The sequence below is a fragment of the Scyliorhinus torazame genome, chromosome 7 (assembly GCF_047496885.1).
Source record: "Scyliorhinus torazame isolate Kashiwa2021f chromosome 7, sScyTor2.1, whole genome shotgun sequence".
Taxonomy (NCBI): Eukaryota; Metazoa; Chordata; class Chondrichthyes; order Carcharhiniformes; family Scyliorhinidae; genus Scyliorhinus; species Scyliorhinus torazame.
This window is the reverse complement of record NC_092713.1, coordinates 85,959,294-87,065,676: the sequence shown is the minus strand read 5'-3', so window position 1 is coordinate 87,065,676 and position 1,106,383 is coordinate 85,959,294. Positions and strand designations below refer to the sequence as shown.

The following is a 1,106,383-nucleotide window of genomic DNA, read 5'->3' as shown; positions in this document are numbered from 1 at the left end:
CTTAATTCTATACCCCCTGGTAATTGACCCCTCAACTAGTAAACAGGTCTACCCTGTCTAGGCCCCTCATAATTTTGTACACCTCAATTAGGTCACCTCTAAATCTGTTCCAAGGAAAACAACCATAGCCTATCCAATCTCCAGACTTTTATCCTATTTTGCTTATTTCACAATTGAATGTTTACTAATGAAGAATCGTGAAGGTTTATGTGAGGTCTTGAAATGAAATGGTAGGCAATATATTGGAAACTTTTTTTTATAACTGCAGATACTGGAAACAGTCAGGCCAGTCAGAATCTGTGTCGAGTATCGGAATTGTGGCAAAATTGAGCCAGGCAGTTGTACAGTAGACTAGACTTACCAAGGCAGCCAATCTCAAGTCATTAATGACACTGAAGGGATGAATTAACTGGGCGCTGTGGATTATTTCCTAGAGTTTCTATCTGACCCTCATGGGTAGAATGATGTTGAAAATTATTTTTCTAGTCCTCATCATGAGACTTTTCAGTGTCTAGTACAAAAGCTAAATTCAGAAAACTACTTTTCATTCCCGGTATAACAAGAGGCCACAAATTCAAGCATGTAAAACACACATTTGAACTGACATCACAAAGTGCTCGGAGTGAGCAGTACATAAAATGAGCCCCTGGCTAGAATAATGAAGGCAAAATTCCTTTATTTATTAACCATATAGATGTTCCAATGTTCTGGATGGATACGAAAGGCCTAATTATTTTCTCATTTTAGTTTGTGATCTGTTTTGGGAAGGATGCTCCTGATGTGGAGCCTTGTATTAGTTGGGCAGAAACTTCTAATTTTTTGGCAGAGTGGTGCAGCATAAGGAGCGGGGGGGGGGGGGGGGGGAGAGAAAGAAATGCCGAGGACGGACCCTCTTTCAGGTAGCTTTTGCTTGCCAGATGCATGCCTGCGGAGACCTGTTGTATTTCATGTCAGTATGCCCCTACACCAACATGAATGCATTATGTAACAGGAAGGGGTAATAATCGCTTATTGTCACAAGTAGGCTTCAGTGAAGTTACTGTGAAAAGCCCCTGGTCGCCACATTACGGCGCCTGTTCGGGACGGCCAACATAGGAATTGAACCCGCGCTGCTGGCCTTGTTCTGCATTACAAGCCAGCTGTTTAGCCCACTGTGCTTAAACCAGCCCCATTAGACGTCGAGGCCTAATAACGAAGTAAATTTATTGGAATGGGGCTCCCAACTTTGAAGTAAAAATAGAAATGTGGAATACCGCTGGCGGGGACAATTTATATCAGCATGAAATGCAATTTGGGCTTCCCGTGATCTTTTCTGCTCCAGTCGCCAATCATACCTGACAAAACAGGAGTGGAACCCCTCCCACCATTGTGTAATAAAGTTGGATTGATCTGTTTATAAAGAGCTGGCAATTTTTCAAGGTAGAATAAATCCAAAAGCATTGCCTGCCACCTGACCTTAGGCAGCCTAGAGCTGGCGGCTAAGTAGAATTATTCCCATGCGCTCTACTACTGGGCAGCATAACAGCCATTACAATGAGCAGCAACATCAATTAATTTGGTCTGTATGACTACAAGAACAGCTGGACACAGTGCATGTCCAGTCCATGTTTTCTAGGACTCGATACCTGTAAAGTATTGTGTAGTTACTAATCTACTGCCATGTGAGACTCAACTGTTGTCAGCATACATTATTATACTTATGTAAAGTGCAACTGGTTCGGCCATCCACTATAATCTCCCTTCTCCATCACCTACAGATCATTTTCAAATTGATCTAATGTCATGATTAATCTGTGAAACAGAATGACCTGCTGTTGCACCATCTCCAACACCACTGATCCAGAAACCCTATGCGTCCTTGGAAAACTTATTCATATGAATTCTAGTGAAGAAAAAAATTAGCTTATTGACACCCGGTCCAGGGTAATTTTTGAGGAATGGTCACTTAAGGAAGAGATCACAGTGCTCCTGCATAAGTTTAACATCTTAGGGAAGCAAGGAATAAAAACTAGACACTACTGTAACCAAAAATGGAATTAGTTCATAGACTAAAAAATAGGCTCTTTAAATTAGTTTATTGGATTATATTAAACCTCCATCAGTGAAAGTCAAATATATAACTTTAAAAAAAAAACCATTCTATAATGTTATAGGACCTTTGATTCTTAAAAACCATTAAGCCAATTTTCTATAGAAATAAACTTAATATTCAATACAACTCCAGCAGTAACCTCAAATGATCTTCAGGGAGTAGCTTACTGCTGATTAAAAAAAGATCACAAATGCCAGAAATCCAATATAAAAATTAGAGAATCTCAAACATGAAGTTGATCCGGTTCAGAAAGAAAATGATTAACAAGAGGTTACTTTTTAAGGGGTTAAACGGGGGGTGGGGTGGGGGGGGGGGCTGTTAAACACTGGGCACGATTTAACCAAAAAGTTTCTAAGTGGTAACGAGCGGTAATTGCTGCCAGCTTCCCGACACTCGGCCTGGCGAGGCCATCACCGCTGTGTGGTAGTATGTATTGGGGGGTCATGTGGGACTGGAAGCCCTAATGTCATTGGCTGACAGATCCCGGGTCCTGGTTGGCCGTTGACCTCATACTCCGCCCTGAAGGCGAAGTATAAGAAGCCGGTGCCTTCCCCCGCAGGCCACTTTACTATCGGGCTGCTGGGGAACAGACACGCTTAATAAAGCCTCATCGACTTCACTCTATTTGTCTCACGGAGTCTTTGTGCGCCACAATTTATTAAGCGTGCCTAAAAAGGACTATGGAGCTCAGGATCATTCCAGAATGCCTGAGGATCAGCCCCCACGCAGTGAATGCGGCAGCAGCCTTCAAACACTGGCAGACTTGCTTTGAGGCCTACATCACATCGACCACAGGCCGAGTCTCAGACGAACAAAAACTGCAGGTCCTGCACTCGAGGGTGAGCACGGAGATTTTCACCCACATTGAAGACACCCGCGATTTCCAGACGGCCTTCACAGCACTGAGAAGTCTCTACGTTCGCCCAGTTAACCAAATCTACGCTCGCTACCAGCTCGCGACAAGACGGCAAGCTCCCGGAGAATCGATGGACGAGTTCTACGCCGCGCTGCTGATTTTGGGACGAGCCTGCAGCTGCCCATCGGTGAACGCAAACGAACACCCGGACATGTTAATGCGCGATGCTTTTGTTGCAGGTATGCAATCCTCCCAAATCCGCCAAAGACTTCGAGAAAAAGAGTCACTAGGACTCTCAGAGGCATGGGCCCTGGCAGCCTCGCTGGACGTAGCCGCGTGTAATACCCGCGCCTACGGCCCCGACCGCGCGGCAGGCCATTGGGCCCCGTACGTACCCGCTGCGGCAAACCCCCTACCCCCCCCCCCCCCGGACACCCCACAGGCTTGCGCAGTCCAAACGCCGAGTCGCACCGGGGGCGCCCGCTGTTATTTCTGCGGCCAGGCGGAGCACCCCCGACAACGCTGTCCGGCCCGCGCAGCCATCTGCAAAAGCTGCGGGAAAAAGGGCCACTATGCGGTGGTGTGCCGATCCCGCGTGGTCGCCGCCGTCCCGGGAGAACAGGGAGCCCTACAGGCAGTCTATGCCTCCCAACCCCCCCCCAGCACGCCATGTACGACCCGCAGGCGCCGCCATTTTGGGTCCCGACCACCGCGGCCCCGGGAGAACTGGGAGCCCTGCACGCCGCCTACGCTCCCCAACCCCCCTCCCCGCAGTCCATGTAAGACCCGCCGCCGGCGCTCCCGATTTGGGTGCCGGCCAACACTCCCCACGGAGAGGAGGGGGTTTTTCGCATCCCGAACGCCACCCTCATCCCTGTCCCGCGCCCCACGCCTGACCCGCCGGCGCCACCTACCTTGACCCCGACCACCGCTGTCCCCGGCGAGGGAGCTCCGCACGGTGCCAGCGCTCGCGGCCCCACGACTGACCCGCCGGAGCCGCCGACCTGGGCCCTCACCCCCGTCCCGCGCCCCACGCCTGACCCGCCGGCCTGGGCCCCGACCACCGCTGTCCCCGGCGAGGGAGCTCCGCACGGTGCCAGCGCTCGCGGCCCCACGACTGACCCGCCGGCGCCGCCGACCTGGGCCCTCACCCCACGCCTGACCCGCCGGCGCCGCCGACCTGAGCCCTCACCCCCGTCCCGCGCCCGACCCGCCAGCGCCGCCGACCTGGGCCCTCACCCCCGTCCCGCGCCCCACGCCTGACCCGCCGGCAATACAACTTACCTGGACCCCGATCACCTCCGTCCCCGGCGAGGGAGCTCCTCACGGTCCCAGCGCTCGCAGTACTGACCCGCCGGCCTGGGCCCCGACCACCGCTGTCCCCGGCGAGGGAGCTCCGCGCGGTCCTAGCGCCCGCGGCCCGGGCGCTCGCAATGCAGGAACTCCGCGCGGTCCTAGCGCCCCCCAGACCCCCCAGCACTCAATGTGCGACCCGCAGACGCCGCCATTTTGGGTCCCGACCACCACGAGGGGAGGAGGGGCCCCGCCATCTTGGACCGTCCTCGACCTGTACGACGCATGGGGGTGGCCATTTTGTCCACCCCCGACGCCATCTTGTGACCCCTCAGCCACGGGCGAGGTATGGGGGTGGCCAGTTTGTCCATCCCCGACGCCATCTTGACGGCAACAACGGACCCCACCCCACTACTACAACCACGGCTCGCTTTGGTTACACTCGATCAGGCTCGGCCCCGGACTCTCCAGACGACGACGACAACGGTCCTAATTAACGGCCACGAGACACCATGCCTAGTCGACTCCGGGAGCACGGAAAGTTTTATACATCCCGACACGGTAAGACGCTGTTCCTTAACTACCTTCCCCAGCGCACAAAAGATTTGCCTAGCTGCAGGATCCCACTCCGTACAGATCCAGGGATTCTGCATAGTTACCCTAACGGTGCAGGGGAGGGAGTTCAAAAACTACAAACTTAACGTCCTTCCCCAACTCTGTGCCCCCACCTTGCTAGGCTTAGATTTTCAATGTAACCTACAGAGCCTTACGTTTAAATTCGGCGGCCCCATACCCCCACTCACTATCTGCGGCCTCGCCACCCTCAAGGTGCAACCCCCGTCCTTGTTTGCGAACCTCACCCCGGATTGCAAACCCGTCGCCACGAGGAGCAGACGGTACAGCGCCCAGGACCGGACCTTCATTCGCTCCGAAGTCCAGCGGCTACTAAAGGAGGGCATAATCCAGGCCAGCAATAGTCCCTGGAGAGCGCAGGTGGTAGTAGTGAAGACAGGGGAGAAACAAAGGATGGTCATTGACTATAGCCAGACCATCAACAGGTACACACAACTAGACGCGTACCCTCTCCCCCGCATATCCGACATGGTCAATCGGATTGCCCAGTATAAAGTCTTCTCCACCGTGGACCTCAAGTCCGCCTACCATCAGCTCCCCATCCGCCCAAGTGACTGCAAGTACACAGCCTTCGAGGCAGACGGGCGGTTATACCATTTCCTACGGGTCCCTTTTGGCGTCACAAACGGCGTCTCGGTCTTCCAACGGGAAATGGACCGAATGGTTGATCAACATGGGTTACGGGCCACATTCCCGTACCTCGACAATGTAACCATCTGCGGCCACGATCAGCAGGACCACGACGCCAACCTCCAAAAATTCCTCCAGACTGCCAAAGCCTTGAACCTCACGTACAACGAGGACAAGTGCGTTTTTAGCACCGATCGGCTAGCCATTCTGGGCTACATAGTGCGCAATGGGATAATAGGCCCCGACCCCGAACGTATGCGCGCACTCATGGAATTTCCCCTCCCGCACTGCTCAAAAGCCCTGAAACGCTGCCTGGGGTTCTTTTCATACTACGCCCAGTGGGTCCCCCAGTACGCAGACAAGGCCCGCCCCCTAATACAGACCACGACTTTCCCGCTGTCGACAGAGGCTTGCCAGGCTTTCAGCCGCATCAAAGCGGACATCGCAAAGGCCACGATGCGCGCCATCGACGAGTCCCTCCCCTTCCAGGTCGAGAGCGACGCCTCCGACGTAGCTCTAGCGGCCACCCTTAACCAAGCGGGCAGACCCGTGGCCTTCTTCTCCCGAACCCTCCACGCCTCAGAAATCCGCCACTCCTCAGTGGAAAAGGAAGCCCAAGCCATAGTGGAAGCTGTGCGACATTGGAGGCATTACCTGGCCGGCAGGAGATTCACTCTCCTCACTGACCAACGGTCGGTAGCCTTCATGTTCGATAATGCACAGCGGGGCAAGATCAAGAACGACAAGATCTTGCGGTGGAGGATCGAACTCTCCACCTTCAACTATGAGATCTTGTACCGGCCCGGAAAGCTGAACGAGCCGTCTGATGCCCTATCCCGCAGGACATGTGCCAACGCACAAATTGACCGCCTCCAAGCCCTCCACGAGGACCTCTGCCACCCGGGGGTCACTCGGTTTTACCACTTCATCAAGTCCCGCAATCTCCCATACTCCTTAGAGGAGGTCCGTACAGTCACAAAAGACTGCCACATCTGCGCAGAATGTAAACCGCATTTTTTCAGGCCAGATGGAGCGCACCTGATTAAGGCTTCCCGTCCCTTTGAACGCCTCAGTCTCGATTTCAAAGGGCCCCTCCCCTCCACCGACCGCAACGCGTATTTCCTTAATGTAGTGGACGAATACTCCCGCTTCCCCTTTGCCATTCCCTGCTCCGACATGACCGCGGCCAGTCATTAAAGCCCTGAACAGCATATTCACACTGTTCGGTTACCCCGCATACGTCCACAGCGACAGGGGGTCCTCTTTCATGAGTGACGAGCTGCGCCAGTTCCTGCTCAGCAAGGGCATAGCTTCAAGCAGGACGACCAGCTACAACCCCCGGGGGAACGGGCAAGTAGAAAGGGAGAACGGCACGGTCTGGAAGGCCGTCCTACTGGCCCTACGGTCCAGGGATCTCCCAGTTTCACGGTGGCAGGAGGTCCACCCGGACGCTCTCCATTCCATCCGGTCGTTATTATGTACGAGCACTAATCAAACGCCTCACGGGCGTCTCCTTGTCTTCCCTAGGAGGTCCTCCTCTGGAACGTCGCTGCCGACCTGGCTGGCGGCCCCAGGACCCATCCTGCTCCGAAAGCATGTGCGGGCACATAAGGCGGACCCGTTGGTCGAAAGGGTTCACCTCCTCCACGCAAACCCCCAGTACGCCTACGTGGAGTACCCCGACGGCCGACAGGACACGGTCTCCCTGCGGGATCTGGCGCCCGCCGGCACCACGCACACCCCCCCTGGCACCATCAACCCAACCGCCCCCCTTCCTGCCACCGCCGCACCCCGCGACCGCCCCTTCCCAGGAGGATCAGTCCCCCTCCCCTTTGCACCGACAGCTGAAACCGTGCGGCTCCCGGAGGCGACAACGCTGGTACAAGCACCACCACCACCGCCGGGGCCGAGGCGATCGACACGGACGACCAGACCGCCCGACCGACTCGTGGCGTCGATGTAAAACAAAGATGGACTGTCCAATGAACATTTTGTTTTTCCTATATCCTCTGTAAATAGTTGTAACAGGACGATACTGTCCAATACGGTACTACCATGTAACTGTTCTATCCTCCCAGGACCAGTACTGTAAACCCTTACCACCATATGAAGCATCACCCCGCCGGGTTCATTTTTGACAAGGGGTGAATGTGGTAGTATGTATTGGGGGTCATGTGGGACTGGAAGCCCTAATGTCATTGGCTGACAGATCCCGGGTCCTGGTTGGCCGTTGACCTCATACTCCGCCCTGAAGGCGAAGTATAAGAAGCCGGTGCCTTCCCCCGCAGGCCACTTTACTATCGGGCTGCTGGGGAACAGACACGCTTAATAGAGCCTCATCGACTTCACTCTATTTGTCTCACGGAGTCTTTGTGCGCCACACGCTGTAAAAATGTTAATTGGCTCACAACGACACCCCATGGGCTTGTTGACGCAAATGATAGGCCCACCTTCACTGGGACCCCACTAACAGGGAAGACCAGCACTTAAACTGATCTGGCACAATCAACTCTCAGTGATGTTGCCAAGAAGACCAGCTCCACGATTCGGGGATGCTGAGCTGCGCAGACTACTGGACGCGGTCAAGGCCAGATGGGATGCCCTGTTCCCCCGAGGGTCTCGGAGGGTCAGCTGCAGGGCACCCAGTGCCACCTGGGAGGAAGTGGCAGCGTTTGACAAAGTCCTGCATAATTATTGTGCAAAGTTAAAGCGCATGGGATTGGGGGAAATGTATTGAGGTGGTTAGGAAACTGGTTGGCAGAGAGGAAACAAAGAATAGGGACTAATGGGTCCTTTTCAACTTGGTAGGCAGTAACTAGTGGGGTGTCACAGTGATCGGTGCTGGGACCCCAGCTATTCACAATATAAATGATTTGGATAAGGGAACAAAATGTAACATCTCAAAGTTTGCAGAAGATACCAAGTTGGCTGGGAGAGTGAATTGTGACAAAGATGCAGGGATCCTACAGCATGATCAGGTCAGGTTGGGCGAGTGGGCAAATCAGTGGCAGATGCAGTATAATTTGGATAAGTGAGGTTATTCACTTTGGAAGCAAAAACAGGAAGGCAGATTACTAATGGTTGTAAATTGGAAGACGGATGTGTGCAGCGGGATCTGGGTGTCCTTGTGCACCAGTTGCTGAAGGTAAGCATGCAGGTGCAGTAGGCGGTAAAGAAGGCTAATGGTATGTTGGCCTTCATTGCAAGAGGTTTCGAGTATAGAAGCAGGGATGTGTTGCTGCAATTCTACAGGGCCTTGATGAGGCCACACCTGGAGTAGTGTGTGCAGTTTTGGTCTCCTCTGAGGAAGGATGTTCTTGCTCTCGAGGGAGTGCAGCGAAGGTTTACTAGACTGATTCCAAGGATGGTGGTACTGTCATATGAGGAGAGATAGACTAGGTTGGGATTGTTCTCACTGGAGTTCAGAAGAATGAGGGGGGATCTCAGAGACCTATAAAATTCTAACAGGACTAGACACTGTAGATGCAGGGAAGATGTTATCAGTGATGGGTGTGTCCAGAATCAGGGGTCACACTCTGAGGATTAAGGATAAACCATTTCGGAAAGCGATGAGGAGACATTTCTTCACCCAAAGAGTGATGAGCCTGTGGAATCCATTACCAGGGGCAGCACGGTAGCACACGTAGCTAGCACTGTGGCTTCACAGCACCAGGGTCCAGGTTCTGTTCCCCGCTGGGTCACTCTGTGAGGAGTCCGCACGTTCTCAGTGTGTGCGCGTGGATTTCCTCCGGGTGCTCCGGTTTCCTCCCACAGTCTAAAGATGTGCAGGTTAGGTGGATTGGCCATGCTAAATTGCCCTTAGTTTCCAAAAAGGTTAGAAGGGGTTATTGGGTTACGGAGATTGGATGGAAGTGAGGGCTTAATGTGGGTCGGTGCAGACTCGATGGGCCGGATGGTCTCCTCCTGCACTGTATGTTCTACCACAGGAAGTAGTTGTTGCTAAACCATTGTAAATATTCAAGAAGCGGCTAGATTTGGCACTTGGGGAGAATGGGATCAAAGGCTAAGGGGAGAAAGCAGGATTAGGTTACAGAGTTGGATGATCAGCCATGTTTGTGATAAATGCCGGTGCAGACTTGAAGGGCCAAAAGGCCTCCTCGTCTGCCTATCCCGCCTATCTTCTATGTATGTCAGCTCAGGGAATGTGACCAGGAGAACTGGCACCCAGTGCTGCACGATTATCAACAAGCTCCACCGAGCCACACAGGTGAGATGGCACCGGATCCCCAACGACCCCCCCCCCCCCCCAGACTAGGAGTATGTGCCAGGCACCACCCCCGCCCAGCACCATTCCGTGCCCTGGTCCACCCATGTTGAGCATGCCGCCCACACTACCACCACCCCCGTACTCTCCATTTCACCTTCTGCACATACGGGCCACCTCCTCGAGCACCCCCACCCCCGCAATGAACAATGTGTGAGGCTAACAATGCCCCCTCTGTTCCCCGCAGGAGATGCTGGCCCAATACAGGTGGGAGGGCCTAGACGGGCAGGGGCCTAGACAGGCGGCCTGCTGGCCATCAGAGTCCTCACCCACTGCGAAGAACAGGTCCTGGAGGTCGTGGGGGTTGGCAAGGACAGATCTGAAACCAACATAGAGGTTGACGTACAGCGCAGAGGTGATTATCCACTGGCCCCCACACAGATGAAGTATCACACGTGATTGTTAATGCCATATTGAATGACCCATTCCTCCCACTGACCAGATGTCCATTCTCCCGTATGATCTCGATCTGGGGTGGTTCTCCCCCACCTCCCAGAGGAGAGCTCAGAGGATGCCACCATTGTAGCATCACAGCCATCATCCCCACCCTCCACCAGGGCAGAGACACTCACCCCGGTGAGCAACGGTAGTGGACAGGCTTCTGGGGCACATTCTGGTGAGCATCACACAACTGCTAATGCACAGCAGATGGAGGGCCTGGTGCACAATATCAGCAGCATGAGTGGAGTGTCCAAGGTGTGGTTCAGTCAGTGACGGCCACGACTGAGTGCCACAAGAGCATGGGACGTGACCCAGTACCAAGCGGACTTTGATGAGGCACTGTGGGGATGCCCAAGTCTCAGGTGGCGCTCCAGAGCATCTCCTGGGTGCTCAGGGAGGTCACCTGTACCATGTGGTCATAGCTGAGGCGCTGCGGGACATGTACCCGGGTGCTGAGGGACCTGTCCAAGTCCCAGATGGGCATTGTTGGGGCATTCCACGGCATGTCCCAATCACTGAGGAGCATCGCTGAGGGTGTTGACAGTGTGCTGCAGACACTGGGGAGCTGACAGGGCTGGCAGAGCCAAATGATGCAGGGACAGCCGGTGCTTGGTCCAGCAGCCCCTCTGTCCGTCACCTGGTGGTGCATGATCCTGAGAGGAGAAAGCTGACTATCAACTATGAATGTAGACAAAAACAGCACCAAGGCCAGAGAAACCTGGTTATCGAAGAAAAGCTGATGAGGTTCTTCAATGAAAAACTGTTCAAGTCAAAAAGCAAGATTGAGAGTGACCTCTCCGGTCTCTTCAACGAGCATAAAATTCCACATCCTGTGACTGCTGAAGCCAATCTGGCACGACTGTTTGAAAACCAGCTGTCCCTACCAGCAAAATAGCTTAATAGTAATTAAGGGCTCCGTAGGCGCCGACCAAGAGGAGGAGGCGCTGGTAGCCATCCCAGAGCCACCCTACGGAGTGGCGATGGTGGTCACCCGCTCCCCAGAGACCCACCCCATTGATAGCGGCACGTCTCAGAGTCAGCACCCGGTACAGGATGGACCACATGATGCCGGCCAGTGAGTCTGAGCCCTCCGGCCCCAGAGGATACCCGACAGGCATCGAAGGTCATGGCACACGGTAGGCAGTAGGCTGCCTCCACCACTGATGAGCATCCTGGGGATACACCTAGACCCAGCGGCAGAGTATGGAAGGCTAAGCTGGTCGAGGATCACTGAGAGGGCAATGGGGTTGGGGAAGGAGGGGGGTTGGCAGCTCCATCTGTGCATTGGGGCAGTTGGGGACTCATTTGTTAATGAATAAAAATTGTTGACCTCAACCAATATGACGCCTGACACTTTCTTCCGCAATGCGGGCCGAGCATCAATCCCTTGCCCCATCTCCCTGGACACGGAGGTCCTAGGTGCCTCTTCCCTCCACCACCTTGCCCACAGCGGGGGCCTCTACTCACCGGACCCCGCATCCTACACCCCAGAAACCCGCATGTAACGTTACCTGGACTGAGTGCTGGTCCCCTCCCCGGTGCACACACCTACCCTCTGGTCGCTGAAATGGCCCCGATGTTGGGGCCCAGCCCCTAGGTATTCGGATGTTGGCAGCTGCATCTGTGGTGTTGCCTCCCATAGTGTTCAGGCAGTGTCCAGACATCACCGTCTATTTGGGATGCTAGGCAATAACTCCTACATGCTACATGGCATACCTACCCACAGGGATCCACTTGGAAGGTGTGAAGTGCTTACGTAACTGCGATTGCCAATTCCCAATTAGCAAGAGCCATCAGTCGCGCGGCTAGAGGCCTCCGCGGTCAGTGGGAGTTATGGGTGGTCGGTGGGGCAGGGGCTTGGGTTGCCCCCAGAACAGGACCACACAATCTAAGGGTTGGCATTGGCATAGCAGACCCTTGGGTGCTGTGACACCCATCTCTCTTCCTGTCCCACCAAAGCCCAATCCAGCCCAGCCCAGGCCATGGGTGGCCACCCCTCCCACCCAGCTGCGCATCGCCCCGCCCCCACCCTCAACCGATGGTAGCCCACCCTGACCGGGGCTGGACCCCAATGGCTCCCTTAAACACCCTCCGAGCACCGGGGCAGCAACCCCAGTGGCCCTGGCTCATTGCTGGGAGCGAAGAAGGCTACTCACCTCCTCAGGTTCCCCGCAGCAGCCCTTCCGTTAGCTTTACGTTTAAAAAAAAAGAGTGTTAATCGGCGCCTGCGTAACCACTTGCTGGGGAGGCAGTTCAGTCACGAAGAGCTGTTAGATAGGGCTTGCTCCCGTTAATTGTATGGAGATTGGGCTTAAATTGTGATTCTTGGTTTCTTGCCACTCTAAAGCATGATCCTGATTTTGGCAGGCTGGTTAGATTGCACCCAGCGCGCTTCTCAATTTTGACCTCTTCCATAATTTCACGGTCTCGTTGCGTTCTCGCTTAAGTGCAACGCAACCATTAAATTGCGGCCAGAATGTCAAGCCCTCTCTTATTTGCTGTTTGATCCACTGCACACTTTGCTAACCATCTTAGTATTTTGTGCATTCCGCTGTGTGGACAGCATGTCAAAATTTGTACAAATAACAGCAAAAACGATTTATTTTAATAGAGTGAATTACAGAAATGTTTGTTAAAAGTACTACTTTTATAAACACAGTTCTTGACAGTGGGCTAGCATTTTGGTGTGCTATTGAAATGATTGTGGATTAAAGCAATAGCTATAAATTATAGAATTTCAAATATGAAAAATATCTTGTTACATACATTACAAATGATCTTTTAACAAAGCAGTCATTTGAAAACAGTGACTTGTGTCCATTCCCTTCTTTCCAAATTAAGCACCTCATTAATTCTGGGTTCTGTAAATAAAAAAATACTTTTGAGTATAAATTATTTATCATCTCGGTGTAAAAATTGAAATATTAATAAAGGTACTTACCCAAATATTAAGTGTCGTACGTGAACATAACCATCTAAAGAGACAAACAAAACAAAATAACCAATAGATAATTTTATGGATGTGGCTTTGATTTTAATTAACCAGTCATTTTTGTAAAACTGGCCGGAACGCATCCCTGTCCGAGGGATTCCCGGCGGCATGGGGCGGCTTCAAATGGGAAATCCCATGATAAGTGGTGGGAAGATAGAATCCCGTCGTCGAAAAACATGCGGCTGGGGGACTGGAGAATCCAGTCCATTGTGTAAATATTTTTATCTCGGTCATTTTTCTTTGTCAAATAAAGTTGCAAGGAGCTGCTCAAAGTTTCATTAGCGTGCATTGAACAGAAGGCATGCGGCGACTTGGCATTAGTCCTAGGATTGTAGCTGAGAACTAGCAAAGCTGTTCGCAGAAATAGGTGAAGTGTAACCCAGTACCAGGGTTGCATAATTATTCAGAAACCTATTCAGAAAACTATTGAACTAAATGCTTGTCAGAAATATTTACTTCTGATGAAGTAACTTCACACAAAATTCTACCCATTATTTTTTCAGATGTCAATTCAACTGATGGGGTTTCACTGGCTGTTTGACAAAACCAAAAGGGCGGCACGGTAGGGCAGTGGTTAGCACTGCTGCCTCACGGCGCCGAGGACCCGGGTTCGATCCCAGCCCCGGGTCACTGTCTGTGTGGAGGTTGCACATTCTCCCAGTGTCAGTGTGGGTCTCACCCCCACAACCCAAAGAAGTGCAGGGTAGGTGGATTGGCTATGCTAAATTGCCCCTTAATTGGAAAAAAATTGGGTATTTTAAAATTTAAAAAAATGAAATCTAAAAAGATCATTGTTACTGGTTTTATCCATCCTCTTAATATTCCTTGTAATGAGGACAAAATAATTTCAACTTAGTATTGTCAACTCAGTTGACTGAAGAGAAAATGAGCGACTGGAAACCATACTGTGATGAATACAGAAAATAGCTATCCATCAGAAGTAGCAAGGTGCTTCCTGAACACCAGCCAATCAACTGTGCATCATGTGTAAGAAAAGACCAGGGGCGGGACTCTCCGTCAGCGAGACCCACGCTTCAGCGATAGCCCACTCACACCCGTGGATTTTCCAACAGCGTAGGAGGGGCCACAATGGGAAATCCCATTGGCCGGCTGCCGGAAAGGTGGATGCGCTACCAGCGGGGGCGCGTTGGGCCAGAAAACGGGTTTGGCAGGACGGAGAATCATGCCCAAGATATTTAAGGTTGGTGGGGGGAGGATATAGAGATGAGAAATGATCAAAACTGAGTCCGAGTTTTAAGCTTACTCAATGTCTGCACATTTTCCAGAACAGAGTGCTTCAGCGACGAGGAATGCAAGACTACTAAGTCGAGGGATACCAATGTCTTTTTGTGGCAGTAATCTTAGTGCCACTCAAACTCAGATTGACTAATTCAGAACTGACCACGCATCAACTGTGACTTTCATCATCTGTGCAGCGTAGTAAACGCAAAACCATGAAGGCGCTGTGTTTATTAAGCAGTGCACAGAGTTTGGATTATTTTCACAATTTCCATCCAAAGAATTCAATGCATTCTGGAGTGGGTAAAATAAACAATATTTTCTTTGCAATTAGAATCTAATGTGACCATCTGTAACAAGTGTGACTTACATTTGCCTTCAGCATTCCGACAGATTATTTGGTTTCCTTCTGCGACATCGATTACATCCAGCTTCTCTCCAGATTTTATAGATAAGTATAAAGGTCCTTTTTTCTCTTGCACAGTATTCTGCTCCACAACTGCAACGTTCTCCACAACTATCTCTTTAGTATACTAGAAAAATATACAAAAAAGGTTGAAATGGAATTTATTTGTATGCTACAAGTTACATACAAATGAAGAATCTCAGGTGGAAAAAGATATCTGAATTGTCCTTCACGACAATTTTCTGAATGTGCATTTTGTCGTGTTAGGTGCACTGGTCTAACACTGGCTGCAACTGGATGCAGTTTTGATCAGAAAGATACTCCAGATCTTGAAGTTAGTTCCATCAGGTTTATTGAATTAATAGCACAGTTAGCACAGTTCTCTGGGAATTCGACTCTCCTTAAGTGTGGTTACTCTGTCTGACTGAACCAGACTAGCCCTTAGCCACGTGGTGGAGGGGTGAGATTGTAACAACACCCTTGACTGACTCTCTAGATGTTCATCAATGGAACGAGGAACAGTGTGAGTGCCTCGTGTCTTTTATAGTCAGATCCCACCCTTGAGTGTCCTGCCTGCTTATTGGCCATGTCCTGTTCTCTGTGTCCATTAGCTGCTTGTCTGTATATCATTGTGTGTGTGTGGCTGCATATCATGACATCTCCCCTTTTTTAATGTTTTGATGGCATATGTGAGCGTATTTACACGAATAGGCCATTATTAACATATACACATGCAGTGGGTGTGAACATATGTACATGTGAAAACAGCTGTCTAATGAGAGAACACAGAGCATAGCAAAAAACCAAATGTTCATAAGTCCAGTCTCTGTGGCTTGTCTCTGATCCTGGTCGACCGCTGGAGAGGTGGTGGTGGGGGAGCGCTTTGATGGGTGGGATTGAAGCCTGACTGGTGGTCTCGTGAGTCGAGGTATCAGGAGGTGGCAAAACAACAGAAGGAAATGGAGAAGAATGTTGTTGCGGGCAGGCAACTTTGCGCAGTGCCCGTCTGTTTCGTCGCACAATTAACCATCAGCCAGACGCACAACATACGAGCGGGGGGCAGCCTGTCGAACAACGACAGCTGGAGCTGACCAGCATCCATCAGGGATCTTGACTCGAACAGTGTCTGACGGGGATAACACGGGCAAATCGGTGGCATGAGCATCATAGCCCTGCTTCTGCCGGTCTCCGAGTTGCTGCACCTTCTGCAGCACCAGGAGGTGATCCAGGTCGGGCACCTGCATGGCTGGAAGTGTCGTTCGCAGGTCCCTGTTCATCAGGAGTTGAGCCTGCGACATGCCAGTGGACAGTGTGGTCGCCCTGTACGCAAGCAGCGCAAGGTGAATGTCAGACGCAGAAGCCACGGCCTTCCAGATGAGCTGCTTCACTATGTGCACCTTTTCTGAACTTTTCCGTTTGACTGCGGATAGTGTGGGCTGGAAGTGACGTGTTTGAACTGATACGACTGGGCAAACAGAGACCATTCAGGGCTGCTGAAGCACGGGCCATTGTCACTCATGACAGTGAGTGGGATACCATACCTGGAGAACGTCTCCTTACAGGCCTTGATGACGGTCCGAGATAGAACATAGAACGATACAGCGCAGTACAGGCCCTTCGGCCCACGATGTTGCACCAAAACAAAAGCCATCTAACCTACACTATGCCATTATCATCCATATGTTTATCCAATAAACTTTTAAATGCCCTCAATGTTGGCGAGTTCACTACTGTAGCAGGTAGGGCATTCCACAGCCTCACTACTCTTTGCGTAAAGAACCTACCTCTGACCTCTGTCCTATATCTATTACCCCTCAGTTTAAAGCTATGTCCCCTCGTGCCAGCCATTTCCATCCGCGGGAGAAGGCTCTCACTGTCCACCCCATCTAACCCACTGATCATTTTGTATGCCTCTATTAAGTCTCCTCTTAACCTTCTTCTCTCCAACGAAAACAACCTCAAGTCCATCAGCCTTTCCTCATAAGATTTTCCCTCCATACCAGGCAACATCCTGGTAAATCTCCTCTGCACCCGCTCCAAAGCCTCCACGTCCTTCCGATAATGCGGTGACCAGAACTGTTCGCAATACTCCAAATGTGGCCATACCAGAGTTCTGTACAGCTGCAACATGACCTCCTGACTCCGGAACTCAATCCCTCTACCAATAAAGGCCAACACTCCATAGGCCTTCTTCACAACCCTATCAACCTGGGTGGCAACTTTCAGGGATCTATGTACATGGACACCTAGATCCCTCTGCTCATCCACACTTCCAAGAACTTTACCATTAGCCAAATATTCCGCATTCCTGTTATTCCTTCCAAAGTGAATCACCTCACACTTCTCTACATTAAACTCCATTTGCCACCTCTCAGCCCAGCTCTGCAGCTTATCTATATCCCTCTGTAACCTGCTACATCCTTCCACACTATCGACAACACCACCGATTTTAGTATCGTCTGCAAATTTACTCACCCACCCTTCTGCGCCTTCCTCTAGGTCATTGATAAAAATGACAAACAGCAACGGCCCCAGAACAGATCCTTGTGGTACGCCACTTGTAACTGAACTCCATTCTGAACATTTCCCATCAACCACCACCCTCTGTCTTCTTTCAGCTAGCCAATTTCTGATCCACTCTTTCAGCTAGCCAATTTCTGATCCAGATGTGAGGTCTGAGAGCTTCACGACTTCAGGGTAATTGGAAAAGTAATCAATGATTAACACGTAATCACAACCATTTGAAAGAGGTCGATGCCAGCTTTGGACCACAGAGAGGTTTCGATTTCATGCTGCTGAGGTGTCTCCTTACTCTGCGCTGGCTGGAAGCGTTGACAGGTCGCACAGTTAAGGACCATGCTCGCGATGTCCTGGCTTGTCCCAGGACAGTAGACAGCCTGCCTGGCTCTGCGTCTGCACTTTTCCACACCCAGGTGGCCCTCATGGATTTGACAGAGCACCAAGCTCTGGAGACTGTGTGGAATTACAATGCAGTCCAGTTTGAGAAGGATACCATCAACCACCGTCAGATCATCCTTTACATTCAAAAATTGAGGGCACTGCCCTTTTTGCCAGCCATTGGCTAGGTGTTGCATAACATGCTGCAAGAGGTGGTCTTTGGCTGTCTCCTCACAGATATGAATCACCTTCTCATCAGATGCCGGGAGAGTTCTAGCACACTGCACCTGTGACTCAATTTGCCGGATGACGTTCGGTGGTTCACTAGGCACGGTGATGGAGTGGGACAGTGTATCGGCAATGATGAGCTCCTTGCCAGGCGTGTAGACCAGGTCAAAATTGTACCTTCTGAGTTTGAGAAGGATGCGCTGCAACCGAGGCGTCATGTCATTAAGGTCCTTGTGGATAATGTGGACCAGGGGCCTGTGATCCGTCTCGACTGTGAATGTCGGCAGGCTGTAGGCATAGTCGTGAAACTTGAGAATTATAGTGAGAAGGCCCAGGCATTCCTTCTCGATTTGTGCATACCTTTGTTCGGTGGGCATCATTGCCCTTGATGCGTAGGCAACCCGTGCCCAGGATGAGGTGTCATCGCGTTGCAAGAGGACCGCACCGATGCCATCCTGGCTCGCGTCTGTCGAGATGTTCGTTTCCCTGTCTAGGTTGAAAAATGCTAATACGGGTGCAGTGGTGAGCTTGGCTTTCAGCTCCAACCACACTGCCTGATGGGCCACCTTCCATTCGAAGGCAGTGGACTTCTTCACCAGGTTTCGTAGGGCCGTGGTGTGTGAGGCCATGTTTGGGATGAACTTGCGCAGAAAATTGACCATGCCCAGGAAGCGCAATACTGCCTTCTTGTCTTCCGGGACCTTCATGGCTGCGATGGCCTTGACCTTGTCTGTGTCGGGGCGCACGCCCTGCTGAGAGATCTGGTCTCCTCGGAACTTGAGTGTCATCATGCCAAAGCAACATTTGGCCCTGTTCAGCTTCAGGCTATTGGCACGGCGGAATACCTACTGGAGACGGGAAACATGCTCTTCAGGGGTCGTGGACCATATGCTGACTTCGTCCTCATACACGAACCCCTTCGATGCCCTCCATCATCTGCTCCATGATGCGATGAAATATCTCTGACGCCGAGATGATGCCGAATGTCATACGGTTATAGCAGTACCTGCCAAACGGTGTGTTGAAGGTGCAGAGCCTTCTGCTGGACTCATCCAGCTGGATTTGCCAGAATCCATGTGACGCATCTAACTTCGTGAAAAACCTTGCATGTGTCATCTCACTGGTGAGTTCCTCCCGCTTCGGGATGGGGTAGTGTTCATGCATTATATTCTGGTTGAGATCCTTGGGATCAATGCAGATGCGCAGGTCTCCAGAGGGTTTTTTAAACCACCACCATCGAGCTGACCCAGTCAGTTGGTTCGGTTACCCTGGAGATGATCCCATGCTTCTGCAGCTCCTTGAGCTATTCCTTCAGGCGCTCCTTCAGCGGAGCCGGGACCCGGCGTGGTGCATGGACCACTGGCTTGGCATCAGGATCTTGTACCGATATGGCAAAGTGCCCATCCCATCAAACACATCTGGATACTGAGCGAGGATGTCGTCAATGCCAGCTTGAAGATCCATGTTGGAGGATGTCGTTGAATAAACTCGTTGCACCAGGTTTAGCTTTTTGCAGGCATGCGCGCCAAGTAGTGATGCCCTGTCCGGCTTGACAATTTCAAACCTTAGCCTTGCATGGGTACTCCGGTTGGAGACAAGTAGATGGCAGGACCCCAGTGCCGTGATGGCATTACCGTTATAGTCCAGGAGCTGGCAGGCTGCTGGAAGGACCTTGTGGGCTTCTTGGTGTGTTTGAAGTCTGCCTGTGAGAGGAGGTTGGCAGAAGCACCCGTGTCCAGCTTGAACTGGATGGAGCAGCTGTTGACCTGCATCACCGCACGCCATTCGTTCTCCGAATCCACAGCGAGGATGGACTGAATGCGAGATGAGTTAGGTGTGGCATGTTCACGTGTGGTAACGATGCCTACTCAGTAGGCGGTCTCCAGGCACTCGTCCTCTGGATCCGTTGTACTGCCAGGATCAGAATCCTGTAATCGTCGTTGCAAATTCTGGATGCGCCGTCGTCGGAATTGGGAGCACTGGCCTCTTGACTGGTGGTGCAGACCTGCACAAGGCTGCATAGTGTCCAGGCTTCCCGCAGTTTAAACATCGCCTGCCTCTTGCAGGGCAATGTCCCTTTAAGTGGGCGTTGCCACAGTTCGGGCACGTCATGAAGTTCTGATGCGATGTACGTTGTCGCACATGTGCAGTGCGGTCGGCAGACGTCTGTATCTGCGCAGTGTGGGTGTCGGCTACTTCGTTATCCCGTTCGCATCGCGCATGTGTGGGGCCCCGGGAAAAGCGCGTGAAATGGTGCTGTCTTCAATGCTGAGGCGCTGCATCCAGGAGATGGCCTGCACACTCGCTGCCTCGTGGGAGGCATGTTTCTCATTTGCAGCCGATTTGTATTGGGCATAACGATTTTTTGTGTGCTCATGCAGTGTACATGTTTCAATCGTGACTGACAGGGTCATATGCTTGATTTTTAAGAGCTGCTCTCTCAGAGGATCAGAGTGAACTCCAAACACGCTTTGGTCTCTGATCATGGAGTCAGCAATATCACCAAAGTTGCAGGACAGCGCTCGCAGGCAGGCTAGTTAAGAAGGCATTGAAAGATTCATCTTTACCTTGAAGACGTTGTTTGAACATGTAGCGCTCGAAGATTTCATTGGTGTCCACTTCACAGTGACTGTCAAACTTGTCCAGGATGGTCTGAAACTTTGACTTGTCCTGGCCTTCAGTGAAGTTAAACGAGTTGAAGAGTTCGATGGCTTTATCACCCACTGTTGAGAGGAGAAGCGCGATCTTTCTTACATCATACGCACCCTCGAGGTCTGAGACTTCGATGTACAGCAGAAACTTTTGCTTGAATATCCGCCAGTTGGCACTGAGATAGCCGGAGGTTTGAGCTGGTGAGGAGCCTGAATCTTCTCCAAAGTGCCTGGATACATTTGCTGGTCGTCACGGAATGGACTGAGGTAAGCCACCTTAAATTAGTAGTCTCCTGGTATCATGTGTTAGGTAAACTGGTCTAACACCGGCTGCAACTGGATGCAGTTTAGATCAGAAAGATACTCCAGACCTTGGAAGTTAGTTCTATCAGGTTTATTGAACTAATAGCAGTTAGCACAGTTCTCTGAGAGTTCGACTCTCTGCTAACTTAAGTGTGGTTACTCTGTCTGACTGAACCAGACTAGCTCTTAGCCACGTGTGGGGTTGCGAGATTGTAACACCATTGACTGACTCTCTAGATGTTCATCAGTGGAAAGAGGCGGAGTGTGAGTGCCTCGTGTCTTTTATCGTCAGATCCCACCCGAGTGTCCTGCCTGCTTATTGGTCATGTCCTGTTCTATGATTCCATTAGCTGCTTGTCTGTATATCATTGTGTGTGTGTGTGCCTGCATATCATGACACATTCCACATCACAAATCATTTGTGAAGATTCAGTCCTAAACTGTATCGCTTTAAATCATGCTCCTCAATCATGTTGATCACTATGATCGACTCCATGATCACTACTCAGTAGTCCGACTCCATGATCACGACTCAGTAGTCCGACTCCATGATCACGACTCAGTAGTCCGACTCCATGATCACGACTCAGTAGTCCGACTCCATGATCACTACTCAGTAGTCCATCTGTTTTCCAACATCATGGATAAGCAAGAACTGTCCTCAGTTCAACATAGACCAATAAGTTCCTACCCAGCTCCCTGAGCCCTAGGGACTGATTCCATAAACATTCCTTCCAGCTCGTTCAGCTAGAGCCCAAGCTGCTTTAGTATCGTGTGTGAATGTCACATAAAATTAAACTCCTCGTGCATTTCCACTTGTCCGTCAGCCGCTCCTCTGCCCTCATCTCAATTCTACTTCCGCTGAAACCTTATCCACACCGGTCATCTCCTGGCACAATTCTATGCAACCACGTAATGTCATGCTTCATAAACTTCAGTTTTTCCAAAACTCTAACGCTTATATCCCATTACTTCACTTAAATAGCATCCATATCCTTTTCAAAAACTGAATTTAAAAGTCTGTACGTTTCAACCCCTCCCTATCCCCATTTTCTCCAGCCCAAAATGCCAAAACATATCATTCATTCTGGTGTCTGCCTCATCTGAACTTTTCCATCCACTCAGCCTTCAGCTGATGTGATCTACTATTTTATCGTTTCACTCTCGAGTGCACAGCCCCCATAAGCAATAGCGAACTCCAGTCCCCATGCTGGGGTCCGCAACCGTCAGTATATCCCTGTCTGCAAGCCCCCTTTTTCCTCCCACTCCCTCCTCATCTGTGATGGACACCTAAGACAGTAAATACATAAAGTGCAACAAGATCCAAACACAGCCACCTTCACGAGCAGACGCTGCTGCTAAACGCAGCCACGTTCCCACTTGCTGGCCTTTTTATCCGCCCTTGCACCGTCCCCCACATAACTAGCGTGACTCATTCCCAACATTGTTTCTGTGAGCCTAACAAAGGGGACAAAGTAAAATCTTTAACAAGATCCCTTGCTCATTAATTGGATTTAAAAAAATGATGGGTGTGCTTATGATTTCAATCCTTGCATGTCTTCGGAGACTGGCATGAAGTTGGGTTGCCAACCCGGTCACATCACGCCACATTTTACACAAGTGCCGAGGGTGGCAAGCCCGATTTGTGGCTGCAAAATCCAGCCCATAATCTTTAAACTGAAACAGAGTCTTACTGCTGACCGTAGTTTATCCACCATGTATTTTCAGTGAAAATTTTATTGACATTTTTTGCAGAATGCATAATTTAATTTGGACAGTAAACTCACATTAAATTTTTCTCGAAATTCTTGCTCTTTTAACAGTTTCTTTTTATCCATTTTTGCCTCCTTCTCTTCATTTAAATCTTTCCTCTTGCCTTTGAAAATTCCTTTCGCCTTCTCTCTAGCAAAAAGAAACAGATATTTTGCAGTTCCAAATTGGTCTTTCAAATTTAGTCGTAAAAATTGGTATTTATGCTGAAAGAAATTGAATAATTTTCTGCTTTTTAACAGAATTAAATATCTAAAGCCAAATATAACATCGGCTGCAGGAGTGTTTAGGATTAACCTAAAGATATAGGCCGGATTGGGATTGTCTTTTCCCGCCAACCGCACACCCTGCCCGTGGGTTTCCCAGGATGTGGGATGGTTCCAATTGGAATGCCCATTGACAATAATAATAATCTTTATTATTGTCACAAGTAGGTTTACATTAACACTGCAATGAAGTTACTGTGAAAATCCCCTAGTCGCCACATTCCAGCACCTGTTCGGGTACACAGAGGGGGAATTCAGAATGTCCAATTCACCTAACAAGCACGTCTTTCGGGACTTGTGGGAGGAAACCGAAGCACGCAGAGGAAACCCACACCGACACAAGGAGAACGTGCAGACTCTGCACAGACAGTGCTCAAGCGGGAATCGAACCTGGGACCATGGCGCTGTGAAGCAACAGTGCTAACCACTGTGCTACCGTGTGGTGGGAATAGATAATTCTACTGAATTTGTGCAAGGAATTGGTTAAGTTTAGTCTGGACAGTACACTTTACGACTGGTATGAGAAGTGTGTAATAAGTATAGTAAAGATTCACTAGGAATGAGACATGATGAAGAGTCAACATTTGGGGGATATTTTGTTGCTCTAGAATAATGTTGGTGAACCACAAGCCTTCCCTTATATCAATCAAATGACCACACAACCAGTTAGTTAGTTCAAAAGATGGTTTATTTACATACACAAGAATTATCGCGACATGCAAACACAATATCTACTATGAATTAAACTACACCTATCAGCTGCAATAATCTATACTTAACCTCAGGGCAACCAGCACTGTGCAAATAGATAAGGCCTTTATCTGGATCTCACTTGGCTGGTTCGAAGAAAGTGGCTCTGTCTCTGCTGGGCTCATCCGTCAGGTAGCGATCGTTGGTCTTGAACTTCGCTGGCTGTTCCTGCTACAATTGGGTTGGCACAGGCCCGATCCAAAAGAGACAGAACACATGGCTGTGCTGTCTTTTATCCCTCTGGGATTTTGTGCTCTTTGGGGCGGTCCTTAACCTTGGACCCAATAGTTTGACAGGGCTCTGATCACGCTCTTCTATTTCGGCCAATAAAGGGGCGGGTGCCTTGGTAGCTGGGTGGGTCCTTAACGGTCATTGACCTTGGCAGCTGTGCTTTCGGAGTAAGGGGAGTGGCACCGATCAGTCTGTGGCTGTACCAGTTGCTTGATTGGAGTTCTATTGTCCTAGGGAAATAGGCCATCAAAACGCAAAGGAACGGAGGTTTCGATCAGGTCTGGTTACCTGTGTTTCAGATACACATAGGCTCTGTATCTGCCCGAGTCATGGGTTGGCCATAATTCCCATGGTCCTTTGCAGGTGGCCATCTTAGATGGCTACATTTTCACTAGAAAAGACAATTTTAAACGAGGATCCAAAGGATATTTGCAAAATTATGATCAGCTTTGAGAATAAACTGCGAGTTACTAATTGAAAATTGGGAATAAGGAGACATGAACTGATGATTACTGCTTGGTGAACAAAAGGGGACATCAGAAAATAGTTTTTCATGAAGGGTTATTAGCTGTTAGAATGTTTTACTTCAAGACAGATGTAAGAGAAGTACTTTTGCAGGCTTGCATATCATAAGAAGGCTTTCTATATGAACTTGAGATCATCAACAATTAGGCAGCTAAAAATTAAAACCTTTTAAAACCTACTTCTTTGACCAAGCTTTTGGTCATCTGACCCAAATGTAGCTTGACATATTTGTCTTATAATGAGCCAAATCTTCCACATAGCAGGGTAAATTCATGTCCTGCTGGAATTACAATAGTTTAAATTGCACGGGCCTGCTCTGGAAACCTTTATCCAAACCTCTGGAGCGGTTTTGAATGTATAGCGATGACCACAGTGCGATGCTACTTCACCAAGTTCAGAGAGGCCATGGTCCCTATTTGTTACTGCAATGGCTGCTGGAACAACAGGTCAATTTTTCTTTTCAGATTATAATCCAAGCCCTCTTGAATGCTCCGATTGAACTGACATCTCACACTCTCGGGCAGATCCTAATTACCTTATTCACCATGCGTTAAAGCTTTTCCTCAAGTCGCCAGTGCTGTTTTGCCAATTACCTTAAATCTGTGCCCTCTGGTTCTTGATCCTTCCACCAAGGGACATTTCTTCCTGTTTACTCTGACCAGGCCCCTCATGATTTTGAATACCTATATTAAATCTCGTCTCAATATTCTATTCTCCAAGAAAAGCAGTTGCCTCCCTCATTTGCTTTTTCAATCCCCTCAGAATTTCTATATTCAGCTTGGTTCTTGGTTGTATTATCCATAAGAACATGTCTTCTTTACCTAAACCCTGTTAAAATCAGGGAGAGAGGTGAAAGGATGAGTTTTTCTATTTCTCTTCACCTCCTGGGTGTCCACAAAGTGCGTGTTTAGAGGGAGTGTTTTACCTTTTTAAGTGTTGTGACTTTTAGTATCAGACAGGATACAGGCTATTGGATAAGTTTAGAATAAGAAAATATGACATCTATTCACACAATACTTCGAAATGCAAATGCAACATAAAACACTCACTCTTTCATGTATTTTGATAAAAGCCTACAAACACAGATTAGTTCTAGAGAACAAAGCATGCAGCTAGAATATTAACAGAATACAAGAGGCAAATCATGCTCCGATAGTGTCCTTTAAGGTGCACGTTGTGCAGGCTTAGATAAGATCTCTCTCGTGGTTCTTTGGATATTAATGGAAGTTGGAAGTTTCTGGATTTCCAGATGAAGTTACAGCCCAGTTTCTGTAAAGGTGAAATTTTGCAGATGTAAATTAATTAATTTTCCTCGCACAAACTGAGAAATGGACCCTCATGTCCTAATGGTTTCCAGACAGACCTGGTTTCTTTCTGGTACTTGGGAGTAAGGAAGATTGGTTATCTGAAGATAGTTTCAGTCATGTGACTCCCATGATCAATACCTCCATTGTCCACATAACTGATTTGAAGTTAGAAACCATGGCCAGACTTCCGGGTGCGGCGATGACCAGCTAAGTCGCACGTTTCGGCAGCTCCCGGTGGAACGGACTTTTGGGCTCTTAATAGGAGCCCCAACGGCAATTTTAACGGCAAAAAACACTGTGCTGTAATCCAGAAGGGAATCCCCCCTGGACACGGATGGAAAAAAGAGAGGAAGGTGGCCGGATTGCGGTGGATCCTCTGGAGCAGCGGCCAGGAAGGCAAGCAAAAACCAAGATGGCGTCGGAAGGAGGCAGTTTAATATGGGGCCCTGACCAACAAGAGTTCCTGCGGCGTTGCGTGGAAGAACTCAAAAAGAAGATGAAGAAGGAGCTGCTGGCCCCGATATTACAAGCGATTGAGGGGCTAAAGGAGGAGCAAAAGACCCAGGAACAGGAGCTTCGGGTTGTGAAGGCAAAGGCTGCTGAGAATGAGGACGACATACAGGGCCTGGTGGTGAAAACGGAGATGCACGAGGCACAACACAAAAGGTGTGTGGAAAGGCTGGAGGTGCTGGAGAATAATGCGAGGAGGAAGAATTTAAGGATTCTTGGTCTTCCCGAAGGTGTAGAAGGGGCGGATGTCGGGGCATATGTGAGCACGATGCTGCACTCGTTAATGGGATCGGAGGCCCCGACGGGTCCGCTGGAGGTGGAGGGAGCCTATCGAGTTATGGCGCGAAGACCGAGGGTTGGAGAAATTCCTTGAGCCATAGTGGTGAGATTTCTCCGATATAAGGACAGAGAGATGGTCCTCAGATGGGCAAAGAAAACTCGGAGCAGTAGGTGGGAGAACGCGGTGATCCGCGTATATCAAAATTGGAGTGCGGAGGTGGCGAGAAGGAGGGCAAGCTTTAATCGGGCCAAGGCGGTGCTGCACAAACGGAAGATTAAATTTGGAATGCTGCAACCGGCAAGACTGTGGGTTACACATCAAGGGAAACACCACTACTTCGAAACGGCAGATGAGGCGTGGACATTTATTGTCGAGGAGAAACTGGAGTGAGCGGGCCATAAAAAGAACGTTTGGGACAAAGTGGGGGGTGAATATGTGGGATGAAGGGGGGGAAAAGAGGGAAGAGATGACTTCCCAAGTTGTTAATCCTGCGACCCTGTAACTTTTCTCTCTTCCCCATGTCGTGGGGGAGGGAGGATGAGGAGCTGAGGGCGCCGGCCATTGGGGGCGGGGCCAAAAGGGAAGCGCGGGCTTTGTTCCCGCGCTATGGTAATCACAGCGGGTACAGGGAAGCAGGAAGGAGGGGGCCTTGCACAGTGTGAGCCGAGGTCACGGGGGGAAGCCGAGGTCGGCCAGAGTTTGCGGACTTCTGGGAGCAACATGGGGGGTGCAATTACGCTAGTTTGGGATCTAGCGGGGGGGGGGGGGTAACTGGGTTGCTGCTGCTGGGGAGAAGGGGGAGCTGGTATGGGGAGGGGGTGGTCGGGGTGGTCGGGGCGGGGGGCGCCGCTTGGGGGAGATACGGCTACGTGGGAACCGGGTGAGGAGCTGGATTGGAAAAGGAGATGGCTAGTCGTCAAGGGGGGGGGGGGGGGGGGGGTAAAAAGAGCCCCCCAACCCGGTTGATCACGTGGAATGTGAGAGGGCTGAACGAGCTGATTAAGAGGGCACGGGTACTCACACACCTAAAGAAACTTAAGGCAGATGTGGTTGTGCTTCAGGAGACGCATCTGAAGCTGATAGACCAGGTCAGACTACGCAAAGGATGGGTGGGGCAGGTGTTTCATTCGGGGCTAGACGCAAAAAACAGGGGGGTGGCCATACTAGTGGGGAAGCGGGTAATGTTTGAGGCAAAGACTATAGTGGCTGATAGTGGGGGCAGATACGTGATGGTGAGTGGCAAATTGCAAGGGGAGGCGGTGGTATTAGTGAATGTGTATGCCCCGAACTGGGATGATGCCAACTTTATGAGGCGTATGTTAGGACGAATCCCGGACCTAGAAGTGGGGAAGTTGATAATGGGTGGAGATTTTAATACGGTGCTGGACCCAGGGCTGGACAGATCGAGGTCCAGGACCGGAAGGAGGCTGGCTGCAGCTAGGGTGCTTAAGGACTTTATGGAGTAGATGGGAGGAGTAGACCCCTGGAGATTTAGTAGACCTAGGAGTAAGGAGTTTTCGTTTTTCTCCTATGTCCACAAAGTTTATTCACGGATAGACTTTTTTGTTCTGGGAAGGGCACTGATCCCAAAGGTGACGGGGACGGAGTACACGGCTATAGCCATTTCGGATCACATTGGGTGGACCTGGAGATAGGGGAAGAAAAACAACAGCGTCCACCCTGGAGAATGGACATGGGATTATTGGCAGATGAGGGGGTGTGCTTAAGGGTGAGGGGGTGTATTGAAAGGTACTTGGAACTCAATGATAATGGGGAGGTACAGGTGGGAGTGGTCTGGGAGGCGCTGAAGGCAGTGGTTAGAGGGGAGCTGATATCTATTAGGGCACATAAAGGAAAGCAGGAGGGTAGGGAAAGGGAGCGGTTGTTGAAAGAACTTCTGAGGGTGGACAGACAATATGCGGAGGCACCGGAGGAGGGACTGTACAGGGAAAGGCAAAGGCTACATGTAGAATTTGACTTGTTGACTACGGGTAAGGCAGAGGCACAATGGAGGAAGGCACAGGGTGTACAGTACGAATACGGGGAGAAAGCGAGCAGGTTGCTGGCCCACCAACTGAGGAAAAGGGGAGCAGCGAGGGAGATAGGGGGGGGTGAGAGATGAGGAGGGAGAGATGGAGCGGGGAGCGGAGAGAGTGAATGGAGTGTTCAAGGCATTTTACGAAAGATTATATGAAGCTCAGCCCCCGGATGGGAAGGAGAGAATGATGTGCTTTCTGGATCAGCTGGAATTTCCTAAGGTGGAGGAGCAGGAGAGGGTGGGACTGGGAGCACAGATTGAGACGGAGGAAGTGGTGAAAGGGATTGGGAGTATGCAGGCGGGGAAGGCCCCGGGACCAGACGGATTCCCAGTTGAATTCTATAGGAAATATATGGACTTGCTGGCCCCGCTACTGATGAGAACCTTTAATGAGGCGAGGGAAAGGGGGCAGCCGCCCCCGACTATGTCAGAGGCAACAATATCGCTCCTCCTAAAGAAGGAAAAAGACCTGCTGCAATGCGGGTCCTATAGGCCAATTTCCCTCCTGAATGTGGATGCTAAGATTCTGGCCAAGGTAATGGCAATGAGGATAGAGGACTGTGTCCCGGGGGTGGTTCATGAGGACCAAACTGGGTTTGTGAAGGGGAGACAGCTGAATACAAATATACGGAGGCTGCTAGGGGTAATGATGATGCCCCCGCCAGAGGGGGAAGCGGAGATAGTGGTGGCGATGGATGCCGAGAAAGCATTTGATAGAGTGGAGTGGGATTATTTGTGGGAGGTGCTGAGGAGATTTGGTTTTGGGGATGGGTATATCAGGTGGGTACAGCTGTTGTATAGGGCCCCGATGGCGAGCGTGGTCACGAATGGACGGGGGTCTGACTATTTTCGGCTCCATAGAGGGACGAGGCAGGGATGTCCTCTGTCCCAGTTATTGTTTGCACTGGCGATTGAACCCCTGGCCATAGCATTGAGGGGTTCCAGGAAGTGGAGGGGAGTACTCGGGGGGGGGGGGGGGGGGAGAAGAACACCGGGTATCTCCGTATGTGGATGATTTGTTGCTATATGTGGCGGACCCAGCGGAGGGGATGCCAGAGATAATGCGGATACTTGGGGAGTTTGGGGATTTTTCAGGGTACAAACTGAACATGGGGAAAAGTGAGGTGTTTGTGGTGCATCCAGGGGAGCAGAGCAGAGAGATAGAGGATTTACCGTTGAGGAAGGTAACAAGGGACTTCCGGTACTTGGGGATCCAGATAGCCAAGAATTGGGGTACATTACACAGGCTTAATTTAACGATGTTGGTGGAACAGATGGAGGAGGACTTTAAGAGATGGGACACGGTGTCCCTGTCATTGGCAGCTAGGGTGCAGGCGGTTAAAATGGTGGTCCTCCCGAGATTCCTTTTTGTGTTTCAGTGCCTGCCGGTGGTGATCACGAAGGCTTTTTTCAAAAGAATCGAGAAGAGTATTATGAGTTGTGTGTGGGCTGGGAAGACCCAGAGAGTGAGGAGGGGATTCTTGCAGCGTAGTAGGGACGGGGGGGCTGGCACTACCGAGCCTAGGTGAGTACTACTGGGCCGCCAATGTTTCAATGGTGTGTAAGTGGATGGGAGAAGGGGAGGGAGTGGCGTGGAAGAGATTGGAGAGGGCGTCTTGCAGGGGGACTAGCCTACAAGAACTGGTGACGGCACCGTTGCCGTTCTCACCAAAGAAATACACCACAAGCCCGGTGGTGGTGGCTACATTGAAAATTTGGGGGCAGTGGAGACGGCATGGGGGAAGGATGGGAGCTTCGGTGCGGTCCCCGATAAGAAACAATCATAGGTTCGTCCCGGGGAGAATGGATGGGGGATTTGGAGCATGGCAAAGAGCTGGGGTAGTACAACTGAGAGATCTGTTTGTAGATGGGACGTTTGCGAGTCTGGGATCGCTGACCGAAAAATATGGGTTGCCCCAAGGGAATGCATTTCGGTACATGCAACTGAGGGCTTTCGCGAGGCAACAGGAGAGGGAATTCCCGCAGCTCCCGACGCAGGAGGTGCAGGATAGAGTGATCTCAGAGACATGGGTGGGGGATGGTAGGGTGTCGGACATACACAGGGAAATGAGGGACGAGGGGGAGATCATGGTGGATGAGCTGAAAGGGAAGTGGGAAGGGGAGCTGGGGGAGGAGATTGAGGAGGGGCTGTGGGCTGATGCCCTACGTAGGGTAAACTCATCGTCCTCGTGTGCCAGGTTAAGCCTGATACAATTTAAGGTGTTACACAGGGCGCATATGACAGGAGCACGGCTCAGTAAATTTTTGGGGGTAGAGGATAGGTGTGCGAGATGCTAGAGAGGCCCAGCGAATCACACCCACATGTTCTGGTCATGTTCGGCACTACAGGGGTTCTGGGTGGGGGTGGCAAGGGTGCTTCCGAAGGTGGTGGGGGTCCGGGTCGAACCAAGCTGGGGGTTGGCTAAATTTGGGGTTGCAGAAGAGCCGGGAGTGCAGGAGGCGAGAGAGGCTGACGTGTTGGCCTTTGCGTCCCTAGTAGCCCGGCGCAGGATATTGTTAATGTGGAAGGAAGCCAAACCCCCGGGTGTGGAGACCTAGATAAACGACATGGCAGGGTTTATAAAGTTAGAACGGATTAAGTTCGTGTTAAGGGGTTCGGCTCAGGGGTTCACCAGGCGGTGGCAACCGTTCGTCGATTACCTCACAGAAAGATAGAGGGAATGGAAAAGAAGTAGACAACAGCAGCAACCCAGGGGGGAGGGGGGGGGAGGAATCGAACGGACTCTCAGAGATGTTATTGTATATGTATAATATGTATAGGTAGTTGTAATAGGTAATTGTATATTGGATTGTTGGATTGTATTTTTGGAGAGTATTTATTTTGGACAAGGCAGTTGCCATTCAGTTTTGTTTTTGTTTATATATTATTTATCTATTTGTTTAAAACTGGCCACTGTTATTTATATTGCTTTATTGTTGTGTAAAAGAAACACTACGTACTGTTATGTTTGGCCAAAAATCTTGAATAAAATATATTAAAAAAAAGAAACCATGGCCACACGATGGGGTTTTAACGGTGGTTGTTCATACCTGCTTATGATGAACTGATCTCTGAACAACTCTCTTTGTAAAGCTTCAAACTTGGGAGGAAAATTCTGGGCTTGAGTTTTAAAGACCCAGTCAATAAGAGGTGTATATTCACAAGTGATTTGGGATTGTGAATGTCTTCAAGGGAGGGCATTTAATCCATGGCCATTTACATTTTAAGAACTTTCCAGAAGCATCCATAGATATTAATTAATCCTTTGACTGTTTGGATGACCTTTAACAGCCATCTTGGGTAGCATTTTGACCACTTTTTAAAGTTAATGTCAAAAAAATCCACATTGACTGAATTCTGAATCTTGGAAGTTAGCAATATATCCTTACTGGACATGACAATCCCCATATCTTTTGCCATCCAGGGAAGCTCTGGATTTGTTAGCCCTATCTTTCCCATTTGTTGAAATTTACCTTGACTGTGCCTGAACTATCTTTTATTTAAAGATAGCTCATTCTTCAGTTACTATTTTGCCTGCCAAACTTTGATTCCAATTTATCTGGGGGAGATCCATTCTCACCACATTGAAGTTGGCTTTCCCCTGGTTAATTATCTTACCCTGGATTGTTCCTTGTCCTTTTCCATAGACAACCTAAATCTTGAAATACAATGATCACTGAGCCCTAAATGTTCCCCTAGTGACACTTGATTCACCTCATACCCAGAACCATGTTAAGCTGTGCCTCCTTTCTCATTGAATTGGAAACATATTGGCGTAGAAAAAAATCCTGAACACCTTCTAGGAAATCTGACCTCTCTCTGCCCCTTACACCACTACTATTCTCCCAGTCTACATTCGGATAATTAAAGTCCCTTATTATAAATTGTATAATTCTTACACCTCTCTGTAATTTCCTTCCAAATGTTTTCTTCAAATATCTTTTCCACAGTTGGTTGACACTGAGCAGGGCAACAGCACCTGTTTTTGTTTCTTAGTTCCAGCCAAATAGATTTTGTCCTTGACCTCTCTGGGACACCCTCTCTCTCCAGCACTGCTGTGTTCTCCTTAATCAATATTGCCACCCCACCTTTTCTGAACACCGTGTATCCAGGAATATTTAATTCCCAGTCCTGTCCTTTAAACCAGGTTTCTGTAATAGCCACATGTCATGTGAGAGTACCTTTAAGAAATGTGTGTTTATCAGTGATGTCAGAGTGTGGGTGGAGCTGGGCTGTCTGTCAGTTTTTTACTTTCGTTTTAGGCTGTTTGCTGCAGCGTGTTTTAGTTTCGTTTTCAGAGCTGGATAGCTGCAGTCACAGCCAAAAGGTGTATCAAGAGTCTCTCTCTGTAATCTAAAGAATGTAATTCAATCGTTTGGTGATTTAAAACTAATAACTGCTCTCAGTAGTGACTTTAACCTGATGTGCTTCTGTTAAAGTTTTTTTTTTAAAGTCTTATGGATGTTAAAAGGACAGCTTAAGGATTACTTAGTGTTGTATTCTTTGGGGGTTGTATTTGAATTAATGGTTGCTAAGATGTTCACTGTATGTTTTAAAATGGTTACCTTGAGTTCACAGAATAAACATTGTTTTGCTTTAAAAAAATACTTTTCCGTTTCTGCTGCACCACACCTGGAGAGTGAGCCGTGTGCTCCCCAAACCACAATCTATTAAAAGTTGTGGGTCAGGTGAACTCCATGATACACTTTGGGGTTCTCTAAACCCTGGCCCATAACACACATCACATTTCCACATGGCAATCTGCGCCTGTTAACTTACCAATCTTATTTACCACACTCTGTGCATATACATACATGCACAGTAACTCCAATGTAGACTATATTACTCTGGACCGATGTTATAACTTATTATTAGGGGCAGCATGGTAGCACAGTGGTTAGCACAGTTGCTTCACAGCTCCAGGGTCCCAGGTTCGATTCCCGGCTTGGGTCACTGACTGTGTGGAGTCTGCATGTTCTCCCCGTGTGTGCGTGATTTCCTCCGGGTGCTCCGGTTTCCTCCCACAGTCCATAGATGTGCGGGTAAGAGGGTTGGCCAAGCTAAATTGCCCTTAGTGTCCAAAAAGGTTAAGTAGGGTTACTGGGTTACAGGGATAGGGTGGAGGTGTGGGCTTGAGTAGGGTGCTCTTTCCAAGGGCCGGTGCAGACGTGATGGACCGAATGGCCTCCTTCTGCTCTGTCAATTCTAAGATTTCCTACTCTTGTGCTATCGGTCTCACCCATTATACTGGGCACCTTGGTATTCCTCTCTGAAATGACCTCCTGGTTCCCACACCCCTGCAAAGTTAGCTTAAACATTCCTTAACTGCACCAGTAAATTATCCTGCAAGGAAATTAGTCTTAGCTGTGTTTAGGTGCTACCTGTACGGGCCTCATCTTCTCCACAGCTGGTCGCAATGCCCAGAAATCTAAAACCATCCCGCCTGCACCGCCTTTCCAGCCACATTAGTCTGCTTTATCCTATTTCCATACTCACTTGCGTGTAGTACCAGGTATAATCCGGAGATTCCTAATTTTGAGTTCCTGCTTGCTAATTCCTTACCTGGCTCCTTAAATTCTGACTGCAGGACCACATCTCTCTTTCTGCGTATGTTGTTAGAATCAATGTGGACAGAATTTCTAGCTGTTCACCCTCCTCAGTAAGAAGTGCCCTGCAGCTGTTCTGCGCCATCCTGGACACTGGCACCAGGGAGGAAATGCACCTCCTGGATACACAACTGTAGCCTGTATGTTCCCCTGTCTATCAAATCTCCTATTAGTATTGCTCTTCAAATCTTCTTTATGACTCTGCCCCCCCCCCCCCCCCCCCCCCCGCCTCACCCCTCCCTTGTGCAGCTGAACCACCATGGCACCATGGCCCTGGTACTGGCTGTACCTGAACCATCACTTTATTCAGTAATCAGAACTGAATCCTGGTTGGAGAGTGAGGTGTCCTCAGGGGACCCCTGCCTATTTCTTCTTGACTGTTTAAATGGTCACCTATTGCCCCTCTTCCTGCTATCCGCAAAGCTCTCAACCTCACAGATGCACCGCAGTGACTCCAGCAACTGCTCAAGTTCAGATACCTGAAGCTTGAGATGCTGTAACCGACAACCCTTCATGCACACAAGTGTTCTGGAGTTCCCACATAATACAGGATACACACAACAAATGTTGGAGCAGCCTTGCCATTCCTTTATTAGATTATAAACCTTGCTACTACTAATAAACCTTACTACTACTAAGATACCTTCTAAGGGGCTGTTTAGCACAAGGCTAAATCGCTGGCTTTGAAAGCAGACCAAGGCAGGCCAGCAGCACGGTTCAATTCCCGTAACAGCCTCCCCGAACAGGCGCTGGAATGTGGCAACTAGGGGCTTTTCACAGTAACTTCATTTGAAGCCTACTTGTGAAAATAAGCGATTTTCATTTCATTTCATTTTCATTTCATTTAAAAAAAGAGAAGACTCACTAATTACCCACTTCCTTTCTGTTGACATCACTTAAATATGGAGAAGCTAACTGAATGCTTAACTTACATTTTTAATTTTTTAAAAATTACAGCTGTATTGACTCAGTCCCCAACTTTGGAGAAAGGGAAAGGATTGCACAATACTCACCAGCCAATCAACTTACAGCTTTCCTATGATTTCACGGTTTGATTTTTTCCCCCTCACTTGTTTCAAAGCCCAGTGTGCTGCCCAGACCCCATGTCTCTCCCCAGGTAAGTGATGGACCCCGCACGTGGGCCTCAATTTATCTTCTTCCTGGTGCTCCCGATTCTTCTAAAGTCCGCTCCAGCTGTCAATTCTCTCCTCAGGTAAACGATAAGCCCTGGGTTTCAATTTAACTGTTTTGTTCAACTCAATTCCTCCAGTGTCTGTTCCAGTTCCGAGTATCTCGTTATGTATTCTTGGCGATTTCGAGTGAGAATGCATCCTTGATTCCTGTTATCTTATCTCCTATAGGATGGTTTTGTGAGACATTTGGAGAGTCAGGTACTATGTGGTATTAAGATGAAGTAACAGAATTGATGACAATTAAGGAAAAGACCATCAATGATGGGAAGCTTTCCAGAGGAACAAGAATGGTTAAGAATAAGAATGCCTTTTTGGTGTATCTATGGAAGACGCAAGGCTTAGTTTTTTGCAATGTTTGCAGAACAGAGCTGGGAACGACCAAGGCAACACAATCAATCAGAGTCTGATCACCTCAGAACATTGCCTTGGCTGGAAGTGGATATTAGATTTGATCTTTGTTGATCAGAGATTAATATATTTCACTCACATCGGAAATTCTAACATTCTTAATTAATGCTTTGAATAAGCATTTGAAGAGAAGGATTATAAAAGGATACAGGGCAAGAGCTCAACTTCAACTGAGAAAAAGAGCTGCCTAATGGGCCTATCTTCTTAGGTACTTTATTTCTATGATAAATAGACGTAAACTCTCCAACATTTTGGATACAAAGAAAGTCACAATCTTGAAATACATCTTAAAAAAAGACAAGGACGCTCGAAGGACACACCAAGTGAATTAGCATCTACAAGAGGAAAAAATGGTGAACATTTAAGGTGAGACTTCTCTCTAGCCTAACTACACAAGTTCTGAGTTAACATGCCAGGTTGATGGCCTTCATCAAGCTAATGAAAGAGCATCGACCTTAAACGTCGATTTTCAGTATCTGCAGTATTTTGCTTTTGTACAAAAGTTCTGAAGTTGGACCAGTTTTTCCTTCAGATGTGAACTCAACTGCTCTGCATTCCAACATTTTTTGTGTTTTATTTTTGCACACTGGTTTAGTTTGTAAAAGCATCACTTTACCTGGTCGCTTTAGCATCTGCAGTGAAGCCATCTGTGAAGTTAAGCACAATATTTTTAACATAAATGATCCTTTAAACTGTATGTTGTTACGATCTCAGCTGATGTTAATATTGGACAAGTCAGTTCCCAGGGTGAAACCTGGCTTGATAGATCCTAACTTTGTTTTTGTTTTCTAGAAACAGTGGAGGAACGTTCAAAGAGCTTACTGACCAACTTTTAACAAAGAAAAAAACATTCATTAAATAAGGAAAAATGAACTATATCAGACTAGTTGAGAATGGTTGGAAAAATCTCAGTACCATCACAAGAAAATTATTCAACTCACCCTTGATCCCAAACATACCCTTCAGATACAAAACCCAAGTGAAGATTTACCACTATCTTTATACCAAAGCTTCTTGCTTGGGCTGGCCCAGCTGCAACAATTTTCTTCCATTGGATTTCTGAACATTCACTAGATGCATTTTCTCCAACAGGTATCTCTCCCAAAGACACCCAAAAACACACTTTAAACTCACAATCCATTTGATTGCAGAGAAAACACATGACTTCCCAAAACTCAGCACTGCCCCCCTCGCAGCCTTTCAGCATTTCTGATCAGGGAGCTTAAAACTCTCCAACATACACACTCTGAACTTCTTTTCGGTCTTTCAATGTTTAATGACCAAGGGAGCCAGCGGTAGGAAGCAAAATAATTATTTTACCATTTACAATAATCTGCTAAAGGCAATAACTATCCACAATCACAGACCCCATTGGGACTACCAACATGCAGGTCCTCTGCTTAGGCCGGCTTTTATGTTCAGTACTAATGGGCCCCAGCTGGGTGGCCTCCATCCCTACCCGAGAAGCTCTTACTCCCCATTCGGGGAGTTTGATAATGGGTTTCCCAGTGGGCCAATTGGTGGTTATGACACACTGTCTCCCCATGTGTCTAGGCAACAGCACAGTTTTTTTCCTACTGTGTGTTTTCAACCCCACCCCCCAAAGTCACTAAACTACTTTGTAACCCATCTCTTCACTTCAAGGGTTGTAAAACCACATTGATAAATGTGGTCCACAAACAAATCCAGAAAACTTGATCTTTTTACTCAGAGGCCCTCCAGATTTCCTGGCATAAGGCTCTCAAAAAAACCGGAAATGAAACTGAAACCATATTCTACCTTATTTAACACTCAAGTGTAAATATTAATACAAATTAAGTTATGCATGTTGTCCAACAATATCCATATAATTTGATGAGCATCAAGAAGCACAACTTACCCTCATTGCTGTCTTCCAGTCTTAAAGAGGGGAGAAATAAATAAAATTAAAATCCACAAATCTGGACAATGTTGATAATATATATAACAATGAAACCCATATTCAAAAGTAATTACCTATCATCCAATTGACATAATGTGCAAAATCATTCAGTTTTAAAATAATGCGATCCCTTTTAACAGAACTACAATCATTGAATAAGATTGCTGATCCCCCATGATGCATCCAAAAGACACATCAGTGCAAAGCCTGATGGATTTTTCCCAACTCTCCGTCGGTCAACCATCCAGCCAATCACATCAGCAATTAAGCAACATCTTTTTCAACTTGAGCATGTTGCAGATTGCTGGAAGGTGAAATGTTGCTGCAAGGTTTCCTCCTACCTCTAGAATGTTGCAGGCAGCATTAGAAGGGAAAGGTGGGGTCGTACCTGGTACAGAGGAAGATGGTTGTGGTTGATGGAGGCCAATCAACTCAGTCCCGGGACATCATTGCAGGAGTTCCTCAGGGTAGTGTCCTCGGCCCATCCACTTTCAGCTGCTTCATCAATGACCTTCCTTCCATCTTAAAGTCAGATGTGGGGATGTTCGCTGATGATTGCACAAAGTTCAGCACCATTCGCGACTCCTCAAACACCAAAGCAGTCCACGTGCAAATGCAGTAAGACCCGGACAATATCCAGGCTTGGGCTGACAAGTGGAAAATAATATTCATGCCACGCAAGTGCCAGACAATGACCATCTCCAATAAGAGAGAATCAAACCATTGCCCCTTGACATTCAATGGCATTCCAATCACTGAATTCCTCACTATCATCATCCTGGGGATTACGGTTGATGAGAAACCGAACTGTACTAGCCATGTTAATATTGTGGCTACAAGAGCAAGTCAAAGGCTAGGATTTCTGTGGCAAGTAACTCACCTCTTGACTCCCCAAAGCCTGTCCTCCACCAAAAGGCACAAGTCAGGACAGGAGTGTGATGGAATACTCCCCGTTTGCCTGGATGTGCAGCTCCAAAAACACAAGAAGCTTGACACCATCCAGGACAAAGCAACCTGCTTGATTGCCACCGCCTCCACAAATATTCGCCCTCTCCACCACCGACGCACAGCAGCAGTGCGTACCATCTACAAGACTCCTGAGACAGCACCTTTCGAACCCATGACAAATACCATCTCAAAGGAGAAGGACAGCAGATACCCGGGAACACCATTACTTGGAGGTTCCCTCCAAGTCACTCACCATCCTGAATTGGAAATAAATCGCCATTCCTTCACTGGCACTGGGTCAAAATCCTGGAACTTCCTCCCTAATAGCATTGTGGGTGTATCTACACCACATGGACTGCAGCGGTTCAAGGCAGCAGCTCACCACCACCTTCTCGATGGCAATTAGGGATGGGCTACAAATGCTTGGCCTAGCCAGTGAATTCCACATCTCGTAGAAAAGAATTTTAAAAAAGGATCCTACCAACGGCACTCAAACGCTGGCTCTAGGTGGGAGAGGAAATGAGTTGCAGAAGCACTACCCCAGGGACTTTGTCTTCGGGTAGACTCAATATCCTCACTATATTGTCAAAGCTTTGTGTGAAACAAGACAGGACGAAAGCTTTAAAGGATTCAGTCCATTATACTAGAGTAACAGATTCTTAAGTATTTTATACAGGTCCACCCCTATTTGTGTCTCATCTGTGGAAATATGACTAAAATCTACCAGCACTGCAAGAATTCGGATGATGGATTGCTGTGGTAACTAGTTGAGTAATTTAAGATACCAGTGGACTGAGCATACTGGTTGGATAATAAGTATATGATGCTTATGCAATAATATTAATTTTCACCAAGACACAGTCCATGGTCACACGTCTCCACCCAGAGACTTTAAACCTTGGATATATCAGGGAGGGATTAAACACTGCATTGGCAGAGAAAAATAGCAAGACCACATGATACGTTCAACATTTTGTAGTCAAATCAAGAACAGTACTATCAGGAGTAAAATTTAGCAAGTACAAGCTCGACCAGTAACAGTACTGCCATTTTCTCCAGGTTTCAAGAGCTTTAATCCATCATTCACTTTACCTTTCAGTTTCTTCTAACTTTGTGTTCGTTTCTCCAGTTCTCTTTACATTTTCTTCACGCTTCCTGAAAAGATTTCCCCAACTGGTCTTACTTGTGTCTGATTTGGATGTTCTGTCTCTATAAAGACGGCAGAAAAATACCAGAAAATGAACCATCATGAATTCAGTCGCCTTCACTAATTTCACTGGAAATGGCAAATAAAACTTCTGGATGTATGGAAGATGGGGGCCTAAACACCACTGATAATCACCATCTTCAGACACTCATTGACTAGGCCACATGAACAATGGTCACTTGGAACACCTTTCCTGAATCATACCGCAATATAAATCATAACCTCTTTCCATTAAGAAATGTAATTTTGATGAGCACATATACACAAGTAATCTGTAAGTGGCAAAGTGACAATGGCAATTTAATCACTTACTCAACATCACCATGTTCCTTAACATTGTTAACATCTTCATACACAATATTTGCACCACTTTCCGAGTTAGTTATAGCTGAGGAATATAAAAAAAGGAGCTGATTAGACACAAGTCGAAAGGAGTTTTAAAAAAACATATTAATGCACGTTGAAATTTAGAGAAAAAAAATGTTAATGTCCTATATAACCCTGAGCAAAGCTTTTAAATTCATATCCTCTCTTCATAAGGACTACTGAATTCTACCTCCATAATATTGTGCGCTTCCGCTCCCAAATCAGCCACTCTGAAATTACTATTTTTAGCCCCAGATTTGAGCATTAATATTTTGATAGGTTGCCCATTCTGCAACAATCCCAGCCCCTCTGAAACTCTTGATGCCACATTCAATCCTGCACCAAAGCACACTTGCCCACGATCTCGGTCTTCAGTGTCCGAATAGTTCCTCGTTCCCAATACCTTAAATTTAAAATCACCCTTCTCATGGCTTGGTCTATCCAAGGCCTCATCCCTCCCAACTTTAGTCTCCTCCAATAGCACAACCTCCTCCTTCCTTGAACTCTCCATTTTCAGACTATGGAGCATAAGCACCTGAAGTCCAGCCACCAATGGTAGGACAAAGGAGTCGGAGTGATGTTCCAGAGGTTGAAAATAAGGATGAGAATTTTAAAATAATGATGTTACTTGACTAGGTCAGCAAGCACAGGAATCATAGGGAGACAGGACCTGGTGTGAGTTGAGAGATGGGCAGCTAGAGTTTTGAATTACCTAAAGTTCAAGTAGAACGTGGGAGACAGGAATGCATTAGAAAAGTTGAGTTTAGAGGTAACAAAGTTTCAGAAGCAGATGAGCCACGGCGGCACAGTGGTTAGCACTGCTGCCTCACAGCTCCAGGGTTCCGGGTTCTATTCCGGCCTCGGGCGACTGCCTGTGTGGACTTTGCACTTCCTCCCCATGTATGCATGGTTTCCTCCGGGTGCTGCAGTTTAGTCCCAAAGTCCAAAGATGTGCAGGTTAGGTGGACTGGCCATGCTAAATTGCCCCTTAAGCGTCCAAAAGGTTAGGTGGGGTTACAGGGATAAGGTGGAGCCTTGGGCTTAAGTAGGGTGCTCTTTCCAAGGATCGGTGCAGACTCGATGAGCCGAATAGTCTCCTTCTGCACTGTAAATTCTATGATTCTATGACGGGGCAAATTTGTGCGATGTTATGGAGGTGCAAATATATGGTCTTAGTGATGACACAAATACGAGGCAGGAAAACGGAGATCAAATGTGACACAAACATTGTGAACAGACTGTATTAATTGTGGACAGTTACAGAAAGAGGAATGGAGTTGATAGTTGGTAAACAGAATGGCTTCAGTTTTATAAATATTTAAATGGAGAAAGTTGCCACTCATACAGTAATGGATGTCAGATAAATCATCTGATAACTTAGCAACAATGGAGGAATTGAGGGAGGTGATGGTGAGGTAGGGCTGAGTTTGTCGACATACGTGTGAAAACAATGCTGTGCTTTCAAATGGTGGCTGACCACATCCAAGCCTAAAGGATCTCTGAAACCTCTACTCATCTATTCCATTATTGTTTTTTTACAACTATTTCGCCCCTTGGAGTAAAATATAGGCAAGAAAAGGAAGGAAGAGAAGGGGGAGGAAGAGAAGAGAGAGATCACCAAATCCCATACTATTGCCGAAAGATGACATTAAGCAGCGATTTCTCAGGTGCAGTGAGAAGTAAGATGACATGTAAACCCATTCATTACATTGGGTTTCTGTACCACATGGCTGCTCTATGAATTCCTCCAGTTGCCAGAACAGGCAGGATTGTGCTATAGGGAGGAATAGACAATCTTAGTCTTCTTGCCTCACGTTCCTCTTTGGGTGTCCATACATATGCAAATAAATGGGCTCCACAAGGAGCTGGGAGGAGGCATATGTGCCAGAGAATCTCCCATAAATCAGGAAATCGGTAGAGATTCTGGAAGCACCATAAAGACCACGGAGGCAGACGAGCAAGAGTAAAAGAATGATCACACTCCCTGGGTCAGGAGCGATATTTTGCGATCTGAAAACCATCTGTCTAGTGTTCTCGAGGATCAGATAGAAGGTTCCGATGCCAGTGGCCATGACCGTGTCAGGAATTGTGGAAGACCTTACTCTGCAGTGCACCTCCAGTATTCTCTGTCTGTCTGGTAAGTGGTAGGGACCAACACCCACCCCCACCACTCCACATCCCCACCCTACCTCCCAAAGAGGAAATACGCTCTAAAAAATGTTCAGAGGAAGGTGATAGCTCAGTCTAAGCTGAGAGAATATGTAATATTTTCTTTGTTGAGGCAGGGGGGATTCACACAAAGAGAACAATGTATGATTTTTCATCCATAAATAAAGTTGATCAGAAGCAGCACGTGCCCGTAGTTTTGCCCCATTCTCCACATCAGTTCTCTCCACATTACCCTCATTTTCCATGTTGTCATCCAAAGCCTGCCGACAGTAAAACATGACCTTATCACCTTATCATAAACTACACACGGCTTAGTTGCCAGATGTCCTTTACTGTGACAGGGAAGGCTGTTGTTACATGAAGTTAAAGATTGAGTGATAGGGTGTTATTATTTTTAATATTTTTGGAGTCTATGGTGTTATTCTGTGAAGCAGGTTTGTGGGTCGATGTATGAAAATAATTTAATTAAGCTGGGATTGATTGCCTGGTTGGGCTTAAGACAGGGAAGGAGTGTTAATGGCATGCATTTGGAGTAGGTATGGCCAAGTGAATTTTCTAGAAGTAAACAAAGTGGGCAGAAATATCCGTTAGGAGATAAATAAGGGTTTCGAATTTCAGCTGTTAAATTCCTCAGGGGAGTAAAAGGTCATAAATATACAAGGAAAGGTTATTAAATTCAATTTGTTCCAAACATGGGGGCAATGGGGAGACGTTTTAGGAATATTACTGGGATACTGTAGCTAAACATCCATAAGCCATCCAAAGGTCTAGAAGGCATTTACCGGTGTGTCGAACCAAGAGAGGTTCTTTTACGTGATGTTCTGAGAAGCAAATTTTAACTGTGTACTGTAATCTTGTCTGCTGAAGTTTTCTTTTTTCTTGTTAATAAATGTTTTAATGTAATGTTTAAAATCCCCAAAGTGTTACTGGAATTTGTGGCTTCTGAATTCAGTCGACATTTTTCCTCGTTGTTAGGATACAACAAAAAACAAGGCTGTGCTCCGTGGATCAAGTTTCCCGTTGGATTTCGTCCGCACAGCAGTTAACATCTGCTGGATCACCAACATGTGACCTTCACATATAGGAAGAGCTAGTTCCTCAGGTCACCCACAGCAGCTGTCTCTTCTCAATCACAGTCTCTTTAATGAATTAGAAGCATTGAATAAAGGTTCCCCTGAACACTGAGAGATAGGGGAGGGTATGGCCTACAAGTCCAAATCCTTAAGAAATAACAGGTGCAAAGGTAACAGTGGATGCACATTTCTGTCTATTTTATATTCTGATGAATAAGTTCTCTCCGTCCAATTCAAGCACCACCCAACTGTCAAATGGATTGATATTCTCCCAAACCTGCTCGATGAAACTTTTAACACTGAAACAGTTCCAAGAATACAGGAATGCAAATAAAGAATTCAAAAAATCCATAAAATCATGGAAAAAGCATGTATCAACTGGATGAACATTCCCTATAAAAACAATCTACATTTAGAGCATCAACTTAAACAACATGCATTAACATAGCACCTTTAATGTACTAAAACATTTCACTTGAACACTTAAAATTTATTAAATGGGTCAAAGTAGGTCAGACATCCATTTCATATCAGCTGCTCTGGGAGCGCAACCTCACCCATTGTTGTGAATTCAATATGAGGTTCCATTTCAATAATTTGACTTTCTAAAAATGTGGATTTGACTTGCCTGTATTCTTTCTTTATTCTCTTAAAACATCAGAAATGGATGAGAGTTCAAGGCCCAAATATCTGAATTTTGCCTGCCACCAGCAAAGCTCCATACCATTAGTGAAGCCGTGCCTAATTGGGGCTATGTACTGAAGCAGTCCGTGCCTTTGTGCAGTAAGACCTGGACAACATTTAGGCTTGAGCTGATAATGGCAAATAACATTCATGCCAGATAACTGCCTGGCAATGTCCATCTTCAACAAAAGAGAATCCAACTATCTCCCTTGAAATTTAATGGCATTACTATCGCTTAACTCCTCACTATCAACATCCTGTGGGTTATTATTGACCAGAAACTGAGCTTCAACAGCCATATGTGGCTACAAGAGCAGGTCAGAGGCTGAGAACTCCACAGTAACACACCTCCTGACTCCCTAAAGACTGTCTACAATCTAAAAGGCACAAGTCAGGAGTGTAATGGAATACTCTCCAATTGCCTGGTTGAGTGCAGCTCCAACAACATGCAAGAAGCCTGATACCATCCAGGACAAAGCAGCCCACTTGATTGGCATTCAATTGACCGCCTTAAACGTTCACGCTTCTCCACCGATGCACAGTGGCAGCAGTGTGCACCATCTACAAGGTGCACTACAGCAACTCAGTGAGGCTCCTTTGACAGCACCTTCCAAACCAGTGACCTCTACCATCTAGAAGGACAAAGGCAGCAGATTCATGAGAGCACCACCACCAGCAAATTCCCCTCCAAGGCACAAACCATCCTGACTTGGAACTATATCGCTTTCCTTCACTGTCACTGGGTCAAAATCCTGGAACTCCCTCCTTAAAAGCACTGCGGGTGCACCAACACCACATGGACTGCAGCAGTTCAAGAAGGTGACTCACCGCCATCTTCTCAAGGGAAATTAGGGATGGGGAATACAAATGCTGGCCTAGCCAACAATGCCCACATCACATGAGAGAATTTTTTAAAAACCAAGAGTCTGCAATGAAAAAATTGGGAGCCAACTTCTATTTCAGATGTAAGAAACAATTACACAAACTTGTTTCACTCTCCAAAGAAGTGAAAGCTGAAATAATTTAGAATGTTTTTGGAAGTACATCTACTTATCGCGCATCAATAACATTACAGGATGTTTTCACTTAAAAATAAATGCCGAGTTATCTATTTTGGGTCAAGTGAGAAGAGCAATTTTCAATTGTATCTCAGTCTTGATGACCATTTGCACTTCAAATAAATTCAATAATGCCGAAGACAAATTCCAACCAGGTCAGTAAAATAACTACTTACATGAAGTGGATTGTGATCTTGAATTTGCACTGTGGAAATATGAAATGGATAAATCATTTGAGAAATAAACAACTCATTTCAAACTAAGCATCATTCGCAGCACTTGCCCCAAAGCAGATGGACTCCCCGAGTCATGGCAGCCTCCTGGCCATGTCTGAACCACATACCTCGATAGACAGGTTTTTCATTGAGTTAGAGTACATGTGGAGAGGAGATAATGCCAGCGGGAGACACAAGGGGCGCGATTCTCCACTCCCACGCCGGTTGGGAGAATCACCTGGGCCGCCAAAATATCCAGGGACGCCGGTCCGACGCCCTCCCGCGATTCTCCCAAGCGGCGGGAATGGCCCGGTTGAGTTTCGCGGGCCGCAGGCCGGAGAATCGCCGGAGACACCGAAAATGGCGATTCTCCGGCATCCCCGCTATTCTGAGGCCCGGATGGGCCGAGCGGCCAGGCCAAAACGGCGGGTTCCCCCCGGCGCCGTCCACACCTGGTCGCCGCAGTCGTGGGCGGTGCGTGAACGCTGGGGGGGGTGGCCTGTGGGGGGGGGGGGGGGGAGGGGGGATCCTGCACCGGGCTTCACCTGGAATGTGGGGTGGCCCGCGATCGGTGCCCACCGATTGTCGGGCCGTCCTCTCTGAAGGAGGACCTCCTTCCCTCCGCGGCCCCGCAAGATCCGTCCCCATCTTCTTGCGGGGCGGACGGCAACCACACATGCACGGGTTGGCGCCGGCCAACCCACGCATGCGCGGATGACGTCCGTTATGCGGCGTCGGCCGCGTCATCTATGCGGCGCCGCTTTTACGCGGGCGACAAGGCCTGGCGCGTGTAGATGACGCGGCCCCGATACTGGCCCATTGTCAGGGCCTGAATCGGTTGGGACCGGGGCCGTTCCGCGCCGTCGAGGTTACGACGGCGCGGCCACTTCGGCGTGGGAGTGGAGAATCCCGCCAAAGGAGTAGTTGAGAATTTGGTTCAGGTGGTAAGCAAGTTTAAATTTAGATTAAGAGTCAGGCTCTGACATTAAACTTTCAACCTTCAAGAGAGTTAAAATAGTCTTGTTGAGCACGGTGTTGCCCGGCAGTTAGCTGTCAATCAGCTGGTTCAATATGTGTTAATGTAACAGAAAGCGAAGCTTGCTAGTGACTCATCAGAGGTTCTATATAAACAGACAGGGTTTTTTAAAACTGCATGGAGCAATGGGATGCACGGAGGGGAGACTATATCAGAGTGAGACATAAACAGCGAGTTGTTGCAAATGTTGTTCAGGTGGGAGTTCAGTTCAGGGGATCAAGGTGGTGCTCAATCTTCTACTTTAAAAAATATAAAAGTCCCAGTTGGGTGAGTTTTCATCCTTTGTCTCCAAGCTAGGTGAATATACCTTTCTATGTGTGTGAATTATTAACTAATTGGCTAATTAAATAAATAGCTGGACAGAAACGGGAGGGTTGGTGGAGTGTCATAACTGCAACATGTGGGAATCTGGAGAATGCACTGTAATCCCGGACAACTATATCGATAGTGGATGTCTGCAGTTTGGGGAACTTCGGCTCTGAGTTGCGGAGCTGGATTTTGAGTTGCGGACATTATGGGACATCAGGGAGCTTATGCGATTGCATGTATGGGAAATATGCAAGTTGTAATGGAGGAGCCTCAGCCCCTGACTTGCCCAACAGATATGATGAGTTTCCTACCCGTGCGGATGAGGAGAAGGACTGTAAGGTGGATGAGCAAACTGACAGTGGCACCATCGTGGATGCAATTAAAGTGGGAGAGAGCAGAGAGGCATTTGACAGTGACAGGAGACAGTATAGTCAGGAGAAGAGATATTGATCTTTGCAGCTATGACCAGGAGTTCCAAAGATTGAGTTGCCTGCCCAATGCCAGGATTAAGGACATCTCCTCATGGCTGGAAAGGAATTGAGTGGGAGGGGAAGGACTGAGTTGTCATAGAATCCCGAGAGTGCAGAAGGGGGCCATTCTAGTCTGCACCGACCCTCTGAAACAGCACTCCACCAGGGCCCAATCCCCCACCCTGTCCCCGCAACCCCACCTAGGGACAATATAACAGCCAATCCACCTAATTTGCACATCTTTGGACTGTGGAAGGAAACCGGAGCACCTGGAGAAATCCCACACAGACACAGGAAGAAGGTGCAAACTCCACACAGTCACCTAAGGTCGGAATCGAACCCGGGTTCCTGGTGCTGTGAGGCAGCAGTGCTAACCACTGTGACACCCCAGAATCATGTCATAATCCACATGAGAATAAAATGAAAATGGCATAGGCAGAACTAGGAATGATGTTCTGCTGAGAGAATTTGAGGGGTTTGGGTCCACATTAAAACACATAATATCAAAAGGTAATTATTTGTGGAGTTTTACCTGGGCCATGTGCCAATTGGTGTGGGGTCAAGACGTATGGCTCAAAGGTTGGGTTAGAAGAAGGGATTTTGGTTCATGAGGTACTAGCATCAGTACTGAAGGAAGAGCTATTTCATAGTGATGGGGTCCATTTGAACTGGGCTGGGACCAGGCTTTAAACTAACAGAGGGCAGTAGCGAGGGTTGGGTTGAAAGGAGATTTAGAAATCCAGAGTGAAATGTCGACACATCAAGTGGGAGGAATCAAGAGGAATGTGGTAGTGAGAAGAGACAGAGGACTGGATTCTCCGTTCCTGAGGCTAAGTGTTGACGCTGGGGCAGGATTTGTGGACTTTCACGACAGCAAAACTGGTGCTGACCCTGGACCGATTCAGCAACTGTGTAGGGGCTAGCACCGATGCAACGTAAAACACAATCAATTCCAATGAAAAACGGTGCAGGATTCGCCAGGTCCATGATTGACACTTGGGAGGCTGAGACGCTGCAGCCACATATACACATTACAATCCCCACACACCCTCATCTCAGTCAACAGGATTGCACGGGTTGTGCTGAAGCACGGCCATACAGCTAGGTCAGGCCCGCTAATGGTATGCAAACGGTGTTTACTATATGTGCTTTCCGGAATGCACTAACGCCGTTGTCGAGGTGACGGAGAATTGCGATTTAATGTCAAATCAGCGCCCACCGCGATTTTGGCGTCGGAACCTATTCTGCGCCCAATCGAGTTTTCCAAATTCGGTGTCAGCCAACAGAGAATCCTGTCCAATATTTTTTGGGGCATGTGTATTTATTGCCCATTTCTAATTTCCCTGAACTGAGTGGCTTGCTAGCCAAATTAAAATCAACCACATTATTGCAGTTGAAGTCACAAATAGGCCAGACCAGGTAAGGATGGAAGATTTCCTTCTCGAAAGGGCATTAGTAAACTAGATGGGTTTTGATAATGGTTGGGCGGCACGGTGGTGCAGTGGTTAACACTGATGCCTCACGGCACTGAGGACCCGGGTCACTATCCGTGTGGAGTTTGCACATTCTACCTGTGACTGAGTGGGTCTCACCCCCACAACTGAAAGATATACAAAGTAGGTGGATTGATCACGCTAAATTGCCCCTTAATTGGAGTGGAGGGAGGGATCAGTCCGGGAGGGGGATGGTTCCCAGCAAAGTGCAACTGCTCAGAGAAAGTCAGCACTTCTGGGCAATTGCTGGGTGAACTCTTTTGTGTAGCAAACTTGCGAGGGGGATTCCCCAGCGCATGCTGGGGAACCAGGAGGTTATGGGCTATTGTGAGATTGACTAGAGATAGAACAGTCTTAGATATAGTATTGTGCGATGGACAAGGATCAAATACTAGTGTAAAAGATCCACAGGTGATCATATCACCATTGAATTCCACATCAAGTTTGAAAGGACACAATCCAGTCTCTGATAAGGATCCTAAGCAAAACCAATTACATGGGTATGAGGGGAGAACTGGCTACGATTAATTATGTAAATAGACTAAGATACATGGAGGTAAATGAATGGTGGGAACCATTTAAAGGAACAATCCAAAATGTTTAACAAAAATACATTCCGTTGAAAAACAGAAACTCAGCAAGAAAAATTCATCTGTGTTTCACTCAGGAAGTTAAGGACAGTAATAGATTCAAAGAGGCTTTCAATGGTGTAAAAAAAGGTATTAAGTCTAAGAATTGGGACTGTTTTAGAAATCTGCTAGGCCACCAAAACGTAGATAAAAAGCAAAAAAATGTAATGCAGCCAGAAATATAAAAATAGATTGTAAAAGCTTTTAGAAGAATAAAAAAAGGAGAGAGTAGGTAAAGGTCATTTAGAATAAGAGACATGATAAATTATCATGGTGAATGAGGAAACGCCAGATGCATTGAACAAATATTTTGTCTGTCTTCACAGTAGAAGACACACATTTCATACCAGAAATTGTGGTAACCGAGGGGCTAAAATGGAAGGAAATGAATATCAGCTGAAAAAAGGTATTGGAGAAACTGACGGGACTGAAATTTGACACATCCTCTGGCTCCTACACCCTCTTGAGATTCTAAAAAATATAACTGTAGAGCTAATGGATGTTCTAGCTATGATTTCCAAATTGCCTTAGATTCAGGAACAGAACCTGTTGAAAGTTGACGAATGTTGCACTGCTTTTCAAGAATGGAGGGAGAGAGAAAACAATGCCAGCGGTCTAGCATCAGTTGTTGGGAAAAGACAACGGGTGAGATCTACCGGGCGCATTGCGCCCAAAAAGCAGAGCGGTGGGGTGGGTAGATGTCAGGAGATCCCACTTCCGGGACCTACCCAGCTCGCCGTTCTTCACGTGATCAAATGCAATCTCACAAGACATTGCAATGTGAATCCCATCCATTGTGGGCGCAATCACTTTCTGGCAAATCTGCATTTTATAGTGAGACAGCTAGTCATGGGGGTCTCCCAGGATCGGAGTCCCCCATTCGCATGCCCTTTGGGCAGGGTGGCACCCTGGCATTGGTGTCACCCGAGCACCATGGCACTGCCAGCATGGCACTGCCTAGGTGCCCAGATGGCACTGCTAGCTGGCAGGGTTACTGCCAGGGTGCAAAACAGGCATTTTTCACACGGCGGGGATTGGACCTGAGGATTCCCTGTGGGGGAACCGAGGTGGGGTCACGTCAGGGGGCTGAAAGATCGGAACGCCATTTCTCTCCTTTCAGTGAGGAGTTTCAGCGAGTGGAGCTCCTCAGTGCAGAAAACGGGACTAAGTGCAGCCGCGCATTTCCCGCTGAGGCCCCCGATCTATCTGAATAGCTGTTCAATTGTGTGCTGTTTCTCGCTGCCCCGAGTGCCGGGAAACACCCAGTAAATCGCGCTAGGCGACTCTGTTCCCATTTAGGTACACTGCGTCCAATCATTAAGGAAGTCTTAACAATGCATTTAGAAAAGCATAGTATAATTAGAATAAGTCAACATTGTTTTACTGAAGTTAAATCCTATTTGACAAATTATTTGAGGATATAACTAAACAGGGTAGATAAAGGGGAACCAGCAGATGTAGTAGACCTGTACTTCCAAAAGGCATTCGATAAGGTGCCTCACAGAAGATCAATGCAAGATGAGGACTCATGGAGTTGGGTGTAATATTTTTGTAGGAACACAAGATAGGCTAATGGTTCGAAAGCAGAAAATGGGCATAAACAGAGCTTTTTCAAGTTAGCAGACAATGAATAGTGGAATGCCACAAGGTTAGTGCTGGAGCCTCAGCTATTTACAATCCATAATTATGACTGAGATGAAGAGAAAGAGGACAATGTATCAACGTTTACTGATGATAACAAGCTAGGTAGGTCAGGAAGCTGAGGCTGCAGAGAGGCATAGACAGGTTAAGTGAGTATGCAGCAAGATGGTAGATGGGAGTATATAAGGTAGGGAAGTGTGAAGTTATTCATTTTGGTCAGAAGAGTAGAAGGGCAGAATTTTTTAAAAAAGTATTTGGGTGCACTCAAACAAGGAACACAAAGTTAGCATGCAGGTGCAGCAAGCTATTAGGAAGGCAAATGGCATGTTGCTCTTTATTGCAAGGGGACTGGGATATTAGAATAAAAAGTCTTGTTTCAATTGAACAGAGTTTTGGTGGGACCATACCTGGAATACTGTGTGCAGTTTTGGTGTTTGCATTTCAGAAAGGATATACTCACAATGTAGTTGGTACATTGAACCTTCACTAGATTAGTCCCTGGAATGTCCGATGATGAGAAGCTGAATAAATTGCATTTATATTCTCTGGAGTTTAAATTGGGATTATAGTCTCTGGAGTTTGAGAGAATGAGAGGCGATCTCATTGAAACCTACAAAATTCCGAAGGGGTTGGAAAGGGCAGGCACTAAAGATGGCTTCCACTGGTCGGTGAGTCTAAAACAGGGAGGCACATTATCAAGATAAGGGGACAATCATGAGGGGAAGAGATGAGGAGAAATTACTTCAAAAGGTTGTGAAATCCTTGGAATTCTATACCCCAGAGGGCTGTGGATGCTCTACAGCTGAATACATTGAAGGAGGAGATAGTTAGACATTTGGTCTCAAAGGGAATTAAGGGATTTGGGGAGCAGTCAGGAAAATTGAGTTGAAGCCCAAGAACAGCCATGATCACATTGAATGGCAGAGCAAGCTTGATGGGCCATACAGTCTACCCCTTCTCCTATTTGTTCTTGAACCAGGGATCATTCCCTTCAGCACCCATCAGCAGCTTCCTGTCGCCCGCAAAATCATCTCCACCTATTGTTCACCCATCCATTCCCACTGGGTGTGTGTGTGGGAGTCTGACCTCGAGCACTGAACTGAGGTCCATTAGGTAAACTCTCTCTTAACCTCATATAGCACAATGACGTTTGCCACGCATCCTCACACTCAATGGCAAGCATTAGTACACAAAAGGATGCTTTTCTCGATCGGTCACATTCAGCTTTAGCACCAATTATTGAGTTTAAATGCAAGTTAAAACTTCTGCACAACCTTAACAACAATTTCAAAAATTAATCATACTGTATCAGAGTGCAAAGTTCCCTTTCCCACCATGTGAACTTTGCTGCCTCTCTGCACAGTGACAATTAAAAGCATTATGGGCAGTTTTACATTGTAGCCTACATCCAGTAGAAATGGGATTGATTAAACCTATTTCCTGCAGGATTGTTTTAACCAGCAGAGTGGGAATACTTTCATACCATTAGAATGAGTTATTTCAGACCCAAATCCCAGAGGTGCAAAGAAATTGTTCTCCAGGATAATGCACTACTCGATTTGTTTAAAAAATTAACATGGAACATATCCCCAAAGCATCCACTTCAAATTTATTCTACCCATTAGTTTGCCCTTGACAAATTCCAATAGAAAAACTTTCAGTTATTAACTAGAAATGATGATTAAAAACGCTTGTGCTCTAATTATCTTTTTTAAAAAAATGAAATACTGTTAGAAACATTAGGAATGCTTTCTGCTGATGGTCTCAGGAGTTCATTCAAGAGAATTGTGTAAAGTCAAATTTGAAATGTCACAATTATTTACGAGGAATTTCAATTATCCAGTAATTAGACACAGTAAACAATTCTGAGGGAAAAATTTGTTCAGGGGAGCCATTTGATACAGAATGTGTTAAGTAGAGTGTCAGGCTAAGGTCAGATCTGCCAACTATCTAAAATACGCTAGAAAAAGACAACTGGGAAATTGTGCTGCAAGAAGAAATTGTTGGTACGAAATGACTGTTTTTCTCTTTTGTATGGATTGAGAGATTAGGCAGAGGAACAGAGAAGGTTCCTCCATTCAAGTCCTCCACTATCAGCACACAGTAGTGTGCACCATCTACAAGATGCACTACAGCAATTTGCAAAGGCTTCCAAGCACCTCCTAAACCTGCAACCTCAATGACCTTAGAAGGACAAGGCAGGAGATTCATGGAAACCAATATCAACCCCATTCTCTCAAAGGCAAACACTGTCCTGTCTTGGAAGTATGCCATCATTCCTTCGTAGTAGCTGGGTCAAAATCTTTGAACACTTTTACTAACAGCACCGTGGAGGTAACTTCACCACATGAAATGCAGTGGTTCAAGGTGGCATTTCACCACCAACTTCTCAAGGGAACAAGAGATGCAAGTTCCCATAATGAGAGTGAATTAAACTGAAGCAGAGGTGAAAAATACAATAGAGAAAATTTAAAAAATATATAAACTGGGTGAGATAAAGCAAATATAGATTGAGAAAATGAGACAGCTCATAAAAAGCTTCCATTATAAATACCTGAGGTGGTCTTGTGCCTTTTCTTTTCTCATTTTGACCCTCTTCTCTCTTTCTCCATCACCAATTTCCTTCTTGAACAGCTTTCCCAATTCTTTCATTCGATCTTTTTTAAGAGCCCTGAATAAATGTGAGGAATATTAACATAGAGCTATATTTATATTCTCGGAGGAAAATGCCTTTTAGCTATGAACAGGAATACGAGTGTTTAGAAATATATCAGATTATAACAACTGTGCCCAATCTTGTCCATGCACATGGTCCACACATATACACTTTTTAACATGAATCATTAAAAAGCAATCCCAAGCAAAGGATAATGCTTATCCCCCTATCTGTGGGGCTAAGGTAGGACATGACAACCTAACGTTTTCCTTACTGAAACACAGAAAATAAGAGCAGGAGGAGGATGCTATTCGGCTCTTCGGGCCTGCTCCACCATGCATTATGATCATGGATGATCATCCAACTTAATAGCCTAGTCCCACCTCCCCACTCCCCAAAACCTTTGATCCCCTTCGCCCAAGTGCTATATTTTTTTTTTTAATATAAATTTTGAGTGCCAATTATTTTTTTCCAATTAAGGCGCAATTTAACGTGGCCAATCCATCTACCCTGCACATCTTTGGTTTGTGGGGGTGAGACCCACGCAGGCACGGGGAGAATGGGCGAACCCCACATGGACAGTGACGTGGGGCCGGGATCAAACACGGTACCTTAGCACCGTGAGGCAGCAGGGCTAACCGCTGCACCACCATGCTGCCCCATATCTTTTTTCGAAATAAATTTAAAGTAACCAATTATGTTTTTCAATTAAGGGACAGTTTAGCGTGGCCAATCCACATACCCTGCACATCTTTGGATTGTGGGGGTGAGACCCACGCAGACATGGGGAGAATGTGCAAACTCACATGGGCAGTGACCCAGCGCCGGGGTTGAACCCGGGTCCTCTGCACCATGAGACAGCAGTGCTAACCACTGCACCAACGTACTGCCCCTCCAAGTGCTATATCTAACTGTGTCTTGAAAACGTACAAGTTTTGGCCTCAACTACTTTCTGTGGTAATGAATTCCAAAGGCTCACCACTCTGGGTGAAGAATGTTCTCCTCATCTCAGTCCGAAATGTCTAACCCGTATCCTCAGGCTGTGACCCCTGATTCTGAACACTCCCACCAGCGGGAACATTATTCTTACAGCTAAATAAGCTAGCTCAGTGCCAGGAGGGATTCAAGCTCAGACTACAGAACTTCATCACACAAAGGAGAAAGTATTTGGCCCAATTTCTAATTCATGTTGAGCTAGCTGATCTTAACTGGGTGGCATTAGGGTGCTACTAGGCTCAGTGGCCGAGGCTTGAGGGGGCGGGGGAAACAATCAACCAATCACTCATGTCATGTGAGAGTGTTCCTTTAAGAAAGGGACACTTGGGGCAGCACGGTAGCATAGTGGTTAGCACAATTGCTTCACAGCTCCAGGGTCCCAGGTTCAATTCTCGGCTTGGGTCACTGTCTCTGCGGAGTCTGCACGTTCTCCCTGTGTGTGCGTGGGTTTCCTCCGGTGCTCCGGTTTCCTCCCACAGTCCAAAGATGCGCAGGTTAGGTGAATTGGCCATGCTAAATTGCCCTTAGTGTCCAAGATTGCCCTTTGTGTCGGGTGGGATTACTGGATTATGGGGATAGGGTGGAGGCTTGGGTTGGGTGCTCTTTCCAAGAGTTGGTGCAGACTCGATGGGCCGCATGGCCCCCTTCTGCACTGTAAATTCTTTGAAATGTTTTTGCCTTATCACATGATTTTAGTGATGTCATTTTGTGGGTGGTGCTGGGCTGTGGCACTGAGTTTTACTTTCGCTTTGGTTTGGGGCTGGTTTGTGGCTCTGGGTTTTTGCTTTCGTTTTCACATTTGGCTGCTGTACTCAGACAGAGACGCATCTTGGAGTGTCTTTCTATCTTTATTTTAAAAGCTGTTTGCAGACTGCTTGATAACTTGAAATGAGATAATTGCTTTCTGGAAGGAATTCAAACCTACTGTTTTGGAAAGGAAACAAGTGTATCAATGCCAGGTCTTGAGTGCTGTGTGCTGGGCCACACCTTTTATAAGGGGTTTATGGTTTATGGGATGTTGTTATTAAATTGGAACAGTAAAGGGGGAATTCATTAAGGGTTATACATAGATTACTGTAGCTGTGTGGGGTATTTATGTTTGTAGTTGATAAAAATACTGACTGTGTGTGTTTATAAAAATGTTAACTAAATTTGTAGAATAAAGCTTGTTTTTGATTAAAAGTGCCTAAGACCTCTGCTGAATAACACCTGAAAGGCAGGCCCTTGTGCTCATCGTGACCTAGATCAATAAACTGTTGTAGGTCAGGTGAAATTCATGGTGTACAAGTTTTCTAAACCCTAGCCCATAACACTCAGGACATGAAATTGCAATGACTAACAAGAGACCATTGCTGGAAAGTGAAAATAGATGCAGCATAGATAAGATGGAGTTCAGGTGGGATAATATTGCCTTCACCTCCTTCAGCACAGATAAGACCAAAAACATTCATTGTGCAAAACTATACAATAAATAATGGTCAATGTGTGACATTCTGAACAGTGAGCCAGTGATTTCAGGAAGGGAAGAAATAATACAAATACTGCCAGCCTGAAATAAAACATAAATTTAAGTATCATTTAATTCAGATAGAAATCGGGAAATACCCATTAATACAGTGCACAAACTTGTATGTAGATTGCACAAACTTGTATGAAGTTGCATTCAGACCAGACAAAAGACCCATGTTTGATCCTCAACCTTTTCTTGATATTATAATTGATCTCGCAGCATATCACAAGCACTTGTGGAGGTTAAGCCCCATAAGACATGGAATGCCTACTGCCTAGTATTGATCCTTTCCATTGCTTAACAGATAGTATGTATTGAAACAGTGTGGCAAGCACTGATAAGCCTTTGCAATCCATGATTCCTCCCCACTAAGTCATGGTAATTATTTTACATACATCAGCGAATGAAAGGCTAAGCGAAGCCTGAAAAGGCATCCAATTAATTGAACTATTCAACCAGCGCCACAGTCCACAAAGGACAAAAATTAGCTAGGGTTCTCTTTCCTGGTCATCATCCATAGCTCCTACTATAATGATGAAACTGTTGGGAGAGAGCGAGATAAGCATCGGTTATGATGCTCAAGTTAAAATGGCTTACAAATATTTTGTATAAATCTTTTAAATTTTTTCAGAAGAAATTAATGCTCAAGATGCTTTTCCATGGATGAAGCAGTGCTCCTCCATAAAGCTGATAACTTCAACGTGGACATTTTCGGTGGCAGCACTCAATCTTTATACCGAGTGCGTCTGCGATCCAAATCAATGGAGAAATAAAGTAAATGTAAAATGCTTACTCAGAGCTACTTGTTTCTACATCATCATACACTTGCTCATGTAATGTCTCTGAAACAAAAATGATACATACAATAAGTCTGATAGGAAAAGAGATTGAATAACAGAATATGTACAGCTGCAAACAGTAAACCACATTCAGCTGATGTACAAGGAGAGTCTAAAGAGAGTTCAATCCCTGTGGACCAATGGGAAGAAATTATCACTAAAAAGATAATGAACTGACTTCCGGGTGCGGCGATGACCAGCTAGGTCGCACGTTTTGGCAGCTCCCGTTGGAACGGACTTTTGGGCTCTTGATAGGAGCCCCAACGGCAATTTAAACGGCAAAACCACTGTGCGGTAAACCAGAAGGGAATCCCCCCCGGACACGCATGGAAAAGGGAGGGGATAGCGGCCGGATTGCGGAGGATCCTCTGGAGCAGCGGCAAGGAAGGGAAGCTCAAAGCAAGATGGCGTCGGAAAGTGGCCGTTTGTTATGAGGCCCGGAGCAACAAGAGTTCCTGCGGCGCTGTGTGGAAGAGCTGAAGAAGGAGTTGAAGAAGGAGCTGTTGGCCCCGATATTGCAGGCGATTGAAGGACTAAAGGAGGAGCAGACGACCCAAGAGCTGGAGCGTCGGGTCGTGAAGGCAAAGACTGCTGAAAACGAGGATGAAATACAGGGCCTGGTGGTGAAGGCAGAAACGCACGACGCACAGCACAAAAGGTGTGTGGAGAGGTTGGAAGCACTGGAGAATAACTCGAGGAGGAAGAATTTAAGAATCCTGGGTCTTCCCGAAGGCGCAGAAGGGGCGGACGTCGGGACATATGTGAGCACGATGCTTCACTCGCTAATGGGATCGGAGGCCCCGACGGGCCCTTTGGAGGTGGAGGGAGCTTATTGAGTTCAGGTGCGAAGGCCAAAGGCTGGAGAAATACCTCGAGCTATAGTGGTGAGGTTTCTTCGCTACAATGACAGAGAGATGGTTCTCAGATGGGCGAAGAAAACTCGGAGCTGTAGGTGGGAGAACGCGGTGATCCGCGTACACCAGGATTGGAGTGCGGAGGTGGCGAGAAGGAGGGCAAGTTTCAATTGGGCTAAGGCGGTGCTTCACAAAAAGAAGGTCCAGTTTCGAATGTTGCAACCGGCGAGATTGTGGGTCACACACCATGGGAAGCACCACTACTTTGACACGGCAGAAGAGGCGTGGACATTCATTGTGGACGAGAAGTTGGAATAGTCTGGTGAGAGAAAGAGCTTTTGCGACAAAGTGGTGGGATGATTATGGAAGGGGAAGGGGGGGGGGGGGGGGATGATTTTTCAATTTGTTAATTTTGTGATCCTGTAACTTTTCTCTCTTCCCCATGTTGGGGGGGGGGGGGGCATGAGGAACTGTGGGCGCTGGCCATTAGGGGCGGGGCCGAGTGGGAAACGCGGGCTTTGTTCCCGCGCCATGGTAATTATGGCAGGAACAGGGACGCAGGAAGGAGGGGGCCCCGCACAGTGGGAGCTGAGGACAAGTGGGGAAGTCGAGGTCAGCCAGAGTTTGCTGACTTCTGGGAGCAACATGGGGGGTGCAACTATGCTAGAGGGGGATCTAGCGGGGGGGGGGGGTTAACTGGGTTGCTGCAGCTAAGGAGAAGGGGGAGCTGTTATGGGATGGGGTGGTCGAGGCGGGAGGGCACCGTCGGGGGGATATACGGGTACGTGGGAACCGGGTGAGGAGCTGGGTTAAAAAAAGCGGATGGCTAGTCGACATGGGGGGGGGGGGGGGGGGGGGGGTGGTAAAGAGCCCCCCAACCCGGCTTATCACATGGAACGTGAGAGGGCTGAACGGGCCGATTAAAAGGGCACAGGTACTCGCACACCTAAAGAAATTAAAGGCAGATGTGGTTATGTTGCAGGAAACGCATCTAAAACTGACAGATCAGGTCAGACTACGTAAAGGATGGGTGGGACAGGTGTTTCATTCGGGTTTAGATGCGAAGAATAGGGGGGTGGCTATCTTAGTGGGGAAACGGGTACTGTTTGAGGCAAAGACCATAGTGGCGGATAGTGGGGGTAGATATGTGATGGTGAGTGGCAGATTGCAAGGGGAGGCGGTGGTTCTGGTGAACGTATATGTTCTGAATTGGGATGATGCAAATTTTATGAGGCGTATGTTGGGACGTATCCCGGACCTGGAGGCGGGAAAGTTGGTAATGGGGGGAGACTTCAATACGGTGCTTGATCCAGGGCTGGACCGATCAAGGTCCAGGACCGGGAGGAGGCCGGCAGCGGCCAGGGTGCTCAAGGACTTCATGGAGCAGATGGGAGGGGTAGACTCCTGGAGATTTAGTAGGCCTAGGAGTAAGGAGTTCTCATTTTTCTCCCATGTTCACAAAGTATACTCACGGATAGACTTTTTTGTCTTGGGAAGGGCACTGATTCCGAAGGTGACAGGGACGGAATATACGGCCATAGCCATTTCGGACCACGCTCCACATTGGGTAGATCTGGAGGTAGGAGAGGAAAAAGAACAGCACCCACTCTGGAGAATGGATATGGGCTTATTGGCAGATGAGGGGGTATGTTTAAGGGTGAGGGGGTGTATTGAAAGGTACTTGGAGCTTAATGACAATGGAGAGGTTCAGGTGGGAGTGGTCTGGGAGGCGTTGAAGGCGGTGGTAGAGGGGATCTGATATCCATAAGGGCACATAAAGGGAAGCAAGAGGGTAAAGAAAGGGAGCGATTGTTGAAAGAACTTTTGAGGGTGGACAGGCAATATGCAGAGGCACCGGAGGAGGGACTGTACAGGGAAAGACAAAGGTTACATGTGGAATTTGACCTGCTGACCACGGGTAAGGCAGAGGCACAGTGGAGGAGGGCACAGGGTGTACAGTATGAGTATGGAGAGAAGGCAAGTCGGCTACTGGCCCACCAATTGAGGAAGAGGGGAGCAGAGAGGGAGATAGGTGGGGTGAGAGATGAGGAGGGAGAGATGGAACGGGGAGCGGAGAGAGTGAACGGGGTGTTCAAGGCATTCTATGAGAGGTTATATAAGGCTCAGCCCCCGGAAGGGAAGGAGGGAATGAGATGTTTCCTGGATCAGCTGGAATTCCCGAAGGTGGAGGAGCAGGAGAGGGCGGGACTGGGAGCACAGATTGAGATGGAGGAGGTGGTAAAAGGGATTGGGAGCATGCAGGTGGGAAAGGCCCCGGGACCGGACGGATTCCCGGTGGAATTTTACAGGAAATATATGGACCTACTGGCCCCGCTTTTGACGAGAACCTTTAATGAGGCCAGGGAAAGGGGGCAGTTGCCCCCAACTATGTCGGAGGCGACGATATCGCTCCTTTTGAAGAAGGAAAAAGACCCGCTGCAGTGTGGGTCCTACAGGTCCATTTCCCTTTTAAATGTAGATGCTAAGCTCCTGGCCAAGGTGATGGCGACGAGGATAGAGGACTGTGTCCCGGGGGTGGTCCACGAGGATCAAACTGTGTTCGTTAAGGGGAGACAGCTGAACACGAACATACGGAGGTTGCTAGGGGTAATGATGATGCCCCCACCAGAGGGGGAGGCGGAGATAGTGGTGGCGATGGATGCCGAGAAAGCATTCGACAGAGTGGAGTGGGATTATCTGTGGGAGGTGCTGAGGAGGTTTGGTTTTGGAGAAGGGTTCATTGGATGGGTACAGCTGCTGTATAGGGCCCCGGTGGCGAGTGTGGTCATGAACAGGCAGAGGTCTGACTACTTCCATCTTCATAGAGGGACGAGGCAGGGGTGTCCCCTGTCTCCGTTACTGTTTGCATTGGCGATTGAGCCCCTGGCCATAGCACTGAGGGGCTCCAGGAAGTGGAGGGGAGTACTCAGGGGAGGAGAAGAACACCGGGTATCTCTGTATGCAGATGATTTATTGCTGTATGTTGCGGACCCAGTGGAGGGGATGCCTGAGATAATGCAGACACTCAGCGAGTTTGGGGAATTTTCGGGGTACAAATTGAATATGGGGAAGAGTGAGTTGTTTGTGGTGCATCCGGGGGAACAGAGCAGGGGAATAGATGAGTTACCACTGAGGAAGGTAACAAGAGATTTCCGGTACTTAGGGATTCAGATAGCCAGGAGTTGGGGAACCTTACATAGGCTTAATTTAACAAGATTGGTGGAACAGATGGAGGAGGATTTTAAGAGATGGGACATGGTGCCCCTGTCACTGGTGGGTAGGGTGCAGGCGGTCAAAATGGTAGTCCTCCAGAGATTCCTTTTTGTGTTTCAGTGCCTTCCGGTGATGGTTACGAAGGCTTTTTTCAAGAAAATTGAGAAAAGTGTCATGAGTTTTGTGTGGGCCGGGAAGACCCCGAGAGTGAGGAGGGGGGTTCTTGCAGCGTAGCAGGGATAGGGGGGGGGGGGCTGGCACTACCGAGCCTAAGTGAATACTACTGGGCCGCCAATATCTCAATGGTGTGTAAGTGGATGGGAGAAGGGGAGGGAGCGACGTGGAAGAGATTGGAGATGGCGTCCTGCAAAGGAACCAGCCTACAAGCACTGGTGACGGCGCCGTTGCCGTTCTCCCCGAAGAAATACACAAGTCCAGTGGTGGTGGCAACGTTAAAAATTTGGGGGCAGTGGAGGCGACATAGGGGAAGGACGGGAGCCTCGGTGCGGTTTCCGATAAGAAATAATCATAGGTTTGTCCCGGGGAGAATAGATGGGGGATTCGGAGCATGGCAGAGAGCTGGGGCTGTGCAACTGAGGGATCTGTTCGTAGACGGGACGTTTGCGAGTCTGGGAGCGCTGATGGAAAAATATGGGTTGCCCCAAGGGAATGCATTTTGGTACATGCAACTGAGGGCATTTGCGAGGCAACAGGTGAGGGAATTCCCGCAGCTCCCGATGCAGGAGATTCAAGATAGAGTGATCTCAGGAACATGGGTGGGGATGGTAGGGTGTCGGGTATATACAGGGAAATGAGGGACGAGGGGGAGATCATGGTGGATGAGCTGAAGGGGAAATGGGAAGAAGAGCTGGGGGAAGAGATTGAGGAGGGGCTGTGGGCTGATGCCCTACGTAGGGTAAACTCGTCGTCCTCGTGCGCCAGGCTAAGCCTGATACAATTCAGGTTTTGCACAGGGCGAATATGACCGGAGCAAGGCTCAGTAAATTTTTCGGGGTAGAGGCTAGGTGTGGGAGATGCTCGAGAGGCCCAGCAAACCACACCCACATGTTTTGGTCATGCCCGGCACTGCAGGGGTTCTGGGTGGGGGTGGCAAAGGTGCTTTCGAAGGTGGTGGGGGTCCGGGTCGAGCCAGGCTGGGGGTTGGCTATATTCGGGGTTGCAGAAGAGCCGGGGGTGCAGGAGGCGAAAGAGGCTGATGTCTTGGCCTTTGCGTCCCTAGTAGCCCGGCGAAGGATATTGCTTACGTGGAAGGAAGCCAAACCCCCTGGCGTGGAGACCTGGATAAATGACATGGCAGGGTTTATAAAACTAGAACGGATAAAATTCGCACTAAGGGGTTCGGCTCAAGGGGTCACCAGGCGGTGGCGACCGTTCATTAACTACCTCGCAGAACGATAAAGGAAATGGGAAGGTGACAGCAGCAACCCAGGGGGGAGGGGGCTCGGGTGGGTCCTCAGGGGTGTTTTTGTATAGACAGTTGTACTTGGATATGTATATTGGATTGATCTGGAGAGTTATTATTTTTGCTATGGCAGTTGCCATTTAGTTTATATATTATTTATTTATTTGTTAAAACGGTCACTGTTATTTATATTGTTTTATTGTTGTAAAAATGAAAACCTTTGTATTGTTTTGTTTGGCCGAAAAATTTGAATAAAATATATTTTTAAAAAAAGATAATGAACTCAATATCAACATCAAATCTGACATTAGATTTTGCACATTTACACTCATTTGTTTTATCATCCGGAAACACAGCATTAGTTTCCACGTGTCCTGATGACTAGCGTTGTTACTTCATCACCACTTTTCTCGACCACTCCACTGCCACTAAATTGTTAAAGCTACTTGTTCAACATTCAGTAGAACATAATAATCACAATCTTTATTGTCACAAGTAGGCTTACAGTAACACTGCAATGCTGTTACTGTGAAAAGTCCCTAGTCGCCACATTCCGGCCCGTGTTCGGGTACACAGAGGGAGAATGCCAATGTCCAAATTACCTAACAGCAGCACATCTTTTGGGACTTGTGGGAGGAAACCGGAGCACCCGGAGGAAACCCAAGCAGACACGGGGAGAACGTGCAGACTCCGCACAGACTGTGATCCAAGCCGGGAATTGAGCCTGGGATCCTGGCGCTGTGAAGCAACAGTGCTAATCTGCACTGTGTGTTCTATGTTCTAACCCCTGTAATACTGGATAAGTAGGCACTTTCTCTTACTAAATATTGGAAAGACCAAAGCCATCGTCAGTGCCAGAAACTTTTGTCTCTAGCCATCGACTATCCTTCTTTCAGGCAATGGTCAGATGTTGAATCTGCGCCATCACTCAGGTCACATAAATCCAATGACATTACATCGCCCGGCTTTGCTCCTGCATCAATTCCTCTGCTGCTGAAACCCTCATCCGGGCTCTGGATGTTACTATTCTAACACACTCTAACTGACCTTCCACATGCTTCATAAACTTGAGGTCATCCAACATGCTGCTGCCCATGTCCTAACTTGCAACAAGTCTCATTCACCTATCATCCCTGTACTCGCTGACCAACACTGGCTTTTAACCCCTCAAAGTATCTGCACTCCTTCCAATCGGCCTCTTTGTGTCAAAATCCTTCAAATGCCTCTCTACTCTCTTTCCTCCTTTAAAACCTACATCGATTCCAATTATCCCCTTGTGGTCACATTTTGGGCGATAATGCTCCTGTGAACTGCCAAAGGATGTTTTACAATATTGAAGGGCGCTATAAACACAAGTTATTATTGTTGCATTTTAACATAAAAGGCTGGCAGAATTTTACAATCTTGATCAATTAACAAAGTTTTCAAAATTCAATTCAAGAGAAGAGTTATTTAATTTTGCAAGGTTTACCCAAGGAAATACAGGCTAAAGATATTTTTGCACATGCCAAATTCCAGATCCAGAACTTAGTATCATCCCTATTGACTGCAACCTGGCCAGATATGTAGATCAACAAGAGTTTTAAATCTATTGATCCCAGAAGTACCATAACCACATGCATTTAGACAGCATATTTAATGCAGACAGTGGTCCCAAAGCATTTGCAAAGGCATAAGGGAAAGAAGCGATGTTAGATCAAAGGACATATTAGCAGAGATGACCAAAGGTTAATCTATTTAAGGAAGGACAGTGAAGTGGAGAAATTTAAGGTAGGATTTTCAGTGGATGGAGCATAGGAAGTTTAAGATACTGCCGCATAATGTGAGACAGGGGACTACAGGGTGGTGATGATATGCACAAGGCATTGGAGTTAGAGGAACAAAGTTCAAGATGAGAGGTTTACTGCCGGGGGGGGTTACAGGGATAGGGAAAAACAAAGACATAAAGTAAATTAAACGGAAGGAAAATAACGTTTTTAAATTTGATATTTTGAGGTCTGGGAGCCAATGCCGTTTAGAGAGCGCAGGAATGTTGGATGAGTGGATTTCAGTAGATACGTACAGCAGGGTTTTCAATGAATTGAAGTGTATGGGGGAGTGATGTCAAATAAAGACTGTATCTGATTTTGTTTGGTGATAGTTTCAGCATCAGATGTACTGTGTTAGGAGAGAAGTAAGCAGCATTATAGAGGCAGTCTTTGTGACGGATGTGATATTGACAGCCTGGGATGAAACAGGACATTTTAAACCTCCAAATTTAAATAACAAACTATTCATGCTTGTGTTAAATCTCTGCATCAGCTCATCCCTTTGTAGCTTTATAACTTTCTCCAGCCCTAAAACACCGCTGAAAACCTCATTCCTCTTTTGTTTTTATCCAGCTTTTAACTCACCACTTCATGGTTGTGACCCCATCCCTCTTATGACCCATAGAATTTACGGTACAGAAGGAGGCCATTTGGCCCATCGAGTCTGCACCGGCCCTTGGAAAGAGCACCCTACTTAAGCCCCACACCTCCATCCTATCCCCGTTATCCCCACCTAACTTTTTTGGACACCAAGGGCAATTTAGCATGGCCGATCCACCTAACCTGCACATCTTTGGACTGTGGGAGGAAAGCGGAGCACCCGGAGGAAACCCAACACAGACACGGGGAGAACGTGCAGACTCCGCACAGACAGTGGCTGAAGCCGGGAATCGAACCTGGGACCCCGGAGCTGTGAAGCAACTATGCTGACCACTGTGCTACGCCATATTCAGGAACTCCTTCCCTAACCCCTTCACGATTCCATTTCCTCATTCAGCACCTTCCCTTAGAATCCATCTCTTGGACCAAACTTTTGGTTATATCTCCCAATATCGCCTTCCTTGGTTTTATGTCCTTTTTTAATATTCGTTCTTGGTGAAGCACTTTGGACTATTTTTCTACATTAAAAGGAATTACAAGAATGTACGTTGCTGCGGTAAAGTCTTTATTTTGTCTGTTCATCGTTACATTTTTTGGTAACAGTCGTTGCTGGTCTGCCCACCAATGAAAATGGTTAGCTACATTTCAGAGCTGCCCTCCAGTTCAATGATGCTATAGTTAAGGTATGAGATTAAGTGCTTAGAGATGTGTCACTCGACGGATGATTTTGGACTTACCTTCATCAGCAAAATGGTTCTGTGAACTGCTGAAGGTTTTGATTGTGTCAGCCATGGCCAGAATAGAGAGAGAAAAACAAAAGTAAGAAACTGTTCTTTTAATGGTCTTGCATATATTTTCTTTGTTAAGGGTAATTTTTTTTGTAATCTTAAAAAAATCAATGGTAAAACTTAAAATATATTAGTCGCAAGTTGAGAAAAGCCAAACTAACTCAATCTTAATCAAGCTGACATGAAAATCTGTATGGTTCTGCAATAAATTTTAGGGTCTGTGATCACACATTCTTCATATTTAAAAATCAGGAAAAATCTGTATTTTGCAAGTGCGTATAATACTTTCTCCAATTTAAAACGGGCCTTGGCTCCATGAAAATAGGCTTAGCAAACTGCATTTCTTTTGTTTGGAGAAGGACAGCATGCATCACAAACAACAGTGTTTGGGAGCTTCCCCAATCCCCTTGAATTTCTCATCAACTCTCCAGACTCTCCTGAAGGTAACTTCTTGCTCTGGGCACAGGTCCACAGATACCTCTGCTGCAGCCATTCAGGATCACATTTTATTCAATTACAGCAGTCATGAAATCTCAGTTGAAGTCCCACCTTCACCTGACAACATGCACACTCTTATTCCCCACTGGAAACACAAGTAGGTACAAGAGCTGTTTTTTTCCTTCCTCAAGTAGCATTGATTGCATAGCCTTTAGTTCCTATTAGAACATAGAACATAGAAAATACAGCACAGAACAGGCCCTTCGGCCCACGATGTTGTGCCGAACCTTTGTCCTAGATTAATCATAGGTTATCATTGAATTTACAGTGCAGAAGGAGGCCACTCGGCCCTTTGAGTCTGCACCGGCTCTTGGAAAGAGCACCCTACCCAAACTCAACACCTCCACCCAACACCTCGGGCAATTTGGACATAAAGGGCAATTTATCATTGGCCAATTCACCTAACCTGCACATCTTTGGACCGTGGGAGGAAACCGGAGCACCCGGAGGAAACCCACGCAGACACGGGGAGGACGTGCAGACTCCGCACAGACAGTGACCCAAGCCGGAATCGAACCTGGGACCCTGGAGCTGTGAAGCAATTGTGCTATCCACAATGCTACCGTGCTGCCCTTGAGAACAAATAAATCTACACTATATCATTTTACCTTAATCCATGTACCTATCCAATAGCTGCTTGAAGGTCCCTAATGTTCCTGACTCAACTACTTCCACAGGCAGTGCATTCCATGCCCCCACTACTCTCTGGGTAAAGAACCTACCTCTGATATCCCTCCTATATCTTCCACCTTTCACCTTAAATTTATGTCCCCTTGTAATGGTTTGTTCCACCCGGGGAAAAAGTCTCTGACTGTCTACTCTATCTATTCCCCTGATCATCTTATAAACCTCTATCAAGTCGCCCCTCATCCTTCTCCGTTCTAATGAGAAAAGGCCTAGCACCCTCAACCTTTCCTCGTAAGACCTACTCTCCATTCCAGGCAACATCCTGGTAAATCTTCTTTGCACCTTTTCCAAAGCTTCCACATCCTTCCTAAAATGAGGCGACCAAAACTGTACACAATACTCCAAATGTGGCCTTACCAAAGTTTTTTTTAAAAAAATATATATTTTATTGAAATTTTTTTCCGTGAGCAACATTTTTCCCGCTTACAAAACAAGCGAAACGATAACAGTAACAAAACAGAAAATTTTAAACTTTTTAACAATAGTAATAATAGTAGTAATAATATACAAGTAACAAAACCTCGTACTCTATTGACCTATACTCAACTGCCTCCCCCCCCCCCCCCCTGGGTTGCTGCTGCTGGTCATCCGTCTTCCCTCTAACGTTCCCCTAGGTAGTCGAGAAATGGCTGCCACCGCCTGGTGAACCCTTGAGCCGATCCTCTCAGGGCAAACTTTATCTGCTCCAGTTTAATAAACCCCGCCATATCGTTTACCCAGGCCTCCAGTCCGGGGGGTTTCGCCTCCTTCCACATAAGTAGGATCCTGCGCCGGGCTACGAGGGACGCAAAGGCCACGACATCGGCCTCTTTCGCCTCCTGCACTCCCGGCTCTTCCGCAACTCCAAATAGAGCTAACCCCCAGCCTGGTTTGACCCGGGCCTTCACCACCTGCGAAATCACTCCCATCACTCCCTTCCAATACCCTTCCAGTGCCGGGCACGCCCAAAACATATGTGCATGGTTTGCCAGGCTCCCGCCACACCTCCCACATTTGTCCTCCACTCCAAAGAACCTGCTCAATCTTGCCCCCATTATGTGTGCTCTATGTAGCACCTTAAATTGAATCAGGCTAAGCCTGGCGCATGAGGAAGAGGAATTTACTCTGCTTAGGGCATCAGCCCACATACCCTCCTCTATCTCCTTCCCTAATTCTTCTTCCCACTTTCTTTTTAGTTCGCCCACCGACTCCTCCCCCTCTTCCCTCATCTCTCTATAAATCTCTGACACCTTGCCCTCTCCGACCCACACCGCTGAAAGCACCCTGTCCTGTATCCCCTGTGTCGGGAGCCGCGGAAATTCCCTCACCTGTTGTCTAGTAAACGCCCTCACTTGCATATATCTCAAGAAATTCCCCTGGGGTAACTTATACTTTTCCTCCAGTGCTCCCAAGCTCGCAAAAGTCCCATCTATGAATAAATCTCCCACCTTCCTAATTCCCAACTGGTACCAGCTCTGAAATCCTCCATCCATTCTTCCTGGAGCGAACTTATGGTTGTTCCTGATAGGGGACCCCACCAGGGCTCCCCACACCCCTCTCTGTCGCCTCCACTGTCCCCATATGTTCAGTGTTGCCGCCACCACCGGGTTCGTGGTGTACTTTTTCGGTGAGAACGGTAGCGGCGCCGTCACCAGCGCCTCTAGACTCGTCCCTTTACAGGACCTTCTCTCCAGCCTTTTCCACGCCGCTCCCTCACCCTCCATCATCCATCTACGTATCATTGCCACATTGGCGGCCCAATAATAATCTCCCAAGTTCGGTAGTGCCAGTCCTCCTCTGTCCCTACTGCGCTGCAGGAACCCCCTCCTTACTCTCGGAACTTTCCCTGCCCACACAAAGCTCGTAATGCTCCTATCTATTTTATTAAAAAAGGTCCTGGTGATTAAAATAGGGAGACATTGAAATACAAATAAGAACCTCGGGAGGACCATCATCTTAATTGCCTGCACCCTGCCCGCCAGCGATAAAGGCTGAATGTCCCACCTCCTAAAGTCCTCCTCCATTTGTTCTACCAGCCGTGTCAGATTAAGTCTGTGCAAGGTTCCCCAGCTCCTAGCGATCTGAATCCCCAAGTATCGGAAGTTTCTTTCCACTTTCCTTAGCGGTAAGCCTTCTATCTCTCTACTCTGGTCCCCTGGATGTATCACATATAACTCACTCTTCCCCATGTTTAACCTATACCCCGAAAATTCCCCGAACCTCCTCAAGATTCGCATAACCTCTATCATCCCCCCCCCGCTGGGTCCGACATGTATAGCAATAGGTCATCCGCGTATAACGAGACTCGGTGTTCTTCTCCCCCTCTAGTCACCCCTCTCCATTTCCTGGAGTCTCTCAGCGCCATGGCCAGAGGTTCAATTGCCAGCGCAAACAACAATGGAGACAGCGGGCATCCCTGTCTTGTTCCCCGATATGATCGGAAATACTCCGATCTATGTCGACCTGTAACTACGCTTGCCGTTGGTGCCCCATAAAGTAGTCTAACCCAGCGAATAAATCCGTTCCCAAACCCAAACCTCCTTAACACTTCCCATAAATACTCCCACTCCACCCTATCAAATGCCTTCTCTGCGTCCATTGCCGCCACTATCTCTGCCTCCCCTCCACTGAGGGCATCATTATCACCCCTAATAGCCGTCGCACGTTAACATTCAATTGTCTCCCTTTTACGAGCCCTGTCTGGTCTTCGTGCACCACCCCTGGGACACAGTCCTCTATCCTCGATGCCAGCACCTTTGCTTGCAGTTTGGCGTCCACGTTCAATAGTGAAATAGGTCTCTAGGACCCACACTGCATCGGATCTTTGTCCCTCTTCAAAATTAGCGATATCGTCGCCTCCGACATTGTCGGGGGTAGTGTCCCCCCTCCCCTGGCCTCATTGAACGTCCTCGCCAACAACGGGGCCAACAAGTCCACATATTTTCTGTAGAATTCCACCGGGAACCCGTCTGGCCCCGGGGCCTTCCCTGCTTGCATGCTTCCCAGTCCCTTAATAACCTCGTCCACCTCAATCGGCGTCCCCAGGCCTGCCACCGCCTGCTCCTCCACTTTCGGGAACCTCAACTGATCCAGGAACTGCCGCATCCCCTCCTCTCCCTCTGGGGGCTGAGACCTATACAGTTCTTCATAAAAGGTCTTAAACACCTCATTTATCTTTCCTGCCCTTCGCACGGTGTCTCCCCTTTCATCCCTAATTCCTCCTATCTCCCTCGCTGCTGCCCTCTTTCGCAGTTGGTGCGCCAACAGGCGACTAGCCTTTTCCCCATATTCATACCTCCTCCGCTGTGCCTTCCTCCACAGTACCTCCGCCTTTCTGGTGGTCAGAAGGTCAAACTCGGTCTGGAGTCGTCTCCTCTCCCTGTACAGCTCCTCCTCAGGGGTCTCTGCAAATTCCCTGTCCACCCTTAAAATCTCCCCCAGTAATCTATCCCTTTCCTTGGCCTCTGTTTTCCTTTTGTGGGCCCCAATAGAAATCAGCTCTCCTCTGACCACCGCTTTTAGTGCTTCCCAGACCACTCCCACAGGGACCTCGCCGTCGTCATTGACCTCCAGGTATCTCTCGATACACCCCCTCACTCTTGCACACACTCCCTCATCTGCCATCAGTCCCACATCTAATCGCCAGAGTGTTCTCTGCTCCCTGTCCTCTCCTACTTCCAGGTCCACCCAATGTGGGGCATGATCCGAAACCGCTATGGCTGAGTATTCAGCTTCTTCCACCCTAGAGATCAACAACCTTCCTAGAACAAAAAAATCTATCTGGGAGTACACTTTATGGACGTGGGAGAAGAAGGAATACTCCCTAGCCCTGGGTCTAAGAAATCGCCATGGATCCACTCCCCCCATTTGGTCCATAAACCCCTTAAGTACCTTGGCCGCTGCCAGCCTTCTTCCAGTCCTTGAGCTGGATCTATCTAGCCCGGGGTCCAGCACCGTATTGAAGTCCCCTCCTAAAATCAAATTTCTTGCCTCCAGGTCCGGAATACGCCCCAGCATCCGTCTCATGAACCCCACATCGTCCCAATTTGGGGCATACACATTAACCAACACGACCTCCATTCCCTCCAGCCTACCACTCACCATTACATATCTACCTCCACTATCTGCTACGATGTTCTTTGCTTCAAATGCTACCCGTTTCCCCACCAAAATGGCCACCCCTCTGTTCTTTGCGTCCAGTCCTGAGTGGAACACCTGTCCCACCCATCCTTTCCTTAGCCTAACTTGGTCCGCCACCTTTAGGTGCGTCTCTTGGAGCATAACCACGTCTGCCCTTAGTCCTTTCAAATGCGCGAGCGCTCGGGCCCTTTTTATCGGCCCATTCAGGCCTCTCACGTTCCACGTGATCAGCCTCACTGGGGGGCTACCTGCCCCCCTCCCGTGTCGACTAGCCATTACCTTCTCTAGGCCAGTCCCATATCCCGCCTCCGCGCTCCCGCTCGCTCCCCCAGCGTCGCATTCCGCCCCCGACCACCTTCTCTTCAGCCATTTCCTTTTGGATTTCCGCAGCAGCAACCCAGTTGTTCCCCCCCCCCCCCCCCCCCCCCCGCTAGATCCCTATCTAGCTTGATTGCTCCCCCATATCACTTCCGTAAGTCAGCTGACTTCAACTGACCCCGGCTACTCCTGCTCGCTCCTCGGCCCCCCCGGTGTGAGGGAACTCCCATCCGCCTTGTGCCTGTTTTCCAGCCTTATTCTTTCTGGCGCGGGAACATCCCTTTACCTGTCCCGCCTCTTATGGCGCAGCTCCCTTTCCCCTCCCCCTCTCCTTCCCCATTCTCTGACTATGTCCCGCCTCTCCCCCCTCACCGGCGCCCACATTTCCCCAGTGTCTCCCCCCTTCCCTGTTTACTTCTCGCTTAACTTTCACCATCCCATTAACAAAAACAATAATAACAACAACAGTTCCCTGCAGCATCAGTCCCTCAGTTCCGGTCCAGTTTCTCTTCATTGATGAAGGACCATGCTTCCTCCGCCGTCTCAAAATAATAATGTCTCTCCTGATGCGTGACCCATAGTCTTGCCGGCTGCAGCATCCCAAACTTCACCTTCCTTTTGTGCAAAACCTCTTTGGCTCGGTTGATGCTCGCCCTCCTTCTCGCCACCTCCGCACTCCAATCCTGGTAGATCCTTACCACCGCATTCTCCCATCTGCTGCTCCGCACCGTTTTGGCCCATCTCAGGACCTCTTCTCTGTCCTCAAGGCGGTAGAATCGCACGATTATCGCCCTCGGTGGTTCTCCCGCTTTTGGTCTTCTCGTCAGGATCCGATTTGCCCACTCCACCTCCATGGGGCCCGCAGGGGCCTCAGCACCCATCAGTGAGCTCAGCATCTTACTTGTGTACGCTCCACAGTCCACTCCTTCCACACCCTCCGGGAGACCTAGTACCCTAAGGTTCTTCCTTCGCGCTCCATTTTCAAGGGCCTCAATCCTGTCAGCACACTTTTTATGAAGTGCCTCGTGCATCTGAGTCTTGACCGCCAGGCCCAGGACCTCGTCCTCAATACCTGACACCTTCTGCTCCACCACGCGAAGTTCCGTCTCCTGGGTCTTTAAAGTCTCCTTAAGCCCCTCAATTGCCTGTAACAACGGGGTCATTACCTCCTTCTTCAGCAGGTCCACGCACCGTCTCACCACCTCGTCCTGCTCAGGCCCCCATGTCACCTGTGGTTTCTCCGCCGCCATTTTGTTTCACTCCCTCTCTCTCTCTGATCTTCTGGCTGCAGATTCTTCAGGCTGCAGCCGCCGGCGCCGGTTTTTCCCTCCGTCTTTCGGGGGGGGACTCCCTTCCCTCGCGCCTCGCACCGTGTTTTACGGCCGTCCAAGTCCCCGTTGGGGCTCTTAAAAGAGCCCGAAGTTCCGTCGGAGTTGGAGCCGCCGAAACGTGCGGCTAGCTCATCCCTGCCGCAACCGGAAGTCGGCCTTACCAAAGTTTTGTACAGCTGCATCATCACCTCACGGCTCTATAATTCAATCCCTCTGTTAATGAACGCGAGCCTAGATTAACCTATTAACCTAGAATTCTATCCATTTATTTTGCAAGTTGGTTTTCAGAAACACTGGGAGAATCTCAACCATACTTGTTTATGTGCTGCTGTATAAACACACAATTACACCTTTAATTGTCTGGCTATGAACTCTGCCTGACATCTGGAGAATATTCCTGCGGATCTGCATGTAAAAATAGCACAGGTGAGTTGATCCTACCTCGAACCAGGAAAATTGGCAAACAGTAAAAGGTCATATTGCTGGCAACAATTATTAGCATTCCCTCATCACTACTGACACAACAAAGAGCCATCTCAAATTGGCATTCTGTAACACTTGTCAAAATGTCACTGGACTGCGATTGGAGGCAGGCAGGAGCTATAAATAAACTCATAGGCTGGTGGGCAGATTCCCCAGCTCAATCCACCTCCGCGGAGGCCAATTTTGAGGAGGCGGAATGAAGGACTGACGGGGCTACTTGTCAGCATGTGGCAGGTAGCCAATCAGGTTCATTAAGAGTCTAATTGAAGCCAACTAATGGTGGACAAGTAGAATCTGCTTCAGTTTTCCTCAAGTTTCCTGCACTGACAGGGGCCAGTTTGGTGCCTGGAGGTGGGCAATAGTGGTCGGCTAGGGAGGAGAGGACCATCATTCCAAGGCGACCTAGAGCCACTGTCTGCCTGATGAAGCACAAGTGCAGTCACATGCTGCCCTGTAAAGGACCTCTCCCACACTCCCCAACAGTGGTAGTTTGGCTGCAATAACCATTGATGAGAAGGCACCTCTACATTAAAAGTACCCTGACTGTTACTTACCTGCCTTCAAAGCCTGCTGCTCCTCTCAAACTGGAAGACCTCTGATTGGAACTTGTCTCCATACCAATTAATATGGTGCCCAGTTAAAAACCCAATGAGGGACTGTTTCACCTTGGAGATGGTTTCAACTCTTCAGTTTCCTAACCCTGGCAGGAAACTCCAGTTCACTCTATTGGAATTTACCATATCTTGATGTGCTCAGATTGTGGAATCGGGCTTAAACCACCAACTGCTGATCTCTCACTTTTGAGTTAGAAGGCGGTGGGTTGAATTACTCCAATGTTACAATCCTAGTTGTTGTTAGATCTGGACGGGAAGATCCCAGAACGGAACCCTGGCTCAAAAGATGTAACTTTTACTTTAAAAAAAATAAAATGTGGAAAGTCACACGACCTCCAATTAGCGGCACAGTGGTATTGTTACTGGGCTGGTAATACAGAGGCGAGGTCGGGGGACCAGTGTTCAAATCCCGTCACAGCAGGTGGTGAAATTTGAATCCAATACAATCTGGAACTAATGATGACCATGAAACCATTGCCAATTGTCGTAAAAACCCATCTGGTTCACTACTGTTCTTTCGGGAAGGCAATCTGTCTTCCTTACCTGGTCTGGCCTACACGTGACTCCGCATCCATAGAAATATGATCGACTCTCAAACGCCTTCTGAAACGGAGGGCAGTTAGGGACGGGCAATAAATGCTGGTCCAGTCAGGGACGCTCACGTCCCGTAAATTAATTTTTTTTAAAGTTGGAATTGAAACCAACCCCCACACATACAAATACCTTTGTCCAACACGAATCTAACTATAGGTTTTACACTTTCGGGCACAGAAACATTGAATTAAACCGACTTAAACCTAGATCTGATTTCTAATGTTGGCCAATAGACATATAAATCCTAACACCAGGTATTAATCACATGATTTAGGCTAATTCATCAATACCACAGTGCCAGAGTACTGCATCATCAGAGGTGGCAATTATCAGAGGTATCACATTTTTGCAGGGATTGCCCTACAGAGGAAACATAACCAAAGCCCCAACAACTTTTCTCAGTATTTCAAATAGAAGTCAAAGCTCATGTGGCACAATTCAAAGAACAAGGAATTCTTGTTGCACCCTCCTTCAAGCAACTACAAATTAACTGGTTATTTATCTCATTGTTATTTGTGGGCTCAGGCTGTACACACATTGACCATACATCGGACTATACATCTGCCACTTATCAACAATCACTACACAGCTAAAATGTGCAATAAATGCTGGCATAATCACCAATGCCCACATCCCGTAAATGCAAAGCTGTAATCTCTCTCTCTATTTCTGAGATATGCTAAGGCATTATAAAAATGCAAATCGTTCCTTCATCGTGACGGGTAGAACATAGAACATTACAGCACAGTACAGGCCCATCGGCCCTCGATGTTGCGCTGACCTGTGAAAGCACTCTAAAGCTCATCTACATTATTCCCTTATCGTCCATATGTCTATCCAATGACCATTTGAATGCCCCTAGTGTTGGCGAGTCCACTACTGTTGCAGGCAGGGCATTCCACGCCCTTACTACTCTCGGAGTAAAGAACCTACCTCTGACATCTGTCTTATATCTATCTCCCCTCAATTTAAAGCTATGTCCCCTTGTGCTAGACATCACCATCCGAGGAAAAAGGCTCTCACTATCCACCCTATCCAATCCTCTGATCATCTTGTATGCCTCAATTAAGTCACCTCTTAACCTTCTTCTCTCTTAACAAAAACAGCCTCAAGTCCCTCAGCCTTTCCTCATAAGATCTTCCCTCCATACCAGGCAACATTCTGGTAAATCTCCTCTGCACCCTTTCCAATGCTTCCACATCCTTCCTATAATGCGGCGACCAGAATTGCACGCAATACTCCAAATGCGACCGCACCAGAGTTTTGTACAGCTGCAACATGACCCCATGGCTCCGAAACTCAATCCCTCTATCAATAAAAGCTAACACACCGTACGCCTTCTTAACAACCCTCTCAACCTGGGTGGTAATAGGTAGAGTAGACAGTCAGAGACTTTTTCCCCGGGTGGAACAAACCATTACAAGGGGACAAAAATTTAAGGTGAAAGGTGGAAGATATAGGAGGGGTATCAGAGGTAGGTTCTTTACCCAGAGAGTAGTGGGGGCATGGAATGCACTGCCTGTGGAAGTAGTTGAGTCGGAAACATTAGGGACCTTCAAGCAGCTATTGGATAGGTACATGGATTACGGTAAAATGATATAGTGTAGATTTATTTGTTCTCAAGGGCAGCACGGTAGCATTGTGGATAGCACAATTGCTTCACAGCTCCAGGGTCCCAGGTTCGATTCCGGCTTGGGTCACTGACTGTGCGGAGTCTGCACGTCCTCCCCGTGTCTGCGTGGGTTTCCTCCGGGTGCTCCGGTTTCCTCCCACAATCCAAAGATGTGCGGGTTAGGTGAATTGGCCAATGATAAATTGCCCTTGGTGTTGGGTGAAGGTGTTGAGTTTGGGTGGGGTGCTCTTTCCGAGGGCCGGTGCAGACTCGAAGGGCCGAATGGCCTCCTTCTGCACTGTAAATTCAATGATAATCTATGATTAATCTAGGACAAAGGTTCGGCACAACATCGTGGGCCGAAGGGCGTGTTCTGTGCTGTATTTTCTATGTTCTATGTTCTATGTAACTTTCAGGGATCTATGTACATGGACACCGAGATCTCCCTGCTCACCCACACTGCCAAGAATCTTACCATTAGCCCAGTACTCTGTCTTCCTGTTCATCCTTCCAAAATGAATCACCTCACACTTTTCTGCATTAAACTCCATTTGCCACCTCTCAGCCCAGCGCTGCAGCTTATCTATGTCCCTCTGTAACTTGTAACATTCTTCCGCACTGTCCATAACTCCACCGACTTTAGTGTCATCTGCAAATTTACTCACCCATCCTTCTACGCCCTCCTCCAGGTCATTTATAAAAATGACAAACAGCAGTGGCCCCAAAACAAAACCGTGTTGACTATCTCTAATCAAATTATTCCTTTCCAGATGATTATACATCCTATCTCTTATAAACCTTTCCAAGATTTTGCCCACAACAGAAGGAAGGCTCACTGGTCTATAGTTACCGGGGTTGTCTCTACTCTCCTTCTTGAACGAGGGGACAACATTTGTTATCCTCCAGTCTTCTGGCACTATTCCTGTAGACAAAGATGACTTAAAGATCAAAGCCAAAGGCTCAGCAATCTCCTCCCTAGCTTCCCAGAGAATCCTAGGATAAATCCCATCAGGCCCAGGGGACTTATCTATTTTCACACTTTCCAGAATTGCTAACACCTCCTCCTTATGAACCTCAAGCCCTTCTAGTCTAGTAGCCTGAATCTCAGTATTCTCCTCGACAACATTGTCTTTTTCCTGTGATAGGACTTCAAGCAGCAGCTCTGTACTGCAATTACAATAACTTTTAATCTTTCACACTCTTAACAGATTTGATGGCTGATAAAGCAGAATGCACAGAGAACAAGTACTTAACCATAGAAAATTTACAAAATGTGTTTGGACATTCTGAACAAGAGTTTCAGTTTAGTACCCGGTTTGTCTCAACAAAAAAGCAATATCTATGCTGGCAATTTGCGTACCTTGGTTTTTGATTTCCCAACACATTGCTCATTGCGTCATCATAAACCTGTGATGCAGATTCTATTAAAAAAAACAAAGATGTACACCCAAAACAAGACGTGAAAACTCAATTCACATTATCTTAATTCTAGGGTTTAAATATTAATATCTTATTACAAATAAGCAATAAAGATATTGATACAAAAACTAACTTCTGAATATTTTTTTTATTCATTTACGGGATGTGGGCATTGCTGATTATGCCAGCATTTATTGCACATCTCTAGTTGCCCTTCAGAAGGTGGTGGAGAGCTGCCTTCTTGAACCTCTGCAGTCCTTCAGGTGTAGGTACACACACTGTGCTGTTAGGGAGGGAGTTCTAGGATTTTGTTCCAGCGACAAAGGAATGGCGATATATTTCCAAGTCAGGGTGGTGGGAGGGGAACCGTCAGGTGGTGGGAATCGCAGGTATCTGCTGCTCTTATCCCTCTAGATGGTAGTGGTCATGTGTTTAGAAGGTGCTGTCGAAGGAACCTTGGTGAGTTATTGCAGTGCATCTTGTAGATGGTACATGTGGTGCCGCTGTTAGTCAGTGGTGGAGTCCACTACAGGTACAACATTTTCACAGAACTCAATCAATTGGATTTAATCTTGCCTGTAATAAAACTGCATGCAAATTTCAATCGTATTACTTGATGCTTATTTCTGATTGTGACTTTACTGTAGTACACAATTGGGCTTGGTTCATTGTGGCATCCTCTGCCCAGTCTCAAAATCCTGACTACTTTAGGAAATTATTCCTCATCCATGCCACTTTTTGCAAATTCCCACTGCCTCTTTAAGTGTTGCTGGTTCTGGTGCCTACAATCATACATTATCAAAATCTCATGACTTGTTGCTGGTTCTGGTGCCTACCATCATACATCGTCAAAATCTCATGACTTAAAACAAAATCTAGCCATTTGCATCGCTGGCAAAGCCAATACGGTGCATATGGACAGCAAGGTGGGCACAGTGGTTAGCACTGCTGCCTCACAGCTTCAGGAACCCAAGTTTGATTCTGGCCTTGGCTGACTGTTCACCCAGTGTCTGCGTGGGTTTCCTCCGGGTGCTCCTGTTTCCTCCCACAGTCCAAAGATGTGCAGGTTAGGTGGATTGGCCATGCTAAATATCACCTTTAGTCTCCAGGAATGTGCAGCTTAGGTAACGGGGATATGGGGGGGTAGACGAGGGAGTGGACCCGAGTATAGTGCTCTTTTGCAGGGTCGGTGCAGACTAGATGGGCCGAATAGCTTCCTTCTGCACTGCAGGGATTCTATGATTCAATAAATTTATTGCACATCCCTAATGGTCCTCAAGTAGATGTTGATGAGCCCCTTCTTGGGCTGCTCCATCTATGTGGCGGAGGTACTCCCACAATGCTGTTAAATGAGGGGATCCAGGATTTGTGCTCGGTGATGAAGGAGGAATGGTAGTTTATTTCCAATTCAAAGGATGGTGTGTGACACTGATGATGTATTTCCATGTGGCTATGGCAAATGGTTTGGTGGAAATTAATGGAATTGAAAGCAGACAAATCTCCAGGACCTGATAATCTTCATCCCAGAGTACTTTGGGGCTGGTTTAGCACAGTGGGATAAATAGCTGGCTTGTAATGCAGAACAAGACCAGCAGCACGGGTTCAATTCCAGTACTCCGGCCTCCCCGAACAGGCGCCGGAATGTGGTGACTAGGGGCTTTTCATAGTAACTTCATTGAAGCCTATTTGTGACAATAAGTGATTATTATTAATTATTATTATTAAAGGAAGTGGCCCTAGAAACAGTAGATCCATTAGTGGTCATTTTCCAAAATTCTATGGACTCTGGCATGGTTCCCACAGATTGGAGGGTAGTGAATGTAACTCCGCTATTCAAAAAGGAAGATAGAGAGAAAACAGGGAATTATAGACCAGTGAGCCTAACTTCAGAAGTAGGGACGTTGCTGGAGTCCATTGTCAAGGATTTCATAGCACAGCATTTGGAAAGCAATGGTATAATCAGACAAAGTGATAATGGATTTATGAAAGGAAAATCATGCTTGACAAATCTACTAGAATTCTTTGACGATGTAACTAGCAGAGTTGACCAGGGAGAACTGGTGGATGTGATTAATTTAGACTTTCCGAAGACTTTTGACAGGGTCTCACAGAGCAGATTAATAAAAGTGCATGGGATTACGGTAGCATCTTGAGATGGAAGAAAACTGGTTAGCAGACAGGAAGGAAAAAGTTGGAATAAATGGGTCTTTTTCTGATTGGCAGGCAGTGACTAGTGGGGTACCTCAGGGATCTATGTTAGGACCCCAGCTGTTCACATTATATAGTCATGATTTGGACAAGGGAACTAAATATATTATCACCAAATTTGCAGATGATACAAAGTTGGGTGGGAGAGTGAGTTGTGAGGAGGACGCAGAGGTGCTTCAGCGGGATTTGGACAGGCTGAGTGAGTGGGTATATGCATGGCAGATGCAGTATAATGTCGATAAATGTGAGGTTATCCACTTCTCGGTAGCAAAAATAGGAAGGCAGGTTATTATTTGAATGGGTATAAATTGAGCCAGGTGGATACTCAGCGAGATCTTGGTTTCCTCATGCATCAGTCACTGAAAGCAAGTGGACAGGTACAGCAGGCAGTAAAGAAGGCAAATGGTATGTTGGCCTTCATAGCGAGAGGATTCGAGTATAGGAATCGGGATGTTTTACTGTAATTGTATAGGGCATTGGTGAGGCCGCACCTGGAGAATTGTGTGCAGTTTTGGTGTCATTATCTGAGGAAGGATGTTCTTGCTATGGAGCGAGTGCAGCAAAGGTTTCCAGGATGATTCCTGGGATGGCAAGATTGTCATATAAGGAGAGACTAAGTCAGTATTGATTATATTCATTGGAGTTTAGAAGAGTGAGAGGGGGTATCATAAAAACCAACAAAATTCTAATAGGAATAGACAGAGCAGATTCAGAAAGAATGTTTCCGATGGTGGGGGAGTCCAGAACTAGGGGTCATATTTTGAGCATGAGGGGTAAACCTTTTAGGACTGAGGTGAAGAGACATTTCTTCACCCAGAGTGGTGAATCTGCAGAATTTGCTACTACAGAAAGTAGTTGAAGCCAAAATGTTGTGTAATTTCAAGAAGGAATTAGATATAGCTCTTCGGGCTAAAGGGATATGGGGGGAGGCAGGATCAGGGTATTGAACTTGATGATCAGCCATGATCATAATGAATGGCAGAGCAGGCTCCAAGGGCAGAATGGCCTCCTCCTGCTTCTATTTAATATGTTTCTCTTACCATTACCAATCTGAGATTAAGCTAGTCTGCTTGTAACCTTAGGGTGGGATCTACCGGTTACGTTGTGCCCCAAAACCAGCAAGGCACAATGCGACCGGTAGATACCGGGAGATCTCACTTTTGGGATATACCCGGCTCGCCATGCCTCGAGAGATCGAACATGATCTTGTGAGATGTCGCCATGTGAATCCCGCCCATTGTGGCAGGGTCACTTTCTGGCAAATCTGCATATCAGAGTGAGGCAGCTAGTCTCACTCCTAACCAAGGCATGGGATCTGACGCCCTGGCCTTGGGAGATCTGGGGCGAGCGCACTCCTTGAATGGGGGGACCAGATGGAACTGCACTTGTGAGGATCTTCCAGGCGATTGGAGGGTCCCAGACGCTTGCCCTCTGGACAGGGTGATACCTTGGCACTTCTGCTGCCACCTGGTCACCCTGGCACTGCCCCCATGCCACTGCGAGTGTGCCAGGCTGGCACTGCCAGGGTGCCAAGCTGGCATTATTCACACAGCTGTGATTGGGCTGTGGTGTGCCCTGCGCAAGTGTGGGGGTTCGGGGACCCCCTTATAATGCGTTGGGGCTCGGGGGGGGGGGGGGGGGGGGGGTTGTCGGGGGCTCAAGAGATTGGGGCGCCATCAGAAAATTCCGTCCCGATCTCTTGCTGCACCGAGGAGTTCCAGCGAGTGGAGCTCCTTAGTCCAGAAAGTGTGGCCTTGTCAGGGAATTCCCGCTGAGGCCCCTGATCTACCTGGATGGGCTTTAGGTGTTGTGGTGTCTCTCAGTGCACCGGAAACACCCGGCTAATCTTGCGCTACAGGACTCTGTCCCCATTCGGGTAGATTGCGCCCTTAGTGTCACATTTGAACCAGAGATGAATTTCTGACCCAATATCCCTGCCATCGCGGAGATCCCCTTTTTCCTACTCGGTAACAATGCTCTTCTTCACCTGTCTCTTCTCATCTGCTGCTGAAACATTCACTTATGCTTTTTATTTTTACCTCTAAACTCAACTATTCAAATGCACCCCCAGCTGGTCTCCCACAGTCTATCCCCGTAAGCTTGAAGTCATCCAAAACGCAGTTGCCCAGGTCTTAACTTGCACCTGGTCCCGTTCCCCCATCACCGCTGCGCTGGTTCCCAAACAAGCAGTGAAACATTTTAGACTTTTCATCCTTGTTTTAAATCCCTCCATGGCCTTGCCCCTCCCTATCTCTGTAATTGTCTCCGGGCCTAAAACCCTCCATGTTTTCTGCACTCTTTTAATTCTGGCCTCTTCTTCATCCCCAGTTATTCCAGTCTTAGTGGCGGTGCTTCCAGTTGCCAAACTCAGGAATTCCCCTCCATACACCTCACCATTTCCCTTTCCCTTAAATGAAGGCATAATTTAAAATCTACCTGTTTGATCATTGACCAACCGGCCCAGTTTCTCATGGGATCCGGTGTCATACTTATGTTTTATAATATTTTATACATGCCCATATCACGACATTAAAGACAACGTTTAAACATTTTGTTGTTGTAAGCCTCTAGGCTTCTGGATTACTAGTGCAGCAACATAGCCACTGGGCTACCACACTCCAACATGCACCTCCTGTGCATGGATATCTGATCAGTAATTCTGATGTTTTTAATGAAAGCCATAAAATAAGAAAGCACATCTTTAAGGGCAGTCAATATCTTTTAACAGTTGCTGGGACAGGATAACCTGCCTTCAATTCTTTCTCATTGCAAACATGCACTATGTGCTATTAACTATTTAAACAATCCTTACCTTGCATTAAACCAGAACCAAATTACTTACAAGTCCGACAGAATGCTTTTACAAAAGGAAATAAAACAGAATGCAACTTTACCATTACAAATATCAAAATATGAGACTTCCGGTTGCGGCGATGACCAGCTAAGCCGCACGTTTCGGCACCTCCCGTTTCAATGGACTTTTGGGCTCTTATCGGGAGCCCCAACGGAAATTTTTTACGGCCAAACCCAGTGTGAGGCGACAAAGGAAGGAGTCCCCCCGGGTATGGATGGAAAGAAGCGATAGTAGTGGCCAGATTGCGGAGGATCCTCTGGAGCAGCGGCAGAGAAGAGAAGGGAGAAGCAAGATGGCGGCTGAGGGAGCCCAGATGGTATGGGGCCCGGAACAGCATGAGTTCCTCCGACGATGTGTGGAGGAGCTCAAGAAGGAGGTGCTGGCGCCGATGTTGCTAGCGATTGAGGGATTGAAGGAGACGCAAAAGACCCAGGCGATGGAGCTCTGTGGAGTTAAGGCAAAGGCAGCCGAGAACGAAGACGAGATACAGGGCTTGGTGGTGAAGACGGAGATGCACGAGGCACTACATAAGAGGTGCATAGAAAGGCTGGAAGCCCTGGAAAATAGCTCGAGGAGGAAGAATCTAAGGATTTTGGGTCTTCCCGAAGGGACAGAGGGAGCTGATGTTGGGGCGTATGCGAGTATGATGCTCCATACTTTAATGGGAGCTGAGGCCCTGACGGGCCCCCTGGAAGTGAAGGGAGCATACCGGGTCCTCGTGAGAAGACCAAAGGCAGGGGAAATACTGCAAGCAATAGTGGTGAGGTTCCACCACTACAAGGACAGGGAGATGGTCCTGAGATGGGCTAAGAAGACACGGAGTAGCAGGTGGGAGAACGCGGTGATCCGCGTGTATCAAGATTGGAGTGCGGAGGTGGCGAGAAGGAGGGCGAATTTCAATCGGGCCAAGGCGGTGCTCCACAGGAAGAAAGTAAAATTTGGAATGCTGCAGCCGGCAAGACTGTGGGTTACACACCAGGGCAAACACCACTACTTCGAGACGGCAGAGGAGGTGTGGACATTTATTCAAGAAGAGAAGTTGGACTAGATTTGAGGAATTGATGTTTGGAAAGAAGTAGCGAGGTGGTGGCAAAGAAATGCAAAGGGGGGAGAGGAGGAGGGTTTATCTGTAAAAATGTTAGACGGGAGAATTTTTCTCCCCCCCCCCCCCCCCACCCCCCTGAGGGGACACACACAAAGAAATGGGGGCGCCGGTGGGGAAGGGGACAGGGAAGGGGAGAGGGAGCTGCGCCACTAGGGGCGGGGCCGAGAGGGAAGCGCAGGGTTTTTTCCCGCGCTATGGAAATTGCGGCGGGAAAAGTGGGCGCAGGAAGGAAGGGGGCCTCACACGCAGGGAGGCCAAGGGTAAACGGGGGAAGCTGAGGTCAGCCAGAGTTTGCTGACTCCCGGAACCTAACCTAGTTGATCACGTGGAACGTGAGAACGCTGAATGGGCCGATTAAGAGGGCAAGGGTATTTGTGCACCTAAAGAGACTCAAGGCGGATGTGGTTATGCTTCAGGAGACGCACCTGAAATTGGCGGAGCAGGTCAGATTAAGGAAAGGATGGGTGGGACAGGTATTCCACTCAGGCTTAGATACGAAAAATAGAGGGGTGGCAATACTGGTGGGGAAACAGGTATCGTTTGAGGCTAAGACCATAGTGGTGGACAGTGGGGGCAGGTACATGATGGTGAGTGGCAGATTGCAAGGTGAGGCGGTGGTGCTGGTGAACGTATACGCCCCGAACTGGGATGACGCGGGTTTTATGAAGCGTATGTTGGGGCGCATCCCGGACCTAGAGATGGGAAATTTGGTAATGGGGGGGGGACTTCAACACGGTGCTGGACCCAGGGCTGGACCGGTCCAGATCTAGGACCGGGAGGAGGCCGTCAGCGGCCAAGGTGCTTAAGGGGTTTATGGAGCAGATGGGAGGAGTAGATCCCTGGAGATTTGCTAGACCGAGGAGTAAAGCGTTTTCCTTCTTCTCCCACGTCCATAAAGTATACTCCCGGATAGACTTTTTTGTCCTAGGAAGGGCGCTGATCCCGAAAGTGGTAGGAACGGAATATTCGGCTATAGCCGTTTCAGATCACGCCCCACATTGGGTGGATCTGGATCTAGGAGAGGAGAAGGAGCAGCGCCCACTTTGGAGATTAGACATGGGACTGTTGGCGGACGAGGGGGTATGTGGAAGGGTGAGGGGATGTATTGAAAGATACCTCGGGGTCAATGATGATGGAGCGGTCCAGGTGGGAGTAGTATGGGTGGTGCTGAAGGTGGTGGTTAGGGGGGGGGGGGGGGGGGGAGTTGATTTCCACAAGAGCCCACAGGGGGAAACAAGAGGGTAAAGAAAGGGAGAGACTGATTGGGGAGATTCTGAGGGTGGATAGGCAATATGCGGAGGCCCCGGATGAAGGGCTATACAGGGAAAGACGGAGACTACAGACGGAGTTTGACCTGCTGACCACGGGTAAGGCGGAGACACAGTGGAGGAAGGCATAGGGAATACAATACAAATATGGGGAAAAGGCGAGCCGATTGCTGGCCCAACAACTTAGGAAGAGGGGGGCGGCGAGAGAGATCGGAGGAGTTAGGGACGGGGAGGGAAGGATGGAGCAGAGAGCGGGGAGGGCGAACGGGGTGTTTAAGTCATTTTATGAGGCTGTATAAGTCCCAACCCCCGGAGGGGAAAGAGGGAATGATACACTTCCTGGACCAGCTGGAGTTCCCAAGGGTTGAGGAGCAGTAGGTGGCAGGTTTGGAAGCGCAGATTGAGGTGGAGGAGGTGATTAAAGGAATTGGGAACATGCAGGCAGGAAAGGTCCCGGGACCAGATGGGTTCCCGGTGGAATTTTACAGGAAATATGTGGACCTACTGGCCCCACTCCTGACGAGAACTTTCAATGAGGCTAAGGAAAGGGGGACACTACCCCCGACAATGTCGGAGGCAACGATATCGTTGATCCTGAAACGAGACAAAGACCTGCTGCAGTGCGGGTCATACAGGCCCATCTCCCTCCTAAATGTAGATGTCAAGTTACTGGCCAAAGTGATGGCGACAAGGATAAAGGACTGTGTCCCAGGAGTGGTACATGACGACCAGACAGGGTTTGTTAAAGGGAGGCAATTGAATGCCAATATACAAAGGTTGCTGGGGGTGATGATGATGCCCCCACCGGAGGGGGAGGCGGAGATAGTGGTGGCGATGGATGCAGAGAAGGCATTTGATAGAGTGGAGTGGGACTACCTGTGGGAGGTACTGAACAGATTTGGATTTGGAGAGGGGTTCATCAGATGGGTTCAGCTCCTGTACGGGGCCCCGATGGCAAGCGTGGTTACAAACAGGCAACGATCAGACTATTTCCGATTACATAGGGGCACAAGACAGGGGTGCCCCCTGTCCCCGTTACTGTTCGCGTTGGCAATCGAGCCATTGGCCATAGCGCTGAGGGGCTCTAAGAAGTGGAGGGGGGTGCTCAGAGGAGGAGAGGAACATCGGGTGCCATTATATGCGGATGATTTGCTGCTATATGTGGCGGACCCAATGGAGGGGATGCCAGAGAAAATGCAGACACTCCGGGAGTTTGGAGAGTTCTCGGGATATAAATTGAATATGGGAAAGAGTGAACTTTTTGTGATGCACCACGGGGAACAGGGCAGGGGGATAGACGATCCGCCGCTAAGGAGAGTAGCAAGGGATTTTTGATATCTAGGGATCCAGGTGGCCAGGAACTGGGGAACCTTGCATAAACTTAACTTGACGCGACTGGTAGAGCAGATGGAGGGGGACTTTAAGAGGTGGGACATGGTGCCCCTGTCATCGGCGGGCAGAGTACAGGCGGTTAAAATGGTGGTCCTCCCAAGGTTTCTTTTCGTGTTTCAGTGCCTCCCCATACTGATTACAAAGGCCTTTTTCAAGAAAGTGGACAGGAGTATTATGAGCTTTGTGTGGGCTGGAAAGACCCCGAGGGTAAAGAGGGGGTTCCTGCAGCACAGTAGGGACAGAGGGGGACTGGCACTGCCGAGTCTGAGTGACTATTATTGGGCTGCCAACGTGTCTATGATATGTAAGTGGATGAGGGAAGATGAAGAGGCGGCGTGGAAAAGGCTGGAGATGGCGTCCTGTAAGGGAACAAGTTTAAAGCACTGGCGACGGCGCCGTTACCGTTCCCCCCGAAAAAATACACCACAAACCCAGTAGTGAGGGCGACTTTGAAGATTTGGGGGCAGTGGAGACGACATAGGGGAGTGATGGGTGCCTCGGTGTGGTCCCCGATAAGGAACAATCACAGGTTCGTCCCGGGGAGGATAGATGGGGGATTCCAATCTTGGCAGCGAGCAGGAATTGGGAAGTTGAAGGACTTGTTCTTGGATGGGACGTTCGCGAGTTTGGGAGCATTGGTAGAAAAATACGGGTTGCCACCTGGGAATGCCTTCCAATATATGCAAGTGAGGGCATTTGCGAGGCAACAGGTGAAGGAATTTCCGCAGCTCCCGGCGCAAGGGATCCAGGCAGAGTGATTTTGGGGGCATGGGTCAGTGAAGGTAAAGTGTCCGATATATACAGGGAAATGAGAGACGAGGGGGAGACGATGGTAGAGGAGCTGAAGGGTAAACGGGAGGAGGAGCTGGGGGAAGAGATTGAGGAGGAGCTGTGGGCAGATGCCCTAAGTAGGGTAAATTCCTCGTCCTCGTGTGCCAGGCTTAGCCTGATCCAATTCAAGGTTCTACACAGGACACATATGACGGGAGCAAGGCTGAGTAGATTTTTTGGAGTGGAGGATAGGTGCGGGAGGTGCGCGGGAAGCCCGGCGAACCACACCCACATGTTTTGGTCATGTCCGGTATTGCATGGGTTCTGGGTGGGTGTGGCAAGAGTGATCTCAAAGGTGGTGGGGGTCCGGGTCGAACCGAGCTGGGGGTTAGCTATATTTGGGGTTGCAGAAGAGCCGTGAGTGCAGGAGGCGAGAGAGGCTGATGTTTTGGTATTCGGTGGTTGGGTTTTTTGTTCTTTTCTTTCTTTCCATGCTAGTTGTTAATATTTATTTTTTCAGTATTATTATTTCTCTTTTCTTGTTGTTAGTTTAATATATTGTTTAAATAACGGTCAATGTACATTTTGTTACAAAGCTGTAAAAATGGAAAATTCTTCTTGATCGAAAAACTTTAATAAAATATATTTTAAAAAAAACAAATATCAAAATATAAATCTTACCAAATTCAGATGGCAGGACATGGGAAGAACTGCAGTAAAATAATTTTAAAAATGTTAAAGCAAAGCGTTTCTTGAAAACTTGGAAAAGGTTTGTTAATTTCAAGTCTACCAATTTCATTTTTAAAAAAAACTACAGTAAATCCAATGATTTTAAACATGAATGGGTGTCAATGTTACCTTTCGTACCCCTTTCTTTTCTTTTCTTTTCCTTTCTGCAAGATTTTTGTCAAAGGATTCATCTTACTTATGCTGTTAGTATAAAGTAAAATGTAAGTCAACATATTTTTAATAAAAATTTGACATACCATCAGGTCAATATCATTTCAACCTGAATGTGCACCTAAATTGGCAGCAGTGGCTTCAATTTTCTTTTCCATGTAAACTCATTTATGAGTAAAACGGAACTGAAAAGATGCTGGCAGACATTCTGCTGCTGCCATTTACATCTACTCTAAACCCATTATTTGTTTATTTTTTTTATTATAAATCCTTTTTTTTGATTTTCTAAGAGAGAAAAGGAGCAGGTAAAGAAGTATAATGCAGTACCGTTATGCAACTCCCCCCAATAAACAGACAACCATGAAACTACTACAATAAAACAGTAAAACTTACAATCAACAGTAAATAACAATAATCTTTATTGTCACAAGTAGGCTTACATTAACACTGCAATTAAGTTACTGTGAAAAGCGCCAAGTCGCTCTATTCCGACGCCTGTTTGGGTACATTGGAGGGAGAATTCAGAATGTCCAAATTACCTAATGCACATCTTTCGGGACGTGTGGGAAGAAACTGGAGCACCCAGAGGAAACCCACTCAGACACAGGGAGAACTTGTAGAATCCCCACAGACAGTGACCCAAGCCGGGAATCGAACCTGGGACCCTGGCCTTGTGAAGCAACAGTGCTAACCAAGGTGCCACCATGCACTTAATTATTTAAAGAAAGAAACTAATGGTTGCCATCTACAAAAAAAATCTCAGTGGATCCACTTATGGCGTACTTAATCTTCTCCAAATATAGAAAAGTAATTTAAACCTTCCAACCGGGATGGTGGCTTGGGGTCTTCCAGGCTAATAAAATCCGGCTGCAGGCTATTAATGAAGCAAATGCAATGACGTCTGCCTCAATCGTAGCGGACCAACTCCGGGCCCTACACGACAGCCTTTGTCACCCGGGGGTCACTCAATTGTACCATCTGGTCAAAGCTCGCAATCTGCCCTACTCCATCGAGGAAGTAAGGACAATCACCAGGGACTGCCAGGTCTGTGCGGAGTGCAAGCTGCACATCTACCGGCCAGACCGTGGTCGCCCGGTGAAGGCTTCCCACCCCTTTGAACGCCTCAGCGTGGATTCCAAAGGGCCCCTCCCCTCCACCGACCGTAACACGTATATTCTCAGTGTGGTCGATGAGTACTCCAGATTCCCCTTCGCCATTCCATGCCCCGATATGGCGTCTGCCACCGTCATCAAGGCCCTCAGCACCATCTTGGCTCTGTTCGGTTTCCCCGCCTACATCCACAGTGACAGGGGATCCTCATTCATAAGCGATGAGCTGTGTCGATTCCTGCTCAGCAGGGGTATAGCCTCCAGCAGGACGACCAGCTACAACCCCCGGGGAATCGGGCAAGCAGAACGGGAGAATGGGACAGTTTGGAGGGCCATCCAGCTGGCCCAACGGTCCAGGAACCTCCCAGCCTCTCGCTGGCAGGAGGTCCTCCCTGACGCTCTACACTTCATCCGGTCACCATTGTGCACCGCCACTAATAACACACCCCATGAACGTGTTTTTACCTTCCCCAGGAGGTCCACATCCGGGGTGTCACTCCCGACTTGGCTTGCTGCTCCAGGAGCGGTCCTTCTCCGTAGGCACGTCTCCATCTGCTCCACGCCAACCCTCAATATGCCTACGTAGTGTTTCCTGACGGCCGCCAAGATACTGTCTCACTCAGGGACCTGGAACTGTCAGGTTCCACCCCAACACCCCCCCCCCCCCCCCCCTCCCACTGTGCCGCCAATATCGACCCCACCAGACCATCCCCCCTCCCCTTTTCCGCACAAGAGGATGAAGAGGACTTTGGCACGCTCCCGGAGTTCCTCGATGACTGGCCAGAATCAGCACCGCCACCACCGCCATCAGTGCCACCTCCACCACCGCCAGTACCGACTTCGCCACCACCGTTACACCGCTCCTAACAAAGCACCAAAGCACAGGACCTGCTGAACCCTTGACGGACTCCGGACCGTCGACATGGACTTTTCTTTTCCTACTACTGCACATAATTGCACTAATTGTATATAGTTTCACGTCACCCCCGCCGGACTCATTTTTAACAGGGGGTGAATGTGGTGAACCACTGTATTAGGAGATGTAAGGTAGGACCTGCACTACAGGTTCGCCGGTAGCTCCTGCTGGCTGGCTCCGCCCATGGAGAACTGTATAAATACGCATGACCTCTAGTGCCCTGCCATTTCACCAGCTGCAGCAGGAGGCCACGCATCTGACTGTAATAAAGCCACAGTTGTACCTAACTTTAGTTTTTGTGCAATTGATCGTGCATCAACCATGAAGTTTTAACTTGGAACATGACACCACGTTAAAATATTTAGAATACTGACCACGGAATAATAGCATAGAAAATTGGGAAAAGCTAGCCCACCAACCCATCCCCCTCCTTGACGTAGCACTCTACAGACTCAGAGTTCTGCCTGCCCAGAAAAATGTGGATATCAGCTTGCTCACCATAATAAAAAATGATTTTGGTAGAAAAATAGAAAGACGTTGGAAAAGGAACAAGAATCTGGGCAGCGTGTTCTTTGAATGGATTGAATTTTGCCAGCTAAGGAAAGAGGTAAATTTTCCCAGCGCTGCAAATCCGTTTTAATTTTGGTGACCAGGCTCATCAGATTTGTTCCATGAAGAGAGTGTGTTATGTTCACACATAAGTAACAAAAACCAGCACCAGATATATGAAGCGGCAAAGATCTTGGGGGGATTTGTTTGGTACCAGAGTTAATTGGGAAACACTGGGCTGGATTCTCCGCAGCCCTGTGCGCAAAGCAGACTGGCGCCTGAGCTAGTGGGTTAGTGAGAGGCCAGCTTTGTCCCCGCATTCATAAAAAGCCCTCCTTGAAGATTGTAACATGTGCACAGCTTTATTTGTGGCAATTAAGTCAGATGAGTCTGGAGCCTGTCTGCATCTAACTCAGGTGGAGGGTATTCATAGAATCATAGCATCCCCACAGTGCATTCGATTCTGTGCCGACCTTTCAAAAGAGCACCCTACCTGGGCCAATTTCCGCTCTAGCACTGTATCACTACCCAACCTTTGGACATCAAGGGATAATTTATCATGACCACTCCACCTAACCTGCACATCTTTGGACTGTGGGAGGAAACCGGAGTACCCAGAGGAATCCCACGTCACCTGCAGTACTGTGAACAAGCCAGATCTCCTTACTTAAGGAAGGATATCCTTGTCTTAAAAGGAGTGCAATATAGATCCACCGGCTGATTTATGGAAGAGGGAAGTTTCTATGTGGAAGGATTGAGCAGTCATGCATTCCCTGGATTTTAGAAGAATGAGGTGATCTCATTGAAACAAAGAATTGTTAAGGGGACTTCACAGGGTAGATGCTGGGGAATCTAGAACTAGGGTCACAGTCTCAGAAGTAAGAATTAGCAAATTAATGTGGAGACTGAGATGAGGATAAAATTATTTTCACAAGAGGTTGAGAAATTTGAAATTCTCTGACCCAGAAAACTGTGGTTGAGTGCAATCATGCCAGAGATTGGTAGATTTTTTGAATATGAAGGGAATCAAAGGATATAGAGATAGAATGGAAAGGTGCAGCTGACGTAGATCAACCATCGTCTTATTGAATGGAAGAAATGGCTCGAAAGACTATACAGTCTACTCCTGCTCATATTTCTGAAGCAACATTCTCTAACAACGCTGACCACAGCGTACTCCTCTGCTGCTTTCCTCTATTGTCTACTCAGTGGATCAGCTTTTCTTGGTCTTATTGTAGCCAGAGCATCACCAGCAAGGTCTTCAATTCACACTCGCGCACCATCTCATCTGAACTCCCCTTCCCATACTCTCATGTTTCCTCTGTCACATTTGTGTTCCAATCGTTTTACCCACCCTTTTCCCCTCACCCCCACCAACACTATTCATTCTCCTTTCTACCATACCCTCACTCCTATTACTATGTCTATCTATCTCTTCCATTTTAAGCAAAATATTCAACCAATGTTGCCCCCTCTCTTCATCTCTGCTGCCACTGGATAGTTAAAGATACACTTATAGACTTATAATAAAATCAGGACCACTGATTGGGGAAATAGCTTGAATGAGTCTATTATATGCAAAGTTATTAATATGAATGGGCTTACATGAACATTTTATTGAAAAAGGAACAAATCAATCTGACCAAATCATTCAAAACACTCAATAGTTTGATCTGTCCTTTTCACTTTCAGCCTCTGAACAAGCTTAAACTAAGCATTCCAAAATAATTTTTACAACCTGAAATTCTACAAAGATGACTTGTTTATCCAAATATAGATTCTGACAATGGATTGGAACAATCTCTATATTTTGTAATATATTCCAATTTATCAAATTTATTCCAAATGATTACATTCTAGTTACATTTTTGTTTATTAGTTTATCATAGACCTCAACAACACAAATGAAAACTATTCATATTAAAAAGTGGGAACGGTTGAAAGGACTGCTCATTCACAAAACAGGCCAGTACTTGCTGTTTGTAAGGCTTCACACCTTGATGGAACATTTTGAAGACAAAATCTCTCTGGCAAAGTATTTTCAGGTTTTGGAAGGAAACTAGAATTTGTATTTTGCATAAAATATCTAAGTTAAAATGACACCTGTATAATTTTATCCCCCCCCCCCCCCCAGAAGTGCCTTGCTGAAAAAACGCTGCAAAATTACTACTACTACTACTAATAATCTTTATTAGTGTGACAAGTAGGCTTACATTAACGCTGCAATGTTACTGTGAAAATCTCCTCGTCGCCACACTACGGCGCCTGCTCGGGTACACAGAGGGATAATTCAGAATGTCCAATTCACAGAGCAAACACGTCTTTTGGGACTTATGGGAGCAAACCGGAGAACCCGGAGGAAACCCAACGGGGAGACCGTGCAGACTCCGCACAGACAGTGATCCAAGCCGGGAATCGAACCTGGGTCCCTGGCGCTGTAACGCAATTGAACAGCTTTGACAAAAATGAAATACAAGTTGCACATGTGGCAAATACATTTCTGCACATAGAAACACGGGGTGGCGATTCTCCGCTCCGCGGACCAACTGCCCGCGCCGTCGTGAACGCCGTCGCGTTTCACGATGTCGCAACCAGGGCCCGGGCATGACCGATTCTGGCCCCCATAGGGGCCAGCACGGCGCTGGAGCGGTTCACGCAGCGCCAATTGGGTACCGCGCCAACCCATGCATGCGCAGTTGGGCAGTTCAATCCTGCACATGCGCAGTTCGGCCGCGCCATCCTGCGCATGCGCAGGGAACTTCTTACTCCCGCTGGCCCCGACGCAATATGGCGTGGGTGTTCAGTGGCCAGCCGCGCCGGAATGTAGCCCTGGGTGTGGGGGGGGGGGGGGGGAAAGAGAAGAGGGATCAGTGGGCTCCGAGGCCCTCCCCGGTGAAGAAACCCCCCCTAACCCCCCCCCCCTCCCCCATAGGCCGTCCCCTGAGCGTTCGCGCAGAATTCCCGCCGGCAGCGACCAGGGGTGGACGGCATCAGCGGGACCCTGTCGTGTCGTAGCGGCTGCTCGGCCAATCTGGGCCGGAGAACTGCCGCTTGCCGTTTGCGGCGATTCTCCCGAGAGCCCGGCGCGATGCGCTGGTTTCGGGAGGGGTGGGAGAATCATGTGCGGGGGTCGGGGCGGCATGGCACGAATTTTGCGGTGCCCCGGCGATTCTCCCACTCAGCCAGGGGGGGGAGGGGGGGGCGAATACCGCCCAGGGTATATTGATCCACCTTTTATAAAACCCTCTGTATTTTCATTCCATTGAATTGAATCGAATGAAGTTGGACATGCTCTAACATGGGCATGTGATTAGCTCCACCACCTTATACCATTAGGTAGTAATGACAGAAATCTACTCTTTAGTATGGTTTAATGATTTTTATTTTGTAATGCATTTTAAATAGTTAATCCAATTTTGTTTGTTACTTCGGTTCCATTCAGAACTCTGAAACAAGCAGCAAAAGAGCAGAAATTCTGGAAAGACTACCGTTAAAGTTGGAGGGGAAATTCTAAATCTAAAGTGATGAATTGAACCACATTTAATGAGTCTGAACCTTTTTTAAAAAAATATATTTTATTCAAATTTTTCGGCCAAACAAAACAGTACAAAGGTTTTTCCCTTTTTACAACAATAAAACAGTATAAATAACAGTGGCCGTTTTTAACAAATAAATAAATAATATATAAACTAAATGGCAACTGCCATAACAAAAATAATAGCTCTCCCAAATAATAAAATCAAGCAATCCAATATACATAACCAAGTACCAATATCTTTACAAAAACACCCCTGAGGACCCACCAGAGCCCTCCCCCCCGTTATCTTCCCATTTCCTTTATCGTTCTGCGAGGTAGTTAATGAACGGTCGCCACCGCCTGGTGAACCCTTGAGCCGAACCCCTTAGTGCAAACTTTATCCGTTCTAGTTTTATAAACGCTGCCATGTCGTTTATCCAGGTCTCCACGCCCGGGGGTTTGGCTTCTTTCCACATAAGCAATATCCTTCGCCGGGCTACTAGAGACGCAAAGGCCAAAACATCAGCCTCTCTCGCGTCCTGCACTCCCGGCTCTTCTGCAACCCCAAATATAGCCAACCCCCAGCTTGGCTCGACCCGGACCCCCACCACCTTCGAAAGCACATTCGCCACCCCCACCCAGAACCCCTGCAATGCCGGGCATGACCAAAACATGTGGGTGTGGTTTGCTGGGCTCCTCGAGCATCTCCCACACCTATCCTCTACCCCGAAACATTTACTGAGCCTTGCTCCGGTCATATGCGCCCTGTGCAAAACCTTGAACTGTATCAGGCTAAGCCTGGCGCACGAGGACGAAGAGTTTACCCTACGTAGGGCATCTGCCCACAGCCCCTCTTCAATCTCTTCCCCCAGCTCTTCTTCCCATTTTCCCTTCAGCTCATCCACCATGATATTCCCCTCATCTCTCATTTCCCTGTATATGTCCGACACCCTACCATCCCCCACCCATGTCCCGGAAATCACTCTATCCTGAATCTCCTGCGTCGGGAGCTGCGGGAATTCCCTCCCCTGTTGCCTCGCAAAAGCCCTCAGTTGCATGTACCGAAATGCATTCCCTTTGGGCAACCCATATTTTTCCGTCAGCGCTCCCAGACTCGCAAACGTCCCGTCTAAGAACTGGGGCGAAATTCTCCTACCCGCCCCGCCACATTTCTGCCCCGACCGGCCGGCGGGAGTCTCCGTAACACCGGCCGGTCAATGGGGTTTCCCATTGTGGGGCAGCCCCACGCCGTCGGGAAACCCCCGGGCGCCGGCAAAACGGAGACTCCCGCCGGCGGAGAATGATGCCCCAGATCCCTCAGTTGCACAATCCCAGCTCTCTGCCATGCTCTAAATCCCCAATCTATTCTCCCCAGGACAAACCTATGATTATTTCTTATCGGGGACCGCACCGAGGCTCCCGTCATTCCACTATGCCGTCTCCACTGCCCCCAAATTTTCAGTGTTGCCACCACCACTGGACTTGTGGTGTATTTCTTCGGGGAGAACGGCAACGGCGCCGTCGCCAGTGCTTGTAGGCTGGTTCTTTTACAGGACGCCATCTCCAATCTCTTCCACGCCGCTCCTTCCCCTTCTCCCATCCACTTACACACCATTGAGATATTGGCGGCCCAATAGTACTCACTTAAGCTCGGTAGTGCCAGTCCCCCCCTATCCCTGCTATGCTGCAAAAAAACCCTCCTCACTCTCGGGGTCTTCCCAGCCCACACAAAACTCATGACACTTTTCTCAATTTTCTTGAAAAAAGCCTTTGTGACCATCACCGGGAGGCACTGAAACACAAAAAGGAATCTCGGGAGGACTACCATTTTGACCGCCTGCACCCTACCCACCAGTGACAGGGGCACCATGTCCCATCTCTTAAAATCCTCCTCCATCTGTTCCACCAATCGTGTTAGATTTAGCCTATGTAAGGTTCCCCAACTCCTGGCTATCTGAATCCCTAAGTACCGGAAATCTCTTGTTACCTTCCTCAGCGGTAAATCATCTATTCCCCTACTCTGCTCCCCCGGATGCACCACAAACAACTCACTCTTCCCCATATTCAATTTGTAACCCGAGAATTCCCCAAACTCCCTGAGTGTCTGCATTATCTCAGGCATCCCCTCCACTGGGTCCGCAACATACAGCAATAGATCATCTGCATACAATGATACCCGGTGTTCTTCTCCTCCCCTGAATACTCCCCTCCACTTCCTGGAGCCCCTGAATGCTATGGCCAGGGGCTCAATTGCCAATGCAAACAGTAACGGAGACAGGGGGCACCCCTGCCTCGTCCCTCTATAAAGACGGAAGTAGTCAGACCTCTGCCTGTTCGTGATCACACTTGCCACCGGGACCCTATATAGCAGCTGTACCCATCCAATAAACCCTTCTCCAAAACCAAATCTCCTCAACACTTCCCACAGGTAGTCCCACTCCACTGTCGAATGCTTTCTCGGCGTCCAACGCCACCACTATCTCCGCCTCCCCCTCTGGTGGGGGCATCATCATCACCCTTAGCAGCCTCCGTATGTTCGTGTTCAGCTGTCTCCCCTTAACGAACCCAGTTTGATCCTCGTGGACCACCCCCGGGACACAATCCTCTATCCTCGTCGCCATCACCTTGGCCAGGAGCTTAGCATCTACGTTCAAAAGGGAAATGGGCCTGTAGGACCCACACTGCAGCGGGTCTTTTTCCTTCTTCAAAAGTAACGATATCGTCGCCTCCGACATAGTCGGGGGCAGCTTCCCCCTTTCCCTGGCCTCATTAAAGGTTCTTGTCAAAAGCGGGGGCACTAGGTCCATACATTTCCTATAAAATTCCACCGGGAACCCATCCGGTCCCGGGGCCTTCCCCGCTTGCATGCTCCCAATCCCCTTTATCACCTCCTCCACCTCAATCTGTGCTCCCAGTCCCGCCCTCTCCTGCTCCTCCACCTTCGGGAATTCCAGCTGATCCAGGAAATGCATCATTCCCTCCTTCCCTTCTGGGGGCTGAGCCTTATACAACCTCTCATAGAATGCCTTGAACACCCCGTTCAGTCTCTCCGCTCCCCGTTCCATCTCTCCCTCCTCATCTCTCACCCCACCTATCTCCCTCACCGCTCCCCTCTTCCTCAATTGTTGGGCCAGTAGCCGGCTCGCCTTCTCTCCATACTCATACTGTACACCCTGTGCCCTCCTCCACTGTGCCTCTGCCTTACCCGTGGTCAGCAGGTCAAATTCCACATGTAACCTTTGTCTTTCCCTGTACAGTCCCTCCTCCGGAGCCTCTGCATATTGCCTGTCCACCCTCAGAAGTTCTCTCAACAATCGCTCCCTTTCTTTACTCTCCTGCTTCCCTTTATGTGCCCTTATGGATATCAGTTCCCCTCTGACCACCGCCTTCAACGCCTCCCAGACCACTCCCACCTGAACCTCTCCGTTGTCATTAAGCTCCAAGTACCTTTCGATACACCCCCTCACCCTTAGACATACCCCCTCATCCGCCAATAAGCCCATATCCATTCTCCAGAGTGGGTGCTGTTCTTTTTCCTCTCCTACCTCCAGATCTACCCAATGTGGAGCGTGGTCCGAGATGGTTATGGCCGTATACTCCGTCCCTGTCACCTTCGGGATCAGTGCCCTTCCCAGGACAAAAAAGTCTATCCGTGAATATACCTTGTGTACATGGGAGAAAAATGAGAACTCCTTACTCCTCGGCCTAATAAATCTCCAGGGGTCTACTCCTCCCATCTGCTCCATGAAGTCCTTAAGCACATTGGCCGCTGCCGGCCTCCTCCCGGTCCTGGACCTCGACCGGTCCAGCCCTGGATCAAGCACCGTATTGAAGTCTCCCCCCATTACCAACTTTCCCGCCTCCAGGTCCGGGATACGCCCCAACATACGCCTCATGAAGTTTGCATCATCCCAGTTCGGGGCGTATACGTTCACCAGAACCACCGCCTCCCCTTGCAATCTGCCACTCACCATCATGTATCTACCCCCACTGTCCGCCGCTATGGTCTTTGCCTCAAACAGTACCCGTTTCCCCACTAAAATAGCCACCCCCTATGCTTCGCATCTAAACCTGAATGAAACACCTGTCCCACCCATCCTTTACGTAGTCTAACCTGTTCTGTCCGTTTCAGGTACGTCTCCTGCAACATAACCAAATCTGCCTTTAATTTCTTTAGGCGTGCGAGTACCCGTGCCCTTTTAATCGGCCCATTCAGCCCTCTCACGTTCCACGTGATCAGCCGGGTTGGGGGCTCTTTACCCCCCCCCCCCTTGTCGACTAGCCATCCCCTTTTTTAACCCAGCTCCTTAACCGGTTCCCACGTACCCGTATATCCTACCGACGGTGCCCTCCCGTCTCAACCACCCCGCCCCCATTGCAGCTCCCCCTTCCCCTTAGCAGCAGCAACCCAGTTAACTCCCCACCCCCCTCCCCTCCGCTAGATCCCCCTCTAGCGTAATTACACCCCCCATGTTGCTCCCAGAAGTCAGCGAACTCTGGCTGACCTCGGCTTCCCCGTTTGCCCTCGGCCCCTCACTGTGCGAGGCCCCCTCCTTCCTGCGTCCCTGTTCCCGCCATAATTACCATAGCGCGGGAGCAACTCCCGCGTTTCCCAAACGGCCCCGCCCCTAATGGCGCAGTTCCCTTCTCCTTCCCTTTTCCTTCCAACGGGCGCCCACAGTTCCTCATACACCCCCCCCCCCCCCCCCAACGAGGGGAAGAGAGAAAAGTTACAGGATTGAAAAATTAACAAATTGAAAAATCATCCCCCTCCCCTTCCCCGCCCCACATAATCACCCCGCCACTTTATCCCAGAAGCTCTTTCTCTCGCCAGACTATTCCAGCTTCTCGTCCACAATGAATGTCCACGCCTCTTCTGCCGTCTCAAAGTAGTGGTGCTTCCCTTGGTGTGTGACCCACAATCTCGCTGGTTGCAACATTCAAAATTTAACCTTCTTTTTGTGAAGCACTGCCTTAGCCCGATTGAAACTTGCCCTCTTTCTCGCCACCTCCGCACTCCAATCCTGGTATACGCGGATCACCGCGTTCTCCCACCTACAGCTCCGAGTTTTCTTCGCCCATCTTAGAACCATCTCTCGGTCGTTGTAGTGGTGGAACCTCACCACTATGGCTCGAGGTATTTCTCCAGCCTTTGGTCTTCGCGCCAGAACTCGATAAGCTCCCTCCACCTCCAAAGGGCCCGTCAGGGCCTCCGATCCCATTAGCGAGTGAAGCATCGTGCTCACATATGCCCCGATGTCCGCCCCCTCTGCGCCTTTGGGAAGACCCAGGACTCTTAAATTCTTCCTCCTCGAATTATTCTCCAGGGCTTCCAACCTCTCCACACACCTTTTGTGCTGTGCCTCGTGCGTCTCTGTCTTCACCACCAGGCCCTGTATTTCATCTTCATTTTCAAGAGCCTTTGCCTTCACAACCTGAAGCTCCAGCTCCTGGGTCCTCTGCACCTCCTTTAGCCCTTCAATCGCCTGTAGCATCGGGGCCAACACCTCCTTCTTCAGCTCTTCCACACAGCGCCGCAGGAACTCTTGTTGCTCCGGGCCCCATACCAAACGGCCACCTTCCGACGCCATCTTACTTCGAGCTTCCCTTCCTTGCCGCTGCTCCAAAGGATCCACTGCACTCCGGCCGCTATCCTCTCCTTTTTCCATATATATCCGGGGGGGGATTCCCTTCTATTTCACCACACAGTGATTTTGGCCGTTAAAAATTGCCGTTGGGGCTCCTAATAAGAGCCCAAAAGTCCGTTCCAACGGGAGGTGCAGAAACGTGCGACTCAGCTGGTCATCGCCGCACCCGGAAGTCGAATCTGAACCTTTTTAAATAACCAAATAGGTTTGGATATGTGGCAAGTTGAAATTATGCAAATTAGTACAATTTCTTTTGAAATGCTGTCCATTTTGTTTTCTGTGGAATAAAAAACTAACCCCTCCGAAGTAATCAATGATAAAGGGCAGCTTTTCAATATTATATGCACAGATTTATTAAGTTGACTATAGTGGGCGAGATTCTCCGATATTGAGGCCAAGTGTTTGCGCCGTCGTGAACGCCGTTGCGTTTCACGACGGGGCGAACGAGGTCCGGGCACGACCTGTTCTGGCCCCCACAGGGGGCCAGCAAGGCTCTGGAGCGGTTCACGCCGCTCCAGCCTCCTTACGCAGCGCCAAGAGGGCACCGCGCCAACCCACGCATGTGCAGTTGGGGCAGCTCAAACTTGCGCATGCGCAGTTGGGCCGCGCCATCCCTGCGCATACAGGTGCCGGCCGCACAAGGAAGTAGGCCGGGGGAGGGGGGGTGGAATGGGGCGGCGATCTGTGGTCCCCGATCGCAGGCCAGACCCATCGGAGGCCCCCCATGGTGAAGGAGCCCCCCCCCCACCCCCCCCACCCCCACACAGGCCACCCCCCCACAGCGTTCCCGCAGAGTTCCCGCCAGCAGTGACCAGGGGCGAACGGCACCAGCAGGACTGTCATTTTTTTCGCCAGCCGCTCGGCCCATCTGGGCCGGAGAATCGCCGCTCGTCGTTTGCGGCGGTTCTCAGAGTGGCCCAGTGCGAGTCGCGCATCGCTGGCTTTGGGGGGGGGGGGGGGGAGAATCGCGTGCGGGTGTCGGGGTGGTGTGGCGTGACTCGCTTGGCGCCCCGCCGATTCTCCCACCCGTTTGGGGGGGGAGGGGGGGGGGAGAATACCGCCCAGTATGTGCGAAAGAAAATTATTTATCAACTTTCAGCAAGCGACATCTTCAGATAGCGGAGTATTTTTACCTTATTTAAGTAGGTAAGGAAAATGTTAATTATTTTCAAAAACATTTATTTTACTGTTAAAGTCTCTTACTAAACATCATTCCAGGGCTTCTACATGGAGATGTGAACGTTCCACCCCATTTTCACATTCCATTGATCCAGTATAGCCCCAGACTTGCCATAAGTGGTGTCACAGGAGAGCTCAGAGTACATTTGATTCTATTTTAGGAAATATTTATCGAATCAAAATAAATAGCAATGTGCAGAGAAAACAAGTGGATAAAACAATTATTTGAGGATGTATAACATACTGCAATAGATGTTCTTTGGAGTTTTTTGATGGGTAATAAGAGAGACAGGAGGAAGGTGGGGGGGAGGAATGATTCTCCTGAACAAGTGAATAATGAGAACAAAGCAACTCAGTTCAATTAACCTTGTATCACTTAAAATATTCGACAAGGTCATTGTTCTTGATGACAAATTTACCATTCGCTAGTATGCATATTGACAACTTGATTTTACTCAGGGTATATCGTTTACTGAATGTTGATCACTGACCTGTTTCTTTTCTCCGATTCTTTTTTGGTTTCTGTTGTTTCATATGGTTGTTCACAATCTTAATTTATTTTTAAAAAATAAAAATGCATCAGAACATGTTGATTAAAACTAATTATTTTGGAATTAGCTTGAATGAAATTCAATTCCAATCATTTCACAACACAGAACATCCATTAAAATGCAATTATGGCAGTACAGTCTGCATTAGAATAAAAAGTTGTAAAAAGAATACATCTCTATTATAAAGAATGGCCTGTTATTAACTTCTGAGAAATTTTATCAGAGTTATCTGAATGATTAAAGCAACATAATGGCTGGAATACTCCGGCTGTTTGCTGGCAGTGGGATTCTCTGATCCCGCCGGCAGAGTACTCCCGCCCACAGACAGTGGCGGGAGCAGGAAATCCCGCTGCCAGCGAACAGCGTACCACTTCCTGCCGCCAAGAAACACGCGGCCGGAAGGCCAGAGAATCCCACCCGTGCTCTTTTGAGTAATTTTCAATACAGATATAAATCTTAACCACATAAAACAATTAAATGTATGCTTTAGAAACAGAACGACTTTGACTAAATAGAGCACTCTACATGTTTCATGTATATATTTCATGCTGAGCTGTTAAGGAACTTCATTATAATGGTATACTCTATGGCACATGTTTCACACAGAGGGTGGTGGGAGCCTGGAACGCGCTGCCGGGGGAGGTAGTGGAAGCAGATACAATAGTGACTTATAAAGGGCGCCTTGACAAATGCATGAACAGGTTGGGAATAGAGGGATATGGTCCCCGGAAGGGTAGGGGGTTTTAGTTCAGATGGGTAGCATGGTCAGTGCAGGCTTGGAGGGCCGAAGGGCCTGTTCCTGTGCTGTAATTTTCTTTGTTCTTTGAACATGTTCACATTAAGGTTAGAAATCATGTCATTACCCAAATTAGCTAATTTGTCAGACTCACCAATAGGGGGCATGACAACTCAGTAGGCCTGCTGTACCTTAGCATAATCCTTAAAGTAAAGTTGTTGCACAAGTTGGTGGTAAACTGTAGTGCTTTGGTAACTAGTAATTACCAAGATTCCAGGAAAGTCGTGCCTTGTGAACGAAAAACCATAGCAAAAGTTTACAGCCTAAAAACTATCGAAACTGCAAGCCCTGTACGCATTGCAATGCTCCCACAATAAATGTCCAAATTATTCATTGCAAAATGAATTCAACATTTTACATAGCTTTCAGGCTGTAAACTTTTGCTATGGTTTTCCGTTCATCAGGCAAGATTTTCCTGGAATCCTGGTAATTACTTCTGCACGATAATATAATGACAACTAAATAAGGTGACGGAAATCCCTGTGGGTGTTACCAGTGTATGCTGTGGATTTGCTCAGGAGAATTGACACATGGGCACATTGGTCCAGATTTTGCATTGAGTGCAACAGTGAGGCTAACAGCATTCATCATTATTGCGGAGTGAATTAAATAGCAATTTCTGCAATTTAATCACATAAATGCAGACGTTTATTGTCATATTCATTGTCAGGATGTGGGGGGTCATTGGCGCATCAGTATCAGCCCATCTCCAATTGTCCTCGAGAAGGTCATGGTGTGCCGCCTTCTTTGAATCTCTCTTTGTCATATGAATTTATATTACAATCCCCAGACCAGACCCCAACAGTGTCCAGCATACTGGACCGAAACCGCAATATTTATGTTTATCTTGTAAGACTGTGCGGAAAGGATGGTTCTCTCCAGGAGTGATTGCATAGAAAAATAGTACTTTGGCATTTCAAAACTAAACTTTATTACGAATACAACATTAAACTTTAACTTAACACCCAAAAAGAACAGCTTTTAATTACCCTTAACACTTCTACTTAATTCCCCATTGAACAACAAGAAAATAAACCAACAGCTCTCACTCCAGCTTAAAATCAGCAGTGCATAGAGTATTACTTGCTTTGCAGAACAGATTTGGGCCCTGTTAGAACCCCTTCAGACTCTGGCTGAATATCTTCAAATAGCTGCTGAAACTGGGTTGTTTCAGCCTTCTTCATGTCTTCAGACAAGACTGCCCTGCTTGTATATTATTATTGTTCTTCTTTAAACTATCCTACTGGGCAAGAAAATCGCTTTTTACTTCTGGACTCTGTGGCAGCCAGAGCAGATCTCTTCAAAACCATTCTCAAAAATCTCTCTCTGAATCTCTTAGCTCCACCCAGCAATGACAATCTCCCCAAGCTGAAAAACAAATTAATTTTCCAGGGACTGAAAGTACATCAATTCCCCAGGTACTGTCCCCAGTCAAACCACAAGCCCAAACTGAAAAACACATTCCTTTTGGTCAATTTCACCTACTGCCTCCAGAAAGCACACAGGCCCTTCAAAAGAGAAGGCCTTTTATAAAAACAGGTCCACTGCAGTCAAACACACTCTAGCCCCTGGCTTTTAACCGTTAAATTGCTCATTATTTTGAATCCAGCATTACTAAAATCCTCTGTTCATCACATTTGTAATAATTGAATGGCTCACTCGGCCGTTTCAGAGGGCAGTTAAGAATCAACAATATTGCTGTGGGTCTGGAGTCATTGGGTACGCTGGTAAGGAAAGCAGATTTCCTTCCCTAAAGAACATCATAGTCTGGGTTACCCTGCTTCTCCCACAGTCTGCGCTATACCGAAAACTTACTGATGGACGTAGCACTGAAATCAGTGTAAAGGCATATAGTTACTGTACTTATCCACACCAGAAAATGTTAGGGTTGGTGCATTCAGGTGAAAGTGAATGTTTTTTTTAAACAACATAATAAGTTATAAATTACAGCTCACCAACCTCCCCGACACTGAAAATTTCAGTTCAGAATTGTAGAGTCTCATTCCAGTAGAACGGAATTATTGGAGATTTTGAAAATATAACATTTTCTGTCCGTTTTTTATCACTTTCTCACTCTCTCACTTTGAATTTCATCGTTTGCCCCCATTCCTTGGGCGGAATTTTCCCGAATATCGACAAAGGCTGGTAGCGGGTGGAAAAAGCGGCTTTGAAGTTGCCGGCATGAACAACGGCTTTCCCCGCCATATCATTCAGGACATAATGCAAAAAACATAAAGGGGCGGTCCCATGATATCATACTGGTGGGGTAGACTCAACAAGAGCCTGTTCCACCAGCAACTTTCTTTTTTGAAGATCGGGGAGCCAGTTTCAAAGGCCGCCAAAGTGTACAAATGTTCATACAGAACCACCTAACCCCACCCACTCCCCTCCCCCTTCCCATGGCACTGCCCCCTGACACTGCCTGGTGGGCAGTGCCCAGGCATGACGCTCTCTCCCCGGAACAGTGCACTAATCTGAGCTCCTCTGGGAAGTCTGCCTGCCAGGTACATGCCTTGGGAGACCAGTTGTACTTCACACACGTGGACATCCGGTGGTGGTACATATGTGGAGGGCGCAAGTTAAGTGGCTCCTGCTAGTGTCTCTGGTTTTTGGACTTTTCAGTAGTAGCTTATGGATGGGTTGATGTGGGAAGTCTTAAGGAAGACGAGAAATGTTGAAGCCCCAGAAGAAGTGTGCTGGAAAGAAGGGGACGAGCGGACGTCCGCCGGTGAGTGAGGCTGTGAGTCTTGCAGGAAGAAATATGGTAGGAGCTGGGTCATTGGGTGAGGCCGCTCCCCTCATGGTGGAAACTCTGACTGAGCTGATGGTGCTAGAGAGGACAAGCATATGGAGGTGCTTCGGAGGGAGCTGATGGCTGCATTGACAGAGTGGGTGGAGGACCCCAGTAAAGGCAACATTGATGAAGACGTCGGTCGAGGTTCGGGAGGGAGGAGAGAAGTTGAAGGAGGTGGAGGAACATAGCGCGACCAGTTCACCTCAATGGGTGAGGAGCTGCGGAGGTCAATAAAGGGCTCAGATCTAAAGGTGGAGGACATGGAGAATAGGTCGAGGAGGCAAAAGTTGAGAATCATTTGCCCGCCTGAGGGGGCGGAGGGCCCCGAGGCCGACTGAGTACTTTGCAAAGACGTTTGCGGAGTTGATGGGCGAAGATCCCTCCCGCTACGAGTTGAACAGGGCACATTGGTCGCTCAGGCTGAAGCCTAAAGCGAATGAGCCACCAAAGGCAGTTACAGTCTGCTTTCACAGTTACCACGTGAAGGAGAAGGTTATGAACTGGGTGAAGCAGAGACGAGATGTGAAGTAGGAAGGCGTTGGGATACGCATATACCAAGATCTGACGGTGGAATTTGTGAGAAGGCGGGCGGCCTTTAGACAGGTGAAGGCAGCATTGTTTGGCAGCAGTATGAAACTCAGAGTGGTTTACCCTGTGAAGCTGAGAGTGACTCACAATTCAAAGGACTTTTATTTTGAGACGATGGAGGCGGCGGAGGCGTTTGTTAAGGCTGAAGGACTGGGAGTGAGATGAGAGTTTGGATTTGGACTTGGTTGGTGGGGACGACGATGGTGTTTTCTTATTGAGGGTTTTCTATTTGAGTGGGTTTTGTTTTTGTCTCTTAAATGGAGAGTTTTGTTTTCATTTATTTAGATGGGTTCTGGGTTTTGGTTTTCTTTTATCCTTATGGGTGTGGTTCTGTATTGTTTCTTGGTTTAAAGGGAGGTGAGTTTTGGGCATGCAGGGCCGGGTTACTGAGGAGAGAGGGGAGGAGGGAGGGCTCTGCAGGGATCACCGCACTAACAAACGAAGATTGGCTAGTGAACGAGAGTGTGGTGGGGGAAGGGGCCACAGTTGTTGGAGCCCGGCCGAACGGGTTTCGATGGACTTGGGATGTGTGAATGATAGAACATAGAACATTACAGCGCAGTACAGGCCCTTCGGCCCTCGATGTTGCGCCGACCTGTGAAACCACTCTAAAGCCCATCTACACTATTCCCTTATTGTCCATATGTCTATCCAATGACCATTTGAATGTCCTTAGTGTTGGCGAGTCCACTACTGTTGCAGGCAGGACATTCCACGCCCTTACTACTCTCTGAGTAAAGAACCTATCTCTGACATCTGTCATATATCTATCTCCCCTCAATTTAAAGGTATGTCCCCTCGTGCTCGACATCACCATCCGAGGAAAAAGGCTCTCACTGACCAGCCTATCCAATCCTCTGATCATCGTGTATGCCTCAATTAAGTCACCTCTTAACCTTCTTCTCTCGAACGAAAACAGCCTCAAGTCCCTCAGCCTTTCCTCACAAGATCTTCCCTCCATAACAGGCAACATTCTGGTAAATCTCCTCTGCACCCTTTCCAATGCTTCCACATCCTTCCTATAATGCGGCGACCAGAATTGCATGCAATACTCCAAATGCGGCCGCACCAGAGTGTTGTATAGCTGCAACATAACCTCATGGCTCCGAAACTCAATCCCTCTACCAATAAAAGCTAACACACCGTACGCCTTCTTAACAACCCTCTCAACCTGGGTGGCAACTTTCAGGGATCTATGTACATGGACACCGAGATCTCTCTGCTCATCCACACTGCCAAGAATCTTACCATTAGCCCAGTACTCAGTCTTCCTGTTATTCCTTCCAAAATGAATCCAAAATGGGAGGAGGGGATTGATACGGAGTGAGGTGTTTGCAAGAGGAAGTGGATGGTGGGGGATTCTGAGGGGGAGGGGGTCCAACTGTAACAAAGGATGGACAGGGCCCGGGGGAATTGTGATGGTGGATAGGATAGGTGGTTGGGGGGGGGCGTATATGGCCCCAATTGGGATGATGCGGGGTTCGTGAAGAGAGTGTTGGGTGCCATCCCGGATCTGGATACCCATAAGCTGATAGTAGGGGGTTTGAAACATCTGCCGCCACACCCACCTGCAACTCCAGCCAGTCCGACACCTCAAATGTGACTCTAGGGGATCGGGCTCCACGTATCCATGTAAAACCCCCAAAATGGTGCTGAACAACGTCCTCCAAAAACTTTCCAGCTTCGGCAGGACAAAAACATATGTACATGATTTGCCCGGCCCTTCCCACATAACTCACAGGCATCGTCTACACCTTCAAACAGCCAGCTCATCCTAGACTTTGGAACTGAAGGTGAACAAGTCCCAGCTGCGCTCGCTGAGGGCTGATGTGGGGAGTGGACCTGCGGAGATCTTTTACACCCAGGGATTGGGATTATTCATTTATCGCCCCGGTGCGCAGGGTACTTTCGAGGATTGACTTTTTTATGGTGGGAAAGGCTGTTGGCTGAAGTTAAGAGGTCAGAGTAGTCGGCAATTGTGATCTCGGATCACGCTCTACATTGGATGGATGGGGTTTTGGAGAAGGGGGCAGCCCAGAGGCCAGGGTGGAGAATGGATGTGGGGTTACCGGTGGATGGGAGCTTCTGTGACAAGATAGGGAAGATGATTGAGGAGGTAAGAGAGATTTTGGAGGAGGATGGGAGGGACGCAGGGTACCTGGACCTTTGGTGGTGATTATAATGGGGATGCTCCAGGTATTTGGGATGTTTACAAGGTACAAATTGATTTTAGGGAAAAGCGAGTATTTTGTGATCTCCCTTCAGTGAGTGGTGGTTCGGGGAGTGGGGGAGGGGGCGCTGCCATGTGGCGGCATCACATTTAGGTATCTGGGGATACAGATGACCCAGGATTGGGTATGTCTTCGGAAGTTTAATTTCACTAGCTTGAGAAAGGTATATATGGAGGTGGGACTATCTTTCTCTGTCGTTGGTGGGACGGGTGCTGGCAGTAAAGACAAATGTTTTGCCATGATTCTTGTTTGGCCTGCTGATCTTTTTGTCCAAGGCCTATTTTTAGGGGGGTGGACAGACCTATCTCCTAATTTGTTTGGGCGGGGAAGGTGGTTAGGATTAGGAAGGTGGTACTGCAGAGGGGATGGCAGGCGGGGGAGGGGTTAGGCCTCCCAAATTTGATGTATTATTATTGGGCGTCAAATGCAGAGAAGGTTCGGGTATGGAGGGGGGGGGGAGCTTTGTGCATGAGGATGGATCGGGTTCTTACAGGGGGTCCAGGTTGCAGGCGCTGGCAACAGCCTCGCTACCGATGGCCCCAGGGAAGTGTACAGTGAGTCCGGTGGTGGTGGCCACGCATGAAAATCTGGAGGCAGTTTAGGCAGCATTTTAGGTTGGGAGCTGGGTCAGGGGGCGGATGCCAATTAGGGGGAATCATGGGTTTGAGCCGGGGAGGATGGATGCAAGGTTCTGGGCATGGGAAGGGAGGGGGATTAAGGAAATGAAGGACCTTTTTCTGGGAGAGCGATTTGCTGGTTTGGAGGATTTGGGTGAGAGGTTTGGGCTGGTGTGGGGCGAAAGTTTCATGTATTTGCAGGCTCGGGTCTCTGCAAAGATCTTCCCGACCTTCCAGATAGCGCCGGTTTCCTCTTTGCTGGAGGCGGTGTTGTCAGCGAGGGGAGGGGGGGGGGTTATGCCGGCGATTTATGGAGGGGTTTGGAGGAAGGAGGAGGAGGGGGATCCCATGGAGGGGTTAACGCGGAGTGGAAGGAAGAGTTGAGGGTGGTGATGGAGGAGGGTCTTTAGTGCGAGGTGCTGCGACGGGTAAACGCCTCGACTCGAGCACGAGGTTGGGGCTGATCCAATTGAAGGTAGTGTACAGGGCGCACCTTACAAAAACTAGAATGAGCTGGCTGTTTGAAGGGGTGGACGATGCCTGTGAGTGATGTGGGAAGGGCCTTGTGAATCATGTACATATGTTTTGGTCCTGCCGAAGCTGGAAAGCTTTTGGAGGACGGTGTTCAGCAACATTTTGGGGGTTTTACATGTAGACGTGGAGCCCGGTCCCCAAATGCCACATTCGGGGTGTCGGACTGGCTGGAGTTGCAGGCGGGTGCGGGGGAAGATGTTTTAGCTTTCATCTCGGTGATTGCTGGTAGGCAGGTCTTAACGGGGTGGAGGTCAGCTTCGCTGTCCTGTGCTTCGGCGTGGTGGGAGGACCTGCTGGAGTTTCTGACCCTGGAAGAGGTGAAATTTGCTCGGGGTTGGAGGGGGGGGGGGGGGGGGGGGGGGCAGAAAAGAGTGGTTGTTCTACAATTGTTGGGGTGTGTTTAACATGCACTTTCGGGAGTTGGTTGACGGGTTGCTTTGAATTGTAAAACTGCCGGAAATTGGTTGAATAAAAATATTTTTTGAAAAAAGTACTTCAGACCCACACCAGTCTGCCCTCACCCCAATTTGAATGGACTTTCCTGTGGCGGTGGGGTGTGCCGACTCAGGTTTAGAGATCTGATAATGATTTTTTATTTTTTTTTAATTTAAAATTATTTTTTAAAATTACTTTTTCTGAGTTACAATGCCAGGGCTCAGAGTGTGGGTCAGGGGCGAACCCCTAATCCAGCTCCTCGCCTGCCCCAAAAACCAATTCAAATTGAATCCAATTCATGGTCCCCACAAAAGATACATGCCAGATCTGAGCCAAAGGCTCAATCTACATTTTCCCTGCCAGGTAAGTATAATATGTAATCGCACGGAAATTGTGCTCAAATGTACATAAGTGTGAAATACAATCCAGATATATCGCAAGAACTTCTGCTCCCATCGCCGATCCCACCTGACGACAACAGGAGCAGAAAAAAAAAATTTGAATTGAATTGATACTTCCTGATTTAAGTCTGTGCTCAGAGAGGACTCTTCAATCTGATTGGCTGAGGAGCCACACTGTTGCTTGCCCTGCTCATATATGTCACAGATCCTTTGGACAGGGTGCTGAGGTAGATCAGGTGTCCAACGACATCAAGTCTCCACACAAAAGCTGCAAAAGGTCTGCAGGCACCTGCCACAGAAGGTTAAACCACAGCTCTGACAGTATTTTTGCCCCTTCAACACCCAAGGACCTGCCTTCATAGCCTGGTTTACCAATCCTGTAGATTTATGACTTCCAATACCAAACTAGTTTGACTAACCTATCTGTTCTTAACTAACATTTCTCTATGTCTTGGCTATTCCGAATACAAAAGTCCACAACATAATCTCGTCATTTTGTTCCCATCATTCTGAATTACTTGTACTTTTAGTATTTAGATCGATTTTATATATATTACCGTCTATGAGATACAATAATAGCAAAGGAAGACAATTTTTGCTCCCTCTAATTCACTGTAGATACAATGTTGAAACTGTTACATAATAAGAATATCAATATTCCCAAGTGCAATAACAATACCATCAGTTTTTATATCAGTGCACATTCTTTGATGAGGGAAAATAAGTCATCATCTACACACAAATGAAAGCATAAATACTAGCATTTCAAACTATTTTATTCCTCTCCAGAGGCAAGGGAGCAAGAAGATTCTCGAGCTTGGACTGGACAGAGAGCGAGTTAATATTTGACCTTTAATGTCAGCGGCAGAAAGATAGCAGAATTTGTGTAACTAGAAATGGTGACAATGGGTGAGATTCTCCCCCCGCGTTGCACCCGGCGCATATCCCGCTATTCTCCAGGAATCAAGGTTCATTCATGGAGCGAGAGAGTAAAGAGATAATGTTAAATTTATGGGAAATGTCAGTTAGACCAAATTTGCAGTACTGTGCATCTTTTCCATGCTACAAAAAGGACATTAAGGGGTTCAGTAGGGGGACATGTAGGAACTGTTTTCACAAGGATCATAATGTGAGATAGTCATTAAAAGGTCAATTGAAGGATTTAAGAGTTATTTCCATACACATAACGGTCATATGGAGTGTTGAAGCAAATGCATTAACACACAGAAGATGCATACGAGGGAGAAGAATATTGGAGCAACACGGAAAGAGGTAATTTGGAGATATCGATCCAGTTTAAATACTGGCTAAGATTATTTGGGTGGAATTGCATGTTTCTGTGCTGTCAATTGTCTTGGGTGGAATTGCATGTTTCTCTGCTGTCAATTGTATAGTGTTATCATCAGCAACATTTAAAAAAATTAAATTCAAACTCCCAATTATTTAACTTTGATTTGATTTATTATTGTCACATGTATTAGTATACAGTGAAAAGTATTGTTTCTTGCATGCTGTACAAACAATGCATACCGTACATAGGAAGGAAAGACTGCAGAATATAATGTTACAGTTATAGCAAGGTGTAGAGAAATGATCAACTTAATACGAGGTAACATTGTTCAAGAGTTTAAAAGAGTTAGAATGAAGTTTTAGAAGCATAGAACGAGAGTAAAAGATAGAATTAGAGGGTACGCTGGGCACAGCTTGCAAGAAGTAGCCTCGCTCCGGCGCCATCTTGAATTCACATTACATAACTGAATCACATGAATCACAGAATAATACAGTGCAGAAGAGGCCGTTCGGCCCATCGTGTCTGCACTGACACATGAAAAACCCCTGACCTACCTACCTAATCCCATTTGCCAGCACTTGGCCCATAACCTTGAATGTTATGATGTGCCAAGTGCTTATTCAGGTACTTTTTAAAGGATGTGAGGCAACCTGTCTCTACCATCCTTCCCAGCAGTACGTTCCAGACCGTCACCACGCTCTGGACATCCCCCTTAAATCTCCTGCCCCTCACCTTGAACTTATGTTCCCTCATGACTGACCCTTCAACCAAGGGGAACAGCTGTTCCCTATCCACCCTGTCCATGCCCCTCATAATCTTGTACACCTCGATCAGATCGCCGCTCATTCTTCTCTGCTCCAGCGAAAACAACCCAAGCCTATCCAAACTCGCTTTATAACCTAAATGTGCCATCCCAGGCAACATCCTGGTGAAACAACTCTGCACCCCCTCCTGTGCAATCACATCCTTCCTATAATGTGGCGGCCAGAATTGCACACAGTACTCCAGCTGTGGCCTCACCAAAGTTTTATACAATTCCAACATGAACTTCCTGCCTTGATTGATAAAGGAAAGTGTCCCTTATGTCTTTTTCACCACCCTATTAACCTGTCCTTCTGCCATCAGAGATCTATGGATAAACTTTTTCATAGAATTTACAGTGCAGAAGGAGGCCATTCGGCCCATCGAGTCTGCACCGGCTCTTGGAAAGAGCACCCTACCCAAGGTCAACACCTCCACCCTATCCCCGTAACCCCACCCAACACTAACGGCAATTTTGGACACTAAGGGCAATTTTGGACACTAAGGGCAATTTACCATGGCCAATCCACCTAACCTGCACATCTTTGGACTGTGGGAGGAAACCGGAGCACCCGGAGGAAACCCACGCACACACAGGGAGGATGTGCAGACTCCGCACAGACAGAGACCCAAGCCGGAATCGAACCTGGGACCCTGGCGCCGTGAAGCAATTGTGCTATCCACAATGCTACCGTGCTGCCCCTAAAACTTAAAGAATTACAGCATGGGATTTCATATTTTAAATAAGAAAAACTTGTGCTGTAGAAGAATTAAACAAAGCAAATTTTATTTTACTAACTTAACACTATATTTGATGAACAGTTATACTACACACCCAAAATTTTCAACAGCACACTCATTGTTCTACTTCTATTTCCACCGCTTACAGGACCTTGACCCAATCGTTTCCGTTTCCAGGACCTTGAGGATTCCTTCACCTCTCCTGGGACCAAAACAAGCTCTCGGGAGTACTCTTTGATTTTCTTCAGTGTTCCAGAAATACTCAGTTTGAGATTTCTTGGGAATCCTTTCACTAGAATCCAGCTAGGTGACCCACCCTCCAACTCTCCTTCCTCCTCTCATGATTGTGGACCCCTAAGCTCAAGCATGGGCATCACTGTTTTCTTGCTCAGTGACTTCAAATCAGAAAACACCCTTGGTTTCTGCTGGCCCTCTGCTACTGGTCTACAGCTCCTGGCAGAATCCATCTCTGCTTGCTTCAAAACTGCTCCCAGGCTCCAATTTACTACCTGCTTCTGTACAACAGCACACAGTTAAACCCAGATACCTGAGGTATGCTCACCAACTTTCCAAACCTGAAATTTCCATTTAAAAATTTCAATCCCCAAGTTAAAGTTATATTTCTAAAATACATGAATCTTGAAATTACATATTTGTAAAAAAATAATTACCTATAATTTAACCAGTTAAAATTTATGAACCAGATGTTTAAAAAAAAAGAAAAAAAATCTAGGTCATTACATCAGCAACTAATGAAATGAATGTAACAACATTCTAAGAAAACACTTACCAATGCTTTGAAATAATGATGCGGAATATGGTTCAGCAGTTCTGTGAAAGAATTTTCACCATTAATGAAATATGCAATTTTCAAACCACCATCTAGACATCACTTCATCGAGTTTAACACAAATGGATAAAATGCACTTTTGTTCTACAACAGACAGTTAACTAAATAGATGCTATGGACAACCTTGTTCTAGGTAATGCCACTGTGGTAAAGCACCTTACTACATGCAAGTAGCGGTGAAGCTATTCACTGATTACGTTTCCGTACGAAGGTAGGTAAATGTTTAGGTGAAGATGTTTATACTTGCATTTCAGACAGACCAACGTCATCATATAGCTCTTCAAATATTTGGGATTTTTTCAATATTCTTTTACTAATTTCCTTAATTTCAGTATCGTCCATTTTTACAGCAGCAATTGGGATGTAACCACCTGCAAACAACAAAAAGCATATTCCAAAGAAGAATCTCGCAGGAACAGCACAGGTTAAATATTACACTGACCATTGAAACCAGGTCTTCAGTCTATCCCTTAACAAGCAGGAAAACACCTCTTACACGATGTCTCCCGCAAATGTGAAACTAGTTAAGAGTAAATTAAAGGTTGTGAGAATATGCAATGGATTTTCAAAAGGGCCCGGTGTACAAATCCTGAAGTTGGAGTTCAACCCAATTGATACAACAATGTGTACGCTTCAAAATTATTTCACTGGCTGCAAAGCTTTGAGCCATTTCTTGATGCCAGGTGAAGTGAAACAAATTGACTGAAGACTGCATCTGTAAGATTGGGGCCTCAGGAGGAGGACTCACATTTGCACCTTCCAGCTACCAGTCAAGAACGGAAAACCTGGCTGATATTGCCCCTCTCTTAAGCAAGCGTAGTGAACGTTACTTGTTATTCGGCCTTATACAGCCACTCTGGCTGAGATTACCAAAATAAGTACTGAACCTTTGACCTTATTGGTCTATGTAGCTTAAGGTATAGTCCCTTTGAGGGAGAAAGCTGACTGATGGTATTTTAACCCAAGGATTACCATATCTCAGGTAAGGAGCATGATTAAGAAGGCAGGCCTTCATGAATAACCAGAGTGAAAGAGAGCGGGGTAGCGGAAGAGACACAGGGTGAAAGAGTGCAAGGAGATCAGCAGAGACACAGGGTGAAAGAGTGCAAGGAGATCAGTAGAGACACAGGGTGAAAGAGTGCAAGGAGATCAGCAGAGGCACAGGGTGAAAGAACATGAGAGCGGTGAGACTTCTTCGGACGCGTGAGGAACAGTGTGTTCGAACACCGAGACCTCAAACCCAGCACCAAGCTCATGGTCTACAGAGCAGCCGTGGTCCCTGCCCTCCTGTATGCATCACATACATGGACAATGTACAGCAGACACCTCAAATGCTTGGAGAGATATCACCAATCCTGCCTCTGCAAAATCCTGCAAATCCAGTGGCAGGATAGGCGCACCAACGCGAGTGTCCTCTCCCAGGCCAATATCAACGCACTGGTCACGCTCAACCAGCTGCGATGGGTGGGCCACATTGCCCGACACAAGATTCCCAAAACAAGTGCTCCACTGAGAGCACCGCAACGGCAAGCAATCACTAGGAGGGCGGAGGAAACGGCACAACGACACTCTGAAAGCCTCCCTAAATAAATGCAACATCCCCATCGACACGTGGGAATCACTTGCCTAAAGAACACACAAGCTGGAGAAAAAGCATCCGCAAAGGCGCCAATCACCTCGAGTGTCGTAGGGTGGAGAACTCGGAGACCAAGCGTAAACAGCAGAAGGAGAGCGCAGAATCCAGAGCGTCCCACCCACCCACCTCACCAAACACCGTCTCCCAAACCCGTGGTAGAATCTGCGCATCCAGGATCAGACTATTCAGCCACTGCAGAACCCACTTCCCCGGAGTGGAAGCAAGTCATCCCCGACCCTGAGGGACTGCCCAAGAAGGAGACATAGCTTAAGTTAATTATTCCGATCACCTTTACTATTGAGTTCACAGAAATTCAAACATTTACCATCAATAGAATGGCACTAAAAATGATCAGTCGATCAATGTGTCTAAATAGAGTGAGCAATCCTATGCCTCACAGTAAACATGAAACTTTAATCTAGCAATTGTGATACACGAGACTCTAAATCAACGGAAATGAAACAGATAGGTGCAGAGATTAAAAATTATAAAAGAAAATTAATTACATACAATTCCCATCTTGAGTTTTTGCTAACCACTTCCCAGTAGGACAGTCAACCATCCGAATAATTTCCACCATTTCACCCTGCTTCACTGTGAGGCCCAGTTTCCCTCCTTTTAAATGCTGTTGCACTTGAACTTTATGTATTGGAATTTCCAAGCCTGTGATCTAATAACAAAACAGGTAAACAAAAAATATTAACGGCAATGATGAAAACAGAAGCCAAATGTCTCGTGATTTTTAATAAGTGGTTTCTTGCCTTGTATCTCCTGTTGTCATACACAATAGGTTAACAAAATCCGCCCTGGATTTTCACACGAGGCAAACATTACATTAAACTAGAAATTCAAGATTAAAATATATGCGTATGAAAATTGCCGAGATAACATTCAACATACCGATGTGCCTTGAGGCGTAAGTGAATGTGCAGGTAACAGCAATGCTTTTAATTTTTAAAAAATCGTTCAAATTGCAAAGTTAGCCAGCATATGAAAAGGCAGTTTTGAAGTATGAAATTTCGAGCACAGAGGCCAGTAGCTCCATCATATCTGTAAAGGCTCTTTGCTAGACTAATCTAGAACTACCCAACCGCCTTGCAATCTCTCAACCTTGTATCTTTCAATGTTTCAAATGTGCATCCAATATTCCCTTCAAAAAAACAATGGGTTATTGTTTGAGAGAATCCTTCATGAATTGTTACCGAAAATGTAATACTTTCTGGGCGGGATTCTCTAATCCAGCAGCAGAGTGTCCACGCCGTCGTAAACAGCGTCGCGTTTTACGACGGCGTGAACGGGCCGACCCGACGACTAATTCTGGCCCTCAAAAGAGACCAGCACGGCACTGGAGCGGTTCACGCCGCGAACTGGGCGCCGCGGGATCCGCACATGCGCAGTGGCACCGGGGCCAACGCGTGCATGCGCAGTGCCTTCCTTCAACGCGCCAGCCCCGATGCAACATGGCACAGGACGACAGGGGCCTGCGGGGAAGAAACGAGGCTCCCTGTCAGAGAGGCCTGCCCGCCGATCGGTGGGCCCCGATCGCAGGCCAGGCCACATTGGAGGCCTCCCCCCCGGGGTCGAACCCCCCCTCCCCCTCCTCAGGCCGCCCCCCCAACCCTTCCATGCCGAGTTCCCACCAGCTGAGAGCAGGAGTGGCCGTCTCTGGTGGGACTCGCCGTTTTCACAACGGCCGCTCGGCCCACCCGGGGGCCGGAAATCGGCGGGCCGGCCGCATAGAGCGGCCCCCGACCGACACTGCACCAACCACGCCGGCGCCAATGGTTCCAATTATCCGCTCTGCGGAGAATCAAGCGCCAGCGTCGGGGCAGCGTGGCGTGATTCACGCCGGTCGGGGGAATTCTCCGGCCTGGCCCCAGGCTGAGAGAATCCTGCCCTCTTATTTTTGATCGAAACAGCGCACAAGCGTAACAGAAACAGAACGATTCTAATTAAACTGTTCTGTTTTTCCAGTATTTATACTTATAATTCTAGGTTGTTACATATCAGTGGAGATGCAAGGTAGCAAAGTGAGACCAAAAATGTCAAAGAGGACAAAATCTGCAGCTTTTCATGGCTTGGGGGAAGAGAAAGATGAGCTGGACAGATTTGGCGGTTGAAGTCATAGGTTTGAGAAACAAAACTCTTGTCAGGGATAGATTTACAAGCAGCAATAGGGCGACGTGCAGGAATAAATAAGATATTTTTGATTGACTAAGATCCTTTTTTTCCCATTTAGGAAAGTTACTATGTTGAGTATTGTACTCCAGCATGATGTGTACAAGAAACCAAACCCCACGTCAAGCTGTAACATTAAAATAATTAGAAGTTTAAGAGACATTAGTGATATTATACAACCTCAGAACCACAATACATTAAGTTGATATAGCAACTGCACACATCTCACTAACTTTACGATATTTTAAACATACGTTGAATTTCCTCTGTAATTCTTTTTCTCTCTTTTCCTTATTTTCACAGTCCTTAACTTGAACCCGAGGTTTCACTTTTGATTCTCTGTTGCGTAATTTATTTTTCTGCTCCATTTCTCGGTGTTGCTGTTCCTTTTCATTATTGGTTTCTTCTTGGGCACTGTTTCAAAAAGAAAGATTCAAGCGCTAAATCAAAAGGATGTTTGCTTCCTTTAAGAACTTATCTTCACAACTGTTCTTACTTGCGTGTAAAAAAATCCTAAACAATTGTAGAAAGATGCTGATACTGTGGATTACAACAGGCACATGCCTGAAGAAACAATCACCAGGTGTGACTAGCATTACCAATACAAAGTTTATAGTCCGATGTTTTCTCTATTCTATTGGAGAAATGAAGTGAGTCATGTGACCTGGTCGGAATGCTGCCTGACAACAAACTTAGGTGGATTGGTTATTGAAGGTTAAGAGCGGGCCCAGGCTGATTTTACTGGGAAGAGTGTGCAAGATGGTCACACCTATGGACAACGACAACAGCAAGTGCATGTGAAGTATCCAAATCTCACAGGGAGTTGTTAGGAATGTCAGGTTTTATAAACAGTTGTAATTTATAGCCAGTTAGCATTCCTACCCGGTTATAAAGCCAATGTGATTCGTGTTACCAATTAAATGGGCTTAAAGAAGGAAAAGTTAATAGAAGGCAACTGAGATATCGGGTTAGCCGGTTGAGAGAGCGAGTGGGAGCGAAACATATACAGAGACCTGAAGCAGAGAAAATGCTCTCATTATTCACCACAGAAGAGATCAAATTCATTAGGATTTGAAAAAGGCTGAAAGGTTAATCTAATTTCGGCTAGAGGGAGCAAATTCGAGGGTAACCCTCACAGTGAAATTCAGTGTGGAGAAGGAGGTGGCATGGTGATGATGTCACTGTACTAGTAATCTAGAGGCCCACTTTAATACCCTAAACAGCTGGCCCCAAATCCACCAGGGCAGCTGGTGCAATTTAAATTCAATTAATAAATCTCGCTCATCCTAGCAATGGTAAGCATGACACTATCATTGATTGTAATAAGGTGGTAGTACATGTGGAACAGCTAATAAAGCATATAGTATTCTGGGCTGTATTAAAGGACCTAAGTGTACATGAGCAAGGAGGTTATGCTGAACTTGTACAAGATACTAGTTAGACCTCAGCTGGAAGTGTGTACAGTTCTGGGCACCACACTATAGGAAGGATGTGATTGCATTGAAGAGAGTGCAGAAGAGGTTTACAACAGTGTTCTTCAAAGCCAGGGGCGCAGCCCGCGGGTGGGTCGCGGGCAGGTGTCGGGCGGGTTGCGGAGCCGTTGTCCGCGGCGCTCCCGTTTGCGCAAATCCCCGCGCAGCAGCCGGCTTTTCATAACGCTGGCTGCAAGCGGCCGCGAACATGTTAAAAAAACATTTGGAGCATTGCGCATGCGCACCGATAATTGGGCACACATACGCAGTACGGCCGCTATTTTTAAAAAATGGTTGCAGTTTTTTGTTTTATTCGTGGTTGTTATTCATTTAATTTTTATTTTTTCCAATTATTTTATTCATTTATTTTTTACAAGTTCGGGGGGGGTTTATTCATGTTTTTAAACTCATTTTATTTATTTATTTTTTACAAGTTCGGGGGGGGGGGGGGGGGTTACTTGATAAGATTTTACAGGAAAAAAATTCAGAACTTTGGACAGATGGAGACTCCATACTTTCCGACAGCAGAAGGCTTCACCTTCATCCAACAGGTTCCATTGGAGGAGCGTGTACGAGGGCCAACAGGACCCAAAACCATTTCCTCCAATTTTGTCAGCAGCAAACAAGGCAAGAGAAAATGGTGGGTCGCGCAAGTCGGCCGGCGTGGGTCGTGAAGGTCGGCCGGGTTGGGTCCCGAAGGTGGGCCGGTTGGTAAAAATGGGTCCCCGGAAAAAAGGTTTGAAGAACACTGGTTTACAAGAATGGTTCTAGGGATGACAGACTTCACTTAGGAGTAATAGATTGGAGGGGTTGGGACTATATTTCTTGGAGAGGGAGCCAAGAGGAGATTTGAGAGAGGTGTTCAAAATTCTGAGGGGGCTGGAGAATAGATGGGCAGAAACTCTTCCTGTTCAAAGAATAACCAAGAATGAGAGGACACAGATTTACAGTGATTTGCAAAAGAAGCAAATATGATTTGAGAAAAGAACATTTTCACACAGTGAGTGGTTTGGGTCTGGAACGCAGTGCCTGAAAGTCTGGTAAAGGCAGTTTCCAAGCGCAGGCTTGGAGGGCTGGTTCCTGTACTGTATCGTTCTTTGTTCATTCGAGGCATATTAATGGGATATTAGATGATTATTTAAATGGAGTCAACGTACACAGGTATGGGGAAAAGGCACAAAGTCAAAATGTTCATTTGGAGAGCCATTGCGGACACAATGGGCCAAATAGCCTCCATCTGCGTCGTAACAATTCTGTGATAAAAACGCATCCAGTTCACTAATGTCCTTCAATCAACATTTCCTTCCTTTGGAGAAGAAAATCAGTCATCCACACCTGGTCTGGACCACAGGCAACTCCAAAACAACTGGATTGGATTTGTTTATTGTCACGTGTACCGAGGTACAGTGAAAAATATTTTTCTGCGAGCAGCTCAACAGATCATTAAGTACATGGGAAGAAAAGGGAATAAAAGAAAATACATAATAGGGCAACATATACAACGTAACTACATAAGCACTGGCATCGGATGAAGCATACAGGGTGTAGTGTTAATGAGGTCAGTCCATAAGAGGATCATTTAGGAGTCTGGTGACAGTGGGGAAGAAGCTGTTTTTGAGTCTGTTTGTGCGTGTTCTCAGACTTCTGTATCTCCTGCCCGATGGAAGAAGTTGGAAGAGTAAGCCGGGTGGGAGGGATCTTTGATTATGCTGCCCGCTTTCCACAGGCAGCGGGAGGTGTAGATGGAGTCAATGGATGGGAGGCCGGTTCGTGTGATGGACTGGGCGGTGTTCACAACTCTCTGAAGTTTCTTGCGGTCCTGGGCCGAGCAGTTGCCATACCAGGCTGTGATGCAGCCAGATACGATGCATTCTATGGTGCATCTGTAAAAGTTGGCAAGGGTTAGACCACAAGACATAGGAGTGAAAGCAAGGCCATTCGGCACATCGAGTCCACTCCACCATTCAATCATGGCTGATTTCAACTCCATTTACCCGCTCTCTCTCCATAGCCCTTAATTAATAAAGGTTAATGTGGACATGCCGAATTTCCTTAGTTTCCTGAGGAAGTATAGGCGCTGTTGTGCTTTCTTGGTGGTAGCGTCGACGTGGGTGGACCTTTTGGAGATGTGCACCCCGAGGAATTTGAAACTGCTAACCATCTCCACCTCGGCCCAGTTGATGCTGACAGGGGTGTGTACAATACTTTGCTTCCTGAAGTCAATTACCAGCTCTTTGGTTTTGCTGGCATTGAGGGAGAGATTGTTGTCGCTACACCACTCCACTAGGTTCTCTATCTCCCTCCTGTGTTCGGACTCGTCGTTATTCGAGATCCGGCCCACTATGGTCGTATCGTCAGCAAACTCTTAAATTGCTTAGCAAGCCACTCAGTTGTGCCCAATTACCTCAAAGTCAAATAGGAATGAAACAATGAACCACCTAGCGTGGACCTAGGGACTGGAAACAATGGCACACTCAGCTCAGTCAACCCTGCAATGTCCTCCTGTGGGCTTGTGGCAAAGTTGGGAGAGCTATTTCACAGATTAGTCAGGCTTCAGCCAGACACAGTCAGATTCACCAAATCATACCTTACAGGCAATGTCCCAGACACCACCATCACAATCTCTGAGTATGTCCTGTCCCACCAGCAGCACAAACCTCAGTCAGGTGGGAGATAGCTTGGCACCCTTGACATTGACTCCCATAAGTGTCATGAAATTAGGTCAAAAATGGGGAAGGAAACTCCCCAGAGGTTACCACCTAGCACACTGCCTGGCTGGTTGAAAAGAGTACTCCTCTCTATTGAACATCAATTGGAAAAAGCACTGAGGGTGTGAAGGGCACAGAATCAACTCTGGGTGGGGGACTTAAATGTCCAACACCGAGACTAGTTGGGTAACACCAATACTGACCGAGTCCTAAAGGACATATCCTAGGGGCAGCACGGTAGCATTGTGGATAGCACAATTGCTTCATAGCTCCAGGGTCCCAGGTTCGATTCCCGGCTTGGGTCACTGTCTGTGCGGAGTCTGCACATCCTCCCCGTGTGTGCGTGGGTTTCCTCCGGGTGCTCCGGTTTCCTCCCACAGTCCAAAGATGTGCAGGTTAGGTGGATTGGCCATGATAAATTGCCCTTAGTGTCCAAAATTGCCCTTAGTGTTGGGTGGGGTTACTGGGTTATGGGGATTGGGTGGAGGTGTTAACCTTGGGTAGGGTGCTCTTTCCAAGAGCCGGTGCAGACTCGATGGGCCGAATGGCCTCCTTCTGCACTGTAAATTCTATGTCTATGTCTATGTTAGCCTGGGCCTGCACAGGTGATGAGGGAACCAACCCAGAGGGTAAAGCTTACTTTACTTTGTCTTCTCCAATCTACCGTCACAGATGCACCTGTTCATGATTGACTTGATAGGAGTGGCCACTGCACTGTCCTTGTGGAGACAAAGTCCTGTCTTCACATTAAGGTTACCTACATTGAGTTGTGTGGAATATGTGTGAATACCACAGTGATAAATGGGATAAATTTCAAACAGATCTAGCAACTCAAAGCTGGGTATCCATGAGGTGCTGTGGGCCATCAGCAGCAACAGAATCATATTCAACCACAGTCTGTAGCCTCCTGCTGAGGTACCCAGCATCACAAATGCCAGTCTCAGCTAATTTGATTCACTCCACATGATATTGGGAAATGGCCAACTGCTCTGGAAAGGTTATGGGCCCTGACAATATTTCAGCAATCGTAATGAAGACTTGTACTCCAGAACTAGCTATGCCTCTAGCCAAGCTGTTCCAGGAAAGCTACAATGCTGGCATCTACCTGACAATGTGGAAAGTTGCCCAGGGATGCCCTGTACATAAAAATCAGGACAAATCCAACCCGGCCATAATTGCTCCACCAGACTTCTCCCGATCATCAGTGATAAGACATTGTCTCAACAGTGCCAGTGCATTCAAGCAGCACTTTATCAGCAATAATCTGCTCACTGATGCTCAATTTGGGAGCTACCAGCTCCACTTTGCTCACGAACACATTAGCCTTGGTCAAAACACTGACAAAAGAGATGAATTCCAGAGATGAGCCATCAACAGCAGAATTACATTCAAGCACAGTCTGTAAACGCATGGCCTGGCATATCCCTCACTGTACCATTAGCATCAAGCTGGGGATCAATCCTGCCCTTAACATCAAGCCAGCACCTGATTGAGTGTTGTATTAAAAAACTGAAGTCAATGGGAATCTGTACAAAACTTTCCACCAGTTGGAGTCATGCCTACTACAAAGTATCATGGTTGTGGTTGTTGGATGCCAATCATTTTAGTCGGCGGACATTGCTACAGGAATTCCTCAGGGTAATATCCTAGGTCCAAACATCTTCAGGTGCTTCAATGACCTTCCCTCAATCATCGGGTCAGAGTGGGGATTTTCACTGATGATTGCACAGAGCTAGGTCACATTCACAACCCCTCAGATGTGGAAACAGTTTGTGTTTATATGCAGCAAGACCTGGACACCATTCAACGTAGGACTAAGAAGCAGCAAGAAACATTCACACCACAGGCAATGGCCACCCTCAACAAGAAGCAGTGCAACTAGATCTCCTTGACATTCAATGGCATTACCATCACTGAACCCCTACTATCAACATCCTGGAGGTAACCATTCACCAGAAACTGAATTGGACTAGCCATATTAATACTGTGGCTACAATAGCAGGTCAGAGGCTGAGAATTCTGCAGCATTAAACTCACCTCTTGACTCCTCAAAGCCTATCCACCATCTACAATGCACAAGTCAAGAGTGTGATGGGATACTTTCTATTTGCCTGGATCAGTGCAACTCCAACACCACCAAAGATGATCAACACCATCCAGAAAAAAGGAGCCCACTCGATTGGCACCCTAGCCTCTACCTTCAAAATTCACTCCTCCATGACCAATGCACTGTGGTAGCCATGTGTACCATCTACAAGAATCATTGTAGTAACTTGTTATCCCGTCTTGGAATCATATCACTGTTCCTTCACTGTCGCTGGTCAAATCCCTGGAACTTTTAAAAAATTAACTTACGGGATGTGGCGTCACTGGCTAGGCCAGTATTTATTGCCCATCCCTAGTTGCACTTTAGAAGGAAGTGGTGAGCTGCCTTCTTGCACCACTGCAGTCACTGAGGTGTAGGTACGCCCACAGTGTGGTTAGGGAGGGAGTTCCAGGATTTTGACCAGCGACAGTGAAGGAACAGCAATATATTTCCAAGTCACGGTGATGAGTGACTTAGAGGGGAACCTCCAAGTGGTGGGGTTCCCAGGTAACTGCTCTGTCCTCCTAGATGGTAGTGGTCATGGATTTGTAAGGTGCTGCCTAAGGATTCTTGGCGAGTTCCTCCAGAGCATCCTGCAGATGGTACACACGGCTGCCACTGTTATTTGGTGGTGGAGGGTTTGAATGTTTGTGGAAGGAGGAGCAATCAAGTGGGCTGCTTTGTCCTGGATGGTGTCGAGCTTCTTGAGTGTTGTTGGAGCTGCACTCATCTAGGCAAGTGGAGAGTATTCCATTGCACTCCTGACTTGTGCCTTGTAGATGGCAGTCAGGCTTTGGGGAGTCAGGAGGTGTGTTAATTGCCATAGGATTCCTAGTCTTTGACTGCTCTGGTAGCCACAGTAGTAATATAGTTAGTTCAGTTTCTGATCAATTGTAAGACCCAGCTTATTGATTGTGGGGGATTCAGCGATGGTAATGCCATTCAATGCCAAGGGATAATGGTGAGATCCTCTCTTGTAGGAGATGGTCATTGCCTGTCACTTGTGTGGTGGGAATGTTACTTGCCACATGCCAGCCCAAGCCTGGATATTGTTCAGGTCTTATTGCATTTGGACATGGACTGTTTCATTATCGGAGGTGTCGAGAATGCTGCTGAACATGTTTACGGATTAACATCCCCACTTCTGACCTTATGATGGAAGGGAGGTCATTAATGAAGCAGCTGAAGATGGTTGGGCCTCGGACTCCACCCTGAGGAACTCCTGCAGTGATGTCCCAGAGCTGAGATGAATAACCTCCAACCACCACAACCATCTTCCTTAGTGCCAGGTATGACTCCAACAAGCAGAGAGTTTCCCATTGACTCCAGTTTTCCTTGGGTTTCTTACTTGGTCAAATGCTGCCCTGATGTCAAGGGCAACTACCTCCCTAATACCACTGTGGATTTACATACACCACATAGACTGCAGTGGTTCATGAATTTGGCTCAACACTACCTTATAATTAGGGATGGACAATAAATGCTGGCTTCTCCGACCATGTTCACACTCCATGAAAGAATTAAAAAGAGCAGGCCATCTCAAACAGAGAAGAGCTTGGGCCGTTTCTGGGAGATTAAAGGATCCACTGAAGGGACAGAAAAAAGTATAAATCTACAGTGTGAGGGAGGCTCGGGTGGTCGGAGGATGAAGGGAGGGATTTTTTCGGTCATGTCGAAAGTCACATGGGGGATCTTTTCTGTAGCTTAAAGAATATGTTTCCTACTCAATAGTGGCTACTCAAAGTTGTTTTTAATTTGTTTGTTATAAATAATGTCTTAAAACGTGAAATATCGTTGCGAGATCCTTCGAGGCAATCACTGGAAAATCAAGTATCTTTCTACAAGTTATCGGCCTCTGGGGATCGTAAACTAGACTATTAAGCAACATCATAATTTTAATCAGTTTAACTTTTGCATTTGTCAATTGACTTAGGTGGCAATTGACATATTGTTGTTTATGAGTGAAGGAGCCTATTCAAATAAAATGCCAATGCCTGGCAAAGTATCCCATCATAGGATAGCACTGAGGGATTTAATGGATATAAAGATCAGATATGGTTAAATAGTCAGAGGTGAGGTGCTATGAATGGTCAACCCCTCAACCTTGTGTGCAAGACTGGGTTTAATTCAATTAAAATTGGTGCACAGGGCGCACTTAAGGAAGGCAAGTATAAGCCAGTTGTTTGAGGGGGTGGAGGATAGCTGCAGATGGTGTGGGAGGGGCCCAGCTAATCATGTTCAGATGCTCTGGTCCTGCCCAAGGTTGGAGAAATATTGCGGGTCGTTTTTCAGTCTGAAGTTCTGCACGTGGATTTGGAGCCGGCTCCTGGAGGCCATATTCGGGGTGTCAGAGCTGCAGGAGTTACAGATGGGGCGGAGGCAGTGGTCTTAGCCTTCGCTTCATTGATCACTCACAGGCGGGTCCAGTTGGGGTGGAGCTCAGCTTCTTCCCCCTGTGCCTTTGTATGATTGGGGGAGTCGAATGGAGTTGCTGGGCGGGATTCTCTGTCGGCTGAAACGGGAAATGCAATTGGACGGAGAATCGGTTTTGATGCCAAAATCAAAAGTGCTGGTGTAATGCCAAATCGCAATTCTCCTGTGCCTTGACAGCGGCGTCAATATGTTCCACTCCGCATGTACAGTAAACACTCTTGGCACATCATTTGCAAGCCTGACCCAGTATTCTGCGGGGCCTCCGCAATTATTCACCTGCACCAGGGCGAATTTCCGACGGTTTGGTTCATTTTTGCTTTTAAAAGTCCTGAAGCAGGTGCCGTGGCTGGTGAGGGAGAGACAGGGGGTAGGAAAGTGTCCAACATCGCCATAGTTTACTGACAGTTGTGCCGCTGACCGGGGGGGGGGGGGGGGGGGGGGGGAGGGGGAGACTTCTACCAGGGCTGGAGGGAGTAGCGGGGTGTGTCCAGGAGGTGGACTGTTGGGTCAGGGTGGATGAGCAAGGAGCACCATTGCCACGGCCTACAAGGCAGCCAGTGTGAACCTAGCGCCACAGGTCGTATGGGTGTCCCCCCAGGCCACCCTCCTAGGTGCCTTCTGGCCATAGCTGACCTATCAGCAGGATGGGCTTGTTCCAACACAACCAGTTCCATCTCATTGGCTGGGATGGTGTGTGTGTGTGTGGATGGGGCGCCAGTTTTGCGGTCATGGAAGTCCACAAATCCTGCTCCGGCGTCAACACTTAGTCTCAGGAATGGAGAATGTTATAGCCTGTATTTGGAGAAGGTGATGTTTGCTCTGAGAGGAGCTGATGAGACGTTTCACAAGAGATGGGATTTTCTTATCTTACACTTTGGGGATCTGGTTGCCATCAAGGGGTGGGGGAGGGTAGTTCGGGAGGTGGGAGGTGGTGTTGGGGTTATGTTTATTTGTTGCAAAAATGTTAAACTGTTGAAAATTTGAATTAAAATATTTTAAAATAAAGATAGTCAGAGGTGATGGGAGGCACAACATGGCTGTGGGTAAAGTCCCACATCATTCCGCAAAAAGACTAAACATGGTATTTCCAGTGCAGATGGAAGCCATTTGGCCCATCGAGTCTGCACCGACCCTTGGAAAGAACACCCCACACCTCCACCCTATCCCCGTAACCCGGTAACCCCACCTAACCTTTTTGGACACGAAGGACAATTTAGCGTGGCCAATCCACCTAACCTGCACATCTTTGGACTGTGGGAGGAAACTGTAGCACCTGGAGGAAATCCATGCAGACAAGGGGAGAACGTGCAGACTCCGCACAGGCGGTGACCCAAGCCTGGAATTGAACCCGAGACCCTGGAGAGGTGAAGCAATTGTGCTAACCAATGTGCTACTTTGCTGCCCGAACAAACTGATAGGATTACATTCTTTTAGAGTAGCACTTATTGCTTATTTGCAAAATGTGTAAGGAAAAACATTCAACAATCTAATTTGATTTTAGCGTACTATTTAAAATAACTGGCTTCATTTGAACTGACTTCAAGAATTGTCCGTTACTGCTTATTTCAGTAAACAGCTGCAACAATGATTTAACTGATTTGGTGGTTTAATGTTATAAATGGTCTGGGGTCACTGATATCAACTACCTTCACCAAGATAACAGCATACAATTGAAATCCTATATGCAATTTGCAAATTAATAAATTACTTGCCCAGGCACGCTATCCTACTTACTCAAGTATGGTTCGCTTGCATTCATAAGGAATGTAGTTTGCCTACTGGAGTTGATTTTTGCACTATTGAGATAAAATTTGGGCATCCTGATAAGCTGTGAAAAATGAACCAATAGACCAGCAAGAGTTATTATATTCCAGCGGAGTGGAAAGAAATGGTCAAATGATAAACGATCCAAAAAGAAGTGATACTTACATTTTCAAAGCATATACTGCTTTACATTCTTAATGTTGAAATTAAAAAACTTACCCCACAATCTTTTATAATAAAGACAGACAATGCTGGAAATACAAAGCAGGTCTGGCAGCCTTTCGTGGGCAGAGAGACAGAGTTAATGTTTCAGAGTGATGACGTTATATCAAGGGGACTATAAGCAACACATGTCCAAATGGTCAAGAGAACCCTCACAAAGCATGAGGATAGAAAGGAAAACCCAATATGTGCTTTATTAACACCGTGATCTACATTCTCAAGGCTGACATGAAATTGCCTGCTAAACTATTGACTGGAAGAAAATATAAGGCAAACTCTGCCGAGGAAGATACTAAGATACTGTTGTTGGGTATTGGGTTATTGTTCGATAGGGGACAAGGAAGTCTTCATAATGTTAAGTCGGTTAACTGTATGCATTTATTAACTACAAGAACCATACAGTTCTTTCCAACAGGAGATCGACCCTTAAGCACGGGTCATGTGTTCCCTGTCACACTGTGTGGGTGATACTGTTCTCGGTCCCATGTTAACCCTATATGTACCAGACCCTTATACTACAGATACTTCCTCCAAGTGACCAGTGCTGTGCTTGGTCCTTTGTACTTTACGAAATGAACTCACCAAACACATCTACTTGTCCAAACCAAAATCCTTTGTAATAATAATCTTTATTGTTGTCACAAGTAGGCTTACATTAACACTGCAATAAAGTTCCTGTGAAAATCCCCTAGTCGGCACACGCCAGCACCCGCTTGGGTACACTGAGGGAGAATTCAAAATTGAGTCTTGTGTGGTAAGATAGAAATCTGATACAGAGCATGTTATCATAGAGTCTGCTAACTACTCCTCTGGAACTTACACCTAGCATTGACCATTTATATGTATATCTTATTACCCTCTCAATCTTATTCTGCAGATGGCTGGATGTATCTCCCTTTTTAGCAGAGTCACGGGTCACATGACAAAGAACAACAAAGAACAAAGAAATGTACAGCACAGGAACAGGCCCTTTGGCCCTCCAAGCCCGTGCCGACCATGCTACCCGACTAAACTACAATCTTCTACACTTCCTGGGTCCGTATCCCTCTATTCCCATCCTATTCATGTATTTGTCAAGATGCCCCTTAAATGTCACTATCGTCCCTGCTTTCACCACCTCCTCCGGTAGCGAGTTCCAGGCACCCACTACCCTCTGCGTAAAAAACTTGCCTCGTACATCTACTCTAAACTTTGCCCCTCTCACCTTAAACCTATGCCCCCTAGTAATTGACCCCTCTACCCTGGGGAAAAGCCTCTGACTATCCACTCTGTCTATGCCCCTCATAATTTTGTATACCTCTATCAGATCGCCCCTCAACCTCCTTCGTTCCAGTGAGAACAAACCGAGTTTATTCAACCGCTCCTCATAGCTAATGCCCTCCATACCAGGCAACATTCTGGTAAATCTCTTCTGCACCCTCTCTAAAGCATCCACATCCTTCTGGTAGTGTGGCGACCAGAATTGAACACTATACTCCAAGTGTGGCCTAACTAAGGTTCTATACAGCTGCAACATGACTTGCCAATTCTTATACTCAATGCCCCGGCCAATGAAGGCAAGCATGCCGTATGCCTTCTTGACTACCTTCTCCACCTGTGTTGCCCCTTTCAATTACCTGTGGACCTGTACTCCTAGATCTCTTTGACTTTCAATACTCTTGAGGGTTCTACCATTCACTGTATATTCCCTACCTGCATTAGACCTTCCAAAATGCATTACCTCACATTTGTCCGGATTAAACTCCATCTGCCATGTCTCCGCCCAAGTCTCCAAACAATCTAAATCCTGCTGTATCCTCCGACAGTCCTCATTGCTATACGCAATTCCACCAACCTTTGTGTCGTCTGCAAACTTACTAATCAGACCAGTTACATTTTCCTCCAAATCATTTATATATACTACAAAGAGCAAAGGTCCCAGCACTGATCCCTGTGGAACACCACTGGTCACAGCCCTCCAATTAGAAAAGCATCCTTCCATTGCTACTCTGCCTTCTATGGCCTAGCCAGTTCTGTATCCACCTTGCCAGCTCACCCCTGATCCCGTGTGACTTCACCTTTTGTACTAGTCTACCATGAGGGACCTTGTCAAAGGCCTTACTGAAGTCCATACAGACAACATCCACTGCCCTACTGCATCAATCATCTTAGTGACCTCCTCGAAAAACTCTATCAAGTTAGTGAGACATGACCTCCCCTTCACAAAACCATGCTGCCTCTCACTAATACGTCCATTTGCTTCCAAATGGGAGGAGATCCTGTCTCGAAGAATTCTCTCCAGTAATTTCCCTACCACTGAAGTAAGGCTCACCGGCCTGTAGTTCCCGGGATTATCCTTGCTATTCTTCTTAAACAGAGGAACAACATTGGCTATTCTCCAGTCCTCCGGGACATCCCCTGAAGACAGCGAGGATCCAAAGATTTCTGTCAAGGCCTCAGCAATTTCCTCTCCAGCCTCCTTCAGTATTCTGGGGTAGATCCCATCAGGCCCTGGGGACTTATCTACCTTAATATTTTTTAAGACACCCAACACCTCGTCTTTTTGGATCTCAATGTGACCCAGGCTATCTACACACCCTTCTCCAGACTCAACATCTACCAATTTCTTCTCTTTGGTGAATACTGATGCAAAGTATTCACCTTGGTCGAGAAAACACATGGGGTGTCTGTACGCCACCTGCTGACTGGAGGTCGCACCCCATCCAACTATGATATAGCCCACAGGCATATCACCACAATCAGGAAGAAAGAAAGGCAATAAGTCACTGATGCACAGATAGGAGGACAAAATGTCAACAAACATGTCATATTCCTGCCCAAGTTGCTGCAAGAACGAACTGCACATATACAGGATCCAATCATGAAAACCTGGGACACAGCAGAAGCTGCTGGTGAAGGTGGGACTTCAAGGTGATGCATAATCGAAGCTCAAACCTGTAAGAAAATAAGGTGGAACAGAGCTCATGCTGAAACTGCCCGAGCTGGAAAGCAGAAAAAGGTCAGTAACCACATGAGCAAGATCACCAACCAGCAGAGCAACATCAACATCACCAACAAGTTGTGCAACATCAATAGCATCATCAACAAGTGACATAATATTAGTGACATCAATATCCTACTACTTCAGCGCTACCAGGAACAATATACTGAGAAAATGAGGCAAGTTAAAACAAACTCTAAACGTGTTCAGTTTAATTATATACATTTTATTTCCAGAAATAACACTGCACTTTGAAATAGGAAAACAGAAAAATTGAATTAAATCAGTCTTAGATTTTTAGGAATGTTTAGGAATTCTAAATTGGAATATTTAAATTTTCATAGACTTCAATTTTAACCATTTCCTTCCACCATATCCAACTCCGCCCTCTCAACCAACAGATTTGTCTGTTTATAGACAGACTGGAAAGGTCAGATACCTTGAACCCAATACATTCACAGCCAAGTCCTCCAATTGACATGCACATCATTATAATTTCAAGCAAGATCTGCAGCTTTGAATCAGAGTATATATCTTACTTTTTATTTTTCCTGCCCCTATAACCAATTGTGATCTCTCTACCCTAGTTAAGATCAAACGAAACCTAGAGTGAAATCAGGAATTTTTTGATCTGTATAGCTGACCACCATACCCTTGGATGCAACAACATTTACTGACGGAAATGCTGTGAGGACAGGAATGACCATAATTGAACTATATAGATATTGTAGAGTAGATTGCTGTATTTACTCGGAGCCGTAGACATGGTTTATCTGAATGCAAAAATAGTAAAACATAGAACATAGAAAATACAGCACAGAACAGGCCCTTCGGCCCACGATGTTGTGCCGAACCTTTGTCCTAGATTAATCATAGATTATCATTGAATCTACAGTGCAGAAGGAGGCCATTCGGCCCCCTGAGTCTGCACCAGCTCTTGGAAAGAGCACCCTACCCAAACTCAACACCTCCACCCAACACCAAGGGCAATTTGGACATTAAGGGCAATTTATCATTGGCCAATTCACCTAACCTGCACATCTTTGGACTGTGGGAGGAAACCGGAGCACCCGGAGGAAACCCACGCAGACACGGGGAGGACGTGCAGACTCCGCACAGACAATGACCCAAGCCGAAATCGAACCTGGGACCATGGATCTGTGAAGCAATTGTGCTATCCACAATGCTACCGTGCTGCCCTTAAGAACAAATAAATCTACACTATATAATTTTCCCGTAATCCATGTACCTATCCAACAGCTGCTTGAAGGTCACTAATGTTTCCGACTCAACTACTTCCACAGGCAGTGCATTCCATGCCCCCACTACTCTCTGGGTAAAGAACCTACCTCTGATATCCCTCCTATATCTTCCACCTTTCACCTTAAATTTATGTCCCCTTGTAATGGTGTGTTCCACCTGGGGAAAAAGTCTCTGACTGTCTACTCTATCTATTCCCCTGATCATCTTATAAACCTCTATCAAGTCGCCCCTCATCCTTCTCCGCTCTAATGAGAAAAGGCCTAGCACCCTCAACCTTTCCTCGTAAGACCTACTCTCCATTCCAGGCAACATCCTGGTAAATCTTCTTTGCACCTTTTCCAGAGCTTCCACATCCTTCCTAAAATGAGGCGACCAGAACTGTACACAGTACTCCAAATGTGGCCTTACCAAAGTTTTGTACAGCTGCATCATCACCTCACGGCTCTTAAATTCAATCCCTCTGTTAATGAACGCGAGCACACCATAGGCCTTCTTCACAGCTCTATCCACTTGAGTGGCAACTTTCAAAGATGTATGAACATAGACCCCAAGGTCTCTCTGCTCCTCCACAATGCCAAGAACTCTACCGTTAACCCTGTATTCCGCATTCATATTTGTCCTTCCAAAATGGACAACCTCACACTTTTCAGGGTTAAACTCCATCTGCCACTTCTCAGCCCAGCTCTGCATCCTATCTATGTCTCTTTGCAGCCGACAACAGCCCTCCTTACTATCCACAACTCCACCAATCTTCGTATCGTCTGCAAATTTACTGACCCACCCTTCAACTCCCTCATCCAAGTCATTAATGAAAATCACAAACAGCAGAGGACCCAGAACTGATCCCTGCGGTACACCACTGGTAACTGGGATCCAGGCTGAATATTTGCCATCCACCACCACTCTCTGACTTCTATCGGTTAGCCAGTTCGTTATCCAACTGGCCAAATTTCCCACTATCCCATGCCTCCTTACTTTGTGCAGAAGCCTACCATGGGGAACTTTATCAAATGCCTTACTAAAATCCATGTACACTACATCCACTGCTTTACCTTCATCCACATGCTTGGTCACCTCCTCAAAGAATTCAATAAGATTTGTAAGGCAAGACCTACCCCTCACAAATCCGTGCTGACTATCCCTAATCAAGCAGTGTCTTTCCAGATGCTCAGAAATCCTATCCTTCAGTACCCTTTCCATTACTTTGCCTACCACCGAAGTAAGACTAACTGGCCTGTAATTCCCAGGGTTATCCCTAGTTCCTTTTTTGAACAGGGGCACGACATTCGCCACTCTCCAATCCCCTGGTACCACCCCTGTTGACAGTGAGGACGAAAAGATAATTGCCAACGGCTCTGCAATTTCATCTCTTGCTTCCCATAGAATCCTTGGATATAACCCGTCAGGCCCGGGGGACTTGTCTATCCTCAAGTTTTTCAAAATGCCCAACACATCTTCCTTCCTAACAAGTATTTCCTCGAGCTTACCAATCTGTTTCACACTGTCCTCTCCAACAATATCGCCCCTCTCATTTGTAAATACAGAAGAAAAGTACTCATTCAAGACCTCGCCTATCTCTTCAGACTCAATACACAATCTCCCGCTACTGTCCTTGATCGGACCTACCCTCGCTCTAGTCATTCTCATATTTCTCACATATGTGTAAAAGGCCTTGGGGTTTTCCTTGATCCTACCCGCCAAAGATTGTTCATGCCCTCTCTTAGCTCTCCTAATCCCTTTCTTCAGTTCCCTCCTGGCTATCTTGTATCCCTCCAATGCCCTGTCTGAACCTTGTTTCCTCAGCCTTACATAAGTCACCTTTTTCCTCTTAACAAGACATTCAACCTCTCTTGTCAACCATGGTTCCCTCACTCGACCATCTCTTCCCTGCCTGACAGGGACATACATATCAAGGACACGTAGCACCTGTTCCTTGAACAAGTTCCACATTTCACTTGTGTCCTTCCCTGCCAGCCTATGTTCCCAACTTATGCACTTCAATTCTTGTCTGACAACATCGTATTTACCCTTCCCCCAATTGTAAACCTTGCCCTGTTGCACGTACCTATCCCTCTCCATTACTAAAGTGAAAGTCACAGAATTGTGGTCACTATCTCCAAAATGCTCCCCCACTAACAAATCTATCACTTGCCCTGGTTCATTACCCAGTACTAAATCCAATATTGCCCCTCCTCTGGTTGGACAATCTACATACTGTGTTAGAAAAGCTTCCTGGACACACTGCACAAACACCACCCCATCCAAACTATTTGATCTAAAGAGTTTCCACTCAATATTTGGGAAGTTAAAGTCGCCCATGACTACCACCCTATGACTTCTGCACCTTTCCAAAATCTGTTTCCCAATCTGTTCCTCCACATCTCTGCTACTATTGGGGGGCCTATAGAAAACTCCTAACAAGGTGACTGCTCCTTTCCTATTTCTGACTTCAACCCATACTACCTCAATAGGGTGATACTCCTCGAACTGCCTTTCTGCAGCTGTTATACTATCTCTAATTAATAATGCCACCCCCCCACCTCTTTTACCACCCTCCCTAATCTTATTGAAACATCTATAACCAGGGACCTCCAACAACCATTTCTGCCCCTCTTCTATCCAAGTTTCCGTGATGGCCACCACATCGTAGTCCCAAGTACCGATCCATGCCTTAAGTTCACCCACCTTATTCCTGATGCTTCTTGCGTTGAAGTATACACACTTCAACCCATCTCCGTGCCTGCAAATACTCTCCTTTGTCAGTGTTCCCTTCCCCACTGCCTCATTACATGCTTTGGCGTCCTGAATATCGGCTACCTTAGTTGCTGGACTACAAATCCGGTTCCCATTCCCCTGCCAAATTAGTTTAAACCCTCCCGAAGAGTACTAGCAAACCTCCCTCCCAGGATATTGGTGCCCCTCTGGTTCAGATGCAACCCGTCCTGCTTGTACAGGTCCCACCTTCCCCAGAATGCGCTCCAATTATCCAAATACCTGAAGCCCTCCCTCCTACACCATTCCTGCAGCCACGTGTTCAACTGCACTCTCTCCCTATTCCTAGCCTCACTATCACGTGGCACCGGCAACAAACCAGAGATGACAACTCTGTCTGTCCTGACTTTCAACTTCCAGCCTAACTCCCTAAACTTGTTTATTACCTCCACACCCCTTTTCCTACCTATGTCGTTGGTACCAATGTGCACCACGACTTCTGGCTGCTCCCCCTCCCCCTTAAGGATCCTGAAGACACGATCCGAGACATCCCTGGCCCTGGCACCCGGGAGGCAACATACCTTCCGGGAGTCTCGCTCGCGACCACAGAATCTCCTATCTATTCCCCTAACCATTGAATCTCCTACAACTATTGCTTTTCTATTCTCCCCCCTTCCCTTCTGAGCCCCAGAGCCAGACTCAGTGCCAGAGACCTGGCCGCTAGGGCCTTCCCCCGGTAGGTCATCCCCCCCAACAGCATCCAAAACGGTATACTTGTTTTGAAGGGGAACGGCCACGAGGGATCCCTGCACTGTCTGCCTGTTTGTTTTTTTCCCCCTGACTGTAACCCAGCTATTCTTGTCCTGTACCTTGGGTGTGGTTACCTCCCTGTAACTCTTCTCAATCACCCCCTCTGCCTCCCGGATGATCCGAAGTTCATCCAGCTTCAGCTCCAGTTCCCTAACACGGTCTTTGAGGAGCTGAAGTTGGGTGCACTTCCCGCAGGTATAGTCAGTGGGGACACCGGTGGTATCCCTCACCACCCACATCCTACAGGAGGAGCATGTAACTGGCCTAGCCTCCATCCCCTCTTACCTTACAGAATATAGCTGCTGTGTGGGCTAACTAGATCTCCGCCCTCCGACTCTGCTCCCAGTCAGCTACACTTCCTGTAAACGCCTGGCTCTCTTTGCACTCTTTGCGGAAATGTCGGAAACAAAATGAAAGGAGCACCTTACTCCCTCCTCACCTAACTCCCTCGGTCACCAAACTCTCACTATCGCACTCAAAAAGCACCAAATTCAGCACTCCCTCGGTCACCAAACTCTCACTATCGCACTCAAAAAGCACCAAATTCAGCACTCCCTCGGTCACCAAACTCTCACTATCGCACTCAAAAAGCACCAAATTCAGCACTCAGTACAAACTAAAGCATTACCTTCAAGCAAAGATTGGATTGCTAACACAACATTCCTGAAGTAAAGTGCTCAGTTACTGTGTTCTCAAATTACACTAAAATAAAAAGATCGAACTAGAGATGCAAGTGAGCAGTTAATTCCTCTCAAATGTTTTGGTGTTTTCTTTTTGGTGAAAAATATTAACCAATCTCATTGGGGGGGGGGGGGAAGAGTCAACACCAATTGTTGCCTTCAGGTGAAGTCGGGCTAGAAAATGAAAGATAATTTTACCAGGCGTGCAGACAGAATTCAATCTCCTGTTTTAAAATCAGATAAATAGTGTCCTTATTTTTGAATTTCTAGGACTCAGACTCGTGGGTCTGCTTGCAGTCCCTGAAATGGCCACTGACTTGGTGGCACTCCTGGGTCTGCAGAGTTGCCGGCCAATCTGATTGGCTGGTAGCTTCCTGAGGCGGGGCCTCTTCCCAAATGAGGGGCGGGGCAGGAATCCGAAGACCAGCTAATTAACGCTCCACGGAGTGTTAAATGGCTGCAGGGCAGTTGGCAATGGTGGTGAACAACTCTTCAAAATAAAACATTTTGCCCCTGGAGGATAATTGCATGTGGTGGTGTTCCCATAAATGTGCTCTGTTGAACTTCTCCCTTATCTCTATTTGTTGGTGGTGCAGAGAGTAAATATTTAAGGTGGTGATGGAGGTTGTGTTGTCTTGGGTGATATTGAGCTTTGAGTGTTGTTGAAGCTGCACTCATCCAGGCAAGTGGAAATTCCATCACACTCCTGAACCTTGCAGATGCTGGACAGGCATTGGGAAGTCAGAAGGAGAGTTGCTCACCACAGCATTTCCAGCCTCTGACCTGTTCTTTAGGGTGGAATTTAATTTGGGCAGTGGGGTGGGGGGACTGAGGTCCACCACCGAAACGGGTGGTAATCTCACTGACACAATCCATGGGAGTTTTGAGGGAAAGAAGGCCCCAAAAGGCAGTGGGAACCCTGCCACCAGCCCATCTGGCTCCATGGGGAACATTTTATTGCTGCACCTTCGCAGTAAGGCTGAAATCCTGCCCCTGGCCTGAGGCCCACAGCTCCCCATTACCAGCAGCGCCAAGAGGAGCAGTGGTCTTTAATGGGAATCATCGTTAGATCTCTGATGAAAGGTAATTGAGAGTGGGATATGGCCAGAGGAAAAGGCAAGTGGTGGAACTTCTCACTCCTGAATCTGGGCCCCTTGATCAGACTACAGTGCTTTTGAATGAGGATCCCCAGCTAGTAGGCTGGGGCCACAATGTTTGCTTATTGGTCTCTATGCATGGCAACTATGCCAATCATCTCTGGGTGAATGCCAGCAGTGCTGGGATGATGCCCTAAAATGATCATAAATTGCTGGGATGGAGAGACATATCATTCCTCTCAAATGGCTGGTCCAAGCATGTTTCCGCTCAAGGTGAACCCCAGGACATTGGTGGTGTGGGATTCACTTATGCTATTGAATACTCAGCGGAGGCAGTTAGACCATACCCTTTTGGAGAAGTTCATTGCCAATTATCAGGCCACTGCAGAATGCTGTGTAGGTCATGCTGCATGCTGGTGTCTGAGGAGTTGCTAATGAAACTGAATACTGTGCAATCATCATCATTCTGACCTAATGATGGAGGGGAGCAGGTGAAGATGGTTGGTAGAGAACACTACTCCGAGGAACCCCTTCAGCAAAGTGCTGGGACACAGTTGGCTTGCCTCCAACAAGCACAACCATTTGCACTGGGTTATGACTCCAACTAGTGTACAGTTCCCCTGAATCCCATTGACTTCTAGCTCCTTCAGCTTTGTGCGTGGAGCAGGAAGCATGGTTTATGTCAGACATAATCCACCATTTGTCCATGGGGTATTAGCCACAAACGTTTGTCAAGATTACTCTCCAAATACAGAAAATCAAAGAGTTCATAAATCATAAGTTACTTTGACAAGATTTAATTTCACCTCAAGAGATTGAAAAAATATGCATTCGCTGTAGCATTTGCCCACTTTACCTTTCAGTGCTTACAATGTTATATTCCACTGAACGTGATATCGGTGACGAAGTAATGCCATTCTTCTTAGGTGCTGTCAAAAGAAATATGACATGAATACCGAGCTCAAATTTCTGGTTGGTTTGTAGCAGCTGTTAATATGTTTCCTTGAAGCAAAACATGACAGATGAATGTTGATCTTCAAGTTTTTGGAACCTACCCAAGAAATAACAAAACTAAGCAAGTATTATTTATGTCTCATTGAAACTGCCTGAAATTTAATTTATCCATCTGTATGGTTTGACTAAATGTGATAGGTCTAAGTTTCATTAAATGTGATAATCATTTGTCATCCCCATTTTACAGTAACAACTTGTACTTATACAGTGTCTTCAATGTAATAAAGCAATCCAAGTCACTTGGTGGGAATGTTATAAAGCAAAATTTGACACCGGTCCACATAGGTGATCAAACGTTTGGTCAAGGAGGAAGGTTTTAAAGGAAGAGAGAGGGAGTTCCAGAGATTAGAGCAATGAAGGCAAAACCACCAACAGTGGAATGAATAAATCTGGCAATGCCAGAATTAGTGGGCCTGGAGGAGATTAAAGATAGGAAGGGGGAACGAGGCTGTGGAGGGATTTAAAAAAACAAGGATGAGAATTTTAAAACTGAGGCTTTCCTTAGTCAGGTGTCAGTGTAGGTCAGCAAGGACCGAGGTGGTGGGTACAAGTTTGATTTCAGGCAGCAGAGCTTTGGATGACCTCATATTTACAGAGTAGGAGAGGCTGACCAGAAGTTTGTTGCATCATCCAAATCTAGAAGTAACAAAGGTATGGATGACGCTTCAGCAGCAGATGAACTGAGGCAGCTGTGGAGTTGGGCATGTTACAAAGGTGGAAATATACAGTCTTAGTGATGATGTGGGTATGTCGTTGGAAGCTCATTGATAAGTCATAGTTTTAATGTTAGTTGAATGCATGTAGTTGAGAGGTAAAAATGATTAAAAGTGTCTGACTGTGGGAATCCAGTCACTGTTTCGCATAAATGAATTAGCCATTGTATTCCAGTGTATTTAGCACTAAGAATGTATCAAATAATCAGTTATAGCAAGGCTCCGGGCCGAGCTGTGCAACATGGAAAGTGTGAGAAACCTATCCAGTAATTTTCCTAAGACTGCGCATGCAGACACTGAGCGAATCTTTATTGGCACCAGTCAATCTTAAGTAATGTCCAATGTTTGATCAATAAATCATCCTCTAAGTAACAGACATTCCTTTGAACAAACCAGGAGGTCTCAGCTAGGAATTAGAAACCAATGAGAGTAAATGAGGGGTTAAACCAGAGATAAGAATTCCCTTAAAAGTGGGACCTGGTGGTCGAGGTCTTTTTTCCCGAATTCCTGAATTATCTATGTTTGTTTGTGTTGTGATTTCTTTATGTTTTGTCAGTTGTTTATGGATCGTTTGATATTTTGTTTGTAAGTTTTGATTTAGTTCGTTTCAAGTGAATAATTAGCAATAAAGTCATATTTTGACACCTCCAATCAACCGGACTATCAACTCTTATTAGGACGTAAAATAAGAGCCCCATCGCTCATCTCAGGGTCAAATAGGACACCAAGGTTGAGGTCATTCTGGTGCAGCCTCAGACAGTTGCCAGGGAAAGTTATGCAGTCTGTGGTGAGAGAATGGAGTTTGTAGAGGGGATCAAAGTCAATTGGTTTCATCTTACCAATACTTAAATGGAGGAAATTTATGCTCATCTGGTGGGGCCGTGAGAAGTGGTAGTGAGGTAGAGCTGAGTGTTGTCAACGGAGATGTGGAGACTGATGCTGTGTTTTCATATTATGTGGTTTCTTTTTTAAAAAAAAAATGTATATGGAAATACGAGGGGGCAAAATGCAGATTTTATGTTCCAAAATATATCAATTGTGAACTGGATTAAAACAAAAACTGAAAAATGGGGAAACACTCAGCAGTTCAGGCAGCATGCTTGGAGAAATCAAATTCAATATTTCAGTTCATATTATTGGCATCTAACAAGCAAGAGAAAAAAAACCAATATAGGGTGAGATTTACTGACCGCCGCGTATTTTGCGGTGGGATTTCCCACTGACAGCACCCTTCACTGCCGGGGGAACCTATGCGCAGCGTGGGACTGGAATTTTCCACCGGCGTGAACAGCTGGTAAATCCTGCCCATTCTATTTCCTCTTTTCCCCATTTGCCTCCCTCTTTACTCCTTTCCTTTTAAAATACATAGTAAAACTTTATATCCTCTGACATCCTTTACCCCTGTCCCATTACTCCTTCTAAATACTCTTAACTCCCCTTCTTATTCATATCTTTTAGAGATACTAAATTTCGCAGTTTTAAACCATTTTAAAAATAAATTTAGAATGAGGAAAGGTAATCTTCCCTCATCTCTCAAGAAGAACGAACAAAGAAAATTACAGCACAGGAACAGGCCCTTCGGCCTCCAAGTCTGCACCAACCATGCTGCCCATCTGAACTAAACCCCCCCCCAATCTTTCTAGGGTCATATCCCTCTATTCTCATCATATTCATGTATTTGTCAAGACGCCCCTTAAAAGTCACTATCGTATCTGCTTCCACTACCTCCCCTGGCAGCGAGTTCCAGGCTCCCAACACCCTCTGGTAAAAAACGTGCCATATACATCCCCTTTAAACCTTGCCCCCCGCACCGTAAACCTATGTACCCTCGTAATTGACTCTTCTACCCTGGGAAAAAGCTTCTGAGTATCCACTCTGTCCATGCCCCTCATAATCTTGTAACCTTTATCAGGTCACCCCTAAACCTCCATCATTCCAGTGAGAATAAACCAAATTTCTCCAACCTCTCCTCATAGCTAATGCCCTCCAGACCAGGCAAAATCCTGCTAAATCTTTTCTGTTCCCTCTCCAAAGCCTCCACATATTCCACTATAACACTATATTCCAAGTGCGGCCTAACTAAGGTTCCATAAAACTGCAACATGACTTGCCAATTTTTAAACTCAATGCCCCGGCCGATGAAGGCAAGCATGCCGTATGCCTACTTGACTACCTTCTCCACCTGCATTGCCACTTTCAGTGACCTGTGTACTTGTATACCCAGATCCCTTTGCCTATCAATACTCTTATGGGTCTGCCATTTACTGTATATTTCCCATCTGTATTAGACCTTCCAAAATACATTACCTCACATTTGTCCGGATTAAACTCCATCTGCCATCTCGCCGCCCAAGTCTCCAACTGATCTATATCCTTCTGTATCCTCTGATGGTCCTCATCGCTATCCGCAATTCCACAAACCTTTGTGCCATCCGCAAACTTATGAATCAAACCAGTTGCATTTTCCTACAAATTATTTAAACAAGGGTCCCAGCACTGATCCCCGAGGACGCACCTAGTCACAGTCCTCCGTTCAGAAACGCAGCCATCCGCTGCTACCCTCTGCCCGGAAAGAGAGGGGGGGCGAGACTTCAATAAAGAGCGCGGAGAGAGAGAGGGCGAGACTTCAGTGAAGAGCACGGAGGGAGGGCGAGACTCATTAAAGAGCGGAGAGAGAGAGGGCGAGACTTCAGTGAAGAGCACGGAGAGAGGGCGAGACTCATTAAAGAGCGGAGAGAGAGAGGGCGAGACTTCAGTAACAAGCGCGGAGAGAGGGAGGACGAGACTTCAGTCAAGAGCGCGGAGAGAGAGAGGCGAGACTTCAGTAAAGAGCGTGGAGAGAGAGAGAGAGAGGGCGAGACTTCATTAAAGAGAATGGAGTGATAGAGCGAGACTTCAATAAAGAGCGCGGAGAGAGGGCAAGACTTCAGTAGAGCGCGGAGAGAGAGGGGGCAAGACTTCAGTAAAGAGCGCGGAGAGAGAGCGGGCGAGACTTCAGTAAAGAGCGCGGAGAGAGAGCGGGCGAGACTTCAGTAAAGAGCGCGGAGAGGGCGAGACTTCAGTAAAGAGCACGGAGAGGGGGTGAGACTTCAGTAAAGAGCGCGGAGAGAGAGAAGGCGAGACTTCAGTAAAGAGCGTGGAGAGAGAGGGCGAGGCTTCAGTAAAGAGCGCGGAGAGAGAGAGAGAGCGAGACTTCAGTGAAGAGCGCGGAGAGAGAGAGGCCGAGACTTCAGTAAAGAGCGCGGAGAGGGCGAGACTTCAGTAAAGAGCGCGGAGAGAGAGAGGACGAGACTTCAGTAAAAAGCGCAGAGAGAGGGCGAGACTTCAGTAAAGAGCGTGGAGAGAGAGCGGACGAGACTTCAGTAAAGAGCGCGGAGAGAGAGAGAGAGAGAGAGAGAGGGCGAGACTTCAGTAAAGAGCGCGGAGAGGGCGAGACTTCAGTAAAGAGCACGGAGAGGGGGTGAGACTTCAGTAAAGAGCGCGGAGAGAGAGAAGGCGAGACTTCAGTAAAGAGCGTGGAGAGGGCGAGGCTTCAGTAAAGAGCGCGGAGAGAGAGAGCGAGACTTCAGTGAAGAGCGCGGAGAGAGAGGGCGAGACTTCAGTAAAGAGCGCGGAGAGGGGGCGAGACTTCAGTAAAGAGCGCTGAGAGTGCGAGACTTCAGTAAAGGGAGTGGAGAGAGGGTGAGACTTCAGTAAAAAGCGCGGAGAGGGCAAGACTTCAGTAAAGGGCGCGGAGAGAGAGGGCGCGACTTCAGTAAAGAGTGCAGAGAGAGAGAGGGTGAGACTTCAGAAAAGAACGCGGGGAGAGAGAGGGTGAGACTTCAGTAAAGAGCGCGGAGAGGGGGCAAGACTTCAGTAAAGAGCGCGGAGAGAGAGAGAGAGGGCGAGTCTTCAGTAAAGAGCGTGGAGAGAGAGGGCGAGACTTCAGTAAAGAGCGCGGAGAAAGAGAGGGTGAGACTTCAGTAAAGAGCGCGGAGAGAGAGGGCGAGACTTCAGTAAAGAGCGCAGAGAGAGGGCGAGACTTCAGTAAAGATCGCGGAGACGAGACTTCAATAAAGAGCGCGGAGAGAGAGGGCAAGACTTCAGTAAAGAGCGCAGAGAGAGAGGGCGAGACTTCAGTAAAAAGCACGGAGAGGGTGAGACTTCAGTAAAGAGCGTGGAGAGAGAGCAGGCGAGACTTCAGTAAAGAGCGCGGAGAGAGAGCGGGCGAGACTTCAGTAATGAGCGCGGAGAGAGAGGGCGAGACTTCAGTAAAGAGCGCGGAGAGAGAGAGGACGAGACTTCAGTAAAAAGCGTGGAGAGAGGGCGAGACTTCAGTAAAGAGCGTGGAGAGAGAGCGGACGAGACTTCAGTAAAGAGCGCGGAAAGAGAGGGCGAGGCTTCAGTAAAGAGCGCAGAGAGAGAGAGAGGGCGAGACTTCAGTAAAGAGCGCGGAGAGAGAGGGCGAGACTTCAGTAAAAAGCGCAGAGGGCAAGACTTAAGTAAACATCGCGGAGACGAGACTTCAATAAAGAGTACGGAGAGAGAGGGCGAGACTTCAATAAAGAGCGCGGAGAGAGGGCAAGACTTCAGTAGAGCGCGGAGAGAGAGGGGGCAAGACTTCAGTAAAGAGCGCGGAGAGAGAGCGTGCGAGACTTCAGTAAAGAGCGCGGAGAGGGCGAGACTTCAGTAAAGAGCGCGGAGAGAGAGAGGACGAGACTTCAGTAAAAAGCGCAGAGAGAGGGCGAGACTACAGTAAAGAGCGCGGAGAGAGAGCGGGCGAGACTTCAGTAAAGAGCGCGGAGAGGGCGAGACTTCAGTAAAGAGCGCGGAGAGGGCGAGACTTCAGTAAAGAGCGCGGAGAGAGAGAGGACGAGACTTCAGTAAAAAGCGCAGAGAGAGGGCGAGACTACAGTAAAGAGCGCGGAGAGAGAGCGGGCGAGACTTCAGTAAAGAGCGCGGAGAGGGCGAGACTTCAGTAAAGAGCGCGGAGAGAGAGCAGGCGAGACTTCAGTAAAGAGCGCGGAGAGAGAGCGGGCGAGACTTCAGTAAAGAGCGCGGAGAGGGCGAGACTTCAGTAAAGAGCGCGGAGAGAGAGCGGACGAGACTTCAGTAAAGAGCGCGGAGAGAGAGAGAGAGAGAGAGGCCGAGACTTCAGTAAAGAGCGCGGAGAGGGCGAGACTTCAGTAAAGAGCGCGGAGAGAGAGAGGACGAGACTTCAGTAAAAAGCGCAGAGAGGGGGCGAGACTTCAGTAAAGAGCGTGGAGAGAGAGCGGACGAGACTTCAGTAAAGAGCGCGGAGAGAGAGAGAGAGAGAGAGAGAGGGCGAGACTTCAGTAAAGAGCGCGGAGAGGGCGAGACTTCAGTAAAGAGCACGGAGAGGGGGTGAGACTTCAGTAAAGAGCGCGGAGAGAGAGAAGGCGAGACTTCAGTAAAGAGCGTGGAGAGGGCGAGGCTTCAGTAAAGAGCGCGGAGAGAGAGAGCGAGACTTCAGTGAAGAGCGCGGAGAGAGAGGGTGAGACTTCAGTAAAGAGCGCGGAGAGGGGGCGAGACTTCAGTAAAGAGCGCTGAGAGTGCGAGACTTCAGTAAAGGGAGTGGAGAGAGGGTGAGACTTCAGTAAAAAGCGCGGAGAGGGCAAGACTTCAGTAAAGGGCGCGGAGAGAGAGGGCGCGACTTCAGTAAAGAGTGCAGAGAGAGAGAGGGTGAGACTTCAGAAAAGAACGCGGGGAGAGAGGGTGAGACTTCAGTAAAGAGCGCGGAGAGGGGGCAAGACTTCAGTAAAGAGCGCGGAGAGAGAGAGAGAGGGCGAGTCTTCAGTAAAGAGCGTGGAGAGAGAGGGCGAGACTTCAGTAAAGAGCGCGGAGAAAGAGAGGGTGAGGCTTCAGTAAAGAGCGCGGAGAGAGAGGGCGAGACTTCAGTAAAGAGCGCAGAGAGAGGGCGAGACTTCAGTAAAGATCGCGGAGACGAGACTTCAATAAAGAGCGCGGAGAGAGAGGGCAAGACTTCAGTAAAAGCGCAGAGAGAGAGGGCGAGACTTCAGTAAAAAGCACGGAGAGGGTGAGACTTCAGTAAAGAGCGTGGAGAGAGAGCAGGCGAGACTTCAGTAAAGAGCGCGGAGAGAGAGCGGGCGAGACTTCAGTAATGAGCGCGGAGAGAGAGGGCGAGACTTCAGTAAAGAGCGCGGAGAGAGAGAGGACGAGACTTCAGTAAAAAGCGTGGAGAGAGGGCGAGACTTCAGTAAAGAGCGTGGAGAGAGAGCGGACGAGACTTCAGTAAAGAGCGCGGAAAGAGAGGGCGAGGCTTCAGTAAAGAGCGCAGAGAGAGAGAGAGGGCGAGACTTCAGTAAAAAGCGCAGAGGGCAAGACTTCAGTAAACATCGCGGAGACGAGACTTCAATAAAGAGTACGGAGAGAGAGGGCGAGACTTCAATAAAGAGCGCGGAGAGAGGGCAAGACTTCAGTAGAGCGCGGAGAGAGAGCGGGCGAGACTTCAGTAAAGAGCGCGGAGAGGGCGAGACTTCAGTAAAGAGCGCGGAGAGAGAGAGGACGAGACTTCAGTAAAAAGCGCAGAGAGAGGGCGAGACTACAGTAAAGAGCGCGGAGAGAGAGCGGGCGAGACTTCAGTAAAGAGCGCGGAGAGGGCGAGACTTCAGTAAAGAGCGCGGAGAGGGCGAGACTTCAGTAAAGAGCGCGGAGAGGGCGAGACTTCAGTAAAGAGCGCGGAGAGAGAGAGGACGAGACTTCAGTAAAAAGCGCAGAGAGAGGGCGAGACTACAGTAAAGAGCGCGGAGAGAGAGCGGGCGAGACTTCAGTAAAGAGCGCGGAGAGGGCGAGACTTCAGTAAAGAGCACGGAGAGAGAGCAGGCGAGACTTCAGTAAAGAGCGCGGAGAGAGAGCGGGCGAGACTTCAGTAAAGAGCGCGGAGAGGGCGAGACTTCAGTAAAGAGCGCGGAGAGAGAGAGGACGAGACTTCAGTAAAAAGCGCAGAGAGAGGGCGAGACTACAGTAAAGAGCGTGGAGAGCGGACGAGACTTCAGTAAAGAGCGCGGAGAGGGCGAGACTTCAGTAAAGAGCGCGGAGAGAGAGAGGACGAGACTTCAGTAAAAAGCGCAGAGAGAGGGCGAGACTACAGTAAAGAGCGTGGAGAGCGGACGAGACTTCAGTAAAGAGCGCGGAGAGGGCGAGACTTCAGTAAAGAGCACGGAGAGGGGGGGAGAGTTCAGTAAAGAGCGCGGAGAGAGAGAGGGCGAGACTTCAGTAAAGAGCGTGGAGAGAGAAAGCGAGGCTTCAGTAAAGAGCACGGAGAGAGAGAGAGAGAGGGCGAGACTTCAGTAAAGAGCGCGGAGAGACGGCGAGATTTCAGTAAAGAGCGCGGAGAGAGAGAGAGAGGGTGAGACTTCAGTGAAGAGCGCGGAGAGAGAGGGCGAGACTTCAGTAAAGAGCGCGGAGAGAGGGCGAGACTTCAGTAAAGAGCGTGGAGAGAGAAAGCGAGGCTTCAGTAAAGAGCACGGAGAGAGAGAGAGAGAGGGCGAGACTTCAGTAAAGAGCGCGGAGAGACGGCGAGATTTCAGTAAAGAGCGCGGAGAGAGAGAGAGAGGGTGAGACTTCAGTGAAGAGCGCGGAGAGAGAGGGCGAGACTTCAGTAAAGAGCGCGGAGAGGGGGCGAGACTTCAGTAAAGAGCGCTGAGAGTGCGAGACTTCAGTAAAGGGAGTGGAGAGAGGGTGAGACTTCAGTAAAGAGCGCGGAGAGGGGGCAAGACTTCAGTAAAGAGCGCGGAGAGAGAGAGAGAGGGCGAGTCTTCAGTAAAGAGCGTGGAGAGAGAGGGCGAGACTTCAGTAAAGAGCGCGGAGAAAGAGAGGGTGAGACTTCAGTAAAGAGCGCGGAGAGAGAGGGCGAGACTTCAGTAAAGAGCGCAGAGAGAGGGCGAGACTTCAGTAAAGATCGCGGAGACGAGACTTCAATAAAGAGCGCGGAGAGAGAGGGCAAGACTTCAGTAAAAGCGCAGAGAGAGAGGGCGAGACTTCAGTAAAAAGCACGGAGAGGGTGAGACTTCAGTAAAGAGCGCGGAGAGAGAGGGCGAGACTTCAGTAAAGAGCGCGGAGAAAGAGAGGGTGAGACTTCAGTAAAGAGCGCAGTGAGAGAGAGGGAAAGACTTCAGTAAAGAGCGCGGAGAGAGAGGGCGAGACTTCAGTAAAAAGCGAAGAGAGAGGGCGAGACTTCAGTGAAGATCGTGGAGACGAGACTTCAATAAAGAGTACGGAGAGAGAGGGCGAGACTTCAGTAAAGAGCGCGGAGAAAGAGAGGACGAGACTTCAATAAAGAGCGCGGAGAGAGAGGGCAAGACTTCAGTAAAGAGCGCAGAGAAAGAGAGGGCGAGACTTCAGTAAAAAGCACGGAGAGGGCGAGACTTCAGTAAAGAGTGCGGAGAGAGAGTGTGAGACTTCAGTAAAGGGCGCGGAGAGAGAGAGAGGGCAAGACTTCAGTAAAGAGTAGTCTATAGGCCACCAAATAGTAACATTATGGTGGGGCAGGCAATAAACAAAGAAATAACGGATGCATGTAGAAATGGTACAGCGGTTATCATGGGGGATTTTAATCTACATGTCGATTGGTTTAACCAGGTCGGTCAAGGCAGCCTTGAGGAGTTGTTCATAGAATGTATCCGCGATAATTTCCTGGAACAGTATGTGATGGAACTTACGAGGGAACAAGCGGTCCTAGATCTGGTCCTGTGTAATGAGACAGGATTGATTAATGATCTCATAGTTAGGGACCCCCTCGGAAGGAGCGATCACAATATGGTGGAATTTAAAATACAGATGGAGGGTGAGAAAGTAAAATCAAACACTAGTGTTTTGTGCTTAAACAAAGGAGATTACAATGGGATGACAGAAGAACTAGCTAAGGTAGACTGGGAGCAAAGACTTTATGGTGAAACAGTTGAGGAACAGTGGAGAACCTTCCAGCGATTTTTAACTGTGCTCAGCAAAGGTTTATACCACCAAAAAGGAAGGACGTTAGAAAGAGGGTAAATCGACCGTGGATATCTAAGGAAATAAGGGAGAATATCAAATTGAAAGAAAAAGCATACAAAGTGGCAAAGGTTCGTGGGAGACTAGAGGACTGGGAAATCTTTAGAGGGGAACAGAAAGAACAAAGAACAAAGAAACGTACAGCACAGGAACAGGCCCTTCGGCCCTCCACACCTCTACCGACCATGCTGCCCGACTAAAGTACAATTTTCTACACTTCCTGGGTCCGTATGCCTCTATTCCCATCCTATTCATGTATTTGTCAAGATGGCCCTTAAATGTCACTATCGTCCCTGCTTCCACCACCTCCTCCGGCAGTGAGTTCCAGGCACCCACGACCCTCTGTGTAAAAAAAATTGCCTCGTACATCTACTCTAAACCTTGCCCCTCCCACCTTAAACCTATGCCCCCAAGTAATTGACCCCTCTACCCTGGGGAAAAGCCTCTGACTATCTACTCTCTCTGTGCCCCTCACTATAGAGTCCCCTATGACTATTGCTCTTCTGCGCTTTGACCCTCCCCTCTGAACATCAGAGCCAGCTGTGGTGCCACTGCTCTGGCTGGTGCTGTTTTCCCTGATAGGCTATCCCCCCCCCCCCCCCAACAGTATCCAAAGTGGTATAACTGTTCGAGAGCGGGGGCAACCACAGGGGATTCCTGCACTGACTGCCTGCCCTTTCTGGTGGCCACCCATTTCTACTAAGGAGGTAGTGATGGGCAAGTTAATGGGGCTAAAGGTAGACAAGTCTCCTGGCCCTGATGGAATGCATCCCAGAGTGCTAAAAGAAATGGCTCGGGAAATTGCAAATGCACGAGTGATAATTTACCAAAATTCACTAGACTCTGGGGTGGTCCCGGTGGATTGGAAATTAGCAAACGTGACACCAATGTTTAAAAAAGGAGGTAGGCAGAAAGCGGGTAATTATAGGCCAGTTAGCTTAACTTCGGTAGTAGGGAAGATGCTGGAATCTATCAAGAAAGAAATAGCGAGGCATCTGCATGGAAATTGTCCCATTGGGCAGACGCAGCATGGGTTCATAACGGGCAGGTCGTGCCTAACTAATTTAGTGGAATTTTTTGAGGACATTACCAGTGCGGTAGATAACGGGGAGCCAATGGATGTGGCATATCTGGATTTCCAGAAAGCTTTTGACAAGGTGCTACACAAAAGGTTGCTGCATAAGATAAATATGCATGGCACTAAGGGTAACGTAGTAGCATGGATAGAGGATTGGTTAATTGATAGAAAGCAAAGATTTTTGGGGATTAATGGGTGTTTCTCTGGTTGGCAATCAGTAACTAGTGGTGTCCCTCAGGGATCAGTGTTGGGCCCACAATTTACATAGATGATTTGGAGTTGGGAGATGATTTGGAGTTGGGGTCCAAGTGCAATGTGTCCAAGTTTGCAGACGACACCAAGATGAGTGGTAAAGCAAAAAGTGCAGAGGATACCGGAAGTCGGCAGAGGGATTTGGATAGGTTAAGTCAATGGGATAGGTTCTGGCAGATAGAATACAACATTAACAAATGTGAGGTTATGCATTTTGGTAGGAATAACAGCAAAAGGGATTATTTAAATGATAAAATATTAAAACTTGCTGCTGTGCAGAGAGACCTGGGTGTGCTGGTGCATGAGTCACAAAAAGTTTGTTCACAGGTGATTAAGAAGGCAAATGGAGTTTTGTCCTTCATTGCTCGAGGGATGGAGTTTAAGACTAGGGAGGTTATGCTGCAATTGTATAAGGTGTTAGTGAGGCCACACCTCGAATATTGAGTTCAGTTTTGGTCTCCTTACCGGAGAAAGGATGTACTGGCACTGGAGGGTGTGCAGAGGAGATTCATTCAGTTAATCCCAGAGTTGGGGGGGGGGTGGATTATGAGGCGAGGTTGAGTAGGCTGTACTCGTTGGAATTTAGAAGGATGCAAGGGGATCTTATAGAAACATATAAAATTATGAAGGGAATAGATAGGATAGATGCGGGCAGGTTGTTTCCACTGGTGGGTGAAAGCAGAACTCTGGGGCATAACCTCAAAATAAGGGGAAATAGATTTAGGACTGAGCTTAGGAGGAACTTCTTCACCCAAAGGGTGGTGAATCTATGCAATTCCTTGCCCAGTGAAGCAGTTGAGGCTCCTTCATTAAATGTTTTTAAGATAAAGATGGATAGTTTTTTGAAGAATAAAGGAATTAAGGGTTATGGTGTTCGGGCCGGAGATTGGAGCGGAGTCCACAAAAGATCAGCCATGCTCTCATTGAACGGCGGAGCCGGCCCGAGGGACCAGATGGCCTACTCCTGCTCCTAGTTCTTATGTTGTCTATGACCAGGCTAGTTCTGTATCCATCTTGCCAGCTCAGCTCTAAACCCGTGCGACTTCAGCTTCTGTACCAGTCTGCCATGAGGGACCTTGTCAAAGGCCTTATTGAAGTCCATGTAGACAACATCCACTGCCCTACCCTCATCAGTCATTTTCGTCACTTCATCAAAAAACTCAATGAAGTTAGTGAGACACGACCTCCCCTTCACAAAACCGTGCTGCCTCTCGCGAATATGTCCACTTATTTCCAAGTGGGAGTAAATCCGGTCTCGAAGAATCCGTTCCAAAAATTTCCCTCCCACTGATGTAAGGTGTCACCAGCTTTGGCAAAGAGACATTCAGACTCAAAACGTTCGCTCCTCTTTTGCTCCACGGGTGCTGACAGAACTGCTGAGATGGTCCAGTAGTTTCTGTTTTGGAATACTATCTAGTAACAATACCAAAGGACACCAGAAACAACTCACTGAAGTAATTATAGCATGAAATTAGTACCTTTTTTATATATTCAAAAATGCTAAATTTTTATCTCGGACATCAGAAATTTCAATTAGAAAAGGCAGTTGAGTGTGTAGTGGGGGAGGGGTCGGTTTGGGACCGGGTAGAGGCGGCATCCTGTAAGTGTGTGAGTCTGGAGGCTTTATTGACGACGCCCCTGCCATTCTCACCGGCTCGGTACTCCGCAAGCACAGTGATAGTGGCAGCGCCGAGGGTGTGGGAGCAATGGAGACAGCACATGAGATTGGAGGGGGCGTCAGTGTGGTCACCGATCTGTGACAATCACCGTTTTGTTCCGGGGGTGGGGGGGTGGGGGGGGGGGTGCTGCTGGATGAGGGCTTTAGGAGGTGGCAGCGGGCAGGGATTGAGAGATTTGTGGATCATTTAGGAGGATTTCCCGAGCCAGGTGGCATCAGAGGAGGAGTTTGAGTTGCCGGGTGGGAACGGGTTTCGGTACCTACGGGTCCGGAGGCAGGTTCCAAGCGTTCCTCACCTCCCACCGAAGGGACTACTGGATAAGGTGGTGTCAAAAACGGGGGTTGGGGAGGGTCTCGGAAATATATAACGGAGTGAGAAGGAGTCCCTAACGGGGAGGTGAAGAGGAAGTGGGAGGAATAGTTGGGAGGGGAGCTGGAAATAGAACTATGGGAAAAGGCTCTGAAGAGAGTTAATTCAAACTCGTCTTGTGCCAGACTTAGCCTGATCCAGTTCAAGGTGGTTCACAGGGCCCACATGACCGTAACCCAGATAAGCAGGTTTTTTGAAGAAGTGGAGGATAGGTGTGGATGCTGTGGGGAAAGCCCGGCGAATCATATGTTCTGGGTGTGTCCTAAGTTGAGGGGATTCTGGTAGGGATTTGCAGACGTTATGTCAGAGGTCCTGGAAGGGAGGGTGACTCCGAGCCCAGAATTGGCAATATTTGGGGTATGATCCGCGGGCCGGGGGCGATGTTCTGATCTACCTTCTCCTCCCTCGTGGCTCGGAGATGGATTTTGCTGGGGGAGGGGGGGAGAAGAGACTTGGAACCCCCATGTCAGGAGCGTGGGTCAGTGACATGGCGGGGTTTCTCAGGCTGGCAAAGATTAGGGGCGGGATTCTCCCTTAACCGGCGGGGCGGGCAGTACTGGCGCCAAGGAGTGGCGTGAACCACTCCAGCGTCAGGCCGCCCGGCAGGTGCGGAATCCTCCACACTTTCAGGGGCTAGGCCGGCAACCGGCGCGGAAGGGCCTCCGCCGGCCGGCGCGAATTGGCACATGCGTGGGTGCGCCAGCGGGTACTGACATCATCCCAGCTCATGCGTAGGGGGGTTCTTCTCTGCGCCAGCCATTGCGGACTATTACAGCAGCTGGTGCTGGGGCCCCCCTCGGGGGCCAGATCACCCCGCGCCCCCCCCCCAAATCACCGAGGTGGGGAGGACGACGACACTGTCAACGGCCCCCAACCGGTGCGACGCGATTCCCACTCCCACCGACAAATCGGCGCGGAGAATCCGGCAGCCGGCATCAGGGCATGATTCACGCCGCCCCCCCGGAGATTCTCCGGCCCGGCAGGGGGTCGGAGAGTCCCGCCCAAGTTCGCCTTGAGAGGATGAATTCAGGGGTTTGTCCGGAGGTGGCAGCCGTTCATCGACTTCTTCAGGGAAAATTGAACGTCAGCAGTAAGGGTTGGGGGGGGGGGGGGGGAGAATGAAGGGGAGGAAAATGGGAGGCATGGTAGTGTAAGACAAGGACAGGGACCTTAGTACATGGGTAATTTGGAAATAGGGCGGTGGTAGTAGGGGACGTTGTTTTTAGGTTTTTTGTGTTGTTTAAGGAATGTTAAACTGTAAAAATTATAAATGCTTCAATAAAATATTTTCTAAAAAAAGGCAGTTGAAAAATTATTTCCTGAAGTATTTTGAGTGATCAGTGGGAACTCAGTGGCCAGAATGATACACGTTCACAAAGTAGCAACTTTGTGTGTCACACAAAGACCAATCCAGCACTCTCTAGTGAGAAGATTCTTATAACAAATTTCCAGCAAATGTGCATCCATATACTAAATTTAATAATATTATGGATAGGTTTTGGAATCCATTAAAAAAATAAATGAATTAGCATTTGAGTTCTTGTCAAATCTAACAGTATGAATTTTGGCAGAGATAGGCAGATCTTACATTCCATTGCTCTGCAACTGACCACTTGGATATTCTGTACTGCGCGGAGGTCTACTTTAAATGATCTGGGTGGTTTCACTGGAGGAGGTCCCAGTACTTCAGTAGATGGGAGCTCCCTGCGTGGTATGAATGCATCTTGACAGTCTCTCTGCTGGGCAGCTCCTTCCCTTGGCTCCATCAGAAACTTTTGTTCTTGATGGTTAGCTCGATCCAACCTTATGAACCCCCTTGGCAATGCTGGAGAAACATCTGATTCAACAGTGATGTTGTTATCTAGTCTGAACCCTTTCAGATTCATTTCTGGTATAGAAAGGTAAGCTTTTGGTGGCAGGGATGGAACACAATCATCAATTGTTTTAGAGGTATTGCTGCTTCGGATGAGCATGGTTGGCTCCTTAGACTGGGGTATTTCATCCATGGCATCAGATATCTGCATCTCTGGCTCCATACTCAGTTCTTTCTGTTTAGATTGTGTAAAAGAAGCGGTCCTGAAAAGTGGTTCAGCACAATACGTTGTCTTAGATGGAGAGTTTGATCCTGAACCTAATAATGAGGGAGGGAGCGTAGCATATTTGATCTTTTCACCTGGTGTACTAGGCTCAATAGTGCAGCGTAAAGAATTTTCCCAAATGTTTAATTTTTCTTTAAACGAGATTGTGTCCAGTTTCTGATTTTGTGCGTTAGCTTCTGAAGTTCTGGGTTCTGATATTTGATTTTCAGGCTTTTGAAGTTTGTTGGGCCTAATCCCCATCGATGCTCCTTCAGAGGTAGTATGAGTTTCAGGCCTTCTTCCACTTTCTACTGGAACACTGGGTTTTGTCCACGCAGGCGGTTTCAAAAGTACGGGCTTTGGAACTATTGCTGGTTTTGGTAGACGAGGAGGATGAGGTGATTTTATTTCAAGTTGTTGATCAGCGGCATTGTGAAGATTAACCGTCTCAAAAATGTCAATGTTTCTTAGCACTGATTCAGTACATGGTCCGCCAGGTGCTTCAGAAACCTGTTTACCACTGGGCTTGACCTTGATTATATCAGATTTTTGAAACTTTTCTCGGAGACCTTTAAAATCAATTACTTCTTCCTGGAAAGAAGAGCAGAACAATGGTTATCTTTTGTAGCTGGAATGCAATGAGGTTTCCAACCTTAAGCAGTAATTTGTTTATTTAAAGTAAAACTAGTTTAACAAGGTCAGACATCAACGCCACTTGTAATGTTTCTACTAATGGATGTCTGAAATCACCTAAGTTGGCATTCCATACACCAAACTCGGGAGTCCCATAGATCTCAATAAAGTGCCACTAGGTGTACTACTGTTGCTAACTTTTGGTTGGTTCAATTGGCTCTGTTTTATAACCATTGCTCGCGAGTCGCCAGGTATCTTTATGATACCGCCATGAGGTTCAAGTTCAAGTAATGATCAATAACTCAACACACCAATTAGTAAGATTCAAATCAAAGCACATTTATTATACACAGTAAATCACTACTCATGCATAAATTCTACTTCTATAGCTACTTCTACAACTAACAGGCCTATACTTAGCTTTGGACAGGCCCACCAGGTCAGGGGAACAAATGGCCTTTCGTTCGGAATCTGAAACTGTGGGATTCAAAGCCGGTATGGACTGGTAGCGAGGAGCGCCTATCTCGTAGCGAGCGTGGACTTGAGACTTACTTCAGGGATGCGGCAGCTTGGACCGTTCACTCTCAGGGGTTGCTTCGCGTTGCTGAGTGACCCGGTCAAGGAGAACAATTTGAACTTGGGGCTTAACTTTTATAGTCCCCAGGGGCTTCCCGCCTTTCGGGGCGGACCCTGTACCTGGTTGTAGGTGATTGGACTTCGTTCCAATTGCTTGGCTCGATTTCTCCAATACTGGAGCGGTCCCCTGATCAATGGGCGGTCTTGTGGTGACCGTTAACCTCTTTTGTGTTGGCTCCTGCTGGCGCCGGGGAGTCTGGCTTAGCATAGTTTGTCCCGAATGTTACGATTGTTCATTAGTATGTAGATGGCTGCTACATTATTATGCAGATGGCTGCTTGCATTGATGCTGTCTGGGCTTTTGCAGAGTTTAATACACGGTAACTTGCACCTGCTGGTTTCTGCCTGTGTTGGCTGAATTTCCCTTCAGCCTTTGCTGTTCTCCATTTTAAATCGGGACTTGGCCAACTCAGGTGGCTACACTACACCCGTGGGGCGGAACGGTAACACAGTGGTTAGCAATGTTACTTCACAGCGCCAGGAGTCTGGTTCAATTCCCAGCTTGGGTCACTGTCTGTGCGGAGTCGGCACATTCTCCCCGTGTCTGTGTGGGTTTCCTCCGGATGCGCCGGTTTCCTGGTTTCCTCCCACCTTCCAAAGATGTGCAGGTTAGGTGGATTGGCCATGCTAAATTGCCCATGGTGCCCAAAGGCTAGGTTACTGGGATTACTGGGTTACAGGTAGAGGGTGGAGGTGTGGGCTTAAGTAGGGTGCTCTTTCAAGGCCGGTGCAGACCCGATGGGCAGAATGGAATCCTTCTGCACTGTAAATTCTATGATCTACAGTTGACCTATCTGCAGCTCCAGATTGCAGACGAAAGTCAACCAGTGTTTTTACTGCTAATCATGTCCAGTAATCTTCACCACTCTCCTTTTGGACTTGTATATAAAAATAGTGGGATAGTAAAAGGTCTGCCGCAGCATGGAATTATACCCAAGTTTCGGTTCAGTGCTGACGAACTTCAGTTATGAAGACAGATTGGAAACGTTGCGACTGTTTTCCTTGGAGAAACAAGGAGATTTGATAGAGGTATTCAATATCATAAGGGGCTTGGACAGAGAAGAGAGGGAGAAACTGTACCCACTCATGAAAAGGCAGAACGAGGGCAGCACAGTAGCACAGTGGTTAGCACAGTGGCTTCACAGCTCCAGGGTCCAAGGTTCGATTCCCGGCTTGGGTCACGGTCTGTGCGGAGTCGGCACGTTCTCCCCGTGTCTGCGTGGGTTTCCTCCGGGTGCTCCGGTTTCCTCCCAAAGTCCAAAGACGTGCAGGTCAGGTGGACTGGCTACGCTAAATTGCCCTTAGTGTCCAAAAAGGTTATGTGGGGTTACTGGGTTGCGAGGATAGGGTGGAGGTGTGGGCTTAGATTGATCTTTCCAAGGGCCGGTGTAGACTCGATGGGCCGAATGGCCTCCTTCTGCACTGTAAATTTTCTGATATGATTCTATAAATTTAACGTCAATGGCAAAAGATGCAAAAGCAACATGAAAATATTTTTCATGCAATGGGTGGTTGGGATCTGGAATGTACTGCCTCTGTTGGGAACACACTGGTGCTGATCAATTGGACTCCTTGCAATCTCTGACTTTTCACACCCAACCAGTTTTCCCATTTCCTCCACCATCTCCTATCCTTGGCCTCCCCCTACTTCCTGTGACCTGTTACCCCCATCCCAAATTATAACCACTAACCCCCATTTTCCACTCAAATCCCTCCCTCCAAAGAAAAAATAAAGCTTCCTTCACAACCAAAATGATAGCTATTTGGAATAGCTTTTGTGAACTTCTTTGATGAACATAGTTAGATCATAAAATTGCACGAATGATGTTCATTCAATCCTTGCACATCAGAAAAAACAGGTAACAATAGCAATTACATAAAACAGCGCATGATCACAATTTTGTATAAATTAAAACAGAATTCAACTCAAAATCGACAATACGACTAAAAGATTACACATTATTGTGTCACGAATCATCTGACGTACTGACTCATTCAGCAGCTAGAAGTGAAAGATTGAGATTTGTGTGGGCTCTCTCTTCTCCTTAGAATCTGATAGGTCTGCCAGCTTTAGCTGTGGTCAAAGTATATCAACTATAGAACTTGCAACAAAATCTAGGAATTTCTATAAAAATTGCACATGTGCACAGGCAAGAATCAAGTATAGATATGATGATACCACATTGGCTGATTAGATGAAAATTGGTCACTTTGTTCAGAGTCAAAAGCCAATACTTGTTTAGGCTGCCTGCGATGAAAACTGACACCAGCATGACTTAGTATCTAAAGATGAGGAGGGTAGAAGGGTACAGAGAAAAAATAAAAGAGGGAGGAAGGAAAGCAGAAATGAAACAATACCTTTTTGTTGTTTAAAAAAGAAAGAATTATCTGCAACGGTCATCAAGGTTAAATACTGCATGGTCTGTTGAGCTGAATTTATATAATGTTCAACCGTCCGTACATCAACGACAGATAGCTTCAAAAGACAATTTAAACGGAAAGAAAAGCATAGCCGCTAATATAAGGAATTTTAAATAAAGAATAAACAGACAACGTGCGTAAAGATGATTACAGAAAGACCGAATAATTACTGGAAGACAAGACAAACATGGTGGTTTATAAGGGAGAAAGTAAAAGTTGGGATTGTTTACAGACTGTACGCATCATTCTAGTGGCATGCAGGCTCAAAGATACTATAATGATGCACTTTCACAGGTTTCATTAGAAACACAAAAGGATTTATAAGAAGTGTACAGCAACCACATGGCTGCACCTACTTCCTTAAAGAGGACTCAGCCCTCTGGGTCGATTCCCACGAGACCCAATTGGGCCCCAAGCTAGCTGACCTTTTTCTGAGGTGTTGCCCTTATAGGAATAATCAATATATCCCGTCCTTATATAATCTTCAATAAGTACTTTACTTTGGGTCACCTATTGCATCTTCCTTGAGGTCTTCATTGCTTGTGGGCCTTTTTTGAGAATTGCCCCTCTATCTGGGGTCTACTCCAATTTTCTTATTTATAGCCGTTTGTTTCTTCTTGTGGTTGCAACTTTAAATGCATTGCCACTTTAAATGTATCACCTCTTAAAAGATTATGTCGCTTTAAGACTGTGTAATAATGTTTTCTCCCCACACACAGGCTCTAGTTGCTCTGACGCAGTTGACTTCCCTTTGCAGGTGTATTTTGCAACAAATTTATCAATGCAGATACAGAGTGTCTCGAGCTGTTTCTTTTTTGTTTATGATGCACGATCAATGACCACTAAAACGAGGTTGTAGTCCAACTGAATGCTTTAATAAGCTAGATGTTTCCCCCAGCAGCTCAGGTACAGGTTGAAGGCTGCTGGGGTGGCACGGGTTCTTATACCCCGCCTAGCAGAGCGGAGCTACCATACATCCTAACCAATAGGAAACATACAGTTTCCACCAATGGTGCTTCAGCCTATCAGGTACCATAATACCACATTCACCCCCTGTTATAAAAAAAAAAGTCGGGCGGGGGTGGTGGCCTGAAACTACAAAACGTGGCAACGTGGTAGAATTAGTTATGGAGGTACCGTAATACCTCCGTAGTGTTTTGTAACTATTTACAATTCTGATAGCTATGTACATTTGATGGTTTACATTTACAGTTTACAATTTAAAATGAAGCAATCAGTCGATCGGGGGACCTGGTCGTCCTCTGTGATCGTCGGAGCTTCGGCGGTGACTCCGGTGGAGGCTCGGGCGTCTGTGTCTCTGGGAGCGTGGCTTCGATCTCCATGGCAGCTTCGGTACCCCTAGACGGCGCTAGTGGGGAAAACGGTGGACCTGGGAAGGGAGCGGCTGCGGGGAGCGTCGGTGGGCGGGGGGGCCTAGACCGGGCCGGCGGAAGGACCGATCCTCCTGTAAGGTGCTGCGGTGGAGTGGAGGGTGGGACTGGTGGCTGGGGTGTGCGTGGGGTTCCGGCGGGCGCCAGGTCTCGTAGTGAGACCGTATCTTGTCGGCCTTCGGGGTATGCCACGTAGGAATACTGGGGGTTAGCATGGAGCAGATGGACCCTCTCGACCAACGGGTCCGACTTGTGCGCCCGCACGTGTTTTCGGAGCAGGATGGGTCTGGGTGCTGCCAGCCAGGTCAGGAGCGAGGTCCCAGAGGAGGACTTCCTGGGGAAGAGAAGGAGACGTTCGTGAGGTGTCTGGTTGGTGGTCTTACAAAGCAGTGACCAGATGGAGTGGAGGGCATTCGGGTGGATTCCTGCCAGCGGGAGACTGGGAGGTTGCTGGACCGTTGGGCCAGTAGGACAGTCTTCCAGACCGTTCCGTTCTCCCACTCTACCTGTCTGTTACCCCGGGGGTTGTAACTGGTCGTCCTGCTCGAGGTGATGCCCTTGGTGAGCAGGAATTGACTCTGCTCTTCGCTCATCAAGGAGGATCCCCTATCACTACGTATGTAAGCGGGGAACCCGAACAGTGCAAAGATGCTATGGGGGGCCTTGATGTGGTCATGTCGGGGCAGGGGATGGCGAATGGGAACCGGGAGTACTCGTCAATCACGTTCAGGAAGTACGTGTTGCGGTCGGTGGAGGGGAGGGGGCTTTTGAAGTCCATGCTGAGGCATTCAAAGGGACGGGAAGCCTTTATCAGGTGCGCTCTCTCTGGTCGGTAGAAGTGCAGTTTGCACTCCGCGCAGATCTGGCAGTCCCTGGTGGCTGTCCTGACCTCCTCGATGGAGTAGGGCAGGTTGTGGGTCTTGACAATTTGGAACAAGCGAGTGACCGCCGGGTGGCAGAAGTCCACACGGAGGGCTCGGAGGCGTCCACTTGTGTGGTGGCACATGTGCCGCAGGACAGGGCATCAGGAGGCTCATTTAGCTTCCCGGGACGATACAAGATCTCATAGTTGTAGGTGGAGAGTTCGATCCTCCACCGCAAGATCTTGTCGTTTTTTTATCATGCCCCGCTGTGCATTATCAAACATGAAAGCAACCGACCGTTGGTCCGTGAGGAGAGTGAATCACCTGCCGGCCAGGTAATGCCTCCAATGTTGTACAGCTTCTACTATGGCCTGGGCCTCCTTCTCGACTGAGTGGCGGGTTTCGGAAGCATGGAGGGTACGAGAGAAGAAGGCCACGGGTCTGCCCGCTTGGTTGAAGGTGGCCGCCAGAGCTATGTCGGACGCATCGCTCTCGACCTGGAAGGGGAGGGACTCATCGATGGCGTGCATTGTGGCCTTTGCAATGTTTGCTTTGATGCGGCTGAAGGCCTGGCGGGCCTCTATCGACAGGGGAAAAGCTGTGGATTGGATCAAGGGACGTGCCTTGTCCGCATAGTTGGGGACCCACTGGGCGTCGCTGAAAAACCCTAGGCAGTGCTTCAGGGCCTTGGAGCAGTGAGGGAGGGGGGAACTCCATAAGGGGGCTCATGCATTCAGGGTCGGGGCCTATAACTCCATTTCGCACTACGTAGCCGAGGATGGCTAGGCGGCCGGTGCTAAACACGCATTTATCCTTGTTGTATGCAAGGTTAAGGATTTTTGTGGTCTGGAGACATTTTCAGAGGTTGGTGTCGTGGTCCTGCTGGTCATGGCCGCAGATAGTTTAACTATCTCATAGAATTTACAGTGCAGAAGGAGGCCATTCGGCCCATCGAGTCTGCCCCAGCTCTTGGAAAGAGCACCCTACCCAAGGTCCACACCTCCACCCTATCCCCATAACCCAGTAACCCCACCCAACACTAAGGGCAATTTTGGATACTAAGGGGCAATTTAGCATGGCCAATCCACCTAACCCGCACATCTTTGGACTGTGAAAGGAAACCAGAGCACCTGGAGGAAACCCACACACACACGGGGAGGATGTGCAAACTCCACACAGACAGTGACCCAAGCCGGAATCGAACCTGGGACACTGGAGCTGTGAAGCAATTGTGCTATTCACAATGCTACCGTGCTGCCCAGATGGTGACATTATCGAGATACGGGAATGTTGCCCGTAAACCGTACCGGTCAATCATTCGGTCCATCTCTCGATGGAAGGCCGAGACCCCGTTAGTGACACCAAAGGGAACCCTTAAGAAGTGGTAGAGCTGCCCGTCTGCCTCGAAGGCAGTGTATTTGTGGTCACTAGTGTGGATGGGGAGCTGGTGGTAGGAGGACTTGAGAGCCACCTTGGAGAAGACCTTATAATGCGCGATCCTGTTTACCAGGTCGGATATGCAGGGGAGAGGGTACGCGTCCAGTTGCGTAAACCTGTTGATGGTCTGACTGTAGTCGATGACCATCCTATGCTTCTCCCCGGTCTTTACCGCCACTACTTGAGCTCTCCAGGGGCTGTTACTAGCTTCAATAACCCCTTCCGTCAGTAGCCTTTGGACCTCTGACCTAATAAAGATCCGGTCCTGGGCACTGTAGCGTCTGCTCCTGGTGGCAACGGGTTTGCAATCCGGGGTGAGGTTCGCAAACAGGGAAGGCGGGTCGACCTGAAGGGTCGTGAGGCCGCAGACAGTAAGGGGGAGTATAGGGCCACTGAATTGGAAGGTTACACTGGAAGTCTAAACCCACGAGTGTAGCCGCGCAGAGGTGGGGAAGGACGTAGAGTCGGAAATTTTTGAACTCCCTTTCCTGGACTGTGAGGTTTGCTATACAAAACACCTTTATCTCCACGGAGTGTGAACCAAAGGCCAGGGAGATTTTTTGATTAACAGGGTGGATGAGGAGAGAACAGCGCCTTACCGTGTCAGGGTGTATGAAGCTCTCCGTGCTCCCAGAGTCGATTAAGCAGGACGTCTCGTGCCCGTTGATGAATACGGTCGTTGTAGCAGTTGAGTGTGTTTAAGGCCGGGACTGGTCCAGGGTCACCGAGGCTAATCGCTTCGGGCAGTGCGTGGTCAGCCGAGCTGGGGTCCTGGGGGTTCATCCAAGATGGCGTCTCCCATTGGTCACACATGGCTGGGGGTGCACAAAATGGTGGCACCCATCCCGCCAACGTGGCGTCCCTAGCAGCGGGGCTCCCCGGGGTTGCCAGGCAGCCTTGCAGCGCAGGCCTGTGGGGGGGATGAGGGAAGTCTCGGGGTCGGCCGCTGAGGGGTTCCACGCTGCCCAGGGGCCTGCCGCGCGGTCGGGAACATAAGAGCGGGCGTTCCTGGAGGCCACGTCCAGGGAGCCTGCGAGGGCCCGTGCCTCCCTGAGACCCAGAGTGTCTTTTTCTAACAGTCGCTGGCGGATTTGTGACGATAGCATACCTGCCACGAAGGCGTCCCGAATTAAGAGTTCCGTGTGTTCGCTCGCTGAAACTTGTGGGCAGCTGCAGCTTCTCCCCAACACCAGAAGTGCACGGTAAAATTCTTCTAGCGATTCCCCAGGGGTTTGTCGCCTTGTTGCAAGCAGGTGCCGGGCGTAGACCTGGTTTACCGGGCGAATATAGTGTCGTTTTAGCAGCTCTATTGCTGCATCGAAGTCTTCCACTTCCTCGATGAGGGCGTAAATCTCCGGGCTCACCCTGGAGTGCTGGACTTGCAGTTTCTGCTCTCCCGTGGGTGTGTTTTCGGCCGTCCCGAGGTACCCTTTAAAGCACGCCAGCCAGTGCTTGAAGATTGCCGCTGAGTTCGCCCCGTGGGGGCTGAGTTGCAGACACTCCGGCTTGATTCGGAGCTCCATCCTTTCTTCTTAACAAAACTAGCCTATTAAATTGATGCACGATCAATGACCATTAAAGCAAGGTTGTAGTCCAACTGAAGACTTTAATAAGCTAGATGTTTCCCCCAGCAGCTCAGGTACAGAATGAAGGCTGCTGGGGCGGCACGGGTTCTTATACCCCGCCTAGCAGGGCGGAGCTACCATACATCCTAACCAATAGGAAGCATACAGTTTCCACCAATGGTGCTTCAGCCTATCAGGTACCGCAATACCTATAATACCACAGTTTACTCTTAAATCTGCAACACTGCTTCCTAGTGCCAGATGATTTTTTAAAGCTTTTGAACTTAAAAAAAACCTGCAGTAATTCTTTGCCTTTTATCCAAATTCTTTCTTTCTTAAATTTTGAGCCACAGATCTTCTACCTGCCAGCTCCGCAAGGCCATCTTCTCTTGGGTTTTTTACAACTCTGTTCATTTCTTTATTGCCAGACAATTTTACGGGTTTGTTTTGCTATGTCTGTCTTTGTTTCTTTCATGCACTAAGCATCTTGCAACTGTCCATCTTTTCTGATTGTACATTACTCAGGGTATGGCAATATCTCAAATAGGTCTATTCGCCTGAAGAGAGCAATTCTGGTGAGTTCATATCTCAGACTTTGATTAAAAACAATATGTGGTCGGGCCAGAGGCAGTGTCACGATAATTCCATCCTCAGCGCCAAATGTAACCATGCACTTTTACAGACTTCATTAGAGACACAAAAGGATTAAGAAGAATTGTACAACAACTTATTGGTTGCTCCTCATTCCCTACATGTCTCAGAGAACTTTGTTCCCTGTGGCGATTGCCCACTTTGAGTCCAGTTGGTCCCCAAAGTCTAGTGACCCTTTTCTGCTATGTTATCCTTAAATGGCAAAATCACCACAAATCATCATAGATACATTTGAGAACAGGTCTGGAGGGCCAAATAACATGTTTTATGTTGGCACCAATAAAGTACAATAGGTATTGGCAACTTTATATTACCAGGCAGATATATGAGGAAATGAGAACAAGGAGTAGAAGTGCTGAAGGCAATAAATAGTCCCTTACTGAGGGTAGTCAATAATTAGTTAGTCTGTAGGACTACATATAGAAATTTTGGCATTTAAGAGATTGAGATGAGGATGGGTGCCTGGCAATGAACCAAAGTGGCATTTGAAGATGAGAACAAAGAGCAAGGATCCAAACTATGGAAAACTGTATGTGGTGTCCCTGTTGCAATTCTAATTGAAATATTCTTATGCAGAGAATGGAACGCAATGGTTATGCAAGGCGTTTCACTCCAGTAGACTAACTGGCTACTTTTTGATTTGTAAAAGACATTCTCTATCCTCAATCGTTTTTGTCCAGAAATGCAACTAATTGTATGGAATCAATTTTGAACCTTCTTATTGGCCCTCTCTGCCAATTAATCTATGATATTAATACCCTTTGGGTAGAAGGTTGTGCCGGATTTCCCCGTTTGCTCCTTTGAAATGTTTTAAACTTGTGTGTCACAGCATCTGGAACCTTCACCACAGCATTTATATAATAACCTTTATTGGCACAAGTAGGCTTACATTAACATTGCAATGAAGTTATTGTGAAAAGCCCCAAGTCACCCCATCCCAGCGCCTGTTGGGGTACGAGGGAGAATTCAGAATGTCCAAATTACCTAAAAGACTGTCTTTGGTACTTGTGGGAGGAAACCGGAGCACCCGGAGGAAACCCACGCAGACACAGGGAGGCCGTGCAGACTCCACACAGACAGTGACCCAAGCCGGGAATCGAACCTGGGACCCTGGAGCTGTGAAGCAACAGTGCTAACCACTGTGCTACCATGCCGCCCATAAAAATGTGCTTTGCGGGGCTCATGCGGAATTTTTTTAAAACTCGGGACCTCTCGCATTTTACAGCAATGGAAACCCCCTAAGTGAGAATCATATCCCTGGACCAACGAGCCAACAGCCATTGCCTGGATCAACTGTTACAACTTTGCAAGATTGTGAACTGAAAAGTATACAGTTTACAACGTGTTTTACAGCCAATAATATAGTCACTGTTGTTGGATGGAGCAACTAGGGTAGGGTTTGCTGGGCGGTAAAGCAGAGGTAGGTGATGGAGCAGCAGAACGGGTACATGGGTGCGTAACTAGGGGCTGGTTTAGCACAGTGGACTAAACAGCTGCCTTGTAATGCAGAACAATGCCAGCAGCGCGGGTTCAATTTCCGTATCGGCCTCCCCGAACAGGTGCCAGATTGTGGCGACTAGGGGCTTTTCACAGTAACTTTATTGAAGCCTACTTGTGACAATAAGCGATTATTATTATAACTCCTGGGAGGACAATGGAATATTTTGAGTAGGGAGGATGATCCCGTGGTGAAGTAGTGTGTGAGAATTTGGGGCTATTAGGGAAGGCATCTTGATATCTTGAAGAATTGGCAACATCCTTGATGCGTTAGTGCTGCCTGGTGATTGGAAAACTGGTAATATTTTGTGGTGAGGAGATTTATTCTGGATGGCACCCAACCACCACCCTCCTGAAAGTTCTAGTTATTCCAATAATTTGCAATATTCATATAATGAGAAGTAGATAAATGAAGCTTTCCAGTTCATTACTGAACAAAGCTTTTAGAATCCCACTCCAGTGCTAAACCTACTCACTCCAGGATCGTGGAATATAAAAATAATGCCCAATTTCTCCTTTACCCCTTTCATCCTCACTTCTAGCACCAGGGGTGAAGAGCTCATGATTGGTTTTGCCATTAACACCATCCAACCAGCTGCACCTGCTGTGTACCACCCGTCTCCTATCCCGACAAGTCAAATGTCTCCCCACCCCCCACTACCCAAGGATTACCTCCTATCATTTTCTAGTTTCTCGTCCACTATCTCATGCTCTCTCAAAACCCATCTTGTCGATCAAACTCACCTCCTACTCTTTCAATCGTGTTCCCACCAACTACTGCCCATCCTACTTCTTTTCCTGGTGTCGGAGCCAACTGATACTGTAAATGGTCCTGTCGTGTTGGGTGTTCCGATATACAAACGTCCCAACACGGCTGTAGATGGTACAACTCTGTTGTATTATTCTGTACAATAACTACTATTAACTTCTGGCTGTGGTTCGTACTTCACCAGCTAACCTGTGGACCCAGCCCTAGCACTGTCTTAGTGAGACACTCAGCACATGGTGTATGTCTGAGTGGCATGCTGTGAGCTCTGAGCTATCTCCTGGTAGAATGTGCGGGATCTGTGGTGTTCCCTGTTTTATAGTGCGTGTGCTCTCACTGGTGATTGGCTGCGATGTTGTGTGTGTTTTGGTTGGTCAAACTACCTGTCCAGCAGTGTGTGTGTGATTGCACCATGATATGTTAATATGGATATCATGACATCCCCCCTTTTCACAAGGATATGTGCCTACATGGTAATAAATATTGGTGTGTACTGAGTGCATCTGAGTAAGTGTGTGCAATATTTACAACATGTACATGAGGCTAAACTATACACAGAGGAAGGTGTCAGGCGCAACAGAGCAACGAGGTTGTACCACAAACAAAACAAGTGCAATCATCAAACATCGAAAGAGAACTCCCAGAACGACAAGAAAGAAACACGTTAACAGTGTTGCAAAACAATTCAGAATTCAGTAAGTCCAATGTGCAAACAGGCTCAGAAGGCCAGTCTATCCCGTGTGCGACAAATTCGGGTTGACCGCCTCAAGGGTGGGTCAGGATCCACCGGCTGAGGAATGAGCCTGGCCACAGGCGAGAGAGGACTAGGCAGAGTGGCAGGAAGCTCAACGAAGTCGACATCAGGGACAACAGGAGGGCGTGGCACCGGTGCATGATCACGTAGCGAGCACGGAAGCAGCCGAAGGGCCCGCCGATTACGCCGGCGAATTGAGCCATCAGGCAGGCGGACCAGGATCGAGCGGGGAGCCACACGGCGGAGAAACTCGGCCGTTGCCGACCAGCCGGTAGATGTATGCGGACGTCGTCTCCAGGCGCCAGGGCAGGCCCTGCTCAATGGCCCCTGAAGAATTCCCAAGGATCTATCTTAATCTTTTCCTATTTCTGAACTGCATGATGCCCTTCAGTGACACCTATGGGAAAATAGGTCAGATTGCACGTTTATGCTAAAGTTGCACCTCTACTTCATTGCCATTGCTCAACCCCTCCACTGCCTATAATTTGTCGGACGACTCATCTGAGATTCTGGAGTGGATGAGCAGAAACTTCCTCCAACTAAAACATTGGGAAGACAGAAACCACCGTCTTCAGCCGCTACTTTAATCTAATTTCTTAGCTAACAATTCCATCCCTTCTTTAGCCACTGTCTGAGCAGAACCAGCATCTTTGCAACCTCAGCATTATTTGACTGCGAATTGAGCTTTCAACCCTATATACATCTCCATCTCAAAAATGCCCGATTCAACCTCGGCAGCATTGTCTGTCTCTGTGCCAGCTCAGTTCACCAGCTACTGAAACCCTCATCCATGCTTTTGTTGGCTTCTGGTTAAGTATTCCAGTTCTCTTTTCCGTAATCTTCCATCTTTGCTCTCCATAACCGTGAACTAATCGAAACCTCCGCGACCCCATCCTAATTCACAACAGCCTGATTCTTTGTTCCTGCTGGCAGTGTACCCTGCCTGCAGGTTTGCCGGGGGTGTGAGGTGGCATCAATGGGATATTCCATTGATATTCGGTGGGAGTAGAGAGTTCCGCCACCAGCAAACGGCGCGTGCCTGGGGTTCCGGAGAATCCAGTCCAACAAATGTCATTCACCCATCCTGGCACCCGGTCGAACAAAGCCTACAATTTGCAACTTTTATTCTAGTTTTCAAATTCCTGCATGGCTGTGTTGCTCTCTGTTAGTATATAATAGGATCTGTCGATGGATGTTGAATACCTAATAGTTTAAGGCGAACAGGGAGGCAGTAGTATCGTCACTGGACTCGTAATCCAGAGACCAGAGTCATGCTCGAATCCCGCCATGGCAGATGGTGAAATTTAAATTCAATTTTAAAAATCTGAGATTAAAATCTGGAATGGGCGGCTCGGTAGCACAGTGGTTAGCACTTTTGCTTCACAGCTCCACGGTCCCAGGTTCGATTATAGGTTTGGGTCACTGTCTGTGCGGAATTTGCAAGTTCTCCCTGTGTCTGCGTGGGTTTCCTCCGGGTGCTCCGGTTTACTCCCACAGTCCAAAGATGTGCAGGTTAGGTGGATTGGCCATGCTAAATTGCCCTTAGTGTCCAAAAAAGCTTAAGTGGAGTTACTGGGTTACTGGGATAGGATGGAGGTGTGGGTTTAAGTAGGCAGCTCTTTCCCAGGGCTTGTGCAGACTCAATGGGCTGAATGGCCTCCTTTTGCACTGCAAATTCTATGAATTTATGATTTAAAGTGTAAAGATTACCATGAAACCATAGTCGATTGTTGTAAAAACCCATCTGGTTCACTACTGTCCTTTAGGGACAGAAATCTGTCATCCTTACCTGGTCTGGCACACATGTGACTCCAGACCCACAGCAATGTGTTTGACTCTTAAATGCCCTCGGGGATGGGCAATAAATGCCGATCCTGCCAGCGACGCCCATGTCCCATGAACGAATAAAAAATAAGGTGTTCAGTATTGATTAATATACTCAGAATTGTATATAAAGAGTCATTCAGCACTGGGGAGAGATAGGGGCAGCACGGTAGCATTGTGGATAGCACAATTGCTTCACAGCTCCAGGGTCCCAGGTTCGGTTCCGGCTTGGGTCACTGTCTGTGCGGAGTCTGCACGTCCTCCCAGTGTGTGCGTGGGTTTCGTCCGGTTGCTCCGGTTTCCTCCCACAGTCCAAAGATGTGCAGGTTAGGTGGATTGGTCGTGATAAATTGCCCTTAATGTCCAAAATTCCCCTTAGTGTTGGGTGGGGTTACTGGGTTATGGGGATAGGGTGGCGGTGTTGACCTTGGGTAGGGTGCTCTTTCTAAGAGCCGGTGCAGACTCGATGGGCCGAATGGCCTCCTTCTGCACTGTAAATTCTATGATAATCTATGATAGTGTTAAGACTGGAGAAATTATCTCTATGGCGAGCAATAAAAAGTCCCCACCAAAGCATCCTCATCTCAGTGCCTTCTTCACAAGCAGGCTTGGGAGTTTCTCTGGCATCCGTAACCTCCTGCAGATACACAATTCTCCAAAAGCTTCGATTTATTGTGTATTTCCCAGTTCCTTTGCCCACCTTTACCAACTATGCCTTCAGAGGTTTAGCTCTAAAATTATCTCCACCTTTTCCTCCTCCTTTAATGATACACCTTAAAACATTTGTCCTTGGCTAAACATATTAGTTATCTATTCTAATAAATCCTCAATTGGCTTGGTGTCAACTTTGTCTGTTTACATTCTGATTAAGCACATTAGAACATTATGAAATATTGAAGTCACTATAAGCAACAGTTGTTCTTTATCCTAACCCTTGCAGAGAATGAGCATTACCCTGGAAAGAAAAGTGAGGAAAAACTGCTCCATACTCCTTTAGTCATTTCTAAGAGAATCGGCTTTAAGAAACTTGCTGTCAAAGACCAGAAATTGAGCTTCCAAATTTGATTGCTTTTTACTTGCTTGGGGTGAGGTCATATCTGGGTCAAACCATGCAAAATACCCGAGTAGAAAGCTCCACCCTCAGAATCATAACTTTGTCATCTCTAATGAGCACGTACTGGCAGCAAGAGCCTCCAAAGGCAGCTGTGCAGCTCAGCAATAAAAAGCTCGCTGCTAAGATTTTGGCACTGAATATACGGCCAATTTAACTCCTCATCGCAGAGTAATCTTAGTCTCATGTATCTGCAACGTGTTTTACCCAAACATTGGCAGCTGTGCTTTCAGCTACAGTATCTGGGCAAAACTCTGAAATTCCATTAATCTCTCCACCCGCTACTTCTCTCCGCAGGAAGGGACGTTGACTGCTCAGCCTTTTAGAGGAAACAAAGTCAAGGGATCAGGAGGTGGGTCTCATTTTGATAAGGTGAACTTGGAGAGGGCAAGAGGGACAGTAGGAAAGAGACATGCAGGCTTACGGCTGGGGTCAAATCTCTGAGGAAGTTTGAACTTGTGAGCAAGCAGAAGGAAGGGATGTGGGGAATTGCTGACTGGATGATCTTAATCTTAGTGACAAACCGGTCCATGAGCTCCTCACATTTGTTGGTGATGATGGAGGAAACAGAAGGGATTTAAGAAGACAATTTGCAGTACAGAAAGGAAGTTGGTGGGTTTCTTTGCTTTCTGGCATGGTCCTGGAATAATGAGCAATTTCAGGAGAGGAGAATAGGTCCCAATATGTGATATAGCCAGATATAGTGGTGAATGGCTAAATCAATTGTTCATCAGATCCATTAAAGTCTGCATCCCTTGGTCTTGGGGGAGTGGAGATGAGGATCATACAAAGGGTCAGGGTTAGGGAAAGAAATGGTTTTACCGGGGGCGGGGACTCGGGAAAAGGTTAAGGTAAGGGTACAATTGAACAGATCAGTAGCTGCAGAAATGGCATGGTGAATGGAGGGTCAAAGGTGAGACATTTGGGATTTTTTGGGGGGGGAAAGTTTTTCCAGGTGCGGAGACTGAAGGAAGTTTGACTGGAAGTGCAATAGGGGATGTGGGTGGAGACAATATAATTATCAGAGAAGGCCTCAAGTTTCAGTTTCATTTCTGACTGAATGAACTGGATTTATTTTCATTAAAAAAACATTGTTACTGGCGCCGAGGACCCGGGTTCAATCCCGGCCCCGGGTCACTGTCCATGTAGAGTCTGATATTCTCACCCCCACAACTCAAAGATGTGCAGTGTAGGTGGATTGGCCACGTTAAATTGCCCCTTAATTGGAAAAAAAATAATTGGGTACTCTGAGTTTATTTTAAAAAACATTGTTATTGTTAAGAAATGTTTTAAAAGAAAAATAAGTAACTTGAATTTATAATATAGACTTTAATGTACAAAGAGATCCAAGTTTCCCTAGAGATATAAAGTATATATTAATAGCGGTGGACACAAAGGAGTGGTTGAGCAGGCAGTGATAGGAAGGCCAAAGATTAGCTAACTAGAATTTAGTAAGTGCAATTATAAGTGAAATAAAAACATAAAATGCTGGAAATACTCAGCAGGTCTGGCAGCAACACAGATACTGTCAGACTTGTGTGTTTATAGTACCTTTTGTTTTTTATTTCTGATTTCATGTATCCACTGCACTTCACTCTTTGAGCTGTAGGTAACAGGGGTAAGAGGAGTTTCCCCAAAGACACACATGAAGAAATGGGGTTGGAACAGGGTCGGGGAATATGGGTTATATGAAAGTCATTGGAAAGTAGCTTGATTGCGATTGAGGCCATAGAAACAGCAGGGCCACATGAGATAGCAAGGTTGAGAGGATGGGCTTGAAAATAGTTCGGACAATTTATATTGAGGTAAAGGTTTAGGGGCAACAGGCGATTTGTGAATTCAGGGTAAAAAGGTTACGTGGAGCAAAGAAGAATGAAACCTGAGGAAAAGGAAAGGATAAGAGACAAGGATGGAGAATATCGGAGTGAGAAATACAGTTCTAAAATTGGTTGGAATGCTGTATAATCATGGGGAAAATGGTTGAATGTATGGCCTTTTGTATGCTGTACCAACTGGTGTTCAATCCCATTACACTTCAAAGCCAAGTTTCTTTGCCTCCTATGTTTCTGATATGCATCAGACCCAACTACTCACTTCATTATTTTATTCATGTGATATTAGACAGAACTGTGGGAAACTGGAAGTAATATAATGTTGGAATTTTTCCTCAACTTATGAAACCAATTACAATTTTAACAAGGTTACAATTTAAAAATTATTCCCTGCATTTTTTAACAAAAGCTTCTATGAATGACTTTATTATTTTTGGATTTGTTCTAGAACACAACTTCTTCCATGACTGACGATGGTTCATTTTACCTTTTCATTCTCCTTGACCTCTCTTGACATGATGGGCCATGCTCTTCTCCCAATGCGTCTCCCTCATTGTTCGGTTAAGCAGGACCTGATTGCATCTTTACCCAGCTGATTACAACCACAGCATCTCCATCAATGACTTCATTCTCTGCCCTTGCAACCACCTCCTTTTCTTCATCCACACAATGCTCCTCGGCAACATCATCCAAAGACATAAGGTCAACTTCAACATGTACATTAAAAACTCCTAACCCTCGCATCACCTCTTTCGACCACCTTATCTGCCTCTATATTTTCAGATTGCCTGTTTGACATTAAAATCTTGGATAAGCCACAATTTCCACCAGCTGAATGCAACACACTTTACATCAAGCATGGGTAATGACACTCACTCTGGAAGTTGTAGGTTTCACACTCCATGCAAATATTTGTTTTTGCTAATTTTGTTTAAGGTGTTGCTGAATACATTTCCAATATGGTCATGCTAAACAAAATAATGCATTTGTGGAGTTGTGTGTTATTTTAGTCAGTTTAGCTCCACAGACACCAGAGTTGATTTCATGAACATGTATTAGCAGTGTCAGGCTTTGCATCATGAATAAAATAACCCAATTTGAGCATTAAACCGGAGCTGTTTCCGATGCAGCTCATGTTTGGACACTGCTGACTTTCAATTGTTTAAGCATGAAAACAAAACACTTAGACAAAGCAACACTGAACATACACCAGTATAGCACAGCAGCATCCTCAAAACAAAACGAGCAATTAGGTGGGTGGAAATCACATAATACCCAGACCCAAGTTGCCATTACATGACTTAATAATTGCCTTAATGGTCTATATACCAAAAATACTGACGCACAGCCTCATTATAAATGTTGGTCACCAGGAAGTATAACCACATTAAAATCATTCTATCTGCAATCAATTATCAGTATAAACATTAAAAATACTGCGATTATGTGGCTACACAGTTTCTGTGTGTCCTTTTTAAACACCCAGTTTACTGACCAAATAACTAATTAATAAACCACTGCGTTAACCGTTTGGGACAAACTGGCCCATTCCACTTTTGCTGCTGCTTGTGCTATAACTTGGTGGGAGGTTATCCATACCAGCGGCCACCTTGCGGGCACAAAGTTTCTTGTGCAGGTAATGGGGCTGGGTCACGGTGTGGAGCTGAGCCTCCTGCAGCAATGAGGGAAACGCCAGCCAGGGAAGGGGTAGGAAAGCAGTGATAGGTGTTGCTGATTTCAATCCAAACTTACCGCCTCGGTGTCCATCGGACGCGGCTGCTAAGTTTGGTGTCTGCGGTGTGGTTTGGTGTTTACTGCGGGCTGGCTCTGCCTGACCCTCTGGGACTGACTCCCAAGCGCTGCTGCTTCCTCCTCGCTCCCCACCGAAATATCCACGCACTGCGTGCCTCAATGATTCCCAGCAATGCGCCCCCAGCTGACTCACGCTGCAGAGCCCCGCCGAATTCACAATACTTCCTTGCTTTAGTTTTTTGGGGGGCAGAAAAAAAACTTCCCAACTGTTTACATCTGATTGAGTCACTCTGAAAGATAAACGCCTCTTCCAAGCGCTCCCCCACAAATTCCCCAGCTCAACCTCCCAGCGTTTGGAACCCTCTGTTAAGATCTCCAAAGGTCAGACAATTCGGATGGCTCTGCCTCACTTATGTGTTTTTAAAACATGCGTGGGCGGCGCTGGTTAAGCCAGCATTTTATTGCCCATCCCTCGTTGCTCTTCAGAAGGTGGTGGTGAGCTGCCTTCTTGAACCACTGCAATCCCTGAATTGTAGGTACACCCACTGTGCTGTTAGGGGGGAATTCCAGGATGTTGCCCCAGGGACAGTGAAGGAACAGCGATATATTTCCAAGTCAGGGTGGGGAGTGACTTGGAGGGTGGGGCTCCCAGGTATCTGCTGTTCTTGTCCTTCTAGATGGTAGCGGTCATGGGTTTGGAAGGTGCTGCCTAAGGAACCTTGGTGAGCTGCTGCAAAACATCGTGTAGCTGGTACACATGGCTGCCACTGTTCATCAGTGGTGGAGGGATCGAATGTTTTGTGGATGGGGTAGCAATCAAGTGGGCTGCTTGTCCTGGGTGGTGTCAAGCTTCTTGAGTGTTGTTGGAGCTGCATTCACCCAGGCAAGTGGCAAGTATTCCATTACACTCCTGACTTGTGTCTTGCAGTTGGTGGACAGGCTTTGCGGGGGGTCAGGAGGTGAGTTACCCAGCCCATGATTCCCAGCCTCTGTCCTGTCCAGTTCGGTTTCTGATCAATGGTAACCCCCAGGATGTTGATTGTGGGGGATTCCACAATGGTAATGACATTGAATGTCAAAGCGCAATGGTTACATCCTCTCTTGTAGGAGAGGGTCATTGCTTGACACTGTGGGGCGAATGTTATTTGCCACTCGTCAGCCCAATCCTGAATATTGGCCAGGTCTTGCTGCATTTGAATGTGAACTGCTTCATTATCTGAGGAATCACGAATGGTCTGACCGTTGTGCAATGATCCGCGAATATTCACACTTCTGACCTTATCGTGGAAGGGAGGTCACCAATAAAGCAACTGAAGATGGTTGGGCTGAGGACACCACCTTGAGGAACTCCTGCAGTGATGCCCTGAAGCTGAGATGATTGACCTCCAATCACCGCAACCATCTTTCGATGTGCCAGACATGACTCCAACCAACAGACAGTATTCCCCCTGATTCCCATTGACTCCAGTTTCGCTCGAACTCCTTGATGCCGTACTCGGTGAAATGCTGCCTTGATGTCAAGGGCAGTCACTCTCACCTCACCTCTGGCATTCAGCTCTTTTATCCATGTTTGAACCAAGGCTCTAATGAGGTCAGGAGCTGAGTGACCCTGGTGGAACCCAAACTGAGCATCCGTGAGCAGGTTATTGCTGAGTAAGTGCTGCTGGATAGCACTGTTGATGACTCCTCCCATCACTTTGCTGATGATGGAGAGTAGACTGATAGGGCAGTAATTAGCTGGGTTAGATTTGTCCTGTTTCTGTGTATAGGACACACCTGGGAACTTTCCACATTGTCAGATAGATGCCAGTGTTGTAACTGTACTGGAACAGCTTGGCTAGGGGTGCGGCAGGTTCTGGAGCACAAGTCTATAGTACTATTGCCGGAATATTGTCAGAGCCCAAAGCCTTTGCAGTATCCAGTGCTTTCAGCTGTTTCTTAATATCATGTGGAGTGAATTGTATTGTCTGAAGACTGACATCTGTGATGCTGGGGACGTCTCGAGGAGACCAAGATGGATCATCCACTTGGCACTTCTGATTGAAGATTGGTGCAAATGCTCCAGTCTTGTCTTTTGCCCTGATGTGCTGGGATCCTCCATCATTGAGGATGGGGATATTTGTGGAGCCTCATCCTTGAGTTGTTTAATTGTCCACCACCATTCATGATTGGATGTGGCAGGACTGCAGAGCTTAGATCTGATGCGTTTGTTGTGGAATCGCTTATCTCTGTCTATTACTTGCTGCTTAAACTGGTTGGCACACAAGTAGTCCTGTGTTGTCGCTTCACCAAGTTGACAACTAATTTTTAGGTATGACTGGTGTTGCTCTTGGCATGCTCTCCTGCACTCTTCATTGAACCAGGGTTGATCCCCTGTCTTGGTGGCAGTGGTAAACTGGGGTATATGCTGGGCCATGAGGTTCCATATTGTGGTTGATTATAATTCTGCTGCTGCTGATTGCCCACAGCGCCTCATGGATGCCCAATCTTGAGTTGCTAGATCTGTTCGAAGTCTATCCCATTTAGCACTGTGGTAGTGCGACACAACACGATGGATGGTATCCTCAATGTGAATATGGGACTTCATCTCCACAAGGACTGGGCGGTGATCACTTTTACCGATACTATCATGGACAGATACATCTGAACAGGCAGGTTGGTGAAGATGAGGTCAAATATGTTTTTCCCTCTTGTTGGTTTCCTCACCACCTGGTGCAGGCCCAGTCTAGCAGCTATGTCCTTGGGGAGCCGATCAACTCGGCCTGTGGTGGTACTACCAAGCCACTCTTGGTGTTGGATATTGGAGTCTCTCACCCAGAGTATATTCTGCGTTCTTGCCACCTTCAGTTCTTCCTCCAAGTGGTGTTCAACATGGAGAAGTACTGATTCATCAGCTGATGATGGACAGTACGTGGTAATCAGCAGGATGCTTCCTTGTCCATGTTTAACCTGAAGCCATGAGATGTCATGGTGTCCAATGTCGATGCTGAGGACTCAAGGCCACTCCCTCCCACTGTGCTGCCACCTCTGCTGGGTCTGTCCTTGTCGATGAGACAGACTTACGCAGGAATGGTGATAGTGATGGCTTGGGCATTGTCTGTAAGGTATGATTCTGTCAGTCTGACTATGTCAGGCTGTTGCTCGGCTAGTCTGTCTGTGAGGCAGCTCTTCCAACTTTGGTACATGCCCCCAGATGTTAGTAAGGAGGATTTTGCAGGGTCGACGGGGCTGGGTTTGCCGCTGTCGTTTCTGGTGCCTAGGTTGATGCCGGGTGGTCCGTCTGGTTTAATTCCTTTTTGTGATTCTGTGAGTAGCTTGCTGGCCATTTCAGAAGGCATTTAAGAGTCAATCACATGGATTGGATTGGATTGGATTTGTTTATTGTCACGTGTACCAAGGTACAGTGAAAAGTATTTTTCTGTGAGCAGCTCAACAGATCATTAAGTACATGGGAAGAAAAGGGAATAAAAGAAAATACATAATAGGGCAACATATACAACGTAACTACATAAGCACTGGCATCGGATGAAACATACAGGGTGTAGTGTTAATGAGGTCAGTCCATAAGAGGGTCATTTAGGAGTCTGGTGACAGTGGGGAAGAAGCTGTTTTTGAGTCTGTTCATGCGTGTTCTCAGACTTCTGTATCTCCTGCCCGATGGAAGAAGTTAGAAGAGTGAGTAAGCCGGGTGGGAGGGATCTTTTATTATGCTGCCCGCTTTCCCCAGGCAGCGGGAGGTGTAGATGGAGTCAATGGATGGGAGGCAGGTTCGTGTGATGGACTGGTGCGCAGCATTGCACAGATGCACAGCATTACTGTGGGTCTGGAGTCACATGTAGACCTTCCGTAAAGGACATTGGTGAACCAGATGGGTTTTTACTACAATTGACAATGGTTTCATGGCCGTCATTAGACTTTTAGCTCTAGGTATTCTATTGAGTTTAAATTCCACCATCTGCCATGGTGGGATTTGAACTAAGGTCCCCTGATCACTACCCTGGGTCTCTGGATTACTGTCCAGTGACAATCCCACGATGCCAGCGCCTTCCTAGGAAAGTTACCTAGGAAGGGTTAGAAGGGTTAAAACTTGTTCTGTCTTCTGGATAACTATAATACTGCCCCCAAATGTCCTACTGAGCACACCCGACGGCCAGCTCACCCATTACCCAACTGCCCCTAACCCCTCCGTAACCCCTTCCCACTTAACCCCCAACATCTTGACTACAACTCTAACTTGATGAGCCCCGGACCTAATCTCTCCCCCCCCCCCCCCCCCCCCGCCCCCCCCCCCCCCCCCTTGCCACCTGCACCTACCACCCTACTCCCTCACTCACCCAACCTCCACACTACGCTTCATCCACTTACCTGCCACCCTATCCCCTTTAATGTACACATTTATCTTTTCTCCCAGACTGGCTTTGGGACATTTAATCTCTCTATTTAACAGAATATGAAAGTTAGTGCCGTAAAAAGGGGCCATGGCTTCTACAATGAGGCTTCTGCAATGATTCTCTCCACTGCTCCCTGTGAGGATTGTTGCACTGCGGGAGGTTGGAAGAACCCACCATTGGAAGATGGCCCGAAAAATTGTAAGAAGTCGAGTGGATAACTTTTTTGCCCTGCATGGGAACTAAGGATTCCGACCCAGATTGGATCTGTGCCATCTTTTGAAATAACGTGAATTGACCTGAACTTCCACTTTTACACTATAAGTCTCATTGTATAAAACGCTTGGAAAGGTTACATCTTGTTGATGATGTTTTTAATTGTTTACTGCTCAACGACGTCGATAAGCCTGAAAAACTATTTTTATATTTGTGGAATGTCAAATTTCTCCAATGCGATCAAAATGCCATTGGTTTTTAATATAATCTTTTTTTTTTAAAATAGTTTGTTTGGTACTTCAGCCTGTACCGTAATCCCATGTGTGTTTCACTTCATTCCTGTTTGTCCTTCCCCAGTTTTAAAATTCTGCTTTTTTTTCTTTCACAGGATATGTCCATCGCTGGCTAGACCTGAATTTATTGCCTATCCCTAATTGCCCTTAAGAAGATGAACCACCTTCTTGAACCTCTGCAGTCTGTAAGGAAAGGAGTTCCAAATTTTGATCCAGGGTTAGTGAAGGAACAGCAATATACTTCCATGTCAAGGTGGTGTATGTGGCTTGGAGGGGAACTCGCAGGCGGTGGTGGTGTTCCCATGCATCTCCTGCCCTTATCCTTCTTGATTATAACAGTCTTGGGTTGTGTGATGCATCTTGTAGATGCTGATATCACTTGTCTGGGGTGAATGTTATTTGCCCCTTATTAACCAAAGTCTGAATTTTGTTTAGGCCTTTCTGCATATGGGCATGGACTGCGGACTGTGCTTCAGTATCTGAGGAGTTGCGAATGGTGTGAACATTGTGCAATCATCCATGGACATCCCCACTTATGCCCTTATGATTGAGGAAGGTCATTGATGAAGGTAGTTTGGCTTGGGACATTACCCTGAGAAACTCCTGCAGTGGTGTCCTGGGACTGAGATGATTGACCTATAACAACAACCTTTGTGTGAGGTACGACTCGAACGTTTGGCAAGATTAGCCCCTGATTTCCATTAACTTTAGCTTTGCTCAGTCTCCTTGATACCATGCTCAGTCAAATTCTTTTTTTAAATTACTTTTAAATTTTTCCAATTAATAGGCAATTTAGAGTGGTTAATCCACCTACCTGCACATCTTTGGGTTGTGGGGGTGAGATCCACACAGACATGGGGAGAATGTGCAAACTCCACACGGACAGTAACCCAGGGCCGGGTTTGAACCCAACCTCGGCGCCGTGAGGCAGCAGCGCTAACCACTGCTGCACCGTGCACCCCCCGCCCAATCAGTCAAATTCTGCCTTGATGTCAAGGGCAGTCACTCTCACCTCACCCTAACCTTGCTCAAAAGGTATTACCTTTCAAACTTTTCTTAGTTCTGATGAAAGGTCACTAAGATGTTACCCTTACCCTCTCTCGCTCTCTCTCTCTCTCACACTCTCTCTCTCTCTCTCTTTTCACAGGTACTCTCAATCCTGCTGAGTATTTCCAGCATTTTCTGTTCTTATTTTAAAGAAGGTTGGCATTGTACTTCTGTTTTCCTCTTGAATGCAAAAATGATTAACTTTTTATTGATTAAGAGCAGCTAAAGAACCAATTCCATTACTAAACATTCGTGCCTTGAACTAGTACTCCTTGTTCTTGGCTGCTTTGGCTAAGCAGCCAATGACAGGTTCTTAACTGAAGCAAGATGATATGGATACAGGCATTCTGTAATAAAAACAACATTCTGGAAATATTCAGCAGGCCAGGCATCATAGTTGGAGTAAATAATAGAGTTGCCAGTGATCTTTCATCAGAACTGAAAGATTTAAGGTGCTACAATTTTAAGTAGGTACAGAGACAGGGAGGAAACAACAAATAAGACCATAAGACATGGGAGCAGAATTAGGCCATTCAGCCCATCGAGTCCACTCCGCCATTTATTATTCAATCATGGCTGATATGGGAAGGTCTGTGATGGGTTGGAGGGCAGGAAAAATCAAATGACAAAATGGGTGATGATGCAAGGCAAAATGGATAGTAATAGTTTAAGTAAAGAAAAAAGGAAGGTTCCAGATGATGAACTGTAAATGGAAATAGCAGAACCATTATCAGTACCTGCTCCTGAAACGTTGGGCTGAAGCTTACCACGGATTTTGGAATCCCAAAGACAAGCTGAAAAATGGGTCCCGCCCGTGCATTTACCAGAACCGCCTGGTGATTTTAACACAGAATACCTCCTGATTGGCTGCCTGCACGCCTGCTGCCCAGTTAAGGAAAGCAGGCAGGCAAGCTCCTGATGCAGCTATACCAATCAGAGGGTTGACAGCTCTGGGGCTGGATTCAGCGCAAAAAGGCCACAGTTTTGCTGGGGTCTGGCAGCCGGGCTGAGTAGAGCACCGGGCTCTGGCTGCCAATACGGCCCGGAGAATTGCCGGCTCCGGGGCTGCGCATGCAACATGGTGTCGGTCATGCGCGGAACCGGCCTGCAAAATAGTGCCCCCCGTTTGGCCGGCTCACAAGCCCTGGACCACCCCCCAACAGTGCTCCCAGCCTCTGACAAAGTTTCCCCCTGCCTGCGGATTGGCCCTGTCCTGACTGTGGTGCCGCTGGACTGAGTCTGCAGCTGCCATGCCAAGTTCCCGATGGATGGTGGCCCACGTAATGACGCCATCGGGAACTCGGCCGTTTGGGGGCGGCGTATCAGGGTGTGGGCCTCGGGCAACGTCCTGAGGCCGTTGATACGGTGTACACTTTAAGGGGGCGGGGTATCATGAAAGCAGCGCCGCCCCCGATTTCATCAGAAAAGGGTATTCTCTAGCCGAGCGCCAAACGCAATTTTGCCGTCGTCGACTGGAGAATCCTGCCCAGGAAGTCTCAGCAACATCACTAGAAGAGGTGTCACTTCTGAGGCAGCCTGGGGACTTCTGGGGGCCTCAAGATAGAGACAGCTGTTAGAGGTAAGTAGAGATTAAAATTCAGGATGGTGAGGACCTTGCTGATTGCAAGGCCGATCCCTCTGGGCAATTGTTGAGGTAATAGGGACCATATTTCATGTCTTGGCTGCCGCTATGGACCTTCCCCCTCCCCCTCAATAGACCCCGGGATGCCACCGGGAGGCTGTGTTCAAGAGGCTTCCACAAGGTGCAGGGGAGGAAGAGTGGAATGGCAGATTTGCTTTCTCCACTCCCCAACATTAGAAAACATTGGCGGCCCAATGAATTGGCTCAGAATTGGGTCTGAATTATACATAGAAGCGGCCCACTCCAAAATAATCTTTTCAATAAATATTCACACAGGATAAAAGCAAATTACCGCGGATGCTGGAATCTGAAACAAAAATGGAAAACACTGGACAATCTCAGCAGATTTGACCGCATCTGTGGAGAGAGAAGGGAGCTAACGTTTCGAGTCAGGATGACTCTTTGTCAAAGCACAGGATTTACACAGGATATATTGGAATGTAAACTCAGTAAGATTGGTAACACTCCTGGAGTGCTGGTCAAATCACCTCAAGGGTGCTCCATGTGGCACAATCAATTACTCACGAGACGAGAAGTGACTAAGTCAATCGAAGGCTTTATTAAGCAAGACTTGTTCCCCAGCAGCTCAGTTACAGAATGCAGCTGCTGGGAGAACCCGTGTTCTTATACTCCGCCTTACTGGGTGGAGCAGGCAGGCGGCAGATCCAATCAGGACCCAGTGTCTGTCTACCAATAGCCTCTCGGCATCACAGGTACCGTACTACCCCTAATACATACCACCACATTCACCCCTTGTTAAAAAAGAACCCGGCGGGGTGGTGGGTCGCATGGTGGTAGGGGTTTACAAAGCTGGTCCTGGAATTATCTTCATACAGTGGCTATGCCTCGATCTCAACGGTTAACTATTTACACTGCCGTTTTTACTGGGCTATTGAATTATTTACAGATTTTTGCTTTGTCACACAGATTCCATGAGTCGAGTGGGTGCCCAGGTTGCCCTTGTCAATCGTCTCAGCCCCGGTGGTGGTGCAGGTGCTGGCTCGGGCGCTGTTGTCTCTGGGAGCGTCGCGCTGATTGTTCCAGTTTCACTACTCCTGGGAGTTTGCACGGGAGGAGGACCGATCCACCCGGGAAGGGAGCGTCCATGGGGTGCGCCGGTGGGAGGGAGGGGGTGATTGGTGTTTTGGGGGGGGGGTGGTTCCGGTGGGTGCCAGGTCCCGCAGGGAGACCGTGTCCTGTCGGCCGTCGGGGGCCACGTAGGCGTATTGGGGGTTTGCATGGAGAAGATGAACCCTCTCGATCAACGGGTCCAATTTGTGCGCCCGCACATGCTTTCGGAGCAAGATGGGTCCTGGGGCTGCCAGCCAGGTCAGAAGTGACGTTCCGGGGAGGACTTCCTAGGGAGGACAAGGAGGCGCTCGTGAGGCGTTTGATTAGTTGTGGTACACAGCAGCGACCGGATGGAGTGGAGGGCATCAGGGAGGACTTCCTGCCAACGGGAAACTGGGAGACTTCTGGACCGTAGGGCCAGTAGGACGGTCTTCCAGACCGTACCGTTCTCCCTCTCTACCTGACAGTTCCCCCAGGGGTTGTAACTGGTCATCCTGCTCGAGGCAATGCCCTTGCTGAGCAGGAATTGACGCAGTTCGTCGCTCATGAAGGAGGACCCCCTATCGCTATGTATGTAGGCGGGGAAACCGAACAGTGTAAAGATGGTGCAGAGGGCTTTAATGACCGTGGCCGCGATCATGTCGGGGCAGGGGATGGCGAAGGGGAAACAGGAGTATTCGTCCACCACGTTTAGGAAGTGCGTGTTGCGGTCGGTGGAGGGAAGGGGGCCTTTGAAATCCAGACTGAGGTGCTCAAAGAGACGGGAAGCCTTTATCAGGTGCGCTCTATCTGGCCTGAAAAAGTGTGGCTTGAACTCTGCGCAGATTTGGCAGTTCCGGTGGCTGTTTGAACCTCCTCAACAGAGTAGGGGAGGTTGCGGGTCTTCACAAAGTGGTAGAATCGAGTGACCCCCGGGTGGCAGAGGTCCTCGTGGAGGGCTTGGAGGCAGTCTACTTGTGCGTTGGCACATGTGCCGCGGGATAGGGCATCGGACGGCTCGTTCAGCTTTCCGGGACGATACAGAGCTCGATCCTCCAGATCTTGTCGTTCTTGATTTTGCCCCGCTGTGGATTATCGAACATAAAGGCTACCGACCGTTGGTCGGTGAGGAGAGTGAATCTCCTGCCGGCCAGGTAATGCCTCCAATGTTGCACAGCTTCCACTATGGCTTGGGCTTCCTTTTCCACTGAGGAGTGGCGGATTTCTGAGGCGTGGAGGGTCCGGGAGAACAAGGCCGCGGGTCTGCCCGCTTGGTTGAGAGTGGCCGCCAAAGCGACGTCGGATGCGTCGCTCTCGACTTGGAAGGGGAGGGACTCGTCGATCGCGTGCATCGTGGCCTTTGCGATATCCGCTTTGATGCGGCTGAAGGCCTGGCGGGCCTCTGTCGACAGGGGGAAGGTAGTGGACTGAATTAACGGGCGGGCCTTGTCCGCGTAGTGGGGAACCCACTGGGTGTAATACGAGAAGAAGCCCAGGCAGCGTTTCAGAGCTTTGGAGCAGTGGGGGAGGGGGAATTCCATAAGGGGGCGCATGCGTTCAGGGTCGGGGCCTATCACTCCATTACGCACTACGTAGCCAAGGATGGCTAGACGGTTGGTGCTAAACGCATTTTTCCTCGTTATAGGTGAGGTTCAGGGTGTTAGCGGTCTGGAGGAATTTGTGGAGGTTGGCGTCGTGGTCCTGCTGGTCGTGGCCGCAGATGGTGACGTTATCGAGGTACGGGAACGTGGCCCGCAATCCGTGCTGGTCAACCATTCGGTCCATCTCCCGTTGGAAGACCGAGACTCAGTTAGTGACGCCAAATGGGACCCTTAAAAAGTGGTAGAGCCGCCCGTCTGCCTCGAAGGCAGTGTACTTGCGGTCCCTCGGGCGGATGGGGAGCTGATGGTATGCGGACTTGAGGTCCACGGTGGAAAATACCTTGTATTGTGCAATCCGATTGACCATGTCGGATATGCGGGGGAGAGGGTACGCATCTAGCTGCGTGTACCTATTGATGGTTTGACTATAGTCTACGACCATCCTCTGCTTCTCCCCGGTCTTTACAACTACCACCTGGGCTCTCCAGGGACAATTGCTGGCCTGGATTATGCCTCCCTTCAGTAGCCGCTGGGATTCAGACCGGATAAACGTTCGGTCCTGGGCGCTGTACCGTCTGCTCCTAGTGGCGACGGGTTTGCAATCCGGGGTGAGGTTCGCAAACCAGGAAGGCGGTTCAACCTTGAGGGTCGCGAAGCTGCAGATAGTGAGTGGGGGTATAGGGCCGTCGAATTGGAACGTTAGGCTCTGGAGGTCACATTGAAAATCTAACCCTAGGAGAGTGGGAGCGCAGAGGTGGGGAAGGACATAAAGCCGATAATTCTTAAACTCTCTACCCTGCACCGTTAGGTTCGCGATGCAGAACCCTTTGATTTCTACGGAATGGGATCCCGCTGCCAGGAAAATCTTTTGGGTGCTTGGATGAATTGAAAGAAAACAGCATCTTACCGTATCCGGATGGATAAAACTTTCCGTGCTCCCAGAGTCGATTAGGCATGGCGTTTCGTACCCGTTGACCAGCACCGTTGTTGCCGTTTGGAACATCCAGGGCCCGCGACTGGTCCAGGGTCACCAAAGCCAGTCTTGGTTGCTGCATCGGGGCATTTTCTTCAGACCGTGGAGCCGTCCATGCTGGGGTCCTTGGCTATCAGCCAAGATGGCGGCGTCCATGGATCGCACGCGGTCGGGGGCGGACAAAATGGCCATGCCCATGGATCGCACGTGGCCGGGGGTCACAAGATGGCGGCGCCCATCATCCCCGCGTAGTGTACGGGACCCAAAATGGCGGCGCCCGTTGGCCGCACATGGATCGTTGGTGGGGTTGAGTCTGCTGTCCCCGTTCTCCCCCGGAAATTGCGGCGACCCCCCGGGACTGGCACACCGCTGAGTAGTGCCCCTTTTTGCCGCAACTTTTACAGATGGCCGAGCGGGCGGGGCAGCGCTGCCGGGGGTGTTTCGACTGCCCTCAAAAATAGCAGCGGGGCCCACACGGGTGGTCTGGTGCTCTGGCCGCGCAGGCTTGTGGGGGATGCCGGGGAGTCGGTCGCAGCGGGGGTCCACGGAGCCCAAGGGGCTGCTGCGCGGTCGGGGCCGTAGGCACGGGCATTTTGTGAGGCCACGTCGAGGGAGGCCGCAAGGGCCCGTGCCTCTGTGAGCCCTAGTGAGTCTCTCTCTAGCAGTCGCTGGCGAATTTGGGATAAGGTCATACCTGCCACAAAAGCATCCCTGATTAGGAACTCTGTATGTTCGTTTGCGCTCACCGATGGGCAGTTGCAGTTCCTTCCCAATATTAGCAGCGCGCTGTAGAACTCGTCCAGCGATTCTCCGGGGATTTGCCATCTCATCGCGAGTTGGTGGCGTGCGTGGACTTGGTTTACGGGCCGAATGTAGACCCCTTTCAGCATGGTGAGCGCCGTCGGGAAATCCTCCGCGTCTTCGATGAGCGTGTAGATCTCCAGGCTCACCCTGGAATGCAGGACCTGCATTTTCTGGTCTTCTGTGGTCCGGCCGGGGGCTGTTCGGAGGTATCCTTCAAAGCACGCTAGCATGGGGGCTGATTCGCAGACACTCCGGGGCGATCCGGAGCTCCATAGTCTTTTAAATTTGCTTAATAAATTGGGCACAATCAATTACTCACGAGACGAGAAGTGACGAAGTCAATCGAAGGCTTTATTAAGCAAGACTTGTTCCCCAGCAGCTCAGTTACAGAATGCGGATGCTGGGAGAACCCGGGTTCTTATACTCCGCCTTACTGGCTGGAGCCAGCAGGCGGCAGATCCAATCAGGACCCAGTGTCTGTCTACCAATAGTCTCTCGGCATCACAGGTACCGTACTACCCCTAATACATACCACCACACTCCCAAAACCGAGTTATTAGCTGGATGGAAATGTAAGAGCTGCAAATGTCAGTGTGAACAAGACATTTTTGCAGAATAGTGAGAAGTATAACATCAAGGACACAGACAGAGATAGATGAAAAGGAGGAAATAAACTTGCAATGCTTTTAACTGATAAATGAACACTAGTCCTTTGTTAAGTCCTTTGCTATCTGCTTTGTATTAGTCCTAAGGTTGTGAGTAACCAGGGTGCCAGGAAGGACACTAACAGGGCTATTTCAAATGATTAACAAAACTAAAGGCTCTGCATCTAAACACATGTAGCATTTGAACCAATTGAGATAAACTGAAAGTGCAAATTGAAATGAATAATAGTGATCTGATAGCCATTACAGTGACATGCCTACAGGATGACATAGATTGGGACCTGAATATTGTAGGGGACATGACATTTAGGAAGGACAGGAAGTTAGGAAAATGTGGAGAAATGGTTCTGTTAATTAGTGATGGTATTAGCACATTAGAAAGCGATGGCCTAAGTTCAGGAAATCAGGATGATGAAGCGATTTGTTTGAGATGAGAAATGAAAAAGGCAAGAAGTCACTTGTGGGACTGATGTACGGGCCCTCCCATTGTCAATATACGGTAGGACAGCGTACAATAGAAGAGATAATGGGAGGTGGTGCGAAAGATGTGCTGATTATCATGGGGGATTTTAATCTACAAAAAAGGTAGTGTATATAATGAGTTGATAGAATGTTTTCAGGATAGCTTCGTGGAACAGCATGTTCTGGAGCCAACTAGAGGCCAGGCGATACTAGATATGAGATTGTGCAATGAGATAGGATTAATTGATTAATCGCTAACCTCATAATGAAGCCACCCTAACATGATTGAAGTTTACATTCAGTTCGAGGGTGAGACGAGTGCATCCAAGACGAATATTTTAGACTCCAATAAAGGCAATTATGAGGGTATGAATGTGGAGCTAGCTTAAGTGAACTGGCAGATGTGTTTAAGGGAGACATTTAAAGGGATATTTCAGAATACACAGAATAGACACATTTCAATATGAAAAAAAAATGTCACGGGGAGGGCTCATCATCTGTGGTTAACTAAATAAGTTAAAGACTTCCGGTGGCGCCCTCGAGGAAGCAGGTCGCAGGTCGGATCGCTCCCGCCCGCGATGGGCAAACGGAGCTTTTCCAACGGACTTTTTCGGGACCTGGCGATCTGAATCGGTGGAGGGGACGATAGGGAAGAGGCTTTCCCCCCGGGGTATGGACAGCTGGACCAGAAGTGGTCGAGTGGAGCGGCAAGGATCGAAGCGGGAGCAGCGGGGACCCCAGACCGGGCGGCGAAGCATGGCTGACGGCAGGGACCAGGGAGCAGAGGCTCACTGGCCAAGAGAGCAACAGATGAAGTTCTTAAGGAATTGCTTCGCCGAACTGAAGTGGGACACATTGGACCCGATGAGGGCGGTAATGGACCGAATGGTCGAGACACAGGCGGTCCAAGAGAAGGCGCTCAGGGAGGTCGAGGTGAAGCTCTCCAGCCAGGCGGACACGGTAACGGAGCTGGAGCACGAGGTGGAGGAGCTGAACTCCCGCCAGAGGAAAATGCAGGAGCAGCTTGAAGAGCTGGGGAACAGAGCCAGGAGGCAGAATTTGAGGATCGTTGGCCTCCCCGAGGGCTGCGAGGGATCGGATGTGGGTGCATACGTAATGGGTATGCGCGAGGCGCTGATGGGACCGGAGGCCTTCCCTCGACCCCTGGAGTTGGATGGGGCGCATAGAGCCCCCGCAAGGAAGCCCAGGACGGGCGACTGACCGAGGGCCTTGGTGGTTCACTTTCACCGGCTTGCTGACAGGGATCGTGTGCTGCGATGGGCCAAGGCGGAGAGGAGCAGCAGATGGGAGAACTGCGAGGTGCGCATCTACCAGGACTTGGGAACGGAGCTAGCCAAGAGGCGTGCAGGATTCATCAAGGTAAAGGCAGCCCTCTACAAAATGGAGGTGAGGTTTGGAATGCTGTATCCTGCGAAGCTTTGGGTTACGTTTGAGGAACTCCACTACTTCGAGACACCAGAACAGGTTTGGGCTTTCATTAAAGATGAGAATCTGGACTTGAACTAACGGGCACTTAGTTTTTTCAGGGCTGTACAGTGGCGGCGGTCTGTTAACCTAACTTGCTCTGACTAGGAGTGGACCTTTATTAAAAGAAGAAGCTGGACTTGAACTAAAGGACTCTGGGCTCTCAGAGCTTTTGTGTGGCGGCGGTTTGTTAAATTATCCTGTACTGTAATGTTTTATCCAAGATTGTTTTCAGCCTGGATAGAGAGCGGGGGCTGGAGGGCGCACTGCTTAGGGTGTTTTGGGGAGATTGCAAGAGGGGGGCCCTGCACTTGGTATTTTTTGGCGGGAGATTAGGGGGATGGGCTAGGGGCTGGTTAAGGGACTTGAAACGGCACGGGGAGATACAATCAGGTTAATGGGTCCTTGGTGGGTAGGGGGAGGGCCCGAGCACTCGAGCGGGAGACAGTCAGGCGCCAAGGGCAGGGGTCAGCATTGCTAGTGCAGGTCAGGGGGCGCCAGGGAGAGTAGGAGAGGGGCGGGCTAGGGCCAAGCATGTCCGGCCTCGGGGGGCGCAGGGGAGGTCGGGGGGGGGGGTTGTAGAGCAGAGGAGACTTAAGTGGGCAAGGGGGGGTGTCCAGGGATCCCCCTAGGGGAGAAAGTCGCCTGCAGACTCTCCGGGAACAGCGCAGGAAACTGACAACAGCAGCACCTGGGGGCGAGGGGGGGGGGTTTAGAGCCACATTAGTTTAGTTGAACACGTGTGGCATGGGCAAACAGCTGATAGGGGAAGTGCCTTATTAACATGTTTATTCTTTCCCACTGTTCGTTTTCACTATGTTAAGGCTCTTTGCATAGGGCCTTTTTTTCTCTCTGTAAATGTTACAAATTTGTTTTAAATTTAAAAAATTTTTAAAAAACTAAATAAGTTAAAGACCCTATTAAACTTAAAGAAAAAAAAACATATATTTGCACAAAGACAGGTGGCAGATCAGAAGATTGGAAAGAATGTAAAGAACAGCAAAGAATTATAAAAAGATTGATAAGGATGGAAAAAGCTCTTTAGTAACATAAAGACGGACAGTAAGCGTTTCTATATATAGACGGTTAAGTAAAAAGAAGAGTTAACAAAATGAGCATTGGTCCGACAGAAAGTACATCTGGGGAAATGATAAATGGAAAATTGGGTTATGGCAGATGAATTAAAAATTTAGAGTACCCAATTCATTTTTTCCACTTAAGGGGCAATTTAGCATTGCCAAGCCACCTTCCTTGCACATCTTTGGGTTGTGGGGGCGAAACCCACGCAAACACCGGGCGAATGTGCAAACTCCACACGGACAGTGACCCAGAGCCGGGATCGAACCTGGGACCTCGGCGGCGTGAGGCAGCAATGCCACCGTGCTGTCCTTGGCAGATGAATTAAACAGGTATTTTGCACCAGTCTTCACTATAGTGGATACAAGTAACATCCCAGAAATAGTAATCAGGAGATGGAAGGGAGGGAGGAATTCACGAAAATGATGATCACCAGGAAAGTGGTATTGAGAAAATTGTTGGGTTGGTGGGCTGACAAATCCATGGGTCCAGATGAACCTCACCTGAAGGTCTTGAAAGAAGTGTCTAATGAGATAATGATGATGCATTGAGTTTAATTTTGCAAAATTCCCTCGACTCAGGGAAGGGTCCATTAGATTGGAAAATAGCTAATGTAACTCCTTTATTCAAAAAGGGGAGAAAGAGGAAACTACAGGCCAGCTAGCTTACCATCTGTCACAGTGAAAATATTAGAAGCCATTATTGAAGATGTTACAGCACTTGGAAAAATTCAAGGCAATCAGGTAGAGTCAACCTGGTTTTGCGAAAGGGAAATCAGACTTAACTAATTTATTGGAGGTATTTGAAGGAGTCACATGCACTGTGGGAAAGGGGAACCAGTGGGTGTACTGTATTTAGATTTCCAAAAGGTATTTGATTAGCTGCTGCATCAAAGGTTATTGCAGAAGATAAAAGCTCATGGTTTAGGGGTAACGTATTGACATGGAATTGGATTGAATTTGTTTATTGTCACGTGTGCTGAGGTACAGTGAAAAGTATTTTTCTGCGAGCAGCTCAACAGATCATTAAGTACATGGGAAGAAAAGGGAATAAAAGAAAATACATAATAGGGCAACATAAGGTATACAATGTAACTACATAAGCACCGGCATCGGATGAAGCATACAGGGTGTAGTGTTAATGAAGTCAGTCCATAAGAGGGCCATTTAGGAGTCTGGTAACAGTGGGGAAGAAGCTGTTTTTGAGTCTGTTCGTGCGTGTTCTCAGACTTCTGTATCTCCTGCCCGATGGAAGAAGTTGGAAGAGTAAGCCGGGTGGGAGGGATCTTTGATTATGCTGCCCGCTTTCCCCAGGCAGCGGGAGGTGTAGCTGGAGTCAATGGATGGGAGGCAGGTTCGTGTGATGGACTGGGTGGTGTTCACGACTCTCTGAAATTTCTTGCGGCCCTGGGCCGAGCAGTTGCCATACTAGGCTGTGATGCAGCCTGATAGGATGCTTTCTATGATGCATCTGTAAAAGTTGGTTGCACAAAGACAGGTTGCTAATGTTTGGTTGGCTCTTAATTTGGCTCTATTTAATGATGTTTGCTCAAGAGTCGCCAGGTATCTTTCGACACCGCCACAAGGTTCAGAACCGAATACTGATCAATGACTCGATACACCAGTTAGTAAGTTCAAAAGCAATGCTCATTTATTTACACATAGTCAAATCTACTCATGCATAAACTCTACAAACTAAACTACCACTATTACTAAAGCCTATACTTAGCTTCAGGCGCCCACTCAGTCAGAGGAACAATGGCCGTTGCTCGGTTCTGAGGCTGCTGGGTTGAGCTGTTTAAGGGGTAGCAACTAGGAGCATCTATCTTGTAGCGTGCGTTGACTTGGAACTTACTTGGTCTGCTGTAGCTGCTCGGCTGGTCTCTCTCTTTGGTGAGAACCAAAGCCAAAGGAGGAAGATTCTCCCTTGGGGGATATCTTTTATACCTTTGGGTGGGCCTTGAACTTGGCCTCAACTAATTGGGTCTTTCTCAATCAGTCGTATCGATTTTCCCCCAATAGAGGGGTGGTTCCCTGATCGCTGGGCATGTCCTGGTGACTGTTGGTCTGCTTTGTCTTAGCTTCTTCTGGCGCCGGGAGTCTGCCTTAACATTGTGTATCTAAATGTTTCCCTTTTGTCCCCGGAGATGGCTCATTAGTATGTAGATTGCTTGGTAGTTTCTGTCCTGTCTGAGAGTTTACGGTTCTAATCAACAGACAGAGCTTGCATCTGCTTGTTTCTTAGTATTGTCCAATTTTCCCTGCATTCTTTGCAAGTGTCCATTTTGTAATCGGGACGAGGCCATCCCAGATGGCTACAAGGGTTAATGTGGACATGCCAAATTTTCTTAGTGTCCTGAGGAAGTATAGGCGCTGTTGTGCTTTCTTGGTGGTAGCGTCGACATGGGTGGACCAAGACAGATTTTTGGAGATGTGCACCCCTAGGAATTTGAAACTGCTAACCACCTCCACCTCCGCCCCGTTGATACTGACAGGGGTGTGTACAGTACTTTGCTTCCTGAAGTCAATGACCAGCTCTTTAGTTTTGCTGACATTGAGGGAGAGATTGTTGTCGCTGCACCACTCCACTAGGTTCTCAATCTCCCTCCTGTATTCTGACTTGTCGTTATTCGCGATCCGGCCCACTATGGTCATATCATCAGCAAATTTGTAGATGGAGTTGGAACCAAATTTTGCCATGCAGTCGTATGTGTACAGGGAGTAGAGTAGGAGGCTAAGTACGCAGCTTGCAGGGCCCCGGTATTGAGGACTATTGTGGAGGAGGTGTTGTTGTTCATTCTTACTGATTGTGGTCTGTTGGTCTGATGAAGATTGGCTTGTTAGCAGGAGGCAGGGAGTTGGCATAAATGGGTCCTTTTCTGGTTAGCAGGACGTGACAAGTGGTGTACCACAGGGATCAGTGCTGGCAAAATTTGCTGGCGACACAAAGATAGGTAGGAAAGTAACTTGTGAAGAGGACGCAAGGAGGCTACAAAGGAACATAGGTTAAATGAATGGACACACACCTGGCAAATATGGTCAAATATGAAATTGAATATTTTATAGGCAGAGTGAGATAGATTCTTGATCAACAAAGAGGTGAAAGGTAATCAAGGGGAGGCAGGAATGTGGGGTTGAGCTTACAATCATATAAGCCATGATCTTATTGAATGGAGGAGCAGACTCAAGGGGTCGAGTGACCTACTCTTACTGCTAATTGGTATGTTTGTATTTTTGCATGTACTAGCAACCCAGGTAGGCCTATGGCTTCTCTCCAGATCAAGAGGATGAAAAAGTATTTTGATACACCTTTGGATTTTTGTACTTTTAAGCTTTATGACTCTTTAGTTTATGATTATAGTTGATGTAATTTTTGTTTAATAATTTATACTTAGCGTTTGTAAAATAATATTTTTAATAGACAACTTTACATCTATGATAGAAGGAGAGTGATCAACTATATGGCTACAGCCAGTGGCAAGCAGACATGAAATAAGTAAGTTTCCTCAAGATTAAGGAAAGTGAGATTAAACCATTAAGTATGAATACTGATATCAGTGCGTAAGGTGGATTTACACAGTGGACACAGGATCGAGGAAGAATGGATAACACTTCTACATCACCCAGCAGATGGCACACAAACAGCTTGTCCAAGCAGATCACAAATATAAATTTTGGAGATGTTGCTAATCACTAGCACATAGACTCTAATCAATCCCATAGATTGTCTATCTAATGGTGTTAAATTGTCAGATATATAAGGAGATTAATTCTAAATTAATCTTACAAATTTGTACCAATGTCAAACACTAAACTCAACTAAAATTTGATAATCCACAGTTTAAATCAACATTGAGTACTAATTATTTACATATTCAATATTTACTTATTGCTAATCATTATTCTGAAATTATTAAAGCTTTGTTAAGTTCCTAACTTGCCTGGCGTCTTTGATAATTTGATAAGAATTGGTTAATTTATTGATAAGTCTCTGGAACTCTATTCCTCAAAAGGCAGTGGAAGGAGAGGGCGCGATCTAATGGGAGATGTTCTAAGTGACGTAACGGGTGTGACTTTCCGACGGCCGACCCGACAAGACCGTGGACCATATCTAATGACACTTAGGATCGGAAATGATCCCCCACGAGCTTCACGGTGGAAATGGCTGTCCCACCAGTTGATTCGTCTGGACCATGCTGTGGTGATATGCATCACTGTAAATACACAAGGGGTTAATGTAAATACACTACGACTAAGTAAACACTAGAGGGAACACCAGAGACGTCATGACATACAGACAGCTAATGAATACATAGAATAGGACATGACCAATGGGCAGTCAAGACACCCAGGTGTGACACTACCACAAGGGGGCATTACACAACCCATATATAAGGACAGGGCACACATGCTCTGTCTCTTTCCACAGGTGACACTTAGAGAGTAGGACAGGGGCAGATCAGAAGCATCACACCCACCATGTGGCTTAGAGCAGACTGGTTAGTTAGACTGAGTTACTATAGCAAGATTAGCAGGAGAGTCGAACTCAGAGAACTGTGCTAATGGTTCAATAAATCACATTGAACTTCAAAGTCTGGAGTATCTTTTGGTCAAAGCTGCATCGAGTTACAGCCTGTGTTATCCCAGAGTACATAACACATCACCTGCCCGGCTGCTCCCCGCTAAAAAGGGGAAGCCGCTCATAAACGCTCCTATAATCACACTCCAGTCAGCACACAGCCATGCCTCTATGTAGACCTTCTCCACGCTTCGGGGAAGTCGACCCAGCCAGGCTGCTTGACGTCGTGGAGTCAAGGCAGGATAGCCCGAAGGGGTTGGAGGACCAGCCACAGAGCCACCAATGCTGCCAGGGAGACCGTGGCAGCGGCTATCAGTTAATGCAGTGTGACCAGGAAGACCTCCGTCCAGTGCAGCAAGAAGACCAACGACCTCCACCAGGCTGCACAGGTAAGTTGACACCAGCCCTCTGGCACCAGTCCCGCCTACCACCAACTTGACCTCCGCCCCCCCTCCCACCCCCACAAGTCGCAGGCTGGCACCTCACCCCCCCCCACCCCCCCGCTCCCCGCCCTCCATGCGTCCATGTACTAGCACAACCCACCCAGGCTCAGGAGCAGTGCCCACACATGTCACCTGCCACAGACCCCCCTCATTCATCAGGCTCACGATGCCCTTTCTATATCCCGGCAGGAGAGGTTAGCACGTAATAGGTGGGAAAGGACCCAGGTGGGCGGCAGGTGCCGGACATCAGAGTCCTCTCCCTCGATAAGGAACGGGGCCTGGAGAATCCAAGGTTGACTGAGTATCAGGCAGTTCCTGACAGCGAGGTTGGCCTGCGCCACAGAGATAAGGATCCACTGCCCCTTAACCCAGATGTCCTCTCCCAAGTGAGTTCATGTCAGATGAAATGGGGCTTCCCTCTCACTGACCACATGTCCATTCTCTCACTGGGCCATCCGGGATCACCTCCACCCCCCCTCCACTCACCTGCCATCCAAGAGAACACCTGGGAGGAGGGCTCCGAGGATGCCACCCTCAAGGTCTCACACCTATCACCCCCACCTTCCAGGTAGAGGCACACCCCTTGGTGGATGACACTAGTGGACAGGCTTCTGGGGCACAATCTGGTGAGCACCTCACAGTTGTGAGGCACATCAGGTGGAGGCAGGAACATCAAGGGAGTCAGCAGTTGGAGGTTTGCTGGATCCCAGGACTCAGCTGGGCCCCAGTCAGATTCAGAGCCTCTGGACAAGGTTATTCCAGAACTGATACAGACGCTGGGACACGGCCTTGAGATTCGGGAGGAGATGTCAGCAACACTCCGGTGAGTGCATAGCCGATTGGAGGAGTCCCAAAGGGTGCGAGCGTAGGAGCTGGCACCGGCAATGCATGGTACTGAGGCCAACACTACCAGGGTGGTGACTGCAGTGGAAAGCCTCAATCATGACGTCAGTGCCATGTTTGGTGGTGTACAAGGTATGGCTCAGTCAGTAATGAGCATGTCCCAGTTGCTGGGGGATGTGTCCCAGACATAGGTGGACATTGACGAGGCACGTGCAGACCATGGCCCAGATTCAGGTCGGCAAAGCCAAGACACTGCGAACATGGCCCAGACACAGGTGGACATTGCCGAGACACTGCAGAGCATGTCCCAGTAGCCGATGGACCTGACCCAGATGCAGGTGGTCATTAGCAGGGCATGACAGAGCATGGCCCTGTAACTGAGGAGTATCGATGAGGGCATCAACACCATGGTGCAGACAGACGATGGGGAGTCGGCAGGGCCAGATGAAACCGAGGCCTCTGGAGTTCACTTCAGCTCCTCTCCGTCCCACTATTTAAGAAAGGCTGTAGGGATAAGCCAGGAAACTACAGGCTAGTGAGTCTCACGTCAGTGGTGGGGAAACTAATGGAGAAAAATTCTGAAGGTGAGGATCTATCTCCACTTGGAGAGGCAAGGATTGAGCAGGGAAAGTCAGCATAGCTTTGTCAGAGGGAGGTCATGCCTAACATATTTCATTGAATATTTTGAGCACGTAACTAAGTGTGTAGATGAGGGTAGTGCAGTCGATGTAATTTACATGGATTTCAGCAAAGCATTTGACAAGGTCCTACATAGGAGATTTATAAAGAAGGCAAATTCACATGGGATACAGGGGAACTTGATAAGGTGAATTCAAAGCTGCTTGAGTTGCAGGAAACAGGGTGATGACAGACGGCTGCTTTAGTGATTGGAAGACAGTGTCTAGTGGTATACCACAGGGATCTGTGCTGGGTCATTTATATAAATGATTAGAATAACTATATGGGGAGTAGGATCAGTAAGTTTGCAGATGACACAAAGATAGGTCGGGTGGTTAACAGTGAGGCTGAGTGTCTTGGGTTACAGAAAGATATAGACGGGATGGTCAAATGGGCAGAAAAGTGGCAGATAGAATTTAATCCTGTAAAGTGTGAGATGATACACTTTGGAATGAGCAATTTGACACGGAAATATTAAATGAATGGCACCACACTCAGAGGTTCTGAGGAATAAAGGGACCGTGGCATGTTTGTAAATAGATCTATGAAGGCAGAAGGGCAGGTTAATAGGGTGGTGAAAAAGGCATATGGTACACTTGCCTTTATCGATCGTGGCATAGATTACAAAACCAAGGAAGTCATGTTGCAGATATATAGAACATTGGTGAGGCCACAGCTGGAGTATTGTGTGCAGTTCTGATCACCACATTATAGGAAGGATGTGATTGCACTGGAGGGGGTGCAGAGGCATTTCACCAGGAAGTTGCCAGGGATGGAACATTTAAGTTATGAAGAGAGGTTGGATAGGCTTGGGTTGTTTTCACTGGAGCAGAGAAGACTGAGAGGCGACCTGATTGAGGTGTACAAGATTATGAGGGGCATGGACAGGGTGGATAGGGAACAGCTGTTCCCTTTAGTTGAAGGGTCAGTTACGTGGGGACACGAGTTGAAGTTGGGATGGGGCAGGGGGGGGGGGGGGATGTTCAGCGGAGATTTGAGGAAAAACCTTTTTACCCAGAGGGTGGTGACGGCAAGGAATGCACTGCCTGGGAGGTTGGTAGAGGCGGGTTGCCTCACATCCTTGAAAAAGTACCTGGATGAGCACTTGGCACGTCAAAACATTTGAAGCTATGGTCCAAGTGTTGGTAAACGGGTTTATGATTGGCAGATCAGGTGCCTTTCATGTGATGGTGCAGATGCAATGGGCCGAATGACTGTTCCTGCACCGTATTGTTCTGTGATTCTGTGACCCACGGGAACCGTCTGGGAGGAGCCGCCGCCAATCTCCTGTTCATCCAAATCCCGCCCCCCCCCCTCTCCCCAACCAACATTGGCGGGTCTCACGATCAGCGGATAGAACAAGGTGGCATGGTGACACCTGTGTCACCGATAAGACTGCTGGGGCCCTCTGGCTCCAGGCCCTCCAGGCGACGCCCACCAACGGCATAGAATGCCACAGGGTGCGAAAAGCAGCAGGCTGCCTCCCCCTCTGATGTGCATCATGGGGACACACCTAGACATAGAGGAAGAGCATAGAAGCTGAAGAAGATTGAGGATCACTGATTGGGCACTGGGGGGGTGGGGGGGGGGGTAATACCATCGGTAGCTGGGGACATTTTGAATGTTCACTATTAAAACATGATACGCCTGATACATGCAAAGCTTCTGTCACATTATTCCTCACAGCGGGCTGGCTTCATTCCCTGTTTTCCTCTGCTCCCCTCAACCCCTGCCCCCTAAGCGCAGTGGTCCTAGATCAGGAGCCTTCGATGCAGGTGATGGGTGTGAGCATGAGACTAAGGCATAAATAGAGGAGCACCAGAGCTCGGCTCAAAGTGGGTTATCATCGCCCTCCTTGCCTTGTATAATGACCTGCTGGCAGTGCCAACACAGGCCCATCACTCTGGAGTGGTCACACAGCCTCTAAGGCTGGAATAGGGTAGTCTGGAGTGGGAGTGGGGGAACTGTAGGCTTGAGGGAGGATCGGGGAATGGGGGGTGGAAGAGGAGGGAAATGGGTGGCGGGGTTGGGGGGTCAATGGGGAGGAGGTGATTGAGGGTAGTTGAGTTGGAGGGGGAACTAGAGGGGGATGGGGGGAGGGAGAACTGGGGAGAGGAGTGTTTGGGGAGGGGAGAGGGAGTGTGGTGAGGGACGGAGCCCCATCCTATGAGAAATGAGTAAGGATGAGCGCCTCTCTCGCTCTCCGGGCAAGCTGAAACCTCGCCGCCGCATGTCTTTCCTCCGGCTGTTCCTGAGGGTCCACCCCAAACTCGTCTATCTAAATTCAATGGACTTTTCACCTGAATATTGCGACACAATATAAAACCACAAGTATTTGCAACATAAACTGCGTGGTATAACTGGCCTAAAGCTGATAAGAAAGAATCAACAAGGTCATGTTAAAAGATAGCAACATCACCATAGATAAAACGATTTTACAACACTTTGCTTGTGTGACAGTAATACACAAAATAATACCCCATGCAACCACAGAGCTCAGATAGTTAGCTACAATAATGTCCAAAGTGTAATTATTTATTCAATTCTAGATGAAGACCTGGAGGAAAAATGTTTCATTTTATCTACCAGCGATACCTTTAAACCTCAACCACAGATGGTGCGAAACATCAAAGAACTGAATTTATCTTCTAGTGAAACAAGTTGTCATTGTTCAACAAAGAACATTTATGTCTTCCACAACTATTCCCATTACGTCCCTACCACAGCCATATTATGATAATATATGTTTTGGATTGTCAGCCTTGCATATGTATTCTCCTCTGCTTTAATAAGGAAGTAAGGGAATACTGCTCTATAACATAGTTCACTTTTCCACTAAAATTAGAACAGGGGCAAAATCTATTTATATGTATATTTTACATTTTTATAGAAGTAATGGTTATTTTCCTGCAAGTCATTAAACTATCTCATTTTATTTTAGCACAGCATAAACTTGTTTTTTTCTTAGTTTTTTCCCCTTATCAACTGTCTAAAATGTCAAAATCCAGTTTAAATATAACACCTGGGCAGGATTTGTTGTGTTGTTATAAATATGTAAAGGCACCAATCACTCATAAGGGATTGGGTAATCATATTGTGGGTTCACTTGTTTAGACTCGGCACATTTAAATATTTATAAAAAGGTAGAAAGCTTAAAGACATCAGCAGCAGAACTATATATGCTGTGCTCTGCCCAAAAGTGAAAGCAAAACTGGATTGCATGACCCACGTTCCTTCCAGTGATGTCATGCTACCCCCCTTAGCAGAGAGTTGTTGAACATCCCCAGTATGTGCAGCGCCAGCAAGGCCGTGAACTGTTCGTAAAATTCCGTCGGAAAACCATCCGGCCCCGGCGCCTTCCCTAATTACATGGAACCGATACAATCCATAGCTTCCTCCAACCCCAACTCTGCCTCCAGCCTCTCCCTCTTTGCTCTTTCCACCACCGGAAAGTCCATTCGACTGGCTTTATCCCTGTACTTCTAAAATGCCCCTCGCGAATGGTGCAGCTGGCTCACGCATTCCCCCTTGATTCAAACTCAAACATCACTTGTAGCCTCTTTCTCTCTGCATACTACTCTGCTGTAGAGACCGTGGAGTACTGCCAATCCACCTCCAAGATTAAGTCCACCAACCTCTGCCTCTCAGCCCTGCCAACATTGTCCCTGTGGGCCATGTACGATATTATTTCCCCTCTGACCACCACCTTCAACGATTCCCAGAATGGGAAAGGCGAGACCTCCCCATTTTGGTTGGAATATACGTAATTCCCTGTGGCTGAATCCACCGTTTCACAAAACCCCTTATCTGCCAGGAGTGATGTGTCCAACCTCCATGGGTGGCGCTGGCTTGGCCTGTTTCCAGTTTCATACCCAAATAGTGTGGAGCATGGTCCGATATTACAATCATCTAGCACCCAGCTCCCATCACCACCGGGAGTAACGCCCTTCCCACTATGAAGAAATGTATTCTCGAGTAGGCCCGGTTTATGTGAGAGACGAAGGAAAACTCCCACTCCCTTTGGTGACAAACCTCCATGGATCCAGCACCCCCTCTCCCCCCATCTGTTCCATGAACACAGCCTGCTGTCTTGCAGCCTTGCCATCCCAGAAGTAACCAGAGACCTGGGACTTGACCTATCCATCCTTGGGCCTAATACGCAATTGAAATTTCCCCCCTATAATCAACTGTTGTGAGTCCAGATCGGGAATGGTTGCCAACACCCTTTTGATAAAATCTGAAATCACTAATACCTCTGGTGCACCCGCCAACATCCACTCACCATAACATATTGCCATGAATTCCATCCTCCTCAATCAAGATCAATACTCCTCTGGATCTTGAATAAAAATTTGAGTGGAACACCTACTCTACCCACCCTTTCCTCAGCCTCGTCTGATCCCTAATTCACAAATGTGTCTCCTGCCAGAAGACTACCTCTGCATTCAAAGTCCTCAAGTGAGTAAACAGCTGGGACCATTTAGTCCCCTAATGTTCCACATAACCAACCTAGTGGAGGGCCTCCTTCTAAGTAGAGTCAGCCATATTCCCTCCATGAGGACCTCCAACTGGGCCTCAACCTACCTCAAATCCAGACCCAAGATGGACGCCGCCTCCACCTTCACATAGGCCCATATGTAAAGAGACCCTTGTCGCCAGTAGTTTATCTACACTCCCTCTCCCGACCCCCGACCCCCCCTCGGGTATCCACCCAACACCCCTCCTCCTTCACTCTTCCAAGCATCTGCTAACCACCCCTTCCAGTGCAAATAGGCACCCACTCCCTCCCCCTCTTACGCCAACACAGAAAACCTAACCCATTACCTCACCCAACAAACAAAACAGAAACCATTCCCAACCAAAGCGTCTAGCTCTACCAACACTTTGCTTCCGTTAACTAGCAAAACTGCTTGTCAGGCAGCCTTCCAGCAAGTCAAAGAGAAAAGAAATGCAAACCCAACCAGATAGAGTCAGTCCCCAGGCCATCATCCAAACCAAAACAAAAGTACCTATTAGGGGAAAAACAAATAAAGAGTCCACACCCCTAATTGACCAATCAAACTACTCAATATTATCATTGTGAGAAGAAGAAGAAAATGGAACCCCGAATAGCTAAAACACAAACAGTGACAGGAACTATAAACATGAGCATGTGAAATTTAAAAACCTCTAAAAAGCATCCCGTAACCACAATCAAATCTCTCCTTGTCTACTCCTCCTCACAAAGTCATTTGCCTCCTCCGGCATATTAAAGTAATGGTCCTTGTTTTTAAATGTGATCCACTATCGAGCTGGGTTCACCATTCCGAATCGCACTTTACTTTTGTAAAGCGCCGTCTTAGCCTTGTTAAACCCAACTCGTCACTTTGCCAGTTCCACCCCGATGTCCTGGTAAATTCGAATACAGTGCCCTTAACAATAGCTTTCCTTCGTGCCCTTCGCCCATTTCAAGATCCGCCCTTCCTCCAGTAGCCTGATAATCCACTGATTTTGGCGCCTGGACCTGTTCTCTTGGTCTTCAACCTTGGCTCTTCCTTTTCGGTTTCCGCCATCAGCAAATCCGCAGCTCCCAAAGAGGCATCCGGTCACTATGATCTGAGACTGTCTCTGCCACCTCACGGACCTTCATGCCTTGTGCCTCCATCTGCTGCTCTACCCTCTCCAAAGTTACCCGAAGGGGGGCCACCACTTCCTCGATTGTTCTGGAAAATCTTCCACCATTGACTGCCCTTGTTTATGGAACTCCCCCACAAGGGATTCCATCAATTTCTCTGTTGGCTTCAGGGAAGACAACGACAATCCGGAGGGCTCCACCATATTTTTTTCCTGCACCACGAGGTACTGCCAAATCTGGTGTGGATCCTCCACTAGTCTTTTGCCTGGTTTTACTCCCTGCAGACATTCAACATTATTTTTTCAAGGTACACCCGTAAATCAGGCAGAAAGGGCCAAAAGGGCATTGTTAAACGGGAGCTGCCTTGTACATGACAGCTCACCGCATCAGCACAAGTGGAAGACTGAATTGATGAATCGATGAGTTTCTCAAGCGTAAAGGTAATCTGCTATTACGTCCAGATATTGTAACGGTAATCTTGTCTGGTGGTGCGTTTAATTGCTCACAATGATCTTTGGGATTGTCAATTTGGATGTTATTCTTGGTTTCATTTGGAATCTGGTTCGAATGCATTAGGTCTTTGAAGAGCTGGGATGGATATGGTTTATTCTTGGTTATGTCTCCCCATTGCACCTTTGTGTGTAATGACTTCATAGGACCTTGGTTCCAAACAAATCCCCTCACCTAGGCTGGATGCCACATATGTTCTTTAGAATGCTGAATGTGAACTTGTTGTCCTAACTTTAAACTTGGCAATTCTGTACCTACATTTTTAATTTGCGCATTGGTCATCTTCACTCACAGTTTTAGAGTTTGCTCTAGTTTCTGAGTGAGTAAGGTAAGAGTAGGTAAATTGGTGTGCACTAGTCTGCAAACACTCTGCCGGTGATGGAACTTAAAGGTGTCACTCTCAGATGTAACATTGCAATGTGTAGATCTTGCTTGATCTGCCTACATTTGACAATTAGGGATTTCATCATACGAATCATTTGTTCTGCGAGGGTGTTCGATCTAGGGTATTGAGCAGAAGAAGGAATGTGACAATATTCAATTTTTCACACGTATCCTGAAATGGCTTCCCAATATCTTGTAGACTGTTGTCTGTAATGATCTCTGTAGGCACACCAAATAAAGTGAAATGAGTGGATAGAATGTACACAACAGTCATGCTTGGTGTTTTGTACAATTGTTGAATAATGGGATACTTGGTAACGTACCCCACTATAATGTCGATTAAGTTGGTGCCATGGACATGAAAGTAGTTGAATGCAATTTTGGACCAAGTATGGGTAAGAACTTCATGCGGAATGAGTGATTCTTTGTGCTGATTTGGTATATGCGCTCTAAATGCTTTGCACTTTGTGATGATGACTTTAATGCCACTACTCATACCTAGGCAAAAGACTGGGGCAGGGATTCACCGAACCTGCGACCAAGTTCTGACGACGGCGCCAAAAGCGTCGCGGGCCACTCCGGCGTCAACGGGCCTTCAGGCCCAGGTATTCACCCCTTCCTATGAGGCTAGTAAGGCGCCGGTGTGGTGTCCGCTGCTCTGGCGCTCGAAAGCCAGCACGCCACGGCCGGCGTGAGTACATGAACGCGCGCCATGACCGGCGCGAGTCCGCACATGCGCATGGGTTCCTGTCTCCGTGTGGCCCCCGGGCAATATGGCAGAGGCCTATAGGGACCCGGCGCAGAGGAACATAGGCTACCCACGGAATTAGCCCGCCCGCCGATCAGTAGGCCCCGATTGCAGGCCAGGCCACCGTGGAGGCCCCCTCGGAATCGGATCCCCGCCGCCTCCCCCACCAGGATGCCATCGCAGCCAGAACTCCGAGGTTCCGCCGAGTGGGACCGTACGTAACCCACTCCGGCGGGACTCGGCCGAACTCAGCGGGCACTCGAGCGTCGAGGCGCGGAGAATCGCCGGCGAGGCCGCTTTCAACGGACCCCGACCGGCGCGGCGGTGACCCCATGGGCGCCGGGGAGTCGGCGCCAGAGAAATGGCAGCCCGGCGTCGATGCGGTGTGGCGGGATTCTCGCCCCCCCCCCCCCCCCCCCAGCCGATTTTCCGACCCAGCACGTGATTGGAGAATCCTGGCCTGTGCCTCTTGCAAATCCTCTTGTCCGATCTATGTCTATATGTGAGTGGTGAAGTTGTTGAAGAATATAAAGTAGTAAAGATTCCTGTATGATTTGCCTGCCTTTAAAATTGCCTCTCCGGGAGATGCGTAACCCATCCCAATGAGGCCAAAATGGTTTCATGTGTTCATGGACATGGTGAATTGAAACAGGCCATCATACGATGATGGTTCACCACAGTTTCTGTGTTGTAGAATTGTTTACTGTTTCTTCTAGTAGTATTCGCATTTGTATTGCACAAAATGTACCAGATAAATTTGGAGAACATCTTCACATTTGATGTCAATTAAATCAACTTTGAGATCCAAGGATTTATCTTCTGTTTTCACTGGTTTGGGCAATCTGCTGTGTGTATCCGATGTGACCATCAAGTTACCTTGCTTGTACCTGATCTCACAATCGTAAACTTGAATCTTTATCAAGAGACATTGCAATCTTGGCAGTGGACTGGTTAATGGTTTTCACAAAATCACCTCCAGTGGCTTGTGGTTGGTCTCTACGACAGACATTTTGCCAAATAGTTAAGTATGAAAACATATGATTCCAAAGACCAAAGCTGATGGTTCCAGCTCCGTGTTGGGGCAGTTGAACTACATTACAGCCAGACATTTTTCAAGTAAATGCAGTCGGTTTGCTTTTTTGTAGAATGCATGCTCCCAGACATTTCTGTGAAGCAATCATCTCCAGGGTAGTTGCCTCCCTAGGATCATAAAATTGCAACATTGCAATGTCAATGCTTCTGATAATTACTGTTTCAGTGCCACAAAGAGGTATTGATGATCGTTGTACCACAGGAAAGCTACATTCTTTTTCAACAATTCCCTTAGCGCTGAAGATTTTTGATCATAAATGGGAATGTATTGAGACAAGTAATTAAAGAGACGTGGGCAGTTGAAAGATTTTCCGTATCGAGAGGAGTTGGCATGACTTTAATATCCTCTATTTTACTGGAATAAATAGTACCGAAGAAATTGATTTCCTAAAGGTTGATGGCACATTTGAGACTGTTGAACACCAATCCTTCGTTAACTGTCTCCTGTATCAATAAGCATAGTTTATGGTCATGCTTTTGCTTTATTCTTCTCACAATAGCAATATCATTGACGATGCAGTTGTATCATGGCACAATGCATGGAAGACATTCCACGTGAGCTTGAAAGAGTTCCTGGTTAACATATAACCAAAAGGAAGTAATTGAAAACCGTATTGTGTAAATGGGGTATGAAATGCAGTAAGCTATTGGGAACTGCTCTTTGAGATGAACTAGTAACCGTGCTTGGCATCAATGTGGGTATTTTGTAAAGACAACCTTTCAAAGCTGACTTTTCAACACAGATTTGAAGGGTTGTCTTTACAAAATACCCACGAAGGTGATTGGAGTAGTTTCTGAGGTTGATGTACCATATAAGATCCAGCTGATTCCGTGAATTGTCGCATGGCATGCCAGTAGACCAGCAATCGCTGGACCCCAGGTGGAGTCTCCATGATGTAGAATGTCTGTGACACCCAGGAGGATTGATTCTACGTGCACTCCAGAACTATGGAACCTGCACATGGAATTGAACTGTTGTATGCTGAAGTTTCACAGCAGTAGGTTTTGCCATGTATGTGGATATATACCTTTTAGAATTCACAGGGTAGTGTGTTGGCACTTGTGCATTTCTGACAGGATGCCAGATGGTCATGCTTATTATTTGAAGATACCATTTTGTACGATATGTTTGGATCAGTGCACAGCTTTTTGTAGCTGCTTTTTGTAGCCATTGCTCTATCGCACTGCTGCTGCCAATGGCCCTTTCTGCCTTGCAGAATTGATTAAAAGTTGGCCTTTTCTTGGTGCATGCACCTTCGACATGGCTTGCTAAATTTGGGCATGCTAGTAAATGTGTCAACAATTGGTGGTACTTAGAACCTGTAACCTTCATTGACCTGCAGGAATCACTTTGTACTTAAGTCCATCCTTTAGGTCACAGCACTTTCAATGCTGGAGGGCCTACTTTTGGCCTTCCAACTTCGGGAGCCTTCAAGGGAAATTATTCTCAACGCTATACGGGGTTGGAACCACTATTTGTTCCTGACGTTGGGGTTCCAACCCCAAATGTAAAATCTAGCCTGTGGGTATCCTGGAGAGGATGGGCCAATTAATTTAAGTGAAGCCAGGACAAGTATTTGAAAAGGAAGACTATAAAAAGATACTGAGAAAAGCATGGAATTAGTGGTAGAATAGTTTCAATTGAAAAGCTATCACTAGATGGGTCAGGATGGATTAAATGGTATATTTCTGTATTGTGACTTCTATAACTCTATATATTTAATCTGGAAAATTATTTGTGGTTATTGCGACTCTGAACTGCAGCCCTACAATCATTTGTAAACTCTTTTTGATTCTGTGGCTATTTGCTGAGCTTGGTGAATAAAGTACAGATGGCAGAATTTACAACCTTCCCAGGTGGCATGTTTAGTGATGGCAGAGGTGGCCTGCCATTGGCTGGTGGCAGGATCTTTTGGTCCCGTTGTTGTCAAAAGGTTTCCGTTGTTCTTTGCAATGGGAGTTCGCCAACGGCGGGACTGGAAGTTCTCGCTGGTGGGAACGCCCGGAAACGTTCAGTCATCATAAAACGGAGAGTAATTGAAGTAAAAAGTTGTCTTCTCTGTCGGTTTGAAATAGGATAAAAATCATTGGCCTCTGTGGTAATAACAGGTATTGCAGTACCTGAGAGGTGAATGACCATTGGCTAGACCGAGGGGTCTACCATTGGATAATGTACATAGCCCCGCCCTGAGAGGCGGGGTATAAGAACCGATGCCGTCCCAGCAGCCTTCACTTTCTGTATCACCGCTGCTGGGTACAGTTCTAGCTGATTAAAGCCGATTATATATGACTCCTCTTTGTCTCGAGAGTATTGATTGTGCATCAATTTAATCAGCTAGTACTTTTGAAGGATGGATTTCCGCATCAAGCCGGCGTGCCTTCAGCTCAGCCCTCACGCAGAAAACTTCGCTGCTATTTTTAAGCATTGGCTGGCGTGTTTTGAGAGCTACCTTGAAACGGCTGCCGACACCCCCACGGAAAGGCAGAAGATACACCTCCTACGCTCGCGGGTCAGCCCGGCGATCTACCCCCTGATCGAAGGGGCGGCGAACTATGCTGCAGCCATGGAGCTGCTAGAAGGACATAACATTCGTCCACTGAACCAGGTCTACGCCCGTCACCTGCTGGCAACGAGACGGCAGTGCCCAGATGAGACACCCGAAGACTTCTACCGGGCACTGATAGTGCTGGGCCAAAACTGCGGCTGCCCAGCGGTGACGGGGAACGAGCACACGGAACTTTTAATTCGGGACCCTATTGTGGCAGGTATGGCTTTCCCCGACATCCGCCGAAGGCTCCTCGAAATGGACACACTGGGCCTCACCGAGGCCGGAGCCCTGGCAGGGTCCATGGAAGTTGCGTACAAGAACGCACTCGCGTACTCCCCCGCGCGCACGGCGCCCCCCTGGACTGCGTGGCACCCCGCCGCGGCAGCCCCCCAGACTTACCCGCTAACTCCGCAGGCCTGCGCGGCAAGGCACCCTGCTACCGCCGCCGGCCAACGCTGCTTCTTCTGCGGCCAGGCGTATCACCCCCGCGCGCGCTGCCCGGCCCGCACCGTCACCTGCAAAGGGTGCGGCAAGAAAGGCCACCATGCCGCGGTCGGCCTAGCCCGCGCTGTGGCCGCGGTATCCAGCGACCACCAACAGCCGTTCTTCCAGGTCCCGGCTGTCCAGAGCCCACCGCGGCCGTTCTTTCAGGTCCCGGCAGCCCAAGGCCCATCGCACTCCTTTTCCCAGGTCCCGCCAGCCCAACGCGCACCGCAGCCTTTGTCCCTCCAGGCAGCGTGCAACCCACGGCCGCGGCCATTTTGCCCCCCGGCAACCACGCTGGATGGGTGGGCGCCGCCATTTTGTCCCTCGCTGCCGCCATCTACGGAGTCCCCGTCCCCGGACTCCATGTGCAACCCATGGCCGGCGCCATCTTGGATGGGGCCTCAAGCCCCCAGCACGGCTGACTACGCGCTGCCCGACCAGAACTCTTTGCTGCAGCTGGCCTCCGTTACCCTGGATCAGAGTCGGCCCAGGACGCTAACGAAGGACACCACAACGATCACCATCAACAGCCACGTGACGTCGTGCCTGATCGACTCCGGGAGCACGGAAAGCTTCGTCCACCCCAACACGGTAAGGCGCTGTTCTCTGGTCACCTATCCCGTCAAACAAAGGATCTCCCTGGCCTCCGGGTCACATTCGGTGCAGATAAAAGGGTTCTGCCTCGCGAACCTCACCGTCCAAGGCAGGGAATTCCGCAATTTCCGCCTGTACGTGCTGCTGCATTTCTGCGCAGCCACCCTTCTCCGGCTGGATTTCCAGTGCCACCTACAAAGCCTGACTTTTAAATTTGGAGGCCCTATACCCCCTTTACTGTCTGCGGCCTCGCGACCCTTAAGTTCGACCCGCCTTCTCTGTTTGCGAACCTCACCCCGGGTTGCAAACCCGTCGCCACCAGGAGCAGACTGTACAGTGCCCAGGACCGGACCTTCATCAAGTCCGAGGTCCAAAGGCTGCTGAAGGAAGGGGTCAAGTAGTGGTGGTAAAGACCGGGGAGAAACATAGGATGGTCATTGACTATAGCCAGACCATCAATCGGTTTACGCAACTGGACGCGTACCCCCTCCCCCGTATTGCCGACCTGGTAAACAGGATTGCGCAATACAAGGTCTTCTCCACGGTGGATCTCAAGTCCGCCTACCACCAGCTACCCCTCTGTAATAGTGACCGCCAGTACACTTCCTTCGAAGCATATGGGCGGCTCTACCACTTTTTAAGGGTTCCCTTCGGTGTTATGAACGGGGTCTCGGTCTTCCAGCGTGAGATGGACCGAATGGTTGACCGGTACGGCTTACGCACAATGTTCCCGTATCTCGATAACGTCACCATCTGCGGCCATGATCAGCAGGACCACGACACCAACCTCCGTATATTTCTCCAGAATACAATACAATATCCTACAATAAGGAGAAGTGCGTGTTTAGCACCGACCGTCTAGCCATCCTAGGCTACGTAGTGCGAAATGGAGTTATAGGCCCCGACCCTGAACGCATGCGCCCCCTCATGGAGTTCCCCCTCCCTCACTGCCCCAAGGCCCTAAAGCGCTGCCTCGGCTTCTTTAGCTACTATGCACAATGGGTCCCTAATTACGCCGACAAGGGTCGACCCCTGATTCAATCCACGACCTTCCCCTTGTCGAGGGAGGCCCGCTAGGCCTTCTGCCGCATCAAAGCGGACATCGCAAAAGCCACGATGCGCGCCATCGACGAGTCCCTCCCCTTCCAGGTCGAGAGCGACGCGTCCGACGTAGCTCTGGCGGCCACCCTCAACCAAGCGGGTAGGCCCATGGCTTTCTTCTCCCGCACTCTCCATGCTTCCGAAATTCGCCACTCCTCGGTCGCAAAGGAGGCCCAGGCCATAGTGGAAGCTGTGCGACACTGGAGGCATTATCTGGCCGGCAGGAGAGTCACTCTCCTCACGGACCAACGGTCGGTGGCCTTCATGTTCGATAATGCACAGCGGGGCAAGATAAAAAACGACAAGATCTTGCAGTGGAGGATAGAACTCTCCACCTACCATTACGAGATCTTGTACCGTCCCGGGAAGCTGAACGAGCCTCCTGATGCCCTGTCCCGCAGCACTTGTGCCACCACACAAGTGGACCGCCTCCGAGCCCTCCACGAGGACATCTACCACCCAGGGGTCACTCGGTTCTTCCATTTCGTTAAGACCCAAAACCTGCCTTACTCCATCGAGGAGGTCAGGACAGTCACCAGGGACTGCCAAATCTGCGCCGAGTGCAAACCGCACTTCTACCGACCAGAGAGGGGGCACCTGATAAAGGCTTCCTGTCCCTTTGAACGTCTCAGCATGGATTTCAAAGGCCCCATCCCTCCACTGACCGCAACACGTATTTCCTGAACGTGATTGACGAATACTCCCGTTTCCCATTCGCCATCCCCTGCCCGGACATGACCACAACCACCGTCATCAAGGCCCTCCAAAGTATTTTTACACTGTTCGGTTTCCCCGCATGCATCCACAGTGATAGGGGGCCCTCCTTTATGAGCGATGAACTGCGTCAGTTCCTACTTAGCAAAGGCATCGCCTCGAGCAGGACGACCAGTTACAACCCCCAGGGAAACGGGCAGGTAGAAAGGGAGAACGGAACGGTCTGGAAGACCGTCCTGCTGGCTCTTCGGTCCAGGAATCTCCCAGTCTCCCGCTGGCAAGAAGTCCTCCCAGTGGCCCTTCACTCCATTCAGTTGCTGCTATGTACTACCACAAACCAGACACGTCACGAACGTCTCCTTGTTTTCCCCAGGAAGTCCTCCTCCGGGACCTTGCTCCCCACCTGGCTAGCGACACCCGGACCCGTCCTGCTGCGGAAACATGTGAGGGCGCACAAGTCGGACCCGTTGGTCGAGAGGGTCCACCTGCTGCATGCCAACCACCAGTACGCCTACGTAGCTTTCCCCGACGGCCGCCAAGACACGGTCTCCCTTCGGGACCTGGCGCCCGCTGGAGCCCCACCCCAGCCCGCGCCATTGCCCCCCCCCCCCCCCTGCAGCACCTGACCGGAGGGTCAGTATTGCCGCGGAACCCCTACCCAGCGCTGAACAGGCACCGATGTCCCCTACAGGCGCCCCTCCCCCCTGCCCACGTTTCGCCCCAACAGCGCTGCCTAGGGGTGACGAAACTGCTGGAGGAAGACACCAAGTTCCCGGAGTCACAGCCGCCGGGGCCCTCACCAGGATCGCCGCCGAAACTCAGAGGCTCTAGAAGGACGACCAGGCCACCCGATCGTCTGATTGTTGCACCATGAAACAAAAAAAGAAAGAAACTTTCTCTGTTACCCTCGACATCATGGTACCTGCAATACCTGGTCCTACCATGCAAAAGGTGACAGTAACACTGGCCATCACCCCGCTGGGTTCTTTTTAACAGGGGGTGAATGTGGTAATACCAGGTATTGCAGTACCTGAGAGGTGAATGACCATTGGCTAGATCGAGGGGTCTACCATTGGATAATGTACATAGCCCCGCCCTGAGAGGCGGGGTGTGAGAACCGATGCCGTCCCAGCAGCCTTCACTTTCTGTATCATCGCTGCTGGGTACAGTTCTAGCTGATTAAAGCCGATTAGATACAACTCCTCTTTGTCTCGAGAGTATTGATTGTGCATCAGCCTCCTGCATGCTTTACAGATTTCATTTGATTTTCTAAAATCATATTAAAACTTCTTCACCTCAAGAATGTACAGTAACCCTCATGGAACAAAATTACTAATTAAGGTCCCACTGCTATGTCAACTGGAATTTTCCAGTCAGTGATTGGGGCCCTTATAGTGGTGGAAACGCAGTCTACAGCCTATCAATCAAAGATGTGATAGGGGTGCCAGGGGCAGGGGAGGGGTTGGAGGGAGGGGAGGATAAATACACCTTTGGGGATATTATCGTATCCAAGTCAAAGAACACTTGGTACTCTTGACCACTGATTGGAATATTCCATATTTGAGCATTTTGTAACCATGAATGAGTGCCTTTGGAACATTCTGTGCTTTTATTGAAGGTCACACCCATATAATTACCTACAAGGAGTGCGGCTATCGCACTCACCTTAGCCATTAAGCATTCCATAACGCTTTGATTACTGTAGGTTTCATAGCAGCAATTGCAACAACAAATCATGCATGATTAACTATTGCACCATTGCAATCGCGATTGTAATTCTTTGGCTGTCAGTTGCTCCAAATATTTGATGGAGATTCAGAAATGTGAGCCGTGTGAAAGCTGCATTGCTGGTCTGAACGGGAAGTTTAACTGCTTAGTCCTGAAACAGCCAGGAGAAATGGCCATTGGCAGCAGGAGGAAGGATAGACACTAATGGCTAATTGTGTTGCTGCAATTAGCAACACAGACCCAAAGCAGCTCTTCATTTGCTTTCCAGTAGCAGCAGTTTAGTAATTGTAACATCAACATCTTGTTATCATTGCAGATGCTCTTTTATCTGAATGAAGAAAACCCAATTCATTGTCACTGATACAACTTCCTTATTTATTACCACAATGCCAATCAGGAAATAGATTATCAGAAAAAGGTTTTAATTTACAAAATGTAATCTCTTGTTTGCAATTTCCCCTACTTCGTTCCCCCATTACGTCAACAACAACAACAATTTTCATTTATTTAGTGCATTTAATGTAGGAAAACATTGCAAAGCTCAGGAGTGTAATTGGCAAAAGCTCAGAGCCCAAGATGGAACTGCTAAATGGGTTGACTAAAAGGAGTATTTTAAAAGCTGAGGTAGGTAGGTGCAGCAAAAGCAAATAAATAATGTAGGGTAATCTGATCAGGACGCTGGGCGAAATCTTCGAAGTGTGATAATGGTGGTGGGAGCTCGCCGGCTGCACAGCTGGCTTTTCGTGCCATTTGGTGCAGGACTTGGAAGAAAAAATATCGGGAGGCATGGCCCACACCGTCAGGTTGGCAGGGCCGGAGACTGGTCTTCAGTTTTTAAAAAAGTGTAACTCCCTCCCTTCCACATACACAGGGACATGCACATGGGTAACAACCCTCCCACCTCACGGAGGATCCCCCCCCCCCCCCCAGCACACGAGAGACCCCCTCCCAATGGCGACTTCCCACCACCACATACATGGAATATCCCATGGCACTGCCCCCTGGCCCTACTGGGCCCCCTACTCCCCCGCGCGGGCACTGTACTTACTTGTACATCCCGGGTCAGTTCTTTTCACCCGGTTCCCATTTTAAAAGATTTGTTGTAAACCTTGCCAACATCACGTTACATTGGCGATTGGGGGGGGCGGGGGGGTGGGGGGGGGGGGGAGAGATTCAATATTAGGGGAGCGGAATGGTGGAGAAATCATATAATTAGATGTGATTCTATTTAAATGAGATTCTCAACCTTCCTGTCAGGAATCTTGTTGCATCAATGACGGGGAGGTAGGATAATTAGGCCATGGGATCTCTGGCAAAGTTCTTGTTTTTTGACTCTCGCAGGATTTTGCTTGCGGCAAAAGCGGGCACAAAATCCTGACTTTTTTATACAGAGGGAAACAACATGGACTGGTTTGGGCAAGTGGCCTTTTCTGTGTTGTAATTGCTACATGTTTCCACATTCAAATGTTGATTCTTTTTGTTCAGTCAAGAGAGGGCACTAAAGCACTATCTGCAGCTTTACCGTTGTAACAATTCATGTTAATAGATAGAAAACTGACTTTCACCACCATCCCAAAATTTGTATTGCGTCGGGACAATGGCAGATCATAGAAGAATGTCCCATTGCTTTGTCCTCAACTCCGGCGAAACACTGCACACTACAGTTACCAGTTATAAATATGATTCTCTTTCAATAGTCCTATTCTCACCCACTGTTTTCTATTCATGTTCAGCAAGGATAGAAAAGCACAGCTTGGCAAACAAAACTTGATGGCACATAATTTTTAACAAGATATGTTTACTTTATTTTGATGATCACTGATGATTTTCGATATTAGAACCATATGACCTGCAGCTTTGGCTATACCCCTGTGATCAGGGGGAGAGTTTCAGCTGCATTCTCCCCACTTTACTATGAAGAAAGGGCAGCTGCTGTCCTTCGAAAATTGAAAAAAATCATCACCCTCCCTTGATTCCTAAGGTCTACCTGGTGTCATTTTCAGGTAAATCTGCAAATGCGGAGCCAGTGCTTCTGCTGAAAATAAATAAAAACCTAGTTACCTATGCAAATCCTATGCTGGTTGTAGGACCCCATTTAGGATTTTTAACACCAATTGTTGGATTGTGCGCTCCGCAAGCCAAATACGAGTGGCCTAACCAACCTTAATGGGACACTGGCATCAGTTTTGGGACAGGGGGGACCTATACCGTTGGGATGGTCTCCACCTGAACCGAGCTGGGACCAGTGTTCTGGCGAAAAGAGTAAATAGGGTGGTCAATAGGACTTTAAACTAAAGATTGGGGGGGGGAAGGGAAAGTCAGGGAACCAAGAGGTGAAGTAATCAGCGGGAAGCGTAGCTGCTTAGGAATACAAAAATGTGGTGTTGGGTGCTCTGGTGCACAGATGAGCCAATACAGTTGTATGTGGTACAACGCTATTTTATTTTAACTCTTTTATACAGTTCGTTCTGGATACTCTGCACGTGCTGTCTTCCTGAGTGTGTCGTGTAGCAGGTCTGTCCTTGTCCTTGTCTCCAGCTAATACTGACCACCAGGTGTCGTGTTTGTGCTTTTATATCTTTCTGTGATTGGTTGTGGTGTTGTGTGTTCTGATTTGTCTGTTGGTGTGTCTATCATGATGTGTGTGTTTGAATATCATGACATCCCCCCTTTTTACAAAGATATGTGCCTACGTGGTTATAAATATGATCGTGTCGTGAGTGCATCTAAGAGTGTGTGTGTGTGTTGTGTACAGCGTGTGTATATGACGTAGCTATTTACATGGGGCGATGTCGGGTGCGTCACACTAACAAGGTTGTACCATAACAAAACATGAATGCGAGAAAAAAAGAAACAACTTGAACAGTGGTCCGGTCAGACGATATCTGGAACGATAAACAACAACAGGTTATAATACAGAAGTGTTTGACTTTTTGAACGTATGAACAGCGTTATAAGTCCAGTCTAATGGGTGACCGCCTCAAGAATAGGCTGGTCCTCAAGCCGGTTCAGCTGTGGAGATTTGGGTTCACACTGGTTCACCTTGGACTGTTGGAGGTGATGCTGTTGCCGAAGTCTCTACTTTCCCATTTGTTGTACTTCGTGCAGTGCTTGGTTTTTCATTCGTGCAAATATAACATTCAACATCTTTGTTAGTGTTGCCTTGGCTGTGGTTTGGTTTACTAAGTTTTTTTTGCTGGCCAGGTGTATATTGTAGCGCGTTCTAACAGCCTGTATGTGCTGAGATGTTACTGTAGTTAGTAAGGCCTTAATTATCTGCAACTGAACACCTTCATCGGTTTGTGGTCCTTGAGAACAACGACATATTGTCTCTATAATTCTATCAATTAATTTCTGTAAACAGTCAGATGATGTGCTGCCTATGCGGGGACATTTCGACTGGCATGCCAACTCAAAAGGGAGAAAATACTTGTCTGCTTCAATAAAGTTTGCCCTGGATTTGACAGGTGGCACGGTCCCAGAAACAGCCTTAGCTTCTGCATGGGGAGGATTTTAGCTGCTGTGGCCTGGTCACGGGTGGCGATGGAAGGGGCATGATCCGTGGCATCTCCACGAAGTCATCCTTGGGAACCAGTGGAGGATCCGGCGTGTGCGTACGGTTCAGTTGCGAGCGTGGAAGGCGGCGCAAAGCTCGCTGATTGCGCCTACGCCCCAATCCATCCGCCCTGCATGCCAGGAACAAGGTGGAGTCTTTTTTCTTTTTATGTTTGTGGTGGACGGCATCTTGTAGCCGATGGGTCGTTGCCATTGAAGAAGCACCATCACTAATATCATGCAAGGCGATGACTGTGCCAGATGTGGAAGTTGGCCGAGACCGTGCACGCTGGTTCCGGCCACCTGCTGTGCCGGAAGGGCGACTCCGCAGAGAAACGTCGAAGCATGTCGCCTTGGAGAGAGAATTGTTGCTCGCATCAACGTCTGGCAATGGCGCGAATTGGTGTGTCCGTCTTGGACCGCCGGTGCTGGTCGCCACTGCCGGCCCAGTGGGACTGCCACGCGATCCATTCCCTGTCGGCATCCGCCGTCACCCTGAGTGTGCCATCACCGAGGCCGCGACACCGCCCGTCCGGAGCAAGGTCTGGCGTGCGCGAATCAGAGTCGGCGCTTGGCTGCTCCCCATCTGGAGTCCGGTCGGCCTTCCGTCGATGCTCCCCGTCCGGAGTCCCAACAGGTTCACTGGAGGCAGCCGAGATTCCCTGAAGCTGCACTTCTGGAGTCGGAACATGCAGGAATGCACCGACCAGTGGAGAGGCTCGAGCCATCGAGGGTGGAAGCGGTGCGCCGCCACCGCAGTCGTCAGTGGTCCCACCGTGATCGTCAAGTGCCTCGGTACGCACTAGGCGAGGTCTGTCACCTTGCACCTTTTGCATGGGAAGTGGGATGCTGTCGTCACTCGTCTCACATCCCGTGGATAGATCCTCATTAGCAGCTTGCTGTTCACTAGGGTTGGGTAAATTGTCAGAGTTTTCATCTGGTGGTGCACACCATGTCGGTGGACTGTCATTGTCTTGCCGTTGTCCTTCATTTGGGCTTTTCTTCTCAGGTGCCTCATATGTATCTTTGTCTAATGTACATGCCTTCATGGTCTCTGGGTCTGTTTTTGCTGGGACTGGCATGGTCACAGTCTCTCTTTTACTGTTCTCAATTGCCCACATTATACTCCCCATACATAACTGCTTAATCAGTGGGGTTAGTGTGGTTAAACATAGAGGTAATTTCTTTAGCAAATCCTCAGTATCCTTCTGTGACCGTGCAGCATTATTAATCTCTGTTCGGCTACAGTGATTCTGAAGGTCAGCGCATGAACCTTTTTCCTTCGGGCTTGGAAGAGGAGATTCCTTTGGCTTGTCTTCAGTTGGGCTTGAACAGTCATCAGCGCTGTGCCCTTCATTGTAGCATGAGAGACCGTCATGGTCATGCTGCTGTGCAGTGGAGCATGGTAGGCTGTCATAGCCTTCGCGCTGTTCACGTGAGCATGGCAGACTTGCATAGTCTGCCGCTGGTTGGTCAGGAGAGGTTGCTAGACCCTCATGGTCTTGTTCCTGCAAGGACTGCGCATCGGAGTCAAGCGTTTCTTCCATCGTGGAGGCTGTCCACGAGCTCGCTGTGGAGGCTTGTGTCACTGGAGTCACTTCTTGTTCGTGCAAGGACTGCGCTCTGGAGTCTTGCGTTTCTGCAATTGTGGATTCTGTCCACGAGCTCGCTGTGGAGGCTTGTGACTGTGGAGTCACTTCTTGTTCATGCAAGGACTGCACTCTGGAGTCTTGCATGCCTTCTTTCATAGAGTCGGGAACGCTGAGCGGGACGTGGACCATGCTCTGTGTGGCAGCAGGCCGCTCTCTGTGGGCTTGCACCGCTCCCTGTCTGTTAATGTCAGGCTGCAGCATCATCCGGCACTGATAAGTTGGGACGTCATATCTGCTGGGTTGAAGATCTTCAAATCCGAAAAATGAATCCGCATCTGCGTCGGATTCAATGTGGGGGCCGCCAATGTGCAACACGAAAGGTTCGTCCGAGTCATAGTCGTATAGGACCACGGAGCTATCATTGGGCTCGCGAGGTCCGGAAACACTGTAAAGATCATCATCGAAGTATTCGAGGTCGGAATCATCGGCTTGTGCGTAGGTAACTGCTTGTCGGAGGGTTCTTCGGAGGTCAAATTCATCTCCTGGGTCAATTTGCGGCAATGTGCTGTCATTCCAGGTGAGGGAAGGTTGTTTTACAGCTTTAACAGATTTTTGTTTTTTTGATTTGGGACGTTTCCCTTTTAAATTGGATTTGGGACGTTTCCCCTTTAAATTGGTGCGGTCTGGGGCCTCTGACATCCTGACGCTCGGTATATAGCACGTAGGAAGCGACTGCGCATGCTCAGATCGCTGTTCCTTTACCGATGGCCGTTTTCTTGACTGCGCATGCGCAGCATCTCGCGCATGCGCAAACTAAACTTCCGGTTCTGCGCACTGCTCGCGCAACTGTGCTGGCATGATACCTTTAGCAAGATGGCCGCCGACCTCGACCCAGCCCTCTCTCAGGCCCGGGATTTCGGCCACGAGGTGAGTACTGCCGCTTTTCTTACCTTTACTTGCCGATTGGATTGCGTTTTCTTCACAGTACTTGGAGAATTTGTCCAGGACTGCCTGGTAATCGTACCTTTGCTGGTTGTCTGTGTGCACTGAGGTATGCCGGCAGGTATCGATCCACTCCTGTACCAGGTGGTGTTGGGTGCTCTGGTGCACAGGTGAGCCAACACAGTTGTATGTGGTACAACTCTATTTTATTTTAACTCTTTTATCCAGTTCGTTCTGGATACTCTGCACGTGCTGTCTTCCTGAGTGTGTCGTGTAGCAGGTCTGTCCTTGTCCTTGTCTCCAGCTAATACTGACCACCAGGTGTCGTGTTTGTGCTTTTATATCTTTCTGTGATTGGTTGTGGTGTTGTGTGTTCTGATTTGTCTGTTGGTGTGTCTATCATGATGTGTGTGTTTGAATATCATGACAAAAAAAGCACAAAAAAACAGAACTCAGGAGAGGTTACGATTGTCCCCATCCCACAAAATATGACACAGTGTATGGAAAGGCTCAGTAAACCAAGGTCCACCACACTAAGAAAACAAAAAGGGACGGTCAATAGAGAATTAAAGGTGCTATATTTAAATGCGCGCAGTGTATGGAACAAGGTAGATGAGCTTGTGGCCCAGATTGTGACTGGCAGGTATGATGTGGTAGGCATCACAGAGACATGGTTGCAGGGGGTTCAGGACTGGCATTTAAACATCCAGGGATTCACAACCTATCGAAAAGACAGAGAGATGGCCAGAGGGGGCGGGGTTGCCTTGTTAATTAGGAATGAAATTAAATCAATAGTAGTAAACAACATAGGGTCAGATGATGTGGAGTCTGTGTGGGTAGAGTTGAGGAACCACAAAGGCAAAAAAACCATAATGGGAGTTATGTACAGGCCTCCTAACAGTGGTCAGGACCAGGGGCACAAAATGCACCACGAAATAAAAAGGGCATGTCAGAAAGGCAAGGTCACAGTGATCATGGGGGACTTTAATATGCAGGTGGACTGGGTAAATAATGCTGCCAGTGGACCCAAGGAAAGGGAATTCATTGAATGTTTACAGGAGGGCTTTTTGGAACAGCTTGTGATGGAGCCTACGAGGGAACAGGCCATTCTGGACTTAGTGTTATGTAATGAGCCAGACTTGATTAAAGATCTTAAAGTAAGGGAGCACTTAGGAGGCAGTGATCATAATATGGTCGAATTCAATCTCCAATTTGAAAGAAAGAAGGTAGAATCAGATGTAAAGGTGTTACAGTTAAATGAAGGTAACTACAGGGGCATGAGGGAGGAACTGACGAAAATCGACTGGGAGCAGAGCCTAGTGGGAAAGACAGTAGAACAGCAATGGCAGGAGTTTCTGGGAGTAATTGAGGACACAATACAGAGGTTTATCCCAAAGAAAAGAAAGGTTATCAGAGGGGGGATTAGGCAGCCATGGCTGACAAAGGAAATTAGGGAATACATCAAAGCAAAAGAGAAAGCCTATAATGTGGCAAAGAGTAGTGGGAAGTCAGAAGATTGGGAAGGCTACAAAAACAAACAGAGGATAACAAAGAGAGAGATATGGAAAGAGAGGATCAAATTTGAAGGTAGGCTAGCCAGTAACATTAGGAATGATAGTAAAAGTTTATTTAAATACATTAAAAACAAATGGGAGGCAAAAGTTGACATTGGGCCGCTCCAAAATGATGCTGGTAATTTTGTGATGGGAGACATGGAAATAGCTGAGGAACTGAATAAGTACTTTGCGTCAGTCTTCACAGTAGAAGACATGAGTAATATCCCACCAATTCCGGAGAGTCAGGGGGCAGAGTTGAATATGGTAGCCATCACAAAGGAGAAAGTGCTAGAGAAACTATGAGGTCTAAAAATTGATAAATCTCCGGGCCCAGATGGGCTACATCCTAGAGTTCTAAAGGAGATAGCTGAAGAAATAGTGGAGGCGTTAGTTATGATCTTTCAAAAGTCACTGGAGTCAGGGAAAGTCCCAGAGGATTGGAAAATCGCTGTTGTAACCCCCCTGTTCAAGAAGGGAACAAGGAAAAAGATGGAAAATTATAGGCCAATTAGCCTAACCTCGGTTGTTGGCAAGATTCTAGAATCCATTGTTAAGGATGAGATGTCTAAATTCTTGGCAGTGCAGGGTCGGATTAGGACAAGTCAGCATGGATTTAGTAAGGGGAGGTCGTGCCTGACAAACCTGTTAGAGTTCTTTGAAGAGATAACAAATAGGTTAGACCAAGGAGAGCCAATGGATGTTATCTATCTTGACTTCCAAAAGGCCTTTGATAAGGTGCCTCACGGGAGACTGCTGAGTAAAATAAAGGCCCATGGTATTCGAGGCAAGGTACTAACATGGATTGACGATTGGCTGTCAGGCAGAAGGCAGAGAGTTGGGATAAAAGGTTCTTTTTCGGAATGGCAACTGGTGACGAGTGGTGTCCCGCAGGGTTCAGTGTTGGGGCCACAGCTGTTCTCTTTATATATTGACGATCTAGACGACGGGACTGAGGGCATTCTGGCTAAGTTTGCCGATGATACAAAGATAGGTGGAGGGGCAGGTAGTATGGAGGAGGTGGGGAGGCTGCAGAAAGATTTAGACAGTTTAGGAGAGTGGTCCAAGAAATGGCTAATGAAATTCAACGTGGGCAAGTGCGAGGTCTTGCACTTTGGAAAAAAGAATAGAGGCGTGGACTATTTTCTAAACGGTGACAAAATTCATAATGCTGAAGTGCAAAGGGACTTGGGAGTCCTAGTCCAGGATTCTCTAAAGGTAAACTTGCAGGTTGAGTCCGTAATTAAGAAAGCAAATGCAATGTTGTCATTCATCTCAAGAGGCTTGGAATATAAAAGCAGCGATGTACTTCTGAAGCTTTATAAAGCATTAGTTAGGCCCCATTTAGAATACTGTGAGCAATTTTGGGCCCCACACCTCAGGAAGGACATACTGGCACTGGAGCGGGTCCAGCGGAGATTCACACGGATGACCCCAGGAATGGTAGGCCTAACATACGATGAACGTCTGAGGATCCTGGGATTATATTCATTGGAGTTTAGGAGGTTGAGATCTAATAGAAACTTACAAGATAATGAATGGCTTAGATAGGGTGGATGTAGGGAAGTTGTTTCCATTAGCAGGGGAGACTAGGACCCGGGGGCACAGCCTTAGAATAAAAGGGAGTCACTTTAGAACAGAGATGAGGAGAAATTTCTTCAGCCAGAGAGTGGTGGGTCTGTGGAATTCATTGCCACAGAGGGCGGTGGAGGCCGGGACGTTGAGTGCCTTTAAGACAGAAGTTGATAAATTCTTGATTACTCGAGGAATTAAGGGCTATGGAGAGAGAGCGGGTAAATGGAGTTGAAATCAGCCATGATTGAATGGTGGAGTGGACTCGATGGGCCGAATGGCCTTACTTCCGCTCCTATGTCTTGTGGTCTTATGGTCTGAAAGGATTTTTAAAAAAATCATCTTTGGTATGTGGGCTAGGCCATCATATATTTTCTGACCATGGAGGAGGTGGTGGTGAGTTGCCTTCCTGAACCGCTGCAATCCATGTGGTGTAGGTACATCCACTGTGCTGTTAGGGAGGAATTTCCAGGATTTCAACCCAGCGACAGTGAAGGAATGGCGATATATTTCCAAGTCAGGATGGTGAGTGGCTAGTAGGGGAACCTCCAGGTGATGGTGTTTCCATGTACTCGCTGCCCTTGTCCTACTAGATGATAACCGTTGTGGGTTTGGGAGGTGCTGCCTAGGGATTCTTGGCGAGTTCCTGCAGTGCATCTACTGTTCATCAGTAGTGAACAAAGTGAATGTTTGTGGAAGGGGTGCCAATCAAGCGGGCTGCGTTGTCCTGGATGGTGTCGAACTTCCTGAGTATTGTTGGAGCTGCCCTCATCCAGGCAAGTGGGGAGTATTCCATCACACTCTTGACTTGTGCCTCGTAGGTGCTGGACAGGCTTTGGGGAGTCAGGAGTCAGGAGGTGAGTTACTCACCGCAGGATTCATAGGCTCTGACCTGTTCTTGTAGCCACAGTATTTACATGGCTAGTCCAGTTCAGTTTCTGGTCAATGGTAATCTCCACGATGCTGATAGTGGGGGATACAGCAATGGTAATGCCATTGAATGTCAAGGGGTGATGGTTGTATTCCCTCTTGTTGAAGATGGTCATTGCCTGGCACTTGTGTGGCGCAAATGTTACTTGTCACTTGTCAGCCCAGGCCTGGATATTGTCCAGGTCTTGGTGCATTTAGATATGGACTGCTTCAGTGTCTGAGGAGTCGCAACTGGTGCTGAACATTGTGTGGAACTCCAGTAATGTCCTGAAATGAAATGTTTGACATCCAACTACCACAACCATCGTCCTTTGTGCCAGGTATGACTCCAAACAGCGGAGCGTTTTCTCCTGATTCCCATTGACCCTAGTTTTGCACGGGCTCCTTGATGTCAAAGGCAGTCACTCTCACCTCACCTCTGGAGTACAGCTCTTTTGTCCATGTTTGAACCAAGGCTATAATGAGATCACGCGCTGAGTGGCCCTAGAGGAACCCAAACTGAGCGTCTGTGAACTAAGTAAGTGCAGCTTGATAGCGCTGTTGAAGATTGTTGTGAATGCACTCGTGCACTGGGTTCCTCTATCACTGAGGATGGGGATTTTTGAGGAGCCTCCTCCACTTAAGTTGCTTAATTGTCCACCACTATTCACAATTGGGTGTGGCAGGACTACAGAGCTTAAATCTGATTTGATGGTTGTGGAACATTTATATCTGTCTATCACTTGCTGCTTATGCTGTTTGGCACACAAATGCTCCTGCATTGTAGCTTCACCAGGTTGCCACCTCATTTTTAGGTACGCCTGGTGTTGGTCCTGCATGTCCTCCTGCCATTGGAGCCCAAATGTCCGCCCTTGCTCACAAAAATGTAATTTAGGCTAACCAGTTACTCAATTGCTTGTTCTTGGATTGAAGCTATAACACAAAAAGACTGGGGCCTCTCGCATCCAATTTAGATGAAATCGGAAAATTCCACCCATGTGTTCACAGCACACAAAACAAGTGACAGTGAATTTAACATAATTAAAGAGATTCAGGCCTTTCAGTAATACACCTTATTGTAGCGGAAAGATAGATGGAAAAGTAGGAGCATTTCTGAACTTGCAACAAACCTTTTCAATAATGTGTTGGAGCAAACCAATGGAATGAAACAAAGCTGATAATAATAATCTTTATTGTCACAAGTAGGCTTACATTAACACTGCACTGAAGTTACTGTGAAAGTCCCCTAGTCGCCACACTCCGGCGCCTGTTCAGGTACACAGAGAGCGAATTCAGAATGTCCAATTCACCTAACAGCACATCTTTCAATTAGTCGTATTGCAAGCGAGGAAGGAATCCTTTCTGCCACATTACAGTTCAGGTAGTGAAGTTGAAAGTTTGGGGGATTCGCAGAAAGTCCCTGGTGTTAGGGAAGGATTTTGTGGCTGTTATAGAACCCTGTCAATTTAGATTTTTATTCTAATTAATCCACTTTACCAGTCCATCACACAAACTGCAACGGTGAAAATGACCACAGATGCTCTTAGCTCCTTCCCCTAACAGTTTGCTCAATCTCCTTCATTACCCTTCACTAGCTCCTACATTTGGAGGGATCTTATGATCACATGACAAACGAATAGCAGATTGCAACAGGCCCACAATGTAACTTGCAGACAATTTGCAATGTCAAGGCTTTACAAGACACTTCAAAGAAATATGATTAATTGTATTAATGAGATAAACATTATTCTTGTATCAAAGAATACTGTCACTTAGAAATCGATTGCAAAACAACAATTTTAAATATTCGAACCAAAGCATTTAATTTAATAATTTTTGTAAAGTTTGATACAGTAATGCAAGAATACGTATTCGATCTAAAACGGTTTTAGAACGAAGCTCAAATGAAGAATTGGCCCAACGTCTACTTCCTGCATTTACATTGCTATTAATCATTTATTAAGTAGATTGTTTGTTTTACCCTTTTATTTTGACATTTTCTGATTGGAATTTGCAACACTTGACATTTTTAGTCCAAGTAACAGGTTGTTTGATATAAAGTGTAAATTTTCTTATATTATAAGTTAGCTTATTGTCGCACGAAGAATGAATTTGCTTATGAGTTGCTTCTCATCTTTTGCATGCCTGTTGCTTTTTACTTATTTTACCAGTTCGAAACAGATCAACATCAGGTTAGTGTTTATCACTTCAGAAAACTGGGATGGCTTATGTGTTGGTTGTGGTATTTGTGGTGAAATGTGTGGCTGGGATCTTATCGACACGCCGTGAGTCCTGACATTGGAAACAAATGCAGATCCCAAGCCTGCATGAGTGAACAATGGGACAACGGTAGCAATTTTATAAGTAGCGGCAAGGCCCTTACTGGGACAACAATTCAATTAAGGATGGCAGTCCTGCTGAGGTTGCAAAGATAAAGAACGGTGCCTCCATTTTGAGGTTCTCTTGAAGATAGTAAGAGATTTGGAGATGTGCCAATGCCATTTAGCTCCGGCGATCAGCGGGATGAACCCTCCAGTGGCAACACTGGAGATGTGGGGGCAGCCATTGCCAGTGGGGGCCCCTCCCTGGGCCATGGTAATTCGGGAAGGTAAGGCCCCTCCCAAGAAAGCTGTTGGGAGACTGCTTCGATGTACTACATGCCAAAGTGTTGGTAAAATTATAATATGGATGTAAAATGGCTTTTGTTAGACCAATCAAATACCTTATTGGTCCTCCACCTCCAGTTGGCGGGAAGTTGAGCTATTGTTGTTTCTCCATTTGGAAATATCCCATGGACTCCCTCCCAATGTCTTTCACCATTATTTTACCATCCCTCCAACCTCCCAGCCCATCTCCAATGGGTAAATTCCCAGTCTATTCCTCTTAAATCTTGAAAAGTAAAATTGGGGTTTTAACATAAATATTATAATTTTGAATTTTTCAATATAAATATGCGGTATTGGTAATGTTTAATAAAAATGTATATAGGAGTGAGCAGCTGGGTCAGAATGGTAAAAGGTGTCATGGATTTTACTTCCGTTGTTTTGTATCTGGGTTTATTAGAGCTACATAACCTCTTGAGACAAGAGGGCCACACCCTTTGCATGTTAGCAGTGAGCCTGCACCAATACAAGAGCAAGATTCGTCCTCCCATATTTTTAAAAATTAATTTACGGGATGGGGGCTTCGCTGACTAGGCCAGCATTTATTCCCCAACCCTAATTGCCCTTGAGAAGGTGGTGGTGAGCTGCCTTCTTGAACCGCTGCAGTCCCTGAGGTGTAGGTACACCCACAGTGCTGTTCGGGAGGGAATTCCAGGATTTTGCCCCAGGGACAGTGAAGGATCGGTGATATATTTCCAAGTCAGGGTGGTGAGTCACTTGGAGGGGAACCCCCAGGTGCTGCAGCACCCAGGTATCTGCTGCTCTTGTCCTTCTAGATGGTAGTGATCATGGGTTTGGAAGGTGCTGTCTAAGGAACCCTGATAAGTTACTGCAGTGCATCTTGTAGATGGTACACACGGCTGCCACTGTTCGCCGGTGAAGGAGGGTTTTAATGTTTGTTGTGGAAGAGGTAGCAATCAAGCAGGCTGCTTTGTCCTGTTCCTAATAGACCAAAAATCTTAGAGCCACCTCCTTTTTCTCAGAGATCTGTCTGAATATCAGCAAGCACAATCTGACCCTGGTCTCCTCTACCCAAATTACTGACTAGTCCTTGATCATCCTGGAACACCAAATAAAGGCTAAGTTTCTTTTCTCCACAATGAATCTCTTCTTCTCCCCTCTTTCCTATCACTTTCCCTCAATTAAATGGTAGGAGTTCATGGATTGTATGAATAAACTGAAGAATATTTTTTCAGCTGCAACACGCCATTCCCATTGCCAACCAAGCCAAACTTCTGCCAAGGCTAGGGATGGACAACAAATGGCCATCGACACCCACATCCCATTAAAGAATAAATTTAACAAAGGTTCTCCTCTGACTTTACACTGAATTCTCATTTTGGCTCCATGAGTTCATTTGTCCTTGAGACCATCTCCTGATCTCAATTAAGTTGCTGACCATTTAACTTTTACCACATTAGAAGGGCTCAAGAAATGCAAGCTGTAGTTTTCTTTGCTAAACTTTACGGAAATGGCATTGTCCTTGAGGAAGTCAGGAAAATCAGCTCCATAATCCCTCGATAACTCCCAAAACGGGCCAACACATCTTTAAAAAATTTGCCCTCAAAGGCCAAAAATTTAGTTCAAAATGCAATTGGTTTTTATTTGCGTTAAATTATGTCCTTTCTGGGACAAACCAGGCAAGGAATACCAGCCCCATACTCATCAACGTAAGTTTGCAATCTCTAATGAGTCAATGCTGGCACCAAGAACGTCTATAGGCAATTATGCAAACCAGTAGTAAAACTCTGAACTCCAAGGTCTTGCACTCTATAGGTGGAAGACCTTCTGCTGAAATTTGCTGACCTCCTTGGACCCCCACACTGGTTAGAAAGGTATGTGACCAGAGAGCCACAAGGTTCTTATTAGTCCATCAACACGCCACTAGAATCCAACCAGTCATAAATTTCTGCATGTCAAACCACGATTCCTTGAGATTATATGTAACTCTATCATATTCAGCCGCATTTTCCTTCACAATTGCTGCAATTCAGTTTGCTCTGTGGGAGGTGGGATATTACTGCTCTGTGTTGATGTTAAGCCATAGCAGTGGAGCATAGCCAGCTGTCTGTAGGCAGCCGCAGAAATATCGTTCTGAATTTCTAAATTGCTAAACTCAAGGAATATAACCAATTGCAATTGTTTGTACTCCCTTGAAGGAATAATAATTTAAACCACCTTCATCAGTTCTAGTAACCCTGTACACTGAGAGCACATTGTCATTCTTAGCATCCTGAGCCCTACCATCAACAATAGATAAATAACTTGTTCTTTGCAGAAAAGGGACCATGTGATATTGTATAAATTTCTTTATTTCAACATAGTTCAGAACATTGTTGCGCGCATCATTCTGGCCGAAAGATCCGAAGCATTGTCCCACTTGACTGTCAACTTGGCCAGTGGGCACCGTGGACAGTGTGCTCTCCATGCGAAACAAAAAAGGTATGATTTCATAGACAAAGGCAAGTTAACTTTTAAGTTTAGGAAATGATTTATATAAAAATATAAAGTGCAATCACAAATAAAATGGGGAAATGAGGGAAGTGAGCAGCAGGTCATACTGCATCTGAAAGAGATGTGTGAAAAACTGCTTTTTGTGAACTTCTTGCTCATAAAGCTGAGACATTGTCACCATCAAGGTCTTTAGATTGGTTATAATAGAATTAAAATTCCAGTAAAGCTGTCTCTGCTCTACTCTATTAACATTCCATTTGCCAAACTTCCAAAATTCTAATGCTGTTTCATCAGTGTAGCATTTGGCCATTTATGCACTAACCTTCCTGCAGTCTTGCGAGATTGCTGGTTTGATAGCAATAAATCTTAAATTGTGGGTAATTTTGTGTTAGTGCACATCTCTGTTCCATGTCCACTGACTCCAGCCCACTCTGTGGCCACTGTCTGAGACTGACCCAGACTCTCACAATGCTGGCATTGACTCTGTGTCGTGTTTATTCCACCACCTATATCCACCTACGGAACACTCACTGTGTGTAAAATAAGGCTACTGCATTTGAAACCATCCTCAACCAGAAGTGCCGAATGGGTGAGCCATCTCTGCCTCTTCCTAAGCTCCCCAGAATCATAGAAGCTGGTCTTTGGCCAATACAATTCACTGCACATGATATTGAGAAACAGCTGGAAGCAGTAAGTATAGCAAAGGCTATGGGCCCTGATGACATCCTGGCTGTAGAACCAAAGACTTGGTCCAGAATTAACTACACCCCAGCCTATCTGTTCCAATACAGCTCCAACATTAGCATCTACCCTACAATGTGGAGAATTTCACAGGTATGTCCTGTCCACAAAAAGCAGGAAAAATCCAATCCTGCCAATTACCACCCCATCAGCCTATTCTTAATCATCAGCAAAGTGATGGAACGAGTTGCTGACGATGCACTTACTTAGCAATACCCTGCTTGCGGATGCTCAGTTTGGGAACCAGCAAGGCTCTCTGCTTCAGATCTCATTATAGCCTTTGACCAAACAAGAGCTGAATTCCAGAGGTGATGTAAGGGTGAGTATAAAACCTGGCAAGTCATGCTACAGTTGTAAAGAACCTTGATAAGGCCACACTTGGAATATTGCGCACAATTCTGGTCGCCACACTACCAGAAGGATGTGGAGCTTTAGAGAGGGTACAGAGGAGGTTTACTATGATGTTGCCTGGTCTGGAGGGTGTTAGCTATGTGGAGAGGCTGAATAGACTCGGACTGTTTTCACTAGAAAGACAGAGGTTGAGGTATGACCTGATAAAGGCCTACAAGATTGAGTGGCATGGATAGAGTGGATGGGCAGGCATTTTATCCCAGGGTGGAGGAGTCAGTCACCAGGCGGCATAGGTTTAAGGTCCATGGGGCAAAGTTTAGAGGAGATGCGCGAGGCAGGTTTTTTACGCAAAAGGTGGTGAGTGACTGGAACGCGTTGTCAGGGGAGGTTGTGGAAGCAGATACAATAACGGCGTTCAAAAGACATCTTGACAAAAACATGGATAGGATAGTATAGAGGGATATGGCATAAGAAAGCGCTGAGGGTTTTGGCAAAGGTTGGTATCATGACCGGTCCAGGCTTGGAGGACTGAAGGACCTGTTCCTGTGCTGTATTGTTCTTTGTTTCTTTGACTGCCATTGACATCAAGGCAGATTTGACCAAGTGTGGCATCAAGGACTCCATGCAAAATTAAAGTCAAACTGAATCAGGGGGAAACTCTCTACTAGTTGGAGTCAATACGAGCACAAGGGAAGATGGTTGTGATTGTTGTAGGTCAATCTCAGGCCGAGGACATCGCTGCAGCCCTTCCTCAGAGTTGTGTCCTCGGCCAAACCATCTTCCGTTGCTTCATCTGTGACTTTGCTTCCATCATAAGGTCAGAAGTGGGGTGTTTGCTGATGATTGCACAATGTCCAGTACTATCCGCAACTCCTCAAATGAAGCAGTCCATGCCTGCATACAGCAAAACCTAGACAACATTCAAACTTGGGCAGATAAGTGGCAAACGGCATTTGTGTTACACAGGTACCAGTCAATGACCATCTCCAACAACAGAGCATATGATCACCTTCAACAACAGAGCACATAACCATCTCCCCTTGATATTCAATGGCATCACCATTGACAAATCCCTGTCTATCAACATCCTGGGGAGGGGGGGGGGGGGGGATTAGCATTCATCAGAAACTTAACTGGAGCAGGTTAACTGGGAATTCTAAGTAACTTATCTTCTAACTTCCCTGTTCAGCATCCACAAGTCAGATGTGTGATGGAATACTCTCCACGTGCCTGGATGAGTGCAGTTCCAACAACACTCAAGGAGCTCAACACCATCCAAGGCAGAGCAGCCTGATTTATCCATATCCCATGCAGCACCTTAAACATTCATTTCCTTCACGACTGGTACACAGTGGTCGCTATGTGCGCCATCTTCAAGATGCACTGCAACAATTCACTAATGCTCCTTTCAACAGCACCTTCTAAATCTAGAAGAATAAGGGCAACAGATGCATGGAAACCCCACCACCTCCAAGCCACATTGTATCCCAACTGGAAACTATTTTGCTGCCCCTTCACTGCCACTGATCAAAACCCCGAAACTCCCCTTCTAACAGAATTCCATCACACTCTTGAGTTGTGTCTTGGATCTAACCACCTGTTTCTCAAGGTCAGTTTGGTATGGGCGGGCAGCACGGTGGCGTAGTGGGTGGCACAGCAGCCTCACGGCACTGAGGTCCCAGGTTCCATCCCGGCTCTGGGTCACTGTCCATGTAGTGTTTGCACATTCTCCCCATGTTTGCAAGGGTTTCGCCCCCACAACCCAATAGATGTGCAGAGTAGGTGGATTGGCCACCCTAAATTGCCCCTTAATTGGAAAAATGAATTGGGCACTCTAAATTTAAAAAAAGAAAAGAAGAAAAAAAATTTGGTATGGGCAATAAATGCTGGCCTTACCAGTCATGTTCACATCTCCTGAGTGAATAAAAAGTAGGACCAATTGATTCAGAGGATGCAACCCATCACACTTCTGATCTGATGTTGAGTTCAAAACAATTGAGTTTGTTTGAAAGAATTATAAATTAACGTTATGTTGATGTAATGTACACTGAAGTATCCTGGCTAATTACAAATAAAAACTCCCTGGTTATTTTGGAAAGTTACTGTGTAAATAAGAATATGCATATAAATTTTAAGATTAGAAAATAAAGCAAAGTTGCATCCAGGCATGATCAGAACAGAGTAATTTCAGGTCTACTTTGTGAATATTGATAATTTTTCTCACGCTGGATTCGGTCACTTTATTTCTCTCTAAACTAACAGGGAAGAATAAAATATCCAATTTATAAATATCACGAGATTCCTACAATAATGGTGTGTGTCAGGAAAAGGTGGCTGTTTCTGTGGCTGGAGCTACAGCAATTCAGCTATGTTAAGAAACAAAGATGGAAGATCAAAGTCACAGTGCAGGACCCAACCAATGTTGCAAAGAATTGGAGAGGCAAAGTTAACCAAGTCACATTGGGTTGTTGATAACACATGGATTTTAAATATCTGTTGAATGTATTGAATGTAATAAAAAAGAAGATTGAAGAAGCTATAAAGTTCCCGTTTTGGCTGACCTGGAAAGAATTGGTTAAAGTAAGAATGCAATGCAATGATTATTGGCTGTAATGAAGGGCTCCAGAATTTCCTGGCCAGCATCATTATTTCTGGACTAGTTTCATAAACCCAGCTAATCTTAAACAAATATGATTTCAAAATAGCTTGCATCTGATCAGACATGTGTTTATTCAGATAATCTATTACAAATATTATCTTTTGCAAGGAAAATATTTCACTAGGACAGATAAAATATTAAGTGAAACCAATTATTTACTTCTGGGATCTGGTGACTTGCTGAAAATGTTCCATCTTTCAAATTATTGCAGAAAGAGAGGCTTAAGTTTTGTATAACTGAAATTGTAGTCTACCGCTTCAACAATACCAGATTCCCATAATAATTGATAACATTCCAAAAGAGTAAACTGAGATTTTTGAAAAGTAAAAGCAGAATAATCTCTGTATGAGTGGTATGCACCTGATGGGTAAAATCTTACTGGTCCCATGAAGGCAATGTCAAAGGTGAGACTGACACATTCATGCCTTCCAGTGATTGTGTCGAAGGCAAGTCACAATGGCAGAAGCAGATAGTCAGTAATCACTAGGCAGGAGACTAATAAGAGGGACGTGGAGGACTCTGCCGAGATGTTCCCATGTCGGACCAACCTCTTGCTGAATGCTGAGCCTCGCTGCTTAGTCGAGGTGACCTCCCGACAGGAAGCCAGGGAGCCATGAAAGCCAGAGGTTCCATGCTCCAGTGAAAGGGCTGCAGGGTGAAAAGCCTCACCCACAGCTGAAACATTTCCTCCAGAGGGAATTCCCCTCTGCTCCAAGGGGCCTACTGGCCTCAGCCCCCAACAGGTTTCATATTTTATGTACACTTCCGTGTGCCCCTCCATTTTTAGGTGCCCTTGCACTCTCCATGCTGCCTGAGCAATGCCTACCTCTCCCAACGTTGGCTGCTGACCTTACAAAGCTGCAAGCCTCTGATTAAACCTGCAGCTTCAGGAACCCACTTTCTGTCTCGAATCACACAGGGCTCCCAGAAGCAGTCTCTCAATTGGCTATCTCTGGAAAGATCTTGATGGCCAACAGGACTCACCGGCCACTGGGGATGGGACCTATGATTGTCCTTGCTGGAAGAATATTTTGACAGGGTTGACAATTCTGCCCAATGTTCCATGAACCAATTAGAGATTTGAATTTAAGGAGTATCAATAGGAATGTGCCATTTTATATGACTGACATTCTGACAAGGGAACAGGGTTCAGGGGAGATAAAGTCTAGGCTATTCTGGAGTTGTAGACTTAACAGAACATAACTAAATTTAAGACAGATGTTAACGACAAATAAGCCATGTTATTTGGAGAGCTTCCTCAATATCAGCAGGCAATGGGAAATGTGCTTGATTGATTTAAAACATCCATTCAGGTTAGGATAACATTACTTATTTCCAAGATGACACAGAAGATGCATTTGATACAATGCCACATGGCAGGTTGGTTAGCAAATTCAAAATGTTTGGGATTGATGGGTCCTTGGCTGCATGGATTAGAAGTTGGCTAAGAGATAGGAAACAGAGGGTAGGTATAGATGGGCATTTCTCAGACTGGAAACAAGTTGAAAGTGGTGTTCCCCATGCCTCAGTGTTGGGACACTTACTTTTCCTGATTTATATAAATGATTTTGAAGTGGCTGTTGAGGACAAAATCTCTCAATCTGCAGATGATACTAAGCTAGGGAGAATAATGAGTTATGTGGATGATGCTGTATGACTTTAGAGGGACATTGACTGGTTGGCCAAATCGGCCGAGCCTGACAAATGAACTTCAATGCAGCAAAATGTGAGGTAATGCATTTTGGTAGAAGAAGCATGGGAGACAAAAAAAGGCTCAATGGTACAACCTTGAGAGGAGTACAGGAGCAGAGAGACCTCAGGGTTCAAATGCATCATTCTCTGAAGGTGGCCAGGCAAGTTGAAACAGTTGTTAAGAAGGCTTATAGCATCCTTGGGTTTATAAATAGAGGCATAGATTGAGTATAAAAGCAAGGAAGTGCTGCTACACCTCTACAAATCATTGGTCTGAACACATTTGGAATATTGTGTTCAGTTCTGAGCACTTTATTTAAGGAAGGATTTAAAGCCCTGGAGCGAGTGCAGAGGAGATTTACTAGAATGGTACCAGGAATGAGGAATTTTAGACACAACGAAAGATTGGAGAAATTGGGCTTGTCCCCTTGGAGAAGAGAAGATTAAAAGGTGACCTTATTTTTTGAATATGAATTTAGAGTACCCAATTCATTTTTTCAAATTAAGGGGAAATTTAGCGTGGACAATCCACCTGCCCTGCACAACTTTTGGGTTGTGGGGGCAGAACCCACGCAAACATGGGGAGAATGTGCAAACTCCACATGGGCAGTGATCCAGAGCTGGGATTGAACCTGGGACCTCAACGCCATGAGGCAGTAATGCTAACCCCTGCGCCACCGTGCTGAGCCATGAGGTGACCTTATTGAGGTGTTCAAAATTCGGAACAATTTTGACAGGGTAAAGAAGGATATTCTGTTTCCACTACTTGGTATGTCAATGACTTGGGGTCACAACTTCAAGATGGTCAGAAATAGAGCTAGGAGTGAGACGAGGGGAAACTTATTTACTCACAGAGTTGTTGGGGTTTGGAATGCACTGCCTGGGAGAGTGGTGGAGGTTGATTTCAAAGGAGGTTTCAAAAGAGCTGCATATATATTTGAAAGTGATGAATTTAGAGGACTGCAGAGATAGGGCTGGGGAATGGGACTTGCTAGGTTGCTCCTTTGGGAGCCAGTACAGACACGATGGGCCGAATGGCCTCCTTCTGTGCTGTAAATAACAAACAAGATAAAAAATTGCAGTTAATGCAAATTACCAACCCAAGAGAACATACGTACCTGTTTAGCAATCAGAAAGAAATGGATGTGGATTGTTATTTGCCATTGAAATTGGGAATAAAAAATACATTATAAAACACAATTTGGATGAAACTGGGTTCATAGCACCTGTTTTGTGGCTTAGGGTTTCAAAAGGTGTCTGTGGTACATGTGGATAACCCAATACAAATAATGGCAGACGCCATCTTAGTAAAAGTGTTCGCATCCACCCACTTAGCATTCACAAGACGTTTGCAGAGCAAACAGATCAGGATGTACACACTGACTTGATGTTAGCACTGTCATTTTGGAGCTCCACCTAAACACATGTGAAGGTTAAGCAGCATGAAAAACTCCCTCCGCAGCATTATTTAAAGCAATCATCAACTACTTCCAGGTTGACATCCGGGTGCGGCAATGACCAGCTGAGTCGCATGTTTCGGCACTTCCCGTTGGAACGGACTTTTGGGCTCTTATTAGGAGCCCCAACGGCAATTTTTAACGGCCAAAATCACTGTGCGGTGAAATAGAAGGGAATCCCCCCGGATATATATGGAAAAAGGAGAGGATAGCGGCCGGATTGCAGTGGATCCTTTGGAGCAGCGGCAAGGAAGGGAAGCTCGAAGCAAGATGGCGTCGGAAGGTGGCCGTTTGGTATGGGGCCCGGAGGAACAAGAGTTCCTGCGGCGCTGTGTGGAAGAGCTGAAGAAGGAGGTGTTGGCCCCGATGCTACAGGCGATTGAAGGGCTAAAGGAGGCGCAGAGGACCCAGGAGCTGGAGCTTCGGGTCGTGAAGGCAAAGGCTGCTGAAAATGAAGATGAAATACAGGGCCTGGTGGTGAAGACAGAGACATACGAGGCACAGCACAAAAGGTGTGTGGAGAGGTTGGAAGCCCTGGAGAATAATTCGAGGAGGAAGAATTTAAGAGTCCTGGGTCTTCCCGAAGGCGCAGAGGGGGCGGACGTCGGGGCATATGTGAGCACGATGCTTCACTCGCTAATGGGATCGGAGGCCCCGACGGGCCCTTTGGAGGTGGAGGGAGCTTATCGAGATCTGGCGCGAAGACCAAAGGCTGGAGAAATACCTCAAGTGGTGAGGTTCCACCGCTACAACGACAGAGAGATGGTCCTAAGATGGGCGACGAAAACTCGGAGCAGTAGGTGGGAGAACGCGGTGATCCGCGTATACCAGGATTGGAGTGCGGAGGTGGCGAGAAGGAGGGCAAGTTTCAATCGGGCTAAGGCGGTGCTTCACAAAAAGAAGGTTAAATTTGGAATGTTGCAACCGGCGAGATTGTGGGTCACAAACCAAGGGAAGCACCACTACTTTGAGACGGCAGAAGAGGCGTGGACATTCATTGTGGACGAGAAGCTGGAATAGTCTGGCAAGAGAAAGAGCTTCTGGGATAAAGTGGTGGGGTGATTATGTGGGGCGAGGAAGGGGAAGGGAAGGGGGGGGGGGAAGATTTTTCAATTTGTTAATTTTTCAATCCTGTAACTTTTCTCTCTTCCCCTCGTTGGGGGGTGGGGGGGGGGAGTATGAGGAACTGTGGGCGCCGGTGGGAAGGAAAGGGGAAGGAGAGGGGAACTGCGCCATTAGGGGCGGGGCCGAGTGGGAAACGCAGGAGTTGCTCCCGCGCTATGGTAATTATGGCGGGAACAGGGACGCAGGAAGGAGGGGGCCTCGCACAGTGAGGGGCCGAGGGCAAACGGGGAAGCCGAGGTCAGCCAGAGTTCGCTGACTTCTGGGAGCAACATGGGGGGTGTAATTACGCTAGAGGGGGATCTAGCGGAGGGGGGGGAGGGAGTTAACTGGGTTGCTGCTGCTAAGGAGAAGGGGGAGCTGTTATGGGATGGGGTGGTCGAGGCGGGAGGGCACCGTCGGTGGGATATACGGGTACGTGGGAACCGGGTAAGGAGCTGGGTTAAAAAAGGGGATGGCTAGTCGACGGGGGGGGGGGGGGTAAAGAACCCCCCAACCCGGCTGATCACGTGGAACGTGAGAGGGCTGAATGGTCCGATTAAAAGGGCACGGGTACTCGCACACCTAAATAAATTAAAGGCAGATGTGGTTATGTTGGCGGAGACGCACCTGAAACGGACAGACCAGGTTTTACTACGTAAAGGGTGGGTGGGACAGGTGTTTCATTCAGGTTTAGATGCAAAGCAAAGGGGGTTGGCTATTTTAGTGGGGAAACGGGTACTGTTTGAGGCAAAGACCATAGTGGCGGACAGTGGGGGTAGATATGTGATGGTGAGTGGCAGATTGCAAGGGGAGGCGGTGGTTCTGGTGAACGTGTACGCCCCGAACTGGGATGATGCAAACTTCATGAGGCGTATGTTGGGGCGTATCCCGGACCTGGAGGCGGGAAAGTTGGTAATGGGGGGAGACTTCAATACGGTGCTTGATCCAGGGCTGGACCGGTCGAGGTCCAGGACCGGGAGGAGGCCGGCAGCAGCCAAGGTGCTGAAGGACTTCATGGAGCAGATGGGAGGAGTAGACCCCTGGAGATTTAGCAGGCCTAGGAGTAAGGAGTTCTCATTTTTCTCCCATGTTCACAAGGTATATTCACGGATAGACTTTTTTGTCCTGGGAAGGGCACTGATCCCGAAGGTGACAGGGACAGAGTATACGGCCATAGCCATCTCGGACCATGCTCCACATTGGGTAGATCTGGAGGTAGGAGAGGAAAAAGAACAGCACCCACTCTGGAGAATGGATATGGGCTTATTGGCGGATGAGGGGGTATGTCTAAGGGTGAGGGGGTGTATCGAAAGGTACTTGGAGCTTAATGACAATGGAGAGGTTCAGGTGGCAGTGGTCTGGGAGGCGTTGAAGGCGGTGGTCAGAGGGGAACTGATATCCATAAGGGCACATAAAGGGAAGCAAGAGTGTAAAGAAAGGGAGCGATTGTTGAGAGAACTTCTGAGGGTGGACAGGCAATATGCAGAGGCACCGGAGGAGGGACTGTACAGGGAAAGACAAAGGTTACATGTGGAATTTGACCTGCTGACCACGGGTAAGGCAGAGGCACAGTGGAGGAGGGCACAGGGTGTACAGTATGAGTATGGAGAGAAGGCGAGCCGGTTACTGGCCCAACAATTGAGGAAGAGGGGAGCGGCGAGGGAGATAGGTGGGGTGAGAGATGAGGAGGGAGAGATGGAGCGGGGAGAGGAGAGAGTGAATGGGGTGTTCAAGGCATTCTATGAGAGGTTGTATAAGGCTCAGTCCCCGGAAGGGAAGGAGGGAATGATGCATTTCCTGGATCAGCTGGAATTCCTGAAGGTGGAGGAGCAGGAGAGGGCGGGACTGGGAGCACAGATTGAGGTGGAGGAGGTGATAAAGGGGATTGGGAGCATGCAGGCGGGGAAGGCCCCGGGACCGGATGGGTTCCCGGTGGAATTTTATCGGAAATATATGGACCTACTGGCCCCGCTTTTGACGAGAACCTTTAATGAGGCCAGGGAAAGGGGGAAGCTGCCCCCGACTATGTCGGAGGCGACGATATCGTTACTTTTGAAGAAGGAAAAAGACCCGCTGCAGTGTGGGTCCTACAGGCCCATTTCCTTTTTGAACGTAGATGCTAAGCTCCTGGCCAACGTGATGGCGACGAGGATAGAGGATTGTGTCCTGGGGGTGGTCCACGAGGATCAAACTGGGTTCGTTAAGGGGAGACAGCTGAACACGAACATACAGAGGCTGCTAGGGGTGATGATGATGCCCCCACCAGAGGGGGAGGCGGAGATAGTGGTGGCGATGGACGCCGAGAAAGCATTTGACAGAGTGGAGTGGGACTACCTGTGGGAAGTGTTGAGGAGATTTGGTTTTGGAGAAGGGTTTATTGGATGGGTACAGCTGCTATATAGGGTCCCGGTGGCAAGTGTGATCACGAACAGGCAGAGGTCTGACTACTTCCGTCTTTATAGAGGGACGAGGCAGGGGTGTCCCCTGTCTCCGTTACTGTTTGCATTGGCAATTGAGCCCCTGGCCATAGTATTGAGGGGCTCCAGGAAGTGGAGGGGAGTACTCAGGGGAGGAGAAGAACACCCGGTATCATTGTATGCAGATGATTTATTGCTGTATGTTGCGGACCCAGTGGAGGGGATGCCTGCGATAATGCAGACACTCAGGGAGTTTGGGGAATTCTCGGGTTACAAATTGAATATGGGGAAGAGTGAGTTGTTTGTGGTGCATCCGGGGGAGCAGAGTAGGGGAATAGATGATTTACCGCTGAGGAAGGTAACAAGAGATTTCCGGTACTTAGGGATTCAGATAGCCAGGAGTTGGGGAACCTTACATAGGCTAAATCTAACACGATTGGTGGAACAGATGGAGGAGGATTTTAAGAGATGGGACATGGTGCCCCTGTCACTAGTGGGTAGGGTGCAGGCGGTCAAAATGGTAGTCTTCCCGAGATTCTTTTTGTGTTTCAGTGCCTCCCGGTGATGGTCACGAAGGCTTTTTTCAAGAAAATCGAGAAAAGTGTCATGAGTTTTGTGTGGGCTGGGACGACCCCGAAAGTGAGGAGGGGGTTCTTGCAGCGTAGCAGGGAGAGGGGGGACTGTCACTACCGAGCTGAAGTGAGTACTATTTCATAGAATTTACAGTGCAGAAGGAGGCCATTCGGCCCATCGAGTCTGCACCGGCTCTTGGAAAGAGCACCCTACCCAAGGTCAACACCACCACCCTATCCCCATAACCCAGTAACCCCACCCAACCCAACACTAAGGGCAATTTTGGACACTAAGGGCAATTTATCATGGCCAATCCACCTAACCTGCACATCTTTGGACTGTGGGAGGAAACCGGAGCACCCGGAGGAAACCCACGCACACACGGGGAGGATGTGCAGACTCCGCACAGACAGTGACCCAAGCCGGAATCGAACCTGGGACCCTGGAGCTGTGAAGCAATTGTGCTATCCACAAGGCTACCGTGCCGCCAATATTTCAATGGTGTGTAAGTGGATGGGAGAAGGGGAGGGAGCGGCGTGGAAGTGATTGGAGATGGCGTCCTGCAAAGGAACCAGCCTACAAGCACTGGTGATGGGGCCTTGCCGTTCTCCCCGAAGAAATACACCACAAGTCCAGTGGTGATGGCAACATTGAAAATTTGGGGGCAGTGGAGACGGCATAGTGGAATGACGGGAGCCTCGGTGCGGTCCCCGATAAGAAATAATCATAGGTTTGTCCCGGGGAGAATAGATGGGGGATTTAGAGCATGGCAGAGAGCTGGGATTGTGCAACTGAGGGATCTGTTCTTCGACGTGACGTTTGCGAGTCTGGGAGCGCTGACGGAAACATATGGGTTGCCCCAAGGGAATGCATTTCGGTACATGCAACTGAGGGCTTTTGCGAGCCAACAGGGGAGGGAATTCCTGCAGCTCCTGACACAGGAGATTCAGGATAGAGTGATCTCAGGGACATGGGTGGGGGATGGTAGGGTGTCGGACATATACAGGGAAATGAGGGACGAGGGGGAGATCATGGTGGATGAGCTGAAGGGAAAATGGGAAGAAGAGCTGGGGGAAGAGATTGAAGAGGGGCTGTGGGCAGATGCCCTACGTAGGGTAAACTCTTCGTCCTCGTGCGCCAGGCTTAGCCTGATACAGTTCAAGGTTTTGCACAGGGCGCATATGACCGGAGCAAGGCTCAGTAAATTTTTCGGGGTAGAGGATAGGTGTGGGAGATGCTCGAGGAGCCCAGCAAACCACACCCACATGTTTTGGTCATGCCCGGCACTGCAGGGGTTCTGGGTCGGGGTGGCAAATGTGCTTTCGAAGGTGGTGGGGGTCCAGGTCGAGCCAGGCTGGGGGTTGGCTATATTTGGTGTTGCAGAAGAGCCGGGAGTGCAGGAGGCGAGAGAGGCTGATGTTTTGGCCTTTGCGTCTCTAGTAGCCCGGCGAAGGATATTGCTTATGTGGGGGGGGTGGGGGTGGGGGGGCGGGGGGGGCGGGGGGGGCGGGGGTGGGGGGGCGGGGGGGGTGGGGGGGTGGGGGGGGCGGGGGCGGGGGGGGCGGGGGGCGGGGGCGGCGGGGGGGGGGGGGGGGGGGGCTCGGGTGGATCCTCAGGGGTGTTTTTGTATAGATATTTGTACTTGGTTATGTATATTGGATTGCTTGATTTTATTATTTGGGAGAGCTATTATTTTTGTTATGGCAGTTGCCATTTAGTTTATATATTATTTATTTGTTATAAACGGTCACTGTTATTTATATTGTTTTATTGTTGTAAAAAGGGAAAAACCTTTGTACTATTTTGTTTGGCCGAAAAATTTGAATAAAATATATATTTTTTAAAAACTACTTCCAGGTTATTTGTCATTTGTTTCTTCTGGCAATTTTGGTGCATGTTTCTATAGTTGTTTAAATTTGCTAAAGAATACAGGGAGTAATGTGGCAGCTGCAGAAGGTACATTCTGCTGACTACAAGGATTCTGCACAAACCAGCTATTGCCAGACACGAGTAAGTATTCCTCTTGGAATCCAGCATGGTTTGGAGAATGACCAGAGACCATGCAAAGCAGGTCACGCTGCATAAAGAAGGAGGAGGATGAGAAGGGCGAAGGACCCTCAGCAGGGCATATCCACTCAAGGGTGTTCAGGGAGCAATTGTTTTATCCAAATTTCAGCAATGATGACAGATGTCAGCACTTGGCAAGGAGGTTGTCACAGGTATCTGCCAACTGCAGCAGCCACAGCGCCAACCTCAGAGTAGGGTAAGGGGACTGCATTGCCAGCGGCTGTGAATGTAATTGTAGCTATGATTTTTTTATGATACTGCAGTCCATTGTTGCATAAGGAGTGATAAGTTCATTTCACCCTCTCTTGCTAGGTTGAAGCAGGTGGAGCAAGAGTGTGGGTTTCGAAGGATTGCAGGCTTTCCTGTAGTGCAGGGTGCCACTGATTGCACACACATTACTTTGGGGGAACAATATGTCAACTCTGCCTTGTTTCAGAACCAAAATAAATTCCACTATCTCAACATGCAGTGACCTGCATAATACATGTGATCATAGGTAATGAAACCTATCCTGGCAGCATGATGCCTCCATTCTGCAGCCATCCAGTGTTCCAGCTGTTCTTCAGCTACCACAGAAAATCAAAGGGTGGTTACTGAACAACAAGAGCTATCCGCTGAGGACATGACTGATGACACTGCTTTGCAGCTCATACGACGTGCCTGGCATGCATTCAATGTGAGTCATGCTGCTGCAGGAAGGGCGATAAAGCAGACTATGGGTATGCAAAAGCAATGATTCTGCTGTCTGGACCACTCTGGAGGAACATTGAAGTACTCAGCTGAGTGAGTGTCAAGATTTGTGATGGTATGCTGTGGACTGCAGAATCTTCCCATCAGTAAGAGACAACCCTGGCTATCAACAGAGAATCTGAGGAATAGGAGCATGAGGAGATAGACAAGGAGGAGGAGGCAGGGAGACTGTAAGCTAGACAATCTCTTTCTGCTTGAGCTGTACAGACTAAGGAAATTTGGTATGTCAGCTACGACTCTCACCAACGTTTACAGATGGATCATTCAAAGCATTCTTTCTGGTTGTATCACAGTTTGGTATGGTTCTTGCTCTGCCCAAGACCGCAGGAAACTACAAAAGGTTGTGAATGTAGCCCAATCCATCACGCAAACCAGCCTCCCATCCATCGACTCTATCTATAATTCCCGCTTCCTCGGAAAGGCAACCAGCATAATTAAGGACCCCACACACCCTGGACATATAGAACATACAGTGCAGAAGGAGGCCATTCGACCCATCGAGTCGGCACTGACCCACTTAAGCCCTCGCTTCCACCCTATCCCCGTAACCCAATAACCCCTCCTACACTTTTTGGACACTAAGGGCAATTTAGCATGGCCAGTCTACCTAACCTGCACGTCTTTGGACTGTGGGAGGAAACCAGAGCACCCAAAGGAAACCCACGCAGACACAGGGAGAATGTGCAGACTCTGAACAGACAGTGACCTAGCGGGGAATCAAACCTGGGACCCTGGCGATGTGAAGCCAAAGTGTTAGCCACTTGTGCTACCGTGCTGCGCAAACATACTCTCTTCCATCTTCTTCCGTCAGGGAAAAGATACAAAAGTTTGAGGTCACATATCAACCGACTCAGGAACAGCTTCTTCCCTGCTGCCATCAGACTTTTGAATGGACCTACCTCATATTAAGTTGATCTTTTCTCTACACCCTTGCTATGACTGTAACATTACATTCTGTAGTCTCTCCTTCCTTCCCTATGTATGGTATGCGTTGTCTTTACAGCATGCGAGAAACAACACTTTTCACTATAAACTAATACATGTGACAATAATAAATCAAATCAAAACAAAAATCAAAGTACATGAATAACAAATTCAAGTTTAATACCAGTAATGGTAACCCCAATTCCCCATTCACCAGCAGTAACGCACTGCATCCCCAGATACAGCTGACGAGGTAAGGTACCCTTGACATTAACTGATCCCAATGAGAGGTATCCCTTATCCTACTGAGGGCAAAAATCATCAATCCTTTCTATTGTTCCCTACCAGATTCTATACAATGCAACCAGCCAGTTAACTTGGTTCTCATACTGTGACTGGTCCTGCTTGTTTTTTGCATTCTGTTGTTCTCTGTTGATGGTAGTCTTCTAAGTTTAGCCAGAATAGTTTAGTACTTCTCTTTTAAATACCTCGCTTCCCTATTTCCCCTTCCCTCGTGTCATTTGCACCTGCAAGACATAACTGTCTGATAGGTTAAGCAAAGGTAAAACAGATATATGTGGATAGTCTTGGAATTACAGGGTAGCAATATTCTTATAGATACATTCTAATTATGCATTTATCCTCCTTAGCAATTAATGGATATGGTGGACAACTTCTCCCAGACATTCTCACAGTCCACAACCAATCTTATTCCTTATCCTTGTGCAAGGGCGGCTGCTAATTCCAAGTAAATTGAACTTTGATTGTATTTCAAGCAATAGATCATGTCTGGACTTAAAATATTCTCAAATTCTCTCTTTATCCATTTACATCATGTTGATAATTCTTATGAAGTATTATTTCTCCCGAATTCTCATGTTCCGCATTCTCTAACTCACTACTTCAATTTCAATCCTTTTGACAGGCCAGTGCGTTTAGCTATCTTGATTGTTTAAAAGTTAGTTAGTTTTACAAGGCGTATCTGTCAATGCCTGGATCATTTAAAAATTTGTCTCACACTACGGCCATATTAACCTCTTGAAGAATGTTATTGCCAAATAGCTGAGCAAGTCTGAGACCCATTCTTCAGTGCAAACTCACTGTGCATTTCCACATGTAGCAAATTGCACAAACATGGAGCAGGATTCATCGCTTGCGACGCCGGAATCACATTTTGCGATTGGGCAGAGAATCGCTTCTGAGGCCGAAATCGGGGTGAAGGCCCTCCCCTGATGCTCAGCCCCCTGATGACTTGGATAGTAGTCACAATATTAAATGCAGTTTTCTTCAAATGTTCAGAGACAAGGACACAAACAACTCTAATTGAAAGCTGCAACTTACAATCCTTAGCTACACTTTCTTGGATATCACTACAATATACTTTAATACCAGATATATGTTTTGTTGATTTTCACCCAAGGGGTTTTATTCCAATTCCCATTTGTTTGTGAGCATTTCATATCTCTTTCTTTTATGCTCAATCACTTCCTCACATCCCATTTTGCACATTTCATTAATATAGGGGCTGGTTTAGCACAGTGGGCTGAACAGCTGGCTTGTAATGCAAAACAAGGCCAGCAGCGCGGGTTCAATTCCTGTACCGCCTCCCCGAACAGGCGCCGGAATGTGGTGACTAGGGGCTTTTCACAGTAACCTCATTGAAGCCTACTTGTGACAATAAGCGATTATTATATTATTATTATATTATAACCATTCATAGCAGGAAGGATAAACAGGGCAGGCAAAAGGACTGCAAACTAGTAAATGGGTTTGGGGGGAAGCTCAGATGGGAAAAGTAGTATTAATAGTTCAAAACTAAACAGAAGGGATCAATGTCCTCTGGGCAACGCAGAAAAAGGGATGTTAAATAATTAAACCAGGAATGAAAATAGGAAACATGGAGTCAAAAAGGTTTTACTACAAATGCATATTGTAGAAGGAGCAAGCTGAATGAATTGCATAGGCAAATTCAGCTTTGAGTGTATGACATGGCAGCCATTACTGAGACATGGCTGCATGGTATGGGCCGGAATTTTCCGGCCCCGCTTACCATGGGCCAGAAGTTCCTGCCTGAAGTCAATGGACCTTTACTGGTTCATCAGATTCCCTGTCCCATCCATGATGATTCCCGTTGCGGGCAGGTCGGTAAAATTCCAGCCATGGGAACTAAATATACCAGGTAATAAGGTCTACAGGAAAGATAGAGCAAATTGCAGAGAGTCTTAATAATGAAAGATGAAATCACTTCAATGATAAAAGAAGATACAACAAGACGTAAGCAGGCAGTGGCAACTCTATAGCTAGAAGTAAGAAATAGAATACAATTTAAGATTGTAATGTGTATTGTGTATAGGTCCCCTGATGCAGCTGCGAAGTAAAAGATTGTATAAATGCAGAGAGTAGATCGGCATGTAGCAAAGATAGTAGTTTTATTGGTGGATTTTAACTTTCATCCAATTGACACAAGCACATGTCAAAAAGCCTGTGAATTTCTTCAGTGTTTCCAGAATAGTTTTCAACAACAATACATCCTACAACCAACAAGGAGGCATAATATATTAGATTTAGTAATGAACAATGAGCCGAGTGGTTTGTGATCATTTAATTAATTGCGCAAAAAAGAGGAAAATGTGAAACAGCTATTAAGATTCTAGATTTAGGTAAGGCTTGTGGTGTTCTTTGTGTTGCTAAATTCAGGATGATTGGAGTAGTGTTCACGAAGACCACAAAATAGCTTGAACTTAAACAAAGCTATAAATTTATTAACACTATTAATTTGGATTTGACACGTACTCCTAAAGAATATACGGTTGATTATTAACATTTAAACGATACTCATCTGCAGCTAATCTTTATACTGACAAACTATGATCTGCTCTCACTCACACTATTTGTACTTCTGACTCTCTCTAGCTAATTCCTGAACATACTCTCCCACAAGGCTTAGCATCACTGCCTTATATACTTGTAACTGTAGCTCCCTCTAGTGGCTACTCTAGACACTTCATTAACCCTTGCAGTTCTTACAGTTATGATAATGCCACAAGACTGACTTCAATGTGCTGAAGCAGAGACTCTCCTCAATGAATTGGGTAAATCTGTTCATGGGTTAAATGAAAGAAGATCAGTGGGGTGAGTTGAAGAAGAATTTAATATGATACAGAAACAGCTTGTACTCTTAAGGAGGAAAGATTTTTCGAGCCAAAAGAAAAGTCAGATGGAAGAGGTAAGATGCAGCATAAAACTAAAATAAAAACATGCAAAAAATAGTACAGTTCCTGGCAAATAGATACAAAACACAGCGAAGGGTGACAAAACATAAGGGTTGCAAAAAGTGAATATGGAAAACAAATTACAATGCATAACAAAATCTATTTTTTTACGTGCTGTGGCATTTTATGTCTGCAGGTAATAACGTAAATTGTTAACACTGCTGGATCTCTTGCAATGCCATCAGTATTCCTGAAAACCCACCGTCACATATTTCAACAAAATGGGGAAACCATTGTGGCTCTGCTTAAGAGCCCAAGGAGTTAATTTGCCAAATCATAATTCTTTCCATCAATTTAGAAATTTAAGGTGAAAAGTTTGCTAAGACCTTTTTCAGGCCCTGGGGATCACAAAATAATGTCAACCATGCTTGACTGTGAGGAAGGCAGCTTGCAAACGTCATGCTGCCTTCTCATTTCAATTATTTCAGCATGCAGTCCACCATGCCACTGATTGGTTGCACACTCAACAGGGGACCAAGCAGCATGTGTGGCTTACACAACACACCTAACCTGCATCTCTATAGGCAATCTGTCCCTCTTAAAGTTGCCCTCATTATGAAGCTGCTGTACACTATGGAAAACAGAAGGATAAACACAATAAATGGAGAAATGAAAGAGGGAAGGCTCCTAAGTTTTCAGATGCAGTGCTGGAGTCATTAGTGCAGCAAGTGGAAAAGATCAGTTGCACTGTTTCTGCAGGCTTCCAGGAGGCCCTCAAAACACACCCTGAGAAAGGAGAGACATAGGTGACCAGGAAGGTCAGATCCCACAGTCTGGCCCCAATCACCTGACTGTTGCGCCAGAAGTTGTTCAGTGATCTCACAGGTGGTCAAGGTCAATGAATGCATCTTCATATGACACCTCCTACCCATTACGCCACCAACCTCTCACATGCTTAAAGTACCTCACCCCCACCACTCAACCATCATTCACCCATCATCAATCCCCAGTTACCAGCACTCATACCGAACATTCAGAAAGGCTTCCTCAGCCTTACACGCGTACAAATACTGCCATCCCCCCTTCCACCTCTCGCTGCTTCCTCATAGCTCCAGTTATGGCAGACACATCAATAAAACATATTGTAAAACATGCACTGACATCCCCTTCTGTCTGGTAGGACAGGGTAGTCCATAAACTACCCTGCCATAGGGCAGCATGGTAGCACAATGGGTAGCATTGTTGCTTCTCAGCGCCAGGTTCCCAGGTTCGATTCCCAGCTTGGGTCACTGTCTGTTTGGAGTCTGCACGTTCTCCCCGTCTCTGCGTGGGTTTCCTCCCACAAATCCCGAAAGACGGGCGGTTAGGCGAATTGGACATTCTGAATTCTCCTCGGTATACCCGAACAGGCGGCGGAATGTGGTGATTAGGGGATTGTCACAGTAACTACATTGCAGTCTTAATGTAAGCCTACTTGTGACACTAGTAAGGATTATTATTAGATGGACTGTACTCGTTGGAGTTTAGAAGGATGCAGGGGGATCTTATAGAAACATATAAAATTATGAAGCGAATAGATAGGATAGATGCAGGCAGGTTGGTTCCACTGGCGGGTGAAAGCAGAACTAGGGGGCATAGGCTCAAAATAAGGGGAAGTAGATTTAGGACTGAGCTTAGGAGGAACTTCATCCCCCAAAGGGTTGTGAATCTATGGAACTCCCTGACCAGTGAAGCGGTTGAGGCTCCTTCATTAAATGTTTTCAAGATAAAGATAGATAGTTTTTTGACTAATAAAGGAATAAAGTGTGTTGTTCCTTACCTCTGAATAAAGCTCGTAGTCTTAAAGTTGAAGTAGATGCTTTATTGTGAGTTTGTTCTCTCTTCAGTGCTTAAACTATGTTACATCTGTGCTGCCAGTCTGTGTCCTGCTCCCAGCTCCCATTCCTGTGAAGTGTCTGCTGACTTCCTGTTTGTGTGTACTTATGCCTCCCGTGCTCCCTCTAGTGATTACTCAGTTGTATTGCATCTACATTGACCCCTTGCTTAATATACACAGATATACAGATCACCACATCCGCCCTTTCTCCTTTACATATTTTCTGTACAGTGTCAAAGAAAATTGTACAGAACAGTTAGATTACTTATGGTATGTATATCTGTACAAGTGATGATGATATTGGATATTTTATAAAGCCAATTAATATTTATGAGTCCAATCTTAATAAAAATATTTATGAGTCCAAACTTGATGAATTTATTCGTTGAGTTTTTTCTTTTTCTTTATTGATGTGGTGATATTGATATTGCAACCCCATTGTGAATGTTGTTGGTGTTCTTGTTTTTAAGTAACCAACAAGTCATCCCGAGGTGTTTGAATGGTCGAACCACTGATATTGACTGACGTGGACTTTTTTCTGTGCTTGTGGTATCGATTTAGTGTGTCATCTGCCTTGAAAGCTGGTGTGCTTGCTTGTTCTGGAGCAGATGTGAATCCATGAGATTCTTTGTCATGCCATGGCATGTTTGTAGTCTTGTAATTGTTTTGCAGTGTGCTGTGGCATTGTGCAATGTTGCACCATGTTGTACAGGTCGTTGTTTCATTGCTGGTGTTTCTGTCGTTTCTGTTTTTGTTGTTTTCATTGTCGTTCTTGTTGTTGTTTTTGTCATGCTTGTTGTTTCTGGGTTTTTTTTTCGTTGTTGTTCTTGTTGTGCTTGTTGTTGTCTTTGTTAGGCTTCTTGTTGTTTTTGTTGTTCTTGTAGTTTTTGTTGTTGTGCTTGTTGTTTTTGTTGTTGCTGTTGTTGTTCTTGTTTCTGCTGTGCTTCTTGCGGGTTTTGTTGTTCATGTTGCGCTCAATGAGTATTCCATGTGGATAATTTGAGTAATTGTCACAGTCATTGGTGTGAGTGGCCTTTGTGGTATCTGTTACATTGAGCGTTTCTTCTAGAGAATGGTCTGATGTTGCATTGATGTTGGTGACATCAGTCATTTGTGGTGGATTTGACTCCTCTTCTTTACTTCCTTGGTGCCCCTCTTCTGAAGTCATTTGTGGTGGATTTGATTCCTCTTCTTTTCTTTCTTGGTGCTCCTCTTCTGGAGTCAAAATCTTCACAATTTCATTTTCATGTTGCTCTTGGTGCTCCTCTTCTGGAGTCAAAATCTTCAAGATTTCATTCTCTTGTGGGTCTTGGTGTTCCTCTTCTGGACTCAAAATCTTCACAATTGCAATTGATGTAGTCTCTCTGGACTCTTGGGTAGCCCTACGCTGATTGTTGAGTGCTTCTGTACAGACGAGCTGAGTACTGTCAGTCTCGCTGTGATCCTGCACATTCTGCATGTCGATTGTGATCACATTGTCACTGTTTACACATACAGTGGGTAGCCTTACATTGTCATCTTGGTGAATATATGAGCTTGGTAGACTTTCATGGTCTGCTTCTGGTTGCTCAAATGCGGTGGGTAGACCTTCATAGTCTTGTTCATGCATGGCGTTCGCTATGAAGTGTTTGCTTGTTTCCATTTTGGAGTCTGTCAACAAGCTGTCTGTGGAGGCTTGCGTCGCTCTCTCTGTGGAGGCTTGCATCACTCTGTCTGTGGAGTCTTTCATCGCTCTCTCTGTGGAGTCTTTCATTGCTCTCTCTGTGGAATCCTTCATCGCTCTCTCTGTGGAGTCCTTCATCGCTCTCTCTGTGGAGTCCTTCATCACTCTCTCTGTGAAGACTGTCATCACTCTCTCTGTGGAGTCGTGCAGTGTTCTCGCTGTAGAGTCGATCTGTGTCCTCTGTGTGGCGTTGTCTTGTTCTTGGGTATTGCTGTCATCCAATGTATCGACGATCTGCCATGGCATCATAGTATTGGATTCATCTACCATGTGTAGAGTCATGTTGAACTTTGCAATCGTGTTGCTGATGTTGTGATTAGCATATCCGAGTAACTCAGTCAACTCAGCCATGTCTGAGTAGTGTTATTCAATAGACAAATCATTTATTTTTGTTTCGGAGTTATTATCATTCTCTTCAATTTGGATGGTGCAGACTGCTTGTTCCAGGGTGTTGTGAAAGTTATTTTTAACTGCTGGTATAAGTTCAGGCATTGTTCTGTCTTTTGAGTAAGAAAATTGGGTTTTACAGCTTTCAGTGTCTTGTTTTCAATTTTCGGGCATTTCCCTCTAAAGTGGGCGTGGTTCGGGTCCTCTGACGTCATGACGCTTGTGACGTCATGCGTAGGAATCGATTGCACATGCACAAATCGATCTTCCTTTACTGTGTGTTTTTTTGTGCGTTTCTTTACTGTCCTTTTCTGCATGCGCAGAACCATCTTCGAATGGTGAGATCTTTTCTTTCAACTGGGCATTCGCGGCTTGCGCAGCGCAGAATGACCCGTGACCAAAACTACTATTTCTAACTGCGCATGCGCTGCTTGCGCATGCACAGAGCACAAAACGGCTGATTTTAACTGCGCATCCGCGGCTTCTGTTTCCTGCGCATGCACAGAAGCAGATTTACGTCTTTTGTTCCCGGAGACGGTAAAATGTGGTCAGACGCCATTTTACAGTGGAACCATGTGTTGTTCCTTGTCTCCGAATAAAGCTCGTAGTCTTAAAGTTGAAGTAGATGCTTTATTGTGAGTTTGTTCTCTCTTCAGTGCTTAAACTATGTTACATCTGTGCTGCCAGTCTGTGTCCTGCTCCCAGCTCCAGTTCCTGTGAAGTGTCTGCTGACTTCCTGTTTGTGTGTACTTATGCCTCCCGTGCTCCCTCTAGTGATTGCTCAGTTGTATTGCATCTACATTGACCCCTTGCTTAATATACACAGATATACAGATCACCACAATCAAAATAAGGGGAAGTAGATTTAGGACTGAGCTTAGGAGGAACTTCTTCCCCCAAAGGGTTGTGTATCTATGGAATTCCCTGCCAGTGAAGCGGTTGAGGTTCCTTCATTAAATGTTTTCAAGATAAAGATAGATAGTTTTTTGAAGAATAAAGGAATAAAGGGTTATGGTGTTCTGGCCGGAAAGTGGAGCTGAGTCCACAAAAGATCAGCCATGCTCTCATTGAATGGCGGAGCAGGCTCAAAGGGTTAGATGGCCTACTCCTGCTCCTAGTTCTTATGTTCTTATGGCACGGTTCAGAGGCCAACTCCTTGTTGAAAGAAAAGCACCTAACGCACTCCTCCTGGCAGATGTGGAGTATGAAAAGAGCCCTCTAAAGACCTTTGGAAATAGTCTTCTATTGAGAGTCCCCCTCCTCCTCTCTCAGTGCATCGCTTTCCCACAATATTGACTGATCTGTACTTCCATGTCCATGCTGCAGCCCAGGGGGGACTGCAAGTACAGCCTCTGTAACTGAACAGGCTTGCTCCTGACAGGGCAGGACATTCCTCTGGTCTCCTTGTCAGAATCCAGCTCCTTTGAAAATCCAAAAAGTTAGCAAAACTCTTCAAGGGCACAACACAGTACTTCTACAAACTCTGCAACCTGGAAGCTGGATGGTTTATACCTTTAAATAGTCCGAGTTAACTGGACCTGCATGGCTCAAATTGACAGATGGTACATCAGATCTATGTTTGAGGCTAATTGACAGTGCAGCCCACCCCCACTGCATGCTTCTGGTGCACACACAACATGCCTGCACTAGCATCCTGTCAGCAGATTTTGGAAACATTCTGTGTGTCATTACTTCACACCAGGACGTCCATGGCACAAGTACTAGCAATGCTACAGAGCTCATTTCATGGTCATCGAATTTATGCCCAATTTACATTTATATTCATTGATCACAATAGAAGAAAATTTCCCATTAAAAGTACAGATATATAAATAAGCAAATTGAACAATGCAAATGTTGTTGTGCTGTGAACTAAATTTTAAAAATCCAGCTTTCAGTGCAAAGGAGAGCAGAAAAGGCAGGTTGATTTATCAGGTGTTCTCAGGCACAATTGCGCCGTTTTACATAAATATTTTTGAAAAGACTTTCCAGGTGTTTTTATTCTAAGAAATTAAAAAATCCTTTCAAACAGCATAAATCATTGTTTTATTTTAATAAAAGCATTCTCATCAGAGAAGGCAAAGGGCAGAATTTTGCAAGGTTTTTTTCTCAATGCTGGCTCAGGTGATGAAGGCTCGGGTTTAATGGCCACGACGCGCGTGAGCAAATGCGCAACACAGCTGTTACATCGCGGGTAAGGCCAAAATCGAGACCCGCACGGTTTGCGATCTAACCGGCCAATTCCCATTGGCAAAACCAGGATCCTGCCGTGCGTGGCGAGAAACCAATAATCACCACTTGAGGCCTATCTCCATATAATTAATTGAAGGCCTCCCGTCATCTAACCGCCTCCCCAGCAAGTGGTCAGGTGGGCGCTGATTAGTACAACTTTTTCAAAACATGAAGCTGGCAGAATGGCTGCTGCATAGTTCCGAGGAGGATAACAGCCATCATCGCTCCCAGGCATTGAGCTTGGGGGCGCTGGGGTTGCTGCCCCGGTGTTTGAGAGTGGGGTGGGTGTGCCCCCAAGGGACTAGCCTCGGTCGGGGTAAACTGCCATCGGTGAGGGGGAGGGTGCCCCTTGGCTGGGTGAGGGGGGGGGGAGGGCGGGGAAATGGGTGCCTCACCGCTCATGGGTCTGCCATGCCAATCCCTGGATTGTGTGTATCCATTACGGGGGCAACCCCAGCATTTGCCTGTCTGTCCAACCGACCACTCATGCTGCTGATGACATGCACACGGTTCTCCACTGCGGCCGCCTCCCTAGCAGTGTTGGCCTCGGTTCTGTGCATTGCCGGTGCTATTTCTCGCACCCATAGCCTCGGGGACTCCTTCAATCGGCTGTGGATCTGATGAAGTGCCGTTGACATCATCCTCTGAATATCACAGCTCTATCAGTTGCATCAGCTCTGGGTGAACCTGGTCCAAAGGCTCAGGGCGGGATTCTCCGACCCCCCGCTGGGTCGGAGAATAACCGGGGTCGGCGCAAATCCCGCCCCGCCGCCCCGACGTCGGCTGCCGTATTCTCCGGTACCTTTTTTCGGGCGGCGGCGGTATTCCCGCCACGCCGACCAAGGGCCATTGGCATCGGCCCCCCCCCCGATGATTCTCTGGGCCCTGATGGGCTGGCCATCCATTTTTGGCCAGTCCCACTGGCGTGAATCACTCAACTCACGCACCGGCAGGACATGGCAGGTGAGTATGCTTGGGCAGTCCTTGGGGGGGGGGGGATCCGACCCCGGGGGCGGTCCCCACGGGGGCCTGGCCCGCGATTGTGTCCCACCGATCTGCGGGCGGGCTTGTCCCATAGGGGCACTTCTTTCTTCTGCACCGGGCCCCTATAGGGCTCTGCCATACTGCCCGGGGGCCGGTGCGGAGAAGAGAACCCCCCCGTGCATGTGCCAAAATATGCCGGCCGGTCTGCACATGCGCGGAATCACGCCGGCCATTCCGTGCATGCGCGAGATCATGCCGGCTCTTTGGCGCATGCGTAAATTTGCGCCGTCCCTTCGCCGCTGGTTGGAGCGGCACCAACCCCTCCGGCATTCACCTAGCCCCCGAAAATGCGGACAATTCCGCACTTTCGGGGGCTGTTGTCACCGGAGTGGTTGGCGCCCGTTTTCCTGCTGGCCTGGGGACTTAGCCCTCAGAAGGGACAATCCCGGCTGCAGCTTCTGACTCGACCCAGCTGGGTCCTGGGATCCAGCAGACCTCTGACTTTTGTCTTGCCTGGCCGTTCCTGTCTCCACCTGATGTGCATCTGCAACTGTGAGATTCTGATCAAAATGTGCCCCAGAAGCCTGACCACTACTGTTGCCCACCGAGGTGTGTGTCTCTGCACTGGTAGGGGTGGTGATGAGAGTTGTGCCGCGAATACGTTGGTCTCCTTGGAGCTCTCTTTTGAGATGTTCTCATGGGAGCTAAGGGGGTGAACCACTCCAGATGGGCCGGCACCGTTTGACGAAATCCTGTGGGATAATGGACATGTAGTCAGTGGGAGGGATGGATCAGTCTGTATGGCATTATCAACTCATGTGTTCATCTGGGTGGGGACGGTGGATCCTCATTTCTGCACCGTACACCAACCTCTACGTTGGTGACCGATCTGTCCTCGGCTGCCCCCACGGCCTCTAGGGCCCGTTCCTCATAGGGGATGAGGACTCTGATGTCCGGTGCCCCACCGTCCATTTGAGCCCTCTCCTGGCTGCAGTGGGACAACTTCTCCTGTGGGGACACAGAGGGGGCATTATGAGCAAACATGCTTTGTTCATCGCAGGGGAGGGGTGGTGCCAGGGGGCTGTTGCCAACCCACCTGTGTGGCCCGGTGGAGGTTGTTGAACTTCTTGCAGCATTGGGCACTGGTCCTCCTGGTGATGCTCCCCGAGCTGAAGGTCACTGTGATTTCCTCCCAGGCAACACTGACTGCCTTGTGGCAGACTGTCCAAGCCCCTCAGGGGAACAGGGCATCGTGTCGGGTCTCGACCGCGTCCAACAATCTGGCCTGGTCAGCATCCCTGAATCTTGAGGCTGGTCTCCTCGGTGGCATGGCTGTGAGCTGTGTGGGGTTTGCTCTGCAGAATCGATTTCTCCCCCTTGTTAGCGGGGAGCTGCCAGGCGGGGCCAAGGCGAATCAGCCGGCGGGACCATTATTTTTGACGTGAAGCCTGTAAGGCCTCATTAAATGGACCAACTCATGTTTGATACCAGTGATGGCCTCGCCCTGTCGAGCATTGGGAAGCTCGCGGCAGTTGCTGCTCACGACCGCACTCCAAAACTTTTCCATTAAATCACGCCCAAGCAGTGTGCAGCACGCTGGCTTCACAACTGGCTTTTCTCACCATATTCTGCAGCACTTAGACAAAATAAATGCTGGTGGCATGTCCCAACCCATCACAAAGCTCGCCACACCAGCAATGGGAGAGCCCTTATTAAAGGGTGTCCGAATTCCAGCACTAAAAATTAAAACATAGAACTTTTCATGGATACGGGAGCCTTCTACCTGCTGGGAGACTTTCAGGGTACCGCCTGGTCATGTCCTCTCCCTCCTGGGGGCTGTACTTAGCTGTGCGACCATCGGCATGGTCTCTTCACCAGGTTCATGTTGCTTGAGACTTTGCCGACATGATATATCGTCAGTGAGGGGGGATCTGAATGTGGGGAGACAGTACACTGTGAAAGCCCATTAATGGGATTTAAATGAGGTTCCTAATCTTCCTGGTTGGGAACCTCGTTATATCATTATGGGGATGATCACGTCGTGAGATCTTGGCAGCAAGATTCTCTTTTAGACTCTCGCGGGATTTTGTGCCCACGTTGCCTTGATACAGGCGCATAAGCCAGCCAGCATTTTAGATGAAACTTCAATTATTTGAATAGTACAGCACTGCGGTGATTGTCTCTTTCAGGGAAAGACAGCAGAGTAAGGGTCACATGGCCTGGGGGACCAATTGGAACTCAGAGTGGGAATCACCCCAAGGGCAGAGTCCTCTCAGGCAGGAAACATAAAGGAACTAGATGCAGCCATGTGGCTGCATACAATTCTTCTTATTAAAAATCCTTTTGTGTTTCTAATGAAGTCTGTGAAGTGCATCATTACAAACACAGACAGAAGCCTTCTCATTCAAATATTTGTACAGTTTCTTTTGAAACAATTGAATCTATATCTGCCCACCCTATCAGGCAGTGCACTCCAAATCCGAACCACTTGTTTCACCAAAAGGTTTCCCCATACGTTGCCTTTGGTTAAACTGAGATTAGGGCTTCCTGCCTTCACTGGTACTTGCAAAAGATCTCACAAAACTATTAAACTTGAGAATTCACTGTAAATAGACACGGACTGAAACTGGGTAGATTTGGGGTGCTTGTTTATAATCTGTATCTCTATTAAAAAATTCATTTTCTTTGCCAATCAATTTGAGTGTGTGCTCTCTGCCTATCGACGCTTCTGCCACTTGTTGCTTCTTTTATCTCAACCATTCTTGATTTTACCTTCCTCTTAAAACTCCCAGCTCCAGTGAGAACAACCCTGCTTCTCCCGTTTACTCACATAACCATAATCCCATATTTCTGAACTCATTCTAGTAAATCTCTTCCCTATCTTCTCCAAATCCTTTCTCCTTCCGAGAGTGTGGTGCACAGAATTGGGCAAAATAAAAGAAAATTTCCCAATAAAAGTTCAGATATATAAAAAAAAATTAACATGATATAGAAGCAAATAAAGGATTTTGAATCTATTAGAAATTGATCACCTTGAATAGACCATGGGCTGGATTCTCCGCCATCGGGATGCTCCGTTTTGCTGGCAGCCCAGGGGTCTCCCGGGGAAACCCCATTGATCAGCTGGCAAAACGGAGCAACCAGCCGGCATGCTGAACCAGAAATCTGGCGTGGCGGGAAGGAAAATCCAACCCCAGGGGCGAAATTCTCCGGAAACGGCGCGATGTCCGCCGACTGGCACCCAAAATGGCGCAAATCAGTCGGGCATCGCGCCGCCCCAAAGGTGCGGAATGCTCCGCACCTTTGGGGGCCGAGCCCCAACCTTAAGGGGCTAGGTCAGCGCCGGACGAATTTCCGCCCCGCCTGCTGGCGGAAAAGGCCTTTGGTGCCCTGCCAGCTGGCGCGGAAATGACATCTCCGGGCGGCGCATGCGCGGGAGCGTTAGCGGCCGCTGATGGCATTCCCGCGCATGCGCATTGGAGGGAGTCTCTTCTGCCTCCACCATGGTGGAGACCGTGGCGGTGGCGGAAGGGAAAGAGTGCCCCCACGGCACAGGCCCACCCGCGGATCGGTGGGCCCCGATCGCGGGCCAGGCCACCGTGGGGGCACCCCCCGGGGATAGATCGCCCCGCGCCCCCCTCAGGACCCCGGAGACTGCCCGCGCCGCCTTGTCCCGCCAGTAAGGTAGGTGGTTTAATCTACGCTGGCGGGACAGGCATTTTAGCAGTGGGACTTCGGCCCATCGCGGGCCGGAGAATCGGGCGGGGGGGCCCGCCAACCGGCGCGGCGCGATTCCCGCCCCCGCCGAATATCCGGTGCCGGAGACTTCGGCAACCGGCGGGGGCGGGATTCATGCCAGCCCCCGGCGATTCTCCGACCCGGCGGGGGGTCGGAGAATCTCGCCCATGATCTTTTAAATAAATAGTTTCAAACATTGTAGCATTTTTTTTCATAGTGGTCTCCAATGCACGATTTTCTTGAATCAGGAAGATGATTAAACAAGCAGCATCACCTCATACGCACTCAAGCTCCATTTAAAATCATTAAACATTTAAGAAAATAAAAATTGTCATGAAGCCACATGCCTGGAGCTGAACATTTTCACACAATTTACAGCAGTAACCAGAATTGCACGACAATGGCAGTGAAAGTCAGATTTTCACAACCAAAGAGCTAGTTAAAACTCAATAGTTCCAAATAATTCAAACCAATATTTTATTCATTATACACATCACAGAATGAATAAAACAAAACAAACTGTTTTGACCACAAGCAGATGTTATTTTCAGAACACACCAGCTCCCAGAGGAAACTTGCCTTATTGATCATGAACCTTGTTTTTGCATATTTTGGAAATGAGGAGGAAAAGCTACAGACATCAAAAGCATGGAACTCCTGCAACACCTTTCGGATTTGAAAAATTAAAAGATTTTTTTTTACAACTTAAGCAGCTAAGGTTACAGTTATACAGTTAAAATAGTCTTGCAGAACAACTCCCCAAAAACCCACTTGGGCAAAACGCACAAGTACCCTACCTTGGCAACAGTTCCTTCATAACTTTTAACTATAGGATCCAGTAATATTACCCAAAGTAAAGAATTGTTGTCACCTGAATAAAGGTATATCACACAGCTCGTCAAACGCTTTCACTTGGATGTGGAAATTCAAAATGAAGGTTCAGAAACATACTGCCTTCTGAATAACAAAGAGCTGAATGTTCCCACCGTTCCGCATCGGCGGGATCTTCTGGTCCCACCGATGGCGAACCCCCGCCGCAGGTTTCCTGGCAGTGAGGGTGGATAAAATGGGAAACCCTGTTGACAATAGCGGGACCAGAAGATTATGCCGCCAGCCAATGGCGGACCCGGTCCGCTGCCACCAAACACGTGGCGGGATGTGTGGAAACTATCGCCCATGTATTTTTCTGGCTTGAAACTGGATGGCTTCTTCATATTCACAACTCTCACATTTACTCGCCACATAGATCTGACCTCAGGACTTTTACCCACACAGCCATCACAGCTCAGCTAAACATATTTCCTTAAATATCTTTTTCCCCCTTTCATCTCCAATTCCTTTGTCCTCAAACACCTCTTTAAACTAAACTTTCCTAAATTTAAATACTATTCACATTCTCCTATTTTGTCTCAACCTAGGGTCAAAAAAATGCCTCCCCTAGTTTACTCATGGAAACTTTGTAACTTGTAAAAGTTCCTTGTCACTTTAAACTCTGGTTTAAAATTGAATGGCTGATAAGTCAAATCCCCATTTATAATGCACATTTTCGATCCAACCGCTTTACTTATAAACCCAACCTCACCATAATATCTCTTTACAAATGTATGAACCTAATACCTTTCACCTTTCATCTCACAGTTCGCACAGACAAGCTGCCTTCATTAATCTCCCTCCCCCAGTTTAATTAATTATGGACACAGACACAGTCTTCTTTAAAGAATAAGACAATAATCCCAAAAATATTTTAAAAATCCATAATCACAAAAGTGCTTACAAAATTTGATCTATTTTTTTGTTTCTATCTTCTGATAGCTTCATATGACGATAAGAACACTGAATATAACAGGAAAAATATTGAAGTAAAACCTTCAATATTCTCACATGAAAGGTGTTCAGAGCTTGGCATAGCTTGTGGATTACAGACATTCATAAAGGCTTTTTAAAGAGACATTTTATTATAGAAAATGGACAACATGTTTCCCTTTTTTTCTTTACTCCTTCATAGATTATCATTTTTGATTAAATCAATTTTTAATTCCTGGTATGTTCAATTAATTCTGTAACTTTCAGTTTGTCCTCATCCAAGCCTGTTAGCCACTGCAATATTTCCCATTAGACCCAAAGCTTGCCATTTTAAAGGAGAAAGGTGCAGTGGAGAGGTGGAATGATATAGGGAGGAATTCCAGGGCTTTAGGGCCTAGGCAGCTGAAGACATAACCACCAATGGTGGAATGATTAAAATCGGGAATTGAGAATGCTCGCCAGGCTGGAGTTGATGGAGCACAGAGATGTAGGAAGGGGAGAAGCTTTGGAGGGATTTGAAAACAAGGATGAGAGATTTAAAGTCGAGCCTCTACTTAACTTGGAGCCAATGCAGGTCTGCAAGGACAAGGGAGAAGGGTGACGGAGCTTCGTTTGAGTTTGGACACAGTCAGAAGTGTTTTAAATGGTCTCTGATTTGCAGAGGGGTAAATGTGGGACACTGGCCAGGAGTTTATTTGAATAATTAATTCTGGAGGTAACAAGGTCCATAAGACATAGGAGCAGAATTAGGCCACTCGGCCCATCGAGTCTGCTCTGCCATTCAATCATGGTTGATATTTTTCTCATCCCCATTTTCCTGCCTTCCCGTACCAGCCTCCCCGAACAGGCGCCGGCCGGAATGTGGTGACTAGGGGCTTTTCACAGTAACTTCATTTGAAGCCTACATGTGACAATAAGCAATTTTCATTTCTCCCCATAGCCCTTGATCCCCTTATTGATCAAAAACCTATCTATCTCTGTCTTAAAGACATTCAGTGATTTGGCCTCCACAGCCTTCTGCGGCAAAGTGTTCCACAGATTCACCACCCTCTGGCTGAAGAAAGTCCTCATCTCTGTTTTAAAGGATCGTCTCTTCAGTCTGAGGCTGGGGTCTCGGGTTCTAATTTTTCCGATTAGTGAAAACATCCTCTCCACATCCACTCTATCTAGGCCTCTCAGTATCCTCTCAGAAGTTTCAATATGATCCCCCCTCATTCTTCTAAACTCCAACGAGAACAGAGCCAGAGTCCTCAACTGCTCCTCATCCAATAAGTTCTTCATTCCAGGGATCATTCTTCTGGACCTCCTCTGGACTCTTTCAAAGGCCAGCACATTCTACCTGAGATAAGGGGCCCCAAACTGCTCACAATACTCTAAATGGTGTCTGACTAGAGTATGAGTGAAGGTTTCAATGGCAGCTAAGCTGAGGCAGAAGTAGAGCTGGCCAATGTTTCAGGCACAGAAATAGGTGGACCTAGTGATGGTGTGGATATGTGGTTAAAAGCTCTTCTCTGGAACAAACAGAACACTAAGGCCTGGTTCAGCCTCAAACAGCTAGAGGGAATGGGTTTTGTAGCAGAGAAACAGAGTTTATAGTGGGGTCCAAAGGCAAAGGCTTTGTTACTCCCACTATTGAATGTTGGACAAGCAGTCAGACAACTTAAAGATCAGGGAAGGGTGGAGAAGAGGTAGGGTTGGGTATCATCAGCCTAGACGTGGAAACTGATGGCATGATTTTGGATGACGTTGCCGAGTAGCCGCACGAAGATGAGTTAAAGGTGGGAACCAAGACTTATAAACATTATAGCATCTGAAGAGTAATTTGCAAGTTTTAATTGATAATTAAATTACCTCTTTAGGCTTCGAATCAAAGTCATGGTAACCAGTGTCTTCATCATTTGGCCCTTGGTCCGTCCACTGAGTGTCTCCTGAAATCTTCTGCACCGTCTCTCTGTTTGCACCCTTCTTATATCCTTTCTATAATTCTAAACCACCAAATTTCACAAGACCAATCATTGACTGATATTCATCATGTTATTCTCCAATTATAAGAATGACACATACACTAAGGTCTCTTTTTGCTCAGATTTTGTTCTTGCAACGCCCTAAAATTACTTACTTTGGCTGTTGGGATGTTACCAGATGCAGCTGCAACCACATAAAGGATGCATCCCCATACTGAATAGGTTCCTGTTTCCTTGAATGTTACTATTTCCAATGATAGCCACACCTTATCCATCTGAGCAAAAAGCACTGATCTTTCCCCTTGTTCTTTATTACATTTCATTCTGCCTATTAACCTTGATGGCTGGTCCTGCTTGCTTTCACTTTCCTTTGTTTTTTTTGCTGGTGATCAGCTTCTAAGTTTAGCCAAAGTAGTTAAGTACTTCTCTGTTCAATGTCTCACTTCCCTAACTATCTTTTTCCTAATGTCATCCGCACCTGCAAGGGATAACAGTCTCTTAGGTTATGCAAAGGTAGGACAAAACATATACATTAATATGTACACACACATATATATATATAGGACTCTGACTGTGAAATCAAGTGATCATGGGCGCGATTCTCCGTTGCCCGACGGCGAAACCGTCAGCAGCGATCGGGCGGAGAATCGATTTTGACGCTGGAATCGGTGCTAGCACCGGTTTGACGCTGGTTTGCAATTCTCCGCACCCGCTAAACTGGCGTCATCGCTGTCGCAATGCTGTTGGCGTCTCATCAGCCGGCCCACCCGTGATGCTCCACCCCCGATGGGCCGAGTTCCCGGCGGTTTGGGACATGTGTGGTCACCTGGCATGGCGGCTGCGGTCTGTGTCCAACGGTGCCACACTCGGCTGGGATTCTAGCCACTGGCCGGGGGGGTTTCTGCGTGAGCTGGGTGGACTCGTGGGGGCTGGCCAGAAGTTGGTCAGGGTGTGGGCTGTGGGGTCGCGGATGGTCGGTTCAGTCCGCACACGGCCCATGCCATGTTGTACGGCGCGACCACTGCAGGTCGTCAGCCCTGCGCATGTGCGGCCCGGGACCCGGCCATTCTCCGACCGTTCTAGATGCGATCCGCGGGTGTTTCACGTGGTGCCAGTGCCAGCCCCTCACCGGTACCTGAATCGGTGAGGGGTTCGCGGCAATTGTTTTGATGTGAACCTCCCGCGGATTCTCTGTTCGAGCCTCCACTTAGCCGCAGGAATGGAGAGTCCTGGCCCTTGTGCTTTTATTGTAACTGCTAGTTTTGATCTTCCTCCATTACCTTGTCAGTTTGCACTTCTTGGGTTTCTTAAAGAAAAAGTAAGTGAAGAGACACATGACACATGCTGACACAATTTACACCTTGTAAATCCGAAGCAATTATGAGAAGAGAGGCTCTGTTGCTATTTGTGGCCTCAGCAGTGGCCTTTCTGCTAATGGACAGTGTGGTGTTGGGTGCTCTGAGGTACAGATGAACCAACACGGTTGCGATTGGTACAACGCAGTTTTATTCCAACTTGTTATTTACAGATCTGTCTTGGTACTCAGCACGTGGTGACTGAGTGAGTGTCTTGTTAATCAGATCCTGTCCTTGTCCTTGTCTCCAGATGGACTGTCCACCAGGTGTCGTGTTTCTTGTCTTATACTGTGTCTGCTCTTGTCTGTGATTGGCTGTCGTGTTATGTGTGCTAATTGGTCTGTTGGTCTATCTATCATGATGTGTGTGTTTGAATATCATGACAGACAGCATCTTCTCTCCATGGAAACTAGAACATGAAGATGCACCTCTCTCTTTCTGGTTTGTCCCAGTTGCCTCTGGTTGTATGGCATCTCCTCTCGCAAAAGGGAGGGATAAGTGTCAGTGAGTATGGCGCAATATGTTTGGATGATGCTGTTGAATTGTGTGTGCAAGATGTAGGTTTAGGGTTTGCAACAGTGGCAGGTGTGTGAGGTGAGGCATACAAATTTTTAGATTGGTGTCCTGATTAACATACAAACAGAATAAATAGGAGCAAGAGATGCTCTGTAAAATGACCTGCTGTAGTCAGAATGCATCCCACCCCTTTAAGAGCTCCTTTTAAGAAGGGCAAGCTAGCTTTAACTGCTGTTAGCCTCACACACACTTGGACCCCCTGTCCTGCTGACTGTGTAGCCACTCAGCAATGCATTTATCACTGGCCGTATGCCACTATCACGGAAATAAGCAGGGAGCACAAAGTTTGTGTGCTACCTCCATTACTTTCAATCAGCATGAGCTAACAATGCACCATGGTCCTGAATCCCCTTAATGGACCTTATTGAATTTCTAGCCCAACAACCTGAGATTGGTGAAGCATAATTACACAGAGCAAAAAAGAGTCATAGATATTCAGAGCAAAATTGGGAATTAAGAAAAAGCGTGAATTTATATAGTGCCTTCGGTTATGTTCTGTGTTATGGCCGTAGTACAGGTGCACACAGAACATCTAGTTCTTTGACTAGCAAGATGATTTATTAACAATATGAACATGTGGAAACTTAACTAACGACTTGTGATATAAACAGTAACAAGTAAATTAATTTGGTGAATTCTCCTGGAGCTATTTCTCGTGCGACTATCTTCATGTACAACTTACTACCAACTGCCGGATATCTCGAGTTGCATGGTCGATCTCTGTTGCCACCAGCTGGTTGGAGGTCACATCGATAATTATATACATTGATGGACAACTATATACAAATCTGTGCACAAGCATATCACCACTTCCACCCTCCTTTGGAAGTGTTAACATTTACATGCAAATGTAACTGTACATAACGTTTACATACAAATGTAACTGTGCTTTACACAACATGATATGCCTGATGATTTTAAACATGTCCCTTGTGCACAGCTTATTACATGTTCTGAACGACATTGTCCCATTGGTCTTCTGAATCTTGACCGTATGTTCGATTTTGCTTCAACATTCAGAAGAGCAGTTTTCTGGCTGGTCCTTTTTGCGTCACCAGTTTTTTGAACCTTTTGAAGCAATGCTCCCTACTTCGTCTCTGTGTGCTTTCTTGCATATCGGCGTCTTCACCATCACAAGTGCTACCTGTATCCTGAACTCCTCTTCTCGTCCCCTTTTTCCTCATTTGAGTGATCCGCTGGTTGCGCCTCCTTTGCTTTTTGACTCTCATGGCATCCTTCTTGCTGCTGAACTCTGCCATGGGAATGGCCGGTTCCAGAGCCCTTGTTGCAAAGGCTGCCTCTGGCTCTTCTGTCACATTGGCTGAGTCTGGGGCCTTTGCTGGATTGAGGAGGTTTGGTTGATCTATGGTAGTTGCGCTGGATCACTGTGCTGCATGCCCCTCAACTGGTGAGGCATCCACTGTTGGCATACTTTTGGATGCTTTCACAGTTGCAGGCAAGTTCCTGACTTTAGGAATGATCTGCACACCTTGGTGCAATGTCCTCAACATTAGGTGTGGCTTCTTCATTTTGCTTCTTTGCCTCAATTAACGGCTCATCCTCTGATATGACGACATATGCTTCATCTTTCGTTGGAGAACTGATCGGTGTCTCATCCTCATCTGCCATCACGAATCACGGTTCTAATAATAATAATCTTTATCATTGTCACAAGTAGGCTTACATTAACACTGCAATGAAGTTACTGTGCAAATCCCCTAGTCACCACACTCTGGCGCCTGCTCGAGTATTGGGGAATCCACTGTAGGCACCATTCTGTGGTCATAGGATGATTCATGGTGCCGGTCTGGAGCAAACTTCTCCAAAATGGGGATTATGTCTTCCGTTACCAGTTGGCTGTTTGCAGTTGAGTTGCTCTCATTTGATGTATCTGCTGCTGCAATCTCACTTTCAGCCTCTGCACAAGCCATCGTGGAGCTTTCACACATATCGTTGCCCTGCGCAGATGGCAGCCGCTTGTGATCACCTCGTCGCTACTGCCAAACTAACTGAGTAGCATTTCATAGCCGTCCTCGTCTTCACTTTCCTCATTGTAATCATGGCCGTCGTAATCATCATCATCGTAATCATCATCATCTGCAATGGCTTCTCCTGTAAAGTATGACATTGCATGTGGAATTACGTGTTCACGCAGGAAATGACCAATTTCAAAGTCAGCAGCGAGTCTCGCTGCAGAACCTTCATCCAAACCTCCATGCTGTGGAACCTCCGGGGGCCTGAAGAAATTGAAGAAAGAGTCATTTGGTACAGTTTCCGTAACTGTTTGACCTGACCCTAATGCTTCTGCTTCGTTTTAGTAGTTTTCAATGTGACGTTCTTTCCTTTCTTCCAGTCGATCTGGCATCCTGTGCATACCATGATTTCTGGTTCACCAAAGAATCAAAAGTCTAACTCGTCAGGCCACGCCTCCATCTGGTATGTTTTTGCGAGTATCTCATTTATGAAGAACTCATTTGGTTCAAACTTAAACTCCAGAGTAAAGCTCATTTAACTGTGCAGGTTCTGAATGTTTCACGTTTACATCTTGTAGATGCTTTAAAATAGGTTCATCATGCTCCTGTATCATGTCACTGAGTGAATCTTTGAAGACAGTTAACCAGAATTTTGGAATTCCTTTTGGATCCACCCTCACTTCATCTGCTTTATTTTCCTCCACTTCAACTTACGCTTGTATCTCATTGGACAACTGCGCCTCGCTGCGAATCGCAATAATCTTCCGCTGCCTCGCTTATAGGAATGTGCAGCTGCTCAACTAGGTACAGGGCCTCATTCTGGAATGTGCAGCTGCTCAACTAGGTACAGGGCCTCATTCTGGAATGTGCAGCTGCTCAACTAGGTACAAGGCCTCATCCTGGAATGTACAGCTGCTCAACTAGGTACAGGGCCTCACATGAGTCCACTCCTATGGTGGACTTGCGCTCCGTGCTCAGAATGGAAAATGTGACGTCCGTTGTGTACCCATGCTTAGAGTTTACATACTCCCATCATCTCAGTCTCATGCCCATTGTAGTCTTTCAATAGTCTGGTTTGATTGACGACTGTCCAGCCTGTTCAAATTGGTCAAACTGAGAAGGTTGGCCCTCGCTCGCATTTGATCAATATGATATTCAGCATCACTGGAACTGTCAATCTGTCTTCGATGGTATCAGCATCACCATTAGTATTGCTGCAACTGGTCCATAAGACTTCTTCGCTCGGCATATCTGGACTCATCGTGTTCTTTGACAAAATCAGGTCAATGAAAAACAGGTCTTCAATGGACATCTCATTAATTGCTTTGACTGTTCCTGTGCTGGACATGAAAAGCATTGCTTTGCAAAATTATTTGTTTGGCCACACTTGGAACATACCTTCCCAAATGCTGAACATTGCTATGGCCCATGTCGATTGCTGCATCACTGGCATAAAATGATGGATCTGGTCGGCCACTTACAAAATGGTCGCCCGCGCTGAGACCACGTTTCTTATTTGACTGTGTTACAATGCTGATGGCGCTGGTGTCTTCTTCCAGATTGGCGCCAAAATATTTTAAGTTGAGCGCACTGATCTGCTGTGCAGCGAGCTCACTTACATGGCAAATTTTGAAAGCGTTTTCTAGTTGCAGTTCGTCTTCCCTTAATAACTGCTTGCATACCTTGTCATTCAATATCCCGAACACTATCTGATCGCGGATCAACGACGATTTTAAAGTACTTAAGTTGCACGACTATGCCTTCAACCGCAAATTGGTTCAAAAACTATCAAAAATTTGCCTGCTGTTTGGGTACGCATACGAAAGATTTGTTCGGAGAGCAATGTCGATCAAAGCACTTTATTACTTCCTCGAAGCTCTTGCTGTCCTCTTCGCTGTCGAATGCAAAGGTATTATAAATTTTGATGACTTGAGGACCTGCTACCATGAGCAGCAACGCAATAAGCCTCTCGACAGGCTGTGCCTGCAGGCCAAGAAAAAATTACTGCTTAAAAACACACCAATTTTCATCTATATTACTGGTAACTTGAAGCTGGTGCGGTGCCTTCAAACCTTCCATCTCAAAATTCACAGTCTTTCCTTGCATTGCGTTTCAATTGCTCATAGTTTGCCAGGTAGACAGAACAATTTTTCCTTTTTCTTTCTTCAGCCTGTTTTGTCCCGTCTTCTCCATTGTTATCTTTAATTGTCCAACTCTCCTGGCACCATACTATGTTCTGTGTTATGGCCGTAATACAGATACACAAGATTAATTAACACTAGGAACACGTGGAAAGATAACTAATGAATTTTGATACAAACAGTAACGAGTAAATGAATTTGGTGAATTCTCCTGTAGCTACTTCTAGTGTGACTATCCTCATTTACGACTTACTACCAACTGCTGGAAATCTCGAGTCACATGGTAGATCTCTATTGCCACTGGCTGGTTGGGGGTCGCATCGATAACTATATACACTGATGGACAACTACATACAAACTGTGCATATCACCACACCTTCCATGTCCTCAGAAGCATTTAATGCACTTTATATCTAATTAGGTACTTTTAAAATGTAGTATCTATTGTTAGGCAGGTTAATGCAGTGTTCAGTTTGTGCTGAGCAAGGTTTGGCAAATCACTAATGAATGACTGACGAGGTAATTTGTTATTTCGGGTGATGTTGGTTAAAGGAGGAACGTTGATGAGGAAACAAGGAGAACAATCCTCTCTTCTTTTATTATTATTAAAGAACCTTTTACATCCACTGGAGCGGATTTTCAGCTTCATGATTTTATGCTGCTTCCAAAGCCGCATCAACACTGCACTGATGTGTCAACTTAGGGATCATGCCCTTCAGGTCCATATTGGAGTTTGAAAGCAATGCCTCCTGACTCGTAAGCAAGACTATTACCAAGTGAGCCAAGCTGACATTTTGATTTATTTAAACAGAAACCCAGTGGGAACTGTTGAAAGTTTAGTTGTCAGACCAAAAATATTGACCCCCAGGCAATCCTGCTCTTTCTGTAGCTAAACAAGCTAATCCTGATAAGAGAAAGGATGTTGATGTACAATCTTCTCAAATTTATTACTATAAATAATAATTGCTATAAAATGTTGACTGATGCGATGGGTATAAATTATGCGGATGAATATGCATGAAAAAAAATTAAATTTACAGGATGAGGGCGTCGTTGATTCGGCCAGCATTTATTGCCCATCACTAGTTGCCCTTCAGAATGTGGTGGTGAGTGGCCTTCCTGAACCGCTGTAGTCCTTGAGGTGTAGGTACACCCACTGTGCTGTACACCCACATGCAAAGAAACATTAAATGGTTGTTATACTCTTCATGTTATCATATTTATATGGGTGACTGAAGCATCGTGTGATTTGCGACATGCAAAATGATACTCAGTGTGAAAGCTTACTAATGTGATGATCTACATTGAGTGGTTATGTTTATTGCTACATGTTCTATATATCAACAGGACTGATAACTAACATATTTGATTTGTGGTAAAGTCCAGATATAGGAATCTGAAGAGACCGACCATATTTGGTGGTAGCAATTGCATTGGATCTCTCTGGGAAGAAGTTAACTGTCAAACACCTGAAAAATGCGTACCGAAAAATAACTGTGGTGATCAGTTTCAATGCAGTTTAGGCAAGTAACCCTTTGAATAATAGTTGGAAGATCAAGATGGAAATATATTTAGAGCTTCTTAATTGTTTGTTTGCCCCGAACATGCGCCGGAATGTGGCGACTAGGGGCTTTTCACAGTAACTTCATTGAAGCCTACTCGTGACAATAAGCGATTTTCATTTCATTTCATTCAGTTGGCCAATGATTCCAAATTCTCATTTTAGCAGAAGTCAAAGTCAGAAAGGACTTGTGATGGACTGAACACATTGTGGTGGAAATGTGAACGGAAAGATGCTTTTGCCTGTTTTTTTTCTCACATTACTCCTCTCCTGAATGTGACACTAGCAGTCGTCTGATATTTTGTCAAACTGCCAATTTTCAGCGTCTATATAACTTAGTTCCACATCAGATTTTGTATTTACCTTGAGCCAGGGTCAACCTGCCAATCTACCTTTCATGTGCCTCCTTATTCTGCTACTTCACTCACTAGCATTAGTGCAGATGTATAACATCATTAGATTTGAAGTGTGACTTCATTTCCTTACCACGCTGCTGCCAAGAGAGACTGTTCCCAGGCTGGATTGCCTCATAATGTGAAGATGAGGTGTGAAGTTTCAGTTGGGGCGATGGATAGTTACAAGGTAGCGAGGAAGGATCTAAAGAGAGAGCTAAGACGAGCAAGGAGGGGACATGAGAAGTGTTTGGCAGGTAGGATCAAGGAAAACCCAAAAGCTTTCTATAGGTATGTCAGGAATAAGCGAATGACTAGGGAAAGAGTAGGACCAGTCAAGGACAGGGATGGGAAGTTGTGTGTGGAGTCTGAAGAGATAGGCGAGATACTAAATGAATATTTTTCGTCAGTATTCACTCAGGAAAAAGATAATGTTGTGGAGGAGAATGCTGAGACCCAGGCTATTAGAATAGATGGCATTGAGGCACGTAGGGAAGAGGTGTTGGCAATTCTGGACAGGCTGAAAATAGATAAGTCCCCAGGGCCTGATGGCATTTATCCTAGGATTCTCTGGGAGGCCAGGGAAGAGATTGCTGGACCTTTGGCTTTGATTTTTATGTCATCATTGGCTACAGGAATAGTGCCAGAGGACTGGAGGATAGCAAATGTGGTCCCTTTGTTCAAAAAGGGGAGCAGAGACAACCCCGGCAACTATAGACCGGTGAGCCTCACGTCTGTAGTGGGTAAAGTCTTGGAGGGGATTATAAGAGACAAGATTTATAATCATCTAGATAGGAATAATATGATCAGGGATAGTCAGGATGGCTTTGTGAAGGGTAGGTCATGTCTCACAAACCTTATCGAGTTCTTCGAGAAGGTGACTGAACAGGTAGACGAGAGTAGAGCAGTTGATGTGGTGTATACGGATTTCAGTAAAGCGTTTGATAAGGTTCCCCACGGTAGGCTATTGCAGAAAATACGGAGGCTGGGGATTGAGGGTGATTTAGAGACGTGGATCAGAAATTGGCTAGCTGAAAGAAGACAGAGGGTGGTGGTTGATGGGAAATGTTCAGAATGGAGTTCAGTTACAAGTGGCGTACCACAAGGATCTGTTCTGGGGCCGTTGCTGTTTGTCATTTTTATCAATGACCTAGAGGAAGGCGCAGAAGGGTGGGTGAGTAAATTTGCAGACGACACTAAAGTCGGTGGTGTTGTCGACAGTGTGGAAGGATGTAGCAGGTTACAGAGGGATATAGATAAGCTGCAGAGCTGGGCTGAGAGGTGGCAAGTGGAGTTTAATGTAGAGAAGTGTGAGGTGATTCACTTTGGAAGGAATAACAGGAATGCGGAATATTTGGCTAATGGTAAAGTTCTTGGAAGTGTGGATGAACAGAGGGATCTAGGTGTCCATGTACATAGATCCCTGAAAGTTGCCACCCAGGTTGATAGGGTTGTGAAGAAGGCCTATGGAGTGTTGGCCTTTATTGGTAGAGGGATTGAGTTCCGGAGTCAGCAGGTCATGTTGCAGCTGTACAAAACTCTGGTTCGGCCGCATTTGGAGTATTGCGTACAGTTCTGGTCACCGCATTATAGGAAGAACGTGGAGGCTTTGGAGCGGGTGCAGAGGAGATTTACCAGGATATTGCCTGGTATGGAGGGAAAATCTTATGAGGAAAGGCTGATGGACTTGAGGTTGTTTTCGTTGGAGAGAAGAAGGTTAAGAGGAGACTTAATAGAGGCATACAAAATGATCAGGGGGTTAGATAGGGTGGACAGTGAGAGCCTTCTCCCGCGGATGGAAATGGCTGGCACGAGGGGACATAACTTTAAACTGAGGGGTAATAGATATAGGACAGAGGTCAGAGGTAGGTTCTTTACGCAAAGATTAGTCAGGCCGTGGAATGCCCTACCTGCTACAGTAGTGAATTTGTCAACATTGAGGGCATTTAAAAGTTTATTGGATAAACATATGGATGATAATGGCATAGTGTAGGTTAGATGGCTTTTGTTTCGGTGCAACATCGTGGGCTGAAGGGCCTGTACTGCGCTGTATTGTTCTGTGTTCTATGTTCTATAATCTCCTATATGTGTGACAAATAATACATCGACAAACAAGCTTTTTGCATTTTCCTTTTGTTAATATAAATTTAAAGTATCCAATTATTTTCTTTTCCGATTAAGGGGCAATTTAGCGTGGCCAATCCGCCCAACTTACACATCTTTGGGATGTGGGGGTGAAACCCACGCAGACACGTGGAGAATGTGCAAACTCCACACGAACAGTGACCCAGAGCCAGGATCAAACCTGGGACCTCGGTGCTGTGAGGCAGCAGTGCTAACCACTGCACCACCATACTGCCCCTTGCTTTTTGCATTTTTAATTACTAAAATAGTTAGTTGTCCGTTGACACTATTTTCTTCACGTTAAGTTTTTTTTTTACAATCTGGGTTTAACTCATGAAAAGTGAAATGAAACTCTATCTGAACTAAAAGTTCAAGAAAATAAATAATATTTAATTGCAGAGAAGGCTAGATGAGAGCTTATAGAGTAGAACAGCACTAAGCTTGAAGAGAGTCTTTAGAAGGATGATATACCTCAGAATGTTTTGATTAAGTGATACCAAACATAGTGTTTGAAAACACTCAAAATGACTTTGTAAACTAAAATAATCAATATGTGAAATTCATGATTAAAATCATAATGAATATTTTTTAGGGCGATGTATTAACAGACGTTTACTGTGCAATGGTGAGAAGGACTGTGCAGATGCTTCAGATGAGGAAACCTGTGAGTCTGATAATCGAGATGAGGGTCGGACTTTCTGCAGTGACTTGTATGTAATCCGAGGTTTACAAGCAATTATGAATGGGTAAGTTGTGTTAATGATTTTAGTCCCAATTCAGCTGGGCTTTATTCTTTTGTTCATTTCTTTGTCTTTTATATTTGCATGTTTGTATAATGGTGATGTGCAGAATATAGCCTGGATGTTGTATGATTCTCCCTAACTAGTAGATTAATATCCAGTCAGTCGATCGTTGCTGAGAAAGCATCAATGAATCAGTTATCACAGAATTCAAGCAGTGTATTAATTATGAAATTCGTACAGGCATGACTTAAAGGGGTTAATTTTGATTTTGGGTCATAGTGTTAAACATAAAGGGCGGGTTTCTCCGTTGGCCGACACCGAAACTGGGAAGGGCGATCGGGCGGAGAATCGGTTCTGATGCCAAAATTGTGGCGGGCGCCAGATTCATGCCAAATTGCAATTCTCTGTAGCCGCGACAGCGGCACCACTGCGTTCCACTCCACACAGTAAACGCTGTTTGCATATCATTATCGGGCCTAAACCGGTATTCTCTGGGGCCTCTGCGATTCTCATCCTCCACCAGGGGAATTCCCAATGGCGAGGTTCACTTGTGCTTTTCAAAGTCGGGACACAGGCGCCGTGGCTGATGGGAGAGAGCGGAGGTAGGACATGCAGCGGCACGAACGTGGGCTGCTGGTCCTGACACGGGCAGGGCTGGCCTCTGCCAGGGCAAAGGGGGAATGATGGGGCGATGGGTCATGGGACCAGGGTGACTTCCATGGAACTGGGGCAGTGTCCAGGCATGGACCGTCATTGCCACGGCCTGCAAGGCAGCCATCTTTCTGCCACCCCACTGACCACACACCGTGGCCCGTGGTTCTGCAGAGTTCCACCAGCCGTATGGGTGATCCCCCCGGACCACGCCTGCACCCCAGCCCCCACCCTGTACGCCACCCTCCGCCATGCCACCCCTCCCCCCAAATGGCCACCACCGGCTGGCGGGGCAGCACACGGACAACTCAAGGGCAAAGCCCACAGTAGCCCCTATAAGGGGGCATCAGATGGGGGCCGCGGACCATACTGCTGGCAAGGACCATGCCAGCCAATGGTATCTCTGCTAGCAGGGATGGATGCCAGGGCCAGATGCCCCCATGGTGCCAGACACCGATGGGGCCAGTGGTACGGGAATTGGGGGAGGGACATGTGAAGGGGTCTGAAATCCAAACCGGGGCCACTATGTAGCCCGTTGGACCTGGTTGGGCACGGGGTTACGGACCATGCTAACATGTCAGCCTTTCACCCCCTGCAGACAATGGATATTGGAATTCAACCAGCAACGGCGGCCATCCTAGTCGCTGCGGCCCTGGGGGATACACTACAGTGGAGTCTGTCCAGAGGAACAGGAGGCAGCCGCTGAGGATGGCGAGCTGGCCACGCAACAGGCCGAGGAGGAGGAGGAGGTGGTGCAAAGGAGGTGCCGCATGAGGCCTCGTATGTGCCGGCAGTGCCTGCCATCTGAGGAGCTGCTGGACCGGGCATGCCGTCGATGACTCCGGCTGAGCAGGGGGACAGTGCGATATATCTGCTGGATCATGACGTACCTGGCACTGCGGGGGAATGAGGGAAATGACACCCGCTACTGGTGACCGTCAAGGCGCTGGTCGCCCTGAACGTCTACATCACAAGGTCCTCCCAGGTGTCGAGTGTAGTGATATTCAGATATCAATATACATGATCAATGTATGTAAATGTAGTACAGTCATTTGAACACTAGATGTCTCAAAGTCAGATCTATAAGAACTGAATTCCCGCCTTTTCTAAGTCAGGTGATGATGCAGGTGATTCAGAACATGAAGCAAGACATATAATAGCTAGAGTGAGAGGTTAGAACTGTTTGTTACATAGAATCATAGAATTTACAGTGCAGAAGGAGGCCATTTGGCCTATTGAGTCTGCGCCGGCTCTTGGAAAGAGCACCCCACTTAAGCCCACACCTCCCTCTCCCCGTAAACCAGTAACCCCACTTTAGCTAAGGGCAATTTAGCATGGCCAATCCACCTAACCTGCACATCTTTGGACTGTGGGAGGAAACCGGAGCACCCGGAGGTAACCCACGCAGACACAGGGAGAACGTGCAGACTTTGCACAGACAGTGACCCAAGCCGGGAATTGAACCTGGGACCCTGGAGCTGAGAAGCAACTGTGCTAACCACTATGCTACCGTGCTGCCCATAGTTACAATAATGTATAGTTATATAGTTATCTGTATTGTACTTTATTTCTATATTGTTAGTTTAGTATTGAGTAAATGGACTCACAGTTTATTATTTTATTATTGATTAAATAGTTCATCTTTCAACAAGAAGATTATTGGTCATTGTATCATCCTGGTGGATTCAAGAGTAATATATATATTTTAGATATGTCATTATTTAAAATGTAACATGGTACCAGCGAGTTTTAAATCTTTTACGTAAGACTAACGAAGATTTAGTATAGAAAAGAAGAAAGAACGAACGGATTCAACTATTAGACTATAGCAATCATCACAACTTTGAAAACTTTGACGCAACCAACCTATCAATGGACCAAGTTCAAGCACCAAGACAGCTAAAGACCACTGGTAATTTAAATTTAAATTGGAATTTGTTCAAGCAGCAATTTCAACTTTACCGTGAATCTACTGATTTAAGTGGTGCGCCAGAAGCTAGAAGGATGGCGTTATTTCTATCCCTTGCAGGACAGCAAGCAATCGAAATATTCAACTCATTTCATTTTAGTGCTGGTGAAGATAAAACTAAATTGGATCAAGTGATAGCAAAGCTTGATGAACATTGTAAAATGCAGACAAATTAGATTTTAGAACGCCTGAAATTTCTTCAGAGAATTCAAAAAACTGGTCAACCTGTAAATAATTTCATCACAGATCTTTAGCTCTTAGCTAAAACGTGTAAATATGAAAATCTGCATGATTCACTTGTCAGAGATCAAATAGTATATGGTATACTTGATGATAATGTCAGAGAAGCATTAATTCGTCAAAATGATTTGACTGTACAAATCGCGATTGATAAATGTATATCAGCAGAACTGACCTGAAGCCAGTATCGAGCATGTTATCCAACGGTAAAAAGCGCAAATCTCTACCACGAGGCAGAAAAAAATTAAATGGTGCCACAAGCAAAGCAGAAATCTGTAAGGAACGGAAGCTATCCTCTGCTAGCATTTTCGGGCTCTGCACATGCGCACTACGCACCAAAATGCAAGACGTTCAAGAAGAAGTCTGCACATGCGTGTACATCACAACTACGTCATGACGACAATGTAATTATGTGCCGCAGATGTGGTAACTCCCACTTAAAGGGGAATTGTCCAGCTTTTGGCAAACGATGTTTAAAATGTCAGAACCTCAACCATTATGCTTCACAGTGTCAATCAACTGCTACATACATTCTACCTACACACAAAAAGTGTCACAAAGTACGCGCTGTGGACAAGACAGAAGAAATCAACACTCAAGAAGATTTCACAGAAGATGACGATATTTTCTCATTAGAAAATACTTTCTTCGTTGGTGTAGTTCATTCGTCCATCAAGCATGATCCACAAGCAAGCAAGGATCATCTTTAAACAATGAAGTTACCTCATCGAGAGTCTGAGAAAAATCTTCAAGCAACGGAAGAACAAAAAGTCAACATAGTAAGCAACAAGTGGATGCCTACTATGTATATTAACACAATTCCAATCACTTTTAAATTGGATACCGGCACTTCGGCAAATATTTTGAATTCCAAGGACCTGTCCAAGATAAAGAGTCATTATGAAATGATTCCTCCAGAATGCTCATTGCATGATTACAATGGCAACCCCATTTCTTCACATGGATCCTGCTACCTAACTGTCACAAACATAGACATTCAACAAGTAAGGTTCGAGATTGTCAATGATGCTCGTTCATCATTACTTGGAGCACAAGAATGTAAAGACTTGTCAATCAAGTGCACTCAATGATGATGTTCAGCAACTCTTACAGCAATACCCAAATGTTTTTCAAGGTTACCTTTTCAGTACAAAATCCAATTGAAAAAGATGCCAAATCGGTGATCCATCCACCTAGACGTGTTCCTGCTCCACTCAAAGATCGACTGAAAGCTGAATTGTCAAGACTTCAAACTCAAGGAATAATCTCTAAGGTTACTCAACCTACTGGCTGGGTAAGCTCCCTAGTCTGTGTAAAGAAACCTACAGGTGAAATAAGAATCTGTATGGACCCAAAAGATCTCCGTAAAAGTATCAAGAGACAGCACTATCCAATACCAAAGAAAGAAGATATCACTGCTGAGATGGCAAATGCTAAAATATTTGCCAAGCTTGATGCGTCTCAAGGATTTTGGAGATGCAGTTAGATGACTCCAGCAAACGTCTTTGTACTTTTAATACACCTTTTGGAAGGTACTGTTTCATTAGGATGCCTTTTGGTATCATATCTGCTTCTGAAATTTTTCACAGAACAATGGAACAGATGACCGAAAACATAGAAGGAGTTTGGGTTTAGTTGACGACATAATCATCTGGTCTACAACGCCTAAAGAGCATATCAAGCGTCTTCAGGAGGTTTTCAAAAGAATTGCCAACTATGGTTTAAAGTTAAACAAGGCCAAGTGCATGTTTGCCGCCTCATCTTTAAGATTCCTAGGTGACAACATAACGGCTGAAGGCATAAAACCAGATCAAGACAAAGTGCAAGCTATCAAGGCAATGCAAATTCCCAAAGATAAGAAGGCTGGCTTACGCTTCCCCGGATTTGTCAACTTTCTAGGAAGTTAATTTCAAACCTATCCGCGAGAACGTCAATTGATCAGAAAGAACACAGAATTCATCTGGACTGACAAACATGAATGAAATGAAAAAAAAATGAAATTAAACATATTGAAGAATGGACTGATTTGTCACAACAATTGATACAAGCTCCATGCTTATCATTCTTTGATCCTACAAAACCAACCAAAATTTCAACTGATGCAAGTAAAAATGGCATTGGTGCTGTTTTACTGCAACAAGGCCGTTTTGATAATTGGGTTCCTATTGCCAATACGACAAGATCAATGACTGACACTGAGGGCGCGATTCTCCGACCCCCCGCCGGGTCGGAGAATTGCCGGGGGCTGGCGTGAATCTCGCCCCCGCCGTGTCCCGAATTCTCCGCCACCAGAGAATTGGTGAGAATCAAAGAATTACTACCTGTATCAGGGGCGAAATTCTCTGTTATCGGCGCAAAGTCCGCCGATCGGTGCAAAAAACGGCGCAAATCCGACTTGCGTCACGCCGCAAAAATCGTCGCGAAGTCTCCGGCCTGAAATGGGCTAGCAGCGACGTGACGGGATCCGCGCTTGCTCACGTGGTTCACGCCGTGCAGCGTCATACACGCCGCACGGCGTGACGGCTCATAACGACGCGCTGCTCCCACCCACCCGACCGGAACACCCGACCGGAACACCCGACCGGATGGCCGGCCGCCGCTCAGCCCCGAGTCACGGGATGTGGAGGCGCTCCTGGATGCTGTGGAGCAGAGGAGGGAGGCCCTGTATCCCGGGCACGGCCGCAGAGTTGCCCCACGCCACAGCCGGTGTCTGTGGAGGGAGGTGGCAGAGGCCGTCACCGCTGCGGCCCTGACACCACGGACAGGCACCCAGTGCCACAAGAAGATGAACGACCTCGTCAGAGCAGGCAGGGTGAGCCTCCCCCCCTGCCCGATATCTATATCCCCCCTCCCCATATCCCCCTCCCCATATCCCCCATATCCCCCCTCCCCATATCCTCCTCCACCATATCCCCCATATCCCCCCTCCCCCATATCCCCCTTATCCCCCTCCCCCATATCCCCCATATCCCCCCTCCCCCATATCCCCCATATCCCCCCTCCTCCATATCCCCCATATCCCCCCTCCCCCATATCCTCCCTCCCCCATTTCCCCCATATCCCCCTCCCCATATCCTCCCTCCCCCATATCTCCCCTCCCCATATCCCCCATATCCCCCCTCCCCATATCCCCCATATCCCCCCTCCCCCATATCCCCCCTCCCCATATCCCCCCACCCCCATATCCCCCATATCCCCATAACCCCTCCCCCATATCCCCCCTCCCCCATATCCCCCTCCCCATATCCCCCTCCCCATATCCCCCCTCCCCCATATCCCCCCTCCCCCATATCCCCCATATCCCGAAGTGAATCCAGCCCTAACCTTAACCTCTGCAATACACGCGCAACCGATGGCGTGCATTCATATACCTGCCTAACAGTGTTGCCTTTTACCCCTGCCACCCCCCCCTCCGACACAGGAGAAACGCGCACACAACACCAGGGAGCATGTGAGGACAGGAGGAGGCCCCGCTGATGAGAGGCCACTGACCGAACCCAAGGAAAGGGCCCTGGAACTGGCTGGCGGACCTGAGGACCGGGAGGTTGCTGATGCAGATGTCGGGGGCGTACTAGCAAGTGAGCCACCGACAGCCCGACCCCATATCCCCCCTCCCCTATATCCCCCTTCCCCATATCACCTGATCACTGCCTGCGTGACTAACCATGCATGCTTCATTGTGTATCGCAGGAGCAAACGTCGAGGCACCCATCCCCGCAGATGCAGACCGCCCGCAGGATGCCCCTCGGAGGCCACAGGAGACGGAGAGACATGGACCCTCCGGCATGCGACGCCCGCAGGATGCCCCTCGCACACCACGGGAGACGGAGAGACCCGGACCCTCCGGCATGCGACGCCCGCAGGATGCCCCTCGCACACCACGGGAGACGGAGAGACCCGGACCCTCCGGCATGCGACACCCGCGGGATGTCCCTTGGAGACCACGGGAGACGGAGAGACCTGGAGCAACAGGGAGATGACGCCCCCGTCACGTGCGGGTGCGACGACGCAGGCGTGTGCCACCCAGCGACGAGAGGGGCAGCCACAGGCCCCCGTCACAGCCGAGCCAGGACACCACTACCCAGGACACCACTACCCAGGACACCACTACCCAGGACACCACTACCCAGGACACCCCTACCCCGGACACCCTTACCCCGGACACCCCTACCCGGGACAGCACTACCCAGGAAGACGAAATACCGTACAGTGACAAAGAGTGGATGGGTGGAGACGAACCCCCACCCCAAAGTGCCATGGACTCAGAGTGGGACGAAGAGCACGACACAACGCCACTGCTGTCACCAACACCCTCCACCATCACAGAAACACTCACCTCTGTTGGGCACTTTAGTGATGAGGCGTCTGGTACACTCACTGGTGCGCACAACACAGCCGTCCCGGTACAGCAGGTGGAGGTAGGAGCAGCAGAGGGGCCGGGCGGTCGGAGGGCAGCCCAGCCCAAGCGAACATCTGCCGCCCAGATGGATCCCGGGTTCCTGGAGTTACCACACCCACCCATAGATCCGATGCAACCACTGACCCGGAGACGAGCGAAGAGTGACGGCCGGCTTGCGGCGGCTGCAGTCGCAGGTGGAAGAGTCCACCCGCGTCCAGGAGCTGGAAGTGGTCCCGGTCATGCGTGCCACCCAGGCCGACACCGCACGGGTGGCGTCCGCGGTGGAGGCAATGGTTGCGACGTTGTCAGACATGGGGAACGGTTTGCGAGGCCTGGGGCTTTCCGTGCAGGCGGCGTCTGTGGCCCAGGACATGGCTGCCCTCTCACAGGAGGCCATGAGCCAGTGCCAGCGCCAGATGGCAGAGGCGCTCAACGCCATGGCCCAGTCTCTGCAGGCCATGGCCCAGTCTCAGCAGGCTATAGCCCAGTCTCAGCAGGCCATAGCCCAGTCTCTGCAGGCCATAGCCCAGTCTCAGCAGGCCATCGCTGAGGGCATCGGCGCCTGTGGCCATGTGCGAGCCGGCGTCGCACAGTCACAGACAGGGTTTGCCAATCCCCTGGGCTCCATGGCTGCAAACCTGCAGACCCCTGTCGATACCAGCACGGGCCTCCAGGACTGGCAGCGCCAGATGTCGGGGGGGCGTCGGATGGCCAGTCCGTTCGCATCCCCCACCCATGTAGAGGCCTGGGGGCCATCGGGCACCCCGAGGGAGGAGGAGGTGGTGTGGTCCGTCCCTGGTCCCCCTGTAGGGGAGGTCCCGGATCACCGCGACACCTCGGACTCCCCCCCCTTCCGTCCCATGTGCATCGGGTGGGCAACGGGCAGGACAGGCTGGCAGCTCGCCATCCCAGTCGCCCGGGCCGCAGCCTGGCCCATCTAGGCCAGGACGCCCCAGGAAACGGCCGCCAAAGGGATCCCGTGTCAGAGGGCAGGAATCACAGGAGTCCACCTCCAGTTCTGCTGTACCGTCTGGGGGACCACGTAGACGTAGTCAAAGGGCCCGTAAGGCCAAACAATTAGACACCGAGTAAGTTGGCACGGGTGCAGGGCACAGATGAGTTTTAGGGGCTAGGGCACGTGCATGAACTCCTTTGGTCATTAAAGTCAATGTTACACCTACAGAAACTGCCTTTGTGCTCTGTCCAAAGCGTGCGGGGGTGCCATGTACGTTGAGCGCAAGTGTGTGTGTGAGGGGTGGTCTTACCTCAGCCCCAGGTGAGTCTGCCCCTTCCCCCTGGGCCGCCATCAACATCCCCCCGGGCAGAGGACGGGACCGTGCGCTGCAGTGTCACAGCCGCATGAAGGGATGGTCCGGGTGGATGGTGGTACTGTGGCCATGGGTCAGACATAGTCCAACGATGTGGAGCCAGGAGCTCATCGCAGGGCGGGTTGTCATCATCCTCCATGGCCTGCAATAGACACGCGTCCACCCGCAACTGTGTGAGCCCGGCCATTGTGCCGCAGGTGGATCGGCAATGGGGGGGTGGTGTGCATGTGGGTGGGGTGGGTGGGGTTGGGGAGGGGGGTGAGGGTGCTGGGTGGGTGGATGGGTGGGGGGTGTGAGTGGTCGGCTGTTGCCATGGTGTGCGGTCTGTGGCCGTACTACCCGATTCCCACGCCCAGCTAGTCAGTGAAGCGGGCGGCTATCAGCCTGTTCCGTGCCCGCTGGGCCAGCCGGTAACGGTGGACAGCCACCCGCCTGTGTCTAGCCCGTCTGCCCTGACCATTGCCCCCATCCCCCTCATCTGGGGAGGACTGCGCCTCTTCCTGCTGCTCCTCCACTCCGCCCTCCTCTGCCTGCGGCATATCGCCCCTCTGCTGGGCTATGTTGTGCAGGACGCAGCACACCACAATGATGCGGCCGACCCTATCTGACCGATACTGGAGGGTGCCCCCAGAATGGTCCAGGCACCTGAAACGCATCTTCAGCACGCCAAAGCACCTCTCTATCACTCCCCTTGTCGCTACATGGGCATCATTGTAGCGGTTCTCCGCCTCATTGCGTGGCATCCGTATAGGCGTCATCAGCCACGATCGCAATGGGTAGCCCTGTCGCCCAGCAACCAGCCCCTCAGCCGGGGATGGCGTCCCTCGTACATGCCGGGGATGGATGACCGCGACAACACGTATGAGTCGTGTACACTGCCTGGGTAACGGGCGCAGACGTGCAGGATCATCATGTGGTGGTCGCAGACCACCTGTATGTTCATCGAATAGGTCCCCTTCCTATTGGTGAACACGGCCCTGTTATCTGCAGGTGGCCGCATGGCGACGTGCATCCCATCGATCGCGCCCTGGACCATGGGGAACCCGGCCACGGCAGAGAAGCCCACGGCCCGGGCATCTTGGCTGGCCCGGTCCACAGGGAAGCGGATGTAGCGGTGAGCCATGGCATATAGGGCATCTGTCACTGCCCGGATGCACCGGTGCACCGATGTCTGCGATATGCCGGACAGGTCCCCACTCGATGCCTGGAATGACCCCGCTGCATAAAAGTTCAGTGCCACCGTAACCTTGACGGACACGGGGAGAGGGTGTCCCCCGCCAGTGCCACGCGGTGACAGGTGTGCCAGCAGGTGGCAGATGTGTGCCACGGTTTCCCGCCTCATCCGGAGTCTCCTCCTGCATTCCCGGTCCGTGAGGTCCTGGTATGAATGCCGGGGCCGGTACACACGGGGCGCCCTCGGATGCCTCCGTTGCCATGGGGCCGCGACGTCCTCCTCCCCCTCCTCGTCCTGTCGGTCAGGTGTCCCTCCAGCCTGGGCGGCTGCCGCCTGCCCCTCTGCGGCAGCCTGCGCCGCCTCTCTGGCACGCTCCTCCTCCTCCTCATCCAGGGCAACATAGACATTAGCGGCTGCCGCCACGGCGGCCAACATCGCTGGATGATCGGAAAACATTACGGCCTGATTTGGGGGGGGGGGGGGGGGGAGGGGGGGGGGGAACGACGACATGTCATCATTGCCCATATCCCCTCCTCCACTCAGCCAGGTGGCATGGACCGCATGGGTCCAACTGTTGGAGGCTGGCACCTGGCCAGGTGGACCAACTCACTTGCCCTCGCATCCCCCTCCCCGGCATGGGCCCCCCATCCCCCTCCCCGGCACGGACCCCCCCCCCAACCCCCTCCCCGGCATGGGCCCCCCATCCTCCTCTCCGGCACCGGCCCCCCATCCTCCTCCCCGGCACGGACCCACCCCCCATCCTCCTCCCCGGCACGGGCCCCCCATCCTCCTCCCCGGCACGGGCCCCCCATCCTCCTCCCCGGCACGGACTCCCCCCCATCCCCCTCCCCAGCACGGGCCCCCCATCCCGCTCCCCGGCACGGACCCCCCATCCCCCTCCCCGGCACGGGCCCCCCATCCTCCTCCCCGGCACAGGCCCCCCATCCTCCTCCCCGGCACAGGCCCCCCATCCTCCTCCCCGGCACGGGCCCCCCATCCGCCTCCCCGGCACGGACCACCCATCCCCCTCCCCGGCACGGGCCCCCCATCCTCCTCCCCGGCACGGGCCCCCCTTCCTCCTCCCCGGCACGGGCCCCCCATCCTCCTCCCCGGCACAGACCCCCCCATCCTCCTCCCCGGCACGGGCCCCCCATCCTCCTCCCCGGCACGGACCCCCCATCCTCCTCCCCGGCACAGACCCCCCCATCCTCCTCCCCGGCACGGGCCCCCCATCCTCCTCCCCGGCACGGACCCCCCCCCCCATCCCCCTCCCCGGCACGGACCCCCCATCCTCCTCCCCGGCACGGACCCCCCATCCTCCTCCCCGGCACGGGCCCCCCATCCTCCTCCCCGGCACGGGCCCCCCATCCTCCTCCCCGGCACGGGCCCCCCACCCTCCTCCCCGGCACGGACTCCCCCCCGATCCCCCTCCCCAGCACGGGCCCCCCATCCCCCTCCCCGGCACGGACCCCCCATCCCCCTCCCCGGCACGGGCCCCCCATCCTCCTCCCCGGCACGGGCCTCCCTTCCTCCTCCCCGGTACGGGCCCCCCATCCTCCTCCCCGGCACAGACCCCCCCATCCTCCTCCCCGGCATGGGCCCCCCATCCTCCTCCCCGGCACGGACCCCCCCCAATCCCCCTCCCCGGCACGGACCCCCCATCCTCCTCCCCGGCACGGATCCCCCATCCTCCTCCCCGGCACGGGCCCCACATCCTCCTCCCCGGGCACAGGCCCCCCATCCTCTTCCCCGTCACGGACCCCCCATGCTCCTCCCCGGCACGGGCCCCCCATCCTCCTCCCCGGCACGGGCCCCCCATCCTCCTCCCCGGCGTGGACCCCCCCCCATCCCCCTCCCCGGCACGGACCCCCCATCCTACCCGGCACGGACCCCCCATCCTCCTCCCCGGCACGGGCCCCCCATCCTCCTCCCCGGCACGGACCCCCCTCCCGGCACTCCCCGGAGCCCAGACCACTCTAACAACCCCCCCCCCCCACCGCACACACACACACACAACCCGAGACACACCTCTCCCCACACATTCAGACTGCGGCCACGCCATCACCTGCCCAGCGGCCAACCCCCCAGGCCGTCACTCACCTCCACGCTGGTCGGCGTGAACCTGGAGCACAGGTTGACGCCGATTAAAAGGAGGTTTGATTTACGTCGACGTGACCCGTCATCACGTCGACGGGACTTCGGCCCATCCGGACGGGAGAATATCGGCAGGCTCAAAATTGGCTGCCTTGCGCACACCCGTGCCATTCTCCGACGTCTGCAGCGCCATTAACGCCCCGCCGACTTTTCTCCCTTAGGCGACTTCGGCAACCGGCGGGGGCGGGATTCACGGCGGCCAACGGCCATTCTCCGACCCGCTGGGGGGTCAGAGAATGACGCCCCAGATGTCAAATTTCAACAAATTTTAATTGAAACACAGAAAGATACCATGTTGATGAAAGTTATGAAACATCTTCAAGAAGGATGGCCCAAAGGTAATTGTCCACAATATCAATCCATTCAGTCAGAACTGACTATTGTAGATGGTATGCTGCTGAGACAAGATTGCTGTAATTCCACAAAGCATGCGTTCTGAAATGCTGTTGAGTTTACATGAGGGTCATCTAGGCATTGAAAAATGTAGAAGACGTGCCAGACAGTCTATCTATTGGCCTGGTATCAACAATGATATTGCAAACATGATATTGTTGTGTTCAACATGTCAATCCCATCAAAATCAACAATGTAAATAACCACTGCAACCACATGATCTAGTAACATCTCCATCAAGGCTGGTGCTGATCTTTTTCACTTTTTTGGAAAAGACTATCTTGTAGTCATTCACTTTTTTCCCAATTTTCCTGAGTTAGTGAAACTGAACGACATCACATCAACAATGTCATAAAGTAATGCAAGGAGATATTTGCCAGACATGGTATTCCAGTATCATAATGTCGAACAATGGCCCTTGTTTCTCAAGTCATGAATAGCATGATTTCTCATTAAAATACAACTTTCAACATGTTACTTCAAGCCCACACTTTCCACAATCAAATGGAGAAGCAGAGAAAGGTGTTCACATCATGAAACAGCAAATCTAAAGAATCTGGGGCGTCATTCTCCGCCGGCGGGAGTCTCCGTTTTGCCGGCGCCCGGGGGTTTCCCGACGGCGTGGGGCTGCCCCACAATGGGAAACCCCATTGACCGGCCAGTGTTACGGAGACTCCCGCCGGCCGGTCGGGGCAGAAATGTGGCGGGGCGGGAAATGTGCCCCAGGGGCGAAATTCTCCCCCAACGGCGCGATGTCCGCCAACTGGCGCCCAAATCGGCGCCAATCAGACGGGCATCGCGCCGCCCCAAAGGTGCGGAATGCTCCGCATCTTTGGGGGCCGAGCCCCAACATTGAGGGGTTAGGCCGACGCCGGAGGGATTTCCGCCCCGCCAGCTGGCGGAAATGGCGTTTGTTGCCCCGCCAGCTGGCGCGGAAATGCGGCCCATGCGCGAGAGCATCAGCGGCCGCTGACAGTTTCCCGGCGCATGCGCGGGAGCGTCAGCGGCCGCTGACAGTTTCCCGCGCATGTGCAGTGGGGGGAGTCACTTCCGCCTCTGCCATGGTGGAGGTCGTGGCGGAGGCGGAAGGGAAAGAATGCCCCCACGGCACAGGCCCGCCCGCGGATCGGTGGGCCCCGATCGCGGGCCAGGCCACCGTGGGGGCACCCCCCGGGGTCAGATTGCCCCGCACCCCAGGACCCTGGAGCCCGCCCACGCTGCCTGGTCCCGCCGGTAAATACCAGGTTTGGTTTACGCCGGCGGGACAGACAATTTCTGGGCGGGACTTCGGCCCATCCGGGCCGGAGAATTGAGGGGGGGGGGTCCCGCCAAGCGGCGCGGCCCGATTCCCGCCCCCGCCCAATCTCCGGTACCGGAGACTTCGGCGGGGGCGGGGGGCGGGATTCACGGCGGCCAACGGCCATTCTCCGACCTGGCGGGGGGTCGGAGAATGACGCCCCTGATTCTGATTTTTACTTAGCTTTACTCAATTACAGAACATCTCCTTTATCAACAGGCTTATCTCCATTTCAAATGTTATACAACAGAGTGTTGAGACAACATTACCTCAATTACACTTTCCTGATCAAGAACAACAAAATCTTTTTCAAAGAATGCAACAACAGAAAATGAGTCAGAAAATATATTTTGATCAACATTCAAAAGAACTGTCTACTCTATCTGATGATGATATCGTTAGATTCAGTCTTCCTGAAGGAGGTTGGTCTGACAAAGCTCACATAATTAGGCAATTCTTACCAAGATCTTATCTGATCAGAACTTCTGCTGAATCCATTCTAAGAAGAAATAGAAGAGATCTACTTCAAGTCAAAGATACTGTCAACATTTTTCCAGATGTTGATTTGTTACCAAACAACTTGAAAGAAGAATGCAAACCAATGCACTGATTCACAACAAACTGAAGAATTCTTCATCACCTTTGAAGTTGAGAAGGAGAAGAAGAAGACAAACTTTTCAATAATCTAGTGATTACTGTATACTGTTTACGCTGCATTTCTTATGTAAATTTTCTTTTCAAATATTTCAAAAAAAATGTTAAAAAGGAAGGGGGATGTAGTGATATTCAGATATCAATATACATGCTCAATGTATGTAAATGCAGTACAGTCATTTCAACACTAGATGTCTCACAGTCAGATACTATAAGAACTGGATTCCCGCCTTTTCTAAGTCAGATGATGATGCAGATGATTCAGAACAGTGAATATGCAAGACATAGAATAGCTAGAGTGAGAGAAGTTAGAACTAGTTTGTTATAATAGTGTATAGTTATATAGTTATCTGGATTGCACTTTATTTCTTGATTGTTAGTTTAGTATTGAGTAAAGGAACTATTTATTACTCATTAAATAGCTCATCTTTCAACAAGAAGACTATTGGTCATTTTATCATCCTGGTGGATTCAAGAGTAATATATATATTTTAGATAAGTCATAATTTAAAATATAAAACCGAGTAGGAATCTGTCCAGAATCTCACAGAGCTCGGTGCCCAGTCAGCACGATAAATCCATTTCAATGTGGACCGACCCCACCAGGATACCCAGGTAGAGGGGTTCATTGCCATCGCTGAGATTCCCCGGGTCCAGGGGGTGATGGACATGATGCGTGTCACCATTTGAGCACCTGCAGATGATCTTCACAAACCAAAAGTGGTTCCACTCGATGAACATGCTGCTGGTATGTGACCATCATGCTTGTCTGCGCTCAATACATGTGCAGTGTGCACGACGCCTTCATCCTGGCACATTCCACAGTTCCTGGCCTCTTTGAAGCACACCCCCGGCTGGAGGGGGTTGGCCCCTGGGTGACAGGGATTACCCGCTGCGGTCGTGGCTGATGACGCCAAATCGGAAGCCACAGACTGGTGCCGAGACCCACGACAACACCACCCATGCTGCGACCAGGGGTGTGATCAACCGATGCTTCGGCATCCTGAAGATGCGGTTCAGATGCCTGGATTGCTCTGGAGTGGCCCTCCAGCATAGCGCTAGGATGGTCTCCCACATTGTGGTGGCCTGTTGCATCCTCCACCACATCCCGCAGCAGACGGGCAACGTGTTGGAGGAGGAGGATGAATGCCGACGAGGAGGATCTTGGGGAGAGCGAGGATGGGCAGGACATGGGGCCTGGGCAGGCACGGGAGGCCGCACAACGTGTGTGCCTGGGGCAACGGGCATGGGACGCTCTGATCGTCTACAGGTTCACCGCAGGGGGTAGGACTAGCCAGGGGCCAGCCGCATGCTGCTGTCTCGACCAGAGTCTGCACGTTCGTGGCCATGGAGCACAGGGAGTAGATCTCCTCCTTCTGGGACTGAGCCACATCACTCTGCGAGTGTGTCACCACATTCTAGGTGTGTGCCACATCAGTCAGCGCTGTCTCCCTATGGGACGGGACCACCTCACTCTGTGTCTGTGCCATGCTGGCCAGCACCCGGGCAATACCACCAACACTCTCAGCCATGGCCCGCTGTGACTGGGCCATGCTCAAGAGCGTCGCTGCAATGTCCAAGTGGCTGTGGTACATGGCTGCCAGTGATAGAGGAGCCCTGTCCTGGGTCTTGGCCCCTGCCTGCACAAAGTGCTTCAGGCCTTGGACATGTTGATCCATAACCGCAACCTTTGCCCCCAATGTGTTGGTCTGGGTGGTGCATGGTCGGCAACACCTCCTGCTCCTGCATTTGGTTGGACTCCTCCAACAGCACCTGCAGATGCTGAATGCTCACTGGCAACCCCTCATGTAGTCCCTGGCTCTGCGACTGCATCGCCACAATCGATGGGACTGTCCGTTCTGGAAGCTCAAAACCTGTCTGGACAGCAGCTAGTCCCTGGGGTCGGTGCGACCTCTGACGGTCCGCTCCCTCGCGAGTTCCTCTCTCCACCTGCTGTACCGGAGCATGTGTGTGGTGCACACCAGATAGTGCTCCAGGAGACTCTACACTCATACGCCCAACTGAGGTGAGTTTCTCTGGGATGGTGGAGGGTGTTGAAAACAGCTGTGATGGGAAATCTGGTCATCCCCGGACTCAGCTCCAGGGTGTCTCAGGATGCGGGTTGAGTGCTCCCGCCCTTGTCGGTGTCCTCGTCACTGCTCGGCAAGTGGAGTTCTGGCTGTTGCTGGGGGACACCAGAAGAGTCTGCCCCATCATCATCAGCTCCTGCAAGACACAAGACTGGATGTATGATTGCATTGTGGGCTGGGGGGCGGGGGGGGGGGGGGGGCTTGGGGAATAGGGGTGGTGCGGGTGTGTTGGGAGGCGGTGTGTTGGGGAGGTGGGAAGGGGGTGTCGGGGTGGTTGTGGTGGTGGAGTGAAGGTGTGGGGGTGGTGTTGAGTGGTGATGTATATGAGGGTGGTGTGAGGGTGGTGTAGGCATGGTGGAGGGTGTGCGGGTGGTGTGGGGGTGGTGTGAGGGTGGTGTGCTGTAGGAGTGGTGTTGGTGTACAATTGGTGTGAAGGTCGTGTGCTGGAGGAGTGGTGTTGTTGTGCGAGTAGTGTGAGGGTGGTGATGGTGGAAGGTGACACCCATGCCATGGAGAACTGCTACTCTGCTACACTGCTACTTTTTTCACTTCCTCACCCGGTGCCTACCTTCACCCCGGCAACTGCGCTTTCTTCGGGCCCATTGACCATGTTCAGTGCCCTCTGTTCTGCTGCGCTGAGTGGCCACAAGTGCGGCAATACCCTTCCAGTCTTCTCCCGCTCCCGGTGGTTATGAGTGGCCTTCACTTGGGGGCGGGGGCAGAGTGCATGCAGCTTAGGGGATGGGTAACCAGTGGCTTCAGTGGCCAAGGCACCTGGCCAAGGCGGCTGGTTTGGGTATCGGCATGTGGTGCAGGGTGGGGGTTCAGCCGCCCTCCAGGTGGTGGTGGTGGTGGGTGGGGTTACGGGTGTGTGGGAGGGGGGTTGGTGCCAGGATCACAGTGCTGCACTGAGGAGGTTGTGCGGTTTCTTGCGGTACTGCTGGCCGGTCCGGATGGTGTTGCCCATGGCGCTGCCACCTCTACAACCTGCATGTAGCCTGGCGCACAGCGTGGTACAAGGTCGCCGCCTCTCCTCCATGGTGTCTGGCAGTGTCTCCAGTTCCGCATCAGTGAACCTTGGGGCCACCTTTCTTGCTGCCACCTTGATGTTGACTGGGATGGTGTGTGTGGGGTGTGAAGTGTTTATATGTCAGCCTCCTGAGTGCAAATCATGGACCCGGCTAATCTGGCACCATTTCTCATTGGAATTGATTGTGTTCCATGTGGTGCCAGTGCTAGCCCCTTAATGGTCATTGAATCGGTCCAGATGTGGTGCCAGTTTTGCTGTTGTAGAACTCCACAAAACCTTCCCCGGGGTCAACACTTAGTCTCAGGAACAGAGAATCCAGCCAATGGCATCAAATCAGATGACTATTATACAGCATCACAATATTGGCAAAGAGTCTGCTGATATCTCTGCTGGAAGAATCACAAATGAATCCATTTGAACACAATACACTCCTTGTAGCGTGCGTTACTGTGAGAACATACACTTTTACATCATGTTGTAAGCTGAACTATGGTGGTAGCGGCTCCAGAGTTCTTTCCTTCACATTCCTGACCAGGAATCTCTTCTGCTCTTACCACCTGCCATTGGACTGTGTTGGGAGGATTTGCAGGTTGATACTCAACCTGAGTGGCTGCATTATGAATGCACTTCCTCAGCCATCAAGTCCTGGGGAGCTTGCAGCTTGGAGGCAGGCATAACACCCACCTTCCACAGCAATCCTTGCAGCTTTCTGAATTAGATCTAAGGGAACTTCTGTGCTGTAAATTATAGAATAAGAATCTGGCACCTGTAGGATTAATGCAGGACTGAGACCACACAATGATGTAAGAGAGCACGTGACATGCATCCAAGGTCAGTCTCCTGTTGAACAGAGCCGTGTGTACCAGCAAGAATGGAGACAGCTCTTAGCTTGTATCCTTTACAGTATATTTGTAAATAGTTCTAAGAGTCAATAAAGACTTAAAGTTAACCTGCATGTGACTATGAAGACTTCTTAAGACCTATCATACTGCAGCCAACACCCAAGGAATCTGAAGTTCACAAGTTTCCAGTATTGATTCTTTGTTAGTATATCAGTTCTATGTTTCAGTGCTGTTTGCACATTTTGAGGTAATAACTCCATGTACATTATTTCTACACACTGCCCATCCATTATATCCCTGTCAGTACATTCACTCTGACAAATGCCTACTGGTGTTGGATTACAAGTAGAGTGATGCAGGCTTGTGCAGTCTCTAAAAAATCCTTTTTCAGCAGTTCTGGCTGGGTTATTGCATTTCCTCCTGCATTGTTGCCAGGGCTGTGGTATCAGACTCCGGGTGGTCACGTGCTCTGCTACGTCTGCCCACTGTTGCAGCAATGTCTGTTGAGACACCCAATAGCTCCATAGCCTCCTTCCGGTAACTTCTGCCATAAAACGTCCATGGCACAGTTCAAAAACAAGGGGGGAGTCAGATTGGCTGGGGCGGGGGAGGGGCGGGGGGGGGGTGTAGAATGGAGATGGATACAGCGATGGTGTGAATGGGAGTGGGAATTCTGTCATTAACCATTCACTAGGGGTCTTCTCCACCAAATATGATGGGTGAGATTTTCGCCCCATTCCAGCAGGGGGATCATCCAGTTCTGCTGACGGTAAGACACCGTCACGGGATCCTGGCGACAAGGAGGTGGACAATGGGGAAACCCCATTGAGAGCTGCGGGACCTGGCCAATGGTGGGCCGCCTCTGCTGCTGTGGGTCCTCCAAAACCCAAATTACAATTGGAAACAATATTGAAAACGAGTCCTCATTATATTCTTTCAGTACCTACCTCAAAATGGCATCTGCCTCACATTATGGGCTTGGGTGGGCATTTCATGCCTGTTTTGAACACTACTTCAGAATCACGAGTTTCAGAATTGCCAGCAGTGCATTGCAATATTAAAACATGCACGTATTGATGAAATGCTGAATCTATTCTCCAATTTTTTTAAAGCTTTAACATCTTAACAAAAGAAGATGGAATACCTGTTTTAGATCCTGGGTTTGGAGAATATTGTGAGTATGTGTACAACGGAGACTGGAGGGAACTGCGATATGATAGTGAGTGTGAACATCTCTACTACAACGATGATGAGAAATATTTCCGAAAACCATACAATTTATTTAAATACCGTTTCGAGGTAAGCAGTGAATTTGATTTGCAGGCAGATATGAAACACAGGTTTGCACACCTTCACTAGTTGCTAAAATATTTCAAAGGCAGGTCCATCCAATAAAAATATTTCATTCTATCATTGCTCTCATCGCTAAATTGTCCGAAGTTTTGACTATATTCCACATTGCTGCTGTCCAGCCAGGTATTCAACACATACCAATGGTCACCCTGAGGCCATTTAATCTCATATTGTAAAAAATGTAAAAATTAGTAGGCTCCTCCATTGACCAAATATACAGTTTCAGAAATTAAGCAGAAATTTTACTGACACCTGGGAGTTTTCTTCTTTGTTGATGGTGCTCTATGTCAATTTTGGGTGCTCCCAAACCGATGTAGAACTCACACAGGTGTAAGATCAGGTCTCAAGACACAGGTCTCAAACATTCTTGGACAGAAACCCCAGGCCTTGTGCCAGGATCATAGCTACTGGTGCCCTCCAGTGCTAGCCCCTCCAGAATTTATGGAGTCATTGTTAATTTGCATGGGGCAAGTGACCATCCACAGCACCTCGGACTAATCTTTGACAGGTTTCACCACTTGCAATATCAACTGGGAACTCCCAGAGTAATGACAGGAAATTCAGCAGAGCCCCTGGGAAAAATCAGGTCTACCTCAGAATAAACAACATTCTCTGCATAAAACAAGGACACTTAACATCAAAAATAATAAATTATGCAAACCTTGTTTTTTGATATGGGTCTATCTCACCTTATAAATCAACAATGCTGGAGTGATTGACGGTACCTTTGTAAAGAAAGTTCCTTCTGTTTCTCTCTGACTCGTCCATAATCAAACTTGCTGGTGACATCCTTGGTTCCACAGAAAGAAAAAAGCTTAAGCTTTGCCCTCTTTCACTGCTCGCACTGGTCAGAATCTTCCCTGTCCCATGGAGGCGAGTTTGAGGCAGGAAAATATGAAACATTAGTGTTGGCGAAGCCAGCTAGCGCATTTGCACCTTTGGATGATCTTCCTGGAGGCAGGGGCGGGTATAAGTAAATGGCCATTTGTGAGCTGATTAGTGTTGTTGCGGTATCTTTCTGTCAGCCCCCACCCCCCCTCCCCCATCCACTCTTACTGAGGGCCAAGTCCATTTACCGTTATATCCTTTTATAACTGGAAATGTCAATGGCTTTCAGAAACTCACTCAGCTCCAATTTAAAGAATGATGCTGAATGATTATTTTGTCATGTAAATATAATCACTGGCAGTGAACCAGTTCATCTTTTCTGTTACAGATTACTTCACTTAACTTTGTCTCTCGTGGCTATTCTTCCCTTACAACTTTTTTCTGTGCTGTGCCTATTTAATGCTCTTCATCTGAAAGCTTTAGCGTACGATAGGAGCCTGTTCAGTCCAATGCTGATTCTAGGCCGCTGGGGCATTATGGCAGCATAAGTCAGTGGCTCATGAGGTGAAGGGAGAAAGATGGCGATGAAAAGTTAATGTGTTGACGTGCAATTCCGACCATAAATCTTGCCGTAATTAATTAGAAGATAACAAATGTTATCTCTAAATACTGTTAAAATTGTTAACTTGTTTGTACTTTGTTCGTAGGCAATTGCTGATTCTGGATTCACCACGGAGGTTTTCAATGATGCACAAAGTTTAGCAACAGAAGAGAGAACTCTAGACTCAGTTGAAATGGAATTTGGTTTAAAAATTAATTATATTAGAGGCGCAATTGGGTTTTCAGATTCTGACACATTTGTTAAAAATCTAACACGGTTTACGGGGAAGGTAAGTAAATGACAGATTATAATCGTCAAATGTTGATTCTGAAATAATTATTGCAGGACGTAAAAATAAACAAAGCGTTTGTGATTTCACTCAGTGAACAAGAAAGGTTTATTTTACAAGAAAATCTTCTGCTTGTGATTCTGTTATTTTTCCTCCATATGTTTCTGGGTGAGATTCTATAGATTTTTTTAACATATATAATGTGAGTAAAACATAAACTAACATGGGTGCTGCAGTTTTCTTCATTGGATTTCATATACAGAACAACATAAAGACAGTGGTGTGGCATGCACAGAATAATATAGGTTGTGGTGTATGTTGTACTAAAACACTGGGTGGAATTTTCTGCCCCTTCCTACCAATGGGATCTTCTGGCACCAACGTAACCTGGTTCATGCCCAGCAACGGCGTGGGCCAAATGAGCATATTCAAATTCAAATTTAAATATGCGGAATTGGCTTTAAATTGAGTTTACTCAGCTCCTGTAATCCTCCCACTCATGGAAATACAACCTGAAGCCGGCAGGAATCACGACTGGTCTCCAAAAAGGACGCGATGACCACACCGGTTTGGACTCGGAGGCCATTGAAGCTCCCGGGTGGTCAAGGACATGGCAGTGCCAGATTGGTACTGCCAAGGGGCAAGGCCGGAAGGGGGTGGCGGACCCTGAAAGGGTGGGGCAGGGCGACCCCATAGTAGGGTGTTGCTCATTTGGGGGGGGAGGGGGGAACCTGATGACAGTGATTGAGGGGTCTTTGCCGGTGATTGGGGAGGAGGTTCTGTAGGGTTGGTGTTAAGATTGAGGCAGCTTTTTAAAGAAGCATTTAGCTGTGCACTTGCACTGCCAAGTCATACAAGGCTATGGGCAAAGTTCTAGAAAATGGGATTAGAATACTTAGGTGGTTGTTTTTGACCAGTACAAGCTGGGGAGCGGGGTGTTGGTTATTTATTTGTGATAAGATTTCTTGTGTGTTTTCTTTTTGGTTTTGGTTGTGTTTGATGTATATACATATATGTATATATAAATGCCTTAATAAAAACATTAAAAATAAAGATTTTGACCAGCACAGACATGATGGGCCGAAGGGCCTTTTCGGTGCTGCAGATCTCTATGACTCCACGGACGCGATCTTCTGAAGTAAAACACTCACCACTATTCTTAGAATCCCCCCTATACCAAAAAGGGTCAATAAGACATTCTAAATGGTGAACAGGGATTCTCACTCCCTGACTCCTATGCAGACTTAGGTGGGTGCTATTCGGGTCAATCTATATTTTCAAGTTATCCCCCGGTATAACCCATATCTTCAGAGAAGAATTTTATCTACTTACCACTTAATAGTATCGATCCTGGGTCCCACTTTGCTACGTAAGTAAAGTAGACTTTATAATAACCACTGTTTCAGGTTAAAACTGTAAGTTATTTTATTATTATATTTTTTCCTTTGAAAGATGCAATCACTGTCTTTACAGAAAAGTAAAAATATCTTGGGCGCAATTCTTCCATCGGGAGACTAATTGCCGACGCCGGAATGAAAACGTCGGAGGCCGTTCCCAGCCCCCTATTCTCCCACCCCCGGGGGGCTAGGAGTGGCGCCGCGTCATTTACGTGCGCTGGGCCTTGGCGCCACGTAAAAGCGGCACCGCGTAAATGACGCGACCGGCGCCGCGTAAATGACGTCACCCGCGCATGCGCGGTTGCCGTCCTCCCCGCGGCCGCCCCGCAAGAAGATGGTGGACCGATCTTGCGGGGCAGCGGAGGAAAGGAGGTCATCCTTCAGAGAGGCCGGCCCGCCGATTGGTGGGCACCGATCGTGGGCTAGACCCCTTTTGAGCCCCCCCCCCCCGGTGCAGGAACCCCCTCGCCCCCCCCCACAGGCTGCCCCCCCCCCCCCAGCGTTCCCACGCTGTTCCCACCGGCAGCGACCAGGTATGGATGGCGCCGGCGGGAACCTGTCGTGTTGGGCAGGCCGCTCGGCCCATCCGGGCCGGAGAATCGCCGCTCGCCCATTACCAACGGCAAGCGGCGATTCTCCCAGCGGCCAGCCGTGATTCACGCCACGCCGGTTTGGGGCGGGGTGGGAGAATCACGCGCGGGCGTCGGGACGGCGTGGCGGGACTCGCGCGGCGCCGGGGCGATTCTCCCACCCGGCGTGAGGGGCGGGAGGATTCTGCCCCTTGCTTCTGGATTCTCCTGGTTGGTTGAAAAGACCTTTAGGTCTATCTTGACAATCTCTCTTTCGCTTTTGATCTTCCTCAGATGGTTTCGCTGTTCCGCTCGGTTTCTGTGCTCTATCCTTCCCATGACCGAGGGCAGCTATGAGAGCTGACTCTGCTGGTTGTCCCCTTTTTTAGGGTTTATATTCCCCTTCTAGCAGTTGTTAAATTCATATGACATTATCGTAAAGTAACTTTATTTATTTTACTCTTGATTGTATAAGGTAGCTTTAATCTGAATTATTTCTAACACGACTATGTATTCATGTTGAGCATGACTTCAGCTCATTGAACTCTGATTACATTGTTTCCCTTGTGATGTTCAAAAGTGTTTTGATCCGAGAGGGGTGTTGCATCTGGTTCCTGTCACTTCTAAAGTTACTTTATTACAAAATAGTGCCCTCAGCTCAGAACTCTGACTCCGATTTGGGACTAACGTGTGTTCCCATGGACATGTTGTCTCCAGCTTCCCATGTTCACCTGGTGTCAGCAGAATCTCACACCTAAACAACTGAAGATCCTAGCAATTCTTTTTTAGCTGCTTACTAAAATATTTAACTTCAAAGAAGGTGCAAAATATTGTTTTTTTCTATGTAACTAAAAGTTCAATCTGCTGTGATTTAAAAGACATGCATCAGTTTCACAGCTTGAATAGTCACAAGCTGTTTTCTTTTTCTTTTTTAACGTCTTTTTATTGGCATTTCTCATATTTATAAACAGTTGTATATATACACATCCCATTTTTCTCGCCCGTGCTAATTTCCTTTATTATACAGAGGTTTAGTTTGTCCTTCATTTAACTGACCCGACGTGCCTTTCATTGCCCTCTGGATCAGTTTATGGTTCTCCCCCCCCCCCCCCCCCACAGAATGGAATCATCTCTCGTGGTTTCCCTGCCTTCCTCCCCCCCACCCCCCCCAAAGAGGGTTGCCCCCCCCCCCCCCCCCAACCGGGTTGCGCAGTCTTTTGGTACCTCATCTATCTTGGTGTTTTTTTAAAAAACTCTTATTAGGTTACTCCTCGTTGTTGGCCTCGAACAGGGTTTGGAACAGACCGACAAACTGCCCCCAAGTATCCAGGAAGCCTTCCTCTGACCCTCGGATGGCGTACTTAATCTTCTCCAGGTGGAGAAATTCCGAATGGTCAGTGAACCAGTCTGCAGCTGTGGGTGGTGCTGCCGATCGCCAGCCGAGCAGGATTCTCCGGCGTGCGATTAGGGAAACTAAAGCAAGGGCGATGGCCCCCTTCCCCATGAGTATCACTGGCTGCTCCGATACCCCGAAGATGGCCACTATTGGGCATGGCTTCACCCTCACCCCCACAACCTTGGACATTGCCTCGGAGAAGGCTGTCCAGAACCCAGCAAGCTTGGGGCAAGCCCAAAACATGTGGGTGTGGTTGGCCGGGCCCCATGGCACCGCTCACATTTGTCCTCCACCTCCGGGAAGAACCTGGACATTCGGGTTCTGGTCAGGTGTGCTCTGTGCACCACTTTGAGCTGCATTAGGCTTAGCCTTGCGCAGGAGGAGGTGGAGTTCACCCTGCTCAGTGCTTCGCTCCAGAGTCCCCATCCTACCTCTGTCCCCAGTTCATCCTCCCATTTTTGTCTGATCTCGTCCAGTGGAGTCCGGGCTCTGTCCAGCAGCTGTCAGTATATTTTCCCACATAGACCCCCTTCTCATTGCTTGTGCCTATCAGGTCCTCTAGTAGTGTGCTTTCTGGGGCCCCAGGTTACCCCACTTGTCTCTTTGCGGAGGAAGTGATTTATTTGGAGGTGTCTCATTTCCTGTCCTTTTGCTAGCCTCCCCTTCCTCATCAGTTCGTCTAGTGTCGCCAGTCTGTGCCCTACGTAGAAGTCCATGACCGTCAATGTGCCCACGTCCCGCCTCCATCTTTTGAAGGTGGTATCTAGCATGGCTGGGGGGGAATCTGTGATTGCCGCAGATGGGGAGCCATGGGGGACATTTTAGTTATCCCGAAGTGTTGTCTGAGCTGGGTCCATGTTCTCAGCGTGGCCGCTACCACTGGGCTTGTTGTGTATCTTGTTGAGGGGGATGGGAGTGCTGCTGTAGCCAGGGTCCAGAGGCAAAAGCGAGGCATTCCCAGTGAACCCAAACGGGGGAGGGAGCGAGCTGGAGGGGCTCCCGTCCAAAACAGCCCAGAACAGATTCTGCTACCTGGGGTTCCAGATAGCCAGAGACTGGACACGGATCCACAAATGGAACCTGACCAGCCTGGTGGAGTAAGAAGAGACCTTCAAAGGTGGGGCTCACTCCCACTCTCCCTGGTGGGGAGAGTGCAGATGATCAAGATGAACGTACTGCCGAGGTTCCTCTTCCTGTTTAGATCAATTCCGATCTTCATCCCCAAGGCCTTTTTCCAAAACGTAGACAGTCTAATCATGGCGTTTGTGTGTGGGGGGGGTAAGAACCCGAGAATCCCAAAACAGACACTGCAAAGAAGGAAAATCAAAGGGGGATTGGCCTTACCAAACCTACAATACTACCACTGGGCAGCAACGGCAGAAAGAGTGAGGGGATGGGTACAAGAACCCGACACAGACTGGGTACAAATGGAGGAGGCACCCTGTAAAGGTGTTTTCTTAACGCCTGTTTGATAAAGGCTATCTGCATTTCAAAACCTTCTTTTGCAGCTGCTGTTAACCCGTCGTGGCATTTTTCCTTACATTTTCTCATGTCCCCTTAAGGTCAGGTATTGCCAGACTTCCATGTTACAAATTACATAATTACCCATTTTTACTTTTACACTTCCCAAAAGGGAACAAAGTCCCTGAGCGCACGAGTTTAGCCGTGTGTTTCCTGGTGCTCACAGTGCCGGGAAACACATGGCTATTCAACGGGACTCTTGCTGAATTAGGGGCCCGACCAGGGAACACGCAGACGAGGCTGCACATAGCCCCATTTTTTACAATGGGGTGGTCCCCTCGCCGGAACTCCCGATTGTAGCGAGGCCCCCAAAAGAATCCCCGACCACCCCTCCAGACCAAAAGTAATGTAGGAAGGACCCCCCTGCCACACCCCCACTGGGCAACCTCGCGCCAATCGCACATGTGCCAAAAATGCCAGCTTGGCACATTGGCAGTGTCCCTGCCAGCTGGCAGTACCAGACTGGCACCCAAGTCTGCCAGGGTGCCAGTGCCAGGGGACTCATGTGGCACCAGCAGTGCCAGTGTACCACTTTGCCCAAAGGGCATGCAGCTGGGGGCCTCCAATCCCTTGGAGACCCCCACAAGTGCCGTTCCATCTGGTCCCCGTTTGTGGAGACCAGTACCAAATAGAGCTTGCCCGAGGTCCCTGAGGCAAAGGGATTGAATCCCAAAGCCTCAGGTACCTCGGGAATCTGCACATTGGAGTAAGGCGTACTGTCTCATTCTAATATGCAGATTTGTCAAAAACTGATTCCCCTTGCAATGTCTCGTGAGATTGTGTTGAATCTTGCAAGGCGGTGCGAGCCGGGTAGATGCCGGGAGCAGGATCTCCCAGCTTTCAACGGCCATGCTGCGCCTCAGCGAGGTGCTTTTCCACCGCAGAGTGTCCAGAGGGTCGTTCCCCCTGACTATGATTAAACCACCCCAACTTCCCAAAAAATTTCAAAGTGTTGGTGGATTGCGATCTGGATCTTGCCAACCCACCTGGGGGAATTGTACTGCATTTCCCGCCAGAGACCACACTTGAAATGAAAAGGAAATCGTTTATTGTCACAAGTAGGCTTCAAATTAAGTTAATGTGAAAAGCCCCTAGGCTTCAAATTAAGTTAATGTGAAAAGCCCCAAGTTGCCACATTCCAGCACCTGTTCAGAGTGTCTGGTACAGGAATTGAACCATGCTGCTGGTTTGCCTTGGGTCTGCTTTAAAAGCCAGTGATTTAGCCCAGTGTGCTAAATTAGCCCCTTAAAAACATTTTGGGAGAATTGCACCCATTATATGTATGACAAGCCACAGACCACTGACTACTCTGGTAGTATATGTAAAATATACCATTCATTATATGTAACATGTGACTCAGCTAACAATTGGAGCCAACAAACATCCTAGAATTCAACCTATAATGGTGACACAATGTCATTAAAATGGAACTGATTCATGTCTACTTAATAACGCAGATCTACACATTAGCAGGAAGTATTTTTCAACAGTTTATCGCAATCACACATTCCAGATTTACATGAAACTAATAACATGTGAGTGGAAATGCACATTGTTTCTGACATAGTGTATGCTGATCTGTGCACTTTTCAAAGGAACCCAGGCAGGTTCTAAAAACAATACAAATTGATTGGAGCAGGCAGATTGGAGCTTACCTGAACTTACTTGCTGTTTAAGGGTCAATACAAACACAGTTGGTTTTTAAAAATGACGACATCATTGTCTAGAATAACTAGTGGTGCTATCCCATTAAAAGAATTATTCAGATAACACACTGACATTTTTTTCTAGGATGTTACGTTTGTTCGCGTTCACACTAAAATTCAAACTGCTCACTTCAAAATGAGGAGATACAATTTACTTTTGGATGAAAATATGGCTCAATCCCTTATGAAACTTCCAGATGAATACAATTATGGAATGTATGCTAAATTCATTGCAGATTATGGTACACATTACTATGCCTCAGGAACGATGGGAGGTGTTTATGAGTTCATAATTGTCCTTAATAAAAAGGCATTGACGGAGTCAGGTTTGTGTCAATTAATCCTATATTGTTGCTTGAACAAAGTTATATTGAGTTAATATTGAAAAATTACTTCAAGACGAAGTTATGCAATGCTAACTCAATCTTTGTCTGCCATGTTTCACAGCAGCCAGATCAACATAAATATGTGATTGCTATTGGTCAGTTATTGTACCTACTGCAGTGGATGGGGAGAGTATGTTGCATGTGATTAAATGCCTTTCATTGATTTGCACAATAGAATGGGAAATCAGGCAGGGAATCAACAGGCAGTTGAACTGCTGCCACACATTTCAGTTAAAATGAACTGCATTTTGTGCAATACCATTAGAAATCATTCAGTATTTCAAATTTAACTTTTCTCTTTCATTTGCTGCAACTCTTTTTTATTATCCCGTGTTGTACTTTGTTTTCTCTTTCCTTTCTTGTTGCCCTTTATCTGCTTTCGACCTGCTGTAATCTTGCTAATGTCTTATTCTTTGTTTCCATCCACCTTTCTGTCATTTCTTTTTAGCTTCTTTTTGCTGCTTAAATGTTCTCTTCCTTTACTTTTCTCTCCCTTTGTGAGTCATAAAGCCTGCCCCCGACCTCCTAAGAAAGGATATTACGTATTATATATATATATATGCCGCTAAAAATATTTGCAAAGGTCCTCCAGGAAATTAGGGGAAAGTACACAAGCGTACATTTGCAGATAATCTCAGAACCAGTTTATAAGTTTGCAAACCTTACAAGTTCACAGTAAATTCTTTACTGAGGCGTTGCTCAGTTAGTGATTAGCTGAGTTGGCCGGATGGCTGGTTCGCGATGTGGTGCGAAGCCAACAGCGTGGGTTCAATTCTTGTACCAGCTGAGGTTATTCATGAAGGTCTTGCCTTCTCAACGTTTCTCATCGCCTGAGGTATGGTGATCCTCAGGTTAAATCACCACCATTGAGCTCTCAAAGGGGAGAGCAGTCCTCCGGGACTGTGGCGACATTTGTTTTTGTTTCATATGGAACATTACTGTGGTAATTTGAAGCACTGACAGGCCTATTTCATATAGTTCTGCTAAGTTATTAGATTGCCATTTTGGTGTATATTTCCTCGAAAATTCTATAAGGTATAAAAATAATTTACTTTATTAATAATTTATTACGACTTGTAATAAATATCCAGTTCATGGTTCATATTATTATTTTGGAGACAATTAATATTTGTTCTGGGGAGATTGTTGTTGTGAAGGTAAAGTGACTAAAATGCTGGACTTTAGAGAGTGCCACAGTTTGCAAAGAAGTACAGCCCAGAGGAATGTTTTGTTTTGGGAGTTAGTGTTTAGAATTGAGAAAAATTATGATTAAGGGGTGGATTCTCCCCTGTCCGTCGCCGGTAGCAGGGTTCACGACCCGGCGGAGAATCGGGCTAAAATGTAGTGTAGTGTAGTGTAGTGAAAAAAAGGAAGTCAAAGCACTTAGCTGACTTTGGATGTGGTAAGGGGCTGTCAATCATAGCAAGATAGTTTATAACGATTGTGGTTAGCATAAAAGCAGGGTAATAGAGAGGAATTAAAGCATGAAGGGAAAGATCAATGAACAATCCACCAAGAAGCTGTATCTAGAGTAATCACTGGCAAATGCAATATATTTCTGTGTGAAATTGAATAGAAGAACTGCATTTCAAAGGCTGTTAAGGGACTTTAAGCTCTTTGAAGTGTAATGGGTTTCCAGGAATTCCCTGGCACTTGTAATAGCTGCTGCTGTCTGAGGCAGCAGATGTTAGGAAAGGGTAAGTGAAAATGCAATGGTTTTTCAACCTGCTGCCTGGGTTTCGTTTCAGCTTTCAGGCAGGGGGCTGTGATAGGGTTCTGATAGGACTCTCTAATGTGGGGGGTTTCTGGTGGGGGTTCTGATGGGGGGTGCTGGGTGGGTCTGATGGGGAGGCCTATGGAGGTTCAGAGAAGGGGTCCGATTACCCTCATGTGTGCATGCTGTGGGGGGAGGGTGATCTGTTATTACAGTTATGGTACGGGAGGTAGTATAACCTAACTTGTCAACGGTTGAGAGGTGCAGGATCTGTGTAATTGTGTTGTGGGGGGGGGGGGGGGGGGGGGGAGAGGGGGAGGAGGAGGGGAGCCCAGCGCCAGACTTTGATATCCAGCTACCCTGCTCAAAATGGTGGCCTGACACAGGGATTCCGGTGGAGTATTCATTGAGACAGTCCAAATCAGAGCATTTTATGGGGGAACTCAGAGGCTAGGTCATCGAAAGTGAAGAGTGGAAAACCCTCAATAGAGAGACAGAGTATTAACAAGATTTTGTGACACAATGGTCATTGACATCTGGGTGGGTTGCTAAGAAATCCATTGGATCTGTCCTGGTTGCAACTGCCATTTAATGTGCTGTGTGGTGTGTTCAATCAACGTTTGCCTGTTAATGCATATTTACCTCATTTAATTCTGAATGTTAGAGTATAAGATGTGTATTGTCGATTGTTTTATTTTTCTGATTTTGTATAGTAAAGTTTATTTTTGTTTGTTTAAAACTATGGACTCTTGAGGCTTTATTCCTTTGTGGGTTACTAGAATTTCATAAGTTGACGAAACAAAACGTTAATGGTCCCTAATGAAATCATATCACAACACACTACCTGATTGCCAATACAGCTAAGGCATGTGATAGCAAAATACAGAAACAATGAAGCATATTCTGAATGAAGTCATATGTAAGTGCGGCATCTAAGTTTTCTTTCATTATCTTAAAGGTGCGACTGCATCCGAAACTGCAAAGTGTATTACACTATCACTAGGACTGGTGGTATCAGAACTTGATGATTCAGTGGACTTAACCGTAAAGCCCAAATTTTGCAAAAATATATTCGATGCAAAAGAAAGTAAGTACTTTCACAAATACAGACTATGAATCATAATATAAAATTTTAGTAACCCTAACTTTTTTTAGTAATAGTAGGTTAATGTTATTTATTTGTGCCCGCACGGCAGTGGGAGGAAACAATTGAATAGAAATGGGTCTTAATGACTCATTAGCAAAACCTAATGGGCCAGGCAATCTATCCTCCGGCCCTCCGTGGTTCTCCGATCCCCTGGGCTGGGAATTACATGGGTGGGGATTACTACAGGTATCACCAAATGTGAGCCTGACCTGGTGGACCTTGCGGTGGGCCAAGGGAGTAACTCCTTAAGGGAGTTGCCCTAAAGTCTATCCGAGGGCCATCCTCATCCCCCACATTGCACGACCTGCCCACCCCCTTCTACCAGAACCCCCAATCATGCCCCCTGAGACCTCCAAAACAGGAGAACCCCCCCCCCCCCAAGAGACACCCTTCATAGGGAGACCACCCTAGAGACACCCTCATTAGTGAGACTCCGTCCAGGGATCACATTAATAGAGAGACCCCCCCCCCAAGAGAACCCCTAACTGTAAGAGCCCCTCACAGAGATCCCCTAATTGAAAGAGCCCCTCACAGAGATCCTCTAACTGAAGGAACCCCTCACAGAGACTCCCTAACTGAAGGAACCCCTCACAGAAACCCCCTAACTGAAGGAACCCCCCCACAGATACTCCCGAACTGAATGAACCCCCCCACAGAAACCCCCTAACTGAAGGAATCCCCCCACAGAAACCCCCTAACTGAAGGAACCTCTCACAGAGACTCCCTAACTGAAGGAACCCTTCACAGAGATCCCCTAACTGAAGGAACCCCTCACAGAAACCCCCTAACTGAAGGAACCCCTCACAGAAACCCCCTAACTGAAGGATCCCCTCACAGAGACCCCCTAACTGAAAGAGCCCCTCACAGAGATCCCCTAACTGAAGGAACCCCCCCACAGATACTCCCGAACTGAAGGAACCCCCCACAGAAACCCCCTAACTGAAGGAGCCCCCAACAGAGATCCACCAACTGAAGGAACCCCTCACAGAGATCCCCTAACTGAAGGAGCCCCTCACAGAGATCCCCTAACTGAAGGAACCCCCCTACAGATACTCCCGAACTGAAGGAACCCCCCACAGAAACCCCCTAACTGAAGGAACCCCTCACAGAGATCCCTTAACTGAAGGAGCCCCTCACAGAGATCCCCTAACTGAAGGAACTCCTTACAGAGATCCCCCAACTTAAGGAACCCCTCACAGAAACCCCCTAACTGAAGGAACCCCTCACAGAGATCCCCTAACTGAAGGAACCCCTCACAGAGACTCCCAAACTGAAGGAACCCCTCACAAAGATCCCCCAACTTAAGGAACCCCCAACAGAGATCCCCTAACTGAAGAAACCCCCCACAGAGATCCCCTAACTGAAAGACCCCCCCCCCCCCCACATTTGGTGGAAGAGGGGCACCAAGGAAATCCAGTGGTGGGGGGCTGCTTTTCGGTAAGGGGAGGAGGTGGGGGACTGATTTGCAGTGCATGGGGAGGTGGTAGGGATAATTTGTGGTGCGAGGGTTGGTTGCCACGGAACTTCGCCATCTGGCCGGCCTCTCGAAATGGTGGCCCTATAAATTTGCATGGTAAGGGAAACTGAATTGCTTCCCGATTTATGCTCCTGGTTGGAATGTAAATCGTTAGCCATCCTCCTCTGATGAGACAGCAAGGCGCGTGATTCCCCATTGGCTGAATCAGAAATCGCGAAACGCGATTGGGCAGTGAATAGGTTCTGTCGCCAAAATTGTGGCACGTGCCGATTTGACGGCAAACTGCAATTCTCCGTCAATGGAGTGGTGTCAATGCTGTCCGGAACGCACGAACAGTAAACACGTTTGCATGTTATTAGCGGACCCGACCCGGTATTCTCCGGGGCCTCCGTGATTTTCTGCCTCCTTTGGACCAAGTTCCTGACGGCGCAGTTCACTTGTGCTTTTAGAAATTGTGAAAACGCCGTCATGGCTGATGAGGGAGAGAGAGTGAGGATTTAGGATATGGAGGGGCGCAACTGTGGGCTGCCGGGCCGGACACTGACTGGGCTGGCTGTGGTGGGAAGGGCCCTGCCAGGGCCGGGGAAGGGGGGATGACAGGGGAAGGGGCTGAGTGGGCGGAGTGACCCCCTCCCACAGGACTGGAGCAGTGTCCACCATTACTGCTGCCACTGGTTCTGCAGAGTGACACCGGCCGTATGGATGCCCCCACCACCCGGCTGCCACCCGCTGCCAGCCCACCCAGGGTAACGCCCACTGTAGCCCCTACCGCCGGGCGAGGGCCATGACGCGTACCACTGGCAAGGACAGTGCCAGCCACATAAGGCCTCGTGTGTGCCAGCAGCGCCTGTGATTCGGGGACCTGCCGGACCGGGCATTCCGTTGAAGACCCCGGCTGAGCAGGGAGACAGTGCGAGATATCTGCCAGAACATGACGCACCTGGCTCCACAGGGGGTATGGGGGAGGACACCCGCTCCCGGTGGCTGTCAAGGGGATGGTTGCCCTGAACCTTTATGCCACGGGGTTCGTCCAGGCACCCAGTGGGGACCTGCCGGGATCTCACAGAACTCAGTGCACAAGTGGGTCCACGCCATCACTGAGGCCCTGTATGCCCAGGCGGCTCAATATACCCACTTCAATGTGGACCAAGCCGACCAAGGTGCCCGGGCAGCAAGGTTCGCCGCCATCGACGGGATGCCCCGGGACCAGGGGGTGATCGACGGGATACATGTCCCCCTACGAGCACCTGCAGATGACAGGCTGCTCTACACAAACCGAAAGGGGTACCACAAAATGAACGTGCAGCTGATATGTGACCATCAGCTTCACATCAGTCCGGTCTGCACCCGGTACCCAGGCAGTGTGCAAGATGCCTTCATCCTGGCACACTCGACGATGCCTGACATCTTCAAGACGCCTCACTCCCAACCTCTGGGGGAAGAGGAGGAGGAATACCAGGTCTCTTCTGAGGCAGAGGATACGGGGAGGGGGAGGATGGGCAGGACATGGGGACCAGACAGGCATGGGAGGCCGCACAACGTGTGTTCCAGGGCCAATGTGCACGGGATGCTCTGATCGGCTCCAGGTTCGCCAACTGGGGTGGGGGGCACTGTTCAGGGGTACGGACAAAGCATCCCACCCCCACATACCTACCCTCACCCGGCCACCCTCCTCCCTGCAACCCCCTCTGTGATACATACCTACCGCATGACAGGGTGCAGGCTCTGGGTTTGCAGTAAGACCGGGTCTGGTCCATGGGATGGAGGATGATGACAACCCGCTCTGCAAAGAGCTCTGTTGCTCCACATTGTTTGACAACGTCTGACTCCTGCCCACAGCAGCACTTTCCACTATCCACTTGGGTAATCCCTGCATGAGAGCTGGCCATTCCATCACACAGTTGCATTGGATCCCTGGGGTGACGGTGGTGGGGACGGTCGGGGAAGGGAGGGGTGGGAGCCCAGGCCAGCCACAATATCCACCCATTCCCACCCCCCCACTCTCTGGCCAGTCCAGACCAGTCCACCCCTCACACCCATTTGACAGAGAACCGAGACAGGTTGTAACAGTGTGAACAGGTGTTTAATGTGACAACATATATTCAGATTTGTGCCCCAGTCCCTATAACTAAACTGTGCCCTGCACCCTTGCCAACTTAACTAGTGTCTAACTTTCTGGCCTAACGGGACCTAACTCTACATCTAGGTGGGTCCCCTGATGGTACAGCAGGAATGGAGGCGGCCTGTTGTGATTCCCACCCTGCCATCTGCGTCCCCATTGGCAGCCGTCTTCTGGGGTGTCCGGGCCTGGATGGGCCCGGCTGCTGCTCAGGCTTCCCAGGTGGCGTGGGGCTGACCTGTTCTGCCCACTGCCACCAGATGCACCATGGACAGGAGGGGGCTGGGGGTGTCTAAGGTGCTGCGGTGTTTTGGCACCTCCCCTGCGGGAGTCACCGGCACAGGTCCTATCATCTCCCCCTCCCTTGGGTGCCCGATGGCCCCCGGGCTACTCCATGGAATGGTGGTGTGCGCGGAGCTATCCCCTGAATCTCCCCCGCCACTTGCCGCTGCCAGTCCTGGACACCTGTTCTGGTCTCGACCAAAGTCTGCTGGCTCGCGGGCATGGAGCAAAGGAAGTGGACCATTTCCGTCTGGTACTGTGCCACCACCTTCTGGGTTTGTGTCACGTCAACCAGTGGCTGTGCCATCTCCCTCTGGGACTGGGCCACCTCCCTTTGGGTCTGTGCTACATCAGCGGCTAGCGCCTGGGCAATGCCGCCGATGTTCCCAGCCATGGCCTGCTGTGACTGGGCCACGCTCAGGAGTGCTCCTGCAATTTCCAGGTGGCTCTGGCACATGGCTGCCTGTGAGACGGCAACCCTGACCTGGGCCTCGGCCAGCACCTGCACAGAATGCCCCAGGTCTTGGACATGCTGATCCATAGCCAATACCTCCATCTCAGATGCCACCCGTGTGGTGTTGACCTGGGTGGCACGCATGGTTGGCACCACCTCCTGCTCCTGTAAGTGGTTGGACTCCTCTGTGGAAACAGAAAACAACAGTGTTAGACAGCCCAACTCATGCAGCCCAGGGGATGGGCAGCTGGTGGCCTCAGTGGCCAGAGCACCCGGCCACGGCGGCTAGTGTGGGTGCCGGCATGTGGGGCAGGATGTGGGTTCGGGCCTCCCTCCGGGTTGGGGATGTTGGGTTACAGTTGTTTGGGGCGCGACTCAGTGCCAGGGACACGGTGCTGCCTACGCACCCTGACCGCCCTGAGAAGATCATGCAGTTTCTTCCGGCATTGCTGGCTGGTCCAGACAGTGCTGCTGGTGGCGCTGACTGCCTTTGCCACCTGCGCCCAGGCACGGCAGACGGCGGTAACTGACAGCCTCCTTCCTGGGCCAGGGTACAGCGTCATTTTCCTCTCCTCCACTGCGTCCAGGAGGTTCTCCAGCTCGGAGTCAGTGAAACAAGGTGGCGTTCTCCTCGCTGCCATCTTGTTGGCTGGGATGGTGTGTGTGGGGAGTGAAGTGTGTAAGTGCGACTGCAGCTTGTCAGCCTCCTGAGTGTCAATCGTGGAACCGGCGAATCCGGCGCCGTTTCTCATTAGAATTGATTGTGTTTCATGTTGTGCCCCTCAACTGAATCCGTCCAGCTGCACCAGTTTTGCGGTCATGTAAATCTAAGAATTCTGCCTTGGCATCAACACTTGTGGCTGGATTTTCCGATTCTGCGGCTATGTCCGGAGGATGCGTCTGGTCTTACGAGCAAATAGTCGGCTCCGCCCGATTGGGGCTAGCAGCCGTGCCACGTAAATCCCCCGGCTTACCTGCCAATAGGGACGCAGAATGGCTCGGGCCTTTCCGCGCATATGCACGGTGGCAACCTGCGGCGGGATGCGCCGCATAACATGGCGCCGGCCACGCGTGGACCCAGCCTGCAAATAATGCCCCCCTGTAACACCCCTCGCCACTTCCAGACCACCCTCCACCAGTCCCCTCTGTCCCTGCCGATGCCTCCCCTGGCAGGGAACGCCCCCCCACCCCCGCCGACTGTGGCGGCGCTGGACACAGTCCGCAGCCTCCACGCCAGGTTCATGAAAGTTGAGAGGACACGTGTCCCACGCCGCGGCCCATTGGGGGTGCAGCATCGGGGGAGGGCCTCAGATCCTGAGGCCGTCCCAACGGTGTGGTTTTGAGGGGGCGGATATTCGGAAAAACGGCGCCCCCGATTTTGCCGTAAAAAGGGATTCTCTAGCCTATCGCTGAATGCGATTTCGGCGTCGGCAATGGGAGAATCCCGCCCTTAGTGTCAGAAACGGAGAACCCCGTTTCGAGGATATATACATTTTTAAATAATCTTTATCATCACAAGTAGGCTGACATTAACACTGCAATAAAGTTATTGTGAAAAACCCCGAGTCGCCACATTATGGTATCTGTTCGGGTTCACAGAGGGAGAATTCAGAATGTCCAATTCACCTAACAGCACAGGCTGGATTATCCGTTTTGGAGACTAAGTTCCCACGCCAGTGTGAAAACGGCGGTCTTTTATGCCATGAAAACTGCTGTCAAAGGGCCACCGATTCCCCGTTTTGCTGGGGGCTAGCAGGGAGGTAGCGTAGAGCTTGCAGCTCTAGCTGCTGATACTGCCCTCAGCACCTCCGGTTCCGAGGCCACGCATGTGCACGGCGGTGGCCTGCAGCGGCCGCGCCGTGCTTCATGGCGTACTCAGCCTGCGGACCTGGACCGCCAAAGAAGTGACCCCCTCTGACTGAGTCCGCAGCCGCCACGCGAGCCTCCCGGACGGTATGAGCACACATAACCCACGCTGTCGGAACCCAACCGGTCGGGGACGGAGCATTGCGGGCGGGCCTCAGGCAATGGCCTGAGACGTTGGATAACCGCCCCGTCGCCGAACGCGATTTCGGCGTCGGGAGCCGAGAATCCAGCCCCAGGTCTTTCGGGAGTTGTAGGAGGAAACCGGAGCACCCGGATAAAACCCTCGCAGACCCAGGGAGAACGTGCAGACTCCGCACAGACAGAGGATTGGATAGGGTGGACAGTGAGAGCCTTTTTCCTCGGATGGTGATGTCTAGCACGAGGGGACATAGCTTTAAATTGAGGGGAGATACATATAAGACAGACGTCAGAGGTAGGTTCTTTACTCAGAGAGTAGTAAGGGCGTGGAATGCCCTGCCTGCAACAGTAGTGGACTCGCCAACACTAAGGGTATTCAAATGGTCATTGGATAGACATATGGACGATAAGGGAATATTGTAGATGGGCTTTAGAGTGGTTTCACAGGTCGGCACAACATCGAGGGCCGAAGGGCCTGTACTGCGCTGTAATGTTCTATGATCTATGTTCTATGACAGTGACCCAAGCCAGGAATCGAACCTGGGACCCTGGTGCTGTGAAGCAACAGTGCTAATCACTGTGCTACCTTGCTGATATCTTACCTCAATGCCAGAATTCATTAATTTTGGGCAACCCAACTGAATTATAATGAGCATGGTTCCACAGCAAAGAATTCGTAACAGAATGGCACTAACATTTCAATCTTGCTCAGCAGAAGGATGACTATTGTGAAAAGCAATAAGGTCATGCTTATGTGATATAACCTGGGCTAAAGGAACACTGATGGTGCAGAATTATATTCTCCCTTTGGGTATTTCCATGGAGTGTTACATGCTGGCCCTCATGTGAGTGGGGTGGGATGGGGTGTTTGTGTTTTAACCCACGCTCTAAGGCACTGGAAATCTGATAGCGAAGGAAGACGACGACTTCTGGATTAAGGACCTAAGTACCTTTTCACTTCTGACCTCCCCTACCACACCTCTGACCTTACCCTCTGATCTCAACACCTTGTCCTTGACCCTGTACCCTGTAATGATATTCAAGTGAACATCACAGCACATACACACATACATAATGATGGACAGATCAACGGACCAATTAGCACACACAACACGACAGCCAATCACAGACAAGAGAATACACAGTACAAAACAAGGAACACAACACTTCCTGGGCAGTCCATCAGGAGACGGCTCAGGGCACAGACCTCATTGCCAGCCACTCAGACAGTCACCATGTGCTGAGTACCAGAGTTTACCATGTTAATAGTTGATTGAAATAAAACTGCATTGTACCATTCGCAACCGTGTTGGTTCGTCTGTGTCTCAGAGTACCCAACACTTTGTGGTACCAGAAGTGAATTAATACCTACCCACAAATCTGCCATCCTGCGCCATGGACACCGTCAACACACCGCAGCCGTTGCAAGTTGCTGGGAACCTTGTCGTAAATTGGATGTTGTTCAAACAGCGTTTCGAACTCTTTCTGGAAGCCAACGACAAAGAGAGCGTCTCGGACAAAAGAAAGATTGCCATCCTCCTCACCACCGCAGGTCAGCACGCCATCCATGTCTACAACTCCCTGGTGTTTGCGGAAGGCGAGGACAAACCTGAATACAAGACGGTCCTCCTCAAGCTCGACCAACACTTCAACGTCGAGGTCAATGAGAGCTTCGAGAGGTATGTCTTCCAGCAGCGCCTGAAACGTAAGGATGAGCTCTTTCAGTCATTCCTGACGCATCTCCGCATACTCGCGCAGTCCTGTCGTTACGACACCACCTCAGAGTCCATGATCAGGGACCAGATCGTTTTTGGGGTCACCTCGGGCACACTACACCAGCAGCTTTTAAAAATAAAAACTAGCCTCTGCAATCGAAGCCTGTGTCCTGCAGGAGAACGGGACTAGCCGCTATGCCCAATTTCAGGCGACCGAATCGGCGCGGAGGGGGTCCTACGCGACCGGATCGGCGAGCCAGGTGCCCCATGAGGCCGAACGGGTCCAGGCAATCGAGTTCCTCCCGGCCCGCGGCCCGGACGAGGGCAGCCGTTTCGCGCGCTTTTCGAGGCCTCCCGCGCTTGTGCGCGCCAAAACCTACGGCAATACTGAGGGACGTGATGCGCAGGCGCGCTCGACGCAAGACCGAACTGCGCATGCGCAGTGGCGCAACGAACGCCATGATGTCACGACGTGCATCAACTGTGGAGCTGCACATTTAAAAGGGCAATGTCCCGCAAGAACCTGACAATGCCTACGCTGTGGCAAGGTGGGCCACTACACTGCTTACTGTTGAGCAGCTCAACCAGTCGATCTTCCACATCTCCGACAACCTCGCAGGGACGTGCGGACCATTCAGCGTCCCCATTACGAATCGGGCCCAGACGACATCCAGACCGGTGACACAGATGACCGAGACACCTTCCGGGTTGCGGTCATTGATGGGAACCGAGTCAACACGATCAACCCGGGTGATGAATGGTGTGCCACCCTGACGGTCGACCGATCGCCGATCACTTTCCGCCTGGACACGGGCGCCTCCGCCAACCTCATAGCATGGTCAGCCTTCTACGCCTTGAAGGTCAGACCACCAATCCGGCCATCCCGGTGCAGGATGGTCGACTACAACGGGAAAGTTATCCCGGCTATGGGATCCTGCCAGCTCCAGGTGACACACAACACACACACGGCGACACTCTCGCTCGAGATAGTCGGTTCATCGAAGGACTCCCTGCTCGGCGCACAGGCATGCAAGGCTCTCCACATCGTGCAACGGGTCCACTCTCTCTCTCCAGACGGCACGTCTGACTTCCCGGATGCAGAGTTCAGCGCACAGCTCCAATCGCTCCTCGCCCACAAACAGGAGGCATTCGAGGGCATGGGAAAACTGCCATACACCTACCAAATTTGCCTCAAACCAGACGCCATCCCGGTCGTTCACGCACCTCGCAGGGTTCCTGCGCCACTTAAAGACCGCCTCAAGCTGCAGCTGCAGGATCTCCAGGACCAAGGAGTCCTATCCAGGGTCACGGAGCCCACGCCGTGGGTCAGCTCCATGGTGTGTGTCAAAAAGCCCTCCGGCGAGTTCTGGATATGTATTGACCCAAAAGACCTCAATAATAATATCATGAGGGAACATTATCCCATACCCAAACGGGAGGAGATCACGAGCTAAATGGCCACGGCGAAAATATTTACAAAACTGGATGCCTCTAAGGGGTTTTGGCAGATCCAACTCGATCCGTCCAGCCGAACGCTGTGCACCTTCAACACCCCTTTCGGCAGGTTCTGCTACAACCGGATGCCATTTGGCATCATCTCGGCATCTGAGGTCTTTCATAGGATCATGGAGCAGATGATGGAAGGCATCGAAGGGGTGCGCGTCTACGTGGACGACGTCATCATCTGGTCCACCACACCAGAGGAGCACATATATCGTCTCCAATGCGTTTTTGCCCGCATGCGGGAAAACGGCCTGTGCCTCAACCGAGCCAGGTGTTCCTTTGGCCAAACCGAGCTGAAGTTCCTGGGGGACCATATTTCCTGGTCAGGGATACGTCCGAATGCAGACAAGGTGAGCGCCATCACAGCCGGCAGACAAGAAAGCAGTGCTACGCTTCCTTGGCATGGTCAACTTCCTGGGGAAGTTCATTCCCAACCTTGCCTCCCACACGACAGCTCTGCGCCACCTCGTCAAAAAGTCCACAGAGTTCCAGTGGCAACACACACACCAGCTGGAATGGGAGGAGCTCAAACTCACCACTGCACCGGTATTGGCGTTTTTTGACACGTCTCGTGCCACCAAAATCTCGACTGATGCCAGCCAGTCCGGCATTGGGGCAGTGCTCCTGCAGCGGGATGACACGGCGTCATGGGCCCCACTTGCCTATGCATCGCGGGCCATGACCCCCACAGAGCAGCGCTACGCGCAGATCGAAAAGGAGTGCCTGGACTTGCTAACCGGTTTAGACAAGTTCCATGATTATGTGTATGGTCTTCCCCGGTTCACTGTTGAAACTGACCACTGCCCCCTGGTCAGCATCATAACCGAGGACCTGAACGAGATGACCTCTCGCCTCCAGCGCATCCTACTTAAACTCAGGAGGTACGACTTCCAACTGGTCTACACCCCAGGGAAGGAACTCATCGTTGCGGATGCCCTATCCAGAGCAGTGAGCACGCCGCCAGATGCGGAGGGGTTCGTATGTCAGGTCGAGGCACAGGTGGCCTTCACATCGGCAAATCTGCCAGCTAACGACTCCAGTCTGGCCCGTATTCGCCGAGAGACTGCGGCCGACCCCCTTCTACAACGTGTGATGTGCCACATGACGGGAGGGTGGCTCAAAGGGCAGTGCCCGCAGTTCTACAATGTCCGAGACGACCTGACCATCATTGAAGTCCTTCTGAAGCTGGACCGGATTGTGATTCCGCACAGCATGCACAAGCTGGTTCGCAACCAACTACACGAAGGCCACCTGGGAGTTGCGAAGTGCCGACGGAGGGCCCAAGAGGAGGTATACTGGCCGGGCATCAGTGAAGATATTGCCAACATGGTGCTCAACTGCCCCACCTGCCAAAGGTTTCAGCCGGCGCAACCTCCTGAAACGCTTCTGCCCCATGAGCTGGTGACGTCCCCCTGGGCAGAGGTGGGTGTGGACCTATTTCACGCGCTCGGCAGGGACTATGTCATCATCATTGACTACTTCTCTAACTACCCAGAAGTCATACGCCTGCCGATTTGACGTCGTCTGCTGTCATAAGGGCTTGCAAAGACACATTCGCTCGCCACGGCATTCCGATGACTGTCATGTCGGACAATGGGCCCTGTTTCGCCAGCCAGGAATGGTCATCGTTTGCTGCCTCATATGGCTTTACACATGTGACGTCTAGCCCTCTGCACCCCCAGTCCAATGGAAAGGCGGAGAAGGGCGTTCACATTGTAAAGCGGCTCCTCTGCTGCTGCCGGATCGGATTTCTGCCTCGCCCTGCTGGCCTATCGCTCAGCCCCACTAGCCACTGGTCTCTCACCAGCCCAGCTGCTGATGGGTCGCGCCCTCAGGACCACTGTGCCTTCCATCCTGGCACCCACAATAGACCATGCTCCGGTACTGCACAGGATGCAACTGCAGCGCGGTCGCCAGAAGAGGTCATATGACACACGGGCAACTGATCTTCCCGCCCTGGCCCCTGGAGACGAAGTCCACATCCACCTACCAGAAGGTGGCTGGTCAGCACCTGCCAAAGTTCTCTGACGCGTGGCTCCCCACATGCCTGATGGATCCGTTTGTAGGCGCAATCGCCGGGCTCGTCGCCTACTTCCACGCTCGCTACGAGACCTTACACTGACACCGTGTCCTCCTGTTGTTCCTGATAGCGACTTCTACCATGCCCCTTCCGTCGTCGCCCGTGGCCAGGCCCGCACCTCAGTCGGTGGTTCCAGACCTACCCTTGAGACGGTCAACCCGAATTCGTCGCCCAACTACTAGACTGGACTTATGAGACTGTTTATACATTGAACTCCTGCAACCACTGTGTTAACATGTTTATGTTCTTATCGTTACAGGAATTTGTTTTATCGTTCCACATTTCACCGTTCTTTGTTATGGTACAACCTTGTTATTATGTCACACCCGACATCGCCCCTTGTATATAGTTAAGCCCCATGTACATGCTGTAAATATTACACACACACACATTTAGCTGCACTCAGTACACATCTCTATTTATAACCACGTAGGCACATAATCTTGTAATAACGGGCAGATGTCGTGATATTCAAGTGAACATCACAGCACATACACACATACATAATGATGGACAGATCAACGGACCAATTAGCACACACAACACGACAGCCAATCACAGACAAGAGCATACACAGTACAAAACAAGGAACACAATACTTCCTGGGCAGTCCATCAGGAGAAGGCTCAGGGCACAGACCTCATTGCCAGCCACTCAGACAGTCACCATGTGCTGAGTACCAGAGTTTACTATGTCAATAGTTAAATGAAATAAAACTGCGTTGTACCATTCACAACCATGTTGGTTCGTCTGTGTCTCAGAGTACCCAACACTTCATACCCTGCCACTTCCCACTTGCCTCTGATCCCCTAGGCCTGCAATCTCCATCTTCACCTCCCCCGCATCCCCTCCACAAATCCCCAGTCTATGATCCCTCTCTCTCTCTCTTCTCTGCTCCCCAGCTGTGGCCTGGTGTCAAAGGTGTCCCCAGCCAGCCAGCAGCTCGATCTGTCTGACAGTAGCCGGACAAAGACAAAAGATACTAATCATAACCGGCTATTAAATTTAGCAGGAGCTCAGATAACCCTCTACCTCTGGGTTTCCTTTGCTCCTCGCCTCTGAATAAAAATCCAACCCTACCTTATGGTAAAAACTGGAGGCATTCTATTCCCTAACAATGCTATAATCGATCGAAAAATTCATTAAAATGCAAATACGCACAGTAAAAAGAATGCTACTTGATCATAGTGAAATGCTTTCCACTGAGTATAAAAAGATATTCAAAAATAAATTTTGCATTTTATATTAATTTCATTCTATTTATATTAAGCGGTTCATCTGAAGGAAATTATGCTATTGTGCGAAAAAGTAATTGTTTTATTTAATTTTTATTTTAGCTTCAAACAGTTCGAGAAGCCTTGTTGAAGATGTTCTTCCACGGGTAGTAGGGGGAGACATTAAATCCCTTCCTGGACCGTTAGATCGACAAATGCTAGATGCCAAAATGTATCGACGTTGGGGGAAAACTCTGAAATACGTGCCAGCTGTCATAGACTTTGAGGTAAAGATACCACAGAGCAATGTGCTTATATTCCAATACAATTAAAGTTATTTAAGTAAAATTAACATCCCATAATCTTAATCTGGTGCAATGAATGCACTATCAAAATGGACCAAGTGAGAAGTTTATAAACTCTAAAAGAACCATTAACCTTTCTTATGTTGAAGCACTGAAGGTCTGTGAACCAAAGGTATTTACTCAGCAATGTTTTAATGCACGTTAAACCTCATAATGCACGTTTCTTTAATTAGCAAAGATAAAGTTTGAAAAGGAAGGGAATTTTTGCATCAAAGAGCTATGAAGGATTGAAAGCAAAATCTGAACATGAACAGTTGTAAGTGAGAGTAGACAGCATATGAGCATTTGTATTACTCGTGCATTTTTTCTTGGAGATGATTTTCTGGAAGTGCATTTTTAAAATAAAGTAAGTGCTTTTACATGTCAAACAGCAGCAATGCCTGTGGCACTAAACACAAAGGAAACAAGTTAGCAGATCTGGGGTGAAATTCTCCCCCAACGGCGCGATGTCCGCCGACTGGCGGCAAACACGGCGCCAATCAGACGGGCATCGCGCCGGCCCAAAGGTGCGGAATGCTCCGCATCTTTGGCGGCCTAGCCCCAACATTGAGGGGCTAGGCCGACGCCGGAGGGATTTCCGCCCCGCCAGCTGGCGGAAATGGCGTTTGTTGCCCCACCAGCTGGCGTGGAAATGCGGTGCATGCGCGGGAGCGTCAGCGGCCGCTGTCAGTTTCCCGCGCATGCGCAGTGGGGAGAGTCTCTTCCGCCTCCGCCATGGTGGAGGCCGTAGCGGAGGCGGAAGGGAAAGAGTGCCCCCACGGCACAGGCCCGCCCGCGGATCGGTGGGCCCCGATCGCGGGCCAGGCCACCGTGGGGGCACCCCCCGGGGTCAGATCGCCCCGCGCCCCCCCCCAGGACCCCGGAGCCCGCCCATGCCGCCTGGTCCCGCCGGTAAATACCAGGTTTGATTTACGCCGGCGGGACAGGCAATTTCTGGGCGGGACTTCAGCCCATCCGGGCCGGAGAATCCAGCGGGGGGTCCCGCCAACCGGCGCGACCCGATTCCCACCCCCGCCCAATCTCCGGTACCGGAGACTTCGGCGGGGGCGGGATTCACGGCGGCCTACGGCCATTCTCCGACCCGGCGGGGGGGTCGGAGAATGACGCCCCTGGTTCTAAAAGGTACTAACTCAATATGTTCAACATTTTTGTATTTATAGGCAAATCAACAGCAAAATAAAACAGCGACTTCAGAAACTGACTTTTACTTTTGAATGAACTCTGAACTCAATTTTTTTAATACTCTAGATCATGCCAATTTATGACTTGGTGGCCAGAAGTAATCTTCCCTCTGTTGAAATCAAACAACAAAATTTAAAAAGAGCAATGGAAGAGTACTTGACAGAGTTTCATCCCTGCAGGTGTCCTGTGTGTGAAAATAATGGAAAAGCAGTTCTTTTCAACAATGCCTGTACCTGTGAATGTCTGCCTGGTTATGAAGGGAAAGCATGCCAGCAAACTAAACGAACGGGTAAGAAATTGTGACAAGGTATTACAGGTATCAATGTGGTAGGAATCCATGTTTTGTTTAAAACTTAACAGTGATCCACAGATCTTATAATTGTGTGAAATACAGTGATTGTAATGAATACCTTCAGGGGGACGATTCTCCAAATGGAGACTAAGTGTTCGCGCCGTGGTAAACGCCGTCGCGTTTCACGACGGCGTGAAACGGGCACGGGGACAACCGATTCTGTCCACAACAGGGGGCCAGCATGGCGCTGGAGCGGTTCACGCCACTCCAGCCTCCCTTCCCGGTGCCAAATGGGTGTCGCGCCAACCCGCGCATGCGCGTGGGACTTCTTCAGCACGCCGGCCCCTACGCAACATGGTGTGGAGGTTCAGGGGCCGGCCGCGCAACAAAGTAGGCCCGGGGGGGGGGAGAGGCCGGCCCGCCGATTGGTAGGCCCCGATCGCAGGCCAGACCCCGTCGGAGGTCCCCCCCGGTGAAGGAGTGCTTTTCCCCGCCCCACAGGCCGCCCCCCCGACCATTTGCGCAGAGTTCCCGCCGGCGGCGACGAGAGGTGAACGGCGCCGGCGGGACTCTGATTTTTCCACGCGGTCGCTCGGCCCATCTGGGCCGGAGAATGCGCCGGCACAAATGGCACCGATTCTCCGCACCTCGGAAAATTGCGCGCCGGCGTTAGGGCGCGGTTGCGGCGATTCTCCGGCCCGGCGCGGAGCTTGGAGAATTGCGCCCCAAATGTTTGCTTTGTGTTTCATAGTTCATTTCTGCTTTAAACACTTTTACTGCTATCTACCAGAATCTATCTGTAATATTGAACAGTTTAGGCCTATGCTCTATAGAGTTTAGAAGAATGAGAGGAGATTAAATTGAGGTATACAAGATGATAAAAGGTATGGATAACGTACAGGTGGAGTGTGTGCTTCCTCTTGTGGGGCATTCTAAATTGAGAGGTCAAAGTCTTAGGATAAGAGGTAGCAAATTTAAAACAGAGTGGAGGAGAAACTACTTCTCCCAAAGGGTTGTGAATCTGTGGAATTTGCTACCCCAGAGTGCGGTGGGTGCGGTAAATTCAAGGAGGGGTTAGACAGATTTCGAATTGGTAATGGGTTGAAGGGTGATGGAGAACGGCGGCGTTAAGGCCAGGATGAGATCAGCCATGATCGACTTGTGGAGCAAACGTGATGGGCCAAATGACCTAGTTCCGCTCCTATATCTTAAGAATTTATGAAATTAGCTAAATTGGGCTACTTCTAATTCATTTCAACAATAACCTTTCCCCTAATTCTGACTCTTTGTGTTCAGCTTTGGTGTTTGATGTTTTCTCATGGCTCTGAAACTGGGACATGTAATGACACAGCTTGATGCCCACCACAGAAATGTGTTACTGGCCGGCCAGAAGGATGGGAAATGTCAAAAATAAAATGATATTTGGGTTTCACCCTTATAATATTGCGGCTGAGTTTATTTGTCTGATTGTTGTTGAACTCTATGGGCTGCAAAAGCACGTGAACATTGTGGCTAGCGATACAATGATTCAGACATGTTCTTAATATCAAATCTGAATTTCAATTTGAATGCCAAATAGGTGAAGGATGAATGCATCTGGCTGTGGTTTTATTCTATAGTTAGCCATAGATTATTTTGAGAATATAATATAATCTATTTTATTTATTTTAATCATTTCAGAGAGTAATGATTTAGATGTAGTTATTGTATTCCAGGCCAAGAAAAAAATGTTCATGTTTGGGGAGGTTTTGTGCACAATTATTTATTTGCTGGGCAGTTTGAAATGATATTGCTTTCACTGGTCTTTTGATTTTGTAAATACACACTGTCAATCTGAAATTAATTGCGCTTACTTGATTCAGAGAATATTTCACAGATATATCTTTCATTTTGATAGGGCCCACTGATGGAAATTGGAGCTGTTGGTTGGGATGGACATCATGCCAAAATGGTTCGAAACAGCGGACGCGGAACTGTAATCATCCACCTCCTAAAGAGGGTGGTGCCACCTGTCTTGGAAAGAGCAGACAATCCCAGTATTGTTAAACAAAATGCTACCCCAGCATTTTGGCTGTCACTGATATAATGTATCTGTTCACTTACTGTCCATAATCAGCATGTTTTGTATGGAAAGACATGTGCCTTTTCTTACCTTTGGAATCTGTGTTCCAATTAAATAAATTCTTGTGAGTTTAAATAAAGAATGTTATTTTATCTGACGTACTTAATCCAAATATATGCAACACCTGACACTTGGTCTCACGCATGCATTCACACACACACAAACACAAAGATTGAATGCAGATAAGGATAGTGCACTTTTACAGATTATAGTCACTTCAGTCTCTGATTTATAATTTACGGCCTTCCATGTGGTTGGTTCATGGGTTCTTGAATGGATTTGATGATATAAAGTTGAAGTGAGGGTACTGTAAAATGGAAATAAGTTGTGAGGTTTATTGTCCTCAAATACCTAGGAGGTTGGCTCTCAAGTGAACTTTGAAACTGAAAAAGGTTAAGTACTTTGACTGCTTGATAACTTGCAGCTAGTCTCAGGGCTGGTTCTCAGACTGGCTGGCCATCATTGATCCTCATGGATCTGCTGAGTCTGGGGTAATAAAGATGCAGTCCTTGAAATTATCTTGGGGTTAATATTTCTGAGATGAGCCTAGTCTGGTTTGCTTGGGGAGGCCATTGTGAAACAATGGAAAGTTCATAGTGGCCACTGAGTTTGGCTCTGCTCTCTTGTCCACTATGAAACATGGAGACAGGCAGTCTGGTGACGCTATATTATTTAGCTGTTGGCCCATTGTCAACAATGCGATGTGTGAATTCCACAAATGGCTGTGAGGTACTCTCACCTATGATCATATTTAATTAGGTATTTGCTCGAGACTGTCTCTAGTCCAAATGCCAAAATTCACATGATTTATGGCAGCTATCTTAACAGCTTGTTTGTATCCAATGTTTAAAAGCATTGATGTAAAGTTCATAATATGTCATGCCTTTATTGGGCATGATAATATATTATTTACTTTTAAACAGTCACCATCTTCCTTTTAGATTCAGAACCGTCTACGCCGCTCTCTTGATGAAGAATTCCATCATATTATAGTTGCTCATTTCCAAGGAGCCTCTCACAGCTAGATTGCCAATTGTTACTTTCTGATTTACAGTACCCAGTATAGGATGGCCCGTTCTCTAGTTTCTTCCTCAACGTATTGGTCCAGAAAACCATGCTGTACACATTCCAGGAATTCCTCTTCCTTTGGTATTATTACTAATTTGATTTACCCAATCTATATGCAGATTAAAGTCATCCATAATTACAGACGTTCATTTGTCACACGTTGGTCTCTAATTTCCTGTTTAATGCTATCCCCAACATTGCCTCTACTGTTTGGGGGTTCATGTACAACCCCCACTCACGTTTTTTGCCCCTTGGTTTTCTCAATTCTTTTTTAAAACATTTTATTGAGGTATTTGTGATTTTGTAACAATAACAGAAGAAGCAGTGTACATACAAATATAAACATAGTGCAAAGGCCATCTTCCTCCCTCACAGGTCCCACCTTTCTTACACACTAATTGATGTGTTGGGTACTCTGCTACACAGACGAACCAACACGGTTGCGAATGGTACAACTCAGTTTTATTGCTAACATTTATTTACAGTGGTAAACTGGTTACTGAGGTTCGATCATAACCCTAGAATCTGTGGACCTATTCCTAATACTATCTTGTAGTGGCACTCAGCACATGGTGGATGTCTGAGTGGCTTGCTGTGAGCTCTGTGCCCTGAGCTGTCTCCTGCTGGAATCCTCAGGAAGTGTCGTGTTCCCTGTTTTGTACTGTGTATGCTCTTGTCTGTGATTGGCTGTGGTGTTGTGTGTGTTGATTGGTCCGTTGATCTGTCCATCAGTATGTATGTGCTATGATGTTTACCTGAATATCATGACATCCTCCCTTTTGTACAAGAACATGTGCCTATGTGATTATAAATAGAGATGTGTACTGAGTGCAGCTGAATGTGTGTGTGTGCAATATCTACAGCATGTACATGGGGCTAAACTATATACAAGGGGTGATGTCGGGTGCGACATAACAACGAGGTTGTACCATAAACAAAGAACGGGGAAATGTTGAATGACAAAAACGAACTGTAACGACAAGGAAGAACAGAAACATATTAACACAGTGGTATTATGAGTTCAATGTACAAACAAGCTCATAAGTCCAGTCTAATAGGTGGGTGACGAATTCGGGTTGACCGCCTCAGGAGTGGGTCTGGATCCACCGGCTGAGGAATGGGCCTGGCCACGGGCGACGATGGAAGGGGCATGGTGGCAGGAAGCTCCACGAAGTCGATATCAGGAACAACAGGAGGGCGCGGTGTCGGTGTAAGTTCCCGTAGCGAGCGTGGAAGTAGGCGAAGAGCCCGGCGATTGCGCCTACGAATGGAGCCATCAGGCATGCGAACCAGGAACGAGCGGGGAGCCACGTGTCGGAGAACTTCGGCAGGTGCTGACCAGCCACCTTCTGTTAGGTGGATGCGGACGTCGTCTCCAGGCTCCAGGGCGGGAAGAACAGTCGCCCGTGTGTCATATGCCATCTTCTGGCGAACGCGCTGTTGTTGCATTCTGTGTAGTACCGGAGCATGGTTGGTTGTGGCCAGAATGGCACAGTGGTCCTGAGGGCGCGACCCATCAACAGCTGGGCTGGTGAGAGGCCAGTGGCTAGTGGGGCCGAGCAATAGGCCAGCAGGGCTAGGTAGAAATCCGATCCGGCGGCAGCAGCCTTGCAGAGGAACCGCTTGACGATGTGAACGCCCTTCTCCGCCTTTCCATTGGACTGGGGATGCAGAGGGCTGGACGTCACGTGTGTGAAGCCATACGAAGCAGCAAAGGACGACCATTCCTGGCTGGCAAAACAGGGCCCATTGTCCGACATGACAGTAATCGGAATGCCGTGGCGAGCGAACGTGTCTTTGCAGGCCCTTATGACAGCGGACGATGTTAAATCGTGCAGGTGTATGACCTCTGGATAGTTTGAAAAGTAATCAATGACGATTACATAGTCCCTGCCGAGCGTGTGAAAAAGGTCCACACCCACCTTCGCCCAGGGGGACGTCAGCAGCTCATGGGGCTGAAGCGTCTCAGGAGGCTGCGCCGGTTGAAACCTTTGGCAGGTGGGGCAATTGAGCACCATATTGGCAATGTCATCACTGATGCCCGGCCAGTATACCGCCTCTCGGGCCCTCCGTCTGCACTTCCCGACCCCCAGATGGCCTTCGTGTAGTTGGTCGAGGACCAGCTTGTGCATGCTGTGCGGAATCACAATCCGGTCCAGCTTTAGAAGGACACCATCAATGACGGCCAAGTCGTCTCGGACATTGTAGAACTGCGGGCACTGTCCTTTGAGCCACCCGCCCGTCATGTGGCGCATCATCCGTTGTAGAAGGGGGTCAGCCGCAGTTTCCCGGCGAATACGGGCCAGCCTGGAGTTGTCAGCTGGCAGATTTGCCGATGTGAAGGCCACCTGCGCTTCGACCTGATAGACGAACCCCTCCGAATCGGGCGGTGTGCTCACTGCTCGGGATAGGGCATCCGCAATGATAAGGTCCTTTCCCGGGGTGTAGACCAGTTGGACGTCATACCTCCTGAGTTTAAGTAGGATGCGCTGGAGGCGAGGGGTCATCTCGTTCAGGTCCTTATTTATGATGCTGACCAGGGGGCGATGGTCAGTCTCAACGGTAAACTGGGGAGAACATACACGTAGTCATTCGGTCAGCAAACCCAGGCACTCCTTTTCGATCTGTGCGTAGCGCTGTTCTGTGGGGTCATGGCCCGCGAGGCATAGGCGACCAGGGCCCATGACACAGTGTCATCCTGCTGTAGGAGTACCGCCCCAATGCCGGACTGGCTGGCATCAGTCGAAATTTTAGTGTCACGAGATGTGTCGAAAAACGCCAATACCGGGGCTGTGGTGAGCTTAATTTTGAGCTCCTCCCATTCCTTCTTGTGTGTGGGCAGCCACTGGAACTCCGTGGACTTCTTGACGAGGTGGCGCAGAGCCGTCGTGTGGGAGGCAAGGTTGGGAATGAACTTCCCCAGGAAGTTGACCATGCCTAGGAAGTGTAGCACTGCTTTCTTGTCTGCCGGCTGTGGCATGGCTGTAATGGCGCTCACCTTGTCTGCATCCGGACGGACCCCTGACCGGGAAATGTGGTCCCCCAGGAACTTCAGCTCGGTTTGGCCGAAAGAACACTTGGCTTGGTTGAGGCACAGGCCGTTTTCCCGTATGCGCGCAAAGACGCGCTGGAGATGATTGGTGTGCTCCTGTGGTGTGGTGGATCAGATGATGACATCGTCCACGTAGACGCGCACCCCTTTGATGCCCTCTATCATCTGCTCCACGATCCTGTGAAAGACCTCGGATGCCGAGATGATGCCAAACGGCATTCTGTTACAGCAGAACCTGCCGAAAGGGATGTTGAAGGTGCACAGCTTTCGGCTGGTCTGATCCCGTTTGATCTGCCAAAAACCCTTTGAGTCATCCAGTTTTGTGAAGATTTTAGCCCGGGCCATTTCGCTCGTGATCTCTTCCCGTTTGGGTATGGGGTAGTGTTCCCTCATTATGTTGTTGTTGAGGTTTTTTGGATCAATGCAGATCCGGAGCTCGCCGGAGGGCTTCTTAACACACACCATGGAGCTGACCCATGGCGTGGGCTCCGTGACCCGGGATAGGACCCCTTGGTCCTGGAGATCCTGCAGCTGCTGCTTGAGGCGGTCTTTGAGTGGCGCTGGGACCCTGCGAGGTGCGTGAATGACCGGGGTGGCGTCCGGTTTGAGCCGAATTCTGTAGGTGTACGGCAGTGTTCCCATGCCCTCGAGTGCCCCCTGGTTGTGGGCGAGGAGCGATTAGAGCTGTGTCCTGAATTCTGCATCCGGGAAGTCAGATGTGCCTTCTGGAGACAGAGCGTAGACTCGTTGCACGAGGTGGAGAGCCTTGCATGCCTGTGCGCCTAGCAGGGAGTCCTTTGATGATCTGACTATTTCGAATGAGAGTGTGGCCCTTGTGTGTGTTGTGTGTCACCTGGAGCTGGCAGGATCCCATAGCCGGGATAACGTTCCCATTGTAGTCGACCATCTTGCAAAAGGATGACCAAATTGGTGGTCTGACCTTCATGGCGTAGAAGGCTGACTATGCTATGAGGTTGGCGGAGGCGCCAGTGTCCAGACAGAATGTTATCGGTGATCGGTTGACCGTTAGGGTGGCACACCATTCATCACCCAGATTGACAGTGTTCACTTGCAACGGCTGGTGGGTCCTGGCTGGAGACATCCGCTTCTCATCAATGACCACAACACGGAAGGCGTCCCGGTCGTCTGTATCACTGGTCTGGATATCGTCTGGGCACGACTATTAGTAAGGAGGCTGAATGATCCGCACGTCCCTGCGAGGTTGTCGTAATTGGGGAACATTGGCAGGTTGAGCTGCTCGACAGCAGGCAGCGTAGTGGCCCATCTTGCCACAGCGGAGGCACTGTCGGTTTCTTGCGGGACATTGCCGCTTTAAATGTGCGGCTCCGCAGTTGCCGCACGTCGTGACGTCATGGCTTTCGTTGCGCCACCGCGCATGCGCAGTTCGGTCTTGCGTCGAGCGTGCCTGCGCATCATGTCCCTCTGTGTCGATGTCGTTTTTGGCACGTGCAATCGCGGGAGGCCTCGGGCCGGGAGGAACTCGATCGCCTGGACCCATTCGGCCTTGTAGGACGCCTGCCTTGCCAATCCGGCCGCGTAGGACCCCTGCCGCGCCGATTCGGCCGCCTGAAATTGGGAGTAGCGGCTAGTCACTTTTTCATGCAGGACACAGGCTTCGATTGCGGAGGCTAGGGTGAGGCCTTTTATTTTTAAGAGCTGCTGGCGTAGGGTGCCCGAGGTGACCCCAAAAACGATCTGATCCCGAATCATGGAATTGGAGGTGGTGTCGTAACCGCAGGACTGCGCGAGGATACGGAGATGCGTAAGGAAGGATTGAAAGGGCTCATCCTTCCCCTGCAGGCGCTGCTGGAAGAGATAACTCTCGAAACTCTCGTTGACCTCGACGTTGAAGTGTTGGTCGAGTTTGAGAAGGACCGTCTTGTACTTGGTCTTGTCCTCACCTTCCGCGAACACCAGGGACTTGTAGACATGGATGGCGTGTTGACCTACCGTGGAGAGGAGGATGGCGATCTTTCTGGTGTCCGAAGTGCTCTCCTTTTCGTTGGCTTCCAGGAAGAGCTGGAAGCGCTGTTTGCACAGCTTCCAATTAACGCCGAGGTTTCCAGCGACTTGTAGCGGCTGCGGTGTGCTGACGGTGTCCATGGCACAGGATGGCAGATTCCGGAGGATCCGTAGGTAGGTCCCACAGTTACTCCTGGTACTATGATGTGTTGGGTACTCTGCAACACAGACGAACCAACACGGTTGCGAATGGTACAACTCAGTTTTATTGCTAACATTTATTTACAGTGGTAAACTGGTTACTGATGTTCGATCATAACCCTAGAATCTGTGGACCTATTCCTAATACTATCTTGTAGTGGCACTCAGCACATGGTGGATGTCTGAGTGGCTTGCTATGAGCTCTGTGCCCTGAGCTGTCTACTGCTGGAATCCTCAGGAAGTGTCGTGTTCCCTGTTTTGTACTGTGTATGCTCTTGCCTGTGACTGGCTGTGGTGTTGTGTGTGTGTTGATTGGTCCGTTGATCTGTCCATCAGTATGTATGTGCTATGATGTTTACCTGACTATCATGATAATAATCTAAACTACCCCCCCCCCCCCTCTCTGCTGACAGTTAATTTTCTCTAAAGAAGTCGATGAACGGCTGCCACCTCCGGACGAACCCTGACATCGACCCTGTCAGGGCGAACTTGATTTTCTCCAGAACGAAAAAGCTAGCCATGTCCATGAGCCGGGTCTCTGACTTCGGGGGCTTTGAGTCCCTCCAAGCTAATAGCATCCGTATCCGGGCTACCAGGGAGGCAAAGGCCTGAACGTCTGCCTCGTTCTCCTCCTGGATCCTTCCGACAATCCGGAAATCGCCACCTCTGGACTCGGTGCCACCCTTGTTTTTAACACCTTGGACATGACATCCGCAAACCTCTGCCAGAATCCCCTAAGCTTCGGGCATGCCCAGAACATATGAACATGGTTTGCTGGTCCTCCCGCACACCTTGCACACCTGTCTTCTATCCCAAAGAATCTGCTCATCCGGGCCACTGTCACGCGTGCCCACTGAGTGACCTTAAATTGTATCAGGCTGAGCCTGGAGCATTATGTGGACGCGTTGACTCTACTCAATGCATCCGCCCAGAGACCATCCTCAGTCTGCGTTTCCTCTGACCCCATGAGTTCTGTATAGATGTCCGAAACCTTCCCCTCTCCCACCCATACTCTGGAAACCACCCTGTCCTGTATCCCCCTTGGTGGTAGGAGCGGGAAGGTTGAGACCTGCCTGCGTAGGAAGTCCCGCGCCTGCAGGTACCTAAACTCATTCCCTCCTGTCAATTCAAATGTCTCCTCCAATTCCCTCAGGCTGGAAAAGCTCCCCAGCTCCCATCTATGAACAGATCCCCCATCCTTTCGATCCCTGTTCTTTGCCATCTCCGAAACCCTCCATCCAGCCTCCCCGGGGCAAACCGATGATTATTGCAGATTGGAGGCCAAACTGATGCTCCCACTGCTCCCACATGTTTCCTCCTTTGCCCCCAGACTCTCATGGCCGCCACCACCATGGGGCTGGTGGAGTACCATGCCAGCAGGAATGGCAGAGGTGCCGTTACCAATGCCCCAAAACTCGTGGCCTTACATGATGCCATCTCTACTCGCTCCCCCCCCCTCCCACCACCAGCATCACCACCACCCACTTCCAAATCATGGCTATGTTTGCCGTGTTTCTCAATTCTACCCATACAAAGTCCGCATGGCCGGAGATAATATCCTCATTATTGTGTACATTTCACCTTTCACCAGCAATGCAATTCCACCATCTTTTCCTTTTTGTCTGTCTTTCCTGAAGGTGGCCCGGTGGCACAGTGGTTAGCACTTCTGCCCACAGCACGAGGGACATAGGTTCAATTATGGCCTTGTGTGAGAGTCTGGTGTGGAGTTTGCACTTTCTCCTAGCGTCTGCGCACATTTCCTCTGGGTGGTCAAGTTTCCTTGCACAGTCCAAAGATATGCACGTTAGGTGGATTGGCCATGCTAAATTATCCTTTAGTGTCCAAATGGGTAGATTGGGTTACTGGGTTTATGGGGATAGGGTGGAGGTGTGGGCTTAAGTAGGGTGCACTTTCTAAGGGCCGGTGCAGACTTGATGGGCTGAATGGCCTCCTTCTGCATTGTAAATTCTGTGATTCTATCTTCATTGGGTATAAAAGTGAAATTTTACTCTGCTTTTTTAGTTGGTACCTTAAATGCAGTGAATATTGAGGTACATCCACTGATGTGACTTATTTAAACGGACACCACTGGGACCATAATTTATTTAAACAAAAGTGAAAGTAACCATTTACTTCCCATCTCCAGGACTATCATTACCAGTTGCGTGGTCAACATGTTGCAGTGAGTTATGAGAGTCAGCAATGTGTTTGACATTATTGTGACTATTACACATTGATGTTCTTGATGTCTGACAAATTGTTTTCAGCAACATTACAGCAGGAAAAGAGTGGGCTTAGGAAAATATGAAACATCAAATTAATAATTTTAGCAATGTTAACTTCTCTTCAGGCTATGGAAACATGTATTTTGAGTGAAAAATAAAGAAGTTGTAAAATATATATATGGTTTCCGATATTTTACTAAATTTCTTCCCTGGAAACCAGCCTTTGAGTTGCATGGGTGGCCAAATACAGGTGGTGTAGAGGACTTCAATAGAATGAAGGAATCAAGGCTGTTGCCAGGATAATGGACATTCATCTGCATGGACTTTGGTCACATAATAGCTGACATTGAGAGAGTCCTTGAAAATGATCACATTCACACGAGGTGCATGCAAGGAAATATGAGTGCAGTTATTGGCAAGCCGAACCATGTGGAAACTTTCAATCTGTGCAAACCTTCTGGCTTTTCCTGGCTGCATGTTTCTGACAAGAGGAAATAAGATTGAACTGTTTCTCTGCATATAGGAATGTTCAGTGCACTGAAACTGTGGAACGTACCTTATATCACCAGCAGCAGCTTAGGAGAAGCCAAATGCATTGATGTTGAGAGCCACAGTCACCTTGACAGCCAGAGACAATTCTGTGCTTTTCCTATTTTGAGTTTGCAGTTGTGACCGACTGCAGTTGATAGAGTTCAGTTGCTACTTTGTTTGTGAAGTGAAGAGGCAACCACATTGGGTCTCTCCCTCTCTCTCTTGGGTGCACTGTGACCAATGCAATAGCAGACTAGTTCAGATGGCTAGTGGAGTTACGTATAGTTACCGTAGTTAGATCTTGTTAACCTTATCACTGGTATCAAAGTTTTTTTTAAAATATATATTTATTAAAGTTTTTTAACACAATTTTTCTCCCTTACGAACAATAACCCCCCCCCGTAACAAAAAAAAACGAGAAATTGCGCAGAGCAAGCTATATACATGGCAAAATGATATATTTACACAGCTTTGTACACTGGCCCTCACCCGTACGTGCCAGTCTCCCCAACCCTTCATGTTATCTCTTGCTCATCCTCCCTCCCAGGCAGTCCCCCCTCTCCCCCCCCCCCCCCTCCCAGGACGTCCCCCCTCCCCCCAAGGTTGCTGCTGCTGACCGACCTTCCTCTAACGCTCCACGAGATAGTCTAGGAACGGTTGCCAACGCCTGTAAAACCCCTGCGCAGACCCTCTCAAGGCAAACTTAATCCTCTCCAACTTTATGAACCCAGCCATATCATTTATCCAGGCCTCCAGGCTGGGGGGCTTCGCGTCCTTCCACATTAGCAAGATCCTTCGCCGGGCTACTCGGGACGCAAAGGCCAGAATGCCGGCCTCTTTCGCCTCCTGCACTCCCGGTTCGTCCACTACTCCAAATATTGCTAGCCCCCAGTTTGGCTTGACCCGGACTTTCACCACCTGAGATATTGCTCCCGCCACTCCTCTCCAGAACCCCTCCAGTGCCAGGCATGACCAAAACATATGGACATGGTTCGCCGGGCTCCCTGAGCACCTTCCGCATCTGTCCTCTATCCCAAAGAACCTACTCAACCTCGCCCCCGTCAAGTGCGCTCTGTGGACCACCTTAAATTGTATCAGGCTGAGCCTGGCACACGAGGAGGAGGAATTAACCCTACCTAGGGCATCAGCCCACAGACCTTCCTCGATCTCCTCCCCCAGCTCCTCCTCCTATTTACCCTTCAACTCCTCTACCAGCGCTTCCCCCTCAGCTAGTGTGTACAGAGGCACTCGACAATCACTGTGCGACTACTGGTGACTCCGGTGACACCGCGTTAATTCAATCCTCATCCGCTTGAGCCTCTCCACAATCAAATGCATTCCTGAACGTTTTGACTCCGGATGTGGGGCATTAAGAAACCTCAGAAGATGCAAGTGAACCTGCAATGACTCCGGATGGGGAGTGTCAAGAAACAAAAGCTGATTCAGGTGAACAAGAAAGGGCTCTAGGCGGGGAGCATCGACAAGCCAAAACTGACTCAGGCGAAACAGACCAGACTCCAGACGGGGAGCATCGACAAGCCAAAGCTGATTCAAGTAAGCCGGACATGACTCCAGACGGGGAGCGCCGAGGAATCAGAGACAGCATGCTAAATGAAACAGCAGGTGCCACAAAGGACGCTGACACGAGTAACTGTGTGAAGGACTCGTATAATCCACTCTGTGTGGTCATTGAGCGCAACAAACTCAATAACAAAATCTACACAAACAACAACAAAGACAATGACACGAAGCATACCAGAGCCAACAACGTCGACAACAAGCACGACAAAAACAACAACAATGGAACTACGACTGGTAGGTCATGGTACAACTCTGCAAATGAGGGACACTGTTACTGCTCAGCTCAGTACAATGACATACCATGGCAGGATGATGCATCTTACCAATTCACGTTTGCTGCACTATCAACAGGCAACCTGGCTTTCAGGACAGATGCCATTAAGAATTGCTACCATAAGCATCGAAAAAATAAAAGAAACAGACTCCAAATCAGTCAATGAAGTGATTTGAACACTTGAGCACCTCCTGATGACCAAACCCCAGGACACTGATGGCATTCACAAGGGAATGACAACATCACCATTGACACTTCTATACCAGACCATATAAATTCATGAACTATTGGACTCATAACTTTTATTTTGCATTGTCTTATCCTCAAAGTCATCACAACTATTATTTGGTCTTGTATACTATTGTATAGTCATCACAGTCATCATAACTTGTACATAGCATCACTTATCCACCTGTTTTTGTTCAATTTTCTTTAACACTGTACAGAAAATTTGTAACACGAAAAAAAGGGGGCATGTGGTGATATGCATCACTGTAAATACACAGGGGGTTAATGTGGACACTTTAGGACACTAAATACACAAGGGGTTAATGTACATACACTACACCTAGCTAGACTAGATAAACACTAGAGGGAGCATCAGATACATCATGACATACAGACATTCAACCAATAGGCCAGTAAGATAGGACACGACTAATGGGCAGTCAAGACACACACAGAGGTGACACTACCACAAGGGGGCTACCCATATATAAGGACACAGCACACATGATCTTCCTCTTTTCAGTGGAGACACTTAGTGAGTACAGACAGGGTTGATTGAAACACATCACACCCACCACGTGGATTGTAGCAGACTAGTTAGTTAGTCTGAGTAGTTATAGCAAGATTAACAGGAGAGTCAAATCCAAGTAAGAAAATTGTTAATAGTTTAATAAATGTGTTGAAGCTATCTCTAAGTCTGAACCTTCCTTTGTCAGAGTGTACATCAAGGAATCAGCTTATGCTATGTCACGAGCATAACAAAACACCTTTCATGCTGCTTTGTGGGTCTGAGATGTAGAGGAGCAGGCCATCTGCATGGAGCAAGACTCTGTGCTCTCTGCCTTCACTTCACACTACCTTCCAGCTTCTCGCCGCTCTCAGAACAATGGCCTTGAACGCTCATCGTGCCTGGGTGCTGTTGCTGGTAGTCACGGATCTTTCTGTGTTGAACTATATAGATTCTACAGGCACTACTGGTACCATGTTGTGTTATGTACTCTGGGATAACACATGCTGCAACTCGATGCAGCTTTGACCAAATGATACTCCAGACTCTGAAGTAAGTTCAATGTGATTTATTGAACCATTAGCAGAGTTCTCTATGAGTTCGACTCTCCTGCTAATCTTGCTATACTAATTCAGTCTAACTAACCAGTCTGCTCTAAGCCACATGGTGGGTGTGATGCTTCTGATCTGCCCCTGTCCTACTCTCTAAGTGTCGCCTATGGAAAGAGACAGAGCATGTGTGCCCTGTCCTTATATATGGGTTGTGTAATGCCCCCTTGTGGTAGTGTCATCTCTGGGTGTCCTGACTGCCCATTGATCGTGTCCTATTCTATGTGTTCATTACCTGTATGTCTGCATGTCATGGCGTCTCTGGTGCTCCCTCGAGTGTTTACTTAGTCATAGTGTATTTACTTTAACCCCTTGTGTATTTACAGTGATGCATATCACCACAGCATCCAACCTACTAATGATATTAAAATCCATGTAAATGATAGTTTTGCATGTATCTTCCGGTGCAGGTTGTAAACCTAGATATCGCTGCCAGCGAGGGACTGGAGCATCGGCGTTGGAATTGAGTCCTGGTGCAAACCAGATTTTTTTCCAATTCCCATGATTCTCATTCCGTTTGCAATTCTTGCTTCCGGCATCGCGAATCGGAGAATCCAGCTCAAGATCAGGAAATTAACTATGGACGGAATGCTCCATTTTTGGTACGCCACGCCGTCGGGATTCTCCGTTTTGCCTGCTGGCGAACGGGGTTTCCCATTGTGGGGCAGTCCCACACCGTCGGGAAACCCCCAGGCTGCCGGCGCAACGGGGAATCCCGACGGCGTAGAATTCAGCCCCATATATGCGAAAATGAATCTGTGACATTCTTGGCTTGGATTTAGCAACTGATCCTTGGGAAGACAAAAGGGGTGGATACTCCGGTCTGCCCGCTGCTTTTTCCTGGGGGATCGCATCCTCGCCAGCAATGGAATTCTCCGTTCCCACCACCTGCCAATCAGATTTCCATTGTGGTCACCCTACGCCATCGGGACACCCACGGATGTGGGCCAGGATTCTCTGAACGGGACGGAGAATGGGGCATCAGACCCGCGATTGGGTCCTACGCCTTTGCCGCCAATCGCGCGCGGTCGACACGGTGCTGGTTGGGGGCCATTGAAAGAGGCCCCCGCGGCGGTTCTCCGCCGGCAACTGGCCGAGTTCCCGCCGGCGTGGTTCACTGATGGTTTGTTGGTGGGCACTCGGAGTGGCGGCTGCGGACACAGTCCGTGGCCGCCCTGGTGGGGGGCGGGGGGAATCCATCACTGGTGAGGGCCTCCAGGCCGGCCAGGGTTCCGATCGGGGGCCACTGATCAGCGGGCGCCGTGCGCATGTGCTGACCCGCGGCCGGATATGCAGGGCCCCAAATCGGCAGCCGGAGCTGCGTGGAACACTCTAGGGCTCTGTTGGCCCCCTTCAAAATGGTGAATCACTCTGGGCTTTCTCCAGGAGAGTCCAGAGTGATTTGCGCCCGTTTTCTCACGGGCGTGGGGACGTCGCCCCGTTATGATTGAATTCCGCCTGCGGATTCTCGACGGCAGAGAATCAAGCCCAAGATTTCTTTCACCATGCTTCGCAATTCTTTAATCCAAAAAAACAATAATTAAATATTATGTTCACACATTTGTTTTTGGCTACGATGCCTAATTCTTTATTTCCTTCAAACGATTAATTGTTTAATCATCCCCACCAACAAAGTTACAAAGGAGTTTAATTACCTTTTTTATTCATTACTACGCATACTTTATTTTGTTTTTTTATAAATTTAGACTACCCAATTATCTTTTCCAATTAAGGGACAAGTTAGCATGGTCAATCCACATAACCAGCACATCAATGGGTTGTGGGGATGAGACACACACAGACATGGGGAGAATGTGCAAACTCCACGCAGACAGTGACCTGGAGCTGTGATCGAACCTGGATTCTCAGCGCTGTGAGGCAGCAGTGCTAACTACTGCACCACCATGCCACCCTAATTACTACTATTACTACTACCTGATACTCCTGTGTATACCAGCTGCAAAATGTTGGTTATTCAGTTGAATCGGCTTGCTGACCCAGAGTTCCTGACTTGGTTCCTTTGGGTTAAATCCACAGCTCATTAAACTTAATGCATATAAATATATCCATTCATAAAGGAAAGCAGAAAAAAGATGGTTTAATCTTCAGGATGAATTAACTTTTATTGACCTATTCTACTTTACTTTCATTAACCATTGTTTCATCACGTATTTTAATTACATGGTCCTTTTACTGCAGTAAAATGTTCTCTTCCACTGAAACAAGCATTTGATGAAAATAGTTTTGGAACCAAAATCTGAAGCTGTGAAGAAAGTCAAAGAGCATTGTTTCCTCATTAGCATGACAGTATGTGCTGACTATCGCCTTTGCATGTTTGGCCGCCTTTTTCTGGTGGGGGGTTATTGCACTGTCGTGTCCTTGTCCTTTGCCTCTTTGTGCATCCAGACCAAGATGACCAACAGCTCCATTTCCCATCAACAGCTTGATCTAAATCAAGAAGAAACATGCTGTGGCATTAGCTTGATCACCTTTCTTTCATCACTTTTTGATATCAAAAAATAAAACATGTAGACATTCGTAAAGCGGAGTGGTCAACAATCTGTTTTTTTTCCCCCAAATTTTGATTTTAATTTGAAGTTATTTTACTCTCCCATTTTGCTCTCTCTATACCATAATAGCAAGTTGTTGCGAACCAGACATGTTGAGAACATGACAGAAGTAGAGGGATCACCATGCATCCTATTTCCTTTACTTATGGGAAGCTGGAGGTTCTAATTTTCCCATTGCAATGTGATTGCAGTTCAAAATGCTACTGCTCCAACACCAAACTACACTGATTACTGGTCAAGCTTTGCAAAATGTTATTTTCTGGGGCTAAAAATATTATTATTATTTCTCTCCTTAACACAATTAGTAATGCTTACCCTCTCTGCTTGTTATCTCACAGGCAGTTCCACGAAAACCAGCAGGGCATATGCAGACACATCGGGTTCCTGCAATTATAAAATAATTTCATTATTGATGTTCAACCTCAACTTTTTATTCTGAAGTCTTCGATTGCAATTAACTGGTAACAACCTGTTTGTTTACCTGATTGCATGGAGTGAGGCAGTATGATGTGGATCTTATTGTGTTTATTATATAATCAAGGCAAATAATTTACCATTCCTTTGAGAAAATGGAAGGAATCATTGAATATAATCCTCAAAACTCCAATAGAAATGCAGGAGAATCCTATTATCCCATGTAAAAGTCTACACATTTTGACTTATTCAGCCACCGTAAAGCAATGGCTTGGGACTTCCAGTGGCAGAATGTAGAGGGGAAGTCACACATTGCGTGGCTCCTGTTTGAGGTATATTTTTAGGAGGTTTAAAATCCGGCCCTGGAGGTAATTTTTGGAGGATTGAGGGAAGGGAGATAAAAAGTCGGTAAAAAATTCCAAAAGGACTGCAAAAACCAGTTGTGAAGAAAGAAGGGAGTGAGGGTTCACCGTCGAGTGAGAGGGCCAGCAAAGGTACTGGCAAGATAAAGGAGGCTGTACTGCAAGGTGGGACCGCACTGCTTACGGTAGAGACGTTGACTGAGGTCATAGCTGTGGAACTGGAGAAGCAATTTGTGAGGCACATAGAGGCGTTGAGGAATGAGATGGCGGTTGCACTGAAATCATTGGTGGAGGAGACAAACCCAGTGAGGGTAGCTGTGGCAAAAACATCGGCCGAGGTGAGAGAGCAGGTCGAGACGATGAAGGAAGTGGAGGAGGCCATGTCGCAGCACAGCAACCAGCTCACCTCGATGAGGGATGAGTTGCAGACGGTGCTGGAGGCTAACATAGGGCTTCGTGCAAAGCTCAAAGATTTGGAGAACCGCTCGAGGCGGCACAATTTGGGGATTGTGGGTTTGCCTGAAGAGGTAGAGGGCCCGAGGCCAACGGGGTACTTCGCCAAGATGTTGGCGGAGTTGATGGGGGAGGGTAAGGAGCCCTCCTGGTATGAGCTAGAGTGAGCTCATCGGTCATTAAGACCGAAGTCAAAATTAAATGAGCCACCAAGAGCAGTAATCATCTGCTTCCATAGATACCATACGAAGGAGAGGGTGTTAAGCTGGGCGAAGCAGAAGCAGGAGGTGCAGTGGACTGGTGCTGGAGTTCGGATATACCAGGACTTGACGGTGGAGTTGGCAAAAAGGCAAGCAGCGTTCGGCCAAATAAAGACAGCCCTGTACAACAGTGGGGCGCGATTTGGTGTGGTGTATCCGGCGAAGCTGAGGGTGATGTACAACACCAAAGATTTTTATTTAGAGACGTTGGAGGCGGCTGAGGCGTTCGTGAAAGCAGAAGGCTTGGGACAGAAGTGAGGAGTGGAACTGGAGAGAGGTCGTGGACTGTGATTGGGAGCTGGAGAATGTATAAATGTTATAACTTTCTGTTCATTGACCTGTATTGTAATGTACTTGACTTCACATTGTCATAGAGGTTACGTTTTTGTTTGGTTAGAGTGGCATTCTTTGTTACGACTGTTATATGTTATTTTATTGAGTCGTATGGGTTGGATTGTTTTTTTCTGGGACAGGATGGGAGGGGAGGGGAGGGAATGCCTTGTGGAGGGAGTGCACTAGCTAACTAAAGACGGCTAGTGAACGGAGGTGAGGTGGGGGAGGGGCTGCGGACATTGGTGCCTGGCGAGCATGTTTCAATGGGTCTAAGAGGTGTGACAATGGGGGGGAAGGGATTGATACTGGGTGAAGTTTTTTCAAGAGGAAGTACCCCCCGTACTGGGAGGGGGTTTGATGTTAACAATGGATAGGGGCCAGTCAGGCTCTTGGGGCAGGGTCTGGTGGTCTGATGATGGTGGATTTGAAGGGATGAAGAGGGTGAGAGAGCCCCGGTTAGGGTAGTCACGTGGAATGTGAGGGGGTTGGGAGGTCCAGTCAAGAGGTCAAGGGTGCTTGCGCATCTTAAAAGCTTGATGGCCGATGTAGCAATGCTGCAGGAGACTCACTTTAGGGTGAAGGACCAGGTAAGACTTAAAAAGGGCTGGGTTAGCCAGGTGTTTCATTCTGGATTTGACAGAAGGGCTCGAGTGGTAGCGGTAATGGTCAGCAAAAGAGTACGGTTCCAGATGGAGAATGTGGCTGCAGACCAGGGGGATAGGAAAGTGATTGTGACAGGGGCGCTGGAGGGGAGGTTAGTCGTGCTGGTAAGTCTGTACGATCCCAATTGGGATGATGTAGGATTCGTGAAGAAGGTGTGTGGGGCCATCCCCGATTGGATACACACAAACTGATAGTGGGGGGGGACTGGAACTTGGTGCAGGAGCCAAGGTTGGACTGCTCGCTGGTCGCGTCGGGGGGGGGGGGGGGGGGGGGGGGGGCATTGACTGGGCTAATGGTGGAAATGGGAGGGGTGGACCCTTGGAGGTTGTTATATTACCTTACGTAATATATATATTACTCTCTTAAACCAGCCGAGTTGTTGAAATGAGTAATAGTCTTCTTTTAAATATAAACTAATTTATTGAGTAATATAAATAAATATTGTGAGTTATTTTACTTAATACTCAACTAGTAAGTAAAGAAACAATTGTAGAGATAAATAATTAAATTATATAATACAATGCTTTGATAACAAATAACTTCTTCTCTCTCTAGCTTTACTATGTCTGTTCTCTCTGCACTCCTGATACACACAGCTATCAGAAAGAGCGGGAAAACCATTAATATAGGTTCTGATAGTGAGACCTCTGGTGTTCAATTGCCTGTACTAGCATTATATATATTGATCATGTGCATTGATATACAGAGATCACTACAGAAGTTTCTACACCCGAGGGAACGGGAGTACTCGTTTTTCTCTGCGGTCCATAAGATATACTCGTGGATCGACTATTTTGTGGTGGGGAACGCCCTGCTAGTTGGGGGTTAAGGGGTCGGAGTACTCAGCAATTGCAATATCAGATCATGCTCTGCATTGGGTGGATATGGTATTGGAGAAGGGGGCAGTACAGAGGCCGGGGTGGAAATTAGATGTGGGACTGTAGGGGGACCGAGGGTTCTGTAATAAAATTGAGAAACCAATTGAGCAATATGTGGGTTTTAACTGCACGGAGGAGGTGTCAAAAGCGGTTGTCTGAGAGGCTCTAAAGGCAGTGGTGAGGGGTGAGGTGATCTTGTTTAAGGCTAGGGTGGACAAAGACGAGAGGTTGGAGCATCAAGTGCATTAAATGCGATATTGGAGGTGAATAGGAGTTATGCAGAAGATGGGGACCCAGCGAAGTTGGAAAAGGGGAAGGAGCTACAGGCGAGCATTGACCGGCTATCTACCAGACTGCCATTCCATAGGGCAGGGTCTCACTTTAGATTCCTGGGGGTGCAGGTTGCTCGGGATTGTGGGGGGGACTCCGTAGATACAATATTTCTAGTTTGGTGCGGAGGGTGAAAGCTGATCTGGCAAGGTGGGATGGTTTCACTCTGTCACTGGCTGGTCGAGTACAGACAATTAAAATGAATGTGTTGCAGCGATTTTTGTTAATTTTTCTATACCTGACGATTTTCCTGCCAAAGGCATTTATTTTAGAGAGATTGAAGGAATGGTTATCTCGTTCATGTGGGGAGGGAAGGTGGCAAGAGTTGGAAAGGTGCTGCGACAGAGGGAAGGCAGTCAGGGGGGTTGGGACTTCCAAACCTTGGGCGGATTCTCCGACCCCCCACCGGGTCGGAGAATTGCCGGGGGCCGGCGTGAATCCAGCCCCCGCCGTGTCCCGAATTCACGCCACTGGGGATTCGGCCGGAATCGCACCGCGCCGGTCGGCGGAAATCGCGCCGGTCGGCGGGCCCACCCCTGCCGATTCTCCGGTCCGCGATGGGCCGAAGTCCCGCCGCTGTCAACCCACGCCAGCCGGCGTGGATTGAACCACCTTTCGAACGGCGGGACAAGGCAGCGCGGGCGGGCTCTGGGGTCCTGGGGGGGGGGGGGGGGCGCGGGGCGATCTGGCACTGGGGAGTGCCCCCACGGTGGCCTGGCTCGCGATCGGGGCCCACCGATCCGCGGGTGGGCCTGTACCATGGGGGCACTCTTTTCCTTCCGCCTTCGCCATGGTCTTCACTATGGTGGAGGCGGAAGAGACCCCCTCCACTGCGCATGCACGGGGATGCCGTGAGCAGCCGCTGACGCTCCCGCGCACGCATCGCCCGGCGAAGTCATTTCCGTGCCAGCTGGCGGGGCGGAAATCAGTCCGGCTCGGGCCTAGCCCCTCAAGATGCGGAGAATTCTGCACCTTTGGGGCGGCGCGATGCCGGACTGATTCGCGCCGTTTTTGGCGCTGGTCGGCGGACATCGCGCCGATTGCGGAGAATCCGGCCCCTTATGTATTATTACTGGGCGGCGAACATGGAGATGGTGCGGAGCTGGGTCAGAGGGGTTGATTCCCAGTGGGTCAGAAAGGAGGAGAGTTTGTGTAGGGAGTCAGGATTGAAGGCACTAGCAACAGCGCTGCTCCCAATGGCCCCGGGGAAATACTCAGGGAGTCTGGTAGTAATAGCATCGTTGAGAATTTGGAGGCAGTTTCGCCAGCAGTTCAGGTTTGGAACAGGGTGAAGGAAAATGCCAATTCGGGGGAATGATAGATTTGAGTAAAGGAAGTGGGATGGGAATTTTCAGAGATGGGAGGAAAAGGAAGTCAGGGCACTAAAGGATTTGTTTCTAGGGGGTCGGTTAGCAGGATTGAAGGAGCTGGGAGCGAAGTATGAGCTGGAGCAGGGGGAAATGTTTAGATACATGCAGGTTCGAGACTTTGCCAGAAAGGAGATACAGAGCTTCCCGGAGGAGCCGGCCTCCACATTGTTGGAGGAGGTGCTGAACTGATGCAGCTGAACGTGGTATATAGAGCACACCTCACAAAGGCGAGGATGAGCCGGCTCTTTTGAGGGGGTAGAAGATGTGGGTGAATGTTGCGGGGACGGAAGGGGGGGGGTGGCCGGCGGGGTGGTGGTGGCCGCAACCACATTCATATGTTTTAGTCCTGTCCAAAGCTGGAGGATTATTGGAGGGAGATTTTCAGGGTAATCTCTAAGGTGGTGCACGTGAATCTAGACCCGGGCCCTCTGGAGGCCATATTCGGGGTGTCGGACGCCGGGGTTGGAAACGGGCGCGGAGGCAGATGTCGTAGCCTTCACCTCATTAATCGCCTGAAGGCGGATCCTATTGGGGTGGAGGTCAACCTCTCCATCCTGTGCCCTGGCGTGGCGGGGGGACCTGCAGGAATTCTTAAATCTTGATAAAGTGAAGTTTGAACTGAGGGGAAGGATGGAGGGGTTCTACAAATCATGGGCATTATTCATTATGCACTTTCAAGAATTGGATGACATCGAACATTGGGGGGTTGGTTGGGGAGGGGACTGTGTATATTGATGGTGACTATGGGTGATTCCTGATTCCTTTTTTATTTGATGTTTGTGTTGATGTGGGTTGTTGTTTGTGGGTTGGTGGGAGGATGGGATTGTTGTTGTTGATAAGGGGATTGGCATTGTAGTCGGTACCATTGACTGTTGGTTGGTGTGAATTTTGAAGAAAATGTGAAAAAGGAGAGATGTTATAACCTGCCTACTTACGATTGGCTGGGGACTAATGACTATCCCACAATCCTATGGGAGTATGAACTTCCCCAATGAGGGGGGCGGAGAAACTCCTAGTATAAATAAGCTGGCCAGTTCAGGAACCAGCAGGAAGGAGAAGGTAGCAAGGGAAGTTACTGCTACTGTTATGTGTATATTGTTATAGTGAATAAACGTTATTACTTTGTATCCTTAAAACTCGTGCTGGATTCTTCGTGGCCCTTACAAAACTGGCGACGAGGATGGGATGTTATAACCTGCCTACTTACGATTGGCTGGGGACTAATGACTATCCCACAATCCTATGTGAGTATGAACTTCCCCAATGAGGGGGGTGGAGAAACTCCTAGTATAAATAAGCTGGCCAGTTCAGGAACCAGCAGGAAGGAGAAGGTAGCAAGGGGAGTTACTGCTACTGTTATGTATATATTGTTATAGTGAATAAACGTTATTACTTTGTATCCTTAAAACTCGTGCTGGATTCTTCGTGGCCCTTACAAAAAGAATTTAAAAATATTTTTAAAAAGTAAAGCAATGGCTTGTATTAGAATTTCTACTTTCAAGGAATGATGGTGAAATTCCTTTTTAAAATCAAAAATTGTGAGTATTTAATCCATAATTAATGATGACTAACAATCAAGGGAAGGGCAGTGATTTATGAGAATGTGACAATGGAATAAAAGTACTTCATTCTGTTTAAGGCATTTCAACCTCCCGGTGACAAGCTGAAAACATGCACTACATATTACTGTGATTGTAAGCAAGGATTTTGTCATTATTTCGGAATGTTTGGAAGGAAAGAATAAAAATAGTTGTTTCACAAGAATAATGCCCTCCATTATCCACCAGTCACTAATTGCTATGTACCTCTAAGAACAGCAACACCATTGTTTCGACATGGGGCACATCGACAGGAACTGGCTTCAATCAGGTACTCCTCCAGGGCTTGTCTCATATTGGCTTTGATCCTATAGGCATTCTGAAATGTATTTGAAGTGACTAGTTCATAAAGCGGTACTGGCTGCAAAGAAGAAACAAAATGCGTAGAATTAGTAAGAACTGTTACATACAGTTATATAAAAAAGATCTTGTACATGACAGAGCTAGGGCGGCAAGGTAGCACAATGGTTAGCACTGTTGTTTCACAGCGCCAGGGTCCCAGGTTCGATTCCTGGGTCACTGTCTGTGCGGAGTCTGCACGTTGTTGCGGTGTCTGTGTGGGTTTCCTCCGGGTGCTCCAATTTCCTCCCACAAGTCCCGAAAGACGTGCTTGTTAGGTGAATTGGACATTCTGATTTCTTCCTCTTCGTACCAGAACAGGCGCCGAAAGTGGCGACTCGGGGCTTTTCACAGTAACTTCATTGCAATGTTAATGTAAGCCTACTTGTGACACTAATAAAGATTATTATTATTATTAGGGTAAGTCACAGAGTGGTGGGAACCTGACTTACAACGATTATTTCAATTTCATAAAATCCTGGCCCTAGTCAGTGAATGGGATGTGTCTTACAAGTTGCAGTGCGGTGATTAATCCACTCACACAGGTGCTTCAATTTTCCTGGTGGTTAATGAGTGCCACAGGCAGTTATAACAAAATAGACTTGGCCAGTGCCTGATGCAGCTCATTTGGAACATCAAAGGAGTTTGCAAAACATAAATAAGTAATAAATGAATCGGAAAATATTAAGTTGATCTTTCCGATTTTGATGTTCCTTTACCTAATTTTGCTTTACAACATCTCTCCTTCCGAACTTTCTGCTCATCACTCCGTCAGGCCTAACCCCGACTTTGTCATCAAACCTACCAACAAAGGAGGTGCTGTTGTTGTCTGGCGTACTGACCTCTATCTCGCAGAGGCTGAGCGCCAACTCTCAGATACTAACTCCTACCTCCCCGTGGACCATAACCAGACCGCTGAACATCAAGCCATTCCCTCCAACACCGTTAGCAACCTCATTTCCTCTGGATGCCTTCCCCCTACGGCTTCCAACCTCATAGTCTCCCAACCCCGGACAGCCCGCTTTTACCTACTTCACAATATCCACAAAAAGGACTGTCCCTGCAGGCCCATTGTGTCAGCATGCTCCTGCCCCCCCTGAACATATTTCCTCTTATCTTGACTCCCTCCCTGATGTGTTGGGTGTTCTGGATCACATACTATTTAAACATACTTGAACTGTGGGTAATAACAATACCAGCTTTAACTATAGACCTTTGCCTTGTCCTAACCAGTTGATGCATTCAGCACATGGTGAATGTCTGTGTTGCAGGCTGCGAGCTCTGTGCTCCTTGCTGGCTGCTACTCCCAAGAGCGGGAACTCTGATGTCCCCTGTCTTTATAGTGTGTGTGCTCTCACTGGTGATTGGCTGCTGTGTTGTGTATGTTGATTGGTCCCACTGTGTGTCCATCAGTGTGTGTCTGCACCATGATATACTGGTGTATATTATGACACATTGATGACTATTTTGGTGCTGCTTCATGCTCTCTTCCGGACCTGGAAAAATTCATCAACTTTGTTTCCAGTTTCCACCCTTCCATCACTTTCACCTACTCCATCTCAGACACTTCCCTTCCCTTCCTTGATCTTTCTGTCTCCATTTCCGGCAACATACTATCTACTAATATCCATTACAAGCCCACTAACTCCCACTGCTATCTGGACTATAGCTCTTCGCACCCTACACCCTGTAAGGACTCCATCCCTTTCTCTCAGCTCCTTCACCTCCGTCGCATTTGTTCCAACGATGCCACTTCCCAAAATGGTGCTTTGAAAATGTGTTCCTTCTTCCTCAACCGTGATTTCCCACCTACAGTTGTTGACAGGGCCCTCAACAGTGTGCGGCCCATCTCCCGCGCCACTACCCTCGCCCCTTCCCCTCCCTCCCAGAACAAGGATAGTGTCCCGCTCGTTCTCACAGTTCACCCCATCAGCCTCCGTATGCAAAGCATAATCCTCTGCCATTTTCACCATCTCCAGCGTGATGCCACCACCAAACACATCTTCCCTTCACTCTGTCAGCATTCCGCAGAGACCGTTCCCTTCGAGATAATCTAGTCCATTCCTCCACCATACCCAACACCTCTCCCATCACCCATGGCACTTTCCCATGCCATCGCAGAAGGTGTAACACCTGCCCCTTTACCTCTTCCATGTTTAACATCCCAGGCCCAAAACATTCATTCCAGGTTCAGCAGCGTTTCACTTGCACCTCCTTCAATTTGGTTTATTGCATTCGCTGCTTCCAATGTGGTCTCCTCTATATCGGAGAGACCAAACGCAGACTGGGTGATCGCTTTGCTGAGCACCTTCGGTCTGTGCGCATTCAGGACCCTGACCTTCCTGTTGCTTGCCATTTTAACACAAGACCCTGCTCCCATGCCCACATGTCTGTCCTTGGCCTGCTGCAATATTCCAGTGAAGCTCAACGCAAACTGGAGGAACAACATCTCATCTTCCGGTTAGGCACACTACAGCCCTCCAGTCTCAACATTGAATTCAACAACTTCAGATGATTAGCTCTACCCGACCTCGACCCATTTGTTTTCGTCCCATTTCATTTTAACTGTCTTTTACCATTTCTTTCTCTCTTGCCTTTCCTAATATATGTTTAACCCCCACCCCTACATCGATCCACCTTTCCTTACCCTTTCTCCCCATTGCTTCCCCTTTCACCTCCCCCCACATCTACAGCTGTCACAGTTTACCCTCTGATGTTAGTTTCTCTGCTGTTTGGCCTTTAAAACCTTTTTTTCTCTCTGGGGACTGCCATTAGCACTCTTTTCCCTTGGTTTCCGTGGCTTTTAGCACCCCGTTTCCCTGGGTTTCTGTGGCTATGACTCATCTTTCATTCTCACTCCACAGTATAAATATTTCCCACTTTCTCTGTGTGATGAACGGTTACTGCCTTATCATCGTGTAAGGTGATGTCCCCTTTAAGACCGGGCTTGGAACCCTGGGGACTCCGCCTCTTGCTCCGCCCATCTGTGAGCCATATATAAAGGGCTGCCTCATGGGCTGTGCAGCAGCCAGCACATGTCTCAGCTCTACCATAGTTCTTAGTCTAATAAAGCCTTCTTTACCGTTTACACTCCAAGCGTCGTTATTGAGGGTACGTCACTCTGTATTATAGCTTTGACAAAGGGTCATCTGGACTCAAAACATTGGCTCTTTTCTCTCCCTACAGATGCTGCCAGACCTGTTGAGATTTTCCAGCATTTTCTCTTTGGTTTCAGATTCCAATATCCACAGTAATTTGCTTTTATTTTGCAATACAATGTGTTTTGTGCAAAGGTTATTGAGGCAATAGGTGAAGGCCAAGGGGAAATAGCAAAGGAGAGATTATTTGGATTGCTCTTTCAAAGCGCATCTTAACAATGATTGGCTGCATATGACCAGTGAATGACTACATATGATGACAAACAATATTGGTAGATCTTCCAAAGGCAGCTTGAGGCTCAGGAGTTATGGCACCTTCCTAAAAGTTACGTTGGGCAAAAAAACGTGGTTGATGGCAACGTAAATGTAGAGACATAAAAAGATAATCTGGGCGGGGGGGGGTGGGGTGGGGGGGGCAACCGCCTGCAGGGGCAGGTGGAGATGTCGACAGTGTGTGGCACTCAGGCCAACACCGCAAGGGGGACGTCCGCAGCAGAGGCTTTGGCTGCGAAGGTATCAGCCATGGGTCAAGATGTCCAAGACCTGGGGCACTCTGTGCGGGTGGTGGCCATGGCACAGGACAGGGCAGCCTGTCACAGGCAGCCATGTACCAGGGCCACCTGGACATTGCTGCAGCGCTCCAGAGTTTGGTCCTGTCATAACGTGCCATGGTTTGGCATCAACAGCATTGGCCTGCCAACGGTTGACCTGAGCCAGTCACAGAAGAATCTGGCATGATCACTGAGTGACGTGGCACAGTCCCAGAGGGATGTGGTCCAGTCCCAGAGGGACATGGCACAGTTCCTGTGCTCCATGGCCATTAGCATCGAGACACTGGTCGAGGCGAGAGTAGGTCTCCAGGATTGGCAGTGCCAGGTGGCGGGGGAGCACTTGGAGCTTGCTGCAGCCGCACTCCCAACCCCAAGGGAATATAGGTCCCAGGGCCTGTGTGGTGACTCCCGCAGAGGAGATGCAGGAACACTGCAGCAGCTCTGAAACACCCCTCCTTTCCCTGGTGCCTCCAATGGGCAGCAGGCAGAACAGGGTGGCACCACACCACCTGGGAAACCCAAAAGACTGCTGGGCCCGTCCAGCCCTGGTCGCTCCAGAGGACGGCCACCAAAGTGGTCCCAGGTCACATGGCAGGATTCACAGCAGGCCATCGCCACTCGCGATGAACTGCCTGGGGAACCACCTAGACAGAGCGTCAGGGCCCGTAAGGCCAGAAAGCTGGACACCATATAAGTTGGCAGGAGTGCAGCGGATAGGATAGTGTTAGGGGCTAGGGTACACGTATATATCACAATAAAAACCTCTGTGCACTAATGTTCCTAGTCGTTGAACTTGGAGGGTATTAGATTTTGCCATTGCGGCGGCTCAGGTGCATATATTGTGCGGTCTCCTATGGCTGCCTGGGCCCCATGCGAAATTGCCCCTTAGCATCAAAAGATATGTAGATTATGTTAAGGGGTTATTAGGATAGGGTGGGGGATCACTCTTTCAGAGGGTGGGTGCAGACTCAATGGGCTGAATGGCCACCTTTGCACTGTAGGAATTCTATGATATCTATGATGACCATCACCTTGATGGCCACCGGGACTGGGTGTCCTCCCCCAAGGCTCCATGGCGCGAAATGCACAATGATCTGGCAGAGATGTCACACGGTCCTCCTGCTCAGCCGGAGTCCTCAGCGACATGCTCAGTCTGGCAGGTCCTCGAATCTCAGCATTGGTAATTCCTCCTGGCGGAGACGGAGCATCACTGAAGGCCGAGAGATCACTGGTTCGGGCCCGATAATGATATGTCAATGGCGTTTCCTGTACAATTTGCATGGCCATGCTGACATGCAGCGTAGAATGCATTCACACTGCTGTCAAGGGGCCAGAGCACATTCCGCTTGGCGCCCGGCACCGGCCACGATTTTCGGCTGACACACAATTCTCTGCCCAATTGTTTATCCTGATTCCAATGCCGGCCGACGGAGAATCCCACCCCACATGTCTGCAGAGAGATGAAAAGAAGTGAAATAAAAGATATGAAAGGAATAATAGAACTAGACCATCAACATAAACGCTGCTTCTAATACAGCAAGTCAGCGGCTGAGTATTCTGTCGTGAATGGCTCACCTCCTCACTCTGCAAAGTCTCTCAATTACCTGTGAAGCACAGGTCAAGGTTGTCATGGATAAGACCATAAGAAATAGAATCATAGAATTTACAGTGCAGAAGGAGGCCATTCGGCCCATCGAGTCTGCACCGGCTCTTGGAAAGAGTACCCTACCCAAGGTCCACATCTCCACCCTATCCCCGTAACCCCACCCAACACGAAGGGCAATTTTGGACACTGAGGGCAATTTAGCATGGCCAATCCACCTAACCTGCACATCTTTGGACTGTGTGAGGAAACCAGTGCACCCGGAGGAAACCCATGCAGACACGGGGAGAATGTGCAGACTCCGCACAGACAGTGTCCCAAGCCAGGAATTGAACCTGGGACCCTGGAGCTGTGAAGCAATTGTGCTAACCACTATGCTACCGTGCTGTCGCCTTTGCTCTGATCTTTTTTTAAAAATTCATTTTTATCTAATTAAGGGGCAATTTAGCGTGGCCAATCCACCTACCCAGCACATTTTTGGGTTGTGGGGGTGAGACCCACACAGGCATGGGGAGAATGTGCAAACTCCACACGGACAGTGACCCAGGGCCGGGATCGAACCTGGGTCCTCGGCGCTGTGAGGCAGCAGGGCTAATCACTGCTGGGAGGTGGGTGTGCGGATTAAGTAGGAAGAGGAGGAGTCCCATCAGGCTCCTGGATCCTGCTCCATTCTTCAATAGGATCATGGCTGATCTGACATTCCTCATGTTCACTTTCCTGCCATTTCTCCATAACCCTTGATTCCCTTATTGATCACGGATCTATCTCAGCCTTAAATATACACCGTCTGCACCCACAGTCTCTGTGGCAAAGACTTCCAAAAACTCATTCCCCTCTGAGGTAAGAAATTACTCCTCATCCGGCTTAAATGAGAACCCCTCTATTCTGAGTCCACTAATGGCCCTTGACTCTCCCATGAGGGGAAACGCCCATTCAGCATTTACCCTGTCAAGCCCTTTAAGAATCCTATATGTTTCAATGAGATCACCTTACATTCTTCTAAATTCCAACGAGTAGAATCCCAACCTGTTTAACCTTTGCTCATTAGACAATCCCGCCATACCAGGGATCATCCCAATGAACCTCCTCTGAACCATCTGCAGTGAAATAATATATTTCATTAACTAAGGGGACCAAAACCGCTCCCAGTGCTCCAGATATGGCCTCACCAATACCTTGTACAGTTGCACCAAGCCTTCCCTACTCTTCTACTCCAACCTTCTTGAAGTAAGGGCCAACATTCCATTAGCCTTCCAGATTACCTGCTGTACTTATGTGCTAGCTTTCTGTGTTTCGTTCAATTCCCTGTGTCACAGCTTTCTGCAGTTTTTCTCCATTTAAATAGCATGCTGTTCTTTTGGTCTCATTTCCAAAACGAACAACTTCACAATTTTCCACATGAGACTCCATTTGCCAATGTTTCGCCGACTCATATAATCATAGAATCCCTACACTGCAGAAGGAGGCCATTTGGCCCATCGAGTCTGCACCGACCCCTCGAATGAGCATTTACAAGTGTCCACTCCTACCTATCCCCATAATCTAACCGAACCTGCACATCCCTGGACTCTGAGGGGCAATTTAGTATGGACAATCCACCGAAGCTGCACACCTTTGGACAGTGGGAGGACAACAGAGCACCCGGAGGAACCCACGCAGACATGGGGAGAAAGTGCTTGTTACCCAATTAAACCAGGGTCCCTGGAGCTGTGAGGCAGCAGTGCTAACCACTGTGCCACTATGCCTCCCGCATCTCTTTATTCCTCTCGCAACTTGTCTTTCCACCTATTTTTGTGTCATCTGCAAATTTGGCAATAGTACATTTGCTTTTTTTCCTCCAAGACATTAATATATATTGTAAACAGCTGTGGCCCAGCACTGATCCCTGTGGAACCCCACTGGAATGCCAACCTGAAAAAGAACCCCTTATTCTCACTCGTTATTTCCTGCTCATTAGCCAAATCTCTATCCATGCCAATATGTTACCTCCAACACCATGGGCTCTTATCTTATGACTTAATCTTTTGTGAGGTATCTTGTTGAATGCCTTCTGGAAGTCCAAATGCAACACATCTACTGGTTCCCCTCTATCCACTCTTTTTGAGACTTCCTCAAAAACTCTTATAAATTAGTCAGAAGGGATTTCCCTTTCATTAAGAAATGCTGACTGCTATATTAGATTATAATTTCCAAATGTGCCGCTATTACTGCCTTAATAATTGATTTCAATATTTTTCCAACAATGGATGTTCAGCCAATCAACCTATAATTACTCACTTTTTGCCTCGCTCCCTTGTTGAATAGGAGTGCCACATTGACAGTTTTCCAATCATCCGGTACTTTTTCAGAAGTCAAGGATTTTTGGAAAATTATAACCAATGCATCCATTATCTCTGTAGCTGCTTCTTTTAGGGTCATAGGTTGCAAGTCATCAGGGAAAGGGGACTAACCTAACTTTAGTCTCATTAGTTTGTCTAATACTACTTCTCTAGTGATGGTGATGGTTTTTAATTCCTCCCCCATATTCCTTAGTATTAATGGGATGTTCAAAGTATCTTCCACCATAAAGACTGATGCAAAATATCTGTTTAACTCCCCTGCCATTTCCTTGTGCCCCATAATTATCCATCCAGAATCATTTTCTGAGGGGCCACTGTTCACTTTATCCTCTCTCTTCCTTTTTATATATTTCAAAAAGCTCTTATTATCAGTTTTTATATTCCTTGCCAGTTTGCCCTCAAAGCTTATTTTCTCCCTTTTTGTTATCTTATTAGTCCTCCTTTTTGGATTCTGAATTTATCCCAACCTTCGGGGCCATCATTGAAGTTTGCCTCCTTATATGCTTTTTTTTTCAACTTAAAACTCTCGTGGAAAGAATAATTGACAAATAATTGACAGACCACAAATTTTTGTTTCATGTTCTGCGTGCAGCAATACCCCAGTATGGGAATGATGACAAGCACAGTATGAATAACATAAATTGAACCTTTTCTGGGCTGGGAATTTGATTTATATTATGCAGGGTGGGATTATTCTCCAGAAGCTGTGCAATCTCATGAAAATTCAGTTGCGTAACTAGAATTGGAAAATGGAGGTTTCTCTGAATTAATGAAATTTCTCCAGGGAACTTTTAATTTGTTCTTTTTGTGCTGTTTTAATACTGGCTTTGTGGGTTTTGATCCAGAACCATTAGCTTTTCTATCTGTGTTTTACATCAGGCATTTTGGTATTCCAAAGAATCCTTATGTGCAGAAGGAGGCCATTTGGCCCATTGAGTCTGATTGACCCTCTGAAAAGCACTCATAAGACATAGGAGCAGAATTAGGCCACTCGGCCCATCGGCTCAATCATGGCTGATATTTTCTCATCCCCATTCTCCTGCCTTCTCCCCATAACCCCTGATCCCCTTATTAATCAAGAACCTATCTATCTCTGTCCTAAAGACACTCAGTGATTTGGCCTCCACAGCCTTCTGCGGCAAAGAGTTCCACAGATTCACCACCCGCTGGCTGAAGAAATTCCTCCTCATCTCTGTTTTAAAGGATCGTCCCTTTAGTCTGAGATGGTGTTCTCTGGTTCTAGTTTTTCCACATCAACTCTATCTAGGCCTCAAAGTATCCTGTAAGTTTCAATAAGATCCCCCCTCATCCTTTTAATCTCCAACGAGTATGGACCCAGAGTCCTCAACTGTTCCTCAAACGACAAGTTCTTCATTCCAGGGATCATTCTTGTGAACCTCCTCTGGACCCTTTCCAAGGCAAGCACATCCTTCCTTAAATCCAGGGACCAAAACTGCTCACAATACTCCAAATGGTGTCTGACCAAAGCCTTATACAGCCTCAGAAGTACATCCCTGGTCTTGTATTCTAGCCCTCTTGGCATGAATGCTAACATTGCATTTGCCTTCTTAACTGCTGACTGAACCTGAACATTAGCCTTAAGAGAATCCACTCCACCCAGGTCTACCCCCCTGGCCTATCCCCTACAACCCTGTGCATTTTTCATGGCCAATCCACCCAACCTGCACATCTTTGGACTCCAAAGGGCAATTTAGCATGGCCAATCCACTTAACATGCACATCTTTGGACTGTGGGAGGAAACCGAAGCACCCAAAGGAAACCCACGCAAACAGCTCCAGGGACCTGGGTTCAATTCCAGCCTCGGATGACTGCCTGTGTGAAGTTTGCACTTTCTCCCCGTGTCTGCGTGGGCTAAGTAGATTGGCCATGCTAAATTGGTCCTTAGTGTCCAAAGGTTTGGTGGGGTTACTGAGTTATGAAGATAAGATGGAGGCGTGGGCTTAGGTAGGGTACTCTTTCAAGGGCTGGTGTAGACTCGATGGGCCGTTAAGACTCCTTCTGCACTGCAAATTCTATGATTCTGTGACATGGGGTGAACGTGCAAACCCCACATAGTCACCCTGAATCAATCCTGAATCCTAGGTGTGTGAGGCAGTAGAGCTAAACACTATGTTGCCATGCCCTCTAAAATATTCAAAATCTCAACTAGCAATAAAAACCACAATCAGAGACCTTTTCATTCATTGGTTTCTCTGGAACATGCTGTGATTGAGCAAATGTGGGTGACTCGCTCTCAGATCTTTGCCTGAACCACTATGAAACTTGCCTGCTGGGTGGTAAGCAAAATATAAATCCAATTCTTCAGACCATCATGTTTTGCATTGGATTTCAACAAAGCAGCTGTCACCCTGCACCCTACTACACTGTAAAACTCTGTATTGGTGTTCAAAACGTGGGGCGGGATTCTCCATCGGCTGATGCCGGAATCGGGTGGAAAATCGGTTTTGATGCCGAAGTCGTGGCTGGCGCCAGGTTCATGTCAAATCACAATTCTCTAGTACCTTGATAGTGGCATCAATGTGTTCCACTCCACACGTACAGTAAACGCCGTTGGTATATCATTAGAGGGTCTGATCCAGTATTCTCCGGGGCCTCTGCGATTCTCCTCCGACTGCACTGGGGGGAATTCCCAATGGCGAGGTTCACTTTGTGCTTTCAAAAATCGTGAAACAGACACCGTGGCTGATGATGGGGAGAGAGGGGTATGGAAAGTGTCCAACATCGCTAAAATGTGCTGACTGTTGTGTTGCTGGCCAGGGGGAGGGGCATCTGCCAGGGTCGGGGGGAATAGCGGGGGACGGCCAGGAGATGGACCGTGGGGTCGGGGTGGATGGGCATGGAATACCATTGCCACAGCCTGCCAGGCAGCCATGTGGTTGCACACTGTGTACCTGGCGTCACGGGTCGCATGGTGCCTCCCAGGCCACCCCTCCTAGGTACGCTCTGGCCCCAGCCGACCCATCAATGGGATGGGTGCTCTCCAGCGCAACCAGTGCCATCTAGCTGGCTGGGATGAGTGTTTGAGGGCAATGGAGTGATAATACATGCTGCAGCTTGTCAGCCTCTCGAGTATCAATCCCAACTACGGCGAATCAGGCACTGTGGAATCGATCATGTTCCACAGTGAAATGGTGCTAGCCCCTCAACGGTCATTGAATTGATCCAGGTGCGGCACCAATTCTGCTGTCATAGAACTCCACGAATCTTGTCCTGGGGTCAACACTTAGTCTCAGGAATGGAAAATCTGGCCGGTGATCGTTTATCACACATCATGATAAGAAAAGTAACAAAGATGCTTATTAAATAAAACCTTGGGTGATTCAACAATAAGCAATTGTAATACACAGTGTATGAAAATTCCCTTTATTAATTCAAGTGCTGAACTTCACTCAATAGATGAAAATATTACCTTAAATTTAATAACTTCTGGGTTGTACTCGACCGCATCTCCCCATTCCTGCATCAGTTCTACAGTTGGAATCTGTTTGTGAGCAAGTGTTGTCACATGCTCGCTTGCTCCCCCTCGCACAAATACTATAAAGTCTTCAGTATAGTTTGATTGGGAAATACCACCTGGAAAAATAGATACACAATTAGAATTCATTGTGAAGGAAAAGTGAATAAAAATATACTCATCCTCTGCTCTATTCCATCAATTTTCTCATCTCTAGATGTATTTTTAAAAATATAGATCTGGTTCAACATTTAAGCAGGCAGTGCATCTGAAAATGTTGGAAAAATGGGATAATCATTTATCCCAACCATGTAATTGTTTGCAAACAAACTTTGTTATGATTGCTGGAGATTCCTTGGAGAGTAGATCATTTGACAAATTGTGTTTAAACTTAGGTAAGGAGGTCATGAGATTTGAGTGGGATAAAGATGATGTAATTTATGTGAGGAGCCAGGTCTGTCCTGCTTTGCAGTTTGATATAGGTTTAGCAGCCTGCTAGAAAGTTTTTAAGTTGAGCAGCAGGTTTGCCAAATGCTGTCAGGTTGAGCAAGAGTCCGCCAAAGACTGAAGGACCTTTAGGCTGTCTTTGAAAGGGTCTCTCTCGCCAACCAGCCTTTCCAAGAAATCTCTATACAAGTAACCCTGTGTTTGCTAACTTTATTTCTAAGTGGTTTTTGATCTGTAATGGGCTTCACTTAATTGGAAACAGAGATGGCATAATGTAGTAGTTAACGTGTTTCCCCTTTTCTTAAGAATTGTTTAACTGTTAATTGTAGAGCTCTTTTTCAGTGATGTTAATGTGGTTAATACTTTGTTAATAATAAAGTTTGTGTTCATATAAAAGATCCTTATTAGTCAGTGGAATCACTCCTGGGGCGAAGAATCCTTTTCTCACAGTTTACAAATAGAAAATTGTTGGGGTTTCTCGTCCGCTTTCCTGATACAAATTAGGGTCTGGTCCGGGTTCCATAACACTTCTCCTCTGGTTCCTCACACAAATGGCCGATTTTCGAGAGTGTGCATACCCATAACGTGTAGCTAAAAGGTTGGTGTGGAGAGATGGGTTTTCCATAAAATACTGACACTAGCACTGGGGCAGGAAGGAATTTTCCCGATGGGATGGACTCCATCTGAACCAGGATGGTACCTGTGTCCAAATGGAAAGGGTAAATAGGGAGGTGGCAAAGACTTTAAACTAGTAAAATGGCCTTATTCCCAGATGACCATAGGCTGCTTTTCCCTCTGAGAGGGAGAACGGACTGGTGCTGATTTAACCTGAGGAACACCGTACCTCAGGCGAGGGGCAAGGTTCAGAAGGTGGGGCCTTCATGAATAACCTCAGCCGGTACAGTAGTTGCACCCGCACTGCTAACCTCGCTGTGCATCACAAACTATCTGTCTAGCCAACTGAGTTAAACCAGCGCCCAAAGCAGTCTACATGTAAGCAAAACAGGGCAGGAGAGCATAGGGAGGAATAAAATAAGGAACAATATATCTGTGCTAACTTGAGAGAAAGGTGATCCAAACTGGTTTCTATCCTGTTTTCACAAGACCTCTACTTATGCATACATTACAGAGGTAATCACCGGAGAGCAATCAGTTGTGGATCCATATTGGATTTCACCCAAATCTAGTCTACATTTGTGGAGGTCTTGTGGCCTGCTACTGAGCCAGAAACACCTGGTTCAAACCCACTCCAGGGCCAGTATATTTTGTGCATGTGGAGGTGGGGGGCAGGGGATGATGGCTCACCGCATCTCCCCCCAACCTAGAAGGAAAGTAGGTATTGTGTTAAATGGTCTGCCAGTCAGACTTCCGTCCCTCACTGGGGAGGATGTTCTGCTGTCGGGAGCTGCTGGCCAATCCGACTGGTCGACAGTCCAGCAGTCCTGACAGTGCCAAGGTTGCATTTGTAGGCACTGCCGGGATTGCATACAGACCCGAGAAAATGGCTTATGTGCAGGGCGGATTTGGGCAGTTTAGGGGGTATGTGGAGGTGGGGTTTGGTGTGTTGTATAAAACAGGCAGGTAGGAAATAAGGGGGCGCAATCTTAGAGGGGATACTTCCCAAAGTGCAAAGGGCACCGCACCCTTTCCTTCCTACCCTTATAAAATGTTCTCCAGAAAAATGACCTGCATACTCTTGCCTGAAGAACCATGCCAACCGTATTCGGCCATGGGTTATCAGGGATAATTGGCTTGTTAACAAGCTCAATTGACCCTTGATTATTCATTTAAATATGTCAAGAGGGCGGACAGTTTTGACACCAGTCATAGCCTGTATTATGGGGCTGAGCTCAGAGGTTGGTGGGAAGATGGTGGGGTTTGTATCTATCCCTGCTGAAAACACACCCGGCAGGGATACGTAAAATCCAGGCCCAGGAATTCTTGGTCAGGAAAGGTGTGTTTATGTTTCAACTCAAACAGGATAATCCTTCCAACAAGTTCCCAATAGCCCCCAAAGGGAAAAGCAGTATGTGAAGAAAACAAACAAGCATACAACTATTAATCAAATTCATCAGTCTGTTCCAAGACCTGATTGAGGCCAATAGCGAACAGGAAGAAAGGGGGGTGGGGGGGGGGGGGTGATGTGTTGGGTACTCTGGATCTGTGGAGACTGTGTTTACCTTAGCAGTAACATAGACAGGCTACCAACACTTGTAATAGTACAACTCTATTTTATTTAACTAAGAGCTGTTAAACGTACTTGCACTGTGGGTCGACACTATGTTAGATTGACTGAAGACCTATGCCTAACCTGACCAGCCTATACTGCTAGCACATGGTGGATGTTTGTGCTACTGACTGCGGGCTCTGTCTGTCTCAGAGGCTGCATCCCGAATGAGCGGGAAAACTAGTGCCCTCTGTCTTTATAGTGACCGTGCCTTAACTGGTGATTGGCTGCTGTGTTGTGTGTGTTGATTGGTCTTGCAGTGTGTCAGTCAGTGTGTGTCTCTGCACCATCATATACTGATGAGTATATTATGACATCCCCCCTTTTCTAAAAAAAAAATGTGTGTTCATGGCAATAAATAATGTAGTATGTGAATGTTCCTAACTATGTGTGGCACATGCAAGCATATTTACAGGACTATGTACAGACATTCTAAGATATTTACATTGGAAGGTGTCTAGTGCAGATGGACAGGATGTAACACAAAATATAACTAGAACAACAGTATGTACAAACCAGTGAGTTAATCAGACAGGGTAACGAAACAATCAGTTCATGAGTCCAAAGATTCCATGAATTCAGGCAGTTCATAAATATAGGTAATAGGGATGGAGGCGAATGAACTGAGACAACCACAAACCGAGGCAGGAACTCAAAACAAAATGCGATCGACATTTCAATCGGGTTTTCAAGGGCAGCATGGTAGCATTGTGGATAGCACAATTGCTTCACAGCTCCAGGGTCCCAGGTTCGATTCCGGCTTGGGTCACTGTCCGTGCGGAGTCTGCACATCCTCCCCGTGTGTGCGTGGGTTTCCTCCGGGTGCTCCGGTTTCCTCCCACAGTCCAAAGATGTGCAGGTTAGGTGGATTGGCCATGATAAATTGCCCTTAGTGTCCAGAATTGCCGTTAGTGTTGGATGGGGTTTCTGGGTTATGGGGATAGGGTGGAGGTGTTGACCTTGGGTAGGGTGCTCTTTCCAAGAGGCGGTGCAGACTTGATGGGCTAAATGGCCTCCTTCTGCACTGTAAATTCTATGATAATCTATGATAAATTCAGTCTCTGACGTGGGCGACAAATTCTAGTTGACCGCCTCAAGGATGGGTCAGGGGCCTCCTGTTCTGGAATGGGCGGGACTGTGTCAGACTCAGAGGGTGGCAGAGCGAAAGGGAGATCTGCAAAGTCCGTGACGGGTTCGACGTGACGGCGAGGCAGGACATGATGATCTGGTGGCGAGCGAGGAAGGAGTCGTAGTGTCCGCCTATTTCGGCGAAGAAGAGAGTCGTCTTGTAGGCGAACCAAAAATGACCTGGGGGTCACTTGTCTGAGCACCACAGCGGTGGCGGACCAACCACCATCGGGAAGTTGGACACAGACCTCGTCAACAGGAGCCAGAGCAGGGAGATCAGTGGCGCGGGCATCGTACGCCGATTTGAGTTGGACCCGAGACAACTGCATTCGATGAAGGACCGGAAGTTTGTCCGAATCCGGGACATGAATGGCCGGCACCGTCGTCCGCAGCGTGCGATTCATCAAGAATTGAGCCGGTGACAGGCCGGTGGACAATGGAGCTGATCTGTAAGCAAGCAGGGCGAGGTAAAAATCGGATCCTGCATCGGCCGCCTTGCACAGGAGTCGTTTGACAATGTGCACCCCCTTTTCAGCTTTGCCATTGGATTGGGGGTAATGGGGACTGGACGTGACATGTGTGAAGTTGTATTGTTTGGCAAAATTGGACCACTCCTGACTGGCAAAACACGGGCCATTGTCGGACATGACCGTGAGCGGGATGCCATGGCGAGCGAAGGTTTCCTTGCACGCCCGAATTACCGCAATTGAGGTGAGGTCGTGTAGCCTAACTACCCCCGGGTAGCTTGAGAAATAGTCCACTATGAGGACGTAGGCCCGGCCAAGTGCATGGAACAGGTCGATGCCCACTTTGGTCCAGGGGGACATGACCAACTCATGGGGTTGCAAGGTCTCCCTTGGCTGAGCAGGCTGGAAACGCTGGCATGTTGGGCAGTTAAGAACGGCGTTGGCAATGTCCTCGTTGATTCCAGGCCAGTACACTGCCTCACGGGCCCGTCGGCGGCATTTCTCCACTCCCAGGTGGCCCTCATGGTGCTGCTCAAGGACGAGGTTCCGCATGCTGTGTGGAATGACGATCCTGTCCAGCTTTAGTAGAATTCCATCTACCACTGCCAGGTCATCTTTAATGTTATAGAATTGAAGGCATTGGCCCTTGAGCCACCCGTCTGTCAGGTGGCGCATGTCACGTTGGAGCAGGGGATCGTTGGCCGTCTCACGATGAATCTGGATGAGTCATTCGTCCGTGGCGGGCAGATTGGATGCGGCGAATGCCACCTGAGCATCAATCTGGCACACGAAGCCCGCTGGGTTGCAGGGTGTGGTGACAGATCGGGAGAGTGCATCGGCGACAATGAGCTTCTTACCCGGGGTGTAGATGTGTTCGAAGTCGTACCGCCTGAGTTTAAGGAGAATGCGCTGCAGGCGCGGCGTCATGTCGTTAAGGTCTTTTTGAATGATATTGACCAGTCTCGACTGTCCATAGACATAGTCATGGAATTTGACGACTCCGGTAAGAAGGCCCAGGCACTCTTTTTCAATTTGCGCATAGTGTTGTTCGGTGGGCATCAGTGCACGTGACGCATATGCGACAGGAGCCCATGAGGAGGCGTCGTCACATTGAAGGACTGCTCCAATGCTGGACTGACTGGCATCCGTGGAGATCTTTATTTCTTTGGCTGGATCGAAAAATGCTAACACCGGGGCTTTGGTCAGCTTCGCCCTGCGTTCCCGCCATTCTTGATCGTGGGCGGGAGCCATTGGAAATCGGTCATCTTCATAACCAGGTTCCTGAGAGCAGTGGTGTGGGAGGCGAGGTTAGGGATGAATTTCCCCAGGAAATTGACCATGCCCAGGAAGCGGAGGACTGCCTTCTTGTCCTCCGGTGTCTTCATGGCCTTGATGGCAGATACCTTGTCAGCATCCGGCTGCACGCCGAACTGTGAAATGTGGTCTCCGAGGAATTTAAGTTCTGTTTGACCAAAGGAGCATTTAGCCCTGTTGAGGCGGAGGCCATGCTCATGGATTTGGCGGAAGACGTGTTGGAGGCGATCAATGTGCTCCTGTGGGGTGGTAGACCAGACGATGATGTTGTCCACATATACGCGAACCCCTTCGATACCTTCCATCATCTGCTCCATTATTCTGTGGAACACCTCCGATGCAGAGATGATGCCAAACGGCATCCGGTTGTAGCAATACCGGCCAAATGGAGTGTTAAAGGTGCAGAGCTGCCGACTGGATGCGTCGAGTTGGATCTACCAGAACCCCTTGGATGCGTCTAGCTTGGTGAAAGATTTGGCACGAGCCATCTCGCAAGTGAGTTCTTCGCGCTTTCGAATGGGATAGTGTTCTCTCATAATATTGCGGTTGAGGTCCTTGGGATCAATACATCTGCGTGATTCACCGGATGTTTTTTTTCACGCACACCATAGAGCTGACCCAGTCAGTCATTTCTGTAACTTTTGAAATTACACCCTGGTCCTGGAGGTCCTGCAGCTGCTGCTTGAGGCGGTCCTTGAGGGGTGCTGGTACCCTGCGAAGTGCGTGCACCACAGGCGTGGCATTTGGTTTTAACACGATTTTATAAATGTATGGGAGTGTGCCCATGCCCTCGAATACACCGTGGTATCGGGTGATGATGACGTTCAGCTGTGTCCGAAAGTCAGCGTCCTGAGATGCGGAAGCGTCAGCGGGTGACAGGGAGTGAACCCTTTGGACAAGGTTTAGAAGTTTGCACGCCTGAGCACCAAGCAGGGAGGCTTTAGTGGATCTCACTATTTCGAATGGCAGGTTAGCCTTTAATGACCGGTGCAACACTTCAAGCTGGCAAGAGCCACTGGCAGCAATGGCATTGCCATTATAGTCCAGAAACTGGCAGGCAGACGGCAGGATGGTAGGCTTGACATGGAGGCTTTCGAGGTCAGACCGCGCAATGAGGTTGGCTGTTGCGCCGGTGTCCAGGCGGAATCGGATGCAGGATCGGTTGACCGTGAGGGTAGCACACCACTCGTCGTCCGGATCAATGCTGAATATTGGGAGAGACTTGGTTTTTGTCTTCTGGAGCATCTTGTGTTTGGTGATGATGCTTACCCCCAAAATGGTGCTTTAGGGTCCTCGGTGTCAAGGTCCGGAATCAAGTCGGAGTCGGAATCGGTGACCGGTGGCTGGATGGTTCGGACATCCCTGCGTGGCTGGTTGGAGCGACGAGAGGTAGTAGGTTGAGCAGACCTGCATAGGGCTGCATAGTGGCCAAGCTTGCCACATTGGAGACAGCGTCGGGATTTTCCAGGACATTGCCGCTTTAAGTGGGCGGAGCCACAGTTGCCACACGTCGTGACGTCAGAATGTTCGGTACGCCACCGCGCATGCGCGGTGCAGTCGCGGGAGCCTGCGAAAAGCGCGCGAAATGGCCGCCCTCATCCAGGTTTAGGCCCTGGAGTTGTTTAATGGCTTGCACCCACTCTGCCTTGTGGGGACCTTGCCGCGCCATTTCAGCCGCTTGAATGTGCGAGTATCGATTAGTGGCGTGTTCATGCAGAACGCAGGTCTCGATGGCTATCGCAAGGGTGAGCTGTTTAACCTTGAGGAGCTGCTGGCGTAGGGGGTCCGATTGCACACCAAAAACGATCTGGTCACGGATCATCGAGTCGGAGGTGGAGCCGTAATTGCAGGACTGCGCGAGGATGTGAAGGTGGGTGAGGAAAGAATGAAAAGGTTCATCCTTACCCTATAGATGCTGTTGAAAGACATAGCACTCAAAACTTTCATTTACCTCGATGTCACAGTGACTGTCGAATTTGAGCAGGACTGTCTTGAACTTGGACTTGCCTTCACCTTCAGCGAAAGTGAGAGAGTTGAAGATATGGATGGCGTGGTCCCCGGCCGTGGAAAGGAAGAGAGCAATCTTCCTGGCGTCTGAGGCAGCTTCCAGGTCTGTAGCTTCGAGGTATAGCTGGAATCGTTGTTTAAAGATTTTCCAGTTTGCACCGAGGTTGCCGGTGATGCGGAGCGGCGGGGGAGGGCGGACGCTGTCCATACTACCGGATGGCTGATTGCTGGTCGAACGCAGATCACTTGAAGGTAGATCTATTAAACTCTAACATCACATACTGGTACCAAGATGTGTTGCGTACTCTGGATCTGTGGAGACTGTGTTTACCTTAGCAGTAACATAGGCAGGCTACCAACACTTGTAAGAGTACAACTCTATTTTATTTAACTAAGAGCTATTAAACATACTTGCACTGTGGGTCGACACTATGTTAGATTGACTAAAGACCTATGCCTAACCTGATCAGCCTATACTGCTAGCACATGGTGGATGTTTGTGCTACTGACTGTGGGCTCTGTCTGTCTCAGAGGCTGCATCCTGAATGAACAGGAAAACTAGTGCCCTCTGTCTTTATAGTGACCGTGCCCTAACTGGTGATTGGCTGCTGTGTTGTGTGTGTTGATTGGTCTTGCAGTGTGTCAGTCAGTGTGTGTCTCTGCACCATCATATACTGATGTGTATATTATGACGGGGGGGGGGGAGAGGGTGGGGAAAGAAGAAGGAAAATAAATAAGAAACACACACAATGGAGAGGGGCAGAAGGAGAAGGGGAGAGGAGGGAACCCAAGGGAGTCACAGAACAAAACAAGGGGAAAAAGGAGGAAGGGACGGGCTAGGACTACCAAAGTGGGGAAGGGCAAATGGACGGAACGCATGTAAAAATCTCTGTAAATGAGAAGGGACTCCATACGTAAATACCAGGCGCACCATAGATTCAGTTGTTACGCTGTAAAAACTGAAAAATGACAACAGAAATATATTTTAAAAAAACATATTGTATTGATCGACTACTTCCCTGGTTGTGACCCGCAACATCAGGAACAGAACATGGGACCTTCCTGATCTGTATGTCTCAGTAAATGTTGCACAGCGCATTTTACCATTGGACTATTAATATTTATTCAGGTTAACACTTATTTAAAAGTTAAATTTAAATATAGAATGCACAAATACAGTTTTAATTTTGTATGAAAACCTATGAAGGTTAGAGGTACCTTGATTTAGATTCAGAAGACCGTTGCAACCTCCAACGCTGAAATCAACAGCAGCATAGGCCACTTCTATGAAGGCCCCTACATTAAAGCCTGCCTTCGAACAGTCTTTAGCATCATTCAATGTGTAACCTAAAGGTTAAAAGAAACTACATGCTGCCAGTCAACATTTTAAAAATTTGAAATTAACTTCATGGCCTGAATTTTGTATTCAGCGGTGAAGTGACAGGACTCATTGCTGACCTGAAGCTGTCTACTAAAATATAGCAATCTCTGTCATGTGGATTTCACTTTTCCTGACATTGAATTAATTCTGCCGCAAGCTATAGGGGATCTCTGGTGGAAACAGGGATGTCATTATTTAGCCAATCACATTGAATAACTCAAACAGACAGCAAACCAGGAAGTAGCAAGTAGATTTCATCATTCAGATTGTATAATATTTCTGAAATTGAAATAAAGATTGGGACATTCACATGGTATAAAGAATAAAAGCTGAAATATAAACACACACAAAATTAGATTTTATTTCCTAAAAATTCTATGATATTTTTACTACAGTATGGGAGCATTTCCATTTCACAATACAACATTTATTTTTCAGGGCCAGAGGGATTGTTCAGCAATAATCATTACTTAGTACATTGTTACATACCTAGAAGGTGAAACTTTTTCCAAGGGTTTGTGCAATAAAGCTAATAGCTTCATTCCTCCATTTGTGAGGACTTCAAATAGAGCACCTTGTGGAGGAATGCGGGATCACAGACAGTGGTTCTGGATTTGTGTGTTTAACAGCACATGTGCAAATGCCAGAACTTGCTATTAGTTTCACAAGAGCATCGACAGTGAATTTTGACAGTTTCGCCACCATCACAACAATAAAATTCAGGCCGATGACTTGCAAGAAGTCAGGAACATTATAAAGGTAATAATAAAGTAAATTATGAGATTGTGTCACAATTATCAATATATTAATTATGTCTCTATTAATATCCACCATTTCTTTGGCTAGAAGCTAACTGTGTGATCCCCACAGCTCCTGAAAAAGTGTTGGTTCTATTAAAATGATAATTTTTTCAGGACTCAATAGCTCGATAGGTAAGTTGTCAGCTCTTCCACGGGCTGAATGGAAAAATCCTTTTCCAGTTTCCATCAACACTTTTACACCTCAGTCGATAATATTAAAAGAATTCTTTGGCTTTCACATATGTGCATTTGACTATCGCTTCAAACTTTTCAGAACATAAGAACAATTATATGCCAATTAATTCCTTGCATCCATTTCACTATCCAACTTGATGACGGCTCACCTCATCTGCACTTACTCATCTTTTGTTGCATGTTCCTTTTTACCATTTATTCTAAAAGTAGAAATCACAGTTTTGAAAATTTAATTAACCTAGTGTCTACAACATTTTATGGGAGACAGTTTCAGATTTTCACGAGCCTTTGTGTAGAAAATGTGACTCCTGATTTCTCTCCTAAACTTCTGAGCTAAAATCTTGAGACTGTGTCCCCCTTGTAATGGATTCCCCACTCATTTCATAGCATTTAAACAATTTCCACGTTGGTGATTTCCTGAACTGTAGGTTTAAATTTTCAATTCGACATTTCAGAGGAAAGAAAATGGAACCAACCAAGGGCCTATTGAATAAAGGCAAATTACTGTGGATGCTGGAATCTGAAACCAAAAGAGAAAATTCTAGAAAATCTCAGCAGGTCTGGCAGCATCTGTAGGGAGAGAAAAGATCTAATGTTTTGAGTCCAGATGATTCTTTGTCAAAGCTGGCCAAGGGCCTATTGAAATTGACCTCCCCTGCCCCCATGCACACACACACCACTACCATCATCCATCAGTAAATATAGGCCTGGATTCTTCCATCCTGCCCACCACAATATCGCCTCGGGCGGGAAGTGGACAATGGAAAAGTCCATTCACCTCAGGCAGGATTCGCCGATCGCCGGAAAAATCCCGCCCATAGGCACCGATGCTAGGCTCTTGCTCACTACCACTCATTGGAATTAGATTGTGTAATGTCTTTGTCAATGTTCTTGAAAGTCAATCAAGCAATGATAGAAGCATTATATGTTCCAGCCAACTGTGCAAATGATCATTTCTGCATGTAATATACAACATAGATATTATTCTTATCTATCATCTTTACAGACCGGCCACACAAAAATAGTTTGGAGAAAAAGAGCCTGACTGATTAATTCCGAAGGAGTTGGGTAATTACTTTTTAAGCTTGAACAAGGTCCTGTTCATTCACTGCAAGAAACCATACAGTGACATACATCATTATTAAAACTCTTCTTTCCATTGACTATCTTTCAGCACTCACAAGCTGCAAAGGGAATGCATTTTATCATCTCCCAGCAGGAATTCGCCAACAACAGTGAAGCAAGCTCCTCAGCAGGTTAGTCTATTGTGGTTTGATTTTCATTTTTAATGTAGTTGGGCACCGTTCAATGAGATCAAAAGCAAATTAAATGTCTACTGAATGGCAAAAGACCCCCACTTTAAATTGATTGCTACCTTGACAGACATTGAAATTTGCTTGCTTATGGATTCTGGACTTATAAATATATGTATATGTTTCTTGTCACAACAAAAAATTATAAAAAGTAAAGTTACAAAGAAATTATGAACAATTGAATCCAAGCAACTGTGTTCATATTTCAACATTGTGCATCAATCCTTACTCTTTATTGATTCTATAACATTAGGAATCATGGTTTTAATTTGGGAAAACAATAGTTTTGCACGTAGAATTGATTGATTGATCTGTGCTCTTGCAAATTATGATCCCCTCCCTCAGAGCAATTCTAAAATGTTTCCATCATCATGGTTATTCTGATCATTACTGGTTGTCAAGTGTGATGAAACTTGTGATGAGGTCTACAAGATTATGAGGGGCATGGATAGAGTGGATGGGCAGGCACTCTTTCCCTGGGTGGAGAGGTCAGTCACCAGGGGGCATAGGTTTAAGGTCCATAGGGCAAAGTTTAGAGGAGATGTGTGAGGCAGGTTTTTTACACAGAGGGTGGTGAGTGCCTGGAACGCATTGCCAGGGGAGGTTGTGGAAGCAGATACATTAATGGCGTTCAAAAGGCATCCTGAGAAATACATGGATAGGATGGGTATAGAGGAAAAGGGCACAAGGAAGTGCTGAGGGTTTTGGCAAAGGTTGGTATCATGACCGGTACAGGCTTGGATGGCCGAAGGACCTGTTCTGGTGCTGTATTAAAAGAAGAATTCTTTTAATATTATCGACTGAGGTGTAAAAGTGTCGATGGAAACTGGAAAAGGATTTTTCCATTCAGCTGGTGGAAGAGCTGACAACGTACCTATTTTGAAACCCAAAATACTTACCTAAATCAGAAGTCGCGGTTGGCTACAGTTCCTGGCAGGCCTCGGAACCTCTGTACATGTGCTGGCTGGGAATAGCCACACATGTGCAACTCATCCACTTTTATGCTCTTCAGGCTGGGAACAGGCCCAGCGCCCATGGACCGAGAAAAGGAAGCAAAGAAGTGAACCGATGTGAAAGAGCAGGTCAGGTGACCTGAAATGGAGCACCATTGTATTGGAGGTGTCCTAGGGAGCAGAATATGGGGAGAGGGAAAGTAAGGAATTCCCAAACCAAGAAGGAGATCCCAAACCAGGGAATGGTACAGAAAGAGTTCCCAGAAGAAGATCCCAGGCAAGGACAAAGACAGGGATCTAAAAGAGGTTCTAGAAGACAGTCAGTCCCAGGTTTTGAACAAGGACAGAGATTATAAACAAATCCTGTTGAGTGAAATTGAGAAAAAGGAACAGAGAAAATGGCTCCAAGTAAAAGAGAGAGTGTCCAGGAGAAGACTTGAAGCAAAGTGGCCTTGAGAGAAATCCTGAAGATCTGAGACGTCAGCCAAAGGTTGGTGATTCTTCACTGTGGGCCGTTTGAAGAAGAGGTGTTCTGCCTGGCATGGGTGAGGATCTGAAATTGCGCTTGGAATGGGAAGCTAGAATGTACTCAGAGATCCAGGGGGAAAGATTCTTGGTAGGTGAGATTGAACCTCTGAATGTTGAAGCCATCTGAATGGGAGTGACATTTGCAGAGAATTCCAAGGTGGGTTCTTCAAATGGGAGTTTCAGTGAGATGTGAGTTAGGGAGGTTATGCTGCAATTGTATAAGGTGTTTGTGAGGCCACACCTGTAGTACTGTGTTCAGTTTTGGTCTCCTTACTTGAGAAAGGACGTACTGGCACTGGAGGGTGTGCAGAGGAGATTCACTAGGTTAATCCCAGAGCTGAAGGGGTTGGATTACGAGGAGAGGCTGAGTAGACTGGGACTGTACTCATTGGAATTTAGAAGGATGAGGGGGGATCTTATAGAAACATAGAAGATTATGAAGGGAATAGGTAGGATAGATGCGGGCAGGTTGTTTCCACTGGCGGGTGAAAGCAGAACTAGGGGGCATAGCCTCAAAATAAGGGGAAGTAGATTTAGGACTGAGTTTAGGAGGAACTTCTTCACCCAAAGGGTTGTGAATCTATGGAATTCCTTGCCCAGTGAAGCAGTAGAGGCTCCTTCATTAAATGTTTTTAAGATAAAGATAGATAGTTTTTTGAAGAATAAAGGGATTAAGGGTTATGGTGTTCGGGCCGGAAAGTGGAGCTGAGTCCACAAAAGATCAGCCATGATCTCATTGAATGGTGGAGCAGGCTCGAGGGGCCAGATGGCCTACTCCTGCTCCTAGTTCTTATGTTCTTATGTTCTTATGGTTCATCCATGGTGTGACCAGCATCTGGATGGGTTGTTGAGAAATGCATAGAATCTGCTTTGATGGTTTCTGTCATTTATTTCTGGAGTGTGGTGTGCCTGACCACAGTTCACCTGTTAATTCATATGTATCTCCAACGTACCTTAAATATTGAAGTGCAAAAGAGATACGGAGGGGTAATTTCCCCCCACCCCTCCCACCATGGTGTGTTTGTAGGCAGCTGAGGCAACCTGCTGTTGGCCAGCGGTGGAATCTTCTGATCCCGCTGCTGTCAACCTAATTTCCCATTGACTCCACTCCCCGTCACCAGGAAAGCAACAGCGGGGGTTTGCTGTCAGTGGGACCGGAAGATTCCGCTGGTGAGAATGGCCAGAAAATCCCCCCACCCATGATAAATTGTTTAGCTTTCCAAAATTGTACGTCTTTGTAATGATATAGCTGGGGTGAAGGAATAGTGAATATTTGAATAATTTTCTTGTGTTTGTATTGAGGTCTAAAAGTTATTTTATTCTTGCTTCAATAAGTACTTTATGTATCGCTTTAAAAGTTATCAACACTCTCTTGTGAATTTGTTCATTAACTTTCCTTTCTGGTTTCTAAGAAAATAAACTTTAAGATCAATCAAACCAAATTTCATTTTTGTCCAATATTAGCATCAGCTGGGATTGTAACAATAGGAAGGAGAATCATAAGAAAACCTAATGCAGGTCTTAGTAATTTTCTTCAGTGGAGCAATGGCAACGCTTAAGGTACAGTTTACTTGCTACCCCAACCCACTGGCATCCCGATCTTTTCATGGATGGTTCATCACATGAGGATAATCAAATATGAGCAATTGGAAAAGATGACTTGAAGACAATCACCAGGCAGGAATGTTCCTATTCCAGTCGGGGAACACTTCAGCAGTCAAGGGCATTCAGCCTCTGATCTCTGGGTAAGCGTTCTCCAAGGCGGCCTTCAGGACGCGCGACAACACAGAATCGCCGAGCAGAAACTTATAGCCAAGTTCCGCACACATGAGTGCGGCCTCAACCGGAACCTGGGATTCATATCGCATTACATTCATCCCCCACCATCTGGCCTGCAAAATCCTACCAACTGTCCTGGCTTGACACAATTCACACCTCTTTAACCTGGGGTTACCCCATCTCTGGATCTGTAAAGATTTAATCACCTGCTAATGCTCGTATTCCAAGAATTGTCTGGCATCTTTGAATCTGTCTCTATATATGTTTCTGGAACATACCTCTTCATTCACCTGAGGAAGGAGCAGCGCTCCGTAAGCTAGTGACATCGAAACAAACCTGTTGGACTTTAACCTGGTGTTGTAAGACTTCTTACTGTGCTCACCCCAGTCCAACGCCGGCATCGCCACATCTTGAAGAAAGGGGAGCTTCATTAAAGAGCAGGTTTGCCAGAAGAAAAATTACGGTACGCTTTCCTGAGATCAGATTTTGATTTCATACATTTTCCCAGCTCTTCCCTAGGAATTATTGAACAGCAGCACACAAATCCTTAGAGCAATCCTATCTTTATCGGTAAAACAAATGCCTATCAGTTTCACTACTTCTGAAGCCTTGAATTGAAAAAAAAACACAGTTCAATAATTTAATGAATTAAATAAAAGACATACCATCTTTCTCCAGTTTTTTGACATCAACAGCCCAAATGTATTCATAGGTTCCACCAAGTACACCCTCACTCATATAATGAGTTCCATAATCCTTAAAGACTTCTCTGTATTCTCCATAATTGTACGCAGTTGGCAGCTGCTTAACTCTTTGAAAGAAGTCATAATGGAGCATGAGGTCCCTTGGCTTTATCTTAAACCGAGCCACTTGCAGTGAGAACTGTACATGAAACAAACTTTGTTTCTGAAAAGGAACCAAAATAATTCAATGATTGAAGAACATGACCGGTGAGTTATTCAAACTGTGTCCACAGTATGCATTTGTAATATATGGTCAAAGGGAAGAATGATAAAGGAATTTTAACTTGTGCATTTCTTTCATGGTACTCTTTAAATCAATTTTCATGTATTTTATTCCCTGGTTTCTCCCTGTGACTCTATGCTATCCTGTTTGCAGTTCACATCAAGGTAGCATTTGACCAAATGTGACATCAGGAATTTCTCATAAAATTGAAGTCAATGAGAATCGAGGGAAAACTACAGAGAGTCACACCTAGCAAAAAGGCATATGGTTGTGGTTGTTGGAGGCTCATCATTGCAGCCACAGGTTATCACTACAGAAGTTCCTTAGGGTAATGCCCTAGAATCAACTATATTCAGCTGTTTCAGCATGGCCGATGTCATGTGGTTAGAAATGGGGGTTCACTGGTGATTACACAGTGTAAAGTTCCATTTACAACTATTCAAATAGTGAATCAGTCTGTGGCCACAAGAGCACGACCTAGACAATATTAAAGCTGATAAGTGACAATTAACAATGCACCACACAATGTCAGACAACGACTATCTCCAACAAGAGACAGTTTAAATATATCGCCTTGACATTCAATGACAATACCGTCATCAATTTTCACCACCATCAACTTCCCAGTGATTATCATTGACTGGACCAGACACATGAATAATTTGGATATAAGAGCAGGTCAGAGGCTGGGAATTCTGGGGCAAATGGCTCACACCCAGACCCCCCAAAGCCAATCAACATTTTACAAGGCACAAGTCAGGAGTGTGATGGAATACTCTCCACTTCAAATAATAATCATAGAATTATCATAGAATTTACAGTGCAGAAGGAGGCCATTCGGCCCATCGAGTCTGCACCGGCTCTTAGAAAGAGCACCCCACCCAAGGTCCAACCTCCACCCTAACCCAGTAACTCCACCCAACACTAAGGGCAATTTTGGACACTATGGGCAATTTAGCATGGCCAATCCACCTAACTTGTGACAATATTCTTTATTGTCACAAGTAGGCTTACATTAACACTGCAATGAAGTTATTGTGAAAAACCCCTAGTCACCACATTCCGGCACCTGTTCGGATACACTGAGGGAGAATTCAGAATGTCCATATTACCTAACAGCACGTCTCTCATGACGTGTGGGAGGAAACCGGAGCACCCGGAGGAAACCCATGCAGTCACAGGGCGAACGTGCAGACTCCACACGGACAGTGATCCAAGCCAGAATCGAACCTGGGACCCTGGAGCTGTGAAGCCACAGTGCTAACCACTGGGCTACCGTGCCACCTGGTTGAGTTGTAGCCACCTGGGTTGGCCACTTCCCGACTTAAAATGGAGAACCGCAAAGGCTGAAGGGAAATTCAGCCAATACAGGCAAAGACTAGCAAATACAGAAATCATGTGTATTGAAACCTGTAAGGAACCAGACACCACTGAAACCAGCAGCCATCTGCATAGTAATGTGCGATTCCCAGGCACAATGGCAACAGTTAAGATGAATAAAGCCAAGCCAAACTCCTCGGTGCCAGCAGGAGCCAAGACAAAGGAAGGCCAACGAACACTTAGGGACCGCCCAGCAATCAGGGAACCGCTCCAGCATTGGAGAAATCGATCCAAGTGATCGGAAAGTAGTCCAATCACTTGGAACCAGGTACGGGGTCAGCTCCGAAGGGTGGGAAGCCCCTGGGGACTATAAAGTAAAGCCCCCAAGTTCAAATCATCCTTCTTTGGCAGGGTCACTAAGCAACTTGAACCAACCCTTGACAGTGACCTGCCTTGCTGCCATCAACCAAGTAAGTCTCAAGTCAACGCTCGCTACGAGATAGGCGCTCCTAGCTACAAGTCCATACCAGCTTTTGAATCCTGAAGACTCAGGACCTGAACGAAAGGCCATTTGTTCCCCTGACCTGGTGGGCCAATTCCGAAGCTAAGTATAGGCCTTTTAGTGATAGGAATAGCCTAGAAAGTAGAGTTTATGCATGAGTAGTGATTTACTGTGTATAATAAATGTGTTTTGATTTGAATCTTACTAATTGGTGTGTTGAGTTATTGATCATTACTTGAACTTGAACCTCGTGGCGGTATCATAAAGATACCTGGCGACTCTAGAGCAAAGGTTAAACAAACAGAGCAAATTACGATTTAAGAGCCAACCAAAAGTTAGCAACAGAGTGCAGCTCCAACAACACTCAAGAGGCTAGGCACTAACTAGGACAAAGCAACCCACTTCATCGGCACCACATTCACCATCTTAAATGTTCACCCCCTCCACTGTCAGATTAATGTGTTTGCACTATCTAAAATATGCAGTGCAGCAACTTGTCAGTGGTTCTTTGACTACAGGCGGGATTCAGCGACTCCGTTGCACCTGGCGCAGATCCTAGCACAACGGGTAAGTTGTGCACGATCCCCAAATTAAGCTCCATGCTGGGTGCTGGGCGGATCGTGAGTCACCTGACTCACTCAACCCAGTGCGATCTGGATCTCGCCCTTGACTTTAAATGAGCCTAATGGCCGGATTCACCCAGCGTCCAGGATCCATCGACCATGCCTGGGAGACCTCACCAGTGCACTGCTCAGCACTGCCAGGGTACCAGGGTATTGCCAGAGTGCCAGGCTGGCAGTGCCATGGTGCCCAACTAGCAGGTTGACAATGCCAGGGGTCAGGACAGTGAGGCCTTGCCACATAGAGGAGTAGGTGAGGGGGGTTCCCAGCGGCCCGGGGATGGTTGGAGGTTGGGTGGGGGGTCAATAATGCAGGGGGAAATAGGACCTGCAAAGGTGATGTTTTGTTATGCTCTTGACGTACGTAGCATAAGCTGCTTCCTTGATGTGCACTCTGACAAAGGAAGGTTCAGACTTGGAGATAGCTTTAACACATTTATTAAACTGTTAACGATTCTCCTACTTGGATTTGACTCTCCTGTTAATCCTGCTATAGCTACTCAGACTAACTAACCAGTCTGTTACAATCCACGTGGTGGGTGTGATGTGTTTCAATCAACCCTGTCTGTACTCACTAAGTGCCTCCACTGGAAAGAGGAAGATCATGTGTGCTGTGTCCTTATATATGGGTAGCCCCCTTGTGGTAGTGTCACCTCTGGGTGTGTCTTGAATGCCCATTGGTCGTGTCCTATCTTACTGGCCTATTGGTTGAATGTCTGTGTGTCATGTCTCTGGTGCTCCCTCTAGTGTATAGCTAGGTGTAGTGTATGTATATTAACTGCTTGTGTATTTACAATGATGCATATCACCACATCTCCCCTTTTTTCATGTTACATATTTTCTGGACAGTGTTAAAGAAAATTGAACAAACTAGGTAGATAAGTGATGCTATGTACAAATTATGATGACTGTGATGACTATACAACAGTATACAAGACCAAATAATAGTTGCGATGACTTTGAGGATAAGACAATACCAAATAAAAGTTATGAGTCCAATAGTTCATGAATTTACATGGTCTGGTATAGAAGTGTCAAGGGTGACATTGTCGTTCCCTTGTGAACGCCGTCAGTGTCCTGGTGTTTGGTCATCAGGAGGTGTTCAAGTGTTCAAATCACTTCATTGACTGATTTGGACTCTTTCTTTCGATGCTTATGGTAGCAATTCTTGATGGCATCTGTCCTGAAAGCCGGGTTGCCTGTTGGTAGTGTAGCAAACGTGAATTAGTAAGACGCATCGTCCTGTCTTGGTATGTCATTGTACTGAGCTGAGCAGTAACAGTGTCCCTCATTTGCAGAGTTGTACTTGTCGTATCAGTCGTAGTCCCATTGTTGTTTTTGTCGTGCTTGTTGTCGATGTTGTTGCCTCTGGTACGCTTCTTGTTATTGTCTTTGATGTTGTTGTTGTGTTGGTCGGTTTTGTTGACGTGTTTGCTGCGCTCAAGGACCACATTCTGTGGATAATATGAGTCCTTCACACAGTTACTCGTGTCAGCGTCCTTTGTGGCATCTGCTGTTTCCTTGAGCGTGCCGTCACTTGGAGTCATGTCCGGCTTACTTGAATCAGCTTTGACTTGTCGGTGCTCCCCGTCTGGAGTCGTTTCTGGTTCACCTGTGTCAGCTGAGGTTTCTTGATGCTCCCCGTCCGGAGTCATTTCAGGTTCACTTGAGTCAGCTGAGGTTTCTTGATGCTCCCCTTCCGGAGTCAAAACATTCAGGAATGCATTTGCTTGTGGAGAGGCTCGAGCGAATGAGGTTTGAAGTAACGTGGTGTCACCGGAGTCACCAGTAGTCTCACTGTGATTGTCGAGTGCCTCTGTACACACTAGCTGAGGTCTGTCACGTTGCACATCTGTTATGGGAAGTGGGATGCCGTCGTCACTTGTCGCACATACAGTGGGTAGAGCCTCAATGTCTTCTTGTCGTTCACTTGAGCGTGGTAGACTGTCATAGTCTTCTTCTGGTGGCTCAAATAATCTGGGTGGACTGTCATAATCGGTTTGTTGTTCACGTGAGCATGGTAGACTGTCATAGTCTTCTTGCTCTGCACTGGAGTGTGGCAGACTGTCATAGTCTTCTTGCTGTACACTTGAGCGTGGTAGACTGTCATAGTTATTCTGTTGTTCACTTGAGCGTGGCAGACTGTCATAGTCTTTCTGTTGTTCACTTGAGTGTGGCAGACTTTCATCGTCTGCTGCTGGTTTCTCAGAGGAGGTTGCTAGACCCTCATGGTCTTGTTCATGCAAGGACTGCGCTCTGGAGTCTTGCGTTCCTTCCATCGTGGAGTCCGTCCACGAGCTCGCTGTGGAGGCTTGTGTCACTGGAGTCACTTCTGGTTCATGCAAGGACTGCGCTCTGGAGTCTTGCGTTGCTTCTTTTGTGGAGTCTGTCCACGAGCTCGCTGTGGAGGCTTGTGTCACTGGAGTCACTTCTGGTTCATGCAAGGACTGCGCTCTGGAGTCTTGCGTTGCTTATTTCGTGGAGTCTGTCCATGAGCTCACTGTGGAGGCTTGTGTCACTGGAGTCACTTTCTGTGTGGAGACGTGCAGTTGTCTCGCTGTGGAGTCTTTCATCGCTTTCTGTGTGGAGATGGGACCCTTTGTGGTGCGTGGACCACACTCTGTGTGGCAGCAGGCCGCTCTCTGTGGGCTTGTACCGCTCTCTGTTTCTTGGCGTCAGGCCGCAACATAATCCTGCACTCACGAGTCGGGATATCATATATGCTGGGCTGAAGATTCCCAATCCGAAGAATTCATCGTCGGGGTCTTCAATGTACAACACTGGCATTGGGCTCGCGATGTCCAAAGAAGATATCAAGGTCTGAGTCGTAGTCTTCAAGGACTGTATTATCTTCTAGGGCGGTGCTAACTGCTTGGTGCAGGGTTCTGCGGAGGTTACTTTCAGCTACTGGTCAAAGATCAAGCATTATGCTGTCGTTCCAGGTGAAAGAATCTTTTTTGAGGCTTTGAAATTTTTTTTCTTGTTTTGGGACATGTCCCCTTTAAGTGGGCATGGTCCCGGGCCTCTGATGTCATGACGCTTGTGACGTAGAGCGTAGGAATGGATTGCGCATGCGCAGATCGCTGTTCCTTTACTTTGCGCCCTTCTGTCAACTGCGCATGTGCGGCACCTTTTTCAAGATGGCCGGCAATCAAAATTGTCGTTCGTTGGTCTCCTACCTCGGCCTCGTGGTTAGTATAGGCACCTCTTTTACCGTTTTTTGTTGTTTTCCTCGCAGTATTGTTCGAACTTGTCCAGGACTGCCTGAAAGTCACTCTTGTCTTGCCCTTTGGAGAACTTGAATGTTTTGAAGATTTCTTCTGCACTTGCACCTGCAATTGTGAGCAGAAGCTCTGTCTTTTCAGCATCGGCCACGTCTTGTCGGGCGGCTGCTTCCAGGAAGATCTCAAAACTTTGTCTGAATGCATGCCAGTTTGCACTGAGATTGCCGTGGCACCTGAGCCGCTGTGGAACCGGAATCTCGAACATCTTGCCTGGGTGCTGCTGCTGGTTGTCACGGTTTGCTGAGTTGAAACTATATGGATTTAAACAGTCACTCACTGATACCATGTTTTGTTATTCTCTTGAAGTAGCATAAGCTGCTTCCTTGATGTGAACTCTGACAAAGGAAGGTTCAGACTTGGAGATAGCTTTAACACCTTTATTACTGTTAACGATTCTCCTACTTGGATTCGACTCTCCTGTTAATCCTGCTACAGCTACTCAGACTAACTAACCAGTCTGCTACAATCCACGAGGTGGGTGTGATGTGTTTCAATCAACCCTGTCTGTACTCACAAAGTGTCTCCACTGGAAAGAGGAAGATCATGTGTGCTGTGTCCTTATATATGGGTAGCCCCCTTGTGGTAGTGTCACCTCTGGGTGTGTCTTGAATGCCCATTGGTCGTGTCCTATCTTACTGGCCTATTGGTTGAATGTCTGTGTGTCATGCCTCTGGTGCTCCCTCTAGTGTATAGCTAGGTGTAGTGTATGTACATTAACCCCTTTGTATTTACAGTGATGCATATCACCACAGGTGGGGGGAAGATTGAAACTGCTGGACAAAATGCCGCCCCGGTCTGCGAGGAGCCTTTCTTGCTGGCAAGTTTCAGCTCCTCAGCAGGAAATCTCTCTAACTGCGGCCTCAGAAGGTAGAAACACCCCAAGGCCAAAGAAATGGCAAAGTGCCGTTGGATAGCGGGATGTTTCTCGGCAGTGCAGCCGCTGGGAAACACCCGCTGCGGACAATGGCATTCGGACACCAACCCGTGACGTTAGCCACTGTGGAGATGGCCGCAGCCCTGCAAGATACCCTGTGGCCGCTTGAACGGTGGCTGCTCAGAGAGGAGGGGGAGGGGAAGCTACAGCAGAGGACCGGGCTGCAGAGGGGCAGGTGGATGTCGCACAGGCTGGAGGGCCGCCACCCGACAGGCCGAGGAGGAGGTGCCATGGAGGCGCCGCATGAGACCCCGCCTGCACCAGCGCCGCATGTCATTCGAGGGCCTGCCGGACTGGGCATGCCGACAGAGACTGCGGATGAGATGAGGGACTGTGCGACCCATCTTCCAGGTGATGGCACACCTGGCACCGCAGGGGTATGGGGGACGACACCCGCCGAGGCGGGCCAGTACTTCCAGTTCCAGGTGGACCGAACCCACCAGGATCCCCGGGCAGCGGGGTTCACTGCCATCGCCGGGATGCCCCGGGTGCAGGGGGTGATCAATGTAATGCATGCCACCCTATGGACACCGGCGGATAACAGGCCGTTCTGGACCAACCGAAAGGGGTTTCACTCCATAACCATACAGCTGGTCTGCGATCAACAGCTGCACATCATGCACGTCTGCACCCGATACTCGGGCAGTGTACATGACTCATTCATCCTGGCACACTCGGTGATCCCCGGCATATTCGAGGAGCACCTCGCCCGGCTGTGGGGTTGGCTGTAGGGCGACAGGGGTTAACAGCTGCGGTCGTGGCTGATGACACCTATCCGGATGACACAGACCGACGTGGAGACCTGATTCAATGACACCCATACAGTGAGTATGGTCGTGGTGTGTGGTCGAGCGGTGCTTCGGCAGCCTCAAGATGTGCTTCAGGTGCCTGGACCGCTCTGGAGGGGCCCTCCAGTATGAGTCTGAGAGGGTCGCCCACATCGTGGTGGCCTGCTGCATCCTCCACAATATAGCACAGCAGAGGGGTGATGTGCTGGAGGAGGAGGATGAGGAGGAATGGCAGTCCACCCACGTGGCCTGCACTGGTCCCCCCACTCCCCCGGCCAGCACTGACCAACCCACTCCTGCATACCGCAGACAGAGCATCGAGGCCGATTTCAATGGTGTTAACAGGTGTTTATTGTGCAGAGATATATACAGTCTGTGCCCCAGCCCCTTTAACTCAACTGTGAAGAAAGGTTGAGGGAGCTAGGGCTTTTCTCACTGGAGTGAAGAAGGAAGAGAGGTGACTTGATAGAGGTGTACAAGGTGATGAGAGGCATGGATAGAGTGGATAGCCAGAGACTTTTCCCCAGGACGGAAATGGCTGTCATGAGGGGATATCATTTTAAGGTGATTGGAGGAAGGTATAGGGGAGATGTCAGAGGTCGGTTCTTTACACAGAGAGTGGTGGGTGCATGGAATGCATTGCCAGCAGAGGTGGTGGAGTCAGACTCATTAGGGACATTTAAGCGACTCTTGGACAGGCACATGGACAGCAGTAAATTGAAGGGGTGTCGGTTAGGTTGATCTTAGATTACGATAAATGGGCGGCACAACATTGTGGGCCGAAGGGCCTGTACTGTGCTGTACTGTTCTATGTTCTATGTACCCTGCACCCGTGCCAACCTAACTGGTGTCTAACTTTCTGGTCTTATGGGCCCTAACACTACACCTAGGTCGTTCCCCAGATGGTACTGCAGGGCTGGAGGCGGCCTGCTGTGACTCCTGCTCTGCGACAAGGGTCCCCGTTGGCACACGTCTCCTGGCGCGACCCGGCCTGGATGGGCCTGGCCGCTGCTCGGGCATCCCAGATGCACCAGGGACAGGAGGGGGGAGTCCGAGCTTTGGTGTTCCGGCACCTCCCCTGCAGGAATCACTGGCACGGGCCCCATCAGCCCCTCCTCCCTCGGGGTGCCCAATGGCCCCTGGGCTACTCCATGGGTGAACGGAGCCATCCCCTGAGGTCCCCCCCCCCCCCGCCTCCCCATCTGGCCCTGCCAGTCCTGGAGGTCCGCCCTGGTCTCGACCAGGGTCTGCACGTTCACGATGATGGAGCACAGAGAGTGGACCATCTCCGCCTGGGACTGTGCCACATCACGCTGCGACTGTACCTCCAGCCTGAGGGTCTGTGCCACATCAGCCAGTGACTGGGCCACCTCCCTCTGGGACTGGGCCAACTCCCTCTGGGACTGGGCCAACTCCCTCTGGGACTGCAACATCTCCCTCTGGGATTGGGCCAACTCCCTCTGTGTCTGTGCAATGCTGGCCAGTGCCTGGGCAATACCACCGATATTCGCAGCCAGGGCCTGTTGTGACTGGGCCATGCTGAGGAGCGCGCTACAATTTCCAGGTGGCTCTCGGACATGGCTGTCCTGGGCTTCGGCCCCCACCTGCACAGAATGCCCCAGGCCATGGACACCCTGATCCATAGCCAGCACTGTCACCCCCATTGCCTCCACCGCGGACGCCACCCATGCGGTGTTGGCCTGGGTGGCACGCATGACCGGCACCACCTCCTGCTCCTGCACCCGGATGGACCCCTCCACCTGCATCTACAGGTGCTGGATCCCTGCCGTCATCTCCTCCTGTTGTCTCTGACTGCATCTGCACTGTGGCTGGGACTGGATGTTCCAGGAGCCCGGGACCTATCTTGATGGCAGCTGGTTTCCTGGGGCTGGCCTGCCCTGCGACCGTCTGGCCCCTCAGCAGCTACTACCTGTACCTGTTGTACCAGATGCAGTGTGTGGTGCGTACCAGGTATGTCCCAGGAGCCTCTTCACTAAGGGTGAAGAGGGTGACGGCGGTGAGGGGGTGTGGGCTGAGAGATGTGCCGGTTCAGGGGGGTGCGGGTTAGGGGGGTGAGGGGAGTGTCGGATGAGGGGTAGAGGGGATGAGGGTGGTGAGGGGGGTTGAGGGGGTTGTGGGGTGGGGTGGTGGTGTCCACACATGTGTCATGGGGATCCGCAACTAAGTGGGGTCTCACTTGCTCGCCCGCCGCTGTCCTCCACCTCGGTGACCTCCCTTTCCTCCGGGCCGCCGACCACGTCCAGTGCCCTCTGCTCGGGCATGGTGATGGGCCACAGGTCTGGTGGTCCCCTCCGGTCTTCTCCCGCTCCCGGCGGTTGTGCGTATCTTCTCCTGGTGGGCAGGGGGGAACACAAACAATGAAACCGTTAGACGTTCGGACGCAAGCAGCCCAGGGATTGGGTAGATGGTGGCCTCAGTGGCCAGGGTAGCCGGCCATTGCGGCTGGCATGGGAGCTGGCATGTGGGGGTTCGGCCATCCCCAAGAGGGGGAGGGGCCGGTATACGGATGGGGAGGATGGCGGGGTTAGTGCCAGGGGCACAGCGCTGCCTACTCACCCCGGTCGCTCTGAGAAGGTTGTGCAGTTTCTTCCGGCACTGCATGCCAGTCTGGACGACATTGCCCACGGCGCCACTGACCGCCTCTGCCACCTGTGCCCAGGCACAGCGAACGGCGGTGCCTGGCGGGCTTCCTCCTGGGCCAGGGTACAGGGTCAACCGCCTCTCCTCCACGGTGTCCAGGAGGGTCTGCAGCTCAGTGTCCCTGAACCATGTCACTGCTCTCCTTCCAGCCATCTTGTTGGCTGGGACGGTGCATTCATGGGGAAGGATTCCGTTTAAGTGCAGCTGCGGCACGTGAGCCTCATGTGCACCAATCACAGACCCGGTGAATCCGGCACCGTTTTGCATGGAACAGGTTGTGTTCCACGTGGCGATGGTGTTAACCCATTCAGAGTTGCTGAATTGGTGCAGCTGTTATGCCTTTTTTCCTGTTGTAAAACACCACTGTTCCCACACCGGCGTCAGCACTCAACCTAAAAATTGGAGAATCCAGCCCATGGGGCGCGATTCTCCACCCCCCCCCCCCCCCCCACCGGGTCGGAGAATCGCCGGGGGCTGGCGTGAATCCCGCCCCCGGCGTGTCCCGAATTCTCCGCCACCAGAGATTCGGTGGGGGGGGGGGAGGGGGGAGAATGGCGCCGTGCCGGTCGGCGGACGGGACTCGCGCCACGCCAGTCGGCGGGCCCACCCCTGGCGATTCTCCGGCTCGCAATGGGCCGAAGTCCCGCCGCTGTCAGCCCTCTCCAGCCAGCGTGGATTAAACCATCTTTTGAACGGCGGGACAAGGCGGCGCAGGCAGGCTCCAGGGTCCTGGGGGGGGGGGGGGGGGGGGGGGCGCGGGGCGACCTGGCCCGGAAAGGGGGGGGGGGGCCCACGGTGGCCTGGCCCATGATCGGGGCCCACCGATCCGTGGGCGGGCCTGTGCCGTGGGGGCATTCTTTATCTTCCGCCTTCGCCATGGTCTTCACTATGGCGGAGGCGGAAGAGACCCCCTCCCCTGCGCATGCGTCACCCGGCGAAGACCTTTTGGCGCCGGATGGCGTGGCGCCAAAGGTCTTTCCCGCCAGCCGGCGGAGCGGAAACTACTCCGGCGTGGGCCTCGCCCCTCAAGGTGAGGACTTGGCCCCTAAAGGTGCTGGAGAATTCCGCACCTTTGGGGCGGCCCGACGCCGGAGTGGTTCCCGTCACTCCATTACGCCGGAACCCCCCGCCCGGCCGGGTAGGGGAGAATCCCGCCCATGCTTCTGGCAACTGGACCTACAGATTTTCACAAAGAGATAATTAATAGAAATGAAACAACACATTTCTTGAGAGTGCACACACTAAACTCCAGCTTCATCGCAGAAACTGAGACAGAGAGTCTGCTCAGCCAGAGAGTAGGTGGCATGAGAAGCCCAAGAAATTGGAGCGGAACAGAATAAATTCCAATATCAGACTCACAGATTTTTTGAGATGTGATTGAAGTATGCCTTAACTTGTATGCGATACATCAGGGTGGCGATACTTTCTATAGCACAGTGCCTTCAATTTGTAGATGATTATGGGTAAATCTGGCATGCTCATCCACACTTCAGGTTGAGGGGATTTTAAAAAAATATATAAATTTAGAGTCGCCAATTCTTTTTTTTCCAATTAAGGGGCAATTTAGCGTGACCAATCCACCTACCCTGCACATCTTTTTGGGTTGTAGAGGTGAGACCCACACAGACATGTGGAAAATGTTTAAACTCCACAGCAACAGTGACGCGGGGGTCAGGTTTGAACCCCGGACCTCAGCACCGTGAGGCAGCAGTGCTACCACCGTGCCACCCAGGTTGAGGTGGATTTTAAGGATCACACGAAGGATGACCTTCTAGTCCATGCAATGCTTGGCCCATGATTTTTCAATGTTATTGTTCACTACAATTCAGAGACCATATCAACCCTTGTTTGAAGGAAACACTTTTAACTAAAATATAATTAAGCAATCGCTGAATAAATTTGACAATTTGTTATTTCCCTCGCTTTCTTCTTTCTCCTGCCACAATTACTCAAACTGGGGCACAACTTTCTAGGTCACTGTCCCGATACCTGTTAGTGTCTGAGCAATTCAACCATGGCCCGGTGAGCCTAATCCAGCTCTCATCCACATCCATACATATGCACCTTCCAGGAGATGGGGGAAGTAGTCATTGGAAACAATCAAACAAAAGAAACATGGATGTTTCTCATCTTTAGTTCAGCCAAATCACAGGTGAAGCCAATCATAGTGCTCCCGTTGCTACTAAGATCATCCATCTTGAGCCATGTATAAGCTTACCCAGCTGCCAGAAGAATTCTTATTGTGAACGTTCATTTCTTAGTCAATTTGGTGCAAGGAAAAGTTGTGAAAACCAAGATCCAAAATAGTTTAAAATATGTTATCGTCACACACTTACTGAGGCAGAGTTTTTCAGGAGCTTTGTCATCATTTTCTTGTAATTATTACTATTGTAACCGACTCCAAGTTCAAAAACACTTGGGAAGCTAGTTGCTAATTTAAAGTCAACCCTTTTAGTCTCAGATTCAAATCGGCTGTGTGTAAAATTTGAATATGATTCATGCTCAGACAAGGAGAGTTCAAATTTTCCTTTAGTCTGAAATGAAAAGAATACATTATTAGGAAATGAATTATTTTGAAATGATTATTGTACATAAAAGATATAGAAACAGATACATATATCACTCACAAACTAATGATTTGGATAATACTGAACCAGTCAAAGTATTTGAATAATAGCCATAAAGCGTCCCATTCAGCTCCCATACAATGAAATACTTTTATGATTCCTGAGTGCGTAAAGATAACTTTAGAAATTCTTTATGACTTGTTACAGGCACAATTTATATGATGTTGCATAGAAATCTGTGTGTTTTCACTCTTTTAATATCAGTTAGTTTAAAAATATATAATGATTGCTTCATGGAAAATAAAATCCCCTATCAAGGTTTCCCTCCATGATGTAAATCAATCTCTGCAGCATTAGCAGTTTCCTTGACATTTGTAGTGATTTCTTCATTAACCAGGGTGCTTTAATATTTTAGTATTTTTGTCAAATATTCACGAAATACATTGCTGATGCAATCCTGTACGAAAACTGAATAAATATTTGAAGCAAATGAAGATATATTGGACACCATAGAATCACAGATCACTGAAAGAGACCATTTGGCCCATCGAGCCTGTGTTGGTTCTTTCAAACAACAATCCACTTAGTCGCATGTATCCTTCGCTGCACTCCCTTACTTTTTCCCATATCGCTGCATGTTTTTGCCTTTAAATTTTTAATCCAATTACCTTTTGGAGCCTACTATTGAATCTGTGTTCCCCACCCTATACCAGGCAGTCCATTTCAAATCCAAGCTATTAGTTGAGTAAGGAATTTCCTCATGTGATTTCTGTGTCTGTTGGCAATCAACTTAAGTCTGTACCATCCGTTTATCGACCTTACAGCCATTGGAAAAAAGTTTATCTTTATTCTATCTAAACTCTTCATGATATTAAACACCTCTGTCAAATTTCCTTTTAGTCAGTGTGCTTTAATCATAGAATCCTAGAATTCGCAGTGCAGAAAAAGGCCATTCGGCCCATTGAGTCTCCACCGGTCCTTGGAAAGAGCACCCTACTTAAACTCACGTCTCCACCCTATCCCTGTAACCCAGTAACCCCACCTAACCTTTTAGATACTAAGGGGCAATTTAACATAACTAACCTGCACATCTTTGGACTGTGGGACGAAACCGGAGCACCCGGAAGAAACCCGTGCTACCACGGGGAGAAAGTGCGAACTCCACACAGACAGTCATCCAAAGCCGGAATTGAACCGGGGAATCTGGAGCTGTGAGGCAACAGTGCTAACCACTGTGCCACTGTGCCGCCTTACGGGAGAACAACACAGTTTTCCCAGCCTATCCATGCAACTGGAAAATCTCATTACCGGAATCATTCTAGCAAATATGCCAATAGAATTTGGGATTAGTAGAGAGTCATCACAAATATGATCATCCAAATGACCTCATGTGAAGCTGTGGTTGCGAGGTTCTGTTTTAAAATAGTGAAACAGGTGGAAAGTTTGGACAAGTCTCCGGATACAATTAAAAGTGGCAGATTTTAAAAGAAATTCATTTTTACAGGATATGGGCTTCGCTGGCTAGGACAGCATTGTTATCAATCGCTATTGGCCGTAAGGTGGTGGTGGTTAGCTGCCTTCTTGAACCGCTGTATTCCATGTTGTGTAGGTACACCTACTGTGCTATTAGGGAGGGAGTTCCAGCATTTTGACCCAGTGACAGTGAAGGAACGGCGAGATATTTCTGTGGTAGTACCAGGTATTGCGGTACCTAAGAGGCTGATGACCATTGGTTAAACCCAGGAGATTACCATTGGCTGTTGATACGTGGCTCCGCCCTGACAGGTGGAGTATAAGAAATGGTGCTGTCCCAGCAGCCTTCACTTTCTGTACTGAAGCTGCTGGGGAACAAGTTCTAGTAGATTAAAGCCTTTAGCTATGAAATCACTTTGTCTTGAGTGTAATTGATCGCGCATCAATTTAATCTACTAGACTGAAGCTGGAAGGATGGATCTCCGAATCATCCGGAGTGCCTTCAACTCAGCCCCCACGCGGAGAACTCGGCTGCAATATTTAAACACTGGCTGGCGTGCTTCAAAGGCTACCTCGAGACGGCCGGAGGCATCCCCTCAGAAGGACAGAAAATGCACATCTTGCGCTCAAGGGTCAGCCCTGGGATCTACCCCCTTATCGAGGAGGCAGAGGACTATGATGCCGCGATCGAACTGCTAAAAGGACATTATATCCGTCCTGTAAATTAGGTCTACGCACGTCACCTGCTTGCAACTAGACGACAAAGCCCCGGGGAATCGTTGGAGGATTTCTACTGGGCGCTACTGGTGCTGGGCCGAAACTGTGGCTGCCCGCAGGTTTCGGGGAGCGAGCACACGGATCTTTTAATCAGGGATGCTTTCATTGCAGGTATGAGCTCCTCAGATATCCTCCGAAGACTCCTAGAAAAGGACACACTGGGACTCAGAGAGGCACGGGCCCTGGCAGGGTCCATGGACGTAGCCTACCAAAACGCGCAGTCCTATGTGCCCGACCGCGCAGCGGTCCCCTGGACTGCGTGGCATCCCGCAGCGGCAGCCCCACAGACCTTCCCCCTGACCCCGCAGGCCTGTGCTACGAGACGGCCCGCTAACGCCGCCGGGCCCCGCTGTTTCTTCTGCAGGCAGGCAATTATCCCCGCCCACGCTGACCGGCCCGCACCGCCGCCTGCGAAGGGTGCGGCAAGAAGGGTCATTTTGTGGGGGTCTGCCAGGCCCGCGCCGTGGCCGCGGTCTCCAGCAACTCCGGACCGCTGCGGCAACCCCCCCTTCAGGCCCCGACCGGCCAGCGCTCACCGCCACCCCCCTATCCCACGCCGTGGCCGCGGTCTCCAGCGACTCCAGACTGCCGCGGCAAACCCCCCTTCAGGCCCCGACCGGCCATTCCTCACCGCCACCCCCCTATCCTAGGGCCACGTGCGACCCACTGGCGCGGCCATCTTTCCCCCCGGACACCACGCTGGACAGGTGGGCGCCGCCATTTTGCCCATCGCCGCCGCCATCTTGTTCATCCCCGGACACCATGTGTGACCCATGGGTGACGCCATCTTGGATGGGGCCCCAGGCCCCCAGCACAGCCGACTACACGGTGCCCAATCAGAACTCGCAACTGCTTCATCTGGCCTCGGTGACACTGGACCAAAGTCGACCTCGGACACTTGCAACAGCTACAACGACGGTCTTCATCAACGGCCACGAGACGTCTTGCCTGATTGACTCTGGGAGCACGGAAAGCTTTGTTCACCCCGACACGGTAAGGCGCTGTTCACTTGTAACTCACCCTGTAAACCAAAGGATCTCCCTAGCCTCCGGGTCACACTCAGTGGAGATAAAGGGGTTCTGCCTAGCAACCCTCACTATCCAAGGCAGGAAGTGGAACAATTTCCGCCTGTATGTCCTGCCGCACCTCTGCGCAGTTACCCTCCTGGGGCTGGACTTCCAATGCCATTTGCAAAGCCTGACCTTTAAATTCGGCGGCCGTATACCTCCCCTTACTGTCTGTGGCCTCGCGACCCTTAAGGTCGACCCGCCTTCCCTGTTTGTGAACCTCACCCCGGATTGCAAACCCATCGCCACCAGGAGCAGGCGGTACATTGCCCAGGACCAGACCTTCATCAGGTCAGAGGTCCAAAGGCTGCTGGGGGAAGGGGTCATCGAAGCGAGCAACAGTCCCTGGAGAGCTCAAGTAGGGGTGGTAAAGACCGGGGAGAAACATAGGATGGTCATTGACTACAGCCAGACCATCAACCTCTTCCCCGTATAGCCGACCTGGTAAACAGGATCGCACAATACAAGGTCTTCTCCACGGTGAATCTCAAGTTCGCCTACCACCAGCTACCCCTCCGTAATAGTGACCGCAAGTACACTGCCTTCGAAGCAGATGGGCGGCTCTATCAATTTTTAAGAGTTCCTTTTGGTGTCACTAATGGGGTCTCGGTCTTCCAGCGAGAGATGGACCGAATGGTTGACCGGTACGGCTTACGCGCAACGTTCCCGTATCTGGATAACGTCACCATCTGCGGCCATGACCAACAGGACCACGACACCAACCTCTGCAAATTCCTCCAGACCGCGCAAATCCTTAACCTGACATACAATAAGGATAAATGCGTATTTAGCACCAACCGTCTAGCCATTCTAGGCTACGTAGTGCGAAATGGAGTTATCGGCCCCGACCCTGAGCGCATGCGCCCCCTTATGGAGTTCCCCCTCCCTCACTGTCCCAAGGCCCTGAAGCGCTGCCTTGGGTTTTTCAGCTATTACGCACAGTGGGTCCCCAACTACGTAGACAAAGCCCGACCCCTAATCCAGTTCACAACCTTTCCCCTGTCGACGGGGGCCCGCCAGGCCTTCAGCCGCATCAAAGCAGACATTGCAAAGGCCACAATGCGTGCCATCGACGAGTCCCTCCCCTTCCAGGTTGAGAGCGATGCATGTGACGTAGCTCTGGCGGCCACCCTCAACCAAGCGGGCAGGCCCGTGGCCTTCTTCTCCCGTACCCTCCATGCTTCCGAAATTCGCCATTCCTCGGTCGAAAAAGAGGCACAAGCCATAGTAGAAGCTGTGAGACATTGGAGGCATTACCTGGCCGGCAGGAGATTCACTCTCCTCACGGCCCCAATGGTCGGTTGCCTTCATGTTCGATAATGCACAGCGGGCCAAGATAAAAAATGACAAGATCTTGCGGTGGAGGATAGAACTCTCCACCTTCAACTACGAGATCTTGTACTGTCCGGGGAAGCTAAACGAGCCTCCTGATGCCTTGTCCCGCGGCACTTGTGCCACTGCACAAGTGGACCGCCTCCGAGCCCTCCACAAGGACCTCTGCCACCCGGGGGTCACTCATTTCTTCCACTTCATCAAGACCAGCAACCTGCCCTACTCCATTGAGGAGGTCAGGACAGTCACCAGGGACTGCCAAACCTGCGCGGAGTGCAAACCGCAGTTCTACCGGCCAGAGAGGGTGCACCTGATAAAGGCTTCCCGTCCCTTTGAACGCCTCAGCATGGATTTCAAAGGCCCCCTCCCCTCCACCGACCGCAACATGTATTTCCTGAACGTGATTGACGAGTACTCCCGGTTCCCATTCGCCACCCCCTGCCCAGACATGACCACAACCACCGTCATCAAGGCCCTCCAGGGTATCTTTGCACTGTTCGGTTTCCCCGCGTCCATACACAGTGATAGGAGTTCCTCCTTTATGTTTTCCCCAGGAAGTCCTCCTTCGGGACCTCGCTCCCAACCTGGCTCGCGACACCCGGACCCATCCTGCTTCGGAAGCACGTGCGGGCCCGTTGATTTGAAGGGTCCACCTGCTGCACACTAACCCCCAATACGCCTACGTGGCGTTCCCTGACGGCCGGCAAGATACAGTCTCCCTTTGGGACCTGGCGCCCGCCGGAACCCCACGCGCACCCGAACCATTACCCTCACCCTCCACCCCCCCGCCCCCCTCCCCACAGCACCTCACTGGAGGGTCAGTACTCCCGCCGCTCCTGCCTAGGCCCGCCCACCCATCGACGCCCCCTACAGGCGCCCACCCCCCCTGTGTCAACCTTTTGCCCCAACAGCGCCGCCTAGGGGTGACGAAGCTGCCAGGGAGGCTGAAACCACGCTCCCAGAGTCGCATCTCCCGGGACCCCCACCAGAATCACCACCGAAGCCCAGATGATCCAGAAGGACGACCAGGCCACCCGATCGACTGATTGCTTCTGGAGCTGTGAGGCAACAGTGCTAACCACTGTGCCACTGTGCCGCCTTACGGGAGAACAACACAGTTTTCCCAGCCTATCCATGCAACTGGAAAATCTCATTACCGGAATCATTCTAGCAAATATGCCAATAGAATTTGGGATTAGTAGAGAGTCATCACAAATATGATCATCCAAATGACCTCATGTGAAGCTGTGGTTGCGAGGTTCTGTTTTAAAATAGTGAAACAGGTGGAAAGTTTGGACAAGTCTCCGGATACAATTAAAAGTGGCAGATTTTAAAAGAAATTCATTTTTACAGGATATGGGCTTCGCTGGCTAGGACAGCATTGTTATCAATCGCTATTGGCCGTAAGGTGGTGGTGGTTAGCTGCCTTCTTGAACCGCTGTATTCCATGTTGTGTAGGTACACCTACTGTGCTATTAGGGAGGGAGTTCCAGCATTTTGACCCAGTGACAGTGAAGGAGATTACCATTGGCTGTTGATACGTGGCTCCGCCCTGACAGGTGGAGTATAAGAAACGGTGCCGTCCCAGCAGCCTTCACTTTCTGTACCGAAGCTGCTGGGGACAAGTTTGAGTAGATTAAAGCCTTCAGTTATGAAATCACTTTGTCTTGAGTGTAATTGATCGTGCATCAATTTCCAAGTCAGGATCGTGTGTGGCTTGGGAGGGAACTTCCAGATGGTTGTGTTCCCATCTATCTGCTGCCCTTGTCCTTATAGATGGTAATGGTAAGGGCAGCACGGTGGCGCAGTGGGTTAGCCCTGCTGCCTCACGGCGCCGATGTCCCAGGTTCGATCCCGGCTCTGGGTCACTGTCTGTGTGGAGTTTGCACATTCTCCCCATGTTTGCATGGGTTTCGCCCCCACACCCCAACGATGTGCACAGTAGGTAGACTGGCCATGCTAAAGTGCCCCTTAATTGGAAAAAAGGAATTGGGTACTCTAAATTTGAAAAAAAAAACAAATAGATGGTAGTGGTAGTGGGTTTGGAAGGTGTTGCTTCAGGAGCATTGGTGAGTTCCTCCTGTACATCTGATAGATGCTACTGTGTATTGGTGGTGGAGGGAGTGAATGTTTGTGAAAGGCGTAACAATCAAGTTTGTCCTAGATGGTGTCTAGCTTCTTGAGTATTGTTGGATCTGCACTCATCCAGGCAAGTGGGGAGTATTCCAGCACACTGCTGACCTTTGCCTGTAGGTGGTCGACGGGCTGGAATACAAGACCAGGGATGTACTTCTGAGGCTGTATAAGGCTCTGGTCAGACCACATTTGGAGTATTGTGAGCAGTTCTGGGCCCCATGTCTAAGGAAGGATGTGTTGGCCTTGGAAAGGGTCCAGAGGAGCTTCACAAGAATGAACCCTGGAATGAAGAACTTGTCGTATGAGGAACGGCTGAGGACTCTGGGTCTGTACTCGTTGGAGTTTAGAAGGATGAGGGGGGATCTTATTGAAACTTACAGGATACTGCGAGGCCTGGATAGAGTGGACGTGGAGAGGATATTTCCACTTGTAGGAAAAACTAAACCAATGGACACCATCTCAGACTAAAGTGACGATCCTTTAAAACTGAGATGAGGGGGAGTTTCTTCAGCCAGAGGGTGGTGAATCTGTGGAACTCTTTACCGCAGAAGGCTGTGGAGACCAAATCATTGAGTGTCTTTAAGACAGAGTTAGATAGGTTCTTGATTAATAACGGGATTAGGGGTTATGGGGAGAAGGCAGGAGAATGGGGATGTGAAAATATCAGCCATGATTGAATGGCGGAGCAGACTCGATGGGCCGAGTGGCCTAATTCTGCTCCTATGTCTTATGGTCTTATGGGCTTTGGGCAGACAGGAGGTGTGTTACTTGCCCTAAGATTCCTAGCCTCTGACGTGCTCTTGTAGCTACAGTATTTATATGGCTAGTCCAGTTCCGTTCCTGGTCAATAGTAACCCCCAGGCTGTTGATTGTGGGGGATTCAGCGATGGTAATGCTATTGACTATCAAAACGCGATCGTTTGATTCTCTCTTATAGGAGATGGTCACTACCTGGCACTTGCGTGGGCTAGCAGCTGCGCAGCGTAAAGCCCCCGGCTTAATCTGCAGATATGGCCAGAGAATGGCCGGGTGCATAACCGCGCATATTGCATGGCGTCAGCCTGTGATGGCCGCGCCGTGCAACATGGCGCCGACCGTGCACGGAGCCGGCCTGCTAAAAATGACCCCCCTGTAACCAGCCTCACCACCACCAGACCACCCCCCACCAATCCCCCCGGTCCCTGCTGAAGCCCCCCCTGCCAGCGGAACGACTCTCCCCCCCCCCCCCCCCCCCCCCCCCCGACTATGACAGCGCTGGACTCAGTCTGTAGCTGCCATGTGACGTCCCCGAATGGGGTGAGCACACGCAAGCGACGCCATCGGGGACTCGGCCCATCGGGGGCGGACCATCAGGCGAGGGCCTCAGGTTATGTCCTGAGGCCATCCATGTGGTGTGCAGCATACTCTCCGAGAATGCTGTCTTTGAGGGGGCAGAGCATCGCAAAAACTGCACCGCCCCTGATTCCGTAAGCGGGGATTCTTCGGCCGATTGCCGAACGTGATTTTGACGTCGGCGATCGGAGAATCTAGCCCAATGAGTGTGTGGCAATAGACTAGGGACAGTATTCTCCGTTAGCCGATGGCAAAATCGGGAGATACGATTCGGTAGAGAATAGCTTCCGACGCCAAAATTGCGGCAGCCACCAAATCGTGATTCTCTGTCACATCGTAAAAGGCGTCAGTGCTTTCACTCCGCAAGTACAGTAGACACCGTTTGCATATACCACTCCGGTATTCTCTGGGCCTCTGCGAATCTCCGCCTCCGATGGGCCAAGTTCCCAACGGCGTGTTTCATTTTTGCTTTTAAAAAACGCAAAACCAGCGTGGTGCTGCTGAGGGAGATAGAGTGGGGGTACGGAAAGTGTCCAACATGGCCATAGTTGTGCCGCTGGCCGGGGGATTCGACCAGGGCTGGGGGGAGTAGTGGGGGGTGGCCAGGAGGTGGGTTGTGGGGCCAAGGTAGACGGACACGGAGCACCATTCCTGTAGTCGGCAAGGCAGCCATGCAACTGCACACACTGCTAACAGCTCACTTTGAACCTAGTGTCAAGGGCTATTTGGTGCCCCCAGGCCACCCTCCTGGGTGCCCTCTGGCCCCAGACATCCCATCAGCTGTATGGGCACGCTCCAGCACAACCAGTACCATATTTTTGGCTGGCATAGGTGTGTGTAGGGAGTGTAATGTGTGTGTGCAGCTGCAGCTTTTCAGTCTCTCGAGTGTCGAACACGGACCCGGCATGTCCTGCACTATTTTGCAGTGGAATCGAGTGTGTTCCATGCGGTACCAGGGCTAGTCCCTCAATGGTAGCAGAGTCGGTCCATTGTGTGGCGGCGGTTTTTGTAAAATTCCACGGATTCTCCGTTGGCCTCAACACTGAGGTTGGGATTTGACGTTGCCCCGCGCCAATATCATAATCGGCGATTGGGTGGAGAATCGACTCTGATGTCCAAATTGGGGCAGACGCTGGTTTGGCACCGGGTAGCCATACTTCACCCCCTTGGAAATAGTGTAATCACGTTGCGCGCCTCACGCCGTTGCAATGGCATTGGTGCATCATCGACCGGCCCTCCCACGATGCTCCGCCCCCGATCGGCGCGGGAAACGTGTGGTCTCAGCCATGTGGGAAACTGGTGTGGAGCTGCGGACTGTGTCCAGTGCTCCTGGCCCGGGTAGTATCCGTGCGGGCTGGGATGACTGGTGGGTTGGCCAGGGGGTGGGCTGTGGGGTCCCTGATGTCGGGTTGGGTCCGTGCACGACCATGTTGTACGGTGTGACCGCTGCAGGTCGTCAGTCTTGCGCATGCGTGGCCAGGGACCCAGACATTCTCTAGCTGTTTTCGGCACGGGAGCCGGGAGTTTCACCCGCCGCTACTGCTAGTCCCTCACCGGTCCTGGAATCGGTGAGGGTTTCACACAGAATCATTGGTCGTAAAAGACCACACATGCTCCCTTGTGTCAATACTTAGTCGCTGAAATGGAGAATCAAACCTTTAGTCTCAGAAACAGAGAATCCCACCCTGGAAGTTTATTTAATAAACCATTCCATGGTTTAATATTCTGATAAGGAAGTAGAACATTTAGGCTGGTGTATAGTTTATCAACAGATTTAACAGCTCTGAGCATGAACAACCAATAACAGACTAATACAAACAATGAGGTCCCCTAAAGTAAGCTTAAAGGTTGAGGATGGTGTGCAAGGGACGTATGAAATAAATCAAGGGAGAGTTTGTTTGATCCAGGACAGAAGGTACTTGCAAAACTATAGTGTGCCACGGAATATGGGGCACAAAGCACTGAAAAGAGGAGAAGGAAAATAAGAAAAAAGCTATTTATCCATGTCAGCCATCCTGCTTGACTTGGACCAGAACTCACTACTCACTACTTCTCACAGATGTATGTGTCTGTTGAATAACTAATGTGTTATAACCATCTTAAATTCAATGGGCTGGATTCCCCTTTCGCCGAATCCTCCATTTCGCCAGCAGCGCACACACGCCCATAGATTTCCCACGGCGTGTGTGTGCCTAGAGTGGGAAAACCCATTGGCCGACAGCTGCGATTCGCCGAACCAGGAAACGGGTCCAGTGGGATGGAGAATGCCACCCAACATACCCACTCTACTGGTTGCATTCAATCCTGGATTTGGTAGGTAATTGATAACCGCAATAAATTGTGCTTAAATTAAAGTATCAATATATTGACAATCTTAAAAACTAATCAATGTCCTTTTCAGTTCAGGCCTGTGCCAACACCTTAACGACTAAAAAGCAAGCAGGTGAGGTGGTAGGGGCTGTCAGTGAAGCAGCAGGACGTAAGGCTGGATCCTCCATCGGCCGATACCAGTATCGAGGTCCACGATGTGGCAGAGAATCGTGAAATTGGAATCGGTGCACGGCTTCGGCAGGCTTTGGTCCGAACGTGATGCTCCAACCGCCCGCTGGTGGCCGGATCGAGGACCACGACCCCGCGCCAGCGAGAACATGCAAATTAATGCAAATTGGTCTTAATGACTCATTTGCATCTAGTTAGTGGGCCAGGCACCCTATGCTTTGGCTCTCCGTGATTCTCCGGCCCCCGGGGGTCACTTGTGGTCTCTACCAGCGTGGCTCTGGCATGGTAGACCTTGCAGTAGGCCAAGGCGGAAACCCGGAAAGGGTATTGCCCCCAAAGTCCATCCAAGGGCCACCCTCCCTGCCCACAATGCACCACCTGTCCACCCCTCTTCTACCAGATACCCCCAAGCCGCTCCCCCAGGGACCCCTTCATTAAGGAGCCCCCCCAGGGACCCCTGTAATAGTGAGACCCCCCCCCCAGGGACACCTCCAATAGGGAGACCCCCAGGAACCCCATGACTGTTACAGGGGTCCCTGGGGGACCTCTTGACTAAAAGGACCCCCCTCCATAGACTCCACAGCCCAGAAAAGAGACTCCTGTCTAGAAGCTGGAGAGCAGTCCAGACAGATGCAGTGAAAGGATTTACAGTTGTAACACCTATCTGGAAACTCCATATGCCCACTTCCTCAAAGGAAAATAGCTGTGACCTGTGTTTTAATCCCGCAGATCCATTAGCTGCAAGCCATTAATAACCTTTTAGTAGTGGCCTGTGAGTGACAGCTTCCACAAACCAGATGCAGCCTTGATCCATTCATCTCCATTTATGGATCAGTGACTCTAAGTGGTGAAATCCCAATGTTTACAAACACTGACCACATCAAAAAGAGGTAAGTGCATTGCAATCACATGCTTGAGTTATTGGAATGCACTTAATTCTTAGAATGCACTTACCTATCTTTGATGTGGTCAATGTTGTAAACATTGGGGCTTCACCACTTAGAGTGGTTGATCCATGGGGGGCGATGAATCAGTCAAAGCTGCAGATGGTGTATGGAACCTTTCAATTAAAACCCACTACTAGAATATGAATGGCTTGCAGCTATAGGATCTGAGGTGTCTAGGCGTAGTTCACAGATGTTCTCCTTCCAGGAATGGACAAGTGGAACATCAAGCTAAGTGTTACAGCTGTAATTTTTTGCACTGACCCTGTCTGGGCTGCTCTCTAGCTTCCAACCAGGAATCTCTTTTCTGGGAGGTTGGGGGTGTGTGGGGGTCTGGTCAGAGGGGTTGTCACTTCAGCCAGGACATGCCTGTGGGGGGTCCTTTCAGTCAGGGAGTCCCTGTGGGTCCTTTTAGTCAAGGGGCCCCAATCGGGTTTCCCTTTAGGCAGAAGGTCCCTGTGAGGGTCTCCCTATTACAGTGGTCCTTGGGGGGGGGGGGTCTCCCTATTACAGGGATGCCTGGGGGACCCTTTAAATCAGGGGGTCCCTGTCGGGGATCCCTTTAATCAGGGGGACACTGTGGGGGTTCTATTTAGACAGGTGGATCCTGGGGGTTCTCCCTATTGCAGGGTTCCCTGGGGGTCTCCATATTACAGGGGTCCCTGGGGGGGGGGATCTCCCTATTACAGTGGTCCTGGGGGCAGGGTGGGTCACCGCCGTACTTAGGGGCGAGAGACCCGGTGGAAATCTGGAGGTGGGGGATTGTTTTACAGTGTGGGAGTGGGATGGGCGACTACTTTGCAGTGCAAAGAGAGGTGCCGGCCACGGGACCTTGCTATTGGGCCACCCACTCAAAATGGCATCCCAATAGTAGGATTCCATTGGGAATCGCTCGGATTTCACACCATGTATAAATTTGCACATCAAGGGATGGGGAATTGCATCCCACTTTGCATTTGCAGGGGATTATAAAATAGCTGCAATTCCCCTCCGGCGGGAGAACACGGGCTGGATTCTCTGATTTTGAAGCTGTGTCCGGAGCATGTGTCCAGTCTTACGACCAAAAATTCGGCGCCGCCCCTGCACTGATGCTCCACCAGGTGGAGGGCTAACAGCTGTGCCATATAAAGACCCAACTTTACCTGCAGATATGGACGGACAATTGCCGGGTTTGTGGCTGCGCATGCGCATGGTGGCGACCTGCAGCTGTCGCGCCGTACAACATGGCACCGGCCATACGCGGACCCGGACTGACACCCGCGGAGCATCCTAAAGACAGCACCATCCCAGATTTTGGCATAAAAACGTGTTCTCCGGCCAATTGCTGAACGTAATTTCGGCAATCGGAGAATCAAGCCCCATAGCTCCCAAACTGGGAATCCGCCCTTAGTGCCATGTCAACGTAAAGAGCACACCAAGCAGTAAAGAGTTCAAATTAAAATTTTAAGGTTTAATAACTCCTCCAAAAATGAAGGAAACTGGAATCTTATGCCCTCTCCCATGGCATGTTTGGTGGCGTGGGGAACATTTAGTCAGGCAGAATGATGATGGGTGAAGGCCACACTACCTTTCTGCCTTTACCCCGATGAAGGTCGCAGGGTTGGACAGGGTTGTTGGGGGAGAGGATGATGCCCGATTAGCCAGATTGAATTCTTTATGGAGCTGTTATAATTTATGAATAAAGGTGACTCCAGAGACTAAGTCTGCCTGGACTTTGTCGTGTTAAGCACTCTGCGATAACACGGGCTGCAACTGGATGCAGCTTTAACTGAAAGATACTCCAGACCTTGAAGTGAGTTCAATCTGATTTATTGAACCTGTCACACAATTAGCTCAGTTCTCTGTGAGTTCGACTCTCTGCTAACCTAAGTGTGCTTACTCTGTCTGACTGAACCAGACTCGCTCTTAGCCACGTGCTGGAGGTGTTATGTGATATATACACCCTGACTCACTCTGTAGATGTCCCCAGTGGAAAGAGGCAGAGTGTGAGTGCCTCATGCCTTTTATAGTGGGAAACAACCCCCAAGTGTTCTGCCTACTGATTGGTTATTTCCTGCTCTCTGTGTTCATTAGCTGCCTGCCTGTACCTCATTATGTGCATGTCTGCATATCATGACAGACTTCAGAAAGCCTTTCGTTACAGTATCGCAGGTTTACAGGCTGTCCCCAAGATAGAAAATCATGGGTTAGGTAGACAGTTGTTGTAGTAGATTTTTAGTTGGCTATGTCAATAGAGACAGTCAATTTGAGCATGGAGCTGCATGACATATGGATTGCAGCAACTTACTGTCACCTTGCAAAAAGCAATTATGGATGGGCAATAAATGTGTGGTAGTATGAATTGGGGGTCATGTGGGACTGGAAGCCCTAATGTCATTGGCTGACAGATCCCGGGTCCTGGTTGGCCGTTGACCTCATACTCCGTCCTGAAGGCGAAGTATAAGAAGCCGGTGCCTTCCCCCGCAGGCCAGTTTACTATCGGGCTGCTGGGGAACAGACACGCTTAATAAAGCCTCGTCGACTTCACTCTATTCGTCTCACGGAGTCTTTGTGCACCACAATTTATTAAGCGTGCCTAAAAAGGACGATGGAGCTGAGGATCATTCCAGAATGCCTGAGGATCAGCCCCCACGCAGTGAATGCGGCAGCAGCCTTCAAACACTGGCAGACTTGCTTTGAGGCCTACATCACATCGACCACAGGCCGAGTCTCAGACGAACAAAAACTGCAGGTCCTGCACTCGAGGGTGAGCACGGAGATTTTCACCCTCATTGAAGACACCCATGATTTCCAGACGGCGCTCACAGCACTGAGAAGTCTCTACGTTCGCCCAGTTAACCAAATCTACGCTCGCTACCAGCTCGCGACGAGACGGCAAGCTCCCGGAGAATCGATGGACGAGTTCTACGCCGCGCTGCTGATTTTGGGAAGAGCCTGCAGCTGCCCGTCGGTGAATGCAAATGAACATACGGACATGTTAATGCGCGATGCTTTTGTGGCAGGTATGCAATCCTCCCAAATCCGCCAAAGACTTCTAGAAAAAGAGTCGCTAGGAATCTCAGAGGCACGGGCCCTGGCAGCCTCGCTGGACATAGCCGCGCGTAATACCCGCGCCTACGGCCCCGACCGCGCGGCAGGCCATTGGGCCCCGTACGTACCCGCCGCGGCAAACCCGCTACCACCCCCCCCGGACACCCCACAGGCTTGCGCAGTCCAAACGCCGAGTCGCACCGGGGGCGCCCGCTGTTATTTCTGCGGCCAGGCGAAGCACCCCCGACAACGCTGTCCGGCCCGCGCAGCCATCTGCAAAAGCTGCGGGAAAAAGGGCCACTATGCGGTGGTGTGCCGGTCCCGCGTGGTCGCCGCCGTGCCGGGAGAACAGGGAGCCCTACAGGCAGTCTATGCCTCCCAACCCCCCCAGCACGCCATGTGCGACCCGCAGGCGCCGCCATTTTGGGTCCCGACCACCGCGGTCCCGGGAGAACTGGGAGCCCTGCACGCCGCCTACGCTCCCCAACCCCCCTCCCCGCAGTCCATGTACGACCCGCCGCCGGCGCTCCCGATTTGGGTGCCGGCCAACACTCTCCACGGAGAGGAGGGGGTTTTCCGCATCCCGAATGCCACCCTCACCCCCGTCCCGCGCCCCACGCCTGACCCGCCGGCGCCACCTACCTTGACCCCGACCACCGCTGTCCCCGGCGAGGGAGCTCCGCACGGTCCCAGCGCTCGCGGCCCCACGACTGACCCGCCGGCGCCGCCGACCTAGGCCCTCACCCCCGTCCCGCGCCCCACGCCTGACCCGCCGGCCTGGGCCCCGACCACCGCTGTCCCTGCCGAGGGAGCTCCGCGCGGTCCCAGCGCTCGCGGCCCCACGACTGACCCGCCGGCGCTGCCGACCTGGGCCCTCACCCCCGTCCCGCGCCCCACGCCTGACCCGCCGGCGCTGACGACCTGGGCCCTCACCCCCGTCCCGCGCCCCACGCCTGACCCGCCGGCGCAACTTACCTGGACCCCGATCACCGCTGTCCCCGGCGAGGGAGCTCCTCACGGTCCCAGCGCTCGCAGTACTGACCCGCCGGCCTGGGCCCCGACCACCGCTGTCCCCGGCGAGGGAGCTCCGCGCGGTCCTAGCGCCCGCGACCCTGGCACTCGCAGTCAAGGAACTCCGCGCGGTCCTAGCGCCCGCGGCCCGGGCCATTTTGTCCACCCTCGACGCCATCTTGTGACCCCTCAGCCACGGGCGATGTATGGGGGTGGCCATTTTGTCCATCCCCGACGCCATCTTGGACGGCAACAACGGACCCCACCCCACTACTACAACCACGGCTCGCTTCGGTTACACTCGATCAGGCTCGGCCCCGGACTCTCCAGACGACGACGACAACGGTCTTAATTAACGGCCACGAGACGCCATGCCTAGTCGACTCCGGGAGCACGGAAAGTTTTATACATCCCGACACGGTAAGACGCTGTTCCTTAACTACCTTCCCCAGCGCACAAAAGATTTGCCTAGCTGCAGGATCCCACTCCGTACAGATCCAGGGATTCTGCATAGTTACCCTAACGGTACAGGGGAGGGAATTCAAAAACTACAAACTTAACGTCCTTCCCCAACTCTGTGCCCCCACCTTGCTGGGCTTAGATTTTCAATGTAACCTACAGAGCCTTACGTTTAAATTCGGCGGCCCCATACCCCCACTCACTATCTGCGGCCTCGCCACCCTCAAGGTGCAACCCCCGTCCTTGTTTGCGAACCTCACCCCGGATTGCAAACCCGTCGCCACTAGGAGCAGACGGTACAGCGCCCAGGACCGGACCTTCATTCGCTCCGAAGTCCAGCGGCTACTAAAGGAGGGCATAATCCAGGCCAGCAATAGTCCCTGGAGAGCACAGGTGGTAGTAGTGAAGACAGGGGAGAAACAAAGGATGGTCATTGACTATAGCCAGACCATCAACAGGTACACACAACTAGACGCGTACCCTCTCCCCCGCATATCCAACATGGTCAATCGGATTGCCCAGTATAAAGTCTTCTCCACCGTGGACCTCAAGTCCGCCTACCATCAGCTCCCCATCCGCCCAAGTGACCGCAAGTACACAGCCTTCGAGGCAGACAGGCGGTTATACCATTTCCTACGGGTCCCTTTTGGCGTCACAAACGGCGTCTCGGTCTTCCAACGGGAAATGGACCGAATGGTTGATCAACATGGGTTACCGGCCACGTTCCCGTACCTCGACAATGTAACCATCTGCGGCCACGATCAGCAGGACCACGGCGCCAACCTCCAAAAATTCCTCCAGACTGCCAAAGCCTTGAACCTCACGTACAACGAGGACAAGTGCGTTTTTAGCACCGATCGGCTAGCCATTCTGGGCTACATAGTGCGCAATGGGATAATAGGCCCCGACCCCGAACGTATGCGCGCACTCATGGAATTTCCCCTCCCGCACTGCCCAAAAGCCCTGAAACGCTGCCTGGGGTTCTTTTCATACTACGCCCAGTGGGTCCCCCAGTACGCAGACAAGGCCCGCCCCCTAATACAGACCACGACTTTCCCGCTGTCGACAGAGGTTTGCCAGGCTTTCAGCCGCATCAAAGCGGACATCGCAAAGGCCACGATGCGCGCCATCGACGAGTCCCTCCCCTTCCAGGTCGAGAGCGACGCCTCTGACGTAGCTCTAGCGGCTACCCTTAACCAAGCGGGCAGACCCATGGCCTTCTTCTCCCGAACCCTCCATGCCTCAGAAATCCGCCACTCCTCAGTGGAAAAGGAAGCCCAAGCCATAGTGGAAGCTGTGCGACATTGGAGGCATTACCTAGCCGGCAGGAGATTCACTCTCCTCACTGACCAACGGTCGGTAGCCTTCATGTTCGATAATGCACAGCGGGGCAAGATCAAGAACGACAAGATCTTGCGGTGGAGGATCGAACTCTCCACCTTCAACTATGAGATCTTGTACCGGCCCGGAAAGCTGAACGAGCCGTCCGATGCCCTATCCCGCGGGACATGAGCCAACGCACAAATTGACCGCCTCCAAGCCCTCCACGAGGACCTCTGCCACCCGGGGGTCATTCGGTTTTACCACTTCATCAAGTCCCGCAATCTCCCATACTCCTTAGAGGAGGTCCGTACAGTCACAAGAGACTGCCACATCTGCGCAGAATGCAAACCGCATTTTTTCAGGCCAGATGGAGCGCACCTGATTAAGGCTTCCCGCCCCTTTGAACGCCTCAGTCTCGAATTCAAAGGGCCCCTCCCCTCCACCGACCGCAACGCGTATTTCCTTAATGTAGTGGACGAATACTCCCGCTTCCCTTTTGCCATTCCCTGCTCCGACATGACCGCGGCCACAGTCATTAAAGCCCTGAACAGCATCTTCACGCTGTTCGGTTACCCCGCATACGTCCACAGCGACAGGGGGTCCTCTTTCATGAGTGACGAGCTGCGCCAGTTCCTGCTCAGCAAGGGCATAGCTTCAAGCAGGACGACCAGCTACAACCCCCGGGGGAACGGGCAAGTAGAAAGGGAGAACGGCACGGTCTGGAAGGCTGTCCTACTGGCCCTACGGTCCAGGGATCTCCCAGTTTCATGGTGGCAGGAGGTCCTACCGGACGCTCTCCATTCCATCCGGTCGTTATTATGTACGAGCACTAATCAAACGCCTCACGAGCGTCTCCTTGTCTTCCCTCGGAGGTCCTCCTCTGGAACGTCGCTGCCGACCTGGCTGGCGGCCCCAGGACCCATCCTGCTCCGAAAGCACGTGCGGGCACATAAGGCGGACCCGTTGGTCGAAAGGGTTCACCTCCTCCACGCAAACCCCCAGTACGCCTACGTGGAGTACCCCGACGGCCGACAGGACACGGTCTCCCTGCGGGATCTGGCGCCCGCCGGCACCACGCACACCCCCCCGACACCATCAACCCAACCGCCCCCCTTCCTGCCACCGCAGCACCCCGCAACCGCCCCCTTCCCAGGAGGATCAGTCCCCCTCCCCTTTGCACCGACAGCTGAAACTGTGCGGCTCCCGGAGGCGACAACGCTGGTACAAGCACCACCACCACCGCCGGGGCCGAGGCGATCGACACGGACGACCAGACCGCCCGACCGACTCGTGGCGTCGATGTAAAACAAAGATGGACTGTCCAATGAACATTTTGTTTTTCCTATATCCTCTGTAATTAGTTGTAACAGGACGATACTGTCCAATACTGTACTACCATGTAACTGTTCTATCCTCCCAGGACCAGCCCTGTAAACCCTTACCACCATACGAAGCATCACCCCGCCGGGTTCATTTTTGACAAGGGGTGAATGTGGTAGTATGTATTGGGGGTCATGTGGGACTGCAAGCCCTAATGTCATTGGCTGACAGATCCCGGGTCCTGGTTGGCCGTTGACCTCATACTCCGCCCTGAAGGCGAAGTATAAGAAGCCGGTGCCTTCCCCCGCAGGCCAGTTTACTATCGGGCTGCTGGGGAACAGACACGCTTAATAAAGCCTCATCGACTTCACTCTATTCGTCTCACGGAGTCTTTGTGCGCCACAAAATGCTGGCTTTGACAGAAACAACCACATTCCCTGAAGGAATAAATATAACAAAATCTGCAATTTATATTTGTATACCATCCTTAACATAATAAAATATCCGGGCAGCATGTTTCACAGTGGTTAGCACTAGGACTACGGCGCTGAGGGCCCGGGTTCGAATCCCAGCTCAGGGTCACTGCCCATGTGGAGTTTGCACATTTTCCCCATCTCTGCGTGGGTTTTACCCCACAACCCAAAGATGTGCAGATTAGGTGGAGTGGCCATGCTAAATTGCCCCTTAACTGGAAAAAAAAAAAAAATAATTGGGTACTCTAAATTTAAAAAAAATAAAAAGAAAGCATAATAAAATATCCCAAGGTGAATCACATGAGAAAAATATGACAGTAATCCACACAAAGAAAAACTAGGGGGTTGAATCTCCCATCAGAATGTTTCCACTGGTGCTCGGAGCAAAACTGACATGCAAATCGATTAGTACCCGATGGCGGATTCCACTCCTCAGAGATGATCACAAATGTGGTTGCAGTGCCCTCCCAGGATCGCTGGCAAGGCCCTGACACCCCTAATCACTGGCAAGACCCCCTCCCCTCGTTCCTCCCTGCAATCCTTCCTCAATTCCCCTCTTCAACCCCCCCTCAATTCCCCCTCAGTCCCTCCTCAGTCCCCCTTTCAGCACCCCCTCATTTCCCCCTCCATTCCCCCCCAGTCCCCCTCTTCAGCACCCACCAATTCCCTCCTTCCGACCTGGATACTTTGTACTCCGAGGGTGGTCCTTCGTGGTGGGTGGGGATTGGAGAGGGCTTTGGCTGGGCTGGAGGGGCTCAGGTCAGGAGTCTTTCCCGGGATGGTGGTCATTTGGCTGGTCTTCCCATCTGCAGCCTTTAAACCCTTTAAACTGTCTGTCAGCATGTCAATATTAAAGTTCTCTGATAATAAAGTGGAAGTCTTCCCATCTTCAGCCTTAAATCCTTTAAACTGCCCATCAGTATGCCAAGTTCAAAGATCTGTGAGATAAAGGGAAAAGTATTCCCTTTAATGTGGTGAAAGTCTTTGAAATGGTATTTTCACAGTCAATTTCATCGCCCTTTAATGCTTTGAAGTCTCTGTAACCTTAGTAGCCTAAAAGATTTGGCCTGAGTGTTTTACATTCAACTTCATGGACCATTGCCTTTTAAAAGTCTCTTGATTGACGGGTCCAGGCAGTGTCAATGGAAGGTTTACTGTTTTTTATTTGTATAGCTCTACAAGGCGCCATTAACTCTGAAAAGAGCGGTTTCTCTAACCACAGTTTTTTTTCCACCGGGCCATTGGATTTCACGTCGCAGGAGATAATACCCCCCAGGTCAAAGAGAGAAGGCTTGGTCAAAGAGGTAGGTTTGGTGAAGATCAAGAGTCTCGAGTTAGAGGAATGCAGATATTTCAAAGCATTGTTGGACTAGAAGAGGTAGGTAGAGATAAGGCCATGTAGAGATTTGAAAACAAGGTTGAGAATTTTAAAATCATGACATTACTTGACCAAGAGCTAATGTAGGTCAGCAAGCAGCAGGGTGATAGGTGAAGTGAACTTGTGGCAGGTTAAGACAGCGGCAGCAGAATTTTGCATGATCTCAATTAACGGGGAGTAGGATGTGGAAGACCAACCATGGCTACAAAATTGTCAAGTCTGGAGGTAACAATGGTATGAATGAGAGTTTCAGCAGCAGATGAACTGAGTCAAGTATAAAGTCAGGCAATGTTACAGATGTAGAATAGGCAATACACAATCCTAATGATTGTGTATGTATGAGGTCAGAAGTTCATCTAGGGGCCAAAGTTTGACACCAAGTTCATGAACAAACTAGCTTAATGTCAGATTTTTACCAGTACGAGGAATGGAGTCAATTGCCAGGGAACGGAGTTTGGAACAAGAAACAAAAATAATGGGCGGAATTCTCCGTAGCCCGACGCCAAAATTGTGAACGGCGATCGGGTGGAGAATAACTCCCGACGCCGGAATCAGGACAGGCGCCAGTCTGACGCCAGTTTGCGTTGGTCTGCCCCCCTCCCAATTGGGGTCATCGGGACGCACGCAGTCGCAACCCCGTTGGCGCGTCATCAGCCGTCCCACCCATGATGCTCTGCCTCCAATGGGCTGGGTTCCCGACGGCATGGGCCACGTGTGGTCCCAGTGGTCGATGGCCTGGCATGCCGGCTGTGGACGGTGTCCAGCGCCGCCACACCCGCCCACGATTCGTGCCACTGTTCGGGGCACTTCTGCTAGGGATGGGGTGAGTGGTGGGGGGTGGCCATGAGGTGGGCTGTGCGGTTGGGGTGGGCGGGTACATGGTCTGGCATGACCGGTGGGGTGTAGGTATGCGCGGCTGCAGCTCGTCAGCCCTGCGCATGCGTGGCCTGGGACCCGGCGATTCTCCGGCTGTTTTCTGCGCGATCCACGGGTGTTTCAGTTTTCCCAATATTCTTTCATCTTCCCAATATTTAATTGGAGGACATTTCTGCTCATTTCTGTTGAATAAGCTATTTGGTATTTTGGCAAAAGTGGAGGAATCAAAAGAGCTGGTGGTGGGGTAAAGCTGGGTGAAACCTAACATTGTGCTTTTGGATGATGTTGTCGCATGTGGCGAAGGATACCCTGATGTGTTGGGTGTTCTGGATCACATACAGATCACCAACACTTGAAGTAGTGCAACACTATTTTATTAAAAGGTTAACTATTTAAACACACTTGAACTGTGGGTAAATACAATACTAGCTTTAACTAAAGACCTTTGCCTTGTCCTAACCAGTTGATGCACTCAGCACATGATGAATGTCTGTGTTACAGGCTGTGAGCTCTGTGCTCCTAGCTAGCTGCTATTCGAATGAGCGGGAACTCTGATGCCCCCTGTCTTTATAGTGCGTGTGCTCTCACTGGTGATTTGCTGCGGTGTTGTGTATGTTGATTGGTCCCACTGTGTGTCCATCAGCGTGTGCCTGCACCATAATATACTGGTGTATATTATGACATACCTGTTGTCTGTTAATTGGTACGTAGTCTTGTTCACCCATTACCATCTGTTTAGTGACCGACATTAGCTCTGGATCCAGAAATACCTCCATTTAAATATTTTTAATCTGGTTTTCAAATCCTTCCATTACCTATCTTCTTCGTATCTCTTAACCTCCGCTAGTCCTACAACGCTACAAAATCTCAATGCTCCCCTCAATTCTGGTCTCTTGCTCGTCCCTGATTTTAATCACTTCATTGATGTCCATGTCAGCTGCCTGGGAGGCTAGGTTTTGGAAATTCCTCTGTAAGTCTCTCTGCCCCTCTACCTTTCTCTTCTCCTTTAAGAACTTCTCAAAACTTAATTGGAAAGAGCACCCTACCCAAGGTCAACACCTCCACCCTATCCCCATAACCCAGTAACCCCACCCAACACTAAGGGCAATTTTGGACACTAAGGGCAATTTAACATGGCCAATCCACCTAACCTGCCCATCTTTGGACTGTGGGAGGAAACCGGAGCACCCGGAGGAAACCCACGCACACACGGGGAGAATGTGCCGACTCCGCACAGACAGTGACCCAAGCCAGAATTGAACCTGGGACCCTGGAGCTGTGAAGCAATTGTGCTACCCACAATGCTACCGTGCTGCTTGGTGTGGCTTGGTGGTGCGTGAAACACCTTGGGACATTTTGTTTACGTTAAAAAATCATATATGAATGTAATTTTTTTTTACTTACCAAGTTGAACAAAGTATTTTTAAAAAAAATAACCACATACACAGTTAAAAAAATATTTACATTTAAAAAGAAAATTATAGATTATCCTCAGTGTGTATTTACCTCAGGGCTGTAGAATTCTAAATTGTATGGTTTTCTGAATCTTACATTATTAATATAATATGGTGCACAGCTTCCTCCATAATATCTGTTGTCTAGAACAGTTCCCTCCGGAGTCCCAGTTAAAATGTTGTATCTGTGGATATATGAAATCAATTAATTAAAACACAAATTAAATTCACCAACCCACATTGCTGGTAAAATGTTCCTTATTACGTTGATATTCTGTTCTTTATTTCCTCTCTCATTCATCCTATGCACCAAATATATTGCCCTAGATTCACCTCCTTTCTTCTGCATTATCTACCTCTCCGTTGGCTCATAATTCATCACATTCTCTGGCCTTACCCATTCTTTTCGAGAACTTCAAAACAGGCATCAACCATTTCTTCCTTGAAAAGTCTGTAACCATTTAAAACCCAAGTTTGGCTTCTCTATTACCTCCTCAATTATCTTACTTGGTGTAATACTGAAGAAGTGCTGCACTGTTGAAATTGTTGTCTTGGATGCGTTATTAAACCGAGGCTGCACTTGCCCTATTGGGTTTCTTGTGATTTGAATTCTGAGTACTGCTGATCGAGAGCCAATAGTGTCCATATTTACAGTACTGTATTGAAATACCAGTCAGATATGGATTGAACAGAGGATACATACCCACTTCCAATATGTTGCGCGGCCCAATACGGTTCAGTCTGCCTGGAACATGCATTACTCACTCTCCTGCATCCTTCCTCATCAGATTGATCTCCACAATCATCATCTTCATTACAACGGAGTCTGCGAGGAACGCATCGACCTTAAACCACCACCACCCCCACACAAAATATATATTTCAGTGTAAAGCGGGAAGATTATTTTAGTTACAACTTATTATTTCCTGTTTGATTGATTAAAATTTATGGTTTACTGTATGTGGAAGCAGAACTATTGCAGGTGTTTCATGCCACATTCAGTGGCAGGGTGGGCCAGGATGGCGTGCAGTCTGCCATCTTGTCCGGCACCATATTGAAAAGGCATCCAGCCTCATTGAACTTCATTGAAGAAAGAAGGTGGACATCCTTAAAATGATGATAGATCTCTGGGAGCACTGAAGATTGAAGATGGATTTCCTGGAAAATTCTGAGGTGGGAAGATGGGCCTCCTTCAGGACACCAAATCTGGAAGGTTCACCTACAGTTGCACTACAGAGGTGAGTGTCATTCCTTCATCTGCATCCCATTAATGGGATGCAATTGAGGTTCACACTGACCTCTAATGTGTTTTCTGACCCGCCATGGCAGGCATCAGTGGAAGATCCCGCTGTAAAGTATGCCAGTGTGAAACTGATTTCTGGGCCTCCTGCCATACTCTTCCCCCAGGCCTGCCATCAAACAGGGGGATGAGAGAATTCCGCCCAGGGTTTAGTCCATTCACAAAAATGGATTTTGGTGCAGTTATTGAATTTATCTAGCCAATATAAAATTGCTTTAAGCAAGGCTAATCAAATACTCGGAAGGAACTAAGAGGATTTGTTTGTAAGACAAGATTAGTTATTTTAACCTTGAATAGACTATTGGTTAAAACCAAATTTGGAAACTTGTATGTAATTATTGTAAAAATCCAATTGGATCACTAACGTTCTCCAGAGAAGGGAAACCTCTGCCCTCTATCCGGTCAGGCTTACATGTGACTCCAATCCCACATTCCATGATTGCCTCTTAATGCTCACAGAGTAACTAGCAATGGGCAATAAATATTTCCCTGGCAATGTCATTCACCTCCCAAAAGTAAACTAAAAGAAATTGTATTGCAGAGGGTGTGCAGGTCCTAGTCTGTCAAATTGGCATTTCTCACTCACCAATGTTGAAATCTAGAGTAATTTAATGAATGAAAAAATATTTTTATCTCCTCAATTGCTATTTTGTACCTATCTGATCCCTAATTGCAGGTTACAGTCTACTTTAGAGGATTTATTACTATTTCATTTTCATTGGTTAGCCACTGTAGAGACGAGGACATCCATATTTTAGCCACAGATTGTAGACAGAAACATTGGGTATATACATCAAACAAGGCTACTACCAAACATTACAGATGACCCAATCAGCACATACAAATTTTAAGGTTAATTTTGTTCAGCACTCTGCAGCCACCAATTGCCGATAATCATTATTGGGTTAAGTGAAGATTCAGTTCTTCCCCAATGGTTGGTTTACATTTTACTGAAGACATTCATTACCTGTAATAGCGCACACAAAACCCTCGCACAAACTCCTGGTTCTGCAGGGACCTGCTGTGCAGGACTTCTCTTCTCTGTCAAAAGAGTTGCATGATACGCCACCAAACTGAGATGGTACTTCAAGTCTTGCATACCTGTACTGTATAAATTGAGGTGGCAAACACTGAACATAAAGGAGTAGGTATGATAATTCATGGCTAGTTAAAGTGTAATGGGGCAACATGCTGGTGCTCCTTTGAGTATGCATCACTAGTTTCATTTTTTTTGGCTCTATTTTATGCCAATGGAGACAAGATTGAGGAACAGTCTAGTTTTCAATTTGAAAGGCTAGTAAAATTGCAGGTAAAATTTCAAACTGTGTATTGCTACACACAGTGGACACTTCCCCCAATTATGATTCTTTATCACAATTTTCATGATTTTATTTCTTCCCAACTTGAGGATACAAAGGTCAACTTTAGTGTTTCCTTGACTATTATTGTGTTCACCTAGTTGAACAAAACCGTTCATGACCTGTACCTTTATCCCACAAATACATTTTCCATTGAGTTGACACTGAGGTCTGGAAATTGGGGCTCACTCTTGCTGCATGTTCCAGTGACAAGAGTGGCAGGACAATGGAGGTCAGTGTTAATTATTATTACTGATGAGCTGCAGGTTCACTCTCAGCCCAAGAGACAATCTGCTGGTCTCAGGGGACACTAAGATTCTCAGGTTTGGATGGAAGCTGAAGTTGCTAGGTTGATCTGGGAAGAATGAGGTAATGAGGAAATGCACAATGTAGCCTCTGTGGATTTAATGTTGAGTTGGAAGATGTGCTTTTGGTACTCATGAGGTGAGTGAAAAAACATAATGGTGTTTTACCAATGCTGGGCTGAAGCCATCTCTTTAAACACAGAAGAACCTAGCTACAGTATGTCATGAGTAGTCTAATTTTGTAAAGGAAACCTCAAATCCATGACAGGCTCTCTTGTGTGCTTGTGCAAAGAGCCGAATGTTTGGTTCAGGCATGACCTTTGTGTTGTGTTATGTACTCTGGGATAACACAGGCTGCAACTCGATGCAGCTTTTGACCAAAAGATACTCCAGACTTTGAAGTAAGTTCAATGTTCAATGCTTTAGTAACTCAGTCTAACTCACCAGGTGCTCTAAGTCACGTGGTGGGTGTGAGGCTTCTGATCTGCCCCTGTCCTACTCTCTAAGTCTCACCTGTGGAAAGAGACAGAGCATGTGTCCCCTGTCCATATATATGGGTTGTGTAATGCGCCCTTGTAGGAGTGTCACCTCTGGGTGTCTTGGCTGCCCATTGGTCGTGTCCTATTCTATGTGTTCTTTAGCTGTATGTCTGCATGTCATGATGTCTCTGGTGCTCCCTCTAGTGTTTACTTAGTCATAATGTATTTACATTAACCCCTTGTGTATTTACAGTGATGCATATCACCACAACCCCCTTTTTTGTGTTACATATTTTCTATACAGTGTTAAAGAAAAATTGAACAAAAACAGGTAAATAAGTGATGACATGTACAAGTTATGATGACTGTGATGACGATACAAGATCAAAGAATAGTTATGATGACATTGAGGATTATACAATACCAAATAATAGTTATGATGACGTTGAGGATTATACAATACCAAGTAATAGTTATGAGTCCAAAGTTCACGAATTTACACGGTCGAGTGGCTTTCTTGTGCTGTTATGGATGTGTTGATGTTGATGTTGCCATTCCCTTGTGAACGCCGTCAGTGTCCTGGTGTTTACGTAACCAAGAAGTCATCAGGAGGTGTTCAAATGGTCAAATCACTTCATTGTCTGAGGTGGACTCTTTTCTTTTTATGGTTGTGGTAGCAATTCTTGATGACATCTTTCCTGAAAGCTGGTTTGCTTGTCCGTAGTGTAGGAAACGTGAATTGGTCAGATGCGTTGACATGCCATGGTATGTTTGCACTCTCGCCATTGTTCTGAGCTGAGCAGTAACATTGTCCTTCATGGGCAGAGTTGTACCATGTCGTACCAGTTGTTGTTCTGTTGTTGTTGTCATTGTTGTTATTGATGTGCTTGTTGTTGTGTTTGTCGCGCTCAATGACCACACCGAGTGGAGAATTTGAGTCCTTCACAAAGTTACTTGTGTCAGTGTCCTTTGTGGCATTTGCTGTTTCATTGAGCGTGCCGACTCTGATTCCTCGGCGCTTCCTGTCTGGAGTCATGTCCGATTCACTGGAATCATCTTTGGTTTGTCGATGCTCCCCATCTGGAGTCATTTCAGGTTCTTGTGGAGAGGCTCGAGTAGATGAGGTTTGAATTAACGTGGTGTCACTGGAGTCACTTGTAGCCTCACTTTGATTGTCGAGTGCCTTTGCACATACTAGCTGAGGTCTGTCAGTCTCGCTGAGATGTCGCACATCTTGTATGGGAATTGTGAAGCCTTTGTCACTGGGCACAAACGGTAGGTAGACCTTCAGTGTCTTCTTGTTGGTTGGATGAGCTGGGTAGACTGTCAGAGTCTTCTTCTGGTGGCTCAAATAATCCAGGTAGACTGTCATAGTCTTTTTGTTGTTCACGTGAGCGTGGTAGACTGTCATAGTCGTCTTGCTATGCCGTTGAGCGTGGCAGACTTGTATTGTCTGCTGCTGGTTGCTCAGATAAGGTTGCTAGACCTTCATGGTCTTGTTCATGTAAGGACTGCGTCTGGGGTCTTGCGTTGCTTCCATCGTGGAGTCTGTCAACGAGCTTGCTGTGGAGGCTCGTACTGCTCTCTCTGTGGAGTCTGACATCGTTCCTTGTGTGGAGTCATGCAGTGGTCTCGCTGTGGAGTTGATCTGTGCACCTGCAACGGAGTCGTTCAGTGGTCTCGCTGTGGAGTTTTTCTGTGTTCTCTGTGTGGAGACGTGCAGTGGTCTCGCTGTGGAGTGTGTCATCACTTTCTGTGCGGAGTCAGGGACTCTTTGTGGTGCGTGGAGCATTCTCTTGGCGTCAGGCCACAGCACAATCCTGTCCTCATGAGTCGGGATGTCATCTATGCTAGGCTAAGGATCCTCAAATCCGAAGAACTGTGTCGGATGCTTCAATGTACAACACATCTCGTCGTGGTTTGGATTTGGTACTGAGGTCGCCACGTCCAATGATGAAATCATCGTCTGAGTCGGAGTCTTCAAGGACTAAATCATCTCTTAGTGCGGTGCTAACCTCCTGTTACAGGGTTCTGCGGAGGTTACTTTCAGCTACTGGTCGAAGTGCAAGCATTGTGCTGTCGATCCTGGTGAAAGAATTGTGTTTTCTGGCTTAAAAGTTTTTTTTCACTATTTTTGGACATTTCCCCTTTAAGTGGGCGTGGACCGGGGCCTCTGACATCATGACGCTTGTGATGTAGAGCGTAGAAATGGATTGCGCATGCGCAGATCACTTTTCCTTCACTGTGCACTCCTTTTGCAACTGCGCATGTGCGGCTCCTTGCGCAAGATGGGTGCCAATCAAAATTGCCGTTTGCCTCTGCTGCAAGCTTACCTTTGCCTCGTGGTGCGTATAGGCGCCAGTTTTACCGATTTCTGTTGTGTTCATCTTGCAGTCTCTCTTGTCCTGCCTTTTGGAGTACTTGAAGGAGTTGATGATTTCTGTTACACTTTCACCCGTAATGGTGAGCAGAAGATCTATCTTCTCAGCATCGGCCACGCCATCTAGGATGGATGCGACCATGTAAATCTCAAATCTCTGCTTGAATGCACGCCAGTTGGCACTGAGATTGCTGTGGTACCTGAGCTGCTGATGAACCGGAAACTCGGCATCTTGCCTGGGTGCTGTTGTTCGTCGTCACGGATCTTGCTGAGTTGAACTATATAGATTCAACAGGCACTACTGGTACCATGTTGTGTTATGTACTCCGGGATAACACAGGCTGCAACTCGCTGCAGCTTTGACCAAAAGATACTCCAGACTTTGAAGTAAGTTCAATGTGATTTATTGAACCATTAGCACAGTCTCTATGAGTTTGACTCTCCTGCTAATCTTGCTATAGTAACTCAGTCTAACTAACCAGTCTGTTCTGAGCCACGTAGGGGGCGTGATGCTTCTGATCTGCCCCTGTCCTACTCTCTAAGTGTCGCCTGTGGAAAGAGAAAGAGCATGTGTGCCCTGTCCTTATATATGGGTTGTGTAATGCCCCCTTGTGGTAGTGTCACCTCTGGATGTCTTGACTGCCCATTGGTCGTGTCCTATTCTATGTGTTCATTAGCTGTATGTATGCATGTCATGATGTCTCCAGTCCTCCCTCTAGTGTTTACTTCATCATAGTGTATTTACATTAACCCCTTGAGTATTTACAGTGATGCATATCACCACACTATGGACATCTGAGGAGGAGATTTCACAACTCTGGTGAGCGATCCCATATCCTGTACAGAAATTTTGGCCGGAATCCCCCCTACCCGGCGGGGCGGGGGGGTCCCGGCGGGATGGAGTGGCATGAACCACTCCGGCGTCGGGCCACCCCAAAGGTGTGGATTTCTCCGCACCTTTAGGGGCCAAGCACTCACCGTGAGGGGCTAGGCCTGCGCCGGAGTGGTTTCCGCTCCAAGGCTGGCATGGAAGGCCTTTGGCGCCACGCCAGCCGGGGCCAAAAGGACTTCGCCGGGCGGCGGATGTCTGCGCATGCGCAGTAGCATCAGCGGCCGCTGACGTCATCCCCGCGCATGCGCGGGGGGGGGGGTCTCTTACGCGTCAGCCATCGCGGAGGCTGTGGCCGAGGCAGAGGGAAAAGAGTGCCCCCACAGCACAGGCACGCCCGCGGATCGGTGGGCCCCGATCGCGGGCCAGGTCACCGTGGGGGCACCCCCCAGGGCCAGATCGCCCCACGCACCCCCAAGCCCGCCTGCGCCGCCAGTCCCACCGGTAAGGTAGGTGGTTTGATTCACGCTGGCGGGACTGGCATGACAGCAGCGGGACTTCGGCCCATCGTGGGCCGGAGAATCGCCGGGGGGGGGCCCCGCCGACCGGCACGGCGCGATTCCCGCCCCTGCCGAATTTTTGGTGCCGGAGAATTCGGCGGCCGGCGGGGACGGGATTCACACCGCCCCCCGGCGATTCTCCAACCTGGCGGGGGGTCGGAGAATCCCGCCCATTTTTATTTTTCAAGAATTATTTCTTGGCAGAATAAAACCATTACTGAGTAATATTTCTTCCAAAATGATCATGAGGGTCAGGTTCTACATAGCTCTTTATTTGTATTGATTTTCATTGCCATACTTACACGTTTATTCTGGCAAGGATCACAAATGCTCCAAGAGGACCAAGATGAAAGGATGCAATCAATTGGCTGCGATGGATTCCTCAATGATCTTTTCCAATGTCCTCCCACTTTGTTAATATTTACTACATTTGATTGATCATTTGATTCTGCAAGCGTCTCTCTGCTGAAATCAGATGGGAATTATAATATAGCTGCAGGATAATATTGTTCTTTTCCTAGGATGTCTGGTCTAAACATAGTTGTGCTGTGCACTTTTAACAAGATTCCATAAATAACAACAACTTCAATGTATAAAGTGTTGTTATCATAACGAAAAGCCCCAAGACTCTTCACAGGAGTAATACAAAACAAAATATGACATTGAGGTACATAAGGAGATAGGAGCTAGGTCAGATTCTTAAAAACTTGGTTAAAGAGGTAGGTTTTAAGAAGTGTCTTGAAGGAGGAAAGAGAGGAAGCGAGGCGGAGAGATGTAGGGGCGTAATTACAGAGTTTAGAGCTGAGCACACCAGTCAAAGGCAAAGCGATTAAAATAGGGGTTGGTTAAGAGTTCAGAATGGGGTGGTGGGGGGGGGGGGGGGGGGGGGGTGGAAGTCAGGTAATGTTAAAGGGTTGGAAAAAGGTGGTCTTGGCGATAGCGCAAATATGAGAGCAGAAGCTCCGGAGTTTAAAGATGACACCAAGTGCGCGATTTCCCGGCCATGTTACGCCTCCCGCTGATCCCATTATTCCCGGTTGAATAGCTGGAGAGTCCACGCATGGGAATTGCACCGGCGGTGAACCAACCGCGATGCTCCCGACATGCATGGGCGAGATTCTCCGACCCCCCGCCGGGTTGGAGAATCGCCGGGGTCTGGCGTGAATCCCGCCCCTGCCGGTTGCCGAATTCTCCAGCACCGGAGATTCGGCGGGAGTGGGAATCGCGCGCGCCGGTTGGCGGGCCCCCCCCAGCGATTCTCCGGCCCGGATGGGCCGAAGTCCCGCTGCTGGAATGCCTGTCCCGCCGGCGTGGATTAAACCACCTCTCTTACTGGTGGGACAAGGCGGCGCGGGCGGGCTCCGGGGTCCTGGGGGGGCGCGGGGCGATCTGGCCCCGGGGGTGCCCCCACGGTGGCCTGGCCCGCGATCGGGGCCCACCGATCCGCGGGCGGGCCTGTGCCGTGGGGGCACTCTTTCCCTTCCGCCTCCGCCATGGTCTCCACCATGGCGGAGGCGGAAGAGACTCCCTCCACTGCGCATACGCGGGGATGCCGTGAGTGGCCGCTAACGCTCCCGCGCATGCGCCGCCCTGCAATGTCATTTCCGCGCCAGCTGGCGGGGCACCAAAGGCCTTTCCCGCCAGCTGGCGGGGCAGAAATCAGTCCGGCGCAGGCCTAGCCCCTCAAGGTTTGGGCTCGGCCCCTCAAGCGGAGGATTCCGCACCTTTGGGGCGGCGCGATGCCGGACTGATTTGCGCCGTTTTGGCGCCGGTCGGCGGACATCGTGCCGATTATGGAGAATTTTGCCCATGATCTGGATCATGCCCTCCCGAGGCGTGATCCAGATCTGCATATTTAAATGAGTCTTAAAATGTATTTAAATATCCGCAGCCCACTCGAGTCTGGAGTTTCCTGACTCCAGAGACTCATGCCCATGAAACGGGGGTGAAGGGGGCATGAAGGGGAGGCCTGAAGAAGTATATGAAGGGTGGGGGCATAAAGGGGTGGCATGAAGGGTGAGGTCGTGAAGAGTAGGTATGAAGGGGGTGATGAAGGGTGGGGGTATGAAGGGTGGGTATGAAGAGGGTGAAGGAGGGGTATGAAGGGCTGAGGGGAGTGAAGGGGGTGCCTGAAAGGGGCAGTGTTGAAAGGGGGGGCAGGTTTAAATGTGGGGGGACCTAAGCTACCTCATAGTGGGGTATGCTCACTTGTGTGTAGGGGGGGGGTGGTTGAGTTTGATGCCTCAATGCCGGCGAGGATGGATAGGGGTGGGGCCGGGTCACGGGTCACCCCCATGCCTGGGTGGTGTGGAGTGATGTGCACATTTAGTGATGGGGTGAGGTTGTTGCCCATGTCTGTGGGGCCATGATATCCATGGGTGGAGGGTGTGGGGGACCTTCAACTTAACTTTGAGATCTGTGAGGGGCCTGTCTTGCTGGCATTTTTGGTTCCTCGCTCCAAAAATAATTTGGATTTTTTAGTGAGAATCTGCCCAAGTTCCAAAACAATGGCGAAGTGTGAGTGAATTGCAATCTGGATGATGCACAAATACCCAACAAAATCACCCTGTGATTTCCAAGCAAAATGGCACATTTTGTGGGCAGATTTTGCCCCAATGTTGATAACAGGTGGCTTTAATCTCAGATTGCTGCCGGGGAATGGGATGGAGTCAATGGGCGAAAATTAACCGAAAAAAAAAACTATCAGCGGAATTCTCAATTTCAAAGATTAAGGGCGGGATTCTCCAGATGCCCTATATGTCCGGTCGGAGCAATACATCAAATTCAATGTGGACCGAGCCCACCAGGATGCTCGGGCAGCGGTGTTCGCCATCATCTTCGAGATGCCCCGGGTCCGGGGGGTGATCGACAGGATGCATCTTGCCCTACGAGTACCGGCCATGACAGACCAATCATTGAGTGGAACCGAAAGCAGTATGCACGCGCCTTCATAATGGCACACTCAACGGTTCCTGACCTCTTCGAGGTGCACCCTCGAGGGGTTGCCTCCTGGGCGACAGGGGTTATCCGCCCTGCCTCCTGCCCCAGCCGGCCAACCCTTCCCACGAACACCTTCCCTGTGCCCCCGCCCTTGCAACCCCCTCCGTGGTTCCTACCTGCCTTACTATGGAGTGCGGGCCTTGGGTTGGCAGTAACAGCGGGCTGGTCCTTGCGATAGAGGATGATGACAACCGGCTCTGGGGTGAGCTCTGGCGCACTGCACCATATGACAATGTCTGACACCTGCCCACGATAGCACTTCACACTGTCCACCTGGGTGATCCCTGCATGCAAGCTGGCTATTACATCATATGGTCCCACCAAACCCTTGGGGTGGCTTAGGTGGGGACCGTGGGAGGTTGGGGGTCGGGGTGGAACACCAGAACAGTGAGCGCTAGCTGAACTGGGATCCTGGACCAAGCTCATCTCCAACATCCACCCCACCCCTAGCGCCATCTCTGCAGCCAGCGCAGACCAGCCCTCAAAATCTTCTGGCAGAGCACCAAGGCTGGTTGAAATGTCGTACATGTGTTTAATGTGAACAAGTAAACATATATTTATAGCTTTCTGCCTAGCCCCTATCGCTATCCTATGTGCTGCACCTGTGCCAGCTTAATTGGTGTCTACCTTCCTGGCTTTATGTGCCCTCATGGTACATCTAGGCGGATCCCCAGGTGGGACATCAGGAATGAAGGTGGCCCGCTGTGATTCCCTGGGTCCCCTTTGGTGGTCGTCTTCTGGGGCAACCGGGCCTGGAAGGGCCCGACTGCTGCTCATGTGTCCCAGGTGGCATGGTGCTGCTCTGTTCTGCCTGCTGCCCATCAGACGTGCCCGAGACAGGGAATGTGGGTGTAGGGGGGGGAGTCCAAGATGCTGTGCTGTTCCAGCTCCTACCCTGCGGGAGTCACCTGCATGGTCCCCATCACCTCCTCCTCCCTCGGTGTGCCCAATAGCCACAGGGCTACTCCATGGGATGGGGTTGCAAGCAGGGCTAACCCCTGAGGCTCCCCCGCCACCTGGCGTTGCCAGTCCTGGAGGCCCCCGCCGGACCCGACCAGGGTCTCAATGCTCGTGGCCATGGAGCACAGGGAGTGGACCACCCCTCTCGGGGACTGCACAGAATCACGCTGCGGCTGTGCCAGCACCTTATGGATCTGTACCACTTCAGCCAGTGACTGTGCCACCTCCCTCTGGGTCTGGCTGGAATAGTGCAGTTATGCAGCTGTCAAAGGATTGGGTGCTTATTTTGTCCATGCTGTTTGATGCTTTGGATTTCCTGACCATGTTACATACAACATTGTGTCCTTACAGCCAAATAAGTTTTAAAAAGAAGAGCATGGAGAAAATGCTTGAAAAGTGCTAAGCTTTGAAGTGGTTCCTCTTTACACTATAAAAAATATTCTTAACAGCAAGGTTAATATTTTGGACAGGACCTGCCATGTGAGTTGATACCAATCGAACTGCGGCCCAGTTCTAACATTGTCTACTTTTCTTTCACACTGATAACATTCAGAGTTTTTATTGTCAGCTCTCCTGGAAATGAGAAATTGCCAACAAACCATGAAGAAACACCTTTTTTTCAAAGGTGTGTTTCTAAATTGCCTTGTATTCAATTTACTTACAGAAAAGTTGAGATTCCGCAATGCAAAATTCGTAACAAATACATTAATGTGTATTGACAAAATTCTTAGTCTTCTAATTCAACAAAGTTATTTTTAACAGTTTAACACTATTAGTGATAATGGTAGAGGAAGTACAAGCAAATGCACTAACACCAGTAATTCCATACAGTTCCAGGAAAGCAAACTGACAACAAAAGGATTATCTTCTAAAGCATGTGAAATAAAGTGGGAAAAAAAGCATTTTTCAGGGCAGGTTGCTGGACATTCTGTGATAAGAAAAAAGATACTGGGCAGGATTCTCTGATACCCCAGCCCCGTGTTCCATGCCATTTGCTGGCAACAGGATTCTCTCTTCCCAACGCCTGTCAATGGTATTCCCTATTAAAGCCACCTCATGCCGCCAGGAAACCCGGGCGGGGGGGTGCGGGGGGGCAGTGCGGGGGTGGTTGCGCTGCTGGCGGGAAAGGTATTCCGGCCATTGTTAGAAATGCAACCAATTTCAGAGGAAAACGCCTAAATTCCTAATGGCAACCATACAAAGTTTCGCCCCGTCACATTTTCTCATCTGTTCTGGTGAAGGTACTGACACATGCTAGAGTGCAGTCCCCACAGATGCTGTCCGTCCTCCAGTGCCATGGCCAAGTACCCACTCTTCACGGTGGCCGGGAAGTTATTCAGAAACAGAGCAATTTTAACTGGGCCTCATTCCCTTTACAGCCTGCACCTCACGTACATTTCCCTGGTGGTTTCTTTTTAGCCACCGCTACTGCCCGCCCACCACCACACTAAACCTATCTAGCCTAAGGATCTTAAATCCAAATGCATTGCCTCCTACCAGTCATCTAAAACTTTGAATAACTAAACTTTTAATTGGAGAAACTTACCAGTAAACATTTGGCTGTATAATGCCTAATGCAACATAAAGCAGTATACAATTCACTGATTGAAGCATCATCTTGTATGTTTTCAGCATATTCCAAACAGCATGCGCAGCAACCAACAGTTAAGCTTTCAAAATAATAAGTTATCAGTGTTGTAATGTTTGTGGTGCTGCTCTTTGATCAATTGATTTTCTTATTTGTGCAGGGATTAAAACATACAGCTCCTGAAGGTCATTTCAAACCACCTTAATATCATTATCTTTCAAAAAGTATGAATTTCAGAATTATTTTGGCACATTGTAATCACTCCACTTCATAAACCTTCATAAAGATTGCTTATCAATTGATCAGAAAACATTCAGCGACAAAGTGATTGTGTTGCGGTTTGACAGAGATCATTAGGGGGCAAGTCGGCTTTCCTGGTGGGCAGCTTCATTCGGATTTAGTGTAAGTTGGAGAATCAGCCATGGAGTGCCAATCTTGAAACCATGCTCCCATGGAAGGTAGCTCCATATTGATTTGCTGAATGTATCTCTAAATTCCGAAGATATTTGTTTCCAGAAGACAGAGCACTTGGAAAATCTGCAAATAACAAATATTTAACTCTGGGCGAGCTACTGTTATATATAGTAGCAGTGGGTAGTCAATTAGTCCCATTAAAGGGTCATTGAAACATTGCTGATGACGCAATTGTGATCTTCCATGTCCTCTTGATGGTTTCAAGAACACACTGGAATGCAACAGCCATGGCCACAGCAGCATCCTGTGGAAGGGCTCTTCATTCACAATGGTGGCCTGACAACTGTAGTCATAGGCAATTTATAACTTTTCACAATGCTGCAGACAGCACCAGCATTTTGAAATGCCCTTGTGTTCTTGTTCATGCCACGGCTGTGCCCACCTCTCCTGGTGATGCTCCTGGCTGGATAATCCTACAGGCCCTGCTTTGGGCCTTCCACTTTCACGGTCTGTCCACTGACCTTAAAAATTGCCTACAAGGAATTGAACCCAACAGGGAGTTTGTGACCCATCCGGGAAAACCCAGTCCCTAGTTTCAATGAAAATGGTAAAGGAAGTGGGAAATATCATTCTCACGAGTCAGGTTGGTCAATAAAATGTTTTAAGGAAGCTGAATTTTTATTTTAAACTGGGGGAGGCAGTCAAAAAGGTGGGAGAAAGGTCAGATCAATGACACAAATGCTTTTATTTCACTGCACATGGGCAAGGAAGAGCAAGAGTGTTTCCTCCAGGTCCAATAAAATAGGAGCCTGTGGGAAGTATTGAAGAAGTAGCCGAGAAGAAATAGAAATAGTACGGACATCTGTTACAGGGAGAGAGGAAATATGGTGAAAAGAGTGATGAAGATGAGACTGCCAGGGAGAAGGAGAAGATGAAGACCTAAAACCAGATGGTAGGAAGTGGTGGCAGCAAATTTGAAAGAAGGTGGCTGACAAGGAGGTGGATAAGGTTGATCTGTAGGAGCCTGTAACTGGGCCTTCTCAATTGGGTAACCCCTATCACAATAATAATCATTATAATATTCTTCTTCTTCCTCTTCACCCATTTTATTTGTGGTTGCCACAATGCTTGTTGATCCTTGTTAAAGACTGCATATTGCTTATCCACTACAACCATTGCTCCTGTGGCCATCTAAAATGCCGCCCGCAAAGGATAATGGGAATTATGGTCAGGTTGGGACACAGATGATACACAGCACCTGTGTATTGTGCAGAGGAAAACCAGACCTGTACAGAAACTCACACCTGCTAAAGGTCAATCACCGATTTCCCCAGGACAATGGGACTCAGATTGAAACATAGCAGCAGTAACAGACTCGGGGGCACCTTTTACCTTATTTGGGAGTGCATACATGCCTTGGACAATAGCAGCTAGAACCCGCCCAGCCATTGAGGTACCCGCCCCTAATTGGCCAGAATCGATTAAGGTCATCAAAACCCTATCGATCCATTGGATCCTGAGTTGGGACTGCCCAAAAGAGCGCGAAAGGTCGGAAGATAAGAAGAACTGCGCAACCAATATTCTGTCTCTTTTGGGACCGGCCTCTGCCCCACCAACTGCAGCACAAGGACCAGCCAAGTTCAAGGACCCGCGATCGCTACCTGAAGAGGGAGCCGCAGCCTAGACGTACCTGACGACTTCCAGCCGCCACACGTGTGGATTCAGACAAAGGCCTTGTCTAACCTGCACAGAGCTGGTCACTTGAAAGTTAAGTAAAGGTCATTTTAGATGTTAGGTATAGTTTAATGTGTAGCCGCGTATTACACATAGAACCAAACCTGTGTTTAATAATAAACTATAATTGAAGTAATGTACTGGTTGTGCGGTCATTTGTCCAATACAAGGAACATACTTGCGTCTTGTGGTTATTATTAATAAAGATAAAAGACCAACACTCCTATGTTAACAGCTGATAGAAATGGTCTAATCACTGATAAGGCAGCTGTAATGGACAGGTGATGTGAGCACTTCACCAAGCTCACCGGACAGCAAACTGTCAGTTCTCAGTACTCTGCAATTGTGAGACATTATTCTAGGCAGGAGAAGAGGCTGAACAGGTTCCACCTTGACTGTCTCAGACGTATCCTTGGTAAAATCACAACAGGAAAAGGTCACCAACACAGGAGTGCTAGAACATGCTAATTCCATCAGCATACATTCATTGCTGAATTAATAATGTCAGCACTAACTATGCCAATTTCATCTGATGGAATAGAGCCGCATGCCCAAAACGTTCGCTACGATGAATTGGTAACTAAATCATGACCGCTGGCCACCCATACCTCTGCTACAATGACATCTGCAACTGAGATATGAAGATAGCAGATCCTGGCACTGACAACTAGGAGAGCGTCACTAATGTCCATGACCTCTGGAGTGTGGATGTTTGTAAAGGTATTGCAAGAAAAGTGCAGACGTAAGAAGTGCAGCTGGCTGAGAAGAAGGTTCAGAGAAAACAGAGGGCAATGAATTGTGCAGCTTCTCATCCCACTGCTGTCCTCTGCAGCAAATGTAGGAGAGAATGCCTTGCCAGAGTGTGGCTCCTGAGCCACACAAAGTGATACTTAACACAGAGTTAACCATCACAATGCAAATAATTTAAAAAAATTTGTTCATAGGATTTGGGTATCGTTAAGTAGGCCAGCTATTATTGTCCATCCCCTTGAGAAGGCGGTGGTGAGCTGCACTTCCCTTATTGTGGAGGGGAATAGAGAGAGGAGGAGAGAGCATAGGGTGTCTTTGTATGCAAATGATTTGTTGCTGATGGACTCTCTCCAGTGCAGAGGAGATGATGAAGTTGCTCGAGAGGTTTTGCTCCTTCTCAGGTTATAAATTGAACCTGGATAATAGTGAATGCTTTCCGGTGAATCTCCCAGGGAGAAGAGCTGACCTGGGGAAGTTGCCTTTTTGCTTAGCCAGGTCCAGTTTTAATTATCTGGGTGTCTGAGTGGCCCATGACTGGGCCTTGCTATGGAAATTAATTTTGGGGATCTGGTTAAAGCGGTGAATAATGACCTAAAGTGTTGGGATATTTCCACTGACTTTGGCAGGGAGGTTTCAGTTGTCAATATGAATATCCTCGCAAGGATTTTATTTTGGTTCAGTGCCTTCCAGTTTTCTTGTGAAATCTTTCTTTGTGGGAGTCAATATGATAATCTTGTCTTTTGTTTGTGTGGGCAGTGTGGTGTTGGGTGTTCTGACACACAGATGAGCCAACACAGTTGCATATGGTACAACGCTTCTTTATTTAAACTTACTATTTACAGTTTGGTCTTTGCACTCTGCACGTGGGGGGTTCCTTGCTTGTGGTGTTTTAACAGCTCTTTCTTGTTCCCTTCTCCCCAGACCTACTGACCACCAGGTGTCGTGCTCGTGCTTTTTATGTGGTTGGTGTTCTTGTCTGTGATTGGTTGTGGTGTTGTGTACTCTGATTTGCCTGTTAGTGTGTCCATCATGATGTGTGTGTTTGAATATCATGACATTCCCCCTTTTTACAAAGATATGTGCCTACGTGGTAATAAATATGATCGTGACGTGAGTGCATCTAAGAGTGTGTGTGTGTGTGCAGCATGTGCATATGACGGAACTATGTACATGGGGCGATGTCGGGTGCGTCACATGAATCAAGTTGTACCATAACATAACATAAATGCGAACGAGAGAAGAAGAAAAAAAAACTTGAACAGTTGTCCAGTCAGACGACATCTGGAACGATAAACAACAACAGGTTATCATGTAAAATTGTGCAACTTGTTAAACATATGAACTGTATTATAAGTCCAGTCTAATGGGCTTGCGACGAATTCGGGTTGACCGCCTCAAGGGTGGATCAAGAACCACCGGCTGCTGTGCAGGCATGGCCATGGGTGGCGATGGAAAGGGCGTGATGTGCGGCAGCTCCACAAAGTCATCCTCGGAAGCCTGTTGAGGATCTGGCGTGTGCGTGCTGTGTGGCTGTGAGCGTGGAAGTCGGCGAAGGGCGCGCCGATTGCGGCGACGCACGGAACCATCCGGCATGCGAACCAGGAACGAGCGGGGAGCCACTTGTCGGAGGACTTCGGCCGGTGCTGACCAGCCACCATACGGTTGATGGACGCGTACTTTGTCTCCGGAGGACAGGGGGGGCAGGTCCGTCGCTCGTGTGTCGTACCGACCTTTCTGGCGATCACGCTGCAGTTGCATGTTCCGAAGAACCGCCTCATGGTCTGTTGTCGGTGCCAGGACGGAAGGTACCGTCGTCCTGAGGGAGCGACCCATTAGTAGCTGCGCTGGCGAGAGGCCCGTGGATAACGGGGCCGATCGATAGGCCAGCAAGGCAAGGTTAAAGTCCGATCCGGCAGCAGCCGCCTTGCACAGGAGCCGCTTGGCGATGTGGACACCCTTTTCAGCCTTCCCGTTCGATTGTGGATGCAGAGGGCTGGATGTCACATGAGTGAAACCATATGCTGCGGCAAAGGACGACCATTCACGGCTGGCAAAACAAGGTCCATTGTCTGACATGACAGTCCTTGGAATGCCATGGCGAGCAAACGTTTCCTTGCAGGCCCCAATGACTGCGGACGACGTCAGATCATGGAGAGGCATGACTTCCGGGTAGTTTGAGAAGTAGTCTATAATAACAATGTAATCTCTGCCGAGCGCGTGAAATAGGTCAACACCCACCTTCGCCCAGGGGGACGTCACCATCTCGTGTGGTAGAAGTGTTTCCGGAGGTTGCGCCGGCTGAAACCTCTGACAGGTTGTGCAGTTGAGCACCACGTTGGCTATGTCTTCATTAATACCCGGCCAATATACCGCCTCCCGGGCCCTTCGTCTGCATTTTTCGACGCCCAAGTGGCCTTCGTGTAGTTGATGAAGAATCATCTGGCGCACGCTGTGCGGAATAACGATCCTGTGCGATTTCATAAGGACCCCGTCTATATTGGTGAGATCATCTCGCACATTATAAAACTGGGGGCACTGCCCTTTTAGCCACCCTTCCGTCATGTGGCGCATCACTCGCTGCAGAAGGGGGTCAGTCGCCGTCTCTGCGCGTATGTGGGCCAGACTAGGATCATCAGCTGGCAGATTTGCTGCTGTCAGAGTCACGTGTGCCTCAATTTGACGCACGAACCCCTCTGCATCTGGTGGTGTGCTCACTGCTCGGGAAAGAGTGTCCGCCACGATGAGTTCCTTCCCCGGAGTGTAGATCAGTTCAAAATTGTACCTCCTGAGTTTAAGTAAGATGCGCTGGAGGCGAGGAGTCATGTCGTTCAGGTCTTTGTTAATGATGTTGACCAGGGGGCGGTGGTCAGTTTCGACCGTAAATCGTGGCAGGCCATACACATAGTCGTGGAACTTGTCCAGTCCAGTTAACAAGCCCAGGCATTCTTTTTCGATTTGCGCGTAGCGCTGTTCGGTAGGGGTCATGGCTCGTGAGGCATACGCAACCGGGGCCCATGATGACGTGCTGTCTTTTTGCAGGATTCCGCTCCAATACCAGATTGGCTGGCGTCTGTTGAGATCTTTGTAGGGCGAGTCGTGTCAAAGAAGGCCAGCACTGGTGCCGTGACCAGTTTGTGCTTGAGCTCCTCCCATTCCTGCTGATGCGATTGGTGCCAGTTGAATTCCGTCGATTTTTTTACGAGATGGCGCATATTTGTTGTATGAGAAGCCAGGTTGGGAATGAACTTCCCAAGGAAGTTGACCATGCCCAGGAATCTTAAGACAGCCTTCTTGTCAGCCGGTCGTGGCATGGCTGTGATGGCGCTAACCTTGTCTGCATCGGGACGGACCCCTGACCTTGAGATGTGGTCCCCGAGGAATTTCAGCTCCGTCTGGCCGAAGGCACACTTCGCACGGTTGAGACGCAGGCCATTTTGTCGTATGCGGGTAAAGACACGTCGTAGACGATGCATGTGTTCCTGCGGAGTGGTGGACCAAATGATGATATCGTCCACATATACACGTACCCCTTCGATGCCTTCCATCATCTGCTCCATAATGCGGTGGAATACTTCAGATGCCGAAATGATGCCGAATGGCATCCGGTTGTAGCAGAATCTGCCAAAAGGGGTGTTGAATGTGCATAGTCTTCGGCTGGCCGGGTCCAGTTGGATCTGCCAGAATCCTTTGGACGCATCCAATTTAGTGAATATTTTGGCTCGCGCCATCTCGCTGGTGAGGTCTTCTCGTTTCGGGATGGGATAGTGTTCCCGCATGATGTTGTTATTCAGATCTTTTGGATCTATACATATACGGAGCTCGCCAGAGGGCTTCTTTACACAGACCATGGAGCTGACCCATGGCGTGGGCTCCGTGACCTTGGATAGGACCCCTTGGTCCTGAAGAATCTGCAGTTGTGCCTTGAGGCGGTCTTTGAGTGGCGCAGGAACCCTGCGAGGTGCGTGAACGACAGGGATGGCGTCCGGTCTGAGTCGAATCTTGTACGTGTGTGGCAATGTCCCCATGCCTTCAAAAACCTCCTGGTTGTGAGCAAGGAGGGAATGGAGATTTGCGTGGAACTCAGCATCCGGGAAGTCGGATATCTCATCTGGAGAGAGAGACATAATGCGCTGTACCAGGTGAAGGACCTTACATGCCTGTGCGCCCAGTAACGAGTCCTTTGATGAGCCGACAACTTCGAAGGGGAGTGTGGCCATGTACCTCTTGTGAGTCACCTGTAGCTGGCAAGATCCTATGGACGGGATGACGTTCCCGTTATAGTCAACCATCTTAAGCCGGGATGGTGTGATGGGTGGTTTGACCTTCATGGCCTGGACTGCAGAGTAAGCAATCAGGTTGGCGGATGCGCCGGTGTCCAGACGGAAGGCGACGCGCGATCGGTTGACCGTCAGGGTGGCACACCACTCATCGGCTGGATTGAATGCATTGACCTTGTTGACATCAATGACGGAAACTCGGAAGGCATCCTGGTCATCTGCATCACTTAACTGGAAGTCTTGATGCGTGGGCTGGACGGTCCTGACTCGTCTGCGAGGTTGTCGAGGATGCGCCGGATCCATGGGTTGAGCCGCACGACAGTGGGCTGCGTAGTGGCCCATCGTGCCACATCTGTGGCACTGTCGGCTTTTTGCAGGACATTGCCCTTTTAAGTGTAGACCTCCACAATTGCCGCACGTCATGACGTCACGGCGTTCGTTGCGCCACTGCGCATGCGCAGTGCGATCTTGCGGTGGGCGCGCCTGCGCAGTGCGTCCCTCGTTGTGGCCGTTATTTTTGGCGCGCACCTGCGCGGGAGACCGCGAAAAGCGCGGGAAGCGGCCGCTGTCGTCCGGGCCGTGGGTCGGGAAGTAATCGACGGCCTGGATGCGTTCGACGTCGTGGGCGGCCTGGCTTGCCGATTCGACGGCTGGGGACCCCCTCCGTGCCAACTCGGACGCCTGAAATCGGGCAAAACGGCAGGTAGCATTTTCATGGAGGACACAGGCTTCCACAGCAGACGCTAAGGTGAGGCTTTTCATTTTAAGAAGCTGCTGGCGTAGGCCACTAGAGGCAACGCTAAAAACAATCTGGTCCCTGATCATGGACTCTGTAGTGGTGCCGTAGCCGCAGGACTGCGCTAGAATCCGGAGGTGCGTCAAAAAGGGTTGAAAAAGCTCCTCCTTACCTTGCAGGCGTTGCTGAAAGATGTATCTTTCAAAACTTTCATTTACTTCAACTTGAAAGTGCTGGTCCAGTTTGAGGATGACCGTGTCATATTTGGCTTGGTTTTCGCCTTCTTCGAACACCAGTGAGTTAAAGACATCGGTTGCGTGCGGACCTGCGTAGAAGAGGAGCATTGCAATCTTCGAGTCATCCGAGACATTCTGTTTTTCGGTGGCACGGATGTACAGGTCAAATTGCTGCCTGTAGAGCTTCCAGTTGGTACCTAGGTTCCCCGTGACTTGCATCGGCTGCGGTTTGCCGGTGTGGTCCATGTCCAGAATGGCAGGTTAGTAGGCAGGTATCGATCCACTCCTGTACCATGTGGTGTTGGGTGTTCTGACACACAGATGAGCCAACACAGTTGCATATGGTACAACGCTTCTTTATTTAAACTTACTATTTACAGTTTGGTCTTTGCACTCTGCACGTGGGGGGTTCCCTGCTTGTGGTGTTTTAACAGCTCTTTCTTGTTCCCTTCTCCCCAGACCTACTGACCACCAGGTGTCGTGCTCGTGCTTTTTATGTGGTTGGTGTTCTTGTCTGTGATTGGTTGTGGTGTTGTGTACTCTGATTTGCCTGTTAGTGTGTCCATCATGATGTGTGTGTTTGAATATCATGACAGGCAGGATCACCTCGGTAAATAGGGTTTTTTTTACAAAGGGATAGGCAGTCGGAGGCCTATTGTTGCCCAACCTGTTATACTATTTGGCGGCGAACATTGAAAAGTTTCAGGGGTGGTATAGAGGGATGGAGTCCATGTGGGGGCGGCTGGAGAGGAATGACTGTAAAGGTACCAGTTTGAGAACATAAGTCAAGGCCCCCCTTCCGTTTTCCCCGATGAAATGGACTGCCAGTCCGGTTGGTAGTGGCTACCTTGAAGATATGGGGACAGTTTAAAAAGCACTTTAAGCTGGGTGCCATGTCGGTGCTGGCCCCAATTTGTGGAAACCATCGTTGTGTGCTGGCGGTTTTAGATTTGTCCTTTGGAGCTTAGAGGGAGGAGGGGTTGGAGCAGTTTGGTGACTTGTTTGTGGGTGTGGAGTTAGTTTTGAGGAGTGGCTGGAGAAGTCTAAACTTCCTAGAATTAACTAATTTCGGTACTACCATGTGCGAAGCTTTGTGCACAAAGAGATCACTTCCTTCGCTAGAGCGACACTATACAGAGTCAACTCTACCTCAATTTAAGGTGGTGCATCGGGTACATTTGATTAGGGCACGAATGAGTGGGTTTTTCGCAGGTGTAGGGAATAGGTGCGAGTGGTGGTCTAGGGGCCTGGCGCATCATACACACAGGTTCTGGTCCTGCACTAAGCTTGTGAGCTTCTGGGTCTCCTTCTCCAGCACCATATCGAGAATTTTTGGCGTTGATTTGGAACTATGCCCTTTGGTGGCTACTTTGAGGATTTACTGGAGTTGCAGACAGGAGCGAAGGCAGATGCTCTTGTCTATACTTCCTTAATAGCCCAAAGGCGAGTTCTGTTTGGCTGGAAGTCTTCAGCCCCGCCTAATGCCACGGTGTGGTAAAGCGACTTGATGGAATTTTTGCACTGGGGAAAAAAATCAAGCATGTAATGAGAGGGTCGGCTGTAAGGTTCTACTAGAGGGGCGTCATTCTCCGACCCCCCAGCGGGTCGGAGAATGGCCGTTGGCCGCCGTGAATCCCGGCCCCGCCGGTTGCCGAAGACTCCGAAGGGAGCGTTAATGGCGCCGCTGACGTCGGAGAATGTCACGGGTCTGCGCAAGGCAGCCGATTTTGGGCCTGCCGATATTCTCCCTTCCGGATGGGCTGAGGTCCCGTCGACGTGATGACCGTTCACGTCGACGTAAATCAAACCTCCTTTTCATCGGCGTGAACCTGTGCTCCAGGTTCACGCCGACCAGCGTGGAGGTGAGTGACGGCCTGGGGGGTTGGCCGCTGGGCAGGCGATGGCGTGGCCGCAGTCTGAATGTGTGCGGAGAGGTGTGTCTCGGGTTTGTGTGTGTGTGTGTGTGCGGCGGGGGGGGGTGGATAGAGTGGGCTGGGCTCCGGGGGAGTGCCGGGAGGGGGGTCCGTGCCAGGGAGGAGGAAGGGGGGTCCGTGCCAGGGAGGAGGTTGGGGGGGGGTCCGTGCTGGGGAGGAGGTTGGGGTCCGTGCCGGGGAGGGGTATGGGGGGGGGGGGCGTGCCGGGGAGGGGGATGGGGGGTCCGTGCCAGGGAGGGGGATGGGGGGTCCGTGCCGGGGAGGGGGATGGGGGATGGGGGTCCGTGCCGGGAAGGAGGTTGGGGTCCGTGCCGGGGAGGAAGATGGGGGGGCGTCCGTGCCGGGGAGGGGGATGGGGGGGGGTCCGTGCCGGGGAGGGGGATGGGGGGGGGTCCGTGCCGGGGAGGGGGATGGGGGGGTCCGTGCCGGGGAGGGGGATGGGGGGTCCGTGCCGGGGAGTGGGATGAGGGATGGGTGTCCGTGTCGGGAAGGAGGTTGGGGTCCGTGCCGGGGAGGAAGATGGGGGGGGCATCCGTGCCGGGGAGGGGGATGGGGGGGGGGTCCGTGCCGGGGAGGGGGATGGGGGGGGGGTCCGTGCCGGGGAGGGAGATGGGGGGTCCGTTCCGGGGAGGAGGTTGGGGTCCGTGCCGGGGAGGGGGATGGGGGGGGGGTCCGTGCCGGGGAGGGGGATGGGGAGCCCGTGCCGGGGAGGGGGATGGGGGGTCCGTGCCGGGGAGGGGGGGTGGGTGGGGTGTCCGTGCCGGGGAGGGGGATGATGGGTCCGTGCCGGGGAGGGGAATGGGGGGTCCGTGCCGGGAGGGGGATGGGGGGGGGGGGGGGGTCCGTGCCGGGGAGGAGGTTGGGGGGTCCGTACCGGGGAGGAGGTTGGGGTCCGTGCCGGGGAGGGGGATGGGGGGGGTGGGGGTCCGTGCCGGGGAGGGGGATGGGGGGTCCGTGCCGGGGAGGGGGATGTGGGGTCCGTGCCGGGGAGGGGGATGGGGGGGGGTCCATGCCGGGGAGGTGGATGGAGGGTCCGTGCCAGGGAGGGGGATGGGGGGTCCATGCCCGGGAGGGGGATAGGGGGGGGGGGGGCCGTGCCGGGGAGGGGGATGGGGGGGGCAAGTGAGTTGGTCCACCTGGCCAGGTGCCAGCCTCCAACAGTTGGACCCATGCGGTCCATGTCACCTGGCTGGGGGGAAGGAGGGGATATGGGCAATGATGACATGTCCGCGTCCCCCCCCCCCCCCCCCCCCCCCCCCCCACCAGGCTGTCATGTTTTCCGATCATCCAGCGATGTTGGCCTGCGTGACGGCAGCCGCTAATGTCCATGTTGCCCTGGATGAGGAGGAGGAGGAGGAGCATGCCAGAGGGGCAGGCGGCAGCCGCCCAGGCTGGAGGGACACCTGACCGACAGGACGAGGAGGGGGAGGAGGACGTCGCGGCCCCACGGCAACGGAGGCCCGTCCTCTGCCCGGGGGGATGTTGATGGCGGCCCAGGGGGAACGGGGCAGACTCACCTGGGGCTGAGGTTCGACCAACCCTCACACACACACTTGCGCTCAACGTACATGACACCCCCGCACGCTTTGGACAGAGCACAAAGGCAGCTTCTGTAGGTGTAACATTGACTTTAATAACCAAAGGAGTTCATGCACGTGCCCTAGCCCCTAAAACTCATCTGTGCCCTTCATCCGTGCCAACTTACTCAGTGTCTAATTGTTTGGCCTTACGGGCCCTTTGACTACGTCTACGTGGTTCCCCAGACGGTACAGCAGAACTGGAGGTGGACTCCTGTGATTCCTGCCCTCTGACACTGGATCCCTTTGGTGGCCGTTTCCTGGGGCGTCCTGGCCTAGATGGGCCAGGCTGCGGCCCGGGCGACTGGGATGGCGAGCTGCCAGCCTGTCCTGCCCGTTGCCCACCCGATGCACCTGGGACGGAAGGGGGGGGGAGTCCGAGGTGTCGCGGTGTTCCCGGACCTCCCCTACAGGGGGACCCGGGACAGACCACACCACCTCCTCCTCCCTCAGGGTGCCCGATGGCCCCCAGGCCTCTACATGGGTGCGGGATGCGAACGGACTGGCCAGCCGACGCCCCCTGGCATCTGGCGCTGCCAGTCCTGGAGGCCTGTGCTGGTATCGACAGGGGTCTGCAGGTTTGCAGCCATGGAGCCCAGGGGGTTGGCAAACCCTGTCTGTGACAGTGCGACGCCGGCTCGCACATGGCCACTGGCGCCGATGCCCTCAGCGATGGCCTGCAGAGACTAGGCCATGGCCTTCAGAGACTGGGCCATGGCCTGCTGAGACTGGGCTATGGCCTGCTGAGACTGGGCAATGGTGTTGAGCGCCTCTGCCATCTGGCGCTGGCACTGGCTCATGGCCTCCTGTGAGAGGGCAGCCATGTCTTGGGCCACAGACGCCGCCTGCATGGAAAGCCCCAGGCCTCGCAAACCGTTCCCCATGTCTGACACCATCGCACCCATTGCCTCCACCGCGGACGCCACCCGTGCGGTGTCGGCCTGGGTGGCACGCATGACCGGCACCACTTCCAGCTCCTGGACGCGGGTGGACTCCTCCACCTGCGTCTGCAGCCGCCGCAAGCCGGCCGTCACCCTCTTCGCTCGTCTCCGGGTCGGTGGTTGCATCGGATCTATGTGTGGGTGTGGAAACTCCAGGAACCCGGGATCCATCTGGGCGGCAGATGTTCACTTGGGCTGGGCTGCTGCTCCTACCTCCACCTGCTGTACCGGGACGGCTGTGTTGTGCGCACCAGTGAGTGTACCAGACGCCTCATCACTAAAGTGCCCAACCGAGGTGAGTGTTTCTGCGATGGTGGAGGGTGTTGGTGACAGCAGTGGCGTTGTGTCGTGCTCTTCGTCCCACTCTGAGTCCATGGCACTTTGGGGTGGGCGTTCGTCTCCACCCATCCACTCTGAGTCACTGTCCGGTATTTCGTCTTCCTGGGTAGTGCTGTCCTGGGTAGGGGTGTCCTGGGTAGTGCTGTCCCGGGTAGGGGTGTCCTGGGTAGTGCTGTGCCGGGTAGTGGTGTCCTGGGTAGTGGTGTCCTGGGTAGTGGTGACCTGGGTAGTGGTGTCCTGGGTAATGGTGTCCTGGGTAGTGGTGTCCTGGCTCGGATGTGACGGGGGCCTGTGGCTGCCCCCCTCGTCGCTGGGTGGCACACGCCTGCGTCGTCGCTCCCGCACGTGACGGGGGTGTCGTCTTCTGTTGCTCCAGGTCTCTCCGTGTCCCGTGGTGTGCGCGGGGCATCCTGCGGGCGTCGCATGCCGGAGGGTCCGGGTCTCTCCGTCTCCCGTGGTGTGCGAGGGGCATCCTGAGGGCGTTGCATGCCGGAGGGTCCGGGTCTCTCCGTCTCCCGTGGTGTGCGAGGGGCATGCTGCGGGCGCGCATGCCGGAGGGTCCGGGTCTCTCCATCTCCCGTGGCCTCCGAGGGGCATCCTGCAGACGGAATGCATCTACGGGGATGGGTGCCTCGACGTTTGCTTCTGCGATACACAATGAAGCATGCATGGTTAGACACGCAGGCAGTGATCAGGTGATATGGGGAGGGGGGATATGGGGGAGGGGGGATATGGGGGAGGGGGGATATGGGGACGGGCTGCCGGTGGCTCACTTGCTAGTCTGCCCCCGACCTCTGCATCAGCAACCTCCCGGTCGTCAGGTCCGCCAGCCAGTTCCAGGGCCCTTTCCTCGTGTTCGGTCAGTGGCCTCTCATCAGCGGGGCCTCCTCCAGTCCTCACATGCTCCCTATTGTTGTGTGCGCGCTTCTCCTGTGGCGGGGGGGGGGGGGTGGGTGGGGGTGGTGGCAGGGGTAAAAGGCAACAGTGTTAGGCAGGTATATGAATGCACGCCATCGGTTGCGCGTGCATTGCAGAGGTTAAGGTTAGGGCTGGATTCACTTGGGGATATGGGGGATAGGGGATATGGGGGAGGGGGGGATATGGGGGAGGGGGATATAAGGAGGGGGGATATGGGGGAGGGGGGATATTGGGGGGAGGGGGGATATGGGGGAGGGGGGGATTTGAGGAGGGGGGATAAGTGGAGGGGGGATATGGGGAGGGGGGATATGGGGGAGGGGGAATATGGGGGATATGGGGAGGGGGGATATGGGGGAGGGGGGATATGGGGAGGGGGCTATGGGGGAGGGGGGATATGGGGGAGATATGGGGAGGGGGGATATGGGGGAGGGGGGATATGGGGGAGGGGGGATATGGGGAGGGGGGATATGGGGAGGGGGGATATGGGTGAGGGGGGATATGGGGAGGGGGGATATGGGGGAGGGGGGATATGGGGAGGGGGATATGGGGGAGGGGGGATATGGAGGAGGGGGATATGGGGAGGGGGGATATGGGGGAGGGGGTTTATGGGGGATATGGGGAGGGGGGATATGGGGGAGGGGGGATATGGGGAGGGGGGATATGTGGGAGGGGGGATATGGAGGAGGGGGGATATGGGGAGGGGGGATATGGGGGAGGGGGGTTATGGGGGATATGGGGGAGGGGGATATGGGGGAGGCTCACCCTGCCTGCTGTGACGAGGTCGTTCACCTTCTTGTGGCACTGGGTGCCTGTCCGTGGTGTCAGGGCCACAGCGGTGACGGCCTCTGCCACTTCCCTCCACAGACGCCGGCTGTGGCGTGGGGCAACTCTGCGTCCGTGCCCGGGATACAGGGCGTCCCTCCTCTGCTCCACTGCGTCCAGGAGCACCTCCACATCCCGTGACTGGAACCTCGGGGCTGAGCGGCGGCTGGCCATCCAGTCGGGTGTTCTGGTCGGGTGTTCCGGTCGGGTGGGGGGAGCAGCGTGTCGTTATGAGCCGTCACGCCGTGCGGCGTGTGTGACGCTGCACGGCGTGAACCACGTGCGCAAGCGCGGATCCCGTCATGTCGCTGCTAGCCCATTTTGGGCCGGAGACTTTTGAACCATTTTTCCGACGTGACGCAAGTCAGATTTGCACCGTTTTTTGCGCCGATCGGCGGACTTTGCGCCGATAACGGAGAATTTCGCCCGAGGTGCCTGCGCTTATTTCCTATTTCAGGGAGTTGGTTACCGTCAAATGCTGGGGGGGGGGGGGGGGGTGGGGGAATTGGGAATTGGTCATTATTTCATTTGGGTTTGTGGGGGGGGGGGTAGAAGGGTTGAAATATTGTTAACATTTGCACATATATGGATGGAAAGAGGTTTTATTGAAAAATTTGTTAATAAAAATATTTTTACAAGTGGAGACTTCTGGTGCTGCTCCTGACATGATCTCCTGCATTCTTCATTGAGCCAGGGTTGAACACCCAACTTGATGGTAATGGTAGAGTAGGACCACATGGTTGCAGATTCTGGTTGAATACAATTCAGTTGCTGCTAATGGTCCACACCGTCTCATGGATGCCTAGTTTTGAGTTGCTAGATCTGTTTGAAATCTATCGCCTTTCACATAGTGGTAGTGCCATGCAACTCAATGGAGGGCATCGCCAAAGGGCACAATGGTTAGCATTGCTGACTCACAGCCAGGAACACAGGTTCAATTCCATCTTTGGGTGACTGCTTGTGTGGAGTTTGAACCTCTCCCCTTCTCTGCGTGGGTTTACTCGGGCGCTCCAGTTGCCTGCCACAGTCCAAAGATGTGCAGGTTAGGTGGATTGGCCATGACAAATTGCCCCTTAGTGTCCAAAGATGTGCAGGTTAGATGGGGTTATGGGGTTACAGAGATTGGGGGGTGGGGCGAGCCGAGGGAGGGTGCTTTTTCAAAGGGTCAGTGCAGACCTGATGGGCTGAATGGCCTCCTTCTGTACTGTAGGAATTATTCTGTCTCCCAAGGACTGTGCAGTGGCCTACCAATACCATTTGTGGAAACCAGTGATAAACATCCCCACGGCGGGGTCTCTGAGGTGAGGCCGTTCAATCCCGTGCCTTAGGTAACTCTGGCATAGACATATTCAAGTTAAGCAGTTAGTCTCACTGGAATATGCAAATCTGGATCAAGGCCATTTATGGCGAGATCCAGATTGCAACGCCTCACGAGATCTCCTTAGATCTTGCGAGGTGTAACGCGCATCGTGAGATTTAATGACCTTGATGCATTCCTGATCAGGCACGACAAGGCTGGTAAATCGCACCCAATGTGTGGATTGGCATTTTGCAGAGAGCGCTTAAGCAAATTTTCGCTCTGCACTTGACTAGTGATTTGTCTCTACAAGTTCAGTATTTACATTATATGGAGTGGATATGCTGATGGAAACCCCCTCACCAAACTCTGAGTCAATTGACAAGCAACGGCTCCCAATGGAAGTGTTGTCCATGTCGTGAAATTTTGAAGAAAGAATTGAAGTTGAAGAAAGAATTTTGTGGATAATGTGAGATGGTACTAACTGTCATGAAACAAGCACTTTTTCCTGATGTAATTAAGCTTTAAATTAAGTTTTAAATATTCCCCTGCCAAGAGATTCATGTGCACCATGAACTGTAGTCTACTTGTGTGTGAAAAATTGGAATGTACTTGATACTTTTTTAATCATGCAGGAAGTGGGCATTGTTCAGAATTATTTGCTTCTACCATGAATGAAAATTCCACCCACTGTCAAAAGTACACAACTCTCAGTAGGCAATTTTTCACTATCCTCTTTTAATGTTCTTTCTGACTTAAGATTCTTTAAAAAAATTCATTCATGGGACGTGGGCGTCGCTGGCTGGGCCAGCATTTTTGCTCATCCCGGAGGTCATTTACGAGTCAACCATATTGATGTGGCTCTGGAGTCACATGTAGACAAGATTTCCTTCCCTAAAGGACATTAATGAACCAGATGTTTTTTTCACGACAATCAGCAATGGGTTTCATGGTCATTATTAGACTTGTAATTACAGAATTTTATTGAATTAAAATTTCACCATCTACCATAGCGGGATTCAAACCCATGTTCGAGCATTACCTGGGTCTCTGGATTGCATGTCCAGTGACAAAACCACAATGCCACTGCCTTCCAAGCATAATCAAATTTGGGCGAAGATAATTTCGCTGAAATATCGAACGGCACACTTAGTTTGAAGTAATAATAATGCCATCAAATGCCTGCATTAGCACAGTTGGTAACCACTTTGATCATTGTGAATCTCAAGTGTACAGACATGTGTCCAGTGTTGAGTCAACAGTCTGTACTGAGTTCGCTGATCTCAGCTGGGGAGGTGATTGGTTTCTACAAATGGTATCAATGCCCTCAGCTGCGGAACAAAATGAAATAAATCAGCTAGAAAATCCAACCATTGTCTGATGATTACTTTTGGAAAATAAACTTATGGCCATTAGGTCAGGCCATGATGTTGCACAATTACAACGATTTCTCCAATCCAAGTCAAATAAAATTCAGGTTCAAATAAAGGATGATGACTTGCCTGAGGTAGCAACAGGTTATTGTTGCACATGTAACAATGTTTCTGCAGAAGTTAACACCTTCAGTAAACACCAAGTACACTGTACAGTGGTTTCATGCTTGAGAAGGGGCACACAACTGTGAGAGGTATGACATGAAGGTTGTCATGCATAGATTTTCACACATGGGTCAACAACAGTGGGAAATAGCGACACGTGGCCAAGCAGATGCTGGTGAAGGTCTTTAACAGAGGTGTGGTAAAGTGTGGGACTGTTGTTGAATGGGACATTGGAGTTCCATTTGCTGGTACAGCAGTCAGATGAGACAATCGTGGACAGCCCAACTGTCTCTCTTCCTTCTCCACCTCCTCAGCTCTTCATCATATACATTGTGCCAAGTGCTACACTCGTGGTGGCAAGGTTGAACTGGATGACAAATTGAGACTCACCCACAGTGCTACAGGTTGTGGATGCATGGCTTAATCATCTTGCCTGCTCGGTATTGTTCTGTGTGGAAGCAGGGGTTTTGTTACATGAGTGCGGCCTATGTGTACACGTGGGTTGCGCACTGGAGTCTTGAGCCAGGTGGTCAGCCGATAGCCCTACTCACCCTTGTCCATCAATGTAGTTCAAGTGCTAATAGTACAACAAACTGGTGCAGAAAAAAGGCAGCCCTGTTGCCAGGATACCAGGTATTGAGAAATTCAGTACCGCATACCAGTTGGACATTGAGGGAGTGAAACACATTGTGGTTATGCTACATGTGGCATCGCCAAAGCACTGTTTATACAGTCATGCACCATAGGCTATCCTGACACAACTACAAGCATGCTTGTCTTGTTTCTCTCTTTGCCTACAGATGGTCAGTCACATATCTTACACAACAATACAACTTCGAGATGTTGGAGATGCTCTCTGCTCCAGCCTGTAAAAACCTGACTCCAAGAAGATTTTGAGCATGAACTGGCAATACTGCCCTTGTCCTGTTCTGGGAATGTTCCTGGCTAAGGATGAGGTGCCACAATTTTTCCCTAAGGATCCTGAAGGGAGAAGGACTTCTGCTGAAAGGTTTTCACCCTTTCCTCCCTCACCTTGAATCTTGTTCTCCTCTTTATTGCCTCTGCTTATTTTCCCTGTCATGGTGGAGGCCTAACTCCAACACATGTTTCATAGATAGAATTGACAGTGCAGAAGGAGGCCATTCAGCCCATCGAGTCTGCACCGGCTCTTGGAAAGAGCACCCTACCCAAGGTCAACACCTCCACCCTATTCCCATAACCCAGTAACCCACCCAACACTAAGGGCAATTTTGGACACTAAGGGCAATTTATCATGGCCAATCCACCTAACCTGCACATCTTTGGACTGTGGGAGAAAACCGGAGCACCCGGAGGAAACCCACGCACACACGGGGAGGATGTGTAGACTCCGCACAGACAATGACCCAAGCCGGAATCGAACCTGGGACCCTGGATCTGTGAAGCAATTGTGCTATCCACAATGCTACCATGCTGCCCTTAACTGTGACTGAGAGCAACTGGTCTGATGAGATCCCAACTCAGTGAGAACTAAGGCCTTCATCAAGTTTTACACCATTGTCTGCCAACTTAAGTTGCAATACAAACCTCCAAGCATTTCTGCACACTCAGCAAAAGGCAGTAGAAATCTCAACTAACTTGAAAGTGGCGATTCCTTTAAATAACACGCTATGGGGTTCTTCCTGTTGCTGAATGTGTGTTTAATTGTACACAGTTAAGAAAGGTTATTAGCTTTAGTGCCGAGATTGAAAAGAACACGGCTAAAGTCAACTCAACGATTCACACTGACTGGTGTCATGATCTGCCTCCTCTGCATACTTTTAATATATGCTCACAGCACCTGTATTAATGGTCTCGTGAAATAGCATTTCTACTGGCCCACACCACTGTATGCGCATGAGACACAGATCCCATTCTGGACCCAAAACGACACCCGTAGCAGCAACATTTCTGACAATTATTGAATATTTTCTGAAAATTGAGTTTTGACTGTGAAGTGCTGTTAAATATCAGAACCTGTTCATGTTGTTTGAACAAGTGTTTGGAAAGAAGTGTTCCTGACTTAGTTCAGAGGTTAATACTGTGTACACTTCACATGAGATCAAAGCATTGATCTAAAAGTCAAAAGCTTAGACTGCAGTACAATTAATTATGAAATAATAAAACACACGGTTGACACAATTTTCCCACTCTGGTTCTTACTTCATGTTCCTGACTGGGAGTCTCATTTGCCAGATAACTTGCTGGTATTTTTTTTGAAAAACGGTCATCATAATTTAGAACTTCAGGCACACTAAGTTCCAGGAACTGTGAACATTCGGCTCAAACTCCACATTAATCATAATGGTAAGTTAGCACAACAACATTACCTTCAATTATTGGAATACACACACTTAGAATGCTTTCATGCTTGCTGTTTACCTACCGTTAAGCACATTCGAGAGGCCCTTCACCAGTTATTATTTCTTTAGATTGCATCAGACAATAAGAACTGCTTAACACTTTACCTGGGTGCCTCTGAGAACTGGTACCGTTATACTGTTATCTATTTCAACTTTTGCAGCTTCACAGCACATAATAATGCCCGAGGTCTGTCTGCCTACTAATTGTGCCAATATTCTTAGAACAGTGATGACCTTGAAATCAAAGGCACTGATATTAATTGGCTGGCAAAGTTCATAATTAAAATACTGAGTCTGATTAGCATGGTCATCAAAGTTACTTTACAATTTTCTTCTTAACTCATGAAAAATATTTTGAAGCTTTAAGATTCTTTGTTTCATTGTAGTTCCATTTACCCTCCAAATAAATTCCAATTTATTCAGATTTTATTATTTTGTGGTGTTTTGAGTGTAGTCCCTCAAATTCACCTCATCCTACAAGCAGCTCAATCAACAACTTCAATGATATCTCCAAAGCTAATTGTTCATTCTGGTGAAAGGTTCAAATACCAAATGTCAGAGAATAATAATTAGGGTATCGGCTTAAAGCAATTGACATAACTGGCAATAAACGTATGGAATAAATTACCAGGGAAGACCATTGAAGAGTATAATGCCAAGAGGCAATTAGTTACATTTCAGGAGGAAAACAGTATGTGATGAGCAAGCAGATGAATGGAGTTTTGAACCATCACAAACAGATGGATTTTTGTATTCTATATCGTGTGAATGCTCTTGAGGCTGCATGAACAGACAGTAAGGAAGTGCTTCATACATTGTAAGATGACACAATTACCTTGCTGACATGCTTGTGCTCCAGATATTCTCAATATTGGCAGAGAATTTCTCTCACAGTAAACAGGAACAAATTTGCTAATGTTCTGAGCAAGCCCCTGGGCTATTGAGGACAAAAGACAAACAAACCGGGGGTTTTATTCCTCATTGACATCTAGTGACTGCCAGTGCATGTGCTAAATGTTGATTAATCTTGACTGCTGCACCTTCAGCAGAAAAAAGCCTTCTGACACTTTTGAGGCGGTTTTTGACTTTGGGCCTTGGCAGGAAACCAAAAATCAGCAGAAAGAAAAATCAAATAAAATGTTAGGGTGGTTAATCCGGAACTGCTGATTTTCCTTTGTGATAATCACCATCCCATGGATAGACTTACAAATAACAAACTACTTAGGTAACGCATCAGAGGGTGGTCAGCATCGATGGAACTGTACCTCAGAATGAGTAACTACTTCAGAAAAGAAGAGGGAAAATACATTGTATAAAACAGATTGAATGTGAAAGATTTGAACACTTGCAAATGGCGCAAATTGAATGAAATGATTTCCATGATAATGCATGTTGTTTTCCATATGTATATCTGTAACAGTATTACATGCTGACTTACAGAAATTCATGTGAATTGTTTTTAAAAATCTGTTGTGGAATGTATTGTTTGATGAAGTTAAAAATAAAGTGTACATTTATCGAGCGTGGGAGCTGGGGTAAGTTAAAATATGCAGAAACATACTCAGTCATATCCCTTTAATGTTCAAAAATTTAAATTCTGTAAATGCGGAGAAAACAAACTAAATTAAAAGATCGTTTTGAACACCAATATTTACAAAGAAAGGATGACAAATCATCAATCAAACTTCTTAAAGCCACTTTACCTAAAACACATTCAAAGTGTTCAGTTGAACAGCGAGAACTTTCGTTTTTTTATAAAATAAAATTTGTGTTTTGATTTTTTTCTTTTCATATTGTACAAAAGTGATAAGAGTTTTGTCTGTTTTGAAAATGTCAAGAATTCGTACACAGTAGCAAATTCATGCTATTAATGTCCTGCTATAAATTATGCTTTCGTTGCTTCCTGAAAAAGGGATTTTTTTTCTGATCTGAGGGGAAATGATTAATGTACTTTTCATTATAGAACATAGAAGAGAGGTTGACATCTGCATAGTGATTCAGCAGCGAGCTCTTGGACCTTAGATGACAAATAGTAATTTCTAGAAGATTCATGTACTCTGTTTCTTTCCCAAGAAATTATTTCTAGCAGAATGTGACTGTCTTGTTGGAAAGTTCCACATCCACATCAAACTGATCAATCTATCCTTCGGATACAGAGTACATTTCTCTTCACCTTGGCACAATCAGTAGTTAATTCTTTAAAACAGCATCTTTCACAATTGTTTGCACAAACAGGAAGGCAAACTATTAATCCTTCATCATTTTGCTTCTCTGATAAAACAGAATGGCTTTGAGGAGGGTGCAGGCTGATTGATTTTGCTTTGCACGCTGATCCAATGGAGAACGGTTCAAGATTTTCCAGCAACACACCCACGGCTCCAGCTGGTTATTTCTTGCTCTTCTTTATCTGGGCATAGAGAGGCTCTATTTCCTATGGGCAGACAGATACAGGCATAAACTAAAGAACCTTGCATTGTACATCACATCTTAATCTCTTATTCCCACTTATATTGTTGAAATGGCACTAAGCACTCATAAATGCTTGCAAATATGAGGGTAAATATTCATCTTCATTGCCTGGATGGTAATCTGGTGAGGAAGCTCATACACTCTATGATTTTCAGTCCATTGAAGTAATTTCATTGGCAGTTATGCGATTTCTATAAAATGTGTGTCACTAGATCATTAGTCAGGTGGTGAAGTCAAAGGTCTACTTTGTATATATATATATATATATATATATTTATTTAAATCTTAGTTAGTTATATGAATGCACTTACAATGATGTATTGTATTAATGTCTGCAATCTTTACAGTTTTGATTTAAATCACCACCCAAAGTTTCCTTCACCAGCTAGCTCACTGTGCACATTGCCCCCAGGTTCAATTTGTCCTAATATGCGGTATCTCTGTTTCAAATCTATAATTTTCTAACTTGCTGCCCCTGCTCTTGCTGAATTTAACTTACTAAATTTTCTGTGCCAATAGATTCAAATTTTGAATTTGATAACATTTACAGTTTGAAAATATCTTGATTTTGCCTCATTGTTTCAAAATGGTCTTCATTAACTCATGAGCTGGGAGGATTTTGTTTGGAATTTTTTGTTTTCTATAAATTCTTTTTTTTCCAATTAAGGGGCAATTTTAGAGTGGCCAATCCACCTACCCTGCACATCTTTGGGTTGCGGGGATGAAACCCACACAAACACGGGGAGAATGTGCAAACTCCATACGGACAGTGAACCGGGGCCGGGATCGATCCAGGGTCCTCAGCGGCGTGAGGCAGCAGTGCTAACCATTATGCTACCGTGCCACCCTTATTTGGAATTCTGATGCTTGCCAAAAGGTTATTGAGCGATTTAGTACAACCTCAGATTTGCAGGATGTAACATTTCAGAATAAAGTAGGAAGCCCATTACAACATAAAAATGTTTTATGCATTCCATCAGCACGGGCTCATGCAGTTATGAAGATTGATGAGAAAAGCCATGTTTAAACATAAAAACACATAGAAATGATGATTATGTAACTAAAACAAACCACAGTCCATGGGTCGCAGTGATCAGCAGCAGTGGGATGCGTGCACACCTAGGAAAAAGAGAAGTGATACCTACCCCAAATTCTGCTATCTAGCTACCGACCTGTGGGATGAAAGAATCACCAAGACCGTCACCGACTGCATCATTACTTGAAGTCGCCTCAGAACTAACAAGCTGTGAAAAAGGAAAACAAATATCAATTCAGCACATAAAGAAATGCATAACCCAGATTTTAAGGTTTTTGTATTTCTCAATGGTAGAAATGTTACAATAAAACTGGTGTTACAAATAGCAGTTGATGCATGATTTCAGATGTTAAAATATATTTTACTTGTTCTTCTCCCAATTTTATTCACCCTTCCACCTATCATTTCAAAGTTAGGAGGATATCCTCTCCATAAACCACAAAAACAGTCCAGATTGACTCTCGCTTTTCAGTTACCCTCCATCTAATTGGTGTCTCCTCCAAATGCCTAAAACAGATGACCTGCGCACAAATTGGTTGTCAAGGTTGCCTATATTCCAAAATTAACTACAATTTTGAAGTACTTCATTGGCTGTAAATCACTTTGGGATGTCCTGAGGTTGGGAGAAGTGCTATATAAATGCTATGACTTTCTTTTATCACTATCTAGACTCTCGGTTATTTCCTCAAATAATTTTATAATACTGGTCGAGTACAACTTACCTATAAGAAATCTGGGCTGTGAGGTCATGATTTCTCATGCCTCTGCAAATGCTGTGTAAATAGATCTTGTATTATAAACTTTAGTAGTTTATCGACCACTGAAGTAAGATTAATGGTCCAATACCTTTCTGAGTTATCCCAATATGCTTTTGGAAGGATAGTCATATTAACCACCATTCAATTCATGATAACATTTTATGCTCTACAGTTGTTGGAAAGTTAATCAGAGGCTCTCCAATTTCGTTTATCGCCCCCCTTTAGTGTAAACAATGCTCGAGTGATCTCTCTACTCTAAATTTGAGGAACTTCTGTCGTATTTTTTTCTCTTTGAAGAATAATCCCATTAACAATGCTACAGCCTAGTCAATGGTTCCACAAACCGAATATTCAATTCCTCTATAAAAACGGAGAGCAAGCCATTCCTTCACTCCCCTCGACAGGTTATGGCCTTCAACTGTTCGTGGTCCTACCACATCCTCTTCTTACTAAAATGTCTATGAAAAACATTTGAAGTGCCCTTTATGTTTTCAGATATTTTTTCTCCCTTTTCCCTCTTAATTTTTCTAAACTCTTCTTTTGTCTGGTTTGGAAATTCAGGACAGGGAGAGAACCACTCTACATCCCATTACTGTCTGGCAACACATTGTGGTGATCCAATCTTCATCTAAGAGGATATTAAGTGCTCCAATGGGTGAGAATACTCTTCATACATCTGCCAGATTCACTTTCCAAACCAGCCCAGATTCAAAGGATGAAAAGTTTCAATATCTGCCAGCTAAGAGGAGCTATATGCAATGATATTGAACTGGTTGTGCATTATATCACGAGCATACGTGTAAAACTGCTCATAATCTGGCACTGCTTAAGAATCTTACACAAAAAGAACACACGGATTTTAGATGTTCGAAATGGAAATGTTATACTTGTGAAGCAGTGCATACTCATTTCAGGTTAATATAAAAAGATAGGAAATAGAAGGAGGAGTCGGCATGTGGTCCCTCGAACCTGCTTTGCTATTCAATATGATCCAGCCTGATCTTCTGCTTCAACCTCACTTTCCCACCTCTGCCCCATATCTCTTGATTCTCTGAGGGACCAAAAGATCTGTCTATCTCAGCCTTAAATAAACTCAATGATGGAGAATCCCGAACTGCCTGGGGTAGAGAATTCCAAGTGTTCAAAACCTTCTACGTGAAGAGATTTCTCCTCATCTCGGTCCTAAATGATCAACCTCTTATTCAGGGATTTTTTCCTCCATGTTCTAAGTTACCCAGACAGGAGAAACAGCCTCACAGCATCTACCCTGTCAAACCTCTCAGAATTTTGTATTTTTCATTGAGATCATCTCTCATTCCTCTCAACTCCAGACTGTATAGGCCCAATTAACTCAACCTCTCATCATAGGATACCATTCTCATCCCAGGAACCAATCTATTGAATCTTTGTTATACCGTCTCTAATTCAAACATATCCTTCCTTCAACATGGAAACCAAAATTCCCACCGTACTCCAGGGATGGTCTAACTCACCATAACCCTATATAACTGTAGCAAGACAAGACTTTCTTATTCATGGACTTCAATTGCTTTGCAATAAGGGACAACATGACATTTGTGTTACCGTACCTGCACGCTATCTTTCTACGTTCCTTGTATGAGTATACCCAAGTCTCTCGGAACATTGAATTTTTATGCCCTTTAAAAAATATCCTGCTTCTCTATTCTTAGTACCAAAGTGAACAGCCTCACACTTCCCCACATTGTACTTCCTCTGTCACCGTGCTGCCCACTCACTTAACGTGTCGATATCTCTTTGCCGCCTCTTTGTTTACATTCCAAACATAGCTTTGCATTTTCTAAGTCCATTGTTAAAGCTTCCTTCATACTTTCTGATGACTGACGTCAGGCCTTCCTCTGTTTTCTCTCTCTCTCCTTTTGTGAATAGAGGTGTTACATTTGTTGGCCGCGGTCTACCCGAATGGGAACAGAATCTTGTAGTGAGCACGTTTAGCTGGTCTTTCCCAGTGCTCGGAGAGCGACGAATCTCCACGCTATTGAGCGCCCATTTGGGTAGATATGAGGCCTCAGTGGGGATGCCCTGATGAGACCGCACTTTGTCCCAGTCCCATTTTCTGCACTGAGGAGCTCTGCTCGCCAGGACATCTCAGTGCCACCATTTTGAAATGGCGTCCTGATCTCTCAACCCCCCCAGCATGACCCCCGAATCCCCGAACCTCCGAAAGGCTCAACTCACTTATAAAGGGCCCCTCAGGCTCCCCTGAGCCCCCTGCACCGGCGTGGTGCACCTCCAGGCACGATCCGCAGCCTAGGGAAAATGCCAGCTTGGCATGCTGGCAGTGCCCCTGCCAACTGGCAGTGTCACCCAGGCATCTAGGGAGTGCCAGGCTGGCAGTGCCAAGGTGCCCAGATGCCCTGCCCATAGGGCAAGCACCAGGGAGCCTCTGACCCCCTGGGTTCCGCTCCGTTTGGTCCCTGTTTGTGGAGACCAGCACTGAACGGCGATCACCCGAGATCTCCAAGGCGGCCGGTTAGATCCCACGCCTTGGGTAGATCTTGGGAGTGCATATTTGAGTGAGATTAGCGGTCTCACTCTAATATGCAGATTTGCTAAAGAGCGACACCACATGAGATCGCATTGGTATGGCGTGACAGGTAGATACCCGAAGAGGGTTCTCCTGGCATCTACCGTCCGCACTATGCTACCTTTTGGGCGCAATGTGGCTAGTAGACCATGCCCCTGATCTTCCAATCTGCTGGGACCATTCTAGGAACTAGCAAATTTTGGAAAATCATAATCAATGCCTCCACTGTCCATGAATTTAAAAACCTATTGTAAAAAATAACTATTGGGGCTTTGATTATGATTTTCCAAAATTTGCTAGTCATGGGTGGGGGTTGGGGGGGGGGTTGATAGATCAGGACGCCATTTCAAAATAGCGTACCAATATTTTTCTCTGCTGATATTAATTGCCTTAAGTTCCTCACTTTTATTAGCTCCTAGATTACCCTCAATTTCTGGTATAAAATTTGTGTCATTGACTGTGTAGACAGACATATTTGTTGAAAGCTTCTGCCATTTTCTCATTCCACATGATAATTTCTCCTGTCTCTGCCTCCAAGAACCAGCAGTTACTTTAGACCTCCATCTTTTTTAAATCGTTTTTTAAATTCCTGGACAGTTTACTCACATATTTTATCATTTCCTTTTTATCAACTCTTTGTTCACCCTTTGCTGGCTTCTGAAACTCGTTGCCTCACTATTATTATTTGTAATTTTATAAGCCTGTTCTTTCCTCCATTACCAGAGATAGATCTTTCTAGCTGAATTTTTATTAAAATTTAATATTTTTTTCCAATTAAGGAGCAATTTAGCACGGCCAATCCACCTACTGCAGCACATCTTTTTGGGTTGTGGAGGTGAGACTCACGCAGACATGGGGAGAATGTGCAATCTCCACACGGACAGTGACCCGGGGCCGGGATCGAACCCAGGTCCTCGGCGCCGTGAGGCAGCAGTGCTAACCACTGCGCCACTGTGCCACCAGAATTTTAAAAAAAAATTTAGAGTACCCAATTGCGCGGCAATTTAGCGTGGCCAATCCACCTAACCTGCACATCTTTGGATTGTGGGGGCTAACCCACGCAAACACAGGGAGAATGTGCAAACTCCACACGGACAGTGACCCTGAGCCGGGATCGAACCTGGGACCTCGGTGCCGTGAGGCAGCAGGGCTAACCCACTGCACCACCGTGCTGCCCTAGAATTTTTGTTTTTAATGGAATAGATTTTTGTTAAACATTTAGAGCTGAACCATACAGTGAGGTGGGCAGCGTACCACTTGACCCACATCACAACAGGTGGTTTTAAACTAACCAACTTTTAAAAATGCCACCCCATAGTAATAACACAGTGCCGCTGGTTTAAACGAGCAGGGGGTGGGATTTGTGCCCCTCACTGGTTGGAAGGTCTGTTTGCAAATCTGAATGATTGCTGGCTCTGTTAGTCCAGCAGTGCCAGGACACATTCGTAGATGGTGGTGGGACTGCATGTAGTATCTGGGAAGAAGTGGAATGGATCCCAGAATAAGGTAAGTCCTGGGCTTCTCAGGCAAGAAGGGATCAGACATCCTCGGGAAAAGGGGTGTGATAAGGATGGAGATGAGTTTTGCAGGCCAGACGGAGAGTAACAAAGGTGTGGGATATCGGCTTGGGGGGCTGCCCCCAATGTCCATAGGTCACTCCCTAAAAGATGCAACCCAACCTTCCTTCCCACTTTTTCACCAGCTCGGTTTAAAAAAATGGCCTGCCCATTCTCACTCACCTTACCATGCTCACCATGTTATGGCATGGACAGTATAACATTCAGGTTAGTAAACTTGTCAACAAGCTCAATGGGCCATTAATTTTTTTTAAAATGATGAGTTGGTTATGGATTTTGACACCTTCCCACCTACCTTATTAAAGGGAACTGCACCTAACCAAGGTTGGGTGGGATTGTGATGGGCTATCCACCCGTCATTTATTACATGCCATCGTGCCCTACCACCTCCCCCCACCCTCCTCCCCCCCCCCCACCCTGCTGCACTGCCAGTCAGGTGGCCATAAAATCCAGTGCTTTGCTAGACATTGCTAGAAATGTTTTCCCACTATGTATTTATTGCTATTCCTTTTAGTTCAATTAATCAATTACCCAATGAATCTTAACTGGTTCTCCCCACATACCTATGTAATCAACAGGCTTTATTTAATACTCTTGCTTGGGATTGAAGGACGCCACTCACAAACGTGATATGGAATTCAATTGTATTGGAGTTTTATACTGCAGCTGGCTGTGCAATATCTGGAAGCTCTGATTGCTGACATTGACACCTTAAACAAGACAGCTTTCCATTTTGTGTTATGAACTGTTTTAACCGTCTGGTGTTCTAAAACCAACCAAGAGAACAAATATGAGACAAGAGATGGCAGCACCCACCACTTGCTGCTCAAATACTCACAGCCACTTGCACTCTGCTGTTGCTCGTGTTGTCTGGCTCCTCTTGCGCTTGGTCATCAGGTGTAGTTTCATTAGGACACAAGGTTGGTGACTTTGATGGAATATTCTGGTGACAGGATGTCGTGGGAGAGGTCCGAAGAGGAGACGTCGCTGGTGTGTGTTGACGAGGAGATGTTGCAGGTGTGTGTTGACAAGGAGGTGTCACAGGTGTGTGCTGATGAGGAGATGACTCAGGTGTGTGCTGATGAGGAGATGCAGCAGGTGTGTGCTGATGAGATGCCTCAGGTGTATGCTGATGTGGAGATGAAGTAGGAGCTGGGATACAAAATTGATATATATTTAAGCAAAATATGAAATAAAGACCCACACAGATGTTCTTAAACTGGGCACTTCAATGACACAGGATGCCCAGGAAAACATTTTTGTTGTTTGGGAAACAGAAATACTGTAAGTAATAATGGATAAAAATGGCTTCCATCACAAGATATTTAACAGTTTTAAAGCAAATTAATTGTCATGAAGTGCTGCGATTCATATTCCTTCTTGGACATGGTAAAGTGAATTCCAACTTTGCTGAATGTGTGCTGTAGAAATTGTAAAATGTTAAGTTTATATTTTTATAACTTTGAGATACTTAAAGCTTCCAATTTGAGAATAATAGTCAATTTATAAACAATGTTGGGGCAGCACGGTGGCGCATTGGTTAGCACTGCTGCCTCACGGCACCGTGGTCCCAGGGTCGATCCCGGCTCTGGGTCATTGTCCGTGTGGAGTTTGCACATTCTCCCTGTGTTTGCGTGGGTATCGCCCCCACAACTCAAAGGTGTGCAGGCTAGGTGGATTGGCCACGCTAAATTGCCCCTTAATTGGAAAAAAATGAATTGGGTACTCTAAATTTATTTTAAAAATTAAAAATAAATTAAAAAATGTTAAACAATGTTTGTATCAATACTACATACTTTAATTAACAGAGCAATTTGCTTTAATGCTATGAGCTATAAGCTCCAAATATATTGTTCTATGTCAGGCTTGTCCAATTGCTGGCCCGGGGGCTATAAGCTTTCTGGCCTTGGCTCAACAAACTTGGTGGACGTTCAATTGACTTCCATTTTAAAAAATGTTGTAAAGCTGCTCGTCCATTCAATACTAACAATAGCAAATGCAGAGAGAAACCAGCCTGTGATTGGATAAGCAGAAAACAGTTAGAAGGTAAGTTTACAAGGGAGGTTCCAGGGTTTCAGAGCAAGATCGAAGAGGAGAGTGGGCCCAGGATCGAGGGGGAGAGCAGGTCCCGGAGGGTGGGGGAGGGAAGAGTGGGAGTTTGGGCCTCTGAGCAAGCGGGGATGTAGAGTGGGCCTCGGCGGGAGAGGACAAGGAGCATGTAAGAGCAAAGGTGAAGTTGTGCAGGGGTGACATGAGTTGGCACTAAGTTTGGCATGGAAGCTAGGAGGGGCCCATGGGGTGGTTCAAGGGCATTGTTTCACATGGGGCATACAAGTGGCTTTGGGGGTGGATAGAGGAGCATAGTTTGGCCTGAAGGGTATGGAGGACAATGGGTTGTGAGTAGGGGGGGTCATGAGATGGCATTGGTCAGCATGGGGAGAGTGTGCGGGGTGAAGGGATGTGAGGGGGTGATCACTAGATGATTTGTTTTGCAGGCAGCTAAAAATGCTGGAGTACCCAGGTGGGCCTTTCCCAAGCCCACCTCCACACACGCAGCCCCTGTGACTGCACTCAACACTTTCTGGAGACGGCAGGCCCACCTCCTGCTAATAACCGACCTCCGGAATAAAAATCAGACTGTCTGGGGCACTTTCCCCCGAATTGGGTTTGTGGAACAAGGATTTCTCTTGGCGGTGGCCCCAACTCAGGAGTGACGATGCAGGTCCTTTTGCATCATAATATATACATTCCTCACCCAAAATAGTGTAATCACCTATGAGAGGTATTGTGCTAGATTAAAAACCCTGGCCAATTTGGGGAAAAGATGTGGGAAATTCCTTTCTACCACATCTCAGCAATCAAAATTAGTCCAGGAAAACTCTCAAACACTGAATTTTCTGTAGTACCTACCTTGTATAAGAAGTGATGTCTGCCCCAGCCAGACACAGGTTCAGCTCTTGCTTGAAATTATTCAGCAAATTGTAATCCAATGCATGAGACAGCAATCTATTCCAAAGGTTCACTGTTCTCTGGGAAGACATATTATGTGGTCTCCTACTCTAACATATGCTTTACCATGCCTCAACATTTCTTAGCTATTAATCTTCTCTCCCACAACAACCTATAGACTTTGAAAGCTCAAGTCTCGGAACCATTACTATCTCATTCAGATCTGGTTGACCCCTCTACTTCTTGACCTTGATGGTGTTTTATATCATAGGTTTTGGTTCTTTATGTAGACTTTTGATGAAAAAAAAATCACATGTAATTTAATTGTGATATCAATGAACAGGCAATATATTTTTAGTAGGACAATGTCTCTTTATATCACTAAGGAATATCCCAAGAAAGAATTCATCATTAAAATCCAGTAAAAAATACGATTTTGCTTATATTGCTCCAGAGAGAAATAAAATTGCTAAAGATTCTGCTCCAAATGCACAAAAACCCTACTCATTAATTTTTTTTCTCTTAGCTTTTGGGAACAAAAACCTGAAAAGGAGAATAACTGTTCGATCAGGCATGTGATTTTGGATCCACGTACTGCTGGTTCTTTACATCACGACCCATGCCTCTTTCGCATATCTAACATTAAAGGCAGCCATGTTTTTTTCAAGAAGATTAACATCAAATAGTATTCTGAACACCAACAGTTGCTGGTTGGATAATCATCATCAGTGGCTATTTTCTGAATTGTATTTAATTAGTATATTCATCCCGAACACAAATACTAGAATTGGTTTGCGCTTTTGTACAGAAATTATGGCCGAGATTTTCCCTTCTGGGGACTAAGTCCCCTCGCCGGCTGGAAAGCCGGCGCCAACGACTCCGGCATCAACGGCCTTCCAAGGTAAGGAATTCTCACCTGCTAGGGGACTAGATGGACGCCGGTAAATCCAACTGGCACCGAAGGGACAGCAAGGTCGCGCATGCACGGAACCGTCGGCGTGATCTCACGCATGTGCAGACCGGCCGGTGTATTTTGGCGCATGTGCGTGGGGTTCTCTTCTCCGTGCCGGCCATGGCGGAGCCCTACAGGGGCTGCCAGGTCCCACCGTGTGGGACCATATGTAACCCATGCCGGCAGGACTGGCCAAAAATGGACAGCCGCTCGGCCCATCGGGGCCCGGAGAATCGCCGGGGGGGGCTGTGGCAGGATTGCCGCCCCGCCCGAAAAAGGGCACCGTGGAATACGGCAGCCGGCGCCGGGGCGGGATTTGTGCCTCCCCCCCCCCGGGGTATCTCCGACCCGGCGGGGGGTCGGACAATCCCGCCCTATATTCCTGATGATTTTCCTTTAATCTAAAAAGTGAAGTCTTGAGTGTCCAAACACCACACGAGATAAAGGCACTTCCAAACATTACATGATGCCGTAGAGAGACAATGTTCCAGATTATGAGCTGTGATGAGATTGCTGCTTATTGGTCCCATCCGAGCAGGATAAAATGAACAGCCAGCATTCTATCTCCTGGGCCACATCAGAGGAAAAATAGAACCGAATTTTCACAAGTACACATGCAGTTAGAGGACAAAGGTATTAACTACAGAGAAACTCACGTGAATTGGTTGACGATGGCGTGGAATTGGAGGTTGCCGGAGTAAGATTTAACTGACAGATATCAAAGTCATCTGCATCATCCATCTCCTGTGCCACTCCCACTTTGTTAAAATAGCTTGTGAAGGCATCTGAGGTGCACGAGAGAGATGGTTGCTCACTCCTTCTAGATGGCACTGCTGGGGGTTTGACCATTTGGAATTCTTTAAACATTTCCTTCCCCATTTTATGTTTTGGCTTTTCTTCTTGATGACTGGCAATCGTTGGTTGACCAGCAGATAAGGCTGCTTTGAACATAGCAGTTTGTAGTGGCATAGGAGTTTGTGTTGACATGAAGACAGTCGGCTGGAATGGGCTTCCAACGGGAGCCCACTGCTGCTGAACAGCAAATAAGGTAGGCTGGCCCCACGCTGTTGATTGGACTCCAGCTAACAAAGGATTGATGATATTTTGGGCACCTGATTGTTGTGCCCATACTGCAGGTGGCACTGCCCCCATCGTGACATATCCTGTCCAAAATAACATTAAAGTTACCTGCTGTGACACTTGCTATATCAATACCACACTAAATAAGGCAACCAGTCAGATATGTATGTTTTATGTAATATCCCAGAGTTCTGCTCATGTTACCTTGGGAATAGGGCAGAAACTTTGAAATAGCATTTCTTAGAAGATGAAATAGTGAGATTGCTGATTATATATGGTTTCTGCAAGGGACTGACTTAAAACATTGAATCGCCTTTTTCTTGATCAAGGAATTTATTGCTAATTAACATAACTTTGCACTGTCATAAAGTTGACCACAATCATCCTTACCTGTGGGCACAGCAGCAGCATTGAAAGGAACAGATCCAAACAAATCAGGTCTCCCTGGTGGCTGAGAACTTAGAACTCCAGTGGCAAATGTGTCTGGCCCAAGGGCGTTTGCTGGTGATGCTGGGGTCTGGGCGAGATACAAATACTGCAGATTTAGTGATGCTGTCATCTTGATGAGATACAAAAGACTCAGATTTAGCAACAATCAGGCACAATTTTGAAATCAACTGATAGTGTTTTAAGAATGAAGGGTTTAGTTTCGGGAAATTTACAAAAGTAATACCCTTTTGCAAAGGTTTTCTGCATTTGTCCAGAATTAATAAATCTGGCAATTTGAAATAACATTTGGGGATATTTATATGATATTTTTTTCTGAAGACTTGATTTGGAAATTCACAGCAATGACCTGCTTACTGTCAGCTTTACTGCTACACCACCTTAACTAAATGGAAAAGCTGGATTTTGTTTTGCATGTATGAGAGTAACATGAAAATGACAATCCAAATTTCAGGAACTGGAAATTTGCATGTGGAGTGTTGGTTGTTACAAATAAACCATCAGCAATATGAAATCTCAGCAACAAAAGAATGAATGCAGTCCTTAACAGTGCCTCACAATGGAATTTTTATCTATCCTTCGTAAATATAATCCTGAGCAACAGTCAAATTTCAACGATTTAGGGGCTGGTTTAACACACTGGCCTAATAGCTGGTTTTAAAGCAGACCAAGGCAGGCCAGCAGCACGGTTCAATTCCCGTACCGGCCTCCCCGATCAGGTGCCGGAATGTGGCGACTAGGGGCTTTTAACCATAACTTCATTTGAAGCATACTTGTGACAATAAGCGATTTTCATTTCATTTACTGTCATCTAAGTCTCTGAGAAGCTGCTGATGCTACACTATAAATCATTGTATGTGTGATTAATATTTAAAAATTGTCAGACTTCATAGTTTGCATTTTTGCAGAAATATTATTAAAACCTAGGTTAGAATGTTTACAAACAGTATGTCTGCTAGATCTGTGATTAAAAGTGAGGTAATCAGTGATTTTGCAGGGGAAATGTTTTGCTAATGGGTATTAAGAACTTTTTTTAAAAACTTGTTTGAAAATAGAGAGTCAATAGAATGTTGTAACAGTTTGAGCCTGGCTAAACAAATCAAGGCGCATCTTCTAAAAAGATGCAAAAAATGCAGTGTGCTTTGAGTGCATCTGGTGCAGCTAATGGGAGGGACCAGGTCTGTCTGGACAAAGAAGTTGCTTCCAAGGCTCTAAGCTGAGGAGATGGTTTTCAGCTTGGCCCTAAAAAAAAAATTCTCTCTTCAAGGACTCTGCACCAAGGTAAGCAAGTAAAACCTGCTTGGGCGAAATTCTCCGTAATCGGCGCGATGTCCGCCGACAGGCGCAAATCAGTCCGGCATCGCGCCGCCCCAAAGGTGCGGAATCCTCCTCATCTTGACCGGCCGAGCCCTAACCTTGAGGGGCTAGGCCCGCGCTGGACTGATTTCCGCCCCGCCAGCTGGCGGGACAGGCCTTTGATGCCCCGCCAGCTGGCGCGGAAATGACATTGCCGGGCAGCGCATGTGCGGGAACGTCAGCGGCCGCTCACGGCATCCCCACGCATGCGCAGTGGAGGGAGTCTCTTCCGCCTCCGCCATGGTGGAGACCGGGACGAAGGCGGAAGGAAAAGAGTGCCCCCACGGCACAGGCCCGCCCGCGGATCGGTGGGCCCCGATCACGGGCCAGGCCACCATGGGGGCACCTCCCGGGGCCAGAGCACCCCGCGCCCCCCCCCCCAGGACCCCAGAACCCGCCCGCGCCACCTTGGCCCGCTGGTAAGAGATGTGGTTTAATCCACGCCAGCGGGACAGGCATTCTTGCAGCGGGACTTCGGCCCATCCGGGCCGGAGAATCGCCGGGGGGGGGGGGGCTTGCCAACCGGCGTGCCGCGATTCCCGCCCCCGCCGAATATCTGGTGCAGGAGAATTTGGCAACCGGCGGGGTTCACGCCAGGCCCCGGCGATTCTCCGACCCAGCGGGGGGGTCGGAGAATCTCGCCCCTTGTAAACTTTATAAATAAGTGTATTTGAAAAAATGGGTTTCTTAATTGGAATGTAGAGGCAGGTTTCAGGAAGCAAGTTAAGATGCTGTACCTGTTAACTATAAAGCTATTTCTTTGTTGCTAATGTGCTTAATTCTGTGTTCAAATTGAAGTTTGTTTTAATATAAAAGCTGTCTACTGGTCAGTATTATCACTCCTGTGGTGCAGTAACATTTCCTCACAGTTTTACCAAATCCAAATAGTTGGGTTCTAATCCGGGATCTTAACCAAAATTGGGGCTCTGGTTTGGACCCATAATATGTAAGATGTTGTGTAAAGGTGTATGGACAAGATCTTGGACATTAGTCCAATCAATTCCCTTTCTTTGCATTTATTTGTTTTCCATGCAGTAATTAACTTAGAGATGCATGAGATGCTATATGAACCTTAGCAACATTGATGAATATTTTAAAATGGCACTTACCCCTGGGGATGTAATGTCAGGGGGAGTAGACATATCACCAAAGAGGTCTAACTGATTAACTGTCTGTAAAAAAAATACCAGTTAGAACATTGACACATTCTAATATATATAACCCCCATCATCATGGACATCAGGGCAGCACGGTAACACATGTGGCTAGCACTGTGGCTTCACAGCGCCAGGGTCCCTGGTTCGATTCCCCCCGGGTCACTGTTTGTGCGGAGTCTGCACGTTATCCCCGTGTCTGTGTGGGTTTCCTCTGGGTGCTCCGGTTTCCTCCCACAGTCCAAAGACGTGCAGGTTAGTTGGATTGGTCATGCTGAATTGCCCTTAGTGTTTAAAAAGGTTAGGAGTTATTCGGTTATGGGGATAGGGTGGAAGTGAGGGATTAAGTGGGTCGGTGCAGACTCGATGGACTGAATGGCCTCCTTCTGCACTGTATGTTCTATGTATCTATGTATGTATCTATGTATGATAGCATTAAACTACATGTTCTTGAAATAAATATTGAGACTATTAATAGTCCAGTGCCCATAAATACGCTCACTGAGCTTGTTTAATAAGGCATAGCAAGGTCTGATGACTGATATGTGATTCCAGTTCCACACCAAGATGGTTAACTTTTAACTGTCCTCTGAAATGGTCTGTCAGTCACTCAATTACAGAAACCCCTATTGCAGTGGTTCAACAAGAGGACCCATCACCTTCTTCTCAGGGCAACTAGAAATGGGACAATAAATGTCAATCTAGCCAGTGATGCTCACACCCTCAGAATCAATGTGATATATGAAATCCCTTCAGTACATTTCCCTTAAGATATTCTTTCATCTACTCCCATGGTGTATTGTACCTGTAATCACAGCCATTGCACACCAGCTGTCATTAACAATAGTGACTGGCATTCATTACAGGGCTTTTAATCCAAGATGACGAATGGGAAACATGGGCAAGGGATGTAGATGAATTGTGATAAAGCATATCTAATTCTCGCTAGGTGTCAACCAACTTTTCAGCATGCATCTTAGAACATTAGGATATGGAGTGGGAACCCTGCCTAATTTTTCTCCTTACTAGTCCTGGATACTGGGAATAATTGAAGCCCATCTGGTATTGTTTCAATGGTGATCAGGTCAATTTAACACAGTCAATGAAATCTAGGATCCTTTTATGATTCAATGCAGTTATTAACTGTGTCAGTAGGGGGAGCTATTGGTCTGATTATTCATTTTGATTCCTCTTTTGAAAGAAACATTCAAAAGACATGTAGAAAAATTATACTCCTGAAATTCAAGAAATACCGCCCATTAGCATGAATATGGCAAAGGGGAACCCGTGACCGCCCATGTTCCTTGATGTAGATATGTCATGGTAGCACAGTGGGTAGCACTGTTGTTTCACAGCACCAGGGTCCCAGGTTCGATTCCCGGCTTGGGTCACTTGTCTGTGTCTGCACGTTCTCCCTGTGTAAGCGTGGGCTTCCTCCGGCTGCTCCAATTTCCTCCCACAAGTCCTGAAAGACGTGCTGTTAGGTGAATTGGACATTCTAAATTCTCCCTCAGTGTACCCAAACAGGCGCCGGAATGTGGCAACTAGGGGCTTTTCACAGTCACTTCATTGCAATGTTAATGTAAGCCCACTTGTGACAATTAAGATTATTATCATTTAAATACTCGGTATAGATGGCGGAGGAAGGTTGCCTCAGAGGTGCTATCTCTCTGGAATATCAGAGCAACTTGGATGGCTGAAAGGAGGGAAAGCAAGGGCCAGAGGGGCAATGTTGCTAATTTTGGCCAAAGCAGGCATGCCCGTTTTGGGGCAGTTGGAGACACAGGACAATCCCTATGCTGAATCGGCAAGACCAAAGGTCTCACGAGATTGGCTCAATGAAAATGAGGCCTGAAGTGCACTGAGATGCGAGGATTAAGAGGCAGCTAACTATCAAAACGTGAAGTTCAGGCCACTCTTAATTTTTCAGTGGTTCTTAGGTAAATGAGGAAAGGTGACCCTGGAAGTAGTGGTAATGAGCAGATTTGGAATTGTGTGGAGCACTCTGTCACCTCCTAGCTCCAAGTTTGGGTAAGTATATTTTAAACTTACATTGTTGATTGTGACATTTAGGGCAGCACGGTAGCATTGTGGATAGCACAATTGCTTCACAGCTCCAGGGTCCCAGGTTCGATTCCGGCTTGCGTCACTGTCTGTGCGGAGTCTGCACATCCTCCCCGTGTTTGCGTGGGTTTCCTCCGGGTGCTCCGGTTTCCTCCCACAGTCCAAAGATGTGCAAGTTAGGTGGATTGGCCACGATAAATTGCCCTTGGTGTCCAAAATTGCCCTTAGTGTTGGGTGGGGTTACTGGGTTATAGGGATAGGGTGTAGGTGTTTACCTTGGGTAGGGTGCTCTTTCCAAGAGCCGGTGCAGACTCAATGGGCCGAATGAGAACAGGGACAACATTAGATACCCTCCCGCAGCCAAAGGTCAAAGGGGGATTCTCCCCTGTTCAAAGCTGCTGAATCTATTTTGTAATTAAAGATTGAAAAGGTTGGCCAGTGTCCTTTCCAATTTCCTACCTTCCAGCCCTCTCAATCTGAAAGACGTCTGATTGGCCTTCCGCCTTTGACTGTCTGCCCATCATCCTTAATTGGACAGAGAACCTGTCTCCATGTCAATTAAGAAGGTACCCCAGTCACAATCCCAGAGTGACTGTTTCCCCTGCCCTGACCAGGGGTATGCCCGCCTTAATGCAAGAATTTAGCCAATGGTCATAAAATCGAAGGAATTAGAAGTAACTGGGTGTCATCTGTTGTTGGCTATGGGCCTGGCACAGAAAGGGTTAACATGCCCTCACAGTGATCTAAGAGAACACATGAACCACACTGAGGAGTCAGTTTAGTGTTGGGCAGAGCGGTGTGCAGAAGCAAGCATGGATTCAGCTCCTAGCTTGGACGTTTACCTGCGTATTTTGCTTCTAGTGGATAATCAATACTTATGGTTCAACTATCTAAGATTAGGAATACCTTAACAAGACCGACCAAACTTATCATCACATCATCAATATACAAATAGAAGCTAACCTTCTAGCTGCAGATGATTCACTTCAAGGCAGATGAGGCCTTTCATAAGAGCCTATTTAATCATTTTTGTTACTTTTTGTATGTTTCTTTGAATCCTCACATCTTGCCAACCTAGAAAACTAACAAAAGTTGACCAATAGCCTCAAAAAAAACTTACCTCAGCCTGAAAATAGCGACTACTCAAAACAGCCCAAAATTATACCTAAGACATTCGAAAAGTAGTTACAGATGACTCTTAATTTTTGTAAAAAGTAAATTTACTAGCAGTTAAATGACTTAATAATAATGTAACTAACAAATGGGTGTAGCTTACTTCAATCATAAGGTTAATACAAACAACATACCAATGAGCATTAGAATATATTATGCAAGGAAATGTTTGATAAAGAGCTCACTCTAAATACAAGAGCAGATAAACAATTATTATAATAACTAGTTTATGCAGTCTAAACATTATTAACCCGATATACTAATTAATAATTTTTTTCTGCAATCATGTTGACTTAATTTCTCAAACATAACACCAATAATTAAGTTAAACAGAACCTTCATACTTTCAAGCTGTGCTACTCTTTCCAATGTTTAGAAAGTCTTCATTCTCTCCAAATCCCTGGATTACAACATTTGTATCCCTCCTTTTTGTAGTTTGATTAGTCTAATACTGGGACACTAATCAGGCTACTGGAAAGGAGAGATACTGGTGTTGTAATCCAGGGATTAGAACAGATGGAAGACTTTCTTGAATTAATAGTTCCTGAAATACAGATCTATCTCTAAATCTCCAGAGCCTGGTCAATCCTTTATTCTATCCCAAGCATAGTGTGTAGATTACAGCTCAGTACTGTCTGGTATGTAAAGAGCAGATTGCTCACAAAACTTTCCTTCCATTATTCTCTACTTTTCTTCCTCATGCCCTTCCTCCATCGCTGAGATTCAATTCTACACTTCATTATTTTGTGCCATCTTTGGTTTTCACTGTTATACTTCATGAGCAACTCTTCATCTTTCTGTGACTTATCTGTGTTAGTCTCTCCCTCTGTCACCCCTGCTTTTCAATCTTCACCTCTAAATATGTGTTCTCAACATAATTTTGTTCTTGCATGTGAGTTTGGTCCTAGGATTGGCTTAGAGAGAACAGAGTGGATTATTCTTTAAGCATTCTCATTAGTTATTCCATACATTGGGAGTTTGTGAGGAATTAAAGCAATGTTCCTTGTGGCATTTGTGGATAATTTCCAAGAAAACCTCTGGAGCTGGGGAATGTGCTTCCACCAAAGAGCCCCCCCCCCCACACACACACACACATTTACAGTGCATTTCATCCAATGAGAATGGTTCATGAGTGTGAATTCCTAAGTCGCTCAGACTTTATGACAAGAAGTCCATGGTGTGGAGAAAGAAATGAGAAGCAAGCTTTTAAAATTGAGAGAATTGAGCACAGCCTGTTTGAGTTGAATGTTTGCCAGATGTGATTTTTTACATCGAGCGTGAACAAGTGAACAGTGGGCTCTAAATGCAAAATGCCACTGAAAAGGTCACGGTTGGAAATGTATGCTTCCCTTTTCACTCCTAAATTATTTTTCAAATTGAACTTTTCAACACTGAACAATTTGACTCATTCAATCATCAATCAGTCTCCTTTGTAACATTCAACACTTCAAAAAGGTCACCTTAAAATCTCTATTTGAAAGAGCTAGCCTAACTTCTTCAACTTTTCTTCATTAAGTAAGTTCCTGATATCCAGAATAATCTTTACTGTTAGTTTCAGCAGCCTTTTCAGAGCATAAATTTATACAGTGCAGTTGCTTTCTTCAAAAAGCAAGTGAATAAAAATCCTTATTGAAAAATAAAGACTGGAGTTTCGGAGATCATCATAAAGATTGCAGAGAATGACCTCCATCCACTGGCATCCGGCTACATTTTACTTGTAGCAAGATTTTCCGGCTCTTCACACGGAAACGGAAGATTCTTCTGACGGTGCATCCTCTCCATGGGTTTCCAGGCGGTGTGGCGTGGATTTAATGGGAAATCCCATTGACAGTGGCAGGGCCAGAATAGCCCACTGCCGGCCAGAGGCGGGCCTCCTCCCGCCACCAAGAAACACGCCGCGGGGAGGCCAGGGAATGCCACCCATTGTTAACATGAAGAATGAGATCTTAGTGAGAATCTCACTCCTGACTGGACGTTCATCACAGGAAGGTTTTGTACAACAGTTAAACATTTTCTGCATCTGAAATAGCCAGAAGCAGGTGACTCAGCGAGTGCAAGCTACGGACGGGAGATGAGGAGGCAAGTGGGATGGTAGAGATAGAGCGAGATAGATAGAGATAACACATATGCTCAGTGCAGTGGCTCTTGACTGTCGAAACATAATGGCAAAAGCATTATTTGGATTGTCCACAATAGCTAAGGAGGCTGCACTAGAGATAATCTCATCAAAGATATAGGCAGGAAGACAACAGGTCTATGACATTCAAGAAGTCAAATACCATTTTGTGGGAGGTGGCACCAGTGGTCCATATCAATTCTATGTACCCCCATCATCACCTTCGCTCATCAAAAAAAATCTGTTGCCAATATCCTATCAGTGTCTTTCTCATTACCCCTGTCCCTGCTGACCTACATTGATTATAGGTGCCTCAAAACCGCAAAAACAAATTTGCATCCTCCTTAAGCTCCTTCACAACTTCAAAATTCCTGAGTCTTGAAACCTCCTTCAACCCTCCAATACCATCCCACCAACAGTTCTGTTTCCTTAACTCTGGCCACATGTGCAACTTCACCTCCTCGCCACATCCGTGGTAACAGTACTTTCAGCCACTCTCCACCTCTCCACTTCCCGCTCCTGCTTTAAACCCCTCCTTGAAATGCACCTCTGGATTTACCGACCAACCCGCCGGGTGTTTATCGGCGGTGGTGGCGGCCAGCCAGCGGTCTCGCCATTGGCTCGTTGACTGCCTCGCTGGTCACCAGAAACCCGTGTGCTGGCGTGAATTGCCAGTAAATCCCGCCCAATATATGTTTCTGCTTTGCACCAGTCCTAATTTTATTATTATGTTTTTCTGAAATGTCTTGGGACATTTTTCTGCTTAACAAGGTTATATAATTGCAAACCGTTATTGTGGAGACAAGGAAAATTCTGAAAAATACAGAAGAGGAAATCAATCTTGAAAGTAGCTTCACCACTGGAAGAGATGATTATTTCAGCTCAGTTCAGCTGCTTACCAAATTCGCAAAAAGCATGAAATAACGATATCTTTGAAAGATCAAAGCAAGAATAATTTTCATTGGCTCTTTAAAGGAGGGAATGTACTGATTGTGGTGAATGTATTATGCCAATAATCCACCATTGTATTTGTATCTGTGCTGTTGCCCTTGTATCTGTGCTATGCTGTTGCCCTTGTGGGCTCCTCCTATGGGCCATTGTATGGCATTATCCATAGGAGAACATGTTGGGGCCAGTATGGGCTCCGCCCATGGCTCCTCCCTTTGGAGGGAGGTATAAAGAGCCGTCGACCTGTAGGTGGTTCTCAGTATTGGATCAGTCGCAGGCAGGCACTGTTCTAAGTTGATTAAAGCCACAGTTTACTTCTACTCCCGTCTCGAATGAATTGATGATCGCATCAATTTAATTAATGTAAACGCAACTATGTAATCGGCCCTCAATCCTGACCGACTGGAACTCGATCCGCAGGCTGCGGAGGCGAAATACATTTTTTCTCACTGGCTCCGCTGCTTCTAGGCCTATCTTGCAGCCTCCTCCACGCCTTCCGTCACCGACGGATAGAAGCTGAGCCTCCTCCACGCACGGGTGAGCCATCGAATGTCTGTTCAACTCGACAAGGCCTCATCCTACGCAGACGCCCTCGTGATGCTCGAACGCCTCTATGTATGGCCCGTGAACGAGGTCTACGCGTGACACATCCTCACCACTCGCGGCCAGTGTCCCGGGGAATCGCTAGAAGACTACCTATGCGACCTCAAAGCCCTCGCACGCAGCTGCAACTACGAGGCCATTACGGCCACTCAACATATGGAACTCGCCGTCCGAGACATCTATGTGGTGGGAGTCCAGTCCAACTACGTGAGACAGCGCCTCCTCGAAAAGGGGGCCCTGGACCTTGTGGTAGTATGCATTAGGGGTCATGTGGGACTGTGAAGCCGTGATGTCATTGGCTGACAGATCCCGGGTCCTGGTTGGCCGTTGACCTCTAGCTCCGCCCTGAAGGAGTCCTCCCCCGCAGGCCAGTCTACTACTGAACTGCGGGGGAACAGTCACGCTTAATAAAGCCTCATCGACTTCACTCTATTCGTCTCTCGGAGTCTTTGTGCGCTACAATTTATTAAGCGTGACTGTTCCCCCGCAGCACCTGATTAAGGCTTCCCGCCCCTTTGAACGCCTTAGTCTGGATTTCAAAGGACCCCTCCCCTCCACCGACCGCAACACATACTTCCTTAATGTGGTGGACGAGTACTCCCGCTTCCCATTCGCCATCCCCTGCCCTGACATGACCGCGGCCACAGTCATTAAAGCCCTGAACACCATATTCACACTGTTCGGTTGCCCCGCATACGTCCACAGCGACAGGGGGTCCTCCTTCATGAGTGACGAGCTGCGCCAGTTCCTGCTCAGCAACGGTATAGCTTCGGGTAGGACGACCAGCTACAACCCCCGGGGGAACGGGCAAGTAGAGAGGGAGAACGGCACGGTCTGGAAGACCGTCCTACTGGCTCTACGGTCCAGGGACCTCCCAGTTTCACGGTGGCAGGAGGTCCTCCCGGACGCCCTCCACTCCATCCGGTCACTACTGTGTACTAGCACGAACCAAACGCCTCATGAGCGCCTCCTTGTCTTCCCCAGGAAGTCCTCCTCTGGAACGTCGCTGCCGACCTGGCTGGCGGCCCCAGGACCCATCTTGCTCCGAAAACATGTGCGGGCGCACAAGTCGGACCCGTTGGTCGAAAGGGTTCACCTCCTTCACGCGAACCCGCAGTACGCTTACGTGGAGTACCCCGACGGCCGACAGGACACGGTCTCCCTGCGAGATCTGGCGCCCGCCGGCAACACACACCCCCCCCGACACCAATCACCCCCTCCCTGCCACCGCCGCACCCCGCGACCGCCCCCTTCCCAGGAGGATCGGTCCTCCTCCCAGGCCCGACCAGGAGTGAAGCCCAAGCTGAAACCGTAAGGCTCCCGGAGACGACAACACCGGAACAAGCACCACCACCACCACCGGGGCTGAGGCGATCGACACGGACAACCAGACCGCCCGACCGACTCGTGGCGTCGATCTAACACTACAATATGTGGACTTTTAACGAGAACATTTTGTCTTTTTCTCCTGACGATTACTGTAAATAGTTTGAAAAAAAAACCTTGTACATACTGTAATAACATGCGAAAGTTTTCCTCCCAGGACCAGCCTTGTAAACCCTTACCACCATGCGAAGCATCACCCCGCCGGGTTCATTTTTAACAAGGGGTGAATGTGGTAGTATGCATTAGGGGTCATGTGGGACTGTGAAGCCGTGATGTCATTGGCTGACAGATCCCGGGTCCTGGTTGGCCGTTGACCTCTAGCTCCGCCCTGAAGGCGGAGTATAAGAACCAGGAGTCCTCCCCCGCAGGCCAGTCTACTACTGAACTGCGGGGGAACAGTCACGCTTAATAAAGCCTCATCGACTTCACTCTATTCGTCTCTCGGAGTCTTTGTGCGCTACCTGGAATCAGATGGTAAAGTTAGCCTCCTCCATGGAAGTAGCGTTCTAGAGCCTTAACGCATTCCCGGCTGACCACGCGACCCCCTCGTGGACCCTCGACCAAAGACTACCCCAGGCCTGTGCCACACGGCCGCCCGCCCACCATGGGGGGCTACCCTGATATTTCTGCGGCCAGACCCAACACCCCCGGCAGCACTGCCTGGCCCGTAACGCAAACTGCAGCAGCTGCAGAAGAAAAGGACATTTCGCCAAAGTTTGCCTGGCCAGGTCCAAGAACTCTAATTCACAGGCCCGATCGTCAGACTCACAGGGCCGCAGACCCCGCAGTGTGGCAGCGTGTCTGCCGACTCTGCCCCCTGTAGACGCGTCATCTGCCTTGTGCTATCCGTGGGGGCAGCCATCTTCCAGCCCTCACAGCACGTGCGACTCACGGGGGCCGCCATCTTGGCCATCCTCCCTCTTGCAGTCGTCCACGTGCGATCCATGGGGGCCGCCATCTTGGACGCCATCTTCCTCACCGCCTGCCACCCTCGACCAACGGTGACCGCCATCTTGGCCGCCATCTGTTACGCCGCTCGACACGTATGATCAACAAGGGCAGCCATCGTGGAACCGCCCCAGCATCTCCGACCATGCTGGCTACCAGCAACTCAGCGCAGTCACCCTGGACCAGTCGCGACCCAAGCACCTCCGGAGCTCCATGATGACCGTCCGGATAAACGGGCACGAGATGCCTTGCCTTTTCAACTCCGGGAGCACAGAGAGCTTCATTCACCCGGATATGGTAAGACGTTGCTTGCTCCCAATCTTCCCGGTGCACCAAACCATCTCCCTCGCCTCTGGGTCGCACTCGGTGCAAATCCGAGGGTGCACTACCGCAACCCCAGCAATACAGGGCACCGAGCACGCCAATTTTAAATTATATGTGTTCCCAGACCTCTGCGATCCTCTTCTACTGGGACTAGATTTCCAATGCAACCTCAGGAGCCTAACCCTGAAGTTCGGGGGGCCCCTACCCCCACTCACCATATGCAGCCTCGTGACCCTAAAAGTCGACCCTCCCCCACTCTTCGCAAACCTCACCGCCGACCGCAAACCAGTCGCCACCAGAAGCAGGCGGTATAGCATACAGGACAGGACTTTTATCAGGTCCGAGGTCCAGCGACTCTTGCGGGAGGGAGTCATCGAGGCCAGCAATAGCCCCTGGAGAGCTCAGGTGGTGGTCATCAAGATCGGGGAAAAGAACCGGATGGTTGTAGATTACAGCCAAACCATAAGCCGGTACATGCAACTCGGTCTGTACCCCCTTCCCCGGATTGCAGACATGGTAAACCAGATCACACACTACCGAGTGTTCTCCACGGTGGATCTGAAGTCTGCATACCACCAGCTCCCAATCCGCCCGGAGGACCGCCACTACACGGCTTTTGAGGCAGATAGACGCCTTTTCCACTTCCTCCGGGTCCCCTTTGGCGTCACAAACGGGGTTTCGGTGTTCCAAAGAACAATGGACTGAATAGTGGACCAGTACGGGCTGCGGGCCACATTTCCGTACTTGGACAGTGTCACCATCTGCGGCCATGATCAGCAGGACCACGACGCCAATCTCCACAGATTTCTCCAAACCGCCCAAACCCTAAACCTGACGTACAACAAGGAGAAATGCGTTTTCCGCACAACCAGACTAGCCATCCTCGGCTACGTCGTGGAAAACGGGGTTCTAGGACCCGACCCTGACCGTATGCGCCCCCTCCTACAACTCCCCCTCCCCCACTGCCCCAAGGCCCTGCAGAGGTGCCTCGAGTTTGTTTCATATTATGCCCAGTGGGTTCCCAACTATGCGGACAAAGACCGCCCACTAATCAAGGCTATCATCTTCCCACTGGCGACTGAGGCCCGCCAGGCCTTCAGCTGCATCAAGGTGGACATCGCCAAAGCCGTGATGCGCGCGGTGGACGCGTCCGTCCCCTTACAGGTGGAGAGTGACGCATCAGAGGTCGCTCTCGCTGCTACCCTCAATCAAGCAGGCAGACCGGTAGCGTTTTTTTCGCGCACCCTCACCACCTCCGAAATTCGGCACTCCTCAGTCGAAAAGAGGCCCAAGCCATCGTGGAAGCCATATGGCACTGGAGACACTACCTCGCTAGTAGGAGGTTTACCCTCATCATGAACCAACAATCGGTAGCCTTCAAATTCGATAATACGCAGCGGGGCAAAATCAAGAACGATAAGATCTTGAGGTGGAGGATCGAACTCTTCACCTATAATTACGATATCGTATATCGTCCTGGGAGCTTAATGAGCCCCCAGATGCCCTGTCCCACGGCACATGTGCCAGCGTGCAAGATGACCGACTACGGGCTATCCACGATGACCTCTGCCACCCGGGGGTCACCCAGCTTATCCACTATATCAAGGCACGCAGCCTGCCCTACTCCACCGAGGAAGTCAGAGCTATGACCAGGGACTGCCAGATCTGTGCGGAGTGTAACCTTCATTTCTATCGGCCAGATAAGGCCCACCTGGTAAAGGCATCCCGGCCCTTTGAGCGCCTCAGTATCGATTTCAAAGGGCCCCTCCCCTCCAATAACCGCAATACATATTTCCTCAACATTATTGATGAGTTCTCCCGCTTCCCCTTTGCAATTCCTTGCCCCAACATGACCACGTCCACCGTCATTAAAGCCCTACATAGTGTCTTCACGCTGTTTGGTTTCCCCAATTATGTCCACATTGACCGGGGCTTGTCGTTCATGAGCGACGAACTGCGTCAGTACCTGCTCAGCAAGGGCATCGCCTCGAGCAGGACTACCAGTTATAACCCCAGGGGAAACGGGCAGGTGGAGAGGGAGAACGTGACGGTCTGAAAGACCGTCCTACTAACCCTGCGGTCCAGGAATCTCCCAGTTTCTCACTGGCAGGAGGTCCTCCCCGATGCGCTCCACTCTATTAGGTCCCTACTTTGCATGGCCACAAACGAGACCCCTCATGACCGCCTATTTGTTTTCCCGAGGAAATCCACCTCAGGGGCCTCGCTTCTGTCCTGGCTGAAGACACCGGGGCCAGTCCTACTCAGAAAACACGTCAGGAGCCATAAGTCCGATCCTCTGGTAGAGAGGGTCCAGCTCCTGCACTCCAACCCCCAGTACGCATATATCGAACACCCCGATGGCCGACAGGATATGGTCTCCCTCCGGGACCTGGCGCCTGCCGGTTCCACCACCACCATCGCCCCTCCACCATATCCCGCCTAACCTACCATGCCCAGCGCCCCTGCCTCTATCCAACTCCCATGCTCCCTCCCGCACACTATCCCCCCTTCACCGATCCACAGGAATGAAGCTCCAGAAGAGATGCTCCCGGAGTCCACGTCTGTACCCGCACTACCGATGCCAGCACGGGTGAGCTCGACACCCGGGCCAGCAACAACGCCAGAGCTTCGGCGATCACAGCGCACAATCCGTGTGCCGGACCGGCTGAACTTATGAACCCGTCACCCCCGACGGACTTCATTTTTTAACAGGGGGTGAATGTGTGTGAATGGCATTATCCATAGGGGAACATGTTGGGGCCTGTATGGGGTCCACCCATGGCTCCTCCCCTGGGAGGGAGGTATAAAGAGCAGTCGACCTGTAGGCAGTTCTCAGTATTGGATCAGTCGCAGGCAGGCACTGTTCTAAGTTGATTAAAGCCACAGTTTATTTCTACTCGAGTGAATTGATGGTCGCATCACTGATTTAGTCATTTCACTGAGAGAGAACAGAGATTGTGGACAGTGAAAATCTGTGAAATCTGTGATCTAGGTCAAGTGAGTGAAAAATCATCAGCAAAGGAATTTGATGATGAGCACATGAAGTGTTTGGCATGAATAATTAACAATAATCTTCGATCAGGCAATAAATAAAAAATCTCCCACAAATGCCAGTTGAACACATCAAAAATATTTTAAGCCAGACGTTGACATGAATGGGAAACTATGAGTGTCCATGTACTGTGTGTTGGTGGCAAGGCTGGTTTTTATTGTCCGTACTTAGTTGCCTTGAGAACTACTTCTTGAACGACTGCAGTTTGCATGGACAACTGAGTAAGCTTGTTGGCTACTCCAAAATCAACCACTTCAGTATGGGCCTGTGGCTACAAATGGATAAGAATGGCTTGCTTTGCTTCCTAAGAAAACCTGAGTAAACTACTTGGGTGGTTCAATCTGATAATTTAATTGTCACTCTTACTGATAGCAGCTTTTTATTTCTACATTTTCAAACCCAAATTCAAAATGTCAAGAAAGGATTTGAATTCATATTTTTGATTATTGGCCCAGGTCTCTGCATTACTCTTCCTGTAACGTAACCATTATTCATCGTCTGTATCTCTGAAGATTGCAAGTTGTAAGGTGAGTTCAAAAATAAGAAATTTATGAAATTGATTGCCTTTTCGAATGTATATGTTTAAATGTAATGTGGAATAAATTCACAATAAACTCATGATCGATAAGAGTCCCAGGAACATTCGGCTGGCTCTATTACTGTCATCTGAAGATAAAATTCTGACATGAATACTTGAAAACTTGTCTGCTTCCTCAAAAGACAACCTTCAAACTTGACTTTGAATCACACTGCTCCTTGTTTTTCTCTCTGGAGTAATTCCAATACTCCAATCAAAAACAAAAGTATAATTGAACTGACTCGCTAGCTCAAAGCACCTCACTTACGTGCCTGCACTTTTGTTGGTTGGTCCACAAACGAGAAATAAGAACAAAACTACGAAGAGAGATAGAGTTCACAGCAGCAAATCTCAACAGAAACTACCAGTGATGTCTGACATCAGTTTATCAGCAGCTAATTACTGTTGAAACGGGCATTGCGTACAATTTAAGTGGGTTGTTCAGGCTTAGGACATTGTTTTAATTTTGTTATCGGTTGGAGAGAAATGGGGCCAACGAGCCTGAATTATATATACTACTGCGTCTATTTTACGTTTTGGTCAGGGGAATGAAGTTCTGACCATGGGTGGTTAAATACAGCACTGAGCTCCACTAACCATTGTATGGCTGCTCATTAAATGCTAATGCTAACAAAAAGCTGAGTGCATCATATTGACACCTCAAGGAAATTACACAGCTAGAACCACTTTGCAGTGCTGCAAAGTGCCGTGCCTTATTAATATACCATTCTATATTGTCTCCATTAAATGTAATAGTTGCTCAGATAACAGAGTAAATATGATTACTAAAGCTGCCATTTATTTTCAGTGAAATTCATAAAATTCTTGCCAGGCTATTAAAACAGAGAATATGATGGTTAAAACTTGTCTACAATAATAAAAAAAAAATTGCAACAGTCATGCTCTTTAAAGGTAAAGGTGGACGCACTCAGAAATACACATCTTACTGTGGAGGTTGGCCAAACATGAAATCCTTCTCCAAACTACCGTCTGGTAGAAGTAACTTGCTTTAGAGTATGAGACACACCAAACATCAGTTATATTGGGGTATTCTAATATAAATACCTACTTCTCAGAGTGTGACAGTGTCTATGCACCATCTAGAGTTTACAGCACCTGTGTTTCCATTTAAGTTACTGTGGAATTAACCCTTCCCATTATATAGTAATGAATCCATGCAACACAATGACAGATGAGCAACATACTTTAGAACTAGGAACAATATAATGTGCACAGCTGCTTTTCATACATATTCACCAGTTTGAAACTGCTCGAAATTTGTCTCAATAACAGACTCCCATGCAATGGAAGATTATGAGACACATAGAGCGCGATCCAACAGAAAAGTTTCGAAGGGCGCAATCTGACCAAATTAGTTCTAAGTGTGGTAGCTTGTAGGAATCGCTGGGTGTTTCCCAATGGCCGACCCAGCGAGGCCATCACCAGTATCTAACGTTAATTCGGTCACTTAATGGTGCTCCACGGGCTACATGCCACAAATAACTGTCCTGCCAGATGATTCGCCTGGTCGCACCAGCAGCTCCCTGCTAACGAGGATGAGCAGCACCAATCCCGCAGAGCAAATCCCAGATAGCACACAGCCATGTCACTGCGCAGACCAGCTCCATGATTCGGAGATGCTGACCTGATGAACGCGGTGCGGTCTAGACGGGACACCCTGTTCCCCCAGGGGGAAGCTCAATGACCTCCACCAGGCTGCATGGGTGAGTTGGCATCGGCCCCCTGGCACCGGTCCCACCTGCTACCACGCCCCGCCTCGATGGCCCTGCGCCTGATACTGCCTCTCAACACAAGAATGCGATGTCCCTTGAATTCACCAGCATACCCCACCCATGTCCAGCAGTGGTGCACCCGCCATGTCCTCCCCCCGCCCCCGGTGATGCATGAAACATGTGGCTCACAATGCCCTCTCTATGTCCCTTCAGGAGAAGTTGGCCCACAACAGACGGGAAAGGGCCTAGACAGGCGGCGGGGCGCTGAATCTCAGGGCCCTCTTCCCATAGGAGGAACAGGCCCTGGAGGTCATGGGCGTGGCCGAGGATAGATCAGTAACCGATGTTGAGAATGGCCTATCCGCAGAGGTGAGTGTTCATTGGCCCCACCCAGATGACCTTTCACACGTGAGTTGTTCATGACAGCATGATGATCCTTCCCTCCCACTGACCACATGTCTGTTCTCCCACAGGATCTCCATCGGAAGACGCCAGCCCATCCGGGATGGCCCCTCCACACCCTTGCCATTCAAGAGAACACCTCGGAGGAGAGCTCTGAGGATGCCACCATCGATGCATCACGGCTGTCACCCCCACCCTCCACCAAAGCAGAGGCAAAACTAGTGGACAGGCTTTTGGGGCACGATCTGGTGAGCACTACATAGTTGCAGATGCACATAGGGGAGGCAGGAACATCCAGGGGAGACAGCAGTCAGAGGTCTGGTGGATCCCAGGATCCAGCTGAGACCCAGTCAGATGCTAAGCCTCTGGACCAGGCTATCCCTGAGCTGATGCAGTCGACAGGGTGCCGCTGTGAGATTCAGAGGAAGATGTTAGCGATACTCCAAAGGGTCAAGTGCCAATTGGAGTTGTCCCAAAGGCTACGGGTGCAGGAGATTACGTTGGCAATGCGTGGCACCGAGCTAACACTGCTAGGGTGGCGACTGCAGTGGAAAGCATGACGTGAGCACCAAGAACAGTGTTGCCCAAGGTGTTGCTCAGTCAGTGATGGCCATGGCATGTCCGAGTTGCTGGGAGATGTGTTCTAGTCACAAGTGGGCCTTTCCAAGGCATTACGGAAAATGTCCCAGTCTCAAGTAGGCATTGCTGAGGGCTCCACAGCATGTCCCAGTCTCAGGTGGGCATTGCCAAGGCACTACGGAACATGTCCCAGTCTCAGATGGGCATCGTTGAGGGCTCCACAGCATGTCCCAGTCTCAGGTGGGCATCGTTGAGGGCTCCACAGCATGTCCCAGTCTCAGTTGGGCATTGCTGAGGGCTCCACAGCATGCCCCAATCTCAGATGGGCATCGCTGAGGGCTCCAGAGCATGTCCCAGTCTCAGGTGGGCATTGCTGAGGGCTCCACAGCATGTCCCAGTCTCAGTTGGGCATCACTGAGGGCTCTACAGCAAGTCCCAGTCTCAGATGGGCATTGCCGGGGCACTATGGTACCTGTCCCAGTCTCAGGTGGGCATTTCTAAGGGTTCCACAGCATGTCCCAGTCACTGAGGAACTTGTCCCAGATGCAGATAGGCATTGGCGAGGCACTGCAGAGCACGGCCCGGTCACAGAGGGGCAGCGCTGAGGGTGTCGACACCATGGTGCAGACAATGGGGTGCCGCCTGGGCTGACACTGCCAGATGACTCAGGGGCCACTGGAGCTCATTACAGCCACCCCTCAGTCTCACGGTCCTATTGGCACTGTCCGGACAGCACTATGGCATAGATCGAGGAGTACCGGAGCTCAGCTCACAGCGGGTTACCATCAGCCACCTGCCTTGTATATTGACCCGCTGACAGTACTGACACAGGCCCATCAGTCTGCAGTGATGTCACACAGACACCGGGGGGGGGGGGGGGGGGGAATGGTAATGGATGGGTGGGTGGTGGGTGGGTGGGGGAATAGTTGTTGGGGGTGACGGGTGAGGGGGGACGATGGGTGGAAAGGGGAAGGAGGTGAGATGACGGATAAAGCTACGTCCTATGAGAAGCAGGCAAGGGTGAGGCCTCCTTCATCATCCGGACATGCCAGACCCTCGCCACCATTACCACCTGTCGTCCTTCCTCTGGCTGCTCTTGTGGGTCCTTCCCGGCTCATTCCACAGCCTCTCCTGTTCCGGCCCCTCCTCGGCCTCATCTTGTTCCTCCTCCTTCATCTTCAGCACATCATCCCGCAGCTGTGCCATGTTGTGGAGGCCACAGTGGACCACCACAAAGCATACGACGCTCCACGGGCTGTACTACAGCGCACTACTAGAGCATCAAAGTCATCAGAACTGCATATTCAGCAGTCCAATGCACCACTCAATGACAGCCCGGATGGCCACATGGGCCTCATCATATCGAATCTCCTCATCGGCCTCCAGCCTCCATACTGGCGTTATTAGCTCAGCGGATACCCCTCATCCCACAAGAGTCAACCGATCATCCAGGGGTGTCCCTCGAAGATGCCGGGGATCTCAGACTGCCCCATTGCGCTTGCTTCATGTTTTAAAATAGATGTACTAAAGTGACCGCTTCCTGGGGAGCTGGTTAGATCACGGGAGGCCGTTCGATAGGAGGTCCTTCCCATTAATGAGATGGAAATTGGCCTTAATTGGTGATTGTTGGTTTCTCGCCACATCACGGAGGGATCCTGATCTCACCAATGGGAGTGGGCCGGTTAGGTCAGAAACCAATCAGCGCCTGGCGTGGGTCCTGATTTCGGCCTCTCCACCGATCTAACCAAGTCGTGCGGTTCGCGCCTGGCGTGTTGCAGCCGTTAGATCACACCCATAATTTGTTTATCTTTTAGTGAGGATGCCCTGTGGAAGTACCTGGTTTTTAAGCTGGTGCCTATAATTAGGAATGAAGCTCAGCACATAAAGGCCATGCTCTGGGATATTAAGTGTTACAATGCTGTGGTGTAAGCCTTCAGTGCTCTGTACACTTTGCTATCAAATTGCCCATTCAAAATGCTTTTCATGATGTTTAAATTGTGAACTTGGACATGCCAATGGCCACTAGAATGTTTCATTGAATTTCATCTGAAATGAACATCCCCCATAAATATTTCATGGATCTGTGTTATAGTTTTAAAATCAAGGATAATACGATTCCTGTTTTTTTCCAGAATACTTTAGGATAGATTTTTCCACATTACTGATATATCATTCTGCACCTTCATGTTTTTGTGATATCATTCTTGCAAATGCAATTTGTATTTCTTGGAAACAAGTTTCTTTTGTTGCGCAAGTTCTATCTTCAATAATATGAGTGCAAATAATTTGTTCATTTAATTAAACATGCAAGTTAAAGCGGACTCTATTTGCATAAAAGACAATCTGAGGAACTGCTGTAGTAATTTGCTTCATGGTGAAAATATAGGAATATTGTCCAGTAGTGTGAAAAGCAAAAAGTCATAGGATTTACCCACTGTTCCTTGAACCTTTCCAAAGCCACATTCATCCGCAGTATATGGTTGTAGGTATTCCCTGATTTCAAAATACTTTTGTACCCCTTTGGAACTTTGCAGCTGGATTTCTTCATTACCCTCTCAGTCACCTTCCACATGTTCATCTCTGTCATCCAAAATGCCATAACCCACTCAATCACAGTACAACCCTGCATCTCCATCACTTCTGTACTTCTCAATATCCACCGGCTTCTGCTATCCCAGAAATCAAACCATCAATTTTGACAAAGTTTCAAATCCCTCCGTGTCCTTCTCCCATTCTCTGGGCTGAATGTTATTTGTGCAGACGAAGTCTCACCCTCTCAGCCAAAAAGAGCTTCAGTGGTGGCAGGACCCAGGGAGGTAATTAAAGATGGCAGCTACCCCCAAGAGCTGCCAACCCATAAGCTGCATGGAGAGGGTGTTGCAACTGGCAAAAGGGGTAAGTGAGAATCATCATAGAATTTACAGTGCAGAAGGAAGCCATTCCGCCCATCGAGTCTGCACCGGCTCTTTGAAAGAGCACCCTACCCAAGCCCACACCTCCACCCTATCCCCATAACCCAGTAACCCCACCGAACACTAAGGGCAATTTTGGACACAAAGGGCAATTTATCATGGCCAATCCACCAAACCTGCACATCTTTGGACTATGGGAGGGAACCGGAGCACCCGGAGGAAACCCACGCACACACGGGGAGAACGTGCAGACTCCGCACAGACAGTGACCCAAGCCGGGAATCAAACCTGGGACCCTGGAGCTGTGAAGCAATTATGCTAACCACTATGCTACCGTGCTTATGGAGGTTGCGGAACATTGGGGCCAGACATGCAGGCCTCGGTGATCAGGAAGGGAGTCTTCAAATTCCGTCAAGCCATTGCCGACAGGGACCCCTCCATAAGCTAAGGTGTGTCCAATAAAGAGAGGCACCCTGGAACCCACCGAGAAGACACCAGGTTTCACTGGGCGGTCTCCCCATGTGGTCGTGTGCCTCCCAAACTTGGGCAAAATGCCTGCAGAGGTGAGAAGTAGCTCTTAATTGGTTACTTCTGTGTGTCATGAATATGTATTTTCACGATTCATATCTTTTAGAAATATAACTTTTAGTTGCGGGATTTAATTTTTTGAATGCAAGATATATAAAAGCACCTGGATTGAGAAACTTGTAAACACCCATAAGATAATACAATTCAAAGAATAGTCCATCTTTATTTAAAGGGGTTAGAGTTAAATGAGTGAAAACAATAAATAATAGGTGGTCCTGTCTGAGTTTAAAAATGGAGCCAGTGAGTTTTGGGTGATTATAGTTTTCCCTATTAGAAGTTTGCAGTATTCAATAATTTCTCCTGAAAAGTTAGAAAGCAATTGGTAAACAACAAGAGGTTTTAAAGTATCAATACACTTTTAAAATCAAAGTGAAGGAAAATCCTGGAACGCCCTTCCTAAAAGCACCGTGAGTGTACCTACATTACTGTGGACTGCAGTGGCTCAAGGCAGAGACTCACCAACAGCTTCTCAAGGGAAATTAGGGATGGGCAATCAATGCTAGTTCAGTTAGCAACATCCACCTCCCATTAAAAAATATATGAAATTCTGTCTGAAACATCCCAGCTGTGCCGCATTGCTTTGGAAATTGGTTATGCAGGCAGGTATCCATTTATTTTGGATTAATCTGTGTAATTTCTCAAAAAGGTAATTGAAGTCAGCCTGGAAGAAATTTTGAGACCAGCAGAGAAAGAGAATCTGCCAGGGGCAAGAGACCCAAGGATATTTTCTGATGTGGAGTTGCTTAGTAAGCGTCCAATGAGGCCCGTACATGAGCTGGGATGTCCACAATTGCAAGATGCTTAAGGAGAGTTGGAGGGTCACCTAGTCAGATACTAATGGATACCTCATACCTTCGAGAATAGTGGGAACACTGAGGCTAATCAAAGTGAATTCCTGATAGCCGTGGCATGCCTCAGTGTACGCAGTAATGCATTGAGATTGGGGTATTTTCCACTGAATAGGGGTGCAAGGCAGGAGTGCCCATTGTCGCCAGTCCTTCTCAGGCTAGAACCTTTAACTATAGTGCTGAGGTCTTCGGGCAAATGGAGGGTGATAAGGCGGGGGAGGGGGGGGAAGGAGCATAGTGTGTCTCTATATGTTATGGACACAGTCTCCTCTTTGGATAAATTATGAACCAGACAATTAAGATGAACATCCTACCAAGGTTCCTATTTCTGTTCCAATGCCTTACCGTTTTCCTTTTTCTTTTTACCAAGGTGAACAAGTTGGTGACTTCTTTTATTTGGGTGGGTAAGTCACCAAGAATTCCTAGCATATACCTTCAGAGGGACCAGCAGTCCACAACCCTCCCTGTTGGGGAGAATCATTGTTGGCATGGTCAGGGGGGGGGGGGGAGCACTTCAAATATTTATGGGCAGATCATGTCAATGGAAGCTGCTTCCATTGTGGGGTGGGGTGAACTCCACTTTTTCTTGCGCATGGCTCAGCCTGATTCAGTTTAAGGTGGTACATAGGGCTCACCTAACTAAGGCTAGGATGAGTGGGTTCTTTGATGAAGTGGAAGACAGGTGAAAATGGTGCTGTCGTGGGCCCGCTAATCACATCCATGTGTTCTGCTCGTGTCCAAGGATGGGAAGCTTTTGGGTCTCTTTCTTTAGCGATTCTTATTATTGACCTTGTCCATTGGTGGCCATTTTCGAGAGGACTCGCCAGGGCTGCAGACGGGGTGAAGGCGGATGTTCTTGCCCTTGCCTCGCTGATGTCCCGGAGGTGAGTTCTTCTGGGATGGAGATCTTCCGTTCTGTCCAGTGCCTTTGCCTGGTTGGATGACCTCATGGACTTTTTATATCTGGAGAAGGTCAAGTACACCGTTAGGAGATCGGTGGCGGGGTGCTACCTGAGGTGGCACAGTAGCACAGTGGTAGCACTGTTGCTTCACGGCACCAGGGTCCCAGGTTCGATTCCTGCTTGGGTCACTGTCTGTGCGGACTCTGCATGTTCTCCCAGTGTCTGCGTGGGTTTCCTCTAGGTGCTCCCGGTTTCTTCCCACAAGTTCCGAAAGGTAAATTGAACGTTCTGAATTCTCCCTGTGTGTACCCGAACACGTGCCAGAATGTGGCGACGAGGGGATTTTCACAGTAACTTCATTGCAGTGTTAATGTAAGCCTACTTGTGACACTAATAAAGATTATTATTATTAATATATATTGTTATTATGACACTATACTATGTTGGAGCTGCTTTCTGAGCTGTTTGATGTTGTGTTTGTTGTCAATGAAATTTTTTAAATAAAAATATATTGTTTTAAAAGCTGTGGCATGCCTTAGTCTGCTCCAAGGAGAAGTGAAGCAACCCTCAAGATTCTCTTCAGGACAGAGAAACTCTTGAGTGGAAATAAAAGTAGAACGTGGAGTGTCCTGCTGCGACTTTAAGGCTTAATAATAAGTGTTTATCGAATATTGTGTTGTTAGTAATACTTGCTTTTCTTAACTATTGCACAATAAAGGCTTTTGTTTAAAACCTGGAATCCTGTTGATAACTGAGGAATTTATTTTAAAGGTTACTGGTCTCCAGCAAGATCCTAAATTGTTCAGCTGGTCTCTGGCAGGCGGTCAATCTGCTAATTTACCCGTTGTTAGCAAAATGGCACGATGGTGGAAAGACAATGGACAGCACTCCCCGTCAACCACCCCCCCAACCCCCCCCAACCCAACCATGACCGCCCCCTCCCCCAACATCTTCCTGCTCCATTTTGCCAGCCTTCCTGCTTTCCAGCCCAATCCCTAAAATCAAATTTGGGTCTCTATCTCATGATATTTTTTTATCTTGTATTCTGCATACTCTCAGATCATCCATAACTAGCCTCAGTCTTGCTCACCATTTCCTCCAAATCACCATGTCCCACTACATAGCTAAATAGCTAATCTGTCTGTGGAGAAGTACATACCTTATCAATCTTGATTAGTTGTTCATTAAACTCCACCAATGGTCCACCATTCTGTCAGAGTAAGGTAGTTTTCATGTTTGAGAAATGGGCTCTATTTTGAAATGAAAGCTGCCCACTGATAATTGAAACTCTAGTTGAAGCTGGCTGGATGCGACTACCTTAATTACTCAGTAATGAAACTAATCTTAGTTTAAAATATATTTACTTCAACAGCACATATGATGCAGCTTATTCAAAATTGATTTTTATATCCAATAACAGAAATGCCCTGATTGAAGTATCAATTTGCTGATCGAAAGGAGACACTTCTCTTAATTGTTCAACCCCTCCTTTTATCGATCATTGCTGCCTTTAGATCGCAGCAACTCTGCTTTGAAGCTGGAGAATGTAGTTACCATTCTTTAGAGGTTTGGCAAAGTTAAAGGAATCTCTCTTCTGGGAAGTCCAATTTAAGATGCATCTGCCCCAGTTACTGTCCCAACCACTGCAGTTATAAAATTACTCAAGTGTTTAAAAGAATGTATTATTTTTGAAATTCAAAGCATCAGTGGAGCTTCTAGCGATCCCAGTCGGTAAGCACATCACTTGCAGCCCACATCATTCAGATAGCAAGATCACTGACTAAATGTGCTGCATTGTGTGGTACTGAGCCATAGACACAGGAGGTCACAGATTAAATGGGTGGCATAGTACGGTACTGAGTCATGGACACAGCAAGATCCCAGATTAAATGTGCTGCATTGTGTGGTACTGAGCCACAGGCACAGCAAGATCCCAGATTAAATGTGCTGCATTGTGTGGGACTGAGCCACAGGCACAGCAAGATCCCAGATTAAATGTGCTGCATTGTGTGGGACTGAGCCACAGGCACAGCAAGATCCCAGATTAAATGTGCTGCATTGTGTGGTACTGAGCCACAGACACAGCAAGATCCCAGATTAAATGTGCTGCATTGTGTGGTATTGAGCCACAGACACAGCAACATCCCAGATTAAATGTGCTGCATTGTGTGGTATTGAGCCACAGACACAGCAACATCCCAGATTAAATGTGCTGCATTGTGTGGTATTGAGCCACAGACACAGCAACATCCCAGATTAAATGTGCTGCATTGTGTGGTATTGAGCCACAGACACAGCAACATCCCAGATTAAATGTGCTGCATTGTGTGGTATTGAGCCACAGACACAGCAAGATCCCAGATTAAATATGCTGCACTCAGTGATTGTAATGTAGAGAAACACAGTGGCCAATTTGTACATTGCAAGGTCCCATAATAACAACAGAGCACTGGGACTGGGGTTTCAACACCTGACTGGAAAATCAGCTTCCTACACAACTTGAGGGTGAATTCTTGAAGCAAACTGCAGATTCATTGGGTCACTCTGAGTTTGTAATTAGTAAAAGAAAAAAAATGTCATGACAATTCAAGGGACATAAATTTAAAATAGGGAAATGCAGAGCAAGAAGGGAATCCAGACAGGAGAGTTTTAAAGCAAGTTACAAATGAAGCTTATTGAAGTATAAAGCAATAAACAAATGTGTTTATGGAGAAGGAAGGGGCTGAAACAGAAAGATAAAGTTCAGATTTAGTGAAAAAAAAGATTGTTGAACCTGATGGGGGTTTTTCTGTGACCAAATGGTATTTATTTTACTTTTCTGAATCTCGGAATTGGGCATATTTAAAGTATGTCACCATACCAGTTGAAGTGAGAAGTGAGATATACTACACTACTGCTACGTTTAAGGAAATGAACTGGGCACAATTCTCTGGTCGTTGAGATTCTCTTTTCCCACTGACAGTGCTCCCCTGCCTGGCAGCATGGGTTGGCTTCAATGGGAATCCCAGTGTCAAGCAGTGGGAAGATAGAATCCCACCGCAAATGAACGGCGCGCCACCGAGAAACACGTGACTGGGGGGCCGGAGAATCCAGCCCCCGGTTTATCAACATAATTTTTGTAACTATTCAACCTGAGAATGCAGCTTCTCACTACCATGTTGAGCCACGGACCAATTTTTAAAATATCAGAGCAAAGTATTTGCAGGGGGCAGGAGGCATATTGAAGGGAATTCTAATAAGAATGATATGCAAACAGAAACATACAATGGAATCCAATGGTATATTCACTTTTGAAATAGGATTTACAAAATTAAACTGTTATACTTTGCTTCATGTTAGTCCACATGGGCCATTCTCTTCTGATTAGCTTACACTCCGCCTTGGATTTTAGACCAATTTTCACATTGATAATAAGATACAGGGATTATTTATATCATGAACTAACATGAAGTCATCCTTTTTGAACTCCAGTACTGAATATTTTAGAAAACAGATGGCATCATTGCTAGTCCTTGAAATAAACTTCTTAATATCTAATGTGCAAGTGCACATGCAACAGCACCATGCAAGTCTGTGCCATGTATTGAGGGAAATGCCATGACTCCTTAATCTTTCCACAATTTCATGTTACACAGGTCTTTTCTACACCAAACAACCTCAATGATTGTCTTTTGGGAGGCAAGGATTAGCTGCTGACTCCAGTGAGGAACCAAGTGCTGGGATATGGGTTTTGAACAGATAGGTGATTGATGGCTGGTGCAGACATGATGAGCCAAAGGGCCTTTTTTATGCTGTAAAACTCTATGACTCTATACATCCCATGACAGATGCGCATGGGAATTATAACGGGAACCATATCACCACCAGAGCAACAATACAGCAAGCCATTGTATAGCTGTCACTGCCTTGATAGTCCTGGAAGTTTCCTTCAACATGTCCCAGCAATGGTTTCCAGAATTATTGTGGTCTACTGTACCCTTCCCACATCGACATTGCAGAGTGGAATGGAGTTGGTGCACGAGGAAGGTGGAGAATGCATGGCATCCTCGGAAGAGAGGAGCAACCACTTGATGTGGCATTGGTGGCTGCAGCCACAGACCTGGCTACCAGAAAAGTCTGCGATAGACTCTTCCAGGCAGCCTTCACCCTTCAATGCTTGCAGCATTGTAAGCTTCTCATTATGTAACCCAACCACCAAAACTCCTTCCTGTTACTCAACTAACCATCACGATCACAACCTTTTTTCCTTATTAACGCTAGTCAATGGATAATGCAACGAAGCTGTGGCCATGACAATGAGAATTTCATGTAAACTCATTCATTCATACAAACAAAGAGCATCAATGAAACAATAACATTGTAATAAGGACTCAAGTGAATTCCTTTTGTGCAATTATGACATCTTCTTCTTATGCATTCTATTATTTTCATCTGACTCTACCCTTGTGGCTTTAAGTACAGCAGATTGCTCATCTGCTGCTCTGACAAGAAATGCCTGGGACAGACCTCCTCTGGGTTTTGGAGTTTGTGAAAACCCTGACAAAACTACCTCACCTGCATCTACTCTGGGGCAATCTCAGTCTTTGGGGCAGCTGGCAGCATGCTCAGCTCTGTCTGAGGGTAGGGGTGGGCAAGGCTGAGAAGTGGGAGTGCTTTGAGAAGAGTTCAGTGAGCATTTTCTCCATCTTCCTTCTCATAGCCTACCTGCATTTCTGTGCTAGCCAAGAGCACTTAGTTGGAAGTCAGTATGCGTTCAACCACTAAGATTATGCTTTTTTCAATCTCCTGGAAACCTGACAGATGACGTGTACTGGCCAGTGATTTGGGCCAGCATGAACTCAGTGGCCTGACATGCCCAACTTTCTATGAAGTTGACCAAGCTCAAGGTGGTCATCAGTGCAAATTCCTGACTCATCATGGCACTCATGCTATAGATGGACTCTTGCATGATGGTGCAAGGGTGCGCACTGCCTCTGAAAATGCTGACAGAAACACACAAATGTCTTGTTGCTGCTCCACAAGTTCCATTTTTATGAATAACTCCTGAGGCCCAGTGTCTGTGCCCAGATGACCAGGGCCTGGAGTGTCCTGAACCTTTTCACAAGGACTGTCTACTGTTGTGCCTGTCTGCAGCACCTGCTCACTTGTGATGCGCTCCTCACCATGTGTCACTCTATTTTTACGTGATGGTGAACCTACCAAGTTGTGTGTATCTGCTGTAGTGTGAGGGTACCCAGGAGTCATGTGATAGTGCATCCTGATGGAGCACTGAGGGCTCTTCTCCCTCATCAATGTGATCATCGGGTCTCTGGGCACTGCCAGAATGCTAGCCAGAACTATAACTCGTCTCCATCATGGTCAGGGTATCTACATCTGCACAACCACCACCAGTTCTCTGCCTCTTGCTGGAGTTGTGGACTTTCTTATTCCACATTGAGAAAAGGCATAGTGTCATATGTGTGAGATGCGAACTGCTGAGGATAGAAGGTCAACATTTAAGGAGGGTGATTGTGAGGAGTAGATGCAAGAGGGCAATAGGATATTTGAGTGCTGTTTGTTCAGATGGCAAGCTGAGGTGGGAATTGGTTGGAAAGGAATGTGTGTGACAGCAAATGTGTTGGCTGCAGGAGTGTTTTGCAGGGGAATGCTAGGGAGGTGGCAGAATGATGGCTGCCAACTTTGATTTGCAGGACGCACACCTTGCCAGACCTCATGAAAACATTAAACCATTTGCAGCACTGAAACAAGGACCTGGGTACCATATTCCTGCTGCTTACAGTCTCTGCTACTAGCAGTTACACTTACACGATGAGGCCAACTGGCCTTCGATCATCCTCAGGGACAAGAACTTCCCTTCTTTCCCTCATTGCATTCAACTCGACCTCCATAGGTCTGAGAACAGGGAGAAGCTTTCCCCCCCCCTTTCTGGCCTCCATTCTGCAGCAGTTCCGTGCTTCCCACTGTTATCTTGAATGCTTCACTCAGTGCTGTCAGTGTGAGCCCCTCCAGAGTCCCCTTAAATAGAGATCCGTCATTGTTTGTTGAGGCGTTTCACCCTGCTCCCCATCCCAGATTGGATGGGGAACCCAGAGGTGGGGCAATTATGCTGTGGCTCTGGGAAACTGTCTTGACAAAGCCTGCCAATTAGGTGACATGGTTACCCAACCTGCAAATGGACCACTGTTCCGGCAGGGGCTAAACACAGAAGATTCTATCTTGAGTGTGAGGTAGACTGATGACGTAGATATAATTTTACACCATATTTGTGAAATGAGGCAAAATATAAACTGCACTGAAAATAAATTGATTCAAAGGGTCATTAGTTTGTGAGATATTACGGAATTAGTCTGTAAAAGACGTTTCCAAATCTGTTGTTAAGAAACTTGCATCAGGAATGTTAAATGATCTTCCACTTGTAATTTATTGAGCAATTATGCCCTCTGTGCAAGGGCAATCAGGATTCAACTTGAATACATTTATCCTTCAGTAATTTTATGATAATGAATGAGAGCACAAATTGCCATTGTTATATAACGTATTTATGGGTTATTATCTGATATTTGGGACAAACATCAACAATTGCTTGGAAGTTTTGATTTTTGCATAATATATACAGGTAATCTCATTTGAGGCAGTCTTTTTAGTGGTTAGCTTCCTTGGGGCTACATCAGCTTTTGAGAGTTTTCTAGGTTAATATCCACGTCAGTCATGTTTCTGCAGAGAATATAATTTCAGCAGAGTTGAGAATGAACAAGGATGTACAAAATCAATGTGGAATAATAGCAGGAAGCAATGACAAAGGTCAGTTAGAAAATAGGGCGTAATGATCCAGAAACTACTAAAGGAAAAGAAAAATCAATACGAAATAAACATGGAAAAAAATTGTTGAGAAGTACATTTAAAAATAAAGATTGGATGGAAAAAACGCCCCCTTTTCACATGTGCCATCCATGAGACTGGGAGTGGTACAATCTTATAAGAAAGCCCAGGAAAAGGTGGTGGTATAAAAGAAACTAAAAGACATGCAACAAGTTCCATGAGAGGGAAATATTATTGAACAGACTTCAAGCACAGAAGTCATGATTTTCTTGGGAAGTTATTCCATTTTTAAAAAAAGTTTGAAGTCTTATTATTAGCATTATTTACTCAGGCAACTGGGAAACAAAAAAGCTTTTGAAAATGTTTCAATGATTTTTTTGTGCTCCTTTCTTCTGCTTTCCTCACAAGTAGATTTTTAAAATCTGTTTAATTGTGGTCTAGATTGCGTGGCAGACCTGCAAGTCCTGAGGTCGGGTGTTCAATGGCCAGCCATATATGGTGCTACGATGGCTAGCCAGTTAACACTGGGGAGACATTAGGTCGGTCCACTCACAGTGCATAGGCAGGAAGCAAGGCAGCAGAGGTGGTGTCAACTTATGTTGTGGTATGTTTTGGTCCTCTTCCAGGTTCGATGGACAGCCTTCCAGGTAATGCGGGCAGCCCTCCAGGTGCTACTGCCTGCCCTACAGGTGCAAACAATGGTCACTAGGTGACACAGACCGCCCACCAGCTCCTACAGATTGCCCACCAGGTCTACAGACTGTCCACCAGGTAATACAGACTGCCCACTAGTTAATACAGACTGACTACCAGGTAACATGGTCTGACCGCCAGGTAATACAGACTGCCCTCCAGGTAATACAGACTGCCCACCAGGTAATACAGACTGACCGCCAGATAATATGGACGGAGCACCATGTAATACAGGCTGACTACCAGGTGTTATTTACTGCCCTCCAGATGCTACAGACTAACCACCAGTTCATTCAGACTGACCACCAGATGTACAGAGGGCCTACCATGTGCAATGGACTGCCCACCCGGTAATACGAACTGCCCACCTGGTGCTATGGCCTGACCACCAGGTAATACAGACTGACCACCAGGTGTTATTGAATGTTCTCCTCTGCTACGGGCTGACCAGCAGGTGCTAAGGACTGACCACCAGTTAAAAGGAACTGACCACCAAATGCACAGACTGCCCACCAGGTGCTGCAGTCTGTCCTCCAGGTGCTTCATCCTTTCCTCCAGGTGAAACAGACTGTTCTCCAGGTGCTACGGTCTGTCCTCCAGGTGATACAGACTATCCCCCGGGTGCTCCAGACTGTCCTCCAGGTGCTCCAGACTGTCCTCCAGGTGCTACAGACTGTCCTCCAGATGCTACAGACTCCTCCAGGTGCTACAGACTGTCATCCAGGTGATACAGACTCCTCTAGGTGCAACAGACAGTCTGCCGGGTGCTACAGACTGTCCTCCAGGTGCTATAGACTCCTCCAGGTGCTACAGACTGTCCCCCGGGTGCTACAGGCTGTCCTCCAGGTGCTACAGACTCCTCCAGGTGCTACAGACAACTCCAGGTGCTACAGAATTTCCTCCAGGCGCTACAGACTGTTCTCCAGGTGCTACAGGCCATCCACCAGGTGCTACAGACTGCCCTCCAGGTGCTACAGACTGTCCTCCAGGGGCTACACACTGTCCCCCGGGTGCTACAGACTGTTCTTCCGGTGCTACAGTCTGTCCTCCATGTGCTACAGACTCCTCCAGGTGCTACAGACTTTCCTCCAGGTGCTACAGACTGTCCCCCAGGTGCTACAGTCTACCCTCCAGGTGCGACAGACTGCCCTCCAGGTGCTAAAGACTGTCCCCCGGGTGCTACAGACTGTTCTCCATGTGATACAGTCTGTCCCCCGGGTGCTACAGACTGTCCCCCGGGTGCTACAGACTGTTCTTCCGGTGCTACAGTCTGTCCTCCAGGTGCGACAGACTGTCCTCCAGCTGCTACAGACTGTTCTTCAGGTGCTACAGTCTGTCTTCCAGGTACTACAGACTGTCCTCCAGGTGCTCTAGACTGTCCTCCAGGTGCTACAGACTGTCCCCCGGGTGCTACAGTCTGCCCTCCAGGTGCTACAGACTGTCCTCCAGGTGCTACAGACTGTCCCCCAGGTGCTACAGTCTACCCTCCATGTGCGACAGACTGCCCTCCAGGTGCTAAAGACTGTCCCCCGGGTGCTACAGACTGTTCTCCATGTGATACAGTCTGTCCCCCGGGTGCTACAGACTGTCCCCCGGGTGCTACAGACTGTTCTTCCGGTGCTACAGTCTGTCCTCCAGGTGCGACAGACTGTCCTCCAGCTGCTACAGACTGTTCTTCAGGTGCTACAGTCTGTCTTCCAGGTACTACAGACTGCCTCCAGGTGCTCTAGACTGTCCTCCAGGTGCTACAGACTGTCCCCCGGGTGCTAGAGTCTGCCCTCCAGGTGCTACAGACTGTCCTCCAGGGGCTACACACTGTCCCCCGGGTGCTACAGACTGTTCCTCCGGTGCTACAGTCTGTCCTCCATGTGCTACAGACTCCTCCAGATGCTACAGAATTTCCTCCAGGTGATACAGACTCCTCCAGGTGCTACAGACTTTCCTCCAGGTGCTACAGACTGTCCCCCGGGTGCTACAGTCTACCCTCCAGGTGCGACAGACTGCCCTCCAGGTACTAAAGACTGTCCCCCGGGTGCTACAGACTGTTCTCCATGTGATACAGTCTATCCCCCGGGTACTACAGACTTTCCCCCGGGTGCTACAGACTGTTCTTCCGGTGCTACAGTCTGTCCTCCAGGTGTGACAGACTGTCCTCCAGCTGCTACAGACTGTTCTTCAGGTGCTACAGTCTGCCCTCCAGGTGCTACAGACTGTCCCCCGGGTGCTACAGTCTGCCTCCCAGGTGCTATAGACTGTCCCCCAGGTGATACAGACTGTTCTTCAGGTACTACAGTCTGTCCGCCAGGTGCTACAGACTGTCCCCCGGGTGCTACAGACTGTCCTCCAGGTGCTACAGACTGTGCTCCAGGCGCTACAGACTGTCCTCCAGGTGCTACAGACTCCTCCAGGTGCTACAGACTCCTCCAGGTGCTACAGACGTTCCTCCAGGTGCTACAGTCTGCCCTCCAGGTGCTGCAGACTGTCCCCCGAGTGCTACTGTCTGCCCTCCAGGTGCTACAGACTGTCCTCCAGGTGCTACACAGTGTCCACCAGGTGCTACAGACTCCTCCAGGTGCTACAGACTTTCCTCCAGGTGCTACAGACTGTCTTCCAGCTGCTAAAGACTGACCTCCAGGTGCTAAAGACTTTCCTCCAGGTGCTACAGACTTTCCTCAAGGTGCTACAGACTGTCCCGTGGGTGCTACAGTCTACTCTCCAGGTGCTACAGACAGTCCCCCGGGTGCTACAGACTGTTCGTAAGGTGATACAGACTGTCCCCCGTGTGCTACAGACTGTTCTTCAGGTGCTACAGTCTGTCCTCCAGACGATACAGGCCGCCCCCGGGTGCTACAGACTGTCCTCCAGGTGCTACAGACTGTTATTCAGGCGCTACAGTCTGTCCTCCAGCTGCTACAGACTGTCCCCCGGGTGCTACAGACTGTTCTCCAGGTACTACAGACTATCCTCCAGGTGCTACAGACTGTCCTCCAGGTGCTACAGTCTGTCCCCCGGGTGCTACAGACTGCCCTCCAGGTGCTTCAGCCTGTCCTCCAGGTGATACAGACTGTCCTCCAGGCACTACAGACTGTCCTACAGGCGCTACAGACTGTTCTCCAGGCGCTACAGACTGCACTCCAGGTGCTACAACTGTCCTCCAGGTGCTACAGACTTCTTCAGCTGCTACACACTGTCCTCCAGCTGCTACAGACTGTTCTCCAGGTGCTACATTCCGTCCTCCAGGCGCTACAGACTGTCCTCCAGGTGCTACAGACTGTCCTCCAGGTGCTACAGACTGTCTTCCAGGTGCTACAGACTGTCTTCCAGGTGCTACAGACTTTCCTCCAGGTGCTACAGACTGTCTTCCAGCTGCTACAGACTGTCCTCCAGGTGCTACAGACTTTCCTCCAGGTGCTACAGTCTACCCTCCAGGTGCTACAGACAGTCCCCCGGGTGCTACAGACTGTTCGCCAGGTGATACAGACTGTCCCTCGGTTGCTACAGACTGTTCTTCAGGTGCTGCAGTCTGTCCTCCAGGTGACACAGACTGCCCCCGGGTGCTACTGTCTGCCCCCCAGGTGCTACAGACTGTCCTTCAGGTGCTACAGACTGTGCTCCAGGTGCTACAGACTGTCCTCCAGGTGCTACAGACTGTCCTCCAGATGCTACAGACTGTCCTCCAGGTGCTACAGACTGCCCTCCAGGTGCTACAGACTGTTCTGCAGGTGCTACAGTCTGTTCTCCAGGTGCTACGGACTGTCTTCCAGGTGCTACAGACTGTCCTCCAGGTGCTATAGTTTGTCCTCCAGGTGCTCCAGACTGCCCTCCAGGTGCTACAGACTGCCCTCCAGGTGCTACAGACTGCCCTTGAGGTGTTACAGACTGTTCTCCAGGTGATACGTACTGTTCTCCAGGTGCTACAGATTGTCCTCCAGGTAATATGGACTGAGCACCAGATAATACAGGCTGACCTCCAGGTTCTATAGACTCCTTCAGGTGCTACAGATTGACTGCCAACCACTGCTGACTGCTAGGAAATTTGATAATTGTACAGAAGGCTGCAGATATGATGGCAGATGAGAGGACCGCAGCTGGTCCCATGGATCTGCAAAGACCCGCAGTAGGTTCTCCTCAAAGCTGCAAGGGAAAGGTGGGAGATCCTCTTCCCGAGAGACGAGGCCTCACTTGCACAACAATTGCAGAATGATTGCAGAAGGGGTTGGCAGTCATAAGGTCTCCACTAGAACCTGGATCCAGTGCGGCAAGTGTGACAGTGTGACAGTGACTTTATTCGGTCCGAGGGTGAGTTTGGTAAAGACGATGGGCCACCCAGTTGATGGCAATGGACTTAGATCAGAGAATCATAGAATTTACAGTGCAGAAGGAGGCCATTCGGTCCATCAAATCTGCATCGGCCCTTGGAAAGAATGCCCTATCTAAGCCCCCACCCGGAGAAAGCCCTTGCAGACACGGGGAGAATGTGCAGACTCCGCAAAGTCAGTGACCCACGCCGGGAATTGAACCTGGAAGCCTGGAGCTGTGAAGCAGCAGTACTAACCACTGTGCTACCGTGCTGCCCAGATACTAGAATACGCTGCCATTGGTGCCCATCTGTCATGGCTGACTCCTACAAAGTCCCTTAATACATGCAGGAGGCATATGTGTGCCCACATCATGGACGGCTGGGCTCCTGTCAGCATTGGTGTTGTGCTCACCTCCATGGGTAAGTGATGGGCACTCTCCATCCTGTGATTCGGCGCTGAACATGCAGCCACCGACTCTCGAACTCACACTGCTCTTTAATGCTCGATTGAGCATTGATTGGCAGTGGGCGGGACATCTGCCTGCCATTACATTGAAACCCTGCCTGTGAGAGCTGTCAGCCAATCAGATTGGCCGACAGCTCTCCAACCTGGCCAGGTACTGTGCTTCAATGGCCAAAAGCAGTACTGCAGTGCTCTGTCTGGGACAAAGTCCCTGGACCATGAAAAGGTAAATACCGGGAGTGGGAGAGTAGGGGTCGCCTGGGGTAGTGGGTGGGGGGGTTTACGGGTATGGGGGGGGTGCGATTGCAGGGTCGAGGAGTAGACCAAGCAAGAGCTCCAGCTGCACAAGAGGGAGGCCACCCCAACTCTGAGGCGCCTTCTGTATTAGGCACTCCGCCCCCACCCCCCCCTCCCCACCCCCTTCCCGCTTGAGATGGGGAAAAGTTGAAATGTCACTTTCCTACCTGCTCTTATCTCTGAGATATATGCAGCAGTGACTAGGCAAGAGGGGGATGAAGTAACACGTTCTCATGGTTCTCAGGGCATCAGGGAGATAGAGTTGTGTGCAAGGGACAAGGTTACTTTCAGAGCATTCTTGCTGTTGGCAGCATCCCATCAGCCCCTCTGTCAGTGATACCAGCATCTCAAGAAACCATGATGACAGTGGAGGCTTCTGCACCCTTGCAAGAGTCCCTCAGCATATAGGGGCCCTCCAGGCCTCAGGCGGCCAGTGGATGGCCATTGCGATCATTCCAAGCCACGTGGCAGCAAAGTCAGTTGCCTGTCGCCATCTCAACTGCAGGCACAAGAGTGACTGCTATGTTGCTATGTAAGCAACTTCAGAAACGTGATTAATTATTATTATTAGTGTTGCTCCACATAATAAAGAGTTAATGTATTGTTCTTACACCTCCTTTGGGGTGGCATGGGGGCACAGTAGTTAGCACTGCTGCCGCACAGCATCAGGGACCCGGGTTCAATTCCGGCCTTGGGTAACTGTGGAGTTTGCACTTTTCCCCAATGTGTGCATGGGTTTCCACCGGGTGCTTCGGTTTCCCTTTACAGTCCAAAGATGTGCATGTTAGATGGATTGGCCATTATAAGGCACCCCAGGTTAGGTGGGGTTACGGGGATAAGGCTGGGAAGTGGGCCTAGGTGGGTGTTCTTTCAAAGGGTTGGTGTAGACTCAATGGGCCAGATGGCCTCCTTCTGCACTGGATGGATTATATTCCATTCCAATTCTTGAGTCCCTTTAGGACTTAATTTATAGCCTGAATCCCTAAATAGTTTGGAAGGGGCGAACCAAGCAACTTGTGGTCAATGCTTCATCCTTGCCACTGTGCAATGTTCATCTAGGCACTGGGTGGTGGAGTGCAAAATGAAGGAGATGACAAAGTAAAGATGAGACTTCATTGGTATGGGACCAACAGGTAATAAGGGTGAACTGAAACCTCTATACATAAGAACTTCCCAAGCCTCCCTTGCATGCATCATACTGTGCCTTGTTTGATCCCTGGGACCTTCATCATTCATCACTTGGTCAGCAGCCACCTCCACATCCTCATCATCAGAGGCATTGTAATCTATAATTTCCTCATTGCTCAAAGGCTCCCCTGCTTCTACAATGCAAAGTTATGCAATGCACAGCCCACCACCATATATAAGACCCTCGCTGGGGCATTCTAAAGAACTTGGCGAGATTGATCTAGGGCCAAGGGCGGCACGGTAGAACAGTGGTTAGCACTGTTGTTTCACAGCTTCAGGGTCCCAGGTTCGATTCTCGGCTTGGGTCACTGTCTGCGCGGAGTTTGCACGTTCTCCCCTGTCTGTGTGGGTTTCCTCCAGGTGCTCCAGTTTCCTCCCACAGTCCAGAGATGTATAGGTTAGGTGGATTGGCCATGCTAAATTGCCCTTAGTGTCCATAAAGGTTACTGGGTTACAGGGATAGGGTGAAGGTGTGGGCTTAACTAAGGTGCTCTTTCCAAGGGCTGGTGCAGACTTGATGGGTCGAATAGCCTCCTTCTGCCCTGTAAATTCTATGATTCTATGATCTGAATCACATCTTCAGGAGAGCAATGAGCTGCCTGTTGGTTGCTTGGGTTGCGCAGCAACAGGTGTTGTACCTCTCCTCTGCATCTGTGCATGAGTTCACCAGAGGCGTTAGTAGCTATGTCTTCAGTGGGCAGCCATCGTCTCTTTGTATCCATCCCTGAAGGCATGCGGAATGGTGCAGAAATGTTCTGGCATCTGGGACCACCACGTGGAGACATTGTGGCTGCTTCCCAGGAACTGTGCACATACCTGAAGGATCTATTTGTGATACTCACAAACAAGTTGTACACTGAGTGAGTGGAAGCCTTTCCTGTTAATGAAGAGCACCGACTGGTCTGTGGGAGCCTTAATAGCCACATGCATGCAGTCAATTACACCCTGCACCTAGTGCAATTCAGTGATGGCCCTGAACCCAATAGAACTCTCCACCTGACTGGATTGGTGCAGTAGCATGCATCGTAACCACTTCTCCTGAACAGGGCATTAGACACTTACTTGTGCCACAGACAACGAGATCCTCTGCATATCTCCGGTGGGTCAGTTGAGTGCCATGGTGGTCTTCAAGGCCAGTGGGTGGTCATCATCTCCCATGGTGCTCTGATTGCCCTGCAGCTTGGCACACTAATTAGTGATGGCCTCCCTGGAGATCTGCCACCTTGTGAGACACTGCATTTCAGACATTTGCAGATAATTAAGCCTCCAACAGGGGAGACTCTCCCTGGAAGGTGACTTCTCCTGCACACAGGAAACAATTACCAAGACCCTCTTCATACCTATCTGGCATTCTGCCCAACCACCTCTTGGTGGTTCTGAGACTGCTGATGTTCCACTGTCAGTACTTGGACCTCCTGCCCTCTCTGCTGTTCTTCCACCTCAATGGGGCCCCAAAGCCTGGGTAATGAACCCCATCTCAGATGGCCTCTCTCATTATGCAAGGCCTGCCATCCAAAAGGCCCCACAGTCCCTTTCAATTCCATTTCTTTTGAGCAAGTCCCAAAGGCACATTGACACCCTGGCTGTAAGTCATTGCAGTGCTGGCTGATTTACCTCTACTGCAGCCTTCGGTTTCTGGTCCAAGTGCTACTCTATCTCCCTGGCATGCCATGATGGTTCTCTCAATGGCAGCTGCATGGAGAAAGCCAGCACTGAGCTCCTGTTTGCTTGTTGCCTATTTCAAGCAGGCAAGGCTCTGAAGCCCTGTGGTTCTTGTGTGCCATTTGTAAAATTCAAAATACGCTGTAAAATTGCAGTCAATTGGCATTAAATACATTCCTCCCTCATCAATGGGTAAAGTCCAATCTCTTATGTCAGCAACGATCGGGAAAATGTCGAAATGACATGAAAGTTTTTCCAGTCTAACATCTTCTGTGCTGATTTTACGGTCTCCGCTTCATCACACATCTACACCCGCATCCCCACAACGGCCCCCCTGCTGCCCATGCTCTACTGCCCCAACAACCTCTGACCATGTTCAAAGTGGCCCATAAAATTCCAGCCTACATTTCATTACCATTCAGCTCATTCAGTTAATAATTGTTTTCTTGTTTTTAAGCTCTAACAGTGACGTGTGATGGACATTTTTCCCATGGGCTACAGGCATGAGCTAAATGAAAGTTTTAAATTTAATAGATAGATAGATGGATCACAGCGAACAGATCTCAGGAAATTACAACTGTGGCCCATGTGATATTTCCATCAAATACACAGACAAGGAAGAGCATATAGAATGGAATATTTGGAGCTGACGAGCAACATGGGAGGAAAATTAAAAGGGCAATAACCATAGATTAAAATAACAAAGTGTGTGTATGAGACAGAGACAGGATTGGGCGGGGTAGTTTGAGGTTAGAGTTAACAGAAATACAGTCAAATATTAGACAAATATTTTCTTGCACCATGTCTGAAGAATGAAGTTAAAAGTAATTGTATGGGGAGAAGTTATATTTTATCGAAAGTTGTTGAAAGTATGACATTTTTGCAACCATGAGGAAACAAATAATATTAGCAAAGATGATGCAAAGACTATTTAATTTAGCAGTGATAGGAAATAATCATTGTACTTTCTTAATGTTTTCTCTTTCTCCATTTCCTTGTAATCCACAATGCCACATTCATTCAATGACTGCTCAGCACTTACTATCAATATCATACTTTCAAAGATGCAGTTGTGATGAGTGACACACAACCCTTTCTAGAGGTGCCATTCACGTCAATGTAAGCATAGAAAATGAGCAGATTAACAAGGGTGCAATAATTATTCAAAAGTAATAGTGAACCGATTTACCTGCAGTGAATTACTGGTGCTTGACTAACAATTGCATTCCTGTACCCTTCTTAAAAATTATTTCATGACCTGTGGGTGTCACCAGCAAGGCCAGCATTTGTTGCCCATCCCAAATTCCCCTTGAATTGGCCATTTCATAGGGCATTTAAGAGTCGACATTGCTCTGAGACTGGAGTCACTGGGTAAGGGCAGCAGATTTCTTTCTCTAAAGTGAACCGGATGGGTTTTTATATAATCAATGACAGTTTCATCTCACTGTGAGACTAGCTTTATATCTCAGATTTTGTCAACTGAATTCAAGTTCTGTCGGTTGCTATGGTCCCCAAACCATTAGCTTGGACCCCTGGATTTCAAGTCGAGCGACATTGCTCCTACACCACCATCTCTTTACCTCTTTCTGGTATGTTACCTCATAGTAGGAAAAACTCACAGTTTTTCAATTACATTGGGTAAATACTTCTGGTCACTTTAACTGCTAATTTAGCTATTCAAATAAAAAAACTATCCAAATAACTGATTATAATAATAATCTTCTTTAGTGTCACAAGTAGGCTTACATTAACACTGCAATGAAGTTACTGTGAAAATCCCTTAGTCACCACACCCCGTCGCCTGTTCAGGTACACTGAGGGAGAATTCAGAATATCCAATTCATCTAACAAGCACGTCTTTTGGGGCTTGTGGTTGGAACTGGAGCACCCAGAAGAAACCCACGCAGACACGGGGAGAACGTGCCGACTCCAAACAGACAGTGACCCAAGCCAGCAATCGAACCCAGGTCCCTGCCGCTGTGAAGCAACAGCGCCACCGTTGTGCTATCGCTGATTAGATTCTTGATGCCAGGGCATAATGCTGTAAGTTATTGACTAATTTACTAGAATGCACAGAGATACACTGTAGTATCGTCACACATTGAGAAAATTGATTCCAAGGGCAAACCATTAAGTATTACACCTAGTGGTTAGATAAAGACATATATTAAAGTAGCTCAATGAGGTGACACATCGAGCTTGAAAAACAGAATTGAAGATGCGGCATATTTTACATAAACTCAAACGGGTGACATTAAAAATATCAGTGATGCAAAGCACAAGATGGAAATATCCAGATTTGACTCACTGGTTGGCTTTTTGGCACATCATAAACACCTTCCTTCTGCTGACTTGTGGGAACCTGGGTGGACAAGTAGAAAACAAGTATTCCAATGAATAATCACAAACTGTGACAACTCTCTTCTGCAATCAAGTAATTTTAGATGGTTTTGAAGAAAAACGTTTGATTCCATAAAGACTTCAACAATATGAAAAGGGACTGGTGTAGCCAGACACATCGGGAATAAACTGCTACATCCACCAAGTGGCCTCATGGGTAATCATACCACTGCTAAGGAATTCACAAGGACTCTAATAATCTAATCTGCAGAATATTCAGGAGATGCAATTCATTGTTTCATGCCAAAAGGTTCAAATTTTACAAATGATTTTGAAATGATCAAAAACGAGGAACATTTCACAGGACTGGATTTTATGCTCCATCTTCCATCTTCATACCCGAAGGAACTGTATGACCGCATCTGGTCTTCAGGTGAGAAATATTGGAACAATACAGGGAGATAAGTACACAGTTATCACTCAAAGCATTTTGCTGGGCATATTGCTCTGCTCTTTTTAAAAAATATATATTTTATTAAGGCATGTATAATTAACAATTTACAAGAGGAAAAACAACAAAACAAATAGCACCCACCCAACCAACAACCAAACCCAGCCAACATGGGTTACATACACAATTCCCCATTCCCCCTTTCCCACTAACTATTTCCCACCTCAACCAACCCCTTCTTCCCTTTTACCACCCCCCACTGCTGACAGCTTAATTTTCCCCTAAGAAGTCAATAAATGGCTGCCACCACCGGGTGAAGCCTAGCATCGATTCCCTCAGGGTGAACTTGATCTTCTCAAGCCTGAGAAACCCGTCTATGTCACTGACCCATACCCCCGATTTCGGGGGATCCGAGTCCCTCCACGCCAAAAAGATCTGTCTCCGGGCCACCAGGGAGACAAAGGCTAAAACATCAGCCTCTCTCGCCCCCTGGACTCCCGGGTCTTCCGACACTCCAAAAATCGCCAGCTCTGGACTCTGAACCACCCGTACTTCAATACCTGTGACATGACATTGGCAAATCCCTGCCAAAATCCTCTAAGCCTCGGACATGCCCAAAACATGTGGATATGATTTGCGGGACCTCCTGCCCACCGCCCACACCTATCCTCCACCCCTTCCAAGAACCTGCTCATTCGGGCCACAGTCATATGCGCCCTGTAAACCACCTTAAATTGTATCAGGCTAAGCCTGGCACATGGCGAGGATGAATTGCCTCTACTCAGGTCATCCTCCCACAACCCCGCCTCTAATTCCCTGTCCAGTTCTTCTTCCCACTTTCGCTTCACTTACCCTATTGGGGCTCCCTCCCATTCCATCAGCTCCTTATTAATCTCCGATACCTCCTCCACCCCCACTCCCGTTTTCAACACTGCCTTGTCCTGTAACCCCTGGGGCGGCAGACACGGAAAGGTCGAGACCTGCCTCCGCAGAAAGTCCCTCGCCTGCAGGTAGCAGAATTTATTCCCACCAGGCAGCTCAAAATCCCCCTTCAAATCTTTCAAACACGGAAATCTGCCATCGATAAACAGGTCCCCAAACCGCTCGATCCCGGCTCGCTGCCACCTCCGAAACTGCCCATCCAGCCCCCCCATGCAAACCGATGGTTGCCACAAATTGGTGCCCATACCGACGCCCCCTCCACTCCCATATGCTTCCGCCACTGTCCCCACACCCTCAGGCCAGCCACTGCTACTGGGCTTGTGGTGTACCAAGCCATGGAGAACGGCGGAGGTACCGTTAACAATGCTCCTAAATCTGTGCCCTACATGAGGCAACCTCCACCCGCTCCCACACCGACCCCTCCACCACTACCCATTTCCTGACCATTGCCCAGTAGTAGTTTCTGAAATTCGGTAGGGCCAGGACCCCCTGTCCTCGACCCCGCTCCAGCAGCACCTTCTTTACCTGTGGGGTTTTACTCGCCCACACAAACCCAGAGATCACTGAATTCACCCTCTTAAAGAAAACCTTGCGGATAAAAATAGGCAGGCTCTGAAATACAAACAAAAACCTCAGGAGAACAGTCATCTTTACCATCTGCACCCTCACCGCCAGTGACCATGGGAGCACATCCCACCTTCTAAAGTCCCCCTTCATCTGTCCAACTGAGCCTGATTGAGCTTATGCAGCTGCTTCCACTCCCACACCATCTGGATGCCCAAATACCAAAAGTTCCCTCCCATCACCTTGAATAGTATCTCCCCCAATCTCCTCTTCTGTCCCCTTGCTTGAATCGGAAAGACCTCGCTCTTGCCCATATAATACTCTGATTCTAATAAGCATTTTAAAATCAACATGTGTTAACAGAATAAGATATAAACAGCCTTTTATTTTAAACTCTTGAATCAGGTCATCTGTAGCGTTGCTCCTCTGAAACGTTTGTTTGAAGAAAAGCTGAATAAATCAATTCTCTACTCAATGCCCATCAAAGAGAGGTGGCCGAGATCAGAACCTCAGTAGAGTTTGGAACATCAGACCTCAGGCCCACCACTTTATACAGCATCCTGAAGTTCTAACACATTATGCCACACCACTTACTAGATTCATTCTTAGACCTCATACAATTAAAAACAATCCCAAAGATATAAGTAAAATACGATTCTCAGAAGTATTATTTTAATAAATAAATCAATTTTAATAACAAACAGACCTACTAAATTCTTATAATCTTAACAAAATCACATATTTTGTATTGATTGCGAAAAGCAAAAAAGGCCCTGCCAACAGGTGATTGCCTGATTATTCATAATTGCTGTACTCTAAATACACTAAAGTTGTATATCCCGAAAAATAACAAATGTGACAATCCTCTCAAAAGCGAATCTCTCAACTATGCTAGCACACATCAAGTAGAGATGACTTTGGTGTCTCACGCGCATTCGCAGCATGGAAGACGGATGTATTCCCTAGAACTTACTGAATGAAGAAATAGTTGGAGCTAAAAGACCAGTAGGTCACTCAAAGCTCTGCTTCAAGGTTGTTTGCAAGTCTTAAACATCATACCCGAGAGGCTTGGGCCAATGACTGAGGGAAATGGTGACATGATATGTGGGCCAGCATGCACCACAATGATGATCCATGGCAACGTCACTTGACATCAGGCATCAACACTGAAAACAACACCCGATAGCCATCTCATAGACAACATTTGTGGCAGAACCTGCTTCTCATGGAATGGTATCTTCAGCCAGCAGCAAAAGTGCACTATATGAAACTCTTTCATCCTCAAAGGATTTGCTGTATGTCTACTATCTTACATAGATGGAAGGATACCGACACGCCTAATAAGCATATGTATACAATTCCACCTTCCCATAGATCTCACCTACTCAACAGTTATTCTGAAACTTCAATGTGCCATTAGGAACAGACATGCCAGCCAGCTGCAGTGATATGGTATATTGTTAATAAATTGTGAAAACAGAATTACAATTCTGTTGTAGAAAGGAATGTATCCTGAGAGAATTATCACAGTGGTGACTTTACTTTTGTCAGGGCCATTCTTGTTTATTCCCTTGTTTTCCCTTTCTTTTATTTTGCCGTTATCATTTTTGATCTATTTGCTAGCCTCTGCTAGTTTGAGCAGGAGCTTCAGTCATTAGCACTAGAGAGAGATGGGATGGGGCTCGGTTTGATTCATTGGTTGATGGCCAATGAATTGGCCAAAAGGCTGTACTCTGCCTGGTAATAGGTGGTGATTGGATCCTATCCCAGTGGAGGCCAAAGGAGCTCAATTTGATTCCTGGATGCTCAGAGATAAGGGGTGGGATTCTCCCCTGGCGGGATGCTCCATTTTGCCGGCAGCCAGGGGGTTTCCTGATGACGTGGAGCTGCCCCATTGACCAGCCAGCGTAACGGTGCATGCCACCGGCGAGGTGAGGCAGAAATGTGGCACGGCGGGACGGAGCATTCCGCCGAATAACTGTCTCTCCTCCGTGTTTTCTCCAGAAAGGCTGTGAGTGATGTATTCCTGAAGCTGCAGACAACCTGAATGAATGAATCTACAGGAAAACCATTGCAGGTTGCAAACAAAGTACCAGGCTGTTCTTTCTTTCTCTGTCTCTCTCCCTAAATTCCCTAACTGAAAGCAAAGTCTGAAGAGGAATGCGGTGCTTGAACACCCATTTGAAACAAAGACCCTTTTTCTCTTTTACTTATGTATTTTTTAACCCCTTTTCTTCCCCTCTGTGTTTTCTTTGTGTGTGTGTATATGGGTGGGGGCAAGTTATAGTGGGGAATTAGGAATTAGATAATAGTTAACCAGCTGTATTTGCTACATATTTCATTATAGTTCTTGTTATAAATAAGCAATAATTGTGTTTAAACTTGGTGGTTGTAATTATTGGGCAGCCAAGGGCCAAAGTCTTTGGGTATTTTTCAAAGAATTATTGGTTAATTTACTTGTGCTGTGACTCGGGGCCAAGTGGGGCTGGATTGATTGCGCACTATAGCACAGGGTGTCCTAATACTGTGGATAATAATTTTCATGAGTTAAGCAGAAAACTAGGGCAAATATTTACCACAGTGGAGGAGTTTGAAACATGAATAATATCCTGCTCATAGTTTCTTTAAGTAACTTCTGTTAATTTATCATTACTGGTGACATCAAATGTTAAATGGTGAATATTTCACAGACTGCCTCTTTAAAAATTAATGTGTGGTTTGGAAGGCTTAAATTCTTTCTGTAGGCCTAGTTGAAATATGCAGTATGGCCTCAGCTGGAATATTGCATCCAGTTCTGGGTGCTGCAGGATATGTGAAGGCATTGGAGAGGGTGCAGAAAAGATGCACAAGAATGGGTCCATGGATGAAGAACTTCAGTTATGAAGATAGCTTGGAGACGTTGAGATTATCTTCCTTGTGTAACATGAGATTTGAGCACATAGACTGCACAAAGGTTAGAAAACAGGGATCTTTTATCCCACTGACATGAAGGATGCGATTCACCCCAAAAAATGACTAAGTGGAATTCCAGAGTTGCGAATCCTCATTCCCAATGCGGAGAGGGCCATGGAGATCCCGCTTTGCCAGAGAAGAGAGCTGTAACTGACAGCAAGGTCGGCCTGCGGTAGAGAAGTGAGGATCTATTGCCCTTTCATCCAAATGACCTGTCTCAAGTGAGTTGTTGATGTCCCAGACAATTATCCTTCTCTTTCACTAAACCCACGTCCATTGGCTTACAGGATCACCAACTGATGAGGCTGGGCCATCCAGAGTTGCTCCCCCCCCCCCCCCCCCCCACCCCACCTCCACCCCCTACGACCCAAGAGACTACCTCAAAGGAAATCTTAGAGGATTACACTGACAATGCATCACAGCTTTCATCCACATCTACCATCATTTCAGAGACACACCTCGGTGGGCAACATTGCAGACAGGATTCTGGGACACTATCTGGTGAGCACCACACTGCTGCTAATGCACATCAGGTGGAGGAAACATCCAAGCGAGACAACAGTCAGAGGTCTGCTGGATCCCAGAACTTACCTGGGCTGCAGCCAGATGCCGAGCCTGTGGACAAGGTTCTCCCCGAGCTGCTACAGATAATAAGCTAGAGCTATGAGATTTAAGAGATGTGTCAGCAGCATTCCTGTGACTGCGAGACCCATTGGAGGTGCACCAAAGGCTTCAGGTGCAAGAGATAGTGCCGGCATTGCTTGGCACACAGGCTAACACTCCTGGGTGATGACTGCAGTGGGAAATCTGGAACACAACATCAGAGCCATGAGTGGTGGTGTCCAAGGCATGGCTCAGTCTCTGAAGATCATTGCTGAGGGCCTCGACATCAGCCCCATTCGCTGAAGGACATGTCCCAGACACATGTGGACATTGCTGAGGCACTCCAGAGCTTGGCATAGTCAATGAGGACCAATGCTGAGGGCATTGACACCATGGTGCAGGCAATGGGGGGCCTCCAGGACTGCCAGAGCCAGAAGACTCAGTCTTTTGGAGCTCAATCCAGCTGCCCCACCATCCCATGGAGTTACCCAGAGCCCCACGGGCACCCTCAGGGAGGACGAAGCGTGGGGACCCAATCCCGGGGCCTTCTACCATGGAGACTCGGGTGGTCTCATGTCCTTCCGATGCCCCCCCCTCCCCATTCCTGACACTGACACATCTCAAGGGCAGTGGGCAAAACAGGATTGAATGGCAAAATGGTGACCTGTGACACTGGTAAGTTGGCCTGGCCCCTCCGGCACCAGGCCCTCCAGAGGACGACCACCACAGGGCGGGGAAGGGAGCAGGCTACCTCCACCTCTGATGTGCATCCTGGGGATAGCTAGGGGGAATGGAGAATTGTCACATTAAAATGATTACCAATGAAACTTTTCACACCTGAAATATGTAATCTTCACAACAAGGTGTGTCTCTCCCCCCATCTGGAATCGCTTCCTGCTATATGGCCCCCAAGAAACAGCACCAGTGAGAGCATAGGAAACCCACAGTGACAGACATCCTGGACTGCATGCCCCATCACGCGCTAGAAACATACTCGCCCACCCCCATCTGCTCCACAGTGGTCCAAAATAAATTTCCTCCGGTGAAGATGGATGTGAGTGTGCTCTCAGCAGAAAATCAGAAGTCAGACTTAACCAGATCCCGATGAAGAACAAAGCTTTCCTCACAGCAAGTGGTTATCACACTTTTTCTTGAATAGTGACCCACTGACAGTGTTAACACAGGTCCATCATCCTGTTGTCATGTATCATAAATCCTTGGAGGGTGTCAGGTGGATATGGAAAGAGGGAACAAGGAGATCACGGAAGGGGCAATGTGATTGGGGGTTGGTGGCATAGAGCTGACGGACACATAGGATGCAATTCATCTGCCTGTTGTGTCTGGTGTGGTTCCGCGCCCATTAGTTAGATCGCGGGAGAGGCTGAAATCGGGATCCACGCCAGGTCACAGTCAGTATGCGATCTAACCTCTCCGATGTAAAAAAGCTGTGGGTTGCACCAAAAATAGTCACCCGATCGTCTTGCTAAGAGATTATAATGGTAACAAACTCATCATTAGGAGCTTGTGAGCTGGAGGCTGAGGTAAAGAATAAAACGTACAAGTTGAAATTCTCTGTGGTGGTGGCGGATCGCGAGTCTTTAATTGGAGTTGAGGCGTGTGAGGAGCTGCAGCTAGTCCGACGAGTCGACAGTGCAGACAGTGCTGCAACAGGCCCTCATCCCTCAGGAGACTCCATACTGAATGATTTCCCTGAAACTTTCAAAGGTTTTGATATGTTGACATACACCGACAAGATTCAATTAAAAGAAGATGCGCAGCCTGTGTTTCATGCGCCCAGACATGTGCCAGCACCATTAAAGGACAAACTAAAGGCAGAGATTGAGAGAATGACCACTTTGGGGATCATCAAACATATTGAGGTCCCCATAGACTGGGTTAATTCAATGGTATGTATAAAGAAGTGCGGTATGTATAAAGAAGTGCAATAAGGAGCCTCCGCAATGGATGACCTGTACTGATGGTGTCTCACTAAGAGAAGAAACTAAGAAGGACTTGATGTTGCAGAAAGTAAGACAATATCTTCGTGAAGGATGGCCCAGAAAATCCTGCTCACGGTACGAGAGCAGAGTTGAGTGTCAAAAATGGAGTCTTTCTCCAAAAAAAGAGAAGTGAGCTCCATGCAGAGCACAATGGAAATAAAAAGTTTGAAAAGAGTGCCGAAGACACAGTCAGGCGGCCAGGCATCCTCCGGGATATCACCACAAAAAACTGCACACGTTTCAGGAGAGTCAACGTCTGTACACAGTGCAGGAAGAAAACAAAAGGCGCATGGTGCAAACTGCTTCAGTTCCAAGTGTTAGAGAAGTCCACTCATCGAGAAGCAGAAAAACAACCACTCTGTCAAAAAAGGGGGCAAGGGAGAGATTTCAAGCCAAATCCACAAAGAGGTTTGCCGATGAGTCTACGAAATGCCTCAAATCATTATATGCAGCCATCAGAAGAAGCATGCAACAGTCCTAAAAAATCTGAAGAACACACGGGATAAACAACAAAAGGATGACACATCAACACAGGAGGAACATCAAACTCAACCTACAGCCATTACAGAAAATGAAGAACATTTGCAAGTTCAGCAGACTCTTGAGAAGGTCCACAAGAATCAGGGGCAAGTCAGAGACTGAACTTATAACAGACTGTAAAAAGAATTTTTAACATGTAAACAGTTATGCATATCATGATGTCGTGTAAAGAACACTCCAATGTATGTAAATAGTTTCACTCTCTGAAGGACAGAGGATGTGATGATATGCACAAATCACTTATGTACTGTGGTAGTCTGTGTAGAGGTATTACGGTACCTGGTAATGCTGGAACAGCATTGGTAGATATTGTATGTTTCCTATTGGTCAAGCTGTATGGTAGCTCCGCCCTGCAAGGCGGGGTATAAGAGCCCGTGCCGCCCCAGCAGCCTACTTTCTGTACCTGAGCTGCTGGGAGAAACATCTAGCTTATTAAAGCCTTCAGTTGGGCTACAACCTCGCTTTAGTGGGTCATTGATTGTGCATCATGTACATAATGTTATGCATGACCTCCGACCACTAGGTGGCAGTGTTAATTCACCAGGCGACTAGTTCTGGGAGTTGGGAGCAGATTGTGTTGGGAGACAGAAATATTTTTCAGTAGCTCTAGGTACGTTAACTTGTGTTGGTACTTCAGTATTTAATTTATCTTGGTTGGCTTAATTACATAGTTGTTAAATAATAAATTATTTAAATTAGATATTCTTCAGTTTATCGTTTACTTCGGACAGTCCACAGAACATGACATGGTGGCGGCAGGTTCAGTTGAGGAATTTAAAAGGGACTTAGACTTATCCGAAAAGAAGGAATACGCAGGATTACAGTGAGAAAGCAGGGCAATGGCAACAGATGAATTGTTCATTCAGAGAGTTGGTGCAGAAACGATGGGACGAACGGATTGTGTTGTGCCAATTCTGCACCGTAACAGTTTTGTGATAAACAGCTCAAAGGAAAGCGAATGATGATCAGTGAAAGCTATTAGATTAGCATCGTGAAATTCCAACTATAACAGGGACAGATTTCTCTGATCTTAACCATGATGGGTGTGTGAGAATACAATACCTCGGAGAGGTTGTACTGGGTTTACCAACAGACTACACAATACCTGTTTAGTAATCCTGCAGAATGAATGATGCATTTGAAAGTGATATCACCAATTACAGCACATAGAAAACAATTTTAACATTTCAATAGGCGTGACATTTAGATCAAATTTATCCAGTTTAAACCATGCTCAGGGTTATTCAGACCATCAAGAATTTAACATGGAAATTAAATTGGTGACACTATAAGACAGTGTCTCACTTAGCAACTGTTGCTAATGCATTTACAAAGTCACAGCATCAAACCAGATTGAATTATTTTCTTGTTTCCTGGACAACTGCAACATGAAATTGATGTCAGCAGTTATTTTAAGGTTATAGATGATAACTTCCTTAATTCTTTCTATAGGTGTTCTCCACTATGGATCTTTTATGAAGCATCATTGACTCTGCACCAGTGATGCCTAACTGCAACACCAACAATCTCACATGAAACCTTTTGACATACTGCAATAAAACACCATTTGTTATTACTCTGAAACATTGATTAGTTTTCATTACAATTAAGCCATGACCATTCGTAAACTCAGTCAATTTTAAACCATTAGCCATTGGGTCAAAAATAATTTTTAAACCAAATAAATAGCAATATCCATGGTGACTAATATCTTAAACACTAAATAGGGTAACAACATTTCTACATTATGAAGTGTAAAATTGGGTGAGGCTAAGAAACGACAAATTGTTTTCATTCTGCAGCCATATGTGCATGATATTTGAATTACCGAGCATGAATCTTTAGGAGTGAAAGTGTCCACCATATTAATCAGGAAAATCACTCAAACAGATTAGATTAAAATTTTGTACCTGGTAAATGCTCTCCTCTGTTTCACGGATTGGTTCATGTCCAGCCTCAAATACAATGTACTGTTACATTGACAGCACAAATGGAAAGCACAAAAGGCAAAACAGTAGGAAAGTACATGATGAATTAAGAAGTGGAAACAAAGAAAAATCAAAAGCAAGAGTAAGAGAAACAATTTCATAATATTTTATAGTATTGGGAGATACCACACAGAGCTCCATGTGTTAGTAGCACAGCATCAGACCTTGCTAATCATCCATTAGTGTTAGATCATAGAATTTACAGTGCAGAAGGAGGCCATTTGGCCCGTCGAGTCTGCACCGGCTCTTGGAAAGAGCACCCTACCCAAGGTCAACACCCCCACCCTATCCCCATAACCCAGTAACCCCACCCAACACTAAGGGCAATTTTGGACACTAAGAGCAATTTATCATGGCCAATCCACCTAACCTGCACATCTTTGGACTGTGGGAGGAAACCGGAGCACCCGGAGGAAACCCACGCACACACAGGGAGGATGTGCAGACTCCTCACAGACAGTGACCCAAGCCGGAATCGAACCTGGGACCATGGAGCTGTGAAGCAATTGTGCTATCCACAATGCTACCGTGCTGTTATTAAGTACACTTTAAATAGGACATTAATAGTCAAAAGCAGGGCTCAAGATTTGAAATTATTAATCATCTGTATTTCAATCAAGAGAGAATGACATATGGGGTACTTGTAATTTCTACAGCAGTACAGCATCATCATTATTTATAAATCTTAAGGGGTTAATCCAACACTGCAATCTCTCATTGACTTTCAATAGCAAAGTCAAACAGTTCAGACGCAATTGCTTTAGGCAATCTGCAAACACAAATATTTAAACCTTTGTGTATGAATTATACGTTTTAACTATTTAATGTGAAAATAAATGCTACATTTAGAGATTTTCCTTGTACATTCATGGCACATGGCTGTTGCTGACCAGGCCAGAATCTATTGCCCACCCCCAATTGCCCATGAGAAGGTGGCTGGGGGCTGCCTGCTTAAACTGTTGCAGTCTGTCTGGTGACGATTCACCACAATTCTGTTAGGTAGGCAAGTCCAGGATTTTAACCCAGCAACAGTGAAGGAGCAGCGATATATTTCCAAGCCAGGATGGTGAGTGACTTGGAGAGGAACCTCGTGGTGGTGGCGTCCCCATGTATCCTCTGCCTTTCCCCTAGATGGTAGTGGTCATGGGTTTGCAAGGTGCTGTCTAAGGAGCCTTGGTGAGTCCCTGCAGTGCATCTTGAGAATGGTACATACTGTTGCTACTGTGCGTTGTTGGTGGAGGGAGTGAATGCTTGTGGCTGGGATGCCAATCAAGTGGGTTGCTTTGTCCTGGATGGTGTTGAGCTTCTTAACTGTTGTTGGAGCTGTACTCATCCAGGTAAGTGGAGAGCATTCCATCACATTCCTGACTTGTACCATGTTGATTGTGGACAGCTTTGGGGAGTCAGGAGGGGAGCCTCTGGGCCTGTTCTGGTAGCCACAGTATTTATATGGCTAGTCCAGTTGAGTTTCAGCCTTGGCTTTTGCATTGATGTGCTGGGCTCTGCCATCAGTGAAGATAGGGACATTCATGGATCCCCTCCTCTTTCCATTAGCTCTTTAACTATCCACCATCTTTCATGACTGAATGTGGCAGGATTGCAGAGCTTTATCCAACATGTTAGTTGTGGGATTGCTCAGAAATACTTATATATAGGGATCTAGCTATTATCACAGTTCATTACAACTCTTCAAATTGACCTTTGATATTATTTCAGGGTTTTTTTCCAATGACAATTTTATTATTTCCTGAAAGCTTCAATTCCTTGCTGGAGTGCAACTTCATTGTCCACAGGTACTAATAAATTGGCCCCTATGTGTGTGTGAACTTGGACAATGATTGTTGGGCAGATACTTTACCATCAGAGCATTATCAATCCTGTCCTTGCTGTCAGCTACAAGTGCTCACTTCCAGCAGGGTTGTGGACAAGCACTCAGCAAATTTGCCTAATCCCGGGATTCTGAAGCTAACTTTAGTTGTTCTATAGCCACCTTGACAGAAATCAAGTAACGCAAGAGAGACGGGGGAGATTGCTTGGGATTCAGTCCATATGGCTCAACTAAACACTGAATAAACACGTCTTTTATAAATAATATATGATTTTTTTGTGCTGGCCAGTTTTCCTTGATTGTCAAACAAGCATTTGCATTCATGAGCAACATCATTGAGTACACTGAAAAAGCATCATGGATTAGTCTGACTATAATTTTAGATGATTCCTCCGTCATCTGGGCATGTGAACTTAATACAATTAGTGCACTTATCTGATTAATTTAATCTTAGATTTATTACCTTCTACGTTTAGATATGCCCTGGTGATGAAAATTAGCATTCAAAGAAGAGTTATTAAGATATCTATGACAGAGATTTAATTCAAAAAGTGTCTGAAAGCTATGTGTGATCGTCATTGGTGTATCTATATCTGAAAACAGGAACAGATTATTTTTGATAATAAATGAATATGAGAAAGGTGCCGCATTCTGTTCAGTGTGTTGTGTGTCTTATTCCCAAAGTTCCAATTGATTATAATAGCTCTTATGTATATTGTTCTGTTAAGTTGTTCTATAAATATTGTAAACCTGTACTGAAAAACAAAGTCAAGAGTTGAAAAAATAACAGATGAGTTAACTGAATAGAAGGAAGTGATGGGAACTAAAATGGAAGAGTGCAGCTGAGTTGGATATAAAATGAAAGATGCAGATTAAAAATAAATAAACTGGATAGTACATAGAAGGCAATGAAGCTAGAAGATACAAGACATATTTTTAAAAATATATGAAATTATTAAATGTAAATAGCTAGAAATTCCTCAACATCACTCCATTTCTTTCAGGGGCAAATTTATAGAGGGTACATGATTTATGACTTCAAGATACATGGAATTAGAGAGAATTTATAGAGAACAATGAATTAACAAGTAACTGTTACCAAGGGAACTTGATTCTGGCACACAAGCGTGAGCTTCGTTCGGTTAATAGCACTTGAGCAGGAGTTTCTTTTTTGGGTTGGGATCCCAGTGTTGGGATCAACTCACCTGACATTCCCTTGATTGGCTATTTAATGGCCAGAGGGCACACTCGCTGGCCAAATTAAGGGCAGCGGGAAGGCTCTCTTAGCTGGAAGCCTCAATAGAATAGCTTAGAGCTAGGAGTGGTAGAAGAGTCCCAGCTGGGTTTAATGGCTCAGCCTCATTTGCATTCCAGAATAACTTTCTGACCAAAATGGCCTAGAACTAGTTGGGAGTTGCGCCATTGGACATTTTATTTCATTAAAGGCGGCCTTTAAAATCAGACGACTGCCACTTGGGACCGGAGCTCATAGTCTCTAGTTTAGTAAGCAGGAGGTCCATTCGGTCGAACAGGGATAGCAGTCATGGGAGGGGTAGAGAAAGGGAAAGGGAAGTCTGGGAAAGGGAAGTCTGAGACAGGGGCAAATCGTAAGGCTCTAAGTTATAAAGGCCTGGGTTCCAGTTCCTGTTCCAGGTCTTGAGAACAAAAATTTAGTCTGACACTCCAGTGCCATACTGAGGAAGTACTGCAATGTCAGAGGTGCCATCTTTCAGATGAGACATTCAGATGAGAGTGAACTGAGGCCCCATTGCTAAGTTTTTGTAAGCCATAGCAGACTTCTGAAGAGGAGCAAGGAAGTTATCCCTGATGTCCTTCCCAATATTTCTTCCTCAACCAACATCACAAAAACAGATTAATAATAATAATCATCAATCTAGTCATTATCACATGAGGGATCTTGCTATGTGCAACATGGCTGCCACATTTCCTACATTACAACAGTGATTACACTTCAAAAGAACTTCATTGGTTGTGAGTGCTTTGAGACCTCCAGTGGTTCTGAAAAGCAGGAAATCTTTCTTGCTTTGTGGGACCTGTGTCAGTACTCCTAGCCCACAAGAAACAATTATTTTTCAATAAGTTACCTTTTTTAGATCTCCTATGTCCTCATATCCACATTGTGACATTTTTTGCCTAGCAAGGAAACCATCACTTCCCCCTTGTTCATGCCTCAGTTTACTATTGTAGTTGGGTTCCAGTAAATGATAAACATACTTAAAGAAGCTGGGCCCTGATGTCTTCGGGAAAATGTTCATAATGTCGATGATTTAAAACTGCAGTCAGGTGGATTGGGGTAGATAGCTATGTATGCTTTGATGTGAACAGCTGTCACTCATACCTCACCTCTGGAATTCAGTTATTTTCTCCGTGTGTTGATGAAAGGTAATTAAATCTGAGGCCAAATGATTGGCAGAACCCAAACTGACCATTGGTGAGGGATGGGTTTAATCTAACCTGCATTTACATGGGAATTACGGAAATACAGCATGGTGGCACAGTGGTTAGCACTGTTACCTCACAGCACCAAGGACTTGGGTTCAATTCTAGCCTTGGGTGACTGTCTGTGTGAAGTTTGCACATTCTCCCGTGTCTGCATGGGTTTCCTCCGGGTGCTCCGGTTTCGTCTCACAGTTCAAAGATGTATAGGTTAGGTAGATTGGCCATGCTAAATTTCCCCTTAGTGTCCAAAGGTTAGATGGGGTTCTGCGGTTAGGGTGGGGAGTGAGCCTAGGTAAGGTGTTCTTTTGAAGGATCTATGCAGACTCGATGGGCCGAATTATGTACTTCTGTCATTTCAAATGCTCAGGTCAGTGCTGGCTGATCTGTTTGGATTTATTCTTGTTCAACTTTTCTGTAGAAGTTTAACATAACTAAGTGGCTTGCTAGACCATCTCAAAGGCCCTGTTTTCAGAAGGCAATAACGAGTCAATCACATTGCGGTCTAGCAAATATATAGGCCAGACTGGGTAAGGACAGCAGATTTCCTCCCTTGAAAGACATTAGTAAATCAGAAGGATTTTTACCACAATCCAGTAGTTTCATGATCATTACTGACTCTAGTTTTTCACTTCCAAATGTATTAAGTAATTGAATTTGAATTCTCCCAGCTGCTCTGGTGAGATTTGAGTTTCGGGCACAGGCTGAGAGGTAAGGGGGTGGGGGGCATGCAATGGCAAGGGAACGTGGGTGTGGAATGTCTGTTGCCTTCCCACCACCAAGCCATTTTGCCAGCAGCGACATGGGTGGCCAATATGTCTGTTGAGGCATTTAAATGACCAATTAAGGGCTTTCTACCACGCCGGAATTTAAACCGCTATTTCCCCATGTAGAGAGATGGGCTATCTCCCCACGTAGGGAGACCTTGAGGTAAGCTCTGGTTTCTTGGAGTCGGCTTAGAGCAGGAGATGGGCTCCTATTCAGGCACTCTTTGTCCCACAGAGTGATCCCCTGATGACAATGGCCACCCCTGCAGTCAAGTGCTGTCCCCTTCTATCCAGTGCTGTCCCAGAAGTGGCCACCACTACCAGTGGTTTTGTAGAGACTGCTGAACAGCCTCCTCTCCAATTGGCTGACAGCTCCTAGGGGGCAAGCGACTGTCCTTAATGTGTCTGGCATCTATGACAGTAACCAATTAGCTGCCTGACCCCTATAAAATACAGATAGGAGTTTCCCCCAGCTTTTGGGTCTATCAATAGGAATTGCACCCTGGCAACAAAAGTTTGACCACTGGTCAGTAGCATTACCACTATGTTACCATTCCCTATTATAATTCCCTATTATATGTTACCATTTCCTATTTAAATTCAAATAATAATAATCTTTATTATTGTCACAAGAAGGCTTACAGTAACACTGCAATGAAGTTACTGTGAAAATCGCCTAGTCGCCACACTCCGGCACCTGTTCGGGTACACGGAGGGAGAACTTAGAATGTCTAATTCACCTAACAGCACGTCTTTCGGGACTTATGGCAGGAAACCGGACCACCTGGAGGAAACCAGGAGGAAACGCAGACACGGGGAGAACGTGCAGACTCCGCACAGACAGTGACCCAAGCCAGGAATCGAACCCGGGTCCCTGCCCCTGTGAAGCAACAGCGCTAACAACTGTGCGAGCATGCCACCCATCAATTAAGGTTTGTAGGAATGCAGTACCCAAAAGAATATAAGATGGTGGTCAAAAAAGTTTCAGAGAATATTGTTATAACATGAAGCATCGTTACTGTTATTTGATTCTCATATGACCATTGGGTAACTACTCTCTTATGGTCATCAACATATTCTCTCATCTGAGATGCTGCACAAATGGGCAATGGTGAATTACATCAGAATGTCCTTCTCCTTTAAGATGGAATATCTGATGGTCACAGACTGAAAGCTGAAACTAACTGGCGAAACAGAGTGGGTTTGAATGAGAGTTAACCATAATCCTCCAGATGGAATTCAACTGTCTGAAACGAATTGCTGGACTTGCCCAGTGTGTTTTACAAAAGAAAATCACTAATACCACATTTCAAGGTCTGACACATATTTGTCTTCTGGAGGATTACATTTCTTTTGTTGTTACTTCACTTGGGCTTTTGAAGGATTGCTGAAATAGAGCTAGTGTTAGACTGACTGATGAGAGCTAGGTCTTCTAATGCATTTGGAATCCATCCTGAGGAGGCTCATAAAGAGAACAATTTCAAAGCAGTTAGATGATGCGAGTAAAAACTCGACTGCGAATCCTAGGGTATATTTTAGGAATCATATTCCGGACTGATTTTGCTGGCAATGAACCTCACTAACGACTGCACTGCCTGTAATTTTCCATTGATTTAAATCAATGAATGGATAATCACAGGCCGTGTAGCTATGACTTCTCAGTATGTGCAGTCAGTGGGCGAGAAACCCAATTGTCAGTGTATTAAAAATAATTCCTTTTATATTGATCTAGGTTAAGATTCTGCGAAAGGATGATCTAGTTAACTCAGATAAATTGCATTTGCATGTAACCATCATGAATGTGGGGCAAGTTTAATGGACCAGCCAGCCTTTTCCTGCCCATCATCTTCATTAATAGCACCTCCGATGTTCCCATGAGGACCAAAACATCTTTCCAGCCATTCATTTTCACAACATTGCTATTATTGTGTAGGCAAATGTGGCAGGCAATTAGCACACAACAGGATTCTTAAAACAACAATTAGATTAATAACCAGAAAATTTGGCTTTAGTGGTATTTGTTGGGCAAGATAAATCTTCAAGTACCGCCATATGATTTTTACATTCGCCTGAGAGGGTAGACAAAGCCTTAATTTAACATTGTATCCAAATAACAGTACCTCCACTGTGCAGCACCCATTATAGCAGTAAGGTAGGGCCCTAGCACTGAGCTAAAACAAACGCCAGGCCAAAATAATTGAAAACTATCCGATGTGTGCCCATTGATATAGCTGTTATTTTGGATACAAATAAGCCAACTTCTAAATTAAAGATGTAATTTTGTCAGCCTGCTCATGGGCAGGGATGTTCAGTAATGGTGAGCAATTGTCATTCAGTTTGGGAGGTTTCAACCAGTCAGCTTAGTGTAAGTGCTTTGGAGCCATTCACTTGAATTTCTCCTCAATACAACACATTTGAACACTCTGGTCTCTGTTGAATTGGTTATCCTTAACCAGACTAATAGGCCGTTGGATTATACTACTGTACTACTGTATTCACTTATAGCGAATGACCACTTGATACGTAATACTGGAGAGTTGTTAGAAAACATACAGTAGGATTTGGTCCTTTGAAGAAAAGGGAATGCAGAAAAGGAAAAACAAAAAAAAGAGCAAATGAGAAAAATAGAGATATATATTTACATATGAACCGAATGAGACCTGAACAGGGGTAAAGCGGTGTTGTCAATTTAATTTTGCCAAAATGATGGAAAAGTGTTTTGCTTGTTCTATTTACACAATTAAGATTTAGTTGCAGGTAAGGACAGCAGATTTCCTTCTCTAAAGGACACTAGTATACCAGATGAGGTTTAACAACAATCAACAATGGTTTCATGATCTTCATTAGATTTTTAATTCCAGATGTTTATTGAATTCAAATTTCACCATCTGCCATGATGAGATTTGAACCCGAATCCCCTGGATCTCTGGATTACAAGTCCAGTGACAGTAGCACTATGCCATTGCCACCATGTCTCCCTCCAAATACATGGAAATATCAGAAAGGTTGTGAATAAAACCTAGGCTATTGCTGTATCTACTTGTTGAAAATAAAATTGCACTGCTCTCACTTTTTCAAGACATTCAATGTATTAATCCAAGTACAAATAGATTTTGGGTGGAATTCTCCATGAGCGGGATCCTCCGCTTTCGCCGGCAGCACACTCCTGCCCGTGGATTTCCCGACGGCATGAGGGTAGCCACAATAGGAAACCCCACTGGCCGGCTGCCGGGATGGAGGATTCCGCTACTGGTGGGGGCGCGCCGCACTGGAAAACGGGTCCAGCGGGACGGAGAATCCCGCCCCTTAACTTTACAAAACAACCACGTCAAATAAGATTTTTTAATCTTTAAAGTGATAAGTAAACCTGTCAACTGTGCTGCCTTTATTTTTCGATATTGTTTTGTTAAGATTCCCCAAATTACCTGATATACAGGATCCTCCACATCTTCCTCCAAAATTGTCTGAATTAGTTTGAGTCAGAAATGCAAAGGGAGAGAAAATCAGCAGAAGTATCAGATAAACATAATTGGGGAAAGAAGCACATTACAGGATTTACAAAGTAGAAGAGTAGCACTTAGTTAAGTATTATGTTCAATTAAAACCATTCTTCTTTTTGTATTATCAGTTGGAACAATTAAAGTTTCCATTGATTTTCTTGATTGATTCACTTTAATCTGGTTTCTTTCTGTATGGTCATTACAAACGAGTACTTGTATGCCAGCTAATTCCACACCTCCAGGCCAGGTAATATGGCCTAGAGAGACCAATCTAAAGCACAGTTTCAATAATAAAACAAGAAGAAAAACTCCCAATTTTACCAGTGGACCAATTGATAATCTATCTTGTGGCCTCTGCAAACAAAACTACCAACTTAAGATCAACTTAATAGATAGTGGTCGAAGGATGGTTACGCACTGTAGGACATTTGCCGATTGGGAACTGGATTGAAACTATCAGAATACATAATGGGGCTCAAAGATGGAAGGGCTTGATTCCATCCTGTCAAACTAAATCCAACTATAGGCTCCTTAGTGGAAGAAGAGTGGAAGAAGTGTACAAATGCAATTAAAGGACCCATTTCTATTGAATAGTTAGCCTGAAGTTCACTTTTCTCATAATAGCTGGAATCAAACATGATGGCCATTGTTTCCCACCATTTACAGTTGCCGGGGAACTTTACCTATGCACAGGTGGCTGGAAATATTGGCCGCGGTCGAACAGAAAAGTTTCTAAGTGTCTTTTCAGGCGGGTTTGGCTGGGAGTTTCTCCCCGGCTCTATCGGCAAGTTCCCCACCTCTATCTAACCGCACTTAGTTATTCGGGCCCTGGGGAGTTACTCTCTGGGTTAGCGCATCATCACTGGGGAGCTGAACCTGCTGGCCAGGCCGGCTCCTGAGCGATCGAGCCACCATTTTGAAAGGGTGCCCCGATCTTTAAGTGAGCTTGAGGGTCCCCCACACAACCCTGACCCACGGGCAATATCACCCCCCACACACATGTGCATGAGCCCGCAAACCCCTAAGTGAGGACGCTGAGGGCGCCCCCTTTTAAGGCCTTCCCACGCCGCCTTTTGCTCCCCCCTTCACCCCTCTCCAACCTTCCGGAGGCCCATCATACCCAGCATTCAACCCCCTCACCCCACCATTCATACTCCCCTCATCCCTCCTTTCATGGGCAAGGTCCCCCTCAGTCCCTGACCCTTAGCAGTGCTATCCTGGCACCATGGCACCCTGGCACTGCCACCCTGGCAGTGCTCCTGACAGCCTGGCAGTGCCAACCTGGCAGTGTCATGGTGCCTGGGTGCCAATGGGAGAGCCAGAGTGCCACCTTGCCCTGACCATCCAGGGATCTCCAAAGGCGTGGGAGACCCCCAGATGCTGTTCCGCCTGCTCCACATTTATACATGGACCAATACTAAAAGGCGCTCGGCTGGGATTTCATTGGGGAGGCTGGTAGATGCGAGGAGCTGGTTAGATCCGGCATCAGCATGGCTAATTGGGTTCTTAAACTAACTTAGCCGTGCAAGACTGGGTTGTGACACCTCGCCAGATCTGATTATATGAGGCATCCTGGCTGTCGGGCAGCCCGGAAGAGGCATCCCTCGGCATCTACTGGCCGCGATGTGACCCCCGTTTGGGTGGGATGTGGCAAGTAGAGCACGCTCATTATATTTGGTTAGGTCCCAGCTCCTGAAGCTGAAAGTGGAGATTGACATGGCAGCAGCACAGTTGAGGAATTAGCTAGAAAAAGAACAAAACCAAATGTGGGCAAAGCTGCTTTTCCAAATACTGAAGAAATGGAGATACTGCTCTAGGAGTTGCATCAATGGAAGGCAGTCCTATTTTGAGATGAAGACCACTCTGCAGAAAACTGAGATTATTGACCATGTTAATGAGATCACTTAAGTCTCTTGCACCTGACTGCAAATGAAAATATAGTTTACTGATAATGGGAGGGAGGCAAAGGCATGTTTTCATTCCTTAGCACACCTTTTTTGCTTGCCCATCAGGCATGGTGAAAAAGTCAATTGGGAAATCCTGTATCCTCGGGAAGCACCACTTAAGGCATATTGCACACAACCAATGATTCTTCGCAAGCATTCTACCACTGAATTTCATGGAGCTTTTGAGTTGTTTGTGGAGGTGGTCACTGAGGAACCACAGATTCCTTCTGCTGTTGAGGGGCTTCTCAGTGAAGTCAGCAGCTACTCTAGATTGTTGGGGTCTAGGTTACATGACGCAATCCTAAAAGAAAAGCAAAACATTGCGGATGTCGGAAATCTGAAATAAAAACAGAAAGTGCTGGAAAACCCAGCTGGCAGCAGAGAGAAACAGAGATGCCCGATTTGACGGCCGCATTGCGCCCGTTACGGATCCGGGTCCGCCACAAATCTGTTCCCAATCTAACCGGCCAGCTCTCGGTGGCGGGTTCTGGATTCTGCCTCAGTGATGCCAGATATCAATTTACACCAATTAAGACCAATGTCCATCTCATTAATGAGATGCAAGTCCAATCCAATGGCGTCCCAGGAACTAACCAGCTCCCCAGCGAGAGATCACGCGGGTGCGATTTAGTAGTGGTTTTCACAAGCGTGGACCATACATAACGGCTGGTCCTTCAGGCCGTTGTGGATGCTTGGGTGGTCAGGTATAGGGTAGGGGCACATCCTGGCTCTCCCTATGGCACCCGGACACCTTGGCGTGCCAGTGTGCCAAGGTGGCACTGCCAAGGGCTGGGACCTGAGGGGGGCCATGCCCATGAAAGGGGTGATGAGGGGGTATGAAGAGTGGGAGGGTGAAGGGCGGGTGTGAAGGGGCCTCCTAAAGGTTGGGGGGGTTAATGGTAAGGGTCCTGAAAGGGGGAAGGCCTGAAAAGGGGGTCCCTCAACGACCCCATAGCAGAGTGTCCTCACTTGGGAGGGAGGATGTGGGGTATTGCCAATGTTTGTGGAGGGTGACATTGCCTGGGGGTGGGGGGCCTCAAGTTTACTTAGAGATCAGTGCAACATTTCAAAATGGCGGTTCAATCTCAGAGGAGCTGGTCTTACCAGCGAGTTCAGCTTCCCACTGCTGAAAACATTTATAAGTGTAGACTAGACTAGGAAGAAGTATCCACAAGATCCCCAAAAAATGACTAAGGGCACGATTGAACAGAAATGAAACAGAGTCTGTGTCAAGTGCATTTAGCACAGGTGTTTCCCGGCGGGCGCAGCTCTGAGAACGACCCTTCTCTGACTGTTTCATTTTGGGGCCTCTGCGAGGAACGTCCCACTGCACCTAGTCCCATTTCCTGCACTTAGTCCCATTCCATAGAATTTACAGTGCAGAAGGAGGCCATTTGGCCCATCGAGTCTGTACCGGTCCTTGAAAAGAGCACCCAATCTAAGCCCATACCTCCACCCTATCCCCGTATCCCCACCTTTATTGGACAATAAGAGCAATTTAGCACAGCCAATCCACATAACCTGCACATCTTTGGATTGTGAGGGGCAGCACGGTGGCGCAGTGGGTTAGCCCTGCGGTCTCACGGCGGAGGTCCCAGGTTCGATCCAGGCTCTGGGCCACTGTCCGTGTGGAATTTGCACATTCTCCGTGTGTTTGCGTGGGTTTCGCCCCCACAACCCAAAGATGTGCAGGATAGGTGGATTGAACATGCTAAATTGCCCCTTAATGGGAAAAAAATGAATTGGACACACTAAATTTATATTTAAAAAAAAAAAAAAAAATCTTTGTACTGTGGGAGGAAACCGGAGCACCCGGAGGAAACCCATGTAAACACGTGGAGAAAGTGCAGACTCTGCACAGACAGTGACCCAAGCTGGGAATCGAACTTGGGATGCTGGAGCTGTGGGATGAAGCAACTGTGGTAACCACTATGCTACCATGCTGCACTGACGAGCTGCACTGACAAGCACCGTTCAGAAGGCATTGCCAGGGTGCCAGCCTGGCAGTGCCAAGGTGCCCAGGTGGCATCAGCAGTGCCTGGATACTACCCTGCGCAGTGGCCGACTGTCCTGGGGGCATTGAGTGCCTTGGAGTACCGCCCCCCTCCTAATTGTCGTTCTGCCTGGTCCTAATTGGTGGAGACCAGTGTTAAACGTTGTTCGCTTTGGGGTTAGATCTCGTGCCTTGGTAACTCCGCCGAGAGCATATTCAAGTGAGCCTGACTGCACACTTGAATTTTCAAATTTAGCCCTCACCCATTGTGGGCGGGATCCAAATGGCAACCTGACGAGCCATGCAAATTTCACGAGAGACCTCTCGCGAGATTTACTGGCTGTGTTGCGACCCGAGTCAGGCACAGCTGTTAGATCGCATCCTAAGTGTGGGTAAATACCAGTGTGGATCTCACGGATAAAGTCAGTGTGGAACACCCCGCCAAACCCACCCAAAATGACACTTTGAAATTTTTCCGTTAAATTACGCCCAAAGTTTACATTTTGAGTCCAATATGACTCCTCTTCAGAAGAAGCGTCACATTTGACTCAAAATATTTGTTGAGCACAAAAATTGACTAAAGCAAATTTGTCAAATGCTTTTGGAACCTTTCTGCTTTGTTGGGCTGAGGAATTATTTTTGAAAAAAATCTGTTTTAACCAGTGAAAAGATGACAACGATCCGAAGGGACTTGCTACTTAAACCTACTCAGTGCTGATTGTACTTCAGCAACATGATTATTGTCATCTGTGTTGTAGGAACACCTCTGAACATAATCTTCATATCTCACAAAAATCATTCAAGTCTATTCAGAAATTTAGCACTGCCTCAAAAATTGCATCACAAAAATGAATTGAGCAAAGATCACAGGCTGTGGTGCAACAATCCCCGGGAGCCAGCATGCACATCCAAAACATACTGAGGAATGAAACTAGCAAGACCTCCCTGAAAGGGCAGAAAAACGCCTCTGACAGCTCGAGAGCACAAATGCTTAGGACAAACATAAATAAAAGGAATAATATCTATAAATACCGATCATGTTGATAGAGTTACCTTTATCCTTTAAAATACCTTTATTAAAAGTGGCTATTTTAAAAACAATACTTGCTATAGTTTATTTTCTGTTATGCATAACCTTCACCTCTAGAAAACAGAATGTTGCCAGTACAGCTCTTCATCACCATGCTGCTGAAAGCTAGGAGTATTTTTACCTGATAGACTGCTTGTTCACATTGTTTGTCCTTTTGGGCCATTTTCTCCTTCTCCTCTCGAAGTTTCAGTTCATAGATGAGTTGAAAGAGATCTCGCAGGTCAAGAATTACAGGTTCAGCCTAACAGTCAAAATGAGAGTAACGGTTACACAATGTGTACAAGTACAGGCTTACTGAGCACAAGAGGTTGATAAGTGAACATGACCAGATCTGCATCAATTAACAAATGATATAAATACATAACTGATTGAATAAAGTGAACTACATATGTCATAAACTATTCAATGAAATGTTCCCTATATGTTTAAGATGATTTTCAGAAATGTTCCCATTATTTGTAGACGATTTTCAATCTGCAGTTACATTAGTATGATCGCTAAAAACGTGTTTTAACCATTTATACTCACTGCTTGGGAAGTCTTTATTGCCACAAATCGATGATTTCCTTCTTTACCACAAATATAACCAAAGGCTCTGTGGTCGGTGATATCCTTGGCAATGTACGATACTTCGTGAACTGCGTGATGATGCTGCATAGCCTGTAAGAATGAGCAGAGTAACTTTTATAGGAAGCAATTCATTATGCGAGGGAAAAGCATTCTGAAAAGTTCAGTCAGATTTGTACCACATAATCATCCTGAGCTATGCACAGCAGGACGGTCACATGTTGGATCAATGTTGCGTGGAGTTAACTGATTTCAGCTTGGTCAGTAGAAGGCCACTACTTGGTCTTTGCATTCCTGCTGTACAGAGGGAAAAAATCCCACTCTTGATAGCTATTGGCTGAACCTCATAAGTAAGTATGCAGTTGGTCTGTAAAGGGGAAGAGTATAAAAGTAGAGAAGTTGTTACAGCTGTACAGAGCATTAGTAAGACTTCACATGGAGTATGTATAGTTTTGGTCTCCTCATTTAAGAATGGATATATTTACTTTAGAGGCAGTTGAGAGAAAATTCACGAGGTTGATCCTGGAATGAGTGTTACGTGTCTTTTGAAGAAAAGTTGAGTAGGTTGGGCTTGTACTCATTGGAGTTTAAAAGAATGAGAGGTGATCTTACTAAAGCACACAAGATTCTGTGGGGGATTGTGAGGATGATGCTGAGAGGATGTTTCTTCTTGTGGGAGAATCCAGATCCAGAACTAGAGGGCAAAGTTTCAAAATGAGGGAACTCTCATTTAAGATGGAAATGAGGAGGAATTTCTTCTTCCAGAAGGTTGGTAATCTTTGCAATTTACTGCCCCAGCAAACAGTGGAGGCCATGTCATTGAATATATTCAAGGCTGAGTTAGGCAGATTTTTGATCTACAAGGGAATTAAAGACTATTAGGGCAGGCAGAAAAATGGAGAAGCTGAAACCCCACATTCCATGACCTTATTGAATGGCGGAGCATGCTGAAGGGGAAAAATGGTCTGCTCCTATTTCTTTTTTTAAAATGTGTCCACTGGATACAGGCATTGCTGGCAAGGCCAGAATTTATGCCTGCTCCTAATTACTCTGGAGAACGTGGTGGTGAAGAAGGTGCTGCATCATCGAACCACTGCAGTCCCTGTGGTGTAGGTACTGGAGCTTGTGGGTTTGAGGAAAGCATTGACAGGCTAGGCTTGTGGCCACTGGAGTTTAAAAGAGTAAGAATCGACTTGATTGAGACATACAAGATCATGAGAGGTTTTGACAGGGTAGATGTAGAGAGAACGTTTCCTCTTGTGGCAATGGGAATCTAGAATTAGGGGTCATTTAAGACAGAGATGAGTTGAATTTTTTTTCTCAGAGAGTCATGAGTGTCTGGAGCTCTCTTCCTCAAAAGGCAGTGAAAGCAGGGTCTTTGAATGTTTTTAAGGCAGAGGTGGATACATTGTGCAGGCTCAAGGGGCCAAGTGGCCTACTCTCTGGCTCCTAATTTGTATGTTCGTATGTTTGGAAGATGCTGACAAAGAAGCCTTAGCGAGTTGCTGAAGTGTATCTTCAGCCTGCAGATACATTCCCTCCACCACAAATGCAATGTGTGTATAAGATGGTGGATGGAGTTCCAATCAAGTGGACTGCTTTGTTCTATGTGTTGAGCTTCTTGAATATTGGAGCTGTACTCATTGAGGCAAGTAGAAAGTATTCCATCACACTCCTGACTTGTGTCTTCTAGATGCTCCAGTTAACTTTCTGGTCAATGGTAACTCCCAGGAGATGATGGTGTTGGATCCAGCAATGGTAATATCATTGAATATCAAGAGGAGACAGGTGGATTGTTTTCTTTTTGGAGATGGTCATTGTGGGCATTTGTATGGCATGAATGTTACTTGCCACATGTCAGCCCACGCTTAAATGTTGTCTGTGCCTTGTTGCTTTCAGGCATGGACTGTTTCATTTTATAAGGAGTTACAAATGGGATTGCAAACTGTGCCACCATCAGAAACAGCTCCCAATTCTCACCCTATGATGGAAAGTCCATTGGTGAAGCAGGCGAAGATGGTTGGATCAGGGATAATGCCCTTGATGATAGGTATAAATTCAACCAGTGGAAAGGTTTGCTCCCAATTTCCATTGACTTCAATATTACCAGGACTCCTTGACGCCTCTCAGACAAATGGTGCCATGATGTCAAGTGCAGCCACTCATACCTCAGGAATCCAGCTCTTTTGTCTGTGCTTGTTCCAAGGCTATAAGTGCCAAGTGGTGCTGGCAGAACTCAAACAGAGGATTTGTGAGCATGTTATTTGTGTGTGAATGAAAAAGCGGAAGTTGCCTTAGTCCCCGTGGACCAGAGGCTGCTCTCCTCTTTTGCGAGAGAGCTGACTGGTGGTGATGTAACCCAAGGGTCACCACACCTCAGGCAAGGGGCAAGTTTGAAAAGGCGGGGCCTTCATGGATAACCTCAGAAGTTATGGGAATTGAACCCACACTGTTGGTGTTAATACACATCGCAAACTAGTCATTCAGCCAACTGAGCTAACTGACCCTCAATTTGTGTGTGTTTGTCACTTGAAGGCGTTGTTAATGGCACCAACTGTTACTCTGCTGATGATTGACACTAGGCTGATGGGATGGTAATTGGCCATATTAAATTTGTGCATTTATGGACAGGACAAAACTGGGCAATATTTCACATTGCAAGGTAGATGCCAGTGTTTTACCCATACTGGTACAACTTGGCTATGGGTATAACTAGTTATAGAGCATGGGTCTTCAGCAGCACAGCCAGAATATTTTAGAGGCCCATAACCTTTGGTTTATCCAATTTGTTCAGCTATTGTTAGATATCATGTGGAGTAAATCAAATTGGCTGAAGATTGGCTTCTGTGGTGGGGTACCACGAGAGGAGGCCAATACAGATCATCAGTTTGGCATTTGTAGTTAAAGATGGTTGTAAATGCATGTCAAAACCTTATCTACGTGATGGGGATGTTCATGGAACATCCTCCCATTAGTTGTTGATAAGTCCAGCACTATTCATGACTGAATTTGGTAAGAATGCAGAGCTTCGATCTTGGGTCTAGTGTGAGCTCTGTTATAACATCTACTTCTGATGTTAAAAATGCCTTTGCTGTGTTTTATCTTCATCAGGTTGGTATCTCATTTTTAGATATGCCTGATGCTGCTCCTGGCATGCTCTCCAACACTTCTCATTGAAGTGGGGTTGTCCCCCTGGCTTAATGTTAATTGTAGAGTGAGGGGTATACTGGGTCATGGGATTACAGATTGTGAATGAATACATTTCTGCAGCTGCTTATCGCTCATATCGCCTCATAGATACTCAGCACTGAGCTGCTAAATCTGCTCTGCATCAATTACATTTAGTACAATGGTAGTGCCATACAGTGTGATGGAGGGTTTCCTCAGTTTGAAAATGGGACTTGGTCTCATACTGCCATGGATAGATGCACCTGTGGATTCATGAGGAAGAGATCAATTAGATTTTCCTTTGCAATGGCTCAAATATGTCCTTCAAGACTTGGCCAGTTTGGTCAGTAATGGTGCTACTGAGAAATTCCTGGTGATAGATGTTGACATCCCTCACCCAGAGTACACTCTGTGCCTTTGTTATCTTCAGCACTTCTTCCAAGCAGTGATCAACAATAGAAAAACTCTGATTCATCAGATTAGGGAGGAGGACGGTTGACAAGAGATTTCCTTACCTATGTTTGACCTGATAAATCTTCATGAGGTTCGGGGTCACTATTGTGGACCTCTAAGGTCACTCTGACCCAGCTGTATCCATTGTTCCCCCATCTCTAGTGGCTCTGTGCTGCTGATGGGATAGAACATACCCAGGGATAGTATGTGAGGAGTCTGAGACTTTGTCTGCAAGAATGATTCCGTGAATATGAGCATGTTAGATCGTTGCTTGACTATTCTGTAGGACAGATCTCCCAACTTGTGCACAAGTCCCCAAATGATCGTGAGGAGGGCTTTCTACAGTACCCAGATTTATACAAGGTAGTCTGTCCTGTTTTAATTTTATCAGACGTTTCCAGAGCAATTTGATACAACTATATGGCTTGCTAAGACATTTTAAGAGTCAACTCTATTGCTGTGGGTCTGGAGTCACATATAGACCAAACTGGGTAAGGACAGCAGATTCCTTCTTGAAAGGACATTAGTGAACCAGATGAGTTTTACAATTATCCTGCAGTTTCAATATCACCATTCCCAGCTTTCAAGTCCAGATCATCTAAGCTCCTCATTGTACCAAAGTTGATTCTCTGGCTTGATGTTAATTGTAGAGTGAGCAATATGCTGGCCCCCTGAGATTGTGGTCAATAAGCATCTGATGCTGCTGATAGCTAGCGAGAATTGATCCCATTTAGCACAGTGGTAGTGCGACACAAACCAATGGAGAATATCCTCAGTGTGGGATTTGCTCTCCACATGGACTGTGCTCAATTATGATGGCTGTATGATTAATATACAATGCAGAAACAGGCTGTTTTGCGTCATCCTGCAGTTGAGCAGTAGTCCTAATACCTTGTGCCATTAAACTTCTAAAGATGTTTTTTTTTCAATCACCTATTTAACTGATTCTTACTTTTTGAAGAATGGTCACTTGGCTGATGTACCAGGAGATTGCAGTACCTAGAAAAACTGTACCCCAACACAAGTTTGCACCCTAAATGATTAGAAAACTTGGGGTAAAAAAATATATCTTCACTTCAAATGTTGTCTCTAACCATCAAAAAAATCTACTGAATGGCATTTAACATACCTTATTAACTTATGTCAATTTTCCACTGGTAAATACTAGCTTTTTAGTTTCTAAGTGCAATTTTACTTCATTGCTAAACATTTCTGCAATATTTTCTTTCCAGTGTATTATATCCTTTTTCTACTGCAGTTTTAATCAAGAAATTGGGTCACATTATCTCTGGTGTGTTCAGCATTTCACAAGGGAATATCTCAGGCATAATATCCAGTCTATTTCTGGCAAGTGAGCAGACTCAATGTGGCAGAGCGGAACTTGTATAAGAGGAATGATGTGGATCTATATTTGGAAATGTGCTAATTTCACCAGCTCTGTCCTGGTTTTATCCCAGCATTCCTTTACCTACATTATCATTGTGATTCATCTCACGCTTTCCATTTTACATTTAAAGCTTTTGGGATAAATGAAGCCAACCATGCTAGCGGTTTCATTTCTTCTGAATCCTTTAACTGCGGCATGGATTTAAGCAGGGTTTACAAGTGAATTTACAGCAATGAGTTAAAGTGACCACTAGACTCTCATATGAATAATGTCTATTTGGACAAAGCACTGGGGGATGACAAGATGTGACTGTGGATGGGGAAGGAGGGGGATGGGAGGAATACTTTATACTGACAGTACTACCTCTGTGCTATCTTTTTCCTTTAACAATCATTCCACTCTGGAAGAAACCCTAGCCTAATGAACCAGCATGGGGAATAAATCAGCAAATGTTTCCTTTAAATCAATGTTCCAATTAACAGCATGCCCATTAACTGACATAGACTACGGCAGTGACCTTGCTCTACATTTTATTTTTGGTATTCAAAAAGACTAAATTCCTCAATGCTGCAAGCAATGGATATTTCTTTCTCTCGTCTCTTTTATTTTTCCTCATTTTCGGTACTGTTCAAATGTGGGTTTTTTTCAGCAATTATCCATTCCGTTCACCTGATAATTTTGTTCCATTTAAAAATTTTACCTGAATGATTTACAATATAATGCATGTTATCTGCTCCGTGTCTCACAAGGCAGGGATAATTACTCATAAAGTGCTTCTTTGAATTGACAGTGTAATCAAATTCTCTGCCAAATGACTGGCAGAAAAGTGATTGACTAACTGTGCAATAATCTTATTGCAAAATACAGACTGTTTTCTCGAAGGAGAAGTTAGATCTCGATGCAAATGATGGCATGTTTCTTCCTTACCTGGAAGATAGACAAACGTAGGAATGATACTGGCATTGTCGATCCCACTGCTTGTAGCTGCCTCTTTGTCTTTACTCTCATTTATTTCTACCTTAATTAGCTACAAATTAATCTCCAGATCTTAAAAAGGCAGGAGATTTTTCATTGGTGACATCTAAACTTGCAGAAATCCCTAAAGCCTGCAATAATGGAACAAGTCTGAAAACTACACTGCATAATGACTGTACTGTGCTTGAATGGTATTCCACAGACACAGTCCTAACTGTCTTTTGAACCGAACCTTAAATCAATCCTTTCTCCAGCCCTGATATGTTTTGTGCTGACCTTAAACCTCTTTGCTGATAGAGTTGTATTGTCTTGCCATGGGGTGAGGGGATTTCCATTATTTAACACATGAAAGGTGACATCCCTCAGTAAATTGAAACCGTCGGACTATGTTACCAATATTACAGCGGTCTCGATGTAGATGAATGTGAGAAGTTCAGTGAAGGGTGTGGGTAGACCAAATACACAATAGAAAAGATGGATCTCAAAGACAGGGAGAGATGTAGTGAGACAAAATGGTTTGGGGAGAGAAGTGCAGAGAGTTGGAGTATAACAATTTAAAAAGTAGAGGGAATGGGGAACAGAAGTGGCCCATTAAACCTCTTGGGCCTGTCCTTCCATTTAATTAGATGATGGATCATCTGCAATTCCATTTACCTCACACTTGGTTCCATATCCCTGAATATCTTTGCCTATCAAAAATGTATCAACCTCAGTTTTAAACAGTGTCAGAAAAGTATCAAGGCTGTGTGCCTCTGGGTTCAGCCTAATTAGATAGATGGAAATTGTCTAACAAGAGACACAGTAGTGCTGGAGAAAGCTGAAAAGGATAACAAAGCAAATGCAAAAAAGAATCAAGCATCAGGGCTGGGATTCTCCAATCCCGCGCCCAAGTACTGACTCCGGCGTGAAAAGCAGCATGAACCACTCCGGCGCCAACGGTCCTCAATTGTCCAGTATGCTCACCTTCCTAGGAGGCTAGGTCGGAGCCAGAGTGGTCCCCGCAGCTCCAGCCGGCGCGGCACGGCCGGCGTGAGTTCGCGCATGCGCTCTATGGCTGGCGTGAGTTTGCACATGCGCGCCATGGCCGGTGCGATTCCGCGCATGCGCGTGGGTTCCCGTCTCCATGCCGGCCCCCGGGCAATATGGCGGAGCTCTAAAGGGGCCCGGCACGGAGGAACATAGGCTCCCATGGAACCAGCCCGCCCGCCAATCGGTAGGCCCCGATCGCGGGCCAGGCCACCGTGGAGGCCTCCCCCACCCGGAGTCAGATCCCCCCGACCCCCTCCAGGATGACCCCCGCAGACACACCTTCCAGGTCTCGCCGTGTGGGACCTGATGTAAACCACTCCGGCAGGACTCGGCCAAACTCGGCGGGCACTCGGCCGATACGACAAAGTCCCGCCGGCGCCGTTCACCCCTGGTCGCTGCCGGCGGGAACTCTGCGGGAACGGTCGGGGGAGGGGGGGGCGGCTCCTTCACCGGGGGGGCCTCCGATGGGGTCTGGCCCGCGATCGGGGCCCACCGGTCGGCGAGCCGGCCTCTCCCCCCCCGGGCCTACTTTCTGGCGCACCGGCCCCTGAACACTGACTCCATGTTGAGTCAGGGCCGGCACGCTAAAGACGTCCACCACGCATGCACGGGTTGGCGCAGTGTCCATTTGGCGCCACGAAAGGAGGCTGTGAACCGCTCCAGCGCCGTGCTGGCCCCCTGGAGCCCAGAATCGGTCGTACCAGGGCCCGGTTCGTGCCGTCATGAAGCGCGACGGCGTTCACGATGGTGCGAACTCTTGGGCTCCATATCGGAGAATCGTCCCCCCATTTCTGCAAAATAACTCCCCATCTTTGGTCTGCATTGAATGAGCTGATCTTAGCTGACATGAGGGTAGGGGGAAAATAATCTTATTCAAAAGCCCTGGGGAAGAAAAGGGAACAAAAACAACCAAGAAAGAACAGGAAAAATTACGAGGGAGGGAATTTTAAAATCAAATTTAAATAGATTTTGTTTTCACAGTTCCACTAACTCTCTCTCCTTACTCATGCTATGTCTCATGCATAAATCCAGGCCGATTTCTTATAAAGTTATAGAACTTCCGGATAGGAAGTTGAAGCTTATTGATTTATACATTTTATTCTTTCATATCTCTGTACGCCAATTCAACTTGCCCACTCTGGTTGAAATCATAGGTGAGCAAATAATTTCATATTGTTTCCAATGAGAAGGGATTTAATCTCTCTCTTTGCTATTCTGATCTCATAATTTTTTCCAAGTTCTGCTAATAGTGGTACTGTTCAAATAGTATCATTATGCAGTTCTTGTATTAAATTTGCTTTGAGACATATAATTTATTTTTTACAGTGCAGAAGGAGGCCATTTCACCCATTGAGACTGCACTGATCCTTGGAAAGAGCATCCACACCTCCACCCTATTCCCGTAACCAATAACCCCATTTAACCTTTTTAAAAAAATAATATTTTTTATTCTCCTCCTTTTTCACATTTTCTCCCAAATTTACACCCAACAATAAACAATAATCAGTAACGAATGTAATGTCAATCCCCCTATCAATAACAATGATCCCATCCTCCCACCAAACCCCAAACATTGGCCCGCATGTTAACATAAACAAATGACAAAAAGGAATCAGGAATCACCCATAGTCACCATTAACACACACAGTCCCTCTCCCCCCCAACCCCATCAGACCCCAACCCCCCTAATGGTCGATGTGATCCAATTCTCGAAAGTGCATAATGAATAACGCCCATGAATTGTAGAACCCCTCCATCCTTCCCCTCAGTTCAAATTTGACCTTTTCAAGCGTCAAGAATTCCAGCAGGTCCCCCCGCCACACCAGAGCATAGGGTGGAGAGGTTGATCTCCACCCTAACAGGATCCGCCTTCGGGCGATTAACGAGGCGAAGGCTACTACAATGCCTCCTCGCCCATTTCCCACCCCGGCTGGTCCGACACCCCGAATGTGGCCTTCCGAGGACCCGAGTCCAGTTTCATGTGCACCACTTTAGAGATACCCTAAACACCTCCTTCAAGTAATCCTCCAGCTTTGGACAGGACCAAAACATATGAACATGGTTTGTCCCCCCTCCCCCGCAACATTCACACACATCTTCTACACCCTCAAGGAGCCGGCTGATCCTCGCCCTTGTAAGGTGCGCTCGATACACCACCTTCAGCTGTATCAGCCCAACCTCGCACACGAGGTGGAGGTGTTCATCCTCCGAACACCGAACACCAGAACCCCTCCTCCATACCCTCTCCCAACTCTTCCTCCCACTTTGCCTTGATCCCTTCTAGTGGCGCCTTCTCCTCCACCAAAATAGCCCCGTAAACCGCTGACACTACCCCCTTCTCCAGTCCCTCTGTCGTCAGCACCTCCTCCAGCAATGTGGAAGCCGGTTCTACTGGGAAGCTCTGTATCTCCTTTCTGGCAAAGTCTCAAACCTGCATGTATCTAAATATTTCCCCCTGCTCCAGCCCATACTTCGCTCCCAGCTCCTTCAATCCTGCAAAACGACCCCCAAGAAATAAATCTTTTAGTGTCCTAATTCCTTTCTCCTCCCATCTCCGAAAACTTCCATTCCACTTTTCTGGCTCAAATCTATAGTTCCCCCGAATCGGCATTTCCCTTGACCCTGCCCCCAACCCGAAGTGCTGTCGAAACTGCCTCCAAATTGTCAACGAAGCTATTACCACCGGACTCCCTGAGTATCTCCCCGGGGCCGTCGGGAGCGGCGCTGTCGCTAGCGCCTTCAATCCCGACCCCCTACCCAAACTCTCCTCCATTCTGACCCATTGGGAGTCAACCCCTCTAACCCAGCTCCGTACCTTCTCCACATTCGCTGCCCATTAATAATACTTCAGGTTCGTAAGACCCAAACCCGCTGCCTGCCTTCCTCTCTGTAGTAGCACATTTTTAATTCTGGCCACCCACTTAACCTTTTTGAACACTGAGGGCAATTTAGCATGGCCAATCTACCTAATCCGCACATCTTTGGACTGTGGGAGGAAACCTTAGCACCCGGAGGAAACCCACGCAGACATGGGGAGAACATACAGACTCCGCACAGACAGTGACCCAAGCCGGGAATCGAATCTGGGATCCTTGAGCTGTGAAGCAACTGTGCTAACTACTATGCTACCGTGCTGCCCAATAGTATGAGGATAAGTCACTTTTACTCAATAAAACATTACACTGTACCCTAAAAAGATTGAATAACTCCATGTGAAGGATGAGTTGAAGAAAGCAGTTCAGAAGGCAAAGGGCCAACGGGCCAACATAAAGTAACATTGATATCTAACTCATACTGAAGCAAATCATATGGAACAATGAAACTAAGGCGTGTGTAATAACCTGCACAGGACTCATCCACCTGGGGATGATTATTCCCCGTGTTCAATTGGACTGAGTTAACCCAGCACTAGTATAAAAGGCAGGCAGCTGTAGAGCCAGCTAAAAAGGAATGAGGATCCTGTGAAAGGGAACCGGGCCCTGTGCATGTGTGATGCTGTTGCTGAAATAAAGGACTTTTAAGAAGCTTGTTGGACTCCCCTGGCTTTACACAGCGTGATTCACATGAAAATTTTCTAAGTCTAGTTTCGGAAGCGTTTGGTGGGGTGTTTCTCAGTGGCTGCAGTGCCGTGTTTTACACCATTATTCAAAAGCCTCGGGGAATTTGGGGCCTCGGGGAATTCCTCCCAGTTGAGGCTACACTTAGGAAGTTTTCCTGCACTAGGGTGCGGAGCTTGCCAGCAGAGCTGGCCCCTCACAGATCAGGCACTTGGGCACCTTGGCATTGCCAATCTGGCATCCTGGCAGTGCCCCTGGTACTACAGCAGTGCCACCTGAGCCTAATGGCTAATTTAAATATCATTATCTGGATTTTGCCCAGCGATGGCGTGATCCAGATCCCACCGGGCATAGCGGGTTGTGTGACTCGCTATGGTCTGGCATGAAGTCTGATTTGGGGTTCTCCCAGGATTCATCCGTTGCACCTGGCTCTGCACCAGGTGCAATGCAGTGGCTGAATCACACCCTAAGAGTATTTGTATCCTGAACTTCTATAATTGTCTCCTGAACCTTTGGCAGAATACTAACATCCTGGAACACAACGAAGGAAGTAAAACAGCTCTTATTAAAGCAATTGTCTACAAGATTTTCTTACCTGCTTCTAACTGTGCTACTGAGTCATCCAGTCCAGAATCAGGAGGACAGGGTAGTTTCTATTTGGTGGATATTTAGACACACTGGTTGTCCAAAGAAACTTGGGGACCCAGTACAAATATCATTAAAATGCCATGAACGGGCACAGAAAATAATCAAAAAGGTTAATAGCATTCTGGCCTTAATTTATATCTGGAGGATTAGAATAATAGGGGTTATAAGCTATGCTTCAGCTGTATAAGGCCTTGGTCAGGCCACACCAGGGCTCCACGAGCAGTTCTGGGCACCACACCTTAGGAAGAATATATTGGCCTTTGAGGGAATGCAGTGTAGATTTACCAGAATAATACCTGAACACAGAGTATTAAATGATGAGGAAAAATGACGTGAACTAGGGCATATTTCCGTGAATTTAGAAGGTTAAGGGGCGACTTGATGAAGAAACTAAGGGGAACAGAATGGGCAGGTTTGGAGGAATTATTTTCCCCCTGTTCCGGAGTCTAGGACCATAGAGCCAGACCTTACAGGACTGAAATTAGGAAATACTTTTTCACATAAAGGGGGGTAGAAGTTTGAAACTTTGTGTTGCAAATGACAATTGATGCAACATCTATTTTCATTCTAAAACTGAGATTTATAGACTTTTATGTTAACCAAAGATATCAAGAGGTGTGAGACAAAGGTGAGTAAATGGAGTTAGGTTGTAGATCAGCCATGATCCCATTGAAAGATGGAATGTGATCAAGGGGCTAAATGGCCTATTCTTGTTCCTACGTTTCCAGAGTGAAGAAGGCCAGCCAATTCCATCAAGCGACCTCTGGAGTCCAACATTATCATCACAGACTCATCGCATCCCTACAGTGCAGAAGGAGGTCATTCAGCCCATTGAGTCTGCACCGGCCCTCTGAAAGAACACCCTACCTAGGCCTGTTCCCCTCCCTATCCCTGTAACCCCCCCTAACCTACAGGACACAAAGGGGCAATTTATCATGGCCAATCAACATAATCTACACATCTTTGGACTGTGGGAGAAAACCAAAACACCCGGAGGAAACCCACGCAGACACGGGGAGAATGTGCAAACTCCACACAGTGACCCAAGGCCGGAATTGAACCCAGGTCCCTGGTGCTAACCACTATGCCACCCTGCCACGGTGTCTGATGAAGGAGGTTGTAGCTTCCATTGCAATATAGCACTTCCATCGAATTCGAAACAACTAAGGAATGTCATGCAGTTTATGTGGAACAAAATGCTTTAATGAAAGCCCAAACAACTTACACTGTGCTACTCGAATATTCCATGAACAACAAAGTGCTGCAGTAGAAGCTCAATCAGTTGTCAATGCATCTCATGGAAAGGGGTTATACACCAACGTTTGACACTGAACCACATGAGGCAATATTATTGCAGATGGCCAAAAGCTTGGTTGAAGGGATGGGGAGTGAGTTAACGCACAAAAAATAAAGTACCCTTTTGGATGCGTACAGTGGGGTGTCTTGTTGCCTGCTGCATCAAGAACCACCCCATTATCAAATGAGATTCTGTTATTTTTTGGCCTCGGAAATGTCCCACTGAGGCTGCAATTGCCTCACTTCCTGCACTGACGAGGAAGAGATCAGGGCACCATTTTTAAATGCCACCCCAATTCTTGACCCTCAAACAAAAGAACAAAGAACAAAGAAATGTACAGCACAGGAACAGGCCCTTCGGCCCTCCAAGCCCGTGCCGACCATACTGCCCGACTAAACTACAATCTTCTACACTTCCTGGGTCCGTATCCTTCTATTCCCATCCTATTCATGTATTTGTCAAGATGCCCCTTGAATGTCCCTATCGTCCCTGCTTCCACTACCTCCTCCGGTAGTGAGTTCCAGGCACCCACTACCCTCTGCGTAAAAAACTTGCCTCGTACATCTACTCTAAACTTTGCCCCTCTCACCTTAAACCTATGCCCCCTAGTAATTGACCCCTCTACCCTGGGGAAAAGCCTCTGACTATCCACTCTGTCTATGCCCCTCATAATTTTGTATACCTCTATCAGGTCGCCCCTCAACCTCCTTCGTTCCAGTGAGAACAAACCGAGTTTATTCAATCAAACCTTTGGACCCCCCCACTGAGGCCTCCACCCCCACCCCCTCCAAGGCCCCAGCGTATCTCTTAGGAGGTCCTCTGGCCCCCCTCCACCCTTACCATACCGCTTAAAGACAGGGTACCCCTGGGCCTGATCCGTGGCATGGGCAACCTGCCACCTTGGTACTGCCAACCTGACACCCTGGCAGTGCCCTTGCCAGCCTGGTAGTGCCACCTGGACACCCTGGATGTGCCACCTTGGAGACCCCACCCCACCCAGGTGACGTTACGCAAATATGGACAAGTGTTAAATGGTGCCTTGGTGAGATCTTCCTGGTGTGGGAATTCATTCCCGGGCCTTGGGAGAATCAGGCGGCGACATATTTAAATGAGCCTAATAGCTCACTTAAATATGTAAATCTGGATCTTGCACCAACGAGGGCAAGCTCTAGTTCACGATGTCTCGTGAGAGCTCACCAGATCGCACGAGGTGTTTCAAGCATCATAACAGCCTCGTCGCATAACTGAGTTGGGCGCGATGAGGCCATTCGATTGTGCCCAATGGTTTTAAGGAGTGTCTTAAAAGAGGGAAGGTACGTTTAGGGACTGAAAGGTTTAGGGAAAGAATTCCAGAGCTGAGGGCCCAGGCAGCTGCAAGGAATAGTGGACCAAATAAACTAGTGGATGCTCAAGAGGCCAAAATTGAGAGAGGTGGATATCAAAGAACAAAGAACAAAGAAATGTACAGCACAGGAACAGGCCCTTCGGCCCTCCAAGCCCGCGCCGACCATACTGCCCGACTAAACTACAATCTTCTACACTTCCTGGGTCCGTATCCTTCTATTCCCATCCTATTCATATATTTGTCAAGATGCCCCTTAAATGTCCCTATCGTCCCTGCTTCCACTACCTCCTCCGGTAGCGAGTTCCAGGCACCCACTACCCTCTGCGTAAAAAACTTGCCTCGTACATCTACTCTAAACCTTGCCCCTCTCACCTTAAACCTATGCCCCCTAGTAATTGACCCCTCTACCCTGGGGAAAAGCCTTTGACTATCCACTCTGTCTGTGCCCCTCATAATTTTGTATATCTTGGAGGTTGTGTGGCTGGAGGCGCTTATAAAGAGAGAGGAAACAAAATGTCATGAAGGGCTGTGAAAATAAGGATGAGAATTTTAAAATACGAGAATTTGCTTAACCAGAAGTCAGTCGAGGTCAGCAAACACAGTGCTGATGAGTGAATGAAACGGTAGTGAGTGTTCAGACATAGGCTGCAGAGATTTGGAAAACTTTACATTCGCAGGCGGCAGAATGTGGGAGTCGAGCCTGAAGTAAAATGGAATAGTGAAGTCTGGAGGGGGTTTTTCAATCTCAGGGTCGAGACCCACGGGTACATCGTGGGTGGGTATCGGGAGGATCGAGGAGCGATCAGTCGCGGCATTCCAGATCGTGGGAGAAGCGTCCAATGGCTACGATCAGCTTTTAAGAATGCTGGCCACGACTGTCCCATAAATACAAACGATGGAGGCTTTCCGTTAGAAGCAGTGGCAGAGAGCACGTCACGAACGCAGCACGTACATTGATGCCATGCACCCTTTACATCCGTGATTTGGGCAAAAAGTTATGAAGGAGAGATGCTAAAGTCAATATTTTCCCGCTTCTGTAGTAGAAAGATTCAACACACTCTTTAAGACAAAATAACAAAGCTTTATTTTCGAAAAGACTGCATGCAGTACTGGCTGAAACTTGAAGTCAGAGAGCAGTCAACAAAACTGCTGAGTCTTTCGCAAGTTCCACCCTTTCGCAGAGAATTAGCTCAATATTTATACATTATCATTATCAAGATTGCGTGACAACAGTATAGTCAGGAATTTGATCGTAAATACAAACGGAAGCATAGAGCAGACCTTTTTTGGTCACATCACTCATACCATTATCTTGTCCTTGGAGGGAACATTGAAAGGTCGGAATAGAATTATTTCTTCCTGAACTTATCTTGTTTAATTCCTACGGCCCTGGTTTATGACGAGTTAGATTTATCAGGAGTTGCCGAGGTCCGGTGTTTTGGAATGGCTCGACCTTCGCTGATCTTTTCAGACTTCAAATTATGCAGAGTTGGCCTTATCAGTCTTACAGTCTGAAATGGTTAGGGCAGCATTTCTTACAGGGGTCTGGTGAACTGTGAGCATTCTTTATATGGGCCTGGTGAGCTGGAATGAGTAGTTCAGCCTTTCTTACATTGTATCAAACATTCTGACCAGTCTTCCCATTGACCAGTTTTCCCATCATGCCATCACTTAATTCGTACCATATCACAGAGATTCCTCCTGTTATGGGCGAGGCGTTTTCAGAACCCCAAAATGTTTTCAGAACCCCAAAATGTATCATGGAGTTCAACCAACCTCTCCCTTTAATGGCTTTGTTGCTTTTCCGAGCACGCGGCTTGTTCCCTCGGTGTGGTATTTCAATTATGGACACGTGGGTTTTTAAACACAAAACACTGTTTATTCCATGAACTCAACTTAACATCTTAAATAAACATTGGATCTCTTAACACCCCTTACTTCAAAGATAACTCAGAAAATATTGCAACCGTAAATATTTCCTTAAAATGTTCCTTCAATCTCCAAGAGACTTAACGCCTTTAAACAGTATCACATCAGGTTAAAGGATATATATAGTTTTTGTAGAATGGCAGAGACCTATTAGCTTGGTTGCCTTCAGCTCCAACAAAACAGCCAGGCTCTTTTAAACTGCTCTCAGCAAAACCAGCCAGGCACTTTCTGAGCTGCAAAACCAAACTGCAAAACTTGCAGCTCTCTGGAAACATGCAGACACACAAACACTGCTTTTAAACTGAAACTAAAAACCTGCAAAACACAAACTGCAAAATGGCTGAACTGAGCTGAGCTCCACCCACTCTATGACATCACTGTTTTCTTAAAGGTATATTGCTTAAACATCCAGTTCTTAAAGGCACTCTCGCATGACACTCCATTTGTAGCTGCCAGCAAGAAAGCAACAGGGCTGTGTGAAGAACTGCAGATGGGACATTTTGTAATAATGAAGAGAGGGCCAGAGTCACAAACAGGCCAGGATCTCACAACTGAATCTGCTGTAGAGGGCTTCTGAGGAAAGGACAAAGCAGCACTGGTGTGAGCTGTATGCAGAGCTCGAGGGCTCCTGGTGAACACCCAAAGAAAAAACTGAAGTCGGGTACAAAGCAGTCTAAAAATATTTTATTGAAGTATGGCTTTCTTAATTGTGATGTGGAGATGCCGGCGTTGGACTGGGGTGAACACAGCAAGATGTCTTACAACACCAGGTTAAAGTCCAACAAGTTTGTTTCGATATCACTAGCTTTCGGAGCGCTGCTCCTTCCTCAAGTGAATGAAGAGGTATGTTCCAGAAACATATATGCAGACAAATTCAAAGTTGCCAGACAATGCTTGGAATGCGAGCATTAGCAGGTGATTAAATCTTTACAGATCCAGAGATGGGGTAACCTCAGGTTAAAGAGGTGTGAATTGTGTCAAGCCAGTTGGTAGGATTTTGCAGGCCAGATGGTGGGGGATGAATGTAATGCAACATGAATCCCAGGTCCCAGTTGAGGCCGCACTCATGTGTGCAGAGCTTGGCTATAATTTCCTAATTGTGCCAGTGAAAATCAGGATGCAAAGCCCATGTGTGTTATATGCAGGGGGGTATTGGCAAAGGGAAGTTTAAAACCCTCAAAACGTCAAAGGCATGACGAGTTCGAGGACTTTATTTTTTTTTCAAAGGACGCAGCAAAAAAAATAGTCAGCTGAAGTCCTAAGCAGAAATGTAGGGGGCGATTCTCCGAGCCCCGCGCCGGGCCGGAGAATCGGCGCAGCCGCGCCACGACACCGGCACGCGATTCTCCGAGGTGCGGAGAAACGGCGCCATTTGCAGCGGCACGTTTGGCACGGCGCCGGCCGCTGGAAACGGTGAGGCCGCGCGGCCGCGCGGATACAGCAGGGTCCCGCCGGCGCCGTCCACCCCTGGACGCTACCAGCGGCAACTCTGCGCGAACGGTCGGGGGGCGGCCTATGGGGGATGGGGGGGGGGGGCGGGGGGCTCCTTCACCGTGGGTGGCCTCCGATGGGGTCTGGCCCGCGATCAGGGCCCACTGGGCTGGCCTCTCCCCCCCCCCCAGGCCTACTTCATTGCGTGGCCGGCCCCTGAACACCGACGCCATGTTGAGTCGCGGCCGACGCGCTAAAGAAGTCCCTTGCAGATACGCAGGTTGGCACGGCCCAACTGCGCATGCGCGGGTTGGCGCGGCGCCCATTAGGTGCAGGGAAAGGAGGCTGGAGCGGCGTGAACCGCTCCAGCGCCATGCTGGCCCCCTGTTTGGGACAGAATAGGTCGTACATGGGCCCGGTTCGCGCCATCGTGAAACGCGACAGCGTTCACAACGGCGCGAACACTTGGGTTCCATTTGGGAGAATCGCCCCCATAGCATTGAATGACAAAGCAAGTGAGATTGTGAGGATCTAGCAGGCTCACCTGTTGCATTAAAGGTAAGAAATAATGGTGGACCACGAAGGTCGGCCCGTGTGAGTCGCAAAGATCAGCTGGCCTGGGTTGCGAAGGTCAACCGGTATTGGTTGTGAAGGTTGGTCGGCATGGGTCCCGAAGGTTAGCCAGTTGGTAAAAGTGGGTCCCGGGAAAAAAAGTTTGAAAAACACTGGTCTAGAGGTAATGAAGGCATGGATAGTAGTTTTAACAGCAGATAAACTCAGGCAATGGTGGGGGTCAGATGATGTTATGGAAGTGGAAATGGAAATTCTTAGTAATGGCACAGATACATGGTCAAAAAATCATTCTGGGGTCAAATATGGCACCAATGTTGTGAACCGTCATTTTCAACCTCAGACAGTTATCAGAGGGATGGAGCTGGATCTTACATAACCCTCCAGAAGGCTTGAAGTGGATGGGCATGAAAGATCCTGTCGATGTCATTACAGTCAAACCTGGTCCTACACTTCCTTCAACCCCCTTTGGGTGGCGCTGCTGGGACTGTAGAGCTGGAAGGACTGTCCCAGGCCAATTAATGTTCCCCACAGCGTTAAATGGCTGCAAGGGCATGGGGTGTGCTCCCTCCCTCCCGGCTCCCTCCCTGCCATCTTGTCATTTTAGCTGCAGAAGTGTGGGGGCAGAAGGAAAAAACAGTTCGGACTAGTATATTCTTATTTCTCCATTTACTGGTGTTCTATTGTAAACTATACAAGACCAATAATAATAATAATCTTTTATTGTCACAAGTATGAAGTTACTGTGAAAAGCCCCTAGTCGCCACATTCCAGCACCTGTTCGGATAAGCCGGTACGGGAATTGAACCCGCGCTGCTGGCCTTGTTCTGCACTACAAACCAGCTGTCTAGCCCACTGAGCTAAACCGGCCCATTACAGGCCAGCATTCTTATTTCGGGGTTTTACAGATTTTGTTCTTCTAGGGGACCATGGTGCCATGTTAAATCTAGCCCATGAAGTCCGTGACTCGTGAACGGAGTTTGTGGCAGGAGCTAAAGTCAATAATTTTTGTTTTTCCACTATTCACTTGGAAGAAACATTTGCTCATCCAGCACTGGATTTTGAATAAACAGTCCGCCAATTTAGAAATAGTAGAATGGTCAAGAGGTGGTGCTGAGTTAGAGCTAGGTGTCATCAGAGTACATGTAGAAGCTGACCAGCTTTAAGATTATATCACTGAGGGAAAGCCTATAATACAAAACAAAATAGATCTTTGGAGGATACCAGGTGAATGGTGTGAGAATAGAACACAGAACATAGAACATACAGTGCAGAAGGAGGCCATTCAGCCCATCGAGTCTGCACAGACCCACTTAAGCCCTCACTTCCACCCTATCCCCGTGACCCAACAACCCCACCTAACCTTTTTGGTCACTAAGGGCAATTTATCATGGCCAATCCACCTAACCTCCACGTCTTTGGACTGTGGGAGGAAACCGGAACACCCGGAGGAAACCCACGCAGACACGGGGAGAACATGCAGACTCTGCACAGACAGTGACCCAGCGGGGAATCAAACCTGGGACCCTGGTGCTGTGAAGTCACAGTGCTAACCACTTGTGCTACCGTGCTGCCCAAGGTGCCCAGAATGGGATAAGAAGAGAAGTAAGAAGAGCCAGGCAAAGACTGCACCAACAGCTGAAGACAGACACGAGGAGCCAAATACAGGTTGTAGCAAAACCTGGAAGAAGACACCAAAGTCGAAAGATTCAGATTGACATTAACTATTTTACAAGAAATAAGCTAATTGCTGTGTTAATGACAATTCAAAAATATCAAGCCTCAAGAGCCACAAATAGGCATCTTGCTTCAATATGGGCATTGTAAAAAAGGTCAATCTGTATTTGTTACAGTACAAAATCTTACATGTTCGTTTCTGATGCATTAACTACGTTTGAAAAATGTAGCTAGTATTACCCCCCCCCCAGCGATCACAATTGCTGACCTTTCATAGTTTCAGTCATCAAGAAACTTACAGAAAATACTTTCCTTCATATTATGTATGAACAGGATATCCAAGACCAGGACCCTCAGACACTTGTTTTCTCATCTCCTTCCCAAAATGTTTTCATTACTTTCTGCTTTGCAGCATTAACTAGTTTAATTTGAGCTGGCTAATTTTCTATTGATTCCATAAGCCTTAAGTTTAATGTGGAACATCATCAAATATTGGTTGAAAAACCAATTAGATTCAGCTAATGACCTTGTACCATGTTCTGATAAATTACTGCCAGTTTTGTGTTGTGAAATGGTGAGCATTAATAATTGGGTTGAGACTGCTTCAACTCATTTCATACAGGACCAGAGAGGAACTTTTCATCTGCTGGTTTTGTGTGGATTCAAACCTAGGTCCTGTGGGTAAAAGGACAGTGGTTGCAGCAAAATTCCCTGATGATATTCTTCAGTCACTAATATTAGCATGTAGATTAAAGCTTATTTTTTTCATTTCAGAACCATAGGATTCCTAGAGTGCAGAATCATCGAATCATTGAATTTACAGTGCAGGAGGTCACTCTGCCCATTGAATCGGCACCGGCCCTCGGAAAGAGCACCCTGCCTAAGCCCACGCCTGCACCCTATCCCCGTAACCCAGTAACCCCACCCATCCTTTTTGGACGCTAAGTGCAATTTAGCATGGCCAATCCACCTCACCTGCACATCTTTGGACTGTGGGAGGAAATCGGAGCACCCAGAGGAAACCCACACAGACACGGAGAACGTGTAATTCCACACAGTCATGGGTCTCTGGTGCAGTGAGGCAGCAGTGGTGACCCCTGTGCCATCACGCCGTTGACTGTTTCTTGACATGATCAAGCAACATTTAGAGAAGAAGAATATTCTTGTGATTTTTGATTAATACTTAAGAATAAAAGACACTAAATGTAAAATAAAAGTACAGTATGTTTGTTTTGATTTAATGTTAGATGGACCAGCTTGAGAATCATCATCTGTGTGAAAGTAGTTTTCTCCATTGCCATATAATTGACATTATTGGAGAATAGTCTCTGCTATCAGGGAACAATAAAAGCCAGCTGATTGCCCATTGATAGACCTGCCGAAAGTAGAAATATCACAAAAATAGATTACAAAATAAGTTGAAATGCTTTCCAGTTTGCAAACAAATAACAGCCAAAATATGTAGAATAGAAATCACAGACTTCAGTACTGGGGATAAAATGACCAAACTACTGTTTTGAATTTAAGATGCGCAGAAATACTCTCATAGCCCTTGGCTTAAGGACTCTTGATTACTTTCATTAGTTACGTTAGCAGCACAATAGCCCTCAATGACTTTAAATGCGGATGATTCCTGCATACATGCACTATAAGAATCGATGAAGACATCTGTTTTGGCTTCTGACACCACTTTAGTAAGGTGAAATTTCTCTGGGAAGCAGACTATTCCTCAAATGATCGGAGTCCAAGTTACAGATATAACACAAAGAACAAAGAAAAGTACAGCACAGGAACAGGCCCTTCGGCCCTCCAAGCCTGTGCCGATCATGCTGCCCGTCTAAACTAAAATCTTCTACACTTCCTGGGTCCATATCCCTCTATTCCCATCCTATTCATGTATTTGTCAAGATGCCACTTAAATGTTACTATCGTCCCTGCTTCCACCACCTCCTCCGGCAGCGAGTTCCAGGCACCCACTACCCTCTGTGCAAAAAAACGTGCCTCGTACATCTCCTCTAAACTTTGCCCCTCGCACCTTAAACCTATGCCCCCTCGTAATTGACCCCTCTACCCTGGGAAAACGCCTCTGACTATCCACTCTGTCTATGCCTCTCATGATTTTGTAGACCTCTATCAGGTCACCCCTCAACCTCCATCGTTCCAGTGAGAACAAACCGAGTTTATTCAACCGCTCCTCATAGCTAATGCCCTCCATACCAGGCAACATCCTGGTAAATCTCTTCTGCACCCTCTCTAAAGCCTCCACATCCTTCTTGTAGTGTGGCGACCAGGATTGAACACTATACTCCAAGTGTGGCCTAACTAAGGTTCTATACAGCTGCAACATAACTTGCCAATTCTTATACTCAATGACCCGGCCAATGAAGGTGCTTTCTTGACTATTTTCTCCACCTGTGTTGCCCCTTTCAGTGACCTGTGGACCTGTACACCTCGATCTCTCTGACTTTCAATACTCTTGAGGGTTCTACCATTCCCTGTATATTCCCTACCTGCATTTAGACCTTCCAAAATGCATTACCTCACATTTGTCCGGATTAAACTCCATCTGCCATCTCTCCACCCAAGTCTCCAAACAATCTAAATCCTGCTGGATCCTCTGACAGTGCTCATCGCTATCCGTAATTCCACAAAACTTTGTGTCGTCTGCAAACTTACTTATCAGACCAGTTACATTTTCCTCCAAATCATTTATATATAGTATGAACAGCAAAGGTCCCAGCACTGATCCCTGCGGAACACCACTAGTCACAGCCCTCCAATTAGAAAAGCACCCTACTCTCTGCCTTCTATAACGTAGCCAGTTCTGTATCCATCTTGCCAGCTCACCCCTGATCCCGTGTGACTTCACCTTTTGTACCAGTCTACCATGAGGGAACTTGTCAAAGGCCTTACTGAAGTCCATATAGACAGCATCCACTGCTCTACCTGCATCAAACATCTTTGTGACCTCTTCGAAAAACTCTATCAAGTTAGTGAGACACGACTTCCCCTTCACAAAACCATGTTGCCTCTCGCTAATACGTCCATTTGCTTCCAAATGGGTGTAGATCCTGACTCGAAGAATTCTCTCCAGTAATTTCCCTACCACTGACGTAAGGCTCACCGGCCTGTAGTTCCCTGGATTATCCTTGCTAACCTTTTTAAACAAAGGAACAACATTGGCTATTCTCCAGTCCTCTAGGACATCACCTGAAGACAGTGAGGATCCAAAGATTTCTCCACACCAGGCAACATTCTGGTAAATCTCTTCTGCATCCTGTCTAAAGCCTCCACATCCTTCTGGTAGTGTGGCGACCAGAATTGAACACTATTCTCCAAGTGGGGCCTAACTAAGGTTCTATACAGACAGTCCTCTGGGACATCACCTGAAGACAGTGAGGATCCAAAGATTTCTGTCAAGGCCTCAGCAATTTCCTCTCTAGCCTCCTTCAGTATTCTGGGGTAGATTTCATCAGGCCTTGGGGGACTTATCTACCTTAATATTTTTCAAGGCGCCCAACACCTCGTCTTTTTGGATCTCAATGTGACCCAGGCTATCTACACACCCTTCTCTCGACTCAACATCCACCAATTCCTTCTCTTTGGTGAATACTGATACAAAGTATTCATTTAGTACCTCATCCATTTCCTCTGGCTCCACACATAGATTCCTTTGCCTATCCTTCAGTGGGCCAGCCCTTTCCCTGGCTACCCTCTTGCTTTTTATGTACGTGTAGAAAGCCTTGGGATTTTCCTTAACCCTATTTGGCAATTACTTTTCGTGACCCCTTCTAGCCCTCCTGACTCCTTGCTTAAGTTCCTTCCTACTTTCCTTATATTCCACACAGGCTTCATCTGTTCCCAGCCTTCTAGCCCTGACAAATGCCTTCTTTTTCTTTTTGACGAGGCCTACAATATCTTTCGTTATCCAAGGTTCCCGAAATTTGCCGTACTTATCTTTCTTCCGCACAGGAACATGCCGGTCCTGAATTCCTTTCAACTGACATTTGAAAACCTCCCACACGTCAGATGTTGATTTACCCTCAAACATCCGCCCCCAATCTGGGTTCTTCAGTTCCCGCCTAATATTGGTATAATTAGCCTTCCCCCAATTCAGCACATTCACCCTAGGACCACTCTTACCCTTGTTCACCAGCACTTTAAAACTTACTGAATTGTGGTCACTGTTCCTGAAATGCTCCCCTACTGAAACTTCTACCACCTGGCCGGGCTCATTCCCCAATACCAGGTCCACTACAACCCCTTCCCTAGTTGGACTATCTACATATTGTTTTAAGAAGATCTCTTGGATGCTCCTTACAAACTCTGCCCCGTCTAAGCCCCTGGCACTAAGTGAGTCCCAGTCAATATTGGGGAAGTTGAAGTCTCCCATCACAACAACCCTGTTGTTTTGACTTGTTTCCAAAATCTGTCTACCCAACTGCTCCTCTATCTCCCGCTGGCTGTTGGGAGGGCTGTAGTAAACCCCAACATTGTGACTGCACTCTTCTTATTGCTGATCTCTATCCATATAGCTTTGCTGCCCTCTGAGGTGTCCTCCCGTAGTACAGTTGTGATATTTTCCCTAACCAGTAGTGCAACTGCGCCACCCCTTTCACATCCCCCTCTATCCCACCTGAAATATCTAAATCCTGGAACGTTTAGCTGCCAATCCTGTCCTTCCCTCAACCAGGTCTCTGTAATGGCAACACATCATTTATTGCTGGTCAAAAAGGAGGCCTTGATAAAGGTTTCAGTGCTTTCTCTAGTTCCTTGCTTCTTATTAAATCGCTACAGAACCTTGACCCGTTGCAAGCAATCACAGATAACAGTATGAGGGCTGTCCTAGTTTTGAGTGTTCAGCTGTGTCCCGCTGGCAGTGAGCTTATTCCTTTCTGCAAGACACCGATAAATTTAGAATTGAGGTGAGGGTTTAAAATTATCCCTGCAAAGTGTGAAGCATTCTTGTGGTAAATACTGCTTGATAAAATGTGATGTAACGCCTTAAAATATTGTCCATGTGCATCGAATGTGAATTCATTAAAATTCTATTATTACATTTAAAGAATGATTAGAGTAACAGGTGGGATAATATTCAAGATCTGCCAAATGTTGATTTAAATAAGGTTAATGCATATGCTTTTTCTTTCCAATTAAGGGGCAATTTAGCGAGGCCAATCCACCTACCATGCACACCTTTGGGTTGTGGCGATGAGACCCACGCAGACATGGGGAGAATGTGCAAACTCCACACGGACAGTGACCTGGGGCTGGGACCGAACCCAGGTCCTCAGCGCTGTGATGCAGCAGTGCTAACCACTGTGCCACCATGCCACCCCAGGTTAATGCATATCTAAGGATCATTAAGATCAGTTTTTATTCCTGACTTAAAATATATTTTTGTGTGTTTTCAAATGTTATTTTTCAGTCAAAAAAAGAGAACATTGTCAGTAGGGAGCATGGAACTGGAACCCCCTCCCCTTCCAAACAAGCTACATTTGAAGGAAATCTGTAAAACGTTAGTTTTTAGCACGAGAATCACCAAGGGGTTAAAAAAGGATGCTCAATGAAATATCAGCCCAGAGTCTAGCAGTGGCCCAGATAATTCACCCATCAGGCACAATGACACATGCATTAAATCTAAGATAAGGAACAAGTGGGATAAAGTAGAACGATATATGCAGGGGATAAAAAAGTGGCAAATTTCAATATTCCCAATTCCATAATTCAAATAAAACTTTAAATCCAGACACAACTGTGGGCAACATCTGGAGGACTTCACAGGCAGCGGATCTTTTTCATTTTTATGCACTTTCAGTGCACACTTATCTGAGATTTGATAAGTTTGATAGGAATCAAAATCTCAGTCCATTTATACAATTAGGTTTAGGGGGCCAGCTCAGCTCAGTTGGCTGGATAGCTGGTTTGTGATGAGGAGCGAGGCTAACAGGTTCAATTCCCGTAACGGCTGAGGTTCTCCATGTTGTGTGGTGATCTTCAGTTTAAATCACCACCAATCAACTCTCCCCCTCAAAGGGCAAAGCAACCTATAGTCATCTGGCACTATGGCGGCTTAATAAAATGTTAGGTTTAGTTTGTGTACTTGGTGACTGCATGTAAAGCAGAACTGCTGAAATCACACGAAAACATCACATCAGTCACCTTACATTGTCAGATGTGTGCGCGCATCTAGCAATCTAGATTTCTGCACAAAGACCAGAGAGTATTTGTTTCTGTTACAGTAAAATATAGTAAAAAGCCATTCTATTACCTATCCACCAGCCCATAACAATACATGAATTTATAATACACGCTAATAAAAAAAATACTTTAATAATCCATATCTATTTGAAATATATCAACTTTAACGTGAGACAACAAATACATTTCATAAACTGTACAAACTGCAACGGGTCAGCTATTATAACGATTACAAACTTTGAATAACACAAAATTAAATTTAGAATATGGTTCATCAGCAAAAATATCAAATGGCTTATGTGCTTCCTAATCTTCTAAATTGGACTATATTTAGGAAACTCTACTCTCCAAAGCTAATTACTTTCTCTGGCATTGCAATAAAAATTAATACTCAAAAATAGCTGGCACAACATGAACTGACCCGATGATATGTAAATGCCAGTACATTATCATGAGTTGCAGTTCAACAGTTTTTCTCTGAACAAAAATTCAATCGCTGAGAATTCTACACATGTCACCCTAACTGAGGTCGGCTAACGCAACACTGGTTGATGTGGCTCAGTGCTCCCCAGAGCGTGGGAGGCTGGGTCATTGAATTTATTCAAGGCAGAATTAGTGTTCAGACAGAAGGTTGAAAGGTAAGGCAGCTGAGGGTTACAGGCGCTGGCAAGAAAGTGGAATTGAGATTACAACCAGATCAGCCATAATCCTATTGACTGTGGAGCAGGCTCGAGAGATCAAATGGCTTACTCCTGCTCCTAACTCCTATGGTTGTATGTTCCTGCAATCATGGGTCATACACTGAGCCATTGGTAAGAATTTGGAATTTTCTATTTGCAATTTTACTATTATGATTTACTTTCTGAAGTTGGGAAAGGCCAATACGACACTTGTCACAATGCATCTTTGAGACATTTAATTTGTACACCAGATACGCAATTCAGTTAGTCAGTGATATTTGTAGAACATAGAACATAGAAAAATACAGCACAGAACAGGCCCTTCGGCCCACGATGTTGTGCCGAACCTTTGTCCTAGATTAATCATAGATTATCATAGAATTTACAGTGCAGAAGGAGGCCATTCGGCACATTGAGTCTGCACCGGCTCTTGGAAAGAGCACCCTACCCAAGGTCAACACCTCCACCCAACACTAAGGGCAATTTTGGACACTAAGGGCAATTTATCATGGCCAATCCACCTAACCTGCACATCTTTGGACTGTGGGAGGAAACCGGAGCACCCGGAGGAAACCCACGCACACACGGGGAGGATGTGCAGACTCCACACAGACAGTGACCCAAGCCGGAATCGAACCTGGGACCCTGGAGATGTGAAGCAATTGTGCTATCCACAATAATACCGTGCTGCCCTTAAGAACACATTAATCTACACTATATCATTCTACCGTAGTCCATGTACCTATCCAATAGCTGCTTGAAGGTCCCTAATGTTTCCGACTCAACTACTTCCACAGGCAGTGCATTCCATGTCCCCACTACTCTCTGGGTAAAGAGCCTACCTCTGACATCCCCCCCATATCTTCCACCATTCACCTTAAATTTATGTCCCCTTGTAATGGTTTGTTCCACCCAGGGAAAAAGTCTCTGACTGTCTACTCTATCTATTCCCTTGATCATCTTATAAACCTCTATCAGGTCGCCCCTCATCCTTCTCCGTTCTAATGAGAAAAGGCCTAGCACCCTCAACCTTTTCTCGTAAGACCTACTCTCCATTCCAGGCAACATCCTGGTAAATCTCCTTTGCACCTTTTCCAAAGCTTCCACATCCTTCCTCAAATGAGGCGACCAGAACTGTACACAGTACTCCAAATGAGGCCTTACCAAAGTTTTGTACAGCTGCATCATCATCTCACGGCTCTTTAAATTCAATCCCTCTGTTAAGGAACGCTAGCACACCATAGGCCTTCTTCACAGCTCTATCCACTTGAGTGGCAACTTTCAAAGATGTATGAACATAGACCCCAAGATCTCTCTGCTCATCCACATTGCCAAGAACTCTACCGTTAACCCTGTATTCCGCATTCATATTTGTCCTTCCAAAATGGACAACCTCACACTTTTCAGGGTTAAACTCCATCTGCCACTTCTCAGCCCAGCTCTGCATCCTATCTATGTCTCTTTGCAGCCGACAACAGCCCTCCTTACTATCCACAACTCCACCAATCTTCGTATCATCTGCAAATTTACTGATGCACCCTTCAACTCCCTCATCCAAGTCATTAATGAAAATCACAAACAGCAGAGGACCCAGAACTGATCCCTGCGGTACGCCACTGGTAACTGGGATTCAGGCTGAATATTTGCCATCTACCACCACTCTCTGACTTCTACCGGTTAGCCAGTTCGTTATCCAATTGACCAAATTTCCCACTATCCCATGCCTCCTTACTTTCTGCAGAAGCCTACCATGGGGAACCTTATCAAATGCCTTACTAAAATCCATGTACACTACATCCACTGCTTTACCTTCATCCACATGCTTGGTCACCTCCTCAAAGAATTCAATAAGACTTGTAAGGCAAGACCTACCCCTCACAAATCCGTGCTGACTATTCCTAATCAAGCAGTGTCTTTCCAGACGCTCAGAAATCCTATCCTTCAGTACCCTTTCCATTACTTTGCCTACCACCGAAGTAAGACTAACTGGCCTGTAATTCCCAGGGTTATCCCTAGTCCCTTTTTTGAACAGGGGCACGACATTCACCACTCTCCAATCCCCTGATACCACCCCTGTTGACAGTGAGGATGAAAAGATCATTGCCAACGGCTCTGCAATTTCATCTCTTGCTTCCCATAGAATCCTTGGATATATCCCGTCAGGCCCGGGGGATTTGTCTATCCTCAAGTTTTTCAAAATGCCCAACACATCTTCCTTCCTAACAAGTATTTCCTCGAGCTTACCAGTCTGTTTCACACTGTCCTCTCCAACAATATGGCCCCTCTCATTTGTAAATACAGAAGAAAAGTACTCGTTCAAGACCTCTCCTATCTCTTCAGACTCAATACACAATCTCCCGCAACTGTCCTTGATTGGACCTACCCTCGCTCTAATCATTCTCATATTTCTCACATATGTGTAAAAGGCCTTGGCGTTTTCCTTGATCCTACCCGCCAAAGATTGTTCATGCCCTCTCTTAGCTCTCCTAATCCCTTTCTTCAGTTCCCTCCTGGCTATCTTGTATCCCTCCAGCACCCTGTCTGAACCTTGTTTCCTCAGCCTTACATAAGTCTCCTTTTTCCTCTTAACAAGACATTCAACCTCTCTTGTCAACCATGGTTCCCTCACTCGACCATCTCATCCCTGCCTTACAGGGACATACATATCAAGGACACGTAGTACCTGTTCCTTGAACAAGTTCCACATTTCACTTGTGTCCTTCCCTGACAGCCTATGTTCCCAACTTATGCACTTCAATTCTTGTCTGACAACATCGTATTTACCCTTCCCCCAATTGTAAACCTTGCCCTGCTGCACGCACCTATCCCTCTCCATTACTAAAGTGAAAGTCACAGAATTGTGGTCACTATCTCCAAAATGCGCCCCCTCTAACAAATCCATCACTTGCCCTGGTTCATTACCAAGTACCAAATCCAATATTGCCTCCCTTCTGGTCGGACAATCTACATACTGTGTTAGAAAAGCTTCCTGGACACACTGCACAAACACCACCCCATCCAAACTATTTGATCTAAAGAGTTTCCACTCAATGTTTGGGAAGTTAAAGTCACCCATGACTACTACCCTGGACTTTTGCACCTTTCCAAAATCTGTTTCCCAATCTGTTCCTCCACATCTCTGCTACTATTGGGGGGCCTATAGAAAACTCCTAACAAGGTGACTGCTCCTTTCCTATTTCTGACTTCAACCCATACTACCTCAGTAGGCAGGTACTCCTCGAACTGCCTTTCTTCAGCTGTTATACTATCTCTAATTAACAATGCCACCCCCACCTCTTTTACCACCCTCCCTAATCTTATTGAAACATCTATAACCAGGGACCTCCAACAACCAGTTCTGCCCCTCTTCTATCCAAGTTTCCGTGATGGCCACCACATCGTAGTCCCAAGTACCGATCCATGCCTTAAGTTCACCCACCTTATTCCTGATGCTTCTTGCGTTGAAGTATACACACTTCAACCCATCTCCGTGCCTGCAAGTACTCTCCTTTGTCAGTGTTCCTTCCCCACTGCCTCACTACACGCTTTGGCATCCTGAATATCGGCTAGCTTAGTTGCTGGACTACAAATCCGGTTCCCATTCCCCTGCCAAATTAGTTTAAACCCTCCCGAAGAGTACTAGAAAACCTCCCTCCCAGGATATTGGTGCCCCTCTGGTTCAGATGCAACCTGTCCTGCTTGTACAGGTCCCACCTTCCCCAGAATGTGCTCCAATTATCCAAATACCTGAAGCCCTCCCTCCTACACAATTTCTGCAGCCACGTGTTCAGCTGCACTCTCTCCCTATTCCTAGCCTCGCTATCACATGGCACTGGCAACAAACCAGAGATGACAACTCTGTCTGTCTTGGCTTTTAATTTCCAGCCTAACTCCCTGAACTCGTTTATTACCTCCACACGCCTTTTCCTGCCTACTTCGTTGGTACCAATGTGCACCATGACTTCTGGCTGCTCCCCCTCCCCCTTAAGGATCCTGAAGATACGATCCGAGACATTAATTGATCCATGTGTTCCTTTGACCCGATTATACTTCAGCATCTGTGTTGATGCAGCACACATTTCATTTCACAAATTTTAGGGAATTGAGTTACTTAACAGGTAACACATTGCATTTTGGGAAGTGGCAGTAGAGTCTTCTTCGAGACAGGATCTACTCCCATTTGGAAGCAAATGGACGTATTAGTGAGAGGCAGCATGGTTTTGTGAAGGGGAGGTCGTGTCTCACTAACTTGATAGAGTTTTTTGAGGAGGTCAGAAAGATGATTGATGCAGGTAGGGCAGTGGATGTTGTCTATATGGACTTCAGTAAGGCCTTTGACAAGGTCCCTCATGGTAGACTAGTACAAAAGGTGAAGTCACACAGGATCAGGGGTGAGCTGGCAAGATGGATACAGAACTGGCTAGGTCATAGAAGGCAGAGAGTAGCAATGGGAGGATGCTTTTCTAATTGGAAGGCTGTGACCAGTGGTGTTCCGCAGGGATCAGTGCTGGGACCTTTGCTGTTTGTAGTATATATAAATGATTTGGAGCAAAATGTAACTGGTCTGATTAGTAAGTTTGCAGACGACACAAAGGTTAGTGGAATTGCGGATAGCGATGAGGACTGTCAGAGGATACAGCAGGATTTAGATTGTTTGGAGACTTGGGCGGAGAGATGGCAGATGGAGTTTAATCCGGACAAGTGTGAGGTAATGCATTTTGGAAGGTCTAATGCAGGTAGGGAATATACAGTGAATGGTAGAACCCTCAAGAGTATTGAAAGTCAGAGAGATCTAGGTGTACAGGTCCACAGGTCACTGAAAGGGGCAACACAGGTGGAGAAGGTAGTCAAGAAGGCATATGGCATGCTTGCCTTCATTGGCCGGGGCATTGAGTATAAGAATTGGCAAGTCATGTTGCAGCTGTATAGAACCTTAGTTAGGCCACACTTGGAGTATAGTGTTCAATTCTGGTCGCCACACTACCAGAAGGATGTGGAGGCTTTAGAGAGGGTGCAGAAGAGATTTACCAGAATGTTGCCTGGTATGGAGGGCATTAGCTATGAGGAGCGGTTGAATAAACTTGGTTTGTTCTCACTGGAACGACGGAGGTTGAGGGGCGACCTGATAGAGGTCTACAAATTATGAGGGGCATAGACAGAGTGGATAGTCAGAGGCTTTTCCCCAGGGTAGAGGGGTCAATTACTAGGGGGCATAGGTTTAAGGTGAGAGGGGCAAGGTTTAGAGTAGATGTACGAGGCAAGTTTTTTTACACAGAGGGTAATGGGTGCCTGGAACTCGCTACCGGAGGAGATGGTGGAAGCAGGGACGATAGTGACATTTAAGGGGCATCTTGACAAATACATGAATAGGATGGGAATAGAGGGATACGGACCCAGGAAGTGTAGAAGATTGTAGTTTAGTCGGGCAGCATGGCCGGCACGGGCTTGGAGGGCCGAAGGGCCTGTTCCTGTGCTGTACATTTCTTTGTTCTTTGTTCTTGTTCTAGCACGGTACCAGATAGTGAATTTTTTAACTGAATCTTTTGGTAGTAACAAAGAGTTACCCAGCCATTGGCTCCTAGTCTGCACACAGCACTCATTCATAATGCTTCCCCTGTCTGACAAAATCATGGAATCAGCAGTGTAACCCAGAGCAGTCTCCACATTGCTGAAAGCAACATTTTACCTTTTTAGTCTTGTTGGTATCCTGTACTGTAGATCTTGGCCCATAATTTACATCTCGCAACAATGACAATTACTGTAATAATAAATTAAATCTACAGTCAACCCCACTTAGACTTTGGACTCAACCCACCCTCACCTGCGAAAGTATCTGAGGCCTGCAAGCTAGGAATATTTTTACAATAGGACTTTGCTGAATGGTGACTTACTCCTGTCTTTTCATCAAAGATCTTTATGCCTCCGAATGAAATGGTCAGAAAGATCCTCTGTTTGTGTTCCCCTTTTGAGCGTGCTGCAGCCGCAATTCCCTGTTGGAGGTAAAACAATGCAAGTGTCAATAAGAAAACACAAAGTTCGATCAAGCTGTCCTTGGGTTCCCAGCCTGCTAAATTCAAAAGAATTGTTGAATCCTGTCACTATTTCCCACGTAGTTCAATTGACTCATGTGTTCCTTTGGTCCAATTATGCTGCCGCTTGTTTGAAATGGCACCGTTTTCATTTCACATCCATATGGAGAAAGAAATCACTGAACGTTTTGGGAAGCAACATAAGATTGTCTCAAAGAGGCAATTTCATATGATTTGATCTTTACACTAGCTCAGAAAAGAAATAGCTCACAATATATAAAGCAGAATTACTTTTAACCTCATGAATATATGGTCATGTTACATCAGAAAAAAAGAATAAAAATCATATTTAGCACCTTACCACATCTTTCAGAAACATCCAAAAGTGCTTCATATACACTGACCTACTTTTTAAGGGCAAGAACTGTCAAGCAAATGCAGAACAATGAGGCTAACAAGATCGCATAGATAAGATGAATATCCAGTGAATCACTTTTGCTGTACTGGTTGAGAGGCAGTCAGAGAGCAATTATATTCTGTCCTCATTTAATTAAGCAATGGAACTCTCTCTCTAGCAATCCCTCAAAGCAAGAAGCCTGTGGCAAAAGCTTGCATGTGACTAAGTGTTGACGCCAATGGAGAATCCATGGACGTATACACAGGAAAACCGGCATTGCACCTGCACCAATTCCGCTACTGGTGAGGAGCTAGCACCGGTGCCACGTGGAACACCATCGGTTCCCATGAAAAATGGTGCAGGATTCGCCGAGTCCGTGATCAACATTTGCAAGGCTGAGAAGCTGCAGCCACACATAAACATACACTCCCCACACACACACTTATCGGAGCCAAAAAGATGGGACAGGTTGTGCTGGAGTGCCAATACAACTGACGGGTCAGCTGGGGCCAGAGGGCACCCAAGAGGGTGCCATGGGTGGGGTCACCTATATGACTCAGGGCACCGGGTTTAAAGCGGATTGTCAGCGGCATGCGCAGCCCCATGACTGCCTGGCCGGCTGCGGTCGTGGTGTTGCGTACCCGTCCACCCCGACCCCACAGCCCATCTCCTGGCCACCCTCCACTACTCCCCCTGGCCCTGGCAGAAGCTCCGGCAGGCCAGCGCCATGACTGCCGGTGAAGTGCTGGACACTGTCCATACACCCTCTCTCTCCCTCAGCAGCAACCACGCCAGGTTCACGATTTATGAGAGGACATGTGGACCGCGCCGTCGGGAACTCGGCCCATCAGAGGCAGAGAATCGCCGGTGGGCTCATTAATGATATGCAAACAGTGTTTAAGTACGCACGGTGTGCATTGCATCAACGCCGTTTTCGAGGTGACAGAGCATCGAGATTTGGCATCAAACCAGCGCCTACCACAATTTTGGCGTCTTCCGCTATTCTCCGACGGATTGCACACCCCGATTTCGGCATCGGCTAACGGAGAATCCTGTCTGGAGTCTTTTAATGTGGGGAGGCTGTTGCAATGCAGCCCCACAGGTTCTGGCTACCCAGTAAATTTGCAATGGGACCGTTTATGCGCACTTCACTCCTGAAAAATGGGCGGTTGGGAAATCAGTTTAGCATTTCTAATAAGACTTTAGTACTTTAGTAGTGCACTGAGTATCAGCGTACATTGTGTGCTCAAGTCCTTGCAAGGACAATCTTCTAAAACAGAGGCAGAAGAGGGTGGCAGCTTGGCAGCTTGGCAATGCCAACCTGGCACCCTGTCAGTGCCCATTCCAGCTGGCAGTGCCAGGCTGGCACCCAGGTGGCGCTGCCAAGGTGCCCTGGTGGCATAAGCAGTGCTAGGGCACAACCCTGCCCGAAGTGCATGCATTTAGGGGCCTATAATCCTCCTGGGAGGCCCCCAGTAGTGCTATTTCATCTGTTCCCCGTTCGTGGGGACCAGTGCTGAATGGCGCTCGTCCAATATCTCTGAGGCGAGGGGGATGAATCCCAAAGCCTCAGGTACCTCAGGAATCTGCACATTAAAGCGAGGCTAACTGTCTTGCTCTAATATGCAGATTTGCCAAAAAGTGATCCCACCCACAACGGGCAGGATTTACATCGCAACGTCTCACGAGGTCACATTGGATCCTGCGAGGCTTTGCGAGCTGGGTAGATCCCTGAAGTCTGCCGTCTTTTATCGGCCATGCTGCGCCGCATCGAATTGCTTTTCAGGCGTAGCGTGGCCATTTGATAGTACTCCTATATTAAATAACGCATTCAATGAGGCCATATGGGTTGAGCTCAGATATAAAAAAAGGAGCAGTCACATTGCTAGGACTGTACTAGAGACCTCCAAATAGTGGAAGTTAGTTAGAAGTGGAAATAGGTTGGCAGATTTATGAATGAAAAACACGAGGGCAATAATAGTTGTGGACTTCAACTACCTTAACATCAGTTGGTATACTTATGGTGCGAAGGGCACAGAGGGAACAAAATTCTTGAATTGCATTCAAGTGAACCTTTTCAGCCAGCACATAACAAGCCAAGTGAGATGGGGTACAATTTTAGATTTAGCTTTGGAAAATTAAAATGGGTGAGTGGATAAAGTAGCAGTTTGGACCATTTTGGAGATAGTGTCCATAATATAATTTGATTTAGCATCATTGTGGAAAAAGACAAAGATAGAACAAGAGTAAAAGTTCTAAATTGGAGGAAGACTAATTTTACAATGCTGGGGTGAACTGGCGAAAGTGGACTGGATCCAACCACTAGAAGAGAAAACTGTGTCATATCATTGGGATGCATTCAAAAGCAAGATTCTATGGGCATAGTGTTGACATGTCTCCATAAAAAAAAAGGGTGTCATTGTCAAATCTAGCGCCCCCAGTTACCTAGAAGCATACAGGGTAAGATAAAGCAGAAAAATAAAGGTTATGACAGTCATAAAAGGCTTAATATTGTAGAAAACCAAGAGAAGTAGTACAGGGATGAAAAAGGAAATTAGGAAAGCAAAGAGAGGATAAGAAAAAATATTGGCAGGTAAATCAAATAAACCCAAAACTGTTTTATCAGTATATTAAGAGCAAGAGTAACTAGGGAAAGGGTAGGACCTATCAGAGATGTACATGGTAACTTGTGTGTTAATTCTGAAGGTGTGGAAGGGGTTCACAATGAGTACTTTGTCTTTGCCTTCTTTAAGGAGAGGGATGATGTAGACCTTCTAGTTAAAGAGGAGTGTGAAATATTAGATACAATACACATTATGAGAGAGCAAGTACGGGAGGGACTGACAAGCTTGAAGGTGGATGCATCACAAGACCTAGATGGGTTGCATCCATAGCTGTTAAAGGAAGTCATGGAGGAAATAGTGAATGCTCTGAGGATCATTTTCCAATCCTCACTAGATACAGGCGAGATCTCAGAAGATTGGAGGTCTGTGAATGTTGTACCATTATTTAAAAAGGGTGCGAGGGGTAGCAAAGAAAATTATAGGCCAGTCAGTCTGACTTTGGTGGTGGGCAAATTTTGGAATCGATTTTGAGAGACAGGATAAACAGCCACCGAGAAAGGCATGGGTCGATTAGGGATGGTCAGCATTGTTTTGTGAGGAGAAGATCATGGCCTGTAACTTTGTCTCCAGTCAGCTACTTAAGTTGCTGATCCATTGCACATGTGTGGCGTGATGACCTGAAGTGCGGGTGTACGGACATGTGCGCTGGAAGCACGCGGCGTTTAAACTCGCGGACATTTTATTTCCCTTCTTGAAGCCATGCGCTGCACTGGTAGTGCTCAATGAAAAATGCAGGTACAGTGCTAACTTGTACCACTTGCCCCGATGTTAGGGGAGTTCTTGCACTTTTTTTATTGCAGTTTAATTTTTCGGTCTAGCAGAGGCAGGAGACATCGGGAGACATTTTTTTGTATGTTAACACTTTATATTATTAGTGTTTAGCGTTTATAAATATGTTTAAAATGCAAATAAAATGAAAGGAGGATATATTGTTTTTTAAACTTTGGTTTGTGATGAGGCTGTTAATTCCATTAAAAGGGTATTTTACTGTATAAAGTGCCAGAGCATCCAGAGGAAACCCATGCAGGGAGAACGTACAAACTCCACACAGAGTCACCCAAGACCAGATTTGAACTCGGGTCCCTGGCACTGTGCTGTCACCATTTCCTCTGGGTGCTTTGGTTTTCTCCCACAGTCCAAAGATGTGCAGGTTAGGTGGACTGTCCATGCTAAATTTCCCCATAGTGTCCAAAAGGTTAGATAGGGTTACGGGGATAGGGCAGTTATATGGGTCTGGGTAGGGTGCTCTTTTGGGGTGTTGGTGCAGACTCGATGGGCCGACTGGCTTTCTGCAGTGATTCTATGATTCTATAAACGCAAATCAAAAAAGTATCAGGGGCGAAATTCTCCCCCAACGGCGCGATGTCCGCCGACTGGCGCCAAAAACGGCGCCAATCAGATGGGCATTGCGCCGGCCCAAAGGTGCGGAATGCTCCGCATCTTTGGGGGCCGAGCCCCAACATTGAGGGGATAGGCCGACGGCGGAGGGATTTCCGCCCCGCCAGCTGGCGGAAATGGCGTTTGTTGCCCCGCCAGCTGGCGGAAATGGCGTTTGTTGCCCCGCCAGCTGGCGTGGAAATGCGGCGCATGCGGGGGAGCGTCAGCGGCCGCCGACAGTTTCCCGCGCATGCGCAGTGGGGAGAGTCTCTTCCGCCTCCGCCATGGTGGAGGCCGTGGCGGAGGCAGAAGGGAAAGAGTGCCCCCACGGCACAGGCCCGCCCGCGGATCGGTGGGCCCCGATCGCGGGCCAGGCCACCGTGGGGGCACCCCCCGGGGTCAGATCACCCCGCGCCCCCCCCAGGACCCCGGAGCCCACCCACGCTGCCTGGTCCCGCCGGTAAATACCAGCTTTGATTTACGCCAGCGGGACAGGCAATTTCTGGGCGGGACTTCGGCCCATCCGGGCCGGAGAATTGAGCGGGGGGTCCCGCCAACCGGCGCGGCCCGATTCCCGCCCTCGTCCAATCTCCGGTACCGGAGACTTCGGCGGGGGTGGGATTCACGGCGGCCAACGGCCATTCTCCGACCCGGCAGGGGGTCGGAGAATGACGCCCCTGATGTTACAAGGACTGAGACAGCAAAAAGCCTTGGGGCGCTTTTAAAATCTTATGACCATAATCTAAATTAAAACATACAAACACTTTTAAGCATTAGACACGTAAAGTTGTATAATAATATTACAGATTTAAGTACTTTCACGGATTTAAAACAAAACACCAAATTTATGTTCACTTATAAATAATCACCCTTAACCATAAAAAAAGTTACAAATTACTTTAAGAGAAGCAATAACAATGCCTTTATAAAAGAAAGAGCAAAAAAAACTGGGGGGCTGTGTAGATTAAGGGTGACTATGGGTAATCCCTGATTCCTTTTTGTCATTTGTTTATGTAAACATGTGGGCTGAGGTTTGGGGGTTGGTGGGCGGATGGGATCGTTGTTATTATGGGGATTGACATATCTTGCTGATTAATGTTTATTGTTGATGGGTGTAAATGTGGGAGAAAATGTGAAAAAGGAGAATAAATTTTTTTTTAAATAAAAAATAAAAAAACAAAAAACATTTACATACCTTTAAAATACTTGTTAAACATGTTGCCTGTTGTCTTCAATATAAATCTGATGTTTAAATGCCTTCCCTCAATGGGGGTTCCCAATCTGGCCCTGTCATAAGAGGACGGGGCTGCACACCTCTTGCACTGCACTGAAGCCTGCGCAGACTGAGGCATTGGAGGGCCAAGGCTGCCACACCAAGAAGAAGGTTGAACGTGACTTCCGAGCGCAGGTAAGTGTGCAATTTTTCCTTTTAGGATCAGCGGCCCTTGACGTCCCGCCATTAGCCGGTAGTTACCCGCCCATGTCTTGCTACCCTCGTCAAATATTTTGAGAAAGTAACGGAGGATTGATTAGGGTAGTACAGTGGATGTCATCTACATGGATTTTATCAAGGCTTTTAGCAAATTCCCAAGTGGAAAGTTGGTCAGAAAAGTGAGGTTTCATGGGATACAGGGGAAGATGATGAATTTGATCCAAAATTAGCTCAGCAACAGGAAGCAAAGGGTAATGGTTGACGGATATTTTTGTGAATGCAGAGAAATTTGCATTGATGCTCCACAGGTCTCAATGTTGGGGGCCCTTACTGTTTACATTCATGATTTGGACTTAAATGCGGGAGGCATGATTGAGATATTTACAGATGACACATAAATTGGCAGAGTATGTGATGGTGAAGAGGATAGCTGTTGTCTCCAGAATTATATCATGGTTCGGTTGAGTGGGTGAAAAAGTGGCAAATAGAATTCAATCCAATAAGATATGACGTAATGCATTTTGGGGAGAGCAAACACAGCAAGGGAATATGCATACAGAGAGGATATTGAGAGGGGTTGAGCAAGTGAGAAACATTGGAGTGCACGTCCATTGATCCCTGAAGGTGTCAGAAATGGTGGACAAGGCGGTAAAGAAAGTATATGGAGTGCTTTCCTTTATGGGACGATATTGAATACAAAACCAGGGATATACTGATGGATGTGTATAAAAAGCTGGCTGGGGCACTGCAGGAATGCTGTGTATAGTTCCAGTCGTCACATTACAGGGAGGGCAGAATTGTTCTGAGAGAGTGCAGGTGAGACTTACAAGAATGTTGCCAGGAGTTGAAAATTGCAGCTATGAGACTAGGGTTGTTTTTCTTTGAACAGAGGAGGCCAAGGGGTGACCTATTTAAATTATGCAAAATCGAGGAGCCTCAATATGACAGACAGGAAAAACATTTTTTTCCTATCTGAAGGGTCAATTACCAAGGGGCATAGATTTAAGGTGATTACTAGAAGTATTAGGGGGGACATGAGGAAAACCTTTCTCAGCCAGAGAGTGGTTGGCATCTGGAGTTTACTGCCCAAATTGGTGGTTGAGGTTGAAACGCTCCTTATTTAAAGGTACCTGGATCGGTATCTGAAGTACTGCGAGGTGCAAGAAAGTGGGATTAAAATGAGTGGCTAGTTTCCTTTTGGTTGGTGCAGGCACCATAGGCTGAATGGCCCCTTTCTGCACCGTAATGTTTCGATGGTTCTTTATGTGATAACCACATATTATACATATTATTGCTGTTCCAAAACATATTTTAAGAGTTTTTGGCATCTGTATCATTTTCCTGACCTTCGCTTACATAGTCTCCCTGAGACTGAGATTTTGCATACCTCCAAGGTAAGTTGGAAAACATCACGTTACAAGTCAGCCCTAAAGTAATGGATTAATTTGTGACAATTAGTCAAAAGGCAACAATCCTCCTGTAATATGTGTGTAGCATGATGCTTTTTTGTTTGAGGATGCAATTAATAACAATCTCAAATTCTAGATAAGTGTAACAGCATTAAATGGTTAATTCCTTTATCAATCTTTTGAATCTCATCTTGTACAACTGTAGCTGCTGCTAAGAACCTCCAAAGATTTAAAACAGAAATCATCCAGCTTTGATTTGCCAGGAAAAAAATAGTGGCATCTTATACTTGGGAGAAAAATAAACTTGATGCAAATGAATTAATCCCGTAGTCAAGCAAGCCATCTATTTTACTCCTCCAGTATGTTAATGCTAAGATCACTCAAGTCCCTAACCACTGATTTATCCAGCATTGTTTCATTTTGCTGATGGATTTTTCATTTATGGAAGGAATGTACGAAATGAATGCTAATTAAAACAAATGTTGAAGCAAAATTACAATAAACTGGATAGGAATCATTTTCTGAACAGCAACTGTAAGAGGCTGATTCTCTTTTTGATTGAGTTTGTCCCCGACATAGAAATTGGTCATGTGGTCTCATATTATAAGCTATGCTAGCTCTCCTCAGGCTATGAATGGTGCCACTTAAGAAAGTTTGGAAATGATCCCCAGGGCCATATGAAAGGGCAAAATAACTCAGGTTTTCCACATCAGCACTTTCCAGCTCAATATTTCACAACCCATTACCACGAATGGACAGAACTATTGGGCTGGCAAGCATACAAGCAGAAAACACGAAACAATACGACTGAACTTAAAACAAAATTACTCTCAACATAACCTTCCTTTAAAATCTTATGTAGCAAGAATGAAAAATTGTTGAAAATACTTTGGCCAAAAATATTGGAGTGCATCCTGAATGTGTGATCACAATGCAATGTGTATAATCCAGGTGCAGTGCACGTAACCCAGGTGTAATGCAAACATTTAAAGAAGCTAGCAGCAGGACCAAGGCAAATTGATCTGTCAACCTCATTTGTACTTTATAGGCTCACTGGGCACCAGTTGCCTGAGATATTCTTTTGCTACCTCTCAAAGATAAAGATCTAATGGAAGCAGGGTAGACACACAACAGACAGAGGAATGTAATAGAAGTGGTTTTCTGTTCATTAACTTGGTTCATTACTTCGATAGCTGGGCCATTGGGAACATCAGTTGCTGAAATGATAGAGAGTAGAGTTTCTACTTTGCTTGTAATTGGCAATCTGGCCGTAAATTGTGATCAAATGTGCTCTCCAGTTCATGATTCAATTTATTGCTCAAATTTCTGCTCAAAGTCATTTACATAGGACTGAGTATAAAGGGCGCAATTCACCAACCTCGTTGCGGCCAGCACGAATACGGGCATAACGGGTGAATCCTGCGAGAGCCCCAAATCGGGCTCCTCCGTGGGAGAGATACAGATCTGCGTGTTTAAATACCTGGATGCTGTATGCACCTGACGTCCTCACCAGGGTGCCGTTTAGCACTGGTTTCCACAAACGTGGACCAAGCGTGACGGCACCTAGAGGGGGATCTCGCAGGCCATTTAAGACCCCTGGGTGGTCAGGGACAGGGCAGGGTGGTACCCTGACACACCCCCTTGCACCTGGGCACATTGGCAATGCCGCCTAAGCACCCAGACAGTGCCACCCTGGGAATGCCATGCTGCCCATGTAGCACTGCCAGGGGTCAGGTCCGTGGGGACGGGCTGTGTGCCTATTTGAGGGGATTCCAGGTGCCTCAGGAAGGTTGGGGTGGGGGTGGGGGGCAGATGGTGAAGGGGGGATCCAGAACACAAGGGGGAAGCGTGCAGGGATCGGGGCTGTTATTCGAAATGGCTCCCTGATCTGCGAGGAGCCGTTCCTGCTGACGCGGTCCAAAAAACCAGCAAAGTACAGCTGAATAGCAGAGTGAATCTCGGTGCTGCAGCCGCTGAGAAATGCCACCAAATGCAGCAAAAGCGGATTTAACTTTATTTTGCTGAATCATTCCCAAAATCTTCCATGAACAAGTGCAATTGGGCAGTGACGTAGAACGTAACTTGAAAAGATATTGGAAGTAAGAAATAATCCTTTGTGTATTTAAAGTTAGAGCCCAGTTAGTTTTATTGATAAATTTAAATATTGGTTTGTTATGTAGCCACCTGGGTTGGCCAACTCCCGATGTAAAATGGAGAACAGCAAAGGCTGAAGGGAAATTCAGCCAACGCAGACAGAAACTAGCAGGTGCAAGTTACTGTGTATTAAACTCTGCAAAGGCCCAGACAGCATCGATACCAGCAACCATCTGCACAGTAATGTAGTAGCCATCTACATACTAATGAGCGATCCCTGGGAACAATCGAAACATTTAAGGTAAACAAGGCCAAGCCAGACTCCTTGGCGCCAGCAGGAGCCAACACAAAAGAGGTTAACGGTCACCTAAAGACCACCCATCGATCAGGGAACCGCTCCAGTATTGGAGAAATCGAACCAAGCGATTGGAACGAAGTCCAATCACTTGAAACCAGGTACGGGGTCCGCCCCGAAGGGCGGGAAGCCCCTGGGGACTATAAAGTAAAGCCCCCAAGTTCAAATCGTCCTTCTTGACAGGGTCACTCAGCAACGCGAACCAACCCTTGACAGTGACCTGTCCAGCTGCCGCCAAAGAACGTAAGTCTCAAGTCAACGCTCACTACGAGATAGGCGCTCCTAGCTACCAGTCCATACCAGCTTTTGAATCCCGCAGACTCAGAACCCGAACGAAAGGCCATTTGTTCCCCTGACCTGGTGGGCCAGTTCCAAAGCTAAGTATTGGCCTGTTAGTGATAGAAATAGCTTAGAAAGTAGAGTTTATACATGAGTAGATTTGACTGTGTGTAAATAAATGTGCTTTGGTTTGGATCTTACTAATTGGTGTACTGAGTTATTGATCATTACTTGAACTTGAACCTCGTGGCGGTATCATAAAGATACCTGGCGACTCTAGAGCAAAGGTTATAAAACAGAGCCAATTGAACCAACCAAAAGTTAGCACCATATTACTGGCGACATCCTGACGGGACCCGATCTAGAAGTGACTTAACCACTCCGGGAGATCCAATTGGGAACAGAAAACCACAAGTATTCAAGCAGTTCTAATCAATCCTCATAATTCGGAAGTGTGTTAAATGCATGCGTAACTAACAGGGCGATAAGGTAATACTGATAGATTTTTTGTTGCGACAAAACTGTCGGGAGTTTGTATTCCGGAAAATAGCGAAAGCCGTACCCGTAATTACAGCACCGCCTTAGTCCCCCTCGTCCCAAATTTAAGAAAGCATTCATATAGGAAAGATGGCAATGCAGGCAATGCGACGCCTCATGAACCCCGAAGAATTTGTGGTCGCAGCGACCAGCAGCAGTAGAGTAGGACAGTATCCCGTTTGGGAATAAGAAATCAGAAAGTACCTCAAAGGGAAAGGATGGCCCCTTTGGAGCGAATTCTGTAACAATGAGGAAACAGGTCCCGGGAGTATAGGACATACTTGGTGGGAGAACCTGAGCGAGATTCACAAGAAGAGCTTAGGAAAAGCTTGCAAGCAGATGGCAATCGTGTCCTGTTTGGCACAATTGCGAGGCACAGAGGAGGTCGTTAGGATGCTCTGGAAAGAGATAGAAGGCATACATCGAATGAGCAAGGTCGATGAGATAGAAAGAGAGAACGTAGAGTTAAGGAGGAAGTTGGCAGAAAAAGACGGAGAGGTGGATGATGCCAAAAGGGCACACCAGTCTTGTCTGGCACACCTAAGCAGCTTCCAGTCCCAGTACGAAAAGGCCTATCAGTACACGCAACGTGCAGTCCTGGTACGAGAGGAAACCGAGAAGCAGGTAGAGGCATTGCAGAGGCAGTGTAGTGACCTGAAGGCAGCATTAAGAGCACTCCATGCTGCCACCACAGAGCAAAGACAAAGCTCATTAGACCACGCAAAAGTGCCGGAAGCAGATTGCAGAACTGCAATCTCTGCTTTCAGTTCAAAACGGATTCCAGGAAACCTTTGGATCACAGCTAGATGAGGAAGACGGCCCTGATTGGGAAGAATTAAATGAGACAGCGCAGAGATATGTTCAGGGAATATGTGCGCAGGGAAAGCCCCAGAAGAGAAAAGCGCCCCAACCCCCCCACAGAGCAGATAGTTCAGGCTCCAATGAACCCAGTCACCACCCACCGCACAGCCACATCGGACGACACGGAATTTCTGTACACCACCCCCTTAACAGTGACCCAATTACGGGACGCGTACGAAAAAATCAAACCGTTCCTCCCCACCTCAGACCCCCACCACTTCTTTGCCAGAGTAAAGCAGCAGGCGACCATGTACGGCCTGGATGAGCGAGAGCAAGTAAAGCTCACAGTTTTGAGTTTAGACCCTTCGGTCATAGCAGCCCTTCCCGACCCGCAGAATGTAGGAGGAGGCACCCTTGCAAAAATGCATACCACGATCCTAGACGCGATCGGGTATAAACGGGGTGACCCCGTAGATGGCCTCAATAAGTGCAGGCAAAAGAAAACCGAGCACCCCACAGCGTTTGCTGGACGCCTGTGGATCCATTTCGCAGCAGGTTTCAGAGACTTAGACCGCGCCCATTTGTCCCCAGACAACATGGCCAAATGGACCCGCACCTGGGAGCAATCTTATCTCCCATACCACAGAAACAGGACAGAAAGCGTGTGCCAATTATGATCCCTCAGAGGAGGCTCATAATGAGAAATGGGTCATGAAAAGATTGTCCCGCACCTGGGAGCAATCTGTTCAAAACAAACCCACGAATAAAAATCCCGAAGAACAGCAGGCAGAAGCAGACATACACGCAGTTAAGGCACACCAGAACCCCGCATGGGTAAATGAAGGCAAGAACAGCCCCCCACAAAGGTCACAGGAGTGTTACAACTGTGGACAGTTGGGACACTTTGTAAGAGAATGCAATGCCCCATGAAAGCCACAGAGAGCCCAGCAGGCAGGCACCCTGAATACGAATAAGACAGAGCCCATACATAGTGTGAGCACCCATTCAGATCAGACGGACCTGAACGGAACGGACTGACGGTGTTCGGTCTCCCCCAGTTGGGTCTGCGACACCCTTTGGGATAGGTCCGGCCGACCAGTAGTTGCAGCAAAGATATGGGGACAGCCCATCGAGTTTCTCTGGGACACAGGAGAGTCCCGCACCACAATTAATTCCTCCAACATGTTTCAAAAGGACACGTGGCCCACTACAGCCACCATCACCCTCAGCGGCTTTACAGGCCACTCACAGCAGGGACACATCACAGCCCCTGTACCCATTCAAATCGGCAACATCACCACCAAGCAGCCCATAGTTTTAGTCGATCTACCCCACACAGCAGAACACATTTTGGGAATTGACTTTATGAATTCCCACAATCTATCCTTTGATCCAGTCAACCAATGTGTCTGGAAAATGGCAAAAACCGCAAGAGCCCCCGCAACGCTCCCCATAGGAGAATATGCAAACATAATTAGCGCAGTAGGCGAATTTTGGTTTGACCCGACCACGATTAGCACGGACAAGCAGGTTAGGGCAGTTTTACAAAAGAACAGGACAGCATTCGCGACCCACAAACACGACTGTGGCCGGATGACTGGTTCAGTACAAATCACAGGACCTCACCCGAGACCCCAAAAGCAATATGGATTTCCCCAAGAGGCAGAGGGAGAAATCGCAAAAGTTATCGACAGCTGATTAGAGCAGGGCGTACTTAGATCAGTAGCATCCACTAATAATGCCCCGATTTGAGAAAGCTCGATGGATCATGGCGACTGACCATCGATTACTGGGAACTCAACAAAATCACCCCCGCAGCAGCCCCCACGGTAGTCACAAGTCCCGAGACCATGCTCAAGCAGGGACTCAACTCACAATTCTTTACGGTTTTGGACGTCAGTAATGGATTCTGGTCCATTCCATTGGCAAAAGCGTGCCAATACAAATTTGCATTCACTTTTAAAAATCAGCAGTACATGTGGACATGCCTTCCACAAGGATTCCACAACTCCCCCTCCATTTTCCACTGACAGCTGGCAAATGGTTTAGCCAAATTTTCTCGCCCCAAATGTCTGGTCCAGTACGTAGACGACCTACTGCTGCAGACAGACACCAAGGAAGAGCACATTGAGTTTCTGTCCGAACTCCTGGAACTCCTACTGTAAAGTCAACCCCAAAAAGGCCCAGATTTTGGAAAACAAGGTGATATATTTGGGTACAATTATCACACATGGTAAACGCGAGATAGAGCATAAAAGGATTGACATGATTGCTAAATTGCCCCTTCCCCAGAACGTTTCAGCCCTCCGGTCATTTTTAGGACTGGTTGGCTATTGCCGAAACCACATTGACGGTTTCGCCAGCAAGGCAGCACCCCTCTCAGACCTCCTAAAGAAAGGAGCCCCCTGGGAATGGCTTCCGCAGCATACGGATGCTGTGGACTCGTTGAAAAGAGCGCTCATAGCAGCCCCCGCTTTCCCCTTACGCTATAGAGGTCGCAAGCACAGACGCACCCTTTCGGCCGTGCTCCTCCAGGAACGGCACGAACAGTTAAGGCCCGTGGCTTATGCTTCCAGAGTTTTAGATGCTGTGGAGCAGGGATTTTCAGCTTGTGAAAGGCACCTGCTCGCAGATTTTTGGGCAGTACGATATTTTTCTTGCATAACCGGACTAAACCCCATCACAATCCTCACAGAACACACACCCACCCAACTTTTACTGGACGGACGACTCAAGGACAGGACAGTTATTCAGATAAGAGCAGCCAGTTGGACCCTTCTTTTGCAGGGACGGGACATCACTGTTAAAAGGACAAAGACCCACACTTTTTTTGCTGATAACCTACAGTACCCCGGAACCCCTCATGAATGTGAAATTATCTCTCCACACCACAACACAGGCCCCTTTATTGCGAAAACACCCCCCAGAAAGATAGGTAGTTCAACCCAGAGCCCCAAGCACACAGACACGTGCGAACCCATAAGGATATATGTGGATGGATCTTCCACAATATTAGAAGGGAAGCGCATAACAGGATGCGGCATTTACGTCAAGGATGCGCAGGGACGCGCCCTAGAAGAAATAGCAATAAAACTTCCAGGATACTTAGGCGCGCAGGTAGCAGAACTTGCGGCCATCGCATACATAGTGGAACACCCAGATTCCTTCCCCAGCCCAGCAGACATATATCTGGACAGCCTCTATGTCTGCAACAGCCTTACGGAATTCCTACCCCTGTGGAAAGCAAGAGGGTTTTTTTCCGCAGACGGAAAACCCCTCCCCTCAGCCCCATTGCTCTGTCACATTTTAGAAAGAGCACAGAACAGGACCTTTGGAATCATCAAAGTTCGTAGTCACCACCGTTCCTCCCCCCCCTGGAAATGTAAAAGCCGATGTACTGGCAAAAGCAGGTTCCAGGCACGGATAGTTTTGGACACCCCCCGAAAGCGCACCAGTGAATGCAGTTCAGGTCTCGCAGACTAATATTGAGGATTTAGTGCAGGCCCAGAAGCAGGATAACAATATCAGGGAGATTTTAAAAGGAAACTATCCAGCACCCTATGATAGATTCAAAAATGCACTGACCACACACGACGGTGTGGTGTTAAAAGACACCCTTTATGTGGTTTCTGAACAGGACAGGAATAAGCTCAGTTGTTTGTTCCATGACAGTCATGGACATCAGGGAATTGATCCCACTACAGCCCACCTCAGGCAGCGCTGTTGGTGGCCGAGTTTAATAGAAGATGTAACCCACTACGTTGAGAACTGCCTTATCTGTGCCCAGAACAATCCGTACAGATATGCCAAGAAAGCTCAACTCAGTCACACCCGACCCGTTAATGGCCCCTGGACTAACCTCCAGATCGATTATATTGGACCATTGCCCCCTTGCAGGAATGGTTATAAATATGTACTCGTGGTGATAGACACGTTTACAAAATGGGTGGAAGCATTCCCATCCAGAATGAACTTGGCAAAGACCACAGCCAAGATTTTAACCCACCACATCTTTACGAGATGGGGACTCCCCCGCAGCATTGAATCCGACCAAGGTTCCCATTTTATGGGACGTGTCATGAAGAACATCCTCTCGATATTTGGCATTACCCAAAAATTCCACATTGCATACCACCCCCAGTCGAGTGGTATCGTGGAGCGCATGAATCGGACCCTAAAATCCACCCTCAGAAAAATGGTCCAGCAAAACAACACCACTTGGTATTCAGTCCTCCCTTTTGCGCTGATGTCTTTGAGAAATACTGTCTCAACCTCCACAGGTTACACCCCACACACTCATGACCGGATGCCCCATGAAAGGCACAGAATTTCTATTAGGATTGGACTTGACCAGCCCCGAAGTGACGGCCCTCACACATGAGAACGCGGTCAAACAATTAGTGGAAAATGTAAAAACGGCTCAGCTAGCAGCCGCAGTGAAATTGGGCACAAGAAAGAAACAGAGCAAGGCCTGTTTCGATAAGACAGTGCATGCGACTGATTTCAGTGTAGGACAGCAAGTCATGCTCTCCGTATACAACCCCAGCACATTCCTGTCACCAAAATATTCGGGTCCGTACTCCATTGCGGACAAAGTAAGCCCTTCCGTCTACAAAATAAAGTACCCCAATGGAAAGACTGCGTAGTTCCATATCAACCAGCTGAAGGCATATGGAACACAGTCTAACCACGCACACCACGTCATGCTCGACGCAGCAGACCACGCCCCGCCAACAGACAACGTAACCTTACCCTCCCCCAACACATCCAGCCCAGCCACGGACTCAACCCCGACTCCACCCCCGAAATATACACTCCACCCCCGAACTCTAGACTGCAGCAGGAGCGACAGCGACTGTGACTCGGACAATAGCCACAGCACGCCTCCCTACTATTCCCATGCAACAGGACCCACACCCAGCGAATCCGACCACGATTCGAGTGATCCCTTCCTCATCACTTTCCTAAACAAACCCCACCACCGACCTACAATGATGACCCCGATTCTGTCCCTACAGAACTAGACACCACCTTTTGGCACCGAGATAATTCATACAGACTCATCCGGAACAACGAGAGGGATCCCAAATCACACCATGCAGCCCTATCCACCCTGATACACTCGCGAGTTTGGCATCCGGGAGAAGATGACGACTTTGAGTCTGACTCCCAAAACGAGAACCCCTTTACGACTCTGTTCGCAACCGATAACTGAGGTGTCCAGATGATGTTTTAAAAAGGAACTGCTTGGGACAAAACGGTGTCCTTTCTGATGGAACCTGCAGCATGTTTTATGTTGTTTGTAGTGTATTGTTAAAATGTTGTCTGTAAGACCGGAAAATTGTTTTTTCCCACAGCCCCACGCCTTATTTTTCGGCCGAAACCTCTGAGAACTTGCCCGCACGCTCATCAGCAAAAACCTCTGAGAGCTTGCCAGACCCCCGTTCGTAACTGCCCTTCTGGTTCGAAGGATGAACCAATACGGCAACCCCCCACGATGACTATTTGTCTGAGGAAATGGAGAAGGAGAGCCTACCGCGCTCGCACCCCGGGATATAGGATAATATATCCTATTTTCGGATATGACCAAACCCCCGACCCCCGCGATCTATAATAAAGAACATTCGTTTGCGTTCCTTTTTGTGAATAAAGAAATGTTTCATGAGCGATTTTACAATCCTGAGCTTGACTGCCAAGCCTGGAAAAATGTGTATAATGCTGCTATGATTTTATGTGTATTGTTTAGGAAGTTAGTATGATTGAATGTTTAAGTGAGTGTAGTTTATTAAGGACAGTTAGAGGTACCATTTTTCTTATTTTGTAATGCATGTCCCTGTTTGACATAGCGCCACTTAGAATTGTCAGTTAAAAATCTCTTGCATAGTTATGGTCAGTGTAGAGGCCATAGAAGAGTGCTCGCCGGGTCAGGGAATGAAGAACAACGCAGTTATGTGATCCTTCACGCTTCGCGTTAGGATCACAAGGAGGGCGTGTAGCCACCTGGGTTGGCCAATTCCCGATGTAAAATGGAGAACCGCAAAGGCTGAAGGGAAATTCAGCCAACACAGGCAGAAACTCGCAGGTGCAAGTTTACTGTGTATTAAACTCTGCAAAAGCCCAGACAGCATCGATACCAGCAACCATCTGCACAATAATGTAGCAGCCATCTACATACTAATGACCGATCCCCAGGAACAATCAAAACATTTAAGGTAAACAAGGCCAAGCCAGACTCCTCGGCGCCAGCAGGAGCCAACACAAAAGAGGTTAACGGTCACCTAAAGACCGCCCATCGATCAGGGAACCGCTCCAGTATTGGAGAAATCGAACCAAGCAATTGAAACGAAGTCCAATCACTTGAAACCAGGTACGGGGCCGCCCCGAAAGGCGGGAAGCCCCTGGGGACTATAAAGTAAAGCCCCCAAGTTCAAATCGTCCTTCTTGACAGGGTCACTCAGCAACGCGAACCAACCCTTGACAGTGACCTGTCCAGCTGCCTCCAAAGAACATAAGTCTCAAGTCAATGCTCGCTACGAGATAGGCGCTCCTAGCTACCAGTCCATACCAGCTTTTGAATCCCGTAGACTCAGAACCCGAACGAAAGGCCATTTGTTCCCCTGACCTGGTGGGCCAGTCCAAAGCTAAGTATTGGCCTGTTATTGATAGAAATAGCTTAGAAAGTAGAGTTTATGCGTGAGTAGATTTGACTGTGTGTAAATAAATGTGCTTTGATTTGAATCTTACTAATTGGTGTACTGAGTTATTGATCATTACTTGAACTTGAACCTCGTGGCGGTATCATAAAGATACCTGGCGACTCTAGAGCAAAGGTTATAAAACTGAGCCAATTGAACCAACCAAAAGTTAGCAAGTTACTGAAGAAATTTTATCAGTGTGGTTTCGTCCACCACTTGTAGCTAAGGTAACCTTGAAAAATCTGAAAGCTGACATTGAAAGAAATCTGTACAGTACAATTTCACTTTTATTGGTGTACAGTTAGTTTATTAGTGGACAATTCCTCACCTGCCCCAAAATGGGCATAATTAATACAGATCTGTCATCTTGATTTTTTTTAATTCTGGGGTTTTGGTTGGCATGACTGGCTTCCAGAGCAATGTTTTTTTTAAGTAGTGCTGAAGACAATGAAAACGAGATTTGTCGGGCGAGAATGAGCGGGTTCTTTCAGGGGGTAGTAGATGAGTGTGAGAGGTGTGGGCAGGGACCAGCGAATCACGCACACATGTTTTGGGATTGCAAACAATTGCGAAGATTCTGGGCGGGAGTGTTCGCGGTCTTAGCCAGGACAGTGGAGGTGGAGGTGGACCTGGACCCTTTGATGGCGATATTAGGGGTTACAGAGAAGCTGGAGCTCATGGAGAGGAGGAAGGCAGATGTCGTGGCTTTCGCCTCTCTGATTGCATGGCGACGAATTTTGCTGGAGTGGCGGTCGGCATCGCCACCGGGGATAGCGGCATGGTTGGGTGACCTGTATGACTTCCTGCGGTTAGAGAAGATAAAATTTGAGTTAAGGGGCTCAGCAGGGGAATTTGAGAAAAGGTGGGGAATGTTTGTGACCATTTTTGTGGAGCTATACGTCGCAGGGGGGTGGGGGGGGGGGGGGGGGGAGGGGGAGTGGGTGATGGGGGGAGGGGTATGAAAAAGGGGTAAAATCTGTACAGACTGTACAGTTGATGTTTCCCGGGGTGCTTATTTGCTGTAACCTGTTTTGATACATGTTTGTAATAAAGTACATTTAAAAAAAAAAGAAAACGAGATTTGTGCTGGATGTAACTTGTCCCTTACTGACTGGTTCGGCTGACTTTCGGGTGACCCTGCGGAAATGCAAGGCCAGGGTACCTTAGTTACTAACTCTTTGTCCATGAAAAATACCTAATTACAGGGGCTGACAGCTATTAAAGTAACAATTGTTTTACCTTGATTCCTGAAAGAAATTCTGATGATAGGAAATAAGAATTTAGAATTCACATTGGGGATCAAATCTTCAGAGGGAAGTTGTTAAATTCCTGATTTTGTTATGAGTCTATATTGATCACATTTAAACAGTCAAAATGCTGCTTATTGAAATCAAACATGATACAGATCTTCAGAGTTTGACATTTTAATGGAGTTTGTTCCAAAAAATTATATTGACGCCTTGACAATTCAAAACAGCAATGTGCTTTGAGCATTAAGGCTTTCGTTTTGACTTTTGAGCTATGCAATCTAGGAACTGTGTGGGATGGTGTCAATTTTTCAGATTTAAAAAATGCATTTTATTCTTCCAGTGTGCAATAATATAGTGTATTAATAATATAAAAATTGTATGAAAATGAATACAGCAACATAAGTCCCATAAGTAGTCATTCTTTCTACGAATGAATAAGTGAAATGTTTTTCAGATTTCTTGAAAAGTGAAGATAATATATTTGCTAAATTTGCAAATTAATTTAATAATCACATGTAGTGGTGGGTACATTCAATCTTTGTAGAGATTGTAGTCTGTTGAGAACAACTCATTGCCACTTGTCAGTTGGACACAAGTTTCTATCCAGGATCTCCACATGTTTATTCACTGATTTTAGCCATCCTGGCATGACATCGATGTTTTTTAAAAAATTGTCTCGAGTTGCAAGAGAAATTTGATTGCACAGGCCTCTTATTGACTAGGACATGAAGACAAACTCCTTGGGGTTTCATAGAAAGAGTTCTACAGGACTATTTAGCAGGAGGGGGCCCACAGAATTGTAATGGACCAAAGGTGTCCATTTGGCTGGTCCATCATGCCTGCATCAGTCAGCTACATTCTTATTTGAAGAAAATGATGCCTCTGGCAGTAAAAACAACATTGCAGGATCAGTCCAGATTATGTGATCAATCTCTGATTGGGGTTTGAGTCCTTGGTCTGTTGACTCAAAAGACCATGGTGCTATTATTGAGCCAACGCTTGAAAAAATGTGTGGGTGCTGTGACATCTTGTGATGTACAGTTACTGGAGTCACAAGCTCAAAAAAATAATTGGGTCAGGTATGAGGTGAATGGAATGAGCCTGGCGCAGGTGGAAGCCCAGTGATGGTTGGGCGTCATTAATTACTGTCTTCCATCTTTCAAATGAGACATTAAATCAAGGTCTCCACAGCAGTCTCAGGTGGACATAAAATAATTTCACTGTCATATTTAGAAAAATAGGAAATTATCACTGGTGCCATGGATGATATTTATCCCTCAATCAACATCTCAGAGACAGATTATCTGATTCTTATCACTTTGTTGTTTGTTGAAGTTTGCTGTGTACTAATTGCTGCTGTGTTTCCTACATTATGACAGTGACTACACTTCAAAAATACTTCATTGGTTGTAAAGTACTTTGAGATGTCCAGTGATCTGAACATGACAGGAGCACAGCATGAAGATGCCAGGTTCACAACAGGTTTAGACTCTGTCACCTGGTCACAAATACCTGCAGCACCAATCAATAATCTGATGGGCCCTATCAGGGACATATAGGGTCACTACTGTCCTCAGAAATTCACACTACTTGACTGAGGAAGTGGCCTGCTACTGAGTACTCTTCAATTGTAAGGACAGTTACAGTCGATTTAGGTTTTGGAAATGCAATCTTGCTGTGTGTACTAAATGACTACCTGGATTTCTATAGCCATGTGACTGCCATGCGGCACACCTCCCATAGGCAGCTATGTCTAGTCAGTTCAATAAAGACCACTCACTGATGAAGACTGCTGTCCTCATTACATGAAACACAGACAGCGTGTAGTCAACGTCTGAAACATTGGGCACGATTTAACGGCCACATTGCGCATGCCGCAAATCCGTGTGCACCAGTTAGATTGAGGGAGATGCTGAAATTGGGATCCGTGCAGGGCGGCAATCGGTTTGCGATCTAACCGGCCCACTCCCATTGGCAGGTTCCGGATCTCACCTGGACCGTGGAGAGAAATCAATTATCACCAATTGAGGGGAACCACCATCTGATTAACGAGATGGATGTCCTATCTAACAACACCCCCCCGGGATCTAACCAGCTCCCAGCTAAAGATCATGTGGGCGCTGATTAGCACCCCTTTTTAAAAATGAGAATCTAGCACGATGGCTGCTGAGGGGATTGGAGCAAGTGAGTAGCAATTTTAGTTTTGAGCATGCAGCCCAGGGGCACTGGAGATGCTGTCCTGGTGCTTGGGTGGGGTGGGGAGCCAGGAGGGATGGGCCTGGTTGGGGGGCAGGGTGCCATTGGTTGGAGGTCACCCCTGGGCTGGAGGGGGGGGGGGGGGTCAGGGGTCAGTGCCCACAGCTCTTACAACCATCCCCGAATTGTGTTTACACATTACAGCAGCAACTACAGCTGCTGCCTGTCTGTCCCAAACACTTCCAGGACAGAGGCCTGTTCGTGGTAATTTGCTGAAGGTCACTAAAACTCCCTTTGACTGTGAGCAGCCTCTGGCTGCATAACTGAGGCTATTGCTAATAAGAAATTGGCATTGTTAGCTTTGTGAGCACTGCACAACTCTCAAGTGACTTAGTGCCTAGCATTCCAATCAAACTGAGGGGCCTGGATAGTTTGCCTGAACCCTGGAGGCCTCAGCACCACAGAGGTAGCAGTCAAAATTCAACACTCTGGGGCTGGGCTTCAGCATTGGGGATATCCCCGTAAACAGAGAGTGAGTGTGTGGATCACGGAAGTGCATCTGAGCGCGGTCCCCCTAATCTTCCTGATAGGGTCTGGGGTCTAGGGTCTCCTGACGTGGCTGGGTGTGAGAGTGCATAGCGGGATCCCCAACACACTGGTTCAGTGGAGGTACTCTGAGAGAAGGCGGAAAATGCAAGGGTGGGGAGGCTTGGGGAATTTGAGGGTCCCGGCTGCAAGCCATAACTGATCGTTGGTCCCTCTTCTTCTCCAATTCCTTACAGATATACCAATACAGACGGTATTGTTGATCCACAGCAGCAGCCCTCGCGCTGCTTGTGGCAGCCCAAGCGGCCAGACACGTTGAAGCAGGTTTGAGGTGGCCCCCATGTGGACAACTTGCAGAAGCAGCCGCCCATCAATCAGGCGAGAGATCCAGAGGGGGAGGCCAGTGGCAGCCCAAGGTATACAGGCATCGTTGGTCGATCAAGAAGAAGATGGGCGGTGTGTGCCGCAGGAGGCTCCGTCTCAGCAAGGATATGGTATGGCACCTGTGCCTTGTCCTCATGGACATAGCACCCTGTGGAGGAGGAGGAGGAGGACTCGCGCTCCCGGTGGCCATGAAGGTCACCACAGCTCTGAACTTTTATGCCACCGGTTCATTCCAGTGCTCAAGAGGGGACTTGTGCGGCATTTCATAACCTGCAGCCCACAAGTGCATCCGTGAGGTCAGGGATGCCCTGTATGGCCGGGCTGTTCACTGTATAAACTTCGAGGTGGACTAAGCCCATCAAGGTGCCCCGGCAGCAGGATTCTCCGCCATCGCCGGGATGCCCCAGTTCCAGGGGATAATTGATACCATGCATGTCACCTCGCATGCATCGGGGCAACAGGGAGTGCCCTTCATCAACAGGAAGGGGTTTCATTCCCTGAATGTTCAAATTGTATGTGACCATCGCCTCTGGATCATGTACGTGTGTGCACGCTTCCCAGGGAGCATGGATGACAGCTACATACTGGGACACTTGGGAGATCCCCAGCATCTTTGAGGATCACCACGGTGACAGGCTGGCCATGGGGGATAAGATGTACCGTTGTGGTCCAGGCTGATGACGCCAGTGCGGAGTCCGGAGATCGAAGCGGAGACCTGGTATAATTATGCCCAAGCTGTCACTTGTGTTGTCATTGAGCGGTGCATCAGACTGCTGAAAATGCAGTTCCGATGCCTGGACTGCTCTGGTGGTGCACTGCGATACACCCCCCTGAGGGTTACCCGCTTTGTGGTAGTCTGCTGTGCCCTCCACAGCCTAGCACAGCAGCGGGGCAGCATACTGGATGAAGGGATATGCAGCCTCCTCTGAGGAGGATGAGGAGGGGCTGCACCAGCAGGGGCTGGAGGACAAGCCTGAGGAGAATCTGCTGGAGCAGCTGGAGAAAGGAGGACAAGTGGCAGTGGCGGCGGTAATGGTCTGGCATGCCCTGAGAGCATGGAATGCCCTCACTCTCATCCGCTTCTCATAGGACAGGACTTGGTCTATCATCTCATTCCTCCCCCCATTGACCACCCCTACCCACAACCTTCCCACCCATTTCCACCTCCCCCATTCCCTGATCCTCCCTCACAACTGCACCTCCACAATCACCCTGTTCCAACCTCCCAGGGTCTGTGTAATATCACTCCAGAGTGCTGGGCCTGTGTCGGGCACAGTCAGCTGGTCAATATACAATGCAGGAGTGTGATGGTACTGCACTGTGAGATAAGCTCTGGTGTTCCTCAGTCTCTGCCAGTCTGACTCCTGTCCTTCTGATGACAGCCCACTCAAACCCATCAACTGCACGTGGTATACATCGGTGGCTCCTGATCTAGGACCACTAGTTCTGGGGGCAGGGAATTTGGGGGGGGGGCATGGCGGGAGATTTGAAACACTTATTGTCCCGAGCTACTGATAGGGCCCCCCCCGAGCTACTGATAGGCGCCCCCCCCCCCCCCCCCCATGATCCTCAATCTTCTTAAGCTTCCATGCTCTGTCGCCACGGCTAGCTGTGTCCCCATGATGCACATGGGAGGTGGAGTCAGCCTGCTGCCTCTCGCTTACTGTGGCCTTTGATGCCCTTGGTGAGTGGTCACTGGAGGGCCTGGAGCTGGAGGGCCCCAGTCATCTTACCTGTGACACTGGCATCACCGTGCCACCCTATCCTGCCCGCTGACTTTAAGGCGCGCCAGTGTCATGAGCGGGGGGGGGATTAAGAATAACTGAACACCACCTCATCTCCCTGGCAGAAGGCACCAGCTTGGCCTCCAGGGCTTCCCCTCCCTGATGGTGCCCGTGGAGACCTGAAGATCATCATGGGATAGAGAGGCAGCTGGAGTAAGCTCTAGAGGCCTCTGCATCATTCGGCCTTGCCAGCCCTGGCACGTCCCCATTGTTTGCACCATGGCGTTGACGCCGTCAGCAATGCTCCTCAATGACTGTACCATCCTCTGCAGTGCCTCAGCAATGTCCACCTTGACCTAGGACATGTCGCTCAGCAACTGGGACATGCTCTGAACGGCTTGGCAATCTCCCCCAGCAACTGGGATAGGATGATGAGGCCTCAACCAAGGTCATCACTGACTGAGCCACGCTTTGGACATCACCACTCATAGCACTGATGCCATGCTACAGGCTTTCCGCCGCAGTAGTGTTAGCCTCGCTGCCAAGCATTGTGGTGCTCGCCTCGGTGCCATGTATTGTGGTAATATCTCCTGTGCTTATAGCCTTTGAACTCTTCCAATTGGATATGCACTTGCCGGAGCATCGCTGACATCCCATCCTGAATCTTACGGCCGTGTCCCAGTATCTGCATCAGCTCTGGGGTAACCTTGTCCAGAGGCTCTGCATCTGACGGAACCCAGCTCACTCTTGGGATCTTGCAGATCTCCGCTGCTGATTTGTTTGGAGGTCCTTGCCTCCAGATTGTGCCCCAGAAGCCTGTCGACTAGTGCTGCCCACCAAGGTGTGTTTCTGCGCTGATGGAAGGTGGAATGACAGCTGTGATGCATTGATGGTGGCATCCTCGGAGCTCTCCTTCGAGGTATTCGCTTAGAAGGCAGTGGGGGGGTGGGTGGTGAATCATGATGGCCTGGTACCATCGGATGGTGACCCTGCGAGAGAAAGGACACGTGGTCAGTGAGAGGGAAGGATCATTTAGCTTGACATGAACAAATCACTTGAGGCACGTCATCTGGGTGAAGGGACAGTGGATCCTCACCTCTGTGGCACAGGGCAAGCTCGCTACTGGTGACCAGTCTCTTCTCAGTCAACCCCATAATCTCCAGGGCCCCTTTTTCATAAGGGGTGAGGACTCTGATGTCCGGCACCCCACCACCAGTCTGGGCCCTTTCCCGCCTATTATGAGCCAACATCATCTGCCGGGACAAGAGAGGGCATTGTGAGATGCACGCTTGATGCATTTGGGGAGGGGGGGGGGGCGATGTCTATGGCAGGTTGTGTGACATGTGTGGGCATTGCTCCTGGGTTGTGCTGTTGGGTGCCAGGGTGTGCTGGGGCACAGATGCGGTCTAATGCTGGGAGGGGAGGGGGGGGGTAAGTTCATGGTGGTGGCAGGCCGGACTGGTGCCAGGGGCCAGTGTCGACTTACCTGTGCGGCCTGATGGAGGTCATTGGTCTTCGTCCAACATTGTATGACAGAACTCCTGGTCAAGCTGTCCATGCTAGGGCTATTGCCTCCCAGGCGGCATTGGCGGCTCTGCGGGTGGTCCCCCGGCGTCCTTGGGGGGGAAACAAGGCCGCCTAGCGTCCACAGCATCCAGCAGCCTGGCCAGGTCAGCATCTCCGAAGCGTGGAGCAGGTCTACGCGGTGGCCTGGCTGAGTGCTGAATGGAGTGTCTTCGGATGGAGCATTTATGTGCATCTCCCCCTTGTTAGTGGGAAGCTGCCAGTTGCGGTTCCAGTGAATCAGCTGGTAGAGCAGCCAGCTCCGCCCGTGAATCACGTAGAGAATCATTTCCGGCAAGAAGTGGGTACTCTAAATTTTTTTTTTTTAAAGGCTCACACAGAAAAATACAAATCTGCTGTAAAGGGAACAAGGAAAAGCACATAAGAACTGCATATCATTGGTCATGCTGCTCATACAAGATAGATACATGATAAATTCATCTTGTGTTCTGTTAACATTTCTTTCTTAAAGCAAGGTTACCAAAGTTTAATCAAGATGTGTTTTTGGATGAACATGAGATTAATCTGTTTTTAGGTCCCTGAATTAGTTATTTTGCTGTGGGAGATTTGCACCTTAACATTCTTTATTTACCATTCTTCATACTTGTTCATTATTGCTGCAAAGGACTTGATGCTGAGAATAGGAATCCCTGTTCTTATTGTCCTTCATGAGTTAGATTTTTAAGAGCTCAAGGATTAATAAACGGATGGCTCAGGTTTCAGGTGACAGATGAACGAACTAGTGGTAACATAAAGAAAAACCTTTTTTATGCAATAAATGCACATAGTACATACAGTGCAAAAGGAGGCCATTCGGCCCATCAAGTCTGCACCGACCCACTTAAGCCCTCACTTCCACCCTATCCCCGTAACCCAATAACCCCTCCTAACCTTTTTGGGCACTAAGGGCAATTTATCATGGCCAATCCACCTAACCTGCAAATCTTTGGACTGTGGGAGGAAACCGGAGCACCTGGAGGAAACCCACACAGACAGGGGGAGAACGTGCAGATTCTGCACAAACGGTGACCCAGCGGGAATCGAACCTGGGACCCTGGCACTGTGAAGCCACAGTGCTAATCACTTGTGCTACCGTGCTGCCCGAGTGGTGTGGATTTGCACCATCTGATAAAGTATTGGGTCCAGATTTAATTGTAGCCTTCAAAATAGAATTGGATAAATACTTTAAAAATATATATATTTTTATTCAACCAAAACTGTTCAATTTTACAAAATAACCCCAACACAGCCCATCCCAACCCAGTTTTGTACCAAGACTACGCCCTGCCGCAACCCCCTCAAGGTCACCCCCCAACCAAGAAACTTCAGGAAGGAAAATACCAGACATCATTTAACTGGGCCATTTGAAATGAAATGAAATGAAAATTGCTTATTGTCACAAGTAGGCTTCAATGAAGTTACTGTGAAAAGCCCCTAGTCGTCACATTCTGGCGCCTGTTTGGGGAGGCTGTTATGGGAATTGAACCGTGCTGCTGGCCTGCCTTGGTCTGCTTTCAAAGCCAGCGATTTAGCCCTGTGCTAAACAGCCCCCCTCATATACCATGTAATCAACCGGACAGGGGGCCTCTGACTCCCCCCTTCTCCCCCTCCTAGGATCAGCCATATCCCACTGCGAGGCAATCTGGCAGGGCCACAACCTGCACTAGCTCCAGGCCCACCTAAAATGACCATCCTCATCCCCACCAAGCCCGTTCAAAAACAAAGGAACCGTCACCATCAGCAAGTGGTTGCTGAATCTATTTTTCAATTAATGATTCAAAAAGGTTAGGAGGAGGGTGCGTTCATGTTGAAGTGCCTTCTCTCTTACTTATCTACCATTACAACCTACTGCTCTTCTTAAACCGAAGCACCCCTGGCCCTCCAGCTTTGACCACCTGCCTGACACCCTTAATCCCAGTGGGTGATTGTTTCCCCCAGGGTCAGATTAAGGAGCTGGACACAGTACTCTGGCGTCCCATCTGCTGTGATTAGAATTAATTGAAAAGTAAAAAGCAACAAAGCTACACTTTTCTTCAATTTCTGGCTGTCTGAAAAGTTGTATAAAAAATGTATTCCAGGCAGGTGTCTGATATGTAGAACATCGCCAATGCCACATGCCACATGTAGAGAGGCAGCTGCACGCATTGTTCCTCACCCAGTTAATTTGCATGCCCCAGAGGAACTCCAGATGGTCTGTTGGAGACCAGCAGTCAGAAGGCTGTGGCTGCCTGGGGCTATTAAAGATAGGTGAAGAGACTTACCTGACTGTCTCTGACCTCCCTCCCAGATCTCTGTCAACCAACTATGAGAATGCCCCAGGTATTCCAGGCATGGGAGCCTGACCTGTTAGGCCTCTGCCAGGTTTTCCTGTACACTGTCCTTGGCGGAGCAAAAGCTTAGCATTTGGAGAGTTTAGAGTTATGATCTAATTACAGAAGTATCCAGCAGATTGAGCTAATAATATAGTTAATGCTACCATTAATTTGGTAATATCTTCACTGAAACCTAGATGATCAACAAATTAGATAACAAAAAAACAGATAATAATATAACTATATATATTTATAACACAGAGAGTTGTCATTCAGCCTTTCATGCAAGACCTTTGCTAAGACATGGATGCTTTCTCCCTGTGATGATGTACATTCCTTTGCTTCAAATGCATATCAAATCATTCTGCAATTTCCCTATCTCAGTTTCTTCCTATGGCAAAGATTTCCATACTCCAACAACCACTTGTTGAAACCTCTCCAGTCTTCTTGACACTGTCTAAGTGACAATTTAATATTGATGTCATCTTGTCATTGACTGCCCAACCAGAGAATATAATCTTTCTCGATCCATTCTATTAGAAAACTTCTGATTTTTAAAAGCCTCTATTATGTCTCTTCTCAACCTTCTTTGTTCCAATGGAAGTAATTCCAGTGGGCGCAATCGAACGGCCTTGTCGCGCCCGACTCAGTGACATGACGAGGCCATCATCTTGTGAGATGTGCGACGCTCAGAACGCCTCGAGAGACCCAACGAGATCTCACGATCTTAATCTTGCCCTTGCTGGGCGAGATCCAGATTTACATATTTAAGTGAGTCATTAGGCTCATTTAATTATGTCGAAGCCAGAATCTCCGAGCCCTGGGAACAAATGCTCCTGTCTGGGAGATCTCTCCATGGTGCTGTTTAGCACTGGTCCACACAAACGTGGACCAGGCATTGTCATAATATACACCAGTATATCATGGTGCAGACACACACACACTGATGGATACGCAGTGGGACCAATCAACAAACACAACACCGCAGCCAATCACCAGTTAGAGCACACGCACTATAAAGACAGGGGGCATCAGAGTTCCCGTTCATTCGAGCTGCAGCTTCCTAGTAGGACAGAGCTCACAGCCTGCAGCACAGATCTTCACCCTGTGCTGAGTGCATAGACTGGTTAGGACAAGGCATAGGTCTTTAGTTCAATCTAATATCGTGTTAACCCACAGTGAAAGTATGTTAAACAATTTCTGATTTAATAAAATAGTGTTGCACTATTTTAAGTGTTGGTGGCCTGTATGTGTTCCACGGATCCAGAGCGCCCAACACAACAGGCGCCACGGCACCTGGCGGGGGTGGTGGGGTCTCGCAGGCCATCAGAGGCCCGGTGGTCAGGCTCTGGGCTGGATGGTTACCTGGTGCTCCTGATGCCACCTGGGCACACTGGCACTGCCACCTGGGCACCTGACCGGGGCACTGCCAGTGTGCCAGGCTGGCAGTATCAAGGTGCCAGCTTGCCCCTGCCAGGGATCGGGCCCGACAGTGCCCTGCACTTAAGAGGGGGATTCAAGGACCTCCTAAGAGGTTCCCGATGGAGGGGGAAAAAAAGTCCCATTTGATAACGGGCTCTTTCTCAGTACTGCAGGCGCTGAAAAACACCCTGCTATATGTGCCTAAAATGCAATCTTTTTTTGGTGTCGTTAAATTGTGCCTAGTATCTCAGTCTCTCCTCGTAACTATAGTTTCACAGCTCTGATACCATCTTGGTGAATCATTTCTCTATGCTGATGACAGCTTGAATTTGTTTTCTAGCCACCAAAGACTTTATAATTGCAGCCTGACTGTTTTGAGTATTTATCATATGTCCTATGTTTTTCACGTATGGAACGATCTGCCTGGACTGTAGGCAGAACAATACTTTTCACTGTACCTCAGTACATGTGACAATAAATCTAAATCTGATCCAAATCCTAGTTGAAATCACCATCATTACCTCCTACGTTTTGTATTCCCTGGCTAGGAAATTTAACTTCTGAGGCCCAGAGCTGTCAGCAGAACAACAACCCTTCCTTGCTCGAGACTGGAGACTCCAAAGACGTGCAGGTGAGGTGGATTGGCCATGCTAAATTGCCCTTAGTGTCCAAAAAGGTTATGTGGGATTACTGGGTTATGGGGATAGGGTGCACATGTGGTCTTGGGTAGGGTGCTCTTTCCAAGGGCCGGTGCAGACTCGATGGACCGACTGGCCTCCTTCTGCACTGTAAATTCCATGATTCTATGATTCCATCCAAATGATTAGATATGGAGTGATATTGAGAGCAGAGGCAAGCTACTGGAGCCTGCAAGAACATATCAGTATCTTCAATGGCTTGCCTGATGGAGTTGGAGTGGCACCAAGCTCCTCTGCCTGAAGTCCACAAAAAGAGGAAACCACGAGAGCTACCGAATGTGATAATTGGTTCATTCCTGATTGGTCACCATAAGCTTTAGTGAAGGTTGGGATGATCAGAATGCTTCAAAGGGATTATGCCTTAACTAGCATGAGTTACATGAAGGTCCTTTCACGGTCACAATGCTAAAATTTTCCCAGTGAAGTCTGGCAGCTCCCATGAAACATCTCAGAAGGACGGTCTTTTGCAAATAAAGATGAATCCTAGTGGAGCAGATTCCATTTTCTTGTACGTTCCCTTCCCACTCGACAGAAATAGACACTTGCTATTTTACAATCCAGGAATCCAGAGAGATAATCCAGGAATTTAGAGAGGCAATGAGAGAGAGAGAGAGAGGCAATGAGTGTGTGTGTGAGAGAGACAAAGAGAATGAGAGAGAGACAGGCAGACAGACAATGAAAGAGAGAGAGAGAGAGGGGAACAGACAATAAGAGGGAGAGACAGACAGACAATGAGAGAGAGAGAGAGAGGGGGACAGACAATAAGAGGGAGAGACAAACAGACAGACAATGAGAGAGAGGGAAGAAATGAGACAGACAGACAAAGAGAGAGAGAGACAGACAATGAGAGAGAGAGAGAAAAAGAAAGACAGGCAAAGAGAAAGAGAGAGAGCTGCAGACAATGAGAGAGAGAGATGCAGACAATGGGAGAGAGAGGCAGACAATGAGAGAGAGAGACAGACAGACAATGAGAGAGTGAGACAGAGAGACAGGCAATGAGAGAGAGAGATGGGGATAGAGAGAGACAGATAGACAGAGAGAGATGTGACTTCCCTGTGGAAGTGGGAAACGGGTCAGGACTGTTTACAAATTCCAAATCCACTTCCAGTGATTTATGGAGGGGAGTGGAGAGTGGCCTTTGGCTGTACTCCCACTAGAAGTGGACTGGAAATTCCTGGCCAGCCTCCATTTGCTACATTTAACAAGGCTCTTAACATGCCTAATTGCCTGCCTGCCTCGTGGGGGCGGTTGGTCATTCCAGGCCCTGAACCCAAGTCGGCCAGATGTTGACACACCAGCCTGTCTCATAGTTTTCAGGCCCTGTACGTTTTCTGTCCTGATGTCAACGGGGCCCACAAACTCAGCCCAGAGAGGCAGGTCCATAGTTTACACATTAAACTGTCAATTTTGGTATACTTTACACAAACTGGACTATTATGTACCTAGTTTATCCTTTTCTATCTTTGTAAACCGAGCTGTTACAGTGGCTACTCTCCAGTCTGCAAGCAGAATTTGCATATGGTGTTAACCACCGTGCTTATTTATGAAGGCCCCGCCTTCTCAATCTTGCCCCTCGCCTGGAGGTGTGGTGACCCTCAGTTTAAATCGTAATCTGTCACCTCTCAAAGGGGAGAGCTGCCTATGGTCCTCTGGGAAGAGTGACATTTTAAAAAATAGTCCAGAAGCCAATGTTATTGCACTGGGGACATGGGTTCAAATCCCACCATGACAGCTGGTGGAATTTAAATACAAGATTAAATGTTGAATTTTTTTTTAAATGTCTGGAATTAGAAAGCTAGTCTCAGTAATGGTGACCATGAAACTGCTGTCAATTATCGTAAAAACCCATTTGCTTCACTAATGTCCTTATCTAGTCAGGCCTGTCGTGTTATTCACCCTGGGGTAACACGGACTGCAACTGGATGCAGTTGTACTTGAAATTAGACACCAAACTTTGATGTTAGTTCAATACGCTTTATTGAACTTGCTGAGCAGTGCACACAGTTCGCTGTGGGTTTGACACTCTACTAATCTAAGTGTGCTAACCATAACTAACAAGACCAGACTAGCTCTGAGCCACGTGTAGAAGGTGCTAACTGATATATACACCCTGACTGTCACTACAGTTGTCGCCAGTGGAAAGAGGCAGAGTCCTGATGCCTCGTGTGTTTTATAGTGGGAAAACCCCCTCTAGTGTTCTGCCTGGTGATTGGTTGTGTTCTGTCCTGAGTGTTGATTGGCTGTACTGAGTGTCTGTCACGCATGACATCCCCCCTTTTTTAAAAAAAACATTGTTGGTTGCTTGGAGCATATGCGACTGTATGTACATGTATAACTATTTACATTAAATGGCGAGTGGATGAATACATACATGAGAGGTGTCTAACGAGCAGATACAGAACAAAATTTACAAGATAAATGTCTATAAGTCCAATCTTTGGGGCTTGCGCCTGATCCTTGTCGACCGCCTGAGTGGTGGAGGTGGGGACGGCGGCGCCTTGACAGGAGGGATTGCTGCCAGATTGATGGCCTCCTGGTGTGAGGTGTCTGGAGGAGGCATAACAACATCTGGAAAAGTAAGATTTGGTGGTGGGCAGGCAAGTTTGCACAGTGCCCTTCTGTTGCCTCTGACAATGGAGCCATCAGCCATACGAACCACAAACGATCTGGGAGCAACCTGTCGAACAACAACAGCTGGAGCTGACCAGCCTCCATCAGGTAGCTTGATCCGAACAGCAACTTCCGGAGATAGCACAGGCCAATCGGTAGCATGAGCATCGTACGTCAGCTTTTTCCCATTCCTGAGTTGCTGCACCTTTTGCAGCACTGGGAGGTGATCCGGGTCTGGTAAGTGTATGGCCGGAACAGCCGTCCGCAGGTCTCTATTCATGAGGAGTTGATCCGGAGACATACCGGTGGACAGAGGGGTTGCCCTGTCCGCCAGCAACGCAAGGTTGAAGTCAGAAGCAGAGTCCGCAGCCTTGCAGAACAGTTGCTTCACTATATGGACCCCTTTCTCGACCTTCCCGTTGGACTGCGGGTAGTGTGGGCTTGAGGTAATGTGTTTGAATTGGCACGACTTGGCAAAATTGGACCACTCTTGTCTGTGGAAGCAGGGACCATTGTCACTCATGACAGTGAGTGGAATACCATGCCTGGCAAATGTCTCCTTCAGACCTTGATGACTGTCCTTGATGTGAGGTCTGACAGCTTCACAACTTCTGGGTAATTTGAGAAGTAATCTATGATGAGCACATAGTCACGCCCATTGGCATGAAAAAAGTCGATTCCCACCTTGGACCACGGAGAGGTCACGATCTTGTGTTGCTGGAGTGTTTCTTTTGCCTGAGCAGGTTGGAAACGCTGGCAGGTCGCACAATTAAGGACCATGTTGGATATGTCCTGGTTGATCCCAGGCCAATAGACAGCCTGCCGGGCCCTGCGCCTACACTTTAACACCTAGGTGTCCCTCGTGGATTTATTGAGCATTAAGCTCTTCAGGCTGCGAGGAATAACAATACGATGTAGCTTGAGGAGGGTCCCCTCGACGACTGACAGGTCGTCCTTTACATTAAAGAACTGAGGGCATTGCCCTTTTTGCCAGCCATTTGAGAGGTGGTGCATTACACGCTGCAGAAGAGGGTCCTTGGCAGTCTCTTCACGAATGCTGATCACTCTTTCATCTGAGGCAGGGAGGTTGCTGGCACACAGTTGCACCTGTGCCTCAATTTGGTGGATGAAGTCTACCTGTTCACAGGGCGAGGTGATGGAGCGGGACAGGGCATCCGCAATTATCAGCTCCTTGCCTGGTGTGTATACTAACTCAAAATCGTACCTGCAGAGTCAAACGGGAATGCGCTGAAGCCTGGGCGTCATGTCATTCAAGTCCTTATGAATGATATGGACCAAGGGTCTGTGGTCAGTCTCCACTGTGAAGGTAGACCGTAGACGTAGTCATGGAACTTTACAATGCCGGTTAGGAGGCCCAGGGCACTCTTTTCCTGTCTGGGGATACCTCTGTTCAGTCGGAGTCATGGCCCTTGACGCATAAGCAACTGGAGTCCAGGACAAGGAGTCATCCTTCTAGAGGAGCACTGCACCAATGCCGTCCTGGCTTGCGTCGGTGGAGAATTTTGTTTCCCTGTCCGGGTCAAAAAACGCTAGTACCGGAGCAGTGGTGAGCTTTGGCTTTAACTCGAGCCATTCTGCTTGATGTGTGGGTAGCCACTGGAATGCAGTGGACTTCTTCACCAGATGCCTGTGAGCCGTGGGGCGGGATTCTCCTGTACCCGGTGGGGCGGGGGGTCCTGGCGGGACGGAGTGGCGTGAACAACTCTGGCATCGGGCCACCCCAAAGGTGCAGAATTCTCCGCACCTTCAGGATCTAGGCCCACCCCTTAGTGGTTGGCGCCCCGCCGGCTGGCAGGATAGGGGCTTGGCGCCATGCCAACCGGCGGCGGAAGGGCCTCTGCCAGCCGGCGCAAGTCGGCGCATGCGCGGGAGCGCCAACGCATGCTGGCGTCATCCCTGCGCATGCGCGGGAGGGTTCGTCTCCACATCAGCCGTCGCGGAGGACCACAACAGCCGATGCGGAGTAATCGGGATCGGTGGGCCCCGCCCGCGGGCCAGGCCACCGTGGGGGTACCACCTGGGGCAAGATCCCCCCGCGAACCCCCAGGAACCCCGGAGCCCGCCCGCGCTGCCAGGTCCCGCCGGTAAGGGACCAACTCTAATTTACACCGGCGGGACCGGCATAGAACGGGCGGGATTTCGGCCCATCACGGGCCAGAGACTCCGGACAGCCCTGGGGCCCATTGAGTCGCGCTTGACCTCGCCATTCTCCGAGGCGGGCGGCGCGACTCACGCTGGGCCGGTTTTTGGGGGGCGGGAGAATTGGGAGGCCGGCGGGGGCAGGATTCACGCCAACCCCCGGCGATTCTCCCACCCGGCGGGGGGTCGGAGAATCCCGCCCATGGTATGTGAGGCCAGGTTGAGAATGAATTTTCCCAAGAAGTTCACCATACCGAGGAATGTAGCACCGCCTTTTTGTCTTCCGGGGTCTTCATGGCATTAATGGCCTTGACTTTGTCCGAATCTGGTTGCACAACCTGCTGGGATATTTGGTCCCAAGAACTTGATGGATGACATGCCAATGGAACATTTGGCCTTGTTCAGCTTGAGGCCGTTTGCATGGACACGTCGAAAGACTTGTTTGAGACGAGATATGTGTTCCTCAGGGGTCGTGGACCATATGATCACATCATCTACGTAGACACGCACACACTCAATGCCCTCCATCATCTGCTCCATGATCCTGTGGAAGATTTCAAAGGCTGAAACAATGCCGAATGGCATACGGTTATAACAGTACCTGCCAAATGGTGTGTTGAACGTGCAGAGCTTCCTGCTGGACTCGTCCAGTTGTATGGCTAAAGCCAAAGCTCACCACTGCTCCGGTACTAGCGTTTTTTGACCCGGACAGGGAAACAAAATTCTCCAGAAACCACGCGATGCATCTAGCTTCGTGAAATATTTGGCATGTGCCACCTCACTGGTCAATTCCTCCCGCTTCGGGATCGGGTAGTGTTCCCGCATTATGTACCGGTTAAGATCTTTGGGATCTATGCATATCCGCAACTCTCCTGAGGGCTTCTTCACACAGACCATAGAGCTGACCCAGTCAGTCGGTTCCGTCACTTTGGAGATGATGCCCCGGTCTTGGAGCTCCTGTAGCTGTGCCTTTAAACATTCCTTCAGAGGAGCCGGTACCCAGCGTGGTGCATGGATTACAGGCATGGCATCAGGCCTGAGTAAGATCTTGTAGCAGTATGGCAGAGTACCCATTCCACTAAACACATCCTGGTATTGCGCAAGGATGTCATCAATGTCAGCCTGAAGATCCACATTGGAAAAAGACATGGTATGGACTCGCTGTATGAGGTTGAGTAGCTTGCATGCATGGGCACCGGGCAGGGATGCCTTATCAGGCTTGACAATTTCGAATCGCAGTGTGGCATTGATGGTCTTGTTGGAGACAAATAAATCACAAGATCCTAGTGCAGTTATGGCATTGCCATTATAATCGAGGAGCTGGCATGCTGGCGGAAGAATTTTGGGTTGCTTTTTAATGCGGATAAAATCAGCTTGAGAGATGAGATTGGCAGAAGCATCCAGCTTGAACTGGATGCTACATTGATTAACTTGTATGACAGCACGCCATTCGTCCGCAGAATCCACATTGAGGATAGATAGGTGTCTTGCTGAATTTGAGGAGGCATACTCACATGTAGTGATGATGCCCACATGATATGGGGACACCAGGCAGTCGTCCTCTGAATCTGCAGTGCTACCAGGATCAGAATTCAGTAGACCTTGCTGTACACATCGAACGCGCTTGCGTTGGAAATGGGATCGCTGGCCCTTGACCGGTGGTGCAGACCTGCACAAGGCTGCATAATGTCCAGGCCTCCCACAATTTAAAGATCGCCTGCCTTTTGCAGGGCATTGCCGTTTTAAGTGGGCGGTGCCGCAGTTCGGCCACATCATGACGTTGACGTTGTTACGCTCCGTGCGTCGTCATACATGCGCAGTGAGGTCAGCCGACGTTCGCACCTGTGCAGTTTGGTCTTCGGCCGCATTGTTCTCCCATTCGTGCTGCGCATGCATGGGGCCCCGGGTAAAGCGCGTGAAATGGCCGCCTTCATCGATACTGAGGCGCTGCATCCGGGCGATGGCCTGCACACTCTCTGCCTCGTGGGAGGCACGTTGTTCCTGTTCTGCCGATTTGAAACGGGAGTCCCGATTTCTCGCCTGTTCATGCACTTTACACGTCTCGATTGCGACTGGAAAAATGTCGAATGTGGAATTAAACACATCATGTGTTTAATTCTGAGGAGTTGCTCCCGCAAAGAATCGGAGTGCACCCAAACACGATCTGATCCCTGATGATGGTGTCACCATAATTGCAGGACTGTGCTAATATACAGAGAAGAGTTTGAAAGGATTGGAAAGGTTCATCCTTACCCTGAAGGCGTTGCTGGAAGACATAGCGCTCAAAGCTCTCGTTTGTTTCGACTTCACAGTGACTGTCGAACTTCGCTAAAACGGTTTTGAATTTGGTTTTGTCCTCGCCGTCGGTAAAAGTAAGCGAGTTGAAAATCTGGATGGCTTGGTCTTCTGCAGTTGATAGGAGCAGCACGATTTTTCTGGCATCGGCCGCATCCTCGAGGCCTGTGGCCTCAATGTAGGGAAGGAACCTCTGTTTGAAGACCCGCCAGTTGGCGACGAGATTGCCAGAGATTCGGAGCTGTGGAGGGGCCTGGATCTGCTCCATGTCGCTGGAAGGCACTTGTTGGTCGTCACGGAACCATCGAGGTAAACCACTTAGAGAAAGTAGACTACTGGTACTACGTGTTATTCACCCTGGGTTAACACGGACTGCAACTGGATGCAGTTGTACTTGAAAATAGACACCAATCTTTGATGTAAGTTCAATACGCTTTATTGAACTTGCTGAGCAGTGCACACAGTTCACTGTGGGTTTGACACTCTACTAATCTAAGCGTGCTAACTATAACTAACTAGACCAGACCTGACTGTCACGAGTGGAAAGAGGCAGAGTGCTGATGCCTCGTGTGTTTTATAGTGGGAAACTCCCCTCTAGTGTTCTGCCTGGTGATTGGTTATGTTCTGTCCTGTGTGTTGATTGGTTGTACTGAGTGTCTGTCACTGCCTGTCTGTATCTCATTATGTGCATGGGTGCATATCATGACAAGGCCTACATGTGACTACAGATCAACAGCAATGTGGCTGATTCTTAAACTGCCCTCTGAAATGTCCTAGCTAGCAAAGCACTCAATTTAAGGGCAATTAAACAATGTCCAATCGAGGCCTCGCTCGGGAGGCAGTTAGTTCCCAGGCGCTGAGATAATCTGATGTAGACATAATTAAATGAACCTAATGGCTCATTTGTATATGTTAATCGGGATCTCACCCAGCGAGGACAAGTTCCAGATTGCGATGTCTCGTGAGATTGCGTTAGATCTATGATCTATGGGGCGTCATTCTCCGCCGGCGGGAGTCTCCGTTTTGCCGGGTTCCGGGGGTTTCCCGACAGCGTGGGGCTGCCCCACAATGGGAAACCCCATTGACCGGCTGGTGTTACGGAGACTCCCGCCAGCCGATCGGGGCAGAAATGTGGCGGGGCGGGTAGGAGAATTTCGTCCATGATCTCTGATCTAGATCTCACGAGGTGTTCATAACGTCGCAAATCGCCCACAAGAAAACTTTCGCGAGATTTAACGGCCTGGTCGCATCATCGAGTGGGGCACCACATTAAATTGACACCTTCACTCAAAGGGGGTGATTTTCAGCTTGCGTTCACCATCAAAGAGACTGGCGACGTGGGCAGAAAATCCGGGGAGAATCGGGAATCACTCCTCTCTGGAGAGATCGCGTTTCCTGATTTTCCACACCCTCACCTGTGATGTCATGAGGGTCATGCCCACAAAGGGCAAGAACCTCATTTTAATGGATTTCAATGAATTTTAATAACATCAACCATGTTATTAAACCCCATACCACAGTAGCCACATGATTGCCCCAATCAATGAATATTCCAACTTCGCCGACGTGACATCAGGCCGGTGAGGTTTACCACCGGTTTGGAAAGACAAGATTCAGGCGAGGTGATCCTTGTGGAAGCAAAAAGGTAAGTATAGCGCCTGGGGGCAGAGGGGCATGCCCAGGCAGTGCCAGGGGTGGGCCCTTGTGGGAGCCCAGTAGCGGGGCGGCGGGGGATTCGAGTTATGTGTGTTTGTGGGTGGTTGGGGAGCGGGAGATTGCAGGCAGTAAGGGGGTATCTTTCAGGCAAGGGGGGGGCGGGCAGTGGGGGGGGGGAACTTGCAGTAATGAGGGGAGGGAAGCAGGCAGTAAGCAATATTTCCACAGTGCTGGGGGGAAACCCCGATGATTGATTGTCCGGGGATGGGAAGAGAGTTAATTCTTGGAGAGGGGTGGGGAAGGGGGGGGGGGGGGGGCGGGCGGTTGGGGCACCCTTTAAAGAGACACCCTGTTCTCTATGGAGTATTTTGAAGTAAGTGGACTGTGTATGTGGATCCGACCTTGCTGGCTCTCTGAGGCACCGCCCCACCCCATCCAAGTGGCAGTGTAAACCCCGCTGACTCATTTTTGTTTAACTCAGAGAGGCTCAAGATCTAGGGCGTCATTCTCCGCCGGCGGGAGTCTCCGTTTTGCCGGCGCCCAGGGGTTTCCCGACGGCATGGGGCTGCCCCACAATGGGAAACCCCATTGACCGTCCGGTGTTACGGAGACTCCCGCCGGCCGGTTGGGGCAGAAATGTGGCAGGGCGGGTAGGAGAATTTTGCCCCAGAGAGAAAACTGAGGCGCAATTCTCTGCTATTGGGGCTATGTCCCCACGCCCGCAAGATAACGGATGCGAATCACTCTGGACTTACCAGGAGAAAGCCCAGAGTGATTCTCTGTTTTGAAGCCGGGCCCCGGAGTACTCCTCGCAGCTCCATCGGGGCCCTGCACTTCTGGCCACAGCGCGCAACATGGCAGACCCACACCGCGGGCCGGCCCCGACAATGGAGGACCCCCCCCCAAAAAAAATTGCGCGCGCCCGCCAATCGGTAGCCCCAATCACGAGCCTGTCCGTCCTCGAGGTCCACCCCCGGTGACGGATCCCCCTGCCCCCAGCAGGGCGGCCGCGAACTCTGTCCGCAGCCGCCGCCGGATGGAACCATGAGTGAACCACGCCGACGAGAACTCGGCCAGTTGTCGGCGGAAAAACGCCGTGGGGGCCTCGTTCAATGGCCCCCAACCGGAGCTGCGTCGACCGGGCGCGTGCGATTGGCAGTGATTGAGTGGCGTCGGACCCGATCGTGGGTCTGACGCCCCATTCTCCGCCACATGCCGAGCGAGATTGCGGTGTGGAGAATTCCGGCCCTGGTCTGTGCAGCCGAAGAGCTACACGCCAGTTTTTAGTCTGAGCCTGACTGGAAAAAATATGGTAAAATTCTGCCCAATCTGTCCAAATGTAGAACTAGTAAAATGGAAATGTCACCTGGATATCGGAAGTTATGGCACCCTGAGGCAAAGTAGGAATGTAAATCTTACTGTTGCTAATGTTAATATTGTTTTGACAACCAACGTGGAAAGTATACCATTTCCAATAAACCAGAAAATTAACACACAAACTTGAATGCATCACAGATAAAAATTAAGATTTTTCAAAACATAAATAGTTCCACAGAGGATGTAAAGTTAGGACAATGGGTGCTTTAAGTTATTAATCTGGAACTTATGTTCAGTAATGATGACGGACAAATGCCAATAATACAATACCAGGGGCGCAATATTCCCATCGGGAGACTAAGTCCCGATGTCGGAGTGAAAATGGGAGTGTTTCTCTCCGGCGTCGGAGGCCGCTCCCAGCCCCCTATTCTCCCGCCCCTGGGGGGCTAGGAGTGGTGTCGCGTCATTTACGCGTGCCAGGCCTTGGCGCCACGTAAAAACGGCGCCGCGTAAATGACACGGCCGGCGCCACGTAAATGATGTCACCCGTGCATGCGCAGTTGCCGTCCTCCCTGAGGACGCCCCGCAAGAAGATGTCGGATGGATCTTGTGGGGCGGCAGAGGAAAGGAGGTCCTCATTCGGAGAGGCCGGCCCGCCAATCGGTGGGCACCGACCGCAGGCCAGGCCCCTTTTGAGGCCGCCCCCAGTGCAGGAACCCCCTTAGCCCCCCCCCCCCACACGCCGCCCCCCAGCATTCCCGCGCTGTTCCCGCCGGCAGCAACCTGGGGCGTCATTCTCCGACCCCCCGCCGGGTCTGGGAATGGCCGTTGGCCGCCGTGAATATCGCCCCCGCCCCCGCCGAAGTCTCCGCTCCCGGAGATTGGGCGGGGGCAGGAATCCGGCCACGCCGGTTGGCGGGACCCCCCGCTGGATTCTCCGGCCCGGATGGGCCAAAGTCCCGCTCAGGAATTGCCTGTCCCGCCGACGTAAATCAAACCTGGTATTTACCGGCGGGACCAGGCGGCGTGGGCGAGCTCCGGGGTCCTGGGGGGGGGCACGGGGCGATCTGACCCCGGGGGGTGCCCCCACGGTGGCCTGGCCCGCAATCGGGGCCCACCGATCCGCGGGCGGGCCTGTGCCGTGGGGGCACTCTTTCCCTTCCGCCTCCGCTACGGCCTCCACCATGGCGGAGGCGGAAGAGACTCTCCCCACTGCGCATGCGCGGGAAACTGATAGCGGCCGCTGACGCTCCCGCGCATGCGCTGGGGAAATGACAGCGGCCGCTGACGCTCCTGCGCATGCGCCGCATTTCTGCGCCAGCTGGCGGGGCAACAAACGCCATTTCCGCCAGCTGGCGGGGCGGAAATCCCTCCGGCGTCGGCCTAGCCCCTCAATGTTGGGGCTAGGCCGCCAAAAATGCGGAGCCTTCCGCGCCTTTGGGCCGGCGCGATGCCCGTCTGATTGGCGCCGGCTTTGGCGCCAGTCGGCGGACATCCCGCCGTTGGGGGAGAATTTCGCCCCAGGTGTGGATGTCGTGTTGGGCAGGCCGCTCGGCGAGCGGCGATTCTCCCAGCGGCCAGCCGTGATTTTCGCCACGCCGGTTTGGGGGGGTGGGAGAATCGCGTGTGGGTGCCAGGACGGCGTGGTGGGACTCGCACGGCGCCCCGGCGATTCTCCCACCCGGCGTGGGGGGGGGGGGGAGAATTCCACCCCAGGGGCGTCATTCTCCGACCCCCCCCAGCGGGTCGGAGAATGGCCGTTGGCCACCGTGAATCCCGCCCCCGCCGGTTGCCAAAGTCTCCGGTACCGGATATTCCGCGGGGGTGAGAGTTGGCGGGCCCCCCCGCTCGTTTCTCCGGCCCGGATGGGCCGAAGTCCCGCTGATAAATTGCCTGTTCCGCCGGCGTAAATTAGAGTACCTATTTACCGGCGGGACAAGGCGGTGTGGGCGAGCTCCGGGGTCCTGGGGGGGGCGCGGGGCGATCTGACCCCGTGGGGTGCCCCCACGGTGGCCTGGCCCGCGATCGGGGCCCGCCGATCCGCGGGCGGGCCTGTGCCGTGGGGGCACTCTTTCCCTTCCGCCTCCGCCACGGCCTCCACCATGGCGGAGGCGGAAGAGACTCTCCCCACTGCGCATGCATGGGAAACTGTCAGTGGCCGCTGACGCTCCCGCGCATGTGCCGCCCCAACATGTAATTTCCGCCCCCTGTGTCTGATATGCTGACGTGCAGTGGCTACTCCTTTTACACATTGCCAATTTAGAATATATAAAATTTTAAATAATGCACACAAGGGGAATATAAGTTCTTGTAGCATTTGTAAAGGTTGTAAATAATCTAAAACTCTTTTTAGCCTATCAAAAAGCCCGAAGTAGCAAAATAAATGGCAGTAAAAAGCCATGGCTGGCAAAATAATCATGGAGCCATGAAATTTAGTCTATGGGCAAGTGATGGAAAGGTGCAGCTTGTGGACCCCCTGTTTGGTGGCTGGGGAGAAACGGAATCATTACTGCATATGCTGGAAGCAAGGATTGTTGCCTCACCTGGCGCTCCTGGGCGCTCTCACTGGAGTGCAGCATACCTGACAGGAGATAACAAGTAGATTTAATACTGTGTAAGGAATCGAGATCAGAAGCTGTAAAGGTATAATTACCCAACAGTACCATTGAGCAGGTATAGAACATACAGTGTAGAAGGAGGCCATTCGGCCTATCGAGTCTGCACCGACCCACTTAAGCCCTATCCCCGTAACCCAGTAACCTGTCCTAACCTTTTTTGGTCACTAAGGGCAATTTAGCATGGCCAATCCACCTAACCTGAACGTCTTTGGACTGTGTGAGGAAACCGGAGCACCGGGAGGAAACCCACGCCGACACGGGGAGAACGTGCAGACTCCGCACAGACAGTGACCCAGCAGGGAATCGAACCTGGGACCCTGGCGCTGTGAAGCCACAGTGCTAATCACTTGTGCCACCGTGCTGCCCCTATATGGCACAAGCATATGTGCCAGTTAACATTCTGATCCACATTCACTGAATATAGAGGGTAAGCCCTCACAGTGCCTGACAGTTTCTTCATTGCTTTAACACATTCAAGCAAGCTGCAACACAGCTTACCTGCATGATCATTCACTGGCACACAGGATGGACCAGGATGGTCACATGCCAATGCTTACAGTCATCTATTTTCACAGATGCAACCGTTCAGTAACATTGGCGAGCTGTGTAACAATACCATTGAAATTCAGCGTGAAAGTGAATGAGAATGTGTCTTTGACAGTACTGTCCCTGTAGTCTGAGTTGTCTGCAGGTGACCTTTCAGCAGATGACACGGACTGATAACTGACTCCATGTTGAACAGGGGAGCCAATTCCTTACATTAACCGTCAGATAGAGGTGGCAGGATCTGGTTAGAATCATAGAATCCCTATACTGCGGAAGGAGACCATTTGGCCATTCGGCCCATCGAGTCTGCACCGGCCCTTCGAAAGAGCGCCCTACCATGCCCAATCCCCCCTCTAGCCCTATATCCCCACCTAACTCTTGGACACTAAGGGGCAATTTAGCATGGCCAATCCACCTAACCTGGTTGATAGCATAAAGGCAGGCAAGAGAAATGTGTTGCTGCTGCTGCTCATCTCTCTGACATAACTTCTTGTATCAGGTCTCATTAAAATATTGGGTGAGATCTTCCGGCGGGATCTCCCAGTCCCACAGATGGCGCACCCCTCCTTGGGTTTCTCAGCAGTATGGGGTGGATTGGGAATGGGAAATCCCATCAACAGCAGCGGGACCAGAAGACCCCACTGCTGACCAACGGCTGGCTGCCTCCTGCCGCCCAGAAATATGTTGCGAGGACGTATTGCGTTTAAGCTGCTTCAAAGTCAAACCCCATCATTGATTTTAACTTGACTTTCCAACATCATTTGCATTTTATTTAGATGCTTTGACATTCCCTGATTTTGGAAAGCCAGTTCTGTGAAATCTCCTCTTGCCTTTCCTATCTGCTTCTGTCTTGAAAGTGTCTGATTTACAGTCACCTTTCAATGAGTTTGCAAGCAGTATTTGATTATTTTAGACACCACTTGGGGCGAGATTCTCCGACCCCCGCCGGGTCAGAGAATCGCCGGGGGCTGGCGTGAATCCCGCCCCCTCCGGTTGCCGAAGTCTCCGGCACCGGAGATTCGGCGGGGGCGGGAATCGCGCCGCGCCGGTTGGCGGGCGCCCCCGTGCGATTCTCCGGCCCGGATGGGCCGAAATCCTGCCGCTAAAATGCCTGTCCCGCCAGCGTAGATTAGGCCACCTACCTTACCGGCGGGACAAGGCGGTGCGGGCGGGCTCCGGGGTCCTGGGGGGGGGCACGGAGCGATCTGGCCCCGGGGGATGCCCCCACGGTGGCCTGGCCCGCGATTGGGGCCCACCGATCCGCGGGCGGGCCTATGCCATGGGGGCACTCTTTCCCTTCCGCCTCCGTCACAGTCTCCACCATGGCGGAGGCAGAAGAGACTCCCTCCACTGCGCATGCGCGGGAATGCTGTCAGCGGCAGGGCACCAAAGGCCTTTTCCGCCAGCTGGCGGGGCGGAAATTTGTCCGGCGCCGACCTAGCCCCTTAAGGTTGGGGCTCGGCGCAATGCCCATCTGATTTGCGCCGTTTTGGGCGCCAGTCGGCGGACATTGCGCCGTTTCTGGAGAATTTCGCCGCACATAACCCTTTATGGAGAAGAACAAAATAATTCTCTGCAAAAAAAAAATTCTTAGAAATCCCATCAAAAAACTAGTAACAGAATCTCGTGATTTTCAAAAAACATGTTGTGGAACTGGAAAATAATAGCACAGCATTATTACTCATGCTCACTCCAGATATGTAGAAGCATTTTGGCTAATCTAAATGTCTGCTCAGTAATTGTGCTTGGCACGAAAATATTATATGCATCTGACCCAGAGTTTCTTCCAACCCAGAGGTTGCTCCATTTCTCCACCATCAGTCTTTGTAATCAGAAAATCTTCAATAATACTTGAACTGTGGCCTAACTAATAACATGTTCATACTCAGCACAAAATGCTGAAGGAATGCAAACAAGAACTAGCTGCTCCTCTGGCCAAGCTTCCAGTGCGGCTAGGATACTGGAGCTACTTAATCAAGTGGAAAATTGCTGAAATTAATAACATAATAGATCTAATCCGGCAATTACCATTCTATCTGCATCCTCTCTCTCATCAGGAAAGGAATCATCAATAGTGTCATCAAATGACAGCTACTCACCAAATAACATGTTCACTGACACTTAGTGTCCTGCTCCATGTTGGGTTTTGTGGTGGGGGGCATTTAATTGGGCAACAAGGTGGCCTCTGCCCTGACTACGTCCATAGCGGACGTGCACGGTCTTGCTAATCCCATCAGCAATTCAGGTCCTTCAGTGGGAAATTATGTGCCTCATCCGCCACTACTGGTATTCACTCAGCGTGGACATGGACTCAACAAGCGGGAAGGCTGAATAGAAACTCCTGTCAGGTTTCTGGCAGGCTTCCAGGAGGGACTCCTCAATGTCAGGTATTCAGTGTCTGATCGAGGGACTGGCATTAGGAAGGGAGGGGGGCAGCTGAGAGCCATTCCCTGCACTTGCTGCTAACTCCCCAACCTACCATATCCCACCTGCCATCACTCACCTGTGCCTGGGTCCCTACTGGGCCTCTGGAGGATGCATTACCAACAGCAACTGATTGGCTGGCAGCATTCGGCAGGCGAGCCTTCCACCCTAGATCCTTGATCCCAGGGAATGTCCACCACTGCCATTTAAGTACTTGATTGGCACTTAATGCAGTGGACCTTCTCGCTAAAGGGGCAACTTTTGGTGATCGCCTGTTTTCAAGCCGATGGGCCAGGATTAGTTGACTTGAATTGCTATCCTTGATCTAAACATGGACACAAGAGCTATAAGGGAGAGGATGAATACAATTGCTCCCAAGATCAAAGAAACATTTGGCTGGGTAAGACCATTTCGCAATACTATGGTCAAGAAACAACAAAGGAAAAACAAGGAGCAACTGGAATCATACTTGATGTAGGGAAGATTGAGAGGATTTTTTTGAGGCCATGAATATAGCCACAGGACATACCTCCATGAGGAACTCCAAAAGTTATCTTCCATCTAACCATCTTCAGTTGGTTTGTCAATGATCATTGCTGAATCGCCAACCATCAGTTCAAAGAAGAAAATTTACCTGTGAATACTAAGTTCATTACTACAAATTTTCGTATTGAATATTTTATGTGAAGTTGAATTGTCCTGTTCTAAGGAAGGTGAAATATTTTGGTTTAAGTTTTTTTAGTAGAATGTATTGGAGTCATTTATTTAGGTCAGGTGCTGCTCGTCATTGATGCAAGAGTTCTGTTACCCTAAATTACACTTCTTTACTGGTGAATACATTGTCCCTTTCGGTGACGTGTAGTTAGCTCTAATTACAATCTAACAGCTTTCATCTTCCCTTTGTCCTTAGCTTTTCTCCATTGGAGTGGTCCACTCCATTGCCATGATGTAGATAGTTTGGCAATCTGGCTGAAGACAGGTGAAACCTGCTCAATATAAATATGCATTGTTTTATTATACTTCAACACTCTTATAATTCTGTAAAGTTACCTTTAGCTTCATCATTGAGTCTTGGCAGAGTTTGTCTCCCCTCGCAGCTGAAACCTCATCCACACCAATTAGTTTTGCCCTGTACCGGAATCCATCTCCTTTAAACCGTTTTATCAGACCAGCCTCACTCCGATCCTGACCTGGAAGTTAAAAGAAATAAAGCACTAAGGATTATAAGTGAATTATTTTTTGGGGGGGCGTTATTATGGTATCAAGTGAAGAAGCAAACAAGTCTTGTAAATGCAACTGAATCCACTTTGAACTATGCGATAATAGCAACTTGCAATTATGTAGCATTTTTAATGTAGAAAAGACAACCCCAGACACGTCACATGAGTATAACCATGCGTACAATACATTAAGGAAATTAAGAGAAGTGATTAGAGGCATAATAAAAGAAAGGTTTGAGAAAGGTGTGCAGGGTAGGTGGATTGGCCACACATAATTGCCCCTTAATTGGAAAACAAAAATTGCCATTGGATAAAGTGGGGGTTTTGTGAACACCACTACTGTGGTGGGTACACAGGACTCAATGTAGTAGTACTTGGTATGAGGCAGGGTATGTGCTTTGAACAAGTTGGACTTTATGACAAGAGGCCATAGAGTTAGTGAAATCAAGTATGAAGACCAATAGATTAAGGTTTTGACAGTGCTAAAAGTGAGGTAGGAGCTGGGAGTGGATGATCCTGTGGAGGTCGAATTAAACTGTCTTGGGTGAGAGAGTTTCAGGCTGTCCAGAGCCTCAGTGAATAGTTGGGAGTTGGTTGGCTCTGGAGTCAGCAGCATTTGTAGAGTCTGATTCTGACCTCAAAATTCCAAATGTTCCACTGAAGGAAATGCTCGCTCAGACACAACTTTTCATGGCAGTCTGCCATCACGCAGTAAGATGTGGTGTCCAAGAATGAGTTAGGGCTGGGTGCCATCAGCTAAGGCAATGTAAACTGACCCCACACCTATGGATGATGTCAATCAGAAACAATATGAAAGTGAGCAAATGTGAAGGGACTAGGAGGAACTTTATTTTACATCATAGGTGAATAAGTGGGAGCAGAAAGGATGGCAATCCTGGAGATGCAATGGATGCATTTGAACAGGAATAAGTGGAACCAAACATGAATAGCTCTATGGAGGTGCAGCATGAAAGAGAACCAAGGGAGCATAATGGGGCAAATGCCACAGGTACGTTGAATAGCACACAAGAGGGTAATACAGTGAGGGTGTAGTCACATTGGTTTTTTGATGAGTGACAGGGTGGTGTGAATGTGAAGGAGTTTGAGTGCAGAAAATGAAAAGAAAAGGAGTGATGGCTGAAGTGCTTATCTTAGTCTCAGGTGGGGGTTGGGTGGACAAGGATGTTGGATGACACTCCATGTTTGGCATGGCATTGATAATTGTTCCCACCTGCTCCAATGGGAAGGAGGTTTCACTTGTCAGGAATAAGCTGCTGAGCCTCCTGAGGCTCACCCATGTCAGGAGAGTTGATCTTAGGTCTGTATAGTCGACCCTGTTTTGGGGATCCCAATCTCCACCCCATTTGCCAAGTGGAACTAATACTGCTGGTATCCTGTTGCTGCTGGTGGCTGCTACGATTACCTCTCAGCAGAGGTGGAAGGTGGAACTGCATAAGTTGAAAGCAAAATAGTGCGGATGCTGGAATCTGAACCAAAACGAAAATGCTGGAAAATCTCAGCAGGTCTGGCAACATCTGTAGGTAGAGAAAAGAACCAACGTTTCGAGTCCAATGACTCGTTGTCAAAGCTGGATAAGTTACTCCCTTGCCAGGGTGAGTGAGGTGCAAGGCAGGTAAAGTGCTTTCCATGAAGTACGGAAAGCACTCTTTGAGAGAAGAAGCGATTGAACAGCAGCCTCTCAATGGCCATGGCTGGAACACTTCAGGGTAACTGATTAGGCTGTTGCAATTTCTCAGTTTCACTGAAGAAGCTTGTCTCACTATGTACTTAGCTCACTGACCCCGCCCAGATACAGGCACACTGAGGTAAATTTTCCTGTCTCGTCCACCATGGGAGTCTTCACGGAAGATTTGATGGACCATTTAAAAATCCTTTGACCTTGGGTGGAATTTTTGGTCTTGGGACAGGGCTGACCAGAAAGTTCCGCCCAATGTGTAAAGCTGTATGCTGTTGGGAAAGAAGGAATTCATTGTTTGAAAGGCTCTTAATTCCGTTTTTAATCACCTCAGGAGCTTTTGGCCCGGATCTACCAGGCTTTCCTGCGGGACTCTGAATCCAGCCCCGGGAAAGCAAAAAGAGGATGGGATGGGATGACATTGGGTTATGATGACCCATCATCATTTTCTGTGACTTTTCCACATAGCATGTTCCAACAGAACCCACCTCCACCTTCCTGGGATAATTCTTCTAAGAGTGGAATAAGGTCAGCACTCACAAATTCCTTCAAGGAGTATTTAATCATAACCATATTCAGGGGCATAATGCCTGTTTATGGTGGAGCATGGGGTGCCTGAATACTTTGAAATGCCAATATGATGCTGGACATAAATATTTCAAGTGTCTTTTGTTATTTCAAAGCAGATGGTAAGTGCGCGTCCCAAAATGAAACTTTGAATAAGCTGCCACAATGATTTGCAATTTGTGCATTATGCGGAGTTTATCTGAAGTCAAGAGAAGGAAACACCAGACCAATTGTGCTGATTTTGAATAGTAAATTTAAACATTTATTAAACTAAAGGAAAAAAATAATAATATTTAAAGACACAAGAACACCTTTACACAGTTAACAGTACTTTACAAATATTTCCTAAAAGAGATTGGATTAAATAAATTCAGAGCTAAAATCAGTTTTGGATGGTAACAGTCCTGATAGATTTTCTAATCCATAAACATTGGCAGTAACATTACCATACAATGCCCTACTGTTCTTAGGGGGAAATCTTACAGACTCACCTCTCTAAGGGTGACAACAAACTGAGCTTCACAGATCTTGCTTCAAAACATTTTCTTGTACAAGATTTCACAGCCACACACAACAGCCTTCAGTCTCATTTTAAATATGTTTTTTTCCTTTTGATCATCCAGTCTATTATTCCTACTATTCATTAGAATTCCTCTTCCCAGACGTTTTCTTGATATATTTTGAAAGTCAACTTTAAAATCACTTCTCTTATCTGCCCAATGTAAATTCCTGGTCAAGCTACTTCCCTGGCTGTCTTTTCATTACCATTTCAACCACTTGCTTTCCCACTTCCCTTTTTGATGTTTTGACTTATGCAATCTAATTGTCTCCAGTTTAATTAAATCAGACACACCCATACTTACCCACGCAAGTTTGTATCATAGTAAATGACAATATGATAATGATGTTGCAAAAAAGAATTAATAACTCTCATTCCCCTCACTCTAGAGCCATGCAAAATTGTCTGTTTTGCCAATGGGGGCCAATTTCTATCCCAAATTATCTGCGGCATAATTAATAATATGCAACACTGGGTTATAATGGTCAATTTTAATCTGACAGAACAAAGGACTTATATAATTAATGTAATTTGATTTTTAAAAGCAGAAAATTAATATTTCAAAGATAGATATTTTGAATGTTATTGACCGGGGAGTGGCTTAATTGAAACAGACTTGATTTTGCCTCTCAGCAACTATCCATAAACAGAAAAGTGATTTGATATTTTTCCCCCTTTACATATTTCCCAACCTCTCAGTTCTGGTGTGATCCAATTCTCTAATTTTTTAACAACCCCACAGCAATCTTGAGATAGCATGAACTCAGAGGGTTTGTTTATTTGCACACACTCAAAACACAGATGGGGGTGTCATCATTATAGAGCCTCCTGCACACTCATACAGTAAAAAAATATAGAGAAAGAAAGATTTACAGGCAAAGACAACAGAGAAAAGAATTATTGTTTTATGTGAGTCCAGTGTTCAGAATCAAAATCCACAGAGCTCCTTCACAGAGGTCAGCCTGCTGAACTAATGCTGGATAGTTCACTTTTCCACAATGAGATAGGAATGCAGAGATAATTGTACAGAAGTTCCAGTTGAAACAGTGTAGATGGGGCAAGGAGGTGGAGGCCCTATTCTGTGCTGCTGCTGTTAGGTATGTGGAAAAATGGTAAACTGAGGTCCTTCAGCACCATAAGGCAAATATTATTGGTTCCACCACATAGAGTTCATGTCACATGACTCCTACCTCTGCACTCTAGTTTTTACAAATAGTGTGTCTCCCTTTGTCTGGGTCCCTGGGATTATTAATTTTCCAATTATTAAGTCTTAGTGGGGGGAGGGGGGGGGGGGGTTGTGGGGTCTTTCAAGTTCATTTGGCGAGGCCAGGCTTATGAAATGTTGCTGGTATTTGTATAGTTCCCTTTGAATTTGGACTCTGCAGTCCATGGGGGTTGGATAGGGTTTCTTCAGAGATAAAGAGGTGTCAGTTTCTGAGCTGACACTAAACTGGTATTGCTCCAGGGTCACAGACAGACTTTGCTTTGGCCATTTTAAAAGCGCCTTTGTCCAGTTTTTAAAATTTTGGAAATTAACCAAGAGGATGTCTGTGTATATATTTTATTAAAAACTTGGAGGCCAAAATTCTCCGGCCATTGAGATTCTCTTTTCCCATTGGCAGTAGACTCCTGCCTACAGGTTTCCAGCGGTGTGGGGTGGCTTCAATGGAAAATCTCATTGACAAACAGCGGGAAGAGAGATTCCCACCGCAAGTGAATGGCGCGCTGCCAAGAAACACGCAGCTGTGGCATTGGAGAATCCTGCCCAGAGTATGAGGTCTTAGCCCCGACAGTAAGATATTTCCAAACCATCTGAGAAGGGAAATTCAGATAAAAAATACTGTTGTAAGCTTCAGCAATACTTCAGTGATTAAGTGCACCATGTAGTCCATTCTTAAAGCATAAAGGATGGATTTTGGGTTCAATCCTTTGCCTTTATTGAGATAACTGATCTCGGGGAAGGTCTCAGTGGGAGTGCTACAGTTGCAACTGAACTATCAGCGGATCCCATTGACTGCCTCCAATTGTAATTTCCCAATCTTCTCAATGTATTTTGTAGGAGCCATTTATGTTATGGAAGACAAAGCATTGCGATACATATAGGTAGGTAATTCACCATAGTCCATTAGAAAGAAAGGCAAATAGGTTATATAGCTTGAGACGGACCACTCCACATCAAGCGTGAGTCAAGGCAAAGAAGTAGGTTTCCATGAACCACCACAGCTTGTACAGGGATTGAACCGGTGCTATTGGACTTATTTGCATCACACTCTAATCATCTAGGTAACTGAGTTAATTGACCCGTTGTGATAAACATACCAATTGACAGAACCACCTCCTAGTTTCACCCAAGAATTAGATGCCTGTCAGAAACTGGTCAAGATTGTAATCGGAACATCCACTATGTGTGTCCAGGCAGACTGTAAATAGAAAACACTCTGATTTGCTTGTATTTGTGGTTTGCATTTATAAATGGAATTGTAGGGGTGGCATGGTGGCCCAGTGATTAGCACTGCTGCTTCACAGCGGTGAGGATCCATTCGACCCCGGCCCCGGGTCACTGCCGGTGTGGAGTTTGCACATTCTCGCCGTGTCTAGCCCCACACCCCAAAGATGTGCAGGGTAGGTGGACTGGTCACATTAAATTGCTCCTTAATTGGAAAAAAAAATGGTAATGTTTATATTTCACTGCAGATAAAAATCACTGTGTGAAATTACATTTTCTCAGTTAAAAATTAGGTTATCAGAAATTTTGACCAGGATGTGTTTCCTTTTTGGAAGCTACTGAGTATTTTGATTTGTTCATTTGCATGCACACCGATTCCCTAGTAGCTGACTGCAAATTAGTCATCAATAAACCTGGATCAGTGACACACAAACCAGGTTAAAAGTGTTCTATGAATATCCAATGATACTGTTAAACTCTTTGGATTACCCTCATGCCTGTAAATTCTCCGCCATTAAAAGATAAGAATGGTGAATTTAATCCCCTGGTATATATTATTCAAAAGCTGGTAAAGACCAAGGATTCTTTTCAGGACTCTAATCCAGTCTTGCAGTTTTTGGAGATCAAGGTGACAAATTTGATCTCAGCCTTTAATCACAAATATCCAATATTCTATATATCATAGATAGCTAGGAAAATATTTTCAACCAGGTTAAATGAGACAGAAGAGTGGTGGCACCCAAGTGACCGAAGGTCAAAAAGAAGCCAAGCAAAGCCATGGATAAGAGGGGGGCCTGGACCAGCCCGTATGCAGCCTCTCAGTGGGAGTGTCAGGTAAAAGTGGGTTTGGAACAGGTGGGTACCAGTGCTCCAGAATGCATTAGAGGCCTCTCCATTCTGCTTGCTGGTCTACAGCTGCCACCAAAGGTCAACATGTGCCAGGCTTACCCCTTCTGCAGCCCATGAGATTTTAAAACAAAATTTGCTAAGAGAGCACATCAAAATGTAGGCTTCCTATCTCTCCTTTACCTGCAAAGGCAGACTGCAGTTCTTTCTGTGCTGAAGGACCTTATATTGGCCGTGAAGCTTCAAAGGTTAGCCTGCCATCCTTAATTGGACAATGAACTTGCCATCTGGCTACCAATTGGCCATTCATGGCAAAATCAATGTCCGCTGACAGCTCACAACACACTGCAAGGTGACTCACATTTGATCCTAACGTCAGGGTCCCAACCAAAAATGTAAAATCCTGCCCTACGTTTCATCTGAGGCTGCTAGTTACTATAATTGGTAATCTGTAAACTTGGTTGATTGCAATGACCATAAGCAGCATGATATTTAAATTGTCCTAGGTAATTCAAAATCAGGGGCGTCATTCTCCGACCCCCCGCCGGGTCGGAGAATGGCCGTTGGCCGCCGTGAATCCCGCCCCCGCCCCCGCCGAAGTCTCCGCTCCCGGAGATTGGGCGGGGGCGGGAATCCAGCCGCGCCGGTTGGCGGGACCCCCCGCTGGATTCTCCGGCCCGGATGGGCCGAAGTCCCGCCCAGAAACTGCCTGTCCCGCCGACGTAAATCAAACCTGGTATTTACCGGCGGGACCAGGCAGCGTGGGCGGGCTCCGGGGTCCTGGGGGGGGGCGCGGGGCGATCTGACCCCGGGGGGTGCCCCCACGGTGGCCTGGCCCGCGATCGGGGCCCACCGATCCGCGGGCGGGCCTGTGCCGTGGGGGCACTCTTTCCCTTCCGCCTCCGCTACGGCCTCCACCATGGCGGAGGCGGAAGAGACTCTCCCCACTGCGCATGCGCGGGAAACTTTCGGCGGCCGCTGACGCTCCCGCGCATGCGCGGGGAAACTGACAGCGGCCGCTGACGCTCCCGCGCATGCGCCGCATTTCCGCGCCAGCTGGCGGGGCAACAAACGCCATTTCCGCCAGCTGGCGGGGCGGAAATCCCTCCGGCGTCGGCCTAGCCCCTCAATGTTGGGGCTAGGCCGCCAAAGATGCGGAGACTTCCGCACCTTTTTGCCGGCGCGATGCCCGTCTGATTTGCGCCGGCTTTGGCGCCAGTCGGCGGGCATCCCGCCGTTGGGGGAGAATTTCGCCCCAGATCTTACCAGTAGAGGCCAATACTTTAGACAGGATCAAATGGCCTCGTTGCACCCGACTTGGCACACAACGAGGCGGTTAAATCTTGCGAGATTTGGAGCGCTCGGAACGCCTTGCGAGATCCAGAGTTAGGTTCACTTAAATATGTCTGCGTCCAGTATTCCTGAGTCCCGGGATCAAATTTCCTGCACCTCGGAGACCTTGCCATGGCTCCATTTAGCTCTGGTCCACACAAACATGGATCAGGTGAACGGCACCTGGAGGTAGGGGGGTTCCATTCCAGGCCCCCGTGTGGTTGGGCTCTGGACAGGGTGGTACCCTGGCACTCCCTCTGCCACCTGGGCACCTTGCCACTGCCAGCCTGCATCTTGGCAGTGCCAGCCTTGCATTGTCAGGATGACCAGGTTAACAGGGGCACTGCCAGGATGACAGTGCCAAGATGTCTGGGTGCCAGGTTGCCCACGTCAGGCATCAGGCCCTGAGGTGGGGTGAGGGGGCTCTTCTAAGACTCCTTAACAGGTAAATTTGGGCCGGGGGTGTGGGGAAGGGGGAGGGAGTCCGGAAGCTGCTGTAGGGATGCCGAGAGGATTCGAAAGATCGAGGGAGCAAGTGTGGCCTTGGTGGGGCATTCCTTGCCGAGGCCATAAAAAAGAGTCCCGCTTTATGGCAGAGTCATTCTCGGCACAGCAGGCACCAAGAAACACTCCTTTAAATCGTGCAGTTTATGTTCTCTCTTGAAGCATTGAATTCTACAATGATAAAACTCTGTGGAGTCAGCAGCACTTCAGTGACACACCTATGCAGTCATTCATCACATATTGGGCGCGATTCGGTGATCTAGTTGCACCCGGTGGGAATCCAGGCGCAATGGGTGGCTCCCCGTCCGGCCGATCACAAGACTCGCTCCGCCTGATACATCTGGAACTCATCCTCATTGGGCGAGATCCAGATCTGCATATTTAAATGAGCCACATTCACCCAGGACTCACCGGCCGTGCCTGGGAGACCTCGCCAAGGTGGTCTGCAGTAATTCAACCAGCTGAACTCAGATAACTTAGTACATAGTATGGAGATAAAATCTGTGCTGCGGGATTCTCCGTTTCGTCTGCAGTGCACCCACGCTTGCGGGTTTCCCGATGGCGTGGGATGGCCATAATGGGCCGGCTACGGCAACGGAGAATCCCTCTGCCAGCAGGCGAGCACTGGAAAACTGGGCTGGCGGAACGGAGAATCCCGCTGCCAGTGGGGGAGGTGCTGGAAAACTGGGCTGGCGGAACGGAGAATTCCGCTGCCAGCGGGGGTGGCGCTGGAAAACTGGGCTGGCGGAACGGAGAATCCTGCAGGTTATCTTTATGGCCCACATGGTTCAATGTCACTACTTTTACCTACTGAGCATCAGGGGGCGCAAGTACCCCTTTCTACACTGGTAAGTATTAGATGGAGAGGCTGTTTCCTCATGTGTTTTCAAAGTCATAGAGAAAGTTGGTGAAAATTGCAAAACGTGATTGCACACAGGTTGGAGACCAAAATCTTAACAGAAGAACAGATCCCTACTTATTTAGTCATTGTTTCAATCTGAGTTGGTGTTATAACTGGATGGGAAGATCCCAGAATGGAACCCTGGCTCAAAAGACCATAACCTATACTTCATAAAACATGGAGGGACAGAGTCACAGGCCCACTTATTAGTTTTAGCAAAGAAAATAGTTATTAAACATGAAAACAATTGATGTATAATACTCCCTTACATTCCCTTTAGCTCACAGATTTTAGGGTTAACACGCATTACAAAGTGCATCTGAATCTATACTTCTCTAATTAACATGAAGTCCTTTTTAAGCACACAAGATGACTGTGGTAAGACCCACTCCTCTCTGAACCCAAGTGAATATCTGCGGATTTCTTCTCAAAAATCCCGCCTGGTGAATCTTATACCATGAATCACCTCGCCTCACTGCACTTCAGCTTCCACAGAAGTGATTTCAAATTCCGCTTTCAAAAGTCACACCTTCAAATCATATTTTATGTTGGGCTTTCCCTTAGCGGTTTGCATTCCAAAATCAAGACCAGGGGCGTCATTCTCCGCCGGCGGGAGTCTCCGTTTTGCCGGCGCCCGGGGGTTTCCCGACGGCGTGGGGCTGCCCCACAATGGGAAACCCCATTGACCGGCCAGTGTTACGGAGACTCCCGCCGGCCGGTCGGGGCAGAAATGTGGCGGGGCGGGTAGGAGAATTTCGCCCCAGGTTTTCAAAATGACACATTCAAACAAAGCTTCTGTTTCACCTTTAACAGCAAATCAAGTCCAGCATTTACACCAACCCCTTTAAGATATTTTTATGTCAACTACTGTGCAAACTGCTCACAATTGCTGTCACTCACAATTCCGAGACCATTAAAATGGCATCAGACATTTATTTCATCTACCTCTGAAATCTGCTGTCCCACTTTAAAGCAAGTTACTACGATTGTCTCTTTAACTCAAAATGCTGTGGTGTGATTTAATGTTTACGTTGATCCCGGCGTGGATCCCAGCGTGGCAGTTAAATCATGGGAGAGGGTGAAATTGGGGCCAATTTCACTGAGCAACTTGCTAAAGGTACTGAAGAGCTGCTACGCAGCTTGCTGGCGACTTTATTGTACAGTTGTCTGTTCAGCGTTTGTACAGTTGACTGGGCCCGTCGTGAAGAATAACATGACAGAGATTTCACATGTACCAGGTGTAACGTGTTTTAATAGCTAACTCTCCAAACCCCAATTGTCCCAAGCTACGTGAATGCCCCCCACAACCGCCCTCTATCTACGTCTAGATGCATCTCAGGCCCGGTGGCCTTTGGTGCCCTTGCTGAGCGCCCTCTGGGATGCCTGGTGCCTAGTTCTGCCCACTGACCTTGAGACACGCAGTCAGGTCAGGAGGGGGGAGATTGCCGTTGTCTCCTTGGTGCCAGGTATTGGGTCGGCCTCCAACATTCTCTCCTCCTGGACGGTGCCCATAAGGCTCTGGGGGAGTCTGCATGGTACGGAGGGGCAGCTCGAGTGAGCTCCAAAGGCCTTTGCACCATCCGGCTCTGGCACCTACTCGTTCTCTGCACCATGGTGTTGACGCACTCAAGCAATGCTCCTCCTTGACTGGACCATGCTCCGGACAGCCTCAGCAATGTCCACCTGCTTCTGGACAAGCCGTGGAGTGCCTCAACAATGTTGACTCGTGTCTGGGACATGTCCAGCACCGACTGGGACATGATGTCGAGGCCATCAGCCATGGTCAACACTGACTGAACCACACCTTGGACATCACCACTCACGATGCTGACCTTGTGCTTCAGGCTCTCCACTGCAGTAGTCACCCTAGCAGTGTTGGCCTCAGTGCCACGCATTGCCAGCCTTTGGGACTCCTCCTGTCGACTATGCACTCGCCTGAATACCGCTGACATCCCCTCCTGAATCTCACGGGCATACCCTAGCATTTGCATCAGCTCTGGCATAACCTTGCCCAGAGGGGCATCATCTGACTGGGACTCAGTCGAATCCTGGGATCCAGCAGACCGGTGACTGTTGACTCCCTTGGATGTTCCTACTTCCACCTGATGTGCATTTGCAACTGTGTGGTGCTCACCAGATTGTGCTCCAAAAGCCTGTCCACTAATGTCACCCACCAAGGTGTGTGTCTGTGCTGGTGGAGGGTGGCTGTGATGTCTCGATGGTGGTCTCCTCAGAGCTCCCCTCCAAGGTATTCTCTTGGGTGGTGGGGGGTTGGACGACCCCGGATGGCCCAGCCTTATCAGGTGGAGATCATGCAAGAGAATGGACAGGTGGTCAGTGAGAGGGAAGGATCATTCAGTCTGACGGGAACAAGTCATTTGAGACAGGTCATTTGGGTGTAGGCCAACCTCCCAGTCGGTAATCGCTCTCTCCTTGGCAAAGCCCATGATCTCCAGGGTCAATTCCTCAAAGGGCATGAGGACTCTGACATCTGGAACCCCGGTGTTCGTCTGGGCCCTTTTCCCGCCTGCTACGGGCCAACCTCTCCTGCGGGGACAGAGAGGCGGCATTGTGAGCTGCACATTTGATGCATCGGGGGGGGGGGGGGGGGGCTCTATCACACGTGGCATGTGTGGGTACCACTCCTGGGCAGGAATGAGGTTGTGCTGATTGATGCAAGGCTGTGTTGTTGCACAAGCATGGTGATATGCTGTGGGGGAGGGGTGCGAGGTAAATGCTGCTGACTTGTTCGGGGGGGGGGGGGGGTGGTGGCAGTGGGTGATGGAGGTCAGAGGGGTGTGACAGGTGAGACTGATGCCAGTGCCAGTGGAGGGCATTGGGCTTCTTCCAACGTTGGACAGCTATCCCCCTGGTCACGCTGCCTGAACTGAAGGCCTTTGCCACTGTCTCACATGCGGCATTGGTGGCCCTGTTTCTGGTCCCCTGACCTTAGCATCCCCAAAGCGTGGAGTACGTCTCTGTGGTGCCACAGTCGTGTGCTGCCTGGGAGTTAATTTGGAGGGAGAATTTTTGAGCAGCTCCCCCTTGTTAGCGGGGAGCTGTCAGGCACAGTTCCAGTGAATCAGCTGGTGGGACAACCAGTTCCGCTGTGAAGATGTGGAGTTCATTTCTGGTAGTAAGTGCAGTTAAATATGGGCCACAGTCTAGTCGACTTGGCCCTCGGGCAACACCCAGGTATTCGTGGCCGATATAACACTTAGAACTTTTGCACTTGAATTATGCCATTTGTTTACTCTTCCTTTAATTCTTCTGGACAATACCTTGGTTTCTCTTCTCTTAACTTCACATGTCTCTGAAACATTATTCGAATCCCAATTTCCTGGTTATCTAGACTGGAGCTTGTACTTTAGAAAGCCTGTCTCTTTGCAGCTCCTGTCTCGTCTTTCTTCTGGCAGAGTTGAGAGATGTTCCCTCTCTGAGGTCCTGTCTACAATTGCCCTGACTTTCAGTTAAAACTAGGAATAAAGGAAAGCCCTTCCCTCTGGAAAGTGGCTGCCTGTTACTAAGCACCGACTTACTTATTTGCTCTTCACTTCGTAACCCTCTTCAAGCATAATAGAAACACAATTGGAACTTAACAAACTCCCATACATACAAACACCTTTGTCCAACATGAATCCAACTATAGGTTTTACCATGTGCACTTAAAACTATACCTTATTTCTAATGTTTACCAATACAAGTATAAATTCCTTAAAACTACTTTTGTTTTCTTACCATCACCATAAGTCAATAGTCCTGATCAGGGCAGTCACTAACACACTTCAAGAAATAATTTTATCTGTAAAGAATACTGATATCTCAATCTTACTCAATTCACACAAGTGCACTGAGTATTTCTGAAAACAAAGTAGACATCCTGTCTAAGCTTCTTGTCTCGTTCTCATCCGGTTAAACCCAAGAATGTAAAATTTCAAAATTAACAACAATTTATATTGCATGAGAAAAGGGTGATGATTGATTGGCCATTCAGCTGATTTGTCATGGCAAATGCACCAGGAAGTTATTGTCCCTATGCTTTGTTTATTCAAAAATGGTGCAATGTCTGGACTTTTCTTTGCCTGCAGAATTATGGAGCTTCTAGCAAGCATTGAAAATCTGACTGACAATCTTAAATTAGCAATTAGGGTAATTCTCACACTCAGGATTTTTCAGCAAATCCTGCCCAAACCCCGATCAGATAGGTGTTTCGCAAGCATGGGTTGGCACCCTTAGTACTCTGCATATTGTAAGCAGCTGACAGGGGATGCTGTTTGATATAATCCACAAGTCTTCGGGGCATGTGGCCGATTTTCCTAGCATCGCACCAGCACTGATATGCCATGTTACTCAATTGTGTGAGAGACAGAATTTTGTTTTGGTTTGACGACAGCATTCTGTTAGTGGAAGAAACACTCATATTGTCACTGCATAGTGGCAGGGTAAACCATCTTGTTCATCTGTTGCCTACATTTTTTAGATGCTTTACCTTTTCAGATTATTTTAAGATAGACTGCCACTTTTCAGGTTCGGAACTGGTCACTTTAGGCCCATTTCCGAGTATGTGTGTAACACTTTGAGCAATGATCTGATTGGGGTAGTCACACTTGCACAGTGAGAAGAATGGCTTGGGCACTATTTATGAGATTGCCAACAAAGCCAATCTTGTAACACATGAATCCCAATGTGTATATTAACCAATGAAAATAATCTTATGGTAGACAGTAGAGAACTAATTTGTGGATTTTTCGACTAGCACTTCGAGGAAAAAGCTAGTTAGACTGCTTCATTTCAAAGGTGAATTTGAGCAAGGGATGGAGCACAATAAAGTGTATGGAAATTCTTACATGTCGCTGCAGATTCGAATTAGCAAATGTATAGCAAATGTATCATCTACCTTTCAGGAATGTGACAGGCGGTAGGAGGTTTGGGGTAATTCTATCAATACGCGTTTCTCATGGAAACCTCTGAAAATGTTAGCATGAGCTGGGTTTTGAGGGGAACCCATGATGTAGTGAAGCATTGTAAATGTCACAGTTTCCTTGAGCGGCACATTCGTGAATGGGCTCACAATGTCGAACAAACACAAAGGCACAGCATTGCTGTCGATATGCAGGTGGCATATATTCTTCGCGAAAGTGAAGGAATCATTCACCCTATGTGTGGAATATTCATTCACTTTTTAAAAAACAAATTTAGAGTACCCAATTATTTTTCTTTTCCAATTAAGGGGCAATTTAGCGTGGCCAATCCACCTAACCTGCACATCTTTGGGTTGTGGGAGTGAAACCCACAGACATGGGGAGAATGTGCAAACTCCACACGGACAGTGACCCAGGGCCGGGATTCAAACCCAGGTCCTCAGCGCCGCAGTCCCAGTGCTATCCACTGGGCCACATGCCGCACAGGAATATTCATTCACAACTGGTTGCAGCAACTTGCTCAACTGTTTGTTGGATCCACATTGTCTAGAACAGGTCATGTATACGATAGGGCATAATGGGACATCACTTGTGTGTGTCTTGGGCAGCCCTTACATATGTGGACATAACGACCCATAAGGATGAATTTTATCACACCTAAATGTGACTCCAGATCCACAACAATGTGGTCGACTCTTGAATGACATTGAAAATTATGGACAGCACGGTAGCACGGTGGTTAGTACTGTTGCTTCACAGCTCCAGGGTCCCAGGTTGGATTCCTGGCTTGGACCACGTTCTGTGCGGAGTCTGCATGTTCTCCCTGTGTCTGCTCCGGTTTCTCCCACAAGTCCCAAAAGATGTGCTGTTAGGTAATTTGGACATTCTGAATTCTCCCTCTCTGTACCCGAACAGGCAGCGGAATGTGGTGACTAGGGGCTTTTCATAGTAACTTGATTACATTGTAAGCCTACTTATGACAATCAAGATTATTATTATTATAAATGGCTTCGCAAACCACGCAGTTGTATCAAACTAAATTCTCTTCTTAACAGCACTCTGGGAGTAACTACACCACATGGACTTCAGTGGTTAAAGAAGGTGGCTTACCTTCTCAAGGGTAATTAGGAATGGGCAATAAATGCTGGCCTAGACAGTGATGCCTAGCAACTTGTTACTCTGATGCAAGTCTAACTGGTGTTATTGTAACTTGCTTTCAAGCCGGCTGTGGTCATACTTGGTGGTGAGTCAACTGGATATAAATTTCAACCGTCACTAAGAACAGTGTGCATTTTGTTAATATAGTCATGCGCATTAGGAAGGCTATTCCATCCTTTACCAGCTTGAAAATCCATGGGCGGGATTCTCCCCTACCCAGCGGGGCGGGAGGTCACGGCATGGTGGAGTGGCGGGAACCACTCCGGCATCGGGCCGCCCCAAAGGTGCGGAAGTCTCCGCACCTTTAGGAGCCAAGCCCTCACCTTGAGGGGCTAGGCCCGTGCCGGAGTGGTTTCCGCTCCACCGGCTGGCGTGGAAGGCCTTTGGCGCCACGCCAGACAGGGCCGAAAGGACTTCACCGGCTTGCGTAAGTCTACACATGCGCGGTAGCGTCAGCGGCTGCTGACATCATCCCCGCACATGTGCAGGGGAGGGGGTCTCTTCCGCCTCCGCCATGGTGAAGACCATGGCGGAGGCGGAAGGGAAAGAGTGCCCCCACGGCACAGGCCCGCCCGCGGATCGGTAGGCCCCGATCGCGAGCCAGGCCACCGTGGAGGCACTCCCCCGGGGCCAGATCGCCCCGTGCCCCCCCCCCCCAGGACCCCGGAGCCCGCCCGCGCCGCCTGCTCCCTCCGGTAAGGTAGGTGGTTTAATCCATGACGGCGGGAGAGGGTTGACAGCGGCGGGACATCGGCCCGTCGCGGGCCGGAGAATCGGCGGGGGTGGGCCCGCCGACCGGCGCGGCGCGATTCCCGCCCCCGCCGAATCTCTGTTGGTGGAGAATTCGGGACACGGCGGGGGCGGGATTCACACCAGCCCCCGGCGATTCTCCGACCCGGCGGGGGGTCGGAGTATCCCGCCCCATATGTCTGGATCAGCATTGAGGCCTTTGCAATGCCATTAGACATTCACGCTGCATGTGAAAAATCAGACAAGTCACTGAGTATCGCATAGTATACATGTGCTGGGTCAGCTAGGCGTGCTTTCAGGGACTCAGCAGATTCATTGGACACTGGTTTGTGGTGAAATAGCTGGGAATAGAGGAGATCGAACTCTTCAAATACCTCTTCACATTTGATTTGGGAATGTAGGAACTCCAAATTGGAGCCATGTTCATAGATAAACCTCTTACTCTCGGAGAGTACATGATCAGACAGATTCACTACATGTTTACCGTCATTATTTGCGCCGCCAAAATACTTCGCCTTGCATGAGTGAGTTTATGGTGTAGATGTGTTTAAAGTGGGTATGCTCATGGTGCAGCCATCTATTGAGGCAATATAGCAGCACAAATGGAACAAATCTAAAAAATAAATTTATACATTTCAAGCCAAACGTAGCACAGGAGATGCAGTAGATTAGTAATCCTATAACCAAATTATTTAATATAATCCTGCATGAATGCTTGCTTGATTGTGGGATTGTGTCTCACTTTAATATTATCACTAAACAGGCACAACCCTGGGTCTAATATACTGAGAAATTCAACAGATAACTTACCTGTTCTTTATTTAACTGTGAGTTGAACTATGTAGTAGAAATCCTGAATTTGGTCTTTGTTGTACTTCTCGCTCAGGTATAAAAATAGTTGCTTGGTAGTACAGAACTTGAATATTGCTGAAAAAAGAGACATGCTGTCAAAGCTTTTCGGCTTACACTCCTCAGGACAGATGAAAGAATGCCAAATTTCTAAAGAAACAAGTTATACTGTATGTCTATACAGTACTGTTTAGTTGGCAATTCACATCCAATGTTAGACATTATGTTCTGAGTTTTGCGAGCACAGGTGAGTTGAATACAGTTGATGGAATGACCCCCAACCTCCAACCCTTTGCATATTTCCAATACATGGCTGACACATTAGCTATATTTGAATCTGCAGCTGCATGTAACAATATCCTCACACACCTTAATGCATTCTATCCCATGCTCAAATTCACCCATTAAGTGAAGCAGTCTAACAAGCTCCCTTTCCTCGATGTGCTAGTTGAAAAATTCATGAATGGATTCTCTGTCATCTAGCTTATTCACCTTGTCGGGTGAATATATGCGTTGGGATTCCTACAGCGTCATGCACTGCAATATTGGCCTCATCAGCAATCTCGTAGATAGGGTCCAAGCCATTTGCTTCCCATACAAGTTTGAGGCTGAAATAGGGAGCATCTGACTAACCTGACCAGATCTTATCACACATAAGCCCAAGGCCTCTCGCACCTGAAAAATGTCTGGCCTACTTCAAATTACCCTGGAAGGGTAAAGTATCTAATGAATTTAAGCAGCAGGTGAAGCTAACCCTGTCACACTACTACTATGCAATGGCAACATGAATGGTGTTTTCTACTAACAGGATGGTTTATGAATTTCAGTGCCAGTGCAATGCCAGGTATCTACACCATCCATCCCAATGATTGGTGAATCATTTCAAAACAACACACCCATTCAGTTGTTCACAATAGACTGTACTCAACCAACCTGTGCTTGCAAAATTCAGAACATGTCTAACATTTGATGTGATTCTGAGATTGGACAGCACTTTCTGAACAATCCAGAGTGTGCTAAGAATTACATTAACAAGCAATCTCAGTCAGGCTACAATATAGCTCACTTGTGCATGCTGGAAGCTGCATATATTGATATGCAGTATCCTGTCATCTGCAGGCAAAAGGAGTATGGCCAGACTTTTTGAATAAACAAATGCAAGAAGAGACAATAGCTCCCTGGTGCATTCACCATGGTAATATCTCGACTCAATTAGAGCTGACTGGGCAGCCAATCAGCACCATTTTACATGCAAAATAAATTGTTGTTTTCTTTACAATTTGGCATTTTTGCACCTGTCCTGATGAGTGCAAGACAAAAAGCTTTGACAGTATGTCTCTTTATTTCAGCTTATTCATGTCCACTGAACACACTCTACATACATATGTAAGCATATTTTATTACTGCTTACCGCTGATGTTTTGGCAGGTTTTGATTTGGCAAATGTGTGAAATATGAAAAAGAGAGGTCTACTCCAGTGAGCAGCCTATAGATTTTCAATCCCGCACTACAAGAGTCATTAGAGGGGGTGTGTTGTCAGAAGCAGTTGAACTAGTGTAAGAGGAGAGGGTGGTGAAAGCCAGGGGGTGGGATTTACGCAGATGCTAACAGTGAAAAAATCGAAGCCTGAGGTTATCTTTTCTCCTCAGAATAACCCTGGTTGGTTTTTTTTGGGTAAAGTAACAGAGAGCCCTGGTAGAGCTTGACGCGGTCCAGCCAGCTCTGGGGATAAATGGTTCAGTCAGTACTGTACAACCAACGGTTCAGTCAGTACTGTATCACCAACACTAAAGTCTTCAGTTGAACGAGCAAGGATGAGAGAGGTACTGGGAAATAGTGTAATGGCGGTTTTGCAGAGTTTGCTGGGGTCAAGAGTTTCAAAAGGTGTGGATGATGGGAGTGGTTGGAACAAATAAATAATTGAAGAGGCATTGTGTTGAATTGAGCTACCCACTTTGGGGGGTGGGGGTGGAGTGGGGGTTGAACTGCAGTTGTAATGACATGAAATGTTTTCCCCCCCAACCCCCAGGAATGGATGGAATAGGAGGTAAGGTAGAAGAGTGCAGGGGTTGTGAATGGTGGATACTATTACAAATGCTGTTTTAAAATGAAAATGTCTTTTTTGAATTAAGGCAAAGTGTCCTGAATAGAAGAATGGTGATCATACTAAACTCAGGCCCAAAACCTATAGAAAATCAAGTAACAGGTTTCACACACAATTGACACAAAATATAGGGGAAGCTGGCTTTCCGGACACAGAGGCACACAGCACTAAGACATGGTGCAGAAACCTAGCAAGGCCTAGATTTAGGCCCGATGAAAATTGGATATTTTAAATTAAAGGATTCGCCCGGTCAAATTGGATATCCTAAATTGAGGAATTGGGCATTTTGAAATCATACTGCAACCTCAGGCAGGCTGTCGGAATTCAGACTTAACCAAAGTCAGTACACAACCAACAGACAAGCTGCCAGAACATGTCTGGGCCTGACCCATCAATCACCCATCAAAGATCATCACACCCTACTGAGACCCAGCACGACATCATCGCACCCCACTGAAATGCACCGGCCTAGTGTTAGAAGCCCAAATCGGGCCAGACTTTCTGTCACCTAGAGTTCCAGACGTTACCTTATATGGCAGCAGGTCCCATGTAAGCAACGCCATGGAGATGGACACCTGGGGGCGGGCTCCGGTGTCCTGTCAGGTAGACATCAAGAAACCCACTGGGGAGCAGTATGGTGGCACAGTGGTTAGCACTGCTGCCTCACGGCACCGAGGTCCCAGGTTCGGATTTCGGCGGCAGCGGTGCGCAGGGGCCTTCTGGGAGGTGAGTAATGAATTTAAAAACCCTTACCTGGTCCCGTGTCTGTTCTTCTTTTCTGCTTTATTTGTTTTTATATAAGGCGGGAACCGGAAGTTCGACCCGCGGACCTCTGGGAAGTCCCCCCCCCCCCAACCAATAAATTCTGGTGGAGAGGAAACCCGAGACACTACACGTGTAGTGTCTCCCACCCGCCCTCCTCCTCTAACCTAATAATAAGACCCATTGGTGTGAGATAAGTGCCATATTATATTATTATTATATTATTAGCATTGTGCAGGTCAAGGTTCGGAGGTGGAGGAGCAGTCTCTGTCAGCGAGAGAACCTGAGAACATCTAAGACACTACCACTCAGAAGGTAAGAAGGTAAGTAAGTGATTTTTACTCATTTTTACTTTTATACCTTTTTTCAAATTGTGTGTGTCGGGGGGAAACTGAAGTGACATCACAGAAAAGCTGTGGCCAGAGTGGCTGGTTGGGATTCTACACTAAATTTAAAAAAAATTTGAGTATTTGGTAACTAATTAAACATAATAACTTAATTATAATTTAGAGGGATATCTAAGCCAGAGATTGGAGAGTACTATAGTTAGCTATCACATTTCTATTAGAAATCTAGTGCTAGGAAACAGATAGTTGACAGTAACTTTGAAATTTAAAAAAAAAAATTATAATAAAAAAAAAGACAAATTTTAATATTAATTTTAATTAATTGACGCAATGTCAGTTAGAGGGGTGCTGTGCTCTGACTGTGAGATGTGGCAGGTCCGGGAGGCTTCCAGCGTCCCGGATGGCTTCATCTGCAGAAAGTGCACCCAACTGGAGCTCCTCACAGACCGCATGGTTTGGTTGGAGCAGCAATTGGATGCACTTAGGAGCATGCAGGTGGCGGAAAGCGTCATAGATCGCAGTTATGTAAATGTGGTCACACCCAAGGTGCAGGCAGAGAAATGGGCGACCACCAGAAAGGGCAGGCAGTCAGTGCAGGAATCCCCTGTGGTTGTCCCCCTCTCGAACAGATATACCCCTTTGGATACTGTCGGGGGGGGATAGCCCATCAGGGGAAAACAGCAGCAGCCAGAGCAGTGGCACCACGGCTGGCTCTGATGTTCAGAAGGGAGGGTCAAAGCGCAGAAGAGTAATAGTAATAGGGGACTCTATAGTCAGGGGCACAGATAGGCGCTTCTGTGGACGTGAAAGAGACTCCAGGATGGTATGTTGCCTCCCTGGTGCCAGGGTCCAGGATGTCTCCGAACGGGTAGAGGGCATCCTGAAGGGGGAGGGCAAACAGGCAGAGGTCGTTGTACATATTGGTACTAACGACATAGGCAGGAAGGGGCATGAGGTCCTGCAGCAGGAGTTCAGGGAGCTAGGCAGAAAGTTAAAAGACAGGACCTCTAGGGTTGTAATCTCGGGATTACTCCCTGTGCCACGTGCCAGTAAGGCTAGAAATAGGAAGATAGAGCAGCTAAACACATGGCTAAACAGCTGGTGTAGGAGGGAGTGTTTCCATTATCTGGACCACTGGGAGCTCTTCCGGGGCAGGTGTGACCTGTATAAGAAGGACGGGTTGCATCTAAACCAGAGAGGCATAAATATCCTGGCCGCGAGGTTTGCTAGTGTCAAACGGGAGGGTTTAAACTAGTATGGCAGGGGGGTGGGCACGGGAGCAATAGGTCAGAAGGTGAGAGCATTGAGGGAGAACTAGGGAATAGGGACAGTGTGGCTCTGAGGCAGAGCAGACAGGGAGAAGTTGCTGAACACAGCGGGTCTGGTGGCCTGAAGTGCATATGTTTTAATGCAAGGAGCATTACGGGTAAGGCAGATGAACTTAGAGCTTGGATTAGTACTTGGAACTATGATGTTGTTGCCATTACAGAGACCTGGTTGAGGGAAGGGCAGGATTGGCAGCTAAACGTTCCAGGATTTAGATGTTTCAGGCGGGATAGAGGGGGATGTAAAAGGGGAGGCGGAGTTTCGCTACTTGTTCGGGAGAATATCACAGCTGTACTGCGAGAGGACACCTCAGAGGGCAGTGGGGCTATATGGGTAGAGATCAGGAATAAGAAGGGTGCAGTCACAATGTTGGGGGTATACTACAGGCCTCCCAACAGCCAGCGGGAGATAGAGGAGCAGATAGGTAGACAGATTTTGGAAAAGAGTAAAAACAACAGGGTTGTGGTGATGGGAGACTTCAACTTCCCCAATATTGACTGGGACTCACTTAGTGCCAGGGCCTTAGACGGGGCGGAGTTTGTAAGGAGCATCCAGGAGGGCTTCTTAAAACAATATGTAGACAGTCCAACTAGGGAAGGGGCGGTACTGGACCTGGTATTGGGGAATGAGCCCGGCCAGGTGGTAGATGTTTCAGTAGGGGAGCATTTTGGTAACAGTGACCACAATTCAGTAAGTTTTAAAGTACTGGTGGACAAGGATAAGAGTGGTCCGAGGATGAATGTGCTAAATTGGGGGAAGGCTAATTATAACAATATTAGGCGGGAACTGAAGAACATAGATTGGGGGCGGATGTTTGAGGGCAAATCAACATCTGACATGTGGGAGGCTTTCAAGTGGCAGTTGAAAGGAATACAGGACCGGCATGTTCCTGTGAGGAAGAAAGATAAATACGGCAATTTTCGGGAACCTTGGATGACGAGTGATATTGTAGGCCTCGTCAAAAAGAAAAAGGAGGCATTTGTCAGGGCTAAAAGGCTGGGAACAGACGAAGCCTGCGTGGAATATAAGGAAAGTAGGAAGGAACTTAAGCAAAGAGTCAGGAGGGCTAGAAGGGGTCACGAAAAGTCATTGGCAAATAGGGTTAAGGAAAATCCCAAGGCTTTTTACACGTAACAAAAAGCAAGAGGGTAGCCAGGGAAAGGGTTGGCCCACTGAAGGATAGGCAAGGGAATCTATGTGTGGAGCCAGAGGAAATGGGCGAGGTACTAAATGAATACTTTGCATCAGTATTCACCAAAGAGAAGGAATTGGTAGATGTTGAGTCTGGAGAAGGGGGTGTAGATAGCCTGGGTCACATTGTGATCCAAAAAGACGAGGTGTTGGGTGTCTTAAAAAATATTAAGGTAGATAAGTCCCCAGGGCCTGATGGGATCTACCCCAGAATACTGAAGGAGGCTGGAGAGGAAATTGCTGAGGCTTTGACAGAAATCTTTGGATCCTCGCTGTCTTCAGGGGATGTCCCGGAGGACTGGAGAATAGCCAATGTTGTTCCTCTGTTTAAGAAGGGTAGCAAGGATAATCCCGGGAACTACAGGCCGGTGAGCCTTACTTCAGTGGTAGGGAAATTACTGGAGAGAATTCTTCGAGACAGGATCGACTCCCATTTGGAAGCAAATGGACGTATTAGTGCGAGGCAGCACGGTTTTGTGAAGGGGAGGTCGTGTCTCACTAACTTGATAGAGTTTTTCGAGGAGGTCACTGAGATGATTGATGCAGGTAGGGCAGTAGATGTTGTCTATATGGACTTCAGTAAGGCCTTTGACAAGGTCCCTCATGGTAGACTAGTACAAAAGGTGAAGTCACACGGGATCAGGGGTGAGCTGGCAAGGTGGATACAGAACTGGCTAGGCCATAGAAGGCAGAGAGTAGCAATGGAGGGATACTTTTCTAATTGGAGGGCTGTGACCAGTGGTGTTCCACAGGGATCAGTGCTGGGACCTTTGCTCTTTGTAGTATATATAAATGATTTGGAGGAAAATGTAACTGGTCTGATTAGTAAGTTTTCAGACGACACAAAGGTTGGTGGAATTGCGGATAGCGATGAGGACTGTCGGAGGATACAGCAGGATTTAGATTGTCTGGAGACTTGGGCGGAGAGATGGCAGATGGAGTTTAATCTGGACAAATGTGAGGTAATGCATTTTGGAAGGTCTAATGCAGGTAGGGAATATACAGTGAATGGTAGAACCCTCAAGAGTATTGAAAGTCAAAGAGATCTATGAGTACAGGTCCACAGGTCATTGAAAGGGGCAACACAGGTGGAGAAGGTAGTCAAGAAGGCATACGGCATGCTTGCCTTCATTGGCCGGGGCATTGAGTATAAGAATTGGCAAGTCATGTTGCAGCTGTATAGAACCTTAGTTAGGCCACACTTGGAGTATAGTATTCAATTCTGGTCGCCACGCGACCAGAAGGATGTGGAGGCTTTAGAGAGGGTGCAGAAGAGATTTACCAGAATGTTGCCTGGTATGGAAGGCATTAGCTATGAGGAGCGGTTGAATAAACTCGGTTTGTTCTCACTGGAACGAAGGAGGTTGAGGGGAGACCTGATAGAGGTATACAAAATTATGAGAGGCATAGACAGAGTGGATAGTCAGAGGCTTTTCCCCAGGGTAGAGGGGTCAATTACTAGGGGGCATAGGTTTAAGGTGAGAGGGGCAAGGTTTAGAGTAGATGTACGAGGCAAGTGTTTTACGCAGAGGGTAGTGGGTGCCTGGAACTCTTTACCGGAGGAGGTAGTGGAAGCAGGGACGATAGGGACATTTAAGGGGCATCTTGACAAATATATGAATAGGATGGGAATAGAAGGATACGGACCCAGGAAGTGTAGAAGATTGTAGTTTAGTCGGGCAGCATGGTCGGCACGGGCTTGGAGGGCCGAAGGGCCTGATCCTGTGCTGTACATTTCTTTGTTCTTTGTTCTTTGTTCGATTCGGCTCTGGGTCACTGTCCGTGTGGAGTTTGCACATTCTCCCCGTATTTGCGTGGGTTTCGCCCCCACAACCCAAAAGATGTGCAGGGTAGATGGATTGGCCACACTATATTGTCACTTAATTGGAAAAAATTAATTGGGTGCTCTAAATTTAAAAAAAAGAAACCCACTGGGTATTGGGACCCCCCTCCTGCGTTCTCATTGGCTGGAAGCCAGAGAAGTTTCTAGAAAGGCGGCGAGAGAGGGGGGATAAAGGTACACATCTCAGACACACCAGCAGCAAAGACTCGGTGTGCAAGATGACCTTGACTAGACCAGAAGGAAGGAAAGAAGCAAGGAACAGAACTCCAACGAGAACCAACTTTGTGAAGACAGGCCAGAGGAATTCCAACAATCAGATCCATAGCCTATCAAGCCATCTTGGCGAGTAGTAATTTTAATTTATAATCATTTTTATTGTCATAAGTAGGCTTACATTAACACTACAGTGAAGTTACTGTGAAAAGCCCCTCGTCACCACATTCCGGCACCTGTTCGGGTATACGGAGAGAGAATTCAGAATGCCCAAATTACCTAGCAGCACGTCTTTCGGGACCTCTCTGGGGTATCTTCTTGTTTTATGTGGATAATTTAAGGGTTAATAGTATTATCATTAATAAACTTATTGAACCTTAACTTGTGTTTAGCTTTGTCCATCTTGCAATTAAGGGCACCTGGGTAAAACTTTGATTGATATGATGGCCGAAGTATCTGAGATTTAGCAGATCCAACAATGGAAAGGGAGGCAGAAAGTATTGTTGCTCTGAAAATCTTTGAAAAAGACGGTAATTTGTTGAGCCAGCAAGAAGATGATGGTGAGAAGTTGTTTCCTGTTCGAGGAGATGGGACTTATGGAGATTTAATGACCAAAGGATAGGTATCAAGGGGGCTGATATGGGCAGGGGCCTGTGTGTGGGAGTTACCATGCTGGCAAATAAACAATGTGGGGGCGGTGGTGGGGGGTAAGATGCTGGGGATGCAGGTGAGGTGTGATGTTTATGGACCAGATTTTTTCCTCTCTTTGGGTGGGCGGGGGGGATAAGTGTGAGAGGTATAGAGGAAGACCAGCTAACCATGTTCACATGTCCTGGTCATGTCCGCAGTTGGTGTGATTCTGGGGCTCGGTATTTGAGACACTAGCAAAAAATGTGGGAGTGTCGATGTTACCGGGTCCTTTTGAGGCACATTTTGGGGTGTTGGAAGTGCCCAGGTTGATGGAGGGGAAGGGGGCTGATGTGGTGGCCTTCACCCGCAGGCACATTTTATTGGAATGGAGGTCAAGGAATCACCGAAGGTGTCAGCATGGTTGGGGGATGTTGTAGAATTCCTGAAAGTGGAGAAGATTAAGTTTGCCCTTCGGGGCTCGGATGGGGGATTCTGGATGAGATGGAGGCTGTTCTGGTCGCTGTTTACAGATCTGTTTGTTGCCAGGGGGAGGGTGGGGGGAGCGGTATAAGGGCGAAAAAGAGGGAGGGGGGGGAAGTGTCAAATTAGGGGGATTGTATTTTGTTATTGAATGATTGTTCTCTGTATGTTATGTATGCCTGGATTTGAATAAAAATAATTTTTTTAAAAGAGAAATCCTAAAGGGAATAGTGTAAAATCCTGGTCTGGATTTGTTGTTAAAATTAGAGTGGACGCTTTGTTCAAAAGTGTCATTTGGAAAACCTGGGGCGGGATTCTCCGACCGCCCACCGGGTCGGAGAATCGCCCGGGGGCCGCGTGAATCCCGCCCCCGCCGGCCGCCGAATTCTCCGGCACCGAAAATTTGGCAGGGGCGGGAATCGCGCCGCGCCGGTTGGCGGGCCTCCCCCAGCGATTCTCCAGCCCGCGATGGGCTGAAGTCCCGCTGCTGTCATGCCAGTCCCGCCGGCGTGAATCAAACCACCTACCTTACCGGCGGGACTGGCGACGCAGGCGGGCTCTGGAGTCCTGGGCAGGGCGATGTGGCCTCGGGGGCTGCCCCCAAGGTGGCCTGGCCCGCGATCGGGGCCCACCGATCCGTGGGCGGGCCTGTGCCGTGGGGGCACTCTTTTCCTTCCGCCTCAACCACAGCCTCCGCGATGGCTGATGCGGAAGTGACCCCCCCCTCCTGTGCATGCGCGGGGATGACGCCAACAGCCGCTGATGCTCCCGCACATGCGTGGACTTCCGCCACCCGGCGCAGTCCCTTCGGTCCCGGCTGGCGTGGCGCCAAAGGCTTTTCCTGCTGGCCGCCGGCGCGCCAACCACTCCGGCGCGGGCCTAGCCCCTCAAGGTGAGTGCTTGGCCACTAAAGGTGCGGAGAAATCTTTGGGGCGGCCCGCCGCCGGAGTGGTTCCCGCCACACCATCCGGCCGGGGCCCCCCACCCCGCCGAGTAGGGGAGAATCCCGGCCCAAGTCTGGATTCTGGACTGCAAACCACCAATGGAAAACATTATTATGAGAGAAGATTTTAAAGTGTGTTTTTGGGAGTGGAGTTTGGAAACTCTCATGTGACAATCATCTGGGGGGATTCTGAGAAGAAAACCATAGTGCCTAACTTGGGTACAAAGTGGGGTGTGTGTATTTGACCACAGTCTATCTGTGTATTTACAAGGTACTATGTGTTAATGGGACCATTGTAGTTTAAGATGTATTTTTTAATCTGTGTTAAACTTAAAACTGGTGTGTGATTGGTAAGTTAAGGGGGAGGAAAGGCATATTGTATTATCAAATATTTTCACGTTTAATGAATATTTTTACAATAATAATCTTTATTGGGTGTCATAAGTAGGTTTACATTAACACTGCAATGAAGTTACTGTGAAAATCACACTATGGTGCCTATTCGGGTTAACAGAGGGAGTATTCAGAGAATGTCCAACTCACCTAACAAGCACGTCTTTCGGGATTTGTGGGAGGAAACCGAAGCAACCGGAGGAAACCCATGCAGACACGGGGAGAACATGTAGACTATGCACAGACAGTGACCCAAGTCGGGAATTGAACCCGGGCCCCTGACACTGTGAAGCAACAGTGCTAACCCCTGTGCTACCGTGCCGCCCATCTTGTTGGTAAAACTAATAAGTGGACATGTGACTCGATTCCTGTACGTTTTCTGAAAGAAAAGTTAAAGGTTACATTAATTTAAGACCATAAGACATAGGAGCGGAAGTAAGGCCATTCGGCCCATCGAGTCCACTCCACCATTCAATCATGGCTGATTTCAACTCCATTTACCCGCTCTCTCTCCATAGCCCTTAATTACTCGAGAAATCAAGAATTTGTGCTAGGGTTCCATTTTGGGATCTTCCCATCCAGTTATAACATCACCTGGGATGGCAACACTAAATCATTTACAATTTTCCTTACATAAGGAGATCGATACTGTACACAGTTCTCCAGATATGGTCTCACCAATGCCCTGTGCAACGGACGCACATCCTCCCTACTTTTGTATTCCCCTCATAACATTCGATTGACTTTCCTAATTACTTGCTGTACCTGCATACTAGCCTTTTGTGATTCATGCACGAGGTTACCTCTGCACCCGAGTTCTACAATCTATCACCGTTTAGATAACAAGCTTCTTTTTCATTCTTCTTTCCAAAATGGGCAATTTCATATTTGGCCACATTATACTCTATTTGCCAGATTTTTGCCCACTCACTTAACCTACCTACGTCCCGTTGTAGCCTCCTACATCATTTTCATAATTTACTTCATTATCAATCTTTGTGTTATCAGCAGGTTTAGCAATAATACCTCAGTCCGTTCATCAAGTCATTTATATAAAATGGTAAAAAGTTGAGTCCCCAGCACTGATCCCGGTGGCACGCCACTTGTCATATTCTGCCAACCAGAAATACTATTTCATGGCAACTCTCCGTTTCCTGTTAGCCAATCAATCTTCAATCCATGTTACCGCTTAAACCATGAACCTTTACTTTCGGCAATAACCTTTGAAGTGGCATCTTATCAAATATTTTTGGAAATCTAAGTACAGTACATGCACTGGTTCCCCTTCATCCACAGCACATGTGACTCCTTCAGAGAACTTCAATAAATTGGTTAAGCATTATTTTCCTTTCACAAAACCTTGTTGAGTCTGTCTAAGTGCCCTGCTATAACATAGAACATACAGTGCAGAAGGAGGCCATTCAGCCCATCGAGTCTGCAGCTACCCACTTAAGCCCTCACTTCCATCCTATCCCGTAACCCAATAACCTCTCCTAACCTTTTTGGTCACTAAGAGCAATTTTATCATGGCCAATCCACCTAACCTGCATGTCTTTGGACTGTGGGAGGAAACCGGAGCACCCGAAGGAAACCCGTGCAGACAGTGACACAGCAGGGAATCGAACCTGGGACCTTGGTGCTGTGAAGCCACAGTGCTATCCACTTGTGCTACCTTGCTGCCCTATCATCTTTAATAATGGCTTCCAATATTCCCTACGTCATATGTTAGGCTGACTTGCCTGTAGTGTGCTACTTTCTGTCTCCCTTCCTTTTTGAATAAAAGAGTTACATTTGCTACCTTCCCCAAATCTAGTGAATTTTGGAAAATTAAAACCAACGCATTAACTATCTCACTATCCTCTTTTTTCAAGTCCATAGGGTGAATCCGGACCCGGGGGATTTGTCAGTCTGCAGTCACACGATTTGCTCAATACGACTTCCCTGGTGATTGTAATTTTCCTGAGTTCCTCCCTTCCTTCCATTTCCTAATTTACAGCTATTTCTGACAGCACGGTGGCACTGTGGTTAGCACTGCTGCCTCACAGCTCCAGGGACCCGGGTTCAATTCTGACATTGGGTGACTGTGTGGGCTTTGCACTTTCTCCCGGTGTCTGGGTGATTTGTTTTCCTTCCAAAGATGTGCGGGTTAGTTGAATTGGCTGTGATAAATTGCTCCTTAGTGTCCAAAGGGTTAGGTTAGGTGGGGTTACTGGGTTAAGGGGTTAGGGTGGGGCCTGACCCTAGGTAGGGTATCCTTTCAGAGGGTCAGTGCAGACTCAATGTGCTGAATGGCCCCCTTCTGAACTGTAATGATTCTACTCTATTCTGGGATGTTACTCTATAGGTAGCCTCTATGGTGAAGATAAATGCAAAATACCTGTTCAATTCATCCATCACAGTCCTACTTTCTATTATTACATCAAATCTGAAAGTTGCAAATTTGTGAAAGATGAAATTTTCTACGATTGTTCTCCCGGGTCATTTGCAGCATCACCCAAGAGATTAAATTTGATTTGTGGACAATGAAGAACAATCCTGTAGAATTAGCAACCCTACAAGAGAGGAATGGAGGGCAAATGTGGGCTTGTACAAAGGGGGATTGAACTTCATCATCAGCTCCTTAGACAGCATTCATGGCCGACTTTTATTGTCCATTTTTTCCCCCTATATTCAGTACTTTACACTGACCCATATTAAATTTCATCTACCCTTGTCCAACTCATTTGCATATTTAGTCTAATTCATTTTGCCATTTCTTCAGATTCAATTATCCTTTCTAGTTTGGTATTATCCACAAATTTGACCAGTTTTTATTGCATTTCTATATCCAGGTCGTTAATGTAAATGAGAAACAGTTGGGGTCTTAACAGCGATCACATTGTGACTCAGTCTCTGAATAATTAAGCTTTTTGCAATGAAATAGAAGCTATTACATTCTAAAAGATAAGGGGAAACTCTTGCCTTGGGCAATAGTCAGAGTCAATGTCCTTCAGTACTACATGTTCAGTTTTAATCCCAGCCCAAAGGCAGAAGATAAAATAAAGGGTTAGTCTTAATCTCCTCAATACTAGAGACTCTTGGGCTTAAAACTCTCACATTTTCCATTATGTGATAACAGCTGCTTACATTTTGATGGCTAGTACAACCTAAAATGATAGAAAACTAGTAAGCCACACAATATTTGCGAATTCATCATTTTTTTAAAAAAAGCAATGAAAAGTTGCATGAAATCTTCAAAGACAACTTTTGACAGGACCAATTTAATTACCATCAATTTCACAATACAGAATTGCCCGTGGGCTGACTTTTGGGATTTAATGCGTGATTTCTTCATAATTAAACATTATATTCCTTAAGAATAATCATTTTGATCCTGACTCACTCCAAAAGTAATTCTTGAATTTCTGACCCTAATTATTGCTTCATCCATGACTTTATCATGGTTAATGCTCATAAATATTTATTTTATTAACCAAGTCTGGCTCCTTTCAAATATCCTGAAAAAATAATCCTCGTTAGAATTTCTGTGAGGATCTGCTTTCAGAATCTATTTATCCTACCTACACTCTCTGATTGCATTGCAGCAAAATTTTATTTGTGTCTTCCTCACTTCAGTGAGCATGAAACACTCACAAAGATGGCTGTATGATTCTTGCGTGATGTGGTGAATGGTCACAATTAGTACCACCAGTGAAAGAACCATGTGTTCAGTTGTGATACTGAACTTGTTTATATAGTAGATAAAGAAATAAGGGACTGGTTGTGTTTAGGGATAAAGCTTTTGTGGATTCAGCAAGGAGGATGAGGGTAATGAATATTTTTATTAGAAGATAATAAATCCAGGTTGAGATTCATGTGCCGTAGGGGCACACACACGCACACGAAAAGATTCCAGAATCCGATTCCACATAAAAGATTTAATTTTTTTTTACAACTTTTAATTATTTCAAACTGACAAATAATCGTAACGTGGAGATAAGGTGAGGAGCCGGGTAGTCATCTGTGGCGATTAGGGTCTTGAAAGTCATTTGAAGTAATGCATAGTCGCATTGAGCTCAGGGTAGTTAAAAAAAGAATTCTAATCAAGTTGAATTCAGCCAACCCAGATAAATTTGCCTGAATTTAGAACGTTTCCTTTCTGCGTGCCCCAAATCTTAAAAATAACAGCGACAGATTGGGCACAAACAGCATCAGCTTTGCCTATAACTAACAAGAGGGACATATATTTTTTAAATGAAAGCAGCACCATTCTTATCAGGAGAGAGAAATATGAACCATTTGCCATTTGAGTTACAATGAAATGGTGCAGTCATGCATTCAATATGAACTGAATTATCACATTAAATGCTTAGCAAAAAAAGTTCCCAAACATATTTGAAGAGGATTGTGCTCCTCAAAGTATAATTTAGAAGACAGCAACAGTGATGGCCCTGGAAATGGTAGTTTGATTTTGTGCTTCTTTGGCAGAAGAGTAACTGATGAGGCATGGTTCAGAATCACAGACTTTAAAAACAGACATGTTTTAACTCACAAAACTCTGCAAAAGATGATGAACAACTTCCAAATAACTCTAGAACTGACGAAAAATGCTAAAGCCCTGAAATAAACAATTTCACAAAACATTTTAAATAAAAGCCCAAAACGAAAGATAATGGCCACCATTCTCCCAAAAGGGAACAAAGTCCCAAAGCAAGCGCGTTTAGCCACGTGTTTCCAGGCGCTCACAGTGACTCGTGTTGAATAAGGGGCCTGAACAGGGTACGCATGGCTGAGGCTGCACATAGCCCTGTTTTGTACAGTGGGGAGCTCCGCTCGCCGTAACTCCCCACTGTACCGAGAGATCGGGACGGCATTTCTAAATGGCGTCCCAATCTCAGAGGCACCCAAAATGATCCCCGACCTCCCCCACAGCCCCCACGCATTTTGGAGGGTCCCTGCCGCCCACAAAACCCCCTCAACACCCAGGCCGGGCACACCCCGGCCTAATCAGCTGGCCGTGCCACCCGGGCACCTTGGCAGTGCCAGGCTGTCACCCAGCTGGCACCACCAGTGCAAGGGCACCACCCTGCCCATAGGACATGCAGCTGGGGCCTCCAATCCCCGTTTGTGGGGACCAGTGCTGAATGGCGATCGCCAAAGGTCTCCGAGGCGAGGGGGTTCAATCCCAAAGCCTGAGGCACGTTGGGAATCTGCACATTAGAGTGAAGCTAACTGCCTCGCTCTATTATGCCAAAAAGTGATCCTGCCCGTTGTGGACGGGATTTTCATTGCAACATCTTGCGAGATTGTGTTGAATCTCACAATGTGTTGCCAGCCTGCCATGCTTTCAACTGCCACGCTGCGCCACGGCAAGCTGCTTTTCCGGTGCAGTGTGGCTGTTGGATCGCGCCCAATGCTTCATGGTTATTGGTTACGTCAAATTTATTTATGTTCATTACATTTCAGGCCATTTACTAGTGTCTTCAACATCTCACTACACAGAGAGGCGGCAGTGGTATTATGGTATTGTCACTGGGCTAGTAGTCCCGAAACCCAGGATAATGGTCTGGGGCCCGGTTCGAATCCTACCACAGCAGAAAGTCTAATGATGGTCATAAAAACCATTGGCAGGATCTTCCAGCTGTTCATGCTGACAGGATATTCTGGTTCTACCAATAACGTTCCCTCACCACGGGTTTCCCGGTGGGGCGGATTCAATAGAAAATCCCATCAGGTGTGGGACCCGAAGATCCCTTCTGCCGTCAAGAAACATGCCGTGGGTCAATCGGCCCGATGAGGGTGGAGGTGGCAAAGGCATCGGCCGAGGTGAGAGAGCAGGGCGAGAAGATGAAGGAGGTGGAGGAGGCCGTGACACGACACAGCGACCAGGTCACCTCGATGGGGGCGAGTTGCGGAGGGTGGTGGAGGTTAACAGAGGACTCTGAGCAAAGCTGGAAGACTTGGAAAACCGCTCAAGGCGGCACAATGTGAGAATTGTGGGCTTGTCCGAAGGGACAGAGGGCCCAAGGCCAACGCAATACTTCGCTAAGAAGTTGGCGGAGCTGATGGGGGAGGGTGAGAGCCCCACCCTGTACGAGCTAGCCCGAGCTCATCGGTTATTAAGGCCGAAGCCCAAAGTGAACGAGCTGCCAAGGGCAGTAATTATCTGCTTCCATAAGTTTTGCATGAAGGAGAAAGTATTAAGCTGGGCGAAGCAGGAGCGTAAGGTGCTGTGGGATGCTACTGCGGTTCGGATCTACCAGGACTGGACGGTGGAGTTGGCAAAAAGACGAGCGGCGTTTGGGCGAGTGAAGGCGGCTTTGTACAAGAAGGGGGTGCGGTTTGGTGTGGTGTACCCGGCGAAGTTGAGAGTAACATATAACGCCAAAGACTTTTATTTTGAGACAGCGGAGGCGGCTGAGGAGTTCGTGAGGGCAGAAGGCTTGGGACAGACGTGAAGAGCGGAACTGGAAGAGAGACTGTGGACTGTGTTTGAGCGGCTGGAAAATGTACAAATGTTACAACTTTCTTTTTACTGATTTGTATTGAAATTTACTTCTCTTTGCATTGTACAGACTTCAAGTTAATGGCGTTCTGTGTTGCGACGGTTAAATGTTATGTTAGTGAATTGTAGGGGCTGGATTGTTGGGTTTGTTTTGGTGTTTCTTTCTCTGGGACTGGGCGGAAGGGGGCGAGAGGTCTTGGCGGGGGGAGCCACCTGCGCTAGCTAACTAAAGTCAGTTAGTGAACGGGGGTGAGGTGAGAGGAGGACTGCGGATGTTGGAGCCTGGATAGCAGGCTTCAATGGGCCTACGAGGCGAGCAAGAGGGGGTGGAGGGAAGGATGTTGGGGGATGTTTTTGTAGGGGGGTTCTTGGGAGGGGGATTCTTGGGAGGGTGGGAAGGGGTTCGATGTTAACAATGGACAGGGGCGGGTCAGACTTATGGGGCAGGGCCCGGTGGTATGGTGATAGTGGATAAGAAAGGTGGGGGGGTGAAAGACCCCCAGTAAGGATAATCACATGGAGCGTGAGAGGGTTAGGAGGTTCGGTCAAGAGGTCAAGGGTGCTTGCACATCGTAAAAGTTTGAAAGCTGATGTAGCAATGCTGCAGGAGACTCACTTGAGGGTGAAGGACCAGGTGAGACTTAAAAAGGGCTGGGTTAGCCAAGTGTTTCACTCCGGATTTGATGGAAGGGCTCGAGAGGTAGCGGTGCTGGTCAGCAAAAGGGTACGCTTCCAGATGGAGAAGGTGGTGGCAGATCAGGGGGGTAGATATGTGATTGTGACAGGGGCACTGGAGGGGAGATTAGTGGCGCTGTTAAGTGTATACGGTCCCAATTGGGACGATGTGGGATTCGCGAGGAAGGTGTTTGGGGCTATTCCCGACTTGGACACGCATGAGCTGATTGTGGGGGGGGGGACCGGAACTTGGTGCAGGAGCCAAGGTTGGACAGATCACGGCCGCGCTCGCTGGTCCCATCAGGGGGGGCGAAGGCACTGGCTGGGCTAATGCTGGAAATGGGAGGGGTGGACCTTGGAGGTTCCTGCACCCAAGGGAACGGGAGTATTCGTTTTTCTCAGTGGTCCATAAGGTATACTTGTGGATCGACTTTTTTGTGGTGGGGAAGGCTTTGCTGGCTGGAGTCAAGGGGTCGGAATACTCTGCAATTGCAGTGTCAGATCACGCTCCACATTGGGTGGATATGGTGCTGGAGAAGGGGGCAGCGCAGAGACCGGGGTGGAAACTGGATGTGGGGCTTTTGGGGAACCAAGTGTTCTGTCAGAAAATTGAAAAGGTAATTAAGGAATATGTAGGTTTCAATTGTACGGGTGAGGTGTCGAAGGCAGTCGTCTGGGAGGCTCTAAAGGCGGTGGTGAGAGGTGAGGTAATTTTGTTTAAGGCCAGTGTGGATAAAGAGGAGAGGTTGGAGTGGCAGAGGGTAATAGATGAGATGTTGGAGGTAGATAGGTGGCATGCAGAGGATGAGGACCCGGCGAAGCTGGAAAAGAGGAAGGAACTACAGGCGAGCTTCGACCGGCTGTCCACCAGGAAGGCGTGCGCCAACTGAGCCGAGCAAGGGGTGCAGTTTATGACCATGGAGATAAGGCAGATATGTTAGCAGGTCAGTTCCGGAGGGAGGCAGAGGCAAGGGAAATTCCTCAGGTGAAGGATAGGGCAGGGAAGTTGGTGGTGGCCCCAGTGCTGATTAACAAGGTTTTTGAGGAGTTTTATGAGAGGTTGTACAAGTCAGAGCCACTCGGGGGAGACCGTGAGATGCAGGAATTTTTAGATGGGTTGGAGTACCCGAGGCTAGGGGAGGGGGACAGGGCTACATTAGAAGGAGCAATAGTAGAGCAATTGAGAGGATGCAGTCGGGGAAGGTGGCAGGGCCGGATGGGTTTCCGGTGGAATATTATAAAAAATGTAAGGATAGGTTGGCACCCCTGATGGTGGGGCTGTTTGAGGAGGCGATAGGAAAGGGGGTGTTGCCGCAAACCTTGGGGCAGGCATCGATTTCCCTGTTACTAAAAAAAGATAAGGATCCGACGGAGTGTGGGTTGTACCGGCCCATATCACTTCTGAATGTGGACGTAAAAGTGTTAGCGAAGGTACTGGTGGGTAGACTGGATGAGTGCCTTCCGAAGGTGATAGGGGAGGATCAGACGGGGTTCGTGAAAGGGAGGCAGCTGTTTTCGAACATTAGGAGGGTTTTGAACGTTGTTATGGCACCGGCGGAAAGAAAGGAAACAGAGGTAGTTGTGGCATTGGACGCCAAGAAAGCGTTTGATCGGGTAGAATGGGGGTACCTGATGGCAGTGCTGGAGCGGTTTGGGATTGGACCAAGGTTTGTGAACTCGGTAAAGCTATTATATGAGGAACCGAAGGCGAGTGTCCGCACAAATAATATCAGTTCGAGATAACTTTTCTCTCCACCGTGGGACGAGACAGGGATGCCCTATGTCCCCCCTGCTGTTTGCACTTTCGATTGAGCCGTTGGCCATCGCATTGAGAAGTTCGGGAGCATGGAAAGGAATAGTGCGGGGGGGGGGGGGGGGGTGGGGGTGGGGGGGGGGGGGGGGTGGGGTGGGAATGAGCATAGGGTGTCCTTATATGCCGACGACTTGCTGCTCTATGTGTCGGAGCCGGGTGCGTCGATAGGAGGAATATTGGAGCTACTGCGGGTATTTGGGTCTTTCTCGGGGTACAAGTTGAACCTGGACAAGAGTGAGTACTTTGTGGTGTCTCGGCCGGGGGTGGGGGCAGGGGTGGGGGGGCTGCCATTCCGTAGAGCAGGGACTCATTTTAGGTATCTGGGGGTGCAGGTTGCCCGGGAGTGGGGGAGGCTTCGCAGGTATAACATCACTAGTTTGGTGGGGAGAGTGAAAGCCGATCTGGCAAGGTGGGATGGCCTTCCTCTGTCACTGGCGGGTCGGGTACAGGCGGTTAAAATGAATGTGTTGCCGCGATTCCTGTTTATTTTTCAATGCTTACCGATTTTCCTGCCAAAGTCTTTTTTCAGGGAGATTGAAGGAAGGATGACCTCATTCATATGGGGAGGGAAGGTGGCCAGAGTGAGAAAGGTGCTGCTACAGAGGGGAAGGCAGGCAGGGGGTTTGGGTCTCCCAAACCTGTTGTACTACTACTGGGCGACGAACGTGGAGAAAGTGCGGAGCTGGGTCAGAGGGGTTGATTGTCAGTGGGTCAGAATGGAGGAGAGTTTGTGCAGGAGGTCGGGGCTGAAGGCACTTGCAACAGCGTCGCTCCCGATAGCTCCGGAGAAATATTCAGGTAGTCCGGTAATAATAGCTTCATTGAAAATCTGGAGGCAGTTTCGCCAACACTTCGGGTTGGGTTTAGGGTCAAGGGAAATGCCGATTCGGGGGAACCACAGATTTGGGTCAGGGAGGTGGGATGGGAGTTTTCGGAAATGGGAAGAGAAGGGGATTAAGACGCTAAAAGATTTGTTTCTTTGGGGTCGGTTTGCAGGATTGAGGGAGCTGGAAGCGAAGTATGGGCTAGAGCAGGGAGAAGTGTTTAGGTACATGCATGTTCAGGATTTTGCCAGGAAGGAGATACAGAGCTTCCCAGAGGAACCGACCTCCACATTGCTGGAGGAGCTGTTGACGACAAGGGGACTGGAGAAGGGGGCAGTGTCAGCGGTGTACGGAGCTATTCTGGAAGAGGATAAGGCACCACTGGAAGGGATCAAAGCAAAGTGGGAGGAAGAGCTGGGAGAGGTTATAGAGGAGGGGGTCTGGTGTGAGGTGCTCCTGAGAGTGAATGCTTCCACCTCATGTGCGAGGTTGGGGCTGATACAGCTGAAGGTGGTCTATAGAGCGCATCTCATGAGGGCGAGGATGAGCCGATATTTTGAAGGAGTAGAGGATGTGTGTGAGCGTTGCGGGGGTGGGGGGGGGGGGCCCGCGAATCACGTTCAAATGTTTTGGTCCTGTCCAAAGCTAGGGGAGTACTGGAAGGAGGTGTTTAGGGTAATTTCCAAGGTGGTGCGTGTGAAACTGGACCCGGGTCCCCAGGAAGCCATATTCGGGGTGTCGGACCAGCCAGGGTTGGAAACAGGAGTGGAGGCAGATATCATAGCCTTCGCCTCGTTGATCACCCGAAGGTGGATCCTGCTGGGATGAAGAGCAGCCTCTCCACCCAGTGCCCTGGCGTGGCGGGGGGACCTGTTGGAATACTTGACCCTTGAGAAGGTTAAGTTCGAACTGAGGGGAAGCTCGGAGGGGTTCTACAAGTCATGGGCACTATTTATTATGCACTTTCAAGAACTGTATAACATTGAATATTAGTTGGGGGGGGGGGGGGGGAGGGGGGCTGTGTAGATTAAGGGTGACTATGGGTCATCCCTGATTCCTTTTTGTCATTTGTTTATGTAAACATGTGGGCTGATGTTTGGGGGTTGGTGGGCGGATGGGATCGTTGTTATTATGGGGATTGACATATCTTGCTGATTATTGTTTATTGTTGATGGGTGTAAATGTGGGAGAAAATGTGAAAAAGGAGGAGAATAAAAATATTTTTAAAAAAAAAGAAACATGCCTTGAGGAGACCCTAATATTTTGCCCCATGAAACTATTGTTGATTGTTGTAAAATCTAAAGTCCTTTAGAAATTCTGCTGTCCTTACCTGGACTGGCCTACATGTGACTCCAAATCCACAGCAATTTAATTGATTCTTAAATGCCCTCACAAGGGCTATTACGGATGGCCCAGCCAGCGATACCCATATCCCATGAAAGAATAGAAGAAAACTTGCATAAACGTGGCTTGTATCGAGCAAAGAAAATGGAGGGACAATCTTTGGGAGGTGTTTAAAACATTAAAACATTTTGATGGGTTGGGTAAAGAGAAACTATTACCTTAACATTGGATCCAGGCCATTTAGGAGGGAAGCACATATTCTGCACAAAAGATAAGAAACATATGGGGCTGGATTCTCTGATCTCCGATGCCGAAATTGCATTCGGCAACGGGGCGGAGAATCCCTGATGATGACAGAATCGGGGACGGCGCCGCTTTCACGATGCTCCACCTCTGAAAAGCGGCGTACTCCGCACACCATATCCACAACCTCAGGCCATTGCCTGAGACCTGCCCGGCGATGGTCCGTCCCCGATCGGTCGAGTTCCCAACAGCGTGGGACACGTGTGGTCTCACCCGTCGGGAACTCAGCATGGCGGCTACAGGCTCAGTCCTGCGGCACCACAGTCGGGGGGGGGGGGGTGATCCGCGGGAGGGGGGGCACTAGTCGGGGCTGTGGGCACTTTGGGGGGGGCGATCTGAAGTGCGCGAGTCGGCCGAAGGATGGGGGACTATTTTTGCGGTCCGGGTCCGCGTGCTGCGGCCGTCATGAAACACGGCGCGGCTGCTGCAGGCCGCCGCCTGGCACATGCACCGCCACGGGCCCGGCAATGCTGCCTTGCTGCTAGCCCTCCTGCCCCTGGAGCAGGAAATCGGTGGCCATTTTGCGCCAGTTTTCCTGGCATAAAACACCACCGTTTTCACGCTGGCGTGGGGACTTAGTCTCCCAAATGGAGAATCCAGCCCATGGATTCATTTAGGCTGTAGTTACTTGGTAGACCCAAGGAATCAAGGAGTACAAAGCTATGGTCAGTAAATGGAGCTGAGGAACAAATCAGTAATGATTTAATTGAATAGTGGAGCAGGATTGAGCAACTGGACTCCAAATGTTTCTATGCTCTTATGAAAGTTAATACCCAATGGCTTCATGCATTCGTTACTAATGGGAGTGCAATGTGACATAGGTTTTGTCATGACTTAAGCAACAGCAATGGCCAATATAGTTTCAGGTATATTAAAAGGAAAGAACATGAAACGCATAGAAGTGTGATTTTTGCAATAGCGCATTCAAACATTTTTGACCCCTCTCCCAAGGTTTTTCAGAGATCTGACATTCCCTACAAATGGCTTATTTTATTAATATGCAATGCCTCTTTACTCCTGAAAGTGCAATACAAAACCGCTTCAGAGCAGAACACACACAAAATAAAATATGCTTGCACAAAAATTTATTTTAAATGACTGGCAAAAATACAGGTCACCTTTCATGATATTGCAGAACTACCACTTGTTTTGTCAGTTCCCTACAGCTTTTAAACTACATTGTAATTGGAGTATACACATCCAAAACAAACTTCAGATCCTCCTACTCGACAACGCCGATGACCTGTTATCAAATCCCCACAGTGTCAAAAGGAATGTCTGCTGGGAGATTGCCTGAAACCATGAGAGAGAAGATCACAGTTCGAAACAAGTGTTCTGCCACTCTCTGGAAAATGTTCTTGAGAATATTTATGATACATGTTAGCCCATTTCGCAACATCTCCCACTACACAGAAAGTAGAACATCAAAGCTTACCCCAAATCACAGCATGCCCACGACTTCACATTCACACTGTCACAATACAGCAGACGGCTACAAATGCTATGTGTAACTTATCAAAAATGAACATGGCAAAATTGTGTTATATAAGCAGGGCAGGTGGCATAACACCGCCTGACAGAATGCATACTGTATAAACGCAATAAGCTGAATATTAAGATATGATGTTATGATTTTCATATTACATACATTTCTTTGATTGAACTTGGCACGGTTAAATGTAACCCAGTCACAGTGAATCCCTCTGTTTACATGGCTAACAATGGACTACTTAATGGGAAAATGCAAGGTTCTGGCAAAATAATTGTACTCATTGATCCAGATGTGTTTTTTAAATGTAAATTGGTGTAGTCTTGCATTGCATAACTCCCCCAATCACTTCTAAGCAGTATCAAATCTCAACATGTTGAAATAGATTGACAAATATGAGAGGAGTCAAATCAGTGGCATAAAGCTTTGAGTTTATCAAACAAATATAGGATTCCTATTCAGAACAGTTTATAGTCACACAACAGCAAGAACTCAAAATCCAACATTACTGATTAATCACAACATCAGTGTACAATAATTACACACAATGAACCTGTGATCTCTTAAAGAGCCTGTTTGGGCAACAATCTATTGCAAGTAAATTATGGGAGGAAACAGTTGAGAACACCATGGAGCCAGGTCAGCCAAAGAATGGACTGGGATGGATGTTGCAAACCTTATCAGATGGGCTGAGGATAGAAAGCTGCGGAGGTGATTAATGACTTGCCTGAATGGTGACCTGCCAGGAAATGTTGAGAAGAGAGATTTATCATACATTATTTCTAACTGTGTAACATCAACCCTTTTGTTGGAAAAGAGTGGAGAAATCTTGCACTGGCAGAAATTTCTGACTGTCTTTTAAATTTCAGGCTTGGAGTGTAAAACAACATATACACATTTTATTACAAAATATATTCACAACAGAACGATAAACAGATGTACGGTCTCTGCCTCTATTAATCAAATAGTCATCTGCAGACAGAATTACAAAGACAGGGAAAATCTAGGAAACCAAAACAAATAAAGCTCATCTAAACCTTTGGTTTAACGGGCCCTTTTGTGGAATTCATTCTGCCCATCCTAATTGTGTAAGTCTTCAATGCACAACCAGTAGAAAGACAAATAGGGTCACTGATAATAGGAATTGATGAATCCCTCACTCTGTTTGTAACATCTTGTTATTATTATAAATGTGTATTAATTTTACAATAAGACAAGGGTAATGAAACTCGGCTTTAATAAATTGCTATCATTAACCCTTTGAATCCTAATGATTACATGTAAACCTATAATATAGTAATTCCACAAATCCTTTTGGACCATTTAATACAATTATCACCGCAAAAGTCAGTTCATTTTTCATCTTCGTGTATGATTGATAATTCCAAGATAGTTTGGAAAGAACAAGGCTCTAGGAATATTACATTTATTGGCCTAATGTGTTGGCAACTCTTGTGGCTAGATTAATAGAGATGCATTAGTCATTTATCCAGACTTGTTTAAAAGCCTAATCCCAACAGCAAAAATATATATACCATGTCCAGTTCCACAAGGAAAGCAGATTGACTCAGCTATCAAGGAAACCTCAAAATGCTGTATATATTAACCTTTAACATCTCTCTGTTCTATTGATTAAATGTCAACCTTTCTCTGTGGTAGCATTCTCACCTCTGAGTCAGAGGGTCATGGGTTCAAGCCCCACTGATGAAATTTGAATATATAATCTAAATTGACACTTTAGTGAGTGATATGCTGCTGAAGGTGCAATCTTTTGGATGAGATGTTAAACTGACACCCACTTTTTAATCTATTACCTTGATCCCCACACTGATATGGATAAACCATGGGCTGGTTTCATTATTTCCACTGACGAAGTTTGATTCTCTGTAGGACTGATGCATTGCCTCTTAGGTTAGTTTATGTTCAGTGTGCCAATTAAATCCTGATGTTGCAAAAGGACCAATTTTGATGGTCCTGTCGTGCATCAGTGGTTTTTGTTACCATTGGATTTGCATGCAAATTTGGGCACAAACTAATTTTTGGGAGGTTAATCAGAGCAAACCATGGAAAAGGGGAAAGTGTCAGAAGCCATTCTATCACATTGAGACATAAAAAGTGTACATAACAAGGAGTGACGTCTGTCGTGTTGGGTGTTCTGGTTCACAAACAAACTAACAATGCTGGAAGTGGTGTAACGCTATTTTATTAACTGTTCAACTATGCTAACATACTGTAAACGTGGATATAAGCAATACCAGCTTGACTGCGGACCCTTTCCTATCACTAGCTTTGGTGAGGCATTCAGCACATGGTGAATGTCTGTGTTGCAGGCTGTGAGCTCTGTGCTCTGAGCTGGCTGCTGCTCGAATGAGCGGGAACTCTCTTGTCCCCTGTCTTTATAGTGCTTGTGCTCTCACTGGTGATTGGCTGTGGTGTTATGTATGCTGGTTGGTCCTACTGCATGTCCATCAGTGTGTGTATGTGATTGCACCACAATGTACTGATGTATATTATGACAACGTCTACTCAGGATTATGAGTTTCTACCATTGCTCTTCATGTGACTGAACAACCTAATTCTCAACCCATGGATTTCTGGGTACATGGAGCAGGATGTCCCATGAAGTAGTTGGATCCAAAGTGAAAGATTTACTTTCCTTTCTTTCCTTCTCTCCAACTGACCTGACTCATCATTAAAGATATTGGGACTCAAAGCATGATGCAGCTTGATGGATAAGTTGTCACCATTCTGAATGCAAGTTTGTCCCAGCCATTTATGTCATGCTGCCCCACTTTCTAAGGAGAAATTCAGCATGCCTTTGAAGCATTTTCTTTGTCCTCCCCTGGAACACTGGGTGTTTGAGAGTTGAGAAAACAGGAATTGGCAGGGAACACAGTTTTTAACACAATGTCCAGTTCATCAATTTGCAGGCGTTTAATACCATGGCATTGAATGGTACAAATATTCAGGTCACAAAGAGGTAAAGTAACACAGAAGATAATCTGTTCCTGTGGGCTACAGAGTCAGGCTTCTTGATGAATATTTATACTTCACAATGTGATACTGTCATATACATGCCATTTGTTTAAAGCTGAGGTATAAAGATGAGTACATTTACGCCACAAAAACAGCCTTAGAATCTGCAAGACCGAGGGCTACGCGAAACCAGTCACTATTATTTAACAATTGCAATCTCAAACCTCAGTAACTTCCTTCTGTCTGTTTCTTCCTCAGTCATCACAACTTATTTCAAAAACATTCTATAAAAAGAATTCAACCTAAAATAAATAGGTAGTTCTCGGTTTAAATGAACTTGTACATATTTTAAGCATGGGGCAGATTAGACAAATGAAGAATCACGGGCAAATTCTCCGTTATCGGCGGAAAGTCCGCCGATCGGCGCAAAAAACGGCGCAAATCCGACTTGCGTCACGCCGGAAAAATGGGTCGATAGTCTCCGGCCCGAAATGGGCTAGCAGCGACGTAACGGGATCCGCGCTTGCGCAGTGGTTCACGCCGTGCAGCGTCATACGCGCTGCACGGCGTGACGGCTCATAAGGCCGCGCTGCTCCCCCCCATCCGACCGGAACACCCGACCGCAACACCCGACTGGATGGCTGGCCGTCGCTCAGCCCCGAGGTTCGAGTCACGCGATGTGGAGGCGCTCCTGGACGCGGTGGAGCAGAGGAGGGACGCCCTGTATCCCGGGCACGGCCGCAGAGTTGCCCCACGCCACAGCCGGCGTCTGTGGAGGGAAGTGGCAGAGGCCGTCACCGCTGTGGCCCTGACACCACGGACAGGCACCCAGTGCCACAAGAAGGTGAACGACCTCGTCAGAGCAGGCAGGGTGAGCCTCCCCATATCCCCCATATCCCCCCCTCCCCCATATCCCCACTCCCCCATACCCCCATATCCCCCCTCCCCCATATCCCCCCTCCCCCATATCCCCCCCTCCCCCATATCCCCCCTCCCCCATATCCCCCCTCCCCATATCCCCCCCTCCCCCATATCCCCCCTCCCCCATATCCCCCATATCCCCCCTCCCCCATATCCCCCCTCCCCCATAACCCCCCCATATCCCCCATATCCCCCCTCCCCCATATCCCCCCCCTCCCCCATATCCCCCCTCCCCCATATCCCCCATATCCCCAAGTGAATCCAGCCCTAACCCTAACCTCTGCAATGCACGCGCAACCGATGGCGTGCATTCATATACCTGCCTAACACTGTTGTCTTTTACCCCTGCCCCCCCCCCCCCACAGGAGAAGCGCGCACACAACAATAGGGAGCATGTGAGGACTGGAGGAGGGCCCGCTGATGAGAGGCCACTGACCGTACACGAGGAAAGGGCCCTGGAACTGGCTGGCGGACCTGAGGACCGGGAGGTTGCTGATGCAGAGGTCGGGGGCGTACTAGCGAGTGAGCCACCGACAGCCCGTCCCCATATCCCCCCTCCCCTATATCCCCCTCCCCCGTATCACCTGATCACTGCCTGATGTCTAACCATGCATGCTTCATTGTGTATCGCAGGACCAAACGTCCAGGCACCCATCCCCGCAGATGCAGAGCGCCCGCAGGATGCCCCTCGGAGACCACAGGAGACGGAGAGACCCGCACCCTCCAGCATGCGACGCCCGCAGGATGCCCCTCGGAGACCACGGGAGATGGAGAGACCCGGACCCTCCAGCATGCGACGCCCGCAGGATGACCCTCGCACACCACGGGAGATGGAGAGACCTGGAGCAACAGGGAGACGACACCCCCGTCACGTGCGGGAGCGACCACCCAGCGACGAGGGGGGCAGCCACAGGCCCCCGTCACATCCGAGCCAGGACACCACTACCCAGGACACCACTACCCAGGACACCACTACCCAGGACACCCCTACCCGGGACAGCACTACCCAGGACACCCCTACCCGGGACAGCACTACCCAGGAAGACGAAATACCGGACAGTGACTCAGAGTGGATGGGTGGAGACGAACCCCCACCCCAATTTGCCATGGACTCAGAGTGGGACGAAGAGCACGACACAACGCCACTGCTGTCACCAACACCCTCCACCATCGCAGAAACACTCACCACGGTTGGGCACTTTAGTAATGAGGCGTCTGGTACACTCACTGGTGCGCACAACACAGCCGTCCCGGTACAGCAGGTGGAGGTAGGAGCAGCAGAGGGACCGGGCGGTCGGAGGGCAGCCCAGCCCTAGCGAACATCTGCCGCCCAGATGGATCCCGGGTTCCTGCAGTTACCACACCCACACATAGATCCGATGCAACCACCGACCCGGAGACGAGCGAAGAGGGTGACGAGCGGCTTGCGGCCGCTGCGGTCGCAGGTGGAGGAGTCCACCCGCGTCCAGGAGCTGGGAGTGGTGCCGGTCATGCGTGCCACCCAGGCTGACACCGCACGGGTGGCGTCCGCGGTGGAGGCAATGGGTGCGACGGTGTCAGACATGGGGAACGGTTTGCGAGGCCTGGGGCCTTCCGTGCAGGCGGCGTCTGTGGCCCAGGAAATGGCTGCCCTCTCACAGGAGGCCATGAGCCAGTGCCAGCGCCAGATGGCAGAGGCGCTCAACGCCATAGCCCAGTCTCTGCAGGCCATGGCCCAGTCTCAGCAGGCCATGGCCCAGTTTCTGCAGGCCATCGCTGAGGGCATCGGCGCCAGTGGCCATGTGCGAGCCGGCGTCACACTGTCACAGACAGGGTTTGCCAACCCCCTGGGCTCCATGGCTGCAAACCTGCAGACCCCTGTCGATACCAGCACGGGCCTCCAGGACTGGCAGCGCCAGATGTCGGGGGGGCGTCGGATGGCCAGTCCGTTCGCATCCCCCACCCATGTAGAGGCCTGGGGGCCATCGGGCACCCCGAGGGAGGAGGAGGTGGTGTGGTCCGTCCCGGCTCCCTCTGTAGGGGAGGTCCCGGTACACCGCGACACCTCGGACTCCCCCCCTTCCGTCCCAGGTGCATCGGGTGGGCAACGGGCAGGACAGGCTGGCAGTTCGCCATCCCAGTCGCCCAGGCCGCAGCCTGGCCCATCTAGGCTAGGACGCCCCAGGAAACGGCCGCCAAAGGGATCCAGTGTCAGAGGGCAGGAATCACAGGAGTCCACCTCCAGTTCTGCTGTACCGTCTGGGGAACCACGTAGACGTAGTCAAAGGGCCCGTAAGGCCAAACAATTAGACACTGAGTAAGTTGGCACGGGTGCAGGGCACAGATGAGTTTTAGGGGCTAGGGCACGTGCATGAACTCCTTTGGTTATTAAAGTCAATGTTACACCTACCGAAGCTGCCTTTGTGCTCTGTCCAAAGTGTGCGGGCGTGTCATGTACGTTGAGCGCAAGTGTGTGTGTGACGGGTGGTCTTACCTCAGCCCCAGCTGAGTCTGCCCCCTTCCCCCTGGGCCGCCATCAACATCCCCCGGGCAGAGGACGGGACCGTGCGCCGCAGTGTCACAGCCGCATGCAGGGATGGTCCGGGTGGATGGTGGTACTGTGGCCATGGGTCAGACATAGTCCAACGATGTAGAGCCAGGAGCTCATCGCAGGGCGGGTTGTCATCATCCTCCATGGCCTGCGATAGACACGTGTCCACCCGCAACTGTGTGAGCCCGGCCCGTTGTGCCGCAGGTGGATCGGCAATGGGGGGGGGGGGGGGGTGCTTGCGGGTGGGGTGGGTGGAGTTGGGGAAGGGGGTGAGGGTGCTGGGTGGGTGGGGGTTGTGGGTGGTCGGCTGTTGCCATGGTGTGCGGTCTGTGGCCATACTACCCGATTCCCACGCCCATCTAGTCAGTGAAGCGGGCGTCTATCAGTCTGTCCCGTGTCCGCTGGGCCAGCCGGTAACGGTGGACAGCCACCCGCCTGTGTCTACCCCGTCTGCCCTGACCATTGCCCCCATCCCCCTCATCTGGGGAGGACTGGGACTCTTCCTGCTGCTCCTCCACTCCGCCCTCCTCTGCCTGCGGCACATCGCCCCTCTGCTGGGCTATGTTGTGCAGGACGCAGCACACCACAATGATGCGGCCGACCCTATCTGACCGATACTGGAGGGCGCCCCCAGAGAGGTCCAGGCACCTGAAACGCATCTTCAGCACACCAAAGCACCTCTCGATCACTCCCCTTGTCGCTACATGGGCATCATTGTAGCGGTTCTCCGCCTCATTGCGTGGCCTCCGTATAGGCGTCATCAGCCACGATCGCAATGGGTAGCCCCTGTCGCCCAGCAACCAGCCCCTCAGCCGGGGATGGGTCCCTCGTACATGTCGGGGATGGATGACCGCGACAACACAAATGAGTTGTGTACACTGCCTGGGTGACGGGCGCAGACGTGCAGGATCATCATGCGGTGGTCGCAGACCACCTGTACGTTCATCGAATAGGTCCCCTTCCTATTAGTGAACACGGCCCTGTTATCTGCAGGTGGCCGCACGGCGACGTGCATCCCATCGATCGCGCCCTGGACCATGGGGAACCCGGCAACGGCAGAGAAGCCCACGGCCCGGGCATCTTGGCTGGCCCGGTCCACGGGGAAGCGGATGTAGCGGTGCGCCATGGCATATAGGGCATCTGTCACTGCCCGGATGCACCGGTGCACCGATGTCTGCGATATGCCGGACAGGTCCCCACTCGGTGCCTGGAATGACCCCGTTGCATAAAAGTTCAGGGCCACCGTAACCTTGACGGACACGGGGAGAGGGTGTCCCCCGCCAGTGCCACGCAGTGACAGGTGTGCCAGCAGGTGGCAGATGTGTGCCACGGTTTCCCGGCTCATCCGGAGTCTCCTCCTGCATTCCCGGTCCGTGAGGTCCTGGTATGACTGCCGGGGCCGGTACACACGGGGCGCCCTCGGGTGCCTCCGTTGCCGTGGGGCCGCGATATCCTCCTCCCCCTCCTCGTCCTGTCGGTCAGGTGTCCCTCCAGCCTGGGCGGCTGCCGCCTGCCCCTCTGCGGCAGCCTGCGCCGCCTCTCTGGCACGCTCCTCCTCCTCCGCCTCCTCCTCCTCCTCCTCCTCATCCAGGGCAACATAGACATGAGCGGCTGCCACCACGGCGGCCAACATCGCTGGATGATCTGAAAACATGACGGCCTGGTGGGGGGGAGGGGAACGACGACATGTCATCATTGCCCATATCCCCTCCTCCCCCCAGCCAGGTGGCATGGACCGCATGGGTCCAACTGTTGGAGGCTGGCACCTGGCCAGGTGGAGCAACTCACTTGCCCTCCCATCCCCCTCCTCGGCACGGACCCCCCCCCCAACCTCCACCCCAGCACGGACCCCCCCCCCCAACCTGCACCCCAGCACGGACCCCCCCCGAACCCCCAACCTCCACCCCGGCACGGCACGGACCCCCCCCAACCTCCACCCCAGCATGGACCCCCCCCCCCCAACCTCCACCCCGGCACGGACCCTCCACCAACCTCCACACCAGCACGGACCCCCCCCAACCTCCACCCCGGCATGGACCCCCCCCCCAACCTCCACCCCAGCACGGACCCCCCCCAACCTCCACCCAAGCACGGACCCCCCCCAACCTCCACCCCGGCACGGACCCCCCCCAACCTCCACCCCAGCACGGACCCCCCCCCAGCCTCCACCCCGGCACGGCACGGACCCCCCCCAACCTCCACCCCAGCACGGACCCCCCCCCAACCTCCACCCCGGCGCGGACCCCCCCCAACCTCCACCCCAGCACGGACCCCCCACCAACCTCCACCCCGGCACGGCACGGACCCCCCCAACCTCCACCCCAGCACGGCCCCCCCCCCCAACCTCCACCCCGGCACGGACCCCCCCCCAACCTCCACCCCAGCACGGACCCCCCCCCAACCCCCAACCTCCACCCCGGCACGGACCTCCCCCCCCAACCTCCACCCCAGCACGGACCCCCCCCAACCTTCATCCTGGCACGGACCCCCTCCCGGCACTCCCCCGGAGCCCAGCCTACTCTAACCACCCCCCCCCCCCGCCGCACACACACACACACAACCCGAGACACACCTCTCCTCACGCAATCAGACTGCGGCCACGCCATTGCCTGCCCAGAGCCAACCCCCCAGGCCGTCACTCACCTCCACGCTGGTCGGCGTGACCCTGGAGAACCGGGTCACGCCGATGAAAAGGAGGTTTGATTCACGTCGACGTGAACGGTCATCACGTCGACGGGACTTCGGCCCACCTGGAAGGGAGAATATCGGCAGGCCGAAAATCGGCTGCCTTGCGCAGACCCGTGACATTCTCCGCGGCAGCGGCGCCATTAACGCCCCGCCGACTTTTCTCCCTTCGGAGACTTCGGCAACCGGCGGGGGCGGGATTCACGGCGGCCAATGGCCATTCTCCGACCCTCTGGGGAATGGGAGAATGACGCCCCACATATTATACTGAAAGTGGGAGGCTATTTTAGTGTTTGGAAAAGGCTCCTCCTTTTAGCAACCAAGAATGGGGAATGGCTGAATTTTCCCTCTCCTCCATCAGGCCCTGACGTCTTTGGTAACATCCTCAATATTAAGCTAATAATGCAGTTTAGCCCAATAACTTTCCGTTGTGTCACGTACCATACGTTGAACTAGAGAGAGCAAATCAGTTGCCTACTCCAGGCTTCTATTGACTCCACTCATTGAGTTCCTAGCAAAGTTTATCATATAACAATTACTATAAACATTTATAGCTACTTTCTTTAACTTCTAGAAAATACACAGAAAGGAACAAAAGGTTAAAAAGTCTATTACATTTGAGAACTTTCACAGCATGTGACAAAATTATTAGGGTTATCTTCTCAGCACTTGGGCACCAGCTGTGCAGTAAAAATATATCAGCAGTATTCCGAAGACAATGGGTGGGATTATCCGACCCCCCCGCCGGGTCAGAGGGTTGACGGGGGGCGGCGTGAATCCCGCCCCCTCGGGCTGCCGAATACTCCGGCGGCGGGAATTTGGCGGGGACGGGAATTGCGCCGCGCCCCGGCGATTCTCCGGCCCGCAATGGGCCGAGTGGCCGCCCGTTTTTTTGCCAGTCCCGCAGGCGTAAATTGGAGGAGGTCCTTCCCGGCGGGACCTGGCGGTGCGGGCGGCCTCCGGGGTTCTTGGGGGTGGATGGGGGATCTGGCCCCGGCAGGTGCCCCCACAGTGGCCTGGCCCGCGATCGGGCCCAGCGATCCGCAGGCGGGCCTGTGCCGTGGAGGCACTCTATTCTTCCGCACCAGCGGCTGTAGCGGTCCGCCATTCCGGTGTGGAAACAAAGCACTCTGCGCATGCGCGGGGATGACGCCAGCACACGCTGGCGCTCCCGTGCATGCGCCGGCTGGCAGAGGCCCTTCGGCGCCAGTTGGCGTGGCGCCAAGCCCCTTCCCCGCTGGCCGGCGGGGCGCAAACCACTCCGGGGCGGGCCTAGCCCCTGAAGGTGTGGAGGATTACGCACCTTTGGGGCGGCCCGACGCCGGAGTGGTTCACACCACCCCTCGACTCCGGGACCCCCCGTCCCGCCAGTTAGGGGAGAATCCCGCCCATTTATTCTGTGCCATAATTCATGCTGCAAAGGCATTACAAAATCATAATTTTGTACATGACACCGTTGCAACAAGGCCATGTAAGTTGACTTTCAGCCAGAAAGTGAACACATACAGTAATCATTACAGCAAATCTAACTTTACATCAACTAAACTTAATTCTCTCTTCATATATGTATTAGACCATGTCACATTGTCCTAGTTAGTGGGACTATTAACATTCTCTTTTGATCAATCTCATCACAGAATCGGATTAGGTTTGCATTCCTCTTAGGCTTCTACCTACCTGGATCAACAGAGTGTTGATTGGATCAACTCTGGATCATATCATTTCGTTCTTCACTGGAGTGAAGAAGGAAGAGAGGTGACTTGATAGAGGTGTACAAGGTGATGAGAATCATGGATAGAGTGGATAACCAGAGACTTTTCCCCAGGACGGAAATGGCTGTCACAAGGGGACATCATTTTAAGGTCACTGGTGGACGGGAGATGTCAGAGGTCGGCTCTTTACGCAGAGAGTGGTGGGTGGGTGTGTGGAATGCACTGCCAGCAGAGGTGGTGGAGTCAGAGTCATTGGGGACATTTGAGTGACTCTTGGACAGGCACATGGACAGCAGTAAATTGAAGGGGTGTAGGTTAGGTTGATCTTAGATTAGGATAAATGGTCGGCACTATATCGTGGGCCCAAGGGCCTGTACTGTGCTGTACTCTTCTATGTTCTATGTTATGCTTAGTCCTGAAAGACTACTAATTGTCCTAATTACAACAGATTCATCCATTCAAACTAGCTCTGCTCTGCTTTGTGCTGTAGTAGCAGAAGTGTTTCTTCCTTTCATTGCCTCGATTGACAGGAAGTTGAGGGCTTGACCTCTGACCCTTTTCCATCTCGACAACCAGTAGAGCTAGGGGCTTTTCACAGTAACTTCATTTGAAACCTACTTGTGACAATAAGCGATTTTCATTTTAATTTCATCATTTAAATATTCTGCTGTCCCTTTGAGGTGAAGTCATTGAACCAAAATCTGGAATGTGCGAGTGCTCTTGTTTTGAAAAAAAAACCCTGGGCGCGATCTAATGGCCATGCTGCGCGAGTGAGTCCTAATTTGGGAAGTGCACCAGGCGCCAACCGGTTTCTGTTTTAACCGGCCCACTCCCGTTGACGAGGTCAGGATCCCGCCGAGACCTAGCAAGAAACCAATAATCACCAATCTCCATCCCATTAATGGGAAGAACCCTGATCTAACCGGTTCCCCAGCGAGCGGTCAGGCCTGCGCCATTTTGCACACCTATTTATAAAGGTGAAGCAAGCAAAATAGCTGCTGTGGGGATCGGAGGAGGTGAGAAACCATCATTGAGCAACTGCTCCCACTATACAGAACGTAGCTAGTCAGCCCTGGGGCATGGGGGCAGCATTCTCAATGCTTGGGGGGAGGGGGGGTGGGGAGGATGTGGGAGCCCCCGGGGGGCATCAAGCCCAGTCAGGGGTGTTGACTCCACCGGTGGGGGCTTGCCCCTGGACTGAGGTGGTCGGGGGGTTCAGTGCCCACGGGTCCAAGATGCTACCCTCCACGTATCGTGCATACCCATACCAGGGGCAACTTTAGCTTCTGCCTGTCCGACCCATAAACACCCCCAGGACAGAACCCTGTTTGTGGTAATATGGTGCAGGTCACTTTTACCCCGACTGACCGTGACGGCCTGTCGTTGCAGAGTCTATCACTAGTAGGAAATTGGCAATGGTGGTAATGTGAGCACCATACAGCTCCCAGTGGATATCCATGCTTAAGCGTGCCACGTTGCAAGCGGGTGTTACTGCCTGGCACCCTAATCAGACATTGCGGTCTGGACGCTTTGCCTGAACACTGGAGGTGGCACAACCGCAGGGGCAACAGACAACAACCATACACCCTAGAGCTGTGCCACAACACTGGGGACATCCACACGACCAGAGGGTTTGTGGGTGTATTGTGGGGGGGGGGGGGGGGAGGCCCTGGGCCTGGATCCAGACCCGGTCCCAGTTCTGTTCCTGCTGGGGTCCGGGACATGGTGCCCAGGGGCCCCTGCTGTGGCCATGTGTGCGGGTGCAGGGCAGAGTCCCCGAGCACAAGCGGGTCTTTGGATGGCACCCTGTGAGATGGCAGGAAATGTAAGGGTGGGGTGGCTTGTGGGATTAGAGGGTGACAGGGTGGGAGCCATAACTGATTGTCGGTCTCACACCCTCTCCGATCCCTTACAGGTATCGCAGTCTGGATGATATTGTGGACCCCGCAGCTCAATGAATCGCACCTTCAGCACACCAATGCACCGCTCAATGATGCCCCTGGTCGCTGTATGGGCATCGTTGTAGTGGTTCTCTGTGTCAGTCTGGGGCATCCGGATTGGCGTCATCAGCCACCACCGCAGCGGATAACCGCTGGCGCCCAAGAGCCAACCCCTCACCCCAGGGAGTGCCTCGGAGGTGCCGGGAACCGTTGAGTGTGCCAGGACAAAGTTGTTGTGCGCGCTGCCTGGTTGTGCCGCAGACAAGCACGGTGTGCATCCGGTGGTCACACAACAGCTGCACATTCAGGGAGTAGCACCCCCTCACGCGCTGATGCTCGTAGGGGGAACATGTATCCACCTGAACCTGGGGCATGCCAGCAATTGCGGCGAATCCCACTGTCCGGGCAACCTGGTGGGCTCAGTCCACATTGAAGATAATATACTGTGCGGCCCGGCCATATAGGGATCCGTCACGACGCAGATGCACCTGTGCATAGAGATCTGCTAGATCCCAGACAAGTCCCGACTCAGCACCTGCAAGGACCCTATGGACAAAATGTTCAGGTCGACCGTCACCTAGACGGCCACTGGGAGCAGGTGTCCTCCACAACACTCCCACGGTTCCAGATGTGCGAACATCTGGCTGAGGTGAAGCTTGGTCGTCCTGCTCAGCTGTAGTCTTTGGCGACACGCTCGATCTAGCAGGTCCTCGAACGACAGGCGCTGTTGGTATACATGGGTCGGACGGGGTGCATCCTTCCAACCTTCTCTCCAGCCTGTTGGGTGGCCGGCTCTTCAATGTTATCGGCTGGCCCCAGCTCCTCAGGATAGCCTTCTGTTCTGCAGGGTCCTCCATGAGATGTTCCTGCTCCTGCAGCCTCAGTGTGTCTGCCAGGGCTGCAGCATCCAGGCAGATGCCAACCATTCCTGTCTGAATTCCGAAATCCATTTTCTGCAGGGGGTAAAGGGCAGGTATGTTAGCATGGTGAGTACTCCCGTGCCTATCCAGGTCCATCGGGCTGGACGGGGGTGGCCCTGGCCTGCACTGCAGCCCCTGCCCCCGCATGTCCCCCTCCCCCTTCCCGATCCTAGCCCCAATTCCGGCCATTCCATCGACACTCTGCCTTCTGCATCTTACTCCTGGCCCCGCCTTTGCTTGTCACCAGCGGCCCACCAGCCCTTCCACCCGTCCCTGCCACAGATACGCTCTGCAGCCCCTGTCCTGTGCCCTCCTGTGGGGTCTATCTCCCGTGGATGCCCTCCTTGGGTGGGCCACATGATACCCTGCCTGCAGGGTGGCACTTGGTTGTGGGGGGGGGGACCGTGTGCCATTGGCCGGACCCATGCTTGGTGGCATGCATGTGGGCAAGACCCACGGATGGTGCTGGGTGAGGGTTGGGCACCCGTTGGGACTATAGCTGTAGTGTGCTGTGGGTCGTGTGTGCAACGCATGGGTCATGCCTACCAGTCTGGGGCAGGGTGGATGGGAGCAGTGGCACAGTGCCCTCGCTATCCCTCACCCGCACAAGGCAACCTCCATCCAGCCCGATGGACCTGAATAGGCACAGGAGTACTCATCGTGCTAACATGCCTGCCCTTTACCCCCTGCAGAAAATGCATTTCGGAATTCAGCCAGCAATGGTTGGCATCTGCCTGGATGCTGTAGCCCTGGACACAAAATGCCAGCTTGGCCCCTTGGCAGTGCCAGCCTAACACCCTAGCAGAGCCCACACCAATTGGCAGTACCACATGGGCACCTTGTCAGTGCCAGGGTACCACCCTGTCCTGAGGGCATGCACCTGGGGCCTCCAATCCCCTGGAAGACCCCTTCGAGTGTTGTCCCATCTGGTCCCTGTTTGTGGAGACCAGGACTGAACGGCGTTCACCTGAGGCCTCCAAGGTAAAGGGGATAGATCCCAATGCCTTGGTTACCTCAGGAAACTGCATATTAAAGTGAGACTAGTTGTTTGGCTCTAATGTGCAGATTTGTCAAAAGGTGATCCTGCCCAATATGGGCAGGCTTCATATTGCGACGACCCACGGGATCTAACGTGATCTCGCGAGGCGTGGTGAGCCAGGTAGATCTCGGACACGGGGCATCCCACACTGGCCTTGCTGTGCCATGACATACAGAGCTTTTCAGGTGCAGCATAGCCAGTAGATCACACCCTTAGTAATATATTTGGGCTTTGTTGAGTTTCTCCCTGGTCCAGCGCATAGTTAGACTTTTTTCAGCATTGAGGACCTGAACCCGCCGCCGCAACTGGATCCTCAGAGATCACTACGCCATTTTGAAAGGATGCCATGATCTCTAAGTGAATTTGAAGGTCCCCCACACCTCCAACCCACAGACACTGCCACCCTTCGCAGACATGGGAATTCCACCCCATGTCTTTATGAAGCCTCTTCATACCCTCTTCACCCCTCCTTTTATGGGCATGGCCCCTCTCAGGCCCTGACCCTTGGCAGTGCCAACAGTGTCCCTGGTACCCTGGCAATGCCAACCAGGGGAGTACTGCCCTGCCCTGTCCCCGACCACCCACGGTGTTCCAATGGCCCCCAAAACTCTCGGAGTGGCCATCACACCTGCTCTCCATTTGTGGAGACTAGTGCGAATCGGCGCCTGTTCGAGGCCTCGCCGGTGTGGCCGGTGACCCCAGGTGCCGGGAGAACGTGGCCTCTATTAGGCTGCGCATATTTAATTGAAACTTTAAATATGATTATATGGATCACGCTCAGCGAAGGCCTGATCCAGGCTGTGCCAGGTGATTCACGCACGGTTTTGCGCCCGGCACGAAGCCCGATTTGTGCCTCTCCCATGGTGCTCCAGGCACGTCCAGATCAGCGCCGTCCGCAACACTGAGAGAAAATCACGCCCTAAGTTTATATAGAAAAATTTGCATACTTATGTTCTGAGCCCTGCTGAACCAATGTAATGTTGTTTCTTAAGGCTTAGAGTGTTTAATTCTAAGCTCTAAAGTTCTGAGTGTCACCTTAACAAAACATACCAGACTCAAGCACTTGGATGATTCATATCTCTTTTTATTAAAACAGTAAAAAATATATACAAGGCCAAATGGAACAAACACTAATTTTGTGAGTTGGAGAAACAGGGTACCCTCCCCTCAGTACCATTGTACAGGGAGAGGGGGGGATACTCTGATTATTAAAACAGTTCACAACACATTTCTACAAAAAACAAATGGTACAAGCACTAAATTTTGCACTGGAGATACCCTCGCCTCTGTACCAACAGAAGGGAAAGGAAGGGTGGTGGTGGGGAGAGAGGGGAAAGGAGGGTGTTGGGGAAGGCCCAATAGGACACTGCCTGAGCTATCTACGCAGGCAGAAAAACAAAAGAACCTTCAATTATGATGTGCCAGATTACGGGAGTCCCCAAGAGGGGGTGAGGGGCGACACAGTGTCAGGCACGATTGAGCCCCACACCCCACTGCAGAGAGCCTCATGTGCACCCTCCACTCCACTGGGCAGTGTGTCCACTAAGTGGTTAGTTTAATTCTGGAACAGAATAGTGTCAACCTGCATGCAATCATGTAATCATGTCTCGTGCCAAATCTACACCATAGGAGATTGACCACTGGGGAGAAAAACAGCTGTAGCAATTCACTTCATTCCTTATAAAACCCTTGAATTACATAGTAGGTAATGCGCTGGCCAATGGGAAACTGGGCAACACAGGCCAGGAAGACCATTAGTCCCATTTGTGGTTTATGCCAAGGTAGCTTATCTCAGGGAGGACAGCAGTAAGGGCAGTAAGCAGTAAGGCATTGACCTCAAGTAAGGAAAGCTGAATATCCTGGTTTGCATCAAATGACCCCACGTTTCCCACCAAATTGGTAAATGTATGCATATCAATCAAGGACTAGATCAGCCTTGGTGATTGCATACTCCTAAAAAGTAGATAAAGGAGAACAAGTTTTTACTTTATAATCAGCATCTGTGCAAAATCTTGACAAAGAAAGCTGATAGCAGATGGTGCGCAGATGGAAATTTCAAACCCTTAGGATAATGACCGTCCGACACACAGCTCTCTGCATAGCCGGACCAAATCTCACATTTACTGGTTCATAGAAAAACCTGGAATGGACATGAACAGGTGGAAATTTCCACCCCTTCAGCTGTTCCACTGTGTTATCTTTGAGATTAAAATTAATAATATGAAGAGATGTAATGAAACAAAATCAAATGAAAAAGAAAGGAAACTGGTCCCAATGCATCATAAACGGAGTTGAAGGGCTGTTACCAGTATTTGTCCAGAGCCCTGTGTACATCTGTTGGCCTTTTTAATAACTAATACGAATTAAAAATAAATCAATTCCTCATTCCTCACTCAGTTACAATGTTATTTGTTGTGCATTCCCATCATTACGAGAGAGCCTAGATGCTTATGCTGATTTTAAAAAATTGCTGTTTAAAAAAAAGGGATCATTTTGTATTTTAGTGAATTTTCTCGAGAATAAAAATAAATTATGAGTAGGTTAAATGCAGCAACCCTGAACTTGCTACTTTCAGATTCAAATCCAGCCACCCGGTGATGTGCTATTATCCGGTATTTCTTAGTTTTGAAAACAGAGACAATTTATGGCACAAACGGAGGCTATTCGTATCTGTGCCAGGTCCTAATGAATTTGGTCTTAACCCAGGCTCCAGCACAAAGATTTCCCTAACCTGGCACTACATTGGTAGTATCGCTGAATTGGTTGAAACAAATTAGCTCCAGGTGAAGGAAAACAACTAGGTTTATGCAAAATTCCCCTAATACATTGGTTAAAAAGTCATACTGCAACTTTAATGGGTGTGGATTTTCAGTCAGGCAATGAAAAAACCCTGACAATCCAAAATTCCCAAGTGTTGGAAAATGCACGACAGAGAATTGGTCATCTGTTATACAACCAAACTGATTTTCCTGTTCACTGACTTCAATTCGCCAGCATCAATTTATCGTCTAGCGATGAAGGTTGAAATCTACCCCATGATGGCCAGTATCACTGTCTGGATGATTTATCTCTGTAGCTGCTGGCCAAGAAGGACACCTCTTAAGGTGATACCCTTTGCTGTTAGACACTAACATCATCTCGGTTCTATTGCAACATTTAAAATCAACCTTGGCAGCTTTCAGTAATAATCTAATACAAACAGATTTTCTACCTGATATGACCACTTTAGTGAGACAAGACCACATAATATCTGGCAAGTGCCTGTCTTTTTGTACTAGGAACATACAATACCAGGGACACCCAAATTGTAAAGCAGAAAACTACTTGAACGGAACAATCGCATTTTGTGCATTTCTTTGGTACTTTGTCCTTTTGTGATAACAGCACCATGGCTATCTTTACAACCTGAATGTATTTATTTTCTTACACAATAACAGAAAATCTAGAGAAACATATCACCTGCTGAAACATTTCTCATTCTATTTTGGCAATTTTGTTACGACTGAAGCTATTGATAATTGTATTTCATCATATATCCCATAGTTCTTTGGGGGATGGATGTCTTTACCAGTGTTATTAGCTCGACTTCACAACTGATCTATGGAATGAAACAAAGCTAAGAAGGGTAGTTGAACATATCAGAAATTAGAGAATGAATTGACAACACATGCAAGTGAGGAGAACAGCAGCAGAAATTTAATACAGTCAAATGTAAAATACTTCACACAACAGGGAAAAATGTACAGCATTCACCATAAATGGTATGGTCATCTTACAGCACCAGCAAATGAAGAGGTTGTGAGATATGGAGCGATAACTAAGAGGGAGCATGAGGGAAGGAAATATTCTAAAATCATTATGAAGCATTTGTATCAGTAAAATAGAAAATTGTTAAAAGTGAGCATGGAAACTGAAGGGAGAGGATTGCCGAAGATAATCAAAAAATCTTCCAGTGTTCAATACAGATTTCATGTTGTTTCATCCAAATTGGACTATGGGAGTCATGGTGCAGTGTGAGATGGTTGAGAGTAAGATATGTAATTAGGGTAAAAGGTAAGTAAGGCACTAGGGCCAGACAGGATGCATTCAAGAATCCCAAGGGAGGTAAGGGAGGAAATTGTGGAAGCTGCAGAAGTTTTAATATCGCCTGCCTACCGGAAACCAGGTGAGAAGAAAGTTAGAATTTGTAGGGTGATGCACCTTCCAGAGATCTGAGCTGTCAATGTTAACTGGCCCTTCAGAGCAGCCACCAAGGACATCCACCTGAAGCCAAGCAGACCCCTCTTTAATGTGCAGATCAGAGACTGGCTACATCATTGCTCTCTTCCTCAATTCTGAGAGCTATTCTACATAGGTTTTGTGGCTTTCCTGCCAGGTGAAGGCAGTGGGAAGATGATCCAGGGTGATAAGAGGCCCAAATGTTTTTGAATTGTTATTTTATTTTTTTTAATTGTCTTGTGGAGTTAGAACTATCCCCTATGTTCCACAATGAAAGGTGAGGCTTTCCCTGTCCTGTGATCTGCTCACTTCATGAGCACAACATCCACTGCATAACCCCAACCCCCCCTCCATCCCTCACCCCACGACATGCCTGACTATTCCATTGCTGATAACTTCCTGCCACTGAAATTCGTCATCTACCCACCAACCAATTGCAGCTCCCTACCCATTGTAGTGAATGAAAAAAGGATGAAAACTAAATTCTGCCATGTGATCTAATAGTTGTATAAGATCATCAAAGCATAGGAAAAGTAAATCCAGAAAATTGCTTTCAATTAAATTGCCAAAGTAGGACAAATGAACATGGATTCAAAGTAGTTGGAGATGAATTTAGGACTGAAGTCAAAAGTTCTCCTTTGCACATGGAATGATAAACAATTGCAATGCAATCCTAACTAGTTCAGTAGTGGTGCAAGCCTTAGAATCAACTAGATACTGCAGTGGGAGGGGAAGTTTTTTATTGGATGGATGATATAATGAGTCAAATGGCCATTGGGTGCGATCTACCTGAATGGGAACAGAGTCCCATACTGCACGATTAGCCGGGTGTTTCCGTCGCTCGAAGTGCCGAGAAAGACCACGCTATCGAACCATTTGGGTAGATTGGGGGCCTTAGCGGAATATGCGCAGCCGAGGCTGCACTTAGTCCAATTTCCTGCGCTGCTCCGCTCGCCGGAACTCCTAGTGCAGGATGAGATCAGGATGCCATTTTTAAATGGCGCCCAGCTCTCTCGACCTCCCGACATGACCCCTGCCACCCCCATCCCCCCCCCCCAAGCCCCAACAGGCTGTACGGTGGCACAGTGGTTAGCACTGTTGCCTCACAGCGCCAGAGATCAAGGTTCGATTCCTGGCTTGGGCCACTGTCTGTGCGGACAGACAGTTGTCCCCGTGTCTGCGTGGGTTTCCTCCGGGCTCTCTGGTTTCCTCCCACAAGTCCCGAAAGATGTGCTTGTTAGGTAATTTGGGCATTCCGATTTCTCCCTCAGTGTACCCAAACAGGCACCGGAATGTGGTGACCAAGGGATTTTCACAGTAACTTCATTGCATTGTTAAAGACAGCCGACTTGTGAAACTAATAAAGATTATTATTACCTCCCGACATGACCCCCGAACCCCCCAAGCCCAAAATCACCGACAAAGGGGTCCTCAGGGCCCCCCGGACCCGCATGGGGCACCCCCGGGCCTGATCAGCAGCGCAGGAAAAATGCCAGCCTGGCACCTTGGCACCGTCAGCCAGGGAGTGTCCCTGCCTGCTGGAAAGCCCCCTGGGCACATTGGCAGTGCCAGGCTAGCACCCAGATGGCACTGCCAGGGTGCCAGGCTGGCACTGCCAAGGTACCTGGGTGACACCAGAAGTGCCAAGGCACCACCCTGCCCCGCTGGCAAGCACCTTGGGGCCTCTAGTCCCCTGTAGGGCCTCCACGGGTGCCGTTCCATCTGGTTCCGATTTGTGCAGACCAGCACTGAATGGCACTCGCCCGCATTCTCCAAGGCGAGGTGGTTAAATCCAATGCCTTGTGTAGATCGTGGCAATGCGTATTAGAGTGAGACTAGCTGTCTCACTTAATATGCAGATTTGCTAAAAAATGACCTCGCCCACATTGGGCGGGATTCACATCGCGATATCTCGCGAGGCGTGGTGAGCCGGGTAGATCCCGGAAAAGGCATCTCCCAGCATCTCCCGATTGCTTTGCGCCGCATTGCCTATTGGGTGTAATGCAACCAGCAGATCTCGCCCATTATAATCTTACATACCTGAGGATAGAGAAATATAAGGGGGGGGAAACTTCACAATGTCAGTATCTTTCTCAGGAAGGATGAGATACCAGTCATGAGTGGCTCCATCAAGATTTTAAGCTAAGAACTGATTGCTCACTCCATCAGGCTTAGCATCTAAATGCCACTTGCCTGGGAGTCAATTTGGGAACCCACTTGAACTACCAGACCAACTCAGAAAATATCATTTATGTCGTCTGAATTCAACAATAAGAAACTCGCTCACTCTGCGTCAGAATTCCTTTTACTTACAGCCATGATTCTATGATGATGAGGTATTTTGCAAAGGAACAATTTCAAGCAGTACCCAGCAGTGTAAAAGTTTTGGGCATTCATATCAAGTGACAGCACCAATCAGTCCAAGTGCAATGGAGGGTCAAAGATAATATCAAATTCTTCCTCCATTATCCAACCAATGCAGATAAATCCTTACCACCAGATAAATCCTTACTACCATGGGCAGCATGGTAGCATTGTGGATAGCACAATTGCTTCACAGCTCCAGGGTCCCAGGTTCGATTCCCGGCTTGGGTCACTGTCTGTGCGGAGTCTGCACATTCTCCCCGTGTGTGTGTGGGTTTCCTCTGGGTGCTCCGGTTTCCTTCTGTGCGGAGTCTGCACATTCTCCCCGTGTGTGTGTGGGTTTCCTCCGGGTGCTCCGGTTTCCTTCCACAGTCCAAAGATGTGCAGGTTAGGTGGATTGGCCATGATAAATTGCCCTTAGTGTCCAAAATTGCCCTTCTTGTTGGGTGGGGTTACTTGGTCATGGGGATAGGGTGGAGATGTGGACCTTGGGTCGGGTGCTCTTTCCAAGAGCCGGTGCAGACTCGATGGGCCGAATGGCCTCCTTCTGCACTGTACATTCTATGATCTATGCTCACCAGAAACATTCAAAGAACACAATTTTCATTTTATTATACTTGAAATGAAATGAAATGAAAATCGCTTATTGTCACAAGTAGGCTTCAAATGAAGTTACTGTGAAAAACCCCTAGTCGCCACATTCCGGCGCCTGTTCGGGAGGCTGGTACGGGAATTGAACTGTGCTGCTGGCCTGCTTTCAAAGGCAGCGATTTAGCCCTGTGCTAAACCAGCCCTGTGCAAACTTGCAAAGTATTTATTCTTAAGTGTTACTCTTTCTGAATAAGATTGCCAATTTAACAGCAGTTGGGAAGCAATTTTGTACTGTGGATGCAAATCCCACAAGGATATGATTTCATATATTTAGATAATCAGAGAGGAGACTTTTGCCTCATTCACCTGGTGTATGACTGCAAGCCAAATTCCAAATGTCAGTGTGAAAGAACAATGCACAGCTAATGCTCCAAGTCACTGTATCACAACACTTCTCATTTTTAACAGTGCGCATTCCAACAATCTGGGTGCACATGTTCTGATGTGAATATTCTTATATCTGGTTAGGTAAAGAGCTGCTGTACCTGTTAAATAATTGAACTGCCCATATGAAGAACAGTTCATCTGGAATATTTAAAACAAGAAAAATAAGGCATTTTCTTTGTACAACTGAACAAAAGATTGGATCAATGTGTTTTTTAAAGATAATTACATGCTCTTTTTATCACTGTAATAGGTTCAAGCACAGAAAGAAGGAATAATGTGTCCTTCAATTGATGGAATTTGGGAATAAAAAGCATACATGCAAGTCAGATTTATTTCAGTGAGTGAGGGTTCGGACAGAGACTGCTTTATGTAATTATTTTCAGCCTTATAACTGTTTTGGTTGTATGTTGGAGGACAAAAAATAGTGCACATAAAGTTCGTTAGTAGATGAACGTAAGCTATAGTAAAGAGTTGGCAAATTGTAGAGCAAATGAAATGTAATGCATTTATGTGAAGCAGAACAATTAAGTCTTAATGATCATTACTGTACTCAAGTAAGTTTGATACAGAGCCAAATATTCATCAGTTTCAAAAGACATTGATTCAAAATGTATGAACTATGTCATTATTGACTGAACTATATCATAATTAACTGAAGCAATATTTACCTGTTCTGTGAACTACCTAAATTACATTTATGAATTTATATGGAGACAGTTCAGGGACCAAGTGAACAGTTTCTCAAATGGTATTGTTGGTTTCAACACTGGACTGAGAGATTAACAGCTTATTTAAGAAGGCATCACCTTATTGAAAAGAAGCTTGGCTCTTTCCTTGTTTGTTTAACTTCTGTGATGATTTAGCAGACATTGGTGCATGAATCTGCATCAAAGTGATAAAAGATAAGTAAAAGCAAGAAAAACTCACATGTTTTATAAATACATTGACAGCACGAGGATAGCCAAAGACAGGCCATTAGGGACAATAGGGTAACCTGTATGTGGAGACAGAAGGACATTGGTATGGTTTTAATTAATATTAATATGTGTGGGGGCTTTACTGGGGGCCACTTCAAGCTTGCGGAGGTTTTATAAAATGATACAGACGTTGCAAACGGGGATGAGGAGTGTGAAATATTCAATTAAATTAACATAGGGTGCGGGATTCTCCCCTACCCAGCTGGGTGGGGGGTCCCGGCGTGATGGAGTGGCGGGAACCACTCCGGCGCCGGGCCGTCCCAAAGGCGTGGAAGTCTCCGCACCTTTAGGGGCCAAGCCCTCACCTTGAGGGGCTAGGCCAGTGCCGGAGTGGTTTCCGCTCCACCGGCTGGCGTGGAAGGCCTTTGGCGCCACTCCAGACAGGGTCGAAAGGACTTTGCTGGCCTACGCAAGTCCACGCATGCGCGGGAGCGTCAGCGGCTGCTGACGTCATCCCCGCGCATGCGCAGGGGAGAGGGTCTCTTCCGCCTCCGCCATGGTGAAGACCATGGCGAAAGCGGAAGAAAAAGAGTGCCCCTACGGCACAGGCCGGCCTGCGGATCGGTGGGCCCCGATCGCGGCCCAGGCCACCGTGTGGCCATCCCCCTGGGCCAGATCGCCCCGTGCCCTCCCCAGGACCCCGGAGCCTGCCCGCGCCGCCTACGCCCACCGGTAAGGTAGGTGGTTTAATCCACACCGGCGGTAGAGGGTTGACCGCGGTGGGACTTCGGCCCATTGCGGGCCGGAGAATCGCCATGGGTGGGCCCGCAGTCCGGCGCAGCGCGATTCCCGCCCCCGCCGAGTCTCTGGTGGCAGAGAATTCGGGACACGGCGGGGCGGGATTCACGCCAGCCCCCGGTGATTCTTCAACCCGGCGGGGGGTCGGAGAATCCCGCCCAGGGAGAGAGGTACTTGGGCGGAATTCTCCCCCGCCACGCCGGGTGGGAGAATCGGCGGGGAGCCGCGCGAGTCCCGCCTCGCCGCCCCAGCACCCGCACGCGATTCTCCCACCCCCCCAAACCGGCGTGGCGAGAATCACGGCTGGCCACTCGGAGAATCGCCGCTCGCCGTTTGTAACGGGCGATCGGCGATTCTCCGGCCCTGATGGGCCGAGCGGCCTGCCCAACACAACAGGTTCCCACCGGCGCTGTCCACACCTGGTCGCTGCCAGCGGGAACAGCGCGGGAACGCTGGAGGGGGTGGCCTGTGGGGGGGGGGTCCTGCACCAGGGGGGGGCACTCAAAAGGGGTCTGGCCCGCGATCGTGCCCACCGATCGGCGGGCCTGCCTCTCTGAAGGAGGACCTTCTTTCCTCCGCCGCCCCGCAAGATCCATCCGACATCTTCTTGCGGGGTGGCCGCGGGGAGGACGGCAACCGCGCATGCGTGGGTTGGCGCCGGTCAACCTGCGCATGCGCAGATGACGTCATTTACGCGCCGCCGACCGCGTCATTTACGCGGCACTGCTTTTACGCGGCGGCAAGGCCCGGCGCGTGTAAATGACCCATCGCCGCTTCTAGCCCCCCGGGGACGGGAGATAGGGGGCTGGGAGCGGCCTCCGACGCCGGAGTGAAACACTCTGGTTTTCTCTCCGGCGCCGGGACTTAGTCTCCCGATGGGAGAATTGTGCCCACTATTCAAGGGGTGTAAAACCCTTTGAGTGGATATGTCCCCAGGACTGATTAATACATTCTGGGCTGTTAAGTGAAGCAAGAGAAGAAATAATGGAGATTCAGGTCTCAGTTTTCCCATCCTGTCTCTGGCTAAAGGCATGATGCTGGAGGATTACTGATGTTTTACCATTTTTTAAAAATAGGAGAAAGCGATTGAACCAGTAATTACTGGCCAATCAGTCTAACCTCGGCTGTGGGAAAATTATTGGAAAAAAATTTAAGTGATCAGATAAATCTTGATTCAGAAAGAAACGGATCAATCGAAGATGGTCAGCATAGATTTGTTAAGTGAAGGTCATTTCTGATGAACATGATCAGATTTTTTGAGACGGTAACAAGGAATGTCGATAAGTTGGCAGCTGTCCCTCGATTCAAGGATGCGTCTACTCAGGGTCATGAGTATTGGCTGTGGGTTGTCATTTGATTTGAAAGAATATAGATTTAAAGTACCCAATTCTTTTTTTTTTCAAATTAAGGGGCAATTTAGTGTGGCCAATCCACCTATCCTGCACATCTTTGGTTTGTGCGAGTGAGACCCTCATAGACACGTGGAAAATGTGCAAACTCCACAAAGACAGTGACCCGGGGCCGGGATTGAACCTGGGTCTTTGGCGCCGTGAGGTAGCAGTGTTAACCACTGCGTCACTGTGCCATTCGTCATGTGATTTAATAGGTCGATTCTTTACCCGTAGATCTTTGGGGATATGGGGCAGGATGTCAAATGAAGTATTAGGATCCAGAGTGCAGGATTTACCTCCCTTTCTTTCCTTCTGTGTCATAGTTCTGTCTCATTATTAAGACAGTGTGTGTCAAAGCATGATTCAGCTTGATGGACATGTTGGGCGAAATTCTCCGACCCCCCGCCGGGTCGGAGAATCGCCGGGGGTTGGCGTGAATCCCGCCCCCGCCGGTTGCCAAAGTTTTTGTGCCGCGCCGGTTGGCGGGCTCCCCCCCCGCGCAATTCTCCGGCCCGGATGGGCTGAAGTCCCGCTGCTAAAATGCCTGTCCCGCTGGCGTAAATTAAACCACCTACCTTACCGGTGGGACAAGGCGGCGCGGGCGGGCTCCGGGGTCCTGGGGGGGGGGGGGCGGGGCAATCTGGCCCCGGGGGGTGCCCCCGCGGTGGCCTGGCCCGCGATCGGGGCCCACCGATCCGCTGGCGGGCCTGTGCCGTGGGGGCACTCTTTCCCTTCCGCCTCCGCCACGGTCTCCACCATGGCGGAGGCAGAAGAGACTCCCTCCACTGCGCATGCGTGGGAATGCAGTCAGCGGCCGCTGACACTCCCGCGCATGCGCCGCCCGGAGATGTCATTTCCGCGCCAGCTGGCGGGGCACCAAATGCCTTTCCCGCCAGCTGGCGGAAATTCGTCTGGCACCGACCTAGCCCCTCAAGTTTGGAGCATTCCGCACCTTTGGGGCGGCGCGATGCCCGTCTAATTTGCGCCGTTTTGGGCGCCAGTCGGCGGACATCGCGCCGTTTCCAGAGAATTTCGCCCCAGATCTCCATTCTGAAGGTGGGTAGCAAGCAATCATTAAGGTCAATGTTGCTGTGATTTAACGATAATATCATAGTGTCTTTGAAGAGTTTTTTGTCTTCCCTTGAAATGTTGGCTATTAAGAGTTGAGGAAACAGAACCTAGGAGGGGAGGTGTCGGCCATCCGGGCAGTGTACTGTCCACTGCAATTGATATTACAGGAGTTTTCCTGAATGTTTATGCAGCTGGCTTCAAGATAGACAATAGCATGTTCAACAATGCTTGAGGAGGGCCAGGGCAGATGTACAGTGAAACACACCATGCGTAGGCACAGGGCCCCGAATGGCAGTGGGGTCCAACCTGGAAAACTGAGCTGGCCTGACTGATATCAGCAGCAAATACAGAGCAACACCAGACTATGATTGGAGGAGAAGCAAAGATCAGAAAGGAAAGTACCAAGAAGGGAAAAATTCAAACAGCTGAGTTGGAGTTGTACCCTAGCTGCAAGTGGGGGAAAAGAAACAGGCGCTGAATGGGGAAAGAGAAAGAAGTAAGTGTGGAGGTGGGCCCCACAAATGAAAATGAGTGCAGGGCCCCAAGGACCGCCTCTTGAGGGGAGTGCAATTGATGCAGTCTATATGGATTTTAGCAAGGCTTTTAATAAGGTCACATGTGGCACACCGGTCACAAAACCAAAAGCCCATGGGATCCAATGCAGAGCGGCAAGTTGGATCCACAATTGGCTCAGTGCAGGAAGCAAAAGGTAATGGTCGATAGGTATTTTTGTAACTAGACGACTGTGTCCAGTGGGGTCGCTATGTGGTTAATAACGCAGAAGAAAGATGTAGACTGCAAAAGGTTATATCAGACTGGGCAAGTGGGCGGGACAGGAGGAAATAGAGTTCAGTCTGGAGAAATATGAAGTAGTGTGTTTGGGGAATGGTTAACAAGGCAAGGAAACACACAATAAATGGTAGAATACTTAGAAGGAACCTTGAAGTGAATGTCCACAGTTCAATGAAGGTGGCCTCATAAGAACAGAAAGGATATGCTAGAACTGTATAAAACACAAGTTAGGCCACAGCTGGATTACTGCATGCAGTTCTGGTTGCTGTGCAATAGGAAAGATGTCATTACTGTAGAGATGGTACAGGAGATTTTATGAGGATGTTGCCTGGACTAGAGAATTTTAGTTATCAGGAAATATTGGATAGACTAATGTTGCTTTCTTTGGAACTGAAGAGGTTGAAGGGAGATCTAATTAAATTATGAGGGTCTAAATCGGTTCCCCTTTGTTTGAGGGGTCCATAAACAGGGACAATATATTTAGGGTAAGAGGCAGGAAGTTAAGAGAGGATTTGTGGTGAACTATTTTCACCTAAAAAGAGTGCTGGGATCTGGATTTCTCTTCCTCGAATGGTGATAGAAATAGTAATGCTCGCTACATTAAAAAAGTACTTGGATACATACTTTGAAGTTCCATAATCTACAAGGCTACATACAAAGAGCTGGAAAGTGGGATTAAGCTGGACATATCCTTGTCGTCTGGCACAGGCACTTTGGGCAATGGCTTCCTTCCATGTTGTAAATTTCTGTGATTCTGTGCAAACTGTGAATTCTAGGAGTTTACAAAGCAGACAATGTGGGATATGCCTAGCAAATCAGTAAGGATCTGACAAGGAACTATAGCTAATTTCACATTTTGTGTCAGAGTCTTCAGCAGAATGTATCTCGTCAGTTCAGCTGCCTAAGAATTTCAGGGGGATATAAAATATTTCATGGAAATAGTCAGAAGAAAAGTGGGAGTTGCACTGGTGTCCTTACCAGAATTTATCCTTCAGCCAACAGCTCCAAAGCATTCTTCCCATGTACTGCTTTGGGGACTTTTCTCTGTACAATTTGGATGCTATATTTACCTATATATCAAATGTCAACTTATATTAATGAATCACTTTTGGTGAATCCGAGTACAGAAAATGCACTATATAAATGCAAGTTCTTTTTACTTTCATTGAACTTTCTTCATCTCCAATTCATACTTTGGTGGAACTTTAATCACTCCTGCTTAATAAAGCTAGTGCTTAATAAAGCAAGCATAATGAGTCTTGCCTGTGAACCCAAATTCCCAAAAGGCCTTCAATGTGTTGAAACAGGTGTACAGAGGGAAAACATTGCTTGATTGATAGATTGACAAGCTTTCTTCCTTGCTGCAACTAAATTATTGTTCACTGCTCATCTGCAGGGCCAAGAACCACAACTTCTTAAGAAGGTGATCTGGCTTTCTACCCATACCCTTCTGCCATGCCAGTGAAAATTGGGGGTGCTAGTAATAGGGTGGGAATCCTGGAATCAGGACCCATCCACTATTTGTAAAGGTCTGCAGCGTTTTCACAATTCCATGAAAATCTGGCCCAATATTTCACATGGTAACATAGTGGTTATCACTGTTGCTTTACAGCGCCAGGGACCCGGGTTCGATTCCTGGCTTGGGTCATTGTCTGTACGGAATCTGCACATTCTCCACATCATGTCTGCGTGGGTTTCCTCCGGGTGCTCCGGTTTCCTCCCACAAGTCCCGAAAGATGTGCTGTTAGGTGAATTGCACATTCTGAATTCTCGCTCAATGTACCCGAACAGGCACCCTAGTGTGGCGACTAGATTTTCGCAGTAACTTCATTCAGTATAATGTAAGCCTACTTGTGACAATAATAAAGATTATTATTATTATTATTGGTTGTGCTCAAATCAATGTGGCCTTATGAACAGAATGCATCTCAAGTAATTTATCTCATTCAGGATTTCCTTCTGTTCTGAGAGCAATTTAACTTACACTGCTCAGTGAACAATCAAACTAGTATCAAAGTCAAAGCCAACAGCAGGGAAAGGCTTCTGCGATAATTGCAGCCCTCATGTTAATTCAGGGCAGTTGATGATGGTTGTGTAATTGGCTGAATGCAATCAATGTCAAAAATACTTTCATTTAGTTCAATATGACATAAGCACACAACACCTATTGTATGTCCATTACTGTCGAGTTGGCAAGTGGGCGTGCTGTATCAGAAAACATTCTACAAGTCACAAACCGTCTACTTTGAAAAACTACATTTGCAAAATTGGGCTGGTAATACCTGTTGTTTGGATGCCATTCTGGGACCAAAATAACATCCGATACATGTGTGCTTCTGTCGCACAATGCGCTGGACGCCATTTTGGTGAAAGCTGGTTTGTTACCAGCAGTGCTGCTTCAGCTAAATGCTCCCTCTTAAAATTATGTTTTAAAATTGAACGTATGTTCAGCACAAGGAAGGAACCCCACCCCATCTATGCAAATTAAAGGTTTCAAAGGGAGGCTTGCAATCCTAGCAAGTTCACATGCTCATTCAGCCTACACATTAGTTGTTGGTTGATTTCTTCTTGCCGTTATTATGGTTGTGTTTGGTGATTCTCTTAGTCAACTTAAGTTGCAAACATCAACAGAGTGTAGTATGGTAGGTGTTAAAGTACTTTTTCCTGAGTTCAAGGCTTCAGCACTGACGGGTTGTTCCAAGACATGGAAGACGTGTAGGCGTTCCCCTTGGAATACAGTATGACAGAGAATGAATACAGGTCACACAGAGCAGGACAAGCTGCCAGGAGGCAGTGGAGGAGGAAAGAGGAAGGCTTCTCTGTAGAGAATCTTACCCATCCAGGGCATTCAGCGAGTAGTTAGACGTCCTCACTAAAATCTGCCCCCTGTCGCAGTCACATGTGCAGCATTCAGAGCAGGGCAAGGACATTGGCTGTGAGATGACTGCGGTGATGAACGTTTACATGTTCAACTTCTCCCAAGTTGGAGCAACTTGCAACCTCTCCAGAGTTTACCATTCACTGTTGTGCAAGGTCACTGAGGATCTCGAATCAAAGAGGACCAATTACATTTCATTCTCTCCCGCCAATGATCAGCAGGCTGAACGAGCATGTGAATTTGCTAGGGTTGCAAACCTCCCATTGAAGCAGAGTGCCACTATTTGCAAGCATATCATTTTCCATGCAGCGTATGACAGCTCCGCCACATAATGGAACTGAAAGACTGCTCTGCCAGCTAGAATTGAGTTGCCATGGCAAACTGAAGGACAATACCAGCTATCTACTGACGACTTGGCAAAACACACTGATGTGTACCCCATGCACACAAGCACAACGAAAACCTTACTGACCTACAAAAGGTGATAGAACAGGCCATCGATGCACTAAAACAATGCTCCACTGTCTGGACACAACAAATGTTCGAGGATTTGTGGTGATCTGCTGCATGCTGTATTGTCTTGCCTACAGAAAGGGACAGCCCGCAGGGCGAGCAGCTAAGGAGCAGGAGCATGATGAGGAAGCGGAGGAGGAAGGAGAGGGAGGACAGAAGGAGAGAACTTCAGACACCATTTTATGCCTAGGCTGTCTGTGAAGAGCTAATTCACATGCAATACCAGTAAACGCAACCCCAATTCTCCATTCACCAATAGTCTCATATAAACACCTTCCTCTGTGTCCTCCACTTGGCCACAATGCACATAAAACCTACCATTTTAATAACCATTCAAATCCAGATTTATCGATGACATCATTCTATACTACACACAAACATAAACTAATTATCCTTGCGCATTCTTTTAGTACGTGTCTTCCACGTGCCTTTTTCTATTCTACTGCTCTGAGTTAATGCTCAACCCAACTGCAAATTGTAAATCAGAGGCTGAATGGGGAGTGTGATGTGAAGAAGACAATTAGGTGTGGAGGTACTTTCACCTGTGATATTTCAAGCTTGTTACTGGCCATGGCCTCAGCAACAGGCATTCAAATAATGTTCAGGGCCATCTTGCCCACGGGAGATAGGATATACAGATTTGCCTGTCCCCCTCCAGTTAGCTCCTCCTGCCCACAATTGTGCACCACCTTGTCCAGCAAGAGAAAGGGAAATAGGCATTGTCATGATATTAGGGGGAGTGTGGTAGCGGGCTCCAGTATCAGATATAGTACAGTTCACTTCTGTACATCTAACCTGGGGTCCAAAGTCAGATGGCAAATGTAAATGTGGGTGGAAACCAGGCTGCAAAGGCCTTGCAATTGGGTTCATATTCTGTTCTTAATTAAACTAGTTTACAATAATGATATAGGTCATCCTGCAACTTAAAAACAAAACAAGTGTGGGTGAGGGGAGATGGCGAACCTATGTTTAACAATAATTAAGGAGTGGGCAAGTGCTCCAGATCTTGCAGCATTGGTTTGTATTTTTTTTAAAGGAGATTCCTGCAAAGAAAAGTGAGATTATAAACTGGGGTGCAAATTGTGCTGACCAGACGATTGGGCAAGTAATAATAATAATAATCTTTATTAGTGTCACAAGTAGGCTTACATTAACACTTCAATGAAGTTACTGTGAAAACTCCTAGTCGCCACACTCCACCTGTTCGGGTACACAGAGGGAGAATTCAGAATGTCCAATTCACCTAACAAGCACGTCTTTTGGGACTTGTGGGAGGAAACCGGAGCATCGGAGGAAACCCACGCAGACACGGGGAGAGCGTGCAGACTCCGCACAGACATAGACCCAAGCCGGGAATCAAACCCAGGTCCCTGGCTCTGTGAAGCAGCAGTGCTAACTACTGTGCTACCGTGAATGGGAAGCCACTATGATAGCACCAGCTAATTTGCACATGATAGAGTCAAATCCAATATGATTGACAAACTGCCTACACAATCATGTCTGAAATTGGTCAGTCTGCCCACTTAGTACACACAATTTTCACTGCGAATTGTGAGGCCTAATTAAAGTGGGAATGCACTTCTTAAAGCCACGTTTAATTTCCTGCTTTGAATTTTATGAAACAATGTTGGGAACAAATGCGGCACCAGAAATGAGCAGGACGATAGTCCCTAGATTTTCTGATCCCTCCCTTCTGATCCAGTGGTCAGGGCAAGCCCATAGATGCTCAATTACACAGGCCTGGGCATAATAATAATCTTTATTATTATCACAAGTAGGTTTACAATAACACCGCAATGAAGTTACAGTGTAAATCCCCTAATCGCTACAGTACGGCACCTGTTCGGATACACAGAGGGAGAGTTCAGAATGTCCAATTCACCGAACAGCACATCTTTCCAGACTAGTGGGAGGAAACCGGAGCACCCGGAGGAAACCCGCGCAGACATGGGGAGAACGTGCTGACTCCGTGCAGACAGTGACCCAAGCCGGGAATCGAACCTGGGACCCTGCTGCTGTGGAGCAATAATGCTAACCACTGTGCTATCTTGCCGCCAGGCCTGGGCATAGGTGGTGAAACAGGTCAAGGTCAGTTGCATTATCCTGGGACCTGGCTTCAATTTTCTCAGCAAGGGTAAGTATTGCTCCACATTTTACACAAACAGTACCAGTTAACATACCTTTCAATACTTCACCCGCTACTCTCAACAAGTCCATCCCTTTCATGACATCTTGAAACATAAAATCATAAGGCCAGACTGCAACACCCCTACTTCTCATTCCAGACATGCTCATCTTTTCCTTTGTTCTCTTCACTCTCTTCTCACATCCCAGTCTGTACGTAATGACTAACTCAGTTTTCCGGCACTGCTTCCACATAATTTAGTTTTATATTCATTATATCCCACCCACATTTAATTTTGCTTCTTCTGCAGCTTTAGCAGATGGATTACATCCACAAGCCCTACCACCGCCACTGAACTTTTTCAATAAGCACTGAGACTCCCAATTTCTCTTATTGCAGTTCAATAATGCCAGGAAGAGAAGAAAGACCAATGGGAGGAGTATCTAAAGCTTAGGGTGTTTGCATATCACTTGCAATCCTTCATTCACCTCAGCAAATAATCAGGAAGTTTCACAACTTCAAACTGCATCCTAAAAACTGTCACCTCCTGATGTCTAGCTTCTCAGAGTCACCCTGATTCCTGTCCCTTTTCTCTTTCCTCTAGTCCTTCCCAGCCATACAGCATCTGGGACTGACCTATAACTCCCATCACAGTCACTCTCTGACATCTAAAACATAACAGAAGCAAAGGCCTAATATAAAATTGAAGCAGAGCAAGCAACAGTACATCTTGGAGGAGCAGGAGAATAGAGGTTATACTGATATAGGCATAATTGCCACTCTTGAGGATTGGTAATGAGATGGAACTTGTTCAGGAGTCTCTTTGACAAGGGTTTTTCCAAATGCCCTTTCTGGTGCACTCCTAATATTTATGCTACAGGTTTTCAATACATTATCTGCATGTATAATGAGTCAATGTTGCTTATGTGATTCACCTGTTTCATAAAACGTGGCTGAGATTAGTGAAGCTATGAGCGAAATATAATACTATTAAGATGATGATTGCAACCCATCTTTCTTGCTTGGGAGAGTACATGCTCTTGCAGTGAAATCACTTGGTGTTCTTGTATATCCATCATGAATCAATTGCTATCTAACATGGCAAGAAATTATGTAGTGATATCATAGTTGTGTTGTAATTCACCATCTGACCATTAGGAGTCTCATTAGTATATAAGTGAATGTTAGAGTCAAGTGACCTCAGACTTACTAGGGGGCTGGGAGAGAGGTTGCTTGTGAATGTTAATACTGTTATTCTTCTGTTGTTTTGTATATATTTGACCCAGAGTTAATGTTAATAAATTGTTTATAGCTTTAGCTACAAGTGTTCTTGTAATATAAATCAGGCAATCCAACAAGAATATTACAAATTATCTTCTGTGTTGTGAACAAGTTGGTCCAAAACTTCCAATCAGAGTCGAAATCCCAGTGGCAGACTCTGATCAGGCAGAAAACTATCCACATACCTGCATATGTTGAAAGGACTCTGACTTCCAATCCGTGATGCAGAGGTAGGCCCTCAGCGCACATTCACAGAGAGCAACAAAAGGAATCAGTGCAGAAGCTGCAGCTGTTTTTAGGGCACTGATTGCTGTATTCTGGTGTCTGTTTATAGGTCCCCAAACCTATAATGAATGTTAGTGAATGAGTGTATGTGCAGGTGGGTCGGTAAATGAGGTAAGTGGGTAAGTGTGGTAGATGGGCACGATGGTTGGTGGGGAGGGTGGCAGCTGGATTAGGTGGTGGAGTTTAATTTAGTCATATAATCATTGCTTGGTATTTATCTGGTATGGAGTTTGTTAGCCATTTGTCAGCCCAGGTCTGGATGTTATCCAGAATACAAGAATGGAGTTGAACATTTAGATCATCAACAAAAAGACTCTTATTATCTCCCCCTAACCTTCAATGAAACCACTAATGTTTCCCAAAGCATCGAGACATTTGAGGTCACCATTAACCAAATGGGTTGGCCATATCAAAACCAGGGATACAAAAATAGGCCGGAGATTGATGTCCTATAATTCATAACTGCAGGATATACTGAAGGGAGAGGGTGAACAGCCAGTTGTCTTGGTGTATATAAGCACCAACGATATAGCTAAAAAATGGGATGAGGTCCTACAATCAGAATTTAGGGAGTTAGCAGATAAGTTAAAAAGTAGGACCTCAAAGGTAGTAATCTCAGGATTGCTACCAGTGCCACGAGACAGTCAGAGTAGAAATTCAAGAATAGTCAGAATGAAAACGTGGCTTGCGAGATGGTGCAGGAGGGAGGGGTTCAGATCGGATGGTCTACACCTGGGCAGGACTGGAACCAATGTCCTCGGGGGTGCTTTTGCTAACACTGTTGGGGAGGTTTTAAACTAATGTGGCAGGGGGATGTGAACCAGATGAGGAAGTTAGAGGCCAGTAAAGAGGCAGCAACTAAAGCCAGTAAGATACTAGATAATAAACTCAATGTGACTAAGGGGAAGAGTAGACAGGGAAGAGATGATGAACGCAAAGGGACAGGTGGTCTGAGGTGCATTTATTTTAATGCGAAAAGTGTAGCAGGTAAGGCAGATGAACTTAGGGCTTGGATTAGTACCTGGGAATATGATGTTATTGGTATTACTGAGACTTGGTTGAGGGAAGGGCAAGAATGGCAACTAAATATCCCAGGGTATAGATGCTTCAGGAGGGATAGAGAGGGAGGTAAAAGGGGTGGAGGAGTTGCATTACTGGTCAGAGATGATATCATAGCTGTGATTAAGGAGGGCACGATGGAGGATTGGAGCACTGAGGCACTTTGGGTAGAGCTAAGAAATAGGAAGGGTGCAGTAACATTGTTGGGACTTTACTACAGGCCTCCCAAAAGCGAGCGTGAAGTAGAGGTACAAATATGTAGACAGATTATAGAAAAATGTGGGAGCAATAGGGTGGTCGTGATGGGAGATTTTAACTTCCCCAACATTGAATGAGACTCATGTAATGTTGGAGGCGTAGATGGAGCAGAATTTGTAAGGAGCATCCAGGAGAGTTTTTTAGAGCAGTATGTAAATAGTCCAACTCGGGAAGGGGCCATACTGGACCTGGTATTGGGGAATAATTCTGGCCAGGTGGTTGAAGTTTCAGTCGGTGATTACTTTGGGAATAGCGATCACAATTCCGTAAGTTTTAGAATACTCATGGACAAAGACGAGGGTGGTCCTAAAGGAAGAGTGCTGAATTGGAGAAAGGCCAAGTGTAACAAAATTCGGCAGCAGCTAGGGAATGTGGATTGGGAGCAGCTGTTTAAGGGTAAATCCACATTTGAAATGTGGGAGTCTTTTAAGGAAAGGTTGATTAGAGTGCAGGACAGACATGTCCCTGTGAAAATGAGGGATAGAAATGGCAAGATTAGGGAACCATGGATGACGGGTGGAATTGTGAGACTTGCTAAGATGAAAAAGGAAGCATACATAAGATCTAGGCGATTTAAAACTGATGAAGCTTTGGAGGAATATCAGGAAAGTAGGACAAATCTCAAACGCGCAATAGAGAGGGCGAAAAGGGGTCATGAAATATCTTTGGCTAACAGGGTTAAGGAAAATCCTGAAGCCTTTTATTCGTATATAAGGAGCAAGAGGGTAACTAGAGAAAAGATTGGCCCACTCAAAGACAAAAGAGGGAATTTATGCGTGGAGTCAGAGGAAATGGGTGAGATTCTTAATGAGCACTTTGCATCGGTATTCACCAAGGCGAGGGACATGACGGTTGTTGAGGCTAGGGATGGATGTGAAGTACTCTCGGTCAAGTCAGCATAAGGAAGGTTTTGGGTATTCTAAAAGGCATTAAGGTGGACAAGTCCCCAGGTCCAGATGGGATCTATCCCAGGCGACTGAGGGAAGTGAGGGACGAAATAGCTGGGGCCTTAACAGATATCTTTGCAGCATCCGTGAGCATGGCTGAGGTCCCGGAGGACTGGAGAATTGCTAATGTTGTCCCTTTGTTTAAGAAGGGTAGCAGGGATAATCCAGGGAATTATAGACCTGTGAGCTTGACGTCAGTGGTAGGCAAACTGTTGGAGAAGAGATACTGAGGGATAGGATCTATTCACATTTGGAAGAAAATAGACTTATCAGTGATAGGCAGCATGGTTTTGTGCAGGGAAGATCATATCTTACAAACCTAATAGAATTCTTTGAGGAAGTGACAACGTTAATTGATGAGGGAAGTGCTGTAGATGTCATATACATGGACTTCAGTAAGGCGCTTGATAAAGTTTCCCATGACAGGTTGATGGAAAAAGTGAAGTTATATGGGGTTCAGGGTGTACCAGCTAGATGGATAAAGAACTGGCTGGGCAATAGGAGACAGAGAGTAGTGGTGGAAGGGAGTGTCTCAAAATGGAGAAAGGTGACTAGTGGTGTTCCACAGGGATCCGTGCTCGGACCACTGTTGTCTGTGATATACATAAATGATCTGGACGAAGGTATAGGTGGTCTGATTAGCACGTTTACAGATGGTACTAAGATTGGTGGAGTTGCAGATAGCGAGGATGACTGTCAGAGAATACAGCAAAATATAGATAGATTGGAGAGTTGGGCAGAGAAATGGCAGATGGAGTTCAATCCAGGCAAATGTGAGGTGAAGCATTTTGGAAGATCTAATTCAAGAGCGGACTATACGGTCAATGGAAGAGTCCTGGGGAAAATTGATGTACAGAGAGATCTGGGAGTTCAGGTCCATTGTACCCTGAAGGTGGCAACGCAGGTCGATAGAGTGGTCAAGATGGCATACAGCATGCTTGCTTTCATCGGACGGGGTATTGAGTACAAGAGTCGGCAGGTCATGTTACAGTTGGATAGGACTTTGGTTAGGCCACATTTGGAATACTGCGTGCGGTTCTGGTCGCCATATTACCAGAAGGATGTGGATGCTTTAGAGAGGGTGCAGAGAAGATTCACCAGGATGTTGCCTGGTATGGAGGGTGCTAGCTATGAAGAAAGGTTGAGTAGATTTGGATTGTTTTCGTTGGAAAGACGGAGGTTGAGGGGGGACCTGATTGAGGTCTACAAAATTATGAAAGGTATGGACAGGGTGGCTAGCAACAAGCTTTTTCCAAGAGTGGGGGTGTCAATTACAAGGGGTCACGATTTCAAGGTGAGAGGAGGAAAGTTTAAGGAAGATGTGTGTGGAAAGTATTTTACGCAGAGGGTGATGGGTGCCTGGAACGCTTTACCAGTGGAGGTGGTAGAGGCGGGCACGATAGCATCATTCAAGCTGCATCTAGACAGATATATGAACGGGCGGGGAATAGAGGGAAGTAGATACTTGGAAAATAGGCGACAGGTTTTGATAAAGGATCTGGATCGGCACAGGCTGGGAGGGCCGAAGGGCCCGTTCCTGTGCTGTAATTTTCTTTGTTCTTTGTATAACTTGATTATATACTGTAAGATTATATGCTGTATTCATTAACAATTTAGCTGATGGATTGGAAATCCACATATCCCAATTTGCTGATGACACAATAATAGGACCTAAGCAAGTACATCGAAGCATAATCTACCAATATCTCTTTGCAATTTTATGTGATTGGGTACAACTGTTGTGTGAAATGAAAAATCGCTTCTTGTCACAAGTAGACTTCAAATGAAGTTACTGTGAAAAGCCCCTAGTCGCCACATTCTGGCCCCTGTTCGGGGAGGCTGGTACGGGAATTGAACCGTGCTGCTGGCCTGCCTTGGTCTGCTTTAAAAGCCACGATTTAGCCCTGTGCTAAACCAGCCCCTGTAAGGTAGAGGTTATGTTACAGGAATACAAATCGCTGCCTACATCACAACTGGAGTATTTTGAACAGTTCTGGGCACCAAACGTGAAGAAGAATATAATATATTGAAGGGAGTGTAGTGTCGACTGACTACATTGACTCCTGGACTCCCAAGTGACAAGCTATGAGCAAAGATTAAACATGATGTGGAGATGCCAGCGTTGGACTGGGTGGGCATAGTAAGAAATCTGACAACATCACGTTAAAGTCCAACAGGTTTGTTTCGATTCACTAGCTTTCGGGGTACAGCTCCTTCCTCAGGTGAATGAAGAGGTGGGTTCCAGAAACACATATATAGACAAAGTCAGTGATGCAACACGATACTTTGAATGTGAGTCTTTGCAGGTAATTAAATCTTTACAGGTCCAGATAGAGCGACTGGAGAGAGGGATAATCACAGATTAAAGAGGTGTGAATTGTCTCAAGCCAGGACAGTTGGTAGGAGTTTGCAAGCCCATGCCAGATGGTCGGGGGTGAATGGAATGTGACATGAACCCAAAGTCCCGAATTAACAAATTAGTGTGTGTTCCCTGGAATTTAGAGAGTTTAGGGGTGACTTGATCAAAGTTCTCAAGATATTAAAGGGAACAGAAACTTTCTCCTAATCTATCCTATTTCATGAGTCAACAAATTAGAGCCAGACCCCTCAGCAGTAAAATGAAGATACACTTCCTCACACAAAAGGGTGGTAGAAGTTCAAAACTCTCTTCTGCAAATGACAGTTGATGCTAGATCAAGTGTAAATTTTAAATCTGAAATTGACAATTCGTTGTTATCAAGGTATTATGTTGTTAAGAGATATGGGGTAAAGTCTAGAATGAAAAGCCACAAGGACCAAAATGCACTGAGGGAGCAACAAAGAAAATATAAAATAAAGCAAGGAAACAAAACAAAAAAATGTTTTGGATTTTGTTTGATCCTGCAAAGGAAGCTTCTCTACACCCCCCCTCCCCCCCAGATACATTATTTATCAGTTACTACAAACAGAACAAGCACTGAGGCAATAAAAAAAAATTACAGTTGATTGTGAACCCAAGATCCATGTAGAAAACAATTATTTTCGAATTCATGCATTTAAGATTGCAAATAAATTCTGCCAAAATAGCCAAGAAAATCTGGAATCAAAAAGGTAAAATTTTAAGCAAGTAAATATTGAGTCACAGCGCCTGTTATAGATGATCTGAAACAAGATTCCTCTCTTTGTTTCAAAGTTGAAGCAGGGTAGGAGTTCCATCTGATGGGTGGGATCTACTGGTCGCATTGTGTCAGAAAAGCAGCACGGCGCACTGCAACACGACTGTTGGATGCCGGGGGATCCCATTTCCGGGATCTACCCAGCTTGCCATGCCTCATGAGATCTAGCGCGATCTCGCGAGAGCTCGCGATGACTAATGTGATATAAAATAATTGTTTTAGAGATATTAGTTACTGTAATGTAGATAGGCCGGTCTGATTTTATTAGTTCACAGACAAAGGATTTCAGAACGCATGGCAAAGTGAGGAGGAGGGGTGTCCAGCTATGGAGGGGAAAAGGATGCTGGGTAATAGGGGGCTAGAGGAAGGGATTGGAAGTGAGCCAATTAGGATGTATGGTCAGGTCAGGAGGGGTATAGGATGACCTACGGGAATCGTGTATGTGAAACTTGATGCCATTTGAATGTATCAGTAGAGACTTCTTTGTTCTACAGACTCTCTCGATTCCGGAGGTGCAGAAAGCAGGATGTGTTCTGTACCACTGTGAACTGAGACAGACTTGCAAGTCAAATAAAATAACTAATGCTATACCTGCAAATCCATCTCGACTTTTATTGAGGCCAGACTGACGGGTAAAGAAATTTATGGTTTGTCAGTGATATGAATCATCACTTTCTGCCAAATCTGCATATTAGAGTGAGATAGCTAGTCTCACTCTAATATGCATTTTCAAGATCTAACCATGACATGGGATCTAACTCCCTTGCCTTGGAGACCTTGGGCGAGCGCCGTTCAGTGCTGGTCTCCCCAATGGGGACAAAGATGGAACATCACTCGCGGGGTTCTCTCAGGGAATTGGAGGCTCCCAGGTGCATGCCCTCAGGGAAAAATGGCACCCTGGTGCTGGTGCCACCTGGGCACCCTGGCAGTGCCACCAATGTGCCAGCCTGACACTGGAAAGGTGCCTGGGTGGCACTGCCAGCTGGCAGGGCCACTGCCAGTGTCTCATGCTGGCACTGCTAAGGTGCCAAGTTGGCATTTTGTGTGCAGCAGTGTGGGCTGTGGTGTGCCCTGTGTGGGTATAGGAAGTGTGGGGGCCTGGGGACCCCTTACAGTGAGTTGGGATTTGGGGTCGCGTTGGGGCCTCAAGAGATTGATACTCCATTTATAAATGGCGTCCTGGTCTCTTGCTGCACTGAGGAGTTCCAGCAAGCGGAACTCCTCAGTGTAGAAAACGGGGCTAAGTGTGGCCACATCGGAGAGTTCTCCACGGAGGCCATGATCTACCCGGATGGGCTTTAGAAAGTAGGTTATTTCTCGGTGCTCCCAGCGCCGGCTAATCTTGCGCTACAGGACTCTGTTCCCATTCAGATAGATCGCGCCCAATATCTAAACCACATCAATCTTATCCTATTCCTCTGTATGGAGAGTCATTTTGGAAGCACAGAAGGTTCTGGCAAAGACAGAAGCTTTGAAAGGAAGGAAAATGTATATGGAAGAGGGGCAGGATGCTACAAGGCCTTTTCCCTCTAGTGGGGGACCTTAAGGCTATTACTAACTTTTCCCAGGACCCAGTGCTACCTCCCACATGGAGCCCAAAGGTGAACCAGTAAAATGGAATGGACACCAGGCAAAGTTCTCAGGGTCACAGGTTCCACCTACCCAATGCCATTTGTGAGGATGGAGTGGCCAGAGGCACATTTGGCCAGCAGGAAGGGAGGGAATTGTTGGTCAGCAGTTGAGTGATGTTGTGGTTAGCCTCACTTGTCAAACTTTCCCTTAGGCTCTGGCACTGTCCCGATCACTTTTGAAGTACTTGAGAATAGTCTTGGACCTGTAGAATCTGAAGCATTTGTTTATAGTCAAGAGGCGATCTATTTACTTCAGTCCAGGACTAAGCCAACATCAAAGTTTTACACATGTAAGGAATCCCTGAATCAACCATTATCAACATCCTGGGGGTTACCATTGACCAGAAACTGAACTGGTCAAACCATACACATACTGTGGCTACAAGATGCAGCTCCAACAACACTTGGAAGTTTGGCACCATCCAGGACAAAGCAACTTGCTTAATAGGCACCCACCCACAAACATTGCTCCCTCCACCACTGACGCACAGTAGCAACAATGTGTACCATCTACAAGATGCACTGCAGAGACTCACAAAGATTCCTCAGACAGCACTTCCAAATCCATGACTGCTACCATCTAGAAATACAAGAGTAGCAGGTTCATGGGAATACTGCCGCCTGGAAGTTTCCCTCCAAGTCACACACCATCCTGACTTGGAAATATATCATTGTTCCTTCACTGCCGCTGGGTCAAAGTCTTGGAAGAACTGGGGGTGTACCTACACCACATGGACTGCAGAGGTTCAAGAAGGCAGCTCACCTTCTTTCACCACTTTCTCAAGGGCAATTGGGGATGGGCACTGAATGCTGGCCGAGCCAACGAAGCCCACATGCCATCAACAAGTATTTTTAAAAATCAGTCCATGTCGAAGCAGCATTGGCTGTAAAGGTTTTCACAGGTGAAGACAACTTTGGAAGATTCCTTGCTGCTTTGCTGGGTATTTTTGGAGCTGGGTTGGAGGGATGGGATAGAGATGGAAAGGGATGAACTTATTTATCGGGAAAGCTTAAATAAATACATTAAAAATTGGGAAAGCAGCTTAATTTTGCTGAAGAGAATGCAAGCTTAAATTGATATCCTTACCAATGAAACTAGCTTAACAAATCCGTGAAAAAAACTCTGTGTTGCTTAATAAATATTAATAAAATTCTGATGGTTAGGAAATTGAGTTACAAATGTTGAGAAGTCAAGAGTGAAGCCAAGCAGTAATGTACAACCAGCTCTACAATTGACCGAGTCCGAGCCGTTAAGAATAACTGTCTCAGGGTACTGTTCTGATTTTAGCAATGAAGTTGATGGTTGTGAGTGATCGCACTCACTGACTGAGTCGCCTTACCACTGATTAATTGCTTTGACAGCTAACATTATCTAAAACTCTATGTTGATATCATTGAATGACTCAATTCTGAGTGTAAAAGAGAAACAATGTGGGACAAAATGGTCTTCCATTAATTACACAGGACTTTAGTACTGTATCTGAGGATGCAGTCAGGTGTCAAAGGGGTACAACAATTCTGAATTTCAGAGTGATTTTAATCATGAATTTAACTAGTTTTGTTTTCCATTCCACATTTCCGGGTCAATAGTCATTTTTAAAAATGTGATGTTGAAATCCTACCATGTGAAATCTCCTGTTTCCGTAGAGACATGCAAATGAAAGGTGACACTGAAAATCTGACAATCCCAAATTGCTTGTTATTATTGTTACCACACAGTTCAACAGCTGTTTAACACATTTAAGTAGTAGCTGCAGATAATGGAAGGTGGGATTCTGGAGAATTATGCCACGCCAATACAAAAGGGAAGACCATTTTACTGACGGGCTCTGTCAGAGTTAGATCAATCTGGTTCTGAACAAGCACGCTGGTGAGAATCACCAGCACATGGCCATGCAGGCATCAGTTTGACTTACAAATCATATTGCCACGGTAAACTGATCACTTCTTTCATCATTGCCACCCCCGACCCAGCACGTTGGAAGAAATAAGGAAAACAGTTAATGACTTTCAGTAAATGACCAATATAAGGTTACATGTTAAAGGTTAACTCGCTAAAGGTAGTATAAAAGAATAGAAAAGGATTACGTGACCATACATTTGGAGCCATTTGCACTATTAACATCCTGCTGCCATCAGGCAATGATTTCCAATTGAAAAAGCACCATAATGCAATAAAATGTAGTTCAACATGTCCTGTCAACCTGTGCTGTGATTTTTTTTCCACTGAAATTTAAATGGCTCTGGCTGATTTTTTTTTTTAAAGTCTAGTTTTGACAGTTAAAAAAATCCACACTGAGAAAAAGATCAGCTTTTCCTACATTGATTGACAGGCACTCTGCTTTGAAATTGAAATAAGCACCTGTTCTTTCTTTCCCAGAGAGCAGCCTATTTTGGGATAGCTGTGCCCATTATCAATGCTTCATTGAGTTCTAAGTGTTCATGGGTTTCATCACTGTAGGTGTTCCATTCATCTGAAAATGAACAGTTTCAAAAAATTGTAATGACAGATTGTGCCTTTGATGCGGTTTCAAGTTTGTTGACACAAGTTAATAGGATTACAAGTATTACAAGGATTTTATTTTCATGCCAGAATGCATTTTTCCCTCACAGTATCATTGAAATATAGGGGGCGGGATTCTCCGATAATGGGGCTAAGTGTTAACGCCGTTGTAAATGCCAGAGCGTTTTACGACGGCGGCATCTGGCCGCTAAGAGAAGCGATCCTGCCCCGCACAGGGGGCCAGCACGGCACTGGAGCGCTTCACGCAGCTCCAGCTGCCGATACGTTCCCCAGCACGGCCAGCGTGGGTCCGCTCATGCACGCCACCGGGCAACATGGTGAAGCCCTACAGGGGCCCGGCGTGGAGGAAAATAGCCCCCCCCCCCCTTCACCCCGCCCTCGGAATTAGCCCGCCGGCCGATCGGTAGCCCCTGATCATGGGCCTGGTCAACGTGGAGGCCCCCCACCCATCCCCCCGATCCCCTATCCCCACCAGGACGGCCTCCGCAGCCAGAACACCAAAGTCCCGTAGGTTGGACCACACGCGAACGACACAGGCGGGACTCGACCGAACTCGGCGGGCATTTGGCCCGTCGAGCGCGGAGAATCGCCGGGGAGGCCGCGTTCAGCGGTCCGACCGGCGCCACGGCGACCGCACCGGTGCCATTGCCGCCAACTCTGCGGTCGTCAGCGAATCGGCGGCCCAATGTCAGAGCAGCGTCGCGGAATTCGCAGCCCCCCAGCCAATTCTCCGACCCGGAGCGGGATCAGAGAATCAGAGAATCCCGCCCAGGATTTTATTAGATGGGTGAGAGGTTTTTTTCAAGGAATGGAAAATATTTTTTATTGATATTGCATAGAATCTGAGGATATAATGCAATCTGGTTCAGTGGATCATACATGGTGGCATAAAAGCATGATGTGGCATGGGTGATCTTCAGTGGCTGAGTTGGCATGGGGTGAGAAAGGAGAGTTGTTAGGAGGCCTTTAAACAATGTTGGGAGGGTAGATACTGTGTTGGAGAACCAAGGGGGGGGGCTTCTAACAGCCTGCCTCTGTACCCACACTCTTTCAGAAATGTAGGTTGGATTTTTCCAAACCCGAAGGAAGATTTGACCCCTGATATCAGTAAAAGTTACATTGAAACGGTTAGAATGTTGTAAAAATCAAACTGGTCAACTAATGTCCTTTTTGTTACTCCAGTCCCAAACCAACATGTCGACTCTTAACAGTTCCCTGAAGTGGCCATGCAAAGTATTCAGTTGTGCCAAACAGCTTATAGTTCAAGCAACCAACTAACCACCAACCTCTCTGGGCTATTAGTTTTGGGCACTAAATTGTGATGTTGGCAGTAACATCCACATCCCAAGAAACGATTTTCAAAGCAAAATTGCTAGTCTGACTGTATAAAACTGCTGAAACAGTTTATTTGTCTATTAAAATCTTTAGTACAACGTCTTTTTGCTTACAAAGTTAGGTTATAACAGAAAAAATTGTAATCATAGCAAATGCCTTAAATGTTGCCCTCGGAGTGTCATTTAGTAGAGCTATTCAGGCACGAATCCTGTCTGGGAGTAGATTCTCCCCAAGATTGATGGCCAGTGAACCCAACAAGTGAAGTGCCACATGATGAGCATAATACATGTCGTAATGTTAGTAAAACCATGCATGCAAAAAACACATTTATTCAAGCAGCATGTACATCCCAATTATACATTAGTAATATCATGTCACCGTTATACATGTTGCCCTTTGTGCAATCCTCAGAGATGAAGGATCACAGCCCTGGGACTTTGTAGAATTCTAACATAGATGACTTCCAGGAACTATCTCCCCTTACAAAAAACAGCAAGAATAAGTAACATTTTGCATTAATGTAGAAGAATCTCACAATTTCCCAAAACTCAGTCAATCAAATACTTGTTTTTTTAATACTGGTCAATTATATATAAGGGATTAACCGTAGAAATGGTTAAATTGTGATTCCCTGCAATCTTGAACAGTTGGTTAAAATGGAATAAGGAAAAAGCCCAAAAAGCTTCTGCAAAGAAAAAATAACAGACTGGACTAAAGCTATTAGCGTTGCCCTTGCTTTCAGGGATGCTTGACTGTGGTGATTGCCCCTCCAAGGACAACACAGCAGAGTAAGGGGTCTCATGGCTTGGGTGATCAATCGTTATTCAGAGTGTGGTATCACCCCATGGTCAGAAAGGTTCCTCGGCAGAGACATTTTGGGAGCTAGCTTCTGCCATGAGGCTGCTGCGTAATTCTTGTTAATAAATACTTTTAGTGTTCACTGTTGAAATTTGTGAAAGTTCATTTTTACATCTAGTGATGAGGATACATTAGCCTGACATTGACGCTGGTCCAACACCTGTGAGTATCCTATTTTTCAAAAACAATTCTCACCCAAATGCCTCTTTTTGGTCATCTTCCAGGATTCTACAGAATCTGTAACAGTCCCTGCAGATTGGAGAGTAGCTAATGTCACTCCAATATTCAAAAAGGGAGGTAGAGAGAAAACAGGGAATTATAGACCAATAAGCCTATCATCGGTAGTGGGGAAAATTCTTGAATCCATTATCAAGGACTCTATAGCGGAATGTTTAGAAAGCAGTGGTAGAGTCAGTCAGACTCAGCATGGATGTACGAAGGGGAAATCATGCTTGACAAATCTGTTGGAATTCTTTGGAGATGTAACTAGTACAGTTGACAAGGGGGAGCCAGTCGATATGGTATATTTGGACTTTCAGAAGGCGGTTGACAAAGTCCTGTATAAGAGATTATTGTGCTAGATTAAAGTGCATGGGATTAGGGGAAGTGTATTGAGGTGAATAGGAAACTGGTTGGCAGAGAGGAAACAAAGAGTAGGAATTAATGGGTCCGTTTCAAATTGGCAGGCAGTAATTAGTGAGGTGCCACAGGGATCAGTGCTGGGACCCCAGCTATTCACAATATATATTAATGATTTGGATGAGGGAACAAAATGTAACATCTCAAAGTTTGCAGATGATACCAAGTTGGGTGGGAGGGTAAACTGTGACGAGGATGCAGAGATCCTACAACATGATCTGGACAGGTTGGGCGAATGGGCATATCAATGGCAGGTGCAGTATAATTTGGATAAGTGTGAGGTTATTCGCTTTGGAAGCAAAAACAGGAAGACAGATTACTACCTGAAAGGTTGTAAATTGGGAGAGGGGAGTGTGCAGCAGGACCTGGGTGTCCTTGTGCATCATTCGCTGAAGGTAAGCATGCAGGTGCAGCAGGCTGTAAAGAAGGCTAATGGTATGTTGGCCTTCATTGCGAGAGGTTTTGAGTACAGGAACAGAGATGTGTTGTTGCAATTATACAGGGCCTTGGTGGCCACACCTAGAATATTGTGTGCAGATTTGGTCTCCTTTTCTGAGGAAGGATGTTCTTGGTCTCGAGGGAGTGCAGCGAAGGTTAACCAGACTGATTCCAGGGATGGCGCAACTGTCATATGAGGAGAGATTGACTGGGTTAGGATTAGGGCTCTGATCCTTCATCTCTGAGGATTGCACAAAGGGCAACATGTATAATGGTGACATGATATTACTAATGTATAATTGGGATGTACTTGCTGCTTGAATAAATGTGTTCCTTGTTTGCTTGCATGGTTTTACTAACATTATGACATATGTATTATGCTCATCATGTGGCACTTAACTTGTTGGGTTCTCGCTGGAGTTCAAAAGAATGAGGGGGGGATCTCATGGAGACTTGCAAAATTCTAAAAGGACTAGACAGGGTAGATGCAGGGAAGATGTTCCTGATGGTGGGTTTGTCCAGAACCAGGGGTCACAGTCTGAGGATTCAGAGTAAACCATTTCAGACAGAGATGAAGAGAGATTTCTACGCCCAAAGAGTGGTGAGCCTGTGGAATTCATTACCACAGGAAGACGTTGATGCTAAAACATTGAATATATTCAAGAGGCGGCTAGATATAGCAGTTGGGGCAAATGGGATCAAAGGTTATGGGGAGAAAGCAGGATTAGACTATCGAGTTGGATGGTCAGCCATGATCGTGATAAATGGTGGAGCAGACTCGAAGAGCCAAAAGCCTCCTCCTGCTCCTATGTTCTATGTATATATGTATGTAAATAGGTCCATTTGACTCCTCAACAGAAGACTGGACACAACATACCAAAAGTTTTGGGTATTCGTTCCAAGCAAACAAAATAGGGGAGAAGGAAAATCGCAAAGCAATTCGCCCAAATATTTGTAGACCTCAGACCTATAACCTTATTCGTAGTCTTACAGTCCCAAGGATGCCAGACTCCAAATCATTTAGTCAGCTCGCAGATTTAGTGAATGCTCAATTGCAACCTCAACCACCAGTCATACTCCAGGGATTCAAATTTAATTCAAGGGTGAGGGCCCCAGGAGAATCGATCGCAACTTATATTGATAAACTGAAGCAATTATTGGAGTATTGTGATTTTCAAGCAACCCTAAACGAATTGTTACGAGATAGGTTAGTCTGTGGCGTGAACAACAAAACTATTCAATGCAAATTGCTTGTTGCGTTTAGCATAAATTTTAAACGAGCAATGGAGATAGAATTGGCCATGGAAAACACTGAAAAGGTGCACAACAACTGCAGAGCACACAAAATGGTGCCATTTTCCAGTTAGGGAAAGACCTTGCAATCAGATGTGGCGCCAAAACTGCCGAAGCAGCCATGAAGCAGGAAACAATTTAAGCCACCAACAAAACAAAAAGGTACAGAATAGGCAATTAGTCAGTAATGCTTAAACGGGAATATTACCGATGTGGAAGTAACCACATTCCTGAATCATGACTGAGTGATTATATTGTCACACATGGACATTTGATAAAACAGTGCAGATCTCAGTCAAGATCGGCGAGTAATCGATCAACCAAGATGTAACAAATATAAGACATGGAAAAGCTGTGCATCAGTAATTCTTTTATTCAGTCGTTGTTTAATCTGAAAAACAAGCAAGACCCTGGATGCAATCTAACAAAATAAATAGTCTGTTCAGGGCGGGAACAATCTGCTATCTAACAGCATTTTATTATTTCAGGCCCCAGCGGGGCTCTCTCCCCCCACCCCCCACCCCCCCCCCCACTGAGGGTGGCACTGCCAGGCTGCCAGATTGGCAGTGCCAAGGTACCCAGGTGGCATCAGCAAGCCAAGGTGCCAGGCTGGCCACAGACCAACTACGCGGGGCCTCCAATCATTTGGGAGACCCCCACCCCGCAAGCGCCTGGTCCCCATACTAATCAGCGCTCGGTTGGGATCTCCTCGGTGAGGCTGATAGATTCTGGGGGTTGTTTCATCCGGCACTGGCGTGGCTAAGTGGGTTTTTAAACTCACTTAACCACGCAAGACTGGGCCCTACCCATTGTGGGTGGGATCCAGATCTTGTGAGGCGTAATGACCATCGGAAATCCTGAAGGAGGCCTTTCCCGGAATATACCGGCTGAGTCACAATTCCGGCGGGATGTGGTTAGTAGATCACGTCCCCTATTGCTGTAGCTCTGGGTAAATGGAAGCCTCTTGAGATAAAGATACTTGTCAGCTATGTGTGCTGGACTGGTATTGATGCTGATATTGAGAAGCTAGTCAAGCACAGTGAACCATGCCAACTGCAAAAAAGGTTGGCTGCTACAGCCCCACTTCACCCTTGGGACTGTCCTAGCCGGTCATGGGCACAAATCCATATTGATTATGTTGGTCCATTCCTGGACACAATATTTTTGCTCTTGATTGATGTACACTCTAAATTGATGGACGTTTTTGAGGTGAAATCACCTGCATCATATACCATCGAAATATTGCGGCAATGCATTTAAATTCATGGATTACCTGAAGTCATGGTATCAGACAATGGAACCGTATTCACCAGTGCTGAGCTCCAAAACCTCACCTCTCTCAATGGTATTAAGCGCTTTAGAACAGCGCCTTCCAACCCAGCATCAAATGGACTAGTCGAGAGAGCTGTCCAAACTTTCATGTCTGGCCTAAAGAAATTGTCAGGAGGAACCTTGCGAGACCAAAATCTCATGATTCCTCCGTAGCTATTGTACTCCTTCACATTCAATAATGGGAGTTCCACCATGAAGACCTGCAAATGACATTTCATCTCAGAACGAGACTGGGTCTCGTGTTTCCAAATTTGCCAGGGAGGGTAGAAACCAGCCAAATTAATAATAGAGCAAGCCATGGTTCACATAGAACAGCACAATCATTTATAGTTATGAGAAACTTTGGTAGTGGTTCGTTCGTCAACACATGGACCACTTGAGGAGTAAAGAGACACTCAAGTAGTCAGTGTTGTCACAAAGACATGTTTTTGAACTTGTAAGTACTGGGTGGCACTGTTGGCTTGCCCAAGTGGCTGTGCTAAAGTGCCAGTGGGAGTGCAAGGGTAACACCCTGCCCAGAGTCCGACCAGCGGGGGCCTCCAATGGCCTGAGAGACCCTGCCAGATTCCATTACATTTGATCCACGTATGTGTGGGCCAGTGCTGGAGCCATGGCGAGGTTTCCACAGGTGTGGGCCTTCATTCCCGGCCCTGCTTTATGGCTGCTTCATGCATCCAGCTTCTCCCTCCCCTTCTCCTTGGACTGGTGATACCAACACTTCCAAAATCTTTTAAAGGAGGATGTTATGTGGTAACTTGAAGTAGCATATTTCTGAGTTCAGTTGATAATGCATTTGCAGTTTGTGTCGTAGTTGCGCACCAAATTCCCATCAAAAGCAATTAATAGTAACTTCTGAAAGGAGCCCTTTGAGCAGATAAAACAAGTTTGGAGATTATAAATGCAAAATAGTCCACGGAAAGCTATACGTCCAAAATCACGGCGGTCATGGACCATCACTAGTCAGGATTGATTCATCTAATTTTTAATGTTCATCTGATATTGTAGTTTTATTTGGTTACCATTGGGCCACTAAGAATGTTAAATACCCAATTATTTTTTTTTCCAATTAAGGGACAATTCAGCGAGGCCAAGCCACCTACCCTGCACATCTTTGGCTAGTCGGGGTGAGACCCACGCAGACATGGGGAGAACGTGCAAACTTCAGTCAGACAGTGACCCGGCCGGCGCCATGAGGCGGCAGTGCTAACCACTGCGCTACTGTGCCGCTCGCACAAAGAATGTTCACAGTTGCATCTTCTTGAACGTTTTACTTTTAGTCATTCACTTCTTTAAGATGAAACAAGTTAAGCAGGAAGAGTCAATGAAAATTTACACTCAATAAAGCCTGTTGGAAAAAGTTGGCTCGTTGGTCCAAATTACATTCTCAAGAAGCTATGTTACCAGTAGGATTTTGATGTATATTAATAGTTACTAATGATGTGGAGATACTGGCGTTGGACTGGGGTGGGCACAGTAATAAGTCTCACAACACCAGGATAAAGTCTGATGGGTTTGTTTGGAATCACTAGCTTTCCGATGATGGAGCTAAGCTCCGAAAGCTAGTGATTCCAAACAAACCTGTTGCACTTTAACCTGGTGTAAGGATAATTACTAAAATATTAAATCCAAATACTTCAGATACTGGAAATCTGATATAAACCTCGGAGAGGGTGTTAGACAGAGAAACAGTGGTGGCTCCCACCCTGGGACCTTCCATTCGCCCATTGATCTCCCTCCCCCTTCTCACACCCGGAATGCCCGACCCATCACATGCCCAGCCGCACACATACCCATCCACAGTGTTCCCCCTCCCCCCACTCACTGGACCCCAGATCCTGTACCCCTGACACTCGCACATAACGTTACCTGGAACGGGTGCTGGTCCCCTCCCCATTGCACTCACCCACCCTGTGGCCGTGGATATGTCCCCGGGACTGGGACCCTCCCCTGGGTGTTCGGATTTCGGCTGCTGTATGTGTGGTGTTGCCTTCCGCAGTGTGCAGGCACAGAGTCCACATATCAATGTCTCATTGGGATGTTAGGCAATGACCCAACATGCTACATGGCCCGCCAAACCACAGGAATCCACCTGGGATGTGTAAAGTGCTCAGCAAACCACGATAGCCAATTCAGCAATAGCCTTCAGCCGCAAGGCCTGAGGCTTCAGCAGTAGGTGGGGGTTATGGTGGTCGGTGGGGCAGACAGGCAGGGAAAAGGGCTGCCCCTGAATGGGTACATATGATCCAGGGTTGGGATGGTGGAGCCCTGCACGGTTGCCCCCCTGTGCCCCCTCCCCATGGTGGACCAACCAGTGGAGGGTGTCCCCCTCCCCCAGTTGGCTCCCCAACACCCTCCAAGCACTGGGCGCCAAGTCCAGTGCCCCTGGCACTTTGGATTGGATTGGATTTGTTTATTGGATTGGATTGGATTTGTTTATTGTCACGTGTACCGAGGTATGGTGAAAAGTATTTTTCTACAAGCAGCTCAAACAGATCATTTAGGACATGAAAATAAAAGAAAAGAAAAAGAAAATACATAAAAGGGCACACAAGGTCCGCAATGCAAATGCATAGACTTCGGCATCGGGTGAAGCATACAGGAGTGTAGTATTAATCAGGTCAGTTCATAAGAAGGTCACTTTGCCTGTGAGTGAAGATGGCTACTCCCTTCGTTCGCTCCCCACAGAAGCCCTTGAGCCCAGTTCACATTTTTCAAAAGGGATACTAATCAGCGTGTCGAAATTACTGGGTGTCCTCTTTCATCTACCTATATTGACTTGTGCACAAGGAGAGCAACACAGTGACGTTCACTGCATCACTCTGTATGAGTCCAGCGAAGCAGAAACAGTTATAGCTTTATTAACCAATAGAATTACAGTTGCAGTCTAATCCTAAAGCTGCATGTCACACACGAATAATATCACAGTTAAACTTTCATTTTAGGCCAATGAAAGGAAAGTAATTCTAACCAATAGAAAACAGGGAAAACGGACCAATAGAAAAGCAAGGTCTTTCAATCCTTCTTTTACATAATTATCTCCCCTTTGCCCTTGGAGGTTACGGTAGTTTACATAAAAGTGCATTCCTGAGAAAGCTATCTCCATCGCCCTGCCTCCACAGACTTGCGTCATTGACTAAGACATAGGATATTATGATTTCCACATTAACTCGTCCTTCGCTAAGGAACAGGATATTATGGATTCCACACTGACCCATGTCCCTCACCAAAAAGAAGGATATTATGGATTCCACAGGTGTTAGCGTGAGCACTTGTTGGGAAGGCCACTGAATCAAGGGACCGTTGGATATGGCTGGCTCCCCTAATTGCATGGAAATAGGGTTTATTATTGGCTTCTCGCCACGCTATGTTCGGATCCTGATTTTGCCTATGGGAGCGGGCTGGTTGCATCGCAAACGATTTGGAGCCGAGTAGGTTTCTCATTTTTGGCCTCTCCCGTTATTCACTGGCCTCGTTGCAGTCTCACTCGAGTGCACAAGGCCAGAGAATCGCGCCCAATATTCCACATTGGTGGTCTTTCATCAGAATGAGGAATGTGAAGACTGGAGGACCAGCAGAAGTTCTGGTCTGGGAGGAGAGGAAAGGGATGAGAGCAGAAGTGCAGGAAATGGGGCAGACAGCCCTGCCACATGTGCTGGAGGAGTATCTTAGGTTGAGGAAAATGAGAATATATTAGAAGCAGTGGTTCAGGATGTTGCATCATTGGAATAGATGCGACGGAGATATAGGGGGCACGATTCTCCCAGCCCGGGCCGGAGAATCGCCGCAACCGTGCCACACCGCCCCGCACATGATTCTCTGAGGTGCGGAGAATCGCCGCCATTTGCACCGGCGCATTTGGTGCGGAGCCGGTCGCGGGCCGCTGCCCGCGGCCGGGCCGCCGATTCTGTGGCCCGGATGGGCCGAGCAGCCGCGCGGAAACGGCAGAGTCCCGCCAGTGCCATTCACATCTGGTCGCTGCCGGCGGGAACTCTGCGCAAAGGGTCGGGGGGCGGCCTGTGGGGCAGGGGAAAGCGCAAGCGTTCCTTCACCGGGGGGGGGGGGGGCTCCGATGGGGTCTGGCCCGTGATTGGGGCCCACCAATTGGCGGGCAGGCAACTCCACCCCCGGGCCTACTTTGTTGCGCGGCCGGCTCCTGAACCCTCACGCCATGTGTGTCAGGGCCAGCGCACTGAAGAAGTCCCCCGCGCCTGCGCGGGTTGGCGCGGCCCAACTGCGCATGTGTGAGTTGGCGCGGCACAACTGCGCATGCGCGGGTTGGCGCCGCCCAACTGCGTATGCGCGGGTTCGCGCGGCCCAACTGCACATGCGTAGGTTGGCGCGCGCCCATTTGGCACCGGGAAGGGAGGCTGGAGCGGCGTGAACCGCTCCAGCGCCGTGCTGGCCCCCTGTGGGGGGCAGAATTGGTAGTCCCCATGCCCATTTCGCGCCGTTGTGAAACGCGGCAGCGTTCACTTCGGCGCGAACACTCTGGCCGCAATTCTCCGAAATGGCGACAGAGTGTTCGCGCCATTGTGAACGCCGTCCCGTTTCAAGACGGCGCGAAACGGGTGCGGGACTACTGATTCTGCTCCCCACAGGGGGCCAGCACGGCGCTGGAGCGGTTCATGCCGCTCCAGCCTCCCTTCCCGGTGCCAAATGGGCGCCGTGCCAACCCGCGCATGTGCAGTTGGGCCGTGCCAACCCACGCATGCGCGGGGGACTTCTTCAGCCGGCCCCGACGCAACATGGCGTGGGGGTTCAGGGGCCGGCCACGCCGCAAAGTAGGCCCGGTGGGGCAAAGAAGCCGGCCCGCCGATCGGTGGGCCCCGATTGCGGGCCGGACCCCATTGGAGGCTCTCCCCTGCCCCACAGGCCGCCCCCCGACCCTTCGCGCAGAGTTCCCGCCGGCAACGACCAGGTGTGAACGGCGCTGGCGGGATTCTGACGTTTCCGCGCGGCCGCTCGGCCCATCCGGACCAGAGAATCGGTGGCCCGGCCGCATAAAGCTGCCCGCGACCGGCGTCGTGCCACATGCACCGGTGCAAATGCTGCCAATTCTCCGCACCTCAGAGCATCGCGCGCCGCGTCGGGACGGTGTGGCGCGGTTGCGGCGATTCTCCCGCCAGGAGCGGGGCTGGGAGAATCGCGCCATCTGTCTTCATTTCGGAGAATCGCGCCCAGAATTCCTACAGCGCAGGAGGAGGCCATTCGGCCCATCGAGCCAACACCAACCCTCTGAAAGAGCACCCTACCTCGGCCCACTCACCCGCCCTAACCCTGTAATTCCACCTAACCTGCACATCTTTTCACACTGAGAGACAGTTTAGCATGGCCAATCCACCTAACCTCCACATTTTTGGACAATGGGAGGAAACCGGAGCATCCGGTGGAAACGCACACAGACACGGGAAGAACATGCAAACTCCACACAGACGGTCACCCAAGGCCGGAATTGAAACTAGACGCATGAAATGAAGCCCTTACCGGAATCAGGGTGTGACCTTGCCCTCACCAGCCACTCCATCAGCAGCTGCATTTAACTGATCATCCTCCACCACTCCTGCCACCTCCAGTATGATGCCACCAGTACCACCAAATGCATCTTTACCTCTGTTCCCCTTTCAGCATTCCAAATGGATCATTCCAACAGCAACAACATGGTCCACTCCTCAATCAACCCAATGCCCCCTCCCATGGCATTTTCCAGGCAATCTCAAGACGGCATCTGCCCTTTTATCTCTTCTCACCTTATTGTTCAAGGTCTTAAACACTTCTTCCCGATGAAACAGCAATTTATTTGTTCTTCTTCCTATTTAGAATGCTGTATTTGTTGCCCACAATAAGGTTTGCTCTAGACTGAGGAAATCAAATGCAAATTAGGTGGCTGCTTTGGCCACAAGCATGAGCTCAAGCTTCCCGTCCTGTCATTTTCATTCTTCACCTTTCTCTTGCACTGTGGCCCACTGCATTGTTCCATTGAAGCACAATGTAAACTCAAACAACAGTACCTCACCTTTTCATTAGGTATTCAACAACCTTCTAGAATCAACACAGTTTAATAAATTCAGAGTTTATTATAGGCCCAGATTTTCGCTTGGGGGTGGGAGTGCTGAGATAGGAGTCAGGATGGAGGCTGCTGGATGCGGAGGTTGGCTGGTCACAAGGCCAGCTCGGTGCTTTGGCATTTTGTTTCATAAATAAAAAATAATAAAACAAAAAAAAACTCCAGCCCTTAGTCCTCATCCCCATGCACTCCTTTCGTCCATCCATGCTAACCCCGGCTAATCCAGAACCCCAACCAACCCCAATGCCACCACAAATCCAATGCCAGCCCATTATCCTTTACCCATCCCCATTGTCCTCATACTCCCGATGCCAACTTAGTGCCAGCACATGCCCACCACCCAATGCTCTTACCTCCTCCATGCCAACTCATCTTTCATTCTTGGCACAGTTCCTGGGGAGCTGTGACACTTTCTGGGAAGCTGTCACAGCTTCAACAATTCCTAGACTGCTTTGACAGCTGGACAGTTCTTTTGACACTTTGACTGTTACATTGCATTTGTGTGTAAAAAGTGCATGATCATATTCGCTTTTTAGGATCCAAAATGCAAGAAGTATAACAAGTAAGGCGGATGAAATTAAGAGCTTGGATTAGTACTTGAAGCTATGATGTTGTTGCCATTACAGAGACCTGGCTGAGGGAAGGATATGAATGGCAGCTAAACGTTCCAGAATTTAGATGTTTCAGGTGGGATAGAGGGGGATGTAAAGGGGTGGAGGAGTTGCGCTACTGGTTAGGGAGAATATTACAGCTGTACTGCAGGAGGACACCTCAGCGGGCAGCGAGGCTATACGGGTAGAGATCAGGAATAAGAAGAGTGCAGTCACAATGTTGGGGGTTTACTACAGGCCACCCAACAGCCAGTGGGAGATAGAGGAGCAGATAGGTAGACAGATTTTGGAAAGGAGTAAAAGCAACAGGGTTGTTGTGATGGAAGACTTTAACTTCCCCAATATTGACTGGGACTCACTTAGTGCTAGGGGCTTGGACGGGGCAGAGTTTGTAAGGAGCATCCAGGAGGGCTTCTTAAAACAATATGTAGATAGTCCAACTAGGGAAGGGGCTGTACTGGACCTGGTATTGGGGAATGAGCCCGGCCTGGTGGTAGAAGTTTCAGTAGGGGAGCATTTCGGGAACAGTGATCACAATTCAGTAAGTTTTAAAGTGCTGGTGGACAAGGATAAGAGTGGTCTTAGGGTGAATGTGCTAAATTGGAGGAAGGCTAATTGTAACAATATTAGGCAGGAACTGAAGAACCTAGATTGGAGGTGAATTTTTGAGGGTTAATCAACGTCTGACATGTGGGAGGCTTTCAAATGCCAGTTGAGAGGAATTCAGGACGGGCATGTTCCTGTGCGGAAGAAGGATAAATACGGCAAATTTCGGGAACCTTGGATAGTGAGTGATATTGTAGGCCTCGTCAAAAAGAAAAAGGAGGCATTTGTCAGGGCTAGAAGGCTGGGAACAGACGAAGCCTGTGTGGAATATAAGGAAAGTAGGAATGAACTAAAGCAAAGAGTCAGGAGGGCTAAAAGGGGTCAAGAAACGTCATTGGCAAATAGGGTTAAGGAAAATCCCAAGGCTTTTTATATTAAGGTAGATAAGTCCCCCAGGGCCTGATGAGCTCTACCCCAGAATACTGAAAGAGGCTAGAGAGGACATTGCTGAGGACTTGACAGAAATCTTTGGATCCTCACTGTCTTCAGGTGATGGCCCAGAGGACTGTCTGTATAGAACCTTAGTTCGGCCACACTTGGAGTATAGTGTTTAATTCTGGTCGCCACACTACCAGAAGGATGTGGAGGCTTTAGAGAAGGTGCAGAAGAGATTTAACAGAATGTTGCCTGGTATGGAGGGCATTAGCTATGAGGAGCGGTTGAATAAACTTGGTTTGTTCTCACTGGAACGACGGAGGTTGAGGGGCGACCTGATAGAGGTCTACAAAATTATGAGGGGCATAGACAGAGTGGATAGTCAGAGGCTTTTCCCCAGGGTAGAAGGGTCAATTACTAGGGGGCATAGGTTTAAGGTGCGAGGGGCAAGGTTTAGAGTAGATGTACGAGGCAAGTTTTGTTTACACAGAGGGTAGTGGGTGCCTGAAACCCGCTGCCGGAGGAGGTGGTGGAAGCAGGGACGATAGTGACATTTAAGGGGCATCTTGACAAATATATGAATGGGATGGGAACAGAGGGATATGACCCAGGAAGTGTAGAAGATTGTAGTTTAGTCGGGCAGCATGGTCGGCACGGGCTTGGAGGGCCGATGGGCCTGTTCCTGGGCTGTACTTTTCTTTGTTCTTTGTTCTTTGACTGGAGAATAGCCAATGTTGTTCCTTTGTTTAAGAAGGGTAGCAAGGATAATTCAGAGAACTACAGGCCGGTGAGCCTGACATCAGTGGTAGGGAAATTACTGGAGAGAATTCTTTGAGACAGGATCTACTCCCATTTGGAAGGAAATGGACGTATTAGCGAGAGGCAGCACGGTTTTGTGATGGGAGGTCGTGACTCTCTAATTTGATAGAGTTTTTCAAGGTGGTCACAAAGATGATTGATGCAGGTAGGGCAGTGGATGTTGTCTATATGGGCTTCAGTAAGGCCTTTACAAGGTCCCTCATGGCAGACTGGTACAAAAGGTGAAATCACACGGGATCAGGGGTGAGCTGGCAAGATGGATACAGAACTGGCCAACTCATAGAAGGCAGAGTGTAGCAATGGAAGTGTGCTTTTCTGATTGGAGGGCTGTGACTAGTGGTGTTCCGCAGGGATCAGTGTTGGGACCTTTGCTGTTCGTAGTATATATAAATGATTTGGAGGAGAATGTAACTGGACTGATTAGTAAGTTTGCAGACGACCCAAAGGTTGGTGGAATTGCGGATAGCGATGAGGACTGTCAGAGGATACAGCAGGATTTAGATTGTTTGGAGACTTGGGCGGAGAGATGGCAGATGGAGTTTAATCCAGACAAATGTGAGGTAATGCATTTTGGAAGGTCTAATGCAGGTAGGGAATATACAGTGAATGGTAGAATGCTCAAGAGTATTGACAGTCAGAGAGATCTAGGTGTACAGGTCCACAGGGCACTGAAAGGGGCAACACAGGTGGAGAAGGTAGTCAAGAAGGCATACGGCATGCTTGCCTTCATTGGCTGGGGCATTGAGTATAAAAGTTGGCAAGTCATGTTGCAGCTTTATAGAATCTTAGTTAGGCCACACTTGGAGTACAGTGTTCAATTCTGGTCGCCACACTACCAGAAGGTTGTGGAGGCTTTAGAGAGGGTGCAGAAGAGATTTACTAGGATGTTGCCTGGTATGGAGGGCATTAGCTATGAGGAGAGATTGAATAAACTCCGTTTGTTCTCACTGGAACGACGGAGGTTGAGGGGCGACCTGATAGAGGTCTACAAAATTATGAGGAGCATAGAGTGGATAGTCAGAGGCTTTTTCCCAGGGAAGAGGGGTCAAATACTAGAGGACATAGGTTTAAGGTGAGAGGGGCAAGGTTTAGAGGAGATGTACGAGGCATGTTTTTTTTACACAGAGGGTAGAGGGTGTCTGGAACTCGCTGCCGGAGGTGGTGATGGAAGCAGGGACGAAAGTGACGTTTAAGGGGCATCTTGACAAATACATGAATAGGATGGGAATAGAGGGATACAGAGCCCGGAAATGCAGAAGATTGTAGTTTAGTCGGGCAGCATGGTCGGCGCAGGCTTGGAGGGCCGACTGGCCTGTTCCTGTGCTGTACTTTTCTTTGTTCGTTGTTCTTTGTTTTCTTTGTTCTTTGTTCTAAAGGTTGCCTCAGCTCTCCCAATTGGTGCCCTACATCTCCCAAAGGTGTCCCAGGACCTTACCCTGACTATCCAAATGAATCACCTAGTTCAGACCTCTTTTTACCTATTCGAAACAGCATACTCCAGATTTCACATTCCTGGCCATACAAAATCCCACTTCGGGGTGATTTAAAACACCAGCTGCCTCAGTGAATTGTGCATGTGTGAACCTGCCCAACTCCAATCCCATCCCCATGGATATAGAAAATGCTGGCTTCAGGGACAGACTTAATTTCAGACATTTGCAGGATTTTCCAGGACGTCGAGCCTCTATCATGGCAAAATTCTGGGCCTATGCCTCAATTTTGTTTCCTTTTTCTTTGCAGGTTTTTGCTTTCCTCTAATTTTTCTCCTGAATTTGCTTTCCAATGGCAGCTGTTCATTCACAACTTCTCTGGACACATCTTCTGTTTTCTTTACTGGTCCCACTTCCACTCCCTTTGGCTGTGCAACACCAGCAGTTCTTTTCCCAGCATCGATATAACCGATTACATTTGTAACTTTTTTTGCAATTCTGATGAAAAGGTCATTGCCTTGAAACATTAACTTTGTTTTTCTGACTTGCCTGACTTGGTATATTACTTAAATATACCTTGGAAAGCTGGCAAGCAATTGATTAGTTGCAGAATTTGCTTCATCTCACCTCTTGTGTGAATGGGCACAAAGAGAGATTCAAAAACATCCTCAATGGATTTAGTGGAAAGGAAATTTTAAAAGCAATCAACCAACTGTTCCTACGTCTATTCATCAGGCAATGGAAATAGCTCACCAGGAACCTTCAAAATGGTCATTCAGCCTGACTACATCTTTAATCACCGCTTGATTTGCCCACGTAACAATGACTCCTTGACAGCAGGCAGTTGTATAGACTGTTGCCAATTCTTCATGTTCCATGCCTCAGTGCTTTAGTTTTAACTATACTAGATTGTAAATTCAAATTATTTTTGATTGAGATTTCATCTTCACAATAGTTCAACAGATTAAGACAAAGATTAAATCCAATTCATAAACAGAAATGGTTTCAATATTCCAATGAATCACTAAAACAACAAATTATTCATTTCAGTTGACCTATTTAAGATGACCTATAAAATCACTCAATGCTTGCAGAGTAAATTTCTTTAACTAGCATTAAAAAGTCAAAACACTAGAACAAGCAAAGGCCCCCTTACTCCATGTATTGGACAAAAAACATCAAATCCTGTAGTCACACGATATGCAAGTACTTGAAAGCACATGTCATATATTTGAAATCTTTGTACACATACATAAATTGTGTATTTTTTATATATTCTACACAATAACATGGTCAAGTGAAATATTGGGCATGATCTTCCAGCCTCGTTACAATCGCGCTCAAGCGAAAGCAGGCCGCTGAATGGCGGGAGGGGCCAAAAATGAGAACTGCGCCAGGTGGCAAACAGTTTGCGATGCAACTGGCCCGCTCACTTAGGTGAAATCAGGATCTCGCCCTGGCGAGGTGAGAAACCAATTATCACCACTTAAGCCCCATTTCCATACAATCAATGAGAGCCACCCCTTATCCAATGGCCTCCTGTCATTCAACGGCCTCTCAGCAAGTCCTCATGCTGGCGCCAATTAGGACTCATTTTTAAAAACATGAACCTGGCGGAAGAGCTTCTTTGGGGAGCCGAGGAGGTAAGTAGCCAACTTTACTCACAGGCAAAGAGGCTGGGCTTGCTGCCTCTGCTCAGTGGGGGATGGGGGACCCTTGGCTGGGAGTGGAGGGACGCTATGCAGGGGTGGGCCGCCATGGGAGAGTGGACGGGCGTTGGGGGGGGGGGGGGCAACCACTTACTGCACCACCATACCAACCCCTGGATCGTGTGTACCCATTCCGGGGGCAACCCTTGTCCCTTCACAACCTCGCACAGCAGCAGGTGATGAGCTGCACATGATGAGGAACATGTGGCCACCTCTGAAGAGGAGACAGAGGAGGAGGGGAATGGGCACAAGGATGATGATGAGGTGCCAGATCAACAGGGGGTAGGGGATGAGGCCAGGCAGGAACCTGAGGCCCAGCCTGCGACTGCAGGACAGGCGGCATGTGAGGGTTCGGCATGCCCGGAGGGCCAGGGAAGCCCTCATACTCACCCAATTCATGCTCGGCCTGGTCCATCGTCACAACCTTACCCACCCACCACCCCCATTTCCCACCCTCCCAGGGTATGTGTCACAGCACTCCACGGTGCTGAGACTGTGTTGGCACTGTCAGTGGGTCACTTTGAGGGCAGGGGGGTGATAATAACTCGCAGAGCGCTGGTGCTCCGCAATCTATGCCATAGTCTGACCCATGCCTGTCTGCTGAGTGCTCGCTCACACCCATCACCTGCACGCGGTGATGCATTGCGGAAGAAAGTGACAGAGTCATCTTACTGGTGGTGCACAAGGGTGTTTATTGTTCAATATAGGTCCCCACTCTCCCAATGGTGCAACCCCCACTCATCCCCCCTCCCCCACGATCCTCAATGTGCTTTGCCATCCTTGCTCTACCACGACATAAAGGTGTTTCCCCAGGATGCTCCCTTGTTGGCGGGGGTGGGGGGACACGTTGGTGTCTACTCACGTGTGTTGCCCGGTGTAGGTTGTTGACTTTCTTCTGACACTGGATGCCAGTCCTCCTGGATACACTCCCCAAGCTGACTGCTGCCGCCACCTCGTCCCAGGCAGCACTGGCTGCCTTGTGGTTCACCCTCCGGGACCCATGGGGAAACAGGCCATCCCTCCTGGCCTCCACCGCGTGTGCTCTCCAGGTCAGCATCCACGAATTGGCGCCATTGTTGCGAGCTGGCTGGGGTTGGCCGAGCAAGTGCAGCTTAAATGCTGCTCGACCTTGTTAGCGGGGGGCTGGCGAGCGCAGTCCCGGCGAATCAGCTGACGAGTCGGCATTTGGGCGAGAAGCCCATGAGGCCTTGTTAAGTGGACCAATTAATGTTGAAGAGCTTTGCCGGCCTCACTGGGCCGAGCGCCGGGAAACTCGCGACAAATCCCGCTCGCTACCACGTTTTTCCAGAGAATCACACCCATTTTTAGACAAATGTTGCTAAGGCTCAGGTGCCACCATTGGTGGAATCTCAGTCGTGTTGTAGGGATCATACCCACCAGTGTACTCCACTGCTGACCCCAGAATGTGAATACATGGGGAATTTACTACTGTGGATGTATTTCCAATACACACCTACACCTCTCTGCCATTTATGGTTGGTTGTGTTTAGCTCTTTCCAAAAAAAATCCCTATGGATTTTCAGGGCTTTTATCTTTTGGCTTATGATTTTGTTATGACCAGGTGAGAAGGAATTAGCTGGCTTTGCTTTTTACAACCTCCTTGGTTGATCACAACAACGGTTTGTTTGAAATCCATTCCGCATGGATTCCTTTTCTCAATCCAAATGTATTTATTTTTTATAAAGGAGCCAATTTAACCAGGTCTTCTTGAGTCAAAGAAAGAGTAAATTTATTAGATGTTGAAACCCGAGGAAAACTAATATAGCACTCACCCTGACCATAACGCATAGATGGTGGTACATTCTGTGGTGGCTCAAGACATACACTGGAGGAACACTGGAGGAAGAAGTTTACTGATGAAAGGCAATTGCGTGGTAAGTAACAGGCACAGAACTCGGGTCTAATCACTTCAGCTTTGGGATCCACACTCCCCAGGGTCCCGCTCCCAGGACCCCACAAACACTCCGGGTTGGCTGGGGTTCACGTGCTCCTGTGCGACTGGCCCCAAGCTGGTCATGTGGTCTGTGGAGTCCACCTCTTTGAAGTGGCCACGCTACCATGCATTGCAATTAAGTTGGGTGATTCAGTACAGCTAACATTTGACATACTAGCAGTCTGTTGGAGACATGTGTTGGTGAGCCGCAGAGGGAGAGATGATTTTTTTCCTGCGGGGCTAACTGAAGAGGCTGTCCCATTTCTTTGTGCAGTTTCTTTGTTTGTGCCTTCTAGACAACTTGCCTCCAGCGAGAGAGAGAGAGCGAGAGAGATAGGCCCTTTTTTCTTCTTCTTCCCACTGGTCATCAGCCACTTTTCAACCCATTTCCCTGTGTATTCCCGGGAGTGGAATTAGTCATGTCTTGCATTCATCTCAGAACATTTTACACATTCTGAGAGATCTCTCAGCAGAAGATGGGTGCTTTTGGATATCTGAAAAGATGCATGAAACAGTCTCCATTATCCTTACAAATCTAGATTAGTCCAGCATTTTTCAGTGTCATGCCTTTCTTTCAAGTGTCTATGTTTGAAGTGGGCCCCGAAGCCTCTTGAGGTGTGAAACTCCATTATCTTCCAGGAAGGTCTGTGAGTATAATCCACACTTCCAGAAAATGGTCACTTTGCAGTATCAGCCATCTTTTGGTCAGTGTCTTATCATTCTTTAAAAACACAGGCCTTCCTTCAAGTCAAATATGCCCGTAGATGGTTGTAAGTTGTGGGTTGTCCTCACTCCAGCATTGTGTCGGCTGTCAGCTGCTGTGACAATATTATCACATGAAAAAGAGGAGATTTGGGGGTGCAAGATTATGACCGGTTTAGACAAGAAAAGCTTTTCCCATGATTTGAAAAATTTGTCTAGAAGAGACAAGATTTATAATCATCTAGATAGGAATAATATGATCAGGGATAGTCAGCATGGCTTTGTGAAGGGTAGGTCATGCCTCACAAACCTTATTGAGTTCTTTGAGAAGGTGACTGAACAGGTAGACGAGGGTAGAGCAGTTGATGTGGTGTATATGGATTTCAGCAAAGCGTTTGATAAGGTTCCCCACGGTAGGCTATTGCAAAAAATACGGAGGCTGGGGATTGAGGGTGATTTAGAGATGTGGATCAGAAATTGGCTAGCTGAAAGAAGACAGAGGGTGGTGGTTGATGGGAAATGTTCAGAATGGAGTACAGTCACAAGTGGAGTACCACAAGGATCTGTTCTGGGGCCGTTGCTGTTTGTCATTTTTATCAATGACCTAGAGGAAGGCGCAGAAGGGTGGGTGAGTAAATTTGCAGACGATACTAAAGTCGGTGGTGTTGTCGATAGTGTGGAAGGATGTAGCAGGTTACAGAGGGATATAGATAAGATGCAGAGCTGGGCTGAGAGGTGGCAAATGGAGTTTAATGTAGAGAAGTGTGAGGTGATTCACTTTGGAAGGAATAACAGGAATGCGGAATATTTGGCTAATGGTAAAGTTCTGTACAGAACTCTGGTACGGCCGCATTTGGAGTATTGCGTACAGTTCTGGTCACCGCATTATAGGAAGGACGTGGAGGCTTTGGAGCGGGTGCAGAGGAGATTTACCAGGATGTTGCCTGGTATGGAGGGAAAATCTTATGAGGAAAGGCTGATGGACTTGAGGTTGTTTTCGTTGGAGAGAAGAAGGTTAAGAGGAGACTTAATAGAGGCATACAAAATGATCAGGGGGTTGGATAGGGTGGACAGTGAGAGCCTTCTCCCACGGATGGATATGGCTGGCACGAGGGGACATAACTTTAAACTGAGGGGTAATAGATATAGGACAGAGGTCAGAGGTAGGTTCTTTACGCAAAGAGTAGTGAGGCCGTGGAATGCCCTACCTGCTACAGTAGTGAACTCGCCAACATTGAGGGCATTTAAATGTTTATTGGATAAACATATGGATGATAATGGCATAGTGTAGGTTAGATGGCTTTTGTTTCGGTGCAACATCGTGGGCCGAAGGGCCTGTACTGCGCTGTATTGTTCTATGTTCTATGTTCTATGTGTGCGTTGCTACCTAGGCCAGTACTTTTATTGCCCATGTCTAATTGACCTCAAGGTGGTGGTGGTGAGCAGTCTTCTTGAACTGCAGCAGTCAATGTGCTGTTAGGGAGGGAGTTCCAACATTTTACCCAGCGACAGTGAAGGAACGACAATGTAATTCCAAGTCAGGATAGTGTGTGGCTTGGAAGGGAACTGCCATGTGTTCCCATGTGTCTGCTGTCTTTTTCCTTCTAGGTGGTAAAAGTTGTGGGTTTTTAAGATGTAGTCAAAGGAGTCTTGGTGAATTGTTGCAGTGTATGTTATAGATGGTACAAATGGCTGCCACTGTGTATTGGTGGTGGACGGAGTGGCTATTGAAGGTGGTGGATGAGTGCCAAACAAGTGGGATGCTTCGCTGAAGGTGCACAAATTTAAGTTTTGGGGAAAGAGATGCAGGAAGGGTGTGAGGAAGAACTTTTTTTTACACAATGAATGGCAATGACTTGGAATTCAAGTCTGAAGGAAGTGGGGATGATTAATGATTTCAAAACTAAATTGCATGGGCATTTGAGGAGAACAGAGGTAGAATCATAGAATCATAGAATTTACAGTGCAGAAGGAGGCCATTCAGCCCATCAAGTCTGCACCGGCCCTTGGAAAGAGCACCCCACTCAAGCCCACGCCTCCACCCCATCCCCGTAACCCCACTTAACCTTTTTGTACACTAAGGACAACTTAGCACAGCCATGCCACCTAACCCGCACATCTTTGGACTGTGGGAGGGAACCAGAGCACCCGGAGGAAACCCAAACAGACACGGGGAGAATGTGCAAACTCTTCACAGACAGTGACCCAAGCCGGGAATCGAACCTGGGACCTAGGAACTGTGAAGTAATTGTGCTAACCACTGTGCTACCATGTTGGGCTATGTGTTAGAGCAGAAAATGGAATTTATTGGATTACTCTACAGAGAGTCAAAGTGGACTTGATGGGCCGAATGGTCTCCTTCTGTGATGTAATAATTGCATGACAATAAACCACTGTGGAGACCAACTCCATCTAACCCACTCCTGGGGCGAAATTCTCCCCCAACGGCGCGATGTCCGCCGACTGGCGCCAAAGACGGCGCCAATCAGACGGGCATCCCGCCGGCCCAAAGGTGCGGAATGCTCCGCATCTTTGGCGGCCTAGCCCCAACATTGAGGGGCTAGGCCGACGCCGGAGGGATTTCCGCCCCGCCAGCCGGCGGAAACGGCGTTTGTTGCCCCGCCAGCTGGCGCGGAAATGCGGCGCATGCGTGGGAGCGTCAGCGGCCGCTGTCAGTTTCCCGCGCATGCGCAGTGGGGAGAGTCTCTTTCGCCTCCGCCATGGTGGAGGCCGTGGCGGAGGTGGAAGGGAAAGAGTGCCTCCACGGCACAGGCCCGCCCGCGGATTGGTGGGCCCTGATCACGGGCCAGGCCACCGTGGGGGCACCCACCGGGGTCAGATCGCCCTGCGCCCCCCCCCCAGGACCCCGGAGACCGCCCACGCCGCCTGGTCCCGCCGGTAAATACCAGGTTTGATTTACGCCGGCGGGACAGGCAATTTCTGGGCGGGACTTCGGCCCATCCGGGCCGGAGACTGCAGCGGGGGGTCCCGCCAACCGGCGCGGCCCGATTCCCGCCTCCGCCCAATCTCCGGGAGCGGAGACTTCGGCGGGGGCGGGGGTGGGATTCACGGCGGCCAATGGCCATTCTCCGACCTGGCGGGGGGTCGGAGAATGACGCCCCAGGTTCTGGAGTTAGTTTGAAGCTGAATACTTCAGATGCTGGAAATCTGAAACAAAAACGGAAAATGCTGGAAATATTCAGCAAGTTTGGCAGCATATGTGGAGAGAAAAATAGAGGTTTTTTTTTTCTTTTCTTTTCAAAAAGTATATTTATTCCAATTTTAACATTTTTACATTTAACACACATTACAAAACAAACTAAACCCAGCACCAACCTCTGAAACCTCCCACCCCCCACCCCACCCCCCAACACCCGTAGAACAATGTTTAGCACTGTTGCCACACAGCGCCAGAGTCCTGGGGCGAAATTCTCCCCCAACGGCGGGATGTCCGCCGACTGGCGCCAAAGACGGCGCCAATCAGACGGGCATCGCGCCGGCCCAAAGGTGCGGAATGCTCCGCATCTTTGGCGGCCTAGCCCCAACATTGAGGGGCTAGGCCGATGCCGGAGGGATTTCCGCCCCGCCAGCTGGCGGAAACGGCGTTTGTTGCCCCGCCAGCTGGCGCGGAAATGCGGCGCATGCGCAGGAGCGTCAGCGGCTGCTATCAGGTACCCGGCGCATGCGCGGGAGCATCAGCGGCCGCTGTCAGTTTCCCACGCATGCGCAGTGGGGAGAGTCTCTTCCGCCTCCGCCATGGTGGAGGCCGTGGCGGAGGCGGAAGGGAAAGAGTGCCCCCACGGCACAGGCCCGCCCGCGGATTGGTGGGCCCCGATCACGGGCCAGGCCACCGTGGGGGCACCCGCCGGGGTCAGATCGCCCCGCGCCCCCCCCCCCCCCAGGACCCCGGAGACCGCCCACGCCGCCTGGTCCTGCCGGTAAATACCAGCTTTGATTTACGCCGGCGGGACAGGCAATTTCTGGGCGGGACTTCGGCCCATCCGGACCGGAGAATTGAACGGGGGGTCCCGCCAACCGGCGCGGCCCGATTCCCGCCCCCACCCAATCTCCGGTACCGGAGACTTCGGCGGGGGCGGGATTCACGGCGGCCAACGGCCATTCTCCGACCCGGCGGGGGGTCGGAGAATGACGCCCTGGTTTTGATTCCCAGCTTGGGTCACTTTTGTGCGAAAAGTGCCTGCGTGGGTTTCCTCCGGGTGCTCCGGTTTCCTCCCGCAAGTCCCGAAAGATGTGCTGATTAGGTGAATTGGACATTCTGAATTCTCCCTCCGTGTATCCGAACAGGCGCCAAATTGTGGCGACTAGGGGCTTTTCACAGTCACTTCATTGCAGTGTTAATGTAAGCCTACTTGTGACAATAAAGATTATTACTACCACTAGCCCTCCCCCAACAGCCCAACCAACCTCCCCACTTCACTCCCCCCCCCCCAACGCTCCCAACAGTTGACAGTAACCAGTTCCCCAAAATGAAGTATAAACAAATAAATTCCTGTAAAATAAAAGTGTTTAAAACATGTGGTTGCGTGATTTAAAACAAGATAGACCTTTGATTCATCGCACTCTTTCCATATGTTGGTAACATGTTTAACCAATTGTTACCACGGTCAGTGCTTTGCTCCATGTGTCTCCTGTTTGTCCTTAACTTAAAATCCATTGCTTTCTCCTGAAGAAACACTTTTCTTTCCAATGACGACACAGTGAAACTCATGACGTTCCGCATTATTTCATTCCACCATTGTTCGTTATATTTTTAGTTAAGCAGGTTTTCTATCGCCCTGTAGCATTTGCTGATTCACCACATCCTGTTTCATTTTCTTTTAAAAAAACATTTTAAAAAAATTCTCCTCCTTTTTCACGTTTTCTCCCACATTTACACCCATCAACAATAAGCAATAATCAACAAGATATGTCAATCCCCATAATAACAACAATCCCATCCGCCCACCAACCCCCAAACCTCAACCCGCATGTTTACATAAACAAATGACAAAAAGGAATCAGGGATTACCCGTAGTCACCCTTAATCTACACGGCTCTCCACCCCCCACCCCCCAACCAACGCCATCCAGCCTTAAGAGAGTACCGTACATGATACCCCAAAGTTGTACCCCGCCCCCAAGTCTCCAGCTCCTCCCGTCCACTGCCTCTTGTAAAACTCCTCCTCCCAACCTCGGTTCCCTCCCCCAATCTCGGTTCCCTCCTCCCAACTTTCCACCCGGCTAGACCACTCGGACCCTGTTCTATCAGGCTCCGATGGCCGCAGCCCCTCCCCCACCTCACTCCCGTTCACTGGCCGGCTTAAACCGGCCAGCTTGGAGGCCCCCGCCCGGGTCCCTTTCCCACTTGCCCGGCCCTAGGAAAGCCCAAGGATCCCCTTTTAGCACACAAACCCCGCATATCCACCTACACCCCAAAGAGCCCTCCTTTCGAGTGAGTCCCGTCCCTTCCCTTGTCCAAATATATGCAACATTGGCTCCTTTAGCCTCTACACCCGCGCGCAGTGATACAAAAAAAGACAAAAATACATTCATGAGGTTACATCGGCACATGACCATTCCTCAATTTGTCAGTTCTGCCACAGTCCTTCTGCCTTCGCAAACTCCTCCGCTGCTTCCGCCGTTCCAAAATAAAAGTCCCTGAGCTTGTAAGTCACCCTCAGCTTCGCTGGATATACAATGCTGCACTGCACCTTGCTGATGTACAGTGCCCTCTTCACCCGGTTGAAGGCATCCCGCCTCCTCGCCAGCTCCACCGTAAAGTCCTGGTATACACGTATACCAGCTCCATCCCACTGCACCACCCGCTTCTGCTTGGCCCAGCTCAGGACCTTCTCCTTCACACTGTACCTACGGAAGCACATAGTCACTGCCCTTGGCGGCTCACTCGCCTTTGGTACAGGCCTCCACGACCGATGAGCCTGATCCAGTTCATATCGGGAGGGGTCCTCCCCCTCCCCCAGTAGTTTTGCCAGCATCGCGGCAAAATACTCAGTCGGCTTCGGTCCTTCAACTCCTTCGGGCAGCCCCACAATCCTCAAGTTCTGTCGCCTGGATCTATTTTCCAGGTCTTCCATTTTTCCTCGCAGATCCTTGTTAGTATCCATCACCTTCCGCATCTCTTTCCCCATCGAGGCAAGTTGATCACCGTGCTGCAATAACGTCTCCTTCACTTCCTTCAGCGCCTCCCCTTGCTCTCGCACCTCCGCCACTGCGCTCGCCACCTCCGTCCTCACTGGGGAAACCGCCTCCTCCACCAGCACACTCAAAGCCTCCCTCATCTCCTTCCTCACCGTCTCCATGCATTTCGCAATCTGCGCCAACTGCTTTTCAAATTCCGCAGCCATCACCTTAGTTAGTTCTTCAGCCGTAAGCACTGCGGCCTCCCCTGGTGCTCCAGCCTCCATTTTCTTTGTTGACCCCACGGTGACCTTTCCCCTCTCCAACGGACTTTCAGCCGCTCTTTTCCTGGCCGTTTCTTTGGTGTTTTTCGACATCCTTCTTCTCCTTGCGCTGTCTCCCGACTTTTACTGCCGTCGCTGGCCCTAGGACCGGGCATTACTCCCCGAAAATGCCGTTCCCGAACGGGAGCCCTCCAATGTGTGGCTGCCTCCCGCCCTCCGTCACCGGAAGTAGAAAAATAGAGTTAATGGGCTGGACTTTTGCAGAGTAATATACACTCCAGGGACCTTTAAAACAGTAGGTGGAATCTTGATCTGGAAGTAGTGTCTCCATTTCCCGATAGACCCTGGACGCGATTCTCCCCTACCTGGCGGGGCGGGGGGGGTTCCGGCGTAATGGAGTGGCGGGAACCACTCCGGCGTCGGGCCGCCCCAAAGGTGCGGAAGTCTCCGCACCTTTAGGGGCCAAGCCCTCACCTTGGGGGGCTAGGCCCGCGCTGGAGTGGTTTCCGCTCCGCTGGTTGGCGTGGACGGCCTTTGGTGCCCCGCCAGCTAGCGCCGAAAGGTCTTCGCCGGGCGACGCATGCACGGAAGCATCAGCGGCTGCTGACATCATCCCCGCGCATGTGCAGGGGAGGGGGTCTCTTCTGCCTCCGCCATAGTGAAGACTATGGCGAAGGCGGAAGAAAAATAGTGCCCCCACGGCACTGGCCCGCCCATGGCTCGGTGGGCCCCGATCGCGGGCCAGGCCACTATGGGGGCACCTCCCGGGGCCAGATCGCCCCGCGCCCCCCCCAGGACCTCGGAGCCTGCCCGCGCCACCTTGTCCCGCTGTTCAAAAGGTGGTTTATCCACGCTGGCGGGAGAGGGTTGACAGCGGCGGGACTTCGGCCCATTGCGGGCCGGAGAATCGCCGGGGGTGGGCCTGCTGACCGGCGTGGTGCGATTCCCGCCCCCGCCGAATCTCTGGTGGCGGAGAATTCGGAACACGGCGGGGGCGGGATTCACGGCTTTTCTGAATGGAACAGTGTTTTTATATAATTAAGCTTGTAACATATGTTTAGAACTTGATTTTATTTAATCTCAGGATGGCTCCTGAAATTGTCTACCAAACTTGACATCAGGGGTCAAGGGCAGGGCATGATTTGACATTAAGTTGTCATAAGTGCTAAGGAGTCATGGGAACACATGAGGGCATGGATTGACTTGGAGGGAATGAGGGGCTATTGAGGTTGGGGGACAAGGGTTGGCAAGGAGGGCATGAAAGTCCATTAAAGGTGGAGTGTGGGAGTATGGTTTGACACGACTTGGTATGCATAGGTATAGGGTTGGATGGGGGGGGTTAAGGGAAATGAGGGCTAGGGCTAAAGTGCCTCATGTTTCACAAAACAATTGACACAAAGTCCCACAGAATTAAGGTGGCCTTTTAAACACCCTGCCGTGGCACTCATCAGCCCCTGTGGCCCCTTCCGATCGAGATACAGTGGTGACAGGCCTGACCCTCCATCCCGCACTTGTACACCCGGACCGGAAATTGCACCACATTAGGACAATTTTTCCCAAAGTGACCCCACTCCTCCCGCTATCATTCATCTGTGCCTTTTGCCCACCTCAATCCAAGGTGTTGTACCAACGGCAGCCACCACCTCCCCAGTGGCGCTGCTGAGTACAGAGGTGCCTCTGATTGACTGAGCTCTCTGGGAGGGCAGGACTTTTGCCCCCAAGATCCCTGACCTAGGGGAAGGCCCACCACTGGCCTGTTAATTGCCTAAGCGTGCCTTCTTAAAAAAAGGCAATGAGGCATTCTTGTTGGCTCTTCAGCAGGCTGTTATGACCCCCATCTCCACAAGGTTTAGCCATTAACTCTTTCCACTGTTACTGCAAAACCTGGTGATTATTTCCAGCATTTTCTGTTTTTATTTCTGAGTTAATCTACATTGAACACTGCCATGCATCTGACAATTGTGTTTATTCTGTAAAGCAGTATCCAAGACTATAGATCAGTGGATGATAAAAATTATTTTTTGAAATAATGGATTTATTCGGTTTTCTCAATATTTCCAATCCCCCAAGGTTAATGCTTCTGAATGTCCAATAGCTATCTATGTTTAATTGTTACCAAGACCTAGGAGACTAATTTAATTATAATTTTAGCAGAAAGTCAAATCAAGGCACACATTGTGACTTTGAGACATAGAGAGTGATATTAAGACTTGTTTCTAAATCCCACACCTGATTAATGGGCATAAAGTGGAAGTAACTGATTTTAAAAATGGAGATATGTTGCACCCATTTAGCACCTCGTGTAAGCTTCTGTTTGTGTCTTCTGCTAGTGACAGAAGCAATCACCAGTTTGCAATTAATTATCTGAATATTATATCATTTCGATGTTCACAAAAACTGTCCTATTCCCACATAGTGCTCAGTCATTGACATGTCCTTATTCAATGGACATCAAACGATCCTAGGCTGTGAATTTATTTTTTTAAAGAGCCTAATAAAAAGATGTGCAACAGTAGTAAGATGCTATTTAAGAAACCTTTTGCACTTAGCCTTTCTCCTTACTACTTTTCTATTATCACTGAGCTGGTCAGGACACCTGGAGTCAAGTGCTCTGGCATTGCCACATTTTTGGTACACCCACAGTATTGGGGCAGTGGCTGTCCCAGATGAATCTGCTTTTGCATTTTGGATAAAGCAAAGGTAGAGAAATGGATGGGTGCCAGCAAGTTGGTCTCCACCAGTGGCAGACTGGCAGATTGCTCCCACCTGTTCATATATCCACATCCACATTCACGGCCACCTATCTGAAAAACACCAGATGGAAGTAGATGCAAAAAAGCTTCAGGTCAGCAGACAGCCAGCAACAGAGTTGTACCATCTGCTGTAAAAAATACATTATAGGGCTGGCTGGCACTGCTCATCGCAATAATGGTCAGCTGCAGCAAGTTCACTTCCTCTGTCTCCATGCTGTAATGGTGTTCTACAAGAAGAGTGCTCTGCTGTAGCAAGCCTGCTGGTTTTCTCCCAGTGACTAGAGCATTTAGTACCACCTGTTCAATTTGTCTATCATCTTAACAGTGTGTTTAATTGCTCTGCTGCTTTACCACTTGACCACAGCCATCCATCCATTGGAGCAAGTTAACATTTGGACTGGTGAGTTCCTGGTAGCTAAGTAACCTGAGCGATCACCTGAGGCAAGATCTTACCGGCCCCTGGGTTGTGGGCAAGGAGGTGGAGGTCAGTAAAATGTCAACAACCACGTCAGGAGGGCTCATTGACGCAATCGCACCCTTCGGTCATTTATCTAGTGGCAGGAGCTTGTGGCTTGGCCAATCCCAACCAGAGGCAGACAACCAATTTGAATAATTAAAGGCCCAACTGAGTGCCATTTTCCCATTTGCCAACTCGGAGCATGTGCAGCAGCTGCTAACTGCAAGGGGCAGCCTCCTCGCAGCTTCCCTTGGGAGAGCCATTGTATCCGGTGGCTCGGTGGCCTAAAGAGGGGAGCGTCAGCCACAATGGCTGCCCCTGTAGTTCCCCCATTATTGGAGGGTTTCCGCTTCCGATTGCTGGGGCTTGCCTGCCTGTCTGGCACTGGCAGAAAAGTGATTTCTCTCCCTCCCCTGTGAGGGCTGCACCAAAATGGAGGCACCCCCTCATTGTCCTTGCAGCCTTAGCATAAGAACTAGAAGCAGGAGTAGGCCATCTGGCCCCTCGAGCCTGCTCCGCCATTCAATGAGATCATGGCTGATCTTTTGTGGACTCAGCTCCACTTTCCGGCCCGAACACCATAACCCTTAATCCCTTTATTCTTCAAAAAACTATCTATCTTTATCTTAAAAACATTTAATGAAGGAGCCTCTACTGCTTCACTGGGCAAGGAATTCCATAGATTCACAACCCTTTGGGTGAAGAAGTTCCTCCTAAACTCAGCCTTAATCTACTTCCCCTTATTTTGAGGCTATGCCCCTAACATTAGCAGAGGAGGCGTTAGCAGCGCCTCCTCTCTCAGTAACACTGTCAAGGCAGCGCGGTAGCATTGTGGATAGCACAATTGCTTCACAGCTCCAGGGTCCCAGGTTCGATTCCGGCTTGAGTCACTGTCTGTGTGGAGTCTGCACATCCTCCCCGTGTGTGCGTGGGTTTCCTCCGGGTGCTCCGGTTTCCTCCCACAGTCCAAAGATGTGCAGGTTAGGTGGATTGGCCATGATAAATTGCCCTTAGTGTCCAAAATTGCCCTTAGTGTTGGGTGGGGTTGCTGGGTTATGGGGATAGGGTGGAGGTGTGGACCTTGGGTAGGTTGCTCTTTCCAAGAGCCGGTGCAGACTCGATGGGCCGAATGGCCTCCTTCTACACTGTAAATTCTATGAAAATAGTAAGTGGAGAAGGCTCTAATTGGGCTGGCAGCATGGACAGCCTACCCGATGTCCTTCATTGGAAGGCATACCCAGCTGGAGGCCAATTAAGAAGCAGCCACTGGGATGGTTGCTGTCGCGGTTCCATTGTCCAGGTTCTGGACCCCAATTCCCAATGTCAGAATTTACCCCTGTCAGTAAACTCCAACCCCTGGTTTCCACTGGGCATGGAGGAATAAAAGTGTGCCCAGTTTTTATTTTGGGAATAAATTCAGAGGTTAAAAAGTGGAATAATAAAAATGTTATGGCCTAAAAAGATCAACTTAGCTCATGATTAGATAGATACATAGATACATTGAACATACAGTGCAGAAGGAGGCCATTTGGCCCATCGAGTCTGCACTGACCCACTTAAGCCCTCACTTCCACCCTATCCCCATAACCCAATAACCCCTCCTAACCTTTTTGGACACTAAGGGCAATTTAGCATGGCCAATCTAATCAACCTAACCTGCACGTCTTTGGACTGTGGGAGGAAACCGGAACACCCGGAGGAAACCCACGTAGACTCCGCACAGACAGTGACCCAGCAGGGAATCGAACCTGGGACCCTGGTGCTGTGAAGCCACAGTGCTAGCCACGTGTGCTACCATGCTGCCCACTGTAGTTCATTCTCTTATTATGATCTCAGCTACACTGGAATGACAACACATAATAATCAAAACATGCATGCGTTTGATCATAGGACACCTTTGCAGTACAGAGTCATTGGAAACCTACTGTAATTTTAACAGCTGTTTTCTGACCAAGTGAACATAGTGACAAGAAGAACCAGTCCTAGAACAGTCCTAAAGCAGTTTTCTTTTTACTTTCCTTGTGGGTTTACAAAGAGCAGCACCCCCCCCCCCCCCCACACCGCCCCCCCCCCCCCCTCGCCTCCACCCCCAGCCCCCCTTCTTGAACATAAGACAGCACCCAAAGCTGATATCAGGACTTTTTGGCAGGTGGCTTTGGGCTGGAAGTCATCCAGTGGATTTTTAAATAATGCTTATCTGTTGAAATCAGTCAGTTCTCATTCTGCCATGGGTGACGGGAAATTAAGTCACCAGGATGGTTTCCTGCCAGAAATCCATTGGCAGTTAAAATCCTGGCCAATAATCTAGGACTATAGGAAGCAATAAATCTCCAGATTCAAGTGACACAGTTAAACTATTCAAAATGTCCCTTTACTTCTTTATGATTCCCACTGTAGTTCATTGTCTTATTACGATTTCAGCTACACTGGAATGACAACGCATATAATCACATCACTTCAAAAGAATAATGCCCTATTAGCTCCTACAGTTTAAACATGGATTTGCAAAAAAACTGGTGTGCAATGCATTCTGTACAGAATTCAGCTTCAGGCTGGATGAGGTTCACTGAAGCATAAAGCATAGCGTAAAACGTAACATAAATTACATGAAACGTCAAATTTCCTGCCACATGTTTACAGCTTTACATCACATAAAAGTGTGTGGTGGCATCTCGGTATCCTAAAATAACCTCATTCCAAATATCTCCTTCCCTGTTAAAAAAAATCAAAGTGAGAACCAGGTGGCACAGTAATTTAGCACACAACTGCTTTGTCCCTGGGCTTGGGTTCAAATACTGCTCAGATTGATGAGGTGAAGATCTTATTAACTCTGAGGATCCTATGTGAAATGAATTTGGATAATCTCAAACTAATTCGTTTTGGGCACAGACCCACAATAATTTGGCATTCCCATTTAAACAGGCCTTAAGGGTAGTTGGAATGGGAAACATGCTCACTTTTGAGAGTCTTTTACATCCAAAACATTATTAACTTTGCTTGCCACCTTGGTTAAAGGAAAGCAGCAGGGGTGGAGAAAGTGGACTCACTACACAAAACCTTCAGTGAAGCTTACAAAGACTTTGCGAGGCTAGCTCATAACAGAAATCTTGTAATCATGCTGCTTTTATTGTTTGTTATTTCGCTCGCATTACTTCAACCTTATTTAATGGCTGAGGGCCAACACTTCTTATTCCATTAAATGGATTTGCTCCCATTGTTAAGTTGTTTCTATTGGGCGACGGCCAATGGCTTCAAAAGAAATTAATAAAACTAGGCTTAGAACTCAAGCTTCTTAAAACATTTCACTTCTTTAAAAAGAACATCAGCTGAAATTAATGTAACACAATCTCCAAAGAGGAAACAAAGAGTTCCTGTTACTTCAGCCCGGGGTTAGCGCACCTATTAAATCTAATTTAAATCTCAAAAGCAAACTTTATACCAAGATACAAACTTTTGGAAAATTGGCTTCATTTGTGATAGCAGCCTTTATGCTACTATTGCTGAATCAAATGGCAGCCACATCTCAGCAATAAAATAACTTGCCACTCAAGATCTTCTCTCAATTTTACCAAGTGCACTAAATGCACACAATGGATGTATGGCATGTAGATAATTATTTTGTATGGCAAATGTGTAATTCTGCATTAGATTAGTTTGAGAAACAAAGATTGCATTTACATATCTTACTGTAAAATACCACAATGAACTGTGAAACTTTTTCCACCACAGATTCTAATTTGTCAAAAGTTTTCAAAATCAGCAATCTTTATCATGTTGAAACCAAAAAGCTTACCGACAGTGATTGGGAAAATGCTTAGTCAAAATGCATATTAAATTCTATTATTCAAAAATGTATTTGCTCTGGTAGCCACAGTATTAATATGGCTAGTCCAGTTCAGTTCAGTTTCTGGTCAATGGTAACCCCCAGGACATTGATTGTGGGGGATTCAGCGATGGTAATGCCATTGAAAGTCAAGGGGTAGTGGTTGGATCCTCTCTTGTTGGAGATTGTCATTGCCTGGCACTTGTGTGATGCGAATGTAACTTGCCACTTGTCAGCCCTGTCATAATATACATCTATGTATATATGGAGTGCAGACAGGCAGTGATTGACACACAGGATGACCAGTAAGCACACAGAACAGAGCAGCCAATCACCAGACAGGACACGACCACTATAAAGCCAGAGGGCACCAGTTTTCCCGCTCTCTCGGGACCCAGCCTCTGGGACAGTCAGAGTTAGTGAGCTGGCCAGTGCGACATCATGTGGTAGCTAATAAGTCTGGTTAGGCTAGTATCAGGTCTCCAGTCAAGTCAGCATAGTGTCAACCCACAGTTGAACATGTATAATAGTTTAGATGTTAAATAAAATCGTGTTGCATTTTATCAAGTGTTAGAGGTCCGTCTCTCGCTACACTGCATCAAGTACAGTCCACATCGACCCAGCCTACCCAACACATCAAGCCCAAGCCTGGACATTGTCCAGGTCTTTCTGCATTTGGACATGGACTGCTTCATTATCTGAGGAGTTGCAAATGGTGCTGAACATTGTGCAGTGCAGTCATCCGCAAATATCCCTACGTCTGACCTTATGATGGAAGGGAGGTCATAAAATGCATAACTTTGTTCATAAGACTAATGTTATATATGGAAAACATGAACCTTATACATTAGTACATATAAAGTCCAAGAAAACTCCTATCTTCCTGAATTTACTCATTGTTTGTTTTCAGCTCATGCGCTGTGATACTCTGAAGAACACTTTTTGAATTTGTGGCAGTAATACTATTACGGTAGCACATGGTTAGCACAGTTGCTTCACAGCGCCAGCGTCCCAGGTTCAATTTCTGGCTTGGTCACTGTCTGTGCGGAGTCTGCATGTTCTCCCAGTGTCTGCGTGGGTTTCCTCTGGGTGCTCCGGTTTCCTCCTACAAGTCCCGAAAGACATGCTTGTTAGGTGAATTGGACATTCGGAATTCTCCCTCAGTGTACCTGACTAGGTGCCGGAATATGGCGACTAGGGGCTTTTCACAGTAACTTCATTGCAGTGTTAATGTAAGTCTACTAAGGACAATAAAGATTATTATAAAGATTATTACATAAATTGCTGACGAGGAAAGACTTACATGATACTTTATGTTTCTTATACAATGAATTACTTATGATGTGGAGATGCCGGCGTTAGACTGGGGTGAGCACAGTAAGAAATCTTACAACACCAGGTTAAAGTTCAACAGGTTTGTTTCAAATCACTAGCTTTCAGAGCACTGCTCCTTCCTCAGGTGAATGAAGAGGTAGGTTTCAGAAACATATATATAGACAAAGTCAAATATGCAAGCCAATGCTTTGAATGTGAGCATTTGCAGGTAATTAAGTCTTTACAGATCCAGAGAGAAGGGTAATCCCAGGTTAAAGAGGTGTGAATTGTCTCAAGGCAGGACAGTTGGTAGGATTTCGCCAGATGGTGGGGGGTGAACGTAATGAGACATGAATCCAAGGTCCCGGTTGAGGCTGTACTCATGTGTACAGAACTTGGCTATGAGTTTCTGTTCAGCGATTCTGCGTTGTCGCGCGTCCTGAAGGCCGCCTTGGAGAATGCTTACCCGAAGATCAGAGGCTGAATGCCCTTGACGGCTGAAGTGTTCCCCGACTGGAAGGGAACATTCCTGCCTGGCGATTGTCGCTCGATGTCTGTTCATCCGTTGTCGCAGCGTCTGCATGGTCTGGACGGACATCGCGCGACAATCGCCAGGCAGGAATGTCCCCTTCCAGTCGGGGAAGGGTTCATATCGTGGGAGGGTGGGAAACATGAGTAGGAGCTGACGGACCAGGGCACTGCCTAAGTGAATCAGACGAGTATGAGGGCCTCCCTGGCCCCTCGCTGCTGCCACCTGTCCTGCAGCATTCGGCTAGTCCTCCGGTTCCTCGCTGAGCTCATCCTCCAGCTCCTGGTGGTCTGGTGCTGCCTCATCATCCTCGTCCTCCTCTGAGGTGGCCACAAGTACCTAATCACCAACCTCCAGCTTGTCGCCTCGCTGCTGTGTGGAGGACACAGCAGACCACAACAAAAGAGCCCACCCTCCGGTGGGTGCACTGGAGTGCACCACTCGAGTGGTCGAGACATTGGAACTGCATCTTGGAGTCCGATGCGCCGCTCAATCGTAGCCTGCGTGGCCACATGGGCCTTGTGGTACCTGGTCTCCGCTTCAGTCTCCGGCCTCCATACTGGCATATTAGCCAGGTCCTCAGAAGGTACCCCTTACCCCCAAGAGCCAGCCGCCCATCCTGAGTGGTCCTCGAAGAGGCCGGGGATGACTGATTGCCCTGGGATGTAGCTGTCGTGCACACTCATCGGGAAGCATGCACACACGTATATGATCTTCAACTGGTGGTCACACACGAGCTGCATGATGAGGGAGTGGAATCCCTTTATGTTAACATAGGGCACCCCCAAATGGCCCGGTGAGCGCAGGGCAACATGCGTGGCATCTATTACCCCCTGGACCTGGGCATCCCGGCGATGGCGGAGAAACCTGCTGCCAGGGCTTCTTGCTAGGCTTTGTCATTGTCAATGTGGATGTAGTTTTCCGCCAGGGGAACAGGGTATCCGTGACCTGTCGGATAGACCTGTGGGTTGTGGCCGTGTGATGCAACACAGATCCCCGCTCGAGCCCTGCAATGATCCTGAGGCGTAAAATTTCAGGGTAACAGTGACCTTGGCGGCCATCGGGAGCATAAGAACATAAGAACTAGGAACAGGAGTAGGCCATCTGGCCCCTCGAGCCTGCTCCGCCATTCAATGAGATCATGGCTGATCTTTGTGGACTCAGCTCCACTCTCCGGCCCGTACACCATATCCCCGAATCCCTTTATTCTTTAGAAAGGTATCTATCTTTTTCTTAAAAATGTTTAAAGAAGGAGCCTCAACTGCCTCACTGGGCAAGGAATTCCAGAGATTCACAACCCTTTGGGTGAAGAAGTTCCTCCTAAACTCGGTCCTAAATCTACCTCCCCTTATTTTGAGGCTATGCCCCCTAGTTCTGCTTTCCCCGACCAGTGGAAACAACCTGCCCGCATCTATCCTATCTATTCCCTTCATAATTTTATATATTTCAATAAGATCCCCCTGCATCCTTCTAAACTCCAATGAGTACAGTCCCAGTCTACTCAACCTCTCGTCATAATCTAATCCCCTCAACTCTGGGATTAATCTAGTGAATCTCCTCTGCACTCCCTCCAGTGCCAATATGTCCTTTCTCAGGTAAGGAGACCAAAACTGAACACAATACTCCAGATGTGGCCTCACCAACACCTTATACAATTGCAGCATAACCTCCCTAGTCTTGAACTCCATCCCTCTAGCAATGAAAGACAAAACTCAATTAGCCTTCTTAATCACCTGTTGCACCTGCACACCAACTTTTTGCGACTCGTGCACCAGCACACCCAGGTCCCTCTGCACAGCAGCATGTTTTAACATCTTACCATTTAAATAATAATCCATTCTGCTGTTATTCCTCCCAAAATGGATAGCTTCACACTTGGCAACGTTGAATTCCATCTGCCAGACCCTAGCCCATTCACCTAACCTATCCAAATCCTTCTGTAGACTTCCGGTATCCTCTGCACTTTTTGCTTTACCACTCATCTTAGTGTCGTCTGCAAACTTTGCCACATTGCACTTGGTCCCCAACTCCAAATATCTATGTAAATTGTGAACAACTGCGGGCCCAACACTGATCCTTGAGGGACCCCACTAGTTACAAGTTGTCAACCAGAAAAACACCCATTTATCCCCACCTTTTGTGTGGCACCTTGTCAAAAGCTTTCTGGAAATCCAGATATACCACATCCATTGGCTCCCCATTATCTACTGCACTGGTAACGTCCTCAAAAAATTCTACCAAATTAGTCAGACACGACCTACCCTTTATGAACCCATGCTGCGTCTGCCCAATGGGACAATTTCCTTCCAGGTGCCCGCTATTTCCTCCTTAATGATAGATTCCAGCAATTTCCCTACAACCGAAGTTAAGCTTACCGGCCTATAATTACCCGCTTTCTGCCGACCTCCTTTTTTAAACAGTGGTGTCACGTTTGCTACTTTCCAATCCTCTGGGACCACCCCAGAGTCTAGTGAATTTTGATAAATTATCACTAGTAAGGTGTTTATCACTAAATTATCACTAGTCAGGTGTCCTCCTCCTCCATGTTGGGCCAAATCCATGAGGACATGGCACAGGTGCCGCACCGTCTCCTTCATGAGGTGGAGTCTCTTGTGGTACATGCTGTCCGTCATCTGTTCAAACGACCAGCAATGCCTGGTCTGTCGTGGTTCTCCCGCTCTGGGTCCCTCCCTGGCTTGATGGATGGCCGGATCCTCAGGGTGGGGCATGGTCCAGCACATAGTCCGCCTCCTTGAGCATCTGCAGATGCTGCTGCTGCCGCTGCCGCCTCCGATGTCTGGCTGTCCGGCCTAGCAGCAGCACCACTAGGGCCCGTTCTGAGTCCAAACGCCCTGCTATAGCGTTCAATATCTATAAGGCATTGGGAGATGGTGTTAGACTGACAGACAGTGGTGTCTTCCACCCTGGGTCCCTCCATTCCCCCACTGATGCCCCCCTCCCCCACACCCGGAACGCCTGCCCATGCACACCTGACCACAGCAGGACCCCCTCACTGGACCCCAGACCTTGAACCCCGGACACCTGCTCATAACGTGACCTGGACCAGATGGTGGGCCCCTCCCCGGAACACTCACCTGGCTGGGACATGTCCCCGCTGCTGTGTTCCATTCCCTGGGTGTTCGGATGTTGGCTGCTGGGCGTGTGATGTTGCCTCCCGCATTGTCCAGGCATTGCAGTCTGATTATGATGCTAGGCAATGACTCCTACGTGTACATGGCCCGCCCCCCCCATTGGAATCCATTTGGGTTGTGTGAAGTGCTCACTTAACCACGATTGCCAATTCCCTATTAGCAATAGCCTCGGCAGTCAGTGGGGGTTATGGTGGTCGGTGGGGCAGGGACAAGGGTTGCCCCCGAAATGGGTACACACGATCCAGGGGTTGGCATGGTGCTGCCATGCACGTTTGCCCCCCGGTTGCACCCCAGCATCCCCCACCCCCCCTTTCCCATGGCGGCTCATCCCTGGAGGTTCCCACAGCCCCAGCTGAGAGTCCCCACCTCCTGCTGAGCACTAGGGTGGCAAGACCAGTGACCCCAGGTCTTTACCCGTGTGAAAAAATGGCTACTTATCTCCTCAGAAACCCTTCTGCCAGCTTTACGTTTTCAAAAGGAGTACTGATCAGCTCCAGCGTGACCACATATTGGGGAGGCCAATGAATGAGAGGAGGCCATTGGATATGGGGTGGCTCTCGTTAATTGAATGAAAATAGGGCTTAAGTGGTGATAATTGGTTTCTGATTTCCTGAGATCCTGATTTCGCCTATGGGAGCAGGCCGGTTGCATTGTAAACTGTTTGGCGCCTGGCACGGTTCTCGTTTTCAGCCTCTCATGCTATTCACAGGCCTCATTTTGCTCGAGCGAGAGCACAACGAGGCCAGAGAATCGCACTCTTAACACTGATGACCTGTTATTATAATTTGTTCAATGTTACGTTTAACACAGACAAACGTTAGGAGTTATTCTGTGATCCACAACGTCCTGCTGGGAAATTGGGGATGTTTATGTGGCAGAATATATGGACTTTGCACTGATATCGCCTTTGATCATTAATATGGTATCTTGGAGAACCGCTACAATGTTTACCCCAGTGCAACAAAAGTAAAGGAGTAATGTAGCTCAAGAGCAATTCACAACATTTTGTGTATAATCCCACATCCCTGGACTTGTCAGGCAAATTACATTATTCAGAGTGCTGTTCAGAATTTACAGGAGCGTGTGGAAACTTAACTGAAATGGATAACCAGGCCTTTAGAATAGTGAAAACAATGGCATGGAAGGGGGAAGAAAAAAACCTAACTAGCCTAATGTGAAAGTGATGGAAATATAATTGGGTACTGAGGGCATGATTACTATTAATGCCAGGTTCATCAGTACGGTTATTTTCAAACAGCCCACCTTTACCAGGGCCATTTATTACGAATTCTATGTACACAGGAACATAATGACATTAACAAGATTAAAACATGCTAAACCTGATTATTATTTTGGTGCGATTGTACATCCTTTCTCAAAAAATAAAGGTAATCAAGTTCAGGACTCCCCAAATATCCCAATGCACTTTGCAATTTTGATGCATCAACGAGCTTCTTTCTGAAGTGAACATGGGAGTTGCTCGTTGCGAGTACAGTTACTTTCAGTTGCTTAAACACCTGCAACTACCTTTCCAGCTGAAACCTAATTTATTGACCATGCTAATTTACCACGTACAGTGGAGGGAAGTAAGTTTTTTTGGGTAACTCAATTAATCACTAACTGACAGATCAGTATATCAAAAGGTGATGATCCTGGATGTGTGCAGCTGATGCCATGAACCAAACATGGACCAAACTACAGTACACTCACCGGCACATTAAATACCTGATTAAGTAGCTGCTCAGTCTCTCCTCCTTGGTGTACTGCTGAGAGTTAGTGCTATAAAATGAATGTCAGTGCTTTTATGTCGTTCCATCCATTGCTCTTGGCCCAAAAACGGCAATTGAGTGGAACACTGCCCAGCTGTTCAAAGTGTTGATGAATGGGAAGCACATTGCTCAGTGGTACAAATAGTAAATCATCCTCTGGATCCCTTAGTTATCACAAGCTAAAGGCAATTAGCATCCTATTATTGTCATCATTCATTCATATATTAGACAATGTAGATTAATGATTTACAACTAAATAAATTGTCTTTCAACAAAGGTAAAGAGCCATTAAAGTCAACACTACATAAGACTGTACTGATTACTATAAACAACTGAAATAACATAATATCAGACATGGATTTGGAAACAGATTTTGATTATCATACATGAGTGATCATGAAAGTACAACAGTGTTGTACTAGACTGGCAGTGTCTTCTTGCACTGATCAATCTACTTTCACCTTCAGTGGTGCAATTGTGTTTCATAAAAATGTTTGTAAAGATCTTCTGAGTTTCAAGTCATTAGTTAGAATATCCTTGATTTTATTATGTATTTCATGCACCATCAATGCAGTGACTCTGATATACAAATCAATAAAAGACAATGCAAAAATATATTTACTATGTCAGGGTTAAACAATTAATCCATTAAAAAATTACAGGACAAAAGAAAGTTATTCAGTTCATCAAAATGTATATTAATGTATTCCTGTACATCTTCTGTGGTTCGGAGTATTTGCTCAAATTAAAAAAATTAAAATTCAATTTCTATTGCATAATACGTAATAATATTTCGATGCTTTTTCACTTTATGTACAGTGCAAAAAAATCCTTTACAGAAATTAGAAATATGCATCTGAACTTTTAGGAGTACCCAACTTTACATGCACAACTTTATTGCATTTCCTCTGCATCTCACTGTAAAACCTTCCTTACCTACAACATAATACCTGCTAATGTGGTGATCTGATTTGCTCCTCATGGTTTACAATATAACTGAGCCAATCAAAAAACAAAATCTGTGTGCAGCCATTAAGTGATCTCATGTTCCTGCCTCATCTTCTTTTCTTGACAACTTTCTCCAGCTGTGTAAAAGGTTTACTGATATCTGTTCCATGTTTGCCATTAACATTGACTTGACGCTCTCTTGTCCTACTGTATTTCAAAGTATAGTTTTAAGTTTGTTTTCTCTACCCTATTTACTGTATAAACCTTCCTTCGGAAGATCTTTTTGAAGCTAATTATGCCTACATTAATCAAACTATTCTGGCAGCAAAGGGTTAATCATACTGTCCAGCAGTCATTTTTTCTTTATATCATAGGAATGCAATCCTTCAGGCTTTGTTTGTCAAGCTGGGAACTGCAAGTCAGTTTAAAGTACACTGGACTAGGGCTGACCTTGAAGAAATGGCTGGTTTCAGGATGAAGTAAAAGATACTTTAATGAAAGACATGACATTGTGTAGCAATGTTTAGTATTATGGAAAACTTTCATTATTGATTGCATCGTGGAAAATGATTAGTCCTGCAAAGGAAAACATCTGGATACACATTATCTATTTTCATTGGTACCAACGGTAAAGAAACAAAAACAGGCTTATAATTAAATTACACTTGGTAGCACAGCAATCATAAGTAGAAGGAGTAAAGTTATCAATAAGATAACAAAGTAAGGGTGTGTTACCAATCTTGTTCATCCAATGGATAAAACAACTTGTTAAGCGAGGAAAACTAATATTATTGATAAGGGACTAATTAATTAAACTCGCTTTCACAATTGAGGTGAGAGAATTATATTAAAAAGGCTGTTTGTACATATACTTAATATTTGTAAACTAATATACTGAGCTCAGAATTTACAACAAGTTTGGATATATCCAACAAACAATGAGGTAAAGTTGGAAGTCAAAATTTTTTTTAATGGTTTGCGATTCTCAGATGTAAACAGATCTTAATCTGTGATCTCAAAGTCCTAGTTATAGCATAGATACCTGGACCGGGATTCTCCGAGCCTCCGCGCCGCAACCGCGCTTGGCACGGGGGTGGAGAATGGGCATCAGACCCACGATTGGATCCGACACTGCTCCCCCGATACTCCGGTGACCGGAGAATCGCCGCCAATTGGGCGCGCGCGGTCGACGTGGCGCTGGTCGGGGGCATTGAAAGAGGCCCCTGCGGCGATTCTCCGCCGACAACTGGCCGACTTCCCGCCAGCGTGGTTCACTCATGGTTCCACCAGGCGGGAGCTCAGAGTGGCGGCTGCGGACTCAGTCCGCAGCTGCCCTGGTGGGGGCAGGGGATCCGTCACTGGGGGGGGCCTCCAGGACGGCCAGGCTCGCGATCGGGGGCTACCGATCGGCGGGTGCGCGCGATCTCAGGGGGGCCTAGATTGTCGGGGCGGTCCGCGGTGTGAGTCCGCTATGTTACGCTGGTCCGCCGCCACAGGCCGCTTCCGCGCGCATGGGCGGACCCACGGCCGGGAAAGTCCAGAGTGATTCGCACCCGTTTTCTCACGGGCGTGGGGACATAGCCCAATTATCAGAGAATTCTGCCCCTGAACTAGATGGATATTTTGGATATCTGGTGGTAGGCCCCACTAAAACATCGCAACCCTATTATTAATGGAATGTTAAGCCTCCCAGTTGCATTTTAAAGCCATTAAGATCAGACAAAATGCTTTCAACGTCTCTATGGCAAGATCTTCTTAACAATGGACACGGGTGTCTGCTACTGATTTCTATGCAGTCCCCTTGGACATATTTAACTTTATTTGCTACTGATCAGCCTGAGTCCAAGCAGGTACAGAGCAGGATGTTGTCTACAAATAAAACTGCTTTGCATTGAGATGAAAATATGACTTAGTATTGTAATATCAGGGAAAACCCATACAGTGCCTCCCTCATTTTTTTTTTTTTATAAATATATTTTATTCAGATTTTTTGGCCAAACAAAACAATACAAAGGTTTTCCTTTTTACAACAATAAAACAGTATAAATAACAGTGGCCGTTTTTAACAAATAAATAAATAATATATAAACTAAATGGCAACTGCCATATCAAAAATAATAACTCTCCAAAAATAAAATCAAACAATCCAATATACATAGCCGAATACAAATATCTATACAAAAACACCCCTGAGGACCCGCCCGGGCCCTCCCCCCCCCTCCCCCCTGGGTTGCTGCAGTTACCTTCCCATTTTTTAATCGTTCTGCGAGGTAGTCAATGAACGGTTGCCACCGCCTGGTGAACCCTTGAGCCGAACCCCTTAGTGCAAACTTTATCCGTTCTAGCCATGTCATTTATCCAGGTCTCCACGCCCGGGGGTTTGGCTTCCTTCCACAAAAGCAATATCCTTCGCCGGGCTACTAGGGACGCAAAGGCCAAGACATCAGCCTCTTTCGCCTCCTGCACTCCCGGCTCTTCTGCAACCCCGAATATAGCCAACCCCCAGCCTGGCTCGACCCGGACCCCCACCACCTTCGAAAGCACCTTTGCCACCCCCACCCAGAACCCCTGTAGTGCCGGACATGACCAAAACATGTGGGTGTGGTTGGCTGGGCTTCTCGAGCATCTCCCACACCTATCCTCTACCCCGAAAAATTTACTGAGCCTTGCTCCGGTCATATGCGCCCTGTGCAAAACCTTGAATTGTATCAGGCTTAGCCTGGCGCACGAGGACGACGAGTTTACCCTACGTAGGGCATCAGCCCACAGCCCCTCCTCAATCTCTTTCCCCAGCTCTTCTTCCCATTTCCCCTTCAGCTCATCCACCATGATCTCCCCCTCGTCCCTCATTTCCCTGTATATATCCGACACCCTACCATCCCCCACCCATGTCCCTGAGATCACTCTATCTTGAATCTCCTGCATCGGGAGCTGCGGGAATTCCCTCACCTGCTGCCTCGCAAAAGCCCTCAGTTGCATGTATCGAAATTCATTCCCTTGGGGCAACCCATATTTTTCCGTCAGCGCTCCCAGACTCGCAAACGTCCCGTCTACGAACAGATCTCTCAGTTGCACAACCCTAGCTCTCTGCCATGCTCCAAATCCCCCATCCATTCTCCCCGGGACAAACCTATGGTTATTTCTTATCGGGGACCGAACCGAGGCTCCCGTGCTTCCCCGATGTCGTCTCCACTGCCCCCAAATTTTTAGTGTTGCCACCACCACTGGACTTGTGGTGTATTTCTTCGGGGAGAACGGCAAAGGCGCCGTCACCAGTGCTTGTAGGCTGGTTCCTTTGCAGGACGCCATCTCCAATCTCTTCCACGCCGCTCCCTCCCCTTCTCCCATCCACTTACACACCATTGAGATATTGGCGGCCCAGTAGTATTTATTCACTTAGGCTCGGTAGTGCCAGCCCCCCCCTATCCCTGCTACGCTGCAAGAACCCACTCCTTATTCTCGGGGTCTTCCCGGCCCAGACAAAACTCATAACACTTTTCTCAATTCTCTTGAAAAAAGCCTTCGTGACCATCACCGGAAGGCACTGAAACACAAAAAGGAATCTCGGGAGGACTACCATTTTGACCGCCTGCACCCTACCCACCAGTGGCAGGGGCACCATGTCCCATCTCTTGAAATCCTCCTCCATCTGTTCCACCAATCTTGTTAAATTAAACCTATGTAAGGTTCCCCAACTCCTGGCTATCTGAATCCCTAAGTACCGGAACTCTCTTGTTACCTTCCTCAGCGGTAAGTCATCTATTCCCCTGCTCTGCTCCCTCGGATGCACCACAAACAACTCACTCTTCCCCATATTCAATTTCTACCCCGAAAATTCCCCAAACACCCTGAGTGTCTGCATTATCTCAGGCATCCCCTCCACTGGGTCCGCAACATACAGCAATAAATCATCTGCATACAAGGATACCCGGTGCTCTTCTCCTCCCCTGAGTACTCCCCTCCACTTCCTGGAGCCCCTCAGTGCTACAGCCAGGGGCTCAATCGCCAATGCAAACAGTAATGGAGACAAGGGACACCCCTGCCTCGTCCCTCTATGAAGACGGAAGTAGTCAGACCTCTGTCTGTTCGTGACCACGCTTGCCACCGGGGCCCTATACAGCAGCTGTACCCATCCGATATACCCTTCTCCAAAACCAAATCTCCTCAGCACCTCCCACAGATAATCCCACTCCACTCTGCCGAATGATTTCTCGGCGTCCATCGCCACCACTATCTCCGCCTCCCCCTCTGGTGTGGGCATCATCATTACCCCGAGCAACCTCCGTATGTTCGTGTTCAGCTGTCTCCCCTTAACGAACCCAGTTTGATCCTCGTGGACCACCCCCGGGACACAGTCCTCTATCCTCGTCGCCATCACCTTCGCCAGGAGCTTAGCATCTACATTTAAAAGGGAAATGGGCCTGTAGGACCCACACTGCAGCGGGTCTTTTTCCTTCCTCAAAAGGAGCGATATCGTTGCCTCCGACATAGTCGGGGGCAGCTGCCCCCTTTCCCTGGCCTCATTAAAGGTTCTCGTCAAAAGCGGGGCCAGTAGGTCCATATACTTCCTGTAAAATTCCACCGGGAATCCGTCCGGTCCCGGGGCCTTCCCCGCCTGCATGCTCCCAATCCCTTTTACCACCTCCTCCATCTCAATCTGTGCTCCCAGTCCCGCCCTCTCCTGCTCCGCCACCTTAGGGAATTCCAGCTGATCCAGGAAATGCATCATTCCCTCCTTCCCTTCCGGGGGCTGAGCCTTATATAACCTCTCATAAAATGCCTTGAACACCCCGTTCACTCTCTCCGCTCCCCGTTCCATCTCTCCCTCCTCATCTCTCACCCCACCTATCTCCCTCGCTGCTCCCCTCTTCCTCACTTGATGGGCCAGTAGCCGACTCGCCTTCTCTCCATACTTATACTGTACACCCTGTGCCCTCCTCCACTGTGCCTCTGCCTTACCCGTGGTCAGCAGGTCAAATTCCACATGTAGCCTTTGTCTTTCCCTGTACAGTCCCTCCTCCGGTGCCTCCGCATATTGCCTGTCCACCCTCAAAAGTTTTTTCAGCAATCGCTCCCTTTCTTTACCCTCTTGCTTCCCTTTATGTGCCCTTATGGATATCAGTTCCCCTCTAACCACTGCCTTCAACGCCTCCCAGACCACTGCCACCTGAACCTCTCCATTGTCATTAAGCTCCAAGTACCATTCGATGCACCCCCTCACCCTTAAACATACTCCCTCATCCGCCAATAAGCCCGTATCCATTCTCCAGAGTGGGTGCTGTTCTTTTTCCTCTCCTAACTCCAGGTCTACCCAATGTGGGGCGTGGTCCGAAATGGCTATGGCCGTATATTCCGTCCCTGTCACCTTCGGAATCAGTGCCCTTCCCACGACAAAAAAGTCTATCCGTGAGTATACTTTGTGAACATGGGAGAAAAATGAGAACTCCTTACTCCTAGGCCTAATAAATCTCCAGGGGTCTACCCCTCCCATCTGCTCCATGAAGTCCTTGAGTACTCTGGCCGCTGCCGGCCTCCTCCCGGTCCTGGACCTCGACCGGTCCAGCCCTGGATCAAGCACCGTATTGAAGTCACCCCCATTACCAACTTTCCCGCCTCCAGGTCCGGGATACGTCCCAACATACGCCTCATAAAATTTGCATCATCCCAGTTCGGGGCATATACGTTCACCAGAACCACCGCCTCCCCTTGCAATCTGCCACTCACCATCACATATCTACCCCCACTATCCGCCCACTATGGTCTTTGCCTCAAACAGTACCCGTTTCCCCACTAAAATAACCACCCCCCTGTTCTTCGCATCTAAACCCGAATGAAACACCTGCCCCACCCATCCTTTACGTAGTCTGACCTGGTCTATCAGTTTCAGGTGCGTCTCCTGCAACATAACCACATCTGCCTTTAATTTCTTTAGGTGTGCGAGTACCCGTGCCCTTTAAATCGGCCCGTTCAGCCCTCTCACGTTCCACGTGATCAGCCGGGTTGGGGGGCTGTTTACCCCCCCCCCCCACCTTGTCGACTAGCCATCCCCTTTTTTAACCCAGCTCCTCACCCGGTTCCCACGTACCCGTATATCCCCCCGACGGCGCCCTCCCGCCTCGACCACCCCATTCCATAACAGCTCCCCCTTCTCCTTAGCAGCAGCAACCCAGTTAACCCCCCCTCCTCCCCCTCCGCTAGATCCCCCTCTAGCGTAGTTGCACCCCCCATGTTGCTCCCAGAAGTCAACGAACTCTGGCTGACCTCGGCTTCCCCCCTTGTCCTCGGCCCCCACTGTGCGAGGCCCCCTCCTTCCTGTGACCCTGTTCCCGCCATAATTACCATAACGCGGGATTAAAGCCCGCGTTTCCCACTCGGCCCCGCCCCTAATGGCCGGCGCCCACAGTTCCTCATACTCCCCCCCCCCCCCCCCCCCCCCAACATGGGGAAGAGAGAAAAGTTACAGGATCGCAAAACTAACAAATTGAAAAAACCATCCCCCCCCCTTTTTCTTGCCCCACATAATCACCCCACCACTTTGTCCCAAAAGGTCTTTCTCTCGCCAGACTATTCCAGCTTCTCGTCCACAATGAATGTCCACGCCTCTTCTGCCATCTCAAAGTAGTGGTGCTTCCCTTGGTGTGTGACCCACAATCTCGCCGGTTGCAACATTCCAAACTGGACCTTCTTTTTGTGAAGCACCGCCTTAGCCCGATTAAAACTTGCCCTCCTTCTCGCCACCTCCGCACTCCAATCCTGGTATACGCGGATCACCGCGTTCTCCCACCTACAGCTCCGAGTCTTCTTCGCCCATCTGAGGACCGTCTCTCTGTCATTATAGCGGAGAAACCTCACCACTATAGCTCGGGGTATTTCTCCAGCCTTCGGTCTTCGTGCCAGAACTCGATAAGCTCCCTCCACCTCCAAAGGGCCCGTCGGGGCCTCCGATCCCATTAGCGAGTGAAGCATCGTGCTCACATATGCCCCGACGTCCACCCCCTCTGCGCCTTCGGGAAGACCCAGAACCCTTAGATTCTTCCTCCTCGAGTTATTCTCCAGTACTTCCAGCCTTTCCACACACCTTTTGTGCTGCGCCTCGTGCGTCTCTGCTTTCACCACCAGGCCCTGTATTTCGTCTTCGTTTTCAGCAGCCTTTGCCTTCACGACCCGAAGCTCCAGCTCTTGGGTCCTCTGCTCCTCCTTTAGCCCTTCAATCGCCTGTAATATCGGGGCCAACAGCTCCTTCTTCAACTCCTTTTTCAGCTCTTCCACACAGCGCCGCAAGAACTCTTGTTGGTCCGGGCCCCATAACAAGCGGCCAACTTCCGACGCCATCTTGCTTTGAGCTTCTCTTCCTTGCCGCTGCTCCAGAGGATCCTCCGCAATCCAGCCGCTATCCTCTCCCTTATCCATGCGTGTCCGGGGGGGATTCCCTTCTGGTTTACCGCACAGTGTTTTTGGCCGTTTAAATTGCCGTTGGGGCTCCTATTAAGAGCCCAAAAGTCCGTTCCAACGGGAGCTGCCGAAACGTGCGACTTAGCTGGTCATCGCCGCACCCGGACGTCCTCCTCCCTCATTTATGGTCTCAATCTTGTTGTGACCACTCATTGCATCCTCCCTTAATTGGTTCACTTATTGAAACCATTCCCTAACTTACTGATAGCCATTAACTTGAAGTTGTGAAGGACTTTCTTAGGCAGTACAAGGAAGGTTGCATATACTTGATCAAAAAGCTTCTGAAAATCTTGGTCCAGTGCAATATTCAACAACCTGGCATGCCATTCTTAGGTCCATGAGGCTAATTAGATGAGACCTGTCTGCAGTTATCCTCTGTTAGCTCTTATTCATTTTGTACAAGCTAATGTTTTGTTCTTGATTCATGCTTCGGATTATCAATCCACTTAATTAATCTGATTTATATTCCTTTTGAAAGTCACTCTGTAAAGAGTGACTTTCCATGTGCAGAACATTTAAAGTAAAGTTTATTCTATTGGATTAAAGAGAATTTGGAGCTGCAATGAAGTGTGAAAGACTGACAACATGATTCCGGGCAGTAATTTAATTGCAAGAGACAGGACAAGATATGCTCATTAACTTCGTATTATTATCATACTTACCTCAGTACTTAGTCTAATTGCTAGAATAAAGTTTACAATTTTTTCTTTCCGTCTCACTCAGCAAATCAGTTACGCCTCACCCCGACCCAATCAGCTGCATTGCAGGAGCTCACTGAGCAGAGTATGCCATCTTCTTCTTGTGAGAATTCATCAGCTCAAGATTAATGCAGCTGTCTGTATACCCATGCCTTCCATTTGATTGGTATATAAGCTGCAGTGGATGTGATTCATGTCCACTACCCAGACTGTTAAACAGACTGACATTTTCTTTAGATCATTCACATGATCACCGCCCGATGGCTAAAACCCTTTAGTTGTTAAAGAAAACTTCCAAAAGTAGGTTTCTGTGAATTGTCATCTAAATGATGTACTATTATTCTACCCCCTTTTCCATGAATACAATCCATCTCAGACCGTTGCCAGCCTCCACATCTTTCTTTGTACTTCAGCATTGGAATTCCGTACATCCCTCAGTATTAATTTTTTAAAATAATCTTCAAGATCTATAAACTACAATTGTCGAAAATCTTGAAGGCGCCTTGACCATGCATCTCAATAAAAGAAAGATTGCATATAGTGATATCAGGGGCAAGAAAAGGGGTGGGCAGTGTGGAATTTCCCTTTGCCGGTTGGTGAGCTGGTTCCCAAGCAGAGTCCAGGCCTTCAGCCATTTTCCAGGAGGCCAGGTCAGGCCTGGAACCCATCCCATTAAGACCCATTCCGTCATCGACTGAAAGTGCCTGAAAGACAGTCAGAGAAAGGCATCGGCCTCCTGGCAGCAGCCCATGGGGCCCAGAACTCCAAACGGCTTTTAAACCACCCCTTCCCTCCACAAGGGCAGCTGTGGACATTTGTTAATTTGAGATTTTTTAACGCTGAGATAGCATCTCCATCTGCGCTGTCCTCACATTCTCTTGTCGACAATGGCAGGTTACAATTCTTTCATTGTTGCAGGGCTTTCATTGATCAGGCATTGCGAGCCCACCTAATGTCATTAATTGGCTGGGAAGCGTGACCTCCGACCATTAATTGGTTAATCCTAAAAATTCTATCAGGTGACCATTCCTGACATGGTCCAGGATTGAGACCTGCATTTAGCCCTGATCCTAGGTGGATGATCCTGCCCCACAAGTTTGGAGATGATTGGATAATCCCCAGTGAACATCTTTTTAAAATCACAAGTGCTGACCACGTCCAATGCATTGGCTAATGCAGTCAATCATCATTCCATTTGCTTAAAAATACCACCCATGGCCAAGACACGACTACACATTGGTGAGCTGCAGATCTAGGGCGAGGGCAGAAATTCCAAATGCTGACATTTCCAACAATATAAATAATATGACACTGCATGCTCCTGCTGTTAACCATACAGTAGTAAATGCAACAATTGGCAACCACCAACTAAATAACAATGGGTTCATTAAGAATTCCAAACTATATATAGAGTACTATAAACATTATATTCATTCTCAGCAATAGGATGACAACTGGCTGCAAAAGCCTGTGCTCTGCACTGAGACCCCTGCACGTGTAGCAGCTTGGTCAATCGATTCACATGACCCTTCCGATGCACGCCCTGTTAAAGGGGCTAGCTACTGCACATACATTCTGAAATTAAAGCATATTTTGTGGTCAGTGTATCCAAAGGAAATAATCTGTTTTATAAAAAAATATTCATTATGAACATTGATAAAGAAATTAAGATGGATGTTCTGTGTTTTGCAACACGTCTATGCCGTATCTCCAAAAATGGAACGAGCTGGGCTGAGACTCTCCGCCTCAAAATCATTTCATAGATTTCGAAAGCATCAGAAGCAATCACGGGATATTAATCCACCAATTTGACTGGATTTAAATTCTGCATTTTGATATTAAGTAAAAAGCACTAACTCATTGCACCATTCAAAACCTTATTTGTCTATTGATCATTGTATTGTGTTATGATACCTGCGAGGAAAACCCATGAAATTGTAATATTTTTCTGGTAATATTTGTGTCATATTTTTAAACTGTTGGGTTATGAGAGTGGTATTAAAGCATGAGGCAAAGTGACTGTGTTAATCTATACTGTGCGTTTGATATGGTAATAACGACTTCAAACAGATGTAATTTAGCAAGGATGTTAACAGAACAGGAGTAGATTTGTGTGGGTTATGATTCAAAGGAGAAGGTATGCAAGGTGAAAGAAAGGATGTCACAGGCTATGTATGAACAGAGTGAGATTACTTTCCTTTTAAATTCTAAAAGCTAAATTAATTGAACGAAATTAATCAATTCTGTGAGAGAGCATTTCTAAAAGAAACTGGGTGAGACAATGGAGCGATCAAAGGGAAAGAACGTATTTAAGGATATACTGAAACCTATGAAGGTAGTTGTTTTAGATCTGAGCAGGGACTTGCTGGTCAAACTCTCAACAAGCAGTATGAATGAAGCCAGATCTGAAAAGCTATCTGCTGTTAACCTCAGAAGGCACCCCCAAGAGAAAATTAAAGACACTGTGTGGTAAAAATTACTGACCTTTTATAGATTTTAAAATCTGTAAGGAGTTTAGAAACAGATGAAGATGCCTAGCTCTGAAAGTAGTTAAATTAAAATTGTTTAGGTCTGTTTTAAAGCATTAGTACTGTGTGAAGTCATTGCCGTATCTAACTATAATTCCATTTTGTTTTAGTTTATTTCCCCCTAGTTCTTAATAAATAATCACTTTACTATAAAATCATCACACATAGTTGGGACATAATTTTGGATTTCAAAACCTCTCCTCGTACTCTACAAATTTCAAACACACAGAAGAGAGCAGTTGTTTCAAGTTTCACATCTGCATTTGCATTTCCCATCAGCCGTGCCCTTAATAATAATTTCTTATTGAGTAGGCAAAACTAATTTGGATTTATTAATAAACTCCAGCCAGATTCTGGTAGGCATTTCGTTCCCTGTCAAAGTCAACAGCGTTAGGATTGGTGGGAGCAGAATGGAAGTGGAGCTACTTCGTTTTAACTGCTCCTCTCCCTCCATTCCCATCAATCAGGGTGAGTTCAAACCAATCCTAAAGTTCATAGCCATTGAATCTTTCTTTAAATAGGGGTAACATAGAATAAGATTTTATGGACAGCTGGACCTCCGCCATGGCCAGTGCGGAGAGCATGCGCTAACTCGCGGCGGCCGGTGGAGGCCCTTTGGCGCTGGTTGGGGCGGCGCCAAGCCCCTTCCGCGCCAGTTGGCGCGGCGCCAACTCCGCCAGCGCCAGCCCAGCCCCTGAAGATGCGGAGGATTCCACACCTTCCGGGTGGCCCGACGCCTGAGTGGTTCACGCCACACCTCGGCGCCGGAACCGCCCGCCCCGCCGTGTAGGGGAGAATCCCGCCCCGTATCTATGACCTCTCTCAATTTGGCATCTTTTCCCCTTGGGGTAATGCTCTAGCCTTTTCAGGCATCAGATTTGGTATGACTGTAACCTTCCTCCCAAAGGGAGATTGCGTAAAACAAGCCGTCCAACCGATGTAATCGAGGTGTGTACTCATGACGTGACCGTGTGCCTGAATTTTATAAAATACGAGCCCTGTCTGGCAGATGATTGTCCTGGAGATCCACTGGGCAAAGTTTGGAGAACCTGGTGCAAATAGTCTGGGTTTTTGTCAAACAACGCAATGCCCTTGCAGCTCCTGGCTGTGGTGTACATTCCCGCCTACATCAAGGAAAACCATGCTAAGATTGGTTTGAAGCCTCCAACTCATTAGCAATTCAGCCGGCGCCACCCCGGTCATGGCATGCAGAGTGAATCATCAAAGAATTTACAGTGCAGAAGGAGGCCATTCGGCCCATCGAGTCTGCACCGGTCCTTGGAAAGAGCACTCTAATTAAGCCCACGCCTCCACCTTATCCCCGTAACCCAATAACCCCACCTAACCCTTTGGACACCAAGGGCAATTTAGCATAGCCAATCCACCTAACCTGCACATCTTTGGACTGTGGGATGAAACCGGAGCACCCGGAAGAAACCCACACAGACACGGCAAGAATGCGCAGATTCTGCATAGACAGTGACCCCCCCGCTAGCCGGGAATCGAACATGGGAGCCTGGAGCTGTGAAGCTACATTGCTAACCATTATATTACCATGGTCCCATAGCAGAACAAGAACCTGGTGAGTCTTGTGTCCATTGACCCCGAAGTCTGCTTTTTCAGTCCACGTTTGAACAGTTATACTGCCCTTTTTGCCAACCAGTTTGAAGCCAGGTGATACATAAGCCTTCAGGCATCCTGAGAACTCTTCACTTGTGAAGGGCGTTCCATTATTGGCAACCAACACCTCTGGGATACCATGCTGATAATATTCAACTATTTCCTGATAGATCTGATAGCTAAAAAGGCTATTTTAATGTAAATATTAAGACCCAGTTTTCATACTCATTTTAAAATAAGGATTTCAGCACTCATAACCTCAGGTCATGACAGAACACATAACTTCAACAGAAGCACAAAAGCCTGACACATGCATAAGCTAATTTTAGATTAAAAGAACATTTTTTCTGAGAAAATGAAAAAGCTATTGTTCTGATGAACATATTTTCAAAGTCAGTTTGACATTAAGAAATAAGCTGTACCAGTAATCAAGATCAAGGCCAAGTAAGCACCACAGCAATATCATAGAATTTACAGTGCAGGAGGAGGCCATTCAGCCCATCGAGTCTGCACTGGCTCTTGGAAAGAGCACCCTACCCAAGGTCAACACCTCCACCCTATCCCCATAAACCAGTAACCCCACCCAACACTAAGGGCAATTTTGGACACTAAGGGCAATTTATCATGACCAATCCACCTAACCTGCACATCTTTGGACTGTGGGAGGAAACCGGAGCACCCGGAGGAGACCCATGCACACACGGGGAGGATGTGCAGACTCCACACAGACAGTGACCCAAGCCGGAATCGAACCTGGGACCCTGGAGCTGTGAAGCAATTGTGCTATCCACAATGCTACCGTGCTGCCCCAGCACCTGAAGGCACCATTGTCCAGAATGTGGATAAAGCAAAGTCAGCAGAAAACTAGTAGAAACCAGTCTTGATAAAAGTACAGAATCACGTTCCATAGCATAGACAAATATTGAAATATGAAACATTTTTGTTTTTGACACCTCATCCTGGGCACCGGTTGCCTACGCATCACCGGCGATGACACCCACCGAGCAGCGGTACGCCCAAATTGAAAAAGAATGCCTGAGCCTTCTCACTGGAATTCTCAAGTTCCACGATTATGTCTACGGCCTGCCAACGTTCACTGTCGAGACGGACCACAGGCCTCTGGTCCACATTCTCCACAAGGACCTGAACGACATGACGCCCCGGCTGCAGCGCATCCTCCTCAGACTCAGAGGTACGACTTTGAACTCGTGGTACACACCTGGCAAGGAGCTCATTATTGCGGATGCCTTGTCCCGCTCCATAACCTTACCTGTTGGCCCGCCGGCATTCATCCAACAGATCGAATCACAGGTGCAGCTGTGGGCCAGCAACCTCCTGACGTCGGATGAAAAGGTGATCCGCATTCGCGACGAGACAGCCAAAGACCCTCTTCTGCAGCGTCTCATGCACCACCTCGCCAATGGCTGGTAAAAAGGGCAGTGCCCTCAATTCTTCAATGTGAAGGACGACATGACGGTGGTTGATTGTATCCTCCTCAAGCTGGGCCGCATTGTCATTCCACTCAGTCGCCAGAGCTTGGTGCTCCGGAAAATCCACAAGGGACATCTGGGTGTCGAGAAGTGCAGCCGCAGAGCCAGGCAAGCTGTCCACTGGCCTGGGATTAGTCAGGACATCTCAAATATGGTCCTCAACTGTCCGACCTGTCAGCGCTTCCAGCCAGCACAGAGCAAGGAGACGCTTCAGCAGCACGGAATCGTGACCTCCCCGTGGTCCAAGATGGGCATCGACCTCTTTCATGCCAATGGTCGTGATTATGTGTTAATCATTGATTATTTTTCCAACTACCCAGAAGTCGTGAAGCTCTCGGACCTCACATCCAAGACCGTCATCAAGGCCTGGAAGGAGACGTTCTCCAGGCATGGTATTCCACTCACTGTCATGAGTAACAATGGTCCTTGTTTCAGCAGCCAAGAGTGGTCAGGATTTGCCCAATTATATCAGTTTCATCACGTCACTTCCAGCCCACATTACCCGCAGTCCAACGGGAAGGTTGAGAAAGGGGTGTACATAGTGAAGCAGCTCAATTGCAAGGCCACGGATTCTGCTTTTGACGTCAACCTTGCGCTGCTTGCGTACAGTGCAACTCTTCTGTCTACCGGCATGTCACCGGCTCAACTCCTGATGAACAGGGACCTGCGGACGACTCTTCCAGCCATACACTTGCCTGATCTGGATCTCCTCCTGGTGCTGCAGAAGGTGCAGAAACTCAGGGACCGGCAAAAGCAGGGCTATGATGCTCCTGCCACCGATTTGCCTGTGCTATCCCCGGCGGATGCTGTTAGGATCAAGCTACCTGATGGAGGCTGGTCAGCTCCAGCTGTTGTTGTTCGACAGGCTGCTCCTCGATCGTATGTTGTGCGTCTGGCTGATGGCTCTGTTGTGCAGCGAAACAGGGGGGCACTGCGCACAGTTGCCCGCCCGCAACCACATTCTTCGTTGTTTCCATCTGTTATTGTGCCACCTCCTGATACCTCGAACCACGAGGCCGCCAGTCCAGCTTCAATCCCACCTATCAAGGCGCCGTCATTCCCACCACCACCTCTCCGGCAGTCAACCAGGATCGGACGCAAGCACCAGAGACTGGACTTACGAACATTTGTTTTGTTTGCTATGTTCTGTTTTCGCACGTTAGACACCTGATTTCACATGTACATATGTTCCCATCTGCCATTGCATGTAAATAAGTTAGCTTTTCAGCCTACACATGTAAAGACTTTCACATATGCTACAGAAAAACATTTCAAAAGGAGAGATGTCACGATATGCAGACATGCACATAATGAGATACAGACAGGCAGCTAATGAACACAGAGAACAGGACATAACCAATCAGCAGGCAGAACACTTGGGGGTGGTTTCCCACTATAAAAGGCGTGAGGCTCTCACACTCCGCCTCTTTCCACTGGGGACATCTACAGAGTGAGTCAGGTGTATATATCACATAACACCTATGATGCACAATCAATAACCTCAGAAACAAGATTGGAGACAATTGAAGGCTTTAATACGCTAGATATTTCCCCCAGCAGCGCAGGTACAGAAGAAAGCTGCTGGGGCAGCACGGGCTCTTATGCCCCGCCTTGCAAGGCGGAGCTAACATGCAAGCTTATCCAATGGGAACAAGTACATTCTCCACCAATGGTATTCTGGCATTACTAGGTACCGTAGTCCTCCTAACACAGACTACCACATTCATCCCCTGTTAAAAAAGAGTCCGGCGGGGGTGGTGGCTTCATATTACAACGTGGTAGAAGTGGTAGAAGTTATAGTTATTAATGTACCATAATGCCTCCATACAGCGGTTTGCCTCATTACAACTTTTAACTATTTAGAACATTTCAAAAGGAAGCAATTAGTCAATCGGGGGCCCTGGTCGTCCTCTGCGATCGTTGTACCTTTGGTGGTGATCTCAGTGGAGGTTCGGGCGTCTGTGACTCCGGGAGCGTGGTTGCGGCTTCTGCGGCGGCTTCATCACCCCTAGACGTGGCTGGTGGAATGGCCGACTGGCCTGGGAAGGGGGCGGCTGTGGGGTGCGCCGGTGGGAGGGATGGTGGGGCTGGTGGCGGGGGTGTGTGTGGGGATCCAGCGGGCATCAGGTCCTGTAGGGAGACTGCATCCTATCGACTGTTGGGGTACGCCACGTAGGCGTACTGAGGATTAACATGGAGGAGATGGACCCTCTCGACCAATGGGTCCGATTTGTGCGCCCGCACGTGTTTTCGGAGCAGGACGGGTCCGGGAGCTGCCAGCCAGGTCGGGAGCGAGGTCCCAGAGGAGGACTTCCTGGGGAAGACAAGGAGCCATTCGTGAGGTGTTTGGTTGGTCGTGGTACACAGCAGTGACCGGATGGAGTGGAGGGCATCGGGAGGACTTCCTGCCAGTGGGAGACTGGGAGATTCCTGGACCACAGGGCCAGTAGGCCTGTCTTCCAGACCGTTCTGTTCTCCCTCTCTACCTGTCCATTTCCCCGGGGATTGTAACTGGTCGTCCTGCTCAAGGCAATGCCCTTGCTGAGTAGGAATTGACGCAGTTCGTCGATCATAAAGGAGGACCCCCTATCACTGTGTTTGTAGGCGGGGAAAACGAACAGCGTAAAGATACCATGGAGGGCTTTTATGACGGTGGTTGCGGTCATGTCGGGGCAGGGGATGGCGAAAGGGAACCGGGAGTATTCGTCAATCATGTTCAGGAAGTACGTGTTGCGGTCGGTGGAGGGGAGGGGGCCTTTGAAATCCATACTGTGGCATTCAAAGGGACGGGAAGCCTTCATCAGGTGCACTTTCTCTGTCCTGTAGAAGTGCGGCTTGCACTCCGCGCAGATTTGACAATTCCTGGTGGCTATCCTGACCTCCTCGATGGAGTAGGGCAGGTTTCGGGATCTTGATGAAGTGGAAAAATTGAGTGACCCCGGGGTGGCAGAGGTCCTCGTGGAGGACTCAGAGGCGGTCCACTTGTGCGTTGGCACATGTGCCGCGGGATAGGGCATCAGGAGGCTCATTTAGCTACCGGGACGGTACAAGATCTCATAGTTGTAGGTGGAGAGTTCAATCCTCCACCGTAAGATCTTGTCGTTTTTTATCTTGCCCCGCTGTGCATTATCGAACATGAAAGCAACCGACCGTTGGTCAGTGAGTAGAGTGAATCTCCTGCCGGCCAGGTAATGCCTCCAATGTCGCACAGCTTCTACTATAGCCTGGGCCTCCTTTTCGACTGAGGAATGGCAGGTTTCGTAGGCGTGGAGGGTGCGTGAGAAGAAGGCCATGGGTCTGCCCGCTTGGTTGAGGGTGGCCGCCAGAGCTACGTCGGACGCGCCGCTCTCCGACCTGGAAGGGGAGGGACTCGGCGATGGCGTGCATCGTGGCCTTTGCAATGTCTGCTTTGATGCGGCTGAAGGCCTGGCGGGCCTCTATCGACAGGGGAAAAACTGTGGGTTGGATCAGTGGATGGGCCTTGTCCGCATAGTTGGGGACCCACTGGGCATAGTAAGAAAAAAAGCCTAGGTAGCGCTTCAGGGCCTTGGAGCAGTGCGGGAGGGGGAACTCCATAAGGGGGCGCATGCGTTCAGGGTGGGGCCTATCACTCCATTACACACTACGTAGCCGAGGATGGCTAGGTGATCGGTGCTAAACATGCATTTATCCTTGATATATGTTAGGTTAAGGATTTTTGCGGTTTGGAGGAATTTTCGGAGGTTGGTGTCGTGGTCCTGCTGGTCTTGGCCACAGATGGTGACGCTATCGAGGTACGGGAATGTGGCCCGTAAACCGTACCGGTCAACCATTCGGTCCATCTCTCGCTGGAAGACCGAGACCCCGTTAGTGACACTTAAGAAGTGGTAGAGCCGCCCATCTATTTCGAAGGCTGTGATTTTGCGGTCACTAGTGCGGATGGGGAGCTGGTGGTAGGCGGACTTAAGATCCACCGTGGAGAAGACCTTGTAATGCGCGATCCTGTTGACCAGGTCGGATATGCGGGGGAGATGGTACGCGTCGAGCTACTAAACCTGTTGATGGTCTGACTGTAGTCGATGACCATCCTATGCTTCTCCCCGTTCTTTACCACCACTACTTGAGCTCTCCAGGGGCTGTTGCTAGCCTCAATGACACCTTCCTTCACTAACCGTTGGACTTCTGACCAAATAAAAATCCGGTCCTGGGCACTATACCGTCTGCTTCTGGTGGCGACGGGTTTGCAATCCGGGGTGAGGTTCGCAAACAGGGAGGGTGGATCGACCTTGAGGGTTGCGAGGCTGCAGACAGTGAGGGGGGTATAGGGCCGCCAAATTTGAACGTTAGACTTTGGAGGTTACACTGAAAATCCAATCCTAGGAGTGTGGCCGCGCAGCAGTGGGGAAGGACGTAGAGTCGGTAGTTTTTGAACTCCCTTCCTTGGACTGTGTGGTTCGCTATACAAACCCCTTGATCTCTACTGAGTGAGATCCGGAGGCCAGGGAGATTTTTTGATTAACGGGGTGGACGAGGAGAGAACAGCGTCTTACCGTGTCGGGGTGTATGAAGCTCTCCGTGCTCCCAGAGTCGATTAGGCAGGACGTTTCATGCCCGTTGATAAGCACCGTCATCATAGCAGTCGATAGTGTTCGGGGCCGAGACTGGTCCAGGGTCACCGAGGCTAGTCATGGCAGCAGTTGAATGTTCTCTCCAGGCGGTGTGTGGTCAGCCGAGCTCGGGTCCTGGGAGTCCATCCAAGATGGCAGCTCCCATTGGTCGCACATGGCTGGGGGTGCACAAAATGGCGGCGCCCATCCATCGCACGTGGCGTCCGCGGGACAAGATGGCAGCGCCTGGAGGCCGCACATGGCCCTGGAGGAGGAAGATGGCGGCGCCCGCTGGCCGCATGAGGTCGGTGGAGAGGATTGTGGTGGCGGTCCGCATTCGCCACCGGAGACCTCAGCGACTGCACTGGCCTGGCATCCCGCCACGAAGTGGCCCTTTTTTACCGCATCCCTTGCAGGTGGATGCGCGGGCCGGACGGCGCTGTCGGGGGTGCTTGGCCTACCCACAAAAATAGCAGCAGGGCCCCCTGGTGTTGCCAGGCCGTCTTGCAGCACAAGCTTGTGGGGGGATGGGAGATGTCTCGGGGTCGGCCGCGAGAGGGTTCCACGCTGCCCAGGGGGCTGCCGCGCGGTTGGGGACGTAAGCGCGGGAATTTCAGGAGGCCACATCCAGGAAGTCGGCAAAGGCCTGTGCCTCCTCCTTGAGGCCTAGGGTGTCTTTCTCCAGCAATCGCTGACGGATTTGGGAGGACAGCATACCTGCAACGAAAGCGACCCAGATCAAAAGTTCTGTGTGGTCGCTCGCCGAAACTTGCGGGCAGCTGCAGTTTCTCCCCAACACCAGGAGTGCACGGTAGAATTCTTCCAGCGATTCCCCAGGGATTGGTCGCCTCATCGCTAGCATATGTCGAGTGAAGACCTGGTTTACCGGGCGAATATAATGTCCTTTCAGCAGCTCCATTGCGGCATCGAAGTCGTCCGCGTCCTCGATGAGGGTGTAAATTTCTGGGCTCACTCTCGAGTGCAGGACTTGCAGTTTCTGTTCTCCCGTGGATGTGTTTTCGGCCATTCCGAGGTATCCGTTAAAACACGCCAGCCAGTGCTTGAAGGTTGCCGCTGAGTTTGCCACATGGGGGCTGATTTGCAGACCCTCCGGCTTGATTCGGAGCTCCATTCCTTTAAATCTAGCGTATTAAATTGGTGCACAATCAATAACCTCAGAAACGAGATTGGAGACAATTGAAGGCTTTAATACGCTAGATGTTTCCCCCAGCAGCGCAGGTACAGAAGAAAGCTGTTGGGGCAGCACGGGCTCTTATACCCCGCCTTGCAAGACGGAGCTAACATGGAAGCTTATCCAATGGGAACAAGTACATTCTCCACCAATGGTATTCCGGCATTACTAGGTACCGTAGTCCTCCTAACACAGACTACCACAACCTACAGCACATTGCTCAGAGCTAGTCTGGTTGAGTCAGACACAGTAATCACACAGGTTAGCAGAGAGTCAAACTCACAGAGAACTGAGCTAACTGTGTGACAGGTTCAATAAATCAAATTGAACAAACTTCAAGGTCTGGAGTATATTTCCGTTATAGCTGCATCCAGTTGCAGCCCGTGTTATCTCAGTGTTCTTAACACGACAAGTCCGAACTGAGTTAGTCAAAAGAAATTTGGTTTAATGCAAAGTGATTATAGTTACAATATACATCAGATCTCAGCTGGGTCTGCTCCGTCGGTTCCATACGTGGCCGACTTTATACAGATCTTAACCATAAATGATCTAGTGTCCCCGCCCCCTTAGCAGGGGAGCTTATATTCGGCAAGACTCACGGCAAGACTGATTGCTCCTACCCCGTAGGCCTCATGAGGGTTATAACACATACTAAAAAACAATTATATTAAATCTATAAATATATTTTCAGAAAAACTGTGACATAAGAAAAATTGAGTTAAGATAAAGGGTGTAATTTTTTTCGATTTTCAAATATTGTCCCTTTCCTCCCTTGAAGATGTACTCAAACTGGGCTATGGCACCAAAGATTCCAGCATACTTTCAGTTCATTATTCTATTCCCTACTCCTCGTGTGAGACTACAGTTTAGTTTATCAACTGAGGAGGACTCATCCTTCTGAGTGACATCTTGGAATCACCAAACAACTGCCCATGTAATTCTCAGTGCTGGATATCAATCAGGGGCAAATATCCGGCTAACCTTTCTTATTTCAAGAGTAGAGGTACTGAAGAGAATTATTCCTCTTACCATCCCAGTTGAGATCAGTAAACTCCAGGCAAAAGACATGCTATATTAAATCCAGAAGATCCATTTCTGAAATGCAACTGTTGCAAGAGTGACTGAGCAATTTTAATGTGAAACATGGTAGATTTATCAATGCCAATTACTATACTGACGGACATTTATTAATACAGAGGCCACATGAAGAGGAAACAACAATGACTGCCTACCTTTCTTTTTGGATTCCTTTCTCGTGTTGGCTCTGACAACCTGCTGAATTTCTGACTCCGTTGACATCCTAGTTAATACTATGTCCTCTTCACACGCTGTGCACACGCAGAGACAATATCGCAACCAGGTTCATTTATAACTATTCTGTGATAATAGGTACCAGTCGACCAGACACTTTTATCCCAGACAGCACATTTCACTCACTTCTGCTGAGGGCTGCAAGAGAAAAGAAACATCATGATTTTAGATTTGAAAAATTAGATACTTATTGGTTCAAGGGTGAGAACATTTGTTTAAAAAATCACTCCTAAGCAATAATATATCACGAAACACTAAATAATTAGATCGGCATGGTAGCACAGTGGTTAGCACTGTTGCTTCACAGCGCCAGGGACCCCGGTTCGATTCCCGGCTTGGGTCACTGTCTGTGTGGAGTCTGCACGTTCTCCCCGTGTCTGCGTGGGTTTCCTCCGGGTGCTCCGGATTCCTCCCAGGGGCGTCATTCTCCGACCCCCCGCCGGGTTGGAGAATGGCCGTTGGCCGCCGTGAATCCCGCCCCCGCCCCCGCCGAAGTCTCCGCTCCCGGAGATTGGGCGGGGGCAGGAATCCGGCCGCGCCGGTTGGCGGGACCCCCCGCTGGATTCTCCGGCCCGGATGGCCGAAGTCCCGCCCAGGAATTGCCTGTCCCGCCGGCGTAAATCAAACCTGGTATTTACCGGCGGAACCAGGCGGCGTGGGCGGGCTCCGGGGTCCTGGGGGAGGGGCGCGGGGCGATCTGACCCCGGGGGGTGCCCCCACGGTGGCCTGGCCCGCGATCGGGGCCCACCGATCCGCGGGCGGGCCTGTGCCGTGGGGGCACTCTTTCCCTTCCGCCTCCGCCACGGTCTCCACCATGGCGGAGGCGGAAGTGACTCTCCCCACTGCGCATGCGCGGGAAACTGACAGCGGCCGCTGACGCTCCCGCGCATGCGCTGGGAAACTGACAGCGGCCGCTGACGCTCCCGCGCATGCGCCGCATTTCCGCGCCAGCTGGCGGGGCAACAAACGCCATTTCCGCCAGCTGGCGGGGCGGAAATCCCTCCGGCGTCGGCCTAGCCCCTCAATGTTGGGGCTAGGCCGCCAAAGATGCGGAGACTTCCGCACCTTTTTGCCGGCGCGATGCCCGTCTGATTTGCGCCGTCTTTGGCGCCAGTCGGCGGGCATCCCGCCGTTGGGGGAGAATTTCGCCCCATGTGTGTCACTTTTCTGAAATGTAAGTTACTAATTAAAGAAATAAATGTTGAACTGCAAAAAAAAATACAAGCGACTGAGACGAGCCAACAAAAAGATGACAGTCTTTTGGCAACTTTCTGTGCAGGCGACGTTTTTTTTTATTAAAGTTAAAATACCCAATTATTTTTTTTCCAATTAAGGGGCAATTCAGCATAGTTCAGGCAGTGCCCTATTGGGCCCCCCCTCCACCAACACCCCAACTCCCTCCCTCCCCACCACCCTCCTTTCCCCTCTCTCCCCACCACCCCTTTCCTTTCCCTTCTGTTGGTTCAGAGGCGAGGTTATCTGGTCTCTCCAGCGCTAAGTTTAGTGCTTGTACCATTTGATTTTTGCAGAAATGTGTTGTGAACTGTTTTAATAATCAGAGTATCCACCCCCCCCCCCTTCCCGTACATTGGTACTGAGGGGAGGGTACCCTGTTTCTCCAACACAAAATTAGTGTTTGTACCGTTTGGCCTTGTATATATTTTTTACTGTTTTAATAAAAAGATATGACCGATCCACCTAACCTGCACATCTTTGGGTTGTGGTTAAACCCAAGCAGACATGAGGAGAATGTGCAAACTCCAGACGGACAGTGACCCAGGGCCGGGATTCAAACCCAGGTCCTCAGCGGCGTAGGCAGCGGTGCTAACCACTGTGCCACATGCCACCCTTGCGATGTTTTTTTTAGTCCGATTTAAGTAATGGCCTTAAGTTGATAAGAATAAAGAACAAATTGAGTCTTTCAAAATGTGAATTTGAGAAGAAACAAGAATTAAAAGTTTGTACTGACTAGAATAGCAGTAACAGAACAGAGGCAAAGGTGTCATTGGAGACAGAACTTGGAAAGTGCAGATGTGAGAATTATTCTTTCTTGGATCCTGTTGACGAATCCGAGACAGGGGGATGAAATTTGTGTGAATGTTATGCCTTTAGGACTGATAGTGGGACCCAATTCCACACCAGTGGAATCCTGAGTAGCATTTTACCAGCAGCGGCTAATTAACAAGCTGTCAATGGAACCACCATCCAATTGAAGATGATAGACTGTCTCCAAGAGCCGCCGACCCAATCAGAGACCTGGCATTTCAGTAACATCACTGTTAGAGGTGGTCATTGCAGAATCTGCAGAATGAAAGACATTTAAGTTTGACATTGATGGGTCAAGTAGGCCAGCCCTGGCAATGGGGAAGGGGCACATTCAATCAACAGTATCATTAGCCATAAGTTGGCCATTGCCACCAGGAACCTCTCCATGGGGTTTAAAGGAAGGCTATGCTGGGATGACACTAGGGTTTAGCTGCTCATCTCCCCATATGCTGGTACCCCTTTACACATTGGTGAAATGCCAGCAGAAGTAAGGAAGTGTCACTTAATTGGCACCTAATTGGTCACCCAGTGGAAGGCCATCCCACTGAGGTTTCTGCCGCTGGCAACATGCTGTGGCAGTTGGAAGATGTTGTGCTTCCCTCCCCCATTTTACCAGCCTTCCTGTCTCCAAGTGCATCTCCCACAGGCTGAAAAGATTATTCAGCCCATGGCATCAATATTCAGGTTTTGAACTGACTAGGCTTATAAAGAGTTAATACAATACTACAGTTGGAGAAAACGTTTGCTATTTTGTCGGAACAATTCCTCTAATTATGCCTCAATTTGAAAAACATGTATGGAGCAGACAAAAAGTCGACTTAGGTTGCAATTTTCCTAAAATTGCACAGTGTTGGATCAGGCAAGAAAAGCGGCGTCAAACTCGCTAACTTCACAGATGCCTTTTTTCGCCAGATTTAACAGCATTCTCTGTAATTTCAAAGTGGGCGGTGTGGGGGGGGGGGGGGGGGGGGGGGGGGTGGAGGGGTGCTAAACATGATGGCAAAGCCAGGATTCTGAGATTGGGTGCCCTATGTAAAGGTTTAAAGGATTTCAACATTACATTTAAGGCCTCCCTCCCCCCTCCACGGAGATCGTACTCCTCCCCTTCACAGAGATCTGGGCCCACCCACCAAGGAGAACAAGCCCCCCCTTTACGGAGATCAAGCCCCCCAACTCACAGAGATCAGGACCCTCCCATGGAGACCGGGATCTTCCCACAGTGATCAGGACTCTCTCCCCCCACCCCCCCCCCCCCCCCCCCCACCCCCCACAGAGATCGGGACCACCCAATGGACAAGGGGAACTTGCCCAACCACCACATGCAGAAGGGGACCCTACCCCAATGGAAGAGGGAAAACCTTCCTTCCAGAGCCTCTTGCATGTGCCCCCTGCATGCATCCCCTGAATGTACCCCTTGGAAGTGCCCCATTGGCACTGCCAGGGTGTCAAGGGTCAATGCCCAACCCTGTCCCTCAACCGCCGCTTGTAGGCACCTCCGTGCACCACAGCGAGGCTATCTTTTCACTTTTGATTATTCTTGCTTGGATCCTGTTGAAGAATCTGAGACAGGGGGCTGAAATTTGTGTGAATGTTCTGCCTTTGAGACGACTGTGACATCAAGCCCTTTAATAATATGTTAAAATATGATAATATATGGAAATCAGGTTCACGACGGTGGGCGGTGCGAGTGGGGAAGATCCTTTTTTGGCCGCTCGGGGAATTTTGCAGCCACTGTGAGATTTGCATCTCCGACAAGCAGGGCCGCTAGATCGTGGCCAAAGTATTTGCTGCTCTATGACAAAGACCACACGAGTGCTGGATATTTCAGCTCGCAGATACCAGAGCTTTCGATAAACTTGACCTTGGACTGGAACACTGATAGATTACTTATTACTCTACATCCAACAACCATATTGAGCTTTATTAACCTTATTGTCTGATTACAGTACATTATCCTCTGATCAGGCATATACACAGTGCATAAGTAAAATTTAAATAATTTAACTTTTGTAAAAACACATATCCATAATCAAGGCAAACCTGTGTTAAGTAAGGCTGTTCTCAGAGACAAGTTGTTAACCTTTGGAATATTGTGCTAGTTATTTGAATAAACAGTTATGGTCTATAGACAAAGCTGCTTTGACTTATATACAAGTATTCAAAGTATTCATATTTTGCATCCTAATCCTGCAGAATGAGCACACTTAATACCATTCTATTTCAAGCAAATGACAAGATATTGTGATCTACAGCGGGCAATATACTAAACTTAGATTAAAGAATTTAAGCATTCATGAATAACACTTCAATTCAGAAATGTATATTTGGTGTTTGAATGCAAAGTATGTTTATGTTAAAAAGAAATGCAAAATGAGGCTTATTCACCCTAATATTTCAAAAGCAACCTTAGCAAACCATACCCATAAATGCAAATTTGTGTGGTGCAAAGGATTATGTGTTAGGCTCCTGCTTAACTGTCTCTTTGTTTCCTGGATCCAGTTAAAATATCTGTGCCATCCTGGGGTTGGATTCTTCGCAGCCCCGTGCCGAAATTGCATTTGGTGTGGGGTGGATAATCGATCTTTACGCGGAAACCGTAGCCAGCGCCGCTCACTCAGATTACGTGGCGCGGCTGGGGGGCCATTGACAGAGACCCCCCCCCCCGCGATTCTCCAGGCAAAACTGCCCGCATTCCCGACAGCGTGGTTCTAACCACATATCGGCCGTCAGGAACCTCGGGTGGTGGCTGCGGACTCAGTCTGCGACCGCCCTGATGGGGGGCGGGGGGGGATCGAGCACCAGGGGGGGGGGGCCTCATGGGCGGCCAGGGCAGCGATCGGGCATCTCGGATCTGCAGGTGCATGCCACCTCGGGGGGGGGCCTACTTGCAGAGAAAAGCAAAATCATCAAGCAGACATTTCTTCACATTTATATTTCTCTAGCGTTTTGCTGTCGCACATTGTCAAGTGAGTGAACTGCATCACTCAATCATATATTTGCAGGGATATGTTAAGCAAAATTGAATGGATCAAATATAAGGGGCTGGATTCGCCAAAAATGGGGCTATGTCTCCACGCCAGCCTTTAAAAAGTCAAGAGCGAATCTCTTACCTGCAGGGGGCTGGCAGGGTCCTGGAGTGTTTCTCGCAGCCCTGGCTGCGGATATGGGACCCGCACTTCCGGTCGGGAGTCTGCGCATGCGCACGGCGGCGGCCTGCAGCAACCGCGTCGTGCGCGATGGCGGACTGGGACCGCGGACCGACATAGAGAATGTAGCCCCCCCCGCGGTGTAAAAGTAAAAATGTGACTTTGCAGCTGTTTCCCTCTACTCACATTTGTACTTTGAGAACTATAATTGCGCTTCGATTTTTCTTCACTGCATACTGACAAACAAAGATTTCATCTCTTCCATAAACTTCCCTCAAGTTGTCATTGTGACGCAGAAATACAGTAAGTAGCTGTCCAGCGCTATGGTGTTGCACAGTAGCACAAAACAGCCAACAAAGTCAGTGCAATAACTCCCCAACACCAGGCTTCATTCAGTATTCTTTCATTGTTTATTCTAACAATGGAAAGAGACTGCCGTGGTGTACAATGCTTGCGTTCCAGACCGCCGACCATCGGGATTCCGTCTGGGTCTGGGTTGCATGTTTTAAACTCCCACCGAATGGTTCCTATTGGGCGAGCCTCCGCCCACTCAATAGAAAAACTCTTATTCCACGAACTCCATGGGACGATCAATTGGATTGGATAGGATTTGTTTATTGTCACGTGTACCGAGGTACAGTGAAAAGTATTTTTCTGCGAGCAGCTCAAACAGATCATTAAGTACATGAAAATAAAAGAAAAGAAAAAGAAAATACATAATAGGGCAACACAAGGTCCAGAATGTAAATACATAGACACCAGCATTGGGTGAAGCATACAGGAGTGTAGTATTAATCAGATCAGTCCATAAGAGGGCTGTTTAGGAGTCTGGTAACAGCAGGGAAGAGGCTATTTTTGAGTCTGTTCATGTGTGTTCTCAGTCTTTTGTATCTCCTGCCCGATGGGTGTTCTCAGACATTGTATCTCCTGCGCGATGGAAGAAATTGGAAGAATGAGTAAGCTGGGTGGGAGGGGTCTTTGATTATGCTGCCCCCTTTCCCGATGCAGCGGGAGGTGTAGATAGAATCAATGGATGGGAGGCAGGTTTGTGTGATGGACTGGGCAGTGTTCACGGTTCTCTGAGGTTTCTGCGGTCTTGGGCCGAGCAGTTGCCATACCAGGCTGTGACGCAACCAGATAGGATGCTTTCTATGGTAATCCCATGGTAATCAAGGGGGATCATCCAATCGATGATCCCACGTGTCCTTCGTGGTCATCATAACAGTCAGCTTCTACTCTCACCTTGTTTCATTATCCAATCATGACTGCACGAGGGAGTGTGTAAGATGCCAAGCAGTAAATGGAAAGAATAATGGACAACGAGGGAGGGTACAAAAAATGTTTGAAGAGATAGCTTATTAAGCAAAAGTAGAGAGTGGCTACTGTTCCTCAGTGCATCTATGAAGACTATGAAGTAGCGGAGCTTTGAAAGACATGAATATCCAGTTCAGATCCCAAGAGAATAAATATTATTGCGCCCCTGGGCTGTGTCGCTCACAAGTAGTTTGGTTGATCAATGTCAGTGTCATGGAGTTAAATTTACACCTCTTGCACCACTGAATAATTATGGCTGCAGTGTGTGTGATCTACAGGATACACTGCAGCAACTTACTCATCAAAAGTTGCTTTGATAGCATCACCTATCCTGTGACTTATACCACTGAGAAGGACAAGAGCATCAATGTAGTGCATCGCTATCATCTACATATTCACCTTCAAATCATACACCATCCTGCCTTGGACATGCATTCCCTTTCCTTCACTCTTTCTGGGATAAAATCCTTGAGATACCCTCAAATACAACTCGAGAGAGATGATTGGTAATACAAAGGCTTTAATTAGCAGAGAACCAGTCAGCTACCGAGAAGTCTGCTCACTGCAATCTGCCCTCTGGACATTACATAATATATGGCTCCCTGGGGGGTGGAGCCAGAGGCGGAGTCTCCCAGGGTTCCAAACCCGGTCTTAAAGGGATGAAGTCGGGGGTGAAGTGGAATAACATGTCCAGTCTTTTGGGTGGTCTGATTGTCCTTGTTGACATTCTCAACTCCGACGGTGGTGCGGCGAACACGGGCGTCTTCAGTGGGGGTATATCCGGGAGCACGGTGGTCTGAGCCTTTGCCCGTGGTGGGGTATCCGGGGTAACTAGGGTGATTGGTGCCGCCGCCAGCAGGGGTGGGGGGGGGGCTAGAGGGGGCGCTGTCGGTGTCGGCAGCCGGTGCGGGGAGGGGAGCATCGGTAGAGGCGGGGGCGTCTGTGGGAGAGCCAACGGGTGCCAGGTCTCGCAGGGAAACTGTGTCTTGCCTTCCGTCGAGGTGCTCGACGTAGGTGTATTGGGGGTTCGCATGCAGCAGCTGGACCCTCTCGGCTAGAGGGTCCGTCTTATGGCTCCTCGCGTGCCTCCGGAGTAGAACTGGTCCCGGAGTCATCAGCCAACGTGGAAGCGAGACCCCAGAGGTGGACTTCCTGGGGAAGACAAACGAGCGATTGTGAGGGGTCTCGTTCGTGGCCGTGCCGAGGAGCGACCTAATGGAGTGTAGGGCATCGGGTAGGACCTCCTGCCAGCGGGTGGTTGGGAGACGTCTTGACCATAGGGCTAAAAGGACAGCCTTCCAAACTGTCGCGTTCTCCCTCTCCACCTGCCCGTTTCCCCGCAGGTTATAGCTGGCCATTCTGCTCGAGGCGATGCCCTTGTTGAGCAGATACTGACGCAGCTCATCGTTCATGAATGATGTACCCCGGTCGCTGTGGCTATAAGCGGGGAAACCAAACAGGGTGAAGATGCTGTGCAGTGCCTTGATTATGGTGGCCAATGTCATATCGGGGCAGTGGACAGCGAATGGGAAGTGGGAGAATTCGTCGATGACAGTGAGGAAGTAGATGTTGCAGTTGGTGGATGGGAGGGGCCCTTTGAAGTCCACGTTTAGTCGCTCAAAGGGCCCAGAGGCTTTCACCAGGCAAACCTTGTCTGGTCGGTAGAAGTGCGATTTGGACTCCTCACAGATCTGGCAAGCCTTGGTCATGGCCTTGACCTCCTCGGTGGAGTAAGGTAGATTGCGGGACTTGATGAAATAAGCAAGCCGGGTGACCCCTGGGTGACAGAGGTCATCGTGGAAGACGGTCTTTCTGCGCGTTGGCGCACGTGCCACGGGACAGGGCATCTGGGGACTCGTTGAGCTTCCCCGGATGATATGTAATATCATACGCGTAGGTGGAGAGTTCGATCCTCCACCTCAAAATTTTATCATTTTTTATTTTGCCCTGTTGTGCGTTATCAAACATGAAGGCTACCGACCGTTGGTTGGTGACGAGGGCGAACCTCCTTCCGGCTAGGTAGTGCCTCCAGTGCCGCACGGCCTCCACAATGGCTTGTGTCTCATTTATTGGCTTAACGAAGCGCTTCTGCAGGATTTCCACCGCCGCCTCATACGTGGTGGCCTTCTCGATTGCGGAGGAATGTCTGTGGTCCACCCGGGCGTGTAGTAGGCTCAGCTTGCGCGGTCCTTCGACTGTAGTGTCCGAGGAGTCCAGGTAGGCCTCAAAACACCGAAGCCAGTATTAAAACATTTCTGCGGCCTCCAGCGACCGAGTGTCCAAATTGAGCTTCTCCGGCTTTAGACCGCTGTCCATCTTGAAGTATTCTGCTAATTAAATTAAGATAACTTCAATTACAACTCGAGAGAGATGATTGGTAATACAAAGGCTTTAATTAGCAGAGAACCAGTCAGCGAATGACTGCAGACTGCCCACTGGACATTACCTTATATATGGCTCCCTGGGGGGTGGAGCCGGAGGCGGAGTCCCCCAGGATTCCAAACCCGGTCTTAAAGGGATTGTTACATTAAAGGTGCAGTGGTGTGGTGTCCTTTATATATGGGTTGGTGTAATGGTGTAAACCATTCATCACAATCCTGCAATTTCCAACCTAACTATATTCTGGCAGCATTATTGCTACAAAATCTCCAACAGTCCAAGAGGAAGGCCTGTCATAAACTTCTTAGAGCAACTTAGGATGAGCAACACATGTGGCCTTGCCAGTGATGTCAGATCCAAAGAAATTATTTTTTTAAAAAAGCACCAATTTGAGCCACTGGCCATAAAATTAATACCGAAGCAAAATTCTATGGATGCGACTTCTGGTGGCAGCTATTGGAAGAGCAGTCATACACATGGTGGCCCCCGCCTTGATACTTTGATTTTGGCCCTTTTTGCCCGGTTTATGGGTGATTTCTTGGGGGAAATTTGTTTAATTTGATGGACAGCATCCCCTCATAAAAGTAATGTCCGGCAAATACAATACAAGTCAGCAATGGGGCAAGGGAACGTTGCCAGACTCAGAAGTTCCTCGAGCCTCAGTGGGGGAAACATGGTGGAAACATCTGCTGCATCACTGGCCTCTCCGTGGTCGATCAAGACGTTGGCAAGCTTCTTGAAGGACAAATTTAAAAAGCAGCAGCAGACGATCGCTGAGGACCTGTGACAAATCCCAAATTTCTTCACCCGTCAGTCTGGCCTCAATAAAAGTCGAGATGGATTTGCAGGTACAGCATTAGTTATTTTATTTAGCTTGCAAGCTTTACTCAGTTCACAGTGGCACAAAGCACATCTTGCTTCGTACACTTCTGGAATCAAGTGAGTCTGTAGAACAAAGAAGTCTCTACTGATACATTCAAATGGCATCAAGTTTCACATACACGATTCCCACAGGTCATCCTATACCCCTCCTGACCTGGTCAGACATTCTGATTGGCTCACTTCCAATCCCTTCCTCTGGCCCCTATTACCCAGCATCCTTTTCTCCTCCTTTGGTGGACACACCTCTTCCTTTGCTTTGCCATGCGGTCTGAAATCCTTTGTCTGTGAACTCACCAGAATTAGACTGGCCTACCTCTACATTACATTGACTAATATCTCTAAAGTAACTATTTTATATCACATTCGTCACCTGGAGAAAGCAATGGATGGGGCATTGGTCCCTATTCGGTAGGCCTTGGAGAAGATGAACTGGCGGATAGAGATGCAAGGTGCTACAGAAGGTGGAGATGGCGATGTCAGACCATAGTGATCGGATTATCTTCCTGGAGGCAGAGATGGTGTTGCTTGCTGAAGAGCGTATTGTGTTGAAGGCCAAGATAGATGATCTGAAGAACCACTCCAGATGGCAAAATTTAAGACTCGTTGGGCAACCAGCGGGTCTACGGACTATATGTCTAAGATGTTTAGAAAGTTAGACTGGGTCCATTGGTTGCAGAAACCCAGATTTGAGGAGCCACCACAGGCGATTATCGTCAGGTTTCACAGATACCAGGACAAGCAACGGGTCCTGAGGTGGGCGAAAGATCATCCAGACTGTAATTGGGAGGGTCACACCATCAGAATATATCAGGGCATTGGGCAGAGCTGGCGAGAAGGCATGCAACATTCACTAAGGCCAAGGCCATGCTGTACAAGAGTAATATGAGACTTGGTGTGCTGTACCCGGCTCGTCTTTGGATGACTTTCAAGGAGCGAGATTATTACTTCGATGTGCCGGAGGATGCTGCAAATGAGTTTGTCAAGAAGCATGGACTGGGGTAAACTAAAGTAGTCAAGGACAAAGAAGGTAGATGTTGTTCACTGTTTGCTTCATGTATATCTGTATTTATTGTGGGATTTTTGTACTGTGGGGGAAGGAATGGGGTTGTTATGGGGTGTTGTTGGGGCTGTTTTTTGGGGGCGAAGCTGAGGTTTGTATATTGTACTGTTGGAGTTGTTTGTGGGGTGTGGGTTGGGTGTTTATTTTCCTCGATTGTATTAAAGTTTGCTATGGGTGGGGGGCTGATTGCTGGTATACTGTTTAGTTGTCTTTGATTTTTACCCGCTGCGGGGGTCACCCTGCTAGCTGTAAAGCTAGTTAACGGGAGCGGAGAAGTGGAGATATCTGCAGCTGTTACCGCTGGGGTGTTTTTTTTTAAGTTAATGGTTTTCTTTTCCTGTTTTGTTTGGGATTGGGGACAGGGAAGCGGGAGGGGACTTTTGTTCTTTTGGTTGTTTGTTTGGTTATCAGGGTGTGGTTGTGCTGGGAGATGGGAGGATGGGGAGGAGGAGGGGGTGGAGGGGTAGACTGTTGACGGTGGTAGTTTCATTGTCGTTGTGCGAGCTTTATAGGGAGATCCTCTGGGCTCACAAGCAGGGTTGTTTAGAATTCCTACAGTGCAGAAAGAGGCCATTCAGCCCATTGAGTCTGCATCGACCCTCTGAAGGAGCACCCTACCTAGAACCACCCCTTGCCTCATCCCTGTAACCCCACCTAACCTGAACATCTTTGGTCACTGAGGGGCAATTTTAGCGTGGCCAGTCCACCTAACCTGCACATCTTTGGAGGAAACCGGAGCACCCGGAGGAAACCCATGCAGGCATGCAGAGAAAATGCAAACTCCACACAGACAGCCTTCCCTGCTTTCTTCCAGCTGTTGCATTTCCAAGTCCTGGAATATCCGATCAACACGAGTTAAAATAGAATCACTGTTGAAATAAAGACTCACAACCTCAATAATTTAAAGATTATCATAGAATTTACAGTGCAGAAGGAGGCCATTCGGCCCATCGAGTCTGCACCGGCTCTTGGAGAAGAGCACCCTACCCAATGTCAACACCTAACCTGCACATCTTTGGACTGTGGGAGGAAACCGGAGCACTCGGAGGAAACCCACGCACACACGGGGAGGATGTGCAGACTCCGCACAGGCAGTGACCCAAGCCGGAATCGAATCTGGCACCCTGGAGCTGTGAAGCAATTGTGCTATCCACAATGCTACCGTGCTGCCCATTTTGATTAGTTATCCACCATCATCACACTCTGTTAAAAACAGAAGTGGGCAGATTAAGTTCCTGTTTTAGATGTTTTGCATTTTAACCTTTGACCAAATCTCAACCCACCCAGTTTTAAGGAGTTAAATATTAACAGGACATAAGCCAGTTAGTGAAGTCGAAGCCAAGATACAAAGCTTTTCTTTATTGTAAGTGTTTATTGATTTGTTCAGTCTCACATTTCTACTCCCCATCCCCTATCGATATGCTCTTTTAAAATGATACAATATATCAATAAAATAAATTATGGTGACAGCCCCTGATGGTGCACTGTAACTAAAACATTATATGTGCTTGAAGATAATTAATACCCATCAGCTATTTCTCTTAACCTTATAAATGTAATTTACATTAACATCCTTAACAATATAATTGGTAAGATATTGACATTAAAGACTGTGGGCGTGATTTACCGGCCACGTTCCGCCGGTGGGACATGGCCAGTAGATCCCGCGAGCGGCCTCCTACGGGATTCCCAACAGCCGTTACACCCCGTAAGATCTTGCAAAACGTCGCGATCTGGATCCCGTCCACAATGAGAGGGATCCAGATTTGCATAATTAAGTGAGCTTAACTGCTCACTCAACTGTGCCTACCCCAGATCTAACTGGCCGGGAATAATCGGCCTCGCCATGGCTACCCCAGCCAGGTGTCATTTAGCACTGGTCCCCACAAACGGAACCAGGCGGAACAGCACTTGGGAGGTTCTCCTAGGTGATCGGAGGCTCCCGAGTGGTTGGAATCTGGGCAGAATGGCACCCTGGCACTGCTGATACCACCTGGACACTGTGGCACTGCCAGCCTGGCACTCTGGCAATGCCATCTCAAAATTTGGTGGGTTGGCATTGGGGCCTCTACCTGACACCTTCCTGCCTCCACTGGAAGTAGATTCTTGGCAGGAAGATCCATGGTCAGACTTTCTGTCCCACCAACAATTGAGGGCCCTTACGTGATCAATGAACAACCACTTAAGTGCCTCTCCCTGCCTCTGTTGCAATCCTCTGAGCTTCACGCAGGCCTGCCGACATGTGAACTGCATGCATAGTAAAACTGTGGGCTGCATGTCAGCTGGAGATGGTGGAGGTGTCCCTTGCTATGCTCTAATCTGTACACTATTATGAGGACATGGACATAGGGCAAGGGGGCATGACAGCCGCCACCGCACCACTCGAGACCCCGACTGCACTTCTGAGTAGTTCTGTGATCCTTGGACTCCAGATGTTATTCTGGCAGCAGTCATAGCCTCCTCCATAGCATTGCCAAGTGCAGGAGCTTCTGGCTTTTGATTGACTAGCAGTGCTCAACTGACAGGAAGTCAGCATCTGGGGTCCTCACTCAAGCTGAAGTCCTATCACTGTCCACTTAACTGCCAGTTGGATGGAAGATGTGGCAGGCCTTATTTAAATTTTGGTGGGAGTTGGGGAACGATATCAGTAACTTTTTCCCAGATATTTGAATTGGTAACAAGTCACCACAGCCAACTCACCACCTCACCAAGAAAAGAAGTGCTCGTGCTGTTTATTCCCATCGATCCTGGCATGTATATAACACCTTGACCAAATAAAATGTCCCAAGGTGCTTTGACGGGATTCTTAACAAAATATATAAAATAAGGAGATAGCCAAAAGCTTAGTCTAAGAAGTAAGTTTCAAGAACAGTCTTAAAGGGTGAAAGCAAGGTAAAGAGAAGAAAAGGTGTGTGGATAGAATTCCAGAGCCTAGCACCTAAGCAATGGAAGAGATGACCACCAATGCTGGAGCAATTAAAATTGGGGATTGTCTGAAGCGATAATTAGAACAGTACAGATATTTCAGAGGGTTGTGCGACTGGAGGAGAATTATAGTTTAAAGTGTGCCACTCTTGATGCTTATAATGTAATATCTGAAGTGTACAGGCAGAATTTTAAGCAACTATCAGGAAACTGTTATCAATTTCAAAAGAGGTGGCAGTTGTTGCTGGAAAACAAAGATGTGGCAGACTATCAAGTTCTGAAGATCTTTGCCGTCTAATTAAAATCCCATCAATTCACAGTAGTGATCGCCAAAATCGATGGAATGTTAAACTGCAAAGTCAAATCAGTGGAATACAAGTCAGATGAACTGGAGCTCAAACAGTACAGTGCTTTGAGCACAATATACCCTTGCATGCTGTGTCAAATGCTGATTGCTGAGGACCAAAGGAGACATTCAAATGTTGGAAGTACGTCAGAGAAGAACTGATTCCATAAGGCCATAAGTCATAGGAGCGGAAGTAAGGCCATTCGGCCCATCGAGTCCACTCCACCATTCAATCATGGCTGATTTCAACTCCATTTACCCGCTCTCTCTCCATAGCCCTCAATTCCTCGAGAAATCAAGAATTTATCAACTTCTGTCTTAAAAACACTCAATGTCCCGGCCTCCACCGCCCTCTGTGGCAATGAATTCCACAGACCCACCACTCTCTGGCTGAAGAAATTTCTCCTCATCTCTGTTCTAAAGTGACTCCCTTTTATTCTAAGGCTGTGCCCCCGAGTCCTAGTCTCCACTGCTAATGGAAACAAGTTCCCTACGTCCACCCTATCTAAGCCATTCATTATCTTGTAAGTTTCTATTAGATCTCCCCTCAACCTCCTAAACTCCAATGAATATAATCCCAGGATCCTCAGACGTTCATCGTATGTTAGGCCTATCATTCCTGGGATCATCCGTGTGAATCTCCGCTGGACCTGCTCCAGTGCCAGTATGTCCTTCCTGAGGTGTGGGGCCCAAAATTGCTCACAGTATTCTAAATGGGACCTAACTAATGCTTTATAAAGCTTCAGAAGTACATCCCTGCTTTTATATTCCAAGCCTCTTGAGATAAATGACAACATTGCATTTGCTTTCTTAATTACAGACTCAACCTGCAAGTTTACCTTTAGAGAATCCTGGACTAGGACTCCCAAGACCCTTTGCACTTCAGCATTATGAATTTTGTCACCGTTTAGAAAATAGTCCATGCCTCTATTCTTTTTTCCAAAGTGCAAGACCTCGCACTTGAATTTCATCAGCCATTTCTTGGACCACTCTCCTAAACTGTCTAAATCTTTCTGCAGCCTCCCCACCTCCTCCATACTACCTGCCCCTCCACCTATCTTTGTATCATCGGCAAACTTAGCGAGAATGCCCCAGTCCCATCATCTAGATCGTTAAGAGTCAGAGTTATGAGGAATGCCTGGAGAGTCCTTTGCTTTGCAACCTGGAAAGGATGTATCTGGGAAACATCCTTAAGGAGGTGGATAATGTGGTAGGAAAAGGTCAAAACAAAATACTGGCCTGAATTTTTCAGATGGTGAGGTCTCGCTTCCTGCCATCTGAAGAGTCGACGGGGAACACGTTCCCGCTGATTCCAAGTGCCTCATAGCCATTTCATGCTCGATTGAGTTCAGTACAAGCAGGCTGGTCTTCTGACCCTTGCTCGGGAGGAAGCACCAACTTAGAGAGCTGCTGGTTGATCAGATTGGCTGACAGCTCTCCATTCCCTCTAGGGACAGCCCTGCAGTGGGCAGAAGAAATGCAGAAGGATGCCTGAGACTCGTCCAGGCACCGGAGGCCCAGGTATGTTCATGGGGTCCCAGGGAACAAAGGATTAAAGGGGGCAAAAAGGGAAGATTGGCTTTTCAGGGGAGGGAGGCCCTGAGGCCATTGGACCTCATTGGGGGACAGGGGGGTGTGGTGATGTGCATCAATGTAAATTCCTGTGGGCGAGCTAGACACTAGAGGGAGCATCAGTGACATCACACACACATACTCAATCAATAGATCAGTTAGATAGACACAACCAATGGACATTCACGATACACACGGAGGTGACACGACCACGGGGGGCATTACACCAACCCATATATAAAGGAGACCACACACATGATCTAGCTCTTTCCAGTGGAGAAAGTCAGTGAGTTGAGACACAGGGTTGATTCAATATTACACCCACCACGTGGATTGCAGCAACTGGTTAGTCAGTCTGGGTAGCTATAGTAGGATTAGCAGTAGTGTCGAACCTGAGCAAAAGAAGTGTAAATAGTTTAATAAACGTGTTGAAGTTATCTCCACGTCTGAACCTTCCTTTGTCAAGTGCACCACAAGGAAGCCGCTTATGTTACACCGGCAACATAACAAATCATGGTACCAGGACTGAACTGTTTCAATCCAGATAGTACAGTGACAACCAGCAACGATACCCAGGCAAGATGTTCGAGATCCGGGTTCCGCAGCAGCTCCAGTGCCACGGCGATCTCCGTGAAAACTGGCGGGTATTCCAGCAAATGTTTGAAATCTTCCTGGTGGCAGCCGAATTAGAAGACCTGACCGATGCTGAAAAGACAGAGCTTCTCCTCACCATCGCTGGTGCCAGAGCAGAAGAAATCTTTTAAAAATTCAAGTTCTCCAAAGGGCAAAACAGGAGCGACTTCCAGGCATTCCTGGACAAATTCGGCAAATACTGCGAGGAAAACACACTCCAACCAGCAAGAAAAGGTAAGAGAAGCGCCAGTACTCACCACGAGGCCGAGATCCCGGAGCAGAGAACAGTTTTGAACGGCGGCCATCTTTCTAAAGGGACTGCACTTGCGCAGTTGCGCGAGAAGCGCACAGAACGGGAAGGTCCGTTTGCGCATGCGCGAGACGCCGCACATGCGCAATCACGAAAACGGCCATCAGTAAAGGAACCGCGATCTGTGCATGCGCAATCACTTCCTATGCAGTACGTCACATGCGTCATGACGTCAGAGGCCCTGGACCACACCCATTTAAAGGGGAAACGTCCCAAATCAAAGAAAAAATCTTTCATAGCCGTAAAACAACCTTCCTTCACCTGGAATGACAGCACAATGCCTCAAATTGAACCAGGAAATGAAATTAACCGCCGAAGAACCCTGCAACAAGCAGTTACCTACGCCCAATCCGATGATTCCGACCTTGAATACTTCGATACCGACCTTTAAATTTTCTCTGGACCTCGTGAGCCCAATGCCAGCTCCAACGCAAACAGTGATGATATGGTCCTAGAAGACTACGACTCGGACGAACCTTTCACCTTGGGAGGCTACCCCAATACCAAATCCGAACCGCAACTAGATGTGTTGCACATTGGCGACCCCCATATTGAATCCGACGCAGACGCGGATTCGTTCTTCGGATTTGAGGATCTTCAGCCCAGCAGATATGACATCCCAACTCGTGAGTGCAGGATGATGCTGCAGCCTGAAACCAAGAGACAGAGAGCAGTACAAGCCCAGAGTGAGCGGCCTGCTGTCACACAAAGCGTGGTCCACGCACTGCTCAGGGTTCCGACTCTACGAAAGAAGACACGCAAGACTCCACACCGCAGTCCTTGCGTGAACAAGAAGTGACTCAAGTGTCACAAGCCTCCACAGCGAGCTCGTGGACAGACTCCACATAGAAGAAACGCAAGACTCCAGAGCACAGTCCTTGCACACACAAGACGTGACTCCAGTGTCACAAGCCTCCGCAGCGAGCTCGTGGACAGCCTCCACGATAGAAGCAACGCAAGACTCCGACGCGCAGTCCTTGCAGGAACAAGACCATGAGGGTCTAGCAACCTCCTCTGACCAACTAGCAGCAGACGATGCAAGTTTGCTATGCTCAAGTAAACAGCAAGAAGACTATGACAGTCTACCACGCTCCAGTGCACAGCAGGACGACCATGACGGTCTATCATGCTACAGTGAAGAACAAAGCGACGATGACAGTCCAAGCCCAAATGAAGGACAACAGCAAAACAATGACAGTCCACCCACATTGTTTGCGCCACCAGATGAAGACTCTGACAATTTACCCAACCCAAGTGAACAACAAGCAGCTACTGAGGATCTACCCACGGTATGTGAGACGAGTGACGACAGCATCCCACTTCCCATGCAAGATGTGCAAAGTGACAGACCTCAGCTAGTGTGTACAGAGGCACTGGACGATCACTGTGAGACCACTGGTGACTCCGGAGACACCACGATACTTCCACCCTCATTCGCTCGAACCTCTCCACAAGTCAATGCATTCCTGCCTGTTCCGACTCCAGACGTGCAGCTTCAAGAAATCTCAGCTGACTCCAGTGGACCTGTGAAGACTCCGACCCCAGCCTGGCCAGGCGGCATATTCCTATCAGATGCAAAGTTCTAGGTTCACACCATCACCAGGTATTTATGCGAGCTGCAATTCTGTTTCCAATTCGACAAGCTTCAACTGTTCTCAGCAGGGTCACCCTTCCAGCACAGCATGTGGCCAGAACCAGTATGTACAGTCTGATCCAACTTCAACATATGGCACATCCATGACCTCGAATGAAACTGTTGATGGTACCTCTTCAACGACAACATTTTATCAGCTACAAGATGCCATCTGACAGCACCATCACAAACATCGAAAAAGAAAGGGACTCCAAATCAGACAGCGAAGTGATTTAACCACTTCTTGGTTCCTGTGGCACAGGGACGTTGATGGCGTTCATAACCAAGAGAGACATTTGACCATGATGATTGATGGTTTTTGGACTCACACAAATGATTTGGACTTATTGTTTAATCACTGTTCCCAACATGTCTGAACATTCCTTTGTCAAGTGCACCACAAGAAAGCCGCTTATGTTACACCTACAACATAAGAAATGAGGGGGGAGTTCAGTTCTCTCTAAACATTGAGGCTGGGCACAAAATTGCCATTTAAGGGCCTCAATTGGGGCAAGGACAGGCTTCCCATCCGAGGCCTTGTGCACCCCACCATAAAATCACTGTGTGGTTGGGCCAGGTTGTAACCTGGAGGGAATCTCATCCCTTCAATTTCACATTTATTCGCCACCCCACCCCCCACTCTCCCATCTAAAATCCCGTTGATGGGGAAGTATAAAATCCTTTTTTAAAATAAATTTAGAATACCCAATTCATTTTTTCCAATTAAGGGTCAATTTAGCGTGGCCAATCCACCTACCTTGCGCATCATTGTGTCGTGGGGGTGAAACCCACGCAAACACTGGGGGAATGTGCAAACTCCACACGGACAGTGACCCAGAGCCAGGGTAGAACCTGGGACCTCGGCGCCGTGAGGCAACAGAGCTAACCACTGCGCAACCGTGCTGCGGGAAGTATAAAATTCTGACCAGTATTTTAAGTTAAACAATAAAGGCATGACAAGGGGACACATTAGTTGCAATCCAGATAAAGGTAAATTGAGGAGTATTATTAATATTGTGGTGGTGAGAGAGTTGTTCTTTACACAGGGATTGATTTAAAACTGGAATGGACTTACCAGAGGAGATGATTAATTGATTTAATTTAGAGAACAGCTACATGCAAGAATGGCGGCAGTGTTAGAAAGTTCCAGGTGTAATTATTGCTGTGCTTTAATGGTGTATCAGCAAGTGTTTTGTAATCTTGTGCAATGTGTTTTTTTTAATCTTTCCAATTAAGGGGCAGTATAGCGTGGCCAATTCACCTACCCTGCACATCTTTGGGTTGTGGGGGTGAGACCCACGCAGACACTGGGAGAATGTGCAAACTCCACACAGACAGTGACCCGAGGTCAGGATTGAGCCTGGGTCCTTGGCGCCGTGAGGCAGCAGTCCTAACCACTGCGCCACCGTGCCGCCCCTGATATTGTGCAACGCTAAGGAACAATTGTTTGGAAACAATTCCACACAACAAGAGCCTAGTTGCCTTGACAGTTGCTTTAAAATTTCACAAGCATTCATATCATCCTAAAGATGAGCGTGTGAGCAAGCCAGAGTCCGCCTGTCCAGGGAAAGGAGAGAGCAGTGTTGGCAAACAGATGTCAGAAGTCTGACGGCATTACATTCAGAGGCAATGTCTCTCTCTGTATTTGGACAGGCACATAACGGCCATATTTCATAAATGTAGGACTGAATATCAATGGCGCATCTGGAGATCCAGCCTCCAGTATCCTTTTTTTCCCAAAATTTTTCCAAAATTTTTTTTAGAGTGCCCAATTCATTTTTTCCAATTAAGGGGCAATTTAGCATGGCCAATCCACCTACCCTGCACATCTTTGGGTTGTGGGGATGAAACCCACGTAAACACGGGGAGAATGTGCAAACTCCACACGGACAGTGACCCAGAGCCATGATCGAACCTGAGACTGCAGTGCTACCACTGCGCCACCGTGCTGTCCCCAGCCTCCAGTATCCTGTTGGTTTCCAAACAAGCAGGATAAACGGAAACTCTCAGCATAGGGAATCTTTGCCTCCATTTTCTTCCTCCATCCCGCGACCATCACCCCCACTGTGGGCCTGTTGGGGGGCGGGTGGAAGGGGGGCTCCTTCACCGGGGGTACCTCCGATGGGGTCTGGCCCGCGATCGGGACCCACCGATCGGCGGGCCGGCCTCTCCCCCCGGGCCTACTTTCTGCCCCAGCCGGCCCCTGAACATCGACGCCATGTTGAGTCAGGGCCGGTGCGCTAAACATGTCCCCCGCGCATGCGCAGGTTGGCTAACCTTGATCTCATTTGCTCGACAGTAACTAATAAGCAATATGTTAGACTATCTTGGCAATCGAAGCACATTTAGCACTCCATATTTGTGGTTGCTAACTGAGCAAAATAAGATACAGAAACAAAGAAAGTCAGTCAGGGTGTTGAAAAAAAGTGAGGCAGTCGGGTCAGTAAAGGTCAATAATTTCTTCAGGTGGCAGAAATGTTGGGAGACAGTTAGACATCATCTTGTTGGAGTTTATTCATATCGGAAAATGTGTTCTTTACTTTGTTTCGTTACAGTGATAGAGAGCGAGACTCTCCGGTCCCCCAGTCGTGTGTTTCTCTCAGCCGCACAGTTCGCTGACGGCGGGATTCTATCTTCCCGTTGCTTGTCTATGGCATTTCCCATTGAAGCCACCCCACTGCCAGCGAGAGAAGAGAACCCTAACGGCCGGAGAATTCCGGCCAAGATGTACCAATTAAGTGACTGTGACCAAAACTGCTGTTCCATATACTGCTGCTCTTACTGTGAAGGAATTGTATCATCTCACCAAATGTTTTCTTGCCTAGTCTTTAGAAAATTGAAGGAAAACGTACAAATACCTAATTCTGGTATTACCTGAATCTGTTGAAAAGGTCTTTGACAGAGGCTCTCTGTCATTCCTTTTAAATACATATTATTTTTTAAAATCCCAACTAAGGAGCAATTTAGCATGGCCAATCCACCTACCCTGTTCATCTTTGGGTTTGTGGGGGTGCAAACACGGGGAGAATGTACAAACTCCACATGGTCAGTGACCCGGGGCTGAGATCGAATCCGGGTCCTCGGTGCCGTGAGGCATCAGTGCTAACCACTGCGCCGCCGTACCATCCTGAGGCTCTGTGTCATGACGTAAATAGTGGAAATGCCTGAAAATTGGAGATCTCATCCCCGAACATGGCAATCCCATTTTTGTGGGGGCTGGAATGGAAGTGGAGCACATTTAGAGCATGCGTGATTTATGGAATCAGCTAGCCACTTAAATCATCAGCCACCTCCAATGTAGTGGAACTTTGGTAAGCCAGGAGTGTGAAACTTGAAGTCTACAAATTTGACCTGATGAGAGCAGGTGTGTACCTGGTGGATTAATTTCAATAGCCACAGTACCCCTTAGGGTTAAGGTACCCCTTTGAATCTGGTGCCAGGAATCTGGTGGAGACCAGATGCTGATTGATGGAGGTTGGGAGCCTTATGGAAGTGTTAAAAGTAGTCATAAATGTATGTGATAAGTGCATTAACTCATTAATATCAAGCTCATTGGAGCTGTTAGCAGACCTGTCAAAGGGATCTGTCAAAACTGTCAGAAGCACTGCCAGAAGGGAAATGGCAAAGAAAGCTGGCAAGCTATCAAGGTGTTTAAAAGTCCTACCCTTTAAATCTTTAGAAAATAGCATTGGAAGTGTTAAAAAAAAAAGATTGTTTACTATCTCACTGTGTCTTTTGACATATGCCTGAGCTTCCATTACTGTATTAGTGCTGTATTAGTCTTTGATATGGGACCATGAATTCCAATGCTTGGGCACTTGAATAAAATGTTTACAGTTATCACGCTTTATTCAGTTGAAGGAAAACAAATGAAGTAAATGGATCTTATGAACAAGAATGTTTTTTCAATACAGTGAATTCACTTTAAACTTCAATTTACAGAACTCTATTTTATCTCATCTCTGTATGGGTCCTCCTTGTGCTGGATATGAGGTGAGTTGGCATGGTAGGTGTAAAGGAAAATAATGTGGCTGGGGCCCTTGGCCTGGCATTTGGTTGATGCAGAAGCTATTAAGGGTCATGGAGGGTGGTGGTTACAGAGACACTGTTGGCATGGAGGGTATGAGGGTCTGGGGGGCGGGGGAGGGATTTGGGTACAGGACATGAGATGACATGGGTTTGCATGGGGATTGTGGGGAGATGAGAGGGTGACAGCTGGAGAAATGTTTTAATGTTTATATTTTATTTTCAGACACAATGCTAGAACCCTCAAGCAGGTCTTCTGCCCAGCCTGCGTCAGCATCTGGCTGCTCCCTCATTTTTTCCAGGATTTCCCATTCAAGCCACATTTTTTCCTGGATTTCCCATTCAAGCCACTGCCCCCCCGCCACCCCCCCCCCCCCCCCCCCGCCCCTCCACCCCCACCGCATCTGCTGCCCCCTCATTTTTTCCTGGATTTCCTATTCAAGCCACAATTTTTCCTGGATTTCCTATTCAAGCCACATTTTTTCCTGGATTTCTCATTCAAGCCACTGCCCCCCCCCCCCCCCCCTCGCACTCCACAACCCTGAAACCTGGCATAACCCGCTCCACCCTTCGGCACACCCAAGCCAAAAATGCAATATCTGGGCTGCTGTTTTTAAAAGTTGGGTATGCTTCTTTTTTTACATCTAGTTCAGATCACAGGGGAAAAGACTGCAACATTTTGGGATATGCTGACCTATTGGTAGATATAGGACAGTATGCGTCAACTCTTAGAAAGCTGAAATGCTTAGACAATTTGCAGAAGTGACTGATGCCATTGATTCTGAGATGTTAAATATAACAGACCCAAATTAATAACATTATCTCTTGCTATTTGCAGCAATCGTCAATCTTTTCATTTCTTATTAGCTTCTCCCCTCCACATTATTCTAAATACCTTGTTAACAGTTCAATAATGAGACACATGCAGCTGTACAGAGGGAACAGCAGAGTGATTAAAGGACTCATTAAACTGCATATAAGCAAATACATCACTGTAACTTAAAAAAAAAATTTTTTTTAGAGTACCCAATTCATTTTTTCCAATTAAGGGGCAATTTAGCGTGGCCAATCCAACTAGCCTGCACATCTTTGGGTTGTGGAGGCGAAACCCACACAAACACAGGGAGAATGTGCAAACACCACACGGACAGTGACCCAGAGCCGGGATCAAACCTGGGACCTCGGCGCCGTGAGGCAGCAGTGCTATTCACTGCGCCACCGTGCTGCCCCTATTACTGTAACTTAATACCTTAAAATGTATAGCTGTATAATTGACTTGATATTTAAATATTCAAAACTTTCTTTATGTCTGAAAGCTATTATGTTTGTGGTGGTATAGTGTGCTCAGAGTCTATTGTGCAAAGTGGTCCCCCTATTCCTGGTTATGATAAAATAATCCATTTGTGCAATTATAAAATAGATTACTAAGATTACATCATACCACTGCTCCCACCCTGCTAAGTGAACTGACTCATTTTATTCACACTGCAATGACCTTAATTTGCAGTAAATGTACCTCAATCAATGTGATTATTCACTCTTCCACCACCATCAATGTTAGCTATCCATTTACATTCCCTTTAAAGCCGCAAAGATGTTAGGCGGGGTTTTCCATTGTACAATACTGAAATCGCGGCAGGCGCCAGTTTGAAGTTGGGTCATGATGCTCCGTCCACTCCAAATCGACGATATTGAGAAGTGCATTGCGCGCAGTCGCAACCCCGTTTGAATATCATAATCGGGCCTCCCGCGATGCTCCGCCTCCGATGGGCTGAGTTCCCGACTGCGTGGGCCATGTGTGGTCTCAGCGGGTGTGATCCTGGCGTGGCGGCTACGGAGAGAGAGAGCGTGCGGACAATGTCCAGCACTGCCATACTCCACCAAGAGCCTGCCGTGGGCCGGCGGGAGCTTCTGCTTGGACTGGGGGGAGTAGTGGGGGGTGGCCAGGAAGTGGGCTGTGGGGTCGGGGTGGATGGGTATGCGGCCCAGCACAACCGGTGCCATATTTTCTGGCGTGATCGATGCGTGTGTTGGGGTGTAGGCGTACGCGCGGCTGCATCTTGTCAGCCCTGCGGATGTCCAGCACGGGCCTGGCAACTCTCCCACCATTCTTCGTGTGTTGCGTGGGTGTTTCACACGGTGCCGGTGCTAGCCCCACACCGGTGGCGGAATCGGTGCAGGTGTGGAGCCGATTTCTCAGTCGTGAAACACCACGGATCCTCCTTTGGTGTCAGCTCTTAGTCGCAGGAATGGAGAATCCAGCCTGTTGTTTATTTTTTGCAAGATGTGGGATTTCAAACATTCTTTCCTGGTATGGCAACAAATTGTATTCACTCCTCCCAATTTACTATAATATATTCACTATGCTTGCGTCATGTTCGTCTGTATTTAGGAAAAAGGATATTCTTATTGTCTTATATTTTCTGCCATTTTGAGCAGTTTACGAGATTGACTGGATGTGTTCCTTTCTCTCCAGTTCCTTTCTCTTTTAAACAGCTCCCAGAATTTGCAACCGCACTGGCAAATTCTCCTGCCACATGTTAAATCTTATACAATATATCCACTGCCCACTTGGCAAGTTTTGCTCTTTTGGAAAAGCCAAATATTGACTAGCTGCCGTGCTAAACTCTGTTCTATCTGTAAGTATTATCCAAACCTTCATGTGGTCACCTCTTCAAAGCTTCTCTTAATCTTGGATTGACCTTTTCTTTTTTGGGTTTCTGCAGTCTTCTGACCAAATTCAACACAAGTTTCAAAAGCATCATCTTGTCTGCCATATGGACACTCTTCATTTCTCATTAAAGTGTATGGAATTGCAAATCAGAAGGATGAATATCAGCCATTTTACATTACCATCAAAAGTCAACATTACTTCATTATTTCTGAACATTGGCAAGCCAGAACTAGCAGTGGATGACCCAGCCAATTGTGCAGCAAGTGTACATGAGTCACAGAATCACAGAATTGTTACAGCGCAGCAGGAGGCCACTCGGTCCATCGTGTCTGTACCAGTGCTCCAAATGAGCATTGTGACTCCGTGCGATTTCTTTACCTTTTTCCCGTACTCTTGCATATTATTTCTATTCAAATAATCACCTAACGCCCTCTTGAATGCCTAGAATGAACCTACCTCCACTATATTTCTAGGCAATTCATTTCAGGATGTTGAACTGGGTGATGTACAAGGGGAATAGTAGGAATGTCAATTTTTACATAACTTGGTGTAAAAAGCAGAACTATCAGTGTTCGATAGGTAAACAGAGCAAATGTAGGTGGTAGGTGGGTAGCCAAAAGAGAGGAATGTGGGAATTATAGAGCATAGTTGGGAAAGTTGTTTTCAGGATGCTGGTTGAGGGGCATGTTTGGATGGTCATGGGGGACGTCAATGAAAGATAATGTAATGATCAAAGGTGGCCTCAAGATAGATTGGAACCGTGGAGATGGTGAGCACTCAAATGATGATCAGCGTGAACGAATGTTCATTTACATAGATACATAGAAGATAGGAACAGGAGAAGGCCTTTTGGCCCTTTGAGCCTGCTCCACCATTTATCACGATCATGGCTGATCATGCAACTCAATAACCTAATCCTACTTTCTCCCCATAGCCTTTGATCCCATTCTCCCCAAGTGCTATATTCAGCTGCCTCTTGAATATATTCAAAGTTTCAGCACCTACTACTTCCTTTGGAAATGAATTCCACAGGCCCATCACTCTTTGTGTGAAGAAATGTCTCCTCATCTCTGTCCGAAATGGTTTACCCTGAATCCTCAGACTGTGACCCCTGGTTCTGGTCACACCCATCATTGGCAACATCTTCCCAGCATCTCCCATGTCTAGTCCTGTTAGAATTTTATAAGCCTCTATGAGATCTCCCCTCATTTTTCTGAACTCCAGCGAGAACAATCCCAACCTAGTCAATCTCTCGTCATATGACAGTCCCGCCATCCCTGGAATCAGTCTGGTAAACCTTCGCTGCACTCCCTCGAGAGCAAGAACATCCTTCCTCAGAGAAGGAGACCAAAACTGCACACAGTACTCCAAGTGTGGCCTCACCAAGGCCCTGTACAATTGCAGCAACACATCCCTGTTTCTATGCTCGAAACCTCTTGCAATGAAGGCCAACATACCATTAGCCTTCTTTACTACCTACTGCATTTGTGGGAGAACTTGAGTGAGAAGGTCAGGGCAGAGAGGTCAGTGGATGGAGGTTGCATATTTAGTTAAGATTTCTGTCAGGATCAGAACAAAGAATATTACAGCACAGGAACAGGCCCTTCGGCTCACCAAGCCAGATTTCTTATTTAGACCTAATACTTATTGCCCAAATGATCTGAATCCCTCCATTCCCCTCCAGTTCATATGTTTAACAAGATACATCTTCTACGTTGCTATCGTGCCTGCCTCCACCACGTCCACTGACAACATGTTCCAGGCACCCACCACCCTCTGCGTAAAAATCTTTCCCTGCACATCTCCCCTAAGCATTCCCCCTCTCACCTTGAACCTGTGCCCCCCCTGTAATTTAGTCGTCCACGCTGGAAAAAGCTTCTGACTATTCACCGTCTATATCTCTTGTAATTTTGTAGACCTCAATCAGGTCTCCCCTCAGCCTCCATCTTTCCAAAGAAAACAATCCAAGTTTATTCAACCTCTCCTCATAGCTAACACACTCCAGACCAAGCAACATCCTGGTAAATTGTCTTTACACGCTATCCAAAGCATCCATGTACTTCAGATAGCGTGGTGACCTGAATATAAGAACTAGGAGCAGGAGTCGTCCATCTGGCCCTTCGAGCCTGCTCCGCCATTCAATGAGATCACCACTGATCTTTTGTGGACTCAGCTCCACTTTCCCACCCGAACACCATAACCCTTCATTCTTCAATCTTTATCTTGAAAGACAAAGAAGAAGCCTCAACTGTTTCACTGGGCAAGGAATTCCATAGATTCACAACCCTTCGGGTGAAGAAGCTCCTCCTAAACTCAGATTTTGGACTATGTCCCTGAGTTCTGTTTTCACCCTCCAGTGGAAACAACCTGCCTGCATCTATCCTATCTATTCCCTTCATAATTTTATATGTTTCTATAAGATCCCCCCGCATCCTTCTAAATTCCAATGAGTACAGTCTCAGTCTACTCAACCTCTCCTCGTAATCCAACCCCCTCAACTCTTGGATTAACTTAGTGAATCTCCTCTGCACACCCTCCAGTGCCAGTACGTCCTCCCTCAGGTAAGGAGACAAAACTGAACACATTACTCCAGGTATGGCCTCACTAACACCTTCTCCAGTTGCAGCATAACCTCCCTGGACTTAAACTCCATCCCTCTAGTAATGAAGGTCAAAACTCCATTCGCCTTCTTCATCACCTGTTGCACCTGTGCACCCACTTTTTGCGATTCATGCACCAGCACACCCAGGTCGCTCTGCACAGCAGCATGTTTTAATATTTTATCATTTAAATAATAATCCCTTTTGCTGTTGTTCCTACCAAAATGGATAACCTCACATTTGTCAACATTGTATTCCATCTGCCAGACCCTATCCCATTCACTTAAACTATCCAAATCCCTCTGCAGATTTCCAGTATCCTGTGCACTTTTTGCTTTACCACTTATCTTAGTGTCTTCTGCAAACTTGGACAAACTTGGTCCCCAACTCCAAATCATCTATGTAAATTGTGAACAGATGTGGGCCCAACACTGATCCCTGAGGGACACCTCTAGCTACTGATTGCCAACCAGAGAAACACCCATTAATCCCCACTCTTTGCTTTCTATTAATTAACCAATCCTCTATCCATGCTACAACTTTACCCTTAAGGCCATGCATCTTTATCTTATGCAGCAACCTTTTGTGTGGCACCTTGTGAAAAGCTTTCTGGAAATCCAGATATACCACATCCATTGGCTCCCCGTTGTCTACTGTACTGGTAATGTCCTCAAAGAATTCCACTAAATTAGTTAGGCACGACCTGCCCTTTATGAACCCATGCTGCGTCTGTCCAATGGAAGAATTTCCATTCAGGTGCCTCGCTATTTCTTCCTTGAATGATAGATTCCAGCATCTTCCCTACTACTGAAATTAAGCTAACTGGCCTATAATTATCCGCTTTCTGCCTACATCCATTTTTAAACAGTGGTGTCATGTTTGCGAATTTCCAATCCCCCGGGACCACCCCAGCGTCTAGTGAATTTTGGTAAATTATCAATCGTGCATTTGCAATTTCCCTAGCCATCTCTTTTAGTACTCTGAGATGCATTTAACTTGATTTTGATTTGATTCGATTTATTGTCACATGTACCGAAGTACAATGGAAAGTATTTTTCTGTGGCCGAGGGAACGTACACAGTACTTATATAGTAGACAAAAAGAATAATCAACAGAGAACATTGACAAATGGTACATCGACAAACAGTGATTGGTTACAGTGCGGAACAAGGGGCCAAACAAAGCAAACAAAACAAATACATGAGCATTCCATCAGGGCCAGGAGACTTGTCTACCTTTAGCCCCATTAGCTTGCCCATCACTACCTCCTTAGTGATAACAATCATCTCAAGGTCCTCACCTATCATGCATGCAATATTCCAAATGTGGCCTAACTAAAGTTTGATACAACTGCAATGTGACCTGCCAATTCTTGTACTCAATGCCCCGGCTGATAAAGCAAGCATGTCATAGATTTATCATAGAATTTACAGTGCAGAAGGAGGCCATTCGGCCCATCGAGTCTGCATTGGCTCTTGGAAAGAGCATCCCTACCCAAGGTCAACACCTCCACCCTATCCCCATAACCCAGTAACCCCACCCAACACTAAGGGCAATTTTGGACACTAAGGGCAATTTATCATGGCCAATCCACCTAACCTGCACATCTTTGGACTGTGGGAGGAAACCGGAGCACCCGGAGGAAACCCACGCACACACGGGGAGGATGTGCAGACTCCGCACAGACAGTGACCCAAGCCGGAATTGAACCTGCGACCCTGGAGCTGTGAAGCAATTGTGCTATCCACAATGCTACCGTGCTGCCTATCGTATGCCTTGTTGACCACCTTATCCACTTGCATTGCCACTTTCATGGAACTATGGACCTGAACACCCCGATCCTTTTGTATGTCAATGCTCCTAAGGGTTCTGCCATTTACCGTATAATTAACACCTGAATTTTATCTTCCAAAATGCATAATGTCGCATTTGTCTGGATTGAACTCCATCTGCCATTTCTCTTCCCAACTCTCCAATGTATCTATACTGCTGTATTCCCTGACAGTCCCCTTTACTATCTGCAACTTCATCTATCTTAGTGTCATCTGAAAACGTACTGATCAGACCATCTACATTTTCCTCCAGATCAATTATATATATTACAAACAACAGTGGTCCCAGCACTGATCCCTGTGGAACACCACTAGTTACAGATCTCCATTCTGAAAAACTCCATTTCACTGTTACTCTATGGCTTCTGTTGCCAAGCCAGTTCTTTATCCATCTCACTGGCACACCCCGAAGCAGATACAACTTTACCTTTTGTCCCAGTCTGCCGTGATGACCTTGTCAAACGACTTACTAAAATCCATGTAGACAACGTCCACAGCCTTTCTCTCATCAATTAATTGTGTCACTTTCTCAAAAAATTCTCTCAAATTGGTAAGACATGACCTTCCCTGCACAAAACCATGTTGCCTATCACTGACAAGTCTATTCGCTTCCAGATGTGAATAAATCCTGCCCCTCATTATCTTCTCCAACAGCTTCCCCATCACTGACATCATGCTCACCGACCTATAATTATCTGGATTATTCCTGCTTCCCTTCTTAAACAAAGGGGCAACATTGGCTATTCTCCAGTCTTCTTGGACCTTGCCTGTGGTCAAAGATGATGCAAAGATATCTGTTAAGGCCCCAGCTATTTCCTCTCTTGCCTCCCACACTAACCTGGGATATATCCCATCTGGCCCAGGGGACAAACCTGGGGTATATCCCATCCGACCCAGGGGAGTTATCTACCTTAATGCATTTTAAGATATCTAACACTTCCTCCTCCATTATGCCGACATGTCCTACAGTATTCACACACCCATTTGGGCAGCACGGTAGCACAATTGCTTCACAGCTCCAGGGTCCCAGGATCGATTCCGGGCTTGGGTCACTGTCTGTGCGGAGTCTGCACGTTCTCCCCGTGTGTGCGTGTGGTTTTCCTCCGGGTGCTCCGGTTTCCTCCCACAGTCCAAAGATGTGCAGGTTAGGTGGATTGGCCATGCTAAATTGCCCTGAGCGTCCAAAAATTGCCCTTAGTGTTGGGTGGGGTTACTGGGCTATGGGGATTGGTGGGTGGGGTTACTGGGTTATGGGGATAGGGCGGAGATGGTGGCTTGGGTGGGGTGCTCTTTCCAAGAGCCGGTGCAGACTCGATAGGCCAAATGGCCTCCTTCTGCACTGTAAATTCTATGATTCTATAGTCCCTAACCTCAACATCCGTCATTGATCAGCCTCAAATGGTATGAATTTTCTGGAGAACAATAAGATGTGGGCAGATAATTGAGTACTGCTTTGGAGAACCAAAGAGAAAGCAATAGGGAAAATAGGAAAATTAGGAAATTAGAGAGATTAATGCCAGAGAATATGCCAGGTAGGATTACTCTGCAGAAAAGAAAAAATAGGCAAATGAGATTTCTCTTCTGGGAAAGCCAGTGATGGCCCTGAAATAGGTACAAAGGTGATGACTAGAGAGGAGGGAGGGGGAAACCATGGACATGTGTGGAAAGGACTCAAGACTGGAACAACAACTTCAGAAAAGTTAGTATGGGAGCGAGTTGGGAACAGCAAGCACCAAGGCAGAAAGGAAAGTAAATTATCAGGAAAATTCAAAAACTTGACTTTGCTTGCAGAACTCAGTCTGCAGTCATGTCTGAAACAGTCTGCGGCAAACATCATCAGATACCACTTTATCGGGGAATGCCTTGAATTTACAGATAAATCTAATTTCTAGCTCTGACTCATACTGAAGCAAAGGGACATCGAGAAATGCTATCAATAAATAAACATACATGACACTGTTGTGATTTTATCTTGACAGTGCTACAAAATGTCTTATCTATCCTGGCCATGCCAATTCTGACTAAAGGTCACATCTAAAGCGATTTACAATTCCTGCATTATTTTGTCTGTACTTTTATAGATTTTAAGCAGGTTTTTCTTTAAACTTTCATCTCCTTTGTATGTGCCTGAAATAGTTCAATGTAACAACACAGGCTTACCATGAAACGGCACTGTACAGCCTGCAATCTGAAACAAAGCCAGCCTGGGAGTCCAAAAGAGAAACTGTCACTGTAATCTGCTCAGTGCGGCACATTCCCTGTCTCAGCCTGTCAAACAACGGCAATTGTTCATACTACAGATGTTTGAAGCCATAATTATTTAGGTCAGGGTGGCACTGAATCCATGCCACCGTTCACGACCTGAAAACATAATCTGCATAACCAAGTTGTCATCCGACTGCAGAATTTAATGTAGCATCTGATTCATCAGCACCAACCTCTGTCTGCTCTAGTTTTCTCTCTCTCTCTGTGACTATTTATCAAGCTCACAATATAATTTGCCCCTCTGTCAAAAACTCGACTAAATTAAATCTGAGCTACATGAGCACAGAACAAGTTATCCTGTCCTTGAGAAGAGTCAGGCTGCATTTTATTTTATTGGATTGCAACAAAATGGAAAACTAAATTAACTTAAAAAAAGAATAAAGCTCCCAACACAGCGAGAAAGTGTGCAGCTACTGTACATTACCATATGGTTCTCTCCTTGATTTCTTAAAGCCACCTTCTAGTTGAAATCTTTCTGTTTCTGTAGACAACTGGCAAAGCTATGAGATAGAAATAGAACAAAATACAGATTGGGTGGAGGCTCTTTGGAGGTGGAGGGGGTCAAAGAACACGACAATTAAACCTGTCCCTTGATTAGTGAACAGCAATCTTTTAATCATCAGTGAAAGGGAGGAAAAAAAACTTGGTTAGGATTCAGAAAGGAGGCAGGAAAATTAAGGCAGCTCATTCGATGAAGGATCATCAGTAATGGCCTGGAATTTGTGGTTGTAATGACAGAAAAACTATCAGCATTTGCTATCATTACAACTGTGAAATAGGCAGCATCTTCTGCAATCCACACGTGCACTGTTAAATATTGAAATCTACAAGTTGCCGCCAATGATCCCCAGTTCCTCAACAGGATGCGCTGTTGAAGTTCCATTGGATGGAAAGGTTTAGATCTCATTAAATTTGACGTAGCCTTCCACTCTTCTGCTGTTGGTCTCATTGAAAAATCTATTGGAAAAGTTATGTCTTGTTAAATTAGGCATAAGTGAGTTTTTAATGACACACTTGGGGGTGGGGGGGGGTGGATTCTCACCGCCTGCTGCCGGTAGTGGGGTTCCCGATGCTGTGGAGTATCCCGTGTCAGGCACAACATCTAGGATTAAGTGCTGTCACTTATTCTTCTTCTCAACAGAAAGCTTTTGATGTGGTCAGGAACTGTCAATCATAAACATTGAGGTTAGGTTCAAAGCAAGGTACTTGAGATGCATTCAAGTGTGAAGAGAAATGAAAATAAACAATCCAGACATTTGACTGTTTGGAAGCTACTACTTTCAATCCAGCCTACTAAAAACCTTTGCTCTTTGAAAGTGAATAGAAACCTTGCAAATGAAATGAAATGAAAATCGCTTATTGTCACAAGTAGGCTTCAAGTGAAGTTACTGTGAAAAGCCCCTAGTCGCCACATTCCGGCGCCCTTTCGGGGAGGCTGGTACGGGAATTGAACCGTGCTGCTGGCCTGCCTTGGTCTGCTTTAAAAGCCAGCGATTTAGCCCTGTGCTAAACCAGCCCCTCATCAAAGGACCTGTGGGGGAGGGAGGGGGGCGGCGGGAAGAGGGGTTTTAAAGCTTTGTGATATGGTTTTGGCTTTCTATGAAGTCACAGCTGCTGCTTTCTACACCTCTGTCTGAGGCACTGGGTATAAGGGACAGATGAGTGAAAAAGCAATGATTTTTCACTGTTTCTGCCTGGACTGCTCTTTCGCTTCCAGGCAGCATTGACTGATGGGGGGGGGGGGTTCTCTTAAAAGGGGGTCTTTGATGGGGGAGGGCTCTCTGATATGGGGGGTCTCTGATATGGGGGATCACTGATATGGGGAGATCTCTGAAATGGGGAGATCTCTGATATGGGGGGATTTCTGATATGGGTGGATCTCTGATATGGTGAATCTCTGATATTGGAGGGTCTCTGATATGGGGGTCTAATATGGGGGGTCTGATATGGGGGGTCTGATATGAGGGGTCTGATATTGGGGTGTCTCTGGTGGTGGGCCTGACGTGGGGTTTGATGAGGGTCTCTGGTGGGGGAAGGGGTATCTGAAGGGGGTCTCTGGTGAGGTTCTCTGGTAGGGGGAGTCTGATGGGGGGATATATTAGGAAGTTCTAATGGGGGTTTCTTGTGCGTGTGTCTGCTGGGGAGTCCGATGCGGATCTCTGGTGGGGGATCTCTGATAGGGGGTCGGGTCACCCTAATTCAAGCATGCTATGGGAGGGAGGGGGTGGGGGGGGGGGGGGGGGGTGGGTGGGGGGGGGGGACCCAGCAATTCCCGTGGTGGGGGGGGGATGCCACTATTTATCAGCGGGGGGGCACGATTTGTGTTGTTGGGGGAGGGGCCAGCCGTCAGACATCACTATCGGGCTGCCCACTAATAATATAGGCCCAATAGCGGGATTCAGAACAGAATCCCTTGTGCTCCACACCAAGCACAAATTTGGTTGTGCTCCCATGCCCCAGAACCCACCTGAACACCCCACCCATGCCCAGCAGTGGTGCCTATGCCTGTCCTACCTAGCATGATGATCTTACCCTCGCACTGATCACATGCCCATTCTCTCGCAAGATCTCCAACTGGCGATGCCGACCCATCTGGGGTGCCCCCAGCCTCTCTGCCATCCAGGAGAACACCTCGGAGGAGAGCACTGAGGATGCAACCTCAGTGCATCCATTGATGCAACCATTGAAGCCTAACAGCTGTCATCCCCACCCTCCACCAGCGCAGAGACATAAACTTTGGTGGGCGAAAGTAGGGGACAAGCTTCTCGGACACAATCTGGTGAGTACCACACAGTTGCTGATATACATCAGGTAGTGGCAGGAACATCCATGGGAGTCAGCAGTGTGAGATCTCCTGCATCCCAGGAACCAGCTGGGGCCGAGCCTCTGGACCAAGCTATCCCAGGGCAGATGCAGTCGTTGGGGTGCATCCATAAAACTCAGAGAGGAATGTGTACAACACCCCAGTAACCCATATCCGATTGGAAGCATCCCAGCAGTTATGGGTGCAGGAGGAAGCCCCGGCAATGCGTGGCACTGAGGCCAACACTGCTAGGGTGACTTCACGGATGCACTTGTGGACTTTTGTCTGGGATATGCCACACATGTCCCCGCTCGAGCTCTGGAATGATCGTAAGGCATAAATGTTCAGGGCTGCGGTGACCTTTATGGCCACCGGGAGCGGGTATCCTCCTCCTCCATGTAGTACCACATTCACACTACGTGGCACAGGTTGAGGTGGAGCCTTCTGCAGCCGCATGCTGTCTGAGACCTGTTCAAAAGAGCTGCGATGCCTGGACACCTTCACGGTTTCCCCTTATGGGACCCTCCCTGGCCTGATGGGCAGCAGGTCCTCAGGGTGTGGGGCGGGCCCTGCACATGGGCCACCGCGTCGAGCCTCTATCGATTCTGCTGCCGTTGTCTTCTCTGCCCTCTGGCCACCTGCAGTGCCAACACCACCACAGGGACAAGTCTTCAGGGTCTAGAATATCATCTATAATGTGATATCTGTAATGAATTGGAGAGGGAGAGAAAGGCCGACTATAAGTTATGCCTTCCACCCCAGGACCCGCGGGTCCCACATGCGTCCCCACCCTCACATCCCCTACCATCTCTCAGGGTGCCATCCAACATGTCCTGCTGAAGAAGGGGCCCCTTGGCACCGGACCCCAGACCCTGTCCTCCAGACAGTCGCTGGTAACATTACCTGTACCGAGCGCTGGTTCCCTCCCCAGTCCACACACATACCCTCTGGTCACGGGGATGTCCCCAGTGCTGAGGCCCAACTCTTGGTTGTTTGAATGTTGGCAGCTGCCTCTGTGGTGTCGATACCTCGGGAGTTCAGGCACAGTGACCAGGCCTCACAGTCTGATTGGGATGCTAAGCAGTAACACTCATCTGTGACATGGCACGCCTACTCACGGAAATCCACTTGGGTATATTTTAATTTAATAACAGTGCCTGATACAAAAAATAAAGCAAATTACAGAGCAAAAAGCAATACACTGAAATTACCCTCTCTCGTGGACAAAAAAACAATAAACGGCCAACAAGAAACAAAACCACCAGCTTCTAAGACAGCAACCCCCCCCCCTCCAACCCGCCGCAAGGCAGCAGCCTGTTCGCAGCTTTCTTTCACCCCATTCCAGGCTTCAGAAGCAGAAAAGGCAGCAGCAACAAAACATTAGGTCTCCAAGCAGTTTTGCAGCCAGGTGCAAAGAGCACACACAACCTGTAGCCACTTGGGAATATTTTAATTTAGTAATAATATCAAAATACAAATGATAATACAATGAGGACACAAATCACTTGGCACCCAGAACACACCCAACCCCCCCCCCCCCCCCCCCCCCCCCCCCCGCAGTGGATAGGCTTGCCAGCCCAGTCCACCAGAAAGACCGCTCCAACATGGAACACGTAGAGGAAAAAGAGAAAACCATTCCACCCCTCCTAAGGAGGGCACAGTTCAATGCAGAACAGGTCCGGCACATTATAAACAAACCCAATTACAAAGCAACCACCAAATGAAAACACAAAACAGACAAGAAGACACCAGCTGTACACTGAGGAAAAAAACCAAAACAAAGAACAAATGAACAATGCCACAAGCTGCTGTGACGCTCCTCCCCCCATCCCCTCAACCCCGGCCCCAGCATCAGACCTGCATCAGTGGAAGGGTGCCAAAAAACAACGCAATCCACCCGCAAAGGACACTGACATGGCTCCAGCAGAAGGAGAGAGAACAGCCCATCCCCTCACCAGCACTGGCAAGGGCACCAAAAGGAAATGCATGCCAGACAGGAATATAACGAGGACACCAGCTACACACCAAAGACAAAATCGAGACAAAAAACAAAAAGAATACAATATCGGCAGCTGCTAGACAGCGCACCCCCCCCGCCCGCCCACCAGCAGCCCCAACAGCAGACATACATCGGTGGAAAGGTGCCCAATGAGTGTACAGTATGTGTGTGAACATCAGTGCATGCATGTTGGTAAATTGGTAAGAGTGTGCATGCATAAAATGTATAGGCGTGAATCACTGCGCTTCCATGCCTGTTAGAGAGCATGTGCGTGAAAGTGAGCTGCACAGATCACCGGAAAAGATTGTGCTGACATGGGGCACAGCGGAAGGAGAAGAGAGAAGGCCCCGCCACTTCTCCAGAACAGGTAACTGGCTGGGATACAGGCCACAGAAGAGAGAGGGGCTGCAGCAGATAAATACATAGCCACCAGGGAAAAGAGAAACCGGCCCCCACCACCACCCCTGCAACCCATACTGTGGACCTGCATTAGAGGAAGGCCACATGGGAATCCTACCACCGGAAGGTCCAGGGCACAGCAAGGAGGGAGAGAGAGTAAAAACCACCTCCCCCTCTCCAGCACTGGCAGCGTCTACCAGAGACTCCCAGGTTACAGAGACAGGAGGGGCTGCAACTGGAAAAAATATAATTCGCAGGTACATGGTATCCATTGAGCAATTCCTTCCCCCGCCCCCCCACCCGCCCGACAAACATAATTGAAAAGAAACGAAGGAGCACCAGCAACTCGCACGGCTCCCATAAGGGGGCGGCACGGTAGCACAGTGGTGAGCACTGCTACTTAACAACACCAGGGACCTGGGTTCGATTCCCGGCTTGGGTCTCTGTATGGAATTTGCACGTTCTCCCCATGACTCCATGGGTTTCCTCCGGGTGCTCTGGTTTCCTCCCACAAGTCCCGAAAGACGTGCTTGTTTGGTGAATTGAGCATTCTGAATTCTCCTTCAGTGTACCCGAACAGGCGCCGGAGTGTGGCGACTCGGGGATTTTCACAGTAACTTCATTATAGCATTACTGTAACCCTACTTGTGACAGTAATAAAGATTATTATTATTAGCAGGAGCAGCAGATGGCCACTAAACATAAAATGTCACCGGTAGTCCTCCAGGCCGCGCAGTCAAGCCGGGCTGCTGCTCTCCTCTCTTGCAGTATCAGCGTTCGATCTTCCATCACCGCCCTGTCCGAGGATCGGGCCACAGGAGCACAGGGGGCATTAACAGGTAACCCACAAGTCCAAAACAGAACACAGTCAACACACAAAACAGGCCTTTAAAAACCACGTGAGCAAGCTTCCTGCATCGTCAGTTTGGTAGTAGGTCCGCCAAAATCCTCTCCTCGTCGCATCCAGGTAAGAGGGACCGAAAGGCAACTACCTTCTTTCTTCCTTCTCTTCATCCAGAAAGCAGCAAATAAGCCCAAGGGGAAGAGGCAGCAGGCAAGCAAAAAGAAACAGCAGCAAGAAGCAAATAAACTCTCAGCTACAGCAGCCTTCAAGCATTCGCAGCCAAAAGCAAGGAGAACAGAGCACACACAATTTGCAGGCACTTGGGAGCTGTGAAATGCTCACATTACCAGAATTGCCAATTCCCTATTAGCCATAACCTTCAGATGTGTGGCCAAGGCCGCCATGGTTAGAGGGAGTTAAAGTAACCTTCACCATATTACCATGGACAGGGCTCTGTCCTGGGGATGTTCGGTGGGATAGGCAGGCAGCAGCCAGAACTGTATCCGTTATGGGCATACATGATCTGGGGGGGTGCATGCCGGACATGTGGGCACTGGACCACTCCCCCCCAACCCAGGGGCGAACATCTAATGATGGCGGCTGACTACCCGAGTGGGCCTGTCTCCCCCCCTTGCCCAGAGACTCCCCCAACCCTTCCAGAGGAGGTGAGTAGCCCCAGTGCCCTTGGGCTAGTCACCTCCTCTGATCCCCAAAGCAGCCTGTTCTCTAGCTTCACGGTTTTAAATAGGCATACTAAACGGCACCTGTGTGATCGCTCGCTGGGAAGCCGGTAAGTTCACAGGAGGCTGTTAGAAAGGGGGTCCTTCCCGTTACTGGAATGGAGATTGGCCTTACTTGGTGATTATTGGTTTCTCTCCATACCACGCTGGGATCTGGATCTCGCCAATGGGGGCAGGCCGGTAAGATCGGAAACTGATCGGCCGCCAGCGTTGTTCTCAGTTTCGGCCTCTCCCACGGTCTAATTAGCTCGTGCAGATTCTCGCCCAGCACGAGCGTTAGATTGTGCCCTAGCTGTCTCGCTCTAATATGCAGATTTGCCAAGTACTGATCCCGCCCACAACGGGCAGGATTGGAATCGTGATGTCTCGTGAGATCGAGTTGGATTTCACGAGGCGTGGTGAGCCGGGTAGATCCCGGAAGAGAGATCTTCCGACATCCAGCCTACCCGAACAGGTGGCGGAATGATGGGACTAGGGGCTTTTCACAGTAACTTAATTGAAGCCTACTTGTGACAATAAGTGATTATTATTATATTATTATCGACGGGCCTTGCCGTCATTCGGGCGCAATGCGGCCGGTAGTTTGCGGCCATTATTTCAAAAGTGTTAACTGTAGTGGAATTGTGCAAAGATTACCCAAATAGACAATCAGTGCTGCCAATTTCTCAAAAGTGCAATCTAACATTCAGTTAGGCAGCACAGTGGCACAGTGGTTAGCACTTCTGTCTCACGGCGCTGAGGTCCCAGGTTCGATCCTGGCCCTGGGTCACTGTCCGTGTGGAGTTTGCAGATTCTCCCCATGTTTGCGTGGGTTTCGCCCCCACAACTCAAAGATGTGCAGGGTAGGTGGATTGGCCACACTAAATTATCCCTTAATTGGAAAAAAATGAATTGAGTACTCTAAATTTTTTTTTTTTAATCTAACATTCAGTTACTCTCAACTGTTCCTGATACCTTGCTATGTTTATATATTAATACTCTGCCTGATCAGTTTGCCTTTGTTTAATCACATAAGTTACCAATATTCGGTTCTGACCAGTTCTCATAACTTACTCTGATTAGATATCAACACCTGCCCCTTGTAACCAGAGATGTCCTGGACTTCTGTCCTGTATATTAAGCTGTGTCCTTGTGGACCACCATTATAATTAGTTGCCCCATTCTACCACCACCCCTCCCCCAACCAATGACTTTTCTCTGCTGACTGCCTGACCTATTTCTGGTAGATCTATCACCGCTGACAGCCAGCCAGGCACAAGCTGCTGGGTTTCCATCATGTGTCCTTCGCCTTCTCTGGCCATCAACTCCAAAACCATGCTAGTGGTGCATACCCACCTGTGTACCACCGACTGTTGTGTCAGAGTCTTACAGCAAGTTAATGAGTGTGCAATATGTACAATTACAGAGGCCTTGACAGAAAGGAGCAGCAGAGGACACCTGTTGCAGTGGTAAACATGAAAAGCCTTTAAAGCTGTTTAGGTCTCCAAAAAAACTTAGCAACGTCTTCGGGTCAGAGCTTCAATGTTGATGTAAATGGTACAGTTTGTTAAGAACGTGACTTCCTCATTGACATGAACAGTTTGAGTTAAGTGGGTAAGACAGCACTGGTATGTGTAAAGTGAAGTATAGGCTTTGTCAGTCTTTACTTCAAGCAGTAATCTACTGATTACCTTGGCATAGCTTTTAAATTTAGTTAGGTTCAGAACAGTAAGGTCTGTCAAAATAGTTTTGCATACATTCAAATTCAATCAACTCCACACTTCCACTTTGCCCCTGTAGTGATCTCTGTAGGTGCATGCACACAAGGGGTTAATGGGTAAATAGCAGCACCACATGAGCACTAGAGGGCTGGACCAACAGGGGTATAAAAGCAGCCACACGGGGTCTCTCTCTCTCTCATGGGTGCACTGTGAACAGGGTGACATCAGGATCACATAGATAGTTAGTGGAGTTATGTTTAGTTATTATTGTTAAATCTTGTTAACCAATTCCTAGTTTCCATGTTAAGGTAAAGAACTTATGCATTAATAATTATAGTTACTCAATAAATCTTTGTTGTTACTGGACGAGTTTGAGTCTTCTTCAACAAGATTCAGAGGACCTCACCATCAACCAAGGATTGAGTAACACGTGTTATCGACCACGCAGGTAACACAACATGGTACCGAGGAGTGTTGGCCTTAACAACAAAAACAGAAACTAGCTAGATTAGGTTCGACTGACAAGAACAAAGAAAAGAATTTGGATAGATATTCGACCACGGAAGTCATCGCAGCAGTCGGACCTCTCGGGCAAGAAAAAAATGGTAAGGTGGACTCACTTCCAGCTCCAGAGCCCCTCAGAACCTCGGGTAATCTCCAGTATAATTGGAAAATTTTCCTTCACCACTTTAATCTATTTCTGGAAATTAAGAACATAACCGCTGCGCCAGATTCTAAAAAAATAGCCTACCTCTTATTGGCAGCGGGGAAACAGGCCATGGAGATATATAATTTTCAATTTCTTGGAAGATGAAGACAAAACTAAATTTAAAGTAATTATCGCAAAATTTGAACAACACTGTAAAAATCAGTCTGGTGAGACGCTGGAAAGACTTAAATTTCGTAATAGGTGCCAAAGATTCGGAGAGTCAATCACTGATTTTTTTGCAGACCTCCAGGTACTAGCACAAGACTGTAATTATGCTGATTTCAGAGATGCTATGATAATAGATCAATTAATTTATGGACTATCTGATAAAAATTTAACAAAAAAACTTTCACAACAACAGTATCTAACTCTAGAAATCGCGATTAAACAGTGCATAGTGCATGAACAGAAAAAAAAATCAGTACCTTCAATTTATCCCCCCAAAAATGGTGCCAAAACTTACCACGAGGCAGAGGCAGGATCTCACTCGATGCAACAGCTCTTTGTGATTGGCAGCCATCTTGAAAAAGGAGCTGCACATGCGCACTTCCCTAAAAGATGCAAACCGGCAAAATAGTGTTCTGCGCATGCGCAGTTGCGAAAAGTGCACATTACAGGAAACTCGGAGTGCGCATGCGCAATCGACTCCGACGCATGACGTCACGAGTGTCATGATGTCAAAGGACCAGGACCATGCCCACTTAAAAGGGAAATACACGAAAATGAACAAAAAGAAATTTAAAGCTGCAAAACCCAATTTCTTTACCTCAAAAGACAGAACAATGCCCGAACTTACACCAGCAGTTGAAAATAACATTCACAATACCCTGGAACAAGCAGTTTGCAACACCCAAAGAGAAGTGCACAATGACAAATCCATAGCAAAAGATTTGTTCATTGACGATGATTACTCAGGAGATGAGTTCCTCATTGGACAAATAGAGCACCATGACACATCCTTGACCTTCACCTGAGGAAGGAGCAGTGCTCCGAAAGCTAGTGTTTGAAACAAACCTGTTGGACTTTAACCTGGTGTTGTAAGACTTCTTACTGTGCACATCCTTGACAAGAAGCGATGATTTACTCGCTGACGAATGCCACTCAGCCATGGATCAGTTCTCTGGATCTGATGATCATTGCAGCAGCAACATGGGTGTCAAGTTCCATACAAGTCTCATGGTGGGAGAATCCAGTACCATGACGACATGGCAGCTCGTCGACAAAATGGATGACAACCACATGTCACATCCTAGCAGAAGGCGACGCCACACAGAGAGCACAGATTGACACAACTGAGGGAGTGATACCGGCCTCCATAGCGAGCTCGTTGACAGGCTCCAGAATGGCCGCAAGCAACGACTCCGGAGCGACAGCCATGAATCGGCAAGAAGACACTGAATGTCTACCCACTGTATGTGAAAACAGTGACAAAGCGATCACACTCGACATACAGAGTGTGCAGGATCACAGGGAGACTGACAGATCTCAGCTCGTCTGTACAGAAGCACGGTGTAGGACTACTCTTGGGTCCAGTGAGACCACGTCAATTGAAATCTTGAAGATTTTAACTCCTGAAGAGGAGCATAAAGAGATCACAGATGATTCAAATGTACCAGAAATGTCTCCATCAGAGGAGCACCGAGGCAGCAAAGAAGAACAATCAAATCCACCACAAATGACTGATGTTACCAACATCAATACAACATCAGATCATTCTCACAGTTCTCAAAAAGAAACGCTCGATGTAACTGACACCAATAACTGTGACAATTACTCAAATTATCCACACGGAACACACATTGAGCGCAACAAGAGTACAAACATGCCATGGCATACAACAAATCTCACAAATTCGCATTTGCTCCACAACAAACCAGCTTTCAAGAAAGATGTAACACAGAATCGCTACCACAAGCATTAAAAAAAAGTATAATTCAGACAACAAAGTGATTCGACCATTCCGATGTTTCGATGTCCTCACGTACACACATAAACACGAACGGTGGTCACAATGACATGACGACATCAACACTGCCACCTCAACGACAAGCGACGAGATCAACCCACCTGGTCAAACTCATACAGTGTGGACTCACAAAGTTTTTTGTTAGGATTGGACTTTTTAAACGTTGATTGACTTTGTACAGTCATTATTACCATCACATTCTGTACACAGCATTACTTGTTTTATCAGTTCCCAGTTGACTTAATTCATTATGTTTGTTCAATTTTTGTTACACCATACAGAAAATCTGTAACACATTAAAAAGGGGGAGATGTAGTGATCTATGTAGGTGCATGCACACAAGGGGCTAATGGGTAAATAGCAGCACCACATGATCACTAGAGGGCTGGACCAACAGGGGTATAAAAGCAGCCACACGGGGTCCTTCTCTCTTGTGGGTGCACTGTGACATCAGGATCACATAGATAGTTAGTGGAGTTACATTTAGTTATTATTGTTAAATCTTGTTAACCAATTCCTACTTTCCATGTTAAGGTAAAGAACTCATGCATTAATAGTTATAGTTACTCAATAAATCTTTGTTGTTACTGGACGAGTTTGAGTCTTCTTCAACAAGGTTCAGAGGACCTCACCATCAACCAAGGATTGAGTAACATGTGTTATCGTCCACGCAGGTAACACAGCAGCCCCCAAGCCTTTAACCCCTTTGCTTATCAAGAATCATGTACATGAACCTGGTTGATGAGGTTGAACAGTTAATGGAATACTGTGATTAATGAGAAATAGCTTTTTGGAGATGTATTGATCGAACAGAGAAATTTGGTTGAGGGATAAAGTTGTATTTTCTTATAGATTTTAATTAAAGGCTCTGAAAGGTCAAGGAAGGTACACTAGAGATGTTCATGTGAATTATCTTGAAGCTTAGTATTTATATCCAGTATTGCTCTGCACAAAAAAAAACTATACCATTTGTGTTGCAAAAACATTACCAGAAGCAGCCTGTTTGCCTCTGCGCTACAAATTTTAAGGGTATTTATCTGTGGTAATTTTTATTTGCCTCAATTTGAAATTAGAAAGACATTGTCAGGCTTCATCCTTGACTTTCCTAACTGGCCAGTATTTATAGAAAGTTTGCACTATTCAGTTGCTATACTGTATTATAGTTTGATGCAGAAATATGCTTGTAGAGTTCAAGCTTTCAATTTCTGAAGTATACATTGCTCAAGGATGAGACAATATCAGGCAAAGGTCACGGACACAGAACCACAACCTGCGGTCAAATTCTATTTCATGAATAAGGCTCCAGCATTTTGAATTAACAGTAGCATGCTGAGAGAAGACTATGCAAAAAGATGCAACCCTTCCTGGGCCCCACTGTTTATCCCGATAGTACCGTTTAGGGAACTGATTTATCTAAACAGAATTGGGTAAATTGCAGCTTTTAGTCAAAATGTTGGTCAACATAAATAAAACTACAGATAATTTCCAAAATTTTCAGATAACTGTGAGGATATATAGTGAATGGACTGGCATGTGTCAGATGAAATGTAATGTGCAGAAATGTGAAGTGATACAGCAATCTACACTCAAGCAAACAATTTTAAAGTGACCTGGGGGTATATGTATACAAATCACTGAAGGTAGCAGGACAGATTGAGGAAGCTTAAAAAGCTGTTCAGAATCCTCCACATTATAAGTCTGGGCATAAAATATGAAAACAAGGAAGTTATGATGAACCTTTAAAAGACATTGTTTCAGCCGTTTGTGTTCAATTCTGGGAGCAACACTTTAGGAAGGACATGAAGGCTTTTGAGAGGGTACAGTAAAGGTTTACAAGAATGGTTCCAGGTATGAGGATAGATTGGAGAAACAGAGGTTGTTTTTAGAGAAGAGAAAATTGAGAGGGAGGTGTTCAAAATCAGGAGGGGCCTGAACAGAATGGGTAAACACTGGTCCTTTTGGCAAAGACGTTGAGGACCATGTAGCCACTTAAAATGGCCAACTCCCGATTCAAAATGGCGAACGGCAAAGGCTGATGGGAAAGTCAGCCAACAAGACAAAAACGAGCAGCTGCAGGTTAGCTGTGTATTTACCTCTGGAAAGGCCAGACAATATCAATACCAGCAACCATCAGCATAACAAAACAACAGCCATCTGCATACTAATGAGCAATCCCCGGGAACAATAAGCAACATTTAGACACACAAAGCAAACCAGACTCTTCGGCGCCAGCAGGAGCCTACACAAAAGGAGGTGAACGAGCACCTCAAGACCGCCCATCGATCAGGGAACCGCTCCAGCATTGGAAAAAATCGAACCAAGTGATTGGGACAAAGTCCAATCACTTGGTACCAGGTACAGGGTCCGCCCCGAAAGGCGGGAAGCCCCTGGGGACTATAAGAATTGAGCCCCAAGTTCAAATTGCTCTTCTCTCTTCTCTCCAGTTCTTCACTCTTCAGCAGCTCCTCTTCAGCTATTCTTCCTGCCCGGGTCACCCAGCAACAACGAACCAACATTGACCGTGACCGGAGCAGTGAAGATCGAATCCGTAAGTCTTACTTCAGCGCTCGCTACGAGATAGGCGCTCCTAGCTATCAATCTGTACCAACTTCGAATCCCGCAGGCTCAGAACCCGAACGAAAGGCCATTTGCTCCCCTGACCTGGTGGGCCAGTTCCAAGTTAAGTATAGGCCTGTTAGTTGTAGAAGTAGCTTAGACGTAGAATTTATGCATGAGTAGCGATTACTGTGTATAATAAATGTGCTTTGATTTAAATCTTACTAATCAGTGTATTGAATTATTGATCATTACTCGGACTTGAACCACGTGGCGGTATCATAAAGATACCTGGCGACTCAAGAGCAAAGGTAATAAAACAGAGCAATTAAACTAAGGCAAAGCTAGCAACACCAAAGGCCACAGATTTACGCTGATTGGCAAAAGAAATAAAGGTGACATGAGAAAATATTATTTTATGCAGCAAGTGGTTAGTGTCTGGAATGCAGTGGCTGAGATGGTGGTGGCAGCAGTTCAATTGTGGCTTTCAGAAGGAAATTGGATTAGCATCTGAAGGTAAACAATATGGGGAAAGGACAGGGGAGAGGGATGAGCTGGATTGCTCTTGCAGAGAGCCTGCATGGACTTGGCAGGCTGATTAGCCGCCTTCTGTGCTCTAATCATTCTACTATACTATACAACAACTGAAGTATGACATTTCTGAGAAAGCAATTGTAGTAGAGGGGACAATTGAATAAGAATCAATAAAATGCTAAATACTTTAACATTTCTCCAGTAGCTTACCGGCTAAATTGGTGCATTGGCCAGGTACAGATGTCAGTCATCTCGATTCACTCCACGAGATGAAGGCAGTGGATACTGCAAAAGCAATGGACCCTGACAACATTCCAGCAATAGAACTGCTACAACATGGGCATCTACGCAGCAAGTGGGACGTTGCCCAAGTATGTCCCGTCCACAAAAAGCAGGACAAATCCAACTTGACCAATTATCACCTCATCAGTTTACTCTTGATCCTCAGCAAAGTGGTGGAAGGTGTTTTGACAGTGCTAACAAGTGACACTTAATCAACAATAATCTGCCCACTGATACTCAGTTTGGGTTCCAACTGGGTCACTCAGCTCCTGACCTCAATACAGCCTTGGTCTAAACATGGGCAAAAGAGATAAACTCAAGATGTATGGTGGGAGTGACTCCCACAGAATCATAGAAAAATACAGTGCTGAAAAGGCCCTTCAGCCCATCGAGTCTGCACCACCGCATGAAAGACACCTCATCTGCCAATCCTAATCCCATTGGCCGGCACTTGGCCCATAGCCTCAAATGTTAAGACGTGCCAAATGCTTATCCAGGTACATTTTAGAAGATGTGAGGCAACCCGCCTCTACCACCCTCCCAGTCAATGGGTTCCAGACCGTTACCATCCTCTGGGTAAAATGTTTTCCTCAAATCCGCACTGAACCTCCCGCTCCTCACCTTGAACTTTAGTCCCCTCATAACCGACCTTTCAAATAAGGGGAAGAGCTGTTCCCTGTCCACGCCCCTCATAATCTTGTGCACCTCGATCAAGTCGCCCCTCAGTCTTCTCTGCTCCAGCGAAAACAACTCAAGCCTATCCAATCTCTCGTCATAATTTAAATGTTCCATCCCAGGCAACATCCTGGTGAAACGCCACTGCACCTCCTCCAGTGCAATCACATCCTGCCTATAATGTGGTGACCAGAAATGCACACAGTACTCCAGCTGTGGCCTCACCAATGTTCTATGTATCTCCAACATGACTTCCATTCTTTTGTAATCTATGCCACGATTGATAAAGGCAAGTGTACCAGATGCCTTTTTCACCATCGAGTAACCTGCCCTTCTGCCTTTAGAGATTTATTTACAAACACGCCACGGTCCTTTTGTTCCTCAGGTCTTCCTAGTGTGGTGTCAATCATTGAATATTTCCTCTTTGAACACCCCCACTGCTCTATGGTAGATCTCAAAACCAGTAACTTGTTCCAATCTACCTTGGCCAGATTTTGCCTTATTTTACTAAACTCTGCTCTCCCCCAATCCAAGACCTTTTTCTGCAATTTGTCTAGTTCCTTGTCTGTAACAAACTTTCAGGCTAAACATCTGGCTTGTAATGCAGAACAAGGCCAGCAACGCGGGTTCAATTCCCGTACCGGCCGCCCCGCACAGGCGGCGGAATGTGGCGACTAGGGGCTTTTCACAGTAACTTCATTGAAGCCTACTTGTGACAATAAGCGATTATTATTATTATTAAATTGTGCCATGTTGTGGTTGCTATCCCTAAAATGCTTTCCCCACCATCATATCAACCACCGGTCTGGCTTCATTCCCCAGAATTAGGTCTAGAACGGCACCATCCCTTGTTGGACCCTCCACATGTTGAGTTAAAAAGTTCTATTGTAAACATTTTATGAACTCTGCTCCATCTAAGCCCTTAACGCAATGACTTTGCTCCTCTTGAGAGAAAGGCTGCACTTGACAAAATGTGGCAAAACTGAAGTGAATGGAAGTCAGAAGGGAAAGTCTACACTGGTTGGAGTCATACTTAGCACAAAAGAAGGTGGTTGTCATCATTGAGGGCAATCATGTCAGCCTCCGAACACTGCTGCAGGGGTTCCTCAGGGTAGTGTCCTCGGCCCAACCAGCTGCTTTGTCAATGGCCTTCCCTGCATCATAAAGTGCACAATGGTCAGCACCGATGCAGGACTCCTCAGATATTAAAGCAGTCTGTGTGTTCATGCAGAAAGACCTGGACAATATTCAAGCTTGGGCTGATAAGTGGCAAGTAACATTTATGCCACACAATTGCCAGGCAATGACCATCTCCAACAAGAGAGAATCTAACCATCTCTCCTTTGACATTAAATAGCATTACTATCACTGAATCCCCCACTATCAACACCATGGGGGTTACCATTGACCAGCAACTAAACTGGACCAGCCATATAAATTATGTGGCTACAAGAGCAGGTCACCGGCTGGGAATTCTGCAGCGAGTAACTTAACCCCTGATTCCCCAAACATGACCACCATCTACAAGGCACAAGTCAGGAGTGTGATGGAATTCTCTCCAACAACACTCAAGAAGCTCAAGACCACCCAGAGCACAGCAGCATGCTTGAATGTCACACCATCCACAAACATTCACTCCCTCCACCACTAACACACAGTAGCAGCCATGTGTCCAATCTACAAGATGCACTGCAGCAACTCACCGAGGCCTCTTCAACAGTACCTTCCAAACCCATAACTGCCAATATCTAAAGGACAAGGCAGTAGATACACGGGAGCGCCACCACCTTCAAGTTCCCCTGCAAGCCACACAGCATCCTGACTTGGAACCATATTGCCATTCCTTCATTGTAGCTGGATCAAAATCCTGGAACTTCCGTAAACCCTACACCATATCATAGATTATCATAGAATTTACAGTGCAGAAGGAGGCCATTCGGCCCATCGAGTCTGCACCGGCTCTTGGAAAGAGCACCTTACCCAAGGTCAACATCTCCACCCTATCCCCATAACCCAGTAAACCCACCCAACACTAAGGGCAATTTTGGACACTAAGGGCAATTTATCATGGCCAATCCACCTAACCTGCACATCTTTGGACTGTGGGAGGAAACGGGAGCACCCGGAGGAAACCCATGCACACACGGGGAGGATGTGCAGACTCCGCACAGACAGTGACCCAAGCCGGAATTGAACCTGGGACCCTGGAGCTGTGAAGCAATTGTGCTGTCCACAATGCTACCGTGCTGCAGTATGGACTGCAGTGGTTAAAAAAAGGCGGCTCATCACCTTCTTAAGGGCAATTAGAAATGGGCAATAGATGCTGGTGAGCCATCAATGCCCACAGCCCATGAACACATAAATAAATGGCTGGAACATTTAATGCAAACCACTTAAATCCAGTTGTGGAATGCAAAATGTTTCTCTTAAATGGTTTAGTGACGAGTGAGAAAGTCCCAATTACTAGTGATAGCCTACAAGGACTGAATAGGGCATTGAAGTTCCCTACATTCCAGCATACTAATCTTCTTAACTTTTCTTTCGGCATTTTCCGCAGATTTAATCTGTTTTCATTCCCTTTGATGATATTTTCAACACATTACTGTAGTTCTCCCCTCCATTCCAGATGTTAGAAGGCTCCATTTCAACACTCGCTATTCATAGCTTTCTGGACTATCCAGGGTACTGAAGTACAGTAGAAATTTTAAAAAGATCATGCAGGGTTGTGGCAATTACGTGTTTATGAAACAATCTGGTGGTGGATTATCTTCCGAGTATGAATCAGCAGATTCAATCTCCGTGTATGGGTTTGTTTTAATATGCTGTTTGTTATGATTGCTCCTCATGATCTGGAGAGTGAAACTGTAAGGAAATAAGTGCTTAGGACAACTTAATAAAATGAATTCTAAACAAGTCACTCCTAAGTAGTGCACCAAGATTTGCCCTAGTTTTTGTGTTATAATTTTACACCATACATTTCGAATCACTCATGTATATATATATAATTCTTCCCTCAAAAGGATGATAAATATTAAAATATTATTTCATGAACTTTGTTATTTCAACAATAATTATAAAATATTGGAGAAATAGATTGTTGGACTTAACTGTAGTTAAGTTACAGCAACTGTAATTTGTCAAAACATACCTGACAAAAATGGCTTGGCTCGCTCAGTAGCACTCGAGGCTTTGATCAGAATATTGTAGGTTCAAGCATCACTCCAAGATTTAAGCATGTAATCTAGGCTGACACTTCAGTACAGTATTGATGTGATACTGTATGGCTGGAAGTGCCAGTTTTTAGATAATATATTAAACCGAAGTCTTGTTGTTTATTCTGGTGGTTGAGGTGAAAGTTAAAGACCCTTTGGTCTAATTCAGAAATGAGCAATTCTCCTGATATCTTGGTCAAACATGACTCCCCCAACTAACACCATCAAAAACTGATTAATTGATTATTCACCACAATGCTGTGCAAAATATGGTTGCTGTTTTTGCCTACACTAATGTTTTTTTAATAACTTTAGAGTACCCAATTCATTTTTTTCAATTAAAGGGCAATTTAGCGTGGCAAATCCACCTACCCTGCTCATCTTTGGGTTGTGGGGGAGAAACCCACGCAAACACGGGGAGAATGTGCAAACTACACCCGGAAAGTGAGCCAGAGCCGGGATCGAACCTGGTACCTCGCCGCCGTGAGGCAGCAGTGCTAAGCACTGCAAAACCGTGCTGCCTTGCCTGCAATAATTGCATGAATCGATTCTGACACAATGACAAAGGACTATATACATGCAAGTTATTTATTCAAAGTTATAGACTACCTAAGTTAAATGTTCCATACTGTTATTCAAACAAAATAATGTCAAAGTTTCATTGCAACCAATGCCTTGTAGCAAAAGATTCTAAGACATATAATCTACATTTCTGTCATTAATTGCTTTTTACCCTCTTAAATTTATATATACAAATATATTCAATGAAATTTCATCCCAATTTTAACAGAAACAGTAACAATGCAAGTAGTTAATAGAGCCGCTGGCAATTGCCCTGACAGCTTCTAGGGGTTGGAAGGGGCTGGTATGGGGAGGGGTGGAACATAGAGTTTCGTTGTACGCTGACGACCTGCTCCTATACATCACGGATCCAGTGGCTGGGATGGATGAAATCATGGGAATCCTGAAGGAATTCGGCCGGTTCTCGGGGTACAAACTGAACATGGCAAAAGGTGAGTTATTTGTAGTCCAGGCGAGGGGCCAGGAGGCTCAGTTAAGGGGACTGCCGTTTAGGTTAGTAGGGACAGTTTTAGATACTTAGGGATACAGGTGGCGCGGGATTGGGGCCGGTTGCACAAGTTGAACTTATCTCGGTTGGTGGAGCAAATGAGGGTCGAGTTCCGGAGGTGGAATGCACTCCCACTGACACTAGCGGGGAGAGTGCAGACAGTTAAAATGACGATCTTCCCGAGATTCCTGTTCGTATTCCAGTGTCTCCCCATTTTCATTCCGCGGTCGTTTTTCAAGAAGGTTAATAAAATGATTATGGGATTTGTGTGGGCGGGAAAGTCCCCACGGGTGAGGAGAGTGATGTTCGAGAGGAACTGAGGGGAAGGGGGGCTGGCGCTGCATAGGTGACCAACATAGATATGATAAGGAAGTGGATGGGGGTTGTGGGGTCGTTTTGGGGGCAGATGGAGGCTGCTTCGTGCGGGGGCATCAGTTTGGCAGCCCTGGTTACGGCGCCCCTGCCGCTCCCGCCGGCACAGTACTCCACCAGCCCTATAGTGGTGGTGACCTTGCGGATCTTGGGCCAATGGAGAAGGCACATGGGGAAGTGAGAGCATCGGTTTGGTCCCCAATTTGCGACAATTACCGGTTTGCCCCGGGGAATACGGACAGTGGGTTCCCGAACATGACGGAAGGCTGGGATCGAGAAGATGGGGGATCTGTTCTTGGAAGGGAGCTTTCCGAGCATGAGGGCGCTAGAGGAGAAATTTGGGCTGGCGAGAGAGAATGATTTCAGGTACTTGCAGGTGCGGGACTTTCTACGCAGACAGATTCCATCCCTCCCACGCCTGCCACTTAGGGGGATCCAGGACAGGGTAGTGTCTACTGGATGGGTGGGGGGGGGGGGGGGGGGGGTGTCTCGGACATATATAAAGAACTTATGGAAGCAGAGGAGACGTAGACCAAGGAGTTGAAGCTTAAGTGGGAAGAGGAGCTCGGAGGTGAGACAGAAGAGGGCTTATGGGCGGAGGCGTTGAGCAGGGTGGACGCGACCGCAACATGCGCTCGGCTCAGCCTGATTCAATTCAAGGTCGTCCACCGGGCCCACATGACAGTGGCCGGATGAATAAATTCTTTGGACTGGAGGACAGTTCGGATGGATGTTCGGGAGGACCAGCGAACCATGTCCATATGTTCTGGGCATGTCCAAAACTCAGGGGGTACTGGCAGGGATTCGCGGATGCTATGTCCCGGGTACTGAAACAAGGGTGGTGATGAGTCCAGAGGTGGCGGTTTTGGGGGTTTTGGAGGACCCGGGAGTCCAGGAGGAGAGAGAGGCCGATGTTTTGGCCTTTGCTTCCCTAGTAGCCCGGCGACGAATACTGCTGGTATGGAGGGACTCAAAACCCCCAAAGTCGGAGGCCTGGCTATCGGATATGGTGAGCTTTCTCGGTCTGGAGAGAATTAAGTTCGCCCTGAGAGGGTCACTGTCAGGGTTCGCCCGGAGGTGGCAACCATTTATCAACTTCTTCGCGGAAAATTAATCGGGGGGTAGTTAGGCGGGTCCTTGTAGGAGGGGAGCTGGTTTTTGCACTATGTTGATTGTTCTTTGCACACTGTTTTGTATTGTTGTTTACTATACCAAAATGCCTTAATAAAATTGTTTATCAAAAAAACCCAATTCAGGTAGTATACAATGATTATGCTACAAAATATTAGCTATTGCCTGTGGCATTGTGTAAATCAGTTGTTGATTGTATTTTAACGTACGTTAAATGTTCTCAGCTTTATTACATCTCAATTATATATACATATAATTACAAATAAATAGATAGTCCCTGACTTTGGAATTTTAGTGTTAATATGCATTCTTTGCATTGCCATGAATTTTTTGGTTTAAATATTTATCTTTCTATTCAGGTCATTTATCTTACTGATTGTTAATTTTATTTTTCCCTTTTTTGATGATTTGGGCTCTCTATTCTCAATAATGTTGTTCCATGTTTTTCAATTTTTCTGTCACCTTTCCCTTTCTTTTGAAATCATTGAGTTTAATCAGTGAACTTTCTCAGTCACTTATATTAATTTACACTCACTTTGTGTTCTTCTTTCCCTTTGCAGGTCTGCTGCTGTGTAAGTTTATTTTTCTGTTACTTGATTGTTTTCCCATCACTTGCCATTTGGTCAGACATTACCAGAAGTATGGAAACCATCAGAGATATAAGCCAACAAATATAGTAGCTCATTGTAGTCTAGCAAAATCTCAAATGCATGCACCACAGAAAGTTCATGCATTGTGCAGTGGCCCTGGCAATACCGAAAAAGAATGCATAAGTCAACAATGGGAGTTCCGGAGTGGGAATAAAATGTCAAGCTAAACATTACAAGAAAAGAGAGGCCCTTTGACAGAGTGGGATCCATCAGTGAGGACAAAAAAGAAAAATACAGCAAGTGGAACGAGGAGGGGGTGACGCAGTTCAAGGAATCAATGTTTCCATGCTGAAGACAACTAAAATGGCAACAAATGGACTAGAATTAAATGAGGCTTTCTCACATATTTTTTAAAAGAAGGCTGTTATTGTTTTCTTTTTATACAAATCTGTTGAGAGATAGTGAAAATGTGATCTGAGTAAGCACGTTTTTGCTAGTCAACAAACATATTTCACACTTTGAATACAAATATGTCAGACATACCAGCCCCCAAATCAATGGGGAAATCAAACTCATACAAGATATCAGTTAGGCCACAGTTGGAAAATTGGCAGTACTTCCGGGTACCAAATTATAGGAAAGATATTGGGATGGAATTTCATATTATTGGGGTGACTCAGCAACTCTTTAAATATGGTGGCTGGGACCCAATTCTGGGATTCCCGACCCCATTCCCAGAGTTTCCGATTTTCAGGAGTGCCTATTAATAGTGTGGGCTTGTTTGGGTCACAAATCCGCACTTTGCACTTCAGGGGCGAGATTCTCCGACCCCCCCGCCGGGTCGTGGCGTGAATCCCGCCCCCGCCGGTTGCCGAAGTCTCCGGCACCGGATATTCGGCGGGGGCGGGAATCGCGCTGCGCCAGTTGGCGGGCCCCCCCGCGCGATTCTCCGGCCCGGATGGGCCGAAGTCCCGCCGCTAAAATGCCTGTCCCGCCGGCGTAGATTAAACCACCTACCTTACCGGTGGGACAAGGCGGCGCGGGCGGGCTCCGGGGTCCTGGGGGGGGGGGGGGGCGCGGGGCGAACTGGCCCCGGGGGGTGCCCCCACAGTGGCCTGGCCCGCGATCGGGGCCCACCAATCGGCGGGCGGGTCTGTGCCGTGGGGGCACTCTTTCCCTTCCGCCTCTGCCACGGTCTCCACCATGGCGGAGGCGGAAGAGACTCTCTCCACTGCGCATGCGCGGGAATGCCGTCAGCGGCCGCTGACATTCCCGCGCATGCGCCGCCCAGAGATGTCATTTCCGCACCAGCTGGCGGGGCACCAAAGGCCTTTTCCGCCAGCTGGCGGGGCGGAAATTCGTCCGGCGCCGACCTAGCCCCTTAAGGTTGGGGCTCGGCCCCCAAAGATGCGGAGCATTCCGCACCTTTGGGCGGCGCGATGCCCGACTGATTTGCGCCGTTTTGGGCGCCAGTCGGCGGACATCGCGCCGTTTCCGGAGAATTTCGCCCCTGACCTGGTCAGCTTCATTGCGAGGATAGCCCGTTCTGGTCCTTCACAATTTTCATGGAGTTGGGCAAGCATTTCAATGAGCTGTGGTTCACAGCACCTCAGAGATGGTGTGAACCATAGTCTGCATGACGGGACCTTTTGAAAGATATGTTAAAATAATGCCCTCATGCCAAGATATGTCCCCACCCCACATGACCCATCATACCCTCGTGCAAAGGTTTGACCTCCACTACGGCCCGTAATGTCCCCTGGACCAAGGATGGCACTTCCATGCCCAGTCACCCACACTCTATAGAACCAATGGACTCCATCGTGACAGTAGCATGTGTAAAAAAAACACATTTAATTGGTAACTTACCACTCTGTTAAAAAACACGGGCGAAATTCTCCCGAAACGGCGCGATGTCCGCCGACTATCGTCCAAAACGGCGCCAATCAGACGGGCATCGCGCCGCCCCAAAGGTGCGGAATGCTCCGCATCTTTGGGGGCCGAGCCCCAACATTGAGGGGCTAGGCCGAATGCGGAGGAATTTCCGCCCCGCCAGCTGGCGGAAACGGCCTTTGTTGCCCCGCCAGCTGGCGCGGAAATGACATCTCGGGGCGGCGCATGCGCGGGAGCGTCAGCGGCCGCTGACAGTTTCCCACGCATGCGCAGGTGGAGGGAGTCTCTTCCGCCTCCGCCATGGTGGAGACCGTGGCGGAGGCGGAAGGGAAAGGTGGGCCCCGATCGCGGGCCAGGCCACCGTGGGGGCACCCCCCGGGGCCAGATCACCCCGCGCCCCCCCCCCCCCCCCCAGGACCCCGGAGCCCACCCACGCCTCCTTGTCCCGCCGGTAAGGTAGGTAGTTTAATTTACGCCGGCGGGACAGGCAATTTATCGGCGGGACTTCGGCCCATCCAGGCCGGAGAATCGAGCGGGGGGGCCCGCCAACCGGCGCGGCGCGATTCCCGCCCCCGCCGAATATCCGGTGCTGGAGACTTCGGCGACCGGCGGGGGCGGGATTCACGCCAGCCCCCGGCGATTCTCCGACCTGGTGGGGGGTCGGAGAATGTCGCCCGTTCTTTTTATGACAGCCCAAAAGAATTGTCAATCATCCAGCCCCTTTTAAAGTGTCAATAGCTGAAAATGCAAGCATTTGAAACCAGAGCTATCAATCACACAATGTTTTCTCCGAGGTGTTTTAGTACGCTAATGGATGCCAAAAATTGGGAGTACTTCCGGGTACCAAATTATAGGAAAGATATTGGGGTGGAATTTCATATTATTGGGGTGACTCAGCAACTCTTTAAATATGGTGGCTGGGACCCAATTCTGGGATTCCCAGGCTTCCTAATGAGGCTTACTAATAAGCCTAGAAATCCATTAACCTGTTCAAACACTTGAATCTTCCATACCCAACTGTCCCTTTGGCTGCCTCTGAACTTTTTCCTGGGTCAGCTGGTCCGATTACAGACCACACCCACATCCCAAAATTTAAATTTAGCCCTTGCGAACACAGGCAGGTGGACCTAACCAAGAATTCTCATTGACTCCCACTACCCATCTTGAGAATGGAAATTCAGCTCATTAATTGCATATCAAGGGTTAGCTACAATGATACCAACAACAATTGATTATAATTGCAATGAAAGCGCTAGAAATTATGATAGTTCACATTGGAGAAGATTAAAAGGGGATACTAATAAATGTTTTCCTAATGATGTAAGGAAGGTTTGGAGATAATAGTGTGATAGTTCATGGGTTTTGTAGGGTGGAAATTATTATCTTCCCCGTGGTTCTCATGGAGTATGAGCTCCCCCACTGAGGAGCAGGGGAACTCCATTCAACTATGTATAAAAGGTCGGCCAATAAGGAACGGGCTGAGAAGATATCGGGTAGGGACCTACCGGGAGTTGTATATAACGTAATTATAAATAAACCACAGTTTGTTATTCTTAATTGGTGTGGACTTCCCATGTCCTTATTAAAAATAGACAAATCAGTAACAAAGGGACTAGGACATTAAGACTGGATAAATATGAGGGGGGATTAGAAGAATTCTATTTACACAGAAGAGCATTAGGTTGTGAGATGCATTATCACTTGTGACTATTTTCTTTTTAAAAAATTTCATTCTCCTCCTTTTTCACATTTTCTCCCAAATTTGCAGCCACCAACAATAAACAATAATCAGTAACGAATATAATGTCAATCCCCATATCAACAACAATAATCCCATCCTCCCACCAGTCCCAAACAACTGCCCGCATGTTAACATAAACAAATAACAAAAAGGAATCAGGAATCACCCATAGTCACAATTAACACATACAGTCCCCCTTCCCCCAACCTTTCCAACCTCCCCCACCACTAATGTTCGATGTTATCCCGTTCTTGAAAGTGCATAATGAATAACGCCCATGAATTGTAGAACCCCTCCATCCTTCCCCTCAGTTCAAACTGAACCTTCTCAAGAGTCAAGAATTCCAACAGGTCCCCCCGCCACGCCAGGGCACAGGGTGGAGAGGTTGCTCTCCATCCCAACAGGATCCGCCTTCAGGCGATCACGAGGCAAAGGCTACAACATCTGCCTCCGCACTCGTTTCCAATCCTGGCTGGTCCAACACCCCGAATACGGCCTCCCGAGGGCCCGGGTCCAGTTTCACATGCACCACTTTAGAGATTCACATGTGACTATTTAATAACTTTTTAAACGGACGTATATAAAAGAATATGGAGAAAAATGTAGGGAAATAGGATTAGAGCATTCCACTTAAAGAGTTAGCCCTAACAGCAGTGTAACAAGTTAAATATCTTCTTTCTGTGTATCTTCTTCATGCATGTTGTAAAGCAGACAAACAATAAATAAAACTAAAATATACATTAGGCGCATTTCAAAGTAACTATGAACATAAATGTAACTGGGCCAGAATCATTGTCAATCAATGGGGCAGGACCATGGCGAGGCTGCAAATCATGCAAACTCCTATTTGCCTGCTGGTGTTCCAGGGTATCAGTGTCATTTCTTATTTTGTCAAAATCAAGTTGAGGATGGAGAATCCCTTCTGGCCAGCATCTTTTGCAAGCATGTACTATTTTTATGCTGCATGAAGTAGACAATGTTTTGTTTCCTTTTACAGCTCTACCATCCACGAACAAAGAAAGCACACAATAAACACTTTAGGATCACTTCATTACTGTTATCCTCACTTTCAAATCTTCTTTCTTTGTTAAACGCACCGATGCCAAGTCTGACCTGAAGTGAAATACATCTTATATTGGACTGTGCAGTTGCTACACAAGGGCCGGGATTCTCACCTACCCGGCGGGGCGGGGGAATCCGGCGTAATGGAGTGGCGGGAACCACTCTGGCGTCGGGCCGCCCCAATGGTGCGGAATTCTCCGCACCTTTAGGGGCCAAGCCTTCACCTTGAGGGGCTAGGCCACCGTGGGGGCGCCCCCCGGGGCCAGATCGCCGCACGCCCCCCCAGGACTCCGGAGCCCGCCCGCGCCGTCTGCCCCTGCCGGTAAGGTAGGTGGTTCAATCCACGCCGGCTGGCGAGGGTTGACAGCGGCAGGACTTCGGCCCATCGCAGGCCGAAGAATCGCTGGGGGGAGCCCGCCGACCGGCGCGGCGCGATTCCCGCCCCCGCCGATTCTCTGGTGGCGGAGAATTCGGGACACAGCGGGGGCGAGATTCACGCCAGCCCCCGGCGATTCTCTGACCCGGCGGGGGGGTCTGAGAATCGTGCCCAAGATCTTTATTGCTAAATTTAACAAGCGGTAATAGGTCTTTATTCTTTTTATTTGCTGTGTTGCTTGTTTATCCGTCGTTTTAAAAGGGCAGGAATGATTAGAGCAGCGTAAAACATGGATTAATAGTCCTTTAGCTTATTTCACTCATTCAACCACTTCTGACTACTGCCTGCATTTCATTAAAATTTGCAAATTGATGAACTTCAACCTTTAGATTAATGCAAATGAGTAATTTAATCAACAGGCAAAGGATCACCCTTTCAGACAGTTTACCAACAAACCCGATGTTAAGATTAGAGTACTCTCCAGATACATTTTCTTCATGCTTAGTGCATATTACCTCTTCCATTTGCAATGCCACGCTTGCCAGGAACTGAAATGCAATCTTACGCATGAATTAATTTAAGAAATTGCATGCCTATTTAGCATCAATACATATGCAGGAAACCATCACCTCTCCAACTGACAAATGAATAACAGCACAATAGGCCATATAGCTCGTGCTACAACTGTGAATCACGTTTAAAAAAATAAAATGGAGCAGCAGAGCAAACACAACAAATTGTACTGAATTTTACATAACTTTTGTGTCGTCACGTTCTGAAAATAATAACATTTCTTAAAACTCCCATTTGTCTTAGAAGAAATGCCCATGATTTGCATGGAATTTCAGGAGAATAGGCATTGTAGCACTCGCTTTTTCAGAGCTACGAATGCTATTTTGCCTCCTAAGTGGTATCAATGACACGTGCAGATGCTTCTGGTGCCAGCCACGCTGGCATTTTGGTGAGGGCATGTTCACAGACAGCATCTGGAGCTATATAGGGTAGGGAGATTGTGATGTCAGACTGTGTGTTTTGATAGTAGTGATGCCATTTTCAACCTCAACATTTCATCTATAACATCCTCCCTTAACCTCGCGCAGCTGAACATATGATCAGCAGCTGGCAGGGTACCCATCAGGACAATTTAAAGGGATCATCACCTACTTTCACTTAGTTATTGATTGATTTCTAGTGGCTGCTGCTGAGGTAGTGGAAGCATTTAGTGGTGTGTATTCATACTTAAAGTTTGTGATGCCTACATGGGAGTGGTGTGGTACTTAAATGAAGGCCCTGTTCCTCATTTCAAGGGGTCTGCTCAAGCTACTTGCTTCTAATCATGGGTACTGTAGTTTATATCTCCATTGATCTGCAGATGGCGCAGAGAATGAACAGAGGCAGAGACAAACATGCTGCTCGAAGAGATTCATTAGGAAGCCACATCCCCTCAGGACGCGCAGGGAGATATATCGGAATGTCAGTGAGGAACAGTGGGTGGAATTCTCCTGTGGCTGGGGCGGGATGTGGACGATTTCCTGCTGCAGAGCCTGGCAGGAAACCACACCAAATTGTCTGGCCCCAACCTCATGAAGTATGCAATTGGGTGTTTTGCACCATAATCCATGGTGGCCAGGCCTAATAGCAATAGTTTGCTGTCCTATCCGAGCGCCACATTGAAAAGGCGCCCAATATTGCTGATCCACTACTGAAGAAACAAAATGGACTGAAACTGAAGATAGATCTTTAGGAACACTCCGAGGCCAGAAGATGTACCTCCTGAGAAAGAAGATGGACTTCTAGAAACATTCTGAGGCTGTAAGATTGACCCCTCCAGGACAACAAATCTGAAGGTCCACCTGTAGGAGCTCCTCCCACCTATTGTGGTGTTCTGGGGTCCAGGGTTGCCGTCAGCCTCCATACTGAAGGCAGCCCCAGGCATTGTTCAAGTGATTCCTGACATCTGCACGCCAAATTGTTCCATATGTGGGCAGGTGGGCAGCACAGTAGCAGTGGGCAGCACGGGAGCATAGTGGTTAGCACAATTGCTTCACAGCTCCAGGGTCCCAGGTTCGATTCCCAGCTTGGGTCACTGTCTGTGCGGAGTCTGCACGTTCTCCCCGTGTGTGCGTTAGTTTCCTCCGGGTGCTCTGGTTTCCTTCCACAGTCCAAAGATGTGCAGGTTAGGTGGATTGGCCGTGCTAAATTGCTCTTAGTGTCCAAAATTGCCCTTAGTGTTGTGTGGGGTTACTGGGTTATGGGGACAGGGTGGAGGTGCGGGCTTGGGTAGGGTGCTCTTTCCAAGAGCCAGTGCAGACTCGATGGGCCGAATGGCCTCCTTATGCACTGTAAATTCTATGATTCTATAATTCTATGTGTTTCGCACCGACGTGTTTTCCTGCTGGCACTATGGAGAATCGGGCATGAGTGGTTGAACTTTCATCTGCATCCCATTAGTGGGGATGCAAATGAGTTTCACGCCAGCCCCCAGTGGTTTTCCTGATCCGCCACCCGCACCCCCTCCCTGTCCACCATTGAACCCGCTGACAGGGGCTTCGGAGAATTTGCCGAGTGCATCAGATATTTCTGCTTCACGAAAGGCATGCTAACTTATCCTGCATGAAAGAGAAGCTCGTCAGTGAATGTGGTGCAATGTGAGGTCAAGTTACGCGATGTGGATATGAGGCTTGCAGCAGTGTTAAACATGTTAGGGTGAGTTGAAGCTGTGAGTGTACAGGTCCTGGTTAAAACAGATGGCTAGCAGGTAAGTGATGAGGATGTGGACCACTCAGCAGCATGTGAGGCTCATGATATAGTGGTTGGAATATGACATTTGAAAGTTCATTAATTCTCATGCGGTTACTGAACTTCTTGCAGCACAGCATTAAGATACTGGGACTTGATGCCTGGTATTGACTGCCAAGTGTCTCCTGGCTCCATGTAGATTGATGTTATCTCTCCTTCTCTCCATCTCAAGAATCAAATCCCCCAGTACAGCATCAGAAAATCTTTGAGTCCTCACTCTGACATGTTGTGCCATTAATGACTGATCATCATGTTAAAAACACTTTTAGAATGACTTTCTACATCTGCCCTAGCCAGAGTACACCGTCCCTTTAAGAGGCTGGGTTTAAATTGTCATGTTACTTTGAACTCTTCTGAGCCTCTGATGATTTTGACACCCCTGCTCAGGTGTGCAGCCACAGAACAATGTGTTTAGCACTGGCTGCATGCTACAATCACGTCAATGATTAGGTAGTACAAATTTGCATGCTGCAACATCACATATCGTGATTCCTATACCCTTTTCTGAGGGGGTTATTGAACTTTGCGCATTCATTGTTATGATCTGGTTAGGAAACAATACTTTTTTGTTTAAAATAGACAAAGATAGGTACTTGGTAAGATAATCAAAGCAAAAGATTGGGCGGCACAATGGCACACTGCTTTCTCACAGCTCCAGGGACCCGGGTTTGATTCCAACCTCGGGTGACTGTGTGGAGTTTGCACTTTCTCCCCGTGTCTGTTGGGTTTCCTCCAGATGCTCCGGTTTCCTCCCACAGTCCAAAGATGTACAGGTTAGGTGGATTGGCCATGCTAAATTGCCCCAGAATAGCCAACAGGGTAGGGGTTCTGGTTCTGGGGATAAGATGGGGAATTAGGCATAAGAAAAAGTGATCTTTCAAAAGACCAGTGGCATGTTGGAACAATAGTTAGAACTGCTGCCTCACAGCGCCAGGCACCTGGGTTCGATCCTGGCCTTGGGTGACTGTGTGGAGTTGCACATTCTCCCCATGTCTGCATGGGTTCCTTCTGGCTGCTCTGGTTTCCTCCCACAGTGCAGGTTAGATGAAATGGCAATGCTAAATGCCCCTTAGTGTCCAAAGTTGTACAGGTTAGGTGGGGTTGTGGGGATAGGGTTGGGAAGTGGGCCTAGATGGGGTGCTCTTTCGAAGAGTCAATGCAGACTTGATGAGCCAAATTGCCTCCATGTGCACTGTAGGGATTCCATTAATTCCAGGGTTTTATATGCAAAACATAAACTTCACTATACCATGTCAAAAAAAAACAATATACAATAGCTATCTTATACTTCTTAATATTCAGAATTAACAGCCAAACTGTGGACAAGCACACATTAAATGGCCGATGCGACCAAGGCAGATCCAATGGATTTCTCAGCGACCCACCCAGATGTTGCTGAGCACTGTGAGGCACAATGGGCGGGATTCTCCACTCCCACGCCGAAGTGGGCGCGCCGGCGTGAACGCCGGCGTGTGGCTTAGAGCAAGCTGGTACAGTTAGACTGAGTTACTACAGTTAGATTAGCAGAGAGTCAAACTCATTTGAGAACTGTGTTAATAGTTCAATAAACACGTTGAACTTATTTCAGAGTCTGGAGACTCCTTTAGTTAAGACTGCATCAAGTGGCAGCCTGTGTTATCCGAAGCAGCATAACACAACATGATACCAGGAGTGACTGTTCAATCTATTTAGTTCAACTCAGCAAGATCCATGACAACCAGCTACTGAATACAGGCACAATGTACAAGATTCAGGCTCCTCATTAGCTTAGGACCACCGGCAATCTTAGTGCCAACTGGCGATCATTCAAGCAGAAATTTCAATTATACGTGGAAGCATCTGACCTCAATGGCACGACCGATGCGTGGAAGATAGCTCTTCTACTCACCACTGCGGGTGACCATGCGATAGAGATCTTCAACTCCTTTCACTTTTCCGAAGGGCAGGACAAAACAAAGTACCAAACCATCCTGGACAAATTCGACAGCCACTGCGAGGTGGACACCAAGTAAATCTTCGAGCGCTACATCTTCAAGCAGATGATGCAGGGTAAAGACGAATCCTTCACTCCTATCTAACTAACCTTAGACTGCTAGCGCTGCAACTAACTCCATGATCAGAGACCAAATCGTTTTTGGAGTCCACTCTGATCCTCTGCGAGAGCAATTGTTGAAAATCAAGCACATGACCCTGCCAGTCGCGATTGAAACGTGTACTGTGCATGAGCACTCTAAAAATCGCTATTCACAGTACAAAACGGCAGAAAGTGAAAAACAAGCCTCCCACAAGGTGGAGACGGTTCAGGCCATTTCCCGGATGTAGCGCCTCCACATTGACGAAAGCGGCCATTTTGCGCACTCTTCTCGGGGCCCGACGCATGCGCAATGCGATCAGGAACACAAAACGGCCGAAAACCGCACTGCGCAGGTGCAGACGTCCGAGAATCGCACTGCGCATGCGCAATGACACACTGAGCTCACCTGTGCGAACTGCGGCACCACCCATTTTTAAAAAAAATGCCCTGCAAGAGGCAAACGCTGTTTAAACTGTGGGAAACCAAACCACTATGCAGCCCTGAGCAGATCTGCTCCACCAGTCAGGAGCCAGCGCTCCCAATTCCGACAGCGGCGCAGCAGAAGTGTGCAACACCGAATGCATGACTCTGATCCAGGCAGTGCGATGGATCCAGATGATGAATACCTGGACAGCACTTACCGAGTGGGCATTATTACGAAGTGCGAATACGCCACACTGGACACAGCGCCAGTCCAATCAATCCTGGCTGTTCCGAGGACAAATGGCATGCAGTGATGACGATCAACCACTGCCCCATCCAGTTCAAACTGGACACAGGTGCCTCCGTCAACCTGATTTCACAGGTGGACTTCAAGAGAATCAAGAAGCCCCCACAATCCTTCCAGCTGCCTGCAAACTATAGACTACAATGGAAACGCAATCAAGGCACTGGGGTCCTGCCATCTACAGGTGTCCAGCCGACACACAAGCAAGCTTATGCTTTGAGATTGTTAAACCAGACAGGGCGTCCCTGCTAGGTGCGCACGCTTGCAAGCAACTGAACCTCATTCAAGGGGTCTACACCATGACGCCGTCCCATTCGGATCTTCAGGCCAGCATCAACGACATCCTAACCCAGTACCCAGATATATTTAGCGGGATGGGCATGCTGCCGTACGAGTACAAGATTCTACTGAGGCCTGATGCCAAGCCAGTGGTCCACGCACCACGACGAGTCCCTGCTCCACTGATAGAGCGCCTGAAGGCAGAGCTCACGAGTCTACAACAAAAAGGCATCATCTCCAAGGCCACTGAACTAACCGACTGGGTCAGCTCGATGGAGTGCGTAAAGAACCCTTCGGGTGACCTACGGATCTGCATTGACCCCAAGGATCTAAACATAAACATTATGCGGGAACATTACCCCATCCCGAAGAGGGAAGACATCACGAGTGAGATGGCACCCGCTTGCTTCTTCACAAAATTGGACGCATCCCAAGGATTTTGGCAAATCCAACTTGAAGAATCCAGCAGAAGGCTCTGCACCTTCAACCTGCCTTTTGGCAGATTCTGCTACAACCGAATGCCATTTGGCATCATCTCGGCATCAGAGATTTTCCATCGCATCATGGAACAGATGATGGAGGGAGTAGAAGGGGTTCGTGTCTACGTTGACGATATCATAATCTGGTCCACAACCCCAGAGGAACATGTGTCGCGACTCAAGAAAGTATTCCGACGCATACATGAACGTGGCCTCAAGCTAAACAGGTCCAAATGCTGTTTTGGGACATCCATGCTGAAGTTCCTGGGCGATCATATTTCGCAACACGGTTTGCGCCCGGACACAGACAAAATTAAAGCCACCAAGGCAATTAAAGTCCCCGAGGACAAGAAGGCAGTACTGCGCTTCCTGGGAATGGTCAATTCCTTGGCAAGTTCACCCTGAATTTGGCCACACACACCACGGTCCTACGCAACCTGGTGAAAAAATTAACCGCCTTTGAGTGGAAGGCGGAGCACCGAACAGAGTGGCTGGAGCTGAAAGCCAAGCTCACCACTGCACCCATCCTTGCATTTTTTGACCCAGACCGAGAGACCAAGATATACACAGATGCGAGTCAGGATGGCATTGGGGCGGTGTTGCTTCAAAGAGACAACACGTCATCCTGGGTGCCAGTAGAATACGCGTCACGGGCAATGACACTCATTGAGACCAGATATGCGCAGATTGAGAAGGAGTGTTTAGGTCTTCTCACCGGCATCCTCAAATTTCATGATTATGTCTACGGCTTGCCCACATTTACTGTTGAGATGGATCATAGGCCTCTGGTCCACATCATCCAAAAGGACCTGAATAACATGACGCCTCGTTTGCAGAGAATTCTGCTCAAACTCCGGAGGTATGATTTCAATTTGGTGTACACACCTGGCAAGGAGCTCATTATCGCCGATGCATTGTCCCGCTCCATCAACTCACCCAGTGAACCACTGGAGATAATCCAGCACATTGAATTGCAGGTACAACTGCGTGCAAGCACTCTCCCGGCAACAGATGAGAGGATCGATCTCATCCGAGAAGAGACAGCCAAAGACCCCCTGTTGCAGCGAGTCATCCACAACCTCAGCAATGGCTGGCAGAAAGGGCAATGCCCTCAATTCTACAACGTAAAGGACGACCTGACGCTGATTGACAGCAGCCTGCTAAAGCTGGACAAGATAGTCATCCCGCTACGTCTCCAGAGCATGGTGCTGTGGCAGATTCATGAGGGACACCTGGGCGGAGAAAAGTGCAGACGCAGGGCCCGGCAAGCTGTCTACTGGCCCGGCATCAACCAGGACATCACAGACATGGTCCTGAACTGCGAAACCTGTCAGAGGCTCCAACCAGCACAGAGCAAGAAGGCGCTCCAACCATATGACCTAGGGACCTCTCCATTGGCACTGACCTATTCAATGCGAATGGTCGCGACTATATCTTAATCATCGATTACTTTTTGAACCATCCTGAGGTGCTGATGCTGCCGGACCTCACCTCACGGACCGTCATCAAAGCATGCAAAGAGACATTCTCATGGCATGGCATCCCGAACACCGTCATGAACGACAATGGCCCGTGCTTCCACAGTCGAGAATGGTCCACGTTTGCCAAGAGCTACAATTTCAGGCATGTCACCTCCAGTCTGCACTATCCGTAGTCCAATGGCAAAGTCGAAAAAGAGGTGCACATCGTTAAGCAGCTCATCCGCAAGGCTTCGGACTCCGCTTCCGACATACACCTTGCACTACTTGCGTACCGGCCGACTCCCTTGTCCACAGGCCTGTCGCCAGCTCAACCCCTGATGAACAGGGACCTGCGGACGACGCTTCCAGCCATACACCTGCCCAACTTTGATCACCTCCCGGTGCTGCAGAAGATGCAGCAGCTTCGCGACAGCCAGAAGCAGGGCTATGATGCACATGCTACCGATCTGGACGTGCTATCCCCGGCAGGCATGGTCAGGATCAAGATACCGGATGGTGAGTGGTCTGCTCCGGCTGCCGTTGTTCGACAGGCCGCACCCAGATCCTATGACATACGTATGGCTGATGACTCCATTGTGCGAAGGTATCGAAGGGCATTGCAAAAAGTTGCTTGCCCACAACCACTTTCCCCTCCATTCCCACATGTCGAATTGCCACCTCCAGACACCTCGAACCACGAGGCCACCAGTAGTGCCTCCCACTCGCCTGTCAGTACACCATCATTCCCTCCACCACGTCTCCGGCGGTCGACAAGGATCAGACGCAAGCCTCAGAGACTGGACTTATGAGCATTGGTTTTGTTTGTTCTGTTCTGTATTCCTCAGTCAGTCACATTAGACAGACACATTCACATGTATATACACATCTAAAAAAAAGGGGAGATGTCATGATATACAAACATGCAACAAATGAACACTCAGAATAAGACAGAACCAATGGGCAGTCAGGACACTCAGAGGTGGCATCACCACAAGGGGGCATGACTATAAAAGGGATGAGGCACTCACATCCTGCCTCTTTCCACAGACAAACATCTAGAGCAGCATTCTTCAAACTATGGGGCGCGACCCGTGGGTGGGTCGCGGGCGGATGTCGGGAGGGTCACGGAGCCGGCCTTCGCGGTGTTCCCGATCGCGCAAATCCCCGTGCAGCAGCCGGCTTTTAATAACGCCAGCTGCAAGCAGCCTTTAAAATGGGCGAGAACATGTAAAGAAAATTTGGCCGTATTGCGCATGTGCGCCGATGATCGGGCACGCATGCACAGTGCGGCCGCTATTTTTTTTAAACGGCCGCAGCTTATTGTTTTACAGGTTTTTTTAAAAATTCATTTTATTCATTTAATTTTTATTTTTTTCATTTATTTCATTCATTTTTTTTTACAAGTTTGGGGGGGTTTTATTCATTTTATTCATTTATTTTATTCATTTTATTCATTTTTTTTTTTTACAAGTTCGGGGGGTTTTATTTAAAAACATTTTACGGGAAAAAATGCAGAACTTTGGACAGATGGAGACTCCATACTTTCCGACACTGGAAGGCTTCACCGTCATCCAACAGGTTCCATTGGAGGAGCATGTATGAGGGCCAAAGGGACCCAAAACCATTTCCTACATTTTTATCAGCAGCAAAAAAGGTAAGAGAAAATGGTGGGTCGCTCTGGTCGGCCGGCGTGGGTCGCTCTGGTCGGCCGGCGTGGGCCGCGCCAGTCGGCCGGCCTGGGCCGCGAAGGTCGGCCGGGTTGGGTCCCGACGGTTGGCCGGTTGGTAAAAATGGGTCCCCGGAAAAAAAGTTTGAAGAACACTGATCTAGAGAGTTAGACAGGGTTGATCAGCAGCATCACGCCCCAACACGTGACTTACAGCAAACTAGTACATTTAGACTGAGTTACTACAGTTAGATTAGCAGAGAGTCAAACTCATTTGAGAACTGTGTTAATAATTCAATAAACACGTTGAACTCATTTCAGAGTTTGGAGCATCCTTTAGTTAAGACTGCATCAAGTGGCAGCCTGTATTATCCGAAGCAGCATAACACAACAGAAGTTTTACTCCATGGGTTAGTAGAAGGAAGTGGCATGGCAGAGGCAACTGTTTGGATTGTCTCAATTTTAGTAACAAAGAAGCCCATTCGCTCCTTGCACTTGTTGAAGGTGGGGATGGAGGGGACAGAGAAGAGGGTTCTAAGAATGTGATTTTTAGTAGAGTTAAGAAACCGGGGTTATCTTTGCATTCCAGGATGATCTTGGAATAATGAGCAGTTTTTGCAGATGAAAGCAAAAATTAAAAATTAAATTAAAATGCAGATCTTACCAGTTTAGTGTAATCATTTGCCATGATCCTTTCCTTACATTGAAAAACATCACACATCAAACGCAGTGTACTGTTCTGCATTACATGACATTGATGTAAGCAGCAAATTGGGACTTAAAAATATCCCAGTAATAAATAAAACACAAGCCTTTACTATATACATCTTATATCAATATGGCATATTTTCTCAGGATAAGTAAATGATAGAAATATGATTTTTTTAATACCTTCTTGTGCCGTTGGTGCCACTCAAAATCACTTCACGTGCCAAAGGTTGTTGACCCCTGAGCTAGGCAAATGTGAGAGCTATTTAGGAATTTCTCCCAAACTTCAGTCTTATGTCGCATTCTTGAATTATTCTAATGCACTTTTCAATGGACAGATAGGATGCAATGGATATCAGGACCTAGTGCATTTCTCAACTAACTAGCTTATTGGATTTACAGATACATTCTCCAAATAAGGATGCTTATTACCCCCTTTTGAATAAATATGGACAGTCAAGTTACAAAAGGTTAGTTTGAAATCACATTGAAACTTGTTAACCTCGCTCTGAATAAAGGGTCAGCCATTTTGTACTGAGGTGAGGCATTTTTCACTCAGGTAATTCTGAATCTGTGGAATTCTCTGCCCAGAAATCAGTGAATACCAGTCATTGTGTATGTTCAAAACAGAGATTGATAGATTTTTTTACTATCAAGGGATAAGGGGATCAAGGGCACACAAGGTTAGTGCAGGAAAGTGGAGTTGAGTTTGATGATCAAGTGACCATATGATCTATTCTTGCTCCTATTTCTTGTGTTCTTAAACCAACTCTCAGATCATAACCATTCTGCCCATAATTATAGTCATGATGAAGGATGTGGTCCTGTGATTAGAATGCTAAACGTCTCACCAGCTTCACACAGTATTGAACCAGTTCACAGTGTTCAAGTCAAAGCAGGCTGTTGTTCAATGCATTCAGTACCATCAATCGATCGCCACTAATCGCAAAATCATTTCTTCGATAAAGCTTATTACTGGGTATAGAAAATAGCATTGGCACATTTGTTCAATGAAGAAAACACATTGCACTGTGTTCATTGGTCCCAGCTGCAAAAGCATTTGTGAGACTAAAACTAGTCTCAAAGGACCAGGCTACAGATCAGGAAAGGGAAAAAAATCAGTCTAGGTCCCCTTTCCTAACTAATTTCCATTGACTAGAGCTCAAAGTTTGTGTGTAGATGTTTTGAAATTATGTCATTGTGATCAGAGCGAGCTGTAATTCCCTCGGCAATTAGACAGCCTGGTGATAACCCTCTGTCTAGGGTCACACACAAAGGTTAGGAGTGAGGGGAGATGTTGACTTGTGCAATAATGTGCAATGGTAACATAAACAGGAAATGCTGGAAAAACTCAGCAGGTCTGACAGAAAATAGAGTTGACATTGAGTCTGTCTGACCTATTCAGAGCTAAAAGCAGTATTTTGTTTTTATATTAATGTAGGCTTATCATCTCTCCTGATTTTAATTCCATGAGAGGTGGATACAGGTTGACTGTTCACTTTCACCCATTTAACCTTAACTCACAAAGTCAAGATCTGTCCCAGGTATTTGGGTCAGGTACGAGCTGTGTGAATCCTATCTCAGTATTGTCAGTGGAGTTGAGAAAATAGGACAAAGAATTGCCAGCAAGATGAAAACAATGTGATTCAGCAACATTTCCAGTAGGATCTCGGACCACTATAAGTTCAGATTTCATCCTCCCATTATGAACCATGATCACCACAAGTGAATTCCACTAGAATTATTCTTTTGATATGACTCTTGGAACTATTGTGGGGATGTGGCTCAGAAATTCTATTGCATGACTCAAAACCTTTCAATATTAATTTTTTAAAATCAATAATTAATCAGCAGAGTATGTAATTTAGCTCCCTCAGAATCAGACACAAATATATCAGTTCCTTTAATAGCCAGTCTCCTTTAATGATTTCAATCGCACAACTAACTGTTCAAGTTTAATATGGACAGGGCAGCACGGTGGCGTAGTGGTAGCACTGCAGTCTCACGGCGTCGAGGTCCCAGGTTTGATCCCGGCTCTGGGTCACTGTCGGTGTAGAGTTTGCACATTCTCCCCGTGTTTGCGTGGGTTTCGCCCCCACAATCCAAAGGTGTGCAATGTTCTGAGGATGTCGATATGTGGCGCCGAGTACGCTGCTTTGGAGGGGCTGGAGCATCGCGAATGCGGTGCCGCCCCCGATTTGGTTGAAAACTTAGAATCATAGTATCATAGAATTTACAGTGCAGAAGGAGGCCATTCGGCCCATCGAGTCTGCACCCTTGGAAAGAGCACCCTACCTAAGCCCACACTTATCCCAGTAACCCCACCTTTTTGGACACTAAGGACAACTTAACATGGCCAATTCACCGAACCAGCACATCTTTGGACTGTGGGAGGAAACCTGAGCACCGGACGAAATCCACGCAGACACGGGGAGAATGTGCAGACTCCACACAGACAGTGACCCAAGCCGGGAACCTGGGACCCTGGAGCTGTGAAGCAACTGTGTGAACCACTGTGCTACCATGCTGCCCTTGATTTCTCTTGGATTCTCCGGCTGGTCGCCGAATGCGATTTCGGCGCGGCAACTGGAGAATGCAGCCCATTATCTGAATGTCGATATTTGCAGCTGCATCTTTCGCCTATATGCAGATTCTTTACCGGGGACTCCTAGATACACAACCTATAACTCACCTTTTCTTTAGCACCACAAGACTTATTGGAAAATGGACATTGCCAGAAACCTACATGGCACTTTGTTTAATGTGGGGACCTTGGAGCACCATCGTTGTCCACTGGTCAGATTTCAGTGATATAGGGCAGCACGGTGGCGCAGTGGGTTAGCCCTGCTGCCTCACGGCCCCAAAGTCCCAGGTTCGATCCCGGCTCTGGGTCACTGTCCGTGTGGAGTTTGCACGTTCCCCACAAACATAGGTGTGAGCCTTGCTTCATTCATCTCCCTTCATGAATGAGTAACTCTGAAGTGCTGTAACCACAATATTTACAAACATCATCCACTTCAAAGAGAGTTAAGTGCATTCCAATCTTCACGCTTGAGTAATTTTGAAGTGATTAGCTGGTAATTGACAGCACTTAATTCTCTTTCAAATGATTGATGTTGTACATATTGTTGTTCCAATACTTCAGAGTTACTCATCCATGAAGGGAGATGAATGAAGCAAGGCTCACACTTGTTTGTTGATGTTGTCAATCACAGCCCACTAAGAGCAATGAATGAATGGCTTGCAGCTAAACGATCTGATGGGTTTAAACTCAGGCCAATGCTTTTCTCTTCCCAAGTATGGACACATGGTGCTTCCTCTATCTGAACCAGCAAATGCATGCCCAGCTAAGTGTTACATTAATTTTTTTCACTGCCCCTGCATGGGCTGCTCTCTAGCTTCCAGAAAGGGGTCTCTTTTCTGTGGGGTCTGTGGGGGGCTATTTTAATTAGGGGATTTCTAGGTGGTGTTCATTTTTTGGGGGGGTCTCTAGAGAGTTCCTTTATTTAGGGGGTCTCTGGAGGTCCCTTTATTCGGGGGTCTCTCTGGGGTGGGGGACTCATGTGTGAGGCTCCCCTATTCAGGGGATCTCTGTGGGGGTCTCTATTCAGGAGTTCCCTGTAGGGGTCCTCCTAGTCAGGGGGTGTCTGTGGGAGGCTGGCGGGTCAGGTCACCCCCATACTTGGGGAAGGAAGGGGATCCAGAAAATCTGGGGGTGGGGGCCTGAATCTCGATGCAGGGGGAGAGCAGTGGTGGGGCTGCTTTGCGATGGGAGGGTGGGGGGGCACCGGCTCAAAATTGTGACCCAGTAGTGGGATTCGCTAGGGAAAGGCTCGCAATCCTCATCATGCATAAATTTGCGAATCGCTTCCTGATTTGCGCTCCCTCAACTCCGACGGGAGAACATAGTCTCCCGAATGGAGACTGTTGCCCACAGTCTCCCTTTACCTGATCCACTAGGATCGCCACTTTGACAGGGTGGAGCAGCATGTGTGTTCCAACACTCCCTTGAGCGATGTTATTGGGAGTTCCGTGCTCCAGGTTAGGGTCATTCATGGAAGCAAGGTCAGAGGGAGGTACCAGACAAAGTGCGGTCCAGAAAGTACTCAACTGCAGCGAACCTGCATGTTCCCCCACCGCTCCCTACTGTTCTCCATAACCCCACACTGGCATCTATCTAAAGGCTGGTGCTGGAGCAGGAGGTGACCCAAAATAATTTGAATCACTAGTCAGGTGAGCTACCTGTGGAAATGCAGCAGGGGCTGGCAGCTCATCCCAATATTTTAGATAAGCCCAAGGCCTAATTTCAAACTTGCCTCAGGCCTATTGGTGTAGTCATGATCATGACTGTCTTTTGCAGTCAAAGCCACATGCCAATGAATTTCTAAAGTCAAATTATATGTCTGCATCAATTTCTAATAGGTCTGAAGAAGTGGTGGCCATACCTGCAGCTTAAGGTATGAGCCTGTATCCCATTTCCTGTTCAGTGTAACTTCTTTTTATTTGTCCTAGTTGTACACCTAAGACTGTTTGGGAGTTGTCAGTTTGGGACTCTGCCAAACTTGGCTAATTTTTCTGCTTGACATAAACTTTCAATTAAAATCAAAACATCAAAAAAGAATTAATCTTAACTATAGTTTAGTATAATGGCCTAAGTATAATAAAATGCTACTGATAGCAGCCAATGGCTAGCCCTGTCATTTCACAACTCCAGGGTCCCAGGTTCAATTCCCGGCTTGAGTCACTGTCTGTGTGGAGTCTGCACGTTCTCCCAGTGTGTGAATGGGTTTCCTCCCACAAGTCCCGAAAAACGTGCTGTTAGGTAATTTGGACGTTCTGAATTCTCCTTCTGTGTACCCGAACAGGCGCCGGAATGTGGCGAATAGGGGCATTTCACATTAACTTCATTGCAGTGTTAATGTAAGCCTACTTGTGACAATAAAGATTATTATAATAAGGGGCAAAATTCTCCACCAACGGCGCGATGTCCGCCGACTGGCGCCAAAAACAGCGCCAATCAGACGGGCATCTTTGGCGACCTAGCCCCAACATTGAGGGGCTAGGCCGACGCCGGCGGGATTTCCGCCCCGCCAGCTGGCGGAAATGGCGTTTGTTGCCCCGCCAGGTGGCGCGGAAACGCGCGCATGCGCGGGAGCGTCAGTGGCCGCTGACAGTTTCCCGGTGCATGCGCGGGAGCATCAGCGGGCGCCGGCAGTTTCCCCCGCATGCGCAGTGGGGAGAGTCTCTTCCGCATCCGCCATGGTGGAGGCCGTGGCGGAGGCGGAAGGGAAAGAGTGCCCCCACGCCACAGGCCCGCCCGTGGAACGGTGGGCCCCGATCGCGGTCCAGGCCACCGTGGGGGCACCCCCCGGGGTCAGATCGCCCCGCGCCCCCCCCAGGACCCCGGAGCCCGCCCACGCCGCCTGGTCCCGCCGGTAAATACCAGCTTTGATTTACGCAGGCGGGACAGGCAATTTCTGGGCGGGACTTCGGCCCATTCGGGCCGGAGAATTGAGCGGGGGGTCCCGCCAGCCGGCGCGGCCCGATTCCCGCCCCCGCCCAATCTCCGGTACCGGAGACTTCGGCGGGGGCGGGGGCGGGATTCACGGCGGCCAACGGCCATTCTCCGACCCGGCGGGGGGTCGGAGAATGACGCCCAATATAACTCACTCTTTCAACACAGCATACCTTGGGCGGTATTCTCCACTCCCGCGCCGAAGTGGCCGCGCCGTCGTGAACGGTGTCGAGGTGTTAGGTGGATTGGCCATGATAAATTGCCCTTAGTGTCCAAAATTGCCCTTAGTGTTGGGTGGGGTTACTGGGTTATGGGGATAGGGTGGCGGTGTGGACCTTGGGTAGGGTGCTCTTTCCAAGAGCCGGTGCAGACACGATGGGCCGAATGGCCTCCTTCTGCACTGTAAATTCTATGAAATTCTATGAGGTTCACGATGGCGCGAAACGACCCCGATCCCGACCGATTCAGGCCCTGACAATGGGCCAGGATCGGGGCCTATGGCAATATTGAGAAGGAGAGGGAGATGATAAAGCTTGAGATGCGTCATCTACATGCGCCAGGCCTTGTCGCCCGCGTAAAGGCGGCGCCGCATAGATGACGCGGCCGGCGCCAACCCGCGCATGCGTGGTTGCCGTCCTCTCTAAGACCGGCCCGCAAGGAGATAACAAAGAACAAAGAACAAAGAAATGTACAGCACAGGAACAGGCCCTTCGGCCCTCCAAGCCCGTGACGACCATACTGCCCGACTAAACTACAATCTTCTACACTTCCTGGGTCCGTATCCTTCTATTCCCATCCTATTCATATATTTGTCAAGATGCCCCTTAAATGTCCCTATCGTCCCTGCCTCCACTACCTCCTCCGGTAGTGAGTTCCAGGCACCCACTACCCTCTGCGTAAAAAACTTGCCTCGTACATCTACTCTAAACTTTGCCCCTCTCACCTTAAACCTATGCCCCCTAGTAATTGACCCCTCTACCCTGGGGAAAAGCCTCTGACTATCCACTCTGTCTATGCCCCTCATAATTTTGTATACCTCTATCAGGTCGCCCCTCAACCTCCTTCGTTCCAGTGAGAACAAACCGAGTTTATTCAATCGCTCCTCATAGCTTATGCCCTCCATACCAGGCAACATTCTGGTAAATCTCTTCTGCACCCTCTCTAAAGCCTCCACATCCTTCTGGTAGTGTGGCGACCAGAATTGAACACTATACTCCAAGTGTGGCCTAACTAAGGTTCTATACAGCTGCAACATGACTTGCCAATTCTTATACTCAATGCCCCGGCCAATGAAGGCAAGCATGCCGTATGCCTTCTTGACTACCTTCTCCACCTGTGTAGCCCCTTTCAGTGATCTGTGGACCTGTACTCCTAGATCTCTTTGACTTTCAATACTCTTGAGGGTTCTACCATTCACTGTATATTCCCTACCTGCATTAGCCCTTCCAAAATGCATTACCTCACATTTGTCCAGGTTAAACTCCATCTGCCATCTCTCCGCCCAAGTCTCCAGACAATCTAAATCCTGCTGTATCCTCAGACAGTCCTCATCGCTATCCGCAATTCCACCAACCTTTGTGTCGTCTGCAAACTTACTAATCAGACCAGTTACATTTTCCTCCAAATCATTTATATATACTACAAAGAGCAAAGGTCCCAGCACTGATCCCTGTGGAACACCACTGGTCACAGCCCTCCAATTAGAAAAGCATCCCTCCATTGCTACCCTCTGCCTTCTATGGCCTAGCCAGTTCTGTATCCACCTTGCCAGTTCACCCCTGATCCCGTGTGACTTCACCTTTTGTACTAGTCTACCATGAGGGACCTTGTCAAAGGCCTTACTGAAGTCCATATAGACAACATCTACTGCCCTACCTGCATCAATCATCTTAGTGACCTCCTCGAAAAACTCTATCAAGTTAGTGAGACACGACCTCCCCTTCACAAAACCGTGCTGCCTCTCACTAATACATCCGAGGGCGTCGGATGTCTGACGGATCTTGCGGGGCCGCGGCAGGAAGGAGGTCCTCCTTCAGAGAGGACGGCCCGACGATCGGTAGTCACCGATCGCGGGCCACCCCACATTTGAGGTACCCCCCGGTGCAGGATCCCCCCTCGCCCCCCCCGCAGGCCGCCCCCCCCCCCCCCAGCGTTCACGCACCGTTCACGACGGCAGCGACCAGGTGTGGACGGCGCCGGGGGGGACCCGCCGTTTTGGCCTGGCCGCTCGGCCCAACCGGGCCTGAGAATAGCGGGGGTGCCGGAGAATCGCCATTTTGGGTGTCTCCAACGATTCTCCGGCCTGCGGCCCGCGAAACTCGACCAGGCCGTTCCCGCCGCTTGGGAGAATCGCGGGAGGGCGTCGGACCGGCGTCCCGGGAAATTCTGGCGGCCCAGGCGATTCTCCCAACCGGTGGGGGAGTGGAGAATCTCACCCCTTGTGTTGCCCTATTACGTATTTTGTTTTTGTGTACTAAATGATCTGTTTGAGCACCACGCAGAAAGATTATTTTCACTGTACCTCGGTACATTTGACAATAAACAAATCCAATCCAATAATTCAATAGTCTGTGGATATAATGAATCCTTTTCAGTTTTCATATGCACAGTTGAAGAGAATGAGGGAAACAATGTAATAGTGTTCCTTGAAACCTATCAGAACCCTATGGCAATATTGAGAAGGAGAGGGAGATGATAAAGCTTGAGATGCGTCTTCAGCTTCATTTGACGTCACAGAAACAGACATGCAAGTTTGTCCTGTTGCAGTGAGGAAAATAGTTTCATAATCCAACTCACATTACCATGATTTTAAATATGGAACAAGGTCAAATTTCTTGTAAATGTGCGACTCGCAGCCATTTAGGATCATTGGAATTTTGGTCAACCCGGAAAATCTTAAAATGAAATGCGAGCACTTAAAGCAAACTTGCCAATTGCCTCTCAAAATAACTTTCACAAAGCTTATTTTGTAAACTTTAACTCAGGCCTTCGAATCCCATCTCAACTCTTAAGACATTAAGACATTAAAATGTTGTCAGAAATATAGTTTATAAATTTCAAAGTTTTTAACAGCTCATCATTGCTGTGATTCAAATGAGTCGATCACGTCTTACCGATTTATAACATTACACATATTCACCAATATCTGGGATTGCTTAGAACCTACTGACGAGAGAGAAGGCAATAAAAGTGTAGAAACCACAGTGGAACAATCAATGAAAAAATGCATTGCCATTGACTTTAAATATCCTACGGGCCAAATCTTACCATTTTTTTCAAAGTGCTGGTTCCGGTGAGATAACCGGTGAGAATCCCACCGCCACGGAAGGGGGAAAACTCATCGGATATTGATCCTCTTTAGCAAACCTTTTCTCCCCACGTGATTCGCTCACTCTCGGAAAACCTAATCTCCACCCAATCAGTGGAGCATTCCTTTTAAACACCTCCCTCGCACTTGTTCCAAGTCCAATTATGGGATGGCTGCCAGGTAGACAGCATTAAGATTTTCAGAGGGAGCTCTTACCAAACTCATGGTAAGCAGTGTGACATCCTCGACATGCCTTTCCACAGACGCCAGTCCACCAAGGTCACCACCCGCACCTGGGAGGCAGTGGCTGCAAAGCTGAGTGCCAGCTCGCTGCATAAGAGTACGGGGCAACAGTGCCAGAAGATGAATGATCTTCTACGTGCAGCCAGGGTACATCTGCCTCCTGATGTAGACCACTGCATCCCCTTAACACACCCTCCACGGTGATCTCTCTCCCAGCCACCCCACGGATTCCCAATACTTCTCATGGCACTCTCCCTCACACTCACCCCCCATCCCCCACCCCCCACGTTTCCCCCAGTAGATAATCTGCTCCTCACATCTCAGCCCCCACTCACTTCCCACATAGAGGTCATAGAGGTTTACAGCATGGAAACAGGCCCTTTGACCCAACTCGTCCATGCCGCCCAATTTTTAACACTAAGCTAGTCCCAATTGCCCGCATTTGGCCCATATCTCTCTAAACCCATATAACTGTCTAAATGCTTTTTAAAAGATGCAATTGTACCTGCCTCTATACTGCGTCTGGCAACTCATTCCAGACACTCACCACCCTCTGTGTGAAAGAATTACCCCTCTGGACCCTTTTGTAACTCTCCCCTCTCATCTTAAAACGTATGCCCTCTCGTTTTAGACTCCCCTACCTTTGGGAAAAGATGTTCACTATCTATGCTGGACTTCATCACCATCTCACCTGCCTGGACCCCCGCGTACCACCAGTCTCATTGAAGGACAAACTCGAGCACAACCGACATGAGTGGGCATCGGCTGCTGGAGATATTCCCGAGCAGAGATAACTAACTACCTTTGAGAACAGAGCCCCTGAGCTCTCCAGGCAATGCACAAGATTGCACCTCTGCTGAGGGCAAAGAGGGGGCAGCAGGTAAAAGTGAGAAGTGTCAAGGCACGCAGCACATGAGTTAACTTTCTCCCACCATTTATTCCCCATGATGCACAAATTCCATCTCGCTTCCCTTGCAGGTCAATCAGTTGGCCAACCCAGATCATTTTCGGGCCCTCTGAACACCACAAACCTGAGTAGTTCTGAGGGAGACATCTTGGAGACAAGCATCGAGGATGCATCACAGCTGTTACCCGCACCCTCCACTAGTGGAGACACTCACACCTCTGTGGGATTAACTAGTAGGCAGGCGTCTGGGTCACTGACTCGTGACCACCTCACAGCTGAAGATCCACAGCAATCGGAAGAAGAAACCTCCCAGGGAACCGTTACTCAGAGGGATGCCAGAGCCCAGGACTCTGCTGAGTCCCTGGCCGATGATGTGCCCCTGGATCCAGATGCCCCAGAGCTGCTGGGGCTGCAAAGGCAGAGTTGTGAGCATCAGGAAGGGATGACAGCATCCCTCCTCAGACTGCAAGGCCAACTGGAGGAGTCCCATCGCCTTCTGTCTGGGGAGATGTGCCACCACTCCAACGCAATGAGGCCAACACTGTGAGGGTGGCATCCTCAGTGGAGACCTTGGATCAGGACGGGCAGTCCATGGCAGGGTATGTCAGCTCCATGGTTTAGCTTATGACATCCATGGCTGAGGGCATGGTGCAGCGGTTCAACTGCATGATGCAGGCACTAATGGGAATCCACGAGTGTCAGCACCAGAGGATGGTGGAGGTTCTGGATCTGACTGCAGCTGCCCCGCTTTCCCATGGAGGAGCCCAGGGCCCCCTGGGCACCCGAAGGGAAGAGGATCAGCAGGAGTGCCATGGCTCCTCAAACCCCTGCCCATACTCGGCGCTTCATTCCTGTGGAGTATGAGAATAGCAGCTTTATGTCTCTCCCACCTCCTATAATGACAACGCAGTAAAGACCTCCAGAATCTTCCCAAACCCTCCATCCAAGGAAGATAATACGCCATACCCCCGGACTCCACAACATCAATGCTCATGCCTCTCATGTCTGCCACTCTTCTGCAGTGATGAGGATGCCATGGGTTGACAGAATCTTGAGAGACTGTCTACTTTGTACGTAAGGTGGAGAAACAAAATCAGGAGCCCTGACCTCGGAGCGGACAGTCTTAGCGGAGATTTGTCATCCAGCATCTCTAAACCCCATGGTAAGCCCAGTCATTGGCAGGATGTGTTTCGCTCTCTGACAGCAGGAGTCAGCCATATCGCTGAGGATGAGAGGAACATCACTCTGTCCTCATTACAACTCACCATCATTCTCCTGCAGCATGCGACCAATGGCTTTAGCATCCTGCAGGTGAATGTAAGAACGATCAAGAGGAACTCCCTCAGCACCACATTAGTGAGTTGATGTTAGACACCATGGTGGGAAAGCTCTTCCCTCCCCAGTCCTGGTTCAAACCGAGGTACAATGAGGGCATCCCTAGCCCTTCGCCCCATGCATGCCCATGCCATTGCCCAAGGTGCTTCCTCTTCCTCCCCCTTGTGTTGACCCTTGCCGCCTTCCTTGACCTCACTGACCTCCAAGCAGACACGGCATTTCTCCATCTCCTCCTGGTTCTGCTGCCCGTCCTGCTGCAATGCTAGGTTGCAAAGCTCAGCAGACCACATTGATGCGGTTCACCCTCTGTGGGCTGTATTGGAAGACTCCCCCGACCAGTCCAGGCACCAGAACCATATATTGAGCAGTCCAATCGCCTGCTTAACCAGTGCGCACATTGACGCATGAGCCTTGTTGTAGCGATTCTCAGCAGGCATTTGTGGCCTCTGTACTGGCATCATCAGCCATCTGCTGAGTGGGTACCCTATGCCCTCGAGGAGCCATCCCTCCAGCCACTGCTCTCCCTCAAGGATGGCTGGGATCCATGAGCGTGCAGGATGTAACTATCATGGACGCTCCCTGGGAAATGGGCACACACCTGCATGATGCACATCACATGGTCACAGATGAGCTGGATACTGAGGGAACATGGGTTCAAAATCACCCCCTATGAAAGAAGGTAGTCAGAAATTGTGTAATTCCCCAATAGACATGGTTCCATTGCAAAACAAAAATTAATCCGACCAGGTTAAACAAAAGTGACTTGGTAGAATTAACCGGGTGAAATTTCTCAAGAGTGCAACTGTAACTTGCTACATAGAATATCCGCTGATGAACAAACCAAGGAATTATAGTATTGGAAAAATAATTATTTGAAATGGTTTAGCAAATTTTTCCATGTAAGGGGAAGGAAATCATCGGATAGTTGCAATACAGAAGTCGGCCACTGGGCCCATCATGTTTGTACCCACTTGCTGCAAGAGCAACTTGGCTAGTCCCTCCCGCTCCTCAAAGTATTTTCCTTTCTCTTCAGATAATTATACAATTCCATTTTGAAAACCATGGTTTTATCTGCCTTCATCACATTCTCAGGCAGTGGATTCCAGGTCCTAAACATTTGCTGTGCAAAAATATGTTCTCAGTCATTACCTTTGACATGTTATCATAATGATATAACACCTAATCGCTCCTAAAGGGCTGGGTAAACATATTGTGGGTTCATTTATTAAGGCTAGGCACATAGATATAAAATGTGAAGACAACAGAATTGTGTGTGCTCTGTTCAAAGCAAAAGTGAATCCAAGACCATATCACATGACACATTTCGCTTCTCGTGATATCATGCTGCTATTCCTTAAAGGCATGTTACAACATGTGTTGGTTATATTGCCATTTACCATAAATGAATATCTTCTTCTTCTTGCCCCTTCTGTTAATAGGAACAGTTTCTCTCAAAATCTCTGTCCAGATCCCTCATAATTGTGAATACGTCAATCAAAGGCACAACATCGTGGGCTGAAGGGCCTGTTCTATGTTCTTTGTTCTATGTTCTAAATCTCCACACAACCTTCTTTTCTCTAAGGTTAAACCCCAGCTTCTCCAATCTATCCAAATAACTGAAGTCTCTCATCCTTGGAACCAGTCTGGTCAAACTATTCTGGGCATTCTCCAATGCTTAAATACGCTTCCTAAACTGTGGTGCCTGCAATTGGACACAATACTCCAGTTGAGACTAAACCACTGTTTTACAAATGTTTGCATAATATTCTTGCTTTTGTTTTACTCCAAGCGTCTCTTTGAAAAGCCCAGGATCCCACATTCCCCTTTATGACCTTGGCTCAAACATGTACAAAAGAGCTGACTTTAAGAGGTGAGGTGATGACATCAAGGCAACATTTGACAGAATGTGGTATCAAGCAGACTTAGAACAAAGAACAAATAGCAAAGAAAAGTACAGCACAGGAACAGGCCCTTTGACCCTCCAAGCCTGTGCCGACCATGCTGCCCATCTGAACTAAAATCTTCTACACTTCCGGGGTCCGTATCCCTCTATTCCCATCCCATTCATGTATTTGTCAAGATGCCCCTTAAACGTCACTATCGTCCCTGCTTCCACCACCTCCTCTGGCATCGGGTTCCAGGCACCCACTACCCTCCGTGTAAAAAACTTGCCTCGTACATCTCCTCTAAACCTTGCCCCTCGCACCTTAAACCTATACCCCTAGTAATTGGCCCCTCTACCCTGGGAAAAAGCCTCTGACTATCCACTCTGTCTATGCCCCTCACAATTTTGTAGACCTCTATCAGGTCGCCCTCAACCTCCGTCGTTCCAGTGAGAACAAACGGAGTTTATTCAACCTCTCCTCATAGCTAATTCCCTCCATACCAGGCAACATCCTGGTAAATCTCTTCTGCACCCTATCTAAAGCCTCCACATTCTTCTGGTAGTGTGGCGACCAGAATTGAACACTATACTCCAAGCGTGACCTAACTAAGGTTCTATACAGCTGCAACATGACTTGCCAACATGGCTTAGCAAAATTGAAGTCAGTAGGAAATGAGGGAAACGTCTCCACCGGTTGGGATCACACCTAACACAAAGGAAGATGGTTGTGATTGTTTGAAACCATTCATCTCAGCCCCAAGACATCACTTAAAAAAAAATTTAATTTAGACCACTCAATTCTTTTTTTTTCAGTTAAGGGGGCAATTTAGCGTGACCATTTCACCCTCCCCGCACATCTTTTTTGGTTGTAGGGGTGAGACCCACGCAGACTTGGGCAGAATGTGCAAACTCCACACAGACAGTGACCCGGGGCCGGGATCGAAACCGGATCCTCAGCACCGTGAGGCAGCAGTGCTAACCACTGTGCCACCGTGCCACCCCTCCAAGTCATCGGCCCAGCATACCTTCAATTGCTACATCAGTGACCTTTCCTCAACATAAGATTTGAAGTGAGAATGTTCATTCATCATTGTATGGTGTTAGGTAACATTCACAACTCCTCATGTACTGTCGAACTCTGCCTCCATACAACATTCAGGTTTGAGATGAAAAGTGGTAACAATCATGCCACACAAATGCCAGGCAATGCGCATCTCTCACAAGAGAGAATGTAACAATTTCCACTTGACATTCAGTGGCATTATCATCGCTGAATCTCCCAACATGTAACTTCCTCAACATCCTAGTGGTTACCACTGACCAGAAACTTAACTGCACCAGTCATATAAATACTGCATTACCAGAGCAGGTCAGAGACCGGGAATTCTGAGACAAGCCTCCTGAATTCCCAAAGCCTGTCCATCATCTACAAGGCACAAGGGCAGGACTGTGCTGGAATATTCTACACTTGCCTGGCTGAGCAAAGCTCCAAAAACACTCATCACCTTCCAGGACAAAGCAGCCTGTTTTTGATCCACACAGCATCCACCATCTTATCCATTCACTTCCGCCACTATTTGTGCATAGCGACAGCAGTGTGTAGCATCTACAAGACACATTGACAGCACCTTTCAAATCTGTGACCTCTACCACCTAAAAGGGACAAGGGCAGCAGACATATGGGAATACCATCACCTGTAAGTTTCTTCCAAGTTGCCCGTCATCTTGGCTTAGAATTATATTGCCGCTCTTCATTAACGCTAACTCAAAATCCTGGATTTCCCTCTTTAACAAGTTTTCGGGTGCTCCTACACCACATGTACTGCAGAGGTTAAAGACGACCGCTTGCCACCACCTTGTAAAGAGCATTAATGCTGTCCTTGCCACTATATTCACATGCCACAGATGAATAAAAATAAAATCACTCTTCATCTGATTTTGAAATACAACAATTTTGCATAGGCCTCAGAAAAAGGATTCTGAAGAAAACAGTCATTCCGAAGATATTTATAGTTACAATTGCTGTTTTGACTTAGTCATTGGTACAGTTTATAAGTGCAGAATGTTTTAATGGATCTAATTTTTAAGTGTTTGGATAATAGAATATGCATAAACAAAGGCAAAAGATCATGTCCAATTAACTGCAATATGCTTGCATCAATAGTAATTTCTAACAGCCAGAGCTTGGTGCTGGAGATTACTGATGTGTTACTAAGTGTTTAGCGATCTGGGACACAGCAAACTCATGGGAACTATTCAGTTCAGCCATTCCCGCCAGCAGAAGCTTCAGGTTATGTTTGACCTCTTTAATTAAGGGGTTCAGGTTAAGGAAGAAAATATGTCTTGCTTGGTAAGAGTCTTAAGTTCAAAGATGTACATATTGGCAATTAATTGGCAATTGACAATTAATAAAATCTCCATATAATACAGCATTTCAGATTAAAGATGCCTCACTAATTTTGCAAAATACCATGCAAAATAAAGGCCTAATGTTGCGCAACATTTACAATTGACAATAGTTACAGCTGCTGAATATCTAAACAGCTAAACAGCGAGAAAAAACACAAATATCTCTGGATTTATAGACCACTTTACAATCTTCCACTTTAACATATGCAGACCATAATCGACTGCAGGTGCCTCATATTAATTAAATTATTCCATTTATACTGTTTTCTTCTAAGGGTAGTTCTGAATTAAGTAAAGATTTGCATATTTGTGTGAAGAAAGGCATCTTATAGCACTGGTGGTCTGTGGGGATTACTTCAGAAATAAGTGATTTAATAAAATATTCATGCTTCCTTTTTTAATTAAGCACACAGTGTGATAGGCTATCTGCATAGGGTAGCTATGATTAACGACAGAAGCAAAACGCAGGTGCTTCTCTTCTGTTGCATCCAAACTACACCAAGACTGCCACTGCCTGAGGGTCCTTGTTAAAAAGCTCTATTCAATCAGAATAAAATAATCATTAAATGTTACTCAATGTGCAACACTGGCAAACCTGGTGATTAGAATCGAGAATAACACTGGGTTAATGCTACAACGAGTAAGTGCACTGGTATTTGTCGGTAATTTGGACGTTCTGAATTCTCCCTCACTGTACCCGAACAGGCGTTGGAGTGTGGCGACTCAGGGATTTTCACAGAAACTTCATTGCAGTGTTAATGTAAACCTACTTGTGACAATAAAAGATTATTATTATTCAACCAAGAATGTCAAATCTCCAGCACCCTTGGAGTCCAGAACCACCTGCTGGTCCTTGACTAACCTGGATAATTTAAATGACACCCCAGATTTCACGTTGAGACCTCCGTGGGAGTGGATGAACTCACATGTACTAGGAAGTAATGGGTAACTTAAGGCAAGTGAATCCATCTCAGGATAATAATGTTGATAGGCTCTACAAATGCCACAAAATCTTTGGATATATCTATTTTAGGATTTGCAACAATTGGTCAGGTAACATAAATTCTTGTCTACTGTCTCTCCATTTATCCTCCACCTTGAAAAGTTTTTACAGCAACTTTTGTGGTTTTCCTGTTTCTCTTTGCAATACACAAATTTTTCAACAAGTGGCGTGTTTGAAACTAACGTTGGAGCAAGTACATTGTAGCAATCAGGTGAATTGGGTTATGGGGTAGTGATATTTAGAGCATAGCTCACAAATATAATTCAGCTCTGTTTAAAAGTTAGATATTTAATCCTATTTTTTGTATTTACAATATGAATTATAATTTATAGATTTAGAATAGAAACTGATTATGCAAAATTGTCTTCGTTTTAGCTCCATCAAGGCAGAGTCATCAGGGGACAGGATAGATGATGCTTGCAGGGAGAGAAGGACAGACGATGGATGGGTAGGATGTTGAGGTACGCAAAATTCTGAACAATTTTGACAGGGTAAAGAAGGATATTCTGTTTCCACAAGCTGCTGGGATTTGGATGGTGGAGGCGGATTCCATAGGTTTCAAAAGAGAACTGGATAAATATTTGAAAGTGATCTGTTAAGAAGGCTACGGAGATAGGGCTGGGGAATGGGATTAGCTGGGTAACTCTTTTGGGAGCCAGTGCAGACACAAGGGGCCAAATGGCATCCTTCTGTACGGTAAATAACAAAATACAACAACAAAAAAATAAGTACAGAGCTTGACTGAGTATATAAGAAAGGGCTGGGGACATTTGAATATTACTTTTCTTCTTGCTCCCTCTAAAACCCCTCCTCTCATTTTACTCCTGTACTCCTAATCCGTTCCTTCCTTCTCTTCTCCTGCCCCCATCTCCCCCCTCCACTTCACTCCCCCTCTTAATCCCGACCACTTCTTCATACCCCTTTCCCTTGACTGCTCCTTTCCTTTTCTTCCATTCTCACTCCTGTCCCTTCCCCTTACTTAAACCAGTGGATTTTTAAAAATAGAACCTGGAACTAGTGGATTAAGGTATTTAATAATATTTGTCAGTGAAAAAGAACTGAAGGAAAGAATGAGGATTGCTATTGCTGTTTGATTTCAGTGCACAATTTGAAGCAAGTTTCCCTCAGCTTCAAGATGGTATCTGAGTTGGCACAGAGAGATTAGAAAGGATGTTCTGCAGTCACCTTCAATTACACAATCTGTATGACAAGTGTATAGAGGAGTCTTTCTCAAAAATGTGGATGTCGGGTTTTATAATGGAAAATGTTGCCACACAAAAAAATGACAAAGTATTTAGAGCACAGAAACAAGCAATTTAAAACAAGTGATCTATGCTGAGATTATGCTCCACACAAGTCTCCTGTCATCCCTCTTCATCAGATCCCATCAACATATTCTTCTACTCTTTTCATTTTCACATCTTATCTAGCTATCCCTTAAATGCTATCACATCAGTTATTCCTTGTAGGGAAAGTTCCACATTCTCACCACTCTCTGGTAAGACAATTCCTCCTCAATTCCTTATAGGATTTATTATTAACGACCTTATTTATATGGCATCTGGTTGTGGTCTCCCCACAAGTGGAAAAATCTTCCCTGCATCAACGTTACTATTTTTTTGAAATTCATTTAAGGGATATAGGTGTCGTTAGTTAGGCCAACATTTATTGGCCATCCCCAGTTGCCCCACAGAAAGTGGTAGAAAGCTGCCTTCTTAAACCGCTGTGGTCCTTGATGACTAGATACACCCACTGTGCTGTTAGGGAGGGAGTTCCAGGAATTTGTCCCAGTGACAGTGAAGGAACTGCGATATATTTTCAAGTCAGGGTGTTGAGTGACTTGGAGGGTAACCTCCAGGTGGTGGGGTCCCCAGGTATCTGCTGCTCTTGTCCTTCTAGATGATAGTGGTTGTGGGTTTGGAAGGTGCTGTCTAAGGAACCTTGCTGAATTATGGCAGTGCATCTTGTAGATGGGACTCACGGCTGCCACTGTTCGTCAGTGGTGGAGGGAGTGAATATTTGTGGAAGAAGGAGCAATCAAGCGGGCTGCTTTGTCCTGGATAGTGTCGAGATTCTTGAGTGTTGTTGGAGCTGCACTCATCTAGGCAATGGAGAGTATTCCATTACACTCCTGACTTGTGCCTTTTAGATGGCGGACAGCCTTTGCGGGGTTTGGACGTGAGTTACACCCTGCAGGATTCTTAAACTTTGAACTGCCCTGGTAGCCACAGTATTAATGTGGCTAGTCCAGTTCAGTTTCTGATCAATGGTAACTCCCAGTATGTTGATCGTGCGGGATTCAGCGATGGTAATGCCATTGAATGTCAAGGACCGATGGTTAGATCCTCTCTTGTAGGAAATGGTCATTGCCTGGTACTTGTGTGGTGCGAATGTAACTTGCCACTAGTCAGCCCAAGCCTGGATATTGTCCAGGTTTTGTTGCATTTGAACATGGACTGCTTTAATAACTGAGCAGTCACGAATGGTGCTGAACATCGTGCAGTCATTTGCAAACATCCCCACTTCTGACCTTATGATGGAAAGGAGGTCACTGATGAAGCAGCTGAAGATTGTTGGGCCTCGGAAACTACCCTAAGCAACTTGTCCTACAGAGGTGTCCTGGAGATGAGATGATTGACCTCCAACCACCACAACCATCTTACTTTGTTCCAGTATGACTCCAACCAGCAAAGTGTTTTCCCCCTGGGATTGACTCTAGTTTAGCTAGGGCTCCTTGATGCCATATTCGGTCAAATGCTGCCTTGATGTCAAGGGCAGTCTCTCTGGAATTCAACACTTTTTGTCCATGTTTGAACCAAGGCTGTAATGAGTGACCCTGGCGAAACCCAAAACGAGCGCCAAGAGCAGGTTATTGCCGAGTAAATGCCGCTTGATAGCACTGTTGATGACCTCTTCCATCACTTTGCTGATGATGGAGAGTAGACTGATAGGGCAGTAATTGGTTGGGTTGCATCTCTCCTGTTTCTTGTGTACAGGACACACCTGGACAATTTTCCACATTGCCGGGTTGATGCCAGTGTTGTAGCTGTACTGGAACAGCTTGGCTAAGGGTACGGAAAGTTCTGGAGCACAAGTCTTCAGTATTATTGATGGAATATTGTCAAGGCCCACAGCCTTTGCAGTATCCAGTGCCTTCAACCGTTTCTTGATATCACGTGGAGTGAATCGTATTGGTTGAAGACTGTGATATTGGGTGTCATGAGAATGTCGCTTTAAGAAATGTTTGGCTGCTCATGTTATTGCAGTGATGTCAGAGTGTGGGTGGAGCTGAGCTCTGGTTCTGCTTTTTAGTCTCACTTTGAGAAAAGCTTGGGTGTGTCTGTCTTTTTGGTTTCGTTTTTCAGTGTGTTGCAGCTGAAGTCAGTCAAAGCAGTTGAGCTCTCGGAAGGACTATCTCTTCATCATTTGGTGAATTCAGAAGAATTATAAATGTTTTCAGTAGTGAATGTAAACTCTGATGTGCTTATGTTTAAAGGTTTGTTAAGTCTTCTGGGTGTTAAAAGGACAGCATACAGATTACTTAGTGTTGTATTCTTTGGGGGTTATCTTTGAATTAATGGTTGCTAAGATATTCACTGTTTGTTTTAAAAAGGTTAACTTGAGTTCATAGAATAAACATTGTTTTGTTTTTAAAAATACTGCTCCATTTCTGCTGTACCACACCTGTAGAGTGAGCCGTGTGCTCCCCATACCACAATCTATTCAAAGTTGTGGGTCAGGTGAACTCCATGATACACTTTGGGATTCTCTAAACCCTGACCCATAACACTGGGGACCTCCGGAGGAGACCGAGATGGATCATCCACTCATCACATCTGGCCAAAGCTGTTGAGAATGCGTCAACCGTGTCTTCTGCACATATGTGCTCGGCTCCTCCATCATTGAGACTGGGGATATTTGTGGAGCCTCCTCCTCCAGTGAGTTGTTTAATTGTCCATCACCATTCACGGCTGGATGTGGCAGGACAGCAGAGCTTGGATCTGATGGGTTCATTATGGAATCGCTTAGCTCTATTACTTGCTGCTGATGCTGTTTGGCACACAAGTAGTCCTGTGCTGTAGCTTCACCAGTTTGACACCTAATTTTTCGGTGTGCTGTAGCTGACCTGTAAATACCACATTAAAACACACCAAAAGCCCATGGGGCTGTCAGCATTCTGGAGTAGCATCTCCCGGGAGTATCCAGTGCTGAATAAAACACATATTTTGTTGCTTTTGTCCTTCACGACGAACTACATGTGCAAGATTGGGTATTCCGTTTTCATAGCAATGAAGATGGCACAAAGGAGCCGGCTGTAGTCTGCACCTGGCATGTGCATTGCCCTCTCCTCCTTTGAACCAGATTCAAGTGAGATCGTGAGGACCATGCAAGCTCCCCTTTCACCTAAAAGGTAAGTGAACTTGGTGTCGTGAAGGTTGGCTGGTTGGCAAAAGTGGATTCTGGGGAAAAAAGTTTGAAAAATGCTGCCACAGAAGACGAGGGGCAGGAGGTAAGTTTGCGAACAGCAGATGTTGGTAACTGCATAGATACATGAGGAAAATGATAAATCTGTAAAAGTATAGTTAAAATATGAATGCTTCTAAGAAAAGCAGGCAGACAATTTAACCAATAATTGGCACAGGATAATTTAACCAATAATTGGCACAGGATAATTTAACCATGCAGTCTTATTTTTCTTTCAATCAAGTTGAGTCTAAGCAAAATAAAATAATCATACAGGCTCTGATATTGAAAAAGGCCAATTGCATACATAGGGTGGAAGCTTTTTAACAAATCTTTCACAGGATTTGGGTGTCCTGGCTAAGCCAGCATTTACTACCCTTCCCTCATTGCCCCTGAGAAGGTGATTGTGAGTAGCCTTGTTTAACTGCTGTAGACCATGTGGTATTAGAAAGGAAATTCCAGGATTTTGACCCGGCGACAGTGAAGGAGAGGCATTTTAGATCTAAGTCAGGATGGTGTGTGTTTGGAGGGGAACTTGCAGGCGGTAGTGCTCCCAGATATCTGCTGCCCCGTGCCCTTCTAGATGGCAGAGGTCATGGATTTGGACGGCACTGTTGAAGGAGTTTTGGTGAGTTGTTACAATGCATCTTGTAGATGATACAAACTGCTGTCACTGTGAGTCAGTAGTGGGGCAGTGAATGTTTAATGTGGTGAATGGTGTGCCAATCAAGTGGGTTGCCTTGTCCTGGATATTTTTGAGATTCTTGATTGTTGTTGCCCACATCCAAGCAAGTGGAGAGCATTCTATCACACTCCTAACTTGTACCTTGCAGATGATGAACAGGCTTTGAGGGGACGGGAACTGAATTACTTACCACAGAATTCCCAGTCTCTGACCTGCTCTTGTATCCACAGTATTCAGGTGGCTGGGTCAGTTCCATTTCTGGTCAATGGTAACCCCTGGAACATTAATTGTGGGGGGATTCAGTGATGGTAATGTCATGAAGAGATGGTGAGATTCTTTTTTGTTGGAGATGGACATTGCCTGGCACCTGTGTGGCATGAATGTTGCTTGCCACTTATCAGTCGAAGCTGAAATGTTTCCAGATCTTTCTGCATATGGACACAGACTGCTTTATTTTATGAGGAGTTGTGAATGGTGTTGAACATTGTGCACTCATCAGCAAATATCCCCACTTCTGGGGCGAGATTCGCCGACCCCCCGCCGGGTCGGAGAATCGCCGGGGGCTGGCGTGAATCCCGCCCCCGCCCGTTGCCGAATTCTCCGGCACCGGAGATTCGGCGGGGGCGGGAATCGCGCCGCGCCGGTTGGCGGGCCCCCCCCCCGCGATTCTCCGGCCCGCATGGGCCGAAGTCCCGCTGCTAGAATGCCTGCCTGCCGGCGTGAATTAAACCACCTACCTTACTGGAGGGACAAGGCGGCGCGGGCAGGCTCCGGGTTCCTGGGGGGACGCGGGGCGATCTGGCCCCGGGGGGTGCCCCCACGATGACCTGGCCCGCTATCGGGGCCCACCGATCCGCGGGCGGGTCTGTGCCGTGGGGGCACTATTTTCCTTCCGCCTTCGCCATGGTCTCCACCATGGCGGAGGCGGAAGAGACTCCCTCCACAGCGCATGTGCGGGGATGCAATGAGCGGTCCCGCGCATGCGCCGCCCGGCAATGTCATTTCCGTGCCAGCTGTCAGGGTACTTCCGCCAGCTGGCAGGGCGGAAATCAGTCCGGCGCGGGCCTAGCCCCTCAAGGTTAGGGCTCGGCCGGTCAAGGGGCGGAGGATTCCGCACCTTTGGGGCGGCGCGATGCCCGACTGATTTGTGCCGTTTTTGGTGCCGGTCGGCGGATATCGTGCCGATACCGGAGAATTTCGCCCCTGATCTTATGATAGATGGAAGGTAACTGATGGAGCAGCTGAAGATGGTTGGGTCGAGGGCACTATCCTGAGGAACTCCAACAGTGGTGTCTAGGGATTGAGATGGTTGACCTCCAACAACCATAACTATCTTCATTTGTACTGGGTATGGCTCCTCCTGAAGTCTCCAGCAGCACAGATATCCGTCTTCAGCTAATTCGATTCACTCCATATATCATGAATTAACTGAAAACACCAAATAATGCAAAGGATTTGGGCCCTGACAATATTCCAAAATTGTACTGAAGACTTGAGCTCCAGAACCAGCTGTGCCCGTAACAGAGATCTGGTTGAGGGAAGGACAGGATTGGCAGCTAAACATTCCAGGGTTTAGATGTTTCAGGCGGGATAGAGGGGGATGTAAAAGGGGTGGAGGAGTTTCGCTACTAGTTAGGGAGAATATCACAGCTGTTCTGCAGGAGAACACCTCAGAGGGCAGCAAGGCTATATGGGTAGAGATCAGGAATAAGAAGGCTGCAGTCACAATGTTAGGGGTTTACTACAGGCCTCCCAACAGCCAGCAGGAGATAGAGGAGCAGATAGGTAGACAGATTTTGTAAAGGAGTAAAAGCAACAGGATTGTTGTGATGGGAGACTTTCACTTCCCCAATATTGGCTGGGACTCACTTTGTGCTAGGGGCTTGGACAGGGCAGAGTTTGTAAGGAGCATCCAGGAGGGATTCTTAAAACAATATGTAGATAATCCAACTAGGGAAGGGGCTGTACTGGACCTGGTGTTGGGGAATGAGCCCGGCCAGGTGGTAGCGTTTCAGTAGGGGAGCATTTCGGGAACAGTGACCACAATTCAGTAAGTTTTAAAGTGCTGGTGGACAAGGATAAGAGTGGTCCTTAAGGTGGGAACTGAAGAACCTAGATTGGGGGCGAATGTTTGAGGGTAAATCAACATCTGACATGTGGGAGGCTTTCAAATGTCAGTTGAAAGGAATTCAGGACCAGCATGATCCTGTGAGGAAGAAGGATAAATATGGCAAATTTCAGGATCCTTGGATAATGAGAGACATTGTAGGCCTCTTCAAAAAGAAAAAGGAGGCATTTGTCAGGGCTAGAAGGCTGGGAACAGACCAAGACTGTGTGGAATATAAGGAAAGTAGGAAGGTACTTAAGCAAGGGGTCAGGAAGGCTAAAAGGGGTCACGAAAAGTCATTGGCAAATAGGGTTAAGGAAAATCCCAAGTCTATTTACACGTACATAAAAAGCAAGAGGGTAGCCAGGGAAAGGGTTGGCCCACTGAAGAACAGTGGAGGGAAACTATGTATGGAGCCAGAGGAAATGGGCGAGGGAGTAAGTGAATACTTTGCATCAGTATTCACCAAAGAGAAGGAATTGGTGGATGTTGAGTCTGAAAGGGTGTGTAGATAGCTTGGGTCACATTGAGATCCAAAAAGACGAGGTGTTGGGCGTCTTGAAAAATATTAAGGTGGATAAGTCCCCAGGGCCTGATGGGATCTACCCCAAAATACTGAAGGAGGCAAGAGAGGAAATTGCTGAGGCCTAGACAGAAATCTTTCGATCCTCACTGTCTTCAGGTTATGTCCTGGAGGACTGGAGAATAGCCAATGTAGCCAATGTAGTTCCTTTGTTTAAGAAAGGTAGCAAGGATAATCAAGGGAACTACAGGCCGGTGAGCCTGACGTCAGTGGTAGGGAAATTACTGGAGAGAATTCTTTGAGACAGGATCTAATCCCATTTGGAAGCAAGTGGTCATATTAGCGAGAGGCAGCACGGTTTTGTGAAGGGGAGGTCGTGTCTCACTAACTTGATAGAGTTTTTCGAGGAAGTCACAAAGATGATTGATGCAGGTAGGGCAGTGGATGTTGTCTACATGGACTTCAGTAAGGCCTTTGACACGGTCCCTCATGGCAGTCTGGTACAAAAGGTGAAGTCACATGGGGTCAGAGGTGAGCTGGCAAGATAGATACAGAACTGGCTAGGTCATAGAAGGCAGAGAATAGCAATGGAAGGGTGCTTTTCTGATTGGAGGACTGTGACTAGTGGTGTTCCGCAGGGATCAGTGCTGGGACCTTTGCTATTCGTAGTATATATAAATGATTTGTAGGAAAATGTAACTGGTCTGATTATTAAGTTTGCAGATGACACAAAGGCTGGCTGAATTGCAGATAACGATGAGGACTGTCAGAGGAGATAGCAGGATTTAGATTGTTTGGAGACTTGATGGCAGATGGAGTTTAATCCAGACAAATGTGAACTAATGCATTTTGGAAGGTCTAATACAGGTAGGGATTATACAGTGAATGGTAGAACCCTCAAGAGTATTCACAGTCAGAGAGATCTTGGTGTACAGGTCCACTGGTCACTGAAAGGGGCAACGCAGGTGGAGAAGGTAGTCAAGACGGCTTACGGCATGCTTGCCTTCATTGCCGGGGCATTGAGTATAAAAATTGGCAAGTCATGTTGCAGCTGTATAGAATCTTAGTTAGGCCACACGTGGAGTATAGTGTTCAATACTGGCCGACACACTACCAGATGGATGTGGAGGCTTTAGAGAGGTTGAATAAACTTGGTTTGTTCTCACTGGAACGAAGGAGGTTGAGGGGTGACCTGATAAAAGTCTACAAAATTATGAGGGGCATAGACAGATTGGATAGTCAGACACTTTTTCCCAGGGTAGAGGGGTCAATTACTAGGGGCATAGGTTTAAGGTGAGAGGGGCAAGGTTTAGAGGAGATGTACGAGGCAAGTTTTTTACACAGAGGGTAGTGGGTGCCTGGAACTCGCTGCCGGAGGAGGTGGTGGAAGCAGGGACGATAGTGACATTTAAGGGGCGTCTTGACAAATACATGAATAGGATGGGAATAGAGGGATACGAACTTCGGAAGTAGAGGAGATTTTAGTTTAGATGGGCAGCATGGTCAGTGCAGGCTTGGAGGGCTGAAGAGCCTGTTCCTGTGCTGTACTTTTCTTAGTTCTTTGTAACCAGCAGTTCCAGAACAGCTACAACACTGGCATCTACCCACCCATGTAAAAAATTGCCCAGGTGTGGCCTGTCCACAAAATACAGGAGAAATCTAACCCAACCAGTTACAGTCTACTCTTGATCACAAGCCAAATTATGGAAGTGGTCATCAGTGCTATCAAGCAGCACTTGCTCAGCAATAACCTGCTCACTGACGTTCAGTTTGGATTCCACCGGGACCATTCAGTTTCTGATCTCATTACAGTCTTGGTTCAAACATGGTCAAAAGAACTGAACTCATGAGATGAGGTGAGAGTGATTGCCCTCGACATCAAGGCAGTATTTGACAGAGTATGGCTTCCTGCTGCCTTAGCAAACTTCAAGTCAATTGAAATAAGGGGCAAAACTCTCCACCGGTTGGAACCATATCTAATTCAAAGGAAGATGTTTGTGGTTGTTCGAGGTCAGTCATCTCAGCTCCAGGACATCACTGCAGGAGTTCCTAGGTCCAACCATCTTCAGCAGCTTCATTTTAGACCTTCTCTCTACCATAAGCCTGTACTCCAGAGCATTAATCCAGACCTCTGTATTTGTAGTCCAGTCACTAAATTGTTTGTAAGTGGATAGAAAACAAAATTAATCAGATGAAATCAATAAAAATGAGAAATTGAGCTTTTAGGGCAAATTTAATGTAATGGTTGGGGAGTAACCAAAGACATTTTGGTTAGAGTAAAGAAACAGGGAGCTACTAGAGAAATGGAAATGGCTTAACCAGGACTTTGTATAGATGAAAACTGACTTCCTCCACCTTAGTACTCTTGCACTGGACATAAAGCCAAGCATTCCATTCGCTTTTTATTACTTTCTGTACTTGTTCATGACAATTTAATGATCACTAATGATACCTTCAAATCCTCTTGGACCCACTGTTTTCAGCTTTTCACCATTTAGAAACTATCCTAGTTAAATCCAAAGTTTATGATATCACAGCTTCCTACATTGAAACTCATTCGACACAGTTTTGCCCATTCACTCAATCTATTAATATCTCTTTATAAATTTGTGTTTACAATTTCAATTGTCCAGATTTGCCACTGATACAAAGATATGCGTCTTTTTATCCCATCATCCAAGTTGTTAATAAATACAATGAATAGTTGCAGACTCTAACATAGATCCTTGCAGAACATCACTAGTCCTATCCTGCCAATTAGAGTAACTGTCCATTATTCCTGCTTTTTGTCTCCTGCCACTCCATCAATTTTCAAACCAGATCAAGGGTTTACCATCAATTCCATGAGATTCAACTTAAGCTAATGGTTTCTTGTGAGGAAGCTTACTGAATGCCTTCAGGAAGCCCATATAAATAACATCCATAGTCATTCTCCTGTAAAATTTAGTCACTTCTTCAAAAAAACTCCATCAAGATTTACCCTTTATGCTGGCTCTCTCTCATCAGCTGAAAGTTTTCAAGTTGTTCACTCTATCCTTAATTATAGATTCTTGTCATTTCCCTTCAACAGATGTTAGGCTAACAGGTCTATAATTCCCAGGTTTCATTTCTCACCTTTCTTTAATAGGGGGTTGCAATCCACAATTTTCTAATTTAAAGGTATTAAACATCCCACCCGGCAAGTTGAGCGGCAGGCAGAAGGGTCTACTGTGACTGGCAATATGCACACGGTGGATCAGATTCTTGGTGTCTTTGTCAATGCCCGGCCACCATTTGTAGCTTCTGGCCAGCATTTTCATTTTGGTTAACTAGGATGCGCAATGCAGTTCTTGTAGTGGCAGCTCTCTTACTGAGGGTGATACCACCACCTGGGAATGCAGGAGCAATATTCCGTCTTCTGAGCTCCTCTTTCCTCAGTTCGTAGGGGCTGAGCTGCTCCGAGTTATCAGTGCCCACCATTTTCAGTGTATGTTTCTATGTATGAAGCAATGGGTGGAATCGGCTTATCCGTGTGGAATGAACCCAATAATAGAAACACAGAAAATAGAAGCAAGAGGACGCCATTCGGCCCTTCATGCCTGCTCCACCATTCATTATGATCATGGCTGATTATCAAGTTCAATACCCTGATCCCGCCTTCCTCGCATATCACTTTAGCCCCAAGAGCTATATCTAATTCCTTCTTGAAATTACACAATGTTTTCACCTCACTTTTTCTGGTAGTGAATTCCACAGATTCACCACTCTCTGGATGAAGAAATTTCTCCTCACCTCAGTCCAAACAGGTTTATCCATTATCCTCAAACTATGACTCCACCATTGGGAACGTTCTTTCTGAATCTCCCCAGTCTACATCATGTTAGAATTTTGTAAGTTTCTATGAAATTCCCTCTCACTCTTCAAACTCAAATGAACATATCTAACTGACTTGGTCTCTCCTCATATGACAGTCGCACCATCCCAGGAATCAGCCTGGTAAACCTTTGCTGCACTCCCTCCATAGCAAGAACATTCTTCCTCAGGTAAGTGCACCAGAACTGGACACAATACTACCAGTGTGGTCTCACCAATGACCTATACAATTGCAGTAAAACATCTCTATTCCTATTCTCAAATCCTCTCACTACGAAGGCCAACATACCATTTGCCTTCTTTACTGTCTGCTGTATCTGCGCACTTACTTTCAGTGACTGATGCACGAGGACACCAAGATCTCACTGAGTATCCACCTCTTTCAATGTACACCCATTCAAATAATAATCTGCTTTCCTATTTTTGCTACCGAAGATAACCTCACATTTATCCACATTATACGGAATCTACCATGCCCATTCACTCAGCCTGTCCAAACCCCGCTGAAGCATCTCTGCATCTTCCTCACAGCTCGGCCTCTCACCAAGTTTGTATCATCTGCAAATTTGGAGATAGTACATTTGGTTTCCTTGTTCAAATCATCAATATATAATGTGAACAGTTTGGGTCCTAACACAGATCCCTGCGATATCCCATTAGTCACTGCCTGCCAATCAGAAAAAGACTCAATTAATCCAGCTTTTTGCTTCCTGTCTGCTAACCAACTTTCTATCCACCTCAAGACACTACCCGTAATCCCATGCACTTTACTAATTAATCTGCGATGTGAGACCTTGCCGAAAGCCTTCTGAAAGTCTAAATAAACCACATTCGCCGGTTCTCCCTGGTCAACTCTACTGTTACATCTTCAAAGAATTCTAGTAGATTTGTCAAGCATGATTTTCCATTTGTAAATCCATGATGACTTTGTCTGATTACACCACTGCTTTCCAAATGCTGTGCTCTGAAATCCTTGAAAATGGACTCCAGCAACTTACCATCTACTGACGTTAGGCTCACTGGTCTATAATTCCCTGTTTTCTCTCCATCTCCCTTTTTGAATCGTAGGACTATATTGACTACCCTCTAATGTGGAGAAACCATTCCAAAGTCCAAAGAATTTTGGAAAATGACCACCAATGGATCTACTACATCTAGGGCCACTTCCTTAAGTACTCTGGGATGAAGATTATTTGACCTTGAAGATTTGTCCACCATCAATTTCATTAATTTCCCCAAAACCATTTCTTTATTAATACTAATTTCCTTCAGCTCCTCAATAAAACTTGTGTTTCTCAGAACTTCCAGTACATTATTCATGTCTTTCTTTTGTGAAGACAGAAGTAAAGTACAAATTTCGTTCCTCAGCCATTTCTTTGTTCCTTGTTATGAATTCTCCCGTTTCTGACTGTTCATTTTTATCAATCTTTTTCTCTTTACATACCGAGAGAAACTTTTAAATCAGTTTTTATGTTCCCCGCTTCTTTACTTTCAAATTATATTTTTCCCTTCTTAATCAATCCCTTGGTCTGCCTGACTGGATTTTAAACTGTTTCCAACCCTCTGGTCTATTTCTTTTTCTTACTAATTCATATGCCTTTTCTTTGAATCTAATACTATCTCCAATTTCCCTTACACGCCATGGTTTGGCCACAGTTTCCTTTCTACCAGTTGCAGCTCCTGTTAGACCGATTGACGGCTCTGGAGCTGCGGATGGACTGACTTTGGAGCATCCGCGATGTTGAGGACGTCGTGGATCGCACGTTTAGCGAGTTGGTCACACCGCAGGTGAAAGTTACTGAGGGCGATAAAAAATGGGTGACCAAAAGACAGAGCAAGAGTAGGAAGGCAGTGCAGGTATCCCCTGCGGTCATCTCACTACAAAACAGATACACCGCTTTGGATACTGTTGAGGGAGATGGCTCACCAGGGGAAAGCAGCAGCAGCCAGGTTCATGGCACCGTGGCTGGCTCTGCTGCGCAGCTGGGCAGGAAGAAGAATGGCAGGGCTATAGTGATAGGGGACTCAGTCGTAAGGGGAATAGACAGGCAGTTCTGCAGATGCAATCGAGACTCCAGGATGGTATGTTGCCTCCCTGGTGCAAGGGTCAAGGATGTCTCAGAGCAGCTGCAGGACATTCTGGGGGTGGGGGGGGGGTGGGGGGGGGGAGGGTGAACAACCAGCTGTCATGGTGCACATAGGCACCAACGATATAGGTAAAAAATGGGACAAGGTCCTACAAGCTGAATTCAGGGAGTTAGGAGTTAAACTAAAAAGTAGGACCTCAAAGGTAGTAATCTCAGGATTGCTACCAGTGCCATGATCTAGTCAGAGAAGGAATGTCAGGATAGATAGGATGAATGCGTGGCTCGAGAGATGGTGCAAGAGGGAGGGATTCAAATTCCTGGGGCATTGGAACCGGTTCTGTGGGAGGTGGGACCAGTACAAACCGGACGGTCTGCACCTGGGCAGGACTGGAACCGATGTCCGAGGGGGGGTATTTGCTAGAGCTGTTGGGGAGGGTTTAAACTAATGTGGCAGGGGGGTGGGAACCGATGCAGGAAGTTGGAAGGTAGTAAAACAGGGACAGAAACAAAAGGCAGTAAGGGGGAAAGTGTAAGGCAGAGAAGCCATAGTCAAAAATCAAAAAGGGTGACAGTACAAGGTACAGTGATTGAGGGGAGCTCAGTGAATAGGCCCAGTAATACTGAAAGGAATAAAACAGGAAGTAAAAACATTAATGGTAAGCGGCAGGTTGTTACATAAAGATATGGGTTCAATGACAAGGAAAATTAGGAGAAAAGTTAAGAGAAAAAATAAATTAGGAGAGGTTACTGATCGAGGTGTTAAATTCAAAACAGAGGTACAAAAGCCAACATAAGTGTACTTTACCTGAATGCTCATAGTGTTCGGAATAAGGCAAACGAGTTGATGGTGCAAATCATCGTGAATGACAATGATTTAGTGGCCATTACTGAAATATGGTTAAAGGATGGTCACGACTGGGAGTTAAATATCCGAGGGTATCAAACTATTCGGAAGGACAGAGTGGATGGTAAGGGAGGTAGTGTAGCTCTGTTATTTAAGGGTGACATTGGTGCTATGGAGGATAAGGTTGAATCCATTTGGGTGGAAATCAGGAATAGTAAGGTGAAAAAGTCACTGACAGGAGTAGTCTATAGGCCACCAAATAATAACATTATGGTGGGGTAGGCAATAAACAAAGAAATAACAGATGCATGTAGAAATGGTACAGCAGTTATCATGGGGGATTTTAATCTACATGTCGATTGGTTTAACCAGGTCAGTCAAGGCAGCCTTGAGGAGGAGTTTATAGAATGTATCCACGATAGTTTCCTAGAACAGTATGTAATGGAACCTACGAGGGAACAAGCGGTACTAGATCTGGTCCTGTGTAATGAGACAGGATTGATTCATGATCTCATAGTTAGGGATCCTCTCGGAAGGAGTGATCACAATATGGTGGAATTTAAAATACAGATGGAGGGTGAGAAGGTAAAATCAAACACTAGTGTTTTGTGCTTAAACAAAGGACATTACAATGGGATGAGAGAAGAACTAGCTAAGGTAGATTGGGAGCAAAGACTTTAGGGTGAAACAGTTGAGGAACAATGGAGGACCTTTCAAGCGATTTTTCACAGTGCTCAGCAAAGGTTTATACCAACAAAAAGGAAGGACGGTAGAAAGAGGGAAAATCGACCATGGATATCTAAGAAAATAAGGGAGAGCATCAAATTGAAGGAAAAAGCACACAATGTGGCAAAGATTAGTGGGAGACTAGAGGACTGGGAAATCTTTAGGGGGCAACAGAAAGCTACTAAAAAAGCTATAAAGAAGAGGAAGATAGATTATGAGAGTAAACTTGCTCAGAATATAAAAACAGATAGTAAACGTTCCGACAAATATATAAAACAAAAAAGAGTGGCAAAGGTAAATATTGGTCCTTTAGAGGATGAGAAGGGAGATTTAATAATGGGAGATGAGGAAATGGCTGAGGAACTGAACAGGTTTTTTGGGTCGGTCTTCACAGTGGAAGACACAAATTACATGCCAGTGACTGATAGAAATGAGGCTATGACAGGTGAGGACCTTGAGAGGATTGTTATCACTAAGGAGGTAGTGATGGGCAAGCTAATGGGGCTAAAGGTAGACAATCTCCTGGCCCTAATGGAATGCATCCCAGAGTGCTAAAAGAGATGGCTAGGGAAATTGTAAATGCACTAGTGATAATTTACCAAAATTCACTAGACTCTGGGGTGGTCCCGGCGGATTGGAAATTAGCAAACGTGACACCACTGTTTAAAAAAGGAGGTAGGCAGAAAGCGAGTAATTATAGGCCAGTGAGCTGAACTTTGGTAGTAGTGAAGATGCTGGAATCTATCATCAAGGAAGAAATAGTGAGGCATCTGGATGGAAATCGCCCCATTGGGCTGACGCAGCATGGGTTCATAAAGGGCAGGTCGTGCCTAACTAATTTAGTGGAATTTTTTGAGGACATTACCAGTGCAGTAGATAACGGGGAGCCAATGGATTGTGGTACATCTGGATTTCCAGAAAACCTTTGACAAGGTGCCACACAAAGGTTGCTGCATATGATAAAGATGCATGGCATTAAGGGTAAAGTAGTAGCATGGATAGAGAATTGGTTAATTAATAGAAAGCAAAGAGTGGGGATTAATGGGTGTTTCTCTGGTTGGCAATCAGTAGCTAGTGGTGTCCCTCAGGGATCAGTGTTGGGCACACAATTGTTCACAATTTACATAGATGATTTGGAGTTGGGGACCAAGGGCAATGTGTCCAAGTTTGCAGACGACACTAAGATGAGTGGTAAAGCAAAAAGTGCAGAGGACACTGGAAGTCTGCAGAGGGATTTAGATAGGCTAAGTGAATGGGCTAGGGTCTGGCAGATGGAATACAATGTCGACAAATGTAATGTTATCCATTTTCATAGGAATAACAGCAAAAGGGATTATTATTTAAATGATAAAATATTAAAACATGCTGCTGTGCAGAGAGACCTGGGTGTGCTAGTACATGAGTCGCAAAAAGTTGGTTTGCAGGTGCAACAGGTGATTAAAAAGGCAAATGGAATTTTGTCCTTCATTGCTAGAGGGATGGAGTTTAAGACTAGGAAGGTTATGCTGCAATTGTATAAGGTGTTAGTGAGGTCACACCTAGAGTATTGGGTTCAGTTTCGGTCTCCTTACTGGAGAAAGGACGTACTGGTACTGGAGGGTGTGCAGAGGAGATTCACAAGGTTACTCCCAGAGCTGAAGGGGTTGGATTACGAGGAGAGGCTGACGCTGTACTCGTTGGAACTTAGAAGGATGAGGGAGGATCGTATAGAAACATATAAAATTATGAAGGGAATAGATAGAATAGATGCGGGCAGATTGTTTCCACTGGTGGGTGAAAGCAGAACTAGGGGGCATAGCCTCAAAATAAGGGGAAGTAGATTTAGGACTGAGTTTAGGAGGAGCTTTTTCACCCAAAGGGTTATGAATCTGTGGAATTCCTTGCCCAGTGAAGCAGTCGAGACTCCTTCATTAAATGTTTTTAATATAAAGATAGATTGTTTTTTGAAGAATAAAGGGATGAAGGGTTATGGTGTTTGGGCCGGAAAGTGGAGCTGAGTCCACAAAAGATCAGCCATGATCTCATTGAATGGCGGAGCAGGCCCGAGGGGCCAGATGGCCTACTCCTGCTCCTAGTTCTTAGGTTCTTCTGTACTCTTGCGGAAATATGAATAAACACCTATTAATTCCTTGAATGCCTGCCATTGCCTGTCCACTGTCCTTCATTTCGGTAATGTTTCCCAGTCCGTCATAGCCAGCTCATGCCTCATACCATCATAGTTACCTTTATTGAGCTTCAAGACCCTGGTTTCAGAATCAACTACTTCAATATTCATCTTGATAAATAATTATACCATATTATGGTCACTCATCCCCAAGGGTTCGCTCACAACTAGATTGTCAATTAATCATTTCTCATTGCACAAAGCCAGTCCAAGAAGGCCTGTTTCCATGTTGGTTCCTCAACATACTGGTCCAGAAAACCATCCCGTATACACTCCGGAAATTCCTTGTCTATGGTTTGTGATTGGTTATGATGGTAAAACGGTGACCATAAACATACTGATTAAACTTTATTACATCGTATATCATTGCCAGGCACTCTTTTTCAATTTGTGAATACTTTCTATCTGCATCAGTTAACATCCGGGAAGCGATAGGTCGGTCAGTGCCATCTTCCATTTTGTGTGAAAGAACGGTTCCTATCCCATAGGGTGAAGCATTGCATGTTTGGGTGATCGGTTTGTCTGGGTCAAAGTGAACGAGTAAGTTGAACGATTATGAAACAAACTTGACATGTTTGAAGGCCTGTTGCTGCAGGTCTTTCCGTGCCAACTTTGATTTTTTAAAAAATAAATGGTGCAATCGTGCTAATGTCGACGTTTGGTATGAAAAGGTTGTAGTAATTGACCATTCCCAAGAACAATTTTAATTCTGCAACGTGTTTCGGTGCAGGAACCTCTCTGATTGCTTTCATCTCATCTTCTAAAGGGTGTCGGCCTTTGGTGTAAACTTTAAACCCTAAATATGTAAGTTTATTGGCCTGAGAAATGCACTTTTCTATTTTAAGTCTTAAGTCTGCATCTCTAAACTTCTTAAGGACTTCCTTCAGGCTGGCCAGATGTTCTTCCTGTGAAGTCCCCATCACCAAGATGTCGTCTAATTACTCCATAACTTGTGAAGTTCCTTGTAACACGTTTTCTATTGTTGATTGAAAATTGTGCATTCAAGTGATTTGGTAAAAGGCAACCTTATATACTGGAAAATTCCCTTGTGTTGATCATTGCATATTTCCTGGAGTCTTTGTCTCGTTCAAGTTGTAGGTAAGCATGATTTAAATTGAGCTTTGTATATGTGAGGCCCCCCGCTATCTTTTCGTAAAGGTCTTCTACCCGAGGGATCAGGGGCGAAATTCTCCCCCAACGGCGGGATGTCCGCCGACTGGCGCCAAAGCCGGCGCCAATCAGACGGGCATCGCGCCGGCCCAAAGGTGCGGAAGGCTCCGCATCTTTGGCGGCCTAGCCCCAACATTGAGGGACTAGGCCGACGCCGGAGGGATTTCCGCCCCGCCAGCTGGCGGAAATGGCGTTTGTTTCCCCGCCAGCTGGCGTGGAAATGCGGCGCATGCGCGGGAGCGTCAGCGGCCGCTGTCAGTTTCCTAGCGCATGCGCGAGAGCGTCAGCGGCCGCTCAGTTTCCCGCGCATGCGCAGTGGGGAGAGTCTCTTCCGCCTCCGCCATGGTGGAGGCCGTAGCGGAGGCGGAAGGGAAAGAGTGCCCCCACGGCACAGGCCCGCCCGCGGATCGGTGGGCCCCGATCGCGGGCCAGGCCACCGTGGGGGCACCCTCCAGGGTCAGATCGCCCCGTGACCCCCCCCAGGACCCCGGAGCCCGCCCACGCCGCCTGGTCCCGCCGGTAAATACCAGGTTTGATTTACGTCGGCGGGACAGGCAATTCCTGGGCGGGACTTCGGCCCATCCGGGCCGGAGAATCCAGCGGGGGGTCCCGGGAGCAGAGACTTCGGCGGGGGCGGGATTCACGGCGGCCAATGGCCATTCTCCGACCCGGCGGGGGGTCGGAGAATGACGCCCCAGGTACTTGTCAATTTGGGCCGTTGGGTTTATGGTGACTTTATAATCGCCACAGATCCAGGTGGTGCAGTCATGTTTTAGGGCAAGAACAATAGGGGCCACCCATTAAGAGAACTGTACCGGTCTTAAGATTCCTAATCCCTCCAAATGTATCAACTCGGCTTCAACTTTCCGATGTACAGTGTATGAGATGGGCCAAGCTTTGAACGATTTTAGTATGGAATCAGGGTTCACATAGATTTTGGACTTGACCCCATGTATCCCGCTCCAGCTCATTTTGAAAAATGTCTTTGAAAGAACTGGGTATTGACTAATCAATTCAATTTGTGGAGTCAGCAGCAGCCATGTTTGCTTCAGTATACGTGTTGTCAGCATGTGCTATTTTCCAGAGAAAAATGGGAAGTCTTTTACAAGGTCAGCCGCAAGTCGTAGTATACCTGGATGGTGTTTTGATAACTGGATTGTCCGATGTTGAGCACCTAGCTAATTTAGAGGAAGTGCAAAAGAAATTTCAAGAGGCTGGAGTATGCCTCAAGAAGGAAAATGTACTTTTCAAGCCACCAAGGTAACCTATCTGCGGTATCGCGTAGATGCACAAGGATTACACCCCATATAAGAGCAATAAAGGAGGCACAGACCCCAGAAACATATCTGAGCTCAAGTCATTCTTAGGAGTGGAAAATTACAATGGCCGTTTTCTGTCAAATTTGTCAAATTAGCCCCTTTGCACCTGATACTAAAGAAGCACGAGCACTTTAAAGACATCCCAGAGAGAAGATTTTAACAGAGTAAAGCAATTATTACATTCATCGAGTTTATTGGTGTATATCGACACATCTAAGGAATTGGCGTTAATCTGTGATGCCTCTCCATATGGCATCAGCGCAGAAATAATCATCTTTATTGTCACAAGTAGGCTTACATTAACACTGCAATGAAGTTACTGTGAAAAGCCCCTAGTCGCCACATTCCGGCGCGCCTGTTCGGGTACACGGAGGGAGAATTCAGAATGTCCAATTCACCTAACAAGCCTGTCTTTTGGGACTTGTGGGAGGAAACCAGAGCACCCGGAGGAAACACACGGAGACACAGAGAGAACGTGCAGGCTCCGCACAGACAGTGACCCAAGCTGGGAATCGAACCTGGGACCCTGGCACTGTGAAGCCATAGTGCTAACCACTGTGCTACTGTGCTGCCCGTGGAGGAAATGCACGCAGGCACGGGAGAAAGTGCAAACTCCACACAGTCTCCGAGGCCGGAATTGAACTCAGCTTGCTGGAGCTGTGAGGCAGTAGTGCTAGCCACTGTGCCGCCCAGTATTGTCCCATAAGGAGGACGACAGATCTGAAAGACCTATAGGGTATGTCTCAAGAACCCTATCAGAGCCCCAAAAACGCTACTTTCAGATTGAAAAAGAAGACTTGCCAATGGTATATGGGGTAAAGAAGTTCCACCAGTATGTATATACGAGGCATTTTACGATTGTTGTGGATCACAGCCCACTCTTGGGTCTTTTTAAAGAAGATAAGGCTATTCCGCCAATCGCATCAGCAGGAATTCCATGTCGGGCATTAATTCTGTTTGCCCATGAATATACATTCGAGCATCGGCCTGGAACACAAATCGTGAATGCGCTTAGTAACCTGACTTTACCAGAGAGTGTAGCACATCCTCAGTACCATAGGTAATTGTTGTGGTTCTGAATTTCATGGACACATTGCCAGTTTCGGTGAAGCAAATCAAGTATTGGTTCAGCAGGAATGCACTGTTACACAAAGTGAGGCACAGGATATTAAGAAATTGGGCCAGTGAGCCAGATTCTGAAGATATGAAACCATAATATATCAAAAAGGATAAAGTAAGTTGCGAAGATGGCATCATACTTTGGGGAGCCAGAGTAGTCGTCCCTGTACCAGGAAGGCAGATACTCTGAGCCAAATTGCATGGTGCCCATCCAGGTATACCTAAGATGAAGATGCTTGGGAGCAGTTATGCATGGTGGCCTGGCATCGATGCCGATATTGAGAGTCTGGTGAAGCACTGTGAATAGTGCCAAATGCACCAAAGATTGCCTACTATGGTCCTACTGCAACCTTGGGAATGGCTAGGCTGGCCATGGGTACGAGATAATGTTGACTATGTGGGGCCATTCTTGGGCACAATGTTTTTGCTCCTTGGTGATGCCCATTCAAAGTGGAGTTATGCTGCTCCATTAGAAATCAGGAACTATCATTTATGATGGACTGATTGCATGTGATTAATGTTCAAATTATTGGGGAATAAGTAACTTAATTATTATCAATATATAAAAGAACTTAGAGAGGGAGGGATGTATGTTTGTCCCATTATTGGGGCCATCTGCCGAGAGGGTCACATGACCCAGATAACCAATTGGGGACCAGGTGGGGTCACCTGAGCTAGCGCGGGGTTTTGGTAGCATTTCGATCCTGGAAGCTGACTCACGGCCACAAGGCTGCAAGCCTCTGCATTGTAGTTATGTGTAGGTAAATAATTTACCTAACTGGTGAACAGGAAATTTTAAATATTCCTTCCACCAAAATGAACAGCATCACATTTTCCTACATTATACGCCCGCTGCCAATATTTCCCCCCAACTTATTTGACATATCTATATCCTTTTGCAGACGCTTTGCATTTTCCAACGAACTGGCCCCAACAGCTTTCTGTGGTAGAGAATTCCACAACTTCACAACTCTCTAAATTTCCAAATCTTCCCTCAGGTGAACCCTCCCTCCAGTATTCAGTTTGAAGCCGTCTGTACAACCCAGAGTGGCTCAGGTGAAGGCTGTCCCAATGGCACAGCTTGCCTCTGTTAATGCAATCACTGTGCTCATTCACTAAAGCTGCAAGACCTTCGACCCTATTGGACAATTGCGAGAGCTGATTCTCCTCCAGTGCTATCGTCTGGATCCTCGTAGCTACCTCACTTACAGAAACATCCCCTGTTTGTTTTTAAATGTAAAAGGCAAATTTAGCACTGGTGTCAGAAAGTTCTTCCCCACAAAAAGAGGCAAGAAAAACAAATATAAATTCATGGATTCCCTATCGTGAATTTTATACTATCACCCTCCAAACGCACAATATAAAATGCTGTTAATCCACCTAATTAATGATTTTAATTAATTAATTATATTAAATACACAATAGGGATGCCAGGTGTGGGAAGTGAAAATGCTGCTTGGTTGGAGGTGTGGTAAATGGTTGATGCAATTTGGAAGGAGCTTTACCCTGAATTTATCACATGGATGTTGGATTGGTTGAAGCTGACACAGAATTGAAAATTGGGAAAATAGTCAATTTTCCTGCACTACACACCTTGAGGAATACAACATTTCACCTTTCCACGAAACAAAGTTCCCACAGAGTATGCTCCATCATTCATAAAATTAGGGCAATGTATTTGACAATAACACAGTTATTGTGGCCCAGAGGAACAATTCCAAATTAATGCTGTGGCACTGAATCTCACAGTGCGTTCTAAAACTGAATTTCATTATGTAGATTATCAGAACTGCTGAGTTCAGTGTCATGATGAATATTTGATTAAGTGAGAATTAAAATAAAAAGTGTGATTACTTTGAAATAATTTGTAAAAACTCTTTTGTTGTTAATGGTGAAAATGTAACTATACTCCGAGTAAAATCTACCAGTGTCAATGCACTATAGAACAGGATAAAACTCATTTTGAATCAATAGGTGGTCTGTACAGCTCTTCTAGAAAATAAAAAAGGGAAGTAAAAGCAAAATAATGCACATGTTCAAAATCTGAAACAAAAACACAAAATGCTGGGAAAAAACAGGTTTGGCACTATCTGTGAAGAGAGAAGCAGAGTTAAAGTTTTGAGCCCAATATGACTTATCATGTTGGACTCAAAACATTAACAAAAGAGGTTACCATGTTTACAACATTCTGTCCCCATCCCTTTTTCTACATAGGATCTATAATTTGACTTAAAGATTGGTCCAGTTGCTGAGATTTAATTTCTATCTGTTCTGTCCTTCTCAAGGACAATTCGGGATGGGCAGCAGATTCTGGACGTGCCAGTGATAATCACAACTATTGAAAGAACAAAAACATGCACCTTGTTATGAATCAAGTATGGGCTGTTCTTAATTATATTGATATACCATCAATTCACAGCGACACCATATGAACAAGTGAACAAAGGCTTTATTACACAAAGAACTAGCCTGCCAGTGACTTCTGTACAAATGAGCACCACCCACTGAGCGCAGGACTATATACCATCCCAGGGGGGCGGAGCCAGAGGCAGAGCCCACCGGGGTTCCAGCTCAATCCTTAAAGGTTAAAGGTTACACAGGTACCACATCTCCTGGTGAATACATTTCACCACATTCACCCCCTGTTTAAAAAAACACAAAGTCCGGCGGGGGTGACGTGGGTAAAATGTCCAGTCTATCCGGATCGTCCTTTTAGACCTCCTCAGCTCTGGCGGTGCGGCGGGCACGGACGTCGGAGATGATGGTGACTCCGAGAGCGTGTTGTTCGGAGCTTCCGCCCGGCATGTCGGAGATGGTTGCGGGGTAGTGGTCGGCAGGTGGGTGGAGGATGGCTGCTGTGAAGGCGCGGGGGGCGGCGTAGGCACGGGAGGACACAGGAGCCCCAGGGGGACGAAAGAGACATGGTTGGTGGCGGTAGGCGATGCTGGGATGCAGGGGGGTGCGTTGGCAGGGGAACCAGCGGGCGCCAGGTCCCGTGGGGAGACTGTATCTTGACGTCCGTCTGGGCGCGCGACGTAGGCGTAATTGGGGTTTGCGTGCAGCAGCTGGACCCTCTCGACTAGGGGGTCGGTCTTATGGCTCCTCACATGCCTCCGGAGAAGGACAGGCCCTGGCGTTGTCAGTCAGGATGGAAGCGAGACCCCGGAGATAGACTTCCTGGGGAAGACAAACAAGCGGTTGTGAGGGGTCTCATTCGTGGCTGTGCAGAGGAGCGACCTAATGGAGTGGAGCGCATCGGGGAGGACCTCCTTCAAGCGGGGAACCGGGAGACTTCCAGACCGGAGGGCAAGAAGGACGGCCTTTCATACCGTCGCGTTCTCCCTCTCCACCTGCCTGTTGCCCTGCGCTTTATAGCTGGTAGTCCTGCTCGAGGCGATGCCCTTACCGAGCAGGTACTGACGCAGCTCATCGCTCATGAACGAGGTGCCCCGGTCACTGTGGACGTATGCAGGGAAACCGAACAGTGTGAAAATGCTGTGCAGGGCCTTTATTACTGTGGCCGAGGTCAGGTCAGGACAATGGACAGCGAAAGGGAAGCGGGAATACTCGTCAATGACGGTCAGGAAGTACAGATTGCGGTTGGTGGACGGGAGTGGCCCCTTGAAGTCGATACTGAGGCGCTCAACGGGCCGGGAGGCCTTTACCAGATGGGCCTGGTCTGGCCGATAGAAGTGCGGTTTGCACTCCGCGCAGACTTGGCAATCCCTGGTCATGGCTCTGACCTCCTCGATGGAGTAGGGCAGGTTGCGGGACTTAATAAAATGGACAAGCCGGGTGACCCCTGGGTGGCAGAGGTCGTTGTGGAGAGCCCGCAGTCGGTCCTCCTGTGCGCTGGCGCAAGTACCGCGGGACAGGGCATCTGAGGGTTCGTTGAGTTCCCCAGGACGATATTTAATATCGTAAGTGTAGGTGGAGAGTTCGATCCTCCACCTCAAGATCTTATCATTTTTCATCTTGCCCCGCTGTGCATTGTCAAACATAAAGGCTACCGACCGTTGGTCGGTGACGAGGGTGAACCTCCTACCAGCTAGGTAGTGAATGCCGCACAGCTTCCACAATGGCTTGCGCCGCCGTCTCGACAGAGGTGTGTCGAATCTTGGAAGCATTGAGGGTTCTAGAGAAGAAGGCTACGTGCCTGCTCGCCTGGTTGAGGGTAGCAGCCAGGGCGACGTCTGACGCATTGCTCTCTATCTGAAAAGGGATGGACTCGTCCACCACGTGCATGGCGGCCTTAGTGATATCGGCCTTGATGCAGCTGAAGGCCGAGCTGGCCTCAGCCGTCAGGGGAAACGTAGTGGTTTTAATAAGTTGGCAGGCTTTGGCCGTGTAGTTGGGGACCCACTGGGCGTAGTATGAGAAAAGCCCCAGGCACCGTTTGAGGGCCTTGAGGCTGTGGGGAAGGGGAAGTTCCATGAGGGGGCGCATGCAGTCGAGGTCGGGCCCCAGGACTCCGTTTTCCACGACATAGCCGAGTATGGCTAGCCGGGTTGTGCGGAAAACGCACTTCTCCCTATTATACGTGAGGTTGAGGGATTGGGCGGTTTGGAGGAACTTCTTAAGGTTGGTGTCGTGGTCCTGCTGGTCATGGCCGCAGATGGTGACATTGTCCGAGTACGGGTATGTAGCCCGCAGCCCATATTGGTCCACCATTCGGTCCATCGTTCTCTGGAAGACCGAGACCCCATTGGTGACGCCGAAAGGGACCCTGAGGAAGTGGAAGAGTTGGCCGGCTGCTTCAAAAGCCGTGTAGTGGCGATCTTTCGGGCGAATCGGGAGCTGGTGGTAGGCAGACTTCAGATCTACCATAGAGAAAACTCGGTATTGCGCGATCTGGTTGACCATCTCCGCTATGCGGGGCAGGGAGTATGCATCCAGTTGCGTGAACCGGTTAATGGTCTGGCTGTAGTCCACCACTCTGCGGTTCTTTTCCCCACTCCTGACAACCACCACTTGAGCTCTCCAGGGGCTGTTGCTGGTCTCGATGACCCCCTCCCTTAAGAGTTGCTGGACCCCTGACTTGTTTAAAGTCATATCTTGTGCACTGTTCTGCCTGCTCCTGGTGGCGACGGGCTTACAGTCGGGGGTGAGGTTCGCGAAGAGCGAGGGGGGTGCGACCTTATGAGTCGCGAGGCTACATACTGTGGGGGGGGTAAGGGTCTGACGAACTTCAGGGTCAGGCTTCGGTGACTGCATTGGCAGTCCAGTCCAAGCAGTAGCGGGGCGCAGAGGTGAGGGAGGACATACAGCTTAAAAAGGGCATACTCAGCGCCCTGTATCGTGAGGTTCCGGACCGAATGGGATCCGGAGGCGAGGGCGATCGTTTGAGATGTGGGGTAGATGCACAGGGAGCAGTGCCTTACCGTTTCGGGGTGTACGAAGCTCTCCGTGCTCCCGGAGTCGAAGAGACAGGAGATCTCGTGCCCGTTGACCCAGACGACCATCATGGAACTCCTCAGGTGCTTCGGCGGAAACTGGTCGAGGGTGACGGCGCCAAGCTGCGGGTAATCAGTGTAGTCGGAGGAATTTGGTCATAAAATGGCGGCCCCCACGAGTCGCACGTGTCAGATTGAGCTGAAGATGGCCACCCCCACGAGTTGCACGTGGCTGATGACTCGTCTGAAGGGGGCGTTTCCGGCAGGCCGCAGCCGCATTACGGGGTCTGCGGGCCTGTGAGTCCATGGGTCGGGCCTGAGGAGCTTTCGACTTCTGGGCTTTCAATCTGGCCAGACAGACTCTGGTGAAGTGACCCTTTTTGCCGCAGTCGCTGCATGTCGCGGAGCGGACTGGACAACGCTGCCGTGGGTGTTGACCCTGGCCGCAGAAGTAGCATGACGGTCCCCCAGTCTCGGCGGGCAGCTGCGCGGCACAGGCCTGTGGCGTGGCCGGGTCTGGCAGCATCCGCATCAGCGGGGCCCACGTGGGGCTCGCTGGGTCCGGGGGGAACGCGCTGAAGCTCTGGTAGGCCACCTTTAACAAGGTGGCTAGTTTTACCGTGTCCTGCAGGTTGGTAGCCCGGTTTTACAGCAGTTGCTGCCTGACGTAATTAGAGCGGACCCCAGCCACGTAGGTGTCCCGGATTTGCAGCTTCATGTGCTCCTCAGCCGTCATATCTTGATAATTACAGTTTCTGGCGAGTAGGATCAGGTTTTGCAGATATTCGTCCAGAGATTCTCCTGTGTGCTGCCGCTGGGTAGTGAGCAGATGCCACGCGAACACCTCGTTTACAGGTTTGATGAAGCGCTTGTTCAGAATCACGACCGCTGCCTCGTACATGGCCGCCTTTTCGATCAAAACTGAAATTCGATGGCTCACCCGGGCGTGGAGGAGGTGCAGCTTGCGACCTTCGGGGATAGGCGCTTCGGAGGAGCCGAGGTAGGCATCGAAGCAGCGAAGCCAGTGAGAGAAGATCCCCTTGGCTTCTGGGGCACGGGCGTCTAAGTCGAGTTTTTCTGGCTTGAGAGCGGCGTCCATAGTGACGTTGTTTGTGTAATAAATTGATATACCATCAATTCACAGTGAGACCATATGAACAAGTGAACTAAGGCTTTATTACACAAAGAACTAGCCTGCCGGTGACTTCTGTACGAGTGAGGGCCACCCACTGGGCGCAGGACTATATACCGTCCCGGGGGGGCGGAGCCAGAGGCGGAGCCCACCGGGGTTCCAGCTCAATCCTTAAAGGTTAAAGGTTACACAGGCACCACATCTCCTGGTGAATACATTTCACCACATATATTAAAACTTATTATAATGAAAATGTATAATGTTGTGAGGGTGTATGCTGCTGAATTACTAATTTCACAAATACAACTTTTTTTCGTTATTGCTTGCATCTTGTGGAGTTCAATCACTACATTACAACCCCTTTGAACTTCTGTTCTGCTGCTGGTTTCCCTGTTGATAATTTTTACTCGCTTTCCAATTTTTACTTTGATGAACTCCCGAGTGACATAATATAGCAAAAACAAACTTAATATTCAAATATTAATTTATGTGGCAATAAAGGAAATACGCAGAAAAATATATTAAAAATGGCACAACATTTAAAATGATTTATTTTAGTGCTACCAAATTCAGAGGCACGTCTGAATGGGATTCTGATCTTCAGACACCCTTGTTTTGAATTTTTAGTATCTTCAGTTTTGCGGTGTCCTAATGGTCGGAAGGTCCTAGCCCAGGATCGTGCAGTCTTCAAAAAAGGAACCTCAAGTGAATTTCTGTTTCATAATAGCATTCTTAAAACACTCGCTGTTGGGAAAGTGTAAATGGCTGACGTCTGTAGCCTATTGCACCTTGTAAGCTAACTATTATTTGTGGACAATGCAGAGGACATTCCGTAAACTGATCCTTCAAAAGCTGCTTTCATGTTGACTTTACAAACAGCTGTAAAAGCATCTCTCTTTGTTTTGCAACTGCATCCTTGTGCTCTTTCATTTTCTGGATCTGTCGAGGATTTTTGTTTTAACATTCAACCTGCAGTTTGTCATTGACACCCGCATGGAAAAAATATTGCTGGTGCTGAAAATGAAACAAAGAGAACAAAAAGTGCATGTGGCCACTGTGTAAACTATGTAAACTTGCACGCTTAATTGCCTCCTTTGACCCAGCAATAAAATATGGTTGCAGTAGTTATTAAAATCTCAATTTATGGACAACAGAATGATTATACTGTTCAAAGTAACCAACATTTTCAACTTGGAATGACATGTTTTACTTGAGATATATTTTACTCGAGAGATATTTTACCATCTGCAGTGCTTGTACAGTATTTTGTAGCTGGTACAGCCGTTTCAATGTTTTTTCCTTTTTAGTGGCCTAACATCTAAACCTGTGCATTAATCTTCTTGATCCAAGTAACTGTATGCAGTTAGTCACATGCTCACATCCTGACGTTGGAATCGAATTTTAAGATATGATATTTTCTGAAGTGGAAACACAGACTGAAGTCACAACATCTAAGTTTGCTGCCATGTATGCTCACATTGCTGCCATTATGGCTGCTGCTGTCAGTAATCAAAAGGGCTTTTGGTCACACAGCTGTCTATCAATCTGTCCTCCAAAAGGAATGTCCATTGGTTCCATTGGGCTCCAACTGCTGTCCTGTCTCAGATGACAGTACACATCCTCCCAATACTGCCACTCTACCAGTGCCCTTCCTCCTGCCTGCCAGCTAGCCAGGCCAAACTACAGTGTCTGTGCCAAGATAGTGCAGCCCAAAACCAGGTTTTCTAGGCCAGAGCTGTGCAAAATCATCCTGGAATGGCATTTACAGTCTCCTTTGCTGAAAGTTAACAGCCCTCAGCCAGTCTTGTCGCAGCGATTGGGGCAGCATCGAGTGACTTTTGCAAATAATATTGGATAGTTTGATGAGTTGGCTTGGAACGTTTATTTTATGGTTGATCTAATTTCAGATGCGACCAAGAGGATTCTTCTCCATAACAGAGGGAAGGTAATGTATGGGACTGTTATTGAATGGGGAATTGGAATTGTTTTTTCTTTTCTGTTAGCAAGTTGGATGCAATAATCATAGACTGTCCAGCCATTCTTGCTCTTCCTCCATATATCTGGTGGCAAGAGCTATGTCCTAATACTGTTGTGGTTGTATGAATCCGGACTTACCCAGGCAGTGGAAGCATTGTTTTAGCATCCCAATGGTCTATTTGATGACAGTTTGTGTGGATTTGATTATATACATGCTGTTCACATGCGTCATGAGTCAGTGTTACCAGATAGCTTGTCATCATTGTAGCCAACCTTTAGTTTCTCATGGTGGCTTAAACAATGACGGCACAATGAACCATTGCAGAAAAAAAGCATAATGACTGCTACCAGAATATTTGGCTTTGACAAACATAATGCTGAATATGGAGGCAACCAGCTGCACATTGGGTGTGTGGAACCCTTTGTGGTTGTGGTACATCTCTGGATTTAAATATGATGTCCACAGAGTAGCATGTGTGCACAATAGGGAAACCCCTGATACTCTGCATGCTACTCTGCATGCTTCTTCTCAAGAAAGTGAGGAGACATTGCATACATTGCATCAGTCCCTTATACAATTCCCTTGTATAAAAGCAATCTGTCAGATGTTGGAGATATCATTTCCAGTCTGGAAAGAGAAGTTTCAAGAAGTTCAAAAGGTTCACGACCATGGTTACGTTCACAGTGTGGAATTTTCTGGCTCTTCCTGCTGATGGGATCTTCTGGTCCCACCGAAGGCGACCCCCTGGAGTGTGTGCCCTGGCGGCGGGACGGGTAAGCCATGCAAAATGCCTTCACACCAGAAAACATGCCATGGGGTGCGGGGGGGGGGGGGGGGGGGGGGGGGGGGGGGGGGGGGGGGAAGGGGGGGCAAGAAAACCGGTCCACAGTTACTGCAATGCTGTCCTTGTCTAGCTCTGAGGCTGGTTGTCTGCCTGCAAGAGAAGGCAGATTTCAGTGAGCACCTTCAGTGAATGGCACATTCATCGATGCTGGCTTAGGTTGAAGTAGCAAAATTGCTCCATCCAGGCTCTGGGTGCATATGGCTTCCTGCTGAGAACCTTCCTCCCTCTCCTCCTCCTTCCTTTGTGAGAAGCCTGTCCTTTTTTGTGCTGCATCCACTCCATCTCCCACTGATTTTTCAAGCCAAGGAAAGTGGTAAATTAACACCTCTGACAGGGAGAAAGTGGTCTGGGCATAGAACATACAGTGCAGAAGGAGGCTATTCAGCCCATCGAGTCTGCACCGACCCACTTAAGCCCTCACTTCCACCCTATCCCCGTAACCCAATAACCCCTCCGAACCTTTTTGGTCACTAAGGACAATTTATCATGGCCAATCCACCTAACCTGCACGTCTTTGGACTGTGGGAGGAAACCAGAGCACCCGGGGGAAACCCCGCAGACACGGGGAGAACATGCAGACTCTGCACAGACAGTGACCCAGCGGGGAATCGAACCTGGGACCCTGGCGCTGTGAAGCCATAGTGCTGTCCACTTGTGCTACCGTGCTGCTGAGCAAGATCCTTGAAGTGAAAACCAATACCTTTTCCACATGCCCTACAGACATCATCAACTTTAACTGCTAGTACAAACCACCAAATGCTTCTACAAAGTCAGCAACAGCTAACAGAAATCAATCAGCAACTAACGTGAAAGTGATGCATGATTCCTTTAAATAGTGTTCCTGGAGTAGAGGTTCTTGCTGTTGCTGAATGCATGTTCAGCTCTGCAAAGTTTAGGGAGGGTATTACAACTGGAGTGTCGAGGTCAATTACGCCAAATCAGCATTACACATTGTCATTACAATCTATCTATTCTGCATATTTCTGGTGCCCAATCACACAGCCTGCGCTGATGATGTTACAAAATTGGTGTCCAGTGTGGCCTGTACCAGATGTGCATGAAGCATAGATGATATTTTGGTCCTAAAATGACAAACATAGCACCGAATAAGTGTGCTACGTATCCAAATTTTTATGTCTTTACTGATAAAAGGACTTGGGAATGATCTTCCCTCATAGTCCGAAAGCATTTGGTCAGTGACAAATAGTTACCAACAAAACAAATCAAATACTGAATGCATCTGGAGGATATTGACTTACAAGTCAGAGCAAGTTACTGTAAAATTAACAGTGGTGAGGAAAGTTCTGAAGTATGGCATGCAATTTGTCAGTCTACTTCAAAAACAATGTTGATGCATTAGAGCGAGTTCAGTGAAGTGTAATTACAATGATTTCAGACCTCAAGAAATCAAATTACGGAGACAGAATTTCACTGAAGAAATGGGAAAATGTGATATGAGTCTTTAAAATAATAAAGTTTAAAGACAAGTTTAAAGTGTCAAGACCATTTATTTTAAACAATAAGAATAGATTGAGACAACACAAACTCAAATTTACAACATTTGAACAAGCTTAGAGATTTGATTCAATGGTTTGGTAGCCATGTCGGGCATAGGTATCTGTCAATTGAGACTTTTAAAAGAGCACTTCATTGAAATTCATTGAAACAGAAAATTGAAGTTTTTGAAGAAACTATTTAGGTGATAGGTTAAACGTTCCATTGGAGAGTTTGCATATTGTGTATTTTGTATTTTGCATTTTATTTTATGCTTTTGGGGACAGTTGATTCTATTTTATTTGTACGCATTCTGGAGAGAACATAAAACAAGGACAGCAAAGAAAGAGTGAGCTTAAAAGAGGAAAACCCTGAGAGCTGAAGGGGAGTCTAGATTTTAAATAACTTGAATTTAGATTTATATACAAATTAGAAACCTTGGGCAGAGTTAACTGGCTGTTCATGGCCGGCGGGATATTCCAGTCCCACCTACCGCGCACGGATTTCCCGGCGCATGTGTTTCCCGGCAATGAGGGGTGCAGTCAACGGAAAATCCCGTTGATTTCAGCTGGTAGGCTGCCTCCTGCCGCCGAAAAACACACGGCGGGTTTCTCAGTAAATCCCGCCTTAGATTATCAATCAGTAAATAAGTGTACAGCAGATAAGTTTGGCAAAATGTAAAGATGCAAGTTCACTTAATATTCTGTTTATTTGTTTTTAGTTTTTCATCCTCACTATAGAAATCCACCCATCTGATGGAACTTTTATTCAATGAAGCTACTGGATGCAATAGCACTCCCAGAAGGATAATATCATTTGGAAAGAGATACTCAAATAACTGTAGTTTGTTTTGCTGAAATGACAGACATGTTGCCAAAGCCTTTTTTGTTTTGCACTCACAGGACAAATGCAAGAATGCCAAATTTCAAATGATCACGACAATTTATGCTACAGGATGCTGATAATAGGGTGCTGATTGGTTGGCAAGTGGACTCTGACATCGAGAATGCAATAGGGAACTATATGCTCCCCATGCCCCCTGGTAATTCAAAAGAGACGCAAGACTGGAATATATTCATTTTGTTTGCCGAGAACGTGTTCCTATATATGAATGTATGTCACTTCTAGCTAGCATAAATAAGCTCTGTTACAAGCTCAAATGATTATCTTAAATTGGTTGTCGGTGTACATATTAACACACAAACCAATCAAGCACCCTTTTTGCTATAGTATAAAGTGATTGTTTCAACTTCGGCATCTTGCATTTGTCTTGATGAGTACAAGACAAAAATGCTTCACTAACATGTCCCTCTTTTCAGCAGCTCTCTAGGCAGGACTTCCTGCCAGATGAGGGCATAGGTCCCACTCTGAAACAAGTAAGGCTGTTCCCAACGTAAAATCACTGAGAGGCCTGCTGATGATCGACTTTTTAAATCGGAGGGGGGTGGGGAATATGACACCCCATAAAATCTAGCCCTGCATTGCGATAGGAATGGAATATTTGGTATGATGTTGGCAAGAAGCAAACCTATTACCATCAATATTTCGTCCTGCCAATATTGAAAATTACTCCCATTAGTTAATACTTACTTTTGATATGCTGGCAAAATGATTATTTTCAAACCATTTCTGAAAGATGATCAACTGCGAACTGCAGAGGAGCAGAAAGATTTATGGATCCATGTAAAGAAATCATTAAAAACTAGTGGACAAATAGAAAATATAATTTGAGGAGGCTCAGAATGTTGGCCTTTATCTCAAGGGGACTGAATATTAATCGGTGGAGGTTATGCTAGAGGTGTATAAATTTATGATTGGACAATATGGAGTACTATGTTCAATTCTAGGCATCACAACTCAGGCCTTGGAAGAATGCAGTGCAGAAACACCATAACAATACAGGAGCTAAAACGGTTAAATTATGAGGGAAGAAAAGAATAAAGAAAGACTTGCATTATATATCACGTTCGAGAACGACCGGACGCCTCAAAGCGCTTTCCAGCCAACAAAGTATTTTTGAAGTGTTGTCACTGTTATAATGTAGGGAACTAGGCCTCTATTCCCTCAAGTATAGAAAATTAAAGGATGATTGAAGTGTTTACGATGATTACAGGATTTGAAGCAGCAGATAGAGGGAAATCATTTTCTCTGGTGAAGGAGTTCAGAACAAAGAGGCATAATCTTAAATGTAAAGCTAGGCTGCTCAGGGTTGTCAGTAAAACACTTCTTGCCACGGAGGGCATGGAAATCCCGAACTCTCCCTCAAAATCCTGATGAGGCTAAGCCACCTGAACATTTCAACTGTGATTGATAGATTTTTGTCAGGCAAATGTAGAAAGGGTAGTAAGGGATATGGAATCAAAGCAGATAAATGGAGTTAAGATACAGATCAGCCATGATCTAAATGAATAACGTAACAGGCTCAAAAGGAGATGAATGACCTATCCCTGTTCCTATGCAACTATCTGTTTATTCAGTCATTGAAGTGTAGCTCAACAGTTCTGTGAAGATTAGAAATACTTGATTCACATGTCCAAGAGAAAGAAGTTGATGGTGCATTTAAAAGAACAGTAATAATCTGGATGCAGAGACACAGCACAAAGTACCTATTCACATGTGATCAGATTCCTAATCGAAAGCAGAAACATTTCTTGTCCCTGTCAACAGTACTATTTGAACTTCTTTGGAGAATGTAAAGGAAGAAAAAATAGTCCTCCTTAAATTTGGAATCAGTACATGATGTTGATGGGAAAATACACAATAGAATATATGCCCAGATTCTGCACAGAAGTGATGACTTGATGGATTGAATGGACAGTTCTCACTCTACACTTTCTTATGTTGCCACGAGAGACACAAAATAACTCACCGGCAGAAAATTACAAGAAAAAAAGTAGCGAGAAAGCTGCATTAATAGCAGAAACAACAGAAACTAAAGAAATAGATTTTTAAAAATGTTTGTGTGAGAGACAGAATGAGCAAGCCTTGGGTTATGAAAGAATTAGAGGGGAGTCTTGAAGGTAACAACTGAGGAAACAAATGATGGAAAATTATTCATTGTGATGGTTGACTGTTAGCTTAAGGCAGACAGTTGATGTGTTCACTTAGTCTGAATAACTAAATATAAACTGAAGGAGTCACTAAGATAGCTGTAGGCTGAAACGTACCATATCTAAATATAATAGCAAATTTAGTCTGATTCGCATCTGCTAACATGAGGTTAATTGACTGTGGTGAATGTATAATTACTGATAATTCACCAGTGCACTGTATTATGTTATTAACCCTGTGGGCTCTACCTATGGGCCATTGTGTGGCTTCACCCACAGGGGATATATTGGGGCTCCGCCCATGGCTCCACCCCCTTTACAGGAAGTATAAGAGCTGCCGACCTGTGGGGCCGCCTTCAGTGTTGTACCGGTCACAGGCAGGCTCAGTTCGAAGCTGATTAAAACCACGGTTTACTTCTCCACGTGTCTTCGAGTGAATTGATGGTCGCATCATTGACAACCAGTTCTAACTGGGTTTACTGATAAAAGCCCATGGTAATATATTTGCACTATTCAGACAAGATCAGTTATATTTTGTTTATAGTGGCATCACACTCAATGCCTGTGAGCCCTCAGTGAATGATTGTTGATTTTCCACAGGAATTTGGATCATATTCGCATATCAGTGAATGTACAAGGCTCACGATGACCTGACAAAATGGAAGCTCATGTGAACTAGCTAATTAATCAAAATATACATAAAATAAGTTCAAATGTCAGCCAGTTTTGATTACAATTCAACATCTTGCATTTATATAGTGCTTTTAACATGATAACAATGTCCCAAGACATTACATTGGGAAAATCAGGCAAAAAAGGGGCACCATTAAGAAAGAGACATTAGGATGGGCAGCGAAACGTTTGGCCAACGAGGTAGGTTTTAAAGAGCACATTAAAAGTGTAAGAGGTAGACAGATGGGGCCATTTAGAGAGGGCAATCCAAATCTTAAGGACGAGGTATCACAAGGAACAGCTACACATGGTGGAACAAGGTAAGTGGGATGGAAAAGGGGCCATTGTTGAATAAATACAAAGATCACAGAGGTGTTCGGCGATCGGCTGGAGAATCAAAGTTCGTGCTGAAATCGGGGGCGGCGCCGAATTGTGATGCTCCGCTGCCTCCAAAGCAGAGTACTCTAGGAGTACTCCGCACGCTGCATCGACGGACTGAGGACGTTGCCTGAGGCCCTCCCCTCGATGCTCCACCCCCGAACGGCCGAGTTTGCGACGGCATGCATCTCTCATGGTATTACTTGTCGGTAACTCGGCGTGGCGACTGCGGACTCTGTCCAGCACCTCCACAGTCAGGGGAGGGTCGATCCGCGGGCAGGGGTGACTTTGGCAGGGGCTGGGGGCACTGTTGGGGGGTGGTCCGGGAGTCGCGAGCCGGCCAAAGGGCTGGGCACAATTTGGCTGGCTGGGTCCGTGCGCGGCCGGCGCCATGTTGCATGGCATGGTCGCTGCAGGACGCCGCCGTGTGCATGCGCGCCCATGGACCCGGCAATTCTCCGGCTATATCAGCAGCTAGAGCCGGGTGCTCTACGCTGCCTGCATGTTAGCCTCCAGCCAAACGGAGGATCGGTGGCCGTTTTGCCCCGGATTTTCGGTCATAAAAGGCCACCGTTCCCACGCCAGCGTCAGGTCATAGCCTGAACATTGGAGAATCTAGCCCAAGGTATTTCAGGATCCAATGTAGATCATCAAGCACAGAGGTGATGGGTTAATAGGACTTAATGCAGGTTAAAGCATGAACAGTAGAATTTTGGATTAACTTACTTTTATGCAGGGTGAATGTTGAATTTCATAGAATTTACAGTGCAGAAGGAGGCCATTCGGCCCATCGAGTCTGCACCGGCTCTTGGAAAGAGCACCCTACACAGGCCCACACACCCACCATATCCCCATAACCCAGTAACCCCACCCAACACAAAGGGCAATTTTGGACACTAAGGGCAATTTTAGCATGGCCAATCCACCTAACCTGCACATCTTTGGACTGTGGGAGGAAACAGGAGCACCCGGAGGAAACCCACGCACACACAGGGAGAACGTGCAGACTCCGCACAGACAGTGACCCAAGCCGGGAATCGAACTTGAGACCCTGGAGCTGTGAAGCAATTGTGCTAACCACTATGCCACCATACTGCCCTGTTGAGAGGCAGGCCATAAGAATATTTGAATAGTCGAGCCTGATAGTAGCCAAACCACGGGCAAGGGTTTCAGCTGCAAATGAGTTACAGAGGCAGATACAGGCAATATTACAGTGGAATACAGTCCTGGTCCACCCACGTCGACGCTACCACCAACAAAGCACAACAGCGCCTATACTTCCTCAGGAATCTATGGAAATTCGGCATGTCCACATTAACCATTACCAGCTTTCACAGATGCACCATAGAAAGCATCCTATCGGGCTGCATCACAGCATAGTATGGCAACTGCTCAGCCCAGGACCGCAAGAAACTTCAGAGAGTCGTGAACACCACCCAGTCCATCACACGAACCTGCCTCCCATCCATTGACTCCAGCTACACCTCCCGCTGCCTGGGGAAAGCGGGCAGTATAATCAAAGATCCCTCCCACACGGCTTACTCACTCTTCCAACTTCTTCCATCGGGCAGGAGATACAGAAGTCTGAGAACACGCACGAACAGACTCAAAAACAGCTTCTTCCCCACTGTCACCAGACTCCTAAATGACCCTCTTATGGACTGACTTCATTAACACTACACCCTGTATGCTTCATCCGATGCCAGTGCTTATGTAGTTACATTGTATATGTTGTGTTGCCCTATTATGTATTTTCTTTTCTTCCCTTTTCTTCCCATGAATTTAATGATCTGTTGAGCTGCTCGCAGAAAAATACTTTTCACTGTACCTCGGTACACGTGACAATAAAAAAATCCAATCCAATCCAATATGCAGTCCTGATGTAAAGGCTATAAGGTCAGTAAACTCAGGGTCAAATAGAACCCTAATGTTCCAAGCTGTCTGGTTCAGACTCTTGCAGTTGCCAGGGAGGAGATGGAATCAGCAGCTACAGAATCAAGTTTATGATGAGGGCTAATTAAGCACAGTTGGCTTTGGTATCCCTGATGTTTAATTCTCACAGATTAAAGTTTATGTGAACTGAGTTTGTCTCCACTCAATGTGTTCACATGTCATTGAGCCATAAGGGGCCATATAAATATCTTATTTATTACAGATGTTGATTAACAGAGTTAACCTCTATTTCTACTCTTCTTCCAAAAAGAGGCATTGGCTGAAATCTTCCACCCTCGTTTGCGGCTGGGATTTTCTTGTGCCAATGAGAGTGAGCGGAATTTTTGCTGGAACGCCATTTCCGTTCTCGCTCGCAATGGGTTCCACCACAGACGAGAACGGAAAATCCCGCTCATTATTACAGCCTGCAGATGGAAGATGTGATATGACTTTATTGCTATTGTTTTGGCCTGAAAATAGCTCCGCAGAACTTATAGGAAAGATTTCCTCCAGTTAATATGTGCCAGCTGTGATATTACAATCAAAGTCATTCAATTTTTCTTGTTTCTAATAAAATTGTTGCAAACAAACACGCTAACACTTTCTTTAACAATGGAGATCAGAGTAAATAGTCCCATTGTATTTAGAATATCTGGTAACTTACAGAAGATATCTTTAACCCACATGCCATTTTGCATCAGCTTTTCTGGTGCGAATATCATCAAAACAATGCAGACTTTCCCATTGTGTAGTATCATTTTATGGCTTTCCAGTGACATGCCTACTTTTACTAATTGCTTCAACCTTAAGTAAGCTTATGCTTCTCTGAATCTTGCTCTCTTGTTGGCCCCAATCTAAATCTAATTTCTATTTAAATGTCGCATTCTATTGCATTAATTTACTTCTGAAACCAAGTAGTTGCTTTAGTTGTTTTTGCCTGGGGTGGGGAAGGGGAAACAGTTGCCATAAACTTATTTCACCATTTTAACACATTGGGCGGGATTCTCCACTCCCGCGCTGAAGTGGACGCGCTGTCGTGAACGCCGTTGAGGTTCACGATGGCGCAAAACGGCCCCGATCGCGACCGATTCAGGCCCTGACAATGGGCTAGGATTGGGGCCGCGTCATCTACACGTGCCAGGCCTTGTCGCCTGCGTAAAGGCGGCGCCGCATAGATGACGCGGCCGGCGCCACATAAGTGGCGTCATCCGCGCATGCGCGGGTTGGCCGGCGCCAACCCGCGCATGCGTGGTTGCCGTCCTCTCTACGTCCGCCCCGCAAGAAGATGGCGGACGGATCTTGCGGGGCCGCGGAAGGAAGGGGGTCCTCCTTCGGCGAGGACGGCCCGACGATCGGTGGGCACTGATCGTGGGCCATGCCACATTTAAGGTACCCCCTGGTGCAGGATCCCCCCCTCCCCCCCGCAGGCCGCCCCCACAGCGTTCACGCACCGTTCACGACGACAGCGACCAGGTGTGGACGGCGCCAGGGGGAACCCGCCGTTTTGGCCTGGCCGCTCGGCCCATCCGGGCCTGAGAATAGCGGGGGTGCCGGAGAATCGCCATTTTGGGTGTCTCCGGCGATTCTCCGGCCTGCGGCCCGCGGAACCCGACCGGGCCGTTCCCGCCGCTTGGGAGAATCGCGGGAGGGCGTCGGACCGGCGTCCCGGGAAATTTTGGTGGCCCAGGCGATTCTCCCAACCGGCGCGGGAGTGGAGAATCTCGCCCATTGTTTCCCAGAATTTGGTGCTAATATATGAACAATTTAAGGAAAAGATCATGAGCGGGATTCTCCACTCCTGCGCCGAAGTGCCTATGCCGTCGTGAACGCCGTCGAGGTTCACAGCGGCGCGAAACGGCCCCGATCCCGACCGATTCAGGCCCCGACAATGGGCTAGGATCGGGCCGCGTCATCTACACGTGCCAGGCCTTGTCTCCGCGTAAAGGCGGCGCCGCATAGATGACGCGGCCGGTGCCGTATAACTGGCATCACCCGCGCATGCGTGGCTGCTGTCTTCTCTGAGTCCGCCCCGCAAGAGGATGGCGGACGGATCTTGCGGGGCCGCGGAAGGAAGGAGGTCCTCCTTCAGAGAGGACGGCCAGACGATCGGTGGGCACCGATCGTAGGCCATGCCACATTTGAGGTACCCCCCCGGTGCAGGATCCCCCCCCCCACCCCGCAGGCCGCCCCCCAGCGTTCCCACGCTGTTCCTGACGGCAGCGACCAGGGGCGAAATTCTCCCCCAACGGCGCGATGTCCGCCGACTGGCGCCAAAGACGGCGCCAATCAGACGGGCATCGCGCGGGCCCAAAGGTGCGGAATGCTCCGCATCTTTGGCGGCCTAGCCCCAACATTGAGGGGCTAGGCCGACGTCGGAGGGATTTCCGCCCCGCCAGCTGGCGGAAATGGTGTTTGTTGCCCCGCCAGCTGGCGCGGAAATGCGGCGCATGCTCGGGAGCGTCAGCGACGGCTGACAGTTTCCCGGCGCATGCGCGGGAGCGTCAGCGGCCGCTGAAAGTTTCCCGCGCATGCGCAGTGGGGAGAGTCTCTTCCGCCTCCGCCATGGTGGAAGCCGTAGCGGAGGCGGAAGGGAAAGAGTGCCCCCACGGCACAGGCCCGCCCGCGGATCGGTGGGCCCCGATCGCGGGCCAGGCCACCGTGGGGGCACCCCCCGGGGTCAGATCGCCCCGCGCCCCGCCCCAGGACCCCGGAGCCCGCCCACGCCGCCTGGTCCCGCCAGTAAATACCAGGTTTGATTTACGCCGGCGGGACAGGCAATTTCTGGGCGGGACTTCGGCCCATCCGGGCCGGAGAATTGAACGGGGGGTCCCGCCAAATGGCGTGGCCCGATTCCTGCCCCCGCCCAATCTCCGGTACCGGAGACTTCGGCGGGGGCGGGGGCAGGATTCACGGCGGCCAACGGCCATTCTCCGACCCGGCGGGGGGTCGGAGAATGACGCCCCAGGTGTGGACGGCGCCGGGGGGGATCCCGCCGTTTTGGCCTGGCCGCTCGGCCCATCCGGGCCTGAGAATAGCGGGGTTCCGGAGAATCGCCGGAGACACCGGCGTTCCCGCCACTTGGGAGAATCGCGGGAGGGCGCCGGACCGGCGTCCTGGGAAATTTTGGCGGCCCAGGCGATTCTCCCAATTGGCGTGGGAGTGGAGAATCTCGCCCCATATAGCCCATCAAGCCTGTCCTGTGTAGCCACCTGGGTTGGCCACTTCCCGACTTAAAATGGAGAACAGCAAAGACTAAAGGGAAATTCAGCCAACACAGGCAAAAACGAGCAAGTGCAGAAATCCTGTGTATTGGAAGTTGCAAAAACCAGACAGCACTGAAACCAGCAGCCATCTGCATAGTAATGAGCGATTCCAAGGCACAATCGCAACACTTAAGGTGAATAAAGCCAAGCCCGACTCCTCGGCGCCGGCAGGAGCCAAGACAAAGGAAGGCCAACGGACATTTAGGGACCGCCCAGCGATCAGGGAACAACTCCAGTATTGGAGAAATCAATCCAAGTGATCGGAACGCAGTCCAATCACTTGGAACCAGGTACGGGGTCCGCCCCGAAGGGCGGGAAGCCCCTGGGGACTATAAAGTAAAGCCCCCAAATTCAAATCGTCCTTCTTTGGCAGGGTCAGCAACTTGAATCAACCCGTGAGAGTGACCTGTCTAAGCTGCCGCATCAACCAAGTAAGTCTCCAGTCAACGCTCGCTACGAGATAGGCGCTCCTAGCTACAAGTCCATACCAGCTTTTGAATCCTGCAGACTCAGGACCTGAACGAAAGGCCATTTGTTCCCCTGACCTGGTGGGCCAATTCCAAAGCTAAGTATAGACCTTTTAGTGATAGGAATAGTCTAGAAAGTAGAGTTTATGCATGAGTAGTGGTTTACTGTGTATAATAAATGTGTTTTGAATTGAATCTTACTAATTGGTGTGTTGAGTTATTGATCATTACTTGAACTTGAACCTCCTGGCGGTATCATAACGATACCTGGCGACTCTAGAGCAAAGGTTAAACAAACAGAGCAAATTATGAATTAAGAGCCAACCAAAGGTTAGCAACACCTGTTGCATGTGATATGATCTGCTAACAAGATAAAGCACAATCCAACACACCCCTCCCATCTCTGCTTCTCCATAATGATACAATCTCTTAGGAGAGGCAAAGACATTTTAAAAAGGACTAACTGAGGTAAAACTTTGAGGAGTTCCTTTCTGAGCCCCATAAGCAATCCAACAAGCTGTAGGAGACCAGTTGACTGGTAGCACAATCCGAGTTAACACATCCAACTTCTATTACTATAGACCATTTAAAACATGCAGGAACACAACCAGCTCTATTTTGAACCTCTGCCATGCATGGTGACAATTTGTTCCCCAGAGATTTCAAACTCTCAACGTAGAAAAACCTCCTGACATCGACCCTACTATCCTTTTGTAACATGTGCTCTGTCACAAAATTCTCTCCTGTCCATCTAGCACAACTAACCTATTCTTCTGAATTTTTACCTTGTTAACCTTTGTTGTGTAGCTTAAAAAGTTGTAAAACCAAGCTTAGAACCATCTGATCATTGAGTCATAATGGCGCAGAATGAAGCCATTCAGCCCATTGAGTCCATGGCGGAAAATCAATCAGTCCCATTCACCTGCTCTATCCCGTCAGCCATGTGAGTTTATTTCCCTCATGTGACCATCCAATTTACTTATGAAATCATTCATCACCTCTGTTGCCAATATTCTTGTGGACAGTGAATTCCAGGTTATTATCACGCATTGCATTGAAAAGTTCTTCCTCACATCAGCCCTATATCTCTTGCCCAAAACCTTAAATTTATGTCCGCTAGTTCTTGTGCTATCAACTAATCACAGAAGTGTTATATTGTAGAAGGAAGCCATTCAACCCACGGTGTCTGCACTGGCTCTCCAAATGAGTAATTCATTGAGTGTCATTCCCCTGCCTTCTCCCAGCACAGGTTTTCAGATATATATATCTAATTCCCTTTTGAATACCTCGATTGAATCTGCCTCGATCAAAATGTTGAGCAGTGCATTCCAGATCTTAACCATTTGCGTGAAAATGTTTTTCCTCATGCTGCTTTTGCTTCTTTTGCCAATTGATTTAAATCTGTACCTTATCATTCTCGATCCTTTCACAAGTGGGAACAGTTCCTCCCTATCTACTCTGTCCACATCCCTCATAATTTTGAATACCTCTGTCAAAGCTCTTGTCAGCCTTCTCCTCCAACGAAAACAGTCACTCTTTTTATTCTATCTTCATAACTGAAGTTCCTCATGCCTGGAACCATTCTCATTAATCTTTTCAGCACTCTCTCCCTTGCCTTCATATCTTTTGTCAAATATGATGCCCAGAACTGGGCACATTGCTCCTACATACGCCCAACTAGTGTCTTACTCAAGTACAACATAACCTCCTTTTTCTTGTGCTCAATGCCCGTATTAATAAAGTATACTTTATTAACGATGCTCTCAACCTGTCAAAGAACAAAGAACAAAGAAAAGTACAGCACAAGAACAGGCCCTTTGGCCTCCAAGCCTGTGTCGACCATGCTGCCCATCGAAACTAAAATCTTCTACACTTCTGGGGTCCGTATCCCTCTATTCCCATCCTATTCATGTATTTGTCAAGATGCCCCTTAAACGTCACTATCGTCCTTGCTTCCACCACCTCCTCCGGCAGCGAGTTCCAGGCACCCACTACCCTCTGTGTAAAAAATTTGCCTCGCACATCTCCTCTAAACCTTGCCCCTCGCGCCTTAAACCTATGCCCCCTAGTAATTGACCCCTCTACCCTGGGAAAAAGTCTCTGACTATCCACTCTGTCTATGCCCCTCATAATTTTTTAGACCTCTATCAGGTCGCCCCTCAACCTTCTTCGTTCCAGTGAGAACAAACCAAGTTTATTCAACCTCTCCTCATAGCCTATGCCCTCCATATCAGGCAACATTCTGGTAAATCTCTTCTGCACCCTCTCTAAAGCATCCACATCCTTCTGGTAGTGTGGCGACCAGAATCAAACACTATACTCCATTTGAGGCCTAACTAAGGTTCTATACAGCAACATGGCTTGCCAATTCTTATACTCAATGCCCCGGCCAATGAAGGCAAGCATGCCGTATGCCTTCTTGACTACCTTCTCCACCTGTGTTGACCCTTTCAGTGACCTGTGGACCTGTACACCAAGATCTCTCTGACTGTCAATACTCTTGAGGGTTCTACCATTCACGGTATATTCCCTACCTGCATTAGACCTTCCAAAATGCATTAACTCACATTTCATAGAATCATAGAATTTACAGTGCAGAAGGAGGCCATTCGGCCCATCGAGTCTGCACCGGCTCTGTGTGCGTGGGTTTCCTCCGGGTGCTCCGGTTTCCTCCCACAGTCCAAAGATGTGCAGGTTAGGTGGATTGGCCATGATAAATTTGTCCGAATTAAACTCCATCTGTCATCTTGCCGCCCAAGTCTCCAAACAATTTAAATCCTGCTGTATCCTCTGACAGTCCTCATCGTTATCCGCAATTCCACCAACCTTTGTGTAATCCGCAAACTTACTAATCAGACCAGTTACATTTTCCTCCAAATCATTTACATGTACGACGGACAGCAAAGGTCCCAGCACTGATCCCCGCGGAACACCACTAGTCACAGCCCTACAACCAGAAAAGCACCCTTCCATTGCTACTCTCTGCCTTCTATGACCTAGCCAGTTCTGTATCCATCTTGCCAGCTCACCTCTGATCCCGTATGACTTCACCTTTTGTACCAGTCTGCCTTGAGGGACCTTGTCAAAGGCCTTACTGTAATCCATATAGACAACATCCACTGCCCTACCTACATCAATCATCTTTGTGACCTCCTCGAAAAACTCTATCAAGTTAGTGAAACACGACCTCCCCTTCACAAAACCGTGCTGCCTCTCACTAATACAACCCCTTGCTTCCAAATGGGAGTAGATCCTGTCTCAAAGAATTCTCTCCAGTAATCTCCCTACCACTGACTTAAGGCTCACCGGCCTGTAGTTCCCTGGATTATCCTTGCTACCCTTCTTAAACAAAGGAACAACTTGGCTATTCTCCAGTCTTCCGGGACATCACCTGAAGACAGTGAGGATCCAAAGATTTCTGTCAAGGCCTCAGCAATTTCCTATTTTGGCTCCTTCAGTATTCTGGGATAGATCCCATCAGGCCCTGGGGACTTATCCACCTTAATATTTTTCAAGGCGCCCAAAACATCGTCTTTTTGGATCTCAATGTGACCCAAGCTATCTACACACCCTTCGCCAGACTCAACATCCACCAATTCCTTCTCTTTTCTCTGTCCTCCACCTTCAATGACTTATACACACACCCTTATCTCTCTGTTCCTGCACCCCCTCCAGAGTTGAATCCTTTATTTGAGACTGTCTCTCCATGTTCTTTCTACCAACATGAATCACTTCACAAATCTCTGCAATGAACTTCATATTCCACTTGTCTGCCCATGCCCATTCCACCAACATGTCTATGCCCTTTTGAAGTTCTACACTATCCTGCTCACAGTTAACAATACTTCTTAGATTTATATCATCCGCAAGTTTTGAAATTGTGTTCTGTACACAAGGTGCGGGATTCTCCGACCGCCCGCCGGGTGGGAGAATCGCCGGGGATCGCCATGAATCCCGCCCCTGCCGTCCTCCCAATTCTCCCGCCCCCCCAAAAACCGGCGTGGCATGAGTCGCGCCGCCTACCTCAGAGAATGGCGGGGTCTGGCGCGACTCAATGGGCCCCGGGGCTGTCCAGATTCTCCGGCCCGCGATGGGCCAAAGTCCTGCCCGTTCTATGCCGGTCCCGCCGGCGTAAATTGGAGTTGGTCCCTTACCGGCGGGACCTGGCGGCGCGGGCGGGCTCCGGGGTTCATGGGGAGGTCACGGGGGGATCTGGCCCTGGGAGGTGCCCCCACGGTGGCCTGGCCCGCGGTCGGGGCCCACCAATCCGCGGGCGGGCCTGTGCCGTGGGGGCACTCTATTCCTTCCACACCGGAGGCCATGGTCATCCGCCATTCCCGGTGTGGAAGTTACTCCATGTGCGCATGCGCGGGGATGACGCCAGCACACGCTGGCGCTCCCGCACATGCGCCGACTCGCGCCGGCCGGCGGAGGTCCTTCGGCACCGGTTGGCGTGGCGCCAGGCCCCTATCCTGCCGGCCGGCGGGGTGACAACCACTCCAGGGCGGGCCTAGCCCTTGAAGGTGCGGAGGATTCCGCACTCTTGGGGCAGCCCGACGCTGGAGTGGTTCACGCCACTCCGTCCCACTGGGACCCCCCGCCCCGCCGGGTACGGGAGAATCCCGCCCAAGGTCTTTGTCATTAATATATATATATCAGGAAGAGCAAGAGTCCCAACACTAACCCCTGGGAACTCCATTACAAACTTTCTCCAGCCCCAAAACATTTATTCATGACTACTCTCTGTTTCCTGTCACTCAGCCAATTTCATGCCCATGTTGCTACTTTCCCTTTTATTCGGTGAGCAATAACTTTGTTCAAGGCTGTGGTGTGACACTGTATCAGATGGGAGCAACTTTTCTTTCTCTACCTTATCTAAACCTATCATAGCCTTGTACACCTTTATCAGATCTTCCTTCAATCGCCTTTGTCCAAGAAAAGCAACCCCAGCTTCTTTAACCTAACCTTGTAGCAAAAAACCCTCATCACTTGAACGATTGTGGTGTTTCTCCTCTGCACCCTCTCAAGGACTTCCACATTCTTCATAAAGTATGGTGACCAGAACTGAACACAATACTCTAGTTGTGACCTTGGAGCTGTACACAGGTTCAGCATAAACTTGCCTCTTTTTGTAATCAATATCTCAATTTATGAGCCGAAGCACCAATATGATTTAATTACTCCCGGAGTATGCCTTGCCACCTTCAAAGATCTATGCAGATGAATCCCAAGATCACACTGTCCACAAACAATCTTTAAAATTGTGTCTTTTGGTCTATATTGCTTCTCTATCCCCTTCTGTCAAAATCCATTGCCTCACACTTGTCACTTGTCTGCCCATTCTGCTGGCTTAGCTACATTCTCACTGTCACCCATACCTCAAAGTGTGGTATCATTAGCAAATTTTGGAATTATACTCTGTATCCCTGTACACAAGTCATTTATATGTATCAAAAAAAACAGAAGTCCTAGCATTGAACTTTGGGGAAAGTGACTGCCTACCTCCTCCAGACTGAAAAACAACTATTTACCATGACTCCAAAGAGAAAACGTGAGAAAATCTCAGCAGGTCTGGCAGCGTCTGTAGGGAGAGAAAAGAGCTAACGTTTTGAGTCCAGATGACCCTTTGTCAAAGGTTTACCATGACTCATTGTTTCCTGTCCGTAAGCCTATTGTTTAAAATCAAGTTGACACTGAATCTCTATTCCATGAGCCTTAATTTTGTTAACCAGCCTTTTGTGGTACTTTGTCCAACACTTTCTGATAATCCATGTAGACAACCTCTGTTGCTTTGCCTTCATCAACTTTGTCTGCCACTTCATCAAAAAATCCAATTAAAATCCAAGGCATGACCTACCTTTTACAAATTCAAGATTTAATTAACTCAGACCTGTCCAAGTGCCTGTTGACTTTTTCCCCAATTACTGTTTGTTAATCCTTATTCAACACTGATGTTAAATGAAACAGACTGTAGTTACTAGGAATACCCTTACACTAATATTTGAATACCTTCCAATCCCCTGGCATCTCCGCCAGATCTAGGAAGATTTTGGCAAGCCCTTCCACTAAACCCACTCCCACTTTCTTTAGCAATCTGGGACGCAAGCCATCTGGACCAGGCAACCTGTTCACTTTAAACATAGCCAGTAGTTAATACAGTACATCCTTCCTATAAATTTTCACCCATCCATTACCTCTACTACCTCTGCTTCTCCTGATATTTTGTCAGAATCCTCTTCCTTAGTAAACAGATACAAAGTACTATACACGTTAAGTATACTAGTCTTTTCCTGTGCCTCCTTATGTCATCCTTATTGCTCCTAATAGACCACATTCATTTACTATTTACTTGCCAGTCTTACAAGAAGAATTTTAGGTTTCTTTATGATGTTAATTGCCATTTTGTTCTCATTTTCTCTTTGCCGGTCATGTCTTCCTCTTCACTTCTCTCTCTCAACTTATTATATTTGGCCTGGTTCTTGATTGAAGAATTCACATGACATGCATCATGCACCCTCTTTTTTGTTTCACTACATTGGTCTGGATTCTCCATTGTGAGTCCACCCCGCTACCGCGGCTAACGAGGACAGAGCATTTGGCGCTCAGCAAAAACTCGATTCACTACAATGGAGAATCCCGCCGGTGTGAACAGGTAGAGAATCCCGCCCATTATCTATCTCGCTCAACATCAAAGAGCCCTGGATTTGGTTCCCATACCTTTTTCCCTTGTTGGAATGCATCTAGCTTTTTGGGAAAAATCTCCTCCTTAAAAGTTACACATTATCCCATTATACGTTTCCTGTCAATCTTAGGGTCTATGTTACTATCCTGGTTAGATTGCTTCTCATCCCATGAAAGTTTGATCTCTTTCAATTTAGAAGTTCCACTTTAGATTGTTTCTTGCTCTTCTCCATTGATAATCTCATTCAAAAACAGGAACCTGTCCTCGGCAGACAAAAGGAACATGTCCAGGCATTGCGCATTTTTTAATTAAACCAAAGCACCTGAGATTCTAGTTCTCTGGTACATTCTCCATGGCAATGCCTTAACCAATCAGAGTTTACTTGCTATCACTCAGCACACTCTTCTCATGCAGTATAAATTGTTGCTCCTATTGAAATTTGACGTTCTTGCGCCTGTCCTCAGTTCGAGATGAAAAGCTCCAACAGCGTGTCTCTTTTTTTCAGCAATAATCTTAACCTTATGGTACAATGATCACTTTTATCCAAATGTTCCCAAGCAGACACTTGGTCCACTTGGCCCACTTCAGCATTAGATTCAGCAATGCCTGCTTCCTAAATTGGATCAAGAACATACTGGAAGTTCTCCTGAACACATTTCTTCCCCTTCACTCTAACATTATCCCAATATATATTTGGGTAATCAACATTCCCCCAATATGTTCGAGCATATTTCTGATTCTCCTGCAGCTTTGCTCTTCCTTCTTTCTCTCTCTCTCTCACTCTATAATTATTTCTTAATTTATCTTAAGGGTATATTTAAGGGTAGGTCATGCCTCACAAACCTTATTGAGTTCTTTGAGAAGGTGACTGAACTGGTAGACGAGGGTAGAGCAGTTGATGTGGTGTATATGGATTTCAGCAAAGCGTTTGATAAGGTTCCCTACGGTAGGCTATTGCAAAAAATATGGAGGCTGGGGATTGAGGGTGATTTAGAGATGTGGATCAGAAATTGGCTAGCTGAAAGAAGACAGAGGGTGGTGGTTGATGGGAAATGTTCAGAATGGAGTACAGTCACAAGTGGAGTACCACAAGGATCTGTTCTGGGGCCGTTGCTGTTTGTCATTTTTATCAATGACCTAGAGGAAGGCGCAGAAGGGTGGGTGAGTAAATTTGCAGACGATACTAAAGTCGGTGGTGTTGTCGATAGTGTGGAAGGATGTAGCAGGTTACAAAGGGATATAGATAAGCTGCAGAGCTGGGCTGAGAGGTGGCAAATGGAGTTTAATGTAGAGAAGTGTGAGGTGATTCACTTTGGAAGGAATAACAGGAATGCGGAATATTTGTCTAATGGTAAAGTTCTTGAAAGTGTGGATGAGCAGAGGGATCTAGGTGTCCATGTACATAGATCCCTGAAAGTTGCCACCCAGGTTGATAGGGTTGTGAAGAAGGCCTATGGAGTGTTGGCCTTTATTGGTAGAGGGATTGAGTTCCGGAGTCGGGAGGTCATGTTGCAGCTGTACAGAACTCTGGTACGGCCGCATTTGGAGTATTGCGTACAGTTCTGGTCACCGCATTATAGGAAGGACGTGGAGGCTTTGGAGCGGGTGCAGAGGAGATTTACCAGGATGTTGCCTGGTATGGAGGGAAAATCTTATGAGGAAAGGCTGATGGACTTGAGGTTGTTTTCGTTGGAGAGAAGAAGGTTAAGAGGAGACTTAATAGAGGCATACAAAATGATCAGGGGGTTGGATAGGGTGGACAGTGAGAGCCTTCTCCCGCGGATGGAAATGGCTGGCACGAGGGGACATAACTTTAAACTGAGGGGTAATAGATATAGGACAGAGGTCAGAGGTAGGTTCTTTACGCAAAGAGTAGTGAGGCCGTGGAATGCCCTACCTGCTACAGTAGTGAACTCGCCAACATTGAGGGCATTTAAAAGTTTATTGGATAAACATATGGATGATAATGGCATAGTGTAGGTTAGATGGCTTTTGTTACGGTGCAACATCGTGGGCCGAAGGGCCTGTACTGCGCTGTATTGTTCTATGTTCTATGTTCTATGTTCTATCTCTTCATTCATAATCATATCTATTGTGGAGTCCAAAAATATGATTACCTCTTCATATAATCTTCTCAATAAAACAAGTACACAGTAATTAATGCATTGATTTACATTAATGTTGTCAGCTTCAAGTCACTCAAAATGATTCCTTAATTATTTTATCTTATTTTTAAATCCACACTACTTTCTATCTGCAAACATACATTTGTTACCAGTTATCAAGTTGTTTGAATGAAGTCGATTTTTCACAAGAACAGGCATTTCAAGCAAATCATATTTTTATTGACAAGCATCACCTAAGAGTTGGTGTAAATAGAGTTGAAGTATTTATTTCCCATCCCACCCCCCATTGCACTCTCCACCCCTTTTCCCCTACTCTTCATTGTTTTTAAAACATTTCCTGACTGTGAGCAGTGATCGCCCACTGATGTGACAATCACAAGTATTTGTGAGAGAATGCAATGGGAATGAGTTTGCTGCGTCTGCTTCACTGACGGTCAGTAGACTTGTTTGTCTAAAAGCATTGATTTTTATGTTTTTAAGCTTTCTGATGGAACTCACTTCCTCTCACATCCACAAAGCACACATGAAACAATAAAATCTGCCATTTCTCATTCACTGAATCTTCCTGGGCAAAGTGAATAGATTTTTATGTCCAGAGACTATAGACAAAAATTCTAAATAAAAGCATCTGAAGGTGAAGCTGTTATTTACAAAGTTTATCAAATACTACAAAGCATCTCAAGAATGTTTGACTAAGTTGAAACAAGTAGGTCTAACCTTATAGTCCTGAGGTCGTACCAGGCATATTGTTAGAAATTTTAGAAGTCCTACCTTAAAAAGTCATTGATGTATTAAAAAGCAACAAGGGTAATGCTGTAATTTTGGGCTGTAAATTGTGAGGGAAGACTCATAGACTGAATGAGCTTTCATTGATGAAAAATAGTCTTTCAGTGAAATATGGTCTTGATCTCTAAATTTATGAGCTAGATAGGTAAGGGAGGACCAAGGGTATAAATGTAAATTACGCCAACTTCCGGTGGCGGCCATGAGCTGAGCGGTGGCTATAAATCATAGAATCATAGAAATTACAGTGCAGAAGGAGGTCATTCGGGCCATCGAGTCTGCACTGGCCCTTGGAAAGAGCACCCTACTTAAGCCCACGCCTCCACCCGATCCCCGTAACAACACCTATCCTTTTGGACACTGACAGGCAATTTAGCATGGCCAATCCACCTAACCTGCACATCTTTAAGCTGTGGGAAGAAACCGGAGCACCCAGAGGAAAGCCACGCAGACAAAGGGAGAAAGTGCAAATTCCACACCAACAGTTACCTGAGGCTGGAATTGAACCCGGGTCCCAGGAGCTGTGAGGCAGCAGTGCCAACCACTGTGCCACCATGCCGCTCTTTCTTGGGAACTTTAATTTAGGCCCTTAACCCATCAGGCGGACGCAAAATGCAATAAAATCCCCTCCCCATCCTTACCCCAAAACTAACAACCAATCAAAGAACTGCCATCGAACGAGCCATGAAACCAAAAGACTAGGAGAGGCAGCCTCTGACCTCAGAGCGAGGGGACATGCGGAGCAAATCATGGCGGACTGAGTAGGGTCACCAATGCAAATACCGGCCCACCCATTGATGGAGCACTTGATGGAGCTTCTTTCAATAGAGCTGCAGAAACACAGGGACTCGAAAAAGGAGGGACCACATGTCGGCCATGAGGTCAGCCATAGAAACCGCTCTGGCCACCATTAAAGAGGCATTGGACAGAACAGAGACGAGACTGGTGACCCAGGAAGCGATGGTGCAGACCTGGATCACCTTTCTCGAGGCCAAGGTGGCAAGGTTTGTAAGAACCCAGATTTTGTAGTTGGTAAATCGGTGCTTCCAGGGTAGTTGGGGTGGAATAATCTGCAATGGTAATCTCGGACCACTCAAAGAACAAAGAAATGTACAGCACAGGAACAGGCCCTTCGGCCCTCCAAGCCCGTGCCGACCACGCTGCCCGACTAAACTACAATCTTCTACACTTCCTGGGTCCGTATCCTTCTATTCCCATCCTATTCATATATTTGTCAAGATGCCCCTTAAATGTCCCTATCGTCCCTGCTTCCACTACCTCCTCCGGTAGCGAGTTCCAGGCACCCACTACCCTCTGCATAAAAAACTTGCCTCGTGCATCTACTCTAAACCTTGCCCCTCTCACCTTAAACCTATGCCCCCTAGTAATTGACCCCTCTACCCTGGGGAAAAGCCTCTGACTATCCACTCTGTCTATGCCCCTCATAATTTTGTATACCTCTATCAGGTCTCCCCTCAACCTCCTTCGTTCCAGTGAGAACAAACCGAGTTTATTCAACCGCTCCTCATAGCTAATGCCCTCCATACCAGGCAACATTCTGGTAAATCTCTTCTGCACCCTCTCTAAAGCCTCCACATCCTTCTGGTAGTGTGGCGACCAGAATTGAACACTATACTCCAAGTGTGGCCTAACTAAGGTTCCATACAGCTGCAACATGACTTGCCAATTCTTATACTCAATGCCCCGGCCAATGAAGGCAAGCATGCTGTATGCCTTCTTGACTACCTTCTCCACCTGTTTTGCCCCTTTCAATGACCTGTGGACCTGTACTCCTAGATCTCTTTGACTTTCAATACTCTTGAGGGTTCCACCATTCACTGTATATTCCCTACCTGCATTAGACCTTCCAAAATGCATTACCTCACATTGGTCCGGATTAAACTCCATCTGCCATCTCTCCGCCCAAGTCTCCAGACAATCTAAATCCTGCTGTATCCTCCGACAGTCCTCATCGCTATCCGCAATTCCACCAACCTTTGTGTCGTCTGCAAACTTACTAATCATGCCAGTTACATTTTCCTCCAAATCGTTTATATATACTACAAAGAGCAAAGGTCCCAGCACTGATCCCTGTGGAACACCACTGGTCACAGCCCTCCAATTAGAAACGCATCCCTCCATTGCTACTCTCTGCCTTCTATGGCCTAGCCAGTTCTGTATCCACCTTGCCAGCTCACCCCTGATCCCGTGTGACTTCACCTTTTGTACTAGTCTACCATGAGGGACCTTGTCAAAGGCCTTACTGAAGTCCATATAGACAACATCTACTGCCCTACCTGCATCAATCATCTTTGTGACCTCCTCGAAAAACTCTATCAAGTTAGTGAGACACGACCACCCCTTCACAAAACCGTGCTGCCTCTCACTAATACGTCCATTTGCTTCCAAATGGGAGTAGATCCTGTCTCGAAGAATTCTCTCCAGTAATTTCCCTACCACTGAAGTAAGGCTCACCGGCCTGTAGTTCCCGGGATTATCCTTGCTACCCTTCTTAAACAGAGGAACAACATTGGCTATTCTCCAGTCCTCCGGGACATCCCCTGAAGACAGCGAGGATCCAAAGATTTCTGTCAAGGCCTCAGCAATTTCCTCTCCAGCCTGCTTCAGTATTCTGGGGTAGATCTCATCAGGCCCTGGGGACTTAGCTACCTTAATATTTTTTAAGACACCCAACACCTCGTCTTTTTGGATCACAATGTGACCCAGGCTATCTACACCCCCTTCTCCAGACTCAACATCTACCAATTCCTTCTCTTTGGTGAATACTGATGCAAAGTATTAATTTAGTACCTCGCCCATTTCCTCTGGCTCCACACATAGATTCCCTTGCCTATCCTTCAGTGGGCCAACCCTTTCCCTGGCTACCCTCTTGCTTTTTATGTACGTGTAAAAAGCCTTGGGATTTTCCTTAACCCTATTTGCCAATGACTTTTCGTGACCCCTTCTAGCCCTCCTGACTCCTTGCTTAAGTTCCTTCCTACTTTCCTTATATTCCACGCAGGCTTCGTCTGTTCCCAGCCTTTTAGCCCTGACAAATGCCTCCTTTTTCTTTTTGACGAGGCCTACAATATCACTCGTCATCCAAGTTTCCCGAAAATTGCCGTATTTATCTTTCTTCCTCACAGGAACATGCCGGTCCTATATTCCTTTCAACTGCCACTTGAAAGCCTCCCACATGTCAGATGTTGATTTGCCCTCAAACATCCGCCCCCAATCTATGTTCTTCAGTTCCCGCCTAATATTGTTATAATTAGCCTTCCCCCAATTTAGCACATTCATCCTCGGACCACTCTTATCCTTGTCCACCAGTACTTTAAAACTTACTGAATTGTGGTCACTGTTACCGAAATGTTCCCCTACTGAAACATCTACCACCTGGCCGGGCTCATTCCCCAATACCAGGTCCAGTACCGCCCCTTCCCTAGTTGGACTGTCTACATATTGTTTTAAGAAGCCCTCCTGGATGCTCCTTACAAACTCCGCCCCGTCTAAGCCCCTGGCACTGAGTGAGTCCCAGTCAATATTGGAGAAGTTGAAGTCTCCCATCACCACAACCCTGTTGTTTTTACTCTTTTCCAAAATCTGTCTACCTATCTGCTCCTCTATCTCCCGCTGGCTGTTGGGAGGCCTGTAGTATACCCCCAACATTGTGACTGCACCCTTCTTATTCCTGTTCTCTACCCATATAGCCTCACTGCCCTCTGAGGTGTCCTCTCGCAGTACAGCTGTGATATTCTCCCGAACAAGTAGCGAAACTCCGCCTCCCCTTTTACATCCCCCTCTATCCCGCCTGAAACATCTAAATCCTGGAACGTTTAGCTGCCAATCCTGCCCTTCCCTCAACCAGGTCTCTGTAATGGCAACAACATCATAGTTCCAAGTACTAATCCAAGCTCTAAGTTCATCTGCCTTACCCGTAATGCTCCTTGCATTAAAACATATGCACTTCAGGCCACCAGACCCGCTGTGTTCAGCAACTTCTCCCTGTCTGCTCTGCCTCAGAGCCACACTGTCCCTATTCCCTAGTTCTCCCTCAATGCTCTCACCTTCTGACCTATTGCTCCCGTGCCCACCCCCCTGCCATACTAGTTTAAACCCTCCCGTGTGACACTAGCAAACCTCACGGCCAGGATATTTATGCCTCTCCGGTTTAGATGCAACCTGTCCTTCTTATACAGGTCACACCTGCCCCGGAAGAGCTCCCAGTGGTCCAGATAATGGAAACCCTCCCTCCTACACCAGCTGTTTAGCCACGTGTTTAGCTGCTCTATCTTTCTATTTCTAGCCTCACTGGCACGTGGCACAGGGAGTAATCCCGAGATTACAACCCTCGAGGTCCTGTCTTTTAACTTTCTGCCTAGCTCCCTGAACTCCTGCTGCAGGACCTCATGCCCCTTCCTGCCTATGTCGTTAGTACCAATATGTACAACGACCTCTGCCTGTTTGCCCTCCCCCTTCAGGATGCCCTCTACCCGTTCGGAGACATCCTGGACCCTGGCACCAGGGAGGCAACATACCATCCTGGAGTCTCTTTCACGTCCACAGAAGCGCCAATCTGTGCCCCTGACTATAGAGTCCCCTATTACTATTACTCTTCTGCGCTTTGACCTTCCCTTCTGAACATCAGAGCCAGCCGTGGTGCCACTGCTCTGGCTGCTGCTGTTTTCCCCTGATAGGCTATCCCCCCCGACAGTATCCAAAGGGGTATATCTGTTAGAGAGGGGGACAACCACAGGGGATTCCTGCACTGACTGCCTGCCCTTTCTGGTGGTCACCCATTTCTCTGCCTGCACCTTGGGTGTGACCACATTTACATAACTGCGATCTATGACGCTTTCCGCCACCTGCATGCTCCTAAGTGCATCCAATTGCTGCTCCAACCGAACCATGCGGTCTGTGAGGAGCTCCAGTTGGGTGCACTTTCAACACCCTACCTGGACGTGAATTTGGAGATGGGCCGGGCTGGGCCCAGCACCCCCCATGGAGGCCGGACGCAGCCCTCTTTGCCAACAAGGCGTTCTGTGAAAGAATGTCACAAGCCATCGATGGGTATGTAACCTGCAACCAAAATGATGGGGTCTCACACCCACCCTCCACATTCTGGGAGGCACTGAAAGCGATGATGGGGGGAAATTACAGCATATAGGGCACTTAGGGACAGGAAAGAGAGGGTGGCCAGGCAACAGCTGATCGACTCCATATTGGAAGTGGATCGGTGGTACTCCAAGACCCAGACCATGGCGCTGCTGGTGGAGAGGAGAAAACTACAAATGGAATTTGGCCTGCTCTCCACCGGGAAGGCAGTGCACCAACACCACCAGACATGGGGGACCTTTTTCTGAGCATGGAGACTAGGCCAGCCGCCTACTGGCTCACCAGCTGAGAAAGCAGGCTGCCAAAGGGGAGATAGCACAGGTGAAGGACAGGAACAGCAAACTAGTCACAGTGGCAGATAAGATCAACGAGGTCTTTGTGACCTTCAACCGGGAACTGCACACCTCCGAGCTCCCGGAGGGGGGGCTTGAGGGTGGAACTGTTTCTTGATGGGATGAACGTACCTGCTATAGGGCAGGAAAAGAAACAGGACTGGAAGCGCCACTAGAACTGGGGGAAGTCATGGAGAATGGGCAGCACAGTGGCTAGCACTGATGCCTCACAGCTCCAAGGACCCGGGTTCAATTCAGGCCTCGGGTGCCTGTCTGTGTGGAGTTTGCACTTTACCCCGTGCCTGCATGGGTTTCCTCCGGATGCTCCGGTTCCCCCCACAGCCCAAACATTTGGTGGTTAGTGGATTGGCTTCGCTAAATTGCCCCTTAGTGTCCAAAAGATTAGTTGGGGTTGCTGGGTTACGGGGATAGGGTGGAGGCATGGGTTTGAGTAGGGGTTCTTTCCAAGGGCTAGTGCAGACTCGATGGGCTGAATGGCACTGTAGATTCTATGAGAGCATCAACTCCATGCAGTTGGTGGACTTCTATAAACTGTTTGCGGCAGCACTGGCCCTGCCCCTCCAGGAGATGTTCAATGACTCACAATTGAGAGGGACCATGCCGCCCACGCTGGCACAAGCCTCGATATTCCTGATCCCTAAACAAGACAAAGACCTGACGGTGAACAAGGGAATTAGGTGCAGAGAATCCAAAGGGTCCAGAGGGAAAAAAAACCTATGGAGGTGGCCACAGCAAATAACAACAGGTCATACCTTGGTGGCCTCAAACACACCCTTGCATGTTTCAATACCATGGGGCAACATATATTTAATTAATAGTACGGTTGTAACAACCCATTAATGTTAACCTGCCTCATCTGTGTATATATTTCCTATGTGTTAATACCGGTTTATTTTACTTTTTTTTCTTTGTGTCCCTTTCCTGGTTGTTACAAATACAGATGAAAACCAATAAAAATATTTCAAAAATAAAAAAATAAATGTAAATTACACAAGTATATCGTATGGTTGGTTAGTTGGTTATAAGGAGATGCTCTTTTCTACAGGGCATCATTAGGCGCAGTTCAACCCAAAAAAAATTCTTGTCTGGTTTCGGGCGCATTTAGCGGGATGTTTCTCAGCAGTTGCAGCGCTGAAAAATAGTCTGGTGTTCAACGGCACTTTGCTGTTTTTTTGGGCCTCGGCGAGGAACATTACTCATTATTGCACAACTGATCCACCAGTGTTCTGACCAGGAGAATCTGTCTGGGTCCAAGACCAGAACTGGCCCAGCCTGGTTATGAGTCATTCCATTCATCCATGCTCCTACCTTGTACACACTGACTACAGCATCCTCAGGTGGAACAGATCTGCGCCAGCAGGCAGCAATTACAGGATTGGATTGGCTGCCCAGAGAAGACAGCCCACTGGTTCACAAGTCCCTCCACAGGAATCCTGCAATCCTAGCCCTCCTCCTCTGAAAAACCAAGAATACAATTTGGCAGACTAGTCAAATCCTCTTGCTCTAGGACATGGAGACAGTGACAGTGACCTGGAAGGGGGGAGGGGGGAAAGTAGGATGTGTAAATATTTAAGGAGTATGGTGAAATACTCGGGTGAGGTTTGGTATAATGAGCTAATAACTATTATGCTAATAGCTAATATGCATTATCAGTGCTATCAGATCACTTGCCACTGAAACCCAGAGAGAGATGGTTCTGGAAGGAGCCTCGTACTTATCTATTTTTGTGCACAGCTGTATATCATTAATGATGATACTTGATTGTGGAGCCTTTTCTCTTGATCTACGCCAATGAGTTTCAAGTTGGTGTCTTCAGTGCTACATGAGTGATGTTGATATACCACTGCACCCAAGGAAGCCCAGTTGTATGGGCAAACATCTCTGCTCCACATGGCACATTCTATAGCTGGTGAAATCAGGTGGCCTTCAGAGCAGGGCATCTGTCCTTTGACATATCCAGAGCATTGTAGCTACTTGGCTGCATTTATCTACTGTAGCTGACTGGGGGGATATGGAGCCATGGATATACATTGCTGCGATCATATTCATTTCTACTGACAGCACCCTGCATGAAGATAATTGAGATCTGAGCTCTTCTTGCTGAATGTCTCTCAGATGGCTACCATCACTGTCTACAAATGCATAGCACTTCACAAAGATCTTTATACACTCTCTTCACAGGGGAGTGTAATAGCAAGTGTGCTGCTGTCTTCTTTCATGATCCTTCACTCTCATTGGCTCGCGTCTCTCTGCTCCATTATAAACCAGCTGAATTCAAATTGGGAAGAACATTCGAGCTGCTCAATCCTTCTGAAGGTTCTACAAATCTTGAATGCAGGGTATCTCACAGCACTATGGTTGACACAGGTCTCAGGAAGAAAATGTCAATAGGAAAGCAAATAAATGGACGTGATTTACGCGCACAAAACAGAGTCCCAATTTGGGCGTGTAAAATGGGGTGTCGGGTGCCGAGAATGATCCCATTATCTAATGGGATTCTGCGGATTTTTTTAGGCTTGGTTGGGAATGTCCAGGTGAGGTTGCACTTGCCTAATTTCCTACACTGACAAGCCCAGCTCATTAGTGCAGGAAGATAACTCGCGGATCAGTGTGCTATTTTTAAGTGCTGCCCCGATCTTTCGAGTCCCCTCTGCTCCTCCACAGCAGCCAAAGGACCCCCACTGCCCCAACTTACCTCTTAAGGGGTGCTCGAGCCTCAGCTCTTAAGGGCGGAGCACACCCGGGCCTTATCCCTGGCATGTAGCACAGTTTGATTCCCGGTTTGGGTCACTGTCTGTGCAGAGTCTGAATGTTTTCCCTGTGTCTGCAAGGGTTTCCTCCGTCCGGGTGCTCCGGTTTCCTCCCACACTTCCCGAAAGATGTGCTGTCAGGTGAATTGGACATTCTGAATTCTTCCTCCGTGTACCCGAATGCCGGAATGTGGTGACTAGGGGCTTAGAACATAGAACATAGAACATTACAGCGCAGTACAGGTCCTTCGGCCCTCGATGTTGCGCCGACCTGTGAAACCACTCTAAAGCCCATCTAAACTATTCCCTTATCGTCCATATGTCTATCCAATGACCATTTGAATGCCCTTAGTGTTGGCAAGTCCACTACTGTTGCAGGCAGGGCATTCCACGCCCTTACTACTCTCTGAGTAAAGAACCTACCTCTGACATCTGTCTTATATCTATCTCCCCTCAATTTAAAGCTATGTCCCCTCGTGCTAGACATCACCATCTGAGGAAAAAGGCTCTCACTGTCCACCCTATCCAATCCTCTGATCATCTTGTATGCCTCAATTAAGTCACCTCTTAACCTTCTTCTCTCTAACGAAAACAGCCTCAAGTCCCTCAGCCTTTCCTCATAAGATCTTCCCTCCATACCAGGCAACATTCTGGTAAATCTCCTCTGCACCCTTTCCAATGCTTCCACATCCTTCCTATAATGCGGTGACCAGAACTGCACGCAATACTCCAAATGCGGCCGCACCAGAGTTTTGTACAGCTGCAACATGACCTCATGGCTCCGAAACTCAATCCTTCTACCAATAAAAGCTAACACACCGTACGCCTTCTTAACAACCCTCTCAACCTGAGTGGCAACTTTCAGGGATCTATGTACATGGTCACCGAGATCTCTCTGCTCATCCACACTGCCAAGAATCTTACCATTAGCCCAATACTCTGTCTTCCTGTTATTCCTTCCAAAATGAATCACCTCACACTTTTCTGCATTAAACTCCATTTGCCACCTCTCAGCCCAGCGCTGCAGCTTATCTATGTCCCTCTGTAACTTGTAACATCCTTCCGCACTGTCCACAACTCCACCGACTTTAGTGTCATCTGCAAATTTACTCACCCATCCTTCTACGCCCTCCTCCAGGTCATTTATAAAAATGACAAACAGCAGTGGCCCCAAAACAGATCCTTGTGGTAAACCACTAGTAACTGGACTCCAGTCTGAACACTTCCCATCAACCACCACCCTTTGGCTTCTTCCAGCTAGCCAATTTCGGATCCAAACTGCTAAATCTCCCTGAATCCCATGCTTCCGTATTTTCTGCAGTAGCCTACCGTGGGGCATCTTATCAAACGCTTTACTGAAATCCATATACACCACATCAACTGCTTTACCCTCATTCACCTGTTTGGTCACCTTCTCAAAGAACTCAGTAAGGTTTGTGAGGCACGATCTACCCTTCACAAAACCATGTTGACTATGTCTAATCAAATTATTCCTTTCCAGATGATTATATACCCTATCTCTTATAAACCTTTCCAAGATTTTGCCCACAACAGAAGTAAGGCTCACTGGTCTATAGTTACCGGGGTTGTCTCTACTCCCCTTCTTGAACAAGGGGACAACATTTGCTATCCTCCAGTCTTCTGGCACTATTCCTGTAGACAAAGGTGACTTAAAGATCAAAGCCAAAGGCTCAGCAATCTCCTCCCTAGCTTCCCAGAGAATCCTAGGATAAATCCCATCTGGCCCAGGGGACTTATCTATTTTCACACTTTCCAGAATTGCTAACACCTCCTCCTTATGAACCTCAAGCCCTTCCAGTCTAGTAGCCTGAATCTCAGTATTCTCCTCGACAACATTGTCTTTTTCCTGTGTGAATACTGACGAAAAATATTCATTTAGCACCTCTCCCATCTCCTCGGACTCCAAGCAGAACTTCCCTCAACTGTCCTTGACTGGCCCTACTCTTACCCTAGTCATTCTTTTATTCCTGACATATCTATAGAAAGCTTTCGGGTTATCCTTGATCCTACCTGCCAAAGACTTCTCATGTCCCCTCCTGGCTCTTCTTAGCTCTCTCTTTAGGTCCTTCCTAGCTAACTTGTAACTCTCGAGCGCCCTAACTGAACCTTCATGTCTCATCTTTACATAAGCCTCCTTCTTCCTCTTGACAAGTGTTTCGACTGCCTTAGTAAACCACGGTTCCCTTGCTCGACCACTTCCTCCCTGCCTGACAGGTGCATACTTATCAAGGACACGCAGTAGCTGTTCCTTGTACAAGTTCCACATTTCCATTGTGCCCATCCCCTGCAGTTTTCCTCTCCATCCGATGCATCCTAAGTCTTGCCTCATCACATCATAATTGCCTTTCCCCCAGATATAACTCTTGCCCTGCGGTATATACCAATCCCTTTCCATCACTAAAGTAAACATAATCGAATTGTGGTCACTATCACCAAAGTGCTCACCTACCTCCAAATCTAACACCTGTCCTGGTTCATTACCCAGTACCAAATCCAATATGGCCTCGCCCCTCGTTGGCCTATCTACATACTGTGTCAGGAAACCCTCCTGCACACATTGGACAAAAATGGGCCCATCTAAAGTACTCGAACTATAGCGTTTCCAGTCAATATTTGGAAAGTTAAAGTCCCCCATAACAACTACCCTGTTGCTTTCGCTCCTATCCAGGATCATCTTTGCAATCCTTTCCTCTACATCTCTGGAACTTTTCGGAGGCTTATAGAAAACCCCTAACAGGGTGACCTCACCTTTCCTGTTTCTAACCTCAGCCCATACTACCTCAGTAGACGAGTCCTCATCAAACGTCCTTTCTGCCACCGTAATACTGTCCTTGACTAACAATGCCACCCCTCCCCCTCTTTTACCACCTTCCCTGAGCTTACTGAAATATCTGAACCCCGGCACCTGCAACAACCATTCCTGTCCCTGCTCTATCCATGTCTCTGAACGTCCCAGGTACCAACCCATGCCGCAAGTTCACCCACCTTATTCCGGATGCTCCTGGCATTGAAGAAGACACACTTTAAACCACCTTTCTGCCTGCCGGTTCACTCCTGCAACTTTAAAACTTTACTCATGACCTCACTACTCTCAACCTCCTGTATACTGGAGCTACAATTCAGGTTCCCAAGCCCCTGCTGAACTAGTTTAAACCCTCCCGAAGAGCATTAGCAAATTTCCCCCCCAGGATATTGGTACCCCTCTGGCCCAGGTGTAGACCATCCCGTTTGTAGAGGTCCCATCGACCCCAGAATGAGCCCCAATTATCCAGAAATCTGAAACCCTTCCTCCTGCACAATCCCTATAGCCACATGTTCAACTCCTCTCTTTCCCTATTCCTCGTCTCGCTATCACGTGGCATGGGTAACAACCCAGAGATAATAACTCTGTTTGTCCTAGATCTAAGTTTCCACCCAGACTCCCTGAATTCCTGCCTTACGTCCCTAGCCCTTTTCCTACCTATGTCGTTGGTACCTATGTGGACCACGACTTGGGACTACTCCCCCTCCCCCTTAAGGATCCCGAAAACACGACGAGACATCACGCACCCTGGCTTTTCACAGTAACTTCATTGCAGTGTTAATGTAAGCCTACTTTTGACAATAAAGATTATCATTATGTGCAACCTGACACCTGGGCAGCTTGGCACTGTCAGCCTGGCACCCTGCCAGTGCCACTACCAGCCTGGCAGTGCCATGATGCTGGCTGGCAGTGTCAAAGTTCCCAGGTTCCAGAGGAAGTACCAGGTTACCACGCTACACAGAGCCCGACCACCCGGGAGCCTCCAATGGCCTGGGAGACCCCCTCCCTCCCAGGTGCTGTTACACCTGGTGCACCTTTGTGTGGACCAGTGCTAAACGGCATCATGGCGAGGTCTCCCATGCGAGGCCGTTAGTTCCCGTTTCTCGGGAGAATCTGGAGCTGACGGCTCACTTAAATATGTTAATCTGGGTAAGATCCAGATTATGAAATCTCGTTCGATCTCGCAAGGTTTTCTGAGCATCGCAAATCTCGCGAAGGAGAGGCTTAATGGCCTCATCGCGTCACTGAGTCAGGCACGATAAGGCCATTCAATCATGCCCAAAATGTTTGCATTCTCTACTTTAAATGGTCCCAGTGCTCTATTTTCATTATTATTCTGCACAGTAGCCATATAAACCCAAAGATCAATGAATTATGTTAAACTGTGAGAATAAAATAGGCACCAAGCTCATAAGATTTCTGGGGCGGGATTCTCTCAGCCCCCGACGGGCCGGAGAATCGCCAGGCCAGGCGCGAATCGCGCAACACTGCCCCAACGCCAGTCCACCAAATCGCCGGAGAATCGGCACCATTGGCGCCGGCCGGGGGCTGCTCTACGCGGCCCCCTGGCGATTCTCTGCCCGGGATGGGCCGAGCGGCCGCACAAAAAATCCGAGTCCCACAGGCGACGTCCACGTGTGGTCTTACCCGGTGGGACCTCGGCGTGCATGCATCCGTGGGCGGCCTGGTGGGGGCGGAGCAGGGTCCGACCCCAGGGGGGACTCCGCTGTGGCCAGGTCCTCGATCGGGGCCCACCGATCGGCGGGCCGGCCTCTCGGGCTGAGGGCCTTTTTTGCTCCGCGCTGGCCCCTATCGCCCTAAGCCATGTTGCATTGGGGCCAGTGCGGAGAAGGGAGCCATTGCGCATGCACGCATTGGCGCTGATCGCACTGTGCATGCGCGCCGGTTGCAGTGTGCATGCGCAAACCCGCGCCACCCAGTTGACACCGGCATCGGTCGCTCCAGTGCCGTGCTGGCCCCGTGTAGAGGTCAGAATTCCTGCTCCTAAGGGCATGGTGACGCCGTCGTGAAACGTGACAGCGTTTTTACGAAGGCGTCAACACTTAGCCTCAGGATCAGAGAATCTTGCCCCCGGTGTCGGAATTGAAGAGGTGCACACTCGTGGAGCAGGGACCGCTCTTCTGAGGATGGAAAGAAAATGCATTGTTGGAAGTACAGAGAATTGTATTCTGTATCCAGCCATACAAACGATCTAATTATGCATGATGTTGACAATAATGTCCAGAATGGGAAATGTTTCAATGGCAGCGCAAGAGAAACAATACTAATAGAAATTAAAAGATCAAAATGTCAGTTCTACCTCTCTAGGTTGGATTTGATGCCACAACAAGAGGTGAAAAGCCAATGTTATTACATGGTATTTCATACAGGCTCTCAGCTGTGTCAATTTATTGGGGTTTTGTCTGCATAGGAAGTTTCACTAATTACATCACAAAAGGTATGGCATGGAATAGTGATAAGGACACACTGAGCAGCAATATCAAAAAATAATGCAAAGTCACTGAGCTACAAATAAAAGTAAACCAGCCTCCTCCAATATGACGCCTCCACTTACTCCTCTCTGCCCCACTCAGCTGTCAATGAAACTCTTGTTAAAAATCTTTTAAAGCTGGACATAACTGCTAGAAACCAATGCCAAACATCTGGTGAATCTGAATCATTCTAATTTGGTTGAAATTAAGATATGTTGGTCTAAATCAGTCCATAGTATGCACCTGTTTTTTAAAATTACATTTCAGCATGCATATTCAACAAGTTACCTTAACCACTTCCATCGATCCTAATTATGTGCAATACCATTTGTAAATTGCAATTAAGACCTGTTCTCATGTTTGGCATGGGCAGTAGCAATGATTCATATCAAAATCAAAATTCTCAGCATGTTTTCTCGATAATTCCTCCTCCACAAACCGGCACATAAACACACCAATAATAGAAGTGTTTCAGTTTTATAATGTGCATATAACAAAGCATGTAATACATAATTATATCATATTAGTGGGAATGGTAACATAGTGGTTATGTTGCTGGATTAGTAATGTAAATGCCTGGACTAAAGATCTGCAGTCATGAGTTCAAATCTCATCAAAGCCAGCTGGGAATTTAAATTCAATTAATTAAATAAATATGGAATACCATAAAACTACCTTATTGTCATTAAAAGCCCATCTGGTTCACGAGTGGTCTTTAGGGAAGGAAATGTGCCAACTATAGTCTTAAGGTGACTCCAGAACTCCAGCCAATGTGACTGAATCCTAACAGCCCTCTGAAGTGGCCAAGTAAGTTATTCAAGACCGTAATGAACGTCAAATAAGAACAGAACTGGACAGACCATCTGACACCAACCTCGGCATTTAACACGGCAAAACCCACCCAGCTCAATCAACATTCCAAAGTCCTTCACACGGACATCAGTGGGGCATGCTGAAATAAACATACATGTATCTCTCAAAACAAACCATAACTTACACCCAATGTCTTAGACACCCCCATAGCCATCCATGGATATGTCTTGTCCTACGGGCAGGACTGACCATTAAATGTTGCAGCAGGAGGATTGCAGTCAGGAAGGAGTGACCTTGGGAGTTCTCAACACTGGCTCTGGGCCCCATGAAGTCTCACAGCATTGGACCAAACATGGCCAAGGAAACCTCCAGCTGATTGCCACCTATCTGCACTGCCCGCCCGCCACACTCCACAGAATCACAGAATACCACAGTGCAGAAGAGGCCCTTTGGCCCATCGAGTCTGCACCAATGCATGAAAGGCCCTGCCCTGCCCACCTAATCCCACTTGCCAGCACTTGGCCCATAGCCTTGAATCTTATGGCGTGCCAAGACAGAACTCCAATCTTCTCAGCTGATGATTCAGTACTCCTCTATCTTCTACACCACTTGCAAGAAGAACTGAGGGTAGCTAGGCCACAAAATATGCTCTGAGTGGGGAATTCACTGTCCATCGCCAAGTGCGGCTTGGTAGCACCACTACTGATCAATCTGATCATGACCTGGAGGACATATGGGGCACTATTCAGCAGACTTGAAACAAAGTCCACTGTTAGGCATGTTTAGCTGGGTGCTTCTCGGCGACTGCAGGCTGAGAAACACCCCGCTATTCAATGGCACTTTGCCATTTTTTTTGTTCTCGGGGAGTTTCTCTTGCCGAGGCCTCACTTGGAGTCATTTTCTGCTAGCGAGCAGATCCCGTCAGCAGGAAGGGCTGACCCCCCCACCCCCTGTTCAGTCCCTCCCCCACCTTAACAACCCCCCATAATCCAGTCCCCAACCTTTTTCAGGCCCCTGGAATCCTCCCTCACCTTCCCTCCAAGTGGCCAGGCCCAACCACTGGCAGTGCCAAGATGGCACCTGGGCACCTTGACACTGCCAGCCATGCACCCTGGCAGTTCCACCCAATCACCATGGCAGTGTCACCCTGGCACTGCCAGGGTGGCAGGCTGGCAGTATAAAGGTGTTCGGGTGTCTGGGGAATGCCTGGATACCACCCTGCCCTGTCCCCGACCACGCAGAGGACTCCAATCGCCTGAGAGACCCCCCCTGGGTATCATTACACCTGGTCCACGTTTATGTGGACCAGGACTAAATGGCACCCTGTCGAGGTCTCCCAGGCATAGTCATTGAATACTGGGTTCTGGGTGAATCCCCCGTCCATTAGGCTCATTTAAATGTGCAGATCCAGGCAAGATACAGAACGCGCCGAGTGGAGCGAGACAGGTGACTCGCGATCGACCCGGTGCGGAGCCCAATTTGGGGCTCTCGCCCAATTCACTCGTTGCACCTGAATCCGCACCAGCATAACGGGATCACTCAATTGCACCCATACAGTCATAGAGAGTGATCAGGTTTGTACTGCATGGAAAGAAGCCCTTCGGCGTGCTGTGTCCACGACGGCCATAAAGCTCCTATTTACTCTGATCCCATTTTCAAGCACTTGGCCTTGTACGCTGTGGCATATCAAGTACTCAGATAAATACTTCTTCAATTACCAATCACCCCGCCACGTGTTTTTCGGCGGGGGAGGCGGCTTGCCAGCGGGATCTACTGGTCCAGCCGTTGTCAACGGGAGTTCCTGTTGACAACATCCCTCGCCGCCAGGTAACCCATGCACCAGCGTGGGACCGGAATTTTCTGCCAGCACGAACAGCCAGTAAATTCTTCCCGCTGTGTGGGTTTCCGCCTCTAACACTCTTTCAGGCAGTGAGTTCCAGATTCCCACAAAAGATTTTCCTCACATCTCCTATAAACCTCCTGTCCATTCCCATAAATCTCTGCCACCTGGTTAGAGACCGCTCCGCTAAGGGGAAATGTTATTTCTGTCCACCCTATCGATGCACCTCATAATTTTATACACCTCACTCAGGTACCCTCTCAGCCTTCTCTGCTCCAAGGAAAAGCCGTCAGACTGGATACAGTCTGGGCTGCAGTGCAGGCAACATCCTCTGCACTCTCTCTAGTACAATCACTTCCTTCCTATAGTGTGACAACCAGAACTGCCACAGTACTGCAATTGTGGCTCTCTACTCTTTTATTCTGTGCCTTGGCTATTAAAGGCTGGTCTCCCATATGCCTTCTAACCACCTTGTCTACCTGTCCTGCTGTCTTCAGGGATCTATGGACATGTACACCAAGGTCCCTCTGATCCTCTGTACTTCCGAGAGTCCGACTATTTATTGTATATTCCCTTGTCTCGTTACTGCATTACCTCACACTTTTCAGAGTTAAATTCTGCTAGACCGGGCCTTAGTAGCTGCTAAAGAAATCAACAAATACCCGGCGATGATACAACACAGGAATACATGCATGCTAAATAGCAGAAGCACTACATTATAGTCAAAGCTAAGCAATGCCACAATCAACAGACAAGCATACGAAATAGGGACAGAAGTAGGCCATTTAGCCCTGTGAGCCTGCTCCTCCATTTGGTAAACTCATGGATAATCTGTTTGTGTTTCGAGTTCTATATTCCTATCTACCCCCATTAAACTTAATTCCCTTGCCTAACAAGAATCTATCTACCTCCGTCTTAAAATATTCAATGACGCTGCCTCCCGAGGCAGAGTTTCAAAGGTTGGACAACCTTCTAGAGAAAAAATTCCTCATCTCTGTCCTGAAAGGGCAAAGCCTAATTTTAAAACAGTGCCCCCTAGTTCTGGACTCACCCACAAGAGGAAATATCCTTTCCGCTTCCACCTTGTTGAGACCATTCAGGATCTTATTTACTTCAATTGAGGCACCCCTACTCTTCTGAACTCCAGTGGAAACAAGTGCAATCTGTCTAACTTTTCCTCGTAAGACAACCCATTAGTTCCAGGTATCAATCTAGTAAATCTCCTCACAACCAGCTCCCAATTTATTTACTTCCTTAATTAAATAAGGAGACCAAAGCTCCGCACAGTTTTTGAGATTGGTCTCACCAATGCTCTGTAGAACTGAAGCATAACATTCATACTTTTATGTACAGTGTCTTTCATAATAAAGGATAGAAGTCCATTAGCCTTCTTAATTATGTACTGTACCTGCATAATAACTTTTTGTGTCACATTCACAAGAACACCTTGATTTCTCTGTACTTTGGAATTCTGCAGTCGTTCTCCATTTAAGTAAAACTCTGCTTTTTATTCTTCCTGACAAACTGAACAACTTCATGGGCGGGATTCTCCACTCCCGCGCCGAAGTGCCCACGCCGTCGTGAACGCCGTTGAGGTTCACGACGGCGCGAAACGGCCCCGATCCCGACCGATTCAGGCCCCGAAAATGGGCTAGGATCGGGGCCGCGTCATCTACACGCGCCAGGCCTTGTCGCCGCGTAAAGGCGGCCCCGCATAAATGACGCGGCCGACGCCGCATAACTGGCATCACCCGCGCATGCGTGGTTGCCGTCCTCTCTGGGTCCGCCCCGCAAGAAGATGGCGGACGGATCTTGCGGGGCCGCGGAAGGAAGGAGGTCCTCCTTCAGAGAGGACGGCCCGACGATCGGTGGGCACCGATCGCGGGTTATGCCACATTTGAGGTACCCCCCGGTGCAGGATCCCCCATCCGCCCCCCGCAGGCCGCCCCCCCAGCGTTCACGCGCTGTTCCCGATGGCAGTGACCAGGAGCGTCATTCTCCGACCCCCCAGAGGGTCGGAGAATGGCCGTTGGCCGCCGTGAATCCCGCCCCCGCCGGTTGCCGAAGTCTCCGAAGGGAGAAAAGTCGGCGGGGCGTTAATGTCGCCGCTGCCGCGGAGAATGTCACGGGTCTGCGCAAGGCAGCCGATTTTCGGCCTGCCGATATTCTCCCTTCCGGATGGGCCGAAGTCCCGTCGACGTGATGACCGTTCACGTTGACGTCAATTAAACCTCCTTTTCATCGGCGTGACCCGGTGCTCCAGGCTCACGCCGACCAGCGTGGAGGTGAGTGACGGCCTGGGGGGTTGGCTCTGGGCAGGCAATGGCGTGGCCGCAGTCTGAATGCGTGAGGAGAGGTGTGTCTCGGCTTGTGTGTGTGTGGGTGCGGCGGGGAGGGGGGGCGGGGGGGGGGGGTGGTTAGAGTAGGTTGGGCTCCGGGGGAGTGCCGGGAGGGGGTCTGTGCCGGGGAGGTGGATGGGGGGTCCGTGCCGGGGTGGAGGTTGGGGGGGGGGGTCTGTGCCGGGGTGGAGGTTGGGGGGGGGTCCGTGCTGGGGTGGAGGTTGGGGAGGGGGGGGGGTTTCCGTGCTGGGGTGGAGGTTGGGGGGGGTCCGTGCCGTGCCGGGGTGGAGGTTGGGGGGGGGGGGGGTCCGTGCCGTGCCGGGGTGGAGGTTGGGGGGGGGTCCGTGCTGGGGTGGAGGTTGGGGGGGGGGGTCCGTGCCGAGGAGGGTGATGGGAGGGCAAGTGAGTTGGTCCACCTGGCCAGGTGCCAGCCTCCAACAGTTGGACCCATGCGGTCCATGCCACCTGGCTGGGGGGAGGAGGGGATATGGGCAATGATGACATGTCGTCGTTCCCCTCCCCCCCACCAGGCCGTCATGTTTTCAGGTCATCCAGCGATGTTGGCCGCCGTGGTGGCAGCCGCTCATGTCTATGTTGCCCTGGATGAGGAGGAGGAGGAGGAGGAGCGTGCCAGAGAGGCGGCGCAGGCTGCCGCAGAGGGGCAGGCGGCAGCCGCCCAGGCTAGAGGGACACCTGACCGACAGGGCGAGGAGGACGTCGCGGCCCCACGGCAACGGAGGCACCCGAGGGCGCCCCGTGTGTACCGGCCCCGGCAGTCATACCAGGACCTCACGGACTGGGAATGCAGGAGGAGACTCCGGATGAGCCGGGAAACCGTGGCACACATCTGCCACCTGCTGGCACACCTGTCACCGCGTGGCACTGGCGGGGAACACCCTCTCCCCGTGTCCATCAAGGTTACGGTTGCCCTGAACTTTTATGCAACAGGGTCATTCCAGGCACCGAGTGGGGACCTGTCCGGCATATCGCAGACATCGGTGCACCGGTGCATCCGGGCAGTGACAGATGCCCTATATGCCATGGCGCACCGCTACATCCGCTTCCCCGTGGACCGGGCCAGCCAAGATGCCCGGGCCGTGGGCTTCTCTGCCGTTGCCGGGTTCCCCATGGTCCAGGGCGCGATCGATGGGATGCACGTCGCCGTGCGGCCACCTGCAGATAACAGGGCCGTGTTCACTAATAGGAAGGGGACCTATTCGATGAACGTACAGGTGGTCTGCGACCACCGCATGATGATCCTGCACGTCTGCGCCCGTCACCCAGGCAGTGTACACGACTCATTCGTGTTGTCGCGGTCATCCATCCCCAGCATGTACGAGGGACGCCATCCCCGGCTGAGGGGCTGGTTGCTGGGCGACAGGGGCTACCCATTGCGATCGTGGCTGATGACGCCTATACGGACGCCACGCAATGAGGCGGAGAACCGCTACAATGATGCCCATGTAGTGACAAGGGGAGTGATCGAGAGGTGCTTTGGCGTGCTGAAGATGCGTTTCAGGTGCCTGGACCTCTCTGGGGGCGATCTCCAGTATCGGTCAGATAGGGTCGGCCGCATCATTGTGGTGTGCTGCGTCCTGCACAACATAGCCCAGCAGAGTGGCGATGTGCCGCAGGCAGAGGAGGGCGGAGTGGAGGAGCAGCAGGAAGAGGTCCAGTCCTCCCCAGATGAGGGGGATGGGGGCAATGGTCAGGGCAGACGGGGTAGACACAGGCGGGTGGTTGTCCACCGTTACCAGCTGGCCCAGCGGGCACGGGACAGACTGATAGACGCCCGCTTCACTGACTAGATGTGCGTGGGAATCGGGTAGTATGGCCACAGGCCGCAACCCATTGCAACAGCCTACCACCCACACCCCCCACCCATCCACACACCCAGCACCCTCACCCCCCTCCCCAACCCCACCCACCCCACCCGCATGCACACCATTCCCCCCACCCCCCCCCCATTGCCGATCCACCTGCGGCACAACGGGCCGGGCTCACACAGTTGCGGGTGGACGCGTGTCTATCGCAGGCCATGGAGGATGATGACAACCCGCCCTGCGATGAGCTCCTGGCTCTACATCGTTGGACTATGTCTGACCCATAGCCACAGTACCACCATCCACCCGGACCATCCCTGCATGCGGCTGTGACACTGCAGCGCACGGTCCCGTCCTCTGCCCGGGGAATGTTGATGGCGGCCCAGGGGGAAGGGGGCAGACTCACCAGGGGCTGAGGTAAGATCACCCCTCACACACACACTTGCGCTCAACGTACATGACACCCCCGCACACTTTGGACAGATCACAAAGGCAGCTTCGGTAGGTGTAACATTGACTTTAATAACCAAAGGAGTTCATGCACGTGCCCTAGCCCCTAAAACTCATCTGTGCCCTGCACCCGTGCCAACTTACTCAGTGTCTAATTGTTTGGCCTTACGGGCCCTTTGACTACGTCTACGTGGTTCCCCAGACGGTACAGCAGAACTGGAGGTGGACTCCTGTGATTCCTGCCCTCTGACACTGGATCCCTTTGGCGGCCGTTTCCTGGGGCGTTCTGGCCTAGATGGGCCAGGTTGCGGCCCGGGCGACTGGGATGGCGAGCTGCCAGCCTGTCCTGCCCGTTGCCCACCCGATGCACCTGGGACGGAAGGGGGGGGAGTACGAGGTGTCGCGGTGTACCGGGACCTCCCCTACAGAGGGAGCCGGGACGGACCACACAACCTCCTCCTCCCTCGGGGTGCCCGATGGCCCCCAGGCCTCTACATGGGTGGGGGATGCGAACGGACTGGCCATCCGACGCCCCCCCGACATCTGGCGCTGCCAGTCCTGGAGGCCCATGCTGGTATCGACAGGGGTCTGCAGGTTTGCAGCCATGGAGCCCAGGGGGTTGGCAAACCCTGTCTGTGACAGTGCGACGCCGGCTCGCACATGGCCACTGGCGCCGATGCCCTCAGCGATGGCCTGCAGAGACTGGGCCATGGCCTGCTGAGACTGGGCTATGGCGTTGAGCGCCTCTGCCATCTGGCGCTGGCACTGGCTCATGGCCTCCTGTGAGAGGGCAGCCATTTCCTGGGCCACAGACGCTGCCTGCACGGAAGGCCCCAGGCCTCGCAAACCGTTCCCCATGTCTGACACCGTCGCACCCATTGCCTCCACCGCGGACGCCACCCGTGCGGTGTCGGCCTGGGTGGCACGCATGGCCGGCACCACTCCCAGCTCCTGGACGCGGGTGGACTCCTCCACCTGCGACCGCAGCCGCCGCAAGCCGCCCGTCACCCTCTTCGCTCGTCTCCGGGTCGGTGGTTGCATCGGATCTATGTGTGGGTGTGGTAACTGCAGGAACCCGGGATCCATCTGGGCGGCAGATGTTCGCTTGGGCTGGGCTGCCCTCCGACCGCCCGGTCCCTCTGCTGCTCCTACCTCCACCTGCTGTACCGGGACGGCTGTGTTGTGCGCACCAGTGAGTGTACCAGACGCCTCATCACTAAAGTGCCCAACCGTGGTGAGTGTTTCTGCGATGGTGGAGGGTGTTGGTGACAGCAGTGGCGTTGTGTCGTGCTCTTCGTCCCACTCTGAGTCCATGGCACTTTGGGGTGGGGGTTCGTCTCCACCCATCCACTCTGAGTCACTGTCCGGTATTTCGTCTTCCTGGGTAGTGCTGTCCCGGGTAGGGGTGTCCTGGGTAGTGGTGTCCTGGGTAGTGGTGCCCTGGGTAGTGGTGTCCTGGGTAGTGGTGTCCTGGCTCGGATGTGACGGGGGCCTGTGGCTGCCCCCCTCGTCGCTGGGTGGTCGCTCCCGCACGTGACGGGGGTGTCGTCTCCCTGTTGCTCCAGGTCTCTCCGTCTCCCGTGGTGTGCGAGGGGCATCCTGCGGGCGTCACATGCTTGAGGGTCCGGGTCTCTCCGTCTCCCGTGGTCTCCGAGGGGCATCCTGCGGGCGTCGCATGCTGGAGGGTCCGGGTCTCTCCGTCTCCCGTGGTCTCCGAGGGGCATCCTGCGGGCGTCGCATGCTGGAGGGTGCGGGTCTCTCCGTCTCCTGTGGTCTCCGAGGGGCATCCTGCGGGCGTCGCATGCTGGAGGGTGCGGGTCTCTCCGTCTCCTGTGGTCTCCGAGGGGCATCCTGCGGGCGGTCTGCATCTGCGGGGATGGGTGCCTGGACGTTTGGTCCTGCGATACACAATGAAGCATGCATGGTTAGACATCAGGCAGTGATCAGGTGATGCGGGGGAGGGGGATATAGGGGAAGGGGGATATGGGGACGGGCTGTCGGTGGCTCACTCGCTAGTACGCCCCCGACCTCTGCATCAGCAACCTCCCGGTCCTCAGGTCTGCCAGCCAGTTCCAGGGCCCTTTCCTCGTGTACGGTCAGTGGCCTCTCATCAGCGGGCCCTCCTCCAGTCCTCACATGCTCCCTATTGTTGTGTGCGCGCTTCTCCTGTGGGGGGGGGGGGCAGGGGTAAAAGGCAACAGTGTTAGGCAGGTATATGAATGCACGCCATCGGTTGCGCGTGCATTGCAGAGATTAAGGTTAGGGCTGGATTCACTTGGGGATATGGGGGATATGGGGGAGGGGGGGATATGGGGGAGGGGAGATATGGGGGAGGGGGGACATGGGGGAGGGGGGATATGGGGAGGGGGGATATGGGGGATATGGGGGAGGGGGATATGGGGGAGGGGGGATATGGGGGAGGGGGTATATGGGGGAGGGGGGATATGGGGGAGGGGGGGATATGGTGAGGGGAGGATATGGGGGAGGGGGGATGTGGGGGAGGGGGGATATGGGGGAGGGGGGATATGGGGAGGGGGGATATGGGGGAGGGGGATATGGGGGAGGGGGGATATGGGGGAGGGGGGATATGGGGGAGGGGGGTATATGGGGGCGGGGAGATATGGGGAAGGGGGATATGGGGGAGGGGGGATATGGGGAAGGGGGGAATATGGGGAGAGGGGGATATGGGGAGGCTCACCCTGCCTGCTCTGACGAGGTTGTTCACCTTCTTGTGGCACTGGGTGCCTGTCCGTGGTGTCAGGGCCACAGCGGTGACGGCCTCTGCCACTTCCCTCCACAGACGCCGGCTGTGGCGTGGGGCAACTCTGCGGCCGTGCCCGGGATACAGGGCGTCCCTCCTCTGCCCCACCGCGTCCAGGAGCGCCTCCACATCGCGTGACTCGAACCTCGGGGCTGAGCGACGGCCAGCCATCCAGTCGGGTGTTGCGGTCGGGTGTTCCGGTCGGGTGGGGGGGAGCAGCGCGGCCTTATGAGCCGTCACGCCGTGCAGCGCGTATGACGCTGCACGGCGTGAACCACTGCGCAAGCGCGGATCCCGTTACGTCGCTGCTAGCCCATTTCGGGCCGGAGACTATCGACCCATTTTTCCGATGTGACGCAAGTCGGATTTGCCCCGTTTTTTGTGCCGATCGGCGGACTTTCTGCCGATAACGGAGAATTTCGCCCCAGGTGTGGACGGCACCGGGGGGAACCTGCCGTTTTGGCCTGGCCGCTCGGCCCATCCGGGCCTGAGGATAGCGGGGGTGCCGGAGAATCGCCATTTTGGGTGTCTCCGGTGATTTTCCGGCTTGCATTCGACGGGGCCGTTCCCGCCGCTTGGGAGAATCGCGGGAGGGCGTTGGACCGGCGTCCCGGGAAATCTTGGCGGCCCAGGCGATTCGCCCAACCGGCGCGGGAGTGGAGAATCTCGCCCCATATTTTCCCACATTATACTCCATCTGCAAAATCTTTGCTCACTCACTTAACCTCCCTAAATCCATCTGCAACCTCCTTATTGTAGTTATCTGTACATCTGTACATACATCTACACATACACCAGGCACTACAGCACAGATGTAACAGCCACAGCATCACTAGAGGGCAGCATCAGAGACGGGTATAAAGGGTCCAGCCCAAGGGAGGATCCGCCTCTTTCAGAAGCACAGGGCTAGTGAGCAGCAGCACACAGAGACAGCTCAGCATAGGCAGCTTACCTTAGCTTCACTGGTCATACCTCTTGACTTGACTGTATTATATCTAGTTAAGCTCTGGAAACAGAACAAACCCACTGAATCAAGTATTTGTGTAAACTGGAAGTCTACAATCTTTATTCAGACTTAGAGAATAATACTTATATCCTTTTCATAACATACTTCCTACCTATCATTGTGTCATCTACAAATTTAGCAACCGTGCCTTCACTCCCCTCATCTAAGTCATTGATATGAATTGTAAAAAGTTCAGACCCCAGCACAAACTCCTGTGAGACTCCACTCGTCACATCCTACCAGAAGAAGACCAATTTATGCATACTGTCTGTTTTCTGCCAGCCAGCCAATCATTTCTCCATGCTAAAATTTTACCCCTACACCATGAGCTTTTCTTTTATGCAATAACATAAGCCAATCATAACTTTTATTTTTCAAAATGGAAGCTGAAAGCAAAAATATAATGAGAATAATGGGCTGCGCCATTAGCTTAAATAAGAAAGAATTTACATTTATATAGTGCCTTTTATGACCTTGAGATGTCCTATTTAATTACTATTACTCTTGAAGTACATTGTTTTAATGTGGGGAAATGTTGAAACCAGTTTACACAGAAAAGTCTCATAGTGGTTAGCACAACTGCTTCACAGCTCCAGGGTCCCAGGTTCGATTCCCGGCTTGGGTCACTATCTGAGCAGAGTCTGCATGTTCTCCCCGTGTGTGCGTGGGTTTTCTCCGGGTGTTCCGGTTTCCTTCCACAGTCCAAAGATGTGCAGGTTAGGTGGATTGGCTATGCTAAATTGCCCTTAGTGTCCAAAATTGCCCTTAGTGTTGGGTGGGGTTACTGGGTTATGGGGATAGGGTGGAGGTGTGGGCTTAGGTAGGGTGCTCTTTCCAAGAGCCGGTGCAGACTCGATGGGTCGAATGGCCTCCTTCTGCACTGTAAATTCTATGAAAAACAACATTGATACCAATGACCAAAAAGTGATCGCAGATGGATAAATGAAAACATTTGATGTGGCACCTTATCAAATTAAATGCGTTCAATTCTGAATTGTGATGACAATTATTGATCATTCATAACTATTAAAAAATGGGAATAGGAGGCACCATGAACCAGAGGCCAATTAGTCTACTCTCAGTTATCAACAAAATGATGGATTGTGTCATCGACAATGCCAAAAAGCAGGATTCACAAATAAGATGCTCTATGCTGCTCTTGCTCATGTATTGCTTGGTGTCCATGTACATAGATCCCTGAAAGTTGCCAACCAGGTTGAGAGGGTTGTTAAGAAGGTGTACGGTGTGTAAGCTTTTGTTGGTAGAGGGATTGAATTTCAGAGCCATGAGATCATGTTACAGCTGTACAAAACTCTGGTGCGGCCGCATTTGGAGTATTGCGTGCAATTCTGGTCGCCGCATTATAGGAAGGATGTGGAAGCATTGGAAAGGGTGCAGAGGAGATTTACCAGAATGTTGCCTGGTATGGAGGGAAGATCTTATGAGGAAAGGCTGAGGGACTTGAGGCTGTTTTCGTTAGAGAGAAGAAGGTTAAGAGGTGACTTAATTGAGGCATACAAGATGATCAGAGGATTGGATAGGGTGGACAGTGAGGGCCTTTTTCCTCGGATGGTGATGTCTAGCACGAGGGGGCATAGCTTTAAATTGAGGGGAGATAGATATAAGACAGATATCAGAGGTAGGTTCTTTATTCAGAGAGTAGTAAGGGCGTGGAATGCCCTGCCTGCAACAGTAGTGGACTCGCCAACACTAAGGGCATTCAAATGGTCATTGGATAGATATATGGACGATAAGGGGATAGTGTAGATGGGCTATAGAGTGGTTTCACAGGTCGGCGCAACATCAAGGTTCGAAGGGCCTGTACTGCGCTGTAATGTTCTATGTTCTATTGCTTGTTTGGCCCTGGTCCTGCACTGTAACCAATCACTACTTGTTGATGTACCATTTGTCAATGTACTCTGTTGATTATTCTTTTGTCTACTATGTACGTGCTGTGTATGTTCCCTTGGCCACAGAAAAATAATTTTTACTGTACTTTGGTACATGTGACAATAAATATCAATCAATCAGGTCAGTTGGGGTACCACACATGGCCACACAGCTCCAGACCTCATTGCAGCTTAGGTCCAAACATGGACAAAAGAACTGAACTCAACAGGTGAGCTGAGAGTGCTTTCCTTTGATATCAAGATAGTATTTGACAAAGTATGGCATCGAGGAACCCAAGCAAAATTGAAGTCAGTGGGAGTCATACCGAGCAAAAAGAATGATGTTTTTGGTTGTTGGTGGCCAATCATCTCAGTAATAGGGCATCACTAAATGAGTTCCTTGGGGCAATGTTATTGGCCCATCCTTCCCTCTGTCATAAGGTCAAACATGTGGATTTTCGCTGGTGACAACACAGTCTTAAGTTCCATTCATAATTTTTCAGATAATGAAACAAGCTGTCTCTATATGCAGCAAGGTCTGGACAACATTCAGGCTTAGGCTGATAAGTAGAAAATAACATCACGCCACACAAATGTCATACAATCACCATCTCCAACAAGAGAGAATCTAAGCATCTCTGCTAAACATTAAATAGTAATACTATTACTGAATCCCCAAGTATAAACACTGAGGGGATCACCATTGGCCAGAAACTTACCTGCAAGATACCGAGAAATACTGTGGCCACCAGAGCAGGCTAATGGTTATGAATTCTGCAACAAATAACGTACCTCCTGACTCCTCGAAGACTTTCCAACATTGGCAAGGCACATGTCAGGAGTGTGATGGAGTACTGTCCACTTGCCTGGATGAGTACATCTCCAACCCTACTCAGGAAACTTGCACCAACCAGAAAATAAGCCTGCTTAATTGGCACCTGATCATTACTTTGAACATTCATGACCACCCTCCCACCACCAAAACACCATTGCTGCAGTGTGTAACATCTACATGATGCACTGCAGAAACTCACCAAACCTCCTTCGACATTACCTTCCAAACTTCTGACACCTATCACCTTGATGAACAAAGGCAACAGATACATGGAAACACCTGCAAGTTTGCCTCCAAGACACACCACCCTGACTGAGCAATATATCACCATAGCTGCACTGTTGTAAGATCGAAAGCCTGAAACTCCCTCCCTACTAGCACTACGGGCTGCAACAATTCTAGAAGGCAGCTCACCACTACCTTCTCAAGGGTAATTAGGAATGGGCAATAACTTCTGACAATTGTGATGACTCACATCCAATTAATTAATTTTTTTAAATGGTATCTTCTGATTGCACCTCACTTTCCTTCTTTGTTTTCTCCTTTTTCTTGTTACTATGGGGGGAGGGGGGTGGGGGGTGGGGGGTGGGGGGGGGCGGCGGAATTCATTTGTATAGTGCCATCTCTAGCAGTTACACACAGACCTACATAAATTCCCTGAGGGAAGAAATTGGGCAGCATTTTCTGGACCCTGGCACGGCATGGTTTCTGGCGGCGGAGGTGGCTTGGAGACGGCAGCAGGATCTGCGGAACCCGTCGCAGGGAGTCACTTTCGTTGGGACAAGAAGATCCTGCCGGCAGGAAGGGTCGGAAAATCGCACCAATTATCACTGGCCATCCTTCATTGATTTCATTGCAAATGATTGTTAAATTATAATAAGCACTAAGTTTGGACCTCTTGAATTTTGCCAGATGCTTTTGAGGAATTTCTAACAGTGTTTCATGAATTGGTTATGGGCCTTTTTATGCCTCTCCTAGCAGGTTGTGGGATGCAAAAGGAAGATTGGCATATGGACAAAACATATGTGCCTGACAGTCTTTTTACATACAGGATAGTTACATAACACAACATTATATAATAAAACATGAAGTAGTCCATATTATTGATATAAATATTCCATCGGACGATTTATAGGTCCTGAAGTGAAATAAATTGACTCATCCCAGCCTAGTTTCTTGTGAGTTTGGGCCACTACTACAGCATGAAATGATCCCTAATTTGCCACTCAACATGTTTAATTGATAACTGCCATGCGATGTTGGTCACAGTTCAGTCGATCGGAAGAAGTCTGTATAATCAAAAGTAGGTTAACTGTAAGTCATTATTAACTACTTGAACTACTTACAAAGGTAGAGTACAGGGTACAGACTAGGAGCTGTCTCCATGCATGGGTCTGCACCTGGCTTTGCCTAACACCGCACTGACCCTAAGTGGGAGATTTAATAATGGAAGATGAAGAAATGGGTGAGGATCTGAACAGGTTTTTTTGGATAGGTCTTCACAGTGGAAGACACAAATAACATGCCAGTGACTGTTGGAAATGAAGCTATGACAGGTGAGGACCTTGAGACGAAGGAGGAAGTCATGGGCAAGCTAATGGGGCTAAAGGTAGACAAGTCTCTTGGCCCTGATGGAATGCATCCCAGGGTACTAAAAGAGATGGCTAGGGAAATTGCAAAAGCACTCGTGATAATTTACCAAAATTCACCAGACTCTGGGGTGGTCCCGGCAGATTGGAAATTAGCAAACGTGACACCACTGTTTAAAAAAGGAGGTAGGCAGAAAGTGGTTAATTATAGGCCAGTTAGCTTAACTTCGGTAGAAGGGAAGATGCTGGAATCTATCCTCAAGGATGTAATAGCGATGCATCTGGATGGAAATTGTCCCATTGGGTTCATAAAGGGCAGGTCGTGCCCAACTAATTTAGTGGAATTTTTTGAGGACATTACCAGTGTGATAGACAACGAGGAGCCAATGGATGTGGTATATCTAGATTTCCAGCAAGCTTTTGACAAGGTGCCACACAAAAGGCTGCTGCATAAGATAATGATGCATGGAGTTAAGGGTAAAGTATTAGCATGGATAGAGGATTGGTTAATGAATAGAAAGCAAAGAGTGGGGATTAATGGGTGTTTCTCTGGTTGGCAATCAGTACAAAGAACAAAGAACAAAGAAATGTACAGCACAGGAACAGGCCCTTCGGCCCCCCAAGCCCATGCCGACCATGCTGCCCGACTAAACTACAATCTTCTACACTTCCTGGGTCCGTATCCCTCTATTCCCGTCCTATTCATGTATTTGTCAAGATGCCCCTTAAATGTCACTATTGTCCCTGCTTCCACCACCTCCTCCGGTAGCGAGTTCCAGGCACCCACTACCCTCTGCGTAAAAAACTTGCCTCGTACATCTACTCTAAACCTTGCCCCTCTCACCTTAAACCTATGCCCCCTAGTAATTGACCCCTCTACCCCGGGGAAAAGCCTCTGAATATCCACTCTGTCTATGCCCCTCATAATTTTGTAGACCTCTATCAGGTCGCCCCTCAACCTCCTTCGTTCCAGTGAGAACAAACCGAGTTTATTCAACCGCTCCTCATAGCTAATGCCCTCCATACCAGGCAACATTCTGCTAAATCTCTTCTGCACCCTCTCTAAAGCCTCCACATCCTTCTGGTAGTGTGGCAACCAGAATTGAACACTATACTCCAAGTGTGGCCTAACTAAGGTTCTATACAGCTGCAACATGACTTGCCAATTCTTATACTCAATGCCCCGGCCAATGAAGGCAAGCATGCCGTATGCCTTCTTGATGACCTTCTCTACCTGTGTTGCCCCTTTCAGTGACCTGTGGACCTGTACTCCTAGATCTCTTTGACTTTCAATACTCTTGAGGGTTCTACCATTCACCGTATATTCCCTACCTGCATTAGACCTTCCAAAATGCATCACCTCACATTTGTCCAGATTAAACTCCATCTGCCATCTCTCCGCCCAAGTCTCCAAACAATCTAAATCCTGCTGTATCCTCTGACAGTAGCTAGGGGTGTCCTCAGGGATCAGTGTTGGGCCCACAATTGTTCACAATTTACATAGATGATTTGGAATTGGGGACTAAGTGCGATGTGTCCAAGTTTGCAGACGACACTAAGATGAGTGGTAAAGCAAAAAGTGCAGAGGATACTGGAAATCTGCAGAGGGATCTGGATAGTTTAGGTGAATGGGCTAGGGTCTGGCAGATGGAATACAATTTTGACAAATGTGAAGTTATCCATTTCGGTAGGAATAACAGCAAAAGGGATTATTATTTAAATGATAAAATATTAAAACATGCTGCTGTGCAGAGGGACCTGGGTGTCCTAGTGTATGAGTCGCAAAAAGTTGGTTTACAGGTGCAACAGGTGACTAAGAAGGCGAATGGAGTTTTGTCCTTCATTGCTAGAAGGATAGAGTTTAAGACTAGGGAGGTTATGCTGCAACTGTATAAGGTGTTAGTGAGGCCACACCTGGAGTATTGTGTTCAGTTCTGGTCTCCTTACCTGAGAAAGGATGTACTGGCACTGGAGGGTGTGTAGAGGAGATTCACTAGGTTAATCCCATAGTTGAGGGGGGTTGGATTACCAGTGCGATAGACAACAGGGAGTCAATGGATGTGGTATATCTGGATTTCCAGAAAGCTTTTGACAAGGTGCCACACAAAAGGTTGCTGCATAAGATAATGATGCATGGCGTTCAGGGTAAAGTGGTAGCATGGAGGAGAGGTTGAGTAGACTTGGACTGTACTCGTTGGAATTTAGAAGGAAACGGGGGGATCTTATAAAAACATATAAAATTATGAAGGGAATAGATAGGATAGCTATGGTGAGATTGTTTCCACTGGTGGGTGAAAGCAGAACTAGGGGGCATAGCCTCAAAATAAGGGGAAGTAGATTTCGGACTGAGCTTAGGAGGAACTTCTTCACCCAAAGGGATGTGAATCTATGGAATTCCCTGCCCAGTTAAGCAGTTGAGGCTCCTTCATTAAATGTTTTCACGATAAAGATAGATCGTTTTTTGAAGAATAAAGGAATAAAGGGTTATGGTGTTCGGGTGGGAAAGTGGAGCTGAGTCTACAAAAGATCAGCCATGATCTCATTGAATAGTGGAGCAGGCTCGACGGGGCAGATGGCCTACTCCTGCTCCTAGTTCTTATGTTCTTATGTTCTTATGTGCTTTCTTACATAACTGTGTGGATGGTACTGTACTCAGTCCCACATTAGCCCGATATATGCTAGACCCTTATACAACAGTAATCTCCTCTACAGAATGGCTGGACAGACAAATAGAAAAGGCTCACCATTGTGTAGTAATTTGCTTTTTGAGATTAATCATGAGAATACATTTCTGGAGCAGACTAACAATTTTTCTTTGTCAAACCATGCTCCACCAGACTCAGGAGTATCTGATGATGACAGTATTTTCCCAAAATGCAAAGTATTCCATTTGCAGGCACTAATATCCTGGATGAATGCAAAAAACTAAACAACTGAGAAATTTGTGCTTGGAGTTTTTCCAATAACACAAATAGTTCTGTCAAAAAATTGTCATTTTATTCAAAACCAAATATAGAATCACTTACTACTCCCTGCTTTTTTAGCACAGTATACCCAACTGACATCAATAGAATATACATGTAGCATCGATATACATAGCAACAGGGCTCCAGAAGTGGTTTGTTTGAAAAGAACATCTAAAACAGGAAATAATTATATCTACCGTAAATCTTATAAATCCTGGTTGAATTTGTTACAGGCAAAACACTATAGAGCAGTAGAGAATGCAGTTAATCTAGACCAGCTTTGAATCATAAACTAAATATATATTTCTTTGCAAAGTGCACAGATTGGCAATTTGAACATTTAACAGAGTTACATTTATTTTTTTGTGCTTAAAAGCTTTTCTTCAGCAAATCACCCCAGTTGAAAAGGACACATACTTACATCACCCATCATGCAACAATGGAAGCAAACAGGCATATTCTATATTATATTCTTCATCCATTCACAACAACATCACATCATGAAGCACTTGCAAAAATCATTTCCGGGCTTCTTAAAGAATGAGGCACCCCTGTCCATCCATTGCACATTGTCTTCTAATAGTACACTCACAGACAAGAGCTACCAAAAACAATGAAAAGCAGGAAGCATGAAAATGAGTGAAGCAACACTGTCAATAGTCTGATCTGAAGGACTGCGAGTCTGTGTTTGGAATTCTGAATCAAGGTTCTCACAATACGTCATTTTATGAGAGCTCTCTGTACGTATGGTATCTCGGTCGGGCTGGCTATCCGGGTTGGCTCCAACAGCCTTGTTTTTCTCGCCTCAATTTATTCCAGTACAGCAGTGGTCATAAAATAATCTGCGTTCAAGTAAAAGAATTGTTTAGCTTATAGCTAATCACTCGGCATGCCATATGTCAGTTAAAATGTAATTATTGCCCAGCAGTGGAGGATCACAGCAGCAGGCTCTTGTGAAATCGATGGATCCGGCAGTAAAGCACTTCAATCAGCACACGCCATCGTTTAACACCAGAATTGTACCATCAGTGCAAGAGTGAAGGAGTGAGCAGCATCCATCCCACCCTGACATTTCACCTCATATGCTTACTAATGAAATTAGTTTTATTCAGCTTTCCTTCATGCACAATTGGCTGGATAACATTAGGACTGGTGTTTTAGAGGAATACATGAAGAACTACAAAGTCATGGTTCACAAAGTGACTTAAACCAGTGTTGAGTCATGGGCCTCGATTCTGCCAGCAAGAATAGGTGGTAGTGATTTTAAAATTGCAGTGTGATATTTAGCACCCGTTCCTGATCTATCTGCCAGCTTTTCTTCCAAGGACATGGTGACCTGTTTGTTTCAGCTGGAGCCTACTGTGCTCTGTTAATGGGAGCCCTGCAATCTACTGAGAATACAATTCAGACGTAGCAATGGGCAGATTATCCACCACTCACACTCCGCAGTTTGTTGTCATATAGTTCATCGCCATAGAAAGAGATTGCACAGACTCCTCCAAAAAAAGTGCTTTATTAGGTATTCTTGTGGGGCCAGCAGAGCTTAATAATTTCTCCTGCTCATTCAAATCCTTTGCTTCTCTATTTTATTTTATTCAGTCATGGGATGTGGATGTCGCTGATAGGTACATCCACAGTGCTGTTAGGAAGGGAATTTCAGGATTTTTATCCAGCAACAGTGAAAGAATGAAGGAACGGCAATATATTCCCAAGTCAAGATGGTGAGTGGCTTGAAGGGGAACTTCTAGGCAGTGGTGTTCCCAGGTATCTGCTGTTCTTGTCCTTCTAGATGGTAGTGGTCGTGGGTTTGGAAGGTGCTGCCTAATGAACATTGGTCAGTTCCTGCAGTGCATCTTATAGATGGCACACACGGCTGCTGCTGTCATGAGTGGTGGAGGGAGTGAATGGTTACTGATGGGGTGCCAATCAAGCGGACTGCTTTTTCCTGGATCATGTCAAGCTTCTTCGGTGTTGTTGGAATGGCATTATTCCAGGAAAGTGGAGAGTATTCCACCACACACCTGACTTGTGCTTTGTATGTCAAGAACAGGCTTTGGGGAGTCAGGAGGTGTTTCTTGCCAGAGGATTGCCAGCCTCTGACCTGCTCTTATAGCCATAGTATTTATATTGCTGGTCAATGGTAACCCCCAGGATGTTGATAATGGGTATTCAGTGATGATAATGCCATTAAATGCCAAAGAGTGATGGTCAGATTCTCTTTAGTTGGAGATGATCATTGCCTGCACTTGTATGGCATGACTGTTACTTGCCACTTGTCAGCCCAAGCCTGGATATTGTCCAGGTCTTGCTGCATTGGAAATGGATTGCTTTAGTATCTGAGGACTCACGAGTGGTGCTGAACATTGTGAGGTCAAGAGCGAACATCTCCACTTCTGACCTTAGGATGGAAAGGAGGTCATTGTTGAAGCAGCTGATGATGGTTGGGCTGGGGCGGTACGGTGGCGCAGTGGCTAGCACTGCTGCCTCATGGCACTGAGGACCCGAGGTCGATCCCGGCTCCGGGTCACCGTCTGTGTGGAGTCCGCACATTATCCCTGTGTTTGCGTGGATTTCACTCCCACCACCCAAAGGTGTGCAGGGTAGGTGACTTGGCCATGCTAAATTGCCACTTAATTGGAAAAAATAATTGGATACTCTAAATTTTAAAAAAAAGATGGTTGGGCCTATGGCACTCCCCTGCTGTGATATCCTGGGCGGCATTCTCCACTCTCCAACGGCAACATTAGTTCGGCCGAAGAATCTCCGTTAGCGCTGAAATCGGGGGGGGCGGTTCCAATTTTGCAATGCTCCGCCCCCTCCAAAACGACATGCGCACGCTGTCGGGATGGCCTCAGGACATCACCTGAGGCCCTTCCCCATGCCCTCCGCCGGCATCACAGCTGCGGACTGAGTCCAGCGCCACCACAGTCGAGGGGAGGGAGCCGATCTGCGGGCAGGGGGGGCTTTGGCGGGGCCTGGGAGCACTGCTGGGGGCTGGACCAGGCCAGGTCTGCACCCGGCCGGCGCCATGTTGTACGGTACGGCCACTGCAGGCCGCTGCCGTGCGCATGCGCGACCACGGACCCAGCAATTCTCCGGCCGTATCTTCAGCTAGAACCGGGGGCTTAACACTGTGAGCCTGCTAGCCCCCTACCAGACGGAGGATCGGTGGAGGGTTTGCAACATTTTTGGGGGCGTAAAACGCCACCGTTCCCACGCCGGCGTCAGCACTTAGTCTTCAAATCAGAGAATCCAGCCCCCAGTAACTGAGATGATTGGACCATCCATTATACTATTTCCCCTCCCTTCCACACCACTATTTATTACCTCTTCCCCTTTTAACATACTAATTCTATCTTGGCACAATGGAAGGGATACCAGAAATCCAGCTTCATCTCTCCCATTCCTGTCTGGCAAACTGCCTGTGAACACTAGAACAATACACCAAGCTTACTGTTGCGAACCTATGGGGTCCTCAAAATGCTCAGTTTTTCATCATGGATATTAAGCAGACTACACAGATTTATTTAGTCCTACGCAAGTTCCCACAATTGTTCTGTGTCATCTCAACACATATCAATAGTCCAAGAAAATCCAAAGTTTTTTCTTTGGCTAAATTGGTTGATTGCTGCTGGGGTGGTCGAGGTAGACTGTTGTAGACAGCTTCAAACACCTTGGCTGGAAAAGATTTCCATTTGTACGTCTTCAATTTTGTGCATTATCAAACATTCACTGCCGTTTTACTGAAGAGGTAGGATGGATCCTGCAACTCCTGTGACACTTAAAGAGCATAACCAAGACAAATCTTAAAAAAATTACACCTGTGATGAACAGTTAAAATGCTGTTTTGCATCTGTGGATAACATATATAAAGGCCTCTCTACTATAATTGATGTCTTTTAATCTCAGTGTTAAAACTTGCTACACCAGCACTGACATTGTCTTAGTTTAATTGTCATTTCTGTTTAAAGCCTTTGTAGTTTTCAAACAATGTGAATGTAAAATGGGTTTATCTATCATTTCCACACACAAATGTGCAGTTGTTAATTAAGTGGATGAAATTATAGGCCGTGATTCTTCTGATCCATGATTAAATGCTCTCACATGGAAAAATCAGAGTGATTCCCACTAACACTAAGAGTGACCCCTGTGTGCTATTCAATGGCACTTCAAAAAAATGCTCCTATCTCAAAAAGCTGTTGCAGACCCCCACCGCCCCTGGACGCTGACAAGGCACCTCCCCACCACCCTAATCTCTGGTAAGGCCTCTGCCCTCAGCACCTCCCTAGTCTCCCCATTCAGCTACCCCATTTCCCCCTTCCGGCCCCCCAAAGTGCCCCCATCAATCTCCCATCAGGCCCGTCCTTTGGCAATGTCAACCTGGCTCCTTGTACTTTGAGGGGTGGCAAGGGGGTGAGCACTCTTCCTACAATTGCCTCCGGGAAATGCTGAGGGGGGTCCTTCATGGGAGGTGGGGGTCAGGGGGCTTCTGCTGGGCTGGAGGGGCTCAGGTCAAGGGTCTCTCTTGGGAAGGGGTCATTTGGCTGGTCTTCTCATCTGCACTCTTTAAACCCATTAAACAGTCACTCAGTGTCTAAAAATTTAATTTTCCCATAATAAAGTGAAAGTAATCCCATCTGTACTCCTAAACCCATTCAGTAGTCGGTCAGTATCTCAGAAATACACATCTCTCATAATAAAGTGAAAGTTGTCGCGCCTAAAAAGTCTGTACCTTTAAAACGTCTGTCAGTATGTCAAGTTTAAAGGACTGTGAGATGAATGTAAATAATCCCTTTTAAGTGGTGCAAACATTTGAAGTGGTTTTCTCACAGTCAATTATATCGCCCTTTAAAATATAAAAGCCTGTGTGTATGCTTAGAAGGCTAGAAACTTTGAAGTGCATTGTTTGCATTCAATTTCACACATCATTCCGTGGTAAAAGCTTTTTTGATTGCCAGGTCGAGGCAGCTTCAAAGGGGAGATTTGGATTCTTTAGTTACATAACTCTGCAGGAATCCATTAACTCAAGGCAGGGTTGGTGAGGGCAGGGGGCAGTTTTTTTTTGCAAAGCTGCCTCTTCGTTCTCAAATGCATCCCAGAAAGAACAGGGGCTGCTTCCACACCTGCTCTTTGACGGCCAGCGAAAATCCTAATTTTGGCCTGACACGGGATTCAGTGGGTCATGGCGATGGGCGCGATTTTCCCAAAAGGGAACAAAGTCCCCAAGCGAGCGCGTTTAGCCGCATGTTTCCTGGCACTCGCCGAGAAACACATGGCTATTCACGCGCCTCGCTTTGAATAAGGGGCCTAAATGGGCAACGGCGGCCGAGGCCTCGCATAGCGCCGTTTTTTTACAATGGGGAGCTCCGGCATTGCGAGCCGGGTAGGTCCCGGGATCAGGATCTCCCGGCTTTCACAGGCCACACTGTGCCGCGGCAAACTACTTTTCCAGTGCAGCGTGGCCGGAGGATTGCACCCGATAACCGCTGCCCCGGAGAATCCCAGCTGTAATCTTCCTATTAACTAAGTTATACTCATATTAAATTATTGTCATATTCCATTAAGTCTATTTTGTGGTAATGAGCAATAGTTCAGTCTCCTATTGTGCCTGTGGGAGGAGGAAGATGCTACATATCTGCTGCCATCATAATACTTCTGTGAAGGAGTCTCCCAGGAATCCTTGTTGAGGTGTTCTGCCAGAGTGATGCCTCAGCTGTTAAGCTATCTTGTCATCAGGCAGAACTTGCAATATCTAATGAGCCACTTACAGGATACAATGATGGTATAAACAATTAGGGGGGATATATTAGCCTTTTGGAAGGCTTCTTTTTTAATCAATAACAGCTTGTTTGCATGGAGAAATCTTAAGCCAAAGAATTATTGGTGAAATTAGATTTTTGACCCATTTAAGATGCCAGCAAATATTTACACGTGTCTGCAAAGTTTAGCTGCCTTCAACCTATTTGAGACTAGATGGAAATATGGATTGCAGAATTAGCTTCATGACTGGTTGGGGCATGGGAGGGGCAAAATCTGCAAAGTTAAAGAGAAAGGACAAGGCAATAAATGCAGGGTAATGATACAGATAATGATGACCAGAGTTTGAAGCGGCAAAGCATACAAATATAAGAGTGCACTAGTAAATAAGGTCAGAAGGGAATAATGGTAAAAAGACAGAATTAAATGTTCTTTATCTGAATACATGCAGCATTTGGAACAAGATGGATTAATTGATACCACAAATAGAAATAAATGAATATCATATGATAATCATGACATAGGCACTGTTGCAAAGTGACCTGGCTGGGACTTGAATTTTTGGGGTATTTGACATTTCAAATGGACAGGAAGATAGGAAAAGGAGGTGGGGTAGCTCTGTTAATAAAAGGTGAGATCAGTACAGAAGTGAGAGGTGAACTTTATTCAGAGGATCAAAATGTAGAATCAGTTTAGGTGGAGATAAAAATCAGCCAAGGAAGGTGTCACTAGTGGGAGTGATTTATACACTCCTGACAGTATCTACAATGTAGGACAAAATGTAAATCAAGAAATAATGCAGGCTTTTACAAAGGTACTTCAATAAGGGTGGGAGATTTTAATCATTGGAGTTTAGAAGAATGAGAGGTGATCTTATTAACACATGGGGCGAAATTCTCCGGTATCGGCGCGATGTCCGCCGAACGGCGCCAAAAACGGCGCAAATCAGTCAGGCATTGTGCCGCCCCAAAGGTGCGGAATCCTCCGCATCTTGGGAGGCCCAGCCCCAACCTTGAGGGGCTAGGCCGGCGCCAGACTAATTTCCACCCCGTCAGCTGGTGGAAAAGGCCTTTGGTGCCCCGCCAGTTGGCGTGGAAATGACATCTCCGGGCGGCGCATGCATGGGAGCGTTAGCGGCCGCTCAGTGCATCCCCGCGCATGCGCAGTGGAGGGAGTCTCTTCCGCCTCCGCCATGGTGGAGACCATGGCGAAGGCGGAAGGAAAAGAGTGCCCCCACGACACAGGCCCGCCCGCGGATCGATGGGCCCCGATCGTGGGCCAGGCCACCGTGGGGGCACCCTCCGGGGCCAGATCGTCCCGCGTCCCCCCCAGGACCCCGGAGCCCGCCCGCACCGCCTTGTCCCGCCGGTAGAGAGTTGGTTTAATCCACACCTGCGGGACAGGCATCCTAGCAGCGGGACTTCGGCCCATCCGGGCCGGAGAATCGCGGGGGAGGGGGGGCCGCCAACCGGCGATGCGTGATTCCCGCCCCCGCCGAATCTCGGGCCAGAGAATTCGGCAACCGGCGGGGGCGGGATTCACGCCAGCCCCCGGCGATTCTCCGACCCGGCGGGGGGGGTCGAAGAATCTCGCCCATGATATATATAAGATTTTGAGGAGACTTGACTTGGTGGATGCTGAGAGAATATTTCCTTTTATGTGGAATATAGAATTGGGGCACAATTTAAAAATAAGAGTCGGGATTCTCCATTTGGGAGACAAAGGGCAGGAATCAATGTTCCCCGGTGCCAATTTTGTAATCGGCGATCAGGCGGAGAATCCCTTCTGATGCCGAAATCGGGGGCGCCGTCTGTTTGACGCAGATTTTGTATCCTCCACCCCTCCGAAATGGCGTCATCGTGCCGGGCGTCACACGTCGTTGGAACGGCATCAGCAGTTCACCTGAAGGCCCTCTCCCGTTGATCCGCCCCCAATGGACGAGTTCCCAACTGCGTGGTTGACATGTGGGGCGTCATTCTCCGCTGGCGGGAGTCTCCGTTTTGCCGGCGCCCGGGGGTTTCCCGACGGCGTGGGGCTGCCCCACAATGGGAAACCCCATTGACCAGCCGGTGTTACGGAGACTCCCGCCGGCCGGTCGGGGCAGAAATGTGGCGGGGCGGGTAGGAGAATTTCGCCCGTGGTCTCAGCTGAACTTGGTGTGGGGGCTGCGGACTGAGTCCACTGGCACCACAGTCAGGCGGGTGCCGTGCTGCTGGCTGGGGGGGGGGCCTTCCACGAGGGCTGGGGCGACTGGTTGGGGTGGCCAGGGGGTGGCCAGAGGGTCACTATCTGACAGGTCGGGTCTGTGCTACATGTTGTACGATGCAACTGCTACAGGTCGTTGCCGTGCGCATGCGCGGACACGGACCCTGCCATTCTCTGCCCGTTTATATCGTGGGAGCCGGGAATTTAACTCGGGGCAGCTGCTAGCCCCTCACCGGTTGCAGGATCGGTGAGGGGTCGGCGCCGATTTCTTTGATGTGAAACCCCACAGTTCCTCTGCACATAGTCTCAAAAATAATGGATCCAGCCCTATGTTCTCCCGCTGGAGCTGAATTGAAAACAGTTTACAATTCCCCCTGGAGGATTGAGCAAATTTATGCATGACATGGAATATGAGGGATTCCCAGGGAATCCCGCTATTGAACCGCCATCTTGAGCGGGTGGCCTGATAACGAGGTCCCGTGGCCGGACACCCCCACCCCGGCACCGCAAATTGGCCGCGAACCCGGGGGATCCCTGTAATTGAGGGACCACCCACAGGGATCCCTGCTAAAGAAACCTCCTCTATAGTCCTTCCCCACACACAAGGACCACCCACCCACTCCTGCAGAAAAGGGATCACTGTCTGGAAGCTAGAAAGCAGGCCAGACAGGAGCAGAGGGAAGCATTATAGATGTAATTCTTACATTGCAGCTCCCCATGCCCATTCCTGGAAGGAGAGCAGTTGTGCCTGCCTGCCTCTGGTTCCCGCAGATCCATTAGCTTCCACAAATAATCTGCAGTTTTGATCCATTCAAGTCCCTTCACCGTTCAGTGGCCTAAGTGGTGAAACCTCAATGATTGTAAACATTGACCACATCAAAGAAAGCTAGGTGCAGTGAAATCACTAGCTTGAGTGATTGGAATGCACTCAGTGCTTGGAATGCACTTACCTCTCGTTGATGTGGGCAATGTTCACACACATTGGAGTTTCACCACTTAGGCCACTGAACCATGAAGGGGAATGAATGAATCAAAGCTGCCAGTGGTTTGTAGCAGCTGTCAAACTCAGGCCACTATTAGAAAGCTATGAACGTCTGCAGCTAATGGATCTGTAGAAACCTTCAAGGTATGTGCTACAGCTGCAATTCCTCTCACTGCCCCTGTCTGGACTATTCTCTAGCTTCCAGACAGGGGTCTCTTTTCTGGGGGCGAGGGGGTTTTGTGTGTGGGAGGGTCTCTGTTGAGGGGGTTCTTTAAGGCAGGGGGTCCCTCTATTACAGCAGTCCCTGGGGGTGGGTAGGGTGTTATGGGGGGGGCTCTGGTAGAGGGGCCTTGGGCAGGCAGAGCATTGTTCGGGGGGGCCCTTGGATTAGCTTTGATGGTCTCTAACAGTGTGGCCCTGGCGTGGTAGACCTTGCGGTGGGCCAAGGGGGGCAACCATTGTTCCATTGGCCCATCGCTTAGTCCATCACGCCAGGGCCACGTTGGTAGAGAACACAAGTGGTACTTGCCCACGTGATTCCTAACCGCGGGGACTGGGAATCACAAAAGGCCAGAGCTAAAGGCCTGCTAAATAGATGCAAATGAGTCATTAAGATCCATTTGTATATATTTACATTCCTCGTCGACGTGCATCGTGGAACTCATTCACGCCACCAGCAGGGGACAAAGCACCGCGTTTGGATCGGCGTTTGCCGATTATTTTTCCCCGATGCCCGATTCCACCAAGGGACGCATTCCCAGCTTCTCGGGACGGAGAATCCCACCCAAGGGATCTCCCAATTAAGACAGAGTGAGGGGTCATTTTTTTTCTCTCAGAGAGTTATTTGGGTTTGAAATTCTCTTCCACAGAGAGCAGTGGAGACTGGGTCATTGAATACATTCAAGGCTGAGTTAGATTTTTCACCGACAAGAGAATCAGGAGCTATGGTGGACTGACAGGAATATGGAGTTAAAGCCACAATAAGATCAACCATGTTCTTATTGAATGGTGGAGCAGGTTCAATGGCTCAAATAGCATTCTCCTGCTCCTATTTCATTTGATCTTATGATCTTATTATTCCCCTCTTTCCAACTCTATCAAGCAAGGCTTTGTGCTGGGAATTGAGCTTGCAAAATTTACCCATAGTTTAGATTCACATAGAGGAATGTATTTCCCAATAAAATAAATGAAACAGATTATCTAATTTACTATGTGTATTAAAGATCATTGTGCGTTATACACAATTTAACCATTGTGAAATATTTTTCGAAATATTGCCCTTTATATCCGAGTAATTTAAATACTGTCAAATTATTCGACAAGAGTTGGTGACCTTATCAAGGCATGCTCTTAGAATGTGTATCCCATGTACTCGCCATTCTGTTACAAAATCTTCATTTTCTGCACCGCCACAGATATTTTCATTTCATTCTTTACCAATTCCAATCATTCAACAGTTTAAAGGTCCTCTGGCATTTCCTGTTTAAGTGCTCTTATTATTTCCATTTTTGTCCCAAGGTATCTTGGGTGTACTCAGATGAGTTTGCAGATGCTATCACAAGAAGAAGTGGGGTTTACTGGGAATGTGAGTAGAGTGTGTAAAACAAGTGCACAGAAAACATAGGGGGTCATTTTAATTTATCCCACCTGACAGAAAATCAACAGAATCGGATCAAATGTTGATTTTATTTCACCCCGCCCAGTTTCACTGACCGTTGACTTCAATATGAAATTGCATCAAGTGGGCTGTAGAACCAGCACTGACCCAATGCCAGCAAATCCTGTCAGATAGATTAGCTTAGAATTGCCCCCTTAACCTGCATGACCTGGTTAAGCTCCACATAGCTAATGTAGAGCAGCAAATCATTTCTCATACAGAATAATGAGGCTATTAATTATTCGTCCCAGCTTACTAATAATAAACAAGAACGGCTGCAAGTTTCCGGTCACCTGTCATTTTAATTCTTCACCCATTCTCGCTCTGATCTCTTTGTCCTTGACCTCTGACACTGTTCCATTCAGGTTAAATGTAAGCTTGAGGAACATTACCTCATCCTTCTGCAGCTTTCTGAAGTCAACATTGCTTTCAACAATTTCAGATCAGAATCTCTGCTCCCAATTTTCTTTTGAATAGCAGATGTTGGTGGTGATTCTTCTGTTCCCATTTTCAACCTTTTTTTTCGCTATTTGTTCTATTGCCATCTCCTTTTTGCCTTGCACCATTATCCCTTTTGTCACTCAATCTCTCTTTTTGCTCTATCACACACTTTCCATTTTGTTCTTTCCTTCCCTTTTCCAACCTCTGCACTTCTAAAAACCTGTTAAACCCTGAGACTTTACCAGTTCTGCTGAAAATATATTGACCTGACATAGTAACTTCATTTTTATCCCTACAGATGCTACCTGACCGGTTAAATCTTTCCAGCATTTTCTGATTTTATTGTTAAAAATAATGCTAATGAGTTTCAATTTTTGGGTCCACTAATTAAACTGCCAGTATACTTTTGTTTCCTTACTTGGTCATCCGGTGGAAGTGGAACTGCCTATTTATTTTTTAAATACCATACCTTGTGGGTGGATGTACAACTCATTTAAATTTTACATAACCTTTGCTGTCTGAGTTTTGGTTTTGAATAATCAATCATTATAAATAAAACATCATAGAATGAATTTCAATTACAAAAAAATGTTTGCTATACAACATCAAACATTCAAAAAAACTATGAAGAAGCATGTCAAAAAATCTTACAACGAGAGTAAAAAGACTGTTTAGCCTAGTCAGTCAGTGGTGCTGTTAATCCTTCACATGAGGAAAAGTTTTCATCCCAGGTACTTTGCCAAGTTTCCAGGTCCCTTTTTATCTTTATTCCCTCAACCATCTCTCCAGCCTGTACTTCTATGTTGACAGTGGCACTACCCTGGGGGTGAAAACATTTCTCATTCTTTCTGTTCAAACTTTCTTACGTTTTTATCTATGCCTCTTCATTATGGGTCACTCAATCACCAGAAATGATCTGTTTCTATCTTTTCAGTCTCCTTGGTTCATTGTTTTAAACATCTCTGCCTCATAATCTCAAATCTTCTAACCCCATTTCTCAGCCCCAATGATTTTTCCTCTTTTTTTCCTCATGATCATTTCCTTATACCAGGCAGCATTCCCAGTGAATCTGCGCCGTACTCTCTCTATTGTCTCAGCACATTTCCGATCACCCAGAACCCCAAATTACTCATAGTGCAATTTTAGTCAACTTTTACATTTTGATGGTAGCATTTGACACCTCTTCTCACAAAAAGCAGGATTTGGATTTTGTTTTGCTTTTACCTACTTGAAGTGCTGATCTTGCAGTTTTATGAACTTGAGACCTCTAATCCCATCATTATCCAATCCACCCAGCTTATCTCATTCAGAGTATAATTATTACAATTATCTTTATTTAAGCAAAATGTACTGCCCTTCACATGTACTGGCCTAACTTCCGCCTGCTTCTCCTTTTTCCCATCTTATCAATATTGCATCACATTTTTTGATCCTTCAAATTACTTTGTAAGCCTCCTATTTTAATTTCAAGGAAAGGCCATCCAGTCCGTTCCTGAGGGCAATCCATGCTTATCCCCCAAAATAATTAAGAACAACCCCGGATGCTTTTCTACTACTATACCACTAGTATTAATTCTAGGCCTGTTGCCTTATTCACTTACACCATTTTAACTCTCTGTTTCACTAAAAGAAAATCTGTTGCTGTTGTCTTTTTTTATTCGCTTACGGGTTGTGGGTGACACTGGCTAGACCAGCATTTATTGCCCATTCCTTGGTTCCCTTGTGAAAGATAACTAGGGATGGGCTCGTTTAATGTGCTTTCCAAGTTGGGTGTCAAAGGTTACATACACTATTGTAAATGTGTCTTCCTCGGCAATTAGCACCAAGTTAGAATATTCAGAAATTACATCAAGATACATCCTGCCATTTAGCTTTACCATTGTTATTTATCATGTTTGAGAAAGGGGAGAGATGTATGATAATTTCCCCATCCCACCCCCGCCCTCTTAACTGACTTCAAAAAGATGCATTTAAGAAAAGATGTATTTTAACCCTGTTATAACCTGACAGGAGTTCCAGGGATCTGCAACATCAGCCCCGTGGACTCATCGGAATATGATTACCCAGATGAGGAGGCGGGGATACCCCCCTTTCCTGGGACTGCTGGGATACATATACGCCGGTCCGGGTGTGGGAGACCCTTCGGGGGGGGGGGGGGGGGGGGGGGGGGGAAGAGGAGTGTACAAGTAAGGACAATAAAATTAAACTTTTCTAAAGTCATCACTTCTGACTGCTCACTTGCCTGAGACTTTACAAACCCATTGAGTGCTGTAACTATCAAGAAAAGGAACAAGATAAACTTTCTCATAGGTTTAAATTAAAATAAAGCCTTTATTTTCACAACACCCGAGATGTACATATCTCAATGTCCATTCTTCATCCACACAAGTCACACAGACATACAAAAGAAAAAGTGATGACAACAAAAGAGGTAGCATGCACCAATATCTTTAGAAGATTCCGAGAAATCACCATTACTTTAGATTTTAAAAATGGCAGTTCGAAATGTTGTCAGCCTGAAAATTCGCTTTTGATTCACTGAAGATAAAATGAAGGTTTGAGGTTTCTGGTGACGGACACACAATGGTTTACTCCATGCAATACCAGGTTTCTCCCTTTTCCGATCAAATTTGTAGTTAAGCTCCCTGTCGTGAGAATATATTCTGCAGGTGAAATAAATTAGCCCCACTTCTCTGCCTGTGGTGGATATTAGAGACAGTGTTCTTTTTTTTTGAACTAGATGGCTTCCCTCAGTAATCTGTGCATTCCAGACTAACTATCCTGGGCTCTCCTTGTGAATTATAGTATTTTATTATTTTTATTAGTGTCACAAGTAAACTTATATTAACACTGCAATGAAGTTAATGTGAAAATCCCCTAGTCGCCACGCTCCGGCGCCTGTTCGGGTACACAGAGGGAGAATTCAGAATATCCAATTCACCTAACAAGCACATCTTTTGGGACTTGTGGGAGGAAACCGGAGCACATGGAGGAAACCCACACAGACACAGGGAGAACATGATCCATCTGGTCAAGTTAAATTGTTCTTATTCCATGCTACTTTATAAAATTAATGGGTGCGATTCACCGGACTATTTCTAAGTGTTGTAGCGAACGGGAACTGCTGCGAGCTTCCCGACGCACGGCCCAGTGAGGCCAGCCACAGCAATCAACTTTAATTGGTCCACTTAACGAGGCCTCACGGGGGGCTCGCCACAAATGACAGCTCGCCAACTGATTTGCCGGCACCATTCTCGCCAGCCCACCACTAACAAGGTCGAGCAGCACTTAAGCAGCACTTGCTCAGCCAACACCAGCCAGCTCGCAATAATGGCGCCCAGGAGACCAGCCCCAATATTCGGGAATGCAGACCTGGGGAGGCTGCTAGATTCTGTGGAGGCCAGGAAAGATGTCCTGTTCCCGAGGGTCCAGGAGGGTCAGCCATAGGGCAGCCAGTGCTGCCTGGGATGAAGTGGCGGCAGCTGTGAGCACCAGGACTGTGACCAGGAGGACTGGCCTCCAGTGCAGGAAAAGGTCAATGACCTACACCGGGCAGCATGAGTGAGTAGACATCAATGCCCCCAATCCTCCCCCCCCCCCCCCCTCTCACCCCCAAGACCTTTCCGCCCCCACGGGAGCATCCATCCCCTAACTCTTCATGCAACCCCCAATCCTCCCTTCACCCCTCTCCCCCTTCAATCCCCCAACCCTTCTTTCACACACCCCTCCCACCACTGTGAACCATGCGTGTGGCTAACGATGCCCTCTGTGTCTCCTCAGGAAAAGCCGGGAGAGGCCCCAGAGAGACTGTAGTGTGCCAGACATCAGAATCCTCACCACCTTCGAGGAGACCAGTGTGGCCGAGGAAAGGGCGGTCACCAAGTCAGAGTCTGGCAGACCCCGCAGAGGTGAGGAACCACCGGGCTCCACCCGGAGGACCTGTTAAACATGAGTTGTTATTGCCTTACTGACAGATCCATCCTTCCCACTGACCACATGTCCATTCTCCTGCAGGTCCTCCAGCAGACGTCGCCAGCCTATCCCGGGTGGTCCTCTCCCAGTCTCCCAGGAGATCAATTCGGAGGAGAGCTCCAAGGATGCCACCATCAAAACTCCACCAGCTCAGATACATGCACCTCAGTGGGAAATGTTAGAGGTCAGGTTTCCGGGGTACAATCTGATGAACACCACACGGCTGCTGATGTACAACAGGTGGAGGTAGGAAGTCCCAGGCGAGACAGCAGTCGGAGGACTGCTGGATCCCAGGACCCAGCTGGGTCCCAGCCTGATGCTGAGCTTGTGGAAGAGGTCATCTCAGAGCTGATGGAAGTATTAGGGTGCAGCCATGACATTCAGAGGGAGATCAGTGTCACTCCAGCAGATCCATAGCCGCTTGGAGGAGTCCCAGGGGCTACGGGCACTGGAGCTGTCACCGGCAATGCGTGGCACCGAGGCCAACACTGCTAGGGTGGCAACCGCAGAGGAGAGTCTGGTGTAAACAAAAAAATGGCAGACGAACTGAATAGTTACGTTGCATCAGTCTTCATGGTGGAAGACACCAGTGGGATGCCAATGCTCCAGGAGAACCAGGGGGCAGAGATGAGTACAGTGACCATTACTAAGGAGAAGGTTCTGGGGAAACTGAAAGGTCTGAAGGTGGATAAGTCACCTGGACCGGATGGACTACACCCCAGGATCCTAAAAGAGATAGCTGAGGAAATTGTGGAGGCATTAGTGATGATCTTTCAGGAATCACTGGAGGCAGGAAGAGTCCCAGAGGACTGGAAGGTGGCTAATGTAACGCCACTGTTTAAGAAGTGAGGGAGGCAGAAGACAGGAAATTATAGGCCGGTTAGCCTGACTTCGGTCATTGGTAAGATTTTCGAGTCTGGCATTAAAGATGAGATTGCGAAGCACTTGGAAGTGCATGGTAAAATAAGACTGAGTCAGCACGGTTTTGTCAAAGGGAGGTCATGTCTGACAAATCTGTTAGAGTTCTTTGAGGAGTTAGACAAAGGAGAATCAATGGACGTGATTTATTTAGATTTCCAAAAGGCCTTTGACAAGGTGCTGCATAGGAGACTGTTAAATAAGTTAAAAGCCCATGGTGTTAAGGGTAAGATCCTGGCATGGATAGAGGATTGGCCGACTGGCAGAAGGCAAAGAGTGGGGATAAAGGGTTCTTTTTCAGGATGGCAGCCAGTGACTAGTGGTGTGCCTCAGGGGTCTGTGCTGGGACCACAACTTTTACAGTATACATTAATGATCTGGAAGAAGGTACTGAAGGCACTGTTGCTATGTTTGCAGATTATACAAATATCTGTAGAGGGACAGGTAGTATTGAGAAAGCTAGGGGGCTGCAGAAGGATTGGACAAGCTGGGAGAGTGGACAATGAAGTGGCAAATGAAATACAATGTGGAAAAGTGTGAGGTTATGCACTTTGGAAGGAGGAATCTAGGCATAGACTATTTTCTGAATGGGGAAATGCTTCGGAAAGCAGAAGCACAAAGGGACTTGGGATTCCTTGTTCACAATTATCTTAAGGTTAATGTGCAGGTTCAGTCGGCAGTTAAGAAGGCAAATGCAATGTTAGCATTCATGTCAAGAGGGCTAGAATACAAGACCAGGGCTGTACTTCTGAGGCTGCATAAGGCTCTGGTCAGACCCCATTTAGAGTATTGTGAGCAGTTTTGGGCCCCATATCTAAGGAAGTATGTGCTGGCCTTGGAAAGGGTCCAGAGGAGGTTCACAAGAATGATCCCTGGAATGAAGAACGTCATATGAGGAACGTTTGAGGACTCTGGGTCTGTACTCTTTGGAATTTAGAAGGATGAGAGGGGATCTTATTGAAACGTACAAGATACTGCAAGGTTTGGATAGAGTGGACGTGGAGAGGATGTTTCCACTTGTAGGAAAAACTAGAACCAGAGGACACCATCTCAGACTAAAGGGACGATCCTTTACAACAGAGATGAGGAGGAATTGTTTCAGCCAGAGGGTGGTGAATCTGTGGAACTCATTGCCGCAGACGGCTGTGGAGGCCAATTCACTGAGTGTCTTTAAGGCAGAGATACATAGGTTCTTGATTAATAAGGTGATCAGGGGTTATGGGAAGAAGGCAGGAGAATGGGGATGAGAAAACATCAGCCATGATTGAATGGCGGAGCAGACGCGATGGGCCAAGTGGCCTAATTCTGCTCCTATGTCTTATGGTCTTATGGTATGATGTTGGCACCATTAATGAAGGTGCCCAAGGCATTGCATTGAGGGTGAGGGTCTTGGCTGAATATTCGACTCGCTGGGTGATGTAAGCTGTTACCAGGCTTACCTGGATGAGGTTCTACAGGACGTGTCCTGCTCTCAGATGGGAATGGCCAGGGCGCTGCGGAGCTTGTCCTAGCCACAGGTGGGCATTGCCGAGGCACAGCAACGCGTGACCCAGTCACTGAGGAGCATTGCTGAGGGCATCAACACAATTGTGCAAACCTGGGGACCGCCAGGGCTGGCAGAGCCAGATGATGCAGGGGCAGCCGGGGCTTGAACCAGATGCCGCTCCATCCCAAGATGAACTACAGGGCCCTATGGGCACCGACTGGGAGAGGGGGCGCCGGGTGCCAACCCGGACCCGTCCATGTAGTGCCGATGGTGAAAGGATAGAGCAGTCACCGAGAGAGAGGTTGGCCTTTGCCACAGAGGTGGGATCCACTGCTCCTTCACCCAGATCACCTGTTCCAAGTGAGTTACTCACGTCACACAAGGTGGTCCTTTCCTCTCACTGACCACATGGCGTTTCTCTCGCATCAACGCTGTTGCTGCCATGTCTGGCTTCCTGGGCACTCGCCAGCACCACGAGGGCTGCCACTTCGCGATCAGCTATAACATTCATATTGTTATAGCTGTAAGGATTTGGCGAGGGGCAGAGACCGACGATCAGTTTGGGCTTCCAGCCGGGACCCACAAATCCCCTGAGCCTCCCCCACCCACACATGTCCCACCTTCACTCATAGTGCCACCTGACAAGCCTCTTGTCCTGGGGACCCCACCCTGAACACACCCCCCCCTCCCGGCCACAGCATGGGCCCCCAGGCGGCAGACACCTGCCAGAAACAATAGGAGGACCGAGCTCAGGTACCGTCTCCCTGGTCCACACACTCACCCTTTGGTCGTGCGGATGTCCCCAGTATTGAGGCCCAGCTCTAGGATGTTTGATTGTTGGCTGCTGCCTATGTCGTGTTGACACCTCCAGGGTTCTGGCAAGCTGTTCAGGCCCCTCAGTTTGATTGGAATGCTGGGCAATAATACTCGGCTGAGACACGGCACGTGTACCCACGAGAATCTACTTGAGAATATTTTTTATTGGCAAAAACGGTCAACATTGACAAGGTTCAAAAAATCAATGGTGTAACATTCCACATATCTACTAACAACAAGAAAACACCACCATTCCATACTTGTACCAATACAAAGCCATGGGCGGGATTTTCCCCTAACCGGCGGGGCGGGCCGTACCGGCGCCGAGGAATGGCGTGAACCACTCCCGGCGCCTGTGGGATTGGCGACGTGACAAACGGTGCCAGCGGGTTTGGCGCCACGCCAACCGCCGCCGAAGGGCCTCCCCCGGCCGGCGCGAGTTGGCGCCTGCGCGGGACTGCCAGCGTGTACTGCCGTTATCCCAGCGCATGCGCAGGGGGGGGTTCTTCTCCACGCCGACCATGGCGGACCGTTACAGCGGAAGGTGCAGAGGGAAAGAGTGGCCCCACAGCACAGGCCCGCTCGCGGATCGGTGGGCCACGATCGCAGCCAGGCCACCGTGGGGCCCCCTCCCCGGGGCCAGATCCCCTCGCGACCCCCCCCCCCCCGAGGACTCCGCAGGCTGCCCACAAAGCCAGGTCCCGCCCGTACGGACCTGGTTTGGTTTACGCCGGCGGGACCGGCCGAAAACATGCGGCCACTCGGCCCATCGCGGAGCGGAGAATTGCCGGGGGGGGGGCCGCTGCCAACGGCCCCCGACCGGCACGACGCGATTCCCGCCCCCGCTGAAAAACCGCCGCTGGAGAATCGGCAGCCGGTGGCGGGGCGGGATTCACGCCGCTCTGCCGGCGATTCTCTGGCCAGGCGGGATTATAGGAGAATCCCGCCACATTTGAGCTCATTTTCACGCAAAAAACACATGTTATCGCCCCTCACAGGTTCCTCAACAGAAACTCAGGACAAACTTTACAATGTTTTATCATGTCCAGAACTTTGAGCTCTGAAGTGCTCACATATCTAACAATGCAAATTTCTTATTAGCAATAGCTTTCAGCTGCTCACAGTCAAAAGGAGTTAAAGTGACCTGTACCATATTACCACGAACAGGGCTCTGTCCTGGAGCTGTTTGGTGGAACACAGACAGCAGCTGTAGTTGCCCCTGTTATAGGTACACACGATCTGGTGGATGACCTGTAGCCTGGTGGAAGTCTTGAGGAGAAACCACCGTGGCCAGTCGGGTTTGTATTAGTTCCAGTTTTATGGCAATAGTTTCCTACCCACAGTTCAAAATATTTTCTTTCTATAAGGTTTGTTTTCCTTGCAGACATGATTTTTATTTGCAAATGTGAGGTTGAAGAAGGCCATTCAGTCCATCGAGTCTGCACTAGCCCTTGGAAAGAGCACCCTACTTAAGCCCACGTTTCCATCCTATCCCCGTAACCCAGTAACCCCACCTAACCTTTTGGGCACTAAGAGGCAATTTGGCATGGCTAATCCACCTAACCTGCACACCTTTGGACTGTGGGAGGAAACCTGAGCACCCAGAGGAAACCCACGCAGACACGCGGAGAAAGTGCAAACTCCACACAGTCACCCGAGACCGGAATTGAACCCAGGGTCCTGGAATGCGAAACAGAAATCCGAAATCAGTCGACACTGTAAATTCTATGATTCTATGCTGTTGCAATGCCGACAACTAATTGCTACATTTTGTTGCAAAATGGAATGCAGTTTTCTTTTACTGTTAATTGACACAAATGTACAAACATAAGTGACACCAAGTGGAAGGTTGTAATGGGTGTTTAATTCATTAATACCACTCAACTGCTTAGTCAGCATCAAGAGATGAAAGGAAATTAGTAGCAAGCAATTGTTTTTGAAAGTTATGATTTTGTTGAAGGGCCATTCTGAACCACAGGGCGAGGTATATTAAAAATAAAGTCCTGAACCCACATCCAGAACTAGCCTTAGTTATAGGAGAGAAGAGCAAGATTTTAAAGTGTCCTCCTGCCAAATTAAACTGCACCATATATCTAAACTTTCTAAACGGTAGTTTCTTATACACTTAAAATTCTCGATACAATGATGTATTCACTCAGGGATGTTCTCAATTCATTGTAAATTAGTATCATTTTCTGTTGATTATTTTTTTACGACAGGCAGTCCTCAAACTTACGACACAATTGGTTCCTGGAAACTGCATCGTGAGTCAAAATGTCGTAAGCCAGAACCAATTTACCCTTAGGATGAAAGTTAAAAATGAGATAAATAAAAGCAAAATTCTGCAGATGCTGGAAAATTCTGGATAAACTCAGCAGGTCTCAGGGCATCTTTGGAGAGAGAAACTTTGTTAATGTTTCAATTCCATATGACCCTTCTACAGAATTGGGGGAATGGTGAATTGATTTCATCAGCGGTCATGGCAGAATTTTCACTGGAAATGTGTAACCTAATTTTCCGTTACACGTTTCGTCCCGATGCACTCAGATCTCTGCCAGTGGACCACAATGACCATCTTGATGCACTCTGACCTGTGCCAGTGACCCACAATGACCATCCCGATGCACTCTGACCTCTGCCAGTGACCCACAATGACCATCACGATGCACTCTGACCTCTGCCAGTGACCGACAATGACCATCACAATGCATTCTGGCCTCTGCCAATGACCCACAATGACCATCCCGATGCACTCTGATCTCTGCCAGTGGGCCACAATGATCATCCTGATGCACTCTGACTCCTCCACCGGGCCACAATGTCCGTCCCGATGCACTCTGACCTCTGCCAGGCCCCAGGGACTGTTCCCTGTAATGACTTTCTGGCCCAGTGGCTGAAGGGTGCAGGGAGCCCAGAATTTCAGCGGGCATTTCCTGAACATTCCCAGGTTTGTTCGAAACATATCAAATTTATCAATCATATTTCTGTAAAGATAAAGGATGGACTGGCATGGTGATTTAAAGTCAAAGTTGATGTTGTAAATTTGTCAGTGTCAATTTTTAAAGTCGGAAGTGCCGCTCGTCATAACTCGAACGTTGTAAAGTCAAGGACTGCCTGTATACTATTAAATGTAACAGGGAATTTGAACATTTTATCTGTTTAATTCGTTGCCGTTCACAAGGGCGGAGAAGAAACTATGTGACATATTGCATTGCGCAAAATAAGACAGATACAAACTGGATAAAACACAAATGATCATTCTCTAGCACTCCCATTGATTTACTTAGAGTTAATAAAATCTATTTTAAGCAATGGAGATTTTCTATTTTAATTTTGATTTCTTCATCAAACCCATTCAATTCTTAGACATTTTCTTGCTTTTAATGGCGAAATGCTGTTAAGCATTTTATTTAGAATGAGCATTTTTGTTTATGTGAATGACCTAGTTTTCAGTCTATCATCGTGCAGAATTTAAAAATCTGAATTAATGGATCAAATATACCTCGCAAATGTTGAGGCATTTAATCAGTCTGAAACTGATCACTGCATTTGTTTTACTGGAAGGAGTGTGGGGTTGTATTTCAGTCCATATGCTATCTCCTTTGAACTTAACTGCTTTATGTCGAATACAAATTTTACAGATGTATTATGCAAAAAATTAATTTGAATTTTGTAGTTTGAACTAGAATGACGGGAGGGATTCTCTGACCCCCCCGCCGAGTCGGAGAATCCCCGGGGGGCGGCGTGAATCCTGCTCCGACGCCGGCTGCCATATTCTCCGGCGGGGATCATGCCACGCCGGTCGAGGGCCGTTGGCAGCGCCCCCCCCGGCAATTCTCCAGGCCCCGATGGGCCGAGCGGCTGTCGGTTTCTGGCCAGTCCCGCCGGCGTGGATTGGACATGGTCCCACACAGCAGGACCTGGCAGGTAGGTTGGCTGGTGCGGTCTTCGGGGGGGCGCGGGGGGATCCAACACTGGGGGGGGGGGCACAGTGGCCTGGCCCTCGATCTGGGCCCACCGATCTGTGGGCGGGCCTGAGCCGTGGGTACCCTGTCGGGCTCCACCATGGCCGGAATGGAGAAGACACCCCCCCTGCGCCAGAATACACCGGCTGGTCGGCGCATGCGCTGAACCACGCCGGCGGTTCTGTGCATGCGCTAACTTGTGCAGTCCCTTCGGCGCCGGCTAGCGCGGCGCCAACCCCTCCAGTGCCAGCCTAGCCCCTGGAAGCATGGAGAATTCCGCAACATCCGGTCGGCCCGACGCCGGAGTGGTTCACGCGTTTTTTTACGCCGGCGTCGGGTCATCGCGCCGATTCGGGAGAATCCCGCCTGACAGTAAAATACTGAAAATACTCAGAGGACCAGACAAAATCTTTGGAAGTCTTATAGCCCATTCTATTTTTTTTAATTTTCCAATTAAGGGGCAATTCAATGTGGCCAATCCACCTATCCTGCACACCTTTTTGGATTGTGGGGGCAAGCCCTACAGAGGGGAGAATCTGCAAATTCCATCCAGATTGTGACCCGGGGCCGGGTTCAAACCCGAGTCCTCGGCAACGTGCGGCAGCAGTGCTAACTAGTGTGCCACCATGCCACTCTTACAGACCGTTCTAAATGAAACATTCACCTTTTTTCCTTTTTCCACAGATGCTTAATAACCAGTTGAGTGTTTCTACCATTCTGTTTTAATTTTCAGCATCTGCGGCATTTTTATTTTTGTGGATTTATACTAGCTTAAAACAATGTAACATATAATTTGTGAAGTAAATTTAAACATATCAATTGGTGATTTTTAATTATTGAATAATAATTGCACATTCTGAAACTGAACTGGACTAGCCATATAAATACTGTGGCTGCAAGAGCACATCAGCAGTTAGGAATCCTGCAACGAGTTACTCACCTCCTGACTCCCCAAATCATCTACAAGACACAAGTTAGGAGTGTGATGGAATACTCCGCATTTGCCTGGATGAGTGCAGCTCCAGCAACATTTAAGAATCTCGACACCATCCAGGATAAAGCTGCCCGCTTGTTTTCTACCTCTTCCACAAACATTCAATCCCTCCACCACTGATGAACAGTAGCAGTCATGTGTACCATCTACACGAGGCATTATAGGAACTCACCAAGGTTCCTTAGACAGCACCTTCGACCTACGGCTGCTCCCATCTAGATGGACAAGGGCAGCAGATACCTCGGAACACCACCACTTAGAGGTTCCCTCCAAGTCATTCACCATCCTGACTTAGAAATATGTCACCGTTCATTCATGTCGCTGGATCAAAATGCTAGACTTTCCTCACTAGCAGCCACCTTAGGGACCACAACAGCTCAAGAAGGCAGCTCACCATTCCCTTCACAAGGGCAACTAGGGATGGACAATAGATGCTGGCCCAGCCAGTGCTGTCCACATCCCATAAATTAACTTTTAAAATGTTTTGTATTGTTAACACAGTGTTGTACAATTACAGTACAGGTCATATAGTAATAAATACACTGAATTAAACATTCTTTCGCCCAATAAATTTTTCCCAGACTAAAATGTAAACAATTAAATATCTGAATAAAATAATTATTCTCCGCAAAGGAAAATTTATAGATGTCTTTAATAATATACTAGTGTTAGGCATATTTTAGTAACTATAGTTTTTATTCAAATGTCATGGATACATATAATATTAATAAAGGTGATGTCTAGCCAGACACGATGGACAGATGGGTGTTACTGTGAAACCCACTTTTGTAGCTCATAGAAACTGCTTTTCAGTATACACTTGTTTTGGCTGCAACAGGATAACAGTTGTCATAGTTTCAAAGTCCTGCATCAGTCAGTATTTGTTAAATCATGGTGCAACATGATGCAAAAAGACAGAACATAATCCAAATAAAGTTTGACTTCAGGTTGGGTACCTGCAGGGCCATTCACAGGTGCGGTGGGGGCATTTGGTCTGGGCCTCAAGTTCAAAGGTGGCCTCAAATTTAGACCCTTGTTAATTTTTGGCATTGATAAGTTTTGTAACTTGTTTTTATGCGCATAGGGGAAAAGGCAGTAAGCTTTGTTGTTCAATATTGTACATCGGGCACCGTCTGCGCAGCCTATTCTACTGGCGGGTGATGGAAGGTGCGAGTACATGCACACGTTAAGGCAGCAGAACTAGCACACAGTTGAAGTTGTCGTACTATTTGTTTGCATTAACTCTTTATAATGGATAGTTTTTCAACATGAAGTCCTGAGAATGAGAACACTCTTCTCTGGATTGCAAGCCAAAGGAATTGTTTCAAGAAATACTCAAACTTGGTATCACAATTGCATTGTATATTTTTGTCAGTGTGCCTGCATTAGTGCCTTCAGATTAACGCACTTCCAACATGTTGAAGCAGTTTAAGAACTATAACCGTTCAACTATGGGACAAGAGCATTTGAATGGCCTCTCCCTGTTTAATATCAACAGTCACATTGCACGAAAGCTAGAATTTTCCTCAAAATTGATACATTTATACAGAAAAAGGCTAGAAAAGCATTTGTTAAATAAATAAAATTCAAATTATGTTTCACTTTTCTTTGGTGCCCTATTTTTTTTTCAGGTGTCTTTGTTATTTTACTATGTCTGGGAGCCTCAAAAGCTGGAAGTGGCCTTGGTGTCTCTAGACCTCTGGGAGGGCCTGAGTACCTGTCTGGGATTTGGGGAGGTTTCCAACACCATACACATATTGGCCTTACAATTGGTTCATGCCAGTCTGTCAAATACTGTGCTGCAATCCATGCATGGATAGCCCTGAGGTCTACTTGACATTGGGTCTCAGGCCTCAGTCACATGAGATAGGTGAGCTGCAGAAAACTGTATCCCAAGCAATTGATTTTGAATTTACATTAGCCACAATGGGGGCCAGATATTACAGTGGAACCGAGAAAATCACATTTTTTGTGCTTACGAGATTATGCAACTCTTTGATGCACTCAAAAAATATCTCCTTTGACTCAGTGCCCGAGGGTAAAGCATAATATTTGAAGGGGGAGCTGTCACATCCTATGAATGGTAATGAGGTAGGGGCTCACCTCTGTTTGTTATTGTCTATGGACAAAACTTTATTAGACTAATATTGTCTAGTTAATATGTCTAGTTTGTAAAATACACTGGGTAAATTGGCTACTGTGAGAAGAAATTAAGTTCATTGTCTGTAAAATGCATTAACCTTTGAGTGGCATCATGTCAAATGGAACTTCCCAACAAACTAAAAGCTTAATGTGTAATTAAATGGTCTTGTGGTTAAATTGGAATTTTTGTTCTCATTATGATGGCGCCATTACGGACAGCCATTCTGAAACATCACAACTAGATTGCCGAACTCTTTAAAGTTATATTTGTGTCATGGCAATTTAGTTATGTGACAGATATGAATATACAAGAGCTACGTTTTTGAAAATGTTTCTGTCGGGAGCAAATTATATGTGCAGCACTGTGGGTATAAATTGATATTGAAAGGATCCTTCATGTTGATCCCCTTTCCTGGGGCGGGATTCTCTGACCCCCCGCCGGGTCGGAGAATCGGCGGGGGTTGGCCTGAATCCCGCCCCTGCCGGTTGCCGAATTCTCCAGCACCGGATATTTGGCAGGGGTGGGAATCGCGCCACGCCGGTTGGCGGGCCCCCCCCCCAGCGATTCTCCGGCCCGTGATGGGCCGAAGTCCCGCTGCTGGAATGCCTGTCCCGCCGGCGAGAATCAAACCACCTCTCTTACCGGCGGGACAAGGTGGCGCAGGCGGGCTCCGGGGTCCTGGGGGGGGCGCGGGGCGATCTGGCCCCGGGGGGTGCCCCCACGGTGGCCTGGCCCGCGATCGGGGCCCACCGATCCGCGGGCGGGCCTGTGCCGTGGGGGCACTCTTTTCCTTCCGCCTTCGCCATGGTCTCCACTATGGCGGAGGCGAAAGAGACCCCCTCCACTGCGCATGCGCGGGGATGCCGTGAGCGGCCGCTGACGCTCCTGCGCATGCGCCGCCCGGCAAAGTCATTTCCGCGCCAGCTGGCGGGGCAACAAAGGCCTTTCCCGCCAGCTGGCGGGGCGGAAATCAGTCCGGCGCGGGCCTAGCCCCTCTCAAGGTGAGGACTCGGCCCCTCAAGATGCGGAGAATTCCGCACCATTGGGGCGGCGCGATGCCGGACTGATTTGCGCCGTTTTTGGCGCTGGTCGGCGGACATCTAGCCGATTGTGGAGAATCCTGCCCCTTATTTCCCCTTTCTTTATTTTTGATGTTATCATTTCTGATCCATGGATGCTTAATGGACATGCATCTTTAAGTCAAGCAGCAGAGAGAATCAGGAATTCAAGAAGTTGCAATATGGTGCTAGCTTTGGACAACAGAACTCAGACTTCTTGGCAACCAAGAGATGAGGTGGGACTCGGTTTGATTAGAGTGGACTCGGTGTGACTCCTGGGCATTCGGGGCAGGATTCTCCCCTACCCGGCGGGGCGGGCCGTACCGGCGCCGAGGAATGGTGTGAACCACTCCGGCGTTGGGCCGCCCAGAAGGTGCGGAATCCTCCACACCTTCACGGGCTAGGCCAGCGCCGGTGGGGTTGGCGCTGCGCAGCCGGCGCGGAAGGGCATGGCACCACGCCAACCGGAGAATCCGGCAGCTGATGACGGGGCGGGATTCACGCCTCCCCCGGCGATTCTCCGGCCCGGTGGGGGATCGGAGAATACCGCCCACGGTCTCTGTCTGTCTCTGTCTCTGTGTGTGTGTCTCTCTCTCTCTCTCTGGGAGATTCGGAAAAAGATAATAGTTAACCAGGTGCATATTTCATTATAGTTCTTGTTATAAATAAGAAGTAATTGAGTTTAATTTCCATACCTGGTGACTGTAATTATTGGGCAGCCAAGGGCCTCAGACTTCGCATATTTTTCTATGAATTATTGGTTAATTCAATTGTGTTGCAACTCCGAGTCAAGTGGGGCTGGAATTGACTGCACACTAGCCCAGGGGGTGGAAACAATATCTATTAATTAAATGAATATCCTGGTCTATATGTATATTTGTTTTCCTTTAATTATTTTATAGAGGGCGGGATTCTCTGGTCTCCCAGTCGTGTGTTTCCCGGCCGCGTGTCGTTCGCTGGTGGCAAGATTCTATCCTTCCACCGCTTGTCGATGGGATTTCCCATTAAAACTAACCCATTCCGCCGGGAAACCCACTGGCGGGGGTGCGCCAGTGAATCCCGATGGCCGCAGAATACCGGCAGGATGTGCACGTCACGGGCAAGGCCAGCACTTGTTGCCCATCACTAGTTGCCCTTGAACTCAGTGATATTTCAGAGTCACCCACATTGCTGTGGCTCTGGAGTCAGGATGACAGATTTCCATCTTTAAAGGACATTGGTTATCATATCATCATATCATATAATTTACAGTGCAGAAGGAGGTCATTCGGCCCATCGCGTCTGCATCGGCTCATGGAAAAAGCCCCCCACTTAAGCCCCACACCTCCACCTTATCCCCGTAACCCAGTCTAACCTTTTTTGGATGCTACGGGCAATTTATCATGGCCAATCCACCTAACCTGCACATCTTTGGACTGTGGGATAAACCAGAGCACCCGGAGGAAACCCACGCAGACAAGGGAAGAACGTGCAGACTCCGCACAGACAGTGACTCAAGCCGGGAATTGAACCTGGGACCCTGGCACTGTGAAGCAACCATGCTAACCACTGTGCTATCGTGCTGCCCTCGAGGTTAATCAGAGGAGTTTTTACAACAATCAACAGTAATGGTCACCATAATGAGATTGACTTCCAATTCCAGATTTTATTACTTGAATTAAGTTCCACCAGTTGCCATACTAGAATTTGAACCCATGTTCCCAAAACATTAACTTGGGTCTACAGGATGACTAGTCCAGTGACACTCCCACTATACCATAATCTCAGCTCATATGTTCAACAATTAGAAAATAAATAAATGGTGCAACAAAGAAATTGGTTCATTAAATTAAAGTAGAAAATGACAGATTTTGCAAATCTGAGCTAAAAGCAATGAATACAGGCTTAACGGCACAAATGAAGGGTAACCATACAAATTATTAACGGCTGCTTTCATAAAAGGAGCCATTGACTAAATGAGCCATTCTTCAATGTTCTGCTCTTATTTCAGTTATTCCTGGGCATTTCCCTATTTGATAAGAATTATCTTTTTCTCTTACGCGCTGAATGCGAATGTGATGTGATGAAATCATGGCCAGAATTTAAGAGGGCACTATTTGTACATTCATGTTGGGAGCCAGTACCAATATGCAGATGAAACACAAATATGTGTGGTGGGGACATGCTAAGATGCGTATATATGAATTAGGAGCAGAAGTAGGCCATTCGGCCTTTGAACCTGCTCTTCATTCAATCAGATCATGGCTGCTCTCCTTCTACCCTCAACCCCACATTCTCGCCTACACCCCATAACCTTTCACCCCCTTACTCATCAAGAATCTATCCACCACTGGACAGGTCCAAAGGCAATAACCCTCATCATCCAGGATCCAGCTGTCAATCTGGGCAGGGTCCGCGAATACTTCAAGAAGCTGCGAGCTCCACAAGGTATATGAGTCATGAGAACTCCCTGGGAAACAAGCACAGATCTCCATGATTCTTTGTCTGTGGTCACAGAGCAGTTTGTGATTTAGAGAGTGGAACCTTGCGGTTCTCATATGGTGCTGGTTGTTCTGAGGGAGCTCTAATATCAACACATGTGCAGTCAATTGCTCCTTGTACTCGAGGGAATTGAGCAATGGCTGCGAAATCCATTGCCTTGGCTGTCTGTCATAATCGGTGGTGAACCTGATGAATGGATTAGCATGACAGAAGAGGGCATTGATCACCTCATTGATGAGACTGTGGGTGGCAGCCTGCAAAATGCCACATATTGGTGGTGGAAGTCTGGAAGCAGCCGGAGGTGAAATATTAGAGAGTCACAGTTACTGTGCGGACTGAAGGCATGGTGCTGCCACCAGATCCATTTGGCTGTAGGATTTGCTGCAGGATCTGCAAACTCAGTGACTGTTCCCTGGGACAGCTTCAAGTGCCTCTGGCATTGCCCTTGGATGCCTGGAGATAGCTTATCCATGTCCTGAATATGCACTGTTCTACCAGTGACCTTCTTTCTCTCAGATGCTTTCCTTGGATGGCTGCCTCCTTACCATCCTTCTCCTCTGGTGCTGCCTGCTGCTGGCCTTGTGGCATCAGCTGTTGACCTGCAAGAGACACCTTTTGTTTCAGCTTCTCCTCTTGCTCCAAAGGTTGTAGGAAGATGGGATGTATGAGACCCATAGCTATTCCACCAGTGAACAGTGTGAAAAGGGCAGACAGTGATATGGGAATTAGTGTGTCCATGGGTTTCATCCATGAAGCTGCTGGGCAGTGAGACTCCGACTATGATCTGCACTCCTGGCAGCTGCAAACAAGTTTTTGAAAATGGCCAGTAACAGCATGCAAAGTGACCCTCGCTTTGCAACCTGTGGCCCTCAACCCACCCTGTCACCTTTCATGTTGTTCTCGTCACCCTTGACCCTCCAAACATCAATATGCATCTCCCCTCTGTAACATTTGATCCTCCCCATCACCCTTATCCTGTCATTGTGGAGGTGAACGTGCTATTTCTCCCCCCTGAGCCTACCCGCATCGAGATTCCTCCTCTGATCCTAAATCCTCCCTGTACCATCCTCAGAGTCGCGATTAGATCCTGTGACTCACCCTACAAGATCTTGGAATTTCCCCACCTCAGGCTGGACCAGCACCCCCCACCTTCTAATCGAACTCCCCTCTGTGACTGTGAAGGTTCGCTCTGCCAGCCAACACCCTGAATTTTACACAAGTACCCACATTTGAACAAACTAACCCTACATTTAAGGCCCTTCATTTTGTTATTCAACACTAACTGTAGCCCTCACCCTGACCACCACATGGTGGAATTTAAATTCAGTTAATAAATCTGGAAACATTTTTTTAAAAGCTAGCCTTGGTAATAGTAACAAAGGTCGTGAAATTATTGTTAAACTAATTGTTCACTGATGTCCTTTGGCCACATCTGGGGCGGGATTCTCCCCTACCCAGCGGGGCAGGGGGTCCGGCGCCGAGGAGTGGGGTGAAGATTCCGCACCTTCAGGGGTAGGCCGGCCCCGGAGTGGTTTGCGCCCCGCCGACCGGCAGGGAAGGGGCTTGGCGCCACGCCAACTGGCGCCGAAGGGCCTCCGCCGGCCGGCGCAAGTTGGTGCATGCGCGGGAGCACTAGCGTGTGCTGGCGTCATCCTGGCGCATGCACGGGAGGGTTCGTCTCTGCATCGGCCATCGCGGAGGACTACAGCGGCCGGCGCGGAGGGAAAGAGTGCCCCCACGGCACAGGCCCGCCCGCGGATCGGTGGGCCCCGATCGCGGGCCAGGCCACCGTGGGGGCACCTCCCGGGGCCAGATCCCCCCCGCGCCCCCCCAAGAACCCCGGAAACCGCCTGTGACGCCAGGTCCCGCCGGTAAGGACCTACTTCAATCTACGCCGGCAGGACTGGCAAAAAACGGGCGGGACTTCGGCCCATCACGGGCCGGAGAATTCATGCGGCCCCGGGGCCCATTGAGTCGCGCCGGTCCCTGCCATTCTCCGAGGTGGGCAGCGTGATAATTGGCCGGATTGGATTTTTCATGCTTTTTTCTAGGCAGGTCACACCTGGACAATTTTTCCCATTGTTGGGTAGATGCCAGAGTTGTAGTTGTACTGGAACAACTTGGCCTGGGACATGGCTTGTTCTGGAGCACACGTTTTTAAAAAATAATTTAGAGTACCCATTCATTTTTTTTCCAATTAAGGGGCAATTTAGCGTGGCCAATCCACCTTACCTGCATATCTTTGGGTTGTGGGGGAAACCCACGCAGACACAGGAAGAATGCGCAAACTCCACACGGACAGTGACCTGGGGCCGGGATCGAATCCAGGTCCTCAGCGCTGTAGGCAGCAATGCTAACCACTGGGCCAACATGCATCTGGAGCACACGTTTCTTAATATCATGTGGAGTAAACTGAATTGGCTGAAGACTGATACTGTGATGATGAGGACATAGAGAGGGCAAGATAGATTATTCACTTGGCACTCCTGGCTGAAGATGATTGCAAATGCTTCAACCTTATATTCCACCTGAAATGCTGGGATTTACCAATATTGAGGGGCGAAGTTTGTGGAACCGCTGCTTCCTTCAGTTAATTGTTTAATTGTCATCACCATTCAGAATTAGATGTGGCAGGACTGCCTTTAGATCTATAGCATTTCACTGTTAGGCATGCATGTTGTCCTGTGTTGTAATGTTAGGTATGGATACACTTGGGGCGGGATTTCCGACCACCCGCCGCTCCGCGTCGGCTGCCGAATTCTCCGGTACCAGCTTTTGGGCGGGGATCGCGCTGCGCCGGTCGGGGGCCGTCGGCAGCGGCCCCCCGGCAATTCTCCGGTCCCCGATGGGCCGAGCGGCCACCCGTGTTCGGCCACTCCCGCCGGCGTGAAATGGACATGGTCCATACCGGCGGGTCCTGTCTTGGTGGGCAGTTAGCGGAGTCCTCGGGAGGGCACGGGGAGATCCGGCCCCGGGGGAGGGCCCCACCGTGGCCTGGCCCGTAATCGGGGCCCACCGATCTACAGGCAGGCCTGTGCCATGGGGGCACTCTTTCCCTCCGTGCCGGCCTCTGTAAGGCTCCGCGATGGCCGGCGCGGAGAGGAAACCCCCTGCGCATGCACAGGAAACACGCCAGCGCTTGCGCCTGTGCATGTGCATGCACCAACTCGCGCCTGCCGGCAGAGGCCCTTCGGCGCCGGTTGGCGTGGCTCTAACCCCTCCAGCACCGGCCTAGCCCCAGAAGTGTAGAGGATTCCGCAACGTCCGGGCGGCCCGACGCCTGAGTAGTTCACGCCACTCTTTGGTGCCGGTACGGGCCGCCCCACCGAATCTGGGAGAATCCCGGCCCTGATGTTGCTCCTGGCATGCTCTCCCACACTCCTCACTGAATGAGGGTTGGTTGCCTGACATCATGGTAATTGTAGACTGAAAGATCTGCTGGACCATGAGTTTACTGATTGTCGTTGAACACAATTCTGCTGCTGCTGATGGTTCATTGTGCCTTATGGAAGCCCAGGTTTGAGCTGCTAGGAATATTCTGAATCGATCCCAATAACAGCAACCTGATGGAAAGTGTCTTCAATGTAAAGATGGCATTCCATCTCTACAAGGGCTCTGCAGTGTTCACTCCCAAGAACATTATCATGGGCAGATGCATAAACAATAGTTAAATTGGTGAAGACAAGGTCAAGTAGGTTTTTCCCCTTTGTTGGTTGGCCTACCACCTCCTGCAGGCCTGGTCTATCCTCTCAGGACTCAGCCAGTCAATAGTGATAATACTGAGCCACTCTTAGTTATGGACACTAATGCCCCCCACCCAGAGTACGTTTTGTGCCCTTGCTACTCTCAAGGGCTTCTTCCAAGTGCTGTTTAACACGGAGGATTAAGGTTTTCTTGCCTATGTTTGGCCTGATGCCATGAGATTTCATGGGGTCCAGAGTCAAAGATCAGGACTCACAGGCCCACTCCATCCTGGCTGTATATCAATATGCCATCCCACCTCTGGTGGGTTTGCCCTGCCCGCGAAATAGGACATAAGCCCAGGATGATGATGATTTTTGTCAGGTATGGTTCAGTGAGTATGACTGTGCTAGGCCTTTGCTTGCTGTTGATTCTGGGTGGTCTGTCAGACTTTATTCTTATTCAACTTTTGTGTGGCGCTTTATTTTTACTGAGTGACTTTCTACAGCATTTCAGAGGGCAGTTAAGAGTCAACCGCAGCTGCAAGCCTGAGGCCAGACTGCATAAGGACAGCAGATTTCCTTCCCTGAAAGACGTTAGGGAAGCAAATGGGTTTCATGATGATCAGTTGTTTCATGATCATCATACTATATTGACTTTTATTGCAGATCTATTAATTAATTGAATTTAAATTCCCTAGTTGTCATGAAGGGATTTGAATTTATGTCTATGCAGCCATTTATCTGAGTCTCTGCATTGCTAGGCAAGTAAAATTACCACTATACTACCATTCCTGTCACATTCAGTGGTGCAGTGTAAATGGTGCTGCCGCAAATTCTAAACAAATGTTCATTAATAATAAAGTATGAGATAAAATAACTTCAAAATTCAAATGAGAAAACTATTGTAGATTTACATTATGGTTAACTACAGAACAGGGAATGAAAGGACTGAGGAAAAGAGATGCATCAACTTGAAAGACTGCTATAAAGAAAATAAAAACCGGATATTGCATCATTTTAAAAGAGAAGCTGCGAATCGTGAGAGTACTTTCACTGTTTCATGGTCCTCACTTTCCCGCTCACAGACCTTGAGAACTATGCTCTCTGTGAGCACCAATATTTTCTACCATCCATCATGGTCAATGCAAAAACATCAAGGTCTATTATTGCACGGTAGCACAGTGGTTAGCACTGTTGCTTCACAGCACCAGGGACCCAGGTTTAATTCCCAGCTTGGGTCACTGTCTGTGCGGTGTCTCCACGTTCTCTCCGTGTCTGCGTGGGTTTCCTCCGAGTGCTCAGGTTTCCTCCCACAAGGCCCAAAAGACGTGCTTGTTCGGTGAATTCTCCCTCAGTGTACCTGAACAGGTGCCGTAGTGTAGCAACTAGGGGATTTTCACAGTAACTTTATCGCAGTGTTAATGTAAGCCTACTTGTAATGCTAATAACTATTATTATTATTGTTATAATTATCTTAATTCTACAAATAACAACCACTTTACATCAGGTGCATAAGAAATGTAAAAAAAAGTTAAGACCCACAATTTAACCCTTTTTTTAGACCTCTGCTGCCTTTGTGCCATATCCCTCAATATCTGTTCTCTTCTAATTACTACTTGAATCCATTGGGGCAGTCCACTTCTATGATCTTTCTGGATAATTTATTCACAAGTGTATTTTACTCTGCCGACTTTGTAATCTTATTTTCTCTCCTCTCATTTCTGAATCTTTTGCCATGGTTGAATTCATTTTAGTAATTCCTTTCAATTGAAATTGAAAAATGTTGGCAGTCAGGTAATTTATTGAATGTTACTCATATTTTCTGATCTTCTAACAAAATATCTGCCATGTGAATGAATGTAGCTTTGAAACAACAGCCAGACGGGTAAGTGAATGAGCTCATATACAAAATGATTCCTGCTGTTCAGAGTGTCTGCTGGTGGTGTGAAGATGATATAATCACAGGCCCAGCAGGCAAAAACGTGCATGTATTCACTGTTAGTATAAAAGGGAATGGACTATCTGCATGTTTTGCTGATGTTTGTCAAATAGACCTTTGAGATTCCATGTGGCAAAATCTAAGCAAAATCTCTGGTGACTAACATGATCCATTCTGAAATCTGAAATCAATTTGCAATTGAAGCCTTGTGGCCTGCTGGTAGCTCAATGTATCCAACCATTACACTTGGGGATTCAGTTTGAGTTACATCAGGAACTACAAGCTCCAGCTTAATTCTTGCAGTGTTAACAATGAAGTGTATGAATGAACCATGATATTTCACTTTGTGTTCTATCCATTTTGACCCAAAATCTTTCAAAGATATGCACGCCTGACTGAGATCATGGTGTAGCTGTAGTCACAACTGCAGCAAGCCTGTTTGTTGATATCATTATCATTTAATTAATCAACAGTTCATTCTCAAAGGGAACCACTGTGAACTGCAGGAGGCAAATGTACCACATCAACAATTCAACTTCCCGGGGAATTCCAAAACTTCAATCGCTGTCTTTTTTGGAATATGCACAACAAAAGTGAACAGTCCTCCTAGTGGGATAGCCATTTCAGATAAGCCAATTAATTGAGCATTACAGTAAACCAAATAATGTTAAAAATACCATTTAGCAATCTATGTCGCTTGCCTCCTTAATTTCCCAACAGTTGCCTGAGATTTTACAAACTTCTGATGGACAGACAAAAATGAACATGTATTTTTGAATCAATATTTTCTATTAATTTTTAATTAATGGATATATTAGTTCACCAGCTATAAATGTACAGTGATGCACCAGAATGTAACCCAATGATAATGTCAAAAAGATTATTCATTAAGTCCTTTGGGCGGGGTTCTCCGGTCCATCACCGCGGTTTCCGGCACGGCGCGACCGCCGGCACCAGGATTCTCCATTCCCGCAGCTGGCCAATGGTGTTCCACCCCGTCGGGAAACCCACGGGTGTGGGTGCGCTGCCGGCAGACAGGAGGATCCCGACGGTGGAGAATTCCGCTGTTTAACTTTTTGAATTTAACTTGAAATTTAAACTGTAAAAGGAACTGCAAGGTAGACAGTTTCTGTTGTTGACCGTCAGTGATTAAGCTATTATCTAAATGAGTGCTAATTACAGTGAACATGAATCTGGGGGAGAACTTGTAACTTGGCCGTTACAATCCCCATACAGACTGATAACTTTTAAAAATAAATTCAAACATCCAGTAGATGGCTGAAGAAATCACAAGAGATTTCAAGTTTGAAGTCTTTTATTGTGACACACAAATGGAAAGTAACATTGACTAAATATTATTTAAATAGGCAACCTATGCTCTAAACAACAGAAACGCTACAGCATTTAATATTTAACACAACAGAAATTTCCTATCCTCATTAAACTTTACTTTGTCCATGGTGCACATATTCTATTCTCCCAGGACCAGATCAAAGTAATTCTCAGCTCCCAAAAGGCTTACTCCCCTTCTCTTCCAGCTGAATAATTAAATTCTAATCCTCAAACTGGCTTTCATCCTACCCTAACAGTCGTGTTTAAATCGTCTTTCTCTCTCTCGCTCTCTCTCCCTGCAGACTGATAGACGGACACTGGGCGCGAATCTCCACTCCCACGCCGAAGTGGCCGCGCCGTCGTGAACGGCGTTGAGGTTCACGACGGCGCGGAACGGCCCGATCCCGACCGATTCAGGGCCCGAAAAAAGGGCTAGGATCGGGGCTGCGAGAACCTCGGGGGGGGGGGCGTTCCGCAAAGGCCGCGTCGTCATCGTGCGACGCCCGAATGACGCACCGCTGCGTCATAAATTGCACAAACGGCGCACAGAGGACCCGGAGGAGAACTGAGGAGATGGCTGAGCCCCGAAGAGCCGCACCGAGGTTCCGGAATACGGACCTGGACACCCTGGTGGATGAGGTGGAGCGGAGAAGGGACACCCTCTGCCCAAGACGGCCCCTCCAGAGCGGTCCAGGCATCTGAAGCGCATCTTCAGCAGCCCGAAGCACCGCTCCACCACACCCCTGGTTGCTGCATGGGCCTCGTTGTATAGGCTCTCCGCGTTGGTGTGAGGCCTCCGGATTGGAGTCAGCAGCCATGACCTCAATGGATAGCCCTTGTCGCCCAGCAACCAGCCCCTCAGCCGGGGGGGGGCATCCATCGAACATTGCGGGGATGAACGACTGTGCCAGAATGTAGGCGTCATGCACACTGCCGGGGTACTTTGCACACACGTGCATGATCTTCATGTGGGGGTCGCACACCACCTGAATGTTCGTGGCGTACGTGCCCTTCCTGTTCATGAACACGTCCCTGCTGTCTGCAGGCGGGCGCACGGGGACGTGCACACCATCGATGACACCCTGGACCATCGGTATCCCGGCCACCTTGGCGAATCCACGTGCCCGTGCTTCCTGCTGTGCTCGGTCCTCGGGGAATTGAATGTACCTGTCCGCGATAGCGTACAAGGCGTCGGTGACGGCCCTGATGCACCTGTGGACCAAATCCTGTGATATCCCGGAGAGGTCCCCGCTCGGCGCCTGGAAAGAACCGGTCGCATAGAAGTTTAGGGCCACCGTCACCTTGACAGAGACTGGTATCGCGTGTCCTCCTCCCATTCCACATGCTGCGAGGTGCGCCACGAGCTGGCATATATGTGCGACCGTCTCCCTGCTGAACCGTAGTCTCCTCCTGCATGTGATGTCCAGTAGGGCCTCGAACGACATTCTGTCACGGTACACCCTCGGCCTTGCTGGATGACTGTGGCGCCCTGGCACCACCATCAGCGGATCCTCTTGCTCCACCTGCTCCTCCTCCTCCTCCTGCTCCCCCCCAAGCACTTCCTCTGCATTCCTCGCCGTCTGGCGGTCAATGTTCCCCTCAGCATCCCCCTGTACATTCGGGTCCTGAGCGCCTGTGGCCTGCGTGTCGACGACGGGCCACTCCGCGGCCATCCCCTCTGCTGCACCGGCGACTGCTGCATCTGCAGCCACTGTGGGCCGTCCGACTCTATGCTGCCGGATGGCAAACTCCAGAACTGCGGCTCCAACCACGGCAGTGAACATCGCTGTCTGGTTGGCACACACGGTGACCTGCAGGAGGGTGGTGGGGGGCAGAGAAACGACATGTTACACCAAGGTTGTTCCACACCTCGCCAGCCGGGTTGCATGGAATACCTGTGTGCCCCGGTGGCCTGGTCGCGCTGCAGACACGCAGCCAGCCTTACACCTGATCACTGTCTGCGCCCAACGGTCACTTCACACCATACTGCTCACCAGTGTGCCACTCGCCTGTGCCCATCAGCCACACGCACCCTGCGGCCGTGTCCTCGTCACCGTCCTGCCATATCAGGGCGGCTGACATGTGGCGGATGGACGATACCATCCACACTCTCCCTCACCCTCCTCCCACCTGCACACTCTCCCTCACCCCCCCCCCCCTCCACCTGCACACTCTCCCTCACCCTCCTCCCATCTGCACACTCTCCCTCAACCCCCCCCCCCCCCACCTGCACACTCTCCTGCACCCCCCTCCCACCTGCACACTCTTCCGGACCCCCCCCCCACCCGCACACTCTCCCGCACCCCCTCCCACCTGCACACTCTCACGCCCCCCCCCCCCCCACCTGCACACTCTCCCTCACCCCCCCCACCTGCACACTCTCACGCCCTCCCACCTCCCACCTGCACACTCTCACGCCCCCCCACCTCCCACCTGCACACTCTCCCCCTTTGGCCGCAGCCTTCTCGGGGAAGCCGACCCGGTCTCCGGGCGCTGCGCTACAGTCCGCTCACCTCCTCCCTGCTCAGCGTCAGCCAGCACGACTGGCTGACGACTTTTAATAGCAGGTGTGAATGGCGACGGCGTGACTTCAACCCACCCGGGCCTGAGAATAGCTGGGGTGCCGGAAAATCGCCGTTTTGGGTGTCTTGGGCGATTCTCAGGCCTGCGGCCCGCGAAACTCGACTGTGCCGTTCTCGCCGCTTAGGAGAATCGCGGGAGGGCGTCGGACCGGCGTCGCGGGAAATTTTGGCGGCCCAGGCGATTCTCCCAACCGGCGTGGGAGTGGAGAATCGCGCCCACTGTGTGCGAGATTCCATGATATTTTATGAAGACACCCATAGGTTGATCCTACAATAGCTTCCTGTGCACTCTTTCCCTCTCAAAGGCCATCTGTTTAGCACAGGGCTAAATCGCTGGCTTTGAAAGCAGACCAAGGCAGGCCAGCAGCACGGTTCAATTCCCGTAACAGCCTCCCCGAACAGGCGCTGGAATGTGGCGACTAGGGGCTTTTCACAGTAACTTCATTTGAAGCTTACTTGTGACAATAAGCGATTTTCATTTCATTTCATTTAATTTCCATTGTAATGTGAATCACACAGACCTTTAGAAATATCAATTAGATTAACCTCCCAATTTTATTTTATCTTTAAACAAAATAGACAGTTTAAAGGATAACCATTTACGAAATCTGACATTTCTAATACGTTCCTAGGGTTTAAGAGACGATGCCATATTTTCCATCTCCCGCCACGGCATGTTTTCCCATGTCAGAGGCAGCTCACAATTGGTTGTCAGCAGGATTTTCCAGTCCCACCAAAGTCAATGGCTCCCCCGTCCTGCCACCTGGAACTTTGGTGGGTTTCGACATCAGTGGGACCGGATGATCCAGCCGATGGAGCCGGAAGATCCAGTCGATAAGAAGGGTCAGAAAATTCAGGTCCAATAGTCTATTCACTGTCAGCATAGATGCTATTGCCATTGTTTACAGGCATGAACATCTTGCACATTTTCTCCAGTAAAACAACCTGGGTACACCTTTAATCTTTAACAGCCACACAACCCAGGCTTATTGTCAGCAGAATTCAGAACAGTGATGGAAGGGCTCATCAACAGTGCTATCAAGCGTCACTTAATCATCAGTAACCTGCTCATGGACGCTCAGTTTGGGTTCTGCCAGGATCACTTAGCTCCTGACCTCATTACAGCCTTGGTTCAAACATGGACAAAAGCGCTGAATGCCAGAGGTGAGGTGAGAGTGACAGCCCTTGACATCATGGCAGCATTTGACCAAGTATGGCATCAAGGAACCCTAGCTAAACTGGGGTCAATGGCATTCAGGGGAAAACTCTCCACTGGATGGAGTAATACACGGCACAAAGGAATATAGTTGTGGTGGTTGGACGGCAATCGTCTCAGCTCCAGGACAACACTGCAGGAGTACCTCAGGGTAGTGTCCTAGGCCCAACCATCTCCAGCTGCTTCATCAATGACCTCCCTTCCATCATCATCGTCAGAAGTGGGGATGTTTGCGGATGACTGCACAATGTTCAGCACCATTCGTGACTCCTCAGATAATGAAGCAGTTTGTGTCCAAATGCAGCAAGACCTGGACAATATCCAGGCTTGGGCTGACAAGTGACAAGTTACATTCACGCCACACAAGTGTCAGGCAATGACCATCTTCTACAAGAGAGGATCTAACCATCACCCCATGACATTCAATGGCATTATCATTGCTGAATCCCCCACAATCAACATTCTGGGAGTTACCATTGATCAGAAACTGCTGGACTAACCACATTAATATTGTGGCTACCAGAGCAGGTCAATTGCTTTACGGCAAGTAATTCACCTCCTGACCCCCCCCCCCCCGCCAAAGCCTGTCAACCATCTCTAAGGCACAAGTCAGGAGTGTAATGGAATACTCTCCACTTGCCTGGATGAGAGCAGCTCCAAAAACAACCAAGACGCTCAACACCATCCAGGATAAAGCAGCCTGCTTGAATGCTCTTCCTTCCACAAACATTCAAACCCCCCACCACTGATGAATAGTGGCGGCCTTGTGCATCATCTACAAGATGCACTGCAGTAACTCACCAAGGTTCCTTCGACAGCATCTTCCAAACCCATGGCCACTACCATCTAGAAGGTCAAGAGCAGCAGGCACCTGGGAACCTCACCACCTGGAGGCTCCCCTCCAAGTCACTCACCACCCTGACTTGGAAATATATCACCGTTCTTTCGCTGTTGCTGGGATAAATTCCTGGAACTCCCTCCCTAACAGCAAAGTGGGTGTACCTACACCTGAAGTTCTGCAGTGGTTCAAGAAGGCTACTATCCATCACCTTCTGACGGGTAACTAGGGATGGGCAATAAATGCTGGCCTAACCAGCGATGCTCACATCTCATAAATGAATTTTTTAAAAAACATGGCTTTCTTCATTCCTCCATTTTACCCTTACTCTTACCCAAGACATAACCAACTTACAAAATTTCACATTTGTAACAGCTGTGGCTCAAAATGGTGCATAAAATTATGCAACTAGTATCTACTGCTATCCAGAGTGGTCATAAAATGAGTATCTCACCAACAGAGTGCAAAATTTGAGAACTTGGTATCAGTGGGAATTTTATGGAGGGACAAGCAGCTCCTGTTTTTTTTGTTTCGAATAGTTGTAATAGTTTGCGTTACTGGGAAAAATTAATTTAGTGCACATAATTTAACTCACCTATAATTTAAATTAGATAGTTGAAGGACTGAGATCTATGAACTAAATGAAAGTGGTGGAATAGAGAAGCCCCAGGATGGTGTGCAGACCTGTACAAAGTGGCAATGTATATTCAGCAAATCCAAAAACAGACAAAAAATAAAATCAAGGACTGGGATTTTATCATGCTGATGAGGATCTTGCTCATTGGTTTATTATGGGTCAGGGTTTAGAGAACACCAAAGTATATGATGGAGTTCACCTGACCCACAACTTTTAATAGATTTTGGTTATGGGGAGCACAAGAGCCCACTTTACATGTGTGATGCAACAGAGATCTAAAGTATTTTTAAACAAAACAATGTTTATTCTATGAATCCAGTTAACATTTTATAAACGCACAGTAAACATTTTATCAACTACCAACACTGATACTCGCCCCCCACAAAGATACAGTACACCATAGAAAACACTTAGTAACTTTCATAACAACATCCATAAGTCAAAGACCCTTTTTAACAAAGGCAGTAGGTTTGCATTCCTAACAGAAACTGGTATTATTTTGAAATCATCAAGTGATCTGGAGACATTCTTTAGCAGCAGAGAGAGAGGCCAAAATACACCTCCTTGGTTTGAATGCAGCTCCCCAACTGAAAACGAAACTAAAATTCAAAGTCAAAAACAGTTTCCAGCTCAAAACGAAAGTAAAAGCAGAGCCAGATCCCAGCTCCATCCACACACTGACATCAGTGCAGCCACTTGAGAAGACAAACATTTCTTAAAGTGACATTCCCATGACAGGTTAGAGGACTAGCGGCGAACCCATATCAGTTCCATGTGACGGCCCAACAATATCCAGTGCCCTTAGGTAGCAACCATCAGACCTTTATCATGAATGAGGTCCCAACGGCAGAGGTCCTGTCTGTAGGGGGCAGGAAGTTGTGGATGGCCTTCTGACTGCAGAGGAAAGCCATGCAGCCCTCATTTAATCCCTGGGCCACTACTAAGTTGCAATGGGCTCAGGAATAATTGGTGTCAATTGGGTCATTAATTAGCCTAATTGGCATTCTGCCACTGGTAGCCAGGACTCCCACCCCATTCCCTTCTGTCCTCCCACTTAACGGGGGTGAGGTTTTTGCCATCATCAGAAACAATCGCACGAGAGGCCCAGCGTCCAAGTGGCCCTGGCCGCCATGGTTCTCGCTACAATCTCTACACTAAATCCAGCCCACAAAATTACTTCACAGGAGAGTCAGTAGATTATTGTGTGGTGAACATTATCATTGACTTGTATGCTCTCTAATTTAGGGGAAAGGGTTAAACTCATAAATATAGGCAGTAATTCAACAGCTGAGCATGGTAGAGCACTTCAGTCCTGAAGAATGCAAGTCATATGCCATGTAGGAACTCCAGAATGTTTCACGTGCCCTGGCCAGCCACATGTGCAGCAAGTGTCATCAGCTCGATAAACTTAAGTACTGATTTTCAGAGCTTTAGCAGCAGCCACAGGCTGAAAGCTATGTGGAAAGCACATTCCTGGAAACAGTCACCTTGCAGTAAAAATGTGCAGGCAGAGAGGGAATGGGTGACTGCCAGACAGATAAAGAGGAGCGGGCAGGTAGTGTCGGGGTCTCCTGTGTTCTGAATACTGGTGAAGATGAGGGTTCCTCTGGGGCAGCTCTTTCCAAACATTTTTCTGCTGTGACCCCATTTTAATGCTTCACTTTGTGTGACCCCCAGAGTGCAAATTGGTGGTGGGCATGGGATGGGGGGAGTGGAATGGTGGTTCAAATAGCAATGACACAGGTACAAAGAACAATTGAGACACCTACTGATTTGCAGGCTCTACTGGTAGAGCAATTAGCCATTGTTAACTCATTGAATTTGGCCCTGCATACAGGCAAGAAAAAATCATGCACATTTAAAGGGGCCTCATAGCTTAAATCTAAAGGATTGGCAGAAACCTTAAGTTGAGGAAACGTCTTTTCACCCACTAGGCAGCAGGTGTCTGGAACTCTGTGTGACAGGGTGGTTGAGGCAGAAACCCTCATCATATCTAAAAATACTTGGATATGAACTTGAAGCACAAGAACCTACTAGGTTAGAGCAAGAGCGAAGAAGTGAGATTCGGCTGAATAACTCTTCTTCAGCTGATACAGGCACAATGACCACCTCCTGTGCAATAAATTTTCTATGTTTCTATGAACATGACATGTATTACCTGAATAACTCACTGCAGTAACATTGTGTTCTTCAATAATTATGCTCATACCAATCTGACATCAATCCAACAATCTGACAATAATGTCCTTTACCGGAATCTGCAAAATCCAGTTACTGTGGCAAAATGCAATAACATTCCACATTATGCACACTTTTAAACCACTACCTGTAAAAGGACCATTGCCTCTGATACAATTTTGCAATAAATATTCATTAAAAGCTATAATACAGCCATTCCAACAAGCATCATATGCGCTGGAAAACAGTGGAAATTTACAATTTTCTTAATTCATTATTACTGTGGTATGGGTAAAGAACTGTAGGTCAAGCATGAAATTACAATATACAAAGTAATTTCCATTGACTCCCATGGCAAAGAGATCCTAATCCATAGAGCACAACACTTTGAGGGTAATCGGTTTAATGTTTACCAGAGTACTGAAATAAAAAGCAAAGTCCAAATATACTTGATGCTGTTTTTTATTAAGATGCTGTGCTATCCCATCTATCCGTCTATAAACTGCTAATAAAGATCAATTGCAGCTGTAATGGTTATTTACATTGGTGAAATTCATTGTTTCTTAGCTTTAGAAGAAAAAATAGTATTGTTTGGGCCATTCTGATTTCAAACACATTCAGAATTATGCTATTGCTAAGTGTCACTAAAATTGAGTCCATCCATTCAATCACCTTCCGCTCTTTTCTTTGCGCAACCAGCGAACCCTCCTGCTTGTCTGCCTGCTCCCAAAAAAATGAACCCTTCCCCTACCCCTATCTTTCCTCTTATGCCCTCATGAATATAATTCATGGGATCTATACCATTCTCTCTTGACCCTATTCCCAATAAATATGCGGTGAACACTTGCAAAACTAGTCACTCCGAAGAGACAGAGTTTTCCTGGAAGTGCTGGCAGTTTAGGACTTAATTAGAGGTCATAGAGGTTTACAGCATGGAAACAGGCCCTTTGACCCAACTCGTCCATGCCGCCCAATTTTTAACACTAAGCTAGTCCCAATTGCCCGCATTTGGCCCATATCTCTCGATACCCATATAACTGTCTAAATGCTTTTTAAAAGACGCAATTGTACCTGCCTCTATACTGCGGCTGGCAACTCATTCCAGACACTCACCACCCTCTGTGTGAAAGAATTACCCCTCTGGACCCTTTTGTAACTCTCCCCTCTCATCTTAAAACGCATGCCCTCTAGTTTTAGACTCCCCTACCTTTGGGAAAAGATGTTCACTATCTACCTTCTCTTTAACCAAGTTAAAGTCCAACAGGTTTATTTGGAATCACAAGCTTTTGGAGCCTAGCTCCTTCATCCGGTGAGTGAAGAGGTAGGTTACACAAACACAGCATATATAAACAAAGCCAATGATACAAGAATGTGAGTCTTTACGGGTAATTAAGTCTTTACAGGTCCAGACAGTGTGACTGGAGAGAGGGATAATCACAGGTTAAAGAGGTGTGAATTGTCTCAAGCCAGGACATTGGTAGGATTTTGCAAGTCCAGGACAGATGGTGGAGGGTTAAATGTAGTGAGACATGAATCCAAGATCCAGTTGAGGCCGTACTCATGGGTGTGGAACATTCTTTTATAGACCTCTATAAGATCACCCTAAGCCTCCTATGCTCTAGGGGAAAAAAGTCCCAGTCTATCAAGCCTCTTCTCATAACTCAAATCATTAAGTCCCAGTAGCATCTTAGTAAATATTTTCTGCACTCTTTCTAGTTTAATAATATCCTTTCTATAATAGGGTGACCAGAACTGGACACAGTAATGACTTGTACAACTTCAACAAGACATCCAACTCCTAAATTCAATGTTCTGACCAATGAAACCAAGCATGCCAAATGCCTTCTTCACCACCCTGTCCATCTGTGACTCCACTTCCAAGGAGATATGAACCTGTACTTTAAACTCTCCCCACCACCCTACCAAAGTGATATGGTGAGGAAACAGTTCACACAATTGTGCGCACACAAGACTCCCCCATTTGCTGTCTATGGGAAAAGATAAAATAGTAGCAAAAATAAGATTCAAAATTATGTCACTGGAACCAATCTGCATTTCAAAGTAGTTCACAATTAAAATCAGTATTTCATAGTTTTCTGATGACTTAATGTAAATCTGAACTGTACAGACCAGGATGGCCTCGAATTTGATAAAAAAGACTGGTTTTCCAGAAAGATCACAAGTCCCACTGCCGGTACTGAAAGTGGGAATCAGACCTGCATGGGACTGCATGACATTTTTACAGCAGTGACCACACCAAGATCACAGTCCAATTGAGAACAGCGACAGCATCCCATTGCTGGCTCAAGCAGAGGGCTGGCGGACCAGTCGTACCACCCAGAGAGTGGTCATTGCTGAGGCTGCAGGATGAAGGAATGGGCACCTCCCTGTTGAGGAAGCCTTCAACAGAAGGTAAGTTTAAGTACAGTTTTAGAGCCCTGGTAGGTAGACCCTGGCTATTGAAGGCATGCACTGTCTAGCAGTGCCACAGGGCCAGCCAGTGCCACTGGGAAGCATCTTGATGGGGTGTAGAATGGCCATAGAGGAGGGTCCCCACAAGGAGGCTTCCAGGATTTATCTGGTGGTCTCCCTATAAAAGTCCCTCCTGACAGCAATAAATGTCTGTTGTGAAGGGAGTAGTGGGCAAAAGATGATATTTAATTGGTCAGTTAATTATCAACATTGGCTGACCAATGGGCAGCTGTAAAGCTAAGGGTTCCACCACTGGTAACATGCCGTCTTTCTGATGGCTTCCACTGCCATTTTACCCTCCTCCTGCCTCCCAGCCCAACTCCATGGGAAATCCAGCTCATATCTTGTACTGAGATGCCCTATCTCACTCGGATGTTGATACATGTATTACAGATGTGGAAAGGTAAAAATTACATCAAACGATTATTTCGTAATTCATGTTGAAATGCATGTGTCAGCCGAGAACAGAACTGAGCTTTAGAAAACATAGGAACATAGAAACAGGAGTAGTCCATTCAGCCCTCAAGCCTTTCCCATTTAATGAGATCTGTGACCTAACTCTATATACCTCCCTTTGGCCCATATTCTTTAATGTCTTTGCTAAACAAAAATCTATCTATGACTGATTTTAAATTAACAACTGATCTAGCTTCAACTGCTGTTTGTGGGAAGTAGTTCCAAACTTCTACCACTCTTTGAGTGAAGAAGATCTTCCTAACATCTCTCGTGAACGGTTTGGTCCTAATTTTTAGACTATGCCCCCTAGTAAACCGATGTTGCACTCCCTCCAAGGACAAAATATCCTTCCTCAGGTGTGGTGCCCAGGTCAGCTCACAGTACTCCCAAGTGGCATCTAACCAGGGTTTTGTATACCTGCAGCATAACCTCTGTATCTTTATACTCCAACCTCTAGATATAAAGGCTAGCATTCCAAAAAGTGCAGGAGCTGCGAGTCGGAGCGGAGATTTAAAAAGCGCAGGAGCTGCGAGTCGGAGCGGAGATTTAAAAAGAGTGGGAGCTGCGAGTCGGAGCGGAGATTTAAAAAGCGCGGGAGCTGCGAGTCGGAGCGGAGATTTAAAAGGCACAGGAGCTGCAAGTCGGAGCGGAGATTTAAAAAGCGCAGGAGCTGCGAGTCGGAGCGGAGATTAAAAAAGCGCGGGAGCTGCGAGTCGGAGCGGAGATTTAAAAAGCGCAGGATCTGCGAGTCGGAGCGGAGATTTAAAAAGCGCGGGAGCTGCGAGTCGGAGCGGAGATTTAAAAAGCGCGAGAGCTGCGAGTCAGAGCGGAGATTTAAAAAGCGCGAGAGCTGCGAGTCGGAGCGGAGAATTAAAAAGCGTGAGAGCTGCGAGTCGGAGCGGAGATTTAAAAAGAGCGGGAGCTGCGAGTCGGAGAGGAGATTTAAAAAGTGTGGGAGCTGCGAGTAGGAGCGGAGAATTAAAAAGCGCGGGAGCTGCGAGTCGGAGCGGAGATTTAAAAAGAGCGGGAGCTGCGAGTCGGAGAGGAGATTTAAAAAGTGTGGGAGCTGCGAGTAGGAGCGGAGATTTAAGAAGCGCCGGAACTGCGAGTCGGAGCGGAGATTTAAAAAGCGCGGGTGCTACGAGTCGGAGCGGAGATTTAAAAAGCGCGGGAGCTGCGAGTCAGAGCGGAGATTTAAAAACCGCGGGAGCTGCGAGTCAGAGCGGAGATTTAAAAAGAGCGGGAGCTGTGAGTTGGCGCGGAGATTTAAAAATTGTGGGAGCTGCGAGTCGGAGCGGAGATTTAAAAAGCGCGGGAGCTGCGAGTCGGAGCAGAGATTTAAAAAGCGCGGGAGCTGCGAGTCGGAGAGGAGATTTAAAAAGAGCGGGAGCTGCGAGTCGGAGCGGAGATTTAAAAAGCGCGGGAGCTGTGAGTCGGAGCGGAGATTTAAAAAGTGCAGGAGCTGCGAGTCGGAGCGGAGAATTAAAAAGCGCGGGAGCTGCGAGTCGGAGCGGAGATTTAAAAAGAGCGGGAGCTGCGAGTCGGAGAGGAGATTTAAAAAGCGTGGGAGCTGCGAGTCGGAGCGGAGAATTAAAAAGCGCGGGAGCTGCGAGTCGGTGCGGAGATTTAAAAAGAGCGGGAGCTGCGAGTCGGAGAGGAGATTTAAAAAGTGTGGGAGCTGCGAGTAGGAGCGGAGATTTAAGAAGCGCCGGAACTGCGAGTCGGAGCGGAGATTTAAAAAGCGCGGGTGCTACGAGTCGGAGCGGAGATTTAAAAAGCGCGGGAGCTGCGAGTCAGACCAGAGATTTAAAAACCGCGGGAGCTGCGAGTCAGAGCGGAGATTTAAAAAGAGCGGGAGCTGTGAGTTGGCGCGGAGATTTAAAAATTGTGGGAGCTGCGAGTCGGAGCGGAGATTTAAAAAGCGCGGGAGCTGCGAGTCGGAGCAGAGATTTAAAAAGCGCGGGAGATGCGAGTCGGAGAGGAGATTTAAAAAGAGTGGGAGCTGCGAGTCTGAGCGGAGATTTAAAAAGCGCGGGAGCTGTGAGTCGGAGCGGAGATTTAAAAAGTGCAGGAGCTGCGAGTCGGAGCGGAGATTTAAAAAGAGTGGGAGCTGCGAGTCGGAGCGGAGATTTTAAAAGCGCAGGAGCTGCGAGGCGGAACGGAGATTTAAAAAGAGCTGGAGCTGCGAGTCAGAGCGGACATTTAAAATGTGTGGGAGCTGCGAGTCGGAGCGGAGATTTAAAAAGCGCGGGAGCTGCGAGTCGGAGCAGAGATTTAAAAAGCGCGGGAGCTGCGAGTCAGAGCGGAGATTTAAAAAGAGCGGGAGCTGTGAGTCGGAGCAGAGATTTAATAAGTGCAGGAGCTGCGAGTCGGAGCGTTTTAAACAGCACCGGAGCTGCGAGTCAGAGCGGAGATTTAAAAAGCGCGGGAGCTGTGAGTCAGAGCAGAGATTTAAAAAGCGCCGGTGCTGTGAGTCGGAGCAGAGATTTAAAAAGCGCCGGAGCTGCGAGACGGAGCAGAGATTTAAAAAGCGCGGGAGGTGCGAGTCGGAGCAGAGATTTAAAAAGCGCGGGAGCTGTGAGTCGGAGCAGAGATTTAAAAAGCGCAGGAGCTGCGAGTCAGAGCGGAGATTTAAAAAGAGCGGGAGCTGCGAGTCGGAGCGGAGATTTAAAAAATGTGGGAGCTGCAAGTCGGAGCGGAGATTTAAAAAACGCGGGACCTGCGAGTCGGAGCAGAGATTTAAAAAGGGCTGGAGATGCGAGTCGGAGCGGAGATATAAAAAGCGCAGGAGCTGCGGGTCGGAGCGGAGATTTAAAAAGCGCGGGAGCTGCGAGTCGGAGCGGAGATTTAAAATGCGTGGGAGCTGCGAGTCGGAGTGGAGATTTAAAAAGTGTGGGAGCTGCGAGTCGGAGCGGAGATTTAAAAAGCGCAGGAGCTGCGAGTCGGAGTAGAGATTTAAAAAGAGCAGGAGCGGCGAGTCGGAGCGGAGATTTAAAAAGCGCAGGAGCTGCGAGGCGGAGGGGAGATTTAAAAAGAGCTGGAGCTGCGAGTCGGAGCAGAGATTTAAAAAGCGCGGGAGCTGCGAGTCAGAGCGGAGATTTAAAAAGAGCGGGAGCTGTGAGTCGGAGCAGAGATTTAATAAGTGCAGGAGCTGCGAGTCGGAGCGTTTTAAAAAGCGCCGGATCTGCGAGTCAGAGCGGAGATTTAAAAAGCACGGGAGCTGCGAGTCAGAGCGGAGATTTAAAAAGCGCCGGTGCTGTGAGTCGGAGCAGAGATTTAAAAAGCGCCGTTGATGCGAGACGGAGCAGAGATTTAAAAAGCGCGGGAGGTGCGAGTCGGAGCAGAGATTTAAAAAGCGCGGGAGCTGTGAGTCGGAGCAGAGATTTAAAAAGCGCAGGAGCTGCGAGTCGGAACGGAGATTTAAAAAGCGTGGGAGCTGCGAGAAGGAGCGGAGATTTAAAAAGCGCAGGAGCTGCGAGTCGGAGCAGAGATTTAAAAAGAGCGGGAGCTGCGAGTCGGAGCGGATATTTAAAAAGCGCAGGAGCTGCGAGTCGGAGCAGAGATTTAAAAAGCGCGGGAGCTGCGAGTAGGAGAGGAGATTTAAAAAGCGCGGGAGCTGCGCATCGGAGTGGAGATTTAAAAAGTGTGGGAGCTGCGAGTCGGAGCGGAGATTTCAAAAGCGCAGGAGCTACGATTCGGAGAGGAGATTTAAAAAGTGCAGGAGCTGCGAGTAGGAGAGGAGGTTTAAGAAGCGCCGGAGCTGCGAGCTGGAGCGGAGATTTAAAAAGCGCGGGAGCTGCAAGTCGGTGCGGAGATTTAAAAAGCGCAGGAGCTGCAAGTCGGAGCGGAGATTTAAAAAGAGCTGGAGCTGCGAATCAGAGCGGAGATTTAAAAAGTGTGGGAGCTGCGAGTCGGAGTGGAGATTTCAAAACTGTGGGAGCTGCGAGTCGGAGCGGAGATTTAAAAAGCACGGGAGCTGCGAGTCAGAGCAGAGATTTAAAAAGCGCAGGAGCTGCGAGTCGGAGAAGAGATTTAAAAAGCGCAGGAGCTGCGAGTCGGAGCAGAGATTTAAAAAGCGCGGGAGCTGCGAGTCGGAGAGGAGATTTAAAAAGAGCGGGAGCTGCGAGTCGGAGCGGAGATTTAAAAAGCGCGGGAGCTGTGAGTCGGAGCGGAGATTTAAAAAGTGCAGGAGCTGTGAGTCGGAGCGGAGATTTAAAAAGAGTGGGAGCTGCGAGTCGGAGCGGAGATTTTAAAAGCGCAGGAGCTGCGAGGCGGAGCGGAGATTTAAAAAGAGCTGGAGCTGCGAGTCAGAGCGGACATTTAAAATGTGTGGGAGCTGCGAGTCGGAGCGGAGATTTAAAAAGGGCGGGAGCTGTGAGTCGGAGCAGAGATTTAAAAAGCGCAGGAGCTGCGAGTCAGAGCGGAGATTTAAAAAGAGCGGGAGCTGTGAGTCGGAGCAGAGATTTAATAAGTGCAGGAGCTGCGAGTCGGAGCGTTTTAAAAAGCGCCGGAGCTGCGAGTCAGAGCGGAGATTTAATAAGCGCGGGAGCTGCGAGTCAGAGCAGAGATTTAAAAAGCGCCGGTGCTGTGAGTCGGAGCAGAGATTTAAAAAGCGCCTGAGCTGCGAGACGGAGCAGAGATTTAAAAAGCGCGGGAGGTGCGAGTCGGAGCAGAGATTTAAAAAGCGCGGGAGCTGTGAGTCGGAGCAGAGATTTAAAAAGCGCAGGAGCTGCGAGTCAGAGCGGAGATTTAAAAAGCGCGGGAGCTGCGAGTCAGAGCGGAGATTTAAAAAGCGCCGGTGCTGTGAGTCGGAGCAGAGATTTAAAAAGCGCCGTTGATGCGAGACGGAGCAGAGATTTAAAAAGCGCGGGAGGTGCGAGTCGGAGCAGAGATTTAAAAAGCGCGGGAGCTGTGAGTCGGAGCAGAGATTTAAAAAGCGCAGGAGCTGCGACTCAGAACGGAGATTTAAAAAGCGTGGGAGCTGCGAGAAGGAGTGGAGATTTAAAAAGCGCAGGAGCTGCGAGTCGGAGCAGAGATTTAAAAAGAGCGGGAGCTGCGAGTCGGAGCGGATATTTAAAAAGCGCAGGAGCTGCGAGTCGGAGCAGAGATTTAAAAAGCGCGGGAGCTGCGAGTAGGAGAGGAGATTTAAAAAGCGCGGGAGCTGCGCATCGGAGTGGAGATTTAAAAAGTGTGGGAGCTGCGAGTCGGAGCGGAGATTTCAAAAGCGCAGGAGCTACGATTCGGAGAGGAGATTTAAAAAGTGCAGGAGCTGCGAGTAGGAGAGGAGGTTTAAGAAGCGCCGGAGCTGCGAGCTGGAGCGGAGATTTAAAAAGCGCGGGAGCTGCAAGTCGGTGCGGAGATTTAAAAAGCGCAGGAGCTGCAAGTCGGAGCGGAGATTTAAAAAGAGCTGGAGCTGCGAATCAGAGCGGAGATTTAAAAAGTGTGGGAGCTGCGAGTCAGAGTGGAGATTTCAAAACTGTGGGAGCTGCGAGTCGGAGCGGAGATTTAAAAAGCACGGGAGCTGCGAGTCAGAGCAGAGATTTAAAAAGCGCAGGAGCTGCGAGTCGGAGAAGAGATTTAAAAAGCGCAGGAGCTGCGAGTCGGAGCAGAGATTTAAAAAGCGCGGGAGCTGCGAGTCGGAGAGGAGATTTAAAAAGAGCGGGAGCTGCGAGTCGGAGCGGAGATTTAAAAAGCGCGGGAGCTGTGAGTCGGAGCAGAGATTTAAAAAGTGCAGGAGCTGTGAGTCGGAGCGGAGATTTAAAAAGAGTGGGAGCTGCGAGTCGGAGCGGAGATTTTAAAAGCGCAGGAGCTGCGAGGCGGAGCGGAGATTTAAAAAGAGCTGGAGCTGCGAGTCAGAGCGGACATTTAAAATGTGTGGGAGCTGCGAGTCGGAGCGGAGATTTAAAAAGGGCGGGAGCTGTGAGTCGGAGCAGAGATTTAAAAAGCGCAGGAGCTGCGAGTCAGAGCGGAGATTTAAAAAGAGCGGGAGCTGTGAGTCGGAGCAGAGATTTAATAAGTGCAGGAGCTGCGAGTCGGAGCGTTTTAAAAAGCGCCGGAGCTGCGAGTCAGAGCGGAGATTTAAAAAGCGCGGGAGCTGTGAGTCAGAGCAGAGATTTAAAAAGCGCCGGTGCTGTGAGTCGGAGCAGAGATTTAAAAAGCGCCTGAGCTGCGAGACGGAGCAGAGATTTAAAAAGCGCGGGAGGTGCGAGTCGGAGCAGAGATTTAAAAAGCGCGGGAGCTGTGAGTCGGAGCAGAGATTTAAAAAGCGCAGGAGCTGCGAGTCAGAGCGGAGATTTAAAAAGCGCGGGAGCTGCGAGTCAGAGCGGAGATTTAAAAAGCGCCGGTGCTGTGAGTCGGAGCAGAGATTTAAAAAGCGCCGTTGATGCGAGACGGAGCAGAGATTTAAAAAGCGCGGGAGGTGCGAGTCGGAGCAGAGATTTAAAAAGCGCGGGAGCTGTGAGTCGGAGCAGAGATTTAAAAAGCGCAGGAGCTGCGAGTCAGAACGGAGATTTAAAAAGCGTGGGAGCTGCGAGAAGGAGCGGAGATTTAAAAAGCGCAGGAGCTGCGAGTCGGAGCAGAGATTTAAAAAGAGCGGGAGCTGCGAGTCGGAGCGGATATTTAAAAAGCGCAGGAGCTGCGAGTCGGAGCAGAGATTTAAAAAGCGCGGGAGCTGCGAGTAGGAGAGGAGATTTAAAAAGCGCGGGAGCTGCGCATCGGAGTGGAGATTTAAAAAGTGTGGGAGCTGCGAGTCGGAGCGGAGATTTCAAAAGCGCAGGAGCTACGATTCGGAGAGGAGATTTAAAAAGTGCAGGAGCTGCGAGTAGGAGAGGAGGTTTAAGAAGCGCCGGAGCTGCGAGCTGGAGCGGAGATTTAAAAAGCGCGGGAGCTGCAAGTCGGTGCGGAGATTTAAAAAGCGCAGGAGCTGCAAGTCGGAGCGGAGATTTAAAAAGAGCTGGAGCTGCGAATCAGAGCGGAGATTTAAAAAGTGTGGGAGCTGCGAGTCAGAGTGGAGATTTCAAAACTGTGGGAGCTGCGAGTCGGAGCGGAGATTTAAAAAGCACGGGAGCTGCGAGTCAGAGCAGAGATTTAAAAAGCGCAGGAGCTGCGAGTCGGAGAAGAGATTTAAAAAGCGCAGGAGCTGCGAGTCGGAGCAGAGATTTAAAAAGCGCGGGAGCTGCGAGTCGGAGAGGAGATTTAAAAAGAGCGGGAGCTGCGAGTCGGAGCGGAGATTTAAAAAGCGCGGGAGCTGTGAGTCGGAGCGGAGATTTAAAAAGTGCAGGAGCTGTGAGTCGGAGCGGAGATTTAAAAAGAGTGGGAGCTGCGAGTCGGAGCGGAGATTTTAAAAGCGCAGGAGCTGCGAGGCGGAGCGGAGATTTAAAAAGAGCTGGAGCTGCGAGTCAGAGCGGACATTTAAAATGTGTGGGAGCTGCGAGTCGGAGCGGAGATTTAAAAAGGGCGGGAGCTGTGAGTCGGAGCAGAGATTTAAAAAGCGCAGGAGCTGCGAGTCAGAGCGGAGATTTAAAAAGAGCGGGAGCTGTGAGTCGGAGCAGAGATTTAATAAGTGCAGGAGCTGCGAGTCGGAGCGTTTTAAAAAGCGCCGGAGCTGCGAGTCAGAGCGGAGATTTAAAAAGCGCGGGAGCTGTGAGTCAGAGCAGAGATTTAAAAAGCGCCGGTGCTGTGAGTCGGAGCAGAGATTTAAAAAGCGCCAGAGCTGCGAGACGGAGCAGAGATTTAAAAAGCGCGGGAGGTGCGAGTCGGAGCAGAGATTTAAAAAGCGCGGGAGCTGTGAGTCGGAGCAGAGATTTAAAAAGCGCAGGAGCTGCGAGTCGGAGCGGAGATTTAAAAAATGTGGGAGCTGCGAGTCGGAGCGGAGATTTAAAAAACACGGGACCTGCGAGTCGGAGCAGAGATTTAAAAAGAGCTGGAGATGCGAGTCGGAGCGGAGATTTAAAAAGTGCAGGAGCTGCGGGTCGGAGCGGAGATTTAAAAAGCGCGGGAGCTGCGAGTCGGAGCGGAGATTTAAAAAGCGTGGGAGCTGCGAGTCGGAGTGGAGATTTAAAAAGTGTGGGAGCTGCGAGTCGGAGCGGAGATTTAAAAAGCGCAGGAGCTGCGAGTCGGAGCAGAGATTTAAAAAGAGCAGGAGAGGCGAGTCGGAGCGGAGATTTAAAAAGCGCAGGAGCTGCGAGGCGGAGCGGAGATTTAAAAAGAGCTTGTGCTGCGAGTAAGAGCGGACATTTAAAATGTGTGGGAGCTGCGAGTCGGAGCGGAGATTTAAAAAGCGCGGGAGCTGCGTGTCGGAGCAGAGATTTAAAAAGCGCGGGAGCTGCGAGTCAGAGCGGAGATTTAAAAAGAACGGGAGCTGTGAGTCGGAGCAGAGATTTAATAAGTGCAGGAGCTGCGAGTCGGAGCGTTTTAAAAAGCGCCGGATCTGCGAGTCAGAGCAGAGATTTAAAAAGCGCGGGGGCTGCGAGTCAGAGCGGAGATTTAAAAAGCGCCGGTGCTGTGAGTCGGAACAGAGATTTTAAAAGCGCCAGAGCTGCGAGACGGAGCAGAGATTTAAAAAGCGCGGGAGGTGCGAGTCGGAGCAGAGATTTAAAAAGCGCGGGAGCTGTGAGTCAGAGCAGAGATTTAAAAAGCGCAGGAGCTGCGAGTCGGAACGGAGATTTAAAAAGCGTGGGAGCTGCGAGTAGGAGCGGAGATTTAAAAAGCGCAGGAGCTGCAAGTCGGTGCGGAGATTTAAAAAGCGCAGGAGCTGCAAGTCGGAGCGGAGATTTAAAAAGAGCTGGAGCTGCTATTCAGAGCGGAGATTTAAAAAGTGTGGGAGCTGCGAGTCGGAGTGGAGATTTCAAAACTGTGGGAGCTGCGAGTCGGAGCGGAGATTTAAAAAGCACGGGAGCTGCGAGTCAGAGCAGAGATTTAAAAAGCGCAGGAGCTGCGAGTCGGAGAAGAGATTTAAAAAGCGCAGGAGCTGCGAGTCGGAGCAGAGATTTAAAAAGCGCGGGAGCTGCGAGTCGGAGAGGAGATTTAAAAAGAGCGGGAGCTGCGAGTCGGAGCGGAGATTTAAAAAGCGCGGGAGCTGTCAGTCGGAGCGGAGATTTAAAAAGTGCAGGAGCTGTGAGTCGGAGCGGAGATTTAAAAAGAGTGGGAGCTGCGAGTCGGAGTGGAGATTTTAAAAGCGCAGGAGCTGCGAGGCGGAGCGGAGATTTAAAAAGAGCTGGAGCTGCGAGTCAGAGCGGACATTTAAAATGTGTGGGAGCTGCGAGTCGGAGCGGAGATTTAAAAAGGGCGGGAGCTGTGAGTCGGAGCAGAGATTTAAAAAGCGCAGGAGCTGCGAGTCAGAGCGGAGATTTAAAAAGAGCGGGAGCTGTGAGTCGGAGCAGAGATTTAATAAGTGCAGGAGCTGCGAGTCGGAGCGTTTTAAAAAGCGCCGGAGCTGCGAGTCAGAGCGGAGATTTAAAAAGCGCGGGAGCTGTGAGTCAGAGCAGAGATTTAAAAAGCGCCGGTGCTGTGAGTCGGAGCAGAGATTTAAAAAGCGCCAGAGCTGCGAGACGGAGCAGAGATTTAAAAAGCGCGGGAGGTGCGAGTCGGAGCAGAGATTTAAAAAGCGCGGGAGCTGTGAGTCGGAGCAGAGATTTAAAAAGCGCAGGAGCTGCGAGTCAGAGCGGAGATTTAAAAAGAGCGGGAGCTGCGAGTCGGAGCGGAGATTTAAAAAATGTGGGAGCTGCGAGTCGGAGCGGAGATTTAAAAAACGCGGGACCTGCGAGTCGGAGCAGAGATTTAAAAAGAGCTGGAGATGCGAGTCGGAGCGGAGATTTAAAAAGTGCAGGAGCTGCGGGTCGGAGCGGAGATTTAAAAAGCGCGGGAGCTGCGAGTCGGAGCGGAGATTTAAAAAGCGTGGGAGCTGCGAGTTGGAGTGGAGATTTAAAAAGTGTGGGAGCTGCGAGTCGGAGCGGAGATTTAAAAAGCGCAGGAGCTGCGAGTCGGAGCAGAGATTTAAAAAGAGCTGGAGATGCGAGTCGGAGCGGAGATTTAAAAAGTGCAGGAGCTGCGGGTCGGAGCGGAGATTTAAAAAGCGCGGGAGCTGCGAGTCGGAGCGGAGATTTAAAAAGCGCAGGAGCTGCGAGTCAGAGCGGAGATTTAAAAAGCGCGGGAGCTGTGAGTCAGAGCAGAGATTTAAAAAGCGCCGGTGCTGTGAGTCGGAGCAGAGATTTAAAAAGCGCCTGAGCTGCGAGACGGAGCAGAGATTTAAAAAGCGCGGGAGGTGCGAGTCGGAGCAGAGATTTAAAAAGCGCGGGAGCTGTGAGTCGGAGCAGAGATTTAAAAAGCGCAGGAGCTGCGAGTCAGAGCGGAGATTTAAAAAGCGCGGGAGCTGCGAGTCAGAGCGGAGATTTAAAAAGCGCCGGTGCTGTGAGTCGGAGCAGAGATTTAAAAAGCGCCGTTGATGCGAGACGGAGCAGAGATTTAAAAAGCGCGGGAGGTGCGAGTCGGAGCAGAGATTTAAAAAGCGCGGGAGCTGTGAGTCGGAGCAGAGATTTAAAAAGCGCAGGAGCTGCGAGTCAGAACGGAGATTTAAAAAGCGTGGGAGCTGCGAGAAGGAGCGGAGATTTAAAAAGCGCAGGAGCTGCGAGTCGGAGCAGAGATTTAAAAAGAGCGGGAGCTGCGAGTCGGAGCGGATATTTAAAAAGCGCAGGAGCTGCGAGTCGGAGCAGAGATTTAAAAAGCGCGGGAGCTGCGAGTAGGAGAGGAGATTTAAAAAGCGCGGGAGCTGCGCATCGGAGTGGAGATTTAAAAAGTGTGGGAGCTGCGAGTCGGAGCGGAGATTTCAAAAGCGCAGGAGCTACGATTCGGAGAGGAGATTTAAAAAGTGCAGGAGCTGCGAGTAGGAGAGGAGGTTTAAGAAGCGCCGGAGCTGCGAGCTGGAGCGGAGATTTAAAAAGCGCGGGAGCTGCAAGTCGGTGCGGAGATTTAAAAAGCGCAGGAGCTGCAAGTCGGAGCGGAGATTTAAAAAGAGCTGGAGCTGCGAATCAGAGCGGAGATTTAAAAAGTGTGGGAGCTGCGAGTCAGAGTGGAGATTTCAAAACTGTGGGAGCTGCGAGTCGGAGCGGAGATTTAAAAAGCACGGGAGCTGCGAGTCAGAGCAGAGATTTAAAAAGCGCAGGAGCTGCGAGTCGGAGAAGAGATTTAAAAAGCGCAGGAGCTGCGAGTCGGAGCAGAGATTTAAAAAGCGCGGGAGCTGCGAGTCGGAGAGGAGATTTAAAAAGAGCGGGAGCTGCGAGTCGGAGCGGAGATTTAAAAAGCGCGGGAGCTGTGAGTCGGAGCGGAGATTTAAAAAGTGCAGGAGCTGTGAGTCGGAGCGGAGATTTAAAAAGAGTGGGAGCTGCGAGTCGGAGCGGAGATTTTAAAAGCGCAGGAGCTGCGAGGCGGAGCGGAGATTTAAAAAGAGCTGGAGCTGCGAGTCAGAGCGGACATTTAAAATGTGTGGGAGCTGCGAGTCGGAGCGGAGATTTAAAAAGGGCGGGAGCTGTGAGTCGGAGCAGAGATTTAAAAAGCGCAGGAGCTGCGAGTCAGAGCGGAGATTTAAAAAGAGCGGGAGCTGTGAGTCGGAGCAGAGATTTAATAAGTGCAGGAGCTGCGAGTCGGAGCGTTTTAAAAAGCGCCGGAGCTGCGAGTCAGAGCGGAGATTTAAAAAGCGCGGGAGCTGTGAGTCAGAGCAGAGATTTAAAAAGCGCCGGTGCTGTGAGTCGGAGCAGAGATTTAAAAAGCGCCAGAGCTGCGAGACGGAGCAGAGATTTAAAAAGCGCGGGAGGTGCGAGTCGGAGCAGAGATTTAAAAAGCGCGGGAGCTGTGAGTCGGAGCAGAGATTTAAAAAGCGCAGGAGCTGCGAGTCGGAGCGGAGATTTAAAAAATGTGGGAGCTGCGAGTCGGAGCGGAGATTTAAAAAACACGGGACCTGCGAGTCGGAGCAGAGATTTAAAAAGAGCTGGAGATGCGAGTCGGAGCGGAGATTTAAAAAGTGCAGGAGCTGCGGGTCGGAGCGGAGATTTAAAAAGCGCGGGAGCTGCGAGTCGGAGCGGAGATTTAAAAAGCGTGGGAGCTGCGAGTCGGAGTGGAGATTTAAAAAGTGTGGGAGCTGCGAGTCGGAGCGGAGATTTAAAAAGCGCAGGAGCTGCGAGTCGGAGCAGAGATTTAAAAAGAGCAGGAGAGGCGAGTCGGAGCGGAGATTTAAAAAGCGCAGGAGCTGCGAGGCGGAGCGGAGATTTAAAAAGAGCTTGTGCTGCGAGTAAGAGCGGACATTTAAAATGTGTGGGAGCTGCGAGTCGGAGCGGAGATTTAAAAAGCGCGGGAGCTGCGTGTCGGAGCAGAGATTTAAAAAGCGCGGGAGCTGCGAGTCAGAGCGGAGATTTAAAAAGAACGGGAGCTGTGAGTCGGAGCAGAGATTTAATAAGTGCAGGAGCTGCGAGTCGGAGCGTTTTAAAAAGCGCCGGATCTGCGAGTCAGAGCAGAGATTTAAAAAGCGCGGGGGCTGCGAGTCAGAGCGGAGATTTAAAAAGCGCCGGTGCTGTGACTCGGAACAGAGATTTTAAAAGCGCCAGAGCTGCGAGACGGAGCAGAGATTTAAAAAGCGCGGGAGGTGCGAGTCGGAGCAGAGATTTAAAAAGCGCGGGAGCTGTGAGTCAGAGCAGAGATTTAAAAAGCGCAGGAGCTGCGAGTCGGAACGGAGATTTAAAAAGCGTGGGAGCTGCGAGTAGGAGCGGAGATTTAAAAAGCGCAGGAGCTGCAAGTCGGTGCGGAGATTTAAAAAGCGCAGGAGCTGCAAGTCGGAGCGGAGATTTAAAAAGAGCTGGAGCTGCTATTCAGAGCGGAGATTTAAAAAGTGTGGGAGCTGCGAGTCGGAGTGGAGATTTCAAAACTGTGGGAGCTGCGAGTCGGAGCGGAGATTTAAAAAGCACGGGAGCTGCGAGTCAGAGCAGAGATTTAAAAAGCGCAGGAGCTGCGAGTCGGAGAAGAGATTTAAAAAGCGCAGGAGCTGCGAGTCGGAGCAGAGATTTAAAAAGCGCGGGAGCTGCGAGTCGGAGAGGAGATTTAAAAAGAGCGGGAGCTGCGAGTCGGAGCGGAGATTTAAAAAGCGCGGGAGCTGTCAGTCGGAGCGGAGATTTAAAAAGTGCAGGAGCTGTGAGTCGGAGCGGAGATTTAAAAAGAGTGGGAGCTGCGAGTCGGAGTGGAGATTTTAAAAGCGCAGGAGCTGCGAGGCGGAGCGGAGATTTAAAAAGAGCTGGAGCTGCGAGTCAGAGCGGACATTTAAAATGTGTGGGAGCTGCGAGTCGGAGCGGAGATTTAAAAAGGGCGGGAGCTGTGAGTCGGAGCAGAGATTTAAAAAGCGCAGGAGCTGCGAGTCAGAGCGGAGATTTAAAAAGAGCGGGAGCTGTGAGTCGGAGCAGAGATTTAATAAGTGCAGGAGCTGCGAGTCGGAGCGTTTTAAAAAGCGCCGGAGCTGCGAGTCAGAGCGGAGATTTAAAAAGCGCGGGAGCTGTGAGTCAGAGCAGAGATTTAAAAAGCGCCGGTGCTGTGAGTCGGAGCAGAGATTTAAAAAGCGCCAGAGCTGCGAGACGGAGCAGAGATTTAAAAAGCGCGGGAGGTGCGAGTCGGAGCAGAGATTTAAAAAGCGCGGGAGCTGTGAGTCGGAGCAGAGATTTAAAAAGCGCAGGAGCTGCGAGTCAGAGCGGAGATTTAAAAAGAGCGGGAGCTGCGAGTCGGAGCGGAGATTTAAAAAATGTGGGAGCTGCGAGTCGGAGCGGAGATTTAAAAAACGCGGGACCTGCGAGTCGGAGCAGAGATTTAAAAAGAGCTGGAGATGCGAGTCGGAGCGGAGATTTAAAAAGTGCAGGAGCTGCGGGTCGGAGCGGAGATTTAAAAAGCGCGGGAGCTGCGAGTCGGAGCGGAGATTTAAAAAGCGTGGGAGCTGCGAGTTGGAGTGGAGATTTAAAAAGTGTGGGAGCTGCGAGTCGGAGCGGAGATTTAAAAAGCGCAGGAGCTGCGAGTCGGAGCAGAGATTTAAAAAGAGCAGGAGAGGCGAGTCGGAGCGGAGATTTAAAAAGCGCAGGAGCTGCGAGGCGGAGCGGAGATTTAAAAAGAGCTTGTGCTGCGAGTAAGAGCGGACATTTAAAATGTGTGGGAGCTGCGAGACGGAGCGGAGATTTAAAAAGCGCGGGAGCTGCGTGTCGGAGCAGAGATTTAAAAAGCGCGGGAGCTGCGAGTCAGAGCGGAGATTTAAAAAGAACGGGAGCAGTGAGTCGGAGCAGAGATTTAATAAGTGCAGGAGCTGCGAGTCGGAGCGTTTTAAAAAGCGCCGGATCTGCGAGTCAGAGCGGAGATTTAAAAAGCGCGGGGGCTGCGAGTCAGAGCGGAGATTTAAAAAGCGCCGGTGCTGTGAGTCGGAACAGAGATTTTAAAAGCGCCAGAGCTGCGAGACGGAGCAGAGATTTAAAAAGCGCGGGAGGTGCGAGTCGGAGCAGAGATTTAAAAAGCGCGGGAGCTGTGAGTCAGAGCAGAGATTTAAAAAGCGCAGGAGCTGCGAGTCGGAACGGAGATTTAAAAAGCGTGGGAGCTGCGAGTAGGAGCGGAGATTTAAAAAGCGCAGGAGCTGCGAGTCGGAGCAGAGATTTAAAAAGAGCGGGTTCTGCGAGTCGGAGCGGATATTTAAAAAGCGCAGGAGCTGCGAGTCGGAGCGTTTTAAAAAGCGCCGGAGCTGGGAGTCGGAGCGGAGATTTAAAAAGCGCGGGAGCTGCGAGTCGGAGCGGAGATTTAAAAAGCGCGGGAGCTGCGAGTCTGAGCGGAGATTTAAAAAGTGCTGGAGCTGCGAGTCGGAGCGGAGATTTAAAAAGAGTGGGAGCTGCGAGTCGGAGCGGAGATTTTAAAAGCGCAGGAGCTGCGAGGCGGAACGGAGATTTAAAAAGAGCTGGAGCTGCGAGTCAGAGCGGACATTTAAAATGTGTGGGAGCTGCGAGTCGGAGCGGAGATTTAAAAAGCGCGGGAGCTGCGAGTCGGAGCAGAGATTTAAAAAGCGCGGGAGCTGCGAGTCAGAGCGGAGATTTAAAAAGAGCGGGAGCTGTGAGTCGGAGCAGAGATTTAATAAGTGCAGGAGCTGCGAGTCGGAGCGTTTTAAACAGCACCGGAGCTGCGAGTCAGAGCGGAGATTTAAAAAGCGCGGGAGCTGTGAGTCAGAGCAGAGATTTAAAAAGCGCCGGTGCTGTGAGTCGGAGCAGAGATTTAAAAAGCGCCGGAGCTGCGAGACGGAGCAGAGATTTAAAAAGCGCGGGAGGTGCGAGTCGGAGCAGAGATTTAAAAAGCGCGGGAGCTGTGAGTCGGAGCAGAGATTTAAAAAGCGCAGGAGCTGCGAGTCAGAGCGGAGATTTAAAAAGAGCGGGAGCTGCGAGTCGGAGCGGAGATTTAAAAAATGTGGGAGCTGCAAGTCGGAGCGGAGATTTAAAAAACGCGGGACCTGCGAGTCGGAGCAGAGATTTAAAAAGGGCTGGAGATGCGAGTCGGAGCGGAGATATAAAAAGCGCAGGAGCTGCGGGTCGGAGCGGAGATTTAAAAAGCGCGGGAGCTGCGAGTCGGAGCGGAGATTTAAAATGCGTGGGAGCTGCGAGTCGGAGTGGAGATTTAAAAAGTGTGGGAGCTGCGAGTCGGAGCGGAGATTTAAAAAGCGCAGGAGCTGCGAGTCGGAGTAGAGATTTAAAAAGAGCAGGAGCGGCGAGTCGGAGCGGAGATTTAAAAAGCGCAGGAGCTGCGAGGCGGAGGGGAGATTTAAAAAGAGCTGGAGCTGCGAGTCGGAGCAGAGATTTAAAAAGCGCGGGAGCTGCGAGTCAGAGCGGAGATTTAAAAAGAGCGGGAGCTGTGAGTCGGAGCAGAGATTTAATAAGTGCAGGAGCTGCGAGTCGGAGCGTTTTAAAAAGCGCCGGATCTGCGAGTCAGAGCGGAGATTTAAAAAGCACGGGAGCTGCGAGTCAGAGCGGAGATTTAAAAAGCGCCGGTGCTGTGAGTCGGAGCAGAGATTTAAAAAGCGCCGTTGATGCGAGACGGAGCAGAGATTTAAAAAGCGCGGGAGGTGCGAGTCGGAGCAGAGATTTAAAAAGCGCGGGAGCTGTGAGTCGGAGCAGAGATTTAAAAAGCGCAGGAGCTGCGAGTCGGAACGGAGATTTAAAAAGCGTGGGAGCTGCGAGAAGGAGCGGAGATTTAAAAAGCGCAGGAGCTGCGAGTCGGAGCAGAGATTTAAAAAGAGCGGGAGCTGCGAGTCGGAGCGGATATTTAAAAAGCGCAGGAGCTGCGAGTCGGAGCAGAGATTTAAAAAGCGCGGGAGCTGCGAGTAGGAGAGGAGATTTAAAAAGCGCGGGAGCTGCGCATCGGAGTGGAGATTTAAAAAGTGTGGGAGCTGCGAGTCGGAGCGGAGATTTCAAAAGCGCAGGAGCTACGATTCGGAGAGGAGATTTAAAAAGTGCAGGAGCTGCGAGTAGGAGAGGAGGTTTAAGAAGCGCCGGAGCTGCGAGCTGGAGCGGAGATTTAAAAAGCGCGGGAGCTGCAAGTCGGTGCGGAGATTTAAAAAGCGCAGGAGCTGCAAGTCGGAGCGGAGATTTAAAAAGAGCTGGAGCTGCGAATCAGAGCGGAGATTTAAAAAGTGTGGGAGCTGCGAGTCGGAGTGGAGATTTCAAAACTGTGGGAGCTGCGAGTCGGAGCGGAGATTTAAAAAGCACGGGAGCTGCGAGTCAGAGCAGAGATTTAAAAAGCGCAGGAGCTGCGAGTCGGAGAAGAGATTTAAAAAGCGCAGGAGCTGCGAGTCGGAGCAGAGATTTAAAAAGCGCGGGAGCTGCGAGTCGGAGAGGAGATTTAAAAAGAGCGGGAGCTGCGAGTCGGAGCGGAGATTTAAAAAGCGCGGGAGCTGTGAGTCGGAGCGGAGATTTAAAAAGTGCAGGAGCTGTGAGTCGGAGCGGAGATTTAAAAAGAGTGGGAGCTGCGAGTCGGAGCGGAGATTTTAAAAGCGCAGGAGCTGCGAGGCGGAGCGGAGATTTAAAAAGAGCTGGAGCTGCGAGTCAGAGCGGACATTTAAAATGTGTGGGAGCTGCGAGTCGGAGCGGAGATTTAAAAAGGGCGGGAGCTGTGAGTCGGAGCAGAGATTTAAAAAGCGCAGGAGCTGCGAGTCAGAGCGGAGATTTAAAAAGAGCGGGAGCTGTGAGTCGGAGCAGAGATTTAATAAGTGCAGGAGCTGCGAGTCGGAGCGTTTTAAAAAGCGCCGGAGCTGCGAGTCAGAGCGGAGATTTAATAAGCGCGGGAGCTGCGAGTCAGAGCAGAGATTTAAAAAGCGCCGGTGCTGTGAGTCGGAGCAGAGATTTAAAAAGCGCCTGAGCTGCGAGACGGAGCAGAGATTTAAAAAGCGCGGGAGGTGCGAGTCGGAGCAGAGATTTAAAAAGCGCGGGAGCTGTGAGTCGGAGCAGAGATTTAAAAAGCGCAGGAGCTGCGAGTCAGAGCGGAGATTTAAAAAGCGCGGGAGCTGCGAGTCAGAGCGGAGATTTAAAAAGCGCCGGTGCTGTGAGTCGGAGCAGAGATTTAAAAAGCGCCGTTGATGCGAGACGGAGCAGAGATTTAAAAAGCGCGGGAGGTGCGAGTCGGAGCAGAGATTTAAAAAGCGCGGGAGCTGTGAGTCGGAGCAGAGATTTAAAAAGCGCAGGAGCTGCGACTCAGAACGGAGATTTAAAAAGCGTGGGAGCTGCGAGAAGGAGTGGAGATTTAAAAAGCGCAGGAGCTGCGAGTCGGAGCAGAGATTTAAAAAGAGCGGGAGCTGCGAGTCGGAGCGGATATTTAAAAAGCGCAGGAGCTGCGAGTCGGAGCAGAGATTTAAAAAGCGCGGGAGCTGCGAGTAGGAGAGGAGATTTAAAAAGCGCGGGAGCTGCGCATCGGAGTGGAGATTTAAAAAGTGTGGGAGCTGCGAGTCGGAGCGGAGATTTCAAAAGCGCAGGAGCTACGATTCGGAGAGGAGATTTAAAAAGTGCAGGAGCTGCGAGTAGGAGAGGAGGTTTAAGAAGCGCCGGAGCTGCGAGCTGGAGCGGAGATTTAAAAAGCGCGGGAGCTGCAAGTCGGTGCGGAGATTTAAAAAGCGCAGGAGCTGCAAGTCGGAGCGGAGATTTAAAAAGAGCTGGAGCTGCGAATCAGAGCGGAGATTTAAAAAGTGTGGGAGCTGCGAGTCAGAGTGGAGATTTCAAAACTGTGGGAGCTGCGAGTCGGAGCGGAGATTTAAAAAGCACGGGAGCTGCGAGTCAGAGCAGAGATTTAAAAAGCGCAGGAGCTGCGAGTCGGAGAAGAGATTTAAAAAGCGCAGGAGCTGCGAGTCGGAGCAGAGATTTAAAAAGCGCGGGAGCTGCGAGTCGGAGAGGAGATTTAAAAAGAGCGGGAGCTGCGAGTCGGAGCGGAGATTTAAAAAGCGCGGGAGCTGTGAGTCGGAGCAGAGATTTAAAAAGTGCAGGAGCTGTGAGTCGGAGCGGAGATTTAAAAAGAGTGGGAGCTGCGAGTCGGAGCGGAGATTTTAAAAGCGCAGGAGCTGCGAGGCGGAGCGGAGATTTAAAAAGAGCTGGAGCTGCGAGTCAGAGCGGACATTTAAAATGTGTGGGAGCTGCGAGTCGGAGCGGAGATTTAAAAAGGGCGGGAGCTGTGAGTCGGAGCAGAGATTTAAAAAGCGCAGGAGCTGCGAGTCAGAGCGGAGATTTAAAAAGAGCGGGAGCTGTGAGTCGGAGCAGAGATTTAATAAGTGCAGGAGCTGCGAGTCGGAGCGTTTTAAAAAGCGCCGGAGCTGCGAGTCAGAGCGGAGATTTAAAAAGCGCGGGAGCTGTGAGTCAGAGCAGAGATTTAAAAAGCGCCGGTGCTGTGAGTCGGAGCAGAGATTTAAAAAGCGCCTGAGCTGCGAGACGGAGCAGAGATTTAAAAAGCGCGGGAGGTGCGAGTCGGAGCAGAGATTTAAAAAGCGCGGGAGCTGTGAGTCGGAGCAGAGATTTAAAAAGCGCAGGAGCTGCGAGTCAGAGCGGAGATTTAAAAAGCGCGGGAGCTGCGAGTCAGAGCGGAGATTTAAAAAGCGCCGGTGCTGTGAGTCGGAGCAGAGATTTAAAAAGCGCCGTTGATGCGAGACGGAGCAGAGATTTAAAAAGCGCGGGAGGTGCGAGTCGGAGCAGAGATTTAAAAAGCGCGGGAGCTGTGAGTCGGAGCAGAGATTTAAAAAGCGCAGGAGCTGCGAGTCAGAACGGAGATTTAAAAAGCGTGGGAGCTGCGAGAAGGAGCGGAGATTTAAAAAGCGCAGGAGCTGCGAGTCGGAGCAGAGATTTAAAAAGAGCGGGAGCTGCGAGTCGGAGCGGATATTTAAAAAGCGCAGGAGCTGCGAGTCGGAGCAGAGATTTAAAAAGCGCGGGAGCTGCGAGTAGGAGAGGAGATTTAAAAAGCGCGGGAGCTGCGCATCGGAGTGGAGATTTAAAAAGTGTGGGAGCTGCGAGTCGGAGCGGAGATTTCAAAAGCGCAGGAGCTACGATTCGGAGAGGAGATTTAAAAAGTGCAGGAGCTGCGAGTAGGAGAGGAGGTTTAAGAAGCGCCGGAGCTGCGAGCTGGAGCGGAGATTTAAAAAGCGCGGGAGCTGCAAGTCGGTGCGGAGATTTAAAAAGCGCAGGAGCTGCAAGTCGGAGCGGAGATTTAAAAAGAGCTGGAGCTGCGAATCAGAGCGGAGATTTAAAAAGTGTGGGAGCTGCGAGTCAGAGTGGAGATTTCAAAACTGTGGGAGCTGCGAGTCGGAGCGGAGATTTAAAAAGCACGGGAGCTGCGAGTCAGAGCAGAGATTTAAAAAGCGCAGGAGCTGCGAGTCGGAGAAGAGATTTAAAAAGCGCAGGAGCTGCGAGTCGGAGCAGAGATTTAAAAAGCGCGGGAGCTGCGAGTCGGAGAGGAGATTTAAAAAGAGCGGGAGCTGCGAGTCGGAGCGGAGATTTAAAAAGCGCGGGAGCTGTGAGTCGGAGCGGAGATTTAAAAAGTGCAGGAGCTGTGAGTCGGAGCGGAGATTTAAAAAGAGTGGGAGCTGCGAGTCGGAGCGGAGATTTTAAAAGCGCAGGAGCTGCGAGGCGGAGCGGAGATTTAAAAAGAGCTGGAGCTGCGAGTCAGAGCGGACATTTAAAATGTGTGGGAGCTGCGAGTCGGAGCGGAGATTTAAAAAGGGCGGGAGCTGTGAGTCGGAGCAGAGATTTAAAAAGCGCAGGAGCTGCGAGTCAGAGCGGAGATTTAAAAAGAGCGGGAGCTGTGAGTCGGAGCAGAGATTTAATAAGTGCAGGAGCTGCGAGTCGGAGCGTTTTAAAAAGCGCCGGAGCTGCGAGTCAGAGCGGAGATTTAAAAAGCGCGGGAGCTGTGAGTCAGAGCAGAGATTTAAAAAGCGCCGGTGCTGTGAGTCGGAGCAGAGATTTAAAAAGCGCCAGAGCTGCGAGACGGAGCAGAGATTTAAAAAGCGCGGGAGGTGCGAGTCGGAGCAGAGATTTAAAAAGCGCGGGAGCTGTGAGTCGGAGCAGAGATTTAAAAAGCGCAGGAGCTGCGAGTCGGAGCGGAGATTTAAAAAATGTGGGAGCTGCGAGTCGGAGCGGAGATTTAAAAAACACGGGACCTGCGAGTCGGAGCAGAGATTTAAAAAGAGCTGGAGATGCGAGTCGGAGCGGAGATTTAAAAAGTGCAGGAGCTGCGGGTCGGAGCGGAGATTTAAAAAGCGCGGGAGCTGCGAGTCGGAGCGGAGATTTAAAAAGCGTGGGAGCTGCGAGTCGGAGTGGAGATTTAAAAAGTGTGGGAGCTGCGAGTCGGAGCGGAGATTTAAAAAGCGCAGGAGCTGCGAGTCGGAGCAGAGATTTAAAAAGAGCAGGAGAGGCGAGTCGGAGCGGAGATTTAAAAAGCGCAGGAGCTGCGAGGCGGAGCGGAGATTTAAAAAGAGCTTGTGCTGCGAGTAAGAGCGGACATTTAAAATGTGTGGGAGCTGCGAGTCGGAGCGGAGATTTAAAAAGCGCGGGAGCTGCGTGTCGGAGCAGAGATTTAAAAAGCGCGGGAGCTGCGAGTCAGAGCGGAGATTTAAAAAGAACGGGAGCTGTGAGTCGGAGCAGAGATTTAATAAGTGCAGGAGCTGCGAGTCGGAGCGTTTTAAAAAGCGCCGGATCTGCGAGTCAGAGCAGAGATTTAAAAAGCGCGGGGGCTGCGAGTCAGAGCGGAGATTTAAAAAGCGCCGGTGCTGTGAGTCGGAACAGAGATTTTAAAAGCGCCAGAGCTGCGAGACGGAGCAGAGATTTAAAAAGCGCGGGAGGTGCGAGTCGGAGCAGAGATTTAAAAAGCGCGGGAGCTGTGAGTCAGAGCAGAGATTTAAAAAGCGCAGGAGCTGCGAGTCGGAACGGAGATTTAAAAAGCGTGGGAGCTGCGAGTAGGAGCGGAGATTTAAAAAGCGCAGGAGCTGCAAGTCGGTGCGGAGATTTAAAAAGCGCAGGAGCTGCAAGTCGGAGCGGAGATTTAAAAAGAGCTGGAGCTGCTATTCAGAGCGGAGATTTAAAAAGTGTGGGAGCTGCGAGTCGGAGTGGAGATTTCAAAACTGTGGGAGCTGCGAGTCGGAGCGGAGATTTAAAAAGCACGGGAGCTGCGAGTCAGAGCAGAGATTTAAAAAGCGCAGGAGCTGCGAGTCGGAGAAGAGATTTAAAAAGCGCAGGAGCTGCGAGTCGGAGCAGAGATTTAAAAAGCGCGGGAGCTGCGAGTCGGAGAGGAGATTTAAAAAGAGCGGGAGCTGCGAGTCGGAGCGGAGATTTAAAAAGCGCGGGAGCTGTCAGTCGGAGCGGAGATTTAAAAAGTGCAGGAGCTGTGAGTCGGAGCGGAGATTTAAAAAGAGTGGGAGCTGCGAGTCGGAGTGGAGATTTTAAAAGCGCAGGAGCTGCGAGGCGGAGCGGAGATTTAAAAAGAGCTGGAGCTGCGAGTCAGAGCGGACATTTAAAATGTGTGGGAGCTGCGAGTCGGAGCGGAGATTTAAAAAGGGCGGGAGCTGTGAGTCGGAGCAGAGATTTAAAAAGCGCAGGAGCTGCGAGTCAGAGCGGAGATTTAAAAAGAGCGGGAGCTGTGAGTCGGAGCAGAGATTTAATAAGTGCAGGAGCTGCGAGTCGGAGCGTTTTAAAAAGCGCCGGAGCTGCGAGTCAGAGCGGAGATTTAAAAAGCGCGGGAGCTGTGAGTCAGAGCAGAGATTTAAAAAGCGCCGGTGCTGTGAGTCGGAGCAGAGATTTAAAAAGCGCCAGAGCTGCGAGACGGAGCAGAGATTTAAAAAGCGCGGGAGGTGCGAGTCGGAGCAGAGATTTAAAAAGCGCGGGAGCTGTGAGTCGGAGCAGAGATTTAAAAAGCGCAGGAGCTGCGAGTCAGAGCGGAGATTTAAAAAGAGCGGGAGCTGCGAGTCGGAGCGGAGATTTAAAAAATGTGGGAGCTGCGAGTCGGAGCGGAGATTTAAAAAACGCGGGACCTGCGAGTCGGAGCAGAGATTTAAAAAGAGCTGGAGATGCGAGTCGGAGCGGAGATTTAAAAAGTGCAGGAGCTGCGGGTCGGAGCGGAGATTTAAAAAGCGCGGGAGCTGCGAGTCGGAGCGGAGATTTAAAAAGCGTGGGAGCTGCGAGTTGGAGTGGAGATTTAAAAAGTGTGGGAGCTGCGAGTCGGAGCGGAGATTTAAAAAGCGCAGGAGCTGCGAGTCGGAGCAGAGATTTAAAAAGAGCTGGAGATGCGAGTCGGAGCGGAGATTTAAAAAGTGCAGGAGCTGCGGGTCGGAGCGGAGATTTAAAAAGCGCGGGAGCTGCGAGTCGGAGCGGAGATTTAAAAAGCGCAGGAGCTGCGAGTCAGAGCGGAGATTTAAAAAGCGCGGGAGCTGTGAGTCAGAGCAGAGATTTAAAAAGCGCCGGTGCTGTGAGTCGGAGCAGAGATTTAAAAAGCGCCTGAGCTGCGAGACGGAGCAGAGATTTAAAAAGCGCGGGAGGTGCGAGTCGGAGCAGAGATTTAAAAAGCGCGGGAGCTGTGAGTCGGAGCAGAGATTTAAAAAGCGCAGGAGCTGCGAGTCAGAGCGGAGATTTAAAAAGCGCGGGAGCTGCGAGTCAGAGCGGAGATTTAAAAAGCGCCGGTGCTGTGAGTCGGAGCAGAGATTTAAAAAGCGCCGTTGATGCGAGACGGAGCAGAGATTTAAAAAGCGCGGGAGGTGCGAGTCGGAGCAGAGATTTAAAAAGCGCGGGAGCTGTGAGTCGGAGCAGAGATTTAAAAAGCGCAGGAGCTGCGAGTCAGAACGGAGATTTAAAAAGCGTGGGAGCTGCGAGAAGGAGCGGAGATTTAAAAAGCGCAGGAGCTGCGAGTCGGAGCAGAGATTTAAAAAGAGCGGGAGCTGCGAGTCGGAGCGGATATTTAAAAAGCGCAGGAGCTGCGAGTCGGAGCAGAGATTTAAAAAGCGCGGGAGCTGCGAGTAGGAGAGGAGATTTAAAAAGCGCGGGAGCTGCGCATCGGAGTGGAGATTTAAAAAGTGTGGGAGCTGCGAGTCGGAGCGGAGATTTCAAAAGCGCAGGAGCTACGATTCGGAGAGGAGATTTAAAAAGTGCAGGAGCTGCGAGTAGGAGAGGAGGTTTAAGAAGCGCCGGAGCTGCGAGCTGGAGCGGAGATTTAAAAAGCGCGGGAGCTGCAAGTCGGTGCGGAGATTTAAAAAGCGCAGGAGCTGCAAGTCGGAGCGGAGATTTAAAAAGAGCTGGAGCTGCGAATCAGAGCGGAGATTTAAAAAGTGTGGGAGCTGCGAGTCAGAGTGGAGATTTCAAAACTGTGGGAGCTGCGAGTCGGAGCGGAGATTTAAAAAGCACGGGAGCTGCGAGTCAGAGCAGAGATTTAAAAAGCGCAGGAGCTGCGAGTCGGAGAAGAGATTTAAAAAGCGCAGGAGCTGCGAGTCGGAGCAGAGATTTAAAAAGCGCGGGAGCTGCGAGTCGGAGAGGAGATTTAAAAAGAGCGGGAGCTGCGAGTCGGAGCGGAGATTTAAAAAGCGCGGGAGCTGTGAGTCGGAGCGGAGATTTAAAAAGTGCAGGAGCTGTGAGTCGGAGCGGAGATTTAAAAAGAGTGGGAGCTGCGAGTCGGAGCGGAGATTTTAAAAGCGCAGGAGCTGCGAGGCGGAGCGGAGATTTAAAAAGAGCTGGAGCTGCGAGTCAGAGCGGACATTTAAAATGTGTGGGAGCTGCGAGTCGGAGCGGAGATTTAAAAAGGGCGGGAGCTGTGAGTCGGAGCAGAGATTTAAAAAGCGCAGGAGCTGCGAGTCAGAGCGGAGATTTAAAAAGAGCGGGAGCTGTGAGTCGGAGCAGAGATTTAATAAGTGCAGGAGCTGCGAGTCGGAGCGTTTTAAAAAGCGCCGGAGCTGCGAGTCAGAGCGGAGATTTAAAAAGCGCGGGAGCTGTGAGTCAGAGCAGAGATTTAAAAAGCGCCGGTGCTGTGAGTCGGAGCAGAGATTTAAAAAGCGCCAGAGCTGCGAGACGGAGCAGAGATTTAAAAAGCGCGGGAGGTGCGAGTCGGAGCAGAGATTTAAAAAGCGCGGGAGCTGTGAGTCGGAGCAGAGATTTAAAAAGCGCAGGAGCTGCGAGTCGGAGCGGAGATTTAAAAAATGTGGGAGCTGCGAGTCGGAGCGGAGATTTAAAAAACACGGGACCTGCGAGTCGGAGCAGAGATTTAAAAAGAGCTGGAGATGCGAGTCGGAGCGGAGATTTAAAAAGTGCAGGAGCTGCGGGTCGGAGCGGAGATTTAAAAAGCGCGGGAGCTGCGAGTCGGAGCGGAGATTTAAAAAGCGTGGGAGCTGCGAGTCGGAGTGGAGATTTAAAAAGTGTGGGAGCTGCGAGTCGGAGCGGAGATTTAAAAAGCGCAGGAGCTGCGAGTCGGAGCAGAGATTTAAAAAGAGCAGGAGAGGCGAGTCGGAGCGGAGATTTAAAAAGCGCAGGAGCTGCGAGGCGGAGCGGAGATTTAAAAAGAGCTTGTGCTGCGAGTAAGAGCGGACATTTAAAATGTGTGGGAGCTGCGAGTCGGAGCGGAGATTTAAAAAGCGCGGGAGCTGCGTGTCGGAGCAGAGATTTAAAAAGCGCGGGAGCTGCGAGTCAGAGCGGAGATTTAAAAAGAACGGGAGCTGTGAGTCGGAGCAGAGATTTAATAAGTGCAGGAGCTGCGAGTCGGAGCGTTTTAAAAAGCGCCGGATCTGCGAGTCAGAGCAGAGATTTAAAAAGCGCGGGGGCTGCGAGTCAGAGCGGAGATTTAAAAAGCGCCGGTGCTGTGACTCGGAACAGAGATTTTAAAAGCGCCAGAGCTGCGAGACGGAGCAGAGATTTAAAAAGCGCGGGAGGTGCGAGTCGGAGCAGAGATTTAAAAAGCGCGGGAGCTGTGAGTCAGAGCAGAGATTTAAAAAGCGCAGGAGCTGCGAGTCGGAACGGAGATTTAAAAAGCGTGGGAGCTGCGAGTAGGAGCGGAGATTTAAAAAGCGCAGGAGCTGCAAGTCGGTGCGGAGATTTAAAAAGCGCAGGAGCTGCAAGTCGGAGCGGAGATTTAAAAAGAGCTGGAGCTGCTATTCAGAGCGGAGATTTAAAAAGTGTGGGAGCTGCGAGTCGGAGTGGAGATTTCAAAACTGTGGGAGCTGCGAGTCGGAGCGGAGATTTAAAAAGCACGGGAGCTGCGAGTCAGAGCAGAGATTTAAAAAGCGCAGGAGCTGCGAGTCGGAGAAGAGATTTAAAAAGCGCAGGAGCTGCGAGTCGGAGCAGAGATTTAAAAAGCGCGGGAGCTGCGAGTCGGAGAGGAGATTTAAAAAGAGCGGGAGCTGCGAGTCGGAGCGGAGATTTAAAAAGCGCGGGAGCTGTCAGTCGGAGCGGAGATTTAAAAAGTGCAGGAGCTGTGAGTCGGAGCGGAGATTTAAAAAGAGTGGGAGCTGCGAGTCGGAGTGGAGATTTTAAAAGCGCAGGAGCTGCGAGGCGGAGCGGAGATTTAAAAAGAGCTGGAGCTGCGAGTCAGAGCGGACATTTAAAATGTGTGGGAGCTGCGAGTCGGAGCGGAGATTTAAAAAGGGCGGGAGCTGTGAGTCGGAGCAGAGATTTAAAAAGCGCAGGAGCTGCGAGTCAGAGCGGAGATTTAAAAAGAGCGGGAGCTGTGAGTCGGAGCAGAGATTTAATAAGTGCAGGAGCTGCGAGTCGGAGCGTTTTAAAAAGCGCCGGAGCTGCGAGTCAGAGCGGAGATTTAAAAAGCGCGGGAGCTGTGAGTCAGAGCAGAGATTTAAAAAGCGCCGGTGCTGTGAGTCGGAGCAGAGATTTAAAAAGCGCCAGAGCTGCGAGACGGAGCAGAGATTTAAAAAGCGCGGGAGGTGCGAGTCGGAGCAGAGATTTAAAAAGCGCGGGAGCTGTGAGTCGGAGCAGAGATTTAAAAAGCGCAGGAGCTGCGAGTCAGAGCGGAGATTTAAAAAGAGCGGGAGCTGCGAGTCGGAGCGGAGATTTAAAAAATGTGGGAGCTGCGAGTCGGAGCGGAGATTTAAAAAACGCGGGACCTGCGAGTCGGAGCAGAGATTTAAAAAGAGCTGGAGATGCGAGTCGGAGCGGAGATTTAAAAAGTGCAGGAGCTGCGGGTCGGAGCGGAGATTTAAAAAGCGCGGGAGCTGCGAGTCGGAGCGGAGATTTAAAAAGCGTGGGAGCTGCGAGTTGGAGTGGAGATTTAAAAAGTGTGGGAGCTGCGAGTCGGAGCGGAGATTTAAAAAGCGCAGGAGCTGCGAGTCGGAGCAGAGATTTAAAAAGAGCAGGAGAGGCGAGTCGGAGCGGAGATTTAAAAAGCGCAGGAGCTGCGAGGCGGAGCGGAGATTTAAAAAGAGCTTGTGCTGCGAGTAAGAGCGGACATTTAAAATGTGTGGGAGCTGCGAGACGGAGCGGAGATTTAAAAAGCGCGGGAGCTGCGTGTCGGAGCAGAGATTTAAAAAGCGCGGGAGCTGCGAGTCAGAGCGGAGATTTAAAAAGAACGGGAGCAGTGAGTCGGAGCAGAGATTTAATAAGTGCAGGAGCTGCGAGTCGGAGCGTTTTAAAAAGCGCCGGATCTGCGAGTCAGAGCGGAGATTTAAAAAGCGCGGGGGCTGCGAGTCAGAGCGGAGATTTAAAAAGCGCCGGTGCTGTGAGTCGGAACAGAGATTTTAAAAGCGCCAGAGCTGCGAGACGGAGCAGAGATTTAAAAAGCGCGGGAGGTGCGAGTCGGAGCAGAGATTTAAAAAGCGCGGGAGCTGTGAGTCAGAGCAGAGATTTAAAAAGCGCAGGAGCTGCGAGTCGGAACGGAGATTTAAAAAGCGTGGGAGCTGCGAGTAGGAGCGGAGATTTAAAAAGCGCAGGAGCTGCGAGTCGGAGCAGAGATTTAAAAAGAGCGGGTTCTGCGAGTCGGAGCGGATATTTAAAAAGCGCAGGAGCTGCGAGTCGGAGCGTTTTAAAAAGCGCCGGAGCTGGGAGTCGGAGCGGAGATTTAAAAAGCGCGGGAGCTGCGAGTCGGAGCGGAGATTTAAAAAGCGCGGGAGCTGCGAGTCTGAGCGGAGATTTAAAAAGTGCTGGAGCTGCGAGTCGGAGCGGAGATTTAAAAAGCGCAGGAGCTGCGAGTCGGAGCGGAGATTTAAAAAGCACGGGAGCTGCGAGTTGGAGCGGAGATTTAAAAAGTGTGGGAGCTGCGCATCGGAGTGGAGATTTAAAAAGTGTGGGAGCTGCGAGTCGGAGCGGAGATTTCAAAAGCGCAGGAGCTACGATTCGGAGAGGAGATTTAAAAAGTGCAGGAGCTGCGAGTAGGAGAGGAGATTTAAGAAGCGCCGGAGCTGCGAGCTGGAGCGGAGATTTAAAAAGCGCGGGAGCTGCAAGTCGGAGCAGAGATTTAAAAAGCGCAGGAGCTGCGAGTCGGAGCAGAGATTTAAAAAGTGTGGGAGCTGCGAGTCTGAGCGGTGATTTAAAAAGCGCGGGAGCTGCGAGTCGGAGCAGAGATTTAAAAAGCGCGGGAGCTGCGAGTCGGAGAGGAGATTTAAAAAGAGCGGGAGCTGCGAGTCGGAGCGGAGATTTAAAAAGCGCGGGAGCTGCGAGGCGGAGCGGAGATTTAAAAAGAGCTTGTGCTGCGAGTAAGAGCGGACATTTAAAATGTGTGGGAGCTGCGAGTCGGAGCGGAGATTTAAAAAGCGCGGGAGCTGCGTGTCGGAGCAGAGATTTAAAATGAGCGGGAGCTGCGAGTCAGAGCGGAGATTTAAAAAGAGCGGGAGCTGTGAGTCGGAGCAGAGATTTAATAAGTGCAGGAGCTGCGAATCGGAGCGTTTTAAAAAGCGCCGGATCTGCGAGTCAGAGCGGCGATTTAAAAAGCGCGGGGGCTGCGAGTCAGAGCGGAGATTTAAAAAGCGCCGGTGCTGTGAGTCGGAACAGAGATTTTAAAAGCGCCGGAGCTGCGAGACGGAGCAGAGATTTAAAAAGCGCGGGAGGTGCGAGTCGGAGCAGAGATTTAAAAAGCGCGGGAGCTGTGAGTCAGAGCAGAGATTTAAAAAGCGCAGGAGCTGCGAGTCGGAACGGAGATTTAAAAAGCATTGGAGCTGCGAGTAGGAGCGGGGATTTAAAAAGCGCAGGAGCTGCGAGTCGGAGCAGAGATTTAAAAAGAGCGAGAGCTGCGAGTCGGAGCGGATATTTAAAAAGCGCAGGAGCTGCGAGTCGGAGCAGAGATTTAAAAAGAGCGGGAGCTGGGAGTCGGAGCGGAGATTTAAAAAGCGCGGGAGCTGCGAGTCGGAGCGGAGATTTAAAAAGCGCGGGAGCTGCGAGTCGGAGCGGAGATTTAAAAAGTGCTGGAGCTGCGAGTCGGAGCGGAGATTTAAAAAGCGCAGGAGCTGCGAGTCGGAGCGGAGATTTAAAAAGCACGGGAGCTGCGAGTTGGAGCGGAGATTTAAAAAGTGTGGGAGCTGCGCATCGGAGTGGAGATTTAAAAAGTGTGGGAGCTGCGAGTCGGAGCGGAGATTTCAAAAGCGCAGGAGCTACGATTCAGAGAGGAGATTTAAAAAGTGCAGGAGCTGCGAGTAGGAGAGGAGATTTAAGAAGCGCCGGAGCTGCGAGCTGGAGCGGTGATTTAAAAAGCGCGGGAGCTGCAAGTCGGTGCGGAGGTTTAAAAAGCGCAGGAGCTGCAAGTCGGAGCGGAGATTTAAAAAGAGCTGGAGCTGCGAATCAGAGCGGAGATTTAAAAAGTGTGGGAGCTGCGAGTCGGAGCGGAGATTTAAAAAGCGCGGGAGCTGCGAGTCGGAACGGAGATTTAAAAAACGTGGGAGCTGCGAGTCGGAGCGGAGATTTAAAAAGCGCAGGAGCTGCAAGTCGGAGCAGAGATTTAAAAAGCGCAGGAGCTGCGAGTCGGAGCAGAGATTTAAAAAGTGTGGGAGCTGCGAGTCTGAGCGGTGATTTAAAAAGCGCTGGAGCTGCGAGTCGGAACAGAGATTTAAAAAGCGCGGGAGCTGCGAGTCGGAGAGGAGATTTAAAAAGAGCGGGAGCTGCGAGTCGGAGCGGAGATTTAAAAAGCGCGGGAGCTGTGAGTCGGAGCGGAGATTTAAAAAGTGCAGGAGCTGTGAGTCGGAGCAGAGATTTAAAAAGCGCGGGAGGTGCGAGTCGGAGCAGAGATTTAAAAAGCGCGGGAGCTGTGAGTCAGAGCAGAGATTTAAAAAGCGCAGGAGCTGCGAGTCGGAACGGAGATTTAAAAAGCGTGGGAGCTGCGAGTAGGAGCGGAGATTTAAAAAGCGCAGGAGCTGCGAGTCGGAGCAGAGATTTAAAAAGAGCGGGTTCTGCGAGTCGGAGCGGATATTTAAAAAGCGCAGGAGCTGCGAGTCGGAGCAGAGATTTAAAAAGAGCGGGAGCTGGGAGTCTGAGCGGAGATTTAAAAAGTGCTGGAGCTGCGAGTCGGAGCGGAGATTTAAAAAGCGCAGGAGCTGCGAGTCGGAGCGGAGATTTAAAAAGCACGGGAGCTGCGAGTTGGAGCGGAGATTTAAAAAGTGTGGGAGCTGCGCATCGGAGTGGAGATTTAAAAAGTGTGGGAGCTGCGAGTCGGAGCGGAGATTTCAAAAGCGCAGGAGCTACGATTCGGAGAGGAGATTTAAAAAGTGCAGGAGCTGCGAGTAGGAGAGGAGATTTAAGAAGCGCCGGAGCTGCGAGCTGGAGCGGAGATTTAAAAAGCGCGGGAGCTGCAAGTCGGAGCAGAGATTTAAAAAGCGCAGGAGCTGCGAGTCGGAGCAGAGATTTAAAAAGTGTGGGAGCTGCGAGTCTGAGCGGTGATTTAAAAAGCGCGGGAGCTGCGAGTCGGAGCAGAGATTTAAAAAGCGCGGGAGCTGCGAGTCGGAGAGGAGATTTAAAAAGAGCGGGAGCTGCGAGTCGGAGCGGAGATTTAAAAAGCGCGGGAGCTGCGAGGCGGAGCGGAGATTTAAAAAGAGCTTGTGCTGCGAGTAAGAGCGGACATTTAAAATGTGTGGGAGCTGCGAGTCGGAGCGGAGATTTAAAAAGCGCGGGAGCTGCGTGTCGGAGCAGAGATTTAAAATGAGCGGGAGCTGCGAGTCAGACCGGAGATTTAAAAAGAGCGGGAGCTGTGAGTCGGAGCAGAGATTTAATAAGTGCAGGAGCTGCGAATCGGAGCGTTTTAAAAAGCGCCGGATCTGCGAGTCAGAGCGGCGATTTAAAAAGCGCGGGGGCTGCGAGTCAGAGCGGAGATTTAAAAAGCGCCGGTGCTGTGAGTCGGAACAGAGATTTTAAAAGCGCCGGAGCTGCGAGACGGAGCAGAGATTTAAAAAGCGCGGGAGGTGCGAGTCGGAGCAGAGATTTAAAAAGCGCGGGAGCTGTGAGTCAGAGCAGAGATTTAAAAAGCGCAGGAGCTGCGAGTCGGAACGGAGATTTAAAAAGCGTTGGAGCTGCGAGTAGGAGCGGAGATTTAAAAAGCGCAGGAGCTGCGAGTCGGAGCAGAGATTTAAAAAGAGCGAGAGCTGCGAGTCGGAGCGGATATTTAAAAAGCGCAGGAGCTGCGAGTCGGAGCAGAGATTTAAAAAGAGCGGGAGCTGGGAGTCGGAGCGGAGATTTAAAAAGCGCGGGAGCTGCGAGTCGGAGCGGAGATTTAAAAAGCGCGGGAGCTGCGAGTCGGAGCGGAGATTTAAAAAGTGCTGGAGCTGCGAGTCGGAGCGGAGATTTAAAAAGCGCAGGAGCTGCGAGTCGGAGCGGAGATTTAAAAAGCACGGGAGCTGCGAGTTGGAGCGGAGATTTAAAAAGTGTGGGAGCTGCGCATCGGAGTGGAGATTTAAAAAGTGTGGGAGCTGCGAGTCGGAGCGGAGATTTCAAAAGCGCAGGAGCTACGATTCAGAGAGGAGATTTAAAAAGTGCAGGAGCTGCGAGTAGGAGAGGAGATTTAAGAAGCGCCGGAGCTGCGAGCTGGAGCGTTGATTTAAAAAGCGCGGGAGCTGCAAGTCGGTGCGGAGGTTTAAAAAGCGCAGGAGCTGCAAGTCGGAGCGGAGATTTAAAAAGAGCTGGAGCTGCGAATCAGAGCGGAGATTTAAAAAGTGTGGAAGCTGCGAGTCGGAGCGGAGATTTAAAAAGCGCGGGAGCTGCGAGTCGGAACGGAGATTTAAAAAGCGTGGGAGCTGCGAGTCGGAGCGGAGATTTAAAAAGCGCAGGAGCTGCAAGTCGGAGCAGAGATTTAAAAAGCGCAGGAGCTGCGAGTCGGAGCAGAGATTTAAAAAGTGTGGGAGCTGCGAGTCTGAGCGGTGATTTAAAAAGCGCTGGAGCTGCGAGTCGGAGCAGAGATTTAAAAAGCGCGGGAGCTGCGAGTCGGAGAGGAGATTTAAAAAGAGCGGGAGCTGCGAGTCGGAGCGGAGATTTAAAAAGCGCGGGAGCTGTGAGTCGGAGCGGAGATTTAAAAAGTGCAGGAGCTGCGAGTCGGAGCGGAGATTTAAAAAGAGTGGGAGCTGCGAGTCGGAGCGGAGATTTTAAAAGCGCAGGAGCTGCGAGGCGGAGCGGAGATTTAAAAAGAGCTGGAGCTGCGAGTCAGAGCGGACATTTAAAATGTGTGGGAGCTGCGAGTCGGAGCGGAGATTTAAAAAGCGCGGGAGCTGCGCATCGGAGTGGAGATTTAAAAAGTGTGGGAGCTGCGAGTCGGAGCGGAGATTTCAAAAGCGCAGGAGCTACGATTCAGAGAGGAGATTTAAAAAGTGCAGGAGCTGCGAGTAGGAGAGGAGATTTAAGAAGCGCCGGAGCTGCGAGCTGGAGCGGTGATTTAAAAAGCGCGGGAGCTGCAAGTCGGTGCGGAGGTTTAAAAAGCGCAGGAGCTGCAAGTCGGAGCGGAGATTTAAAAAGAGCTGGAGCTGCGAATCAGAGCGGAGATTTAAAAAGTGTGGAAGCTGCGAGTCGGAGCGGAGATTTAAAAAGCGCGGGAGCTGCGAGTCGGAACGGAGATTTAAAAAGCGTGGGAGCTGCGAGTCGGAGCGGAGATTTAAAAAGCGCAGGAGCTGCAAGTCGGAGCAGAGATTTAAAAAGCGCAGGAGCTGCGAGTCGGAGCAGAGATTTAAAAAGTGTGGGAGCTGCGAGTCTGAGCGGTGATTTAAAAAGCGCTGGAGCTGCGAGTCGGAGCAGAGATTTAAAAAGCGCGGGAGCTGCGAGTCGGAGAGGAGATTTAAAAAGAGCGGGAGCTGCGAGTCGGAGCGGAGATTTAAAAAGCGCGGGAGCTGTGAGTCGGAGCGGAGATTTAAAAAGTGCAGGAGCTGCGAGTCGGAGCGGAGATTTAAAAAGAGTGGGAGCTGCGAGTCGGAGCGGAGATTTTAAAAGCGCAGGAGCTGCGAGGCGGAGCGGAGATTTAAAAAGAGCTGGAGCTGCGAGTCAGAGCGGACATTTAAAATGTGTGGGAGCTGCGAGTCGGAGCGGAGATTTAAAAAGCGCGGGAGCTGCGAGTCGGAGCAGAGATTTAATAAGCGTGGGAGCTGCGAGTCAGAGCGGAGATTTAAAAAGCGCCGGATCTGCGAGTCAGAGCGGAGATTTAAAAAGCGCGGGAGCTGCGAGTCAGAGCGGAGATTTAAAAAGCGCCGGTGCTGTGAGTCGGAGCAGAGATTTAAAAAGTGCCGTTGATGCGAGACCGAGCAGAGATTTAAAAAGCGCGGGAGGTGCGAGTCGGAGCAGAGATGTAAAAAGCGCGGGAGCTGTGAGTCGGAGCAGAGATTTAAAAAGCGCAGGAGCTGCGAGTCGGAACGGAGATTTAAAAAGCGTGGGAGCTGCGAGAAGGAGCGGAGATTTAAAAAGCGCAGGAGCTGCGAGTCGGAGCAGAGATTTAAAAAGAGCGGGAGCTGCGAGTCGGAGCGGATATTTAAAAAGCGCAGGAGCTGCGAGTCGGAGCAGAGATTTAAAAAGCGCGGGAGCTGCGAGTAGGAGAGGAGATTTAAAAAGCGCGGGAGCTGCGCATCGGAGTGGAGATTTAAAAAGTGTGGGAGCTGCGAGTCGGAGCGGAGATTTCAAAAGCGCAGGAGCTACGATTCGGAGATTTAAAAAGTGCAGGAGCTGCGAGTAGGAGAGGAGATTTAAGAAGCGCCGGAGCTGCGAGCTGGAGCGGAGATTTAAAAAGCGCGGGAGCTGCAAGTCGGTGCGGAGATTTAAAAAGCGCAGGAGCTGCAAGTCGGAGCGGAGATTTAAAAAGAGCTGGAGCTGGGAATCAGAGCGGAGATTTAAAAAGTGTGGGAGCTGCGAGTCGGAGTGGAGATTTCAAAACTGTGGGAGCTGCGAGTCGGAGCGGAGATTTAAAAAGCACGGGAGCTGCGAGTCAGAGCAGAGATTTAAAAAGCGCAGGAGCTGCGAGTCGGAGCAGAGATTTAAAAAGCGCAGGAGCTGCGAGTCGGAGCAGAGATTTAAAAAGCGCGGGAGCTGCGAGTCGGAGAGGAGATTTAAAAAGAGCGGGAGCTGCGAGTCGGAGCGGAGATTTAAAAAGCGCGGGAGCTGTGAGTCGGAGCGGAGATTTAAAAAGTGCAGGAGCTGTGAGTCGGAGCGGAGATTTAAAAAGAGTGGGAGCTGCGAGTCGGAGCGGAGATTTTAAAAGCGCTGGAGCTGCGAGGCGGAGCGGAGATTTAAAAAGAGCTGGAGCTGCGAGTCAGAGCGGACATTTAAAATGTGTGGGAGCTGCGAGTCGGAGCGGAGATTTAAAAAGTGCGGGAGCTGCGAGTCGGAGCAGAGATTTAAAAAGAGCCAGAGCTGCGAGACGGAGCAGAGATTTAAAAAGCGCGGGAGCTGTGAGTCGGAGCAGAGATTTTAAAAGCGCAGGAGCTGCGAGTCAGAGCGGAGATTTAAAAAGAGCGGGAGCTGTGAGTCGGAGCAGAGATTTAATAAGTGCAGGAGCTGCAAGTCGGAGCATTTTAAAAAGCGCCGGAGCTGCGAGTCAGAGCGGAGATTTAAAAAGCGCGGGAGCTGTGAGTCAGAGCAGAGATTTAAAAAGCGCCGGTGCTGTGAGTCGGAGCAGAGATTTAAAAAGCGCCAGAGCTGCGAGACGGAGCAGAGATTTAAAAAGCGCGGGAGGTGCGAGTCGGAGCAGAGATTTAAAAAGCGCGGGAGCTGTGAGTCGGAGCAGAGATTTAAAAAGCGCAGGAGCTGCGAGTCAGAGCGGAGACTTAAAAAGAGCGGGAGCTGCGAGTCGGAGCGGAGATTTAAAAAATGTGGGAGCTGCGAGTCGGAGCGGAGATTTAAAAAACGCGGGACCTGCGAGTCGGAGCAGAGATTTAAAAAGAGCTGGAGATGCGAGTCGGAGCGGAGATTTAAAAAGCGCAGGAGCTGCGGGTCGGAGTGGAGATTTAAAAAGCGCGGGAGCTGCGAGTCGGAGCGGAGATTTAAAAAGCGTGGGAGCTGCGAGTCGGAGTGGAGATTTAAAAAGTGTGGGAGCTGCGAGTCGGAGCGGAGATTTAAAAAGCGCAGGAGCTGCGAGTCGGAGCAGAGATTTAAAAAGAGCAGGAGAGGCGAGTCGGAGCGGAGATTTAAAAAGCGCAGGAGCTGCGAGGCGGAGCGGAGATTTAAAAAGAGCTTGTGCTGCGAGTAAGAGCGGACATTTAAAATGTGTGGGAGCTGCGAGTCGGAGCGGAGATTTAAAAAGCGCGGGAGCTGCGTGTCGGAGCAGAGATTTAAAAAGCGCGGGAGCTGCGAGTCAGAGCGGAGATTTAAAAAGAACGGGAGCTGTGAGTCGGAGCAGAGATTTAATAAGTGCAGGAGCTGCGAGTCGGAGCGTTTTAAAAAGCGCCGGATCTGCGAGTCAGAGCGGAGATTTAAAAAGCGCGGGGGCTATGAGTCAGAGCGGAGATTTAAAAAGCGCCGGTGCTGTGAGTCGGAACAGAGATTTTAAAAGCGCGAGAGCTGCGAGACGGAGCAGAGATTTAAAAAGCGCGGGAGGTGCGAGTCGGAGCAGAGATTTAAAAAGCGCGGGAGCTGTGAGTCAGAGCAGAGATTTAAAAAGCGCAGGAGCTGCGAGTCGGAACGGAGATTTAAAAAGCGTGGGAGCTGCGAGTAGGAGCGGATATTTAAAAAGCGCAGGAGCTGCGAGTCGGAGCAGAGATTTAAAAAGAGCGGGAGCTGCGAGTCGGAGCGGATATTTAAAAAGCGCAGGAGCTGCGAGTCGGAGCAGAGATTTAAAAAGAGCGGGAGCTGGGAGTCGGAGCGGAGATTTAAAAAGCGCGGGAGCTGCGAGTCGGAGCGGAGATTTAAAAAGCGCGGGAGCTGCGAGTCTGAGCGGAGATTTAAAAAGTGCTGGAGCTGCGAGTCGGAGCGGAGATTTAAAAAGCGCAGGAGCTGCGAGTCGGAGCGGAGATTTAAAAAGCACGGGAGCTGCGAGTTGGAGCGGAGATTTAAAAAGTGTGGGAGCTGCGCATCGGAGTGGAGATTTAAAAAGTGTGGGAGCTGCGAGTCGGAGCGGAGATTTCAAAAGCGCAGGAGCTACGATTCGGAGAGGAGATTTAAAAAGTGCCGGAGCTGCGAGCTGGAGCGGAGATTTAAAAAGCGCGGGAGCTGCAAGTCGGTGCGGAGATTTAAAAAGCGCAGGAGCTGCAAGTCGGAGCGGAGATTTAAAAAGAGCAGGAGCTGCGAATCAGAGCGGAGATTTAAAAAGTGTGGGCGCTGCGAGTCGGAGCGGAGATTTAAAAAGCGCGGGAGCTGCGAGTCGGAACGGAGATTTAAAAAGCGTGGGAGCTGCGAGTCGGAGCGGAGATTTAAAAAGCGGAGGAGCTGCAAGTCGGAGCAGAGATTTAAAAAGCGCAGGAGCTGCGAGTCGGAGCAGAGATTTAAAAAGTGTGGGAGCTGCGAGTCTGAGCGGTGATTTAAAAAGCGCGGGAGCGGCGAGTCGGAGCAGAGATTTAAAAAGCGCGGGAGCTGCGAGTCGGAGAGGAGATTTAAAAAGAGCGGGAGCTGCGAGTCGGAGCGGAGATTTAAAAAGCGCGGGAGCTGCGAGGCGGAGCGGAGATTTAAAAAGAGCTTGTGCTGCGAGTAAGAGCGGACATTTAAAATGTGTGGGAGCTGCGAGTCGGAGCGGAGATTTAAAAAGCGCGGGAGCTGCGTGTCGGAGCAGAGATTTAAAAAGCGCGGGAGCTGCGAGTCAGAGCGGAGATTTAAAAAGAGCGGGAGCTGTGAGTCGGAGCAGAGATTTAATAATTGCAGGAGCTGCGAATCGGAGCGTTTTAAAAAGCGCCGGATCTGCGAGTCAGAGCGGAGATTTAAAAAGCGCGGGGGCTGCGAGTCAGAGCGGAGATTTAAAAAGCGCCGGTGCTGTGAGTCGGAACAGAGATTTTAAAAGCGCCGGAGCTGCGAGACGGAGCAGAGATTTAAAAAGCGCGGGAGGTGCGAGTCGGAGCAGAGATTTAAAAAGCGCGGGAGCTGTGAGTCAGAGCAGAGATTTAAAAAGCGCAGGAGCTGCGAGTCGGAACGGAGATTTAAAAAGCGTGGGAGCTGCGAGTAGGAGCGGAGATTTAAAAAGCGCAGGAGCTGCGAGTCGGAGCAGAGATTTAAAAAGAGCGGGAGCTGCGAGTCGGAGCGGATATTTAAAAAGCGCAGGAGCTGCGAGTCGGAGCAGAGATTTAAAAAGAGCGGGAGCTGGGAGTCGGAGCGGAGATTTAAAAAGCGCGGGAGCTGCGAGTCGGAGCGGAGATTTAAAAAGCGCGGGAGCTGCGAGTCGGAGCGGAGATTTAAAAAGTGCTGGAGCTGCGAGTCGGAGCGGAGATTTAAAAAGCGCAGGAGCTGCGAGTCGGAGCGGAGATTTAAAAAGCACGGGAGCTGCGAGTTGGAGCGGAGATTTAAAAAGTGTGGGAGCTGCGCATCGGAGTGGAGATTTAAAAAGTGTGGGAGCTGCGAGTCGGAGCGGAGATTTCAAAAGCGCAGGAGCTACGATTCGGAGAGGAGATTTAAAAAGTGCAGGAGCTGCGAGTAGGAGAGGAGATTTAAGAAGCGCCGGAGCTGCGAGCTGGAGCGGTGATTTAAAAAGCGCGGGAGCTGCAAGTCGGTGCGGCGATTTAAAAAGCGCAGGAGCTGCAAGTCGGAGCGGAGATTTAAAAAGAGCTGGAGCTGCGAATCAGAGCGGAGATTTAAAAAGTGTGGGAGCTGCGAGTCGGAGCGGAGATTTAAAAAGCGCGGGAGCTGCGAGTCGGAACGGAGATTTAAAAAGCGTGGGAGCTGCGAGTCGGAGCGGAGATTTAAAAAGCGCAGGAGCTGCAAGTCGGAGCAGAGATTTAAAAAGCGCAGGAGCTGCGAGTCGGAGCAGAGATTTAAAAAGTGTGGGAGCTGCGAGTCTGAGCGGTGATTTAAAAAGCGCGGGAGCTGCGAGTCGGAGCAGAGATTTAAAAAGCGCGGGAGCTGCGAGTCGGAGAGGAGATTTAAAAAGAGCGGGAGCTGCGAGTCGGAGCGGAGATTTAAAAAGCGCGGGAGCTGTGAGTCGGAGCGGAGATTTAAAAAGTGCAGGAGCTGCGAGTCGGAGCGGAGATTTAAAAAGAGTGGGAGCTGCGAGTCGGAGCGGAGATTTTAAAAGCGCAGGAGCTGCGAGGCGGAGCGGAGATTTAAAAAGAGCTGGAGCTGCGAGTCAGAGCGGACATTTAAAATGTGTGGGAGGTGCGAGTCGGAGCGGAGATTTAAAAAGCGCGGGAGCTGCGAGTCGGAGCAGAGATTTAATAAGCGTGGGAGCTGCGAGTCAGAGCGGAGATTTAAAAAGCGCCGGATCTGCGAGTCAGAGCGGAGATTTAAAAAGCGCGGGAGCAGCGAGTCAGAGCGGAGATTTAAAAAGCGCCGGTGCTGTGAGTCGGAGCAGAGATTTAAAAAGTGCCGTTGATGCGAGACCGAGCAGAGATTTAAAAAGCGCGGGAGGTGCGAGTCGGAGCAGAGATTTATAAAGCACGGGAGCTGTGAGTCGGAGCAGAGATTTAAAAAGCGCAGGAGCTGCGAGTCGGAACGGAGATTTAAAAAGCGTGGGAGCTGCGAGAAGGAGCGGAGATTTAAAAAGCGCAGGAGCTGCGAGTCGGAGCAGAGATTTAAAAAGAGCGGGAGCTGCGAGTCGGAGCGGATATTTAAAAAGCGCAGGAGCTGCGAGTCGGAGCAGAGATTTAAAAAGAGCGGGAGCTACGATTCGGAGAGGAGATTTAAAAAGTGCAGGAGCTGCGAGTAGGAGAGGAGATTTAAGAAGCGCCGGAGCTGCGAGCTGGAGCGGAGATTTAAAAAGCGCGGGAGCTGCAAGTCGGTGCGGAGATTTAAAAAGCGCAGGAGCTGCAAGTCGGAGCGGAGATTTAAAAAGAGCTGGAGCTGCGAATCAGAGCGGAGATTTAAAAAGTGTGGGAGCTGCGAGTCGGAGTGGAGATTTCAAAACTGTGGGAGCTGCGAGTCGGAGCGGAGATTTAAAAAGCACGGGAGCTGCGAGTCAGAGCAGAGATTTAAAAAGCGCAGGAGCTGCGAGTCGGAGCAGAGATTTAAAAAGCGCAGGAGCTGCGAGTCGGAGCAGAGATTTAAAAAGCGCGGGAGCTGCGAGTCGGAGAGGAGATTTAAAAAGAGCGGGAGCTGCGAGTCGGAGCGGAGATTTAAAAAGCGCGGGAGCTGTGAGTCGGAGCGGAGATTTAAAAAGTGCAGGAGCTGTGAGTCGGAGCGGAGATTTAAAAAGAGTGGGAGCTGCGAGTCGGAGCGGAGATTTTAAAAGCGCAGGAGCTGCGAGGCGGAGCGGAGATTTAAAAAGAGCTGGAGCTGCGAGTCAGAGCGGACATTTAAAATGTGTGGGAGCTGCGAGTCGGAGCGGAGATTTAAAAAGTGCGGGAGCTGCGAGTCGGAGCAGAGATTTAAAAAGAGCCAGAGCTGCGAGACGGAGCAGAGATTTAAAAAGCGCGGGAGCTGTGAGTCGGAGCCGAGATTTTAAAAGCGCAGGAGCTGCGAGTCAGAGCGGAGATTTAAAAAGAGCGGGAGCTGTGAGTCGGAGCAGAGATTTAATAAGTGCAGGAGCTGCGAGTCGGAGCGTTTTAAAAAGCGCCGGAGCTGCGAGTCAGAGCGGAGATTTAAAAAGCGCGGGAGCTGTGAGTCAGAGCAGAGATTTAAAAAGCGCCGGTGCTGTGAGTCGGAGCAGAGATTTAAAAAGCGCCAGAGCTGCGAGACGGAGCAGAGATTTAAAAAGCGCGGGAGGTGCGAGTCGGAGCAGAGATTTAAAAAGCGCGGGAGCTGTGAGTCGGAGCAGAGATTTAAAAAGCGCAGGAGCTGCGAGTCAGAGCGGAGATTTAAAAAGAGCGGGAGCTGCGAGTCGGAGCGGAGATTTAAAAAATGTGGGAGCTGCGAGTCGGAGCGGAGATTTAAAAAACGCGGGACCTGCGAGTCGGAGCAGAGATTTAAAAAGAGCTGGAGATGCGAGTCGGAGCGGAGATTTAAAAAGCGCAGGAGCTGCGGGTCGGAGCGGAGATTTAAAAAGCGCGGGAGCTGCGAGTCGGAGCGGAGATTTAAAAAGCGTGGGAGCTGCGAGTCGGAGTGGAGATTTAAAAAGTGTGGGAGCTGCGAGTCGGAGCGGAGATTTAAAAAGCGCAGGAGCTGCGAGTCGGAGCGGAGATTTAAAAAGAGCTTGTGCTGCGAGTAAGAGCGGACATTTAAAATGTGTGGGAGCTGCGAGTCGGAGCGGAGATTTAAAAAGCGCGGGAGCTGCGTGTCGGAGCAGAGATTTAAAAAGCGCGGGAGCTGCGACTCACAGCGGAGATTTAAAAAGAGCGGGAGCTGTAAGTTGGAGAAGAGATTTAAAAAGAGCTGGAGATGCGAGTCGGAGCGGAGATTTAAAAAGTGCAGGAGCTGCGGGTCGGAGCGGAGATTTAAAAAGCGCGGGAGCTGCGAGTCGGAGCGGAGATTTAAAAAGCGTGGGAGCTGCGAGTCGGAGTGGAGATTTAAAAAGTGTGGGAGCTGCGAGTCGGAGCGGAGATTTAAAAAGCGCAGGTGCTGCGAGTCGGAGCAGAGATTTAAAAAGAGCAGGAGAGGCGAGTCGGAGCGGAGATTTAAAAAGCACAGGAGCTGCGAGGCGGAGCGGAGATTTAAAAAGAGCTTGTGCTGCGAGTAAGAGTGGACATTTAAAATGTGTGGGAGCTGCGAGTCGGAGCGGAGATTTAAAAAGCGCGGGAGCTGCGTGTCGGAGCAGAGATTTAAAAAGCGCGGGAGCTGCGAGTCAGAGCGGAGATTGAAAAAGAACGGGAGCTGTGAGTCGGAGCAGAGATTTAATAAGTGCAGGAGCTGCGAGTCGGAGCGTTTTAAAAAGCGCCGGATCTGCGAGTCAGAGCGGAGATTTACAAAGCGCTGGGGCTGCGAGTCAGAGAGGAGATTTAAAAACGCCGGTGCTGTGAGTCGGAACAGAGATTTTAAAAGCGCCGGAGCTGCGAGACGGAGCAGAGATTTAAAAAGCGCGGGAGGTGCGAGTCGGAGCAGAGATTTAAAAAGCGCGGGAGCTGTGAGTCAGAGCAGAGATTTAAAAAGCGCAGGAGCTGCGAGTCGGAACGGAGATTTAAAAAGCGTGGGAGCTGCGAGTAGGAGCGGAGATTTAATAAGCGCAGGAGCTGCGAGTCGGAGCAGAGATTTAAAAAGAGCGGGAGCTGCGAGTCGGAGCGGATATTTAAAAAGCGCAGGAGCTGCGAGTCGGAGCAGAGATTTAAAAAGAGCGGGAGCTGGGAGTCGGAGCGGAGATTTAAAAAGCGCGGGAGCTGCGAGTCGGAGCGGAGATTTAAAAAGCGCGGGAGCTGCGAGTCTGAGCGGAGATTTAAAAAGCGCAGGAGCTGCGAGTCGGAGCGGAGATTTAAAAAGCACGGGAGCTGCGACTTGGAGCGGAGATTTAAAAAGTGTGGGAGCTGCGCATCGGAGTGGAGATTTAAAAAGTGTGGGAGCTGCGAGTCGGAGCGGAGATTTCAAAAGCGCAGGAGCTACGATTCGGAGAGGAGATTTAAAAAGTGCAGGAGCTGCGAGTAGGAGAGGAGATTTAAGAAGCGCCGGAGCTGCGAGCTGGAGCGGAGATTTAAAAAGCGCGGGAGCTGCAAGTCGGTGCGGAGATTTAAAAAGCGCAGGAGCTGCAAGTCGGAGCGGAGATTTAAAAAGAGCTGGAGCTGCGAATCAGAGCGGAGATTTAAAAAGTGTGGGAGCTGCGAGTCGGAGCGGAGATTTCAAAAGCGCAGGAGCTACGATTCGGAGAGGAGATTTAAAAAGTGCAGGAGCTGCGAGTAGGAGAGGAGATTTAAGAAGCGCCGGAGCTGCGAGCTGGAGCGGAGATTTAAAAAGCGCGGGAGCTGCAAGTCGGTGCGGAGATTTAAAAAGCGCAGGAGCTGCAAGTCGGAGCGGAGATTTAAAAAGAGCTGGAGCTGCGAATCAGAGCGGAGATTTAAAAAGTGTGGGAGCTGCGAGTCGGAGCGGAGATTTAAAAAGCGCGGGAGCTGCGAGTCGGAACGGAGATTTAAAAAGCGTGGGAGCTGCGAGTCGGAGCGGAGATTTAAAAAGTGCAGGAGCTGCAAGTCGGAGCAGAGATTTAAAAAGCGTAGGAGCTGCGAGTCGGAGCAGAGATTTAAAAAGTGTGGGAGCTGCGAGTCTGAGCGGTGATTTAAAAAGCGCGGGAGCTGCGAGTCGGAGCAGAGATTTAAAAAGCGCGGGAGCTGCGAGTCGGAGAGGAGATTTAAAAAGAGCGGGAGCTGCGAGTCGGAGCGGAGATTTAAAAAGCGCGGGAGCTGTGAGTCGGAGCGGAGATTTAAAAAGTGCAGGAGCTGCGAGTCGGAGCGGAGATTTAAAAAGAGTGGGAGCTGCGAGTCGGAGCGGAGATTTTAAAAGCGCAGGAGCTGCGAGGCGGAGCGGAGATTTAAAAAGAGCTGGAGCTGCGAGTCAGAGCGGACATTTAAAATGTGTGGGAGCTGCGAGTCGGAGCGGAGATTTAAAAAGCGCGGGAGCTGCGAGTCGGAGCAGAGATTTAATAAGCGTGGGAGCTGCGAGTCAGAGCGGAGATTTAAAAAGAGCGGGAGCTGTGAGTCGGAGCAGAGATTTAATAAGTGCAGGAGCTGCGAGTCGGAGCGTTTTAAAAAGCGCCGGAGCTGCGAGTCAGAGCGGAGATTTAATAAGCGCGGGAGCTGTGAGTCGGAGCGGAGATTTTAAAAGTGCAGGAGCTGCGAGTCGGAGCGGAGATTTAAAAAGAGCGGGAGCTGCGAGTCGGAGCGGAGATTTAAAAAGCGCGGGAGCTGTGAGTCGGAGCGGAGATTTTAAAAGTGCAGGAGCTGCGAGTCGGAGCGGAGATTTAAAAAGAGTGGGAGCTGGGAGTTGGAGCGGAGATTTTAAAAGCGCAGGAGCTGCGAGTCAGAGCGGACATTTAAAATGTGTGGGAGCTGCGAGTCGGAGCGGAGATTTAAAAAGCCGGGAGCTGCGAGTCGGAGCGGAGATTTAAAAAGAGCTGGAGCTGCGAGTCAGAGCGGACATTTAAAATGTGTGGGAGCTGCGAGTCGGAGCGGAGATTTAAAAAGCCGGGAGCTGCGAGTCGGAGCGGAGATTTAAAAAGCGCGGGAGCTGTGAGTCGGAGCGGAGATTTAAAACGTGCAGGAGCTGCGAGTCGGAGCGGAGATTTAAAAAGAGTGGGAGCTGCGAGTCGGAGCGGAGATTTTAAAAGCGCAGGAGCTGCGAGGCGGAGCGGAGATTTAAAAAGAGCTGGAGCTGCGAGTCAGAGCGGACATTTAAAATGTGTGGGAGCTGCGAGTCGGAGCGGAGATTTAAAAAGCGCGGTAGCTGCGAGTCGGAGCAGAGATTTAAAAAGCGTGGGAGCTGCGAGTCAGAGCGGAGATTTAAAAAGAGCGGGAGCTGTGAGTCGGAGCAGAGATTTAATAAGTGCAGGAGCTGCGAGTCGGAGCGTTTTAAAAAGCGCCGGAGCTGCGAGTCAGAGCGGAGATTTAATAAGCGCGGGAGCTGCGAGTCAGAGCAGAGATTTTAAAAGCGCCGGTGCTGTGAGTCGGAGCAGAGATTTAAAAAGCGCCGGAGCTGCGAGACGGAGCAGAGATTTAAAAATCGCGGGAGGTGCGAGTCGGAGCAGAGATTTAAAAAGCGCGGGAGCTGTGAGTCGGAGCAGAGATTTAAAAAGCGCAGGAGCTGCGAGTCAGAGCGGAGATTTAATAAGCGCGGGAGCTGTGAGTCGGAGCGGAGATTTTAAAAGTGCAGGAGCTGCGAGTCGGAGAGGAGATTTAAAAAGAGCGGGAGCTGCGAGTCGGAGCGGAGATTTAAAAAGCGCGGGAGCTGTGAGTCGGAGCGGAGATTTAAAAAGTGCAGGAGCTGCGAGTCGGAGCGGAGATTTAAAAAGAGTGGGAGCTGGGAGTTGGAGCGGAGATTTTAAAAGCGCAGGAGCTGCGAGGCGGAGCGGAGATTTAAAAAGAGCTGGAGCTGCGAGTCAGAGCGGACATTTAAAATGTGTGGGAGCTGCGAGTCGGAGCGGAGATTTAAAAAGCGCGGGAGCTGCGAGTCGGAGCAGAGATTTAAAAAGCGTGGGAGCTGCGAGTCAGAGCGGAGATTTAAAAAGAGCGGGAGCTGTGAGTCGGAGCAGAGATTTAATAAGTGCAGGAGCTGCGAGTCGGAGCGTTTTAAAAAGCGCCGGAGCTGCGAGTCAGAGCGGAGATTTAATAAGCGCGGGAGCTGCGAGTCAGAGCAGAGATTTTAAAAGCGCCGGTGCTGTGAGTCGGAGCAGAGATTTAAAAAGCGCCGGAGCTGCGAGACGGAGCAGAGATTTAAAAAGCGCGGGAGGTGCGAGTCGGAGCAGAGATTTAAAAAGCGCGGGAGCTGTGAGTCGGAGCAGAGATTTAAAAAGCGCAGGAGCTGCGAGTCAGAGCGGAGATTTATAAAGAGCGGGAGCAGCGAGTCGGAGCGGACATTTAAAATGTGTGGGAGCTGCGAGTCGGAGCGGAGATTTAAAAAGCGCGGGAGCTGCGAGTCGGAGCAGAGATTTAAAAAGCGCGGGAGCTGCGAGTCAGAGCGTAGATTTAAAAAGAGCGGGAGCTGTGAGTCGGAGCAGAGATTTAATAAGTGCAGGAGCTGCGAGTCGGAGCGTTTTAAAAACGCCGGAGCTGCGAGTCAGAGCGGCGATTTAAAAAGCGCGGGAGCTGCGAGTCAGAGCGGAGATTTAAAAGCGCCGGTGCTGTGAGTCGGAGCAGAGATTTAAAAAGCGCCAGAGCTGCGAGTCAGAGCGGAGATTTAAAAAGCGCGGGAGCTGCGAGTCAGAGCAGAGATTTAAAAAGCGCAGGAGCTGCAAGTCGGAGCGGAGATTTAAAAAGAGCTGGAGCTGCGAATCAGAGCGGAGATTTAAAAAGTGTGGGAGCTGCGAGTCGGAGCGGAGATTTCAAAAGCGCAGGAGCTACGATTCGGAGAGGAGATTTAAAAAGTGCAGGAGCTGCGAGTAGGAGAGGAGATTTAAGAAGCGCCGGAGCTGCGAGCTGGAGCGGAGATTTAAAAAGCGCGGGAGCTGCAAGTCGGTGCGGAGATTTAAAAAGCGCAGGAGCTGCAAGTCGGAGCGGAGATTTAAAAAGAGCTGGAGCTGCGAATCAGAGCGGAGATTTAAAAAGTGTGGGAGCTGCGAGTCGGAGCGGAGATTTAAAAAGCGCGGGAGCTGCGAGTCGGAACGGAGATTTAAAAAGCGTGGGAGCTGCGAGTCGGAGCGGAGATTTAAAAAGCGCAGGAGCTGCAAGTCGGAGCAGAGATTTAAAAAGCGCAGGAGCTGCGAGTCGGAGCAGAGATTTAAAAAGTGTGGGAGCTGCGAGTCTGAGCGGTGATTTAAAAAGCGCGGGAGCTGCGAGTCGGAGCAGAGATTTAAAAAGCGCGTGAGCTGCGAGTCGGAGAGGAGATTTAAAAAGAGTGGGAGCTGCGAGTCGGAGCGGAGATTTAAAAAGCGCGGGAGCTGTGAGTCGGAGCGGAGATTTAAAAAGAGCTGGAGCTGCGAGTCAGAGCGGACATTTAAAATGTGTGGGAGCTGCGAGTCGGAGCGGAGATTTAAAAAGCGCGGGAGCTGCGAGTCGGAGCAGAGATTTAATAAGCGTGGGAGCTGCGAGTCAGAGCGGAGATTTAAAAAGAGCGGGAGCTGTGAGTCGGAGCAGAGATTTAATAAGTGCAGGAGCTGCGAGTCGGAGCGTTTTAAAAAGCGCCGGAGCTGCGAGTCAGAGCGGAGATTTAATAAGCGCGGGAGCTGTGAGTCGGAGCGGAGATTTTAAAAGTGCAGGAGCTGCGAGTCGGAGCGGAGATTTAAAAAGAGCGGGAGCTGCGAGTCGGAGCGGAGATTTAAAAAGCGCGGGAGCTGTGAGTCGGAGCGGAGATTTTAAAAGTGCAGGAGCTGCGAGTCGGAGCGGAGATTTAAAAAGAGTGGGAGCTGGGAGTTGGAGCGGAGATTTTAAAAGCGCAGGAGCTGCGAGTCAGAGCGGACATTTAAAATGTGTGGGAGCTGCGAGTCGGAGCGGAGATTTAAAAAGCCGGGAGCTGCGAGTCGGAGCGGAGATTTAAAAAGAGCTGGAGCTGCGAGTCAGAGCGGACATTTAAAATGTGTGGGAGCTGCGAGTCGGAGCGGAGATTTAAAAAGCCGGGAGCTGCGAGTCGGAGCGGAGATTTAAAAAGCGCGGGAGCTGTGAGTCGGAGCGGAGATTTAAAACGTGCAGGAGCTGCGAGTCGGAGCGGAGATTTAAAAAGAGTGGGAGCTGCGAGTCGGAGCGGAGATTTTAAAAGCGCAGGAGCTGCGAGGCGGAGCGGAGATTTAAAAAGAGCTGGAGCTGCGAGTCAGAGCGGACATTTAAAATGTGTGGGAGCTGCGAGTCGGAGCGGAGATTTAAAAAGCGCGGGAGCTGCGAGTCGGAGCAGAGATTTAATAAGCGTGGGAGCTGCGAGTCAGAGCGGAGATTTAAAAAGAGCGGGAGCTGTGAGTCGGAGCAGAGATTTAATAAGTGCAGGAGCTGCGAGTCGGAGCGTTTTAAAAAGCGCCGGAGCTGCGAGTCAGAGCGGAGATTTAATAAGCGCGGGAGCTGTGAGTCGGAGCGGAGATTTTAAAAGTGCAGGAGCTGCGAGTCGGAGCGGAGATTTAAAAAGAGCGGGAGCTGCGAGTCGGAGCGGAGATTTAAAAAGCGCGGGAGCTGTGAGTCGGAGCGGAGATTTTAAAAGTGTAGGAGCTGCGAGTCGGAGCGGAGATTTAAAAAGAGTGGGAGCTGGGAGTTGGAGCGGAGATTTTAAAAGCGCAGGAGCTGCGAGTCAGAGCGGACATTTAAAATGTGTGGGAGCTGCGAGTCGGAGCGGAGATTTAAAAAGCCGGGAGCTGCGAGTCGGAGCGGAGATTTAAAAAGAGCTGGAGCTGCGAGTCAGAGCGGACATTTAAAATGTGTGGGAGCTGCGAGTCGGAGCGGAGATTTAAAAAGCCGGGAGCTGCGAGTCGGAGCGGAGATTTAAAAAGCGCGGGAGCTGTGAGTCGGAGCGGAGATTTAAAACGTGCAGGAGCTGCGAGTCGGAGCGGAGATTTAAAAAGAGTGGGAGCTGCGAGTCGGAGCGGAGATTTTAAAAGCGCAGGAGCTGCGAGGCGGAGCGGAGATTTAAAAAGAGCTGGAGCTGCGAGTCAGAGCGGACATTTAAAATGTGTGGGAGCTGCGAGTCGGAGCGGAGATTTAAAAAGCGCGGGAGCTGCGTGTCGGAGCAGAGATTTAAAAAGCGTGGGAGCTGCGAGTCAGAGCGGAGATTTAAAAAGAGCGGGAGCTGTGAGTCGGAGCAGAGATTTAATAAGTGCAGGAGCTGCGAGTCGGAGCGTTTTAAAAAGCGCCGGAGCTGCGAGTCAGAGCGGAGATTTAATAAGCGCGGGAGCTGCGAGTCAGAGCAGAGATTTTAAAAGCGCCGGTGCTGTGAGTCGGAGCAGAGATTTAAAAAGCGCCGGAGCTGCGAGACGGAGCAGAGATTTAAAAAGCGCGGGAGGTGCGAGTCGGAGCAGAGATTTAAAAAGCGCGGGAGCTGTGAGTCGGAGCAGAGATTTAAAAAGCGCAGGAGCTGCGAGTCAGAGCGGAGATTTATAAAGAGCGGGAGCTGCGAGTCGGAGCGGACATTTAAAATGTGTGGGAGCTGCGAGTCGGAGCGGAGATTTAAAAAGCGCGGGAGCTGCGAGTCGGAGCAGAGATTTAAAAAGCGCGGGAGCTGCGAGTCAGAGCGTAGATTTAAAAAGAGCGGGAGCTGTGAGTCGGAGCAGAGATTTAATAAGTGCAGGAGCTGCGAGTCGGAGCGTTTTAAAAACGCCGGAGCTGCGAGTCAGAGCGGAGATTTAAAAAGCGCGGGAGCTGCGAGTCAGAGCGGAGATTTAAAAGCGCCGGTGCTGTGAGTCGGAGCAGAGATTTAAAAAGCGCCAGAGCTGCGAGACAGAGCAGAGATTTAAAAAGCGCGGGAGGTGCGAGTCGGGGCAGAGATTTAAAAAGCGCGGGAGCTGTGAGTCGGAGCGGAGATTTAAAAAGAGTGGGAGCTGGGAGTTGGAGCGGAGATTTTAAAAGCGCAGGAGCTGCGAGGTGGAGCGGAGATTTAAAAAGAGCTGGAGCTGCGAGTCGGAGCGGACATTTAAAATGTGTGGGAGCTGCGAGTCGGAGCGGAGATTTAAAAAGCCGGGAGCTGCGAGTCGGAGCGGAGATTTAAAAAGCGCGGGCGCTGTGAGTCGGAGCGGAGATTTAAAACGTGCAGGAGCTGCGAGTCGGAGCGGAGATTTAAAAAGAGTGGGAGCTGCGAGTCGGAGCGGAGATTTTAAAAGCGCAGGAGCTGCGAGGCGGAGCGGAGATTTAAAAAGAGCTGGAGCTGCGAGTCAGAGCGGACATTTAAAATGTGTGGGAGCTGCGAGTCGGAGCGGAGATTTAAAAAGCGCGGGAGCTGCGAGTCGGAGCAGAGATTTAAAAAGCGTGGGAGCTGCGAGTCAGAGCGGAGATTTAAAAAGAGCGGGAGCTGTGAGTCGGAGCAGAGATTTAAAAAGCGCCGGAGCTGCGAGACGGAGCAGAGATTTAAAAAGCGCGGGAGGTGCGAGTCGGAGCAGAGATTTAAAAAGCGCAGGAGCTGCGAGTCGGAACGGAGATTTAAAAAGCGTGGGAGCTGCGAGTAGGAGCGGAGATTTAAAAAGCGCAGGAGCTGCGAGTCGGAGCAGAGATTTAAAAAGAGCGGGAGCTGCGAGTCGGAGCGGAGATTTAAAAAGCGCGGGAGCTGCGAGTCGGAGTGGAGATTTAAAAAGCACGGGAGCTGCGAGTCGGAACGGAGATTTAAAAAGTGCTGGAGCTGCGAGTCGGAGCGGAGATTTAAAAAGCGCAGGAGCTGCGAGTCGGAGCGGAGATTTAAAAAGCACGGGAGCTGCGAGTCGGAGCGGAGATTTAAAAAGTGTGGGAGCTGCGCATCGGAGTGGAGATTTAAAAAGTGTGGGAGCTGCGAGTCGGAGCGGAGATTTCAAAAGCGCAGGAGCTACGATTCGGAGAGGAGATTTAAAAAGTGCAGGAGCTGCGAGTAGGAGAGGAGATTTAAGAAGCGCCGGAACTGCGAGCTGGAGCGGAGATTTAAAAAGCGCGGGAGCTGCAAGTTGGTGCCAGATTTAAAAAGCGCAGGAGCTGCGATTCGGAGCGGAGATTTAAAAAGAGCTGGAGCTGCGAATCAGAGCGGAGATTTAAAAAGTGTGGGAGCTGCGAGTCGGAGCGGAGATTTAAAAAGCGCGGGAGCTGCGAGTCGGAACGGAGATTTAAAAAGCGTGGGAGCTGCGAGTCGGAGCGGAGATTTAAAAAGCGCAGGAGCTGCAAGTCGGAGCAGAGATTTAAAAAGAGGGGGAGCTGCGAGTCGGAGCGGAGATTTAAAAAGCGCGGGAGCTGCGAGTCGGAGCAGAGATTTAAAAAGCGCGGGAGCTGCGAGTCAGAGCGTAGATTTAAAAAGAGCGGGAGCTGTGAGTCGGAGCAGAGATTTAATAAGTGCAGGAGCTGCGAGTCGGAGCGTTTTAAAAACGCCGGAGCTGCGAGTCAGAGCGGCGATTTAAAAAGCGCGGGAGCTGCGAGTCAGAGCGGAGATTTAAAAGCGCCGGTGCTGTGAGTCGGAGCAGAGATTTAAAAAGCGCCAGAGCTGCGAGTCAGAGCGGAGATTTAAAAAGCGCGGGAGCTGCGAGTCAGAGCGGAGATTTAAAAGCGCCGGTGCTGTGAGTCGGAGCAGAGATTTAAAAAGCGCCAGAGCTGCGAGACAGAGCAGAGATTTAAAAAGCGCGGGAGGTGCGAGTCGGGGCAGAGATTTAAAAAGCGCGGGAGCTGTGAGTCGGAGCGGAGATTTAAAAAGAGTGGGAGCTGGGAGTTGGAGCGGAGATTTTAAAAGCGCAGGAGCTGCGAGGTGGAGCGGAGATTTAAAAAGAGCTGGAGCTGCGAGTCGGAGCGGACATTTAAAATGTGTGGGAGCTGCGAGTCGGAGCGGAGATTTAAAAAGCCGGGAGCTGCGAGTCGGAGCGGAGATTTAAAAAGCGCGGGCGCTGTGAGTCGGAGCGGAGATTTAAAACGTGCAGGAGCTGCGAGTCGGAGCGGAGATTTAAAAAGAGTGGGAGCTGCGAGTCGGAGCGGAGATTTTAAAAGCGCAGGAGCTGCGAGGCGGAGCGGAGATTTAAAAAGAGCTGGAGCTGCGAGTCAGAGCGGACATTTAAAATGTGTGGGAGCTGCGAGTCGGAGCGGAGATTTAAAAAGCGCGGGAGCTGCGAGTCGGAGCAGAGATTTAAAAAGCGTGGGAGCTGCGAGTCAGAGCGGAGATTTAAAAAGAGCGGGAGCTGTGAGTCGGAGCAGAGATTTAAAAAGCGCCGGAGCTGCGAGACGGAGCAGAGATTTAAAAAGCGCGGGAGGTGCGAGTCGGAGCAGAGATTTAAAAAGCGCAGGAGCTGCGAGTCGGAACGGAGATTTAAAAAGCGTGGGAGCTGCGAGTAGGAGCGGAGATTTAAAAAGCGCAGGAGCTGCGAGTCGGAGCAGAGATTTAAAAAGAGCGGGAGCTGCGAATCGGAGCGGATATTTAAAAAGCGCAGGAGCTGCGAGTCGGAGCAGAGATTTAAAAAGAGCGGGAGCTGCGAGTCGGAGCGGAGATTTAAAAAGCGCGGGAGCTGCGAGTCGGAGTGGAGATTTAAAAAGCACGGGAGCTGCGAGTCGGAACGGAGATTTAAAAAGTGCTGGAGCTGCGAGTCGGAGCGGAGATTTAAAAAGCGCAGGAGCTGCGAGTCGGAGCGGAGATTTAAAAAGCACGGGAGCTGCGAGTCGGAGCGGAGATTTAAAAAGTGTGGGAGCTGCGCATCGGAGTGGAGATTTAAAAAGTGTGGGAGCTGCGAGTCGGAGCGGAGATTTCAAAAGCGCAGGAGCTACGATTCGGAGAGGAGATTTAAAAAGTGCAGGAGCTGCGAGTAGGAGAGGAGATTTAAGAAGCGCCGGAGCTGCGAGCTGGAGCGGAGATTTAAAAAGCGCGGGAGCTGCAAGTTGGTGCCAGATTTAAAAAGCGCAGGAGCTGCGAGTCGGAGCGGAGATTTAAAAAGAGCTGGAGCTGCGAATCAGAGCGGAGATTTAAAAAGTGTGGGAGCTGCGAGTCGGAGCGGAGATTTAAAAAGCGCGGGAGCTGCGAGTCGGAACGGAGATTTAAAAAGCGTGGGAGCTGCGAGTCGGAGCGGAGATTTAAAAAGCGCAGGAGCTGCAAGTCGGAGCAGAGATTTAAAAAGAGGGGGAGCTGCGAGTCGGAGCGGAGATTTAAAAAGAGCGGGAGATGCGAGTCGGAGTGGAGATTTAAAAAACGCAGGAGCTGCGAGTCGGAGCAGAGATTTAAAAAGAGCGGGAGCTGCGAGTCGGTGCGGAGATTTAAAAAGAGCGGGAGCTGCGAGTCGGAGCAGAGATTTAAAAAGCGCGGGAGCTGCGAGTCGGAGCGGAGATTTAAAAAGAGCTGGAGCTGCGAGTCAGAGCGGAGATTTAAAAAGCGCAGGAGCTGCGAGTCGCAGCATTTTAAAAAGCGCTGGAGCTGCGAGTCGGAACGGAGTTTTAAAAAGCGTGGGAGCTGCGAGTCGAGGCGGAGATTTAAAAAGTGTGGGAGCTGTGAGTCGGAGCGGAGATTTAAAAAGCGCAGGAGCTGCGAGTCGGAGCGGAGATTTAAAAAGAGCGGGAGCTGCGAGTCGGAGCGGAGATTTAAAAACCGCGGGAGCTGTGAGTCGGAGCGGAGATTTAAAAAGCACGGGAGCTGCGAGTCGGAGCGGAGATTTAAAAAGTGTGGGAGCTGCGCATCGGAGTGGAGATTTAAAAAGTGTGTTGCTGCGAGTCGGTGCGCAGATTTAAAAAGAGCGGGAGCTGCGAGTCGGAGCGGAGATTTAAAAAGTGTGAGAGCTGCGAGTCGGAGTGGAGATTTCAAAACTGTGGGAGCTGAGAGTCGGAGCGGAGATTTAAAAAGCACGGGAGCTGCGAGTCAGAGCAGAGATTTAAAAAGCGCAGGAGCTGCGAGTCGGAGCAGAGATTTAAAAAGTGTGGGAGCTGCGAGTCGGAGCGGTGATTTAAAAAGCGCGGGAGCTGCGAGTCGGAGCAGAGATTTAAAAATCGCGGGAGCTGCGAGTCGGAGAGGAGATTTAAAAAGTGTGGGAGCTGCGAGTCGGAGCGGAGATTTAAAAAGTGCGGGAGCTGTGAGTCGGAGCGGAGGTTTAATAAGCGCAGGAGCTGCGAGTCGGAGCGTTTTAAAAAGCGCCGGAGCTGCGAGTCGGAGCAGAGATTTAAAAAGCGCCGGAGCTGCGAGTCGGAGCGGAGATTTAAAAAGCGCCGGAGCTGTGAGTCGGAGCAGAGATTTAAAAAGCGCGGGAGCTGCGAGTCGGAGCATAGATTTAAAAAACTCAGGAGCTGCGAGTCGGAACGGAGAATTAAAAAGCGTGGGAGCTGCGAGTCGGAGCGGAGATTTAAAAAGCGCAGGAGCTGCAAGTCGGAGCAGAGATTTAAAAAGCGCAGGAGCTGCGAGTCGGAGCAGAGATTTAAAAAGTGTGGGAGCTGCGAGTCTGAGCGGTGATTTAAAAAGCGCGGGAGCTGCGAGTCGGAGCAGAGATTTAAAAAGCGCGGGAGCTGCGAGTCGGAGAGGAGATTTAAAAAGAGCGGGAGCTGCGAGTCGGAGCGGAGATTTAAAAAGCGCGGGAGCTGTGAGTCGGAGCGGAGATTTAAAAAGTGCAGGAGCTGCGAGTCGGAGCGGAGATTTAAAAAGAGTGGGAGCTGCGAGTCGGAGCGGAGATTTTAAAAGCGCAGGAGCTGCGAGGCGGAGCGGAGATTTAAAAAGAGCTGGAGCTGCGAGTTAGAGCGGACATTTAAAATGTGTGGGAGCTGCGAGTCGGAGCGGAGATTTAAAAAGCGCGGGAGCTGCGAGTCGGAGCAGAGATTTAATAAGCGTGGGAGCTGCGAGTCAGAGCGGAGATTTAAAAAGAGCGGGAGCTGTGAGTCGGAGCAGAGATTTAATAAGTGCAGGAGCTGCGAGTCGGAGCGTTTTAAAAAGCGCCGGAGCTGCGAGTCAGAGCGGAGATTTAATAAGCGCGGGAGCTGTGAGTCGGAGCGGAGATTTTAAAAGTGCAGGAGCTGCGAGTCGGAGCGGAGATTTAAAAAGAGCGGGAGCTGCGAGTCGGAGCGGAGATTTAAAAAGCGCGGGAGCTGTGAGTCGGAGCGGAGATTTAAAAAGTGCAGGAGCTGCGAGTCGGAGCGGAGATTTAAAAAGAGTGGGAGCTGGGAGTTGGAGCGGAGATTTTAAAAGCGCAGGAGCTGCGAGGCGGAGCGGAGATTTAAAAAGAGCTGGAGCTGCGAGTCAGAGCGGACATTTAAAATGTGTGGGAGCTGCGAGTCGGAGCGGAGATTTAAAAAGCCGGGAGCTGCGAGTCGGAGCGGAGATTTAAAAAGCGCGGGCGCTGTGAGTCGGAGCGGAGATTTAAAACGTGCAGGAGCTGCGAGTCGGAGCGGAGATTTAAAAAGAGTGGGAGCTGCGAGTCGGAGCGGAGATTTTAAAAGCGCAGGAGCTGCGAGGCGGAGCGGAGATTTAAAAAGAGCTGGAGCTGCGAGTCAGAGCGGACATTTAAAATGTGTGGGAGCTGCGAGTCGGAGCGGAGATTTAAAAAGCGCGGGAGCTGCGAGTCGGAGCAGAGATTTAAAAAGCGTGGGAGCTGCGAGTCAGAGCGGAGATTTAAAAAGAGCGGGAGCTGTGAGTCGGAGCAGAGATTTAATAAGTGCAGGAGCTGCGAGTCGGAGCGTTTTAAAAAGCGCCGGAGCTGCGAGTCAGAGCGGCGATTTAATAAGCGCGGGAGCTGAGAGTCAGAGCAGAGATTTTAAAAGCGCCGGTGCTGTGAGTCGGAGCAGAGATTTAAAAAGCGCCGGAGCTGCGAGACGGAGCAGAGATTTAAAAAGCGCGGTAGGTGCGAGTCGGAGCAGAGATTTAAACAGCGCGGGAGCTGTGAGTCGGAGCAGAGATTTAAAAAGCGCAGGAGCTGCGAGTCAGAGCGGAGATTTATAAAGAGCGGGAGCTGCGAGTCGGAGCGGACATTTAAAATGTGTGGGAGCTGCGAGTCGGAGCGGAGATTTAAAAAGCGCGGGAGCTGCGAGTCGGAGCAGAGATTTAAAAAGCGCGGGAGCTGCGAGTCAGAGCGGAGATTTAAAAAGAGCGGGAGCTGTGAGTCGGAGCAGAGATTTAATAAGTGCAGGAGCTGCGAGTCGGAGCGTTTTAAAAACGCCGGAGCTGCGAGTCAGAGCGGAGATTTAAAAAGCGCGGGAGCTGCGAGTCAGAGCGGAGATTTAAAAGCGCCGGTGCTGTGAGTCGGAGCAGAGATTTAAAAAGCGCCGGAGCTGCGAGACGGAGCAGAGATTTAAAAAGCGCGGGAGGTGCGAGTCGGAGCAGAGATTTAAAAAGCGCAGGAGCTGCGAGTCGGAACGGAGATTTAAAAAGCGTGGGAGCTGCGAGTAGGAGCGGAGATTTAAAAAGCGCAGGAGCTGCGAGTCGGAGCAGAGATTTAAAAAGAGCGGGAGCTGCGAGTCGGAGCGGATATTTAAAAAGCGCAGGAGCTGCGAGTCGGAGCAGAGATTTAAAAAGAGCGGGAGCTGCGAGTCGGAGCGGAGATTTAAAAAGCGCGGGAGCTGCGAGTCGGAGTGGAGATTTAAAAAGCACGGGAGCTGCGAATCGGAACGGAGATTTAAAAAGTGCTGGAGCTGCGAGTCGGAGCGGAGATTTAAAAAGCGCAGGAGCTGCGAGTCGGAGCGGAGATTTAAAAAGCACGGGAGCTGCGAGTCGGAGCGGAGATTTAAAAAGTGTGGGAGCTGCGCATCGGAGTGGAGATTTAAAAAGTGTGGGAGCTGCGAGTCGGAGCGGAGATTTCAAAAGCGCAGGAGCTACGATTCGGAGAGGAGATTTAAAAAGTGCAGGAGCTGCGAGTAGGAGAGGAGATTTAAGAAGCGCCGGAGCTGCGAGCTGGAGCGGAGATTTAAAAAGCGCGGGAGCTGCAAGTTGGTGCCAGATTTAAAAAGCGCAGGAGCTGCGAGTCGGAGCGGAGATTTAAAAAGAGCTGGAGCTGCGAATCAGAGCGGAGATTTAAAAAGTGTGGGAGCTGCGAGTCGGAGCGGAGATTTAAAAAGCGCGGGAGCTGCGAGTCGGAACGGAGATTTAAAAAGCGTGGGAGCTGCGAGTCGGAGCGGAGATTTAAAAAGCGCAGGAGCTGCAAGTCGGAGCAGAGATTTAAAAAGAGGGGGAGCTGCGAGTCGGAGCGGAGATTTAAAAAGAGCGGGAGATGCGAGTCGGAGTGGAGATTTAAAAAACGCAGGAGCTGCGAGTCGGAGCAGAGATTTAAAAAGAGCGGGAGCTGCGAGTCGGTGCGGAGATTTAAAAAGAGCGGGAGCTGCGAGTCGGAGCAGAGATTTAAAAAGCGCGGGAGCTGCGAGTCGGAGCGGAGATTTAAAAAGAGCTGGAGCTGCGAGTCAGAGCGGAGATTTAAAAAGCGCAGGAGCTGCGAGTCGCAGCATTTTAAAAAGCGCTGGAGCTGCGAGTCGGAACGGAGTTTTAAAAAGCGTGGGAGCTGCGAGTCGAGGCGGAGATTTAAAAAGTGTGGGAGCTGTGAGTCGGAGCGGAGATTTAAAAAGCGCAGGAGCTGCGAATCGGAGCGGAGATTTAAAAAGAGCGGGAGCTGCGAGTCGGAGCGGAGATTTAAAAACCGCGGGAGCTGTGAGTCGGAGCGGAGATTTAAAAAGCACGGGAGCTGCGAGTCGGAGCGGAGATTTAAAAAGTGTGGGAGCTGCGCATCGGAGTGGAGATTTAAAAAGTGTGTTGCTGCGAGTCGGTGCGCAGATTTAAAAAGAGCGGGAGCTGCGAGTCGCAGCGGAGATTTAAAAAGTGTGAGAGCTGCGAGTCGGAGTGGAGATTTCAAAACTGTGGGAGCTGAGAGTCGGAGCGGAGATTTAAAAAGCGCGGGAGCTGCGAGTCGGAGTGGAGATTTAAAAAGCACGGGAGCTGCGAATCGGAACGGAGATTTAAAAAGTGCTGGAGCTGCGAGTCGGAGCGGAGATTTAAAAAGCGCAGGAGCTGCGAGTCGGAGCGGAGATTTAAAAAGCACGGGAGCTGCGAGTCGGAGCGGAGATTTAAAAAGTGTGGGAGCTGCGAGTCGGAGCGGAGATTTCAAAAGCGCAGGAGCTACGATTCGGAGAGGAGATTTAAAAAGTGCAGGAGCTGCGAGTAGGAGAGGAGATTTAAGAAGCGCCGGAGCTGCGAGCTGGAGCGGAGATTTAAAAAGCGCGGGAGCTGCAAGTTGGTGCCAGATTTAAAAAGCGCAGGAGCTGCGAGTCGGAGCGGAGATTTAAAAAGAGCTGGAGCTGCGAATCAGAGCGGAGATTTAAAAAGTGTGGGAGCTGCGAGTCGGAGCGGAGATTTAAAAAGCGCGGGAGCTGCGAGTCGGAACGGAGATTTAAAAAGCGTGGGAGCTGCGAGTCGGAGCGGAGATTTAAAAAGCGCAGGAGCTGCAAGTCGGAGCAGAGATTTAAAAAGAGGGGGAGCTGCGAGTCGGAGCGGAGATTTAAAAAGAGCGGGAGATGCGAGTCGGAGTGGAGATTTAAAAAACGCAGGAGCTGCGAGTCGGAGCAGAGATTTAAAAAGAGCGGGAGCTGCGAGTCGGTGCGGAGATTTAAAAAGAGCGGGAGCTGCGAGTCGGAGCAGAGATTTAAAAAGCGCGGGAGCTGCGAGTCGGAGCGGAGATTTAAAAAGAGCTGGAGCTGCGAGTCAGAGCGGAGATTTAAAAAGCGCAGGAGCTGCGAGTCGCAGCATTTTAAAAAGCGCTGGAGCTGCGAGTCGGAACGGAGTTTTAAAAAGCGTGGGAGCTGCGAGTCGAGGCGGAGATTTAAAAAGTGTGGGAGCTGTGAGTCGGAGCGGAGATTTATAAAGCGCAGGAGCTGCGAATCGGAGCGGAGATTTAAAAAGAGCGGGAGCTGCGAGTCGGAGCGGAGATTTAAAAACCGCGGGAGCTGTGAGTCGGAGCGGAGATTTAAAAAGCACGGGAGCTGCGAGTCGGAGCGGAGATTTAAAAAGTGTGGGAGCTGCGCATCGGAGTGGAGATTTAAAAAGTGTGTTGCTGCGAGTCGGTGCGCAGATTTAAAAAGAGCGGGAGCTGCGAGTCGCAGCGGAGATTTAAAAAGTGTGAGAGCTGCGAGTCGGAGTGGAGATTTCAAAACTGTGGGAGCTGAGAGTCGGAGCGGAGATTTAAAAAGCACGGGAGCTGCGAGTCAGAGCAGAGATTTAAAAAGCGCAGGAGCTGCGAGACGGAGCAGAGATTTAAAAAGTGTGGGAGCTGCGAGTCGGAGCGGTGATTTAAAAAGCGCGGGAGCTGCGAGTCGGAGCAGAGATTTAAAAAGCGCGGGAGCTGCGAGTCGGAGAGGAGATTTAAAAAGTGTGGGAGCTGCGAGTCGGAGCGGAGATTTAAAAAGTGCGGGAGCTGTGAGTCGGAGCGGAGGTTTAATAAGCGCAGGAGCTGCGAGTCGGAGCGTTTTAAAAAGCGCCGGAGCTGCGAGTCGGAGCAGAGATTTAAAAAGCGCCGGAGCTGCGAGTCGGAGCGGAGATTTAAAAAGCGCCGGAGCTGTGAGTCGGAGCGGAGATTTAAAAAGCGCGGGAGCTGCGAGTCGGAGCGGAGATTTAAAAAGTGTGGGAGCTGCGAGTCGGAGCATAGATTTAAAAAACTCAGGAGCTGCGAGTCGGAACGGAGATTTAAAAAGCATGGGAGCTGCGAGTAGGTGCGGAGATTTAAAAAGCGCAGGAGCTGCGAGTCGGAGCAGAGATTTAAAAAGAGCGGGAGCTGCGAGTCGGAGCAGAGATTTAAAAAGCGCGGGAGCTGCGAGTCAGAGCAGAGATTTAAAAAGCGCCGGAGCTGTGAGTCGGAGCAGAGATTTAAAAAGCACGGGAGCTGCGAGTCGGAGCATAGATTTAAAAAACTCAGGAGCTGCGAGTCGGAACGGAGATTTAAAAAGCATGGGAGATGCGAGTAGGTGCGGAGATTTAAAAAGCGCAGGAGCTGCGAGTCGGAGCAGAGATTTAAAAAGAGCGGGAGCTGCGAGTCGGAGAGGAGATTTAAAAAGAGCGGGAGCTGCGAGTCGGAGCGGAGATTTAAAAAGCGCGGGAGCTGTGAGTCGGAGCGGAGATTTAAAAAGAGCTGGAGCTGCGAGTCGGAGCGGAGATTTAAAAAGAGTGGGAGCTGCGAGTCGGAGCGCAGATTTAAAAAGCGCGGGAGCTGCGAGTCGGAGCGGAGATTTAAAAAGCGCGGCAGCTGCGAGTCAGAGCGGAGATTTAAAAAGAGCGGGAGCTGCGAGTCGGAGCGGAGATTTAAAAAGCGCAGGAGCTGCGAGTCGGAGCGGAGATTTAAAAAGCGCGGGAGCTGCGAGTCGGAGTGGAGATTTAAAAAGTGTGGGAGCTGCAAGTTGGAGCGGAGATTTAAAAAGCGCAGGAGCTGCGAGTCGGAGCAGAGATTTAAAAAGAGCAGGAGCTGCGAGTCGGAGCGGAGATTTAAAAAGCACGGGAGCTGCGAGTCAGAGCGGAGATTTAAAAAGAGCGGGAGCAGCGAGTCGGAGCGGAGATTTAGAAAATGTGGGAGCTGCGAGTCGGAGCGGAGATTTAAAAAACGCGGGACCTGCGAGTCGGAGCAGAGATTTAAAAAGCGCGGGAGCAGCGAGTCGGAACGGAGATTTAAAAAGCGTGGGAGCGGCGAGTCGGAGCGGAGATTTAAAAAGCGCAGGAGTTGCGAGTCGGAGCATAGATTTAAAAAGAACAGGAGCTGCGAGTCGGAGCGGAGATTTAAAAAGCGCAGGAGCTGCGAGTCGGAGTGGAGATTTAAAAAGCACGGGAGCTGCGAGTCGGAGCGGAGATTTAAAAAGTGTGGGAGCTGCGAGTCGGAGTGGAGATTTAAACAGTGTGGGAGCTGCGAGTCAGAGCGGAGATTTAAAAAGCGCAGGAGCTGCGAGTTGGAGAGGAGATTTAAAAAGTGCGGGAGCTGCGAGTAGGAGAGGAGATTTAAGAAGCGCCGGAGCTGCGAGCTGGAGCGGAGATTTAAAAAGCGCGGGAGCTGCAAGTCGGAGCGGAGATTTAAAAAGCGCAGGAGCTGCGAGTCGGAGCGGAGATTTAAAAAGAGCTGGACTGCGAATCAGAGCGGAGATTTAAAAAGAATGGGAGCTGCGAGTAGGTGCGGAGATTTAAAAAGCGCAGGAGCTGCGAGTCGGAGCAGAGATTTAAAAAGAGCGGGAGCTGCGAGTCGGAGAGGAGATTTAAAAAGAGCGGGAGCTGCGAGTCGGAGCGGAGATTTAAAAAGCGCGGGAGCTGTGAGTCGGAGCGGAGATTTAAAAAGAGCTGGAGCTGCGAGTCGGAGCGGAGATTTAAAAAGAGTGGGAGCTGCGAGTCGGAGCGCAGATTTAAAAAGCGCGGGAGCTGCGAGTCGGAGCGGAGATTTAAAAAGCGCGGCAGCTGCGAGTCGGAGCGGAGATTTAAAAAGAGCGGGAGCTGCGAGTTGGAGCGGAGATTTAAAAAGCGCAGGAGCTGCGAGTCGGAGCGGAGATTTAAAAAGCGCGGGAGCTGCGAGTCGGAGTGGAGATTTAAAAAGTGTGGGAGCTGCAAGTCGGAGCGGAGATTTAAAAAGCGCAGGAGCTGCGAGTCGGAGCAGAGATTTAAAAAGAGCAGGAGCTGCGAGTCGGAGCGGAGATTTAAAAAGCACGGGAGCTGCGAGTCAGAGCGGAGATTTAAAAAGAGCGGGAGCAGCGAGTCGGAGCGGAGATTTAGAAAATGTGGGAGCTGCGAGTCGGAGCGGAGATTTAAAAAACGCGGGACCTGCGAGTCGGAGCAGAGATTTAAAAAGCGCGGGAGCTGCAAGTCGGAGCGGAGATTTAAAAAGCGCAGGAGCTGCGAGTCGGAGCGGAGATTTAAAAAGAGCTGGACTGCGAGTCGGAGCGGAGATTTAAAAAGTGTGGGAGCTGCGAGTCGGAGCGGAGATTTAAAAAGCGCGGGAGCTGCGAGTTGGAGCGGAGATTTAAAAAGCGCGGGAGCAGCGAGTCGGAACGGAGATTTAAAAAGCGTGGGAGCTGCGAGTCGGAGCGGAGATTTAAAAAGCGCAGGAGCTGCGAGTCGGAGCATAGATTTAAAAAGAACAGGAGCTGCGAGTCGGAGCGGAGATTTAAAAAGAGCTGGAGCTGCGAGTCAGAGCGGAGATTTAAAAAGCGCAGGAGCTGCGAGTCGGAGCGGAGATTTAAAAAGCACGGGAGCTGCGAGTCGGAGCGGAGATTTAAAAAGTGTGGGAGCTGCGAGTCGGAGTGGAGATTTAAACAGTGTGGGAGCTGCGAGTCAGAGCGGAGATTTAAAAAGCGCAGGAGCTGCGAGTTGGAGAGGAGATTTAAAAAGTGCGGGAGCTGCGAGTAGGAGAGGAGATTTAAGAAGCGCCGGAGCTGCGAGCTGGAGCGGAGATTTAAAAAGCGCGGGAGCTGCAAGTCGGAGCGGAGATTTAAAAAGCGCAGGAGCTGCGAGTCGGAGCGGAGATTTAAAAAGAGCTGGACTGCGAATCAGAGCGGAGATTTAAAAAGTGTGGGAGCTGCGAGTCGGAGCGGAGATTTAAAAACGCGGGAGCTGCGAGTTGGAGCGGAGATTTAAAAAGCGCGGGAGCTGCGAGTCGGAACGGAGATTTAAAAAGCGTGGGAGCTGCGAGTCGGAGCGGAGATTTAAAAAGCGCAGGAGCTGCGAGTCGGAGCATAGATTTAAAAAGAGGGGGAGCTGCGAGTCGGAGCGGAGATTTAAAAAGAGCGGGAGATGCGAGTCGGAGCGGAGATTTAAAAAGCGTGGGAGCTGCGAGTCGGAGTGGAGATTTAAAAAGTGTGGGAGCTGCGAGTCGGAGCGGAGATTTAAAAAGCGCAGGAGCTGCGAGTCGGAGCAGAGATTTAAAAAGAGCAGGAGCTGCGAGTGTGAGCGATGATTTAAAAAGCACGGGAGCTGCGAGTCAGAGCGGAGATTTAAAAAGAGCGGGAGCTGCGTGTCGGAGCGGAGATATAAAAAGCGCAGGAGCTGCGAGTTGGAGAGGAGATTTAAAAAGTGCGGGAGCTGCGAGTAGGAGAGGAGATTTAAGAAGCGCCGGAGCTGCGAGCTGGAGCGGAGATTTAAAAAGCGCGGGAGCTGCAAGTCGGAGCGGAGATTTAAAAAGCGCAGGAGCTGCGAGTCGGAGCGGAGATTTAAAAAGAGCTGGACTGCGAGTCGGAGCGGAGATTTAAAAAGCGCAGGAGCTGCGAGTCGGAGCGGAGATTTAAAAAGCACGGGAGCTGCGAGTCGGAGCGGAGATTTAAAAAATGTGGGAGCTGCGAGTCGGAGTGGAGATTTAAACAGTGTGGGAGCTGCGAGTCAGAGCGGAGATTTAAAAAGTGCGGGAGCTGCGAGTAGGAGAGGAGATTTAAGAAGCGCCGGAGCTGCGAGCTGGAGCGGAGATTTAAAAAGCGCGGGAGCTGCAAGTCGGAGCGGAGATTTAAAAAGCGCAGGAGCTGCGAGTCGGAGCGGAGATTTAAAAAGAGCTGGACTGCGAGTCGGAGCGGAGATTTAAAAAGTGTGGGAGCTGCGAGTCGGAGCGGAGATTTAAAAAGCGCGGGAGCTGCGAGTTGGAGCGGAGATTTAAAAAGCGCGGGAGCAGCGAGTCGGAACGGAGATTTAAAAAGCGTGGGAGCTGCGAGTCGGAGCGGAGATTTAAAAAGCGCAGGAGCTGCGAGTCGGAGCGGAGATTTAAAAAGCGCGGGAGCTGCAAGTCGGAGCGGAGATTTAAAAAGCGCAGGAGCTGCGAGTCGGAGCGGAGATTTAAAAAGAGCTGGACTGCGAGTCGGAGCGGAGATTTAAAAAGTGTGGGAGCTGCGAGTCGGAGCGGAGATTTAAAAAGCGCGGGAGCTGCGAGTTGGAGCGGAGATTTAAAAAGCGCGGGAGCAGCGAGTCGGAACGGAGATTTAAAAAGCGTGGGAGCTGCGAGTCGGAGCGGAGATTTAAAAAGCGCAGGAGCTGCGAGTCGGAGCATAGATTTAAAAAGAACAGGAGCTGTGAGTCGGAGCGGAGATTTAAAAAGAGCTGGAGCTGCGAGTCAGAGCGGAGATTTAAAAAGCGCAGGAGCTGCGAGTCGGAGCGGAGATTTAAAAAGCACGGGAGCTGCGAGTCGGAGCGGAGATTTAAAAAGTGTGGGAGCTGCGAGTCGGAGTGGAGATTTAAACAGTGTGGGAGCTGCGAGTCAGAGCGGAGATTTAAAAAGCGCAGGAGCTGCGAGTTGGAGAGGAGATTTAAAAAGTGCGGGAGCTGCGAGTAGGAGAGGAGATTTAAGAAGCGCCGGAGCTGCGAGCTGGAGCGGAGATTTAAAAAGCGCGGGAGCTGCAAGTCGGAGCGGAGATTTAAAAAGCGCAGGAGCTGCGAGTCGGAGCGGAGATTTAAAAAGAGCAGGACTGCGAATCAGAGCGGAGATTTAAAAAGTGTGGGAGCTGCGAGTCGGAGCGGAGATTTAAAAAGCGCGGGAGCTGCGAGTTGGAGCGGAGATTTAAAAAGCGCGGGAGCTGCGAGTCGGAACGGAGATTTAAAAAGCGTGGGAGCTGCGAGTCGGAGCGGAGATTTAAAAAGCGCAGGAGCTGCGAGTCGGAGCATAGATTTAAAAAGAGGGGGAGCTGCGAGTCGGAGCGGAGATTTAAAAAGAGCGGGAGATGCGAGTCGGAGCGGAGATTTAAAAAGCGTGGGAGCTGCGAGTCGGAGTGGAGATTTAAAAAGTGTGGGAGCTGCGAGTCGGAGCGGAGATTTAAAAAGCGCAGGAGCTGCGAGTCGGAGCAGAGATTTAAAAAGAGCAGGAGCTGCGAGTGTGAGCGATGATTTAAAAAGCACGGGAGCTGCGAGTCTGAGCGGAGATTTAAAAAGAGCGGGAGCTGCGTGTCGGAGCGGAGATATAAAAAATGTGGGAGCTGCGAGTCGGAGCGGAGTTTTAAAAAACGTGGCACCTGCGAGTCGGCGCAGAGATATAAAAAGAGCGGGAGCTGAGAGTCGGAGCGGAAATTTAAAAAGCGCAGGAGCTGCGAGTCGGAGCGTTTTAAAAAGCGCCGGAGCTGCGAGTCGGAGCAGAGATTTAAAAAGTGCAGGAGCTGCGAGTCGTAGCGGAGATTTAAAAAGCGCGCGAGCTGCGAGTCGGAACGGAGATTTAAAAAGCGTGGGAGCTGCGAGTCGGAGCGGAGATTTAAAAAGCGCAGGAGCTGCGAGTCGGAGCAGCGATTTAAAAAGAGCGGGAGCTGCGAGTCGGAGCGGAGATTTAAAAAGCGCGGGAGCTCCGTGTCGGAGCGGAGATTTAAAATGAGCGGGAGCTGCGAGTCGGAGAGGAGATTTAACAAGTGTGGGAGCTGCGAGTTGGAGCGGAGATTTAATAAGTGCGGGAGCTGTGAGTAGGAGAGGAGATTTAAGAAGCGCCGGAGCTGCGAGTCGGAGCGGAGATTTAAAAAGCGCGGGAGCTGCGAGTCGGAGCGGAGATTTAAAAAGCGCGGGAGCTGCGAGTCGGAGTGGAGATTTAAAAAGTGTGGGAGCTGCGAGTCGGATCGGAGATTTGAAAAGCGCAGGAGCTGCGAGTCGGAACAGAGATTTAAAAAGAGCGGGAGCTGCGAGTCGGAGCGGAGATTTAAAAAGAGCGGGAGCTGCGAGTCGGAGTGAAGATTTTAAAAGCGCAGGAGCTGCGAGTCGGAGCGGAGATTTAAAAAGAGCTGGACTGCGAGTCGGAGCGGAGATTTAAAAAGTGTGGGAGCTGCGAGTCGGAGCGGAGATTTAAAAAGCGCGGGAGCTGCGAGTTGGAGCGGAGATTTAAAAAGCGCGGGAGCAGCGAGTCGGAACGGAGATTTAAAAAGCGTGGGAGCTGCGAGTCGGAGCGGAGATTTAAAAAGCGCAGGAGCTGCGAGTCGGAGCATAGATTTAAAAAGAACAGGAGCTGCGAGTCGGAGCGGAGATTTAAAAAGAGCTGGAGCTGCGAGTCAGAGCGGAGATTTAAAAAGCGCAGGAGCTGCGAGTCGGAGCGGAGATTTAAAAAGCACGGGAGCTGCGAGTCGGAGCGGAGATTTAAAAAGTGTGGGAGCTGCGAGTCGGAGTGGAGATTTAAACAGTGTGGGAGCTGCGAGTCAGAGCGGAGATTTAAAAAGCGCAGGAGCTGCGAGTTGGAGAGGAGATTTAAAAAGTGCGGGAGCTGCGAGTAGGAGAGGAGATTTAAGAAGCGCCGGAGCTGCGAGCTGGAGCGGAGATTTAAAAAGCGCGGGAGCTGCAAGTCGGAGCGGAGATTTAAAAAGCGCAGGAGCTGCGAGTCGGAGCGGAGATTTAAAAAGAGCTGGACTGCGAATCAGAGCGGAGATTTAAAAAGTGTGGGAGCTGCGAGTCGGAGCGGAGATTTAAAAACGCGGGAGCTGCGAGTTGGAGCGGAGATTTAAAAAGCGCGGGAGCTGCGAGTCGGAACGGAGATTTAAAAAGCGTGGGAGCTGCGAGTCGGAGCGGAGATTTAAAAAGCGCAGGAGCTGCGAGTCGGAGCATAGATTTAAAAAGAGGGGGAGCTGCGAGTCGGAGCGGAGATTTAAAAAGAGCGGGAGATGCGAGTCGGAGCGGAGATTTAAAAAGCGTGGGAGCTGCGAGTCGGAGTGGAGATTTAAAAAGTGTGGGAGCTGCGAGTCGGAGCGGAGATTTAAAAAGCGCAGGAGCTGCGAGTCGGAGCAGAGATTTAAAAAGAGCAGGAGCTGCGAGTGTGAGCGATGATTTAAAAAGCACGGGAGCTGCGAGTCAGAGCGGAGATTTAAAAAGAGCGGGAGCTGCGTGTCGGAGCGGAGATATAAAAAGCGCAGGAGCTGCGAGTTGGAGAGGAGATTTAAAAAGTGCGGGAGCTGCGAGTAGGAGAGGAGATTTAAGAAGCGCCGGAGCTGCGAGCTGGAGCGGAGATTTAAAAAGCGCGGGAGCTGCAAGTCGGAGCGGAGATTTAAAAAGCGCAGGAGCTGCGAGTCGGAGCGGAGATTTAAAAAGAGCTGGACTGCGAGTCGGAGCGGAGATTTAAAAAGCGCAGGAGCTGCGAGTCGGAGCGGAGATTTAAAAAGCACGGGAGCTGCGAGTCGGAGCGGAGATTTAAAAAATGTGGGAGCTGCGAGTCGGAGTGGAGATTTAAACAGTGTGGGAGCTTCGAGTCAGAGCGGAGATTTAAAAAGTGCGGGAGCTGCGAGTAGGAGAGGAGATTTAAGAAGCGCCGGAGCTGCGAGCTGGAGCGGAGATTTAAAAAGCGCGGGAGCTGCAAGTCGGAGCGGAGATTTAAAAAGCGCAGGAGCTGCGAGTCGGAGCGGAGATTTAAAAAGAGCTGGACTGCGAGTCGGAGCGGAGATTTAAAAAGTGTGGGAGCTGCGAGTCGGAGCGGAGATTTAAAAAGCGCGGGAGCTGCGAGTTGGAGCGGAGATTTAAAAAGCGCGGGAGCAGCGAGTCGGAACGGAGATTTAAAAAGCGTGGGAGCTGCGAGTCGGAGCGGAGATTTAAAAAGCGCAGGAGCTGCGAGTCGGAGCGGAGATTTAAAAAGCGCGGGAGCTGCAAGTCGGAGCGGAGATTTAAAAAGCGCAGGAGCTGCGAGTCGGAGCGGAGATTTAAAAAGAGCTGGACTGCGAGTCGGAGCGGAGATTTAAAAAGTGTGGGAGCTGCGAGTCGGAGCGGAGATTTAAAAAGCGCGGGAGCTGCGAGTTGGAGCGGAGATTTAAAAAGCGCGGGAGCAGCGAGTCGGAACGGAGATTTAAAAAGCGTGGGAGCTGCGAGTCGGAGCGGAGATTTAAAAAGCGCAGGAGCTGCGAGTCGGAGCATAGATTTAAAAAGAACAGGAGCTGCGAGTCGGAGCGGAGATTTAAAAAGAGCTGGAGCTGCGAGTCAGAGCGGAGATTTAAAAAGCGCAGGAGCTGCGAGTCGGAGCGGAGATTTAAAAAGCACGGGAGCTGCGAGTCGGAGCGGAGATTTAAAAAGTGTGGGAGCTGCGAGTCGGAGTGGAGATTTAAACAGTGTGGGAGCTGCGAGTCAGAGCGGAGATTTAAAAAGCGCAGGAGCTGCGAGTTGGAGAGGAGATTTAAAAAGTGCGGGAGCTGCGAGTAGGAGAGGAGATTTAAGAAGCGCCGGAGCTGCGAGCTGGAGCGGAGATTTAAAAAGCGCGGGAGCTGCAAGTCGGAGCGGAGATTTAAAAAGCGCAGGAGCTGCGAGTCGGAGCGGAGATTTAAAAAGAGCAGGACTGCGAATCAGAGCGGAGATTTAAAAAGTGTGGGAGCTGCGAGTCGGAGCGGAGATTTAAAAAGCGCGGGAGCTGCGAGTTGGAGCGGAGATTTAAAAAGCGCGGGAGCTGCGAGTCGGAACGGAGATTTAAAAAGCGTGGGAGCTGCGAGTCGGAGCGGAGATTTAAAAAGCGCAGGAGCTGCGAGTCGGAGCATAGATTTAAAAAGAGGGGGAGCTGCGAGTCGGAGCGGAGATTTAAAAAGAGCGGGAGATGCGAGTCGGAGCGGAGATTTAAAAAGCGTGGGAGCTGCGAGTCGGAGTGGAGATTTAAAAAGTGTGGGAGCTGCGAGTCGGAGCGGAGATTTAAAAAGCGCAGGAGCTGCGAGTCGGAGCAGAGATTTAAAAAGAGCAGGAGCTGCGAGTGTGAGCGATGATTTAAAAAGCACGGGAGCTGCGAGTCTGAGCGGAGATTTAAAAAGAGCGGGAGCTGCGTGTCGGAGCGGAGATATAAAAAATGTGGGAGCTGCGAGTCGGAGCGGAGTTTTAAAAAACGTGGCACCTGCGAGTCGGCGCAGAGATATAAAAAGAGCGGGAGCTGAGAGTCGGAGCGGAAATTTAAAAAGCGCAGGAGCTGCGAGTCGGAGCGTTTTAAAAAGCGCCGGAGCTGCGAGTCGGAGCAGAGATTTAAAAAGTGCAGGAGCTGCGAGTCGTAGCGGAGATTTAAAAAGCGCGCGAGCTGCGAGTCGGAACGGAGATTTAAAAAGCGTGGGAGCTGCGAGTCGGAGCGGAGATTTAAAAAGCGCAGGAGCTGCGAGTCGGAGCAGCGATTTAAAAAGAGCGGGAGCTGCGAGTCGGAGCGGAGATTTAAAAAGCGCGGGAGCTCCGTGTCGGAGCGGAGATTTAAAATGAGCGGGAGCTGCGAGTCGGAGAGGAGATTTAACAAGTGTGGGAGCTGCGAGTTGGAGCGGAGATTTAATAAGTGCAGGAGCTGTGAGTAGGAGAGGAGATTTAAGAAGCGCCGGAGCTGCGAGTCGGAGCGGAGATTTAAAAAGCGCGGGAGCTGCGAGTCGGAGCGGAGATTTAAAAAGCGCGGGAGCTGCGAGTCGGAGTGGAGATTTAAAAAGTGTGGGAGCTGCGAGTCGGATCGGAGATTTGAAAAGCGCAGGAGCTGCGAGTCGGAACAGAGATTTAAAAAGAGCGGGAGCTGCGAGTCGGAGCGGAGATTTAAAAAGAGCGGGAGCTGCGAGTCGGAGTGAAGATTTTAAAAGCGCAGGTGCTGCGAGTCGGAGCGGCGATTTAAAAAGAGCGGGAGCTGCGAGTCGGAGCGGAGATTTAAAAAGAGCGGGAGCTGCGAGTCGGAGCAGATTTAAAAAGCGCGGGAGCTGCAAGTCGGAGCGGAGATTTAAAAAGAGCGCAAGCTGCGAGTCGGAGCGGAGATTTAAAAAGCGCGGGAGTTGCGAGTCGGAGCGGAGATTTAAAAAGCGCGGAGCTGCGATTCGGAGCGGAGATTTAAAAAGCGTGGGAGCTGCGAGTCGGAGTGGAGATTTAAAAAGCGCGGGAGCTGCGAGTCGGTGCAGAGATTTAAAAAGCGTGGGAGCTGCGAGTCGGAGCGGAGGTTTAAAAAGCGCGGGAGCTGCGAGCCGGAGCAGTGATTTAAAAAGCGCGGGAACTGCGAGTCGGAGCGGAGATTTAAAAAGAGCGGGAGCTGCAAGTCGGAGAGGAGATTTAAAAAGTGTGGGAGCTGCGAGTCAGAGCGGAGATTTAAAAAGAGCGGGAGCTGCGAGTCGGAGCGGAGATTTAAAAAGAGCGAGAGCTGCGAGTCGGAGCAGAGATTTAAAAAGCGCGGGAGCTGCGAGTCGGAGCGCAGATTTAAAAAGAGCTGGAGCTGCTAGTCAGAGCGGAGATTTAAAAAGCGCAGGAGCTGCGAGTCGCAGCATTTTAAAAAGCGCTGGAGCTGCGAGTCGGAACGGAGTTTTAAAAAGTGTGGGAGCTGCGAGTCGGAGGGGAGATTTAAAAAGCGTGGGAGCTGCGAGTCGGGGCGGAGATTTAAAAAGTGTGGGAGCTGCGAGTCGGAGCGGAGATTTAAAAAGAACAGGAGCTGCGAGTCGGAGCGGAGTTTTAAAAAGAGCTGGAGCTGCGAGTCAGAGCGGAGATTTAAAAAGCGCAGGAGCTGCGAGTCGGAGCGGAGATTTAAAAAGCACGGGAGCTGCGAGTCGGAGCGGAGATTTAAAAAGTGTGGGAGCTGCGAGTCGGAGTGGAGATTTAAACAGTGTGGGAGCTGCGAGTCAGAGCGGAGATTTAAAAAGCGCAGGAGCTGCGAGTTGGAGAGGAGATTTAAAAAGTGCGGGTGCTGCGAGTAGGAGAGGAGATTTAAGAAGCGCCGGAGCTGCGAGCTGGAGCGGAGATTTAAAAAGCGCGGGAGCTGCAAGTCGGAGCGGAGATTTAAAAAGCGCAGGAGCTGCGAGTCGGAGCGGAGATTTAAAAAGCGCGGGAGCTGCGAGTCGGAGTGGAGATTTAAAAAGTGTGGGAGCTGCGAGTCGGGTCGGAGATTTAAAAAGCGCAGGAGCTGCGAGTCGGAACAGAGATTTAAAAAGAGCGGGAGCAGCGAGTCGGAGCAGATTTAAAAAGCGCGGGAGCTGCAAGTCGGAGCGGAGATTTAAAAAGAGCGCGAGCTGCGAGTCGGAGCGGAGATTTAAAAAGCGCGGGAGCTGCGAGTCGGAGCGGAGATTTAAAAAGCGCGGAGCTGCGATTCGGAGCGGAGATTTAAAAAGCGTGGGAGCTGCGAGTCGGAGTGGAGATTTAAAAAGCGCGGGAGCTGCGAGTCGGAGCGGAGATTTAAAATGAGCGGGAGCTGCGAGTCGGAGAGGAGATTTAACAAGTGTGGGAGCTGCGAGTTGGAGCGGAGATTTAAAAAGTGCGGGAGCTGTGAGTAGGAGAGGAGATTTAAGAAACGCCGGAGCTGCGAGTCGGAGCGGAGATTTAAAAAGCGCGGGAGCTGCGAGTCGGAGCGGAGTTTTAAAAAGCGCGGGAGTTGCGAGTCGGAGTGGAGATTTAAAAAGTGTGGGAGCTGCGAGTCGGGTCGGAGATTTAAAAAGCGCAGGAGCTGCGAGTCGGAACAGAGATTTAAAAAGAGCCGGAGCTGCGAGTCGGAGCGGAGATTTAAAAAGCGCGGAGCTGCGATTCGGAGCGGAGATTTAAAAAGCGTGGGAGCTGCGAGTCGGAGTGGAGATTTAAAAAGCGCGGGAGCTGCGAGTCGGAGCAGAGATTTAAAAAGCGTGGGAGCTGCGAGTCGGAGCGGAGGTTTAAAAAGCGCGGGAGCTGCGAGTCGGAGCAGTGATTTAAAAAGCGCGGGAACTGCGAGTCGGAGCGGAGATTTAAAAAGAGCGGGAGCTGCAAGTCGGAGAGGAGATTTAAAAAGCGTGGGAGCTGCGAGTCAGAGCGGAGATTTAAAAAGAGCGGGAGCTGCGAGTCGGAGCAGAGATTTAAAAAGAGCGGGAGCTGCGAGTCGGAGCAGAGATTTAAAAAGCGCGGGAGCTGCGAGTCGGAGCGGAGATTTAAAAAGAGCTGGAGCTGCGAGTCACAGCGGAGATTTAAAAAGCGCAGGAGCTGCGAGTCGCAGCATTTTAAAAAGCGCTGGAGCTGCGAGTCGGAACGGAGTTTTAAAAAGTGTGGGAGCTGCGAGTCGGAGTGGAGATTTCAAAAGTGTGGGAGCTGCGAGTCGGAGGGGAGATTTAAAAAGCGTGGGAGCTGCGAGTCGGGGCGGAGATTTAAAAAGTGTGGGAGCTGCGAGTCGGAGCGGAGATTTAAAATGAACAGGAGCTGCGAGTCGGACTGGAGTTTTAAAAAGAGCTGGAGCTGCGAGTCAGAGCGGAGATTTAAAAAGCGCAGGAGCTGCGAGTCGGAGCGGAGATTTAAAAAGCACGGGAGCTGCGAGTCGGAGCGGAGATTTAAAAAGTGTGGGAGCTGCGAGTCAGAGCGGAGATTTAAAAAGCGCAGGAGCTGCGAGTTGGAGAGGAGATTTAAAAAGTGCGGGAGCTGCGAGTAGGAGAGGAGATTTAAGAAGCGCCGGAGCTGCGAGCTGGAGCGGAGATTTAAAAAGCGCGGGAGCTGCAAGTCGGAGCGGAGATTTTAAAAGCGCAGGAGCTGCGAGTCGGAGCGGAGATTTAAAAAGAGCTGGACTGCGAATCAGAGCGGAGATTTAAAATGAGCGGGAGCTGCGAGTCGGAGAGGAGATTTAACAAGTGTGGGAGCTGCGAGTTGGAGCGGAGATTTAATAAGTGCGGGAGCTGTGAGTAGGAGAGGAGATTTAAGAAGCGCCGGAGCTGCGAGTCGGAGCGGAGATTTAAAAAGCGCGGGAGCTGCGAGTCGGAGCGGAGATTTAAAAAGCGCGGGAGCTGCGAGTCGGAGTGGAGATTTAAAAAGTGTGGGAGCTGCGAGTCGGATCGGAGATTTGAAAAGCGCAGGAGCTGCGAGTCGGAACAGAGATTTAAAAAGAGCGGGAGCTGCGAGTCGGAGCGGAGATTTAAAAAGAGCGGGAGCTGCGAGTCGGAGTGAAGATTTTAAAAGCGCAGGAGCTGCGAGTCGGAGCGGCGATTTAAAAAGAGCGGGAGCTGCGAGTCGGAGCGGAGATTTAAAAAGAGCGGGAGCTGCGAGTCGGAGCAGATTTAAAAAGCGCGGGAGCTGCAAGTCGGAGCGGAGATTTAAAAAGAGCGCAAGCTGCGAGTCGGAGCGGAGATTTAAAAAGCGCGGGAGCTGCGAGTCGGAGCGGAGATTTAAAAAGCGCGGAGCTGCAATTCGGAGCGGAGATTTAAAAAGCGTGGGAGCTGCGAGTCGGAGTGGAGATTTAAAAAGCGCGGGAGCTGCGAGTCGGAGCAGAGATTTAAAAAGCGTGGGAGCTGCGAGTCGGAGCGGAGGTTTAAAAAGCGCGGGAGCTGCGAGTCGGAGCAGTGATTTAAAAAGCGCGGGAACTGCGAGTCGGAGCGGAGATTTAAAAAGAGCGGGAGCTGCAAGTCGGAGAGGAGATTTAAAAAGTGTGGGAGCTGCGAGTCAGAGCGGAGATTTAAAAAGAGCGGGAGCTGCGAGTCGGAGCGGAGATTTAAAAAGAGCGAGAGCTGCGAGTCGGAGCAGAGATTTAAAAAGCGCGGGAGCTGCGAGTCGGAGCGCAGATTTAAAAAGAGCTGGAGCTGCGAGTCAGAGCGGAGATTTAAAAAGCGCAGGAGCTGCGAGTCGCAGCATTTTAAAAAGCGCTGGAGCTGCGAGTCGGAACGGAGTTTTAAAAAGTGTGGGAGCTGCGAGTCGGAGAGGAGATTTAAAAAGCGTGGGAGCTGCGAGTCGGGGCGGAGATTTAAAAAGTGTGGGAGCTGCGAGTCGGAGCGGAGATTTAAAAAGAACAGGAGCTGCGAGTCGGAGCGGAGTTTTAAAAAGAGCTGGAGCTGCGAGTCAGAGCGGAGATTTAAAAAGAGCGGGAGCTGCGAGTCGGAGCAGAGATTTAAAAAGAGCGGGAGCTGCGAGTCGGAGCAGAGATTTAAAAAGCGCGGGAGCTGCGAGTCGGAGCGGAGATTTAAAAAGAGCTGGAGCTGCGAGTCACAGCGGAGATTTAAAAAGCGCAGGAGCTGCGAGTCGCAGCATTTTAAAAAGCGCTGGAGCTGCGAGTCGGAACGGAGTTTTAAAAAGTGTGGGAGCTGCGAGTCGGAGGGGAGATTTAAAAAGCGTGGGAGCTGCGAGTCGGGGCGGAGATTTAAAAAGTGTGGGAGCTGCGAGTCGGAGCGGAGATTTAAAAAGAACAGGAGCTGCGAGTCGGAGCGGAGTTTTAAAAAGAGCTGGAGCTGCGAGTCAGAGCGGAGATTTAAAAAGCGCAGGAGCTGCGAGTCGGAGCGGAGATTTAAAAAGCACGGGAGCTGCGAGTCGGAGCGGAGATTTAAAAAGTGTGGGAGCTGCGAGTCGGAGTGGAGATTTAAACAGTGTGGGAGCTGCGAGTCAGAGCGGAGATTTAAAAAGCGCAGGAGCTGCGAGTTGGAGAGGAGATTTAAAAAGTGCGGGTGCTGCGAGTAGGAGAGGAGATTTAAGAAGCGCCGGAGCTGCGAGCTGGAGCGGAGATTTAAAAAGCGCGGGAGCTGCAAGTCGGAGCGGAGATTTAAAAAGCGCAGGAGCTGCGAGTCGGAGCGGAGATTTAAAAAGCGCGGGAGCTGCGAGTCGGAGTGGAGATTTAAAAAGTGTGGGAGCTGCGAGTCGGGTCGGAGATTTAAAAAGCGCAGGAGCTGCGAGTCGGAACAGAGATTTAAAAAGAGCGGGAGCTGCGAGTCGGAGCAGATTTTAAAAGCGCGGGAGCTGCAAGTCGGAGCGGAGATTTAAAAAGAGCGCGAGCTGCGAGTCGGAGCGGAGATTTAAAAAGCGCGGGAGCTGCGAGTCGGAGCGGAGATTTAAAAAGCGCGGAGCTGCGATTCGGAGCGGAGATTTAAAAAGCGTGGGAGCTGCGAGTCGGAGTGGAGATTTAAAAAGCGCGGGAGCTGCGAGTCGGAGCGGAGATTTAAAATGAGCGGGAGCTGCGAGTCGGAGAGGAGATTTAACAAGTGTGGGAGCTGCGAGTTGGAGCGGAGATTTAAAAAGTGCGGGAGCTGTGAGTAGGAGAGGAGATTTAAGAAACGCCGGAGCTGCGAGTCGGAGCGGAGATTTAAAAAGCGCGGGAGCTGCGAGTCGGAGCGGAGTTTTAAAAAGCGCGGGAGTTGCGAGTCGGAGTGGAGATTTAAAAAGTGTGGGAGCTGCGAGTCGGGTCGGAGATTTAAAAAGCGCAGGAGCTGCGAGTCGGAACAGAGATTTAAAAAGAGCCGGAGCTGCGAGTCGGAGCGGAGATTTAAAAAGCGCGGAGCTGCGAGTCGGAGCGGAGATTTAAAAAGAGCGGGAGCTGCGAGTCGGAGCAGATTTAAAAAGCGCGGGAGCTGCAAGTCGGAGCGGAGATTTAAAAAGAGCGCAAGCTGCGAGTCGGAGCGGAGATTTAAAAAGCGCGGGAGCTGCGAGTCGGAGCGGAGATTTAAAAAGCGCGGAGCTGCGATTCGGAGCGGAGATTTAAAAAGCGTGGGAGCTGCGAGTCGGAGTGGAGATTTAAAAAGCGCGGGAGCTGCGAGTCGGTGCAGAGATTTAAAAAGCGTGGGAGCTGCGAGTCGGAGCGGAGGTTTAAAAAGCGCGGGAGCTGCGAGCCGGAGCAGTGATTTAAAAAGCGCGGGAACTGCGAGTCGGAGCGGAGATTTAAAAAGAGCGGGAGCTGCAAGTCGGAGAGGAGATTTAAAAAGTGTGGGAGCTGCGAGTCAGAGCGGAGATTTAAAAAGAGCGGGAGCTGCGAGTCGGAGCGGAGATTTAAAAAGAGCGAGAGCTGCGAGTCGGAGCGGAGATTTAAAAAGCGCGGGAGCTGCGAGTCGGAGCGCAGATTTAAAAAGAGCTGGAGCTGCTAGTCAGAGCGGAGATTTAAAAAGCGCAGGAGCTGCGAGTCGCAGCATTTTAAAAAGCGCTGGAGCTGCGAGTCGGAACGGAGTTTTAAAAAGTGTGGGAGCTGCGAGTCGGAGGGGAGATTTAAAAAGCGTGGGAGCTGCGAGTCGGGGCGGAGATTTAAAAAGTGTGGGAGCTGCGAGTCGGAGCGGAGATTTAAAAAGAACAGGAGCTGCGAGTCGGAGCGGAGTTTTAAAAAGAGCTGGAGCTGCGAGTCAGAGCGGAGATTTAAAAAGCGCAGGAGCTGCGAGTCGGAGCGGAGATTTAAAAAGCACGGGAGCTGCGAGTCGGAGCGGAGATTTAAAAAGTGTGGGAGCTGCGAGTCGGAGTGGAGATTTAAACAGTGTGGGAGCTGCGAGTCAGAGCGGAGATTTAAAAAGCGCAGGAGCTGCGAGTTGGAGAGGAGATTTAAAAAGTGCGGGTGCTGCGAGTAGGAGAGGAGATTTAAGAAGCGCCGGAGCTGCGAGCTGGAGCGGAGATTTAAAAAGCGCGGGAGCTGCAAGTCGGAGCGGAGATTTAAAAAGCGCAGGAGCTGCGAGTCGGAGCGGAGATTTAAAAAGCGCGGGAGCTGCGAGTCGGAGTGGAGATTTAAAAAGTGTGGGAGCTGCGAGTCGGGTCGGAGATTTAAAAAGCGCAGGAGCTGCGAGTCGGAACAGAGATTTAAAAAGAGCGGGAGCTGCGAGTCGGAGCAGATTTAAAAAGCGCGGGAGCTGCAAGTCGGAGCGGAGATTTAAAAAGAGCGCGAGCTGCGAGTCGGAGCGGAGATTTAAAAAGCGCGGGAGCTGCGAGTCGGAGCGGAGATTTAAAAAGCGCGGAGCTGCGATTCGGAGCGGAGATTTAAAAAGCGTGGGAGCTGCGAGTCGGAGTGGAGATTTAAAAAGCGCGGGAGCTGCGAGTCGGAGCGGAGATTTAAAATGAGCGGGAGCTGCGAGTCGGAGAGGAGATTTAACAAGTGTGGGAGCTGCGAGTTGGAGCGGAGATTTAAAAAGTGCGGGAGCTGTGAGTAGGAGAGGAGATTTAAGAAACGCCGGAGCTGCGAGTCGGAGCGGAGATTTAAAAAGCGCGGGAGCTGCGAGTCGGAGCGGAGTTTTAAAAAGCGCGGGAGTTGCGAGTCGGAGTGGAGATTTAAAAAGTGTGGGAGCTGCGAGTCGGGTCGGAGATTTAAAAAGCGCAGGAGCTGCGAGTCGGAACAGAGATTTAAAAAGAGCCGGAGCTGCGAGTCGGAGCGGAGATTTAAAAAGCGCGGAGCTGCGATTCGGAGCGGAGATTTAAAAAGCGTGGGAGCTGCGAGTCGGAGTGGAGATTTAAAAAGCGCGGGAGCTGCGAGTCGGAGCAGAGATTTAAAAAGCGTGGGAGCTGCGAGTCGGAGCGGAGGTTTAAAAAGCGCGGGAGCTGCGAGTCGGAGCAGTGATTTAAAAAGCGCGGGAACTGCGAGTCGGAGCGGAGATTTAAAAAGAGCGGGAGCTGCAAGTCGGAGAGGAGATTTAAAAAGCGTGGGAGCTGCGAGTCAGAGCGGAGATTTAAAAAGAGCGGGAGCTGCGAGTCGGAGCAGAGATTTAAAAAGAGCGGGAGCTGCGAGTCGGAGCAGAGATTTAAAAAGCGCGGGAGCTGCGAGTCGGAGCGGAGATTTAAAAAGAGCTGGAGCTGCGAGTCACAGCGGAGATTTAAAAAGCGCAGGAGCTGCGAGTCGCAGCATTTTAAAAAGCGCTGGAGCTGCGAGTCGGAACGGAGTTTTAAAAAGTGTGGGAGCTGCGAGTCGGAGTGGAGATTTCAAAAGTGTGGGAGCTGCGAGTCGGAGGGGAGATTTAAAAAGCGTGGGAGCTGCGAGTCGGGGCGGAGATTTAAAAAGTGTGGGAGCTGCGAGTCGGAGCGGAGATTTAAAATGAACAGGAGCTGCGAGTCGGACTGGAGTTTTAAAAAGAGCTGGAGCTGCGAGTCAGAGCGGAGATTTAAAAAGCGCAGGAGCTGCGAGTCGGAGCGGAGATTTAAAAAGCACGGGAGCTGCGAGTCGGAGCGGAGATTTAAAAAGTGTGGGAGCTGCGAGTCGGAGTGGAGATTTAAACAGTGTGGGAGCTGCGAGTCAGAGCGGAGATTTAAAAAGCGCAGGAGCTGCGAGTTGGAGAGGAGATTTAAAAAGTGCGGGAGCTGCGAGTAGGAGAGGAGATTTAAGAAGCGCCGGAGCTGCGAGCTGGAGCGGAGATTTAAAAAGCGCGGGAGCTGCAAGTCGGAGCGGAGATTTTAAAAGCGCAGGAGCTGCGAGTCGGAGCGGAGATTTAAAAAGAGCTGGACTGCGAATCAGAGCGGAGATTTAAAATGAGCGGGAGCTGCGAGTCGGAGAGGAGATTTAACAAGTGTGGGAGCTGCGAGTTGGAGCGGAGATTTAATAAGTGCGGGAGCTGTGAGTAGGAGAGGAGATTTAAGAAGCGCCGGAGCTGCGAGTCGGAGCGGAGATTTAAAAAGCGCGGGAGCTGCGAGTCGGAGCGGAGATTTAAAAAGCGCGGGAGCTGCGAGTCGGAGTGGAGATTTAAAAAGTGTGGGAGCTGCGAGTCGGATCGGAGATTTGAAAAGCGCAGGAGCTGCGAGTCGGAACAGAGATTTAAAAAGAGCGGGAGCTGCGAGTCGGAGCGGAGATTTAAAAAGAGCGGGAGCTGCGAGTCGGAGTGAAGATTTTAAAAGCGCAGGAGCTGCGAGTCGGAGCGGCGATTTAAAAAGAGCGGGAGCTGCGAGTCGGAGCGGAGATTTAAAAAGAGCGGGAGCTGCGAGTCGGAGCAGATTTAAAAAGCGCGGGAGCTGCAAGTCGGAGCGGAGATTTAAAAAGAGCGCAAGCTGCGAGTCGGAGCGGAGATTTAAAAAGCGCGGGAGCTGCGAGTCGGAGCGGAGATTTAAAAAGCGCGGAGCTGCAATTCGGAGCGGAGATTTAAAAAGCGTGGGAGCTGCGAGTCGGAGTGGAGATTTAAAAAGCGCGGGAGCTGCGAGTCGGAGCAGAGATTTAAAAAGCGTGGGAGCTGCGAGTCGGAGCGGAGGTTTAAAAAGCGCGGGAGCTGCGAGTCGGAGCAGTGATTTAAAAAGCGCGGGAACTGCGAGTCGGAGCGGAGATTTAAAAAGAGCGGGAGCTGCAAGTCGGAGAGGAGATTTAAAAAGTGTGGGAGCTGCGAGTCAGAGCGGAGATTTAAAAAGAGCGGGAGCTGCGAGTCGGAGCGGAGATTTAAAAAGAGCGAGAGCTGCGAGTCGGAGCAGAGATTTAAAAAGCGCGGGAGCTGCGAGTCGGAGCGCAGATTTAAAAAGAGCTGGAGCTGCGAGTCAGAGCGGAGATTTAAAAAGCGCAGGAGCTGCGAGTCGCAGCATTTTAAAAAGCGCTGGAGCTGCGAGTCGGAACGGAGTTTTAAAAAGTGTGGGAGCTGCGAGTCGGAGGGGAGATTTAAAAAGCGTGGGAGCTGCGAGTCGGGGCGGAGATTTAAAAAGTGTGGGAGCTGCGAGTCGGAGCGGAGATTTAAAAAGAACAGGAGCTGCGAGTCGGAGCGGAGTTTTAAAAAGAGCTGGAGCTGCGAGTCAGAGCGGAGATTTAAAAAGCGCAGGAGCTGCGAGTCGGAGCGGAGATTTAAAAAGCACGGGAGCTGCGAGTCGGAGCGGAGATTTAAAAAGTGTGGGAGCTGCGAGTCGGAACGGAGATTTAAAAAGCGTGGGAGCTGCGAGTCGGAGCGGAGATTTAAAAAGCGCAGGAGCTGCGAGTCGGAGCAGCGATTTAAAAAGAGCGGGAGCTGCGAGTCGGAGCGGAGATTTAAAAAGCGCGGGAGCTCCGTGTCGGAGCGGAGATTTAAAATGAGCGGGAGCTGCGAGTCGGAGAGGAGATTTAACAAGTGTGGGAGCTGCGAGTTGGAGCGGAGATTTAATAAGTGCGGGAGCTGTGAGTAGGAGAGGAGATTTAAGAAGCGCCGGAGCTGCGAGTCGGAGCGGAGATTTAAAAAGCGCGGGAGCTGCGAGTCGGAGCGGAGATTTAAAAAGCGCGGGAGCTGCGAGTCGGAGTGGAGATTTAAAAAGTGTGGGAGCTGCGAGTCGGATCGGAGATTTGAAAAGCGCAGGAGCTGCGAGTCGGAACAGAGATTTAAAAAGAGCGGGAGCTGCGAGTCAGAGCGGAGATTTAAAAAGAGCGGGAGCTGCGAGTCGGAGTGAAGATTTTAAAAGCGCAGGAGCTGCGAGTCGGAGCGGCGATTTAAAAAGAGCGGGAGCTGCGAGTCGGAGCGGAGATTTAAAAAGAGCGGGAGCTGCGAGTCGGAGCAGATTTAAAAAGCGCGGGAGCTGCAAGTCGGAGCGGAGATTTAAAAAGAGCGCAAGCTGCGAGTCGGAGCGGAGATTTAAAAAGCGCGGGAGCTGCGAGTCGGAGCGGAGATTTAAAAAGCGCGGAGCTGCGATTCGGAGCGGAGATTTAAAAAGCGTGGGAGCTGCGAGTCGGAGTGGAGATTTAAAAAGCGCGGGAGCTGCGAGTCGGTGCAGAGATTTAAAAAGCGTGGGAGCTGCGAGTCGGAGCGGAGGTTTAAAAAGCGCGGGAGCTGCGAGCCGGAGCAGTGATTTAAAAAGCGCGGGAACTGCGAGTCGGAGCGGAGATTTAAAAAGAGCGGGAGCTGCAAGTCGGAGAGGAGATTTAAAAAGTGTGGGAGCTGCGAGTCAGAGCGGAGATTTAAAAAGAGCGGGAGCTGCGAGTCGGAGCGGAGATTTAAAAAGAGCGAGAGCTGCGAGTCGGAGCAGAGATTTAAAAAGCGCGGGAGCTGCGAGTCGGAGCGCAGATTTAAAAAGAGCTGGAGCTGCTAGTCAGAGCGGAGATTTAAAAAGCGCAGGAGCTGCGAGTCGCAGCATTTTAAAAAGCGCTGGAGCTGCGAGTCGGAACGGAGTTTTAAAAAGTGTGGGAGCTGCGAGTCGGAGGGGAGATTTAAAAAGCGTGGGAGCTGCGAGTCGGGGCGGAGATTTAAAAAGTGTGGGAGCTGCGAGTCGGAGCGGAGATTTAAAAAGAACAGGAGCTGCGAGTCGGAGCGGAGTTTTAAAAAGAGCTGGAGCTGCGAGTCAGAGCGGAGATTTAAAAAGCGCAGGAGCTGCGAGTCGGAGCGGAGATTTAAAAAGCACGGGAGCTGCGAGTCGGAGCGGAGATTTAAAAAGTGTGGGAGCTGCGAGTCGGAGTGGAGATTTAAACAGTGTGGGAGCTGCGAGTCAGAGCGGAGATTTAAAAAGCGCAGGAGCTGCGAGTTGGAGAGGAGATTTAAAAAGTGCGGGTGCTGCGAGTAGGAGAGGAGATTTAAGAAGCGCCGGAGCTGCGAGCTGGAGCGGAGATTTAAAAAGCGCGGGAGCTGCAAGTCGGAGCGGAGATTTAAAAAGCGCAGGAGCTGCGAGTCGGAGCGGAGATTTAAAAAGCGCGGGAGCTGCGAGTCGGAGTGGAGATTTAAAAAGTGTGGGAGCTGCGAGTCGGGTCGGAGATTTAAAAAGCGCAGGAGCTGCGAGTCGGAACAGAGATTTAAAAAGAGCGGGAGCTGCGAGTCGGAGCAGATTTAAAAAGCGCGGGAGCTGCAAGTCGGAGCGGAGATTTAAAAAGCGCGGAGCTGCAATTCGGAGCGGAGATTTAAAAAGCGTGGGAGCTGCGAGTCGGAGTGGAGATTTAAAAAGCGCGGGAGCTGCGAGTCGGAGCAGAGATTTAAAAAGCGTGGGAGCTGCGAGTCGGAGCGGAGGTTTAAAAAGCGCGGGAGCTGCGAGTCGGAGCAGTGATTTAAAAAGCGCGGGAACGGCGAGTCGGAGCGGAGATTTAAAAAGAGCGGGAGCTGCAAGTCGGAGAGGAGATTTAAAAAGTGTGGGAGTTGCGAGTCAGAGCGGAGATTTAAAAAGAGCGGGAGCTGCGAGTCGGAGCGGAGATTTAAAAAGAGCGAGAGCTGCGAGTCGGAGCAGAGATTTAAAAAGCGCGGGAGCTGCGAGTCGGAGCGCAGATTTAAAAAGAGCTGGAGCTGCGAGTCAGAGCGGAGATTTAAAAAGCGCAGGAGCTGCGAGTCGCAGCATTTTAAAAAGCGCTGGAGCTGCGAGTCGGAACGGAGTTTTAAAAAGTGTGGGAGCTGCGAGTCGGAGGGGAGATTTAAAAAGCGTGGGAGCTGCGAGTCGGGGCGGAGATTTAAAAAGTGTGGGAGCTGCGAGTCGGAGCGGAGATTTAAAAAGAACAGGAGCTGCGAGTCGGAGCGGAGTTTTAAAAAGAGCTGGAGCTGCGAGTCAGAGCGGAGATTTAAAAAGCGCAGGAGCTGCGAGTCGGAGCGGAGATTTAAAAAGCACGGGAGCTGCGAGTCGGAGCGGAGATTTAAAAAGTGTGGGAGCTGCGAGTCGGAACGGAGATTTAAAAAGCGTGGGAGCTGCGAGTCGGAGCGGAGATTTAAAAAGCGCAGGAGCTGCGAGTCGGAGCAGCGATTTAAAAAGAGCGGGAGCTGCGAGTCGGAGCGGAGATTTAAAAAGCGCGGGAGCTCCGTGTCGGAGCGGAGATTTAAAATGAGCGGGAGCTGCGAGTCGGAGAGGAGATTTAACAAGTGTGGGAGCTGCGAGTTGGAGCGGAGATTTAATAAGTGCGGGAGCTGTGAGTAGGAGAGGAGATTTAAGAAGCGCCGGAGCTGCGAGTCGGAGCGGAGATTTAAAAAGCGCGGGAGCTGCGAGTCGGAGCGGAGATTTAAAAAGCGCGGGAGCTGCGAGTCGGAGTGGAGATTTAAAAAGTGTGGGAGCTGCGAGTCGGATCGGAGATTTGAAAAGCGCAGGAGCTGCGAGTCGGAACAGAGATTTAAAAAGAGCGGGAGCTGCGAGTCGGAGCGGAGATTTAAAAAGAGCGGGAGCTGCGAGTCGGAGTGAAGATTTTAAAAGCGCAGGAGCTGCGAGTCGGAGCGGCGATTTAAAAAGAGCGGGAGCTGCGAGTCGGAGCGGAGATTTAAAAAGAGCGGGAGCTGCGAGTCGGAGCAGATTTAAAAAGCGCGGGAGCTGCAAGTCGGAGCGGAGATTTAAAAAGAGCGCAAGCTGCGAGTCGGAGCGGAGATTTAAAAAGCGCGGGAGCTGCGAGTCGGAGCGGAGATTTAAAAAGCGCGGAGCTGCGATTCGGAGCGGAGATTTAAAAAGCGTGGGAGCTGCGAGTCGGAGTGGAGATTTAAAAAGCGCGGGAGCTGCGAGTCGGTGCAGAGATTTAAAAAGCGTGGGAGCTGCGAGTCGGAGCGGAGGTTTAAAAAGCGCGGGAGCTGCGAGCCGGAGCAGTGATTTAAAAAGCGCGGGAACTGCGAGTCGGAGCGGAGATTTAAAAAGAGCGGGAGCTGCAAGTCGGAGAGGAGATTTAAAAAGTGTGGGAGCTGCGAGTCAGAGCGGAGATTTAAAAAGAGCGGGAGCTGCGAGTCGGAGCGGAGATTTAAAAAGAGCGAGAGCTGCGAGTCGGAGCGGAGATTTAAAAAGCGCGGGAGCTGCGAGTCGGAGCGCAGATTTAAAAAGAGCTGGAGCTGCTAGTCAGAGCGGAGATTTAAAAAGCGCAGGAGCTGCGAGTCGCAGCATTTTAAAAAGCGCTGGAGCTGCGAGTCGGAACGGAGTTTTAAAAAGTGTGGGAGCTGCGAGTCGGAGGGGAGATTTAAAAAGCGTGGGAGCTGCGAGTCGGGGCGGAGATTTAAAAAGTGTGGGAGCTGCGAGTCGGAGCGGAGATTTAAAAAGAACAGGAGCTGCGAGTCGGAGCGGAGTTTTAAAAAGAGCTGGAGCTGCGAGTCAGAGCGGAGATTTAAAAAGCGCAGGAGCTGCGAGTCGGAGCGGAGATTTAAAAAGCACGGGAGCTGCGAGTCGGAGCGGAGATTTAAAAAGTGTGGGAGCTGCGAGTCGGAGTGGAGATTTAAACAGTGTGGGAGCTGCGAGTCAGAGCGGAGATTTAAAAAGCGCAGGAGCTGCGAGTTGGAGAGGAGATTTAAAAAGTGCGGGTGCTGCGAGTAGGAGAGGAGATTTAAGAAGCGCCGGAGCTGCGAGCTGGAGCGGAGATTTAAAAAGCGCGGGAGCTGCAAGTCGGAGCGGAGATTTAAAAAGCGCAGGAGCTGCGAGTCGGAGCGGAGATTTAAAAAGCGCGGGAGCTGCGAGTCGGAGTGGAGATTTAAAAAGTGTGGGAGCTGCGAGTCGGGTCGGAGATTTAAAAAGCGCAGGAGCTGCGAGTCGGAACAGAGATTTAAAAAGAGCGGGAGCTGCGAGTCGGAGCAGATTTAAAAAGCGCGGGAGCTGCAAGTCGGAGCGGAGATTTAAAAAGCGCGGAGCTGCAATTCGGAGCGGAGATTTAAAAAGCGTGGGAGCTGCGAGTCGGAGTGGAGATTTAAAAAGCGCGGGAGCTGCGAGTCGGAGCAGAGATTTAAAAAGCGTGGGAGCTGCGAGTCGGAGCGGAGGTTTAAAAAGCGCGGGAGCTGCGAGTCGGAGCAGTGATTTAAAAAGCGCGGGAACTGCGAGTCGGAGCGGAGATTTAAAAAGAGCGGGAGCTGCAAGTCGGAGAGGAGATTTAAAAAGTGTGGGAGTTGCGAGTCAGAGCGGAGATTTAAAAAGAGCGGGAGCTGCGAGTCGGAGCGGAGATTTAAAAAGAGCGAGAGCTGCGAGTCGGAGCAGAGATTTAAAAAGCGCGGGAGCTGCGAGTCGGAGCGCAGATTTAAAAAGACCTGGAGCTGCGAGTCAGAGCGGAGATTTAAAAAGCGCAGGAGCTGCGAGTCGCAGCATTTTAAAAAGCGCTGGAGCTGCGAGTCGGAACGGAGTTTTAAAAAGTGTGGGAGCTGCGAGTCGGAGGGGAGATTTAAAAAGCGTGGGAGCTGCGAGTCGGGGCGGAGATTTAAAAAGTGTGGGAGCTGCGAGTCGGAGCGGAGATTTAAAAAGAACAGGAGCTGCGAGTCGGAGCGGAGTTTTAAAAAGAGCTGGAGCTGCGAGTCAGAGCGGAGATTTAAAAAGCGCAGGAGCTGCGAGTCGGAGCGGAGATTTAAAAAGCACGGGAGCTGCGAGTCGGAGCGGAGATTTAAAAAGTGTGGGAGCTGCGAGTCGGAACGGAGATTTAAAAAGCGTGGGAGCTGCGAGTCGGAGCGGAGATTTAAAAAGCGCAGGAGCTGCGAGTCGGAGCAGCGATTTAAAAAGAGCGGGAGCTGCGAGTCGGAGCGGAGATTTAAAAAGCGCGGGAGCTCCGTGTCGGAGCGGAGATTTAAAATGAGCGGGAGCTGCGAGTCGGAGAGGAGATTTAACAAGTGTGGGAGCTGCGAGTTGGAGCGGAGATTTAATAAGTGCGGGAGCTGTGAGTAGGAGAGGAGATTTAAGAAGCGCCGGAGCTGCGAGTCGGAGCGGAGATTTAAAAAGCGCGGGAGCTGCGAGTCGGAGCGGAGATTTAAAAAGCGCGGGAGCTGCGAGTCGGAGTGGAGATTTAAAAAGTGTGGGAGCTGCGAGTCGGATCGGAGATTTGAAAAGCGCAGGAGCTGCGAGTCGGAACAGAGATTTAAAAAGAGCGGGAGCTGCGAGTCGGAGCGGAGATTTAAAAAGAGCGGGAGCTGCGAGTCGGAGTGAAGATTTTAAAAGCGCAGGAGCTGCGAGTCGGAGCGGCGATTTAAAAAGAGCGGGAGCTGCGAGTCGGAGCGGAGATTTAAAAAGAGCGGGAGCTGCGAGTCGGAGCAGATTTAAAAAGCGCGGGAGCTGCAAGTCGGAGCGGAGATTTAAAAAGAGCGCAAGCTGCGAGTCGGAGCGGAGATTTAAAAAGCGCGGGAGCTGCGAGTCGGAGCGGAGATTTAAAAAGCGCGGAGCTGCGATTCGGAGCGGAGATTTAAAAAGCGTGGGAGCTGCGAGTCGGAGTGGAGATTTAAAAAGCGCGGGAGCTGCGAGTCGGTGCAGAGATTTAAAAAGCGTGGGAGCTGCGAGTCGGAGCGGAGGTTTAAAAAGCGCGGGAGCTGCGAGCCGGAGCAGTGATTTAAAAAGCGCGGGAACTGCGAGTCGGAGCGGAGATTTAAGAAGAGCGGGAGCTGCAAGTCGGAGAGGAGATTTAAAAAGTGTGGGAGCTGCGAGTCAGAGCGGAGATTTAAAAAGAGCGGGAGCTGCGAGTCGGAGCGGAGATTTAAAAAGAGCGAGAGCTGCGAGTCGGAGCGGAGATTTAAAAAGCGCGGGAGCTGCGAGTCGGAGCGCAGATTTAAAAAGAGCTGGAGCTGCTAGTCAGAGCGGAGATTTAAAAAGCGCAGGAGCTGCGAGTCGCAGCATTTTAAAAAGCGCTGGAGCTGCGAGTCGGAACGGAGTTTTAAAAAGTGTGGGAGCTGCGAGTCGGAGGGGAGATTTAAAAAGCGTGGGAGCTGCGAGTCGGGGCGGAGATTTAAAAAGTGTGGGAGCTGCGAGTCGGAGCGGAGATTTAAAAAGAACAGGAGCTGCGAGTCGGAGCGGAGTTTTAAAAAGAGCTGGAGCTGCGAGTCAGAGCGGAGATTTAAAAAGCGCAGGAGCTGCGAGTCGGAGCGGAGATTTAAAAAGCACGGGAGCTGCGAGTCGGAGCGGAGATTTAAAAAGTGTGGGAGCTGCGAGTCGGAGTGGAGATTTAAACAGTGTGGGAGCTGCGAGTCAGAGCGGAGATTTAAAAAGCGCAGGAGCTGCGAGTTGGAGAGGAGATTTAAAAAGTGCGGGTGCTGCGAGTAGGAGAGGAGATTTAAGAAGCGCCGGAGCTGCGAGCTGGAGCGGAGATTTAAAAAGCGCGGGAGCTGCAAGTCGGAGCGGAGATTTAAAAAGCGCAGGAGCTGCGAGTCGGAGCGGAGATTTAAAAAGCGCGGGAGCTGCGAGTCGGAGTGGAGATTTAAAAAGTGTGGGAGCTGCGAGTCGGGTCGGAGATTTAAAAAGCGCAGGAGCTGCGAGTCGGAACAGAGATTTAAAAAGAGCGGGAGCTGCGAGTCGGAGCAGATTTAAAAAGCGCGGGAGCTGCAAGTCGGAGCGGAGATTTAAAAAGAGCGCGAGCTGCGAGTCGGAGCGGAGATTTAAAAAGCGCGGGAGCTGCGAGTCGGAGCGGAGATTTAAAAAGCGCGGAGCTGCGATTCGGAGCGGAGATTTAAAAAGCGTGGGAGCTGCGAGTCGGAGTGGAGATTTAAAAAGCGCGGGAGCTGCGAGTCGGAGCGGAGATTTAAAATGAGCGGGAGCTGCGAGTCGGAGAGGAGATTTAACAAGTGTGGGAGCTGCGAGTTGGAGCGGAGATTTAAAAAGTGCGGGAGCTGTGAGTAGGAGAGGAGATTTAAGAAACGCCGGAGCTGCGAGTCGGAGCGGAGATTTAAAAAGCGCGGGAGCTGCGAGTCGGAGCGGAGTTTTAAAAAGCGCGGGAGTTGCGAGTCGGAGTGGAGATTTAAAAAGTGTGGGAGCTGCGAGTCGGGTCGGAGATTTAAAAAGCGCAGGAGCTGCGAGTCGGAACAGAGATTTAAAAAGAGCCGGAGCTGCGAGTCGGAGCGGAGATTTAAAAAGCGCGGAGCTGCGATTCGGAGCGGAGATTTAAAAAGCGTGGGAGCTGCGAGTCGGAGTGGAGATTTAAAAAGCGCGGGAGCTGCGAGTCGGAGCAGAGATTTAAAAAGCGTGGGAGCTGCGAGTCGGAGCGGAGGTTTAAAAAGCGCGGGAGCTGCGAGTCGGAGCAGTGATTTAAAAAGCGCGGGAACTGCGAGTCGGAGCGGAGATTTAAAAAGAGCGGGAGCTGCAAGTCGGAGAGGAGATTTAAAAAGCGTGGGAGCTGCGAGTCAGAGCGGAGATTTAAAAAGAGCGGGAGCTGCGAGTCGGAGCAGAGATTTAAAAAGAGCGGGAGCTGCGAGTCGGAGCAGAGATTTAAAAAGCGCGGGAGCTGCGAGTCGGAGCGGAGATTTAAAAAGAGCTGGAGCTGCGAGTCACAGCGGAGATTTAAAAAGCGCAGGAGCTGCGAGTCGCAGCATTTTAAAAAGCGCTGGAGCTGCGAGTCGGAACGGAGTTTTAAAAAGTGTGGGAGCTGCGAGTCGGAGTGGAGATTTCAAAAGTGTGGGAGCTGCGAGTCGGAGGGGAGATTTAAAAAGCGTGGGAGCTGCGAGTCGGGGCGGAGATTTAAAAAGTGTGGGAGCTGCGAGTCGGAGCGGAGATTTAAAATGAACAGGAGCTGCGAGTCGGACTGGAGTTTTAAAAAGAGCTGGAGCTGCGAGTCAGAGCGGAGATTTAAAAAGCGCAGGAGCTGCGAGTCGGAGCGGAGATTTAAAAAGCACGGGAGCTGCGAGTCGGAGCGGAGATTTAAAAAGTGTGGGAGCTGCGAGTCGGAGTGGAGATTTAAACAGTGTGGGAGCTGCGAGTCAGAGCGGAGATTTAAAAAGCGCAGGAGCTGCGAGTTGGAGAGGAGATTTAAAAAGTGCGGGAGCTGCGAGTAGGAGAGGAGATTTAAGAAGCGCCGGAGCTGCGAGCTGGAGCGGAGATTTAAAAAGCGCGGGAGCTGCAAGTCGGAGCGGAGATTTTAAAAGCGCAGGAGCTGCGAGTCGGAGCGGAGATTTAAAAAGAGCTGGACTGCGAATCAGAGCGGAGATTTAAAATGAGCGGGAGCTGCGAGTCGGAGAGGAGATTTAACAAGTGTGGGAGCTGCGAGTTGGAGCGGAGATTTAATAAGTGCGGGAGCTGTGAGTAGGAGAGGAGATTTAAGAAGCGCCGGAGCTGCGAGTCGGAGCGGAGATTTAAAAAGCGCGGGAGCTGCGAGTCGGAGCGGAGATTTAAAAAGCGCGGGAGCTGCGAGTCGGAGTGGAGATTTAAAAAGTGTGGGAGCTGCGAGTCGGATCGGAGATTTGAAAAGCGCAGGAGCTGCGAGTCGGAACAGAGATTTAAAAAGAGCGGGAGCTGCGAGTCGGAGCGGAGATTTAAAAAGAGCGGGAGCTGCGAGTCGGAGTGAAGATTTTAAAAGCGCAGGAGCTGCGAGTCGGAGCGGCGATTTAAAAAGAGCGGGAGCTGCGAGTCGGAGCGGAGATTTAAAAAGAGCGGGAGCTGCGAGTCGGAGCAGATTTAAAAAGCGCGGGAGCTGCAAGTCGGAGCGGAGATTTAAAAAGAGTGCAAGCTGCGAGTCGGAGCGGAGATTTAAAAAGCGCGGGAGCTGCGAGTCGGAGCGGAGATTTAAAAAGCGCGGAGCTGCAATTCGGAGCGGAGATTTAAAAAGCGTGGGAGCTGCGAGTCGGAGTGGAGATTTAAAAAGCGCGGGAGCTGCGAGTCGGAGCAGAGATTTAAAAAGCGTGGGAGCTGCGAGTCGGAGCGGAGGTTTAAAAAGCGCGGGAGCTGCGAGTCGGAGCAGTGATTTAAAAAGCGCGGGAACTGCGAGTCGGAGCGGAGATTTAAAAAGAGCGGGAGCTGCAAGTCGGAGAGGAGATTTAAAAAGTGTGGGAGCTGCGAGTCAGAGCGGAGATTTAAAAAGAGCGGGAGCTGCGAGTTGGAGCGGAGATTTAAAAAGAGCGAGAGCTGCGAGTCGGAGCAGAGATTTAAAAAGCGCGGGAGCTGCGAGTCGGAGCGCAGATTTAAAAAGAGCTGGAGCTGCGAGTCAGAGCGGAGATTTAAAAAGCGCAGGAGCTGCGAGTCGCAGCATTTTAAAAAGCGCTGGAGCTGCGAGTCGGAACGGAGTTTTAAAAAGTGTGGGAGCTGCGAGTCGGAGGGGAGATTTAAAAAGCGTGGGAGCTGCGAGTCGGGGCGGAGATTTAAAAAGTGTGGGAGCTGCGAGTCGGAGCGGAGATTTAAAAAGAACAGGAGCTGCGAGTCGGAGCGGAGTTTTAAAAAGAGCTGGAGCTGCGAGTCAGAGCGGAGATTTAAAAAGCGCAGGAGCTGCGAGTCGGAGCGGAGATTTAAAAAGCACGGGAGCTGCGAGTCGGAGCGGAGATTTAAAAAGTGTGGGAGCTGCGAGTCGGAGTGGAGATTTAAACAGTGTGGGAGCTGCGAGTCAGAGCGGAGATTTAAAAAGCGCAGGAGCTGCGAGTTGGAGAGGAGATTTAAAAAGTGCGGGTGCTGCGAGTAGGAGAGGAGATTTAAGAAGCGCCGGAGCTGCGTGCTGGAGCGGAGATTTAAAAAGCGCGGGAGCTGCAAGTCGGAGCGGAGATTTAAAAAGCGCAGGAGCTGCGAGTCGGAGCGGAGATTTAAAAAGCGCGGGAGCTGCGAGTCGGAGTGGAGATTTAAAAAGTGTGGGAGCTGCGAGTCGGGTCGGAGATTTAAAAAGCGCAGGAGCTGCGAGTCGGAACAGAGATTTAAAAAGAGCGGGAGCTGCGAGTCGGAGCAGATTTAAAAAGCGCGGGAGCTGCAAGTCGGAGCGGAGATTTAAAAAGAGCGCGAGCTGCGAGTCGGAGCGGAGATTTAAAAAGCGCGGGAGCTGCGAGTCGGAGCGGAGATTTAAAAAGCGCGGAGCTGCGATTCGGAGCGGAGATTTAAAAAGCGTGGGAGCTGCGAGTCGGAGTGGAGATTTAAAAAGCGCGGGAGCTGCGAGTCGGAGCGGAGATTTAAAATGAGCGAGAGCTGCGAGTCGGAGCAGAGATTTAAAAAGCGCGGGAGCTGCGAGTCGGAGCGCAGATTTAAAAAGAGCTGGAGCTGCGAGTCAGAGCGGAGATTTAAAAAGCGCAGGAGCTGCGAGTCGCAGCATTTTAAAAAGCGCTGGAGCTGCGAGTCGGAACGGAGTTTTAAAAAGTGTGGGAGCTGCGAGTCGGAGGGGAGATTTAAAAAGCGTGGGAGCTGCGAGTCGGGGCGGAGATTTAAAAAGTGTGGGAGCTGCGAGTCGGAGCGGAGATTTAAAAAGAACAGGAGCTGCGAGTCGGAGCGGAGTTTTAAAAAGAGCTGGAGCTGCGAGTCAGAGCGGAGATTTAAAAAGCGCAGGAGCTGCGAGTCGGAGCGGAGATTTAAAAAGCACGGGAGCTGCGAGTCGGAGCGGAGATTTAAAAAGTGTGGGAGCTGCGAGTCGGAGTGGAGATTTAAACAGTGTGGGAGCTGCGAGTCAGAGCGGAGATTTAAAAAGCGCAGGAGCTGCGAGTTGGAGAGGAGATTTAAAAAGTGCGGGTGCTGCGAGTAGGAGAGGAGATTTAAGAAGCGCCGGAGCTGCGAGCTGGAGCGGAGATTTAAAAAGCGCGGGAGCTGCAAGTCGGAGCGGAGATTTAAAAAGCGCAGGAGCTGCGAGTCGGAGCGGAGATTTAAAAAGCGCGGGAGCTGCGAGTCGGAGTGGAGATTTAAAAAGTGTGGGAGCTGCGAGTCGGGTCGGAGATTTAAAAAGCGCAGGAGCTGCGAGTCGGAACAGAGATTTAAAAAGAGCGGGAGCTGCGAGTCGGAGCAGATTTAAAAAGCGCGGGAGCTGCAAGTCGGAGCGGAGATTTAAAAAGAGCGCGAGCTGCGAGTCGGAGCGGAGATTTAAAAAGCGCGGGAGCTGCGAGTCGGAGTGGAGATTTAAAAAGCGCGGGAGCTGCGAGTCGGAGCAGAGATTTAAAAAGCGTGGGAGCTGCGAGTCGGAGCGGAGGTTTAAAAAGCGCGGGAGCTGCGAGTCGGAGCAGTGATTTAAAAAGCGCGGGAACTGCGAGTCGGAGCGGAGATTTAAAAAGAGCGGGAGCTGCAAGTCGGAGAGGAGATTTAAAAAGCGTGGGAGCTGCGAGTCAGAGCGGAGATTTAAAAAGAGCGGGAGCTGCGAGTCGGAGCAGAGATTTAAAAAGAGCGGGAGCTGCGAGTCGGAGCAGAGATTTAAAAAGCGCGGGAGCTGCGAGTCGGAGCGGAGATTTAAAAAGAGCTGGAGCTGCGAGTCACAGCGGAGATTTAAAAAGCGCAGGAGCTGCGAGTCGCAGCATTTTAAAAAGCGCTGGAGCTGCGAGTCGGAACGGAGTTTTAAAAAGTGTGGGAGCTGCGAGTCGGAGTGGAGATTTCAAAAGTGTGGGAGCTGCGAGTCGGAGGGGAGATTTAAAAAGCGTGGGAGCTGCGAGTCGGGGCGGAGATTTAAAAAGTGTGGGAGCTGCGAGTCGGAGCGGAGATTTAAAATGAACAGGAGCTGCGAGTCGGACTGGAGTTTTAAAAAGAGCTGGAGCTGCGAGTCAGAGCGGAGATTTAAAAAGCGCAGGAGCTGCGAGTCGGAGCGGAGATTTAAAAAGCACGGGAGCTGCGAGTCGGAGCGGAGATTTAAAAAGTGTGGGAGCTGCGAGTCGGAGTGGAGATTTAAACAGTGTGGGAGCTGCGAGTCAGAGCGGAGATTTAAAAAGCGCAGGAGCTGCGAGTTGGAGAGGAGATTTAAAAAGTGCGGGAGCTGCGAGTAGGAGAGGAGATTTAAGAAGCGCCGGAGCTGCGAGCTGGAGCGGAGATTTAAAAAGCGCGGGAGCTGCAAGTCGGAGCGGAGATTTTAAAAGCGCAGGAGCTGCGAGTCGGAGCGGAGATTTAAAAAGAGCTGGACTGCGAATCAGAGCGGAGATTTAAAATGAGCGGGAGCTGCGAGTCGGAGAGGAGATTTAACAAGTGTGGGAGCTGCGAGTTGGAGCGGAGATTTAATAAGTGCGGGAGCTGTGAGTAGGAGAGGAGATTTAAGAAGCGCCGGAGCTGCGAGTCGGAGCGGAGATTTAAAAAGCGCGGGAGCTGCGAGTCGGAGCGGAGATTTAAAAAGCGCGGGAGCTGCGAGTCGGAGTGGAGATTTAAAAAGTGTGGGAGCTGCGAGTCGGATCGGAGATTTGAAAAGCGCAGGAGCTGCGAGTCGGAACAGAGATTTAAAAAGAGCGGGAGCTGCGAGTCGGAGCGGAGATTTAAAAAGAGCGGGAGCTGCGAGTCGGAGTGAAGATTTTAAAAGCGCAGGAGCTGCGAGTCGGAGCGGCGATTTAAAAAGAGCGGGAGCTGCGAGTCGGAGCGGAGATTTAAAAAGAGCGGGAGCTGCGAGTCGGAGCAGATTTAAAAAGCGCGGGAGCTGCAAGTCGGAGCGGAGATTTAAAAAGAGCGCAAGCTGCGAGTCGGAGCGGAGATTTAAAAAGCGCGGGAGCTGCGAGTCGGAGCGGAGATTTAAAAAGCGCGGAGCTGCAATTCGGAGCGGAGATTTAAAAAGCGTGGGAGCTGCGAGTCGGAGTGGAGATTTAAAAAGCGCGGGAGCTGCGAGTCGGAGCAGAGATTTAAAAAGCGTGGGAGCTGCGAGTCGGAGCGGAGGTTTAAAAAGCGCGGGAGCTGCGAGTCGGAGCAGTGATTTAAAAAGCGCGGGAACTGCGAGTCGGAGCGGAGATTTAAAAAGAGCGGGAGCTGCAAGTCGGAGAGGAGATTTAAAAAGTGTGGGAGCTGCGAGTCAGAGCGGAGATTTAAAAAGAGCGGGAGCTGCGAGTCGGAGCGGAGATTTAAAAAGAGCGAGAGCTGCGAGTCGGAGCAGAGATTTAAAAAGCGCGGGAGCTGCGAGTCGGAGCGCAGATTTAAAAAGAGCTGGAGCTGCGAGTCAGAGCGGAGATTTAAAAAGCGCAGGAGCTGCGAGTCGCAGCATTTTAAAAAGCGCTGGAGCTGCGAGTCGGAACGGAGTTTTAAAAAGTGTGGGAGCTGCGAGTCGGAGGGGAGATTTAAAAAGCGTGGGAGCTGCGAGTCGGGGCGGAGATTTAAAAAGTGTGGGAGCTGCGAGTCGGAGCGGAGATTTAAAAAGAACAGGAGCTGCGAGTCGGAGCGGAGTTTTAAAAAGAGCTGGAGCTGCGAGTCAGAGCGGAGATTTAAAAAGCGCAGGAGCTGCGAGTCGGAGCGGAGATTTAAAAAGCACGGGAGCTGCGAGTCGGAGCGGAGATTTAAAAAGTGTGGGAGCTGCGAGTCGGAGTGGAGATTTAAACAGTGTGGGAGCTGCGAGTCAGAGCGGAGATTTAAAAAGCGCAGGAGCTGCGAGTTGGAGAGGAGATTTAAAAAGTGCGGGTGCTGCGAGTAGGAGAGGAGATTTAAGAAGCGCCGGAGCTGCGTGCTGGAGCGGAGATTTAAAAAGCGCGGGAGCTGCAAGTCGGAGCGGAGATTTAAAAAGCGCAGGAGCTGCGAGTCGGAGCGGAGATTTAAAAAGCGCGGGAGCTGCGAGTCGGAGTGGAGATTTAAAAAGTGTGGGAGCTGCGAGTCGGGTCGGAGATTTAAAAAGCGCAGGAGCTGCGAGTCGGAACAGAGATTTAAAAAGAGCGGGAGCTGCGAGTCGGAGCAGATTTAAAAAGCGCGGGAGCTGCAAGTCGGAGCGGAGATTTAAAAAGAGCGCGAGCTGCGAGTCGGAGCGGAGATTTAAAAAGCGCGGGAGCTGCGAGTCGGAGCGGAGATTTAAAAAGCGCGGAGCTGCGATTCGGAGCGGAGATTTAAAAAGCGTGGGAGCTGCGAGTCGGAGTGGAGATTTAAAAAGCGCGGGAGCTGCGAGTCGGAGCGGAGATTTAAAATGAGCGAGAGCTGCGAGTCGGAGCAGAGATTTAAAAAGCGCGGGAGCTGCGAGTCGGAGCGCAGATTTAAAAAGAGCTGGAGCTGCGAGTCAGAGCGGAGATTTAAAAAGCGCGGGAGCTGCGAGTCGGAGCAGAGATTTAAAAAGCGTGGGAGCTGCGAGTCGGAGCGGAGGTTTAAAAAGCGCGGGAGCTGCGAGTCGGAGCAGTGATTTAAAAAGCGCGGGAACTGCGAGTCGGAGCGGAGATTTAAAAAGAGCGGGAGCTGCAAGTCGGAGAGGAGATTTAAAAAGCGTGGGAGCTGCGAGTCAGAGCGGAGATTTAAAAAGAGCGGGAGCTGCGAGTCGGAGCAGAGATTTAAAAAGAGCGGGAGCTGCGAGTCGGAGCAGAGATTTAAAAAGCGCGGGAGCTGCGAGTCGGAGCGGAGATTTAAAAAGAGCTGGAGCTGCGAGTCACAGCGGAGATTTAAAAAGCGCAGGAGCTGCGAGTCGCAGCATTTTAAAAAGCGCTGGAGCTGCGAGTCGGAACGGAGTTTTAAAAAGTGTGGGAGCTGCGAGTCGGAGTGGAGATTTCAAAAGTGTGGGAGCTGCGAGTCGGAGGGGAGATTTAAAAAGCGTGGGAGCTGCGAGTCGGGGCGGAGATTTAAAAAGTGTGGGAGCTGCGAGTCGGAGCGGAGATTTAAAATGAACAGGAGCTGCGAGTCGGACTGGAGTTTTAAAAAGAGCTGGAGCTGCGAGTCAGAGCGGAGATTTAAAAAGCGCAGGAGCTGCGAGTCGGAGCGGAGATTTAAAAAGCACGGGAGCTGCGAGTCGGAGCGGAGATTTAAAAAGTGTGGGAGCTGCGAGTCGGAGTGGAGATTTAAACAGTGTGGGAGCTGCGAGTCAGAGCGGAGATTTAAAAAGCGCAGGAGCTGCGAGTTGGAGAGGAGATTTAAAAAGTGCGGGAGCTGCGAGTAGGAGAGGAGATTTAAGAAGCGCCGGAGCTGCGAGCTGGAGCGGAGATTTAAAAAGCGCGGGAGCTGCAAGTCGGAGCGGAGATTTTAAAAGCGCAGGAGCTGCGAGTCGGAGCGGAGATTTAAAAAGAGCTGGACTGCGAATCAGAGCGGAGATTTAAAATGAGCGGGAGCTGCGAGTCGGAGAGGAGATTTAACAAGTGTGGGAGCTGCGAGTTGGAGCGGAGATTTAATAAGTGCGGGAGCTGTGAGTAGGAGAGGAGATTTAAGAAGCGCCGGAGCTGCGAGTCGGAGCGGAGATTTAAAAAGCGCGGGAGCTGCGAGTCGGAGCGGAGATTTAAAAAGCGCGGGAGCTGCGAGTCGGAGTGGAGATTTAAAAAGTGTGGGAGCTGCGAGTCGGATCGGAGATTTGAAAAGCGCAGGAGCTGCGAGTCGGAACAGAGATTTAAAAAGAGCGGGAGCTGCGAGTCGGAGCGGAGATTTAAAAAGAGCGGGAGCTGCGAGTCGGAGTGAAGATTTTAAAAGCGCAGGAGCTGCGAGTCGGAGCGGCGATTTAAAAAGAGCGGGAGCTGCGAGTCGGAGCGGAGATTTAAAAAGAGCGGGAGCTGCGAGTCGGAGCAGATTTAAAAAGCGCGGGAGCTGCAAGTCGGAGCGGAGATTTAAAAAGAGCGCAAGCTGCGAGTCGGAGCGGAGATTTAAAAAGCGCGGGAGCTGCGAGTCGGAGCGGAGATTTAAAAAGCGCGGAGCTGCAATTCGGAGCGGAGATTTAAAAAGCGTGGGAGCTGCGAGTCGGAGTGGAGATTTAAAAAGCGCGGGAGCTGCGAGTCGGAGCAGAGATTTAAAAAGCGTGGGAGCTGCGAGTCGGAGCGGAGGTTTAAAAAGCGCGGGAGCTGCGAGTCGGAGCAGTGATTTAAAAAGCGCGGGAACTGCGAGTCGGAGCGGAGATTTAAAAAGAGCGGGAGCTGCAAGTCGGAGAGGAGATTTAAAAAGTGTGGGAGCTGCGAGTCAGAGCGGAGATTTAAAAAGAGCGGGAGCTGCGAGTCGGAGCGGAGATTTAAAAAGAGCGAGAGCTGCGAGTCGGAGCAGAGATTTAAAAAGCGCGGGAGCTGCGAGTCGGAGCGCAGATTTAAAAAGAGCTGGAGCTGCGAGTCAGAGCGGAGATTTAAAAAGCGCAGGAGCTGCGAGTCGCAGCATTTTAAAAAGCGCTGGAGCTGCGAGTCGGAACGGAGTTTTAAAAAGTGTGGGAGCTGCGAGTCGGAGGGGAGATTTAAAAAGCGTGGGAGCTGCGAGTCGGGGCGGAGATTTAAAAAGTGTGGGAGCTGCGAGTCGGAGCGGAGATTTAAAAAGAACAGGAGCTGCGAGTCGGAGCGGAGTTTTAAAAAGAGCTGGAGCTGCGAGTCAGAGCGGAGATTTAAAAAGCGCAGGAGCTGCGAGTCGGAGCGGAGATTTAAAAAGCACGGGAGCTGCGAGTCGGAGCGGAGATTTAAAAAGTGTGGGAGCTGCGAGTCGGAGTGGAGATTTAAACAGTGTGGGAGCTGCGAGTCAGAGCGGAGATTTAAAAAGCGCAGGAGCTGCGAGTTGGAGAGGAGATTTAAAAAGTGCGGGTGCTGCGAGTAGGAGAGGAGATTTAAGAAGCGCCGGAGCTGCGTGCTGGAGCGGAGATTTAAAAAGCGCGGGAGCTGCAAGTCGGAGCGGAGATTTAAAAAGCGCAGGAGCTGCGAGTCGGAGCGGAGATTTAAAAAGCGCGGGAGCTGCGAGTCGGAGTGGAGATTTAAAAAGTGTGGGAGCTGCGAGTCGGGTCGGAGATTTAAAAAGCGCAGGAGCTGCGAGTCGGAACAGAGATTTAAAAAGAGCGGGAGCTGCGAGTCGGAGCAGATTTAAAAAGCGCGGGAGCTGCAAGTCGGAGCGGAGATTTAAAAAGAGCGCGAGCTGCGAGTCGGAGCGGAGATTTAAAAAGCGCGGGAGCTGCGAGTCGGAGCGGAGATTTAAAAAGCGCGGAGCTGCGATTCGGAGCGGAGATTTAAAAAGCGTGGGAGCTGCGAGTCGGAGTGGAGATTTAAAAAGCGCGGGAGCTGCGAGTCGGAGCGGAGATTTAAAATGAGCGAGAGCTGCGAGTCGGAGCAGAGATTTAAAAAGCGCGGGAGCTGCGAGTCGGAGCGCAGATTTAAAAAGAGCTGGAGCTGCGAGTCAGAGCGGAGATTTAAAAAGCGCAGGAGCTGCGAGTCGCAGCATTTTAAAAAGCGCTGGAGCTGCGAGTCGGAACGGAGTTTTAAAAAGTGTGGGAGCTGCGAGTCGGAGGGGAGATTTAAAAAGCGTGGGAGCTGCGAGTCGGGGCGGAGATTTAAAAAGTGTGGGAGCTGCGAGTCGGAGCGGAGATTTAAAAAGAACAGGAGCTGCGAGTCGGAGCGGAGTTTTAAAAAGAGCTGGAGCTGCGAGTCAGAGCGGAGATTTAAAAAGCGCAGGAGCTGCGAGTCGGAGCGGAGATTTAAAAAGCACGGGAGCTGCGAGTCGGAGCGGAGATTTAAAAAGTGTGGGAGCTGCGAGTCGGAGTGGAGATTTAAACAGTGTGGGAGCTGCGAGTCAGAGCGGAGATTTAAAAAGCGCAGGAGCTGCGAGTTGGAGAGGAGATTTAAAAAGTGCGGGTGCTGCGAGTAGGAGAGGAGATTTAAGAAGCGCCGGAGCTGCGAGCTGGAGCGGAGATTTAAAAAGCGCGGGAGCTGCAAGTCGGAGCGGAGATTTAAAAAGCGCAGGAGCTGCGAGTCGGAGCGGAGATTTAAAAAGCGCGGGAGCTGCAAGTCGGAGCGGAGATTTTAAAAGCGCAGGAGCTGCGAGTCGGAGCGGAGATTTAAAAAGAGCTGGACTGCGAATCAGAGCGGAGATTTAAAATGAGCGGGAGCTGCGAGTCGGAGAGGAGATTTAACAAGTGTGGGAGCTGCGAGTTGGAGCGGAGATTTAATAAGTGCGGGAGCTGTGAGTAGGAGAGGAGATTTAAGAAGCGCCGGAGCTGCGAGTCGGAGCGGAGATTTAAAAAGCGCGGGAGCTGCGAGTCGGAGCGGAGATTTAAAAAGCGCGGGAGCTGCGAGTCGGAGTGGAGATTTAAAAAGTGTGGGAGCTGCGAGTCGGATCGGAGATTTGAAAAGCGCAGGAGCTGCGAGTCGGAACAGAGATTTAAAAAGAGCGGGAGCTGCGAGTCGGAGCGGAGATTTAAAAAGAGCGGGAGCTGCGAGTCGGAGTGAAGATTTTAAAAGCGCAGGAGCTGCGAGTCGGAGCGGCGATTTAAAAAGAGCGGGAGCTGCGAGTCGGAGCGGAGATTTAAAAAGAGCGGGAGCTGCGAGTCGGAGCAGATTTAAAAAGCGCGGGAGCTGCAAGTCGGAGCGGAGATTTAAAAAGAGCGCAAGCTGCGAGTCGGAGCGGAGATTTAAAAAGCGCGGGAGCTGCGAGTCGGAGCGGAGATTTAAAAAGCGCGGAGCTGCAATTCGGAGCGGAGATTTAAAAAGCGTGGGAGCTGCGAGTCGGAGTGGAGATTTAAAAAGCGCGGGAGCTGCGAGTCGGAGCAGAGATTTAAAAAGCGTGGGAGCTGCGAGTCGGAGCGGAGGTTTAAAAAGCGCGGGAGCTGCGAGTCGGAGCAGTGATTTAAAAAGCGCGGGAACTGCGAGTCGGAGCGGAGATTTAAAAAGAGCGGGAGCTGCAAGTCGGAGAGGAGATTTAAAAAGTGTGGGAGCTGCGAGTCAGAGCGGAGATTTAAAAAGAGCGGGAGCTGCGAGTCGGAGCGGAGATTTAAAAAGAGCGAGAGCTGCGAGTCGGAGCAGAGATTTAAAAAGCGCGGGAGCTGCGAGTCGGAGCGCAGATTTAAAAAGAGCTGGAGCTGCGAGTCAGAGCGGAGATTTAAAAAGCGCAGGAGCTGCGAGTCGCAGCATTTTAAAAAGCGCTGGAGCTGCGAGTCGGAACGGAGTTTTAAAAAGTGTGGGAGCTGCGAGTCGGAGGGGAGATTTAAAAAGCGTGGGAGCTGCGAGTCGGGGCGGAGATTTAAAAATGTGGGAGCTGCGAGTCGGAGCGGAGATTTAAAAAGAACAGGAGCTGCGAGTCGGAGCGGAGTTTTAAAAAGAGCTGGAGCTGCGAGTCAGAGCGGAGATTTAAAAAGCGCAGGAGCTGCGAGTCGGAGCGGAGATTTAAAAAGCACGGGAGCTGCGAGTCGGAGCGGAGATTTAAAAAGTGTGGGAGCTGCGAGTCGGAGTGGAGATTTAAACAGTGTGGGAGCTGCGAGTCAGAGCGGAGATTTAAAAAGCGCAGGAGCTGCGAGTTGGAGAGGAGATTTAAAAAGTGCGGGTGCTGCGAGTAGGAGAGGAGATTTAAGAAGCGCCGGAGCTGCGTGCTGGAGCGGAGATTTAAAAAGCGCGGGAGCTGCAAGTCGGAGCGGAGATTTAAAAAGCGCAGGAGCTGCGAGTCGGAGCGGAGATTTAAAAAGCGCGGGAGCTGCGAGTCGGAGTGGAGATTTAAAAAGTGTGGGAGCTGCGAGTCGGGTCGGAGATTTAAAAAGCGCAGGAGCTGCGAGTCGGAACAGAGATTTAAAAAGAGCGGGAGCTGCGAGTCGGAGCAGATTTAAAAAGCGCGGGAGCTGCAAGTCGGAGCGGAGATTTAAAAAGAGCGCGAGCTGCGAGTCGGAGCGGAGATTTAAAAAGCGCGGGAGCTGCGAGTCGGAGCGGAGATTTAAAAAGCGCGGAGCTGCGATTCGGAGCGGAGATTTAAAAAGCGTGGGAGCTGCGAGTCGGAGTGGAGATTTAAAAAGCGCGGGAGCTGCGAGTCGGAGCGGAGATTTAAAATGAGCGAGAGCTGCGAGTCGGAGCAGAGATTTAAAAAGCGCGGGAGCTGCGAGTCGGAGCGCAGATTTAAAAAGAGCTGGAGCTGCGAGTCAGAGCGGAGATTTAAAAAGCGCAGGAGCTGCGAGTCGCAGCATTTTAAAAAGCGCTGGAGCTGCGAGTCGGAACGGAGTTTTAAAAAGTGTGGGAGCTGCGAGTCGGAGGGGAGATTTAAAAAGCGTGGGAGCTGCGAGTCGGGGCGGAGATTTAAAAAGTGTGGGAGCTGCGAGTCGGAGCGGAGATTTAAAAAGAACAGGAGCTGCGAGTCGGAGCGGAGTTTTAAAAAGAGCTGGAGCTGCGAGTCAGAGCGGAGATTTAAAAAGCGCAGGAGCTGCGAGTCGGAGCGGAGATTTAAAAAGCACGGGAGCTGCGAGTCGGAGCGGAGATTTAAAAAGTGTGGGAGCTGCGAGTCGGAGTGGAGATTTAAACAGTGTGGGAGCTGCGAGTCAGAGCGGAGATTTAAAAAGCGCAGGAGCTGCGAGTTGGAGAGGAGATTTAAAAAGTGCGGGTGCTGCGAGTAGGAGAGGAGATTTAAGAAGCGCCGGAGCTGCGAGCTGGAGCGGAGATTTAAAAAGCGCGGGAGCTGCAAGTCGGAGCGGAGATTTAAAAAGCGCAGGAGCTGCGAGTCGGAGCGGAGATTTAAAAAGCGCGGGAGCTGCGAGTCGGAGTGGAGATTTAAAAAGTGTGGGAGCTGCGAGTCGGGTCGGAGATTTAAAAAGCGCAGGAGCTGCGAGTCGGAACAGAGATTTAAAAAGAGCGGGAGCTGCGAGTCGGAGCAGATTTAAAAAGCGCGGGAGCTGCAAGTCGGAGCGGAGATTTAAAAAGAGCGCGAGCTGCGAGTAGGAGAGGAGATTTAAAAAGCGCGGGAGCTGCGAGTCGGAGTGGAGATTTAAAAAGTGTGGGAGCTGCGAGTCGGGTCGGAGATTTAAAAAGCGCAGGAGCTGCGAGTCGGAACAGAGATTTAAAAAGAGCCGGAGCTGCGAGTCGGAGCGGAGATTTAAAAAGCGTGGGAGCTGCGAGTCGGAGCAGTGATTTAAAAAGCGCGGGAACTGCGAGTCGGAGCGGAGATTTAAAAAGAGCGGGAGCTGCGATTCGGAGCGGAGATTTAAAAAGCGTGGGAGCTGCGAGTCGGAGTGGAGATTTAAAAAGCGCGGGAGCTGCGAGTCGGAGCAGAGATTTAAAAAGCGTGGGAGCTGCGAGTCGGAGCGAAGGTTTAAAAAGCGCGGGAGCTGCGAGTCGGAGCAGTGATTTAAAAAGCGCGGGAACTGCGAGTCGGAGCGGAGATTTAAAAAGAGCGGGAGCTGCAAGTCGGAGAGGAGATTTAAAAAGCGTGGGAGCTGCGAGTCAGAGCGGAGATTTAAAAAGAGCGGGAGCTGCGAGTCGGAGCAGAGATTTAAAAAGAGCGGGAGCTGCGAGTCGGAGCAGAGATTTAAAAAGCGCGGGAGCTGCGAGTCGGAGCGGAGATTTAAAAAGAGCTGGAGCTGCGAGTCACAGCGGAGATTTAAAAAGCGCAGGAGCTGCGAGTCGCAGCATTTTAAAAAGCGCAGGAGCTGCGAGTCGGAGCGGAGATTTAAAAAGCACGGGAGCTACGAGTCGGAGCGGAGATTTAAAAAGCGCAGGAGCTGCGAGTTGGAGAGGAGATTTAAAAAGTGCGGGAGCTGCGAGTAGGAGAGGAGATTTAAGAAGCGCCGGAGCTGCGAGCTGGAGCGGAGATTTAAAAAGCGCGGGAGCTGCAAGTCGGAGCGGAGATTTTAAAAGCGCAGGAGCTGCGAGTCGGAGCGGAGATTTAAAAAGAGCTGGACTGCGAATCAGAGCGGAGATTTAAAAAGTGTGGGAGCTGCGAGTCGGAGCGGAGATTTAAAAAGCGCGGCAGCTGCGAGTTGGAGCGGAGATTTAAAAAGCGCGGGAGCTGCGAGTCGGAACGGAGATTTAAAAAGCGTGGGAGCTGCGAGTCGGAGCGGAGATTTAAAAAGCGCAGGAGCTGCGAGTCGGAGCATAGATTTAAAAAGAACAGGAGCTGCGAGTCGGAGCGGAGATTTAAAAAGAGCTGGAGCTGCGAGTCAGAGCGGAGATTTAAAAAGCGCAGGAGCTGCGAGTCGGAGCGGAGATTTAAAAAGCACGGGAGCTGCGAGTCGGAGCGGAGATTTAAAAAGTGTGGGAGCTGCGAGTCGGAGTGGAGATTTAAACAGTGTGGGAGCTGCGAGTCAGAGCGGAGATTTAAAAAGCGCAGGAGCTGCGAGTTGGAGAGGAGATTTAAAAAGTGCGGGAGCTGCGAGTAGGAGAGGAGATTTAAGAAGCGCCGGAGCTGCGAGCTGGAGCGGAGATTTAAAAAGCGCGGGAGCTGCAAGTCGGAGCGGAGATTTAAAAAGCGCAGGAGCTGCGAGTCGGAGCGGAGATTTAAAAAGAGCTGGACTGCGAATCAGAGCGGAGATTTAAAAAGTGTGGGAGCTGCGAGTCGGAGCGGAGATTTAAAAAGCGCGGGAGCTGCGAGTTGGAGCGGAGATTTAAAAAGCGCGGGAGCTGCGAGTCGGAACGGAGATTTAAAAAGCGTGGGAGCTGCGAGTCGGAGCGGAGATTTAAAAAGCGCAGGAGCTGCGAGTCGGAGCATAGATTTAAAAAGAGGGGGAGCTGCGAGTCGGAGCGGAGATTTAAAAAGAGCGGGAGATGCGAGTCGGAGCGGAGATTTAAAAAGCGTGGGAGCTGCGAGTCGGAGTGGAGATTTAAAAAGTGTGGGAGCTGCGAGTCGGAGCGGAGATTTAAAAAGCGCAGGAGCTGCGAGTCGGAGCAGAGATTTAAAAAGAGCAGGAGCTGCGAGTGTGAGCGATGATTTAAAAAGCACGGGAGCTGCGAGTCAGAGCGGAGATTTAAAAAGAGCGGGAGCTGCGAGTCGGAGCGGAGATATAAAAAATGTGGGAGCTGCGAGTCGGAGCGGAGTTTTAAAAAACGCGGCACCTGCGAGTCGGCGCAGAGATATAAAAAGAGCGGGAGCTGAGAGTCGGAGCGGAGATTTAAAAAGCGCAGGAGCTGCGAGTCGGAGCGTTTTAAAAAGCGCCGGAGCTGCGAGTCGGAGCAGAGATTTAAAAAGTGCAGGAGCTGCGAGTCGTAGCGGAGATTTAAAAAGCGCGGGAGCTGCGAGTCGGAACGGAGATTTAAAAAGCGTGGGAGCTGCGAGTCGGAGCGGAGATTTAAAAAGCGCAGGAGCTGCGAGTCGGAGCAGCGTTTTAAAAAGAGCGGGAGCTGCGAGTCGGAGCGGAGATTTAAAAAGCGCGGGAGCTCCGTGTCGGAGCGGAGATTTAAAATGAGCGGGAGCTGCGAGTCGGAGAGGAGATTTACAAGTGTGGGAGCTGCGAGTTGGAGCGGAGATTTAATAAGTGCGGGAGCTGTGAGTAGGAGAGGAGATTTAAGAAGCGCCGGAGCTGCGAGTCGGAGCGGAGATTTAAAAAGCGCGGGAGCTGCGAGTCGGAGCGGAGATTTAAAAAGCGCAGGAGCTGCGAGTCGGAGTGGAGATTTAAAAAGTGTGGGAGCTGCGAGTCGGATCGGAGATTTAAAAAGCGCAGGAGCCGCGAGTCGGAACAGAGATTTAAAAAGAGCGGGAGATGCGAGTCGGAGCGGAGATTTAAAAAGAGCGGGAGCTGTGAGTCGGAGTGAAGATTTTAAAAGCGCAGGAGCTGCGAGTCGGAGCGGAGATTTAAAAAGAGCGGGAGCTGCGAGTCGGAGCGGAGATTTAAAAAGAGCGGGAGCTGCGAGTCGGAGCAGATTTAAAAAGCGCGGGAGCTGCAAGTCGGAGCGGAGATTTAAAAAGAGCGCAAGCTGCGAGTCGGAGCGGAGATTTAAACAGCGCGGGAGCTGCGAGTCGGAGCGGAGATTTAAAAAGCGCGGAGCTGCGATTCGGAGCGGAGATTTAAAAAGCGTGGGAGCTGCGAGTCGGAGTGGAGATTTAAAAAGAACGGGAGCTGCGAGTCGGAGCAGAGATTTAAAAAGCGTGGGAGCTGCGAGTCGGAGCGGAGGTTTAAAAAGCGCGGGAGCTGCAAGTCGGAGCAGTGATTTAAAAAGCGCGGGAACTGCGAGTCGGAGCGGAGATTTAAAAAGAGCGGGAGCTGCAAGTTGGAGAGGTGATTTAAAAAGCGTGGGAGCTGCGAGTCAGAGCGGAGATTTAAAAAGAGCGGGAGCTGCGAGTCGGAGCGGAGATTTAAAAAGAGCGAGAGCTGCGAGTCGGAGCAGAGATTTAAAAAGCGCGGGAGCTGCGAGTCGGAGCGCAGATTTAAAAAGAGCTGGAGCTGCGAGTCAGAGCGGAGATTTGAAAAGCGCAGGAGCTGCGAGTCGGAACGGAGTTTTAAAAAGTGTGGGAGCTGCGAGTCGGAGAGGAGATTTAACAAGTGTGGGAGCTGCGAGTCGGAGCGGAGATTTAAAAAGCGCGGGAGCTCCGTGTCGGAGCGGAGATTTAAAATGAGCGGGAGCTGCGAGTCGGAGAGGAGATTTAACAAGTGTGGGAGCTGCGAGTTGGAGCGGAGATTTAAAAAGTGCGGGAGCTGTGAGTAGGAGAGGAGATTTAAGAAGCGCCGGAGCTGCGAGTCGGAGCGGAGATTTAAAAAGCGCGGGAGCTGCGAGTCGGAGCGGAGATTTAAAAAGCGCGGGAGCTGCGAGTCGGAGTGGAGATTTAAAAAGTGTGGGAGCTGCGAGTCGGGTCGGAGATTTAAAAAGCGCAGGAGCTGCGAGTCGGAACAGAGATTTAAAAAGAGCCGGAGCTGCGAGTCGGAGCGGAGATTTAAAAAGCGCGGAGCTGCGATTCGGAGCGGAGATTTAAAAAGCGTGGGAGCTGCGAGTCGGAGTGGAGATTTAAAAAGCGCGGGAGCTGCGAGTCGGAGCAGAGATTTAAAAAGCGCGGAGCTGCGATTCGGAGCGGAGATTTAAAAAGTGTGGGAGCTGCGAGTCGGGTCGGAGATTTAAAAAGCGCAGGAGCTGCGAGTCGGAACAGAGATTTAAAAAGAGCCGGAGCTGCGAGTCGGAGCGGAGATTTAAAAAGCGCGGAGCTGCGATTCGGAGCGGAGATTTAAAAAGCGTGGGAGCTGCGAGTCGGAGTGGAGATTTAAAAAGCGCGGGAGCTGCGAGTCGGAGCAGAGATTTAAAAAGCGTGGGAGCTGCGAGTCGGAGCGGAGGTTTAAAAAGCGCGGGAGCTGCGAGTCGGAGCAGTGATTTAAAAAGCGCGGGAACTGCGAGTCACAGCGGAGATTTAAAAAGCGCAGGAGCTGCGAGTCGGAACGGAGATTTAAAAAGCGCAGGAGCTGCGAGTCGCAGCATTTTAAAAAGCGCTGGAGCTGCGAGTCGGAACGGAGTTTTAAAAAGTGTGGGAGCTGCGAGTCGGAGTGGAGATTTCAAAAGTGTGGGAGCTGCGAGTCGGAGGGGAGATTTAAAAAGCGTGGGAGCTGCGAGTCGGGGCGGAGATTTAAAAAGTGTGGGAGCTGCGAGTCGGAGCGGAGATTTAAAAAGAACAGGAGCTGCGAGTCGGACTGGAGTTTTAAAAAGAGCTGGAGCTGCGAGTCAGAGCGGAGATTTAAAAAGCGCAGGAGCTGCGAGTCGGAGCGGAGATTTAAAAAGCACGGGAGCTGCGAGTCGGAGCGGAGATTTAAAAAGTGTGGGAGCTGCGAGTCGGAGTGGAGATTTAAACAGTGTGGGAGCTGCGAGTCAGAGCGGAGATTTAAAAATCGCAGGAGCTGCGAGTTGGAGAGGAGATTTAAAAAGTGCGGGAGCTGCGAGTAGGAGAGGAGATTTAAGAAGCGCCGGAGCTGCGAGCTGGAGCGGAGATTTAAAAAGCGCGGGAGCTGCAAGTCGGAGCGGAGATTTTAAAAGCGCAGGAGCTGCGAGTCGGAGCGGAGATTTAAAAAGAGCTGGACTGCGAATCAGAGCGGAGATTTAAAAAGTGTGGGAGCTGCGAGTCGGAGCGGAGATTTAAAAAGCGCGGGAGCTGCGAGTTGGAGCGGAGATTTAAAAAGCGCGGGAGCTGCGAGTCGGAACGGAGATTTAAAAAGCGTGGGAGCTCCGTGTCGGAGCGGAGATTTAAAATGAGCGGGAGCTGCGAGTCGGAGAGGAGATTTAACAAGTGTGGGAGCTGCGAGTTGGAGCGGAGATTTAATAAGTGCGGGAGCTGTGAGTAGGAGAGGAGATTTAAGAAGCGCCGGAGCTGCGAGTCGGAGCGGAGATTTAAAAAGCGCGGGAGCTGCGAGTCGGAGCGGAGATTTAAAAAGCGCGGGAGCTGCGAGTCGGAGTGGAGATTTAAAAAGTGTGGGAGCTGCGAGTCGGATCGGAGATTTAAAAAGCTCGGGGGCTGCGAGTCGGAACAGAGATTTAAAAAGAGCGGGAGATGCGAGTCGGAGCGGAGATTTAAAAAGAGCGGGAGCTGTGAGTCGGAGTGAAGATTTTAAAATCGCAGGAGCTGCGAGTCGGAGCGGAGATTTAAAAAGAGCGGGAGCTGCGAGTCGGAGCGGAGATTTAAAAAGAGCGGGAGCTGCGAGTCGGAGCAGCTTTAAAAAGCGCGGGAGCTGCAAGTCGGAGCGGAGATTTAAAAAGCGCAGGAGCTGTGAGTCGGAGCATAGATTTAAAAAGAGGGGGAGCTGCGAGTCGGAGCGGAGATTTAAAAAGAGCGGGAGATGCGAGTCGGAGCGGAGATTTAAAAAGCGTGGGAGCTGCGAGTCGGAGTGGAGATTTAAAAAGTGTGGGAGCTGCGAGTCGGAGCGGAGATTTAAAAAGCGCAGGAGCTGCGAGTCGGAGCAGAGATTTAAAAAGAGCAGGAGCTGCGAGTGTGAGCGATGATTTAAAAAGCACGGGAGCTGCGAGTCAGAGCGGAGATTTAAAAAGAGCGGGAGCTGCGAGTCGGAGCGGAGATATAAAAAATGTGGGAGCTGCGAGTCGGAGCGGAGTTTTAAAAAACGCGGCACCTGCGAGTCGGCGCAGAGATATAAAAAGAGCGGGAGCTGCGAGTCGGAGCGTTTTAAAAAGCGCCGGAGCTGCGAGTCGGAGCAGAGATTTAAAAAGTGCAGGAGCTGCGAGTCGTAGCGGAGATTTAAAAAGCGCGGGAGCTGCGAGTCGGAACGGAGATTTAAAAAGCGTGGGAGCTGCGAGTCGGAGCGGAGATTTAAAAAGCGCAGGAGCTGCGAGTCGGAGCAGCGTTTTAAAAAGAGCGGGAGCTGCGAGTCGGAGCGGAGATTTAAAAAGCGCGGGAGCTCCGTGTCGGAGCGGAGATTTAAAATGAGCGGGAGCTGCGAGTCGGAGAGGAGATTTACAAGTGTGGGAGCTGCGAGTTGGAGCGGAGATTTAATAAGTGCGGGAGCTGTGAGTAGGAGAGGAGATTTAAGAAGCGCCGGAGCTGCGAGTCGGAGCGGAGATTTAAAAAGCGCGGGAGCTGCGAGTCGGAGCGGAGATTTAAAAAGCGCGGGAGCTGCGAGTCGGAGTGGAGATTTAAAAAGTGTGGGAGCTGCGAGTCGGATCGGAGATTTAAAAAGCGCAGGAGCTGCGAGTCGGAACAGAGATTTAAAAAGAGCGGGAGATGCGAGTCGGAGCGGAGATTTAAAAAGAGCGGGAGCTGTGAGTCGGAGTGAAGATTTTAAAAGCGCAGGAGCTGCGAGTCGGAGCGGAGATTTAAAAAGAGCGGGAGCTGCGAGTCGGAGCGGAGATTTAAAAAGAGCGGGAGCTGCGAGTCGGAGCAGATTTAAAAAGCGCGGGAGCTGCAAGTCGGAGCAGAGATTTAAAAAGCGCGGGAGCTGCGAGTCGGAGCGCAGATTTAAAAAGAGCTGGAGCTGCGAGTCAGAGCGGAGATTTAAAAAGCGCAGGAGCTGCGAGTCGCAGCATTTTAAAAAGCGTTGGAGCTGCGAGTCGGAACGGAGTTTTAAAATGTGTGGGAGCTGCGAGTCGGAGAGGAGATTTAACAAGTGTGGGAGCTGCGAGTCGGAGCGGAGATTTAAAAAGCGCGGGAGCTCCGTGTCGGAGCGGAGATTTAAAATGAGCGGGAGCTGCGAGTCGGAGAGGAGATTTAACAAGTGTGGGAGCTGCGAGTTGGAGCGGAGATTTAAAAAGTGCGGGAGCTGTGAGTAGGAGAGGAGATTTAAGAAGCGCCGGAGCTGCGAGTCGGAGCGGAGATTTAAAAAGCGCGGGAGCTGCGAGTCGGAGCGGAGATTTAAAAAGCGCGGGAGCTGCGAGTCGGAGTGGAGATTTAAAAAGTGTGGGAGCTGCGAGTCGGGTCGGAGATTTAAAAAGCGCAGGAGCTGCGAGTCGGAACAGAGATTTAAAAAGAGCCGGAGCTGCGAGTCGGAGCGGAGATTTAAAAAGCGCGGAGCTGCGATTCGGAGCGGAGATTTAAAAAGCGTGGGAGCTGCGAGTCGGAGTGGAGATTTAAAAAGCGCGGGAGCTGCGAGTCGGAGCAGAGATTTAAAAAGCGCGGAGCTGCGATTCGGAGCGGAGATTTAAAAAGTGTGGGAGCTGCGAGTCGGGTCGGAGATTTAAAAAGCGCAGGAGCTGCGAGTCGGAACAGAGATTTAAAAAGAGCCGGAGCTGCGAGTCGGAGCGGAGATTTAAAAAGCGCGGAGCTGCGATTCGGAGCGGAGATTTAAAAAGCGTGGGAGCTGCGAGTCGGAGTGGAGATTTAAAAAGCGCGGGAGCTGCGAGTCGGAGCAGAGATTTAAAAAGCGTGGGAGCTGCGAGTCGGAGCGGAGGTTTAAAAAGCGCGGGAGCTGCGAGTCGGAGCAGTGATTTAAAAAGCGCGGGAACTGCGAGTCACAGCGGAGATTTAAAAAGCGCAGGAGCTGCGAGTCGGAACGGAGATTTAAAAAGCGCAGGAGCTGCGAGTCGCAGCATTTTAAAAAGCGCTGGAGCTGCGAGTCGGAACGGAGTTTTAAAAAGTGTGGGAGCTGCGAGTCGGAGTGGAGATTTCAAAAGTGTGGGAGCTGCGAGTCGGAGGGGAGATTTAAAAAGCGTGGGAGCTGCGAGTCGGGGCGGAGATTTAAAAAGTGTGGGAGCTGCGAGTCGGAGCGGAGATTTAAAAAGAACAGGAGCTGCGAGTCGGACTGGAGTTTTAAAAAGAGCTGGAGCTGCGAGTCAGAGCGGAGATTTAAAAAGCGCAGGAGCTGCGAGTCGGAGCGGAGATTTAAAAAGCACGGGAGCTGCGAGTCGGAGCGGAGATTTAAAAAGTGTGGGAGCTGCGAGTCGGAGTGGAGATTTAAACAGTGTGGGAGCTGCGAGTCAGAGCGGAGATTTAAAAATCGCAGGAGCTGCGAGTTGGAGAGGAGATTTAAAAAGTGCGGGAGCTGCGAGTAGGAGAGGAGATTTAAGAAGCGCCGGAGCTGCGAGCTGGAGCGGAGATTTAAAAAGCGCGGGAGCTGCAAGTCGGAGCGGAGATTTTAAAAGCGCAGGAGCTGCGAGTCGGAGCGGAGATTTAAAAAGAGCTGGACTGCGAATCAGAGCGGAGATTTAAAAAGTGTGGGAGCTGCGAGTCGGAGCGGAGATTTAAAAAGCGCGGGAGCTGCGAGTTGGAGCGGAGATTTAAAAAGCGCGGGAGCTGCGAGTCGGAACGGAGATTTAAAAAGCGTGGGAGCTCCGTGTCGGAGCGGTGATTTAAAATGAGCGGGAGCTGCGAGTCGGAGAGGAGATTTAACAAGTGTGGGAGCTGCGAGTTGGAGCGGAGATTTAATAAGTGCGGGAGCTGTGAGTAGGAGAGGAGATTTAAGAAGCGCCGGAGCTGCGAGTCGGAGCGGAGATTTAAAAAGCGCGGGAGCTGCGAGTCGGAGCGGAGATTTAAAAAGCGCGGGAGCTGCGAGTCGGAGTGGAGATTTAAAAAGTGTGGGAGCTGCGAGTCGGATCGGAGATTTAAAAAGCTCGGGGGCTGCGAGTCGGAACAGAGATTTAAAAAGAGCGGGAGATGCGAGTCGGAGCGGAGATTTAAAAAGAGCGGGAGCTGTGAGTCGGAGTGAAGATTTTAAAATCGCAGGAGCTGCGAGTCGGAGCGGAGATTTAAAAAGAGCGGGAGCTGCGAGTCGGAGCGGAGATTTAAAAAGAGCGGGAGCTGCGAGTCGGAGCAGCTTTAAAAAGCGCGGGAGCTGCAAGTCGGAGCGGAGATTTAAAAAGAGCGGGAGCTGTGAGTCGGAGTGAAGATTTTAAAAGCGCAGGAGCTGCGAGTCGGAGCGGAGATTTAAAAAGAGCGGGAGCTGCGAGTCGGAGCGGAGATTTAAAAAGCGCGGAGCTGCGATTCGGAGCGGAGATTTAAAAAGCGTGGGAGCTGCGAGTCGGAGTGGAGATTTAAAAAGCGCGGGAGCTGCGAGTCGGAGCAGAGATTTAAAAAGCGTGGGAGCTGCGAGTCGGAGCGGAGGTTTAAAAAGCGCGGGAGCTGCGAGTCGGAGCAGTGATTTAAAAAGCGCGGGAACTGCGAGTCGGAGCGGAGATTTAAAAAGAGCGGGAGCTGCAAGTCGGAGAGGTGATTTAAAAAGCGTGGGAGCTGCGAGTCAGAGCGGAGATTTAAAAAGAGCGGGAGCTGCGAGTCGGAGCGGAGATTTAAAAAGAGCGAGAGCTGCGAGTCGGAGCAGAGATTTAAAAAGCGCGGGAGCTGCGAGTCGGAGCGCAGATTTAAAAAGAGCTGGAGCTGCGAGTCAGAGCGGAGATTTAAAAAGCGCAGGAGCTGCGAGTCGCAGCATTTTAAAAAGCGCTGGAGCTGCGAGTCGGTACGGAGTTTTAAAAAGTGTGGGAGCTGCGAGTCGGAGGGGAGATTTAAAAAGTGTGGGAGCTGCGAGTCGGAGCGGAGATTTAAAAAGCGCAGGAGCTGCGAGTCGGAGCAGAGATTTAAAAAGAGCAGGAGCTGCGAGTGTGAGCGATGATTTAAAAAGCACGGGAGCTGCGAGTCAGAGCGGAGATTTAAAAAGAGCGGGAGCTGCGAGTCGGAGCGGAGATATAAAAAATGTGGGAGCTGCGAGTCGGAGCGGAGTTTTAAAAAACGCGGCACCTGCGAGTCGGCGCAGAGATATAAAAAGAGCGGGAGCTGCGAGTCGGAGCGTTTTAAAAAGCGCCGGAGCTGCGAGTCGGAGCAGAGATTTAAAAAGTGCAGGAGCTGCGAGTCGTAGCGGAGATTTAAAAAGCGCGGGAGCTGCGAGTCGGAACGGAGATTTAAAAAGCGTGGGAGCTGCGAGTCGGAGCGGAGATTTAAAAAGCGCAGGAGCTGCGAGTCGGAGCAGCGTTTTAAAAAGAGCGGGAGCTGCGAGTCGGAGCGGAGATTTAAAAAGCGCGGGAGCTCCGTGTCGGAGCGGAGATTTAAAATGAGCGGGAGCTGCGAGTCGGAGAGGAGATTTACAAGTGTGGGAGCTGCGAGTTGGAGCGGAGATTTAATAAGTGCGGGAGCTGTGAGTAGGAGAGGAGATTTAAGAAGCGCCGGAGCTGCGAGTCGGAGCGGAGATTTAAAAAGCGCGGGAGCTGCGAGTCGGAGCGGAGATTTAAAAAGCGCGGGAGCTGCGAGTCGGAGTGGAGATTTAAAAAGTGTGGGAGCTGCGAGTCGGATCGGAGATTTAAAAAGCGCAGGAGCTGCGAGTCGGAACAGAGATTTAAAAAGAGCGGGAGATGCGAGTCGGAGCGGAGATTTAAAAAGAGCGGGAGCTGTGAGTCGGAGTGAAGATTTTAAAAGCGCAGGAGCTGCGAGTCGGAGCGGAGATTTAAAAAGAGCGGGAGCTGCGAGTCGGAGCGGAGATTTAAAAAGAGCGGGAGCTGCGAGTCGGAGCAGATTTAAAAAGCGCGGGAGCTGCAAGTCGGAGCAGAGATTTAAAAAGCGCGGGAGCTGCGAGTCGGAGCGCAGATTTAAAAAGAGCTGGAGCTGCGAGTCAGAGCGGAGATTTAAAAAGCGCAGGAGCTGCGAGTCGCAGCATTTTAAAAAGCGTTGGAGCTGCGAGTCGGAACGGAGTTTTAAAATGTGTGGGAGCTGCGAGTCGGAGAGGAGATTTAACAAGTGTGGGAGCTGCGAGTCGGAGCGGAGATTTAAAAAGCGCGGGAGCTCCGTGTCGGAGCGGAGATTTAAAATGAGCGGGAGCTGCGAGTCGGAGAGGAGATTTAACAAGTGTGGGAGCTGCGAGTTGGAGCGGAGATTTAAAAAGTGCGGGAGCTGTGAGTAGGAGAGGAGATTTAAGAAGCGCCGGAGCTGCGAGTCGGAGCGGAGATTTAAAAAGCGCGGGAGCTGCGAGTCGGAGCGGAGATTTAAAAAGCGCGGGAGCTGCGAGTCGGAGTGGAGATTTAAAAAGTGTGGGAGCTGCGAGTCGGGTCGGAGATTTAAAAAGCGCAGGAGCTGCGAGTCGGAACAGAGATTTAAAAAGAGCCGGAGCTGCGAGTCGGAGCGGAGATTTAAAAAGCGCGGAGCTGCGATTCGGAGCGGAGATTTAAAAAGCGTGGGAGCTGCGAGTCGGAGTGGAGATTTAAAAAGCGCGGGAGCTGCGAGTCGGAGCAGAGATTTAAAAAGCGCGGAGCTGCGATTCGGAGCGGAGATTTAAAAAGTGTGGGAGCTGCGAGTCGGGTCGGAGATTTAAAAAGCGCAGGAGCTGCGAGTCGGAACAGAGATTTAAAAAGAGCCGGAGCTGCGAGTCGGAGCGGAGATTTAAAAAGCGCGGAGCTGCGATTCGGAGCGGAGATTTAAAAAGCGTGGGAGCTGCGAGTCGGAGTGGAGATTTAAAAAGCGCGGGAGCTGCGAGTCGGAGCAGAGATTTAAAAAGCGTGGGAGCTGCGAGTCGGAGCGGAGGTTTAAAAAGCGCGGGAGCTGCGAGTCGGAGCAGTGATTTAAAAAGCGCGGGAACTGCGAGTCACAGCGGAGATTTAAAAAGCGCAGGAGCTGCGAGTCGGAACGGAGATTTAAAAAGCGCAGGAGCTGCGAGTCGCAGCATTTTAAAAAGCGCTGGAGCTGCGAGTCGGAACGGAGTTTTAAAAAGTGTGGGAGCTGCGAGTCGGAGTGGAGATTTCAAAAGTGTGGGAGCTGCGAGTCGGAGGGGAGATTTAAAAAGCGTGGGAGCTGCGAGTCGGGGCGGAGATTTAAAAAGTGTGGGAGCTGCGAGTCGGAGCGGAGATTTAAAAAGAACAGGAGCTGCGAGTCGGACTGGAGTTTTAAAAAGAGCTGGAGCTGCGAGTCAGAGCGGAGATTTAAAAAGCGCAGGAGCTGCGAGTCGGAGCGGAGATTTAAAAAGCACGGGAGCTGCGAGTCGGAGCGGAGATTTAAAAAGTGTGGGAGCTGCGAGTCGGAGTGGAGATTTAAACAGTGTGGGAGCTGCGAGTCAGAGCGGAGATTTAAAAATCGCAGGAGCTGCGAGTTGGAGAGGAGATTTAAAAAGTGCGGGAGCTGCGAGTAGGAGAGGAGATTTAAGAAGCGCCGGAGCTGCGAGCTGGAGCGGAGATTTAAAAAGCGCGGGAGCTGCAAGTCGGAGCGGAGATTTTAAAAGCGCAGGAGCTGCGAGTCGGAGCGGAGATTTAAAAAGAGCTGGACTGCGAATCAGAGCGGAGATTTAAAAAGTGTGGGAGCTGCGAGTCGGAGCGGAGATTTAAAAAGCGCGGGAGCTGCGAGTTGGAGCGGAGATTTAAAAAGCGCGGGAGCTGCGAGTCGGAACGGAGATTTAAAAAGCGTGGGAGCTCCGTGTCGGAGCGGTGATTTAAAATGAGCGGGAGCTGCGAGTCGGAGAGGAGATTTAACAAGTGTGGGAGCTGCGAGTTGGAGCGGAGATTTAATAAGTGCGGGAGCTGTGAGTAGGAGAGGAGATTTAAGAAGCGCCGGAGCTGCGAGTCGGAGCGGAGATTTAAAAAGCGCGGGAGCTGCGAGTCGGAGCGGAGATTTAAAAAGCGCGGGAGCTGCGAGTCGGAGTGGAGATTTAAAAAGTGTGGGAGCTGCGAGTCGGATCGGAGATTTAAAAAGCTCGGGGGCTGCGAGTCGGAACAGAGATTTAAAAAGAGCGGGAGATGCGAGTCGGAGCGGAGATTTAAAAAGAGCGGGAGCTGTGAGTCGGAGTGAAGATTTTAAAATCGCAGGAGCTGCGAGTCGGAGCGGAGATTTAAAAAGAGCGGGAGCTGCGAGTCGGAGCGGAGATTTAAAAAGAGCGGGAGCTGCGAGTCGGAGCAGCTTTAAAAAGCGCGGGAGCTGCAAGTCGGAGCGGAGATTTAAAAAGAGCGGGAGCTGTGAGTCGGAGTGAAGATTTTAAAAGCGCAGGAGCTGCGAGTCGGAGCGGAGATTTAAAAAGAGCGGGAGCTGCGAGTCGGAGCGGAGATTTAAAAAGCGCGGAGCTGCGATTCGGAGCGGAGATTTAAAAAGCGTGGGAGCTGCGAGTCGGAGTGGAGATTTAAAAAGCGCGGGAGCTGCGAGTCGGAGCAGAGATTTAAAAAGCGTGGGAGCTGCGAGTCGGAGCGGAGGTTTAAAAAGCGCGGGAGCTGCGAGTCGGAGCAGTGATTTAAAAAGCGCGGGAACTGCGAGTCGGAGCGGAGATTTAAAAAGAGCGGGAGCTGCAAGTCGGAGAGGTGATTTAAAAAGCGTGGGAGCTGCGAGTCAGAGCGGAGATTTAAAAAGAGCGGGAGCTGCGAGTCGGAGCGGAGATTTAAAAAGAGCGAGAGCTGCGAGTCGGAGCAGAGATTTAAAAAGCGCGGGAGCTGCGAGTCGGAGCGCAGATTTAAAAAGAGCTGGAGCTGCGAGTCAGAGCGGAGATTTAAAAAGCGCAGGAGCTGCGAGTCGCAGCATTTTAAAAAGCGCTGGAGCTGCGAGTCGGTACGGAGTTTTAAAAAGTGTGGGAGCTGCGAGTCGGAGGGGAGATTTAAAAAGCGTGGGAGCTGCGAGTCGGGGCGGAGATTTAAAAAGTGTGGGAGCTGCGAGTCGGAGCGGAGATTTAAAAAGAACAGGAGCTGCGAGTCGGAGCGGAGTTTTAAAAAAAGCTGGAGCTGCGAGTCAGAGCGGAGATTTAAAAAGCGCAGGAGCTGCGAGTCGGAGCGGAGATTTAAAAAGCACGGGAGCTGCGAGTCGGAGCGGAGATTTAAAAAGTGTGGGAGCTGCGAGTCGGAGTGGAGATTTAAACAGTGTGGGAGCTGCGAGTCAGAGCGGAGATTTAAAAAGCGCAGGAGCTGCGAGTTGGAGAGGAGATTTAAAAAGTGCGGGTGCTGCGAGTAGGAGAGGAGATTTAAGAAGCGCCGGAGCTGCGAGCTGGAGCGGAGATTTAAAAAGCGCGGGAGCTGCAAGTCGGAGCGGAGATTTAAAAAGCGCAGGAGCTGCGAGTCGGAGCGGAGATTTAAAAAGAGCTGGACTGCGAATCAGAGCGGAGATTTAAAAAGTGTGGGAGCTGCGAGTCAGAGCGGAGATTTAAAAAGCGCGGGAGCTGCGAGTTGGAGCGGAGATTTAAAAAGCGCGGGAGCAGCGAGTCGGAACGGAGATTTAAAAAGCGCGGGAGCTGCGAGTCGGAGCGGAGATTTAAAAAGCGCAGGAGCTGCGAGTCGGAGGATAGATTTAAAAAGAGGGGGAGCTGCGAGTCGGAGCGGAGATTTAAAAAGAGCGGGAGATGCGAGTCGGAGCGGAGATTTAAAAAGCGCAGGAGCTGCGAGTCGGAGCAGAGATTTAAAAAGAGCGGGAGCTGCGAGTCGGAGCGGAGATTTAAAAAGAGCGGGAGCTGCGAGTCGGAGCAGAGATTTAAAAAGCGCGGGAGCTGCGAGTCGGAGCGGAGATTTAAAAAGAGCTGGAGCTGCGAGTCAGAGCGGCGATTTAAAAAGCGCAGGAGCTGCGAGTCGCAGCATTTTAAAAAGCGCCGGAGCTGCGAGTCGGAACGGAGTTTTAAACAGTGTGGGAGCTGCTAGTTGGAGTGGAGATTTCAAAAGTGTGGGAGCTGTGAGTCGGAGGGGAGATTTAAAAAGCGTGGGAGCTGCGAGTCGGAGCGGATATTTAAAAAGAGCGGGAGCTGCGAGTCGGAGCGGAGTTTTAAAAAGCGCAGGAGCTGCGAGTCGGTGCGGAGTTTTAAAAAGCGCGGGAGCTGCGAATCGGAGCAGAGATTTAAAAAGAGCGGGAGCTGCGAGTCGGAGCGGAGATTTAAAAAGCGCAGGAGCTGCGAGTCGGAGCTTGATTTAAAAAACGCGGGAGCTGCGAGTCAGAGCGGAGATTTAAAAAGAGCGGGAGCTGCGAGTCGGAGCGGAGATTTAAAATGTGTGGGAGCTGCGAGTCGGATCGGAGATAAAAAAAACGCGGGACCTGCGAGTCGGAGCAGAGATTTAAAAAGCGCGGGAGCTGCGAGTCAGAGCGGAGATTTAAAAAGCGCGGGAGCTGCGAGTCGGAACGGAGATTTAAAAAGCGTGGGATCTGCGAGTCGGAGCGGAGATTTAAAAAGCGCAGGAGCTGCGAGTCGGAGCAGAGATTTAAAAAGAGCGGGAGCTGCGAGTCGGAGCGGAGATTTAAAAAGAGCGGGAGCTGCGAGTCAGAGCGGAGATTTAAAAAGCGGGGGAGCTGCGAGTCGGAGTGGAGATTTAAAAAGAGCGGGAGCGCGAGTCGGAGCGGAGATTTAAAAAGCGCGGAGCAGTGAGTCGGAGCGGAGATTTAAAAAGAGCGCGAGCTGCGAGTCGGAGCGGAGATTTAAAAAGCGCGGGAGCTGCGAGTCGGAGCGGAGATTTAATAAGCGCGGTGCTGCGATTCGGAGCGGAGATTTAAAAAGCGTGGGAGCTGCGAGTCGGAGTGGAGATTTAAAAACGCGGGAGCTGCGAGTCGGAGCGGAGATTTAAAAAGAGCGGGAGTTGCGAGTCGGAGCGGAGATTTAAAAAGCGCGGGAGCTGCGAGTCGGAGCGGAGATTTAAAAAGCGCGGGAGCTGCGAGTCGGAGTGGAGATTTAAAAAGTGTGGGAGCTGCGAGTCGGATCGGAGATTTAAAAAGCGCAGGAGCTGCGAGTCGGAACAGAGATTTAAAAAGAGCGGGAGCTGCGAGTCGGAGTGGAGATTTAAAAAGAGCGGGAGCTGCGAGTCGGAGTGAAGATTTAAAAAGCGCAGGAGCTGCGAGTCGGAGCGGAGATTTAAAAAGAGCGGGAGCTGCGAGTCGGAGCGGAGATTTAAAATGTGTGGGAGCTGCGAGTCGGAGCGGAGATAAAAAAAACGCGGGACCTGCGAGTCGGAGCAGAGATTTAAAAAGCGCGGGAGCTGCGAGTCAGAGCGGAGATTTAAAAAGCGCGGGAGCTGCGAGTCGGAACGGAGATTTAAAAAGCGTGGGATCTGCGAGTCGGAGCGGAGATTTAAAAAGCGCAGGAGCTGCGAGTCGGAGCAGAGATTTAAAAAGAGCGGGAGCTGCGAGTCGGAGCGGAGATTTAAAAAGAGCGGGAGCTGCGAGTCAGAGCGGAGATTTAAAAAGCGGGGGAGCTGCGAGTCGGAGTGGAGATTTAAAAAGAGCGGGAGCGCGAGTCGGAGCGGAGATTTAAAAAGCGCGGAGCAGTGAGTCGGAGCGGAGATTTAAAAAGAGCGCGAGCTGCGAGTCGGAGCGGAGATTTAAAAAGCGCGGGAGCTGCGAGTCGGAGCGGAGATTTAAAAAGCGCGGAGCTGCGATTCGGAGCGGAGATTTAAAAAGCGTGGGAGCTGCGAGTCGGAGTGGAGATTTAAAAACGCGGGAGCTGCGAGTCGGAGCGGAGATTTAAAAAGAGCGGGAGTTGCGAGTCGGAGCGGAGATTTAAAAAGCGCGGGAGCTGCGAGTCGGAGCGGAGATTTAAAAAGCGCGGGAGCTGCGAGTCGGAGTGGAGATTTAAAAAGTGTGGGAGCTGCGAGTCGGATCGGAGATTTAAAAAGCGCAGGAGCTGCGAGTCGGAACAGAGATTTAAAAAGAGCGGGAGCTGCGAGTCGGAGTGGAGATTTAAAAAGAGCGGGAGCTGCGAGTCGGAGTGAAGATTTAAAAAGCGCAGGAGCTGCGAGTCGGAGCGGAGATTTAAAAAGAGCGGGAGCTGCGAGTCGGAGCGGAGATTTAAAATGTGTGGGAGCTGCGAGTCGGAGCGGAGATAAAAAAAACGCGGGACCTGCGAGTCGGAGCAGAGATTTAAAAAGCGCGGGAGCTGCGAGTCAGAGCGGAGATTTAAAAAGCGCGGGAGCTGCGAGTCGGAACGGAGATTTAAAAAGCGTGGGATCTGCGAGTCGGAGCGGAGATTTAAAAAGCGCAGGAGCTGCGAGTCGGAGCAGAGATTTAAAAAGAGCGGGAGCTGCGAGTCGGAGCGGAGATTTAAAAAGAGCGGGAGCTGCGAGTCAGAGCGGAGATTTAAAAAGCGGGGGAGCTGCGAGTCGGAGTGGAGATTTAAAAAGAGCGGGAGCGCGAGTCGGAGCGGAGATTTAAAAAGCGCGGAGCAGTGAGTCGGAGCGGAGATTTAAAAAGAGCGCGAGCTGCGAGTCGGAGCGGAGATTTAAAAAGCGCGGGAGCTGCGAGTCGGAGCGGAGATTTAAAAAGCGCGGAGCTGCGATTCGGAGCGGAGATTTAAAAAGCGTGGGAGCTGCGAGTCGGAGTGGAGATTTAAAAACGCGGGAGCTGCGAGTCGGAGCGGAGATTTAAAAAGAGCGGGAGTTGCGAGTCGGAGCGGAGATTTAAAAAGCGCGGGAGCTGCGAGTCGGAGCGGAGATTTAAAAAGCGCGGGAGCTGCGAGTCGGAGTGGAGATTTAAAAAGTGTGGGAGCTGCGAGTCGGATCGGAGATTTAAAAAGCGCAGGAGCTGCGAGTCGGAACAGAGATTTAAAAAGTGCGGGAGCTGCGAGTCGGAGTGGAGATTTAAAAAGAGCGGGAGCTGCGAGTCGGAGTGAAGATTTAAAAAGCGCAGGAGCTGCGAGTCGGAGCGGAGATTTAAAAAGAGCGGGAGCTGCGAGTCAGAGCGGAGATTTAAAAAGAGCGGGAGCTGCGAGTCGGAGCGGAGATTTAAAAAGCGCAGGAGCTGCGAGTCGGAGCAGAGATTTAAAAAGAGCGGGAGCTGCGAGTTGCAGCGGAGATTTAAAAAGCGCGGGAGCTGCGAGTCGGAGCGGAGATTTAAAAAGCGCTGGAGCTGCGAGTCGGAGCGGAGATTTAAAAAGCGCAGGAGCTGCGAGTCGGAGCAGAGATTTAAAAAGAGCGGGAGCTGCGAGTTGCAGCGGAGATTTAAAAAGCGCGGGAGCTGCGAGTCGGAGCGGAGATTTAAAAAGCGCGGGAGCTGCGAGTCGGAGCGGAGATTTAAAAAGCGCGGGAGCTGCGAGTCGGAACGGAGATTTAAAAAGCGTGGGAGCTGCGAGTCGGAGCGGAGATTTAAAAAGCGCAGGAGCTGCGAGTCGGAGCAGAGATTTAAAAAGAGCGGGAGCTGCGAGTCGGAGCGGAGATTTAAAAAGAGCGGGAGCTGCGAGTCAGAGCGGAGATTTAAAAAGCGCGGGAGCTGCGAGTCGGAGTGGAGATTTAAAAAGAGCGGGAGCTGCGAGTCGGAGCGGAGATTTAAAAAGCGCGGAGCAGTGAGTCGGAGCGGAGATTTAAAAAGCGCAGGAGCTGCGAGTCAGAGCGGAGATTTAAAAAGAGCGGGAGTTGCGAGTCGGAGCGGAGATTTAAAAAGTGCGGGAGCTGCGAGTCGGAGCGGAGTTTTAAAAAGCGCGAGAGCTGCGAGTCGGAGTGGAGATTTAAAAAGTGTGGGAGCTACGAGTCGGATCGGAGATTTAAAAATGCAGGAGCTGCGAGTCGGAACAGTGATTTAAAAAGAGCGGGAGCTGCGAGTTGGAGCGGAGATTTAAAAAGAGCGGGAGCTGCGAGTCGGAGTGAAGATTTTAAAAGCGCAGGAGCTGCGAGTCGGAGCGGAGATTTAAAAAGAGCGGGAGCAGCGAGTCGGAGCGGAGATTTAAAAAGAGCGGGAGCTGCGAGTCGGAGCGGAGATTTAAAAAGCGCGGGAGCTGCAAGTCGGAGCGGAGATTTAAAAAGAGCAGGAGCTGCGAGTCGGAGCGGAGATTTAAAAAGCGCGGGAGCTGCGAGTCGGAGCGGAGATTTAAAAAGCGCGGGAGCTGCGAGTCGGAGCGGGGATTTAAAAAGCGTGGGCGCTGCGAGTCGGAGTGGAGATTTAAAAAGTGCGGGAGCTGCGAGTCGGAGCAGAGATTTAAAAAGCGTGGGAGCTGCGAGTCGGAGCGGAGATTTAAAAAGCGCGGGAGCTGCGAGTCGGAGCAGAGATTTAAAAAGCGTGGGAACTGCGAGTCGGAGCGGAGATTTAAAAAGAGCGGGAGCTGCGAGTCGGAGCGGAGATTTAAAAAGTGTGTGAGCTGTGAGTCGGAGCGGAGATTTAAAAAGCGCGGGAGCTGCGAGTCGGAGCGGAGATTTAAAAAGAGCGGGAGCTGCGAGTCGGAGCAGAGATTTAAAAAGAGCGGGAGCTGCGAGTCGGAGCGGAGATTTAAAAAGAGCGGGAGCTGCGAGTCAGAGCGGAGATTTAAAAAGCGCGGGAGCTGCGAGTCGGAGTGGAGATTTAAAAAGAGCGGGAGCTGCGAGTTGGAGCGGAGATTTAAAAAGCGCGGAGCAGTGAGTCGGAGCGGAGATTTAAAAAGCGCAGGAGCTGCGAGTCAGAGCGGAGATTTAAAAAGAGCGGGAGTTGCGAGTCGGAGCGGAGATTTAAAAAGTGCGGGAGCTGCGAGTCGGAGCGGAGTTTTAAAAAGCGCGGGAGCTGCGAGTCGGAGTGGAGATTTAAAAAGTGTGGGAGCTGCGAGTCGGAACGGAGATTTAAAAAGTGCAGGAGCTGCGAGTCGGAACAGTGATTTAAAAAGAGCGGGAGCTGCGAGTTGGAGCAGAGATTTAAAAAGAGCGGGAGCTGCGAGTCGGAGTGAAGATTTTAAAAGCGCAGGAGCTGCGAGTCGGAGCGGAGATTTAAAAAGAGCGGGAGCTGCGAGTCGGAGCGGAGATTTAAAAAGAGCGGGAGCTGCGAGTCGGAGCGGAGATTTAAAAAGCGCGGGAGCTGCAAGTCGGAGCGGAGATTTAAAAAGAGCAGGAGCTGCGAGTCGGAGCGGAGATTTAAAAAGCGCGGGAGCTGCGAGTCGGAGCGGAGATTTAAAAAGCGCGGGAGCTGCGAGTCGGAGCGGGGATTTAAAAAGCGTGGGCGCTGCGAGTCGGAGTGGAGATTTAAAAAGTGCGGGAGCTGCGAGTCGGAGCAGAGATTTAAAAAGCGTGGGAGCTGCGAGTCGGAGCGGAGATTTAAAAAGCGCGGGAGCTGCGAGTCGGAGCAGAGATTTAAAAAGCGCGGGAACTGCGAGTCGGAGCGGAGATTTAAAAAGAGCGGGAGCTGCGAGTCGGAGCGGAGATTTAAAAAGTGTGTGAGCTGTGAGTCAGAGCGGAGATTTAAAAAGAGCGGGAGCTTCGAGTCGGAGCGGAGATTTAAAAAGCGCGGGTGACCTGAGTGGCTGGTTGGGAATCTACATTAAATTTAAAAAATTAAGCATTGGTAACTCATTAAACATAATTACTTAATTATAATTTAGAGGGGTATCTAAGCCAGAGATCGGAGAGTACTATATTTAGCTTTCATATTTATAGTAGAAATCTAGTGCTAGGAAACAGATAGTTAACAGTAACTTTAGAAATTTTTTTTAACTTTTAACTTTAATTTACTAATTAATTGACGCAATGTCAGTTAGAGGGGTGCAGTGCTCTGACTGTGAGATGTGACAGGTCCAAGAGGCTTCCAGCGTCCCAGATGGCTTCATCTGCAGAAAGTGCACCCAACTGGAGCTCCTCACAGACCGCATGGTTCGGTTGGAGCAGCAATTGGATGCACTTAGGAGCATGCAGGTGGCGGAAATCGTCATAGATAGCAGTTAATAAATGTGGTCACACCCAAGGTGCAGGCAGAGAAATGGGTGACCACCAGAAAGGGCAGGCAGTCAGTGCAGGAATCCCCTGTGGTTGTCCCCCTCTCGAACAGGTACACCCCTTTGGATACTGTCGGGGGGGATAGCCTATCAGGGGAAAACAGCAGCAGCCAGAGCAGTGGCACCACGGCTGGTTCTAATGTTCAGAAGGGAGAGTCAAAGCGCAGAAGAGCAATAGTAATAGGGGACTCTATAGTCAGGGGCACAGATAGGCGCTTCTGTGGACGTGAAAGAGACTCCAGGATGGTATGTTGCCTCCCTGGTGCCACGGTCCAGGATGTCTCTGAACGGGTAGAGGGCATCCTGAAGGGGGAGGGCAAACAGGCAGAGGTTGTTGTACATATTGGTACTAACGACATAGGCAGGAAGGGGCATGAGGTCCTGCAGCAGGAGTTCAGGGAGCTAGGCAGAAAGTTAAAAGACAGGACCTCTAGGGTTGTAATCTCGGGATTACTCCCTATGCCACGTGCCAGTGAGGCTAGAAATAGAAAGATAGAGCAGCTAAACACGTGGCTAAACATCTGGTGTAGGAGGGAGGGTTTCCGTTATCTGGACCACTGGGAGCTCTTCCGGGGCAGGTGTGACCTATATAAGAAGGACGGATTGCATCTAAACTGGAGAGGCATAAATATCCTGCCACGAGGTTTGCTAGTGTCACACGGGAGGGTTTAAACTAGTATGGCAGGGGGGTGGGCACGGGAGCAATAGGTCAGAAGGTGAGAGCATTGAGGGAGAACTAGGGAATAGGGACAGTGTGGCTCTGAGGCAGAGCAGACAGGGAGAAGTTGCTGAACACAGCGGGTCTGGTGGCCTGAAGTGCATATGTTTTAATGCAAGAAGTATTACGGGTAAGGCAGGTGAACTTAGAGCTTGGATTAGTACTTGGAACTATGATGTTGTTGCCATTACAGAGACCTGGTTGAGGGAAGGGCAGGATTGGGAGCTAAACGTTCCAGGATTTAGATGTTTCAGGCAGGATAGAGGGGGATGTAAAAGGGGTAGCGGTGTTGCGCTACTGGTTAGGGAGGATATCACAGCTGTACTACGGGAGGACACCTCAGAGGGCAATGAGGCTATATGGGTAGAGATCAGGAATAAGAAGGGTGCAGTCACAATGTTGGGGGTTTGCTACCCGCCTCCCAACAGCCAGCGGGAGATAGAGGAGCAGATAGGTAGACAGATTTTGGAAAAGAGTAAAAACAACAGGGTTGTGGTGATGGGAGACTTCAACTTCCCCAATATTGACTGGGACTCACTTAGTGCCAGGGGCTTAGACGGGGCAGAGTTTGTAAGGAGCATCCAGGAGGGCTTCTTAAAACAATATGTAGACAGTCCAACTAGGGAAGGGGCGGTACTGGACGTGGTAATGGGGAATGAGCCCAGCCAGGTAGTAGAAGTTTCAGTAGGGGAGCATTTCGGGAACAGTGACCACAATTCGGTAAGTTTTAAAGTGCTGGTGGACAAGGATAAGAGTGGTCCTAGGGTGAATGTGCTAAATTGGGGGAAGGCTAATTATCACAATATTAGGCGGGAACTGAAGAACCTAGATTGAGGGCGGATGTTTGAGGGCAAATCAACATCTGACATGTGGGAGGCTTTCAAATGTCAGTTGAAAGGAATTCAGGACCGGCATGTTCCTGTGAGGAAGAAGGATAAATACTGCAATTTTCGGGAACCTTGGATAACGAGAGATATTGTAGGCCTCATCAAAAAGAAAATGGAGGCATTTGTCAGGGCTGAAAGGCTGGGAACAGACGAAGCCTGTGTGGAATATAAGGAAAGTAGGAAGGAACTTAAGCAAGGAGTCAAGAGGGCTAGAAGGGGTCACGAAAAGCCATTGGCAAATAGGGTTAAGGAAAATGCCAAGGCTTTTTACACGTACATAAAAAGCAAGAGGGTAGCCAGGGAAAGGGTTGGCCGACTGAAGGATAGGCAAGAGAATCTATGTGTGGAGCCAGAGGAAATGGGCGAGGTACTAAATGAATACTTTGCATCAGTATTCACCAAAGAGAAGAAATTGGTAGATGTTGAGTCTGGAGAAGGGTGTGTAGATAGCCTGGGTCACATTGAGATCCAAAATGACGAAGTGTTGGGCGTCTTAAAAAATATTAAGGTAGATAAATCCCAAAGGCCTGATGGGATCTACCCCAGAATACTGAAGGAGGCTGGAGAGGAAATTGCTGAGGCCTTGACAGAAATCTTTGGATCCTCACTGTCTTCAGGTGATGTCCCGGAGGACTGGAGAAGAGCCAATGTTGTTCCTCTGTTTAAGAAGGGTAGCAAGGATAATCCAGGGAACTACAGGCCAGTGAGCCTTACTTCAGTGGTAGGGAAATTACTGGAGAGAATTCTTCGAGACAGGATCTACTCCCATTTGGAAGCAAATGGACGTATTAGTGAGAGGCAGCATGGTTTTGTGAAGGGGAGGTCTTGTCTCACTAACTTGATAGAGTTTTTCGAGTAGGTCACAAAGATGATTGATGCAGGTAGGGCAGTGGATGTTGTCTATCTGGACTTCAGTAAGGCCTTTGACAAGATCCCTCATGGTAGACTAGTTCAAAAGGTGAAGTCACACTGGATCAGGGGTGAGCTGGCAAGGTGGATACAGAACTGGCTGGGTCATAGAAGGCAGAGAGTAGCAATGGAAGGATGCTTTTCTAATTGGAGGGCTGTGACCAGTGGTGTTCCACAGGGATCAGTGCTGGGACCTGTGCTGTTTGTAATATATATAAATGATTTGGAGGAAAATGTAACTGGTCTGATTAGTAAGTTTGCAGACGACACAAAGGTTAGTGGAATTGCAGATAGCAATGAGGACTGTCAGAGGATACTGCAGGATTTAGATTGTTTGGAGACTTGGGCGGAGAGATGGCAGATGGAGTTTAATCCGGACAAATGTGAGGTAATGCATTTTGGAAGGTCTAATGCAGGTTGGGAATATACGGTGAATGGTAGAACCCTCAAGAGTATTGAAAGTCAGAGAGATCTAGGAGTACAGGTCCTCAGGTCACTGAAAGGGCAACACAGGTGGAGAAGGTAGTCAAGAAGGCATACGGCATGCTTGCCTTCATTGGCCGGGGCATTGTGTATATGAATTGGCAAGTCATGTTGCAGCTGTATGGAACCGTAGTTAGGCCACACTTGGAGTATAGTGTTCAATTCTGGTCGCCACACTACCAGAAGGATGTGGAGGCTTTAGAGAGGGTGCAGAAGAGATTTACCAGAATTTTGCCTGGTATGGAGGGCATTAGCTCTGAGGAGCGGTTGAATAAACTCGGTTTGTTCTCACTGGAACGACGAAGGTTGAGGGGTGACCTGATAGAGGTCTACAAAATTATGAGGGGCATAGACAGATGGATAATCAGAGGCTTTTCCCCAGGGTAGAGGGGCCAATTACTAGGGGGCATAGGTCTAAGGTGAGAGGGGCAAGGTTTAGAGTAGATGTACGAGGCAAGTTTTTTACACAGAGGGTAGTGGGTGGCTGGAACTCGCTACCGGAGGAGGTGGTGGAAGCAGGGACGATAGTGACATTTAAGGGGCATCTTGACAAATACATGAATAGGATGGGAATAGAGGGATACGGACCCAGGAAGTGTAGAACATTGTAGTTTAGTCGGGCAGCATGGTCGGCACGGGCTTGGAGGGCCGAAGGGCCTGTTCCTGTGCTGTACATTTCTTTGTTCTTTGTTCTTGTTCTCGCCTTTTTGATTATTTACTGCACTTGTTCGTGGCATTCAAAGAAGGATCTATACACCTGAACCCTCAAATCTCTTTGGACATCCACTGTCCTAACCTCTTTCCGTTTTCAAAGTACTTTGCTACAATACCTCACCTGCTAAACAGCTTGCCAACTTTCCACTTGGATTCATGCTTGAATGGCCAATTGAGTGAGGGACATTGGAACTGGTGGAAATGTCATTGAGTACAAATCAGCGGGAACAATTCCAACTGTCAACTACACATTGATCACTTAAACAAAAGGTAGCTAGTAAAGGGGAATTGTGGGATAACCACAGCTAATGCCCTCCTGACGCCAATTACAGTCAGGCATATCAATGGTTTAGCTGTTTCAAGTGAGAGGCTATTAAAATATGCAAATTAGAGTCCTAAACTGTTGTAGGAGCTCAGCTGCAACTTTGAAGGACAAATAGCATACTTTGGCTATTTGTAACAGGCAGCTCTTACAGTTTCTGGTAGGGGCTGCTCCACAGAAATACTGCAGCCTGTTCCTGGTGCATGCTTGCTGCACCCCTCATCCCATCCCCCCACCACCCTCTGTTCTGGGATTGACTTCTCCCCTCCCACCAAAACTTTGTCTGCTGGCTAACTCAGTGTAGAGCAGGGGCCAATTTCACAGCATCCCACAGCCAGCGGGCTATTGCAGAGTACCCATAGCTTGCTGACTGCATTCAAATAAACCGTGAGCCTAATAATGGTTCAGGCCCCCAAGCACCAGTTTCAAAAACGTGGTGCAGACACTCTCCAGGCTTCATATTCAATTTAGGCAGAAGTCAAAAATCACCCGTTGCCCCCACCACCCCAGCACCTTCAGGAGAGCAAATAAACTGTACAGAAAGTGCTAATTTTTCTCCTGAATATTTTAAATATGTAGCTGAAATGTGGTGTAACAAATGGCAAAGAGCTGTGAGATATGATCTATATCTCATGTACAATCATGTCTGATGTTGACAGTCACTCATTTTGGGACAGAACTTGTACCACATAGAGATTATTTTGCATGTTTTATTCACCACATTAAACAAGATTGATGAATGATCTATTTCATGGCATAACAAGCAAGAATCCAAGTCACAATATTAACTTGTACTGAACTGGTACATTTTCTTATTTCCCTTTCTGCTCACAGTAGAACTGCAAGGTGTTTGTAATTGTTAATTAAAGCAATAAACATTAGTTTCATGCGAATCCAAATAATTATGTCAGCCAACTAGCAATGCTGATATGCTAGTGCCAGCCAATAGATGAATTAAATGAAACAGACATAGGGACAAATATTATAATGGGAATGTTAATAAAATTCAACAAGATCCTCTTAAATATGGGTTGTGAAGTCAATCCAGTGTGCAGGTTTATATTATACTTTCAAGAAAGAGGGACAAATTTCCTGTGCAACAAAATCAAAGCTGCCTTCACAGGAAATAGGTTTACCATTCTATTATAGATAGTGCACAGAGGAAATCTTCTCCCATGAGTACTCTGCCCTATTGAAGGAAAATAATATTCTGTTATATTTATTCACAAATTTTCCACAATGTCTTCTTGTACTTATGTATATGTAGCACCGTCAATATGACATACCACCACAGTATACACATCACTTCTTACAATTGCACTATTTTCCCTTCACCAGTTCTTCAATAAAAGTTAAACACTGAAATAATGGCAGGATTGTAAGGATTAAAATGTAGCTTTCTTTGGCACGCAGAAATTATTATGCACTGTTTTCATTTTGAGACTTATAACGAGTTTGAGGTTTCCTTAAAGGGCTTTTACAATTGTTTTAATTTTTAAACAATCTTATTAAAAAAATCAAACTTGCACAGAACAGAGATTGGCTGATTTTTGGAGTGGAAAATTTCAAAGATCACAGAGGTTAGCACTGCTACCTGACAACGCCAGGGACCCAGTTTTGATTCTGACCTTGGAGTTTGCGTGGAGTTTGCACGTTCTCCCCATGATTCCGTGGGTTTCCTCCGGGTGCTCCGGTTTCCTCCCACGGTTCACAAATGTGCAGGTTAGGTGGATTGGACACGCTACGTTGCCCTTCATGTGGTGAAATATTAGATGGGGTCACGGGGTTAGGACGGGGGAGCGGGCCTAGTTAGGGTGCTCTTTCGCAGGGTCAGTGCAGACTTGATGGGTCGAATGGCTTCCTTCTAAACTGTAGGGGTTCTATGATCTACTTGTTGTAGTGACATCATAGGTGATGCAGTTACATCAATAAAATGTGATTTCAAATATCACCCTATCACCTGCTGAGAATCTGACCAAAACAGCTTTTCCAACAGCCTTTACATAGATGGCAATAGCCCTTTAAGAAACTGTGATAATCCTTATAAACATTTCTGAAACATTTTCAAAATACAGGCACATACGAAAATACTCCCAAAGAACATCGTGACCTTTTCACATCATTGTAATTTTCAGAGATGTGCCGATCTAATACTTACTAATTTATTACAAAACTCTGTGTTCTTTTCCAGAATAAAGATCAGGAAACTTTATAAATAAAATGGTGTGATCCACACTAATGATTGTGCACGAGGAATTAAATTCAATAAAAAATACAACTGACTGTAAACACTGACCTGTCGCCTGAATTTCCTTGCAGCTGAGGTTACACACAGGACGACTGCACCACAGAGCAAACTCATTTTTGTGAGATATGCTTGTCACCCAATTCTGCTACCTCTCTCTTGCTGGCCAGTGTGTTGCACAGACCATGTCATTCCTTCACTGAATGCTGCCAGAGTCTAAGCACGCTTTCTGCTCCATGTGATGTTGCCAGGTTACCTCTCCCAGGAGGGGAAGGAAAGACTAGGCCAAAGTGACCAATCGAGCAAGAGTTCAGAGTTCAGTTTTCAAAAGGAGAGAATAAAATCAAAGGCCGGTATTCATTATGAGCCAACTCATTATGTACCAGTTGTGCCCATAGCCTTCCCTATAGAGCCTCATAAGCGTTTTGGCTGTGTTCTGCGACAATGACCCAGTAAATTCGATCAACCCTCTGAGCATGCGCATTAATAACACAGTTAAACACTGAGGTATTGACCATTCTCCCTTCCATACAGTTTTTTTATATCACAGTTTAAACTAAAGGAACTAGATTCATAATATTACGAATATTCTATTAAATATTTTTACTTTCAGAAAATACAGAAAGCAACAAGATTGCAGTTCTCGAGCATAACTTGATGAATATTTAGTTATGGATATTTCAATATGCAGTTGCTGTCAATTAGAGCACATTGTCATGCAGTGCTTTCCTTTATTTATTGTCGAACTTTGCTTCAACATTTAAAACAAAACCTATGGGACCACTGCTTTAAAATGTAACAAAGCCCGTAACAAACATGAGTGCATCTACCAGATTTGGTTAGAACTAAAAACAAATTTGGAACTTTACTCTTTTCCTCATTTGAATGATAGAAATGAAGACTTTCGAATTTAGGAAATTGTTGTCAACTGGTTCTATGTTAGAGTTTTGTATTCCTTCTCTCAAAACCTACAAATTGATACTTTTAGCTCCATCTACTGGTCAAATCCATCATAACAATATACACAGGTCATGCGCACAAACATCTCGGGCAGGATTCTGTTTGGGAGACTCTGGACAGGATTCCCTGTTGCTCGATGCCAATATTGTAATAGGTGACTGAGCGGAGAATCCCTTCTGATGCCCAAATCAGGGGCAGTGCCGGTTTGACGCTGGATTTCGAGTCTCCGGACCCTCCAAAATGGCATCATCGCGTACCATGCTGCACGGCGTTGGCACGGCATTGGCGGATCATCGGAAGGCCCCCCCGATTCTCCGCACCGATGGGCCGAGTACCCAGCCGCGCGGTTGACGTGTGGCCTGAGCGGTCGGGAACCTGGCGTGGTGGCTGTGGACTGTGTCGGCCGAGAGCCATTCTGCTGGCCGGGGGTGGTTTTCGCGAGGGCTGGGGAGACTATGGGGGGTGGCCAGAGGGTGGCCAGGGGTTGTCCTGCCAGGCCGTATTTGGCAGGTCGGGTCCGCGCATGGCCGGCACCATGTTGTACAGTGCGGCCGCTGCAATTCATTGCCGTGCGCATGCACGGCCAGGGACCCAAGCCATTTTCCAGCCGTTTTTGGCGTGGGAACCGGGAGTTTTACCCGGCGCTGCTGCTAGCCCCTCACCCGATGCGGGATCAGTGAGGGTTCGGTGCCTCTTTTGGCATCGTAAAACGCCACAGTTCCTATGCCCGCACCAACACTTAGCCACAGAAACGGAGAACCCAGCCCTATCTTCTCTCGCCGGAGCTGAATTGCAACCAGTTTACAATAGCCCGTGGGAGCACAAACCGGTAAGCAATTCAGGGAATCCCGCTATCGAGCCGCCATCCAGAGCGGTGGCTAAATAGTAAGGTCCAGCAGCCAGCCACCTAGCCCCCAGCCCCATACCGCAAATCAGCTCCGCCCCCCCCCTCGCCCCAACAATGCTCAGCAGCCTCCAACCCCCAGATTGCCTCGATGCCCCTCCATCCCCAAGTACAGGAGTTACGCTACCCAACCAGCCCCCATCCCTAGTGATACAGAGACCCCCCACAGTGCAGTACAGTCACTCAACCCTCTGACTTCACTGCACTTATCTCTCTTTGATGTGGTCAATGTTTACAAACATTGGGGTTTCACCACTTAGGCCACTGAACCATGAAGGAGATGAATGAATCAAAGCTGCAGATGGTTTGTAGAAGCTGTCAATCACAGACCATGCCTAGAAAGCTATGAATGGCATGCAGCTAATGAATCTGTGGGGACTAGAGACAGGTGACAATTGTTCCCCTTCCAGGAATGGGCAGGTAGAGCTGCAAGGTAAGTGTTACAGCTGTAATTCCTCTCACTGCTCCTGTCTGGACTGTTCGCTAGCTTCCAGACAGGGGTTGCTTTTCTGGGATGAGGGACTTTGTGTGGGGATGTGGGGGTCCGTGGGGGGGGTCCCTTTGGTAGGGTGTCCCTGGGGGGGGAGGTCCCCCTATTACAGAGAACCCAAGGGATCTCCTAATACAGGAGTCCCTAGGGGGTCCCCTATTACAGGAGAGCCTTTGGGGGTCTCCCAATTATAGGGGTCCCTGTGGGGGGACCGCCAGCATTTCTGGTGAACTCTTCATTGTAGCATGCGTAATTTCCTGTAAGACATTAGGAATTTGTTTACTCTTCTTGCCAATGTCTTCTAGTCCTTCAAAGCTTTGATAGAATGCTTTAATGATTGCACAAAACCTTCGGCCAATCTATTCATTGAACGATAATATGGAACTGGGCTGGTTTAGCACACTGGGCTAAATCGCTGGCTTTGAAAGCAGACCAAGGCAGGCCAGCAGCACGGTTCAATTCCCGTACTAGCCTCCCCGAACAGGCGCCGGAATGTGGCGACTAGGGGCTTTTCACAGTAACTTCATTTGAAGCCTACATGTGACAATAAGCGATTTTCATTTCATTTCATTTCAACTGACTTGATATAGTGTATGCCATTTCCCTTCAAGTAATTATCAAACTCCTTTGCAGTAAACGGAATACCATTGTCATTAACAATAAATGTTAATATGTTGTAAATGTTGTTAATATTTCGTCTAGCTTCTCAATAGTCTACTCAGTCGTCGTTGACTTCATTATCACGACTTCCGCCCATTAGAGTGTGCGATCACAATCGCTAAGACCATGTGACCCTCCTGTGCACCAGCATAATCGATGTGTATTCTCTGCCATGGCTGCATCAGCATGACATCGCCTAACTCTTTCATTGTCTGTATGTACGATATATGATATTAGACCTGTCTTTGCTCGGATCACAGCAGGTACCCATAATGTGATGGTTTGTAATGGTGGAGCGTTTTTCTCAGGATTGACATTGCCCTATTTTCTCTTCAATTTGAGTGTCTAACTCCTGGCCACCAAAAATGACTGCATACTAATTCCTTAATCCTTACCACACCAAGATGTTCCTCATGCAGTTTGTCAAGGACTCTACTTTGCAAACATGGAGCAATAATCACACGGATTCCCCATATTAGAACGCCATTCGGCACTGTCAACTCAAGTCTTTGAGTGATGTGGGGCTTGAGAGCTGGATTTTTCCAATGGATATCTGGCAGCGTTCCATTTTGGACCACGTCCATCACCTTCCCCATCACTGGATCAGTCCTTGGGTATCTCTGAACTTGAGAAGGAGTCACAGGTACACTATCCATGAGAGAGAAATACAGGATGTTGACAAAATGTTCTTCAGGTTCATGCTTGACTTGTAACGGCAATTGTGACAAAGCAGTAGCATTTGCATGCTACTCTGACTGAAATATTCGATATTATGGTGTGTGCTGACAACAGCAATGACCATCTTTGTAACATAACTGCCAAAGAAGGTATATTTTGTACAGCCCAAAGATTATGGTCAAGGCTTGATGATCTGGCAAAAGAGTGAAATGACACCCATAAAGGTAATGGTGGAGCCTTATTACTCCAAAATTGATGCTCAAAGCCTCTTTTTCTAGCTGAGCATAATTTGATTCTGCACTAGTAAGAGTTTGTGAAGCAAACACTATCAGTCGTTCATCTCCTGAAGGCACTATGTGCGAGATAACTGCACAAATCCCATGGGGTTAGGCATCGCAAGCAAGTTGCAACTTCATCTTGGGATTATAATGAGCCAACAGCTCTGACTTCTGCAAAGCTTCTTTCACCTCATTGTATGCATCCTCACATCATTCTGACCAATGCCAGTGTATGCCAGTTCCATAGCAAAGTGTGTAAAGGCTTCAATCGTGTTGCTAAATTTGCCGTAATAATTGATCAATCCTAAAAGTGACCTTAATTGTGTCACATTTTGAGGACATGGTTAGTCTAAGATTGCTCCTTGAGTAAACCATCTTTGTCCATAATCCAATCTAGACAACTTGAAAAAGTCACACTTTTCCTTCTTAACTCTCAGCTTGTAGCTCTGTAAACGCTTCAGGGTAGCTTCCAAATTCTCCAAGTGTTCCTGTTCACTCAAACCGGTGATGAGTATGTCATCTAAATAACATTGCACTCCATTCAGCCCACTTAGAAATTGATCCATGGACCTTCGCAAAAGAGCAGGAGCAAATGTTATTTCAAAAGGAAAGCTTCTGTAATCATAGAATCATAGAATTTACAGTGCAGGAGGCTATTCAGTCCATCGAGTCTGCACCGGTCCTTGGAAAGAGCACCCTACTTAAGCCCCACACTTCCACCCTATCCCCTTTATCCCCACAACCCAACCTAACCTTTTTGGACACTTAGGACAATTTAGCATGGCCAATCCACCTAACTTGCACGTCTTTGGACTGTGGGAGGAAACCGGAGCACCCGGAGGAAATCCATGCACACACGGGGAGAACGTGCCGACTCCACACAGACAGTGACCCAAGCCGGGAATCGAACTTGACATCCTGGAGCTGTGAAGCAACTGCGCTAACCACTGTGCTACCGTGGGGCCCTTAATGAAACAGACCTTTGTGCGTTACGATGGTGAATAGTGGCTGTGATTTGGCAGCCATATCCATCTGCAGATGTGCCTGTGAAAAATCAACTTGACTGAATTTCTGCGGAAAACTGCCACAGACAATGTGAAGAGGCAACTTCGCTATCCGCCCATTGACTTCTACTTTCACTATGATGCAACCTTTTAATGGTACAACCTCTTCGGTGTACGTCCTTAGGATCACATCTGACAGTTGTAAAGGCAAATGCTTCAGCTTTTGATGATAAATTGTCTCAGGTATTAACGATATTGCTGCACCCATATCCATTTTAATTTCATTGATCTTCGAGTTTTGGATATGTCCAAAAACATTGTTTAATTGCCCCAAATTGACAAGACCCCTAGCTTCAGTTCCTGCAGTAGCTTGGTTACTTTGGTCTTTTGAGTGATCTTGAGCTTTGTCTACTCGTTGATAGACATAACTAGTCTGTTTAGATTTTTTTCTTCTCTTGCACAATCTTGGTGTAGGAGAAGTTTTCCGAGCCCAACATGCCTTGGCAATGCGATCCTTCCTGCATGTATTTGTTTTACTCCAGCATTCCCTGGCTGAGTGTCCAACCTGGGTACATGAAGGATATGGTAGCACCATTGCAGCCTTGTTCCTTGAGGTATCCATTTTGTGGATCTTCGCTCCAGTTCCTATCTATGAAGCTTCTTTTGTTGCAAGCTCCATTGATGTGGCAATTTCCACAGCAGCTTTTAGAGTTAGATCACTTAAAGTGAGCGTTTTACCAACAGGGATGTTGTCTCTGATACATAACATGGACAATGACCAATTGCCCTTGACATTCAATGGTATTGCCGTCACTGAATCCTCCACTATCAATAATTGACCAGAAACCGGGCGGCACAGTGACGCAGTGGTTAGCACTGCTGCCTCACAGCGCCAAAGTCCCAGGTTCGATCCCAGCCCTGGTTGACTGTCTGTGTGGAGTTTGCACATTCTCCCCGTGTCTATGTGAGTCTCACCCCCACAACCCAAAGATGTGCAGGGTAGGTGCATTGGTCACTCTAAATTGTCCCTTAATTGGAAAAAAATAATTGGGTACATTAAATTTATTTAAAAAAAGAAACTGAACTGGACAGCCATATACATACTGGGCGAAATTCTCCGGAAACGGCGCGATGTCCGCCGACTGGCGCCCAAAACGGCGCAAATAGGTCGGGCACCGCGCTGCCCCAAAGGTGCGGAATGCTCCGCATCTTTGGGGGCCGAGCCCCAACATTGAGGGGCTAGGCCGACGCCAGAGGAATTTCCGCCCCGCCAGCTGGCGGAAACGGCCTTTGTTGCCCCGCCAGCTGGCGCGGAAATGACATCCCCGGGCGGCGCATGCGCGGGAGCGTCAGCGGCCACTGACAGTTTCCCACGCATGCGCAATGGAGGGAGTCTCTTCCACCTCCGCCATGGTGGAGACCGTGGCGGAGGCGGAAGGGAAAGAGTGCCCCCACGGCACAGGCCCGCCCACGGATCGGTGGGCCCCAATTGCGGGCCAGGCCAGCGTGGGGGCACCCCCGGGGCCAGATCGCCCCGCGCCCCCCCCCCCCCCCAAGGACCCCGGAGCCCGCCCACGCCGCCTTGTCCCGCCGTTCAAAAGGTGGTTTAATCCACGTCGGTGGGACAGGCAATTTATCGGCGGGACTTCAGCCCATCCAATCGAGTGGGGGGGGCCCGCCAACTGGCGCAGCCCAATTCCCGCCCCCGCCGAATATCCGGTGCCGGAGACTTCGGCAACCGGCGGGGGCGGGATTCACGGCAGCCCCCGGCGATTCTCCAACCCGGCGGGGGGTCGGAGAATGACGCCCACTATAGCTACACAAGCAGGTCAGAGACTAGGAATTCTGTGGAAAGTAACTCACCTCCTGACTCCCCAAAGCCTGTCCACAAGGCACAAGTCCGGAACGTGGTGGAATACTCTCCACTTGCCTGGATGAGTGCAGCTCCAAAAGCATGTAAGAAACTCCACACCATCCAGACAAAGCAGTCCACTTGAACAGCACTCCATCCACTACCTTAAACATTCACACCATCACCGACACACAGTAGCAGTAGTGTAGACCACATGCAAAAGGCACTGCAGCAACTTATCAAGGCTCCTTCGACAGCACCTTCCAAACCCATGACAAGGACAAGAAAGACAAGACGTGATGCATGGGAACAGCACACCTGCAAGTTCCCCTCCAAGTCACATATCATCCTGATTCAGAATGATACGCGGATTATTCTGCTCTCGCTTGTAATAATATTTATTATTGTCACAAGTAGGCTTACATTCACACTGCAATGAAGTTACTGTGAAAATCTCCTAGTCGCCACACTCTGGCGCCTGTTCGGGTACATTCAGGGAGAATTCAGAATGTCCAAATCACCTAACATCACGGGCGGGACTCTCCGCGAACCGGGGGCGGGCCACTCCGGCGGCAAAGAGTGGCGTGAGCCCCTCCCGCGTCGGGCCGCCCCGAAGGTGCGGAATCCTTTGCACCTCCAGGGGCTAGGCCGGCACCGGAGTGTTCGGCGCCGCGCCAGCCGACACGGAAGGGCTTGGCGCCACACCAACTGGCGCCAAAGGGCCACCGCCAGCTGGCATGAGTTGGCGCATGCACGGGTGCGCCAGCGTGTGCTGGCATCATCCCAGCACATACGCAGGGAGGTTCTTCCCTGCACCGGCCATGGCGGAGGTTGACCGCGGCCGTTGCAGAGGGAAAAAGTGCCCCCACGGCACAGGCCCCCCCGCGGATCGGTGGGCCCTGATTGCGGGCCAGGCCACCGTGGGGGCACCCCCCGGGGCCAGTTCCCCCCCGCACCCCCCCGAGGACTCTGCAGGCCGCCCGTGGACCCAGGTCCTGCCGGTAAGGACCTGTTGTGATTTACGCCGGCAGGACCCGCCAAAAACGGGCAGCCACTCCGCCCATCGCGGGCCGGAGAATCGCCGGGGGGGCCGCTGCCATCAGTGGCTGACTGGCGCGCCGCGATTCCCGCCCCCGCCAATACCCAGGCGCCGGAGAATTCGGCAGCCGGCAGGGGCGGGATTCACGCCGCCCCTCGCCGATTCTCCGACCCGGCGGGGGGTCAGAAAATCCCGCCTCACATCTTTCAGGACTTGTGGGAGGAAACCGGAGCACCCGGAGGAAACCAACACAGGTACGGGGAGAATGTGCAGACTCCACACAGACAGTGACCCAAGCTGCGAATTGAATCTGGGACCCTGGCGCTGTGAAGTAACAATGCTAATCACTGTGCAGCTGCGCCATGGTGAGCCTGGAGGCAGAAAGGGCATTTAATTAGATGGGAGAGTGGCATACCAGGTCCTTGGTGCCTTCCCAACTCTGCCCTCATCGACCATCCCACTCCACCACCAATTCAGCCCCTTAAGTGGCCCATTGCTGATTACTTAAAGGCCTTATCCTGCCACTGCTGGTATTAACCCAGCAGCAGGTGGGCTAATTGCCATTTGGTGTGCATGGCAGACAAAACCCTCTGGTCAGCTTTTTGCCATCGGGGAAGAGTGACACCCCTCAATCAAAGACACTCAGTGCCTAAATGAGGGGCTGGACATTGGAATGGGGGTTCTGTTAAGAGCCAGCCTCCTGCCCCTGCTGCTGAACCCTTTTATTCCTCTCCCTGGAACTCCCATCCCACGAACACAACCTGCACACTTGTGTTATGGTTCTGCAGGCGCTCCCAGATGGAAGCCATCTTGCCATCTATCCAACCAACAAGTGATGCCTCAACAAGATTCTGCCTTATTTTGCTGTTCCTTCACTGTGACTCGATCAAAATTCTGGAACAACCTTGCTGACAGTATTGTAAAAGTACCCACACCCCATGGACTGCAGCAGTTCAAGAAGGTGGCTCACCACCACCTTCTCAGGGCCAGCTGGCAACAAATGCTGGCCATGCCAGTGATGTCCAAATCCCATGAAAGAATAGAAAATAACTCAGAGGTGACACACAAGCATGCACACTCACTGAACAATTTTATACACACACACATGCATGTGTCATTCATTAACGTCACTTACAAAAGTGTGTACCTACTGTATTGAGATCCATCACCACAATTAGATGAGAGATATTTATGCAGAGTGCATAATTTCCTTTCAATCAAACCTTTCAATTTTAGGGATATAACCTGTTGTGTAGAAATCACATTGTAGCATTGTAGAAACTCTGGCTTTGTGAGGTTTCCAGTTAAGAACATTTCATGTCACTGTAATCCAACAGTTTAAAAAACTCATAATCCTCATTTTTAATCCATAAATTATCATTTTTAGGCACAAGACATAAATCATTTCATGTTGATTTTATTCTATCAAAATCAACTAATATGAACAAATTCCCAAACAAAGGAAAGGACTTTTGTTCTCGTTTTCAATTTATCAGCTCAAAAAGTGGCAACAATCAGTTTGAAGGTAATGCTGCATTGCATCCTCAATAAACCACTCAAGATGAACAATTAAACAATAACGTCACCATGAAACAAATCGATCCATTGTTCCAATAACCGTTACTGCATTTTCAGGAGATTCTGATTAAATACAGAACAGGGAAAGACCTACTGATACTAGACAGAGGAGGATATCGGGTCTGCTCATGTCAGATATTTGATGTAACATCACCACATTAAAAAATAGATGAACTGCCATTATGCTGGGAATTCTTAGAGGGAGCTAATTTATCATCTGACATTTTATCACACTAGGAAATCTCCATGGTGTTCCTCACAATGCATCAGAATTAATCTTACGCTGGCATGAGCATTATACAATGGCACACCAAATGGATAATAAAATAGTTACTTCCTGTGGAATTGCTCAAAAATGGATAAGACCTCCCTTTCTCTTCCCGTATTAGTCTTTATTTTTTCACATATGTTGGGTCTGCCTTACATTTTGTTTCAACTTCACTGCCGTTGATTTCTACTGCAACTAGATGCTGTGTTCATTCTGATCAACGCTTTACTTTTATTCTCCAAATTCTCCTCCAGCCAGTGTTGCCCAGATAGGTTCATAAGCAGACATTTGACCCTTCATTTGCACAACTCCCATTGTACGCATCTAACATTGGTGCCTGAAATATCATGGTTTCTAATTTGGGGCTGACTATCTTTTCAGCATCTAATGGTTGCAAAAGGTCGGTCCACTAAATTGACCCTAATTTCACTAGTTTTGCACCTATTGAAGATTCAGGAATGCCGTCCCTCCTTACATTTTATGCATGAACACTAACTAGGAGTGTTTGAAACATGATAAGGATCCAACTGTAATCCCAGCTCATTAAGTAGAACAGCATCAATGGTTAAGTCATTAGCTTTTGGGAAATAGATCATTAAAATAACAGTTCCCTCTGTCTCAGTAACTCTCGATAGCCTTCACCTGTCAAGGTGAGAGAAAGGATGTTGGACGTTAGAGAATTAACTTAAAACATTTTAAACCCAAAATATATATTTTTTTTCTTTTCATTCAGTCGTTTCCCTTTTGCGCTTCTCCAATTTCTCAGCCTTGAACCGCTCCAGCGCCGTGCTGGCCCCCTGTGGGGGCCAGAATCGGTCGTATCCGGGCCCGGTTCGCGTCGTCGTGAAACGCGACGGCGTTCACGACGGCGCGGACACTTGGGCTCCATATTGGAGAATCGCCCCCACTATTTCATTACTGATATATTCGAAATTCTGCTATTCCTCTCTTATCATTTCTCAGGTTCAAGCCATGAAGAAAGATATAAATGCAATACATACTAGACTGGAGATGTGTGGGGCGATTCTCCGAGCCGCGCGTCTGACCGGAGAATCGCCGCAACCGCGCCCCGACGCCGGCGTGCGATTCTCCATGGTGCAGAGAATCGCCGCCATTTGCGCCGGCGCGTTTGGTGCGGCACTGGACTTGGCAGGGCCACCCATTCTCCGGCCTGGATGGGCCAAACGGTCACACCGATACGACAGAGTCCCGCCGGCGCCGTTCACCCCGAGTCGCTGCCGGCGGGAATCAGCGAGAATGGTCGGGGGGGGGGGGGGGCCTGTCGGGGTGGGAGGGGGGCTCCTTCACCGGGGGGGGGCTCCGATGGGGTCTGGCCCGCGATCGGGGCCCACCGATCGGCGAGCTGGCCTCTCCGCCCCCTCCCGGGCCTACTTTCTGGCGTGGCCAGCCCTTGAACACCGACGCCATGTTGGTCAGGGCCAGCGTGCTAAGGAACTCCCCCGTGCATGTGCAGGTTGGCGCGGCCCAACTGCGCATTTGCGGGTTGGTGCGGCGCCCATTTGGCGCCGCCAAAGGAGGCTGGAGCGGCGTGAACTGCTCCAGCGCCATGCTGGCCCCCTATAGGGGTCCGAATCCGTCGTACCCGGGCCCGGTTCGCGCCGTCGTGAAACGCGACTGCCTTCACGATGGCGCAAACACTTGGCCTCCATATTGGAGAATCGCCCCCGTGGTATGGGGAGAAAATGCCAGAGAGTAACTGTTGGCCAGGGTGCTAGATGACACGGTACTGGTTCACTTAAACCCTCACCACATCCTAATTAGACAGCTTTCTCCAGTCTTGCACCCAAGTTTACAAACTCTGCTCTTACAAATCCGGCTGATCGTTGGGAGGGTGGAGTGGATTTTAACATGAATGAGCAGATTGGACTGGGTGTTGACTAGGGGTTGGTTAAATGAATTAAAAAATGCAAATATTTCAGGAAACCACTTCCAACTGACCGGATGAGGCATTGGGCAGCAACCAACCTGCTCCCAGGAGGTAGAAGACATTTTAAACATGTTAATGAAAGTGGAATCTTTGGGTTCAATCTTTGCCGGTTTTGCTGTGGCTGACCAGGGAGTGCCTGGCCCTAAGAAATCCATCAGTGATGCGACCATCAATTCACTCGAAGACACATGGAGAAGTAAACCGTGGTTTTAATCAGCTTAGAACTGAGCCTGCCTGTGACCGGTACAACACTGAAGGCGGCCCCGCAGGTCGGCAGCTCTTATACCTCCTGTAAAGGGGGTGGAGCCATGGGTGGAGCCCGTACATGCCCCAACATATCCCCTGTGGATGAAGCCACACAATGGCCCATAGGTATAGCCCACAGGGTTAATAACATAACACAGCGGTGTTATGTTATTATCTGGATAATTATCAGTAATTATACATTCCCCACAATCAGCTGCTGTGATGGTGTCGTAAGGGACTTTTGGGAAGCACTCTTCGTGGATCAAGAGGAATCCGAATGGTTAACACTGCTGCCTCAAAGTTCCAGGGTCTCAGGTTCAATACCGGCCTCAGGTGTCTGTCTGTGTGGAGTTTGCACTTTCTCCCCGTGTCTGCATGGGTTTTCTCCAGCTGCTCCGATTTCCTCCCAGTCCAAAGATGTGCAGGTTAGGTGGATTAGCCATGCTAAATAACCCCTTAGTGGCTAAAATGTAGGTGGGGTTACTGGGTTGCGGGGATGGGGTGGAGGCGTGGGCTTAAGTGGAGTGCTCTTTCAAAGGGCCGGTGCAGAATCGATGGGCTGAATGGCCTCCTACTGCACTGTAAATTCTATTATTCGATGATTCTCCCAGCACTCTGAGCTCCTCAAACCTTCAGGTAAGGTCTACAGGGGTTTGGGAACTACAGATACCTAAATAGGTAGTCGAGTAGTCTGAAGTAATTTTAAGATGGTGAATTAAACTGATTAAGAAGCAACAGTTTAGATATGATAGATTAATGAATTTGACAAAAAAAAGACATTACCCATGACAATTTACCAGTCCTGGAGATGGAGAAATTGCTGCAGCCACAGGTGGAGGGGGTGACTGTCCTTCACTGATTGTAGACAGCGGTGTTCCTTTCCTTATTTGCCTTTCCCTCTGTTTGGCTGAGAGGTCAGAACGCTCTTGGTCTTCTCTCAGGCAATAGTTCATCCCCTTTTCCTCCTATGCACCCATTCACATCCCATATTTCTAAGGGATGGAAGCTTATCCACTGTCAATCTCCCTTCTCAAGCCTTCAGACCAATGGTTACGGGCAGGTGCTCAGACTGACAGGGTGGTTGCGATCCCTCCCCCTGTTTTCCTGTCAAGGTCCTTTATTCTGTTTGCATCCTGCTCAGTGTTATATCTTCGTCTTTTCTAAACATTAGGAAGATAAGGGGATGTGCAGGACGCCATCTAACAACTCAGGAATGTCAACATGGCAGCTTGAACAAATAATAATATTTATTGTGAAAATCTCCCAGTTGCCACATTCCGGCACCAGATCGGGTACACTGAGGGAGAATTCAGAATGTCCAATTCACCTAACAAGCAGGTCTTTCGGGACTTGCGGGAGGAAACCAGAGCACCCGGAGGAAACCCACGCAGACACAGGGAAAATGTGCAGACTCCCCACGCACAGTGGCCCAAGCTGGGAATCGAACCCACGTCATTGGCAGTGTGAAGCAACAGTGCTAACCACTGTGCTACCGTGCGGCTATGCAGAAGTGTTTTGAAAGAGAGGCAATCACTGCTGTTTAGAAAATCCTACAAAATGCAGAAGACACCCGCTCGATGAGAGTTCTTTTTTATTTATTCAGGACCCCAACTTCTAACAATCAGAACCCCCTTGGATTGGACTTCACTTTGCAGTTAAAACCCCACACCTTCTCGCCGGTATCAGCAATCCAACAACTGGGATCAGGTACCCCGTCCAAGTGACAGAGATAAGCTTCCCCTTCACCCTTGGGACTGGATCCATACCGGAGGTCGGGCATCAGACCACCCCACCCAATCGCATTTCACCAACCACCAACCCACCTCGCACCACACACACACCCGCCTGAGAGATGGCTCTAAAGGACTCTGGTGCCTGTGGTCATGGATTAATTTTACTTGGGATTGGACCTCCCTCAACCCAATCTTTTGGGTGACAGAAGTTAAAACTTCCCCCTTGTTCCTTTCACTGTACGATTGACAATGGTGCCTTCAGCCATTAAAGCCCTGAATTCTAGAATGCTCTCTCTATCCATTCCCATCCTCAATCATCTCTTCAAATTCTCTCTCTTTGATCAAACCTTGCATTACCTCACCTCACTCATGCAAGTCATTAGATGTCACATGTGATCACAGTAAGATCATGGGCGAAATTCTCCGTTATCGGCGGAAAGTCCGCCGATCGGCGCAAAAAACGGCGCAAATCCGACTTGCGTCACGTCGGAAAAATGGGTCGAAAGTCTCCGGCCCGAAATGGGCTAGCAGCGACGTAACGGGATCTGCGCTTGCGCACGTGGTTCACGCCGTGCAGCGTCATACGCGCCGTACGGCATGACGGCTCATAAGGCCGCGCTGCTCCCCCCACCCGACCGGAACACCCGACCGGAACACCCGACTGGATGGCTGGCCGCCGCTCAGCCCCGATGTTCGAGTCACGGGATGTGGAGGCGCTCCTGGACGCGGTGGAGCAGAGGAGGGACGCCCTGTATCCCGGGCACGGCCGCAGAGTTGCCCCACGCCACAGCCGGCGTCTGTGGAGGGAAGTGGCAGAGGCCGTCACCGCTGCGGCCCTGACACCATGGACAGGCACCGAGTGCCACAAGAAGGTGAACGACCTCGTCAGAGTAGGCAGGGTGAGCCTCCCCCATATCCCCCCTCCCCCATATCCCCCCTCCCCCATATCCCCCCTCCCCCATATCCCCCATATCCCCCTCCCCATATCCCCCCTCCCCCATATCCCCCATATCCCCCCTCCCCCATATCCCCCCTCCCCCATATCCCCCCTCCCCATATCTCCCCTCCCCATATCCCCCCTCCCCATATCCCCCATATCCCCCCTCCCCATATCCCCCTCCCCCATATCCCCTCCCCATATCGCCCATTTCCCCCCTCCCCCATATCCCCCATATCCCCCCTCCCCCATATCCTCCCTCCCCCATATCCCCCCTCCCCATATCCCCCATATCCCCCCTCCCCCATATCCCCCCTCCCCCATATCTGCCCTCCCCCATATACCCCCTCCCCCATATCCCCCTCCCCATATCCCCCCTCCCCATATCCCCCCTCCCCATATCCCCCATATCCCCCCTCCCCCATATCCCCCCTCCCCATATCTCCCCTCCCCCATATCCCCCCTCCCCCATATCCCCCATATCCCCCCTCCCCCATATCCCCCTCCCCCATATCCCCCCTCCCCATATCGCCCATTTCCCCCCTCCCCCATATCCCCCATATCCCCCCTCCCCCATATCCCCCCTCCCCCATATCCCCCATATCCCCCCTCCCCATATCCCCCATATCCCCCCTCCCCCATATCCCCCCTCCCCCATATCTGCCCTCCCCCATATCCCCCCTCCCCCATATACCCCCTCCCCCATATCCCCCTCCCCATATCCCCCCTCCCCCATATCCCCCCTCCCCATATCCCCCATATCCCCACTCCCCCATATCCCCCCTCCCCCATATCCCCCATATCCCCAAGTGAATCCAGCCCTAACCTTAACCTCTGCAATGCACGCGCAACCGATGGCGTGCATTCATATACCTGCCTAACAGTGTTGCCTTTTACCCCTGCCACCCCCCCCCCCCACAGGAGAAGCGCGCACACAACAATAGGGAGCATGTGCGGACTGGAGGAGGCCCCACTGATGAGAGGCCACTGACCGAACACGAGGAAAGGGCCCTGGAACTGGCTGACGGACCTGAGGACCGGGAGGTTGCTGATGCAGAGGTCGGGGGCGTACTAGCAAGTGAGCCACCGACAGCCCGTCCCCATATCCCCCCTCCCCTATATCCCCCTCCCCCATATCACCTGATCACTGCCTGATGTCTAACCATGCATGCTTCATTGTGTATCGCAGGACCAAACGTCCAGGCACCCATCCCCGCAGATGCAGACCACCCGCAGGATGCCCCTCGGAGGCCACGGGAGACAGAGAGACCCGGACCCTCCAGCATGCGACGCCTGCAGGATGCCCCTTGGAGGCCACGGGAGACAGAGAGACCCGGACCCTCCAGCATGCGACGCCCGCAGGATACCCCTCAGAGGCCACAGGAGATAGAGAGACCCGGACCCTCCAGCATGCGACGCCCGCAGGATGCCCCTCGTACACCACGGGAGACGGAGAGACTTGGAGCAACAGGGAGACGACACCCCCGTCACGTGCAGGAGCGACCACCCAGCGATGAGGGGGGCAGCCACAGGCCCCCGTCACATCCGAGCCAGGACATCACTACCCAGGACACCACTACCCAGGACACCACTACCCAGTACACCACTACCCAGGACACCACTATCCAGGACACCACTACCCGGGACAACACTGCCCAGGACACCCCTACCCGGGAAAGAACTACCCAGGAAGACGAAATACCGGACAGTGACTCAGAGTGGATGGGTGGAGACGAACCCCCACCCCAAAGTGCCATGGACTCAGAGTGGGACGAAGAGCATGACACAACGCCACTGCTGTCACCAACACCCTCCACCATCGCAGAAACACTCACCTCGGTTGGGCACTTTAGTGATGAGGCGTCTGGTACACTCACTGGTGCGCACAACACGGCCGTCCCGGTACAGCAGGTGGAGGTAGGAGCAGCAGAGGGGCCGGGCAGTCGGAGGGCAGCCCAGCCCAAGCGAACATCTGCCGCCCAGATGGATCCCGGGTTCCTGCAGTTACCACACCCACACATAGATCCGATGCAACCACCGACCCGGAGACGAGCGAAGAGGGTGACGGCCGGCTTGCGGCGGCTGCAGTCGCAGGTGGAGGAGTCCACCCACGTCCAGGAGCTGGGAGTGGTGCCGGTCATGCGTGCCACCCATGCTGACACCGAACGGGTGGCGTCCGCGGTGGAGGCAATGGGTGCGACGGTGTCAGACATGGGGAACGGTTTGCAAGGCCTGGGGCTTTCCGTGCAGGCGGCGTCTGTGGCCCAGGACATGGCTGCCCTCTCACAGGAGGCCATGAGCCAGTGCCAGCGCCAGATGGCAGAGGCGCTCAACGCCATAGCCCAGTCTCTGCAGGCCATGGCCCAGTCTCAGCAGGCCATGGCCCAGTCTCTGCAGGCCATCGCTGAGGGCATCGGCGCCAGTGGCCATGTGCGAGCCGGCGTCGCACTGTCACAGACAGGGTTTGCCAACCCCCTGGGCTCCATGGCTGCAAACCTGCAGACCCCTGTCGATACCAGCACAGGCCTCCAGGACTGGCAGCGCCAGATGTCGGGGGGGCGTCGGATGGCCAGTCCGTTCGCATCCCCCACCCATGTAGAGGCCTGGGGGCCATCGGGCACCCCGAGGGAGGAGGAGGTGGTGTGGTCCGCCCCGGCTCCCCCTGTAGGGGAGGTCCCGGAACACCGCGACACCTCGGACTCCCCCCCTTCCGTCCCAGGTGCATCGGGTGGGCAACGGGCAGGACAGGCTGGCAGCTCGCCATCCCAGTCGCCCGGGCCGCAGCCTGGCCCATCTAGGCCAGGACGCCCCAGGAAACGGCCGCCAAAGGGATCCAGTGTCAGAGGGCAGGAATCACAGGAGTCCACCTCCAGTTCTGCTGTACCGTCTGGGGAACCACGTAGACGTAGTCAAAGGGCCCGTAAGGCCAAACAATTAGACACTGAGTAAGTTGGCACGGGTGCAGGGCACAGATGAGTTTTAGGGGCTAGGGCACGTGCATGAACTCCTTTGGTTATTAAAGTCAATGTTACACCTACAGAAGCTGCCTTTGTGCTCTGTCCAAAGCGTGCGGGGGTGTCATGTATGTTGAGCGCAAGTGTGTGTGTGTGAGGGGTGGTCTTACCTCAGCCCCAGGTGAGTCTGCCCCCTTCCCCCTGGGCCGCCATCAACATCCCCCGGGCAGAGGACGGGACCGTGCGCTGCAGTGTCACAGCCGCATGCAGGGATGGTCCGGGTGGATGGTGGTACTGTGGCCATGGGTCAGACATAGTCCAACGATGTGGGGCCAGGATCTCACCGCAGGGCGGGTTGTCATCATCCTCCATGGCCTGCAATAGGCACGCGTCCACCCGCAACTGTGTGAGCCCGGCCCGTTGTGCCGCAGGTGGATCGGCAATGGGGGGGGCGGGGGGGGGGGGGGGTGGTGTGCATGCGGGTGGGGTGGGTGGGGTTGGGGAGGGGGGTGAGGGTGCTGGGTGGGTGGATGGGTGGGGGGTGGGGGTGGTCGGCTGTTGCCATGGTGTGCGGTCTGTGGCCATACTACCCGATTCCCACGCCCATCTAGTCAGTGAAGCGGGCGGCTATCAGTCAGTCCCGTGCCCGCTGGGCCAGCCGGTAATGGTGGACAGCCACCCGCCTGTGTCTACCCCGTCTGCCCTGACCATTACCCCCATCCCCCTCATCTGGGGAGGACTGCGCCTCTTCCTGCTGCTCCTCCACTCCGCCCTCCTCTGCCTGCGGCACATCGCCCCTCTGCTGGGCTATGTTGTGCAGGCCGCAGCACACCACAGTGATGCGGCCGACCCTATCTGACCGATACTGGAGGGCGCCCCCAGAGAGGTCCAGGCACCTGAAACGCATCTTCAGCACGCCAAAGCACCTCTCTATCACTCCCCTTGTCGCTACATGGGCATCATTGTAGCGGTTCTCCGCCTCATTGCGTGGCCTCCGTATAGGCGTCATCAGCCACGATCGCAATGGGTAGCCCCTGCCGCCCAGCAACCAGCCCCTCAGCCGGGGATGGCGTCCCTCGTACATGCCGGGGATGGATGACCGCGACAACACGTATGAGTCGTGTACACTGCCTGGGTAACGGGCGCAGACGTGCAGGATCATCATGCGGTGGTCGCAGACCACCTGTATGTTCATCGAATAGGTTCCCTTCCTATTGGTGAACACGGCCCTGTTATCTGCAGGTGGCCGCACGGCGACGTGCATCCCATCAATCGCGCCCTGGACCATGGGGAACGCGGCCACGGCAGAGAAGCCCACGGCCCGGGCATCTTGGCTGGCCCGGTCCACAGGGAAGTGGATGTAGCGGTGCGCCATGGCATATAGGGCATCTGTCACTGCCCGGATGCACCGATGCACCTATGTCTGCGATATGCCGGACAGGTCCCCACTCGGTGCCTGGAATGACCCCGTTGAATAAAAGTTCAGGGCCACCGTAACCTTGACGGACACGGGGAGAGGGTGTCCCCCGCCAGTGCCACGCGGTGACAGGTGTGCCAGCAGGTGGCAGATGTGTGCCACGGTTTCCCGCCTCAGCCGGAGTCTCCTCCTGCATTCCCGGTCCGTGAGGTCCTGGTATGACTGCCGGGGCCGGTACACACGGGGCGCCCTCGGGTGCCTCCGTTGCCGTGGGGCCTCGACGTCCTCCTCCCCCTCCTCGTCCTGTCGGTCAGGTGTCCCTCCAGCCTGGGCGGCTGCCGCCTGTCCCTCTGCGGCAGCCTGCGCCGCCTCTCTGGCACGCTCCTCCTCCTCCTCCTCCTCCTCCTCCTCATCCAGGGCAACATAGACATTAGCGGCTGCTGCCACGGCGGCCAACATCGCTGGATGATCGGAAAACATGACGGCCTGGTGGGGGAGGGGAAGGACGACATGTCATCATTGCCCATATCCCCTCCTCCCCCCAGCCAGGTCGCATGGACCGCATGGGTCCAACTGTTGGAGGCTGGCACCTGGCCAGGTGGACCAACTCACTTGCCCTCGCACCCCCTCCCCGGCACGGACCCCCCCCCCCCAACCTCCTCCCCGGCACGGACCCCCACCCCAACCTCCTCCCCGGCACGGACCCCCCCTAACCTCCTCCCCGGCACGGACCCCAACCTCCTCCCCGGCACGGACCCCCCATCCCCCTCCCCGGCATGGACCCCCCCAACCTCCTCCCCGGCACGGACCCCCCCATCCCCCTCCCCGGCACGGACCCCCCCCCCCAACCTCCTCCCCGGCACGGACCCCCATCCCCCTCCCTGGCACGGACCCCCCTCCCGGCACTCCCCCGGAGCCCAGCCCACTCTAACCACCCCCCCCCCCCGCCGCACACACACACACACAACCCGAGACACACCTCTCCTCACACATTCAGACTGCGGCCACGCCATCGCCTGCCCAGAGCCAACCCCCCAGGCCGTCACTCACCTCCACGCTGGTTGGCGTGAACCTGGAGCACAGGGTCACGCCGATGAAAAGGAGGTTTAATTTACGTCGACGTGAACGATCATCACGTCGACGGGACTTCGGCCCATCCGGAAGGGAGAATATCGGCAGGCCGAAAATCAGCTGCCTTGCGCAGACCCATGCCATTCTCCGACGGCAGCGGCGACATTAACGCCCCGCCGACTTTTCTCCCTTCGGCGACTTCGGCAACCGGCGGGGGCGGGATTCACGGCGGCCAACAGCCATTCTCCGACCCGCTGTGGGGTCGGAGAATGACGCCCCATATCTCCAGTAACTTTGACTGTGGTATCTAAATAAAAACGTAACCAGCCCCAAAATTCCTCCTCTGGAAAATGTCATGGACGTGGCTAAATGAGAAATCCATTGTTTCCCGAGGTTCCCAGGTTTCCATGTGAAGGTAAGACCTCCTTTTTTTCCATGGTAGGCCAATCACAGCCAGTGGAATGCCCGAAGATTTCTTGCTCCTGAAGCTGTAAGGGGATTCAGGCTCTATGTGGTAATCAGTCACCAACGGTTTAAAGAGCTTGCCTCCATAATTATGTATGTGGGTCCACTAAAGGGGTGCAAAGAAGTCTCTGAGCTAGGCTCTGCAAGATTGTCAACACCAGTTTTTCCTAAATGTTGCCTGGTCCATCCCCTTGCTCGGGATAACGAATCAGCTTCTTGCTATTCTTTTTCTTATTCTCATTGCTATCTTCCTCTATCACACCCCTACCACTGAGCCTGTTCACATCAACTCCGTCTACATACTAATTAACATATAAATCACATAACCGCCGGAATCTTGTGCTGCCAATGGATGGGAAATGAGATGGGTCAGCGTATTGAATTGTACAGGAATTGAAATGTCAACGGGATGAAAATAGGGAATCAAGGTTGCGGTGGATTAACGGTGGACTGATCTTCCCGATGGCAAGCAACAGGAACCTATTTTTAATGTATTAAGATATCCTGCATCTCATTAAAACACCATTTCACCAGATTAAATAGTACCTTTGTGATAAGTTCTGCAGTGAATGAGAAACAGTTGCGTTCAGAGTCATGACTGGTTAGAGGTGGCTTTCAACTAGACAAGCATCTCTTTGGATTTGGATTGAGTAGGAGCTGCTATTCTTCCATGGGGGTTTATGTTGGATCATGGGAGGGGAGGCATTGTTGCAGTGAGATTGTATGATGGCAGGATTGGGGCATAGCTGACCAAAGGAGAGGGAGGCTGGCTCATGGAACACATATTGTAGGGGGAGAGTGGGGATGCTGGACTACACAAGGAAGGTCAATGTCTACGGATTGGAGATGAAGCATGACTGTCGGATGATGCAGGGTTACAGACCAATGTCAATGGTGAGGTCCTGAGAGTTAAGGGTAACAGAGGGCAGGTCAAGGAAGTTGGAGTGAGGGTAAAGGTTGTTGGAGGGAAGGTCGAAGGTAACTGAGGGAGGGTGCAGGGTGACAGCTTTAGACTCCAGGGTCAATATGGGAGCGCCTGCGACAGAGCTGCAACAACACAAGAGGACTCCAGAATACTGAATGCAGCATTCCAGACATGGCCAGACCAGACTTGGTACAATTGAAGCATCAACGCCTCATTTCTGTATACCCATCCCCTTGAAATAAAGGCCAAAATTCCATTAGGCTGTTTATTACATTTTGTATCTGTGTACGAAATGCTAGTAATTTGTGTATCCTACAAAACAGAGACTTTTCTTTCTTGTATTATTTTTAACCTTCATCCCAACCATTATCAACCCATGCCACAATGTTACACCCAGTTTTATAACCTTTCATTGTTACTAATTATCTCTTGTTCAGAAACTTATCAAATATCTCTCGAAACCCCTACACCACATGGAAAGGTGGGATGTCATTATGTCATGATCCTTGGCCAGACCAAAAGCTGTTGGGGAGATCCAGTTAGGGGGCCAGTAATGTTTTGCTTAAAGTAGACAAAGTTCATGATTGAAGACACTTGCTTGGTGAAGAAAGCCACAAGATTCCACAAGCTTTTAACGTATAAAAATAAACTTTACTACACATGACAGAAAGATAAAACAATTCACAATATCCATCTTATACGTTAACATTCAGGGTAAGTGTGAGGTACATGTGAATTAACAGGCAAACTATGGTCAGCCAAACCACATCGCATAATAGTTGGCCGATGCAACCAAATTGATTCCATGGATTTCCCAACTGACCCAGATGTTCGTTAAACTATGAGTCAACCAATCTCACTGAAACTCTGGCTCTCTCACAAGGGTTTCCAATCTTTACCTTTGAAGATCTCTCCTTGGAATTCTTTCCAAAAGTCCCCCCCCCCATCCCCGTCCCCTCCCCCCAGCCAGATGGCTTCAATGATTGCTCACCGCACAGGGATTCAATTTTGCCTTCTAAGATTGTTCCACTGATTTACTGAGTACACTAAAACATCAACTTACAAGCACAATTTCAGCTCTTGGCTGCTCCCAGCAGTACATCACCATTCCAAAGGGGTACCTTTGCCCAACGTCCTGCAGTATGGAGTTGTCAACCTTTGGTTGCCTTCTCAGATCTTCAGGGGTTCTCCTGAACCCTGTTTGACAGCCAGGGACTTTCCCGAGCCAACATCGCTTAAAGCCTCTCCTCATAGCCCATTCTCTACTGGGAGCTTGTTTTTCCTTTCCTTAACTTAGTTGGAATCTGTTTCTGTCCCCTGTCTTCTTTCCCGGCCCTGGTACACTTCTTGTGACCTCTCCCTGTCCCTTCTCCCTTGTCCCTTACTCTGGGACAGTTCTTGGGCCCTCTCCCTGTCCACTCACCCTTGTCCCTTATTGAGAAACTTCTTGGGACCTCTCATTGTCTCCTCTCCCCTTTTCCTTACATGACACATTTGCTGGCTCCGGTGCTCCGCACCCAATCACTTGACCTGGATTAGCACGCCCTTCTACCCCACCTGCCAAAGTCCTCCATGTTGAACAGCAATTGGAAGAATCGCTGAAGGTGGCAAAGCACAGAATGTACTCTGGGTGGGGGAACCTCAATGTCCATCACCAAGAGTCGCTCAGTAGCACCACTGATGGCTGAGTTGGTTTAGTCCTAAAGGACATAGCTGCTAGACTGGTTCTGCAGCAGGTGCTGAGGGAACCAACAAGAGGGAAAAACCTACTTGTCCTCATCCTCTCCAATCTACCTGTTGCAGATTCATCTTTCCATGACCACATAGGTAGGAGTGACCACCGCAAAGTAATGATGGAGACAAAGGCCATATTTACATTGAGGACACTCTCCATTGTGTTTTGCGGAACTACCACTGTGCTGAATGGGATAGGGTTCAAACAGATCGAGCAATTGAAAACTAGGCATCCATGAGGCACTGTGGCCCATCAGCAACAGCAGAATTTTACCACCCATAATCTGTAACCTCATGGCCCGGCATATTTCCCCACTCTACCATTACCATCAAGCCAGGAGATAGATCCTGGTTTAATGAAGAGCACAGGGGTGCATGCCAGGGACAGCACCAGGCATACCTAAAAATGAGGTGTCAACCTGGTGAAGATAGAACATAGGACTACTTGCATGCCAGACAGCATAAACAGCATGCGATAGGCAGAGCTATGTGAACCTATAACCAACAGATCAGATCTAAGCTCTGCTGCACTGCACGTACAGTTGTGAATGGTAGAGGGCAATTAAACAACTGTAGGAGATGGCTCCACAAATACCCTCAATGATGGGGATGTCCAGCAAATCAATGCAAAAGAGAAGGCATTTGCAACCATCTGCAGCCAGGAATGTCGAGCGAATGATCCAACTCGGTCTCCTCCCTTAAGTCCCCAGCATCACAGATGTTAATCTTCAGCTAATTCCAATGTGGAAAATTTCCCAGCATGTCCTGTCCGCAAAAAGCAGGATAAAATGAACCTAGTCAATTACTGCCTTATTGACTGCTCTTAATCATCTGCTAAGTAATGAAAGGTGTTGTCGACTGTGCTGTCAAGCAGCACTTAGTCAGCAATAACCTTCTCAATGACATTCAGTTTGGATACTGCCAGGAATACACAGCTCCTGTCCTCATTAGAGCTTTGACCAACAATGGACAGAAGAGATTAACTCAAGAGGTGAGATAAGAATGACTGCCGTTGACATCACGGCAGCATTTGACTGTGGCATCAAGGAACCCTAGCAAAACTGAAGCCAGTGGGAACCAGGGGTGTTATGGTGGCCATGGAAGGACATGGGGGATCAGCAATAGATCTCCCCATGGGCTTCGTGATATATGAACTTCTCTATTGAGCGGGCAGAAGTTCACGCAATGGAAAATAAGCAAAGCCGCGTTCGCCCGGCGACCGGAGACTCCCGCCCAAGGTCATTGGAGTTCTCCATTATTCACCTCTCGCCCGTGGCATTCTTGCGGTGGGCTGGGCAGAAGAATCCAGCCCATAATTACTGAATCTATGTGTTTTTTAATGCCCCGGGGTGGAAACCATTATTTTCTGAAGATTTATCTTTTCTCCTGGACTATACACTAAAACCCTTGATTTCTTTTGGATCCCTTTATACTGTTGGCATTTTCTCATTAAAAAAAAATACTGATTTGATAATTCTGCCATTTCCTTATTGACTATTATAGGCCGGGATTCTCCATTCCCCACCACTATGATTGGGAGTCCCAATCGAGTGGAGAGTGGAGCATTGGCTGAAAAACGTGTTTGATGCCGGGCGCTGCACCCATTGCCTTTCTCCAATCCCCTGACGCTGGCCGTAGTGCCCTACACGCCCATGCTGGCGGGAACATGCTAATTCAGTTTCCTCATTTTTCAAATACTTGGCCTATCTGACAAGTCTTGAAATTTTAAATGTTTCAATATGCTTTCAATAATGTCAGCTTTCCTTATCCCTGCAGGCAATCCCAAATCCAATACACCTGCCAATTCAGTTAACTGACTCTTGGTTACTTTCGGTAAACCAGTCGAGTTACATCTCCATCTTTAGAAAAGCCTTAGCAATTTCCAATGCCATTTTTGATTATAACCTGTACAATATAACTCACAGCACCTCCAATTGCCCTTTTTGAAGTATTCACAGATCCCACCATTTAACAATAAATCTGAGAACAAGTTTTACTATTCAGCATTGAGTAACTTGCTTTCCACATTTCAAAATATCCCAACAAATTATTACCAATCAGCTTCCAATCACACTTTCTCATGAAATCCTGCAAGAGCCGCCACTTTTGTTATGATCCTGGTTGATGTTATAACTGGACCGGAAACTCCCAGAATGGAACCCTGTCTTAAAAGGCTATGGGCTGGATTCTCCGCTGTCGGGATTCCCCATTAGGCCGGCCGTGCACTCACGGCCGGGGATTTCCCGACAACCCCATTGGCGGTTGGCGGGACGGAGAATCCCAGTTTTCTGATGCGGCGGAAGGGAGAATCCCGCCTCCTAACTTACTTTTTAAAAATAAAATGTGGAAGAACAGAGTTACAGGACAGCAAATTAACACCAACAAAAATACATTTAGTAAACATTAACAGTTGGATTATCATACATTACCCCTTTATTTCCCCCTTATCTTAATAATTACATGCAGATTTTAAGATTAGCGTGGATTACAAAGTACATCTTAAGCTACAATGGCCTCATTGACACACAAAGTCCTTCTTAAGCACACAAAATGATTGTGGTGAGGCACAATCTGCTCGGAACCCAAGTCAATGTCAGTGGCTTTTTCCACAAAATCCCCCCAGATGATTCTTATACTGTGAGCCATCTTGTCTCACTGAACTTTGGCTTCCACATGAGTAATTTCAAATTCAAATTCACACTTTCAAATCTTCTTTTAAATTATGCCTTCCCTCTGCTGGATCCATCAAGGTTTCACTTTCAGGTTTTACACCTCCCTCTTCAAGTTTCCTTTGCCTTGAAGGCTTTTACACAAACGCTGAGGTCCAATCACTGATTTCCAAAATTATTTCAAATACTGCCTCTCAAATTTTAGTAATTTCTCACAAACCTTAGCACTATTTCAGATATTTTTCTGGCCTCTCACGAACTCTCAGTGACTTTACTGAACAGTAATCTGTTCTGGTTCCCAGTTTCCTCTGTTCCGTTACCTCCATATTTCTTGGAAACCTCTCTTCATTTTTCTAGTTTCCTTAACTAGTTGGACTTTAGATTTCCAGTATCTTAACCATTAGTCCAGAGTATGGCTTTTCTTCTAGCAAGGCTGAAAGAGATGATCCCTCTTCAGCCTTTTAAGTGCAAATGCTTCTAGCAGAGCTGTGAGGGCTGCATTCTTTCTCACGACACATCTCCAATTGTAATCGAATTAGCTAAACTAAAACCTAAAAGCTTTGCTACCTCACATGGCCCCAGTTGCGAAGCAGCCACTTTATTTACTCTTTATGCCATAGCCTCTCAAAACACAACAGAATCACAATTAGAATTGAAACCAACTCCTACACATACAAACACCTTGGTCCAGCATGAATCCGACTAAGGTGTAAGGGCGATAGAAAAATCGCCTATTTATTGGGGGAAAGCCGGGAAAGCGTTAAAGAATAGACTAATATGACAATATAGAGTAGTTTAGCAAGAACAGGGTTAAATACTGAATGAATATACAGCAATTATAGAAAATACAATCATAGCCTAAATTGCAGCACCTGTATCCACTATAATGAGATAGAAATGCTTTTTAAGTTTGAATAAAACTGAAATATATAGATAGTCACTTGTAAACGGTTCGCAAGGCATAATGGGATACTTGACCACATTATTGAGAGGAATGGGAAAATACAGAATTTACACACAGAAACACGCAGGCCAGCAGGAATTCTTATCAATGAAGCAGCCTCAATGGAGACAATGGAACTAGTTAGAGAGCCAGATAGACAAGAATGTATACAGCGCACCAAGGCCATACAGATAAGAAAGCTTTAGAAACCATCTGTGAACCATGAATAAGGTACTAGAAAATCATGAGGTGATCACACTCACAGAAAAATACATTTTATTCGTTAAATGATGTGATTGGATCCCAGCCAACCCGCGGTGCGTTCCTAGCTTTTCAAAAATGTATAATTACTGTACCGAAACTCTGTAATTTCAGAGAGATTTGAGACTGCCTCAAACCTCTCTCCCTCGTACATTGATCAAGCTTGAAAATAAAGAACGTCTTCTTACCAGAGTTGCAGTCTGTGAGTCTTTGTGTTGACTGAGCGGTAATTAAAGGGAAGTCCTCCACATGAAAGCCAGTCTAATACATAGTCTCTAAAAAAGATCCCCTTCAGAATTGGTGACGTTGACGTGATCACTCATCGGACTCCAAAGGCAGGATGCGTCTCCTTTGTGGGCGTGTACATTTTTATTTACCACCCAGTAGACA

General features: G+C 48.7%; 3 protein-coding genes and 1 pseudogene across 5 annotated transcripts; 1 reads left to right on the top strand and 3 right to left on the bottom strand.

Annotated features, from left to right (window-relative positions):
• Positions 1 to 12,813: 12,813 nt before the first annotated feature.
• LOC140426354 (uncharacterized) lies at positions 12,814 to 173,151 on the bottom strand. Of its 3 annotated transcripts, none has more exons than XM_072511014.1 (23): positions 172,829 to 173,151; positions 153,206 to 154,286; positions 138,357 to 138,429; positions 117,528 to 117,687; positions 115,606 to 115,765; positions 113,707 to 113,830; positions 113,400 to 113,440; positions 101,321 to 101,378; positions 87,870 to 87,941; positions 87,693 to 87,721; positions 77,355 to 77,415; positions 65,688 to 65,716; positions 57,007 to 57,055; positions 53,606 to 53,722; positions 45,435 to 45,463; positions 40,221 to 40,296; positions 39,794 to 39,910; positions 37,712 to 37,731; positions 36,449 to 36,479; positions 22,735 to 22,849; positions 14,832 to 14,994; positions 13,172 to 13,205; positions 12,814 to 13,091 (listed from the first exon to the last, which is right to left on the bottom strand). In XM_072511014.1, exons 1-23 carry the CDS (start codon positions 172,841 to 172,843, stop codon positions 13,079 to 13,081), a joined length of 2,667 nt encoding a protein of 888 aa, XP_072367115.1. In that variant the 5' UTR covers positions 172,844 to 173,151; the 3' UTR covers positions 12,814 to 13,078. The 3 variants fall into 3 exon arrangements, with proteins under 3 accessions (XP_072367115.1, XP_072367114.1, XP_072367113.1); XM_072511013.1 differs by lacking the exon at positions 172,829 to 173,151 and adding an exon at positions 171,564 to 171,661 and having other exon boundaries at positions 65,688 to 65,713; XM_072511012.1 differs by lacking the exon at positions 172,829 to 173,151 and adding an exon at positions 171,564 to 171,660.
• A 49,622-nt stretch (positions 173,152 to 222,773) lies between these two features.
• On the top strand, positions 222,774 to 317,386 carry LOC140426353 (complement component C8 alpha chain-like). The gene is made up of 11 exons (XM_072511011.1): positions 222,774 to 222,908; positions 225,704 to 225,821; positions 265,914 to 266,055; positions 269,202 to 269,355; positions 288,686 to 288,872; positions 290,462 to 290,644; positions 297,319 to 297,559; positions 300,292 to 300,420; positions 313,452 to 313,615; positions 314,942 to 315,164; positions 317,065 to 317,386. Exons 1-11 carry the CDS (start codon positions 222,823 to 222,825, stop codon positions 317,211 to 317,213), a joined length of 1,776 nt encoding a protein of 591 aa, XP_072367112.1. The 5' UTR covers positions 222,774 to 222,822; the 3' UTR covers positions 317,214 to 317,386.
• LOC140427218 (nucleosome assembly protein 1-like 1-A) lies at positions 262,424 to 264,774 on the bottom strand (annotated as a pseudogene).
• A 14,259-nt stretch (positions 317,387 to 331,645) lies between the features above and the next one.
• dab1a (DAB adaptor protein 1a) lies at positions 331,646 to 1,079,309 on the bottom strand. The gene is made up of 26 exons (XM_072512896.1): positions 1,079,031 to 1,079,309; positions 738,521 to 738,737; positions 592,560 to 592,699; positions 545,651 to 545,749; positions 513,374 to 513,505; positions 512,967 to 513,086; positions 507,742 to 507,780; positions 499,187 to 499,246; positions 489,193 to 489,246; positions 450,263 to 450,325; positions 447,741 to 447,867; positions 446,927 to 447,433; positions 443,208 to 443,521; positions 437,605 to 437,676; positions 433,578 to 433,675; positions 408,824 to 408,986; positions 403,578 to 403,716; positions 402,014 to 402,155; positions 401,363 to 401,495; positions 378,196 to 378,393; positions 365,450 to 365,690; positions 359,054 to 359,182; positions 350,201 to 350,364; positions 338,987 to 339,140; positions 332,434 to 332,502; positions 331,646 to 331,996 (listed from the first exon to the last, which is right to left on the bottom strand). Exons 2-26 carry the CDS (start codon positions 738,585 to 738,587, stop codon positions 331,845 to 331,847), a joined length of 3,576 nt encoding a protein of 1,191 aa, XP_072368997.1. The 5' UTR covers positions 738,588 to 738,737; positions 1,079,031 to 1,079,309; the 3' UTR covers positions 331,646 to 331,844.
• Positions 1,079,310 to 1,106,383: the final 27,074 nt, after the last annotated feature.

What these genes read in the sequence shown, in the direction of transcription:
- LOC140426354 (XM_072511012.1), bottom strand. Translation starts at nt 171,593, where the DNA reads ATGTCAAGAGAGGTCAAGGAGAATGAAAAG. An exon ending in AAGGCACAAGACCACCTCAG is followed by an intron (nt 45,464 to 53,605) that starts GTATTTATAATG and finishes ATATTTCCACAG; the next exon opens with TGCAAATTCAAGATCACAAT. An exon ending in AAGTTAGAAGAAACTGAAAG is followed by an intron (nt 37,732 to 39,793) that starts GTAAAGTGAATG and finishes CCCCTCTTTAAG; the next exon opens with ACTGGAAGACAGCAATGAGG.
- dab1a (XM_072512896.1), bottom strand. Translation starts at nt 738,587, where the DNA reads ATGTCAACGGAGTCAGAAATTCAGCAGGTTGTCAGAGCCAACACGAGA. An exon ending in GCGCAACATATTGGAAGTGG is followed by an intron (nt 401,496 to 402,013) that starts GTATGTATCCTC and finishes ATATATCCACAG; the next exon opens with ATACAACATTTTAACTGGGA. An exon ending in CAGAAGTTATTAAATTTAAG is followed by an intron (nt 339,141 to 350,200) that starts GTAATATTTTCA and finishes TCTTCTTTGCAG; the next exon opens with CCAGTACCGCTTTATGAACT.
- LOC140426353 (XM_072511011.1), top strand. Translation starts at nt 222,823, where the DNA reads ATGAATTTGCTTATGAGTTGCTTCTCATCTTTTGCATGCCTGTTGCTT. An exon ending in TATTTAAATACCGTTTCGAG is followed by an intron (nt 288,873 to 290,461) that starts GTAAGCAGTGAA and finishes CTTTGTTCGTAG; the next exon opens with GCAATTGCTGATTCTGGATT. An exon ending in TATATTCGATGCAAAAGAAA is followed by an intron (nt 300,421 to 313,451) that starts GTAAGTACTTTC and finishes TTTTTATTTTAG; the next exon opens with CTTCAAACAGTTCGAGAAGC.